The sequence below is a fragment of the Mobula birostris genome, chromosome 12 (genome assembly GCF_030028105.1).
Source record: "Mobula birostris isolate sMobBir1 chromosome 12, sMobBir1.hap1, whole genome shotgun sequence".
NCBI classification, from domain to species: Eukaryota; Metazoa; Chordata; class Chondrichthyes; order Myliobatiformes; family Myliobatidae; genus Mobula; species Mobula birostris.
Genome location: NC_092381.1, coordinates 67,235,339 through 68,387,853, shown reverse-complemented (window position 1 = coordinate 68,387,853; position 1,152,515 = coordinate 67,235,339). Strand labels below are relative to the sequence as shown.

At 40.7% G+C, this 1,152,515-nt stretch overlaps 7 protein-coding genes and 1 long non-coding RNA gene across 21 annotated transcripts; 6 read left to right on the top strand and 2 right to left on the bottom strand.

Moving 5' to 3' along the window:
* Nucleotides 1-8,668: 8,668 nt before the first annotated feature.
* ivns1abpa (influenza virus NS1A binding protein a) lies at nucleotides 8,669-35,734 on the bottom strand. 2 transcript variants are annotated; one of them, XM_072274000.1, is made up of 15 exons: nucleotides 35,379-35,734; nucleotides 24,273-24,534; nucleotides 23,283-23,419; nucleotides 20,867-21,036; nucleotides 20,197-20,272; nucleotides 18,762-18,935; nucleotides 18,416-18,541; nucleotides 15,301-15,408; nucleotides 14,468-14,588; nucleotides 14,012-14,230; nucleotides 12,307-12,428; nucleotides 11,928-12,054; nucleotides 10,954-11,085; nucleotides 10,612-10,785; nucleotides 8,669-9,825 (listed from the first exon to the last, which is right to left on the bottom strand). In XM_072274000.1, exons 3-15 carry the CDS (start codon nucleotides 23,391-23,393, stop codon nucleotides 9,566-9,568), a joined length of 1,920 nt encoding a protein of 639 aa, XP_072130101.1. In that variant the 5' UTR covers nucleotides 23,394-23,419; nucleotides 24,273-24,534; nucleotides 35,379-35,734; the 3' UTR covers nucleotides 8,669-9,565. The 2 variants fall into 2 exon arrangements, with proteins under 2 accessions (XP_072130101.1, XP_072130100.1); XM_072273999.1 differs by lacking the exon at nucleotides 35,379-35,734 and adding an exon at nucleotides 34,617-34,779.
* Nucleotides 35,735-113,233: 77,499 nt separating this feature from the next.
* LOC140206351 (uncharacterized) lies at nucleotides 113,234-114,400 on the top strand. Its single transcript, XR_011888119.1, has 2 exons — nucleotides 113,234-113,411; nucleotides 113,622-114,400. It is a non-coding gene; the product is annotated as an uncharacterized lncRNA (long non-coding RNA).
* Nucleotides 114,401-215,162: 100,762 nt separating this feature from the next.
* Nucleotides 215,163-730,023, top strand: hmcn1 (hemicentin 1). Of its 2 annotated transcripts, none has more exons than XM_072273998.1 (107): nucleotides 215,163-215,689; nucleotides 297,432-297,502; nucleotides 302,616-302,774; nucleotides 307,215-307,337; nucleotides 330,882-331,053; nucleotides 334,009-334,115; nucleotides 366,481-366,601; nucleotides 366,914-367,177; nucleotides 369,769-369,913; nucleotides 371,639-371,760; nucleotides 381,953-382,228; nucleotides 393,064-393,205; nucleotides 398,243-398,370; nucleotides 399,832-399,945; nucleotides 405,357-405,515; nucleotides 408,514-408,708; nucleotides 411,828-411,923; nucleotides 419,379-419,506; nucleotides 434,175-434,319; nucleotides 444,697-444,809; nucleotides 453,535-453,694; nucleotides 458,899-459,070; nucleotides 460,181-460,308; nucleotides 473,455-473,727; nucleotides 476,551-476,646; nucleotides 479,889-480,080; nucleotides 480,971-481,101; nucleotides 481,678-481,825; nucleotides 490,800-490,926; nucleotides 502,480-502,634; nucleotides 507,977-508,255; nucleotides 509,606-509,887; nucleotides 510,887-510,995; nucleotides 512,152-512,321; nucleotides 512,656-512,810; nucleotides 514,324-514,447; nucleotides 518,309-518,410; nucleotides 519,261-519,437; nucleotides 521,664-521,815; nucleotides 523,511-523,634; nucleotides 547,348-547,523; nucleotides 559,285-559,381; nucleotides 561,402-561,524; nucleotides 564,825-564,986; nucleotides 567,367-567,648; nucleotides 570,372-570,539; nucleotides 573,265-573,378; nucleotides 574,370-574,456; nucleotides 574,973-575,161; nucleotides 577,024-577,197; nucleotides 578,423-578,536; nucleotides 578,702-578,847; nucleotides 580,349-580,499; nucleotides 580,726-580,932; nucleotides 584,964-585,077; nucleotides 587,281-587,468; nucleotides 588,056-588,152; nucleotides 588,385-588,546; nucleotides 589,949-590,062; nucleotides 596,190-596,389; nucleotides 601,286-601,367; nucleotides 605,465-605,596; nucleotides 608,928-609,077; nucleotides 611,190-611,349; nucleotides 613,480-613,604; nucleotides 617,099-617,282; nucleotides 622,564-622,661; nucleotides 623,557-623,835; nucleotides 624,271-624,467; nucleotides 626,547-626,628; nucleotides 628,624-628,760; nucleotides 634,543-634,684; nucleotides 635,217-635,358; nucleotides 637,188-637,315; nucleotides 639,813-639,969; nucleotides 642,855-642,976; nucleotides 648,427-648,591; nucleotides 649,643-649,750; nucleotides 656,604-656,741; nucleotides 657,211-657,342; nucleotides 660,045-660,314; nucleotides 661,108-661,298; nucleotides 662,100-662,313; nucleotides 662,985-663,119; nucleotides 665,650-665,840; nucleotides 668,167-668,248; nucleotides 671,355-671,624; nucleotides 681,069-681,239; nucleotides 689,402-689,572; nucleotides 691,282-691,452; nucleotides 691,910-692,080; nucleotides 693,472-693,642; nucleotides 695,136-695,306; nucleotides 696,306-696,455; nucleotides 697,018-697,155; nucleotides 700,544-700,665; nucleotides 702,297-702,534; nucleotides 707,737-707,799; nucleotides 707,909-708,028; nucleotides 710,458-710,592; nucleotides 711,213-711,326; nucleotides 711,546-711,671; nucleotides 714,871-714,999; nucleotides 721,531-721,872; nucleotides 726,401-726,520; nucleotides 727,990-728,116; nucleotides 729,232-730,023. In XM_072273998.1, the coding sequence occupies exons 1-107, from the start codon at nucleotides 215,410-215,412 to the stop codon at nucleotides 729,596-729,598; spliced, it is 16,911 nt and encodes a 5,636-aa protein (XP_072130099.1). In that variant the 5' UTR covers nucleotides 215,163-215,409; the 3' UTR covers nucleotides 729,599-730,023. The 2 variants fall into 2 exon arrangements, with proteins under 2 accessions (XP_072130099.1, XP_072130097.1); XM_072273996.1 differs by having other exon boundaries at nucleotides 657,208-657,342.
* A 10,976-nt stretch (nucleotides 730,024-740,999) lies between these two features.
* LOC140205999 (toll-like receptor 2 type-2) lies at nucleotides 741,000-758,509 on the top strand. The gene is given in 4 exon segments (XM_072273995.1): nucleotides 741,000-741,291; nucleotides 741,293-741,366; nucleotides 748,357-748,367; nucleotides 755,738-758,509. Coding segments are annotated over 4 exon segments (2,703 nt in total). The 5' UTR covers nucleotides 741,000-741,165; the 3' UTR covers nucleotides 758,230-758,509.
* A 62,154-nt stretch (nucleotides 758,510-820,663) lies between these two features.
* On the top strand, nucleotides 820,664-860,331 carry prg4b (proteoglycan 4b). 3 transcript variants are annotated; one of them, XM_072273991.1, is made up of 13 exons: nucleotides 820,664-820,675; nucleotides 824,055-824,157; nucleotides 830,392-830,508; nucleotides 831,011-831,130; nucleotides 832,058-832,234; nucleotides 837,472-838,463; nucleotides 845,840-845,930; nucleotides 849,284-849,370; nucleotides 850,210-850,349; nucleotides 853,332-853,488; nucleotides 854,015-854,161; nucleotides 855,665-855,790; nucleotides 857,990-858,713. In XM_072273991.1, exons 1-13 carry the CDS (start codon nucleotides 820,673-820,675, stop codon nucleotides 858,073-858,075), a joined length of 2,346 nt encoding a protein of 781 aa, XP_072130092.1. In that variant the 5' UTR covers nucleotides 820,664-820,672; the 3' UTR covers nucleotides 858,076-858,713. The 3 variants fall into 3 exon arrangements, with proteins under 3 accessions (XP_072130092.1, XP_072130093.1, XP_072130091.1); XM_072273992.1 differs by having other exon boundaries at nucleotides 837,472-838,439; nucleotides 857,990-858,711; XM_072273990.1 differs by lacking the exons at nucleotides 820,664-820,675; nucleotides 824,055-824,157; nucleotides 830,392-830,508; ... (1 more) ...; nucleotides 832,058-832,234; nucleotides 837,472-838,463 and adding an exon at nucleotides 838,480-844,991 and having other exon boundaries at nucleotides 857,990-860,331.
* Nucleotides 858,102-936,013, bottom strand: tprb (translocated promoter region b, nuclear basket protein). Of its 2 annotated transcripts, none has more exons than XM_072273993.1 (51): nucleotides 935,839-936,013; nucleotides 921,494-921,598; nucleotides 921,133-921,206; nucleotides 920,091-920,187; nucleotides 916,605-916,708; nucleotides 914,487-914,651; nucleotides 913,923-914,015; nucleotides 913,447-913,527; nucleotides 911,478-911,565; nucleotides 911,226-911,366; nucleotides 911,047-911,141; nucleotides 908,235-908,432; nucleotides 907,663-907,770; nucleotides 907,036-907,262; nucleotides 903,568-903,731; nucleotides 900,692-900,843; nucleotides 896,972-897,120; nucleotides 896,133-896,295; nucleotides 895,689-895,823; nucleotides 892,793-892,933; nucleotides 892,408-892,570; nucleotides 891,601-891,767; nucleotides 890,326-890,478; nucleotides 888,598-888,714; nucleotides 888,194-888,397; nucleotides 886,967-887,151; nucleotides 885,295-885,442; nucleotides 884,948-885,085; nucleotides 884,354-884,485; nucleotides 882,327-882,457; nucleotides 880,976-881,186; nucleotides 878,979-879,125; nucleotides 877,379-877,577; nucleotides 876,458-876,684; nucleotides 875,836-875,915; nucleotides 875,313-875,521; nucleotides 874,846-875,118; nucleotides 873,086-873,216; nucleotides 872,202-872,297; nucleotides 871,613-871,801; nucleotides 870,797-870,919; nucleotides 869,645-869,717; nucleotides 868,243-868,424; nucleotides 866,361-866,432; nucleotides 865,842-865,936; nucleotides 865,382-865,488; nucleotides 864,564-864,665; nucleotides 863,175-863,334; nucleotides 860,098-860,213; nucleotides 859,230-859,328; nucleotides 858,102-858,320 (listed from the first exon to the last, which is right to left on the bottom strand). In XM_072273993.1, the coding sequence occupies exons 1-51, from the start codon at nucleotides 935,990-935,992 to the stop codon at nucleotides 858,265-858,267; spliced, it is 7,119 nt and encodes a 2,372-aa protein (XP_072130094.1). In that variant the 5' UTR covers nucleotides 935,993-936,013; the 3' UTR covers nucleotides 858,102-858,264. The 2 variants fall into 2 exon arrangements, with proteins under 2 accessions (XP_072130094.1, XP_072130095.1); XM_072273994.1 differs by having other exon boundaries at nucleotides 865,842-865,933.
* Nucleotides 936,014-990,042: 54,029 nt separating this feature from the next.
* On the top strand, nucleotides 990,043-1,043,485 carry npl (N-acetylneuraminate pyruvate lyase (dihydrodipicolinate synthase)). Of its 6 annotated transcripts, none has more exons than XM_072273983.1 (12): nucleotides 990,043-990,171; nucleotides 990,942-991,009; nucleotides 991,110-991,183; nucleotides 993,110-993,197; nucleotides 1,000,429-1,000,486; nucleotides 1,020,220-1,020,295; nucleotides 1,028,052-1,028,144; nucleotides 1,028,222-1,028,367; nucleotides 1,031,538-1,031,584; nucleotides 1,033,632-1,033,716; nucleotides 1,037,027-1,037,066; nucleotides 1,041,684-1,043,484. In XM_072273983.1, exons 1-12 carry the CDS (start codon nucleotides 990,151-990,153, stop codon nucleotides 1,041,827-1,041,829), a joined length of 942 nt encoding a protein of 313 aa, XP_072130084.1. In that variant the 5' UTR covers nucleotides 990,043-990,150; the 3' UTR covers nucleotides 1,041,830-1,043,484. The 6 variants fall into 6 exon arrangements, with proteins under 6 accessions (XP_072130084.1, XP_072130090.1, XP_072130086.1 ...); XM_072273985.1 differs by lacking the exon at nucleotides 990,043-990,171 and adding an exon at nucleotides 990,241-990,778 and having other exon boundaries at nucleotides 1,041,684-1,043,485; XM_072273984.1 differs by lacking the exon at nucleotides 990,043-990,171 and adding an exon at nucleotides 990,245-990,353.
* Nucleotides 1,043,486-1,057,198: 13,713 nt separating this feature from the next.
* dhx9 (DEAH (Asp-Glu-Ala-His) box helicase 9) lies at nucleotides 1,057,199-1,152,235 on the top strand. 4 transcript variants are annotated; one of them, XM_072273980.1, is made up of 28 exons: nucleotides 1,057,199-1,057,281; nucleotides 1,062,555-1,062,709; nucleotides 1,080,678-1,080,818; nucleotides 1,081,170-1,081,260; nucleotides 1,085,283-1,085,371; nucleotides 1,087,026-1,087,174; nucleotides 1,100,049-1,100,095; nucleotides 1,104,391-1,104,527; nucleotides 1,107,627-1,107,716; nucleotides 1,108,366-1,108,527; nucleotides 1,110,306-1,110,383; nucleotides 1,112,929-1,113,120; nucleotides 1,113,924-1,114,065; nucleotides 1,116,418-1,116,500; nucleotides 1,117,427-1,117,583; nucleotides 1,120,976-1,121,076; nucleotides 1,123,613-1,123,826; nucleotides 1,124,691-1,124,785; nucleotides 1,125,116-1,125,189; nucleotides 1,126,407-1,126,559; nucleotides 1,126,801-1,126,961; nucleotides 1,134,257-1,134,368; nucleotides 1,139,319-1,139,480; nucleotides 1,139,601-1,139,728; nucleotides 1,140,610-1,140,839; nucleotides 1,141,925-1,142,040; nucleotides 1,146,589-1,146,786; nucleotides 1,150,918-1,152,235. In XM_072273980.1, the coding sequence occupies exons 2-28, from the start codon at nucleotides 1,062,599-1,062,601 to the stop codon at nucleotides 1,151,936-1,151,938; spliced, it is 4,434 nt and encodes a 1,477-aa protein (XP_072130081.1). In that variant the 5' UTR covers nucleotides 1,057,199-1,057,281; nucleotides 1,062,555-1,062,598; the 3' UTR covers nucleotides 1,151,939-1,152,235. The 4 variants fall into 4 exon arrangements, with proteins under 4 accessions (XP_072130081.1, XP_072130080.1, XP_072130082.1 ...); XM_072273979.1 differs by lacking the exon at nucleotides 1,057,199-1,057,281 and adding an exon at nucleotides 1,057,478-1,057,557; XM_072273981.1 differs by lacking the exon at nucleotides 1,057,199-1,057,281 and adding an exon at nucleotides 1,057,508-1,057,563.
* Nucleotides 1,152,236-1,152,515: the final 280 nt, after the last annotated feature.

The window sequence follows — 1,152,515 nt, the reverse complement described above, 5'->3', positions numbered from 1 at the left end:
CTTCTGGCTCTCCTAATTTCATTCTTAAGCTCCTTCCTGCTAGCCTTCTAATTTTCTAGATTTATAATATTACCTAGATTTTAGAATCTTTCATAAACTTTTCTTTTTGACTAGATTTGCAACAGCCTTTGTACACCATGGTTCCTGTACCCTACCATCCTTTCCCTTTTCCGTCTCATTGGAATGAACCTATGCAGAACACCACGCAAATATCCCCTGAACATTTGCCACATTTTTGCCATACATTTCTGAGAACATTTGTTCCCAATTTATACTTCCAAGTTCCTGCCTGATAGCTTCATATTTCCCCTTACTCCAATTAAACATTTTCCAACTTGTCTGCTCCTATCCCACGCCAATGCTATGGTAAAGAAGATAGAATTATGATCACTATCTCCAAAATGCTGTCCCATTGAGAGACCTGACGCCTGACCAGGTTCGTTTCCCAATACCAGAGCAAGTACAGCCCCTTGTAGGCTTATCAACATTTTGTGTCAGGAAACCTTCCTGAACACACCTAACAAACTCCACCCCATCTAAACCCCTTGCTCTAGGGAGATGACAATCAATACTGTTAAAATTTCCCATCATGACAACCCTGTTATTACTGCACCTTTCCAGAATCTGTCTCCCCATCTGCTCCTCGATATCCCTGTTACTATTGGGTGGTCTATAAAAAACATCCTGTAGAATTATTGACCCCTTCCTGTTCCTAACTTCCAGCCACTGACTCAGTAGACAATCCCTCCATGACTTCCTCCTTTTCTGCAGCCATGACACTATCCCTGATCAGCAGTGCCACGCCCCCACCTCTTTTTCCCCCCCCCATCCTTTCTGAAACATCTAAAGCCTGGCACTCTAAGTAGCCATTCCTGCCCGAGCCATCCAAGTCTCTGTAATGGCCACATCATAGCTCCAAGTACTGATCCACACACTTAAGCTCATTTGCTTTGTTCATGATACTCAGTGCACGAAAATAGACACATATCAAACCATCAGTCTGAGCCCATCCCTTCTCTATCACCTGTCTAACCTCCCTCTCACACGGTCTACAAGCTTTCTATATTTGTGAGCCAACCGCTCCTTCCTCCACCTCTTCAGTTCGGTTCCCACCCCCCAGCAATTCTAGTTTAAACTCTTCTCTAATAGCCTTAGCAAACCTCCCTGCCAGGATATTGGACTTATTGAAGTGGCTGACATTCCTGAAACATGTACTTCACTTGCAGTTTAGCAACCCATGACTGATTGCAACCAGATCATAATATATGCAGATTTGTATTGTACTATTTCACTTTCTAAGGGGCTCCAGGTGGAGTTAGAATGTGGGTCCTGCCATTTCCTGCTCCATTCCGGGCGGTTAGTTGGTGAGGGGAAGCTAAGAGAATTTTTAAAACTTTTCTTTGCTCTAAGACACCTCTTGTGATCCAGATTACAATCAAATTGCTTTGCTCTTTGATGACCTGTGTGTCAGTATACCCCAATACGAGCGGACAGTTCTATGTCTGACATCATGACTTTGGAGTTTTCTGTTGAAATGAGATTGTGAGTTTTGGTTTCCAACTTTTGTGAATTGCAACACCACAAACCTTACCGTGAGTAAACAGATATTCAGCAGACATTAGTCCATAGGTGGATATTCTTGGGTCTTGATGTTGGCTTCGAAGTAAGGACAAGAATGGAATGCAGCGAGGTTTATCTTGGCAGCTTTTTGTGCATTAGACATTCACCATCATAATTCATTACCAGGAAAGTGGATGAAGGGAAGGCAGTGGATGTTGTCCACATGGACTTCAGTAAGGCCTTTGACAAGGTCCCGCATGGGAGGTTAGTTAGGAAAATTCAGTCGCTAGGTATACATGGAGAGGTGGTAAATTGGATTAGACATTGGCTCAATGGAAGAAGCTAAAGAGTGGTAGTAGAGAATTGGTTCTCAGAGTGGAGACCTGTGACTAGTGGTGTGCCACAGGGATCAGTCCATTGTTACTTGTCATCTATATCAATGATCTGGATGATAATGTGGTAAATTAGATCAGCAAATTTGCTGATGATACAAAGATTGGAGGTGGAGTGGACAGTGAGGAAGGCTTTCAAAGCTTGCAGAGGGACTTGGACCAGCTGGAAAAATGGGCTGAAAAATGGCAGATGGAGTTTAATACAAACAAGGTTGAGGCATTGCACTTTGGAAGGACAAACTAAGGTAGAACATATAGGGAAAATGGTAAGGCACTAAGGAGTGCAGTAGAACAGAGGGATCTGGGAATACAGATACAAAATTCCCTAAAAGTGGCGTCACAGGTAGATAGGGTCGTAAAGAGAGCTTTTGGTACATTAGCCTTTATTAATCAAAGTATTGAGTATAAGAGCTGGAATGTTATGATGAGGTTGTATAAGGCATTGGTGAGGCCAAATCTGGAGTATTGTGTTCAGTTTTGGTCACCAAATTACAGGAAGGATATTAATAAGGTTGAAAGAGTGCAGAGAAGGTTTACAAGGATGTTGCCGGGACTTGAGAAACTCAATTACAGAGAAAGGTTGAATAGGTTAGGACTTTATTTCCTGGAGCGTAGAAGAATGAGGGGAGATTTGATAGAGGTATATAAAATTATGATGGGTATAGATAGAGTGAATGCAAGCAGGCTTTTTCCAGAGGCAAGGGGAGAAAAAAACCAGAGGACATGGGTTAAGGGTGAGGGGGAAAAGTTTAAAGGGAACATTAGTGGGGGGGCTTCTTCACACAGAGAGTGATGGGAATGTGGAATGAGCTGCCAGACGGGGTGGTAAATACGGGTTCTTTTTTAACATTTAAGAATAAATTGGACAGATACATGGATGGGAGGTGTATGGAGGGATATGGTCCATGGGCAGGTCAGTGGGACTAGGCAGAAAATGGTTCAGCACAGCCAAGAAGGGCCAAAAGGCCCGTTTCTGTGCTGTAGTTTTTCTTTGGTTTCTAATTCAGTAGTGATCACAGATCAGCTGATTGATCAAATTGATTCTTGTATCTGTGACATTGTCATAGTGCCTTCAAAGTACAATGGCCACAGTGAATGGTTCCTTAGGGTATTTTTAAGCTTTTTGGAGGCAGTTGCATATAAAAACCCCACTCACCAACTTTCTATCCATGGTTCTCCTGTCTTTCAAATACAGAAATGTCACTGGGGTTTCCAGCACATTTTAACTGGTGTAATGGAAGATTGACACTTTCAGGTCAACCAATGGCTCTCAGCATCATATTCCGTATGCTTTATATTCAACATACCAAACTCCTTCTACTTGGATGATTCCACCTTTCCAACACACACCCCAGCCCCAATACAATTAGACAGTTCTACGTCTGACATCACCTCTTTTGAGCTGATGTTGGTTACTATTTTTTGTGTATTGTAACACCACAAACCTTGCTCCTTTATGTGACAGCAGTCCCCAGCTGGAAGACAACTTTACATTCACCCTTCAACTTTAACAAAAATGCCAGAGTAAACTGTGGTATTAGCTTTGTTAGTAGATGAGGCTCCCCAATATAAACTAATGCTCAATCTTTCCATATTTAAAAGTGTTGTATTTTACTACAAGATGGTTCTTGTGTACTATTTCTTAACAGCTTCTGGCTGTATTGTTTTCAAACCATGTTGGTTCTGTAGAACTTCATTCAGCTAACCATAACCTTATTAGATTGCTAAGGATATCCTTCGCCATAGTGTTTTTAAACAGGAATGCAAATACAAAGCAGAACATATAAAAACAACTAAGGGTTTCAATTTGAAGATTAGTGCCTTTGGTTAAATAAGTACGTTGATTTTTACTGTCATGTTAAGCCACATTGGTGGCATGGACATGTTTGCAGGACTTGTACAGAGGGAGCAAAAACCATTTCTATAACACTATCAACACACCATATGTATTCATTGTCTATGTTGTCTAACATTCCATTGGTTCAAATTTCCCACAATCTCTGGAGAAATCAGTCAAAAACATTTTCCCATTGTCCTTACAGTGCTTTTTGCACAACTTACTTTCCAAGTCTGCTTAAGCATGAGATAAATGCAGAGATTTGCCAGATTTCAGAAATAAAATGAAAATGATTCAAAAAAAAAAAAAAGAGCAATGTTTGAGAACCTGTGTTATCAGAACAACATTCCTTCCCATGGTGCTCTGGCTTTTGCAGCATTCTTCCATTGCATCAAAACTATTTATATAATAGTTCATTTTATAACACCAACTATTTAAGAAATATGCTTTTGGGAGGATAGAGGGATTTGAATGGCATGATTTTGAATAATTTCCATCTTCAATAGAGCATCATGGCTGGCTAGCAAGAAAAGTTGATTTTTCCTAAAATGTTGATTCTTTTGGAGCTATAGAAGCAATCAACATTTGCATTCAATACCTGGCAGCTTTGAGCACTGTAAGCAACTTTACTGGTTGCAAGGAGATAACATGTCCTTGTTGGGAGCTACGATTAAAAAAATGAATACAAACATACTAGAAAGGTATAGCTGGCATCTCACAAGGAATTGAATACTCTTCCTAAAACAATTATGTCATTAACCAATTTTAAAACTACTGCAAATATTGTGGAGAAGTGATGTTATGGTAGTCTCCAGATGGATCAAATTCCAGATCTTGTAATTGTTGGGCACCAGCTCTTGCCAATCCAGATTTAAAAACTGACCAGTTAAAAGATAAACCTGCAAGACTATCAGTTATACTAGAGTGGATTCATTCTCCCCATTCTTTCTATGGCAGAAATTGAAACTCATGTCTCAGGTAATTTCAGTTCACTTTTACACTGCAGCTTATAGTGCTGGAATACTTTGCACAAGGCTCAATTTATACCAGTTTATTGAGAAATAATTCCATTGTTAGCCTGTTTTCCATGATAGAACATTTAAAATAGATGTATATTTAAAATAATGGGATTAAAAATAGAACAAGTTGTGAGCTTAAGTATTATAACCCATCCTTGCTTCTCAACTGCTGAGGTTAAAAATGTACATTTTTTTGGTTTAGCTATGCTACCATTAACTGAACAAACAGCAAAATAATGATTTGTGTTATTATTTTTGCAAATGTATTATTTATTTGGATCTTTCTAATGGTTGAAATTCACTAGATCGTTGAATCCTAGCTTAAAGTTTGATAGTAAAGACTGAATGAACTAAAAACAAGTTTCAAAATACACTTCAAGATAATTATGGGGATGTTTATTTGTCTTAAACTGATTTAACTTAATGGCTTGGATTTTTACTTTTAAAACTTTCTCCAGTATTGTTTCTGCCAAATAGACTTTGATAAAATATTGTGCAACTAGCATAAACTGAATAAATGCCATATTTCCAGGTTAAATAAAAAGATTATACTAAGAACTGTGGAATGAAATAACACTATATTTGACATACTAAATACTTCATTATTTAAGAGCTAAACTTATTCCAATATGAACTTATGGGAAGTTTATAATTGTTTGAATAAACTGAACTCTTCAAGGGATTACAGTACTCACATTTTTGAATGCAAACAAAGTTTTTGTTTCCTTTGGCAATTGCATCCAAATGTTAATGATTAAAAGCATTTGGCCACTTAGGTTTTAACAAGACAATGCCAAGTAGTCACATTCAGAAAAATTGCTGGTGAACACAGCATCCGGGCCTTGGGTCTCAGCCCGAAACGTTGACTGTACCTCTTCCGATAGATGCTGCCTGGCCTGCTGCGTTCACCAGCAATTTTTGTGTGTGTTGCTTGAAATTCCAGCGTCTGCAGATTTCCTCGTGTTTTAGTCACACATTCAGTTTCACTTAATCAAGATAGATTAATTACAAGATTTATGATCACAGATCATTCACTTAATCAAAATAGATTAACAAGGATTTCGACCCTAGCCCTTTCTTCACCTCCTTACACATTTGTAAGCCTCTGTCATGTTTTTGGTGCAATACAGAATCAATCATCTATTCACTCCCTAATGAAATTTTTGAAAATTCTTGTCTCTCTCCCCCTTCCCCATGCAACACAGCGACCCGTTGATGCAGAAGTATAAACCAGGCTTAACAAACCTTCCTGCTAAGATATTAGTCCCCCTCCAGTTCAGATGCAAACCATCCCTTCTGTATAAATCCCACCTTTGCTGGAAGGGAGCCCAATAATCCAAATATCTGAAGCCCTCCTTCTTGCACCAGCTGATTAACCACATTAAATTGTACGATCTTCCTATTTCTGGCCTCACTAGCACGTGGCATGTGTAGCAATCCTAAGATCATGACTCTGGAAGTCTTGTCCTTTAACTTAGCCCTAGCTCCCTTAACTCACTTTGCTGGACCACTTCCTCTGGCTGCTCACTGTTCCACTTAAGAATGTTGTAGACTTGATCCGAGATGTCCTTGACACTGGCATCTGGGAGGCAACATTCCATCCAGGAATCTTTTTGTCCACTGAACTTCCTGTTCCCCTAACCAATGAATCCCCTATCACTAAGCTCACCTCTTCCCCTCTGAGCCACAGCTCTGACTGCAGTGGCTTTCCTCTGCTATATCATTTCCCTCCCAACCCCCACCCCCACCCACTTCCCAAAAGCTGGATGCAGTTTTTGCAGTTACAGTGGCATGCAAAAGGCTGGGCACCCTGGTCAAAATTTCTGTTACTGTGAATAGTTGAGTAGAAGATGAACTGATCTCCAAGAGTCATAAAGTTAAAGATGAAACATTCTTTTCAACATTTTAAGATTAGTGTATTATTTTTGTTTCGTACAATTTTAGAGTGAAAAAAAAGGTAAGGAGCATCAAGCAAAAGTTTGGGCACCCCAAGAGATTTGAGCTGTTATTTAACTTTTACAAAGGTCTCAGACCTTAATTAACTTGTTAGGGCTATGGCTTGTTCAGTCATCATTAAGAAAGGCCAGGTAATACAAATTTCAAAGCTTTATAAATACCCTGACTCCTCAAACCTTGTCCCAACAATCAGCAGCCTAGCTCTCTGAAAATTAAAATAATCAGATGCCCACAAAGCAGAAGGCTATAAGATAGCAAAGCGTTTTCAGGTAGCCGTTTCCTCAGTTCGTAATGTAATTAAGAAATGGCAGTTAACAGGAATGGTGGAAGTCAAGTTCAGGTCTGGAAGACCAAGAAAACTTTCCAAGAGAACTGCTCGTAGGATTGCTAGAAAGGCAAATCAAAACCCTCGTTTGACTGTAAAAGACCTTTAGGAAGATTTAACAGACTCTGGAGTGGTGGTGCACTGTTCTACTGTGCAGTGACACCTGCACAAATATGACCTTCATGGAAGAGTCATCAGAAGAAAACCTTTCCTGCATCCTCACCACAAAATTCAGCGTCAGAAGTTTGCAAAGGAACATCTAAACAAGCCTGATGCATTTTGGAAACAAGTCCTGTGGACTGATGAAGTTAAAATTTAACTTTTTGGCCACAATGAGCAAAGGTATGTTTGGAGAAAAAGGGGTACATAATTTCATGAAAAGAACACCTCTCCAACTGTTAAGCACAGGGGTGGATCAATCATGCTTTGGGCTTGTGTTACAGCCAGTGGCACGGGGAACATTTCACTGGTAGGGGCAAGAATGAATTCAACTAACTACCAGCAAATTCTGGAAGCAAATATGACACCATCTGTAAAAAAGCTGAAGATGAAAAGAGGATGGCTTCTACAACAGGATAATAATCCTAAACACACCTCAAAATCCACAATGAACTACCTCAAGAGGTGCAAGCTGAAGGTTTTGCCATGGCCCTTACAGTCCCCCGACCTAAACATCATCGAGAATCTGTGGATAGACCTCAGAAGTGCATGCAAGATGGCCCAAGAATCTCAGAACTAGAAGCCTTTTGCAAGGAAGAATGGGCAAAAATCCCCCAAACAAGAATTGAAAGACTCTTAGCTGGCTACAGAAAGCATTTACAAGCTGTGATTCTTGCCAAAGGGGGTGTTACTAACCATGCAGGGTGCCCAAACTTTTGCTTCAGGCCCTTTTCCGTTACTTTGAAACTGTAAAAGATGGAAATAAAAAAGTAATCTTGCTTAAAATATTAAAGCAATGTGTCATCTTTAACTTTATGCCTTTTGCAAATCAGGTCATCTTTTACTCACTTAGCTATTCACAGTAACAGAAATTTTGACCAGGGGGTGCCCAAACTTTTGCATGCCACTCTATAGTAACCAGGACATTGGATGTATGATTTGTTCAAGTCATTCACGTTCAAAATCCCTTTATAAGCATCCACAGCACTGCAACTTGATCAGCTCATTTACTTGCAGATTCTTTGCACCAAATAATCCAAACATAGTAAAGAAACAAATCAAGAGAATCAGAGAAAATATGTTTACAATATTACTTATTTTTTCCTTTATCACATGCTCAATTTGTTGTCTTTTGCACATTGGTTGTTTATCTATCTTTGTTGCGCGCAGTTTTCTTTACTGATTCTATTATGTTCATGTATTTATATTGAATACTCAAGAAAATTAACCTCATGGTAGCATATGGCGATGCATGTGCATTGATAATAAATTTACTTTTATATTGGGAAATACTGTAGAACCAGTGGATTATGGCTTCTGTGCCACAAACTTCTGCAGGATTAATGAACCGAAAATTTCAAACTAAATGGTTCTTATAACTTGATTAAGGAACTTAAAAAGAAACACAAATTCCACAAAGTCAAGAGTTCAAATATTTAATTGCCTATGTCATCTATTGTTTTAGGATTGTTAGCTACATAGTTTGGAACATTTGATTCTCACAAAGGTGCTCCTTAATCCTTCACTAATCCATCCTAATACAAGTACACATTTGAAAACCCTTGTCAAGTTCGAGCATTTAGAGTAGTACAATAAGTTATAGCAGAGGCAAACATTGAAAAGCTCTTTCTAGAATTATGTTCCACTCTGGCACTTCAAATTCTAACTGTAAGCTTTTAGTTTAATGCTTCCAAACAATCGTTTTCTTCTACTTTATATTCATCCAAGTATAAAAATTGTTTATAAAAGATGATAAAACATTGAACCCAAAACAAACAAAAAAATGCTCTAATTGCAGGCTGGTCAGCTTATCCATGACTTGTTTAAACCCCAAGGAAGGATTTAAAAACAAATGGGAAGATAGGAAATATGATCCTGCTCTCCATTCCTGTCACACCCCTTCCCCTACAAACCCCAAGATTACCATTGTATTTCTTCAAACCAGAGAACCTCATGATGAGATAATGTGCAAACGATGCAAAACAAGATTCTGGGGAAGCTCCATTGAATAAACACTTTTTCCTATTTTCCAAATTTTGAAACAAAAATCTGCATATCAGGTTTGCAGTTAACCAAAATACCCACTAGGAATACACAAACATACCTACATCTTGGGATAATAGTATATACAGCTCAAATTAATTATAAGCAAACACAAAGAAGTTTTATGTTACTATAAAAATCCAGACTTCATGCTTCAAGTTGTTCTAGAAACCTACATCCAACCATAAACAGTCTCTCTTCCCATTACAACCCCTGCAAAAAAAAAAGTATAACACAAATCACTAAACTCAAGCTGCTGAGAAAATGCAAAATTTTATAAACTGGGCATATTTGTTTTGGTGCATGGGCTCCATTCATTGGTTTCTGGATCATATGCTTCCAGGTTGTTCAGAAACTCATTGCCATCGAAGCCTCCCACAGCATAAAGGAGTCCATTTACTACAGCAACTCCAGCATTACTCCTTGCTGATGTCATACTTCCCATCATCTTCCACTCATTTTTGGTAGGATCATACATCTCAACACAACAGAGTGCATGGGTTCCATCGAAACCCCCAACAGCAAACACTTTTCCTGCAAAAATAAGGGTTACATTATAAATGAAGTTGAGGGAGGGAAAATAAAATCCTGGCAAAGCTAGGGAAACAAATACAATGTGCATTCAGCCCCAAGCTCAGGCTATTTGTATTTCTACTTGACTGCCAAGCCCAGCAATAATACAAGGTCAAATGCACCAGATTCTGACCTCTAGCTTGTTCATGATTTGCATGTACAAATGTTCACATGTGGAAGTTAAGAAAAAGCTGAACCACATATAACACCGTCAACATTTCCTGATGAAAACAGGAAAGACCACCAGGATCCATCCCATGAAATAAAAGTTGAGGCTGGAATAAAGCCAAAGGAAAACAGACAAAAAGGACAGCTCCAATCATCCCTTATTCACACATGCATTCTGGGTCCAAACAGCAGCCTCCTGTTAAGAGTTGTTCCACTACTATTTCATTGCTTTAGTTCAAGCTCAGCTTTGATGGTGCACAGAAGCTGAATTGTTCGAAGCAACAGGAATCAGGTATTAGTCTCACAGAATCTACCGCAAATGGTAATAGTTGATTTTCTATGCTGATCCCACATCCCTCTTCCTTGAAAGTGAGAGTGCGTGAGAGACACAATTCCATCAAGATCCATAAGCATTTTATGAAAGGTCTTAACTATGTTCAAGCCCAATTTGCTCAAATCTCTCCTCAAAAATAAACTTGAGTGCATAACTAAATGAATCAATTCAGCATTTGTTCCTTGACTTTAGCCCAAGTCAATAAATTGATAAAAATCCAGACACGAGAATACATTTATTCTCACCATTGTGAACAGCCACTCCTGCTCCACGGCGAGCCATATTCATGGGTGAAACCAGAGTCCAAGTGTTGTTCTCAGGGTTGTAACGTTCCACAGTATTCAGGCAATTCCAAGATTCTGCACCTCCAACCACATATAGGTAACCATCCAGTTCACATACAGCAGCCTGATGTCTACCTAATATTTCAATGATGTTTGGGAATACATGTTATAAAATGGCGCTAGAAAGTGAAAGTAGCCATTTAGCACTGGAAGATTTTAAAATTAATATTCTGATTAAGTCCCTACATACTTAAAATGTGAAAGCACTACAAGTCTGTTAGTTTAATGTACAATCATACATACGTGTATTCAGAGGAGCACAATTTGTCCAGGTTTTTGAGACTGGATCAAAAGCATCGCAATTCTTTAATCCTTTCTGTCCATATGGATCTGAACCACCAACAATATATAGTTTTCCGTTCAGTGAACATACACCTGTCAACCAACCAAAAATCAGTTACTAAACAAATCAGGAAATCAATTATTCTATCAACGATGCTTAGGATATTAATGGCGCCTAACGGCGACAACTTTGCTTGCATCTTCAGAAACAGCTCTATTTCAATCTTTAATCTCTATTTTTCCCTTTCAGGGTTGTTTTGAAGACCCTGACCTGCAGTTACATGCTGTCTACGGTTCATTGGAGGAATGGGACCCGCTCTTGGAGTTCCATAATTGGCTGTTGCTCGGCATGGCAAAGGCTCGGTCCAAGAGTCTGGGTCAAATTCCAAAGCCTAGGATCTTGGGGCTCTGGAGGCAAGAGGATCGAGGGTCGGTGTCACGCCAGGAGACCCGGGATCTTTGTGATCTTCAGGCACAGAGCTCAAAAAAAGTGACGTAACAGACTTTTAACATTGTAAACCAGTGAGTTGTTTGTTATGTCTCCTCACTCGCTGTGAAAATAGAGACTTCTTCCTCCCTTATTAGGGGGAAGAGAGAACCTGCTGTATGTTGAATACCGGGTGAAATGCAAAGTCCTTGGGGGTAACTGCAAGTGTGTCTTTGCTATTGCTTTGCTCACGCTTGAGTGCTCAGTGGTGGTGCTGATGCTTTTTTTTTTGCTGGTGGGGGGGGGATTGTTGCTTGCTGCCACTTACGCATGGAAGGGAGAAGCGGGGGGGTGGACTTTGGGGTTCTAACATTTAACTATTGTTCATTCTTTGGGGCACTCCTGTTTTTGTGGATGGTCAAGAAGAAAAAGCATTTCAGGATGTATGTTGTATACATTTGACATTAAATTGTACCTTCGAACCTGTGACTATGTCATGAATACTTACCTGAATTACAACGATTAGTACGAAGCTCAGGCACTGGAGTCCAATCACAAGTATTTGGATTATAAGTTTCACCACAGCAAAGCTCATCCGAGTGGCCATTAGATCCTCCGGCTACATACAGCTGACCCTACAACAGAAGAATGCATTGTAGATTTTAAGCCTTTTTAAAGAGGAATTAATTTATATGAAGTTTATTTATATTCATGGCTGAAATATTGTCAAGGGAACAGTGTGTAATGGTGAAAGGGTGGAAAAAAGAATTGGGGAATTTATTCAGCTACTCTTATTGAAAAGTGGATCAAGCTAGAGGCAACTCCTTTAGCTTGACCAACTCCTGCTCCTACTTCATACTGTCTTGGAAAAATTTCTAATCACTCACCATTAACACTGCCATCTGAAACCGTGCCCGTGGTGTCCTCATTGGAGCAATAAAAGTCCATCCATCTGTTGCGGGATCATAACACTCGACTGTTCGCAAGCATTCCTCACGGTTATAGCCACCTAATAATCAGTCAATTTAACAACTTATATCTTTAGCCTGAAAATACCAATGGAAACAAGATTCTACACCACAGAACACAGCTTCAAAGTACAATTTTCAAACTGAAGACAGGGCAAGTTCTCTGCACGTCTAAAGAATAGACAAATACAGGTTTAAAGTATAATGTTAAAACATCAAGTTAGAAATACTTGTGTTAAGATAGCTCAGCAATGAAACCATTGGCTCTTTAGCTTTCTCTCCAGCACAAATAATTGTAGTAGGTAGTTATCACTGTTTGTTGATACAGGGAGCAATTTGAATTTACAGGAACATTTTGTGGAAACATAGTATGTGCAACTATTTCAAGGAAATAAGCTGCTGATAAACAGAATACTGTAATCATATGGGTTTTCATATGGAGTTGCTGAATGCATTCATAATAGGATTACTGCAAAGGAAAGACAGGAAATCCAGTGGAATACTGGCTTCTCAAATTTAATCAAGACAAGTCCAAGGTGATGGACTTTCTAAAGTCAATTAGGGAAAGGATATATACAGAAAATGGTTTAGTATTAAGAAATGTTGAGGAACAGAGTATTGTTTCTCTTTGTTTAAGTTAAACCAGGGCAGGACTAACATAGTACATGGCGGGTGCCTGGAGAGTGTTGTAGGGGTACAAACACTGTTCTCCAAAAGTGGCAACACAGATAAGATGGTGAAGCAGCATATGGTACACTTGCCTTCATATGTCAGAGAATCGAACAAAGTTGGGATGTTATGTTGCAACTTCGAAAAACACTGGTTAACCCACATGCAGGAGTGATGAGTGCTGTCTGCCCACCACACTATAGGAAGGATAGTTAGGTTGGAAGGTGTCAAGATTCACCAGGATGTTGCCCCCAACCCTCCCATGATAGGGGTATATTAAAAAGGCAAATGTTTATTTAAAGCAGGAGGAAGGAGTTTAAAAAGGGGACAAGGGGAATGTTTTCATTCCTGACACAGCAAATGGAACCTACACAACCCTAATCGCTGCCTCGGTAATAGCACTCACTTGACCATTTTACTCTACAGCACTTGATTTAATTATGTTCTTTTCTATAGTTCTGCACAACTTTTCTTGTGAATTTTATGTTTCTATCTAATGCATGTACTTGAGATGCTGCTTTTCATTGCACCTGTGAATATGACAAACTTGACTGTGTTGGAACCTGCTGCCAGAGGTGGGAGTAGATATAATCACTGCATTTTAAAGCCTTTTAGACAGGCAACTGGAGTGGAAAGACTACAGCACAGAAATAAGCACTTGACCAGCCCATCCGTGCTGATTTTTGTGCCCATCTGGACTTGCTGTCTGATAGTGGAGCTATATTTCCATGTTTAAGACTCCTTTATTACACAACCCTCCCCCCCCCCAAAAAAAACCCGTGGGTAAAGACCAAGCAATTAACAAACAACCCAGTTATACAAAACTAGTAGGTGATGTTGTACTAGATTTCCATTGTCTTCTGAGAAACCACCTAAAAATAGAAATAGTTTCTACCATCCCCGTATCACCCTTCCTCTAAAAACAGCAATTCCTTTCTGGAATGTTCACACTCACCAGCAACAATTAGTTTGCCATTCAGCTCTGCTGTTCCGAGACCAGAGCGAGCGTACTGCATGGGAGACAGGAGTTTATCATCTTCAGCCTGAATCTCTAAACTTATACTCTTTATTAGACAAGGAGTGGTGGCAGGTGAACTGTGAGGACTGTTGCGGCCATGAAGAAAGATGACACACAGCACACCATTTAGAACAGCCAAGCATAGATAAGTAGTGCCTATAAAGCAAAATAATTGCCAATGAGTACGTGGCAATACTTGTATTAAAACACAACTACTTTATTGTAATAACACAAATGTTGCAAAAGGGTGGGCAGACAGGGAGGCCTAATTTGCCTTTCTCCCAGTTTAAACCACAGCCCTCTCTGTTGGCAACATTAGGCAGAACAGTGTTCTCTTCACTAGTTGTATAAACATTTCATTCCAAATCAGAATCACTGGAATTATAAACTTACTTGACGTTTTCTCTGAGGCAATGATTTTCCACTCATGTTTGTTTGTTTGCACTTGAGTAGACAGATTTCCAGAAGTGCTGCTGTATATGTGCCGGTGATTGCTCTCCCGCGGAGATTTCTTCTGCAAAATCAAATGAGTAGCTAGAAAACCTAGCTAGGCTGCACTTGTACTCAGCTACTATCTTCACCATATTCTTACTGATGCACCAGTTACTGCATCATAGACAAGAAATTTGTCTAACAGATTCTAATTCACCTCCTCAAACCCATCTGTGGTAAAGAAGTTGCAAACTCTGCAAAAAACCTTTGTTAACAGATGTGTTCTGTGCTAAAATGTCAGATAAATCAGAATTAAACCCCTGGTCTCAGAGAATGAGAGAAAGTGATGGACAAACACAGGCCAGAAAATGCCAGCGAATAGGTAACAAACATAATGCACAGTTTATGCATTTTCAATCTGCACTGGACCTCAATAGTTCCATCTAATATCAGAGAATACTAATGATGGGCTGCCAACACAAGGTCTGATATTTCTACAGGTTAAGGAATTATCCCATAATCTTTCCTTAAAATTCCATAAGCAACATCAAGACTGCCAACACCAGTCAACATTCCACAGGTTACTTGCTGTCCCATTTTCACAATCACAAAGGGATCCATGGCCTGGTTGAGCACACACTTTTGTAGAACTTCATGTGAACCACCAAATCCTATGTTTTATTCCTTAATGTATACTCAGGTTATTCTACTAAAGTTCTGTGCTAGACCAATTTGATAATTGAATGTACCATCCTGACATTTAGTGTCTATGTACACCCATTAATATTCAGTACCTGTACAAACTGAATGTGGTCATCATCAATGCCAAACACTTCAGCCTGTCCATCTAGTACGCTCCCATCAAGCAGTTTGTGATCAGCAGAGTAGTACAAGGTTTGAACCTGCAAAACAGCAATAAAAACCCATGTGGCTACTGTTTCCATAGCAACAAGTTATGTTATGCAAGCTCCTGTTTGCATTTAGCTTCTCAGCGCTGGAAGCTTTCTCCTTTCCTGAGGTGGTCTGCCGTTGTCTGATAGAAAATTAAGAGACATTTGCACAGTGGTGGCCGTCCACTCTAAATAATGGGATGACTGGTCCATTGTCCACTTGATTGCTTTGGAAACCTGAGGCACAAGAAATTCACTCCAACAAATGAAGCAAGGTGTTTTCTTTTATGTTGCAGAGCTCACACTCGATGTTGCTAGGAAGAAATTTTGCAAGAAACAGGAAGTGCAAGAAATGCAGAAAAACTAATGATATTAAGATCTCTTCCTTGTGCAGAGAATTGATTGGGGGAGGATGTTTATGAGGGTGGTGAATGAACAAAGTATTCTTTGAAAAGTTATTCTTCAACCCACCCATAAATTCTAGTGTCTGAATTTATGGCCTATAATTAGATGCTGATGAAATGTAAAGCACAAATTAAAGGCATTTTCTTCAAGCCCTCTAAGGCATCATTTGCTACCGCGCCAATATACACAAAGCCAAACATGAGGAGCAAAATTCATTGTATTACAGATCTATGTAGTCATGAGCCATGTAATGCTGTAAAGCGAAAAGAACCTACATTTTGTCATTAATTAGAAATGCATTTGGAAATGTTGGTCAGCCGAGAAGCTTACAAAGAACAGGTTCTTGATTGCAACTAAGACGTCGAGAATGTTCACCCATGGTTAGATCTTACAAGCAGCCAGAACTACAGCAACCAAAATGGTTCAGGTCCATTACATTTCCTCACTGAATTATTCTGATGGATTGTCACTTTTATCTGGCTTGGGGAGCTTGGAGCAAACTTTTGTCTTTCCCTTTGCCATGTACTTACTGTAGTATCTGAAGACATCAATGACCTTGCCCAGGGCTTATTATAGCGAGGCTACCTGCAAATAACAAGTACTGCTGCTGCTCAGTACCAGGACTGGGGACTCAGGATTCACAGTGAGTCTGAGCCATTGTTGGCAACTGGTGTGGGCCGTGTTGCTGGACTACTTGAATGCTACGGTTTCCCTCTCACTTTGTGTGGTACATGCATGCTGCCATTTTCCTTAATTTCCTGGAGATTTCTCAAATGGTAATATGCTCAATTACAGCAAGCATCCAATGATCTACCTAGTCTTTCAACAGAAGCAGTGTAGTCAATCGTAAGCGATGGACCCCATCTGCTATTCTGACCAGGGTGATGTTGATCTGCATGTCAGTGCTAAGCTGTCACACTAGTTCCATCAACATGCTCGACACCAGCAGCAGATGCAGCCTTTACACAGTGAAATGTGGGAGATTCACAGCTGGGAATCCTCCCCTGGATGGCAGGGGGTTTTGCACAAGGTTCCTAGCAGTTCTTTTAAAAACACAGGATGGGAACAGTACGTGCATGAAAAAAGTGTAAATGGAGAAGGAGTGCTATAATAAATCAGCATGTTGTGCAGGTATATTGTATGTACAGTTCTCTTCAACTAGTACATTTAGATCAGCACTGCATCTTGCACATTAAACATGGTTATATATTCAAAAACAGCTTTGTGTATGTGTTCTCATTTTAGGCTATATTAGTGCCAAAAATTCCAAAATCTGAAGTTAAAACATTTTCAGAATTGAGTGCAACATTAAGCAGGTTTCCTACCCATTTTCCCTGCACCCAAAAAGTTTCTATACCCAAGAACAAAAGTTTCTGTACCAAATTAGGTTAGGGATTAGCATCAACTGGAACTAATAATTTTCCTGTTGAAAACAAAATACTAAAATGGGGTATGATTATGGAGCAGCAAAGACAAGTAGGCCACGTATGTAAATCTATTTGGATCCAGGACTAAATCTGTAACAAGATACAGATAGTTTGTTTTGAATAATAAATCCTATAACTATCATTTCCCAAATCTTGAATATGCCAAAACCAGATTATGGCTTTAATCTCCAAAAGAACCTTTGGAAGCACATGTGCTGCAAGTAGCTCAAATCTGAACTGAGTTGAGAACTAGATTTGAAGGGTAGAGCAGTGAAGTACCCTGTAAGCAGCAGCCAAACTAGCACAAAGGTGAAATTTATCTGACAGTATCAAATAAGGTTTCAGGAAGCCCATGAAGCATAGATACAATTGACTAAATATCCATTTCTGTGTCGTAAAATTCTACTGATCTGACAACAGCCAACCAGACGTTCATATTGCTAATACAAACAAACCCATGGAATTGTACATTCAATTGTTTGAAAGTTCACAGCTTTTGCAGATAGAGTATAATTCAGTCTTGCAAAAGTCAAAAGTTCTCTGCTTAGTTTACTGTGTCCTTCTTCCGCCCCCTCCAAGCATCTATTTCTTAACATTACCAAAAAAAATTACCAATATATTAAGCAATTTTAGTCAGATTGTCATAACATTAATTTAAGTAACCTTATTAATCCTGCAAAGGAGCAAACACAATTAAATCAACTCTTGCCCAAAGCAAAATTCTGCAGACTTTAGGGAAAGGTCGCTGCTTCGTTATGAGCCACTACCCTCGCAGTATCTTCCATTTTCTTCAGGCTTGTAGTATCCTAGTTTTGTTAGATTAAACCTAAGGAAATAAAAATCAATTGGGAAGGAGAGAAATTAGAATATTGTACTTACTCATATGGATTAGCTGTGGAAGAAAGCAATTAAAACATAGAAAAAAAAGTACCTTTTCTCCCTTTCTCTAAAGCTTTTCCTACACTGTAAAACAAAGTGCTTTATAAAAAAAAATCATAAATAAGGTAGCAGAGAGCAGGAAAAAAGACTAAATTATACTGCTCACCTTCACACCCCCACTTTCTCAGCTTAGGGGCACCTACAGCAAAATTTAAATTCTTTAGGATCAGTTCTTTTATATATTAAAAAAAATCACACTGTCATAGGTATAAGCCTCCATATAAACATAAATAACTGTTGATACTAACCTCTTCCATCAGATCTTCCAGGTTCTTTCCATTCTCCCAGACACTACGCTGCACCCAGTTGATTACCTTTGTGTAAACTTTACCATTACTTGGCAAGCATACATTTTCTTCTAATATCACCTCCAACTGAGAAAAGATACATTCAATTAAACTGGTTTGTCAAGTTTTAAAGAAATGACATGAATACTGAATGCAGTTAACACAAGGTGAAAAAAATGAAAATGGAGAGAAGATCGTTTTATATAAAAACCAAGAAGCAACTCAAACTATACATCAAAATTGTGCCATGACTTGAAAAACAAAAAAAGAAATCAGACAAATTAATTTAACACATCTCAAACTTCACCTTTAATCGTGGAAGTTTTAAAAATTCCTCCTGTTCAGATATCTCCAACAAGTTCTCTTGAATACAACTGTCAATTTGACTCAACAACCGGGAATCTCCCATCCGACTGGCAAAATTTCGATAAGAAATACAGTTCTGGACATCCATCCTGGATAGTATATAATCACCACAGACCTAAAAAGCAGGGCAAGATGATACTTATTGAGAGAAAGAGAGAGAGTGAGGGTACGTACACACTAGGACTCGTACTGTGATCTGAAATTCTACATCAAGTTATTTGAACATTGAGTATTTCTTGAGTTCATCCACAACTTTTCAGACACAGGAATTTAGGAGTGGGCATTGTGTGTTTGAACACATGCACGGGGGGGGGGGAGGGGGTTAAATTGGCTGGGAGTGGCTGGCACAGGACAGGAAAAGGGCAATGCTTCAGTATAATCTAATGCGCATACAGGTAATCCTCAATTTATGGATTCGGCTTTATCAATGACTCAATTTTCTCATGTCCTTAAGAATGTATTCTTCATTTAGCAATTAGCACACCCACTATCTCATAACAGAAATACCCACCTTACATTTCACCAACCCTGTGATCAACTTCCAGAAAATTAAACACCTTCTGGGAATAGATTCTCTTCACTCAAGATAAAGATCAACTGCACTGAAGTTACACTAATACGTGCACAATGTAATACATCCAAAATATTAATTTCTAAGTTAAAGTCTTGCTCCATAACACAAACGTTGGGAATGGAAACATTGGAACATGGCTAGCATTGTCTGGAACCAATCCAAGCATCACACAAGATGATTATTACCACCTTCAAATTCTTCATAGTTCCTAACCTGAAATAGTGAAATTGTTTCACTTGCACTCCTGGCTGCTTCTGGCATCTCCAAGACTGAATGCTTGAAACCACAGTGAGCAAAACAGCTCTGGATTGTCTTACTACTTCTTTTGCTCGCCAACTATCAGTGATAAAAATCACTGCTTTTTGAAAACAAACATGTAATTGACACTACTTAGAAACTTCGGCAAGTCTCCTGTCGCAATTAAGCAGCATAGTGTCCCAAATAACAAAGGGAGTCCTGGCTATTTTCCTTGATTAGTCTTTGTTCTTTAAAAACTAAATAAAGTAGATGCCTCTACTAACCGATGTGCCAATTAATCGGAATCCACCGTATGTGCAAAGTCATAGTAGAATGCTCATAAACTTCACAGTATGTTTGAGGGTGACTTGCAGAATTTACTTACTCACTTGACAAATTGATGGTTAATGCTGACCTAGTCCAACTATGAACATGAAGTGATTAGTTTTTAAAATATGAAATAAAATAATTTTATTCAAAACAAGTGCGAGCTAGATAATCCCACTGCCAAAAGGTAAAGCATTTTGCCCAAAATCTCAGATCAGCTATACAAACACAAACATACCTGTCTCACCCGGTCCATCTTCAATTTTTTGGCAGCCGAATATACATCCTTTACAAGTTCTTTGTCTGCTTTTAGTCTGCAAAGTAATAAATACATGTTTCCATTTCAGAATTTAAACCCACAAGTCAGATGAAGTCCCTGAATACCAGTTCAATCTACATGCCGATTAAACAGTGTAACTAGTTAGCAGTAGAAAACTATCAATACATTGATTACTGCAGCAAGTACATTCACAGATTAAATGTTATTACAAATCAATGACTGCTTCAATTTTTTGTCATGTCAAATTGCTTTTATTAAAGGAGGAATCTCAGGTTTCCGATCACAGAACGAGTCAATTTTTCACTGCTCTGATCAGCCTAGACATGGGTTCTGCGCAACTCATTCCTATGAAGTTTAAAAACCAAAATCAGACAGTAATGCAGTTAAACACCAAAGAGTTAAGAAGTCTCAATCAAGCTGTCCAATGCAATCTCAGGAATCTACCATTGAAATATTAGGGGTTTGCAAACCCCTAACAGGAAAATAAAGCAGAATATTGCCACAAAAAAACTAAGGTGTAAATAAATCTTAGAATTGATGGCTTCCAAATGTTATTGTTTTAACAATTTTAAGTTTGCAATTATAGCTACTTTGAAACAATTTAAGAACTTTATATAGACATACTTACTGTGCAGTGTAGGCATAATTCATTAACACCTCAACTGCAGCCGGATTGAGGTCATCAAATTTCACATGAGAAAATCCATGGGGATCACTATCATTGTTGAAAATTTCAAACAAATACGGGCTACAGCAAGCAAGGACAGCTCTATGAGCCAGCATCTCATGTCCACAGACCTAAAAATGAGAAACACCTGCATTAATAACTTCTGCATTAACTTTATGATGAAAATTTATATTGAGGAATTTGTAATCTTTTGCCACAGCTACATGCTTCATTTTATCTTTCAGTGCATTTAATTTCCTAATTCATAATAAATAAGTAACTTGCAGTTAGGGCAAATTCAATGTAACCACTGACAAGATTGAAACTAGCCACTGAATTCAAACATGCTCACTTAATACCAAAGACTATCAAGTGCTGCTATTATGACTTGGACAATAGGAGCATTTTCTTTAACTTGTGGGTTTTTAAACTCTCCCTTCAATTTAGGGAAGCAATTTGGCACATCAGAATAGTGCATTTTCAGACAGGAATCAGTTATTCCACAACTCTCTCTTCCCCCACTCCCTGAAACTTAAAAAAAGGGTGCTAGGGAATGATGTCAATATCCATAAAGCCAAGGACCTGAGATAGTGTGCCAGACAATGAACATGCAAAGTTATTCAAGTGTGACTTAACTCTTTTTTTTAAAAAACATGTGGATTGGTTTGTGGACTAAACAATTCACCAATCAATCCTTTCTGGAGGAGTAACAGGAGGAAAAAAAGTGAAGCTGAAGAATGTGGGTGCACTGGGGAGAGTGCAAAGGACTTGTCCCACACTGTTGTCTACACTGGATGATTATTCTATAGTTCTTACATTCTTGCAGTTTTTCTGAAGCATGTAAAGGGGGTGACATGAAAATAGTACTTGGATGAGTGTCAAAAGGTTGGCATGATGGATGAGGCAGCCTCTTATGCCACAACAGGCATAACTGGTAAAAATCCAGTTTAAAAACAAGTTATCTTTACTGACTTCAAAAGATATCATTCAATATCCCTACAAAGATCACATGCTAATGGCTAATATCACTCAGCCTTGCACTTGTATCCATCTTCAGATTTACCCCTCGTATCCACAGGGAATACAATTTCAATTGTAGCTTTCTAGCTATAGACATATTCAAAGGTTCTGCTTACTTAAGAGTCCATGAAACCCTTTGCTAGAACTGTTAATTTTACAAGTGTTGTCCTTTGCATTTCTGATTTGGCCTGGAATATGAAGTTAAGACACTTTCCAACAATTGCATTATTGGTAAGTGTGACCCTGCCCCCTCCTACACTGAGGAGTAGTGTATGTCCATGCTCCCATTGAGTCCCAGGCCCAAAAGACATGCTAAGTACTGCAGAGATCAACAATACAGACCAATGTTTATTTATAACCAGAGAAGCAAAGGTCTCAATATAGGAACAGCACTATAAATAATCACTACAGTATGGGTCAAATTAAGGCAATAGTGGATGCTGACACAGCTCCCATGCCCTGCAGCAGAATACTGAAGTCAAAAGTAGATTAGAGGAAGCAAGATGGAAGAAAAATTTACATGCAAATTGCCTAAAGAAACCAGGCATTTTTTTTTTAATAAAACAAAAAGTTATGCCACTGAAGATTATTAGGAGCCCCTGAAAAATAACTGGGAATGAATCTAAATTGAAAATACCACTCAATTCCTGCTTTAAAGACAGGCGAAATGGAAGTTAAAGTTAGACCAGTCCTTCTGGTATCTATTTTTATAAGGGGATATTAATGACGTGGAAATGGAACAGACCAAGTCATCACGTAGGATGAGGGCACTTGAGAAAGTTACTCAAGAGAACTGGTCAGCCAATGCTGATAGCTACAGGAATAAAATCCAATTAATGTCAGCTATTTGATTAAGAGCCTAGACAAATAAAATGAGTACAAGTCTGCAAGGATCTGTGCTTCATTTGGAAATAAATGAGCAGAATTTTATGTGGATTAAAGTAGTGGGAAGCAAATTACTAGGCTTCCACCCCAAAACTTAAATTTCCTTCACCTCCCCCCCCCCACCCAAATAAACGGTAATTTGTAAACTTGTACAGATTCTACTTTTAGTAGAACTCAGCCAGCAAAACCCATCTACCCACATTCTGAAACTGGTCTTGTCCAGCCATTTACCAGCTACAGGAATGAGGTGTCAGCAAACTGAACTTGGGTTGGATATGGTGCAAAAGCAAGCCCATTCTTTGTGAGAAGGACCAACTGCGCTGAAGGAACATGAAAAGCCTTACCGTCACCTTTAAATTTCAAATTTTGAACACATTAGGGGCATAGTGCTAAATACAAACTTGATTAAACTAGCTGCATAATATCAACTAATAAACACTCAAATTATTCATTCACTCAGTATTATGAATACCTGCAGTCTCACATCACAGAACTGTCCACTTTTTCTTAGAGCATTGAGTTTGGCCACAGATGATTCAATGAAATTCTCATCTTCAAAAACTAAATACCCATTAGGGATCATTTTCTTTTCTTTGTGGGCAGGGAAACCTGTTAAAACAAGACATTTAGCTGAATTTCTATCCCTCCAAGTTTATGGAACTTTCCATGCAAATCAAAGTTTGACTACTGTAATTGTGACAAGTCAGTGTCTAGATATTAATAATTACTGCTTCAGTACAGGTGATGTAAAGAAATCAGACACTGAAAATAACATGTAGGATATTTCTATTACAGAATAATGTTTATTTCAAGATGACTGAATTTTTATTACACACACAAACCAGGGTGTGGAGGTGGGGTGAACAGTCTGTACAGAGAAAAAATTCTTTATTTCAAACTTTTAAGGTGCACAGTAGGAAAGTCAGTTATTCTCTCCCCCCCCCCCCCACCCCCAGTGGAAACACTATTCTGATGCTCAATTCAAATTTTTAAGCACAAACCATTAACACAACTATTTTACATGGTGTAATAAAACTTGCAAGCAAAATTTGAACATTCCCAAGTTTCAACTAGCATTTTTATTAGTAACCTATTACCAGTGCTAATTACATGCAATTTATTGAACCACAATTGTACAATACATCTCAGGTTAGCATTGTTAATTCTTTAAGACTATGTAGGAAAAGCAATTGCTAGTCTATCCATAGATACAATTCTGGAAGATGCCATCTACAAAGTGGAAAAATAAACTTTAATTTTGCACCAGTTTGTTGCACACAAAAATCCTTGCATTATATACTATTGCTGTTTCCTAAAACACATTAGAAGTACCTCTAAACATCAAAGAAACCAAACATCAAACCAATACAATTTTCTAAACAAGGATAAAGTTACTTTGCACTATTTTAAAATTATTTCCACCATCTCTCTAGGGAGAACATTTACAAACATCAAGACTTACTTAATACTGCTGTTTCTGAAATTAAGGAATAGATTTCAAAAAGAGAAGGCACTTTTATTTTTCAGGAACTCTGGATCCAGCTTTAAGAAAATTCTGCAAAGTAACTTATGTAACAATGTAGGCAGATAATGACGAATCCAGCAAGGGCAAGTCTTGAATGGTGTTGACTAAAATTAGGCCTGCAGCTGGTGAAAGGAGGAGTCCCAAAAGTACACCAAGGCTATAGACACATGCTTCTATTGCCTTGGTCTTGCATATTATCCTAAACAGAACAAAAAGAAAAAACACATTAATGTGCTATTATTCATCATTTCATACCTCCAATTCTTTTTAAAACCCTTGTTTACCATCCAATTGAGCCTTTATTTTTAAAAAAATGAACATGTAGTAAAACATTTTAACTATTTGAGCACATTTTTAATCTCATGTAGACATTCTTGTGACGTTACTAAGATAGTACAGCTACAGAGATTACAGATACTGAAACCCAGTGCAACAGAGGTACTGTAGGAACTCATGACAAGTAGTATTTACAGAGGAAAATGTTGACTACCCAGCTTCATCCACAGATGCTGCTTGGCCTGCTAAATTCTTCCAGCATCTTGTCTTGCTCCATCTGTAGATCTGGGTGGCTCAGGTGGTGATATGGGATACAAGCAGCATCACTTGACACCAAGAAGCACTAGAATTACTACCAGCAAACAATCCATTCAGTCTTTCTCCATAATATACCCATCTGGGGAAGGAACAATAGAAAACCATAGAAAAACTGCAGCACAGAAACAGGCCTTTTGGCCCTTCTTGGCTGTGCCGAACCATTTTCTGCCTAGGCCCACTGACCTGCAGTAGAAAACCATAGAAAAACTACAGCACAGAAACAGGCCTTTTGGCCCTTCTTGGCTATGCCGAACCAACACTAACACTTAACAATAAATTAAGGTAACTGCACAAGATGACTGCAAAGAGAATACATTATGAAAACAGTGTTTTTGAGTGTGTTATTTTAATCTGGAACAAAAATCTGGCCAGTTATTTTTATATATTGCAATATCCAAGTTTGCAGAATATGGAACTGAATTGGGCATTACAACCCTCTAAAAATGAAATTCTATGTGCTTAACAAATCAGATAGCAACATTTGAAGCTATCACACATCTCCAGATCAGCTATACAGGTGACCAGAAGTCTTATAATTAGATCTGGATAGCTCCATTAGTTCAGCAAAAGATTCCAATAGATTACATGCCACTTCTCTCCAATGTTGTTTTTCAGGTAGTGAATTTTGAAGTTTGCTGTATTCAATGAGCCACCACTGTTCAAAACATTAACTGCAACAATTTTCACAGATGGCATGAATTGCAAACCATTATACATGAACTAGCCTTTGGCAAGTACCGTTTGCACAATAATTTTTATTTTCCTTGTGAGCCCTCAAACCAAGTTGTGTTATCCTTTTCTTTCAAATATGAAGCACAAGCTTAACTGAGCAAAAACAATTCAGCTGACAAAACTGAATCAAGTCTCAAGTTTGGTAGAAGCCCACCTAGTTTATGCTGATTATCAAATACATCTATACAAACCCAGACATCCTTGTACTTAAATAAGCAAAGCATTATGATACAAAAATCAAGTACCTATCTAGATGTCACAGGTGTTATGGCAGCCAGAACAATAACCTCTACTGGCAGCATTCCAGATACACAATTTGCCCCTCAATCCCCTTTAATCCTCCACCCTCTTACCTTAAATCTACACCTAGTATTGGACACAACCATCACGGGAAAATGCTCATCTATGCTTCAAATGCTCCATCATGTCACATCAGTTTCTGCTCCAGGGAAAACAGACCCAGTTAAGCAATCTCATCTTCCAATTCAAGCCCTCCATTCCAGGGAGGATTCTGAACACCTATAGCTCAACTGCATCTTTCCTGCAGTTGGACGACTGGAACAGCACAATACTGTTGTATAAACCAACTACGCAACTAAAAGTTCAAACAATTATTAAAGAATCTGTAGCACATTGGAATCAGTACCATGTTTAACATTACCGGCATGTCAGAACGCAAGAAATAGGAGGAGTAGGCCATCTGGTCCGCCCAGCCTGCTCCGCCATTCAGTAAGATCATGGCTGATATGGCCATGAACTCATCTCCACCTACCTACCTTCTTCCCCCCCCCCCCCCCCCCCACATATATCCAACCTGGTCTTAAATATATTTACTGAGATAGCCTCCACTTCTCCACTAGGTGGAAAATTCCAGATTCACCATTCTCTGGGAAAAGCAGTTCCTCCTCACCTCCATCCCAAATCTACTCCCCTGAATCTTGAAACTATGTCCCCTAGTGCTAGTCTCACCTACCAGTGGAAACAACTTTCCTGCATCAACCTGGTGAACATCCTCTGCACCACCTCCAAAGTTAGTATATCCTTCAAGTAAGGAGACCAGAACCACATACAGCACCCTAGGTGCAGCCTCAAGTACCCTGAACAGTTGCAGAATAACCTCCCTGCTCTTAAATGCAATCCCTCTAGTAATGAAGGTCAACATTCCATTTGAATTCCTGATAGCCTGCCGCACCTGTAAACCAACCTTGTGATTCATGCACAAGCACTCCCAAGTCCCTCTGCACAGCAGCAGGCTGCTATTTTTTTAATATAAAAACATTTAAATAATCTGCCCTCTCATTTTTCCCCCTTCCAAAGTGGATGACCTTGCATTTACCAACATTGTACCGCATCTGCCAGACCCTTGCCCATCCACCTAACTTAGCCATATATCTCTGCAGACTATCTTCAGCAGTTTGCTTTTCCACTCAATTTAGTATCAGCAAGCTTAGATACACTATTCAGTCACCTCTTCCAGATAGTGAAATGTACATCACAAATAGATGTGTGCCGACCCCTGCAGCACACTGCTCACCACTGATTGCCAACCTGAGTAACACTTATGTATCCAACTCAATGTTCTATTAGTTAACTAATCCCCTATCCATGCAATACATCACCCCCAGCTGTATGCATCCTATCTTATGGATGTCTATTATGTGGTATCTTATCAAACACCTCTGGAAATCCAAGTAAATAATGTCTATCTGTTGACCTCTACTTACAGCATTCATTACATCCTCAAAAAACTCCAGTAAGTTTGTCAAACAGGACCTGCCTTTGCCAAATTCCTCCTACATCTACCTGATGGATCCATTTATCCCCCCCACAAGATGCCTTGCTATTTCTTTAATTACAGCTTCAAGCATTCCCCCCCCCCCCCACCCAACTACAGATGTTAAAATAACTGGCCTATTGTTACTTGCCTTTTGCCTACATCCTTTTCTGAACAGTGGCTTGACATTTGCCATCTTCCAACCTGCTGGGACCTGCCCAGAGTCCAGAGAATTTTGGTAAATCAAAGCCTCTATAGTAACTTCTGCCATTTCTTTCAGTACCCTGGGATGCATTCCATCAGAACCAAGAGATTTAGCTTCAGGCTCACAATTTTGCTCAGCACTACCTCTTTAGTGATAACTATTGTATCGAGGTCCTCACCTCCCATTGCATCCATAACATCTCTTTGGCATGTTAGACATTTCCTCCACCATGAAGACAGACAAAATAGTCATTCAAAACCCCAGGCATTTTCTCGCTAGCCAATATTAATTCCCCCCCTTCATCTTCCAAGGGACCTACATTCACTTTAGTCACCCTTTTCCACTGAATACAAAAACATCTATCCATTTTTATACTTTTGTGCTAGTTTATTTTCATAACCTAGCTTCCCTTTTTTATTGCTCGCTTAGTGGTACTTTGTTGCTTTTCAAAGTTTCCCCAATCTTCCAGTTTCCCACTAGTCTTAGCAACTTTGTACACACGTGTTCAGTTTGATGCCTTCTTTTATTTCCTTAGTTATCCAAGGCTAGCACTCCCCACCCTTACCATCCTTACTTTTAACTAGAATATACTTTTCTTGAGCACTGAAAAAGCTCTGAATGTCTTCCACTGTTCTACCATATAGCCTGTGTTCTCAGTCTACACTAGCCAAATCCTCCCTCATCCCATCATGGTCTCCATTGTTTAGACATAATACACTGGTTTTAGATTGAACTATTACACCCTCCATTTGTATAAGAAATTCAATCATATTGTAATCACCTTTTCCAAGAAGATCCCAACAAGATAATTAGTTTTACCTGTCTCATTGCACAGGACCAGATCTAAGATAGCATGTTCCCTTGTAGGTTCAGTAACATGTTGTTCAAGAAAGCCATCACAGATGCATTCCATGAAGACCTCCTCAAGACTACCTTGACCAACTTGATTCACCCAATCTTTGTGCAAGTTAATGCCCCCCTTGATAACTGCTGTTCCATTCTTACATACTTCCGAAATTTAACTGTGCCACTGATATTATTCAGTGGCCTATAGACAACCCCCAGTGACTTTCTCCCCCCCTTCCCATTCCCAATCTCTACCCAGATGTATTCAGCATTCTGTTCCTTAGATCTTATATTGTCCCTCACATCTTATATTGTCCCTCACTATCACCCCGATCTCATCTTTGAGCACTACTCCACCTCCCTTACCTTTCTTTCTATCCTTCCATATTACCTGATACACTTGTATATTCAATTCTCAATCCTCTCCATCCTGCAACCACATCTCTGTAATGGTTACTAAAGCATACCCCAGTACTGATTTGAGCCCAAGTTCACTGAACTCATTTCTAATACTACAGGCATTCAAATAAAGTGCTCTTACACCCCGTGCTTTTAAAATGATGTAATCTTGTAATCTTTTACTCTTCTGCACTTGACTTTTCTTCACTCCACTTTCACTCCTTGTCATCTTGTTTTTCATCCATATTTCTCCAACCTGTTGAACTCACCCCCTTGTGATTTGCTAGGATCCAGGTCCCATTACGGTTCAGAAGCCCGTCCCATTGGTACAGCTCCCCAATACTGCTATCAATTTCCCACAAATCCAAATCTCCCACATTAATCCTTGAGCTATGCATTTAACTCTAATCTTCTTGACCATATGCCAATTTGCACATGGCTCAGGTAGTAATCCAGAGATTACCACCTTTTTGGTTCTGCTTTTTAATTTAGACCCTAACTGCTCAAATTCCCTCAGCAGAACCCCTTTCCTCATTCTACCTATGCTGTTGGTACCCACAAGGACCACAGCATCTGGATCTTTCCCCTCCCACTGCAAGTCAGATAAAATAGCCCAAACAAAGGCATCAGGCAAGCAACACAGCCTTCAGGATGCCCTTTCTTTGTGACAGAATTGTCTGTACTTCCCCAATTAAAGATATAAATCTATAATAGTAGTTGTGCTGTCAAGTCATTGTCAACTCATGGCAACCCTATAAATAGTGTAGTTGTCCATAGGGTTTTCATGGAAAGATACAGAAGGAGATTGCCAGATCTTTCTTCCGTGCAGATACTGCTGCCATCGCCCAGGTTGGGATCTGGCCAGATTCGAACTCAGAACCATCCGCCTCGAAGTCCCTTGCTGAGGCCGCTATGCATTGTAAAATAAAGTAGCACAAAAACAGCAAACATTAGGAGCTAGCGTTCTTGGGTTTATTCCCATACAGAAATTGGATGGCGGAAGGGAAGAAACTGTTGTTAAAAATGTTGAGTACACCTTCAGGCTCCTGAACCTGCTTCTTGACGGCTGAAGTGAGAGAAGGCATGACCTGGGTAATGGAGCTGCATGCTGTCTTTTCTGAGGCATCACCTTTTGAAGGCATCCTTGGTGCTGGAGGGACTAGTGACCATCATGGAGCTTTCTGAGTTCACAACTTTCTGCAGCCTTTACCATCTTATGCAGTAGCTCCTCCATACCAGACAGTGATGCAACCAGTTAGAATGCTCTCCACAATATACATGTAGAACCTTGCAACAGTTTTTTGTGACAGAACAGGTCTTCTCAAAATCTAATGAAGTACAGCTGTTAACATGCCTTCTTTGCATTTGGATCAATACATTGCACCCAGGATAGATACTCAAAGATGACACTCAGGAACGTGAAACTGCACACCATTTTTCACTTCTGATTCCTTGGTTGTTTACCCCTCAAATCCATAATCAATTCCTCAGCCTTACCGATGTTAAGTGAAACAATGTCATTGCAACACCACTCAACAGCTGATCCCTCACTCCCATACACCTGATCACCATCTGAAAAGGTGAAGGGCCACCTCCAAAAAAGAGAAAATAGTCACTAGCACAAGATTGACTACACAAATTCATGAAATGAAGCATCACTGCAAAACTTGTGAATATTGTACATTAGAAAATGAAGTGGCTTCTCCAAATCATACCGTCACCACCAAGTCTGAGCCCTAATACTACACAAAATAATAAGCGTTGCAAGTACATAGTTGCAAGTTTGCAAACATTTTGCAATTACTTGGTTTCTGCAATAGTTATTCAAAATGTGGTATGATCATCCAAGTCACAATAACAAAGAATCTGCCTAAACTAGTAACAAACAATTGTACTTCATGTCTTAATTGAACTCGTCGTTTATTTACAGACCAGGCTGGAAAAAGTATGCGAACCCTTAAAAGTTACTAACTGGTCAGACCTCCTTTAGCAGCAATAACCACCACCAAGCACTTCCTGTAGCTGTTGATCAGACTTGCACAATGGCAAAGAAAAATTCAGACCATTCCTCAATACAAAACTGTTCCACTTCAGTATTTCTAGGATACCTTGCCTTCTTCAGGTCATGCCACAGCATCTCAATGCTGTTAAGGTCTGCACTCTGGCCATTTCAAAACAAATTTTCTTTTTAAACCATTCTGTTGATTTACTCTTGGTTTTGGAACATTGTCTTGTTGCATCATCCAGCTTCTGTAAGTTTCAGGTGACTGGCAACTAACCTGACATTCTCCTGCAAAATGTCTTAATACAATTTGGAGTTCATCATCCCCTTAACAATTGCAAGCTGTCCAGGCTAAGGCAGCAAAGCAGCCTCAAACCTGATGCAACACACATAAAATGAAATGTCGACTGCACCTCTTCCTAGAGATGCTGCCTGGCCTGCTGCGTTCACCAGCAACTTTTATGTGTGTTGCTTGAATTTCCAGCATCTGCAGAATTCCTGTTGTTTGCGTTTTCAAACCTGATGCTCTGCCACTGCACATGGCACTTTCAATGTTCTCTCTTGGACCACACAGGTTTCTGCCAAGTTCTAGTATCCTATTAGTAGGGCAGGTGGGACTTGCTAGCCATGGTTGACAGCTCATCTAGAAGGAAAACTCTGATCTCAAACCTCCACTGCCTTGCAGCTATACCCACTCAGGGGAAGACTGCAGGAGTAAACCCAGAGGGGGGAAAAATTCAGAGCTGGATTCCCCAAGGCAATCCTACATTGAGTTCATGTTGACTGCCAACTCCTGCGATGCCACTGGTACCAAACTGTGTTGGTTGCTGCTGTTCCTTTGGGTTCATCAGATGTGTGTGTGTGTGTGTGTGTGGGGGGGGGGGGGGGGGAAGCTTGCTACAAGGGCACAAGCTTACTCTCCATATTGTACTGCCCAGGCTTGCATATCTAGACAGCTAGGAGACCATATCCATGGTCAACTAACCAATGGAGACCCTCATTAGCAGGGCTAACCAATGACATTACCCCTTTTGGCTTTTTAAAAAGATCCAATTAATATTAAAAAAAAATCAGCTACCATGATTTCCTGATCCTAATTTGTACCAAGTAATTCAAAGGGTATTTTAAAAACACCCAGGTCAATGCCTGACGTGTCAGGCCAAGGCCCTTTGTCCCAAAACATTAATTGTACTCACCTCACCCCCCCCCCAATAGATGCTACCTGGCCCACCAAGTTCCCCCAGCATTTGGATTTCCACCATCTGCAGATTTTTTGTTTGTGATTAGTTTACACAAGTTTGATTAGTGTCATTCCCAATTGTAATTTCCTGTCAAATGCAGTTTAAAGGCAACAAGTACATTTAGTTCTTTTCCTCTTCTGAGGTTTAAACATGCACATTACACGAGCTTGAACAGAACAAAGAAACAGTTGCTGCTGAGTGCAACTGTGATGGCAGGGTTGATGGAAAGTTTTAGTTGGAAGGGTGACACCAAGATCAAGCACCAATTTACTTATTACTCCAGCAATGTGTTGTTTTACAAGAAAGTATTTATTTTAATATGGATGGAATAGTGGCATTCAGAAAGTATTTACTATTCTGTAAATGGCAAAGAGTACTCTGATGGTTAAAAATGAACCCTTAGGGAGAACAAAAAAAGTTAATAGAAATTTATAAATGATACAAACAGTAAATGCTGGTTTTTCCTTCAAGCCTCAACATAATGGGCACAACCTTGGATCCAATTTGAATCACCATCTGCATGTACACTGCCATCTTGCCTTCAAGTAAACAATTCACAATTTTTCAAAATAATTTTAAGAAACTGCAGCAAATTTATGCAGAAGATAGAAGACTAAAAAAATTGTTATTTGGCAGGATCATGCTGTATTAAAGTTAGTATTACACTTTAACACATGGCTAATTCATGTTTGGAACAAGTTTCTATAACAGTAAAGAAACCAATCACAATGGGCAATCACTTGTCCACACCCCCCCCCCAGTTTAAAGCGGCCCGTCACTAACTCTCCAAACTCTGACCAATATATGGCTTCCTTAACATAAACACTAATGCAAATTTGTGGAACAGCACATCTTCCACCTGGACACAATGCAACCTTCTAGACTCAACGCTGCATTTCAAGTAACTCACTGTATAAGAACTAGCCACGTCTGCCTTTATTTTGATTCAATGTACACTATTCGACTACTATAGCTTGCTGACCATATCCTACTCATTAAATGTGAACTTATTTTGTATGAAAACTAGCATTTTAAAAATTTGTGCATATTCTTAAAGTAGTACAATTTAACGTACAAGTTGTAATACTAAACGCTTGTCTCCAATATAATCAAGTTACATGCACATGGAGTTAAAATATTATACCCTTATTTTGAAAGTACGCAACAGCGTGAACGAAAACTTTGGATATCATTACTGGCTTGTGATTTGTAATAATACACCAAGACACTAGGTGATGCTCTCTACCCGAAATTGATTTGGTCTAGCGTAGCTTCTAGAATTCACCAAAGCGCAATTGACGCCATGTGAATTTACTTCTCAATCCTTAGTCCAGAATTCAGCAAAATTTTGCCAGGATTCGGTATTGCCTGTTCTAATACATAGCCTACGTTATCTACAGAATGGCGAAATTCTATGGTGATCCACAGATTGTTCGACTGCAAGATTACGTATTTCCTCATGGAAGCACAATACGGGACAAAACACCATATTATAGGAAAGTCTCCGTTTCTGTTTGACGCATTTCCCCCATTAGCCACATTCCCCCTCGCAATACCAAAGGTCCGCAGATTCAGAACTGGAATCCAAAAATTTTGCTTTGTTCTTCGTACACCCAACCAACTCAACTGTGGCCGCAGATCTTACGTTCGTTTATTCGATGAATTCTGCCCATTCTCTAGAGGCATCTAAACTAGCTCACCCATAAAAAAGAGAAAATAAACCCCCGCACTACAGTTCCCCCAATCTTAACGAGTGATTGGCAGCCTCCGTTTCCCTCCACGCACATACCACTAAACAAGTCACCGGCTCAGTCTCAACCTGCCCCACCGCCACCTAATGCAAACGTTAGCCGTATCCTAGGCCTTCCATCTAACAAAAGAACCCCTGTTTGATTTCTTTTGTCACTCCCTAGCACTTAAACGTTTGTTTCGTAGGGTCTGTGATCCTCCTCTACGACGGGAGGAGAATGGCAGAACCAAACAATGCCGTGTGCCCTGCCATCGCCCAACCTGAAAACACACCGAGACAGGTAGGAGAGAACGAGGGAGGCGGGTCTGCACAGCGAGCGGACGTGGCCGTACCGCAGGCTGGTCGGCCCACGGGCTCTGATACCCCCACCACCCACGTTTTATTCACGGTATCCAGCCCGGGACCGCGCCGCGACTGTTGGCGTTTAAAACACAAGTTAACCCGTTGCGTTCTTCGAGACCCGATTCAACCAAACTCGACAGCTCGCAACACGACCACCACCACCCCCGCCCTCCAAAATCTGGCCGATTGGCCACGGGCTTAGCTCACAACAACCACCCGGACGGTCGATCAAGGCGCCATGCAGCAGCACAACCGCAAAGTTAGCTTGTCATTGGAACCGTGAGGGGGGGGGGGAGAAGATGAATTCCTCACGCCTCAACAAAGAAAAGCAGAAGTATTAGAGACCTTCGACACGAGCCGCATACGCTAACTCGGAAGCGTCTAAATAAAACGTACCTTTCTGAGGATAAAACGGAGGATACAAATCATATTTAACGAAGTAAACGTTCTATCCTCTGCTGAGCGCCCTCACCGCAGTAAATTACCGAGAGGCTCCCCAGCAGCCTACAGCTTCCGACAGACCGCTGCAACTGCTGACTCCCCGCGCCCAGATAAATAGTGACGTGTAATGAGTTGTGTGCGCGCAGTGCGCATGCGCTCGGGTGGAGTCCGCTCCTCCCCACCACCACCCCGAAGTGTTTGCGCGCGGACCCGGGTTCGGCTCGGTTCGGCTCGGCTCGGCTCGCGGCGCGGCGCGGGAGATGGTGGGCAAGTGGTGCCGTATTCAACAGACCGATTATCGGAGCACCGTTCACCGCATTTCTTCGCGCCTACGCTCCCCCCCCCCCCCCGCTTGCTTATGCTTATTAAAGACGAGGTTTATCCTCCTCGCTCGCGTTTCTTCATCGACACAGCTACGGTTTTTGGCGAAGCTCAACGATGGCCGGAAGACTGTTTCGCTTGAATGCTTTATTTTACTCGCCAATGAAAGCAGAAAACAATTGTCGATTACAATTTGGAGGTTATGCGGTATCTATAGTGAGAAAACAGATTTAACATGTCAGGGTAATGATATCGGAGGAATGGGATCCATTCCACTTTTGCTATAGCTAAGTCAATAGTACTAAACTATAAGCGATAGTGCTTTGCTGCAACCCACTTCAAGAAATCCCTAGAAAGGAAATGATAGTGATGAGGCAGGAAATGTTTTTGTCTTACGTCTTATTCTCCATCAAAACCAGTTTTGTTTCTCCATAGAATTGGCACACGTTGTTCTTCGCGATCTTGCACGCCGTATCAGCCAGACATGGAATTGTAGACAAATACTGTTCAGTAATTAAACCTTACATATGCTGCAGCTATACAGCCTCAGGCAATGGATCTAACTATACTTCCGCCCAAGTATACTTTTTCCACTTTTACTCATCAGACAACGGCATCAGCATAACTTTAGCAACGCACAAATGAACTGGAGGAACTCAGCAAGTTGGACAGCATCTATAAAATGAAATGGACAAGGGTCCTTTCGGGTTCCGATGAAGGCTCCCAATTCGAAACGTCGACTGTCCATTTCTCTCCTTTGATGATAGTTAACTCGCTGACTTCCTCCTTTGGGTATTGCTTCAGATTTTCAGCAGCTGTAATCTGTTGCGTCAACATAATTTTATATGCACTTATCCTTTAAATTCATACGATCTGTTCATCAAAATAATTTTATAAAGTAGCAGTTCCCCTATTATACTCAATCTTTGTAATAGAAATATCTCCTTAATTCGTAGTTTACTATATCAATGATTTTCTTTAGTTTTTTTAATCACCTGGAAATATTTTCTCTAAGTTGAACCTATGAACCCCTATCAATATACAGTACTAAGGAATTCTGTCAGTCTTTTCTGCTTTGTCGAGTACTCTCTAAACAATACGGAGACCATAAACGTCCGCTCTACTGATTTTCTTTCATTTCTCACAGGTCACTATCAAAGTGAGTTTTTAATGCCACATCTCACTGCTCCTGAAAAAGTGATAAAAAATCAGCATTTGGAACTCTTGAAGTACTTGTAGGAAAGTACACCAGGAGCTCTTTTAGAGGAAAGGGTACCAGAATTTTGATTTGAAAACAATGGGGAAATGGAATGCATTTTCACAGTAAAATGGTGTCTGATTTTAAAGTGGAGGTGTTCCAACAGAGGATGCTGGGTGTTTCCTTTTAGTGAGCAGAGCTCATATATTGGGACAACACACACCAAAGTTGCTGGTGAACGCAGCAGGCCAGGCAGCATCTCTAGGAAGAGGTACAGTCGACGTTTCAGGCTGAGACCCTTCGTCAGGACTGAAGCATATATTGGGAAATGCTTTCAAAAAAACCCTTGGCCAAGTGCAAGAGTGTATTTTGTTTTTGGTACACACTGCAACCTTGGTGTGCTAATTGGATGTTCAGGGAGATGGATGGGATGAGGGGAAGATAGCTTAGACCCGATGTGTTAAGATTTCTTGAATTGTTACAGGTCTATTAATTCATGAACATGTTAAGGATTCTATTACTGTCCTCAAGATGGTGAAAAAGTTGTGGGAATTTATGAGGGGGGAAAATTGTATGGCTGGTCTAGTTAAGATTCTGGCCAGAGTATTGATGGGGAGGGTCTGGGTGATGATTCTGAATGTCTGAATTTCTGAGGGGGGGAGATGGGAAATGGGAGGAAGTTGTTTATTAAACTCTTGTTGGACGTGGCCATTACCTGTCATTTGCATGACAAACTTACAAGCCATAGCTGAAAGTTATCAAGGTTTGGCTGCCCATGGCCATGAACAATTTCATTGTTTGAGGATTTGTGAACAGAACTATGCATTGTGAAATCACTGGCAAATATTTTGCTTTATGGAACATGGAGGATCATTGATGAAGGTGAATGGGCCTAGACACTGATTTCTTGGTACAGGTTCGTCCCCAGCAACCACATCCATCTTCATTTCTTGCTGAAAGGACTCTCACTTTTTGAAAATTCTACTTTATTTCCTAGTTGACCTCAGTGTACCAAGCATGTTTAATGCATTAGTTAATGAACTTTCCCTTTGATGCCAAAGTTCTTGATATCAACCTGGCTAAAGACTAATTTCTGTGATTGTGAGGAACTCTAGAGGAGTTGAAATTAATCTTCTGCCTTGTCTTTTCCAGTCATGTACTGGGTTGCACTATCTTGAAGATGGAGATGTTCATGGATCCTCCTATATTATCTGCCAAATGTATGACTTGTATGTGAAACGATTATAGTGCTTAGCTCAGGCCTGTCAATTATTAAGTTGCTTTGATTTCCCAATACATAGCCCTGTATTATCAGGTTGACATTTCATTTTTGGATCAATCTGTTGCTGCCCTTGATTTTCTCTTATGTATTTCCCATGGATTAAGTTCAGGTTGTTCTGGATCATTGGTAATGATAAACTGAGGAATATGCTGAGATAGTAATATTAGTGAAATACAATTTGCCACTGCAGAAGTTCACATGGATATTTGCAAGTAACTGGATATTTTCTGAATATATCCAAATTAGAAAGCTAATCATGACACACAAGTGGTCCTTATTATGAAGAAGGGAATTCATGTTCACAGAATTCTTACCAATCACAGACTCACCAGGCAATAGTTAAGTTAGTGAGGACAAGATGAGATTGGTTACGACCTGTTCATATTCAGAATCAGGTTTAATATCACTGGCATATGTTGTGAAATTTGTTCTGCTGCAACAACAGTACTTTGCATAGCATTATAATAAAAACTATACATTACAATAAGAAGTCTATAGAAAGAAAGAGAATTAAATAAGAAGTGCAAAAAGAAAGGGAAAAATACTGAGGTAGTGTTCATGACCATTCAGAAATCTAATGGTGGAGAGGAAGAAGCTGTTCCTGATAAGCTGATTTGTTGGATCTCCTTGCCCAATTTTGACAAATGCCAGGTGATTTCTTAGGAATTGATGGTCAATTTTGTGGATTCCCAAGGCAATCCACTCATGATTATGTATTATTGCCCCGCTATATAGGTATTTAAACATGATGCACTCAAGTAGGGAAATGATCTGGAAAGTTTGAGTATGGTTATTCAGAATGTTGCTTTACTTAACACAAGGTCCTTCAATCGATGTATGTTCCAAAAGTTCACATACAGGATTTTGCAACATTAACTCGGCTAGCTAGGCCTTTGTAATGAATGTGTCATATGCTTATGCTGATGCCAGGTGTCTTAACTAGTTTTCTAGTTAACTAGTTATGGTATAATGTAAATGTTTCTTTTGTAGATACTAACTTCTTATATGACATATATTTACCTAGGTATAACAGTGCTACTTGTTTCTGTGAGGTTTTAGTTATATTGTGTTCAGAAGTGAGCTTACGTAATTGTATATTTTATTACTTGAAAGGACAAGTTAAGTTTAAAACCACATACCTTTCCCTCCACCAACCCCTTCAAGAACGGAATGTGATTATTTCCTTTGCCTATCAGCTTCTTCAGCCTCTGAGTATGTTGACTGAGAACTCTGCAACAAGGATAATAGCACTTCGTTGCTTTCATTGTCAAATGAACATACAATGTAATATTTGCAAGCATACTGCAAGTACTTCACTCAGTTATAATGATCCACCATGGAGAATAAGAAAACAATTTTCAAAGTGAGAGCCTGTGATTTTAACTATGTAATTTCATACCATTCTGGATTATTTCTAATGAGAATAGAATCTGCTGCATCTTTGTTACTAAACTGCAGCATAACTTCCTCACTTTACATAGAAAATAGGTGCAGGAGTAGGCCATTTGACCCTTTGAGCCTGCACTGCCATTCAGTATGATCATGGCTGATCATCCAACTCAGAACCCTGTAACTGCCTTCTCTCCATACCCCCTGATCCCTTTAGCCACAAGGGCCATATCTAACTCCCTCTTAAATATAGCCAATGAACTGGCCTCAACTGTTTCCTGTGATAGAAAATTCCACAGATTCACCACTCTCTGTGTGAAGAAGTTTTTCCTCACCTCCGTCTTAAAAGGCTTCCCCTTTATCCTCAAACTGTGACCCCTCATTCTGGACTTCCCCAACATCGGGAACAATCTTCCTACATCTAGCCTGTCCAATCCCTTTAGAATTTTATATGTTTCGATAAGATCCCCCCCTCAATCTTCTAAATTCCAGAGAGTATAAACCTAGTCGATCCAGTCTTTCATCATATGAAAGTCCTGCCATCCCCGGAATCAATCTGGTGAACCTTCTTTGTACTCCCTCTATGGCAAGAATGTCTTTCCTCAGATTAGGGGACCGAAACTGCACACAATACTCCAGGTGTGGTCTCACCAAGGCCTTGTACAACTGCAGTAGTACCTCCCCACTCCTGTACTCAAATCCTCTTGCTATGAATGCCAGCATACGATTCGCCTTTTTCACCGCCTGCTGTACCTGCATGCCAACTTTCAATGATTGGTGTACAATGACACCCAGGTCTCGTTGTACCTCCCCTTTTCCTAATCGGCCACCATTCAGATAATCTGTTTTCCTGTTCTTGCCACCAAAGTGGATAACCTCACATTTATCCATATTAAATTGCATCTGCCATGAATTTGCCCATTCACCTAACCTATCCAAGTCACCCTGCATCCTCTTAGCATCCTCCTCACAGCTAATACTGCCACCCAGCTTCGTGTCATCCGCAAATTTGGAGATGCTGCATTTAATTCCCTCGTCTAAGTCATTTATATATATTGTAAACAACTGGGGTCCCAATACTGAGCCTTGCGGTACCCCACTAGTCACTGCCTGCCATTCTGAAAAGGTCCCATTTATTCCCACTCTTTGCTTCCTGTCTGCCAACCAATTCTCTATCCACATCAGTACCAAACCCTCACACTAACCTCCTGTGTGGGACCTTATCAAAAGCCTTTGAAAATCCAAATATACCACATCCACTGGTTCTCCCCTATCCACTCTACTAGTTACATCCTCAAAAAATTCTATGAGATTCGTCAGACATGATTTCCCTTTCACAAATCCATGCTGACTTTGTCCGATGATTTCACCGCTTTCCAAATGTGTTGTTATCACATCTTTGGTAACTGACTCCAGTATTTTCCCCACCACCGATGTCAGGCTTACCGGTCTATAATTCCCCAGTTTCTCTCTCCCTCCTTTTTTAAAAAGCGGGGTTACATTAGCCACCCTCCAAACCTCAGGAACTAATCCAGGATCTAAAGAGTTTTGAAAAATTATCACGAATGCATCCACTATTTCTTGGGCTACTTCCTTAAGCACTCTGGGATGCAGACCATCTGGCCCTGGGGATTTATCTGCCTTTAATCCCTTCAATTTACCTAACACCACTTCCCTACTAAGATGTATTTCCCTCAGTTCCTCCATCTCACTAGACCCTCATCCCTCACTATTTCTGGAAGATTATTTATATCCTCCTTAGTGAAGACAGAACCAAAGTAGTTATTCAATTGGTCTGCCATGTCCTTGTTCCCCATGATCAATTCACCTGTTTCTGACTGTAAGGAACCTACATTTGCTTTAACCAATCTTTTTCTTTTCACATATCTATAAAAGCTTTTACAGTCAGTTTTTATGTTCCCTGCCAGCTTTCTCTCATAATCTTTTTTCCCTCTCCTAATTAAGCCCTTTGTCCTCCTCTGATGGACTCTGAATTTCTCCCAGTCCTCAGGTGTACTGCTTTTTCTGGCTAATTTGTATGTTTCTTCTTGGAATTGATATTATCCCTAAATTCCCTTGTCAGCCACGGGTGCACTACCTTCCCTGGTTTATTCTTTTGCCAAACTGGGATGAAAAATTGTTGTAGTTCATCCACGCGATCTTTAAATGCTTGCCATTGCATATCCACTGTCAACCCTTTAAGTATCATTTGCCAGTCTATCTTAGCTAATTCACGTTTCATACCTTCAAAGTTACCCTTCTTTAAGTTCAGAACCTTTGTTTCTGTACTAACTATATCACTCTCCATCTTAATGAAGAATTCCACCATATTATGGTCACTTTTACCCAAGGGGCCTCGCATGACAAGATTGCTAACTTACCCTTCCTCATTGCTCAATACCCAGTCTAGAATGGCCTGCTCTGTAGTTCAGGGGTCCCCAACCTTTTTCGCACTGCGGACCGGTTTCATATTGACAATATTCTTGCGGACCGGCTGACCGGGAGCGGCGGGGGGGTGGTGGTAGGGTTGCCAACGGACAAGAGTAGCAGTCAAATACGCTGGGTTTACCCTGAGAAAAACTACAATGACCATGAAGCCTTGCGCGGGCACCAGTGTGCATGTGTGATTTGGCACTCATGTTCGATTTTTTTCTACAAGTCGTTTCTGACGATTCTGTTCGGGGGGAGGGGTGGTGTTAGTCATGACAGAAATATTGGTGATAAGTGGCTAACACACTCAATTTCCTTTCTAAAAGGGTTTATCTAATGAATTTAATATTAAACACGCTGCGCATATTTTCCTCGCATGAATATAGTGATAAGTCAATTATCAGGGGAGGACAGGGGAGCTTGAAGTAAGTGTTGAACGAACTTCCAGTAGAAGTGGTAGAGGCAGGTTCGATATTATCATTGGATAAGTATATAGACAGGAAAGAAATGCAGGGTTATGGGCTGAGTGCAGGTCGGTGGGACTAGGTGAGAGTAGCGTTCGGCACGGACTAGAAGGGGAGAGATGGCCTGTTTCCATACTGTAATTGTTATATGGTTATATAAGCCAATAGCATCATAACATTTTAAGTAACGTTTGGATATTAAACATGCAGCACATGTTTTTCCCGTATGAACATATAAAATCATTGCAACACACCAATATCGCTGAATCAGTGGGAGCCCTGGGCTTGTTTTCCTGCAGCAACACAATCTTATCGAAGGGTGATGGGAGACAGCGATAGTCCAACAGGGTTCCTTTTGTCCAGTCTGTTCTGCAGTTTAGTTTCTGTTGCATTCATTGCAGAGATATGTCGGAAATGGAAGCAACGTTTTCAGTGCTTTCGTGGCTACCTCAGGATTTTTAGTCTTGACTTTGATCCAGAATGCCGGCAGAGATGTTATGTAAAACATACTTCCCAGCCCGCCGTCATTTGCAAGTTCGAGGAGTTGATCTCCTTCCCGCGCCGACATGGATGACGCGCGGGTAATGACCTCACATGCTTAATGGCTCAACAGTGGGCGTGACAGGGAATGAGGGAAGGTGCAGCTGTTTCATATCGCCAAATCATATAGCTTCCTCACGGCCCAGTAGCGCATGCTTTGCGGCCCGGTACCGGTCCGTGGCCCGATGGTTGGGGACTGCTGCTCCAGTTGGTTCCTCGACATGTTGGTTCAGAAAACTATCCCCCATACATTCCAAGAAATCCTCTTCCTCAGCACCCTTACCAATTTGGTTCACCCAATCTATATGTAGATTGAAGTCACCCATTATAACTGCTGTTCCTTTATTGCATGCATTTCTAATTTCCTGTTTAATGCCATCCACAACCTCACTACTACTGTTAGGTGACCTGTACACAACTCCCACCAGCATTTTCTGCCCCTTAGTGTTATGCAGCTCTACCCATATCAATTCCACATCCTCCCGGCTAATGTCCTTCCTTTCTATTGTGTTAATCTCCTCTCTAACCAGCAATGACACTCCACCTCCTTTTCTTTCATGTCTATCCCTCCTGAATATTGAATATCTCTGAATGTTGAGCTCCCATCCTTGGTCACCCTGAAGCCATGTCTCTGTGATCCCAACTATTTCATATTCATTAATAACTATCTGCACATTCAATTCATCCACCTTGTTACGAATGCTCCTTGCATTGACACACAAAGCCTTCAGGCTTGATTTTACAACACTCTTAGCCCTTATACAATTATGTTGAAAAGTGGCCCTTTCTGATTTTTGCCCTAGATTTGCCGGCCTGCCACTTTTACTTTTCACCTTACTACTTTTTGCTTCTACCCTCATTTTACACCCCTCTGTCTCTCTGCACTTGTTCCCATCTCCCTGCCACATTAGTTTAAATCCTCCTGAACAACAGTAGCAAACGCTCCCCCTAGAACATTGGTTCCAGTCCAGCCCAGGTGCAGACCGTCCTGTTTGTACCGGTCCCACCTCCTCCAGAACTGGTTCCAATGCCCCAGAAATTTGAATCCCTCCCCCTTGCACCATTTTACAAGCCACGTATTCATCTGAAATATCCTCCTATTTCTACTCTGACTAGCACGTGGCACTGGTAGTAATCCAGAGATTATTACCTTTGTGGTCCTACTTTTTAGTTTATCTCCTAACTCCCTAAATTCACCTTGTAGGACCTCATCCCATTTTTTACCTATATTGTTGGTACCTATGTGCACCACAACCACTGGCTGTTCACCCTCCCACTCCAGAATGTCCTGCAGCCGCTCAGAGACATCCTTGACTCTTGCACCAGGGAGGCAACATACCCTCCTGGAGTCTCGTTTGCGGCCGCAGAAATGCCTATCTATTCCCCCTACAATCGAATCCCCTATCACTATAGCTCTCCCACTCCTTTTCCTTCCCTCCTGTGCCACAGAGCCATCCATGGCGCAATGAACTCGGCTGATGCTGCCTTCCCCTGATGAGTCATCTCCCCCAGCAGTATCCAAAACAGTATAACTGTTTAGGAGGGAGATGACCTCAGGGGACTCCTGCACTACCTGCCTACTGCTACACTGTTTAGTGGCCACCCATTCCCTTTCTGCCTGTGTAGCCTTTACCTGCGGTGTGGCCAATAACTGAACGTGCTATTCAGGACTTTCTCAGCATCGTGGATGCTCCAGTATGAATCCAGTCGCAACTTTGAACTCAATGCTCCTATTTAGAAAGCCAAGTGTCCCAAATACTTCCTTTAACAGCTTTTAATTGTGCCTTGTCTCTTTTGAAATTTGTAATTCAGTGGATTCCAGTTAATTGGGCCATTGATTAATTAGAGCAGCTGCTTATTTGGGACACCTCTTAAAGAACAGAAACTGATCGAGAAAATAGCTGGGATTCCATTTGTTTATCTGGGACACTATGCCACTTAATTGAGTCAGGAGACTGTCGAACAGTTTCTAAATAGCATCATCTGTGTGCACTTGTGTGGCCATTAGACACTACAGCATTCTTAGAGTGAACAGTTTTTATATAGCATCAATTGCGTGTATTTCTGTTCAAACACAATGATTTTTGTGGTAGTTGGCATTAAGACAATTCAGTACTGTTTTGCTCACTGCGGTTTCAAGCATTGAAGCTGGGAGATGCCAGAAACAGCCAGAAGTGAAAATGAAATGATTTCACTACTTCATCAAGTTAGGAACTATGAAGAATTGAGGCAATCAATGGGGTCTGAGGTGCTTCAATGAAAAATGCTTTAACCTGCTACTTGCAATGGGCTAGCAGGGTGATACTGAACTGAACTAAACTGAATACTACTGGACTCATGTTTTGATGCTTGATATTCTATGTGTTGTCTGCTAGCTTTTTAGTACTCTAGTAGTATTGGTAGTGTTTGTATTTGTTTCATATTTCATTTAAGCACATAATCAGTTACTCAGTTAAATGGTAGTTTGTCTTTTTTATATCTCTTTAACTTCTTCCATAAATACTTTGGCTAATTGGGGCAGTTGCTTAATTGAGCCAAAATGTACTGGTGCCGACGTTGCCCAATTAAATGGAATCCACAGAATATAATGCATTGGCCTTGCTCTTGTACTGCATGATAGATTCATTTACTGTATATATTGCTATTTACTCCATATTACACCAACAAAAAAAGATACTTCATACTCTGTTTGCCTATTTCATCAGCCTGTCAATGATGTCCTGACATCTACCACAGTCCTCATTATTTACCATACTGTCTTGATCCTGTGCAGTAAGCGGACGAGACTTCCTGCACTGTGCTTAATGAAGTTTGCTGTTAGGAGCAATCTTAATTGCAAAGAATGCAAAGGCATTTTTATACAATTTGCAAGGAGCATTTCAGATCCCTTAAATCAGAAAATTAAGGTCAGTTTATTAGAAGTCAGATATTTTCTTCACATATTTTTGAAAAATAGCTTTTACGTGCTCCATCAAATTTCATGGATGTTTTTTCTGTTAAAAGTATGAATTGTGGATTGAGCTCTGTCATGTCCAATCAAGTCATTAATCTTCTCCATCTAATTCATTCTCTCACACCCAATCAGCTGTGGCCATTCTTGTTTACCCAAACCATTTGATCTTTGTCTTGATTTACTGAGTGCAGTCACTGTTTCTTTGCTTCATCCAGCTATGACTACTGTTCCTCCAATTATTTTATTTCAGTTCAGTAACACACAACAATTGGGCCTGTATCTTACAATACAGGTTTCTTCACTTTTAGCTTTCAAATTGGGTGTTTCTGATGCTATTTGCTTGACTTAAAATTAAACAGTAGCTGAGCAGAGAACAATTCCCAAACCTTGGGCTTGTGCAATTTAAGTGTAAGAGTAATGGGGCAAAAAATAAGTAACAACTTGGGACAGACATAAAATAAAACATTTCAAATATGCAAATAAAATGTAAATTTGTATTAGGATTTCATACTAGTCAGTAAACCATTTGGTTAAGCCAGAGATTATTTGTATTATTCTAGTTGGTGTTTGTTTTGTTATGAAGTCAAGCTTTCAATATAAACAAACTGTCCATTTTTTATGATTATCTCTGGTGCCATTCTTTCTGTGAATGGAAGCACTAATTGGAAATATTCTATTCGAGACAGGTGCTCCCAAATATATTCCTGGAAAAGGACCAAGAGATACCTGCTGATATATAAACGCTGCCATGTTTAATGGTAACATTTGACTTATTTACCTGTCACATCTGGTTTTAAGATACACTTTGCTCATTCCCCTTACAAATTTTATTTTTGTTGGATATGAACGTCAGTAGTTATTGCTAGCCCAAACAGGCCTCGAGAATTTTGGTTTGGAATGCTGTTGTTCACTTCAAATGTTTGCATGATTTGTATTTTTTTCTTTCTCTTGTGTATCAAGTGTTGGTTTTAAAAATTTTTTTTATTCTCCTATTTCCTCAATTGGGTCCTTTCAGGTTTCTTGCTTAGTGAGTGAGCAAATCTCAAGTTTGTATAATTTATAATACACTCTTTGATAATAAATGAATCCTGAATCTTGAAAATGCTGGTGAGCGCTTTCTTAAATTGTGGTGAAGGTGGTCCCACAAAACTCGGCTAAGGAGTTTCAGGATTTAGATAATAGAATGGTCATATATTTCCAAGTCAGGGTGGTGTGCAACTTGGAGAGGAACCTGCAGGTAGGGGGTGCTCCCACGTATCTACTATCCTTGCCCTTCTCAGTGTTAGAGGTCACAGATTTGAGAATTGACAGAGTAACATGGGCAAGAAAGTAGATGCTGTACACTTCAGACTCATTTTCCTTTGTTATCTATGGAAGAGGTGAAGCAAGTGCTAACTTTCCCAGCATTTCCCAAGCTAATGATCAGTTGGTTAGTTTTTTTAAAAATGCTTCATATAATTCCTCCTTTTTTTTTCACTTTCATGACTGTACTTGACACTGAAATAGAACTTGACATGAAATTCCGAAGATGAGCAGATGACATCTGGTAGATCAACAAGAAAGATGTAAAGGTGTGAACAAGCAAACCCACAAAGCATGTAGAGGTCATTGAAAATGAAAGGCAGTGAGTCAAAGTTACTCAATCTGAGATGAGTCACTTAATGAAACACTGTCAGTATACGAAATATTTGTATTACTTAGAGACCAAGCAAAAGGATTTGATCGTGGTGCAGGATACTACCCAATAGGAAAAGTGTATTTGGGGGCAGTGGTAGAGAGTTATGTGGAAGATAGACAAGTAAATGTAGTAAAGATGATTAGAGCACATTATTTCAGCTTTAAAACTTGAAGATTGTATGAGAAAGCCTTAGCAAATCTCACAGTTCTGAAATCCAAAGGAAAAATATTCTAATGCATGAAAGAATTGAATTTTAATTTTAACATTGTGAGTACATGATGGTAGGTGCAGTATGTGCGATGGCATTTTTCATATTCATTGAAATTAGATAAGTTCATGTTGAAGTTGTATAAAACTTTAGCGAGGCCTAATTCTGAATATTGTGTGAGGTTCAGGTCACCTAGCTACAGGAAATATATCAATAAGATTGAAAGAGTACAGAGGAAATTTACAAGGTTGTTGCCAGGTCCTGAGGATCTGAGTTGTAGGGAAAGGGTGAATAGGTTGGGACATTATTCCCTTGAGTGTAGGAGAATGAGGGGAGATTTGGGAGAGATATATAAAATTATAAGGGGTATAGTTAGGGTAAATGAAAGCAGTTTTCTTCCACTGAGGTTAGGTGAGACCTGGAGATGATGGGTTAAGGATGAAAGGTGAAGTATTTAAGGGGAACATGAGGAGGAACATCTTCATTCAGAGGGTAGTGAGATTGTGGAATGAGCTGCTAACGGAAGTGGTGGATGCGGATTTAATTTCAACATCTAAGAGAAGTTTGGATAAGTAGAGTACATGGATGTGGTATGTAAGGCCAGGTACAGGTGGATGCTAATAGGCAGAATAACAGTTCTGCATGAACTAGATGGGCTGAAGGGCCTGTTTCTGTGCTGTAGTAATCTGTGACTCTATTTATGAGTTTTGATTATTACTGGAAAATCCAGCAGTTATTATGCATTACAACTAGCCCTTGGGAATATTTGGTGAACTCGTTGCTTGAACTCCTCTCCTGGTGAAGCGTTGTTGGGCAGTGACCTCTTGGGTTTAGACCTAACAGTAGTAAAGGAAAATATATTTCAAGTAAGGTAGTGACATTTGCACAAGTCCTTGCCCTTGTTGGTTACGGTGATAATAGTCTCTGCAGACAATGTCAGTAGTTTTGGTGGTACATATTTGTAGATGGCTCATACTGCAGCAAAAGTGTAGAAATAGTAGAGGTTGTGAATGTTTAGAATTTTGATGGTGTTCAGGATCCAGCATTTCTGAATTATGTGAATATTCCAGACACTAACTCAAACATGAACAGTCTTCAGTTCTTAATATAAGTTGCAAGTAGTTTGAAAATAAGAGGGCAGCTTTGTTAACAAACAGTACTATCTACAGAGCACGGGTTAGCAGCGCATAGCAAGAGTTATGGTTTGTGAAGTGAACTGACCATGAGATGTTCTTGTATGCATCATCTAAATGTTAGACAATGGAGGAACGTTAGTTGGTCTATATCAAACTAGTCAGCTATGGCTAAGTTATTTTGCACCATTGGGACTGAGTTCAAGGAAGTTTCCAGACCACACTGATACTCTTTTCACTTAGCACATCAAATATTGTCACAAGCATACTTACTCAATCAATAATTGGCATATTTTGTATTCACCAAGTCATCTCTCAACATTAATTTTGGCTGGCTGGGTTCTCAGTCCTCAAGCTTTGACACCATCCTTGTGAATTACGTTGTTCTAGCAAAGGAGTTTAAACATTAAGGTGTGTCCCATTGTAGATATGTAACTCAATAGAAACACTGCCAGGCTCAAAATATTGAAGTAAACAATGCCATTGTAGCTACTGAACTTGTATCGAATGGCCTCTGTTACCTTTGTCCTTAAGAGTATAAAAGGGCACCACTGTAGCGTAGCAGTTGGCACGATGCTATTACAGCTCAGGGTGTTGGAGTTTGGAGTTCAACTCTGACATCATCTGTAAGGAGTTTGTTCCTTCTCTCCATGACCATGTGGGTTTCCTCAGCATAGTGCGGTTTCCTCCCACATTACAAAGATGTACCAGTTAGTAGGTTAATTGGTCAATGTCAATTGTCATGTGATTAAGCTAATGTTGCTGGGCAACACAGTTTGTAGGACCAGAAGAGCCCGTTCCATGCTCTATCTCTAAGTAAAAATAAAGAAACTTGATGTACTTTGAGTCTGGGAGAATCCTTTATGAAGGTCTCCAGGAGAATACCTACTTTTCATGATGAATAGATGAATAAAGACCATTTATCAATCAATTTTAGTGTCTCTCTGGTGACTCAGTTCACTGTCACAACAGATAGTGTGCCATTCAACTGAGTGCTCAAATGTTGGATAGTTTTTAGAGTTGTACATCCAGGTAGATAGAGCGAACACCCAACACACTTCTGTCTTTTAAATGGTGGAAAGATTGGAGGCGGGGAGGAAATCAATAGGTCTATCATTCACAGAACATTTTTGTGAATAATGTTTTTGTAGTATTTTTATGTAGCTGGTTAATGACGACCTACCTGGTTATCAGAGGTTGAAGTTTTCAACAATGGTAAGGCATTGTAATTGTCATAGAATTCTACCGCACAGAAATTTCTCTTTCAGCCCAACTTCTACAATGCTCCAAGATGGCGCTGAGCTGTGACCTTCATTGAGTTGCAGCTCAGAATTAATTGTTTTTAAAATGTTATCTAGGTTCATGAGGATGAGGACACAGGGGAGTTAAGGGTCATGTTACCCTTTATGGACAGGGATGTAGGGAAATTAGAGATCAGGCCAGAGTCCATCTCCACTTTGTATTCAAAGACTAGCAAGATGGACATGGGACATCCGTGGTCGGATGTCGGATATCAGAATGGCAGAGAGTGGATGTCGGTCCTCCCTGGTCAGCAAATTGTCAGCATGTTCCAGAGTCGTTGCTTAGCAGGAGAAATGAGTCCCTGTGACCGCCCCAACAAGTCTGGAGTTTGAAGTCAAGTGTTGGAGTACCATCATTGGCAAGTCTGGAGTTCAAGGCCTAGTGTTTGATGAATGGCATGTGCTGAAATTGATGCTGAGGATCAAGGCCCAAGGGTTGAATGGGAAGTACAGAATTGGAGGCCTGTTGGCTGGACCCAAGTCTATGAATCTCTGCGAGTCCACTGGGGAGGTCTAAGCCCGATGTCTGCAGGCCCATCTGTGTTTGTCGGAGGCTGGAGGCCTATCCCAGGGTTAAAGGGCTGTGTATGTTCATGGGTGGGAGGGAGGAAGGGACTTGTTTTGCTGTTGTTATTCTGTTCTGTGTTGTTCTGCTGAGCATTGTGGGCATGTTATGTTGGAGCCAGAATGTGTGGCAACACGTGTGGGCTGCTGGTAGCACACCCTTAGATGTGTTTATAGTTCATGCAAATGACACATTTCACTGTTTGTTTCGATGTACACATGACAAATAAGTTTGAATCTTCAAAGTTCTAAGAAAATTTATTATCAAAGTACATATATCTCACCATATACTACCCTGAGATTCATTTTCTTGCGGGTATTTGTGGTAAATAGAAAGAAACACAATAGAATCAATGACAGAATGCCAACTACAGAGACAGACAAACAACAAATGTGCAAAAAACAACAAACTGTGAAAATACAAAAACAAAAGAAAGAAAAAAACTCCCAAACTTTGATCATGATGCCTAAACCCATTTGCTGGCTTTAGGCTTATATCCCTTTATCCCCTTCCTATCCATGTACCTATCTAAATGCCTCTTAAATGTTGAATTGTATCTGCAGGAAAATGGAGTTGAGCGGGATGATAAATCAGCCATGATCATATGTAGCAGACTTAATGGACCAACTGCCTCCATCGTCTCCTCTGGCAACTTCTCGCAGATAATCACCTCTCTCTGTGTGATAAGCCCCTCAGATCCCCTTTAAATTTCTCCACTTTCATTTTAAACCTGTTCTAGACTCCCCTGCTCTAGGGAAAAATATTCTATCTATCCTATCAACGTCCATGATGATTTTATAAACTTTTCTAAGTTAAGGGTGATGACCAGTCTCTCATTGGAAATTTTCATTATATCTTATCAGCCCCTGCCTGGACATTGTCTAGTTGTATTTAGGCATGTACTGCTTCATTTTTCCAGAAGATGCAAAAAATTCAATATTGTACCATCTTGAGGAAGGCTGCCATCATTTCCATATTTCCACCACTGAAATTAAAGAGGTAAATTTGGATTAGATTGTTGTAAAGGAAAAGCACTAAGAGAAATATTTGTTGAAAGCACCTGTGATTAGTCTTGTAGATCATAGAGGGTGAAATACCAAGCAATAAAAACAAAAGGATATTATATTCTCCAGGTTTATTGTTTATTATAGATGATAATCTGCTCCTTGCTATTTTAGCCCTCCAGTGAGGGCTTTTTCCACTGAGGCAAGGGGAGAAAAAAACCAGAGGACATGGGTTAAGGGTGAGGGGGGAAAAGTTTAAAGGGAACATTAGGGGGGGCTTCTTCACACAGAGAGCGGTGGGAGTATGGAATGAGCTGCCAGACGAGGTGGTAAATGCGGGTTCTTTTTTAACATTTAAGAATAAATTGGACAGATACATGGATGGGAGGTGTATGGAGGGATATGGTCCGTGTGCAGGTCAGTGGGAATAGGCAGAAAATGGTTCGGCACAGCCAAGAAGGGCCAAAAGGCCTGTTTCTGTGCTGCAGTTTTTCTATGGTTTTCTATGGAGTGTGCTTCCTTCAATGCAGTCTCCACTGTCACAAACTCATGATGCTGAAGTGTATTACTGTAGATATTTTGAGAATCTGTCAATATGAATGGAATTTAGGGTATTGAAAGGAAGATTATAAATAGTAATGAGTGTAAAGGTGGAAGGGGAAGGAAGAGTACTGCGGTGCAGTAATGCAGGGTGGGTAATATGATCTGAGAATATAGATGGAGGCATAAACAAAACCAAAAAGTTTTTTTATATTCTCTTTCCTGTGGGGCTTAATGACCTTTTTGGGCCATTGCAGCTATATTCTTTACACATTGCCTCATGGTTTTATACTATTCTCAACAGCTAGAGGCTTTTCTGCTATTTGAAAAAAAGGAGCATGATTCCTACACCCTGAAATCATGGTGTCCTTGTTGTATTGGAAATGTAGATGCTAGAAACTTTATATCAAGAAGCTACTTTTCTGTCTAAAATGGCTTGCAGATGTCATTCTCTTCTTTTGTTCTCTTCCTAGTCTCTTACCTCTCAACCTCCTGTAAAGGAGGAAGATGGTGAATAATGCTTGGTTTTGAGTCATAGAGCACAGAAGCAGACCTTTCAAGCCAAATGTCCATGCTAGCCCGGATTCCAATCTGCACTAATCCAATTTGCCTGCATTTGGCCCATTTCCCTTTAACTCCTTGGTTAATGGTAGGGGGTCCATGGCATAAAAAAGGGTTGGGAATCCCTGCTCTAAACTTTTCCTGTCTATGCACCAGTTCAACTAGCTTTTAAATGTTGTTACTGTACAGTACCTGCCTCATCCACTTACTCTGGTCAAAGGGAGAAAATATGTCTCAAGCTGCTGGCTACAGCTCGGTAGTTTTATGGATGTCATATTTTGTTACACATGCATAGCTCCAAAGGGACACAGGATGATGCTTAAGGTTTCCTGACACACGCACATGCTCAGAAGGGCTCTTGTTTTTCATGCCAGGAGTCACTCTAGATATCAGCAATTTGCCAGTACATCTGCAGAACTGATGAGAATGTATCTTGTTAATCCAGAATGCTTTAGGAGAAACAGTTTGCCCAGGATGTCCTGGCTCATCTGAAAGTCTGTCCTGGAAAAAAAATGGTGCCTTCCTTTGAGTTGCTGATAGTTTTGAAGTGTGGTCACAAAGGTCTGATATTTGGTCAGTTGATTCTCATCCAGGCCTGTACCCAATGGTTAGTGGTACAGAAGTGCTGACTACACTCCTAGTTCATGATAATTATCAGATGGTATAAATATTAGTTGTTGCCTGAATCAACACTAATAGGAGTGTACAGTTTCTGAACATGATCAGATTTCTGGCTCTAAATGTCACCAAGCAATGTAATCATGGAGAACATTAGATTCCTGTGTATTGGTTTACAGTTGGCACGAGTTGCCTCTAACTGGCACTTCCTCTGTTTACAATTATTTGATCCCATTTCCACTTTTAGACTATTGAAAGTAGTGGTTCTAGTTTTGTACACAAGCAAGGTATTTGAATATAGCACTTTCTCAATGCATCAGTATTTTAAAGTATTGCTGTAGCGGCGCTACATGTTATATTTCTGGCTGATTTCCATGCAATTTTTAAAGATCCAAGTGAGCAATTATTATCATTAATTTTATGCCTGATAATCCTTAAGTTAATTCTTAAGACTTCTGTGGTAAATTGACTGCCAGAAATCCTCAGTAAGTCAAGAAGATTTCATAAGAAGAATTACATATCTCAATGACTTCCAAAATGCTTAGTTGAAATAATTTGCCAAAGATCAATTCCAATGATAACTAAAAACAGGTGTTTTTCTCATCAAAATTTGTTAGCTTATTATCCATGCAAGGGGAATTTCTTTGTGAATTGTCCTCAATAATATACAGCTTCAAAAATAACAGATAAAAAGGTGATTGTGTAGTGTTTTTTTTGTCCCCTCCATATTTCATCCTCCCCTCTGAAGATGCTGGGGATAAGTTTGAATCAGTGTTATAGTGAATAGTGAATTGGCAGCCTGATGTACATTTCTTTAAAACTGGTACCTGAGTCACTGACACTGACTATTGCTGTTTATCTCCCATTTTGAGGAGCTAAAATATTTCAAGTAAAAGGGGTAAAAAACACATAATGTCCATTTACCAGGATGTATGAATGTATTGTTTTGAAAATGCCATATCTTAAATACTGACTACAAAAACTAATTTCCCTGTAGTTCCTTTGAAATAATGAAGTGTACACATTTCCATCAGTTGAGAGGAATTATGGAGAATCCTTCTCAAATTTGGATAGTTCTCAGAAACTTATAAACTCCTTGCATTTGTTACATGACACACACGAGCAATGATCCTAACAAATGAGTCCACCAACAACATTTGCCGATATAGACCAGGTTCTAGCAGGCCTATATCATTATTTCAACCTTCTTCTCCATCTTCCTTCAGAAACACATTCAGTACCAGACATGGAGTGGTATTGATCAATAGAACAAGTGACAAACTGTTCTTTCTTTTTGGTTTTCACTCCAGAACCATGATCACCTCAATATTATTCATCAAGTTACATTATGACGAACCTTGTATACAAGCACAACTGAGCTCAGGCTCCAATTCATCATTGACTCATTTACTGAAGCGTTTAAACAATAGACTTGGTAATAAACATACAAAAGGCAAATATACCTTTTCCATTCTTAGCTGTAACATAAACCAGGTGAGGTCTCTCATAGGGGAAGACATTGATGACAGATTTCATCAATGATCTCAAACTGATGAAAATGATGTTTGAAAGCAAGAACTTCATACAAGTCACCAAGTTCATTGTTTGTTGAGCAACAAGGATCCCTCCTTCTTGTCAGGAAAACCTATAGTAGTCATGTGAAAACACTGGAAAAATATGAACAATATTGTCTCATAAAGATGCCTCTAAATTGTATGGTCAACAGGCAAACCAATGCCATTATCTTCTCAGAGGTCAACATCCTCAGCATCCTACACCCTGATCACTAGCAGTCTGTTCTGGTACATTTTCTGTATGTCTGACAGTGAAATGTGCCATCTAATCCCAGCTCTGTCACAGGTAGATAAAGGGTAGATAAAGGCCTTTATCAGTCAGAGCACTGAATATAGGAGCTAGGAATTTATGTTACAGGTAAGATAAGATGTTGGTGAGGCCACACTTGCTATTGTATATAGTTTGTTTACCCTCTTACAGGAAAGAATTTATTAATCTAGAAAGAGTCAGAGGTGAGAGATTTGAAAAAGACACGAAGAGCAGCTTCTTCACACAAAGGGTGGTGCTGCCAGAAATGGTGGTTGAGACGGGCACATTAGCAACATTTAAAAGCTTTCTAGATAAGTACATGGATAGAAGAGGTTTAGAGGGCTTTGGGTGAAACGCAGTCAGATGGGACTTGCACGCTGGACAACACAGTCAGCATAGATGAATTGGGCCTAGGGGCCTGCTTCCATGCTATATGAATCTATGAAAATGCTTCCAGGAGGACATTGAGGATGATTCTAGGAACATCCTTAAATCTTGAAAATTGCAACATCCACTCTGAATCCTAAGCCTGTGGTAATTGGTAGTTCAGAATGGAAGAGAAGCTTCTGGAAGGCACAAACAGCCATTCACAAACAGAGGATTCAGTACATAAGAAGATCTTAATTTACCCAGCTGTTCACTCCTCTAAATAGCCAGTGGTCTGCTTCTGTCAGAGTTTGTGAATCTGACTTGGGCTTTTCAGTCACCCTAATAGTTCCTTTTCATCACCAATTATCCACAATTGTGATGAAGAAGAAATATTAAAGTGCAGGATATTTCTGGGCTTATTGGGATGCACGGTATAGAGTTACTTATATGGGAAAGTGACATAATGATTTGGCTTCATGCCTCCTTTTCGCAGAGGGCAAATCTGCTAGTAAATCATCATTGATTTTAGGCTTTGCATGAGTTAAGATGGTAACGGGGTTTGGATTTGGACTGATTGGGACTGATTGACATTGCTGGTGATGGTGGGAAGATGACGTCAGCCAGTTAGGGTAAACCAATACCAACCCCCCCTCCCGCCACACCAATCCATTTCCCACTGCCCTGGGAAAACAGCCAACATAATTAAAGACCCCTCCCATCCTGGTCATCCTCCCCTTCTCCTCCCTTTCATGGGACAGAAGATAACAAAATCTTGAAATTGCGTACCACCAGGTTCAAGGACAGCTTCCATCCTGCTGTTGCAAGAGTCTTGAACAAATTTCTAACATAATAAAGATGAACTTTTGATCACTCAGTCTATGTTATCGTAGTCCTTGCACCATATTGGTAGTATAGCAGTTAGCATGATACTGTTTGAGCTTGGGATGTCAGAGTTCGGAGTTCAATCCTGATGTTTTCTGTAAGAAAGTTTGTACAATCTTCCCATGTGCATGAGGGTTTCTTCCAGGTGCTCTGGTATCTTCCCATAGTCCAAAGATGTACCGGTAAGTAAGCTAATTGGTTGTTGTAAATTGTCCCGTGATTAGGCTAGGGGATTGCTGGCGGCATGGTTTGGTGGGCCAGAAGGGCCAGTTTCATGCTGTATCTCTAAATAAATAAATAACTGGATATTTGGTTACTTGCACTATGCTTTCTCTGTAGCTGTCACTATAGTAGTATATTCTGCCTTCTGGTATTGCTTTTTCCTTTGGACTAAAGAGGTAAGTTGGTTTATTATCGTTATATATATCGAGTACAGTGAAATTTTGCCTTGCATACCTTCCATACTGATCGTTTCATTACAACAGTGCATTGAGGTAGGTCAAGGGGAAACAATAACAAAATACAGTTAAAGTGATACGGTTACAGAGAAAGTGCAGTGCAGGTGGACAATAAGGTGCAAGGCCAAAATGGGTAGATTGTGATGTCAAGAGTCCATCTTATCATACTGGGGAACCACTTAGTAATCTTATAACAGCAAGTTAAAAGATGTCGTTAACCTTTCTAGTATGTGTATTCAGGCTTTTATGTCTTCTACATGATGAGAGATGGGAGAAGACAGAATGTGTGGGGTTGGTAGGGTCTTTGATTATGGTGGCTGCTTTACTGAGGTGGCGAGATATGGATGCAGGGTCTCTGTAGGGGAGGCTGGTTCTGTGATGTGTTGAGCTGTATTCACCACTCTCTGCAGCTTCTTGCAGTCATGGGCACAGCAGTTGCCATACCAAACTCTGATGCATCTGAATAAGATGCCATCAAGGGTGCATCAGTAAAAATTGGGAGGGGCAAAGGGGACGTGCCAAATTTCTCTAGTTTCCTGAGAAAGTATCAGCTCTGATGAGCTTTCTTGGCTGTGGCGATAATGTGGTTGGACTAGGACAGGCTGTTAGAGATGTCCACTCATAGGAACTTGAAACTCTCAACCCTCTCGACCTCAACAACTTTGATGTAAACAAGAGCATGTGCATCATCCCCCTTCCTGAAGTCAATGACCAAGTCCTTTCTTTTGATGACACTGCGGGAGAGAGAGGTTGTTGTCATGATCCCATGCCACTAAGCTCATATTTTTCTTTCTGTACTCTGACACATCGTTATTTGAAATGTGGCCCATTGCACTGGTATCATCTGTACACTTGTAGGTGGAGTTAGAGAAGAATCTGGCCACACAGTTATTATGTACAGGAAGTAGAGTAGAGCTGAGGACGCAGCCTTGTGGAACACCAGTGTTGAAGATAATTTGGTAGACGTGTTGCTGCCTATCAGAAAGTTTGGAATGATTGGTATTTTAGGTATGCAAAACAGTTTTTCACCGTATCTCGTTACATGTGACAATAATAATTACCAGTTTTGGTGAACGGTCTGAGTTTCTTTTTAATTGTAGAATCACAAGAAGATGGCTCACTGATTTCAGATTCAGAAAAAAATATTTTCCTTTATATTTTTCCATGTTTGCAATAAGATATGCTGGTACACCAGGCAATCTTGGTGTGTTAGTTAATGAGATATGGTAGGCTAGCTTGCATGAACAGCAGGCAATTTGGAAGGAAGTTTCTTTGGAACTGTACAGGGCTTTGGTGAGAACACTTTTTGGCCTCCATACCAAAGAAAGGATGGCATGTCAAGGAAAATCACAGGTTTGGTTCTGGGAAGGTTGGGAAGATCATGTGAATGTTCAGCAAAATTGGCCACTATTCATTGGAGTCTAATGAGTTGCGAAACACATGGAAATCCAAAAGGGATTAATTTAAGACCTACACCTACACAGACACCTCAGGCAGTGGAACTAAAGGGCAAAGTCTTAAAATAAACTGGAAATTTAGGACAGAGGGGAGGAGTAGCTTTCTTTCTCAGAGAGTTGTATTATGCAAGATTGAGATTGATAGACTTTTGGACATTAATGTTATTAGGGAGACAAAGGGATTGGTCAGGAAAGGTGAAGGAGGTACATAATCAACTGATTGTTATATTGAACTGCAGAGCAAACTCCAATGGGTGACTGGTATACTCCTTTTATTTGTTATGTTTATAAATTTTAAAACTTAGCGAGTGAATATAAAATTCCAAATATTTAATATTTAATTTGTCATTTTGTAAATGCTATCACTTTCAGACTTGGCATCAGTAGTAGAACAGCTTTTTCACACATAAACAAAATTCTAGTGACACCCAATGCCTGTGCAATTAGAAGATTTCTAACCTACATATATGATAGATGCTATCCCGGCAATAAAAGTGAGTGCTAGCAGCAAGCTGAAGTAACTGATAATGCCTATCTTTCAAAACATTTTAAATCCCTATCACAAGCAAATTTATTTTCCTTTTATTACCACATGCCCCCTGAGATAACAAATGATGTAAATCTGAGTGACAAAATAAACAGAATTTTATATTTGGTGTGCAGTTAGCAACATCAATTGGGGAAAAAAAACAGGCACCGTGCAGAGTGACCCTCTACGAATAATGTTTAGAGAGTGCAGTGAAATTAATATGCTAACATCTATTTGGAATAATAGCTGAAAATAGGTTTTAGTCTCTTTATTATTCTTCTATTGGTATGTTAACTTATTTTCCATTAATGGGGAGCATGTTTCTCTATGGCCTTCAATAATACATTCATTGGCTGCAGGGGCATCTAAGATACAATTTTGACTGTGTCAAATTGCAAAGTGGGTACAGTAATAGAGATTTGGCAACTGGATTTATATTCCTCATCTAAATCTGGCCCTGTACCCTTTGATACTGAACACAGATGATCTCCTCTATTATCAAGGAGCTACAAACATTTACATGAAAAACTAAAAGCACAACAGTTCAATGCATTTATAATAGCACCTGAAACAAACCATACTGATTCATTAAACAGTTAGAGATGAAACAAAATGGATATCGGTTGTACATGCTCCATCACATATTGGTGGGATTTACTGTACCATCAAATGAATAAAGAGATCTGCAAAGAAAATGAGGGGAACAGCAGAACAACAGAAGCAATAATAACAATTACCTTATTTTTACTTATTTGTGATAAAATGTAGTTTTAATTAATGTTAATGTTAATACAATATTGAAAAATCAATGAATAATGGATAAAGTTTACAATATAATTGGTGTCAGAGAATCTAAAAGTAGAAGTAAAAGCTTTAGGAGAATTTATTTTGTCTTATTTCTTTGTTGCTAATCTTCAGTGTTCTCTCACCATTTATATATTTCCTTATTGCGAGGTCTAGATCTGAGATGCTTTGGTGTTATGATTTCTTTGTCTAAAGCTGTTGTGTTGATGTCAGTGCTTTCACAACCACCGTGGCTACTGTAATCCTTAGTTTATGAAGACTCGATGCATTCTTTATATGTATTTAAAGTTCTGACAGTGGTTTTAAATTAATTTAATCCACCTTAAGCGCAACCTGTATTGTAACCATGCATACAAATTATATATGTATTACAGCAGTTGTTTCCATAACACCTGCTTAGGCTGCAACTGATGATTCAGTGCATTGATTTAGAAGAGACTGACCTTACTTCAGAGGGCAAAGCAAAACTCTGCAATGTCAGTCTCATCATTATTTTCCCTATTAACCCATCATACTTGATTCAACAATCTTACATAATGAACAAAACATTTGGTTTTAATGGAAAAATATAGTGCACAATTCAGTAATAAATGTTGGAAAATAAATTGGAATGTGCCATCTCACATACACTCACGCACGCACACATGCACACCGGATAACCAGAGCATCCCTTAGGGTATCACCGCAGCAGAAGCTCCAAATAGTATTGTTGGTTCAGCCTTCTAAGTTTAATTCATCAATCACCTTCCCTGCAACATTAAGCTCCTGCTGACTAGATACAGCATTCTCACCCTCGGTCAGTGTTTGCAGTAGGTACTGTTCACAGGCTCCTCTGCATCAGCTCAAAAATACTACCTCCACGTGATTCTGCCATCCCCATGACCTTTTCTTTGGGAAAGCTAAGAACAGTGAGTAAACTATCTACCTATCTATCTATCTATCTATCTATCTTCACACTCTAGCCTGAAACAAATATCTATACCCACTTCTTCTTTACTTCTCATGTGGAATTAAATAACTCGTGTCTGGTAGTTAGATCACAAAAATATGTTTTGTTCCAGAAGTACTTGCTGAACATTGATTTAACTGAAATTTTGCAATCATTTCCAAACTGATGAGACCTAGCTGGTGGCATAGTGGCATCTGTGCCGGACTTCGGGACGAAAGGTCCCAAGTTGGAATCCAGCCGGCTCCCCTGCATGCTTTCCATCTGTGCTGGGTTACGAGCTGGTGATCTCTTTGGAAACTCACCCGGCAGAAGGCAATGGCAAACTACTGCTGTAACTTGCCTCATATGCGGTTTCCCACTTCGTCAGAGAGGTGTGGAGGGAAATCATCTGCTAACCGGAGAAGCTCAGGATGCAACATACCTTTCTTTTCCTTTTTCCAGACTGATATAATGCCAATCAAGAGTTTTGATCAGGTCCTTCCTATCATGAGTTGCTTTTGCAACCATGATACAGAACCAGAATCAAGTCCATTAGCACTGTCTAATGTGATATGAAATTTGTTATTTTGTGGCTGTGTTACTGCGCAAAGATATAAAAGTATGATAAATTACAAAAAGAGGGAATAATGAGGGAAAAAAGAGGGAATAATAGTAACCCAGTGTTCATGGGTTCATGGATTGTTCAGAAATTTGATGGCGGAAGGGAAGAAGCTGTCTCTGAATCATTGAGTATGAGTCTTCAAGCTCTTGAGCTTCCTCCCTGATGAGTAGTAATGAGAAGAGAGCATGTCCTTCATGATGAGGATCCTTAATGATGGATGTTGTCTTCTTGAGACACTGCCTCCTGAAGATATCCTTGATAATGGCAAGGGTTGTGCCCATGATAGACTGGTTGAGGCTACATTCCTTTGCAACCTCTTGCAATCCTGTGGAAGAGAGCCTCTATTCCAGGCTGTGATGTAACCAGTCAAAATGCTCTCCACCATACATCTATAGAACTTTGCAAAAGTCTTTGAGAACATACCAAATCTCCTCCAAATCCAATGATGTAGAGATGCTGGCATGTCTTCTTTGTGATCGTATCAATGTGTTGGGCCCAGGGCAGATTCTCTGAGATGATGATACCCAGGATATTAAACTGTTCAGATTTTCTACTGCTGACCCTTCATTGAGGATTGGTGCATGTTTTTCTGACTTTGCCTTCCTGAAGTCCACCATCAGTTGACATCAAATGGAAAGCTGTTGTTGCAACACCACACAACCAACTGACCTATCACACTCCTGCATGCCTCCATGCTGCCATTTCTTTCCTATTTTAAGAAAAATTCTGTACAATCACTGTAACATGCAAATCGAGTTTGAACATTTACAGCCATCACTTTGTAAACAAGTGGGAAAAAAGCCAAAGCATTTTTTCATGAGGATAATGAAAGTTTATTGGAAAGCACTGCCCTCTCGCTAGGGAGGATGTTGAGCTAACTGCATATGATTCTCATTGAGAATAATGTAACACAACTGCTGGTTGTAAGTCCATTAGTGTAAAGAGAGTTCGAAACTCTGACTGACACAATCTCTTCACAGTCTATTTGAAACTGGGAATCTCACGAAGAACCAATCCTCATAGAAATAATGATTGTGAATTTTTTTTTGTTCTGAGCTTATATTTGTGTTATAATTATGGAAAATGTAGATCTATGAAGAAGCACTTTTTCGCCCTTCTACCCCTCCTATGTATAATGAAGATCAAAACTGGGGGGAAAGTCAGTAAACTTTGTTTAATGGGAAGCTTGACTTTAGACTCTTTTTTGAGCATAATGAAGTAAAAATGTAATTTCAAGATACAATTGTTAGCATAATTTCTGCTATTTCAATATGAAGCTGTTTGTTATATATCTGATGTAGCTGTCATTGCTGAGTAGAGTATTTATTTAGCCCCCTAAAATGCCTTTGAGAAAATGTTGGTGATCCTCCTTCATAAACTGTTGTGTATAATTTAAATACAGTTTTGTCAGAATTTAGAAAAAGATCTAATCTCAGCTGTTAATCTCAAAAATTACCAAAATGTCTTTAAAAAAATCTGTATTATTGCTGTCCACCAGGAGAGGAAATCTAACACCCGTATCTTGTCACTGCCTTCCTAGGGGCAGCATGGAAGAGTGATAAATGTTGACCTGCCAGCAATGTCCAAATGAAAATTGGGTAAGTTAATGTCCTTATTGCAAAGTTACTATCACGGAGTAGGTATATAATATATGAAAGGAAGGGTCTCATTCACATGTTAAAGTTAAAACAAATAAATGCACTTTGTGCCACTGAGATATAGAGATCAGAATGGTTTCAGCTTTTATGTGTCGGTGATCTAATCTCTGATGGTGTACTGACGGAAGCCTTTAGATTAAGCATGCGTACATGCAAAAATGGTGAGTGTTGCAGTGGTGATATTATCACATGGTAGCTAAAGCACCTCAGTTACATATTACTGCTTATTGATTGTTATTCCTCTCCTTGCCTTGTGGTGCATCGGGAGGCAACTTTGCTGTTTCTTTAGCATTTTGTCTGTTTTTACTTACAAGGCCAAATTGTTAGCTTGAGTCTCGACCCAGCACGAATGGAAAGCATGTAAGAAGCCAGCTGGATAGGAATCCTGGACCACTCACCTCAAAGTCTGGTGCTGATGCCACTACACTACAGCCCAGCACAGCATTTTGATACTATATGTTATGCTTTTTTGTTTAAAAATGAGGATGACATTGAATGCCTATAAAATTATACCCATGAGTGAGACTTTCTTCAGTCTGGGAAAAAATGCAAATTATTAACTTTTAATGTAAACTAAATTGATGAGAAGCCATTCAGACTGAGAATTCACGCAAACCAACCAGCTAGCAGGCCTATGTCAGCATTTCTACATCAGCTCTGCAGAATAGTAGATGAGTCACCATTCTATTTGACTCCCACTTCCTATCATTAAGCTCCTGGGTTCTGCTTTGCTGACCCTATTGTCTGAGGGCCTATGAATCATCTGCTTTAATATTCATGTTCAAATATTTATGACAAGAATATCTGCAAAAGTTTGCTATAAAGTATTGTACAAATGCTGCATTGTTGTCTGTTTGCCTTCTCAGATAGTCAGGAATGATCTGACAACTCCTTTTGAAAAATGACAGGGAACTTTTTCCAAGATCCTATCGTAATTTATCATTTAACCAATTTCTGAAATGATGATTGTTTATAACTTGTAGTTTGTGTGAGGTTGCTGTGTGCTAATCAACAACTGATTTTCCCACAGTCAAACACAGCTACTTTCCAAATAAAACTATGTTGTTGCTAATAAAGAGCTTCAGAATATGTATTTATTTCTATAAAATTGTAATATACTCATATTACTGCCTGAAATTATTCAAATTCAGACTTATTTTCCTCAGTCTGAAGATCAAGAAGAATTTAGATTAATTTTGTCATTCAACAGAAAGTAAGTTCCACAAAGACTAATAAACTACCAAGAAACCCTAGAAAATAATTTGTGAAAGGAGGAAAGATGATCACATGAAATGTTAATAAAGCGAAATTTGATTTAGGGAAACCTGGATTCTCAATGGAATGCACCAAAATATTTTCATAATCATTACATCATGATCTGTTTTGACATCTACTGTGGATGATCATGTGATCATAAACAAGTTTCACCTAATGCTTTGCTATAAGGAAGGCTAAATTTAATAGGAAATCAGTGTTCATATGAACTATAATAAGCCTTGTTTTGTGGTTCTAGAATTAGAACATTCAAAGGCAGTCTCCTGATACAGCTAGTGCATGCATTGAATCAGATGAAAGATAAATAGGATGCTGTACCGGTCAGAACCAGAATACTGGAAAAAAATTGATGGAGCACCCAATTGCTAACTGAAATCCTGCAGATAAATTGAGAAAGAACGTGGAGATGGAAAGAATTTCAAAAGCCAGTGATTAATTTTTTCCCCCTGAAACTAGTGTTAGATGTCAAGCTTTGGATATCCAGAAACCCCACGCAAAATGTTTTAAATATCCAAAAGAGCACCAGCACACTTTTTTGGATGTTGGTTGCAATTCCCTTGGAAAGATGGGTGGACCTATTTCATATACATATTACAGCTCACTTTTCATTAATAGTGGCTTCTCAAAACAGTTCAGGAAAGTCAATATTTAAGCATATTTAAAAAGTTAGCTTAATTCTGTATGCAGCCTGCTTCTTCCACTGTTTAGTGAATATTTGGTTCCATGTTGTAAATTTACCAGATTGGCTGTTTATTTTCAGGTTCAGATGGTGCCTTGATAGTTTTGTACATTGCTCACTGAATTATGGATGCTTTGTTTTAGTTCAGTTTGTTTTGTATGTAGCCCTGTTAACACAGCAGTATTGCTTAACAGCACGATAGGGGGTGAAGTTTGATTCATGGCGGAATCATGCACTTGCCCAATCCCTCACCAAAACTGTCATGGATAGGTACCTCAATGACAGATAAGTTGGTTAAGATGGGGGCAAAGAGAGGGTTAGCAACTTTAAATTATTCGGTGTCATCATTTCAGGTTCCTGCACGTAAGTGCCTTTACAAAGAAAGCATGACAGTGCCTCTGCATTCTTAGAAGTTTGCACAGATTTGTGATGTCATCTAAAACTTTGACAAACTTCTTTGAGTGTGCAGTGGAGAGTATATTGACTGGTTGCACCATGGCCTTGTATGGAAACACTAATGCCCTTGAGCAGAAAAGCCTACAAAAAGTAGTGGATACAGCCTAGTTCATCACGGGTAAAACCCTCCACCACTGAGCACATCTATATGGAGCACTGTTACAGGAAAGTAGCATCCATCATCAAGGACCCCCATCATCCAGGGCCTGCTCTCTTCTTGCTGCTGCCATCAAACAAAGCGGTACAGGAGTGTCAGGACCAGAATACCAGGTTTAAGAATAGTTATTAACCTTCAGTCATCAGGCTCTTGAACAAAAGTTGAATATTTATTATTATTATTATTACTTTTTTATTTGTATTTACTTTGAATATGGTGACATATACACACTTTGATAATAAATTTACTTTGAACTATGAAGTATATGTGTAGATGAAAGATGGCCATATACTAAACTGAGTGGTAGCCTAAACTAAGGGAACAGTTGGATTGCCAAAGTTGTTTTAAGGATTTAATAAAATGCACAAGAAACCTTCAATAGTTTGCATCACAAGCAAGAAAGTGTAAGTTAAGATGACAATGGCGATGTGCAGGAATGAGTCCCTGTGTTAATCAATGGTTTCCACGGCTCCACCGCAGGTGTCAACATCATAAAGTATCAGAACTACAGATCGCTCTGTTGGTATTTTTCCATGCGTTGGTCCTCTCCTTACCTGCCTCAAACTAGCCTGGAAACTGCGTCTTTCTGAATTCAGACATCTCAGTCACTTGTGATGGTTTTATGCCTCATATCCTAGAGGGACCCTTGGAACCACCCACACCCCCCCACCACTCTGTGCTGCTTCCAAGCATTGCTCAACTTGGAGGAGATCTGATTCATGATTCATGGACTAAGGGAAAACAGTAAGTGATAATCAGCAAGAAGCATCCTTGGCCATATCTGGATATTTGTTTATGAACCTGAATTTTCATGTCATCACCCCCCATATTCTCATCTCACACTAGCCGTATGCAGATATAGCCAGCTTCTGTAAGGCAGGCACATGCAGGCTCCTCCCAATATCCACACAACTAACAGCAGTTATCTGCCATTCATTTCTAACTCATCACCTGCAACCTATTTTAACCCAGCTGTCATCTACTATCCTTATAAACCAGCTAACCTCAACCAGTTGCTCCTAGCATTCAGTTGCCTTGTTGCCTTTTACTATCAAGTATCTGCTTTCTTTCTTGTTTTGTGGCCTGTTGTGGCATGTTATTTGGCAGTTTATTATTAAAGTTATCACTCACCACAGAATCATTTCCTCTGCTTGCATTTGGGTCAAGTCTCCTCTACATTACTCAACTTCACTTGCCCCATCACTGAACTGTTCCCACAGCCTATGAACTCACTTCCAAGGTCTCTTCATCTCATTTTCTTGGTATTTATTGCTTATTTATTTTTTCTTTTGTATTTTCTTTTGTCTTCCACATTTGCTGTTTGCCTGTCCTGTTGGGTGTCGTCTTTAATTGTTTCTATCATGTTTCTTAGATTTATTGTGTATGCCAGCAAGAAAATGAATCTCAGGGTTGTATATAGTTACTTTGATAATAAATTTAATTTGAACTTGAACTTTGAACATTTCCTGACAGGATGAGTGAACCAGTGATTGACCCAACAGAGTCTGCTCACCTAAAGGAAGTCATCTGTTGACATGAGCACACAATCCCGAAGCAGCAGGAAACCACTTATCATCTGCTTGGCACTGTCTTCCATTCTCCAACCATGTGACAGTCAACTTCCTCCCCCCGAGACCCAAACACTTCAACAGATCCCCAGCCCCATGCTACAACTTCCCGTCCCAGAGAATTTTACACTTTGAGCTCCAGACATCTCTGTATGTTACAGACTGAGCCAAGTTTGCCCTCATCATCTCATCCTTGACAGAGAGAGCTCTGACCTGGGCCACCACTAAATGGGACGATAAAATCACCATTTACAATAAATATGAAAAATTCACCGTGTTTTCGACCATCCAGGAAGTGGAAGGTAACAGAAGTTCTGATGCTTCACCTGTGTCACAGCTCACGCTCGGTGCTGGATTACACCGTGGAATTCAGGACTTCTGCGATGGAGTGCAACTGAAGTGTGGAGCGACTGTTGGTCCGTTACCATAATGGCCTCTTGGAGTGCTTGAAAGATGAGCTATCTACCCGGGAGATGCACACTGACCTCATAAGCCTTATCACTCTGGCCCTCTGATTTTAAAGATCATTAGACAGAACACTGGTGGACGCATCTGCCATGAGCACTGAGGCCATACTTTCCCAATGAGGATCAGATGGAAAGACTCACCCTTGTGCCTTCTTCTCATGCATTCAACTCTACACAGTGCCATTATAGAGTAGGTGACAGGGAGCTACTCATCGTCAAATGGGACTTGGAGGATGGGAGAAATTGGCTGATTGGCTAGTCTGGACTGACCACCGGTACCTCATATCTATTCAACAGGCCCGCTAACTGAAGCAGATCAGGCTTGTCGGCCCTCTTCTTTGAGCAATTCAACTTCACCATCTCCTACTGACTTGGTTCCAAGAACACCAAGGCATGCACACTGTCACGACAGCTCGACCCTCATTCCATCTTCCCGGATTGTCTGGGACCTCAAATATGAGATCTGTCAGGCCCTACAGCAGAAGGCTGTTCTGGGTGACACACCTGACAATTACATGTATGTGCTCTGTGGCATTCCCTAGGTCCACTCCTCACCTCTTTCCAGTCATCCAGGTACAAGACGGACCCTGCATCTTCCGTGACATTGGTCCTGCTGGCCCTCTACGATCACAGATGTATGTCAGTCTGATGCTGCCTGCCCCCCACTCCAATTCCTCCCACCAACAGCCCTCTGGCTCCTGCGGCCCCCGCCAGTCCCTTAGCGCTAGTGGCCCCACATCGACATGGATCATGTCACAGGTTTGCCACCGCCCCTCAGGATCACACCTATCTTCCGCATGTCCTGCCTCAGGACCGTTGTCCACGGACCACTCAACCCACCGAGCCTGCAGCTCTGAAACCAGGGATGGTGGAAGTGGTCCAGTGTACACTGTTTGCCAGTTGATGGATTCATGTCAGTGGAGAGATCTTGGTTGCTGTCCATTTACATCTTGGATCCATTGCTCATCAAGTAATTACACCGTTGCCATCCAGATTGTCCTGTGCTGTCAAGGCCTGGCCATGGGGTGGGGGAAGGGGATATCTTGTCATGCCTACACATGCAGGCTCCTTCCGGTTCCTCCCAGCTAATAGGAGTCACCTGCCACTAGCTTCCAACTTATCACCTGCAGCCTGTCTAAACCTAGCTCTCATCCACAAACCTCATTCACGCATCAAAACCAGCCAGCCTCAGCCAGTTACTCCCAGCTTTCAGTTAGCTTGTTGCCTTGTTGTATTAAGTATCTGTTCTCTTTGTTTTGTGGCCTCTTGTGGCTTGTTATTTTGCAGTTTATTATCAAAGTTATTACTCAACGGTGAATTGCCTCTACTGCTCTGCCTTCGCCACACTTCCTGACAGCTTCCAGAGCTGAGGAATGATTTACTTTCTCTTTCAACCCCGTTTTCCTGCTTTCTCCCCATAACCTTTGACACTCTGACTAATCAAGAACCTATCAACCTACACTTTAAATATACCCAATGACTAGGCCTCCACAGCCCTCTGTGGCAATGCTCACACACAGTTTCATCACCCTCCAACAGAAGAAATTCCTCCTCACCTGTGGGGTATGCCCTTCTATTCTGAGGCTGTGCTCTCTAGTCCTAGGCTCCCTCACTATTGGAAACATCTGTTCAATGTTCACCCTTATTTAGACCTTTCAATATATGATAGATTTCAATGATATCCCCCTCATTCTTCCAAACTCCAGAGGATACAGGTCCAGAGCCATCAAGTACTTCTAATACATCAACATTTTCATAGACCTTCTCTAGACACTCTCCAGTCAGCACATACTTCCATATCTACGGGGTCCAAAACTACTCACAATACTCCACATGTGGTCTGACCAATGGCTTATAAAGCCTCAGCATTACACCCTGGCTTTTATATTCTAGTCCTTTTGAAATGAACGCTAACTTTGTATTTACCTATTACTCAACCTCCAAGTTAACCTTTAATGAGTCCTGCACGAGTACTCCCAAGTTACTTCTCAATTTTTCATTTCATTCCTTGTTTAGAAAACAGCCTCTGCCTTTAATCCTTCTACCAAAGTGCAGACTTCTCTAACTGCATTCCCATCTGCCACTTCATTGTTCATTCCCCCAATCTATCCAAGCCCTTCCGCAAAGTCTCTGCATTCTGAACACTACCTGCCCCTCCACCTGTCCTTGTATCATTCACAAATTTGGCCACAAAGCCATTAATTCCATCATCAGGTCATTAAATATGCTGTGAACAGTTGCAGATCTAACACTGACCCCTCTGGAACTGCTCGTTACCAACCTCCAACTAGAAAAGGCCACTTTATTCCCACTTTGTGCATTCTGCCTGTCAGCCAATCTTCTGTCCATGCTAGTATTTCTCCTGTAATACCATAGGTTTTTAAGTTGCTTCGCAGCCTCATGTGCAGCAGTTTGACAAAGGATTTCTGAGAAAAAGTAAACAATGTTCACTGACTCTCCTTTTATCTATTCTGCCTGCTATTTCCTCAAATAAATCCAACAGGTTTTTCAAGATTTCCCCTTAAAAAAACATACTGACTTTGGCCTATTTTATTGTGTGCCTCATAGTACTCCAGAACTTTATCCTTATTAATGGACTCTAACATCTTGCCAATCACTAAAGTCAGGCTAACTGGGCTATAACTTCCTGTCTTCTTCCTCCGCTCCCCCTTCTTAAGGAGTAGAGTGACATTTGTGATTTTCCAGTCCTGAGCAACTATTCCAGAATCTAGCTTTTCTTCAAAGATCACTACTGATGCCTCCACAATAGCTTCAGTGACCTCTTTCAGAACTCTGACTTGTAGTCCAATTGGTCCAGTTGACCTATCCACCTTCAGACCGATCAGTTTCCCAAGCACCTTCTCCTTAGTAATAGTGACTACGCTCACTCCTGCCTCCTGATACTCTCGAATTTCAGGCATACTGCTGGTGTCTTCCACAGTGAAAACTGATACAAGATACTTATTCAGTTTGTCTGTCCTTTCTTTGTCTCCTGTTACTACTTCTCCACCATCATTTTCCAGTGGACCGATGTCCACCCTTGCCTCTCTGTTACCCATTATATATCTGAAAAAACCTTCGGTGTCCCTTTATATTATTGGTTAGCTTAACTTCATATTTCATCTTTTCTCTCCTTATTGCTATTTTAGTTGCCTTCTGCTGTCTTTTTTTAAAGTTTCCCAATCCTCAAGCTTCCCATTAGGTTTTGCTATACTGTATGCCTTCATGTTTTTTTTTGACTTCCCTTGTCAGCCACAGTTGTCTCATGCCCCCCACTTCGAATTCTTCTTCTTTATGATGATACAATCCTATGTTTTCCTAATTGCTGCCAGAAACTCCAGCCATTGCTGATCTAGCTTCGTATCTGCTACTGAACTCTGCCAATCAACTTTGACCAGCTCTTCTCTCATGCTCCTTTATTCAACTCTAGTGGTGATACAGCTGATTTTAGTTTCTCCCGCTCAAGCTGCAGGGTCAATATGATCACAGCCTCCTAAATGTTCCTTTACTTTAAGCTCCCTAATCAGTCTGGTTCATTGCACAACACCCAGTTCAGAATTGGCTTATCCCCAGTGGGCTCAACCACAAGCTGCTCTAAAAAGTAGCTCAGAGGCATTCTGCAAATTCCTTTTCTTGGAATATAGCACCAATCTGACTTCCCCAATCTACCCGATTATTAAAATCCCCAAATGACAAAAATAACATAGCTCTTTTTACATACCTTTTCTATCTCCTATTGTAATTTGTATGCCATTTCCTGGCTATGTTCAGATGTCTGTATTTAACTCCCATCAGGGTCATTTCACTCCTGCGGTTTGTTAACACCTCCCGCAGGGATTCTACATCTTTAGATCCTATGTCAAATCTAAGGATTTGATTTGATTTTTTACCAACAAAACCATCCCATCCCTCGGCTCATCTACCTGTCCTTTTGATGCAACGTGTATCCTTTGATGTAAAGCCCCAGCTGTGATCTTTTTTCACCTACAACTCTGTGATGCCAACAACACCGTACCTGTCAATTTCTAACTGCACAGTCATCTACTTTATTTCATATACTGTATGCATTTATGTCTTAACACTCTCAGTCCTGTATTCATCACCCTTCTTTTCAATTTTGCCTCCATGTTGTCTGAAGTTGTATTCTTATCCCTTTCTAAATGTTTGTCTTATTCTTTATTCTGGAGATTTCAGTAACCTCTCATGCATGTTCCATCCCTTTTACTTTATCCATATTTTTCCAAACTGTTAAACCCACCTCCATGCTATTTAGTTCAAAGACCTTGTCATACAGTTCACCAGGATTCTGGTCCCAGCACAGTTCAAGTAAGCCCATTTCATTCGGACAGCTCCCTTCTTCCCAATGCTGGTGCCAATGTCCCACAAATACAAGCCCACTTCACTCACTAATCTGTTAACCACACACTTCACTCTCTGCTCTTATTAATCCTGTGCCAATTTGCACATGGCTCAGAAAACAATCCAGAGATTATTATCTTTTTGTTTCTGTGTTTTAATTTATTCCCTAGCTGCTCAAATTTTTACTTGCAGAACATTTCTCCTTCTTCTTCCTATGCTGTTGGTACCCACATGGACTATGGCAATGTGATCTTGCACCTCCCATTCTGAGTTGCTCTGTAGGTCAGATGAGATGTCCTGAACCCAGGCATCAAGCAGACAACCACAACCTTGAGTCATATCCTTCCATTCTCTGCAAATTCATGTGTCCATTTACCAAGCTCATAGATGTCACTGTCATATCTGCTTCCACCATTTCCCTTGGCAGTCCATTCCAGGTGCTTACCACCCTATGCTACTGGGGACAGCACAGTATGCAGGTTAGCTGTTAGCATAGTACTTTACAGCGCCTGCGATTGATATTCATTTTCCACTGCTGCCTGTTGGTGTTTGTACGTTCTCCTCGTGACCACGTGGGTTTCCTCCAGGTGCATCAGATTCCTTCCACATTCCAAAGACCTACGAGTTAGTGTAGTAAGTTGTGGGCATAGTATGTTGACCCTGGAAGCATGATGGTACTTGCGAGCTGCTCCAGCACGTCCTTGGATGGTGTGGGTCATTGACACAGATGATACACTTCACTGTATGTTTCAATGTTTTGATGTACATGTGACAAATAATGCTAATCTTCAGACTAATCTGTCATCTCTCCCTTTTCTCTCTCTATGTAAAAAACCCACACCTCTCACCTCTTAGGCATAGATGAGCTGCTGAAGGATTGGAGGACAGATAATGTTGTTCCATTGCTCAAGAGAGGCTCTAGGATTAAGTGGGAAATTATAGGCCGGTGAGCCTGATGTCAGTCATGGATATTCTAGAGGGGGAGGGATGACATTACTTACTAGCAGTGCTCAGAGTTGACATACTGGAGGGCTCATTTACTGAGGCTATATGGGTGGAATTGAGGAACAGAAATGGATGACCAGGTTAATGGGATTATATTATAGATCTCACAGCTGTCTGAGATTTGGAGGAACAAATTTGATGAGAAAGAGCAAACAGTTGCAAGAAATATTGTTGTGATTGTTGGTGATTTTAAATTTCCGGATATTGACTGGAACTCCCAAATCATAAAGGGATTGAATGGGATAGAGTCTGTCAAATGATTTCAGCAAAGTTTCCTTAGTCAATATTTAAAGGTCCCAAAACAATACCGAATCTTCCCTTAGGGAACAAAACAGTGCAGTTGACGGAAGTGTTTGTTGGGGAACACTTTGGATCCAGTGATCAAAATTCCATTAGTTTAAAGATAATTAAGGAGAAGGATAGGGTGATATGCACCAGCTGCTCATTTGACCATCCACCTCCTGCTCCTGGGGCTTCATGTGACCCTGATCGGGGGGTGGGGTGGGGCTATGCAGGTGCTACACCTTGTCCAAAGGTGACTTGCAGGCTAGCGGAGGGAAGGAGTGACTTACACCTCCTTTGTAGAGGCATATCTCCACCCCGCCATCCTGTGTGTGTGTGTGTATATATATATATATATATATATACAAACATATATATATATATAAGCCGTGCTTACTTACATCCATTTTCACAAAGCTTTTGACTCCATTCACCGAGGTAAAATGCTGAAGATCCTGAAAGCTTACGGAGTGCCAGACCATCCATTGAGAGCAATAGAGTCCAGCTATAGAAAAACCATGGCGAACGTTGTATCACCAGATGGAGAAACAGCGGTGTTTGAGCTCCTAGCTGGTGTGCTGCAAGGAGACACTCTGGCACCCTACATCTTTATAATTGTCCTTGATTACACTCTACGTCAAGCTATCAAAGATCATGACAAGCTTGGTTTTACCATAAAACCAGGACGAACCAAAAGGGTCAGACCAGTTACGCTCACTGATCTTGATTTTGCAGATGACATAGTCCTGCTCTCTGACCAGATGGAGGAAGCACAGCAGCTACTGACAAAAGTGGAAATTGAGTGCAATAAAGTTGGACTTCACCTAAACACTAAAAAGACAGAGTACATGGCGCTTAACTGCAGCAAAGGTAGTCTCAAGACCGTAAAGAATGATACCATTAAGAAAGTCTTTGACTACAAGTACCTCGGGTCAAGAATGATGAGATTGGAGAAGGACATAAAGATACGGAAGGCGCTGGCGTGGAGGGCTATGAACGACATGAAGGAAATCTGGAAGTCAAACCTGACGTGTGTGTGTGTGTGTGTGTGTGTGTGTGTGTGTGTGTATAGAGAGAGAGAAAGAAGTTTCTTTACAAAACATCATACAAACTATTTACTTATTGATTCTCCAAGCTGAAAGTCTGTGAAGTAGTAGCATTAATAAGAAGCCACCACACCTCATGTCTCTGCTAACCTATAAAATCACTATACAGATGCATGCATGGCTTCCAAGAAAAGAGTTTGTAGCCTGGGGAAAAGTACACGCTCAGGACAACAAAGACTTTTTCGGGTTTTAATTCTTTTATCGGTTTTCGATGTTTAAGTGCCAGAAGAGGGTCGCGAAACAAAACAAATGAATTTACAACCAGTTCTTGCCGTTACAATCTCAGTTTAACTTTTGATCCACACCCTTGTGTATGGACAGAATTGCGTATGCAGTATGAAAACACCAGAACTAATACGGTACTAATACGGTAGTGGCGATCCTGAAGGAACACAATGCAAACATTAGAATCCCACCCACCCTGCATCTTATACATAACAGCGAAAAATGTAAGCAAATACATCTCATCTAAGACGTACACACGTGCTGGACTTCCGAACAGAGACTAAACATTCACGTTACGCGGTTACATGCACAATCAGTCCTGATACAATAAAGTTAGACAAAGGGTACACTTTGGCACAACTTTTACAAGGTACTGCCTGGTAGTTAAATTACAGGAAGCCTGACCTACTTGGATGGTGAGGAACTTTGCCCAAGCCACGCGATCCAGCGTTGAGTCTTTCACTCGAGAAAATCTAAAGCATCCACATGTAAAATATGTCAAACTACCGATATTCTCAATTCGCCAGCAAGAGTAAATGAATTCACATGGATATGGTCAATTAATGCTCACCTTTCCTCACCATGCCCTGCACATTCTGGGAGGAACCCAATTCCAGTGCCCTACCACGTCTTCAGCAGAAAGCAAAATGGTCTCCCCACTATCCTGCGCGTGTGTGATGACATCACCGTCTTCCTTAAAGGCACAGACAACTATTCTAGCATTACCCGGATGGATGCCTAAGTACACTTTTAACGATACTGAATAAGATCCAACGGTCACCCGGTTACAAGTATATTCCACGTTTAAAGATACATTGCAGTGCTAAGTATCTTTAAAGTGGTTTCATTGGCAAAGCTGTTGAGGAATTGCTGGTTTTGAGAAGGATTGCTGGCCAGACATGAGGTGGAATGCTATTCTGGAATAGTGTGTTTGGGTTTCCACATACACCCACCCACAATATTCCTTTCTAGAAGACAGCTCCTAGACAAGAATACTCTCCCTCAGTTTGAAAAAAAATTATATGAGAAAAAATTAGAGTAAAGCTGGAGCTTGCGACATCAAAATCCAAGTTGAATTTATTGACATATGCACAAGTACGCAAATGGACAGGAGCAATGAAAGTCTTACCTACAGCAGCATCACAGATACTGTACATAGTATTCCAACCCAGCAGTGAGTCTACTGCCACAAGTCAAACTGAGAAACTGGCAAATGAGCTCATCCTTTGGAACAAAAAGGAATGGTAAATAAACAGGATACTATTTAGAGTAGAGGTCAAACAATGTTCACTTTCAAACACTAAGGTGGTAATAGTTTGGCAACTTGGAGAAAGATGTATTGCCGAGAGGTCAGTGCAGAACTGGAGTCCAAGGTTAACTGGAAAACCAGACGGCGCTGCTGATGCTGTTTGTGAGATTGGGTGCAGCTCACCAATCAGGTTCTGGGGAAATTCCGTCACATTATGTGCATGTATCCTTCAGTAATCCTGGGAATGGAGAGTGAACAAAGTGGATTGGAGGGGAGCATATCCAAGATGGCAATGTTTTTTGCTAAAGAAGGATTTTTGCTCAGCCAGATCAGGAAGCCTGAACAGAAATATGGGCTATGTATATTTCTCCCAGCTGATAAAAAAATTACTGGGTCTTCAACATTGTTAAGTATATAATTTCAGGCCTCTGATTTAAAAATAATGAGGCAACAGTCAGGTACTTATCCAAATGCCGAAATGTGTGAGTTACGATGGAAACATGGAAACATAGAAACATAGAAAACCTACAGTGCAATACAGGCCCTTCCACCCACAAGGCTGTGCCAAACATGTCCTTACCTGAGAGTTTACCTAGGGTTACCCATAACCCTCTATTTTTCTGAGCTCCATATACCTGTCCAGGAGTCTCTTAAAAGACCCTATCGTATCTGCCTCCACCACTGTCACTGGCAGCCCTTTCCACACACTCACCACTCTCTGTGTAAAAAACTTACACCTGACAACTCCTCTATCTACTTCCAAGCACCTTAAAACTGTGTCTTCTCATGTTAGCCATTTCAGCCCTGGGAAAAAGCCTCTGACTATCCACATGATCAATGCCTCTCATCATCTTATACACCTCTGTCAGGTCACCTCTCATCCTCCGTTGCTCCAAGGAAAAATGGTCAAGTTCAATCAACCTATTCTCATAAGGCATACTCCCCAATCCAGGCAACATCCTTGTAAATCTCCTCTGCACCCTTTCTATGTTTTCCACATCCTTCTTGTAGTGAGGTGACCAGAACTGAGCACAGTACTCCAAGTGGGGTCTGACCAGGGCCCTATATAGCTGCAACATTACCCCTCGGCTCTTAAACTCAATCCTATGATTGATGAAGGCCAATGCACCGTATGCTTTCTTAACCTGCTGCAGCAGCTTTGAGTGTTCTATGGACTTGGACCCCAAGATCCCTCTGATCTTCCACACTGCCAAGAGTCTTACCACTAATACTATATTCTGCGATCATATCTGAGCTACCAAACTGAACCACCTCACTCTTATCTGGGTTGAACTCCATCTGCCTCTTCTCAGCCCAGTTTTGCATCTTATCAATGTCCCGCTGTAACTTCTGACAGCCCTCCACACTATCTGCAACACCCCCAACTTTTGTGTCATCAGCAAATTTACAAACCCATCCCTCCACTTTCTCATCCAGGTAATTTATAAAAATCACGAAGAGTAGGGGTCCCAGAACAGATGCAAGGCAAACCACTGGTGACCGACCTCCATGCAGAATATGACCCATCTACAACCACCCTTTGCCTTCTGTGGGCAAGCCAGTTATGGATCCACAAAGCAATGTCCCCTTGGATCCCATGCCTCCTTACTTTCTCAATAAGCATTGCATGAGGTACCTTATCAAATGTCTGGCTGAAATCCATGTACACTTCATCTACTGCTCTACCTTCATCAATATGTTTAGTCACATCCTCAAAAGATTCAATCATGCTTGTAAGGCACGACCTGCCATTCACAAAGCCATGCTGACTATTCCTAATTATTTTATGCCTCTCCAAATGTTCATAAATCCTGCCTCTCAGGAGCTTCTCCATCAACTTACCAACCACTGAAATAAGACTGACTGGTCTATAATTTCCTGAGCTATCTCTACTCCCTTTCTTGAATAATGAAACAATATCCGCAGCCCTCCAATCCTCTGGAACCTCTCCCATCCCCATTGTTGATGCAAAGATTATCGCCAGAGGCTCAGTAATCTCCTCCCTCACCTCCTACAGTAGCCTGGGGTACATCTCGTCTGGTCCTGGTAACTTACCCAACATGATGCTTTCCAAAAGCTCCACCACATCCTCTTTCTTAATATCTACATGCTCAAGCTTTTCAGTCCACTGTAAGTCATCCCTACAATCTCTAAGATCCTTTTTTGTAGTGAATACTGAAGCAAAGTATTCATTAAGTACGTCTGGTTCCATATACAATTTTATCTCCTCCGGTTCCATACACACTTTTCCAATGTCACACTTGATTGGTCCTATTCTCTCACGCCTTATCCTCTTGCTCTTCACATGCTTGTAGAATGCCTTGGGGTTTTTCTTAATCCTGTCCGCCAAGGTCTTCTCATGGCCTCTTCTGGCTCTCCTAATTTCTTTCTTCTCCTTCCTGCTAGCCTTATAATTTTCTAGGTCTCTATCATTACCTAGTTTTTTGAACCTTTCATAAGCTCTTCTTTTGTTCTTGACTAGATTTACAACAGTCTTTGTACACCATGATTTCTGTACCTTACCATCCTTTCCCTGTCTCATTGGAACGTACCTATGTAGAACTCCACGCAAATATCCCCAGAACATTTGCCACATTTCTTCCATACATTTCCCTGAGAACATCTGTTCCCTATTTATGCTTCCAAGTTCCTGCCTGATAGCCTCATATTACCCCTTACTCCAATTAAATGCTTTCCTAACTTGTCTGTTCCTATCCCTCTCCAATGCTATGGTAAAGGAGATAGAACTATGATCACTATCTCCAAAATAATCTCCCACTGAGAGACCTGACACCTGACCAGGTTCATTTCCCAATACGACCAAAATCTATTCTGAAACAGATCACACAGGATATTTAAAAGGATATCCTGCTGAATATTTTGTCTCAATGACCCTTTCTGATGCATTTTCATTGTAAGCCATGAAGCAGCAAAATTCTAATTGTCCCAGATTGACTTCTCTCCACAATTTTGGGTTTCTAATTCGTTGTGTTATGATCATTTTTATGAAACTCTTTGATAAGAAAATTACTTACCAGTGGATGGCTATGGTCAAAAGCAAAATTTGATTTTGATGTAATTTATACATTTATTTTTCACTTCATACATCTAACTTACAAACAATAATTCCCTTCACATCCAAAGAGGACATTTTATTTGTTAATTGTAATCATTATACAAATGCTGAATAAATAGGACATACACATAGTTCGGAATAATTGTCAATACTTTTGAAGAAATTGTAGTAAAATATCACCGCAAACAATGAAGAGGCAAGCGAAGGTCAAGCAAATTTGAGAGATGTGCTGTGCTGGAGCACTGCAAAATCCATGCACTTGGAGTTGGAGTGAGTGATTCGGAGAGGAAGCCGAGGCAAAGGAGTTCTGATGCCCATCAAACTAACTCAGGTGCGAGGGTGGATCACTCTGAGCAACAAGCCGATTGGGAGAGGTCTAGAACGGCTCCTTCAGCAGCAAAATCTAGGCCCAAAGAGAATTGCTGGGCAGCATTTTCTAGACCTGGAGCATGATTTGTGTTTTTCTTCTCTTTCTCTGCACATTGGGGGTTGGTCTTCATTTTCTTTAATTCAGTTCTTTCAGGCTTCTTGTTTTGCGACTGCCTGTCAGCAAAGAAATCTCAAGATTGTATAATTTATACACTCTTTGATAATAAATGAACTTTGAATATGGAATATAGAATCTTGAATTTATGTATTCTTGTTTGTAAAGTCCTAGCAGATTGTGTAGTAAGTGGAAAGAAATCACAATTTTCCTCTTTTCTCACAATGGTATTTTGGTCATTGTATTGCTCTTGCGGGCTTCAATTGCAGTTTAGCTTTGTGGCAAAAAGATGAAATAAGCTATTAAACTCTGCAATAATACAATGAAGAGAAGCCAAGGGAGACTGTCTCTTGAGTAAACTCCAATGTAATTAAAATACCTTCATAAAATATTTATAACATGTCCAAACAGCTCGTTTAGAAGATTTAGAACCCAGGAGTCAGCATTATATATAAATTATACACTACTCATTTCCATAGATGTAAAAGTAAAAAACAAATGTACAAAATAAATCAAAATTATATTTCGTTTTTACCACAGTCACCCACTGGTGAGTAATTTTCTTTTCAATGAGTTTCATAAAAATAATTGCAATATTATAAATAGGAAATCTCAAAATGTGCACAAAAGCCGAAAGTATCCTGAACAATTAAAAACAAAATTAATTTTGCCGTGCATATGAATTTTGCTGATGCATGTGTGCAATGAGATTGCATCAGTCAGAATAACAGAGACAAAATGTACCCGTCTCAGTACTTGGACTGCCTTTGTTGATGATGTGTGCTTCAGCTCTTTTACATTAACCTGTATGTGGGATAGTCAACACCCCAGCCAGTTCCATGAGTCACCTTCTAATTAATTGCCAGGCATTATGCAGTTATACAGTTACACAATAAACAATATTTCTGCTTGGTAACAGGATTTTACAGGAACTAACAAGAAAAGATTGAACAAAAGTACAAGTTATACCGTGCCCCAAATGATTTTGTTGTTTTTAAGGTTGGGTGCTCAGTTCAAATCGGATTTATATTTTTCCCTGCTAATCAGACATTAGTAAAAGTAGTTTGGTCATATTTTAATTATATTTACTTGTCATTTGAAGAAATCGTAATCATATTGTTTATTTGTGACTCTTTTCAAAGCAAGTACTATGGAACACAGTGAAGGATTTTGCTTTTGCAGTCTCATTAACAAAACTAGACCTCTTAATAATCTTTATGAATGAATGAAAAGGAATCAAAAAGAAGATCCCCTGTGTTAATTTAGTTGATCTGCAATGAAATATTTGCAGTGCAGAAATAGCAATTCAACTGGGAAATCTCTGTGTTTATTCTAAAGCTCTTTCTGGCCTTCTTCATATTCCCCTCCATTCTTTTCCCTCATTTGTGCAAAGTTGACTTCTTCCTAAATGCACCTTACCACTCAGATGTGCTTCCTACAGTAGTGAATTATATCATCTGTTTCCCATGTTTCCTGTGAATTCTTTATTAGATTTAATAGTTTGTCTTATAATTATGACTCCTTGTATTTCACTACTTGTCTACCCTCTGATAACTATTTTGAATCTTAAAGGGAGAAGAGTAGCAGTTGCCTGTGCCTGATGTTAAAGCTCACACCTTCAACACCACCCCCCCCACCCACTTTGCACTGGATCACAGTCTCACTCTGTGAAGTCCATTCGTCGCTGGTATGCAGTGGCTCTCCCACTTGAAGGAAATCACCCATAAACAACATCCACTCCATTACATAACAGATCTTAACATCACTGCTAGGAAACTCACATGATTTGACATTACTGAACTGAATGAGACATGGTGGCAGGAGATGGTCAACTCAAAGATTGAAATGGTGGATAAGCATTCTGGATGGGCAAACTATAAGAACAAAGCTGTCTTCATGGTGTGAGTGTTACTATCACAGACTACTGTCAGGGAGACTCTCTCTGCAGATGATACTTTTACTCACTCTACCATGGAACAAATATACAATGGTCTTTGCTGCACACTCCAACCCTGGTCACTATGGGTTAGGCCAGATTCCAACTTTGAACAAGCCCTAATCCTCCTGGATCAGTTTAATACCAAGGTGGGAAAATGGGCCACCCTCTGGTAAAGCAAGATTAAAGTAGGGAAAACTAACTCCAACAAGTCCTCTTCCTGACAAAGCACTTAGAGCACAACCTTACCATTACCAACATCCAGTTACATTAAGAAACAAGCCTTTTAGATTACATCAGTGCCAGAGTGAAGGGCTGGAAGGGTGCCAGCATTATTTGCACATGACAGACAGAGAACTATCATCACCTAATCCAGCTATCTCTATCAATGTTGCCACAAAGCATTATTACCAACAGAAATGCTGCTGCAAGAAAGATGAACAAAACAAAAATCTCTTAAGGACCTTGCAAAGGCAGCTTTTCTTAAACAGCACTTCACAGATAAAATGATGACCCGGAGTGTAGAGTTTTCTGAAGTATAGAGTATAACTTCAGCTGTGACAAGGCTCTTGGCTTCTCTACCAAGAAAAATCAGAACTGGTTTGATGACAGTGATCAGGAGGATGACCAAGTAATTAATCACAAAAACAAGGTGCTTCTGGACTAGAAATCCTCTGTGTCACAGTGGGAAAGAAACAGCCCTGTAGCAACCTGAAAGCAGAGTTACAATAGAAAACCTGCAATCTAGTAACTTGCTGACATGGTCATGCCACAAGTCTTACCCACATTGTCAAGACCAACTGTGGCCAAGGCCTCACCCCACTGAGAACCAAAATGGAAATGAACATATCAGACTCAATCACTGTTTGAGCCCTAACTTCAAACACTTTGATGACCTCCTCAGCTACAACTCTGCTTTGGTCTGAGCATCCTGGATGGTCCTATCACACACCCTGTTGAACAAGAAGTAAAAAAAAAACTATCAATTGAAAAGATCAAGACAACAGGAGAAGATATTATTCCTGCTAAGGTTTTAAAACTCGTGCATCCACATACTCATTCGGGAATCTGTCCACCTTGAAGCATGTGAACTTTATTTTCACCACATGACAGCTGGAGGAGAAATGCAGGGAGCAGGATCATCCATCTTTTTAGATCTTATTGATGTCTTTGATTAATTGTGGGCACGTGGCCAAGTGGTTAAGCTATTGGATTAGCGACTTGAAGGTCGTAAGTTCGAGCCCCAGCCGAGGGAATGTGTTGTGTCCTTGAGCAAGGCACTTAATCACACATTGCTCTGCAACGACACTACTGCCAAGCTGTATGAAACATAGAAACATAGAAAATAGGTGCAGGAGTAGGCCATTCGGCCCTTTGAACCTGCACCGCCATTTATTATGATCATGGCTGATCATCCAACTCAGAACCCCGCCCCAGCCTTCCCTCCATACCCCCTAACCCCCGTAGCCACAAGGGCCATATCTAACTCCCTCTTAAATATAGCCAATGAACTGGCCTCAACTGTTTCCTGTGGCAGAGAATTCCACAGATTCACCACTCTCTGTGTGAAGAAGTTTTTCCTAATCTCGGTCCTAAAAGGCTTCCCCTCTATCCTCAAACTGTGACCCCTCGTTCTGGACTTCCCCAACATCGGGGCCAATCTTCCTGCATCTAGCCTGTCCAATCCCTTTAGGATCTTACACGTTTCAATCAGATTCCCCCTCAATCTTCTAAATTCCAATGAGTACAAGCCCAGTTCATCCAGTCTTTCTTCATATGAAAGTCCTGCCATCCCAGGAATCAATCTGGTGAACCTTCTCTGTACTCCCTCTATGGCAAGGATGTCTTTCCTCAGATTAGGGGACCAAAACTGCACACAATACTCCAGGTGTGGTCTCACCAAGGCCTTGTACAACTGCAGTAGTACCTCCCTGCTCCTGTACTCAAATCCTCTCGCTATAAATGCCAGCATACCATTCGCCTTTTTCACCGCCTGCTGTACCTGCATGCCCACTTTCAATGACTGGTGTATAATGACACCCAGGTCTCGTTGCACCTCCCCTTTTCCTAATCGGCCAGCATTCAGATAATAATCTGTTTTCCTATTTTTGCCACCAAAGTGGATAACTTCACATTTATCCACATTAAATTGCATCTGCCATGAATTTGCCCACTCACCCAACCTATCCAAGTCACCCTGCATCCTCTTAGCATCCTCCTCACAGCTAACACTGCCACCCAGCTTCGTGTCATCCGCAAACTTGGAGATGCTGCATTTAATTCCCTCATCCAAGTCATTAATATATATTGTAAACAATTGGGGTCCCAGCACTGAGCCTTGCGGTACCCCACTAGTCACTGCCTGCCATACTGAAAAGGTCCCGTTTATTCCCACTCTTTGCTTCCTGTCTGCTAACCAACTCTCCACCCACACCAATACCTTACCCCCAATACCGTGTGCTTTAAGTTTGCACACTAATCTCCTGTGTGGGACCTTGTCAAAAGCCTTCTGAAAATCCAAATATACCACATCCACTGGTTCTCCCCTATCCACTCTGCTAGTTACATCCTCAAAAAATTCTATGAGATTCATCAGACATGATTTTCCTTTCACAAATCCATGCTGACTTTGTCCGATCATTTCACTGCTTCCCAAATGTGCTGTTATCACATCCTTGATAACTGACTCCAGCAGTTTCCCCACCACCGACGTTAGGCTAACCGGTCTATAATTCCCCGGTTTCTCTCTCCCTCCTTTTTTAAAAAGTGGAGTTACATTAGCCACCCTCCAATCCTCAGGAACTAGTCCAGAATCTAATGAGTTTTGAAAAATTATCACTAATGCATCCACTATTTCTTGGGCTACTTCCTTAAGCACCCTGGGATGCAGACCATCTGGCCCTGGGGATTTATCTGCCTTCAATCCCTTCAATTTACCTAACACCACTTCCCTACTAACATGTATTTCGCTCAGTTCCTCCATCTCACTGGACCCTCTGTCCCCTACTATTTCTGGAAGATTATTTATGTCCTCCTTAGTGAAGACAGAACCAAAGTAATTATTCAATTGGTCTGCCATGTCCTTGCTCCCCATAATCAATTCACCATGGGTCCTAATGCCCTTCCCTTGGACAACAATGGTGTCGTGGAGAGGGGAGACCTGCAGCATGGGCAACTGCTGGTCTTCCATGCAACCTTGCCCAGGCCTGCGCCCTGGAGTGTGAAGACTTTCCAGGCGCAGATCCATGGTCTCGCAAGATTAATTCCACTTGAGATGCCATGGATGAATATCCTCTGATTCAGCTGCCTAAAGATTTTAAACTCCATTGGATGTTTGCTTTATGAGGATGGGCAAGCCATGATCCTAAGCAGCAGACCCATAACAGAGCCAAGTGTAGACCGATGTCAATGCTGTATCATCAACTCCAACAAACATTCAATGGGAGAGGAGCTACTCTAAAGCGCTAATGGGAATTTTTTCAATCTCTGGCACCTGCACTCCAGACCAAGGTCACCACAGCCTCAATGGTTCAGCTGCAGTAGGTGCCGCCTGAGTGTTCACACAGGGTCAGAGCTCCGAGCCAACTTCAACTCATTCACAGGAGCATACAATAGAAGGGGCCCGAAAGTCAATGTATGCATGTCCTCCAATAATATTCAGAACTCGACCCTGGCACATTTGGGCCGCCATTCATTTTCTGGAAATCACCTGTTAATGAAGGTAAGCAACAGTGATTAAATTGACCATTGCTTTTAGTGCATCACCCTAAACATTTCACCAAATGAAGGAAAGGGGATTTGGAAATCAAACCTCATCTACTGAGCAGCAGTGACCCCTGCCCTACAATATGCTTTGTGACCTAAACTACCTCGAACAGACATTTCAACATATTGGAAAAATACCATCATTGCTGTCTCTGCCAATCCTCCAAATCTGCTGGAAGGATAAGCAAATGTTCTCTGCACACCAAAATCCACAGCTTTGAGGCTAGAATTTACAATCAGCCAGCTCCATTGTGCAGGCCACATGCCTGACACCAGACTCTCAAAGCAGAGGCTCTGTTCCAGGGTCTGTCAAGGGAAGAGATTATCACGCAGACAGGCAAAGATATTGGGATGTGCTCAAAAACCTCAGAAAAAAAAGGAACATCCCTTCTGATCCTTGGAAATCCTTGACACATGACTGCTCAAACTGGATTTGTATTCAGGGTTGAACTGAAAGTTTGCAGTCTGTGCATTGGAAGCTCACAGAAGTCCAGCAAAAATGAAAGCAGGAGCTTACTGGTTAAGCAAGTACTCACCTCATCAGGCACCCTCTGGCCTGTCAGTGAATTCCCATAATGGCTTGAACAGTCACTTCAAAACCCATAGATGGAAGTGGAACCAAATTGTCCTTTATTTTGAGGGAAGGAAAAGAACTTCAATTCTTAAACTAGGTTCTATTTCCCCCCAGTTAAGGCTAAGAAGTGATAATCCAATCTCATGTAATAATTTCAAATGCCACTGTTGAACAATCAAGGGACTAAGTTTAATTTTTCTAAAATCAACTTCAATGGGTGGACGCGAGGAATTCTACAGATGCTGGAAATTCAAGCAACACACATCAAAGTTGCTGGTGAATGCAGCAGGCCAGGCAGCATCTCTAGGAAGAGGTACAGTCGACGTTTCAGGCCGAGACCCTTTGTCAGGACTAACTGAAAGAAGAGCAAGTAAGTGTCGTGTGAAGAAACAGAACATCGCAAACAGCAGGTCAGCTGAAGAAGGCCTCTGTACTTGGATATTTATCTATCTCTCTCTCTCTCTTCTCAAGCCACAGAACACAGAAAAAAAGACTTTAACATCAGAATCAGTGAGTTGTTGTTTGTTTTGTTCATCTCCTCTCTCGCTGTGACACCTCTCTGTCCCTTTATTAAGCAGAGGGAGAGCCTGTGGCATGTCAAATTTGTCAGGGTGAATGATTAGGTTTTGTTGTACTGCAGATCATGGTCTCTTTTTGAGGGCTTTGCTGTTGCTTTCTTGATGCGTGGTGGGTGCTGATGCTTTTTGCTGAAATAAGAGGGAGAGGGTTGATGCTTTGCTTGTGCATGGGAAGGCAGACATCCCACCCTGCAAAAACTCATTTCAGGGAGGTAGCACCATCAATTTGCGGGAGACTTCCGGGAGAGGTGTGATGTCTGTAATAGAGTAGCTCCTTAGCAGTTAGCCAGCTAGTTTAAATAATGTTAGCTATGCTAATGAACGAATGACACCTTTTAAACTCTCCTCAACATGACTTTTACAGTCTTAACCCACCATGGGCAATAGAAAAGTCACTGTTGCAAACAGTGCAACGAGCAACACTATCATTATTTTGAGCCCTATTAGGCAGGGGTACAGTTTAGGGTAGTCTGGGGTGACGTACGTTTTATATTTTCTTTTTTTGGAACACTCTGCTACTCTGACTTTTTTTGGAACTCTCTCGCTCTCTCTCTCATTCGTGGTCGCTCTCACTTGCGCTTGCTTTCTTGCTCTTGCACTTGTTCTCTCACTCTTTCTCGCGCGTTCTCCCATGCTTGCTCTAAAAAAAAATCAATTTCCGGGACATTGTATATAATTTGCGGGCATCAGGGAGCCACTATTGATATGCGGGAGACTCCCGGAAGTTCCGGGAGAGGTGGGATGTCTGGGAAGGGGAGAGAAAGGGACTATGGGGTTCTAACATTTTTACTGTTACTTATCTTTTGGGGTGCACTTCCGGTTTTCGCGGATGTCTGTGAAGTGCAAGAATTTCGGGTTGCATAATATCTGATTTTAAATGGAACCATTTGAACCATTTGCCCTCGGCTGCACATTTGGGTGTGCCACTCCTATATCTGCAGTCTCTCAAGTCTCCAATTCTGAACGATAGCAGTCTTTGTAGATAAGGAAAGAAGGATTAGGGAGGGCTGGAAGGACAGCAAAAAGATATAACTGTAGATACTAAATTGTTAACTCTACGTCCTCTCATGAGTGTTGGCCTCCTCTAACACATGGCTGACATCACGCAACTCATTTGTTAGTCATAATAATGAACACACTGCATGTTCTCAGAGTGCACAAAAAAGTAATAGTAGTTAGATTTATTCAGGTATTTCCCTCCACAGTCTTAATTCTGGGCTCCTCTTGTTAGTACATTGTTCTGTCAATCGTCTCACCAGATCATGCTGTACATAATTATTCTTCTGGAAAGTATGTGGTGGGGGACTTGCCTTCCATGGAACAGGAATTCATTACTCTGCCTTGGCCTATGTAATGATGAAGGCCGATGTCAAGAATAATTGCAGCACGGAAAAAAGAGATGTAGCTTCCATCCATTCTTAGTTGTTACTGTGCTTTCAGTCACAATCAGTGTTCATCCCAGAATGGCCATAAGCACATCCATGGAATTAACTACACATTGCAAATGGTTATTTCCAAGCATTGTAAAATAATCGCTATCCGTAAAATTTCTTGCCGTGCGTTGTAAATGAGGCAAAGAGTCTCTGTGAGAGATTTCCAGAGTTGTGGAGCTGTCTGCTTTAACAAAGCATTAGTTTCCTTCTGGACACAAATGATTCTGGTGAATATTATGGGCATGTTGTGCTGGCATCAGAATGTGTGATGACCCTTGCAAGCTGCCACCAACACATCCTTGGTTATACTGGTTGATAGCGCAAATGAAACATTTCCCTGGATGTTTCGATGTTCTGGCAGCATGGTGCCGTAGCAATTGGCAAAATGGTATCACAATGCTCTCTGTAAGATCAGTGTCTGGAATCCTTTCACATTCCAAAGATGTATGCTTAGGGTTATTTAGGGTTTGACCACTCTTTCTCTCTTCTCGCTACTATCGACAGGTGGGAGGTGCAGGAGTCTTGGGTTCATGCCACCGGGTTCAGGAGCAGTTGTCGCCCTGCCCCAATCGGGCTCCTGGACCTGCTTCACTTGCCTCAGCACTGAATGGGCTCTGCAGCTGCGGAGCCACTTTCGGGAACGCCTGCAGTTCATGTTCCGTGTGTTTTTGTTTACTTTTTTTCACTACCTGCGCCATTTGAACTACACCGTGAGGTTTACTCGTTTCAGCACTGGACTGGCTCTGTCGCTACGGCCTGCAGCCATTGGCCCTCGTTCTGAGGCTACGGCCTGCAGTCATCAGGCTACGGCCTGCAGTCATCAGGCTCCGGCCTGTAGTCACTGGGCTCCTGGAACGGCTTTACTCACCTCAGTGCTGAACTGGCTCTGTGTCTGTGGACTAACTTTCGGGGACTCTGCAGTTCATGATCTGTGTGTTATTTGTTTACTTTTTTATTGTTTGTACGATTTGTTCTTTTTTTGTTGCACATTGGGTATTTGACAGATTTTGTGTGTGGGGTTCTTTGTTTTGCAGCTCCCTGCAAGAAGATAAATCTCAAAGTTGTACAGAATACATGCAGTACTTCGATAATAAATGTACTTAGAACTTTGAATGACCTGCCTCAACAAATACTGTCCAATACCACTTAAGCACATCACAATGCCGTTATTTGATTGGTTGTTGCTTGAATCAATTCATGCCTCAGTATGGACTTGGATCAGCTTCAATTCACCTATCAATGCAATAGGTCTATGGCAAACAGTATCTCACTGGCTCTCCACTCTGCTCTGGGTTACATCAAGCTGTTGTTCATTGGCTACAGGTCAGTGTTTAACACCATCATCCCATCAAAACTTATCATCATCCTCCAACACCTTCCTCTGCAATAGGATCCTTGAGTGGGAGACTTCAATCAATGCAGACCAAAATCATCACATCCTCCTCACTGCCCATCAATATAGATACACTTCAGGGCTGCATGCTCAGCACCCTGCTCTACTCTCTCTATAACTATGACTTCATTGATAAGCATCACTAATGATACTACTGTTGTCAGCAGAAACGTGAATGGGGACAAGGCAGTGAGAAAAGTCAGCTGGTTGAATGGTGTCCTTAAAACAACTTTGCATTCAATGGTATATGACCATAGATTTTAGGAAGGGAAATATAAAGGAACATGCATCAGTCCTTATTGAAGGGTCTGCGGTAGAAAAGATTAACAGCTTCAAGTTTCTGGGTGCTAATAGCTTGGAAAACCTATCCAGTGTCCCTATTTTCATAGAAGGTTTAAGGAGATTGACATGTCATCAGAGACTCTGACAATCTTCTACAGTGGATTGCATCCTGACTGGCTGGCATGGAAATGCCAATGCATAGGAATATAAGAAGCGACAGAGAGTAGTGGAATCAGCCAGTTCCATCAATGGTACAGCTCCCCTAATCACTGAGGACATCACTTAGAGGCATCGAGGATTCTCATCATCTGGCTCTTGCCCTCTCCTTGATGTTGCCGCTAGGCAGGAGGTATAGGAGCTGAAGAACCATATTTCAAGGTTCAACAAAAGCATCTTCCCCACTGACACGAGGTGCGTGAATCAACCTGAAAAACCCTTACACTACCCGAGAGTACATCTCTCCCTCTCTCTCTCTCTCTCTCTCTCTCTCTCTCTCTCAACTTGCATCAGTATCATTAAAGAAGAAATAGCAAGACATCTAGATAGAAGTGGTTCCACCAGGGAGACACAACACAGATTCATGAAGGGTATGTTCTGCTGGACAAGCTTAATGGAGTTCTTTGAGGATATAATCTGCATAGTGGATAGAAGGAAACAGGTAGATTACAAACGTGGATTTCCAGATGGCGTTTGATAAGGTGCCACAAAAGACTTTACCCTTAAGATAAGGATGCATAGAGTTGATTTTTGTCTTGAATTGAATTGACTTGACTTTATTACTTACATCCTTCAATACATGAGTAAATATCTTTATGTTATGTCACTGTTCAAATGTGCAATGTGCCATTATAGTAATTTATAATAAATATTATCTACAACAGAACAGTCAATATAGCTTAGAAATACAATTGTGTCAGCATGAATTAATCAGTCTGATGGCCTGGGGGAAGAAGCTGTCCCGGAGCCTGTTGGTCCTGGCTTTTATGCTGCGGTACAGTTTCCCAGATGGTAGCAGACAGAACAGTTTGTAGTCGGGGTGACTCGGGTCTCCAATGACCCTTCGGGGCCTTTATACACCCATGTCTTTGTAAATATCCTGAATCGTGGGGAGTTGACATCTACAGATGCGCTGGGCTGTCTGCACCACTCTCTGCAGAGTCCTGCGATTGAGGGAAGTACGGTTCCCATACCAGGCAGTGATGCAGCCGGTCAGGATGCTCTTATTTGTGCCCCTGTAGAAAGTTCTTCAATTTGGTGACTCATGCCAAACCTCTTCAACCGTCTGAGGTGAAAGAGGCGCAGTTGTGCTTTTTTCACCACACAGCCAGTACGTACAGACCACGTTAGATCCTCGGTGATGTGTATGCCGAAGAACATAAAGCTCTCAGCCCCAGATCCATTTATGTCTTTAGGGGTAATGGATTAATGTAGTAACTAGATAGAGGACTGATTAATTAATAGGAGGCAGAAAGTTGGGATAAATGGGTATGGCTCTTGTTGGTGGTCAGTGGTGAGCGGAGTGCTGCAGGGGTCGATGTCGGTTCGGCAACCGTTCGTGACGTACAGTACATTAACGATTTGGATGAAGGGACCGAGTGTAGTGCAATGTTGGTAAATGTAAGGTCGTCCACTTTGCACAGAGGAATGGAAGATTAGATTATTATTTAACATGTTATTGTGCAGAGGGACTTGGGAATGCTTGTGTATGAGTTGCAAAAGATTAGTTTGCAAGTGCAAAAGGTTATCAAGGTTGTAAACAGAATGTTGGCCTTCATTGTCAGAGGGATTGAATTTAAGACTAGGAAGGCTATGCTGCAACTGCACAGGAAACTGATGAGGCCACTCCTGGAGTACTGCATGCAGTTCTGGTCTCTTTATTCGCTGACTTCAGAGGCAGTGCAGAGGAGGTTCACCAGCTCATGAAATTTGTTAACTTAGCAGCAGCAGTTCAATGCAATACAGGATAATATAGAAAGGAAAAAAAGTAAATCAAAAACAGAAAGTATAGAAAGGAAAAAAAAAGTAAATCAATTACAGAAAGTATATATGTGCGTGTATGTGTGTGAAATATATATATATATCTATTTCTGCAATGGGAAAGGAATCCGCCAAGGCTGCATCCTTTCTCCACGCCTTTTTAACATCTACACTGAGATGATCATGAGACTGGCAATTCCAGACAACACTGGCATTAAAATAGGAGGAAGAACCATCAGTAACTTGAGATACGCAGATGTCACAGCCCTGCTAGCCACAACAGAAGAAGACCTACAAGCACGACTCAATAATGTTGCAAAAGTCTCTACTGAATTTGGATTGCTGATAAATGGCAAAAAGACCAAAGTTGTGGTGATAAGCAAAACTGCAATTCAAGCTGACATCTACATTGGAAATGACAAGATTGAACAAGTGTCCTCCTTTATATACCTTGGTGCAGAACTAAATGACACAAACGAATGCAGGAAGGAAATTAGGCGAAGGCTAGCAATGGCACGCACAAGCACTACCAAACTCTGGAACATCTGGAGAGATAGATCTGTGAGCACTGACACCAAGACACGCCTCCTCAAGAGCCTCGTCTGGCCAGTAACCCTATATGGCAGTGAAACATGGACCCTAAAAGCAGCTGATGAAAAGAAGTTGACAGCATTTGATCTGTGGACATACAGACGGATCCTCAGGGTATCATACATTGAAAGGAGATCCAACAATTTCATCCTAGAAAAGATTGGCACGAAACCAATAATTCTGGAAATCATTATCCAAAGGAAATTTTGCTATTTTGGACACTGATGACACATTGGAACACACTGTGCCTGAAGGCAGAGTAGAAGGAAGCTGCTCCTGAGACAACAGAGGACAACCCAGATCGACAACATCAAGAAGTGGACCAGCCTCACCGCTAGAGATACAAGAGCTTTGACTGCCGACAGATCGCAGTGGAAGAAAGTGGTCGCTGAGGCTCTGGCAGAGTATGGCACATGATGATGATGATATATATGTATATTGAATAGATTAAAAACAGAGAAAATACATAAAAATGTGAGGTATTGTTCAAAGGTTCAGTGTCAATTTAGCAATAGTAACTCTTACAGGATCAATGAAGGATCACCTAGAGTGCAGAAGACAATGAACTGTGCAAATGCAAATATAAATAAATAGCAATGAATAACGAGAACATGAGATAACAGTATCAAGAGTCCTTAACTGTGGCACAAATACTTGTGATAAACTGATATCCTGGATCTTCAACTTCCTCACAGACAAGACCCAGGCTGTAAAAATAGGGGACAAGCTCTCCTCTACAATCACTCTGAGCACCGGTGTCCCAGGAGGCTGTGTACTCAGTCCCCTGCTGTACTCACTGTACACCCATGATTGTGTAGCCAAGTTTCCATCGAGCTCAATATATAAGTTTGCTGATGACACAACAATTGTAGGCCGTATCTCGGGTAATGATGAATTTGAGTACAGAGAGGAAATTAACAACCTGGTGGCATGGTGCGAAGACAATAACCTATCCCTCAACGTCAGCAAGACGAAGGAATAGGTTGTTGACTTCAGAAGGAGTAGCAGACCGCACGACCCAATTTACATCGGTGGTGCGCAAGTGGAACAGGTCAAAAGCTTTAAGTTCCTCGGGGTCAGTATCACAAATGACCTGACTTGGTCCAACCAAGCAGAGTTCACTGCCAAGAAAGCCCACCAGCGCCTTTACTTCCTGAGAAAACTAAAGAAGTTTGGCCTGCACCCTAAAACCCGCACTAATTTTTATAGATACACTGTAGAAAGCATTCTTCTCGGGTGCATCACAACCTGGTATGGAAGTTGTCCTGTCCAAGACCAAAAGAAGCTGCAGAAGGTTGTGAACATGGCGCAGAACATCACACAAACCAATCTTCCGTCCTTGGACTCACTTTATGCTGCACGCTGTCGGAGCAGTGCTGCCAGGATAAGCAGGGCCACGACCCATCCAGCCATCACACTTTTCGTCCCTCTTCCCTCCGGGAGAAGGCTCAGGAGCTTGAAGACTCTTATGGCCAGATTTCGGAACAGCTTCTTTCCAACTGTGATAAGACTGCTGAATGGATCCCGATCCGTATCTGTGCCATACCTTCCAAATATCCAGACCTGCCTCTCGTTTTTTTTTGCACTACCTTACTTTCCATTTTTCTATTTTCCATTTACGATTTATAATTTAAATTTTTAATATTTACTAATTTTTACTATTTTAAATATTTTTAATATTAAATATTTGTAATCCTGGGAGCGGAAAGCGCAGAATCAAATATATCTGTGATGATTGTACGTTCTAGTATCAATTGTTTGGCGACAATAAAGTATGAAGTATAAAGTGAGATCATCGGCTGTGGGAACATCTCAATGGATGGGCAAGTGAGTATCGTGATCCCCTTTTGTTCAAGAGCCTGATGGTTGTGGTGTAGTAACTGTTCTTGAACTTGGTGATGTGAGTCCTGTGAATCTTGTACCTGATGGAAGCAGCATTATAGGGAAAAGGCAGGAAGGTGGAACCGAGTTTACAGGCAGATCAGCCATGATCTTATTGAGTGACAGAGCAGGTTCGACGCGCAAGATGGCCTACTCCTGCTACTTCTTATGTTCCAGGACATCTCAAATGTCCTCCTTCTTTAAGGATCATGGTTTCCCTTCTGCTGTCATCAATGATGCCCTCACCCACATCTCCTCCATTTCCCGCACTTTGGCTCTCACCCCATCCTCCCGCCACCACAACAGGGACAGAGTTCCCCTTGTCCTCACCTACCACCCCACTAGCCTCCGGATCTAGCACATTATCCTCCGCAACTTCCGCCACCTTCAACAGGACCCCACCACTAAACACATCTTTCTCTCTCCACCCCTCTCTGCCTTCCTCAGGGATCGGTCCCTCAGCGACTCCCTGATCCACATGTCCCTCCCCACGGATCTCCCACCTGGCACTTATCCCTGTAAGCGCAAGTGCTACACCTGTCCCTACACCTCCTCTCTTGCCACCATTCAGGGCTCCAAACAGTACTTCCAAGTGAGGCAATGCTTCACTTGTGAATCTGTTGGGGTCATCTATTGCATCCAGTGCTCCCGGTGCGGCCTTCTCTACATCGGTGAAACCCGACGCAGATTGGGGGACCGCTTCGTCGAGCACCTCCGCTCCGTCCGCCAAAACAGACAGGATCTCCCAGTAGCCACCCACTTCAACTCTGCTTCCCACTCCCATTCAGATATGTCCATACATGGCCTCCTCTACTGCCATGATGAGGCTAAACTCAGGTTGGAAGAGCAACACCTCATATACTATCCAGGTAGCCTCCAGTCCCTTGGTATGAACATAGAATTCTCCAACTTCCGGTAATTCCCTCCTCCTCCCTTCCCCTATCCCTATGTCACTCTGCCCCCTCCCCCAGCTGCCTACCACCTCCCTCTTGGTTCCACCTCCTTCTACTATCCATTGTGTTTTCCCCTATTCTTTCTTCACCTTTCCTGCCTATCACCTCCCTGCTTCCCCTCCCCCACCCCTTTATCTTTCCCCTTACTGGTTTTTCACCTGGAACTGACCAGCCTTCTCCTTCCCACCCTCCCCCCACCTTCTTTATAGGGCCTCTGACCCTTTCCCCTACAGTCCTGACGAAGGTTTCCGGCCCGAAACGTTGACCGATCTTTTCCACGGATGCTGCCCAACCTGCTGAGTTCCTCCAGCATGTTGTGAGTGTTGCTTTGAACCCAGCATCTGCAGATTATTTTGTGTTTACTTCTTATGTTCTTATTTTTGTGATCTGTGTTTTATATAATTTATATTAATTCAAGTGTATGTTAATTTATGTTTGTCATTTGTGTAACGTACTGGAATGTAGCTAAAAAAAAGGATGATTTTCATGGCATTTATGCCTTGCATATGTACTGTAAGTTCATGACAATAAACTTGAATTTAAAACTTGGTTGAACTTGAACCTTAAGTGTAAAAGACAAGGCTGAAATATTTGTGACAAACTGCTGGCAGAACTGCCAAGTGGATGGTTGATTTTGGTTTCTTCCTGAAGTCCTAACTTCTGTTGCAGACACTAGTGTTCAGCCAATTCAATTCAAGAAATAGGTGAACGCACTTGATACAGCAAAGGCTTTGTACCCCAGTAACATCCTATCTGTGTTGTTGAAGATATACTCCAGAGTGAACAACTCCTCCAGCCTAATTGTTCTAGTCTGGTTGCAACTCTTTTTCCTTGCAAATGAAATGCTGCTTAGGAATGTTCTGATCACAAAAAATGGAGAACCCTGGTAAGATCTAATCAAGGTAGCTAAAGAGGAATACAGGAGAGAGCTGGAGAGCAAGCTTGGGCAGAGTAGCGTATGAGCGGTGTGGAGAGGTATGAAGGACATCACTGGCTTTAATCAGATAGGTATAGAGCCTTGGAATGCAGCCATGAATGGGCGAATGACTTGAACCAATTGGTTTAAAAATGCAAACACAAGAAAATCTGCAGATGCTGGAAATTCAAGCAACACACACAAAATGCTGGTGAACGCAGCAGGCCAGGCAGCATCTATAGGAAGAAGTACAGTCGACGTCCTGGGTCAAGACCCTTTGTCAGGACTAATGGAAAAAAGAGATAGTAAGAGATTTGACAGTGGGAGAGGAGGGGGAGACCTGAAATGATAGGAGAAGACAGGAGGGGGAGGGATAAAGCCAAGAGCTGGGAAGTTGATTGGTAAAAGGGATCCATGGTCTCCTCTACTGTCGAGATGAAGCCACACTCGGGTTGGAGGAACAACACCTTATATTCTGCCTGGATATCCTCCAACCTGATAACATGAACATTGACTTCTCTAACTTCCGTTAATGCCCCTCCTCCCCTTCTTACCACATCCCTATTTATTTGTTTGTTTGTTTATTTATCTATTCATTCATTCATTTTTCTCTCTTTTCCTCTCACAATTACTCCTTGCCTATTCTCCATCTTCCTCTGGTGCTCCCCTCCCCTTTCTTTCTTCCAAGGCCTTCCATCTCATGATAGTCTCCCTTCTCCAGCCTTGTATACCTTTTGCCAATCAACTTCCCGGCCCTTAGCTCCATCCCTCCCCCTCCTGCTTCTCCTATCATTTCGGGTCTCCCCTTCCCCCTCCCACTTTCAAATCTCTTACTATCTCTTCTTTCAGTTAGTCCTGACGAAGGGTCTCGACCCAAAACGTCGACTGTACTTCTTCCAATAGATGCTGCCTGGCCTGCTGTGTTCCACCAGCATTTTGCGCGTGTTGCTTTCATCAATAGGTTTGACAATTACCCTCCTGTTCACACCCCCCTCAGCACACCAATCCCGGTGCCAAGGCACCCAATGCTCCCTCAGCACCAACATCTCCCCTCCTTCTTCCTCTCCCCCCTCCAATTCAACACGTGGATGAACAACACAGGCTACCACTGTCTACATCCCTTCCTCACCCTGCACCTACCATCCACACCTCCGCATACCATCCGCTATCGTCCTGATCTTCACCTCCCACAGTTCCCACCTCCCACCAACCCCCCAGTCATCATGGACTCATCGTCACTACAGAGCAGGTGAAAGGGGCTCTGGGGAAACTCTGACATAGCAAAGTATTGGGACCGGAAGGTGTGAACCCCAAGATCCTGAAGGAGTGTGCTGAGTAGCTGTGTGGAAATCTCCAGTGCATTTTCAATCTGTCTCAGCCTGGAAAGGGTCCTATCTGTGTGGAAAACATCAAGTCTGGTCCCAGTACCCAAGAGGGCCAATTGAAAGTCTTGTATGACTGCTGACCTGTGGCTCTGACCTCACGCATCATGAAGACCCTAGAGAGGCTAGGCCTGGCTCACATTTGACCCCCGGTCAGATCAGCCCTCGATCCCCTACAGTCTGTCCACCAGAAGCACATTGGGGTCAACAGTGCTGTCATCTACCTGCTGAACAGAGCCAACTCCTGTTTGGATAAGCATTGCAGCACTGTTTTTGATTTCTCAGGTGCCTTCAATACCATACAGCCCTCACTGGTGGGGAAAAGCTCCAATGGCGCTTCCATTGTATCCGGGATAATGGAAAACCTGAATGGCAAACCACAGTTTTGTGAGGCTTCAGAGCTGTATGTCAGACATGGCTATAAGCAGCACTGGGGCCCCACAGGGGACTGTATTGGCTCCCTTCCTGTTTACCGTGTACACCTCGGATTTTGGATTCAACACTGAGTCATGGCGTCTGCAAAAATTCTCTGATGACTCAGCAATAGTTGGCTGTATAAAGGGAGGATGGGAGGATGAATACAGGACCCTGATGGACGACTTTATCAAATGATGCAAGCTGAATCATCTGCAGCACAACATCAGTAAGACAAAGGAGATGGTGATGGACTTTAGGAAGACTAAGCCTGCATTGCTTCATGTTACTATTGATGGTGAGGATGCGGATGTGGTGAGGACCTACAAGTACCTGGGGGTGCACCTGGATGACAGACTTGAGAGTAGAGAACCAACACAGAGGCTGTGTGCAAGAAGGGCCAGAATTGCCTCTACTTCCTGAGGAGACTGAGGTCCTTTGGAGCATGCAGGCCTCTCTTTCACATGTCCTGCTAGCCTGTTGACGCCAGTACAATCTTCTATGCGGTGGTGTACTGGGGAAGTGGCATCAAGATGGGTGATGCCAACAGGCTCAATAAACTGATTAGAAGGCTGGCTTTGTTACTGGAGTCAAATTGGACACACTGGGGGCTGTGGTAGAACAAAGGACTCTATGGAAAATCCTGGCAATTCTGGACAATGTTTCCCATCCTCTGCATGCCACCTCGGCTGAAGAGAGGTACAATTTTAGTAATAGACTACAGTGCTGCTCCAAAAAGCGCAGTATGAGTTTATTCATACCCTTGGTCATTAGGCTCTAAAATGAGTCGACCTATAGCTGGGGAAGTGATGATCCCCTCCTGCTAGGCTGTTTCAGGTGAATTACTTTTTATTCATCTTACTGCTCAGTTCAACTTTAACACCGCTTTGCTGTCATCCAGGATAAGGAAGCAGATTTGATTGGCACTTATACCACCAATCTTAATGTTTGATTCCTGGTGCACCACAGCTGCAGTGTAATCCATTGACTTTCTACAAGATGTGCTACTGCAACTTGCCAATGCAACACACATAAAATGCTGCAGGTGCTCAGGTCAGGCGGCATGCAGTATATCAGAATCAGGTCTATTATCACTGGCATGTGTCGTGAAATTTGTTAACTTAGCAGCAGCAATTCAATGCAATACATAATCTGGCAGAGAGAAAAAATAATAATAAATAAAGCAATCAATTACAGTATATATATATTGAACAGATTAAAATTTATGCAAAAAACAGAAATGATATATATTAAAAAAGTGAGGTAGTGTTCAAGGGTTCAATGTCCATTTAGGAATCGGATGGCAGAGGGGAAGAATCTGTTCCTGAATCACTGAGTGTGTGCCTTCAGGCTTGTGTACCTCCTACCAGATGGTAACAGTGAGAAAAGGGCATGCCCTGGGTACTGGAGGTCCTTAATAATGGATGCTGCCTTTCTGAGACACCGCTCCTTGAAGATGTCCTGGGTACTTTGTAGGCTAGTAGCCAAGATGGAGCAGACTAAATTTACAACCCTCTGCAGCTTCTTTCAGTCCTGTGCAATAGCCTCTCCATACCAGACAGTGATGTCAGAATGCTCTCCACGGTATATCCTCTATAGAAGTTTTTGAGTGTATTTGTTGACGTACCAAATGTCTTCAAATTCCTAATGAAGTACAGTTGCTGTCTTGCCTTCTTTATAACTGCATCAATATGTTGGGACCAGGTTAGATCCTCAGAGATCTTGACACTCAGGAGCTTGAAACTGCTCACTCTCTCCACTTCTGATCTCTCTCTGAGGTTTGGTGTGTGTTCCTTCGTTTCATCCTTCCTGAAGTCCACAATCAGCTCTTTCGTCTTATAGAGAAGTGAGCAGTTGACATTTTCCAATGAGATCCTTCATTTAGGGGCCCCTTTCATCAGAAAGCGTCCTGACCCAAAATGTCAACTTGTTCATATACCTCCATAGATGCTGCAAGACCTGCTGAGTTCCTCCAGATTTCCAGCATCTGCCATCTCTTTTGTGCCTCAGTAGCAACTTTCCTATGTTTCCTAGACAATGTTATTAACATGTGTTATTTTTACTATCTCACAGGACTTGAACTATTTGTGCTTGGGAGTGCATCGCCTTCAAGCTTCTTTGATTGGTCATAATCCGGGAAACCATTTGCTGATAACAATGTGGCAGTATCATGAGCTGCAGTAGTTCAGAGGCATCTTACCTTTATCTTCTTAAGGTAAATAAGGATGATAAATATGATAAATAGTAGCTGATCTCCCAACTAAGCTTTCAAGCTGCAAATGAATAAAATAAAGATGGAAGTCGTTCGTCTGTGGTAAAGTGATCTCAAGTAAATGGGGACAATCTCATGAACACAAGAGATACTTCAGATGGTGTAAATGCAGAGCAACACACACAAAATTCAGGAGTAACTCAGCAGGTCAGGCAGAATCAAGGGATACGAATAAATACTCAATGTTTTCTGCCAAGACTCTTCATCGGGGCTGGAAAGGAAGGAGGAAGAAGTCAGAATAAGAAGGTGCGGGGGGGGGGGAGGGGAAAAAGAAAAGCTGGCAGGTGATAGGTGAGGGAGAAGGTGGGTGGGAGTGGAAGGGAATGATTATCTCATCTGCTCTTGGTCAATGTTTTGTGGGTGTTTTGACCTGCTTTGTGCAGTTACTTGGGATTTAAACATCCTGATAAAATGAAGAAAACAATATGATGGAGCCTCAGTTTATTGTCATATGGTGAAACCTTCAACTTTCAGTCCTTGAGACCAGCAGAAAGTTCACTGAAATTTTGATAAGAAAAATGATATTGAGTTCATAATGACAAATATTTGGCTGCAGCTATGTTCAGTTTGTTATAGTGCATTGTTTAAATAAGAAGAAAAGTCTAAAAGTTAAAGAACAGGCTTGGTACCATTCCAGTATTAGAACATGTGTGTCCAAAAGGTGAGGTTCTGTGCCAACAGTCAAAAGTCAAAAATAACTGAAAAGAAAAAGCCTAAAAAGAGAGAAGCAGCTTACATTCCTGTGCCACGCTTCATGACCTCAAGATTGTTAGGGAGTATTCTGGAGTTACCTGAATATAGCAGATATTAATTCAAACAAGAACCAGTCTTCAGCTCCTAATGTGGATTGTAAATTGCATGCAGTAAATTGAAGTTAAAAACACACCCTTGCACTGTCTGTGGAGCACAGGCTGACTCACAAACTAAGAGACGTGGTTTACAAAATGGTGGCCATGAAATATTTACATATGCATCCGCCAAATGTTAAGACAATGGGGTTGTGCTGATTAGCCTGCATCAAACGAAGCAATTATAGACTTAAGTAATTTGCATCATTGTGACTTGAGTTCAAGGTGGCAAACTGGACTGATGTTGTCACTTTGCATTTCAAACATGTCCGGCACTCGAGATATGTAATTGTCAACCCAAAATACTGAAGTAACTGATACCATTACAACTATTGAAATCGTATTGAATCACCGTTGTTACCTTTGATCTTAAGGGTATAAAAATGTTATGTACTTTTGTGTTTGTGACACTCTACCGTGAGTGTCTCCACAAGAATGGCTGCTTGTTGTGATGAATAAAGACTTCTCAATCACCAGCTTCAGTGTCTTTGTTCACAGTCACAACAAATATGTCTTACAGCATTGTACAGCCATTGATGACTTAATATCTTCAATAATGATGGAAATCACTCAGCTAATTTGTGCACAGCGAGAGCTAAGATCGTAGCAATGCATTAATAACCAGATAATCAATTAAGAGATGAATGTTGTCTGGCAGCAGGGAGAACACCCCTTCACAAAGACCAGCATTTTTCTTTTCGATAAAGAAGAATCCTGTACCAGCTGTGGACTGGGATGGTCAAATGAAACCATACCGCAGTACTTTGTCTCTTGTTAGGAAATGTAGAGGAGGCTTGACCTAAACACAGAATAGCAGAGATGACTAAATGGTGAGCCACGAGGAGCCACAAAACAGGGGAGAACAGATACTTAACACAACCAGGCAACAAGTAACTAAAGATTAGGAATAGCTGGTTGAAGCTGGCTGATACATATGAGTGAACAAGGATTGTGGATGAGACTGGGTTTAAATAGGCTGCAGGGGATGAGTTGGAAATGAATGGCAGGTGGTTTCTGTTTGCTGGGTGGAAACTGGGAGGTTCTGCCTTTTCAGCCCTGACAGGATTCCCCCTCCTATGGCTAGCTTCCGATGGCCCAGGATGATCCAGAGTAGTCCAGTGGAACTCCTCCAAGAGCAATGGATCCAATGTTCAGCCTGTATTAAATTTATGGGTGCTATTTTAAACACATGAGGGGTGATAGATAAGTTTGTGGCCTAAGCTAGAAGGAGTCAATTTTAGAAAACCTCGCACATTTATTTTTCAACATAGTCCCTTCCTACATGTACACACTTAGTCCAGCGGTCGTGGAGCATAGGGATCCCTTCTTTGTAGAAATGGTCCACAGCAAGGGTGATTGACAAGTTTGTGGCCTAAGGTAGAAGGAGATGAGTTATACAGCTCTCGTTACATGCACGTGCAGTTCAACTCTTTGAGTGAAAATGCAGAAAATTTGAAGTTAATAACTTATCTCCTTCTACCTTAGGCCATGAACTTATCAATCACCCCTGCTGTGGATCATCTCTGGAGGTCCAAGTCACCGACTTCTACAAAGAAGGGATCCATATGCTCCACGAGCGCTGGACTAGGTGTGTAAATGTGGGAAAAATAAATGTCAAAGTTGCTGGTGAACGCAGCAGGCCAGGCAGCACCTCTTCCTAGAGATGCTGCCTGGCCTGCTGCGTTCACCAGCAACTTTGATGTGTGTTGCTTGAATTTCCAGCATCTGCAGAATTCCTGTTGTTTGCGAAAAATAAATGTGCTAGGTTCTCTAAAATTTGCTCCTTCTACTTTAGGCCACGAACTTATCAGTCACCCCTTGTACTATGAGACTTTTTCATGTCACATGCATGTGTGAACTCTTTGAACTAAGTAATTGATCCATAGATAAAGTAATTACCAAAAATTCCTAGATTTTACTAACCATTAATAAAATAATGTATTTCATCAATGGCGTATTCAGGATTTCAGCTGCATAGGCGGCCTGGATACTTTGGATGTTATCTGTAAATGGAATCATTCATCACAAGCATAAACATAATGTTAGAAAAATGCTGCCTTATTCCTTTTAGAACACTTATCCTTTAGTATAGTAACAGCCCAATTTCCTCTCCTGGATAATTGAACAATGTCTTAAAACTAACAAACACAACAGCTCCTGCAGATGCTGGAAATCTTGAGCAACCCACAGAAAATTCTGAAGAAACTCAGCCAGTTAGGCAGCATCTATGGAAGGAATAGGCAGTGGACTTTTTCGGCCTGGTACCCTTCCTGCTCAACTGCATTGGGAATTATCCCCAGTAGCTGAGGAGGTGCTAGGTTTGTGTATGGTAAATATAGAATACAGAATTCCCAGTTGGCCTATAACACTTAACAGCACAGGGCTTCCTATGTCTTTTCAGTATATTCCCTACCCAGTTCAGGCCAGAAAGCATCCAAGGAACTAATGGTAGTTTATTTGAGGGATCACTCAACCGTGGAACAACTGTGCACATCAGGATGCTCTTTAATGACTACAAATTGCCATTCGATACTATCGTCCCCTCAAATCTAATCAATAAGCTTCAAGACCTAGGTCTCAATACCTCCTTATGCAACTGGATTCTTGATTTCCTCACTTGCAGACCTCTCTCAGTTTGGATTGGTAGCAACACCTCCTCCACAATCTCTGTCAGCATAGTGCACCACAAGGATGTCTGCTTAGCCCACTGTTCTACTTGCTTTATAATTATGACCGTGAGGCTAAGCACAGCTCCAATCCCATCTTTAAGTTTGCTGATGACACCACTGTCATTGGCCAAATCAAAGGTAGTGATGGATCAGCATTTTGGAGGGAAATTAAAAGTATAGCTGAGTGGTGCCACAATAACAACTTCTTACTCACTGTCAGATCAAGGAGATGATTATTGGCTATAGGAGGAGGAAAATAGAGGTCCATGAGCCAGTCCTCATTAGGGAATCAAAGCTGTGGCAGGTCAGCAACTTTAAATTCCTCAGTGTTATTATTTCAGTGTACCTGTCCTGGGCCCAGCACGCAAGTGCAATTATGAAGAAAGCACACCAGCATCTCGACTTCCTTAGGAGTTTGTGACTATTTGTCATGACACCCAAAACTTTGACAAGCTTTTATAGATGTGTGCTGGAGAGTAGATTGATTAGGTGCAAAACAGTCTGGTATGGAAGCATCAATGCCCTTGAATGGAAAATCCTACCAAAAGTAGTGGATATGGCCCAGACCATCATGGGGAAAGCCCTGCCCACCATTGAGCACATCTACAAAAAGCATTGTTGCAGGAAAGTAGAATCCATCATTAGGAACCCCCACCACCCAGGACTCATTGCTGCCATCAGGAAGATGGTACTAGAGCCTTAGGACTCACACCACCAGGTTCACAAACAGTTATCACCTCTCAACCATCAGGCTCTTGAACCAGAGGGGATAACTTCACTCACCCTATGTTCCCACACCTATGAACTCACTTTCAAGGACTCTTCATCTCATGTCCTCAATATTTATTGTTTATTATTATTATTATTATTATTTCTATTTCTTTTTGTATTTGCAGTTTATTGTTTTTTTGTATATTGGTTGTTTGTCTCACATTGACTCTATTATGTTTCTTGTATTTATTGTGATGAATCTGAAAAAAATGAATCTCAGGGTTGTATATGGTGACAAATACAGTATATACTTTGATAATAAATTTACTTTGAACTTTGGATGCTGGTAATATTAGTCAAGGCAATGAGGATTGAAAGCACCTAACAGTATCCTACACCAAACCCTGTTAGTTCATGCTAGATTATCTTCTTGAGCCCAGCACACCAAATGTGAGGTACCATGTCATTCTTATATAATCATCAGACTCATCCTCACTCAATGTCCCTACAGACAAATTTCAAGCTCAGATCAAAAGGCAGCATTTTAGAATGTGGATGCTACCTGAATTATTCCTTTAGCTTTGCTGAGCTCACTTCTGTTATACTGACATCTAACTTGCATTACATGACCAAGGGGAGGCCATTCAGCCTCAATTCAATGAGAGATAGTGCAATATAATGGCAACCCATTTTTAATTTTTTTAGTCTTTCTACTTCTCTTCTAATATTTATATCTGTACACTGTAATTTCCTTTGGGATCAATGAAGTATCTATCTGTCTATCTAAATTACTCAGTGTTAATCTGGTGAAATTACCTTGAAACTCATAAGGACATCTGGATAATTTAAATTAAGGTAACTAAGTAAATAAGGAATAATGTTAAAAATTATGATGAGACCCAGAAAACTATTTGATTGTTATTAAAAACCTACCCGGTTTGCTATTATCCTTGAGGAAAGGAATTCTGCCGCTCATAACCGGCCTATCTTATGTCTGACTCCAGATCTATGGTGTGGTTATTTCTTACCTGCTCTCTGAAATGGCATAGCAAGCCTCTATTCATAGGGTAGTAAGTGATTCCTTGATTGAATTAAAGAAAAAATCATGAATGATAGAACATAACTATTACCATAAGGTGGAAACTCTAAAGTGAGATCTTACCATAGTGCTTTATTGTACACTGGCAATCAGTGGAGCTAATTGGTGAGTTTATATCTATTTTAAATTTAAGAAACATACATCATTACATTACATCTAAATGAATTGAAGTGCTGTAGGAATTATTCATTTATGTTCTACTCAGTGGTCATATAGTTCTCTATCCTCTGACTTTTCCAGATTCTCATTACATACTAACTTCCAAAGTGGAACCTTAATTCTTTATTTAGAAGCTGACATGAACATTCATTTCCTATGAACAAAATAATGAACTAAACATTTACTCCTATTAAACGTAATAGTAAGCATAATATAACATAAAGCATAGAAATTCCTCCATCTGCTTCTGCTTACTTCAGTGAGCAGAATAAGAATGCATTGTGGACAGAGTGAAAGTGATCATGACCTTTCCCAAGTGGGTCTACAGAGATTTGCTGCAGAGATTTGACCGGGCAATTACTGCTGTGAGTTGTGTGTAAGTAATTTCACCATCAGATATATAGTACTACTTTTTCAGTATTTGGACATAACTAGAGGATTTAGCTAGATCTTCTCACATCAATCCCCTTATCCTATTCCCTTACCTTCCCCTCTTCTGGTCTCACCTGTCACCTACCAGCCTGTAATCCTCCCCTCACCCACCTTCTTCCCCTTCCCTTCTAGTCCTGATGCAGGGTCTCAGCCTGAAACATCAACTGTTTATTTCCCTCATAGATGTTGTCTAGCCTGCTGACTTCATTCAACATCTTGTGTGTGTTGCTCAAGATTTTCAGCATCTGCAGAATCTCTTGTGTGTAGGATTTAGACCATGTGGTCTTAAGAGTGGCTGTTTTTGGTTCCTCTGCAACAAAGCACTTTTTGCACAGACTACACAAAGATATAAAAAAGTACATGCTGAGCATTCCATTCTTTGGGCCTCTTCCCCAGTAACAGCACCATTACATGTTTGCACAATGCTTTACAGTGCCAGCGCTGAGTGATTAGGGTTCAATTCTCACCACTGTCTCTAAGGAGGTTTGTGTGTTCTCCCTGTGATCATGTGTGCTTCCTCTGAGTGCTCGGGTTTCCTCCCTCATTCCAAAAGACGTATGGATTAGGGTCACTAAATTGTGGGCATGCTGTTTTGGCATCAGAAGCATGTCAACACTTGCTGCGGGCCCAGACCACATTGATGCAAATGATGAATTTCACTGTATGATTCGATATACATGTGAGAAATAAAGCTAATCTTTATTTTTAATCCTCTTCCCAATCACCAACTGAATCAAGCCATCTCTTTGATTGGCTAAGATCTCAATCCTGAAACTCAAGAATGCCAGCTCCTTGTTGCCCTGAAAACTTTGATTCCTTCACTCTCTGGTTGCTCAACGCTTTAGCTTTCTGATTGTTTCAATGAATCCAATTCATCTAGTCCTGTACCCTTGAAAGTCTCCTATGAAGTCCTGATCCTCTGATCACCAGAATAATCATGAAAGGTCAGTAGTCGCGCTGATTTCTGACAGTCTCCCACTTCCCTAAATCCTCCAGAACTGGCCTGGGTCCAGGGTGGCATATTTTCACCTGTGCGCTCTGCAGTACAGAAGGAAAAGGTACAACAATGATTTATCAATGCCCAAAGTATTAGCTTTTATCAAGGTTTGTAGTGATCAGCTCAAGAGGGAATGGTCTAGATCTCTTGCTGTGAGGAGTTTACAGTATATTCTCACAATGTGGTGACACAAGAGAGTCTGCAGATGCTGGAAATCTTAAACAACACACACAAAATGCATACACATGACTGGTGAAGGACTCGGTCTGAAATGTCGACTGTTCATTTCCCTTCATAGATGCTGTTTGACCTGCTGAGTTCCTCCAGCATTTTGTGTATTGTTCCAACAATGTGATTTTCTTTTTGTTTGCTCCTCAATTTAACTCATATAATGGCACTTGTTTTTCATTTCCAAACACATTCCTTCTCACAGCAGTAATTGTCTCCTTTACCAATGTTGCTACCTCTCCTGTTTTTAAATAAGCTCTGTTAATCACCTGAATCCCCATAAACAGCATTTTTCAGCCACTATCCAACCCACCTTTAACCCATATTTCTTTAACATTCACATGTCTAACTCAGCCTTCAGATCAGAATCAGAATCAGGTTTATTATCATTGGCATGGGTTGTGAAATTTGTTAACTTAGTAACAGCAGTTCAATGCAATACATAATCTAGCAGAGAGAAAAAAATAATGCATGAAATAAAACATAATAATAAATTTAAAAAAGTAAATCAATTATGTATAGTGAATAGATTTTTTAAAATGTGCAAAAACAGAAATACTGTGTATTAAAAAAAGTGACTTAGTGTCCAAAGGTTCAATGTCCATTTAGGAATTGGGTGGCAGAGGGGAAGAAGCTGTTTCTGAATCGCTGAGTGTGTGCCTTCAGGCTTCTGTACTTCCTACCTGATGGTAACAGTGAGAAAAGGGCATGTTGTGCGTGCTGGAGGTCCTTAATAATGGACGTTGCCTTTCTGAGACACTGCTTCCTAAAGATGTCCTGGGTGCTTTGTAGGCTAGTGCCCAAGATGGAACTGACTAGATTTACAACCATCTGCAGCTTCTTTCGGTGCTGTGCCGTAGCCCCTCCATACCAGACAGTGATGCAGATCCTTGTAGCCTTTATAGCCAGATCCCTTGAATTAAAGTATATTGCCTTGCCTAAAAGGCTTTTTCTTCCTCCCATTCCTTGCTTCCTCTATGTCCAAAACTCATTCATCAAGCCTCCTATTAAACCTTAATAATAAGATTAATAATAATTATTAATAAAATTGATAAGAACTTATTAAACCTCTGCCTACCACATCCAATATTCTCTCTCTCTCCTGAAACCGCTGTAGGGTTCCCTTCCCTAAGTGTAAGTCTTGTTGTATAGAGAATGATACATGCTCTGACTGAATTCCAAGCCATTGGAGTCTTTTCTCCGGATTCCCATATGCTTCAGTTTTACCTGGGTTCTTTAAAGCCAAAGCCAATCTAATCATCTTTTGATGTCCAGGGCAGTCACTCTCACCTCTATAACTCAGCTTTTCTTTTTCCACCATGTTTGTCTCAAATTGCCATTGAGGTCCAAAGCCAATGAGTTGACACGACAAAGCCAAACTGCATTAATGAATAGATTCTTGGTATGAAATAACACTTAATACCATCACTGATAACACCTTCCAGCATCTTGCTAATGATTGATGGCAAAGTGATGGGATGATAATTAGACAGATCTGCCCTGCTCTCATTCACAATACTTTACAATTTAGGCAGCCAGACTGCTTGATTGATTATTGGACTGGTAAGGTTAATCTATTAGATGTTTATTCCAGAATTATGCTCTGTGCCAATGCATTTGCCTGCAGTGAAACAGCTACTGTTCTAATGGTTTCCATGGGAAGTTTATCAGCAACAAGTACAGTATATATGTGAAGATGTAACCAAATATGCATATAGGTAATTTTAACCTCACCACCCTGCCCAAAACTGAAGTGAATTGTTCAGCCTTCAATGGAAAGTAAAACTTAGCTGGAGTGTAAGATGGATGGACAATGTGATCTGGTCACTGCTGAAGGTTTAAATTACTCCCAAAGACCATATAATCAACATTAATAAATGCCTAGAGACATATTGTGACCCTTACAAAGCAGAAATACAAAGGTAGTAATCTCTGGATTATTGCATGCTATATCGATAGTGAGCAAACAAGATTAGAGCAATAGCACACATAGAGAATGCTGGAGGAACTCAGCAGGTCAGGCAGCGACCATGGAAATGAACAGTCAACCTTCCGGGCCGAGACCTGGATGTGTAATGGATGCTGCCTGACCTGCTGAGTTCCTCCACCATTTTGTGTGTGTTGCTTTGGATTTCCAGCATCTGCAGAATTTCTCGTGTTTAGAGAAATAAATGCTTTGTTTAAAGATTGTAGGGGAGGAAAGGGTTCCCATTCATCGGCCACTGGCAGTAGTGTCAAGGGAGGGGAGAGCTGTTCCTTTGGGAGAGGGCTCATTCAAACATTGCTATGATTAGTTCCCTGCCGAACTGCATATCCGAGGTTATGGATCAGGAATTAAACTCATTAGTTGCTGGGGGTTGGGAGAGGAGAAATGGGAAGTTTAATAAGTCAAAAAGAAATGAAAGACCTGTGGTCCAGGGTAGCAAAGAACGAAAATCAAAGCATGAGAGGAAAGGGCAGAAATGTGTATCAGAAATAGGGATGAGAATAAGTAACAATTATAAGGAGTTGGAGCTTAAGGCTCTATGTCTGAATGCGCACAGTACTTGTAACAAGATAAATGAGCTGACAGCTCAAATCAAAATAAATGAGTTTCATTCATTAGCTATTACAGAGCCACAGTTGCAGGGTAGCTAGGACTGCAAACTCAGTTCTCCAGGTTATTTGATGTTCCAAAAGAATCAGTAAAAAGGTGGGGATTAATCAGGAAGGTCAAGGAGTAGAAGAAAGAAGACATGGTATTGCCACATGGTAAGAGGGGTTGCCACACGATAAAATACAGCTTAAGTGAGAAAATACTGAAGGTGTGTAAAATGGGAATTGCAATTATCAAAGATGTCTTATTCAATTATTATTTGGACAATCAAACTAGCAAGAGTATTGTGGGATAGGAGCAGAAAGAGTACATTGTAGATTGTAACTACAAACAATTCATTAAGTAATATATCTAGGAACAGGCTGCTTTAGGTTTGGTGATGTGTAATGAGGTACGATTACTGAGAGATATTGTTGTTAAGATTTTGTAGGGATTAGAGATCAACAAAACTTTGAGAAATGGAGTTTAATATGAACGTATTCAGAGAAGGGACATGGCGACAAGATAAGGACTAGTCATTTAAAACTAATGCATAATAATTTCTTCATGTAGAAGCAGTGACTGGAATTCTCCATTCGAGAGGATTGTGGAGACTAGATACTGGAAGTATTTGAAGAGAAAGAAGAAAATTCTTTGAAAGATCAGGGAATTGAGAGCTGTCTGCAATTGACTCGAGAGGAGTTAAGGCCTAGAGCAGATCAACCACAATGATTTAGAATGCTGAGGCGGGTTTGAGGAGATGAATGCGTAATCTTGCTTCTACAGATTTGTAGTTTCCTGTAAAATTGGCTCAGAAATCTTCCTTAATGCAGCTCAATTTTTACTGTTCTTTTTTTTCTCTTTTAGTTCAGAGTCACAATGGTGTTAGACTGACAGACAAATGTCAGTGGGGGTGGAGTGGGGGGAGGGGGGTTGCTGGTACAGATCCTGGCACAAAAAGAATGGAATGATGGGGTTTATCACGGGTTGGTCTGTGGTTTGTACTGGGTATTGGCAGTGTGGGGAGGAAGAACCCAGGGACAGGGAAGATGTAATGTCTGTGTTACATTCAGGTTTCTATAGGTTTACAATGAACTATATTACATTGACAAAAGAGTTTGGAATTTAGCTTACAGAAATAAGAAACTATAGATGCTGGAATCTGGAGCAAAAGTAACATAATGATGGAGGAACTCAACAGGTCAGGCTTCATCTGTGGAAGGAAATGGACAGCCGACATTTCGAGTTGAGACCCTACAGGTGTTGTCTGACCCCAGTGAGTTGCTCCAGCATTTTTTTATTTTGCGTGGTATTTACCTTGTTGATCTTTTCCTGGTGCTGGCAGGTTTGAGAAGGAAAGGAAGCTTTCTATCCTGGCCTTGGACTAAGATGCCATCAACAGATTATCACAGAGAACTCTGCTGTTGTGCTAAGGTAAATCAGGACAGAAAAAGAGCTGGGAAGTCTCCTCTCCCACATTAGATCAGTGGGGGGTATTAAAATTGAGGTCACTTATTTGCAATTATGACCAGTTACTTAACATGTACAAAAACTTATATTATTATATAAATTAACTGAATTGTTTGTTTCTGCGAAATACTTAATTGATGGAGAAATTGTTTGGGTCTCCATAGCAGGTTGTTATAGCTCTTTCTCAACACCTACAAAATGCTGGAGGAACTCAACAAGTCAAACAGCATCTATGGAGGGAAATAACAAGTCAATGCTTTGGGCTGAGACCCTTATTCAGGACTGGAAAGAGAGGGGTGGAAGCCAGAATAAGAACTTCACACTCACCTATTCCAACCTCCCACCCTCTAAACGTCTCCCTTCCCACCATCCACCTGGTCTCACCTATCTCCCAACTTGTATTCCTCTTCCTCACTGCCAATTCTTAGTCTGCCCCTTCCTTTCCCTTCTTGATGAATCATCTTGGTATAAAACACCAAATGTTTATGCCCCTCCATGGATGCTATTTGGCCTGCTGAGTTCCTCTGACATTTTGTGTGTGTTGCCCATGATTTCTAGCATCTACAGAATTTCTTGCCCAATTCTTTCTCTGTGCTTTGCAAGAGTAACATACCACATGATAGCAACTTGCACCATGGGCCTGTGCCAAGTTTTGGCCCACTGTAAGTTGTTCCTTCCCAGTGATTGGCTACCACAATGTGTGGTTTCAGTAAAGTAATCTGCCTGTTGGAATATTCAGGAATTCATGATAACGATGTGCCCTCAAGCAAATTTCCAGGCTTGCTCTTTGCTAAAGCCATTCATACAGAACAGAAAGGCATTCAGAGTAATTCTGCAGTCATGCAGTTTATATCATGCTAAAAGAATATTGCCAATGTTCCAGAAAAAAATCTAAATCCATTGTGTCCTGCATCAACCAGCACAGAATTTTATTTGTTCTTGCTTCATTCTGCCAAAGCAAATTAAAATAAGAGGAATGCCCAGCACTGAACAATATAAATAATCCTTGGCATCACCCAAGCTCAGCTTGGCCATGCACATTAGTTTCTCCACTCTGGCTGATATGAAGCTGTTCTACTGATTTTATCTGTAGCTGTTTGAAAATGATCAACTGCTGGTTTATACCAGAATGAATAGGATGGTTCATGAAGTGGGCCTTATGGGACCATACACATGTACTGTATATATATATATATCAATCTCATTGTTCAATAAATGTCACATATGTGTTCAAGAATACCTCTTTCTTCAAGAAGTATTTTTGGTGCCTTGTTAAACATATTTTATGCATCAAGAGCATTTTTTGTTACTTGGTCAAGAAGTGATTTGTTGTTTCATGGTTTGCAGAGGAACTGTACGTGCCGAAGAATGAAAGTATAGATTCTAGAATTTTGGGAATAAAGGAATTCCATCCGCTCAGTGATATCCCTGGGAGTCTATTGGTGTTTAGTCACATTGTTCCTTTCAGGTTGTGCGTTTGAGCAGGGAGCATATGAGGTGGGAAATCCAGGATCAAGGATCAAGATTCAATTTTATTTGCCTGTATTAGGAATTTGCTGTAGTGTGTTGGCATGTGCAACAAAAATACAACAACATTCAACAATTATAAAGAATAACAAATTACTTAAAAATAAATTGGTTTAAGTATGGCTATGGAATAAAATGTGCATAAATACACCAATACCAGCACATATACACAATGTAAACAGCATTATAAAAAGTGGGTTAAAATATTAACAGTGCATTGCAGTGACTGAGGTAATAGATGGCAGGGGATTGATCAGATTAACTGCCTGGAGGAAGAAACTTTTACAAAAGTGTGAAGTTTGTGTTTTAGTAGCCCTATAGTGCTTTCCAGAAGGGAGCTTTTGGAAAAGGCAGCTTGGAGGGTGGGAAGTATCAGCAATGATTTTTCCTGCTGTGTCTTTGTCTTGGTGACGTACAAGTCCTGCAGTTATTACTAAGCAAAAGAAGTCTCGTGAATTAATCTGCTTCAGCAATACTAAAACACAGAATATCATTTGGATTACGTAATTTCTAATATCTGCTGCGCTGAAGATTGTGCCTTATCACCATTGGGAGAGAAAGGGATGAATTGTTGAGGCAATTGTGTAGTCTTTGTATTGCAGACTTTGAACTTCAGCATGGAAGCCCAGTTGAGCTGGTTTCTCCAGAAGTGACGAGTCTCTGTGATCACCATTTCAGCTGAGGCTGAGGGAGGCCTGATGGATGTTTATATGGTTATGAGAGACATAGAGGAGACAGCCTGTATCTTCCTTCCAGACTCAAAATGTCTAATACCAGAAGGCATGCATTTAAGGTGAGAGGAGTCAAAGGAAACATACAGGACAATTTTTTTTACACAGAGAGAGCAGTGGGTGTCAGAAATGTACTGTCTGAGGTAGTGTGGAGCAAACGTCAGAGGCTCTGAGGTAAACACATGGACGTGCAGAAAATAGAGGGATATAGTTTAGTTAGGAGTTTAATTACTAGGTTAATTAGTTCAACACAACATTATGGGCCAAAAGGGTCTGTTCCTGGGTGGTACTTTTCTATATTCTTTGTTCTATGTTCATTTAGAATGGATAGATCTGGAGGCGTGGTTATATAGGATGCAGAAGAGAGGGTAGCTGCTAGAAACTGGGGCAAAAAAATACACAGCTGACCTAATCTCACTGGCTCTCTACTCAGCAAAACATACACTAGGCTGCCAGTTATTGATTACAGCTTGGTGTTCAACTCCACTACTAATCAACAAGTTTCATAACCTGGGCCTCTGTACTTCCTTCTGCAACTAGATCCTCGACTGCCTTATCAGGGGACCACAGTCAGTGGAGATCAGTAATAACATCTGCTGCTCACTGACGATCAACACAGAATACATGCTGAGCTCACTGCTCCACTCCCCTGCACTCAGGACCGTGTGGATAAGCACTACACAAATACCATTTATAAATCTGCAGATGTCAAAACAGTTGTTGGTAATGTCTCAGATGACAACGAGGAGCTGTGCAGGTGAGAGATAGATCTGCTGGTTGAGTGGTGTCACAACAATAATTTCACACTCAATGTCGGCAAGACCAAGCAATTGATTATGGCACTTCAGAAAAGGTGAGTCGGGAGAATGTGTATCAGTCCTCATTGACGGGACAGCAGTGGAAAAGGTGATCGACTTTAAGTTCCCGATTGTCAGCATCTCTGAGGAACTACCCTAGGCCCAACGTATTGATGTAATCATAAAGACGGACACCAGCAGCTCTACTTCATTAAGAGTTTGAGGAGATTTAGTATATCCTTAACAACTCTTGCAAATTTCTACAGATGTACTATGGAGAGTGCTCTGACTGGCTGCACCACCACTTGTTATGGAGGCTCCAATGCACAAGACGGCAAGATGCTGCAGGGATTTATAGACTCAGCTGTTTCAATGATAGGTACAACTCTGCTCACCAGGAGGCTGGCACCCATCATTGAGGACCTTCACCAAATAGGACATGCCCTCTTCTCATTACTGCCATCGGGGAGGAGGTACAGGAACCCAATGACCCACACTCCACACAGAGTCTTCCCCTCCGTCATCAGATTTCCGAGCGGTTCAGGAACCCACTACTACCTCATTATTCCTTTTTTTGCATGATTTATTTATTGCGCAGCACATCACACAAACCAATCTTCCGTGCTGGACTCACTTTACACCGCATGCTGTCGGAGCAGTGCTGCCAGGATAATCAAGGACACAACTCACCCAGCCAACACACTTTTCGTCCCTCTTCCCTCCGGGAGAAGGCTCAGGAGCTTGAAGACTCATATGGCCAGATTTGGGAACAGCTTCTTTCCAACTGTGATAAGACTGCTGTACAGATCCTGACCCGGATCTGGGCTGAACCCTCCAAATATCTGGACCTGCCTCTCGGTTTTTTTGCACTACCTTACTTTCCATTTTTCTATTTTCTATTTATGATTTATAATTTAAATTTTTAATATTTACTATCGATTTGTAATCCTGGGAGTGGGAAGCACAGAATCAAACATCGCTGTGATGATTGTATGTTCTAGTATCAATTGTTTGGCGACAATAAATTATAAAGTATTTCAAAGTATTTCTGTAAATTTTTAGTAATTTTATGTATTTGTACTGTTGCAGCAAAACAAACATTTCATGTCATATGTATAAGACTTGATTCTGATTCTGAAAATCAATTAGGTCTTTTGTTTGCAGACAACTGTAAAGATTTTCTATCAAATTCTAGTTTAATTCTGTTCACCACACCTTGATTAATGGACTAGCTAAACTTAGACAATATCTGCCTTTCTAGAGCTTCCAGTATGTTTTAATAAATACTGTTCTTTAATCAGAGCACTTTAGATTAGCTAAGAATGATGGGTCCCAGAACATCTTTGTTGCTTGCTGACGTGATCTTTGCCTGAATACAGTATGTATGCACGATAGAGCTGTGAATGGAGGTGACCAGCCTATGTAATATTCATTGCTTGAAGCAGGGAACAGCTCAGATGCCACCAGGAACCAATGGTTTTAAAATTGCCCTTGCTACACAGCATGTGAAGCACTAAAAGGTAAATTAGTGCAAAGTCATATTAGCACAAAATATTATTTTAAAGACGAAGTTTTGTTTTGAAGAATGTACTATTAGCAATTTAAAATGGCTCAGATGCAATAAAGCTTTAAATTTTGAAAATTCTTTCTGAGTTGATACATTGGAGCAAGTGCATGGATTTTCAGTGTGTTCATATGCAATCTTCATCTTGCGGATAATCATAAGAACAAGAGCATTGCTTCCCTGAACACTTTGGATACAGTCTGGATATTTCCCTTGCAGAGGCTCAGAATGTGGATGCAACTCACACATTTTAGTTGTATATCTGCTTTCTGGCAAAAATAGAGTAAGAGTAAAACAGTTATAATTATAGAAAGCAAAATTAAATAAATGGGGCAAAATCTGACTGGCAACTGCTTTATAGAGTGAAGTTGGGTGTAGTCTTGGGTCTATTTGGATCTTCGTTGTATTCATTGCAGAAAACTCTGCTTCGCAGCGATATGATGTTGGAAATGGGAGCAACGTTTTCAGTGCTTCTGTGGCTATCTCAGGATATTCAGCCTTGACTTTGATCCAGAATGCCGGCAGAGATGTTATGTCAAACATACTTTTCAGCCCACCGTCATTTGTAAGCTCGAGGAGTTGATCTTTTTCCCGCGCGGACATGGAAGTTTCACCGGAAACATTCACAAATGGGTCACAGACCCATTCCTTTGCACATCTTGGGTCATTTGTATCTTGGGTCACTGATGACCTCGCGTGCGTAATGACCTCGCGTGTGTTAAAGTTCAACAGTGGGCGTGACAGGGAATGAGGAAAGGTGCAGCTGACTCATATCGTTTTATATCGCCAAATCATACTGCTTCCTCGTGGCCCGGTAGCACATGCTTTGCGGCCCGGTAGTTAGGGACCACTGCTCTTTTGGACTATTTATGCATTTTAGTTTTAGTTATAACATAGTAACTTTTTATGTCTTGCAGTGTACTTCTGCCACAAAATAACACATTTCAAGATATAGTGAAAATAAAGCTGATTCTGATTCTTATTAAAGACCTTTCATTACAAAAGGAGGCCATTCTAGCCACATTGGAATAAAATCACAAAAAGCTGGAAAACTTTAGTGGTCAGATAGCATCTGTGGAAAGAGAAATAGCCAAGCTCTCAGGTGGAAGACATTTTTTGGAACTTCTGCCTTTCTGTCTGATGGCTGGTTAATTTTTATGTCGACCTTATGAGGCGTAGGTCAGAATAATGACAAGGTCAGAATCAGATTTGTTATCACTGACTTACTGTCCACGACATGGAATTCGGTGTTTCGGTTTTTATTTGGATTTGTTCCTTTGAGGAGTGTCTTGTCTGGGCATATTTTTCACTAGGAAGCTCTCAGTTCTTTCTTGTCCTTTGGTATAATAATAACTGGGCGCCAGGGCCAGATTAACCTAGCAGCAAAAGTAGCATATGCTATGGGCCCCGCACACATTAAGTGCTTGCAAACTGCAGTCTGGTGTGGCATTTCACTGTATTCTCACGACTGTTAAGAGTGAGTTTTGGGTAGATGATTCATTTACACTTAAATAAGTGACTTCAGCCGGCAGTCTTCTGTCCTTTGACAAAGTACTGTGGATTGAGTTCATAACAATGCATTTCCTAAAAGCTGTGAACCCAGTTTCATTTGTAACAATGCATCTCTGGCACCTCTGAGACAAGAATGCTAAATTTACAGGTAGTTGCGAAGACACCATATCTATGCTTTTTGAATATGAATTGTCCTCTATGTTAGCACGTAACATACCAAATAATGTATCATGGATTTTAACTTGCATTCCTAAAGACCATGAATGCCAGTTTAGGCATACTGGCGCTGGTAGAATGAATTTAATCAAAAGACGTGAAAAATTCAAAGAATTGTCTATACTTTAACTATGAACTGTCATGGAAACATAGAAACATAGAAAATAGGTGCAGGAGTAGGCCATTTGGCCCTTTGAGCCTGCACTGCCATTCAGTATGATCATGGCTGATCATCCAACTCAGAACCCTGTACCAGCCTTCCCTCCATACCCCCTGATCCTTATAGCCACAAGGGCCATATCTAACTCCCTCTTAAATATAGCCAATGAACTGGCCTCAACTGTTTCCTGTGGCAGGGAATTCCACAGATTCACCACTCTCTGTGTGAAGAAGTTTTTCCTAATCTCGGTCCTAGAAGGCTTCCCCTTTATCCTCAAACTGTGACCCCTCGTTCTGGACTTCCCCAACATCGGGAACAATCTTCCTGCATCCAGTCTGTCCAATCCCTTTAGGATTTTATACGTTTCAATAAGATCCCCCCTCAATCTTCTAAATTCCAACGAGTATAAGTCTAGTTCTTCCAGTCTTTCATCATATGAAAGTCCTGCCATCCCAGGAATCAATCTGGTGAACCTTCTTTGTACTCCCTCTATGGTAAAGATGTCTTTCCTCAGATTAAGGGACCAAAACTGCATACAATACTCCAGGTGTGGTCTCACCAAGGCCTTGTACAACTGCAGTAGTACCTCCCTGCTCCTGTACTCGAATCCTCTTGCTATAAGTGCCAGCATACCATTCGCCTTTTTCACTGCCTGCTGCCCCTGCATGCCCACTTTCAATGACTGGTGTACAATGACACCCAAGTCTTGTTGCACCTCCCCTTTTCCTAATCAGCCACCATTCAGATAATAATCCGTTTTCCTGTTTTTGCCACCAAAGTGGATAACCTCACATTTATCCACATTAAATTGCATCTGCCATGAACTTGCCCACTCACCTAACCTATCCAAGTCACCCTGCATCCTCTTAGCATCCTCCTCACAGCTAACACTGCCGCCCAGCATCGTGTCATCCACAAACTTGGAGACGCTGCATTTAATTCCCTCATCCAAGTCATTAATATATATTGTAAACAACTGGGGTCCCAGCACTGAGCCTTGCGGTACCCCACCAGTCACTGCCTGCCATTCTGAAAAGGTCCCGTTTATTCCCACTCTTTGCTTCCTGTCTGCCAACCAATTCTCTATCCACATCAATACCTTACCCCCAATACTGTGTGCTTTAAGTTTGCACACTAATCTCCTGTGTGGGACCTTGTCAAAAGCCTTTTGAAAATCCAAATAAACCACATCCACTGGTTCTCCCCTATCCATTCTACTAGTTACATCCTCAAAAAATTCTATGAGATTCGTCAGACATGATTTTCCTTTCACAAATCCATGCTGACTTTGTCCGATGATTTCACCGCTTTCCAAATGTGCTGTTATCACATCTTTGATAACTGACTCTAGCATATTTCCCACCACCGATGTTAGGCTAACCGGTCTATAATTCCCCGGTTTCTCTCTCCCTCCTTTTTGAAAAAGTGGGGTTACATTAGCCACCTTCCAATCCTCAGGAACTAGTCCAGAATCTAAAGAGTTTTGAAAAATTATCACGAATGCATCCACTATTTCTTGGGCTACTTCCTTAAGCACTCTGGGATGCAGAACATCTGGCCCTGGGGATTTATCTGCCTTTAATCCCTTCAATTTACCTAACACCACTTCCCTACTAACATGTATTTCCCTCAGTTCCTCCATCTCACTGGACCCTCTGTCCCCTACTATTTCTGGAAGATTATTTATGTCCTCCTTAGTGAAGGCAGACCCAAAGTAATTATTCAATTGGTCTGCCATGTCCTTGCTCCCCATAATCAATTCACCTGTTTCTGTCTGTAGGGGACCTACATTTGTCTTAACCAATCTTTTTCTTTTCACATATCTATAAAAGCTTTTACAGTCAGTTTTTATGTTCTCTGCCAGTTTTCTCTCATAATCTTTTTTCCCCTTCCTCTTTTGTCCTCCTCTTAATCTTTTGTCCTCCTCTGCTGAACTCTGAATTTCTCCCAGTCCTCAGGTGAGCCACTTTTTCTGGCTAATTTGTATGCTTCTTCTTTGGAATTGATACTATCCCTAATTTCCCTTGTCAGCCACGGGTGCACTACCTTCCTTGATTTATTCTTTTGCCAAACTGGGATGAACAATTGTTGTAGTTCATCCATGCGATCTTTAAATGCTTGCCATTTCATATCCACCGACAACCCTTCAACTGTCATTTGCCAGTCTATCTTAGCTAATTCACGTTTCATACCTTCAAAGTTACCCTTCTTTAAGTTCAGAACCTTTGTTTGTGAATTAACTATGTCAGTCTCCATTTTAATGAAGAATTCCACCATATTGTGGTCACTCTTACCCAAGGGGCCTCTCACGACAAGATTGCTAATTAACCCTTCCTCATTGCTCAATACCCAGTCTAGAATAGCCTGCTCTCTAGTTGGTTCCTCGACATGTTGGTTCAAAAAAACCATCCTGCATACATTCCAAGAAATCCTCTTCCTCATTGCATTCCTACTCTCACTGTTGCGTGGCACAGGCAGTAATCCCGAGATTACTACCTTTGCGGTCCTTTTTCTCAACTCCCTTCCTAACTCCCTATATTCTCCTTTCAGGACCTCTCCCCTTTTCCTACCTATGTCATTGGTACCTATATGTACTACGACCTCTGGCTCCTCTCCCTCCCACTTCAGGATATCTTGGACATGATCAGGAATATCCCAGACCCTGGCACCAGGGAGGCAAACTACCATCCGGGTCTCTGGACTGCGTCCACAGAATCGCCTATCTGACCCCCTTACTATCGAGTCCCTTATTACAACTGCCCTCCTCTTCCTTTCCCTACCCTTTTGAGCTACAGGGCCGGACTCTGTGCCGGAAGCATGGCCACTGTCGCTTCCCCCAGGTAAGCTGCCCCCTCCCAACAGTACTCAAACAGGAGTACCTATTGTCAACAGGCACAGCCACCGGGGTACTCTCTATTACCTGAGTCTTCCCCCTCCCCCTCCTAACTGTGACCCACTTGTCTGCCTCCCGAGGCCCCGCTGTGACCACCTGCCTGTAACTCCTCTCAATCAACTCCTCACTCTCCTTGACCAGACGAAGGTCATCGAGCTGCAGCTCCAGTTCCCTAACGCGGTCCCTTAGGAGCTGCATCTCGGCGCACCTGGCGCAGATGTGGCCGTCCGGGAGGCTTGGAGACTCCAGGGCCTCCCACATCTGGCACCGAGAACAACAAACTGCCCTCACACTCATACTGCCCCTCTCCTCAAATAACAACAAAAAATGAATACCAAACCTTCCTCGCCTTGTCCGTTTCCGCCTAAGCCCGGTGAGCCAAAGCCCTTAAGCCTTCACTCCGCTCCCGGCTCACTCCGCAGCTCGCAAACGACGCTGCCCGCTGTATAAGGCTCTGTTCCTTTTAAATCTTTTGCGCTTCACTGCCCAGCGTCACACGCCTGCGCAGTCCCGCCTCTCTGAACGCCGATGGAAAAAAAACCGAAAAATTCAAAAATGGCTTCCTCCGCACTCCCGATCTGATTCTCAGACTTCCTTCTTCCTTCTTGTCCTTTGTGTTTAGCAAATAAATATCGAGCCTCAATCACAAGAAGGTTAGACCTGTTCTGCCAGGGTTCTCTGTCTGCTGTAACCTTGTTTTGTCGAATAAATAAACTGCCCTGTACCTCCCGGTAACGCAACGCTCTGTGATTTCATCCACGCCACAACAACGACGATCTGGCAATGCTGTTGTTTTCATGTTGGGGGAGCTGCATGCTGCATGGTACAATATGTGTGTGTCGGTGTGTGTTGGCTCCTTGCTGTGTTGTGGTATAAATGCTCATACAAACCAAGGAAGGGGACATAAATCATACCTATCTAAAACAACATGTGAGGAATTCATCAGTCTGATTGCATCCAGCATACTGGATCACATTATCGGCGAAGTGAAGGAATACAAGTATTACTCTGTTTCATTGGATTCTACTCCAGATATATCTAATGTGGACCAGCTGACTTTGACTGTGCGCTATGTTTTGCCGTCTGGACCAGTTGAAAGATTTGTGAAGTTTTTTGGATATGGAAGGTCAGAGTACTGAACAGCTAGCCCAAAGTTTTCTTGACTTTTTAAAGGAAAATGACATTGATATAAAAGACTGCTGTGGTCAAAGTTATGACAATGCCAGAAACATGAGTGGCAGTATAGTGGCTTACAAGCTGAATGAGTTTGGTGATTACATTCCATGTTCTGCATATTCACTAAATTTGGTTGGAAAATGTGCTGCTGAATGTTGTCAAGAAGCATTAATTTTCTTGCAATTTGTAGAAAGCCTGTACACATTGTTTTCTGTTTCTACTTATCAGTGGGATCTCCTTTCTGCTGCATTATCTGATGGTGGTGCTCACTTGCCCGTTGTGAAAAGAATGTCAGATACCAGGTGGTCAGCTCGTGCAGATGCAACAAAAGCACTTTTACACAGCTTTTCTGCAATAAAACAAGTCTTGGATGACATTTCAAATAACAATGATGAGAAGGCAGAATGTTGACAACAGGCTCGTGGACTACTTTCAACCATGATGAAGTTGGAAACAGGAATAATGGTCATATTGTGGGATCAAGTATTACAGCGTTTTCAAATGACCAGTGCTTCTTTGCAATCTTCTGGCCAAGACTTGAACACATTTTGTGCATTCTATGAATCCTTGCATGGATATATTCAAGCTATGCAGTCTACTTTATTAGACATTGAGCAAAAAGCCAAGGATCTGACTAAGTGTGAAGATTATCAACAGCAAACTCGAAGAAAACACAAGCAAAATCGCGTGTATGATGATTTCAGTGGTTCCAGCACTCTTGATCCGCTTGTTGAATCTCAAACGCCTTCTCAGAAGGTTAAAAGCCGAACATTTCTTGCCATTATTGACAGCTTGCTTTCTGCCCTGTCAAAAAGGCAGAAAGCTTATCTAAAGGTGAATGGTGTTTTTGGATTCCTTCATCAGTTACGGTCGTTTACACCTGAAGATATCGTAAAGAGATAATCAAATGTTATTAAATCATATCCGGAAGAAAGTCTTGATGAAGAGTTTGTGCAGTCTACTGAACTGTTGAAATCTGATCTTGTTTCTCATATTGGTGCCAAACAAGACCTTGTGGAGTTACAGTTGTACCGTTTGATAACTGACAATTCTTTGGAGTCATGTTTTTCAAATGTAGAAAATGCCTTGTGCGTCTATTTGTCACTCATGGTTACCAACTGCAGTGGAGAACACTCATTTTCAAAACTGAAAAGGATTAAAAATGAACTAAGGAACACCATGGGTCAAAACAGGTTGAACAATCTCACTCTAATGAGCATTGAACAAAAACTTCTGTGTGAAATAGACATTTCCAGTATCATCAACAAATTTACTCATGCTAAATCTAGAAAACCTAACTTTTAATTTGTAGTTTTGTTACTTTTGACATTTGAAATTGATACCTACATGTAAGTAATACTATTACTGAAGTATCAGACATTTGTCGTATTATCTGGCTGTATAGAAAGTGAAAAAAATTGAATTACTTTACTATGTAAGTAAATAATTAATGTTTTAATACTTATGTGCATTTTTAAACTTTTAGGGCCCCTTTATAACATATGCTACAGGCCCCGTACTAGCTTAATCCAGCCCTGCTGGGCACCACGGTAGTGTAGCAGTTGGTGTGACGCTACTACAGCTCGGGGGTGTCAGAGTTCCGAGCTCAATCCTGGTGTCCTCAGGAAGGAGTTTATATGTCTTCCCTGTGCAATGCGTGGGCTTTCTCTGGATGCTCTGGTTTCCTCCCACCGTCCAAATGGCATACTAAATACCAAATACCAATGTCTTCCCTGTGCAATGCGTGGGCTTTCTCTGGATGCTCTGGTTTCCTCCCACCGTCCAAATGGCATACCAAATGGTTAGTAGGTCATTGTAAATTGTCCTGTGATTAGGCTAGAGTTAAACTGGGGCCACAGAGTGGTGTGGGTCAAAGGCCCAGAAGGGACTGTTCTTCGCTGTGTCTCTAAATAAATAATATTTCCTGCGCTTGGTTTAATTCTAAATGTTGTGCATAACATTCTGGAAAAAAACTGGCCTTTGTTCTCTCTTAAGATGTATTAGCCAGAATTCAGCTTCATTTCAGCCTCTGATTCTTCTCATCATCTTGTGGAGAAGACATCTCTCTCTGCAGTGCATTTCACACCCTGATGACACATTCCCTCAGTCTCTTAGGCATCTGGACGCTCTTCTAAGCAGAGGAAATAGCTTGCACCCTCAAAACCTGTTATAAATTAAAAAACCTTTATTTAATCACTTCATTGTCTTCTCTGCTCTGGTGGATAAACATAATACCAAGATCTCAAATCTCTTTTTAACAGCCATTCTGGTGAATAGATACCAGCAGTATCTGTGGCTATTACCATGGCTTAATTATCATAATGTGTAGACTTAATATTGTGGCTGAAGCTAATGAGGTATGAACTTAATCATTTTTATGAATTTTTTTTACAAAGAAAAAGTGTATTGGAGAAATGAATGCAGTCCTGACGAAGGGTCTCAGCCTGAAACGTCGACTGCACCTCTTCCTAGAGATGCTGCCTGGCCTGCTGCGTTCACCAGCAACTTTGATGTGTGTTGCTTGAATTTCCAGCATCTGCAGAATTCCTGTTGTTTTATTGGAGAAATGACTTTATCTTTCTTATGATCTGACACCATCAGCTTTGCCAATGGTCCAGCTGTATTCTCGAGTTTCTCAGCACCTCAATCAGTTCGAGTTGAGGGGAGGATTAGCAATGGTATGTAGAAGAGGGGAGAGGTGTAATGGTCATGGAAGCAGATGGTTACAAAATGCATAACTTTAAAAGAGAGAATTTAGCAGACTTCGATAGAAAAGATTTTGCAGCATTAACTTCAAAATGCTGTAAAACTACAGAATTAGTATTTAAGAAGGTCATGTTCACCTCAGTAATAACCAAATGCTTTAAGAGGCTGGTCAGGACTACATCTGCAGCATGGACCCCCTGCAATTTGCCTACTGACACAACCAATCGACAGAGAATGCAATAGCCACAGCTCTACACACCTGGAGAAGAGGTGTGCTTATGTGAGAATGCTGTTCTTGGACTACAGTTCAGCATTCAACACTATAGTTCCCTCCAGGCTTGACAAGAAACACAGAGACCTCGGCCTTCCCCCTGCCTTGTGTAGCTGGATCCTGGACCTCCTATCAGATTGTCGGCAGGTGGTAAGAGTGGGCTCCCTCACCTCTGCCCCTCTGACCTTCAACACAGATGCCCCTCAGGGCTGTGTCCTAAGCCCTTTCCTTTACTCTCTGTATACCCATGACTGTGTCGTCACTTACAGCTCCAATCTTCTAATTAAATTTGCTGATGACACAACTCTGATTGGCCTACTCTCAAATAATAATGAGGCAGCCTACTGAGAAGAAGTCATCTCCCTGACACTGTGGTGACAAGAAAACAATCTCTCCCTCAATATTGTAAAAACAAAGGAGCTGGTTGTGGACTACAGGAGGAATGGAGACAGGCTAACCCTTATTGACATCAATTGGTCTGAGGTTGAGAGGGTAAACAGCTTTAAGTTCCTCGGCATACTCATCACTGAGGATCTCAAGTGGTCTGTACATACTGGTTGTCTGGTGAAAAAGGCACAACAGCGCCTTTTCAATCTCAGACAGATGAAGAAGTTTGGTATGGGCTCTCAAATCCTAAGGACTTTCTACAGGGTCACAATTGAGAGCATCCTGACTGGCTGCATCACTGCCTGGTATGGGAACTGTACTTCCCTCAATCGCAGGACTCTGCAGAGAGTGGTGCGGATAGCCCAGTGCTTCTGAAGATGTGAACTTCCCACTAATCAGGACATTAGTGGGAAAAAGGGCTTGAAGGATCACTGGGGACCCAAGTTACCCCAACCACAAACTGTTCCAGCTGCTACCATCTGGGAAACAGTACCACAGCATTAAAGTCAGGTCCAACAGGCTCCAGGACAGCTTCTTCCACCAGGCCATCAGACTGATTAATTCATGCTGATACAATTGTATTTCTATGTTATATTGACTGTCCTGTTGTACATACTATTTATTATAAATTACTATAAGTTGCACATTGCACATTTAGACGGAGATGTAACGTAAAGGTTTTTACTCCTTGTGTATCTGAAGGATGTAAGTAATAAAGTCAATTCAATAAGATGTTGCTATGTTAGCTTTAGTGATGAAAGTGAATGGGAGATTGTCCACTCTACACTTTAGATTCATGGCGTGGACTCGGGTCATAACTGAATTCACCTTTTGATAAGGCTTTCCTATGTTCTGTTGCTACTTGCTCTCCCTATTGAACCGCTGGTAGCAAAATCACTTCTGTTTTGTAATCAAGGTGCCTCCAAACTTTACATGTTGCATGATTTTAAGATTGTTTGAGTCAGGTCTAATGGTTTTTTACACACCCCCTTTAAATCTTTTTTATTCAAAATGATTTGCTAAAGATAACGAGACATGAAGGGATTATAAAGCACAGGATGTCAGTAGAACCTAAAGGTGTTTTTATTCTCATGAATGACATTTGCTGGGCTATTAATTTTAAAAAAACAATCTTTCTCTAGAATTGCCACATGGACTAAAACATTGTATACAAGTATTAGTGATATGTCAAAATCATTGTAAATATGAAGTATCATAGCAACAGAAAAACTGATTCTGTTAAAGGTGAGTCAGTTACTGTGAAAGAGATGGATTTTAAAAGGAGTCACAATAATTTTGTGTGGCAATTAATCTCTCTTGATCTGATGTGCAAGCTGTCAGAGAACATTTCAAGGACTACTTACCACATCATGTATGGTGATCTTTGTGCTTTCCTGTAATTTAGTACAAACAGGTGTGGGAATTTCACATGTAAACTGTTTTCCATATATTGCTAACCAGGTCAGCTTGGAAGCAGAGCCGACTTGAAACTGGAAACTATCCAATAAAGGTGAACCCACTGGTTCAATCCAGCTAGACAGTTTCAAGCTTGTAATCAGGAATTAAGTTACAACAAATCCCTCTTCACGTCATCAATTAGACAAGCTGCCTCTTGTCATCAGCATAAATGCAGGAATTCAGGTATTTAATTTACACTGCAGTCTCATTTCATTTTTTTCCTAGAACTTTCAGGCTTTTACCTGCTATCAAATCCAAGATCCAGTTCCTAATGTTGCTGTTTATTAATCCTTGTGAACTATTTTGCTCACTAACAATTTCAGAATCTACCACCTTCTCAGGACATTAACAACTGAAATAACCCTTGAGCAATCATTTTCTCTGAGGACTCCATAGAAAGACACTTATTTAAATCAAATCTCTACCTCTTAATAATGATGTATTTTGTTCATAAGTATGGCATCTCCAAGCTTGATGCATATATTTGAAAAAATTGCAAAGGTTAATTAAGTAGAACAATATAAGATTATATGTGTATTTTCTTTTATAAGCATTCGGTGACAACATTTCTGTATTTAATCACTGATTAAGGAAAGAGATCTACTAAATTACATCAACTGGCGCAGAGTGAACAGTATAAACAAGGATAACAGGTCACCTCAGAGGAACCAAATCGCCTGATCAAATATTCATTTTTATTATTTTGTTTACTGTTAAATTAGATGAGGAAATTTTACTAATTAAACTAATGGTGATATTCCCTCTCATTTATTCTGTCCTATATTTTCAAAGATGCTGCCATAATAAATTTATCTGAGGTTTTATGATATTTTTATGTGGCAGCTTTTGAATTGTTTTCCTAAATTATTTAATTTCATAATTAAAATCAAATTCTTACTTTTTTATGTTTTTGAAGGTTTTGACCCTTTTGCATGGTTCTCTGCTCTTGAAGCCTCTCTCGTGTTACCTTGATCTCCTCCTAAGGTATCAATCTTTATCTAAGTAAGATTTCATAAATACACCTGATATTTTAATGACTAATGTGCATTTAACTAATTACTATGGGCGAGCTGTTGACCACATAATTGAACCATGAACATAACTGGCCTGCTTGTACTGTTGCTACACAGCAGCTATGACCTGGGTTCACTCCTGACCTCAGATGCTGCCTGCCTAGAGCTTGCAACCCAAAGATGTTCAGATTGATTGCTTAATTTGTGGTTTTAAATTGTACCTCATGTGGATAGATGGAAAAAGAAGCAGACAGGAGGTGACCAGCATGTGAGAAGGAAGTGTGGGGAATGGGACTGATGGGAATGCTCTGAAAGCCAGCATTGGCTCAATGTGTTGAGGGGCTTCCTTCTTTGTCATTATGTAATATAACCTAGACCCAGATTAACCCAGTGAATGATGTCTAGATCTGATAGGAGAGGTATTTCTGTCTCTTTTATCACCCAGATCAGACTACACAAAATCTTGTGAAAATCTCTTGTATGACAACTTCTAGTTTTTCTTAACAAATCCCCCTTCTTCTGGTCACTTTTCCAATGGATTTCCCCAGACAATGCATACAAAACGCTGGAGGATCCAAGTGTGTTGCTCGGGTTTCCAGCAGCTGCAGATTCTCTCTTGTTTGAGGTTTCCCCAAGGCTCAGTAACAAGAACATGTCTTTTCTCATGATACCTCATATAGATGTACCAGCAGTTTTGGGTTCTTAGCGCATAATTTCCAGATTTGTCGATGACGCAAAACCTGGGGTCATAGTGAACCATAAGGAGAATAGTGATAGACTTCCAGGAGACATAGACAAGTGGGTGAAATGGGCAGTCATTGTAACTTAATGTTGAAAATGTGAAATATTACGTATTGGTATGAAAAAAAGGAGAAAGGGCGATATAAACTGGAGGATACAAGAACCTCCAGGATCTGAAGGTTATATGTGTCTTGTTTATTGAAAGTGGCTAATTAAAATATGCGTTTACAGATCCCACAACCTGCCTGGGTCGTAGGGGCGCTGTACCAGTTGTCTTCATCTCTCACGGTTCTGAGCGAGTACCTCGGTTGTGGCAAAGCTCTCTCCAGTCCACTCTGCAATGTGCAATGCTGTCTACCCATTTCTTCCTCTGTCAGCTCCTGTTTTGTTTTCCCTGCACCATTCCCTGCAGAATGGTCTTTGAGAGTCCACTTGATCTTGTTATGTGGCCATACCATCTCAGCTTCCTCTTCTTTAATGTAGACAGTAGATCTTTGTGCTGTCTCATGTGCTGGGTGATGGTTCTTTGTACTTCGTGGTTTGAGACAATGTCTGTATAGGAGATGCTGAGGAGCCTTCTGAAGCATCTCATTTCTGCTGCCTGGATCTCTCTTTGCAGTTCTGCAGTCAAAGTCCATGGTTCGCATGCATACAGAAAGATGGAAAGCACAAATGCATGCAGGAGTTTCATCTTGGATCTGAGAGTGATGTTAATGTCTCTCCAGATTGGTTTTAGTTTTCCCAGCACTGCTGCTGTTTGAGCTGTCCTTGCAAGGACTTCAGGCTTTGATCCTTCTTGGTTGATGATGACAAATTTTATTTATATGGAATATATGAGTGAAGAAGTCAAGATGAACCTTTAAAAAGCATTGTTTTGTCCTTTACTGCAGTAGTGTGTTCAGTTCTGATAACACATTTTAGGAAAAATGACAACGCAAAAACGAGAAAATCTGCAGATGCTGGAAATTCAAGCAACACACACTAAATGCTGGTGGAACACAGCAGGCCAGGCAGCATCTATAGGAAGAGGTACAGTCAACGTACAGTAGATGCTGCCTGGCCTGCTGCGTTTCACCAGCATTTTGTGTGTGTTGTTAGGAAAAATGAGAAGGTTTTAGAAAGGATGCACTTTAGTTATGTAGTGGGACTAGAGGAGCTGGGGTTGTTTTCCTTAGAACAGAGGAGACCACAGAGAGATCTAACAAATATACTTAAAATCAAGGAGTATATCAGCAAAGTAGATACAGGGAACTGTTCACATTGGTGCAGCAGCTGGGAACTAGGAGATGTGTTTTTTTTATTTGTTAATTTACGGGATGTGGGCATCTCCCATCCCTAGATGTACTTGAAAAGGTGGTGATGAGCTGCCTTCTTGAACCACTGCGGTCCCTGAGGTGTAGGTACACTCCATGAAAGTGATTTGAAAAAGACTAAAAGTGACATTATGAATTTACATAGGAAGTGGTTGGTATCTGAAATGCAGTGACTGAGGTAATTGCAGGGAGAAAATCAACCATTCCATTACAAAGGGAATAGATAAGTATTTGAAAAGAAAGAATGGGGATTGGATGGGAGAGAGTTGTACTACTCTTTTATAGAGCCTGTACAGATTATACAGATCAGTTGGCCTCCTTCTGTGCTATAACCATTCTGTGATTCTAAAAAGCTGCATATAACAACAATATTATAGTCAATTGGAGAAGAAATAAATGGTAACCCTGTCAATCAAACAGTGACTGCATAAATAAAGATGACTGAATTTCATCTTATTGTTAATTTCGCTGTTATCTTCCCAACACTCGCTGCCTAATTAATAATACGGTATCCAAGCATTCCTCCCTAGTTTCATTTAATCCACAGTACATGAGGGTCAGTGGAGGAATGCACATACTATGGAATCATTATAAAGTAATTTTCTTAAATTTAATCCATCATTTGAAGCATAACACAATGAGGTGGCAATTTTTAGTATTACTTTTAAACTTCTTCAGATCAGAATAGATCCTTCTTCAACAAAATCACTATGAATGAAAAGTATGCATGATAATCTTGTCATGGCCCGGTCCATGAAGTCCGCATTCTGGTTCACAGTCCGGTCCGTGGACTCAGGACTGTGGGTCTTCCAGCTGTCCCTTGTTTTGATTGAGTTAAGCATAGGCACCTGATTCCCATCTTGGGGCTTGGAATATAAGTAGCCTTGGGGTTGACTGTGGGCTGCTGGTTTGTCTTGTCAGTCCCCTTTGGAGCAACCTGCTGATGGAAGGCTAGTGAAACCATTTGTGATCTCTAGGCCTGGTTGGAGGACCACTGCTTCATGAAGCCTTGTTGCTGCTCGTTGGAGCAGTCATTGTGGTATGGACTTGGCTGTTTCTGTAGCCAGCCAAGGTTGCTGGTTGCCCTGAGACTCAGAGACACCTGGGATTGAGCTCCTTTCCTGTCCTTGCCTCTGTTGGGTAAGCCAGGCTGTAATTGCTGTTACCCTGCAGTTGGTCCTGTCCCTTCCTGTCCCTTGCCTCTGTTGGGTAAGCAGGCCGTTTGCTGTTACCCTGCGGTTGGTTCCGTCCCTTCCTGTCCCTTGCTTCTGTTGGGTAAGCAGGCTGTTTGCCTTTACCCTGTGGTTGGGTCCATCCCTCCCTGTCCTTGCCTTCGCGTCCTGCCCAGGAGTTCCGCGTCCTGCCCAGGAGTTGCTCCAAGGACCCTAGCCTGGAGGATCCCAAGCCAAGCTCCAAGGACCCAAGCCTGAAGTCCCCAGCCTGCAGCTAAGCTCAAGACCCAAGAGCCCAGCCTGTCTCCAAGCTCGGTCCTCTAGACCCCAGCCACGTCCTGTCCTGAAGCCATGTCATGTCCTTGCCTGGTTCTGGGGTCCGAGCCCAAGGCAAGACCCAGGTTCTGGGTCCTTGTCCAGTCTCGGGCTTGAAGTCCAAGCCTTGTCTCCTATTCCATGGTTTCAAGTCCTGGTCCTGCTTTCCCTGGCCCAAGTCCGTGTTCTTGTCCCTGCTCCTTGCCTGTATCCTGTCACGTCCCTACTCGAGTCAAGTCCTGTTCCTTGTACTTCAGAGTCTGTGTCTCGCATTTGGGTCCGTTCCCACCAACCCATTGTGACAAATCTAGTTTAAAGCAGAAAAGCAATCTCTTGTACATAATCCAAAATACCTGGGTACAAAATCTACACTGTTGCTTCAGGACTCTGAGTGTTTTATTGTCAAAGGTACAATTTTTTTGGACACGATTTCAAAATAAAGACCTTGTCTGTTTATCTTGGCTACAAAGTTATTTAAAGAAGAGCAGTAGACCTTGCTGAGTAAACTGCCCAATTTGATTCTTAAACATTTTAGTTAAATATACAAATGCCCTGGTCATTTATCTACTGTTTGTGAACCTTCCTCTGTGTAATTTGTCATTATTATCCATCAGTTTTAAAAAAAATTTCTGGGCTTGAAAAAATGTTCTATATATTTGCAAGTCTTTCATTCTTGTGCTTTATCATAATCTATCTGAATGGGAAAAATGTTGAAATTGAAATAGCTTTCATTCAAATTCTACATAAAGCAATTTATTTGAGAATTAATCAGGAAATGAAACTTGGAGTTAATTGCCCTAAGGTTGGATTTAATTACACTGCCTCTGGTGTACGACTGCTGACTTAACAGAGGCCAGCTATCTAAACTCAGACTTGAACTTTAAAGCCTTCATGGCTCAGTATTGATTGCGAAAGTCCTTTGCTCTTTGGAAAATCTGTCATATGATTGACTGCTAATAGGTTCCTTTTCTAATAGGAATTTGTACCACATGCTCAAACTGTGTTATTTGACTATTGCTCTAAATATAGACTGTATGTACATAATGTTCCGGTTAATTGGTACTGCAAATTTAGGCTGGGTTTTTGAGTTGTTTAAATTGACGTGTTCTGAGTCTGGAACAATCTGATCTGTTTGTTGAGATTGATTTGTGTTTTGCAATGAATAGACACAGTCATAGAGAGCTTATAGAGATACAGTACACAAGTTAGTTCACATTGTTTTGATATGAGTGCTTATTTGAGACTGAATTTTAAAGTTACTTTGCAAATCCATGGCCTGTTCTTCATCAAGTTATGGTGTTGTTGCACTGTTGTAACCATATGTTATAGTCATGTGGTTTTTGTTAGTTTTTCAGTTTTGGTCTGTCCTGTGTTTCTGTGATATCACACTGGAGGAATATTGTATCATTTCTTAATGCATGCATTACTAAATGACAATAAAAGAGGACTGTGTGCCCTCATGATCTAAACCAAAATCGCCTTTCATGATGTTGATGAAGAATTTGAAGTACTGCATTTGCTCAAAATGGACACATAAAAATTAATTCATTCTTTCATTATCAATTCATTTAGCCCTCCAAACTCATTAAGGATGCCATGTATCTGGCTAGCACTGCAACGAATGATCATTCCCAAAGACAGCAAGTTGAACAGGAATAAGAATGGATGACACACAGAAAATGCTGGAGGAACTCAACAGGTCAGGCAGTATCTAGGGAGGGGAATAAACCTCGATGTTTTGGACAGAGGCCCTCTATCAGGACTGGAAAGGAAGGGGGCAGCAGCCCGAATAAGAGGTGGAGGGAGGGCAAGCATTGCAGGCTGGTAGGTGAGAGGTGAGACCAGATGAGGGGGAAGGTGAGTGGGTGGAGGAGAGGAGATCTAGTGAGGAGCTAGGAGGGGATACGTAGGAGAGAGAAAAGGCTGAAGAAGAAGGAATCTAACAGGAGAGTGGTAAACACAAAATAATCTGCAGATGCTGGGGTCAAAGCAACACTCACAACACGCTGGAGGAACTCAGCAGGTCGGGCAGCATCCGTGGAAAAGATTGGTTGACGTTTCGGGCCGGAACCCTTCGTCAGGACTGTAGAGGGAAGGGGCAGAGACCCTATAAAGAAGGTGGGGGGAGGGTGGGAAGGAGAAGGCTGGTAGGTTCCAGATGAAAAACCAGTAAGGGGAAAGATAAAGGGGTGGGGGAGGGGAGGCAGGGAGGTGAAAGGCATACTCAGCCATACTCAGCTTTACTATTCTCTTACTGCAGGATATTGCCCAAGTGATCAAATACATTTGTGCGCTCGCTAGAAAGCTTTCTGAGGCAACCAACATCTGCTCAAAAATTATTCTGAAAATTATCAGATTTGGAGCAAAACAGTATTATATTATTGTAGCTTATGGGAAATCTTAAGGGCATTCCCGGAGAAGTATGTCATTTGGATATTGTTGGAGTGTGATTTGGAGAGTGAGGGATGTTTAAGGCTGGGAAGAACAGCATCACGGTCAGGGCACAGAATGGAGCTGAGGTGGGTAGTGGGGAGTGGAAGAGAAGGCAAAGAGGAGGTCAAGAAAAGTTCAGGACTTGCTGCATGCTTCAAAAATCGGTCATCATTAGAGACCACCAATGATTTTGCCAAAAAGTTTAGTTCAGAAGCCACAAGGAGCTTGTGGAATAGGAAGGAGGTTGAGCTTGAAGCAGAGGAGTGAAAAATAAATGAAATGGAGTTTTCAGGTATACAGCTTCTCCTTAAAGGAACAGAGGTTGCCATCCATTTGTGGAATGCTTTTAACTAATATCTCCATCATCAGGTTTTGAAGCAACTTTATCATATATCTCACCTCCCTTGACTAAGAAAATGTCAACATGCATTAGTTATATTCAGCCCTATCCCAACAAAATCAACAATTTCATCATAATTACACAATTATTGTGACCTTGATAGAGCAAGAACAGTAAAACCAATAGCTATATTGTAGTGAACAACCTCGGTCATCAAGATATGTTCCATTGCTTGTCAGCACTGTACTCCACAGATTTGCTTGAGGTATGGTTTTCTGCAATCAATCAGATTTAGTATCACTGACATATGACAAGAAATTTGTTGTTCTGCGGCAGTGGTACAGCTCAAAGCCATAAAAATCTGTAAGTTACAAAAAGTAAATAAATAATGGAAAAAAGGGAATAATAAGGTAATGTTCACAGAACATTCATAAATCCAGTGGTAGGTTGGAAGAAACTGTCTGTAAATGATTGAGTGTGGGTCTTTGGTCTCCTGTATCTCCTTGCTGATGGTAGTAACGAGACGAGGGCGTTTCCTGGGTGGTGAGGATTTGCACTGATGGATGCTGCCTTCTTATAGCACCATCTCTTGAAAATATCCTCGATGGTGGGAAGGGTGGTGTAGCTGGTTAATAACTTATTCCTGCTCTTGCACTATAAAGAAGATGGGCAGTGAGTGAATAAGGAAGGAGAAAACTGCCACCAGTCTCATAGACTGCAGTGTAGACAACAGAAAAAAGAACTGTATGGCTAGGAGTGGTGACTTTGACTTGATAAAGTAATTACTAATATCACATGACTGCAGTAGGACCAAAATCAGGGAAGTCAATCAGGAAATCAACTACTGAGTGCCAGTACCTGTCATACCAGGTTTATGTTCTTGTTCAAGGTGAAAATGACTGCTGTACAGGTATTCATAAACACAAGAGATTCTGCAGATGTTGGAGATCCAAAGCAATGCACACAAAATGGTGGAGGAACTCAGCAGGTCAGGCAGCAGCTGTGGAAATGAATAAACAGTTGATATTTTGGACTCAGACCCTTCTTCAGGACTGGAAAGGAAGGAGGAAGATGCCAGAATAAAAAGCTGGGGGGAGGGTGAGGAGAATAGCCAAAGGGGAGACTATGTGGCCTGTTGCTATGCCCAGAGAATGTTACTGAGGTTTTCTGTGTTTTGGGGTGGGATATGGATATGGCTATGGATTTTGGACTATGAGCTTTGTTTCAGTTTTATAGATTTTTTTATACGCTGTGTTTTTTGCTCACTCTTTCTCATTTTTATGTGCAGGGAGGGGGATTTAGGGGGGATCGGTGTTCCCATTCCGTATTTATTCATTTCTTGTATGGGGGAGGGGGGATTTGGGGGTTGATGGCCATTTTTTTTTCTTGATTTTGTGGCTATCAGGAGACGAAGAATCTCAGAGTTGTATACTATGATAATAAATGAACCTTTGAATCCTTTGAGGTGATTGGTGAAGAAAAGGAAGGGGGGGGTCCCAGGGGGGAGGTGATAGGCAGGTGAGTATTTGATTAAAAAGAAAGATAAAATGTAAGCAGAATAGGCATCAGTTAGTCTCATGAGACCATGGATTTGTGCCTTGGAAGGTTTCCAGGGCACAGGCCTGGGCAAGGTTGTACGGAAGTCAGGCAGTTGCCCATGCTGCACGTCTCCTCTCTCCACACCACTGATGTTGTCCAAGGGAAGGGCACTAGGGCCGATACAACTTGACACCGGTGTGGTCACAGAGCAATGTGTGTCTAAGTGCCTTGCTCAAGGACACAACACGCTGCCTCAGTTGAGGCTCAAACTAGCGACCTTCAGATCACTAGACCGACACCTTAACCACTTGGCCACACGCCAACAAGCAGAATATTCAAGTTGATATTGTAGAACTAATTAGAAGCTCAGTGGTTCGAGATAAAATTAAATATCAAATAGGTTTATCTAAATCACGTGTGAAACAAACATGACCACACTGTAAACCTTCAACATTTCACAATCTTTTGCAGCTAACTATGGCTCACCTTATAAAATTAACAAAAGTTCCATTGATGATAAAGTGATTGTCAGGAAAAATCATTATAAGCTTTGTAAATTAACCTCTATTAAATTTCAAGACATTGACTATTACTCTTGCACAAGGATGTAATATGGCCCTTCTAACGCACAGACAAGATATTCTTGGGAGGAGAAGATGGCGGCGCGATGCAGCTCGCAGTGGCCACTCCGGTGGTGATGTCTGTTATTTGTCATGTAGGGTGCCGTGCACAATCCTGATTTGTTGGAGACGGACGTGAGAGCACGGAGGAACATCTGGTGAAACTTCTGAAATGCCTGCTTCACTGCTGCTGCGATTGTGTGGTCCAGAATCTCTGGAGGGGAAGGCCCTGAGTCCTTGGCTTTGCTTGTTACTTGACGGCTGGGGTGGGGTTGAAGTGCTCAGCAGAGGATGGTGCTTGGAGAGGCTGTGTCGGAGGGGCTGGTTGGAGGCTCGAAGTTTTTGGACGGGCTCAGAGTCCGCTGTGGTCAGGTGCTTCCAATGGTGCTGCATCAGCAAGTTGGCAGCTCTTGGAGGTTCATGGCGGGGAGAGGTCCTCCATTCTGCCGCCTGCGTGAGGTCTATCGGGACTTTGAGACTTTTTTTTACTGTGCCCATGGTCTGCTCTTTATCAAATTATTGTATTGCTTTGCACTGTTGTAACTATATGTTATAATTATGTGGTTTTGTCAGTTTTAGTCTTGGTTTGTCTTGTGTTTTCTTGTGATATCATTCTGGAGGAACGTTGTATCATTTTTTTAATGCATGCATTTCTAAATGACAATAAATGAGGACTGAGTAATCTAAAAAATCTAAAGATCCCTAAGAACAAGTAACTTTCCCACCAACTCATGAGAGTCCCTGGCCCATGACCACTCAGAATGCAGAAGAAACATTTATGTCCATGTAACACCCTTGGAAAGGTTTCACTGCTAATGTAATGGTTTTTCTGTAGCAGCAGTGTTTGGGTTATGGTTAGAGATAACGGGGGCTTTGGAATGTGCGCTGTCCAACGAAGGGGGTGTTTTTTTTCTTGTTGTGTACCTGAGACCAAGGTGATCGGGGTCTTTTGTTTGGTGGAAGATGAAGAGAGAAGATGACTGAAAGGATAGGTTGTAGATGCCAGAAAGGAGTGGACTTGGCGTAGGGCCAAGAGTTGACAAAGCCCCGGGAAATCAATGGGGGACCAAGGGAAGGGAAACCGTGAGCTCCAACGTGCACATTGGACTGTTTCATTAAAATGGCCCTTTTCTTTTTGTTTTACTTTACTAATCCTTTAGTCAAATTAAGAATTATAAAGCTAAATCATTTAATTGCATATGGTGTACTGTTTGTTATTTTGTGGTGCAGATTTGTAACAGGGTAACACATCACACAGCATCCACCCAAACAGGAGGTTTTGCACCTCAATCTCATATGTTTGGTGGGGCCAGAGTTTGTATTCAGTAGCCTCGCTTCATGTTCCTCCAAGGTGGAACCAAACACTGAGGTCATCCAGATACACCAATACCTCAAGCAAGTTCATATCCCCCATCGTTTTCTCCTTGACAAACTGGAAGTTTGCAGGGGCTCCCGATATGCCTTGAAGCATCCTTTCAAACTGGAAGAATCCCAGTGGACATATAAATGCCATCTTCTCTTTGTCAGCCTCACTCATGGGGATCTGGTAATATTCACTCCTTAAGTCCAGCACACTGGAACCACTTCACACCACTCAGACAGGCCAGCGCATATTCGATCCTTGGGACCGTTTACTGATTGGGGACGGTATGGCTGTTTAGAGTCCTATAGTCCACGCACATCCATACCTTCCCATTCTTCTTCCAGGCCACTACTATTGGGGCCGCATAGGGGCTTCGGGACTCGGTGATGATCCCCAGCTTCCTTCAACTTACACAAATGCTGCTGAACGTCTTCCACCTCTGCAGGGGCCAGTCGCCGCGACCTCACTCTGAACAGGGTGTCCTCGGTCACCCGGATAGTGTGACGAGTGCTTTTGGAACAAACCATATCAAATTCCTCAGTGGAAAAGACACCTCCCAATTTCAGCATCTTCTCTTCCAACCTCCTCTTCCAACCCACAGGTACTGGGGAGTCCCCAAAATTGAATGATTCAGCGGTCAACTTTCCCTTTGGTGTGTATAGATTTCCTGTCAATAGAACCAGATGCCAGCAACATGGTGAATGTCTTAGTCGTCACGGATCACTACACCAGATAGGTGCAAGCTTTCACTACCAAGGACCAGAGGGTGACTACGGTGGCCAAAGTGTTATGGGAGAAATATTTCATTTATTATGGCCTTCCCAGGTAGATACACAGTGATCAGGGACGGGATTTCGAGAGTAGGCTCATCCTTGAGTTATTTAGCATGCTCGGAGTCAAGAAGTCAAAGACTACTACTTATCACCTGACGGGTGATCCCTAGCCTGAGAGGTTTAATTGGAACTTGCTGGACATGCTCGGAACTTTGGACATCAGCAAGAAGAACAAGTCAACATATTGGACATCTGGTCCACTGCTACAACTGTACATGAAATGAAGCTACCGGGTACTCACCACATTATCTGATGTCTGGGCGCGAGGCAAGGTTGCCCATCGATCTTTGTTTTGGGACTGGTGAGGAAGACCTACTACCGAAGATTTATCTGAAGAATGTGTTTGATATGAGAAGGGAGCAGAAAAAGCTTATAAATTAGCTGAGATCGCAGCTGCCAAGCAGAATCAAGGAAATAAGAGGTATGATGAAGAGCTTAGGTTCTCCCAACTTATGCCAGGAGACCGAGTCCTCATAAGAATTTGGGGCTACCTGGGAAGCAGAAGTTGGCTGACCACTGGGCAGCTGTCCCCTATGTAGTGGAGAGTCAGACATCAAATGTACCAGTTTTCCGGATGAAACCATAGGATGGGAATGGGCCTGTCAAGATTTTCCATCGGAACCACCTTCTGCCTCAGGGACAGGAGGTGCGGGTTGACCCTGAGCCCAACCCGGAACCAGAGTAAGAGGACCCTGCAGCAATGCAAGGCGACTGAAGGACCAACAGCAGGAGAGATTAGACCGGCCCCCGCCTCTGAATGTGATACTGATTCGAAGGATGAGGAAATGGGGGTGTGGTATATGCTGCCTTTTGCTAATTCCCCACTGATTGAGGAAGAGATTCCTAACCCCTCTCACGCGGAGTCAGGTGAAATCGGGGGGGGGGGTGTGGGCTATCTGTGTTTCAGTGGGACCTTGCAAGGGATGAAGCAGGGCTCAGACAAGGGACAGAGGGGTCGGAGTTTCAGGAGGGCATGAGTGGTAGACTGGTCGGAACATGAAGAAGTAGATGAGGGGGTACAGAGGTCGCAAAGAAACAGGAAACCACCAGATTGGCTGGACTATATAACACCGGGGGAACAGAATGTGGCACCTACTGCTTTGGGGAGCTATGTCACTGTCTTTTACACCTGGGTTGGACTTTGTGCTTTGCATGAAGAGTTAGCAAATTATCTCAATGTCATGAGGACTAAATTTGGTGGTGGGGGGGGAAGAGTGTAACACCCTGGGAAAGGTTTCACTCTAATGTAATGGGTTTTCCATAGAAGCAGTGTTTGGGTTATAGTTAGAGATAACGGGGGCTTTGGAATGTGTGCCGTCCATTGAAGGGGATGTTTTTTCTTGTTGTGTACCTGAGACCAAGGTGATCCTGGTCTTTTGTTCAGCGGAAGATGGGGAGAGAGGATGCCTGAAAGGAGAAGTCGTAGACACCAGAAAGGAGTGGAGTTGGAGTGGGGCCGGGAGTCGACGAAGCCCAGGGAAATCGATGGAGGACCAGTGGAAGGGAAACCGTGAGCTCCAATGTGCACATTGGACTGTTTCATTAAAATGGGCCCTTTTCTTATTGTTTTACTTTGCAAACCCTTTAGTCAAATTAAGAATTATAAAGCTAAATCATTTAATTGCATATGGTGTACTGTTTGTTATTTTGTGGTACTGATTTGTAACAGGGTAACACATCATGCAACATCCACCCAACCAGGTGGTTTTGCACCTCAATCCCACTCACTTGGTGGGGCCAGAGACTGTCTTCCCTAGACTTACTCAGCCAACAGAACCTAGGGGTTACATCCATATACAACGAAACTCAATGAAAGGAGCACATCATATTCTTTTCTCATCTACCCTGTTCAGCAATTGTTGCCTTACCCATGGCACTTGTTTGCACTTTCCACTTGGATTAGCATCAGAATTTTAGTGGGAGAAAATCTTCCATGACCCTTTATCTTTGCACTGTACTGCTGCCCGAAAACAACAGATTTCATGTCAATGATAATAAATGTGATTCCCAAAGGGCTAGCAAAGAGAAAAATGGAGATAGTAACCGCATGAAATACAATAGGGGGCAGGGAAGTGTTAAAATAGATTCACTTTTTCATTTTAAATTCCTAAGATAAAAATGTTCTTGTAGGCTCTGAAATGTAAGAAAATATTTTACAGCTTAGTGAGGTGATTGAGTTCAAGCTTGTTATCTATTGTTTTTTTAACTGTGCAAGTCATTTGTAGGCAATGAATGCTTTTTAACTTGAGTCTTGTGCTTGTCCTTGGAGTTAATAAGTAAATGGATAAATGGTTATTGCTCAATTCTGATCATGCCGGTCTGGAGCTGTGTGATTAACTGGTTCTGGCTGTCACAGTCGGCACGTTTTCCACATTGGTTCTGGAGCAGAGTTCCAAACTTCAGCAGTTTGTCTTGGGATGTTGACATTTTATTTTTTAACCAACAGGAGAAAATCTGCAGATGCTGGAAATCCAAAGTAACACACACACAATGCTGGAGGAACTCAGCAGCTGGGTGGCATCTGTGGATAACAGTAAAAAGTCAACGTTTCGGGCTGAGACCCTTCATCAGCACTGGAGAGGAAGGGGAGAAGTCAGAGTAAGAAGGTGGGGACGGGGTGGGAGGGAGGAAGGAGTACAAGGTGGCAGGTGATAGGTGAAACTGAGACAGGGAGAGGGAGGGGTGAAGTGAAGAGCTGGGAAGTTGATTGATGAAAGAGATAAAGGGCTGGTGAAAGGGGAGTGGAAGAAGGGGAAGGGGAAGGTGCATCAGAGGGAGGTGATGGGCAGGTTAGGAGATACCTGGATTGGGGAGCATGCCTTATGAGAGTAGGTTGAGTGAACTCAGCCTTTTTTCCTTGGAGTGACGGAGGATGAGAGGTGACCTGATAGAGGTGTATAAGATGATGAGAGGCATTGATCGTGTGGATAGTCAGAGGCTTTTCCCCAGGGTTGAAATGGCTAACACGAGAGGGCACAGTTTTAAGGTGCTTGGAAGCAGGTACAGAGGAGATATCAGGGGTAAGTTTTTTACGCACAGAGTGGTGAGTGCATGGAATGGGCTGACGGTGGTAGAGATGGATATGATAGGGTCTTTTAAGAGATTCCTGGACAGGTATATGCTCAGAAAAATAGAGGGCTATGGGTAACCCTAGGTAATTTCTCAGGTAAGGACATGTTCGGCACAGCTTTGAGGGCCAAAGAGCCTGTATTGTGCTGTAGGACTTTTATGTTTCTATAAGGTGAGAGAGGGAAACAGGGATGGGAAAGGGTGAAAGTGGGGTGGACAATTACCAGAAGTTCAAGAAATCGATGCTCATGCCATCAGGTTAGAGGCTACTCCGACAGAATACAAGGTATTGCTCCTCCAACCTGAGTGTGGCCTCGTCATGGCAGTAGAAGAGGCCATGGACTAAGGTGCTAGAATAGGAATGGGAAGTAGAACTGAAATGGGTGGCTCAAGAGATCTTGCTTTTTCTGGTGGATGGAGCAAAGGCAGCTTAATTTTTTACAGTTATCTTTTAAATCACCATACCAGTGTTTACTATGGTGTAACAATACAGGGTTGTTGTGAATAGGATTGATGAATAAAAGGGGTTTAGCAAATGATTGTTGGTCCAAATTACTTCACAAAACAGTAACTTCACAGAACAGTAACTTTGAAATTTTTATGCTTTTAATATAATGTGGCTTTTAAATAGAATCATACAAATAACAGAAGAATAGACTGTCCCCCTCGAGCTTGCTCTGCCATTTCACAAGAAAATGGCTAATCTGACTGTAACCTTGACCCTAAATCCCCATCAATCCCCTTGCTTACCAGGTGTCTATCCGCCTCTGCCTTAAGAGCATTCTATGATTCCACTTCCCATGCTCCTTGAAAACAAAGGTTCCAATCCTCCACGAAATATTGCATTTTTCCATCTTAAATGGGCAACCCTGTATTTTTAAACAGTGACCTCTTGTTTTATGTTCTCCTACAAGAGGAAACATCCACTCTACATCTGTCTTGTCAAGAATCTTTGGGATTGTTTGTTTTCATTAAATCTCCCTTGCATTTCCAAACTCCAACAGATAAAAGCTTAACATAAGATAACCTGCACTTTCTTGGTGTGAGTCTAATAATTCTTGCTTGACTTGCTTCCAACACATTGATGCCCTTCATTGCACAATGAGACTATGTTGTACAAAGTACCTAAGATGTAGTCTCACCACATGTCCTTCTCAGTGGCCACTTTATTAGGTACGTCTGTACACTTGCTCATTAATGCAAATGTCTAATTGGCCAATCATGTAGCAGCAACTCAATGCATGCAGCATGCAGACATGATCAAGAGGGCCTGTTGTTGTTCAGATCAGAATGGGGAGGAAATGTGATCTGAGTGACTTTGACCATGGAATGGGGCTTGATGGCATGGTTTGAGTATCTCAGAAACTGCTGATCTCCTGGGATTTTCACACACAACAGTCTCTAAAGTTTATAGAAAATGTTGCAAAGAAGCAAAAAAAAAATCCAGTGAATGGCAGTTCTGTTGGCAAAAATGCCTTGCTAATGAGAGGTCAGCGGAGAATGGCCAGACTGGTTCAAGGTGACAGGAAAGCAACAGTATCTCCAATAACCACATGTTACAACAGTGGTGTGCAGAAGAGCATCTCTGAAATCACAACACATCGAACCTTGAAGTGGATGAGCTACAGCAGCAGAAATCCACACTGGATTCCACTTGGTACCTAATAACTGGCCACTGAGTGGATTAGCTCCCATCTTTTGTATTCAACACACAGAAATATTTTGTTAAAGTATTCATTTACTTGTTGCAGCTGCATACAAGCCTTTTGCAAATCATGGATGAGGGCACCCAGATCTATCTGTGATACAGATCTTTTCACCCTTTATCTAGATAATATGCTTTTCATATTTTTCCTTCTCACCTTATCCACATTCTGGGAAAGAAGGTTAGTGATTTAGATGGGTGCTGTTAAAGGAATGGTATTAATTTAGCCCTGTGTTACTGCTTTTGAGCCAGACTAATGGCATTAGTTTTGAGTTAGCTTGGGAGTTTAGTTAGCGTCCATGTTGACCTAGCGTTTATGTTTCCCCTTTTGCTTTGTACAGTTCTATTAAAACTCAGTGAATTGTTCATTCCGGGTCTGTGTCTCTCCCTCTGCACCTGGGCCATCACCGAACTCCTGTCAATCTTCACTACTTACCTTTCATATCCATATTTATCCCACTAGCAATTGTAGCAAACCTAGCTTCATTGACTTTTTTCAAATCATTTAATTAGAATGTAAGAAGTTGATGCTGAATGCCATCTGGGAATCTTGGTAGAGTACATCTACCAGTTCTACTTTATCCACTCCAATAATAGTACTAATAAAATTGTTAGAACACAGCCCTATACTTTCTTGTCTTTTATCATTCTCCTGTTCTAAGTAAAGTTACATTTGTTATTTTCCAATCTAATGGGACCTTCTCTGAATCTAAGAATCAAAGGAAAATTAAGACAAAGCATCAACGATCTCACAAACCTCTCCTTTTAAGATACACAGATGAAATTCATCGGAATGTGAGTCTATTTCAATCCACAGCTCCAACAATTTTCTCCTTATCACTTTCTTGGTGATTGGTATTTAGTACAGTAATTGTTTTATGTTATTGTATCTTCCCTGGATCGTGACCACAGTTTACATACTGCCAAAAGCTGCCAATATTCAGGCACTCAAGGTTTTGAATACTGCTGTCACTAAGCTAAAAACAGCCCACATCATTGCATTTCAAATCATAGTTGATGTCTTCAGTCAGGTTTGTTTGAGGAAATCTCTGCCCAATGACCATTAGCATATAACCTGTAGCACCAGAGAACCCAACACACTCGACCACAATAAGGAATGCCTACTGTTCCATGCCTAGATCACATTTCGGGAGATCTGATCACTTGACTGTCTTCCTCCTACTTTCATACATTCTGAGGCTAGAGTAAGGCTCCAGAAGAAAGGGCAATGAAGAGGTGGCCATGGGCGGTGGCAGAAGAATGGCTATGGAATTTCTTTGAGTCAGTGGATGGGGCCATGTTCAAGGGTCTGAACGAATACACCTCAGTTGTCACAGGCTTTATTAAAAAAGTCGTAGATGAGTATGTCCCCACAAAATCAACCAGAGTCTTCCCCAACTAGAAGCCCTGGATGAACCATGAGATCCAGAATCTGCTGTGGACCAGATCAGAGGCATTCAGATCTGGCAACCAAGTAAAACACAAGAGGTCCAAGTACAATTTCCAGAAAGCCATCTCACAGGCGAAGTGGCAATTCCAGTCCAAACTTGAATCACTGAAGGATGCTCAACAGCTGTGGCAGGCAGTGAATACTATTACCTCTTACAAAGTGAAATCAAGTCACATAAAAACATAAAAAACAATGCATCACTCCGAAATGAACTCGATGTCCTTTATGCTTGCTTTGACCATCAGAACATGCAGGAAACTTCAGGAACACCCATGGCCCCCATGACCTTGTGATTTCAGTGTCTGAGGCTGACGTGAGAGCCGAGGTGACAACAGGACTCTGCTTCCAGATGAGCTCCACGCCTTCTGTGCTCATTTTGACCGTCAAAACATGGAGGAGGCTTCATGAACTCCCGTAGCCCCTGACCCTGTGATTTTTAGTCTCTGAGTCTGACGTGAGAATATCCTTCAGGAGGATGAACCCAGAGAAAGAATCTGGCCCAGATGGTGCGCCTGTCCGAGTACTAAAGACCTGTGCTGATCAACTGACTGGAGGGTTCGCCAAAATACTTAACTTCTTGCTTCGGCAGTCTGAAGCACCCAGCTGCTTCAAACAGCCTTCAGTTGTACCAGTGTCAAAGAAGAACATGACAACCTGCCTCAGTGACTATCATCCAGCAGCATTTATACCCTCTGTGATGTAGTGCTTTCAGAGGCTGGTGATAAAGCATATCAACTCCTGCCTGAGAAGTGATTTGGATCCATTCCATTTTGCCTTCTGGAGCAACGGGTCCATAGCAGATGACATCTCTTTGGTTCTTCACTCAACCCTGGAACACCTAGACAGCAAAGATGCATACATCAGGATGCTCTTTACCAACTACAGTTCGGATTCAATACTATCATCCCCTCAAAACTATTCAATAAACTTCAAGATCTTGGCCTTAATGCCTCCTGGTACAATTGGATCCACAATTTCCTCACTTGCAGCCCCCAGTCAGTTCAGATTGGCAACAATATCTCCTTTATAATCTCCATCAGCACAGGTGCATCACAAGGCTGTGTGCTTAGCCCCCCTGCTCTACTCGCTTTACTGTGAGGCTAAGCACAGCTGCACTGCCATATTTAAATTTGCTGACAGCAACATGGTCGTTGGCGGAATCAGAGGTGGTGAATCAGCGTATCAGAGAGAGATTGAAAATCTGGCTGAGTGGTGCCACAACAACCACCTCACACTCATTCATCGAGCCCATGCAGCTGGAGGAGGGAACTGGAGGTCCATCAGCCAGTCCTCATCGGGGGCTCAGAGGTGGAGAGGGTCAGCAACCTTAAATTCCTCGGTTTTATCACTTCAGGGGGCCTGTCCTCAGCCCAGCATGTTTTATATTTTTATATTCTGTGCTTCTGCACGTTCTTTCTCATAGCCCTTTGTGCGATTTCTTCTTTTTGCATGAGGCGGGGTTTGATGCTCTGTTGCGATTTACCTAATTTGTTTTTTTGTGCGAAGTGGGGTTTGATGCTGTTGTTGCTTTTTGTGTGATTTGTATTTTTGCGTGATGTGGGATTTGATGTTTTTGTTGCCATCTGCATGATTTTTTTTGTGCATGGTGGGGTGGTAGTTGATACTTTTCTTTGAATGGCTCCATGGTTTTCTTTGTTACATAGCTGCCTGGTGAAGATGGATCTCAGAGTTATATACACAATGCATACTTTGCTTATAAATGTACTTTGAACCTAACTACTACTATTACTACTACGTCAACTCAGGCCTAGGGGGCCGGCGTCGGGTACGATGATGGACCCTCCACTTCTCCCTCACCCTCATCAGTGTGTTCAGTTCATCTACATTAACCGAGCCGCTGTCTTCTAGGAGCGTGTTGACCATAATCTTGGGAGGGCGCCCAGGGTTCATCCTCCCGTGCTTGGGCTCCCATATGATGACCAGGCTGGCAGATAGCGCGGGGTGGCGTAGACAGTGCCCCGCTAGTTGCAGTCTTCCTGCCTCGATTTTAGTGGTGAGCATCGGTGATCATAGAACTCGATGTTCATCATGTTCTGTTGCCAACTCACGTCAAGAGCCATCCGGAGCATTCGTGTATAGCAACCACCTAGAGACTTTCGCATGGTCTTGGTGAGTGTCCACGTCTCACATCTGTACGTGAAAATGGACTCTATGACTGCCATGAAGATCCTCTTTTTAAGCCCTCTGGTTAGGTTCGACTTCCAGATTTCCTTCATGTCGTTCATAGCCCTCCACGCCAGCCCCTTCCGTATCTTTATGTCCTTCTCCGAACTCATCACTCTTGACCAGAGGTACTTGTAGCCAAAGACTTTCTTAATGATATCATTCTTTAGGTCCTTTTTGAACCTTAAGTGCAAATAAACACAGCAATGCCTCAACTTCCTGAAGCTTGTGAACATTCGACATCACATCCAAAACGTTATCAGACTTGATAGATATATGTGGTGGAGAGTATGTCAACAGGTTGCATCACGGCCTGGTATTGAAACACCAAAGATCTTAAATGTAAAAATCCTACAAAAGGAATCATTATGGCCTAGTCCATCCTGGGTAAAGCCCTTCCCACCATTAAGCATATCTATATGGAGCGCTGTCATAAGAAAGCGGCATCCATTATCAAGGCTCTCTTTGAAGCACTCTTCAATCTTGTGCTCTGATATTTATTGCTTATTTATTTAATATTTTTCTTTTGTATTTGCATAGTTTATTGTCTTTTGCACATTGGTCTGTCATTGGGTGTTGACTTTGATAATAAATTTACTTTAAACTTTATTGTTGGCACAAGTACAAAAGAGTAGTGAAAGCGTACTGAGTTTCCTTAGCCTTCTGAGGAAGTAGGGATCTTGTTTTTCTTTAATTTTGCCAAGATATCTACATGGTGGGACCAGGACAAGCCGTTGCTGATGTTTACACAAAGGAACTTGAAGCTCAAACCCATCTCCACCTCAGCACAATTAATACATGTGTGCTCTTGGCCGGCTTCTTGCTAACGTTTAGGGAAAGGTTGTTGTTTTGACACCATGCCATTAGATTAGATTAGATTTATTTATTAATCACATTTACACCGAAATGTTAGTGGAATGTGTAATTTGCACTAACAACCAACATAATCAGAGGATGTGCTACGGGTTGCCCTCAAGGCTTGGCACTTCATCCTCTTCCTGTACTCCATCCTCTTGTTGTTTAAGCTTTGGTCTATTAAGGTGGTGTCATCTGCAAACTTGTAAATAGAGTCAGCGTAGAATCAGGCCACATGGGCTTAAGTGTATAGGGAATAAAGTAAGATGCTGTCTCGTGGGGCGCCAGTTTTGAGGATAATTGTGGAGGAGGTGTTGCTGGCTATCCTTAGTGATTGAGGCATGTTGGTCAGGAACTCAATAATTCAGTTGCTGGATCCTGGCTTTAGGAGTTTGAAGATGAATTTGTTTGGAATTATGGTATTGAATGCAGAGCTATAGTCAATAAATAGGTGTCTCTGTTATCCAGATGTCCCAGAGATGAGTGTAGGGTTAAGGAGATGGTGTCGCCTTTGGAACTATCTTGGCGGTAGGTGCATTGCAATGGGTCAAGTTTGTCTGGGAGGTCAGAGTAAATATGCGCCATAACCAGCCTCTTAGCAAGTTACCTTACTTTTCTTTGACACCAGGATGATAGTGGTTTTCTTAAAGTAGGTGAGAACTTCATATTGAGGTCAGGAGAGGCTGAAAATGTCTGTGAGTACCGCCATCAACTGCTCTGCACCGGACCCAAGGACACACTGGGGACACCATCAGGGTCAGTTGCTATCCGTGGGATTATTCTCAAGACAGCTGATCTGACATCTGTGGCAGTGACTATGGGTATAGGTGCTTCAGAGGCTGTGGGGCAGGTGGTGTCATTTCATTGACATTCTGCTTGATACATGCGTCAAATTCATAGAGCTCATCAGGGAGAGATGAGTTGTTCCTATCAATGCTGCTTGACGTAGTTTCGTTTTGATGTAATTTTTTTGAGTTCCTCTCCCCCTTCCAATTCCCAGTTTCCTTTTTGATTTTGCAGTTTAAAATCAATTCTGGTGCAGTTCCTTAATTCTGCTTCATATTTTGCCTTAATGAATTGACTGAATTTTTCTACCTGTGAACCTTTCAGATAAAATACATATTCATTGAAGTGAATAATCTCAGGCCTGATGAATGGAATCCTTTCCATTTGGGAGAAATATTGTTAGTTGCATTCCTTGCAGACAAGCAAGAAAAGGTCCACGTACTCTTTGGAAGAGCATGTCCTGCATCACCAAACCTGACAAATACTTAGCTTCCCACAGCCTAGTTCTTTGAATGCCTTTTGGTAGCCTGAGGAGAAAAGTGCTTGATGATCAAGGTTCAGACCTGGCACAAAACCCATGGTCGACTAGGCAGCAGAGATCCATGTCCTTTTATATGGCATGGAAACACAATGGTTAGTGTAACGCTTTATAGAGCTAGTGATCAGGGTTCAGTTCCTGACAATAACTGCAAGGAGTTTTGTACTATCTCCTCATGGCTGCTCCAGTTTCGTCCCATGCTCCAAAGGTGTATAGGCTAGGGTTAGCAAGTTTTGGACATGAAGCATAGCAACACTGGCAGGTTGCCCCTAGCACATCCTCTGACTGTGTTGGTCATTGATACAAACAATGCATTTTACAGTAGTTTGAAGTACATGTGACAAAAACAGCTAATCTTTAATCTTTACATCTGAAATCTGGCCTACTTCCAAGACACTGAAAAGGCATCACTAATGCCATTCTGTTATAGTCTCCAAATTCATGGGAGGATAAGTGAACCAATATTTGTATCCTCCCTGAGGCCAACATCCTCAGTAGTGTCATAGAGGCATCTGACCAACTGAGGCTCCGGTAGCACTCAGCTGGCTATGTTGGGCAGGCTCTGACATTCACATACCTGACACTAGCCATCCAAAACCGATACTCTGAAATGGGAAGAGATTATTGGGCAGACAGAGGAACAGAAGCAAGGATGTGCTCAGTGCCTCATTCAAAGAAATACAACATCCCTACTGACTCTTGGGAAATCCAAAAGTGGAAAGGGGTGCTAGGCGAGGGCCCTGTATATATGGCGAAAGGAATGTTACATCACTCATACCATTCTCCTGTCCCATCTGTGGAAATTCACCCACATTAGCCTGATTGGTCACCTGAGAATATTCAAACTGAAGTAACCACAATCCCAAGAAACTGCTAAAGAAGAAAGAAGAAAGAAGAGGGACATCCCATCGCAGGACCTTCTCACTTCACACCAGGCTGTTCCATAGCAGTTTGTGATAGAAGTCAGTCCCACCAACTGAAACATGTTTTTTTCTTTGTTTTTTGTTTGTATGAAACTTTATGCCTAATCTCCAATATTATTATGACACATAAAACCTCAAAAGTAAATGTAGAGAAGCCCATTTTAATACATTGGGATTAATGCCCAGGATAGTGTTGGTGGATTAGTGGGAATGAGAGATAGAGGCCAGTCACTATGACAAAGAGATTTGTTTGATACTGCTGCAAAATTATGGTTAGATTGCAAACCTGCATCAATTTTCCCTTACTGTCATTTGCATTCCTGTTCCCTGGCTAGTTATAAACTGAAGGCTGTATCAGGGTATATGAAGTACCCTTCCCTTTGTACAAGGGAAGACATTCCATGCTCACAGTCAATGTGCCACCCAGAGGCTTGGCAAAAAATGCACAAAATAAATTCAGGCAGGCAACTGCGAACAACATCCAAGGATGAATTGTGCTTTCCTTTCAAAATATAGAGAAAATCTGTTGCTTGTGAGATTGACATTAAAAATGCAGGAAATGAGTAGATCCCACTTCATTTGACTGCACTGTTGTCACTTGGTTAGGAGATGCTAATACAAGCCGAGGAACAGAAGGAATTAGTTTTGCCCAACTTTAGTATAGTCTTGTGTCTACAACTACCACAGTCTAAAGTTTATTTTGTTATCTACTCAATGCAGCACCTAACGTCACCTTTGGAATTTCTGTTATGCAAACTGAAATGCCACTGTCAGAAGCAAGCAATCAGTATCAGCTGCAATCCCTTTCACCCTTAGTTTAATATTACTTCCTGTTAGGAGAGATGGCTAGATATTTGTTCTGATTCTGGGCTTTGGCCACACTGCTCTGATTCACCTTTCATAAATCCAATCACAGTGGTCAGCGCTGATTCCAGAATGGACACCCACACTAGACTTTTTGTTTTTTTTTTGTGTGTGGGTTGACCCACAGAATTTAAAATGTAAGCAATGCAGCTGACAGCTGGATTTAAAAATAAAATCTATTTTATTTTATTTCTGTTTATACATTTTATGATACCAAAAGAAACACCTCTGGTAAAGTCAATTGAGTAGCATCTAACTTTTGTGCACTTCACAACTTAGTTTTGATGAAAATTTTAAAACACCAGGAATTCCACAGAGTTGGAATCCAGGGTAGCACACACAAAATGCTGGAGGAACTCAGCAGGTCAGGCAGCATTTATGGAAAGGAATAAAGAGCTGATGTTTTGGCCCGAGGCCCTTCATTGTCCTGAGTTCCTCCAGCATTTTGTGTATGTTACTTTGATGAAAAGTAACTTTAATGATCCTTATAACTTCCTTCACCTTCAGTGTGGTACCAACATGGGACACGTTTCCTCTCCCCTCATGTTCCAGCATACCAAAGTGACCATTTGCTTCTTCATGCTTTACTTCATTCTTTTCCCCACCTCCACTAACACCCACTTCTCTCTCATGGTGTTTCCCCACCCAAACACAGGAGTTGCAATATCCTTCTCACATCCAGAGACACAAACACTGATCCCAGGTGCAGCAATTCACTTGCACTTCTTCCATTTTAGCGTACAGGGTTCTCCTATATGTTGGGGAGTCAGGGGCAATTCTGGTGATTGCTTTGGAGAACGCCGCTGTACACTCTGTGAAGGTGATCCTGACCTTTCCACTTGCCTGTATCTTAAATTGTCCGTCCTACTGTTACTCTGATCTCCAAGTCTTTGGCCTCTCGTACTGTTGCAAAGGAACCAAAACTAAACCAGAGAATAACATTTCATCTTGTGACTTGGCACATTACAGCTCTCGGGACTCAACAGTGAATTCAGCAATTTTGGAATTTTTTTCTGGTTTGTACTAGGCAAGTTCTTGATGCAAGGTCATCAAAGTAAAACATCAACTACTTTTATTTGTCCTCATAATACTGAGCATTCCAGTATTGTCCACTTTTATTTCAGATTTCCAGCTACAGCAAATATTATTTTATCATTTCCATCTTGTACACACATACCTCCCTTCACAGCTCTGACTCCCTGCTTTTCTATTCTATTTAGAGTAAAGGAAAATAAATTCGTAAACTAGTTCTATTGTCACATTACTAAGGTACAGTGAAAAACTGTTCAGTATTCCATCCATACAGATCACTTCATTACAACAGTGTATTGAGGTAGTACAAGGGCAAACAACAACTGAATGCAGAATAATATGTTACAGAGTTACAGGGTGCAGTGCAGGCAGATACCAAGGTGTAAGGCCAAAACAAAGAAGGTTGTAAGGTCAAGCATCCATCTTTTTGTACTAGGCAACCTTTAAAAGTCTTAAAAAAGCAGTCCTTGCTGGAGAACTCTGTTGGTCAGGCAATCCCTATGGAGGGAAATGGATAGTCAATGTTTCCATTTGAGACCCTTCATCTGGCCAGTCTGAAGCCAAAATGTCCCTGTGCACTTCCCTCCATAACTGCTGCGTGACCTGCTGATTTCCTTCAGCACTTTGTGTCTAATCAAATAGTGGAGCAGATTTGAGGGCCAAGTGACCTCCTTCCATTTCTAACTTGCCTCATTGTATGAAACACAATGAAGTACCCTGGATGGAGAATCTGCCCGTGTTATGTTTGAAGTATTGCCTTTCAAAGAAATAAACAGTTTCTTGCCTCACCATAAGTCGTTTCCTGTACTCCAGATAAAATTGGCTCTGTGAAAATACTTTGTCCTGATTTCAAACCCTAAATTCTGATAAACTTTTCTGAATTATTCACAGCCTTTTATCAGTGAAGAGGAAAACAAAGAAGTATGTAGATAACTGCTTAACCAAATTCAAAACTTAGTATAACTTTTAGACTTACTTCTTAAAAAGCTGATTTAAATGTGAACACAGCATGAAACATTATTTCCAGTATACTGAAACCAGTTGAGTTCATTTTCAAAAAAAGTTATTCATTCAAAAAATTTAGTTTACCAGACACACCACACAAATGTGTCAATAACAAGTTAGCATTCATATTATTTTGGTTAAAGTTTTATTTTTGGAACTCTGTGTCTTGTGGGTTGAGAACGTTCCCATAGTAAAACAATTTCCTGTTTAAATTAAGCCAAGCTTAAGACATAATATTTTATGCAGGATACAAGCATTAATCATTGCCAAGGGCAGTATCAGAACACTTTCATGAACCAATAAGGTTAGGACTAGAATCATGTAGGAATTTGAAGGCAGAATATTTTCATGTTTTCTTTCCTTTCAACCCTTACTTATTTGTTAAACTTGTACCTGAGTGTAGATATGACAAAATGACAAAGATTTTAAAAAAGCCACATAAACTTGGAGAACAAGTAAACAGTAAACAAGTAAACAACCATAGGATCAGTTTTTCAACACACCACACAGGGGTAAACCTGGCATTCTGGTATGGCCAGCTCTGATGGGAATCAACTGACTTTCATTTACTGTTCATTGTTTTAATAGATGGTCAATCCCCAAAGGGGCAAATTAAAAATGTATCCCTGATTTCCACCTGTTGCCTGAGCCCTCAGGCCTGAACAATAGAGGCAAGAAATCCAGTTTCAGCATTGAGCTCTAAACATAGATTCATGGAATAGTCGGGGGACAGATAGAAGCCTCTCAGCCTGGCAAGTTTATGCAGGTTCCTAGCACGGCAGTCTTTTCAGTCCCATTCCTCTGCTCCTTCTTTTGATGGTCAGCAAAAAAAGTACAGAAAATGGTAAGCTTCCTCCTTCTATAATGATGCTTACCACTTCCAATAACAAATCATTTTTTTTAAAAGCAGGTGGGAGATGGCAAAAAAATGTACCAAAGAGCTGGGAAGGGAGTAATGTTTGCACCTCTAGTTACAAGATGGAATTGGACTTCTCGAGCCCTGATGGATTCTGTTTCCCCGACTCAGGAGCACAAGGTCATAATACCATTCTGACCATCTTGTTCTCGTATTTAACATCGTTCCAGTGTGCAGTGTAAAGTGGTGCTGCTTTCATAGGCTTTCATCATCCCTTGTTGGTGGCAGTAACTTTCATTTAATAGCAGTGTCAACAAGTAACCGTGCAATCAAACCAGCAACTGCACTCAGTTCTTGTATTTTTCAATGCCAAGGTATCTATTCATGGCGATTTTATTCATGGAGATTGGCAACACGGTGGCGTAGCGGTTTATTAGAGTGGCAGCATTAACTGAATGGGGTTCAATTTATGCCACGGCCTGTAAGGAGTTTGTACATTCTCTCCACGACTGCATGGGTTTGTTCTGGTGCTCCAATTTCCTTTCACTTTCCAAAGATGTACAGATTAGGGTTACCAAGTTGTGGGCAAGCTACGTTGGTGCTGCATCATTTAGGGGCTGCCTCCAGCATAATCCTCAGACTATGTTTGTTCTTGACACAAAGTGAGTATGGTAGCATATTGGTTAGCACAATGCTTTACAGTACCAGTCACCTGGTTCAATTCCCACTGCTGCCTGTAAGGAACTTGTACGTTCACCCTGTGACAGCGTAGGTTTCCTCCGGATGATCTGGTTTCCTCCCACAGTCCAAAGATGTATGAATTGGTAGGCTAATTGGTCATTGTAAATTGTCCTGTGATCAGGCTGGGATAAAATCAGGGGATTGTTGGATGTCGCAGCTTGGAGGGCCGGAAGGACCCACTCTATAAAAAAAGTAAAAAAGTATGTTTCGATGTTTTGACATGCATGTGACAAATAAAGCTAATTTTCTCTCTTTCTTTCAAATAATGTAGGATTCTTGATTTCTGTAGGGCAAATGCTTTGTTTTAGGAAGGTGGTAAGCACCAACATGAAAGAAGAACAATCAGCTAATGTATCCATTTCTGATGACTAACCAGGTGAGTGTGTGGTGTGGTTTGCATGGGGCTATGGTGCAACTATCCTTGCATGGAAGAGAGGATACAGTGCCTATGAAAAGTATTCATCCCCATCCCCCTTGGAAGTCTTCATGTTTTATTGTTTTGCAACCTTGAATCATCATGGATCTAATTTGGCTTTTTTGACACTGATCATCAGAAAAAGACTTTTTCATGTCAAAGTAAAAACAGATCTCTACAAAGTAATCTAAATTAATTACAAATATAAAGCACAAAATAATTGATTGCATAAGTATTCACCCCCTTTAATATGACACACTAATTCATCACCGGTTCAGCCAATTGGTTTCAGAAGTCCACAAGACCATAAGACATAGGACTAGAATTAGGCCATTCAGCCCATCAAATTTGCTCTGCGATTCCATCATGGCTGATCCCAGATCCCATTCAACCCCATACACCTGCCTTCTCGCCATATCATTTGATGCCCTGACTGATCAGGAGACGATCAATTTATGCCTTAAATATATGCACTGACTTGGACCCACCGCAGTCTGTGGCAGAGCATTCCACAGATTTACTACACTCTGGCTGAAAAAATTCCTCCTTGCCTCTTTTCTAAAGGGCTGCCCGTCAATTTTGACACCTTCTAGTTCTGGATACCCCCACCACAGGAAACATCCTCTCCACATCCACCTTATCTAGTCCTTCCAACATTCAGCAGGTTTCAATGAGATTCCCCCACATTCTTCTAATTTCCAGTGAGTACAGGCCCAATGCTGCCAAATGCACCTCGTATGTTAACCCCTTCATTCCCAGAATCATCTTCGTGAACCTCCTCTGGGCTCTCTCCAATGACAACACATCCTTTTTGAGATATGGGGCCCAAAACTGTTGATGATACTCTTAGTGCGGCCTGACTAGTGTTTCATAAAGTCTCAGCATTATCTCCTTGCTTTTATATTCTATTCCCCTTGAAATAAATGCCAACATTGCATTTGCCTTCTTTACCACAGACTCAACCTGTAAATTAACCTTCTGGGGGTCTTGCACGAGGACTCCCAATTCCCTCTTCATCTCTGATGTTTGAATCTTCTCCCCATTAGATAATAGTCCACACTATTGTTCATTTTACCAAAATTCATTATCATACATTTCCCGCTGTATTCCATCTGCCACTCTTTTGCCCATTCTTCCAATTCAAAGTCCTTCTAAAATTGCGTTGCTTCCTCAGCACTACCTACCCCACCACCTTTCTTTGTATCATTCACAAACTTTGCCACAAAACCATCAATTCCATTACCTGAATCATTGACAAACGATGTGAAAAGTAAAGCTGACGCCTGAGGAACACCACTACCAACCAGAAAAGGCCCTTTTATTCCCACTCCCTGCCTCCTGCCCGTCAGCCATTCCTTTATCCTTGCCAGTATCTTTCCTGTAACACCACAGGATTTTATCTTGTTAAGCAGCATCATGCTTGGCACTTTATCAAATGCCTTCTGAAAATCCAAATAAATGGCATCCACTGCCTCTCCTTTGTGCACCCTGCTTGTTACTTCCTCAAAGAACACCAACAGATTTGTCAGGCAAGATTTCCCTTTGCAGAAACCATGAAGACTGACTTATTTTATCATTAGTCTCCAAGTACCAAGAAACCTCATCCTTAATAATAGACTCCAACATAATTAGTTGAATGGAGATATGTTTTTGGAGGCCTGTGAGCAGTCAAGGATTCAATTGATTGTTGTAAAAATACACCTGTATTGAAATTCCAACTTTCACCTCAATTAAAATCCCCTGGCAGCTTTATCCTTAAAAATAAAATTACTGTGAAAAGATATTGGCTTTTTCCACTCAGGCAAAGGGAGAAAAAAAACCAGAGGACATGGGTTAAGGGTGAGGGGGGGAAAGTTTAAAGGGAACATTAGTGGGGGGCTTCTTCACACAGAGAGTGGTGGGAGTGTGGAATGAGCTGCCAGACAAGGTGGTAAATGCGGGTTCTTTTTTAACACTTAAGAATAAATTGGACAGATACATGGATGGGAGGTGTATGGAGGGATATGGTCCATGTGCAGGTCAGTGGGACTAGGCAGAAAATGGTTCAGCACAGCCAAGAAGGGCCAAAAGGCCTGTTTCTGTGCTATAGTTTTTCTATGGCTTCTATAGTTTCTATGATGATAAAAAATGCATTTAATAAATAATATTGACTAATATTATAATTAACAAATAATACTATGACTGATGAAGAACTTGTCAGTTCTCTCTATCCCTCCAATTTTATATACTTTGTCAATAGTACCATGTTGTTTTGTTCTAGTCATTTCTGTGCAACCAAGAAGTGGCACCATGCAGAAAATCTTTGCATTCCAGTGATAATGCCCTTGTCTCTGAGCCAGATAGTTGTGAGTTCATTGTCAGTCTGGAGGTTTCAACGCACAAACCAAGCTGATCCTTCAGTGCAGAACTAAAGATATCCCAGCCTGTCAGAGGTGTTGTTTTGCAGATAAGGACCTAGAAACCCTTCAGTGTATTTCTTTCTGCCATTTCCCACCTGTTGTTTAAGAATGATTTGTTACAGGAAGTGGTAAGCACTTATGGAAGGATGATGCTTACCACTTCCTATATTTTTGACAGCAAAAATTCCATTACATTGTAACATCACATTGAATCATCCAAACTTTAGCCTTTTGTTACATCTACATCCTGTTCCTTGACTATAACTTACACTCTGCTAACACTGTTCCTGATGCCACATTTATTTGCCCACTTACATTCAGAGACTGCTTTTACCTTCATTGTATGGTTTATCTTTCTCCATTTGTTTCATCCTGCTGCAGGTTCCCCTTGTGCCTCTCTTTGTATTGTTTCTAAGGTATATTTAATGTCAGAGAAATGTATACAATGTACATCCTGAAATGCTTTTTCTTCACAACCATCCACGAAAACAGAGGAGTGACCCAAAGAATGAAAGACAGTTAAATGTTAGAACCCCAAAGTACGTCCCAGCTTCCCTCCTTCTCTCTTCTGCTCAGCGAAGGTGACTTTTTGATGTAAAGATCAGAAAACAGACAGCAGGGTTCCAAGTGAACACTGAGTTGTCAGTTTGCTAGTCTGAGGTCATTGCTGATTGAATAGAAGCTCCTTCTGACCAAATATTGAGACGACTGAATGCATATTCTTCAATTGCTGTCACAAACTCTGTTCCCCAGGCAACGACTCAATCTCATTTTCAGAACTGCGTCAGCTAGAACCAGACTGCACACCCACTTTGGGATTTTATTTGGACCTCTGTTGAAATATCCGCACATTCCTCAAGAAGATCTATTTCACTTCAGAAACCTTAAACCAAAATATAGAAATAATGACTATCTGAAGAGAGGAGGTAGCCAAGAGGAACTCAAACCCTGGTAAATGTTTCTTCCTATTGGTGTAGGTGTTTTGTTAAATGCTAAAATGCTGTGAGTTTCTGACATAACTATACTCATTGAGTTCAGTGAATGAGCAAAACATAAGCTGTTGGAGGGACTCAAAGGGTAAAGGGTAAAGCAGCATCTGTGAGACAAAGGGGTAATCACTATGTTTTGCTTTGTACAGTGCCGAGCCCACTGTTCTACATTCATAACTGTGTGGCTAAGCACAGCTCAAACACCATTTACAAATCCACCAATTACATCACTTCATTTGGAGTTGGAGGAGATCCAGCAAAGGCTCCGACAAATTTCTATAGATGTACGGAGGAGAGCACTCTGACTGGTTTCATGGCAGCCTAGTATGGAGGCTCCAGTGCACTGGATCTCAAGAAGCTGCAGAGCATTGTAGATTCAGCCAGCTCCATCACAAGCACAAACTTCCTCTCCGTCAAGGACATCCTCAAGAAAGCAGATCGCTAAGGTCCCTTACCGTCAGGGACATGTCCTCCTTTCATTCGTAACACACACAGAATGCTGGAGGAACTCAGCAGGTCAAGCAGCATCCGTGCAAATGAATAAACAGTCAACATTTTGGACCGAGACCCTTCATCAGGACTGGAAAGGAAGGGATGGGAGCCAGAATAAGAAGGTTGGGGAGGGAGAAGTACAAGTTAGAAGGTTATTGGTGGTCTGGTGGATGGGGAAGGGGTGAAGTAAGAAGCTGGGAGATGATAAGTGGAAAAGTTAAAGGGCGGGAGAAGTGGGAATCTGATTGGAGAGGAGAGAGCACCATGGGAGAAAGGGAAGGAGAAGGTGATAAGCAGGTGAGTTGAAGAGAAGATGTAAGAGGGGATCCAGAATGGGGAATTGAAGAAGAGGGAAGGGGGAAGAGGGAAAATTACCAGAAGCTGGAGAAATCAATGTTCATGCCATCAGGTTGGGGGCTACCCAGATGGAATATAAGAACATTGATTGTGGCCTCATCATGGCAGAAAAGGAGGCCACAGACCCACATGTTGGAATGGGAATGGGGATTGCAATTAAAATAGTTGGCCACCAGGAAATCCTTCTGTTTGCAGATGGAGTGAAGGTGCTCAACAAAACAGTCCACCCATCAACGTCTGGTCTCACCAATGTGGAGGAAGCTGCATCAGGAGCACTGGATACAGTAGAAAGCCCCAACAGATTTGCAGGTGAAGTTCATCTCATCTGGAGGGACTGTTTGGGGCCCTGAATGGAGGTGAGGGAGAAGGTGAATGGGCAGAGGTGTGGCACCTCTTCCAGTTGCAGGGATAAGTGCCAGGTGGGAAATTAGTGGGAAAGGATGAATGGAGTAGAGAGTCATGGAGGGAGCAATCCCTATGGAAAGGGGTGAAAGTGTGGGGGGTGGGGTGATGGTGGTAAAGGTGTGTTTTATGGTAGGGTCCCATTGAAGATGGTGGAAGATGCAGAGAATGATGTACTGGATGTTGAAGCTCATGGGGTGGTAGGTGAGGACAAGAGGAACTCTATCCTTGTTAAGGTGGCGGGAAGATGGTGGTGCTGGCTCGAGGGGCCGAATGGCATACTCCTGCACCTATTGTCTATTGTCTAAGATAGGGTGAGGGCATATGTCTGGGAAATGGAGATGAAGGCGAGGGCAGCATCAATAGAGGAGAAAGGGAAACTCCTTTCTTCAAAACTGGAGGACATCTCTAATTTTCTGGAAAGGAAAACCTGACCCTGGGAACAGATATGGCCTAGACAAAGGAACTGAGAAAAAGGAAAGGCATATTTACAGGAGACAGTGTGGGACGAAGTATGGTCAAGATAGCTGTGAGAGTCAGTAAGTGTTTATAAAAGACTACAGTAGACAGTTTGCCTCCAGAGATGGTGGAGTTGATTGCCTCAAGAACGGGCAAAGAGGTGACAGAAAATGGACCAAAGTGAATTTAAGGCCAGGGTGGAAGTTAAAGGCAAAACTGATGACATTAACGAGCTTAGCTTGGGTGCATGAAGCAACATCAATGCAGTCGTCAATGTAGTGCAGGAAGAGTTGTAGAGCATTTCCAGGGAAGCTTGGAACTTGGATTGTTCCACATAGCTAATGAAAAGGCAGGAATAGCTGGGGCCCATCGGGGTGCCTATGGATACACCTGGAGTTTAGAGAAAGTGGGACGAGTCAAAAGAGCCTCTTCTCACTATTTCTACCGGGGAGGAGGTACAGGAGCCTGAAGACCCACACTCGGTGAACAGCTTCTTCACCTTGTATCAAGATTCTGAATAGTCCATGAACCTATGACCACTACCTTGTTATTCCTTCTATTTGCGATACTTAATTATTTTTGTAATTTATTTTAATTTTGTGTCTTTTACTGTAACACTACCATAAAACTAAAGCATTCACATTTAAGTCAATGCAAATAATCTGCATCAGGGCCAAAACTGGAGAGGCGAAATCGCAAGTGTAACAATGCAAGTGAGAGGGACAAGGCAAGAACAGGCACGTAAGGTAGAACCAGATGGGGAGGAGGTGATTGATAGGTGTGGAGGAAGGAAGAGGCAAGGAAATGGAAGTAGAGACAGATTCTAGAATCCCATAAGTAAGGAAGATAATCAGAAAAGGGAAGTTTAATCAGCAGATGGAACCACTGGGGGATGAGAGAGGATACTCAGCAATCTATTTATTTATTTATTTGTTTGTTTGTTTGTTATTGAGTTACTTTGCTGAATAGGCCCTTCCAGCCTTGCTGACCTGCAATCCCCAACTTAATCATAGCCTAATCATGGGACAATTTAAAATGATCAATTAACCTACCAACTGGTACGTTGTTGGACTGTGGGAGAAAACTGGAGCACCCAGATGAAACGCATGCGGTTACGGGGAGAACGTACAAACTCCTTACAGGCCGCAATGGGTTAATGGAATCAGGTGGAAGAGAGGAAAGAAACTGAGTAACAGGGGGCTAGAAGGAGAATGGGAGGGTTAGAAAGAAGGGCAATGGGGGAAGAGAACCTGGGAGGATCAAAAGCAGAGAGAAAGGAACACAGGTTATTTGGAATTGGAAAATTCATCGTTGATGCTGTTGGATTGAAGACCACCTAGGCGGAACATATGGAACCGTTCTTCTAGTTGGCCTCAACGTGGCAGTGAAGGATGCTGAGATTGGGAAGGTCAGTGTGAAAACGAAGAGGGAATTGAAGTGATATGCAACCAGAAGATCAAAGTAGCCACTGGGAGTCCAAATGCAGTGTCTGGCAAAGCAGTCACCCGAGCTGAGCTATGCTTTGTCAGGTCCATGTAAAGGAGACCATGTTTTCATTTATTCAGAGATACAGTGTGGAACAAGCTCTTCCAGCCCAATGAACGACACCACCCAGCTACCCACTTATTTAACTCTAGCCTAATTACAGGATAACGTATGATGACTAATTAACCTACTTACCCAGTATGTCTTTTGGACTGTGGGAGAAAATCAGAGGAGCTGAAGAAAAACCACATGCTCCTGGGGTGAATGTGCAAACTCCTTAGGTACGTTGCCAGAATTGGACTCCAAGCTCCATAATGCCCTGAGCCATAATAGCATTGTGCTAACTGCTATGCTTCAATGAACACCAAATGCAATAGACAAGACTGGAACTGGTTAGTTCCAGTCTTGTGAAACGCTGCTTCACCTGGTAGGGTTGTTTAGATCTGTGGGTGGTATGGAGGGAGGTAGCTTCGAAGCAGATGTTGCATCCGCTACGGTTGCAGGGGATGTGCCAGGATGGGGACAGGTGGGTGGGGAGTGTATTGATATTGGTATTGGTTTATTATTATCATATGTACTAAGAGAGTGAAAAGCTTGTCTTGCACACTAATTTTTTTCTGATCAAATCATTGCACAGTACATTGAGCTAGAATAAGGTGAAACAATAGCAAAGTAAAATAAATTGTAAAAGCTACTGGAAGGGTAAAGTTGAAGAATTCAGCATCTATCGTCTCTTAGGTCTCACGTCAATGAAGGAAGTTCTCTCATCCTACAAAAGACTGCGTGGTTTGCTTCCACGGAATTAACTGGAAACCTGCCACTTGCGAATATGACAAATTACAGCTGGCAGAATGATAATAGAGAACCAGCAACACATACTGAAGGAAATTACTTTCCACTGCACTGGAATTACAATACAAAAGATGTATTGAGTTGGACCAGGGTGTGGTTGAAATTTGGTAGCTCCTTTGAACAGGAATTCTGAAACATGATGTAACTGTGCCAGTTGCTTCTGATGCAGGCACCAGGCCAACTTTTTGCTCCCTGTTCTGCACTTTGCTGCCTGCACTAAATATTCAACAAACACAAAATACCGGGGGAACACAGCGGGTCAGGCAGCATCTATGGAGAGAAATAAGCAATTGATATTTTGGGCCAAGACCCTTCATTGGGACTAGAAAGGAAGGGGACAGAGGCTGGAATAAGAAGGCAGGGGGAGTGGGAGGAGCACAAACTGGCTGATCAGCTCATTATAACAGTGTATCGAGGAACTGCAAGATAAAACGACAACAAAGTGCAGACTAAAGTGATACAGTTACAGAGAAAGTGCAGTGCAGGTGGACAATTGGGTGCAAGGTCATAATGAGGTAGATTATGAGGTCAAGAGTCCATTTTATCATACTAAAAATCCAGTATGATAGAGGCCGTCCTTGAGCCTTGTGGTACGGGCTTCAGGATTTCGTATTCTCTGGGGAAAGAACAGAGAATATCTGGGCTGGATGGAAACACTTGAACAAATATTGTGGCACTCTGGAGTTTTAACAAACGTATTTTGGCAATGATTAGCATTTAGGGAAATAATATAGTTTGGAAAACTGAGCGATATGGTGCAAAACCCCCACAGGAAATGTAACTCATTTGTAGCTGACAAGAGAGATTGAAAATATTAACATCAGATCCAAGAAAGAGGCTGATACACTCAGAAGAAATAGCAATTGGCCTGAGCACAGGGAGCGTTTAGAGTTCAGTAAAGGAGAACAAAGAGCCTAAAAAAGGCAAACTAGAAAGACAAGAGTAGACAAGTGAGGAGCACAAAACAGATCAATATAGCCCTATAGATATGTAGGGTGGAGAAATGTTACTGAGGGAAGATGTAGGCTCCTTACAGAATGAAATAGAAAAAGTTATAGCTGGTAAGAAAGAAGCAACAGAAGATTGTAACAATTATTTTTCACCTGTTGTGACATAAAAAGACACACAAAACCTGCCATATACATTAAAGAATCAAGTGTTCTGGTGAGAATGAAGATCCTCAGGAACTAAGCATTTGTCAAAAAGTAGTGGGAGAGAAACAGGTGAGCTTAAAAACTGGTTGTTGATAAATTTGGACTCCTTACTTAAAGGATGAATTTGCCTCAGGAGGGAGTACAACAAAGATCTACTCAACTGCTTCCAGAGCTGGTGGATTTGCTTTATGAGGAGAGATTGTGTGGGTTAGAACTGTATTCTCTAGAATTTAATAAAAGGAAAAATACATATTTCTTAAATTACTTGATAGGCCAGGTTCAGAGAAGATGCTTTCCTTGACAGAAGATTCTATGACCAATGAGCCCAGGACCCTGCCCGGCTCAACATACAGATACAACCATGAAGAGGCACACCAGTATCTATGCTTTCCTAGATGATTAAGGAGATGTGGCATTTTATCAGAGACTCTCACTAATTTCTGTAGATGTGCTGTGACTGGTTACATCACTACCTGGTACGGATGCCGCAATGCACAGGAATGCAAGAGGCTACAGACAACGGCGTGAACTCAGCCAGCTCTATCATGGGCACATCTCTCCCCCACTATCAACAATGTCTACAAGGGGCGATGTCTTTGGAAGGAGACATTCATCTTCAGGGGCCCCGCCATCTGCGCCATTCCCTCCTGTCAGGCTGGAGGTACAGGATCAACGACAGCTTCTTTCTCACTGCAATCACGTTATTGAACTGACCCGAAAAGCCTCAACTACACACTCTCTCTCCCTGAACTCGCACTAATGTTGCTATGTTCATTTTGTTGCTTTTATTGCACACATGCAAGTTAATATAATTTCTGTCAATCTAAGTTTATGTCAACTCATGTTTATCCTTGTTTTGTAATTTTTACAGTACGTAATTCCTGTGTCCATATTTATATGCTGTGTATATATTAAGACAAAAAAGAAATTTGAACTGGAATAAATGATGGTGTTTGGGGTGACGTTTCTTTACTCCGAGAACAGTGAGTCTTTAGTACTCTTTTCTCCAGGCATTGTGGAGGCTCGTTCATATGTGCAGTAAATACATTCAAAGCAATATTCACTATTTTCTGGACAATTCTGAATATGTAGATACTGCTGGAAAATGACACTGACGTAAATCAGCTGTGCTTTTGATCTTCATTATTCATTAATGCTATATATTAAGACTGGTTTTAGTGTTGTTCATCAGGAAGTAACTCCAAAGTCACACTATCTGTTTGCATTTCCAAAAAACCAATTTATATCAACATGAAAATGGCAGTGTGATTTATAAAGATATTCTTGTTTAACCTGACTAACATTCTCTGGAAATCCTACCTGAGATAAAAGAGCTACAACTCATTTGACTTTGTTGTTAGCAGCCATACTTCGTAACCCTTATCACCATAATGTCTTACTACCGGACCATTTATAGAGCGTTCCTTTCTTCTGCACTATATATAATATTACCTTTCAGTCAATAATTGATAGTTATGCTTCCAAAGATAAACATTAGATGGATTTTGTTCAAATGCCACCTCAGCAACTATGCAAGCATGGTTTAACTTTCTCAGCATGTTCTGATCTCCTGACTAAATGTTGCAGTAATTTCCACATAGCTCAAACCCTGCACAGCACACTAATCTGGAGACAAAAGAGCCCAGCATGGTACATTCCTCTCTTGCCACATTCTAATTGCACCTCCATGGTCTAGTGCAAAATGTATTCTGTTGTTATAATGAAGCAGATTACCCATTCGACTTAGCTATTTCAAGTTTACAAAGTGAACAAAGCTATGCAGAGTGGAAAAATACTGGAGGGAAACGTACATAAATAAAGGTAATGTCAGGCCTGCACATGCAGGTTCCTCTCAGTCTCTATCTAGGAGTTACCTGCCACTCATTTCCAACTATCACCTGTAGCCATATTAAACTCAACTCTCATCCATAGTCCTGTTTCACTCATTGAACCAGCCAGTCTCAGTCAGTTACTCCGAGCCTTCAGTTACTTCTTGTGTCAATTATCTGTCCCAATCAGCAAATGGAGAAGTTTCTGTGATGCTTCGCCACCTCTAACCCCTCACCGTGGAACAAGTATTTGCTCTGGGCCGAGCTGTCTCACAATCTACAGACCTCCTCTCCACCTTTTGAAGTGCTTCATGGTTACCAGTCTCTGTTGTTCCCTGTGCAAGAGTGAACAGTGGGGGTCATGCCTGCTAGGGCCCTGGTTCGTCTCTGCTGAAGTGCTTGGAGGACAGCCCTGGGTGTTGGCAGCTGGCAGCAAGGTACCAACCCTGCCTACCGCCATCAGACCAACTGATGTCGTCACCCAGCCGGACTATTCCGACCTGGGGACCTCCACCGCTAGAACCTAGGGTGGGAAGGTGGTCCAGCATACACAGGTTTGCTGGTTGATAGATTCACATCATTCAGGGATGGAGTGTGCAGTGCCTGCTTGACTGGGAAGGGTACGGCCCAGAGGAGAGGTCTTGAGTGCTGTCCGGTTACATCACCACCAGGCTCATCTGGATCATCCTGGGCTGTTGGGGGCCAGCCATAGAAGCAGGAGGGTGGTGGCCCAGTCAGACTTGCACATGTATACTTCATTCAGTTAATAGGAGTCACCTGCCACTCATTTCTAACTCAACACCTGCCACCTCATTACACTCACCTCTCATCCACAGTCCTGTTTCACTCATTAAGCCAGCCGGCCTCAACCAGTTGCTCCGAGCCTTCAGTGATTGTGTTGCCTGTGGTGTTTAGTGTCTGTTCTCTGTTGTTTCGTGGCCCCTTGTGGCTTGTTATTTTGCAGTTCGTTAGTAAGGCATCATTCACTGCTAGATCATCTCTGTTGTTCTGATTCGGGGTCAACCACCTACATTTCCTGACAGGTAAACTGGCAATTAAAATAGCAGACGTCAAAAAATAAGAAGCAACTAAAATTAGACTGGTAATTCAAAACAACACACCTTTAATTTGCAGCATATTTTCAAAATATACTGTATGCATAATGTTTCCAAGCTTTATGAGAAGTGTGCATTCAACCATAAATGGCTACCAATAATAACTGCAAAACACTTTCCCTAAAGAATAACATTTGCACCAATCCTGCCTCAGTGGTTCTGAAGTATGGCGCTGGAATCTGTGTAATGGTGTAATTTAACCTAGTTTAGCTCAGCCCGCCCCCAATTTAAACAACTCTACATTTCTCAGAAATATTTCCATAGCTTTCGCCAACTGCATTTCCAATACTGCCCGACAGATAAACAAACCTCTTCGTTTGAAATCCAGACAAGCCACAAGAACCAAAAAAGCTTCTGCGGCCAAGCTCTGTGATATTATTGACTCCTCAGCCTGATTGCTGTTGAAATTCTCACCACCCAGTATGATTCACAATAAAGACAGCAGAAGCCAGTGCAACACACTCACACACACAAAATGCTGGAGGAACTCAATAGGTCAGGCAGCAGTCATGGAGGGAAATGAACATTTGATTCTTTGAGCCAAGATCCTTCATGATGACTGGAAAGAAAGAGGGCAGAAGCCAGAATAAAAGGGTGAGGATAGAGAGAGGAACACAGACTGGTTGGTGATAGGTGAATGCAGATGAAAGGGGGAAGGTAGGCAGGTGGAGGGCAGGAAGTGGGAATAATGTGAGAAGCTGAGAGGTGATTGGTGGAAGAGGCAAAGGGCTGAACAAGATGGAACCTGATACGAGAGTGCAATTGGCAATGGAATAATAGGAAGAAGGCAGGGAACCAGAGGGAGGAAGGTATGAGTGATGGGCAAGTCTTGGGGGAACGGGAAAGAGAAAGAGAAGGGATAAGCAGACCAGAGGGATAAGGGAAAACAAAAGGGGGATGACACAGGAGAGTTTTTAGTGGAGGGGAGGCCACCATCCTGCCACCTCACAGATGACATGACTGCACATTTGACTTCTTCCTGGGCACCACCCCTCCTCAAGGACGTCTGTTCTCCCTCTCCCCTCCTGAGACCCAAGCAATTAATGACTACCTCACTGAAGCACTACGGCACAGCTTCTTTCAGTCAGCCCCTAGCCGGTGTAGGGTTCTTCTTTGTCAAGAAGAGGGATGTCCTTGCATTGATGACTGTGGACTCAACAAAATTACCATTAGGAACTGCTACCCTCTCCTCTTGATGGATAGTACATTCAAAACACTCAGTGGGACCCAAATATTCATAGAAATTTCTTTTGCTTCCTGATAAAGAGCTCAGCCCAAAATGTTGGCTGTTTATTTCCTTCCCTAAATTCTTGCCGACCCCTACTGAATTCCTTCAGCAATTTTTGTATGCTCCACCCAAAGGATAGCTCCCCACCTATATAAGAAAGGATAAGGCTTCTGGTAAGTTAGTGTTGATCTGTAGTTTCCATCAATGTTGTCACTCAGATTTATTTGTTTTTAAAGTTTGGAGGGGTAGTTTTAGAGCCAGAGATAGTTAGAAGTTTAGTGTTGGGTTTAGGGACAGAAATCTGGAGGAGGTAGCGGTCAGGCTGGAATCTACCCCTCTACTCCACATGCCTCTCTTGAAGGCCAGCGACGTGGAAGGATGATAAAGGACAATTGGTGTCCAGTTCTTTTGTTCCACATTTGAAGGAAAGCGATGTGGACGTAAGGTGAAGGACTTCTGTGGATGTTGTGCTAGCAGACACTGTAGACAAGGACCAGCAAGGATGCAGATCAGTGGGGCCTAGGATCAGATGTCTGTGCATGAAGATAGCACCAGACACAATGACCCCCTAGGTATGCAAGTCGGCGATTCTGGAGTTCACGGCCTGAGTTTGGGGTCCCATCATTGGTGGGTCTGGAGGTTGACTTGGCTCTGTCATTGGCTAATCTTGGGGTTGATACCAAAGAGCAAAGCCTAAAGGTTGACCAGAAGTCCAGAAGTCGAAGCCTGATGGCTAAAACCCTGGGTCTTTGAGAACTTCAGGAGATCATAAAATCATTAGTTCATTCAGATTCCAGCCAGTTGATTAGCACAGGTCTTCAGTACTTGGCCAGTTACATTGCCTAGGTCAAATGCTTTCCATGGGTTCATCCTCCTGAAGGATGCTCTCACGTCAGTCTCAGAGACTGAAATCTCAGGCTTGTTGGGGCTTGTGGGAGTTTGTGAAGGTGCCTCCATGTTTTGATGGTCAAGTGAGCATAAAAGGCATTGAGCTCATCTGGGAGTGAAATCTTGTTTTACATGTCACTTGAATTAATTTTGTAGGAGGTGATGTCATTCAAGTCCTGCCACAGTTGTTGAATATCCTTCTGTGAATCTAGTTTGGTCCGGAATTGCCACTTCCCATAAGATGACTTTCTGGAAGTTGGACCTGGACCTCTTGAAATTTATTTGTTTGACCTGAACACCACTGATAAGGCCCTCAACAGATTGTGGATCTCCTTTTGGTTCATCCAGGGTTTCTGGTGATTGAAGACCCTGAAAGATTTTGTGGGGCCACACTCATCCATGAGTGACTTTATAAAGTCCGTGACAACTGTGTTATATTTGTTCAGATCCTCTGAGTACTTGTCCATGAGTTCAATGTCCATTTAGAAATCGGATGGCAGAGGGGAAGAAGCTTTTCCTGAATCGCTGAGTGTGTGCCTTCAGGCCTCTGTATCTCCTGCCTGATGGTAGCATTGAGAAGAGGGTACGTCCTGGGTAGTGGGAGTCTTTAGTAATGGATGCCACCTTTCTGAGGTACCACACCTTGAAGATGCCTGGGATACCACAGAAGCTAGTACCCATGATGGAGCTGACTAATTTTACAACTTTCTGCAGCTTACTTTGATCCTGTGCAGTAGATGCTGGGTAGAAGAAGTTTCACAGCCCAACATTTTAGTCTGGCTTGGAGTCCTCCCCTCCCCGCTCTCTTCTGGCCATGATGGTGATGGAAATTTGTCCACTTAAAGAGGCCATGCCTACATTTTTGAGAGGGTTCACCGAGTCCTTGAAGAGATCGTAAAATTGCTAGTTCACTTAGATGGTTCAAAAGTACATTACCTAAAGGGAAATTACAGGCTGCAAATTGCAGCAATTGTAGTTCAAAAGAAATATCTCCAGAGGTTTTGTGGGCTGCCTACAAAGTATCTTGGGTTTGCTTTGCTAATCGCTAGTAGTCTTACTCATTACTATCTCACCTGTCTTAACTTATCTCTCTACACAGTTTTCTGTCTTACACCTCACCCCTTCCACAGCAACCCAATCCTCTAATTATACATCTTCCACTCTTCCCCCAGTTCTGAGGAAGGGGTCCTGACCCAAAATGATGACTTGACTCAAATGATGGCTGACTTCTCTTTCCACAGATGCTGCCTGACTGACTGAGTTCTACCAGCACTTTTGTTTTTCTTCCAGGAAGGTGAAATTGCCAGAGACCTTGTTCTCCATTGACAAAGCAGAAAAGGGACCTAAGAGCTTGCATATGAAGTCTTACTGTAAGTAGAGAATTAGTTCATTGAGGACAAAACAACAGTTTCAATGTTGGCCCTTAAAGTAACATGGTTTCCAAGGAAACAGGGTTTTAAAAATGTTTATGTTCTGTAGATAACTAAGAACAATGAGGTTGAAAACATATTGATGTGAATATTACACTGCAGTTAATGTCATTTGGGAAGTTCTACATATGAAAAATTGCTGGAGTATGTGAAAATCCTACCAGAAAGCTAGCAAATAATATTTTCTGATTGCAATAACTCACACAGGAATGGGTACAACATTGCTTCACTCATGACCATTTAGTAATTAAGCTGATATTGTTGCACAACACCCAGTTTTTGGAATTTTGCAAAGTAATTTTGGGATCCATGTGTTAACTTATTTTTACTAGAGTGGGATATGTATAATTGTGGACATTGTGATCTGTATGTTATAGCACACAGCTGAAATGGCCCACAAAAATAAGGAAGCAATTGCAACCTAACTAGGAAACTAGCATTACTGGCAAGGCTGACATTAACTGTCTGTCCCGTGAGAAAATGATAGAGAGCCATCTTGTTCAAATGCAGCAGTCCTTCAGGTGAATGTTCTCCTGGAGAACTGTTAGATTGGGTTTTAGGATTTAGACCAGACCACTTTAAAAGTCCGAAAGTCAAAGGTGGTGATATATTGGTATAGGGGAGTGAGACTGAAAATCTGCATGAATGGTGCCACAACAACAACCTCTCACTCAGACCAAAGAGCTGATTATTGACTATAGGAGGAAGAAACCAGAGGTCTGTGAGACTGTCCTCATTAGGGAATCGGAGTGGAGAGAGTCAGTAATAATCAGATGTAATCATATCAGAGGATCTGTCCTGGGACCAGCATGTAAGTGCCACAACAGCACCTCTACTTTCTTCAACGTTTGCATAGATTCCGCACGTCATCTAAAACATTGAGAAACTTCTATAGTTGCACAGTGGCGAATATCCTAACAGGGTGTATCACAGCCTAGTGTGGGAACAGCACTGCCTAAGAATGGAAGCACCCACAAAGAGTGGTGGATGCAGCCTAGTCCGTCACAGGCAAAACCCTCCCCACCATTGAACACATCTACAAGTTGTGCTGCCACAAGAAGGCAGCATCCATCATCAGGAATCCCCACCATCCGGGACATGCTCTTTTCTCGCTGTTGTCATCAGGAAGAGTGTACAGGAGACTTAGATCCCACACGACTAGGTTCAGGAACAGTTACTATTCTTCAGCAGTCAGGCTCCTGAAACAGCATGGATAATTTCACTCACCTCAACACTGAACTGTTTACTGAACAAACCTATGAACTCATTTTCAAGGACCCTACGACTCACGTTCTCAGCATTATTTATTTATTTATTTATTTGGCGCCTGGCCAAGTGGTTAAGGCGTTTGTCTAGTGATCTGAAGGACGCCAGTTCGAGCCTTGGCTGAGGCAACGTGTTGTGTCCTTGAGCAAGGCACATAATCACACAGTGCTCTGCGACGGCACCGGTGCCAAGCTGTATGGGTCTGATTGCCCTTCCCTTGAACAACATCAGTGGCGTGGAGAGGGGAGACTTGCAGCACGGGCAACTGCCATTCTTCCATATAACCTTGCCCAGGCCTGAGCCCTGGAAACCTTCCAAGGTGCAAATCCATGGTCTCACGAGACTAACGGATGAATTTATTTATTTATTTATTTGTTTTTTGTATTTGCACAGTTTTCTTTAGCACATTGGTTGCTTGCCAAACTTTGTGTGTAGTTTTTCATTGATTTGATTGTATTTCTTTGTTCTACTGCAGGAAAATAAATCTCAGGGTAGTGTATGGTGACATATGCATACTTTGATAACAAATTTACTTGGAACTTTGATTGCCCTATTAATGTGTATCCTATCTGGTTGTGTGAGCAATTTGCATTTATGGCGTCTCATTACCTCCTTTCCTGGCGACTGCTGGTGGAATTAAGGAAATATTTGTTAACAGGGGAGATCCACATGGCAAATGAATGTTTAAATTTTCTCCTTTCTCCAGTGCCTTTGAAAAATTTGGGAGTGGGGTGGTGGTGTGAGTTTGCTGTGGATATGACCACTGCTGGAAGAAATTACTGTTCAGACCCTTTCACAAGTCCCATGATATTTTTGGAAGAAGAATTGTCATGTTGGTTGGTATGGCCTTGCCTCAGGGAGGAAATCCCTGTCAATTCTCCTTGAACTCACTTGTCTTTTACTGATGACAATTTTGAATGCCACATGAAGCTCAAAATTTTGCTGTTTTGCTTTAATGATGAGCTAAATTCAGGTTAGTAAATTTGCTGATGACACAAATGTTGGGGGTGTTGTGGATAGTGTGAAGGGCTGTCAGAGGTTACAACGGGACATTGATAGGATGAGAAGTGGCAGATGGAGTTCAACCCAGGTAAGTGTGAGGTGGTTCAATTTGGGAGGTCAAATATGATGGTAGAATATAGCATTAATGGTAAGACTCTTGGCAGTCTGGAGGATCAGAGGGATCTTGGGGTCCGAGTCCATAGGACACTCAAAGCTGCTACGCAGGTTGATTCTGTGGTTAAGAAGGCATATGGTGCATTGGCCTTCATCAATCGTGGGATTGAGTTTAAGAGTTGAGAGATAATGTTGCAGTTATATAGGACCCTGGTCAGATCCCACTTGGAGTACTGTGCTCAATTCTGGTCGCCTCGCTACAGGAAGGACGTGGAAACCATAGAAAGGGTGCAGGGGAGATTTACAAGGATATTGCCTGGATTGGGGAGCATGCCTTATGAGAATAGGTTGAGTGAACTCGACCTTTTCTCCTTGGAGCGACGGAGGATGAGGGGTGACCTGACAGAGGTGTACAAGATAATGAGAGGCATTGATTGTGTGGATAGTCAGAGGCTTTTCCCCAGGGCTGAAATGGCTAGCATGAGAGGGCACAGTTTTAAGGTGCTTGGAAGTAGGTACAGAGGAGATGTCGGAGGTAAGTTTCTCACACAGAGAGTGGTGAGTGCGTGGAATGGGCTACCAGTTGTGGCAGTGGAGGCAGAAACGATAGGGTCTTTTAAGAGACTCCTGGATGGCTACATGGAGCTTAGAAAAATAGAGGGCTATGGGTAAAGCCTAGGTAGTTCTAAGGCAGGGACAGGTTAGACACAGCTTTGTGGACCAAAGGGCCTGTATTGTGCTGTAGATTTTCTGTGTTTCTATGTTTATAAATTATTTTAAAGTGCACAAGTGTTATACGTTAGAGTTTCTTAGCTTTAATGCACTCACAAGAAGCATTTGATTACCCCAATGCTGCCTTCCATTTGCTGGCCATCTTCAGTTCTCACCAATCAGAACCAAACCCCAGCTCCGGGCCTAAGCCAAGGCTTCATCCTGTAGCCTCTTCGAAACAAACCGGCCTTGCCCAGGCCAAGGCCGAATTACTGACACATTACATAGCAGTGAAGACATCTACTAATTCGTTTGACATAATGGAGAGGAGTTCAGTCAAGACAGTGCACATTCAAGTATTTATAACTCATGTATAACTATGAAATAAATATTTAAAAAGGATTGTTTATCCATACAATCTTCAGTTATCTCTAACTTGCTGCAGTCGTCGCCCACTAACTGTGGATTAATAGTACATGAAGCATATACACAAAGGCCGAATTCTCATCAGAAGGGTCTTGTAAGGATGTAGTTGCATTCATTGGTGCTGCAAGCCTGTGAGAGTTCTGAAATGTGCTTACAGTTACCATTAACTGAAATGTGTTTACAGATTTGTTCAGTATGCTCGGAGCAAAAGGCAACAGACTGTGCAAGTACAAAAGAAAAAAAAGATAATAATAGAAGTAAAAAATATCAAGACCATGAGACGAAGAGTCCTTGAAAGTGAGTACATCGGCTGCAATACAATGCAATAGAATGGAATGCAATCGAAGTGTTTACTTCTCTGTCAGTCAAGTGTGAAGTGCAGACTGGTGTTCCTTTGTCACAGGTGGGAATTTACTGGAGGCAAGGTTGTTTGAGGTAGCAGTAACCTTGACCATCTCCCTTGAGAGTGCAATTTCTGCAAATGTAGGAGGAAGGGTGGAATATATGAGCACAGTAACTCTTCACTCTGAATGAGCACATTCCAGCCCAGTTAATTAATGTAACACAAGGAGTTTGCACATAGATAAGTCTGAATATTTCCATAAAATCTAGAGTTATCTCCTCAAGAGCCTCCAACTGAAAACATTATTTTAGTTGCCAGTTAGATCCAGCATGGACAGGCAGACTACAAGAGCAAACACCACTGAATACTACTGTATGTTATTATTTCAAACATTGGAAAACTAATGTGATTCACTTATCTTTCAAGATGCATCCTCTGAATGAGAAAGCTGTGGATTGCAGCCACATTTGAGAGCCACAATCTAAAGCAGCACTAATAATGTGCAGCCTTTTCATGATGGTTCATAATGTGAAACTGAGATGTTGACTGCCCCCTCAGGTAGATCTGGGTAATTGCATTGCACTGTTCAAAAAAGAGCTGCAGAGTTCTCCCAGGTTCATTTATTTGTTCAATTATTTATTGAGATATCTCCTTATTGAGGTTTATTTGTCTTTGCCTATATGCAAATAGTTAAATTTGAATAGAATAATGCAAATACACAATATTAAAATATATACATTTCTGAGGATTCCCAGCATCTCAGCGGATAACTTTGTTGAATAAACCGACAATAAAGAGAGAGCTCAGCACTCAAATTGATACCAGTATCCATGGCAAGGGATGGGAAAAATAATCAAGCAAGGTTCCTGGCTCGACTCTGGTTGGAAAATGCACGTAGAATAGTTCAGCAGTGGTGTACCCAGAATGACTGTATCGTTTGGTTGAATACTCTTACTTAAGAAATACAGCCCGAAGGTATTGACAGGTCCTTATAAACTTCCTGATGCAGTGCATGAAATGTTAACAGCAATAAATTACATCATCACGTACTTATACACCTGTGCCTCAAGGAGTAATCCAGCATGCATTTATTTACAGACTGTATTTTCCTTTTCTGAGATATTTTAGTCTGATTTTACTCCATATCAATTTATAATGTTAGCTGGTCACTAAATTATCCTCTAATTTGAGCACTGAAGAATGGTCTAATATTGATAGGTTATTTTATTCACTGGTATTCATTGGGTGGAGTTCGTCTCTTGGTCCATCCCAACTAGGAATCTTCACTAACTGTAGAATACAAATAATCTATTAAATTTTAAAGCCATATACCTTGAAAATTATCTCTATCACAGCTGCTGGTATTTCCATTCCCTAGGTCCACATAGAAGGGCTAGAGGATGGAAATACTAGCAGCTATGACATAGATAATGTTCAACAAATATGGCTTTTAAATTTATTGGATTATCTGTGATATATACCCGTGCTTAATATGCAAACAGAATTTGTAGATGCAATTAATTTATGGGAGAACTAGAAGTAGCGATGGAGATTTTCAGGTAGATAAGCTGAGATGTGCAGAATTAATTCCTAACTACCTAGTGAATACTCCTCAGGAATAAGAGCTCTTTTGAATGAAGTCATCTCCTATCACTTCACACATCTGTTCTAGAGCAAATATCCACACTCACTCTGCATTGACACGATTGTGCACTTGAAACAGAATTCTCAGCTTTAATACAAAATATCCAACTCAACTTCTGCAATTTGACCTTTGCAGTTTAAACCATACTTCTAGTCACCAAAGTGAGTTTAATTTCTGTTTGCAGTCACTCAGGTAGACATGTCAAATGAAGGAGGTGTTGAACCCTGGATTCTAAGGTGGTCCATCAAAGTTTAAAAGATAACCCTTTAAAAGATGAAGTAAATGCATCATCTGTCAGGGTACTGATCTGTGTGGTCTGATGCAACTCGAAATGTTTAGTGAGGTAGTTGATCGTACTCTAAGACTACTGACACATAGGATTGAATGGAAGAGGAGCATGGCAGGCAAAGACCTCTGAGGTGAGGAGGATGCAGGAGGCAGACTTCTGAGTTTGGGGTCATTGTATATGCTGACCGATGGTAGTGCCCAGGTGAGCTTTTCACACCTGTGCACTGTGACACTATTCCTCAGGCCAGGAAGTCACTCATTGAGGCTCAACAACCCTTCTGTGGAAGATCAGGAGACAGCACTCTGCTGACATTGGGCAGCAGGAGATCAGTGGTAGGAGGGTTTCTGAGGTGTTCAGGAAAAGGCCACAGGCTTCTTGGGTGGGGGTAGGAGCTGACTGACAGGAGGGAGATGGGGTCTGGCAATAGCCAGTGGATGGTCTCACTGCCGGAGAGAGCGAGCAGCATGGGGAAGTCTGAGTGAAGCAGGGGATTCAATAGCAACAGATGGGGCTACTGAAAAGAAGCTTGCTGGAGCGGGAGGGAATTGAGAGGATGAGACAAAGTAAGGGAAGGGAGGCAAATGGGGAAAGAAGGCAAAGGTAGAGAAGCTGAGAGGGAAAAATGAAGGAGCGAGAGGATCAGGGTATGGACTGTAAATAAGGGACAGAATTAAAGGACTATATTGCGGCTTTGTGTGAATATAGGTGTGACTGTGGTAAATAGATGCTTCAGAGTCAGGTCTCCAATCTTCTTGGACCTCCCCGTCATTGGACCAAGACCTCCATCTGTCAAATACACATGGTAGCTGACCTGAAATGGTCCCTTCACATTATCAGATCCATGTAAACATCCTCCATATTCATTCCTATGACATAGAAGGAGGCCACCTTAGCTCACTAAATCGAAACCTGCGCAGGGATCAATCCCATTCCTCCAGTAATTCTCCTGTAACCTATTCTTCCCACTCCTCAGCCCCAGAGTGGAGGCAAGTCATCCTTGTCTTCAAGAGACTCCACAGGAAGAAGGTTGCATTCACAGCAAATAGTGGGATATGGCTTTTGATGTACAATGCCCTTAGGTTTCGGTTGCAATAGAACAATATGCAGGCAGCATGGTAGTGTAGTGGTTAGAACCTCGCTTTACGATGCTCGCGATTGGGGTTCAATTCCCACTGCTGCCTGTAAGGAGCTTGAAAGTTCTCCCCATGACTGCGTGTCTTTCCTCTTGGTGCTCCAGTTTCCTCCCACATTTCAAAGACACACAGGTTAGTAGGTTAATTGGTCAGACGGTGTAACTGGCTGATGCAGACTAATTGAGTCTGAAGGGCCTGTTACCATACTGTTATCTGTTATCTCTAAATTAAACTAAAATTAAAATAATCTTGTCTCATAAAATCTGAACGGAGATATTGACTGAATCATAGCAATGCTCTATATTTTATTCTTGATGCTGTTAACTTCTGATTTGCTGTCCTCTGCTGGAAATGATTTGTAATTCATCAGCCCTCTGAGACATCACATTGATTACATGTACTGCTGAGAGAAATGACTTCCAGGTGTAGTATTTCTGTGAATCTATACAACATCAAGCTAGGTATGTTAGAATGAGCAGAGCCAGCATTTTTATATGAGATATAGTACTAACATCACTAAAACACAGCACAAAAATTCTAGGCCTTACCAGAAGCATCCAGATGCAGAAAAAAATCTTTGTTCACACAGTTCAGAGTCCAGGTATTTTACAGTGAATGACTTGTCTTCTGGCACATCAAAGCCTTACCATCATCATCCACCTGCCTGAAAAAGCACAGCACCCTGCTGGGCATTCAGGATGAGCCAGTGCAGTTCATTGGCTTCCCGTTCACTTTTGAGCTTCGTAGCTGCAGTTTGTAAAGTACACTGCGGCAAATCACCATGGTTCCTCTGCAGCACCTCTCATAGCTGCGTCCTCTACCACCCAGTAAGACAAGGCCAGCAGGCATGAGAACGTTGGAGATACAAGAGGTTGCCACAGATCCCACAGACCTTGCTCTACCTCCTTCTAGCAGATCGTTTGATGCTGCAGGCATAGAATATCATCACCTGCAAGTGCCCTCCAATTCACTCACCACACTCACTGAAAATGTACAGCTGCTTTGTTATTATTACGAGAGCTAAATTATGGAACTGCAGACCCGTCATCACAGTGTGAGTACCTACACCGCACTGTGGCTCACGAAGGTGCTCACCACCTTCTTCAAGGTATTCAGCGGCGAACTAAAGAGGCTGGCCCTGTTCATGTAAAGGAAGGAAGATGATATTAATAAAACTTCATATTCTTTTCCCTTCCTAATTAAATATATTATATGCCTTTATTAGCATTATTATCAGGTCTTGCCTATAATTATCTTTGTTTGACTTGTTCATAGAAACATGGAAAACCTACAGCACAATACAGGCCCTTCGGCCCACAATGCTGTGCCAAACATGTCCTTACCTTAGAACTACATAGGCTTACCATCAATCACCCTCTATTTTTCCAAGCTCCATGTATTCATGTATCTATGCAGGAGTCTCATGATGAAGTTCAATACACAACTCACATTACAAATGCTTAGAAACTGGATTTCAACTTTACTTGGTGTGATAAATAGTGGCTGTGTTTAGTTATAATGCCCAATCAGGGAATCCCTTGCCTCAACACAGGGAAAGTTTATTTTTTAAAATTCACCAGGGCGATTTTCACCCTGAATGATGTGTTGAAGTTTGGTCTCCAAGGTTTCCAGGCAGTCAGATCTGCTGTATCTTTGCTGCTAGGAATCATGGGGAGTGGGTCTCATCTTTTGAAGGACTCTCTTCAATAACAGAAAAACTGCCATGGAGGTGAGGGAAAACATAGAGGAGTAGAGGAACACATGTGACCACTTTGACGTATGGCTCCTCCCAAATGATTGTCCTCACTGAATGAGTTCCACACTGTAAAAGGTCATTCTATCTCTGCTCTGAATTATTTACAAAGTCTGAAACAAGTGCTGGTTAAATCCATCAGTGATGGAACAAATATTCACAATATTTAACAGCCAGCTGGGCATGTGAAGACAGCAATGATTGATATCCCAATCAGTACCACTTAATTCACCTCTGTAGCGTTTATGCATTAAGTGTACTGTGATGAGCTGAGTGTACCCTGTGGAAAGACTTTAGATACATGGTCACTGTCTTTAGTACTGCTTTAATAAAGGATGTCCGTTGATGGCTCTACCACTGAAACTACAAAATTTCCTTTCATAGTGATTATGTTATTTTATTAACAGCCAGTGATCTCCACCAGTTGAATTCACATCCAGCAGGATCTCTGAGGAATTTAATTAAAGTAATTGAATGAATCTAAATATATCATTGACAGTAACAATAATCATGAAACCAATGGATTTTCATAAACTATTTTCGTTCACCAATAGTGCTTCAGCGAAGGCAATCTACAGTCCTACATGAGACTCCAGACCAATTAATGACTCTTAACTGCTTTCTCACTTCAGAGAAATTAGAAATGGAGAATACACCGAATGCTGGAAGAACTTAGTGGGTCTGGCAGCATCAGTGAAAGGGAAATGGATAGTTGACATTTTGGGTCAAGATCCTTCATCAGCACTGGAAAGAAAGAGTGAAATAGTCAGTATAAAAAACCAGGAGAAGGGGTGGTGCTGGTAGGAGCTACCAAGGCAGAATATTAGGTGCTGTTCCTCTAATCTAAGTCTAGCCTCAGCTTGGCAGTAGAGGAGTCATGGAAAGACCTGTCAGTGTGGGAATGGGAAGTGGAATTAACATGGTTGCTCACTGAGAATTGTTGTTATTAGATATGTGTTAAGTTTTATGTGAACAGTGTGGTGTACGTAAGTGACACCAGGAAGATGGCAGTCAAAAGCATATAATATAATACACACAAGACAGTTATGTTGAAGCAACAACTGCAAATCAAGATGTGAGAACAGATGCTTGTAAAACTTATCTGGAGAAGCGACCTACTGGAATTTTTGTTGCATGTAATGGATATATCGGAAATGTCCAGCGCAATCTTAGTGAAGAATTCACTGAGTAAAGGGACCAAGTACAGGTGGTGGAATGAATAATAAATGTTTAGTTCCAGATTTCTTTACGTTTATTGCTTTTTACGCTATAATTGTATGTGTACCAGGTGGTATGACCTTTGATACATTTTGTACCAGATACAGTCTTCAGCTGAGAACTTGCTGCCTTCAATAAGGAGGTTTCAGTTGATAGCTTTATCACTGTTATGTGCCTTACCAAGTAGAAAAGAATGCAGTGATGCTTAGTTGTGTGGAGCCTGCTCCTTGCTTTATTAGGAGTCATAATCAAAGGCCTTGGTAAGGCAGAGTCACGCTGCTGACAACATTCCAGGCATAAATGAATGTAGAGAATGGAAGGCCACACTGAGGAAGTGTCCTATTCAATTTGATAGAAGGGAAAACCACAGAGATTTATGCTATTGTTTCAAAATGTGCCAATTTCTCTGCAGTATAGTAAATGCACAATATGTGGATTTGAGGTTGATGGGAAGGGTTTGGTGTTGGTGATGTAAGCAGGCTGGATAACTTCATCTTTAGTGTTTTTAATTCATTAGTCACCAGGAGCTCTGACCCTTTCTGATGTTTGTCATATTTGTTGGCAACATTTATATCTGGTCTGGTGATACTGCCTGGACTAGAATATTTTAACAATGAAGAAAGATTGGATAGACCAGGGAGACTGGAACAAACGAAATGAGTTTTCAATTGTGTGGCCTATAAAAAAGGATGTATGATAAAGGCAAAAAAACAGGGGGCATATAACTTGGTAGAAGACAGAGGGGAGATGAGGACATATTTTCACTTTGTAGGTGACTGGGATCAGGAAATCTCTGTCTGAATGGATGGGGGAGGTAGAAGTCCTCTATGTACTTAAGGAGTATTTAGATGTGTGCTTCACAAGAATGACCTTCAGGACTACCTCGCTGACAAATAGGGTTAGGCTGACTGTCACATACAAATGGCCTCCTAAGGTGTTGTTATTTTCCTAATTCCCCGATCTTGTCCTGTTCAATGTTTTCCTCAGCAGAAGAAGAATGATAATGTTTTTGTCATTCTCCGCATGCTATCGAGTCTGCTCCAGAACGTTGTGTAAGTGCTGCCCACTGCTGTTACTCTGATTCCCTGCTGGCAAGAATAGAAAGTAGTCCCAGACAAGTAGGCACATGAAAGATGGCTTCAGCATTCTAGTTAAAGTGCCCAGATGCCTGCCCTGCAGCTCTTCTTTTCTTTTACATTGTTGACAAGTTGGCAAGATGTCAGCTACAGAAAACTGCCCACCCAGAATGGATGGATTTCCAAGTAGTGCACTTACAACATGTCCTTTTTAACTAGCCATTTTCACAACTTCTGGAAACCTGTTCAAAGGTGTTAAACACTGATTCAGCTATAGTTTAGAAAAGGAATTCAATTACATCCAGTTGTCACAGTTAATGATATCTCCCTGCACCAATCAGTATACAGTTTTCTAATAAACTGGCTATTCACATGCAGCCAAGAAATGGCTCAGTTAAATTGGGTTAGAGTTGCTGTTGTGAAATTTCTGCTGCTCTGATTAATTAATCATCTGCTTCCAATCTATGCTTTGTTATTCATTCTTCTTTTTGAATCCTAACATATAAAAAGGTGTAGACTGAATTTTATCCTTTAGATTGCAGATATCTGCAAATATAACCACCTACAGTGATCGACCATAACAGTGTCTGCCTAAGACACAAGCCCTATGACCCCTGCTGGCTTAGAGGAGAATAGCTATCAACTAAACATAAAAGACAAATTACATGCAACATCTTTTTGTCTTAGCTGGTGGGTTACCCCAGTCTTTAGTGCTTTTAGGCCAAGTCATTCCTTGAAGGGTGACTTGACATATGAAGGGCATTTGATGGCTCAGGGCCTGTACTCAATGGAGTTTAGAAGAACTAGGGATGCTACCAAATATTAAAAGGCCTAGGTGGTGGACATGGAGAGGATGTTTCAATAATGGGGGAGTCTATGACCACAGAGCTCAGCTTCAGAATCAAAGGACGTTCTTTAGAATTGAGATGATGAGGAATTTCTTCAGGTAAAGGGTGGTGTATCTGCAGAATTCATTGCCACAGATGGCTGTGGAGGCCAAGTCATTGGGTATATTTAAAGAAGAAGTTGATAGGCCCTTGATTAGTAAGGTTGTCAATGGTTATGGGGAGAAGGTAGGAGAAAGGGTTTGAGAGGGATAGTAAATCAGCCATGATGGAATGGCGGAGCAGACTTGATGGGCCAAGCGGTCTAATTCTGCTCCTATGTATTGTAGTCATATAGACTTACTACCCTTACGACTTCATTGATAATTCAATTAATATAAGAAATTCACCTCACGGCTATGTGAAGGACATAAATGAAATGACTCAAATGTCACCACAGTATTTCCACTTGAGTTAAATTGCTGGGCATAAAAGTGACAAAGAATGAAATTTGGAATTATAAACATGGAATGTCAGAATTGATAACATCTGATTCGAGAATAGCCAGGTTTGTGCAGATCCTTTGTCTGAATGAGGCCAGTAGAGAGACATCAGTACATCACCTTTACAGATGCTGAGACAGAATTGTGTTTCCCAGATTTTGTTTTTGTATTTATTTCCATGTACTTAACCTTACGTTAAAAGTCAGTGCATTTTTCTTATTTTAATGCTCAGCCAACTCCTCGTGACAGGAAAGTTATTTCAGCAAGAAAACTATTTTTTTCTCTTGGAATTAAAATTGCTTGAAGTTGGATTTATCCCAAATCTAGTGTTTTTTTTCTTAAAAAGAGGAATGCAATATAATTCATTTTAAAATCTTAAACTAAACAACATTCAAGTAGACTTGAGATTCTTCACTAAAAGCTCACATCTACCGTAAGCATATAAAATTTTTTAACTGGAAACATATCTTTCATTACAAGAGTAAGTTAAACACCCAACTGTACAAGCTGTAAATATAGCAGGATAGAGCTATTTCTTCTTCAAGTATGCTGATCTCAGTAATAGAATCATAGATAACCATGAACAGATAAAGCATGGAATTCCATCTGTCTGCATCCATACACCGTCTGTTCATGTGCCTGCTTAAATGTCTGTTAAAAATTGCCATCACTTCCCCTGGCTGTGTGTTTTTGAGGCACCTTCTATTCTCTTTGTAAAAAAATGCCTTGTAAATCTCCTTTAAATTTTTCCCATTTCACCTTAAAGCTATGTCCTCTCCCTATTGGGATCTTCATTTCCTTTATCCTTCAGTAAGATAACTGAAAATGTGGTTGTCAAACATACTTTAAGGATTTGGATACAATTTAGAAAACACTTTGGTTTATTGAGATTCTCCCTTTCTAGTCCCATTTTTTAAAATTATTTTTTAAGCCTTCTATGACTGATGTAGTCTTTAAGCATTGGGAAGGATTGGGCATTACATGTTTCCGGGATCAGTTTGCGGGAGGAAGTCTTTCTTCATTTGAACAATTGTCAACTAAATATAGTTTACCAAAAACCCATTTTTTTTGGTACTTACAAATTAGAGATTTTCTGCGATCTCAATTATGTACATTTCCTAATAGACCTGATAAGAACATATTAGATGAAATTCTTAATATGAAACCATTCTATAGTGGTTCAATATCCAATATTTATGATATGTTGTTGGGAATGAGAAATGATTCTTTAGACAAGATTAAAATTCTTTGGGAACAAGACTTACAGACCTCAATTTCTGAAGAAACTTGGAATGAGATTTTTAAATTGGTTAATACTTCATTGCTATGTGCTCATCATTCCCTCCTACAATTTAAAGTGGTTCATAAGGCTTATATGACCAAAGATAAGTTATCTCATTTTTATAGAGATATATCTCCCTATTGTGATAGGTGTAACAATGGAGAAGCTTCACTTATTCATATGTTTTGGACTTGCCCAAGTCTTGGAAAATATTGGAAGGAAATATTTCAAACTTTTTCTGTACTCTTTAAAGTAACTTTTAAGCCTAATCCTTTGACTGCCCTATTTGGTATTGTTGGAGGGAAAAACATCATCTTGAAGACATCTGATCTGCACATTTTGGCTTTTATCTCTCTTATGGCTCGGAGGGTGTTTTTGTTTAAATGGAAGGATGCTGTTCCGCCTAATCATGCTCAGTGGTTACGGGATGTTATGGCATGCTTAAATTTAGAAAAGATTCGTTGTTCAATTTCTGAATCTAACCAAGAATTTCGAAATTTGTGGGTGCCGTTTTTAAATTATTTTCATAATCTTTGACTTCTTGTTAAAGTACAGAAGTTGGTTAATAGTATATTTTAGTATCTGATAAGTTTCTTGTTTCCTTTCATTCCCAAACAGCTTCGGCTTTGGTAGTGGGTGTAGATCTTTTTTTTTCTTAATAAGGTTGTTTATATTCTAATATACAAACTAATCTAATCCATATGAATATAGAGTAAGGAGTCCGTTAATGTGATTCAATATACTGTAGCTGGAATTATTTTGTTTTATAATATGTATTCTCTTGAACTCTATTCTTCTATATATAGAAATCAATATATAAAAATATTGAAAAAGAAAAGAAAGCTATGTCCTTCGGCACTTTCAATTTCCACCTTAGAAAAAAATATTTTGTATATCTACCCTATCTATGCCTTTTAAAAAACTTATAAACTTCAATCAGATTGCCCCTCACTCTCTAGCATCCAGAAAAAAAACCAATCCAAGTTTGTCCAATCTTTCTTTACAGTTAATATTCTCTAATTCAGGCAACATTCTGGTGAATCTCTTCTGCACTCTCCCCAAAGCCTCCAAATACTCCTGTCATGCTGCAACTAGAACAGTGCACAATACTCCAACCAAAGTCTTAAGCAGCTACAACATGCCTTTCTGACATTTATAATCAATGAAAGCAAACATGCTACATGCCTTCCTTATCACCTTATCCATTTGTGTTGCCACTTTTTGGAGGCTTTATTTCTACCCCAAGATCTCTCCATACATCAGTGTTTCGAGGGTCCTGCCATTCACTATATGCTTTCTTAGATTTTATGTCCCGAAGAGCAACACATCATTCTCATCCAGATAAAACTTCACCTGTCATTTTTCTATCCCCTTTTCCAAACTATCTAACTATATCCTGGTAGTTAGTTGCCTTTGACAACTGTCCTCACTGTTGAAAACTTAGCCAATTTTTATATTATCTGCAAACTTACTAACCAGCCCACCTACACTGTGTCTAAATTCTTTGTAAATAATCATGCACATCAGAGGTCCCAGAACTGGTCCTTGTGGAACACCACTGGTATCCAGCCAGAATAACACCCCTCCACCACTACCCTCCGTCTTCTATGAACAAACAAATGGTTAGTCTAAATGACCAAGTCACTGCGGATTTCAATCTTCTGGATCAACTTTGCATGAGAGATGTTATTGAATGCTTTACTTAAAGTCCATGTAGACAACATCCTCTGTCCTACCTTATTAATTATTTCATCACCTCCTCAAGGTTTATAAGGCATGATCTTCCTCGCATGGTGCATTGTTGACGATCCTTGATAAATTTCTGCTTTTCAAATGTGAGTAAAACCTAGTAATTTCCCTACCACTGTTGGAAGGCTCTCTGGTCTATCTTCCAGATGATCCCTATTGACTTTCTTAAACAATAAAACAGCCCAAAAGCAGTCCAAGAGTAAAACTATCTGTAGTGATCCTAATTTCCAGCACTTAGTTCATAACCTCCTTTGCATTTTAAGTGCTTCTTGGAATAATTTGTAAATATGGAGAATGTAGCTGCTGTTTTCGACATGCTCTGACTTTTCTGCTTTGGAAAGCTATCTGTTTTCCCTGTGGCAGTGTGATGGATATTCACTACCCTGGGCCGGGGACCTTTCTTTTTCCCCAGGCTCAACTTTCTAAGTACAGCAACTGACATTTCTAAAGATCAAGGCATTGTTTTTGAGTAGCCTATTTTATTTAGCTCTGGCCGTAAGTGGGAGCCAGTCTTCAGTTTTTAATGTAAAATTCAAGCAATAACCTGTTTGAAGTTAAAATGACAGCTTTGAAAACAAGTACTGTCTATAGAGCAGGCGTGCAGGCCTGCGGCACTCACGCTTATTACTCAGGAGGTGCATTATAAGATTATTATAAGGCATTATAAGGTTAGTTAATTTGGTTTGTTTCAAAGTAGACAACGCTGCCCAAGTTATTTAGTTCAGGGAAGGTTGCAAGCAGATTGGTATTATCACTTAACATATTAAATAGCTGTTCCATTACTAGTTGGAAGATTTGTGTACTAATAGAGTCAGCTAAACAACAGTAACTGTGGGTACCTGGGACTCCTGTCTCCAGAAGCTCTTAGACCACTTGTGTTAATAGGTACCTGCAAAAATATCACATGCGTGTAAAGTCACCCAGGTGGCAGAGAAACAGTATAAATGTAGAGAACAGGTCAGTTTTTTTTAGGAATGGTCCAGGAACATCAAGAAAATGATAGAAGCATGGGGTGAACCAGAATCCCCTGCTTTGCTTTCAACTTCCACAAAGGATGGTGGGTTCATCTGCAACCTGTGGTATTTCTTTCTAGTTTGTAGGAATTGTACCCGTGGTTTGGAAATCCTTTGTGTTTTAGAAATGGTTTGTAACTTGGAAATCTTTTATAAAGATAGAAATCCCCTGTGAATTTTAAACACAAGAACTCTTTAAGTACAAAAGAACTCTGTGAGCCTTAAATTGTGTTTTGTTTAAATTTAAATCTGTATCACTAAAAATAAATGAATTGAGTTTAAGCTATTTTGTTAGCTGGAAGTACCTCCTCCTTGGCAGGGATGGGGAACCCACTGTTGTAAGAGTGGGTATTGGCAGCTAAACTCACTGTGGAGAATAAACAGGGAAGTGATCTAGCCTTTGAAGAGTAGGTGGCTACAGTATAACCTCCCTTTAGTGAATGTTCCCATGACTAGCTATAGGGGATAGGATTTAAGATCTTTATTTGTGTTTAGAACTTCATAGTCTGCAGACCCAATACCTTTGCAGTGGGTGCCTGATATGGTCACGTTGTATCAAAAGTATTATTCTTGAAATAATTATTACTTAACAGGAGTCCAACCCACAGGGTTCTCGATAACTGCTGTGGCACTCCATCTAGTACTATAGAGTGGTCCACATCCTGGTTGTAGTAATTGTGCTGGTCAATATTATGAATGTGTTAATAATGTAGCAGAAATATGATACAATAGTCCAACTGCTTCTCAAATTGAACATAAAGGGACAGGATGGAGATCAGAGACCAAACCCCGCCGTACAACTCTTTTGATACAGGTGAGGGTATTTCAATGCTAAATTCTGATATTATTCAAGGCAATAAACTATGGGCACCAACAAGGAAAAGTGAAAGTGTAGGTACACACAAAAACAAGGTAGAGTGCCCAATTTATAAAGCTCCCAGACAGATTAAACAAACAATAGAAGTAGTCGTAAGGTCTTTACCCCAGTTTACCCCAGACTGTATTAAGCTAGCACCTCTGATGGGAACACTGGGTGCTTCCTATTGGATTCATACAACAATTAAACCAACAGCCGACACAACTACACAGGATCAGTGAGACATACATATTCAGAAATAGCTCGACTGTCATCAGGATAAAACAACCAGAGTGCAATTGAAACATATTTTGTACAAATATTATGAACACCTACATCAATATCCTAAGCACTGTGGGATGGTTGATACTGAACTGACTAAATTAGGATGCCATCTTTTCCCATGGCAAAAAACAGTGGCACTTTCCTGAATCTAGAGGAAAGCAATTATTACAGGAGACTGTTGACTCTCTCTATAAACAAGGTGTTTTGATAAAAGAACCTTCTCGATTTAACTCACCCGTGTTCGGCGTAGCAAAGCCTAGTAGGCAATGGCGATTGTTCATCGACTACATCGTCCTGAATAACCACACAGAACCTAATTTGGCCCAGCAACAGTCATTACAACAAATTCTGGAAGAGTTGACTCATAAGAAGTATAAATCTTGAAGGTTTTGAAGATAGTATTATATTGTGAAATCACGTAACTGATGAATATAATTTTCTATAACTAAAATGTGAGATTACTAATCTTTAAGCAAAAGAAGACAGCAAAACACAATCAGTAACTTGTTTACAAGATTCATTTTCAGAAAACCTGAATAAAATTGTGCATGCCATCGAAAGCAATGGGAGCACCCTTGTGAAAGAAATGAATTGTCTTCAGCTCAATTAAAGACGTTACTAACTGACTTGATGAACTAATGGCTACAAAATCAGTGATCCAAACATGCATCAAGGAAACAGAAAGAACTGTCTGAGAGGAAAGAAACCCTTAAAGATGGACTAATATGGACTTGTAATATGGATATTGATGCGTCGTTGTCATTCGTTTATGGAAAATTATAATGGCAACAAATTTCGAGGTTTCAGAAATGTGTGCATCTGAGATTAAGGAAGTGAATATTCTAAAGAGAAAGTCACACAGGAACCTCTACATTGGGAAGTATTCAATGAGTTATTTGAGCATCGGATCACAAAGAGCTCTTCTAGCACTGGTAACCTACTGGAATGGTGGGTTGAATGATAGTCTGCTTCCAAGACGAGCCTTGGAAGGTGTCTGATCTCAAAACTAATACCTGTAGGGAGAAAATGAGTTAGAAATCTTTGCCTAGTAAAATGGAGGTGTGATGGATATTCACTGTCCTGAATCAGGGAACTTTCTTTTTGGCCAAGTTCAGCTTCTAAACACAGCAGCTGAAACTTCTAAAGACCAAATCATTGTTTTTGAGTATGTTAAACTTTCAACCAATATTCTTTGTTTAGCTTCTGGTCATAAACAGGAGCTAATCTTCAGTTCTTAATGTAAATTGCAATTAATAATGAGTTTCAGGTCAGAAGGTCAGTTTTGCAAACAAACACTACCTTCTGGAGCAGACTTGCTGGCTCACAGAAATCCTCTGTGAGTTTTAAATGTGTTTTAAGAATGTTGTTTCAATTTAAACGTGCATCGTTAAAAATAAATGAACTGTTTTTAAACTACTTGGTAAGCTGGAAGTATCTCCTACTCAATAGGGAGCAAGGACCCACAACTCAAGTAATGGGTATTGTCAGCTAATCTCACTGTGGAGGATAAACCAGGGAAATGAACTGGTCTTTGAAGACTGGGTGGTTACAGTATAACTTCCCTTTAGTAAGGGTACCCTTAGCTATCTATATCAGATAGGGCTTAAGATCTTCGTTTGAGTTTAGAACTTTACGGTCAGCAAACCCAATACCATCACAGCGTGTTTTGCCCATTGGATAGCAATTGTTAGCAGTCTTAAATAGCAATTGTTCAGTATATTGTGGAGAAGCAGTCACAAATACAACCTAAGACTAGAAAATGGTCCTACTGGAAGAATTCCCTGAATGGTAAGTTCCCTGGTGACACAATTGTTGGCAGAATTTCAGATGGTGATGAGAGGGCATACAGAAGCGAAATATATCAGCTGGTTGAGTGGTGTCGCAGCAACAACCTGGCACTCAACATCAGTATGACCAAAGAACTGACTGTGGACTTCAGAAAGGGTAAGATGAGTGAACATACACTGGTCGTCACTGAGGGATCAGAAGTGGAATGATTGGCAATTTCAAGTTCCTAGGTATCCTAGGCCCAGTATATCAATATATCTGCAAAAAAAGATATAACAACAGGTATATTTCATTGGGAGTTTGAGGAGATTTGGTATGTCACCAAAGACACTCGAAAATTTCTACAGATGTGACGCGGAGAGCATTCTAACTGGCTGCATCACCGTCTGGTATGGGGAGACAGGTGCTACTGCACAGGATTGAAATAAGCTGCAGAGACTTGAAAACTTAGTCAGCTCCATCATGGGCACTAGTCTCTGTAGTATCCAGGATATCCTCAAGGTGCGAAGCCTCGAAAAGGCCACATCCATTATTAAGGGCACCCATCAATCAGGACATGCCTTGTTCTCATTTCTACCACCAGGAAAAGATACCGGAGCCTGAAGGAATGACTCAGTGATTCAGGAACAGCTTCTTCCCCTTTGCCATCTGATTTCTGAATGGGCACTAAACCCATGGACATTACCTCACTACTTTGATTTACTTTTATTTTTGCACTATTTATTTAATTTAACTACTATTTAATATATATATATATATATATATATATACACAGAATGCTTACTGTAATTCATGGTTTTTTTTCTATTATTATGTATTGCATTGTACTGCTGTCACAAAGACATCAAATTTCACAACGTATACGCGGTGAAACTAAACCTGATTCTAAATTCTGAAGGATGGTAGCAGCTTGAGTCTCTGCATTTGTGTAGCAGATCAAGTGACCATGTAATCCTTCTATCCCTATCAGCCTATCTGTGTCAGTGTAGTTAGGTATATAATGCATGGGGCTGCAGGTGTATAGAGCAGGTGTGCTGCACTGATTACCAAAAAATACAACAATCTTAGAAGGCAAAATGGAAAAGTTCAACTTCACTTTGAGCCTTATCAAAAGAAACAAGAATAAAATCAGTTCAATCCTCAAATCTGATGGACCTTGTGGGTGTATATCCCACAAGATGGTAGCTGGCATTTATTAATGTTTTCTACTTATGTGAGAGAGACTTCAGTTTAATAGCTAACGTAACATTTGTTACATCATTGTCATCTTTTCCTTATTTCAATGCTTATTGCTATAGCACGATTTTTAATCTATTCAATATATGTACACCGTACAAAGTACACTGAATAAGAATTACTTATTTATTTATTGTTATTATTGTTATTTCACAACACATGCCGGTGATAATGAACCTGATTCTGATTCTATAGCATGGCAGTGAAAGCCAAAGTTGGTTTTTAGACTTCGTGATTCTCTCTTACAGAGAGCATGTTAGGCGTGGGACTGTTGGCGAACAGAGCAACACACTGGCAAAGTCTCGGTGCCTCTCAGATCCAGTGACCTGAACTCAACCTTGGTGTCCACGTGGAGTTTGCACATTCTTCCCTGGGTGCTCTGGTTTCCTGAAGAAGATGTACTCCTTGGGTTACCATGCATTTCCTTTAATGTGGCTAGATGGTACAAGAATCATTTGATGGGGGTGTGAGAGAATGGGGTGCAGGAAAAATATCAGAGGAATGGGATTGATATGATTTATCTGAGAGCTGGCATGGAATCAAAGGACTGAATGGCTTCCTTCTATGTTGTGAGGAGAAAGCAATGAGTTGGAAGCATTCTTCACCAATGGGAAAGACACATCTAGGTTACAACCTTCTTTGTTTTTCCTTATTTTCCTGATCGGCAGCTGTTAACAAGGGATATTCCATTCCGATGTTATGATTGTGCAGACTACTGGAATCTGACACCTGCTCCACTGCAGCCAAGGCAGCAGAAGCATTGTTTCAGCACATCAGTGACCTGGTCTGTCAGATATCATGTGGCAGGGTGACGTTCACTGTACGCAAACAGTGCAGTGCACTAGGTCTGTGCACTTGTGTTATCAGTGCATGATTAGCAGCGATCTCTTTGTGCACAAAGGCCACCCTTTGGTCTAGTATGGTGCAAATACTACAGTGGGCTCCAGTGCCCATCCTCTGGGCTCCCCTCCGCCTTTCTTTCTCCCTATGCCTCCCGTCCCATGATCCTCTCCCTACACCAGCCTCGTATCCCTTTTGCCAATCAACTTTTCAGCTCTTAGCTCCATCCCTCCCCCTCCTGTCTTCTCCTATCATTTCAGACCTCCCCCTTCCCCCTCCCACTTTCAAATATCTTACTAGCTCTTCTTTCAGTTAGTCCTGATGAAGGATCTCGGCCCAACACGTCGACTGTACCTCTTCCTATAGATGTTGTTTGGCCTGCTGCGTTCACCAGCATTTTTTATGTGTGTTGCTTCCACTCTTTGCTTGAATTTGTTCTTTGTACAGCCGTAGTTTGGTCTGGACTCAACCACAAATTCCCATTGTTTTAAAGGCTATAAACTTCAAAGGACTTTGATTTATTCAAATTAAGACTACAACATGCAGGCCTTGCAAAATCTGCTGAGTTTGCTTTCACTGCCCTCTTTTATTTTTATTTGAGAACCAGAAATTGGAAATTATCCTGTGGTATGTTTACATCAAAGCACAAGTTAAAAGCCTGTTCGGGGAAACAAAGCTCAATTGTCTCTTTTTCTTGCTTACAAATTTGTTCTGTTCAAGGGATTTTTCCAATGATCATTTTAGCAGATGTTCAATGCCCCCAGGAGCAGGACATTGATCCTACTGTGGAGCATCTTCAGAGAAAAAAACTTAAGATTTTCCAAATAACTTAAACAGCAATAGAACTTCCCATATCATCCATCCAGTCCCCACTCCCCACTGGAATATTTTAAGTCATTTACAGAGCTAACTCTAATACTAAATTAAATGATTCATTAAAGATGTTAAAAATAATTAGAGCACCAATAAGGGTTCTCAATTCTAATATTTTTAATTTTTGTTTCAGTTCTACAGCTTCAAATTCAAATTGGAAGTAGATCCAGGTTTTTGTAGGTGGAGAGACGTTTTGAGTCCTTTAGGTCTATTTAACATATAACTTTTGGGAACTTTTTCTACTCAGTTTATCTGAAGCCAATGCAATAATATAGTTGATCATACTGTTCCATCTCATCCATTATCCACTGATGTGAACTATGCTCATCTTGATTCACTCTTGCCCCTGTAATTAGCAGCATAGATAAAAACAAGCACCTTCATTATTCCCACTCCATTCCTCAAACATCTACCTTTGGCATTATTTTTTCCACAATTATTATTTCTGTCTCTTACAGAAGCTGACACCAAGATTAACAGGCACAGAGCAAGGAGGTCATGTTAAACAACTGTAAAACACTAGTTGGGCTATAACCAAAATATTGCCCAATTTTGGTCATCACAATTCAAGAATGTTATTTGGATCTTTAAGAAGGTATGGAACAGCTCAAGAAATGAGCGTTTTCAGTTACCAAGATAGACTAGAGAAATTGGTTGTACTACTGAGAGCAGAAAAATTGCGGGTCCAAAAACACAACATATTTGGAAAGCCTAACTACAGTAATAATACACCATCCCAGTATTTGGACATCCAAATCATTCAGCATCTGATTCACTAGGTGATGTTTGCCACTTTCGCCTTAGCTCATAGGGTCTCAGTTCCCACACTCCCTTCAGCTCATTAATTTCCCAATATCTGCTATCTTCTTCATCCCATTTCACACGCTCTCCTTCAACTCATTCAATACCTGTGCTCTCCTTTATCTTATCAGGTTCACTGGAATTTTTATTATAATACTGTGAAACACAACCTAATTCAAAGTATGCTGGAGTATTAATAGAATAATATCGAATAGTCCAGAATAATATCGAATAATCCAGAAAATCTGCTGGTCTCATACCACCAAGGTGTTTAAAAGTGAAATGGGTGGATATTCAGTTACAGATTTACAAAGGAATTTGATCAATATTCAAAAGTATAAATGTATATATCTGCAGTGAAAGTGCTGGATTTGGCACAAACTGGACTACTCTCCAGAAACTTGGCTTGGAATTGATGAGCTGATTAACTTCTCCACACACTCACAGCCATTCTGGCACCAACATTGTGTTCAGTTTACTATTTGCTCAAACTTTTATTTAGAAACATATAAACATAGAAAAACTACAGCATAATACAGGCCCTTCGGCCCACAGAGTTGTCTCGAACATGTCCCTACTTTAGAAATTACTAGGATTACCCATAGCCCTCTATTTTACTAAGCTCCATGTACCTACCTAAAAGTCTCTTAAAAGACCCTACCGTATCCGCCTCCACCACTGTTGCCAGCAGCCCATTCCACGCACCCACCACTCTCTGCGTAAAAAACTTACTCCTGACGTCTCCTCTGTACCTACTCCCCAGCACCTTAAACCTGTGTCCTCTTGTGGCAACCATTTCAGCCATGGGAAAAAGCCTCTGCCTATCCAAATGATCAAAGCCTCTCATCATCTTATACACCTCTGTCAGGTCACCTCTCATCCTCCGTCTCTCCAAGGAGAAAAGGCTGAGTTCATTCAACCTATTCTCATAAGGCCTGCTCCCCAATCCAGGCAACATCCTTGTAAATCTCCTCTGCATCCCCTCTATGGCTGCCACATCTTTCCTGTGGCGAGGTGACCAGATCTGAGCACAGTACTCCATGTGTGGTCTAAGCAGGGTCCTATATAGCTGCAACATTACCTCTCAGCTCCTAAATTCAATTCCACGATTGATGAAGGCCAATACACCGTATGCCTCCTTAACCACAGAGTCAACCTGTGCAGTTGTTTTGAGTGCCCTATGGACTCGGACCCCAAGATCCCTCTGATCCTCCACACTGCCAAGAGTCTTACCATTAATCCTATATTCTGCCATCATATTTGACCTACCAAAATGAACCACTTTACACTTATCTAGGTTGAACTCCATCTGCCACTTCTCAGCCCAGTTTTGCATCTTATCAATGTCTCACTGTAACCTCTGACAGGCCACCACACTATCCACAACACCTCCAAACTTTGTGTCATCAGCAAACTTACTAACCCATCCCTCCACTTCCTCATCCAGGTCATTTATAAAAATCACGAAGAGTAAGGGTCCCAGAACAGATCCCTGAGGCACTCCACTGGTGACTGACCTCCATGCATAATATGACTCGTCTGCAACCACTCTCTGCCTTCCGTGGGCAAGCCAGTTCTGGATCCACAAAGCAATATCCCCTTGGATCCCATGCCTCCTTACTTTCTCAATAAGCCTTGCATGGGGTACCTTATCAAGTGCCTTGCTGAAATGCATATACACTACATCAGGGGTCCCCAACCTTCTTTACACTGCGGACCGGTTTAATATTGACAATATTCTTGTGGACCAGCCGACCCGGGGGAGGAGGGGGAGTAGGGTTGCCAACGGACAAGAGTGGCAGTTAAATACGTTGTGTTTACCCCAAGAAAGACTAGAATGACCATGAAGCTTTGCGCGGGCACTAGTGCGCATGCGCCTGCTGGTTCTTTCCGGCAAATCGTTTTTGGCGATTCTGTTCCGGGGAGGGGGGGGGTGATGTTAATCATGACCGGAATATTGGTGATCAGTGGCTAATACACTCAGTTTCATTTCTAAAAGGGTTTATCTAACGAATTTAATATTAAACACACAGCGCATATTTTCCTCGCATGTATATAGTGATAAGTCAATTATCAGGGGAGGACAGGGGAGCTTGAAGTAAATATTGAACAAACTTCCAGTAGAAGTGGTAGAGGCAGGTTCAATATTATCATTTAAAGAAAAATTGGATAGGTATATGGACAGGAAAGGAATGGAGGGTTATGGGCTGAGTGCAGGTCGGTGGGACTAGGTGAGAGTAGCGTTCGGCATGGTCTAGAAGGGCCGAGATGGCCTGTTTCCGTGCTGTAATTGTTATATGGTTATATAAGTAAGTCAATAGCAACATAACATTTTAAGTAACGTTTGGATATTAAACACACAGCACATATTTTCCCGTATGAACGTATAAAATCATTGCAACACACCAGTATCGCTGAATCAGTGGGAGCCCTGGGCCTGTTTTCCTGCAACAAGACGATCCTATCGAGGGGTGAGGGGAGACAACGATACTCGAAAGGGGCTCCTTATGTCCAGTCTATTCCACAATTTAGTTTTTGTTGCATTCATTGCAGAAAACTCTGCTTCGCAGAAATATGTTGTAAGCAACATTTTCAGTGCTTTTGTGCCTGTCTCAGGATATTTAGCCTTGACTTTGATCCGGAATGCCAGCAGAGATGTTATGTCAAACATACTTTTCAGCCCGCCGTCATTTGCAAGCTCGAGGAGTTGATCTTCTTCCCGCGCTGACATGGATGACACGTGCGTAATGACCTCACGTGCGTAATGGCTCAACAGTGTGTGACAGGGAATGAGGAAAGGTGCAGCTGACTCATATCGCCAAATCATATCATTTCCTCACGGCCCTGTAGCGCACGCTTTGCGGCCCGGTGGTTGAGGACAGCTGCACTACATCTGCTCTTCCTTCATCAATGTGTTTAGTCACATCCTCAAAAAATTCAATCTGGCTCGTAAGGCATGACCTGCTCTTGACAAAGCCATGCTGACTATTCCTAATCATATTATACCTCTCCAAATGTTCATAAATCCTGCTTCTCAGGATCTTTTCCATCAACTTACCAACCACTGAAGTAAGACTCTCTGGTCTATAATTTCCTGGGCTATCTCTACTCCCTTTCTTGAATAAAAGGAACAACATCCGCAACCCTCCAATCCTCCGGAACCTCTCCCGTCCCCATTGATGATGCAAAGATCATCGCCAGAGGCTCAACAATCTCCCCTCGCTTCCCACAGTAGTCTGGGGTACATCCCGTCTGGTCTGATTTATCTAACTTGATGCTTTTCAAAAGCACCAGCACATCCTCTTTCATAATATCTACATGCTCAAGCTTTTCCGTCTGCTGCGAGTCATCACTACAATCACCAAGATCCTCTTCCATAGTGAATACTGAGGTAAAGTATTCATTAAGTACTTCTGCTATTTCCTCTGGTTCCATACACGCTTTCCCATGGTTACATTTGATAGGTCGTATTCTTTCACGTCTTATCCTCTTGCTCTTCACATACTTGTAGAATGCCTTGGGGATTTCCTTAACCCTGTTTGCCAAGGCCTTCTCATGGCCCCTTTCGGGCTCTCCTAATTTCCTTCTTAAGCTTCTTCCTATTAGCCTTATAATCCTCTAGATCTCTAAAATTACCTAGCTCTCTAAACCTTTTGTAAGCTTTTCTTTTCTTCTTGACTAGATTTATTACAGCCTTTGTTCCTGTACCCTACCATAACTTCCCTGTCTCATTGGAACGCACCTATGCAGGACTCCAACAAATATCCCCTGAATATTTGCCACATTTCTTCTGTACTTTTCCCTGAGAACATCTGTTTCCAGTTTAAGCCTCCAATTTCCTGCCTGATAGCCTCATAATTCCCCTTACTCCAATTAAACGCTTTTCTAACTTGTCTGTTCCTATCTCTCTCCAATGCTATTGTAAAGGAGATAGAATTATAGAACATAGAACATAGAACAGTACAGCACAGTACAGGCCCTTCGGCCCACAATGTTAAACCCTGCCTCCCATGTAACCCCCCACCTTAAACCCCTCCATGCACTTGTCTAGTAGTCTCTTAATTTCACTAGTGTATCTGCCTCCACCACTGACTCAGGGAGTGCATTCCACGCACCAACCACTCTCTCAGTAAATAATCTTCCTCTAATATCCCCCTTGAACTTCCCACCCCTTATCTTAAAGCCATGTCCTCTTGTATTGAGCAGTGGTGCCCTGGTTGTCCACTCTATCTATTCCTCTTAATATCTTGTATACCTCTATCATGTCTCCTCTCATCCTCCTTCTCTCCAGGGAGTAAAGCCCTAGCTCCCTTAATCTCTGATCATAATGCATACTCTCTAAACCGGGCAGCATCCTGGTAAATCTCCTCTGTACCTTTTCCAATGCTCTCGCATCCTTCCTATAGTGAGACGACCAGAACTGGACACATGACTCCAAGTGTGGCCTACCCAGAGTTTTACAGAGCTGCATCATTACCCCGCAACTCTTAAACTCTAACCCTTGACGTATGAAAGCTAACACCCATAAGCTTTCTTAACTACCTTATCTACCTGTGAGGGAACTTTCAGGGATCTGTGGACATGTACCTCCAGATCCCTCTGCTCCTCCACACTTCCAAGTATCCTGCCATTTACTTTGTACTTTGCCTTGAAGTTTGTCCTTCCAATGTGTACCAAATCACACTTCTCTGGGTTGAACTCCATCTGCCACTTCTCAGCCCACTTCTGCTTCCTATCAATGTCTCTCTGCAATCTTCGACAATCTTCTACACTATCCACAACACCACCAAACTTTGTGTTGTCTGCAAACTTGCCAACCCACCCTTCTACCCCCACATCCAGGTCGTTAATAAAAATCACGAAAAGTCGAGGTCCCAGAACCGATCCTTGTGGGACACCACTAGTCACAACCTCCAATCCGAATGTACTCCCTCTACCATGACCCTCTGCTTTCTGCAGGCAAGCCAATTCTGAATCCACCTGGCCAAACTTCCCTGGATCCCATGCCTTCTGACTTTCTGAATAAGCCTACCGTGTGGATGGAACCTTATCAAATGCTTTACTAAAATCCATGTAGATCACATCCACTGCACTACCCTCATCTATATGCCTGGTCACCCCCTCAAAGAACTCTATCAGGCTTGTTAGATATGATCTGCCCTTCAGAAAGCCATGCTGACTGTCCCTGATCAGACCATGATTTTCTAAATGCCCATAGATCCTATCTCTAAGAATCTTATCCAAAAGCTTTCCCACCACAGACGTAAGGCTCACTCGTCTATAATTACCCGAACGATCCCTACTACCTTTTTTGAACAAGGGGACAACATTCACCTCCCTCCAATCCTCCGGTACCATTCCCGTGGACAATGAGGACATAAAGATCCTAGCCAGAGGCTCAACAATCTCTTCCCTCACCTCGTGGAGCAGCCTGGGGAATATTCCATCAGGCCCCGGGGACTTATCCGTCCTAATGTATTTTAACAACTCCAACACCCCCTCTCCTTAATATCAACATGCTCCAGAATATCAACCTCAGTCATATTGTCCTCACCGTCATCAAGTTCCCTCTCATTGGTGAATACTGAAGAGAAGTATTCATTGGGGACCTCACTCACTTCCATAGCCTCCAGGCACATCTTCCCATCTTTATCTCTAATCAGTCCTATCTTCACTCCTGTCATCCTTTTGTTCTTCACATAATTGAAGAATGTCTTGGGGTTTTCCTTTACCCTACTTGCCAAGGCCTTCTCATGCCCCCTTCTTGCTCTCCTCAGCCCCTTCTTAAGCTCCTTTCTTGCTTCCCTATATTCCTCAATTAACCCATCTGGTCCTTGCTTCCTAAACCTCATGTACGCTGCCTTCTTCCACCTGACTAGATTCTCCACCTCACTTGTCACCCATGGTTTCTTCACCCTACCATTCTTTATCTTCCTCACCAGGACAAATTTATCCCAAACATCCTGCAAGAGATCCCTAAACATCGACCACATGTCCATAGTACATTTCCCTGCAAAAACATCATCCCAATTCACACCCGCAAGTTCTAGCCTTATAGCCTCATAATTTTCCCTTCCTCAATTAAAAATTTTCCTATCCTCTCTGATTCTATCCTTTTCCATGATAATGCTAAAGGCCAGGGAGCGGTGGTCACTGTCCCCTAGGTGCTCACCCACTGAGAAATCTGTGACCTGACCTGGTTCATGGCATTCCCCCAGTGGACCTGTCAACATACTGTGACAAGAATCCATCCTGGACACGCTTAACAAACTCTGCCCCATCTAAACCATTGGAACTAATCAGGTGCCAATCAATATTAGAGAAGTTAAAGTCATCCATGATAACAACCCTGTTATTTTTGCACCTTTCCGAAATCTGCCTCCCAATCTGCTCCTCGGTATCTCTGCTGCTACCAGGGGGCCAATGGAATACCCCCAATAGAGTAACTGTTCCCTTCCTGTTCCTGACTTCTACCCATATTGACTCAAAAGAGGATCCTGCTACATTACCCACCCCTTCTGTAGCTGTAATAGTATCATTGACCAGTAATGCCACACCTCCTCCCCCTTTCCCCCCTCTCTATCCCTTTTAAAACACTGAAATCCAGAATATTATGAATCCATTCCTGCCCTGGTGCCAGTCAAGTCTGTGTCATGGCCACTACATCATAATTCCATGTATGTATCCAAGCTCTCAGTTCATCACCTTTGTTCCTGATGCTTCTTGCATTGAGGTACACACACTTTAGCCCTTCTTCCTTACTACCTTTACACCCTTTATTCTGTTTCTTTTTCCTCACAGCCTCTTTATATGTTAGATCTGGCTTTACTCCATGCACTATACTTGCAGTTCTCGCATGACCTTTATCCTTCTCTACCTCACTATCTGCTCTAACACTCTGGTTCCCCTTTCCCTGCAAATCTAGTTTAAACCCCCCCAGAGCAGCACTAGCAAACCTACCCGCAAGGATGTTAGTCCCCCTCCAGTTCAGGTGCAACCCGTCCCGTTGGAACAGGTCCCACCTTCCCTGGAACAAGGCCCAAATGTCCAGAAACATGAAGCCCTCCCTCCTGCACCAACTCCCTAGCCACTATCTCCAAAATGGTCACTATCTCCAAAATGCTCTCCCACTGAGAGATCTGACACCTGACTAGGTTCATTTCCCAATACCAAAGCAAGTACAGCCTCTCCTCTTGTAGGCTTATCTACATATTGTATCAAGAAACCTTCCTGAACACACCTAACAAACTCCACCCCATCTAAACCCCTTGCTCTTGGGAGATGCCAATCGATATTTGGGAAATTAAAATGTCCCATCACAACAACTCTGTTATTCAACCTTTCCAGGATCTGTTTGCCTATCTGTTCCTCGATATCCTTGTTACCATTGGGCGGCCTATAAAAAACACCCAGTAGTTATTGACCCCTTCCTGTTCCTAACCTCCACCCACAGAGAATCTGCAGACAATCCCTCCATGGCGTCCATCTTTTCTGCAGCCGTGACACTATCTCTGATCAACAGTGCCATGCCCACACCTCTTTTGCCTCCCTCCCTGTCCTTTCTGAAACATCTAAAACCCGGCATTTGAAGTAACCATTCCTGTCCCTGAGCCATTCAAGTCTCTGTAATGGCCACCACATTATATCTCCAAGTACTGTTCCACGCTCTAAGCTCACCCGCTTTGTTCACAACACTCCTTGCGTTAAAATAGACACAACTCAAACCTTCGGTCTGAGCATGTCCCTTCTCTATCACCCGCCTATCTCCCTCTCGCACTGTCTCCAAGCTTTCTCTATCTGTGAGCCAACCTCTGCTTCCCCAGTCTCTTCAGTTCAGTTCCCACCCGCGACAATTCTAGTTTAAACTCTTTCCAGTAGCCTTAGCAAACCTCCCCGCCAGGATATTGGTCCCCCTGGGATTCAAGTGCAACCTGTCCTTTTTGTACAGGTCACCCCTCCCCCAAAAGAGGTCCCAATAATCCAGAAATCTGATTCCCTGCCCCCTGCTCCAATCCCTCAGCCATGCATTTATCGTCCACCTCATTCTATTCATTCTATAAAATTTGTTCAATCTGAATTCCGTTCATGCCTTACTCTGACTATCATTCCAATGTGATGTTATTCCTTCATTTTCCCACTCAGAATAAAGATTCATAATTACAAAAAGCCACTCATGACCTAAGAATGTCTCAAGTGATTTCTAGATAATTAAGTGTTTTTAGTGTAAACTTACTGAAGGAATGTAGGAACAATTCTCCTGGAAAACAGTGAAAATCTGCATTAATTTATTGGTTGTGGGATAACAGCTGGCTATGATACCAGGAACCCCATGCTCCTTGAATGGTGTCATGAAATTTTTGATAACAACCTGAGAGGGCAGACTACACTTTGTTTAATAATTTTTATGAATTGCAGTAGATATATTGTATTTCATGAGACTGGTAGCTTCATTTTTATTCTTTTCATTGAGAGGCTAGAATACTACTTGGTGCAAGTAAAACAGGCAATTTTGAAAAGAAAGCTATTTTATCTAAAAATAGCAAAAGTATGAGATTCATATTTTTATTCTATTTGTATATTTAGATTAGATTAGATTATGAGGACACACAGTCCTCTTTTATTGTCATATAGTAATGCATGCACTAAGAAAGGATACAATATATTTCACTGCCCTTTTGGAAGTTGTTGCAAGATGATTCTTTAATATTTATATATGGTTGCAGTAATGGCAACAATGCAATGAGTAAAGTATTTTTCCACCTTGAGCCTTGAGGTGGGGTGAGTGGGCATTGGCTTTGCAACTTCTCTTGAGAATGGGATACAATTCCCAATGCAACATGCAACATGGAATGTATACCATTTGCATCTTACATTCTGGAGAATATACCAATGGGAATATGATATTCAGATTTTGGGGAATAAAGTAGTGCTCAGTTAGCAGTGTGCTTACAAGAGAGGAATTTCTATGTTAATTACGCATTAACTTAACAAGCTGAATGATATGATCATCTTAATTGAAAGCAAGGTCATTTTGCCAAGAAGAGGCATGTTATCCACTTTTACGGCAATGTTCCCACAGAGATAATTAGAACTTAAAGAGGCTATACAAACGTAAGTTGTTATTATTGTCTTACAGCATCTCAAATAAACATCAGCTATAAACTGCAATCCTTTGATGTTTTCTAAAGTCTGCCAAGGGTTTTGCTTGATGTTGTAGCAGTTTTCATTCCTCAGCTGAAGTAAATTTTGTAAGGGAAATTATCCTAGATAGATGAGGAACATTTGTTGCTTTATTGACATTATAGCCTTGTATCTCCCTTGTCCTTTGGACATCAAGGATTCTATGATCATTTTTCCTTAAAACTTCCTGTAACTTTAGAAAGTCACTTAAGTAAAATAGTACTCTTTATTGTCACTTAGCCACACATAAATATAAATAAATCATAAAGACAGAAAATCTCCCTTCAAACAAAATGCTTACAATTTAAGCACATCAGTAATATTTTAATTTTCAGCAGGAGGTCACAATCAGTTCATTGAATGATCTGAATTAATGAATCATCTTAATTTAATTCCATGACAAAATGGAGCTTCAATGTTCTTCCCTGCAAATTCTCTTGATAATAGTATCATTACTCAACCACCAGACAAAAAAATCTCCACCATCAATTAAAGTTATACTATGGGCAAAATAATTCTGAAAGCTTTCAAAGCACAGAGAAGTCTATAAGGATGAACAACTATTGTCGTGATAAGGCCACACTTAGGTTGGAGGAACAACAGCTCATATTCAATTTGGGTAACCTCCAACCTGATGACATGAAAATCGATTTCTCAAACTTCCACTAATGTTCCCCCTTCACCATTTTCCATCCCCCTTTCCCCGTCTCATATTATCTCCTTGCCCACCCATCACCTCTCTTTGGTGCTTCTTCCCCCACACCCTTCTTCTTTCTTCCATGGTCTTCTGTCTCTTTCACCAATCAACTTCATGCCCCCCACTCCAAGTTTCACCTGTTGCCTTGTGTTTCTCTCCTCCCCGCTCCCCCCATCTTTCAAATCTACTCCTCAGCTTTTTTTCTCCAGTCCTGCCCAAGGGTTTTGGCCAGAAATGTCTTCTTCCCAATATTTTTATTAGTTTCTACATAGAAGAATACAGAGTACAAGAAAGTATATATATAAAAGGTCAAAAAAGATTAAAAACTACCAATTACATTATATCTATTCATAATAACAATCTCATTTCCTCGTATTCATGTAAGTTATTCAACAGTTATATTGAAACATACTAATATATTATAAAAAAAAGAATCTAACCCCTATCAAGACCGAAGCTGTTTATTAAGGAGAAAAAAGGTAAAATACCTTCTCATATAATAAAAAATAATAATAGCCAACATCTGAATTTAAACAACGAATTGGAGGTTTTGAAAATAATTCAGGAAAGGTCCCCACAATGTTTGAAAGTCTTGACAAGATTCAGAAATTGAACAACAAATCTTCTCTAAATCTAAGCATGACATAACGTCACATAACCATTGAGCATGAGTAGGCGGAAAAACATCTTTCCATTTAAACAAAAGCACCCTCCTAGCTATAAGAGAGCTAAAGGCCAAAATATGTAAATCAGATGTCTTCAGCTTGATATCTTGTCCTGCAACAATATCAAATAGGGCAGTCAGAGGATTAGGCTTAAAATTGACTTTGAAAAGTAAAGAAAAAGTCTGAGAAACTCCCTTCCTATATTTTTCAAGAGCCGGACAGGTCCAAAACATATGAATTAATGAAGCTTCTCCATTACTACATCTGTCACGGTAGGGAGATATATCCGAATAAAAACAAAACAGCTTAACCTTAGTCATTTGAGCTCTATGTACCACCTTAAATTGTATGAGGGAATGGCGAGCACATAACGATGAAGTATTAACCAGTTTAAAAATTTTATTCCAAGTTTCCTCAGATACTGATGTCTGTAAATCTTGTTCCCAGAGATTCTTAATTTTGTCTAAAGGAACATTCCTTGTCTCCAGTAACATGCCATAACTATTAGATGTTGAACCATGATGAAAAGGTGTCAAATTGAAAATTACGTCTAGTAAGTTTTTATCTGCGCTTAGAGGAAATGTGCATAATTGAGATCTTAGAAAGTCTCTGATTTGTAAATATCTAAAAAAGTGGGTTTTGGTAAGCTATATTTAGCTGACAATTGCTCAAATGAAAAAAGATTTCCTCCAACATACAGATCCCAAAAACATGTGTTACATACCTCGTGGGTATCTTGTGACTGTCTTATGACCATGATGTAATTGAGTGTCTTGTGAGCATGATGTAATGGTCTTCTGGAGGTCACATGATGTAATTTCCTCGCCAGTGTGAGGTCACATGATGACCTGTTCTCAACAGGTATATAACGGGAAACCCCTGTTGTTATGCAGTTTTTTTTAGTTCGTCAGTTACTCCGTTATGCTGCGTATTTGTCTCATGGCGCAGTTTAGCTTTAAAATGGAGCTTTACTTTCTATTTTAAGGTGCAAAGATTGGTGCTGGCAGTTTTGCCAGTCGCTGCCAGTTTTGTATGTTGCATCTATAATTTTTCCTTTACAGTAGTATTGGAGAGTGAAGGATCGAATAAAGTCGGAGTCGTTCGGCGGTTTTATAAAGAATCGACCTTATTGAGTCTTCGTTCAGAAATAGTGACATGCATCTGAGATAACTCCTGCAAGAGCAGGGAAGTTTGTGCAGTGTTCACTCGCTAGGAAAAGGTCGGTTCCTTTAAGCCATTTTATTTCCTTCGTCGTGAATCCTTTGGAGAATCAGCAGTAACGTCACGTTTTCGAAGAAATCCGTTTCCGGAGAAGTCTCTCCTTATTGACTGTGTAAATCACTTGGACTTTCGAATTTACCACTTTAAGAACTGTTCCAGAGTTGCCATATAGCAGTTAACTTCCAGTTAAGTTAGTCGTTTGAATATTTTTTTCCGCTATTGTTGAGCAGAGTTTAATAAATGTTTGTTTGTTTATAAAACCTGACTCAATTATATATTCATTGTTGCTGATTATGTAACACATTTAATACACAACCTGTCCCATTCTTTAAAAACTAAAACAGTCATGGAGGGTTTAAAAAAAAAGTTAGAATAAATGGGATTTGAAAGAAAAAATCTCAATAAACCAAAGTGTTTTCTAAATTGTATCCAGATCCTCAGGGTATGTTTAACTATTAAATTATCAGTTAGTTTACTTACAAATAAAGGAAGTGAGGATCCAAGAAGAGAAATAATAGAAAATTTATTAATAGAGTTAGCTTCTAAAGAAACCCATACCGGACAGTCTACATAATTAATATAATATAGCCAAAACGTAAAATATCGTATATTAACTGCCCAGTAATAAAACCTAAAATTAGGTAAGGCTAAACCTCCAGACTTTTTAGATTTTTGAAGATGAACTTTATTTAAATGAATGATGTTTATTTTTCCATATATAAGAGGACAAAATAGAATCAAGGGAGTCCAAAAAGGATTTAGGAATAAAAACGGGTAAAGCCTGAAAAAGATATATAAGTTTAGGTAGAATATTCATTTTAATAGAATTAATTCATCCAATCAATGATATTGACAGAGGTGACCAATTCAATGATATCCTTTTTATATGGTTCAATAAAGTAAGAAAGTTTTCTTTAAACATGTGTTTGTAATTCTTAGTGACTGTTACACCCAAATAAGTAAATTGATTCCTTACAATGTTAAAAGGGAGATTAGTATTAATTGATACCAAATTATTTAAAGGAAATAATCCACTCTTATGTAGGATCAATTTATATCCTGAAATCTGGCTAAAACGGGAGAGTAAAGAAAGTACGCAAGGAAATGAGGTCTCAACATAGGAGATAAAAAGCAATATATCATCAGTGTAAAGCGAGATTTTGTGAGTAAATCCTCTCCTTAAAATACCACAGATATCACTAGATTCTCCAATGGCTAGGGGTTCTAAAGCTAAATCAAAGAGCAAAGGACTCAACGGACAACCTTGTCTAGTTCCGTAGTGAAGTTTAAATGGTTTGGAACTTTGAAAGTTAGTAAGAACTCGAGCAGAAGGAGATAGATAAAGTAATTTAATCCATTGAATCAAATCTGGTCCAAAATTAAATTTTTCTAAGGTTTTAAATAAATAATTCCATTCAACTTGATCAAAGGCCTTCTCAGCATCTAAGGATATCACACATTCTGATATCTCCTGAGAAGGAGAGTAAGTAACATTTAATACACGGTGTATATTAAAATGGGAATGTCGGTTTTTAATAAATCCAGTCTGATCATCAAAGATAATAGATGGTAAATGATTTTCAATCCTACGAGCCAGAACTTTAGAAAGGATTTTAGTATCAACATTAAGTAATGAAATTGGTCTATATGAAGAGCATTCAGTTGGGTCCTTGTTCTTTTTCACAATAAGTGAAATAGAAGCTTCATAGAAAGATTGAGGCAAACTACCCAATTTGAAAGAATCCAAAAAGACTAAGTGTAACTGCGGTATAATTAATGAGGAAAAAGCCTTATAGAATTCTCCAGAAAATCCATCTGAACCTGGAGCCTTCCCCGAGTGTAATGAACGTACAGCCTCAGCAATTTCCTCATAAGAAATGAGTTGATCCATCTGTTTGCAATTATCTGCAGAAAGTGCAGGGATATTTAATTGATCCAGACAATTATTCATTACAGTACTATCTTTGGGAGAATCAGAACTATAAAGTTTAGAATAGAATTCTCCAAAGGTATCATTTATTTCAGAGTGATCAGTTGTCCTATCACCATTAGTTTTACAAATTTCTTTAATTTGTTGTTTAACAACAGAAGTTTTTAATTGGTTGGCCAATACTTTGCCTGATTTATCTTCATGAATGTAAAAATGAGTTTTATCTTTAAGAAGTTGAGTTTCAATTGGATATGTTAACAGAAGATCATATTTAGTTTTAAGTTCAACACACCTTTTATATAAAACAGAATCTGGAGCTGTAGCATATTTTTGATCTAATTGTTTCAATTGATTGGCGAATTCTTTCTTTATTAGCTTTATTCTTAACACTCGCAGTATAAGAAATAATTTGTCCTCTAATATAGGCCTTGAAAGTATCCTATACAATAAGATTAGAAGTCTCTTCCTTTTTATTCTCTTCAAAAACAAAATAATATGCCTCTCTAGAAATTTTAAAAATTCCTTATCAGATAACAAAGTTGTATTAAAACGCCAAAATCTATTTGTTTGGGGAAGACCAAGGAGATTTAAAGATAGAAATACAGGACCGTGATCTGAGATTGCAATCTCTTTATATTCACAGGAACGAACTGATGAAATCATTTGACTATCAATAAAAAAAATCAATCCTGGAATATGTATGATGGACATGGCAAAAATAAAAACAAGTACTCCCTATCTAAAGGATGTAAAAAATGCCAAATATCAACAATACCACACTTCAATAAAAAAGATTGAATAAACAAAGCTGATTTATTAAGAGACATTGGTTTAGAAGATGATCGGTCTAAAATTGGGTCTAGCCAATGGTTAAAATCTCCTCCCATCACCAGAGAATAAAGACTCAGAGCTGGTAAAAATGAAAAACAAATGCTCAAAGAATCCTGAATCATTTTGCCTGAAACTATAACAAAACGTCCATTGGTATCAGACACTACTTTATGTTGGACAAAGGAAAGTATATTATCTATAAGAGTTGAAACTCCTCTAGATTTAGCTTGAAAAGAAGAATGAAAACAAAGTCCATTCCAACGGCTAAAAAAAACGTAAATTATCACATTTGCGTATGTGAGTTTCTTGTAAGAAAATAATAGGAACCTTAAATTTCCTAATAAAAGAAAAAATCTTACTACATTTAACAGGGTGATTTAACCCTTTCACATTAAAACTGAGTAAATTAATAGTTTGGTCCATTTTTAATATTATTTAAAGGAAGGGTTAAAATGTAAGTTAAAACCAACCCATAAATCTTGAGAAATAGTAACCAAGCAACAAGTTGGCTAAAAATTCGAAAACAGCTTCTGAGAAAAAAAACCATACCCCCTCCCACCTCCCAAAGAAAAAAGGCCGACCAATAGAAAGCCGGCATCTACAACTACGGACAACCCCCCAAAAAACCTGGTGATCGCTCCAATTAGTTTCAAGGTTATTTATATTCCAACCTAGACAAAACAATATCCAAACAAGAAATTCAATTCTCATATATCAAAAATACAGTATTAAAAATACAAAAGGAAATTAGTTACAAAGGTTTACCAAAAGTAAAAGATGCAATTATTCATACAGAAAGACATTAAACATTAATCTTGTATCTTCATGAAAAACAGACTAAGCAGTTAGCCTTCAAATTTAAAAAATCTTTGTGCTTCAGAATTCAAACGAAACTATTCGAAGGATCCATCTTTAATGAGATTCTCAGTCAAACTGGGTAGCCAGGGGATGGCTTGAGACCTTTGTTAAAAAAAATCCGACAAAGCTTGTTTACACTTAGCATATTCCTGCATAACCTCAAATGAATAATCTTCGAGGATCTTAATATTCCAACCTATAACCAATCATGCCCCTTCGACGGGATCCGCAAATTAAACGTTTCTCATTTAATCTTGTGTCTTCATGTAAAGACAAATTAAACAGCTAGCCTTCGGATTTTAAAAACCTTTGTGCTTCAACAGTCGAACAAAACCATTTGGAAGATCCATCTTTAGGTGTGATTCTGAGTCAGGCTGGGTAGCGAAGGGAAGGCTTGAAACCCTTGTTAAAAAACACGGACATAACTTCTTTGAATTTAGCATGTTCCTGCATAACCTCAGGAGAGATTCGCGAATTAACAGTTCCTTTGTTTGAAATTCATGAAAACAGATTATTACTGATCTTGGTCTATCTCTCTTAGGAGGGCTAAACACAGGAGATCTGTAAACTTGATCAATCATAGGCAAAGATGTCAAAATTTCTGGAAATAATTCTCCCAAAAAGTTTGCAAAAAATTCCATAGGATGATTACCTTTGATTAATTCTTCAAGACCCAGAACCCCTTCTTCTACTATTTTCTAGGTTGATCATCTTCTGTCTTAACTTTTCGTTGGACTGAGATTGCTTTTACAAAGCTTTTGCAATTCATCCATTTCCTTTTCCAGAGACGACAAAATGGCTTCATTATTTTTTATACATTTATCATGCTCGTTAAGAGTTTGTTGAATAGAATCCAATTTACCATCTATTTGTTTAAATTCAGAGCTGAATTGTTGAAACTTCTCAGAGGCTTCTCATGTATGACTTTGCAGCAGATCCATAATAGAATCCAAAGAAGTAGGGAGATCATCCTTTTTAGTACCTCTGGCACTCCTTCCAGTCCAAATGAAAGAATATCACACTTAAAAAATAAGCTTCAAGACAGGTTGGAAATAGTAAGATAATTAGAGTTGGAGCAACGGCAGATTGCTGTTACTCCATCAGCTACCACCAGGAAAAACCCGGCCAGAAATGTCAACTGTGCTTTTTTACCATAGATTCTGCCTAGCCTGCTGAGTTGCTCCAGCATTTTGTGTGTGTTGCTTAAGATTAATAATTGCTGTTAACTTCCAATAGATTATTGTTTTGAAAATTCCTTTTAACAATGAAATAATTTGGCTTATTTATTTAAATAATTGTAAACAAAGGCTGTAAGATCCACAACTCATGAAAATAGATACCAAGCATAATTATTTACTATTTATAGGAGTTACAAGAATTTTTTAGGAGAGCTCTTGATTGTATTAAAATTTTGTATAGGCTTTGTGTTCTGTCTTGTATAATTATATTACAATATTTTTAAAAATTCAAAAGCAATTACTTAAATTATATTATTGGTTAACTGACATATTAGCACCTTTACAGCCAATGAAGTACTTTTATAGTGTGTTTGCTGTTATGAAGTAGGAGGTGCAGCAGCCAATTTGCCCACTGCAAGCTATTACCATATCATAGACTAATGACCAGATGATCTGTTACTTATATTGACTGAGGGATAAATATTGACCGGAACTCTGGAGAGAACTCTGTTGTTCATAAAAACGTTGCCATAGAGTCTTTAACATAGATATTGGTTTATAAGTTCATCTCAGAATACAAGTGCATAGTTAAAAACCCATATATTGTCTACTTGACAGTTGGTTTATTTTTCTTAAAAGGTTTAACTCTGAAGTTGTGCTAACAAATGTTTTTTACCAAAAGAAACATCACTTTATAGCAGTTATTCTAGGACAAATTTTCTTGAAAATAGTTTGTACCATTGTTGTGTAAAACAAAGTTATGCTAACATATGGTGAGGAAAGCCCATGAGTTGTGGATGAACATAAGCTGCTGACCGATGGTGTTACATCCTTGTTAACTCCACAAAAGTGGTATCATGTGCATAATTTTACTGTGATTTTTATGAAATTCCTGCTCTTGTGCATGAACTATCACTTAAAGTGTAGACTCAGCCCAAAAGCCATCTATAAATTCACAAATGACACAACTGTTCTTGGCAGAATCTCTGATGGTGACAAGGAGTGCGGTAGTCTGGCTGTTTGGGCAATGCAGCAACAACTTTGCACTCAATGCCGGTAAGACTGAGGAATTGATTATGAACTTCAGGAAGGAGGTAATCAGGGGAACACACAACAGTTCTCATTGAGGGGTCAGCAGTGGGAAAGGTGAGCAGCTTCAAGTTCCTGTGGGTCAAAATATCTGAAGATCTATCACATATTGATACAATTACGAAGAAGCCATGGCAACATTATATTTCATTAGGGGTTTGTAGAAATTTAGTATATCAGCAAAGACTCTTAGCAAATTTTTACAGTTCAAAGTTCAGAGTAAAATTTATTATCAGAGTACATACATGTTGCCACATACAACCCTGATTCTTTTTCTGTTGGCATACTTAGTAAATCTATAGAACAGTAACTGTAAACAGGATCAATGCTTAACAAACTGTGCAAATACAGATATACAGTAAATAAATAACAATAAATAATGAGCATGAAAAAAAGAAGAGTCCTTAAATGAGCATAGTTATCTCCTTTTGTTCAAGAATCTGATGGTTGAGGGGTAGTAACTGTTCTTGAACCTGGTGTTGGGAGTCCTGAGGCATCTGTACCTTCCACTTTATGGCAGCAGTGAGAAATGAGCATGGCCTGGGTGGTGAGGATCTTTGATGATGGATGCTGCTTTTGTATAACAATGTACGTGTAGATGGACTCAATGGTTGATAGGTTTTACCCCTGATGTGCTGGGCTAAATCCACTACCTTTTGTAGGATTTTCTGCTCAAAGGCATTGGTACCAGGCCATAATGCAGTCAGTCAGCACACTTTGCACCACACCTCTATAAAAGTTTCCCAAGATTTTTGATGACATGCCAAATTTCCGCTGACTCCCGAGGAAGTAGAGGTGCTGTTGCACTTTCTTTGCAATTATATTTATGTGATGGGTCCAGGACAGGTCCTCTGAGATAGTGATGTACCATGAAGAGCATTCTAACTGGTTGCATCACATCTGGTATGGAATCACCAATGCACAGGATCCAAAAAAGCTGCAGAGTGTTGTAAACCCGACTAGCTCACTCATGGGTGCTAGCTTCCCCACCATCAAGCACACATTGAAAAGGTGATCCTCAAGAAGGTGGCATCCATCATAAGGCACCCTCACCATCCTCTTCTCATTACTACTATTAGTGTGGAGGTCCAGGAGCCGGAAGATGACCACTCAACATTTTAGGAACAGTTTTTTTCCCCTCCAGATTTCTGAATTGTCCATGAACCAATGAACACTACTTCAGTATTTTGCTCCCTTTTTGCACTTATTAAATATATTCTTATTGTAATTTATATTAATTTTTTTGTATTGCACTGACTTGCTGCTGCAAAACATGCAATCTATTTACCCCTTCTCTTCCCCTCCCTTGCCCTCATGACCTGCCCGTCACCTTCCTTTAGTTCTCCACCTCCTTCCCTCTATTCCTTGGTCCACTGTCCTCTCTTATTAGATTCCTTTATCTCTCCCGCCTGTCAACTCCCACCTTCTCACTTCAACCCCCCCCCCACCCACCTTGCCCCTCACCTGGTCTCACCTATCACCTGCCAGCTTGTACTCTTTCCCTTCCCCCCGCACATCTTATTCTGCCTTCCTTTCCAGTCCTGATGATGGGTCTCGGCCCAAAATGCCAACTGTTTATTTCCCCTCTTAGGTGCTGCCTGACCTGCCGAGTTCCTCCAGCATTTTGTGTACGTTGCTCAAAACCAGTAGAATCCCATGCGTGTCTGTGAAGTTATATGGTGAGGCGCTTCTTGATACACCTCAGGCTTATTTGTTTTCTTGTGTCCCTCACTAACTATTCCTTTGTTAGACCCAGATGGAAAGGCTTGCTTGGTGAAAAGGGATTGCAGGATCTGCAGTTAGTAAATCTCCCAGAGTTGCAACAAGGGCACTCTTGCTATGGTGTCTGAAACAGTAAGATTTGGGCTCCCATCTGGTTTAACCAGTGTAACAGTAGGTTTTTCCCACCCATTTACACCTTCCTTCAAATTTCTTTTGAAATGTAAATGATAAAAAGCCAATTGCTGTTTGCAAGACCTTGCAGAGTAGATTGTGGCCTTGAGGTTTGCCTACAGTTTAGCTGTTCAAACTAATTCCCTAGCTGAGATAAGAAAGGTGCTTTGTTTTTGAAAGTTGTCATTGTCCCTACTGTTCTTTTTCTCACCAGAACAGTTTAACATCCTGATCAGAAGAGTGGAGGCCAGCTGAGAGGAATCGTTAACAGCGATGTGTTATTGTAAAGAAACTAAGATTCAAGATTCAAGATTCAAAAAACGTTATTGTCATTCTAACTGTACATCAGCTCTGCAGGGCAGAATGAGACAGCGTTTCTCAGGAACAGTGCAATCATAACATAACAAATGCAACACTAAATAATGAACATAACAATAAATAGTAAAGCACAACAGCCACATGTCAATTAAAATCAAGTTATAAGTGTCCAGTGCAAGTTAAAAGTGTCCAAAGCAGAGTCAGGTAGAGCAGCTATTTAGCAGTCTGACTGCCTGTGGGAGGAAGCTGTTTAGTAGCCTTGTGGTTTTAGTTTTGATGCTCCTGTAACGTTTGCCTGATGGCAGAAGAACAAACAGTTCATGGAGAGGGTGTGAGGGGTTTTTAATGATGTACCGTGTCTTCTGGAGGCATCGACTCTGAAAGAGGTCTTGGACAGAAGGCAGGGAGACCCCAATAACCTTCTCTGTTCCCCTAACCACCCTCTGCAAGGCTATTTTGTTGACAGCACTGCAGCCGGAGTACCAGATTGTGATGCAAAAGGTCAGCACACTCTCAACCACGCCTCTGTAGAATGTAGTTAAGATGTTAGCGGGGAGTGATGCTTGTTTAAGCTTCCTCAGGAAGTGCAATCTCTGCTGGGCCCGTTTCACAATCCCAGTGGTGTTCCTGGACCAGGTGAGATTGTCTGAGATCTGCACCCCAAGGAATTTGATGTTTTTCACTCTCTCCACTGTGGAGCCACTGATGCTGAGGGGTGTGTGCTCAGGCTGAGACCGTCTGAAATCGACGATCATCTCCTTGGTTTTGGTGACATTAAGCATCAAGTTGTTATCCCTGCACCAGCTCTCTAGGTGTTTGACCTCCTCCCTGTACATTGTTTCATCATTTTTGCTGATGAGCCCCACCACTGTGGTATCATCTGCAAATTTAATGATTAGGTTCTCCTTGAATCTGGCTGCACAGTCATATGTTAGCAGTGTAAACAGCAATGGGCTAAGCACACAGCCTTGTGCGGATCCAGTGCTCAGTGTGATGGAGTCAGAGATGTTCCTGCCAACACAGACTGACTGTGGTGTTTGTAGACAAACTAGATGTTTGTACTGAACTATACTATAAAGGAACTCTATTTCATAATACCTTGCAAAAAGCAGATTATTACTCAGTTTAAGCAACACACATAAAAGTTGCTGGTGAACACAGCAGGTCAGGCAGCATCTCTAGGAAGAGGTGCAGTCGACGTTTCAAGCCGAGACCCTTCGTCAGGACTGACGAAGCTGCCTGGCCTGCTGCGTTCACCAGCAACTTTGATGTGTGTTGCTTGAATTTCCAGCATCTGCAGAATTCCTGTTGTTTGTGTTACTCAGTTTATTTCTGATGCATTATTCATCTAGTTGTTTATTGACATCCCCATATGCTCCATTGTGCCGTAATGTGCAGTCTCCATATGCACTAAAGCACATTAGAGTCATCTAAATCTCTTCTATCTACTCAGTATTATTTAATTGCAACCCATCTACCAGTAGGGGGAGACACAGCTCAAGTAATGATCACGGCATAAGTTGTCAGCAGAAGTCCCGATGTTCTACAACTTGCAATGTGCCATTTGGTACTTCATGGAGAGGACTAATCCAGAGAAAAGCCTGACAACTTTCCAAAGCAGTGCTCGTTCTATTGACATTTCCGCAAAATAAATATTCCACAAATTCATTCTGTCTTTACGAAGAGGCTAAACTTGCAAAAATTCATTTGCTGTATTTCACAGTTTTTCATTCCATCAGTCAAGGAGAACTGTACATTCAAATGTAAACATCTGCAGACAGTTATGCCAGTCCATCTGGCAAGATTGGCTATATTGGGTATAAGCCAACCAAACCTGTAGCTAATCAGGTCTGCCTTTGACAGAGAAACCAACAGTTGTTTTCTGAATGGTATCTGCATGTGTGATTAATCAAAACTGGTTGATATGTTTTGAAATCGTGACAGACCTGGTGTATGCATCAGTAGTTGTATAATAAACTTCTGGGCCGATTGCCATTGGCGTCGCTCTGCTTATATATTTTCTGCTGTCATTTGCAATCCAACACTGGAAATTCAGTGAAAATAATGTTAAATGCTTTATATGTAGTTTAGTACCTACATGAGGATTTTTCAATTGTCTACTTAAAAGATTAATATTAATAATTTTTGATCAGATTTTCTAAAATGCTTCATTTATTTCAATGTATTTTATTCATAGTAAAACAATGGATCTACGTAAATAGCAGTACTCACCCTTTTTAAAAAAAGTTTCATAAGTATCCTAAATTAATCAAAATTACCAGGGCATGTGAGAGAATATTTTAGATTTTTTGGGCTCACGCTCTCAAAAAGGGTTCACCAGCCCTGCTTTTGTATTTCCAGCATCTGTGGAATCCCTTGTGTCTGTGCATATGTGGTTTACATTTTTATCAGGTACTTCATTGACAGCATTTGGGTGGGTGAATTCCAGAAACAACCGTCTCAATACTACACACCTTTATAGCACTCGAGCCTATAACTCACTGCTCTTCTTTGTTACAGGTTTAAAGAAATGGCATTATGGAATAGGTTGCGGGGAATATTTCAACCACCAAAATATAACATTCAGTAGTTTATGTGCAATTACTAATGTAACATGCTTTCTTATTCCACACACTGCTAATGACCAAAGAGATATTAATGCTAATAAGAAAATGATTTCACTTGGAAGAGAAACCGTCTTGGGAAGGCAAGGATCGTGACGCTGCAACTCAAATCCGGAATCTGACTTCCCCGTTTGTCTCTGTGTTTAATAATAATCTTATTGTAAAACGTTTTCTCTCTTTTCGAGAAGAGGCGCTCATCTAAAGGAAAATGTCTATTCTATAAAAAAAGCAACCGATTTTAATGGGCAACACAATTGACACACAGTTCGCCAAGTCCAGAAGCATGCTGTCAGCAGGTACTACTGAGATTTCTCAGTGCCGATCTGGTGTGCAGTTTAAGACAGAGATAACGCAGTCTCTCCTATTTTCTCCAGTATTTCTGCTAATTAGAAGCTTCACGTCCGCGCCTTCATCAATGACCCAGAGCTAATCTGTTTTCTTGTAATTACGTTGGATCTGCAACTAGTGATGTAATTAAATGCCGGCTCCCAGCCCAACTCCATCAATTTTAATTACAAACATACTTATAATTATCGAACTCGTTTTGAAAAAAAACTTTAAAAACGTGCTGAACGCGCGGTGCATTTTTCCATTGGTCCCTGGAGTCAACAGTACTGAGGGCTGACCTTTAAACTTAGCACTCGCCCCGAAGCGGGCCCCTAAAATCCGAATGACTCCTGTGTAGTGTGCTCCAATCGGCATACAGCGCTCACCAGGGTATCATCTTGCCTTGTTGCGAAGAGGGAAGAGGCTGACCCGAGCAGTAGAACTTACAGTCTGAACCAATTCTTCTCACAGTCAGGCTCTTCCTGAGATCCGGCCACTTCACCCCAGTCTAACTGTACAACAGGAGGCAAGGGGAGACCGGCGGAGCATCTGCACCTTTGAACAACCTCTGGAGATCAGAACCAGAAGTGAGAAAAGTTCATTTCTATTGCCTCGCAGATCAAATCTTTGCTTTTTAAATGCATCGCCTAGATTTACACGTCGTTTGACTTTTGGAGGACGGAGTTTAAGATGATTGTACCAATGAACATGAGATGGCAAATTAAAACTTTCATCGTGTGCCTTGCCCTGCTCTTCTGTCCGACCGTTCAAGATGCTCCTGGGGACGGGCAGGAAGCGCAGGAGGTCCCGGAGGGAGCCTCCACCCTGGCTTTTGTGTTTGATGTGACCGGGTCCATGTATGATGACTTGGTCCAAGTTATTGAAGGAGCTTCAAAGATCTTGGAGACATCCTTAAGCCGACCCAAGAAGCCTCTGTATAACTTCGCTCTTATACCCTTTCACGACCCAGGTAAGGTTGATGTTGATTTCTGACACGGGCCGATTTTATCGTAGTGACGTTTTGGGCGCATTTCTTCGGGTGTTCGAAACACACCCACATTATTATTTTTTTCATTAAATACTTTGCTGTTCTTACTGTTGAATGAACCGAGAATAGTTCTCCCCAGTGTTTCAAAACATTTGCAATTTCTTTGGCAAAATGTAAGTTAGCAAGGACACTTCCCTCACCCCCAGCACCTCTTTGTCCCGCTGAGTAGACTTAGGGCCCTATTTAACACACCGCTGTCCTCGGAACGAACGCCTGCTGCTTTGAGCGGCGAGCTATCTGAAACACGCTCAGCTCCTCGGGGAGTGAGGACCTGTGTCAGACTGTGAAAGGGCAGGGAAACAGAGTTCAGAATCTGGGACAAATTAAATGCCATTTCTCAGCAGGATGAAATGAGCAGTTTGTAGTGGGGACTACATGGAATGGACCAACAGCAGGAGAGCTGGAATCCATGCCGTTCCCCGGATAATGGGAAATATCGAGTATATTGTACTTGGCAGGCAATTTGTCATTGAGGTGGGTTGAATAAAAGTCAGCTTCATTGATGCTATAATTCCGATTTGAACAAGACCCGGGATTATTCCCCCCCCCGCCCAGCATGAACTGGAGGTCAACTGCAGAAGCCACATTCTCAGAAATCTCACATTTCCAAACCACAGGGGTCCACAGCAATGTCGAATACTGTAGATCCCCTTTTTTTGCTGGGAAAAGTTCACATTCCCCGCCGAATTTTTTTTGGGAGGGCGGTGGCGGGGATTTATCTCATTTGGTGAAAGGATGCGACATTGCACATTGGTAGAGGGTGGAATGGGAGGAAGTTGTTTACACATCAATAAAACGTTGCTGGTAAAACTGCGTAAGGGAGTGCGATTTTAGAAGTGCGGTGCACTTCGCTAAGACAGTAGAAGTCACAGTCAGAAATAATTCAGCGACAATAACTTGTTCATCACTCTCTGGTTATTCCTGGTGTCCTGGCCGTTATTTATCCTTTAATCAGCATGACTCAAAACAATTAGCTCGGCATTATCACGTTGTTGATTTTGTGACCTTATTGCGCACTTATGACTGCAAGTTTTGAATGTGACAAAGTTAACTGCACTGCAAAACTGTTTAATTGTTAATGTTTCATTGCTTGAGTGTGAAAAGTGCTTACATAAATATATAGTAATCGTAATTTTTAAATAGGGCAGTAATTCCTCAGTTCAAGGCTCAAAGTGAGTTTATTATCAAAGTATGTTTCTGTCACCACATACTACCTTGAGATTCGTTTTCTTGACGGCACTTACAGGAAAATAAAGAAATACAATAGAATTTACGAAAAACTATAAATGACAAAGACTAACAAACAACCAATGTGCAAAAAAGACAACTCGTGCAAATAATAGAAAAATAAATAACGAATAGGGAGAACATGAGTTGTGGAGTCCTTGGAATTCAGTCTGCAGGTTGTGGAGTCAGTGCTGAGGTGAGTGAACTGACCCATACAGGAGCCTGATGGTTGAAGGGTACTAATAACCATTTCTAAACCGGGCCATGTGGGACCTAAGGCTCTTGTACCTCCTGCCCATTGGTAGCAGCAAGAAGAGACCATGGCCTGGATGATAAGGGTCTTTGAGGGATAGAACAGACTCTGTAAAAAAAAATGTTCCATAGTAAAACATTGGAATCCTCTAATGTTCTAATCCAATAGGATCTGCTTTATCAAGTTGGACCATTTATGCAGAGAGTCGTCCTACAAACTCCAGATTGCATCCCTACAGTTACACTGTGTCTGTGGAGCTCAACTGGGCTAACATGTACAATATCTTCTGAACAATTAGTGCAGACCACAAGCACTGCAACTGTACTGGAGATGCTGTACCATTGATTTGGTTATCACGGCAACATCAAGTTAATCTGAGAGATTTCTATAGTGCTCACTTGTATCCGACAAAGATACCTTATTTTTCTGGTCCTTGCATGTGAGAATCAATAGTGAGAGGCATGTATATATTGGGGCGGCATGGTAGCAAATGGTTAGCACAACGCTTTACAATACCAGCAACCTGGGTTCAATTCCCACTGGTGCTTGGAAGGAGTTTGTACATTCTCTCTGTAATCACATGGGTTTCCTCTGAGTGCTCTGGTTTCCTCCCACAGTCCAAAGTTGGTAGGTTAATTTGTCATTATAAGTAGTCCTGTGATTAAGCTAAGGTTAAGTTGGGGGATTGCTGGGCAGCATGGCTCAAGGGGCCGGACAAGCCCACTCCGTGTTGAATCTCGATAAATAAATAAACAATGTATACTTGAGACTGTAACACTAATTCAGAAACTGAATTAGAACCAAAATTACACCAACTCTTGCTAGCAAATAAACTATCAGAATGAGGCCATCTTGGAACTGTTAAAGGAATACGTTTAGTAGTAGTCTATTTTAGTTTGATGTATTTAAAATGGATGGAAGATTGGTATAGTCTGACCAATTTTATTTTTGTGGTGTTGGTTAGGCTACATTAGTTCATAGACCAGCTTATTGACTACTGTTTTCATGACAAGTTCACTGGTAGAATGTGCAGTCAAAATTTGTGCATACTCTCCTAGGCTAATATCCCCAGAAGCGAGGTCCAAATTTTACTCAGTCAGCCCCATTGTTTGCATGTCTGACACTAAATGCCTGAAATACTCTGCTCTGAACCGTGAGACATGAAGAGATTTTTAGGTGGACTGAGGAAAGGATTGAAAGATGTTCACAAAACCCCTTCAAAAAAAACCATGACGTGCCTAGTGATTCCTGGGAATCCATGGCCCAATCCAAATGGGAAAGGACCGCACAGGAATGGCATTGAGAATCTCGAGTCCATTAAGGGTACAGAGATGCCCAGCATTAACAATGCAAATAACACACCCCTTGCCAAGGTCCCCATCCACCTCGCTCAGCACAGCCTTGCGACCAACTGGGGCACAATCTGTGGGTTTCAAATTGATCTTTTCAGTCACCTCGGAAGCCACAACTGGAGTGGTAATAAGTTTGCAATACTGATTGCTTGAGGAGAGAAGAAATGGGTTTAGAGACATAATGTATATACTGAATTTTAAAAGAAGGCTAAGATGATTAAAAAGAACAAAAGGCAGAGGCAGCAGTCTTGATTAAATTTCACGTGAATTAGGATGGTTAAAGGATCGTTTTATTAGCAAAACAAACTAGACTGGATTTTTAAAGAAAATTCCTGAAATGTTGTAGTTTGGATTCGAGAGGCTGGAATTCCACATTTTGAAGGTTAAAAAGAAAGAACCACAGTGCAGATTCAAAACTAAAACTAGAAGTGCTGGAAGTATCCAGCAGATAATGCAACAACTATGCAAAGATTAATAGAATTAATGTTTCAGGTGAAAGACCTTTAATCAGAATCAGGAAAGAGAGAAAACAAATTAGATGCAATTCAAATTATTTGGCTTTCATGCCCACATGGACAGAAAACCCTATATATTAACACCTATATCTAAACCATATATATAACCCCTATAAAACCCTTAAATATTGTTTGAATAAGGATGGTACACTCCAACATTTTAAAAATAAGCTATTTGTCTAGGCTCTGAATAATCAGCTGGGCAGGATCTTACAATGGACAGAAATATTCAGAGAGGTAGTATTTCTACGACCTGTTTTACATCAACACTGAAAATACATTATAGAACTTTGTTAAAATAAGCTTTGGTGCCTCATTCTTTAAATTCTTTCTATTTCAATGACTACAAATATTGTATATGATCCTGGTGGCTACTGATGGACAGTACTCGGTGCTGTGCCTGCACCTTCAATATAGCACAACTCTAGTTAATGTGCATTTAAGAATTATTGCCATTTTTCCAGTCAATCAATGGGTTTTCCTTTCCAGTTCAACTAAAGTTTTCCAGTTTAGAATATCACAGGACATCATGGTGGCACTGTTTTACATGAACATATACGTTGCAAATTCTGAAACCTTGTAAGTTTTGTAATTTTAGTAAGACCGCTCCAATTCCATGACTTGTCTTTATGATGACTTAAGGGGAACTTCTTCACTGAGGAGTTAACACAACCCAAATAGTGATCATTGTAGCAGGGTCAAGACTGGTCAGAATGGCATTTGGGGCTTTCAGTGACATGGGTAACTTAATTTTACCCCCTTAACAAAGAACAACAATGTTGTTTTCCGCTCAATTTCTCAACTACATTATCAATACACCCTTAAATAGAGTAGGCAATGATAGGAGCAAAGGTTAAAGAATTGTCCAGAATATGTCCCCAAAATGGAGTCAATTATCAGACTAAATCTGAGGAAGTGATGGAACTGCTTGAACAATGTAGGCTAAAATAATAATTCTACAGGATTGTGATAGAAAACAAGTCTCAAGATCACAGAAAAAGAGATGATCTTAAGAAAACATAAATATGCCCTACTTTATCCTAGTTATGTGTGATTATTGACAAGAAGAAAATAAAGTGAGCAACAGACAATGGCTAATCATGCAATGGTCAGGAGGGAATGTTCTCAAAGCCCTTTGGGAACAAGAGGTGGAAAATGTCAGAATAACTGTCCAAATCACTTGGCTGGATTTTTCCTAACCAGAAATCTCAAAGAAGCATCAAGACTTAGCTTGGCTGGTGGTGAAGTGGGCACTCCTTTACAGAACCTTCATGTACAACAGGAGTCTGACTGTAGCTACAGTGAGAATAAGACCATCATCCATCTTCTTCTGAATATATTTAACAAACGGTCTGGAAAGAGATGCAGTGCCCCTTATTAAAATTCATTCTATGCAGTTGTGAAACATGGGACACATGGCTCTATTTCCAGGGACACACTCTGAGGAAAACATCAGATGCTGATGAAAAATTACCAACTTGATCAACGGCGTTCTTTGGTCTGCCCAAAACTTGCAGGTCTTCCAGTGCGAAGAGATGCTCACATCTTAATGTTGTAGTCTGGCACATTCCAAGGTGCAGGGCTATGCATTGCAGCTTCCACACAGGCAATATGAAGAAGGCCACATTAGCAAGTCCTCCTGCCATTACACTGAGTGTCTGGAACATATGCAACAAAAAAAGCCCTTTGCAATTATTATCACTCATGGAATGTCGGTGGGGGAAAGCTTTATAATATGCTGGTATCATTCCAATTTCTTGCAAGGAAATTACATTGTATGCTTTATTGTGACTTGTGGCAGGTGTACAGTGCGTGTAAAGAAAAATTTTATGAATAAGGTATATTTTTGAAAATAAAATTTTCTTAGCATTGATGGGCATTTGAGTGGGAGCTATTCCTTTTGCCAGTCTTGCTTTGATTCTATTTATGATATAAATTCCCCCAAATGTGTATCAATGTATATTCAGTCGTACAGTTCCATTAATTTTAGCACTCCTGGACCTTACATCAATGAAAATGTTCTAGGTGTAAATAAAAAGGGAAATGCGGTAGGGGAAGGGTGAAACAAGAGGAGTCCAGTCCAGCTGATTTGCTACCTAATCATTCTGCTGTTAGTTTGCAGGACATTGATGGAAGGGTCACAGTACTATCAAGCATACTCTAGTTACCTGCTTACTGATGCTCAGTTTGGATTCTATCAGAATCACTCAGCTTATCCTGGCTCTGACTGTGGTCCCAAAGAGTGCAAATCTGAAGCTAGGACAGACTGTCCTTGAAATCAAAGCAATGTTTGACTGACTGTGGTATCATTGGTCAGGGTAAAATTGAAGCCAGTGGGCCTCCAGGGGAAACTGCTTTGCTTTTTGGAGTCACACAGAGGAGGGTGTTTGCAATTGCTGGAAGTCGGTAAAGTCGGTCTGAGGACTCTGTCCTGAGGAACTCCTGACATGATGCCCAAGATCCAACCATCTTTAGGTACTTCATCATTGACTTTCCTTCCATCATAAAGTCAGATGTAGGACATTTGCATAATGTCTGGATCCATTCACAGCTTCCACCTGCAGTAGGATCTGAACAGCATTCCAGTGGGCGATGATAGGTGGCCAGTAACAGTAGTACCACATAAGTGCCAGGCAACTCCCATCTCTAACAGCAGGGCTCAATGACTAGCCTTGGTGCTTAAAGGCATTATTGTCAACACCTTGATTGATACCATTGATCATAAAATCAATTGGAACTATGCAAAAATACTGTGGCTTCCAAGGGCAGGTCAGAGGTTGGATATCCTGTACAAAGTAGCTTAATTTCTAAATTCCCAATGCCTTTTCGGTAATACCATGAACTCTTATCTTGTTAAGCAGTCTCATGCGCAGCACCTTGTTGAAGGTCTTTTGAAAATCCAAGTACACAACAATCTCCGATTCTCCTTTATCTCTCCTGCTTGTTATTTCTTCAAAGAACTCCAAAAGATTTGTTATCTAAATGGTCCTAAATCTTACCAGCCACTGAAGTCAGACTAACCAGCTTTGAATTTTCTGTCTTTTTTTCTCCTCACTCTGCCCCCCTTCTTAGAGTAGAGTGACATCTGTGATTTTCCAGTCCTTTGGAACCATTCCTGACACAAGTAATTCCTAAAAGACCACTACTCGTGCCTCCGCATCTCTTCAAAGGTTCATTTTATTGTCAAAATATACATATCAAATACAACTCTGATATTCATCTTCTCCAGATAGCCATGAAATACAAAAAAAATCATGGGAGTCATTGAAAGAAAAGACATGAACCTCCTTCCTGCACGAAAAGGAAAAGTAAACAAAACTCACAAATCTCAAACCCCAACCCCCTCCCTCGCACAAAAGCTGACAGGTAAAAAATCATGTTGAAAACGGCAGCTGGAACATCAAACCCAAACCCCCCAACCCTCGGCCTCGCAAAATAAACTGCGACAATAATGTCAAACCCGCATCCCCCATTGCAAAAAATAGCAACAATAACATCAAACCTCCAAACCCCTCCCTCGCAGAAACACTAACAGATCATTTATACGGAAAATGGAAGCTGGAATCTCAAACCCCAAACCTGCAACCCCCTCCCTTGCAAAAACAGCAACAAGAGCACCAAGCACCTACCCCCTCCCTCACAGAAAAGTACAGGGGTAATAGCATCAAACCCCAAATCCTCCCTCGCAGAAAAGAACGACGACAATAACATCAAAGCCCAAGCCCCTCTCTCACATACAGAAAAACACCAGACCCCAAATCCCCAAATCCTCTCTCTCACAAAAACTAACATATCGTCCACCCGGAACCTCAACCCGCCAATCGGCAACAAGAAAGAAAACACAGAAAACTGAAGGAGAGCAATATAAACTGCAGCCCAATAATCACTTGAATCTTTGAATTTTGAAAACGCCCTCCAGTCAGAATCAAGTTCTGTCCTTCCATGGAGAGCAACTGCCACACCACTGTCTTACAGCCTTCCAAGTGTCCCCGACCCGGCTACCAGCCCAATGACCTGTGGCCTTTTTGGAGAGCTGGCCTCCTCCACATTCGCTCGATGCTTCAATCTTCTTCAACGCTTTGAAATGGAGTCGACCATGGCCCCACGCCCCATCTCTGGTCTTCTCCACGAGGCAGCCCTCGGTCATCTCTGGGGACAGCAGAGTGCAAGATCATTTGATCGAACTCCAAACTGCACGTCAAAGGCTCCAACAGTTTCCGAAACACAATCAAGACAAAAAGGACAAGGAGAAGGCGTAGAAGAAGTGAAATAATGGAAGAGATTGCTATCTGGAAGATGTCACCCAAGAAATCGTAGTTCACTGGCACTATCTTGTCTGGATATCTTAGCTATCTCTCTCAGAACCCTTGGGTGTAGTCCTTCCAGTCCAGTTGACCTATCCTTCGTCAGGCGTTTCAGCTTTCCAAACATCACCTTCTTAGTAAAAGCAACTATATTTACTTCTGCCCCCTGACTGTCTCAAATTTTGTTGCATGTTGCTAGTGTCTTCCACAATAAAGGCTGATGCAAAATATTTATTCCGTTTTGTCTGCTGTTTCTTTCTTCCCTATTACTACTTTTCCAGCATCATTTTTCAGTGATCCAATGTTCACTCTTGACTGGTGTTTACTCTTTACATACCTGAAAAAAATCAGTATCCTCGTCTGTTATATCTGAGTTTGCCTTCATATTTCCTGTTTTCTCAACTTACTGTTTTCTTAGTTGTTTTCTGTTGGCTTTTAAAAGCTTCCCAGTACTTTAGCTTCCTGCTTATTTTTTGCAATATTGTATTGGGGTGCCACGGTAGCATGGCGGTTAGCACAACATTATCTTGGGATGTCGGAGTTCAGAGTTGAATTGTAACGTCATCGCTAAGAGTCTGTCCACCCTCCCCATTTTCTCCAGGTCCTCCGCTTTCCTCCCACAGACCAAAGTCGTACCAGTTGGTGTGTTAATTGGTTATTGTAATAGGATGTACATTCTAGATGTTTAGAATCCAGCTGTTATCTTCTTTTAGCCACGACTCTGTAATGCCCACAGCATCATACCTGCCAATTTCTAACTGCACTATATACAGGTGTCCCCTGCTTTTCGAACGTTCGCTTTACGGAATCTCACTGTTACGGAAGACCTACATTAGTACCCTGTTTTCGCTTTCAGAAGGTGTTTTCACTGTTACGAAAAAAAAGCAGCGTGCGATAAAAGGCAGTGCACGCCCCGAGCAGCCGCTCTCCCCGGATTCAGAACTGCATTCTCGCCGGCATTGCTTTAACACGTGCCTGTGAGCAGCCGTTAGCAAGATAAGGTATCGGAAAAGCCTGAAAGAGCTCGTAAGGGTGTTACACTTAGCGTAAAACTAGACATAATTAAACGTTTTGATCGTGGTGAACGAGACAAAGTGAGTTTGGCTTGTGGAAACTGATGAACATGATGTTGAAGGGGATTGGACATCCCATGACCAAGAACTGACAGATGAAGAGCTGATGCAGTTGGAAGAAAAAAGGATAACAATCGAAACTGAATGAGTTATGATAAAGTACGACTTTAATTTTGAAAGGGTATGTTAGTTTAGGGGATATTTGCAGGATGGTTTGAGTGCTTACAAAGAACTGTGTGATAGAAAAATGCACGAGGCTCAGCAGTCAAGTAAGCCTTCCACATCAGCCACAGCAGACGACGAACTGCGACCTTCGACATCGAGGCGAGCAGTCATCGGAGGTGAGCTGCTGGCTCTAATGGAAACAGACGACAAGATGACACCCCAGTGTCCCACCACCCCAACCCCCAGGCTACGGACAGATACCGATTCGCAGAGAATGCAACGGTAGCTGGGAGGCACACAGCACATCTTTAAGAAAAAAGCTGAAATAAACATACTAATTAATTAGGTGCCGCCGGCATGTAAATGTCGGCCCAGATCAGAGATGATGCAATCGGAAATCGGCACTGATCTGGGCCGACAATTACATGCTGGGTGGCACCTAATTAATTAGCATGTTTGTTTCGGCTTTTTTCTTAAAGATGTGCTGGGTGCCTCCCGGCTACCGCTACACCCCTGCGTGCTTCGCAGCAATGTATCGGTCGGCAGCCTGGAGGGTGGGGGCCACTGCACCACCCAACCTGCGATGACTCAGTCAAACACACCATCATCCGTGTGCTCGGCGCTGTCTTCCTGATTCTGGTAAGTGATACTACACTGTACATACATTATTTCTACTTTATATCGGCTGTGTATTTTTACGTGTTATTTGGTATGATTTGGCAGCTTCATAGCTTAAAGGTTACTGGAGAGCGCTGGCGCCGTGTTTTTGCCAACAGCGCTTGCATGAGATTTTCTGCCGATGGCGCTTGCATGAGATTTTCGCTCCGGAGAACAGTTCAGTAATGATTGTGGAAAAGTATTTCTACTTTATATAGGCTGTGTATTTATTGTAAAATTCCTGCTTTTATTATATGTTACTGTTATTTTAGGTTTTATATGTTATTTGGCATGATCTGGTAGGTTATTTTTGGGTCTGCGAAGCTCTCAAACTTTTCCCATATAAATAAATGGTAATTGCTTCTTCGTTTTACGACATTTCGGCTTACGAACCGTTTCATAGGAACGCTCTACCTTCGGATGGCAGGGGAAACCTGTACTCATCTACTTTGTTTTGTATACTGTGTTCATTACACCCTTCATCAGGACTTACTTTAACCCGAAGCATCAATTCCCCTTCATAGGTGTTGCCTGACCCATTGAGTTCCTCCAGCATTTTCTCCATTGCTCCAAATTTCCAACATCTGTCGTTTCTTCTGTCTTTCGTGTTTCTTCTCCTTGACCCTAACATTTAAAGATCATACTGGCCGCTGAACTGAAAAGGCTATATTTTATGTGACTGGGAATGTTAGCAAATGAGAAGAAGCAGTCTCTTAAAGACTGAAATGAAATACAATCTAGAGTGTAGTTATAATAACTTAATTTCTCCAGAACTAGACAGATACCTGTCAGAAACATTAGGAGATGCAGCATTTGTTTGGCCCGGATTCTTGCAATCCTATGTATGTATATGCATTTTTATCACATTGGCAACGTGACCCTGTGAAATGAATTTAACTGTGAATATCTTTACTTCTGCATACCCGAATGCTTTGGCTGAGCTGAGCTTTCACAAATGCAATGCCCAAGAGACAAATATATCATTTATTTCCTGAACATTTTGATTTGGAGAACTGCTATAATATCTTTATGATAATGAAAGACAAACATAAAACCTCAATACTATTTCCTATTCTGGATATGAATGAAATATTGAGAAAATGAAGAGGTTTAATCATAAAATTGTGAGAATTTTTTAACACAACAGAAGGGTGATAACCATTCTAAGTGATAAGTACTTTCAATGGAAAAGATTTATCCATTATATATTTTCAGAGAGGTATATTCTTACTATTAGGATCACTTGAGTGTTTAAAGTACATACATGTTCATTGTAATAGCCGAATCAACCTTGCATATGAAACTTCTTTGAAAATTCAAGGCTTTCCTTTCTGCTTTTACTTGAAGACCACTGTCTAACACCATGTCCTGAAGAAGGACTTCAGCCTAAAACATCAACTATCATTAGTTTCCATAGATGCTGCCTGACCTATTGAGTTCCTCCAGCATTTTGTGAGTGTTACGATCTCCAGCCTCCTCCAAAAGCCTGGCTGTGGAGTAAATGCCTTTTGGTTTGAGGCATTGAGTGTGCAGCTGACTGCTCAGGATTGGTCTGTCACCCATGTATACTCAGTAATATTTATTTTTCTCATCTCACAATTGGCTCAATATCTTCTGCATTATTTGAAGAAAAGTCATGGAGCAAATTTTTCAAAGCTTCACTGAAGTGAATTATATTAAAGTAGGTTCTTTTTAGGTGAGTGACAGAGAGAAGATTGATAATGTGTAAATTACACACCCAAACTAACATTTGGATTTACGTTGTGCAACGCTGAAGAAACAGAAAGAGGATTCAAGGGCTCTGGAGATCCCAGGGTTTCAGTGGGGTGTGGGGGAGGGGTGAGAGACCAGTCACTTCTACTCCAGGCTCAAAGAACACCTGTTGAATTTTGAAGCCTGCTAATTACTTCAGCGCTTTTCTGGCAATTAGTAAAGGTCAATGATAACATCTTTCACCTGTGAGACAGAGGATCTCATTGTGAACCACAGTGTGCAGAAATAGGAGAGGGAGACAGAAAAGGGGAAAGTTGGATTTTGAAAACAAATAAAGCCTTTTTTTGAGAGGGGGGAGAAGCTCAAAGGGGCTGAGGAACATTGGTGTGGTGGGGGATGGGTCTAATGGCTTCCTGCCACCTGTCCTTTTGTGAATGAATAAATTCAGGGTAAGTTGAGTGCTGTGGCTTGTGGGTGGGGGTGGGGTCAATTTGCAACTAGGGAGTTGTCCATTTATTTTTTATATTTTATTTTTATTTGGATAAGGTATTCACAAGTAATACACAAACTTTTTTTTCCATATATAACATTTTCCATTTTTTATGTGAGTAAATCTATATTAATTTGTACATTCACAAGTGCACATTGAGATAATATAGAAAATAATTAGGCACTCAAATAGATGTTTATGTGCAATTGTAATTCCACTCTATTAAACTAAATAATGATAATAGTTGTTATAAAAATACTAATAATAGTGGTTGAATACTAATTTCCATGTATCTCTTCTGGTCCAAAATTTCCCCAGATCTTTTCTTTACTTGTGTTAATTCCACGTTTTCCCAAAAAAAGACCAGTAAACATTCGAGCCAGGGGTGCTTACGTTAACACTATTACTACGTTGGTGAGACAAACAGTATAAACCATTGGGAGAGTCATCTAAAGTCTGCTCACTCTAGGGTTATAAATTCAATTCATTTATTCCAAGTTTGATAAAATTTTTCCTTTTGAATTCTCAGAGAGTAGGTCATCTTTTCTATTTTAACTATTTCCAAATTGATTTCATGCCAATCTTCTAATGTAGGTAATGTTGGATTTAACCACTTTCTGGTGATTGATTTCTTACTTGCTGCTAAAAGGGCCTGCAGCAGCTTTATATCTTTCTTCTGTTCCAAAAACAATAAATGCCCCAAGTGGAGAGTTTCAAAGTTCAGAGGTATCTGAGTCTTAAATACCTTAACTAATATTCTGTGAATACCTTCCCAATATAAACTTAATTTAGGGCAATCCCAAAAAATATGGAAATGATTTGCCTCCTTGGAGCCACACCTTCTCTAACACACCACGTTTGTGTCTTTATATTTTAGCAGTTGTCCATTTGTGATGGCAGTAAGGTAAACTATTTTTAGTACAGTATTAGAATTAGATTTGTTATCACAGACATGAAATTAGTTGTTTTACAGATGTAAATTACAGAAATTACAGAATAAATTACAGAAATAAATGGTCTGTGAATCTTTGAATATTTCTTCAATTGGTAGTAACAGCAAAGTCTCTGAGAATACAGGTTTCCCCCGTTATCCAAAGGTAGAGCATTCCTATGAAACGGTTCGTAAGCCGGAATGTTGTAAAGTGAATAAGCAGTTGCCATTTATTAATTTGGGAAAAATTTTTGTGCGTTCCCAGACCCAAAAAATAACCTACAAAATCATGCCAAATAAAACATAAACCCTAAAATAACGGTAACATATAGTAAAAGCAGGAATGATATGATAAATACTCAGCCTATATAAAGTAGAAATACTTTTCTACACTGTCTAGCGCAGAGAAAATCTCATGGCAGCGCTCTCGGCAGAAACACTCTCTCCAGTAACCTTTAAACTATGAAGCTGCCAAATCATACCAAATAACACATAAAAATACACAGCCTATATAAAGCAGAAATAATGTATGTACAGTAGCCAAACTCACTATTGCCGTGTTTATTGTTGATGGTTCGAAGCCTTTAAAATCGTTCACTGCTTTGGGACACAGTTTCCTCCAAACGCCATTTCTCATCGAGACTGTTAGCCTATCGAGATCATCTCCAATGTTGGCGATTGCCAATTTTATATTGTATTCTTTCCAGATCTCTCGCAAAGACGCTTCGGAGTTGCCCTCTCTGTCAATGGTACTTACAATAAAACGCATCACATTTTGCATATAGTAAGCCTTAATTGTGGCTATTAGGACTTGGTCGCACGGCTGCAGCAATGATGTCGTATTTGGCAGTAAGAATGCAACACAAATGTTACCACCATACTCGGTAATGCCAGGTGGATGAGCAGCACAATTATCGACAATCACAAGACACCTATTATTGAGGTACGAAGTTATTTTCTCTACAGTGTTTTTCAACTAAAGGACTAACGTATCCACTCATGTACTCAGAAAAAAGCACTTGGGTATTCCAACCACTTGGATGTGAACGGAATACAACAGTAAGTGTTTTCTTATCAACGCCTTTAAGTGCCCTCGGATTTTCTGAATGGTACACTAGTAGAGGCTTAGTGGCATTAATAATAGGCATTAGGGTAAATCTGTCCTTCGATGCCTTGTGTCCCTTAGTCTGCTTTTCTTCTGTCGAAATAAATGTCTTGCTCAGCAATTTTTTCTAATAAATTGCAGTTTCATTACAATTAAACACTTGCTTATACGAATAACCACTTTCTGTAATTATTTTCTTCAGTTCTGCTGGGAACTTTTCAGCAGCTTCAGTATCAGCCGAAGCACTCTCTCCAGTAAACGTTAAACTATGAAGCTGCCCTCGCCTCAGAAACTGATCAAACCACCCATGACTACCTTTAAATTCCACTTTTGCAACACTTTCATCACCATTGTCCAGTGCTTTCTGTTTCAGCTTATTAAAAAGACTGACTGATTTCTCCTTAAGTATAAGAAAACTTAATGGAACACCACATTTTGTACATCCATCAATGCACTTTAGCAATAGACTTTCTACTTTATCCATTATTGGACGCTGGCTAAGAGAGACGACTTTGCTACGAGCAGAACCAACAGTAACATCGGCAGCTTGCAAAATTCTTTCTCTCTGCGTATAAATAGTGCGAATGGTGGACGCAGACAAGTTTAATGCACGGACAATGTCCTTACTTCGTTCACCATCATCGAAACGCTTAATTATGTCTAGTTTTACGCTAAGTGTAACACCCTTATGAGCTCTTTTAGGCTTTTTGGATACCTTAGATCTTGCTAACGGATGCACAAAATAAATCGAGATAAAGCACGTGTTTAAGCAATGGCGGCTAGAATGCAGTTCCGGGGGAGGAGCTTGGCTGTTCGGGCGCGCGCTGCCTTTTTTCGTAACAGTGAAAACACCTTTTGTTAGTGAAAACAGGTAACTAATGTAGATCTTTCGTAATAGTGAGGTGTCGTAAAGTGAATGTTCGGAAAACGGGGGCCATCTGTATATGCTTAATAAGCAAAGGTGTGAAAGGTTTACTGTGGGTGGATGGGGATGTGGAGCTAAGATTTTCATTGAATCAGCTATGTTCTTAAAACAACCTGTGGAGTTAGTTTTGAGGGCTGGATGGCTGATAATTTTAAAAAGTTGAATGTTTGATGGGACTGATATGGGTAATGACTTTCGTGGACAGAAGTGTTAATCCGAGTGAGAGAATGGAATGAAGAAAAATGATTGTTTAGGGAGATGTAGATAAGGTACTTGTCCAAAATTAATTATGTCCTTACTCAACTAGAAAGACCTGGTTAATGCCTTCTCTCCAGACACTGCATATCTCACTTATAAGGAAAGCAGTAGAAGAACTTATAAGGACAAGACAAGGGAATGCAGGGAAGGAACTGGAGCAGGATGCATGAACAATAGAAGTGTGCAAGCAGGTATGAAACCAATATTCAATGACTTTATATGTAATAACACACAAAAATGCTGGAAAAACTCAGGTCAGACAGTATCTAGGGAAGGGAATGAACGGTCAATATTTCAGACTGAGGCCCTTCATGAGAACTGGAATGAAAGAGGGAAGAAGCCAGAATGAAAGGGAGGGGGAGGAGTAGGTGGGTGGGGAGGTAAGACTGATGTGAGGGGCTTGGAAGTGATAACTGGAAGAGGCAAAAGGCTTAAAATGATGAAATAGATAGGAGAGGACAGTGGACCATGGAATAAAGGGAAGGAGATGGGGAGCCATAGAGGAAGATGGGCAGGTCATGAAGCAGAAGAGGGGAAAGAAGGGGTAAAGGCGCCAGGTGGATAAGGAAATCAAAGGGTGGGAGCGAGAGATGGGGTTAGTTAGAGAAATTGATGCTGATACCATGAGGTTGGAGATTACCAAGGCAGAGCATAATATGTAATTTTGATGAACAGCATTTGTTAAAGAGTAAACTAAAATCCTAAGGAATAAAGAAAAGGTGTGAAATTCATCATTTGCTGTTTCCAGACCTCTGAGAAAATCCTGTGCTGAGCTGTGCAATGGGTTCTTGTTAAACCTCTTGGGGCAGCTCTGGAATCTGCAGTGTATACCATATTTCTAGCATCCTGAACTACAGGAACGTACTTAGCCTCAAATCAGTAACAGTCAGCAAACCTGGTACTTTCATGTGAATTGCTGGATGTAAATTTTCTTCAGAGTTTTTTACATGAGTGTAGCCTGTTACCGGTTTGGGTTCATTACAAGGGACCCAGGGGATGGAGAATGGGTTGTTTTCTGGCAAACTGTCTGCATTGTAACTGCAAAGCTGGGAAAAAAAATGTTCTTGCACTATTTTTTGAATCACAATTACTTTTAATATTGCTGATATATGTTGTGAAATTTGTTTTGTGGTAGCAGTACAGTGCGAGACAAATTATCATTTACAATAAAGAAATAAATAGTGCTGAAGAGGGACACCGAGGTTGTATTCATGGGCAGATGGCAGGGGGGCAGAAGCTGTTCCTAAAACATTGAGTACGTGTCATCAGGCTCCTGTACCTTCGACCTGGTGGTAGTTAGAGAAGAGGGCATGTCCCAGATGGTGAAGGTCTTTCATGATGGATGTGGTCTTCTCGACAAAGTTGTCCACGATGGTGGGGAGGGTCATGCTGATGATGGAACTGGATGAGGCTACAACCCTCTGCAGCCTCTTCCGGTCCTGTGCCTTGGACCCTCCATACCAGACGGTGATGTAACCAGTCAGAACGCTCTCCACGTGACATCTGCAAAGTTTTGTAAGAGTCATTGGTGACAGTTGGGGATGTGGACCAGCTGGAAAAATGGCAGATGGAATTTAATACAGGCAAGTGTGAGGTGTTGCACTTTGGAAGGACAAACAGGATAAGACTTGTGCAGTGAGCTGTTGGGCGCTGATGAGCCTGGTGGAACAGAGGATTCATAATTCCTTGAAAGTGGTGTCACAGGTAGATAGACTCGCTAAGAGAGCTTTGGGCACATTGGCCTTCATAAATCAATATATTGAGAACACGAGTGGGGATGTTATATTGAAGTTGTATGAGATGTTGATAAGGCCTAATTTGGAGTATTATGTGCAGTTTTTGTCACCTACGTGGAGGAAAAATATCAATAAGATTAAAAGAGTGCAGAGAAAATTTACAAGGATATTGCCAAGACCTGAGGATCTGAGTTATAGGGGAAGGTTTAATAGGTTAGGAATTTATTACCAAGAGGGTATGAGAATGAAGGGCGATTTGGTAGATGTACACAAAATTGTGAGGTATAGATAGGGTAAATGCAAGCAGGCTTTTTCTATTGTGGTTGGGTGCACCTAGGTCATGGGTTAAGAGGGAATAAGGAAATTTTTAAAGGGAACATGAGGGGGAACTTCTTCACTCTGAAGGAGGTGAGTGTGTGGAATGTGCAGCCAGTAGAAGTGGTGGATGTGGTTCAATTTCAATTTTTAAGAGAAATTTGGATAGGTACATGGATTGGAGGGGTATGGCCAATAGGACTAGGTAGATTAATAGCTTGGCACAGACTAGATGGGCCAAAGGGCCTGTTTCTGTGATGTTGTGTTCTATAACTCTATACCAAATCTGTTCAAATTCCTAATGAGGTATAGCCAATGGTGTGCCTTCATCATGAATACATTGATCCAGGATCGATCCTCCGAGATGTTAACACCCATGAACTTCAAGCTGTTCACCCTTTCCACCACTGACCACATTCCACAAGAGTGACTTTTATTCCATGTATCTCAAATTTTTAGCAGTGACTTGTACAGTCTGTAAGGGCAGCTTTCTGTTACCTGAATGGCCGCAATGCAGGGGTTGTCTGTAGTTGGTCAGCTGATGATCTCCATGGTGTAATGCAACTTTGGCTCAATGAGATGCTAGCATCACTATTGGAATAAATCGGAGTCCCTTTGGAATCAAATTAGGGTGCAGCAGCTGCTTCTATTTAAGTAAATGTAGACAACTGCTATGTCATCTTGTGGCCTCACAGGAGAATCCAGAAATGTAATGGGAGCTGAGGTCTGAAGGAGAGTATCACCTACAGTTTGCTTTTTCAGACTGAGTTCTAAACTTGAGATGCAATTTGAGTTGAGTTGCCGAGCAGCAGCATTGTTCCCTCCTGTGTGGATGTCCATTTATTGGAGCAAGAATGAGTATGTCAAATAAAGTCTTTTTATTTTGGCTGCCGCCGCCCCCCCCCCACTACCACCAGCACATGTTCATTGCTCGCAGAAGGAGAAAAACTGCATAAGATAATTTTCTTCTACCTCTCTGCCAGTAGGTGGCATGCACGCAAGGCAAGTTTTGATGCTTCAGGCACATTCAATACCTGTTGTTTTTACCCATGTGGGAAACACTTATCGCGTGGTTGTGAAAGATGATATTTAAATTTGGATAGAATTTGATTTCCCTCTGAATTACTTGATAAAAGGAAGATTTTGAGGTGCTCTCAATTTAGCTAGGCTGTCCTTGTGTTTTGAAATGGACTTTAGCAGCTCAATCAGAACAGCATACAAATTGTCCTTTGGGTTGCATGTTCAGAACCAGAATTTGTTGGCCTTGCCGTCAGGAAACAGCTGAGTGGATGTACGTAATGGATTTGGAATCTGTTGATACTCTGTTCTTCCCATCTTCAGAAATCAGTTGTTTATTCTGTAATCAAAACTGCATTCCAGCAGCGTTGTTTAGAATGTTTTGTTGGCGCTGCTCTTCAATCAATGTAACAATCCCATGTTCAGATTAGACTCAACATTTTCCTTTATAATATTTTTTCCTTGGTGCTTTTGAATTGTTGGCTCTAATTAGGATTCTAATGGTTGAAGATGACTTGCCTTTACTCTAGTTTTGAGGGCCAATGTGCAACTTGCAGCCTTTGTCAAAGTTGGATTGGATTGGGAGTAAATATTGACTGGTTTATCCTGCTGGTGGGTTTTGGGGAGATGTTGATGCTTCTCAAGTGTTTTGAGATGTATTGTGGGTGTCCCAAGCAAATGAAGGTGGAGATTGTGCTGCCTGGTTCACCGTGACCATGAGTTTCTTTTTATCAGGTCTAAACCTGCGATCTTCAAACATTAACGTTGGGCAATGGCTGAAGGCTGTGCTGCCACTTTGCCTCCTTTGGATGTCAAAACCTTGGAATTTCCTACCCAATAGCGTTATGAGATTACCTTTACAAACTCTGCACTGGTTCATGGTGCTGTCACACAAAGCCACCTTGAGGATAGTTACCAACTGCCTGAATTGCCAGTGATATTAATAAATGGATTAAAAAGAATCAATTTGCTTAGGTGAATAGGAAGGAGTCTTCTGACTTGTGGGTGATGAGTGAACAGCTTTCTTTCTGAAAGGCTAACTCTATCTTTTCTGAATGTGCTGAAGTGTTGCCTTAGAATTCAGTGGCCAGGTTTCTGGAATCGGACAGGGGCTATGTAACATTTTACTACTTTCACTTATTTGTAATTTCATACAAAGCCCACAATTAGTAGATCACTTGGAGCTTGTGCTACTGAAGCAGTAGGAATAGCTTTGAAGCCCTACAAGAGCTCCAAATGTCTGTGATTGACATTTTAATGGCGTGTTTTTAGGCTGAGTAAGCGATCTGGTGCTTTGCTGTCTCTGAGGGAGTGTAGTGAGGTTGGGAGCGGAGTGTGCAGGCTCACAATGAACTCTCTTGCTTCTCTCCAATTGAGATGTCGAGAAGGGTTGGAGTCAGTGGAGACTATACTGGAGGACGGACAAGTGTTAAATGCTGTCTGCCTGTGCTTGACCAGTCCTCCTCTCACTAGCTGCTGTCAGAGGAAAGTGCAGGAGACTTGGGATCCACATTGCAAAGATGGATCGGTGAGGCTGTGGGCTTATTTTGGGGCCTTTTGAGGTTCGTGTTGCAAGTGCTTCTGGATTTGGGTTACATTTATTTTGCTGTTGTTTGAGTGACGATCAATGGGGCACTTTGGCGAAGTCTAGCTCTGTGGTCTGCGTCAGCTAGTGGTGCTGAATTAGACCAAATACTCCTTCACCCCTGGCTTGATGTTGATATTTTGTTGTTTGCTTACTTTTTGCCCTTTCAGCAGTTTTTTTTAAGCGTTGAATGTTTGATGTTTTCTTTGAACAGGCTTTATGGTGTTTCTTAGTTTTGTGGTTACCTGTGGGAGGACAAATTTCAGTCGTATTCCAGACATCCCATCCTGCAAAAGCTCATTTCAGGGAGGTAGCACCATCAATTTGCGGGAGACTCCCGGAACTTCCGGGAGAGGTGGGATGTCCGCAATAGAGTAGCTCCTTAGCAGCTAGCCAGCTAGTTTAAATAACGTTAGCTATGTTAATGAATGAATGACACCCGTTAAACTCACCTCAACATGTCTTTTACAGTCTTAACCCACCATGGGCAAAAGAAAAGTCATTGTTGCAAACAGTGCAGCGAGCAATACTGTCATTATTTTTGACCCCTATTAGGCAGGGTACACTTTAGTGTAGTCTGGGGTGACGTATGTTTTATATTTTCTTTTTTTTGGAACACTCTGCCATGGCGCTCTCCCTCTCTCTCTCCCTCTCTCTCGTGGTTGCTCTCGCTGTCTCTCATCACTCTTGTGCTCTCTCGCTCTCAAAAAAATTGATTTCCGGGACATTGTATGTAATTTGCGGGCATCAAGGAGCCACTATTAATATGCGGGAGACTCCCGGAACTTCCGGGTGAGGTGGGATGTCTGATATTCTGTATAATATACTTTGAATCTTTGAAATGCACTCTTGTCTCCGCACATCACTTGTCTCATTCACCACTCAAGTCTGCTCTTTCAGCAACTGTGCAGAGCCCTCTGAATCTCTTTTCCATACTCCCTCTTTATTAAAAAATCTTTCTAAATTACTTGGACCTGGCTTGTTTTTTATTCCTTAAGCTCCATTTCCTATTTGGTGCCCAGTGCTTCATGGCACTCCAGAAAACAGATGTTTTAGGAAATAAAAACACATGCTGCGGAAAGATCTTCAAACTTGAACATCAATTTTCTTTCCACTCAGATGTCCCCTAACTGGTATAATTTTAACATTTTACTAGATTTCCTCCATCTGCAGCTTTTTTTTCTGGTTTTGACATCATTTCTATAGGAGAGTAGTACATGACATCAACAGCAAATTATGTGTACTGAGGGCATTTTACCATATTTAAATATGTGCAAGGATTGAACTCTGTTTTTGATTAATTTCTTTTCATGTTTACAACTCCCAGAATGAGCCAATGGTTTGCACTTTGACCCCTCAAAATGTATTATTTCCTGCAGTTTAATGTGTATGAACTTTTAAAAAACTATATTGGAAGTTATATGCTGGTGAAACTTGCTCCAGCAATGTCTAGTCATCATTCTGAGATCCACCCTTCTAGATATTTACTAAAAGCACCTGAGGAAAAATTCTGAAGTTCCCTTTTGGCAAGCAACTATTATTTCTATTCTTTCAGCTAGTGTTCATCAAAATATACTAGCAGTATTCAAGTTATCGCTGGCTGGTGGCGTAGTGGCATCAGTGCCGGACTTGGGAGAGAAGGCTCCCGAGTTCGAATCCAGCCGGCTCCCTTGTAGGCTTTCCATCTGTGCTGGGTTGAGCGTCAAGCTAGCAATGCAACCTTGTAAAAATAAGAAAGCCTGCTAATAAAATGCTGTCATGACAGCGTCCCGATGACTCCACTCGGAGTTAAGGGCTTTCTTCTTCTTCTTCTTCTTCTTCGTTCAAGTTATAGTTATAGCTCTAAACTGGACAAAAACCAGGCAGGGAAGATATGCCCATCAATGGAATCTCAAATCGGGTTCTAGTTGCAAACAATGACAAGCTGTCAAAGGCCACTCTTAAGTGCCAATGGTGCAACAGATGCCATTACTGGACTTTAAAGCTCAGATATTAATCTACATGTTGCTACTACTCCTTTGGTACTTCAACTGTAACATCATCTAAACATCAATTTAAGAACTCCAAGAATGGAATTAATGGCAAGGAGTGACAATTGATTTTCCATTTATTTATATGCTTTAGGTTCTAAAAGATAGAGTTTTCCTACTCAAATCAGCCCCCGAGCATCTCTTTTCTTACAAATGCCGCAAGAAAAGCAGATCGAGGTCACTATCATGAATTAACAAACATTATTTGAACTTCCTTCCCTGTTTGTTGTTTTTTTTTGTTGAACAGAAAACCAGGTTTGTTCCTGCAAGAGGTTGAAGTAGATATGTCTTTATTTCTGTACTAGCCTTGTACTGAGGCACTTTCATGTATTGTTTAAACAACGCAGTAGAGAGCTTAACGAATGGGCAGTAGAAAGCCATGCATGAGAAAATTGGAGCAGATGTAGGCCATTAGGCCCATCAAGCCTGACCCAACATTTATATGATCATGGCTGATCTGTGCTGACCTCAACTCCTCTGCAATTTCCCCTTAACGCTCCATCCCTCAACCTTCAACTGTTTATCCACCTCCACCTTAAACTTCTAATGATCCAGGTTCCACCACTTGCCAGGGCAGTAAATTCCTGGGATTCACCACTCGCTACAAGAAAAAGTGTCTTATCTTTTCCAGCCTTAAATCATGCTCCACTTGAAATCATGTCTCCTTGTTTGTGACTTTACCATTGGAGAAAACATTTCAGCATCTACCTTCTCAAGCCTGCTAAGGTTCTTGTATCTTATTCTTTTAAATAAAGGAAATTAAAATGGGAGTGGGAGGGGTATGGTCTGGGTGTGCAGGTCAATAGGACTAGTTAGAATAATAGCCTAGCACAGACTGGTTGTGCTGAAGGGTCTGTTTCTGTGCTGTAGTGTTTTATAACTCTAATATAGGGAGCAACTATTGAGCAATGCATACAATGTACTGGAGGAGCTCAGCAGGTCAGAGTCTCAGCTGGAACTGTCGACTGTTAATTCCCATCCTTAGATGCTGCCTGACTGCTGAGGTCCTCCAGCACATTATACGTACTGAACTAGATTTCCAGCATCTGCAATACCTCTTGTGTCTATGAGTAACTATTGAATCTCTCTTGATAGAACGATCATTTCACTACAGGAATTAGCTAGGCGAATCTACTTTGTATTATCAATAATTTTAGTGTTTTTTTTCAGTTGAGGGGACCAAACAGCACAGTTTTCCACGTGAAGCCTCTCCAACACCCTGAACAATTGCAACAAAGCTCTCTATTGCAACAAAACTCCAGCCTTTTGCAATAAAGGCCAAAATGTTATTTCCCTCCATTACTACTTATTAAACTTTTCATGATAACTTCACCAAAGCACTTGGATCCTTATGCACATCACTCACTCACCTGTACTATCTCTCATTTGGGTAACCTGCCTTTTTGATTTCCATTACCGATGTTCATGACCTTGTACTTCCCTATATTAAACTCCACTTGTCAAGTCTTTTGTCCACTCATTCCGTTTATCTATCATTGCAGGATCCCAGCATCCTTGTAACAACATGCCTTCTATCTATTTTTGTATTATAAACAAATTTGGAAATGGTGCATTCTTTTCATTTCTCGAAGTCACAAATGCAAACAGTGAACAACTGTGGGGAAAAATTGATCCCTACAGTATTGCACCAGTTGTCTTTTTGTAGTCTGTAAAGGACCTATTTATTCCAGTTGTTTACTGAGATGGCTGATTTTCAATCCATTCTAAAATCCTTCATCCAATACCATACACTTTTAATTTATGTGCCAGCCTCTTGTGTGACACTTTATCAGATGCCTTTTGTAAATCTAATTACAGTGTCAGGTTTCCTTCAAACAAATCTCCCTGTTCTATCTTCAAAGAATAGAGGCACACAGAAGTGAAGTGGATTGACTGGTTGAGTGGTGATACCATACCAACCTTTCTCTGAACATCAGCAAGATCACAAAAATAATTGTTGACCACAAGATGGGGAAGTCAGGAGAACACACACCATTCCTCATTATTTGGGATGGGGGGTTAAGTCAGTTGGGGAAAGGGTGAGCAGCTTCAAATTCCTTGGCGTCAATATTTCTGAGAATCTATCTTGGCCCGAAGACTGCAATCAAGAAGCAGGCATGCCAGTAGCTCTACCTTTTAAGAGTTTGAGGAGATTTGGTACACTCTTGCAAAATTTTACAGCTGTACAGTGTGGAGCATTTTGACGGTTTGCATCGTTACCTGGTATGGAGGTCCAATGTGCTTAAACTCTTGCTGTGTGAATGTGCCACTGTCCATCAGCTGACATGTCCCAGTACACTTTAGTAATATGCTGGTCCCAAAATTTTCATGCACTGCACATGGAAAGAAAGTAAAGTAAAAGGAACATTCAGGTCACTTTGTGTATAGGGCCTTGGTTGTCTAGGTGGTAAATCACTGGTTGCTCCTTGTAAAGCTGTTGTCATCTCTGAGCTTCTTGATCCAACCCCCAGAGCCTCTGTTGCTTTTACTGGTATTCCTTATGAATCTCACCATCACTTTCTGATATTGGATATTTTTATATTGGGACAGATGTAACCTTAAATGGAGATTTTACCCCTTTTTGCTTTATAAAATCTGTGATCTTTTTGAAGTATAGTTATTTATAAAGTGAGGTTGAACAGCTGTGTACATTTGGACTGCATTGTCTATATCAGTGGGTTTGCCATGTGGTGGTCTTCACTTCTGACCCTGTGAAATCACTGTTAATCATCATTTGACATGCTTGGTGGCCAGCAAACTGTCCACTATTGGATTTTGCTGCTCAGCAGAAGAAGGAGGTTAAAGGTAATATTCCTTCTCAGCAAACTGCCCAAGAGGCTGAAATCTTGAGCGGAAAGGGGCAAGGGCCATGTATGGCCTTTCAAATGTAATGCTGCTGTCTGAATGGAGGTGGCAGGGCGAATCGATGCGCTCTAGTGTGGCAAGAACAGTCCTACAGTGTACTGAGGCTCAGTCGCATCTCGGGTGTGATCAATCTGTGCAATCAAGTCAGTGGGCTCTCGAAGTAGTAGCAGATGTCACTGGTTAATGCTGTTAGGGTCACTTCCCCAAGACCTTCCCAAGTATGTTGGCATGACAGAACTACTTGGTCAAGCTTTGCTCAATGGTAGTAAATGTGCCCAAAGTATTAGAACATTAAATGTGTAAGTCTCATTCTAGTAGCTTCAACAAATTTAGGAATGAAAACAGCACACCAAGCAAAATACTGAAAAAGCTATCATATACTGCACTGAACGAAACAGTGACCAGCATGTATCAGTACATCAGAGCCAACACCTTGGGCTACTACTGGTGCCCGTGCACCCACAGCAGAGCACAGCAGGGAGTCAACTGAGCATTCAATAAATGTAGCTGTTTCTTCATGCACAGGAGTATGTGGGAAAGATTTCCAAGGCAAATCCTGCTGTAAAATGCATCTGGCGGACATCTACCTAAAAGAGCATCCTGAGCCAAAAGAATAAAGGCATATGCGATGTTGGAAGATCAGAGCAATGTGTCATTCGCAGAATAAGCATCCTTTGACACATTCAGTGTTCAAAGTTTTGTTTCCCCGTACACTCTAAAGGCTACTCTGGATCGTCAGAAGTTCCAGAAGAAAAGCCAGTGGATTTATTGTGGAGTCAATAGGAGGAAAGGTCTGCTTGCCCTTGCTAACACTCATTGAGTGCAGCCTTATTCCTAACTACAGGGATGAAATCACAGCCCCTGAAGCGGCACACAGTCATTCACATCTCAAGGCCAACGCTGACAAGATTCCCCCACTTGACTCTTCTACTGAGATTCTCCATTTGCTTGTCAGAGACGCCATCTGTGCACACAAGGTATGTGATCAGCGCAATGGTTGGCACAATGCACCTTGTGCCCAACAGCTGGACCTGGGTTGGGTCATAGTGGGCGAAGCCTGCCCCGATGGTGCTCAACTGCCCGCTCAGTATATTTCGGACTAAATGTCCCGGAGAACGGGCGCCCAAGTCTGTTCTGACCCTGTGAGTAGAATCTGTCTGAAAGAGAAGATTGTAGGTAAGCAAGCCAAATGCCCTGACGTACTTCCCTCAGCTCAACCAGATTTAGGCAAGCTGGACTTCTGTCACTCAGATGATTTTAAGTTGGCCCCTTCCATCAAAGATGAGGGTTTTCCTTTGAATCATGAGCAAGTTCAACAAAGACAAACCAAACAGTTGGATAGCTCCCCTTCCTTTCTGCTCCCCACAATAACAGAAGTAGGCCCTTGGTCAACTCATGTTCCTCAGTCATACTGAGAAAGAAACCAGAAATGAAAGATCATTACACCAAGTTCATAGAGAGAGTCTTCAGAAACTATCACATTGAATCATTGCCTCCACCAGACCCCAATAATAAAAAAAACTGGTATTTTTCCTACATCAGTGTTTACCACCCCATGAAAGCTGCACAAATGCAGATTGTCTTTGATTCAAGTGCACAGTTAAAAGTTGAATTACTAAACAATATGCTTTTGTGGGGCCCAGACCTCGATAATCATCTGCTCGGGTTCCTTGTATGCTTCAGAAGAGTCAGTTGCAGTGATGGCAGATATCGAACAAATGTTCCACAGCTTTCTTGTGAGATGGTTTCAAGACCACCAACTGGACAATGAGATTCTGGAGTACTGCAGGAGAGTTCATGTATTTGGTAACTGTCTCTTGCCAGCTATGGCAATCTATGGCCTTGAGAGACAGCTATCGAGGGAGAGAAGGAATTTAGGACTGAAGAATAGGGGTATGTAGAGATGTACTTCCACATGGGTGATGGTCTTCAATCGTTTTCTGAAGCAGAAGAAGCAGTCAGTGAGCTGCTTTCAGCACAAGACTTGTTGGCTGAGTATAACCTCAGACTGCATTAGGCCACATCCAACAGTGCCGCAGTCATGCAACATTTCCCACCTGAAGATCTGGCCAAAGGTCTACAGAATCTTGACCTTGAATAGGACATTCCTCTTCTGCAGCACATTCTAGGCCTTGGATGCGACCTCATTACTGACACCTTTACTTTCTATGTTGCTGATACTGAAAGACCCTTTATACGTCATAACATGTTCCTGACTACCAACATGACCATCTTGGATTTGCTGCTCCAATCTGTATCCAGGGATGTTTCAAATTAAGACAGTGCTATTGGACACTTTTGTCTGTGATGTCCCACTCTAAAGAGATGCAGCCTTGAAGATTTCAAGAAACTACCTAACAATTCCGCTGTCTACAGCTCAAAAGAGAGAGGTCTGCTCCTTCTGTGACCCATCAACCAAAGCTATTGCTGTTGCATTCCTAAAGGTAACAGATGCTGCTGGATATAGTGAAGTTGGATTCGTCCTGGGCAATGCAAAGTTTGCTCCCGAATCAGATCTTGCCATACCAAAGTGTGAACTCAGTGCTGCTGCTCTTACAGTTGAGATGCCAGCGATGATAACTGAAGAACTGGACACAACTAGATGATATGAAGTTCTTTACCAACAGCAAGGTTGTGCTCAGTTACATATTTAATGAAGCAAGAAGATTTTATGCTCCTGTACATAATAGGCTCCAACACATCAAGCGATCAACTCAGAAGAGCCAGTGGAAGTATGTCCCGACTGATGTCAACCCAGCTGATCATGCCTCATGGGGGCTCCAAGCTAATTAGCTTATTCTGGCCCCATGGTTACCTGGCCAGCATTTCTTATCAAGTCTGTTATTTTTGACATGAGAACAGTTAAAGATGATGTAATAAGACTGCTTTTAAGAACTGTCTCTGAGAATTTACCAAATACTTAATGAAATGATTATTTGACTTTTAGTTTCAATAGTTGGTATACAACTAGATGCAGTGTGCAGTGAGACTGTGAGGAAGGACAGACAGATAATAGGGCAAAATTGCAATCAGTGAGATGTTGAAGTGTTACAAGGGGCCAAAATTAAAATGGGCAACGAATACAGCACTGAAGGTGTTGTATTTGAATACATGTAGTTTATGGAGTAAGGCAAATTATCTTGTAGCACATTTAGAGGTTGGCAGGTATAATTCTTGTGGGCATCTGAGTTGTGGTTGAAACAATATCATTGTTGGGAGCTTAAATACAAGGATAAGCAGCTAGGCGGAGGATTGTTGGTTTAAAAAAAATCAAATCAAGTCCTTAGAAAGAGATGACACAGGATCAGTAGAATCCTTGTGGGTAGAGTTAGGAAATTGCAAGGGTAAAAAAGATGCTGATGGGAGTTGTATACAGTACAGTACAGTAGTCAGGCTGTGGGTGACAAATTACTTACAGGAGATAGAAAAGGCATGTAAAATGGGGAGTTTGAGATATTTATAGGGGATGTCAAAATGTAGGTAGATTGGGGGAAAATCAGATTGGTGCTGGATCCCAAGAGAGGAAGTTTGCAGAATGCCTAAAAGGTGACTTTTTTAGAGCAGATTTTGATTGAGTCCCTTAGTGGAATGGCAGTTCTGGATTGGTTATAATGTAATGACCCAAATTTGGTTAGCAAGCTTTAGGTAAAGGAATCCTTGGAGACAGTGATCATAATATAAAGAATTCACCCTGCAGTTTGAGGAGGAGAAGCTAAATTGGATGTATGAGTATTACAGTGGCGTAAAGAGAGTTATGGAGGCATGAGAGAGGAGCTGGCCAAACTTGATTAGAAGGGAACACAAGCAGGGATAATGTCAGAACAGCATTTGCTGGTGTTCTGGGGGAAATTTGAAAGGCACGGAAAAGATGTATCCCAAAGGTGAATTATTCTAAAGGGATGATGATACAGCCGCTGCTGATGAGGGAAGCCAAAGACAGCATAAAAGCTAAAGCGAGGTCCTGTAATACAGCAAAAATTAGTGGAAAAGTAGAGGACTGCGAAGCTTTCTTTTAAAAAAAAACAGGGCAGCTTAAAATACAAAGAGAAAAGATGAAATGTGAAGGGAAGCTAGCCAATAATATGAAAGAGGATACAAAAAGTATTTTCAGATATATAGGGTAAGATAGAGATAAGCGTGGATATCAGACCACTGGTAAATGACACTGGAGAGGTAGTAATGGGGGAAAAGAAATGGCAGAACAACTGAATTTTGCATCAGACTTCACTGAAGAAGACACTAGCAGAATGCCAGAAGTGAAAGACTGTCAGGGGACAGAAGTGAATATTACTGCTATTACTAAAGAGAAGGTGCTTGGGAAGCTGATAACTTGTTTGGACTAGATGGACTATACACCAGTGTTCTGAAAGAGGCAGCTGAAGAGATTGTGGAATCATTAGTAATGATCTTTTAAGAATTACTAGATTCTGGAATGGTTTCAGAGGACTGGAGAATTACAAATGTCACTCCACTCTTTAAGGAGGGAGGGAGGCAGAAGAAAGGAAATTAAAGGTCAATTAGCCTGACTTCAATGGGTGGAAAGCTGTTGGAATCCATTATTAAAGATGAGGTTTCAGGGTACTTGGAGGCACGTGATAAAATAGACTGAAATCAACATGAGTTCCTCAAGGATAAGTCAGTTGGAATTCTTTAAGAAAATAACAGGCAGGATAGACAAAGGATTGGCCAACAGGGAGGAGGCTGAGTGGGAATAAATGGGGGCTTTTCTGGTTGATGGCTGGTGATTAGTGGTGTACAGCAGGGGTCATTGTTGGGGACTGCTTCTTAATCACTTCCTTTGTGGATTAATTTGAATTTCACTTTGAAGCTCATGGTGGAAAGACGTCTACCTTCATCCTCTGCTTGCCCTTTAAATGTAGTATCTATGAGTCTTATGTTCTGTTAATATTGGTAAGCATTTAGTAGATACATTTTGAAGGAAATATTATGTTTATTGCTATTAAGATATTGTTGCTCCATGAGTTTGATCTTGTTTACATGGCATAGTTATGGACTGTTATGTACGTGTATACTTTGGTTAACACTAGTCATAAGAATAATTGACAATACAGGTTGACTACCCCTTAGCTGAAATGCTTGTGACCAGAATTGCTTTGAATTTCAGATCTTTTTCACATTTTGGAATTTGAAATGAGATAGCCTGGGATTGTTATCATTTCTGACTCTGAATTTATGTGCTACTGACAAGCAACTTTTGTCTTACAGTTGTAAATCTCACATACAGTGATACTAGAAAGTTTGCGCACTCTGTAGAATTTCCTCTTATTTCTGTATAAATATGATCTTAAATGTGATCAGATCTTCATGTAAGTTCTAAAACTAGATAAAGAGAACACAATTAAATAAATAACACAAAAACATTACACTTGTTCATTTACTAATTGAGGGGAAAAATGATCCAATATTACATGTACTTGTTGGAAAAAGTAAATTAACCTCTGGGGTAATGCCTTCTACAAAAGCTATTTGGAGTCGGGTGTCCCAATCATTGAGATGAGATTGGAGGTGTTGGTTGTAGAGGTGCCTTGCCCTATTTTTTTTAAAAGATGCACAAAATCATGTTACTGACACGGCCTGCTCTTAAGAAAGGTCTGTTTATGTGCACCATGCCTTGTGGACCTTAGAAGAAGAACTGTAGAAATGCATGAAGCTAGGAAAGGGGACAAAAGCATTTCTAAAGACCTGAGTGTTCATCAGTTCTCAGTAAGAGAAATTGTCTGCGATAGCAGTACTGTTGCTGCTCTCCCAATGAGTGTGGGCATCCTGCAAAGAACACACTAAAATACAACGTGCAGTGCTGAAGAAGGTGAAAGAGAACCCAAAGGTAACGGTAAAAGACCTGCAGAAATATCTAGAACTTGCTAAAGTCTCTGATCATGTGTCCACGGTAAGAAAAACTGAACAAGAATGGTGTTCATGGAAGGACATCATGGAGGAAGCCACTGCTATCCCTGTGGAAAGCAGAAAGTGGAGGGGAGGAAAAGATGTGCTTTGTGGTGGGATCCTGTTGGAGATGGTGGAAGTTGCGGAGAATTATGTGCTGGACACGGAGGTTGGTGGGGTGGTCAGTGAGGACAAGAGGAACCCTATCCCTGGTAGGATGGTGGGAGGATGGGGTGAGAGCAGATGTATGTGAAATGGAAGAGATACGGTTGAGGGCAGCGTTGATGGTGAAGGAAAGGAAGCTCCTTTCTTTGAAGAAGGAGGACATCTCCTTCGTTCTGGAATGAAGAGCCTCATCTTGAGAGCAGATGTGACGGAGATGGAGGATTTGAGAGAAGGGGATGGTTTTTGTACAGGTAACATGGTGGGAGGAGGTATAGTCCAGCTGGCTGTGGAAGTCTGCAGGTTTGTAATAAACATCAGTAGATAAGCTGTCTCCAGAGATAGATTCAGAGACATTAAGAGAGGGGAGGGAGATGTCAGAAATAGACCAGGTAAGTTTGAGGGCAGGGTAGAAGTTGGAGGCAAAGTGGATGAAATTGACGAGTTCCGCATGGGTGCAGGAAGCAGCACCAATGCAGTCATTGATGTAGAATAGGAAAAGTAGGGGATGGATACCAGTGTAGGCTTGGAACATAGACTGCTCCATGTAGCTGACAAACAGGCAGGCATAGCTGGGATCCATGCGAGTGCCCATGGCTTTGAAGGAAGTGGGCGGAGCCAATGGAGAAATTATTGAGATTGAGGGCAAGTTCCGCTAGGCTAAAGAGAATAGTGGTGGAGGGGAACTGGTTGGGTCTGGTGTCCAGAAAGAAATGGAGAGCTTTGAGGCCTTTCTTGTGGGGGATGGAGGTGTATAGGGAATGGGCATCCAGGGAACCAGTAAAAATAAGATTATATGGGCCAGGGAACCTGAAACCATTGAAAAGATCCAGAGGGTGTGAAGTGTCACGGATGTAGGTAGGAAGGGACTGAACCGGGGGGAATAAAACAAGAGTCAAGGTATGCAGATATGAGTTCACTGGGGCAGGAACAAGCTGAAACAATGAATCTACCTGGACAAGTGGGTTTGTGGATCTTGGGTAGGAGGTAGAAACAGGAGGTGTGGGAACTATGAGATTGGTTGGGAGATCCCCAGAGTTAATAATGTTGGTGATGGTGTGGCAGACAATGGCCTGGTGCTCCTTAATGGGGTTTTGTTCGAAGAGCAAGTAAGAGGAGGTGTCTGAGAGTTGCTACTGGACCTCCGCAAGGTGGAAGTCAGTACACCAGACGGCATCAGTAGCATCTGCGGGGTTGACGGTGAGGGAGTGGAGAGCAGTGTGTTCAGAAGGAGTGAGGTTGGAGTTGGAGAGAGGAGTGTTAAAGACCAAATGGTTAATGCAGTTAGCAATGAAAAGCTCCGGAGCAGGCAGAAGACCAGGGTGGGGTGTCCAGGAAGAGGAGAGAAGTGAGTCATCGGTGCAGGCTGGAGAGTCCTTGCCAAGGAAATAGGCTCTGAGATGGAGGCGGTGGAAGAAGATCCCTTGGAGATGTGTTTGCCCAGATGATAGATAGCCTGAGGTATTTTCTCCAGTGCTATTCAACTAATTTGCAAGTATTTAGCTAGTCAATTGGAGTGAGGTTATCATAACGGATCTGGGTCCTGCCACATGTACAGGCTTCCCACATGGTATGTTGGATTGAGTTTGAAAGCAAAAATCCTTGTTTTGCAAAATCATACAAAACACAGTGTCAATAACCACAAGTATGCAGATGACATGCAGCTTTACCTCAACAATGTTTCTCTTGACTGCTCCACTGATTTGTTCAATATCCTTTTATAATAACCTCTTGTTTTCTCCAGTGAAATAACTGGAGTTTTGAATCTATCTCTTTAACTCCATCTGAAAATTCTCTGCAAATGAATTAAATGACTTGCAGTCTTGGCGCACATTTACTGTGTCAAGCTAAAGATCAAACCTTCTGCACAAATGCTAAGACCATCAATTGTAGGAATCGGTTCTCAGGCTTTAAGTTGTGCTCGTAAACAACTAGAGCCTCATTCTTGTGGTTCATTATATCATTGAAAAGTTATGGGTTCAACACAGTTTTAATTTACCAGATGCATTCTTGAGTGTCTCCCTGTCTATTATTTATACTTAACCATTATTTTTAATCCTCTTAACATTTTCCAAGGAATTTTAGATGGAATTTTGCTTGCTGATAGAAATGGACAGAAGCAATTAAATGATTCCTGAGATAAAATTTAATAGCACAAAGGGAGGGCAGATGGTGCCAAGATCAATTTGAGGAAGTAAGCCTGAGCTGGTTCAAAGTTCTAACATCAATAATAAGAAGGGTAATATCAAGGAGTTGCATCTCAAATTGTCATTTAGAAAGCTAAGACCATTTTTTTGGGGAGCAGGAGATGCAGTTGGGACTGGGGGAATTCTGTGTGTATGCAGGAATAGATAATTATACTAAAGCTATCGTATTGTAATATCTTAGTTCTTTAAATACAAAAACTTTTATGGAAAATTTCTGTAATAGAACTGATGCAATGGTTAGTTAACACTTGTAAGTTATTATGGCATAATTTAAAATGATGTAGGAAGATAGTTTTTCTCAATCCCTCTGTCATTCTGAGTTTGATTTGCTGTGAGGCGCCTGATATGGTATTTAATACTTTCTGACAGTTTCTTTTGGGTGAAGATACTTTGCTCCACAATTTGGTTACTCATATTCATGTCGGGGTAAATTTGTTCAGAGGTTGATTTGTGAAGTGAAGCTTCACTGGACAGGACTGCAAATTGGAAACACACTTGTGTTTAGCAAAGTTTCCATATAATGAAGCCTGGTTTAATTTGCAGGTGACGTAAATGGGGACTGTTCTGCTGCCTGGTAGTAATAGCCTCCTTTTCAACACCACAATGGCAAAAGAAAGAAGAAAATAATAATAACTAATGTATGCTGACATTTTTTTCATTTATCTTCAGAATGTAATTTGCTGTCAAAACCAGTATTTGTTTCACATCCTGTTGCAGCACCTGAGAAGGTGGTGCTGAGCTGCCACCTTAAACTTCTGTAGTTCTTCTGGTAAAGGTACTGCCACGTAGCTGCTAAGTAGAGTTCAATATCCATGCATGGTGATAATGAAGGCAGAGTAATGCCGTTCCTTATCATGATGATATTCATTTTGGAGGGGAATCTTCAGATAGTGTTCTTGTGTGTTCAATATCCTTCATAATGGAAGACATGGCGCTTGGTGGTGTTGTCAGACAAGATTACTGGAGTAATTGAATTTCATTATTGCAGATGAAGCACACTGTAACTTGTGTTTTGTAACTCAAAAGCATAAACTAATTGCAAGAAAAAGATGGGAGCCCAGGAGAACATGTCTTTCTTTCATTTTTACTTTAAGTGAGGTGTGCAGGTATATGACCTGGTGGTGTGATGATGTATCCATTCACGGGCTTTTACATATAATTCATAATGAACTATGTAAATGAATGTTTAACCAAACAATATTTACAATATAACTGAAATATTATTTCTTTTCTGTTTTCCCTTTGGATAATCTCTGTCATAATATGAATATTTTCGATTTGCATTAGGGAAAGTATGGCAAGAAGATTGTCCTCTTTTGGGGAAAAAAAATTCGGATATTTCTATTTCCAAGGGAAAACAAGACAGTCTAGCATTTCCATTATTAGAGGTCATCTTGAATTTGATCTTGTAACTGTGTCCTCCAAGAAACAGAGCCCATCTCTGCATTTGTGCTGCTGTTGTTAGTCGAACTCTCTTCTGTGCATTGAAAATGGGCACTAGTGTATACAATTCTCCTTTCAACTTCACTCTTGCACCTCAAATGTATACTCTCTTGTTTTGTATATTTTGACTCTTGCTCGGGGGTGTGGGCAGATGGTTGGGGAGTGCAAATATCAAATCTGTACCTATGCCTTCTGATTTTGTAAGTTTTCATCAGATCCCTCCTCAGTCTCCACCTTCCCAAAGAAAGCACCCTATTTCGTCCAGCCTAGTTTGTCTTGTATAGCACACTTGCTCTAATTCAGCTCCTATGTCTTATGGTCTTGTGGCTCAACATTCTTTCTGTAATAGGGCAACCCGTAATGGGGCAACCAGAAATGAATGCATTACTCCTCATGTGGTCTTTATGAAGCTGCAAAATAATTTCTTGACTCATTAACTCATTGCCTTGTTAATAAAGACAATTAGGCAATACTTTTTTTTTCCCTGCCATTGGCCACTTTCAGGGAGCTTTGGTCTTGGACCCCAAGATCTGTCTGTACATCAACGCTGTTAAGGGTCCTGCTATTAATTGTGTACAGTCATCTTATATTTCGTCTCCCAAATAATTCAACTGCTTTTTAAAGCTAATAATGCATGTGCTTGAGACTCAATACGCTGGTAATTCCTCATGATGTTACAGGTAGAGCACTGATTCATTATAATGTATTTGATTCTCCAGTCAGTGTTCATTAGATCCACTTGGCTGTATTCTTCTGAAGTCCCAAGCCAAACTACCCTTGTCCCAGTATAGCGCCAGGATGCTGACACTTTATGCATTTTCCCTTTCCCTTGTATTCTGCACTTTGTAAAGCATATACAGGCTTTTCAATGGTATCCAAAGCTCTGGGTGGTGGTGAATTCACCATACTATGCCTGCTGCTGAAGTTGTCATGGAGGTATGCCTTGACCCTTCAGCCAGCTCCCAATTGCCAATGAACTTTTAGATCATGGATTGTACGTCAACAGATCTAATTTATTTTGTTTCTGTTGTAACCTGTGATATTTGGATTAAGTTGTTTTTGGATTTTTTAAAATCTTGAAGATTAATTAAATTCAGCTTTTTTTCTTAACTGTTTTACATCTGTGGGAAATCTTGTATGGCTTTTTTAATATTTTTGAAGTAATTTCCAGCTGGATGTTGAGAATTCCCATTGCGCTGACTCTTGACCATAACAAGCCGGTAGAAATAAATATTTTGTTCCTGGAGATTGCTCCATATCAGTGACTCTCAGTAACTGATGTGATGCATCCCTATCTTCCTTCATGTAACTGAAATGTGTTTTGAAGAAACCCACTGCTAGAGGGCTTTTTTCCCACGTGAGGGGAAAAATACCCATTTGCCCACCTAACCCACTACTTTCATCTGACAGAGGATGCAAATTTGTCAACAAATCTCCAAGCATCTATTATTTGTTTGATTTATGAATATCTGCAATATTTTACTATATTACTAATGATACTTGATGGCTTTATCTCTGATTTAGAAAGTTTATACTTGTCATACGAATAGTACAAAATTCTCAACAAATGAAAGCACTATACCAAATTCACTTTTGTGCATTTCAGCCAGTCTTTTTTTCAACGAAGTTTTCTAGGACTAGATTGATTTTTCATAAATTAAGTTACTGTCGTAATGAATTTCAAAAACTAGATATTGTTCTGAACAGTTTCTTCACTGGAACTTTAGTGCTCCATCTCTTGCGTAAAAGGCAGGTGATACAGAGTGCTAAAATTGCCTCTGTTGCTGTGTCTTATTAAATTACCTATTTGCTCACATGGTCAACTGGGAAATATTCATGAGAGCATCTATTATTGGATAACTGTAAGTGTGCAGTCTCTTTACATGAGTGAAAGAGGAAATGAAAGTAGTAGTTGAGCATAATTTTCTATGTGATATTGGTTCAGAAACCTTGGAAGAAAATCATTCAGATGACATTAGTGATGAATTAAAAGTGGACCATTTCATGTAGGTGCTACTTGCCATAATTAAAATAAGGTAGAATACCTTCATGTATTCTTTGAGAGGAAGGTTGAGGTTTAAAGGAGGTGTTTGAGGCAAGTTTTATTTATAGTATGGTAGGTACCTGCAATATTCTGCTGGGGAGGCGTTGGAAGTGGACACAACAATGACATACAAGATGCAATTTTTCATACATGATCACTCCGGGCATAGAGGGATATGGGTCACGTACAGCAGCGGTCCCCAGCCACCGGGCCGCAGAGCATGTGCTACCGGGCCGCGAGGAAGCGATATGATTGGCGATATGAGTCAGCTGCACCTTTCCTCATTCCCTGTCACGCCCAGTGATCAGCCATTATGCATGCGAGGTCATGACCCACGCGTCATCCGTGTCAGGGCGGGAAGGTGATGAACTCCTCGAGCTTGCAAATGACGACGGGCTGAAAAGTATGTTTGACATAACATCTCTGTCGGCATTTTGGATCAAAGTCAAGGCTAAATATCCTGAGATAGCCATGAAAGCACTGAAAACATTGCTTCTATTTCCAACATATCTCTGCGAAGCTGGGTTTTCTGCAATGAATGCAACGAAAACTAAATTGAGAAATAGACTGGACATAAGGAACCCTCTTCGAGTATCGATACCCATCACCCCGCGATGGCACCGTGTTGTTGCAGGGAAACAAGCCCAGGGCTCGCACTGATTCAGCGATATTGGTGTGTTGCAATGATTTTATATATTCATACGGGGAAAATATGTGCTGTGCGTTTAATATCCAAATGTTAACTTAAAATGTTATGATGCTATTGACTTATAAGTGACCCTATAACAATTACAGCACGGAAACAGGCGTTCTCTGCCCTTCTAGTCAGTGCCGAACGCTACTCTCACCTAGTCCCACCGACCTGCACTCAGCCCATAACCCTCCATTTCTTTCCTGTCCATATACCTATCCAATTTTTCCTTAAATGATCATATCGAACCTGCTTCTGCCACTTCTACTGGAAGTTCATTCAACACTTCAAGCTCCCCTGATAATTCACTTATCATTATATTTATGCGAGGAAAATATGCGCTGTCTGTCTAATATTAAATTCGTTAGATAAACCCTTTTAGAAACAAAATTGAGTGTATTACCCACTTATCACCTATATTCCGGTCATGATTAACACCCCAACCCCCACGAACAGAATCGCCGAAAAGGATTTGCTGGGGGGGGCGGGGAGGAAATCGGCGGGTGACGACGCGCATGCGCATTGGTGCCCGCACAAGGCTTCAGGGTCATTATAGTCTTTTGGGTAAACAACGCATTTGACTGCTACTCTTGTCCGTTGGCAACCCTACCCCCCCGGCCGGCCAGTCCGCAAGAATATTGTCAATATTAAACCGGTCCGCAGTGCAAAAAAGGTTGGGGACCCCTGACGTACAGTACCAGCAGATAAGATCTGTTAGCTAGGCATTATGATTGTTGGAGACATGGTGTTTATGACTGTACTGTTCTATATTCGAGTACACATATTTTGGCTTACTACTGTGTACATTGTCCCTCCTAGGAAGATGAAGGGCACACTAGAATTTGGTTAACAATTTTTACCACTTGGGATAGGTGACTAATTTTGTTTATTATTGGTGGTGTAGATATGAGGATACTCAGGTCAGAAGTGGAGTCAGCCCTGATGTCTTTCAAAGTTAAATCTATTTGTATTGATGTCTAAAGGGTTGTAAGGGGTCCAATAAAGAGATGGTTATGTTGAATGGACAGGCATAAACATAAGATAATATAATAAAATGTATTGCTTTTTTAAGCTAAAACTCGTTGGATTAATTTCTAAATGCCAAGTTACAAATGGGTTTCAAAGTTACCACTCTGTGATAACATTATTCAGCCGAACAGCTGCTTTTGTACAAATTCTTGCAAGCATGATGTGTACTTAGAAATGCAGCAACTTCCTCTATTTTGTGTAAACATATTAGTAGTGTCTGTTTTTTCTCAGTAAATGATAAATTTTTCCTGACAAACTCAATAAGACTTTGCAAGACATGTTGTTGTAATAGTGGTGCAGACTGTCTCTTTTGCAAGTTGGATCTGTTGCCATGGATATTTGTCAATGAGATTTTTTCTTCTGTGTGAGCCAGACTATTCAGCTTGCATGCTGATCTTTGAATGTGAAAATACATTTCAAAGGAGAAATTTTCACAAATAGGAGTTTGCAACCAATTTGCTAAAAATAAACAAATTGAAATATGGTTCACTGCTGTTGAAATGTTATTTCAAAAGAGCACAATCATCCCTGTCTCTGCCAAAAGGGCTGCCTATTGGGGTACAGTTCCATGGATGTAGTATTGTAGAATTTCCTGCATCCAGATGGCTAGTTCTTGCTGTTCTGTTGAAGAAGGGATTTCTTTGTGTGATCAACACAGTTCTGCCACAGCAACATGCAGGAAATATTTGTCCGAATTTTTTTTTTTCTCTCTGCTCTTCATGCTCTGGTCATGACTGCTGGAAATTCTTGATGGCAGCCTCCCTTGCAAGTGGATAGGAAATTATCCAGTAGTGGCCCTCATTTTAAATTAGGTTCCACAAGATGATTCAATGCCTTGGTGGTTCAAACCCAGCTTCACCATTCCTTTTGCAGATTTTCAGTGTAATGTTACTTCTGTTTAAACGTATCGTGGGTTAACAGTAAAGAATCATATTCTGGAAGAAATAGAGAACTTTTATTTACAGTAATAAACAAACACGTCTTAACCCAGCTATGTGCTGGAACATTCTTGCAATCCTGCACATGCTCAGTGCTCTGTCTAATCATGTACTGGCACATTATTGCAACACACATGAAAGTTGCTGGTGAACACAGCAGGCCAGGCAGCATCTCTAGGAAGAGGTGCAGTCGACATTTTGGGCCGAGACCCTTCGTCAGGACTAACTGAAGGAAGAGTTAGTAAGAGATTTGAAAGTGGGAGGGGGAGGGGGAGATCCAAAATGATAGGAGAAGACAGGAGGGGGAGGGATGGAGCCAAGAGCTGGACAGGTGATTGGCAAAAGGGATATGAGAGGATCATGGGACAGGAGGTCCAGGGAGAAGGAAAAGGGGGAGGGGGGAAAAACCCAGAGGATGGGCAAGGGGTATAGTCAGAGGGACAGAGGGAGAAAAGGGAGAGAAAGAGAAAGAATGTGTGTATATAAATAAATAATGGATAGGGTATGAGGGGGATGTGGGGCATTAGCGGAAGTTAGAGAAGTCAATGTTCATGCCATCAGGTTGGAGGCTACCCAGACAGAATATAAGGTGTTTTTCCTCCAACCTGAGTATGGCTTCATCTTTACAGTAGAGGAGGCTGTGAATAGACATATCGGAATGGGATGTGGAATTAAAATGTGTGGCCACTGGGAGATCCTGCTTGCTCTGGTGGACAGAGTGTAGGTGTTCAGCAAAACGATCTCCCAGTCTGCGTCGGGTCTCACCAATATATAGAAGGCCACATCGGAGCACCGGACGCAGTATATCACCCCAGCTGACTCACAGGTGAAGTGTTGCCTCACCTGGAGGGACTGTCTGGGGCCCTGAATGGTGGTAAGGGAGGAAGTGTAAGGGCATGTGTAGCACTTGTTCCGCTTACAAGGATAAGTGCCAGGAGGGAGATCAGTGGGGAGGGATGGGGGGGGGATGAATGGACAAGGGAGTCGCGTAGGGAGTGATCCCTGCGGAAAGTGGGGGGGGGGAGTGATCCCGTTGGAGGTGGCAGAAGTTATGGAGAATAATATGTTGAACCCGGAGGCTGGTGGGGTGGTAGGTTAGGATCAGGGGAACCCTATTCCTAGTGGGGTGGTGGGTGGATGGTGAGAGCAGATGTGCGTGAAATGGGGGAGATGCGTTTGAGAGCAGAGTTGATGGTGGAGGAGTGGAAGCCTCTTTCTTTAAAAAAGGAGGACATCTCCCTCGTCCTGGAATGAAAAGCCTCATCCTGAGAGCAGATACGGCGGAGTCGGAGGAATTGCAAGAAGGGGATGGAATTTTTGCAAGAGACAGGGTGAGAAGAGGAATAGTCCAGATAGCTGCGAGAGTCAGTAGGCTTATAGTAGACATTAGTAGATAAGCTGTCTCCAGAGATAGAGACAGAAAGATCTAGAAAGGGGTGGAAGGTGTCGGAAATGGACCAGGTAAACTTGAGGGCAGGGTGAAAGTTGGAGGCAAAGTTAATGAAGTCAACGAGCTCAGCATGCGTGCAGGAAGCAGCGCCAATGCAGTCATCGATGTAGCGAAGGAAGAGTGGGGGACAGATACCAGAATAGGTTTGGAACATAGATTGTTCCACAAAGCCAACAAAAAGGCAGGCATAGCTAGGACCCATACGGGTGCCCATAGCTACACCTTTAGTTTGGAGGAAGTGGGAGGAGTCAAAGGAGAAATTGTTAAGAGTAAGGACTAATTCCACTAGACGGAGCAGAGTGGTGGTAGAGGGGAACTGATTAGGTCTGGAATCCAAAAAGAAGCGGAGAGCTTTGAGACCTTCCTGATGGGGGCTGGAAATATGTAAGGACTGGACATCCATGGTGAAAATAAAGCGGTGGGGGCCAGGGAACTTAAAATCATGGAAAAGTTCAAGACCGTGAGAAGTGTCATGAACATAGGTAGGAAGGGATTGAATAAGGGGGGATAAAACCATGTCGAGGTATGCAGAAATGAGTTCGGTGGGGCAGGAGCAAGCTGAGACAATAGGTCTGCCAGGACAGGCAGGTTTGTGTCTTCTCCTATCATTTTGGATCTCCCCCTCCCCCTCCCACTTTCAAATCTCTTACTAGCTCTTCCTTCAGTTAGTCCTGACGAAGGGTCTCGGCCCGAAACGTCGACTGTACCTCTTCCTAGAGATGCTGCCTGGCCTGCTGCGTTCACCAGCAACTTTGATGTGTGTTGCTTTAAATTTCCAGCATCTGCAGAATTCCTCGTGCTGGCACATTATTGCACATGATATCACCACATCTTCCTTTCCTTAAAAAGAAAAACAATTACCAACATTAATCAAAACACATCTATATCAGATAACTGAAACTCTGAAGTTGGCTCTTTCTTAAACCCTTTGCGATTCTTTCTTAACACTGCTCCCCACTCTGTTTGGACTATGTATGATCTGGTCTGTGTCCATGTGTTCCTTTTATCTTGTATCCTCACTTTGTCTCCTTGTCCTTCAGACAAACGTCTCCTTTAGATCAGTCAATTCACATTCCACTTGTAATGAAATATGAATCTTCTTCATCTAATTCATTCATTAACTGTGTAATCTCTTTTTTATGCTGAGACTTCATCATTTCAATAATATTTCTCAGTTCTTTCACTTGTGCTTTCACTTCTTCCTTATACTGTGCCCACTGTGAGCGTTCTTGCTCTAGACGGTGATGAAACTGAATCTCATATTCTCTCAGTGTCTCTCTCATTATCGCTTGCATTGCAGCAACCTCCTCCTGTCATGCTTCTTCACATCATCAATTGCCTCCTGTTTGGTCGTCTCAGACACTGCAGCTACTGCTTTTATGTTCTCCGTGTCAGCATTTGCCTCCATGAGCTGGACCTGCAGTTGAGTTACATCACCTTCTGCTGACTGTAATACAACATTGTGTTGCTTCAGCTCTGTGTCACTATCAAGGCAAAAATTCTTTTCACCAAATTAGGTTTTTCAGAGGCAGATAAACCCAGTATTGACTGTACATTTTTTGGCACGACCACAAATGAAAGCGTGTGCACAATATTTTTGTGTGATACCTTTGCCATGCATGTTCCTTTAACTGGAATGTCTGCACCTGAATACCCAGTCACTTTTATATTTGTCTGATGTAACTTCGGTCTGGCTTTAAAGTATTAAACTCAGATTCTGCAAGGGCATTTACTTGAGCTCCAGTATCAAGTTTAAACAGAATATTGCAACGGAATAGTCCAGTCATTCTTACTTTGTTTATTTTCACAAAGCACATCTATATAAAATTCCTCACGTTCATCTTCAAGCACAGCACTTACTTGTTTCATTTTATTTTCCTTCTTTCCACTTTTACAACAGCGGGGAAAAATGATTAATCTTACCGCAGCCATTGTAAATTTTGCCATGTGTGGGACGGTGATTTGGACAATGTTCCCGTGCACAGTGATCACATGACCTTTTTCTCAATATTCCTGGATTTCAGTGCTTTAAAAGGGATAGAGAGGGCGGAAAAAGGGGAGGAGGGGTGGCATTACTGGTCAGGGATACTATTACAGCTACAGAAAGGGTGGGTAATGTAGCAGGATCCTCTTTTGAGTCAGTATGGGTGGAAGTCAGGAACAGGAAGGGAGCAGTTACTCTATTGGGGGTATTCTATAGGCCCCCTGGTAGCAGCAGAGATACAGAGGAGCAGATTGGGAGGCAGATTTTGGAAAGGTGCAAAAATAACAGGGTTGTTATTATGGGTGACTTTAACTTCCCTAATATTGATTGGCACCTGATTAGTTCCAAGGATTTAGATGGGGCAGAGTTTGTTAAGTGTGTCCAGGATGGATTCCTGTCACAGTATGTGGACAGGCCGACCAGGGGGAATGCCATACTAGATTTAGTACTAGGTAATGAACCGGGTCAGGTCACAGATCTCTCAGTGGGTGAGCATCTGGGGGACAGTGACCACTGCTCCCTGGCCTTTAGCATTATCATGGAAAAGGATAGAATCAAAGAGGACAGGAAAATTTTTAATTGGGGAAAGGCAAATTATGAGGCTATAAGGCTACAACTTGCGGGTATGAATTGGGATGATGTTTTTGCAGGGAAATGTACTATGGACATGTGGTTGATGTTTAGATAAATTTGTCCCGGTGAGGAAGATAAAGAATGGTAGGGTGAAGGAACCATGGGTGACAAGTGAGGTGGAAAGTCTAGTCAGGTGGAAGAAGGCAGCACACATGAGGTTTGGGAAGCAAGGATCAGATAGGTCTATTGAGGAATATAGGGAAGCAAGAAAGGAGCTTAAGAAGGGGCTGAGAAGAGCAAGAAGGGGGCATGAGAATGCTTTGGCGAGTAGGGTAAATGAAAACCCCAAGGCATTCTTCAATTATGTGAAGAAAAAAAGGATGACACGAGTGAAGGTAGGACCGATTAGAGATAAAGGTGGGAAGATGTGCCTGGAGGCTGTGGAAGTGAGCAAGGTCCTCAATGAATACTTCTCTTCGGTATACACCAATGAGAGGGAACTTGATGATGGTGAGGACAATATGAGTGAGGTTGATGTTCTGGAGCATGTTGATATTAAGACAGAGGAGGTGTTGGAGTTGTTAAAATACATTAGGACAGATAAGTCCCCGGGGCCTGATGGAATATTCCCCAGGCTGCTCCACGAGGCGAGAGAAGAGATTGCTGAGCCTCTGGCTAGGATCTTTATGTCCTCGTTGTCCACGGGAATGGTACTGGAGGATTGGAGGGAGGCGAATGTTGTCCCCTTGTTCAAAAAAGGTAGTAGGGATAGTCCGGGTAATTATAGACCAGTGAGCCTTACGTCTGTGGTGGGAAAGCTGTTGGAAAAGATTCTTAGAGATAGGATCTATAGGCATTTAGAGAATCATGGTCTGATCAGGGACAGTCAGCATGGCTTTGTGAAGGGCAGATCGTGTCTAACAATCCTGATAGAGTTCTTTGAGGAGGTGACCAGGCATATAGATGATCCGGGTAATTATAGACCAGTGGGTCTTATGTCTGTGGTGGGAAAGCTGTTGGAAAAGATTCTTAGAGATAGGATCTATAGGCATTTAGAGAATCATGTTCTGATCAGGGACAGTCAGCATGGCTTTGTGAAGGGCAGATCGTGTCTAACAAGCCTGATAGAGTTCTTTGAGGAGGTGACCAGGCATATAGATGAGGGTAGTGCAGTGGATGTGATCTATATGGATTTTAGTAAGGCATTTGACAAGGTTCCACATGGAAGGCTTATTCAGAAAGTTAGAAGGCATGGGATCCAGGGAAGTTTGGCCAGGTGGATTCAGAATTGGCTTGCCTGCAGAAGGTAGAGTGTCGTGGTGGAGGGAGTACATTCAGGTTGGAGGATTGTGACTAGTGGTGCCCCACAAGGATCTGTTCTGGGACCTCTACTTTTCGTGATTTTTATTAACGACCTGGATGTAGGGGTAGAAGGGTGGGGTGGCAAGTTTGCAGACAACACAAAGGTTGGCGTGTTGTAGATAGTGTAGAGGATTGTCAAAGATTGCAGAGAGACACTGATAGGATGCAGAAGTGGGCTGAGAAGTGGCAGATGGAGTTCAACCCGGAGAAGTGTGAGGTGGTACACTTTGGAAGGACAAACTCCAAGGCAGAGTACAAAGTAAATGGCAGGATACTTGGTAGTGTGGAGGAGCAGAGGGATCTCGGGGTACATGTCCACAGATCCCTGAAAGTTGCCTCACAGGTGGATAGGGTAGTTAAGAAGGCTTATGGGGTGTTAGCTTTCATAAGTCAAGGGGTAGAGTTTAAGAGTCGCGATGTAATGATGCAGCTCTATAAAACTCTGGTTAGGCCACACTTGGAGTACTGTGTCCAGTTCTGGTCACCTCACTATAGGAAGGATGTGGAAGCATTGGAAAGGGTGCAGAGGAGATTTACCAGGATGCTGCCTGGTTTAGAAAGTATGCATTATGATCAGAGATTAAGGGAGCTAGAGCTTTACTCTTTGGAGAGAAGGAGGATGAGAGGAGACATGATAGAGGTGTACAAGGTAATAAGAGGAATAGATAGAATGGATAGCCAGTGCCTCTTCCCCAGGGCACCACTGCTCAATACAAGAGGACATGGCTTTAAGGTAAGGGGTGGGAAGTTCAAGGGGGATATTAGAGGAAGGTTTTTTACTCAGAGAGTGGTTAGTGCGTGGAATGCACTGCCTGAGTCAGTGGTGGAGGCAGATACACTAGCGAAGTTTAAGAGACTACTAGACAGGTATATGGAGGAATCTAAGGTGGGGGCTTATATGGGAGGCAGGGTTTGAGGGTCGGCACAACATTGTGGGCCGAAGGGCCTGTACTGTGCTGTACTATTCTATGTTTTCCAATGCGATCCTGCTCTCTGTCGGTTTTGTCGATGTATTATTATATTTCTTGATATATTTGTGCTTTATTACAGCATTTAAATTGCAGTTTTCGACAAAAAGCTCTTCAGCCTGCAACGTCACGGTCTCAGAAGCTTTGCAAAGCGCCAAAGCTTTTTCGAAATTTAAATCTTACTCTCTCAACAGCCTTTCTCTCAGAGCATTATCTCGAATGCCACAAACAAGTCTATCTTTAATGAGAGAGTCCATGAGCAATCCAAACTTGCATGTTCTACTACGCTTTCTTAACTTGGTAACATACTGATCAATTGTTTCAGCAGTTCTCTGCGCATATGTGAAGAATTATATCGCTCATATGTTAAATTACGCTTAGGTATACAAAATACTTCAAATGTGTCCATTATCAACTTTAAATTGAAGTTACCTCCATCTTCAAAGACAAAATTATTATATACATCTACTGCGTCATTCCCAATTACATGGAGCAAAAGTGCAGCTTTGGTTGTTTCTGATTTTTCTTCATAATGGATCGCTGATAAGTACAGTTCAAACTGTTGCTTGAATATCCACCAACTGTCAACTACATTGCCAGTCAGCTGAAGTTTTGGTGAGGGTTATAAACCTTCCATTTTACCATTTACAGTTCGAACTTTTTTTCTCTTCTCTTTTTTCTCGATTATCTTCGATTCTCGATTCTCCTGTATTATTTTTCCAGAACCACTTCTGACACCATGTTATGTTACTTCTGTTTAAACGTACCGTGGGTTAACAATAAAGAATCATATTCTGGAAGAATTAGAGGCCTTTTATTTACAGTAATAAACAAACACGTCTTAACCCAGCCATGTGCTGGAACATTCTGGCAATCCCACGCGTGCTCAGTGCTCTGCCTAATCATGTACTGGCACATCATTGCATGTGATATCACCACAGAGGAGTTAGATTCTGCTGATTATTCAGGGTCAGACTTTAACCATCCTCGTGGATAGAAGCAAGTGCGTTTGTATTTAATTAAAAAAGAAGTTCCATTTCTGCAGCCTCTACACTGCCTTCATTACTTGGTCTATATGTTAATAGTGTGGTACTAAAGCATGGCCAAGATAGGGAGAGGTGGGGGAAGGGAAGAAGATCGGTCCGTGGCCCGGGGGTTGGGGTGTCATTTCATCGTCGTCTGTTTCCATCGGGGCAGGCAGGTCATCTTCTTCTATGTCTGCCTGCCTTGATGTTGAAGGTCGAGGTTCGTCGTCTGCTGTGGCTGATGTGGAAGGCTTTAAAACAACAGTATGCTTGACTGCTTAGCCTCATGCATTTTTCTATCATACAGTTCTTTGTAAGCACTCAAATCATCTTGCAAATATGCCCTAAACCTACGTACCCTTTCAATATTAAAGTCGTACTTTTCTGCAATCATTGCAGTGAAAATCTCATGCAGTTGCTTCACGTTCAGTTCCTGGACGACTTCACTTTTGGTCCGTTTGCTACTGCACTCGGTTTCGATTGTTATCCTTTCCTCTTCCAATTGCATCAGCTCTTCATCTATCAGTTCTTGGTCATGGGATGCCAAAACCTCTTCAACATCATCTTCATCAACTTCCACAAGCCAAACTCACTTTGTCCTTACTTTGTTCACCACGATCGAAACGCTTAATTATGTCTAGTTTTACGCTAAGTGTAACACCCTTACGAGCTCTTTTAGGCTTTTCTGATACCTTAGAACTCATCTTGCTAACGGCTGCTCACAGGCTCACAGGCACATGTTTAAGCAATGCTGGCTAGAATGCAGTTCCGGGGGAGGCGCTTGGCTGCTCAGAGTGCGCGCTGCTTTTTATCGTGCGCTGCTTTTTTTGCACACTGCCTTTTTTTGTAGCAGTGAAAGCACCTTCTGTTGGCGAAAACAGGTAACTAATGTAGGTCTTTCGTAACGGCGAGGTTTCGTAAAGTGAACGTTTGAAAAGCGGGGGACACCTGTTGAAGCACCTTCAATTACTCCAAAAGACTGAGGCTTGGTAAAATACTGAAAGGCTTTTATTCGCTGTACAATACGACCTCCACAGTGAGTGTCTGTCCCCGGACTGAGGGGGAGGGGCAAGGCGAACACCTTTATACAGGACTGTGTGGGAGGAGCCACAGGGGCAGTCAGCAGAGGTGTGTGTCCAGACAGGTAACCGAGTTACAACATATATACATGGTTTACCACACCTGTATCTCACGCAGTTGAGAAATGAGCCACAGTTTTTGACCTGTATTTGGATCACAATCATGCCAAGCTCTGGCAATACAATTGCTAATTGCACTTGTTTACGTGATTCTTCCTTTTTGCAATTTAGGACCAGAACATTTTGTTTAAAAAAACTGTTCTTAGAGCTGTTGCCACCAACCAATTCACAAGAGCAGCAACCAAATTGTTTCTGTACTTTCTAATATTTGTAATGTGGAGCTGAAATGGTTCGTTGTGATGCTTTTGTAGGCCTAGATGTGTATCTTTTTTTAAAAAGGCAACTAGCAGTCAAAATTCTGTGCACCATTTTTGCGCAATCTGTTTATATCTCAGATGAGTAAAATGATATGAATTGGTTCATAACCTGCAGTGCAAAAATAAAACAGTGTCCAATGAAATGTTTGTCAGTGGCACACTTCTATGCTTGTAGTCTGCTGTGATGTATCATTTTAATCGTCTACTATATTTTTGCCAACTACTGAAAATACAGACCTTCAAGTGTGACAAAGTTAAGAAACTTAACAATATAGCATTACATCTATATTATTATTATTGAAACAAACATGTTTTACTGTCAAGTGATTAAAATAACATGCACTTTATTTACAATGAGTTACATAAAAATGTATATTTTTTTTTACTGAGAATAGCAGAACCATGTTTTAAAAGCCTTAAATTTGGGAGAAAGTCTGCAATCACTTTTTTTCCTGCTCTTAAGCTACTTTTTAAAGAGTTGTTGAGATACTGGCTGTGGAAGTTAAATGCAGATGTGAGTTATTGATTTTGCCCTCAACTATCTTTGTTTTTCTTTTGCATTAAGCAGCTGGATGAAACATTTTGGAGAGTGCTGCAGAAGGTTAGTGAAATCTATTAAAGAGGCCTCCAATAGTATCTTAAATCCTTTAGTGACTAGACAGAATATTTTATCGGTGCATTCCTTGAGTCTTTGTAGCAAATACTGTCACACATTCCTTGCCAAATACTCTTAAAATGCAGTCAAACCAGCATGATTTATGATCCCACACACTTTGATGCCACAACCTGTTTCTCATTAAAGAAGTGAGAGTATTGAAGATAAACTGTCCTAATCTAATCCTGTCCTGAGAAAACAATGAAGCATCCTATTCAGCTGCTGCTAATTAGGAATATGAACAAGGAGTAATTGTGCTACAGTAGATAAACAAGCTGATTACCTCAAAGTTGTATGAAAAATTTATTCTTCAGCACATGCTATTTACTATGCCATTAATGCAAATAGCATTATTTGCAGAACAAGGAATATCAAGGCCAATTATCTGAAAGATTTTGTACATTAAGATTGTTGCTTAACAGAAACATTTGTGGAATTTCTATTATTTTCAATGGACTGTAGACATTTTTAGCAATGGAGTTACTGGTCAAACAAAAAATCTTTGAATGGAAAATTCTGTCCTCAGGTTTGTTTTCTGTCAAGTGCTGTCAGGATGTCCTGTACTGGAGCATTGGTGCCTTGACTTCTAAGGCTTAGCTATTGCTTAGATCTGAGTATCCAACTAAAGTGTGTGCAGAAGTTTCTGAAAATGGCTCTCTGCATCTGGACCAAATGAGTTTGAGTCTCCAGGGTTTCTTGGGCAGCAAGGGGCATTAATCAGATTCTGTCCCTCTCTTTCATACTGATGACTTCACTGATGAAAGTAAATATCCAGCATCTCTGGAGGACCAGACCAAAACAGTCGATATTTTGGGCCTGGACCCTTCTTCAGGACAGAAAAGGGGGTGGGGGTGGGGGGGGGGGAGAAGCCAGAAGGGGATGGAAAGGAGTGCAAGTTGGCAGGGGATAGGTGAGTTCAGGTGAGGGGGAGGTGGGGAGGGCAGATAAAGTAAGAATCTGAGAGGTGATAGATGGAAGAGTTAAAGGGCTGAAGAAATCTGTTGCATTCTGGCAGACTAATTTCTACCTTGTGGAGACAAGGCAGCAACTCTTAGATGCCTCCTCTTACTTACCCCTTAAACAGGACCCCACTAAGGAGGATCTAGCCATTGTCTCTCACACCATTACCAAACTCGTTGCCTCTGGGGATCCCCTATCAGTTGTACCCAACTTCATAGTTCCTGTACCCCCAATGCTCATTCCTACCTCCTACCCAAGATCCACAAATCTGACTAACCAAGTAGGCTCATAGTTTCTGCTTGTTCCTTCCCCATGGAATGTGTCCACATATATCGACCCCATTTTCCCCTCCTGTTCAGTCCCTTCCTACCTACATCCATGACACTTCACATGCTCTTGATCACTTCAATCACTTTAAGTTCCCTGGCCCAGACTCACTCTTTCGCTGTGGACATCCAGTCCCTATACACTTCTGTCCCCCATCAGGAATGCCCTAAAGTGCCTTGCTTCTTTCTGTACAATAGACTAACCTCTTCCCCTGCACCTCCACCTTCCTCTGTCTGGCAGAACTGTTTCTCACCCTCAACAATTTCACTTTTTGGCTCTTCCCACTCTCTCCAAATCCAGCGTGTAGCCATGACCACCCACATGGGTCGCAACTATGCCTGGTTTTTTTTTGGCTATACTTTATATACTTTATACTTTATTGTCGCCAAACAATTGATACTAGAATGTACAATCATCACAGCAATATTTGATCCTGTACTTCCCACTTCCTGGATTACAAATATTAAATATTAAAAATAGAAAAAATTAGTAAGTATTAAAAATTTAAATTATAAATCATAAATAGAAAATAGAAAAATGGAAAGTAAGGTAGTGCAAAAAAAAAACCAAGAGGCAGGTCTGGATATTTGGAGGGTACGGCCCAGATCCGGGTCAGGATCCGTTCAGCAGTCTTATCACAGTTGGAAAGAAGCTGTTCCCAAATCTATGTGGAATTATCCATGTTTCAAGCCTGCACTGGTAACACTCCTCAACTCTTTCTGCACTGCACTGATGCTACTTCCTGTGCTGAGCTTGTCAATCTCATCAACTCTGCCTCCAACATCTACCCTGTCTTCAAAGTTCCCTGGTCCATCACTAACACCTCTCTATCCTTTCTCCATCTGCCTCCATCTCTGGTGACAGACTGTCTACTGATAACTGGGAGTATCAGTAGATTTCTAAAAGTTATCTTTACTGTACCTTTATCCACCCTGTCAGTTGTAAAAATGCTTTTTCCCTTCCCTCAGTTCCCTGGTCTGTCACATTGGTTCTCAGGATGAAGCTTTCCATTCGAGAACATCTGGCATGTCCCCTCTTTTCAGGGTCAAAAATTGCCCTCCTCAGGGAGGTGAGACTTCACCAGCAAGCCTGACGGGGTCATCTATTATATCTGCTGCTCCTGGTGCAGCCTCCTTTGAGTTGGTGAAACCTGATGTAGATTGCTTGAGGGGTGGGATCAACTTTGAGCATCATCATTCCATCTGCCACCAAAGGCAAGATTTCCTGGTGGTCACCCATTTCAATTTGACTTACCGTTCTGATATGTTGGTCCATGGGTGCCTCTATTGCCACGATGAGACCACATTCAGGTTGGAGGAGCAACACCTCATTCCATCTGGGTAGCCTTCCACCTGATGGCATGAACATTGATTTCTCTAACTTTTGTCCCCCTTTTCTCTTTTTCCATTCCCCATTCTGGCTCCCCTCTCATCCCTTCTCTTCTCACCTGCCCCTTATCTCCCTCTGGTTCCCCTCCTCCTTCCCTTTCTTCTTGGTCCACTGTCCTTTCCTATTAGGTTTCTTCTTTAGGACTTTATCTCTTGCACCTGTTACCTCACAGCTTCACTCATTCCCCCCCCCCCACCTTCCCCTTCACCTGGCTCGACCTATCACCTTTTGAGCTTGTACCACTTCCCCTCCTCTCACCTTGTTCTGGCTTCTCCCCACTTCCTGTCCAGTCCTGATGAAGGATCTGAGCCCGAAATGTTGACTGCTTATTCTCCTTCATAGATGCTGCATGACTTGCTGAGTTCTCCAGCATGTTGTATGCGTTCCTCAAGATTTCCAGCATCTGCAGAATGACTTGTGTTTAAACATTAATATGTTTGTCTCTGACCTACTTATTTTAACATTGTTTTCATTTCAGATCTATACCATTTGTTATTTTGCTTTTGTAAATGACTGTTGTCGTTACGTTAAATCCTTAAGCTTTGTAGTTTAATGCCTGAAATACAATTCACGCTGTAAACTTTATTTTCACTTCAAAGTAAGGAGGTCATTGCACATACAGGCCTGGATGATTTTCTTTGTTACAGATTTTGTTTTACATTAAATTGTATTCAATTTTCTTTAAGACAATAATGAGCCTTGTATCGGAACTCCAAGTTTATATTTTTCAATATGCCATCACAGTTTCCACAAATGAGTTTTAATTTTATTAAAATATAATTGCTGCCAATTTGTGAAGAGAGGAAAAAAGCGGAGTGTGATTTTGTATGGATTTTCCACAAAATCTTGAGTTTTACTGACGAACTGAGATCAATAATAGCATCAAGTAAGGTTTGTCAATTCTGGTTGGATCACCCTTCCTTTAAAAAGATAGGGTAGCAAAAGAGGGATTATACCTGCTGTTGATTATCTTCATCAATTTGGAATAGCACCTATTGTACAAGGAGTTGTGAAATCCTAAGAGATCTAGGTGGCTGATAGCAAATGAGTGAGGAGGAAGGAGAATAGGTGGCAGCGGAAGACTTTCCATAGAGAAACCAGAGCCACTACTGAGGTTTCTGAACGGTTCACTGGGATCTGATCCGAAGCATCTGACCTTCCAGTCAACATGACATCTGCGTACACTGCTCCTTTGGTCGACATCTTCTGGATAGATCATGAAACCATACATTTCATTTCTTTTACGTTTGTTTTTAATATTGAATGTGGTTCTAGAACTGTTGGAATCTGCAGTTTGGAGATTGTTTGGGTGTTTCAGCACTCTGCGGTCTCTGAGGGGATTCTGGGAGGCAGAGGCAGTGTGTGTCCATTGTTTGCTGAGTAAAGTGATGAGGGAGATTGAAACACTGGCTGCCTGCCTTTTTGTCGCTGGTGAGACCGCTCTGCTGCTGAAGGGGGGAGATTTCCCTTTTATCACTAGTGAAATTGCTCTGCAATGGAGAAGGGAGAACGTTGCCCAGGTTTTCTGCAGTTTTGATGTGGACTTGGACTGTGGATTTCTTTTCAGTCTTATGGGTTTTTTTTGTGTTTTGTATTTTTCACTTAATCTTTCTTGTCTCTTTTGTTGCGTTGGAGGAGGATTTGGGGGTGGTCGATAATGCTTGTTCTGATTTTGTATGTTTTTTTGTGTGGGGAACAGGGATTTGGGGGTTGATTGTGTTGCCTTTCTTTTCTTTCATGGCTACCTGGAGAAGAAAAATTTCAGAGTTGTATACTTTGATAACAAATGAACCTTTGAACATTTGAAAGTTTTTTTTTGTAAATAAATTTGTAGAAATGACAGCCAGGTTGGAGGGCAGAGGGAGAAGCCATTAGATACATCAGTGCAGTGATCCCCCCCTATCTCATTTTCTGCCTCTCACTTTACCACTTACATTTGTCTTATTCAAATGCTTAGCCAAATCAATGGTTGTCCCTAAACATCCTAGCATCTGATAACCTCAGTACAAACTGAAAGCGATTGAAGGTGGTTTCACTGTCAGTTTTAGATAGTTAGTAGAGAAGCACACCGGAATAAAACTGAAGCTTCCCAAGCTAGCAGTGGTCCATATATTATTGAATTGTACTTGCAGTTTCAGGGGGAGAAGAGTGGGTACAGGATTAATATTTTAAACTTGAGGACATTGTATAGAAACACAGAGGTACAACATGTAAGCAGGCCATTTCAGGCCAGAGTTCCATGCTGACTACATTTTTTTTTACATTAATCACACCCTACTCCATGTTGACCTTCCCATACTCCCAATGACTACCATGCCACCCTGAATCTTACTAGTCACCTGTACAATAGGAACACTTTAGAACGGCCAAATAATCTACTAATTTGGCTGTGAGGGGAAAACTCCACACAGCAACAAAGACTGGGATGATCATAAAACAGAGCAAAATTATGCTGTTCAGTCAATGGAATCTGCTCTGCCATCCCATCATGGCTGATTATTATCCCTCTCAACCCCATTCTCCTGCCTTCTCCCTGTAACCTTTGATACCCAGACTAATGAAGAGCCTATGAATCTCTGCTTTAAACATACCCATTGACTTGGCCTCCACAGCCATCTGTGGCAATGAATTCCATAGGTTCACCACTCTCTGGCTAAAGAAATTCCTTCTCATCTCTTTTCTAAAGGGACATCCTTCTATTTTGAGGCTGTGCCCTGTGCTCATAGACTGTCCCATTATTTGAAATATCCGCTCAATGTCCATTTTATCTAGCCTTTCAATATTTGGTAGTTTTCAATGAGATTGAATCCAGGCAACTGGAAATTTGAAGCAACACTGTGATGCAAATAACATCCTATCTGTATTATTTTCAAATTGGGATGGAGAAACTCTAGGGAAGATGGAGGGAGGAAGAAAGGAGTTACAATCACCATGGAAGTCGTCAAGCAAGTTGATGAATGAAATATGGGTCATGATGAACTTCGTACTAGGGTCTTAAAAGCAAGTATCCTCTTAGTGTATACTCATTTATTTGAAAATTGCCTAGGCTTTGCAAGGCTTCATTAGATTGGAAACATGAAAAGGAATTCCTTTTATTCAGAAAAGGAAATGGTGTAGGAAACCTCAGGACCATTAACTTTACAGCTGATGCAGGAGTGAGGCACTTGGGTGGTATGTTGCCTCTCAGGTGCCAGGGTCAGAGACATCTCTAATGCACCAGTATCAATGACATAGGAAGGAAGGGTGGCGAGGTGTTAAGTTAAAGGACAGGACCTCCGGAGTTGCCTTCTCAGGATTGCTACATGGCCCACATGCAGGTGAGGCCAGAAATGAGGAAGATCATGCAGTTCAACCTATTGATAAGAAGACAGTTCAGAAGGGAAGGCTTCAGATTTTTGGATCATTGGGTGCTCTTCCAGGGAAGGTTGGGTTTGTCCAAATGGGATGTTTCACCTGAAATGGAGGAGAAACTAATATTCTTGTGGGAAGGTTTGCTGGTGCTGTTCTGGGGGGTTTAAACTAGAGTTGTCAGGGTTGAGAACCAGAGCACCAGGGCAGACACTGGAATGGCTGTGGGGAAAGTATACGTGAGTCTGACAAATAAAGAGAGGAGCTGAAAGGCCAAGCATGGTGGAACTAATATTTTGAGTTGCATGTGTTTCGGTGCAAGTAATGCCATAGTTAAGACAGGTGAATTTACAGCATGGATATGCATCAATGTTGGAGCCATTAGTGCGACTTGGTTGTGGGAGGAAAGAACTGGCATGTAATTGATGCCACAGTTTCTTAGATATAATTGAGGGAGCGGTATTATTGTGGGAGGAATGGAACTTATGGCAGTGGCCAGAGAGATACTGGAGAGCCTGTCTACAGAGAAAATACAGGTGGAAATGAGGAATAAGAAAAAGACGACTATGCTCCCATAGCTTTACATGACCTTGATTGTGGGGGGCGGGTGCTAAGCAGGTACTACACCTTGTCCAAGGGTGACCTGCAGGTTAGCGAAGGGAAGGAATGTCTTACACCTCCTTTGGTGGAGATGTATCTCCACTCCAACACCCAGTATTATTATTACAGGGAGGCAATGAATGATGTCGCCAAGGCCTGAGGACCTTGGTTGCAGGAAAACGTGGAATAGTTTAGGGCTTTAAGATCTTTTCCCTCTCCTATAGAGTTATCCAAAATTATGCGGGGTATAGACAGAGTAAATACATGCAGGCTTTTCCCCTGAGGTCGAATAAGAAGAGAACCAGAGGCCACAGGCTCAGAGTGAAAGCTGAAATATTGAAGGAGAACCGGAGGTCAAGCTTCTTCATTTAGAAGGCTTTACGAGTGTGAAACAAGTTGCCAGAAGAAGTGGTGGATGGGGGTTCAATTGCAATATTTAAGAGGTTTGTTCAGGTACATGGGTGAGAGGGGGAAGGAGGGATTTGGTCCAGGTGTGGGTAGTTGGAGTTAGGCAGATTTAAGGTCGGCATGGGCTGTGGGGGGGTCTGTTTTCTGTACTGTAGTACTCTTATTACTCTAACTCTGTGACCTCTCTTTGCTAAAAGATCTCTAACTTCCTGATCAACCGGCCATAATCCACAAGTATTGGCAGCTGTACCTGGGCCATGATTATGCTCAACACCGGTGACCCACAAAGCTGTACCCTCAGCCTCCTAGTCTACACTCACAACTATGGCCAGATTCTGTGCCAACTCCATCTGTGAATTTGCAGATGATACCACTGGTGATGGGGTGGGGGGAATGGCAGAGCAGGTCTCAAATAATGATCAGTCAAGGTACAGAAAGGATATCCCTTCCCTGAATGTCAGAAAAACAAAAGAGCTGATCCTTCAGGAAGGGTGATGGTTTATACACTCATTTGTATCAATGGCCCCAAGGTCAAGAGGATTGATAGATTCAAGTTTCTAGGCGTTAATATCACGAGTAGCATGTCCTGGTCTCACCACATTGACACTATGGCCAAGAAAACTCATGGGCTCCCCTACGTTCTCAGGAAGCTGAAGAAATTTGTTATATCCCCTTTGACCTTCCCTAATTTTTATAGGTGTATCACTAACTATAAGACATAAATAGAATCAGGTCATTTGGCTCATTGCATCTGCTTTGCCGTTCAATCATGGCTGATTTATTTTCTCTTTCAAACCCTTCCCCTGTCTTCTCCACATAATCTTTAACACTAAGATAGGAGCAGAATTAGACCATTTGATCTATTAAGTCTGCTCTATCATTCCATCATGGCTGATTCATTATTTCCCCTCAACCTCATTCTCCTGCCTTCTCCTGGGATGGCAGGACTTTCATATGAAGAAAGACTGGATCGACTAGGCTTATACTCGTTGGAATTTAGAAGATTGAGGGGGGATCTTATTGAAACATATAAAATCCTAAAGGGATTGGACAGGCTAGATGCAGGAAGATTGTTCCCGACGTTGGGGAAGTCCAGAACGAGGGGTCACAGTTTGAGGATAAAGGGGAAGCCTTTTAGGACCGAGATTAGGAAAAACTTCTTCACACAGAGAGTGGTGAATCTGTGGAATTCTCTGCCACAGGAAACAGTTGAGGCCAGTTCATTGGCTATATTTAAGAGGGAGTTAGATATGGCCCTTGTGGCTACGGGGATCAGGGGGTATGGAGAAAAGGCTGGTACAGGGTTCTGAGTTGGATGATCAGCCATGATCATACTGAATGGCGGTGCAGGCTCGAAGGGCCGAATGGCCTACTCATGCACCTATTTTCTATGTTTCTATGTTTCTCCCCATAACCTTAGACAATAACCTATCAAACGCCAACTTAACTCCACAGATTCACCACCGTCTGGCTAAAGAAATTTATCTTAATTCTAAATGGAAATTTCTCAATTCTGAGGCTACGCCCTCTGGTCCTAGACTCCCCCACTATAGGACATATTCTGTCCACATTAGCTTCTTTTATTTTATTAGGGTCTTTAAATATTCAGTAGGTTTCAATGAGCTCCCCCCACCCATTCATCTAAACTCAAGCGAGTACAGGCCCAGAGCCATCAAATGGTTCTCATATGTTAACCCTTTCATTCCTGGGGTCATTCTCGTGAACCTCCTGGACCCACTCCAATGCCAGCACATCATTTAGATAAGGAGCACAAAACTGTACCAAATGTGGCCTGAACAATGCCTTAAAAAGCCTCAGTATTACATCCTTGCTTTTGTGTTCTAGTCCTCTTGAAATAAATGACAACATTGCATTTGCTTTCCTTCCTCGACCTGCAAGTTGACCTCTAGGGAATCCTGTACAAAGACTCTCAAGTCACTATGTACCTCTGTTGTTTTTTTTAAATTTTCCTCCCATTTAGAAAATAGTCCATGCATTTATTTCTTCTACATACACTTCCCAACACTATAATTCATTTGCCACTTTTTTTTGCCCATTCCCGCAATCTAAGTCCTTCTGCAGATACCCTGCTTCCTCAATGTTACCTGCTGCTCCAACTATTTTTGTGTTGTCTGCGAACCTGGTCACAAAGCCATCAATTCTGTTATCCAAATCATTGACGTATAATGGGAAAAGGGATCCATAAGATCATTAGACATAGGAGCAGAATTAGGCCCATTGAGCCGGTTCCACCATTTCATCATGGTTGATCCCAGATATCAATCAACCTCATACACCTGCCTTCTCACCATATCCCTTGAAGCCCTGATCAATTGGGAATCTATCAACTTTTGCTTTGAATATACCCACTGACTTGGCCTCCACCCTTGCCAAAAAAATTCCTCCTTATTTCTGTTCTAAAAGGTCACCCCTCAATTTTGAGGCTGTGCCCTTTAGTTCTGGATGCCTCCACTCTAGGAAACATCCTCTCCACATCCACCTTATCTAGTCCTTTCAACATTTAGTTGGTTTCAATGAAAACCCCATGCATTCTTCTAAATTTCAGTGAGTACAGGCTCAAAGCTGCCAAATGCTCCTCGTATGTTAACACCTTCATTCCCAGAGTGAGATAAAGGGCTCAAAACTTTTGACAAGTTCTCCAAGTGAGGCCTGACTAGTGTCTTAGAAAGCTTCAGCATTATCTCCTTGTTTTTATATTCTATTCCCCTTGAAATAAATGCCAACATTGCATTTGACTTCTTTACCACAGACTCTACCTGTAAATCAACCTTCTGGGAATCGTGCATGAGGACTCCTACGTCCCTTTGCACCTCTGTTGGAATTTTCTCCCCAGTGTTGGCGTCCCAACACTGACCCTGCAGGACACCCCGAGTCACTGGAAGCCAACCAGAAAAGGCCCCCTTTATTCCTAGTCTTTGCCTCCTGTCAGTCAGCCAGTCTTCAATCCATGCTAGTAACTTCCTTGTAATACCATGGGCACTTGTGAAGTAGCCTCATGTGCAACACCTTGTCAAAAGCCTTTGGAAAATCCAAATAAACAAGATTTACTGTCTCTCCTTGGTCTATCCTGCCTGTTATCTTCTCAAAGAATTTCTGTTCTTCTGTCTCCCTCCCTTGCTAAAGCATGGAATGAGATTTGTAACTTTCTAGTCCTCCAGAACCATTTCTGAAACTAGTGATTCTTGAAAGATTATTACTCCTACCTCCACAATCTCTTCAGCTACCCCTTGCAAATTCCTGGGGTGTAGTCAATCAGGTCGAGGTGAGCTATCTACCTTCAAACTTTTCATCTTCTCAAGCACATTCTCTTCAATAATAACACCAACTTTTGCTCTTTGACACTCTGGCTTTTTCTAGTGTCTTCCACTGTGAAGACTGATGCAAGATGCTTAATAAGTTTGTCTGACTTTTCTTTGTCCAACATAATTTTTGTCTAGCATAATTTTTCAGCAGTCCAATATTCTCTCTAGTCTCTAACTTTTTATATATCTGAAAGTCTTTTTGTATCCTCTTTTAGATTATTGGCTAACTTCCATTCATGTTTCATCTTTTCCCTTTATGGCTTTTTTTTACTTGCCTTCTGTTGGTTTTTAAAAGCTTCCCAATCCTCTACCTTCCCTATAATTTTTGTATTATTATATGCCCTCTCTTTAGCTTTTGTGCATTCTTTAACTTCCCTTGTCAACCACTTTGTCCCATCCTCCCTTTAGAATACTTCTTCGTCTTTGGGATGTATCTTTCCCGTGCTTCCAAATTTCCCCAGAAACACCATCAATTGCTGTTCTGCCATTGTACCTGCTAGTGTTCCCTTCCAGTCAACTTTGACTTTCTCCATTCTCATGTCCCTAATTCCCTTTACTCCACTGTAATACTGGTATATCCCTCTCAAACTGCAGGGTGAATTCTATCATATGAATACTATCTTCTAAGGATTCTTTTACCTTAAGCTCCCTGATCAAGACTGGGTCATTACATAACACATCATCCAGATTTGCCATTTTCCCCAACAACAAGCTGCTCTGAAATGCTTCCATCAAATTTCTTCTCTTGGGATCCCACTCCAACCTGATTTTTCCCAGTCTACCAACATCTTGAAATCCCCCATGACTACTGTAACGTTGTCCTTTTTACATGAGTTTTCAATCTTCTGCTATAATTTGTAGCCCACATCTTGGGTACTGTTTGGATGCATGCATATAACTCACATCAGGGTCTCTTTTCCCTTGTAGTTTCTTAACTCTACCCATAAGGAGTCTTCATCTTCGAATCCTATGTCACCTCTCAAGGATTTGATTTCATTTTTTGCCAACGGCGCCATGCCATCCACTCTACATAGCTGCCTGTCCTTTCAATACAATGTGTATATTTAGATGTTAAGCTCCCAACTATGATCATCTTTCAACCACAACTCGGATGCCCACAACATCATATCTGCAATCTCTAATTGCACTACAAAATCATCTACATTATTCCATACACTGCATGCTTTCAAATATAACACCAACAGTCCTGTATTTACCACCCTTTTTGATTTTGGCACCTTGTTACATTTCAACTTATCCCACTCTCTGCAATTTTGTCCTATCATCTGCCTGCCCTTCCTCAGTCTCTCTCCTAGTTGTATACTAACTGCTCCAGCTCTGTCACTGTTTCCCATATCCCTGCTAAATTAATTTAAACCCTCCTTAACAGCTCTAACAAACTTGACCACCAGGATATTGGTCTCCCCTCGGGTTTAAGTGTAGCCTGCCTTTATGTTCTGGTTATACCTTCATATTCACAGAATTTGTTTTCTGGTCCTCTAATTATGGAATCCCCTACTCTTCCCTCTGAGACACAGAATGAGACTCAATGCCAGAGTCCTGATCACTGTGGCTCTCCCTGGTAGGCCGTTCCTCCCACCGATCTTGTCATTGGAGGGAACACAGAGGTGCTGCCTATTCCTTTTCCTTTCCTGACAATAACCCAGGTAGCTACCTCCTGCAACTTCTCTTTAGCTCCTGTCTATCACCTCCTCATTTCCCTGTGTGAGTCAAAGGTCATCCAGCTTCAGCTTTAATTCCTTAATATGGTCTCTAAGGAGCTGCGGCTTGATGCACTTCATGCAGATGTAGTTATCAGGTAGACCGGAGGTCTCCCGAAGTTCCCACATCTCACACAAGGAACGTGCCACTAACTGTGGACCCATTCTCAGCGGACTAGTTAAGTACTAACAGAGGGGAAAAAAAAACTTACTAGAATCTTGCTTAGGGCCTCCAATCATTGCTTGCTCAAACTTAATCAAAGCTGGAACTCAAGGTTAATACACTTAATCATGGTATTAATATACTTTGTTTAAGGAACTCTGCATTTTCTTAATTTTCTTTTGACTTTACTGCTGTAGCAATAACACGGTGGACTAGGCCATTTGGGCCATCAAGATTTGTCCTATATCAATAAAATTGCAACTGATTTTGTCCTTAATGACTCCTAATAAAAAAATATATATGCACCATTTGTAATATACTGTAACCCCCCTCATTATTGGACAACATTTTTAGGCCTTAGATATGAAACTTCTACTCTTTGAATGCTACAAACTTTCATGTAATTGTTCCTTTTGCTCTTGCTGTGCATTGGTCTCTGGTTTGAAGGCCTATCATGTATCCTCACTGTCCAGAGTGGAAAGAACCCATTATCTACTCTATGCATGGACTTTACCACATCAATAAGGATTTTGCTTGTTGATAACCAAGCTGTCAACTTTATGTTGACAGGAGGTTGTAGGGAAGGTTTGGTATGTTCATGTTACTTTTCAGAATGTTGTGGTGCTGTTGTACTTAGCAACAACTTCTGTTCCAAAGAAAACCACTGTCTCTGATGACCAAAACAAAGCAGGGGAATTCCAGGGTCTCTTTACACAAATAGTTTACCAATCTGCTAACACCCACAGATATCAGCACAACTCTAAGTTAAATGAATTGCAAACACTAAAAGGTTCATCTCCCCTTGAACCTTCAGGAATTTCAAAACAAATTGTTTGGATATCACTGCAAGAAACTTTGGAGAAAAATTTTAAAAAATATTACAAAGTGGAAAAACCACTAGCTTGCTCTCTGGAGACAAGATGTCATAATACATTCCTAAAGGTTTTGACTTAACTGTCATTGGTGAATTTGTTGGTCTTTTGACCATCCTATATTATGTACTGTAGATCACTTGTAGCATTTTTTCCAATATTAACAATAATATACAACAGAAATAGACCACTCATCTCCAAAAAATCAGCATGGCCTTTCAGTAAGATCACCTCTTTCAGAACTCTGGTGTGTAGACCACCTGGTCCAAATGACTTATCTACATTTTCATCTTCCTAAGTACCTTATCCTTAGTAATAGTGATTACACTCACTTCTGCCCCCTAACACCATTGTACTGCTGGTATCTTCCGCTGTGCTGACTGATGCAAAATACTCATTGAGTTCATCTGCCATTTCTTTATCCCCCATTACTACCTCTCCCGCATCATTTTCTTGCAGTCTGATACCCACTCTTGCCTCTCTTTTACTCTTTATATATGTTTACTTAAAAAAAGCTTGTGTAGCCTCTTTTATATTGTTGGCTATCTTGCCTTAATATTTCATCTTTTCTCTGGTTGTTGCTTTTTTTTGATGTATTCTGTTGGTTTTTAAAGGCTTCCCAATCCTCTGGCTTCCCACTTATTTTTGCTATATTGTGTACCCTTTTATGCTGTCTTTGACTTCCCTGTCAGCCACAGTTGCTTAATTTTTCATTTAGAATATGTCTTGGGGATGAACCAATCCTACGTCTTCTGAACTACTCCCAGAAACTCCAGCCATTGCTGCTCTGCTGTCATTCCTGCTAGTGTTTCCATCCAATCAACTTTAGCTGGCTCCTCTCGTGCTTCTGTAGCTCCCTGTACTTCACTATATTACTGATGCACCTCAACATTCCCATTCATCTGAAGCAACAATCACCTACATGCTTATTAATAAAATGTCTCCTTCCTTTAAGACTATTCAAAGATTTTGCTTCTACTGCTCTTAAAGAACAAAGACACACTCTGAAAGATTTTTATCTTTTAGGCAATGATCCGTGTTGGGGGTGGTTGGGGGGTGGGGTGGAAGAAATATTCTCACCACATCTACCCTGTCAAGGCAGTTTTATGTTTCAGTCAAGTCTCCTCACTCCTGAATGAAAAGAGCTCCTCGGCTGATTTTAATGTTGAGTTCAGGTCTCAGTTTGGGATGAGTTTGCTTGAAATTATGGTATTGAAGGCAGGTGTGTAGTCAATATAAAGTAGTCTGACATGGATTTCTTTTATTATCCAGATGCTCCAGAGATGGGTGTAGGGCCAAGGAGATAACATCTGCTGTAGACCACTTTTGGCAATAGGCAAACTGCAGTGGGTGGAAGATTGCCTGAGAAGCCAGAGTTGATATGTGCTATGACCAACAGTCAAAGCATTTCATGATGGTGGATGTCTGAGCCACTGGGTAGTAGTCATCAAGGCATGTTAACTATTATCTTTAGTTCTAGGATGTTTATGGTCTTAAAGCAGGTGGAGACCTCAGAATGAAACAAGGAGACATTAACAGAATCTGCAAATACCCGTATCAGCTGATCGGCACAGAATATAAAGACACAGTTGGGAAGCCCATTTGAGAAAGATGCTTTCCAAAGTTCACTCTCCTTTAGACTAATCTGACATTGGTAATAGCGATTAGGTACAGGTCTGTTGGAGGATGCCAGGCCCTTGTTGACATTGCAAGCTTGTTCAGTTTGAAACGTGTAGAATGGATTAAGCTCATTGGGAAAGGATATGCTGTTCTAGCAGGCTACAAACCTGACTACAGCTTGGCATTCAATGGCATCATCCCCTCAAAACTAATCAACAAGCTTCAAGACCTTGGCCTCAGTACCTCCTTGTGCAAATGGATCCTTGATTTTTGCTCGCGTGCAAACCCCAGTCATTTGGGGTTGGCACAGGTGCACCATAAGGCTGGGTGCTTAGCCCCCTGCTCCACTCACTTTACACTTACAACTGTGTGGCCAAGCACAGCACCAATGCCATATTCAAGTTTGCTGATGACACCACTGTGCAGGCTAAGTCAAAGGTGGTGATGAATCAGCATATTGAAGGGAGATTGAAATCTGTCTGAGTGGTACCACAACAACAACTTCTTGCACAATGTGAGCAAGAGCATTGACTTCAGGAGAAGGAAGCTAGAGGTTCATGAATCAGTCCTCATTGGAGGGTCAGAGGTGGAGAGGGTCAGCAACTTTATATTCTTCAGTGTTATTATTTCAGAGGACCTGCCCAGGGCCAGCACATAAGTGCAATTGCGAAGAAAGCACGGCAGCACCTCTACTCCCTTAGAAGTTTGCGAAGATTCAGCATGTCATCCAAAACTGACAAACTTCTATAGATGCGTGGTGGAGAGCATATTGACTGGCAGCATCGCACGAAAACACCAATGCCTTTGAATGGAAAATCCTACAAAATGTAATAGATGCAGCCTGGTACATCGTGGGTAAGGCACTCCCCACCATTGAGCACATCTATATTGAGTAACTCTCTTCTCAAACAAGAGAGAATCTGCAGGTGCTGGAAATCCGAGCAACACACACAAAATGCTGCAGGAACTCAGCAGGCCAGGCAGCATCTGTGGAAAAAAAGTACAGTTGATGTTTTGGCCCAAAACATCGACTATTACTTTTTTCCTTAGATGCTGCCTGGCCTGCCGAGTTCCTCCATCATTTTGCGTATACTCTATTCTCGCTGTAATCATCAGGAAGTACAGCAGAAGTCTCAGGACTCTCACCACCAGGTTCAGGAATAGTTTTTACTCCCAAACTATCCAGCTCTTGAATCAAAGAGGATACGTTCACTCAACTTCACTTGCCCCTTTATTGAAATGCTCCCACAACCTGTGGAGTCACTTGTAAGTACTCTTCATCTCATGTTTTAGAAAATTATTATTGTTGTTTCTTTTTTTTTGTATTTGCAGAGTGTGTTGTCTTTTACACACTGGTTGAAAGCCCAAGTTGCTGCAGCCTTTCAGTGATTCTGTTATGATTATTATTCTGTTATGGATTTATTAAGTATGCCTGCAAGAAAATGAATCCCGGGGTCGTATATGGTGGCATATGTACTTTGAAAATAAGCTTACTTTGAACTTTTGGAATTTTTGTTTACACGTGTAAGCTCTGCCACAACGGTTGGCTGGTCTTAGACTCTACTTTAAACAGAGGATATTGGGGAGCTATCTTGCTGGAAATGACCATTTATAGTTTCAAATTTCCAAGTTCAATTTTATTATCAAAGTATGTATACCATATACAACCTTGAGATTCATCTTCTTGCAGGCACTTGTCGAAACAAAAAAAACCAGCAGAATTCATTAAAAAACACACACACAAGACTGCCACAGACCTAATTTTCAAAAGATGACAAATTGCGCAAATAGTAAAAAAAATTAACAAAAATGCGTGAAACATGAACTGCAGAGTCCACATCCATGAAGCCTGTCCAGGAGTTCGAACTGCTCCTGAAGCTGGTGAGGTGGAACCCAAGACCCCTGCATCTTCTGCCCAGTGGTAGTGGCGTGAAGAAAGGGAGACTGGTCAAACACAGGCAGACAATGCAACATATCTGTTCGTTTTCTGCTCATCCTCGACATTTTTAACCTTGCACTTTAATCAGCGTGGCATAATGAAGCCAGGCACAAGTTAGTCTTCTATCATCAGGCCTGGATGCAGCATCCACTCCCATCGATGGCTGCCCTAGCATAACCTGCACTTTTGAGAGTCTAGTTCATCGAATCCGCTGGAGGTAAATGGGTCCTTCACTGGAATAATTAATGGATTAAGTGCAATATGAAGTGATGCAACATTAACATTTCTGAGATTTGTTTTTCTTTCTAGCTGCAAGTCATTTTCTAGTTTGCTCAAGTTTTTTGACTGCAGTGGTTGTTTGACCTCACGCAAAAGTGAACTGAATTTATCACCTAAATTAATGGGCAACTTCTTGTGAAATAACTAATAACACACTGGAGATATTGATAAGTAGTTAAGATCTTTAATTGAAAGTTTGCTATAGTGCCTTTGACTAAATCCTTGAAACTTTTCTATGCTGAGTGACTATTAGTGATGCTATTTAGAATTTACTGGTTTATATTTAAGTGTTCATTCTTGAATCACATCTTGGAAACAAATTATTTTCTCCATGAGGTATTGCAAAGTTTCTGATCCTCTCCATCCAGTTATTTCTGTAACTTTCCCTGTCATGTTTTCTTGACCTTTTCCATTTTTCAGCATGTTTCTCTCAACTGTTCCTTGTGACAAAGTCTACAGTAAGAGGTTATCCAGAATAGCCTATTTCATTTGTCAGTAACTTTAGTGTGGGCTTGCTTCTATGATGTACGGATTTTATCTCAGGGAACATTTTCTGACCATCTTAAATAGCTGCGTGTATGTGAGCCCTGGGGCAACGCTAGCCCCATTCTGAAGTGTTGGAACTTGAGCCTTGACTGTTATTTAGAGTAAGTAATTAAATCTTGCATCATTAAAACTGAACTCGTAGTCACTTGCATTTGATTTGACATTTCTTTTACATTGCAATTAATCGTATGGCCAAGGGGGTGGGTTTTGAGGCAGAGTTTACCACACATCAGGGCAAGGAAAAGTGATCATTACCCCTGTCTGATCCCTCCGAAAAGCACACATCATACCAGGCATCCTGAGAACTTTGCTCAGACATTGTATGTATGGAGGGTGGGGCAGGGAGGGGATGGAAAATTCTTGGAGATAATCAGAGTACAGAAAATACTCAGCCATCATGACCTCTTCAGAAGTCATCATAGCTTGGATGAAAATAGCTTTCTTCTAATTCTTGTTTTCTTTTAAAGTTATTGACTTCTGATGAGAGAAATGGGTCTTTCCTCACTGCTGTAGGTTTTCTGGAATGATGCATAATCCAATGTAAGAGTCCTTCCCGGACAATAGCTGAGAGTAGAGGCCTTTGCTAACCTTATCCTAATATAGAATTTGTCTTATTCCTCACTCCCAAAACACTCTTCTGAGCTCAAAATGAGAGGAAATCACCAGCCAGACAGAAAATAGTTTAGGGATATGCTCAAATTCTGAAAGAAATGCAGTGACTCCTTACAACCTCTGGCTCAAAAAGGAGCAGGAACACTCTTGTGGTGAGGACCTCCGGGCCTTGCATTGGGAGCACATGGAAACTCTGGGTAAGGAGTGCACTTCGACAAACCCCTCTGACCACCTACTCTGTCAGCAACTTCCTGATCAGCTATGAAAGAGTCTGCATTCCCCACATTGGTGTCATCAGCTGAATGGAAGTAAGTCATCTTTGAGCCCAAGGGAATGCTAAGTAGAAAAGATGTTATTCTTCTAAGAATGTATACATGCCAAATAAATTCATCATCCTCTGTCTAGATCCAGTGTGCCTAACTATTTGTCATAACTAAGGCAGTTCTGACAGCATCTTTCTTTAACTTAGTGTGCAGAATTATACTTGTTATTGTTTAACTCCTGTGTTGTGAAGTTCTTGCAGATGTCCCTGTCTGGCCAAATAGAACTTGTCTCCTGTATGTTTTTTTAATAACCTTATCTGCCCTACTACATACAGATGACCAACCCAATGAATTCTTGGATTCAAGTTAAGTTGACCTTGAGGCCAGTCCCTGTGAAATGCTCAGAAGCTGTCTAGTTTAGATCAACTTTATCTGGGAACTGGTCTAATGCTTACTTGTCATCCTTGTATAATGGAACCCCAATATCTAGCAGACAGCAAACATTTTTTAATGCTCTGTTCTTGTTACTGTCTGAGCAGATATGGACTATAATTTATTACACAAGTTTTCAGAAAACTTAAGCCTTCTGTTTATTTTGGGGATGGAGCCTATTTTAATATAGAATTAGGAACATATGTTGCACATTATGCACTTGATGAAAATAGCAGAATTTTTGTATTTTCAATGTAGTAGAAGTGTGAATTCTTGTTGTCAAATAAATCAGATAACATTTTAATCTAGTGCATTTGTCATCATTAGAGCAAACAAAATTGGCCACAACTAATTGTTCATAACAGTGACTTCAAATGGCAAAGGGACAGCATATTACATCCAAAAAATCCTGTTTCCATCAAATGTTTCCATCAGGTGTAGCTGAATAATGTTGGGCTTAAATTTCATTGATGTCTTCACTCCAACCAGGAAGCCTCACTCTTCTTCTAGAGTGTCTGTATGCTTCATTAATTTAGACAAGCTGCTTCCATTTGCTTGGATTCTTAATGGCAAATTGCCTAATGAAAAAATTACCCTTGTGCCAGTTACTAAACTAAGAGTGGCCTGTTGGTAACTCCATTTCCAGGAAATGAAAGAAGAATGGGTCGGGAGACTGCTTGTGAAAGTTAATTTGTGGGAGCATCTCTGAACGCCTGACTTGTTAAGTAGCACAACTGTCTCTGAATTAGAAAAATGAAGAAAATATCACCTTTTTTTGGTTTGAAGTATGTATTTTCCCTCTGGTTTTATAGATTTCAAGATTTCAGGATAGACAGTGGCTAAGGGTTACATTACATCTTGGGTGCTCATTCATTCAGGATTCTTGTTAGCCTTCCACTTGAGCATCTTAAGAAAAGATTTTCACTTCCATTGCTTTATCTAGAAGTTCATAGGTACCAACGTGGCTTAGGAAATTAGAATTAGATGCAAGATTCAGAATTTGGTGGAGCACACATTCACTTATCCTTTGATATGAAACTGCAAGCAAACATGAAGGGCTCAGTGTTATTATTTTAGGCAGCATTAACTGTAAGAATTTTTAAAAATAAGCTATAATGACTTGCACCCATTTCACTAATTATCTTTTGTGAATGTGAAGTGGCTTGAACTTGTCTGTAATAAATCTCCTTTTGTTCTAAAATAATGTGATTTGAGTAGTTTCCTGCTGATACGATCATCTTGCTTTTGCAGCTTCATAGTCCATTTTACTTGTGTCAAATGGAAATTAAAACTGTAACACTACTAAGTACATCCTCAATTCTCTTGTCTGATTTCACATCATATCATCTGTATTTACTTGATATCCTCCAGTCAATTCTTTACCTGTTCTGAGATTATCTTGCATATAATTTGGAACATAGTAGACTTGTGGTATTTAAATGTCTCTTGAAGCTCAGACACATGCCATGTCAGAAATTACTCAGTTACCTTTGGATTGCCACTTTGGAAGTTGCAAATCTTATTTGGGAATAATTTTGAAATCCAAGTTGATTACTTTTTATTAGGTTAATGTACAGGTAATTCTCAAGTTTACTCCTGAAGAGCAGTTCCCACTTCTCACAGAATGGAAGATTAATGAATTGAGAATTCCTGTGTATTTTTTTTGTCCCTCTTGGAATGTGACATGAATTGACTCGTTTTCAGTCTACTTGTTCTACAAATCTATCTTCTGCCATCATAACAATATGGTATTAATTGAAATTTCATGGCTCAGGCTCTCGACCTTAACTCCTTCCTGCCATGCTTGTAATACAGAAGTTGATTGCCAATATCTCCAAACATCAACTTCCTATGTCAGGAATTTGTGGTATTATCAACTATTTCATCTTGTTTGTTCTAAGATCTTGTTGTCCGCATAAGATTATTTCAGTCATTAACTTTAAGGAGTACGTTGGAAATATTAATTACACTTGATTGTTGAAACCTGATTTGGCTCTATTTAAGACCTAAAGTCAGTAATACAGCACAGATGGCTAATTGGGTTATTATTGTCACATGTACTGAGGTACACTGGAAAAACATGTCCAGCATTCTGTCCATCCTGAGGTAGTACAAGGTAAAAATAACAAAATCCAGAATAAGTGTTACAGTTACAGAAATGCAGTACAGGCAAACAATAATGTGCAAAGCCACAATGAGGTAGATTATGAGGTCACGAGTCCATCTTATCGTACTAGGGGATGCTTTAGCATTTTTTAAAAACAGTTTGGAAACTGTCCTTGGACCCGGTGGTATGTACTTTTTGGCTTTGTGTCTTTTGCAGCGTTCTCAGGCTTTTTCAGTCAGTGGGGGTGAGACTGGTGACTATGATGTGCTTCCACAATTTTCTGCGGTTTCTTGTAGTCATGGGCAAAGTAGTTACTATGATAAGCTGTGCTGCATCTCAGTAGGATCAATTTAAAAATTGCTGGGGTCAAACGGGACATGGTTGATTTCTTTAGCCTACTGAGGAAGCAGAGACCTTGATAAACTTTCTTGGCTGTAGCATTAATGAGAATGGTCCAGGACAAGCTACTGGTGATGCTCACTGCTAGGAACTTAAAGCTGTTGACACTATCAACTTCAGTGCCATTGATGTAATCAGGATGAAGTGCAGTGTCCTCCTCCCCTTTTTGAAATTATCAGGCAGATGATAGGGCAAAATTGCAGTCAGTGGGAGTTGCTGTGTATCACAGGGAAAAAATCTAAAAGGGTGATGAATGCAGGACTGAAGGAGTTATAATTGAATTCACACAGTGTATGGAATAAAGTAGAAAATCTTCTAGTGTAGTTAGAGATTGGTAGATGTGAGAGCATCGCTGGGTCATGGCTGAAAGAAGATCATAGTTGGGAGCTTAACATCCAAGGAGACACATTGTATCAAAAGGACGGGCAGGGCCTGGGGTGGCTCTGGTCAAAAAAATGAAATCAAATCCTTGTAAAGAGCTGATAATAGGATTGTAAGATGTAGAATCCTTGTGGGTAGAGTTAGGAAACTGCAAAGGTAAAAAGACCCTGATGGGAGTTATATACAGGGCTTAGAAAAGTAGCCAGGATGTGGGCTACGAATTTCAATAGGCGAGAGAAAACGATTGTCAAAAGTGCAATGTTATGATATTCATGGGGAATTACAATATGCAGGTAGACTGGGAAAATCAGCTTGGTGCCTCATTTGAGAGAGAATTTGTAAAACGCCTACGATGGCTTTTTAGATCTCCTTATGGTTGAGCCCACTAGGGGAATGGCAATTCTGGATTGGGTGTTGCATAATGAACCAGATATGATTAGAGAGTTTAAGGTAAAGGAACCCTTAGGAAACAGTGATCATAATATGATATACTTCATCCTGCAACTTGAGAGGGAGAAGCTAAAGTCAGATGTATCACAATCACAGTGGAATAAAGGGAATATAGAGGCGTGAGAGAGGAACTGGACAAAGTTGATTGAAGGGGACAGTAGCAGGGATGATGGCAGAACAGCAATGGCTGGAGTGATTGGGAGCAATTCAGAAGGCACAGGATAGATGCATCCCAAAGAAGTAATATTCTAAAGGCAGAATGACGCAACTGTAGCTGCCAAGGGAAGTCAAAAACAACATAAGAGCAAAAGAGGGGGCATACAATAGAGCAAAAACTAGTGGAAAGTTAGAGGATTGGGAAGCTTTTGAAAAACCAACAGAAGGCAACTAAAAAAAACTGTAATGATGGAAAAGAGGAAATACAAAAGTAAGTTAGCCATTCATATCAAAGAGAATACCGGAAGTGTTTTTTTCAGATATATAAAGAGTAAAAGAGAGGTGAGAGTAGATATTGCTGTAAAATTACACTGAAGAGGTAGTAATAGGGGTCATGAAAATGCTGAATGAAATAAATATGTATTTTGTATCTGTCTTCACTGTGGAAGACACTAGCAGTATGGTGGAAGCTCAAGAGAATCAGGGGCAGAAGTGTGTGCAATTGTTATTACTAGGGAGAAAGTGCCTAGGAAGCTGAAAGGTCTAAAGGTGGATAACTCGGATGGACCACACCTCAGGGTTCTGAAAGATGTGGCATGCAGATTGTGGAGGCATTGGTAATGATGCTTCAAGAAACACTAGGTTCTGGCATGGTTCTGGAGGACAGGAAAATGGAAAATGTCACTCCACTCTTCAAGAAGGGAGGGAGGCAGAAGAAAGGAAATTATAAATAACGGATGGGGTACGAGGGGGAGGTGGGGCATTAGATCCGTTATTTATTTATATACACACATTCTTTTTTTCTCTCTCCTTTTTGTCCCTCTCACTATACCCCTTGCTCATCCTCTGGGCTTTTTATTTACCCCCGTCCCCCTTTTCTTTCTCCCTAGGCCTCCTGTCCCATGATCCTCCCATATCCCCTTTGCCAATCACCTGTCCAGCTCTTGGCCCCATCCCTCCCCCTCCTGTCTTCTCCTATCATTTTGGATCTCCCTTCCCCCTCCCACTTTCAAAGCTCTTACTAGCTCTTCTTTCAGTTAGTCCTGGCGAAGGGTCTCGGCCCAAAATGTTGACTGTACCTCTTCTTAGAGATGCTGCCTGGCCTGCTGCGTTCACCAGCAATTTTTATGTGTGTTACTTGAATAAGAAGCTGCTCCTTGGTTACCCTTTAGCTTGCAAAGCACATGGAAGATGAACCATCATTTGCTGCAGTGTTTCCAACATTATGTAATTGTTTCAAAAATATGGACAGATTATAGTTTATTTTTTGTGTAAGCGTGCATAAAAAGTTAGATTACAAATCCAAATAGGCATTTGACAAGGACTTCCATGGCTGACCCAGAAGATTAAGAAGCAATAGACCCACAATGACTTGGTCATTTGGATTTGGAATCGGCTTGCTCATTGGTGACAAGGTGATGGTGGAAGTGTAGTGTGTTATTGTGGCTGGAGATCGGTGACCAGCTGTGTTCTGCTGGGTTCAGTACTGGGATCCTCTGTTGCTTGTTATGGATATAAATGATCTTGAAGAAAATGTTGTTGGATGATTAATGTTTGCAGATGACATGATTGGTGGAGATGCAGGCAGTAAAGAAGGTTTCAAAGGTTACCACATGATTATAGATCAGTTACGGACATGTGCTGAGAAAGAGCAGATGGAATTTAATCCGAGCAAATGGGAGGTGTTGCACTCAGGTCAGGTACAAGGGGAAAATATACAGTTAATGACAGGATTCCCAACAGCATTGGTGTTCAGAGGAATTAAGTCCAACACTAAGACTGACACTAATACTAATACAACAAGATGGGGCACCATGGTGGTGTAGCGGTTAACACAGCGCCATTACAGCTCAGGGTGTTTCGGAACTCAGTTCCGTTGCCACCTGTGAGGAGTCTGTACATTCTCCCCGAGGAATGTGTGAGTTTTCCCCGAGGAATGTGTGAGTTTTCCCCGAGGAATGTGTGAGTTTTCCCTGAGGAATGTGTGAGTTCTCCCTGAGGAATGTGTGAGTTTTCCCTGAGGAATGTGTGAGTTCTCCCTGAGGAATGTGTGAGTTCTCCCTGAGGAATGTGTGAGTTCTCCCCGAGGAATGTGTGAGTTCTCCCCGAGGAATGTGTGAGTTCTCCGTGAGGAATGTGTGAGTTTTCCCCGAGAAAGGTGTGAGTTCTCCATGAGGAAGGTGTGAGTTCTCCATGAGGAAGGTGTGAGTTTTCCCCGAGGAGGGTGTGAGTTTTCCCCGAGGAGGGTGTGAGTTTTCCCTGAGGAATGTGTGAGTTTTCCCTGAGGAATGTGTGAGTTTTCCCTGAAGAATGTGTGAGTTTTCCCTGAGGAATGTGTGAGTTTTCCCCGAGGAAGCTGTGAGTTTTCCCCGAGGAATGTGTGAGTTCTCCGTGAGGAATGTGTGAGTTTTCCCCGAAGAAGCTGTGAGTTTTCCCCGAGGAATGTGTGAGTTCTCCGTGAGGAAGGTGTGAGTTTTCCCCGAGGAGGGTGTGAGTTTTCCCCGAGGAGGGTGTGAGTTTTCCCCGAGGAAGCTGTGAGTCTTCCCCGAGGAATGTGTGAGTCTTCCCCGAGGAATGTGTGAGTCTTCCCCGAGGAAGCTGTGAGTCTTCCCCGAGGAAGCTGTGAGTCTTCCCCGAGGAAGGTGTAAGTTTTCCCTGAGGAAGGTGTGAGTTTTCCCCGACTGCTCCGGCTTCCTCCCACAGCCCAAAGACCTATTGGGTAGGTTAATTGTTCATTGTAAATTGTCTCGTGATTAGGCTAGGGTTAATCAGGTTTTTCGGGGATGACATGGCTCAAAGGGCCAAGGGAGCCTACAGTGCTGTATTACTAAATAAAATAAAACACAAGGTGGTAGGGTGGTAAAGAAAGCACAGCCATGCTAGACAGAGTAGATGTGGAAATGGTGGGGGAGTCTACGACGAGGGCACAGCTTTGGGATAAAGGGGCGTCCATTTAAAAAGGGATGCAGAGAAATTTCTTTAGCCAGAGGGTGGCTCATTTGTGGAATTGTGGAAGCCAGGTTGTTGGGTGTATTTAAGGCAGAGCTTGATACGTTCTTGATTGGACACAGCATCAAAGGTTATGGGGAGAAGGCCGGAGAGTGGGGCTGAGGAGGGTTGGGGGAGAAAGAGGGATCAGCCAGGATTGAATGGCAGAGCAGACTCAATGTGCCAAATGGCTCAGTTCTGCTCCTGTGTCTTATGGTCTTACCTTAATGGTCGGGGTGCTGAGTGTAAGAATCAGGAAGTCCATTAAAATTTAGTTCAGCCTCACTTGGAGTATTGTGTGCATTTCTGGTTGCCCCATTACAGGAATGATCTGGAAGCTTTGTATGTGGTACAAGAGAGGTTTACGAGGATGCTGCCTCAATTAGAGGGGATGAGCTGTAAAGTGAAATTGGATAAACTTGTTTTCTCTGGAGTGTCAGGGAAAACGAGGAATCGGTACATCCTCCTTGTTTTAAATTAAATGATAAGAGGTACAGATAGGATAGAGCCAGAATCTTATTCCTGGGTAGAAATGTCAAATGTGGAGGACGTGCATTTAAGGTGAGAGATGGAAAGTTTAAGGGAGATGTGTGAAGTGAGTTTTCACAGAGTGTGGTAAGTATCTGAAAGGGACTCCAAGCATAGATGCAATAGTGACATTTTAACAGGTTTTAAGGTAAGTAGACAAATATACAGGGAATGGGGAAATATGGATCATTTGCAGGCAGAAGAGATTTAGTTTGATTTGGCATCATGTTTAGCACAGATGTCTTATGTTGAAGGGCTTGTTCCTATACTGTACTGTTCTATATTCTCCTAGTTTGGTTTAACCAAGCAGAGTTCACTGCCAAGAAGGCCCACCAGCGCCTTTACTTCCTGAGAAAACGAAAGAAATTTGGCCTGTTCCCTAAAACCCTCACTAATTTTTATAGATGCACCGTAGAAAGCATTCTCCTACGGTGCATCACAACCTGGTATGGAAGTTGTCCTGTGATAAGACTGCTGAACGGATCCTGACCCGGATCTGGGCTGTACCCTCCAAATATCCAGACCTGCCTCTTGGTTTTTTTGCATTACCTTACTTTCCATTTTTCTATTTTCCATTTATGATTTATAATTTAAATTTTTAATATTTGCTATCGATTTGTAATCCAGGGAGCGGGAAGCGCAGAATCAAATATCGCTGTGATGGTTGTACGTTCTAGTATCAATTCTTTGGCGACAATAAAGTATAAAGTATAAAGTAATTCTGTTTTACTTAGCTGTTCTGCTTTGTATTTGACATGTTGAAGACAGTCATAATTGTTCAAATCATGAATGAAATCCCTATTCTACTGATTATTGGTTTGAAGTTGTATTTCACCATCCATATAAAGTCTGATATGTGAAGGAGCATTTATGAAGATGGTGAATCATTTTAACTGGGAGTGGAAGGAGAATGAACAATGTAGGACCTTCCTGATGCAATCCCTTGTTTCCTTTTTGCATCACATTGGCTGCCTTCCAAAATGTTAGGTAGAAGCACCTTGTCAGAAACGTGTTAATGGTGTGGGATATCTTTTTATCAAGACTAGGTTTGGGATTGGCAAGGGAGATTTGGGATATTATTAGGTGCAATTGTGATCACTTAATAAAGCAGAAATTGGGGTAGTAGTATTCCCTGGAGGAACGCATAACACATTTCTTGCACTGTTAAAGACTTTTCTCTGCTTTCTTGCTTGAGGGTTTCCTTCACACCAGGTTTTTATTTGCATGTCACTTGTAGATGCAATTGCTTGTCTTAGTCAACGTTTAAACACTTTCTAGATTCTCATGACACTCATGGTATTTAAAGTTATTTGATTTCCACTGGGAAGACAGGAATTAAAATCCCACAGCTAGTTAGCTAGGTAGTGAAGGTTTGATTTGTGAACCATTCAGTCATTTAAAAATAAAGTTTTAGGGCAGGGGTTCCCAATTTCTTTTTAAATGCCATGGACCAATATCATTAAGCAGGTGGTCTGTGAACTCCAGGTTGGGAACCCCTGTTTTAGGATATGAGGTGGAGAAAGAAGTCTCCAATGAATGTTAGCGAGATTAAAAGTGATTCCCACCTTTTATCTTTTCCTGAAATCTGGCCATGTAGCGATTAAATTGGATATGGAAGGTATAAAGCTGCTTACACCCCCCCCCCCCCGCTTCATACTGACCCATATATGAGGTGTCATTCAGAACAGGCTGTGCTTTCTCTGCATGAGACTAATTCAATCATTCTACCGACAAATTTCTCTCAGGTCTCAGGAAGCCTTTATTCAATAAAAGTACCTAATAAAATTGCAAACATGAGCACTTCAATTTCCTGATTAGTGTGAAACATGATGTAGTGAGTCTCTCTATTCAGGAGAAAGTTAAAAGGTCAGATGGCTAGTTGATATTGATAAATGAGCTTGTGGAAAAGCCCGTACAAAATTAAAAATGTTTTCACCTCAGCTGACCCCCGTAATCAGTGCTGCAAAACATCAATTAGACATTTTCAATAAGAAAGGCCGAAGATTGAGAGGATCAGAAAATTATTTTTGTGGCTGTTCAAAATTTCATACTCCAAGGAAAATATCTGTAAAACAAATATCTTGCAGCATTGTGAAGATTATTTTTTTGAATGTCTGGAGTTATCTAATATTTATCATTTGGAATAGTTTCCAAATTTCTGAACATGTGGTTGCTGTCTTAAATACTTTTCCTTTCACATATCAATATACAATTGAAATAGATGAACTCTGTTATTTTGTGAGAGCAGTGTGTACTTCCTGTAATTGCCATCAGTCTGTTCAGTTGTATTCTTTTAGGTGGGCAAGCAACAATTAGTTACAATCTGCAGCGCTGTATGTGAAATACTGTTGAGAAGCAGATGAGCTAGAGAGCTATGAGTCAACCCTTGTTAGAGAGTTGGAGGTGGAGAGTATCAGTAACTTTAAATTCCTATCATATCAGAAGATCTGGGACCAGCACCTAAGAGTCTTCACAAAGATGGCATGACAGCACTTCTTTTTTCCTAGAGGTTTGTGCAGATTCAGTATGTTGAAGGGGAGGCACGGTAGCAGAGTGTTTAGTGCAACGCTATTGTAATGCCAATTTCCTCTGCTGCCTGCAAGGAGTTTGCACATTCTCGCTGTGACTATGTGGATTTCCTCTGGGTGATCCCAGTTTCTTCCCACAGTCCAGAGATGTACAGGTTAGTGGGATCATTGGCCAGGCGGATGTAATTGAGCTTGTTTGGCCAGAAAGGCCTGTCACTATACTGTATCTCTAAAATAAAATAAGATCAACAAAGTCTTCTAAAACTTTGACTAACTTCTATAGTTGCAAAATGGAGACTATTCTGACTGTTCCCATACCAGGCTGTATTGCAACCACAAATGCCCAAGAACAGAAAAGTCTATAGAATGTGGTGGATACAGCCCAGTTATCACAGGAAATTTCCTCCCTGCTACTGGACACATCGATAAGGAGTGCTGCCATAAGAAAGCAGCATCCATTATCGAGGACCCCCACCATCCAAGCCATGCTTTCTTCTCGCTACTCCCCTCTGTCAAGAGGTACTGGAGCCACCAGGTTCAGGAACAGTTATTACCCTACAACCATCAGGCTCCGTAATGTGGATAACATTACCCATCTCAACTCTGAACTGATTCCACAACCTGTGGACTAGTTTTCAAGGACTCCACAACTTGTGTTCTCAGCATTAACTATTTATTTATTCATTTATTTTTATTTAAAAGATTTGTCTTTTCAACATTGGTTGCTTGTCAGTCTTTGTGTGAAGTTTTTTCATTAGTATTTTTTCCTGTGAATGTCTGCAAGAAAATGAATCTCTAGGAAGTATATGGTGATAGAAGACATTGGAGTGGAATTGAACCCTCTCCAATGTCAACACATCTTTTTTTAGGTAAGGGGCCCAAAACTACTCTCAATACTCCAAGTGAGGCCTCACCAGTGCCTTATAAAGCCTCAGCATTACAGCCTTGCTTTTATATTCAAGTCCTCTTCAAATGAATGCTAAAATTGCCTTCCTTACCACTGACTTAATCTGTAAATTAACCTTGGGGGAATCCTGCACAAGTACTCCCAAGTCCCTTTGAACCTCTAAGTTTTGAATTTTCTGCCTGTTTAGAAAATAGTCTATGCTTTTATTCCCTCTACCAAAGTGCATGACCATACACTTCGCGACACTGTATTCCATCTGCCATTTCTTGCCCATTCTCCTGATGTCTAAGACCTTCTGCAGTCTCCCTGCTTCCTTACCACTACTGCTCCTCCATCTATGTTCTTATCATCTGCAAACTTGTCCACAAAGCTATCAATTATGTCATCGAGATCATTGATATACAATGTAAAAAGAAGCAGTCATAACACCAATACCTATGGAACACCATTAGTCACCAACAGCCAATCAGAAAAGGCTCCATTTATTCCCATTCTTTGCCTCCTGCCAAGCAGCCAAAGTTCAATCCATGCTAGTATCTTTCCTGTAATACTGTGAGCTGTTATCTTGCTAAGCAGTCAAATGTGTGACACCTTGTTGAAGGCCTTTTGAAAATCCAAATACCCAACATATTCTGATTCTCCTTTGTCTATCCTGCTTGTTATTTCCTCAAAGAATTCCAACAGATTTCAGGCAAAGCTTTCCCTTAAGTAAACCATGTTGACTTGAGCTTATTTTGTCATGGGCCTCTGAGTTCCCTGAAACCTCATCTTTAACAGTTGATTCTAACATCTTCCCAACCACTGAAATCAGACCAACTGGCCTATAATTCCTATTCTTCTTCCTCCTTCCCTTTCTTGAGAGTGGAGTGACCTTTATAATTTTCTAGTCCTCTGGAGCAATGCCAAAATCTACTGATTCTTGGAAAAATCATTAATAATGCCTCCACAATCTCTTGAGCTACCTCCTTAATAGCCCCTGTGTATAGTCCATCAGGTCCAGGTGATTTATCTACCTGCAGGCCTTTTGGTTTTCCAAGCACCTTCTCCCTGCCACTCCTCGAACTTCCATCATGCTGCTAATGTTTTCTACAGTGAAGGCAGATGCAAATTATTTACTTAGTTCATCCGCCATTTTCTTGTCCCCCATTACTACCTTTCCAGCATTATTCTTCAGTGGTCCATATCTACTCTCGCATCTCTTTTACTCTTCATATATCTGAAAAAACTTTTGGTATTCTTTGATATATTGGCTAGCTTACCTTCATATTTCATCTTTTTGCTTGTTACGGCTTTTATGTTTAATTATCTTCTGTAGTTTTTTTAAAAGCTCCTAATCCTCTAACTTCCCACTAATTTTTGCTCTATTACATACCCTCTCTTTGGCTTTTACGTTGGCTTTGACTTCCTTTGCCAGCATGGTTGTGCCATCCTGCCTTTAGAATACTACTACTTCTTTGGGATATATCTATTCTGCGCCTTTCAAATTGCTCCCAGAAATTCCAGCCATTGCTGTTCTGCCATAATCCCTGCAAGTCTCCCCTTCCAATTAACTTTGTTCAGCACCTCTCTCATGCCTCTGTAATTCCCTTTATTCCACTGAAATACTGATACATTTGACTTAAACTTCTCCTTCTTAAATTTCGGGGTGAATTCTATCATATTATGATCATTGTCTCCTAAGGGTTCATTTACCTTAAGCTCCCTAATCAAATCCAGTTCACAACACAACACTTAACCCAGAATAGCTAATCCCCTATTAGACTCAACCACAAACTGGTTTTAAAAGCTATTTCATATGCGTTTTACAAATTCTCTCTTTTGGGATCCAAAATTAGCACCAGCCTGATTTTCCCAATCTACCTTTATATTGAAGTCCACCATGACTATCCCCCATTGCTGTTTTGATGTATTTTCTATCTCGTTTTGTAACTTGTAGCCCACACCCTGTATATAAATCCCATCAGGGTCATTTTACCCTTGCAGTTCCTTAACTCTGCCCTCAATAATTCTACATCACCGATCCTATATCAGCTCTTTCTAAGGATTTGATTTCATTTTTTAACCAACAGGTCCATGCCACCTCCTTTGTCTGCCTGCTGCTTTTTCAATACAATGTGTATTCTTGGATGTTAAGCTGCCAATTATAATCTTTCAGCCACAACTCTGATGCCCACAGTGTCTAACTGTGCTACAAGAATATCTACCTTATTTTGTATACCGCATGCATTCAAATACAACACTTTACTCCTGTTTTCATCACCCATTGATTTTGTTCCCTGCTCCATCCTCAGCCCTGTCACACAGTTTCTCACCCCACCCCACCAAATTAATTTAAAACCTCCCCAACAGGATATTGGTACCGCTCAGGTCAGTCGTAACCCACACCTTTTGTACAGGTCACGCCTTTCCCAGAGGAGATCCCAGTGATCCACCTGGGAGTCGGCTGGTGTGATATACTGCGTCCGGTGCTCCCAATGCAGCCTTCTATATATTGGCAAGACCCGACGCAAGATGGGAGACCGTTTTGCTGAACACCTGCGGTCTGTCTGCTGGAGAAAGCAGGATCTCCCAGTGGCCACAAATTTTAATTCCACATCCCATTCTCATTCTGATATGTCTATCCACGGCCTCCTCTACTGTTAAGATGAGGAACAACACCTTATATTCCAAACTGATGGCATGAATATTGACTTCTCTAACTTCTGTTAATGCCCCACCTCCCCTTCTTACCCCATCCCTTATTTATTTATTTGTTTGTTTATTTATTTATTATTTTTCCCCCTTTTTTTCTCTCTCTTTTCTCTCTCTGTCCCTCTCACAATAACTCCTTGCCTGCTCTCCATCTTCCTCTGGTGCTCCCCTCCCCCTTTCTTTCTCCCTAGGCCTCCCATCCCATGATCCTCTCCCTTCTCCAGCCTTGTATCCCTTTTGCCCATCAACTTCCAGCTCTTATCTTTATCTCTCCCCCTCCTGTCTTCTCCTATCATTTCGGATCTCCCCCTCCCCCTCCCACTTTCAAATCTCTTACTATCTCTTCTTTCAGTTAGTCCTGACGAAGGGTCTCGGCCTGAAACGTCGACTGTACCTCTTCCTAGAGATGCTGCCTGGCCTGCTGCGTTCACCAGCATTTTGTATGTCCACAGAATCTTGTGTCTTCTCCTCCAACTATGGAATCCTCTGTCACTATTACATTCCTCTTCTCCCCCCTTCCCATTTGAGTCATGGTGTCAGAGTTATTGCCAGAGACCCCTGCTTGGTTGTCCACCTCCAACCATATTCAAAGTGGCATACTGATTTTTGAGGGGAATGGTCACTGGGGTACTCTGCACTGGCTATCCATTTCCTTTCTCTCTCCTGAAAGTCACCCAGGTACCTGCCTGCTGCAATTTGGGGATGGCTATCTCCCTGTAGCTCCTAACTACCTCCTCCTCAGCTGCTTATAGAAGCTAAAGGTCATCAAGCTGCAGATCCAGTTTTTTTTAAACACCTTTTCTAAGGAGTTGTGGCTTGGTGCTCCTGGTGCAGATGTGGTTATCTGGGCTGCTGGAGGTCTGGTGCCATCCTCATTGCACTAATTATGTGCTAACGGGAAGAATGACAAAGAAGAAACTTACCAGATAGTTCCCTCACCCAAGCCTATCCTCCCCGAAGCCTGATCAGCCAAAGCCGTCCCACTCCAACACTGGTCCACTCACTGAATGACCTTTCCAACAATGGCTGCTCCACTAGTCCCTGCCTTTTATTTGCTCTTGCTAATGAATTCTGATTTGATTGGGCTGCAGGAAAATGCCACAAGCCTGTGAATGTTCTTTTTTAGCATTTCACTCATGGACCTGTGAGTTGCCTTCCTTCCCGCTCCTGGTTCGATTGAACCTCCACAAACTCTGATAATTAATTTATTTTGAACCTTTTGAACAGTGCTATCATTCAATTTAGTGAATGAAAAATCTTGTTTATGTGGGTCTGAAGTTACCTGCCATTTTGTTTAAATTTTAATCTCTTTTCTTGCAGAGGTTGGACCAGTCACCATCACTACAGATCCAAAGAAGTTTCAGTATGAACTCCGGGAACTATACGTACAGGTAAGATAAAATTACTAAAACTTGGCAGTGACTGGTGATCTAAATTGTTCCTCTGAGCTGTGAGTGTATCTTCCTCCACCAATGCCCCCAATCCCAAATAGCATGAGCTTTAAGTTTTAGGTTACATTTTTTAAAAGGGATCAAAATGGAAATAAATATCATTTAGGAGATGTGTGCTTTGTTTGGTATCTGGCTGATTTCCAGGAATATTCAGCGCTTATTCACAGTTGACATTTAATTTGGTCATTTCCTCCTTTGCATGTTGGCAAGATTAGAATTGATATCCATTTAAAATCAAACAATATGCTGAATATGTCTTTCTTACAAACGTATAAATCAGAAAATTGTTGTGGGGAAGAGTTGACATTACATATACTTTTATCCATCCAGATCATTAAAAATAAGTAGAAGTAGTTCCCTCTCCTTCCTCTTTATAGGTAAATTCCCTTGAAGTGTAGCACTATTTTTATACGGAAGGCTGCAGATAAAGTCCTTGGTCATTGTTTAGTTATTTGATAGAGAATCCTGTAATTGGGCCGGTTTGAAGCAGGCAGGGCAGAAACAATAATCCAGGCTTTTGTCCACTGAACTTGTACACGTTGGGAGCAGGGTTAGACCCAATGCATTAGCAACACTGACCAAGTTAACAGATGGAGGACGCTACTCCTGAGCAATGTACCCAAACAGGTTTTTCCTGAAGTCTGGAATTGCCAGTGAAGAGAGGAGAAGAGTCAATCTTACCAGCTGGTGACCTTCCAGCAGAGCTGGGAAAAGTTCCGGAGCATGTTTTAAGCAAGTACAAATGTGGTTATATGGGAGGGAAGTAATTGGTGTATTATTGTCACATGTACCAAGATACAGTGAAAAGCTTTTGTTTGTCTTCTAACCAGATTATTCAGAACGTAACTACATCAAGGTGATATGAAATGTGCTGAGCTTGTCCACAACTCTCTGCAATTTGCAACCTTTTTTCTTTTGATCTAATATTTTACTTAACTTGTTATCCACAGCTGAATGATTTTGCCCGAATGCGCCTTTGTGCCTTAGTGATTATAGTTTGCAACAAGCGTATTATTTTTCTTCTCTTGTTGCTTGTTTACTTTGAAGCTATCTGAATCAGCATCTGCCGTTGAAAATGAGAGATAGAAATCAACTAGGACACTAGGGACAATCTTTCAGCTCTTCCTCACAATAATGATTACACTTCAGAACTGGCTAATTGGCTGTAAAATTATTTGTTATATAAATGGTGTTTGTTTTTTAAATTTGGTAACTACCTTCTGTTACAACAATCCTGACAGCCTTCTCACCAGCACCAAAAGGTTAGCATTGATAGACTTGTGTGTGTCCATCTCAGAGAATAAACAATGTCCTCAGTTTAGTTCCCATATGAAATATCATACAGCTGTGCTTCAGAATATCAGCCTAGACTTTCTGCACAAGTTCCTGCACTGGGGTTGAACTCAGAGTGCTCACCATTCAGAGGTGAAGCACAGCTGACATGTAAACAAGACCAGATTATGGGCACAAATCTTCCTTGTTGCCCCCAGTACATCAGTTACTTGCTGTTAGATTAGATTATGAAGACACATAGTCCTTTTATTTTATTTTATTGTCATTTAGTAATGAATGCATTAAGAAATGATACATTATTTCCTCCGGTGTGATATCACAAAACACAGGACAGACCAAGACTGAAAAAACTGATAAAACCACATAATTATAACATATAGTTACAACAGTGCAGCAATTACCATAACTTGAAGAAGAAGTCCATGAGCACAGTAAAGTTCAAAGTTTCTCAAATGTCCCACATCTCACGCAGACGAGAGAAGGAAGAAAAACTCTCCCTGCCATGCCGACCACAATCCAACTCTGAGTCATCCAAAAACTTCCAGCTCTGATCAGCTTTCCGACACCGAGTACTGAGCGCCATCTCTGTCCAAATGATTCAACCTCCTTCTCGGTCACCAAAAGCAGGCAAGGCCGGGGATTTTGAGGCCTACCCTCCCAAAGATTCCCGACCACACAGTAACGACAGCAGCGAACGGGCATTTCAGAAATTCCTCCAGATGTTCCTCTGTGCTTTCATGTCCATTCTCCATCAAATCAGAATCGTCCACGGCCCCTATTTAACAGATATGATATCATTTTTCACCGGAGGGCTGTGCACACACAGGCACACCGCCATCTTCTCCTCCCGCCTCTATACTAGTTAACATAGTTTTCCAATCCAACAGAGCCTCCTTGCATCTCAATAACAAGGATGTGAGATCATACTTGCAGGTGGAACTAAGTCACATTGTGTCGACTTTTCTCATACTCTGGTCACTATTCCCTAAATTATTGAGTGGTACATTGTAAGTTTCAAATAATCTGTCCATCATTGCATCCTCAATTTACTGACCTAGAAAGGCACCTCTTGTATCCTCTGTGAATCAATTATCCATACTTCTAACAAATTTAGAATATTGAGTTGATAAAGATTTTTTTTATGGTTGTTGTACTTCCCTTGTTAGATGTGTCTCCATTTTCCAAATTTGCCCCTTGATTTTTACATGCTTATAAATTTAACTGATGTTAGAGCTCCCCACACCCTTGGAACCAAGTGGAGATTCACATTCACTGTAAAAAGCAGAACATGAACACAGTAACACACATAAAAGTTGCTGGTGAATGCAGCAGGCCAGGCAGCAGCTCTAGGAAGAGGTACAGTCAACATTTCGGGCCGAGACCCCTCGTCAGGACTAACAGGACCACAGTCATTGGTTCCTTCAGCAAGAAGCAAGGAGAGTATTTGAATAGGAGTGGACAATTCCATTGCACAATGCTCATCAGTGATATCAACTCTATTTGCCTGCTTTTAATTGCATTCCTTGATAATTAAGAATAAGTCTTGGTCTTCAAAATTTTCTTTGATCCAGTATCTCCTGTGTGTGGGTAGAAAAACATCCTTCTTAATCCACTCCTAAATAGCTATACTCTAATTTTGAGACCCTGATTTAAGTTTCCTCTAAAGAAGGTAGTGTTTTTTTCTTTATTGAATAGTTTTATTCATTTATAAGCACCTCAATTAAATCATCAATCCTGCCCTACCGCCAAACATCTAAACTGGAGGGATTGCTGCTCATGCAGTATTTTCTCATAAGATTAGCTTTTAAACAGCATCAGTTTAATTATCTTGTATTTCCTTCTAAGGTGATTTCACTGTCCAAATGAGCAGTACACAACACTGAACACAGTATTCTTCATGTGGGCTGACCCTCCTGAGTGGACGATGTACTTATTTTAAACATGTTATAATTAGCTGGAATAGCTAATTATGACAAGGAGAATGTAAAGGCTAATGAGGTAAATGTGTAGGCAGGGAACTAGAGATGAAGCAGACTTGATTGCATTGGTGTTTTGTGGACAACTAGAGAGGAAATTTATTAGGAAAAATGACAATGCGTTTCCTTCTAAAAGAAACCTTGTTGCAAATAATTTAAGTTACAAATCCTTCTTACTTCTACACATCTGGGTTATTTCCAAGTTGTCCAGTTTTATTTTAAAGCGAGAGCAACACATTGGGGGAACTCTGCAAGATAGGCAGCATCTATGGACAGGAGTAAAGGATCAATGATTTGGGCGGAGACCCTTCATCAGAATTAAACCATTTAAAAAAAAATTAAAGCCATTCATCTGGATTTTGCCAGCTTTTCACATTAGTATATTTAGGTGATTCTGGTCGGCCATCTTAGTTAAGAATTTTTGGGTATCTCTCAGTCCATAAGTGTGAATTTGATGTCTTATGAAGATGAACATTTGAGCTTTTGAATACTCCATTTGATGTGCTACCTAGTCCATCCCCTAGGCAAGACAAGTTAGGAATTAACGGCTTCCCGTGATGATCAAATTGGTCCTTTATTGTATTGCAGTAGCAAAACAAATCTCAGCTTGTTAATCAAGAGACAACAATTGCTAACATCATGGAGCTCAAAATAGTGAAAAAAATTGTTTCATTATGAAGCTTTCATTATTTTTATAACTTAAGATATCACACTTCGTATGTTGGAGCAACAGGGGAAATGGAGCTAATTATCATAGGGCTAATGTGCAGACCACCAGTGCAAGCTAGCCGTCCTTAACATGGGCTTCTCTTTCAATGACGAATCCAAGATATAAGTCAGGGGTTCCCAACCTGTTTTATGCCATGGACCATTACCATTAAACAAGGGGCCTGGGGACCCCAGGTTGGGAACCCCTAGATTATAAGTGAACACTTTTTATCCATGTAATTTAAGTTACTTTGATTTTATGTCTGCCTCCAGTCTTCCGAGGTTTCCTGTAAAAGTCAAGGCTGCGTTTTTGTGTAGATCCTTGTGATTAAGGAGAACAATCCAACAGCCCTCTAACTGTCACATTCCTCATGATTTCGGAACAGCAGGAAACATTACTTCTTTTTAAAGGGAGATATTGGAATGATTTTCAGTTGGTGCTTGAGGGCTTGTTTTTTATTTAGCTCTTGCCAAATACTTGCTAATGGGGAAAAGAACAATTTTCAGCCAGCATTCCATTCATTTTGATGCACATATCTTAATTCCAGATGTGCCCTTTTGTTGAGCCCAGAAGTCAAATTGTACATTAATTTATAGATTGATAGTATATAGATGTGTATTCTGATGCTGGCCCTAAAGCAATGTATGTCACAGAAAAAAATGACCATTATAGCTCAACTAATTACACTTATAAATATTTTATATCCTTTAAAATAAATCAATAGAAGATCACAAAATTAACGTTCGTTCCAAATTGCAAAAGCACTTGATCTGGATGGATGCTGGAAGCAGCGTTAAGAATAATCTTGGAGTCAGTTAATTGATGAAAGGCAAGGAAAGAGAAAGGTAGATCTCCATCAAGAGATGACTTGTTGGGGTAAAATAGATGGTTGTTTTTTCCTTCGGACCATTATGTATTTCTTCCCTGTTGCATTTGTGATGAAGTTTGCCAAAAACTTTTTTCCTTTGCCTTTTAATGTTGTGACAAATTTAGCTCTAAGTTGGATCCACTGATCCTTGTTGAAAGATGAAGTTGAATTCTGTTGACAATGTTTTTGTTCATCATTCAAAAACAGGGTGGTGGTGACTGTCCAGAAATGAGCATCAGTGCAATCAAAATGGCTTTGGAAATGTCCCTTCCTGGGTCTTTCATTTACGTCTTCACAGATGCACGGTCAAAGGACTACGGGCTTGCTCACCATGTTTTACAGCTAATCCAGCAGAAACAATCTCAGGTGAGCCACTTTCACAGGATGTTATTGTAACCTCAGACGAGAACTGGCAATGTTGAAAATTTCAGTGATTCACATAATGTTTTGTATTATTTCCCCTATTTCACGCTAAACTTAGTGTATAATATTCAGAAAATAATCAAGATAATGTTACTCATTTGCTAAGTATATTTTACCTGTCCATTGTTCGGGCAATGTAATCCTCTTTGTCAACTATATTCACCTAAAAGTTTGGTTACATTTTGCGTCCCCATGACAATGTACATTGTTAAATGCTTTAGCTTTTTTTTCAAAGCATTGGTAATCTGACATGTAAAAATAATATATCACAAGACCTTGTCTCCTGGAATGACAATTAGCCAGCCAAGTCTCCTTCTAGTCCCTGCTCAATTTGCTTTTGCAACTTGGAAACTAATGTGTCTATATTCACTTTGCTACGTGTCATATGCCTTGGGGAGTTAAATTGTGAAGCTTTGAATCATGTCATATTCTTCTACTTTTGTAACATTGCCTCGCGTTACCCTTCCCTCAGCTCATTTGTGGATACCTAAGTTATTTGTGCATTTTGGCCCCTAATTAAGCAGTGCCATGAATTTAAAAATGTTGTTCTTGTTTTCAAATACATCTGTGATTATACCCTTCTCTTAGTCTGTAATTTCTCTGGTTATTTGTGCTGGTCCAAAATCTGAGCATCTCCAACATCGATTGCTAATCCATTGTGGGCTGTTCCTTCAGCTATTGAAGCCTTTTGAATTCCCTCCAGAATTGTCTGCCTTTCTCAAAAACTTGCCTGTTAGACCTGGCTGATAGTAATCTGCCCTGATGTTGCCTTGTATGCTTTGGAATCATTTATTTTCTCAGTGTTCTGGTGAAGGGACTTGGATTTTGTTAGTCAGTTCGAGAAATTTAGGTAGGGACATGGATGGGAGAGGTATGGTGGGTGCAGGTTGATGAGAGTAGACAGATTAATGATTTGGCATGGACTAGATGGGCCAAATGGCCTGGCTCAGTGCTGTAGTGTTCTGTGATTCCGTGTACTGACTTCATGCTAATACATTGCATAGCATTGGCCATACACCTGATTTAGCATGTAGTGGAAATAAAAACAAGATTGTTTTGAATAAGTTATAAAAATCTTGATCCACATTTCCAGGTTTGCCTTTTTTCATTGATAATTGGTTTTCATTCTCACATGTACCAATTTTGCTATCAGCCTTTCAACCATACATCAGTTTGGCCCATCAATTTAAGATGTAGAGGTAATGAATCATTGTAATTTAACTGGGTAATGCTTCTCAGAAATCCCAATCCTTTTGAAATGGGAAGAGTTTGTTATACTTAAAGTGAAGCAGAGCATGGTTGAAGGGTTTCATGAATTACTGTGTTTAAATATTAGAAGTTAAAGACTCCTCTACCCAATTTTAGCTTTTAATTTATTAGCACAAGTCAGATGTACAACAAAGCTCCCTCAACACAGTGAAATACAGAGAAGTTCCACTTTTGATGAAAGTAAGTTTCTTGTTTCTCAAACTGACTCAAACAGAACCAGAATTAATCTGTTTTGTTCCCATACGAAGCATTATTATATCCTTGGGATGGAGATTGTGAGCAGCAGTTATTTTGGTGCTACTCAAAGGTGATTTATTGAAATGAAATCTTCCAAGCTGAAAGCTAATTTGGGTTGCTAAAGTTCATTTAATTTATTGTTGATGTGGCTAGCAGGGCAGAATTGTTTTAATATAACAAACATCTTCATCTGTGTTTAATCCTCTATTGCTTCTCTTTGAGGTGTATCTATGGTTGGACTGCCTTCTAACTAAGAAACACGATAACTTCACCTGAGATGGCATCCATTAAATTGAGTGAGCAGTGTAAAGCTGAGCTGAGCTTATTAACTTCGTGCTTTCACTGCTTCTGAGGAAGCAGAAATGGTGAATGGAATATCCAGACTCTATAATCACTGAATTATATCAGTCACAGCATTCATTATTGAAATGAAGAATTGTTTTCAAGTTCCCAATCTGTCTGTCAAGAAATCTTTTGCTGTGTTCCAAAGTCAAGACTGCTGTAGATTAAAGTAATTGAGCTGTATCTTCTGTTTCAGTGAATAAACCTTGCGAGAAGGGTATTGCCAGAGATCAGGGAATTCTATTTTTTTTGCCACTCTTGGTGATTCTCAGATTAGAAGAAATAGAAACTATATTTAATCTAAAATTTGAACTAAATCAATTGCAAGCCTAATTTGGGATTAATTTGAAAATGGTCTGCACAAGGGTTATGCCATGATCTATAAAATTATCTGGAACTCCTTGAACAAATCAAGTTCCAGTACTAACTTTAAAAAAAATTCCATATCGTCAAGTAGATAATTTGGTTGGCTAGCTGACTGCATCTAATCTCAATGTCTGACTGCAAGCACAGTGGTCAAAAGCTAAAGGATTGCTGATGTTGTAACATCACATTGAGAGGTTTATGACTTTAATTAAATTAATCAATCGGTTGCTCAAGGATAAAGTAAATGTTTGAAAGAAAAATCTTTCAAGGATTTTGCTAAACCACCACAAACAAGGCAGATGGATATAAAATTGACTTGGCAACAGCAGGACACCATCTACCTGGTGAGCAGTTTGTGTGCCTTCTGCAGGGCTCAGCACTAGGTCCCTTTGCAATTTGTGGTATCTAAAGGACTTTGGCTTAACTGTAGGAAGGTGATTGAGAAGAAAACAGTGAGCTGGTCTGGTGGGAGGGCAAGTGTCTAATGAGACACAGTTAACAGAAATGCAGGATTATATATTTGGGACTCTGAACAGGGGAAGGGATGGCACAAAGATTGGGAGGAGAGCAAGAGATTTGGAGGATCTGAGACTTAGATTGTATGCTCATGTCTTCTGGAGGCAAATGGGAAAGCAGAGGCATTGAACACGAGCAGGATGGTTATGTTACGGCAGTATGAGACATTGATTAGACAACACACAGGTGTTGTCTATACTATAGGTTTTGGTCAACACAGAATTGGAAAGGTAATGTGCAAGAGATGAAGAAATATTGCCAGTGAAGAGTTGAGTTGGTTGGAAAACTTGGCTTGAGCACACTTGGAAAAGATGATGAGAATGAGGGGAGATTTAGTGAAAGTGTTTAAAATTTGGGGTTTAGATTGGATAAGCAGGATCTTGGCTCTTATGGATTTTATGGTTTTAATGTAAGCGATAGGTGGTTAAGGTATGAATGAGAGTTTCTATGACCAGAGAGAGTGTGTGAAACTCACTGCCTGAAAGAAGGGAAAGGATAGGTGCTTCATAATAGTAAATATATATTTGAAGTGTGGTAATTTTCAATGCCAGAAACCTAGAGATGGGAAATGAAATGTACCAGAATAACTGTTCTGCAGAACTGTGCACATGATGGATGAATAGTTTCCTTCCATGTAATAAATTTCAGTTATCCTGTTGGTTGGAAATCTAAACTTAGAAACCACAAAGCTATTATTTGTGGGTCAGCAAACCTCTCAACAATTTTGCTGAATGGATATATTGTTCCTGGAATCATTTGAGGTAATGATAAATGTCTGCTACATTGGTACTCAGTTTTAATTCATGTTAAGTTAATGATCATGTACTTCTTGGGAGGAATTAATAACATTCTGCAGTTCAAATGCAATATAAGCAATCTGATATGAAAACAGGATTAAAATAAGTGTACAAGTGCAAAACAGAGTGAACGCTGTAAACGAGTAATAAAATCTGAGTTTTGGAAATATTCAGCAAGTCACTCAATATTTAACTTCTCAAACTGATTTTTTTTTTGAATTAGAAAATATCCTTTAAAATTACTATGTTGTCCTCCAAATCTCCATACTTTTCAATACTTTGTGAAATATCAGTAAAGACACTTTGCCGTGTTAACCTTATGGATAATGTAGATAAAGGAAAATCCTTCATTTTCAATTTGTTATCTGAGAACTTTCAACTGCAAACGTCCAAATGTCCTGCTGAGTAACTGAAGGCTACCCCATTAAAGTGTGTATGTTAGCACTCATTGTCTGAGCCCACATAACAATGCAAGGACCTGGAGTTTACTGAGATCTGGACCTTCCATATCATACACTCAGGGTTGTGTCACTGCTTTCTAGAAAGGGGTACTAAAGGAAGAATGTTGTGAGTTGAAATTTTCTTTTCTCTTTCAGAGATTTTGTGACCATTGTAATTGTGGCAAATTTTCAGGCGTTGAAAGTATTTTGAACATTTTAATGTCTCATTTCATTTTAATACCGGGTTCTACTTATGAAGGGATAAAATGGGAAACTGGAGGATGTTAAGTATAAAGAATCATAACTGACCTATTCAGTTAGCTCTTTCAGTTGTCATACTAAATGGCCTGGAAGAAGTTTGGAATTAATGCAAAACAAGTCATGATTTAATTTAAGTTTACTATGCTCTGTTTTAGGTTGTATTTGTGCTCACTGGTGACTGTGATGATCGAAGCCATGTTGGTTATAAGGTCTATGAAGAGATTGCCTCCACGAGTTCTGGCCAGGTCTTCCATCTTGACAAGAAACAAGTGAACGAGGTAAAGTTAGAAATAAGCATGCTGTAGGCTGGCATGTTCACTTTGGTCAATAAAGGACCTTTTCTGAAATGGTGTTCTCTCAGAATCAATTCATTCAACCTGTGTCTATTTTAAGTTCATGATGCATTCTCAGGGGTAATTAGGAATGTGCAATTAATACTGGTTTATGAGTGGTGCCCATTTTTCAGAAAATGAAAGATCAGAAGGCCTATTTTTACCTGCTGCACTGTTTAAAATTGAGGTTAACTGGAACATCAATGCTAACTTTTTCCTGGTGTCTCAAGTCTTTCTTGGCTTGTTTGGAACAACTTGGAAGGCACAGGATAGGTACATTCCAATGAAGAGGAAGTATTCTAAAGGCAGGATGATGCAACTGTGGCTGACAAGGGAAGTCAAAGCTAACATAAAAGCAAAAGAGGGCATATAATAGAGCAAAAATTTGTGGGAAGTTAGAGGATTAGGAAATTTTTAAAAACCAACAGAAGGCAATGAGAAAAAAAACATAAGGAAGGACATTGCATCTGTGTTCACTGTGGGAGCCACTAACAGCATGCCAGAAGTTACTAGGGAGAAGATGCTTGGAAGACTAAAAGACCTGAAGGTAGATAAGTAATCTGGATGATGTACTATATCCCAAGGTTCTATAAGAGGCAGTGAAGAGATTGTGAAGGCATTAGTAATGATCGTTCAAGAATCACTAGATCCTGGAGTAGTTCTGGAGGATTGGAAAATTGCAAATGTTGCTCTACTTTTCATGGGAGGGAGGCAAAAGAAAGGACACTATTGGCCATTTAGCCCGATCTCTGTGGTTGGGAAGATGTTGGAGTCAATGGTTAAAGATGTTGTTTCAGGGTACTTGGAGGCACATGACAAAATAGGCCAAAGTCAGCATGGTTTCCTCAAGAGAAAATCTTGCCTGACAAATATTTTGGAATTCTTTGAAGAAAGAGCAAGCATGATAGACAGAGGAGAATCAATCAGTGGATGTTGTGTACTTTGATTTTCAGAAGGCGTTTGCCAAGGTGCCACACATGAGGCTGCAAAACATAAGAGCCCAGGGTATCACAGGAAAGATACTAGCATGAATAAAGCATTGGCAGATTGGCAGGAGGCAAAGAGTGGGAATAAAGGGATCCTTTTTGGATAGGCTGCTGGTAACTACTAGTTTTCCACAGGGGTCTGTGCTGGGACTGCTTTTTTTGTGTTGTATGTCAATGATAGGATGATAGATTTGAGCCAAGGTTGTAGACGTAGTTGAGTGGAGGGGCAGGTAGGTTTTAGGAAACAGAAAGGCTGAAGAAGGATTTGGACAGATTAGGTGAATGGATAAAGAGAAAGCAGATGGAATATAGTGCCAGGAAGTGTATGGTCATGCACTTTGTTAGAAGGAATAAAAGTATAGACTATTTTCTAAATGGGGAGGGAATTCAAAAAATCTGAGGCGCAGGATTACCTATAGGTTAACTTGTAGATTGAATTGGTGGTGAAAAAGGCAAATGCAATGTTAGTGTTCATTTCAAGAGGACTAGAATACAAAAGCATGAATGCAATGCTGAGGCTGTATAAGGCACTGGTGATGCCTCACTTGGAGCATTGTGAGCAGTTTTAGGGCCCCTTATCTAAGACAGGATACAGGATGTGCTGACATTGGAGAGGATTCAGAGGAGGTTCGCGAGAATGATTCTGGGAATGCAGTGGTTATCATGTGAGCAGCAATTGAAGGCACTGGGCCTGTACTTGCTGGAATTTAGAAGAATGAATGGGGATCTCATTGAAACCTACCAAATGTTGAAAGGCCTAGATTCCCAACTTTTTTTTATGCCGTGGACCAATACCATAATGCAAGGGCATGGACCCCAAGCTGGGATCCCCTGTCCCTGATAGAGTGGATGTGAAGAATGTATTTCCTTTTGGGGGAGTCTAGAACCAGAGGGCACAGCCTGAAGATGGAGGGATGTCTAAGAGCAAAGATGAGGAGGAATTTCTTTAGCCAGACAGTGGTCAATCTGTGGAATTCATTGCCACAGGTGGCTGTGGAGGCCAGGTCACTGAGTGCACTTAAGGTGGTTGATAGGCTCTTGACTAGTCAGGGAGCGAGAGGTTTGGGGAGAAAGCAGGAGAATGAAGTTGAGTGGGAAGTGGATTAGCCATAATGAAACAGTGGTGTAGACGCAATGGGCTGAATGGTCTGGTTCTTCTGCTATGTCCTATTGTCTTAGTTTTTCTTCTACAGCATGCAGATTTGGATTCTTTTGTAACTTGCTTTGCCTTTGCTTCAGATCTTATCAGAACAGGTAGCTTTTGGAGCCAGTCACCATTATAAAGTCAGCTTGAAAGTAGTGAAATCTTTACGTTACACAATGTTAGTTATAGGCATCCAGCCCCCAAATTTTGTTCTGCTCAATGTGATAGTTAATGAGGATAAACCCATCATTCTACAGATCTACCCGTGTACGGTATGTCATGTTGGATTAGGATGTAGAGTTGTTATTTCTCTTATTTAACATTCCTATGCTTGCTTGTATTTTTATATAATAACCTATATATAGTCTAATTGTTCTTTAAATTTTCCAGTAATTGAGCTATGGTTATTTCTATATTTTCCTAGGAGCTTCTTCATTTTCTTGTGTCACATCACTTGAATCTGGTTATTTTATAGGTTAATTGTTTATCACTGGAATTTTGTTTATCTAGTCTGAGTATAAGCTGAGCATGACTTGTTTTTCTTTGTTTTTGTTTACTTATTCTTTGTTCTTGTAACACTTGATAAAATGGCCATAAGCTACAAGTTTTATGGCCATTCTTGACTTCTGAAGAACCCTGGATTGCAAAAGTCCTAGGTGCCAGCAGTAGGGAACCAAGATTCATGAACAAATTTTCTTTGAGTCAACCATTTTAGGTCCTTATATTACTGCTTATTCTTGAACCTCTGATAGTTGTCTCCTCTCACTGCTTCTTAACTAAATAACAATGATCAGTTATGTCATACAATGAGCAATACCATGGGAGAGCAGGTAGTTTGTTCATAAAAGTAATGTATTATTCTAAAGTGTGCTATCATTAGTTTCCAAAGCATCAAGCATACAAGTATGTTTTGTATTTTTATATGAATTAATCTGTTCATTAGTGTATGTATAAAGGAAGCAGTGTCTCTACCAATCTGAAAAAACAATTTTTTACCATAAATTTGTCATTTTATTTTCAAGCTGCCAGTGATGGTATTAATCCATGACTAACCTTCCTATCAAGGCACTTGATGAAATGCTTTCTGAAAATCCATAAAAGCAATGTCTATTGCAATTCCTTTATCTTCATTACTAAAAAGAAAATTAATCAAGTTTGTTACACATGAAATACCCTTAACAAATCATCCCTGGCTCTTTAGTAATTTGAACTCTTTCATTTTCCTTTACTTATGTCTGATTTTTTTTCTCTCTCTAACAGCTTCTCACTGCCGAAGTTAAACCTACCAATCTATAGATGTTGTAAATCAAGAATTTATTTTGGCCACTTTCCAGTTCTCTTCCAGCACTTCCCAAATATCTTGGGAACAGCTTGACGATTATGGCAATCTATTCTGCAATCTCTTCCACTTCTCTCAGCCACCATGGACATGTATTTTCTGAATGAGATGACTTGTTTACTTTAAGCACAGATGACCTTTCCAGTGTCACCCGCCTCGCTATTTTCTCCCATCCATTACCTATATTATGCCTATACTTGATTTTTAGCAGTGTCCTCCCCGTTCTGAAAATCTATGGGTTAAAGGGGCAAAGTTTGCCCATCCTGTTCCTGTTGCTGGGCAGCAGATGCTATTTGCCTGCTAACCGCCTTGTGTCAGAAGTTAAATAATGGAATTTCTAACTAATGGGAGGTGCAGTTTATATGTTGGGTAATGCAGATTTCAGAGCTAGCCCCCTTCCCTCCTTCTCCATTCAAAGAACATTGCTATTTGTTGGACTCATGGTACCTATGATCCATGGCTCTCTTTGTATGTACAAAAGAATCCTGCTCTTGCATTTTCTTTCCCTTTTCACTTATTGCATTTCATCGTCAGTACACATTAACAATCCATCACTCTGGAGAATGCTTTGAATTATTGTCCAGATGTTTCTAATAAGCTCCATTGCATGTACATTGAGTACTTATTATCACACGAAGAATCCTTCACAGAACCTGAAACAGTAATGGAAAAATTGCAAGAAAGAATCTTCGGGAACAGATGTTGATACAATCTTCAATCGAAGAAAGTCTTGAACAAATCCAAAGAAAGCATTGCTCTCAATATTTGTGGTTTACTTTTAGGGACAAAGAATGTCATTTTGGTTAGTGTGGTAAAAATATTAAGCTGAGGTACGGAACTTACTTTATTAAAATGCCCTGTAATGCAAGCATACTTTTTATCATGTTAAAAAACTTAATACTCTGTTGATTAATGCCATATTCTTTCTTCTGGCAAAATAAATGCAAATAGAAAAATAAATACAATCATAACAGGGAATTAATTAATATTTGATAATGAGCGAATGTTCAGGTATTTAATTGGCAACAGTGGGAAACAAACCTGTGTTGATTTAACAGTTAAGCAGTTCATAAACCAAGACAGCTAAGACTGAATGTTTTAAGAATGCTGTATCTACCTTGTGATTGAACTGAAATTAGTTGTATCCTTGTTCAAAATTATTATCACCCCTCTTGCCTGAATGACTTTTGGGGAGAGAGGAGTGGTAAAAAGAATATTATATCTTGGAGGGAGGAAAAGATGGTGGCGCGACGCAGTGCCCACGGCCGTTCCGAATGATATCGATATGTGTTAACTATGGGGCCATGCACAATCCTGATTTGATGGAGACAGCTGAGAGAAGCATGGAGGAACACCCGAAGAAACTTCTGAAATGCCCGCTTCGCTGCTGCTGCTACTGTGCGATCGACAATCTCTGGAGGGGAAGGCCTCAAATCCTCAGCTTTGCCTATTGCCTGTTGCCGGGGCCGGGGTTGAAGTGCTCGGCAGAGATGGTGCTTGGTGCTCAGTGTCGGAGAGCTGGTCGGAGGCTCGGAGTTTTTGGATGGACTTGGAGTCGGACTGTGGTCGGATGCTTCCAGTATGTTGCATCGGCAAGTTTGCGGCGCTGGAGGTTCACTGTCTGCGTGAGATGATGGGACTTTTACTGTGCCCATGGTCTGTTCTTATCAAATTACGGTATTGCTTTGCACTGTTGTAACTATATGTTATAATTATGTGGTTTTTGTCAGTTTTTAGGTCGGTTTGTTATGTGTTTCTGTGGTATCATTCTGGAAAAACATTGTATCATTTCTTAATGCATGCATTTCTAAATGACAATAAAAGAGGACTGCGTGTCCTCATAATCTAATCTAAAGTCCGCTGAGGGTGATGGTGTGTTTTAAAAATCTAACACTAACCCACTAAACTCCACATTTATCTTGGGTGAAACAAATTCACCTACCTAACTTATGCAAGAGGCGAGTTGGCAAGTTCAACATGTCACGGAGTTTAATGTGAAGTGCTCAGGTTTTCTGAGTTCATGAAAATTCTGCAATAAATTGGCCTAACCCAGCAAGAAATGCTGCAGGATCTCAGCTGCATTCTTAAATAACTTCTGAAAGGCTTTTTATTTGCAGAAGCTCTATTTTGCATACTGGAAACATTGGAGAATGTTTGATTGCAATTTGGTTAATGTTGTGGATGTTGACATTCACTCCTGAACATCAGAACTGTCCATTTTCTAACTGGGCTTTCCAGCTCCCAATGGCACTGAGGTGATGTTCATGCTGCCAGATTGTGGTGTACAGGTGTCCCCCGCTTCTTGAACGTTCGCTTTACGAAACCTCACTGATACCAAAGACCTACATTAGTTACCTGTTTTTGCTAACAGGAGGTGCTTTCACTGTTACAAAAAAAAGGCAGCGCGTGAAAAAAGGCAGAGCGTGCCCCGAGCAGCCACTCTCCCTGGATTCGGAACTTCATTCTAGCCGGCATTGCTTAAACACGTGCCTGTGAGCAGCCATTAGCAAGATGAGTTCTAAGGTATCGGAAAAGCCGAAAAGAACTTGTAAGGGTGTTACACTTAGCGTAAAACTAGACATAATTAAGCGTTTCGATCGCGGTGAACGAAGTAAACGAAGTAAGGACAAAGTGAGTTTGGCTTGTGGAAGTTGGCGAAGTTGATGCTGAAGAGGTTTTGGCATCCCATGACCAAGAACTGATAGATGAAGAGCTGATGCAATTGGAAGAGGAAAGGATAACAATCGAAACCGAATGCAGTAGCGAACAGACCGAACATGAAGCAACTTCGTGAGATTTTTGCTGCAAAGTACAACTTTAATTTTGAAAGGGTATGTAGGTTTAGGGGCATATTTGCAAGATGGTTTGAGTGCTTACAAAGAACTGTTTGATAGAAAAATGCACAGGGCTAAGGGGTCAAGCATACTGTCGTTTTTCAAGCCTTCCACATCAGCCACAGCACACGATGAACCTCGATCTTCGACATCAAGGCAGGCAGACATAGAAGAAGATGACCTGCCTGCCCTGATGGAAACAGACAACGATGAGACAGCACCCCAGTGTCCCACCACCCCAACCCCCGATGCCGCGGACTGATACATTGCCGCAGAGAATGCAGCAGTAGCCGGGACGCACCCAGCACATCTTTAACAAAAAAGCCGAAATAAACAAGCTAATTAATTCGGTGCCGCCCGGCACGTAAATGTCAGCCCAGATCAGAGGCGATTGTTGATGTTGCCTCTGATCTGGGTCGACATTTACATGCTATGCGGCACCTAATTAATTAGCTTGTTTATTTCAGCTCTTTTCTTAAAGATGTGCTGGGTGCATCCCGGCTACTGCTGTACCACTGCATTTTTTGCGGATCGGTATCGGTTCGCTGCCTGGAGATTGGGGACCACTGCACCACCCCAGCCTCCGACGACTTAGCCTAACACACCATCATCAGTGTACTTGATGTCTTCCGGACTCCCGTAAGTGATACTACACTGTACATACATTATTTCTATTTTATATAGGCTGTGTATTTTTATGTGTTATTTGGTATGATTTGGCAGCTTCATAGCTTAAAGGTTACTGGAGAGAGTATTTCTGCCGAGAGCGCTTGCATGAGATTTTCGCTACGGAGAACCGTGTGGCAATGATTGTAGGAAAGTATTTCTACTTTATACAGGCTGTGTATTTATCATATCATTCCTGCTCTTACTATATGTTACTGTTATTTTAGGTTTTATGTGTTATTTGGCATGATTTGGTAGGTTATTTTTTGGGTCTGCGAACGCTCACAAATTTTTCCTATATAAACAAATGGTAATTGCTTCTTCACTTTACAACATTCCAGCTTATGAACCGTTTCATAGGAACGCTCTACCTTCGGATAGTGAGGGAAACCTGTACAGCTGTAAGAGATTTGGGTTGTTTATAATCTGGGTGCATTGGTTCTGTGAAAAAGTCCAGCTTCTAAACAGCTGCATCATTGTCTTGGCTGTATAGGTGGAGTGTGGGTTTCCTCCATTGAACAGCACTATCTGAGGAGGCTCACCATTTCCCGCCAGTGCTTGATATTTACACAGATTGGACCAAAACCTGTGGCCTCTGTGCCCTGTGAGCATGCTCCACTTGTGTCTTCACTCACCTCCACTTCATTGCCGTGTAATCCTTCCAGGGGTTTCAGGTTCTCACAGTAGTCACAACAAGGCATCAGACAGGTGAATGATGCTTAGTTTACCTGAGAGCAGGTGTCTCATTTGCCACCGATGAGGCCTTTTGGAATAAGCAAGATAATAACGAGGCAGGTTCCATAGTTAGCTTGAAGAACTCTCAATGATGTGCAGCATATTCCTCAGCAAATGGGGGGGCCTGTTTCAGTTTGGCAGCCTATAAGCAGTGGGCTACCACAGAGATTATTGGTGGAGCCATAAGTTTGTTTTTAATAGATTACAGGAATGACTTGTAGCAGGGAAACAAAAGTTTTGTTACCACATTTGCAAATGTTGCTGAAGTAGTGCAGAAAGCACGTTGTGAAGAGTACGTAAAGAATTTACAGAGATTGATATATTAAACACGGCAAAAAAAAATCGCAGATGGAATATAAAATAGGAAAAATAAAGACCACTTTGAATGGAAGAGTAATAAAATAGTTTATTTAAATTGAAACCTATTTCTTGTGAAGTTAATGTCTGCCACAGTCTGTACCTTTGTACAGATATATTGACACTCAAGAGTTAAACACCAGGTTTGGAGTTGGAGTAACACAGGAAAACATGAATCACAGGAAGGTAGCAAACTGGTAGAACTGGTAATCAGGAAAACTAATAAATGCTCACTGTTATTACAAGCATATTGAAATAACAGAGTTGGGAAGTCCTAATACAATTGTGCAAGCCACTACTGAGGCCTCATGAAGAGTACTGTGTACTCCTTTTGTAAGTAATTGAAGGATGGATATTACTGGTCCTGAAAAGATTTACTTGGACGGTCTTGGGTACTGAAGGATTGCCTTATGAACAAAGTCTGAACAGAGGTGAATGAGAGGTGACATATGATTCCCATCTGATGAGATAAATGCTAGGAAGATGTTTTCCCCATGAGGTGGTTTTGGACCAGAACGCATAACCTCAATAAAATGTGACCATTCAGGTGTGCAACAAGGAAGAAATTCAGTTCTCAAGAGGTTATGAGCATATGGAGTTGTTGGCATTCAAGTAGGTATATGTCCCATATTAAAATGCACTACAATATTACAAGACAAAGTATTGTTTTGCGTCAAATGTATTCTGGTACCATTTAACAGTTTTATGCTAATAAAAGATTTAATTGTAGTAGCATGTTATAGCCAATAAATATTTAGATATTTTGAGCAAACCTTGTGAGACCAACCACCACCCTCCTGAGATTTCCACACCACTGTCGCCAACCTCTCCTTTTAAGATGCACTATGCAATGTGACTCAGTGCCACATGAAATATGGTGCTGATCTGAGTGCATTAAATAGGTTTGCAGTTATCACACTAGGATGAGGACAGAAATGTTTTTTGCACAGGCTGATATATTCTTCTGCACCAGATTCCCCGAATGATGCAAATTAATTAAATTGTTGGGACTGTTTGAATATAAGATCTTATAAATAATTCACTGATATACTCTAAGTGATGGTGAGATAACTGGTTTAGCTTCAAAATAAGTATCCCCATTTTGGATAAGCTGTAATCTGATTCAGGAATGTGTAATATAATGCAATGTTCTAGACCAATAATAAAGGTCAGCTGCTTAGCCCTTTTTGCCAAGTGTGATGTTGTGATTATATGTATAATAATATTGTATTAGCTCCATTTCAGGAATATTCCATTTACAAATACTTGTGGTTGTATTCTGGAACATTATGTTATTATTATGAATAATTGTGAGTTTAAAATTTCACTCATTACCTCCAATTTGGATGAGGTACTTAATACTTATAAACAAAGTGCAAACATAACCTCATGGTGAGATTTTTAGGAGCATTCATTTCAATGTTGAAGCAATTGTGGTGATCATGCAAAACTAGCTGGACCTGAAGGAGATGAGAACCAGCTTTTTTGCCGCGAGGATCTCACTTTGGCTCATGGTTGGTGTTCTTGTTTTAATTTGCCTTTGCCAACTTCAAGAGTATGTTACCAAGATACCACCAGCACATTACCTGTCCCACCAGGACTATTGACCATTGCCACACACTCATTAAAGATACCTGCTGATCCATTCCCCCGTACGTAATTTTTGCAAGTCAATCAGCCAGGCTGTGCTCCTTCTCCCTGTAAACAGAAACTGAGGCAAGTGGATTCAATGCAGAAGGTGTACTGTGCTGGTCTGAAGAGGTAGCTTCTATGTGACTGTAGTGGCGCTGTAGACTGGTCCATTTTCAAAAAGACTCAGCAGCCAATCTCAATAAGTGTGTCAGCTGTTATGTTTTGTACACCAAAACATTAAAAACTAATTTCAATAAAAAGACATAGTCTAACTTTGTTTACTTTAAGTGAGGTGCACACATATCACATGGTTGTGTCATAATGAATGTATTTCACTTATTTTTAGATGTAACTTATAATGAATTATTTAACCAAACAATGCTTAATAAACAACACATTTACAAGTATTACTGAAATATTAAATTCACAACACTCCTTCCTGCTTAGCTATGAACTCCACCTCAATATAGAAAACATCTCAACTATACACACAGTATACAATATAATACAACTACTGTACTGAAATCCACGGCACAGCAGATTTTAAACTGCCCCATTCAGGCCTAAAGATTTAATTGCTGTGGAGGATTTTTCACTCTTGTGGGATAACGTCTCTCCTAACAAGGGAGGTCACCCTGCTTGGTAGGTGAGACTTGAGGCTATGAAAGCAGTCTCGGGGTCTGGAGCCTCCTCCGTGGTGGTTTTGGGAGTTGACTCTGAGACTGCAGGAAGTGGTTCTGACAGCCCTGAACACCTTTCTTTTTCTCCTAGTTTGTGCATCTTGATCTTGGGAAGGTTCATTAGTTCACTGGAGTACTATCTTATTAAACCTCCTATTGATTCCTTTATGATCTGATCTCTCCTCTTGGTTTCCACAACATCATCCCCTGTTTTCATATCTCCATTGACCCCTTTCTTTTTGGCTTTCCATGCATCCAGCTGGGCTTTGGTCCTTTGCATCAACTTTTACAAGCAGCTTTTTGTCTCCCACCTGAAGTTCATGCAATAAACAGAATGTATACAGAGTAGATTCTGGTTCTTTATACTTAAAAAAAAGCCAAATGCTTGCAACTTTCCTAAAGCTCATTGATTTCTCTTCCAACTTAAAACCAAGCCTCATTTCACAAGTAACTGCCTGATTAACAAATCTGAAGCTTTCTCAGATACGTTGCCTACAAAAATTGTGGTAGTCAGACCACTGCTTTTGTCACTTTCATCTTCCTTTAAATAACATGTTCCTTCCTTGGCCCAACCAGATGCAAAGAGGTTGGCACCAACAAATGATTACCCTCTTGGGCAATGGTTCATGGTGTACAGCATGGAGACAGTTGTGGCATCATCCAGTACCCTGCTTAATTTTCTTCCAGTTGGCCTTATTGCCAGCGATGTAATATGCAATTAGTGGATGAATCTCTAATCATGTTGTGGTAGTCTCAGCCAGTCACAGCCCTGCAATGCTGACTGTCCTGTTTTTACCACATACAAGCCCAATGTGGTTTGTTGGTTGCTGTATTACACAGTTACGGATGTCATTCCTACAGGAGTTGTATTTTCTCCAGTGTAAATTCTTAGTTAGATACAGTATCAGCAGGCTGCAGTTTAGTATCTTTGAAATGCCAATGGAATTAATTTTGTGGAATAACTGAAACAGCCGTACCAGAGTCCAATTCTATTCTGATTAATTTGCAGTTCACTTCTGGTGTAAGCCATATTGCTTGTCTATTATTAACTTTCACACTGTAAATCTCATGGCTACACAGTCCCATGTCCCTCTCATCATTATCAGATTTTTCATCAACAGCATGCAGATTAGTGCTCTTTTTTGAAATTGCAACTTAAAAAAATACTTTTTCCTTATATAGTCCATTTATTTTTGTCTGCCTGACATGCTCTTTGTATATGTCCTACTACTTTTTGAATTTTCTGCAAGTTTTGCCTTTTAATCTGAATTAATCTGGTGTGTGTTGTCATCTGCCACAACAGTAAAACAATTTGTTCAGCCAGGCCAGTTTCCTGTTTAGATGTTGCAATTTTGTTCGTGCTCACTTTCATTCCTGACTGCAAAACAATTGCATGTCTGTCTGTAGTTTCCATTGATAGTTATTTCAACTGCTTTTTTAACTCTAAATTGTGCTATAGTTAGGAGAATGTTTTCTTGTAAGATTCCACAAACTATGTGATCTCTTGGTGCACCATTAAGTCCATCATTGAACTGACAATACTCAGGCAATCTAGTCAATTCAGGCATGTATGTTGGAGTGGACCCCCCTCCTTTTGATTCGACTTATGAAATCTTAAGTGTTCTGCAATCAACAATGCCTTTGGATTTAAATGTTCCTGCATTACCTTCAAGATATCATTTCAGCTGGTTTCACTTGAACAGTTAAATTTTGAAGTAAACTGTATGCCTTTAATTCCAATGCACTCAGTAAAATTTGCATTTGTTTCTCATCGGTGATTTGAAATGCTTCAAAATACTGCTCAATTTGCTCAGTATACAAAATGTTGTGGAATTAAATGTGTCAATCTTTTCAATAAAGCCAGCCTTTTCTGCTCTTTTATTTATTTATGATTATTATCACCCAGTGCTCACCGTTAATGAACCTGTGAATTCTTCCATTTTCTTCCGTTCCTTAACTCAACTGTCTCTGCATGTACTGCACTGTTTTTCTTTTACTGCACTTTTAAAAAAAACACACTCAAATGTTTTGCTGTGCTTCACCTTGGGTTCATTTTAAAAACTACATCGTCGCCACTGTTATGTTTTATAACTCCAAAACTCTGAACTAATTAAAAGAAAGACGGGGACCAGGGATGCAAGTCAAACTTCGTGTGTTTTTATTTTAAACAAGGTGCATATATCACATGGTAGTGTCATGACGTATGCAGTTCACTTAGTTTTACAGATAGCACGTAATGAATTAGTTGAACAAAGAATGCTTAACAACATATTTACCAGATTACTCAAATATTATTGAAATATTAAATACACTACATCATCAGCAAATGTGAAGAGGACTGTGTACCAAAGAGATCAATCCAGATTCCAGATTACCAGATACCATGGATCAACCAAGAGATCCAATCCTTACTGCAGTCCATGTCTGCAACATTCATATTCAGTGACATTGACCTATGTAAAACTATCGAGAATGCCAAGAGACAATGTTAGTCCAAAATAGAGTTCAGACCAGCTATCAGTTGTGGTGGGGCTTACATCTTACAATGAGCTACTAAATGAAGTCCTGGAGAGTGAACTATGGATAGAATCTGACCCATACCTTGTCCTTTAGATCCCGCACAGATCAGTTTGTGGAGGCATTTGCAGACATTTTAAACCTATTCCTACTTCAGTCTGAGGTTCCCACCTTTAAGAAGACAACTATCATATTGGTGTCAAAGAAAAATAAGGTAACATGTTTTGAAGACTGCAGTCCAGTAGCTCTTCCATCTGCTATCATAAAGTGCTTTGCAAGACTAGTCATGGTACACATCAACTCCAACCTCCCAGGCAGTCTCAAACTACTGCTGAATTAGGTCTATGGTCAACAGCATCTGTCTGGGTTTACACTCATCTCTGGAGCATCTGGATAATAAAGATATCCAAGTCGACTATTACTTATCGATTGCAGCTCTGCCCTTAATGCTATAGAAGTGATAGGATGCTACAGCACAGAAGCATACATTTTGGCCCATTTACTGTATGCTGAATTCCAAGTAAACTCGTCTCCAAACTCCTAGACCCGGGACTCAACACTTCCCTGTGCAACTGGATACCCGACTTCCTGACCAACAGACCGATATCAGTAAGGATAGGCAGTAACACTTCCCACCACAATTATACTCGGACCGGTGCCCCTGGGGGATGTGTCCTCAGCCCCCTACTCTGCCCCCTATACACTCACCACAGTATGGCCAGGTTCTGCTGCAGCTCCATCTGCAGGATTGCAGATGACACTACTGTAGTTGGATGAAACTCAGTACAGGGAGGAGAAAGAGAGCCCAGTGGCATGGTGTCGCAACAATAGCCTTTCCTTCAATAGCAGTTTAAAAAAAAACAAGAGCTGGTCATTGATTCAGTAAGTGAGATGAAGCACATGCCCCTGTTTGATTGATGGTTCCAATGTAGAAACCTTAGCTCGTCCTGGTCCAACCACGTAGATGCTGTGGCCAAGAAAGTTCTCCAGTGCCTGTACTTCAGAAGGCTAGGGAAATTCAACATGTCCCCATGGACCCTTAGCAATCTTTATCAATGTAGTACAGAAAGCATCCTGTCTGGATGCTTCATGGCTTGGTATAGCAACTGCACTGCCCCAGACCGTGGGAATCTGCAGAGTTGTGCACTACAGAATCCAGCCCCCCTCCATGGGCTCTGCCTACACTTGCTGCTGTCTTGGAAGAGCAGCCAACATAATCAAAGATCCCTTCCACCCTGGACATTCTTTCCTTTCCACCTTCCATCACAATGAAAATTCAAAAACTTGAAAGTACATGCAACGAGGATGAAGGATAGCTTCCATTCCCATTATTGTAAGAATTTTGAATGGATCTTTTATACAGCATCATGCACTCTTGACCTCACAATCTACATGAGCATGGCCTTGCATCTTACTGTCTCTCCGCACAGCACTTTCTATAATTGTAGCATTATATTCTGCATTCTGTTACTGCTTTTACCTTGTCCCTCAAAGCACTGTTGTAATAAATTAATCTGTATGAACAGTATGCCAGACAAGTTTTTAACTGTACTTCGGTACATGAGACAATGTGACAACTAATTTACCAATGTTCAATTCTCACTTCAATTGCAAGGTTAGACCATCGTACTGACATTATGAAATGCTTGGTATAATGGCAGGCAAAACAAAGATTTCACTGTACTTTGGTACAGATGAAAATAATAAACTAATTATTAATTATTTTTTAATGTCTGATAGGATAGTGGCATGCTCAGATGTACTATCTACTTGAGATTCAATTAAAGGTGCATTTGTTTGTCTTGTAGGTCTGTTTTACAATTGCAGGTCACTGCTGGATTTGAAAAACATCAAGTAACTGATGTAACTAGATAGTAACTGAGCTGGACTTGCTGCAAATTATTTTCCTGATGTTGCCTAGACATTTTGCATACAGTTGTGCCAAGATGGTGCGTGATCTAACCAATACAGCGATTGAATATTTTGGACATTTTTATTGGGATTGCAAGATCCTGTTAGACATTGGTAATGTAGACTACTGCAAGTCTGTTCATTGGCGAGACCAAGTGGGGGAGCTGCATTGCCTTAGTTGTGGCGAAGACTGGGCCTTGGCCATGGAGTCGCTTTGGACAAAGCAACCTGTTGCAGCTGCCCAGGGGGGAGAGCAGGATCTTCTGCTGGGTGCACTGGAATTGTGCTGAGTTGGGAACTGGCCTCTCTTGCCAGTGCTGCCCTCTGGTGTTTGCTCAGTGCTGTCCTCCAGTGTTTGCATAGTGGAAGAACAGGATGGACCAGGACAATCTGCAGTCATGCCACTCAGGGACTTGGGCTATATTATTATTTTTTCTTTGTGACTGTATGTTTTCCTGAAATTTGCTGTGTGCTGGTGGTGATGTGTTTTGCACTTGGCCCCAGAGGAATGCAGTTTCACTTGGCTATATTCATGTATGGTTGAATGACGATTGAATTTGAACTTGCACTTAAGATCACATTCAATAGACACATATCACATTTCAAAGTTGGTCCTTGACTTCCTGACCAACAGATCGCAATTAGAAAGGATAGGCAGCAACACACCTGCCACGATTATCCTCAACACTGGTGCCTCCTCAAAAATGAGGCTGCGTTTTCAGACCCTTACTTTGTTCCATATACACTGACGATTATGTGACCCCATTCTGCTCTAAATCTTGTTTAAGATGGCATTGCTGAGGGCAAGCGACCACTTACTGGTGGTTTCCAAGACAAGGAATACAACTGAATACTTCATTAATAACACTGTAAAAAAATTATGGTAAACGATCATCGCAAACAATGAAGAGGCGAGCGAAGGCTGAGTCGGGGGTCAAAGCGTGCAGGTGCGAGGCAAAGTCGGAGTAAGGTTGAGGTATGTTCGAAATGAAGTTGGGGTGAACAATGCAGAGAAAAGTCAGAGTGAAGGATTAGCAGATTCGGGGCCCATCTACCTAAACTGAGAGTGAAGTTTAATCGATCTAAGTGCCGGGCCGATTTGGAAAGGTCAGGTACGGGCCGAAACGTGGTGGCAGGGTCCAGGCCCAGTGCCTGTCAATGCGAAAGGGCCTGTGTCTTAGAGCGAGAAACGACCCGATGTTTGGCTGATTTAAATGCTGGGCCAGGTGGATTGAAAAGGCAGGGTGTCAGGACCAAAGACGAGGGTCGGGCCAGTTCTGCTCGTTGCTCTGCGACGCTTTCTCTGCTATGTACTGAACTGAGGCCGAAAGCTCTGGGCCTGCTCCAGGTCTCGTGTCTGAGGACTCACTTTGCTTACCCTTATTGTTTGCACAATTTGTTTTTTTTCTCTCTCTGCACGTTGGGTGCTTGTCAGTCTTCCTTTTTTTTAATGGGTTCTTTTGGATTTCTTGTTTTGTGGCTGCCTGTAAGACAACGAAACTCAAGAATGTATGTTGTATACGTACTTTGATAATAAGTATACTTTGAACTTTGAACTCCATCTACACTGATACTGCTGGTTTCAAATAATGAGGTGGAATGAAGGATGGAGATAGAGAGCCTAGTGGCATGGTGTCATGACAACAACCTTTTCCTCAATGTCAGTAAAACAAAAAACCTGTTCAATTTACTTCAGGAAGCAGGGCAGAGCACTTGTCCCCATATACAGCAGTGGTGTTGCCTCTCTTTTGCTTTCTCATCCTCCTCTCTTGTCCTCTCTCTGCTCTGGTGTCCTTTGTGCCCACTCTCTGCATTTATGTTATAGATTTTATCTCCAATATTCTTGATTTATCTCTTTTCATCACTTTGCCCATATTCTGCTCCATGCTTGCATCTTGGAGTTTCTTCCCTCTCTCCTCTGCTCTATGACTTTCTTGTGCTATCACATGATCTCCTTCCCTTCCATGCTCTGCAGATGCCAGACTACATTCTCTCCCATGCTCCCAGCTTTATCTCCTGATCCTGGCTGTATGCCTAGCTCCATTCCTAGCCATGAAACGGCCAAATACCAGCATTCAGTGTAGATAGGCGCTACCATTGGCTGTGACCTTGCAAGGATTGTAGAGAATTGAGGCAATGGTAGTATTGTTAGAGATTCTGGCTTTTGGGTAAGATGTTAAACCAGTGAGATGTAAGCATAGCACGATGTTGTAGAGAGAAGGATGCTTTTGATCAGTAATTCTCTCTCACTCATTACATCATCAAAAATTAATAGTGTGCCTGTTGATTCATTTGCTGTGACCTTGCTTTTTAAAATATGGCCACTGTATCTGGTTACATAAAATTGATTTGTGCAGGATCTTGAAGTATTTTGTGATGGTTAGGCATTAAATAAGTGTATGTTCATTTTTAAAAGAATATGAAAAATTCAGAATTGGTAGTAGTAATAGTTGCTGAATACTTATAATGACTAAGGAAGATATTTTTTAAGGTGGATTGCTTCAGAATCACATTTTGCACCCAGAATTAAGTCAGCACATTTTGAATTTTGTGATTCAATGCAAGTCTATGACTTTCGAACCATAAATCCGGCACTTTAAGATGAAACATGTGTGCTGAGCTTCACTGCCAGTGAGTCAACAGGTCATGTGGCCTGTTACTTGTTCTTGTCCGCACTTTACTCAAAACTGAAAATTATGGCCTATTTGAATGTCTTATAAGGTTAGTTAAGGCAATTTTCTGGGGACCATGGGCATTTCATTGACATATTTGATGAATGATTTCACAGTTTCAGCAATTGTGGCAATTCATCACTCTGAGCACTTCGTTATAAATTCTCTTTTGACTACTGCAAGACTGAATGAACAGAAATTTATCAGCAAACTAGGAATGGACAAATTTAAGAGAATAATCAAAAACCAGCCAATAATCATAAGATAAGAAATTTTTGGTTTAATTGCATTATTTTAATAATCTGTACATGCCTCATCGTTACTTCCTTGGAAGGAAAATGTGTCATCCAAATTGCTTGAAATAAAATATACATAAAATCAATGTAAATGATGGGTCCATTGAAGCCTATTTCCCAAAATCTGGTAAACTTGCATTTAAAGGAAGCTGTATTTTTTGCTGTGAAAATGCCCTGATATAGTTGAAAATAGAAATATTGCTAAATCATCCTCTTCCTTTACTGTTACCTGTTTCATTGATTGCTAATTCTGCTGACTAGCACTACTGCAGAGCTCTATCAGATCCATTGGTGGTGGCATTGCAAATGGTCTCAGCCCTAAACGTTGACTATCAATTTCTTTCCAGAGATGCTGCCTAACCTACTGAGTTCCTTCAGCATTTTATGTGTGTTACTCAAGATTTTCACCATCTGCATAATCTGTTATGTCCCTGCTACTTGTAATGCTTAGCAAATGTAATCTTGTAGCAGTTGAATTCTAGCAGGAGTGGGCCATTCATTCCCTCAGGCTCATTACTGAAGACATTAGTAGCAGAATAGTTGGGGTACAAAGATGATAAAGCAGAAAGTGCTGTTAATTTTCAGCAGGTGAAGAAGCTACATCTGTGGGAAAAGTGAGGACCCTTTGTCAGAGTTGGTTCATTCTTTGTGAATGGAGAGCTTAAAATTCAGAATTAGATAGGTTTGAGTGAGAGGAGAGAATGGAAAAGTCAAAATAGTTAATGTCATGCTGGCAGTTAGATCTTGAATAGGTAAATGGGCAGAGTGTGTACATTTATGGAAAATGATTGAAAGAGTCCACAGATGGGTTGAAAGATCCTGGCTGAAACAAATGGATGTATAGGTGGCATAAGAAGCATTTATTGTTTTGGGCTCTAAATTGGTTGAGATATACATTTGGCGGGGGGGGGCAAAGCTGAGGTTCTGCTGAGACCGATCATTCAGGATCAGAGAGCAGAAGATCAAAAGAGAAGGTGTAAACACGTAAAATGCATTGGGTATGTGACTGGTAGTGAGGAGGGGACGTGATGGAGGGTGAATTGTGAGAAAGTAACAGAAGATATTGGTGTGTATGATCTTTGATGTCCGATTGAAGGGAGTAGAATCTTCTATTGCAGCACCGAATGCAGCAAAAAAAAAGTTTGTGGACCACAACAACTTTGAGACAGAGTAAGTCAGCATTGTTGCAGAGAGAGGTCAAGAGTATTGATGAGCTGATACATAGCGTTGAGTGTGAATCTGAGGTTGTGAAAAGCACAGTGTGTCGATACCTTGGATAGCATCCATCCAGACCTTACCCTTGATCTTGGGAGAGTCTGAATGGTGAAGGCCATCATTACAGTTGGAATCCACTTGGAACAAGTTACAGATGGCGGTTTTTGCTGAGGAAAGTGATATATCTGCGGAAGCAGGTTTTGATCAATACTATATCAATGATAAAGATGAATAAGGAAAGAGAGACAGAAACCTTATCAGAGAGCAGAGAAGGACTCCTTCGGGTTAGGCATTCCTGTAAGAGAAGGCACAGTGGATTCAACAGATAAAAATATTTTTTAAAAACTGTAGATGCTAAATTCTAAAATAAAAAATAAATGCTGGAAATACTCAGCAGGTCAGGCTATATCTGTGAGGAGAGAAACTGCTAATGTTTTAGGTCAAAGACCTTCTTCAGAACAGGGAAGGAGTCAAAGTAGGATTGTAAAGCTGCAGGGACCAACGGATAGGGGAATATCTGTGAGAGCACATTTGAATGATCACATGGATAGGCTATAACACAAGATTAGAATCATACAGCACAGAAACATTACATACTTCTGAACAGGGATGTCCAGGGAGGGTAGCACCTTTGCTGAAGGGGCATATTGTGTCCATTCCAGGGCAGCTCAGTCACCTTTGGTCTCCACTGGACACTCAACTCTCACCTGTGGCTCCAAGTAGCTGTACACCCCGGTACACCCCTTCGATAGGTAAGGGTAGCTGGTGGGCCTTGTACCCCAATGAGATAGGGACATACCTGTGCTAGCTCTGGCAGACTGGGCGGACGAGATGTACAGGTGAGATCCAATGGGCAGGAAGGTGGTATGTAGTGCCCCATGGAGAGCGAAGGGCATGGCGAGGCACAGAAGACGTCATGGTCATCCACTACAACCAAGGAAAACCCCAGTCTGTGATGATTGTTTGTACCATTGGACCTGGTCTTCTGAATTTGAGAGAGTGGAACTTCCCCAGTGCAATGGCTTTTCCACTGTAAAAACCCTCCTGCACGGGTTTCCTATCATTGTCAGACGTGACAGACAACTACCATCTACTCCAACAAATAATCTGCTGGAAAATCTGAGTCAAGCAACATCTATGGGAGGAAAGGATCTGTTGGTATTTTGGGTTAAAGCCCTGCAAGGTGGGGAGATGCACCAGTAAGCACACTACGAAAAGTGGAGCAGTGTCACATTTTGCTAATTGGATGGAAGCGAAGTGGCCCTAACTTCTGGTTGAGGCCAGTGAGTGTACATAATGAATGCTCTCTCACCATCCAGTGATCAGAGTTGCTCCTACTATTTTTAAATGAGCTCCTGCATAAGATTGAAAATAAGTTTGTAAAACAGTTAATCTGAAATTTAGAGAGAAACTAATTTTTGCCATTGCTCCTACATTCAGAGATCATCAGATGCCACAGTGTCCATCATTATTCTCATTGTTCAATCCTGTTCTCACCCCTAGAGTATATAAGATGTGAATAAAGAAACATAAGTATTTATTTCTTCAAAGCCTGTTCCCATCACTCACTAAATCCCTCATTATAGCAGCCAGTTGTATCCACAACTATTTTGTATGGTGCAGGATTACAGAATTACTGAGTTTCTACCACCTTCAGTTGAGTAAAGTCCTGCTAAATAGCTCAATTACTGAGTTAGCAGCTGGTGACCCTATGTGCTTCATTGTAAATGTTACAAAAGTCCCATCAGACATTGTGTAATTGTTTGTGTGGCTGGGTGTCATTTGCAGTATGATTTTCTCACTTTGCCTGAAGTAAATCAACTCTTGACACCTGGTGAAGTGGGAATAAAGTAGCAGATGATGATGATGGAATGGCCATTTACATCAATTTAAGTTGCCCTGGCTCACTTGAGTAAATTAAATTAATAGTCCCACTGGATAATGCATGTTTTTGTAAGAAAGGGAGCCTTGCACTTCGATGCGGGTTCTGGTTACTGCTGCGTTTACTAGCGCAGTTAGCTCTGCTTAATTATTGAGAGAGAGGATGTTGAAAGATCTGTGAGCAATTCCTAGAGAAAGGAAAACAAAATCAAATGAAATCAAGTTCACGTTTAATTATCATCAACTATATATGAATACAGCTGAACGAAACAATGTTCCTCTGAGGCCAGGTACAAAACATACACAGCACATTCAAAATAGCAACCACTCACTCAATATTGAAAAAAAAACACATATACAGCCCAAGTCTTTGAGCAACATGTCCCACAAATTGCTGGTGTAGTTCTCGGCAGTATGCAAACATACGCATGCAATCCAACCTGTCATTTCACCAATCGAACACCGATGCGAAAGGCCAGTTCCCAAGCGAACACAGATGCCAAGCTACAACACCTATGGCATCTCCTCTCCTGGTCTGTAACAGCAGGCAAGCCCGTGGCTTGAAGTCTAGTCCTCACTATGAGTGAGACCATGCAGCTCCCTTGCCATCTGTCACACCACTAAACAAGGGAGACCATGGTATCTTTCATTATCAATGTCCCATGGTCTTGCGATAGCAAGAGAAACGTTCAGGACAATCACCCATGGTTACACTGCATGCCACCTCGTGCACCAACTCTGATGCCTTTAATGCCTTTCCTGTAGCAGTCAGCAACATGGTCTGTACCCAGTCCAACACCTCTGCTAATGAGCAGCTCACTGATGGGGTAGGTCTGCGGTCTCCAACTCCTTGGAGTCCAGCGTTGTCTTGCTATTGTAAAAAAGACATTTAACAAAGGAAAAAACACGTTTGGTTGGCCCTCAAGAGGTTGCTCCGTTTTACCGCAAGTATGGGGCTTGATGTTTCTGAGATGCTGAAGTACTGTAATATTTGTTGAGTTATTTAAGAATCAAAGTAAATGTGATGTTTTGGAGTTGAAGAAGATTCTATGATGATGGTCAACTGTGGCAGTGACATGGGTTATTGATGTTGATTTTCAATTCATTGAGCAGTTATTAATACTTGTGTAATATCTGCATTGAGTTGAAATGTCTCTCAGCGACGATTAATGGGATCTTCAAAGTGCTCAGCTAGATCTGGCACACAGCCTGTTTTAAATCATCCTTATGGGAGGAAACTGCTTTTTAAACGTTGACCAGATTGAGGTGTGTTCATAGATTTTAGCAGGTATAGGGTGGGCTGGTGTTGGAGGTCTTTGTCAAACTCTCTTTGAAATTTAGAAACAAATTATTCTGATTAGTGCAGAAGGTGATATTCCATGGATCAGGATCAGGTGAGGCATCAGGTGCCTTTTGCTGTTGACCAAGTTGGTGTAAGTGGAGTTGGGGGGGAAGCAGGCAGTTGTTATGCAACAGGCAGATTGAAGTCACGTCTCTGGATTCCACTGTTTGGGGAAGCTGACTCCATGACAAGTTGAAGTGCTGTGTCTGCTGTATGTTCCACTGACCTATTTGTGATCACACCTCAGTTTGGTTGGATGGAGTTTGTTAATAGGATGGGCTCCAGTGGTATCTGCCAGCATGGTTAACATAGCAATTCAGGGAAAAGTCAGCCTAGTATCTGAAAGAATAGGGATAATTTTAAGAGGCAGAATTGCTTCCACATGATGTTTTGTGTTGGATTGAACAAAGGTAAGATTTTATGATTTAATGAAAATGAGGTCTACCCAATTCTATGCTCTTGCTGACCAAAAGCAGGACTTTGATCAATTGCCCCAAAGAAAGTCTCCGTCAGTCTGAAGTTACTAACATTTCCTGGATTAATTGGAGTAATGAAGGGTCGGTTATCCAAAATTGTTAACTTTAATATTAAATTCCAAAAGTTGTAAAGTTGCTAGGTCAGAAGAAGTGATGTTATTTCTTAAACTTGTGTTGCGATCTGGAAAAGGGGAAAAAATGTGTTGTGTCTCCTGAGTTGCCTTAGGCAGCTATGATGAGAAGAAGGTTTGGAAGAATGAACTAAAATATTGCAGAGGGAGTAGTCCCTTTGATATGCTGAAAGCGGAGGAGACGGTGTATCTGATGACGTTATTATGTTGAATCTCTTGAGCGACTATGAAGAGAAATCCTTGTTCTGAAACACAAGAGATTCTGCAGATACTGGGAATCTTGAGCAACACACACACAAAATGCTGGAGGTACTCAGCAGACCAGGCAGCATCTTTGGAAGGAAAGGAATAGTCAATGTTTCAGAGATCCTTCAGTTGATTGTGACTATTCCTGTCCCTTCATAGATCCTGTTTGATCCACTGAATGCCTCTGGTATTTTGTGTCTGTTGTCCTTGTTGTGGATGGGAGATGCCTGGATATTAAGCCAAAGTGTAGGGAATGTTTGCGAGCTCTGTCAATTCCACTGGGGGGGGGGGGGGGAGAAAAACACCGTGGAAGAAGCAACACCACACAAGAAGCCAATATATTGAATTTGTTACTGTTGTTCCTTCTCCTTAAATCATGCATTCCACTGTCTGTAGGATTTTGTTTACATTTCCTCTTTTTTTGTTGCAGGTTCTAAAATGGGTAAAAGAAGCAGTTCAAGCATCCAAAGTTCACCTGCTATCCACAGACCATGCCATCCAAGCTGTAAACACCTGGCAAATCCCCTTTGATCCCAGTCTGAAACAGGTGACCGTGTCTCTCAGTGGTCCTGCTCCTTTTATTGAGATCAGAGATCCCTCAGGTATGGTTCTTGAGTATTAAAGAGATTATTGAACACAATGAGTGTCTGTGAATAAACTTGGGCAATTATCAGAAGCATTCATTTTGTCAACTTACAATGTAGTGTTATGCCTTTATGAGCATTATTCCTTTTCAAAGAAACATGCCATGGTGAATACACAATGAAGTTTGGTACTGATTTGGCATTTTATTTCTCTTTTTGTTCTTCTGGTTTTTTTTCTTAAAGTGACTGCAATCCACATGGGTGTTTTAAAAGAATAGTTAACTACGCTCTCAAGGGTTGTGCTGTTTCAGGCCAGGATTTGACAGGCAATAACAGGCACTTTCAATATAGTGAACTTTACAGCAACTGATTAAAGATAGCTGGAATGCCATGTTGTGACATATACTGTATTTCAATTTCATGAAAGCAAATCAAAAATTTATTTATTCAACAGCAGTTAATAATTAGGAATGCACAAAGGGATCAGTTTGACAAGCTGCGTGTGTTCATTAGAATTCAGAAGAATGTGGAGTGACCTCACTGAAAACTATCGCATGGTGAAAGACCTCGGTAGAGTGGATGTGGAGAGGATGTTTCCTATGGTGGGGGAGTTTAATAGCAGAGGGGAGAGTCTCAGAATAGAAGGGTGTCCTTTAAGAATGGAGATGAGGAGGAATTTCTTTAGCCAGAGAGCAGTGAATCTGTGGAATTCTCTGACCCAAGCAGTTGTGGAGGCCAAGTCTTCATATATATTTAAGGCAGAGGTTGATAGATTGAATTTTTTGAGATGTAACTAAACACATTGATGAGGGTAGAGCCGTAGATGTAGTGTATATGGATTTCAGCAAGGCATTTGATAAGGTACCCCATGCAAGGCTTATTGAGAAAATAAGGAGGCATGGGATCCAAGGGGACATTGCTTTGTGGATCCAGAACTGGCTTGCCCACAGAAGGCACACAATGGTTGTAGACGGGTCATATTCTGCATGGAGATCAGTGACAGTGGAGTGCCTCAGGGATGTTTTCTGGGACCCTTACTTTTTGTGATTTTTATAAATGACCTGGATGAGGAAGTGGAGGGATGGGTTAGTAAATTTGCTGATGACACAAAAGTTGGAAGTGTTGTGGATAGTGTGGAGGGCTGTCAGAGGTTACAGTGCGATATTGATAGGATGCAGAACTGGGCTGAGAAGTGGCAGATGGAGTTCAATCCAGATAAGTGTGAAGTGGTTCGTTTTGGTAGGTCAAATATGATGGCAGAATATAGTGTTAATGGTAAGACTCTTGGCAGTGTCGAGGATCAGAGGGATCTTGGGGTCCGAGTCCATAGGACACTCAAAGCTGCTACACAGGTTGACTCTGTGGTTAAGAAGGCATATGATGCATTAGCCTTCATCAATCGTGGGATTGAGTTTAAAAGCTGAGAGGTAATGTTGCAGCTATATAGGACCCTGGTCAGACTCCACTTGGAGTACTGTGCTCAGTTCTGGTTGCCTCACTACAGGAAGGATGTGGAAACCATAGAAAGGGTGCAGAGGAGATTTACAAGGATGTTGCCTGGATTGGGGAGTATGCCTTATGAGAATAGGCTGAGTGAACTCGGCCTTTTCTCCTTGGAGAGACGGAGGATGAGAGGTGACCTGATAGAGGTGTACAAGATAATGAGAGGCATTGATTGTGTGGATAGTCAGAGGCTTTTTCCCATGGCTGAAATGGCTAGCACATGAGGGCATAGTTTTAAGGTGCTTGGAAGCAGGAACAGAGGAGATGTCAGGGGTAAGTTTTTTACGCAGAATGGTGAGTGTGTGGAATGGGCTGCCAGCGATGGTGGAGGCAGAAACAATAGGGTCTTTTAAGAGACTCCTGGATGGATACACGGAGCTTAGAAAAATAGAGGGCTATGGGTAATCCTAGGTAGTTCTAAGGTAAGGACAGGTTTGGTACAGCTTTGTGGACCAAAGGGCCTGTATTGTGCTGTAGGTTTTCTATGTTTCTCGATTCTTGATTGGTCAGGGCATGAAGGGTTACAGGGAGAAGGGAGCAGATTAGGCCTGAGAGAAAAATTGGATCAGCCATGATGAAATGGGAGAGCAAACTTGATGGTTGAAATGGCCTAATTCTGCTCCTGTATCTTACGATCCTATGATCTGAATTAATGGGGAAATCAATGGCTAAACTCTCTCAGTAATTTGCTAACCACCTTTTTTGTTGTCCTTTTTAATATGTCATTTAAGAATTTTAATGTGATGTTAGTCTCTTAAGTGGGAAGATTTCTGTGTTAATGATAATCACATTTCTCTTGAATGTGTCATGCAACCGTGTCTTTGCAGATCTTAGTTATGTCTTCAGCTAGTTTCAGGTTCCTGGAACTAGCTAATGAGCCATGTGCTGTTTTGAGATAAAACCCAGATGCAATTTATTTTAAAATAACAGTCTTGCATTGTGAGAAAATAAGTTTTTCATATTTCTGACTTGAGATGATAGATCTCCAAGCTATAACCATGGAAACCGTTTGGTGGTTTTAAACCTCACTGATGCTTCTCTGCACTTGGCATGTAATAAGAATGCTTATCCCAAAGGAAATGATCTTCTAATATTATCTACAAAAGTAGTCTAACAGTTCTATGAAGGACAGGAAAGCAAACACCAGATCTGTGCGTTAGCTAACCATCAATTTCTTAACCCCTTGGTGACCTAAATAGTCTTCAATTTTGACATGCTGAATAATGTGGTCTAGCTTAAATCAGTGGTGGTTGTCCAGGTATATATATGTACTAATCAAACCAGCTTTCCTCAGACAGTAAGCTCAACCTGCTGAACATTGAAAATATATTAATACATGTTTAAAAATTTCATTAACATTTCAACTGAAAACTCATTTTTAGCTTTGGGAGAATGTTATTCTCAGTTTTAGTACAGTTGTTAACAAGAATACAAAATTTATATTGATTAAGCTTTTCTTTCGGCCTGCAGGAAAAATTATCAGGAAAGGATCTGGTCTTAATGAGCTTTTACATATTGCAAACTCTGCCAGGGTGGTAAACATCAAGAATCCACAACCAGGACTCTGGACCATTAAGGTAAATCTTTATGGTAATGGCATGTGTAAAAACCTTTGATATCTTCCTCGGGACCTCAGCCCTAATTTATTATGAACGCTATCACTTTCACACCATAATTTCAGCAGGAAGTCAGTGAAACCTTGAGGGAAGTTTGGGAAACACAAAGCAATCTTCTGTTACTCATGGTGCTGCATGAATCAATACATTCCCACATCATGAAATTATCATCCCTGACCGATAGTGTATTATTAATGTTCAGTCCACCTCCTCATAGCTTGGAATCCAAGTTATCCATTTCTTTGATTTGTGCCACTACCCAGTGTCATTAGAGAACATTAGAAGCTATTGTGTTATTGTTTTGTTATTATGGGAGAAGGTGGAAATTCCATTTAAACATACATTCAGTGGCCACTTTATAAGGTACAGAGGTTTGATGTGTTGTTGATTCAGAGTTGCCCTTATGCATATGCATGGTTATTTGAGTTACTGTTATTTTCCTGTCAGTTCGAACAGAACTGCCACTGAAAGTTTTTTTTTTGTTTTTCGTGCTATTCACCGTAAACTCTAGAGACTGTACTTGAAAATCCCTGGAGGTCAGCAGTTTCTGAGATACTTAAACCACCCCGTCTGGCGCCAACAATCATTCCACCATCAAAGTCACTTAGATCACATTTCTTCCCCATTGTGGTGTTTGGCCTGAACAACAGCTGAGCATCTTGACCATGTCAGCATGCTTTTATGCGTTGAGTTGCTGTCATATGATTGGCTGATTAGGTATTTGCATTAACAAGTAGATGTACAGGTATACCCATAAAGTGGTTACTGAGTATACAGCATCATCACAGCCTGATTTTTGCAGATGTCATTGTTAATTGCTGGAAACTCAAACAATGTGGACCAAACCAAGCTTGTTTGTATTTGAAAACATCATCTTCTATATGTACAGGCAAAGTCATGAGGATTTTCTTGTATACCCTTCCTCCTATGTCATATGGCATTGCTTGTTCTTGATGGTACATTCTGGACAATTTTTTGGAGTTGAGTGAGAAGTTGCATGGTGATTGCAGGATTTGGTTTCCTCATTAGCTGTGGTTAAAAATCAGGCTTCCACTGCGAGTAGCATTTGTGCTAGGATCATCAATGGCCAGAAAATCCTGGGTCCCTTGGAATCCTATGTGATGCTAGATCCAGAAATTTTCCAGGAGTAGTGCTTGATTTTGGAAATGCTGTGCAGGAAGCTGGAGAACGGAGGATTGTTGGATTTTGGAATGCTGTGATTCAGATTCAGATCCGAATTAGATTTAGATTCATTTATTCATCACACAAACATCAAGATATACAGTGAAATGTGTTGTTTACATTAATGAACAGCACAACCTCAGGATGTGGTACCAACATGGCATGCTCACAAGCAACAGCAACAACAACACAACAGCAGCAACAAAACAAACCCTTTCCTCCCTCCCACCTACACACTCACTGACACATGCAGAGAGGCCTCCAACCCCCAGGACAGACTGCTATCGGGCCTCGACTACTGGACTCGCCAACTTGTGTTTTCAGCCTTAAGGCTTTGACTTCCAGTACTGACCCCAGGACTCACTGATCGTGGACTTTGAACTGCAGGTCTCTCTCAGACTCTGGACTCACGTGGACCTGGTGGGGGGTGAGGGGTTGTCACCAGCCCTTGTGCCTCCTGTCCACCTGGACTACGATCCCCGGACCTGCCGACGTGAGGGCAGGGCCGGGATCATTATCCCATGTCCAAGAGGCCTGCTGACCTTGGTCGTTGACCATGGGGATTGCAGCTTTTTATCTTCAGCACCGGCTGACCTGACATCTTTCCACGGAGATCGCTGGCCTTCTTCCACGGAACACTCTGACCTGGTCTCGAGCTTCTGCCCCAGCTTTTTATTTACTGCTTCTGACCTCTGAGCCTAAACCCAAATCTGTCCCCTAATTTCCCACGCTGCCCCAAAACCATCCCTACGAGTGTAAAAGCAACTACATCTGAGCCACTGCCTCGACAGATATCACAGCCTGCTGCCACCTTGACCTGGTAAATGTGCCTGAGCATATCATGACTCCGGGATGGTTGCAAGTTCAAGGCATAAAACTGTATGCAGCCATTTAGCAGTACGATGGGGGTGGTGAGTAGGGGAGGTTATGGTTAATCTCTACCTCATAAAATCACACCTGCTAACACTCACAGTGCTATCATGTTTGCTGTTGTGTGCTGGGGCAGCAGGCTGAGGGTAGCAGACACCAACAGAATCAACAAACTCATTCGGAAGGCCAGTGATGTTGTGGGGATGGAACTGGACTCTCTGACGGTGGTGTCTGAAAAGAGGATGCTGTCCAAGTTGCATGCCATCTTGGTCAATGTCTCCCATCTACTACATAATGTACTGGGTGGGTACAGGAGTACATTCAGCCAGAGTCTCATTCCACCGAGATGCAGCACTGAACATCATAGGAAGTCATTCCTGCCTGTGGCCATCAAACTTAGTTGTAGTAAACTTAGTTACAACTCCTCCCTTGGACGGTCAAACACCCTGAGCCAATAGGCTGGTCCTGGAATTATTTCCTGGCATAATTTACATATTACTATTTAATTATTTATGGTTTTATTACTATTTAATTATTTATGGTGCAACTGTAACGAAAACCAATTTCCCTCGGGATCAATGAAGTATGACTATGACTGTGTCTAATCTGTGAAAAATTCTATGTGAGCAAAGCGATTCATGTAAAAGTTGTGTCTGTAAGTAGTTTAGGCCTGTAATTTGACTGCTGGTCATCTTACTGCTACAACAGGGATGCAGATGATCACAATACAGTGTCTGGCAAAGGTACCATGTTATAAATCAATTATCATGCTTGAAAAATTATTTCTTATGTCAGAATTTATACATTTATTTGTCATATGATTTGTTGGTAAGCAGATCATTCTAATTACAATAAGATTTACTCAATAGAGAGTTTTGTTACTTGCATTCCGGTCTTTGTGAAAAATAGAACACATCATTTCCTGAAACAAAGTCACTCACAGTGTGGTGCTAATTCATTATTGAAAACAGAACCTGGAGCTCTTTTTGTATTACTCTAGTGCTTTTGGTTTCCAACTCAAATGTCATGCAGACATTTAGAAAAATCTACATGAAACTTGGCAGATATATGAAAGAAGATTACAAACAATAGCTCTTTTTGACTTGGTTAGCCCAGTTGATAGTCTTTCCAAAATGGGCCTTATTTGGTGAGCAAGAAGTGCATGCTGGGAAATAAGCTCCAACTTTGAACAGGTATGGGGTTCATTTGTAGAGGCCTATAGATGGTATTGTTCTTACTGCAGTGTTTGTTTTTCCACTCTGGGTCACAAGGGGTAGCAATGGCTACTTGCCATTCTATATCAATGGCACATTAAAGGTTACCCTTAACTCTTGAGATCCCTGGCTGAAAATATTGACCTCAGTAATGCATTAGGGACCATTAGACAGGGTGTATAATTTTGATTTGTTTTCACCAGACTCCTGAAAACCTTCAGCTTTTGAAATTTCCTTCTAGTTTAATTGGGATGACAAAAATCAGATGAAATTGGTTAAATTTAAGTTTCAATGTAGTTGTAAGTGGGATATTTCAGCTTCATCTAAATCAAATTCTTTTACATGGAAACTATGCTCTGTTCTTCCTGTGTGGATTTTAAAGATCCCTTCACCAAGGGAATTAGACTAATATGGCCTAATACAGTTTTCAAAAGATTTTTTTACAGCAGTACAGAAGAGTAGGTGGTTTTGTTGTCAAAGGTTATTTACCTTTGTTGCCTTCCCCTATAACCTCCTTGAAGTTTGAAAATAATTGCTCTTTGAGGTTGGTCAAATAACATGACACAAGTAATTAGGTACATTATGAATGTGGGGAGATAAAAAGGATCTCTGGTAAGGGCAGAGGAAGATGACCTTACTGATAAGACATGATGAAATATTTATGCTGCGAAGCAAGTACTTCTCACACCTCTGCTCCACTTGCCAGGCTGGTGATGGTGAAAAGGTTGGGACTGCATGTTTTCTGGAGCTGATTTCATTGTTTCCTTTCTGCCAGGATAGGTTAAGTGTTGGGATCTTGTAATAATTTTGGATCAAACTCACTGGACTCTAAATATTCTTTAAAAATGATCCTAAGCTTTCAGTTCAAAATAGTGGCACTCTAGAATGGTCAAGACCTCTAAATGTTTAAGTAGACTAATGAGAAGAAATTGATAAAGATTACCAAAGTGAAGAAAAAGCCTACTTAGAGAACAGGGCTTTAAAAAGCATGACACCTCTATTTTAAAAAAAGCAATGGTCCAGGAGTTTAATCATGTAATTTATTTGATGAAACAGAACCCTATCCAATTGCAAACCTTGACTATGGCAGTACCATGTACTATTAACAGATTTGAATTTTGTGGCTGTTGCGTAGAAATGCTTGAAATATTTAGAGTTTGTAGCACTGATATTAATTCTTGTGTGAAAATTTATTTTAAGGTATCCTTCTCCCATTGGGCCAGTCAATGGGAAAAGTATGCAAGCTAGAATACTGGATCATCATCTCGTCACCGGTGCCTGATTTATTGCTTTTAGTTGGTAATCTGTAGTGGCCCTTTAGTGAAGATTGTCCAGTGTCATTTGAGCTACAAGGTATTGGTAGAAACCATATGTAGATTCATAGGACAGTACAGCGCCAAATCAAGCCCTTCAGCTCATCTAGTCCGTGCCAAACGACTAATCTGCCTAGTCCCATCAACGTTCACCCAAACCATAGCCATCCGCACCCCTCCCATCCATGTACCTATGCAAATATCTCTTAAATGGTGAAATTGATCCCACTTCCACCACTTGCGCTGGTAGCTCGTTCCACACTCTCACCATGCTCTGAGTTAACAAGTTGCCCCTCATGTTCCCCTTAAACATTTCACTTTTCACCCTTAACCCTTGACCTCTATTTTTAGTGTCGCATAACCTCAGTGGGGATAAAAAAAAGCCGGCTTACATTTATCTTATCTATGTCCCTCATAATTTTGTATACCTTTATCAAATCTCTCCTCAATCTTCTACATTCTGACCTACACAATCTACTCAACCTTTCCCTATAACTCAGGTCCTCAAGTCCCGGCAACATCCTTGTAATTTTTTTCTATATTCTTTCAATCTTATTTACATCTTTCGTGTAGGTAGGTACCCAAAACTGCACACAATACTCCAGATTAGGCCTCACTAACGTCTTATCCAACTTCAACATATCATCCCAACTCCTGCACTCAGTACATTGATTTACGAAGGCCAAAGTGCCAAAAGCTTTCTTTATGACCCTATCAACCCTGATGCCACTTTCAAGGAATTATGGATCTGTATTGCCAGATCCCTCTGTTTTACCACACTCCTCAGGGTCCTGCGACTCACTGTGTAAGAACTACCCTGGTTGGTCCTCCCAAAGTGGACTACCTCACACTCGTCTACATTAAGTTTCATCTGCCATTTTTCAGCTTATTTGTCCAGCTGATCCAAATCCTGCTGCAAGGTTTGATACTATTCCTTCCTGTTCACTACGCCCTCAATCTTGCTGTCATTTGCTAATTTGCTGATGTAGTTTACAAATTATCATCCAGATCATTGATATTGTGGAAAAACAATAGCAGACCCAACACTGACGTCTGTGGCTCACAACTAGTCACAGGCCTCCAGTTAGAGAAGCAACCATCTACAGACACACTCTGGCTCCTTCCACAAAGTCAGTATCTAATCTAATTTCCAACCTCATCTTGAATAAACAGCTGAATCTCCTCGACTACCCTCCTGTGTGGGACTTTGTCAAAGGCCTTGCTGAAGTCCATGTAGCCAACATCCACTGCATTGCCTTCACCAGCTTTCCTGGTAACTTCCTCAAAAAACTCTCTTAAGATTGGTTAGACATGACTTACTACACACAAGGCCATGTTGACTATTTCTAATCAGTCCAGGTCTATCCAGATATTTGTATATCCAGTCCCTTCGATTACCTTCCAATAACTTTCCCACTGCTGTTGTCATGCTCACCAGCCTAAAATTTCTTAGAGCCTTTCTTAAACCATGGAACAACTTTACCTCTCCTCCAATCCTCTGGCTCCTCACCCATGCCTAAGGATGCTTTAAATATCTCTGCACGGCCCCTACAATTTCTGCACTAGCCTCGAAGAGAGTCTGAGGAAGCACATTGTCAGGCCCTGGGGATTTACGATCTTGATTTCTTATTTCAGCAATCGGTGAAATAAAATAAAATGTAAAGAATATTCTATATTGCTTCTTATGTAGTCCTGAAGAAGGGCCTTGGCCCGAAACACCAACTGCTTATTTTATTCCATAGATGCCGTCTGATCTGTTGAGTTTCTCCAGCATTTTACATGAGTTGCTTTAGATTTCTAGCATCTGCAGACTTCCTCATGTTCACATTGTCCTTTGTTCGTTAATTTATATTTGCAACACAGCATGGCAACATTTCTTCTTTCAGTATTATCTGAGAATCAAGACCCAACAATATACAGCAAACATACATCCTAATGTACGATTTATTTCCATTTATTCCCTCACAACACCTTGAAAGTTCTTGGAGCTAAGAGTCATAGCCATTTTAGACAGCAACAACAATGATGCCAAATGATCATTTGTCAAGAACAAGAATTACAGTGGAAAGGACATTGGGTGAAACTACAAACAAAAACACGTGTATTATGACCACCTAATCGGGACCGAGAACTGGAGGAGCAAATTTGTAAGGAGATAGCAGATATTTGTGGTAAGCACAAGGTTGTGATTGTGGGAGATTTTAATTTTCCACACGTAGACTGGGAAGCCCATTCTGTAAAAGGGCTGGATGATTTGGAGTTTGTCAAATGTGTGCAAGATAATTTTTTGCAGCAATATATAGAGGTACCAACTAGAGAAGGGGCAGTGTTGAATCTCCTGTTAGGGAATGAGATAGGGCAGGTGACGGAGGTATGTGTTGGGGAGCACTTCGGGTCCAGTGATCACAATACCATTAGTTTCAATATAATTATGGAGAAGGAAAGGACTGGACCCAGGGTTGAGATTTTTGATTGGAGGAAGGCTAACTTTGAGGAGATGCGAAAGGATTTAGAAGGAGTGGATTGGGGCAATTTGTTTTATGGGAAGGATGTAATAGAGAAATGGAGGTCATTTAAAGGTGAAATTTTGAGGGTACAGGATCTTTATGTTCGTGTTAGATTGAAAGGAAAGGTTAAAAGTTTGAGAGAGCCATGGTTTTCAAGGGATATTGGAAACTTAGTTTGGAAAAAGAGAGGGATCTACAATAAATATTAGGCAGCTTGGAGTTAATGAGGTGCTTGAGGAATATAAAGAATGTAAAAAGAATCTTGAGAAAGAAATTAGGAAAGCTAAAAGAAGATACGAGGTTGCTCTGGCAAGTAAGGTGAAAATAAATCCAAAGGGTTTCTACAGTTATATTAATAGCAAAAGGATAGTGAGGGATAAAATTGGTGCCTTAGAGAATCAGAGTGGACAGCTATGTGCAGAGCCAAAAGAGATGGGGGAGATTTTGAACAATTTCTTTTCTTCGGTATTCACTAAGGAGAAGGATATTGAATTGTGTAAGGTAAAGGAAACAAAAAGAGTATTTATGGAAAATATGATGATTAAAGAAGAGGAAGTACTGGCGCTTTTAAGGAATATAAAAGTGGATGAGTCTCCGGGTCCGGACAAGATATTCCCTAGGACCTTGAGGGAAGTTAGTGGAAATAACAGGGGCTCTGACAGAAATATTTCAAATGTCATTAGAAATGGGGATGGTGCCGGAGGATTGGCGTATTCTCATGTGGTTCTATTGTTTAAAGAGGGTTCTAAGAGTAAATCTAGCATTTATTGGCCTGTGAGTTTGACGCCAGTGGTGGGTAAATTGATGGAAAGTATTCTTAGAGATGGTATATATAATTATCTGGATAGACAGGGTCTGATTAGGAACAGGATTTGTGCGTGGCAGGTCATGTTTGACAAACCTTATTGAGTTTTTTGAAGAGGTTACTAGGAAGGTTGACGAGGGTAAAGCGGTGGATGTTGTCTATATGGACTTCAGTAAGGCCTTTGACAAGATTCCACATGGAAGGTTAGTTAGGAAGGTTCAATCATTAGGCATTAATATTGAAATAGTAAAATGGATTCAGCAGTGGCTGGCTGGGAGACGCCAGAGAGTAGTGGTGGATAACTGTGTGTCAGATTGGAGGACGGCATCTAGCGGTGTGCCTCAGGGATCTGTACTGGGTCCAATGTTGTTTGTCATATATATTAATGATCTGGATGATGGGGTGGTAAATTGGATTAGTAAGTATGCAGATGATACTAAGATAGGTGGCGTTGTGGATAATGAAGTAGGTTTTCAAAGCTTGCAGAGAGATATAGGCCAGTTAGAAGAGTGGGCTGAAAGGTAGCAGATAGAGTTTAATGCTGATAAATGTGAGGTGCTACATTTTGGTAGGACTAATCAAAATAGGACATACATGGTAAATGGTAGGGCATTGAAGAATGCATTAGAACAGAGGGATCTAGGAATAATGGTGCATAGTTCCCTGAAGGTGGAATCTCATGTGGATAAGGTGGTGAAGAAAGCTTTTGGTATGCTGACCTTTATTAATCAGAGCATTGAGTATAGGAGTTGGGATGTAATGTTGAAATTGTATAAGGCATTGGTGAGGCCAAATTTGGAGTATCGTGTACAGTTCTGGTCACCGAATTATAGGAAAGATGTCAATAAAATTGAGAGAGTACAGAGGAGATTTACTAAAATGTTGCCTGGGTCTCATCTCCTAAGTTACAGAGAAAGGTTGAACAAGTTAGGTCTTTATTCTTTGGAGCGTAGAAGGTTGAGGGGGGAATTGATAGAGGTGTTTAAAATTATGAGGGGGTTAGAGAGAGTTGATATGGACAGACTTTTTCCATTGAGAGTAGGGGAGAGTCAAACAAGAGGACATGAGTTGAGAGTTAAAGGGCAAAAGTTTAAGGGTAACATGAGGGGGAACTTTTTTACTCAGAGAGTGGTAGCTGTTTGGAACGAGCTTCCAGCAGAAGCAGTTGAGGCAGGTTCGATGTTGTCGTTTAAAGTTAAATTGGATAGCTATTTGGACAGGAAAGGAATGGAGGGTTATGGGCTGAGTGCAGGTCGGTGGGACTAGGATAGGCTAAGAGTTCGGCACGGACTAGAAGGGCCGAGATGGCCTGTTTCCATGCTGTAATTGTTATATATGGTTAAAATCAAATGAGTTCAAATGTAAGCTTAACACCAAAGGTGAATGGCATTCTATTTTATCTCTTGTTAATGCTAAACACAACACAGTGAACACAGATTAGGAAAATGATGAAATGTTATAAACCTGCAGATCACTCACTGTAATGTGTGCTACAGTATGGATCAGCCCACACCGAAGAACATGCCAACATGGTTTGATTCTCCTTGGCTGCACTGAAAAACTGGTTACTGTGAAACATTTTCAGCTTCAAACAGTGCTGTGTGCGACTACCTCCTTGTAATAACCGTTAACAGTCTGGACAATTAGATACAGTAAGAGCTAACATTACTGACAACTGTCCATTACACCATCAAGGAAATACCAAATATGGTTCACAGATGTATATCAGCTTGTAAATCTACTGCGAGCCATGGATTGCCACAAAGGTAAATCTGCATTGATTGAAAATCAGTCCAATTACTGCTAAAATAACGTCATATTCTATGTAAACTTTATTATAGTTTGAAATTACTGATTTCATTAACTTTTAGCAGATATATAGTTGCAACAAGTTGATTTCTATTAAATCAGCTGCATAATTTGTCCCAAGAATTATCAGGAAGATTGTTCTGGATGTCACAGATTATAGGTCATACTTTGAAAGTACTTGTCTTGATCATGTTTTACGACATAACCACACATGAAATCACGGCTTTTGTAATAATTGAGAGGAACTTATTAAAAACTTTACCCTTCCCTCTGTATATAGAAACTGAAAGTCTAATACTAAGTATTGTAGATTCTTAAGGAACAATTTGCTTGATTAACTCTATAGCATTTGTTGTCAAAGGAACAGTAGAACAAGTAATAATAAATTCAAGGTTTTCAGAAGGCTTTGTAAGGTACCCTACAATAGACTAACACATCATGTCAGAGCACATGGAATCAGGAGACACGGTGGTGAAATGTATTGCAAGCTAGCTTCAGAACAGAAAGCAGAATAGAATAAAGGCTAGCTTTTCACAGTGAAGCAGAGTGAGTGGTGATGCTTTGCAAGAATTATTGTCATTCATTATTTACATTAATGATTTAGAATTTGAGCTGCAGAGTCAGTGGCTGCACTGGAGATGAAGTTCATGATTCCACAATCTCTAAGACCTTGCACAAAAATAGTATTTATGGAAGAGCGGCAGGGAAGAAGCCCTGGCTAAAATAAAAAGCAATCCTTGCCTGTAAGACTTTGCAAAGAGTCAGTTAGAAGATACTGTAAAGATGTGGAAGAATGTCTTGGAGTCAGATACAACTAAAGTGGAACTTTTTGGCTTCAACACTGAGATGTGTGTGAGGTATAAATCTAATACTGTACATCAGCCAGATAACACCATCCCTACTGTAAAGCAGAGTGGAGGTAGCATCATGCTATGGTGATGCTTTTCAGCAGCAGGGACTGGAAAGCTGGTCAGGATTGATGGGAAGATGAATGCTGCTAAATACAGAGAGATCCTGAATAAAAACCTGTTAACCCCTGCCAGAAAGTTTAAACTGGGGAGGAAGTTTGTCTTTCAGCAGGACAATGACCCAAAGCACACTGCCAGAGCAACCATGGAGTGGCTTCAAATAAAGAAAATTGATGTCCTTGAGTGGCCCAGTCAGTGTCCTGACCTTAACCCAATCAAACATCTTTATACTTTATACTTCTTTGTCGCCAAACAATTGATTCTAGAACATACAATCATCACAGCGATATTTGATTCTGCGCTTCGCAGAATATGTATATTTAATACAGATTCTTGATCGGTCAGGGCATGAAGGGATGCTGGGAGAAGGTAGGACTTTGAGGCTGAGAGGAAAATTGGATCAGCCATGATGAAATGGTGGAGCAGATGCATTGGGCTAAATGGCCTAATTCTGCTCCGTTATCTTATGGTCTTACCTTTGGCAGGACCTCAACCTTGCTGTCCATCACTGCTCCTCAACTAGCCTGGTTCAGCTTGTGCAATTTTTCAAAGAGGAATAGGCAAATCCTGTTACATCAGGTTGTGCAAAGCTAATAGAGACTTATCCAAAACTACTGCAGGCTATAAAAGCTGCAAGAGCTGGTTCAACTAAGTACTGAGCAAAGGGGGATGAATACTTTTGACATTCCAGTTTTTGTATTTTTAGTTGTTCATGCTTTACAATTTTCCATTTTTTTGGACATGTGTGTCAAGGAGCCATTGGGTCTTATCCGGCGTGTCTGGAGTGAGCCATGTCTCCATGGAACACAGAATGCAGCATTTCCTCATTTCCCTCCAATACAACAATCTTCAGTCTGCAGTCTTGTTCTCCAGTGACTGTACATTTGCTAACAAACTGCTGGATAGAGAGAGTTTCACTCCACAGCGATCCGGTCTGGCTTGGAGTCCTACCCTCCTCCCTCTCTCACAAGCCATGGTGATGTGCCTTCATCCACTTAAAGGTGCCTTACCTGTGTGCTTGAGAGTTCAGTCCTCCAGAAGATCGTGAAATTGCTAGGTCATTAAGATGGTTCAAAAGTACATTGCTTAAAGGGTAATTATAGGCTGCAGATTGGAGTAAGAGTAATTCAAAAGTATTTTGAGAGGTGTTGTCAACAGCCCACAACATGTTGCTGTGGTTTACCAGTGCCACATTGATTTCTTTTGAGTTGAAACAGACTATTCACCTTCCATATCTGTGCTCTCTGAAACAAACTTGGCAACTTGTTTGGCAGGATCTCGGATCTTTTTACCTTTTTTACCCTTTTTTAAATCTGTAAACTCCTTTAGACCTACAACATTCCAAGATCATACTTTGCTTCACTCCAGATCCCAGTATAAATTCCCCAAACTCAGCGTTACTTTATTCCTTTTGGATGACTAGATATTAATCTCTGGAATTCCACCTTTATATCGCTCACCCTGCTTTCTCTAACTACTTCATTGATACTGAAATTTGGTTCCATCGAGAACGTTGGGTAGTTCTTAAGTATTGCCAATTCATTAAGTCCTTTATATTGTCATAGCTGGGATGGGGAGGGGGGAAGTACTAGCATAGATAAACTCTCACTGCTTATTAAATGCTCCCAAAGGCAGGTGCCTCAATTAGCCTCTGACGACCAGGTCCAGATCCTGGCCTTCATGTGTGGTTTAGCTATTAAACCTGGCAGAACCGTATACTGACAGGAGAAGGGCAAAGGTCGGTGACTGGCACCTTAAAACCAGCTGCTTTAGGCAGATGAGGCTCATCTGCCATGGCTGGTAACTCATACAGGAAAAGAAAAATTCTGATCTCAAGACTTCCACTGCCTTGTGCTATGCCCACTCATGGGGATGGCTTTGGGAGAAAACTCTGAGGAACAATCCAAAGCTGTAGTAACTAAGGCAGTCCTACATTGAGTTCAATGCTGACTGGCGACTCCCGCAATGCCACTGGTGCCAAATGGTATCGGTTTGCCATTCCTTTGCATTTCTCAGCTGTGTGGAGAGTAGGAGCCTGCTGAACAGTCAACAGCTTGTTCTCTATATTGTACAACCCTGGCTTGCATATCAAACTTAGAAAGCTAGGAACACCCTTGACCAATGGAGGGCCTAATTCATTAACATGAGATTCTGCAGATGCTGGAAATTTACAGCAACATAGAAAATGCTGGAGGAACTCAGCAAATCAGTCAGCATCCGAGGAAATGAATGAGCAATCAATGTTTTGGGCTGAGTTGCTTCTTCAGGACTGGAAAGGAAGTGGCAAGATGCCAGATTGAAAAGGTGGTTGGAGGGGCAGGGCGACTAGCTAAAAGTGATAGGTGGGCAAGGTAAAGGGCTGGAGAAGAAGTCCTAATTCATTATTTCAGGCACAGTGATATTTTCAAGATCTCATCAAAAATTAAGGCAGGGGAACCTTAAAGCAAAATAATGTGTATGTTTTTTTGCTGTCTTGGTGACTGGTCCATCCCACCATCGGTAATTTTAAAATTTGCTTTAACTTGTGTATTACATATTCCTATGATATAACAGCTTACCAATCATGTAGCATTCTCTGGAATGACACATTTCAAAGTGTGCTTTTTTGTAATGCTGACAATGGCTCATTAATTATGAAGAGGGTTTGGTATTCTCATATTTTCTGTTTGGTGGGATTTTATGTATTTATTTATTAAGATACAGTGTGGAATAGACCCTTCCAGCCCTTGATCTCTTATCTTATTTATTTATGTCTTCAAGCTGTAACCTGAGACTATTAAAGTGGAATGTAAAATTTATTTCCTTACTTGGAACCATTCCAATTCTAAGCTCTTTCTGTGGAAAAAGTTCTACCTGTGATCCCCCCACCCCAAACCCCTTGGTGTACATGTTGATGTTGAGTCTCTATGGATGGAGGGATTTGAATAGTTTGGTAGGTACAGCATTGGAATATTAGTTTCTCATTGCTGACATTCCCATGTAAAAACTGTCTGTGGCTTTAATAAGCTTGTTATAATTGGGTGCTATAAATCTGCACAGGGTAACATAGATGTGTTCCACCTTTGATCTGCACTCATTTAATATAACCTCTTGGCTCCTTGCTCTTTGCTTGTATTTGTGAAATCAGGCAAAAAATGACATCTCTGCCAATGTGGCAGAAATATTTTGACCTCGAGAGTTAGCTTAGTGATCTGAAGCCAATGACATATTTCCACAGCAACAGCACTTAAATTAATTTAATAAAATAAATCTGGAACTACAAGGTCATTATGGTAGCAGTGAAAGTACTAAATTTTGATTTAAAAAAAAATCACGATTTAGACAGGCAATCTGTCATTTTTATCCAGTCTGTCCTCCATATGATTTCATAATCACCCTTTCAAATAGCCTGTGAGGCATTCCATTTTATCAATCAGTTAAAAGTAAGATCGATGCAGACTGGGCTAAGCATTAACCCAGGCACTAGAAGTCTAATAGCCTCCAGTTGTCCAGCTGACCTCCACAATGACCTCACACTGTTTGGCATCTGTGAGATTGCAGGTGTCTTGCATACCAGTGAATGAACAACTGACTTCTAGAAACATTTCAGCTAAGTATATTCACTATATTTTCTATTGACAATGTAAGCTCATCAAGTCTGCACCAGCTCACAATGCAGTCCTATTCCCCCAGTAATTTCCCCATCTCCTGCCAGATACCACCATCAACCCATACATGTGGGATGCAGTTAAGTTACCAACCGGCATGTCTTTGGAATTTGGGAGGAAACAGATACCCAGAGGGAATCCATATATTTACAAGGAGACTTTTGTTACTGGAAAGTTACTGGCACAGATAGTGGAATGGCTGACAGGCAGGAGGCAGTGAACAACGGAGACCTTTTCTGGTTGGCTGCCGGTGACTAGTGGTGTTCCTCAGGGGTCAGTATTGTGACCATTACTTTTCACATTGTTTGTCAATGATTTGGGTAATGGAATTGATGGCTTTGTGACAAAGTTTGTGGGTGATACAAAGATAAGTGTGGAGAGGTAGGTAGTGCTGAGGAAGCAATGTAATTGCAGCAGCGCTTAGGTCAATTGGAAGGATGGGCAAAAAAGTGGCAGATGGAAGACGGTTGGGAAATGTATGATAATGCATTTTAGTAAAAAGAACAATAGTGCAGACTGTTGTCTAAATGGAGAGAATGTTCAAACATCAGAGGTGCAGAGTGTCTTAAGAGTCTTCTTGCAAGACTTTCAGAAGGTGAATTTACAGTTTGAGTCTGTGGTAAAGAAAACAAATGCAATGTTGGCTTTTATTTCAAGGGGAATAGAATATAAAAGGAAGGAGATAATTTTGAGCCACTAGTCAGGCTGCATTTTGAATATTGTCAACAGTTTTGGGCCCCATTCCTCAGAAAGGATGTGTTGTCATTGGAGAGGGTCCAGCGAAGGTTCACGAGGATGATTCCGGGAGTGAAGGGGTTAACATATGAGGAGCATTTGGCAGCTTTGGGCCTGTACTCACTGAAGTTTAGAAGAATGTGGGGGGATCTCATTGAAACCTACTGAATGTTGAAAGGACTAGACAGAGTAAATGTGGAGAGGATGTTTCCTATGGTAGGGGTATCCAGAACGAGAGGACACAGCTTCAAAATTGAAGGGTGATCTTTTGGAACAGAGGGAAGGAGGAATTTTTTTTAGCCAGAGAGTGGTAATGCTCTGCCACAGACTGCGGTGGAGGCCAAGTCCGTGCATATATTTAAAGTGGAAGTTGATCGTTTCTTAATCGGTCAGGGCATCAAAGGATATGATGAGAAGGCAGGTGTAAAGGGTTGAGTGGGATCCGTGATCAGCCATGATATAATGGTGGAGCAGACTGGATGGGCTGAATGGTTGAATTCTGTTGCTATGTCTTATGGTCTTATGGATGCCAAACTTCGCGGACAGCACTAGAGTTCACAATTGAACACAGATCACTGCAGTTTGACTACATATGCAACTGTGAATTCTCATGATATTTGCTTCCGCACACCCAGAGAAATAGTGCTGGTAGAGGGTCAGGAGGGAGGACATCTAGAATCCTTGGCATTGGGCAAGTGATAAAATTTTATTTACCACATTTGACCTGATACCATGGGTAATTATAATCTTCCCTGCCTTTGGTGATGAATTGGTAAGTGCAACCAGCTGTAGGCCCATGTTGGGGAACTGGAGTTGTTATTGCATGACCTTTGCATCATTTAGGAGGGTGAGGAGTTGATAGACAGGAGTCGTGTGGAGCCAGTAACACCCAAGTTACAGGAGACAAGTAGCTGGGTGACTATCAGGAGAGGGAAGGAAAATAGGCAGTCAGTGTAGACCACCCATTTGGCTGTTTCCTTCAATAACAGGAACATTATTTTAGATAGTGTGTGTGGTGGGGGTTAATGACATATCAGTGAAAAGCCTGGGTAGGCAGATCCTGGGTATTGAGTCTGGCTCTTTGGCACGAAAGAAAAGGAGTGAGAAGAGGTGGACAATAATGGTAGGGGATTCATTGGCTAAGGGAGCAGACAGGAGGTTCTATGGATGAGAATGAGACTCTTGGATAGTATGTAGCCTCTCAGGTGCCAGGGTCAGGGATGTCTTGGATCGAGTCTGTCGCATTCTTAAGGGGGAGAGTGAGTAGCAAGAGGTTATGGTACACATTAGCACCAGGGACATCGGCAGGAGAAGTAATGAGAAGTTAAAAGACAGGGCCTCCAGGGAGGTGATCTCAGGATTATGACTTGTGCCACATGCTAATAAGACAAGAAATAGGAAGATAATGTGATCTAACACCTGGCTAAGCACATGGTGCAGGAGGGAGAGCTTCAGGTTTTTGGACCATTGGGCTCTCTTCCAGGATAGGTGGGATCTGTACAAATGGGATGGTTTGCACCTGAACTGGAAGGGACCAATATCCTTGCAGACAGGTTTGCTATTGCTGCTTGGGGGGTTTTAAACTAGAGTTGTGGGGGGGGGGGCGGGGGGGGAACTGGAGTGGCAAGACAATAAATGGAATGGCTGTGGTGAAAGTAGATGTTAAGATAATTAGCAAAAATAGAAACAAAAAGATTGAGCATGGTGGTATTAATATCTTGAGGTGCATCTATTTCAGTGCAAGGAGTACTGTAGGTTAGACAGATGAACTTAGAACATGGATCCGTACACAGAATTATGATATTGAAGTTATTACTGTCATTTGGTTCAGGACTGAGCCAGGGCTGGCAGCAAAATGTTCTGGCGTTCTGCTATTTCAGACTTGATAGAGGTGGAGATATTAAAGGGAAAATGTCACAGCAATGCTCAGAGAGGATATACTGAAGGGCTTATCCACTGAGGTAATATGGGTGGAACTGAGGAACGAAAAAGGGACGGCAATATTGTCATCGTACGTTTCCATGCTCTGTGGTGCATGAGGCAGCAACCTTGCAGTTTCTTTCACATTTGTCTGCTTTTACCAGGCCGAGTTGCTCGCTCGATGCTCAGCCCAGCACAGATGGAAAGTGTGCAAGGAGCCGTCCGGATTTGAGGTCGGGACCACTTGCCCCTAAGTCCAGTGCAGATGCCATTTCACCACCTGCCAGCTTGATGACAGTGTTACTGGAACGGTATTATAGGCTCCCAATGGTATGTGAGATTTAGAGGAGCAAGTTTGTAGAGAGGTAGCAGACAGTTGCAGGAAATATAAAGCTGTGGTAGTAGGTGATTTTAACTTTCCCTTATTAACTGGGACTCCCATACTGTAAAAGGACTGGTTGGGAACGAGGTTGTCAAATGTGTTCAGGAACGTTTCCTTAATCAATATATAGGTGACCCAGCAAGAGAGAATGCGATATTCAATGTACTCTTACAGATACAGATAATGATACAGGATAGGTGACAGAAAGTAGTGTATGGGAACATTTTGGATCCATTGATTATAATTCCATTACTTTCAAGATGATTATGGAGAAAAATAGGAATGATCCTCAGGTTAAGATTATAAATTGGAGAAAGGCCATTTTTGATAGCATCAGAAATGATCTGGCAGGCGTGAATTAGGATAGGTTATTTTCCAGCAAATGGAAAGTGGATGGTTGGCCTTCAAAAGTGAATGTTGAGAGTACAGAATTTGTATGTTTCTGTTAGAATAAAAGACAAGGCCAACAGGTTTATGGAACTTTGGTTATCGAGGCATATTGAGGTCCTATATAAAAAAAAGGAGGTGCATCTCAGCGGTAGGCAGTTAGGATAAAATGAGGCACTTGAGTGTAAGAAATGCCAGGGAACACTGAAGAGAGAAATCAGGAGGACATGAGGTTGCCCTGATAGACAAGGTGAAAGAATTCCAAAAGCTTCTGTGGATATATTAAGGAGCAAAGGATAGCTAGGGACAAAATTGGTCCTTTTTAAGATCAGCGTGGTCATCTGTGAAGGAGCTGAAAGAGGTAGAGAGATGTTAAATGATGTTTTTTTACTTGGAAGACAGACACAGTGTCTATAGAATTGAGAAAAAGGGAGTGGTGTGGTCTGGACCATCTCCAGATTACAGAAGAGGATGTACTCATTGTCTTGAGGCTAATTAGGGTGGATAGATCCCCAAGACCAACAAACGGTCCCTTTGGACCTTGTGGCAGGCTAATGCAGAAATTGTAGTAGCCCTGACAGAGGTATTTAAAGCATGGTTCACCATGGATGAGGTGCTGGAGAACTGGAGGTGAGCAAGTAACCTTGTTCAAGAAAGTTTGTAAGAATAGGCCAGCAAATTATAAACTGGTGCACATGATGTCAAGAGTGAGTTATAGGGCCTGATTATTAATAGTCACCATGGTCTTGTGCTTGGCAGGTCATGTCTAAGCAAACTTTTCAAGAAAGTTACCAGGAAAGTTGATGAAGGGAAGGCAGTGGACATTGTCTACAGGGTCTTGACCAAGTCCTTTCACAAGGACCTGCTTGGAAGGCTGCTCCAGAAGGTTAAGTTACATGGCATTTGTGATGAAGTAGTAAATTGGATTCAACACTGGCTGAGCAGGAGAAGCCAGAGAGTGGTAGTAGGTGGTTGTCTCTCTGATTGGAGGCCAATAGCCAGTGGTGTGTCACAGGGATCGGTGTTGGGTCTATTGCTGTTCATCATCTATATTAATGATTTAGATAAGAATGTGGTAAACTATATCAGCAAATATGTGGATAACTCCAAGATGCGGGGGGGGGGTGCATAGTGGACAGTGAAGAAGGCTATCTAAGCTTACTGCAGGATGTGGACCAGCTGGAAATGGACTGAAAAATGGTAGGTGGAACGTAATGCTGACAAGAATGAGGAGTGGCAGTTTGGGAGGACACAGCAGGGTAAAACCTACACAGTGAATGGTAGGGCATGGAAGTTTGTGGTAGAACAAAGGGACCTCAGAATATAGATGCATAATTCCTCGAAAGTGGCATCACAAATAGATAGGTTTGTAAAGAAAGTTTTTGGCATATTGGCCTTCTTAAATCAGGGCATTGAGTTTAATATGTTTTGTTGAAGTTGTATAAGATGTTGGTGAGGCAAAACGAAGAGAATTGTGTGTAGCTCTGGTCACCTACTCACAGGAAAGATATCAATAAGAGTGCAGAGCAAATTTACATAGATGTTGTTGTAACCTGAGGACTTGATTTGTGGGGATAGGTTGAATAGGTTTGGACTTTTATTTCCTGGAACACAGGAGAATGAGGGGAGATCTTGTCAAAGTATCCAAAATTATGAGGGATCTAGATGAAAACATGAGAAAATCTACAGATGCTGGAAATCCAAGCAACATGCACAAAATGCTGGAGGAACTCAGCAAGTCAGGCATCGGCTATGGAAAAAAGTGAACAGTCGATGTTTCAGGCTGAGACCCTTCATCAGGACTGGAAATAAAAGATGAGGTCAGAGCAAGAAGGGAGGGGAGGAGGAAATAGAAGGTGATAAGTGATGGGTGAAACCAGGAAGGAGGGGTGAAGTAAAGAGCTGGCAAGTTGATTAGTGAAAGAGATAAAGGGCTGGAGGAGGGGAAATCTGATAGGAGAGGGTAGAAGGCCATGGAAGAAGAGAAAGAACACCAGAAGTAGGCGATGAGCAGGTAAGGAGGTGAGGTGAAAGGGGGAAACAGGAATGGGGCAATGGTGAAGGAGGGAGGTTGTAATTACCAGAAGTTCAAGAAATCGATATTCGTGCCATCAGGTTGGAGGTTACCTAGAGGACATCTCATTAGCTCTGGAATGAAAAGCCTCATCCTGAGAGCAGGTACATTACATTAAGGCTAGCTAAAATTCTTCAAAGTGTAAGTAGGTTAACTTTTGGAAGATGGGTGATACAAAGTTCACAGAGATCCAGTACAGAGAATGGTTTGAGTCCTGTGGTAAAATAGTTGTAGTCATATTGAAAAGTGGGGTGGCTTGAAAATACTACTGCTATTTTCTTGTGTTTGGCTGCGATGATGATGAATAAGGATTTTGTGATAGGGATGCTCTTGAATGCCAAGGGGAGTGGCTGGGCAGTCTTTTTTCAGAGATGGTCTTTGCCATTACTTGAAGGCAGTGTTATTTGCCAGTTAGAACTCACTTGGCTATTGTCTAAGTCTTGCGGTATATTGGGATGAAACTTTAGATTTTCTGAGGAATTGCAATGGAATTGAGCATTGTTCAAATATCAGTGATCTGTTATGATGGAAATAAAGTTGCTGATGAAGCAGTTGAATTTGTTTACACCAAGACACTACCTGAGGAGTGCTGCAATGATGTCCGAGAGCTGATCACAGCTATACCATCCAACCTGTGCCGTGTGACGGAGTTGAGCATTATCCATACAACATTTTTTTCCATATGACCAGCGGCCAATCCGGACATTGGAAGTTTGGAGAGAGGGAACTTCAATCAGGTCCACTGCCCGAGGATAAAATACAGCACTGGGTCATGGCAGCGAGAAAGATCTTTGACCAGTGTGTAAACTGGATATCAGAAGTTTGGAGAAAGGGGACTTCAATCAGGTCCACTGCTCAAGGATAATCAGTGTTTGAGATTGATTAGTAAGAGCAAATTTAAGGAAGGCAGGGGCAAGTGCAGCAGCCGTCATCGCAGTGGCCATCGTCTGAGTGGTGATCTTGAGGCTTTAGAACTTTGAACCTTCAGCGAAGAGAGGCTTCACTCAGAGAAAGCAAAGGAAAGAAAAGCTCAAGTTTTTTTCTTTCTTCTCTTTATATCTGCTCAGCTTAGACAGTAGCAATGCTAGGCAGGATAATTGAATGCTCTTCTTACAGGATGTGGGAAGGCAGCGAAACCTCCTGTGGCCCTGACCACTAGAGCTACAAAAAGTGCATCCAGCTGCAGCTTCTAACAAACCACATTAAGGAGTTGGAGCTGGAAATGGATGAAATCAAGGTCATTTAGGAGGCTGAAGGGATAGATAGGACGTATGGAGAAGTAGTTACACCCAAGGTGCAGGACACAGGAAACTGGGTGACAGTCAGGAAGGGGAACGGGGTTAAGGAGCCAGTGCAGAGTACCCCTGTGGCCATCCTACTCAACAACAGGTATATCACTTTGGGCACTGTTGGGGACGATGACCTGTAGAGGAAAGTCACAGTGGTCGGGTCTCTGGCACTGATTTTGCCTTCATGATTCAAAAGGGAAAGGGGGTAAAAAGGTACGCTGTGGTGACAGGGATTTTGTTAGGGAATGGACCGGAAGCTCTGTTGGCAAGAACAAGCTTCCCGGATGGGATCTTGCCTCCCAGGTGGCAGGGTCCAGGATATCTCAGGTCAAGTCCTCAGCTTTCTCAAGTGGGAAGGTGATCGGCCAGAAGTCATGGTCCGTGTAGATACCAATAACATTGGTTGGGTGAGTGACGAGGTTCTGCATAGGGAGTTCAGAGAGTTAGGTGCTAAGTTAAAAGGCAGGACCTTCAGGGTTGTGATCTCAGGATTACCACCTGTGCCACGTGCCAGTGAGGCTGGAAGTAGGAAGATTATACAGTTTAATATGTGGCCAAGGAGCTGGTGTAGGAGGGAGGGCATAATAGTTTTGAATCTTGGGCTCTATTCCAGTGGAAGGTGGGACCTGTACAGAAGGGACAGTTTGCACCTGAACTGGAAGGAGACTAATATCCTAGCAGGAAGATTTGTTCATACTGCAGTGGGACTTAAACTAGAGTTGCAGGCTAGGGGGAGTGGTGGGAACCAGAGTGGCAGAACAGTTAGTGGAGAAGTTGTGGAGGCAGATGTTGGTAAGATCTCAGACAAAGTTAGGAATCAGGAGGTTGGGAATGGTGTGACTGGTGTCCTGAGCTGCCTGTATTTCAGTATAAGAGTATCATAGGAAAGGCAGATAATAGTGCTGAAGATGGGGTAGCTCATTTACAAATAGAGGCAATGTGTAGTGAGGAGAGGCTGTTGATAGGGCAAAATTGCAATCAACAGGATGATTTGCAAAGTAAAAGGCAGGCAAAATCGAAAAGGGTGAATACAGGACTGAAGGTGTTGTATTTGAATGCATGCAGTATATGGAATAAGGTAGATGAGCTTGCAGCACAGTTGAAGATTGGCAGGTGTGATGCTGTAGGCATCACTGAATCATGGATAAAAGATTATAGCTGAGAGCTTAATGTCCAAGGATACACATTGTATCAAAAGGACAGGCAGGAAGGCAGAGAGGTGGCATAACTCTGTTGGTTAAAAATGAAATCAAATCATGAGGAAGAGATGACATAGAGTCGGAAGATGTTGAATCATTGTGGATAGAGCTAAGGAACTGCAAGGCTAAAAAGACCCTAATGGGAGTTTTGTACAGACCCCCAAACAGTAGTAAGGATGTGGCCTGCAAATTAAAGCGGGAAATAGAAAATGCATGCCAAAAGGACAGTGTTACAATAGTCATGGGGATTTCAATATGCAGGTAGATTGGGAAAACCAGGTTGGTGCTGGATTATAGGAGGGGAATTTCTAGATTGCCTATGAGATGGCCTTTTAGGGCAGCTCGTGGTTGAGCCCACGAGAGGATCAGCTATTCTGGATTGGGTGTTGTGCAATGAGCCAGAATTGTTTAGAGAGCTTAAAGAAAAGGAACCCTTAGAGGAACTCATAAATATGATCGAATTCATCCTGAAATTTGAGAAGAAGTTAAAGTCAGATATATCAGTATTACAGTAGAGTAAAGGGAATTATAGAGCCAAGAAAGAGGAGTTGGCCAGAATTGATTGGAAAAATTCACTGGCAGGGATGATGGCAGAGCAGCAATGGCTGGAATTTCTTTGAGCAATTCGGAAGGCTTAGGATATATTACATCTCAAAGAGGAAGAAGTATTCTAAAGGAAAGATGACATAACCGTGGCTAACAAGAGAAGTCAAAACCAATTATCTTCCAAGAATCACTAGGTTCTGGAATGGTTCCAGAAGACTGGATAATTACAAATGTCACTCCACTCTTCAGGGAGGGAGAGAGTCAGAAGAAAGGAAACTATAGGCCAGTTAGTCTGACCTCAGTGGTTGGGAAGAAATTGGAGTTGATTGTTAAGGATGAGGTCTCAGGGTACTTGAAGGCACATGATAAAATAGACTGTAGTCAGCATGGTTTCCTCAAGGGAAAATCTTGCCTGACAAATCTGTTGGAATTTTTTGAAGAAATAACAAGCAGGCTAGACAAAGGAGAATTCATTGATGTTGTGTATTTGGATTTTCAGAAGGTCTTTGACAAGGAGCGACACTTAAGGCTGCTTAACAAGCTATGAGCCCGTGGTATTACAGGAGAGAATCTTGCACAAATAAAGCAATGGCTGATCGGCAAGAAGCAGAGTGGGAATAAAGGGAGCCTTTTCTGACTGGTTGCCAGTGACTAGTGGTGTTCCACAGGGGTCTGTGTTGGGACTGATTCTTTTTTATGTTATATGTCAATGATGGAATTGATGGCTTTGTTGCAACGTTTGCAGACGATATGAAGATAGTTGGAGAGGCAGATAGTTCTGAGGAAGTAGAGAAGCAGCAGAAGGACTGAGACAAATTAGGAGAATGGGCAAAGGAATGAAGGATAGAATACAGTGTCAGGAAGTGTATAGTCATACACTAATAGAAGAAATGAAAGGGTTGACTATTTTCTAAATGGAGAAAAAACACAAAAAAGCAAGGAACAAAAGGATTTTGAAGTCCTTGTGCAGGATTCCCTAAAGGTTAATTTGCAGGTTGAGTCTGTGGTGAGGAAGGCAAATGCAATATTTGCATTCATTTCAAGAGGACTAGAATATAAAAGCAAGGACATAATGTTGAAACTTTATAAAACACTTGTGAGGCCTTACATGGAGTATTGTGAGCAGGTTTAAGTGCCTTATCTTAGAAAAGATGTGCTGAAACTGGAGAGGATTCAAAGGAGGTTCACGAAAATATTTCCACGATTGAATACTTGTCATATAAAGAGCATTTGATGGCTCTGGGCCTGTATTCACTGGAACTGAGAAGAATGAGAGGTGATCTCATTGAAACCTATCGAATGGTGAAAGGCCTTGATAGAGTAGATGTGGAGAATATGTTTCCTATGATGGGAGAGTCTAAGACCAGAGGAGCCTCAGAATAGAGAAGTGTCCTTTTGGAATGGAGATGTGGAGGAATTTCTTTAGCCAGAGAATGGTGAATCTGTGGAATTCTTTGTCACAGGCAGCTGTGGAGGCCAAGCCTTTATGTATATTTAAGGCAGAGGTTGATAGATTCTTGATTGGATACATGAAAAAGGCAGGAGATTGAGTCAGTATAATGGAATGTGAATCTGATAAAGGAATGATAAAATAGCTAAATTAGTTTGGTTAGATAATAGAATGGGGCAAGGAGGTAAGACTGGAGATGGGGAATGTCTGACAAACACAACTCAGGTCTTGTAGCCTTGCATTTGTGGCCCAGATGTCACTTCCACAGAGCTGGGTGGCAAAGTGCTCAAATAATGCAATTTCTACGATGAGGAAACAGTGATTTATCCTCCTGTCTGGTGATGCTGACATCCATTCAATGCCTTGCCTCTCTCCTGTGGTTAGCTCACTCAGAGCATAGTACGAATTGAAACCAGGATTTTACTGGTCTTTCAGGTGCTAAGATTCCATGAGAGCATAAGACAATAAGACATAGGATCAGAATTAAGCCATTCAGCCCATCGAGTCTGCTCTGCCATTTCATCATGGCTGATCTATTTCGAATTCCAACCCCTTCTCCTGCCTTGTCCTTGCAAAGTTTCACAGCCTGACAAATCAATAACCAGTCAACCTCCACCTGAAATACACCCAATGACCTGCCTACCATAACTGTCCCCTTCCAATCAATGTTGGCCAGCTCCTCTCTCATGCCTCTGCAATTCCCTTTACTCCACTGTAATATCGATACATGTAACTTTAACTTTCTCCCTCTCAAATTGCAGGGTGAATTGTATCATGTTATGATCACTACTCCCTAATCAAATCCAGTTCATTACACGACACCCAATCCAGAATAGCTGATCCTCTAGTGGGCTCTAAAAAGCCATCTCGTGGCCATTGTACAAATTCCCTCTATCAGGATCCAACTCCAACCTAATTTTCCCATGTACCTGCATATTGAAATCCCTCATGATCATCGCAACATTGTCCTTTTGTCATGTCTTTTCTATCTCCCATTATAATTTGTAAACCACATACTGGCTACTATTTGGAGGCCTTTATATAACTCCCATCGGGGTCTCTTTTTACCCTTACAGTTTCTTAACTCTACTCACAAAGATTCTATACTTTCCGATCCTATGTCACTTCTTTTTGATTTCATTTTTTACCAGCAGAGCCTCGCCATCTCCTTTGCCTACCTGCCTGTGCTTTAAATGCAATGTGCATCCTTGGTTATTAAGCTTCCAACTATAATCTTCTTTGAACGATAACGTCACACGTGCTAATCTCAAACTGCACTGCAAGATCATCTACCTTATTCCATATTGTGCGTGCATTCAATACAACACCCTCAGTCCTGTATTCATCATCCTTTTTGATTTTGCTCTCATGTTACACTGCAACTCATCCCACTGATTGGAATTTTGCCTGATCATCTGCCTGTCCTTCCTAATAGTCTCGCTACACACTGCCTGTGCTTGTATAACTGGCCCATTCTCATTCCTACTACTCAGTTTCTCGTCCCCATGCCAAATTAGTTTACAACAGTTTTAGCAAACCTGCCTGCAAGGATTTGGGCCCCTCCCTCGAGTTCAGATGTAATCCATCCCTTTTGTGCAGGTCATAACTTCCCAGAAAAGATCCCAATGATGCAGAAATCTGAAATCTGAAACCCTGTCCCCAGCACCAGTTCCTCAGCCACACATTTATCTGCCACATCATCCTATTCTTACCCTCTCTGGCACATGGCCCAGGCAGCAATCCAAAGATTACTACCCTGGAGGTTCTGCTTTTCAGCTTCCTACCTAGCTCCCTATGTTCTCTCTTCAGAACCCCCTCAATGTCAATACCCAGATTTCTGGCTGCCCGTCCTTCCCCTTTAGAATGGCATGGACCTGATCCGCGGTGTTCCTAACTCTGGCACCTGGAAGGAAACGTACCAGCCAGGTGTCTCTATTGTGTCCACAGAATCTCATGTCAGCTGTGGAATCCCCCATCACTCCTGCAGTCCTCTTCTCCCCCCTTCCCTCCTGAGGCATGGTGCCAGATGCCGTGCCGGAGACCTGGTTGCTATGGCTCCCCCGATAGGTCATCCCCCTCAACAGTATCCAAAATGGTATAGTTATTATTGAAGGGAACGGCCACAGGGCTGACTGCCCATTTCCTTTCCCTCTCTTAAGGCACTCAGGTACCTGCTTCCTGCAACTTAGGGGTGACTAGCTCCCCGTGGTTTCCATCTATCATATCCTCAGTTTCCTATATGAGCTGAAGGTCATCGAGCTCTCAGTTCAGATCCTTAACACGTTCTCTAAGGAACTAGGGCTTGGTGCGCCTGGTGCAGATATGGTTATCTGGGAGGTTTGGGGTCTCCCAGGATTCTCACATCCCACACAAAGAGCACAACATGGCCCTGGAGCCATTCTCACTACTCTAACTGTGCACTAACAGATGACGAATGAAGAAACTTATCAGATACTTACCTTGCTCAAGTCTGTATTCGCCAAAACCTCCCTACTGTAACACTGGTCCACTCACCCAATGGCTACTCCAACAATGGCCTGTCTTACTTCTATTTGCTCTTGCTAGTGAATAGCAATTTGATTATCCTGCCAGAAAAAAGCTGACAGCCCGTGAACACTCCTTATAAAATCTCTCTCCCCAGTCTGTGACTTGCCTCCTCTGCCACTCCTGATTTGATTGGACTACCGGAAAAACAGAAAAGCCCACTAATTCTCCTTTCCTAAAATCTCTCTTCCTGACCCGCGAGTTCCAAACTGATGAATGCATCTATATGTCCTCTGTATGAGGGGGCCGCATAGAAGCAATTAATGTACTTGTCAGGTAGGGGTGGCAGTAGGTAGAGGGCATGTTGTAGTATAGCAATTTTGGCATGTTTGTTCCCCAAGATGCCTAGCAATCATGGCAAAAGTGATTGCTTGGGGATCAGCTATACTGGATTGGGTGTTAATGTAATGAACCAGAAGTGATTAGGGAGCTCAAGGTAAAAGAACCCTTAGGAACCAGTGGTCACAATATGATTGAGTTCAACTTGAAATTTGACAGGGAGAAAGTAAAGTCTGGTGTAGCAGTATTTCAGTGGAATAAGGGAAATTACAGTGGTATGAGAGAGGAGTTGGCCAAAGTAAATTGGAAGGAGCTGCTGGCAGGGATGACGGAAGAGCAGCAATGGCGTGCATTTCTAGGAAAAATGAGGAAGGTGCAGGACATGTGTATTCCAAAAATGAAGAAATACTCATGTGGAAAAATAGCACAACCGTGGCTGACAAGGGAAGTCAAAGTTAATGTAAAAACAAAAGAAAGGGCATACAACAAAGCAAATATTAGTGGGAAGGTAGAGGATTGGGAAGTTTTTAAAAACCTTCAGAAGGAAATTAAAAGAATCATTAGAAGGGAAAAGATGAAATATGAAAGCAAGCTGGCAAATAATATCAAAGTGGATAGTAAAAGTTTTTTCAAGTATGTAAAAAATAAAAGAGAGATGAGAATGGATATAGGACCGCGAGAGAATGAGGCAGGAGAAATAATAAAGGGGGACAAGGAGATGGCAGATGAACTTAATGAGTATTTTGCATCAGTCTTCATTGTGGAAGACACTGGCAGTTTGCCAGATATTGTAGTGTGGGAAGGAAGAGAAGTGGGTGCCGTTACTATTACGAGGGAGAAGGTGTTCAAAAAGCTGAAAGACCTAAAGGTACATCCATCACCTGGACCAGATGAACTGCACCCTAGGGTTCTGAAAGATGTTAGAGACTGTGGCGGCATTAGCAATGATCTCTTAAAAATCATTGGACTCTGGCATGGCGCCAGAGGACTGGAAAATTGCAAATGTCACTCCACTCTTTAAGAAAAGAGGGAGGCAGCAGAAAGAAAATTATAGACCAGTTAGCCTGACCTCAGTGGTTGGGAAGATGTTCGAGTCAATTGTTAAGGATGAGGTGATGGAGTACTCGGTGACACACGGCAAGATAGAACAAAGTCAGCATGGTTTCCTACAGGGAAAATCCTGCCTGTCGAATCTGTTGGAATCCTTTGAGGAGATTACAAGTAGGATAGATATAGGGAATGCAGTGGATGTTGTATATTTGGACTTGCAGAAGGCCTTTGACAAGCTGCCACACATGAGGCTGCTTACCAAGTTAAGAGCCCATGGTATTACAGGAAAGTTACTAACATGGTTAGAGCATTGGCTGATTGGAAGGAGGCAGCAAGTGGGAATAAAAAGATCCTTGTCTGGTTGGCTGCCAGTGACTAGTGGTGTTCCGCAGTGTTCGGTGTTGGGACCGCTTCTTTTTATGCTGTATATAAATGGTTTAGGTGATGAAATAGGTGGCTTTGTTGCCAAGTTTGCAGATGGTAGGAAGATTGGTGGAAGGGCAGGTAGTGTTGAGGAAACAGGTAGGATGCAGAAGGACTTAGACAGATTAGGAGAATGGGCAAGAAAGTGGCAAATGAAATATAATGTTGGAAAATACGTGGTCACGCACTTTGGTAGTAGAAATGAATGTGCGGACTAGTTTCTAAATGGGAGAGAAAATTCAACAATCTGAGATGCAAAAAGACTTGGGAGTCCTTGTACAGAACACCCTAAAGGTTAACTTGCAAGTTGAGTCGGTGGTGAGGAAGGCAAATGCAATTTTAGCATTCATTTCAAGAGGTCTAGAATGCAAGAGCAGGGATGTGATGATTTATAAGGCACTGATGAGGCCTCACCTTGAATATTGTAAACAGTTTTGGGTCTCTCATCTTAGAAAAGATGTGCTGGCATTGGAGAGGGTCCAGAGGAGGTTCATAAGGATGATTCCAGGAATGGAAGGGTTACTATACGAGGAACGTTTGATGGCTCTGGGTTTGTACTCACTCGCTGGAATTTAGAAGGATGAGGGGGGGGGGATCTCATTGAAACCTTTTGAATTTTGAAAGGCCTAGACAGAGTAGATGTGGAAAGGATGTTTCCCATGGTGGGAGAGTCTAGGACAAGTGGGCACAGCCTCAGGATAGAGGGACGTCCTTTCACAACAGAGATGCAGAGAATTTTTTTAGCCAGTGGGTTGTGAATTTGTGGAATTTGTTGTCCCATGCAGCTGTGGAGGCCAGGTCATTGGGCGTATTTAAGGCTGTGATCGATGGATACTTGATTGGACATGGCATCAAAGGTTATAGGGAGATGGCCGGGAAATGGGGCAGAGGGGGAGAAAAAACGAATCAGCCATGATTGAATGGTAGAGCAGACTCGATGGGCCAAATGGCCTAATTCTGCTCCTATGTCTTATGGTCTTGTGGATAGATTATTGAATAAAAGACCTATGAATTTAAAAATTAGTTACATTGGTAACAAAGGTCTACTGGAAATGCTTGGTCCTATCTAGATGCTGACAGTAGTAATGATTTAATTAACCATGTAAGATAATTTAATATGACACCCATGTTGAATCAATTTCTCAATAACATTGGTAAGTTTTGTGCAAATTTGTGAAAATGCTTATTTCTCCTCTCTGTTGCGTTCTTAAGAGTTGAGTGGTCTGAATTTAGTTTGGCATAGTTTCACACCATTCCCTTCACCAACAGTGAGTTTTAATGGCAATGTACTCAGAATGAACTTTATAGCTGTCAGTATTTATAATGATGAAGATACATAACAACTACTGGGACACTGCAGCACAGGCAAACATTATTTGTTTTACTTAACACAAATCTTATGCCAGATGCAACCAGATGTAATGAACAGATAGATATTAGGACGAATGACATTTAAAAACAGCCTTGAAAATGTCAGTTACTGAAAAATTAACAGCAAATGATTTGCTAAACAGTGCAGATGCAGAGAGAAAGCTATGTGTGGCATGTTACTACTGTTATATCACTTTATAAAATAAAATATAGAACAATGTTCCATTATTCAAGAAGTGATACAGGGATAATCCTGGAATCTATAAACCAGTGAGTCTCACATCCATAGAAGCGAAGTTCTGGAGAGAATTCTTAGGGATGGGATTTATTAGCATTTGAGAAAACATTGCCTAATTAGGGAGAGCCAGCATGGCTTTGTAGGAGGAAGGAGTGACTTACTAACTTGATTGAGTTTTTTGATGAGTTGACAAGGGTGATTGATGAAGATAGAGCTTGTGGATGTTATGAAGATTGGTGGTGTTGCGGATAGAATAGAAGACAGGCAAAGAATATAATCGGATATAGATCAGCTGCAGAGAATGAAGCCGCTATGGGTGGAGAATGAAGTTGCTACAGGCAAAGAAATGGAAGAAGGTGTTGAACTGGCCAAATGAGAAGTGGCTACACAGGTTGATAGGATCGTTAAGAAAGCATATGGCATATTTGGCTTTAATAGTTGAGGCATTGAGTACAAATCAATTAGTTCGTAACATTGAAAAATAATAATTTTTATATTAAAAAAAATCTAACCCACTACCAAGACCGAAGCTGATTAATAGAAAAAAAAGAAAAAAGATTGTTGGTCATCATCTGTGATTTAACAGCAAATCAAAGGTTTTGAAAATAATTCAGAAAGGGTCCCCACAATATTTGAAAATCTTGATTAGATTCAAAGATTGAACATAGAATCTTCTCTAAATTTAAACATGACATCACATCATGTAACCATTGGGCGTGAATTGGAGGGGCCACATCTTTCCATTTAAGCAAAGGCATCTTTCTGGCCATAAGAGACATAAAAGCCAAAATGTGCAAAATGCTGCAGCTTTTTAAAACACTAGTCAGGCCACATCCGGAGTATTGCATACAGTTCTGATCACCGCACTAGAGGAAGGATGTCGAGGTTTAGGAGAGGATGCAGGAAAGATTTACCAGGATATTGCCTGGATTAGAGGGCATGTACTATAATGAGAGGTTGGGATGAACTTGGGTTGTTTTCTCTGGAGCAGCAGAGGCTGAAGGGAGATCTGAAAGAGGTTTACAATATTATGAGAGGCACAGAGAGAGTAGACAGTGTCTTTTTCCAAGGGTTGAAATGTCTAATATCGAAGGGGTTAATCTCAAATGAGATGTGAGGGGCAAGTTTTTTCACACAAAGAGTGGTGGGTGCCTGGAATGCACTGCCTGGGGAATCTGCTGCCTGGGGTGATGGTAAGGACAGAAATTTTAAACACTTTCAAGAGACGTTTAGATAGTAGGCATATGAATGTGAGGAAAATGGAAGGATGTGGACATTGTGTAGACAGAAGAGATTAGTTTAGTTGGCCATTTGATTACCAATTTAATTAGTTCAGCACAACATTGTGAGCTGAAGGACCCGTTCCTGTGCTGTGTTGTTCTGTGTTCTAGAAAACCCCCGCGATTAAGGCTCTTTCAATTGAATCCAACTGTCACTTTCAAAGATGTCCTGATATGGCAGTGGTGTCGAATGAAACACGAAGTTAATTTGTGTAGTGATTCAATTCTGCTGCAAGTTATGTTCGTTAGATGAATGATTGTAATCTGGCAGTACATCATCTGCAATTACGCCTGTTGTAGAGTGGCGTGCAAGGGGCAAGTACTGAGCCAGGCTAAAAGAAGGCGTACAAGCAGCAACAGCAAAGCAGATTTTCCTTCCCCTCTTTTTGATATCTTGATACCTGTGTAGTGTTAATGGAAATAATTTCACACCAACTATCTCTCCTTCAGAATATTATGCGAGGCACAGAGAAAGTAGACAGTGTAGTCTACTAATATTGTAGTTGGCCTTTTGGGGTAATAACCCAACCCAACCAGTGGGATACTGTTAGAATCGAGTTGGCTGATTATTTATAAAGAGTAATGGAACTGCAGAGAGTGCTGCTAAATTTGTGCTTCATAGAGAGTTCAATACGGCTGCTTGCGTTTTACAACTACTGGTAACCAAAACTGGTGGGGGCAGTGACAATAACACAACCTTAAACAAATCCAAACACTGTTACTCTGCAAAACCAAGGGCTTTGGTCTAGGGTACAATTCTTTGTCTTATCAGACATGCAGTATAGTGGTATTTGGTCTTGTTTATTGCCAGATGTAGATATCCTGTGTTTTCTTTTCTCTGCAGACTGCAAGTGCTGGGAGACATTCAGTTCGAATCACAGGCCTCAGTACCATTGACTTTCGAGCTGGATTTTCACAAAAACGAACAATGAACTTTAAGAAAATTGGCAACAGACCTGTGCAAGGTCAGTCTTCCCTGAAGTTGTTTTGAACCACTGACGGCGCGTTCATGACTGGACTTAATAATGGCACAGGCAATGCACATAATTGGAAGTTAGAGCATGAAGTGACCATTTACGACCTCACGTGTTCTGAGCCGTGATGTTTGGCAGTGCTTTATCCAAGTCTGATTCAGTATTTAGTATGTATCCCACCTTTGAAGCAGATGACGAGACGATGCTTTTTCAGGTTATTTCATATGGTAGTATTTTGCTATTATGTTATACCTCTGAACTATTTCATCTTGATTATGCATCCCATATTTTTTATACTCACAGGTATCCCAACATACTTACTACTGAATACAAGTGGACTCGCCCCTCCTGCTAGAGTAGATCGTGTGGAACTCCTCGGCACCTCAGGTGTTTCGTTGAAGACTCTTCCGATCAGGTATTACCCTGATCGAAAGCCTTACAGCATCCTGAATGTCACCGAATTTATTCCACCCGATGAAGCTTTTTTCTTGAAAATTACTGGATACGACAGCAAAGAGTACCTCTTCCAGCGAGTATCCAGTGTGTCATATTCCAACATTGTTCCAGGTGAGACCTAAAGTCCTGAATCATCAGGTAGTCTTTACAATAATCCTGCTACTGTATTAGTAATGAACATACTACCATTTCCATATAAAATTATTTTCTTGTGCTTAACATGGATTGCTTAACAGTAGAAAAATGGTTTAATTAACATAAGCATCTTCATTTTACATTCATTTTACAGATGCCATAGCAACAGACACTGCTGATGTAATATTTCTTATAAAAACATCAGTAGTATATCTGTGCTCGGTCCTATTCAGAAGAGAACGGCTATTGGATGCTAAACAGGATTTGCAATGTAACCTTGCCAGCTTTCTCCCTTAGTTTACTCATGCCTCTCTATTGGTGATGAAAGCTCTCTATGCAAAGTGGGATTTGGCGGAAATCACCAAAGATTTTTATCAACTGAGTCATTCGAGGACCTGCATTTCACATTCCTCCTTAAAATAGGTTTCTGCATCAGTTAAATCAATGCTAAACTCTGGCTCTTTGAAGTATGCTGGAAGTAATCTTTGCTGAAATGCTTACATGTCAGATTGAGCGAATATCTCATGTACAAATAATCATTTCCACTTTAATTTCATCACATTATGTGCTTATTTACTGAAAAGGGGGGAAATACTCCAACTGTTACAGCATTTTTGAGCAAAGGAAATTCCAGGTGATTAATGTAGTGTGGTGACCTCATCAGAGCCAGTGATGGACCACTGCAAGCAATCTTCCAGGAAACATAAAATTCCATAGCATTGTACCACTGCGAACACATTGTTACTCCATGGATGTAGTCGTGATAACAGCTATATGCCTTTTAATCAAAAAGGTTTAGGTAGATTTGTTGGATGAAATTACCATTGTGTTCTCAGATTACCTGTAATCACTTGGAGCAATCTTGAGACCTGCTGCCTGGGAGAACCAGGGTAGTTGTTGATTATCAGCAACATTTAAATCAGATTTTCTGCAACAAGGGACACCTTACACACGCTGTAGAGATTGAGCCTGGTGCTTACATGCTCTAGTATTCCCACCGTGTCATTTTACAATTTCAAATGATGCTTACATTTCACTGGAAAGGTTCTGTACTATTGATACTTCTAGCAGTGTTAAGTTTAACAGTATCCACAAGGATCACAGTATACATTACACTTAAAAGGAGTTGTCAAATAAAATGAAATGGCTTCATCAGCTTCAGGAAAACAACAATTATTTTTGGAGTCAAGCTGACGTATTGGAGAATAGACTCTCTCAAGCTGAGTTAATAATTGGCCAATTAGGCTTTCTCATCTAGATCAAAACTGTCCTTAGAAAGAGTTCCTGATTGAAAACTTAAGCTTTAGGTATTTCTATTATTTTCTCATTGTCATTTCAAACATTTTATTTTTTATATGTTATATGTGCACAGTTGATAATCTTTCAACTTATAACCTCCTTGATTTAGAAAATAAGGGAATTCGGAAGTATTTTGAACAGTGGTTGCAATAGTGCTTCATGTGAGGGGACCTTTACTTTCATTACTGGGAAATTGAAGTTAGGACGAACCTGTCCACAAAGTAACGGACAGAACAGAAACGCACATATCAGAAATTCTCAGTGAACCATATTAACTGCGATCTTTGGCAGTGAATTAGCATCCTTTTAAAACTCCAATAAATACCCAGTCTCATCCTCCATGTACTGTCCTGCATTGTTATTATTTAATGCGCTCTGGTTGTGTAGATACTTAAATTTACAGGCATTAGTGAGTGTTTTGAGTTTGTTCACATGGGTTGGAATGCAGATGTTTCTTGATGAATCCAGACCCAATGTTTACAGTTGGGAAAACAACTATACAGTAGATGTAGGAATGTTCAGGTGTTGTTTATCAACTTTATTTGCTGGCTGTTGACATAAGGGCTGTGCTGGCCAACAATGCAACACTTTAATTGTGGCAGATCTTTCATTGGCCAAAGATCTCTGGCTTAGACCACTGAGCCATTATGTTTCCTCCAGCATCCCCCCGCAATATTTTTTAAAGTATTTAATAAATACGCTCTCAGATAGTTACAGACGTGCTCAAAGGCACAGTTGAGAAATCTGTGGAAGTTCATGGTACCCCATTGGACTCAATTTGCAGTCCACTAGTTTCACACTTGACAGCCAGTAACACAGCTACCAAGGCAGGAGTACTGCTCCTGGAAAATCTCCACATATACAGTTTGCTCATCTGAAATATGCAGTCACTTGTGCTTGCTATTGGCACTATTTTGCAGCTGGCAGCTGGGTTGGAATATTGTGAGGCAAAGGCAAATACACCAGCTTTGTTTTACCTCTACCAAACAGTGTTGTAGTTGCTTTTATGAAACAAATTAGGCTAACCCAGGAGTTCCTAACCATTTTTATGCCATGGACGCCTACCATTAACTGAAGAGTCCATGGACCCCAGGTTGGTTACCCCTGGTTTAGAGCGAATTATGCTGCTTTGTCACACGTGGTATCACAGTAAAAGATTTTCCGTGAAACATGACTTGAGCTTTATGATTTAATTTGGTGCCAAATACGTGCTGACTCCCTCCATAGATTTAACTAGAAAAATTACAGAGCTTGTCATATTTCCATAGGTGCTCCAAAGGTTACAATGCCGGCACAGACTCCAGGTTACTACATGCAGCCGGGCTACATCTCATGTACCGTGGAGAGCCTCATCCCCTTCACACTGCGTTTCAGCAGAGCTGGTTCAAAACTTGGAACAGACCAGTTTTACAAGTATGTATAAAAGGATAAATTTTAACATCATTTATCATGCTTCCTACTACCACTGTCAGTCCCTTACCTCCTACTGCCACTTGTTCTCAGGCATACTTCTCCCCTTAACTGCATAAAGTGTTCTGAGATATCAGATACAGCGGTGTACCCAGTAGGGACAGGAAACAGAAATGATACTCAAAGTGGAAAACTTGCAATTGATTGTACTCTTATTTCCAATGTAATATCACTGTTACACCAACAGGAAATCTGATCGTTTGCAGTTCATTAAACCACCAGGTAATTGAATTGATTCACAACATCTAACTGTTTTGGAAATTGGCCACCTTAACTTGAATGTATAGAGATGATTGAAATATAGATTAGAATATATAGATATTTCAATATGCTCTCTGTGGCCACTCTATTAGGTACTTCCTGTAGCTAATAAAGTGGCCACTGAGTGTATGTTCATGGTCTTCTGCCGCTGTAGCCCATCCACTAAAAGGATCAACATGTTGTGTGTTCAGTGATGCTTTTCTGCGCACTATGGATTAGCCGGATCTGGTAAAGATGACAAACTTTTCACCTTGAAATGCATCGGTGTGCCAAATAAGTTTTTATGAAAACCCATCACCTTTGTGGTTACCACTACAGACGGCAGCTTGTTAAATGCAGATATATTTAATTCTGTGAATTTCTATTCTCCAATTGCCACGGTGGAATTGAATTTCACAGCTTTGTGTTTAGATAGAGAGTTCAGTGACGTAACCACTACGGTAGTTGGCAGGATGAGCCAGACTTGGACCTGCTGCCATTAGTGATTTGCATTTTGGTGATCAGCAGAGGAATAGACTTTAAGTTTGGATTAAATAATTTGTGAAGTAAAATGGGCAATTATGTTCTTGTCACTTGGCAGATCTGAAAAGGAGTCTGATTTCCAAGTGATAGGTCACCATTATTAAAAATAAAATGTGGTTACAACAATCTATTAGCTGGTTATTGGCTCAGAGACTGTGCCACTGTATTTAACAGACAAATACTGGCTCTACTGATAAGCTTCATTCATTTGTATTTTAGCTGTGTATTGCCTACAATCAGGGATGTCATTGCTAGGGTTCAGAATGTTCTTTTTTTTGTTTAACTCAAAAATATACATCATAGCAACCCAGAAAAAAAGAAAACCAAGTTGGCATTCGTGGTGTTCCACTGCACTTAGGAAATATTTCAGTAGAGTAGTTACTGTTGTATCCCTGAAAACAAAGCAGCCAATTCACATAGAGCAGGAACCCAAATCGCAATGTGATCTTTCCAATTCAGGTATTTTGGTGCCTTCATCCGCTGAGAACATAAGCCAGCATATAAGTGTTCTTTTTCTAAATCAAGCCAATTCCAAATTTGTGAGTGATTCTGTACTTAAACCAGGAGAACAGACCTGACAAATCCACAAGTACAATAGTTTCATCCTGTGGAGAGGCACTCAGCCTTGTTAATGTGGCTCTTTTCAAACTGAGAGAAGGAGAAGATACCTGACAATCACTGAGAGATCATGTTTCTCAGAATACTAAGTATATTACTTATGTAAACGTCAATGCAAAAACATAATGTTTAAATTCACACAATTAGTAGCATTTAATTCCCTTAGTTATTGTAGATTTGTCAGATTAGCGATATACTTCACCTTTTCAAACTGTTTATTTTGTGATGACATTTCTATTGGTCTTATCTTTATTTCCACTCTCAAAGGGAATCCGCCTCTGCAAGCTTTGAAATCCTTCGTGTTTCTGCAGTGCACGAAGGTATTTATGAATGCATAGCAATCAGCAGTGCTGGAACTGGGCGTGCCCAAACCTTCCTAGATGTGTCAGGTAAGAACCCAGTCAAATGTGTCCTGTATCTCCAGTTTGTGACCATGGTACTTGTACAGAGATGTATTCGGTGTTCTGCACCATTTTAACAACAAGATGGTTTTTGCTGATTTGATCCTTCTCAGGATTTTTCTCGAATGGTTTTTAACAGATATAATCATGTTAAATTGCCTATCTTCACCATTTTCACTAATTGATAATGGCAGTCATGTCAGGTTTCAATGTTATTACCAAGGTAGTAGGAAATAATTTTAATCCATCCCATCCCAGCAGAACAGGGAACAGGGCTGTGCCATACTGACTGCCATCTTAACCATTCATGGCAGGCTGTTAACCAAATACACCTCGATAGCTTGATAGGAGCTGTTTATGCTCATGCAGTCAGGTTCTGGTCCTGTGACTGGGACATTTTCCACCCCCTCACCCCCACTACCAGGTAGATTTTAACCAAAGCATTGTGCTAATCCTGCTGTGGTCCAAATGTCTGACAGGACAGCCTGTGAGGAAAGGTCATTGTTTCCCATATCCCATTCTGTGGAACCTCCCATAACTGCCCTTCATTGCTTGACCCATTTGCTTTTTATCTTTCATGTGTTTCAGCCATTGCTAATAAGGCTCTGAATCGAGTTACTGCATTTTAAGAATCCCACATTACTGCTTGGCAACTTCTAGTACATTGCTTCTTCTTGCTCAGCAGTTAAACGTGATTTTCAAAGGACACCTTCCAAGTTGAATATTATGTTTAAGGTTTAAAACCAGTTTTCAGTTGCTAACTGAAGATAAGGGATAAGGGGAAGAATTAACTATAAATTCAAGTTGTTACTGGAGGAGCCGAGTCCATCTTCGGCCCTGTGACTCTATATATGTTATGGAGACACAAGACACCGCAGATGCCACATTCTGGAGGAACTCAGCAGGTCAGGAAGTTTCTGCAGAGGGAAGTGGGCACTCAGTGCTCATGTATCAGTGTTCGCTGTCTAGAAGCATCTTTAGTCTTCACGGATCCAGATAAATGAAATCTCACCAATCATCCCACCTTAGAATGGCACTGAAAACTATCCTGCATTGTGTCTCCAGGCTGCACCAGATTACAAATCCTTGCTGAATTTCTATAGCTGGTGGTTACATTTGGGATAAGGAGATGCCAGTGTGGATGGCATTTCACAATGCTTTCTCACTCTATCGCAAACTCTAGTGAGTTTTTATAAGTACCTTTACAGAATAATAAAATAATAATCGCATGGGAATGATACTCTTTATCCCTTACTTAAAACAGAACACGTGCTTTTGGGTTTTAGATCAATGCCACATATGATTTTATTGTAATCTTTCAAATGGCAAATGTATTGGTATTCAATAATCATTATCAACTAATTCCGTAGTGCAATGGACAAGAGGCAAACACGTTCATTATTAGGAATAGGTTTCCTCAAAAACCATTAAAATATCTTTGTATAGATGTCATAGCTGGAAACACTAAACGTTAATTGCCAGAGGATTCTGTGATCAAGCTTAAACACTAGGAAAATTCAGGAGTGTTCAGCCTAGAAGTGTGGTAAATTGGATCAGCAAGTTTGCTGATGACACTAAGATTGGAGGCGTTGTGGACAGCGAGAAAGGCTTTCAAAGCTTGCCGAGGGACCTGAACCAACTGGATGGGTGCAGAAAGTGGCAGATGGAATTTAATGCAGACAAGTGTGAGGTGTTGCATTTTGGAAGGACAAATCAAGGTAGGACATACCTAGTAAATGGCAGGGCACTGAGGAGTGCGGAGGGGCAAAGAGATCTGGGAGTTCAGATACATAATTCCTTGGAAGTGGTGTCACAGGTAGACAGGGTTGTAAAGAAAGCTTTTGGCATCCTGGCATTCATAAATCAAAGTATTGAGTATAGGAGTTGGGATGTTATGGGGAGGTTGTATAAGACATTGTTGAGCCAAATTTGGAATATTGTGTACAGTTCTGGTCACCTAACTATAGGAAGGATATCAGTAAGATTGAAAGAGTGCAGAGAAGATTTACTAGGATATTACCGGGTCTTCAGGAGTTGAGTTACAGGAAAAGATGGAACAGGTTAGGACTTTATTCCTTGGAGCATAGAAGAATGGGGGAGATTTGATAGAGGTTTACAAAATTATGAGGGGTATAGACAGAGTAAATGTGAATAGGCTCTTTCCACGGATAGGAGGGATAAATACGGGAGGAGCATGGCTTTACGGTGAAAGGGGAAAGGTTTAGGGGGAACATTAGGGGGAACTTCTTCACTCAGAGAGTGGTGGGAGTGTAGAACGAGCTGCCATCTGACGTGGTAAATGTGGGCTCACTCTTAAGTTTTAAGAATAAATTGGATAGGTAAGTGGATGGAAGAGGTCTGGACGGTTATGGACTGGGTTCAGGTCAACGGGACTAGCGGAATAAAGTTTTGGCACAGACTAGAATGGCCGAATGGCCTGTTTGCTGTAGTGTTCTATGGTTCTATCGTTCTAGTATTGGGGTTGTAGTAACCCAGAATTCCTTCGTGTAATTGCCTTTAGCTCCAGAAGGTTCTTGCTGCTATTGAAGATGAGCCATTGCTTTTTTTTTGGAGGCAATTAATACAGAACTGTTGGTCTGGCATTAACCTCATCTTGTTATCACGGCATAAAATTCAGAAACTGCTATGCCTTTTGATGGAGGAGTAATTGAAGTGGTTTAAAAAAAACATTGGAAGTCTGGACTTCCTGTTTGTCGGCACTCTCCAATGCAAACGGATGTCTGTCTATGTTGATGACATCATGATTTTCTGTACTTCAGAGATCCCATGTGATTAATGCCAGGATAACGATAAGAAAGGAAGAGTCTTATTGCTGCCATATTGCTCACTGACGGTGATCAGAACCCATGGTATACCTTTGGTGACATGAAAATCTGTGCTATTAAAATAGGAAAAAAAACATTTTTGCATCAAACTCAAGTGAAGCACTGGCCAACTAACAAATAATAATACCATCTGACATAGGAACATCAAGTCTGCTCTGCCATTTCAGCATGGCTGACTTACTATCCTTTTCTCAACCCTATTCACCTGCATTCTCCTCATAATCTTTGACACCATTACTAATCAAGAACCTGTCAACCTTCGGTTGAAATATATCCAATGTCTTGGCCTCCACAGACATTCATGGCAATAAGTTCAACAGATTCACTACCCTCTGGCCAAAGAAATTCCTCCTAATCTCTGTCCTAATATTCTGAGGTCCTACCAGAGGCAATCAGTTACTTAATTCATAAAAGCCATGGAGTTTTGCTCAATTGAAGCATTTTTACATGCATGTGAAAACCTCATTGCATAGAACATTAGACTGACCCAAATTCAAAGGCTTGTTGGTGAGGTTGGTGTGAATTCTGGTCCCAGGCTATAAAGGACTTTTTTGTGAGGGTATGGTGCAACCAGGAAATTGTCCGGAATCTGCAGTATGTCAAGTCTGCATGACATTCAATGAAAGTGAAAGTATGAAGCCAATTTGCTACTATTGTACTTGTGCTCAGCTCCATTCAGTGCAGACTACTGGAAAGAGCTGGAGCTCTGTATTGATTTTATTGTACTTCAGGGTTATAGAGAACATTTTTTAGAATGTTTAGATGATGAATGAGCCCAACGTGTAACTGTGTGAACTTCTGGATAAATGCCACCGTACTGCCTGGTGGTCCATTCCCATTCTGGATTAATCTCCTCCTTATAAATTGGAAATACCTGAAATTGAATTTACAAAATTGCCTTGGAAAAGCCTCATGGACGACACATGTGGATTATATATATTCCCCAGTGATTTCATCTCAATCTGCAGGCATTCCCAAGCACTGCTAGGGATTCCTTGAGGAGGTAGACAAGATCATAGTAATTAACATAAAAGCTGCAATTAAAATGTTGCAGTTGATACAGTTAAAATTAAATCATCTTTGGTAAGGGAACTATTTTAAATAATCACAGCATACTTGGAAATACAGTCGTTTCCCAATCGCAGTCACTGAAACATATTTTCTTTATTACGACTTATACAATTTACAGTAAGTCCTTGGCTTCATCCCCATTATTCTCCATTCAGTCGTTCTCATTTTCATGCTTCATCCTTAAGTTAGTATGTTGCATGTATCTTCACTTATTCAATGAACGGTTAGCAGTGCAAAGACAAGAGAAAGGATTTTTGGTACTTCAAATCCATTCTTCCATTCAGTAAGGTTATGACTGATCTGCAATTTAACTCCTTGACATCCCTCGGTATCTGATTGACCTGCTGAGTTCCTCCATCATTTTGTGTGTTTCTCTGTATCCGTTATTATCTTCAGTTTACAAAATTCTTTCAATCTACTTGATAGAGCAGTCACATCGAACACACCATTCTCTGCAACTTCCGTCATCTTCAAAAGGATCTGACCAGCAGACACATCTTTACCTCCCCCATCCCGACCCCCACCCCTACCCTCCACTTTCCATAGGGATCGCTCCCTCTGTGATTCTCATTTTTGAACCATCGGTAAATATAAAATCAAAGTTCAAAGTAAACTTATTATCAAAGTACATATATGTCACCATATTCCACCCTGAGGTTCTTTTTTTTTGCGGGCAGTCACGGTAAATACAAAGAAACACAACAGAATCAATAAACTCAAAGCTGGTCAAGCAACCGATGTGCGAAAGACAACAAATTGTGCAGATACAAAAAAAAGGGGGACAATAAATAAATAAATAATATTGAGAATATGTGTTGTAGAGTTCTTAAAAGTGAGCCCATAAGTTGTGGAATCAGTTCAGTTTCGGGGTGAGTGAGGTTATCCACTCTGGTTCAGGAGGCTGATGGTTGAGGGCTAATAACTATTCTTGAATCTGGTGGTGTGGGTAGTATGGCTCTAGTACTTCCTTCCTTATGGCAGCGGTGAGAAGAAAGCGTGGCCTGGATGTTGGGAGTCCTTAATGATGGATGCTGCTTTCCTGTGAGATCGCTCTTTGCAGATGCCCTATTGGTGGAGAGGGCTTTACCTGTGATGGACTGGGCTGTATCCATTACTTTTTGTAGGCTTTACTGTTCAAGGGCATTGGCATTTCCATACCAGGCCATGATGCAATCAGTGAGTGTACTCCTTACCATGCCCTTGAAGGTTGTCAAAGTCTTAGATGATAGGCCAAATCATTGCAAACTTCTGAGAAAGTAGAGGTGCTGCCGTGCTTTCTTTGCAATGGCACTTGTGTACTGGACCCGGGACTGAGCTTCTGAAATGATAATGCCAGGAAATTTGAAGTTACTGACCCTGCCCGTCTCCAATCCCTGATGAGAGCTGGCTCGTGGGCTTCCAGTTTCCTCCTCCTGTAGTCAATAATCAGCCCTTTGGTTTCATTGACATTGAGTGAGGGATTGTTGATGTGGCACCATTCAGTCAGATTTACAATCTCCCTCCTCTCTGTTGATTATCAGTCCTATCATTTAAGCCAGGAACAACTGAATGAACTGAAGGCCATTGTTTTTTTTTCACATCTTTGTAAATCTCTCTGCTGGGAGCTCTAAACAGTCTCATGGTGAGCTGATGTCTATTTTCTGAACTATCCAGCCACATTAGGAGGGCAGGGGAAAGTCCAGAATCCTAGTCATCAGGAGAGTAATCGGTCACTTGTGGCCAAGATAAGCAGGCAACATCAGTCTCCTCTTCATGCCAACACCCTGATTTCCAGTCCCCAATTGATCCAAAGCCCAGAACCCCATTTCCTTTGCTATCACCAAGGTTTCTGTTAGTGCTTAAAACTCAAGGCCTCATCTCTCCCTAGGGTGCTACTGAGATTTGAGATTGAGGGCCTGGGTCTTTAAAGGTTAGTCAAGCTTATGACTGTTTATGGTACAGGAGAATACTTGGGCCTGGAGCACTAATAGTTTTAACATTAGTGATTCCATTTAAGTAAGATTCAGTTGGATTGGCCTTATTTGGAAACCAACAGCTAAGAAAATACCAAATAGAGAGACAAATATAGCTTCATCTGAAAGAGTATGAATACAGCTTGTGTGTAAATACAGTGGATTCCAGTTAATTGGAGCAGCTGCTTATTTGGGACAGATCATAAAGAACAAAAATCAATCTGTCAAGGAAAGCTGGGATTTCCTTTAGTTATTTGGGACAACCTGCCGCTTAACTGGGGCAGGAGACCATTGGCAAACAGGTTCTAACTAGCGTCAGTCGCATGCTGTTGTGTGTCCGTTAGATGCTACACTGTGCTTAGAGTGAACAGTTGTTAAATAGTGTTGGTTGCAAGTGTTTGTGTCAAAAAGCAGTGATGTTTGCAAGTAAAAAGCAGTAAAACAATTCCGAACTGTTTTGCTCAGTGTGATTTCAAGTATTCAGGCTTAGTGATGCCAGAAGTGGCCAGAGTGAAAATGAAACGATTTCACTACTTTCACGTTAGGAACTTCAAAGAATTTGAAGGTGTTGACAACCATCTTGAATGTTACAATGAAAATGAAGATTTGGAGGATGCAATCATCGGTAGTATTGTGTGAAGTCAGTCAGTTATCTGCACTAGGTGCCTGGTCTAATTACTTTCACTGTGCACTCTGGATGAATTCGACACTGGAGAACTATTAGGAACTAATACACAGTCTTATAGTACTGTAGTAGTGTTAGAATTTGTTCTGTATTTCATTTAAATACGTAATTTGTTACTCAGTTAGTCTTTTTTTAAAAACCTTTTTAACTACTTCCATGAAACTTCAGCTAACTGGGGCCAAAGTCTACCGGTCCCAGTGTGAACCAATTAGCCGGAATCCACTGTGTATCATTAGACTGATATGACAGGTAAAGGCAGTCGTATTTATCCCTGTATTGTTTTGTTATGTTTTGCTTCATAACTTGAATTAATACTTTAAATTTTTAAAAATTGACTTTATGGATTCTTGGCATTAAAACAAAAGACACTTCAAATGTACTTTGAATCTTTGAGCCAGATCTTCCAAAGTTACGGATTCTATCTGATTATATAAATTATCCATGGATGCCAGACTGTTTCAGGGACATGTACTCACCAGTGGGATTTAGCGCTCAATTAAAAATGAAAAATGCCCTTTTATTACACTGCCTGGAACATTTCTCCTGGTCCAATAAATTTATGAGACAAAAGCTAAAATATTTATGACATGAGCTGCTGGCTTTCTGCTTACACATGTGAAGTTGGAACAGACGACTGAAAGAGATCGGACTCATAGGAATAAGTCGCAGTCCAACACAGAAATACCACTTACTGATTAAAAGAGTAAATAAATCCCTAGATTAGTGATCAAAGGGCTTCATGCACATATATAAATCCTAGAATAGTATATAAATAAAATAACTCATGGCCTAGAAATTCACTGAAACATGACACCATGTGCTAAAGTGACGCAAGATGGAGTAGCTGTGTCGTACTACCATGTGTGTGATTTTCAGTAGGAGTACTGATGGAGAGCCTCAGCCCAAAGCATCAACTATTCATTTCCCTTCACTGATGCTGCCTGACTTGATGAGTTCTTCCAGAAGTTGACGTGTGTTGCTCAGTGTTTCCCACATCTGCCGTCTCTATCTTGTGTCAAATAGGAATTTGTGTGTTCAGCATGACCTAATCGTGGATTTCCCCTTGAACACATATTAAACGCCAGTAATTTTAGGAGGCCTGTACACTTGCTTCTAAAAATACTCAATGATAATTGGTGTAATTTGTGAGTATTTAAATGGTAGATGAATTGAACCACTAATGATTTCAGTTTGAAGAGCTGTTTTTGCATTTTCTTAGCCCGTTGGGACTGAGTTTGATTTGCTTCCACTCTGCATTTTTTTGTTTTGTTAGGTGATTAATGAGGAGGCCTCAGTAAAGCCTTTAATTTTCTTCTAAAATATGGCCTCCTAATTAGAGATTGAAATGCGAAGTTTGGCCACAGGGGTGCTGATGTTTGTTGTGCTTTCGTACTAAGCAAGGAAGGTCCAGTGCGTGATCTTGTCTTTCTTTAAAACTGCTTCTCTCTATAGATCAACTCAGACAGAGGAGCTTACAAAAATCAGTTGATTTTGTTACCCCCATTCACAGGTGCACTTTATTAGTTTAATTGTTTTCATAAGATATGATATTTGACGCTGGAAGGTAATTTGTAGAGTAACATTCAAACACGAGGAATTCTGCAGATGCTGGAAATTCAAGCAACACACATCAAAGTTGCTGGTAAATGCAGCAGGCCAGGCAGCATCTCTAGGAAGAGGTACAGTCGACGTTTCAGGCCGAGACCCTTCGTCAGGACTAACTGAAGGAAGAGCTAGTAAGAGATTTGAAAGTGGGATGGGGAGGGGGAGATCCGAAATGATAGGAGAAGACAGGAGGGGGAGGGATGGAGCCAAGAGCTGGACAGGTGATTGGCAAAAGGGATATGAGAGGATCATGGGACAGGAGGCCCAGGGAGAAGGAAAAGGGGGAAGGGGGGAAAACCCAGAGGATGGGCAAAGGGTATAGTGAGAGGGACAGAGGGAGAAAAAGGAGAGAGAGAAAAAGAATGTGTGTATATAAATAAATAACGGATGGGGTACGAGGGGGAGGTGGGGCATTAGCGGAAGTTTGAGAAGTTAATGTTCATGCCATCAGGTTGGAGGCTACCCAGATGGAATGTAAAGTGTTGTTCCTCCAACCTGAGTGTGGCTTCATCTTTACAGTAGAGGAGGCCGTGGATAGACATATCAGAATGGGAATGGGATGTGGAATTAAAATGTGTGGCCACTGGGAAATCTTGCTTTCTCTGGCGGACAGAGCGTAGGTGTTCAGTGAAACGATCTCCCAGTCTGCCTCCTGGCACTTATCCTTGTAAGCGGAACAAGTGCTACACATGCCCTTACACTTCCTCCCTCACTATCATTCAGGGCCCCAGGCAATCCTTCCAGGTGAGGCGACACTTCACCTGTGAGTCGGCTGGGGTGATATACTGCGTCCAGTGCTCCCGATGTGGCCTTCTATATATTGGCGAGACCCGATGCAGACTGGGAGACTGTTTCGCTGAACACCTACGCTCTGTCTGCCAGAGAAAGCAGGATCTCCCAGTGGCCACATATTTTAATCCCACGTCCCATTCCCACTCTGACATGTCTATCCACGGCCTCCTCTACTGTAAAGATGAAGCCACACTCAGGTTGGAGGAACAACACCTTATATTCCTTCTGTGTAGCCTCCAACCTGATGGCATGAACATTGACTTCTCAAACTTCCGCTAATGCCCCACCTCTCCCTTGTACCCCATCCGTTATTTATTTATGTACACACATTCTTTTTCTCTCTCTCCTTTTTCTCCCTCTGTCCCTCTCACTATACCCCTTGCCCATCCTCTGGTTTTCCTCCCTCCCCCTTTTCTTTCTCCCTGGGCCTCCTGTCCCATGATCCTCTCATATCCCTTTTGCCAATCACCTGTCCAGCTCTTGGCTCCATCCCTCCCCCTCCTGTCTTCTCCTATCATTTTGGATCTCCCCCTCCCCCTCCCACTTTCAAATCTCTTACTAGCTCTTCCTTCAGTTAGTCCTGACGAAGGGTCTCGGCCCGAAACGTCGACTGTACCTCTTCCTAGAGATGCTGCCTGGCCTGCTGCATTCACCAGCAACTTTGACGTATATTGCTTGTAAAGTAACATTAGTGGGACCCAGTGTAATCATGATTTTGCTTTTGAAAAAGGGACCTATTGACTTGGAACAGGTATCCTTGCTGCCTGCACAGGAAGTGTCAGTCAGCAGGACCCTGGACACTTTGTGGGAGACAAGTAATTTGGATTTTATTTCTATTAGAAAAATAGAGAATGCTGCAGATATTTTTCAGATCAAGCAGATCAGGAGAAGAGGTGAATTAACATTTTGGATCAATGCAGTTCCTGAACCTGAATTGTTAACTCGTTTTCACTCTCCATGGATGGCTAAAGCATAGAAGTAAACTTTGGAAGATGTCAACACAGACTCTAATTCATCAAGTTGCGGAACAGGGTCAGATAGTATTACTTCATAGTCTAATTGGAATTAATTATATTTTGAGATTTTAGGTTTAGTTAGGAAAAACAATTTATGCAGTTACTTCAGCAAGGAACCTTTGACAGCTTTTGCAATGAAGTCCAATGAACTGGACGTTGATCAATGATTTCATTTTGAATTAATTTACCTTTTCTTTTTCATTACATGTGCAGAACCACCTCCAACCATTCAGGTGCCCAGAAATGTCACTGCCATTCCTGGGGAGCGGGCCACCCTCACCTGCCTGACGCTGAGCACGGTACGCTACAACCTGACCTGGCAGAGAAATGGCATTGACCCAAGACTGTCAGAGAGGCACCGGGTGAGAGTACTGAGCAACCTGTCTCTGGAGATCAGGAACGTGCAGCCAGCCGATGCTGGGCCATACAGCTGCATTGCTGCAAATGAAGGGGGTGTCGCATCTGCTGCTGTCTATTTGATAGTACAAGGTAAGTGCACAATTGTAACATGCAGATAAATCATTGCTTCATTTCATACCAACGTAAAAGCAGATGGCATATCTTTGAAACAATGCACAAGTTTCAGCTTGCCATAATTTCAGTAAGCTATGGACATGTTAAGAGCGAAAAGCTGCTTAAATTATAGAAAGGACAACATCGTTAGCGCCGTTTATTTCTTTTTGTAACTTAGAGTAACTTTTATGTCTTGCACTGTACAGCTTCCACAAACAGCAAATTTCATGACATACAGTAGGTAAGTAATAATAAAGCTGATCTGGTATACCATCAAATTGATATGAATATAGTGTATGGATTAAGGACCACTCAGTTTTATTTTGTCCCATTGTTTCAATCATTTTTTTTTCATTATCTGGACTTTATCAATAGTTGTGTAGAGTTTAAAAACTAAGAAATTAAACTGAATTTTTTATAAAACATTGGTCCAGTCCCAAGTGGAGTATAGTGCTCATTTTGCCACTGCATCACAAAATATGAGAACAAGTTCAGTAATGATTTACGAGAGTGGTTCCGGGGATGAAGAAGCACTGTTACAAGAATGGTTCAGGGACTCAGAGAAGGTGTAGACACAATGAATATTGAGCAGCTGTATCCCTTTGGTGGAGGGGTTGAGGACTGGAGGAAACAGGAATAAGATGAAAGGGAAGAGAAGTGAGTGACCTAGCTTGTTTATGTAACATGTCTGAATGCCCTGCCTGCAGATGTGGTGGAGAAGGGTCCCAAAGTGGCCTTCAGAAGAGACACATGCTGAAGGAAAATGACAAGGCTACAGAGAAAGACTAAATGGGTGCAACTAGTTAATTGCTCTGCCAGGGAGATGGTGCTGACATGATAGGCTGAATGGTCTTTGCCCTATTTACCTATGAGGAATATATTTTAATTAAACCTTAATGTTTTCCCCTGTATAATATTGCCTGTGGAACTATTGCCAGTTATTATCACATTCATTCTAAGTCCATGTTTCAGTATGAGAATATCAAACTTAGAAAAGTCTTTCAACAACAGAGTATGTTTAAAAGCCAGTATTGTGCCATAGCCACAGAATAATCTTGAAAATATTGTACTCCCATTTGTATTCATATGGTTTCTAAATAAAGGTCATTACCCTTTGGCTGAATGAGGGAAAACTGAATAATAATGGGTGATTTAAAGCTCACTTGAAGGGACATTGAATGATATTTATAGGCACGGTGAGGCAGGAAATAAGAAGAAAAGTTTAGAAAAAGAATTGAAAGTAGGCTGTGAGTCCTTAGAGGCTCCGTCATCAGAGAAGGGGGATTTACAGGTTAAAACCAGCTCTAAACGCTGTAAAAACAAGAGCTCAGAGGGAAGTGCGGGCTGATGTTTTAATAATGAAGCATTGAAGTTGAGAACGAGGACCTAGAATAGTTAAGCAAAAGTTGCGATAACAGGACTTGTGCTGTAGAGCAGTGAATAAGGCCATATTTCTGCATTACTTTACAGCACATATTAATGAACCAAAAGCATCGTATTGTCTTGGCTCTCTATGTCTGTTCTGAGCAAAAGAAGGTTGAACAATGAGCAATCTTTTTTCTTGATTTTATTACTGTATTCACTTAGAATTCCAAGGACCCTTTGGCAAACAAGTTCCTACCCCTTGATCTAAGTATACCATATTTCGATTTAGTGTTGGACTTCCAAACCAAGAGACCCCAGATATCAGGATGCACAACCAGTCTTTCCTCCCCATCAGCCTCAACATGGGCCCCCCCCCAGGGTGTGCTGAGCCCATTGCTGTACACTCTGCTCACAAATGTCTGCACAGCCAAGCACCCGATCCATCACATTGTCAATTTCGTCAGTGGTGGGGCTCAGCACCAACAACGATGAGATGGCCTACAGAGAGGAGGTGACTGAGCTCAAGGCCTGGTTCGAAGAAAATAACCCCTTCATCAATGTCAACAAGATAAAGGAGGTAGCGCACACAAAATGCTGGTGAATGCAGCAGGCCAGGCAGCATCTATAGGAAGAGGTACAGTCGACGTTTTGGGCCAAGACCCTTCATCTGGACTAACTGAAATAAGAGATATTAAGAGATTTGAGAGGGGGAGGGGGAGATCCGAAATGATAGGAGAAGGCAGGAGGGGGAGGGAAGAAGCTAAGAGCTGGAAAGTTGATTGGCAAAAGGGATGCAGAGTTGGAGAGGGGGAGGATCATGGGACAGGAGGCCTAGGGAGAAAGAAAGGGGGAGGGGAGCCCAGAGGAAGATGGATAGCAGGCAAAGAGTGATTGTGAGAGGGACAGGGAGAGGAGAGAATAAAAAGGAGGGGGGAAAATAAAAATAAATAAAGGATGGGGTAAGAAGGGGATGAGAGGCATTAACGGAAGTTAGAGAAGTCAATATTCATGCCATCAGGTTGGAGGCTACCCAGATGGAATGTAAAGTGTTGTTCCTCCAACCTGAGTGTGGCTTCATCTTGACAGTACAGGAGGTCATGGATAGACATGTCAGAATGGTAACGGGACGTGGAATTAAAATGTGTGGCCACTGGGAGATCCTGCTTTCTCTGGCGGACAGAGTGTAGGTGTTCAGCGAAACGGTCTCCCAGTCTGCGTCGGGTCTCACCAATATATAGAAGGCCACGCCGGGAGCACCGGACGCAGTATATCACCCCAGCCGACTCACAGGTGAAGTGTCGCCTCACCCGGAAGGACTGTCTGGGGCCCTGAATGGTGGTGAGGGAGGAAGTGTAAGGGCAAGTGTAGCACTTGTTCCGCTTACAAGGATTAGTGCCGGGAAGGGATGGGGGGATGAATGGACAAGGGAGTCGCGTAGGGAGCGATCCCTGCGGAAAGCAGGGGGCGGGGGGAGGGAAAGATGTGCTTGGTGGTGGGATCTCGTTGGAGGTGGCGGAAGTTAGGGAGAATTATATGTTGGACCCGGAGGCTGGTGGGGTGGTAGGTGAGGACAAGGGGAACCCAGCATCTGCAGATTTTCTCGTGTTTGCGAAGATAAAGGAAATGGTCATTGACTTCAGGGGAACTCACACCATTCGCACCCTTCTTCCCATTGGTGGCACAGCGGTAAAAACAGCAAGCAGTTTCAGACTCCTGGGAGTGCACATCTCCCACAACCTCTCATGGTGCCAAAACAAATTCTACACAATCAAGAAAGTTCATCTTCACTTTTACTTTCTGAGGAGGCTGAAGGGAGCTGGACTATACACATCAATACTCTCAACCTTCTGCAGATACTCAGATCCTATCATGCTATATCACCGCATGATACAGAAAATGCACTGTGGCAGGCAGGAAAGCTCGAAAGAAGCAGTCAAGACTGCCCAATGCATCACTGCCACCAGCCTATCGGCCATCAAGGACATTATACACAGAAAGGTACTCAAAAAAGTCCAGGAGCATCATGAAGGGTCCCACCCACCATCCTGTTCATAGACTCTTTATCCCACTCCCATCAGGGAGAAGACTACGTAGCATCCAAGCCAGTATCACAAAAATCAAAAACAATTACTTTCCCCAAGTAAGTGAGGCTGATCAACACCTTCAACCACTAACCCACTCCCCCAAACCCCCAACCACCACTACTTTATCATTTCCTGTCTGTACATTATATACAACACTCCTGTGCCTACCATCACTTATAATCAATCTATGCGTATGTAAGATATGTTTTGTATTTATTGTGTTTTTAATATTGTGTTCTCTTGTACTTTTTTGTGCTGCATTAGATCCAGAGTAACAATTATTTTATTCTCCTTTTCATTTGTGTACTGTAAATGACATTAAACAATTTCAAATCTTGAAACTTTGCATCTGGGCTTCTGATATCTTCTGATAATGTAAAATTAACAACTACATTTTACTTTTGTTGATAAATGAGGGATATAAATTCTCAAAAAGCTGCAGTGTGATTTGCCCATGGAAGGAGAGGGGGTGTAACAGAAATAAGCAAGAGAAAACTGTTGCCTTTGTTTATTCACATTTTTTAACCATTTGTAAGTTGTAAATAACGTTATAAGTCAGACAGGTGTTTTCAGAGGAGAGTGTTGAATACCACCTTGCTCTTTTTAGCCTGGGTTGAAATACAAAAATTTGGGAAATGCAGTGTTGAGCCCTCTTTCTGTATACCGTGTTCTTTGTTGTGAGTAATTTATCTCTTGGGTACTAGAATGCTTTTCTCCTGTAAACAGCTGCCTGGATGGCTAAAGACAGTCATTTGCCATGTTCTTCAGTCTGGATGATAGTCATTGAACCTCCTTTGATGTAAGATCATTACAGAAAGCAGTTTAAAGTTGGGAGGTAGGGTGGGTTGAATGTGATTTATTCATTTAATAAGACTAGGAAAGGAGGAGATGATTCCCACTTAGATTTAAAAATGGTAATTCATATAGATTTTAAATAGAATAAAAGTGCACTTAAAATGTTTATCAAATCACTATTTCTGAAATTATTTATGATAACTGCACACTTTCTTAAGAAGATTTTTACATAATTAAAAACATAGGACTGTAGAGTTAGAAAGGCAAAGAGTTGTAGAGCAAAGGAATGGATACTTTAACGACAGTATCCATGTCAGACTCTTTACCCAACCGCACTAACACATTGTCCACATTATCCACCTATGCCTTTTCTATTCAAGTGCCTCTAAGTGTCTCTTAAACATACCACTTGGATCTTATTCCACTGCTGCCTCTGGCAGTGAGATCCAGATATCAAATATTTTTGGAGTAAATATAATCTTCTCTCCAGATCCCCTTTAAAACTTCTTCCAACCTTAATCCTTGGCCATCTGGTTTTTGATAAACCCACCAGGGATAAAAGATTCTGGCTCTCCATCGTCTCTGTCCCATATAATTCTGTACCCCTTTGTCAGGACACACTGCATTTTCTTTCACTGCAAGAAAATCAAGTCCAGCCTATCCAATTTTTTTCTGGAAGCAAAGTCCTCCAATCTGTGCAACACCCTAGTTCAGATAGTAAAAACAATTCAGCATTTTAGTGGGCTAATCTCAAATTTTTGTTTGCCCTTCCAGAACTATTTAAATTTCCATTTCCTTATCGTTGCCTACGCACATTTATGATTTGCAGAAGGTTTACCATCCACAGGAAGGTGGATGAGAGATGTAAGGAAAGGAAACGTTAGGTTTTGAAAGTAAAATCATGTGCTGCAGATTTCTCTATTTTGTTTTGTAAAATTTGTAATGGGTAAACTGGAATAGCATGAGCAATAAAAAGCAGTGTTTTTAGCATTTCCTAATGTTATCTTGTTGCCTCCACACATATCAAAGCCCTTGAGTGTTCACTTGAGGGGCCTATGCACCTGGCCAAACACAGCACCCAAACCGATCACCATTGTCTACGTGTGGGTGTGAAAACCTTTATACTTCACTCATTCTCTGCCCACTCTTCATCACCCAGTGACTGCACATTCACTATTCTAAACATGACAGTTTAGTTATTGGACTCTATGTAAATCCCTTTCCTCACCTCTTTTCCTATAATCTCTTCTTTATGACCATGTCTTCAATCTACCTAGTTTCTATATTTTTTATTGAATGCTTATCTTTTCTGCTTTGTGCTGGATTGGTTCACTGTAGGGGGAAATGGGTAGCTGCAAAGCTCATAAATGATTTGTACAACCTTTAAGCCTTTGACTCCATATCCCACTTCTTTCCCACGCCTGGTAGATGCAGAAATTGAGATTGAGCGTGATCTTCACCAAATTGTTTGTCGGTATTGCCAAAGTGCCCTCCACCTTTGCTAAATACATTAATATATACTGTTTACATGAAACTATTTTAGTGTTTTTTGAACCAACCTACCACTAAGGCCATATCTCAAAACCTCATTTTTTTTATATCTCTACTTTGCATTTTATCTGAAATGTTTTAAATTAACAGAAACATGTAGGTAAATGAAGAAATATGTAAATGCTTGAAATCCAAGTGTTGTAATTTTAGACTCCTTTTTTCCCAAAGTGCATATTTGCTTTGTCTCCTTTTCGTTCTGTAGTTGTTTGGATTGGATATTCCTAGCCTCAGCTCAATTATCTGGTAGTCTGGCCTCAACTGTGTCTATGGATTAGGTAAATCTAAAACAGCAGTTGGTGAACTGGGAGAAGAAAGAATGCTGAGGAGGAAAACCTCGGGGAGCAGTTGGACAATAGGTGAAAAATTGTAAGAACAATGAAAAAGTTATACAACTTCACAAGAGAAAGTAGCACAGAAACTGTGCATCCAGAGCGTTACCGAACATGTCTTTTAGACTGTGACCCCTTGCTGCACTCCTCATGGAATCCAATGATGAAGTGCCAATTTCCCAGCACTTTCGCTGGGAAATCTTAGTTGGAATCTGTGACATGTTAGACCTGGCTCAGGTTCAGTAACTTAATCAATCTGCATGGATAGAAGGAGGAAGAGAGGTACATGACATATTATTTGCATTTTTTGAATTAATTTAATTCATTTAGACGTTTCTAAATGTATTTGATTACCTTAATTGTTCCTTTTAGTGTTTGAAAAGTTTACTACTTCAATTTGGGTATTTAAACTTTTTAATTCTTATTGGATGTAATTTTTGGAAGGTAAATTGTTGAATTTTGGGATATTGTTTCAATGTTTGTGAATATTGAAGACATTCAAACCCTTGACAATTTGTCAGGGCATTTTGGGAGGAGTTGCTCACCTCTTTCGGTGGGAAGACAGTATACTGCTCAGATCCCCACTGATCAGCAACTCCGATCCCAGGAAATTCCAAGTCTAATTGAGGCGGATTGGACAGAAATTCCAGTGGGTTGGCTGCAGCTAATAGATCAAATATCCTTCTAAAGAGCACCATGTTAGCGTAGTGGTTAGTGCCATGCTATTGCAGCTCGGAGCATCGGAGTTCAATCCTGGTGTGCTTTGGAAGGAGTTTGTACACCTCCCCTCCCACCACCCCTGCAGAATACGTGGGTTTCCTCCAGGTGCTCCGGTTTCCTCCCACAGTCCAAAGATGTATAGGTTAATTGGGCATTGTAAATTGTCCTGTGATTAGGCTAGGATTAAATCGGGGGTTGCTGGCAGCGCAGTTCGGATGGCCAGAAGGGCCTATTTCACACTGCATCTCTAAATGAATAAATATAGTAAATAACTATTGTAAATAGCTGGTGTACAGGAACTGCTCCATGATCGTCCATCACTTCCAAACAGAGGTTTCATGTAGATTTGCCAGTGTTCAGAACTCCCAGTCATGAATGTGGATGTTGCAAACTTGTTGGCCTCTCATCTCTGGCCTTTTCTGAGCTAAATTCCAGCACTGGAATCTGGCATTTGAGTGCCAGGTTGTAGAGAGTATTGCTCTTGCCTTTACTTAATAGGAGGGAATTGCCTGGAAGAATAAATGTAAGTTTCAGTTCATTTTTTAAAATTAACTGCGTTTTGCTAAACGTTCTTTTTTTAACTTTGTAAGCTTTCAAATCCTGTTTTAATTATTTTAATCTTTTATTTGATCTTTCAATACTTCTGAATAAGATTTCAAAAACACTCAAATGCATGAAGTTTCATAGTGAACTATATCAAGGGACACTGTTTGATCTGTGTGTTGACGTTTTTCAGCTGTTGAATGGGAAGAGTGTGTTCGGCCATTCCCATGTGATACAGTTTACTTGGACATTACCCTGCATTTTGCAGGACCTCACCAATGAGAACTGAAACAAATTCAGAAAGGAGGTTTGCACCAGTAGATCCATGGGGAAAGTAGAGAGCAAACTACTGAATCAGAGTCACATTTATTATCGCTGACACTTGTCATGAAACTTGTTTGTTTTTGAAAGAAACTTTGCAGGAAACTTTGGCTGGTGTGATAATAAATAGAGTGAAAGAGAAATAATGAAGTAATGTACATGGATTCATGGATAGTTTGGAAATCTGACAGCAGAGGGTGGAAGCTGTTGAGTGAGCATCTTCAAGCTCTTTTACCACCCCTCAATGGTAATAATGAAAAGAGAGCATGTCCCAGATGATGAGGGTCCTTAATGATGGATGCCACCTTCCTGAGGCTCAAGAATTTCTATCAGAGCTTTTCAATTAATCTTGATACTGTGCATTTTGCAAGATGAGCCACAAAAGTAATTTAAGGGGTGATAATTGTCTTAATTTCTTTAAGTGCATGCACACAGGCTTTTTGTTACAATATTTTTGCTGCTCACAGTCCCCGACTACGTTCACAGACATTTTCTAAAAAATTGGCCTTTAAAACTGACAAACTAGTACATTGATTTCCTGAAGTTGAGACGAAATGCTTAATGAAGCCCAGTCCTGCTTCAGGCTCAGCTGAGGTTACTTGAATACTTCAACTTGGTCCACATTTGGTTGTCACTGTTAAACCGTGACGTCCGTTTTTAGTTTCTTTAAAATTGTTGGTTTTGGCATGGAAGTGAAATAGTTGATTGTTTTCCTTTCTTGAAGAATGCAGTTCCTAGGCTTGGTTGCTAATGACATAGCTAATGGTAGCATTAATCATACATTGGCAAAGCATGTAAAGAGTATTCTATAAAAAGGCTGCGAAATGTATGTCATTATAAATGAAGACCGACTTTTCTTCTCAGTATCTCTTTTGCACCTGTTTATTCTTCTGACCTCTCCAAAGTAGGAATCCCTCTGTCTTTCCTGTACCTCCAATTTTCTTTTGAGTCATCTAGTAGCCGTCAAACTTTACAACTCCTCCCTTGGAGGGTCAGGCACCCTGAGCCAATAGGCTGGTCCTGGACTTATTTCCTGGCATAATTTACATATTACTATTTAGCTATTTATGGTTTTATTACTATTTATTATTTATGGTGCAACTGTAACGAAAACCAATTTCCCCTGGGATCAATAAAGTATGACTAAACTAAACTAAACTAGTATAACTTCAGCTTTTGAATCACATATAACTGAAGGCAAGAAAGTAATGTACATTCTAAATCTATGTTGATATTGCATACAAAATAATTTGCAACTCTAAATATTCACTATGACTGCTTCCATGTGCATTGTTTTGAAGTTTCTGTCATTTCAAGTCATAACGGTCAAACAGAAAATGTCAGTGATAGAGGGATCATATCATGTGACTGAAAATTATGAATCTGAAGTTGCTGGTCAGTGTCATGGGTTTACTGTTCAGCACTGAACATGAGACTCGGATCTGCATGTTTTAAAACAGTAACGAATGAGCTCATATCATAAGCAGGTTAATAGCTTCCCCGCACTTGTGAGTGTCCCACGTGATGGCTGTGATAACATTACCTACGTTACCCCGAAGGTGATAAGTTTGGCTCCGGCTGTTGCCCACAGTCTCTGGGTAATATCTGCAATAATATCTCCCCAGTGAACGTGAGCTAATACACAACAAAACTGCTGCACGTAAAATTAATTTGACTCTGCCTTCCCTTCCTCAGGAATGCAGGAAAGTATATTTTAACAGTAAAGTGGAACCACATTTCTGCTATCTTGACTGAGACTGTGAAGTTGATAACATCTATACTTTTCAAAATGGCTCGAATGCTTTATTTAAATGATATGCTCAACATTTAGCTGAGATGGTAAATGCCTCTTTTGCCTGCATGATGGTGATTTTCTCTTTAATGTTTTGTTTGAAATAAAATTGGCACTAATTTAACTGTGAAGATAGATCTACACTAAATACTTTGAATCCCAGGGTTAATATCAACTTCCAATCTTACAAAACAATTAAACTTTTAATCTTCAATTACTGAAGTCAATATCATGGGGCCAACAAGTATCCCTTGTGAAGGAGCACGGTGTAGTGAGGTTTGACTGCATTGACTATGTCCTTATCTCAAGTTATTTGTAGGGAAAAGGATTTAAACTGCTGGGTCTCAGAAATTAGCATTTTGTGACCTCTGGGATGTTTTATAAAAAATTATGACATTTAATCAGTGCAGGAATTTGCATTGTTTGCTCTAACAAATCACTTATCCTATTTGTGTGATGTCTCAAGCAGGATTGCTGATATTTCATTTGTTATTTTTAAAGTGTTGTGGATGTTCCTTTGGACCTCATGGTTTTAATGGGGAGCTCTGAAGTCCTGGGATAGGTAGGGGGAAATGTCCTTCAGTCCTGAAACTAGAGACGTTCTTCCAGGTGTTGATGCAGTAGGGGCATCTATTGAGATCTAGAGCTTCCCTTTTGTTTTTGGTAATATTAGCAGATTTTGAATCAAAATAAATATTGTTAAAGATGGTCTGAGGTGCAGCATTATTGAGCAGTTGACCTTGACCTTGAAGCCAGTAATGTAGCTGTTGGTGTAACTGGAAGATAGCAGGGTTCCACTATTCCATAGCTGTGACAGTGTGAGCAATCATTGATCAGGGTTCAATTGCTGCCGCTTTCTGGCAGGGCTGTCTACATTCTCCCTATGACCACGTGGGTTTCCTCTGGGTGCTCCAGTTGCCTCCGACGTTCCAGAGACGTACGGATTAGGGTTGGTAAATTACAGGCATGCTACATTGGCAGCCGAAGCACGGCAATGCTTGCTGGCTTCCCCCAGCACATTCTCGGACTGCGTTGATCGTTCAAATTTCACCTGCATGTTCACCTGTACATGTGACAAATGAAGCTAATCATAGCTTTACCTAGCACAATGGCTTATGTAACTGTACCAGAATCCAATGGCCTGGATTCATAATCCTGAGAATCTGTGTACCATGAAAGTCTCCTGTTCAATTCAACAAGCGGTTAAGTGGATTTCTTCAAATTGATAGTCCTTGTCTGAATCTCCTATGAGTTGCTTTTTACCAAAACTGTTATATTCCAAGTAAGTGATAATGCTGTGCTTTAAACCAGAACCTCCACGAGTCACAGTGTATCCCATGAACCAGACCTTCACAGAAGGGAGGGAGGTGCGAATCAGCTGTACCGCCACTGGCTACCCCCGTCCACACACAGTCTGGACTCATAATGACATGTTTCTAATCGGAACAAGCAGGTAGGAATTGCTGTAATCTTTTCTGACGATTGAATATTTTGTCACATTTGCTGTCAATAATTGTACCGAACTGAGCCATTGGGTTATTCTACATGGATACCAGGTCCGCTTCCTGCTGTCAGTTGAGGTGATCACTTCGTGCCGCACAGGAAACTCCTGCCGATGTCATTTCCTGATGGACTCAGTTTTGGCCTGTGAGAGGTTGTCGATGTTAGCTCACATCCTCTCATCAGATTGGCAGCATTTTGTGGAGATGATGTTGTTTGTTGTCTTTACAGTGTTGAGTTGCCTGCTCAAGTAGAAGTTGTCAAACATGTGGGAGAGATAACATTTTGATAAATTTCTATTCAATTTAATATCAAAGAATGTATACGGTATATAATGTGAAATTCTTGCTTTTCGTACATCTCCTCGAAGCCAGAAACAACCCCAGAGAATGAATGACAGAAAACGTCAGAACCCCAACTCCCCCCCCCCCACAAAAAGCAGCAGCAGGAAAAGCATCAACCCTCCCCCCCACTTGAGTGACCAAACTGGAAGAAGTTGCCTGGGTCTACAAAAACCTCTGGCGACATCTTTAGCCCCTCCCACTCCTCTAACAGCTGGACTGGAGCAGAGACAGTATCGAAAGGAGGGAAAAGAACAACCTGCGTTTATTGTACATTTTTATTACATTTTATTTTTGTTACCTCATTCAGAAGCAAAAGTGATAACAATTAAGCCACAGCTAAATCAGTGCTGGGAAAACACTGGAGGAAAGTTAATCATTCACTTGTATGAATATAGGTTTTATTAATTCCCAGCAATTGTATACTTGAAAGGAACTTTATGATAACTGAGCCTTGCTTAATAACTAGGTCCATCGAAACATGTATTCAGCCCAGTTAAATCTCTGATTTGAATTTCAGTACCCAAGTAGAAATTATCTTGCTGTCTACCAGGGTCGGTTTCAAACCATGTTGATCTTATTATCATTGTCTCCAGACTTGTTTACGTCACTGCTAACGGTAATAAAATGATATGTACTTATTTTGAAAGGAATCCCATATTTTAGGTAATTAGCTTTACATACATTTTCATATCCTTCCCTCTAATGTTGCCCTATAATCATGCTTCCCAGCTGCAAAACTTTGGAGTGGGTGATGATGGTACTCGGGCTCCTTAACATACCAACTCCACCAGGAGAGACTTACATGCTCTAAAGAAATTCCTAAGGTTGACATGTCATTGCACTCATTTGTATGCGGCTGATCAACTGGTTAATATGGGTTCAAACAATGGGTATATGTATTGGAAGGCAAATACCAATGTTATGAAATAAAAGTGTTTTTTTATGCCTTGAAGAAAAAGGCACAGAACAGACCCCATTTCTCCATGTTCAATCTCTACAAAGTCAGTTCCATTTGAGCATTTAGGGTACAGTAGGTCGTAATTAAAGAGAGGAACTAATAAAAGTCAGCATCTATACAGCTGATTACAGTCCAGTAACTTTTGCGAACAAGTCTGTGTGGACCACAATGAGGCAGAGGGACTTGGCTTCAATATTCACCTGCAATCAACAAAAATTGAGCGACTCAGATGAAGGTCAGACTTTGGAAGAGCCTTTGAGGTTAGCTGGCATTTGTAGAACTTCACACTAACTTTGAGGCAAGGAGGAATGGGGTTGGTAAGTGTTTGGAAAGTGACGTTTTTAATACATGTTTTCTGGTGAAATAAGAACAGACTGTGCTAGTGTCTGTGACTACAGATGTGCCAGCCCAGTGCTCTGGCGCCCTCCAGTGGCAATAATCTGAAAATTCCCTATTACTGATTTTCCAGGACTGGGGTTGGGGCGGCGGGTGGGGGGGGAGGATTCATAAAATAGGCATAGAATCAATGCACACAGAAACAGACCCTTTGGCCCAATTGGTCCATGCTGTCCAAGGTGCTCCATCCAAGCTGTCAGTGATTGGCCTATAACCTTCTGAACTTTTCCAATTGATGTATCTATCCAACTGTCCTTTGAAAGTTGATATTATACCTACCTCAACCACTTCCTCTGGCAATTCATTCCACTTAGATACCACTCTTTTTTATGTAAAATAAAGTTGCTCAAGTTCCCCTTAAATCTGCCCGGGCTCCTTAAGTCTGTGCATTCTGGTTTTCGATTCCCCAAGTCTGGGAAAAAGACTGAATGTATTCACCCTATCTATGCCCCTCGTAATTTCATACACCTCTATAAGCTCACTTTTCCATGTCTTATGCTTCAGAAATTAAGTTGTAGCCTGTCAAACCTCTTCCTGTAACTGAGTCCCACAAATCCTGGTAGCATCCTTGTAAATCTTTTCTGCACTCTTTCTAGTTTGACAACCTTTCCTATTTCAAGACAACCAAAACTGAACAAAACACTCTAAGTGCCACCTCACCGGCATCTTGCATGACCGCACCGTGTCCTCCCAGCTTTTATACTCAGTGCCCTGACTTGTGCGGGACGTTGTGCCAAAAGTTGATGCATGCAGACATGCTGCTAGAATGCAAACAGAATATGCTAAGAGTCTTCAGCAGGTCGGGCAGCATCTGTGGAAAGAGGAACATAGTTAACATTTCAAGTTGAAGAAGCAAGGGCAAGGTGGAGAAATACACCGAGCATGATGAAGCGAGGTCAGGGTTGCCGTAGTAGTAAACTGTTGAAAAGATTCATGAGCAGTTACGAAGAGTGAGAAAAGGAACAAAGCAACACGTAAAAGGTGTGAAGTGCAATTCAGAGTGGTAACAAATGTCCAGCAGAGCAGGCAGTGACAGTGGAGAAAAACAAATGTCTTAATATTACAGATGGTAAGCATATCTCTTAGCTCCATTCCCACCCACCTCCGTCTTCTCCTATCATTTCGGATCTCCCCCTCCACCTCTCAATTTCAAATCTCTTACTGTCTCTTCTTTCAGTTAGTCCTGACGAAGGGTCTCGGCCCGAAACGTCGACTGTACCTCCTCCTATAGATGCTGCCCGGCCTGCTGCGTTCACCGGCAATTTTTATGTGTGAAGCATGTCGCAGAATTGGCCAGTCCTGACCCTGGAACAGTTGAGCTGAATAATCAGTTTCTAGAATTTTCATTTTTTAAAATTTCAGATATTCAGTATCTGGAGGTTTTAAAATTCTCAGCACTGCTGCTGCCATCTGCATTCTGAAATTTGCTTCTATTATTCTCAGTGTCTTGTGCGGTTGTGTGATTTGTTAAATAACCATATTCTTTTTATTAGATCAAATTTTCTTTTGCATTATTTGTAAAATCTGCTTGAAGCAAGTACTAGAAAAGAGTTTTGATTTTACTTCTGTTTCTGACTGATGTTTGTTCTTTATGGTTATTATGCTTGGCCAAACCGTTCACATCCCTGTCACTCGCTCTCCTGACATGACAGAAGAAAGGGGATTCTTTGTTAGGTTCTTGTGCCAAGAAAATCTATTTTCACCCACTATTACACTATTGACATAAAGCAGAGTGATAAATTTCACGCATCAGGTTGAAAACCATAAGACCATGAGAAGAAAAGATATAGAGGCAGAATTAGGCCATTTGGCCCATCAAGTCTTCTCCACCATTCAAACATGGCTGATCCTCTTTCTTTCCCTCCTCAGCCCCACTCCCCTACCTCTTCCCATAACCTTTAATGCCATGGCCAATCAAGAGCCTGTCAATCTCTGCCTGAAATACACCCAACAACATGGCCTGCACAGCTGCCTGTGGTAACAAATTTCACAAATTCACCACCCTCTGGCTACAGAAATTTCTCCGCATCCCTGTTTTGAATGGACAGCCCTCTATCCTGAGACTGTGCGCTCTTGTCTTAGACTCCACCACCAAGAGAAACATCCTTTCCACATCTACTCTGTCTAGGCCTTTCAACATTCGACAAATGATTCATGGTTTACTCTTTTAGCACTGGGTAAGGAGATAAAAATGAGGAGGAAGGATTCTGCACTGAGGACAATACTGAAGCAAATTAGAAACCTTTAGAATCATGAAAATCTGTTTGGTTGACCTTCATTACTATTAAATTTTGTGTATGGAAAAATCAAGTGCAACTCACAGCAAAATTGGAATTGACAGTGTTAGGAGTGAGATTGTGGTGTGAAAATATCTGGTATTGTGAAGCAAACAGAGCAGAGCATTACAGCGCAATGTGAAATCACATGATGGCATAGTTCTCTTAACCAAGGGAATTTTTTTTGATTTGTGGCCCTATTTCTAATTTTCTGGCAGGCCCTCTTTAAATTGTGCGGAGCCAGTGCCATTCCAGTGTTTTGTTGCCTAAATCAAAAAATTATGAATCTGTTGCTATCAAATGTAAATCTGCGAGAGTAGTGAGGCTGTGGGTTTAACTGTGGTATGGCCTGCTAGCCTCTTTGGCGTATATCCACATTGCCAATGAAGACAAGACTGTTCAGCATCTCAAATTAGCTAGTAAGAGCTCCTTGCTGTGGGGTCCAAAAACACAGAACACACAAGACCCTAGTTTATCTCCAAGCTTGTACTGGGGTAACTGGCCCCAGCTGGTGTCAGAATGAGTAATAACTTCATCGGTGGCAAAGGAGGCAGCGGTTTGGAGGGAGTGGGGAAGCAGTGGGGGTCTGGAGTGTGCCTCTGTGCTACCAGTCATGACTGCTGAGAAATGTATATGATTGTGGGCGTTGGTGACAAGCGATTCTGCTGTAATCCACTCTTTATCTTTCCCGCCCCCAAGCAAACCACTAACAAAAGGTCCACGTCTCCTCACATCTCACTTCCTGCCACATGTCAATCTCCAAGATAAAAAAAATGAATATATCTAGATTGTATGGAACGTCACCAATGGATCTGTGTTTCAGCATACAATAGAAGGTTAAACAGAGAGCATTTTAAATACCATGATATAATGGTCTCTTCCATGGTTTTGAAAGAATTATTTACAGTGAAGCTATATTTTAAATTTGTGGCCTTCAACAGTAAACTTTATCAACAGTAAAATCTATCTTACAGCAAATACATGTCTAATAAGTTTAATTTCTTTGTGATTTAAAGACATATGCTGAGCAAGAGTGGCAGTCTAATTATTAGACCAGCTTCTCAGAAGGATTCTGGGATTTACACCTGCCTGGGCAGTAGCTCTGCAGGAACGGACAGACAAGCATCCATTCTCACCTATATAGGTCAGTGGGCAAATCCTCCTATTTCTGTGCGTTATACATTAAAGTGCTGAAGGGTGAACTTTTGTCCTATGCTGCCAGCAAAGTGCCAGTCCTGATTGGAAAATGCATTGACTAAGGTGGGACTACAAAGCTGGTGTTGTCCTGCAGGAGTTAAATGTATTGCAGATTGCTACAAAATTGCGGTACGAGGAGATGAGGTTGTCATTGTGATAATCAGCAAGCTATATTAAAATCCTGGACTGACACTTGATATGAGATGTTTGGTGGTAACCCTATCTGAAAACGTTTACACCCTAAAAAATCCACAACATGCAAATAATCTTGTGCTCATAATTCTCCAAACTTTTCCCTGAGCCTTTGTCATGACATTTCTATGAAAACCTGTCCAACAGCTACTTGGAATTACTTCTTGCAGCACTGTCAACAAAGGCAATTTGATTTAAGATGATTTTGGTGGTTGAACTCATTTTCCTCCCAAGGCAGAGCCCATCTGATTTTCTGGCATCATTTCTCACTTACCGTATTGTTGCTCAGCAAAACATTGGTTGCTCTGTGAATAACGTCCAAGTTGATCAGAGTTGTTGTACCGTGGCAGAATTAGTCAGCATAGAATGCCATAAATTGCACACCATGTCATTCCAAAAATGTCCAGCCCCTTATTAGATGAGTAAAACTGGCTTCTTACATGAGCTGTATATCTGTCAAATTGATGTTGAGGCTGTTTCCTTGAAACAGGACAGATTTTGATATAATTTATCAATAAATCGCCTAAGCAAATCAAACTGCAGTTGTGCTGTGTGAACTTTAGCAAAAAGTTTGCTGAAATCTTACATTTTGTTGAGTTGACAAGTAACTTGTAAACTTTGTGCATCATGCATTTGGGTAAAACTAGAAGCTGATTGTTGGTAGGTCTGGGCAATGAGCAGATTATCAGACCTGTGGCTTTGATTCTTGCCCAATACCAACAAGAGGCTGAGCCACTTTTTATTTTCATTCTTTCAGCAGATACTTGTGCAACTTAAGAAGATTGCTGGTTGGATCGAGAGCTGAAAAAGGCTTTAATGCTTCTTATACTTCTCAATTTTGTAAAAATGTGTTATTGACCATCATTCAATTCTTTACTCCTTGTTCAGTTTCATGGTTTTAAGCTTATTCTCAAGGTAGCAAGAAAGGTAGCTCCAAAATATTTCAATACAATAATGAGGAAAGTTAAGTTTAAATATAATTTGTGTGATTTTATTAGATTGAAGTGAGTAGGGTTTCAGAGTACCTTCATATTGCTATGAAAGTCTAGTTTAACGACCAAGGTTAGCTTGTGCCTATCATACCAGAGCAGAAATAAGCTCAGATCCAAGCCAGATAAAAAGTTTGGTGAAAGTTGATGCAAAAGAATGGTTTTCATTTTAGGTTCTGAAAGCAGTTCCATTAGGAGTTGTAATATGTTACTTTTCTTCTCCACAGAGGCTCCAAAGGTTACTGTTGTCCAAAAGGAAATCCTTATTGGCCTTGGGGACACTGCAGTTTTGAAATGTAAAACCACTGGTGTTCCAGAGCCGGAGGTCAAATGGTTCAAAGGTGAGAGAACTAGCTGGACTGAAACTCCCACGGGATTCACCACTTCAGAAAAACCAGCTGCCTGCTGGTACAAGTATGGTGCCATTATATGTCAAAAAACACAGTGTGATTATTGTTTGTCCATTTGTAACCAGGAGCTTTTGGAATTTTGAAGACCGTCAAATATTTTCAGTTGTGTGTACTTTGCTTCAGACTTATTTCTAATACTTCTGATCTAACTTGCTGGATGTTTGTGGAATTGAGTCAAAGGACTTTGCAGTATTATTTTGTATGCATTGGAGTATTGTGTTCAATTCAGATCACCTCATTTATAGTAAGGATGTAGAAGCTTTAGGGAAGGTGCAGAGGAGATGTACAAGGATGCTGCCTTATGAAGAAAGGCCAAGTGAGCTAGGATGTTTCTCTTGGAGCAAAGGAAGATGAGAGGCAACTTGATAGAAGTGTATAAGATGATAAAAGGCATGATTGGAGTCAATGCCTTTTTCCCACAGTGGTAATGGCTAATTGAGAAGGAATAATTTTAAGGTGATTGGAGGAAAATGTAGGGGGATGTCAGAAACTTTTTTACATAGAGAATGGTAAGTGCATGGAAGGCATTGCCAGGGTGGTGGTAGAAGCAGATACATTAGGGACATTTAAGAGTCTCTCAGAAGGCACATAGATGAAGGAAAAATAGAGAGGTATTTAGGAAGGAGAGTTTAGATTGATCTTGAAGTAGGTTAAAAGGTCAGCAGAACATCAAGGGCCAAAGGGCGTGTACAGTGCTCTAATGTTCTCTGTCCTAAAGCGTATGGACTCTGTGTCGTAAGGAACAGTCCAAATGCTTCTGAGCATGTAGATACAGAACATATTCTCAAGCTATTGTTTTTACTCCTTCAAATAGTAGTCTTAGAATATAGTCATGCAGCACAGAAGCAGAACTTATAGTCCACCGAGTCCACCCTAACAATCAAACATCCATCTACACTAACCACATATAATTTAAAATATTTTATATATTACAGTCTGCTTGACACTGGAGAACAATGCAAATTGGGAAAACATTCTATCAGTCATCTTTATTTGCTTTGCAAGAATATCCCTCAGGTTTCCAGTTCCTGCCATTTTAACTCTGTCCCTCAATCCCACTCTTCCTGATGTCTCCTTCAATGTCCCACTGCTCTCTTGTAGCTCAATGGAGGTTAGGGGTACAGCATCTGATCTTCTGAGGAATCAATGTATCTTCCTGAAATCGGCAATGATTTCAGATTCTCACACCAGAATCATTACTCAATTTTGTTTTTGGTTTGGTTTGCAGTTTCTGAGCGTCATTTAGCTGTTGCTGTTAACAGCTCCTCCTCCCTCACGTGACCAATTATAATACTGCCTTTGCCAAACAGACATTAATCCATCCCTTTCCCTGCCTTTTCACAGTCCCTCCCCATCTTTCTCTGCTTCTCTTGTGACTTGAAACAGTAAAATCTCTAGTAATTCTGTCAGCTCATTAGCTTGAGTATTTCCGGAATCGTCTTTGCTTTATTTCATAAAACAGACTTACATTATAAATGTCTGGTTTCCTATCTTCCCTTCATGATTGCTGCCTTCCTTCTACTTCATGTTATCCTGAGCTGGAAGAACCACTTGATGTTTGGTTTGTTTTGGATCATTGTTCCAGATTTCAGCATCTGCAGTCTCTTGTGTCTTCACTACGAGTTGTTGCCTCATTTACCACAGCAAGGTGCACCATGGTTACAAAGAGTCGTTCAGCATTCTGGCATGAATGGGATAAGCTTGACTAATCATGGCAAAATGAACTAGAATTCCAGAACATCATGTACTGACTCCAGACTGGGAGTTAGCCACATGAGCCATCTATTAGCTTCATACATAGATTTGTCAAATAAAACTACAAGAAGTCCTTCTGGCACTGTCAGCAACCATTTCCCATTCGCTTAAGTCAATGTTTTAATGACGTGGCAATCCACGCACTAAAAATGCTTATGAATTGATTGTGATGCCTCTTACTAAAATATTGCTGCAAATTGTTGTAAGTATAAAGTATTGAGAAATTCATCACTTGTTTGAAAATAATGCATTTTCAAATGGGAATAATGCAACTCTTTAGAATTTTAAAGTGAGATCATTCAATTTTGTTGCAAAGGAATATGTACTGTATATTTGTGGTGTTTGTATTATTTAGATCAGTTCTGCATTGTTCAGTAACTGGACTGTATAATTGACATATTTATAATCCACTGGCCTGACTTACATTTGAATAAGTCTGAATTTTTACAATAGTATAGCTGATTTAACAGTATAATTGTCATCTAGATTTTCTTCCACTCATGAACTTCAGCAACGTTCCCTCAAATATGTAATGACCAGTCTGCGCAAAAAAATCTTGTGCTGTGCAATTTTTTGCCCAGTGACAACAACATATGTGCACTGAATAATTTCTTCAATAAAAGCAGTATAAATAAGCCAGTTCTGAAATCTGCAGATTAATCATCGCAAGCTCCATGTTGTCAACACCATCTGCATCAGAAACCAGAAAAGGAAATGTGATTGTGTATGATTGTGAAATATATTAACATGCTGACGAGATAGGTGGTGACAACCTTTTGTGCGCAGTTTAACAAAGATGTTTGTGTGTGCGCGCACACACACACACACACACACACACACACACACACACACACCTTAGAAGGAACATTGAACTTATTGAACTTCAGCCTAAGTTCTTTACTGCCTGGAGGGTACTTTTTGTGCCATTGGAGAGCTTTCTTATTTGATGGCTATATACTTAGATTTCTTTCATGGGGAGAGATTAGCAGTTGGACAGAAAAAGTTTCAACAGTCTTGTTGGGAGGTCTTGACCCATCTTGACTCCATAGATGCTGCTGGCCTGCTGAGTTCCGAGTGTGTTGATCAAGATTTCTAGCATCTGCAGTATCTCTTGTGCTTAGGATGTTCTTGATGTACTCTTGAAAAGTGAGGACCACTCAAAAGGGAGGAGGGACATTTTAGACGGCATGGGGGGCCTCAAGTCCATGTAGGAGACCATACAGAAAACCAGTGCATACAAGAGATAGAGTCATAACATAATCTGCCAGCTTGTTGGGCAGATTTTAGCTTCTGAGGAGTCTGACTTTCCCATCTTGGCCTCCATCAGTCAGCTTAGAATCCATAGAACCAGACTGAAGTGGGTTATCCTTGCCTGCAACTACTACTACTACTACTACTACGTCGACTCAGGCCTAGGGGGCCGGCGTCGGGCACGATGACGAACTCTCCACTTCTCCCTCTCCCTCAACAGTGTGTTCAGTTCATCTACATTAGCCGCGCTGCTGTCTTCTAGGAGCGTGTTGATCATAGCCTTGGGAGGGTGCCCAGGGTTCATCCTCCCGTGCATGGGCTCCCATATGATGACTAGGCTGGCTGGCCTGCAACAATATTCATTTATCTGTGGTATTATGTATTTCACACTAAAATACTCTCAGCTTTTAGTTGAAAGAAACTTGTCGTTGTGGTCTCATTTTGTGCCTCACCTCTTTGATGGCAGCTCTCTGTTGATATCTTTTCAGTTGTACATTAGCCAGGTTATCCACAGTTCTTATAAACAGTGTTGCTTAACGTCAATATCCTGTGTCGATCCAAGACTATTCCTTCTCATTTACTTCTGATTCCATGTACCATGCAGTCCTGTCCCTGTGTGGACTATTTTAAAGGTCTCTTCATGAATACCCACAAATTCTTACCCAGTTTAGTCAATTTGAAGAATTTTAATGCTATTTTGTTTTCTATTTTTCAATTTGCAATGAAGTAACTTCTCATCACTTTCAAATATCTTTCTATCGTGGTCTCAGCCAATTTTAGTCTATTTTTTCTCTGTACTCAGTTCTGAACCATGTACACACGAGGTAATTTAAAGGCTCCACTAATGGTTTTGAGACACTTCACTGGTCACCCCCTGTGACTTTGTTACAAGTCACCAGTTGTCTATACCATTGAAATAATGGTTCATATTGGTTCATAATGGCTCATATTTTCTATATATGAAGTAATAATTGTAACAATTTTTGTTCTCCTTACACATGTGTACTAGAAATTACATTAAGCAACCTTGAATCTTAAATATCCATCTGTTGAGCAAGTTTCCAATGTGGCACTGTGTCATAAAATTTGGCACTGCCTTTAGATGAATGAGCAGAGGCAGGGGAAAATATAGAAAAAATATAAGTACAGCCAAGTGTTTCCAGTGTGGAAATCATTAGCGAATTTGCTTGTGAGAATAAAAATGAGGGCTTGAACACACAAGACCATGTCTTCCTATTGCAATGAAGATCTTGTTGGGACAGAGCAGTTTCAAAGCAACATTTTTATTTAATTTGCTTCTCTGCTCCTCTCTTTGTTTAAGAATTGCCACTTTTATGTCCTGCCCACTTAAGTATCATGCATAATCTCCTGCTGAGTACGCAGACGGTGAAGTTTTGCTACATTTTTAGAAACAAACCATAGGGAATACTGAGGAATAAATGATTGAACTATTGATAATCTTGAATTGATGGTTTTTCCTTAAGTTCCTTAACAAGTATTGGTTACCAACGTGTTGCTAAATGTGGGTCTAAACTTGTCACTTGACCCCCACATGGTGAAACGGTTAGTGAGTAATTACACTACTGTGTTGCATCATGTACCATTTTATATCTAATGAAATATTCTATTAAGGAGTAGCTAGAATAGAACCACATGTGACATCGTCCCACCTTCCTCGCTCTGCAATAATATATCTGGCCCATTGAAAATATGCAATGAATTGATACTCATAACATCACAGTCTCTGTGATTAAGATTCCTTTAGTTTTCACAACATAATAAATGACTTTCATTGTTATCTCATTTCATTTTATATGGATGTACTGCTTTCCATAACATTCCATTTTGAGAATAGATTCTGTAAAAATGGAAGACAATTGGGCAATTGCTCCTAAAAGTGGTGATTTTGGCAGATATGCTTGCCAGTTGGATGCAAACATATAAGTGTTGCCCAGACTTGTAAAGTCCGATTGCAAAGTTCATTTGTCCAGAAGATCAGTCAAAAGAGTTAATGTAAAAGTCAGGGAACTTTATCTGGTTATTGTTGGCAATTCTGTCTGTTTTATTTGTAATGATTGGCAAGCAGTTAACCAGTTTTCCATTTACATACATTTCTGGCTTAAGCTGTAAGAAGTATATTAATTCTGCAATAGATTATTGTTTTGTTTATGTATTATGATAAGGGGATCCTTCTGGCAGTCTGATAAGAGCATTCAAAATGTTTGTGACATAATAGTGTCATTGTGTTCAAGAAGAGTCAAAGCTGTGGGTGATATTTCACTTCCTGTAAGATTCATTATTCTTATTTTTAAATATGCACATTCAATGATTTCCAGGTGACCTTGAGTTGAATCCTTCCAATTTTCTGAGCATTGATACTCATCGGGGTGTTCTGGAGATAAAGGAAACACAGGAATTAGATGCTGGAGACTATACTTGTTTGGCTGTGAATGATGCTGGAAGAGCTTCTGGCCAGATTACTTTGGATGTTGGCTGTAAGTTTTATCCAAATTATTTTTAATTTTTATTTTATTATTTTTATTTCAATTGTAGTTGTTCTTGTGTTTTTCATTTAAGGTTGTTTGCTCTTTCACTTGCTAATTCTACTGTACAGATTAAGATTTTGAAAGAATTAGTTTCAGAGAGCAAAATTAAATTTTACCAAAATAAATCTTTGGCTAGTTGATGACATGGATTCAAATGGAACATGGAATCAATTATCTCCACAACATTTAATGGAGAATTTTTAAAATTTCACAGAAATGTATATTCTGAAAGAATACTTTCCCATGGCTGCTAAAAATTTCCCCAGTTTTTTTTCAATCTGTATGGTTTTAGGAACAATCATAATTTCTTACAGGAAAGGAAATCTGAGTAAGTCAGATTCTGCAAACCGTCAAACATTGTGAATTTTGTATATTGAGATGAAGGATGCAAGACACTTACACAAGAAGATGTTCCAGAAATGTTGGTATTTAGAGATTACTATTGAATTACATAGAAAAATGAATTATTTTCAGTTCACCTATTTTTTTAAATTAAAGTTAATGAAGGAAATGTTGTGAATTCTGTCCAGAGTAACCTAGAATTAGGTGGCCCACACATTCCACTCTATTTTTCCTGTCCTCTTAATTCCCAGTGATGATCTCATTGATGGATCATCTGCCCACTTCATTAATGTTTGCCGAACTTCTAATGGCTTTAGAAGAGCATGAGAAGGGAATTCCTAGACATTCCTTAGACTAGCTTATCTAGTGCAAGGTGAGATTCCTGCAAGTAATTTTGGGAACCTCTGAACGGTAAAATCTGTAATAGGTCTGGAGCAGTTAACTCTAGGAAGATTGATACTTTGAGGATTTATTAGAGTTTTATATTTGATCCCCATCCTTGTTACTTCAGAGAAAGTTGTCCCTTTTCCAGCAGCTGCAGTCCGTCCAGTGAAGGTACTCCCATAGTGCTGTTGGGGGTGGGGTTCCAAAATTAAATCCAATGATAATTAAAGGACAGTGGGATATTTCTCATCAAAATGGTGCTGACTTGAAGGGGAACCTGTTGATTGGTATTCTTATGCCTCTGCTGTTTCTAGTTTAATACATTAACAATACTGGCAACCACAGCAATGTAGAAAGTTGCCTAAGTTTGTTCTGTTCATCAAAAGCAAGAAAAAGCTAATGTGACTATACACCTATGTATCAGTCAATTCTCAGTGATCAGCAGAGTGATAGAACCATCATTGACAGAGCTGTCCAGCTGCACTTACTCGCCAATAACCTGTTTGCTCTCCTTTTTGGATTTTAGCAGGACTACCATATTCTAAGCCTCATTGCAGCCTTGGCCCAAACATGGACCAAGGAACTGAGTTCCAGAAGTAAGGCAAGTGAAGTCTAGGTCATGGGTTGGGTTGGGAAGATACTGACATGGTAGATTAACCTTGGTGAGTAATGACAGCGAGATTGCGATAGAGGGAATGAACAGCACAATAGAGGAAAGTAAATTTTATTTTCATTTATGTCACCATATACAACCCTGAGATTCATTTTCTTGTGGGAATACTCAATATGTTTATAAAATAGAATGATAACAGGATTAATGAACAATCGCCAAACCAGGGCTTTCAACCAGAGTGTGGAATTCAACAACTGTGCAAATGCAAGAAGAAGAAACAATAATATAAATAAATAATCAATAAATATCGAGAATAGTCCTTGAAAGTGAGTCCACTGGTTGTGGGAACATTTCAAAGAATGGGCAACTGGGAAATATTCTTTCATGCTTCTGATTTGCTTCTTGTTTGGAAATGAACCACTTACTTCAGAACATCCATCCAGGACATGGTATATATTGATCAGCTATATTTTTGTGTGTTTTAATATACCAGATTAGTTCATTAACTCAGTTTAAAATCTATAGATTCCATAGTTGAATTTGAACTTGTACTTCTGCCTTTGTGGTCCTTTGGAGTACATCAAATAACTTCAACATGACATCGACATACCTTACAGAGTAGGACCCAACAACTCTTTGGTCTGAGTATTTTTCAAAGTAAAAACTGTGATAAAAATCTATTTTTCTAAAGTTAATGATATCACGAGAATTACCCATTCCCCATTTTTCAGAAGTTATTGTAAATGCTTTGTACAATGCAGAATTGGTCATTGCTTAAGAAGCTGAACTATTACAAACTCAGGTGTCATGGGTCTCTCACATTAAATTAACAACACCCCATTTAAGGCTTTTGGATGATTTTAAATGAAGGCTTTCTTTGATTCCCATTTACAGAAAAATGATGCTGTAGCTCATGGAGGGTGTTAATAAATATCTGAGATAAACAGGGCAATCAAGTTATTGAGATTGCTCTGAGAGCTGGTATCGACTCTGTGGGCCGACCACCTCCTGTTGGGAGCAAGTTTGAGAAAAAAGCCTTCGACCTCCAGTCTAGAATATGAATGAATGGTAATAATATGAATGAATGAACACAGCAGTATGTAATCGACTAGCATTGTGAACAATTATCCACTTGGTGCATTACGGTCAAGCAACTGGCCGGGTTAAAGCTAGCGATCACTGCTGTGGTCTATACTTCAGAAGTATTGGAGAAGAAAGCAGCTAATAGAAAAAGAAAGGAAAAGACTGAAGAAAGTCACATGGCCCATCAAAACCATCCTGTTTTCAAAAGTATCCTTTGAGCTTTCCCTGCCTCATTTATCAATCGTAACGCGTATTTGTCACATTTTATGGTATAATGGGAAAAATGCCAAGGCAATTCACCAACGTTTTCTTCTATACTGGTTTAAATTACTGTCTTTTTTGTTTAAAGATACCATCCTTTGACCTACGTGCCATAAAATTATAAAAACTTGTGTCCTTTGACTAGTATTTCCATAAAAATAATCAGGATTATCATGTTTTTTTAAAAAATCTTAATATTGATTCTTTACTGTGGGAAAATTCCATACCAATAGCATTAATCTACTTATGATTTTTTTTCCACAGCTTCACCTGTTTTCTCACAAGCCCCATTGGATATCTCCATGGATATTGGTTCAAACCTGACTTTGCCTTGCCAGGCACAGGGATACCCCACTCCCCGGATTAGGTGGCGGCGAGTAGATGGGAAGTCCATCTTCTCAAGGCATTCTGCAGTTAGTTTTGTGACTCAGCTGAGAACAGGAAGTCTCTCCTTTAAAAGTAAGTCACTTGTAGATGTTTCATCAAACCTATAAGCATTCCACCACACTCATTACTGAGCTAAAGCACCCAGGAAGAAAAAGCTACCATACACCTTCTTTACTGTCCTGTCTACTTGTTTTAGTATCTACATATTGCACTGCACCATTTTCCTTCATTAGTTGATTTAATTTAAATAAACAATGAAGGAATTTACTGTAAATTGTATGAAGTTCATGGTTTTCCAACCAGGTCTTCTAAGTATCTGACAGGTAATACATGCCGGAGCATATGTGTGCAGTGCGCACAACACTCTTGGATGCTACTTCTGGCACTTTTGTCCAAGGAAATCAGGGTTGTCAGCCTGCCATACACTAAGAATTAACATACCCAAGCAAGTGCCATTAAATTTCTAATGTGTGATATCCTTGCAAAACATATAAAGAATGTACAATCATGAGGAGTCTCTGGACTCCGTTATTTTCGGTCCATTTTTTGTATTACTGAATTCTATTTGGAGTGCAGGAGTTAACAACTACATTTTCAAACTGCTATATTGTGATATCTAAGACAGAGATTTTTACAGGACAGAAGATAGCATATGTGAATATAAATTATTCCTTATGTTTTAATATGTATTCATCAGAATCAGATTTATAAGACCATAAGACATAGGTGCAGAATTAAGCCATTCAGCCCATCAAGTCTGCTCTGCCATTCCATCATGGCTGATCCCAATCCCACTCAACCCCGTACAGCTGCCTTCTCACCATATCCTTTGATTCCCTGACTGATCAGGAAACGATCAACTTCTGCCTTAAATATATGCATGGACTTAGCCTCCACCACAGTCTGTGGCAGAGCCTTCAACAGATTTACTACTCTCTGGCTAAAAAAATTCCTTCTTACCTCTATTCTAAAATGTCGCCCCTCAATTTTGAGGCTGTGCCCCCTAGTTCTGGATACCTCCACTATAGGAAACACCCTCTCCACATCTACCATATCTAGTTCTTTCAACATTCAGTAGGTTTCAATGAGATCCCCATACATTCTTCTAAATTCCGGTGAGTACAGGCCAAACGCTCCTCATATGTTAACATCTTCATTCCCAGAATCATCCTCGCGAACCACTTCTGGACTCTCTCCAATGACAACACATTCTTTCTGAGATATGGGGCCCAAAACTGTTGACGATACTCTTAGAGCAGCCTGACCAGTGTTTTATAAAGGCTCAGCAATATCTCTTTGCTTTTATATTCTATTCCCCTTGAAATAAATGCCAACATTGCATTTGCCTTCTTTATCACAGACTCAACCTGTAAATTAACCTTATGGGGGTCTTGCACGAGGACTCCTAAGTCCCTCTGAATCTCTGATGTTTGAACCTTCTCCCCATTTAGATTGTAGTCCACACTATTGTTTCTTTTACCAAAATGCATTATTGTACACTTCCCAACACTGTATTCCATCTGCCACTGATATGACATATGAAATGAAATTTGTTGTTAATGACATGAAATTTGTTGTTTTGCAGCAGCAGTGTAGGGCAAAGACATAAAAATGTATAAATTACAGAAATAAATAAATGATGCAAAAGAAACAGGATACCGAGGCAGTGTTCATCGGTTCCTGGACTGTTCAGAAATCAGATGGTGGAGGGAAGAGGTTGTTCTTAAATCATTCAGAGTGGGACTTCAGGCTCCTGTGCTCCGCTTTTAAACTAAGCAACATGGAAAATTGGAACTAGACTAAGAGTCAGTCCCTTGATCTTGCTTCGCCATTCATTAAGGTCATAGTTGATCCACTAACTCATATATACTTTCCTTTGGAGCTTCCAGATCCCTTAATTACATCAGAGTTCAAAATCAATGTGTTCAGCCTTACAGGGGTTCACAATGTGGGGTCCATTGACCCACCCCTACCCCCAGTTAATGGTAAGGGAAGGCTCCATGGCGTAAAATAAGTTTGAAGATATTCAGCATTTGAATAACTCCAACCCTCTAGGTGGACTTTGTCAAGTTGGAAGCTATTTTGATCTTCCATTCTATTTGTTTTAGTCAAACTGTCAATATCTATCCTTCTATCTGTCCTTTGTTGCCACTGGAGTATTAACTATTTTCAGGGAGCCTGTGCACCAAGGAATTGATTTGGCTCTGAACTAATGACCCAGAACTGGTTGAATGTGACTCATTTCCAGCACTCACTACTAAAGAATGCTGTTGTCGCACAATTCCTTCGATGCTATCCTTATGGATGGATAGTTTTGCTAGTTATGACATGGGATATCCCATTGGCAGAGCTTTGTATGATATATTCCATAACAGCAATATTAAAATAGAATAAAATTGACCTTATTCTTATCTTTCTTTCTGGCAACCATGGGATGTCCTTCCATGGGCTCATCCACTGTGATGCTATCTCCATCAGATGCCTCAGTGTAAGTTCCACCACTGGAACTCCTATGTTCGCACTTCAGCCACAGATCTCCTAGTACTTCAGGTTTCTTGTGAAACTGTTGAGATTTCTCAGTAAACTTAATCTCCATTATACAATGATGGAATGCTTTGTTACAGAATTGACTATTATTCTTTGAAGGTGATTCATTGTTTTAACATATTTTTAAAAGAAGTCCTGGTTTAAAAATGCTCTCCACCTTAATTAAAAGGGGATGGCATTCCGCTTCTTTGTGTTATAAGATCATAAGAGCATAAGATGTTGGAGACGAATTAGACCATTTGGCCTATCAAGTCTGCTCCGCCATTTTCCTCTCAGCCCCAATCTTTTGCCTTTCCCTGTATCCCTTCATGCCCTGACCGATCAAGAATCTATCAACCTCTGCCTTAGATATACATAAGGACTTGGCTTCCACAGCTGCCAATGGCAAAGAATTCCACAGATTCGCCACTCTCTGGCTAAAGAAATTCCTCCTCATTTCCATTCTAAAAGGACACCCCTCTGTCACAGCCTCTGCCACCAAAGGAAACGTGCATTCCACATCCACGCTATCAAGGCCTTTCACCATTGGATAGTATGGAATAGTTATAGTATGGAAATACGTTATAAATATATTGCCAAGAATGAATGATCAAATAAATGGTAGGAATCAGTAGAACTAAGTTGATTGACTTTCTTTGCATCAGATCTTTGGGTGGACGATGAAACTACATACATCTGTGAAGCTGAAAACCAGTTTGGAAAGATCCAGGCTCGAGCCACAGTAACAGTCACAGGACTGGGTAAGTGGTTAGATCTGAGAAAAGTAATATTTCCTGGCAGATGTCATGTAATGTACAAGTTAGGTGAAAGCATAGACAGTAAATTGATGAGTTTTCAGTTACCAAAGGAGCTTGCAAAAGCTTTCTACCTATATGTTTTTTTTAAGCTAATGTTTCACTTTGCCTTTTCCATGAGATATGACTGTACATGATTTGGGGATGTCTATTCGTATGGATTTTTGCTTCACAGCTCTGAGAGCAAACTTGATGAACTAGATGGTGCTCCAGGTGCAGTCATTTGTCACCAGAGGAAATTGTCTAGCAACTGTGTACTTAATACCATGATTCTGCTATGAAATCTTAAGAAGTTTGAGTCCCGGATTCTAACGAAGCATGCTTGGGTTTTCAGGTGTCTGATGACATTTGTGTAAATAGCAGGTTTTCTAAGGAAGGTTTAATTGATGCTGAGTTTTGATATGGAAAGAATCAGAATTCCAGATGTCTGTAGCACAGGAAGAAACCACTTGGCTCACTGTGTCCATGTTCAAAGTTAAGGAGCTATTGAAACTAATCCAAGTTACAAATGTTCCATCCATTGCCTACAAGGTCATAACACACGAACTGTTTGCCCAGCTATGTTTTAAATATAATGAAGGTTTTAACCTCAGCATTCCTTACAGGATATGAATTCCATATTCACACTTTTTCTAAACTTCCGACTATTTCTTTAAATCTATGAATGCTAGGTTAATAGACTCACTGCTGAGGAGAAGAAAGTCCTTCTTATTCACCTTATCTGTGCCTGTATGCATCTTGATTAAATCAACCCCCCTCCCCAGCTTTCTCTGCTTCAAATGACAAACGGAGCAAAATTCAGTGTTGTGCCATAGTACAGAGAGATGTTGCAGATGATGTTGAGAGAAGGTGGATGGTGTTGCAAACAACCTGTAGTCAGCCCAGTTCTGGAGGAATCACAAGCAATACCTGATTGTAATACTTCTGCTGATGAACGTTGGAATGTGTGTTGCTAATGAAACAACCCATGATGTTGACAGGAAGAAAACATTGCTGAAGAGAAGATAATATTGTTATCACAAACAAGAGAATTCTGCAGATACTGGAAATCAAAGTAATACACACAAAATGCTGGAGGAACTCAGCAGACCAGGTAGCATCCATGGAAAAGAGAAAACAGTTGACGTTTTGGGCCAAGGCTCTTCACCAGGACTGGAAAAAAGGATTAGAATTCAGAGTAAGAAGGTGGGGGAAGAGAGGAAGGAGGTAGGTGATAGGTGAAACTGGGTGAAGGGAGGAGTGAAGTAAAGAGCTGGAAAGTCAATTGGGCTGAAGAAGGAGAATGGGATCGGCGAGGACAGAAGGCCATGGAAGAAAGGGAAGTGGGAGGAGCACCAGAGGGAGTTGTTGGGCAGGTAAGGAGATAAGGTGAGAGAGGGAAACGGGAATGGGGAATGGTGAAGGTGAGGGGAGGGCAATTACCAGAAGTCTGAGAACTCAATGTTCATGCCATCAGGTTGGAGGCTACACAGACGGAATATAAGATGTTGCTCCTCCAACCTGACTGTGCCTTATTGTGGTAGTAGAAAAGACCATGGACTGACATGCCAGAATGGGAATGGGAAGTAAAATTGAAATTGGTGGATATCAGGAGATCCTACTTTTTCTGCCGAATGGAGTTTCCCAATCTATGTCGGCTCTCACCAATATACAGGAGGCCACACCAGGGGCACTGGATACAGTAAAAACCCCAGCAACTCACACATGAAGTGTTGCCTCGCCTGGAAAGACTGGTGCCCTGAGTGGTCATAAGGGAGGGGGTGTAGGGGCAGGTGTGACACTTGCTCTGCTTGCAAGGATAGGTACCAGGTGGGAGATCAGTGGGGAAGGCCGAATGGACAAGGGAGTTGTGTAGGAAGTGATCCCAGCGGAAAGTGGGGGGCAGGGGAAGGGAAGGATGTTCCTGGTGGTGGGCCCCCATTGGAGATGGTGGAAGTTATGGAGAATTATGTGCTGGATGCAGAGGCTAGTGACGAGGTAGGTGAGGGGAAGAGGAGCCCTATCCCTGGTGGGGTGGTGGGTGGATGGGGGGGAGGGCAGATATGCGTGAACTGGAAGAGATGTGGATAAATGCAGTGATGATGGCGGAGGAAGGAAGGAGGAGAACATCTCATTAGTTCTGGAATGAAAAACCCTCATCCTGAGAGCAGATGTGGCAGAGATGAAGGAATTGGGAGAAGGGGATAGCATTTTTACAAGTGACAGGGTGGGAAGAGATATAGTCCAGGTAGCTGTGGGAATCAGTGTACCTTCACCATTCCCCATTCCCATTTCCCTCTCTCAACTTATCTCCTTACCTGCCCAACAACTCCCTCTGGTGCTCCTATGGCCTTTTGTTCTCTCCTATCAGATTACCCCTTCTCCAGCCGTTTATCCCTTTCATCAATCAACTTCCCAGCTCTTTACTTCACTTCCGCCCCTCCTCTCATTTGACCTATCACCCACTACCTTGTGATTCTTCCTCTCCTCCCTCCACCTTCTTACTCTGACTTCTAATCTGCTTTTTCCAATCTTGATGAAGGGTCTTGACCCAAAACATCAACTGTTGACTCTTTTCCATAGATGCTGCCTGCCCTGCTGAGTTCTGCCAGCATTTAGTGTGCGTAATATTCCATAACCATTACATAGACCATCTCAATGGTGTACTGGATGGACGTCTGGAAGACAGGGAAATAGTTAGGTCTCATTGAATTCTTAAATGTGATGACAAATTTCCAGAATCTTGTTCTGTTTGTTGCATCACCTGTTGGAGATCACGTTGCAAGTTTAAAACTGAAATATTGTAATGTTATGAATTCCTGCCTGGAAATGATCAGTTCTCCCAAATAGGTAGACTTAGCAATAGTTTAAATCAGCAGTCCCCAACTACCGGGCCGCGGACCAGTACCAGGCCGCAGAGCATCTGCTACCGGGCTGTGAGGAAACGATATGAGTCAGCTGCACCTTTCCTCATTCCCTGTCACGCACCATTCAACTTGAACATACGATTGCCAACTGTCCCGTATTTGCTGGGGCATTCGTATATTGGGCCAAATTGGTTTGTCCCGTATTTCCCCCGCGAAGGTAGAGCGATCCTATGAAACCTTTCATGTCGAAATGGCATGATGTGAAGAAGCAATTATTGTACCATTAATTTATATGAGAAAAATTTTTGAGTGTTCCCAGACCCAAAAAATAACCTAACAAATCATACCAAATAACACATAAAATCGAAAATAAATAACACTAATGTATAGTAAAAGCAGGAATGATATGATAAATACACAGCCTATGTAAAGTAGAAATAATGTATGTACAGTATAGTCAGGAAGATGAAGGCAAAACGGATTTGTGGGAGAAAGAAAAATCAGCACGTACGCGCATGCGCACGTCACACATGCGCACACAGGTGCCCGTGCAAGGCTTCATGGTCATGGTAGTCTTTCCTGGGTAAAGTGTCCCGGGATTTGACTGCCACTTTTGTCCCTTATTTGGGAGTGAGAAAGTTGGCAACCCTAACTGTAAAAGACATGTTGAGGTGAGCTTAACCCGACTTGAACACCCCACCTCCCACAGATCAGTTCCGATTTCCGATTGCGTTGTCTCTGATCTGGGCCGACAATTACGTGTCAGGCGGCACCTAATTAATTAGCATGTTTATTTCGGCTTTTTTCTTAAAGATGTGCTGTGTGCCTCCCGGCTACCTTTGCATTCTCCACGAATGGGTATCTGTCCGTGGCCTGGGGGTTGGGGTGGTGGGACACTGGGGTGTCATCTTGTCGTCTGTTTCCATTAGAGCAGGCAGCTCATCTTCTCCTATGACTGCCCGCCTTGATGTCGAAGGTCGAGGTTCGTCGTCTGCTGCGGCTGATGTGGAAGGCTTGCTTGACTGCTGAGCCTCGCGTATTTTTCTATCACACAGTTCTTTAATAAGGACTCAAACCATCCTGTAAATATCCCCTAAACCGATGTACCCTTTCAAAATTAAAGTCATACTTTATCATTACTCATTCGGTTTCGATTGTTATCCTTTTTTCTTCCAATTGCATAAGCTCTTCATCTGTCAGTTCTTGGTGATGGGATGCCAAAACCTCTTCAACATCATCTTCATCAACTTCCACAAGCCAAACTCACATTGTCCTTACTTCATTCACCACGATCAAAACGCTTAATTATGTCTAGTTTTACCGTAAGTGTAACACCCTTACGAGCTCTTTTAGGCTTTTCCGATACCATAGAACTCATCTTGCAAACGGCTGCTCACAGGCTCGTGTTTAAGCAATGCCGGCGAGAATCTGGGGGAGAGCGGCTGCTCGGGGCGCGTTGCCTTTTATCGCGCGCTGAATTTTTTTTCGTAACAGTGAAAACACCTTCTGAAAGTGAAAATAGGGTACTAATGTAGGTCTTTCGTAACAGTGAGGTTTCGTAAAGCGAACGTTCGAAAAGCGGGGGACACCTGTACCATCCCGTCACACTCATATCCAGTATCATGAAGTGTTTCGAGAGGCTCGTCATGAGGCACATCAAGACCCTGCTGCCCCCCTCACTGGACCCTCTGCAGTTTGCGTACCATCCCAACCATTCAACAGATGACGCCATTGCCATTTCAGTTCAACATTCAACACAATCATTCCTCAGAAACTGATTGGAAAGCTGATCCTATTGGGCCTGAACACCTCCCTCTGCAACTGGATCCTAGACTTCCTGACTGGGAGACCTCAGTCAGTCCGGATTGGAAACAGCATCTCCAACACCATCACACTGAGCACGGGGGCCCCCCCAGGACTGTGTGCTCAGTCCACTGCTGTTCACTCTGTTGACCCATGACTGTGCTGCAACACACAGCTCGAACCACATCAGCAAGTTCGCCGATGACACAACCGTGGTGGAGCTCATCAGCAAGAACAATGAGTCAGCATACAGAGAGGAGGTGCAGCGGCTAACGGACTGGTGCAGAGCCAACAACCTGTCTCTGTATGTGAACAAAACAAAAGAGATGGTTGTTGACTTTAGGAGGACACGGAGTGACCACTCTCCGTTGAACATTGGCAACTCCTCCATAGAGATGGTTAAGAGCACCAAATTTCTTGGTGTTCACCTGGCGGAAAATCTCACCTGGTCCCTCAATACCAGCACCATAGCAAAGAAAACCCAACAGCGTCTCTACTTTCTGCAAAGGCTGAGAAAAGTCCATCTCCCACCCCCCATCCTCACCACATTCTACAGAGAGAATTGAGAGCATCCTGAGCAGCTGCATCACTGCCTGGTTTAGAAATTGCACCATCTTGGATCGCAAGACCCTGCAGCGGATAGTGAGGTCAGCTGAGAAGATCATCGGAGTCTCTCCTCCCGCCATTACAGACATTTACACCACACGCTGCATCCGTAAAGCAAACAGCATTATGAAGGACCCCATGCACCCCTTATACAAACTCTTCTCCCTCCTGCCATCTGGAAAAAGGCACCAAAGTATTTAGGCTCTCACGACCAGACTATGTAACAGTTTCTTCCCCCAAGCCATCAGACTCCTCAATACCCAGAGCCTGGACTGACACCAACCTACTGCCCTCTACTGTGCCTATTGTCTTGATTATTATTTATTGTAATGCCTGCACTGTTTTGTGCACTTTATGCAGTCCTGGGTAGGTCTGTAGTCTAGTGTAGTTTTTGTGTTGTTTTATGTAGTTCAGTGTAGTTTTTGTATTGTTTCATGTAGCATCATGGTCCTGAAAAATGTCTTGTTTTTACTGTGTACTGTACCAGCAGTTATGGTCAAAATGACAATAAAAAGTGACTTGACTTGACTTGATATTTCATAGATGATTTGGGTAATGTTGAAGCTTTCAAATTAGCATCCCAGGGAAAGGTTAAAATTACATCGGATCTTCAGTTTCCAGAGCAAACTGAATCATCATCACAGACAGTGTCAGTGACTTCAGCCACTCTCCTCGTCTCAAGGCATAAATGGTAATCATGCAAATCATCATTAACTTGTGGAATATAAAGGGTAATTTCAAGGACCACTTAATAACATCAAGGGCATGTCTGAATACTTGCAGAAGTGGAGATCCTATTTTGCCTTCCTTTTAAACTAATCTATAATTGATATGACTATTGAAAGCTGTCCTGTTTCCAAAATCATGGACACAGAAACATCTCCTGTAGGTGTCAGGTTACTGAAGTTCCAGGAGGATCAGATGCTGAAGAAGGTACATGAATCACAGTGTATGGACAAATTCTGCAAGAACTACCACAAATTATCATCAATTCTGGAGGACCAGGGTGTGGTAAAGTTTAAATTTTGGCACGACATTTTGTGGTGAATTGCTGCATCCACTGATGAAGTCTGTAGACGCAAAATAACTGAGTTCCTCCACCCAACCTTGACAACGTGTTTACCAAATTTCCAAAGGTTTATGACCAAGATAGAGACTCACAAGTATCTAACTGTGTCAGAATACAGTATACCCTGATGCTGCAGCTAAGTTTTGTGGCTTCAGAATCAGAGTCTAAGAGTTACACAGGATGGCCCTTCAACCCAAATTCTCCATACTGACCAAGTTGTCTACCTGACCTAGTTCCGTTTGCCTGCGTTTGGACAATATCCCTCTTGACTTCTCCTGGCCGTTTTAAAACAATATAGTAATTTGCCACACATTTAGAAGGTAGAGTCTTAACAATAAAAAAAATCATGTACAAAACTTGCGTACACTGAGATTCTGAAAGTTCAGAGTATTATGACACATGGCTCCATGGGCCAATGTCTCTGGCTATCTCTGGTGGCAGCTGACTGAGACATTTTTGCTGGGTGAATCCAGTTCCATTGTTGATAGCCAACCAACCCACCTGTTAACTGCTACCCACCACACAGCACCAGTATTTTACCCTGAGGCTTCCCTGTGGGAGGCTGGAGAGGTCTGGGCAAGGATGAGGCCAGGAAGTGGGCAGCTAAGAGAAATGGGTCTAGGAGGGAAAGAGGAAAGCACTGGCCTGGAGTTGGTGAGCTGCTACAGCATCAAACACGAGAATTTGGAGACAGCAAATTATAAACAGAACCTTGATCAATTTTGTAATGAAATAACAGTTTTTGTACTCAAGTAAATATGGGTGGATGGGAGATTAGGAGACTTGACATTATTGCTAACAATTATAACAGTAACCAATCTAAAACAAATTGTGAAAGCACATTCATTATAGTTTTGTTGCCTGCTGCTTGGACAATTGTTAAATCATTGGATCCTTACCAAGCTCAGATCTGCTGCCATATTTCCTATATTTCATTAATGAATGGATCTCAGACACATTTAGTTGGCTACAAAGGGCTTTGAGACATCCTGAAAGGCTGTAACTGCTTGTCTTTTTACTGATGATTATGGTGATTATCATTGTAAGTTCTGACGCTACAGCTCTTTCCTCCCACAGTTAAACCACTGATTGGAATCAGACCAGCTGTGGTGAACATCATTGAAGGGCAGCCTCTGACTTTGCCATGTGTGTTATTGGCTGGAAATCCCCTCCCAGGGCGACTGTGGATAAAAAATAATTTTAAGGTAGGTAAACCAGCAAAAAGACGTGGTTAAATGTGGAAATGACCATCCTCCCATTATCCTTTACAGATCAGTGTAGGATTTCATTTTGAGCCTTCAGTGGAAGTGTGTTTTCAAAACAAAGCCAGTACTGTGACAAATGAGCCAACAAATGCCACTGGACCATTCAACTGCAAGTTGGGGAACCTGAGGCCGGCAACATTCTCGATTTCTATTCACACACTGTTTTCCTTGGGTCGATTTGCTTGCTTTTAGCAGGTAACCAGCAGTGAAAATAAATGCCGGAATTTCTCACGAATGATTATTGACTTGAAAAATTGACACTTCTGCTCTTCACCTTGCTGCATGATCTCTTGGAGAGTCAGCAGAATCTTTTCTTATTAAGTCTGTCTAGTATCTCCAATTTTTTTTGCTTTTCCACTACCTGGAAACATCTCTACATCAGGGAGGGATGCTCCCGGTATGATGGTGGCACACTGGCACACTGGCACACTCTGACACGAAGGCTTCTATGGGGCCAAACAAAGGTGTTGTTATCTTTTTTTAAAAAATGTATGTCTTTACAATCACAAGACCCTGCTGGACATTAGGACTGTAGGTCTAACCCATGAGCAAGTTAGTCATTGGTGGGGAAACGGAAAGAGTTGGACTGGCTGCAAATTGTGCTGCTGTCTGCATCAAAGAGGTGTCAGAGTGGATGTACAAAGGAGATGTGGAGTCTAACAGCAAGTGATAGTCTTAGTTGCTTTTCTTGTGATCACAAGAGCCCTTTGGACGTTGTTAATGTGGAATGCTGCAGTCCGATGCACTGGAGTCTTGGCGAATAGTGGGTGTGAATGGCGGGGCGGGGGAGCTGTGTGGCCTCGGTCGTAGCAAGGACTAGGCCTCAAGCCACAGTGTTGCCTGGTTGCAGCTGCCCAGGAGAGAGGTGTCGGAGTTTGCACTTCACTGGAGTGCTGGGGACGGTGAGGCATGACATGCATGCTGGAGTCAATGCTGCTCACCAGTGCTCACTCGGCAGAGGACAAGATATATTGTGTTCAACTGCAAATTGTAGCAACACTCATGGACCCAGGAATGTGGAATATATTTTTTGTGTGTGACTGTATTTTGCTGCTGTCTTCTGTCTATGTGTACACATAGTACATATAAGACAGCAGACTGTCAGTACTGTGTTTTGCACTTTGACTCTGGAGGAATCAAAGCTATCTGGACTATTCCTCTTCTCACCCTGTCTCTTGCAAAAATGCCATCCCCTTCTCACAATTCCTCCGTCTCCGCCGCATCTGCTCTCAGGATGAGGCTTTTCATTCCAGGACGAGGAAGATGTCCTCCTTTCTTAAAGAGGCTTGATGGTGAGGCTTCCCTTCCTCCACCATCAACTCTGCTCTCAAACGCACCTCCCCCATTTCACGCACATCTGCTGTCACTCCATCCTCCCGCCACCCCACTAGGAATAGGGTTTCCCTGGTCCTCACCTACCACCCCACCAGCCTCCAGGTCCAACATATTATTCTCCGTAACTTCCGCCACCTCCAACGGGATCCCACCACTAAGCACAGCTTTCCCTCCCCGCCCCGCTTTCCGCAGGGATCGCTCCCTACGCAACTCCCTTGTCCATTCGTACCCCCCATCCCTCCCCACTGATCTCCCTCCTGGCAGTTATCCTTGTGAGCGGAACAAGTGCTACACGTGCCCTTACACTTTCTCCCTTACCACCATTCAGGGCCCCAGACAGTCCTTCCAGGTGAGGCGACACTTCACCTGTGAGTCGGCTGGGGTGATATACTGCGTCCGGTGCTCCCGATGTGGCCTTCTATATATTGGTGAGACCCAACGCAGACTGGGAGATCGTTTTGCTGAACACCTACGCTCTGTCCACCAGAGAAAGCAGGATCTCCCAGTGGCCACACATTTTAATTCCACATCCCATTCCCATTCTGACATGTCTATCCATGGCCCCCTCTACTGTAAAGATGAAGCCGCACTCAGGTTGGAGGAACAACACCTTGTATTCCGTCTGGGGAGCCTCCAACCTGATGGCATGAACATTGCCTTCTCTAACTTCTGCTCATGCCCCACCACCCCCTCGTACCCCATCCATTATTTATATACACACATTCTTTCTCTCACTCTCCTTTTTCTCCCTCCGTCCCTCTGACTATACACCTTGCCCATCCTCTGGGTTTTTCCCCCTGTCCCCCTTTTCCTTCTCCCTGGGCCTCCAGTCCCGTGATCCTCTCATATCCCTTTTGCCAATCACCTGTCCAGCTCTTGGCTCCATCCCTCCCCCTCCTGTCTTCTCCTATCATTTTGGATCTCCCCCTCCCCCTCCCACTTTCAAATCCCTTACTCACTCTTCCTTCAGTTAGTCCTGACGAAGGGTCTCGGCCCGAAACGTCGACTGCACCTCTTCCTAGAGATGCTGCCTGGCCTGCCGTGTTCACCAGCAACTTTGATGTGTGTGGCTCTGGAGGAATGCTGTTTTGTTTGGCTGTATTCATGGATATTCACGTATGGATGAATGACAATTAAACCTGGACTTGATCTTGAACAGTAGGGCAACCGTGTCATATGGTAGCAATAATGTATTGTACTCTAGCATTGAAATTCACTCTATGACTTCAGTGAAGGTGAATCTTAGAGACATTTTACAACATGCTGATGTTACGTTATGACATATCTAGTATGATAGGCAGGCAGAACTTGCTTTTGCTTAGCAATTTGTGATTGTTCCTAGCTTTAGAAGTATCACACTGGAAAATTCTGCACTTCCAACTAAATAGGATTGTGAGAAGGTGATTCTTAATTCCAAGCCTATTGTCCCTTCCACAGTATTCCCCTTTCTCCCGTGCAAAACCCAGTATCATGACATATCAGGTGTTGGGTGAGAAAAAGTCAAAGCATGTTTAAAGAGAGAAAGAAACAACAGTTATAAAAAGGATCTATTGATAATACCTTTAAAGGTCACTTTATATTATTAATTTCATTGGAGAGACTAACAGAGAATTTGTTTCAATATTCAAGTTAAAAATAGAAGGATAAGTTGAATAAGTAGGTTTATAAACTTTGCGTTGCTGCAGATTAAAACATCTACAGTCCCTTGTGTCCCCACACATTTTGACGAGGTTTACACAGCCATGAAGGAAGCACAGAATGAGTTCAGTCAGCAGATGCAGCAAAACTCCCAAATCCTCGTTGTGGTAATGTTCAGAAATCTCCTTGATTCAACGCCTGGCTCACCTGGCTTGTTTCCCATGTTCATTCTAAATACCAGAGCTCCATTTAAAATCAGCAGAGCACCATCCCCAAGCTTCTTTAAACTCAACAGAGCCCTGTACCCCTGGGTCCCTTTAAATTCAGCTGGGCCCCTTTCCCTTTCCCTTTAAACTCACTAGAGCTCTGTACCAGTCCCTGTAAATTCACCTGGGCCACTTTCTCTTTCCCTTTTAAATTCACCAGAGCCCTGTTACTCGTCCCTTTAAATTCACCTGGGCCACTTTCTCTTTCCCTTTTAAACTCAACAGAGCCCTGTTTCTTGTCCCTTTAAATTCAGCTGAGCCCCTTTCCCTTTTCCTTTTAAATTCACCAGAGCTCTGTACTAGTCCGTTTAAATTCACCAGGGCCCTCTTTCCCTTACCCTTTTAAACTCAACAGAGCTCTGATACTCATCCCTTTAATTCACCTGGGTCCTCTTTCTCTTTCCCTTTTAAACTCAAAAGAACTCTGTTACTTGTCCCTTTAAATTCACCTGGGCCCTCTTTCCATTTTCTTTTAAACTCAAAAGAACTCTGATACCAGTCTCTTTAAATTCACCAGGGCCCTGTTTCCCTTTCTCTTTTAAACTCACAAGGGCCCCGACTCCCAATCCCTTCTAGACTCATTGGGGTGTGTTTTCCACTCTCTTCTGGACTCACTTGGGGCCTGTTTCCCAGGCTTCTTTTGAACTCACCAGAGCGCGGCTCCCCTACTGCTTTTTAATACATTACAGCCCTGTTTCCCTCGCTTTAAGCACATCTGGATGCCGTTCTCATGCTTCATTTTAACTCACTTCATTCCCATGCTCCTTTTAAACTCAAGAAAATTTGTCAGTCCAACATTGAAAAAGGTCCCAAGGGTACCAGATTATTAGAGTTGTACTTTACTAAGGATGAAGGCCTTGACGCTGAGGAGAGACCAGGATTACTTTTACATTAACAAACGAAGTCATGACAAAAAATCAAATAGAGATGATTGTGTTGACGCAGAAATGGGATGGATTCTTTTCCATTAGTTTGGTGTGATTATAACTGAGTGCATGAAAGAAAGTAATCAGTATTTTGTTAAGGATGTGCCTTTTAGAAGCATTTAATTAAGCTGGAATTAATTATAAAAGATGTAATAGCGACATATTTGGATAGCAGTGGCAGGATAGGTCAGAGTCAGCATGGATTTACGAAGGGGAAATCATGCTTGACTAATCTTCTGAAATTTTTTGAGAATGTGACTATGAAAATGGACATGGGAAAGCCAGTGGATGTAGTGTACCTGGACTTTCAGAAAGCCTTTGATAAGGTCCCACATAGGAGATTAGTGTGCAAAATTAGAGCAAGTGGTATTAGGGGTAGGGTACTGACATGGATAGAAAATTGGTTGGCAGACAGGAAACAAAGTGTAGGGATTAATTTTCAGAATGGCAGGCAGTGACTAGTGGGGTACCGCAAGGCTCGGTGCTGGGACCGCAGCTATTTACAATATATATTAATGATTTAGATGAAGGGATTAAAAGTAACATTTGCAAATTTGCAGATGACACGAAGCTGGGTGGCAGTGTGAAATGTGAGGAGGATGTTATGAGAATGCAGGATGACTTGGACAGGTTGGGTGAGTGGGCAGATGCATGGCAGATGCAGTTTAATGTGGATAAATGTGAGGTTATTCACTTTGGTGGCAAGAACAGGAAGGCAAATTACTATCTGAATGGTGTCAAGTTAGGAAAAGGGGAAGTACAATGACATCTAGGTGTCCTTGTTCATCAGTCACTGAAAGTAAGCATGCAGGTACAGCAGGCAGTGAAGAAAACTAATGGCACGCTGGCCTTCATAACAAGGGGAATTGAGTATAGGAGCAAAGAGGTCCTTCTGCGGTTGTACAGGGCCGTGGTGAGACCACACCTGGAATATTGTGTACAGTTTTGGTCTCCAAATTTGAGGAAGGACATTCTAGCTATTGAGGGAGTGCAGCGTAGGTTCACGAGATTAATTCCTGGGATGGCGGGACTGTCATATGTTGAAAGATTGGAGCGATTGGGGTTGTATACACTGGAATTTAGAAGGATGAGAGGGGATCTGATTGAAACATATAAGATTATTAGGGGATTGGACAAGCTAGAGGCAGGAAACATGTTCCCGATGTTGGGGGAGTCCAGAACCAAAGGCCACAGTTTAAGGGGTAGACCATTTAGAATGGAGTTGAGGAAAAACTTTTTCACACAGAGGATTGTGGTTCTGTGGAATGCTCTGCCTCAGAAGGCAATGGAGGCCAATTCTCTGGATTCTTCCAAAGAAGAGTTAGATAGAGCTCTTAAAGGTAGTGGTGTGAAAGGATATGGGGAGAAGGCAGGAATAGGGTACTGATTGTGGATGATCAGCCATGATCACAGTGAATGGTGGTGCTGGCTCGAAGGGCTGAATGGCCTACTCCTGCACCTATTGTCTATTGTCTATTGTCATTTGATCAACTGGACTACTAAATACCTTTTTAAAAGGGAATGGGTAATGGTTAACTTTAGAAATATTTAAAATGGCATGGAATGTCTATAGTGTAGTTGGTACTAAGTACATTGCTCTTCAGGTGTTAAAGAAGAAACCTAATACACCCTATCCTGGTTGTATGTGGGGGATACGTTCCTCGCAGTCGATGCATAGTGTGAAAACGCATAATGTGAATAATTATTTAAATAGAGAAATTAGGGATGCATTCTGGAGGGCTTCCTAAATATGTTTTATCTGTAATTTATTCACATTTTCATACCAATACAACACAAAAGCAGTACCACAAGGCTACATTCGTATTATATTTCATCAAGGTAATATTCAACAAATTAATAATGGCTCCATCTGTCTAAGTAGACAATGGATGCACCTGTTTGGGGGCACAGACCTGGGCGATGAGTATGGAGATCCTGGACTGCCCAGACATCAAGATCCCCCTCTCGGCCTCGCGGATGTGGTCCAAAGGAATGCGAAGCAGTACATTCATCATCAGCTTGACTGCAGGAGCTGCCGGGAGGTGACGTGATACGTCATCCAACCGCCTCAGGGGCTGCACTCTGGATTTGTGTAGGGTTTACTCCTTAGCTTTCTCCTCTCCCGAAGATACCCACAAGGCAGTGGGATCCGTAATCCTGGATAGGGGCCCATACCAGGTACTGTCAGCCGGAGCCAGCTGAGCCCGGAACTCATGTAAGGCAGGGTCATCACGCCCTGTAGTAGTAACATATGGAGCCACTACCCACTACCTAAACATATACGTAATGAATCATAGAAAGTTAACATACTAGGGTGTACAGTACTCACTAACAGGTGTGTTCGCTCCGGGAGAAGAGTGGTTGTTGTGGTGTTGGGCAGCTTTACATGAACGAGGTGGATGGTTGTGGGTCATCAGGATCATCAAGGACAGCAAGGGGTGAAGGAAGACTCACAGAACTCTCAGAACTGCCGGCAGCAGGAGATGGCACCAGTTTGGAGAAAGTGGTGTTGGCTGTTTGCTTGGCAGCATTTTGTTTTTCAGCATAAATTTGCTTGTAGGGAAGAATGATTGACTGCAGGGGACGACTGAAATGCTGACTCCGTTCTAAACTTAGGTCTGTGTCCATCACCATTTGTGCCAAGTGTTCCGCAGCCTTAAAAAACTCTGCCAGTTGCTTCACCGTAAAATCTTTCACCTGCAACTCGACACTTCCTTCTTCAGCATTGTTAACTTTAAAGGCAAGATTCTGTTCCCGGCAGTAGCATTCAGCCTCAACAGCAAAATGATTAGCAAACTAATCTGCAAAGATTTGACCAGTGACCCATGCTTTCTTGTCAGCTGCCCAGTGGACAGGAAGCATATTCTTACCCAAACCCTTAAGAGCACGTGGGTTTAGTGAATGTTAAACTAAGAGAGGCTTCATCTTACAGTCTCCTTCAGCATTAGAACACATAAGCAAAGTCAACCTATCCTTTGCTGCTTTGAAACCTGACACAGGTTTTTCATCCTTACTTATGTAAGTGTGTTTCGGCATACGCATCCAAAAAAGCCCGGTCTCGTCTGCATTAAGCACCTGCTTTGGTGAGATGCCTAACTCAGCTATCATAGCCCACAACTGCACAGGGTAGAGTTCAGCAGCTTTGTGGTCAGCACTAGCTTGCTCACCACGCACAGCTAAGTTGTGAAGCCTATGACGATTAACAAACTTAGAAAACCATCCCCTACTTGCATTAACGCTAACAATATCACTTGACACTTCCTCACTAGCCTCTGAACAAAGGCGACGATAAATTTCCAAAGCTTTCACACGAAGATGATCGGAACTGAGTGTTGTTTTTTCCTTTGTTCCATGCTCAATGTACAAACTCAACATTTTTTACATTTTTGTCATAATCGGCTTATGCACTTTGGTAACAATCTTTGAAGACACTTGTGATGAATCAATCACTGCACTTTTTATTTTCTCAGCATTTTTCTTTATGTTTCTGATCGTGGACTCACCCAGGCCGAAGTAGCATCCCAGAGCTGTGTTACCTTCACCTGACACTGCCCTGTTTATAATTTCCAACTTCTTTTCAAGCGTTAAAGCAGTTCTCTGATGCTTGGCGGATGGCCCAGGACTTGACATCAGACGCTTAGGAGGCATAGTTAAATATTTCAAGCACAATATCACTGCACCATAGGTAAAAACAACAAAAGTTTAAGAGTGCAAGATCGCACATCCACACGTTGCCAAAACCAATGCAAGACTGGCGGGAGTGAGACTGTGAGGTGTGCATACGTGACTTGTATTGGCGGGAAAGCGGTGCTTCTCATCCCAACAGTGAGACTATGAGGCATGCGCATGTGACTTGTATGGGGCGGGAAAGCAGTGCTCCTCGCATAACTGTGAGTTTTGGACGCATATGAGGAGAAGTTAATAGAAATATATAGGCATCATTAGTCTCGTGAGACCATGGATTTGCACCTTGGAAGGTTTCCAGGACGCTGGCCTGGGCAAGGTTGTATGGAAGACCAGCAGTTACCCATGCTGCAAGTCTCCCCTCTCCACGCCACCGATGTTGGCCAAGGGAAGGGCACTAGGGCCGATACAGCTTGGCACCGGTGTCGTCGCAGAGCAATGTGTGGTTAAGTGCCTTGCTCAAGGACACGACACGCTGCCTCAGCTGAGGCTCGAACTAGCGACCTTCAGATCACTAGCCCGACACCTTAACCACTTGGTCACGTGCCAACACTGGTAGAAATAGATTCCTCGCATAACTGTGAATCCGCATTGTCTGAAGACACATATAACGAGGATAGGGTGTAATTTTCTGCTTTTCTATCTAACTCATAGTGCTATCTTCCTGAAACAAAAGGCAACGTATCTTTTTGGGGCCTCACTAAGACCACTCTAGCCTTGAAATATGAGTAAAGGACACACTTCTGACAGCTTAGAGTAGTAATGTTATGGCGGTGTCTCCTCTCATTTCTGGCATATTTGGTCTTGTGTTGCTTTTTTAATGTGTTTAATGAGGAACTTTGTCCTTGGGATGTCTTGACTAATGAAATACACCATGCCTGGCAGAGAAGCAGAGGCAGCATTTTAAAGGCAATCTTGTGCATGGTTCCCAGCAGGCACCTTCTATTACACTATGTGTGTGCCCTTTGTCTGCAAGCTGCACCATTGTAGAGTTAGATCAAGAAAGTAGGTAGATTGAAAATGTGGAGTGATGATCGAAAAGAGACTTGAATCTGGGGAGGTTAGACCTATACTCAGTTTAGGTTAGGTGGGAGTTGCCCACAATGTGATAGGGTGAGGTCTGTTGTTATCATTGCTCTTTGAAGGACATCCAGAATGAAGCCAGGGAATAGACAGTGGAGCAGAATATGCAAACCCTAAAGGGGTCCCACCCAACGAGAGACAAGTTGTAAAAATCAACCCAGCACATCAGCCCAAGTAAAATGATGGGCTCTTTACTAAATTATGCTGATTTATGGGTTTTCTCAGGCAGTTTGTGGTCCATATTTGTAGCAGTATGCACAGGGTTTTCTGTCCTTATTCCAGCAGTTGGACTATCCAATAGAATTTGCAAATGTGGGCACTGAAAGATGCAGACTGCTTGAAATTAAATAAAATCAACAAGTCAAAAGAATGTTTATTATTTTGACATAAATTACAATTTTAACATTTTTCCACAAAGACCAACCCAAAATCGTTGAATACAATGGTCCCTCAGTCCAGTCCTGCCTGTAGGAGGATGGCTTTGCGCTGTAATGCTACTTGTCTAAGTCAGATAGAACAGGTCTTAGCTACCTTGGAAAGACTGTTTCCTAGGATCTGACATGTGAAAGATTACCATATAATCTGCATCTTCGGTACTTTTGCATTAATGATTAAAATTGTTTCCAAAGTGCATAAGATGTGAAATTGAAAAGATACCTGATACCTGAAGGTTTTAGTATTGTGTTTTATTGAAATTGCTTCCTTTTTGAATGGGTTAATGACATCTCAGTCTGTTGCTACAAATCAATCATCTCTTGTTACTGTTGCTTCTTCAAGTTGCAAACAATCTGAAAGGCTAAAAAAACTAAATCAAATGATTGCTAATTTAGTTCCTGAAGCGCACAGAATAACATGTAATGATCTAAAGAGAATCTCTCCTCCTTCTCCTTTTTTTTTCCACGACACTTTTTTCTTCAACTGCAATAGCTGTCAAGGTCTGGCCTGTGAAGTTTCCACTGCTGCTCTGCTCTGATCAGGGTTCAGTGGCCAGGAGGTATGCACTGCAATGGAGCGGGTGGCGGGAAGCTGAGTGTGTTCTTGCCAGATATTCCATTTCCCAGACAGAACACACTGCCATGGACCTAATGAGAATAATTAAAGGGTATGTGTTACTGTACAAAGGAACGATGAGCCAAGCACTGTTCTCAGAGTGGCCCACTGCAGAGTTGCACGTATGCAATAGGATAATTGGAGCTGCATTAAACACAAAAGGGCTGTCTTTTCTTCATGTTTTTCCCTTCCCAACCACCCTTCCTCCACATGCGCACACACACTTAATAAACCTACATCCAGGCAAAGTTACAAGCACAAGTAACTTAAACAGGCTGGTGTTGATGCAGTCACGAGGGCCAAATTGGGAAAAAAGAAGAACTGTGTATGGCTGTACCAGTGAAAGTGATTGTCAGTATCTGATCTATCCAGTGCCTGTTAGAAGCAGCATCCTCATGTCTAAACCTCTTTGTTCAATAATAAAACAGCACCCTTAAGCTTCTGGTAATCTGAGGAATCAGCAGTTTTGTTTTGAATTTTTTTTTATTAGCATTCCTCCATTTAGATATTTGCCTAGAAGAAACCCATCCTCCATGGCAGGAAATCCCCATTCACTCTCGGATTAGCTTTATGACATTTACATGTGGCACAGAGCAGATATTCCAATTTCCTCTGCCAGTGGCCAAGAGCAGAACATATCTGAGGCTTTGAGCAACGGAAATCTTTCCCCTACTTTTTAATACTTCTGCCAAGAGAATAGGCTAGATCGTAGTTACGTTCTGATCCATAATCAAGGATTATGATGAGACGATCACAATAAAGGTAAAGGCTACTATTCGATATGCATCAGCTGTCCGAACAAATTATGGTATGAATGTTATCTAGATCACTCAATTACTGTTTCATTCAGATGCAAAATAGACAGAATATCCTCTTTTTTTTCCAGCATTGATGTTATGTAAAAATTGGGCTGAAACTACTTTTGCTGGTAGTTTTGTAAAGAAGTGTCAGCATGCAACTCTTTTGCGATCTGCACTCTGTAGGCGGTACCATGGTGTAGCGTGGATGTCTGAGACCAGCTGAAGGTGGGCATCATTGCATACGACGCCCCGCTCCGCCACTGGACTGAACACTGAATATCTACTCCAGTCGTGTTTCACTCTAGGGCTAAGTCAGTTTTGCTATTCCCTTAAAATGTTGGGGATGTGAAAGGGTTAATGCCAAGTGTTTGTTATCTAATTTACTTAATAATGCCACTTTCAATGAATTAATATCTTTTAAATGTATTTATAAATAATTTATTACTGACTTAAAAAAAAACCTTTAAGCTTATTTTAATTCTTTTAAGCTGTTTTTAAATGTCTTAGAACATCAGTGACATTTAAAAACTATTCAATGGCTTTTCAGAAGTTCAAAGTAAATTTATTATCAAAGTATATGTATGTCACTATATATAACCCTGAGATTCATTTTCTTGCGGGCATACTCAGTAAGTCCGTAATGGAATAATAACCATAATGGAATCAATGAAAGACCATTTGTCTTTTGTTCAACCAGTGTGAAAAAGACAACAAACTGCAAGTACAAATAGAAAGAAATAATAAATAAATAAACAATAAATATTGAGAACATGAGATGAGGAGTCCTTGAAAATAAGTGCATAGGTTGTGGGAACATTTCAATGATGGAGCAAGTGAAGTTATCCCCTTTGGTTCAAGAACCTGATGGTTGAGTGATAATAATTGTTCCTGAATCTGATGGTGTGAGTCCGGAGGCTCCTGTACCTTCTTTCTGATGGTGTGAGTCCGGAGGCTCCTGTACCTTCTTCCTGATGGCATCAGTGAAAAGAGAGCGTGTCCTGCATGGTGGGAGTTCTTGATGATAGATGCTGCTTTTCCTGCACATCTATCAATGTTTCATGTAGATATGCTCAGGGGTGGGGAGAGCTTTACCTGTGATTGACTGAGCCGTATCCGCTACGTTTTGTAGGATTTTCTGTTCAAAGGCATTGGTGTTTCCATACCAGGTTGTGATGCAGCCAGTCAATATATTCTTGTGATGTAGAAGGAGGCCTTTCTACCCATCCAAACAATGTTAGCTCAGAGTGAACTCTCAAGGATGGTATTTTCCCCACAGGGTTAGCTGGAACCTCTTCCTTCCAGAGAAGGTTCACAAGAATGACTCCGAGGAAAAAAGGGGTTAACATATGAGGCGCATTTGATAGCTCTAGGCCTGTACTTTCTGGAGTTTAGAGTTATGATGGGAGATCTCATTGAAACTTATCAAATATTGAACGGCCTGAATAGATTGGATCTGGGAAGGGTGTTTTCAATAAGAGTGAGTCTATGACTAAATGGCAAAGTCTCAGACGAGAGGGACATCCATTTAGAACAGAGATGGGGAGGAATTTCTTTAGCCAGAGGGTAGTGAATCTGTGGAATACATTACCACAGACTGCTGTGGAGGGTAAGTCACTGAGTATATCTAAAGCAGAGGTTGATAGGTTGTTGATTAGCCAGGGCATCAAAGGTTACGGAGAGAAGGAGGAAGAATGGGGTTGAGAGGGATAATAAATCAGCCATGATTGAATGGTAGAGCAGACTCGATGGTCTGAATGGCCTAATTCTGCTCCTATGTCTTACAGTCTCATGGTCTCATTTGTCCACCTCTTACATTGTATTCTCCTACCACTCATCTACACTATGGATAATTGACAGTAACCAATTAACCTATCAGCACTTCTTTGGGGGGGGGGGGAAGCGATCATGGCTGAGCCTGATTACACTCTATGTTTCTGAAGTTGCTTGGATCCGCGAGGCTGTAAAAGATTTTTACAGCTGCAGGAAGTTAGTGCAAGACACAGGCCGGATCAGGCATAAACCAGCCTATACTATGGAAGTGGAAATTCTAATTAAGCAGTTCCAATAGGAAATGGTTATTGCTGTATATTAATTACATCGATTAAAGAAGGTACAACATATACCATCATCTTCCCACTTTAAAAGAAACTGAATGAGTAGAAATACGCTGAAACCTACAAAGGGAAACTTGGGAGTGGCTGTGTACATACATCTATTGATGCTTCTGGACACATCTCCAGTGATGTTCCTGGAATCATCGGGTGTTTCGGGTCTTTCAACATCATACACCCTCCTCCAGGTGACCCAGCCGGGGCTGATTAGACCCCAGCTTGTGTCCAGATGGCTAGCTACTTATGACTCCATGGCTCCCCTCTTTTGAGCCACAGCCACCTTGAGGCCCTCTCTGCCGCATCGGTGGTACTGCGGATGGCTCTCCTCTTCCTCTCTCCCTCGATGCCCAAAATGGTGAAGGCTCTAACTAAAGAACGGGCTACGAATCCCCTACAACCAACCTCCACCGGGAGACACCTCGCTCTCCATCCAGCCTGCTGACAGTTGCTGACCAGTCCTGAGTACTTAGAGAGCTTCCTTTCAAAGGCCTCTTCCAAGCGATCTTCCCATGGGACTGTCAGCTCCAGCAGCACCACTTGCTTAGTAGACTCAGACACTAGGACAATGTCTGGTCGCAGGGTGGTGGCTGCGATATGGTTGGGGAACTTCAGCTGCCCTTTGAGGTCCACCAACAGCTGCCAGTCCCTTGCAGAGGTCAGAATGCCTGCAGATGTTCTTTTGGCAGGTATTGGCTGCTCCCCAGCTCTGACAAAGGCAATGGTCTGCTTGGAGGGTCGGGACCGCTTCGCCCACTCAACTCCTGCGCTGACGGCTTCAGCGATGGTCTTCAGGACCTGATCATGCTTCCACCTGTACCGTCCCTCACCAAGCGCCCTTGCACAGCCGCTGAGGATGTGCTCCAGGGTTCCTCACTTGGAGTACAGTGGGCACGCAGGTGACTCTGCCTTGCCCCATGTGTGCAGGTTTGATGGGCTTGGAAGCACATCGTACACTGCCTGGATGAGAAATTGGGTGCGGTGTGGTTCGGCTTTCGGAAATCAGCGCAATTATATTCACAGCTGGTTAACAGGATTTGAAGGATAAAGCAGGCCTCTGCTAGACGTATCTCAGACACCAGTGTTCATCAGTGGCCCCTAAAGAGGAAACATGAAGTTTTTAAAAATTACTTATTGTGGTACAGAACAGAGTCATGCCGAATTGTGCTGCCCTCCATCCCCTGCTTTAACCCTAGCCTAATCACGGGACAATATACAATGACCAATTAACCTACTAACCAATACATCTTTGGACTGTGGGAGGACACTGGAGCACCCGGAGGAAACCGACGCGATCTTGAGGATTATATACAAATTCCTTCCAGGCAGCTGCAGGAACCAGGAGTAGGTGAAGCTGAGCCAGATGTACATAGTGAAGTAAAGGGATAAAGAAAACATGGGAAAAAGCTGTCAATGTAATTCTTCCAAGTGTAAGTTATTTCCAAAATTGTAAACTACTTATCTACTTCAACACATTCTAAATGCTGGAGAAACTCAGCAGGTCAGGCAGTATACATGGAAACAAACAGTCGAGGTTTCAGGCTGCGAATCTTCCTCAGGACTGCTTATCGACTTCTGTGCATCATCATTATTTTCTGGTGGCAATTCACTTCCCACCACAGAACTGCAACTCTGATATCTTACTGTGGAGAAGCGTAAATCTGTGAGCGAATCAGTTGGTTCTATGTCAATGCCACAAGTTTTCTGCCCTCCTCTAGGTGACGTCAGATGGTTACGTGACCATACGTAGAGATGGAAGTCTTCATATTGAAAGGATTCGCCTACGAGATGGTGGAAAATACACATGCCTTGCCAGTAACGTTGCTGGAACAAGCAACAGAACTACTACTGTGAATATATTTGGTGAGTGTGATTCGACTGCTGTCCCAGGAGACCACGTGATTGGAGTAGAAGGAGCACTGCAAGTTGATGAGTTGTGAAATATTTGAGATAATGTTGATCCCCATTTCTGCCTTTTTATTTGGAGCCATTGAAATTATGTTACATTTTACCTTTGTTATTTAACGATTGTGAAAAAACATAATGGTAAATGAATTGTAAGTGATTTCCACTTGACATGTTAACTTTACCAGATGTGTCACCAGGGGCAACCAGGTGTACAATAACAGATTATGTACAAGAACATTTTTTTTGGATAGGTTTCCTGTCCCCTTTCAATGAATGCCATTTCCTTTTTATGTTTTTGTCTAGTGGGACAATAAAAAAGATATGGCTGAATGCTTTTACTCCTGACTGTTAGTTTTATTCACAGGAGTATTGGAAAAGGAGGAATTATTTCACCCTTCCGTCTCTCCACCTGCCTTACCAATCAGTAAAGTCAAGGGCAACACGTATCTTGATTTACTAGCCTCGGCTCCATTCCCATGACATCACCAGTAGTTCAAGAGTGGAACGTTTTGTTCTCAGTTTTGAAGTTAGACCACAAGACATGGGAAAACAATTAGGCCAATTATTTTCCCTCTCAATCCCTTTCTTCTGCCTTCAACCTTTAACCTTTGACACCCTTACTCATCAAGAACCTGTGAACTTGTGTTGTAAGTATACCCTATGGCATGGCATCTGTGGCAATGAATTCCAGAGAGTCGCCTGCCTCTAGCTACAGAAATTCCTTCTCACCCTTGTGATTGTATTCAGAGCCTCTGCTCTCTTGTTCTAGACTTGTCCACTATTTGAAACATCCTCTGCACATCCACCCTATCTAGGCCTTTCAATATTCCGTAGATTTCAAGAGATCCAAACTCCAGTGATTACAATCCCAGGGACACCACATGCTCCTCATATGTTAAACTTTTCATTCCCTGAATCATTCTTGTGAACCTCGTCTGGACCATCTCCAATTCCAGCACCCTTTCTTAGATAAGGGGCTGAAAACTGCTCACAGTACTGTAAGTGCCATCTGACCAGTGCCTTATAAAGCCTTAACATTCTGTCCTTGTTTTAGTAATCTAGTCCTCTCAAAGTGAATGCTAACATTGCATTTACCTTCTTCACCACCAACTCAACTCGCAAGTTACCCTTTAGCGAATCCTGCATGAGGACTTCCAAGTCCCTTTGTACATCTGATTTCTGAATTTTTTCCCCATTTAGAAAATAGTTTACCCCTTTAGTCCTTCTACCAAAGTGCATGACCATACACTTCCCTACACTATATTCCATCTACCAGATCTTTGCTCTGCCTATCTTTGTATCATTTGCAAACTTGGCACAAAGCCATCAGTTCTGTTATCCAGATTATTAACATATCGAGTAGAAAAAAAGGGGGCCTTTTCTGGTTTGCTGCTGGTGACTAAAATTGTTCCACAAGTGTCAGTGTTGGGACCACTTCTTTTCGTGTTAGATGTCAATGATTTAGATGACCGAATTGATGGTCTTGTGGCCAAGTTTGCAGATGATATGAAGATAGGTGGAGGGGCAGCTAGTGTTGAGGAAACACGGAGTCTGCAAAAAGACTTAGACAGGTTAGGAGATGGGCAAAGAAGTGGCAGTTGAAATATAATGTAGGGAAATGTAATGTCATGCACTTTGGTAGACGGAATAAAGGCATAGACTATTTTCTAAACAGGGAGAAAATTCAGAAATCAGAGGTGCAAAGGGACTTGGGTGTCCTCATGTAGGATTTCCCAAAGGTTAACTTGCAGGTTGAGTTGATTGAAAGGAAGCCAAATGTAACGTTAGCATTCATTTTGAGAAGATTAGAATATAAAAGCAAAGATGTAATGCTGACGCTTTATAAAGCATTGGTCAGACTGCACTCGGAGTATGTGAGCAGTTTTAGGCTCCTTATCTAAGAAAAGATATGTTTGCATTGGAGAGGGTCCAGAGAAGGTTCACAAAAATGCTTCCAGGAATGAAAGGGTTAACACATGAGGAGCATTTGATGGCTCTGGGCCTGTACTCCCTGCAGTTTTGAAGAATGAGGGGAGATCACATTGAAACCTATTGAATATTGAAAGGCCTAGATAGAGTGGATGCAGAGAGGATGTTTCCAAAAGTGGGGGAGTCTAGAACCAGAGGGCACAGTCTCAGAATAGAGGTATGTCCATTTAGAACAGAGATGAGGCTGAATTTCTTTTGCCAGAAGGTGGTGAATCTGTAGAATTGATTGCCACAGACAGCTGTGGAAGTCAAGTCATTGAGTATATTTAAAGCAGAAGTTGATAGGCTCCTGGTTAGTCATGGCGTCGAAGGTTATGGGAAGAAAGCAGGAGAATGGGGTTGAGAGGGATAATAAATTAGCCATGATGGAATGGCAGAGCAGACTGGATGAGCTAAATAGCCTAATTCTGCTCCTATGTCTTATAGTCGTGGTTTGTAATGTAAAACTGTAAGTTGATCCCAGTGGATGCATAGGTGAGTATTTGAGAGGAATATGGGTGATAAATGGGCACTTGATGGTTGGTATAGATTTATTGGGCAGAAGGGCCTATTTCTCTTATTGATTCCTGGTGTTCCAACATTTTTTTCCATTACACGTGTTAGGGTGACTGGCGAATAATTTCCTATTTTCTTGAATAATGATGTTGCATTTGCAATTTACCAGTCTCCTTGGTCATCTCTGGAAGCCATGGGGAATTCCAGGGTGTCCCTGAGCTTTCAATTGGCCATCATTCTAATCTGATCTATCTGTCTGTGGTGTCCAGCATGGCGGTAATAAATCTCAATATAACAGAATATAGAACGTTACAGCACAGGAACAGGCCCTTCAACTTGCAATGTTGTGCCGAACCAGATAAAAAAAAATTTGAAAAAATCCCAAAAACCTATTTCTCCTACCTACACAATGTCTATATCCCTCATCTTCCTCATTTCCATGTGCCTATCTCAACTCCTCTTAAAAGCCTCTACTGTATTTGCCTCAACCACCATACCAGGCAGTGCATTCCAGGCATCCACCACTCTCTGAGTAAAAAACCTACCCCTCACATTTCCCTCAAACCTACCCCCTCTCACCTTCAGTGCATGCCCACTGGTATTAGACATTTCTACCCTAGAAAAAAGATGCTCCCTGTATATTCTATCTACGCCTGTCATAATCTTGTAAGCCTCTATCAAATCTCTCCCCAGCCTCCGCTACTGCAAAGAAAACAACCCAAGTTTATCCAGCCTCTCATGATAGCATGTGCCCCCTAAACCAGGCAGCATCCCGGTAAACCTCTTCTGCACCCTCTCCAAAGCCTCAACAACCTTCCTATAGTGGGGTGACCAGAACTGTACACAGTACTCCAGTTGTGGCCTAACTAGGGTTTTATAAAGTTGCAACATAACCTCCTGACTTTTGAACTCAATGCTTTGACTAATAAAAACAAGCATTCCATCCTTCTTAACCACCTTATTGACTTGTGTAGCAACTTTCATGAAGCTGTGAACTTGGATCCCAAGACCTCTCTGCTCAGCAAGACTGCTAAGGTCTTTCAATTATCTTGGTTGAACTCCACCTGCCATTTCTCAGCCTGCATCTGCAACTGATCTATATTTTCGCTGTATTCTTTGCCAGTCTTCTACATTATCTACAACTCCACCAATCTTAGTATCATCTGCAAACTTACTAACCCACTACATTTTCAGCCAAGTCATTATATACATCACAAGCAGCTGGGGTCCCAGCACAGATCCCTGCAGAACATCACTAATTATAGACTGCCAACTCAAATAAATCCCTTCAATCACCACCTGCTGTCTTCTATGTTCAAGCAAGTTCTGAATCCAAACAGCCAATTTGCTGCAGTAGAGCTACTAGGACTTGATATTTCAATCCCTATGGTAAGTCGGCACTCCCAATGTTGGCAGTGGGCTTGGAGTGGTGACAAGGAGGGAGGGTAGGTATGTCATTGGGGTCCTCAGGTGGGCACCCTCCTTTTTTGACATTTCATTGATAAGCCCACGACGTCTCCACAGGGCTCAATGGTGCTACCTGACGTCCCAGATACACCCCCCTCAGTTCCATACCCTCCTGTCTTCATCTTGCAGCCCAGTTGTTGTTTTTCCTTTTAATCCAAATCCAATTGCTGCTTTTTTCTGCTGCGTTTGACAAGGACTTGATTGCTTGTTGGAGGGAGTGACCCCTCACCCCCATCTTCTTCAATAGACTGGTCGTAGATGTAGCAATAAATCCCCTGCATCCCACTTCTGCAGGGAAAATCTTGGTCTTCCAGGTATTCTGGGCAGCTTCAATTGCCAGTTCAGAGTACTTGGTCTTTTTCCTCTCAAACTTCTTAGACACCATATGCCAGCTTGGCTGTTGTGGACCACAGGACCATGTTTGGCCGGAGTGTTGTAGCCGCAATGTTTGGGGGAAACACAAGCTTTTTTCCCCTAAGTCCATGTCCATTTTCCAGTCCTATGTTCCCTCTTAACCAATGTTCCCTCTTAAGTGCGCACATGCACACCTCTTTTGCTGCTAGCGCACAAAGGAATTTAAACTGAGCACAAAAGGTTGTCACCCTATACTTCGGAGGCATGTGAAGTATATTTCGTGATCGTACACAATCACACTTCCTTTTCCGGTTTCTGATGCAAACAGTGTTGACAACATGGAATTTGTGATGATTTGTCTGCAGATTTTAGATCTGGCTTATTTATACTGTTTTTATTGAAGAAATTATTGATTCATTAAGTTGAATTCCAAAGAAACAAAGGGCCTGAAGTGCAAAAGAACTGTTAGTTTATTTAAAGCAGAATGGCTTAATGAAATAGTAGAAACTTCTACACTGAAAGCTCACGAGGTCAAAATATATAGCTATGAGAAATATTGATGTACAATACAGAAACTGGTGTGTCTTGGCACAATGCAAAAGTTGCTGGAGAATTTACAAATGGGAAGAAGTGGAGTGATATTTGGAAACTTGACTTCTTAAAGTGTCATTTAGCAAGCAAATCACATATGGCCAGTGATGAGCCTCCCATGAGGGCCTTTGTCAAACACCTCACTTAAATCCATGTAGACAACCTCCACTGCTCTACCTTCATCATCCTCTCTCATCACCTTGTCAAAGAGCTCAGTCAAGTTGGTAAGGCACGACCTGCCCCACACAAAGTCATGCTGGCTCTCCCTAATTAGGCCATGAGTTTCCAAATGCTGATATCTTTGACAAGCAACCTGCCATTTCCTGTTGGGACAAGTTGAAACCTTCCAACACTGAATTCAATAATTTCAGGTTACTCACTTGCTTTATTTGTATCAGATAGATAGCTAATAGATAGAGAGAGAGGTAGATGCATGCATGTATGCATACGTAGTTGGATTGAAGTAGAGATAAATGAACAGACAATAGATAGATGTTCTACTGTACGCTATCCACCTGCAATATTAATTCAGTTTTCCCGCTCTGAAGTGTTTTCTCTTCTACTGAATCTTTGTTTCCTTTTCTGTATTTTTTTCCATATTTCCAACTTCTGTAGTTTCTCTACAATTTTCTTTTTGTCTTATGGGTTTGCCTTGAATTGTTTTCTAAAGAGATTATTACAAGTTCCTCCACCTCTAGCCCCTTTAGACTCCATATGTTTAATATTTATTTTGAAGATCAATCCAAAATGATAATTTAAAATCACAGCTATTTCTCTATTTCCAATTATTAATTCCTCAGTTTCCAATGTTGAATTTACCTACTATCTTTTTTCCTTATAAACCTGTCAAAGTCTTACTGTGTGCTTTTATGTTACTTTATAGATTACTCTTGCACTCTGTTTCCTCCTTCATCTTTATCATTTAGTTATCCTTGGCTGGCACAGCAAATTAAAGGAATGTATTTAAGAAAGTTTTTAGCTAATCGAAGACAAATTCATCAAAGTCTTACCATTGCATTATGCTTTCTAATCCAAAAAAAAGACTTTAAAATTCTATTTTGAAATGAAGGTTATGTTACACTTCATAGATATTCTGTTAACTGAGTTCAGTGGTGATTAAAATATTGATAACAATAACATTGAAACACTTGTCCATTGAATGTTATGATGACTTTGACAGATAAAAATGAGCAACTCTTAATAACTTCAATAGGTCCACACAGAGTTCTCAACAGGAAACTGGCAGACCAGCTTGTGTCCTCTCCAGTTAATGACTTCCCCAGACTGAATGATATGCTTGTACTGCAGAGTTAATCTGGGAGAAAGATAAATCTATGTACTAGTTCCTCTGTTTTTAGAAAAAACTAGCATTTGCTTTATATGCACAGCACAAAAATTAACATAAAATGTTTTAAATAAAAAGTTCTTTTAACATTGACTTTTTAAAGCCAACTTCATCAGTACTCAAAATTAACTTAGTCTAGCCCCTCCCCCCACAAACAAACACACACACACACACACACACACACACACACACACTTATGAAACTTTTCTGCTAAAGCTTACTGTTTTGTTGCTTGGAACATTTAAGTCTTAAGAGTCTGGATGCATTGGTCATGATCTTTCAAAAATCACTTGATTCTGGCATTGTCCTGGAGGGCTGGAAGATTGTAAGTGTCACTCCACTCCTTAAGAAGGGAAGAAGGCAAAAGGAAGGAAATTATAGGCCAGTTAGCCCAACCTCAGTGGCTGGGAAAGTTTTGGAGTCTATTATTAAGGATGAAGTTTCGGGGCACTTGGAGACTAATGATAAAATAAGGCAAAGTCAGCATAGCTTCTGTAAAAGGAATTCTTGCCTGACGAATTTGTTGGAGTTCTTTGAGGAAGTAACAAACAGGGTGGACAAAGGAGAGGCAGTGGATGTCATTTACTTTGATTTTCAGAAGGCGTTTGATAAGGTGCCACACATGAGGCTGCTTAACGAGATAAAATCCTATGGCATTACAGGAAAGATATTGGCATGGATAGCAGAATGGCTGACAGGCAGGATTTTAAAAGTGGCCTTTTCTGGTTGGCTGTCAGTGACTAGTGGTGTTCCTCAGGGGTCAGTATTGGGACCACTACTTTTCATATTGCTTGTCAGTGATTTAGATAATGGAATTGATGGCTTTGTGGCAAAGTTTGCAGATGATATGAAGATAGGTGGAGGGGTAGGTAGTGCTGAGGAGGCAATGTGATTGTGGCAGTACGTAGGCAAATTGGAAGAATGGACAAAAAAGTGGCAGATGGAATACAGTGTTGAGGAATGTATGATAATGCATTTAGGTAAAAGGAACAATAGTGCAGACTATTATCTAAATGGGGAGACATCAGAGGTGCAAAGGAATTTAGGAGTTCTCATGCAAGACTCCCAGAAGGTTAATTTACAGGTTGAGTCTGTGGTAAGGAAGCCAAATGCAATGTTGGCATTTATTTAATAGGGAATAAAAAATAAAAACAAGGGGGTAATGCTGAGCCTTTATAATACACTAGTCAGGCCGTGCTTAGGGTATTGTCAATGGTTTTGGGCCCTGTATCTCAGATAGGATGTGTTGTCATTGGAGAGTGTCCAGAGAAAGTTCACAAGGATGATTCTGGGAATGAAGGGCTTAACATAAGATCTCAATGAAGGGTTTAACATTGGCAGCTTTGGGCCTGTACTCACTAGAATTTAGAAGAATATGGGGAGATCTCATTGAAGCCTACCAAATGTTGAAAGGACTAGATAGGGTGGATATGAAGAGGATGTTTCCTATGGTGGGGGTATCCAGAACTAGAGGGTACAGCCTCAAAATTGAGGGGCAACCCTTTAGAACAGAGCTAAAGAGGAATTTTTTTTAGCCAGAGAGTAGTAAATGTGTGGAATGCTCTGCCACAGACTGCAGTGAAAGCCAAGTTTGTGTATTTAAGGTGGAAGTTGATCGTTTCATGATTGGTTAGGGCATCAAAGGATATGGCGAGAAGGCAGGTATATGGGGTTGAGTGGGATTTGGGACCAGCCATGATAAAATGGCAGAGTAGACTCGATGGGCTGAATGGCCTAATTCTGCTCCTGTCTTATGGTTTTAAATCTCTCTTCAAACTTTGTATAATCACATATACTTGGAATAAACACAACATGGAATGAGCAGTGAAAAATTCTCCCTTTTGTGCACTATCAGTAATGATTTGGACAATTTTCATCAACACTTTAAGAATTCCCTTTTTTCCTTTTTAAATCTGTGAACGGTGGCTTAGTCTGGAAAATATTTCTTACCCCCATACACTGGTACGGGTTCCAAAATGCAACTGATAACATCTCATTGAAAGGCTATTTCCAGTTCACCTCCATCATTCACACCATTTGTATAATTATAGAAATCAAATTAGGGAAAAAAAAGCAAATGAGAAAATAGCAGGACTAGACCACCTTATCTACAAAATGCCCAAAACAGGGCTAAACCTGAAAAGCTGTTAACTAAGTGTCATGCACAGGACAAACCACTGCAGGTCTTTCCGTCATTTCTGTCATCTTCAGGTGTCATACTTAAAAATGTTGCAAGTTCAAAGATAATAAATGACAATGCTGAGTTTGTGTCAAGTATATACTTGAAATTAATAAATGAAGTCCAGCAGAAATGTTAAGCTTTGTAAGTTTTAAGTATCATAAACACTTTAGCAGCAGAATATTCTATTTCCCAAATGTGATAAAGTGTTCCATTTATAATTTGATAGTGGCCTAGAAATTGGACTGCCTTTTACCCCATTTACAAGCATAAAGCATATGGCTGTGACAGCCACCATTCATTCCTCAAAGCATTAATTGCCAGTCATACTGGTTCAGATCCATCGCATATACTTAAAAATTTGCTGTTGCCCCATTGTACAAGGATATAATGCACACTTCAAGCCACTTTTCAAACTTGGACTGTAGTTAGTTTCTTTAGGTCCTCAAGAGTCAAACCGCTTGCAGCTGCCATCAAATAGATGTGTTTTATGTTGTATAGGTCCTGCTGCATTGCCTGGGGAACAGTGTTAGGGCAGGACATCATGTTAGCACATTGTTAGTATACAAGGTCTCTTCTTTGTATGTTAAGTTTAAAATGGCTTCTTTGTTATGTTAAATGCTGGGAAAGTCTCTAGCTAGACATTTGCTTGGGTTAATACAGATAGCAGGTGCTATTAGCCAATGGGTATTCATGTTATTATTTCTTGGGGTGATAATGCTGTCTCATATGACTGGGAACGGAGGTTTTTGTGGGGGAGATGGAGGAGAGACGGGGAGGACAGTGGACGTGCGGGGGTTTTTGGTGGGGAGTCGGAGGAGAGACAAGGAGGACGACGGACGTGCGAAAAGGCTCCAGTCGATCACTCGGGGTGGTCCTGAGAGCCGATGGGGTCCGGGCGGTCCCGAGCCCCGAATCGACAGGGTCCGGGTGGTCCCGAGCCGCGAGTCGACAGGGTCCGGGTGGTCGCCAAGAATTTCTGAGCTCCAACTTGTGCACAAAGAACTTGGACTTTGATAAGTCTGGTGCTTTTTTTTCTCCATTACTTCCTTTTCTGTATCAAACTTATATTAATTTCATAGACGTAGTAATATCTATAAAGTGTACCTGGTAAAAGGTACTGTGTGTGCTGGCTGATGATTGATGTTTGGGATTGATTCGGGTGGCTGTGGTACAGCAGCCGACCAAGCGGGAAGCATCCAGGCGGGGGCCGGGCGGGATTTCCCCTAGACACATACGAGCCAATATAGTGGAGCGTTACATTAGCTAACAGCCACTTGTGAAAAAGAGATGACACCAGTGAGGTCGAGCAACCTGCCCTCTCAAACACCTGCAGTGGTGTCTAAGGTCTCCAGTAATGATGACTAATTTTTCTTATATTATTTTGACTCTAAGCTTAAAGCTTTGAAACCTGTTTGCCATTATGCCTCTCTTTTCTCCTTTAAAATGATCCTTAAAACTTACCTCTTTGACCAGGTTTCTAGTCACTGCCCTAATATCTTTTCAAGTATCTCTTTAAAAGTTGTTCAAGATGTATTATAAAACTTCTAAAAAATGAAAATAAATTAATTATTGAATACGTTTTTTTTAAATAGCAAGTGAGGTGCAAAACTTAAGCAGAAAGCTTGAACTTACTACCTTGGTGATGGTGATAAAGAGTTGTTAAGATATTGGTGAAGGAGCTTGAAGCCTGGAATGAGTGGTGTCTTTAAGGGGAGGGGCAGTCCAGTGTACCAATATCTGGCCCCCAGCATATTTCTGAACTGATTATTCAATTTTTAGAGTCGGAAATTGAAGACCTGTTGAATATAGAAGGGCAGACAGGCACCAGTTCCCAGTGGACCATTGTCCAAATAGATCTGGATCCTGTCCTATATATCTGGTCATTAATGGTTTGCTTCATCTCTTTCAGTTGTGCCCACCATCCAACATGGACCTCAGATATTCAGTACCATTGAGGGAGTCCCAATTCGGCTACCCTGCAAAGCACATGGTATTCCCAAGCCTTCCATTAGCTGGTCAAAGGTATGTGCCCTAATTTGCAAGCAGGCTGCCAAAATCTCCTGCCTTTAGAATTGCCAGGAAACTCATTCTGAAATATTTACCCCAGATGATTTGTTCTGAAATTGATTAGTGTTCCAATGTCATAAGTACGCATTCCTCTGTTGTTCTGCTAATAATATAATCACACACTACTAAATTCAAGCTGAAATATCATCATGTACATGTTTCACAATTTAAATTATAATGAAATAGAGTAGATTCCCATTGAAATACATTTGAGGAATTCACATATTATGCAGCATTTCTCCTCTACGTGTACAACAGGCCATTTTGAGATATTCCTAAGACATTTATTTGAAACACAAATTAGCTGATAGCTGATGTCTGGGAAATACATTAGAGTTGCCTGTGTTCCTTTGATGCTGCAAAAGACTCTCATTGTATGAAACAGAATTTATTTCCAGCATTGGTAAATTCAAGTCACATTTGAACTGCATCAGTCACATAAAAGCTGAGCTGTCCAATGTAGAGTTCGCATGCATCAATATATCGTGGCGTTGGAATGTAAAAAATGAAATAGTGTGTTATTCATTAGACCACTTCTACGTCATAAGGCTCAAAACATTATATGATTGATAATGATCCTGACAGCAGATGATTTCTGCAGATAACTCACCTTGTTGAGATTTTGATTTGAATATTTAGCTTTAAGAGCAGTAGTGTCCAGGAGCAGCATATTTCTGTTCAAATGAAGGGAAAACCTGGCAATATCAGGGACTCTTGGCTGATCAGAGATGTCACAAATCTGGTCGAGGAAAAGGAAGAAGCCTACATTGGGTTTAAGGGGTCAAGGGTGAATGAATCTCTAGATAAATATAAAAAAAGATTTAAAAATTATCCCAAGAGGAAAATCAGGAGAGCAAAAAGAGGGTATGAGATGGATCTGGCAGGTAAGGTTAAGGAAAATTTGGAGGTTTTCTGGATGTATTAAGCATAAAAAGGTGGCTATGGAGAGAGCTGGTCCCCTTGGAGATCAGCATGACTACCTATGTCTCAGGCCACAGAAGATGATCAGATTTTCAGTGAAAACTGTATTTCTAAGTGTCCACTGAGGAAAAAATCACAGTTGCTCAAGTGATGAGGGGGGAAAAAAAGTGATGTTTTAGGGGAAATTCATATTGCCAGAGAGGAGGTATTTGCAGCCTTATAATGCCTTAAGTGGATAAATCCCCAGGGCCTCACCATGCATCCTTGGACTTCATGGGAGATGGGAGAAGAAATTGCAGAGGCCAGGGGTAACAGCACGACCTCTAAGGGGCAGGTCATAACCCTGATTGAATTATTTGAGGAAATGATAAAACAAATCGACAAAGGCAGAGCAATGGATGAGGTGGATATAGATTTTAATAAGCTTTTTGGTAAGGTTCCCCATAGTAGCCTCATTCAGAAAGTCTACCATGAGTATGGTATCCAGAGACACTTAGCTGCTTGCCCCAAGGTGGAAATAGATGGCACAAGGGATGTAATTTTAAGGTGATTGTAGGAAAATATAGTGGGGAAGTCAGAGTTAAGTTTCTTACACAGAGGATGGTAGGTGCATTAAACACGCTACCAGGGGTGGTGGTAGAGGCACAATTGGTTTAACTTTAAGAAATGCATCGCTCACACTTATCTATATTAAAATCCCTCGGCCTTTCTTCGTCCGCTTCCCTAACTGATCGAGGTCCCCCTCTAATCTGCGATAACTTTCTTCCCTTTCAGGACATTTAAAGAGACTCTTAGATAACGACATGGATGAAAGGAAAATGGAAGGTTATGTGGAAGGGAAGGGTTAGGATGATCTAAGGTTGAAAAATCAGCACAACATTGTGGGTTGAAAAGCCTGTACTGTGCTGTGTTGTTCTTTGCAGAGGTAAGGTTCCCAAAGATTGGAAGATGGCTAATGTTCCACTGTTTAAGAAGGGTAGCAAGGACAAGAAAAGAAACACAAGGCTGGTCACCTTGACATCAGTAGTGGGGAAGTAACTGGAGGAACTCCTGAGGGACAGGATTTCCCAGCATCTGGATAGACGGAGTCTGATCAGGATTCAGCATAGTTTTGTGAGTTTTTTTGAAGGGGTAGACAAAAGGATAGGTGAGGGTTAGGGCAGTGGATGTTGTCAGTTTGAACTTCAGCAAGGTATTTGACAAGGTACCTCACGGTAGGCTGGTCTGGAAGTTTAGGTCCACAGAATCCAGGTTAGCTGATTAGATGGATTGAAAATTGGCTCATTGGTAGAAAGCAGAGGGTTACGGTTGAAGGTTCTTTCTCTGAATGGAGACCAGTGATTAGTGGTGTGCCACAGGTGTCAGTGTAGGTAACCCTGTCATTCGTTATTTATATAAATGACATGGATGCAAGTACACAAAGTTGGATCACTAAGTTTGCAGATGTCACAAAATCAGAAGGTGTTGTTGAAAGTGATGAAGGTTATCATAGATTCTTGGGAGATCTCGATCAGTTAAGGAAGTGGACGAGGAATGGCAAATAGATTTCAATACAGATAAGTGTGAGGTGATGCAATTATGGAAAGTTAAACCAATGTAGGACTTATACTATGAATGGTATGGCACTAGGGAGTTTATGGAATAGAGGAACCCAGGAGTACAAGTGCATAATCTATTGAAATCACAGGTAGGAAAGGTAGTGAAAAAGGCTTTTAGCATGCTGGCCTTCATCAAGACACAGAGTATAGGAGCTGGGCAATTATGCTGCAGTTGGTAAGGTCATACTTGGAATACTATGTACAGTTTTGATCACCCTGTTATAGGAAGGATGTGGTTAAACTGGAAATAGTGCAGAAAAGATTTATGAGAATGTTGCTAGGCCTAGGGGGCCTGAGCCAGAGGGAGAGGATGACCAGGCTAGGACTTCGTTCCTTTGAATGTAGGAGAATGACGTGCAACCTTATAGAAATGTTTACAATTATGAGATGAGAGGCATATGTAATGAGGATTGTAGCAGTCTTTTCCCCAGGGTTTGAATTCCTAAACTAGCCACATAGATTTAAAAGGGACCTGAGGGGCAATGTTTTAAAGCAAAGGGTGGTGAGTGTGTGGAACAAGCTGCCAGAAGAAGTGGTTGAGGCAGGTAGAATAGTGTCATTGAAGAAGCACGTAGATCGGTACATGGAGGGTCAGGGCTTGGAGGGGGATGAGCTGAATGCATGTAATTGAGTGGGCACTGTAGGCAGTGTGGATTCTTTGGAACAAAGGGCCTGTATCCATGTTGTATTGTTCTATGTCTCTAGGGAATTAAAACTCATTAAATATGTTCGTAACTAGATGCAAAATTGTAAATAGTTGAACAATAATTGTTCACAAATGTGAAATAATCAGATTTCCAAAATTTGGCAATGGATCTGTTGACCAGAGGCAAAGGATGTTACATTAAAGGTCACCATGATTGGCGGAATGCACTGTAAGAAAGTGCTGTGCATGAGTGGTCTGTAAACCATCACTTTGAGGCTTTCACAGATAACCACACACTGTGCAAGCTCCTGGAGGTTTCTATCGCCCAGAAAATCAAGTACCAGAGTAGGTCTTGTTAATTACAAAAATGAAGAGGATTCGTGAAAGAGACAAGTTAACTGCAGCTTCAACATTTATAATGGTTGTCATTTAGGTTGGAATATTATGATAATTGTGCAGGTACAGTACATTGTCCCCAAAGCAAGTATATATAATGATTGTGGTCTTTCATAACTCAGTGTTCACAATACTGGAGTAGTTTTCAATTTCAAGGCATATAATAAATTGCAGGAAAGGAAATTACAAAGAAGATGGAAGAAATGACAAATCTTTTGGCTTTTTGGACAGAATATTGAGATGTTCAGATTTTGCAGTCCATGATTCCTTCCAGCATTGCCCCCGCACCCCCCCCCACCCCCAGCCAGGGCTGTCTTTCTCAGAGAGGTGGATTGGCAAGTAAAAGGCCAGTTCCTCTCCAGTAAACCTTTAGAACGATAGAACCATAGAACACTATGGCACAGAAACAGGCCATACGGACCTTCTAGTCAGTGCTGAAACTTTATTCCGCTAGTCCCATTGACCTGCACCCAGTCCATAACCCTCCGGACCTCTCCCATCCACATATCTATCCAATTTATTCTTAAAACTTAAGAGTGAGCCCACATTTACCACATCAGATGGAGCTCATTCCACACTCCCTCCACTCTGAGTGAAGAAGTTTCCCCTAATGTTCCCCCTAAACCTTTCCCCCTTTCACCCTAAAGCCATGTCCTCTTGTATTTATCTCTCCTAATCTAAGTGGAAAGAGCCTACTCGCATTTACTCTGTCTATGCCCCTCATAATTTTGTAAACCTCTATCAAATCCCCCCTCATTCTTCTACGCTCCAAGGAATAAAGTCCTAACCTGCTCAATCTTTCCCTGTAACTCAACTCCTGAAGACCCGGCAGCATCCTAGTAAACCTTCTCTGCACCCTTTCAATTTTACTGATATCCTTCCTATAGTTAGGTGACCAGAACTGCACACAGTACTCCAAATTTGGCCTCACCAATGTCTTATACAACCTCCCCATAACATCCCAACTCCTATACTCAATACTTTGATTTATGAATGCCAGGATGCCAAAAGCCTTCTTTACAACCCTGTCTACCTGTGACGCCACTTTCAGGGAATTATGCGCCTGAACTCCCAGATCCCTTTGTTCCTCCACACTCCTCAGGGCCCTACCATTTACTGTGTATATCCTACCTTAATTTGTCCTTCCAAAATGCAACACCTCACATGTCTGCATTAAATTCCATCTGCCATTTTCTGGCCCATTTTTCCAATTGGTCCAGATCCCTCTGCAAGCTTTGAAAGCCTTCCTCACTGTCCACAATGCCTCCAATCTTAGTGTCACCAGCAAACTTGCTGATCCAATTTACCACATTGTCATCTAGATCATTGATATAGACAACAAACAACAATGGTCCCAGCACAGATCCCTGAGGCACACCACTAGTCATAGGCCTCCAGCCTGAGATGCAATCATCCACTACCACTCTCTGTCTTCTCCCACACAGTCAATTTCGAATCCGGTTTACAACCTCTCCATGGATACCTAGTGTCTGAACCTTATGAACTAACCTCCCATGTGGAACCTTGTCAAAGGCCTTACTAAAGTCCATGTAGACAAAATCCACAGCCTTTCCTTCGTCTACTTTCTTGGTAACCTCCTTGAAAAACTCTACAAGATTCGTTAAACACGATCTACCATGCACAAAGCCATGCTGACTATCCTTAATCAGCCCTTGACTGTCCAAATACTTGTATATCTGATCTCTCAGAACACCTTCCAATAATTTACCTACTACTGATGTCAGGCTCACTGGCCTGTAATTACCTGGTTTACTTTTGGAGCCTTTTTTAAACAACGGAACATCATGAGCTACCCTCCAATCCTCCGGCACTGCACCCGTGGCTAGGGACATTTTAAATATTTCTGCCAGGGCCCCTGCAATTTCTACACTAATCTCTCTCAATGTCCGAGGAAATATCATGTCAGGCCCAGGGGATTTATCTACCTTTATTCGCTGTAAGGTAGCAAGCACCACCTCCTCTTTAATCTCTGTGTTCCATGACACTACTGCTTGTTTCCCTTCCTTCCATATACGCTATGCCAGTTTCCTGAGTAAATACTGACGCAAAAAAACTGTTTAAGATCTCCTCCATCTCGTGAGGCTCCACACATAGACAACCACTCTGATCTTCTAGGGGACCAATTTTTTCCCTTACTATCCTTTTACTTTTAATATACTTGTAGAAACCCTTCGGGTTTACCTTCACATTATCTGCCAAAGCAACCTCATGTCTTCTTTTTGTCTTCCTGATTTCCTTCTTTAGTATTTTCCTACATTTCCTATACTCTTAAGTACCGCATTTGTTCTTTGTTGCCTATACCTGCTATACACCTCTTTCTTTTTCTGAACCAGATCGCCAATATCCCTTGTAAACCAAGGTTCCCTATGTTTGTTAACTTTGCCTTTAATCCTGGCAGGAACATGCAAACTCTGCACTCTCAAAATTTCGCCTTTGAAGGCCTTCCACTTACTAAACACACCCTTGCCAGAAAACAACTTATCCCAATCCACTCTTCCTAGATCCTTTCTCATTTCCACAAAATTGGCCCTTCTCCAATTTAGAACCTCAACTTGAGGACCAGACCTATCCTTATCCATAGTTAACTTGAAACTAATGACATTATGGTCACTGGACCCAAAATATTCGCCTACACATACTTCTGTTACCTGACCTGTCTGGTTCCCTAATAGGAGATCAAGTATTGCATCCTCTCTCGTAGGTACCTCTATATATTGATTTAGAAAACTTTCCTGAACACATTTGACAAACTCCAAGCCATCTAGCCCTTTCATAGTGTGGGAGTCCCAGTCAATATGTGGAAAGTTAAAATCCCCTACTATTACAACTTTCTGTTTCTTACATCAGTCTGCTATCTCTCTACAGATTTGCTCCTCCAATTCTCTCTGACTATTGGGCGGTCTATAGTACAACCTTATTAGTGTGGTCACACTTTTCCACCCATATGGCCTCTGTAGACAAGCCCTCCGGGCTGTCCTATCTATACACAGCTGTGATATTTTCCCTGACTAGTAATGCCACTCCTCCCCCTTTTATCCCTCCCCCTCTATCACGTCTGAAACAATGGAACCCCGGGATATTAAGCTGCTAGTCCTGCCCCTCCTGCAACCAAGTCTCACTAATAGCAATAATATCGTAATCCCACGTGCCAATCCACGCTGTAAACTCATCTGCCTTACCTACAATACTCCTTGTATTGAAATAGATGCACCTGAGAACATCTCTATCACATACAAACCTTTGATTTCTGTCTATGTATGCAGTCCTTGCATGACCTTTGTCCTGCTCCACTTCACTATCTGCTCCCACACTATGGTTCCCCTCCCCCTGCAAATCTAGTTTAAACCGCGCACCCCCCCCCCCCCCCGCCCCCGGAGCAGCACTAGCAAACCTACCCACAAGGATGTTAGTCCCCCTCCAGTTCAGGTGCAAACCATCCTGTCGGAACAGGTCCCACCTTCCCTGGAACAAAGCCCAATTGTCTAGAAACATGAAGCATTCCCTCCTGCACCATCTCCATAGCCACGTACTTAGCTGCATTATCTTCCTATTTCTAGCCTCACCAGCACGTGGCATGGGTAGCAATCCTGAGATTGCAACCCTGGAGGTCCTGTCCTTCAGCTTTGCACCTAACTCCCTAAACTCTCTTTGCAGGACCTCCTCCTCCTTCCTATCTACGTCATTGGTCTCTACATGGACCACAACATCTGGCTGCTCACCCTCCCTCCTGAGAACCGAGAACTTGATCTGAGATGTCGTGGACCCTGGCATCAGGGAGGCAACAGACGATCCAGGATTCTCGATCTCTCCCACATAACCTCTTATCTGTCCCCCTAACTATCGAATCCCCTATCACTACTGCTCTCCTCTTTTCTCTCCTTCCCTTCTGAGCTGAGGGTCCAGTCTCGGTGCCAGAGACACGACCACTACAACTTGTCCCTGGTAGGTCGTCCCCACCAACAGTATCCAAAACGGTATACTTATTGTTGATGGGAACAGTCACAGGGGTGCTCTGCTCTTTCTGTCTATTCCCCTTCCCTCTCCTGACAGTCAACCAGCTACCTCCTCCTGACTTTTAGGGGTGACTGTCTCCCTGTAACTCCTGTCTATTTCTGCCTCTGCCTCACAAATGATCCAAAGTTCATCCAGCTCCAGCTCCCTAACTTGGTTTGTCAGGAGCTGAAGCTGGATGGACCTTTCACAGGTGTAGTCATCAGGGACAATTGTGCTCGCCCTGACTTCCCACATACTGCAAACGGAGCACTCGACTGCTCTAACTGCTGCCTCCATTTCCTACTCCTAAGTTAATTAGGTTAATTAAAGGAACTTACCCAGCCTTACCTCACTGGGAGCAGGCTTGTCCTCAGTATCTGCTCGCCGAAGCCTCTCGAGCCAAAGCCTCAAAGCTCCACTCCTACCCTGAACCACTCACACACTGGCCGCTCCTCTTCAGTTATCTCTCCTTTTATTTGTCCCTGCCAATTATCTTAAGTACTCACTCCCTCTAATCAACACTCTGTTTAGCCCTTCAGTTGCCCTCCACATTCCTTTTAAAGCACACTCACCTCAGCTCCTCAGCTGCTTCCCAGCACTCAGCACTCTCCCGAGCCCTTCGGTCCTTGTCCTGCGGCGATGGTCCCGCGATCACACTTTGATAACTGATGAGGACCCACCTGTGGTCTGTGAAAATGCTTATGCAGCTAAAGTGTGAACAAAATGTATTAGATACAGATCTCTATAAGTATGACAAAATATACAATGAATTTTATGATTTTTGACAAAATCCTTAAGTTTCAGAATTATCTTAGATATCTCTATTCTGAATTTGTACGATGCTTTATACCAACTTGGCTCAAGCCTCTAGCAATAATTTGAGAAGGTGATAACAAGAATACCTCTGAAATTGTAGAAATTTTGATAAATATTTTGCAAAGTGGTGTGAGATCACTGTTTAATACTGGTCCTTTGACAATCGCACTGCAGGGTTGACCGTGATGCGTGTGATATCAAATGATAATCCTGCGTTGCCCATGTTCATCAAAGTCTATAAAAGCAAAAGGATTCATTTTGTGCAAATAATTTGTACCTTCTCTTACAGAACGATGAACTCATTATCCAGCGTTTGGGGAATTTCAGCGTGGAATCAGATGGCAGTTTATTAATTCTTTCTCCAAGTGGTGCAGAGACTGGGGAATTTGTGTGCTCAGCCACAAATGCTGCAGGCTACACCACACGCAAAGTTCAGCTGACTGTTTATGGTATGAGTACATTTTTAATCTTTTCATACGATAAAAAATATTAGAAATTGCAGGCACTAGCTTGTAGAATGTGTTAACTGTTGATGGTAGTGCAGCTGTTTTATACTGACCCGGTAATCATATTTTTAATACTTCTCCAATAATGTTTAATCCCCTCCCCTGATCTTATAAAATATGACAATTTCTGGTTGTTATATTTAACAAATGAGGCTATGTACAGTGCCTTTAAAAAGTATTCACCCCCTTGAAAGCTTTCATGTTTTATTGTTTTACAACATTGAATCACAGTGGATTTAATTTGGCGCTTTTGACACTGATAAACAGAAAAGACTCTTTCATGTCAAAGTGAAAACAAATTTCTACAAATTGGTCTAAGTTTATTACAAGTATTAAGCACAAAATAATTGATTGCATAATTACTCACCCCCTTCAAGTCAGTATTTAGTAGACGCACCTTTGGCAGCAATTACAGCCTAGAGTCTGTGTGGATAGGTCTCTATCAGCTTTGCACATCTGGGCACTGCAATTTTTCCCCATTCTTCTTTACAAAGCTGCTCAAGCTCTGTAAGCATGGGGTCGTGAGTGAACAGCCTTTTCAAGTCTTGCCACGAATTCTCAATTGGATTGAGGCCTGGACTCTGACTTAGCCACTCCAGGACATTAATTTTGTTGTTCTTAAGTCAATCCTGTGTAGCTGTGTCTTTATGCTTGGAGTCATTATCTTGCTGGAAAACATATCTTCTCCCATGTCGTAGTTCTCTTGCAGACACCATCAGATTTTCCTTGAGGATTTCCTTGTATTTTGCTGCATTCATTTTACCCTCTACCTTCACAAGTCTTCCAGGGCCTGCTGCAGTGAAGCAGCCCCACAGCATGATGCAGCCACCACCATGCTTCACGGTAAGGATGGTGTGTTTTTGATGATGTGCGGTGTTTGGCTTATGCCAAACATAGTGTTTAGTCTGATGGCCAATTTTGGTTTAATCAGACCATAGATCCTTCTTCCAGCTGACTTCAGAGTTTCCCACATGTGTTCTGGCAAACTCTAGCCAAGATTTCATGTGAGTTTTTTTTCAACAGTGGCTTTCTCTTTGCCACTCTCCCATAAAGCTGTGACTTGTGTAGCACCCGGGCAACAGTTGTATGCGCACTCTGTCCCATCTCAGCCACTGAAGCTTGTAACTGCTCCAGAGCTGTCACAGGTCTCTTGGTGGCCTCCCTCACTAGTCCCCCTCTTACAGGTCACTCAGTGTTTGAGGATGGACTACTCTAGGCAGACTTACAGCTGTGCCATATTCTTTCCATTTCTTGATGATTGACTTCACTGTACTCCAAGGGATATTCAGTGACTTGGAGATTTTCTTGTATCTATCTCCTGACTAGTGTTTCTCAAGAACCTTTTCACGGAGTTGCTTGGAGTGTTCTTTGTCTTCATGGTGTAGACTTTGCCAGGATACTGACTCACCACCAGTTGGACCTGCCAGATACAGGTGTATTTTCACTACAATCATTTGAAACACCTTGACTGCACACTGGTCTCCACAAACAGATCTCCATTTAACTAATTATGTGACTTCTATAACCAATTGGCTGTACCAGTGATGATTTGGTATGGCATGTTAAAGGACGTGAATACTGATGTAATCAATTATTTTGTGTTTTATATTTGTAATTAATTTCGATCACTCTGTAGAGATCTGTTTTTACTTTGACACAAAAGAGTCTCTTTCTGTTGATTAGTGTCAAAAAAGCCATATTAGATCCACTGTGATTCAATGTTGTACAACAATAAAATATAAAAATGTCCAAGGGGCGGAGTGAATACTTTTTATAGACACTATTATTGTGCATTTACTTTTTGTTTCTCTGGATCACTGAATCATAAGAATACAAGAAAATAGGATTCAGAAGATAAAAGAGATTCTACAGATGCTCAAAATCATGAGCAATGCACACAAAATACTGAAGGAACTCAGCAGATCTTGCAGCATCTGTGTCGAGAAACAAACATCATTGTTTCAGGCTGAGACCTTTCATCTGTACCAGTATGGGATCTGGATTAGGCCTTCAGGCCCCTCAAACCTGCCCCAATATTCAGAGTGATCATGCTGATCTATGCTCGTTTCAGCTCCTCTTCTCTTTCAGTTCCCAATAACCCTCAGTTCCCAATCTTTCAAATATTTCTCTGTCTCCACCTTGTATATCTAATGGCTTTTCTTCCTCCAAGCTCATGGGCAAACAATTTCAGAGAATTATCCCGCTCCACATTTCTCCAGACACTGACTGACATGCAAGTCTGATGATTGTTTTCCTTCACCGTCCAACCTTGTACACTGTGAGAGGTGGCAGATTGCAAGACGTATAGGTGCCTTCTCTATCCTGCATGTACACTCAGTGGCTACTTCATTAGGTACACCTGTACACCTGCTCATTAATGTAAATATTTAATCAGCCAAAGTGGCAGCAAATCAATACCTAAAAGCATGCAGACGTAGTCAAGAGGTTTAGTTGTTTATCAGAGCAAACATCAAAATGGGGAATACAACTGAGCCAAGTGGCCTTGACCGTGGAATGATTGTTAATGCCAGAGGGGGTAGTTCGAGGATCTCAGAACTTGCTGATCTCCTGGGATTTTCACGTACAACATTTTCTAGGGTTTACAGAGAATAGTGCTAAAAACAGACATCCAGCAAGCGGCAGTTCTTTGGGCTAAAATGCCTTGATAATGAGAGAGGTCAGAGGGGAATGGCCAAACTGGTTCAAGCTGACAGGAAGGCGACAGTAGTTCAAATAAGTACATGTTACAACAGTGGTGTGCAGAAGAGCATCTCTGAACTTTATTAGAGGCAGGAGGTAACTAATGGCTACTGAGTGCAGATGTCCCTGCTTTTGAAAAATTACAAAACAAAGAGCTATTTGAGCTATTCCTATTTGTTATTGCACTGTATTTTCAATATTTCTGAAAAATTCAGGTTTTTTAATAACCCATGGTGACCATTGCAAGTTTTAATTCAGAATTATTTCCAATAATACATGATTTTCAAAAGAAATCTGATATTCTAAAATGACAATTTTAGTGATAAAATAGCAGTATTAGTAACATACCAACAAAATTAAGAGGGATTTGCAGCTAAGTAAAGAATATAAAATTTCTTGGCTCCACACTTTGTTGATTGTGAGCATAGTCTTAAATTACAGAACAATATTGATCAATTGGTAATTTCGCTGGAGCAATGGCAGATGTACTTCAATCCTGATAAGCGCTAGATGGTGCATTTTTGGAAGTCTTGTAAGGATAGAGCATATACAGTGAATGGTAGGGTCTTAAGGAATATTTAGGATCAGAAGGACTTTGGTATTCAAGTCCGTAGTTCTGTGAAGGCTGCAGTGCAGGCAGTGAAGATGACATAACAGACATCCCACCCTGCAAAAACTCGTTTCAGGGAGGTAGCACCATCAATTTGTGGGAGACTCTCTTGCACTCTCGCTTGCTTTCTCTCTCGCTCGCGCGCTCTCAAAAAAATTGATTTCCGTGATATTGTATATAATTTGCGGACATCAGGGAGCCACTATTCATATGCGGGAGACTCCCGGAACTTCTGGGAGAGGTGGGATGTCTGACATAAAGGAAGTGGGCTGCCTTTGGCCTGGCCACAGAATTAGAAGAACATGGATATCATGGTACAACTTTATAAAACTCAGTTTAGGCACGGGTAATCACAAAGCCAGACTAACTCTAATTGATCAAGTCACAAGAAGAATCAGCAATACTCACAGAGGGAACCAGTCAATGCTAAATACTATCCTAATGTGGCTCACATGAGATGCACGAGAAATGCTGAAATATTAAAGATAATGTATTAGAATGAACACAGAAATTATATTACAGGTCTAACTAACAGGCAGCTTTTTCCAATTCCTTATCCTCTTGTTTGGTTAGAGTTCCATAGTAAATGGATTAGTTGCTCCTTATGAGCTGCTAATTTCCTACTATTTCAATGAAGTATCTTCTTAGAGAAATATGTACTTCATCCAGTGTGCTTCCCTCTGCTACAGTTTTTTTTAACTTTCCCAAATGAAGAGTGCTGGATTTCTGTTTGGTACCTTGCCACAGCAATCTAACAAGAAAGTGGAACTCAGTGACAAGAGTTCAAGGAATAAAACCGCCCTGTTATTCCATGGCATAAGGCAGTGCTGCTGCAGACAGCCATGCATAACACTGCAAAAAAATAAAACTTCAAACAATTTACTGCAATTTCTTTTCCTGTGTCCAAACATTCCCATTCAATGGCAGAGATGGTTTCAACTGTCGGTTTTCGTACACCTTAATGACAGTCCATACACTTTACCTATTGGTCCAACCACAATAATTAGCATGTTCTTAGAGTTCGTGAATCTAGCATGCACGGGGCTATAGCTGATCGTCATTTTGGATAAAAACAGAAAAAGGATTCATACTCTGATGCAAGTGGTAATTAGATGGGATCAAAAACAGGAATCCTTCAACTCCATCGTCCTAGATGAGTGAGTAAAAAAGTTAAAGTCTGTCCCGAGCCTTTGTGGCCCATCAGGCCAGTGCTTATGCCGGTTTCTGTGGCGTGAAGCGACTGAGAGTATGAGACTACACCCCCCCTCCCGGATAGGATGCCAGTCTATCGTGAGGTTAACCCCAGCATTTTGTCAGTACCCATTTTCAGCTGGGTGGACTGGAGCAGTGTGTGGTTAAATGCCTTGCTCAAAGACACAACACGCTGCCTTGACCGAGACTCGAACACATGACCTTCAGATCGTGAGCACAACGCCCTAACCACTTGGCCACGCGCCACACCGATGAGTGAGTATAATATCTTGCTAAATTAAAAACCTGGGGGACATCACCAGTGCCTCTCCATTGCTTTCACACACAGTGTATCTGAGCACTTCTGAAAAGAGTTGACTCGATCGTATTGAAGGCTAAGAGGTATCCAGTATCTCTCAACATACCTTTTCCCAAGTCACGTAATATCAGTTTATATTCTTATTCAATAATCAAAACATGTAAAACATAAAATGCATTTTAGTAATAAGCCTATTTTGACCAAGTATAGCAGTGAGACTTGGTTGTTTTGTTTACAAATGAATGGAATGCTTGACCATTTTAATTCAGAATAACTTCCTACTGCATGTAAGATGGCTTGTAGAACTTACTCAAATTTAAATTCCAGTTAAACCAAGAATCGTTACTCAGTCAAGAGGAGGATCTGAGAGAAGAAGTCCAAAAGAGTTATCAGTGATCGAAGGAGAAGATATCACATTGCCTTGTGAAGTCCATAGCTTCCCACCTCCCATTATCCACTGGGCCAAAAATATGCAACTTATCTCTCCTTTTTCACCAAGGTAATTTGAGATTAAACAGAGGTCTGAATTATGGGATTTCTTATATTTTACTATGAAGTGTGCTATGTGCAGCTGTGGACAGTGAGCAAGAATATGAGGCAAATAAACATAGCTGTCATATTTTCATTTGAATAAAAGTCATTATTATTGACATCACTGATTTTTTAATCTTTAAATTCTTTACAGATTAGGAAATGTTTTACTTTTCACTGACCAGTAATTCTTTTCATTGTTTTCCCTTGCTTTTCATAGTATTGCAACCGCACTGCTGACTGGGATGAGTATTTTGAACTTCTGTGTGTACTTCCCCTCAGTGCATGCCCACATGGTCCTTAAGTTGAATAGCTTTGATATGCGTTAATGAAAACCACAACACAGAAGAGCCGAGCGACAATATGAATTATTAATGTTCAAAGAACTTTTCAAATTGTAAGGAAGTACTGTGGAGCTCATCTTAATCAGTTTACAAGATGATACATTTTCAAATTAATGATCACAGGCTTTGCTTGATATACTCATTTATTTATTTTTGAATATCCAACATTCCCCAGTGTTCAATTGTTTGCACATTCTTTTGTTTCTCTGATTTCTTCTTGACCAAATTTGTAAGATTCCTCCATTCTATAAGTTGATTTCATAATGGGTAGCAAATCCTTCGGCCCAATTCCTTGTTGTGATTAGAGTACATTCAAGTGTTTCATCCCTCCTTTCCCCTTGTTTGGCTGTCTTTCTTGTCTTTCAGTTTTCAACCATTAAGTAGGCAGATGATGGAAACGTTGACCTGTCTGTTTTTTATGCATACAGTGACATGTAAGGCATTTCCAACATTTTCTGGTTTACTCTTTGCATGATTTAAAAAACAACAAAAGATCTGCTGTTTAGTTGCATTAGCTGCTTTCAAATCAAGAAACAAAAGAGAAGTCTGGACAAGCTCCAAATCATGGAATCTTTCCATTTGGTCAGTACAGAAAAAACATCAGAGCAGTTGTTACAATTCTATGTTGTTCAACTTAATGTTGGTTTAGTCACTGTCTATATTGTTATCTTAACATATTTCTGTATACTTAAGATGTTGATGATTTTTTAATGGGAATATACTTTGTATTCCAGACACACCCAACTTTCCACTGGATCAATGAAGATTATTGAAACCAGACTGTCTGATTCTGGAACATACCAGTGTGTTGCTACAAACATTGCTGGGAATGTTACACAATACATTAGGTTAAGTGTGCATGGTATGTTTCCATTGCAGTGCAAATCAATAATGACATCAGTTCTTTCTTCAGATGTCAAAAACTCAAACTCTAGGGACTAGATTCTCAGAGAACTGCTAATCACTGTTTAAACAATACCAGCTCAACAAGCTTTAATGTTTAGTAATTGCTCACAAAGGAGTCCCATAAAATTATGCATCTTGCAGAAAATTTGAGGTTCAATCAGCACTGAAAATTCACACGCATGCACACTTATGCACAAACACACATAAACAAACACAACTGGTAGAAATTCAAACAAGAGAAAATCTGTCGATGCTGGACATCCGAGAAACACACACAAAATGCTGGAGGAACTCAGCAGGCCAGGCAGCATCTATGGAAAAGAGTACAGTTGACGTTTTGGGCAGAGACCTTTCATCAGGACTGGAAAAAAAAGAGATTAAGAAGGTGGAGTGATGGGAGGAAGAAAGACAAGGTGACGGGTAAAACAGGAGGGTGGGGTGGAGAGGGGGTGCAGAGAATTTGATTGGTGAAAGAGATACAGGGCTGAAGAAGGGAATCTGATAGGAGAGCCCTGTATCTCTGTATCTCCAGCCCTGTATCTCTTTCATCAATCAACCTTCCAGCTCCTTACTTCATCCCTTCCCCACCCACTTCCTGGTTTCACCTGTCACCTTGTCTTTCTTCCTCTCCTCCCCCCATCTTCTTACTTCGACTCCTCATTTTTTTTCTCCAGACTTGCCGAAGGGTCTCGGCCCGAAACATCGACTGTACTCTTTTCCATAGATGCTGCCTGGCCTGCTGAGTTCCTCCAGCATTTTGTTTGTGTTGGGTAGAAATTCAAGACTTGATCATGCATTTAGTTTCAAAATCAATTCATTCAAAAATTTCCTTGCCCATTTTTTATACTTTCTTATAGAGTGTACTGAGGTTTGCACTCTCATTTCTATAATGAAATAATTTTTTTATAGCATCCTGAAACAAATCTTTGAATTTAATTACTAACATCTATTTCAACTGCATCTACAATCACTTGTAGAAATTACTCAAACCTATTTTAAATTGCAGTTAAGACAGGGTGAAGGAGTAGGGTGTAAATATAATGTGATAGTTTGAGGATTGGTTAATGAATAGAGAAAAGAGATGAGGAATAAAGAGATGAGACCATGGCTTTATGTGGATCCATTTGTCCACAATGTACATTAATAATTTGAATGAGGGGATTATGTGATATGTTTAAATTTGCTAATAATACAAAGTTAGATGGCAGTGTGGGCTATAAGAGGATACGGAGAGATTTCATTAAAATGTAGGCAAAGACATAGCTGTTGGAATATAATGTGGAAGAATGCAAGGCATCAATTCTTATGCTAAAATTCCAAATAATTGAGTATTTTTTTAAAATTGTGGAAGACTCAAAGGCGTTGGTGTTCAGGGGGATGTTGGGTGGCCAAGTATACTTGTGAAGGTTAGCAAGTAGATATAGTAAGCAGTTTGAAAGGCAAACACTATGTTGGACTCCATTGCCAGAGGACTTGAGTAGAAATATTTTGCTTCAATTGTGTTGTAACCCTAGTGAAACCAAATTTATGTTATTGTACTTAGTCTGCTCTCTTCATTTGCTTGGCATTACAAAGAGCGATGGATGGATTTTTAGATGTTACTGGAATTGAGGAAATTGGCGATAGAGCAGAAAGTTGTAGTGCAGTTAAAGGTCAGCCCTGATCTTACTGAATAGTCATGCAAGCCTGAGAGGCTGAATGGCCTGTTTCTTTTAATCTTAAACTTCTCAAATTGGAAGAGGATCAAATAATCAACAAAGTAGGAACACTGGCATTCATTAAAAATGCAATTAGTATTTATTATACTGATTTGAGTGTTCAATTGGATCCGCTCCAATTTACCTACCAGCACAACTGGTCCAGGGCAGATGCCATCTCATTGGCTCTGGACAGCAATGATGCATACATCAGGATGCTCTTTATCGGCTACAGTTTGGCACTTAATGCCACCATCCCCTCAAAACTAATCAGTAAGCTTGAAGACCTTAGCCTCAATACCTCCTTGGGTAATTGGATCTTCAACTTCTTCACTTGCAGATCCCAGTCAGTTCAATGGTTCAATTTAATATCTCAGAATGTATTCAATATACTACCTGAAATTCTTACTCTTCACAGACATCCACGAAACAGAAGAAACCCTAAACAATGAATGACAGAAAACATCAGAACTCCAAAGCCCCACAACCCCTCCCATGCACAGGCAGCAGCAAAAGCATCCAACCTCCCCTCTCACTCGAGAGAGAGAGATCGCTGGGGTGCAGGGGCCTTCCACCAGCAGCACACACCGCCTGCCGTCCCAGTGTTTCAATCTCCCATGATGCTTCTGTCAGCAAGATCAACAAGGAATCAGGTTGTCGAAGGCTGCACCTGGAGATTACAAAACAGCAGGCCACACTGCACGTCCAAGAACAAGAACCCACCACCCATGGAGAACCGTAGTTTGAGCTGCAGCTGTAGGTTATGGACTCTGATAGGACCCCAGCCACCTTGAAAAGAAAAGAGAGATGAGGAAAAAAAAAGAAGAAACTGTTTCATAGATGAACTTGATGAAGTCACTCGGGTCTACAAAAACATCTTTTGGATTGGTAGAAATGCCTCCTCTAAAATCTTCATCAGCATAAGTGCACCACAAGTTTGTATGCTTAGCCCTCTACTCTACTCAGTTTATACTTATAACTGTGAAGCTAAGCACAATTCCAATGCAGTATTTAAGTTTACTGTCTATACCATTGTCATTGGCCGAATCAGGAGCAGTGATGAATTAACCTATAGGAGGGAGATTGAAAATCTGGCTGAGTGGCGCCACAACAACAACCTCTTGCTCGATGTCAGCAAGACTAAGGAGATGATTATTGACCAGGAGGAGGAATCAGGAGGTCCATGAGCCAGTCCTCATAGGGGGCCGGGTGTGGCGGTTAGAGGAGGAGAGTATCAGCAACTTTAAATTCCTTGGTGTTATCATTTCAGAGAATCTGTCCTGGGCCCAGCACGTAATTGCAATTATGAAGAAAGCACGGCAGCAACTCCACTTCCTTAGAAGTTTGTGAAGATTCGGCATGACATCTAAAACCTTGACCAATTTCTATAGCTATGTCGTGGACAGTATATTGATGGCTGCATCACCACCTGGTATGGAAACCCCTCCCATGCACAGGCAGCAGCAAAAGCATCCTGAATGCCCTTGAATGTAAAATCCCACAAAAAGTATTGGATACAGCCCAGTCTATCACGGGTAAACCCTCCCTACTATTGAGCACACCTACATGGAGCGCTATCGCAGGAAAGCAGCATCCATTATCAAGGACCCCCACCACCCAGACAATGCTCTCTTCTCACTGCTACCATAAGGAAGAAGGTGCAGAAGCCTCAGAATCTACATCACCAGGTTCAGGAACAGTTACTACCCCTCAGCCATCAAGCTCTTGAACAAAAGGAGATAACTTTACTCAATTTCACTCACCCCATCATTGAGATTTCCCTCCAATATATTGTCCCAGTTTCAAGGACTCTTTCATCTCATGTGCTCAATATTTATTGCTTATTAATTTATTATTATTATTATTTATTTCTTTTTCTTTAGTACTTGCAGTGTTTGTTGTCTTGTACACATGGTTGTTTGTCCTTTTGGGTGCAGCCTTTCATTCATTCTATTATGCTTCTTGGACTTGCTGCGTATGCCCACAAGAAAATGAATCTCAGGGTTTTATATGGAGACATATATCTGGACTTTGAACTTGGAACTTAAAAATTGCAACTGCATTGTTGAAGGTTGTTGGTGACTTCATCTTGAATATTTGCCGAAGTACTAAAATGGAATTCCAAAAGCATAGATCCCAACTGTGCAGGGAGGAGATATTTAACCATTATGCAGATGATAACCTCATGAAAGATTTGCTTAATTAGTCCCAAGCCCCTACTCTTATCCCTATAGTCTAATATATATTTTTGTCAGGTTACAGCTGAGTAGAGTGGCTGGTCCGTTTGTCATGCTTGCACTACCTACCCCCACAGGCAGCTATTGCACTTTGCCTCAGTAGATCACTTCACACTCAGCCATGAAATAATTAAATCACTTTAACTGTTTGTTTGCCGTGGGACAGCCTCAGAGGACAGTGCTCGCAATTGGGTCCCTGGCGCAGCAGAGCACAATGTCAGTTCTCTGTACCACCAGACGTGTATCTACTGGTAAATAGGACATGCTGTCATGACTCTTTCAGTGCTGATTCCATTAGCACTCTTACTCTTGGGAACATAAACTGAATGCTAAATTAGGTGCCGGTGTAGTGGCAGAGTCCTTAGCCCAACTGTTAATGTAAGGAATTCCAGAACGAGGCAGAGCAGATGGAAAAGAATTTTTTAAATGCTGTCTAACCATCATGAAATTTCCTGAGGTAGCTAAACTTTTTTTTACCTCAGAAATCAAGTAAGCTGAAGTACCCACATCCATTGGCTATAATTTGGCTTCTTGACACTGCTGAGGATAATGTGTCTCTGAGATAATGAGCAAATGATATAATTACCAATGAGTGGGAAATCTGATGGAAAATTGTCCACTGACTTCTGCATATCCCTCTAGCATTCAGTTCAGTAGTGCATCTCCAGGGGTGAAGGAACAAGATTGCTATCTACTCCTTTCAATGGAGCATGTCTAATGTTAAGTCTGTAGAGTGAAAAGTAGTTATTGGAATAAATCTAACTGATCCTCTTGATTCTGATTTTGAATCATGCCTTCTAGTTACAGTCACAAAAGCATACAGTGGTTTATGGGGTCGTGTTTAAGTGTATGTGAATGCACTGCCCATACATACAGTGTCCTCGTCTGAAACTGCTGTATGATGTGAGAAAATGGGCTGACCCAGGGAAAGGGGAGGATGTGCCAGACATCTGTCCCTAAAAACACATTGAATTTTCCTTTGCAAGCACCACTTATGCATTTTTTGTTCTAAAACTCTTCCATATGTTTAGTTTTCTGTCCAACCTCAGCTTGCATTCCACTCTCAACGTTACTTTCAGTGGTGATTTTGAAGTAGGAGTTATCGGGGAATTTTTATTTGTTCTGATAGAAAACTAGCAAATGAAATAAACATTAAAAGTACACTAATAATCTGAATTTTCATTTCAACTGCAATTGTTTTTGACTAACCTGGTACTCACATGTGTTGATTATTCTCAGTTGCCCAGAAAGTCTGGGTCTAGGTTGCTTCCTTAAGCCATGAAATGACGTATTAAACTGAAAGAGCACTTGGAAAAAATAACCATAGATTGATAGGTTAAGGATGGCAGAGTCCCTTTCCAAAGCTTCACAGACAAGTTTTTTTTTAATTTCAAGAAACTGAATGCATAATTGCAAATGACCAAATAAGATTAGAACTCACACTCTCTGAATTGGAAGTCCAGGCATCTGTGGCTCTTAGGTATGGAAATTAAACCTTACTATGCTACGGCACATTAGCACTGGTATGTTGTTTATGGCAAATTGATCATTTTAAAACATTATCTTGACTCAATATGGTCATTTAAATCTTTATGGGAATTTAGATTTTTCTTGGAATTCCTTCAAACGCCTATTTGTAAATTTGCCAGATTAATGTGGAAAGTGTATTCAGCGCCAGTGGGTCAAATTTGAAGAAATGAATCTTTATTCATTTGGGTAATGCAGCAGTGAATAATATGTAACAACACAGCTAAGCTAAATGCAATTTTGTCAGAACTCACTCAAGGATTAGTTGCCATTTTTAGCAGGTCCCACAAATCTTACATTTAGCACCAACTTCCAAGAAGTAAATATTTCCCTTTCTAGACAACTGGAAGCTGATAACCGGTGATGTGAATGTAGTTTTCCTGCAATACGTTGGCTACCTTCGTTACGAAACTGAAGTGGCTCTGGGTACTATGAGGAATAATGGTAGACGAACATGTGAAGGCCAATTGTTATAAATACTTATTGGATTTGATAAACCCAAAGACACAATATTGAGAATTTTAACTTCTCACTAACAACACAGATTGGCAGTGGAATTAGCATGATTTTTAAATTAAAATTAGTTAATATGAAGCATTCATAGTAGCAACGTGCACTTATAGCGCCAGGAAAATGCCATTTGGCCCAACAGAAAGGAGACCTTCGGAAAAGATTAACATCCATGCACCCTCTGAATGCCCCCTTCCCTAGTTACATTCCACATCATTAAGTGGAATAATTTCTTCTGATTTCTTTTCATTATAATCTAAATCTAACCCTAACCCTGTAATTTTATTTTTATTTTTCCTGTGACAAGACTGTTGAAACCACAGACCCTTTGGTTAATGGTAAGGCTCCATGGCATAAAAAGGTTGGGGAGCCCTGCTCCAATGCAACGGCACTAAAATTGCTAAGTACAGAAATGAACCTAGATTAATACATCTACAGGCTGCTTCCTGAATCACCCTTTCCTGAGATTTTCACCTTTTGTCCAATGGTGACCAAAATCAGTCTCTGAAAAATTAGTGGTTATACCCATGGGGAGAACGATCCTGGTCAAAGGAAGGGTTAAGGGGTTTAGGCTTCTGAAAATAAATGGTTGACAAGAACAGCGTGCTATCTAAATTTGTAGCATGCCAGATACGTGACTCACAATTAACTGGAGACATCATAAAATACCAATAAATACCAAAATTGTGTTGGCGCGTGGCCAAGTGGTTAAGGCGTCGGTCTAGTGATCTGAAGGTCGCTAGTTCGAGCCTCAGCTGAAGGAGCGTGTTGTGTCCTCGAGCAAGGCACTTAACCACACATTGCTCTGCGATAACACCAGTGCCAAGCTGTATCAGCCCTAGTGCCCTTCCCTTGGACAACATCGGTGGCGTGGAGAGCGGAGACTTGCAACATGGGCAATTGCCGGTCTTCCATACAACTTTGCCCAGGCCTGCGCCCTGGAAACCTTCCAAGGCACAAATCCATAGTCTCACAAGACTAACGGATGCCTATAAATACCAAAATAATGATATAACCAACATCTCACTTTCCTTGAAAAGAAATATAATATTCTACAACAGAGTCTTAATGTCTGTTTTCAAATATTTACCATCCTTTTGTAGGAAGGTTGCTATTTATATTGTTAACAGAAATAACAGTTGTTGCACTCTGAAATGCATTATTGGAACATTACATTTGGGAGCAAGGGTATTCATGGGATATTTTCAAGTGATAAAATTGTGTTGAGGTAATGAAGGTAGATCACTTTTAGAGGAGTCAGCATGTTGTATTTACAAGAAAGATCCTGAGACTGCTATATTTGCTTGATATCATATTTTAGTGTTTATTGACATTTTATGACGCTAAACTTAAAAAACTACCTAAATGTTTGATTCCTTAGATGTTCTATAGATCATAGTCCAGACTTTGCAGTTAGCAATAAAGGAATAGTGTTCACAGTTGACTGTGCTGAAAGATAATAATTTTGTGGTTTTATCAGTAGTTTGAGAAAACAAGAGGCTTTCAACCTATCAGGTATAAGATTCTCCCTCGGGACATGAAGACAGGCTGTGCTTTTTTGTGTAGTGCTGTGGACAATCATTTGCCTCCAGTTTTGTTTGTGAGTGCCAAGCGCTTTTTTGAGAAATTCCCATCACATGGAAGATTCTTCAGTGGTATAGCAAGTGACAGAGGTTTGCAAACTGGGTGACTGATGACACTGATCTATGCTGATAGTGACATCGCTAGACTGGGCCACATGATATAATCAAAGCCATATGTTAATCCTTATTAACTTTGGGAATGATATTCATTAGGATACAGGAAAATATTCATTAGCTTCTAACACATGGATTCTCTCATCCTTGTGGTCTCTGCACCAGTCTGTTGCTGCTGGCACCTGTTGCACAGAACCTTCTCCCACAGAACAGACGAACCTCTGTATGGTTGCCTTACAATGTGTCTGGGTGATGTGCCAAGTTTGAACAGCTGGTGGTGTGCAGATGTTGCAAGTTGTTGGTGTCAGATTTGGAATGGTAGTAAATATGAGGTTCAGTTGAATACATGAATATGAAGCCAAAGACCTGTCTGATAGATGCTGTTGTGAGATGAGTGATGGCTTGTATAGAGCAATGTGTAATTCTGGTAGTGCAGCTGTAGAAGGGATTTGATAATGGTTTCACTGATCTTGACTACAGTTGTCAAGTTATTAAACTTCTTTGCAACACTGCATCATTGTCCTCTGGGATTAACACCTGGAGCTGAACTTATTCGTGACCTCTCTGCCCACAGCAACTTTGTCTCTCTATCTGGAGAATTTACTGGGCCCTAAAATTAGAGAACCTCTTTCCTTCTCTTCATCTCACCTTAATATGTCCAGAAATGTATCAGAAAGTTAATTTGTTCATACACTTCCATGACTTAAACCAGTGGTCCCCAACCCCCGGGCCGTGGACCAATACCGGTCCGTGAAGCTTGCAGGGGTGCAGCAGTAGCCGGGACGCACCCAGGCGGCAGTCGACAATCACCTCTGATCTGGGCCAACATTTACGTGCCGGGCGCCACCTAATTAATTAGCTTGTTTATTTTGGCTTTTTTCTTAAAGATGTAGAACATAGAACATAGAATAGTACAGCACAGTACAGGCCCTTCGGCCCACAATGTTGTGCTGACCCTCAAACCCTGCCTCCCATATAAGCCCCCACCTTAAATTCCTCCATATACCTGTCTAGTAGTCTCTTAAACTTCATTAGTGTATCTGCCTCCACCACTGACTCAGGCAGTGCATTCCACGCACCAACCACTCTCTGACTGAAAAAACCTTCCTCTAATATCCCCCTTGAACTTCCCACCCCTTACCTTAAAGCCATGTCCTCTTGTATTGAGCAGTGGTGCCCTGGGGAAGAGGCGCTGGCTATCCACTCTATCTATTCCTCTTATTATCTTGTACACCTCTATCATGTCTCCTCTCATCCTCCTTCTCTCCAAAGAGTAAAGCCCTAGCTCCCTTAAGCTCTGATCATAATGCATACTCTCTAAACCAGGCAACATCCTGGTAAATCTCCTCTGTACTCTTTCCAGTGCTTCCACATCCTTCCTATAGTGAGGTGACCAGAACTGGACACAGTACTCCAATTTATAGAGCTGCATCATTACATCGCGACTCTTAAACTCTATCCCTCGACCTATGAAAGCTAACACCCCATAAGCTTTCTTAACTACCCTATCCTCCTGTGAGGCAACTTTCAGGGCTCTGTGGACATGCACCCCGAGATCCCTCTGCTCCTCCACACTACCAAGTATCCTGCCATTTACTTTGTACTCTGCCTTGGAGTTTGTCCTTCCAAAGTGTACCACCTCACACTTCTCTGGGTTGAACTCCATCTGCCACTTCTCAGCCCACTTCTGCATCCTATCAATGTCTCTCTGCAATCTTTGACAATCCTCTACATTATCTACAACACCACCAACCTTTGCGTCGTCTGCAAACTTGCCAACACACCCTTCTACCCCCACATCCAGGTCGTTAATAAAAATCACGAAAAGTAGAGGTCCCAGAACAGATCCTTGTGGGACACCACTAGTCACAATCCTCCAATCTGAATGTATTCCCTCCACCACCACCCTCTGCCTTCTGCAGGCAAGCCAATTCTGAATCCACCTGGCCAAACTTCCCTGATCCCATGCCTCCTAACTTTCTGAATAAGCCTACCATGTGGAACCTTGTCAAATGCCTTACTAAAATCCATATAGATCACATCCACTGCACTACCCTTATCTGTATGCCTGGTCACCTCCTCAAAGAACTCTATCAGGCTTGTTAGACACGATCTGCCCTTCACAAAGCCATGCTGACTGTCCCTGATCAGACCATGATTCTCTAAATGCATATAGATCCTATCTCTAAGAATCTTTTCCAACAGCTTTCCCACCACAGATGTAAGACTCACTGGTCTATAATTACCTGGACTATCCCTACTACCTTTTTCGAACAAGGGGACAACATTCGCCTCCCTCCAATCCTCCGGTACCATTCCCGTGGACAACGAGGACATAAAGATCCTAGCCAGAGGGTCAGCAATCTCTTCTCTCGCCTCGTGGAGCAGCCTGGGGAATATTCCGTCAGGCCCCAGGGACTTATTTTAACAACTCCAACACCTCCTCTCCCTTAATATCAACATGCTCCAGAACATCAACCTCACTCATATTGTCCTCACCATCATCAAGTTCCCTCTCATTAGTGAATACCGAAGAGAAGTATTCATTGAGGACCTCGCTTACTTCCACAGACTCCAGGCACATCTTCCCACCTTTATCTCTAATCGGTCCTACCTTCACTCGTGTCATCCTTTTTTTCTTCACATAATTGAAGAATGCCTTGGGGTTTTCCTTTACCCTACTTGCGAAGGCCTTCTCATGCCCCCTTCTTGCTCTTCTCAGCCCCTTCTTAAGCTCCTTTCTTACTTCCTTATATTCCTCAATAGACCCATCTGATCCTTGCTTCCTAAACCTCATGTATGCTGCCTTCTTCCACCTGACTAGATTTTCCACCTCACTTGTCACCCATGGTTCCTTCACCCTACCATTCTTTATCTTCCTCACTGGAACAAATTTATCCCTTACATCCCGCAAGAGATCTCTAAACATCGACCACATGTCCATAGTACACTTCCCTGCAAAAACTTCATCCCAATTCACACCCGCAAGTTCTAGCCTTATAGCCTCATAATTTGCCTTTTCCCAATTAAAAATTTTCCTGTCCTCTCTGATTCTATCCTTTTCCATAATGCTAAAGGCCAGGGAGTGGTGGTCACTGTCCCCCAGATGCTCACCCGCTGAGAGATCTGTGACCTGACCCGGTTCATTACCTAGTACTAGATCTAGTATGGCATTCTCCCTGGTCGGCCTGTCCACATACTGTAACAGGAATCCATCCTGGACACACTTAACAAATTCTGCCCCATCTAAACCCTTGGAACTAATCAGGTGCCAATCAATATTAGGGAAGTTAAAGTCACCTATGATAGCAACCCTGTTATTTTTGCACCTTTCCAAAATCTGTCTCTCAATCTGCTCCTCTGTATCTCTGCTGCTACCAGGGGGCCTATAGAATACCCCCAATAGAGTAACTGCTCCCTTCCTGTTCCTGACTTCCACCCATACTGACTCAAAAGAGGATCCTGCTACATTACCCATCCTTTCTGTAGCTGTAATAGTATCCCTGACCAGTAATGCCACCCCTCCTCCCCTTTTTCCGCCCTCTCTATCCCTTCTAAAGCACTGAAATCCAGGAATATTGAGAATCCATTCCTGCCCATGTGCTGAGTGCATCCAGGCTACCGCTGTACCCCTGCATGCTTTGCTGCCTGGTATCGGTCCGCGACCTGGAGGTTGGGGACCACTGACTTAAACTACCAGTCGTTGGCAATGAGCTGCTCTGTCTTGTGAGGTGTAAGGAAAACATCAATCACTGCCATCTACTCTCAAATGATTTAGACTATGGTTATGAAATCAGGCAATAAAATGTGTCATTAGCTCTCTCTTGACATTGAATATGGATGGTGTTTTATGAGAATCATAGTATGGTTACAGCACAGAACATTATTCTGCATGTTGTCCCATCTTTCTACAAGTAAAATCACTAATTCCACCCGACTCTTTATCACCAATGTTGCAATATTTTTCGTCATCACAAATCTATCCACCTCTCCTGGAAAGGCCACAATGGGACCTGACCCCTCACAGGCAGTACTTTCCAGATTCTGCACAGAAGTTTCTGTTCATGTTATGCTTCCCCTTTTATTTAATACCTGTGACAGCTTGTCCACAATTCCTCCATCAGAGGGTGCAGCCTCCACCATCCACTCTATCCAGATCCTTTATCAGGTTTACTCTGTCTCTTTAATCTGCCTTTGTAACCATCGTCCCTCATCCCAGAAGGTATTCTTGTAAAACTTCGAAAGTTCTTACATTATTACTCTGATATGATAACCAGTAATGAGCATGTTACTTTAGATGAGGCCAAAGGAAAGGAAAACAAACACGAATGTTACCTACAACACCTTTTAACTATAGCCGCACAGTTACATTTGCAAGGCCAGAGAGTTTGCTGATAGTAAATGTCATTTGATACTAAACAATACCTGTATACAGCAAACTTAAAGCTTTTATCATGTTTTTATTGAGCAAAAATTCAAAAATGATGCTACTATATTGATTAAGAGTGTCTAAGCTATCAATGAGGGCTGCTAATCGAAGAACCTGTGAAAGAACGAAGTATCTCAGACACTAATATCCAGCTTAATTGAATTTTTTGCACATGTTGGAAGTAATATCTGGTTAACCCTGCAATAACTGGGTGCTTGTTGCCTTGCATTACCCCTTCTGCAAAATCCAAATATCTTCATTTGTCCAGGACCACTTACTGTATTATATACAAACCATGGTCAAAAACTCTGAGAAAACAGGTTTTCAGAGGATTCTGTTCACACGGCCAGCGCGAGTCTTAAAATAAAGTGAGGATGCCCAAAGGAGATGCTGCCAGGTTAGCAGAGGAACATACTGAAACATTATTCGGTGATGAGGGCCACAGGCATCATGTTAGTTTGTGCAAAGCCAATAATAGAGAATATTTTCATATCGGGAAGGTGGGTTTGTGGTGGATGGAGAGGATCAATGGGAAGGATGTGGTGGTGGAATAGCTCCCAATAAGAAACAAGCTGTTACATCCTGAGAGGTAATTTTAGTCATAACCTTGATGTTAATGCAGTCTTCCACAATAAGACAGCAAGCACTATTAAAGAGAATGTAACTGAGAAGAGTGAAGTGCTGGCTTAGTATAATCTGTATTTCTCTGCATATTTAAAGTTTTGAGCAACAGTTTAGACTCAGCTCTCTTCTGCTTGCTTTTAATTTGAATGAAGTAGGTAAAATTGTGCAACAGAGTAGTGTTAATGGATACCACTGTTGGGGAAAATTGAATAATATTTTATATCACAAGTTTCTAACTAAATCCAACAAAGTCAGAGAGTACAATCTCTATTTTGTCCGAAGTGGTTACTACTAGATATGGTATCATGCTGAAAGACAGAGATTCTATCTTAAAAAATGTGTTCTTGTGTTCTAAAAATTATGTTATTTGTTGTTCTTTAGTTCCTCCAAGAATTCGGTCTGGACCCCGCATTATAAAAGTCCAAGCAGGTCAAAGGATTGATATCCCCTGCAATGCACAGGGCGTGCCAACTCCCAGCGTAAGCTGGTATAAAGAAAAGAGTAACATTTCATTCAATAAAGAACAGTACAGTGTGGACACAGAAGGAACGTTGACTATTAAGAAGGTCCAACTCAATGATGATGGAGTTTATACGTGTGTTGCCAAGAATGTGGCTGGTCAACATGAAGTAAATACAACTGTACAGGTTCATGGTAGGTACCGATGAAAAATAAAAACATTTTTGGCAAAGTAGTGAAAATATGAAGAGCAAAATGTCCTACCATTGACTGCGTTGAATACTGATCACAAAGGTGTGGAGAACCTTTTGTATAAAATGTTGGTATTCACTGGCTCTGCAGGTTTAACTAGCATACACTTTAAAAAGGAAAAATTAATGGTATTAGTCAGAGGTCTTAAAAATTAAGCAATGCCAGCATACAACAAATAGACCACGTATTTTATTAACTGCAATAACGATATTTTTATAGGAAGCACGGGGACCTGAAAAATTTATCACATAGTACAAAACTTTATGAGTTATGTGAGCAAAGTTTTTTTTATTAAATCCATCTGACTTATGGAAGTTTGATCGGGGTTCATGCTTGCAGGCCACAGGGCACGTGTGTTCACATTCAATGTCATATAAAGCTCAATTAACATGACTTGGATATAATCTACATATTTGAAGCCTGAACATTGGAAGTATATTTTAACCAGAGTGTTTAGGTTATTTCTTTGGTAATGTTGTTGGAAGTCAAGAACGTGTAGATCTCTCCTTAAACTTACTTCCTGAGTGATTGTTCACATCACTACCCCAACTATAGACTAAATGGTTAAGGTTTCTCAAATATCTCATTCAAATATCTTGCTCCCTCACCATCCAATGTGGGCTCTATCCCCTCATTTCCTCAGGATTCCCAACCCACAGTTATTATTGTGGACTTCACCACCAGTCAACTTCTTGGCCCTCCTAGTTCCTGGTCATCACTCCAGCAAAGATTCATACCACCCTGGAATGCTCAGCACATTGCCTACCCACTCCCCCAATCTTCTTCTCCCTCTTGCAGTCTTATATCCTTTGCTGTGAGGTTGTCTCCATTCTCCCAGCCTTTCCCACCTCTCAAAATTCATCCTCAAATCTTCCTCTACTTTCCAAAATGCCAAGAGGTCAAAAAAGATTTGCAAATGTTTCTGTGTTCGGACCTGCAGCTTCCTCAATGCAAAAGCTTGCAGTATTGATGAATTTTTGCACTGAATTTTCACCGCTCAGGAGAGGCTATTTATGTAGGCCACCTATGTTTTATCATGATCTAATATATGCTTGTATACAAGCATGTGAAAATGCATTTTGTTTGCACCATTTTTCAATTTCATCTTCTGCTCGACAGTTGGCAATGTTTTGGTCACTAAGTAGATTTTCTTCATTCACTGGATTATTTGGGGATTGCATTGTCCTGTATATGATTAAATAAATCAGGATAAAACCAATCAAGGTTATGTCCACTGATAAAGATAGTAGAGGATAAGGAGGAGAAGATGATGGTCTGATGAATTAAATAGGCATAGATTTGGCTGATGAAGCATTGTTAGGAATTATAAAAAGGAAAAAGGGGGCAGAGGCAAGCACATGCTTTTACCTTTGAAGAGGAGAGTTGGTATGTAAGGAAGCATATATCAGAGGACATGTAACTATTTAGAGTGAAGGGATGGAGCTGCTAACCTCGTTAGTGCTTTGTCAGCATGTGAATGATTCAAGGTAGGAGAACCCAATTCAGAACTCAGTGTTCCAATAAGCTGGGGAATTACATTGAATTGAATTGACGTTATTTCTTACATCCTTCACATACATGAGTAAAAATCTTTTAATTACATCCCTATCTAAATGTGCAATGTGAAATCATATTAATCTGATGGCCTGGTGGAAGAAGCTGTCCCAGAGCCTGTAGTCCTGGCTTTTCTTGGATCATGTACCAGGCGAGACTTGGTACGTGATCTACAGCCACAGGGCATTTAGGATAAATTGTGGGGATGTCAAGAAGAAAAGTAAGGAAAGATAAGTTCCTTTACTAAAAATAACCTGCTCATCATGGAGAGATACAGGATAGAGACAGGTCCTTTTGCCTTCGGGTCCACACTGAACATCAATCACCTATTTTTCACTGCTCCTACATTAATCCCATTTTTATTTTCACCACGTTCTCCTCTACTACTCTCCCCACCCCAGATTTTATCACTCACCTACACACAAGGGGCAAATACAATGGCCAATCAATCTACCAACCCTCATGACTTGGGGATCTTTTGTTGGATGTTTTTAATTGTTTAAAAGTTCTTTTTTTATTTTTATTTCCAAATTGCAATTCTTCCCATGCAAACTGCAAGGCAATATACAGTTGTTTACTTCAACATTGAAGGCATTTTAAAAGGTGTGAAAGCTAGCATATGTTTCAGTGATAAAAGCTGCCAAAAGCTTCTCTTTTGCACTGCTGCTATCCTGGGCCTTGCAGTGGACTGCACCACACTTTGGCTCTGAAATCTTTATCACAGAATCAGGTGGGTTCAGTGGATGGAACCAACAGCAGATACCAGTAAAACCCCAGCCAATACCAGCATGGAGGCTAGAAAAGGAAATCTGAAACTAAATGGTTTAGTGGAATAGAGTCAATGGAGCAAGTGATGGAACTCATGGATAAGCTAAAGACAGTGTCTGAGGAATGAGCCAGGTTCAGGTCAGAATAGTGATGTTGGCTGTACATTAGATATCCAGGAGTTCTTTGCATAATGTAGGAAACAAAGTGGGCAAAAGGTAGCTGAAGGGGAGGGATATTTCAGAAAATGATTACTGGGGGGAGCTGAAGGCTGGATTATCTTTGGATTCCTGGTTGTCCTAAGTGTAATAGGTGATTTTTGCAAGAAGATTGAAAATCCAAGCGAAGATTGACTAAACCAGTTGTGAGTCTTCCAAGCTCATATTTTAGTCTTTTGTTCATGATGAATTGAATAAATTGTAGGTATTATTTCCATTTTGTTTATAGAACCTCCTACTGTTGAAGACCCAGGACCTCCATTTAATACTCCTTTCCAAGAGAGAATGGCAAACCAGCGTATTGCATTTCCATGTCCAGCCAAGGGTATGTCTATGAAATGCATTAATACTGCATTTCGATATCCATTGAATATTGTCAATTGTATTCTCAGTAAAGATGCTTTGTGTTTTAGGTGGTATTATTGCATTACCTTCCAGTGCCCAGATTAACACTGCAGGTAGGGAAAATCATGGAATGTCCTGGGGTGCAGAACCTAAAGCTTTCTGTTATATAGGATAACATGGGTTATAGGAACATGCAGGTAATATTCAGCATATGCTATTGAGGATAGATTTGTTGTGAAGTTTCTATGTGCTGTTTTAGTTCATTGTATGCTCTTACAAATATAAGAACTGCAAATGAAATATCAGTGGGCTCTGAAGTGAGGTGATAGCCTGTCCTTGGGAACACAACTTTGGGAAGGGTTTATCGTTGATCTTCCACTCTACATGTGAATTTATAGCACTTTGTCATATCATGATTCACGTGATCTTCTGGGAGATGCTGCACACTGTATCAGGTTGTGCTGTGAGAACTGGCATGATCTCAAATCCACATCATTTTGGTCAATGTATATGCTGTACTTTGTATGTTACCTTTCTCTTGCATGCACACAGCTTTGCTTAATTCCTTGGGATATTGTGAACTCTTTATTTGTCACAGTTTCATAGAGTTTGGTATGTAACATAATTCTGGGATAAGAGATAGCTAGACAGCTTTTTAAAAATAATAATGATTGATTAAAATGTTTTATTATCAAGTTTTGGTTTGATCCACTGGGAGAATGTCATGGATTGTGTGTGGAGTAGAGTTTGTGAGCTCGAGTCGAAGTTTCTTTCAGACACAATCATCACCCATAATCTTAGTTCATCCATAATGGTGAGTAGGGGTTAGTAATCCAAACAGTAAGCCAGAGTTTTCAATAGTATGCAACCCGTGGTTCCTAAGTATACCCTGACTATTTGAATCAATGCAAAGAGACCAATAGCTGCAGCTTATATGTAACAGATGTTATTGTGTGTTTGCTGTAAAATCATTGATTTCAGTGGGAGTGCCACATAAACTTGTGTTTTCTGTGTAAAGAAAACCAAATATCTTTTAGAAAGGCCAGTTGGCAGAATTAAGGTTCATGGAATAAAGGAACCAGTGATAGCCTGAAAATCAATAATTGGCTTAAGGGCAGAAAGCAGGAAATTAATATTAATAGTTGTTTGCAGACAAGAGGAAAGTAACCATCTCCGAGTATCAGGGCTAAGACCACTGTTTTTTATGATTAAATTAACATGAAGATGCTGGATAAAGTTCCAAAATTTTAGTAGAAGCTACCAGAGGATATGGACGGGCAAGTGGCAGAATAAATTTAAAAAGAACTGTGAAGTGGTGCATTTCTGGCAGAAGGAAAGGGAAAAGACGATGTAGGCTAAATGTTAACCCATTCTAAAGGATGTGCGCACATTGCCTTTAACTTTGAAAATGCTGTCACGTAAGAAAGCTGTTAATAAAGCATATGGAATCCTGAGCTTTATATCCAGAGACGTGAATATGATGTGAAACCTTTATAAAGTGCTGGTTAAACCAAATTGAGAGTATTGCATCCAATTCTAGATGTCATGTTTCAGAATGGATCTGAAAATCCTGAAGAGATTGCAGAAGAGGTTCATTTGTATGGTTCATGGGATGAGGCATTCCAGCTGCAAAAGTGGAGGAACGGAAACTTCAGGGGAGATTTGATCAAGTATACAATTGTGACTGATTTAAAATCGGTAAAAAGAGAGAAGTTGTCAACATTACCACTGGCTTGAGAGTCAACACAGGCAGATACAAAATAATTTGCATATGGGAAATGTGAAAAATTTCCTTTGTTTTGCATGCACAGAGTGAATTCTGTGAGGGCAACTGGAACAAATTTAATTGAGAATTTTAAAAGGGACTTGTATATGTACTTGTGGAAAATGAAGTTGTAGAGTTGGGGGTGGGGGTGGGGAAGAGCATGAAATACAACTGAAATGGATGCCTTACAATAAGCTAACTGCCTCAGGTGAAGAATTAACAACCAGAACTAATATGAAGGCATCTCCATAAACAAAGAGTAGAGAGAAACACTCTAGCAGATAACTTTAAACTCAAATCTCAATTATTAATCAAAGAATTTAGTGGAATTAAAAGATTGTCATACTTCATTATACCTATTTCGAAGGAGACAGATACCCTACTGCTTATAATGAATCTGCATATTGTGGTGGTCCAGAAAGCTCTGCTATCAACATTACAGTGGGTAGCAGAGCTTAATGAACCATAGTGGTAGAAACATGGTTGTCATTTGTTACTGATTTATTTCCTGAGCTCGCTGTCTCACTTACTACATCGGGTATGGCAACAGTTGTCCTGAACAGTGCCAGTCTTGCAGTGACTGCTAATCAGCTTTTGTGTGAATCTAGCCACTAATCTTAGCCTGCCCAACTTCTGCCTTCATTCTCTTGTCTGGAGGAATCCAACTGGAAATCTGGAGGAGTGACTAGGTACCCAGTGGATATATCCTGATTGAAGCTTTTATACAGTCAGTGAATGGTATTGGTCAAGTTGTAAGATTAAAAATGCACTTGGTGGTGCTTAAATCCAAACAAGATCCAATATGATTTTAAATATATTGTACAGCCACTGAATTAATCTTAGCAAGGATTTAACCTTTTCAATAATAGGGCATTCAGTCTCTTTAAGGGATGATCTTACCAAGAAAATGCAGTAAAATGGGGACAATACAGTAATATGTAATTTTTCTAAACTCTTTCTGTCACTGCTTAAAATGAAAACCTTTCAGTTCTATTCTCATTGTTCATTGTATCCACCTGCCAAGAAATGATCTTTATCATTGAGAAATATTGCAGAAGTACACTGATCACAAATGCACATATTTAATAATGTCATGTGATCTGTTACATATCTGGAGCCAACAAGGAAGGTAAACTTGACCAGTCCTATTAAAATATTGTCAAATATCAGAAAAAAAGACAATTAAAGTTAAAAGATGAGTTCTAGTCACCAAAATGTATTTGAAAATGCTGTACATTTTTAAGGAAAGCATTTCTATGGGTTCTTTATTGGAGACACCACCATCTAAATAGTACTTCTCTCTTGTGGTAGCTTTATATAATGTCCCATAACAATTACACAGTCCAAATGAAATCAGTTAAATCAAAGATAACTGCTGAGTTTTCTTGAACATGTAACTAGACTGTACTACTTAAAGAGACTCTTTTATCATGTAATTTGTAATTCTGTGTTACTAGGTACCCCGAAGCCTGTGATCAAGTGGCTACGTAATGGAAGAGAGTTAACTGGAAGTGAACCTGGTGTGTCCATTTTGGATGATGGAACTTTGCTGATTGATACAGTTTCACTGCATGATGATGGAGAGTATGTCTGTGTGGCAGTCAATGAGGCTGGATCAACAGAAAAAAAATACCAGCTCAAGGTCCATGGTAGGTAACAAAATGTTCATGCTCTCCAATCTAAAGACCAAAGCACTCCTTGTGTAGATAAAGAAAAGATACTTCATAATTCCCTTAAATGCTTGACTGGAACTGATTTTAGTTGTACCTTTTTCCTGTCCACCGTGCCCTTTCTAACCCTTTTAAAGAGATTTTTAAACTTCAGTGTGTCTTTGGCTCAGTGAGTCAGAGGGCTTGAAACCTAATCCCTCCAAAACATTTGAGCACACACTCTTGGTTGATGCTTGAGTAAAATGCTAATGGATTGTGTTTCTGTTTGTGGTGCTGTCTTTTGAAGGAGCATTAAACTGAATTGCACATTGTTTGCTCCAATGGATGAGAAAGAATAAATATTCTCCCAGTCCTACCAAGGGATTGGTCATATTTAACCCTTCACCAGTATTCATTGATATCACCATTGTTATTAGGACCCTTCTGTAGGTAAACCAAGTGCCCTTTTTGCCTATTTTCTAACGTTACTTCATTTCAGAAATGTTTATTAGCTTGTGAACCACTATTGTATCGAGATGATATATATGGCAAGTATTTCTCTACTTGTTCAGTTCACTTCTTACTCTTGGTTCCCATTGAGCATTTTGGAGATGGAGCACAAGCAGAAAACAAGACTGGAAATTGTACAGCTTCTTCTAGAGGCATTTCTGTCAATTTTGTGCAAGGTCCCCAGCACCCCCATCCCAGTTCAAGTAATAAATATTAATTTTATATAGTATAAGCTGCCCCAAATAAATCTTCACTCTATCCTGCAGTTCTATGGAAATTCACACATTTTTTGGTTACAAATTATCCTTTGTTCATTCAATTAAGATGATAATTTTGTTTGCTTTCTCCTTGGAAAAATAACTTTAATTGTCTTTTTCTAGTCCCTCCTGATATCAGGGATAATGAAAAGCCAGCTAACCTGTCAGTGGTCATAAACCAGCCAATCAGCCTCTTCTGTGATGTGTCAGGACACCCTACTCCCATCATATCCTGGTACAAAGATGGACTGCCTGTATGTGGTAATTTGTCAAATTATGCAAATAATTTTGTTGATGATCCTTCAGAGATTAGATTCCTGTATTAAAATCAGGAATATGGAATAACTGGCACACAGTCTTTTCAGATGCAGCCTGGTTTTGGAAATGAATGCTGTCTTTACTGGCAGATTCAAAGAAAGAATTGAATCAGCTGAAATATCTTTGTCCATGATTGATATTCATGGACAGTAATTAATGTACAAGGTAAAGTTCTCAGGAAGAAGGCCTCAGTAACATTTGTGGATGCAGGTGGATTAAAGCAGAGATGTAAAGGGCTTGTACCAAGGTCATCCAAAACCAGACATGAGAGAATTGTTTTATTTTTATCAACATGAATAAATAGATGCAGAGTTGGTACTGGGATATCTATAGGTCCTAGAGGAATTAGAAATATATTAATGCTGCTATGGGTGAATACCCACCCATAAATAGATCAGAAGTACAAGATGTCAGAAACATATCTCGGAAAACCTGATATTATCTCGTGTACATATAATGAGAGCTGAAGACTAAATGTTCATGGTAAAATATGTTTGCAATATGCCCTCAAGGTTAGAGAAAGTAATGCCATACAGATAATGAGCGGAGGAAAGATCCTGAGAATGCACAAGACTGTGGCTGGTGACACAGGGAGGTACACGTGTCGAACAATCAACATTGCCGGAACTGCAGAGAAGAGCTTCAACTTGGAAGTGTTGGGTGAGTAGACATAGATTTGAAGCAGGGCTGAATATCAGAGACTTTCAAAAATATTACACATCATACAGTAATTTAGAAATGAAATACACCAGCTACAGGAAACTTGAAATAAAAGCAGAGAGTGCTTAGAACCTCAGGTAGCTGCCTGAAGTATTCTCCCTGTTTTTCGCTCAATTGATGCAGCTTGATCTACTGAGCAAATCCACTATTGTCTGTTCTTTTTATTGTGTATCTCATTGTTTGCATACCTCAATATACCACGGACACTGTTTCCTAGTCTAGCATCACCCTGCAGAATACTGATTCAATCTAATGCTCTTGGTCATCCATTCCAAATACTTACACCTTGCTGTTCTTTAAGACAGACACCAGCTTGGGCAGCACTCACGGTGACAGGAAGGAATCTGGGCATTCCTGGCCCTCCATGTTGCTGTGCTGGGGAACTAGCATGAATCCCTGCCGTCTGCTAGTACCTCCACGGCCAGTGCATCACCCGCAGGGAGGGAGGGCCATTGTTGGCAGCAGCTTCTCCATGTCCAGTCTGCCCAGATGTTGTCATCTTTGATCAGTTCCAGTGCATGTAGTATGTGTTTTCAATAAACATAATACATCTGAACTCATGGACGAATAATTTTATACGTCAAACAATTTTACTGAAGTTCTCAGCCATAGAACAATGAACACAGACTATTATACATTGTTTGACATTGACTAGCATTAACCCTAAGGCCATTATGTGTTTATAGGTTTTACCTATTTTGATTAGAGAGGATAATTTGCACTCCACGTTATCATATTTAAGCTGCTGCCCTTCCAGGGTTTCTTACTGCCATGCAACATGCACCACTTTTATTTCTTATAAAGCTATTCATAATAGTAAATTAGCAATTTACTGCTTATTCCAAACAGGATGAGGCAGAAAGCTGGATACTGCTTATCTTAATAGGGAAAATAGCTAAAAGGAAAATGTTTGAAGCCATTATTAAAAAAATTATGGCAGAGCAACTCGAAAAATTTGAGATAAATGGACAAAGTTAGCACAGTTTTGTGATAGGGAAATCATGTTTGATCAATTTATTGGAGTACTTTGAAGAAGTCATATGCTGTGGTTAATAAGAAACTAGTGAATGCACCATATTTAGATTTCCAGGGGCATTCGATGAGGTGTCACATCAAAGATTTTTGCAGCAAGCTCATGGTGTGGAATTAAACATTTAGGTGTGAATAGTAGATTGGCTGGTGAACAGGAAACAGACAGGAGACATGCATGGGTAATGTTCTGGTTAGCATGATGTAATGAGAGGTTACCTCAGGGACTGGTGCTAGAGATGTAACTCTACAGGACTGCTTTGAATTGGTGGACTGGACTGTATTCAGGGATTCATCTTTGAACCTGGATGAGTATGCTGCAGTTGTTAACTACTTCATTAAGACCTGTATGGATGAGTGTGTGCCTACAAGGACCTACTGCACATTCCCAGACCAAAAGCTGTGGATGAACCAGAAGGTACGTCGTCTGCTGAAGGCTAGATCTGTGGCGTTCAAGTCTGGCGACCCAGGCCTGTACCAGGAAACCAGGTGTGATCTGCGGAGGGCTATTTCAAGGGTGAAGAGACAATTTTGAACAAGATTGGAGTCGACATCAGATGCACAGCAACTCTGGCAGGGTTTGCAAGACATTACTTTCTACAAAGTGAAACCCAGTAGCATGAATGGCAGTGATGCTTCACTACCAGATGAACTCAACACCTTCTATGCCTACTTTGAAAGGGAGAATACAACTACGGGTGTGAAGATCCCTGCTACACCTGAAGACCTTGTGATTTCTGTCTCAGAGGCCGATATTAGACTGTCTTTAAAGAGAGTGAACCTTCGCAAGGCGGAAGGTCCCAATGGAGTACCTGGTAAGGCTTTGAAAACCTGTGCAAACCAACTGGCGGGAGTATTCAAGGACATTTTCAACCTCTCAGTACTACGGACAAGTTCCCACTTGCTTCAAAAAGGCAACAATTATACCAGTGCCTAAGAAGAATAACGTGAGCAGCCTCAATGACTATCGCCTGGTAGCACTCACATCTACAGTGATGAAATGCTTTGAGAGGTTGGTCATGACTAGACTGAATTCCTGCCTCAGCAAGGGCCTGGACCCACTGCAATTTGCCTATCACCACAATAGGTCAATGGCAGATACAATCTCAATGGCTCTGCACGTAGCTTTAGACTACATAGACAACACAAACACCTATCTCAGGATGCTGTTCATCGACTATAACTCAGCATTTAATACCATCATTCTCACAATCCTGATTAAGAGGTTGCAGAACCTGGGCCTCTGTACTCCCTCTGCAATTAGATCCTCGACTTCCTAACCGGAAGACCACAATCTGTGCAGATTGGTGATAACATCTCCTGCATGCTGACGATTAACACTGGTGCACCTCAGAGGTGTGTGCTTAGCCCACTGCTCTACTCTCTCTATATCCATGACTGTGTGGCTAGGCATAGCTCAAATACCATGTATAAATTTGCTGATGCTCCACCGGGTGGTGACGAGAGGGCGTACAGGAGTGAGATACGTCAACTAGTGGAGTGGTGCCCCAGCAACAACCTGGTACTCAACATCAGTAAGACAGAAGAGCTGGTTGTGGACTTCCGGAAGGGTTCTGGGTAAGACAAACGAACATATACCAATCCTCATAGAGGGATCAGACGTGGAGAGAGTGAGCAGTTTCAAGTTCCTGGGTGTCAAGATCTCCAAGAATCTAACCTGGTCCCAACATATAGATACAGTTATAAAGAAGGCAAGACAGTGGCTATACCTTATTAGGGGTTTGAAGAGATTTGGCATGTCAACAAATACACTCAAAAGCTTCTATAGATGTACCGCGGGGAGCATTCTGACAGGCTGCATCACTGACTGGTATGGAGGGGCTATTGCACAGGACCGAAAGAAGCTGCAGAGGGTTGTAAATTTAGTCAGCTCCATCTTGGCTACTACCTACAAAATACCCAGGACATCTTCGAGGAGCAGTGTCTCAGAAAGGCAGTGTCCATTATTAAGGACCTCCAACACCGAGGGCATGCCCTTTTCTCACTGTTACTATCAGGTAGGAGATACAGAAGCCTGAAGGCACACACTCAGCATTTCAGGAGCAGCTTCTTCCCCTCTGCCATCCAATTCCTAAATGGACATTGAACCCTTGGACACTACATCACTTTTTAAAAAATACATAGTTTTTCTGTTTTTTGCGTGATTTTTATCTATTCAATATACATATACTCTATATGTATATTGAATAAGATTTGTTTATTTATTATTATTATTATTTATTTTTTTTCTTCCATATTATGTATTACATTGAACTGCTGCTACTAAGTTAACAAATTTCACGTCACATGTTGGTGATAATAAACTTGATTCTGATTCTGATCTAGCCTTTTACTTCTTTTCCTCACCTGCCAATCATCGCCCCCTGATGGCCTTTCTTCTTCCTTTTTCCCCTCCCTTTCTCCCATGGTCCACTCTCTTCTCCTATCAGACTCCTTCTTCTTCAGCCTTTACCTTTCCCACCTACCTGTCTTCACACATCATCTTCTACCAAGTCCTAGATCCCCTCTCCCCACCTTTTTATTCTGGCATCTTTCCCCCTTTCTTTCCAGTCCTGAAGACAGGTCTCCCCCCAAAATGTTGACATTTATTCATTTCTATAGATGCTTCCTGACCTATTGAGTCCCTCCAGTATTTTATGTGCCTTAAGGCTGATTTATACTTGTGCGTCAAATCAATGCCGTAGATACAGCGTAGCCGCGAACCCTACACTGTACGCAAACCCTACGCTGTAGCCTAACACGCACCTCTCCCAAAATGTAACTACACGTCGTGGCAACGCAGACCGAAACAACTGTGATTGGTCCGTTTGGTAGCAACTCTGGCTGCAATGCTTTCCATAAAGCTTTACAGACCTCCGAAATTATGGAGGATACATTTTGAATTTAAAAAAGACCGACATTAGTACCTGATTTTGTTAACCAAAAGAGGATTTTTCCTTTTGTGGAAAAAGACGCTTGCCTTAAGCTTGTTTACCCCGAGAAAGACTACCATGACCATGAAGCCTTTTGAATCCGATTTTGGCTCAAAGTTCCCAATTCTGTTAAGTGACACTACACTGTACATACAGAAAATTCACCCTCCTTCAGTTTCAGTCGCCATTGTTTGAAGTTTGAGTTTCTTCGTGTTGAGTTTCAACACGAAGAAACTCAACACAGTGGCATAGAAACCCCACCACCAACTTTTGGTGGTGAATTGCAGAGCGATGCAGACACACCAACGCACAAATATAAATGCTCACAACGGCGTAGCCCACTTGCGTAGGCTACGGCGTCAGCTAGTACGCACAAGTATAAATCTCTTTACTCTGAATGTCCTAGTTCACGAATCACAGAGACAAGCATAGAAATCCAGCAAATGTTCAGAAAGCTAATACTGCTATAATTTTTTGCAAAGAGATTTGAATACAAAAGGAAGTTTAGGCTTCGATTACATAGGGCAGTTACATTAGTAATGTATGCAGAATTAGTCTCCTTTTTTCAAGATGAACGTAAATGCATTGGAAGCAGTTCAGAGAAAGATTACTGGACTGAAGCAACACACATCAAAGTTGCTGGTGAACGCAGCAGGCCAGGCAGCATCTCTAGGAAGAGGTACAGTTGACGTTTCAGGCCAAGACTGTTCGTTAGGTTAGTCCTGACGAAGGGTCTCGGCCTGAAACGTCGACTGTACCTCTTCCTAGAGATGCTGCCTGGCCTGCTGCGTTCACCAGCAACTTTGACGTGTGTTGCTTGAATTTCCAGCATCTGCAGAATTCCTGTTGTTGCTGGACTGAAATCTCTTTTAGGGGTTTATCCTGAGAAGATAGATTTGCAGGCTTCTTATTATAGAACATAGAACATAGAATAGTACAGCACATTACAGGCCCTTCGGCCCACAATGTTGTGCCAACCCTCAAACCCTGCCTCCCATATAAGCTCCCACCTTAAATTCCTCCATATACCTGTCTAGTAGTCTCTTAAACTTCACTAGTGTATCTGCCTCCGCCACTCACTCAGGCAGTGCATTCCATGCACCAACCACTCTCTGATATCCTTCCTCTAATATCCCCCTTGAACTTCCCACCACTTATCTTAAAGTCATATCCTCTTGTATTGAGCAGTGGTGCCCTGGGGAAGAGGCACTGGCTATCCACTCTATCTATTTCTCTTAATATCTTGTACACCCCTATCATGTCTCCTCTCATCCTCCTTCTCTCCAAAGAGTAAAGCCCTAGCTCCCTTAATCTCTGATCATAATGCATACTCCCTAAACCAGGCAGCATCCTGGTAAATCTCCTCTGTACCCTTTCCAATGCTTCCACATCCTTCCTATAGTGAGGCGACCAGAACTAGACACAGTACTCCAAGCGTGGCCGAACCAGAGTTTTATAGAGCTGCATCATTACATCACGACTCTTAAACTCTATTCCTCGACTTATGAAAGCTAACACCCCATAAGCTTTCTTAACTACCCTATCTACCTGTGAGGCAACTTTCAGGGATCTGTGGACATGTACCCCCAGATCCCTGTGCTCATCCACACTACCAAGTATCCTGCCATTTACTTTGTACTCTGCCTTGAAGTTTGACCTTCCAAAGTGTACCACCTCACACTTCTCCGGGTTGAACTTCATCTGCCACTTCTCAGCCCACTTCTGCATCCTATCAATGTCTCCCTACAATCCTCAACAATCCTCTACACTATCTACAACACCACCAACCTTTGTGTCGTCTGCAAACTTGCCTACCCACCCTTCTACCCCCACATCCAGGTCGTTAATAAAAATCACGAAAAGTAGAGGTCCCAGAACAGATCCACTAGTCACAACGGAAAAGCTATTTTGTCCATTGGAACATGCTGACTCCCAGGGGAGCAATCCTAATAGTCCAATTCCTCCTCCCAGTTTTTCTAGAGCCTAGCATCTTATTCATTCACACCATGCCCATTAACTTCCCTTTGATTCATTTACAAATCATCTGTACAATGCAGTAATGTACAATAACAAATCAACCAACCAGCATATCATTTGGATATGGGAGGACACCAAGGCCGTTGATGAGAATTTGTGTGGTCACAAGGAGAATGGGCAAACTTCACACAGACAGCACCCAAGACCCAGGTTCAACCTTGGCTATTGGAGCTAAGGGACAGCAGTATTAGCTGCTGCAACATCATGTCATGTTGGGTCATATCTTCTAGAGATTAGAAGAATAAAAAGGTACTTGATTGAAACATATTAAAGTGCTGAAGATTCTTGACAGGGTCAATGTAGAGGATACACCCTCATGGTTGAAACTAGAACTTGGATCATTATGTAAAATTGGCACCAGGGTAGCATAACGATTACTGCAAGGCTTATTACAGCTTGGGACGTCAGAGTTCAGAGGGCAATTCTGATACCGTCTGTAAGGAGTTTGTACGTCTGCCCCCGTGAACATGTGGGTTTCCTCTGGCTGCTCCGGTTTCCTCCCGCATTCCAAAGACGTACTGGTTAGTAGGTTAATTGCTAATTATAAATTGTCCAGTGATTAATCTCGCATTAAATAGGTGGGTTGCTGGGCCGTGTAGCTTGTTGGGCTGGAAGGGTACGTTCTGTGTTGTATCTCTAAGTTTTTTTTAATATATGTTAAGGAGTTGAATTTGAGACAGATGTGGAAATTTTTTTTGGAGACACATGACTCTTTGGAACTATTTTTCAAAAAACAAACTCAGTGACATTTTGGGATAGGATCCAACATCAGAATTGTATCTCTATCTTCCTCAAAGAGTATTGAAAGAAGTCTGAATATCTTGTAGAGCAAAAATTGATATATTTTTGATAAACGAGGGGTTATATGTTATCTCGGGGAACAGGGAACTTATTGTAAAGGTTACAATTTAATCAGCTACAATCTTATTGATTGGAAGATCAGACTTAAGTGACCATATACAGTTGAAGTCAGAAGTTTACGTACACCTTAGCCAAATACATTTAAACTCAGTTTTTCACAATTCCTGACATTTAATCCTAGAAAACCTTCCCTGTCTTAGGTCAGTTAGGATCACTACTTTATTTTAAGAATGTGAAATGTCAGAATAATAGTAGAGAGAATGATTTATTTCAGCTTTTATTTCTTTCATCACTTTCCCAGTGGGTCAGAAGTTTACATACACTTTGTTAGTATTTGGTAGCATTGCCTTTAAGTTATTTAACTTGGGTCAAATATTTTGGGTAGCCTTCCACAAGCTTCTCACAGTAAGTTGCTGGAATTTTGTTCCATTCCTCCAGACAGAACTGGTGTAACTGAATCAAATTTGTAGGTGTCCTTGCTTGCACACGCTTTTTCAGTTCTGCCCACAAATTTTCTATCGGATTGACGTCAGGGCTTTGTGATGGCCACTCCAATACCTTGACTTTGCTGTCCTTAAGCAATTTTGCCACAACTTTGGAGGTATGCTTGGGGTCATTATCCACTTGGAAGACCCATTTGCGACCGAGCTTTAACTTCCTGCCTGATGTCTTGAGATGTTGCTTCAATATATCCACATAAATTTCCTTCCTTACGATGTCATCTATTCTGTGAAGTGCACCAGTCCCTCCTGCAGCAAAGCACCCCCACAACACGATGCTGCCACCCCCGTGCTTCACGGTTGGGATGGTGTTCTTCGGCTTGCAAGCCTCACCCTTTTTCCTCCAAACATAACGATGGTCATTATGGCCAAACAGTTCAATTTTTGTTTCGTCAGACCAGGGGACATTTCTCCAGAAAGTAAGACCTTTGTCCCCATGTGCCCTTGCAAACTGTAGTCTGGCTTTTTTATGGCTGTTTTGGAGCAGTGGCTTCTTCCTTGCTGAGCAGCCTTTCAGGTTATGTCGATATAGGTCTTGTTTTACTGTGGATATATATACTTGTCTACCTGTTTCCTCCAGCATCTTCACAAGGTCCTTTGCTGTTGTTCCAGGATTGATTGGCACTTTTCGCGCCAAAGTACATTCATCTCTAGGAGACAGGATGCATCTCCTTCCTGAGCGGTATGACAGCTGCGTGGTCCCATGGTTTTTATACTTGCGTACTATTGTTTGTACAGATGAACGTGGTACCTTCAGGCATTTGGAAATTGCTCCCAAGGATGAACCAGACTTGACATCATTTTTTGACCTCAATCTGATAGAAGATTTGTGGGCAGAAATGAAAAAGCATGTGTGAGCAAGGACACCTACAAACCTGACTCAGTTACACCAGGTCTGTCTGGAGGAATGGAACAAAATTCCAGCAACTTATTGTGAGAAGCTTGTGGAAGGTTACCCAAAATATTTGAACCCAAGTTGAACAATTTAAAGGGAATGCTACCAAATACTAACAAAGTGTATGTGAACTTCTGACCCACTGGGAAAGTGATGAAAGAAATAAAAGCTGAAATAAATCACTCTCTCTACTATGATTCTGACATTTCACATTTTTAAAATAAAGTAGTGAGCCTAACTGACCTAAGACAGGGAATGGTTTCCAGGATTACATGTCAGGAATTGTGAAAAACTGAGTTTAATTATATTTGGCTAAGGTGTATGTAAACTTCTGACTTCAACTGTATTCAATTGTTTATTGACAGATATGCAGTGTAATTCTCTTCAGAGAATCTTGAAGCCAGGGAATCCCTCATCTCCTTTGATGTTCATTCCTTCTATAAATTTAAAAGCATTTACTTCATCTTATATCATCACTAATGGTTGATTAATTCCAGATCCTAATCTTTACAACCCTGTTTATTGCCTTGTTTTTGCCCTTCACCCAGATTTTTCTAAATATGTAATGAACCAAGTTTCTGTTAGTTTTCATACCACTTACCTCAGTCCGTTTTGTTTATTTTTCTTCCTTTACTTCTCCTGCATCTGATTTCCCGAAGTCCCTCCAAGTATAATGGGTGCTGGCACTACAAGTGAAGTATCAGTGATTCTGAATCAGGAAGCAACGCTTGAGTGTAAAGTCCAAGGCATTCCCTTTCCCCACATTCAGTGGTACAAAGACAACAGGTAAGCTCCTTTGCCTACCATGCCAATAATCTGCGGTTGGAGGTGCTTTAATCACAGTGGTCTAGGTGTACAAGCTAATGTTCTCTGACTTCAAGGTCATATTGCTCAGAACTACATGAAACAGAGAGAAATAGAGCAAAATAGAAACATGTACATTTTTCTCCCTCCTTTGCAAGCTTTTTGGATGTTTATGCGTGATCTGCTTCAAGCAATCAGCCTACCCTGAAGTAAAGTTTGGAGCAGTGGTTAGCAATGTATTTCACTTTTTTTAACTTAAGAATTATGAAACATTTTCTCTTATTTTCTTACAATTTAAAAGGTTATTCAACCTATTGTGTTCATGCTGCCTCACTGATTCTTTCCATGTTTTAAAAAGTAAGCGATGCCTCGGAATTTGTCTGCAAACCAGGAGATTGCAAAAAGTGTTGGAGATAGTTACTTCCTGAGTTTACGTACTAGTATTTAAAAAGTGAGTAGTGCCTATTGGGACTTGTCTGTGGAATGGGAGATCACTTAGGTTATTAGTAACTTAGCAAAGGCCAACAAAAATAAGTTAGGTTGAAGCAGAGTGGCCATTGTTGGAGTGGGCCACTATTAGCATTGTCAGGCTTTGGCCCAACAGGCTTTGGCAAGAAAAGGCAGCGGTTAACAGTGCTGAGTATTTTGGAGTTACTTATTTGATTGTAGAACTTAGTTTGAGAAGCTAAAGCTTGAGAGACAAAGATATAAGAAGTGTAGGCAAGATGGTAGTTCAAACAGTGGAATACTTGTCCTGTAAAATGTTGGATTACAGGATACCTAACAGTTTCTCTGATGACTACACCTGCAGGAAGTACACCCAACTTCAGCTCCTGACTGACAAGGTCAAGGAACAGCTCCTGACAAACAAGGTTTACACCTGAATCCAAGGGGACCAATATTCTTGTAGGCAGGTTTATTAGAGCTGTTGGGGAGGGTGCAAACTAATTTGGCAGGGGGATGGGAACCGGAGTGAAGGGTCAAATGATGGATGGTAAAAAAGCAAAGATAGTGTGCACTCAGACTGTCAGGAAGTGCAGGCAGATGATAGGACAAAATTGCAGCCAGTGGGGTGAGTATTAGTGCATTAGGGATGCAAAATCAAAAAAGGTCAGCAAATACAGTACATAACTCAATGCACAGAGTATAAGAAATAAAGTGGATGATCTTGGTGCACTTGTACAGATTGCCAGGAATAATGTTATGGCCATCGCCGAAGTGTGGCTGAAGGATGGTTGTAGTTGGAAATTGAAGATCCAAGGTTACACATTGTATTGGAGGCATAGGAAAGTCGGCAGAGGTGATGGCATAGCTCTGCTGGTAAAGAATGGCATCAAATCATTAGAAACATGAGACATAGGATCAGAAGATGTTGAATACTTGTGGGTTGAGTTAAGAAACTGCAAGGGTAAGAGGACACTGATGACAATTATATACAGGCCTCCAATCAGTAGCTGGGATGTGGACCACAGATTACAATGGGAAATAGAAAAGGCGTGTCGAAAGGTTAATGTTATGCTAGTCATGGGAGATTTTTACATGCAGGTAGATTGGGAAAATTAGGTTGGTAATGCACCCCAAGAGAGTGTATTTTTTGAATGCCTACAAGATAGCTTTTTAGAGCAGTTTGTCATTGCGCCCACGAGGAGATCAACTATATTAGATTGGATGTTATGTAATGAACCAAAGGTGATTCTGGAGCTTAAGGTAAAGGGACCCTTAGGAGGTAGTGATCACAATGTGAAAATTTGATAAGGAGAAAGTAAAGTCTGACATAGCAGTATTTCAGCAGAGTAAAGGAAATTACAGTGGTATGAGAGAGGAGTTGGTCAAGGAAAATTTGAAGGAGATGTTGGCAGGGGTGACAGCAGAGCAGCAATGGCTTGAGTTTCTGGGGAAAATGAGGAAGATGCAGGATAGATGTATTCCAAAAACAAAGAAATGCTCAAATGGCAAAATGGCAACTGTGGCTGACAAGGGAAGTCAAAGCTAATGTAAAAGCTAAAAAGAGGGCATGCAACAAAGCAAAAATTAGCTGGAAGATAGAGGATTGGGAAGCTTTTAAAAACTTATGGAAAGCAACCTAAAAAATCATTAGGAGGGAAAAGATGAAATATGAAAGCAAGCTAGCAAACAATATCAAGGGTGGATAGAAAAAAGCTTTTACAATTATATAAAAAATAAAAGATGAGAGTGGATATAGGACCACTCGAAAATGAGGCCAGAGAAATAAAGAGGGACAAGGAAATGGTAGATGAACTAATGAACACCAGCAGTGTGCCAGGTGTTGAAGGGTGTGAGGGAAGAGAATTGAGTGCAGTTACTATTACTAGGGAGAAAGTCCTCAAAAAGCTGAAGACCTAAAGGTACACAAGTCACCCAGACCAGATAAACTGCACCCTAGGGTTCTGAAAGGCATAGTGGTAGAGATTGTGAAGGCATTAGTAATGGTCTTGCAATAATCATTGGGCTCAGGCATGGTTCTAGAGGACTGAAAATAGCAAATGTAACTCCACTCTTTAAGAAAGGAGGAAGGCAGCAGGAAGAAAATTATAGACCAGTTAGCCTGACCTCAGTGGTTGGAAGATGTTGGAATCAATTGTTAAGGATGAGATTGTGAAGTACTTGGTGACACAGGACAAGATAGGACAAAGTCAGCATGATTTCCTTAGGGGAAAATCTTGCCTGACAAACCTGTTGGTTTTCTTTGAGGTGATTACAAGTAGAATAGATAAAGGGGATATTGTATATTTGGATTTCCTGAAGGCCTTTGAGAAGTTGCCACACATGAGGCTGCTTACCAAGTTAAGAGCCCATGGTATTACAGGAGAGTTACTGGCATGGTTAGAGCATTGGTTGATTAGTAGGAGGCAAACGTGGGAATAAAAGGATCCCTTTCTGGTTGGCTGCCAGTGACTAGTTGTATTCCACAGGGGTTGGTGTTGGAACTGCTTTTTATGCTGTATATCAATGATCCAGATGATGGTTTTGTTGCCACATTTGCAGTTGATATAAAGATTGGTGAAGGGGCAGGTAGTGTTCAGGAAACAGGAAGGCTACAGAAGGTCTTAGACAGATTAGGAGAATGGGCAAGAAAATGGCAAATGAAATACAATGTTGAAAAATGCATGGCCGTGCACTTTGGTAGAAGAAATAAATGTGCAGACTACTTCCTAAATGGGGAGCAAAATCCAAAAATCTGAGATGCAAAGGGATTTGGGAGTCCTTGTGCAGAACACTCTAAAGGTTAACTTGCAGTTTGAGTCAGTGGTGAGGAAGGCAAATGCAATGTTAACATTCATTTCAAGAGGTCCAGAACATAAGTGCAGGGATGTGATGCTGAGGCTTTATAAGGCACTGGTGAGGCCTCACCTTGAGTATTGTGAACAGTTTTGGGCTCCTTATCTAAGGAAAGATGGAGAGGGTTCAGAGGAGTTCACAAAGATGATTCTGGAAAGAGAACGTTTGGTGTCTCTGTGCCTGTACTCCCTGGAATTCAGAAGGATGAGGTGGGATCTCATTGAAACCGTTCGAATGTTGAAAGGCCTAGACAGAGTAGATGCGGAAAGGATGTTTCCCATGGTGGGAGGGTGTAGAACAAGAGTGCACAGCCTCAAGATAGAGGGGCGCCCATTTAAAACAGAGATGCAGGGAAGTTTCTTTAGCCAGAGAGTGGTGAATTTGTGGAATTTGTTACCACAGGCAGGTGTAGAAGCCAAGTCATTGGGTGTACTTAAGGCAGTGATTGATAGGTTCCTGATTGGAAATGGCATCAAAGGTTACGAGGAGAAGGCCGGGGAGTGGGACTGAGAAGGTGATAAAGGATTAGCCATGATTGATTGAATGGTGGAGCAGACTAGATGGGCCAATTCTGCTCCTATGTCTTATGGTTTTATGGTCTACCCATCGCTCCTGGGTGTACTTTGGACCACCAGGATGCCGAAAACCTCATAGATGAAACTTTTGCCAAGGTGATCATACCCAGAGTGCAGACTTCAGACAGTAATTGGGTGACCACCAGGGAGAGAAAAGGGAGTAAGCAGTTAGTGCGAGGTTCCCCTGTTGCCGTTCCCTCAGCAACAGGAATACTCCTTTGGATACTGCTGGGGATAGACAACTTACCAGGGCACAGCAGCGACAGCCAGGCCAGTATCTCTGTGCCAATTCTGAGGCTTCACAGGGAAGGTTAAATTCAGGCAAAGCAATAATGATAGAAAACTCTATGGTTAGTGGGATGGACTGGAGATTCTGTGGCTGCAAATGAGAAACCAAGATGGTTTGTTGCCTTTCAGGTACTTAAGGTCCAGGATGTTTCAGACTGACTGCAGAATGTTCTCAAGGGGAAGGGAGAGCAGCCAGAAGTCATGGTGCACTTTGGCACTAATGACATGGTTAGAAATGGGGAAGAGGACCTGCACAGTGAGTTAGGAAAGAGGCTGAAGAAGAGGACCTCCAAGGTAGTAATCTCTGGATTATGCCCAGTGCCATGTGCTAGTCAGGGCAGGTATCGGATGATAGTACAGATGAATGAGTGGCTGTGGAACTGGTGCGGGATGCAGCAGGCAGGGTTTCAGGTTCTTGTATCATTGGAACCTTTACTAGGACAGGGGTGACCTATACCAGAGAGACAGGTTGCACCTGAATAGGAGGAGAAGTAACGTCCTGGCTGGAAGGTACACAAGTGCTCCTCAGGAGGGTTTAAACTAGTTTGACAGGGGATGGGAAACAAAGCACCAGATCAGAAAGTGGAGGGATGGAGAGGAAGGAATGTGTCAAGGCCAGTAAAAACAGGCTGGAGCAAAATAATAGTTACAATGGGATGGATAGTTTGAAGTGTTTGTGTTTTAAAGAGTATTTTGAATAAAGCTGATAACCTTAGAACAAGGATCAGTACATAGAACTATGATGTTGTGGTCATTGCAGAGATTTGATTGAGAGAGGGACGGAAATGGTTGCTGAATGTTCCAGGATTTCAATGTATTTGAAAAGATCGAGAGGAAAGTAAAGGAGGTGGGAGAATTACACTACTAGCTAGAGATAATATCACAGCTGCACTCAGAGAGGATATAATGGAGGGCTATCCATTGAGTCTGTTTGGATAGAAGTCAAAGTTGACCATGCCATCTTGGTCAATGTCTCCCCTCCACTACATAATGTACTGGGTGGGCACAGGAGTACATTCAGCCAGAGACTCATTCCTCCGAGATGCAGCACAGAGCGTCATAGGAAGTCATTCCTGCCTGTGGCCACCAAACTTTACAACTCCTCCCTTGGAGGGTCAGACACCCTGAGCCAATAGGCTGGTCCTGGACTTATTTCATAATTTATTGGCATAATTTACATATTACTGTTTAACTATTTATGGTTCTATTACTATTTATTATTTATGGTGCAACTGTAATGAAAACCAGTTTCCCCCGGGATCAATAAAGTATGACTATGACTATGACTAAGAATGCAATCACCCTGTTGGGATTATACTACAGAACCTCCAATAGCTACCAGGACTTTGAGGAATAGATAGGCAGGCAGATTAAGGAAAGGTGCAAAAACAATAGTGTTGTTGTCATAGGGATTTCAACTTTCTTAATATAAACTGGGACTTTCCTAGTGTAAGAGGTTTAGAGGGGGCAGAAATTGTTAGTTGCATCCAAGAGGGTTCCTTGAATCAATATGTAGATCATCCAAGAAGGAGGTGGGCTGCATTGGAACTAGCACTGGATAATGAGACCTTTCAGTGGGGAACGGTGACCTCAATTCCCTAACTTTTAAGAGAGCTATAGATAAGGATAAATATGGACTTTGCAGGAGAGTATTAAATTGGAGCAGAGCAAATTATGAGAACATGGGGCAGGAACTAGGGGGAGTTCTTTGGGAACAGCTGTTCATGGGCATTCACATCCAACATGTGGAGTATGTTTAAAGACCATCCGTGCAGAGTTCAGGACAGGTGAAGTATGTTCTAGTCAGAAAGAAGGACAAAGATTGCAAGGTAAGAGAATCTTGGATGTCGAGAAAGGTGAGGGATTTAGTCAAGAAGGAAAAGGAAAAATCTGTAAAGTTTAGGAAGCTCGAATTATAAAGAAGCCAAAAAAGAACTTGGAATGGAATTAGGAAAGCCAGGAGGGGCAATGCAAAGTCCTTGGCAAATAGGATTAAAGAGAATCTCAAGGCATTCTATTACAGACATCAGGAGCAGGAGAATAATTATGGAGGGAGTAGGACCACTCGAGGATAAAGGGGTGTGGAACATTTGCTTGAATGTGGAGGATGTGGGTGAGGTCCTTAATGAGTACTTTACATCAGTATATGAAGCAGTAGTAAATCAAGGCAAATGGACTTGTTGTGTTGTCTAGAAGATATTTCACCACTCATTCGAGAGGCTTCTTCAGTTCTGATCCATGGTGGGTAGTTTACCAGCTTATAAACTCTGTGAGTTGTTTAAAAGTATAACACTCACATGAGGGTCGTTAAGAACCGTAGAGGTAATGAGAGGGTCAATAGTCTCATCTTTGCATGAATGGAGGTGTGAACTGTTGTGGATTCGCCAGGGTTGAAGGCGTCTTCGTCAAACTGGAAAACCTATCCCTGAACAGAGGGGGTGGGGTACGACACCACCTATCAGCTGTTTATGATGTAGTCCTAACATCTCTAGCCCTGCAAAACGTCTTTTAGACAACACAGCAAGTCTAGTTACCTTGATTTATTGCTGCTTGATATACAAAGACCTGAATGACTGAGAACCTTCATAGACATTTTACATCAGTATTTACCAAGGAGAAGGATGTGGAGGGTAAGGAGATCATGGCCGAGTGTACTGATATGCTAGGCCAGTTCAAGGTAAAGGAAGGGGTAGTGTTTAGTCTCTTACTGCAGAGCAGACTTAATAGGCCAAATGGCCTAATTCTATCTTATGGTCTTAAAGAGCATTAGGGTCGATGTCCTCAGGGTATGATAGGATATACCCCAGTCTGTTGAGAGAGGCAAGAGAAGAGATTGCTGGGCCATGAGTAATATCTTTGTGACCTGTCTTGCCACTGGTGAGATTCCAGAGGACAGGCAAGTAGCTAATGTTCTATTATTCGAGAAGGGAACAAGCAATAATCTTGTAAACTATAGACCATTCAGTCTCACGTCACTGGTAGGGAAGTTATTGGAGAGAGTTCTTAGGGATAAGGTTTACAAACATTTGGAAAACCATGGCCTAATTAGGGAGAGCCAGCATGGCTTTGTGTGGGATAAGTCGTACTAACTTGATTGAGATTTTTGGCGAGGTGACAAGGGTGATTGATGAAGGTAGAGCAGCAGACGTTGTCTACGTAAATTTTAGTAAGGTGTCTGACAAGGTCCCTCATGGGAGGCTTATCCAGATTAATGGTGAATTGGCTGTTTTGATTCAGAACTGATTTGCCCATAGAGGACAGAAGATAGTGGTTGAAAGGACTTATTCTAGCTGGAGGTCTGTGATTAGTGGAGTTCCACAGAGATCTGTGCTGTTTGTAATATATATAAAGGACCTGGATGAAAATGTTGATGAGTGGGTTAGTAACTTTGCTGATGATACAAAGATTGGTGGCGTTATGGATAGCATAGATGGGTGGCAAAGAATACAGTGGGATATAGATCAATTGCAGATATGGGCAGAGAAATGGCAGATGGAGTTTAAACCAGGCAAAATGTGAGGTATTTCACCCTGCTAGGTCTAATGTAAAGAGACAATACACTGTTAAGGGCAGTGTGTTGATGAGCAGAGGGATCTTGGAGTCCAAGTTCATAACTTCCTGAAAGTGGCTACACAGGTTGATATTCTGGTTAAGAAGGTGTAGGCATGCTTGCCTTTATTAGTCAAGGCATTGAATTCAAAAGTCAGGAGGTTATGCTGCAGCGTGAAAAAGCTCTAGTTCGGCCACATCTAGATTATTACATACGGTTCTGGTTGCTGAATTATATGAAGGATGTCCAGGCTTTGGAGAGGGTGCAGAAAAGGTTGTCCAAGATGCTGCCTGGGTTAGAGAAAACGTGCTATAACAAGAGGTTGGACAAACTAGCGCTGTTTTCTCTGGAGCAGAGGAGGCAGAGGGGAGATCTGATAAAGGTTTATAAGATTATGAGAGACATAGATGGAGTAGACAGGCAGTATCGTTTTCCCAAGGTGAAAATGTCTTAATAAAATTCAAAGTACAATTATTATCATAGAGTATACATTATACAATCTTAACATTAACAGAGGGCATGCATTTCAGGTGAGAGGGGTTAAATTCAAAGGAGATGTGAGAGGCAGGTCTTTTATACAGAGTGATGGGTGCCTGTGTTGCACTCCCCTGGGTAGTGGTAGAGGCAGAAGCTTCAGAGAAATTAACAGATATTTAGACAGGCACATGAATATGAGGAAAGCGGGAGGATATGGACATTATGTAGGCAGAAGAGATTAGTTTAGTTGGCCATTTGATTACTGGTTCCATTGATTTGGCACAACATTGAAGGGGAGAACCAGGTGCCTACAGGGAGAACGTGCAAGCTCCGTTCAGGTACCACTGGAGATCAGGATCAAACCTGGGTCACTGGAGCTGTGTGACACCGACTACTGAGCCACCAAGATCTACAAATGGAGATAAATTGAAGCAGCTAGTTCTGGGGACAAAGGGGTTAATGACAAGGAGATGGATCAAATGTATTTGCCTTGAGTTGTACTCAGCTTGTTATTTTGATCTGAAGACGGTGAAAGAAGGATCAACTGAGCAACATTCAGAAAAATTAGACAAATACATAAAAGGACAAAGAAATCACAGTATTATGGGGAAAGAACACTGGCCCAGAAGTAATTGAATGGTTCTATCAAGGAGCAGACACATGATATACTCTTTCTGTGTCAGAATACTCTACATTGCTGAAAGTATATAAAAACAAGCAGGCAAAATAGGCTGAAATCACCCCAATGGACGCTATTAATTTTCTTCAGCTTTGTTCCTGCCCAGTAAGTGTTCTGCATGCACAACAGTGGACATTGGTCCCTCAAACTCAGATTTTGAATCCACCTCCTACCTGCTGTTATGACTTTTAGAATAGTAAAGTGCTTATTGCCTGATGTACTTTGAAACCGAAGGTATCTGGAATCCAAAGAATTGTTTCCTGAATCGTGGCCAAACTTGCCAGTTTCTTTCATCAGATATCATGTCCGTGAAGAATAAGAAAATGAAACCATGATCAACATCAATCAGATGTCAGCTTTGGCTTCAGATTCAACAATAAAGCTACTTTGACCCAATTTTGTACAATGATTTATTTTTAATTTGCTTCTATTATGTATGATTCATCTATTCACAGTAGGATTAAAGTGATGTTAAGTGTATAACTGGACACTTACATTTTGTATTGAAGGAAACATTTAATAAGATTTTGAATAATTAAATGTTGGAGAAATTATTCTTGCAAATCAGTGAATATGTTGATGGAACCAGTAAGAATATGGATCAAGCCCAAACCCTTGCCGTTCCACAGTTTGAGAACCCATCATTAACATCCTACATCTTCATACTGAATCAAGACGTCAGAGCAAAATCCAGTTTTTAAAATTATATTCATAAGGTATGAAATTTGTGAATTTTCTTAGCCTACAGAACAAGCAGAGTAGATGTACAGTGGTTTCTGGTTAATTAGGCCATTGGTTAATCAGGACAGCCAGTTATTGGGGCCAACACTTAAAGAACAAACACTAATAGAGAAACACACACAAAATGCTGGAGGAACTCAACAGGTCAGGCAGTATCCATGGGAAAAATTACGGTTGACGTTTCATGCCGAAACCCTTTGGCAGGGCTGGAGAAAAAAAGTTGAGTAGATTTAAAAGGTGGGGGCAGAGGAGAGAGAAACACAAGGTGAAACCTGAAGGGGGAGGGATGAAGTGAAGAGCTAGAAAGTTGATTGGTGAAAGAGTCAGAAGGCCATGGAAGGAAGAAAAAGGGGGTGAAGCACCAGAGGGAGGAGATAAGCAGGCAAAGTGATAAGGTGAGAGAGGGGAAATGGTGAAGTGGGGGCATTACTGGAAGTTTGAGAAATTGATGTTCATGCCATCAGGTTGGATGCTACCCAAAGGGAATCATGGTGTTGTTCCTCCAACCTAAGTATGGTCTCATCATGACAGTGGAGGAGGCCATGGATAGACATATCGGAATGGGAATGGGAAGTGGAATTAAAATGGGTGGCCACTGGGAATATAGGTCGGCGAAGCGGTCTCCCAATCTACGTCGGATCTCATCGATTATACAGGGGGTCTCACCGATGTACAGGAGGCCACACTGGGAGCACCAGACATAGTAAATGACCCCAGCAGACTCACAGGTGAAGTGTCGCCTCACCTGGAAGGATTGTTTAGGACCCTGAGTGGTAGTGAGGAAGGAAGAGTAGGGGCAGGCCCTGAATGAAAATAGCCAGGATTACCTTAATTTATTTGAGACACTATACCACTTAATTGGGGCAGGGTACTGTTGTTGAACAGTTTCTAACTAGCATCGGTCAAGTGCACTGGTGTGGCTATTAGACGCTACACCACGCTTAAAGCAAATAGTTTTTAAATAGTGTAAATTGCGTGTACTTGTGTTCAAAAAGCAGTAATTTTGTCACTGGTAGTTGGCAAGAAATAAGCGGTAAGACAATGCTCACAGTGGTTTCAAGCATTCAGGCTTGGAGATGCCAGAAACGGCTGGGAGTGAAAATGAAACAATTTCACCACTTCAACAAGTTAGAAACTATGAAGATTTTGAGAGTATCGATACCCATCTTGAATGTTGTAATGAAAATGAAAATTTGGAGGATGCAATCATTGAAAGAATTGTGTGAAGACAGTTCGGTATCTACGTTAGGTGTCTGCTGATTTTGTTTATTTACAGTCAATCAAAAGAACACAGCAGCTGGAAATTCCTCTGTTGATAACAATTAGAAATTGATATTCAATTTTATGGTACTGCAGTAGTATTGATAGTGTTCTGATTTGTTCTCTATTTCATTTAAATGTATAATTTGTTACTCATTTAAACAGTAGTTTGTCTTTTTCCATTAAACTTTGGCTAATTGGGGCAGCCATTTACTGGGCCAAAATGTACTGGTCCCAATGCATTCTAATTATCTAGAATTGATTGTATTATGCAGAACAGCTTGAAAAATATTTGCAGCAACATACATGATAGGACAGCCTCGTGTAACAGTGGCATAGTCCATTGTTGGCAGTTTATATCTGATGTCTTTAACAAAATGGTGAAATACCTTTTCTGTTTTTGCAAGCTCTTCTAACAGCATTAATGCTCCCTCATCTACATAATAGTGATGCTAAACATCCAGGAGAATAAATAAATGCAGCACAACAGTCTAAGTAGAATGTAATTTTGGCACTTTTATCATAGAAGACCATTAAGTATTAAATTTGTCCTTCAAAACTCACAGAGTTTTCTTGTAGGGGTCATGTGTTATCAGGTTCCGAATTTGTCATTGCATTGTACCAGAAGCAATAGTAATAACAGTTCTTCATGCTTTGCACAACAGGGTTCTTTTCCTGGGCAGCCCCAACATAGAGGTAAGAAATGATGGCCAGATGCTCCACATAAAGAATGCACGTCTATCTGAACAGGGCCATTACCAGTGCAGTGCAGTAAATGCTGCAGGAAAACGATTCAAGAAATTCAAACTCAACATCTACGGTTAGTGCAGCTCTTCCAATGTGAAAAGCTAACTGCTCCTGCTGGTTTGAATTTTAGCACATGTTATATTTTGTGTTGAGTTACTGAACTGAAATACTGGTAAAGAGTCACATTCTCAGAGGCTGGTCATAAAAATGTGGTGCTGGTATTCAGCTTTCTCAGGGGATGATTCAAATCTGAGTTATCCAGTCATAGGTGGGATTTTGAACTTTACATTTCACACCAAAATATGATCTGCTTCAGGATTCAGACCATATCAGGATTATATAATTCCTTCTCCAAAATACATATGATAAACCAGTACTTAGATGAACCTAATTATTGACATCAGCCTTTTAATTCTAGATATGCTTAATTGACTGAACAAGGTGGGGTTTTAATTCATATCTTTGAATCATTAGTCCAGGCCTCTGAATTTCTTATTCCATGACATAACCACTCTGTGACTACACTCTAAGCCTTTTAATTGTTAAGAATGGATAGAAGAGGAAATTTGCAATTCTCAAAATGCTTTCGACGCAGGGTCAAAATGCAAAAGAACACCATTAGTGAAAACAGGTTTTCCCACCTCCACCTCAGGCTAGCTGCAATGTTAATTTAGTTAAACTCTCATACTGCTAATCATACCCAGGAATTATAGAGTCACTGTATAAATACCTATTTACGAACAGAGTGTGTAGATAAAGTCTTATGATAAAGACATCTTGTACTGCATGGTGCAAGAAACCAGCTGTTGGCTATGAAGAGCAACTATCTCAAAAACAAAACAGCTGGATAGACTTACATTATCAAACATGATGTCTTACCAAACTAATGAGTTAATTGGGCTTCTCAGAGAGCCGTGAGCAGTTATGACTAGAGTTTGCAAATTCATGCCCTCAGCAAATGATTTATCCTGTTTTAATCATTTACTTTTTCAATGAAAGAATCAAATACATTCAATGAACAATTTTAATGAGAACTGAGTAAGAAAAATACTGTTTGATTCATTCCTCTTTATCTAAGTGTTCATACACATGGATATTTGGAAGAATGCTGATCAATTCAACCTGAAATCACACATCAAGCTATTCTGCAGAATATTCAGTGAGCAATACACAGAAAAACTCCATGGTTCTGGGACACCAGTAAATGATTGGAACAATTATTTATGCTTCCCAGGGAAGGAGATGTTCAAGAGGCGCATTCCACCATCCCCCCAAATATGTTGCTATGTTTTTGACTTCCTACCAGAAAAGATGATTGATGTTCAATACAAGCAGTGAGGCATGAAAAAGTGTATTTAAATAATATCTAAATATTTGAATTATGCTCTCCAATGTACCATCCAGTACTTTCATAAAGTTGCAGTGGATAGCAGGGACTCCTGATAGCCTCTGGCATCTACCTCTTCATCAGAGGAAGGGGAATATGAAGCTTAAATGTCAGGAAATTTGCAATTGATGGTATAAATCAAAACATTGGTTTCTAACAAAATAAATAGAATCCCAAGAGGGAGCTGAAGAACCCTTTTGTATAATGCACTGATGTATTATGATCTGGAATGCACTGCCTGAAAGCAATTTCAAAAGAGCAATGTGTAAATCTCTTCAGAGTGATCTGAAGGTCGCTAGTTCGAACCTTGGCTGAGGCAGCGTGTTGTGCTCTTGAACAAGGCACTTAACCACACATTGCTCTGGGATGACACCGGTGCCAAGCTGTAAGGGTCCTAATGCCCTTCCCTTGGACAACATCAGTGGCGTAGAGAGGGGAGACTTGCAGCATGGGCAACTGCTAGTCTTCCATACAACCTTGCCCAGGCCTGCGCCTTGGAAACTCGCAAATCCATGGTCTCATGAGAGTAACGGATGCCTATATATAAATAAATACTTTAAAAGGGAAGGTTTGTGGGGCCATGGAAAAGGGCAATGAAGTTTAATTAAATGGCTAATGCTTTCAGAGGGCCCACACAACCATGAATAGCCTGTGGTAGGAGATCTTATAATGCAGTTTTGTCAACATTTCAGAGACTTTTGCAATGTTCTGCTACAAAAAAAATCCCTCACAACAGTTACAATTTATCTAAATTACAATTCTGAAGACCAGCACTTTCTCACATACTTATATGTCTCTGAGAATGGTTGACCCAACAGACAAAATCAGCCTCTCTTGGTCTTCACCCTATCACGGATACTTATTTTGTTTTTCCCAACCCTTCCCCTCCTCTGTCACATTGTATATACTGTATTATTCTCAAATTCTCACCTTTAGTTGTTCTGATAAGTTTTCAACATTGACCCTGTCACTTTCTCGCAGTTGCTATCTGACCTGTTGAGTATTCATGTCGTTTTCTCTCTATACTTTTAAAATATTTCAGTTCTACAAGAATGACGTATATTAATTATTAAAGATTATGCATTGATAATGCTTTGTTGATTAGAAGTATTTATATATCAAAAATGAAAAGCCGGCAAATTTAAAAGGAATTGAAAATGCTGTCGAATATAAGTAGTTAATTGACATTGAAATGAAAAAATTAGTTAACATTTCAAATGTTGTCTTTCATCACATTCAATCAAGAGCATTTCTGTTATTTTCTATTTTTTGAGAAAGTAAGAAGTAAGAATGAATGGCATTCATGTTGATTATATATTGCAATAAATGACTGGATTTGCTAAGGACACCATAAGATGGAGCAACAAACGTATGCTACCTATTGGCAGTTTAGTCAATCAGTCAAATACAAGGAAAAGTCATTGTGGTGCTACCTATAGTTAGTTCCTCAGTCACAAATTCCATAGTTAAAGCATAGTGCACAGTGCAAGCATAATATCCCAAAATGTAGTTCCAATGCCTGGTGTTGTCCATGTTTCCCAAATTTGGAAAATGTGGAAAATTAATCTTTGAGTGAGGATGAAGTTTCATCCTGGTCTGTTCCTGAATTGCCACACTTTTCCCATGGCTGAACTTGCCTTTTGGTGCTCAGTAGGCCAAGCACCCTGGATATTGAGGCTGTCGCTGCAGAGCAGAGTGGGCCATGAAGAGTGGTGGGGAAGACTTGTGCCTGTGATGGAGCTGGCTGAGTCTATAACCCTCTACAATCTCCTGCAATCCAGTGTTTTGGAGGCTCTGTACTATGCTGTGATGCAACCCAGTCACCACTGTTTCTCTGTAGAAAGATGTAAGTCTTTGGTGACATACTAAAGCTGGACAAAAGCCTCATGAAGTAGAGGTGCCATCTTTGTGATTGCATTAATATGTTTGGGCCAGGATAGATCCTCTGAGATGTTGATGCCCAGGAACTTGAAGCTGTTCGCCTTTTCCACCGCTGTCCCTGCAGTGAGCATTGGTATGTGTTCTCCTCAGACTGCCCATTTCTGAAGTCCACAGTCAGTTCTTTTCGTCTTGCTGACATTGAATGCAATGTTGTTGTGATACCATTCAATCAGATGATCTATCGCATTCCTGTCAACCTCCTCATTGGCACCTGGGATCCCACCAATAACAGATGACATTTCAACTGTGCTTAGTCTCACAGTCCTGAGTGTAGAAACAGTTGAGCAGTGGGATAAGCATACATCCTTGAGATGCACCAACGTTGACAGCCAACGAGGTGTTACTACCTTTCCACACTGTCTATGGTCTACCAATAAGGAAGTTAAAGATCCAGCTACAGAGGGAGGTGCAAATGACCCAGGTTATTAAGCTTGGTTTTGAGAACTGAGGGAATGATATTGTTGAAAGCCAAACTGTAATCAGGGAAAAATAGTCTGATATGTAGTATGTCTTGCTGGTGTCTCAGTGCTCTGAAGCAGAGTGGAGAGCCAGTAAGAATGCACCCATTACAGACCTGTTGCAGTGGTCAGCAAATTGCAGCAGGTCCAGGTCCTTGCTCAGGCTGGAGTTAATTCGAGCTTCAACCAACCTCTTGAATCACTTCATACAGTAGATAGGAGTGCTAATGGGCAACAGTCTTTGAGGCAGTTCACCCTACTCTTCTTGGGCATTGAACGATTGCTGCCCTTTTGATGCTGTGGGCCCTCAGAACCATGGCAGCAAAAGGTTGAAGATATTTTTGAATATTCCAGCCAGTTGGTCAGCACAGGTTTTCAGTTCCCAGTTGTATTATGAGATTAATGTATGTAAATTCATATTCACGTGTGTTTGAAAATCGAGGAATTGCTTCCTCTAACATATAATTGATATAACCACCTTGGGAAATTGTACATGTTAGATAAAGTTCATAATACTAGAATATTTATGTCTTATTAGAGGGACTAGATTGACAGGTAGGTATAATGTTCTTGTGTTATTTGAATAACTCTTTACCCTTGCATGTAGATGTTCTTAGTTGTGCAACTATGCTAGGTGAATGAATGTTTGAATATAGAGAAATCACCATCGGTTGGTGGGTATCCAGTCTGGGCTCCAGACGAGTTTGAGGATGGCTGTTTACAACCTAACTGGGACATTCTCTTTCCAGTTCATAATTAATGCAAAGCTACAACTTAACATTCAGTATCAAATTAAGTATAATTGATCAGAAACCAGCACTACGTTTGTATCATGAGGACTTGAGGTTTATTGTTGTAGGCAACTGAAGTGAAGGGTGTTTTTCTAAAGTCAAGGTTAAGTACCCAATTATAGCAAGTTTATTACTCTGTGATTAAGACAAAAATTGCTTGCATTTGAAAATTGTCTCTTGAAAGTTTCAATTAGACAATTTAATGCCTAACTTACCCAAGGTCCAAGTGCAAAGTACAGTTAGATGTAAAAATATGAAATATTTACAGTTTAACCACTGTTCATCATCAAATGAATGAACAACCTTTACTTTTCAAACAGAGGTAATCATATTATAGCACAGGTTGATAGTGAACATTTACAGACAGTGAAATGATGAGGTATCTGACAGTGATAATGTGAGAGAACCATAATCACCTAGACAATCATTGTAATATAACTCACAGCAAACTGAGTCATTGGCTATCCAGTCAATGTGCTTTGTCGACTAATAAACTGTCTGCTCTGGGAGCTCTGTTAAATTTATGAAATTCATTCAATGGAATATTCTGAAATCTCTCCCAGTTTACTCAATGGTGCTGAGGTCTGTGCCTTGGCTTTATTTGAGATCAGCTAACTCATTAACTCAGTCCTTCTTGATATGAATCAGTTTCATGTCATTTGGTCACATTGCCTGCTGAATTTTGCTGTTTAAACTTAAATTTGCAGCCCCAATCTTAAAATCTGCCAGAATGTTTTCTATTACTTGAGTTATCTAAGTATTTAGAAATTATAGAAGCATTTCTTTCAACTGTTCAATTATTATATTTATGCTGTTATTTTCATTTTCATTCCAAAAGTTGCACCAACCATTAAAGGAGGTAATACCACAACTGACCTGACCGTTCTGCTAAATAACCCCATCCTCCTGGAATGTGAAGCTCGTGGCATTCCCCTGCCTGCCATAACATGGTACAGAGCCAATCGACCAATCATCTCCAGTCCGCAAGCTACGTATATAGACAGAGGGCACTTCCTTCAAATACCTCGGGCCCATATATCAGATGCTGGTCAATACACTTGTCGCGTCACCAGTGTCGCTGGAACTGCTGAAAAGCTGTATGAGCTGGATGTGTATGGTAATAATTCTACTTTTATTCATATTTCCTTTCCTATTTTTATATCCATTTTGGAACATCTTATTTTCTGTTAAGGGAAGCAACAAAACACTCTTTTGTTTTTCTAAAGGCAATTTTGGCCTGCATTTTTATGATAAAATTTGTGGGTTATTTTGGTATTTGGCAGTAGATTTAAAGCATCTCCCTCTCCCACCACACAAAAGAATCCTGAATATGGATAATCTCAATTGATGCTGTTTTGCCAGCTTCTCAAACAATCATTTTCATGCCCATTTACAGAACCTTCGTGAGTCAAGGCATGTTTGGAGGTGATTTACTGTGGACGTTCCCGTTCACTCAGTGTTGACTAGTTTATCAGCACTGGCACCCATAAGAAATTCTGACTTTTCTTGCAGTTTAACTAATCCCTAAGAAGAGAAAGTACAAAGAATATCTTTTTTTCTTGTTATATGGAAAGAAGTGATATTTGGACTGCAGTAGGCTGAATATGTGGTTAATTTAAAAGTCTAAGATAATTAGAAACTCTGCTGAAACAAATTAAATACAAGAAGAGGAATTAGTCAGATCAAAATGAAATTCTGTTCCTTGACTGTCACTGGTCCTTATTTTCCCAGTGGGGGTGATTCTTTGTAGTTTAGGAATTAATTGATGACATAATGTCTCCAGCATTGGGGATTATTTTTTGCCTGAATCTATAAGTGGAAGCTACTTGCTCATCAAAGGAAGCCAGCAGAGAAAAAAAGCTGCTCTATTCTCAATAAATTTATATTTACTTTGCCCCTTTCTCAACAAAGCAAGATTAAATAGGCAGTCATCACCCTGCTATTTTTAGGTTTTTGTATTGAGATGGGCTGTTAGCTTTGACTATAAAACCACATAGGCAGGAAAGTGTTAGGATGAACTGAGCATATGAGGATTTTATACAAGGACAAGTTGTTTCTTTCAGGAGTGCAACATTATATCACAGCTGAAATGTACTTGATTGACTTTTTATGCCCAGAGAATGAGATGAGGGAAGAATTCATCTTTTTGGATTACTGCTCTTTGAGGAAGCAATCTTTGTTCAGATCCTGGGTAAAGTCTCAGTTCTGCTCCTAATAATCAATTTCCCAGAACCAATCAAATAAAGGACTCCTGCAAATTTCTTACCTCTCATATATGAGAAGCACCAAGTCAAGTCATAAAGTCACAGCTAACATGAATTTCTATAGCGGAAATGCTTCACTGTGCTTTAGTGTTCAGGTCAATGATTCTAATCCCCAACAAAAGGCCATACACAACTTTCTAATAAAACCTTTTTCTTATTTATTTAAGAAGACTAATCTATTCTGATTACATTTCTTTTTCCAGTTCCTCCTAATGTTGAAGGACAGCTTGAAACTCCCCAGCTCAAGAAGGTCATTACTAATAACATGGTGGTTCTGCATTGTGAAGCATCTGGCCACCCACCTCCAGTTCTTACATGGCTGAAGGATGGGGTACCTGTGAAAGCAAGTAACAACACTCGTATCCTGCAGGGAGGCAGGACATTAGAGATTCTCAGTGTAGCCGTGTCAAATGCCGGTGGCTACACGTGTGTAGCAAGCAGCATTGCTGGTGAAAGCCAAATAAAGTACACCCTAGATGTTCTAGGTAAGGTATTAAAAAACATGAGTTATTCCTATAAATCCACAATTGCAAAAGGATAGTATTTGTTAAGATCAGAGATGAGAGTAGATCTCCAGCACTGATTTGCCTAATGAGCTTGAAGATCACTGAATGAGCTTGAAGGTAACTATCAGATTACATTCAGACAATCTGATGGATGAAGTGCTTTTTCTTGGTCTGTCACCTCACTCACATTGAATGCTCCCAATATGTCTAAATGCTAAGGCAAAAATTTGTTCATATTCAGCCTTTGCTACACTCATTAAACCAGGTTTTGTTTACTTTAATCCGTGTTTATGAACTCCATTGTTTAAGTGAAACTTCTCCAAGCAGGCATAAAGACTTGAATTACTCCCATTGGACCGATTTCTGTCTGAAAAGTGTAAAACCTTTCTTGGTCCATACATTTCAGAATAAAGTGGCAAGACTGGTACACAAATGCAAGCATATCATTTTTTCTGTTACTCATGCAGAGAATATTTCAGCAAGAGAATGCTTCTATACTTTCTCCGTTTTTTCTTTATGACTTGATTCGATAATTACAAAGGATATTGTAATGTATGGATCTATTTTTTGAAAGCAATGATTCCCCTTAGCACTACTTATGGACTGATAACTTACCTGTTTGCATTGATTTGTGTTTTCTGCGCATGCGCGTCCTGCAGCCCGCTCTCTCCTTCTCTCTGCAATGTGAATGCCTTTATTTAATTGATATGTAGATGCCCAGATACAACAGATATGATGTCATTTGAAGATAGTTCCACATTTATTCACCTAATGGGCCCATAATTTTCACAGGAGTTAAAGCAAGTGGCAGTGGTTGTTTCCTGGAGCATGCAGGTATATTTGTACTTTGAAATGTTTGGCATTGTTCAGCAGAATGTAGCCGATTGGCCGAAGTGCCCAAGAACCAATAGATTGGTAATTGTGCAATATGTAAGCAATTTGGGTGCGCTAGTACTTGCACAGCTTACCTTTCTGCAGTGCCTCCAGCCATTGAAGGGAATGAAGAAGCCTCCAATGCCTCAGTAATTGTCCATAATCCTCTGGAACTTGAGTGTAATGCAGCTGGAAGCCCTCCTCCAAATATCATGTGAGTAAGTCATTGCAAATGCCTCGATCACAAAATAAACAAATGGAAGTAGTAGCGATAAGATCCTTAAAAAGAACCCCTCACCATGAGGCAAACAACTAGCAACATCAGTTAATATTTTTAATATGTTCATGTTCTTTATTCCATTTCTATTGTTGTCTTTCTGAATATCCATCCTTTCATAACAGGATAAGTGGAGGTGATGGCTTACAGGGCTAACCTGACGGGTGATCCCTGAATAAAATACCCTATATGTTCCAGCGCTCAGTGTGGTGGTAGGAGAGGTATTTTAGGTCCCGGTAGGGTTGTCTCTTCATCGTATTTTCTGGACCCTGCATGACATGTGGAAGTGAATCCAGTCTGAAATAGATAAGTGCATTGTATGCAATGTTAATTGTACAGAGTGACATTCCACTCATTTTTCAAGGGCTCTACCAGTTATGTGCTTGTTTGAATTTCCAAGGCTGCTCCTTCATTTGTAACATATGTTCAGGGGCAACCATATAAAAAAAACACTTAATATTATATATCAGAATCCTTAACTGAAGTAAAGCAGTAGTGTAAAAGTAGAGACCCTTTGACTGTGGTAAATGACATCTGACACCATGACCAGAGCCAGCACAGAAGTCTCTTGGTAGAACTACTTTAATTGTTAACCCAACAACAGGGAATGCATGTGATTATCAAGGAAAACTTCATCTAAAAATTTCTACACACACTGGCTATTGCAACCTTTTAAGAACCTTGAAGAAATTTTAGGCCCTCAACTGCTCAAAAAGTTTCCTAATTGTACTTAATAAAAGGCTGTGTCTTGAAAATAGGCTGAGCAGTTCACAATAACAACAAAATAAAGAGAATGTTGGAAATGTTCATTAAAACAGATGGCACTCAGAGGGGAGAATAGAAATACATTTTGGGTTGGTGACCTTGACATGGAGTTAAGAAAAGTTGAACTTACATTTTGGAGAAGTTAAATGTTGATGAAAATTGGTCTTTAAAATTCATTAGCCTGCAGAAATTACTGTTTAAAATGAATGATACATTTTCTCAGCTTACGATTATTAAGAAATGCATTGATCCTCTGCGCATTTACAATGAACAACTTGAAACTGCAACTATTTGAATCTTGTTGATTTAAAAATACATTATGTTTTAGGTGGATGAAAGATGGGCAACCAATTAAAAGTGCAGCTGGTGTTCAAATTACAGCCAATGGCCAGAAGTTGATCATCTCCCAAGCCCAGATCACTGACACAGGCAGATACCAGTGTGTAGCTACCAATGAAGCAGGCAGTCAGCAGCGAGAATTTAATGTTGTTGTTCAAGGTAACCCCTGAATGTCAAGAACAGAGTTACAAATTCTGTTCTGAATTTTTGTTTTATGACTCTGTTTGCCTTAATTAACATCAATTAGAAGCCATGTTTTTAAAATTTTCTAAATACTATTCAACTGGCATTCCCTCATTAAAGAAATAACTTATAAGGTAATTCCTTCTGTAATGATTGTCCATTATTACTTTGTTTATTGTCCATTCATTGTTCCACTCTTCTGATTTAGGATTCACTAAGTTAGCTTTATGTCAGAAATTGACAGCTAAAAATTATGTATATTACTGTGTAACTGGAATAAAATATGCTTTTTCTCCCCAATTCAATACAGTTTCCCCAACAATTAGATCAACAGGCCCTTTGGAAAGATCAGTCGTGGTTCATAAAACAGTGATCCTGCAGTGTGTAGCTAATGGCATTCCACACCCTACCATTACATGGCTTAAAGATGGGAAGCCGGTAAACACTGCAAGAGGAAACATCAAGGTTTGTTCACTCAGTAAATAAAAACACATTAAATAGTGTAAAATATTTTAGCTATTACCTGTAATTTTATGTTGCTAGTGATACGTGGTCAAGAAATTATAGAGATAGCTCTTTCCAAAGGAAATGTATCCCAAGGAGACAGTAACACATTGTTCTCAATTTTAGGTGCATTTCATCAGAATCACAACACTGCTAATGGTGCAGCAGTGTCTCACCAGAGTGGTAGTCTATGATATCTCTGGAATGAATGAGAACACCATTGTTAACATTCCTAGGGGTGGTGAGTGGGGTGATAGTGCAGTGACTCATTTCATCTCCAAAAGTGGACCCTAACTTAATTACAATTAATAAGAGGTCTGACAAAGGTCCTTCAATGTAAAACTATAACTCTTCTTTCTAAGGACACTGCCTGACCTGCAGATTAGCAGATTTTCTCCTTTGCTGTTAAATATGACTCCAACCCTGACACAATGTGCTTCAAGTCTGATTTACACTGTACAACCTATTTGGAACCTATTCATTGAATTACTCTATCTTGTTTCTATAAACATTTTTTCCAGAAATGTCAGTGATACTTCATCCTAAATGTTGAAGATCAGACCTTTCAGCAATTAGGTGGAAGCAGACAGCAACTGTGGTTATGTGAAGGAAAAAAACAATCTATGCATCACACCAACCTCTTACAAATACATTTCTTCCCCTGCCTTAGTTGCTGCCGTCCTACACCATATTCATTTTTGCAGCTTGCTGTTCTGCAAGACTACTTTATTGACTCAAACAACGGCAGCTGGGATGCATCAACACAGGGATTTTATTTCAATCATTCTGAAGAATAAAAAGCAGCAAGGCCAGCATGGAGAGGCCACTTATACACAAGTGTTTCTCCTTTCTATTGCTGTCCCTTGCTGCTTAAAATGGGTATGTCAGCCCAGCCTCTCAAGATAGTGTTTCCCAATTCTGTATCTCCTGCGCTATTGTCTCTTGTAATTTATCCATTAATCTAAACAAGGTGCTGGAAATCTTTCCCTTGCATTGCCACCCTTTCTTCATAACTTCTCTATGACACACAATCTCCTCCTCACTCCTCCCCTGTGCTCACTTGGTGCCATGTATCCTACTGTCAAAAAATTTATAAAAATTTAAACCAGATCGTTCCTTCCTTCCTTTTTACACATCAGAGCAGCTGCTAAACAGTAACCATAGAAATAAAGTTGGTACAGTAGACAAGTACATCAGAGGTTGCTCCGACTACAGCAAGTATCTCACCTTCCAGCTGAGGTCAGCAATTTTAGCTCCATTGAACTGGAAAAGTATAAAATCAAGCAGGTGTAAAGATTAAATTTACATAAAAACTATATTTGTAAATTATACATTCCAAAGTTTTATGTCAGATTAGAATGCGGGGTTAAAAGAGATTTTAGAATGAGTATTGGGGATCAGATTGCTGTTTTGAACTCAACAAGCAGCGCAGGTAGGTGATTGGTAACATTACGTGATATTACTGTGTTTGTAGCTGGAGTATACGGGTCGCAAGCTGCAGATTATGAATGCTCTGCTGGAAGATGCAGGCCAGTATAACTGTGTGGCCACAAACACAGCTGGAGAAGCCCAGCAGCACATCAGACTCAATGTGCATGGTAAGAAATACATAATTACTATGTATGCCAACACTCCATTCTCCTCCCAAAGTTCACTTATTATCAAAGTGTGTATGCAGTATACAGCTCTGAGGTTTGCTTTTTCCAGATAGCCACAAAACAAAGAGAAGCATAGAAGAGAAACAACAAACCCACCCTCTGTACAAAAACAGAAAGGCAACATGCTCGTCAACCCACAAAAGCCCCTCTTCCGCACAAAGAAACTAACAAAACGCAACAAGAACATCAATCCCCAAACCCTCTCCTCCTGCACAAAAAAAATGAGAAAGAGCAAATGAAAACGTAGAATATAAAAACCGTAAGACTAAAAATGTCTATAGCTGTCAAAAGAGAAAGCATAATGTTACATTGCCACATTCTTCAAAGATCTTGTTGCCAAAAAGAAAACTAAAGAGCGATCAAAATTTGTTTGAGTTGTTTGGGTGTGTGTGCTTATCACTTCCTCTCATGATAATGATCAAGTGACTCCACCAGTGTCTTCCAGATGGTGCACTTGCTCATGTTCCTTTTATTTGTGGAACTACTTTCTACCCCATCGCTCTCCCCTCAGAGAACACACTCTTCACCTCCCTGCCTGTGCAAGTGACCAGCCCAGGTCCTGCTTTAGCTTTCCTTTCCAAGACCCTTGAAGGTAATTGTTACCTCCCGGACTTGGGCTCTCAACCATGCTTCACCCTCACCAATCAGGTTTCTTTCCCTGCTGACCATGATAGAAGCAGTCTGTATCAAAGTCACAAAAATGTCATGGACTGGTTATCCAGATTAAAGTTTATCCCTCCATATTCAACTCAGCCTGCTTGCAGACTGTAGTATAGTTGGCCATGACTTTTCTTGATCCATCTGGATGTGATTGTTCTCCCCTACCTCAAGCATCATTTAAACTGTAGCAAGAGTATCTGCTGGTATGGGTCATCTTAAAATATATCCCGTGAATTGAAAGTTTTCTCTTGTTCTTCAATTTATTAAATGTGCAGCGCTGTTGGTTGCTGCTACAACAAGATACCGTGCAGAAGAAATTCATCCTTTTTTATATAAGCACTTGACATGCAATGCATTGATATTTGTGCATTATCTCAGCTTTTAACTATTAATTGAATGCATTTCAGTGGAAATATATTAAATACATTTCAAAAGTGGAGTTAAGCTTGCACATTCCAGGAATCTGGCCATGGGTAAGTGAAATCAGAGACTGTCAGGCAATTCAGTGAGAGGAGGGTAGTAGTTCTTAAAGATTAAGTGGTTCAGTGCATTCTCATCAGGGAAGGACGTAGATCCGCAAAATCCAAAGCGCTCTGTATGATGAAAGAGAAACATTAAAATACAGCAAAAGAAAGTTCTGATAAAGGGTTTTCAAACTGAATAGCTAACAGTCTTTCTCTTTTCACAGATACTGCCTGACCCACTGAGTCTTTTATGTTTTTATGTCAAATTTCCAGAAATTGATGTTTTTTTGATTTTCAGATGTCAAATGCCAGACAAGACATACAAGAAACTAGCTGAATAGAGAAAGATCAGAAGTATTGTAAACTAAGCGTTGCAGAGAGATAATGAATGAGCTGATGTCTAACTTACTTGGAAAATAAGTCCTATTGATAACAAACAGGTAACAGGATGAGAGAAAGGAAGATGATTAGGGACCAAAAAAGAGATTAATGCATGGAGAGAAAGTGGATGGCAAAGGTAGCAAATGAAGTCAATACTGCCAAAGTCAGAATAAAAGGGAAGATAATTAAATATTGGATAGCTAAACATTGATAAAGTCTGGCAGTGTGTCTGGATGGGAAATAAGATTCAAAATTTTACTTATTGTAATTGTTTTCAGACTCTAGAATGATGACAAGAAACTAGAAGATGGCAGAACTTGTTTTAAAATAAAATGTATATCAAGATGGATTAACAAACACATTTCAATCAGTTTAACTTGGTAGTGATAATAAATTAGTTGGAATTGATTAATTTATTGAGATAGCGTGTAATGTAGGCCCTTCTGGCCCTTCAAGCCATGTTGCCCAGCCACCGTTGATTTAATCCGAGCCTAATCACGGGACAACTTACAATGACCAACTAATCTACCAACCAGTATGTCTTTGGACTATGGGAGGAAACTGGAGCACCCGAAGGAAACACATGTGGTCACGGGGAGAATGTACAAATTCCTTACAGGCAGCTGCAGGAATTGTCATTTGGATAATTATGGATTAATAAAAGAAAACTAGTAATGATTTGGTAAAAGTCACCCATAAATAAATTGGTTGAGGCATTTCATGAGGCAAAGTGATCAATACATATACACAGTGGCCACTTTATTAGGTACAGGAGTGTACCTGGTAAGGTGTAAAGTGGCCCCAGAAGTGGAGCCTGGTATGATCTTCTGCTGCTGTAGCCAATCACTTCAAGGTCTGATGTGTTGTACGTTCAGAGATTCTCTTCTGCACACCACTGTTGTAACACATGGTTATTTAAGATACTGTCACCTTCCTGTCAGCTTGAACCAATCTGGCCATTCTCCTTGCTCCTTTTTCATTAACGAAGTGTTTTTAACCTATAGAACTGCTGCTCAGTGTTTTTTTTTTGTTTTTTTGCACCATTATTTGTAAATTCTAGAAACTGTTGTACACAAAAATCCTAGGAGGTCAGCAGTTTCTAAGATACTTAAACCATCCCATCTGGCAATAACAAGCGTTCCATGGTCAAAGTTACTTAGATCTTATTTCTTCACTGTTCTAATGTTTTGTCTGAACAATAACTGAACTTCTTGATCATGGTTTTATGCACTGAGTTGCTGCCACATGATTGGCTGACTAGATATTTGCATTAGTGTGTAGGTGTACCTGATAAAGTAACCAATGAGTGTAGATCAGCTTTCAGAAGGGTTCTGATAAGGTGCCACATGATTTCAGTAAAATTGAGTTAATGGAAGAAAAGTGATAGTGACAGCGTCATTGCAAAATTAGCATTGACAAGAAACATTTATGGTAGTTTTTTGAGCTTGAAGAAAGATTATTGTCTCCAGTGATGGTAAGGTCCTGATTACCTGCAGGTAATTTAGATGTGCATGCATCATCCAAAATTTGCAAGTGACATAAAACTTCTACATGTGATAAATAGTGAGGAGGATAATAATAATGGACTCAGAGAAAATATAATGATGGTATGGAAGACACCTGTTTGTCAAATGTAATCAGAATAGTAGAAAGAGACTTATTTTGTGAGGAAGAACAGGGAAGACTGAATGATATAAAGGGTATGGTAGGTAGAGAAACAGAGAGACTTTGCAGAAAATGTACACAGAGCTATGAATATAGCAAGCCAGTTTGAGAAAACAGATTAAAATTTCATGGTAAAGATCCTGAGCTTAGAGAACATAGAGGCATATATGATACAAAAGACTATGAACACTGGAATAAAAAAATAAACTGCAGGAAGAAGTCAGAGGATCAGGCAGCATTTATAGATGCAAAGGGTGGTCAACATTCTGGGACCGGGCACAGTGTCTTGACCCAAAGCATCAAACATTCCTTTGCTTCCATAGATGCTGCTTGAACCATTGAGTTCTACCAGCAGTTTAATTATTGCACCAGATTCCACACTTACGGTTGCTTGTGTTTGTAATATGTCATCTTACATGGATATGCTCAGCATTCAGCCAAACAGACCAGGTTGTTATTTATAATCTATCTCACTTAAATTATTTCTTCTCTCAACCCCCGAGTGGTATATTTCCACCTTTGTCAAATTCGCCCTAACTCCCCACTCCTCCTGTCATTAGATGTTATCAGCTTCAACCACTCCATGTAGCAATCCGTTTTATTACTGATGGGAAATTATTTTGTTTTCCAGAACCTCCGACCATCGAAGATGGGGGCCTAACTCTGAACAAGACGGTAATAGTTAGAAATCCCATTGAACTGAAATGCAGAGCATCAGGAACCCCAGTACCAGGTAGGATGGGAAATTCCAACCCATATTGCAGAGGGGTTGAACTGCTTGTTTGCTTGATCAATGGAATGAATAGCATCCAGTTTCAAGTGTTAGAATTTCACCAGAAACCTTCATTTAAGTACTTGTAGTTTGGGGAAAATGTTCAATTGTTTCAAAGGTAGACATTCATAATTTTTTTTTAAAAAATGGACTTCTTTTTTACAAATCCTTAGTTGACAAAATGTAAATGCTGCAACAACGATATGTGATGTGGCTTTGATCATGGTGCATCACAGACCTCAACCAAGCTTAATGTGGTAGACATCAAAGCTGGTGGTTGGTTCTGGCTGTTCTCTGTATCCATGTGGTAAGTGCACTCAAAATGAAAGAAGCACAGATGGCTAAGGCAAGCCAGGCTTCGTCACAATGACTCCTGAGTTTAAAAATCCCAAGAACTGATATCGAACACACAAGGTCTTATGCTGGGGCCATTATTTATAGCAGTACACTCCATTGTGATACATAACTTCAGAGAAGCAGGAACAGATGGAAAATGTAAAGATTGCAGTTAATATCAATCCACGAAGGAAACTCTGGATTAAATAAATAGATGTGATGGTCTGGTTCATTAACATTTCAGAACATGTGATTTAATCTGACCACAGGAAACTCATAAATTACTCATATAAAATGGAATGTTTATACAGTGTACAAGTAATAGGAACATGAAATCTTGTGAAGTTAATGAATATGGCAAAAGTGGAACAACATTTTTGGTGTGTCATTTGCAAAATATTCTCTTCTGTAATAACTCAATCCCTGTCAAACCCTTCTTATTTAAAGCATATTTTGTGTTTTTTTTGAACATCAGCTATAACATGGTTCAAAGACAACCAGCCAATCAACACAAGATTTGGAGTATCCATATTAAATCGGGGACAACTTCTCCAGATTGCTAGTGCCCAGGTAACAGATATGGGTGTGTACAGATGTGCAGCTATCAATGTGGCTGGAGCTGCCGAGATAACCTATAAGGTGGATGTTTATGGTAAGCAAATACATACTGTGCATTTCTTCAGTTAGTATATAATAATTGAATTTTAATGGAAATTTACGCTTGCAAAACAGTGCAGTGAACCAGTACTTTGCACATAGTGTTAGTCTGAGCATAGCTGTATTTATACATTTTGCTTTAAATTCCAACGTAAACTTACAGTGACATACCAAATAATAATTGATAGGACTGGATAATCAAGTCCTATCAATAAAAGCGATGTCTCTGCCTGACTTACCTGATTAGATAACGCACATAATTGTAAAGAACCTCAGACCAGAAATGCCTGCTAGAGCTCTTTGTTTCCTGCACGTGACTTTAGGCATTAATTTATGGCAAATTAGGAGCTTTCATAAATGCACATAATCTTGCTCTGGAAATGAGAGTAGACTGAAAAAAAATTGAAGTAGCTAGAAGTATTAAAAAGTTGTTGAATATGTCAAGTGGCTCAAGCATGTAGCAACACACATCAAAGTTGCTGGTGAGCGCAGCAGGCCAGGCAGCATCTCTAGGAAGAGGTACAGTCGACATTTTGGGCCGAGACCCTATCGGGTCACCTCTCATCCTTCGTCACTCCAAGGAGAAAAGGCTGAGTTCACTAAACCTATTCTAATAAGGCATGGTCTCCAATCCAGACAACATCCTTGTAAACCTCCTCTGCACCCTTTTCTGTAGTTTCCACATCCTTCCTGTAGTGAGGCGACCAGAACTGAGCACAGTACTCCAAGTGAGGTCTGACCAGGGTGCTATATAGCTGCAACATTACCTCTCAGCTCTTAAACTCAATCCCACGATTGATGAAGGCCAATGCACTGTATGCCTTCTTAACCACAGAGTCAACCTGTGCAGCAGCTTTGAATGTCCTATGGACTCAGACCCCAAGATCCCTCTGATCCTCCACACTGCCAAGAGTCTTGCCATTAATGCTATATTCTGCCATCATATTTGACCTACCAAAATGAACCACCTCACACTTATCTGGGTTAAACTCCATCTGCCACTTCTCAGCCCAGTTTTGCATCCTATCAATGTCCCGCTGTAACCTCTGACAGCCCTCCACACTATCCACACACCCCCAACCTTTGTGTCATTAGCAAATCTCATCTGCTTTATTCATAATACTCCTCGCATTAAAATAGTCACATCTCAAACCATCAGTTTGACTGCATCCCTTCTCTGTCACCTGCCTATCCTCCGTTTCGCACTGTCTCCAAGCTTCCTCTATTTGTGAGCCAACCTCCCTTTCCTCCGTCACTTCAGTTCAGTTCAGGCATTGTTTAACAACTGAGCTAATTGATTCTTTTAATACAAAAAAAACCTATGGCAATTTCACATGCATAGTCAAACATAGCTCTGGAAATAATTTCCAATTTATGTTAAGGTATTTCAGCCGATGCATATTATCAGTGTTCAGTGTGCCAAAAACAACAGCACTGACGTGAAGCCAAAGTGACGTTAGTGAATTTTTTGCAAAGATCAAGACGGTGGAAAAACTGCCCAAATATACAAAGATATATACCTACAAAGTTCTGGAAAGTGATATTATAAAATATTGCACTGATTCTGATGTTATAATTATGTTAATTGCAGTGGCGTATCTAAGGTATGGCAGGAATGGCACTTGCAGGGGGGCACAACTGAGCAGTTTCTATTAAAGTCAGACAAGCCATCCTCAGATAGTGAAAAAAGAATTTTCTTCAGATGTATGAGCTGTCTTTGATTATCATGGCCGAGGAGGAAGTCAAGTCAGATAAATCGAGTATGACGGGATTAAGAGAGAACGTGGACATGACAGGAGGGGAAGACGATGGTGGTGGTGGTGGTGATGTTGAGTTTATTGATGAGATTTTACCTGACGAGATTGAACCTGACGACACTGAACCTAGTGAACTGGATGGTGTCTAAAAGAGCCTCGAACTGTCATACCAGAATCATTTACTGCTTTACTTGGCAGTAATGATAATGACTGTGTATCTTTTTTATTATGGGTGGAGTTTAATGAATCAAGGGGTGGCACTGTATGCTGCATGCCAACAACATTTTTGCACATACCATCTTGGGCATGTGTGCCACAGGTTCGCCACCCCTGTATGGTGGTTTATATCAGCTGGCTTGTAGTAAAGGCAACCCATGCACTGTGTTTTAATTGACATGAAACAATGGTCATTATCTGACCAGACCACATTATTGAGTTCTCATGTTGATGATTTCACTCTGCAGTCCCTCCAACAATATCTGGCAGCAGTGACATGGTGACTGTGGTGGTAAACAACCTTGTTAGATTGGAATGCGAGGCCATTGGTATCCCGATGCCAAGCATGACATGGCTGAAAGATGGCAGCCCAATTGCCAGCTTTTCAGATGCTGTTCAGGTAATTCTAATTTGTGCTTTATTGTACTCATTACATGAAAACATTAACAAAGAGTTGTGCTGAACTGACTTTCTTCAAAAGGAAGCAACTTACACATCAACCAGTTTTCAGGAAGAAAAATCCTTCAACCTCAAATAAGATGAATGAAATTTAGTCTGCATCTACCTGAATCCTGGGAGGCTTCCTGCTTTTTACCAACAGTACTTTATGGAATTTTCACTAAGTAGGCACATAGGGCCCTATTTCAACGTTGTACCAAAGTTGCCCCCCACACAATGTAGCCATTTGATGAACTTGCAGCATTATTTTTGCCTAGATTGATGTGTTTAAAAAGTTGCAGTGGGATATTAATTTATACCTTTCTGCCTTTGGTAAGAAGAGTTGTCCCTCACCAGTCTAATACAACCCAGATGTGGTGCTATCGGCCCTAGTGCCCTTCCCTTGGACAACATCGGTGGCGTAGAGAGGGGATACTTGCAGCATGGGCAACTGCCGATCTTCCCTCCAACATTGCCCAGGAAAGGCCTGCGCCCCGGAAACCTTCCAAGGCGCAAATCCATGGTCTCACGAGACCAACGGATGCCTAAAAATAACTCAGTAAAACTGAACATTGATTATGATATAAGCCTCTTCAGCTTTGCATTCCCAGCATGCAGAGCTACAGTTGAAAGCTGAATTAACACAAACAAGTATAATCCTTTGTAAATGTAAATATGTGTTTTTGAATTCTTTTTACTATTTATGCACAATTTTGTGTTATAATATTTGATTACATCTGCATTAAATTAGATTTGTGTTCCTCCTGTGCTGAAATAGGCAGTCCTCTGGTAATGAATAAATAATCAGCAGGAGCAAACTGCACATTCCTGCCACAAATCTAACTGACCACATTCACTGCCAGGAAGGTGGTGACTACTTATGTGGACTGTTGGAATTCGTAACTTACACATTTGACGCCTTATTTGTGAGCTGGGTGGTGACTGAAATGTTGGTGTTCTTGCTTTGGAACTCTTGACCACAAGCAATCTGCAGAATGAGTTAGTACTGAATAGTCCCTGAGGTGGCAAGATGTAGGACTGTTCCTATGATGTTAGGAAAGGGGGACTCAGGTTGGAAACAAAATTGCAGTCTACCCAACTCTGTTCCAGTGAGTAGTCTGGAAGGGATGGACACTTTGCTGACCGAATTCTAAGAAGGCCTGATGGACATTTCACCAAGTCCATCAGGAGGTTCTGTGGTGCACCCTAACTCTGTGAGCTATTTGAGCAGTCATGTAAAATTGTTCAAAAGAGGTGTACATTTAAGCACATTATCCTTACATTCAGTAGGACCACTTAATGTGAAGACCAATACCCCCAGAACAGATGCTTGCTCATATCCTTTAAATTTTGAAATGTAAAATTTGTGGCATTTCAATTACTGAAGATATTCAAGACAGAGAAAATTTCAAGGTAAATGGATCAGTTTTTGAATATTAAGGTAATCAAGGGACATGGAGATACTACAAAAAGGCGATGCTGAAATAAAAATAAACAAATGTAATGATCTAATTGAATAGCGGAGCAGGCAGGAGAGATGTCAGGCTTACTTCTACTTCTATTACGTTCCTGTATAAAGTGAAAGCTAAAGATGTCAGTAAGTTCACACTAGTGTTCTGTAAAGTTCTTTGCTTTAAACTTTTTCATTTGCTTGCAGGTTGTGTCTGGGGGTCGAGTGCTTGCTATCACCAGTGCTCAGATCAGTGACACTGGCAAATACACCTGTGTAGCCGTGAATGCTGCAGGAGAACAGCAGAGGGACATTGATCTCAGAGTTTATGGTAATGTTATTACAGACTCCACCTGTTCCTCCAATCCTTTTTGCATGGTGTTCCCTGATGCATAGGTTTAAAGTACTCTGAGATTCACAAACACAAACAAGGACCAATTTGCTGGTAATTAGTTTATTGTTGTCACATAAGGTGATACAATGAAAACTTTTCCTTTGCATGTCATCCAAACAGATAATTCCAGGCATAAGTACAGGTTTTCCCCACTATCGGAAGGTAGGGCATTCCTATGAAATGGTTTGTAAGCCGAAATGTCGTAAAGTGAAGAAGCAATTACCATTTATTAATATGGGAAAAATTTGTGAGCATTCCCAGACCCAAAAAATAACCTACAAAATCATGCCAAATAACACATAAAAAACCTAAAATAACAGTAACATATAGTAAAAGCAGGAATGATATGATAAATGCACAGCCTATATAAAGTAGAAATACTTTCCTGCAGCACTGTCTAGCGCAGCGAAAACCTCACAGCAGCACTCTCGGCGGAAGCGCTCTCGGCAGAAACACTCTCTCCGGTAACCTTTAAGCTATGAAGCTGCCAAATTATACCAAATAACACATAAAAATACACAGTCTATATAAAGTAGAAATAATGTACAGTGTAGTTTCACTTACCGGAATCGGGAAGACTCCAATAAATTGCAGTTTCGTCACAGTTAAACACTTGCTTATATGAATAACCACCTTCTGTAATTATTTTCTTCAGTTCTGCTGGGAACTTTTCAGCAGCTTCAGTATCAGCCGAAGCACTCTCTCCAGTAAACGTTAGACTATGAAGCTGTCCTCGCCTCGGAAACCAATCAAACCACCCGTGACTACCTTTAAATTCCACTTTTGCAACACTTTCATCACCATCATCCAGTGCTTTCTGTTTCAGCTTATTGAAAAGACTGGCTGATTTCTCCTTAAGTATAAGGAAACTTAACGGAACACCACGCTTTGTATACCCATCAATCCACTCAAGCAATAGACTTTCCATTTTATCCATTATTGGATGCCAACTAAGAGAGACAACTTTGCTATGAGCAGAACCAACAGTAACATCGGCAGCTTTCAAAATTCTTTCTCTCTACATATAAATAGTGAGAATTGTGGACGCAGGCAAGTTCAACACGCGGACAATGTCCTTACTTCGTTCACCACAATCGAAACACTTAATTATGTCGAGTTTTATGCTAAGTGTAACACCCTTACGGCTCTTTTAGACTTTTCCGATACCTTAGAACTCATCTTGCTAACGGATGCAGAAAATAAATCGAGATAAAGCATGCGTTTAAGCAATGGCGGCTAGAATGCAGTTCCGGGGGAGGAGCTTGGCTGTTCAGGCGCGCACTGCCTTTTTTCACGCACTGCCTTTTTTTGTAACAGTGAAAGCACCTTCTGTTAGCGAAAACAGGTAACTAATGTAGGTCTTTCGAAACAGCAAGGTGTCGTAAAGCGAAGGTTCGGAAAATGGGGGCCACCTGTACATTGAAGCAGTGCAATGGAAACAGTAGGAAGCATAGATAGAGTCACTAGAAGGAAAGCTAGTTTTCATGACAACTGGTCTGAGTACACACAACTCTCTGTGATTTTTTTTGGATTCTACATTCCCTCTGAATATTTTTTTCATTTAACACCTCACATGTATTGACCTTCCATATAATTGAGTAGCTCATGTCACTCATGTTCCATATACAGTATGTCTTTGAAAACGCAGTTCTTAATCCTTTAGATTGTAATGTTTGGTTTTTAATTATCTGATCTGTGGTAAAGATGACTGCAAATGACCATCCATAAGGGAAGCTACCTACTTTGATCTCAGTTATCGTTGCTAAGACGTAGAAGTTGATAAAGATATTGTTGGCGCCAGTCCACCAGGAGATAAAAAGCTTGCAGAGCTGATTGAACTAGCTTAGCTAACTGAACACCATAAGTATCCCACCGCAGTCCCATGGTTCAAAGCACGAGCTTAAAGTCAGGTGAAACTGACAGTGATCTTGTCATTGAACAGAGGATAACTGGAAAAAAAACATTGCAAGTAGGTGCAAGTTTACAGGTGTTGTTGGATTGAATGGTTTGTGTGTTCTGAGATGTACATCGTCAAAAGAGGCTGCTCTGAGATGAAACTGAATCTTAAGCAGCTGATTGATCTTGTTCAGATAATGGAAGCAGTGGCCAAGCAAGCATATGATGTATAACATCCCTCGGTGAGGTCAACAGACCCAGAACTGGCTGTTCAGCATCTGGGAAAGGGAAGTGCCATTGGACAGACTGATGTTATCACTGTGAGAGCACACAATGCTGGCTTGATTAGTACAGAGCCAAAGTGATTGTCATGTTTGTGGTACCAAGGGACATATGTAAAGTTGACTTGAAAACAAAGAAGGGTTAATGGTGTTGTAGGAACTTGGTGATGTTACGTGACCATAGTTTCATTTACTGTGAGTGTCACTTTGAAGCACCTGTGTGAGGCAGGACTATGACGTCAGTATAACAAGCTATGACAGACCACTGGGACTTTCAGAGGAGAGGGAGAGGGGGAGACAGAGAGAGAGAGAGAGAGAGAGAGAGAGGAAAAAAAGATAAGTAAAAGTAAGTTTTGGACCGTAAGCTGTCAGCCGTAGCTTGCTGTAAAAATGGGTAAAGTCTGATACTCTTACATGCCCAAAGGATTGGGTTGATTAACGGCACACCGTGCACATTGGACGTGTGACTGTCACTTCGTATGATCCATATGTGGATTTTGTTGGAGTATCCCTGTGGCAACCCTTACCTGGATTCGGGTGTGTTAAGTGGTAACCACTTGTGTGAAGGGATATTCTGTGACTGTCACCTTGGGATATTTCTACGTGGATTTCAGAACGACTCGACGGATAAGATCTTCGACAACTGTTACTTCGTTTTCCCAGTGTGGAACCTGTGGAATTCTTCGTAATCGCCTTCTCTCTACATTTTAACGTGGATTTACAAATCTCTCCCCTCACTTGTTTTGTGGATTACTGGACGTTTCTACTTTGCCATCTTTAAGACTTTAAGAACTGTTCCTAAGCTTGACAGTTTGGGAGCTACACACACATAACACTGTTAACTTAAGTTCATTTTGTTTAATTTTCTATATTTCTGAGTAGGTACTAATAAAGATAGTGGTTTTAACATCAAAACCTGACTCAATTTGTGATCCATTGCTGCTGATACGTAACAGTGACAAAGCAGCAAAAACAAAGAAGCTGGTTGTGGACTACGGGAGGATTGGAGACAAGCTAACCCCTATTGACATCAATGGACCTGGGGTTGAGAGGGTGAACCGCTTCAAGTTCCTCGGCATGAACATCACTGAGGATCTCATGTGGTCTGTACACACCAGCTGTGTGATGAAAAAGGCACAACAGCACCTTGTCCACCTCAGACTGTTGAAGAAGTTTGGTATGGGCCCCCAAATCCAAAGAACTTTCTACAGGGGCACAATTGAGAGCATCCTGACTGGCTGCATCACTGCCTGGTATAGGAACTGTACTTCCCTCAATCGCAGGACTCTGCAGACAGTGGTGCGGACAGCCCAGCACATCTGTAGATGTGAACTTCCCACTATTCAGGACATTTACAGAGACAGGTGTGTAAGAAGGGCCCAAAGGATCATTGTGGACCCGAGTCACCCCAACCAGCTGCCTCCATCTAAGAAACAGTACCACAGCATTAAAGTCAGGGACCAACAGGCTCTGGGACAGCTTCTTCCACCAGGCCATCAGACTGATTAATTCACACTGATACAATGACATTTCTGTGCTATATTGACTGTCCTGTTGTACATACTATTTATTACAAATTACTATAAATTGTACATTGTGCATTTCGTTGGAGATGTAATAAAGTTTTTTATTCATGTATGTGAAGGATGTAAGAAATAACGTCAATTCAATTCAATTCACATAGGTGATCTGCTTGGATTGCTCACAATAGGTGAGAATTCTACTGAAGTTCTCTCTACGTTGTATACATTGATGGGAAGGCAGTGTCAGTGAAAGGTGAATATTGGTTATGTATGAGCAGGAGCTGAAGTGCCGTTAGCCAGCTGGTGCAGTGGGATCTTCCACTTTCTTCATACCCAGACTGGGGAAAGGATTAAGGTAATAGGGATGGGTGAGATCAGAATAAGAAATGGTGGAGGGTGAAGGAAATACCGGTTTCTTTGACTGAAGGAAAAGATTCAATTTGGTAAGTCAGAACTAGTTAACAAAATTCAGCGTGAATGGAGGAAGAGCAGGAGCACGAAGGCTTTGGGTATAATTGCAGTATTCAAAGCATAACGTGGCATAGATTTTAAAAACATAACATGTACATTACATAAGAAGTTAAAATTGTGGCAGAGCTATGATGCTATGGAAAGCAAGTATTGAGCTAATTAAATTTTCTGATTAGGCTGCTACAGTGTTTCCTATACGATAGAGTTACAAAATACACGTTGGCTAAGATGTTAACTGTCCTGCGCTATCACCAGTGGGATCATCAGTTGATCTGCCACCTGTCTTCAGGAGTTTCGGCCCGCTTATGATTAAGACTCCCTCGAGGTGGTGGGCCAGCAGTGCTAAAGCACAACCTCCCACTGGTGAGCTTAAACACTTGGCACCTGCCTCTGTCAGAGTTGTTGGTCACTTCCATCCAACAGATAGTCTGCTCTTCAGGTGTCGATGCAACTACTGAAGGGTTTGCAAGATATGTATACACTGTCTGACTATCTGCCCCTCTGGACATACTTGGTCCACACCCATGCTGATCCTTTCTCTGCTGCCTCAGCTACAGACCTGCTGGTTGACTTGATCTCTCTTCTAGTGAAGCCAAGGTCACGCAGCCACTTCTGGAGAGTGAATGCAATAAACCCACGGTAGCCTACTTCGAATGGATATATAGATACGATTAAGTTCACAATAATAAATGCAGACAGATACCCACTACAGCTAGGTGGAGGACAAATTTTCATTGCCGTTCATACTTCATGTGCTCACCCGCAGTTTGACTCAGATTGGAGGTTCAGGCAGTGCTCACTTTAGATTGTCCAAATACAGCAGATTTCTATTTGGGGTGGCATCAGCTCTAGACATCTTCCAGAGAACAAAAGATAGTTTTGTGTTGATCCAAGGTTTGCCAGATGTTGCAGGTGACTGGGAATACAGAGTAAAATAAAATGATCTAGTAGGTATGCAGTATATCAACATTTTGAAGAAGGAAGAGAATGATTGAGATAAAAACTAGGGCATTATTGCTATGTGGATGATCCTACAATCTTTAAGCAAACTCTTAGGACCTCGGCATGAGTTGCTAAATCACAAACCATTAGGACGTGGTCAAAGAAACAAGAAGTAATGTTCTGGCATCCAATCAGCTGCTTTGAATTCACAACAACAACTTCTTTCTGAGCCATCAAATTATTCCCAACATCCTGTGATGTGTTGTCCTTTATATTTGTGTAGTTTAATCACACTACTCAGAAAATGGAGATGAGCAAGGTAACTACAGAGTGAAGAACCTGTCCCAGTATGGCCATAATGTTACAATTTTCATGTGTACAAGCTTCTGTTAGATGTTTGTGGTGAAACCTTTGAGATTCCTCTGATAGCCTCAGCCAGTGTAGAGAGATAAGCATTAACACTGGCTGCATACAAGTTTTTGTGGAAAGCACAGTCGGAATACGAATGCTCTGGGCTGATGCATCTTGAGCTGATGCTCTAATATTGGTTGAGGTTTGTCACGACTGGAATAGATGGGCAGTACTGCAGTCACATCTCAGTTTCTTGCAACAGTGAGGAGATATGACCACTCTGCATGACCCATCCAGTATGAATGGGAAGGAGAATGTTAAGTTAATGTTTTGTTATCATTTTACACTAAGAGGTAGTGGCTCAACTTCCAGAATTGTGTGATTCTTTGAGGATGTAGAATTATTGCTCCTCTACAGAAAAACAGTTATTTAAAGCACTTGTGTGAATGTCACCCATGTATATACCACAAGTACAAAGATGCCAGAATCCTGGTCTGGTGCCCTGAAATGGACAAGAAGTCAGAGAACACCGAAGAATGAAACACCAACAATGTTATGACATCTCAAGAATTCATCATTCATTCTTCTTATCCCAATGTCTTGGCTGAACAAACCTGGTCAAGGATGCATGTGGATTTTCATAGTTCATTTATGGAACTGAAGTGGTCATGATCACATTCCAAATGGAAAGAAGAATCATCTTCTCCAAAATCAGCATGGTTTCGTTAAGGGGAAATCTTACCTGACAAATCTATTAGAATTCTTTGAGGAAATAACAGGCAGCCTTTTCTGGTTGGCTGCCAATGACGAGTGGTGTTCTGCAGAGGTTGGTGTTTGGGACCGTTTCTTTTCACGTTATATGTCAATGATTTGGATGCTGAAATTCTTGGCTTTGTGACCGAGTTTGTGGACAATGTGAAGACAGTTGGAGGGGCAGGTAGTGTTTGTAAAGCAGAGTATTTGCAGAGGGAATTAGACAGATTGAGAGAATGGGCAAAGAAGAGGCAGGTGAAGTATAGTGTAAGGAAGGGTATGGTCATGCTCTTAGAAGGAGTAACAGTGTAGTTTGTTGGTTGAGTTGGTGGTGAGGAAGGCAAATGCAATGTTGGCAAGCTGAATGGCCTACTGCTTCTAATGCCGTTATGTTCACATAATTACAGAACAGACCATCTGCTGAAATATTGATGGGTAGATGTGTCAGAACATATTTGTGTATTGTGAGGCCAGAGTTTAGTTTTGCTGTACATTCCAGTGTGGGCACGTGGCCAAGTGGTTAAGGCATTCAACTAGCGACCCGAAGGTTGTGAGTTCGAGCCCCAGCCAACGGAGCGTGTTTGTCCTTGAGCAATACACTTAACCACACAGTGCTCTGTGATGACACTGGTGCCAAGCTGTATCGCCCCTTGCCCTTCCCTTGGACAACATCGGTGTTGTGGAGAGGGGATACTTGCAGCATGGGCAACTGCCAGTCTTCCGTACAACCTTGCCCAGGCCTGCACCCTGGAGAGTGAAGACTTTCCAGGCGCAGATCCATGGTCTCACAAGACTAACGGATGCCTTTAATTTACATTCCAGGAGGAACAACATGTTCCCATAGCTGTGAGCACTGTTGTGAAATAGATGAACTGTTTGTGCAATCTGGTTATGGAGTTGTTTTATTGATTGAAGTAGTCACAAAGTTCCCTCACTTTTACTGAGAGCAATATAGCTATGAAATGAGAAGCTGCTGGGGCGGAGGGTGACAACCAAGGAAACTCTATTGTTGTCCTGACTGGGTAGGAGACAAGGATGAGAGCAGAGGAGAGGGGAAATGATGAGTTGTTTATGAAGTCATTGTCATCTGTGTTGTGGGGAGGTCACAGTCAAGGAAAAAACAACAGGAGAAGCAATGGGTTAGGAATAATGTAAACCTGATGAAGACCTCGTCCTTCATGTGGGCATGTTGCAGCGTTCAGGTCTCAGTTTCCACTTGCAGCAATGGAAGACAGTTATATAAACTCTGTTTCAACAAAAATCAATAAATTAATAAAATACAGAATTATACTGCATTTAACAGTATAGAAAGTACATCATACACCTTTTTTTTACATAAAATCACCTTATGCAGTTTCAAATCAACCCACAAAGTACCATATTTTGTCAATCCACATATTCTACAGATTTCCAGTTTCAGAAACAGTGCAGTAGAAATGACGGAGCAACTTTGTACACTTATTCTGTCAAATAATTTTCTTTGAGAAATCTGTTTTCTGAGCCATTATCCATCAGAGTGCAATGGATAAAGCTAAAAGATTGTCAGTCTTGTGAACTGTAAAATATTAGACATATATAAATAACTACATTGTTTATATGAGCTCATCAAATCTAATTTGAGCTCTTAGAAAAGTTACATTTGAGAAATCAAGGAACAGTGCAGCACAGGAATGAGTCCTTCAGCCCACGCCATCTGTGCCAGTCAAGATGTCAAGTTTAAACTGTATGTGATCTCTATCCCTCTGTTCCCTGTCTGTTCATGTGCCTGGCTGAATGCCTCTTGAACATTGTTGTTTCCACCACTTCAGCTGGCAGCACAGTCCAGAATCCTACCACTTTTTATGTAAGTAAAAACTTGCCATGCAAATCTCCTTTAAACTTTTCCTTTCCCATCTTAAAGCTAAGGCCTCTAGTATTTGACATTTCCACCCTGGCAAATAAAACTCTGGCTATCTACCCCATCTTCTCCTCTCGTAATTCCATTTACTGTGATCAAGTTGCCCCTCAGCCTCAAACCCCGGGTCACAATATGGCTTCATAACTTTTATATTCCACACCCCATCCAATGAAGACAAGTATGCCCAACACTGCCTTTACCACCATAATTCTTGTGTTGTCACTTTCAGGAAGCTATGCACCTCCCCCTGTACATCGGTGCTCCTGCTCCTATGGGTCTTGCTATTTACTGTGTACTTTCTTCTGACAATTAACCTCTGAAAGTGCAACACCTCACACTGTCTGGATTGAATTTTATCTACCATTTTTCTGACAGTATTCCCAACTAGTCTACATCCTTTTGAATCCTGTGACAGCCTCCCTCACTGTCCACAATGGTATCATTTTGTGTTAGTAACAGAAATGGAATGAAAGATGTGTAGAGAGATGATCCAGATCACATTCAGCTCTAGAAACACGCATGAGTAGATTGAAGAATGTTAATTAATATTAATTAGCAATAAAAATATTCACAGTCAATTCATTGCATATAGTGACCACAAATGAAATAGTTTTCAGATCATATGTGAAGCATCCAATCTAAGGGATGTATTCTGATATGGGATATTCATGAGTAATACTGTACTTTGTAATTCACATTTTAATAATTAAAAATTAAAAGGTTATTTTAAGATTGAAATAAATGTGATGCATTAATATCAGATTATATCATTGTAAAATATCTTCCAGCATATAAATCTCTCTTAATCACAGTTTCAAAAGAGAATTATGAAAATTAAGACATTGAGACTGTTTTAATCATTTTAGAGTACAGTGTGTGCTTTTCTAAAGGTACTTTATATCTTCCCCCAGACCTGTGGCATAAGTGTAAAATGAAGGCCTCAAACAGTTCTTCCAAGAGAAGCAATACTTCATCTGCAAATCTTTTGGGGTCGTTTATTGTATCCTCTGTTCTTGAAACAGCCTCCTCTACTTTGGTGAAACCTGACATAAATTGGGAAACTACTTTGATGAGCACTGCTGCTCCATCCGCCCAAAGTGGGATTTCCTGGTGTCCAACCATTTTAATTCTATCTCCATTTTCATTCTGACATATTGATCCATGGCTTCCTCTTTTGCCATGATGAGGCCACTCTTAGAGTGGAGGAACAACACCTCATATTCTGTCTGGGTAGCCTTCAACCTGACAGCATGAACATTGATTTCTCCTTCCAGTAAAAAATAAATTCCCTCCTCCCCATTCCTCTTCTTCCATTTTCACTCTGGATCTTCACCTCACCTGCCTGTCACCTCCCCCTGGTGCCCCTCCATTTTCCCTTTCTCCCATTGTTCTCTCTCCTCTCCAATGAGATTCCTTCTTCTCCAGACCTTTTACTTTTCCCACCCACCTGGCTTCACCTATCACCTTCTAGCTAGTCCTCCTTCCTCTCCATCCCCCACCTTTTTATTCTGGCATCTTTCCCCTTCCTTTTCAGTCCTGAAGAAGACTTTGACTTCGGCCCAAAGAGTCGACTGTTTATTCATTTCCTTAGATGCTGCTTGACCTGCTGAGTTCCTCCCGCATTTTATGTGTGTTGATTTGGATTTCCAGCATCTGCAGAATCTCTAAGTGCAAAATATTTTTTTCCTCTAGTTTAATCCTTGTTTCTAGTGTTCATGGGGGTTAAGATGTTTGGTGGTACTAATGCAACACAGGCTAATAGGGATTTAATATTGTAATTAGAGAAAGCTTTTGATAAAGTCAGCAAACTTGTAGTTGAAAAGTCTGGCAAACTCTTTTCATGCAACCAGGTATAGCTTGTTCTGTTCTTTTGAATAAATAGAAGAAGCTGTTAGTTATTAATTCCAGTTATTGATTCACATGGCCAACACTATATGTCTTGCCAGATGTTAGAACTCCAATCCATTTCTGCTGCAACTCCAGGATGCAGCAATCCCCCGAGCCTCCTGCTGCTTGTTATTCCACTTTAGTTGCTGGCAGTGTACACAAAGCCATAAATTTAGTTTAGGAAGCAGATTCTTACTGAAATCTGGAACTTTTTTTTTAGTAAATTTACTTGCAGTTGCGTTATTGTTTAATAAGGTTCCATTTATTGCATGCTGCAGGTATTTATATTCTAGTGCAGCACACAGGACTCTCTCTCAGAGACACTGCTGGCACTAAATATTCTGTTGTTACAAATGACAGTTTAAGTTTTTATTGCAGGGGCTGAGCTTTGGAGATTGAGCAATAAGGTGCCTTGATTAGCCTTCATTAAAATCCACTTTCTTTGAGTTTGTTTGGTCACTCTTCAGGAAAGCTACTGGACGGCGAGACATGTAACATTGAATTAATGCCATGTTTCAAAAGGAAAGACATACTTAACAAGGAGACAATGTCATCAGTTGAGGATTCCAGGTGGTTCAGCACAGACCATCATAGAGACCGGTTGCCGTGAAATCTGCAGCTCAGCATTGTGGTTAGAAGAACTGGATGAGTAACAACAAAGAAATAAAAATGCAAAAGAAAGTGATAAAGACAAAGCCAACTGTCAAATAAGTTTGTCAGCTATTTCAATAAAACAGACTGTGAAAAATTGTAGGTTTGGGAACGATCTCTCTAATAATTAGTTTAGTAACTGCAATAACATGTATTTTGAAAGCACCTTGTAAATTAGTGAAACAATCCAAGATATTTTCTGGGTTATGACCAAAGGCTGGCTCTGAACAAAATAAGGAAGTGGTAGGCCCAAGAGCTGAAAGTTTAGTCATGGGTAGATACTAAGGGAGAAATAATTAGAGAAATGTGAAAAGAGTAAAATGTGCAGTGAAATAGCAATGAGTAGTTTGAGAGAATCTTTCAAAAGAAACTAAACAAGTTAATTAATCTGCCTGTCCTCACCTCCAAATATATTTTTAAATAACAGTTTCCATGCACATATTGCTTTGAACAAAGTAAGATAGTCTACGATCTTCACTAAGCACCTTAAAGAAGGGACAAATCACTTGTCCTGATATTTGTTCACAACTGTCCTGTATCGAATTGAATTAAATTGACTTTATTCCTTACATCCTTCACATACATGAGGAGTAAAAATCTTTATGCTACGTCTCCGTCTAAATGTGTAATTTATAGTAATTTGTAAAAAATAGCATGTACAACAGGACAGACAATATAACATAGAAATACAATTGCATCAGCGTGAATTAATCAGTCTGATGGCCTGGTGGAAGAAGCTGTCCCAGAGCCTGTTGGTCCTGGCTTTTATGCTGCAGTACCATTTCCTGGATGGTAGCAGCTGGCACAGTTTGTGGTTGGGATGACTGGGGTCCCCAATGATCCTTCGGGCCCTTTTGACACTCCTGTCTTTGTAAATATCCTGAATAATGGGAAGTTCACACCTACAGATGTGCTGGGCTGTCTGCACCACTCTCTGCAGAGATCTGTGATTGAGGGAAGTACAGTTCTCATACCAGGCAGTGATGCAGCCAATCAGGATGCTCTCAATTGTGCCCCTGTAGAAAGTTCTTAGGATTTGGGGGCCCATACCAAACTTCTTTAACCATCTCTGGTGAAAGAGGCAATGTTCTGCCTGTTTCATCACACAGCCAGTGTGTACAGACCATGTGAGATCCTCGGTGATGTGTATGCCGAGGAACTTAAAGTTATTCACCCTCTCAACCCCAGATCCAATATGTCAATAGGGGCTAGCCTGTTTCCATTCCTCCTGTAGTCCACAACCAGCTCCTTTGCTTTTGCAGCTTTCAACTGAGTTCAACAAGCTGATCCCATTTGCAGTGGGAAATGGAACTTATCTATAATGAGAATGTCATCACTCAACCTTTATCTTGGAAGACAAAATTTTTGTATCATATTGTCTGGCACTAAAATCACTGTTGTGTGTGTATGATGTGAAATCAATAAATCAAAACAAAGCATAAAATGCAGCATAACATGGATTTAATGCATTTCATACATTCCAAATTAAATAAATATTTTGTAGTAGATCTTTTTTCAAATGGGCTAAAACCTTCTAGTTTCCCCCACTCATTACCCCTCTCCAATCCCTCTATACACCCACTACCATTCCCCATGCAACCAATCCCAGTGCTCCATTACCCATTCCTTTCCACAGTCACTTCATTCTGAAGCCTCTTGCTACTCAGTGACTGCAGTCAGCTGAAAAATCTTGGTAGAACTGAAAGTAGAGGCTGTCAGCCAATTCACAGGCCAGGAAATCAAGCCAGCTGAGGGATCAGGTTCACCAATGGTCTGGCAGTTGAAAGGAGGAGCAGTCACATCAGTTTCTGTGATCTGGCCACCTTCGTCTAGGAACTGAATATTGGCTGCTTCCATGTGACAAGATAATCCAGTCCAATATGTCAGGTTGAATAATCACTACTGTTGCAAGTTCAAAAGCCAGCAAAATCACCCACCATATTAGAATATGAAGTAATTAACATGACTTTTAAATCTACAGTTTCAAACTACGTAACTTAAATTCAAAGAAAATAGACTGTGTTAGTTTTATTTTACAATTATAGTGTTTGGATTAAGATTGTGTTATTCAAGTTCACCTTAGAGTTATGTAGCGCGAAAAGAATGTGACTTTAATGTTATATTCATGTGAAAGCAAAACAAATATTTATATTTTTTTAAATCTGCAAGTCTTCAGTAAGGTTTATTGACCTGAAAACTGACTTCATATGTTATCACGTGATGTGCACGTGCCTCGCTGAAAGTAAATATGAACTAACGTACTCTCATTTCTCAGCAACAATATCTTTCTTTTAATTAATCTAATGATTTGGAGTTACAAAATGTAACGTGCGGAATCAAACAATATCCGAATCTTTTGCAAAATAGAAAAAATATGTTTAAAACACTTTGCACGTCAGGCAACAATTGTAAAATTCAGTTTTCTGTTGCACAAAAATTGTCTGAATTTTCTGTTCTCTCAGAAACTCTTGTTCTGTTCTTCCACCTCACCGTATCCGCCCAGCTCCTAAACATCAAATGTTTAAAACTAGAAGCCAATCCAAGTGCATATTTCATAAAAGGATTAACATCTCTGCCCACTAATGAAGAGTTTCCCAAATGTAACTGCTGTCCCAATTAGTTGACGGCCCAATTAACCGGAATCCACTGGACTCAGAGTAGATCCTGGTTCTTTATACTCACAAAAGCTGAATGCTTACACTTGAAGCACATTGACCTCTCCTCCAGCTAAAACCAAGACACATTTCACAAGTAACTGCCTGGTTAACATAAGAATCTTCCTCAGATATGTTGCCTACAAAAGCTGTTGTAGTTAGTCCACTGCTTTTGTCTTTCATGATTTCTCTGAACAGTACAGCCCATCCTTGGTCTAATATGCTTTGCAACCAGAGACACAGATGTCGCACCAATACCTGTTTGTACTCTGTTAGGTGACGGTTCATGGTGTTCAGCATAGAGACAAGCGTGGCATCATCCAGTACTTTTTTTAATTTGCTTTCAGTTGACTTTATTGTAAGGTATGTGGCACGCAAATGGTGGATGGGTCTCCAATTAAATTATAGTTGTCTCAACCAATCCCAGTGCTGGTCTCCCCCTCCCCCTCCAACTTTCACATCCCTTACTCACTCTTCCTTCAGTTAGTCCTGCTGAAGGGTCTCGGCCTGAAACGTCGACTGCACCTCTTCCTACAGATGCTGCCTAGCCTGCTGCGTTCACCAGCAACTTTGATGTGTGTTGCTTGAATTTCCAGCATCTGCAGAATTCCTGTTGTTTCCAGTGCTGGTCCTTCTGCTTTTACCAAATACAAGCTCAATCTGGCTTGTTGGTTGTTGTATTTCAGAGTTACGAATGCTATTCTCACAGGTATGATCTTTCCTCCAGTATAAGTTCTTAGAAAAATATCTGAGGGTTTCAGTTTGGTATCTTTGAAATGCCATTCAAACTTATTTTGTGGAATGACTGAAACAACAGAACCAGCGTCCAATTTCATTTAATTAATTTGCTGTTCACTTTGGATGTAAACTATGTTACTTATCTATTGTTAGTTTTAACATTTAAATCTCAAGGCTAGTCAGTCTGGTGTCACTCAGAATCAGAATCAGATTTATTATCACCAGCACGTGTTGTGCAATTTGTTAACTTTATGGCAACAGTACAAAAAATACATAATATAGAAAGAAAAAAGTAAGTAAATCAATTACAGTAGGTGATATATATTAGATTAGATTATAAATAGTGCAAAAACAGAAATAATATATATTTTAAAAAGTGAGCTAGTGTTCAGAACTGCAACTAGGAGCATAGCCTCCAGATTCTGAGGAGTTGATTTAGGACAGAAATGAGGAACTGCTATTCCCAGTGAGTGGTGAATCTGTGGAAGGGACTTCCACCTGTAGCTGAATGGAGTAACACATAAATTTTGTGGCTGCCTTTAATTCCTCCTTTTCCCCAGTCTAAACCTTGAATTATTCAACTTTTATTTTTTGGATCTTGGAGGGAAATGGTGGTCATTATGTCGTATCCTTTAAGAAATGGAAAACAGCATTTTGAACCCAACAATGGAAAGGGAAAAACTTCAAAAGAAAAATCAGAAGATACGCCTGTCTGGGCTGAGCGTTTGGACCGTGCGTTGATGGGTCTCGATAACAAAATGGACAATAACACTTCTGAGTTGAAGTCGTTCCGACAGAGCTTACAGACTATTGAGGAAAATATTCTTTCCTTGAATACTGAGTTTAAAGAATCGAAACGTCAGACTGCGGATATTTCAACCCGATTGGAACAGGCTCAACACAAAATTGTCGATTTAGAGGCAAAGTCTTGTCGGAATAACATTCGTATTCTGGGTCTTCAGGAAGGCTCCGAAAAATGGGAATTTATTGGATTATTTTGCCAATCTGTTTCAATCTCTGTTTCCGGATATTCTATCTCAGCCTCCCGATATTGAAAGAGCTCACAGAATCTTCACTTCGTCAGGTAAAGCTCGACCAATTTTAGTCAACTTTCTTCGCTTTAAAGTTAAAGACCAAATCATAAAATGTGCAAGAAAGCAGAAAGTTTTTAAATTTAACAGTTCCGAGATCTGTTTTTATGAAGATTATCCACGGGAAGTTATGGAATAACAGATCAAATTCATATCAGTCATGAAGATCGCTCATGAAAAAAGACTTTTTCCATCCTTGAGATATCCAGCGAGACTAAAGTTATTTCGTGAAGATTCTGCCCCTCGTGTCTTCTTGGATCCCCAAGCGGCATCGGATTTTGTCAATTCTATTGTGGAATCGGCTGATGTATGAAGGATATTAGAGTTTCTGAATACTTTTCTGAAAGAAAACAGGTTTTGAAGATTTCGGTATGCTGAAGATATCTTTTGATCGATGGATTACTTAAAGAAGAGGTGATCTTCTTCGTTTGACTAAAGAATGACTTTTTTTTGAAGACTGTTTAGTATACGGAGTGAATTAATACAGCGGATAGATTGTGAACTGGTTTGATTATCTGTTTCTATTTTTATTCTTCTTTATTAATTAAGTGATAGTTTGCTTACAGTTTATATAGACTTTTTTCTTATATTAAGGAGTGTTTAGTAATAGATAATTAGCCTTAATTTTTTTTTGTTAAATAAGGTAGTAAATTAACGAATAATGGCACTGCTTTTCTCTCTTTAGAGAGTAAACTGTTTGGGTTAATAGTATTGTTTTGGTGTCTTTGGAGGCTGTCTTCGCATTCCCTTAGCTTATTTTCAGTAATTAAGTATAAGCATTTTTTTTCTTTGCTGGGATTTCTTATCTTAAGGTTACGTATTTTTTTTGTAAGGGGGAGGGGGAATTGGGAGAAAAAACTTTTAATCATTATTTAAATTGAGCGGCACACGGAATTCCGTTCTTAGGTCTTTTCTTGGGGATGCATTCCGGCTTTTTTTTTCTTTTGCCGGATTTCCTTCTTTGGGGATGGTGGGAGGTTTGGGGTATTTTTGTATTTTGGGGTTTATTGTGGGGGGTTTTCTTCACACACACTTTTTGTATTTTTTCCATTATGCAGTTCTGGAGCATGCGCGTTTTCTAGTTGGTTATATTCATCACCACCATCTTTGATTAGCACGCGACGGTATGCGTGTATTGTCGTGTTTAAGAATAATATCCAGTGGTACTTACACAGATAAACATTATTAGTTGGAATGTACGTGGCTGGAATCACCCTATTAAGCGAAGGAAGACATTTAAAGTTATTAATCAATTCCAGCCCGATATAATTTTTGCTCAAGAAATGCATATCAGAACGGGCGATCAAAATAGATTTTTTAAAACATGGAAGGGCCTTCAATACCATGCTACTTGTCAAAATAAAACAAAGGGACTATCTATTTTTTATTAAATCTAATATTTATTCAAGAAGACATTGTTTCAGATAATAATGGTAGATTTTTAATTATTAAAGGAACAATTTGTAATAGAAAAATTGTCCTGGTTAATCTATGTGGACCTAATGTAGATGATCCTTCTTTTTTTAAAAATGTATTTGGTTTATTACCAGACTTAAATGAATATATGGTGCTGATGGGAGGTGACTTCAACTGTTGTTTAAACCCTTTGATTGACAAAAGTTCAACCAATCAGCAGCTTCCGAGTCGTTCGGCAGCACTTAATAATTCCTTTTTAATTGATTATGGTTTGATAGAAATCTGGAGAAGTTTACATCCTAATGACAGAGATTATTCTTTTTATTCACATGTTCATAATAAATATTCGAGAATTGATTATTTTGTAGCTGATTTCTGATTTTTGTCCGAAGTCCAGAAAGGTGAATATGATGCTATTGCAGTCTCGGACCATGTGCCTTTAAGCTTAACTTTTGAGTTAAATGATGTTAGTAATGTAAACTTGCCTTGGTGCTTTCCAGAAAATTTATTACAAAGTTCGGACTTTGTTAAATTTATAGAGATTCAGACAAAAGATTTCTTTCTTTTTAATAGTACGGGAGATGTCTCAAAATTTATTATATGGGATACACTCAAAGCATATTTGCGAGGTCAGATAATATCTTATTTGGCTAAACTCAAGAAACAGACAAAAATAGAGTTAGATAAAATTTCCAAACTGATTAAAGATTTGGATAATACTTATGCAGTTTTTCCTAATGTTGATTTATTTAAACAAAGGGTTGAACTTCAATCACAATATAATTTACTATTAACTTATCCTATTGAAAGAAATTTGCTTAAATTAAAAAGTCAATTTTTTATGTTTGGAGATAAAAGTAACAAGCTATTAGCATCTCAACTTAAAGCAGTTAGAGCTAAAAGACAAATTTTAAAAATTCATAAGGGAGATGGTAGTTTAGCTTGTAATTATGAAGAGATTAATAAAATTTTTCAAGACTTTACAGTGAACTCGATAAATCTCAGTTTTCAGCTGACCCTTCTAATATGTATGCCTTTTTACAAAAGATTGATTTTCCTAGAATATCTGTTGAAGATCTGTTGATGTTCCTTTTACTGAAAGAGAAATTCAGAAAGCTATTCTTTCAATGCAATCTGGTAAAGCTCCTGGATTGGATGGTTTTACTGTAGGATTTTATAAAAAATTTGAACATTTGCTTACTCCTTATATGTTGGACGTGCTTAAAGATTCTTTTCTGTTAGGAGAGTTACCTTCCACATTTAATGAAGCTTCTATTTCTTTAATTCTTAAGAAAGATAAAGACCCTACTGATTGTGCTTCATATAGACCTATTTCATTATTAAATGTGGATGCCAAAATTCTTTCAAAATTAATGGCTAATCGGATGGAGAATATACTAGCTAAAATTATTTCTCAGGATCAAACAGGTTTTATAAAAGGCCTTTATTCTTTTTCTAATACTCGGAGATTGTTAAATGTTATATACTCATCCCTCTCTAAGACTCCCCAATGTGTTGTTTCTCTAGATGCTGAAAAGGCATTTGATAGAGTTGAATGGAAATATCTATTTAAAGCTTTAGAGAAATTTAGCTTTGGTATTAATTTTAATAAATGGATTGGATTGATATATAAAGCCCTATTGCCACTGTTATCACTAATAACTGTAGATCCCCCTTTTTCCAACTTTCCTGGGGTACGAGACAAGGATGTCCGTTAAGTCCTCTGTTATTTAACTTGATGTTGGAACCCTTGGCTATTGCACTTCGTGAAGCTAAAAATATTCAAGGAATTTCTATAAATGGGACTATTCATAAGCTGTCCCTTTATGCCGATGATCTTTTGGTTTATGTTTCGAATCCCGAAAAATCTATTCCTAGCTTATTGAAATTATTAAATGAATTTGGATTGTTTTTCAGGATATAAATTAAACCTGCATAAAAGTGAATTATTTCCTTTAAATGATTCTGCTTCTATATATGATGACGTTCCTCTAAAAATTACGGATTCTTTTAAATATTTAGGTATTATCATCACTAAAAATTATGGAGACCTTTATAGAGCTAATTTAGTTCCCTTAGTGGATTTTATGAAACAATTTTTTTCTAGATGGAATCCACTTACACTTTCGTTAGTAGATCGAATTCATGCAGTTAAAATGATGATTTTACCAAAGTTTTTATATGTATTTCAAACCATTCCTGTTTTTCTAACTAAGAAGTTTTTTGATCAGGTTGACTCTATTATTTCATCTTTTGTTTGGAATAATAAAAGACCAAGAATTGGAAAATGTCATTTACAAAAATTAAAAAAGGATGGAGGTCTTACTTTGCCTAATCTAAGAATGTATTATTGGGCGGTTAATATATGTTATGCGTGTTCTTGGTTATATTGGGCCGATAAAAAGGAACAAACATCTTGGGTTGATTTGGAATTGAAAACTGTGAAACAATTTCATTTAACTTCGTTATTAGGAGCTCCTTTACCTGTACAATTAGCCAAAATTTCTATTCTAAATATAAATCCTATGATTAATCAATCATTACGAATCTGGTACCAGTTTCGTAAGTTTTTTAATCTTAAAAAATTTAACATTTTTAGTTTAATTTATCGAAACTATTTATTTAAACCTTCACTTAGTGATCCTACCTTTTCTCTTTGGAGGAATAAAGGATTTTTTTCCTTTATGGACTTGTTTCAAGAAGGTTGATTGATGTCCTTTGAGAAATTAGTAACTAAATACTCTCTCTCATATTCACGTTTTTTGCAATATCTTCAGTTCAGCCATTTCTTACAAGAATATTTAAGTAATTTTCCATATATACAAGACTCTGACCTGTTAGACATTATTTTACAAATGAACCCTTTAGTGAAAGGTTTTATTGGGAAAATTTATAATTTACTATTACAACAGGATAATTATCCTTTACTTAAGATTAAGCAAGATTCGGAAAGAGAACTTAATATGATAACAGAGGATTGGTTGAGAAATTTGAAGCTGGTTAACTCTTCTTCGATTTGTGCCAGTCATTCTCTAATTCAATTTAAAATTGTACATCGTTATTATTTGACAAAGGAGAGATTGTCTAAAATATTTCCTAATGTAAATAGTCAGTGTGATAGATGCAAAACTGAGAGAGCTACATTGACACATACGTTTTGGTCGTGTTCTGTATTGAAACAGTTTTGGAAATCTGTTTTTTCTACAATCTCTAAAGCTTTAAAAATCAATTTACAACCTAATAAATTGACAGCTTTGTTTGGTATAATTCCTCAACATATTCATGGTATTTCTATATCTGACCAATACATAATTGCATTTGTCACATTATTGGCTAGAATGGAAAGATGCCTCTGCTCCCACTTTGATACAATGGTTCTCTCAGGTGATGTTATGTCTTAGTTTGGAAAAAATTAGAAGTCGAACTTTTGATCCTAAATTTGACTTCGAGAAAAGGTGGGGTTCTTTTGCCCGTTATTATCATTTGACTTGAGTTAATAAAGATGGTCCTTTTCTGATGCTTGGGTATATGGATTTGGTTGGCAGTTTGATGTCTTTTTTTTTAATGGAAGCTTGTATGGCGCATAGCTCCGGGTTCGTGCTCCAAATGTTTTTTTTTCCCTTTTTTTAGTTATTAGGGGTTTTCTCTGTTTTAGTTAGTAGGTGTTCTTTTTTTTCTTTCTTTCCTTTTTTCCATAAAAAAAAAGCTTTAATACTTTGTTTTTTGATTATTATTGATATACTGTTTAGCCTGGTTGATAGTTTAACTCTTACTCCACATATGGATATGTTATCTTGATTATTTTGATGTATTTTTCTCTGTTGTTGATTTTCAATAATAATTAATAAAAATATTTAAAAGGAAAAGAATCTGTGGAATTCTCTGCCCAATGAAGCAGTGGAGGCTACCTCAGTAAATATAATTAAGACAAGGTTGGATAGATTTTTGCTTAGTAGGGGAATTAAGTGTTATTGGGAAAAGGCAGGTAAGTAGAGATGAGTCCATGGCCAAATCAGTCATGATCTTATTTACTGGTGGAGCAGGTTTGACAAGCCAGATAACCTATTCCTGCTCCTATTTCTTATGTTCTGACGTTCATGGGTTTGATGTCCATTTATGCAGAGGGGAAGATGCTATTCCCGAATCGTATGCAGAGGGGAAGATGTGATTCCCGAATTGCTGAGTGTGTGCCTTTAGGCTTCTGTACCTCCTTCCCAAAGGTAACAATGAGAAAAGGGCATGCCCTAGGTGATAGGGGTCCTTAATAATGGACATCGCCTTTCGGTGGCACCTCTCCTTGAAGATATCTGGGATAATATAGAGGCTAGTATCCAAGATGCAGCTGACTAATTTTACAAAGTTCTGTAGCTTCTTTTGGTCCTGTGCAGTAGCATCCCCATACCAGGCAGTGATGCAGCCTGTCAGAATACTCTCTATGGTACATCATCTATAGAAATTTTTGAGAGTTAGTCAGATAACTAACTAAATCTGCTCAAACTCCTAGTGAAATATAGCCACTGTCTTGCCTTCTTTATAGCTGCATTGATATGTTGGGACCAGGTAGATCCTCTGAGATCTTGACACCCAGGAATGTGAAATTGCTCACTCTTTCCACTTCTGATCCCTCATTGGGACTGGTTCATGTTCTCTCATCTCACCCTTCCTGAAGTGCACAATCAGCTTTTTCATCTTACTGACATTGAGTTCAAGGTTGTTGCTGCAACACCACTCATCTAGCTGGTATATCTCACTCCTGTATGTCCTCTCATCTCCATCTGAGTTTCTACCAACAATAGTTGTACCATCAGCAAATTTGTAGGTGGTATTTGAGCTATTTCTAGCCACACAGTCATGGGTGTAGAGGGAGTAGAGCAGTGGGTTAAGCACACACCCCTGAGGTATACCAGTGTTGATTGTCAATGAGGAGGAGATATTATCACGAATCCACACAGGTTGTGGTTTTCCAGTTAGGAAGTCAAGGATCCACTTGCAGAGGGAGGTACAGGAGCCCAGGTTCTGTAGCTTATTGATTAAGACTGTAGGGATGATGGTGTTAAATGCTGAATATAGTCAAAGAACAGCATCCTGACATGGGTGTTTGTATTGTCCAGATGATCCGAGGCCATCTGCAGAGCCACTGAGATTGTGTACACCGTAGACTTATTGTGGTGATAGACATTGCAGTGAGTCCAGGTCCTTGCTGAGGCAGGACTTGATTTTAGTCATGACCAACCATCTAAAGCATTTCATTATCGTAGATGTGAGTGCTAGTGGGCAATAGTCATTAAGGCAGCTCACACTTCTCTTCTTAGGCACTGGTATAATTGCTGACTTTTTGAAACAGGTGGGAACTTCTGAACAGTGAGAGTTGAAAATGTCCTTGAATACCCCTTCCAGTTGGTTGGCACAAGTTTTCACTGCCTTACCAGGTACTCCATCAGGGCCTGCCACCTTGTGAGGGTTCACCCTTCTTAAAGACAGCCTGGCATTGGCCTCTGAGACAGAGATCACAGGGTCGTTGGGTGCAGCAGGGATCTTCAAGCTGTAGTGGTGCAGTGTGTTGTTTCCTCTGGTACTACGAGTGATTTGTTGATGGTAATTATTTAGTGACTTTTTCAAGCTGGCCTGGTTAAAATCTCCCAAAATAATGGTGAAGACTGTCATCATTATCTGATTTTTCATGAACAGCATGCAGATTAGTGCTCTTTTTCAAACTGCAACTTGACTTTTTAGCTTCTTCTGTTCCCTGAGCAGTCCATTTTTTGTCATCTGCCCAACGTGCTCTCTGTATGTGTCCAGCTTTGTTGCATTTGCTGCAAGTTTCACCTTTAAATCTGCATTTGTTTGGTGTAATTGAGCCCCTGCCACAAAGATAATACAATTTGCTTAGGCAGGCTGGTTTCTGTTTAGTTGGTGCATTTTTGTTCACGCTCACTTTCATTCTTGACTGCAACTCAATTGCATCTCTGCGGTTTCCATTGAAACAACAATTTCAACTGCTCTTTTAAATGTAAGTTGTGTTTCAGTTAGGAGCTATTTCTGAATGCTTTCTTTTAAGATTCCACAAGCTAAACTATCTCTCAGTGCATCATTAAGCCCATTACTGAACTGACAATCTCTTTAATTCAGCCACCTACGCTGAAGTGAACTCCCCTTCTTTTTGATTTGGCTTATAAACCAAAACTGTTCTGCAATCAACAATGGCTTTGGTTCTAAATGTTCTGCATTACTTTGACAATATCAGCAAATCTCATTTCTGCTGGTCTGATTGAAGCAGTTAAACTTTGAAGCAAAGTAGTATGCCTTTAAACCTAATGAACTTAGCAAAATTGGTACTTGTTTCTCATTGTCTATTTCATTTGTTTCAAAATATTCTTGAATTATCTCAGAATACATATTTCAGCTATCTTTTGTGTAACCAAATGTAATTTTTTCCCAACATAGCCAGCCATTTCTGTTTTTTGTTAATGATTATTATCACCTGTATGAACTTGTGAATTCCTCCATTTACTACCTTTTTTAACTCAATCATGACTTCCCTTCCAAAGAACACATACTGCGTTGTTTTGTTTTTAAACTTAACATTCCTCGCTGCATTTTTTTTTAGTTCAAACGTATCGCTGCATTTCAAGTTGGCAGGTGGCTCAAGTTTATTTTTTAAAATTCCTCATCACCAATGTTTCAAAACATTAAATTAATTCAGAGGAAGGCATGGGAGTCCGAAATGCAGGTCTAACTTCATGTTTAAGCGAGGCGCGCGCATATTACATAGTAGCGTGATGATGTGTGCAATGCATATATTTATACATAAAACTCATAATTAATTATTTAAGCAAACAAAAAATGCTTAATCAACAGCATATTTACAAGATTACTCAAATATTACTGAAATATTAAGTACACAATTCAGCCCTCCAACATGTGATGTATTGAACTTTAGCTGGATTCTATACCTGATTTTGTATGCTTTTAACAGTGTTTCAGTGAACATAATATAAATGAATTCCATGTTAAAGTTATGTATAAATTAATTACTGTAGAACGTAGCAAGGATACAAATCCATCTCAGAGAGTACTATGAACCTTTTTTTTATTGCAGTTCCCCCAAATATCATGGGAGAGGAGCAAAATGTCTCAGTTGCCATCAACCAAGGTGTTGTGCTGAAGTGTCAAAGCAATGCAATCCCTCCTCCAATGCTCAACTGGCTGAAAGATGGAAAGCCACTGTTCAAGAAGCCAGGCCTCACGGTTTCCGATGATGGAAGTACCCTGCAGGTAAGTTACAACAATGTTACCTACATATTTGCGACTGTAGCTTTACCTTTGTAACAGATGATTTGTAATAGATTTTTTCTTGCACAGAGTTGCACTGATTATGACATTCTAAATAAGTCAAAATGACATCAAGGAAGGCTCTTCATATTAAGTTATCATTTTACCTCAGTGGTCTTACTCGAAGAAGAATGCTGAACCACTGAACATGCCCTGAGGCATAAAAAAATTGAGACATTGAGTCAAATTCATAAGAATCATATCTATTTATTTAAAATCTTTACAAAACAAATATGCTGTAGTTTTAAGTTTTAACTATTGCTATGAGTTGCAATAAATAAACCTCAAATTATCTAAGGAATTACTGGAGGATAACAAACTGTAGAAGCACAATACATGTACTGGAGTGTGATAATGGTTAGATTTCACCCAACAGTTTTAGGTTTTTGGTATTGCATAGTGTTTTTTTTTGTGGGGCACGTGGTCCAGGGAAACCTGAGTGAACATTCGTTCTTTTTAGTTTTTGAGGTTCTTTTTAAATTTACTATTTAGCTGGTTCCGCTCAACATTGTGGGCGAAGGGCGTCTCTCTGTGCTGTACTGTTCTATGTTAACAGGACAAGCGTTGTGAAGTCCATAGAGTAAATTTGATTAAAGTATTGTGACATCAACTACACAAAGACAAAGAAGGGTGTTAGTGTGGCTGAATTTGATGCTATATTATATACATTAAAAGGAAAAGAAAGAATGGATTAAGGGCAAAAACATTAATTTAAAAAATTCAGAACTTAACATTTTTAGCATGAAAATAAGAGCAGGTGTTGGCCATCAAGCTCTTCAAGCCCTCCCTGCCATGGGAGAAGAGAAACCATATTAACACCTACCTTGTCAATCTCCCTTAGGACCTTGTATGCTTGAATAAGGCTCTGTTTGTCATAAGGTAGTGGCTGAGAACGGACCCAAGTGCAAGACATAGACACTGAAGTACTAGGGACAGGACTAGGATACAGGGTGAGGGCTAGGACATGGACACAAAAACAGGAACCCAGAACAGGACTGGACAAGAGAGCTTGGAGCCCGGGCTTGGACTCCAAGCCAGAGACTGGACAAGGACCCAGAATCTGGGTCTTGCCACTGGCTCGGATCCCAGAACTAGGCAAGGACGTGACTAGGCTGGCAGGTAGGACGAGACTTGAGGCGAGGTTGGAGACCAGAGACTTGAGGCGAGGCTTGAGACTAGAGGCTTGAGGCTTGAGATCTCGAAGCTTGGCTTGGGGCGAGGCTCGGCTAGAGACTCAAGGTGAGACTCAGCTAGAGACTCGAGGCAAGGCGAGGCTAGAGACTTGTGGTCTTGAAGCTCCTCCTAGGCAGGGTGCGGTACTCCTGGGCAGGGTGCGGTACTCTACCCGATGGAGGCAAGGGACAGGAAGGGACAGAACCAACTGCAGGGTAATGGCAATCTGGCCTGACTTACCCGATGGAGGCAAGGGACAGGAAGGGACAGGACCCACTGCAGGGTAACAGCAATCTGGCCTGACTTACCCGATGGAGGCAAGAGACTTGAAGGGACAGAACCAACTGCAGGGTAACGGCAAGACGGCTAGGTACAAGGTGGCTCCAAGACAAGACTTCAGGTGAGACGAGGCGAGAGTTACCGGCAAGACAAGGCAAGGCTTCAGGCAATGCAAGGCAGGACAAGAACTTCAGGTAAGGCGAGAGTTACCAGCAAGACAAGGCAAGGCTTCAGGCGAGGAAACAGAAGGCAGGGGAAGGGATACAAGGAGTAAGGACAAGAACAATCCAGCAGCCACGCCCTGGTCCCTGGAGATATTTGTGCAGCCAGACCCAATGAGAATCAGCTGCCTCAATTAGTGCTCCTCAGGAACAGAAACAGGGTAGACCGGAAAACCTGGAGCAAGGGTCAATGGACCAGACCGTGAACCGGAATGTGGACTTCACGGACCGCACCATGACACTGTTAAACTCTAATAAATATTGGCCAAACCTATTTAGTTTCTTCTGGCAGGCCAACCCTCTCATCCCAGTAATTAGCTTGATGAATCTCCCTTGTATTGCCTCAAATATTACTGCATATGTTGTTAGATATGGGGAACAAAACTTTATCCATATTTGCAGGTAAGGCCTCACTAACAATCTATACAATTGCAACAAAACCCCCCTTTTTTTAACTGCAACCTCTTCACAGGGAATGCCAAAATGCTGTTGCCTTCTGAACTATTTGTTGGACCTGCCTGATAGCTTCTTGTGAATTATATTGAGAAATCTATAAAATCTTTGATAATTAAAATACTAAGGGGGTGAAATTATCTCTGTCAATTGTAATTTATCAATACAAAAATTGGAAAGGCTTTGTTTATTACTTATGATATCACTGAAATGTTGTTAAATTGTAATGTACAACTTTGGGTTTAGTCTGAATGTACAGTGCAGATTGCAGCTTCGTGACATCAAGAGGATTATACAAAGCCGATGCTGTACTCTGCAATTCAACAGTAACTTTTGAAGTTAAATGAAGTTGAGAGGTATAGATAGTTATTTAAGATGAGAGGTAGACCATTCAAAGGACATGTGTGGGGCAAGTTTTTTTTCATGCAGAGAGCAGTGTGTGCCTGGAATATGCTGAATGGAGTGGTGGCGGACATGGATACAATAGAGGCAATTAAGTGACTCTTAAATAGGCACATGAAACTGCAGAGAATGGAAGGATGTAGACCATGTTCAGACATTAGCTTAATTAGTTCAGCATCAATAGATCTAGGGTTGAGAGGGTGAACGGCTTTAAGTTCCTCGGCATATACATCAACAAGGATCTCGTGTGGTTTGTACACACCAGCTGTGTGGTGAGAAAAGCACAACAGCACCTCTTTCACCTCAGATGGTTGAGGAAGTTTGGTATAGGCCCCCAAATCCCAAGAACTTTCTACAGGGGCACGATTGAGAGCATCCTGACTGGCTGCATCACTGCCTGGTATGGGAACTCTACCTCCCTTAATCGCAGGACTCTGCAGAAAGTGGTGCGGACAGCCCAGCACATCTGCAGATGTGAACTTCCCGTGATTCAGGATATTTACAAAGACAAGTGTGTAAGAAAGGCCCGAAGAATCATCAGGGACCCGAGTCATCCCAACCACAAACTGTTCCAGCTGCTACCATCCGGGAAACGGTACCGCAGCATAAAAGCCAGGACCAACAGGCTCCGGGACAGCTTCTTCCACCAGGCCACCAGATTAATTCATGCTGATACAATTGTATTTCTATGTTATATTGACTGTCCTGATGTACATACTATCTATTACAAATTACTATTGCACATTGCACATTTAGATGGAGGAGTAACGTAAAGATTTTTACTCCTCATGTATGTGAAGGATGTAAGTAATGAAGTCAATTCGATTCAACGTAATAGGCTGATGCCTGTACCTGTGGTGTACTGTTCTATGTTCTCACTCCCGCATTTCCTGTTTATCGTGCATGTGCATTTACTGTGGTACTATTTCTGCTTCAGAATAGTAAGTGTTATTAGTCTCTGTTATGTTGAGAGTGAATTATAAGTTGATATTTTTTAAATGGATTTCTTTACACTTGCTTTTTTCTCGCAAATGCTGTTACTTCTGAATGTGAGCTGCTACTATATGTCAGCTTGAAAGACTGCAATTTTAGGACCATTACTCAAGCCCTTAACTAACTGACCATTTGCTGGCACTCTGTGTTTCAGTACATTCTACCACTGGGTTCTCGTGAGATCCATTTCTTCCAAAATATTAACTTTTTTCATAATATATACTGTAAATACAATTGGGATATGAATTGTTCTTACATTCATTGTACATCCTTTCAGTACTTTATCTTACAATGCATCAGTACCACTCATGTTTCCTCCTTAAACAATGCTATCATGTGAATTGTTTCAGAGGCAATGTGCTGGAGTTACAAAGGATGACCCTGGTTTTGTTGTTGTGCAACATTCCATTCAGTTGGATTTTACTGCACCGCCTGCCTTTGATGAAAAATGCCTGTGGAAAATCCCCTTTGACCACAAGCCCACCAGACCGTGTTGGAGAAGAAGATGGTGGCCAGGTTCTATGCCTCTTTGCAGGAACTGACATGCAAACCCCAAGCCCTTGCTTGGCTGGTAGTGAGAGGGGCCCTTCCCGTCTGATCCTTTGTGCACAGTTGGGACTGCAGTCTCACTGACTGCTAACTTCGGGATGCCTGCACTGCGGATGAGATGGTTGTCTATCTTTTCATGCACCGTTTATTTCCCAGTGAGGCCTACAAAAGGGTGCAGTTGTCCTTCCAGAGGTTCAGCTCAAGCAGTGCATGACAGGTGACCCTGTGATCTATGGTCTGTTCCCAGGGAAACATTCAGACACAAGCACTGATGAATTTTGGTGTTTTAATCTGAGGTTCTTTTAGAAGTCAGGGACGAGGCATAAAACTTGTTGCTTCATAATTGTTTTATTAAGTGTTGATAGAACAGCAGAACGGCAGCAGAAAGCTTATAGATAAGAGAGTAAGAAGATTGTAATTAAGATGGTGCTGTTTTGTGTTTAGCTACTGTATATCCATAGAGAAAATAAAGAATTTATTCATATCTATGGATAAGGATAAACCAACTATTTAGATCCAGCAGCGCCATGTGATTCTGGAATGCTATAGTGGAAAACACATTTTGCTCTGCCAAGCCTCGTTAGCCTTCTAGTATAAAGGGATGCCCACAAGAAACATTCCTGTTCAGTGCATGCCAATGTATATGCTGAGAGATACATTGGAGCTTAGTCTAGCAAATGCAAAGGGAAGTGTATCAGGCCCTGTAGCCACTGGGCATTAGGACATTAGGACCGTGTAACAGCCCAATGCCACAGCTCCATCTTAATGAGGTTTATTCTGTGTCAAACCACAATTTATTTCAAAAGGGATAATGGAGCTGCAAGTCCAAAAGTTAATTACTTTGTTAGCATATTGAAATTGTTACTGTTTTTACTTTTACTTGGTGGGACTAGGTAAGAGTAAGAGTTCGGCACGGATTAGAAGGGCCGAGATGGTCTGTTTCCGTGCTGTAATTGTTATATGGTTATATGGTTAATAATAGTTTAATTGTAGTAAATGTAAATTGAGTTTTGAACAGCTTTTAGATTTTAGTTTATTCTTATTTTTACATTTTACATTTTATATTTTATATTTTTGAACTGTTTTTGAATGCCAAGGATATTCAGCAATATTTAAATTTCCTTGTCATTTTAATGGCCAACAAAGCTTTGGTTGGGCCGATATGAGGTATCAAAGCTGCGTGATAATTTATTTTGGTGGGCATGGGTGTCCCCACTTCTTTATTATTCTAGACCCCACTGCTGCAGCCTGGAACAACTCAGATCAACAAGGAAGAACTTTCACATTATGGGCAACATTTAACATCACCCAATTCAAGACGATTCCATTCAATTGATCACATCATTTAGTGACTGATACAAAAACTGAGATGCACTTTGGAAAGCAGCTATTTATTTTGGCTCAATTTATGGGTGAATAAAAGCCATTCCAAGTATTGTGAATGGCTAGCCAACTATTTTCAAAGGGGCTTGTTGATATTTATATCCAGTAGAAAGTTGCTATTAACAGGTGTGAGACAAATGTATGATTCATCTCAAACATCCAGTAGTTCTCTCTTCCCTGTCTTCGGTTTACATCCTGTTCTTGATTCATGATATTCTGATTGGTTTAGGAGGTTCACCATTTCTTTCCTGTTCATTCACATTGTAGGTGCCCTGGTATGATTGATGGAATATCAGCAATTCTCAACCTCAGCTATTTGCCTCCAAAAAAAAATCTCAAACTTGATTGCATTGGGGGACATGCTACTAATAATAGGTTGTCTAAAATTAAATTATGGCATATTGTTAGAGATGTCTTTGGTCTTTGTTTTGATGCATTTCAAAAGGTTTCCAATCAATTACCTGAGATTAACCTTCTCAGAAGTGGCATTGTTAAAGCAAAGTTGAAATATTTTAAATGAACAGCCACGAAAGACGTAAGGGGGTTCTATGTTCCGAGAATTGATTGTATATTCATTATTGATATAAGATCTTGGAAATACGATATTTGAAATTATTCTGTATTTAGCCAAATAGTAGCTTCTTGCCTAAGTTACAACCTAATTGCAACTTCATTCTATCTCCCAGTCTGAACTCAAGGGATCCATACAAGAATGTAGTTTATCCACTGTGATGGGAATTCCTGCCTAATTTCTTTGGGCTTCTTTACATTTTATAATTATTCATTTTTCAGGATCTGGGCCAGCATTTATTGCCCATCTCAATTTTGTATTGATGGGAAAGCCTTGAATGGCAAGAATAGATAGCACTGAAGTAATATTTGTGATACACTTCTACACCAGGAATGCTATGATCCCATGACTGAATGTTGTCTCATTTGTACAGAATGATAGTATTGGCTAATCATTTGCTGAGGAGATAGAAATACAATAGAAAACTGTGCACTAGATAGCGAACATGTGAATTTATGACAGAAGGAAGGTCTTTCATGAAGCAACTGGAATTTTTAAGGCTGTAATTACTATCTTGAGGAATTCCTGAAATAACATGACTGACTTCTAGTCCGTGAGCCAGGACCCCAAATTTGGGCCACCAGTACCATCTGGGAGGAATAACTCTTATAGTGATTTTTGGCAAGGTATATACCCCTAGTGCTAGAAAATATGTGATAGCATTGCAGCAGTGGCAGCTTTCTGTGTATATCAGAACTGATATCATAACTAAAAAGATGATTGTACAAGTCACTTCTTTGGTCATGAAACTCAAATCTTTCATGCTACCTGGTGGAGTTACACTCCTGCAAGGTTCTACAAGGAAGCACATTCGTAGGAAACTGGAATCGGAGCTGGGCAATTCAGTAAATATATTTCCAGATGACAAAGGAAAATTGTTAATGGTTCCTGAAAGTGTCTCATTAAGGGACGTTGTCTTGGAAAATCAAACTCTACAGAGGGAACTCAAAGTTTGGAGGGCCAAGGCAACCAATTTCGACAAGATCATAGATCATCACATATCAGATCAATCATAAGACAGGAGATGACTGTGACTCTCTGACCATTCCATCCATCTGATGTGAAAGACAGTTCTCATACCTCCATACCGGATCAACTAGAGCGGCTTCTTGTTGGATTGCTCACTGGAAATCCTGACACCAAGACTCAAACACAGAGGGTCACTGCTCTGGTTCAGTCATTTAGTCAGGACATAATATATGCTGTGACATGTGGTCAACATAAACCACCAAAGCACCTTCTACTTCCTTATGCAGTAAAAACACTGACGGGTAACACTGAGCTCATCCAAACACTGAACAGGCTTGGGCATGGGGTGTCTTACTCCCAACTTGAAGAGAATGACACTGCTTTGTGTCCCCAAAAGATAGCAACAGCCTCCAATCAGGGAGATATATTTCCAGCCTCCATCAAGCCTCACGTCTTCACCAGTCTTGCATGGGACAATATCGATAGACTTGAGGAAACCCTCACTGGAAAGGGTACATCACATAGAATCAATGGCATAGTGGTACAGGCCAATGTCTATGGACCACATCTGCCAAGAGCTGAGCTTCCACACATTGAGAAACTGAAGCAGAGATCAGTCACCATTGAGGACCAAGAACTGGAAGTGTATGTAGCAGGTGCACATGTGGGCCCACAGCCTTTCCCCACCAGGGAACACTGTGTCCAGGAAATCAAGAAAGCTGCTCTTCTTGCCTGCAAGAAGAACCTGGTGTGGACACTTGCAAGACAAACAGATCCAGAGAATTAGACAATCCCAAGCTGGACTGGTTTTAATATCAACACCAGGGACCAAGAACCACTCTCACAAGATATTGTTGGGTATCTGCCAACCATCAATTCACCAGCCACAGAGTTGACCACAGTGTCTGAAGTCCTGAACCAATCAGAGCTAATCAGGAAGGAACTTCATCTAGAAACAATTGTGGCAGTCATGGATCAAGCGCTCTATGCAAAAGCCACTGAAATTGCCTGGAAGCACAAAGAGCGCTTCTCCAACATTCTTCTCAGGATGGGGACATTCCATACCATATGTAATGCCTTAGCCATCCTAGGAAAGTGATTTCGGGATGCTGGTCTAAAGGACGTATGCATAGAGGCTGGAATTGTCACAGAGGGGTCCATCAATGGAGTCCTTGATGGTAAACACTACAGTCATGCTGTCAGGGTCCACAAGTACATCTATGAAGCACTGATGAGACTCGCATGGGCAGAGTTCACTCCGTGGGTTGAGGACAACGTTCCAGAGAGGAATGGGATGATCAAATCATTCTTAGACCATGTGAACGACATGGCCAATGACTTGAACCAACAGAAGTTGAACAATCTGCTGCAAAGTCCACTCTTAGCTGAGCTGATAACCCTGTAGACAGACGTTCTGGAACACCTCCGTCACAACAATGGAGAGCGATTCGCATTCTGGATATCATACATTAGCATGGAAGAGAACGGGTACTTGGGCTTCTGCACACCTCTCGTGAGGGGGACTGGGAGTTGCACCTCCATGCTATAAGAACCATGATCCCATGGTGCTTTTCCTATGATAAGATGAATTATGCCAGGTACCTGTCCCCTTACTTTGCTCAGATGATGAACCTCCCAGAGAAGAATCCTTCTGTGTATGAGGCCTTCAAGACAGGCCAATTCTCAGTGCAGCTGTCAGGTAACAACCCCTTTGGGCAGATCCCTGTGGACCAAGCTATTGAAGCCACAGTGAACAAAGACCAGCACCCGATGCCGGCCTGGATCTACTGGCCTGTAACTGTCCAGAAAAATGTTCACTCCGAAGATATATGTGTGTTGCAAATAGCCTCAGGTGTACTGACATGTGTAGACTGGCAGACTGTGAGAACCAGGCATCCACCTCAGAGAGTGTGGAAAGTTCAGATGAAGATGTGGAAGACGTGGAAAATTATTATGATAATTAATAGGTTATGAGAGTATGGAAAGCAGCCTTAGATTAAATATATTCATTTTATAACCAAATGGATCCTAGGTTATGGCCGTGTGGAACCCCACGTTTGAATTATTGTACAGTAATTCTATATGCTATGACAAAAGCTTAAGATTGTTTTGATTTGATACAACAATATGGAAAATATCATGACATTGATAAAACTCCAGAAATCTCTCCAAATGAGGTTTTTTACCTTTTGGGGGGTGGGGTAATTTTCTGCTGTACTAATGTTAATGTGGAATATATACAAAAAGTGATTACTTATTTGAGTTCCTGAATAAATTCTCTACAAATCCATGTGGTAATATGTGTCCTATGGTTTTTATTGACATTTCCAAAATAAACAACAGACAAATATTTTTCTAAAAACGGAATGATTCACTTTACTGAAATTGGGAACTGTACTGTGAGTGCCACCAATGACATAGTTTTCAATGTAGAATTTTATAACATTTGATGAAAAGTGCTTGAACTCAGCTATCATTGTGACAAATTTCAATGTTAATGATCACTGATGACAAAATACCACTAGCTTGAATATATATGTTGTACTTTATACTGGCCATTTTTCAGAAATGCTTATTTTAGGGTAGTGTTATAAAATGCATGATGGCACACGTAAAGCTACCACTGATGCAATGCTATCACATATTTTCTAACCCTAGAGAAATATACCTTGCCAAAAATCACTATGAGCATTATTCCCCTCAGATAGTACCAACCAACCCGACTGGCTCACAGACTATTCCCACAATAGTGTCCATTTTCCTTTCTGTACAGCATGGTGCTGATTATTGTATAGTTTTTATTCAAAGGTTTGCTGTGCTCCTTGATGTCACACTTGGTGAAATGGTGCCTGCTGTTAAAGGTAGTCACTCTGAGCTGACCTTTGGAATTTGTCTCGAGGTCCTTGCCTTAGATTAAGACTGCAGTGAGATCTGGAACTGAGATGCACTAGTGGAGCCCAAACCTGCCTTCGGTGGGCACATTGTTGGTGACTAAGCGTTGTTTGCTTCCAGCACTTTGCGAGTAAATGAGAGAAGATTGAATAGGAGTAATTAGCAGGTTTGAAGTCGCCCTGTTTTTTGTGAGCAGTTAGTAACTGCAGCATTTTCCACGTTATTGGGTAACTGTCATGCCAAGTGTTGCATGTTCATTATGCCCAATACTTAACCAAAATATTGGTCTGGTAAAGGCATTTTCCAAGTTAAAGGGAGCATAGACACACATTCATTGATTTTATCGTGTTTCTTTGTATCTATTGTGAATGACCATAAGAAAGTGAATCTCAGTATGTACTTTGATATTAAATTTTCTTTGGACTTTTGAACTTTGTGCAGGAGGAGGCAATAATAAAATGCAAAATGATATCAGGCACTAATAAATAAGGACCAAATAATTTAACCCAGTACTGATGAAAGGTTTCGATCTAAAATGTCAACTATCCATTTTCCTCCTGACCTGCTGAGTTCCTCCAGCATTTGGTGTACCGCACCAAATAATTTAAGATGCAGTGAATCCTGGTTAGTGGGACAGGTGCTTATTTGGGAAACTCTTAGAGAACAAAAATTAATCGAGAAAATAGCCTGGATTTCATGTGTTTATTTGAGACACCATGTTGCTTAATTGGGACAGGAGACTGTTGCCAAACAGTTTTTAACTAGCGTCAGATGCTTGCACCTTGTGTGACCATTATAGACTAAATGCTTAGCGAGAACAGTTTTTAAAAAGCATTAGTTTTGCTTGTTTGTGTTCAAGATGTAGTGATTATTGTCACTAATAGTTGGTGAGAAATAAGCAGTAAGACAAGTCAGAACTGTTTTGCGTACTGCGGTTTCAAGATTTCAGACTTGGATATGCAAGAAACTGCCAGGAGTGAAAATGAGGCGATTTCATTACTTCAGCAAGTTGAGAACCATGAAGAATTTTAAGGTATTGACAATGTTACAATGAAAATAAAGTCTTGGAGGATGCAACAGTTTCTAACCAGCACCAGTCGTGTGCACTTGTGCTGCAGTGAGACACTACACCCTGCTCAGAGCAACATTTTATTAAATAGCTTCAATTGCGTGTGCTTGTGTTATGCCATTCATTTGGGCTGACTGATACTGAATTTAAAGAGCAGTGATTTTTTAACGCTACTTCATGCAGGAAGGCAATGAAGGCAGTCCACTATCTGTGCTAGTTTTGTTCATTTACAGTCCATCAAAAGAACACGGCAGACTCACTGGATGAATGAATCCGTCAATACCTGTTAGGAACTAATACACAGTTTTATAGTACTGCAGTAACATTGGTAGTGTTATAATTTGTTCTGTACTTCATAATTTATGACTCACTTGAACAGTAGGTTTTAAAACTATTTCCATAAAACTAATTGGGCCAAATGCAATGGTCTCGATGTGTCCCAATTAATTGGAATCTGCTGTGTTTGTAAAAGAATAAATAAAATTTCACTGCATTTGACATAAATGTTCAGGTTGGTGAGAGAAGACTCCAGTAAATTGAGGCACTGATCCTCAAACCCCCTGAAAAGTTCCTGACTTTGACACTATCGCCTGCATTTGAAAAAAGTCAGTTATTGGGAAATGTAGAAGCAAGAAACTTACGTTATCTGACAAGCTAACATAACATTAATGTGCTTCAGTATAAGTATCAAATTTATTAAAAAAGGAAGCTCATTCCAAATATGAAATATATTTTTCCCTTATCTCTCAGATTGAATCTACACAAGTCCTGGATACAGGACGTTACACATGTGAAGCCATAAACATAGCTGGTAAAACAGAAAAGAACTACAATTTAAACATTTTGGGTAAGCTGCTTTCCTACTGCTCAAGTATGCTTAAGAACATCCATAAATTATTGTAAGTAGCATTTGTGTGCAACTTGTAAGTAGATTACTATTCCGTTTCATTTCCAGTATCATTGGGTAATATTTTCATAGTATCAGAATTCCTCCACTGCTATCTGCAGAGTAGGTTTCTTTTGTCACATTCACATTCCTGCAACCATTGAATTAAAAGAGTGACTGTGGTTTATCCAGTGAGTAATTACAAGCTCCAGAAAAATCCTTGCCATATCATGGGAATCACGTGGACTGAGAAAGACAGGAGCCTATTTCAGCAAAAGGAAGTCCCCACCAAGAAAGTGTGGAGACTGGAATAGACTTACTGCTTCTGAATGTGGCTGGTGAGAGGAGAGACTTGGCTGCTGGCACCTCACCATGTTGTCAAGCGTTGTCTTGATATCACAGGGCTGTCACACTCACCTCAACTGTGCAAGAAACTGGAGAAGGAAATGTTCAACTTTATTGCATTGGAGAATGTTGGGTTAGTCTAGAGCTCAGTGACTTTCCTTTTGTAAAACTGAGGTTTTATTTTTTTACTTAGAACACGGGTTCTCAGCCTTTTTTATGCCGTGAACCTATACCATTAAGCAAGGGGTCTGTTGTCGCCAGGTTGGGAATGCCTGATTTGGAGATATTTTATTCAGGTGTTCAACAGGGTAACAGGCCCTTCAGTCCAACAAGTCCATGTTGCCTAATTACATCCATGTGACAATTATCCTACTAACCAGCACTTCTTTGGAATGTGGGAGGAAACTGGAGCACCCGGAAGAAACCTACGGAGTCACGGGGAGAACGTACAAACTCCTTGTAGACACCATTGGAATTGAACCATGGTTGCTGGCACTACAGTAGCATTGTGCTAACCATTACTGTACCACCTCGACGGAGGTATTAACCAGTCCAATGGTACAGTTTAATTTATACCGTAGATCTCAAATGAAATGGGTGAACAAGCTTTTAATCCAATTCCTAATGGCTGTGCTTCCACATTACTATGTGAGAAGCTGGCCAAAAATATTCACATTGCTGAGAGCTTGATATTATAATTCCAGGAGGCTACAAGGATGATTAGCATGGGAAATTGAACATTCAGACTAGTGAACTTACTCTTCTGTGGTTAAATCTCAAGAACATTGTGGGGATAATGTAACAGGCAATTTTACTTTTATGTCTGGCTGGACAATCTTTCACTCAGGAATTCTCGATCTGAAGAATGGTGCCAAAAAGTAAAGGGGCTCCTGTTTTCCGGCATCTTTTAACTTATCTAAATTTGTCATTTTGACCCAAGAATTAAAGCTCATTCAAAATGAACCATGAATTGATGCATCTCAGCAACCTCATCCAGAATACACTTTTATGTGTTCCCATTGTCAGTTTACTTTCTTCTGTACCAAGTATTAAACTGATACATGGTTGATATATTTGGGATGATGAGATTAGTAGTGTAATTGAATTAAAATGCTACATTTGCCAGTCATTAATGCTGATTCTACTAAATTTCATGTGAAATTCACAGGGGATTAAAAAGTAGTTTAAAAGATTGTTGCTTTAACAATTTAGCAATATAGCTCTTAATTTTGGACAACTTCTCACAAAGTGATTATTCTGAAACATGAGAAATGTTAAGACACTGTAGATCAGTAAATAATTGGCCAGAAGCCTCCTGAAAATTAAGAGTTCATCTCAGTTCAGGCTAATAAAATTGTAGAACATGTTCCAAGCACTTTTGACTGGGGCCAGTTGAAGCTGCTTCGTTTAATAGGAATTGAACTTAATAATGAAATCTGAAGTTATTTCTACATTAAACACTTCAATTAAATTCACTTTATAGGCATTTTATCCATGCATCAGACTAGAATTGTTCACGATTAGTTCTCCTCTTTGTACACTTAACATCTTCACCCTATATGCAGTTTAAGTTAACAAGTATCTATGTTTACATAACTGTTCTGTAAAATTAACCTAATTATATTTGATTGTTTAGTTCCACCCAGTATTCAAGGATCAAATGAATTATCCAAGATGACAGTCATAGAAGGAAACTTAATCAGCTTAATTTGTGAATCCAGTGGTATTCCACCACCAAGTTTGATGTGGAAGAAGAATGGTGAGTGACTAAAACTTGGTTGAAGTAGTTGTGTACCATTAATATAATATATGAGTATCAGATGCTGTTAGATCACACCCAAGTGATCACTAAAATCCAGCAACTTGTGTCTTTATTTTTTTAAACTGACTTGTAACTTACAGTAACAACATGTTGTCACCATACTATAAATTCCTATAAAGGTTATGGGATTTATTTGCCAATCTCATTTGTTGGCATTGGCACACCTACCCCTTAGCTGCTTCTGTCCAGGAGTAGACCAGCTTCCTTGGTGCCATTGCTCCCGGTTGCCACTGGTATCACATTGATGCTCTCTGGAAAAGACCCTTCCCAAGCATCGTTGTTTTTGAGCAAAGCTCATTACAGACAGTTTGCAACAACATTGCCTCACTTTCCCCTGAATTGAAGAAAGATCTGATACTGCAGCTGCAATTTGTTGCCAGGACACAGCCAGTGTCTGGATGTATCAAGTTGTTGTACTATCCTATTGCAATCTGGTGCATCATAGCTCTGATCCTATTGTGCATTATAATCCAGGATTGAATGGCTTGTCTTATGAAGAGCGTTTTGTGGTGGGAGAGTCTAAGACCAGAGAACACAGCCTCAGAATAGAGGGATGTCCTTTTAGAATGGAGATGAGGATGAATTTCTTTTGCCAGAGAGTGGTGAATCTGTGGAATTCTTTGCCAGAAGCAGCTGTGAAGGGCAAGTCTTTTGTATATTTAAGGCAGAGGTCGATACGTTCTTGGTTGGTCAGGGCATGAAGGGATATGGGGAGAAGGCAGAGAATTGGGGCTGAGAGGAATATTGAAACAGCCATGATGAAATGGCAGAGCAGACTCAAAGGGCCAAATGGCCTAATTCTGCTCCTGTATTTTATGGTCTTATGATCCAGAGGTGGTAAACATTAATCCAATTCTAAGTGACTGTATCACAGGGAGGTTGGTGTTGCTTCCAGGTGCTCGTTGCAGAAATGTAATCATCCATTTTGTTTTGAAGTTGTTACATCCATGGGACTCTGGCTTGAAAATCCCTGTCCAGCAGAGGTGAGCACATCTGATGTGAGAGCAGCATATTCAGGACTTCAGTTTTTAAAAATTGACTTGTTAAGAAGATTTGGAAGTGTAAACAGATCTGTTTCTTATTTGTTACCAATGTATCTGCTACATTAGTATTCAGCTTTTATTGTGTTAGTGGAGCTTTACTTGTACAGTTCTCCTGACCTTTGGATTGTAGATTATGGAACGGCTTTTGGGAACCAAGAAGTGAAGTGAATAATTTGGTGCAAGGTACTCAATATCTGTCTTGCCATTGGAATCACAATGTCTATGTGCTCAGTGCAATTAAGTTTCTGGTCAATGACAAATTCAAAATATTGCTGGTTGGAGACTTTGTGATGATAATGCCATTGACTATCAAGAGGAGATGGTTAGAATCTATGTGTGAAGAAGATCTTTGCTGGGCACTTGTTTGTCAGATGTATTACTTGCATTTATTAGATCAGGTCAGAATGTCATTGAGGTCCTGTCTGTAGAATTTTCTCTGAAATACTGAAAAGAATTGAACATTGTGCCAATCTTTACTGAACATCCCAATTTCTAATCTAATGCTGAGAGGTCATTAGTGGAGTGGCTGAAGGTACAAGTCCAGAAAACTGTTCAGAGGAACTCTTGCAAGAATGTCCTGGGGCTGGTATACTGATTCCTAAGGACCATCTCCTTTATTGCAAGGTATGACACCAGCCAAAGGAGCATTTCAACATTGGCTCTTGTTGTCTTCAACTTTATGAGGATTCCTAGATGAATATTTAGTCAAATGCTGCCTTGTTGTTAAAAACAGTCAACTTCACTTTGGCCCTTTCATCTATTTCTGGACAAAAGCTTTGACAAGTTCTGAAACCAGGCAGTCTCGGCAAAATCCAAGCTGGGTCACAGGTAACTTTATGCTTCTTGGCAGCATTATCAATTACATTTTCCACTGCTTTTTAGACTCTGCTGATGAACAAGCCTAGCCTGATGTTGATTAGCCTGATCTTACTTGTCCTATATTTTTGTACTGTCACAGCTGTCTCTTCCCAATGCCATTACATTGCTTGTTTGATAAGCTTCTCTGACCTATGCAGACAGTACATTTTTTCTTCTTTAGTCCTCCTCTGCCAAGCAGCCCTGCTCTTTATTGGCTGAAAATTGCATTTCCTGCTCTGTGCAGTATTAGCCTTTTACAATTTTCACACCAGATCATAATCTCCGTTCTGACTTTCCCCACTTGCTCCAGCCACAATACACTTTCTTTTTCAGAAGTGTGGAATGGGTTTAATAATAAATGAGTGAAGTTCACCACAGTAAAATTTGGGCCACTTGCTGAGTAGTAAGTCATTCAACAGTGCAGTCTGCACACAGCTGCCATACAAATGAGCAGACAGCATGAAGATAGTTTCCAATGCAGGCTTCAAGCAATGGTTGTTGGTTAATCATATAGTACAGATTCTGTGGTGTTTTAAAGAGATTTAACCAATTTAGTCTCTTAAATACTTGGAAGTAGTTTCATGGCCTCTTTGAGACTAGGCCAACATAAAAATTTGCTGACACACCAGGTTTCAGTTTCAACTTTAAAGAGCTTCTTTTGAATTGAATAAACATTTGTTCATACCCAGCACTGAAATCTTGTTCCTATTACAGCACTTTGCAGTTGTTAGTAATGACAAATTGTCCAATTTGCCAATGTAGATGTTTTCCATTTCACCTCATTGGAATGTCAGGCGTGCAGTGAAGAAGTTTCCACTATCGTATAAAATTTTAAAATCAAAAACCATTGTTTAGGTTGGAAATGTGAAACAAAAATAAATGCTGAAAAGACCTGGCATGTAAGGCAGAATCTGTGGAAAGGGAAACAGTTAATATTTCAGGTTGAAGATCCTTCATCGATGAGTTCTGATAAAGGGTCCAAGATGTGAAAAGTGGACTCTTTCTGTTTCTACAGATGCTGCCTGACCTGCTTAGCTTTCCAGCATTTTTGTTTAAACTAATATTATTTTCCAGTTTGTTCTTTCATCACCTGTTTCCAGTTTGCCAATCCTCTCTGTGCATTAATGAGTATTAAGAGGTGATTCATAGCTTCAAGAAGACACATTTCAAAGGGCAAAGGTTTACAAAGGTGTATATGAATTCTGTAGTTCTAATATTCTCTTTAATATCACTAATAGAACTTGATGATGTTGTGTGAAACTAAATAATGAAGGTACTAAGGTATTACCACAGTGTTTTTCACTGAACCTATTTTGTTAATTGTTCTTACTTGTAGGCTCTGTATTGCTGAATGATCTGAATGGACAAGTCCGCATTGTCTCAGGTGGGCGACAGTTGCAGATCTCCAATGCTAAACAATCAGACAGTGCATCCTACACTTGTGTGGCATCCAATATTGCTGGAACTGCAACGAAAGAATACGTGCTGGAAGTCTATGGTATGCAATTGATCATTACCGTAATGGAATTTTAATATATTCAATTTCTTCCAATTATTAATTATCTAACAATTGATATATAGGGATATTACTGCCATTATCTTTAATGTTTGCCAAAAGTGAATCAAACTGGAAAGGTAAAGGAGTAATAATCTTTCATATTGATTGAAGGCGCATATCCACTTACACTTACTTATTAGTAAATGAGGAGACTCTTGACAGACTTATGGACCATTGAAGTGAAATTCTTTGCCTTCTATTGACATTTATTTTATCTTTTCTTGACGAGTGTAACAAAAGTATAGTGTTCAATAAATAGAAAATGAATTCATGTGATTCAAACTAGAGCTCTGTCTTATCCATATTAAGTGGAAACATCTGCATTGAGCATTCAGAATCACTTGGCAGTGAACAACAGGTTTAAGGATTTTATTAGCTTGGTTTGCTACCTCAGACATAATTGATCCTTTGGTATGTGCTAAGTATGCCTCTTATCAACTGAACACAAAATGATTTTATAGTTTTTGGTCCATGTTTAATTCCAAGTAGGATAAATTATTGTATGTTGTCTCTAATAAATGTTTGTTTTTCTCAATCTTTATTCCCTTTCTGAAGAACATTTAAAACAATTTTACATTGGTGCACTGCAGCTAACATCAGATAAAATTAATTTTCATGTATAATTAGATGTCAGTTTGTGAAAGGTTCCATAATGGCCAAATGGCTAAAAAGCCTAGCCAGTAAGCAAGGAGTTAAAACTGACCTTCCTATGCCTGGGCTAGCTAGTGCATAACATAGTTACAATTCCTTGCAGTGATTTTTTTTTATGTGTGCTATGAAGAATGATTTGAAGAATGGTAATAGAATTTTCAAAATTTATTGCAGGCAAGGGAATTGTAAGGTCCAGCCTAATCTCACTTGCCATTCTCTTGGTACATAGCTCTGTAGGTTGATCATCCCACTGAGCCTCCACTGCCTTCTTGGTTAGAGAGTTCCAAAGATTCACAAGCAGTTGGGTGAAGTCACAAAAATTTGAGATTTTGACCCCTGGTTCTAGATGCTCCAATCTGAGAACTAACATCTCCACAAATACCCTGTCAAGGCCCATCAGAACTTTGGACATTTCAATAAGATTTCCTCCCATTTTGTGTGCTCCATCTAAACATCCTTCCTCCTTATATCCTTGTCCTTACCCATTCAATTAACCTGTCTATCTCCCCAAAGCCTCTCTGTACATTGCTACTTCAGATTTGTATTATCAGCCAGCCCAGATACATCACTCATATCTTCATCCAACTCATTTATATAGGTTGTGAATAGCGGGGTTCCCCATTGCACGGCCCATTTACTTCATTATTCTCTGCACTCCATCCATTAATTGATTTTAATTCCTTACTATGATGTTACTCCAATAACTTATGCTCTAATTTTGTGTAATGATGTATTGAAGGTATTTTGAATACTCACAAGTTCTATTTGAGATTTCTTGGCTTGATAACCATACATGCACTGAAAATTACAGCAGATAAGGTTTGCCACCTTCCCTATGAAACATAGGATAATTATCCGTTTGGAATGATCTCTTATAATTGTCATTAAGTGGCTGTGTCTTATACTTTCATTTTCATTCTCAATTTGCAAACAAATATTCTAATGATTGTCATTCACATGAGGAGAATTTAAATATTCTGTGTGAATCAACAAAATAACCACAAATGATAGATTGATGAGTGAACAGCACTTGCATCTCATTTTGATTGACAATTGTTCTCTTTATTTCTGTTTATTGATACTTTAAAAACCTTGCCCTAAGCCCTAGCTGTAAGTACAGCTGGATAGTGTCTTGTAATATTATACACCCAGAACTGGAAATTATATTGGTGAGCTGGTCACACACGCTGGTTGAACAGTGTTGAGAATAAAATGTTTTAGAGTTTTACCCATACTAAGTTTGTCTTTACTAAAAACAAACATAACACTGACCATTTATGACTGATTCATCTTACAAAAAAATGTAACAATTTATTCAAAATGGGTTATACATTTTTGAGTTAAGTACATCGACAGAAGTATTTTTGTTTTAATAGTTGTCTTTACTGAACTATAAAAAATAAAGAAACTAATGCTGAAAGTAAAATAAACATATCTATGAAATAAAAATAGTTAGAGCAAATTGAATGTTTTTTTTCTCCTTTCCACCTCTGTTCTAGTATTGTACTTTATATTCTGTAGGGTTTTCAGTTGCTTCTATTTTGAAAGGCAACATCTCTCAAACAATAAATTAAATTAAAACATTAAAGAAAGAAAACTGAAGACAGCTAAGTAAATATAACAATAATCATGTTTTCTCTTTAGAGTTTAATTTGTTTTCACTTGACAGCCCGACCAATCATTCACAACAGCAGGAGTTATCCAACAGAAGTGATTGTTATTCGAGGAAATGATGTTACCTTAGAATGCAAAGCCCAAGGGATTCCCCAACCTGCACTGACATGGCTGAAAGATGACCGCCCCCTTGTGAATGACAGAGGAGTGACCATTTTGAATGGTGGACAGCTACTGCAGATTAAGGATGCACATGTTTACCATACGGGGCGGTACACATGTGTGGCTGTGAATGTAGCAGGACAAGTCGAGAAGAAATATGACCTCAACGTACATGGCAAGTAATATAGTTCATCTTTTGGTTAAACTGGAATGGACAAATTATTTCCCAATTCTTGGTTACAGGTTTCCACTAGCAGGGAAAGAAATAGATTCTGCCCAAGTGTTACATTTCCCAGGGTTCCTTGCTGTGCAGCCAGGGAGTTTTGTCAGTACAAACTCTTTCATCTGTACTCTTTTCCTCATATTGTAGTTTGATATTTAAAGTATGAGAGTTAATCCTCTGGGTCAGCTGGTTAGTATTTGGCTTTCTAGATATGTCAATTACATATTATTCACTATCTATTTGTCTGCAATTTTCTCTAAAATTGAGAGCAAAAGCTGATTTTAATCTCCTCAGCTTCATCAATACTTTCAGATTGAACTCAGTGGTTGACAAACATTATTGGCTGTTGAGACACCAATTAAGAGAACGTTAAAGGAATTTAGTCTGACTGCAAAATCAGATCTAACAAGGGATAACCCTGGAACCAATGTGTGTGCATTTCTGCCAAAGGTTTAGATTAAATGTCCAGGCAATAATTATATAATTCAAATAATCTAATTGGAACTGTAAAACTTTCCTCAAATGGAATGCCATCACCATTTTTTAAAATAAAAATCCAATCTTGCAGCTATGCTGAACAGTGAAAGGGAAACTGAGTGGAGTCCAAGCAAAGGGATGAGATTGGAGGGACTCACCTCAACAACATGGAGATGAGTTTTACAGCAATATTATAGAGCACATTACAGCAACATAGAGGTAGTAATGAAGGACAAAGAAAGGGTGGATGAACTTAATAAATATTTGGTGTCAGTCTTCACTGTGGAAGACAACAGCACAATGCTAGAAATTTGAGGGTCAGGGGCCAGAACTGAGTGTAGTTGCTATTACTAGGGAGAAGGCGCTTGGGAAGCTGGAAGGTCTAAAGGTAGATAAGTCACCTGGACCAGACGGACTACACCCCAGGGTTCTGAAGGAGTTAGCTGAAGAGATTGAGAAGACATTAGTAGTGATCTTTTAAGAATTAATAGATTCTGGTGTTGGTTCCAGAGGACTGGAAAATTGCTAATGTCACTTTACTCTTTAAGAAAAAATGGAGGCAAAATAAAACAAGTTACAGGCCAGTTAGCCCGATTTCAATGCTCAAGAAGATGTTGGAGTCAATTATTAAGGATGAGGTTTCAGGGTACTTGGAGGTGCATGATAAAGTAGGCTGAAGTTAGCATAGTTTCCTTAAGAGGAAATCTTGCCTCACAAATCTGTTGATATTCTTTAAGGAAATAACAGGCAGCATAGACAAAGGAGAGTCAGTGGATGTTGTTTACTTGGATTTTCAGAAGGCCTTTAACAAGGTTCAGCACATGAGAACAAGATAAGAGCCCAAAGCATTACAGGAAAGACTCTAGCATGGATAGAAGATTAGCTGCCTGGCAGGAGGCAAAGAGTGGGAATAACAAGGGCCTTTTCTGGTTGGCTGCTGGTGACTAGTGGTGTTCTGCAGGGGTCAGTGTTAGGAACCCGTCTTTCCATGTTATATTCCAGTGATGTGGATGATGGAATTGATGGCTTTGTGGCTAAGTTTGTGGATGTTACAAAGATGGGAGGGTGTTGTATTGCGATAGCAGTGAGTCTGCAGAAGGATGGAAAAAGATTAGGAAATGGGCAAACTGTGCTGTCATGCACTTTGGTAGAAAGAATAAAGGCATTAGATTATTTTACAAACAGAGAGAAGCAAAGGGACTTGAGGTCCTCATGCAGGATTCCTTAAAAGTGGACTTACAGAGTGAGTCAATGGTAAGTAAGTTAAATGCAATGTTAGCATTCATTTTGAAATAATTAGAATATAAGCAAGCATGTAACGCCAAGGCATTATAGGACATTGGTCAGACTACACTTGGAGTAATGTGAGTAGTTTTGGACCCCTTATCTGAAAAAAGACACGATGGCATTGGAGAGTGTCCAAAGAGATTCAGGAGAATAATTCCAGGAATGAAAGGGTTAACATAAGAGGAGCGTTTGATAGCTTGTAGCCTGTACTCGCCAGAGTTCAGAAGAATGACAGGGAATCTTATTAAAACCTATTGAATATTGAAAGGCCTTGATGGAGTGGATGTGAAGAAGATGTTTCCTATGATGAGGGATTCTAGGGCCAGAGGGCACAACCTCAGATTAGAGGGATGTCTCTTTAGCCAAAGGGTGATGAATCTGTGGAATTCATTGCCACAGTTTGCTGTGGAGGCCAAGTCATTGGGTATACTTAAAGTGGAGGTTGATAGTTTCTTGATTAGTAAGGGCATTAAAGGTTATGGGAACAAGGCAGGGGAATGGAGGAGTGAGGGATAATAAATCAGCCATGATCAAATAGCAAAGCAGATGCAATGGGCCAAATGGCCTAATTCTTATCCTGTGTCTTATAGTCTTATTAATCAATCCTTGTCTCCTTTCACAGGATTTTGAAAACAATTGTATTTTGAAAGCAAAGATATTAAAAAGAAAGAGGGAAACATTTTAATGACAATATCTTAGAAATAATGAATTACTTATCTACATAATTTTGACCATGATCTTCAGTAAATGCTGATTATTAGTTCACATAATTCTAACTCAGTTTCAAAGATGTTTAAAGAGTGGTATCTTTCACTGTTGATCAGTAAGACAAGTCTATCTGGATTTTGTAATGACATCTTTATTGCATAAATATAACTTTTATCACACGGTCTTCACGTTCTTTCTCTTAGTGCCACCAAGTATTAGTGGAGCCTTGGGAGTACCAGAGAATGTCAGTGTTGTGGTTAAAAATCCAGTTATATTGATCTGTGAAGCTTCAGGCATTCCACTTCCATCAATCACATGGCTAAAAGATGGACAGCCAATCAGTCTGAGCAATGCTTTGAGAATACTCTCAGGTAAGCTTTGTATCACAAAGCAGTACTTGCATGTTTTTACAAAAGATTAGGCATTAAAGCTAATTTGAAGTTTGACATGAATCTTAACAGCAGAACTGTACCATTTTTGCATGCACCAGTAAATGTTCGGCAATAAAATACCATCACTTTTCCATGATATTGAAATGGTGTGAGCAAACCATTCATTTTGTGAACAATAGAGAGAAATCTGTACAGAGCCCTGATCTGGCCAGCTTCTTCATCGGTCTAGCACAATTCTTTTGTCCGCTATTAGATTTACTACCAATCTTGCTGTAACTTCAGCCTCTACCAGATTCACTGAAGCAGATTTATTGTAAAATAATCCTAACAAGATTTTAGGTATTTCTTTGAAGAAATTGATAACAAAGTTAAATTCTAGGATTGCTTCTGTGGATCAGACAACAGCAAATGGAGGCAGAGTGAAAGCAGTAATGTACTAGCATAATATCATCGGCAAGCAACATGAAGGATGTAATGATGAAATGGTATGATTAAGAAGAGCCAACATGGATTTATGAAAGAAAAGTCATGATTGACTAGTCTGCTGGTGTTTTTTTTAAGGATATGGCCAATAGTTACAGCTATAGAGAAGCAGTGGATATAGTGAATTTGGATTTTGATACAGCTTTTAATAAAGTCCCACACAAGAGAGCGGAGAATTGTGCATTTGGATCCTTGATTTCCTCACTTGCAGACCCCAGTCAGTTGGATTGGCAACATCTCAACATCTCCTCCGCGATCTCCATCATCTCAGGTGCACCACAAGGCTGTGTGCTTAGCTCTCTGCTCTACTAACTTCACACTTGTGACTGTGTGGCTAAGCATGGCACCAATCTCATACTCAAGTTTACTGATGACACCACTGTCGTAGGACAAATCAAAGGTGGTGATGAATCAGCATATAGGAAAGAGATTTAAAATCTGACTGACTGAGTGATGCTATAACAGCAACCTCTCACTCAGTGTCAGCAAGACCAAGAAGCTGATTATTGACTTCATGAGGAAGAAAATAGATGTCCATGAGCCAGACCTCATTTGGGGGATCAGAGGTGGAGAGGGTCAGGAACTTTAAATTCCTCAGTGCTATCATTTCAGAGGACCTGTCCTGGGCCCAGCACGTAAGTGCAATTGCGCAGACATTCAACAGTGCCTATCCTTCCTTAGGAGTTTGCAAAGATTTGGCATGACATCTAAAACTTTGACAAACTTCGACAAACTTCTGTAGCTGTGTAGTGGCGAGTATATTGACTGGCTGCATCACAGCCTGGTATGGAGACACCAATATTTTTGAATGGAAAATCCTACAAAAAGTAGTGGATATAGCTCAGTCAATCACAGGTAAAGCTCTCCTCACCATTGAGCATATCTACACAAAGCATTATTGCGGGAAAGCAGCATCCATAGTCAAGGACTCCACCATGCTCTCCTCTCACTGCTGCCATCAGGAAGAAGGTACAGGAGCCTCAGGACTCAGACCACCAGGTTCAGGAACAGTTATTACTCCTCAATCATCGGGCTTTTCAACCAGCAGGGGTAACTTCACTTGCCCCATCACTGGACAGCTCCTACAACCTATGGATCACCTTCAAGGACTCTTCATCTCATGTTCTTCAGATATTTATTGCTTATTTGGTTGTTTATGTTATTTCTTTCTTTTTGTATGTGCATAGTTTGTTTTGCACACTGATTGAACAAAAGACAAATGGTCTGTTATTGATTCTGTTATTTTATTATGGATTTATAGAGTATGCCCACAAGAAAATTAATCTTGGGATTGTATATGGTAACATATATGTACTTTGATAATACATTTACTTTGGACTTTGAACTTAGAACAAGGACAAAGCAAACAGAGATAGAGATAACATGATGGTATTAATTGAGAGTTGGCTGTTGGACAGAAACCAAAGGATGGGAATAAACGGATTCTTCCAGGTTGGCCATCTGTGACTGGTAGGATACCATATGGATCTGCAGCTAGGGCTCCGCTATTCACAATCAACATTAGTGTTTTGGCTGAGGGGATCAAATGTCGTAGTCCCATACTTGCTGATGATTCAACGCGTTGGGATTTGTGAGGAGGAAGGAGGATGTAAAGAGGCTTCATATTTTGTAAATGGGCAAGAATTGTGGCATATGTAATATAATGTGGGAAAGATGGGAAACTATCCATTTTGGTGTACAAACAGGAAAGCATCTACCAAAAATTTAAATGGGACGAGACTGAGTGATGTTAAATTTCAAACAGTCATTGTTCACAGGTTGCTAAAAGCCAGCAAGTTATTAGGACGCAATGTTGCCTTTAATAGGAGATGACTGATGTGCAGGAATAAAGATATCTTATTGCAGTTATGTAGGGTATCGATGAGACCGCACCTGAAGAATTGTTTACAGTGTGGGTCTCCTGATATGAAAAAGGATACATTTGCCATTGAGAGAGTGTAGTGAAAATTCCCTCGATAGCATAGCATGGGGTGGAACGTTACCTAGATAAATAGCAGGGTAGGCTTGAAAGGCCTTCTGTTTCCCTCCTGCTCCCTTTTTAATGTTCTTTCTTCTGTCTTAAAATTTAGTCAGAATTATTTTGGAGACTCCAACATTGTTAGAAAGTCTGCGATATGTGCTACATTCTGCTATATTGCATTTATTTTTGTGGTTGTAATGGCTGACTTTAAGTAACATTTGACATTTTATTTTCCAATAGGAGGTCGCATACTACGCTTGATTCATGCAGCAGAGGAAAATTCTGGACTGTATTCCTGTGTGGTCACAAATGCTGCAGGGGAAGAGATCAAAAGCTTTGACCTCAACGTCTTAGGTATGAGAGCAAAAATAATTCAACAAATCAACTTCCACTTACTTGCCTCCTGATCACACTGCAAAACCTGTCAGTGACAATATAAATCAAACAAACCTTCATGGTATTGCGAAAATGGGGTAACAGCCAAATGTTTAAACATTTACCAGTGCTTGTGGGAGGAGTGGCGCCCCACACAGCCTTTCGAACTGTGCCTTGTAAGGCATGAAAATGCCTGACGCTGGCCTCTCAGGTCTGAGTCGACGTCATCATCACCATCATCATCAGTGCTTGAACCATGCTTGGAAAACGTCATCCCACTTATGTGAGATGATGTTCCAGGAATGTTGTCTCCTTATGAAAGCTCGACTGTTCGGGCTTCATTTTCAATAACATAAAAAAAATTCAAGGCTCATTTTTCATTGTCATTTTTTAGTTTCATCGGAGCTGCTGAACTACCAGGATTCCTTTCTACAAATCAATTATACATTGGGATGGATGTTTTAGTCAGTACTTAAGAAATGATACTCACTATTCACTGCATTGGCAATTAATAACAAAGTTGTTTTGGGCTCTTGCACAAAGATATTCACGGTCAGGCATTTGCCCCCCTACAGCAACCTCAACCTGGCATCTGTCAGTAGGGTAAGAATAGCAAGCCCTGACAATCCAATGGATTGAAAACTCTTCCAAGAGACTAGGAGAGTATAAGCTAGAAAATATATGTAGGAATTAGAAATTAGATTACTGTAAATCAGGAGACATTAAGTTAAGCCTCTTCAGCTGGGTGGATGAAATCATACACATACATGAAAAGATGAAGTTCCAAGAAATGTTGCTTCCTTGACCAAAATTACCAAATATATTTATTCAATTAATACGATGAGGAAACCTTGCTCCGAGCAATTTGACTGCTGTATTTGCCAACAGGTCAGCAATTTATGAAGAGATATAAAGTGTTTCTATTTGCTGCACTATAGTATTTAATTCCATTACTCTTGTCTGTAAATAGTACCACCCAGCATAGTTAATGAAGATAAGATAGAAGATGTGAAAGTCAAGGAGAATCACAGTATTACACTCTCTTGTGAGGTTTCAGGTAAGCACACAACCATTCTGAGATGAACTGCTTGTTAACCTGGCTGGTAAAAGTTATCATTTATGTGTGATGCCGGTGCATGAGTACCTGCTGAACAACATACGGTGCATTCTGAGCATGTGAAGTAGAGGCATGAAGAATGTTTGAGGCATCTTTTAAAATTATGTATGTGTTATGCAGCCAAAGCCTTGTAGAGAGGTTACATTCCCATGTGCACCCCACATAAAGGATGAAAAATTATTATGATTGTAATATTCCAGTCCACACAGCTAGTTCATTTATTTCTATGTTAGAAACATGTGAATAAGCTTTTTTTTTTAACTGATGGCAAAACTAGGCATTTTCTTTTCAGCTAATCCATCCAACATTCCGCAAAAGTATCACTGTGTATTGTTAGGAATTAATATACTAATAGTTTTAAGTAAATGTGTATATGTAGATGTGCTACTGCTGTTTGATCAAAGATAATAATTACATGTACTACTAATCATTTACAAAGCTCTTTTTCATGAAAAGGTAATCCGGTTCCACAAATAAAATGGCTGAAAGATGGTGAACTTCTGACTGAAGATCAGCATCAGATCCTATCCAGTGGGCGTTTTCTACAGATTGAAAAGGCACATGTGTCTGACACCGGTCGATATACTTGCATAGCCTCTAACACAGCAGGACGCAAGAACAAGAACTTCAACCTAAATGTGCTAGGTTGGTACACAGTTCCTCGAATTTTAAACCCACTAGACAAGATAAAACTTCGCTAGATTTCTAGGTATCTATGCATTTGAACTTCTCAGAGTGAAGGCATTTAATTAAAAGAGTGCCTTGTTGTCACCAGTCATCTGACACTGGTACTTAAGCAATTTTGATATAACTCAAGCTCATATATGTGTCAGAAAGTGTTTGTTTGTTTCTTTCTTTATTTGTTTATTGAGATACAGCATGGATTAGGCCCTTCGAGCTGGGCCGCCCAGCAACCCCCGATTTAGTGGTAGCTTAATCACGGGACACTTTACAAGGACCAATTAACCTATCAACTGTTATGTCTTTAAACTGTGGGAGGAAACTGGAGCACCCAAAGGAAACCCACATGGTCACAGGGAGAATGTACAAGCTCCTTACAAACAACAGTTGGAATTGATGACTCTGACTTTTCATTTCTAAAGAGCAAAGTAGGGAGTAGTCATTAACTGGGTACACTATTCAGGTAAATAGTTTTTATAGAATGAGAATGATGAAATTTTACTTTGAACAGAGCTTTGGCCTACAAGTAGTAGGTCTGCAATGCCTAAAACTATTGGACATTATGATCTTGTTCTATTGGGCCTAAAGTACTATTGTCAAATCTACCAGAATCTGGATTGCATTTCTCAGCTCTGTTTCTTGGAGCCCATGAGATTGAAGCATCACATTGCTGGCTGCTGCCCAGGTAACAAGTTCCAGACATCGTCTCCAGTGCCTCCATTCCCTTCTCCCTGCTGCAGTAGGAGAGGGTGATGGTGGGAAAGATGTTGAAAGGTGAAGATATGGACAGAAAAGTAGAGGTCTGGAAATGAGAGTTTAGGAGTTGAGAACTTGGGGAGGGGGCTATGGAATGGAGATTGATGGTTTGGGCTTTGGGAAATGGGGCTGGGACCTCAGGTAACCATGGAGATAAGGTTCTAAGAAAGGACATGAGGATGAGCTTTGAGTGAGGGTTGAAAAGTCCAACAACAGGAGAGATGGGTACTGGGATGGAAGATGAGGAAACAGGGACTCAAGGAAGGAAACTGATGAAAACTGAAGCTTTACCTGCCCCTGATTTTGTTTATCACTGCCAGAAAACTGAGTATCTTCCACAGTGATTGCTAGTGTACAGGAAAAGTTACTCAGCCATTCGAGAGCATCTGCAGTGTTTTGCTTCAGGACAACTGTCGTTTGACCAGTAATATATCCAACCAGTATAGGCACAGTAGTTTGAGGTTTTTCTCTTGTGTCTGTGTTGTGAAGATGGGAAGAACCTAGGAAACAAGAAATTTACTCTGTTCTTAACTGTACAAAGCTTATCACAATGCAAAAAAGGCCTGTCAAATATAATGTTCTGTTGACAAGGTAGGCAGTTGGGACATTCTAGATTGTGCTAAATTTTCACAAGGACCATCCAGCTTACCTGCGTTGGCCCACAAATGCTGTATGTAGCCACCCTATATGTGTTCATGGCTTGACTTCAGCGCTCCAGTGATGTCAGTGTTCTTCGTCTCCTTAAGTAATACCCTAAAATAATGAGTTAGTGTGGGAAGTTAAAATGTTTGATTAAAGATAAATGTAACATCTGATGAGATCTCAGGAATCATTAAGGAACCATCTTGATGGCACCTATAATATTTTTCTGCTATAAAATGTATTCAACATTTACTTTTAATTCTACCATAGCTACAGCTTGAATGAAAAGCAGAAACTGCTGGAAAAATTCAGCAGGTCTGACATCATCTGTGGAGAGAGAAACAAGTCAACAATTTGGTTTTGAGACCTTTCTTCCAAGTTTGAATCAGTTTAAAAACTTATTTTCAGTTTCCTTGTTTACCATTTAGTGTCTCCTAAAATTCCTGGCGTTGACAGTCAAGGCATTCCAGAGGAAGTCACAGTTATTCTGAATAACCCCACCTCCCTTGTGTGTGAGGCACAATCATACCCACCTGCAATTATCACCTGGCTTAAAGATGGAGCACCTTTCGAATCCAACAATTATGTGCAGATTCTTCCAGGTAAATAAAAGAATATTAGAACCAAGTTTATAATTATATCATTAAATTATTAAATCATGCAGAGCAGGTGAGTTGGAATAATGATCCCCAAGGAGCTGAATGCCACTTGCTTTTTTTTTGATAGGTAACTATAGGTAGATGTTTAATTTTTCGACTCTAATGGGAAATACTCAAGGCTTGCTTCAGGTGGTGGCTCTGAACTTAGTCACAAGCTCTTGGTTTAAGCTTCCTTTTATGGCCAGAGTGCTTGAGCCATACTTTCTATTGGTTCCAAGGGCTTCTCTGCTTCTTAAAGATTAGAGTGAATGACAAATATTCCAGATCATGACGACAGCTAGCTGATAATTCCATAGGGAACTGCCTACTAACTGTAGTGTGCGAATCAGTACGTTTCAGTTTGTAAGTTAGGAACTTGTTGTAGCTCCTACGCTTGTTTATGTGATCTCCCACTTGCTGCTGAGCTCAAGACGGAGTCTAGAGATAATGGGTATCAGGCTGGATTGAGTTTTCAATATAATTTTAAAAATCTTTCAGTTAGTTTTATTTGTCTTTGATTATCAGAGGCATTCAAAAAACAGTTAACAATACCTCAATACAAGCTCTACTTCCCAGTACAGCCATGGCAGTGAGACCTGGAGAACAGTTTAATTTGTGGGGCTGTAAAACATTAGTTTTGTCATAGGAATGGAGTAAAGCTGGTGGCGATGGGTTTGATAAGTGGGCCAGATCAAATTCACATTGTACCAGTATCAGTATATGGCTTCTAGAGAGCAACGTGCCATTCTGCAGTGTAGCCATCATCTCAGAGGTTTGAGCTCTAAAATATTCTGAACACTTAACTTGGTCATACAGCCAAACCATCCTTTTGGCATCCCCTTCAAAAAATTTCTGCCGGATCAATTGGCCCTTTATCGACCAGGTTCAGATGATTGGTGAAGTTGTTGGCTCTAAGCTGGCACACCCGAGTGAAAAACATTAACAATTCTGAAGTTCAGTTAAGCAGTTTGTTTACTGAATATTATTCACTAGTATTTCATTTCAGAAATAATATAACCCATTATCATACCCAAGTCAGCATTCTGGTAGATTTCATACATGGAAGACAGGAGGTCCCTGTCCTGTATTGTTGTGATTGGTTCATGCTTTATCTTCACACTAATCAAGTCATGACTTTCACTGATTACAATATACTCAGATATTCCCCTGTTCTTCTTCCTAATGTCAGGCGGGCGAACGCTTCAGATTCTCAAAGCTCAGGAGAAGGATGCTGGAAGATATACTTGTATTGCTACTAATGAGGCTGGAGAAATGCTAAAAAATTATGAAGTGAAGGTCTACAGTAAGTGTTTACAATGTGGATCACTTATTCTGAAAAACTGTGACAGACCTAATAGGTTAGCAAGCAGTCAATACAGTAAGTAAGATCATGTTGAATTTTGCTGGTGTCCACTTTATTCAGGAAGCTGAGTGTATAATGGCTCGCTGTTCCATTTAATTTTCCTAGTTCCTCCTACTATCAACAAAGATGATATCCCGGATTTTGGTCTGTCACCGAAAGAAGTTAAGATAAAAGTAAACAACACCCTGACTCTCGAGTGTGAATCTTACGCAATTCCAGCAGCCACACTTCACTGGTACAAAGATGGACAGGTGTGTTTAGCCCTTCATGTACAATACTGAATGAATGTTTAAAATGATGGACTTACACGATAGGAGAATGTGTTTGTACTGCAATTTGCATTGTCCAGAGCACAATTGTGTTAACCATTCAAGTACCACAATGAACAGCAGCAGATTAATAATTTCATGAAATCTGAAAGACCGATTATCTTGCTTTTCTTAAATGACTTATCAGAACCTTGAAAGAATCTGAGCCCTGATACTTTAGGTGATGTGGAATATTTATCTTCATAGCAATAGAGGATGGAATAGAATAAGTAAACCCTAAATTTCATTGATGTTATCAAAGTGGGATCTGCCCATCCCTTTATCTTGACAGGAATCCTAGTTCCAGGATCAAAGTTTGCAGATGGATTAAAATATAAATAAGTGGAGAGAAGTTGATTGAATACTAGAGGTGGTAGAAAGCACAGGCTTTTGAATTGAGAATGAAGCAACTAGAACAAGTTTGTATTCATCCAGCAAAAAGCCAGCATGGACAAGAGGAGGGTGAATAGTGATAGAAACATAATAGTTTTCAAAGTTTGATGAAGTGATCCCCAGTTATAAGTAATAATTTGAAAATCATACTGTGTGTGATTGCTGAAACATAATATTCTATTATTCTTTATGAATCAAGTAACACTTATCATTGATTAAAGTAGTGCAAGAAGAAATCCAATTCACCCCTTTCACATCCACTGCTCCACCACCAGCTCTCTGTGCCTGCAGGGCATCCTGTCTACACACTGCACTTCAGCAATTCACTGCCTTCTCTGCATCTTCAACCACCAAACAGGGCAAGAAAATTATTGACACAGGGCACTACACCCAGCTCTTGCTCAGTCTTGATCCCAGACTATATATGAGTTAATCTTCATAAAAGCCTTGCCACAATCTCTTATTACCTGACATTAATATAGACAAACGTACAGACTTTGTTGGCAAGGCATACACATCTGTTCCATGTTTAAATCGCTTGAGAAGGTGGAGAGGAGCTGCCTTTTTGAACTGCTGCAGTTCCCTTCAAGTTACATACCATCCGAAATTAGAAATACATCACTACTGCTTTGTCACTACTAGGTCAAAGGTTTGGATCTCCCCAGGTAGGGTCACTCAGTAGCTCGGCTGCACCTCCTCATAGACAGTCAGGGCTGAACAATAACTGCTGGTCTTGTTAAAAAGTACTGTGTACTTATTTAGGTTATGGCCAAATTAGAAGTGTTTCAGGCATGGCTCTAATGCATAGAGTAGTCATATATTCTCGGACTGCCATTTGAGCAAATTGATGGAATGGGTGCCTTCAGAGAAGAGAAGAAATTCAAATTGTGTTAGTAAGACATAGTATCTGCTTCCAATCATACCACATTTCAGCAAGTGTACAGATCAAATTGCATTCTTTGTATTTCTGAGATTGCTTCTGGTAAATAAATAAAGATCAAGCACTCTGAATTTTTTATTGGAAGAAAAAGTCAAATCTTTCAATTTCAAGCCTCTGCAGAAAGATGAGCACAACACCATCACAGCAAACACCAGGATTATTCAAATCAAGAATGCCCAGATTTCAGATACAGGACGGTATACTTGTGTGGCCACCAATATTGCTGGAGAGGACGAGAAAGATTATGATGTAAATGTTCAAGGTTAGATTGCATTATTTGCTTATTCCTAAATGTGTTTTGTGTTGCAGTGATCCTTTTAAGTAAATCTCCATTATTTTCATCTTTACCACAAGTTATCATTTTTGCTTATTAGATATCTGTTCAATGGTTGTTTTTATCCTTTTATCACAGAGAAATAACTTAATATGGAGATTTGTAACAAAGCACATTTTTAATATAACTGTTTGTTTTTTAATCCTCAATTTAGTTCCGCCAAGTTTTGTGAAACCAGAAAATAGCTATGATATAACTGGAAGTACACTGGAAGGGAGCAGGACAGTTGTTTTCAAGGATGTAGTCATTAACAACCCCATCTCCTTGTATTGTGAGACAAATGCTATCCCACCACCATCTCTCACTTGGTACAAAGACAGCATGCCATTGACATCTAATAGTCATGTTCAGATACTGCCAGGTATGTATTATTGTCATAGACTGAGGGAATCAAAACCCTCTTTATATGAAGTCTTATGATAGCTGCAATCAAACCACTATGTTGGTTAATACACATACCATGAAATTTTAATGCAGATCACTCATGTTATAATTATTTTGCTAATATTTGAGAATAAATATTTTGTTTTGTGGCTACATCCAAAAATGCAGGGAAGTTAATGTTAGAGTTAATATATATGTTTGTGAATTTCATGATTTTTTTTATTATCGTGGCAATTCTTCATCACAGCAGGAGAGTTCTCATTTAGCACAATTGACGATCTGAATTACTTTGGCAAATCAAGCCCATTATGAACATGTGGTGAAATAGGACCCACAGGGTGGAAATTCTCTCACCACCAGGGTAAATCTTGAACTTGTATGATTTTTATCAAACAAATTCCAGCACGTATTCCTTGCCGTATAATGACCCGCATCAATTACTGTAGGTTCTCCATCTCACTGCTGTGTCCAAGCAAGGTTCTCTCCTTCCTGTGTCTTCTGCTAACATTGCTTCATTTTCCATAAGACCAGAAGACATAGAAGCCCATCGAGTCTGCTCCACCATTTAACCACGGCTGATCCTTTTTCTCCCCTCCTCAGCCCCAATCTCCAGCCTTTTCCCAATAACAATTGATGCCGTGTCCAATCAAAAACCTGTCAAGCTCTGCCTTAAATACACCCAACGACCTGGCCTCCACAGCTGCCTGTGGTAATAAATTCCATAAATTAACCACCCGCTGTTTAGAGAAATTTCTCTGCATCTCTGTTTTAAATGGATGCCCCTATATCCTGAGGCTGTGCCCACTTGTCCTAGACTCCCCCATCATGGGAGACATCCTTTCCACATCTACTCTGTCCAGGCCTTTCAACGTTTAAAAGGTTTCAATGAGATCCCCCCTCAACCTTCTAAATTTCAGTGAGTACAGACCCAGAGCCATCAATCGTTCCTCATATGATAACTCTTCATTCCCGGAAACATCTTTGTGAACCTCCTTTGAACCCTCTCCAATGCTAGCATATCTTTTCTTAGATGAGGAGCCCAAATCTGTTCACAATACTTAAGGTGAGGTCCAACCAGTACTTTATAAACCCTCAGCATCACATCCTAGCTCTTATATTCTAGACCTCTTGAAATGAATGCTAACATTACATTTGCCTTCCTCACCACCAACCCTCCCTGCAAGTTAGACTTTAGGGTGTTATGCACATGGATTCTAAGTAGTCCCAAGTCTACCTAAGACCTTCTGCAGCCTGTTTCCTCAGCACCACCTGCCCCTCCTCCAATCTTTGTATCATCTGCAAACTTGGCGACAAAGCCATCTATTCCATCATCTAAATCGCCGATATACAGCATAAAAAGTAGCAGTCCCAACACCGAACCTACAGAACACCACTGGTCTCTGACAGCCAGACAGAAAAGGATCCTTTTATTCCCACTCGCTATCTCCTATCAATCAGCCAGTGCTCCAACCATTCCAGTAACTTTCCTGTAATGCCATGGGCTCTTAGCTTGGTAAGCAGCTTCATGTGTGGCACTATGTGAAAGGCCTTCAGAAAATCCAAATATACAACATCCCCTTTACCTATCCTACTTGTAATCTCCTCAAAGAAAACCAAAAGGTTCGTCAGGCAAGATTTTTCCTTAAGGAAACCATGCTGACTTTGTCCTATTTTGTCCTCTGTCTCCATAACCTCATCCTTAACAATTGACTCCAACATCTTCCCAACCACTGAGGTCAGGATAACTGGTCTATAATTTCCTCTCTGCTGCCTTCCTCCTGTCTTAAAGAATGGAGTGACATTTATAATTTTCCAGTCCCCTGGCATCATACCAGGGTCCAATGATTTTTGGAAAATCATTTTTAATGCTTCCATAATCTCTACCGCTACCAACTTCAGAACCCTAGAGTGCAGTTCATCTGACCCGAGTGACTTATGTGCCCTTAGGCCTTTCAGCTTTTTGAGCACTTTCTCCCCTGTAATAGTAACTGCACTCACTTCTCTTCCCTCACATCCTTCACCATCTGGCACATTGCTAGTGTCTTCCACAGTGAAGACTGATGCAAAATACTCATTTAGTTCATCTGCTATCCCCTTGGCCTCCGTTATTATTTCTCTGGCCTCATTTTCTAGCGGTCCTATATCCACTCTCATCTCTCTTTTATTTTTTACATACTCGAGAAAGCTTTTACTATCAACTTTGATATTGTTTGCTAGCTTACTTTCATATTTTATCTTTTCTCTCCTAATGATCCTTTTAGTTGCTCTCTATAGGGCTTTAAAAGCTTCCCAATCCTCTGTCTTCCCACTAATTTTTGCTTTGTTGCATACCCTTGCTTTTGCTTTTACATTAGCTTTGACTTCCCTTGCCGGTCACAGTTGTACTATTTTGCCATTTGAGTATTTCTTTGTTTTTGGAATACATCTATCCTGCACCTTCCTCATTTTTCCTAGAAACTCATGCTATTGCTGTTCTGCTGTCATCCCTGCCAGCATCTCCTTCCAATTTACTTTGGCCAACTCCTCTCTCATATCACTGTAATTTCCCTTACTCCACTGAAATACTGCTTCATCAGACCTTACTTTCTCCCTATCGAATTTCAAGTTGAACTCAATCATATTGTGATCACTGCCTCCTAAGGGTTCTTTTATCTTAAGCCCCCTAATCACCTCACCATTCTGTCCCACTCTGTCTCCCTGTATCTGCCAAACTACCTGCTACACCTTCCCATGAAGCCCCTGCAGTTGTATTAACATTCAGTCATACCGCCCCCCCCACCAAGTGACAAGCTTTATTGCATGAGATTGAAATCTTCAAGCATTTCCTCCAATTTTATTCACTTTATTTACTGCACGCAGAGTGCTCTCCTCCAGATAGGAACAAACATCTCTAGACCTTCTTGTGGTTTGCCTGTTGGACTGATACTGCTTGACTTGTGACTATATGATTTTTTAAATTTTTATTTCAAATTCCAGTATTTGCAGTCTCATACTTTCCAAACCTGCTGGGATTTCAAAACGGCAGAAAATCAAGGCACTTCCTCTTTTTTTTTGTACTGATTCCTTGCAGTTTTGATTTAATATAATTTCAGTTCCACTGTTAATAGCTATTAACATTGACCACTGAGGCAAAGAAATTATTGTAATTTTGGCATTTATTGCCCAGTAGCCAATGGTGGACATCTGGAGACCATCAAAGTTGCTGCAATAAAGCAAGATCTTCTTGCTTGACTAAACTTGATAATGTTTTGATTATACCTTACAGTAAAGATTTCATCCTTTGTATGAAATGTCAATTCATTACAACTGCACAGTGTAAGAAATGCAAAAATATGAGTTTATGTTCATACCCAGTTATCCCTTCTTGAAATAAGATAATCATGTACTCCCCCAAAGATTTGCTACACAGCTGCCAACCGTGAGAAGTTCTCAAATGTAATTAGTTTCTGGTTTATGTTAGGATTCTTTTAAACTTCTTCCTCTAATGCCATATGGGAGAGGGTATAGAGGGAGAAATAGGGGAGTAGGAATGGTATTACAAGCTGAATTACCAAAAGTGTGCATTCAGAATGCAGAATACCTGTGAACAACACCATATGCAATCTATTGGACTTTACAAAACATGACTAAAATTGCAGCTCATAACAGAACCTGGGGGGGACAGGCTTGATTCGGTGCTGCCGACACCCCCTGCCATTGTTCACGTGGCTGGAGATGAGCTCTATTGTAGTTAACTGTGGATTTATGGTGTAAGTTTTGGTCTCTTTTATAGCGTGATTATGATACTATTTGTGCTTGCTATCTTGTGTGTGCTTTTTGCTGTGTGACTGTTGGTACTGTGTTTTTCACCTTGACCCCAGAGTGAGGCTGTTTTGTTTGGCTGTATTCATAGGTGTTCATGTGTGGTTGAATGACGATTAAATTTGAATTGAATGGAATTGAATTCCTACCATCATCCTCATATTATGAAAAAAGAGATAACATTAGTTTGTGCTTTTTACCCATTAGGAGGACGTGTTCTACAGATACCCAGAACACAAGTTGAGGATGCTGGCAGATACACATGCGTGGCAACGAACGAAGCAGGCGAAGATTCTATTCAGTATGAACTGAGGGTTATGAGTGAGTATCATAGATCAGCCAAGTCGATCAATTTCACAACACAATCACGCCTAATTCGCGTTTTAATGGAAATTTAACCCTTTGTTTTATGGTCTGCTGCTGGAAGACTCTGCAGTTCATGAGGCCCAAAGTGCCTTGAATTCTGCAGGGTCTTTCCTTTGCACATTTCACGATGGCAGAGCACCTAAAGGAAACTGGGCAGATCTCAGGTCACCAGCAGGAAACAGATTAAATATGTGGAATAGATTAAGGGTGGGGGTTGGAAGTAGAGGGAGAGAATGAAATTAGTTTTAGTGAGGGGATTGTGAAAAGGCATGGCTGTCTGGACTGGGGAAGAGTGTGATTGGCTGCTGGGTGTTGAGCGAGGGTGGGGCAGCAGATTGAAGATGGGGAGAATGGTAGGGCAAGACCTAAAGTTTGGGTGACAGAGAGGAAAGATTCAAGCTGAGACTCATTTATAATGCAGGGACATGATCAGAATGCTGGAGCCCAGGGTCTTGCTCCTATTGTGTATTCCAGATAGAAGTCTATCATAAAGAGCTATTGTAGAGGGTAAGTCAGGAGGACCTAGATGGGGCAGATCCTGGGTGCAGAACTCCACCTTCCCACAGTAGAAAGTCCCTTTTGGTTTACAATGAGGCTGAGCACGTATAGACTGGGGAGGTCTGTCTCTGCGTGAGAGGCTTGTGCTGTCTATTGATGGGCTGTTCTGTGCGTTTTGTGATCAAAATCCACGGGGATTTGGAAGAACTATTGCAGAAAACAGAAGAGTGATGATGCTGGAAGCTTGAATAAATGCAGAAAGCTGTAGGTTTTCCACAGGTCAGAAACATCAGAACTGAGAAGAGTTAGAAATCAAACATGGTTTTAGCATTTAATACGTCTCAAGAGGGACAAAGGTAGGGTGAATCTTTCCTAGGCTCAGGGAATCAAGAATTTGAGGACGTACGTTTTGGGTGAGAGGGGAGAGATTCAGTAGGAACTGGAGGGGCATCAGATGGTGGGCATCTGGAAAGTGACACCAACGGAAGTGGTTTAGCAGTGCCAGGATTGGTGTACCTTTAAAGGGATTCAAGCCAGATGCAGCTTAGCTTGGACTGTTTCCATGGATCTATTTGAGAAGGTGATAGAACAGGTGGAAAGTCTTCGTAAGGGTACAGACCAAAAGTCACTGAAGATTACAAGTGATGGTGGTATTGACTTTGAGAGGGTAACAAAGGTTTCTCGGACGCAGCTGATTTGTCTTAAGGAGACGTAGAGATAAAGGGGAGCATGAAAATCAAAACATTGCAGATATTTGAAACCTGAAACAAAAGCAAAATATACTGTAAATACCCAGCAGGTCAGGCAACATCTATAGAGAGAATAAAACAAAGTTAATATAACAGATTGATAACCTTTCTTCAGAACTAGCCAGTATTCAAACAAGCTGGAAAGGCTGCTTCTCCAAAATCATCAAATTCACTGTAAGATCATGAAGGAGATAATATGTGACATTAGAAGCGGAAGTGCTGTTTCTTGAGCTTCTTCGGGCTTTGCTGGAACAGTATGAAAAGATAAGTACAGAGGGTAGACTGACAGTAGGATGGAGGGTTATATTCTGTACAAGCAGTGTTATCAATAAAGTTCAGTTGAATATCCTGCAGACTGGCATCCTGGTGTGCTGTGCACTATCCCTCAATAACAAACACAACAACAATGGGTTAGGTCTATTACAGACTGAATGGAGAAAAACTGTGGACCTTGTAAAACTATTATTAAGTCTATATTTTGTTGTTGAAAATACTTTTTGAGGTAACTCATTCCTACATATTATAGTGTAGCACCATGTTATCCGATTCCTAGGCCAATGCATTTAAAAAAAAATTATGGGTAAATCTCTTCCCTTCATCTCTCTTGTGGTCACAGTCATCAATGTAAGTTATGTGCCTGACAGAAGGTACACTGTGACGAATAAACCAAACACATGGCCAGCAATTGAAGGGGTGCTATTTTACTGGAAACTAGAAATTCCACATGTATCCCAAATTTTGATTAGCTTAGGTCAATCTTTATGATGTCAAGAATGTCTCTTTTGGGAACTTGAGTGCCATCTGTAATTTATATAAGGCTGGAATTGGAACAGAAAGTTTCATTGCTTCACACAAAGAGTTCAAAAGATATTGCTGATCAATTATTCTCTTCATTTTGCTTCTCCACCCAGCTCCTCCTACTATTAAACGGGCTGACAATGATTTACCCGAAGACATCATTGTGCTGGTGAATAAAACTGCCATGTTGGACTGCATGGTCAGTGGAACACCCACTCCCAATATCACCTGGCTCAAGGATGGCCAGCAATTACGAGCAAGTGGTCCCAACCAACTCCTGTCCAATGGACGAACTCTTCAGGTGTTGTTAATCTTCTGGCTAATGGGTCGGTGTTAAAACAGTTCGTAGCTAAAATCAAGAACTTAGTTACTCCCAGTATCTTCAGAAGAATCACTATTCAGAGAGTGGGATCGTCCCCACAAGATTCAAAGGATTGGTACATTTTTCAGTGTGGAGTTGAATCCTATAGATGTTGTGTGCCAGATTTCCTGACTTTGTTCCTTGCTTGAGCTGTAATACTGTTCCTTTATCAGCCTGTGAGTCCAAGTTAGGGAGGGAAAGTGCACACAAGGTTAAAATTGGAAGATGCCTTAATCTGGACACTATTTCACAGCTGATAAGACTTGGCCACAATACCTTTCATAATTCATTGATCTGATGCCAGTCTCCATTAAGATTTCTAATGTCTTGGAAACAGGCCTCACCATGAGATATCTCTTTTGAAGGAAAGGTGAGAAAACTGAAGGAAAAGTAGTTGGACAGAGAATTAATTATCAAACACATTGCTGAAAAGTACTGTAAAGTAATTCGTAAAGGTAAATGATATTTCTGTGTCATTGTACAAGTTATTAAGGTCTTACTGATTATGTTATTGCTCTTACCAACAGATTCTCAATGCTCAAGTGTCAGATACTGGCAGGTATATTTGCCTTGCAGAAAACATAGCTGGAAATACCGAAAAATACTTCAATTTAAATGTCCATGGTGAGTGATACCAATACTAAACAGCAATATCATTTGTTGCACTGAGAAAATCAGAAACCCCATGATATAGTTTCTAAAATAGTTTGTATTACCACAGATGCCATGGAAATGGTATAAATATCACCAAAGACTAAGTTGGGCCCTGACATTCAACAAGCTAACCTAAGTTGTCTTCTTTTGTATTTCATGAAGAAAACTTTGAAATATAATTGAAATTCACTTTCTTCAATAGTGCCTCCCAGTATCATGGGCATCAACCCAGAGAACATGACTGTTGTGATACATAACTTCTTCTCTTTGACGTGTGAAGCCACAGCTTTCCCACCACCCAGCCTTAGCTGGCTTAAGGACGGGAAGCCTCTACGTTCCAACACCAACGTTCTTATTTTGCCTGGTAGGAAGCTGATTCATTTTGTGGAATTTTCTTTTGAATCTTTCATTAATGAGCCAATTGGTTGATCCTGTTGCTAAGTCAGGAACCGAATACACTCACCACTATCAGAATCAGGTATCTTACTAATGTCTTATATGATGTGAAATGTGTTATTTTTCAGCAGCACTATGGTGCAATTCATATCATTACTATAAACTGCAGAACAAATATTGCAAAGAAATGGAACAATGATACAGTATTCATGGGCTATTCAGAAATCTGACGGTGGAGGGGATAAACCTGTTCCTAAAACATTGTATGTGAGTTTTCAGAGTCCTGTAGCTCCCCCTGACAGTAATACAAGAACAGGGCATGTCCGGGAACACGAAGGTCCTTAATGTTGAGTGCTGAGTCACCATCTCTTGAAGATGCCCTCAATGACAGGGAGAGTTGTGTTACACATGTCTCGCATTCTACTCAACACAATGTATACTCCTGCAAAGCAGCCGCCACATTTATAGAGTACCTGAATTCTTTGGTGTTTGTCACTAGCACTCTGTTATTCAAAGGAAACACAACACCACTGACAGCCAAGGATTGAGTAGTGCTTTCTAAAAATATAATTATAAAAAATAAAAATATAATTTAGCTATCAGAGTGGAGATGGTATTTATGCATGTTGAAGAAGTAGAATCTGCCCAACTTGATGTTCCATTATAGATCATTCATAGCATCATGCATGGAATCCATAATAGTCAATGAGCCACACAAACAGACCATCTGGTCCACTCCTTCCCTGCCAACCATTAGCGATTAGCATCACGCTTTACAGCGCCGGTGACCGGAAAATCCGTGTTCAGCTCCCACCACGGATGGTATGGAGTTTGTACGTTCTCCACATGACAGTTTAGGTTTCCTCTGAGTGCTCCAGTTTCCTCCCATGTTCCAACAGACGTAGGGGTAAGAGCTAGTAAGTTGTGGGCGTGCAATGTCAGCACTGGAAGCATAGCGACACTTGCAGGCTGCCGCTAGCACATTCCCAGACTGTGTTGATCATTGACGCAAACGATGTATTTCACCTTATGTTTCAATGTAGACAAATAATAAAGCTAATCTCCCAGCATAGTCATCAGTGTTGTGGTGATTCAAGTGCTAGGCAGTTCTGTGCTAAGTGTTGTCAGTGACTTTGCTTCCATCACCCTTTCAGGTAATGTATTCCACTATCTGGGTGAAGAAAGGTCCCCTCTAAATCTCTATCTCTTATTCTAAATCTGTATCCTGGGGAGGGTGAAGTGCTTAGCATGTTCCTGTGGTTTTTCATTGACCTAAATGTGTATAATACCCACAGAATCTATCCTGTGAGTTCTCAGGTTTGATGAACAGTGAGATCTGTTTCTGATTTTGAAATCCTCTTGTCTCTCAGGAGGCCGGACTGTTCAGTTGCCTCGGGCTAAGCTCTCAGATGGAGGAAAATACACGTGCTTGGCCATGAATCAAGCAGGAGAGGCTGAAAAGCAGATTTATCTCACAGTTTATGGTTAGTATACATCAGGACAAACAGAATTGGGTGTAGTGGCACCAAAAAGATGAAAGACAGCAAGAGTAATTTATAAAGTTTTCATCAGAAACACGTAATACTGCACAGGAAACAGTACTGCCCAGGTGAAGTACCATTTAAAAAGGAAATGAATGAAGAAAGGTCTGCGAAAATGGAATGTTGATCTAGGGATTATTGTTTCAGGGAAACACCAGGCCCCAATTAGGAAGAACAGGGGCCAGAAGGTAAAGGTGGGATCCTAAACAAATGCTTTTCATTGGTTCTCTTCAAGGAAACAGACTGTTTTGCTGGAGGATTCAATAAACGGGAAGGTGAAAGCCTTCGTAAATAAATAGCAGGTACTCAAAGCCTTAGGGAGCTTAAACTCACCGGAGACAGGTGAGATTTATCCCAGGCTCACAAGAGATGCTGTAGATGCTAGAAATCTTGCACAGCACACACAAATGGCAGGAGGAACTCAGCAAGTCAGGCAGAGAGAAATAAACAGTTGATATTTCAGGCCGAGACCCTGCATCAGGACTGGAAAGAAAGGAGACAGAATCCAGAGTAAGAAGATGGGTGGGGGGTGGTGGTGGTGGAGGAGGAGAACATGCTAGCAGGAGGCAGGAAGGGAGATGACGTAAGAAGCTGGGAGATGATAGGTAGAAAAGTTAAGGTACTGAAGAAGAAGGAATCTAATACTAGAGGGCAGTGGGCAAGGGGATAAAAGGAAGGAGTTGGCGAGCCATAGTAAGGTGATGGGCAGATCATAAGGGCAGAGCAAGGGAAGAAAAGGAACCTTGTTTATGACATGCCTTGTCGAACCAGTCTGTAGAAAAATAAACAAGTGTATTAGTGTGGGCAATACAGTAGATATGGTTAAATGGACTTCAACTGGGCCTTTGACAGGGTCTCACATGACAAGTCTGTTCAGAAAGCGAGGGCTGATGGGATTCAGAGCATATTGGTAAATTAGATCCATAATTGACTCAGGAACAGGAGACACAGGGTGATATTAGAAGGTTGGATATGTGTGGGATCTAGTAACTGGTGGTGGTCCACAGGGATCTGCTGGGACCCTTACTGTCTGTAATTTAAAGGAATGATGTGGATGTGGGATGCATGACCTGTAAGTATGCAGATAAAAGGATTATCTGTTGTTATTTTACTGTAAATCAATTGGAACCAGACAGTAAATTTGTTTCAAATGTTTCAATTTAAACAAAAGAAATCCCAAAGACGCCTGTGTTGTGTAGTTTCAAATTGTATGTTATGTATCTTTTAGATGTTGTGATACATTTGATAAATTGACAAATGGAATTGGGCACTCTAGCTCTGAGGAAGGGAAAATTGTTCTGGCACAGACGCTTACATTGGAAAGAGGTTGTGTTTCCACTAAGATGACCGTACTGGCACATTTAATATCCTCAAAAGATTAGTTAAACTGAATCACAGAATGTTGGGATGACAGATACACATTTGGTAAACAATAAATTATCTAGTGTCTGTTACACGAAGGTTGTGATAGTCTGTGTAGTTCACTGTTTTTGCTTCATTTTTTTTGAGGAGTCAGAAGAAATTTCTAAGGTCTTCCAGAAACTAGCCATGAGTTTTGCCCCGAGACATCACTGTTACCTGCAGAAAGTTGTACCTGTGCTCATGTCTAATGAATGGGTGGGGTATGTTTCCAGCATCGAGAGATACCATAGCAGTTAATTGTTGTAAAGATGGAAATGAGTGGAGATGTAATGTTACAGATCCCGCTGATTTTCAGCCAGTCATTCCATTGGAGCATTGAACCTGTGAATTTCCATAAGGTTTATGCAATTACAGCTGGAATGGTGAACGCTGGCTGAAAACAAGTTTTGGAATTCTTATACGTATTTATAGAAAAAGATATACATATATAAATTCTTATTTATAACATTAAAGGGTAAGTATTGAAGCTACATTCTTTGCATATAATTATTTTTCAATTCTTGGCTATCCAGAAGAATCCAGACTAATTAAACAACATTGAGTCCAATAGATTTTTGTTTGGAAAAATTTCTGTCATCTCTGGGTAGCGTAGCTAGGAAATAGAACTGAGCTGCAGTTTAGTAAAGATAAAGGTGATGGGTTGAATAGGTTCAGTGGGCAAACTCTTGTTGCAGTGTTCCCATCATCAACGGGTAAGGAATTCCAATCATGGGAAAATTAACTGAGGATTACCTTGTTATTAGGATGGTTGATGGCATTCCCACTTTTAAAGCATTGTCATGAAGGAGGAACACAGGTATCAATATCTTGAGTTTAATGCTTTTAAAATGAAAAAGCTCTATTGCCATATTACAAACTGTGTCTAATACACAGCTAATCAAAATAGCTCATTGCTTGTATAACTGGCAAAAATTGTATTTATTGCATTATTAGTAGCTTTAAGTTTCTTGTAAGTAAATTACTTGTATCGACTTGCTAATGTTTTGTTGCTTTGCAATTGATAATGCAAAATATTACTGTAAAATTTGTGTTATTTCCGAGCAACAGTGTTCCCATTCGTAAAACACCTAAAGATGTCAGCAAACTTGTTCAGCTATTGCTATGCATGAGGATAAATGTGATCAGCAGATTTGAATTTGTCAACTATACTTAAAACTACAAAATTCAGTAGAATTTTTATCTATTATAAAAGATTTGTTTAAAACCTGCTTCATTTAATCGCTCTTTTCTTCCACTTAACCTTAAACCCAACAGTCCAATCTAACCATCAATTTTCATTTGCCCAATTCATCTTATGACTGACCACAACCATGATATATATACCAGTGAACTCAAGCTCAACTAAATACTTGTTGACCCTATTTATTTTATATAGTGAAGTTTGTTTAATTCATTTTGAATTAATAACTTTGTCAGTTACATTTTAATACACTCAAACTTCCGATCAGTTGTTATAATTATGAAGACTGAAGCCTAAATTATTTCAGATAAATACCTGTAAGTTTGGCCAGCAATTCGTTTCAATGATTTTTCAATCATACAAATACTTATCAATTTTTGGCTAATTTTTAATCAAATTGTTAAATGCTCATGTAGTCTTAATTTGTATATGTACATTAAATGAGTTGTTTCATTGTGGCTTTGTACAGAGAATTGAACTTTGGTAATTTTAGTCTGTATTCTGCTGATACGTTTGAAGAAATGTCACTGCATCATTGGAATATCAGCATTTTTAAACAGCATTTTCATTTTACTTTACGGCCCACACAAGCACTATAATGAAAACTATCCCACAAATCTGGTTTGGAGAGCAGAAGTAACACCTTATGGTTTTAATATTACCCTGTAATAGAATATCGTCCATCTGGCTTTGGATCCACAGTAATGAAGTGCAGTTAGATTTGCTCTTTTTACAAACTGTTGACAATCTGCATGCGACTGGCCCAATTCCAACTCTTGTCAAGAGGTCCATCTCAGTTTAAATAGACACCATGAAGTTGGACATAAACATTCTACATAATAGAAGTTGTTAATTATCAGAGGTGCTATAAGGTAAAGGCTGGTCATTCTATCATCTGTACATTGACAGAACACTCAGAGAAATGCACTTTAAAGCTTTGTCCATGTATGGACCAACTCTTTGTTTCACCCATAATGCTTCTCTGTGAACACAGAATATGGTTTAGTTTAGTCTCTTGTGTTTATATTGAGAGGGAAGTCGCTTGTCGCATATAGACAGTCATTATTTAACCCACATAACTGAACTGAGTACTCTATAACTATTTCTGCAGATTGTAATGTGTTTTAAATAGTTTATTAGTCCCATCTGATCTACCTGTTACAGGCCATCGTAGTGGGAAAATCAGCATGCACCATCAACACGTTCATATAGTTTCAGGATTCTGTATTGTTATATATAAATGATAATGCAGCAATGGGGAGAGCCAAATCTTCAAGGGAAAGAAACTTCTTGCCACAGCTGTAATCAATACTGATCCCCTGATCTACCCTCTAGACCCTCCATTCTAACAGACTTTCAGAACCTTATATTTTTTCTTCTCATTCTTGTAAAGTTCAAAGGGTGAATACAATGCTACTCAATCTGTCTTTGGAGGACAGTGCTTGAACCTAGGAATCAACCTAATAAACATTTGTCGCACCACATCCATGCAACGTATTTCAGCTTTGAAAACCCAAACTACACACTGCATTGTTTCAGTTGCATAGTCACACTTATAATTCAGTCCCATCACAGTGAATGCCCCCAGGCTGTTTGCTTTGGAATTCTACATCTCAGTGAACAGTGGCTATATTGTCAATGGAATTGAAGACTAAAGGCTGATTTATACTTGTGCGTACGGGCTACGCTGTAGGTCTGATTTATACTTTTGCGTAGCCCTACGCCGTAGTGAGCATGCGTAGTTGTGTCTGCGTCTCTCTGCAATTCACCGCCAAAGCGCTAGTTGGCGGTGGGGTTTCTATGCCACTGTGTTGAGTTTCTTCGTGAGAGACATGGACGAGGAAATGCATTTCAAATATGTTCGGATGCTGGCAGGTAGGTTTGACGATTTGGTTCATCGTCTCCAACCATTTATTTCGCGTCAGTGTACAGACATGGCGGAGAAAAGCAACCGGAAATGCGAAGGGGGAAATGCGATGCTACCAAGCGGACCAATCACAATTGTTGCGGTCTGCGTCGCCGCGACGCGTAAGTTACATTTTTGAGGCGATGCATGTCACCCTACGGCGTAGAGTACACGGTACCTACGGCGTACATTTGACGCACAAGTATAAATCAGCCTTAAGGCTACGTCCACACTAGACCGGATAATTTTGAAAATACCGGTTTCACATAAAAATGATAGGCATCCACACCAGGCGTTTTTGAGAATGCCTCTGTCTACATTAAAACGGATATTCGGGCAAATCTCCTCCTACTGGGCATGCGCAGGACACACAGTAAAGAAGCAAAGAGGAAACAGTATACTTGGTGTGCGTTTGTCCAGTTACAGACTAGAAAAACTTAAAAGGAAATTGCCAAAGGAAAGACTTGGTGCGCGTTGTCCAGAAACATTTCCTACAGCCATAGTCTCTTCACCGATGAAAGGGACAACAGCTACAACTAAATGCAATAAGGCTTGTTACTGGGCAAAAGTGAAATTTGCTGTTATCTCATTTGTTTGCCTTTTGCCATGTCTTTGTGTATTATTTTGCTGTGTTTAACATGTGCAATAAAACGAGTTACTGGGCAAAAGTGACAATTGCATCTATTGAATGTTTGCACAAGCAATACATTTATAAAGCACCTTGTTAAATGTATAAAACATGTCTGCATCAGTGTTATCTTGTATTTCCATACAATGTTACATTAGGCTGTTACACATCTATTGTGGTGTTGGAGGTTGCGTTCAAGAAAACAATGGAATGCTGCGCTGCCACCACCATTTGTTCCAGCACGTCATGACAGCGTTTTTAAAACTAGCCGGTTACCCCGTACACACTACAACGCCCAACCGGCACTTTCAGATTTAAACACTCTGGAGAGTGTTTTAGAAAAGCTCCATTTTTGGGGGAGGGAAACGCCATTTCAGTGTGGACAGAGGATCAAAATGAAGAGAAAAGGCTTCGGTTACAGATTTGTCCGGTCTAGTGTGGACGTAGTCTAAGACTGGTAGGATTTTGGGCATGGAGGGTCATCATGAAATGAGACAACTAGAGAGAAACATTGACTAGAATATGTCTTGGCACGCTGCAGGGGCTTTATGATCTCCTGCTGCTTTTGATCTTTGTCTTCGTCCCTGCTGCAGCCTGGAGCCACTCAAACCACTGCAACAACTCCACAGTTGGAGAAGCATTTGGGGGTGGAAGGGGTGAGCAATTATTGGCATCTGGAATAATCAGTTTCTTCAGCAGTTTGCTTTTTGCAAAACAAAAATTGGTGTATTTACAGCATCTATCACCACTGGTATCCCACAGAATGGTTCTCAGTAGAAAAATGCAGGTCATTGCTATTTACTTATTGCTTGTGGAGGTCTAATAAAGTAGTCTGCATCCAGCATGTGTTAAGATAATCATATTCCACTTTTGTTTGAGGTGCGTTGCAGAAACATCGCCTCCAGCCATCTTCAAGGTGTTTCTTTTCTTATAGTTCCACCAACTATAAAGGGTGCAGGGGATTCCCCTCACTCAGTCAGTGTCCGCACTGGGAATACAGCAATTCTGGAGTGTGAATCAAATGCAGTGCCACCACCCATCATCACCTGGTTTAAGAACGGCCGCCCAGTCATTGAGTCCAGCAACATTCGAACTCTGGCCAATGGCCAAAGTCTGGAGATTACAAATGCTGAGGTAAGGTCTTTCAAAGAGTGGAATGTGCTTCTAGATCTCACAGTCTAAACTCTCCTTTTGCAACAATATCACATCCCACCACCAAGTAGATCCCTAATTATAGCTAGGTAACATTTAATTTTTAATTTGATAGTAAACAAGTTATAGACATTATAAAAAATTGCAATAAAACCAATAAGGATAGAGTATTATCTAGTCATATAGCACCAAAACAAGCCCTTCAGCCCACCAAGGCCATGAAGCACATTTTGCTCTATTCCTATGATAAACCCATGTTATCCATCACTGATCGGACCCTGATCAAGAAACCACAATCAGCAGCAGAGAGCAAAGGGCTCACTTAATTCAACGGCATTGATTGGGGTGGGGGGGTGGGAGTAAATGGTAACAAGGATAGAAATGCAATTACCCTGTTAATTTGTTTGACTTGTCATCCAAAATGCACAGGGTAGGAACATAGCCTGAAACACAATGTCCATCTGCTTCCAAAAATACAAATCCAGCACTTGAACAAATTTTTTTCTCAATTTTCTGATAATATTCCTGGTGGGTCAGTCTGGAATGCCAGCCTATTTTCTAGACCGGGGTGGTAAGCCTTTTTGAGACTGTGCGCCCAAACTGGCGATAGCCTTCTAAAAAAATTCTCTCGCACGCTATGGTAATTTGAGCAGAGAATATCATTGATTAATGAATTAGTAACAGTAATTATGGATTTTTAAAGAAAAAGAATGTCTTGTTGCTTATTTATATTTATTCATTATTTTTCTATTAATAAAAATATAACAAACCCAGATTGAAATAAATGAAACATTTTAGAAAACATAATCAAATAGCATTAATTTTAATCTTTTAAAAAGAATTGAAAAATAATATCATTTCTAAATAGTATTGTTATATATAACATAAGAAACATAAAGGTAAACTCATAAACTTTTGTGCATATCCGTAAAAGATCAAGGAAAGGGAAATAAACACACTTCACACACAGTGAGACTTCTGTTGCTGCACTACAATGACAAATATTTTATATCTGATTTGTATGTCCACTCCTATAATAGGCTTGAGCAAGTTCATCACTGAAAACAATGATGCATAGTGTATGTCAGTAAAATACAGTTAATATTCCCATTGCAAGAATTTTCAGACAATTAGAGGTGTCAAGAATTCCAGAGTTTCAGAACCTCATTGTCTGGATTTTCTGCTTTGATCAAATCACAAACAAATCTCTTTCAATATCTTCTAGTTCACCTCTTAAATCGGCAAATGTTTGCCTCCAAATTGAACTGCTTTGTAAATCAATCAAATGCATTTCAAAATTAACCAAATAAGTACCCTGCAACATTTCCAAATTCAGTTCGTCTAATGTTACACTATCTGCATACTTCATAAAATGTGCAGTTTCTTCAAACGATCTTAATTTTGTGAATTTTAAAGAAAATTATTTAGTAGTTGAATGGATGATAGTCAAAATTTGCATTGGAAGGCTCTAGCATTTCAGGAATTTTGATATCTGTCTTGTGGTTTTTTTTAAGGATTGGGAAATATTTAAACATGTCATCACGTTTAAATGCTTCCAGTCTGATTTCAAAGGTTCTCATATTATCAAACAAAACAAGTGTCTTGTCAGATCCTTTGTGTTTTGGTTTTCAAGTCATTTAAATGTGAGGAGAAATCTGCAAAAAAATACATGAATCCACACAACATAAATTCTTTACACGAAAATTTTCATTGCTCAGAAACAGGCAGATTTCATTCAAACACTCAGCAATTTGTTTAAGGATAGAACATCTATTAAGCCATCAAACATTGTTGTACACAAGTAGTCTTGTATAACTGCATTCACTTCACTCAGTAAATTCTGAAATTGTCTTTATTTCAAAGCATGTCCGATAATAAAAATAATTACCTTGGTTACAATTTTCATCACTTCTTCAAGTTTCCCTCAGGTCAGCTTTTGCAGACAAAGCCTCTTCGTGCACTATACGATGCAAGCCTACCAGTAGATGTCCAACAAATTTTGCAAACAGATTGATAGCACCTGCCTCATTTCCAGTCATGCTGGGTACACTGTCAGTTGTCAAGGAAACTGTTGTTGGAAGGTTAACTTGTCGACTAGACCATTATTTTGCTACTGCCTCACATATTTCAATCCCTGGGGTGTGTTCAGGTAATGGTATTGGGTTAATCAGTAATTTGCATATTTCATTGTCCCCTACAAAATCAAGCAATAATAGCTAGCCTAGCTGATGAATTAGTGTTCTCAAGGCAAATGGAAAGACATTTAAATGAGCCGATATCTCTTGTTAGTTCTTCCGCTGTTTGTTCCCGTCATTAATATTCTTTTATTCTGTTGCTGCTCAATGGCAAAACCTTAATGCACTGATTTTTTTTTGGTGGAAAGCTGTCAAAAAGAAAAGGAGCACACTAGCCATGATTCTATAATATACTGTCCATTCAGTGATTTTCCACGTTAAGCAATAAACTTGAGACTTTAAAATTAGGAGCAACTAAGTTTGAACTACGTGAATTAAATGTCATCAAAATATTTGACTGCATTTTTTTTGTTGTTGCTGATTTCTTGGGAAATGTGTTCTTTTTTTGTTTTTGTTCACTTTTATCATAAAGCCATTTATGAAGAGTTTTGTAATGCCACTTCTCGTGAGGAAGTCCTGCACACCCACTGTGTAGGATTGTAAGATGCATTATCTTTATTACCCTTTTTGATTACACTCTCGAAAATCTTTGCTGCTTCTCCCGTCATTTGAATATTTTTGTTAGTTTGCTGAACAATCTGAAAAGGGTTAACAATTTAAAAATATCTCACCAATTAACTTAAATAACAGTTTTACTTATAAAGTAAAATGTTTATTGAAAAAAGTTATTTATTCATGGAGGCACTAAACTACATACACTCTTTACCATTACTATCATTGGATATCTGTTGTTCACTCACAAACAACAGAAGAAAAAATGTAAGCAGAGCAAAACCCATGTCAAATGGCCCGACCATTTACTATCCAAATACTGATGTGTACACCCAGTCCTGTGAAGATTTCAAAATAACATCACATATTCTCACAACTGTCTAGTTGGTGTAAAGCCAGCGCAAGACAGTTCCTGTGAAAACACTTCACTGCTCTTGGGTTGTGAGAAATCATTTGCTGCTTCTTTGGCAGTAAAGATAATCATTATGTATCTTTATTATGAGTGTGGCTTAAAGAATCAAAGGGCAGCACTTCATGCCGTGTGCTTACAAAGCTTTTGCATGTGCCACCTTTAGCGTGCATGCCATATGCTTGCCACCTCTGGAGATGCTACATACCAAAGTGATTAGAAAACAGCTTTTTTCTTAAAATTTTTATTCTGTTCTGGATTTCACAGAGGATGCTCATCAGAAAGTGGGCTGTGATTGTTGAATTGTGCCTTTTATTAATGAATAGCTTATTTTTCATCGTCACTTTGTAATCAACCATGAAAAGGACACCTAATAGAAAATAGGATATACTGTTTAATTGTCCAAAGTTCATTGGTTATTATTGTTTGCTTTCTTTTCAATTACTACCCATCATACTTTCTTGTCAGAAGTTCCAGGCGCATTTAAGCTATTCCTATACATGATCAGTAACTACAGAGTGATATAGTTACTGCAATTTTAAAATGTTGTATCGGTTTCCACTATGATCTACAATAATTTAGTGCTTAAGGATCAGCTTTTAAAATCATCTTGAAGTTCTTTCGTTGGCAGAATCTATCAGGCCTTTACAGTCTACACCCAGCTAACAGGAGTCGATTGCTGATCACATACAATCTATTTAAACCCAATTCTCAGCCACAATTCACTCATCAAGCCAGCTAGCCTCAGCTCCTAGGCTTCAGTTACCTTGTTACCTTGCTGTGTTAAGTGTCTTTACCCTCTTGTTTTCTGGCCTTTCATGTTATTTTGCGGTTTATTATTACAGTTACCACATCCCGCTAAATCATCTCTGCTGCTCTGCATTTGGATCAAGCCTCCTCTACATTTCCTGACAGGCTCACTCAGTGGTGGCTTTTAACTACAGTGTTTAAAAGCCAGTTCTGAAGCTAGATGTGCAGAGGTTATATATTTAAAGACATGGATTCCAGTAATTTCATTAGCATTCCAAAAGAAATCAGGCATTTTCCTGGGTTTTATTGAAAGGAATTTTAGACATTTGATTGCTCCATGATTAGATTTTTATGTATGAAATTTGAACTTGGCAGTCATGGAAAACCAATAGCGACCTTCTGTGAGTCAAGGAAATGAGGGTAGAAATTCCATAGTGGGAGGAAAAAATGTAGGAAAGTGGTTAAAGCAATTGTTGACAGGTGGTCAATTCAGTCTGTGAGTTTTGCAAGACATATTCAAGAGAAAACAGGCACAATCTTTATACCAACTGTCCTCAAGGCAGGGATTCAACATGTAAAATCTAGAGCTGTGTTAGTGATCGGCCTCCGTATTGCAGACGCTGTTTCTGATATCCATTATACATCTTCTTTTCACTAATTAGATCTTTTTAATCCCAAATATTTTGCATCTTGAAACATTTTAATACATTCTCAGTTGCAATCCTTCTTTAAAGAAAAATACAGTTAAATTTGTTCTTTCAGATTTACCAAAATATATGGAGATCAACTTCAAAGCATGAAACTTACATTACTGGAATAATAGCACAGCTGGAAAGCCGGTTTGAAGAGCATGTCTTTATGTCTTCCATAATGTATAACTAAATTTGTATTCTGTAGCATTAAATTGTTATCCATTTGAATAGCCACAGAGCCCTCTTTGAGACTAATTTATGTGAGTTATTAATCCCCAAAATACTAAATTATTTTCAATTTTTTCTTTTGAAAATTTCTATCTTTCTTTTATTTTCTTAGGTTTCAGACACAGGCCAATATGTCTGTAAAGCCACAAACATTGCTGGGCAAGTGAATAAGAATTTCCACCTCAATGTACATGGTAAGTTTGTTTTGAAGATGTATAGTTTATGTCGACGTGGAGTATACATCTAATCAAAATCCAACATTGTTTCCTGTTTAATATGAAAGATACTCAGCAGGTCAGGCAACATTTGTGGAGGGAGAATAACTGGGAAAATTCAGAACTAGGAAAAATCCAAAATAAAACATGAAAAAGGGAGACAGATAGAGAGGAGAGAGAAGAAAGGAAAAGGTCAACGTTAAGATGAACGGGGGCGGGGGCTGCACAGTGTTTGCTGAAAGAGGATGGCAAGGGCCAGTGAATAACAAGAGCTTTGTAAAGATTCAGTAGGTCAGGAAGAATCTGTAAAGAAGGAAACAGCTGATAATTTTATGTTAATGACCTTCCTTCAGGCATTCAGTTCTGATGGGAAATTGTTGACCCTCACTTAGTTCCTCTCTCCAAAAATGCTACCTAACCTGATTTTTTTTCTGTCATTCAGCTTTTATGTCAGGTTTGCAGCATCTGCCACTTATTTTTGCTTTTGTTACGTCAGGAGAAGGTGTATATTGGACAAGAAACACGAAATCTGAAATTACTGCATGCAGAAAATGTGGGGTGCAAGACATCCTTGTGAGAATGTCTGATGTTGAAAGACCGTTAACACCCAATGACCCCAGGTTACATCACTGATGATGTGTCCCAGTGCATCCTAGGATGTATTTCAGCATCTTGACATCTTATGTGTTAATTATAACAACTTGGATGCAAATAAGAGTTATTTATTTGGAGTATATTTGCACAGCTGTAGGTTTCCTTATCACTGAGGTGTCACCTCCCATTTTCTCCCTTAAGCTACAAACTATCCAGGCAGCTGCAGAGTTTGTGCCCACACCCACTTCATTCCTTTACGTTTGAATTTCCACTCCTTCATCAAAATCTCTTCCTTCCCTAAATAAACCAACCATATGACCTTCGTCCTGGCTTCAAAAGTCCGCTTCCACTAAAAAGAAGGAACTTATTGGACAGGCTAGACTACCTCATAAACAATCAAATCCTTTGAAGTGTCGTTCAAACATTGAAGTTGGTCTCTTAGGCACAAGATCCCACAAGGTGAAGTCAAAAGGCAAACTAAAGATAATTTAATATCCTGTTCCAAAAGCAGTACTTCCAACAGTGGAGCACACTTCATATTATACTAAATGCAGTTCTATAATGTACAGATCGTTTCCTGCATGGCACTCGAGTATCAGGCTAAGAAATGATTTGTTTAAAGCCTTTCATGATCTTGGTCATCCCGTGGAGGAGACAAAAGTTCTGAAATTATTATATAGTACAAAGTGAAAACTAATATGTATGTGGCCGGATTATGCAAACTGTGGAGAGATGTGGTTCAATAATCTGTACTTCTCTTTAGGCAATGTTTAAATTTGTCTTGCTCCAAACCACCATGGAAACTATCTGCACTTGGGAAAATTCTGCATATTTTTACATTCATTGGAGCAGGAGACCTGGCCGGTATTTCACCTCATGCAAAAGATAGCACAGCTATTCAGTAGGATCCATGCATCTCTCTTCTACCTGCATTGTATTCTGTGTTGCACATTTATTATGACAACTAGTCACATGTGTGGTGGCGTGGTAAAAGCAAAGGGAATAAGTTGCGTATTTGTGCTTTATTCTGGGGCCCAGCGAGTGACATATCTTTTGTTGATGGTTTAATTGCATTGCTTCAAGATTGTATATTTTGCTAGTTGCTAATAAAAGGCAGACTACAGTTCTTCGACGTTTTGGAACATTATTATTGGATTGATCAGAGGGCGCATCGTACAAGGATAACAACCACCCCATGCTAGGTTGCCAGTAGCGGCATTGGTTTGTTTGAGTTGAGGGTACACATTCATGAAATTGCACAAGTGTGCTTCTGGAAATCTCTTCATAAAGAAAAAATTCATAACTCCAAAGACTGGGGGAAATTGCTGAAGAGTTCTTCTATATTGAGTGCTTCTCTGAAAAGAGGGTGACACACTATTCTTTATTGCAAAAAAAAATCATAATCATGTGCCCCAGAGAGTTTGTGACATTAAAGTGAAAATGTTTGTAAATCTGGGAATACCTGTACCTCCAACAGTACAAGACTTCCGCAGTACTGCACTGTACATTTATCCTGTGGTAGTAAACTCAGCTTCCTGGAGGATTACTTCAACTTCTGAGCTCAACACCACAAAATAAATGCTCAGCCGTCTTGAATGAGCAACCCTCTGGCTCAGGAACATGTGTTTTGTTAGGACCAATGCCAATATGTGAGTCCTCTCTCCTTCAACATCCACATTCTCCATGCCCTGAGGGTATCTCTGTGCATGTGAGGTGCTTAGAAGAAACCTAAGTTAGAAAATTATTAGCAACAATTGCAAAAATTCAAGACCCAACTTTTTGACTTCTTCCCTGGCACTTCAAATGGTGACAGAAGTAGCTCAGTGCCAGAATCAGGGATATGGAAAATTGTTACTTCACAGCTATTTGCAGAAGCAGAATTATTATTGTTATTTTTTGTTTGTTTTGCTTTTCTCTCTCCTTCTCTCTTCTATTCTCCACTCTGGCCTTGTACCTGTTCTCCTCCTTTGTCTCTCACCTCCCCCTAGTGCCCCTCCTCCTTCCCTTTCTCCCACAGTCCACTCTCCTCTCCTATCAGATTCCTAGTTCACCAGCCCTTCAACCTTCCCAACCATCTGGTTTCACCTTTCACCTTCACGCTAGTCCTCCTTCCCCTCCCCCATCTACTTATTCCGGTGTCTTCCTCCTTCCTTTCCAGAACTGAAGAAAGGTCTTGGCCTGAAACGTCGACTGTTTATTTATTTTCATAGATGCTGCCTGAACTGCTGAATTCCTCCAGCATTTTGTGTGTGTTGCTCTCTAGATTGCTACAAATGTATTTGATTGTACTGCTTCTACAAATGTACTGTGGAGAGCATTCTGACTGGCTGCATCATCATCTAGTGTGGGGTAGTAGGGGGTTTACCACACAAGATCGAAGTAAATTGCAGAGACTTGTAAAATTAGTCAGTTCTCTCATGGCTACCAGCCTCCATAGTATCTAAGACATCTTCAAGGAGCAGTGTCTATCATTAAGGATTGCCACCACCCAGGACATGCCCTCTTCACACTATTACCATCGGGAAGGAGGTACAGAAGCCTGAAGACGCACAGTCAGTGATTCAGGAACAGCTTCTTCCCCTCTGCCATCTGCTTTCTAAAGGACATTGAACCCTGCGACACTACCTCACTACATTTTTATTTCTGTTATTTTGCTCTACTTGTTTTAATTTAACTATTTAATAGATATACATACATATATACACACACACTTAATGTAACTCCATATTTATTTACCTTGTATTTCATTGTACTGCTGCTGTAAGGTTAACAAATTTCATGACATAAGCTGGTGATATTAAATCTGATTCTGATTTCCAGCATCTACAGAATCTCTTGTGTTTATTGTCATTATTGTTTCCCCAGATGAGCGCACCTGACACTGCACATTCATGTGGTACACTTGGAGAACATCATTGACACTGGCATTCTTTTCTCAGCATTTTGAAGATATTAAATACTGCTAAGGAATGTCATCAGAGCATAAAATTATACACTGTGTGGTGCTTCTCTTCCCATTAAAGCAGGTGTTGCTTTCTTTTTAAAGAACCATACCTGCGGTGGCCAGATGTCTCTCTAACTTTATCCAATGTGCCATGTAATTCAGTACTGTCTGAAATTAGCTGCTCCCAACCATCGCAGGAGTTGATTTCACCCCTCCAGATTAAACTGGGTGAAATTAATCCAGCTCATAACTTTGTGTGAATGCACGTCTTTGTGTACGCATTTATTATAATGTATGTTTTTGCCACTTTCAAGAGTAGATGATTGATCTTTCCCCAACGTAGTTTAATGTCAAACTGTATCACGGCAAGAACTTCAATCATAAGTATCTCTGAACGTGCAAAAGGTGAGGCTCAAGGCACATTAATAGGCTTGTAATTCTTGGTCAGTTTTCAGTGCAGCTTTGTTATGCTCAGTATTTGCCAGTGAAAAAACAATATAATTCTACATCATTCACAACTGTTCTATCTCTCATGCAGTCCCACCCAGAATTGAAGGCCTGGCAGAGGAAACAGTCAATGAGGTTATTAGCAATCCCGTCACTTTTGCCTGCGATGCAACTGGCATTCCTCCACCGACATTAACTTGGCGGAAGAATGGGATGACCATTGGTAAGATACTGTGGCACTAAATTTAGAACTCATACTTTTGCTTGTATTAAGATAGTCAGATATTGCCCCCTGGTGGTTAAATTGAAATAATGGCATAAATTCAGCATTATTTTGAGGAAGAGAATTGTTTTTATTCCCAGCTATTGTTCTCTCTGTTTACTTACGAGGGGTGATTGATAAATTCGTGGCCTGGGGTAGAAGGAGGCAATTTTAGAAAACCTAACATATTTATTTTTCAACATAGTCCCCTCCTACATTTACACACTTAGTCCAGCGGTCGTGGAGCATACGGATCCCTTCTTTGTAGAAGTTGGTGTCTTGGACCTCAAGAAAGTGCTCCACACTAGGGGTGATTGATAAGTTTGTGGCCTAAGATAGGAGCTGTTATTAACTTCAGACCTTCTGCATAATCACTCAAAGAGTTGAACTGCATGTGCATGTAACGAGAGCTGTATAACTCATCTCCTTCTACCTTACGCCACAAACTTATCAATCACCCCTGCTGTGGACCACCTATTGGAGGTCCAAGACACCAACTTCTACAAAGAAGGGATCCGTATGTCCCACGACTGCTGACCTAAGTGTGTAAATGTAGGAGGGGACTATGTTGAAAAATAAATGTGCTAGGTTTTCTAAAATTGACTCTTTCTACCTTAGGCCACGAACTTATCAATCACCCCTCATACATTTCTGCGTGGATGCCTTAGGCACATATACTGTATATAGCTAGGGTGCCTAAGACTTTTGCACAGTACTGTATTTGTCAACGTAGGGTGGAGAGCGAGTTTGTAAATCTGGTGTAAGTAAAGGATGTTGGGAATGACGAGGGTGGAGTGCTGCAGGAGGGGTGTGGGACAGTTGGCAGAGATGAAGTGCCAGGGCGGGGTCTGGCATGGGTGCAGACACATCCAGCCCTGAGACACCAGGCCAAGGTAATTTGATTCCAAACAATTGGGTTTATTGATCATTACAGGATGTCCCTCTGGTGCTTCACGCTTCCTCCCCTCTCCCTTCCCCTTTTCCCAAACATTATTGTCCTCTCCCTGCCCCCTTCCCAGTCTCAATGCGCTGTAGAGACTCATATCAGAATCAGTCACACATGTCATGAAATACGTTTTCTCATGCAGCAGCAGTACAGTGCAGTGCATAAAAGTAATATGGTACTGTGCAAAAGTCTTAGGCAACCCAGCTCCCTCTTTCTCTCTCTGTCTCGCTCCCCCCCTCACTCTCCCCCTCTCTCTCTTCCCCCCCTCTCTCCCCTCGCTCTCTCCCCTCTCTCCCCCTCTCCCCCCTCTCCCCCACTTTCTCTCCCCCTCTCTCTCCCTCTCTCTCTCTCCCCCTCCCCCCTCTCCCCCCTCTCCCCCTCTACCCCCTCTCCCCTATCTCTTCCCCCTCTCTCCTTCATATATGTATGTATGTGCCTAAGACTTTTGCAGAGTACTGTACTTCCAGTAGACCCAGTGAATGTCAGCATACCACTGATTTTACTTTCTTTTGGAATGGTTAAAATAGCTTTTGTGTAAATCAGTGCTAAAGCGTGTAAGATTGTTTCTTTTGGCACAGTAATACTATACAATATAGAAAACAAAGTACATTTGAACACAGTTTTTAATTTTGACTTAAAGGATTCAGTTGCTGCACTATTACAACAAAAGCAGAATTGCTGCAAATTCTTGGCAGGTCAGGCAGTATAGGTGGAGGTAGAAAGCGAATTAATGCTTCAGGTCAAGGACCTTTTGTTAGAATTCAGGTAATGGTGCTGAATCCATAAAGATCTTCTGACTAATTTTAAAGTTACCTGAAACAAATTATGTTGGAAGGGGCTCTTTCTATTGGTTTTGACAACCTTCTGTTTCCTTGGGATATGGTGGTACCTTAAGCACATGACATCTGATTGTGTGACAGCTGCACTTGCCTGCAGTTTGCAAATGTTATTTTAACTTGCCTTATTGGAGCTGAATTCCTTACAAGCGTGAACTGCAGTCCCTATAATTGAATTCCCAGTGTGAGTGGCTCCAAGAATTGGAGTACAGTGCGCAGACAGGAGAAAGGAAATAGTTTGCCACAAACCACAGGTAAGTTTCTCTTGCAATGCTGGCAGCACCGTCTGGGAGATCTGTCAAGTGTTCCTGGAGATAGCCAGATCAACTGAAGAGTTGCCAATCCGCTTTAACTCTTCAAAGATGGAATAAAGACGTGCCCTTGCTGAACTTCAATCAAACAGAATTTTGTTCTATTTCTCGCACATTGGAATAAAAATTTGTATTGGGAGTAACTTCATGATGAATATACCACAGTTATTAACCTGTAATATCAATCACCTCTTAGTGATTTCACATTTATGGTTGACCACAGCAATCAGTAAGTCACTCCACTCCTCCAAAAGGGAAAAGAAATGGGAATTGCTTGGGCTACTTAATTGAGACTCTGAATGCAGGAGTAGGCTACCTAGTTCCTCCAACCTTCTCTGCCATTCAATTTGATCATCTACTTCAATACCACATTCCTGTTCATGACAAAACATCTCCTCATACAGCAGTTCCTCAGGAATCAGTCTGGTGAACCTTCGCTGCACTCTCTCATTAGCCCTCTCCACCACTGCTGCCCAGCCAGCCAAGTACTTCCAGAATTTTCCAGTTTTATTTGTTCACTGAAAAACAAAATGCTGATAAAGTAACAACACATCAATTATTTTAAAAATACATTTTGCAGAATAAATCGATCTTTAATTGGTTTGAGTAGCAATAGGCATTCATATTACTGACATTTTATAAAGTTTTACATGCTGTAACATAAAATGTTCAGAATGAAGTTCTTAGTTACTTTTCATTTTGAACTAATTCTACCCTTTAAATGGGTTTTTAATTACTTCTTGGTTGATCTTGTATGGATAGCTTTCATATTTTACAACAGCAACACTTTCTGAAAGTTAAGATATTCTTCACAATGTACAATCATCTAAGCTGGATTCAACTGGTAAGTGATTCAGCAGTTAAACCATCAATAAGCTAAATTCATATTTTTATTAAAGACCACTGCTGTAACTTGCCTCGTACACGGCTTCTCACTACGTCACAGAGGCATGGAGGGAAATCATCCACTAACCGGAGAAACTCCGGATGCGACGTACCTTTCCTGTCCTTATTAAAGACTAACAAATGAGGAGGCATTTACTCCTCTTCTAACTCTTTAATCAGAATCAACTGATTTTAAATGAATGCCAATTGTTTGAATTTTCATCTTTCTATTATCATTTAACCCTAAAATGGACAATGGCTTCTGACAAGAGTACCAGTAAAATAACTTTCTATTGTGTTTTTTTTTCCTTCAGAAAATGCAGAGTCCTTGGAGATGCACATTCTTTCTGGGGGCAGCAAACTGCAGATTGCTCGGTCACAGCTTGCTGACAGTGGCTCCTACACCTGTGTGGCAAGAAATGTGGAGGGGATGGCTCACAAAACCTACATCCTGACAATTCAAGGTGCGCAAAAGCCAAGAGTCTAACTACTTTTCCTTCTGCTTTGAGCTTATCATTAGATCATTATATCAGTCTGGTTGCTGTCACAATCGATTTGCTTAGTTTGTGTGCGTAACGAGGAAGAACGAAACAAAGGCAATTGTATAGCAAGTGCAAGAGCCAAGAACATACGAGAACCCTTCACCAACTTTCACCCTCCCAATCCTTTTCATGTTAATGTTAATAATGATCACATAGATTTAATAATTTAATTAATTTAATCGGATTTAATAAAAATTATGGTTAATTGAACATGCTCATGACATACTCCTGGCACCTAATTTCATCCAGTTACCTTTTATCTGTTCAATCCAAACCAGACAGATAACAATCAAAAATTTTAAGATCAGGCTCTGTTTTCACTACGTTTGCAGCATCCTTTAAACCTCCACCTCACCCCTACCCCACTCTACCTTGACTTTCTTAAACTTCGAGCTTAGTTTGTCTGAGGCTGCTTTCATTATGTAAGCTCTAACTTCATAAAGTCCTAAAGAATAACCACCTGCCCCCACCATTCCTCAGAGTTCAGATCAGGTTTAATATCACTGACATACAGTATGTTGTGGTATTTGTTGTTTAATGCATCGTAATGCTTCTTACCTCATTCTACAACCTATGCACCTTCCAAATTATTTGCTCCTAGTTTTAAAAACCTCTCTGGAACTGGATCATCCTGACTCGGCATCCTCATTTTTTAACTCCAAGCTCATCCCAGACTTTCATCTCTCACTGCACACTTTCCCCTCTCCATCCTCATTTCTGGTGTTTGCTTTGTAACAATCTTGATTAAATCTGCTGTTGCTGAGCATTTGCCTGGCTGCTTCTGTTAAAAATACTGCACAGTAGAATGTAGGTGTTGATTCTGTAGCTTTTCAAAAGAGGAATAATGCTACCTTGTTCTAGTCTAGATGTCTTTTCTCCTGAGAATTCATTAATGTGACTATCTGAAGTAATAACAATGCTTAGGCAACAAAGGGAAAGAATCAGGGAACAATGACTTGACACACCTCAGTGGAGTAGGTACAAAAGAAGGAAACGTAATTATCCAAAGAACAATTTGATCCCTGAATCTCTCTAATTCATTCCAATTTATTCCAACACATTGAAAAACTGGAAAACTTGAGAACATGAAGTAGTAGAAAGAAAATCTCCTACTGAACAGTTAAAAAGAAATGTAAACATGAGGAAATCTGCAGATGCTGGAAATTCAAGCGACACACACAAAATGCTGGTGAACGCAGCAGGCCAGGCAGCATCTATGGGAAGAGGTACAGTCGACGTTTCGGGCCGAGACCCTTCGTCAGGACTAACTGAAAGAAGAGATAGTAAGAGTTTCAGTTAGTCCAGACGAAGGGTCTTGGCCCAAAACGTCGACTGTACCCCTTCCTATAGATGCTGCCTGGCCTGCTGCATTCCACCAGTATTTTGTGTGTATTGCTTAAAAAGAAATGTAGTGTTTTCCATAGCAAATACATTCATATTTGTTTAAAAAAACTAAAATCTGATGGCTCCCACATCCATAATTGAGGGACTTGGAGGGAAATTAGAAACAATTGGACTGAGTGCTTATTTGGAGTAAAAGCTGTAAGTCAAATATGATAACAGAATAGAGCTAATGCCGATATTGCTTAGAACCCCAGGTCAAAGAAGTTTTGCAAAATATTGAATATCCTCCATGTATTTTCAAGATTATAGAGAGATTAGTGGGAAGGTTGGATAGATTGTTACAATTTGTGAAAGTTTCAAATACCAGCTCGAAATAAAATAAACCAAGAATAATCAAGCAGATTCTTCCCACCAAGGAATTATAGACCTGTGCAGAACATTGCAAGGTAATTGCTGTAGAATCGTAGTAAGTGCGGTCAAAGAGCAAGTAAGAAACTTAATGTAAAAGAGAGAAACCTGAGGCTAATGTAAGAAGCAAAGTCCTTGAAGCTGCGGTGATGCATAAGGTATCCGGCACACTAACATTCCCTTTTTCTGAAAGCCACCGTAATTTCATAGTTTTAGAGATGTGATTGGAATTGATATTGTGATTGATAGCTCTGTACAGTTTTCCTGACTGCTGTGTTACAGTCCCTCCTAGTATTTCTGGTTCCGAGATGCCCAGTGAAGTCAGTGTTCTACAGGGTGAAAACGTGAAGCTGGTTTGTGCTGCAGATGGCATTCCCAGACCTTCAGTGCAGTGGCTTAAAGACAGCAAACTTCTGAATGACGCTGACGATAAACGAATAAGGTAATTTAGAAATTTTAATCTTTTCAAAGTTGTAGAAGCAATTAGTAAATTCTTCCACCATGTTTTTCTTTGCAGAACCATGTAATATTAATTGCCATATACAGACCACAGACTCAACCAAATACTTCTGTTTACTTATTTCTTATTTCCTTTCATCTCCCTTCATTCTCAACCTTCATCATAATCAGCAATGTCTGCACTTTGAGATGAAGAGCAATACTTCTCTCTTTACAGCCAGGTGCAGTAGCAAACATCCCCAATTGTGTAAGACACAGTAAGGGCACTGAACAAGTTAAACCTTACTTGAAATTTACTCCAAAGGTTGACACAAGAATCCAAAAAAACAATTGCATAAGATCTGTAGCATATTCTATCTGTCGGTCTCAACAAGCCTAACAATGTGAAGTGAACAAACACTTAATTAGTTTCACGAAATTAACCAAATCCATTTAACTTCAGATTGTCTTCACACTATTGCATAAGTGTCTTTTGTTGCAAGCCCCAGTGATAATAATGCTTTTCAACGATTCAAGATTCAAAAAACTTTATTGTCATTCTAACTGTACATCAGCTCTGCAGGGCAGAATGAGACAGCATTTCTCAGGGGCATAACATAACAAACGCAACACTAAATAATAAACATAACAATAAATAGTAAAACACAACAGCCACATGTCAGTTAAAAGCAAGTTGTAAGTGTCCAGTGCAAGTTAAAAGTGTCCAAAGCAGAGTCAGGTAGAGCAGCTATTTAGCAGTCTGACTGCCTGTGGGAGGAAGCTGTTTAGTAGCCTTGTGGTTTTAGTTTTAATGCTCCTGTAATATTTGCCTGATGGCAGGAGAACAAACAGTTCATGGAGAGGGTGTGAGGGGTCTTTAATGATGTACCGAGTCTTCTGGAGGCATCGACTCTGAAAGAGGTCTTGGACAGAAAGTAGGGAGACCCTAATAACCTTCTCTGCTCCCCTAACCACCCTCTGCAAGGCTATTTTGTTGACAGCACTGCAGCTGGAGTACCAGGTTGTGATGCAAAAGGTCAGCACACTCTCAACCACGCCTCTGTAGAATGTAGTTAAGATGTTAGTGGGGAGTGATGCTTGTTTAAGCTTCCTCAGAAAGTGCAATCTCTGCTGGGCCCGTTTCACAATCCCAGTGGTGTTCCTGGACGAGGTGAAATTGTCCGAGATCTGCACCCCAAGGAACTTGATATTTTCCACTCTCTCCACTGTGGAGCCGCTGATGCTGAGGGGTGTGTGCTCAGGCTGAGACCGTCTGAAATCGACGATCATCTCCTTGGTTTTGGTGACATTAAGCATCAAGTTGTATCACTGCACCAGCTCTCTAGGTGTTTGACCTCCTTCCTGTACATTGTTTCATCATTTTTGCTGATGAGCCCCACCACTGTGGTATCATCAGCAAATTTAATGATCAGGTTCTCCTTGAATCTGGCTGCACAGTCATGTGTTAGCAATGTAAGCAGCAAGGGGCTAAGCACACAGCCTCGTGGGGATCCAGTGCTCAGCGTGATGGAGTCAGAGATGTTCCTGCCAATACGGACAGACTGTGGTCTCTCTGTCAAGAAATCCAGAATCCAGTGACACATGGCAGTGTTAAGGCCAAGCAGCGACAGTTTCTCCACTAGTCTCTGCGGGATGATGGTATTGAATGCTGAACTGAAATCAATGCACAGGATTCTTTTCAAATGTTAGTTGCAAACCTATTTTCCATATTTTCCTTGATGCATAGTTTACAAATTAATATAACTGCAATTACTAACAACAAATTCACATGAGGCTTATCATTGAGTTGTAGATTTATTCACATAATCCACACAATCAGGCAATTCTTGTCCCTGATGTACTTTTAAAAATATTTCTCAATGGATTCTGAACAGTTTAGTCTTAGGTTTACCATTGTAGTATATGTAGAGTTCTTGTGGCTATGCTCTCAATCTCCCACCAAGTGTCACGCAGGTGATCAAAGCTGTTGTGAAAACAGCTGCCAAATAGTTTCCATTGCAGCAACTCCAGGAGAGGTCAGGCATGGCCATGGAGGGTATTATATATTGTGTACTTCAATAAAGACAAGTTTGTTGTTGTGATTTATATATAATGTGTGACTATGTTCCTCCAGAGTGAGTTCAAATGGCAGCACCCTCCACATTAATAGGGCAATGACTACAGACATTGGCAAATACACTTGTGTGGCCACCAACTCTGCTGGTGAGGAAGATCGAATTTTTAACCTCAATGTTTATGGTGAGTAATGTCAATGACTAGATGAAACTTCTTTAAAGTTTACCGTTCTCTATTATGCTTTTAGTTTTTGCTATACAAAAAGTGGCAGAGACAGATTCTACAAGATTCCTAGGTAGCTAAGCAGATAGTTCAATATTCAGATGAGCCAAAGTTCAGTGCCTGGTCTGAACTGATTTCACGGACGTCACCCAACACAATCAGCGTGATGCTGAGTAGGTAATTCAGAATTCAAATGGGGTGGTTTAGTGTCTGGTCTGAACTGATTTCACGGACGTCACCCAATGCAATCTGTGTGATGCTGAGTAGGTGATTCAGGATTCAGGTGAGCCGAAGTTCAGTGCCTTGTCTGAACTGAGATGACTGGAATGGAGGTGATGCTCTCATGATTTAATTGTCCCCAGGTTACAAATGGAAAAAGTCAAAATGAAGTATTTCCATTTTTTCATTTTATTCGCAAATATTGTCAATTACTTCAAAGCAGGCAGCAACTGTTTTCATAAGCTACAGTATGCAACTACTGTTTATAGCAAAGCTATGGTGATAAATTCAATGTGAACATCTGACAATTTTGACCAAGTTGTCACTTTCATCAGGACATGGGACACACTCCTCTGTTTTCTCAACAATGCAAGGAACACTGTTAATCATAACCACAAGAAATACTGAAAAAGGGAACTAAATACAGTTTATGAGTAAACGTTCATGTCTTGCTTCAGACATCAACTGAGAAACCACATCCCGTGCAGTGGAATATCTTCAAGCACTGTAGAATTACTGTGTGGATCATGGGTTGAAGTTCTGAAGGAAGGTTTGAGCTTCATTAAGCCAAAGAGACCCTCAGCGGTATCTTGTTGCCAAGTTTCTGAAAAATCTCTACTCTCCAGTGATCTTTTCCACATCATGTGCCCATAAACTGGATCCGGCGGAGTTGCACACAAAAAGTGCTGGAGGAACTCAGCAGGCCAGGCAGCATCTATGGAAACATAGAAACATAGAAAATAGGTGCAGGAGTAGGCCATTCGGCCCTTCAAGCCTGCACCGCCATTCAGTATGATCATGGCTGATCATCCAACTCAGAACCCTGTACCTGCCTTCCCTCCATACCCCCTGATCCCTTTAGCCACAAGGACCATATCTAACTCCCTCTTAAATATAGCCAATGAACTGGCCTCAACTGTTTCCTGTGGCAGAGAATTCCACAGATTCACCACTCTCTGTGTGAAGAAGATTTTCCTCATCTCGGTCCTAAAAGGCTTCCCCTTTATCCTCAAACTGTGACCCCCCCGTTCTGGACTTCCCCAACATCGGGGCCAATCTTCCTGCATCTAGCCTGTCCAATCCCTTTAGGATTTTATACATTTCAATAAGATCCCCCCTCAATCTTCTAAATTCAAGCGAGTATAAGCCTAGTCGATCCAGTCTTTCATCATATGAAAGTCCTGCCATCCCAGGAATCAATCTGGTGAACATTCTTTGTACTCCCTCTATGGCAAGAATGTCTTTCCTCAAATTAGGGGACCAAAACTGCACACAATACTCCAGGTGTGGTCTCACCAAGGCCTTGTACAACTGCAGTAGTGCCTCCCTGCTCCTGTACTCGAATCTTCTTGCTATGAATGCCAGCATACCGGTCGCCTTTTTCACCGCCTGCTGTACCTGCATGCCCACTTTCAATGACTGGTGTATAATGACACCCAGGTCTCGTTGCACCTCCCCTTTTCCTAATTGGCCACCATTCAGATAATAATCTGTTTTCCTGTTTTTGCCACCAAAGTGGATAACCTCACATTTATTCACATTAAATTGCATCTGCCATGAATTTGCCCACTCACCTAACCTATCCAAGTCACCCTGCATCCTCTTAGCATCCTCCTCACAGCTAACACTGCCACCTAGCTTCGTGTCATCCACAAACTTGGAGATGCTGTATTTAATTCCCTCATCTAAGTCATTAATATACATTGTAAACAACTAGGGTCCCAGCACTGAGCCTCGCGGTACCCCACTAGTCACTGCCTGCCATTCTGAAAAGGTCCCATTTATTCCCACTCTTTGCTTCCTGTCTGCCAACAAACTGTCTATCCATATCAATACCATACCCCCAATACCATGTGCACACTAATCTCCTGTGTGGGACCTTGTCAAAAGCCTTTTGAAAATCCAAATATACCACATCCACTGGTTCTCCCCTATCCACTCTACTAGTTACATCCTCAAAAAATTCTATGAGATTCGTCAGACATGATTTTCCTTTCACAAATCCATGCTGACTTTGTCCATTGATTTCACTGCTTTCCAAAGGTGCTGTTATCATATCTTTGATAACTGACTCTAGCAGTTTCCCCACCACCGATGTCAGGCTAACCAGTTTATAATTCCCCGGTTTCTCTCTCCCTCCTTTTTTAAAAAGCGGGGTTACATTAGCCACCCTCCAGTCCTCAGGAACTAGTCCAGAATCTAAAGAGTTTTGAAAAATTATCACTAATGCATCCATTATTTCTTGGGCTACTTCTTTAAGCACTCTGGGATGCAGACCATCTGGCCCTGGGGATTTATCTGCCTTTAATCCCTTCAATTTACCTAACACCACTTCCCTACTAACATGTATTTCCCTCAGTTCCTCCATCTCACTGGACCCTCTGTCCCCTACTATTTCTGGAAGATTATTTATGTCCTCCTTAGTGAAAACAGAACCAAAGTAGTTGTTCAATTGGTCTGCCATGTCCTTGTTCCCCATGAACAATTCACCTGTTTCTGACTGTAAGGGACCTACATTTGTCTTAACCAATCTTTTTCTTTTCACATATCTATAAAAGCTTTTACAGTCAGTTTTTATGTTCCCTGCCAGCTTTCTCTCATAATCTTTTTTCCCTTTCCTTATTAAGCCCTTTGTCCTCCTCTGCTGGACTGAATTTCTCCCAATCCTCAGGTGAGCCGCTTTTTCTGGCTAATTTGTATGTTTCTTCTTTGGAATCGATACTATCCCTAATTTCCCTTGTCAGCCATGGGTTCACTACCCTCCCTGGTTTATTCTTTTGCCAAACTGGGAAAAGAGTAAACAGTTGACGTTTTGGGCTGAGACCCTTCCAAGTGAAATATCTTGCCCAAATTCACTGACTTGGCTCACAACCAGGTCAACACTGAGTGAAGTACCAGGTCACCTCAACATCTAGAACATTAGAAGCTTCAGGAAAAGGAAGAATGAGAAATGAAACTAATGACCTGTTGAATTTAACTTGATGCATTTAAAGTACATCTGTGTCTTATTGTTTATTAATGTATCATCATAAATTGTATTTAATTCTCTTTTTCAATATATCTTGTAACATTTTTAAGTTCTTTTATACCATTTATTCAACTAAAAACTTAGAGATATGGGAAATAATTGTTTTAAATTATAATTGTTAAAGTACGAGGCAGGGTTTCAATATGATCTATTTATATAGTAGTAAGTCACGATATCAACTAATAAATCAATGCCATTTCTTCTCCAGTTCCACCAGTCATTCACAGTAATCAGATGGGGAACCAGGAACTGACAACTATATTGGATAACTCTATTAATATTGAGTGTAAGGCTACTGGCTCCCCACCTCCACAGCTGAACTGGTTAAAGAACGGTCTTCCTCTTCCAATTTCATCTCAGATCCGGCTGCTCTCCGCTGGGAAAGTTCTGAGGTTAGTTTTCTGGAGGGCAATGACTTTTCATTGAGGTTTTTTAATCTGAAGGTTCAAAGCCCGTTTGGTGCAGGATGCCCAAGGTTGTCAGAGGCCTAGGTTCTGTCACATCTGAACTTTGCAAGCCAGTCAGAAGGCTGAAGAGGTAATCCCGGGAAATCAGGACCAGAATTGGTTTATTACCACTGACATATGTCGTGACCTTTGTTGTTTTGTGGCAGCAGTACAGTGCAAGACATAAAATATTACCATAAATTACAATAAAAATAGAACAAATAAATAGTGCAAAAGGCAGATAGTGAGGTACAGTTCATGGGTTCACAGACCGTTCAGATATCTGATGACGGAGGCGATGAAGCTGTTCTTAAAACATTGAGTGTGGGACTTCAGGCTCCTGTACCTCCTCCCTAATGGTTGTAATGTGAAAAGGCCATGTCCACTATGGTTAATGATGGATGAAAGGTGCCTGAATTGGAGACAGTTCATTGAGGCTCGATTTACGCTGAGGATTCTGAAGACTGAGAGGTTACAAAGGCACTTTAGGAATCAGTAAGTGAGCACTGAGGTTACCTTCTGGACTTCCTGCACTGGTACTCTGCAATCCACTCAGGATGCCTTCTCAGGAATCAGAGCTATCATCGATGACATACCATGATGTGCTGCCGACAGTACTTCTGTACTGAAACCTGGCCAAGCAATGAATCACTGACATGGCTTAGTATGGAGAGGCTGGCTGTGAGGACTGCGAACTGCGGTTGGGTGGGCCCAGGTGAGCAGTTCGCCTGCTCAGCAATGAGATGTGGGGCACGGGGCTACACTCCAAAGGATAGTTATTGCTGAGGACTGACAGCACCTACTCCATGTGTTGATGGTCTCCCCCCTCAGGCTGGGTGAGACTAGAACCAGTTGTCATAGGCTTTGAGTGAAGCTTAAACATTTAACTTTTAGTTTGAGTCAGTAGTAAGAAAGGAAAATGCAATTTAAGCATTCATTGCAAGAGAACTAGAATATTAAAGCAAGGATGTAATGCTGAGGCTTATAAGGCATTGGTCAGACCACATTTGAAGTATTATAAGCCGTTCTGGGCACCATATTTAAGCTAGGATGTGTTGGCGTTGGAGAGGTTCCGGAGGAGATACACAAGAAAGATCCCAAGAATGAAAACGTTAATGTATGAGTTGTGTTTGATGACTCTGGGTCTGTACTCAGTGAGTTTAGTAGGATGAGGGGGACCTCATTGAAACCTTCCAAATATAGAAAGGCCTAGATAGAGTTTCCAGAGGGAGAATGCTTCTAATAGTGGAAGAGTCTAGAACCAGAGGACCCCACCTCAGAATAGAAGGATGTCCTTTTAAAACAGAGACAAGGAGGAATATTTTTATCCAGGTAGGATGTTGGGGTGAACCTGTAGGTTTCATTTCCACAGATGGCTGTGGAGACCAAGTCACGAGGTATGTTTAAGGTGGAATTTGATAGGCAAGAGAATGGGGTTGAGAGTAGGGTTGCCAACTTCCTCACTCCCAAATAAGGGACAAAAGGTGGCATGCCACGGCGGTGTGGGTATGGTGCAGGCCCAGGATGAAGTGACTGAGGAGGCTGGCAGCTAGCAGATTTGTAAACATGGTAATTTTTTTCAAAAGAGAGAGAGAGAGAAAAAAACAACAACCCTGAATAGGTAAACAAATCCAGTATATGAACCATATGTACATATCTTCAGTGTTATATACGAAATGTAACACCAAATTATAACAGAACATAATCTGACTACCAGTCAGACGTGAAATAACACCAAATAACCCTATCTGTATGTGCCTATAGAGTAGAGGTATAATCACTGCAAAAGAGGAAAAGAGGAAGGGACTCTCTGAGTCTACTTTTTTCATGGATATTTCTTGCTGCTCTTGACTGATTCAAGCAGTCCTTTGTCTTTTTGCACAGCCAGAGAGAAGTCTTTACATGACAAATGACAGTTCACAGATATTTGAAGTTCATTTTTGATCAGCTCTGTGCTGCATCTGTTTCTTGAGTCTGACCAGTTCATGGTCATCAGAGAGAAGGTCCTCTCTGCAAAGGCATTTGAGCCTGGCTGACTGAGGACAAATGAGACAATCCTGAACATGTTGATCAAATTGGCTTTCCCTATGTTTTGGAAAACTGCCACCCATTTCTCACTGGTGGATTTTGTGGTATCCTGTCTGGCTTTCTGTATTTCCTCCCGGCTAGCGCAAAACTCTTCATAGAGTTGGTCCATATTGACTGTCTCTGTCATTTTGAAGGCAGCCACCACCTGCTCCAGGTCAGTGAAGGAGAGCTCCTCATAGAGGCCGATTGGTTTCAGTTTCATCGTTACATTTACTGGTGAAAAAACAAACCACTTATCAATGTATGTAATGACAGAGTCATAGAACTTCACAAAGTCCTGTTGCTGCTTGAACCTTTGTGCTGGCACTTGTTTGTCCATCAGCTGCTTGGTCTGTTATCCAGATAAGCTGTCCTATTTCCGCTGAAGCATCTTCATTTTGAACTTTCAGACTTCCTCGTAAACATCTGTGATGCAGAGTTTTGTTTCCTCCAGCTTTTTTATGAGTGAGTCAAAAACACACCCCATGTCGTGGAAAAAGCACAGATAAATTTTTGTAGCTCCAGTCTTTTCTTCATCCTCAAAAATCCTCTTCAGTACCACAGGACAGGTCGCAAGGGACCTGAAGTATGATGTAAGAGTTGGACAGCTTTGCAGGAGACTTTCGACAGCTAGATGAAGAGAGAGCCATCGTGTGCAAACATGACGCAGAATTTCACACCACTCAATGTCAACAAAGGCAAAAAATGAATGCAGGTCCTCTCTTTGGGAAGCAGATATTGAGAAGTGGCTGTAGACCTTGAGAATAATTGTCTCAATATCCACTGACAGCTGATCACAGGCGCGTTTGCAGGCCTGATGAGCTATGTGAGCTGAGCAATTAGCTTTCAGAATGCGACTGTTGGCCCTGCTCAGTAACTAGTAAACTGAGTGTGGTTTTCCAAAGTTTACATTGGCATTATCTGCTGCATAGGCTGTGATGTATCTAATATCCAGTTCATACTTTTCCAGACAGCTCATCAGAGCTTGATGTATGCCATTTGCAGTTTCATAAAAATTTCATACTGTCTTCATAAAAGTCAAGTAACTTACACTGCACTCCATCAGACACAGAGAAATACCTCACGCACACTGGAAACATTTTTCTATTTCCCCTGTTTGAGGCATCGGTGGCAACTGAGAAATACGCGGGCTCACCTTCTTCAGTCGGGGACAGATCATCCATAATATCCCGCACAGTCTTTGGTCCTAAAACATTCATTGTAATCATCTCAGCTTTCGTTCTTCCCAAGTGCATCTTCTTCACAACGTTTGAGTTGTTAAACAAAGCACCGTTGAGCTTAGCAAGATAGTCGGTGCTGTTGTAGCTGAGTCCGTTTTTAACCGTATGATGCACATACGAGGCTTCACTTGCCGCGATTTTGTCATTTTCTGCAGTAGATTTCACGAAGAATGCACCAATATTGTTTGCACCTTTAGCTAGTGTGGCCTTTTTGTGCAGTTGTGTGGAAGCATGCTGAGTTAGGTCATTCTCACCTCCATGGCCAATTGAGAATTCCCGACGGCATAAAGACTCGTCAACGTCGAGTCACCGCTGACGGGCTTAATCCACGTTGTTTTTCCTTCCCATTGCTTGTTACAGCTGCACAGTCTTTTCTTTTTTGGCGGCTTATCCATATTGGCACATGCCAAACCAACCAAACAACACCGGACGTTACTGAAACTTTTTGTTTTGACAGGAATTGGCAAAATATAGCACACAACTGATGCGCATAAGGGGACCTGTGATTGGATGACAGGTGAATCACTCGTGCGTGGCGTCAACAGCACATGCAACACGCACACAAGCTGTTGTATCAGATCTAGGATCTGTCTGTAAGCATGCCCTCTGGTGATTACAGAGTAGTAGCAGTCAAATACGGGACAAGGGGGGTCCCATATGGGACAAACCAGTTTAGCCCAATATACAGGATGTCCCGGCTAATATGGGACAGTTGGCAACCCTAGTTGAGAGGGAAAATAAATCAGCTGTAATCAAAGAGCAGAGCAGACCTGATGGGCCAAATGGCTTAATTCTGCTCTTGTTTCTTACAACTTTATGGTCAAAGCTGTGGTACTCTATGACTACCAGATCCTACGATCTCCCTCATCACCTACTGATTGTAATGCCTCCCTCTTTCTTTGTCCAGTTGCCCTAGTCTAGAGAGTACCCTGTGGCCAGCTGTTTGTTCCCCAGTACCGGCCTGTACTCATCTCACCGTGCCAATTGACTGCAGCCACTAGCCCCACATCCCATCACCGAACAACTACATCACTCACCACAGCTTAACTATGTCAACCCTGTGGTGTGACTCGTTACTGAGAGAGTGCAAGTAGAAGGTAGGCAGTTACTCCAGGAGTGCAGCACAACAGTAGGAAGGGCAAGGAGTCACACCAAGTACGTAACCGAAGTTAATGCCAAGTTTCGGTGTTATGTACCTGTGCATGTATAACCTCAAGCACTGCAATAAATCAGCACTCCAGGAGGCAGCACCAGACAGGGTGTCAGTGTAATGGCAGGCCCAGACCGTTCCACTGAAGTGCCATTTTGCATTCAAATAAAAGTGGAAACAGCTGGATAGGTGTGGAGAGAAAGACAGCTCCTAGAGTATAAAGGAGGAGCGATACTGGTACAAAATGTCTGCCTAAACTGGAAATGATTCTCTCTATCTCCATCTGCCAAAAGATCTGAGTTTGCAATTCTGGTTTTATTTCAGGTTGAATATATAACTTAAGAATAATATTTGGGCTCAGAAGTCAAGTTTAATTGGAAGTCTTAGGTTAATCCATATCCTAAGGAACTCTTCACACTTGTTATTTCCTGATTTGAACTTGATAATTAGCTTAACTTAATTGACTTGAGCAACAATCAAGTATTCCCATTGGGGAGCTTGCTTGAAAAGACGTGGGATAGACACCTGAGTCAGCAGCATCAATGGTAAAAATAGCCAAAAATGTAACCACAACAAATACCGTTGTCCCCAACCCCCAAATCCAGGTGAAGCTAGATAGTCAGAACTATTTATTATTATAAGGCAGGACACTGGGGCTGAGAGGAACATTGGATCAGCCATGATGAAATGTCAGAGCAGATTCGATGGGGCAAATGGCCTAATTCTGCTCCTATACCTTATGGTTTTATGGTCTATCACTCTTTCACAGAATTGTGCGGGCCCAGGTGTCAGATGATGGGACGTACACTTGCGTGGCGTCTAATCGAGCTGGTGTGGACAACAAGCATTACAACTTAATAGTGCATGGTGAGTTTACTAACAGGGATCATGCATTACTTTACAGCATTCTCTTAGTCTGTAGTTTCTAAGCATATGTTGTGGAAAAGAGTTTATTTACATTGCAAATTTGAATCGTTGAACAGTTTCATTGGCACAGGAGACTGCTGTAAGGGTGAACAGCAATGAGGCCACAGGCAGTGATCCTGCATTATTGACTATTTATCACATGGCAGCTGCTTTTCCCATTGTAAAGAAAGGTCGCGTCCTTTAACAGTCCTCTTCCCTTCCCTTGGGTTCCCCAGCACCCTGCCTTCTTGAAACTCTGGGCTCACCTGGACACCCAGGGACTACTGCCTAGGATTTATTTTATTGAACAATGGTAATATCGTGTGTCTCATGGGTTGAATTTATTATGTGTGTGTATTTGATTTAGTGGGTATGGCAGATCGATATGTGAACAGGGCAGTACAGTACGGACCCTTTGGCCCATGATGTTGTGCCAAACATCAGTCTAACCATTCCCTCCGACACAGTCCGTAACTTTCCATTTGTCTTTCATCCATGTGCCTAACTAAGACTCTCAAATGTCCCTAATATATCAGCTTCTACTACCATTCCTGGCAGTGCCTTCAAGGCACCCACAACACTTTGTGTAAAGAAAACCCTACCTCTATGATATCTCCCCAAAACTTTCTTCCACTCACCTTAAAAGTATGTCCTCTGGTATTAGCCATGGCCATCCTGAGAAAAAGGCACTGGCTGTCCACTCTATTTATGAGCATGCGTATAAAGAACATGTTTGCAATGTTGAATGCTACAAGCAGGGATAAACTCCCGCACAGACTACACATTCAATGTAGTTATTGCATGAGCAAAGTCAAAACGATTCATTACTTTCCATTGTTTTCTTTGCCGAACGCAGTCCCTCCAAGGATGGATGGTGCTGGTGGCATCAAAGACCTCACGATAGTGAAGGGGAATCCAGCAGCCCTAACATGCATCACTGATGGAATACCAATGCCAACATTAGCCTGGCTGAAAGAAACACAACCTCTTAAGCTGAGTCCTCACATGACAGTTGGAAACCAGGGAATGTCACTGCAGATTTCTGCAGCTGAAGTGGAAGACAGTGGAACATACACCTGTGTGGCTGCCAGTGAAGCTGGGGAGGTCAGCAAACACTTCAGCTTGAAAGTGCTTGGTAAGTCAGACATAACACACCACCAGGAATGAAGGAAAGCTCTGGCAAATAAGTCTGGGCACTGGCCATAGGCAATTGATGGAGGCAGCCATCTCCTAGGCAGAGAGACATCAGAAGTTTGTTCTACGGAAAAGTCCCCGTGGTCAGAGTTCACAGATATATCATTGATAGTTGCCATTGCATCATCTGCTGCTGCAGAAATGGCAAGTGGTAAATTTTGACACTAAAGCCAGTCACAGTGGTAAGACAATGCATGAAGATTAACTGGCCTACAGAGTGAAAAGTTAAAAACATATGACTAGTTTTTATTATCGGTTTTGATTTTTTAACTTATTTGGTTAAGAAACTTAGTTTCCATGTATTGGATCACTTGCTTCAGTCTTTTACAGAACTTCAAGAAAACTCGTTTAAGTTTTATTTTATGGCATATTGCAGAACCACCTCATATTAATGGCTCTGATTTTGCGGAGGAAACCTCTGTGGTGGTGAACAATCCCTTAGAACTTCACTGTGTTGCCATGGGCATCCCAGCTCCTAAATTGACCTGGATTAAGGATGGACGACCACTGCCTCAGACAGACACCATTCACGTTCTCCGTGGTGGCGAAGTGTTGAGAATAGAGAACGCTCAGGTGTGGTGCAAGCTCCTATGCAAATTGGCTCTTTCTCTGTAATAGTTCCAAACAGTGTGGAGACATGTGATGATTGCATATTTCATTGCAGGCTTTGCTTTAACACTAGAACTTGCAGAAGGAATGCATTAATAGACCTGCTTTAAATAACCTTTATCACTGTAATTAAATAAGTTATCGTCAAATGTTTTAGTGTTCACAGAGAGATACTAATACTATTTGCACCATTGAGGAAATAAAACTTACAAATCCCAATAGTTTTTAAAATCCGGTATATTAGATACTTATTGAAATATTTCTGAAGGTCCAAAAAGGAGGTGCTGGTTTTCTCAGACACAATGTGTATTTTGGAAAGTCTTCCCAAACAATGAGTTGCTCCATCAGCAGGAGGAGTATTCCCGCTTCTCAAACCACAGCCCACTGTCACATTGCCCTAGATGTCAGGCACAGTCCTCCTTCCACCCATCTACTGTCAAATGGACCCCTTATCTCTTCCAGTGCACAGCACCGCTCCCCTAACCCCTGTCACACAGCCCGATGTTAGGAAGCAGACTGTCTTCAGTAGCAGGAGTGGGTTTCACTTGGGGGAAGTGCCTAGTTAGGCGCAGTATTTCAAGGTAGGGCTTTCCCCTGCTGGTGATCCCCATCTGAGAAGCACTGGGTGTGCCTGAGAAAAGGAAAATTTAGTAGAACCCTTGAGGGCAAGACTGGAGAAAATTTGACGGAGGGCTAGAGACTAACAAAGGGAGGGGTCTGAGACCAAGTGATCACTGGTATCTCTCTCCTCCTCCACTTTGTCTCTCTCTTCCTCTCTCCACTCCTCTCCCCCGCTCTCCCCCCTTTCTCTCTCCCTCCTTTCTCTCTCCCTCCTTTCTCTCTCCCTCCTTTCTCTCTCCCTCTTTTCTCTCTTTCCCTCTCTCTCTCTTCTACATCTCTCCACACCCCCTCTCTCTCGATCCAAACATTAAATATTCCTTTACCCACTCTATTTCTCCATTTCACCCCACCCCTCAGCAATTATTCTCTCTGATCTGAGCCAGACCTGCCCATGAAGATCCTTCCTCTTGTAATTCCCGTGCCTGTATTCACTCCCACTGTTTCATTAGTAAGGAGCCTGGTGGAATAAAAAGCCATGTCCTGCTCCTACTCTCTGCTGTCTATGATTCTAAGGATAAGCCATGCCTTGTAGTGTGTGGTTCTCAGCCACATGGATACTGAACAGTTTATGGCAGGATGCAGGATTTTTAAAGAATTGTTTTCTAAAACTGAAGTCCTCAAAAATGTAATGATTTATACATTGGGTTTTGCAGTATTCTAGAGTAAATTTGAGGCTAATTAAATTAAAACATCCCAATTCATGTCTCATATAAATACTGATCCACGGAAATCCTTGCATTTTGTGAATGTTCTCTGATGATTTCTGGTTCCTAAATGCAAAATGTATCGCCTTTTCCTCTGATGATTTATCCTGTAATGATTAAACTAAACCCTTTTCAACTCTGATTACCAAGTTCAAAGTTAAGGAGAGAGCAATGAGATGGTCTATTCAGCCTAATTGCGGCTGATTTTTCTCTCATATGCACAATTTGTGAGATTAATTTTACTGGATTATTACAGTATTTTTAAAGTAAATATTTTGATACAGTGCTGCATAACCTATGTGGTAGAATTGCTAATGTACCTCTGTGTCAATTTTTATTCAGGCACACAGAGGTTTCCTCATTATGTCTACAAGGTTCTCCAATAAAACTGGAAAGTAATGAAGTTTTATAAATCTGATAGTGAGTGTTTCACAGAAGTGATGTGAGAATAAAGCTTATCACATCAATACTTTAGTCCGGCATTTCACTCCCCGTTATTGTTGCTATGATACAATAAACATAGAGCATTACAGCATAGTACAGGCCCTTGAGCCCACAATGTTGTGTCGACCTCTTAACCTACTCGAAGATCTATCTCACTCTTCCCTCCTACATAGCTCACCATTTTTCTATCATCCATGTGCCAATGTAAAGGCCCTAACAATATTAAATAAATGTAGATTATTTTAAGGCTTTTGTGTTTTTTCCCCTATGGCAGGTGCAAGATACAGGCAGATACACTTGCCTGGCATCCAGTATAGCAGGAGATGATGACAGAGAATATTTGGTGAGGGTGCATGGTAAGTTAACAGAATACATGGACATGCCGTAGAAATGGGCTGTTGACATTAGAATCTCTGATTAACTCATACAGCTTATTGTCTGTCCTTGTGGCATAAACTTTTCACTGAATTTCACTGTACATCTGACCAGATCAATTTCCATCATGACAATGCAACTCAGAGACATTGACCCTTCATGGGTTTACTAAACACAGGAAACCTCATGCCAAATGGATATAACTGTGTCATTTTGATTAGCCATACATGATATTGGACTTAATTCACCACGCCGGCAGAAAGAATTTAAGTAAAGAATGCATGGTCGCTTGAACATTCAAGTCAGGATTTTCAACTTTGGCTTCCAGGTGTGGCAAGAAAGTTGGGACAGGGAGGGGAAAGGGAGGCATTTATATCAAATACAAAAGAGTGTTGCAGGTACTAGGGTAGGTAGTGGAAATAGAAGAGAGGAAACTGTGTGGACTAGGTTAAGGCTGGGGCACTGTGCATTAAACAAAACATTGAAAATGATAGGGAAACACCAGACAGGATTGTGTGAGGAATGTCAGGAAGAGGAGTCAGTAGAACATGTAGTTCTGAGTTGCAGGAAGTATGGGATACAGACAGAGATGATGAGAATTAATCTAAGGGAATTGGGGGTGCAGGAATTCACATTAAAAGAGTTGCTGGGCATGGGTGAGAGAGCACAGGTCAGGGTATTTTTAGCTTTCTTAAGGGGTACAGGGATTTTTATAGAATATGATGGATAAGCGGGAATAGGGTACTAGGGTAGCCAAAGATGGGAGGATAACATATAGGTTAGGGGGTGTGTGTGTGTGTGTGTGTGTGTGTGTGTGTGTGATTGGGTGAAGGGATTTAGAATGTAAGTCTATTGCACACTCTGGAGCAGAAGGTAGCGGTAATGCACCATTAAGCTGGGTGCCAACCGCCATAAAACAAGACGGAGAAGAAGAAGCAGAACTTTGGCTTCCAGAGGCTGCAGTAGATTGAGTCAGATTGCTGACATGGAAGTTCACTGTTTGCTAGTACAGGTGGACTTGTCCCTCATCTGACTCATGCTTTTGAATCCTGCTAGATGTTGAACAGTGACTTTCACCAGCATTGAAATGTAAAGAAGTATCAAATACATGGCTATACAATGTGATTCAGTGCTGGAGTTATACCGCATAGAGGCAGGCCCTTTGCCAACCAAGCTGCCTACCTGAGCTACTCCTATCTGTCCACACTTGACCTAAATCTCTCTAAAACTTTTCTACCCATGCACCTGTCTAAATATCTGTTAAAAGTTGTAATTCTACCCTTGTTTGCTGCCTCCTTTGAGGATTTGTATAATCTTTTTAAGTTCGTTCTAGTCCTTATTTAGAACACTACAGCACAGAAACAGGCCCTCTGGCTGACCTAGTCCTGATTCTACATCTGATAAATGCGTTGTAGACCAGCAGATGTGTGCTAGATGTATTTTGCATAGTTTGAGATTCTTGATATGACTACTTGTTACAATGCCCTCAAATGAGGAAAAAGAATTTCCAGCCAAAAATAACATTTGTCATTTGCTAATTTGAATATTGATACCCTTCTGTACATCTTTTGTGACACTGATTTTTTTTTACAATATTCTAAAGGAAAACTGTACAGATAAATTGAATTTGTTGGCAGATTCTGGGGAACTCTACGATTTGAGAACACTGCTATTGAGAGTTGTTCCAACATTTGAATAGATTGAAGATCTTACAGGAGGTATATACCATCCTGTGTTTGGCCATGCTCTGAGCTGAACTTCTCTTCCTTCAGTATCGCCCTACAAGCTTAGGTTTCTGTGGAATACAAGCTGGGAAAGTCAATTGTGAAATCATTATTCTGATAGCATCCTACTTTATGTAATACCCCTAATATTTTACAAAAATTGAAGCAAATTGTATTTCTATGAGTACATGGGAATCTACTTAGACATTGTTGTTTGGATTTATTTATGTTACTGTTGTACTTCTGATGCAGTTCCACCAAATATTGCTGGTCAAAGTGGACCACAGGACTTGGCTGTGCTCAAGAATGGGCAGATAACCCTGGAGTGTAAATCTGATGCTGTACCACCTCCAACACTGTCTTGGCTAAAGGATGGCAAATCATTAAAGGTAGGAGCCAAATTCTGCAGCTGGATTTTGGGAGTCTTGAGAATAGACGAAATATAAACAGCAGTAGGCTATTGGGCTCTCCTGGCTCTCCTCACTATGTTCAAGACCGAGATTGAAATAGTTTTATATACTCAAAGAATCAAGAGATCTAAGATCTTCAGTCTTGAACATCCTGAGTGGTCAAGCACTATCATCTCATATGTAAAGAATTATATAGTTTCACTATTTTCTGCATGGAGAAATTTCTTCTCATCTCCACCCTGAATGGCTGGTCACTTATTCTGAGACTTGAATTCCTGGTTCTGTATAGGAGACCCAGCCAGGTTAACCCTACCATGCTTCAGAATGATTTTGTCTGTTTCAATGACACCACGTTCTATTCTTCTAAACTCATGAAAATATAGGCCCAGTTGGTTCATTCCTACCCTGCGGTTCAGTTCTCCATTCCAACAATTAATCTAAAGAACCTTCAGGCAAATTTTGTTGTTGTTGATATTAATATTTGCTATATTCCATAACGCCAGAACACACCCTAGCATCCCTTCCTCTTGGCCACCCTGAACAGAAATAAATTTGTTCCAGGACACACCAGATTTTAAGGAGGATCTAACAAGTAGGGCAGCAAAAATGCCCCCTTTTCAATTATCTGTCATATCCCTATGTGCATCTACATCTACGCTCTCATCCCTAATGCTACCTACAAGACTCTAAGCAGAGATTGTTCCAGAAGTTTGACCAACAATCTTTAAAATGCAGCTTTATCATTTGTATGTCTGTTGCCTCCTTCCCTGCTGGCCGATTGCAGATTAATCATGTTCTTATCTTCGCCTCTTCACTGCTAAAACTTAGCAGTGGCTGTCAGTGGTTACTCTCTGGTCAGGGGCACCAACAATTTAACTATTTTCAAGCTCACAGGCAACAATTCATAGTCCATGCTGTGATCAAAATGTGTCTGAATCTGGCAACTGGTCTCTCAGACCCCTTTCATTGATGTATAGGAGGGTTGAGGTGATCTCTGTTTGAATGGCTGCAAGCACCTCACCCCTGACTGTCCATTCAATGGCTGGCCCAATCACTCACACAAAGCTCATTTGTGTTCACTCACCATTCAGGCTGAGGTGTCTGCCTTCAGGCACTGTGTGTAATTTCTTCTCTTTCTCAGGTCTGCCACGCCATCGAAGTTGTGGAACCTGAAGTCTCTGCTGTAACTCAGATCCCATCCCATCAATTTTCCCCAATATCTTTCTAATCTGATCTATACAACTAATCATCTAACCAGCCTTCATTACAGAGTTCAGTTTTTGTTGCACTGTAACCGTGCTGTTCACAGCTTGCTGTCACACTCTCTGTGTCCTCTACATCTATGTTTGTTGTGGGATCTGCTTCCGTCAGCTGTGGTCAGATCTGACACAGCTGTCTGGTGTTGGTCACTTGGGCTCTCTGCAATGACACTGTTAACAGGAACACTTATTTTTTTGCTCTGAGAGGCGACAAGAAGATGAGTCATATGATTTAACCTGAGTCCAGTGTTTCCATGGGCTAGCTTGTCAGGTCTGCACACAAACGTGGTGTCATTTGTCAAAAGTACCACTTGTGGTCCTATCCATCTGGGAGAAAACACTGCCTTTTCAGGCAGCTCTCTCACCATGACTTGGCCACCTGGCTGTGGGAGGACTATCCTCCCCCTCCCAGCTTGCCCTGATCAGCAATATGTTATTGCTGTTTTCTCTGTCCCTCAATGCATTAAACTGATTACTATGGTCCTTCACATCTCCATATGGTCTTACTAATGTGGCTCCAGTAATTTCTTCCTCTTCAATTTCTGTCATTCATGTTCTTCTGTTGCTATCTTTGTCCATTGATCTGCACATTCATTCTCTTTCTGTATCTTACTCTCCCCTTTCTGGTGTGTCTTTACTTCAATTGCTGCTACCTCTGCAGGCAGCTGCGCAACTTCCAACAGCTCTTCACTGTGTTTGGCCCCAACTCTTGGGAGCTCCTGACATGATTCACAATCATTGTTCCACCTCCTACCCCTGCTTGGGCTGCTGTCTCTCTGTGAGTTGTGTTGACTGGTCTGTGGATCACAGACGTTCGCTGTTCCTGTCTTTTCCACTGTATTTCTCCCTTTCCCAAATCTAAAATAGCATCGATACTGATGACCCTGTGTCCACTACATATCACACTGCCACCCCCCCCCCCCAATAAACCTCTTGTGTACATCCATGGATGACCACCACTGGCAATCGAAGCTGCCACTAGCCGTTTATCTGACCTGGATGCTGACTTCACCAGCTCTATAATCTAGTCAGCAGTCAAATCGAAAAGGGGCCACTGCTGTTGGTTCTGCCTGCATTAGTGAGTGATTTTCACACCTTCCGCCCTTTCCAGGACACTGCTTCCAGTTGTGACCTGAGAGACCACAGCTATAACAAATTATCTTCTTTACCTTTCCACGTCTATTCCTGCAGTTCCTTGCTAGGTGCCCGATTGCTAGCACACCAAGCAAGTCCTCTAACATCACAGCAGCTGCATCCATCGGACCCGCCTTATCACTTCTCTTCCCCCTCTGATGTATCTTCCCAGCCCGTAAGACCATAAGGTATAGGGGAAGAATTAGGCCATTTGGCCCATCGAGTCTGCTCTGCCATTTCATCCTGGCCGATCCAGTTTTCCTCTCAGCACCAATCTCCTGCCTTCTCCCTGTATCCCTTCACGCCCTGACCAACAAAGAATCTATCAACCTCCATCTTAAATATACATAACGACTTGGCCTCCACAGCTACCTGTGGCAAAGTATTCCACAGATTCAGCACGCTCTGGCTAAACAAATTCCTCCTCATCTCTGTTCTAAAAGGACACCCCTCTGTTCCGAGGCTGTGTCCTCTGATCTTAGGCTCTCCCACCATAGGAAAAATCCTCTCCACCTCCACTCTATCAAGGCCTTTACCATTTGAAAGGTTTCAATGAGGTTACCCCTTGTTCTTCTGAATTCTAGTGAATGCAGGCCCAGAGACATCAAACACTCTTCATATGACAAGCCATTCAATTCTTTTGCAGGGTAGGTCGATCCCACCACTGTCGCCAAATGTAAAACTTCCTGGTGGGCTGAGCTCAGGCCTTCCTTCAACATCTTCATGAAAACTTTTCAACCCTCCCTGGATTATCCAACCATGAATAGTCCTCATACACTTGACACTTACATTCTGCAAAATCCATGGCAGGCTTATCAGTTCTCTGATCCACTGACATTATTGTTCCCCAGTTACTCTTACGTCCTCCCAGTCCCTACCTCACATCCCCCTAAAACAAGTGATATCTCTCTTCATTGCTGGAGTTCCCAGTAGTTGCCCATGTACCATCCTACACTCCCTGGCCCATACTGTACCACATATTCCTTGGGCATTTCACTTTTACCAACACATGTAAACCTTTGGGGTGCATCTGATGAATTTCAATCATTTCCTCGAGCTTGCACCAGAACTCTTGTTTTCCCGCAGATGACTTTAAGTGAGGGCAGCTCTAAAAAGGTTTGCTTCTCCCTGGGGGGTATAGGGCTTATCAGGGTCAAGACTGCTGAGATCACTGACCACACAATGGGACATGAACTGGGTATAACCTCTCCCTCAAATATCTTTACACTAATTCCCACACTACAAAAAATATAAATGATGGATAAAAATTAAACAGTACATACTTAAAACCGCAGAATATCTACTGTGCAATCTGCCACCTGCCACTTGTGTGTGTCTGAACACATAATGCCTGTTGTATTCCTTTGCATTTAAAACTCTTACACCAAGGTTACAGACTTATTGTGAAAAAACACACAAACACACTCACAAACGAGTCTGCTACTATAGTTCCCCAAACCCCACTGGTGTCCCAGATATTATATCTACCAGTTCAGCTCTCTGCCGTATCCATGATACTTTGTGATCTCGTAGCCATTGACCTGAACAGATCTGATCATGGTTGCTAGTCTTAAAAATACTCACCCATGTAGACTGCTGAGATTGGTGGCCACACAATGCAGAACAAGCATATCCCAGATGAGCCCCCAAATGTTGTGACTGTCAATGAAAGCCACCAGAGAGACATGCAGCTGGTAAGATAAAAGTCTTTCTTCAGCACACACAAGCTGACAGCATTTGGAGTGACTCTGGTGGAGAGAGGATCCCTGACCCAATATTAATCACATTTTTGTATGCTAAGGATCAAAGGTGACAGCAGGATAATTTATCTAGTTACAATGCATTCATAATGCTTTCTTTGAATTACATAAAATTTTCAAACACCTAGCTCTTCACACCAACACTCCAGATACCCAAAGTCAATGTTAATCACTGCTGACTCTGAGCTGCATTCATACATATGCAGACATCTCAGGTCAATGAGCTACTTCCTGGTTTGCATTCAACCCCAGTCTGCAGCTCCAGGAAGACCATTGTTCTGAGCAGCATTTTAAATTCAATTTTGGGTGCTACCGATCACTTCAAGATTTTGTGCTGTTTTTTGTTCCCTAAGGCTACATCCACACTAGACAGGATAATTTTGAAAAACAATAGGCGTCCACACCAGGCGTTTTTTAAAAATATCTCCGTCTACATTAGAACGAATATTTTGGGCAAATCTCCCCCTAATGGGTATGCGCAGGATACACAGAAAACAAGTGAAGAGGAAACAGTATACTTGGTGCACGTTTGTGCAGCTACAGACTAGAAAAACTTAAAAGGAAATTGCCAAACGAACGACTCGGTGCACGTTTGACCAGTTACAGACTAGAAAAACTTAAAAGGAAATTGCCAAACGAAAGACTTGGTGAACGTTTAGTCATAGTCATAGTCATAGTCATACTTTATTGATCCCGAGGGAAATTGGGTTTCGCTACAGTTGCACTAACCAAGAATAAAGTATAAATATAGCAATATAAAACCATAAATAATTAAATAATAATATGTAAATTATGCCAGGAAATAAGTCCAGGACCAGCCTAATAGCTCAAGGTGTCTGACCCTCCAAGGGAGGAGTTGTAAAGTTTGATGGCCACAGGCAGGAATGGCTTCCTATGATGCTCAGTGTTGCATCTCAGTGGAATGAGTTTGTTCAGAAACATTTCCTACAGCCATAGTCTCTTCACCAATGAAAGGGATGACAGCTACAACTAAATGCAATAAGGCTTGTTACTGGGCAAAAGTGAAATATGCTGTTACCTCATTTGTTTGCCTTTACTTTTGCCATGTTTCTGTATTATTTTGCTGTGTTTAACATGTGCAATAAAATGAGATACTGGGCAAAAGTGACAATTGCATCTATTGAATGTTTACACAAGCAATACATTAATAAAGCACCTTGTTAAATGTATAAAACATGTCTGCATCAGTGTTATCTTGTATTTCCATACAGTGTTACATTAGGCGGTTACACATCTATTGTCAGATATTGTCGTTGTGGTGTTGGAGGTTGCATTCAAGGAAACAATGAAATGCCACGCTGCCCCCACCATCTGTTCCACCACGTCATGACAGCAGTTTTAAAAATAGCTGGTTAACCCGTACACACTACACCAGATATTAGGCATTTTCAGATTTATTCACTCTGGAGAGCGTTTCTGAAAAACTCTGTTTTTGGGGGAGGAAAACGCCATTTCAGTGAGGATGGAGGGTCAGAACGAAGGGAAAAAGCTTCGGTTACAGATTTTTCCGGTCTAGTGTGGATGTAGCCTAACGTGCGTCTTGCCATAGCAGCTGCAAAGCTAACGCTTCATTACTTCAATCTGCAGGCCACCCCTCGTATACGTATCCTGTCTAGTGGGAGGTACCTTCAGATTAATAATGCGGAGCTTGGCGATGCGGCTGGATACATCTGCGTCGCGAGCAACGTTGCAGGGAAAATGACAAGAGAGTTCACTGTAGCAGTGAACGGTGAGTATATGCATTCAAATCTTTCCCGGCTTCCTACAATACAGCAATTATCAGCACAATTTGTAATCATGGAAGAGATAGATAGAATTATGAAATTCAACTGCGATTGTAAAAGATTCATTGGAAAGACAATAATAGTACTGGCTTGAGATTTAGCTTAACAAGAATTTGAACCTATTGCATCATCAGAATCCAAAAGTCATTTCTTAAGGTTGACAGTGCTAAAGCAATATTTTGAGAAATTCCAAATGGTCTGCACCAAGTTTTATGTATGTTCTTTCTCATGATGCCGAGAGAACGCCGACCATAACTGCAAAGCTGACACCCATTTGGCATAATTTTCTGAATGGTAAAGTCAAATAATTTATGTGTATAAAGAGTTAAAATGAATTTTAAAGGTGCAGGAACTCTGTTTTATACAAAACGTATGATAAATAAAAGGCACTTTAAAAAAAAAGGATTTTAATAGTTTACAAATGTGCCTTTAAACATGCTGAACTGGTGCTGATACTCTGTTGCTTTTAACATGCAGTTGCTCCGACCATCGAAGGTCCGCAGATGGTGACTGCCCACGTGAACCAACCAGTACTGCTCAAATGTGTTGTGAATGGGTTACCAGTTCCCCAAGTTACCTGGAGAAAGGACGGTGCCATTCTTTCAGCAAGCAACCTGAGGTCGGGAACCATTGTTTATGTAGTACTTGTTCTTTTTTATGTGATGGGGATGGTTTCCAGGGAAATGCTGAGCAAATATTTTTTATAGTTTCAGACACTTTTTTTGCTTCCTTGTATAGCTCTGTTGAATAATAAAGCACTTCAGGAATCATTTGCAGCTTTTCCCTGTCAGTCAGTCCTTGGTAGGCATGCTTTTATACCTTGTGGCCTCCTGGCCTATCTGGAAGGCACTGGTCAAACAGAGTGCAGTTCTGTTTCCTGTCTCACTCTAAAGAAAGGATTATTAAGAGCCAAACTAATCCAAACCACAAAGAGACTGAATTATTAATCCTGTGATTACAATCAATAACACCAGAACATAAGGAATAGGAGCAGGAGTAAGCCATCTGGCCCGTCAAGCCTGTTCTGCCATTCAATAAGATCGTGGCTGATCTGGCAAATGGACCCATCTTCACCTACCTGCCTTTTCCCCATAACCCTTAATTCACCTACCATGCAAAAATCTATCCAACCTTTTCTTTTAACATCAGACAAATGCTTGGTACACATGCCATTCCCTTCCCCAGTATGTAAACAGAAGCTTTAGGCTTCCCTTAATGTATCAGCCTCTCCCAGGACCCCTGACAGTGTGTCCCAGGCACTTCCCACTCTCTTTGTATCACAGCAGTCTATTTAGTGTGACCACAATCCTTATTCCTTGTAGCTACTTTGTATGATCTATTGGATTGCAAAGTTACTGGAGAAAGAAGTGTCAATTGCATTGGTGTGGGTGTGGAATTGTTCCTAGTTTCCACTGCCCACAACAATGTTGGTTAGACCCAGAGAGAGTATGTATTAACTAACAGTTACCTTTACTGATTTAGTTAGGAGCTAAATTCAGTTTTGTTAAAAGCAAGAATGCACTTCATACAATTTTAAATGTCTGTGTGCATGCCCACTAGGTTTCTCTAACACTCCCTGAGAATAAAAAGGCTAATGTCCAGGAAGTGAAGTTCACGTTACCCAGACATCCCTCAGTCCCTGCAACTTCGACATACAAAATGCTCTATTCTTATCCCCTTTTCCTATCAGTTTGATTTTGATTTCATTGTTTCTGATTTATCTAGCTAGTTTATGTCAACCCTTCATTGGATCTGACCCAAGGCTACTTTAGCTCATTACTCTTCCACCAAAGGAGAATTTGTGCCTTATGTCACCTTTTTCTCTCCCAGAGCCAGACCCATTCAAATCAGTTCTGGCTGCCTCAAGCCAGTTGCTGAGCTCAGGTTACTTTAGTGCACAGATAGCTCTTTTCAGCTCTACTCACCTGGCCAACAGAATTACACGAAGGCCAGGCCGTATACGGTGACATAATTACTCCTTGAAAGACTGTGACCAAACTAATTAGCTTTTAGTAACAACTGTGATATCAAGCTTTTTTCCAGATTCGTAACAATACAATTTAACTTGTCAAATTCTTAATCCACTATGATGGGATTTGAGCCTGGCCCTTCCGAAATGATAGTTGAGACTTTTGGATTACCATTTGGGAGGCACGACCATGTTCCTGCCATCCACAGCCCATTGCCTCTACTTAAGTGCTCACATCGTGTCGAAAACCACCCGCTTAAATCTATATCCTGCTAGTCTTTTGTACATCTAGCTGGACAGCAGTTGTTAACCAAAGACCTTATGTGGGATTGTAAACTCTGCAAAATGTTAAACCAGAAAATGCACAGTTGCTGCTGCAATCTACAAGTAACTAATTGGTCCTGAAGCACAGGTACTAATGAAAAGACAAAAGAGAAGCCCTATTTAGATGCACTTCCTGTTTCTTTTTTTTAAACCAGGTATTCCTTCTCAGAGGATGGTTCATTGCATATTGGCTCAGCTCAAGTAACAGATACAGGCCGTTATCTATGTATGGCAACCAATGCAGCAGGAACAGCTCGTAAGAGAATTGATGTACAGATCTATGGTAAATGCATTTCAAATCATTGGCATAAATTGCTGATAGCATCTTGGATCCTATCTGATTTGCTGTTAAAGGTCTTGAACCTATGCACAGGGAGGTTTCACTTTCAAAATAGAAGGCTGCTTCTTTTAAAAACGCAAACAACAGGAATTCTGGAGAGGCTGGAAATTCAAGCAACACACATCAAAGTTGCTGGTGAACGCAGCAGGCCAGGCAGCATCTCTAGGAAGAGGTACAGTCGACGTTTCAGGCTGAGACCCTTCGTCAGGACTAACTGAAGGAAGAGTTAGTAAGAGATTTGAAAGTTGGAGGGGGAGAGGGAGATCCAAAATGATAGGAGAAGACAGGAGGGGGAGGGATGGAGCCAAGAGCTGGACAGGTGATTGGCAAAAGGGATACGAGAGGATCGTGGGACAGGAGGTCCGGGAAGAAAGACAAGGTGGGGGGGGAACCCAGAGGATGGGCAAGGGGTATATTCAAAGGGACAGAGGGAGAAAAGGGAGAGTGCGAGAAAGAATGTGTGTATATAAATAAATAACAGGTGGGGTACGAGGGGGAGGTGGGGCATTAGCGGAAGCTAGAGAAGTCGATGTTCATGCCATCAGGTTGGAGGCTACCCAGATGGAATATAAGGTGTTGTTCCTCTAACCTGAGTGTGGCTTCATCTTTACAGTAGAGGAGGCCGTGGATAGACATGTCAGAATGGGAATGGGATGTGGAATTAAAATGTGTGGCCGCTCTGTCCGCCAGAGAAAGCAGGATCTCCCAGTGGCCACACATTTTAATTCCACATCCCATTCCCATTCTGACATGTCTATCCACGGCCTCCCCTACTGTAAAGATGAAGCCACACTCAGGTTGGAGGAACAACACCTTATATTCCGTCTGGGTAGCCTCCAACCTGATGGCATGAACATCGACTTCTCTAGCTTCCGCTAATGCCCCACCTCCCCCTCGTACCCCATCTGTTATTTATTTATATACACACATTCTTTCTCGCACTCTCCCTTTTCTCCCTCTGTCCCTCTGAATATACCCCTTGCCCATCCTCTGGGTTCCACCCCCCCCCCCGTCTTTCTTCCCGGACCTCCTGTCCCATGATCCTCTCGTATCCCTTTTGCCAATCATCTGTCCGGCTCTTGGCTCTATCCCTCCCCCTCCTGTCTTCTCCTATCATTTTGGATCTCCCCCTCCCCCTCCAACTTTCAAATCTCTTACTAACTCTTCCTTCAATTAGTCCTGACGAAGGGTCTCAGCCTGAAACGTCGACTGTACCTCTTCCTAGAGATGCCGCCTGGCCTGCTGCGTTCACAGGCTGCTTCTTTTGAAGTCACATCAGCTATAAGTGTCTTCAGTTAAGTTATTTTATTAGAGTTACAGCTTGGAACAAGTCCTAATGGACCATTGAGCTGCACCAGCCAACAACCCACCGATTTAATCGTAGGCTGATCACGGGACAATTTGCAATGCCTGATTAGCTTACTAACCGGTAAATCTTTTGATTGTGGGAGGAAACTGGAGCACCCTGGGAAAAACCCATTCACAGATAGGAAGGAACGTACAAACTCACTTACAGAGGACGCCAGAACTGCGCTCTGAACTCCAACGCCCCGAGCTGCTGTGCGAACCACTAAACCACTGTGACACCCATTGTAAAATCAGTTGATAATGCGAGGCAGAATCCCATGCAATGCACATTTTATTTTACCTTTGTCTGCTTTTAGATTAACATAGAAATGCTAAAAATAGGAGCAGGAATAGAGCATTTGTCCCCCAGCACTGCTCTGCCACTCATTACTGTCATCTCAATACCACATTTCTGCTCTCATGGGGAAGATCAACTTCTGTATTTTGTACTAGAACAGGCTGAGGAATCTCAGGAGACCTGCTACTTTCCAAATAATTGTAAACAATTAAAAACATTGGGAAGAATTTTTCACATGAGCAAATAAACTTTACTTCTTGAATAGAATGAGTTTCATAGGCCCCTTAATTGCAATACCACCCTTATCATGTGTATTTCTTTGTTAAATTTGATTTTTGTTCATCAGGCACTTCAGACCCATTTACGAATGATGCTTCATTTTCTGGCACATAGTTTACACTGTTCCTATAAAAGGTCACTAAGATGAAAGGTTATCATTTTTCTCTCTCCACAAATGTTGCTTGAGCTGAATCGTCTATTTTTAGTTTGGATGTGCACCACATAATGTGTCTCTAGCTAATTACCTTCTCTTACTTTCAATGCACCAACTACCAATGCTCAAAAGAAGCAGAAAATATGGTATTTAATATGTCATGCTCACTTCCAGTACAGGATGTACTGTCTATGTTAAATTGCTATCGCATTTCTTATGAGTAATGTTTCGTTATTAGAACTAAGCAACTTTCACAGATTGTTATCTATCTGTGCAAATGAGCCACACAGTTCCATTGAAGCATTCATTGTATGATTAAACAGTTCCGTTTGTCCAAGTCAGTTTTCCATGATCTCTTCCAGTTCCTCCATCCATTGCTCCTGGCCTCAACAATATCACCATTCTAGTCAATGTGCAGACCACTCTGGCTTGCGAAGCTTCTGGTATCCCAAAGCCAACAGTCAGCTGGAAGAAAAATGGACGCCTACTCAGCACTGATCAGAATCAGAATATGTACAGGTGATTATACCTCGTGGTCCTGAAAATAATGATTTATAATTTATAAAATCATGGAATCATAAGAAACAGTCACAGGCCCTTCAGCCCACCACACCCATCCAACCACCTATCTATAATCCAGCATTTCATCTAGAACTTACAGTGCCTTGCTGTTTCAATGCTCATCGAAGTACTTTATGAATGTGTGAGAGCACCCACCTTACCCATCTACTCAGGTAGTGCGTTTCATATTCCAGCATCCTGGGTGAAAAGATTCTTCCAAAGATCCCTTGAAAATGTTGTTGTCTGGTTTCAGATAACCCTGCTGTGGTGAAAAGTTGCTTCCTATCTACAGTATGTCCCCCATTCCTTTCATATCTCCTTTCATCCTCCTCTGCTCCAGGAGAAACAAATTCAGCCAATCCAGTCTCTTTTCAGAAGCTTCAAAGTGTCTCAAAGAATTCAGCAACTTCTCAGAAAGGCAATGACAATAAATTTGCCCTTGTTTGATTGACTGTGTTTTATTATTTTCACATCGGTCCTTACACTCGTAAGACAAAATAATCATTTGCTGAACTGAATCTGAATCAGAATCAGGTTTAATATCACTGGCATATGTTGTGAAATTTGTTGTTTTGCAGCAATTGAAATACATAATTTATTTTTATATGTTCTTATCATAATTTATAATTTTTATTATTAACTAGTGCAAAAAGAGATGTAAAAATTGAAGTAGTGTTCATGAGTTCATTGCCCATTCAGAAATCGGATGGTGGGTGGTAAGAAACTGTTCCTGAAACTGGAAGTTTATACTAAAGAAGAGGTGACAGGTAATAAGTGAAGCCAGGTGAGGGCGAGGGTAGGTGTTGGGGGGGGGGGGATGGAATAAAGTGAGAAGCTGAAGAAGGAGGAATCTGATAGAGTAGAGTGGACCATGGGAGAAACAGGAGGTGGAGAAACACCATAGGCAGGTAATAGGCATATGAGGAGAGGAGAAGGGATAAGAGGGAACCAGAATGGTGATTCAGTGTTACTGTCTTCAGGTTGGAGGATACCCTTGAACATCCTGACAGAATAATCATCAATTTCTCCAGCAAATGGTACTTTATTCCCTTCCCCCTTCATCCATTCTCTATTGTTGCTCCCCTCTTACCTCTTCTCTTCTTGTCACCTGCCCATCACCTCCCTCCGGTGCCCCTCCTCCTTTCCTTTTCCCCATGGTCACTCTCCTCTCCTATCCTCCTCCTTCAGCCCTTTACCTTTTCCACCTATCACCGACCAGCTTTTCATTTCATCCTCCCCTCCGCCATTCGTCTACCTTCCCTCTCACCTGGCTTTACCTATCACCTGCCAGCTTGTACTCCTTCCTCTCTCCCCACCTTCTTATTCTGGGTTCCTTCCCCTTCCTTTCCAGTCCTGATGAAGAGTCTCAGCCTGAAATGTTGTTTGTTTATTCCTCTCCATAGATGCTGCCTGACCTGCTGAGTTCCTCCAACATGTTGTATGTGTTACCTTTGATTTCCAGCAGCTGAAGACTCTTTTGTATTTACTCTGTGAAAAATTCTGTCCTTTTGTTATTGCAGTAAGAAAAAAATGCTATATTACTTCATTATATAAAAAATGCTGTATGATATCACAGCGGTGCTCAGTCAGACCAGACTGAATAGCTTGTCTAGTGAGGCTTTATGGGCAGAACTGAAGAATAAGAAAGGTATGACCACATTAATAGGATTGTATATAGACCACCCAACAGTTCATGGGATTTAATGGAGCAAATGTGTAGAGAGATGGCAGACTGTTGCAAGAAGCCTTATGTGATAGTAGGTGATTTGAACTTTCCACATACTGACTGGGACTGGAATACTGTAAAAGAACTGGATGGGAAAAAGTTTGTCAAATGTGTTCAGGTAAGTTTCTTTAATCAGTACATAGAGAAAGAAAAGCAGATGTAAATAAGATTAAAAGGACGCAGAGAAAATTTACAAGTATGTTGCCAGGACTTGAGGACCTGAGTTATAGGAAAGGTTGAATAGGTTAGAACCTTACTCCTAGAATGTAGAAGATTTAGGGGAGATTTGATGGAGGTATACAAAATTATGAGGAGTACAGGAAAGGTAAATAAAGCAGGCTTTTTCAACAGAGGTTGGATGAGACTACAACTAGAAGTCGTGGGTTAAGGGTGAAAGATGAAATGTTGAAGGGGAACTTCACTCAGAGGGTGGTGAGAGTGTGGAACAAGCTGCCAGTGCAAATGGTGGATGCTGGTTGATTTCAACACTTTAAGAGAAATTTGGATAGGTACGTGGAAAGGAGGGGTATGGAGGGCTATGGTCCCAGTGCAGGTTGATGGGATGAGACAGAATAATGGTGCAGTACGTACTAGTTGGTCCAAAAGGCCTGTCTCTGTACTGTAGTGTTCTATGACTCAATGACTCTATTTCTCCTTCCTTCATTGCCCAATCCAAGACCAATGCTCCATGGGCCTTTCAGCATTCCCAGCCTGTTTTACAATCTCTTTTTTTTAAGGATTAGATTTATTTGTCACATGTAGATTGAAACATGTGGTGAAATGTGTTATTTGCATCAACGACCAGTGGTTGATGGTAGTGATTATCATGATCGAGTGATGTACACATTGAGAATGAATAGTAGTTTTGAGTGCACTTGACCTACGAGCAAGTCAAAGAGCTTAATACGTTGTACAAGTCCTTGTGGGTTGTGCGCTGCAGGAACCCTCAGAGCGGACCTAAGCCAAGACATTGGAACTCAGTGAAAGCATGTGGAGCACAGGCCTAGGCTACCCATCTTTCCTGATTGAAAGAGGATTCAGTTAGGCAGTGGACCAAAACAATGTGATAAAAGGAAACATTTATCATGAGTTAACTATTTTAATATCTTTGCATTAGACTGCTTTCCTCTGGTTCACTTGTAATCATCTCACCCACTGTGGAAGACACGGCACGTTATGAGTGCAAAGTCTCGAACCATGCTGGAGAAGATCAAAAAGCCATCCAGCTTACTGTTCAAGGTGGGTATTATCAAATTAAGTTGCAGCTGATTTTTCACTTTGAGAGCATGATACTTACAGCTTCATCTTGTTTAATGCATGCTCTTGTGCTTTATTTTAACACAGCTGACAACCTACTTACTTTTAATAACTAGAGTAGTTGCGGGTTAATTGCAACACATCAGGATTAGAACATTTTGGCCCAGTTAAGCAGCTGCCATAATTGGTCGAAGTCTCGTGAAAACAGATAAAATGGTATAAAAGGACAAACTGAGTAGTAAATTATGTATTAAATTAAATATTGGAACAAATTAGAACACTACCAATAGTACTACAGTATAAAACTGTGTATTAGTTCCTAATAGTAATCAATAGAAGAATTCATCCCTAATGCACAATGAGCAAAATCATTACAGACACCAAGTGCAGATAGTGGATTGACTTCATACAATGTTACCAATGACTGCATTCTCCAAATACTCATTTTAATTGTAACATTCAGCATGACTGTTGATGCCTTCAAATTTTTTATAGTTCCTAACTTGTTGAAGTAGTGAAGTCATTTAATTTTCACTCCTGGACAATTCTGGCATCTCCAAGCTTGAATGTTTGAAACGGCAGTGAGAAAAACAGTTCTGAATTGTCTTGCTGCTTATTCCTCGTCAACTGTCACTGACAAAAAAAAAATCACTTTTTTTATGCACAATACACACATAACTGATGCCATTAAACAACTGATCGCTCTAAGTGCAGTGTAGCATCTAACAGCCACAGAAGAGCATGTGACTGGTGCTAGTTAGAACCTATACGGCAACAGTCTCCAGTGGCAAAGTGTCCCAAATAAATGAAAGGAATCCCTGCAATCTTCTCAATTAGTTTTTGTTCTTTAAGAGTTGTCCAAAATAAGTGACTGCTCCAATTAGCCAATGGCCAATTAAGTGGAATCCACTGTATTACCCATAGTAATATTAATGGAACCACAATTTATTAAAGTAAGTTAGTCAATTCTTTACTCTGAAAAAAATATACTGTGAGTTTTGATATCAATCCAGATGTACAGGAAGGGGGAATGTCCACTCTCCACTTCCCTTCACAAATACTGCTGAATTTATATTCCTCTGTATACTCATGTATCAGGTCACATCACCTGTTGCATAAAATATGCAGAGTCCCATTGATACAAATAACCTCTCAGTATGGAATTCCATCTGTTGCTATTGGAATCATTTACCTCAGTTAATAACTTGCTGTGATTTAATGTTTATTGCCATACTTAGAAAAATGGTTGGTTAATTAGACCATAAAACCAAAAGATAGAGCTTCAGAATCAAAGCTGCTCTGCTATTTCATTATGGCTGTTCCAATTTTCCTCTCAGCCCCAATCTCCTGCCTTCTCCCTGTATCCCTTCATGCCCTGACCAATCAAGGATCTATCAACTTCTGCCTTAAATATACATAAAGACTTGGCCTCCACCTCTGCCTGTGGCAAATAATTCCACAGATTCAACACTCTCTGGCTAAGGAAATTCCTCATTATCTCCGTTTTAAAAGGACACCCCTCTATTTTAAGGGTGCGGACTTAGACTCTCCTACCATAGGAAACATCCTCACCACATCCACTCAATCAAAGCCTTTCACTATTCCAAAAATGCTGGTGAACACAGTAGGCCAGGCAGCATCTATAGGAAGAGGTACAGTCGACGTTTTGGGCCGAGACCCTTTGTCAGGACTAACAAATTTCCTTGTGTTTGCCTTTCACTATTCAATAGGTTTCAATGAGGTTACCCCTCGTTCTTCTGAATTTTAGTGAATACAGGCCCAGAGCCATCAAACACTCTTCATATGACAAGACATTCAATCCTGAAATCATTTTCATGAACCGCCTTTGAACCCTCTCCAGTTTCAGCACATCCTTTCTAAGATAAGAAGCCCAGAATTGCTCACAGTACTCCAAGCGAGACCTCACTAGTGCTTTATAAAGTTTCAACATTATATCCTATCTTTTATATTCCAGTCCTCTTGAAATGAATGCTAACATTGCATTTGCCTTTCTCACCACAGACTCAACGTGCAAATTAACCTTTAGGGAATCATGCACAAGGTCTCCCAAGTCCCTTTGGACCTCAGTATTTTGAATTTTCACTTCATTTAGAAAATAGTCAAACCTTTCTTTTCTCCTACCAAGGTGCATGACCATACACTTTCCAACAGTGTATTCCATCTGCCATTTCTTTGCCCATTCTCCTAATCTGTCTAAGTCCTTTTGTAGAAAAATAAGTACATTCCCCTCCACCTCTCTTCATATTGTCTGCAACTTTTACAACAAAGCCATCAATTCCATTATCCGAATCACTGACATACAACATAAAAAGAATTGGTCCCAACACAAACCCCTGTGGAACACCACTATTCACTGGCAGCCAGTCAGAAAAGGCTCCCTTTATTCCTTCTCTTTGCCTCCTGCCAATCAGGCACTGCTTTGTCCATTCAAGAAACTTCCTTGTAATGCCTCATATGTGGCACCTTATCAAAGGCCTTCTGAAAATCCAAGTACGTAACATCAACTGATTCTCCTTTGTCTATCCTGCTTGTTATTTCTTCAAAGAATTCCAACAAATTTGTCAGGCAAGATTTTCCCTTAAGGAAATCATGCTGTCTACGGCCTAATTTATCATGTGCCTCCAAGTACCCTGAGACCTCATCCTTAATAATCGACTCCAATATCTTCCCAACCACTGAGGTCAGACTAACTGGCCCATTGTTCCCTTTCTTCTGACTTTCTCCCTTCTTGAAAAGTGGAGTGACATTTGCAATTTTCCTGTCTTCCGGAACCATTGCAGAATCTAATGATTCTTGAAAGATCATTACTGATGTCTCCATGATCTCTTCAGCCACCTCTTTCACAACTCTGGGGTGTACACCATCTGGTCCAGGTGACTTATCTATCTCCAAATCTTTCAATTTCCCAAGAACCTTCTCTCTAATTATGGTAACTTCACACACATGCCCGCTGACTCCTGGAACTTCCACCATACTGCTAATGTTTTTCACAGTGAAAACTGATGAAAAATACTTATTCAGTTTGTCCACCATTTCATTGTCCCCCATTACTACCTCTCCAGCATCTTTCTTCAGCAGTCCAATATCCACTCTCGCTTCTCTTTTACACTTTATGCATCTGAAGAAATTTTTGGTATCCTCTTTAATATTATCGGCTAGCTTACTTCTGTATTTCATCTTTGCCATCTTAATACTTTTCTATTTGCCTTCTGTTGGTTTTAAAAGCTTCACAATCCTCTAACTCTCCACTAGTTTTTGTGCTATTATATGCCCTCTCTTTGGCTTTTATGTTGGCTTTGACATCTCTTGCTAACCACAGTTGTGTCATCTTTGCTTTAGATTACTTCTTCCTCTTTGGGATGTATATATCTTGTGCTTTCCAAATTCCTTCCAGAATTCCAGCTATTGCTGCTCTGTCATCGTCCTTGCCCATGTTATTTTCCAATTAATTTTGGCCAACTCCTCTCTCATGCCTCTGTAAATCCCTTTATTCAACTTTAATACTGATACATCTGACTTTAGCTTCTCCTTCTCAGGTTTCAGGGTGAATTCGATCATATTATGAGCACTTGTTCTAAGGATTCTTTTACCTTAAGCTCCCTAATCAGTTCCGGTTCATTGCACAACACCCAATCCAAAATAACTGATCCTCTAGTGGGCTCAACCATGAGCTGCTCTAAAAAGCCATCTCATAGGCATTCTAGAAATTGCCTCTCCTATAATCCAACACCAACCTGATTTTCCCAATCTACCTGCATATTAAAGTCCATGACCATTGTAACATTGTCCTTTTGGCATGTATTTTCTATCTCCCATTGTAATTTGTAGGCCATATCCTCACTACTGTTTGGAGGTCTGTATACAACTCCTACCAGGGTCTTTTCACCCTTGCAGTTCCTTAGCTTTGACTGCAATGATTCAACACCTTCTGGCCTTATGTCACCTGTTTCTTATGATTTGATCTCATATTTTACCATAGAGTAACGCCATACCCTCTGCCTTCCTGCCTATTCTTTTGATACAATGTATACCCTTGGATATTAAGCTCCCAGCTATAATCTTTCAGCCACCTACAACATCATACCTGCCAATTTGGAACTGTGCTGCAGGTTCATCTACCTTATTCCATAATCTGCACATATTGAAATACACCTTCAGTCCTGTATTCAACCTTTTCAATTTTGTTCGCCTTTTACATTGCGACACATTCTGTTGACTACAATGTTGCCCTATCAACAGCCTCCCCTCACTACACATTGCCTCTGTTTGTAAACCAGCGACCTCATCATCAGCACTATTATCAGCCTTTCATATGATACTTATTGCATTGAAATATAGGCAGCTCAGGACACTGGTCACACCATGCTCAACCTTTTGATTCCTAACTCTACCTGAGGTCTTGCCAATATCTACCTCCACAACCTCTTCATTAACTGTTCTGGCGCTGTGGTTCCCATCCCCCTGCAACTCTAGTTTAAACCCCACCATGCAGCATTAACAAACCTTCCCACTAGAATATTGACCACCTCCAGTTCAGGTGCAAGTCGTCCTTTCTGTACAGGTCCCACCTTCCTGGAAGAGAGAGCAACAATCCAAATATCTTACGCCTTCCCTCCTACACCAACTCCTTAGCCATGTATTAAACTGTATTAGTTGGTTTAAAATGTGGATGGGAATAAAAAGACATCTGTAACTGTGTGTGTATGTGTCTTTGATTGTGTTAGTTCATGTGCATTTTTCAGGTTAAGATCATCTCCATTCCAACTCATGGGTAACTGCCACACTCATGTTCAAGTAAAAACTGAAAAATTAGTGTTGAGTGTCTTTTGTTTGGAAGTTGGGTTCATTAATATCAAAGCTACTTATTTTTCCTACCAATAAAATGCCTCTTGACAAGAGTGCCAGTTGTTCTTCTTGTGTTAGATTGATTCAGCTCAAGTAGAACTATTGGCCCTAAGGATCATCAGAGTCTCTTTTCCACCCATCTGAGATATTTATCAGGAGTGCTGTTTACTCAGGGCCCTTGCCACTGTCCATGATCCTTCCCATCCATTCAACAATCTCTTTGATCCTCTACCATCAGACAGGAGGTACGATAGCATTAAGACAAGGACTTTTAGAATGAAGAAACAGCTGCTTCCCCTGGGCTGAGAGGACTACTGAACTCCCAGCCACCACCCAGATCTTATCACAAATGAGGCGGCAGAAGTATTATACTGTTTGTTTTTTAACTTGTGTAGTAAATGCACCTTATTATTTCTTAATTTAATGTTGGCAATATTACTTTGTATTGCATGTGTGAATTATATGTACTGTATTGTGCACCTTGGTCCGGAGGAGCATTGGTTCGCTTGGCAGTATACATGTGTACAGTTGAATGTCAATAAACTGAACTTGAACTTTCTGTTTAGTTCCTCCTTCAATTGCTGATGAGGCGACTGATTTGTTGGTAACACGGTTGACACCAGCTGTTATTACTTGCACTGCCTCTGGAGTCCCAGAACCAAGGATTCACTGGACCAAAGATGGGGTCAGGCTGCCAGCACAAGGAGAAGACTATCTCATTCTCTCCACAGGTAATAGTGTGAACAGATTCCTTGAAGTTCTGGAAATTATGGAGGGGTACAATACCTGAAAGATAGAGAAAAGTAAGCTTCTATATATATAATCTGCCAGAATAAAAATAAGAATCCATTCTTTGTTTGCCAAGAAGCTGCAATGTTGTACCTGCTGCTTGATGGTAGTAATGAGAAGAGGGCATGTCCTGGATGTGAGGGTCTTTAATCATGGATGCTGCCTTTTTGAGGCACTGCCTTTTGAAGATGTCTTCATGGTGGGGAGGCTTGTGCCGGTGACAGAGCTGGTTGAGTCTACAAACTTCTGAAGCCTCTTATCATTCTGTGCATTGGCGCCTCCATACCAGGGGATGATGCAACCAGTCAGAGTGCTGTCCACAGTACATCTGTTCAAATTTGCCTTTGGTGACATACCACATCTTCTCAAACTCCTAATGAAGTGTAGCTGCTGGCGTGCCTTCATTGTGATTACATGAACATGGTGGGCCCAGGGTAGATCCTCTGCGATGCTGATATCCAGAAACTTGAAGCTGTTCATCCTTTCCACCACTGACCTTTCAGTGAGGATTGGTGCAGCTCCTCTGACTTCCCCTGTTTGAAGTCTACAATCAGTTGTTGCTGACAATGAATTCAAGATTAATATTGCGATACCACTGGAAGTGAGCTATCAGCCAATATTAAGCATAAAGTTTATACATGGAGAATATATTGATTGGCTACATCACAACCTAGTATGGAAACACCAAGGCTTTTGAATGGAAAATCGTATAAATTGAGCATGCAGAATACTAAGGACATTAAGGATATTTTCCTATATAAAGACACACCGCAGAGATTAAGTCAGCCTGCAAGTAAAAATATGTTTTCATTGACTTTAAATTTTAAGGAAGATCTTATCCATTTTAATTATTTTGTTACCTTTCTGATTACTTTAACATGTAGGCACCTTTTGGCTTGTGACAGATCTTTATTATTGTACAACAAGTAAACTATAAATATATTATTATTGTACAGTTAGCTTTTCTTTCACCACAACTTCTTGTTAATTCAGGAACAATTGAGATCAGTGCTGCCCAGCTCAATCACACAGGAAGATACACATGTATTGCAAAGAATGCTGCTGGCTCTGCACGTAGGCAAGTCAATCTCCGTGTGCAAGGTAGGTAGTTATATTTACACAATTTTATTTCCATGATCAGGAATTAAAACACCATTCATTGTGAAGTAAATTACTTTTGTTTTCATCACTATTCCTTCCCAATATCACAGTCATGCCAATTTACTCAATCATTCAAGGGACGATTTAATCAGTTGTATAAGAATCTCCAGTCACCAGGAGTTTATTGTATTGCTTTTCTTTGTTGGATTGCATAATTTTGAAATCAAATATATTGTAAGCATATAGCTCTTCAAGAAAGAACAACTATTTGCAACTCCAGTTGGTTTTAGACTGAGCTAATAGTCACATTTCAGAACACTCTCTACTTTTACTTACTCTTAGGACTCTTAACTTTGGCCTTAGTTTTATCTACTGTTGAAAAGTAGGTTTAACTTGTTCAACCAAATTCTGGCCATCATACCTCCTCCCAGTCTGGAAGCGAGATTGTCAGAGATACTCTCACCCAGGTTCTTACTCATACAGTCTCAATCAGCGCTTATGTTTCATGGCTTTCAATAGGTACAAGTTGAAATTTCAAATCCTCATTCTAGCCTTCAAATCTCTCTGTGATATCACTCCTGGCCTTTTTTTCAGTAACCTCTAGCTTTACAAACCTTGTAGATATTTGTGCTCCTCCAAATCTGATCTCCAGATCAAACCCACCATTGGCAGCTTTACACTGAGCTGCCAACACTTTGGAATTCTCTGTGAAACTGCTCCCCTATCCATCTTCCCTCCTTTTAAGATGCTCCTTGAGAGGTGATCTTAATGAAACACACAAGACTCCTGCTGACATGAAAGGATAAATATCAAAATGTTGTCACAATTGAGAAACTCAAACAATGGGACATAGTTAGAAGATTAGTCGTTGGTCATTTAAAAACTGAGGTGTGGAGGAATTTGTTCTTGCAGAGCATGAAGAACCTCTGGAATTCTCTACCCTGGAGGTTTGAAGAGGTTAGATCTTTTAGGATATGTAAAAGAGAAGTAGATAAAATTTTGAACAGTCAAGGAAGAGAGGCTGATGGGGAACTGACACAAAGGAGACATGTGAATACAGGGCAGGCCTGAGGGGCCAAGACACCTCTGCATACTGCTGTATTCTTATGTTCTGAAGTTTTGTATCCATCTTATTTCCCTGTCCAGTTGCTTCACTCCAATGGCTTTCGATTTCTTTACATTTCCCAGTACCATTTCACTTATTTTATATTTCTTTGTTGCATTTAGACTAATTACGTTTTTCTGCACAGTTGACTAGATAATTTTTTCTCCTTCCTCAGTCAAAAGTTTTCCTCTCCTATGAAGCACACAGCTGAACTCCCCCCTCTGATCCCAGCCCTCATCCGTGCCGGATCTTTACCATCCCCTCCGACCTTCAACTGTCTGAGGCAGAACGCTCTGTCCTCAGTAAGGGCCTCACCTTTGTCCCCCTTCGCCCACACCTCAGCGAGTTCCGTGTTCGCCATGATGCAGAACTCTTCTTCTGCCGTCTCCGTCTCTGAGCCTACTTCTTCGGCAAGGGCTCTTCCACCCCCACCGATGACCCCTTCTCCCGCCTTCAACCCTCCTCCTCTTCATGGACACCCCACTCTGGTCTTCTGCCTGCCCTGGATCTCTTTATTGCTAACTGCCGACGGGACATCAACTGTCTCGACTTCACCACACCTTGTTCCAATTCCAACCTCACTCCTTCCGAACACTCTGCTCTCCACTCCCTCCGCACTAATCCTAACCTTACTATTAAACCCACTGATAAGGGGGGTGCTGTTGTAGTCTGGCGCACTGACCTCTACCTTGCCGAGGCACAGCGACAACTCACAGATACCTCCTCTTATTTGCCCCTCGATCGTGACCCCACTAAGGAGCACTAGGCCATTGTCTCCCACACCATCACCGACTTTATCCGCTCAGGGGATCTCCCACCCTCTGCTACCAACCTTATAGTTCCCACACCTCGCACTTCCTGTTTCTACCTCCTACCCAAGATCCACAAACCTGCCTGTCCTGGCAGACCTATTGTCTCAGCTTGCTCCTGCCCCACCAAACTCGTTTCTGCATACCTCGACACGGTTTTATCCCCCCTTGTTCAATCCCTTCCTACCTATGTTCGTGACACTTCTCACGCTCTTAAACTTTTCGATGATTTTAAGTTCCCTGGCCCCCACCGCTTTATTTTCATCATAGATGTCCAGTCCTTATATACTTCCATCCCCCATCAGGAAGGTCTCAAAGCTCTCCGCTTCTTTTTGGATTCCAGACCTAATCAGTTCCCCTCTCTGCTCCGTCTAGCGGAATTAGTCCTTACTCTTAATAATTTCTCCTTTGGCTCCTCCCACTTCCTCCAAACTAAAAGTGTAGCTATGGGCACCCGCATGGGTCCTAGCTATGCCTGCCTTTTTGTTGGCTTTGTGGAACAATCTATGTTCTGTGCCTGTTCTGGTATCTGTCCCCCACTTTTCCTTCAATACATCGATGACTGCATTGGCGCTGCTTCCTGCACGCATGCAGAACTCGTTGACTTTATTAACTTTGCCTCCAACTTTCACCCTGCCCTCAAGTTTACCTGGTCCATTTCCGACACCTCCCTCCCCTTTCTAGATCTTTCTGTTTCTATCTCTGGAGACAGCTTATCTACTGATGTCTGCTATAAGCCTACTGACTCTCACAGCTTTCTGGACTATTCCTCTTCTCACCCTATCTCTTGCAAACATGCCATCCTCTTCTCGCAATTCCTCCGTCTCCGCCGCATCTGTTCTCAGGATGAGGCTTTTCATTCCAGGACGAGGGAGATGTCCTCCTTTTTTAAAGAAAGGGGCTTCCCTTCCTCCACCATCAATTCTGCCCTCAAACGCATCTCCCCCATTTCACACACATCTGCTCTCACTCCATCCTCCCGCCACCCCACTAAGAATAGGGTTTCCCTGGTCCTCACCTACCACCCCACCAGCCTCCAGGTCCAACATATTATTCTCCGTAACTTCCGCCACCTTCAGCGAGATCCCACCACTAAGCACATCTTTCCCTCCCCCCGTCTCTGCTTTCCGCAGGGATTGCTCCCTATGTGGCTCCCTTGTCCATTCATCCTCCCCATCCTTCCCCATTGATCTCCCTCCTGGCACTTATCCTTGTAAGCAGAACAAGTACTACACATGCCCTTACACTTCCTCCCTTACCACCATTCAGGGCCCCAGACAGTCCTTCCAGGTGAGGCGACACTTCACCTGTGAGTCGGCTGGGGTGATATACTACATCCGGTGCTCCCGATGTGGCCTTCTATATATTGGCGAGACCCGACGCAGACTGGGAGATGGTTTTGCTGAACACCTACACTCTGTCCACCAGAGAAAGCAGGATCTCCCAGTGGCCACACAATTTAATTCCACATCCAATTCCCATTCTGACATGTCTATCCATGGCCTCCTCTACTGTAAAGGTGAAGCCACACTCAGGTTGGAGGAACAACACCTTATATTCCATCTGGGTAGCCTTCAACCTGATGCCATGAACATTGACTTCTCTAACTTCAGCTAATGCCCCACCTCTCCCTCCTACCCCACCCATTATTTATATACACACACATTCTTTCTCTCACTCTCCTTTTTGTCCCTCTGACTATACCCCTTGCCCATCCTCTGGGATCCCCCCCCCTTTTCCTTCTCCCTGGGCCTCCTGTCCCATGATCCTCTCATATCCCTTTTGCCAATCACCTGTCCAGCTCTTGGCTCCATCCCTCCGCCTCCTGTCTTCTCCTATCATTTTGGATCTCCCCCTCCCCCTCCCACTTTCAAACCTCTTACTCACTCTTCCTTCAGTTAGTCCTGACGAAGGGTCTCGGCCTGAAACGTCGATTGTACCTCTTCCTAGAGATGCTGCCTAGCCTGCTGCATTCACCATCAACTTTGATGTGTGTAGCTAAACTTTGGGTCAGCTACAGATTTCTCGATCGTGTCCCCTGCATATACCTCTACCCACAATAAAAGTCAAGAGACTAGTTTTGAGCCCTGTAGAACCCACTGGTAGCAATCCTCCAGTCACAAAAGCACAACTCAACCACTATCCTAAGCAGAGTTTGAATCCAATTTCCCATGAATCCTGTGCATTTCAACTTTTTTGCCCACTCTGCCATGCTGACCTTAGTCAAAAACTTCACTGAAATCCGTTTGACCTACTACAGTCATTCCTCTCATCAACTCTACTTCTTACTTTCTGAAAAAAAATAAGTCAAGTTGGTCTTTATTCTCTAGAGCACAGGTGAATGAGGGGAAATCATATTGAGGTATACAAAATTATGGGGGTTATAGGAAGGGTAAATGTTTGCAGGTTAAGTAGAACTGGAATTAGAAAGCATAGGTTTAGGGTGAAAAGTGAAATGTATAAGGGAAATATGATGGGGAGCTTCTTCACTCAGAGGATTGTGTGAGGATGGAACGAGCTGCCAGCATAAGTGATAGATGTGAGGTTAATTGTAATATTTAAGAGAAGTTTGGGTAGGCACATGGACGAGAGGGTTATGGAGGGATATGATCCAGTTGCAAATAGAGGAAACTAGGCAGAAGACCAGGCTGGCATGGAGTAGATTCAAGTACGTTTATTATCAAGGAACATAAAAATTATACAACCTTGAGATTTGCTTGCTCACAGGTAGCCACAGAGCAAGAAACACAAAAGAATCCAATTAAGGAAAAAAAGTAAAAACAAAAATAAAGGACCACAACACTCAATGCACAAGAGACAAAGAAATACGAGCCATGCAAACAATTGAGGCAAACAACAGCATTCTGAACCAAGAATGAGTCCTCAGATCCACAGCCCAGAGCAGCTCCAAAGCCTCACTTATCAGCTCATCATATTAGCAATGAACAGGAAGAAAAGCCTGCATCTGAGCAGTGGCAGTCTGTGACTTTGGTCAGACATGACCTTCCCTGAACAAAATAACGTAGCCTGTCCTCAATTAATCTATTTTTTCCTAAGTTAATGTTTACTGTTGTGCAGAATACATTCCTATAATTAAAAAGCTGATTGAATCAAATTTCTTAGTTTATCCCTTCCTCTGCAGTTTCTTCTCTTCTTTGTTTTAGCTGATTGAGATGTATTTCATTCAAAACTAGAAGCTTATCCACTTTTCCCGATGCTAATCCCAGTAGTACTTTCTCTTTTTAAGGCATTATCTGTCCAATATTTCATACTCTTTCTCCTTATCTACAGCGTCGGTATTATCCATATCTTTTGTAAAGACAGCTGCTAAGTATTAGTTAATGATTATAAGATCAGAGAAACACACAGCACAGAAACTGACTCTTTCAGTCACAACACTTGTACTGGTTATGGTGACCATCTGTATTAGGCCTGTAACCCCTTATATCTGTCCTATCTAAGTACCTGTCTGAACACCTTACTGAACTTACCTTTTTGATTGCTAACAAGCCATGCATGTTAAGTTCTTATCTTTTACACACTTACAGAGTTTTTTTTTACCTATTTTATTTTTACAGGCCTTCCCCTTATCCTTATAGTCTCTGGGCTTTCTGCTGCATTAAATTGGAATTAGGTTCTTGGTATCTGCACAAATATTCCTTTCACCCTACAAGATTTGTTCACTAAAACTAAATCTGGAATTCACACCCAGCTACTTTGTTGAATGTGCAAAAGAAATTGTCATAAATTTAATTCTGGAAATCTGTGTCCTCTATCATTTACACTGGTTATATCTCCGTTAATATTGGAATGACTGAATTCACCCACATATTGCTACTGTAGTGTACCAGATTTGTGCTTCTATTTTCCCAATACATTCTCAACAGTCTATTTCCCTTATTTTGATTCTTTAGTTCAACCCATCTTATTTTATTTAATGATCCTTGTAAAATATTATTCCATCTGACAGATTGTTTCTTGAATTAATATGGCTGCTGTCTCATTTCTTACTCCTCTGTGTCATATGAGAACCCTGTAGCCAGGAATTTTAAGCTTCCAGCCCCTTAAGTTTGTAAATCCCACACCAACAGGTTCAATGACAACTCCTCTTCAACCATTTTGTTGTTGAGCCAACTGGTAAAACCTTTTCACTACAGTTTAGCAACACTTTGACCACTTTGCATTAAAATCGGCTTTGTTTTGTTTTATTCTGATTGTGTTTTATTGTGTATAATTTATGCTTACTCTATGTTTTTCTTGTGAATGATGCTTATATATGCCCTGTGCCTGTAATGCTGTGCAGAGTAAGTTTTTCTCTTCACCTGTGCATACACGTGCTTGTGTATTGGACAATAAACTTGACTTTGTAATTACTGGGCGACTTTGTAATTAGTGAGCCAAAGGGTCTGTATGACTTTATAAAGTATTCAACATAATATGCAAAATTCATAAAACGTTTTGGGCATTCGACGGCACTTAAAGTCTTGCTCAGAAGGACCTCAAGCTTGTTTGAATCCACACTTCCTTTCCAAGCCATTGATCCATGACATTAGTGCCCTCATTGATGGCCACCAGAGTGTACCGCAGGCTTTATCATTTCCGTGGAATTTCAACGATAACCTCATGGCTATGCTATCATAATCTGATTTTGAAATGCACCAGGATAGCCTTGGCATTCCATTTACCTTGAGGGAGAACATAAACTATGGTTCTATACAAATTGACAGCAATTTCCAAAACTCTGAATCACAAACTTGATTGACTTGATCTGCAATTAGAACAAATATAGTTTGGAGTGGAAAGTACTGAGAAGCACTAGAACAGACTTGTGCTCTTTATCTTGGCTTTGAAGTTTAAACATTGAAAATGAGTGACATTACTTTTTGATTGGTTGCAAGTTTTATGGTTCTTTATCAATGTGATTCAATTTTACATCTAGAACCTCCTGTGATTCAACCTCAGCCCAGCACTCTGGCGGTGATTCTGAATAATCCTATTACTCTTCCATGTGAGGCAACTGGAAATCCAAACCCCACAATTACATGGCAGAAAGAAGGCATTAGTATTGACACCACAGGTAAAGTAGTCATCATCATTTTTTAATTCCAAATAAAACTTTGAAGTTTACTAAATTCTGAAAGTAGTAAGGCTATTGAAATCATCAGGCAAATAATTCACTTCATTTCTATATCCTTACTTTGAACTACCATGAATTAGTAACATTTCTTCATAAAAATTGAATGGACATCTACTATCATTCACAAAATGCGGGATGAACTCAGCAGGCCAGGCAGCATCTATGGAAAAGAGTGGACAGTTGATGTTTTGAGCTGAGATCTTTCATCAGGCTGAAGAGTCTCTGCCCAAAATGTCGACTGTTTACCCTTTTCCATAGATGCTGCCTGGCTTTAAGAGTTCCTCCAGCATTTTGTGTGTGTTGCATGGATTTCCGGCATCTGCAGATTTTCTCTTGTTTGAATTATTATCATTGCTCAGCATGATTTCATCCAGTGGTTCTTAAGGTAATATTTTGTCTTGTGCAGTAGGAGCTTACACTGTCCTACTCAATGGAGGTCTTCAGATTGCACGAGCTGCAGTGAAAGACGCTGGGACGTACATGTGTGTTGCACAGAACCCATCTGGCACAGCGCTGGGAAAGATTAGGCTGAGAGTGCAGGGTAAGTTGCTCTGTAAATTCTGAACTCTTAACATTGAGCCAAATGACAGGTAATCTTGTCATTCACTTTAATAATTTTTGTAACACACTATAGGACAGTAATCTTTTCTCAGCTGCTCACGTTTACAACAGGCCAGTAATTGAATTACCACCAGTTGTGAAGAAGGCCTGAGTCACAACTTCTAACAGAAGACCAGGATTCATTATTCCATTGTGAAATACCTTTTACTGAGAAATAAAAGTTGTCTTTGGCCTAACAGCAGACTCTACAATACCCTTCCCTTCCAACAATTTACTCTGTGACCTGGACCCCATGTATACGCAGGATTACTTTAGGTTCAATCTACCTGCAGCCGTATAAGGCATAGCTTGCGGTCACAGGGCTGGTCACCTGGGCTGACAACAGTGTTCCTCTCGCAGTGCAGTAAACCTGCTGGCCTTAAGCAACGACCAGTGCAGCTTCTCTTTTGATTTAACAATAAACTTTGCCAAACCTCCGCTCTCACACCAGGACTGAATCAACAGACACAAGCTCTGTTTTCCTTTCCTGCTGGTATCTATGTCAGTTATCTGGTACAATTTCCAACGTATCAAAATGTTATGATTTCTGAATTCCAGGTGGTCAGATGCAACTTCTGGAATTACAGTAGGGTTAGTTTAAAATGGAATTTTGTTTGGTAGGGAAATACCAAGTGAATAACAAATTCAGAAAACAATGGCATTGCCAAAGGGAAAACCCAAACATCAAAGCTTATCTGCTTCTGTTATTGAAACCACCTAATCATAGTTTAACGTGAAATACCTTGTGTAAACAAACAAGTTCTTCTGACACAGCTGCAGTAATTGCTAATGATTTGTAAGATAATCACTTCCTACAATGGAACCTATTTCATTCCTATATTGCCAATACTGTACTGTACTTGTGGATAGTTAACAAGCACACAGGGCAACGTAACCTTCTGCTCATCTCTACCCACAACTTGGATGTTCACAGCCCTTTGCTCTCTTGAAGCTTACAGAGTTAGTATACCCTGGTTAATTTGTGGAATTGTCTGCACAATCTGTCTCTTCCACATAGCAATCTAGTCTCATTAGTACAGTCACAGAGATGTAGAAACAGCCGCTTCATCTAGCTGAATCTGCCTGAACACCAGTCACCTAAGTACACTAATCCTACATTAATCCTGCTTCCTACCGTCAGAATCAGCTTTATTACTCACTGCAATTTTGAAGAATGCTTGGGGATCTCACTGAAGCCTACTAAATGTTGAAAATACTAGGTAGGGTGGATGTAGAGAGGATGTTTCCTATGTTGGGGGTATACATAACTAGAGGGCACGGCCTCAGAATGAGGGACAACCTTTTAAATCAGAGGTACAGAGGAATTTCTGTAGTCAGAGAGCAGTGAATCTGTGGAATGTTCTGCCAGTCCGTGGTGGAGGCCAATTCCATGGGTAAATTTAAGATGGAAGTTATTAGTTTCCTGATTGGTCCGGGCATCAAAGGTTATGGCGAGAAGGCAGGTGTATGCGGTTGAATGGGATCTAGGATCAGCCGTGATGGAATGGTGGAGCAGACTCGATGGGCTGAATGGCCTAATTCTGCTCCTATGTCTTATGGTCTTTTGATCTTAGCACTGACATATGTTATGAAATTTGTTGTTTTGCAGCAGCAGTACATTGTAATATATATATATATATATATACACACACCATTCAGAATTCTGATGGCAGAGGAGATCAAGCTGTTCCTAAGATGTTGGTCCCCATATTCCTCACATAATTCTACCACTTTGCTGCACACTTGGGTCATCTTACAATAAACAATTAGCACTTTGGATGTGAGAGGAAGCTGAAGCATGTGGGGAGAAAGCTTTTGTGATGACAGAACAACATGTAGACTTCACACAAACAGCACCTGAGGTCAGGATTGAACCTGCGTCTCTGCCAGCTGCACCACTCTGCTGTCCTGAAGTAGTTAGCAACCCTTCCTCCTGGTATTACTGGATATGGGTCAATGTCTGTCAAGGGCTATTAAGTAAATGGTTTGTGCCAGCCCATTTAATGCTCTGCTTCTGGACAGTGACTGAGGGAGTGGTAACACTGAGGCCAGTGTGGTGGAGTACGCGAGTTGGACTCATTGGGTCACAGGAAGAGTAGCCATTCTGGGAGTCATGAAGATGCGGAATTGGCTGTCACTGATGGATTCATGCTAAGGAGAAAGGGGGGACTGGGGCAGAGTTTAAATCAATGGTTACAGATGGGAACGGTGAGGTTTGCAGTTTGACCTCGGACTGATCGCCAAGGGTTGATAGGTGAGGTTGTCAAGATGGATTAGGTCTGCAAATGGTGGGTGTCAGATGCTTTTAGTAGATAGGCAGGGTTAGACAATGATCAGGAGTTTGACTGGGGGGCTGGGTGGAAGATCTAAAGGAGAACCAGAAAAGCAGATGACATAACCTAGTTATTTGCAACTACCTTATTAAGACTTGCTCAGGCTGATCTCCTTTAAGGCATAATGAAGTAGGTCTCATTGGCCTTGTGAAATCCTGCTGCTAGGTAATATGTTTTTGATGTTGTCCCGTGATTGCTTCTTAATTAACACTGTCTTCACCATAAGTTTTGGAGGAATATATAATGCAATGCATAAGTATTTATTAATCTGCTTAGATGTACCTTTGACTAAGTTACTTTCCTTTTGAAGTGCCTCCAGTCATAATGGCACACCCAACAAACTATGTTGTTACTTTGGATAAACCCGTCACTATGGTATGTGAGGCCAAGGGTTACCCAAATCCCGAAGTCACCTGGAACAAAGATGGATATCCTGTTTCCGAGAGCATTCGCCAGAGGATCCTCAGCACAGGAGCCCTCCAGATTGCCTTTGCCCAACCCCAGGACACTGGTCGATACACCTGTACAGCAGCCAACTCTGCAGGTTCCAGCAGTTCAGGCATGGTTTTAACGGTTCACAGTAAGTGTTACGTTACCTATGTCAACATCCTCATCTTTAAGATCAGTTGGATTTCTTTAACTGCATGCTCCTCCTGTTGGTGCTTGTAACAGAGTTACCAAGAGGTCTTTGAAGTAATCGCCGGAAGCACACCAATCAAAAACTCCTAACTTTAAAATTACTTTTGTTGTAACAGTAAGAATGTTAATTCTTCTCCTGACTCAAACTAAAGTCAAATGTACACTGTACATTTTCCAGCATTGTTCAGCTAGTCTGCATTTCCCAGACTCTACAATGGACTTGAGGTTTTTACCCCATCTGATCGACAGAGTATTTGAAATGCATAAGTAGATTGCCAAACACTGGGGAAATTAGTCTGATGGTGAAACCTCATTCTGATTCGACTGCAGATCCCCCATCCTAGTTGATCGGATCTATCTGACTAGCACAGCATGTGCAAGCTCAGCTCTAGGGTAACAGAGATTAAATGAACAGAAGTTCTCAGCCATGAGGTTGAGAGAGAGGTAATCACTTGCACAAAAGCCAGAAAGAAACTTATCAAGTGTCAAGTTATCAATCATCTACTAGAAAGTGATATGCATTTTCATCTCCTAACTACACTCTCATTCCATAGGGTTCATAGTGTACTGTAGACAGACTATGAACTGGGAAAAATGTTGTTTATGGAATAGAGTCACAAAAGTTGGAAAGGAGATGAAGGTATGAAGGTTTTGGACAAGTCTTTGTCTCATGATGCTCCCAGTGTGAAGTTATGATTTACACTGAACTGTATTGTTCAATCTTCCTTTTACAGTTCCACCATCCATGCACACCTCTGCCACTGAGTTTGTGGCGATTGAGCAGTCTCAGATAATAATTCCTTGCAGCGCTGATGGTGTACCTGAGCCAGCACTGACCTGGCAGAAAGATGGCAAAATCTTGCAGAACAAATTAGGAAAATATAAATTATTGCCGTCAGGAGAGCTCCTTGTGGAAAATGCGGTGGTAAGTAAGAAAAGTCTTGCCTTTTATCATGGAATGTGGAATGATGCTTATGGTTCTATGAGATTGTTTAGATGAGCACATGTACTTTAATGCACCTATTTATTTTAGGATGCATAGGGAATTGAGGGATATGGGAATCAAGAGGGAAAATGGATTGAGGTACAGAATCAGCCATGATAGAATTGAATGCTGGAGCAATCCCTGAGGTCAGCGAGACAACACCCATTTCCATTTCTTTTGCTTTTCACTGGTTATAACCGGTACAGCTGCTGACATGATGCAACATATTTTGAAGATGTATGGTAATTGCAATGTGGTAATGCTTCCTGGTCCACATAAATCTGGTGCCCGGGAGCTGTTGGACTGTATCTCTGGAGTGTATCAGTGACGCAGATTGCCATCTTTCTGGGAATAGAGTAGCAGGAATGTTGATAGCTCATGATTTCCTCATGTGCTGACTAAGGGAGGCAGAATAGTGTAGGGGTCAGTATAAAGCTTTACAGTGCCTGTCTGTAACTTCTCCCTGTGACGACGTGGGTTTCCTCCAGGTGCTCCAGTTTCCTCCCATATTCCAAAGGTGTACAGGTTAATGTTAGTAAGTTGTGGGCATGTATGTTAGTACCAGAAGCATAACAACACTTGTGGACTGCCCCCAGCATATTCTCGGACTGTGTTGGTCAGTGATGCAAAACAATGCATTTCACTGTATCTTTCGATATTTCGATGCGCTGTAACAAATAAAGCTAATCTATATTGTTTCTGTTGATATCCTAATTCTAATTTTCTTTTATTCTCTGCCAGCCTGACGACACTGGCAGCTACACTTGCATAGCTACCAACATGGCGGGTCGTGACACCAAGACCATTACCCTGAATGTCTACACCCACCCTACTTTTACAGAGCTGCCTGGAGATGTATCCTTAAACAGGGAGGAACGTCTGGAATTGAATTGTGCAGCAAATGGTATTCCCACACCCAAAGTTACCTGGACCTTCAACAACAACATTATACCTGGTAAGAATTCCTAAGGCAAAGGCACAAACTGAGAGTCTGTTTTACTGTTAGATCAGGGTGAAGAACTTTAACAAGGTTATGGGCAATAAGCAGGGTCATAGGAATAGGCACAGTGTACCTTCAAGCTTCTCTGCTCTAAATTTGCACGATCCTTTGTTCATTTAAAAATTTGGAAAACCTATCATTACATTAGACACAGAAAATTCTGAATTATCCTATCTTCCCTAACAGAAGCTAAAAATCACTTTGGACTTCGTAATTATTATCCCTCAACCATCTTGAGCCAGAGTGGATCACTCACCCTGACATTGAACTGATTTCATAATCTATAGACTCACTTTTACAGACTCTACAACGTGTTCTTGGTATTAATTATCTATCTATCTATCTATTTGTTTGTTTATTTACTTATTACTTTTTTCTCTATTTTGTATTTGCACAGTTTGTAGTCTTTTGCACATTGGTTGTTTGTCCATATTTGCTGTGTGAATTTTCATTGATTTTATCGTCTTTCTTGGTATTTACTGAGAATGCCCGCAAGAAAATGACTCTCAAGATAGTATGTACATTTACTTTGATAATAAATTTACTTTGAATGATATGTTGAAATCCTAAATTCAGAAGCAACTGGCAGATATATTTTGGCAAATGACCACATTTCGTTCCTACAGCCCAATACGATCATGACGACGGACACAGCAAATTGGTCATTGAAAAGACGTCAAAGGGTGACTCGGGCACATACGTTTGTACAGCAGAAAACAGAGTCGGGTCTATCAAAGCCATTGGATTTGTATACGTCAAAGGTGAATTAAGGGAATTATTTTATTTTCCTGATTCAGCCATTTCAATGCAGTTCACCAGCTTGCCTACCCTCCACTGCAAAAGACTGTTTTATCAGCATTTACATGAAAAGATGATGAACTTCTAACCCAAAACATTTGTTTTAAATATTGAAATGAATGTGGAAAATCCTGAATTTTTAATTGAGAGCTATTAGTGTCTTTAAAGAGAAAATATCATTGTAATATCTGGTAAAATGATGCATCTGAGCGTTCACTCAGGTAAAACCACACATAGTCTTTAGATTCCAGTGAACTGGCTCGTTCAGGCCTGTATCATAACATATTACAAGTATTACATGACATTTCATTGCAATTGATACAAGATTAGATCGTTGCAAAAAATTAAGATGATCCTAAATAGCGTGTCTGCTTTTCTTGTTAAAATGTGAAAATATTTTTGATTGGTGCAAAAAGACATTTGAGTTGATAAGCAATCCTGTTCATATTGATGGGCCCAATCAACTGTTTTGTGTTGGCAAGACTGCTTTCTGTTTCAAATTAGAGTGAAGATTTCGTAAAAGTAGAATGCACGTTTTACATTTCCAACTTCCTGCTTCGAATGAGATCACTTGCAACTAAATTAGTAGCTGAGAGCCTGCGCTTAATTTCCTGGTTAGGAAATCCAAAATCACAGCCACTGAATTTTCATTAAGCATTTAAAGTGGGTGAAACGCACAACTAGGAGCAGAAATACAGTAAAGAATTTGCATCAATGACACTAAATGAAGATTAATTATCATTGCTTTTTTAAAGGGGCTGAGCTAATAAATTAATCGCTAGATGCTTTATATTAATTGTGAAAATTGACCTGGCTTCAGAGAAATCCAACTGAAAAATAATAAAACAATAAGACGTAAGAGCAGAATTAGGCCATTCAGCCCATTGAGTCCACTCTGCCACTTCATCATGGCTATCCCAGATCCCATTCAACCTCACGCACCTGCCCTCTCACCATATCCCATGATTCCCCAACCAATCAAGAAGATATAAACTTCTGCTTAAGTATACCCACGGACTTGGCCTCCACCGCAGTCTGTGGCAGAGTATGCCACAATTTCACTACTCTTTGGCTAAGAAGATTCCACCTTACTTCCGTTCTAAAAGGTGGCCCCTCAGTTTTAAGGCAGTGCCCTCTAGTTCTGAATACCCCCTCCAGAGAAATCATCCTCTCCACATCCTCCTTATCTAGTCCTTTCAACATTCAGTAGGTTTCAATGAGATCCCCACATGTTCCTCTAAATTCCAGTGAGTACAGGCCCAAAGCTGCCAAAAGCTCCTCATATGTTAATCCCTTCAATCCTGGAATCATCCTCGTGAACCTCCTCTGGACTCTCTCCAATGACGGCACACCCTTTCTGAGATATGGGGCCCAAAACTGTTGACTGCACTCCCAAGTGCAGCCTGAATAGTGTCTTAAAGCCTCAACATTACCTTTTGTTTTTATATTCTATTTCCCTTGAAATGAATGCCAACATTGTATTTGCCTTCTTTACCACAGACTCAACCTGTAAATTAACCTTCTGGGAGTCTTCGATGAGGACTCCTAAGTCCCCCTGCACTTCTGATGTTTGAACCTTCTCCCCATTTAGATAATAGTCTGCACTATTATTCCTTTTGCCAAAATACATTATCGCACATTTCCGAACACTGTATTCCATCTGCCACTTTTTTGCCCATTCTTCCAATTTGTCTAAGTCCTGCTGCAATTGCATTGCTTCCTCAGCACTACCTCGCCCCCCCCCCACCCACACCTACCTTTGTATCATCTGCAAACTTTGCCACAAAGCCAGCAATTCCTCTATCTAAATCATTGACATAGATTGTGAAAAGTAACGGTCCCAATACTGACCCCTGAGGAACACCACTAGTCACTGGCAGGAAACGAGAAAGGGCCCCTTTATTTCCACTCACTGCCTTCTGCCTGTTAGCCATTCCCCTATCCATGCCAGTCTTTTTTTTCTGTAACACCATAGGATTTTATCTTGTTAAGCAGTCTCATGTGAGGCACTCTATCAAATGCCTTCTGAAAATCTAAGTAAATGACATCTACTGCCTCTCCTTTGTCCACTCTGCTTGTTACTTCCTCAAAGAATTCTTACACATTTGTCAGGCAAGATTTCCCTTTACAGAAACCATGCTGGCTGACTTATTTTGTCATTAGTCTTCAAGTACCCTGAAACCTCGTCCTTAATAATGGAATCTAACGCCTTCCTAACCACTGAGGTTAGTCTAACCAACCTATAATTTCCTTTCTTTTATCTCCCTCCCTTCTTAAAGAGTGGAGTGACATTTACAATTTAATGTACCTACTGATAGACTGGTGAAAGATCAACATCAACAGATGCCAACATAAGGAACATTGGAGAGAAAACTACCATGACTTTTCAATAATTTGTCAGTACTGTGCATCAAATTTTGGTGTCATGACCTAAATGTATATGTATATGTCACATTACAACTGTTGAATCTTAAGCACTAACTTTCTGCACAGAGCCTCCAATCTTTGATGGTGACTTTAATCCAAACCGCATTGAGCCTCTTGGAGGGAACGCGATCCTCAACTGTGAGGTCCGAGGTGATCCACTCCCCACTATTCAGTGGAGTAAGAAAGGAATCCATATTCCGATCAGCAACAGGATACGTCAACTTCACAATGGTTCTCTGGCCATCTATGGCACAGTGGTAAGCCAGAGAAACTGAAAAAGATTTGTTATATCTTAATAATCTAACAGTTTCAATACTAATAGCCAATCAAGAAATTATGAAACTGGTTAGTTCTCACAATAAATTGTTTATGAAGTAATTTTGAAAAACATCGTAAAATCCTTACCTTAAATATATAAACACAATATTTCCCTGAAAGTGGCATTACATGTAGACAGGGTAGTGAGGAGGCCATTTGGCATGCTGGCCCTCATCAGTCAGGGCATTGAGTATAAGAGTTGGAACATTGCATTACAGTTGTACAAGATATTGGTGAGGTTGTGCCTGAAGTATTGTGTATGCAGTTTTGATTATCCTGCTACAAGAAAGACATCATTAAACTAGAAAGACTGCAAAGCAGATTTATGAGAATGCACCAGGACTTGAGGGCCTGAGTTAGGAGGAGAATGGGAGACCTGAACTATATTTATTGGAGCACAGGAGACTGCGCCTTACAGAGGGGTGGCCTTACAGAGGTGTATAAAATAATGAGAGACATCGATAAGGTGATTGAATGCAAACTTTTTCTCATAGAAAGAGAATCAAAAACTAAAGGGCATTGGTTTAAGGTGAGAGGGTAAAAGATTTAAAAGGGACCTGAGGCAACTTTTTGCAGAGGGCAATATGCATATGCAAAGAGCTGCCAGTGGAGGTGGTTAAGGAAGGTACAATAACAACATTTAAAGGACATTGGGCATGTACATGCATAGGAAAGATTTAGAGGGATACGGAGCAAACTCGAGGCAAATGATAAACATGGGCATGTTGGACCATAGGTCCTGTTTTCTTACTGACTGTAATACTAAACTTCATCACAAAATGTCATAAATATATCAGTTATTTAGAGGAATGTTTTTTATCACACCTAAAAGCCAAAGATTTATTTTTTATTGAACTGATCTTACTGTCCAAGAATGATTGATTTTTGAACCAGAAATTTAAAAGATTTAATTGTGCCATATTTTTGTAATAATATTTTGATTTATTGACAGACTCTGATCTTTTATTTTCAGCTAAGATGTTAAATTCACATTTAAATAGAACCTTATTGTGTCTCTTTGAATATAGTTAAAGTTTTATTTCGCTTCGATGCTTACATTGAAGACAGATCGTTACTATAAATATAACATAAGAAGCAGATGAATGCTTCTTCAAAGTATACCAATCCTTTAAAGTATTATTCTATCCATTTGGAGTGAGGAAGAGATAAAATGTTCATGTCATTTGAGTCACTGTGTAATTGCAATCACATGCAACATGAAAGCAAGCCCTTCAGCCCATCAGGTCCATGCTGACCAGCAAGCATGCACAGGGAAATTCAGCTTTTTTCTCCTATCAACTACCCCCAGGTTCCACCACTTCCACTTATTCACCTGCACACCAGGTGCAACTTACAGTTAGGCCACCAACTTCTGTGTCTTTGGGACATGGAAGGAAACTGCAGCATCTGGCAGAAGCCCGTGTTGCCAATGGAGAATGAACAAAAGTCACAGTGGCTGCAACGGAGGTCAGGATTGAAACCAGATCACTGGAATAGTGGGGCAACAGCTCGCTATCTGCATCACGGCACTGATCAAAATGGAAGACACAACATGTTCTAGTTATATACTGTAGCATGTTTTTGTTCGTAGTTGGAATGACCACAGTGCAGTCTTTACCGAAATTGCTAAAGTTCCAATTTTCCCACCAGTAAGTTCATGGTGATGGAAATGGACAATAAAAGATTTCCATAAACACATTAAATTTTTTAACTTTGCAATATAAGATGATGCTAATTTTTTGAAAACAAACATAAATGCAACATATTCTTCATATGTTTGGCCCAGGGTTTTTTTTAGCGTGGAAATAACTAACTTGCTTAAGGGTAGCATAGTGGTTAGCATGACACTATTTCAGCTTGGGCATCAGAGTTCAGAGTTCAATTCCAGTGACATCTGTAAGGCGTTTATTCATTCTCCTCGTGGCAGTGTGGGCTCCCTCCTGGGGCTCCGGTTTCCTCCCACAGTCCAAAAACATACTGGATAATAGGTTAATTGGTCATTGTAAATCATCCTATGACTAGGCCAGCGTTAAATAGGTGGATTGCTGGGCAATGTGCCTCATTGGCCTGGGAGGGCTTGTTCTGCGCTGTATCTCTAAATAAATACAAAATAATAGCAATTGGTACAAGTTATATAATTTAATCATCATCTGCTGTCCATATAGATTATCCACACAGCCCTTGTATGAGAAAAATGAATGCAGGTGGCCTGAAATTATTTGAAAGTTTCAGCTCCCTTTCGGTTTCAATCCTTTCCCTTTTTAGAATGAAGATGCTGGAGACTATAAATGCATTGCCACGAATGATGCTGGTGTGATTGAGCGGAGCGTGACCCTGACTTTGCAGAGTAAGTCTATATTGTTGAGGTTGCTTGCGTTAACTCGTGCACTAAAATATTCATATTGATTGAGGAAACTGAATCTTATGCCCATCCCAAAACAAATTGTTGTAAATGGAAATTCACATCATTTCATTTAGAAATATTTAATAGTTTTAAATCATTTATCACAACATTTTATTCAGGCCAAGGTTAAACCATTTGGATTTAAGATATGCTTCCATTATTAAAAATGTGACTTTAAGTTTAACCATCATTGCGCTTCTTTCCAGATTGGCTTAGATTTGTGCAATCAAATTTCTATATCCAACAGAATCTTCTTTTGCAGATCTTTTGGTTTCCAAATAGTACCAGATTTTCACTCAGCACTGCTGCAGAATGTACGAAGGAATTGGTGTATTTCCAGATGCCTCCTGATATCCCTGTCCACTGAGGGGAAAAAAAGCTCAAACTTCCTAATTCACCCATGATTCTGGATCTACTCTTGCAGTAAATCAACATACGATACAATGCTGTTTTGTGTTTAAGGCTATAGTACCAGATTGCCAAGTCAAAATCAAAATAATATTTATTATTTATTTGTTGTTTTGCAGCAGCAACACAGTGCAAAAAGTAAAAATTACCCTTAAGTTGCAAAGTAAATAAATACTACAAAAGACAATGTAGTGTTCATGGGGTTCAATGGACCTTTCCAAAATCTGATGGTGAAAGAGGGGATGTTCAGGATGGTCATGATGGATGTTGATTTCTTCAGGCAGTGCCTTTTGAAGATGTCCTTGACAGCAGGAAAGTTGTGAACCGGCTGAGTCTAACCCTCTGCAGCTTTTTGTGATCCTGTGCATTGAAGGCTCCAAACTAGGCTGTGATGAAACCAGTCAGAATGCTTTCCATTGTGCATCTGTAGAGATTTGCAAGAGTCCTTGGTGATTTCTATAGATTTGCAAAGGTCATCAAATTGCCAAAACCTCCTAATGAAGTAGAGCCACTATCACGCCTTCTTTGTTTTGGACCCAGGATTCCACCACTGACCCCTCAATAAGGACTGGTGTGTGTTCTCCTGATTTCCCCTTCCTGAAATCCACAGTTAATTCCTTAATCTTGTTGAAGTTGAATGCGAGGTTGTTGTTGTGACTCCACTCAATCAGCCGATCTATGTCACTCTTGTTTGCCACCTTGTCGCCACCTGAGATTGGGCCAATGACCAGCATTACTAATGTGGTTATAGGCATCCATCTGATGAACAATTGCAACCAAACATTGACAACATCAGTAGGGTTATTTAAAAGTATATAAAACTTACATAGAATCAGAAGGTGAATCGTTACTTCTGTTATTGGTCTGTTTTGTAGCCATGTTGCTGGTTTAGATTCTAATTATACTTTTAGTCTATTGACTGCCCTCCGGTCACGTGAATATGTATGTAATGAGAGCATTGGTGCACATGAGCTCTTGCTCCACCGTGAGACTGGGCACTTGTCCATGCTGAGGGTCAGATACATCATGGGATGGGCCACATTCTTTATAACAGAATGTTGACCTGAATGAAAGAGGGTAGTGTTTGTCTTTCTCTTTAAAGCATTATTAAAACAATTTCTTTCTTTCTTTCTTTTTCTTTTTCTTTTTCTTTATTTTTCCAATATTTTCATTGATTTCTATATAGAAGAATACAGAGTCCAAGAGAATACATATTATAAAACAAAAGAAAAAATATAATAATACCAGGTACAGTATATTGAATCACATTAACAAACTCCTTACTCTATATTCATATAGATCAGATTAATTCATGTATTAGAATACAGTATAAACAATTTTATTAAAAAAAATCTACACCCTCTACCGAAGTCAAAGCCATTTGGGAAAAAAAGAAAAACAAACTTATCAGATAACAAAATATACTATTAACCAACTTCTGTAATTTAACAAGAAGTCGAAGATTATGAAAATAATTTTAAAACAGCACCCACAAATTTCGAAAATCTTGGTTAGATTCAGAAATTGAACAACGAATCTTTTCTAAATTTAGGCATGCCATAACATCCCGTAACCACTAAGGCGGAACAGCATCCTTCCATTTAAACAAAAGCTCCCTCATCATAAGAGAGATAAAAGCCAGAATGTGCAGATCAGATGTCTTCAAAATGATACCTTTCCTTCCAACAATACCAAATAGGGCAGTCAAAGGATTAGGTTTAAAATTTACTTTAAAGAGTACAGAAAAAGTTTGGAATACTTCCTTCCAATATTTTCCAAGACTTGGGGACGTCCAAAACATATGAATAAGTGAAGCTTCTCCATTGTTACACCTATCACAGTAGGGAGATATGTCCCTATAAAATTGAGATAACTTATCTTTGGTCATATAAGCCCTATGAACCATTTTAGGAGGGAATGACAAGCAGATAACGATGAAGTCTTAACCAATTTAAAAATCTCATTCCAAGTTTCTTCAGAAATTGAGGTCTGTAAATCTTGTTCCCAAAGATTTTTGATTTTGTCTAAAGAATCATTTCTCATTCCCAACAACAGTTGGGAGACTGAGAAATAGTTGTAAAGGACTTTGACAGCCGAAGCTTTAGGGAGCTTTGGGTTATCAGAGGGCAAGTTACTAATCACAGGCCACTCTGCTTCGTGGTGCAGCTTAGCTTCTACCCCAGTTCCACCCAAGGGACCCTAAAAATCTAGTGCAGGAGGTGAATGTGTGGCACAGGCCATTATAGCACATATTCTGCCCCATGGTGTGTGTGATCGTGTTGATATGGTTTAAGAATGGTTATAAAACACTGTTGTTTACTATGTGCTTCCTCGAACCCCTGGTATCTATCCTTTGCCTTTCTGCTTGCTGTTGCAATTTTTCTCTTTCCTACACATTTATTTTCCACCTCTGTTGATTTTTATGGACTTATCCCCAATTTCTCCTTTGACCACAGCCTTTATATCTGTTCTCTGAAATTCTGGATGTTGCTGTTAACTTATCAATAGAGACATTTTATTCACATGACTGTCCCCTGCAGAAGAGTCCCAGAGATATTCACAGAGATCACTCAGTTTAACAGAATGCATGAGTATGGGTTCCTTTAATTTTAGTCCCTCAGTTCTCCTTATTTTCCTGCAGGTTCCCCAGTGTTCACGGTCGAACCCATGGATACCATTGCTGATGCCGGAAGCACAGTGATGCTGAACTGCCAAGCAGGAGGAGAGCCAGTTCCAACTGTCGAATGGTCCCGGCAAGGACGGCCCCTGATAGGAAATGACAGGATCACAGTCCTATCCAACAGCTCACTGCGGCTCGCTGCTGTGCAGAAGGAAGACACGTCAGAATACGAGTGTGTGGCCAGGAACCTGCTGGGTTCAGTGCTTATCAAAATCACCCTAACTGTACAAGGTTTGGACCGATCCTCTTGAATCCTTTTACTTCTACAAGATAAATGCTTGTGGAATAGTGGTGGTTACCGTTATTGCCCAGCTAGGGAGCAGAAAAACATAGGTGCCAAAGCAGTTACCTATCCACATCTTAGTCAGTCTTCACTTCTCTGCCCTGATGGGACTGTCGTTCACTTACTGTGGATTGGTCTCGCACAATGCCAGGGCAATTATTCAGTAGGGACTGTATAGTTTTACCAGGGTCTGCAGAAATAGCTGCAATCTTGTAATAATCTCATGTCTGCAAATGGAGATTGGCATTGCCTGGATTTTGAATGCAGAGAATTTAAAAAGTGCTTTTTAACTGTCATAGCCCACCTTTCACTCAACTGTTTAACTTGTATGGAAAAAGTGAGTGTAAAGTATGCTTATATTATAATTCATATGTCCTTCATAATTATTCTGAGATTAGTGCAAAAGGCAAAGTTGCCTTAGTCACTTCTCCTTGTTTACAGCTTTATTCCAAGACTAAAGGGGAACATAATGTAATCCCAGATTTCAATGTCAATTGATCGTCCCTACTGTGGTGCTGAACACCATAATGATCTCCCTAAACCATTTTATCCACCCTCTTTCCCCCTCTATCACCCTGATGATGCTTTTGGCCATCTTAAATGGCCCAATGTCAAATTCTGCTCGTACAGGGCCTTGGAGCATTTTACTGTATTAAAATCGAGGCATGACTGCACAAGCGCATGGACGTCAGTGAGCTAGACCAGCGGGAAGAGTTTAAAAAGAAGACAGCTTTGCAGAGCAGGTGACAGGTAAACAGAGTCAGAGTTGGAGGGCTTTCGAGCGAGGTAAGTTACTTATGAAGAATAGGAAGTATGTCTGTGAGGCCAGTGTTCTTTACTGGGTGTCAGATGTGGGAAGTCCAGTAGACTCCAAACCTCCCGGACGGCCACATCTGCACCAGGTGCGTCAAGCTGCAGTTCCTTAGGGACCGTGTTAGGGAACTGGAGATGCAGCTCGATGACCTCCGTCTGGTCAGGGAAAGTGAGGAGGTGATAGAGAGGAGCTATAGGCAAGTAGTCACACCGGGACCTCGGGAGACAGATAAGTAGGTAACAGGAGAGGGAAGGGCAAGAGTCAGATACTACAGAGTACCCCTGTGGCTGTTCCCCTTAACAATAAATACTCCTGTTTGAGTACTGTTGAGGGGGGACCTACCTGGGGGAATTAACAGTGGCTGTGCCTCTGGCACAGTCTGGCCCTGTAGCTCAGAAGGGTAGGGAAAGGAAGAGGATGGCAGCAGTGATTGGGGACTCCATAGTTAGGGGTCAGGCAGGAGTTTCTGTGGATGCAGGAAAGAAATGCAGATGGAAGTCTGCCTCCCAGGTGCCGGGATGTTTCTGATCGCGTCCACAATATCCTGAAATGGGAATGTGAACAGCCAGAGGTCGTGGTACATATTGGTACCAATGACATAGGTAGGAAAAGGGAGGAGGTCCTGAAAGCAGACGACAGGGAGTTAGGAAGGAAGTTGAGGAGCAGGACCTCAAAAGTAGTAATCTCAGAATTACTGCCTGTGCCACGTAACAGTGAGAATAGGAATAGAATGAGGTGGTGGATAAATACGTGGCTGAGAGATTGGAGCAGGGGGCAGGGATTCAGATTTCTGGATCATTGGGACCTCTTTTGGGGCAGGTGTGACCTGTACAAAAAGGACAGGTTGCATTTGAATCCCAGGGAGACCAATATCCTGGCTGAGTCTATTGGGGAGAGTTTAAACTAGAATTGCTGGGGGTGGGAACTGAACTGAAGGGATGGAGGAAGGGGTGGTTGGCTCACAAATAGAGAAAGCTTATAGACAGTGCGAGAGGGAGGATAGGCAGGTGATAGAGAAGGGATGCGCTCAGACCGATGGTTTGAGATGTGTCTATTTTAATGCAAGGAGTATTATGAACAAAGCGGATGAGCTTAGAGCGTGGATCAGTACTTGGAGCTATGATGTTGTGGCCATTACAGAGACTTGGATGGTTCAGGGGCAGGAATGGTTACTTAGAGTGCCAGGCTTTAGATGTTTCAGAAAGGACAGGGAGGGAGGCAAAAGAGGTGGGGGCGTGGCACTGCTAATCAGAGATAGTGTTATGGCTGCAGAAAATGAGGAAGTCATGGAGGGATTGTTTACTGAGTCTCTGTGGGTGGAAGTTAGGAACAAGAAGGGGTTAATAACTCTACTGGGTGTTTTTATGTTGTTGTTCATCCATTGTCGACGTCGATGAGGACCTCAACATCATTATGACGGTGTTGAGACTAGTGCATGATTTGGATTTAAGTGAGGGAGAATTGCGCAGCGTCTGCCTCACTCTCTCTTCCCAATTCCCATCTGAATCCAGTGGCAAGACAGAGTCAAGACGGCTGGAGATGGGACTAGGCACAGTGGATGACCAGGATATCTTCTGTGTCTTGTCCTGCTCTACATGCTCCACGACTCTTGCAGAGACCGCCTTCTTGACCGTTGGACCTTCCATTAGTCTCGTCCGCTTAATCCACCAGAGTCTGTCTTCACGTGCTGGGATAGGCCACCCAATAGTAACAGGGACATCAAGGAGCAGATAGGGAGACAGATTCTGGAAAGGTGCAGTAATAACAGGGTTGTCGTACTGGGAGATTTTAATTTCCCAAATATTGATTGGCATCTCCCTAGAGCAAGGGGTTTAGATGGGGTGGAAGGTTTCCTAACATAATATGTTGATAAGCCTACAAGAGGAGAGGCTGTACTTGATCTGGTATTGGGAAATGAACCTGGTCGGGTGACATATCTCTCAGTGGGAGAGCATTTTGGAGATAGTGATCACAATTCTGTCTCCTTTACCATAGCATTAGAGAGGGATGGGAACAGACAAATTAGTAAAGCGTTTAATTGGAGGACTAGGAAATATGAAGCTATCAGGGAGGAACTTGGAAGCATAAGTTAGAAACAAATGATCTCAGGGAAATGTACGGCAGAAAAGTGGCAAATATTCAGGGGATATTTGTGTGCCGTTCTGTATAGGTACATTCCAATGAGACAGGAAAAGGATGGTAGGGTACAAGAACCATGGTGTACAAAGGCTGTTGAAAATCTAGTCAAGAAGAAAAGGAAAGCTTACGAAAGGTTCAAAAAACTAGGTAATGATAAAGATCTAAAAGATTATAAGGCTAGCAGGAAGGAGCTTAAGAGTGAAATTCTTTGCTTCAGTATTCACTATGGAAAAGGATCTTGGCAATTGTAGGGATGACTTACAGCGGACTGAAAGCTTGAGCATATAGATATTAAAAAAGAGGATGTGCTGGAGCTTTTGGAAAGCATCAAGTTGGATAAGTCACTGGGACCAGATAAGATGTACCCCAGGCTACTGTGGGAGGTGAGAAAGGAGATTGTTGAGCCTCTGGCAATGATCTTTGCATCATCAATGGGGACAGGAGAGGTTCTGGAGGATTGGAGGGTTGCAGATGTTGTTCTCTTATTTAAGAAAGGGAGTAATGATAGCCCAGGAAATTATAGACCAGTGAGTCTTACATCAGTGGTTGGTAAGTTGATGGAGAAGATCCTGAGAGGCAGGATTTATGAACATTTGGAGAGGTACAATATGATTAGGAATAGTCAGCATGGCTTTGTCAAGGGCAGGTCGTGCCTTACGAGCCTGATTTAATTTCTTGAGGATGTGACTAAACACATTGATGAAGGAAGAGCAGTAGATGTGGTGTATATGGATTTTAGCAAGGCATTTGATAAGGTACCCCATACAAGGCTTATTGAGTAAGTAAGGAGGCACGGGATCCAAGGGGACATTGCTTTGTGGATCCAGAATTGGCTTGCCCACAGAAGGCAAAGAGCAGTTGTAGATGGGTCATATTCTGCATGGAGGTCAGTGACCAGTGGTTTGTCTCAGCTATCTGTTCTGGGACCCCTTCTCTTCATGATTTTTATAAATGACCTGGATGAGGAAGTAGGTTAGTAAATTTGCTGATGACACAAATGTTGGGGGTGTTGTGGATAATGTGGAATGCTGTCAAAGGTTACAACAGGATATCGATAGGATGCAAAACAGGGCTGAGAAGTGGCAGATGGAGTTCAACCCAGATAAGTGTGAGGTGGTTCATTTTGGTAGGTCAAATATGATGGCAGAATATAATATTGATGGTAAGACTTTTGGCAGTGTGGAGGATCAGAGGGATCTTGGGGTCTGAGTCCATAGGACACTCAAAGCTGCTGCACAGGTTGACTGTGTAGTTAAGAAGGCTTACGGTGTATTGGCCTTTATCAACCGTTGAATTGAGTTCAAGACCTGAGAGGTAGTGTTACAACTATATAGGACCCTGATCAGAATCCACTTGGAGTACTGTGCTCAGTTCTGGTCTACCTCACTACAGGAAGGATGTGGAAACTATAGAAAGGGTGCAGAGGAGATTTACAAAGATATTGCCTGTATTGGGGAGCGTGCCTTATGAGAACAGGTTGAGTTAACTTAGCCTTTTCTCCTTGGAGCGACGGAGGATGAGAGGTGACCTGATAGAGGTGTATAAGACGATGAGAGGTATTGATCATGTGGATAGTCAGAGACTTTTTCCCAGGGCTGAAATGGCTAGGACGAGAGGGCACAGTTTTAAGGTGCTTGGAAGTAGGTACAGAGGAGATGTCAGGGGTAAGTTTTTTACGCAGAGAGTGGTGAGTGCGTGGAATGAGCTGCCGGCGACACTGGTGGAGACAGATACAATAGGATCTTGTTGGTACATGGAGCTTAGAAAATTAGAGGGCTATCAGTAACCCTACATAATTTCTAAAGTAAGTACTTGTTCAGCACAGCATTGTGGGCCAAAGGGCCTGTATTGTGCTGTAGGTTTTCTATGTTTCTGTGTTTTTATGTTTCTAAAATGTTACAATTATTTGCAAACTACCTCTTAACCAAATCACCATCTAGACCAGTGGTTCTCAAAGTGGGCGATATCGACCCCTGGGAGGGCAGTGAGAGTTTCTAAGAAGGTGATAAAGATAAAGGGGACTGTAGGGGAGAGTTGCTCGGTGACAAGGGGGACAGTTGAGGGATACAGGCTGAACTTAAGAAATTTATTACATATTATAAGCATTTGATCCTAGGTGCCTCGTAATAAAGGTCACCTCATCTCCTACTATCCCACTGTCCTCTTGGACTTTGTTCGGTGCATTATAGTTGTTGAAAAGCAATGTGATATTTCTGTATTTGGCAAATCATGAGAAATCTGGACTGAAGATATTTTGTTATTTTTGGGCCTGGCCCACACATTATTGACATTCACTACTGCAGTACAGTGTTAGCTAGTACAATTCCCATACTCTCATCACACAGTGACACAGTTCCCGTGAATTAAGTTGTGGCAACGGGGTAAAGTTCAGCATCTGCCCTTTTAAATGGTCTTGGCTGCATTTCTTTGGCCCATAGCCCAATCAAGATATGCTGCATCACTTTATGTACCTTAGACAGAGAGTCGGGTTTTGCCTAAGCAATGATGATGTCATAACTTTTCCCTTCATTGATCGCAATGCTTAAGGTTGGACATAAATAAAAGGCGATTGACCGTGGTCATTAATCCATAATGAAAATGGTAGAAGCAGAACTAATGAAAATGAAGTACAGACAACATAGTGTGGAGTATTAGAAATAGGATTTATACCAGCACCAAGCAACCAGCAGTAGCCAATGTGTCTGTTGTGTGAAAAAGCTTTTTTTTTCAAATGAGTCCGGGCTCCTTGAACTTTGAAGTGAATGCACTCTGATAAAGGAAACAAGAAACTGGCTTATTTGCATTCACTCCGTGATAACATTCAGGAATGGAAAGCACTTCGAAGCATGTTTGCCAGCACTTCACAACCAAACAGTGATGGTTTGCATACGTCATACAACATTTCATTGCTCATTGCTAAATCTGGAAAGCCCCATACAATTGGAGAAGAATTGATTATTACTTCCTTGATAAAAAACTGTACCCAACATATTTATAATTCAATGTGTACTTCACAGACAACATCTTGTTTTAAGAAAACCCAAGTCATTAAATACTGTTATCACAATGGTAAATAAAATCAAATTCTATATTCTCAATTCTCGACTATTTCGAGAGCTTTGTGTTGAGAATGATGAACAGTTTAAACGTTTGCTTTGGACACAGAATTCAGATGGCTCGCAAAAGGAAATTTCCTGAAATGCTTTTGTGTGCTTTTTGAAACTGTGATAAAATTCTTTGAAGACTCAAATGTTTCATTCAGTAATCAACTCAAGAATACTAGGCATGGAATTGTTTATTTGTTGGAATTATTCACAAAGTTTAATGAAATCAATTTTTAATTGCAAGGAAATGATGTAAATCTTATCAAAGTCAAATCAGTTGTCTCCACATTTCTGTCCAAGTTAACCCTATTTAACTCGGGTTGTCATGACCTTTTCCAATTTCTGAATATCTCTGAGTTGGAAGAGAAAAAGAATACCAGATGATGATCTTTAAGTGTACTGTAACCACCTAGGTTAACTGTATAAAGACCCGTAAGAGAGACTTCAAGGTCTTCTTTTGATCTAAATTCAAGATTAGGTAATAAATCCATTCTTGAACACTTGTAATGAGGAATTAACAGGAAGGATTGAGAAAGAACTGACCTTGTACAGAATGACTTAGAGCTAAAGCGGAGGTTTAAAAAATCATAACCAGACTTTCAGTTGGAGAAAGCAATCTCAGAACACTATCCAGCATTGGTCAAAATGTTCTTTATTGCCTTTCCAACATCATATTTAGCAGAGCGTGGTTTCAGTACAGTCACCCAACTTCTTTCAAAGCAACGAAACCAAATGCAAATTATTGAACTTGGGGATCTGAGATTCCTTCTGAGCGACATTTAGCCTGATGTTAAGAGGCTAACATCACCGCACCAAGTACATCCACTGAAAGGTGAAAAAGCAGTGAAATAGTAAATAGTTGGGCTAATGTACAATCTAAAATTGTTTTACTTCAATTAAATAAATAATTTTATTTGTAGCTTTAAATAGATTTGAATAATTTTTACAATTATTTGTCACTGATTTGAATTTGTAGTTTCTATTTTCTTTCACTGTCCATAGTAAATCAAAATTCTTGATAGTTTTTATGTAATGGCTGGAAGGGTGGGGGGCACTGGGGATGTGGTCTGAGAGCCAAGTTTGAGAACCACTGGTCTAGCCAAAGGTGAGAAAGCAGGTTACTTAGTCTGTGGAGCTTACAGCGTTCTTGTAAGTTAATCGTTCAACATGTTTTAATGCATGGAAAGACAGGAAGTAACCGAATTATAAAAGAAAACACACCATTTTGGAGAGGGAGGGAGAGCAACCAGATTTCTTGGTACATTTTGATACCAATGACATAGGAAAGAAAAGCAATGAGGTCCTGAAGACAGGATTTAGAGATCCACGCAAAAAGCTGAGAAGAAGGACATTCAGGGTAGTAATTTCTGGATGTCTACCTGTGCCACGCACTAGTGAGGGTAGGAACAGGATGGTTTTGCAGATAAATGCAAGGCTTAGAAGCTGGTGCGGGGGGCAGGGCTTCAAGTTTTTGGATCATTGCGATTTCTTCTGGGTGAGGTGACCTGTACAATATGGATGGGTTACACCTGCACATGAGGGGAACCAATATTCTCACAGGCAGGTATGTTAGAGCTATTGGGGAGGATATAAGTTAATTTGGCAGTTGGATGGAAACTAGAGTGAAGGGACTCAGGATAGGATGGATGGTTAAAAAAAGGTAGTGTGCAGTCAAACTGTCAGGACGGGCAGGCAGATGATAAGACAAAATTGCAGCCAGCAGGATGTGTGTCAGTGCATTAGGGATGCAGAATCAAAAGGGGTAGCAGGTACAGTACTCAAAGTATTATATCTCAATGCACAGAGTTTAAGAAATAAAGCGGATGATCTTGTGGCACTTTTATAGATTGTCAGGTGTGATATGGCCATCACTGAATCGTGGCTGAAGGATGGTTGTAGTTGGGAGCTGAATGTCCAATGTATTGGAAGGATAGGAATGTAGGCGGGGGGGGGCGGTGGCGTGGCTGTGCTGGTAAAGGATGCCAACAGATCATCAGAAAGATGTGACATAAGATCAGAAGATGTTGAATCCTTATGGGTTGAGTTTAGAAAGTGCATGGGTAAAAGGACCCTGATGGCAGTTATATACAAGCCCCCCAGCAGTAGCTGGGATGTGGACTACAGATTACAATGGGAAATAGAAAAGGCATGTCAAAAGGCCAATGTTACAATAGTCATGGGAGATTTTAAGATTCAGGTAGATTGGGAAAAATCAGGTTGGTAATGGATCCCAAGGGAGTGAATTTGTTGAATGCTTATGCGTTGGCTTTTTAGAGCAGTTTATTGTCAAGCCTACTAAGGGATCAGCTATACTGGATTGGGTGTTATGTAATGAACCAGAGGCGATTAGGGAGCTTAAGGTAAAGGAACCCTTGTGAGACAGTGATCAGAATATGATTGTGTTCAACTTGGAATTTGATCAGGAAAAAGTAAAGTCTGCCATAGTAGTATTTCAATGAGAGAGGAGTTGGCCAAAGTGAATTGGAAGGAGATGCTGGCAGGGATGTTCATTTCAAGAGGTCTGGAATACAAGAGCAGGGATGTGATGCTGAGGCTTTATAAGGCACTGGTGAGGCCTTGCCTTGAATATCATGAATAGTTTTGGGCTCCTTATTTAAGGAAAGAAGTGCTGGCATTGGCTCTGGCCCTTACTCACTGGAGTTTAGAAGGATGGGGGTGGAGGAATCTTTTTAAAACCTTTTGAATGTTGAAAGGCCTAGACAGAGTAGATGTGAAAAGGATGTTTCCCATGGTGGGGGAGTCTAGGACAAGAGGGCACAGCCTCAGGATGGACAGATGCCCATTTACAACAGAGATGCAGAGAAATTTCTTTATCTAGAGGGTGGTGAATTTGTGGAATTTGTTACCACAGGTCATTGGGTGTTTAAGGCAGAGATTGATAGGTTCTTGAATGGCCACAGATCCAAACTTATGGGGAGAAGACTGAGGCGCTGGGCTAAGGAGTGGGAAAAAAAAACATCAGCCATGATTGAGTGGCAGAGCAGACTCGATGCACCAAATGTCCTGATTCTGCACCTATGTCCTATGGTCTTGGACTTATGGAAAATGCTGTAAATTTTCAACAGGTCTAGCCTGGGAAGAGAAACAGAGCTAACAATTCAAGTCAAAGACTATTTTAAATTACCACACAGTTACACAGTTTTATTTCTCTAATCTTATTAAAGGCCATGAATTGACTTTGTTTATCTGAAATAAAGCATTGGTCCTCTGAGGTGAAACCACTTTAAGCACATATGCCGGTTCCTACATTGAATTGTATGGCATGATACAGGAAGTATTGCCTATTTGAATTCCTGTTGTATTCTCTCCAACAGTGCATGGTGGGTTTTCAGAGTGGCTGAAGTGGAGACCGTGTAGTGTGACCTGTGGACAGGGAGTGCAGAAACGGCTGCGACTGTGTAATAACCCAGTACCTGCAAATGGAGGACGGCATTGCCAGGGTGCTGATTCAGAAACGCGGGAATGTCAGTCCAAACCTTGCCCAGGTCTGTTTTAATTTCACAATATAATGTTACATAATAGTTTAGAATGTCAATGAAAATTATGCTTTAATGTGAATTAAACTTCTGCCACTGACCCAGTTCTTGCACTGAGTAATGCCTGAGGGGAAATGGTGCTTTCACCAGGTGTTCATCTGTTTGCAGTGGGAAAATATTCAAAGTCCAAAGTAAATTTATTATTGAAGTACATATATGTCACCATATACAACCCTGAGATTCTTCTTCTTAACAGCATTCACAGTAAATACAAGAAACACAACTGAATCACTGAAAATCAGCCCCCAACAAATGTACAAAGGACAACAAACTGCAAATACAAAAATAAAAAAGAAATAATAATAATAATCTTATAATATATATAATGTAATAAAAATATTGCAGGGTAAACTAGCAAGAACAACTTAGATATAGCCATTCCAAACACATGCAACATACAGAAATCAAAAAGTGAAAGACACCTGAAATATGCAGAATAAAAAGAGAAAATTGAAAGACCATGAAACATAAACAGTACATACAGTGTTCCAGTAGTAATATCTACAACTGGTATCATCACAAGGTCACTGTATAATAGCATTAAACAATTAGGCCTATGTAGCAATGTTTAGATAAATCTCTGCAAAGCCACAATACAAAACACCACTAGAATAGTCCAAAAATTCCTAACAATTGCAAAATGAGTGTGCTTGGCTATGCCCGTACCTCAGTTTTTACCAGCTTAGGCTGAGACAAAAATGAAATTATAATAATAACAATAAACATTAATAACATGCGGTGAAGAGTCTTTGAAAGTGAGTGCATAGGTTGCAAAAATCCTTCAGTGATGGGGTAAATGAAGTTATCACCTCTGGTTCAAGAGCTTGATGGTTGAGGGTTAATAACTGTTCCTGAACCTTGTGGTGTAGGTCCAAAGGCTCCTGTACCTTATTTCTGATGGCAGCAGTGAGAAGAGTGCATGGCCTGGATGGTGGGGATTCCTGTTGACGGATGCTGTTTTCCTGTGATATCGCTCCATATAGATGTGCTCAATGGTGGGGGGTGGGGCAGGGGCTTTACCCATGATGGACTGGGCCATATCTGCTACTTTTTGTCAGCTCTTCCGTTCACGGGGATTGGTGTCTCCATACCGGGCTGTGATCCAACCAGTCAATATACTGTCCACCACACATCTATGGATGTTTGTCAAAGTTTCAGATGACGTGTTGAATCTTCGCAAACCTCTAAGAAAGCAGAGGTGCTGCCATGCTTTGTAATGACACTTGATGCTGGACCCAGGACAGATCCTCTGAAATGACAATACGGAAAAAAATCCAGTTACAGACCTTGTAAATTTCCTGAAATCTGTTGCAGTTACTATTGTTCAAAGACCACAGGGTATAATGGTTTCTTATTCCCCAAAACATACAGTAGCATGCAAAAGTTTGGGCACCCCTGGTCAAAATTTCTGTTACTGTGAATAGCTAAGTGAGTAAAAGATGAACTGATTTCCAAAAGGCATAAAGTTAAAGATGACACATTGCTTTAATATTTTAAGCAAGATTACTTTTTTATTTCCATCTTTTACAGTTTCAAAATAAAAAAAAAGGAAAAGGGCCCGAAGCAAAAGTTTGGGCACCCTGCATGGTCAGTACTTAGTAACACCCCCTTTGGCAAGTATCACAGCTTGTAAACACTTTCTGTAGCCAGCTAAGAGTCTTTCAGTTCTTGATTGGGGGATTTTCACCCATTCTTCCTTGCAAAAGGCTTCTAGTTCTGTGAGATTCTTGGGCTGTCTTGCATGCAGTGCTCTTTTGAGGTCTATCCACAGATTTTCGATGATGTTTAGGTCGGGGGACTGTGAGGGCCATGGCAAAACCTTCAGCTTGCTCCTCTTGAGGTAGTTCATTGTGGATTTTGAGGTGTGTTTAGGATCATCATCCTGTTGTAGAAGCCATCCTCTTTTCATCTTTGGCTTTTTTACAGACGGTGTGATGTTTGCTTCCAGTATTTGCTGGTATTTAATTGAATTCATTCTTCCCTCTACCAGTGAAATGTTCCCCGTGCCACTGGCTGCAACACAAGCCCAAAGCATGATCGATCCACCCCCACGCTTAACAGTTGGAGAGGTGTTCTTTTCATGAAATTCTGCATCCTTTTTTCTCCAAACATACCTTTGCTCATTGCGGCCAAGAAGTTTTATTTTAACTTCATCAAACCACATGACTTGTTTCAAAAATGCATCAGACTTGTTTAGATGATCCTTTGCAAACTTCTGACGCTGAGTTTTGTGGTGAGGACGCAGGAAAGGTTTCCTTCTGATGACTTTTCCATGAAGGTCATTGTTGTGTATGTGACCGGTTTACACAACAATATCATTAATAAAAACACTGGAGACGGAAGCTAATTCAACAGGGTTTTTTACTAACTAAAACAGAACTGAACACACATATATACAGTTCCCTATGTGCCTAATAGCGCATGCTCAATACGATGTATTAGTACAACATAAAGTAGTCCTATATTATACAGTAGGTTATATGGTACACTCCTCCCCTTTTATTTTAATAGTGTATCAACTGTTTTTTTAACTGGGGACACTACACTAAATAATTATGTGTACCCTTAACATACAACACTTACCAATTGTTTACTTAGTAACTTAATAATATCAAATTATAATAGAGTAATATAGTAATAATAATTATAATAATTATAACGAGTCTTTGGGGGGGGCCTTCTTATAGCACTCCGGGTAATGTCTGCCCTGAAACGTTTGCTTTGGGGAAATAGTCTCCACAGGTACATCAGGTGGGTCCTCAGCACTGATGACAGGCTTATCTGTGGATGAAACTGATGTGGTTGTTTCTATATCCAGGGAGTCAGGGCAAGGTGGTGTTGTATTTTTCACCTGAGCATTCAGGATTTGATCCACATGACGTGCTTCTATGTCATGGGAGTCCGGGCAAGGTGTTGTTGAGTTTTTCACCTAAGCATCCCGGATCTGGTCCACATGACGTCTCCATACGTTCTCTTCCACCTCCACTGTATACATCAGTGGTCTGTCTATGGTGGAAATTGTACCCGGCTGCCATTTTTCAGTCCGGTAATCACGTGCTAGAACTGACTGTCCCACACTGAAGCTCCGTGTTGACTTAGCATTCAAGTGTTTGAACTATCTGTTGTCCACATCACGCCGTACATCTGGTTTGAGAAGATCCATGCAGGACCTCTGGTTCCTGTTCAGAAACATCATCTCTGGAGTCTGATTGGTGGTTGCATGTACCGCATTACGATAGATCTTGTGTTGCAGTGGTCAATTTTCGCTGTCCATTGCCTTGATGGCTTTCTTGAATGTCTGCACAAATCTTTCTGCCAAGCCATTTGTGGATGGATGATAAGGGGCAGATGTAAAGTGCTTGATTCCATTGTTGTTCATAAAATTTTAGAATTCTTCAGAGACAAATTGTTGTCCACTGTCTGTGCAGATTTGTTCTGGTATGCCATCCCTGGTGAACATGGTCCTCAGAACTGTAATGGTCTTTTCTGATGTGGTTGATTTCATTTTGATGACCTCTGGCCATTTGGAATGTGCATCGACGGCAATTAAAAAAATAGAGTCCATGAATGGTCCAGTAAAGTCGATGTGTGATGAGTCATGGTGATGAGGGCCACTCCCATGGATGGAGGGGGGTTTGTGGTGGTGTGTTCTGGATCTTTTGACATCCAGAGCAGTTATTGGTCAAGTCCTCAATTTGTTTATCGATTCCTGGCGACCACACATAGGCACGGGCAAGACTTTTCATTTTCACGGTACCCAGGTGCCCCTCGTGCAGTTCCTCCAGCACGCTAGTGCGTAGCTTGGGAGGAATCACAACTCGTGAACCGCACATTAGATTTTCCCGACACACTGACAACTGCTCCTTCCTCGCTGAGAAGGCTGGAAACAGTGTGTTACCCCGCGCTGGCCATCCCTTTACCGTGATGTCATACACTTTCGACTACATAGGGTCATTGCCTGTTTCCCTTTCAATAAGGCTGTTTGTTACTGGCAATTGTTCAATTATTGTTGTGTGAAAGACCTCTGCTGAATCCACTTGCGTAGTTACCTTGGAAGTGGGCAGTGGTAAACGTGACAAACCATCTGCGTTGCCATGTTGCTTGGTCCCCTTGTGTTCAATGTCATGCCTGTGACCTCCTAAGAAAAGGGACCATCACTGCAGCCTTTGTGCTGTCAGCACTGGAACGCCTTTCCTTGGGTTGAAGATTGACACAAGAGGCTGATGGTCAGTCAACAGAGTAAACTTTTGGCCATACAGGTAGTGACTGAATTTCTTGACTCCCCACACGAGGCTCAGGGCCTCTCTGTCAATCTGTGCGTAGTTGCATTCAGCTGAAGTTAGCGTTCTTGATGCAAAGGCTATTGGTCTTTTGGAGCCATCTGGAAACTTGTGCAATAACACAGCTCCTATCCCATGGGCCGAGGCAGCACAAGCTAGTCGGATAGGTAAGGAGGGGTCAAAGTGCACGAGCACCCCTTCTGAAATTATGAGTCTTTTAGTTTCTTGAAGCGCTTTCTCACAGCTCTCAGTCCACTTCCGTTGTGTCCCTGTCTGTAATAATGCATTTAGTGGGTGTAGGACTGTGGCTAGGTTAGGCAAGAACTTGTGGTAGTAGTTCACTAGGCCAAGATATGCTCTCAGGTGAGACACATTTTCAGGTGGTGGTGCGTTAAGCACCGCTTCTATCTTGTCTTGAGACATGTGTAAGCCATCCTTATTGATCACATGCCCACAGTATGAAATTTCCTTTCTGAAAAACTCAAAAGTTCTGTCTATTAGCTTTGAGCACATATTCTCGTAACCTGGTGAGCACTTGCTTTAGGTTAGAAAGATGTTCGTCGTCATTCTTGCCGGTGACAATGATGTGATCCAGGTAACACTGAGTCCCTGGAATCCCCTGCGGAATCTGGTCCATTGCCCTTTGCCAGATTGCAGGAGCTGATGCTATCCCAAACACCAACCTGTTGTACTGGTAAAGTCCTTTGTGTGTATTTATTGTCAGGTATTTCTTGGATGCTTCCTCGATTTCCATTTGGAGGTAAGCCTGGGTCAAATCAATTTTTGTGAAATGTTCCCCTCCTGACAGTGAAGCAAAAATGTCCTCAATACGAGGTAGAGGATACTGTACTGTGCGGAGAAATGGGTTGACAGTCACTTTAAAGTCTCCACATATGCGCACCTTGCTTGGTTTTCCTGGTTTTGTGCTGGAGGTTTTCTTCATCACTGGAACTATAGGCATGGCCCGTTCACTCCAATCCACCTTTGACAGGACCCCAGCCTGCTGCAGATTTTTCAGCTCTGCCTCTACTGTTGGACAGATTGCATATGGCACTGGTCTGGCTTTGTAAAATTTTGGATATGCATTTTCCTCAATCTCAATCTTTGCCTTCATGCCCTGAAGCGTTCCTATTCCTGTCATGAACACTTCCTCAGCAAGTCAGCAAGTATTTGTGACAGTCTCTCAGATGTAGCCTTGTTGCCCTCCTTTGCTGACACATCTAGTGCCTTGATGGTGTGCCAATCGAACTGAATTTTCCTGAGCTGTTCACGTCCCAGCAACGGTGGTCCTCCATTTTTCAGTACCTGGAGGTTCAGCTGCTGTGTTTTGTCTCCGTAGGTCACTGTCACATTAATTTTACCTTTGGGACGCACTTTCTGTCCTGTGTAGGTCTCTAACAGTAGTTTAGTTCATTTCAGAGGTATGTGAGAAAACAGTCGTTTGTAGTCGTGTACAGAGATCACTGTTAAAGCTGAGCCTGTGTCCAACTCCGTCTTCAGTCTCACGCCTGCCACTTGTGGAGTGATCCATATTACTCTTCGATCATCTGTCTCTTTCATGTTGTGAAGTTGTAGACAAGACAATTCACTTTTGTCTGAGTAGTTTTCATCAGCATTGTTTTCTTTCATTTTATGCACATTGTTGTATTTTCCTTCTGTATTTTGTCCTTTTTCTGCTGTTTACTAGCTTTGCATACTCTGCCAACGTGTCCCTGTTTGCCACAGTTTCTGCATTCTTTATCTTTAAACCAACAATCATCAGGGTCATGTGACCTGTTCCCACAACAGTAACATTTCTTTCCTTCATTTCTGTTCAGTGACATTTTATTTGTGGCATATTCCATGGATTTTTGTTGTATCTCTGAAGCATCTCGTGTGGCTGTTTCTAATGATATTGAGATGTTTAGCACTTACTCGAATGTAAGGTCTTTTTCACACAGGAGCATCTTCTATGTGGTTTCACAGTGCATGCCACACACTAACTTGTCCCTCAGTGCATCTGATAGACCAGCTCCAAATTGACAATGTTCTGATAATTTGAGCAATTCAGCAGAATATTCAGAAATGCTTTCATTTTTGATATGATTCCATTTATGGAATTTAAATTTTTCAGCAATGACCAGCGGTTTGGGGTTTAAATGCTGTTGGAGAGTGTCTACTATTTGCTTGAACGTTTTGTCATCTGACTTAGCAGGCCATATGTTTTCGCGCCCATTACGCTAAGTAAGACGCTGGCTTTCTTTTCTTCATTAACATCATTAGCAACACAATATAACTCTATTCTTTCAATATAAATTGCCCAGTCTTCAATGCCACTATCAAATGCTGTAATGGTTCCAATTAATGCCATCCTTGTTATGTTAATTTAGGCTTGGTCCCTTGTTAATTTAGCCCCAGTCCCTTGTTTTCTTTTTGACTCAAGTGACCTTCTTGTTTGCTAGCTTCGCAAGCGTACTCTGACTAGATGGGTGTGTCGCTCCTTTTTTTAATCACCCTTCTGGAGCAGGCAAACCCTCAGCCCCTGAGGTCAGCGCTGGCTGTGGTCTTGGCTGGACGTGTTGCGTTTCCGACTGTGTCTTTCACTTCCTTTCGGACTCGTACCTTGCTCTCTTCTTCCGAATGTCATTATCACTTATAATGCGGCGTTCTGATACGATGTAGGTTCATTAACCTCATCGCCAATTTGTTGTTTATTTGGCCAGTTTACACAATAATATCATTAATAAAAACGCTGGAGACGGGAGCTAAATTAACAGGGTTCTTTACTAACTAAAACCGAACTGAACACACATATATACAGATCCATACATGCCTAATAGCGCATGTTTAATACTATATATTAGTACAACATAAAGTAGTCCTATTTTATACAGTAGGTTATATGGTACAGTCATATTTATGCAGGTGTCGCTGCACAGTAGAACAGTGCACCACCACTCTAGAGTCTGCTAAATCTTCCTGAAGGTCTTTTACAGTCAAACGGGGGTTTTAATTTGCCTTTCTAGCAATCCTATGAGCAGTTCCCTCGGACAGTTTTCTTGGTCTTCCAGACCTCAACTTGACTTCCACCATTCCTGTTAATTGCCATTTCTTAATTACGTTACAAACTGAGGAAACGGCTACCTCAAAGCACTTTGCTACCTTCTTATAGCTTTCTCCTGCTTCGTGGGCATCATTTATTTTAATTTTCAGAGTGCTAGGCAGCTGCTTAGAGGACCCCATGGCTGCTGATTATTGGGACAAGGTTTGAGGAGTCAGGGTATTTAAAAAGCTTTGAAATTTGCATCACCTGGCCTTTCCTAATGATGACTGTGAACAAGCCATAGCCCCAACAAGCTAATTAAAGTCTGAGACCTTGGTAAAAGTTATCTGAGAGCTCAAATCTCTTGAAGTGCCCAAACTTTTGCATGGTGCTCCTTTCTTTTTTTTTCACTCTAAAGTTGTACAAAACAAAAATAATACACTAATCTTGCTTAAAATGTTGAAAAGAGTGTTTCATCTTTAACTTTATGACTTTTGGAGATCAGTTCATCTCCTACTCACTTAACTATTCACAGTAACAGAAATTTTGACCGGAGCGCCCAAACTTTTGCATGCCACTGTATCAGAAGGGAGCAGAAGCCATAGAATCACATTTAGGTACAAGCAGCATGATGTCAGAGAAGGGAAGCTAACTTTTATATTTAATTTTTATACATTATTTGCATTAGCATTATCACCTGCTTCAAATGAATTCCAAAACATGACCTCTTGTAAACATTCTTAGTAGGATGAGAAATTTGCGGATATTGTTTACTAAGACTTGGTGTTAATGAATGTTTCTGTCTTTAGTGGATGGCAGTTGGTCAGAGTGGGGTCAATGGGAAGAGTGTTCTCGTACTTGTGGCCAGGGGAACAGGACGAGGACTAGGAGTTGCAGTAATCCAGCCATGCAGTTCGGAGGGAGACGATGTGAAGGCAAGGCAGTGGAGGCCATCATGTGCAACATCCAGCCATGTCCAGGTGACCCAGTTAATTCCAAATGTTCGATCCTACAATCACTTGCTCCCTTCACCAGGACCTCTGGAGAATACTGTGTTTGTACCTATGCTCTCATTATCCCAAGGAATTTAAAACTAGTTAAATAATTAAATGGTTTGGAAGGACCAGTGTTAATAAAAAAAAAATTCTGGCTCCTTCATAGAAGGGTATCTGCCTTCCTTATCTGGTGTGACTATTTTGAGTCCAGCCCCACAGTTTAACAGCCATCTGAGCTACCCACTTTCCCCAAAATGAAAAGAATAGATTATTCTTGGCTTAGGGCTCCTTTTCTAACAAAAGCCATGAATTGCAACACACTCCTCATTAGAAATTTCAGATGATACATTGATCTTTAGATAATTGAAACAAAGATTCTTTTCTACACTGTTTCCTTTCATAAATGTGTAAATGTTTTTAAGCAAGCTCATTTTTCCAGTTGTGTGGCCTCTTTCTTTCATTGCCTTGTCTAAAAGATATTAGTATTGAGGTAAGCTCCAGGCATCCAATAAAAAAATATATATAGAATTAAATATAGTGTTCTGAAATGTTGCAAAATGTTTTATCTACTTAATTCTGTGCAAGTTATTAGCAGAGCTTCCAAAATATTCAGATCACTGCACCATAATGTGTCTTTGATCCATATTGTGGCTCAAAAGCAAATGCTTCTGAGCAAATTAAATAAATCCACGGGACAGTAACGGTGTGACATTGAATTTGAGAGTAAGATTTTCCAATCCAAAGAAGGTGAATACAGTTGACAAGCTTCCCAAGGTAACCAGTGTTTTATCACTTTCCTTAATACTCCTTAGGAGGGAGATCCTGCTAAAAATTTCTTGGTAGCAAAATACAATCCACACTTAACAAGTATTGAACTTCAATCACATTGAGTGGATTCTCCTGGATTTCTCTAAGAGTCTCTGTTAACTTAGGAAATTGAAGGTGAAAAGGAATCTCCTGTTCTTGGTTATGTACACACCCAGTTGCAAAGTGCAGCTTAGGTCTTGGGATCGCATTGTTATATTTCAGTACTTTTGTGACATCATGTCTTATGTTTGCAAACCAATGGTCAAGACTAAACACATTACTTTCAAATATGCCTTCAGCTACTGTTCACTCAGTGCACATCCTTTATGGATGATTCAGGGTGGGGGTGGAATGATTGACATATTGAATCAGTGTTCTCATCTTCTCCAGATTATGCAATGATTTTGCCAGGCTAGTGTAGTCAATTCCACAAGGTGGGTATGAAAGAAAAGCGATGAAGCAGATAGAGCTACTCTCCTGACTTGGTCTGATACGTATTTTGGTGCTGCCTGAGAGGATTTTTTCACATGATTGCTTAGGTTTCCTCCCACATTCCAAAGTTGTTCTGATAGATTAATTTTCTACAGTAAATTACCCTCTAGCGTAGGTGGGATTGCAGAAGAATCAAGGAGGGGACCTGTAATAGTGAGTGGTCATGGAAATATGGCTGACAGGAATGCTTTGAAAGTCAACTTACTGAATAGGCCAAATTACCTCCTTTCTGGTCAAATATATGGAAATAATAGACTAAGATTTGTTTTTTTCACAGTAACAGCACAGATTTATCCAGTTCTAACATACTGACTAGCTTTCTAGATTAGATATCCTAATTATGTATGTTTTTTTAGACTGAAATATTGTTCTCCGTTTTATTAATCTCTCTCCAGTAACTGGCGGCTGGAGTTCCTGGTTGCCATGGAGTCCATGCAGTGAGACTTGTGGGAAGGGGACTCAGACTAGATTAAGACTCTGCAACAATCCTCCCCCATCATTTGACGGGACGCACTGTGAAGGGCAAGATGCACAGACACGCGTTTGCAAGAACAGGATGTGTCCAGGTAAGCAAGTGGCAGATAATGAGCATAAGAGAGTCTGCTGTGTAAAACAGAGCAGCAAGTATTTTTAGCCTCTGGGATGGAATTGGCATTCTGTATTTAGACAAAGGTTTTATACTTCAGCCAACACTACCTGAATCAGACCAAAAGACTAAATGCTGGTTACATCCCTGCATATCAGCACTGAGCACAACTACAATAAAGACCACTGGTTTTGAAACAAAATGAAGACATTGTACAAATATTCTTCAAGTGCTTGCTCAGTTCTAATCTTAAGTGAAAGGAGCCTATATTAGGAAATATTTGAAATGGATCACAAAGTTGGTCATTACTCATTGCATATAACCTGGGTCATCCTAATCCAACCTGTTTGACATGTCATTAATCCCTGTCGGCTTAATGAGGCTTTGAAGATCAGCAACCTTGATCTGTTTTTTTTTGTGGTATCTCACTGTTTCAGTGGATGGGAAGTGGATACCTTGGGTCAGCTGGAGCGCTTGTAGTGTGTCATGTGGAGGAGGCACTCGCCAAAGGGCCAGGACATGTTCAAACCCCACCCCTCGGTATGGAGGACGCTACTGTGAAGGAAGTGATGTACAAATGGACTTCTGTAATAGTGATCCATGTCCAAGTGAGTATGAGTGAAAGAATTAGCTGAACTATTACAATCCCCAGTTCAGCTCTTCCAGTTTACTTATCTGTAGAGAAAATCAAAATTAGTATCAGGTGCTTTAACATTGAGATCAGAGGTTTTAAACGTCGTCTCGGCCTGAAATCTAATTATTGTTCATTAGATGCTTATTTTCCTTTGCCGTTTTCGTTTTGGTCACAAAATTAGGATTAGATTTTCATGTCACCAGTGTCTAATCTATTACTGCATTTAACACTCCAAATTTATAATAATCTAGCAGAAGTTTTGGGAATCTTTTGCTGTTGTCAATTTGTAATTAAACACTGATGTGAAATTAAGTAAGTGGAAAATCTTCCTTTTGAGGATTCCTGTGGTTTGAAGTTTTATCGGCCAGGAAGTGGCTTGCATATTTGTTAAATATCTTCTAACTTCAAAGTAATTAAATTAAATGATCTTCCATATCAATTGGCATGTTGACAAAAAAACTCTACTGGTTTAGGTGTTACATGGCTGTCTTTACAGGAAACAAGTTACATCATTACATACATGCACGAACTGATGAAGGCTAGGTAAGCAGTGTATCTTTAACTGGACTGAGTCAGTCATGAATTTAAAGTTGTGCTGGATATTCACTTTCCAGAGCCTGAGAGGCTTATTGCTAACCTCAGCATTCCACTACAGTACTGTAATTTTTCCAAAGAGTCAGAGTTGTTCATGACAGTTAAACTTCTAATAAATATTCTTTGCTCAACCTGTTGTTGAGACCCACCACTCTAGTGGGTATTGGCAGCTGGACCTCACTGCAGAGACTAGACAGGGAAATCATGTAGTCTTTGAAGAGTAGGTCGATCGAGTATAACCTCCCTGTAGTGAGGGTACTCGTGGATATCTGTACTGGATAGAGCTTTAAATCTTCTTTTGAGTTTAGGGCTTTGCAGGCTGGGAACCCAAAACTATCACAATGTCTGTGGTTGTTTTTCACACTTTATAAGTAACATTATCTGAGCAGTAACAAAGACAAATAGTCAGCTATTTTACATATCATTTGCAACATTATAAGATAAATACGATTGATAGAAGGCTGAATGTACATTCCTCATCACATCATCTCACAAGCCTTACCCAAAGGCCCATTCCAAGTGCTTCATCTCTCTGATTAAGAAATGCATTCCAATGTTTGTCATCTTCCTACTTCCATATTTGTTAATTCTTTTTCCGCAGACAATATGCCAATAATGGTGGCTGTTCATCAAGGCTAAAAACTATATGAGATTGATTAGATTGTTAGCGGCCCTGGATGCACAGCAGTGGTCTTGTTTGTCCTATCTTCCACACACTTCTGTTACAAGTCACAACAGTGTTAATAATGCTAATAACATTTCCTTCTTCAGTTCATGGGAACTGGGGTCCGTGGAGCAGCTGGGGAACCTGCAGTCGCACGTGCAACGGAGGCCAAATGCGACGCTATCGTACCTGTGACAATCCCAGGCCAGCGAGTGGCGGAAGGGCTTGTGCAGGTGCTGACACACAGATTCATCGGTGCAGCACTGATCTTTGCCCAGGTTAGCTGGTTGATTTTACGTTAGTATATATAACTGGGAGAAAAAAGAGAAAATTAATTAGTTTCAGGTGCAAGTATCAAACTCCAATCTGTTAACTAACTTTTTCTGTCTGTATCAGAACCAAACATTTCTGCCTGTCATCAATCTGTGATTTTTGTGCAGTTTTTCTCTTTACTCTCTACTCCCTTTTCCCTCAGTTCTAGTGAAGCGTTCTAACGAGACCGAACTTTGCCTTCATTTTTTCTTCCATAGATGCCATCTGATCTTCTGTCTCTAGTATTTTCTGTGTCTTTATTTTTTTGCAGATTTCCCATCTGCAGTTTTATTTATTGTCTTTCAGGAAAGAAGTACTGTGCTAAAAGTGTGCAGATTTGAGCAATGTGTCAGATGAGATGCATATACAGTGCAGCATCAGATACCACAGTAGCCACGAAAGTTACATCCTCTTTAGGTATAATCAAAGGGATGTGTGATGTCTGGATGAAGATTTCCTCTGAATGTTTCTTCTCTATGTGTTATTTTTGTGTTGGAACACATGCTATAGCCACATGAGGGAGATCGCACAAGAGGTTTATCCAAACTAATGACTCAATCTCTTGTGCTCTGAAAGTTTCTACTGTCCCTGCAAACATGAAGGTAACCCAACAGAGGCTTTTGTTAGAGAAGTGGGATATCACAGTGGCATAGCAGTTACCGTGACGCTATTACCGCTCGGGGTGTCAGAGTTCGGAGTACAATTCTAGCGTCCAGCGTCCTCTGTCAGAAAGTCTGTATGTCAGTCCCGTGAAGCACATGGGTTTCCTTCCATGGTCAAAGATGTGACAGTTACTAGGTTAATTGGTCATTGTAAATTGTCCTATGATTAGGCTGAGGCTAAATCAGTGGGTTGGTTGCCCAGAAGAGCCTGTTTCATGCTCTACCTCTAAATAAAAAAATAAATTTACTTCCCTACTCTTTTCAGAGCTGCTTACATAGTTTGCCCTACTGGACGACAGTATGGATGAGTAATCAGTTCAAGCTATTGTTTGCTTAATATATATATATTGTAAAAAATAATACTCTCATGACATGCGGTTCATACAGCTACTGTGTGGTAGGGAATTCACCTTCCCAACTCACAAGAGCAAACCAAGTATCCTGTGACTTCAGAGTCAAATCCAGGATCAAGTGTAATGTAGTCCTTGGCAGGAACTGGTGAGCAAGTACTGTTTATTCAAGATTCACTTTGTTCTAAGACACGACAAGATGCTCTCAGATGTATTTGTAGAGTTGTACAACACAGGTGACAGAATATTGTTCTGTTATATTGTTTCCATTCTCACTTAATGCAAATGAAAAAGTCAGTGCAATGGAACCATAGTAGAAAACTGATTTGCCGCTCATCATAAGAGGTGTTATTGCTGCCGGACTAATGGCCTCATGTTACAGCAATAATCACCAAGAGATACGCTAATAATCACCATCCCCAATAATCTCATTTACTTCTCCCAAAGTGCATGGAAGCTGGGGTCCTTGGCAGGCTTGGAATGATTGCTCAACAACCTGTGGAGGTGGGGACCAGAGGAGACTCCGTGTGTGCAACAACCCAGTACCACTGAATGGGGGCCGCTCGTGCCCAGGAGATGGTTCACAGGTCTCCAGGTGTCAAGTTCAACCTTGTCCAGGTTTGTAAGGTTTCTTATTGAATGGTCAGGGAGACTGGCTTTGAAGTTAACAAAGTCCACTTTAAAAAGGTTTCTTTATCATTACATTTACTGATATCATTTTATATCACTGGACTGTGTTGAAATTAGTTCTGGGTACATGACCATCGCCTGTGCTTTCATTTCTACAATAGAGACACTTGCTGATAATGAATGACCTTGGCTTTACCCTGAATGTTAAATAAATTTTGCTAACCCATTATAACCAACAGTAGTTCTTCACCCAGATATTTTCTTCTTCTTCACTACCTTTTCCATTTATGAGTTGGGGTTAGAGGTACATTAAGGGAAAGGACATGGAGAGTCATGGGGCCAAACATGGGTAATTGACTGGTAGGGAGGATAATGTGGCTAGCATGTAGCAGTTGGGCCAAAGAGCCTCTTTCTGTGCTGTATGAATCCGGTGTTGAATTGTGATCCTTTCCACATCTTGTGGCACATCGGGCAGCAAACTTGCTGTTTATTTAGCATTTGTCTGTTTTTCATGAGGCCAAGTTGCTAGCTTGATCCTGAACCCAGCATGGATGGAAAGCGTGCAAGGAGCCAGTCGGATTCCTGGTGTTGAACAGGGCTGTTGTATTTAAATACCACTGTTAACATTATGAAACAGCCCAGGACACTGCACAAGAGCGTATGTCAAATACAACGTGAAAATGGGTCCAATAAGAACCTTTAGGGCAAGTGACCAAAAGATTGATCAAAGTGAGAGGTCTTATTTTAAAATTAAAACACTATCAAGCAAATATTCTTCACATGATTTAGTCCAACATAACTTCTTTATGTTATTATTATAACATTATTATTATTGGGTAATATATTTTCTGGTGTAATCTTACGAATTTCTGGTGGAAAGTTAACACTTATCAGCCTTCGCAATTTTGATGAATTGTGCTATTAACAGATTTTAATCTGTGCCTCGGGTGACAGGTAATGTGCTGCAATTTTGTTCCTTCGCTTCAGGTGGTCCTCAGTATGCCAGAGGAAGTGTTATAGGCAATATTAATAATGTGGAATTTGGTGTTGCCTCGCTAAATGCCACCATCTATGACAGTTCAGAAACTGGGACACGAAATATACAAGCACAAATCTTCAATGTACCAAGAAGCATTGGTAAGTGGCTGCTATTTAATTCATTAATAGAACCTCTTTGATGTGAACATAACTGAAGGGTCATGGCTGTTCAATGGGTTTTGTATTCAGAAACTGAATTTGAGATCAATTCAATTGACATTTACCTTAAATCAAGCAAAATGACAGAAGACAATATTTGAAATCGAAGGAAGAAATTGAATAAAGAGACTAGGAGTGAAGGCATGGGAGGGAAAGGAGATAATACTTGAAACTGAACAGATTTATTGCCTTTGTCGCTGACATAATATGCAAGAGAACACCTTCATTGCATAATATATTTTGACATGGCAATGAACAACCCCACTCCTCACTTTCTAATTCTCTCATAAGTAAGAATGTGACCCTTCCTTTATCAACAACCCTAAAGTGTGTTCTTACCGATAAACTGCTATTAATACATGAAATGGGTCAGAATGATCTTACCTCTGGGAGACACACATTCCCAGAGTTGCCTGGAGTTATGGTATACATGCTGTAGGTATTAGGTTGATTGCTATTTTGTAATATACTGTTTTGTGTTACACATTCCACTGTATTTTAGGCCCCGCCATGAGGAAACTCATTTCAATCTTAAACCCCATTTATTGGACAACTGCAAAGGAAATTGGGGAAGCTTTTAATGGATACACGCTAACAAAAGGAGTATTCAGGCGGGAGACACAAGTTGAGTTTGCTACTGGTTAGTTAAATATTTTTAATTTTTCCATTGTGCATAAAATTGGAAGAGGAGATTAATCATTTTATCTGATACAACTGTTGTCTTAGAAATAGTTATAACTCTCTGACTGATTTCTCTTTACCATACAGCCTGGTCAATGCAAAATAGTTGGCTGTCCCTTTAAGTATTGATATCAATGTTAGGTGGAGAATTTTTTTCATTAAATATGGATGTCTGAAAATCAAAACTTTCCGATATCAGCTCTCAGGAAATTCCTTTGCTGTTATGAAATATGGTAACAATAAATCTCTTAATTGATCTTACTTGCTGCTAATTATATGGTATAGCTATATTTAGACACTGTTTTTTCTTATCTAGGAGAGCTTATCATGCTCTAACCATTTTAGCTCATTGCTTATTGAAGTAATAAGCATTTCTAATAATGTATGGGAACCTATATTATGCTGACAAACAAGCATGTTTTAAATTAATGAGTACCCATGGGGACATTTCATATTGCTGCATCTGAAAAGTTTAATGTCCAGTACAGTACTTCTAATGTTGTTGCTGAAGTACTTGTATTAACTTCCTTCCCAAATTACTTTAATAGACAGTTCACTTTAAAGAGCTTAATGACAGATAAACGTGAGCATATTACATAATGGAATAATAATGCACAACAGAAATCAAATCAGAATTCTCCAATGGAAAATCTGAGGTAATTAAATAAACCTAATATTAAACACATGAGCAAGTACATATCATTAGAATTCAAAGCTCAAATATGGTTAAAATAGATTTCTGATTCAAGTATAATATGAAGTCAAATTAAATGGATTTCCTTGGTCACATTTCCCAAACCTAGATTCTCATTTGCAATCTGACTTGTAACTATCCCGAGCTTTGATATCAAGAATTAAGATATTTGCACCTTGTACCCTTAGAGGGAATTTTTGCTTTATTTTAATAGAAGTCACTTACCTGGACCTTTAAATTCTACAACAGACTTTTCAAATTAGTACAGGTTTCCCCCACCATCCGAAGGCAGAGCATTCCTATGAAACAGTTTGTAAGCCGGAATGTCGTAAAGCGAAGAAGCAATTACCATTTATTTATATGGGAAAAATTTGTGAGCGTTCGCGACCCAAAAATAACCTACCAAATTATGCCAAATAACACATAAAACCTAAAATAACAGTAACATATAGTAAAAGCAGGAATGATATGATAAATACACAGCCTATATAAAGTAGAAATACTTCTCTACAACGATTGACTGCACTGTTCTCCGTAGCGAAAATCTCATGCAAGCGCCGTCGGCAGAAAATCTCACGCAAGTGCTGTTGGCAAAAACACGGCGCAAGTGCTCTCCAGTAACCTTTAAGCTATGAAGCTGCCAAATCATACCAAATAACACATAAAAATACACAACCTAAATCAAGTAGAAATAATATATGTACAGTGTAGTTTCACTTACCAGAGTTGGGACAGCGCTGAGCACACTGATAATGGTGTGTAAGGCTGAGTCGGAGGTTGAGGTGGTGCAGTGGCCCCCACCCTCCGGGCAGTGAATTGATACCGATCCGTGAAGTATGCAGGAGTCCAGCGGTAGCCGGGACGCACCCAGTGCATCTTTAAGAAAACAGCCAAAATAAAGAAGCTAATTAATTACGTGCCGCCCGGCACGTAAATGTCAGCCCAGATCAGAGGCAATTGCCGATTACATAGAGCAAGTGAAATCAGCAATCGCTTCTGATCCGACACCTAATTAATTAGCTTGTTTATTTCGGCTTTTTTCTTAAAGACGTGCTGGGTGCCTCCTGGCTACCGCTGCATTCTCCGCGAATCGGCATCTGTCCGCGGCCTGGTGTTTGGGGTGGTGGGACACTGGGGTTTCAATTGTTATCCTTTCCTCTTCCAATTGCATCAGCTTTTCATCTATCAGTTCTTGGTCATGGGATGCCAAAACCTCTTCAACATCATCTTCGTCAGCTTCCACAAGCCAAACTCACCCTGTCCTTGCTTCGTTCACCACGATCGAAACGCATAATTATGTCTAGTTTTACAGATACCTTAGAACCCATCTTGCTAACAGCTGCTCACAGGCACGTGTTTAAGCAATGCCGGTGAGAATGCCGTTCCGAATCCAGGGGAGAGCGGCTGCTCGGGGTGCGCGCTGCCTTTTTCTTGCGCGCTGCTTTTTTCCGCATGCACTTTTTTCATAACAGTGAAAACACCTTCTGTTAGCGAAAACAGGGAACTGATGTAGGTCTTTCGTAACAGTGAGATTTCGTAAAGCGAATGTTTGAAAAGCGGGGGACACCTGTACTGATAAGCTCTTAGCAGGAACAGCTAGAAAAAAATGACTAAGAGAACCCCAAAACGTTTTACACCCACCCTGTTTTTCTCTGTGTGTCCTTTCATGGACCCTTTAATTTGAACAATGGTCCCTTTAATTTGCCTTGAACAGCAACCCCCTCCCCCCTTCAAGGGACAATATAAGGTATTTGATCCAGAAACATTCAACCCAACCAGTCAATCCCAACAGCTATGGTAGATTTGAACTTCAGTTACATCTTATACTGTAACCTTTTATACCTCTGTCCTCCTCTCCCTCCCTTTCCCACCCTCTCTCTTCCTCTCCCTCCCTCATTCTCTCACTCTCTCACTTTCTCTCACCCTCTTTCACTCTCCCTTTCTCTGGCTTCCCTTAGACATAGCTGTACGTCCTACCTTCTAGTACAGTGACTTCCACATTTTTACCACTCTTTCTCGAGAAGAGTTTCTTAATTACTTTTTTGGATTTCTTGCTCACCAAAAGTCTCCCCATCCATTCTACCTAAATGGCTCAGAGTTCTAAAAACATCTTTTGGTCACCAGAAACGTGTCCATACTTGACTGGCTTTGCCTTTTGAGTTTTGCACAGCATATACCAAGAAATTTTGTTACCCACAATATCCATCAAGATCAAGTTTCTTTTAATTCACCTCATCACATATTATTGTAGGATTTGTCCAACAATGCTGAAAAACCATGACTGAAACTTAATTTCTCAGAATTCATATAGGGCAAACCACTTAAGGGATATGCAAACCAAATTTTTTTGGACCTTGGGTCTGAGGTTGGAGTCCTATCTCCAGGGTATTAAGCACTTCTTATTGTTAAACTGTCTTGTTATTAGCTCCACATACCATTAATCAGTAGTAGTGAATACTTCTGAAGAAATGCCTATAAGTTCTTGAATATCTGAATTGTCCCCCATTTCACAAAGTTTATATGCAGCAGATATGATGTATTTATATACTATAATCTCTTACCGTTGAATTGAATACCACATGGTGAAGGATTACTAATAGCATAGGCGGCATCAGTGAGAATTCTGCTTTTGTTTGGTCGCTTTGGTTTCTAGGAGAAATACTGCGAATGACGCACATTGCAAGAGGCCTGGACTCTGATGGGGCACTATTACTGGACATTGTGGTGAACGGATATGTGCTTCAACTTCCCTCATCCATAAACCTTAATGTTAAGGTACAATAAGAAATGCATTATGATTTTTTGTAATATGAGAACAAGAGGAACTTAGAATGCTAGGTTAAAATGCATGCAAATTCCTACCAAATTTCCAGTGCTGCAATGTGCTTAAAGCTGTTAAAGTCTGTCATATCTGGAAACAACCAGTCAAGCACTAGCCCATCTTAAGCCTCAGTCCATTATTACTCCAGCATTTAAATGTTCAATTTGCAGGAGTGTGGTCCCCTTCATGTGAGGTGGCTTGAAAAGATTATGTTCCAAGTTGCTGCAAGTTCAGACTGATAACATTTGGTAGGGTTTTGGTGTATGATGGGACAAATACCCTATGCAATCTGACTGAGGAAGTGAGAAAAGGAGGAAGTACCAAAGAAATGAAGGGAAGGAAAACTGAATTAGCATAAAAATAGAGACTAAAGGGTGTGGTAATTCAAATCTTCTCAACATCTTGCGAGTCTATAATTCTGTTTCATTGAATGAGAAGCATCAGTATGTGTTATTAAAGAGAATTTAACAAGATTTTGCTCTTATTAGATTTAAATAAAAGTGCCAGCTGTCATTTCACACAAAGTAGATGGGATAGAGCAGCGGTCCCCAACCACCGGGCCGCGGACTGGTACTGGGCCGCAAAACATGTGCTACCGGGCTGTGAGGAAACGAAATGAGTCAGCTGCACCTTTCCTCATTCCCTGTCACGCACTGTTGAACTTGAACATAGGGTTGCCAACTGTCCCGTATTTGCCGGGACATCCCGTATATTGGGCTAAATTGGTTTGTCCCATATTTCCCCCACTAAGGTAGAGCGTTCCTATGAAAACTTTCGTGCCGAAATGGTGTAAAGCGAAGAAGCAATTACCATTAATTTATATGGGAAAAATTTTTGAGCATTCCCAGACCCAAAAAATAACTTACCAAATCATAACAAATAACACATAAAACCGAAAATAAATAACACTAACATATAGTAAAAGCAGGAATGATATGATAAATACCCAGCCTATATAAAGTAGAAATAATGTATGTACAGTATAGTCAGGAAGATGAAGGAAAAACAGATATGTGGGGGTAAAAATCAGCACGTGCGCGCATGTGTACATCACATGCACACGTCATGCATGCGCACACAGGTGTCCGCTCAAGGCTTCATGGTCATTGTAGTCTTTTCTGGGGTAAAGTGTCCCGGGATTTGACTGCTACTTTTGTCCCTTATTTGGGAGTGAGAAAGTTGGCAACCCTAACTGTAAAAGACATGTTGAGGTGAGTTTAACCCTACTTGAACACCCCCCCCCCCCGCCGTTGGCCGGTCCACAAGAATATTGTCAATAATAAACCAGTCCGCGGTGCAAAAAAGGTTGGGGACCCCTGGGATAGAGGCATAAACAGGCCAGCAATTTGCGATGATTTACAATTCATGGATTACCTCATCCTCACAAGCTGTTCGGCAATTTTTAAATTAATAACAGTTTAGTGCTCAGATATGTTATACATTGCAACAAAGTTGGGGCTTTATGGTGTATCTGTACTGAAGCAAAAACAATGAATCTGATCATCAATAAGCACTACTTATGTAAACCTTAGCTGTAGTTTAGATACTCAAGCATAACAAATGCATGCAATTCTGTTGTGTTCAGGATTACTCAGAGGACTACATTCAGACTGGACCAGGTCAAATCTATGCCTTCTCCACCAGGATGTTTACAGTAGATGATGCCAGCATACCATATTCTTGGAATCACACCATTACTTATGATCATAATCAAGGCCGAATGCCATTTCTTGTGGAGACGCTCCAAGCCACAGCCATTGAGGCAACTTATAGCCCACTGGACAAAATTCTGGAGTACAAGATTCATGCTATCATCACAAAAGGTAATGAAACAGAAACCTAGTTATACTTGGCACTGCTTTGGTAAAGCAGCCAATCTAATTAAAGGCCCTACCCACCTTGGACATTCTCTCTTCTCCCTCCTCCCAACAACAGAAGATACAAAAACATGAAAACACATCCATGAGGCTTAAGGACAGTTCTATCCTGCTGTTAGAAGACTATCAAACAGTTCCCTGGTACATTAAGATTAAAATCAATATTAGAAACTGTCTTATAGGATGTGAGGTTTGTTGTTTTGTAGCAGCAGTGCAATTCAAAACATAAAATTACTATAAATTGCAAGATAGTAAATAGTGCAAAGAAAGGAACAATTAGGTAGTGTTCATGGACCATTCAGAAATCTGATAGTGGAGGGAGAGGATCTATTTCTGAACCATTGAGTGTGTGGGCCTTAAGGCTCCTGTCATTAATAAAGAGAAGTGGGCATGTACCACATGGTGAGAGTCCGTAATGATAGATGCTGCCTTTCTGAAGCACTACCTCTTGAAGATGTCCTCAATGGCCACTTGAGAGCCACAACAGAACGAAGACCATCATCCTCGACCCCGAGGGATAGCCACGACGACAAATGGTGGAGAGGTTTGTGCCTGTGGTGGACCTGGCTGAATTTGCAACCCTCTGTAGCATCTTGTGATCCTGGATATTCTCACAATGACCTTATTATGACCTTGCACCTTATTGTCCATCTATACTGTACTTTCTCTGCAATTGTAACACCTTATTTTGCACTCTGTTATTGTTTTGCCTTTTACTACCTCAACGCACTGTTGTAATGAATTGATCTGTATAAACATTATGCAAGACAGGTTTTCCACTGTACTTTGGTATCCCCTTCTCTCAGTTCCTCCATCTCCACCACATGTGGTCTCAGGATGAGGCTTTTCATACTAGAACGAAGGAGATGTCCTGATTTTTCAAAGAAAGGGGCTTCCCTTCCTCCACCATCAATGCTGCCCTCAACCACATCTCTTTCATTTCACGCACGTCTACTCTTACCCCATCTTCCCGCCACCCTACCAGCCTCTGCATCCAGCACATAATTCTCCGAAACTTCTGTCACCTCCAAGTGGACCCCACCACCAAGCATATCTTCTCCTCCTCCCCCACTTTCTACTTTCTGTAGGGATCGCTCCCTACATGTCTCCCTTGTCCATTCGTCCCTCCCCACTGATCTCCCTCCTGGCACTTATCCTTTCAAGCGGAACGATGCTACACCTGTCCCTGCTCCTCCTCCCTCACTACCATTCAAGGTCCTAAATAGTCCTTCCTGGTGTGGCAACACTTCACCTGTGAGTCTTTCGGGGTCATTTACTGTGTTTGGTGCTCCCATGTGGCCTCCTGTGTATCAGTGAGACCTGATGTAAATTGGGAGACTGCTTCACCGAGCATCTACACTCTGTCCGCCAGAACAAGCAGATCTTCCAGTGGCTACCCATTTTAATTCCACCTTCCATCCCCATTCTGGTATGTCCATCCACGGCCTCCTGCACTATCGTGATGAGGCCACACTTAGGTTGGAGGAACAATACCTTATATTCCGTTTGGGTAGCCTCCAACCTGATGACAAGAGCTTAGATTTCTCAAACTTCCAGTATTGCCCCCAGAACCTCAACCGCCTTCACCATTTCCCTCCCTCGCCTTATCTCCTTGCCCGCCCATCTCCTCCCTCTGGTGCTTTTCCACCTTTTTTCTTTCTTCCATGGCCTTCTGTCTCTTTCACCAATCAACTTCCCAGCTCTTTACCTCATCCCTCCCCCTCCAGGTTTCACCTATCACCTGGTATTTCTCTCTCCCCTCCCCCCACCTTTTAAATCTACTCCTCAGCTTTTTCTCTCCAGTCTGTATCATCTCGAAATGTCGACTGTACTTTTTTCCATGAATGCTGCCTGGCCTGCTGAATTCCTCCAGCATTTTGTGTGTGTTGCTCGGATTTCCAGCATCCGCAGATTTTCTCGTGTTTGAGAAAATAATGGACCAATTTATCAGTTTCATGCATTTTAAACTATAAGTGGTCTTTCAATTTCTGGAATTCTAGTTATTGCTTTATAACTGCAAAGACAAGGAATTCTGCAGGTGCTGAAAATTCAAGCAACACACATCAAAGTTGCTGGTGAACGCAGCAGGCCAGGCAGCATCTCTAGGAAGAGGTACAGTCGATGTTTCGGGCTGAGACCCTTCTTCAGGACTAACTGAAGGAACAGCTAGTAAGAGATTTGAAAGTGGAAGGGGGAGGGGGAGATCCAAAATGCTAGGAGAAGACAGGAGGGGGAGGGATGGAGCCAAGAGCTGGACAGGTGATTGGCAAAAGGGATATGAAAGGATCATGGGACAGGAGGCCCAGGGAGAAGGAAAAGGTAGGGGGGTGGAACCAAAGGATGGGCAAGGGGTATAGTTAAGGAGAGACCCTGACTATACCCCTTGCCCATCCTCTGGGTTTTTCCCCCCTCCCCCTTCTCCTTCTCCCTGGGCCTCCTGTCCCATGATCCTCTCATATCCCTTTTGCCAATCACCTGTCCAGCTCTTGGCTCCATCCCTCCCCCTCCTGTCTTCTCCTAGCATTCTTTATCTCCCCTCCCCCTCCCACTTTCAAATCTCTTACTAGCTCTTCCTTCAGTTAGTCCTGACGAAGGGTCTCAGTCCGAAACGTCAACTGTACCTCTTCCTAGAGATGCTGCCTGGCCTGCTGCGTTCACCAGCAACTTTGATGTGTATTGCTTTATAACAATAGCTTCCTTAATATATTTCAAAGCATTAAAGTTCAATTCAGTCTGCTGTTCTAGTGTTATAAAGACTTAGTAATGTGTTCTATTACAAATTCAGAACTATTTCACTTAATATTCACCTTTTCCTTGGCATACCATTTGTATTTTACTCCTGTTCTTCAAATTTCATTGCTCTAAGAGAGCAGATTTTAACAATAACCTTTATTTTGAATGTTTTCTGTGATTTTGAGTCACAGTTTTTGATATTCAATGATCTGGATGCCTCCAGATTTAGTTCATTGTTGTAATGACAGATCACAATGGGGAGGTTGTCACTGCTACACAGCTCCATATTGTATGCTCTCCAGCTGTTAATTTTTATTCCAGTAGAAATAGGAATCTTATCTGAGCTTTTATAGATTTAAAAAAATAGATACAGATTTAACTGTATTTTGTATCTGGGATACAAGTAATCCTTAATGTTGGAAATATAAAAAAATAATTACTCCGTAGCTTCACAAAAACAATTACACCAAGACACAAAATTCTTGTCTCGGACAGATTTTTTGACTGAAGCAACAATCAGCCTGTTACTAGTTAACTGACCACAAATACCTAAAATATTTGACAGAATTATTCAACTACCATACCAAATTTGATGGTTTGCATCAATTTACAGCCAATGTTGTTCATTTAGCCAAGAAAAGCAACAAACCAGAAAATTACAGGCCAGTGAGCCTTACATCACTGGCAGAAAAATGACTGCATTAGTTTCTTGGGGACAAGATTTACTTGCATTTGGAAAAGCATGGACTTGTTCGAGAAAATTATTGTGGATTTGTACAGAGAGGCTGCTTGTCACAGATCTCATTGAGTTGACAAAGATACTTGATGAGGGTAGGGCTTTTCGACAGACACGTAAACAGACAGGAAATAGACCAAGTGCAGCCAGGTGAGATTTGTGAAATTGGCATCATGGTGGGCCAAAGGCCTTGTGCGCTTTCGCAGCTTTCAAATACAGAATCAGGATCAGGTTTAGTATCACTGTCATACATCATGAAATTAGGTCACTAGATGCTGCGGGGATTTGCACAGGTGCTGTTTTATTCTGCCTTTCAAAGAATGAGGAAAGGTGTTGAGCTCATCTGAGAGTGAAGTATCACAGCCATTCATGAAGTTAGGTTTTGCTTTGTAAGAAGTAGTGGTCTGATTGTAGGAAGTAATGGTCTGCTTTTAGGAAGTAATACCACCAGAACTGACATGTATCCAATTCCATCTCTAACTTCAATCGGAATTGTTTTGTCACTCTTAAAAAAGCTTTCCATAGGTCGTACCTGGACTTACGGTATGGCTCTGGATCACCAGTCTTGAATGCTACAGATCTAGCCCTCTACTAATTTCCTGGTTATCCACTTCCTTTAGTTTGAACCAGGGTATGTCTGTAAGTCCAGTATGTTCTGGAAGGCACACACTCATCCACACAGGTTTTGAAGAAACCAGTGACAACTGTAGCATATTCATTCAGATTTGAAAGTGAATCCCTGAATATTGACCAGTAACTGTCTCAAAGCAGTCCTGTCAGCACTCTTCCGCCTCCTTTGACCATGCCCTCCTGGCTCTCACCACTGGTGCTGTGGTCTTTCATCTCTGCCTGCACAGCGGCAGTCGAAGTCCAGCCAGGTAATTGAACTTTTCAAAGTGCAAACGTGGTATGGCATGGTAAGCATTCTTGTGGCGGCACAGCAGTGGTCAAGTGTGTTGGCTCCTCTGGTTCCACAGGGGCGATGGCGGTTGTGGTTGTTCAGGGACTTCATCAAGCTGGCCTGGTTGAAATCGACGGCAGTGATAGGGAAGGCATCAGGGTGTGTTTCAAGCCTGCTGAGTACGTTGCTCAGCAAATCCAATACCTGCCTGACATTGGCCAGAGGTGGAATGTACAGCACTGCCGGGGTGACAGCGGAGAACTCCCTCGGCAGCCTCCACATTTATCATTGTGTTAAATGAGCATGTGATATGTTTGACAGTACCGTCTCTCCAACAAAACTGGCCAGTTAAAAAAAATACAATAAAAAGAGTCTGAAACTATGACACTGAAAAAAGAACACAATAGTGAAAATATAGAGCCAAAAAGATTCACTTTTTGGATATCTTCTGTACCTCAGAAATATCACCAGTAATGCAATTATTTCAAAACATCAGCCTGTCTTCATAATGTACAGCTGATAGGTTTGCTATATATTTTCAGGATTTTCTGCTACAATTCATATTATAGCAACATCATTTAATATATAAAATAATTTTGCTTATATGGATTTAGAAAAAAATACCATATCAAAATATCTCACTTATTTGTCTGAGTCAAGCATTCTTGCCATTTGGCCAAGGTAAAAGACTGCCAAGATGAGAGCTTTGTCTTAACAATTCTCTATAAGTAGTTAAATCCCAAATTCTCCAAGACTAAAAGTTATTTGTTTCGTGCAGGTGACCATAGTAACCAATGCCCGAGTGGTTTTGTTTTGGATTCAGTTGGGCCTTTTTGCTCAGGTGGGTTGAATATTGTCATTCATCTGAAAGGTTTTTCATTTGACAAAGATACTTTGAGAAAAACAAATGGGACAAAATCTTTTTTAAAACCTTTGCTTATTGCATACAGATGAAGATGAGTGTGCCATCAGGAATCCCTGCTCTCACATGTGCCACAATGCAATGGGGACATATTACTGCTCATGCCCTGAAGGTCTCACCATATCTGCTGATGGAAGAACTTGCCAAGGTAAACTGTATTTTGACTGAACAAAGTTCAAATCAGTGTTCAACAGCAAATAAAAATAAACACATTAAGAAAGTAACTTGGTATTTCTTTTGACTCCCAATCCTTAAAACTTCAATTATGCTAATATTGGAGTCTGCTTTGGTTTACTGAGATGGTTACATAAAATTCCATTTCCAATTATTTGTTCTTTATTGGCTATGACTCACGCACAGAGCAAGTTAATTACTCTTGAAGTATAAGGAGTCATGTGACACAATGGGTTTTATTTTCCCACACAATCCTTTCTAAATTTAGAAAACAAGAGGATAAAAATTGTGGGCGAGGCATCTATTATCACTAATACACCTTCAACAAATTTCTCTCTCTGACACCATCATTATTTTTCATCTACTACCCACTTGCCACATAAAAACGGAAACATTAAACAGTATTTCTTAAGGTTTTCTTTTCATGACAAATATTTTGCATAACCCGCCAACACCACAGTTACAATCTGGAAAGAGATGCTAGTCTTTGAAACACGTATGCTCGCAAAGGTCAGTGGTCCACTATTTAAAGAAGTACTTTGTAGCAGATTCTTGTCTTTTCCATTGAAGCCCAGCACTTGCTGCTTGAAACATGTTGTCGCCCAGCACTTTCAGTGTTAAGGTCATTTCATGAACTTTAGGGAATTTTTGCTCTCTTAAAATGCCCTTCTCTATTCTATCCCATTACAGCAACATTGAAATTGCCAGTATCTGTCAATGAGAAAAAATCAGTGGAGGAACAAGAACTTATTTTTTTTGTGTTCATAGTTAAGATGCACACTCCAAAGCAGGACGGGCAGAAATGTATTCTCTTAGTTACTAACTTGGTAGCTATGATTTTGCCAATATTTGAAGGGGTAAATGGGGGAAAGCAATATATTGCCCAAAGTAGCTTCTGGTTCTGGTTTTAAGGTAAACATAAATGATGAAAATTTCAGAAACAAAGTTAAGCAGCAAAGCTGTTTTAAATATTTGACAATAGCCGATGGTCACTGATGGTGTAGAAATGCATCTTTGCTGACAAATATTCATCAATGGTACTGATTTGTAGTTCTCTCTCAGTATTTGCTTGCATTGATTTCAGAAACTAGTTATCAGAAGTAGGATACCAAGACCACTTTTGTAACTGTTTATCATTCCAACTGTAATTCTTAATCTGTATGTCCTTCTGCAGACACCCTACCGTCCTGAATACCATCTTCCCCTCCATCTATCTTTGTATCATCTGCAAACTTAGCCACAAAGTCATCAATTCCTTCATCCAAATCATTGACATATAACGTGAATAGAAGCAATCCCAATACCAATCCCTGCAGCACAATGAGAAAAGGCCCCTTTATTCCTTGTCTTTGCATCCTGCCAATCAGCCAATCTTCTATCCATGCTAGCATCTTTCCTGTAATACCATGGGCTCTTACCTTGTTAAGCAGATTCATGTGCAGCACTTTGTCAACGGCCTTCTGAAAATCCAGATGAACAACAGCCTTGATTCTCCTTTGTTTCTCCTGCCTGTTATTTCCTCAAAGAATTCCAACAGATTTGGCAGGCAAGATTTCCCCTTCAGGAAACCATGCTGACTTTGGCCTATTTTGTCATGTAACTCCAAATACAAAGTGGCAGATGGAATATAGTGTAGAGAAGTCATGGTCATGCAATTTGGTAGAAGGAACAAAGGCATGGACTATTTTCTAAATGGAGAAAAAAATTCAAAACTTAGAGGTGCAAATGGACTTGGGAGTCATTGTGCAGGATTCTCTAAACGTTAATTTGCAGGTTGAGTCAGTAGTAAGGATGGCAAATGCAATGTTAGCATTCATTTCGAAAGGACTAGAATGCAAAAAGAAGATTGTAATGCTGAGGTTTTATAAGGCATTGGTCAGACCACACAGTGAGCAGTTTTGGGCCTCTTATTTAGGAAAAGATGTGCCAGCATTGGAGAGGGTCCAGAGGAGGTTCATGAGAATAATCCCAGGAATTAAATGGTTAACATAAGAGGAGTGTTTGATGGCTCTGGGCCTGTACTGCAGGAGTTTAGAAGAAAGTGCGGGCAGTGGGGGAGGGATCTCATTGAATCCTTTCAAATATTGAAAATACTAGATAAAGTGGATGTGGAGAGGGTGTTTCCTATGGTGCTAGAGTCCAGGACCAGAGGGCACAACCTCAGAATAGAGGGACATCCATTTAGAAAAGAGATGAGGAAAATGAGACAGGAGAATGGGGTTGAGAGGGATTATAAATCAGTTATGATAGAATAACAGAGTAGATTCGATGGGCTGGATGGCTTAAATCTGCTCCTATTTCTTATGGTCTTATAAACAATTCCTCTACCTGGAGAGATAACTTGAACCTTCCTCAAATCATTGTGAAACTAAACCACTAACACTAGTCATTGTTTTTTTTCAGATATTGATGAATGTGCTTCAAGTGGTCGCATTTGTCGTGCAGGACAAGACTGCGAAAATACCATTGGCTCATATCGCTGCATAATGAGGTGCAGTATTGGCTTCAGTCGGACTCCAGAGGGGTTAAGTTGCCAAGGTATTATTGTTTTACATCCCTTGAAACAATTCACAAGGAATATTTGCCACATTCTGGGTCTTGCTTTCCAGTGCACGTGTGGTTAGAGGGAGGGTGGGAAAATTAACTGTGACCACTATAAACAATCCATATTAAAATATCCCTCAAGCTATTAGTTTATATGGACCTAGGGAAATGATCCAAACAGACAACCTATCCATTCAGCATTAAAGGAGAAAAAATGGAAGGAACAGCTTTGACAACTTGAATCAATTCTCCTCCATTCCACCATGTTTTGTATTCATTCTGATTTGAGAAAAAAACAGTTTAGTTCATCATTTTATTTTAATTCAGTTTTTCAGTATAAAATTATTTCTAGTTTGTGGCCATTGTTATTAGTATCTAACCAGGATGCAAAGTTCCAGCTGTGTCAACTACATTATAAAAAGGATGTGGACTCTTGACAGTGGAAGGTTTAATTAATTACTTTTTCTTGCCTATTCCTTCAGAGTGTGCTTTGGAGAATTATCCTATTTCAGATGAAGTAGTAATTTTGCATAATAGAACTTTAGCCTCTGCAAGAGTGAACCAAGCAAACCTTGGCATACAAAATGAAATAATTTTCTTTTACTTTGGGCCAGATATCAACGAATGTCAAGAATTTAATCCTTGTCAACATCGTTGTCTGAACACTATTGGGAGCTACCGGTGCGCATGCAACAGAGGCTATCAGTTAAGAGGGAGAAGATGTATGGGTAGGTACAAAGTGTAGGAAACTTTACATTAACCATCATTATTCCAACTTGTCTGCAAGCAGAAAAAAAAACAATATGTAAACATTGCAGAAATGAGCAAATTTTAAAAGGCGGTTATTCACACAATGGATTCCAATAAAGTTAATTGCTAAAAGCTCTATAAAAGCTACAATTCACAAGCATCAACGCCGCAGACCTTGTATTGATTGTACTATGCAGATATCAATGAGTGCAGACAGAATGTATGCCGTCCTGATCAACAATGCAAGAACACTCGAGGGGGATTTCGGTGCATTGATCTGTGTCCAAGTGGAATGACCAAAGCTGAAAATGGAAGCTGTATTGGTAAGTTTGAAGCAGTGTGTTTGCTCTGATTTCTAAGCATTGGTAGTAGTTTGGAATAAAATGGATCATATTTTTTCTGCATCAATAGATGCTGACACTGCAGTTTGTTTAAAAAGTTAGTAAAGCTAGTATTTAGTGCAGTTGCACCTCAGAATCATCAATGCCTTAAAGGCTTATAACACTTAATTACCTTGAGCCAGGATTCATTAACCTTTCTAATATATTGCATTAACCTAGTCAAGATTAGAGGGAATAAATTTAAATTGCTTCATCCCTGGGAAGGAACTGGTGGTAGAAATTGTCTGAGAATTTTGTTGTGCCACCTTTACGCCACCCCCACCAAAAAAAAAACTCTTTAAGAGATATATTAATGTTCTGCTATTTTGGCTGCATAGATTTGCCTCAAGGAGCTCCTGGGAAAACAAGGCAGCTGTAGTCAGCTAAAGACTTTTGTGGGTATAGGGGAATACTGCTATTTTGCCTGAGCACAAAATCGTAACAAAAACCTAGCTCTCTGGTGAAATATCCTTTAAAGAATACTGTATAATGCTTAAAGGAAGGATTGCTTGAAGCTGCCAGTAGGTTTTTAAGATAATTGCAGTTGGGCTCTGATGGCACGTTTAAGGATGGAAACTGAGTGCTTAAACAATTTCCTGCCTGTGTTTTGTTTGGAGATGGAGGGAGGACTGAGGGTAGTGAGTGTCCATCTAAAAGCTTAACTGTAAATTGGTTCAGCTGGACAAAAGCGAGTACAAGAATGCAGATGGGGAAAATAAAGCACATTAGAAACTAGCAAATCCCTGGAGTGATATACTACATTCCTAGGGTTCTCCTAGAGTTAGCTGTGGACATCATGAATAGATTGGTGATCTTCCAAAGTTTTCTAAGCTCTGAAGATGTTTTGTCTATTTGGAAGCAGGTAGCAAATGTGGCATTATTATTTAAAAATGCATGAGAAACTAGGGAACATGGACATAATTAACAGGAAGTTGCTGCTATCTGTTATAAAGGATGAGTTAACACTGAGCTTACTTAGAAAATCAAAATATGAGAGTCGACATGATGAAAGAGAAATCATAAATGATGAGATTAATTCATTGAGAAGGCAACCAGAAGGTATTTAAGGGAGAATCAATGCATGTGTTATATCTGGATTTTGAATAAGGTACCAAAGACTGTTGATCTAACATAAGAAGTCAAAGTATGGAGATATTATTAGCCTCTGAAGAGACTGGCACAATGGGAATCGCTATGATAAACAAATCCTTTTTATATTTGACAGGTGTTTAGGATCTTAGGGATCAGTATGGAGCCTTTTATCACCATTTATAGGGATTATGGGACCATGGCCTAGAAATTCATATGGAATTCCATTATTACCCTCCATCTGAAAGTCTTTTTTTTTCTTTTGCTGCACTGGAACATGCTTGAAATAAAGCTTGGTCAAATTGTGATCTTTGGGAAATTTGACCAGGCTCTTCTGGTTCAAGCTTCTGTAAATGACATGAATTTAATAGCAGAACTACATAAAATGACATCAATCCTCATGTAATGCTCCTCCTGAAGCATTATTGGGGAAATATGCCCACATCGTGCCTGAACCAGTTGGACACTTCTAGGACAACCTTGTTTCTCAACACTGCAATGGACAGGGATCTCATGATACCAAGTGCCATTACATTCTTCCTTTCTCTCAGTCACCAACCCCAACCAACAACATCATCAATATTTCCCCTGCCCAAAGTATGCATGACTCTTCTGCTGGTAACCAATTCTACTTCCGCCCCTTAGACTGTAATCCAACCCTCCATAGCCAGCCCATCCCTTACCTTACCTAGCAGGACAGAGCACAGGAGTGAGATTGATGACAGTTCAATAGTGTTCAAGCTGCAACAATACCTGGACTGTGCTAGAATACCCAAAACTGTGGGTGGTACCGAATTAGGTGAGAAAGTGAGCACTGAGGTCATGGATTGCATAAGAAAGCAAGACACAATGGAAAGTGAAAGGAAGGTGTGAGGAACAGAACTGGCTTTAAAATGGCACAATAGCAAAAAAATAATGGTGCACAATCGTACCAAAGTAAGGAAGTCTTGCTACAATTGTGTTCATATTTTCTGAGGCTACACATGGATTCCTATGAGCAGTCAACAGGCTCTGGACAAAGAGGGAGATGTCTTGCTGAGAACCAGTGTAACATGGATTCACTCAACTGATCCCTAGGCTGAGGGGTTGTATTAAACAGAAAGACTCAGTGGAAATTATTGATCTTTATCTACAGTTTGTAAAAGTGGAAGGTGACCTCATTAAAGCTCAAGGTTCTAAAGGGGGTTGATGAGGTAGATGCCACGAGACTCTTTCTTCTGGTTGGTGTGTCTGAAACTGGGTAGCGGAATGAGGAGAGAGCATCAGCTATTTGGGACTGAGATGCATACTTCTATGCTTTAAGTCCTTGGAATTTTCTATCACTAGAGCCTATGGCTAATCAATCAGTGTATGCAAGACAAAAATTGGTAGATTGTTCATCAAAAACAGGAGTGGGGAGGAAAGTGGATGCAGTATAGAACTGTTCATGTATTTCACAAAGAGAATAACAGAATAGATTGAGGAACTGCAGGGCTTACAGCCTCTGTTTCATACAATGACTATCCACTTTTCCACTGCTGGCTGCCTATTTTCAGGATAGTCACCTGTTGTCAATCTCTGCTGTCAGAGGAATTGCAAAATACAGTTATTGATTGATTGATTGATTGATAGAATTTGAATTCTTTGTGGAGTTTCTCAAAATACTGAAGCAAAATATTGCAGATTTAGGAAATAGCATGTTAGGCAGCATCTTTAACCTGAAGTGTTAATCCTATTTTAGTTAAGATAGTCAGAGACAGAGGGCAATATGGCATGCATACACTCCCTTCAGCCCAGTAAGTCCACCCAACCAGTCCCAATCCCCCATATCCCTCTAAACCCTACCACTCCAGGTACCAATCTAAATGCTAAACTGAATGAAATGACAAACTGAATTTACTGGGTCAAATAGCGTGAAAAGCCTTTATGTCTTAACACAGTTCATAAAAAGAGTGTTCTGCATGAAGAAATGTTATCTGTGAAGCAAACATTGCACCTTCTCCATAATAAAAATGAGTTTGATACAGTACGTTCTGCATTGATGCAGTTTTCATTGATACATTTTTCTCTATAGATATCAATGAGTGTAAAGATGGCACCCATCAATGTCGTTACAACCAGATTTGCGAAAATACTCGAGGAAGCTACCGTTGTGTTTGTCCACGAGGCTACAGGTCGCAGGGAGTTGGAAGGCCCTGCACTGGTCAGTAAAATTTAGTAATTATTGTTTTCCTTTTTCATATAACATTGGTATGTTAAACCAGATCAGATTGTTTTTTTAAGAAAATCAGGTAACCAGAGGAAGAAAAGTATAGAAATTTATCATCATTGGGTTAGATGGCTGGGTATAGCATTAAACCAGTCGAAATTGTTCGAGGAGGGGGAGGGGAAGGTGGAGTGGCCGTAGGCTATTGTTCATTTTCTTTTACTGATGCAAGACAAAGCTGGAGTTTTAGTTATATCAAAAACTTTACTTTTAATTGCTTCACACTTCTTTTAACCAGTAGTGCTCCAGAAGTTCTCAGACTATAGTACAAGAAACTAAGGGCAGATGGATGCCACCTGACGCCTCAGGACTGCCCCACCATTCACAGTAAACATGGCTGACTTGCCCTAGACTTCAGCTCTTTGGTACCAATTCCCCATCTTTCAAAAATGTTTCTACTTCCTCTTCCAATACTCCCAGTGTCTCACCTCCTCAAACCTCTGGGAAGATATTTCCAGAGATTCTCCAATAATCTCCATGAAAAATTATTTCTACACATGTGTGTTATTCCCTACTCTTGTAACTGTCCAACATTTAAGGTTCTCCCAAGACTGGAAACATTTCAATATCTAACCTCTCATACCCCCATGGATCTTGTGTGTTTCGCTAAAAACACCCTTAATTAAGTTCAAAGAATATAGATCTTATTTCTTTAGTTGGTGATTAAGATAAGCCTTCCATTCAATGAATTAGTTTAATGAATTTCTTTGGAATTCAATGCCACCAATGCCAATATATCCTTTCTTAAATAAGATGACCAACAATTGTGCAGAGTATTTCAAGTATGTCCTCAGCAGTATTATGTAAAACTGTAACAATACTTTCTCATTTCCAAATTTCAACCTGTTTACAATAATGGCCAAAATGCTTCTGGATTGCTTGATGCTCCTGCCTGCTATGTTCTTTTTTTTTTGCCTATTGTGTGCAGGTACCTCCAGGTCAGTCAGTACTTCACTCATCTGCATTCTCTCTCCATTTAGACACTTTATACGCTCTGGTTCATGGAATCTAACTTCACGCTTTCCCACATTCAACTATGTACCAAATTGCCTCTTACACGTTCAATCGTGTTCCCACCTATTTCCACATTGTCAGCCATCTTGAATCCCTTACACTCAACCCTCTTTCAGATCATCGATATAATTTGTATCTAATTGAGGACCAAGAACTGGTCCTTGGGGCACACCAATAGTTGCATCCTTTCAGCCTGTGAAAGAAATAATGCAACTCTGTCTTTTATGTGATAATCAATCTTTAATCCACACACATTCCCCCTGATACAGTGTACTCTTGTTCACTAGCCTGTTGTGGCACCTTATCTAAAGCCTTCTTAAACTTATAATTTACTGCACTTGCAGGTTCCCCTCTATCATCTCTGCTCTTTACATCCTCAAAGATTCCCAGCAAATGTATCTTTCATAAACAATGTGGACTTAATTTGATTACATTAAGCTTCTCTATATGACCAACTGTTCCTTCTTTGATTATAGACTCCAGAATCTTGCCAACAAGAGCTGATAAACTAATAGGTCTTAAATTACATCAAATCAATATACACTATGTTTCTAGATTTAGAAGTTTCAACCTTTTAGTAGGGTTGGAGGGCAAAGAAAACAACTTCATAGAGGTTTACAGTATAAACAGGGGCCATTCAGAACATCTTGTCCGTACTAACCAAAAACAGGGTCCATTCAGAGCATCTAGTCAATACTAACCAAAGAAGTGCTATTTCAGACACATAAGGGTCCTGCGCAAATCCTAATTATAATTTTGGTTACAGATTTTTTAATCTTAATATACTTTCTGTAATGGTATTTTCTGTTGCTGGCTGTTTTTCTAAATGTTCCCACTGTTAGTTAATGTCCTAATTTTGCAAAGGTTTCTGTGATCCACTGTTTGAAAAGGACCAGCCAGCAAAATACGGCAAGCCACAAGCCTTCATTGTCTCTTCCCCAAAGACAAATGAGGTGGATTTTGCTGCAGAAATAATGTTGAGGTTAAAAGCGTTCACCGAAAGAAATTCTGTACAACTTGCACCTTTGTGAATGTATGCACATGTACAGCTAAACATCGAATCAGAAAGTTGCTGTTCCAGTAGCCTCCAGTTCCAGTGCTATACAGGTGACTTGCTGAGAGACTGCATTGACATATAGGGAATGGTGGACTTAAATGTTATCCATCTACCAAACATGGGGAAGAATAGGGCTTGTTTGTTCTATTGCATTAGCTTGATGATTACTAATAAGATCTCAGTGTATTTTTTTTAACAATTGTAGATTCTAATTTCTTTATTTTCAAATAAGTATTCGTTTTACTTCTCTTCACTTTCTTTTATCCTTCTCTTGATATTGGTCTTTCTTTCCTTCATTTTATTTAACCTTATGTACGATTTGACATTGAATTCACAATTCTAATTTGCATTTCCTAATTTGGAATGTGCTGCTCATTAACTGTCCTTCAACCTGTGGCTGAAGGTACACGTTCACATTCTATGTTCACAGATCCCACATTACCTGTAGGAGAATGCTGTGTGGTTTTGGTGCTTATTAACCTGCTAAGCGACACCGTGGCTTTGAGGCCTAGTCCACGTCCAACGCCCAACTCCCATTAGGCAAATCCATGGCTTTGAGGCCCAGTCCTTGTATATACAAAACCACATGCAAACAAATATAGACTGTGCGTATATAGTCCAGTATGCCTTTGGATTGTGGGAGAAACCAGGGCGAAACCCATGCATTCCACAAGGAGGACATACAGAAACTCCTTATAGAACAGTGGTGGAATTGAACTCTGAACTGCAGAACGCCCCGGCCTGTAATAGCATCGCCCTAACCGCTATGCTACCATGGTGCCCAATGTATACTTACAATGTATGGCAATTAGTTATTTGAATATTTAAATTCAACTATTTTTATTCTAGAATATTGTCCAAAATAATTAGTAATGATTATTCATTCTTCTATTTTAATGTTTAGCTGTTATAACAGTTTAATATTGTACTTACAGTGCATCATCAATTACTGTTTTACTATTGACATGGTTTTCACCATGCTAAGTTATTAGTTTTCAAAGTTGTTATCAGATCTTTCCAAAGTAATATTTGTCCGGGATCATTAGATGATCGTACAGCTTATTCCTATTTGTGGTTATTTTCTGTAGATCAGGATCAGAAATTTGATTTTATCAATGTTCTATTTTTACATTTGATATCTCGTGTTTAACAATGATACACAAGCTGCTAGGTTTTAACTAACATTCGCAATCCAATGAACAACATCACTAGTGTTGCTTTAATCACAGCCTCATGTAACAAACCTGTGTTATCCACTTGATGAAGGAAAGATGTCAGATTTTTTTGAACTGCATTAAACTGCCAAAACACTAAACTTACAGTTGCTTAGAAGTACTCATAATTTGGTACTATTTAGCAACTTTTCATTTGTCATGCATGCATTTTAAATAGAAATAAAACTCCACACCAGTTCTCTTGTACGATTCTTTTATAAGGTTATAAATGGAGGGACAATGTTACAAGTGATCATGGATGTCAGAAATGGAAAGAACTCCAAGATTCACTTAAAATGAGCAGATAATTACTTTAAAAAAATAAAATTACAAGATGATTAAGCCAAGATTCATCCTGCAGTTATTTAACCACATGCCATCTCTAAGTTCCAACTCAGGATGGTATAATTAGAAACCATGCTCAGTGATCTTTGGCTCCTACGGGAGAATGAGGACTTGATGGGTAGGAGCTAAAGGGCTGTAGTCACCCCTAATTGCAAGAGGCAGATAGCTGGATGGCTGTCAGGAGGGGGGAAGTGAATAGGAGGCCAGTGCAGGGTGCCTATGTGGCCATTTTCCTCAATAATAAGTACGTATACCACTTTCGGTACTGGGGATGATGACTTATCGGGGGAAGGTGCAGAGTTCAGGACTCTAACACTGAGTCTGGCGCTGTAGCTCAGAAGGGGCCAGGGGAGAAGAGGAGTGCTGCGGTGATGGGCGACTCCATAGTTAGAGGAACAGACAGGAAATTCTATGGATGAGAAAGAGACACCCGGATGGTATGTTGCCTCCTGGGTGCCAGGGTCAAGGATATCTTAAATTGGGTTCACAGCATTCTACATGGGGAGAGTGAGCAACCAGAAGTCACAGTACGTATTGGCTCCAATGACATAGGTAGGAAAAGGGGCGGAGGTCTTGAAGAGAGAATATAGGGAGTTAGGTAGAAAGCTGAAAAGCAGGACATCCAGGATAGTAATTCTGGATGCTGCCCATGCCACGCACCAGTGAGCATAAGAATAGGACGATTAGGAGGGATTGGTGCGGGGCAGAGTTCCATATTTCTGGATTATTGGGTTCTCTCCTGGGGAAGGACCTGTATAAAAAGGACACGTTACACCTGAACCCGAGGGGGACTGATATCCTTGCGGACAGGTTTGCTAGAGCCGTTGGGGAAGGTTTAAACTATTTAGGCAGGGGATGTGAACCGAAGTAATAAGGCTGAGGACGGGTCAGTAGGTATACAAGTAGATGCAGTGTGTTGTGAGACTGTGAAGAAGGACAGGACAAAATTGGGAAGAGCTGAAGGGTAACATGGGAGCAAAATAAAGAAGGGTGATTAATCCAGGACCAGGACTGAAGGTGTTATATTTGAATGCATACTGTATATGGAATGATGTAGATGTATTGTGGCTGAAAGAAGATCATATTTGGGAGCTTAACATCCAGGGATACATATTGTATCGAAAGTTCAGACAGTTAGCTAGAGAGGGTGGGATAGGTCTGTTGGTAAAAAAAAAGAAATCAAATCCATAGAAAGAGGTGACATCGAATCAGAAGATGTGGAATCCTTGTAGACAGGGTTAAGAAACTGCAGGAGTAAAAAGCCCTGATGGGAGTTATATACAGGCTTTCAAACAGTAGCCAGGATGTGGGATACAAATTACAACAGGAGAGAGAAAAGGCATGTAAAAAGGGCAATGTTACAATAGTCATAGGGATTTTAATATATAGGTAGATTGGGTGCTGGAAGCCAAGAGATGGAATTTGTAGAATACTCAAGAGATGGCATTTTAGAGCTGCCTGTGGTTGAGCCCACCAGCAGAAAGGTAATTCTGGAATGGGTATTGTGTAATGAACCAGATTTGTTTAGGGAGCTTAGAGTAAAGGAACCCTTAGGAGAAATTCTACAGTGATAGAATTCATCCTGTAGTTTGAAAGGGAAAAGCTAAAATCAGATGTATCAGTATTTCAGTGGAGTAAAGGGAATTACAGAGGTACGAAAGAGGAGCTGGTCAAAGTTGATTGGAAGGGGACACTAGAAGAGCAGGTAGTGTTGTGGAAGCAGGGAGCCTGCAGAAGGCCTTAGACCAACTGGGAGAATGGGCAAAGAAGTGAAAGATGTAATATAGTGTCAGGAAGGGTATGGTCATGCATTTTGGTAGAAGGAATAAATAATATTTTCTAAGTGGGGAGAAAATTCAAAAATCAAAGATGCAAAGGCACTTGGGAGTCCTTTGCGGGATTCCCTAAAGGGTAACTTGCAAGTGGAGTTGGTGGTAAGGACGATAAATGCAATATTAGCATTCATTTCAAGAGGACCAGAATATAAGAGCAAGGTGTAATACTGAGGCTTTATAAAGCATTGGTCAGACCACACTTGGAGTAATGCAAGTAGTTTTTGGCCCCTTATCTAAGAAAGATGTGCTGGCATTGGATAGGGTCCAGAGGAGTTTAACAAGAATAATTCCTGGAATGAAAGGATTAATGCATGAGGAGCATTTGATGTCTCCTAGCCCGTACTCACAGCAGTTTAGAAAAATGAGGGAAGATCTCATTGTAAACTATCAAATATTGAAAAGTCTAGTTAGAGTGGATGTGGAGAGGATGTTTCCTATAGTGGGTGAGTCTAGGACCAGAGGGCACAACCTCAGAATAGAGAGACGTCCATTTCAAATGCGTATATTTAAAGCGAAGGTTGATAAGTTCTTGATTAGTAGAGTATCAAAGGTTACAGGGTGAAGGTAGGAGAATGAGGTTGAGAGTGATAAATCAGTCATGATGGAATGGCAGAGCAGATTCGATGGGTCAAATGGCTTAATTCTGCTCCTTGGTCTTATGTTTTATGGTCAAAAAGGTCTAAAATTCATAACCAGTCTGTAGCTCTCCTAGTAATATGTTCATTTAAACTCCCGTAACACCTGGTTGCATCAGAAATATTATTGTTCAAAAAGTAAGGCAGGTTGGAAATGTGCCTCAGTCAGAGACATTCACATTATACATGTTCCTGTCAAACAGATAATACTGTGTTGAAAGTCTCTTTATTCTAAATCCTACCTGTAAAATCAGATTACTCTATGTATGATAGGCTTACTGTGTTATCCAAACTGATCCTCTTTTTCTGTGTTCTCTTTTCTTTCCATTTCATGGTATGTTATGCTGCGACCCATGTCATATGAGCAGACATTGGCGAATGTGAACAGGTGCCTAAACCTTGTGCATACCAGTGCATCAACACACCTGGCAGCTTCAAGTGCGTGTGTCCACCTGGACAACATTTGTTAGGTGATGGGAAATCTTGCGCTGGATTAGAAAGATTGCCAAAGTATAGGGGAATTTATAATTTTGGCCATTTCCCCAGTGTGGGTTCCTTCATCCAGCAACAGCAACACTTTAATCAGACCTGGCAGTATAGATCCCACATGGGCTACGGAAGCCTTTACCATGCACCTTTCTCCAGGACTGGCAAGAGCATTAGAAAAACATGCCCTGAAGGCTATGAGGCAAAGCATGGCAATTGCATAGGTAAACATCACCCTTTGTAAATGAAAACTGTTCATTTTTATGTAATATAAGCTGGAAAAATATTAATAAAATGTATTTAAGGCTGGAAAGCTGAAGTATCACTGCACAGGAAATTGCTTCTTGATTATGTTCACTAATCTAACTCATCTTTTGCCTTCAGGTTATGAGCAATGTAATTTTTTATTTTCCTTCTGTCATAATATACCTTCGTCATTTGATTTTATAAAGCCATGGTATTTTTCCCGAAGTCTGAATATGCATTAACCGCAACATCAGCATAGCCTCAGGGTCCAGTCTGAACTGATCTAAGTGAATAAAAAACGTACAAATAGTTTTCATTCTGCTACTGAACCAGTGGGCTTGCTGTTTCAGTAAGTCATTAATATACTTAATTTTCGAGTGAAAAGGAATCTATGTATCAGTTAGATGCATTTCAACATCCTGAATGACTTGATGTGTGGGAACTGAAATTTGATACTTAGAAAACAGATGTGCTTACAGAGTCCCATAACACACAATAAAAATAAATGGCTAGAAATTTTCATGCACTTAAACAATTGTTAAAACAGTTCTGTTCAGGAAACCAGCACTGCAAACTTGTCTTGTAGATGGGCATAGACAGCATTGTGTCTTCCAAGGACTTTGAAAGTATGCTGTGGTTACTGTGCAGACAAACAGAGATCTAAGAGTGAGACTTTTAGATTTAAGGAGACTGTTCCCAATGGGATCTGCCCTTGAGCAATGGGCTGCTTTAGAGCAATGGCAAAGCAGAGATGGCAGTGGCCACTGAGCATAATTTAAGGATGATGGGACATTCTGCCATCCGAAATGTTTAAATATAGAAGGCATCAAAAGTACTAAGGAGAAAAGTAAAAGTGGCAGGCCGACAAATCCAGGGCAAGCATTAAAAAGGGCCACTTTTCAGCATAATTGTATAAGGGCTAAGAAGGTTGTAAAAGAGCGCCTGAAGGCTTTGTGTGTCAATGCAAGGAGCGTTCGTAATAAGGTGGATGAATTGAAAGTGCAGATTGTTATTAATGATTATGATATAGTTGGGATCACAGAGACATGGCTCCAGGGTGACCAGGGATGGGAGCTCAACGTTCAGGGATATTCAATATTCAGGAGGGATAGACATGAAGGAAGGGGAGGTGGGGTGGCGTTGCTGGTTAAAGAAGATATTAACGCAATAAAAAGGAAGGACGTAAGCCGGGAAGATGTGGAATCGATATGGGTAGAGCTGCGTAACACTAAGGGGCAGAAGACGCTGGTGGGAGTTGTGTACAGGCCACCTAACAGTAGTAGTGAGATCGGAGATGGTATTAAACAGGAAATTAGAAATGTGTGCAATAAAGGAACAGCAGTTATAATGGGTGACTTCAATCTACATGTAGATTGGGTGAACCAAATTGGTAAAGGTGCTGAGGAAGAGGATTTCTTGGAATGTATGCTGGATGGTTTTTTGAACCAACATGTCGAGGAACCAACTAGAGAGCAGGCTATTCTGGACTGGGTTTTGAGCAATGAGGAAGGGTTAATTAGCAATCTTGTTGTGAGAGGCCCCTTGGGTAAGAGTGACCATAATATGGTGGAATTCTTCATTATGATGGAGAGTGACATAGTTAATTCAGAAACAAAGGTTCTGAACTTAAAGAGGGGTAACTTTGAAGGTATGAGACGTGAATTAGCTAAGATAGACTGGCAAATGACACTTAAAGGATTGACGGTGGATATGCAATGGCAAGCATTTAAAGGTTGCATGGATGAACTACAACAATTGTTCATCCCAGTTTGGCAAAAGAATAAATCAAGGAAGGTAGTGCACCCGTGGCTGACAAGAGAAATTAGGGATAGTATCAATTCCAAGGAAGAAGCATACAAATTAGCCAGAGAAAGTGGCTCACCTGAGGACTGGGAGAAATTCAGAGTTCAGCAGAGGAGGACAAAGGGCTTAATTAGGAAGGGGAAAAGAGATTATGAGAGAAAACTGGCAGGGAACATAAACACGGACTGTAAAAGCTTTTATAGATATGTAAAAAGAAAAAGACTGGTAAAGACAAATGTAGGTCCCCTGCAGACAGAAACGGGTGAATTGATTATGGGGAGCAAGGACATGGCAGACCAATTGAATAATTACTTTGGTTCTGTCTTCACTAAGGAGGACATAAATAATCTTCCAGAAATAGTAGGGGACAGAGGGTCCAGTGAGATGGAGGAACTGAGCGAAATACATGTTAGTAGGGAAGTGGTGTTAGGTAAATTGAAGGGATTGAAGGCAGATAAATCCCCAGGGCCAGATGGTCTGCATCCTAGAGTGCTTAAGGAAGTAGCCCAAGAAATAGTGGATGCATTAGTGATAATTTTTCAAAACTCGTTAGATTCTGGACTAGTTCCTGAGGATTGGAGGGTGGCTAATGTAACTCCACTTTTTAAAAAAGGAGGGAGAGAGAAACCAGGGAATTATAGACCGGTTAGCCTAACGTCAGTGGTGGGGAAACTGCTGGAGTCAGTTATCAAGGATGTGATAACAGCACATTTGGAAAGCGGTGAAATGATCGGACAAAGTCAGCATGGATTTGTGAAAAGAAAATCATGTCTGACGAATCTCATAGAATTTTTTGAGGATGTAACTAGTAGAGTGGATAGGGGAGAACCAGTGGATGTGGTATATTTGGATTTTCAGAAGGCTTTTGACAAGGTCCCACACAGGAGATTAGTGTGCAAACTTAAAGCACACGGTATTGGGGGTAAGGTAGTGGTGTGGGTGGAGAATTGGTTAGCAGACAGGAAGCAAAGAGTGGGAATAAACGGGACTTTTTCAGAATGGCAGGCGGTGACTAGTGGGGTACCGCAAGGCTCAGTGCTGGGACCCCAGTTGTTTACAATATATATTAATGACTTGGACGAGGGAATTAAATGCAGCATCTCCAAGTTTGCGGATGACACGAAGCTGGGTGGCAGTGTTAGCTGTGAGGAGGATGCTAAGAGGATGCAGGGTGACTTGGATAGGTTGGGTGGATGGGCAAGTTCATGGCAGATGCAAGTTAATGTGGATAAATGTGAAGTTATTCACTTTGGTGGCAAAAATAGGAAAACAGATTATTATCTGAATGGTGGCCGATTAGGAAAAGGGGAGGTGCAACGAGACCTGGGTGTCATTATACACCAGTCATTGAAAGTGGGCATGCAGGTACAGCAGGCGGTGAAAAAGGCGAATGGTATGCTGGCATTTATAGCGAGAGGATTCGAGTACAGGAGCAGGGAGGTACTACTGCAGTTGTACAAGGCCTTGGTGAGACCACACCTGGAGTATTGTGTGCAGTTTTGGTCCCCTAATCTGAGGAAAGACATCCTTGCCATAGAGGGAGTACAAAGAAGGTTCACCAGATTGATTCCTGGGATGGCAGGACTTTCATATGAAGGGAGACTGGATGAACTGGGCTTGTACTCGTTGGAATTTAGAAGATTGAGGGGGGATCTGATTGAAACGTATAAAATCCTAAAGGGATTGGACAGGCTAGATGCAGGAAGATTATTCCCGATGTTGGGGAAGTCCAGAACGAGGGGCCACAGTTTGAGGATAGAGGGGAAGCCTTTTAGGACCGAGATTAGGAAAACCTTGTTCACACAGAGAGTGGTGAATCTGTGGAATTCTCTGCCACAGGAAACAGTTGAGGCCAGTTCATTGGCTATATTTAAGAGGGAGTTAGATATGACCCTTGTGGCTACGGGGGTCAGGGGGTATGGAGGGAAGGCTGGGGCGGGGTTCTGAGTTGGATGATCAGCCATGATCATAATGAATGGCGGTGCAGGCTCGAAGGGCCGAATGGCCTACTCCTGCACCTATTTTCTATGTTTCTATGTATCAGTCATCATTCCTACTTAAAGTAAGGATGTACCCACGTCAGCAGTAAGATCAGAACGGGCACCCAAGGACAGGTCATAGGAAGATAGCCAAATCCTATTTTGGACCCATGCTCTTTCTTCAACACAAACTCTTTATTATTGTCATTTTTACTATTTCATCTGCATTACAGAGGCAGTGCATCACTGATATATGTTCAGCTGCTCCTTTGCACACTAGCCTTTGACATGCACATACGAGACTATGACCACTTCACTACAGAATAGGTTTCTAGCTAACAATGTCTGTTCTCACTTATGAAAAGCAAGCCCTCGAAACAGCTGGTAGAAGGCTGCTTGCAGCTTAACATTTGTGGGAAGAGGAAAAGGAAGAACTTGGAGGAAGTGGGAAAGTGACCAATTTTTTTTTAATTCTCCTATTTCAGACAGGGCAAATTTTCCAGAGTAAATACAATCCTTTTTAAAATTTATTTCATTCTATTAAGCTTTATATTAATTTTTAAACAATAATGCAGCAAAGTTCATGCCTGAATATCTATTAAATCATGAATTCTATCTAAACAATAGCAGAAATTCTGTCATTGAAGACCACCTTCATTTGTTAATCATTGATTGTGATTAATACCTACCTGATCTTACTGAATGTCAGCTTTTCTATTCACAGATATTGATGAATGTGAAAACAAGGAACCTTGTCAGCATGACTGCAAGAACACAGCAGGGAGCTACCAATGTCTCTGCCCCAGTGGATACAGGCTCATGTCCAATGGAAAAGCATGTCATGGTAGGGTGGAGTCTTACAAGTCCCTGGTCATAACTTGTGCAGTTATTACTTTCATTGTTGATACATTGATTAAGAAAATCACATCTGAAATAGGAGGAGGACACTTAGCTCCTTGTACATGCTGTGGTCTCACTAAGATCATGGCTGATCATTTACCCTAATACTATTTTCCTGTGTTAACACTACATCCCTTGATAGCTACATATATTACCAGTCTATCTTAAATATGCGCAGCAACTGAGCCTCAAAAACTCCCTTGGGAAGAGAAATAAGGTTTCACCAGCTTCTGGATGAAGAAATTTCTTCTCATCCCAATACTGAATGGTTAACCCCTTATTTTGATACTGTGACTGTTGAGCAAAGGTAAAAGCAACTTACATTCGGTATCAGTTCACCACATTGGCTTGCTTCCACTACACCACTTGTTCCAAGAACCCCAGTTAGTGAAATAACATTCTCGTACCCATATAACAAGCTGAATAGAAATTTGGTGGGTATCAATGAAACCTCTTTTAAGATGATACAGAACCAAATCACTTAATCTTTCTTCACCTGACAAATCAATTCATATCAATTAATTTGACCAGACCCAGAGATAGTATTTATGATGTAGACTCACCAGCCAAATGCTTAAAATAGTTATTTTCCTGACACAACTTCGCTGAAGTTGCTACTTCCACTTGTCTAAAACCAAAAGCAAAGGTTACAAATGTTAAAATTCACATTTGAACTAGGCGGAAAATGCAGAAGCACCATACTAAGAGAGTATATTTCCTCACGATAAGTAATTGAAGTGAATACCATGGATGGATTTAAGAGGAAGCTGTTGTGCATTTAATATTTCAATAATATTTAAGTAATCTTGTATACATTGTTTGGTTAAGCATTCTTGTTCTGTTAAATAATTAATTACAGGTTATATATAAAATATATTAATTGCATAAGTCATCACGCTACCACATGACACGTACATGTCTCACTTAAAGTTAACTTGAACTACACCTGTATTTTTGGACTCTCTTGAAAACCTGAGAGAGAAAAGAATAATAAAAATGTGTTACTGGAATCAGATGAAGGGCAAAGGATTATACAGATTGGGAAAAAGAAACAGTAATAGATGTTACATATGCATAGTCTTACATCCATCATATTTTGCTTTAGTTGTCAAACATTGCATTAAAATTTACAAAACTGATACTACTTTCAATCTTAAACAGCAGAACATCCATGTTTCCTATATAATGATATATATCTGTTATTTTAACAAAGCTCAACAACTCCAGTCCTATGGCTTTCATTAGTAGGCTCTTGAAGATCTTCATGCCCCTTAATTTTTCAGTGAAAAAATATAAAAATTTAATCTAATAGTGAAAAATTCATTTATTTTTGATATGTTCCAGTCATAAGCACTCACATATTTTAAGCAATTTTAAACATTGCGGTAATATTTTCTTTTCTGGCATCTGCAGATGTTGATGAATGTCTGGAACAAAACATCTATTGTGGAGTGAATCGTATGTGTTTTAATATGAGAGGCAGTTACCAGTGCATAGACACACCATGTCCACCCAACTACCAGCGAGATCCAGTTACCGGGTATGATTCACAAATGCAATTAGCTTTGTTCTACTGTTATCTTTTGTTACCCTGTTTTATATCATTTTTACATGTACAGAGGAAACTGGTTATCAACTTCTCATCCAGTTAACAAATTATTTCCCATTCATTCCTATTGTTCTCCTGATTCTTTTTAAGCAAATCAAGGTTTAGAAGTATATGTATCAGCACATTCTTTGAAGACTAAAATTTCTTACAGGAGGTTAGTTTAAATAATCCCCTATATTTATTTTCAATATTCGTGTCTAATTAGAAGAGACAAGATAGGAAGTTCTGTTTTGCTTTATAAACAAACGGTCTATGGAGGAGCTGATCAAATCCTAATTAACTGGATTTCCCAGTAGAATACTGCATGAGGATGATAATTATTAACATTTCCTTCTTATAGTTTGCCCAATGAAGCTGTCAACCAGAAAGCAATCATACAATCCTTAAGTCACACATGAAATGTTTGTGATTGTGTTGTTTTGAATTATGACTCACTTCAATAGCTTAAACAAGTTTATACACTTGCATGAAAAAATTTTCTGAAATATTGTGACTAAAAGTTATAAAAGGACTGAAAGGATTATTGTTTTCTATATCCAATGTCATTCTCCTTCCAGCTCCCATTAGCTTCTTAAAAAATGTAATTGATAATATGCTAGACAGTTGAGAATGGGAGGACATACTATGCATTTCAAATTTTTTGTCTGCCTTGATATTCAGTGTCTAGGGTTTACTGCATTGTTCTTTTCTAATTCAAATATTTGCTCCAAAATGTAAAACAAAATTCCAGAGAAACTGGTGGTGTTAGGTTGAATACAGGAAGGTTGAATTCATGAGCCAGAGCCCAGTAGCTCAAATTTAAGAATATTTCAGTGAAAACCAAATTAAATCAGGTAAGTGGGTACAGGTTCACACCAGTTCAATATAGATCTAATGGATCTAAAGCTGCTTTTTGGAGTGATTAACCTATGTCACAGACAGGGGCATCAACAGCAAAATGGAATAAATTTGGAAACAGTGCTTCCTTTCATAATAATAATGATAGAGTGAATCAGTCTTTTCTCCTTCTTCGAGCCTGTGAATTGAAATACGTATTTGTTTTGTAGATTTTGCCTGAAAAACTGTCCGCCCAATAATCTGGAGTGTGCTCTCAGTCCGTATGCCTTGGAGTATAAACTTGTTGCCCTTCCATTTGGTATTGCCGCTAACCAGGATCTTATCCGTCTGGTGGCTTATACTCATGATGGAGTGATGCATCCCAGAACTGTCTTCTACGTGGTTGATGAGGACCCACTGCTACCTTTCGCAATTCGAGATGAAAACATGAAAGGAGTTGTATTCACAATTAAACCGCTACAGGAGCCTCAGACGTACAGGATGAAAGTACGAGCTTCATCATACAGTGCAAATGGAAACATTGAATATCAGACTACTTTTATAGTTTATATAGCAGTGTCAGCATACCCATACTAAAATAAACTACGACATATAGTTTTTATTCACCCAAATAAAAAGGAGTCAAATCAACCGGAAGCACAGATTTGAAATCTGCCATTGTCTAATACAGTTGTGAAAATGGTGCTACGTTTTGGCAGTATGCAAGCTGAAAGTTGCAAGCAGCAGGCTACGCTTTACTAAGCTGTTTGAACAAGGGAGACAAATGGTCATTCTCAGCAGTGGAATGATTAACAAAGTTCTGATCAAATGACCACCTGCCATTTAAAGTCATTACACTGTATAAGAAAGCGACAAGTTCTGGGAGTCAAATATCAAGATGTATTCTATTTTTATGAAATGTATATATGAACAATTCTGTGTATTTTATATGCATTTACCTATGGATCATTTATTTTTTACCCACAAAGGCTGAAGTGTAATAAATGATCACACCTTTCTAACTTCTTGTGAGCACTCCATTTATTTACCCTTATTAAATGTTGCAGTCAAAGATCACTAAACTATTGATTGGGTTATTATACTTTAACCATCCAAAACCTGACTGGGGATAAAGACATTATCCACGCATTGTACACAGTGGTGCTAGAAAGTCTGAAAACCCTGCAGAATTTTCTATTTTCTGCACAAATATGACCTAAACTGTGATCAGATCTTCCTGCAAGTGCTAAATAATTTTCGTTGATGTTTGTGAAGAAAAAATTTCCGGATGTATATTGTATACATTTCTCTGAACCTATAGTTATGCCACCACCACCACCACCAAATCAGTGGATGTTGTGTACTTGCATATTCAGAAGGCCTTTAATAAGGTGCCACACATGAGGTTGCTTAACAAGTTAACAGCCCCTGACATTTCAGGAAAGGTACTCACCTGGATTGGCAGGAGGCAAAGATTGGGAAAAAACGGGGAGTCTTTACTGGTTGGCTGCCAGTGACTAGTGGTGTTCCACTAGGGACTGTACTGGGACCACTTGTTATTACTTTATGTGTAAATGAGTTGGATGACAGAACTGATGGCTTTGTGGCCAAGTCTGCGAATGATACGAAGATAGGCGGAGAGGCAGGTAGTGTTGAGGATGCATAGAGGTTACAGAAGGACTTAAACAGATTAGGAGAATGGGCAAAGAAGTGGCAGATGGAATACATTGTCAGGAAGTGTCCTCAGAACTTTCAATCTACCTATCTTTTAAAGAAAAATCTGTCTACTTCCACTTTAAATACTTCTAATGAGTTAGCCTTCATAAATCTCAAGATAATGAATTCCAAAGGTTCACTCTCTGCTAAAAAGAAATTCCTGTATCTCTCATTCTTAAATAATTGGCCACTACCTTAAGACAATCTCACTTGTGAAAACATCTTGCCATCTAATCTGTAATGCCCCTTGGGCTCTTGTTTTGTTTCAAAATGTTCATCTTTCATTCAGAAGAAAACAGACTGAACCTGTTTAGCCACTCTTAATAGGACAACATGCAAGTACGTCACAGCTACTGACAGCTTATTAAAATCCTATTAATAACAAGGGAATTATGCCCAGTGTTGCAAGATTCAAACACACTCACCATTATCTGAGAAGAGGAGAGAGAAAGCAGGGAAATTTCTGGAATATATTATTAAGTCTCTAGAAAGGAAAATGGTAACAGGACTGGAAAGAGTCAATGTGGATATTTGAAAGGCAATCATGTTTGACAAACCTTTTGTTTTTTTTTGCAATTATACTTAATAGAGTATACAAAGGGACACCAATTGATACTGTGTTTGAACATCAGGCCTTTAACAACTTGCTGTAAAAGGAGTTAGTACATTAACTTATAGTGCATAGTATTGGGTTATATGTTGGTATGGATTGAGGATACATTAATTAATAGAAAATAAAAGTAGGAATAAATGGATCATTTTTCCAAAGTAACACACACAAAATGCTGGGTGAACTCAGCAGGGCAAACAACTTCTATGGAAAGGAGTGAGCAGGAAACGTTTCGGGCTGAGAACATTCATCAGAACATGCAGTGTCACTGATGCTGAGCCCCAGCTGTTGACGACCTATATCACTGATGTGAATGAGGGGATTCAGTTAATATAGCAGGTTTGCTGATGACACAAAAGAAGATAACAGTTCAGGCTGTCAGGAGAATGCAGAGATTTGGGGGCATATGGATTGATTTATTGAATGGGCAAAAATATAGAACAAATGATGTTATGTGAAAAATGTAAGGTAACATTTTAACTGCTTTGATGTCTCAGAAACTTCTGTCAATGTATAAATATCATGTCAACAAGACAAAGGAGATGATTGTCAGCGTCAGGAGAACTCACAGCACTCACACCCCGTTTACAATGGCAGCATAGCTCCTGGGAGTGCACATCACACACAATCTCTCCATGGTCCCAGAATACATGGAAAACAGTCAAGAAAGCTCCCCAGCATCTCTACCTTCTGAGGAGGATGAAGAGAGCTGGACTTTGCATATCCATACTTGCATCCTTCTATAGGTGCGCAACAGAGAGCATCCCAACAAGCTGTATCACTGCTTGGTACAAAAACTGCACGGTGGCAGACAGGAAGGCTCTATAGTGGGTAGACAAAACAGCCCAACACTTCATTGGCTCCAGCCTGCCCACTATCAAGGACATGTACACAGAAAGGCACTGGAAAAGGGACAGCATCATCCTGAAAGATCCCATACACACCGTTCATGAACTGTTTGTCCCACTCCCATCAGGGAGGAGGCTACCTAGCATTCACACCAGAACCACCAGACTCAAAAACAGTTACTTTCCCCAATTAGTACGACTTAACAACACCTCCACCACCACTTTATTATTTCCCATCAGTCACCTTACATAGAGCCTAGTGTCACTTTATGGGCGCACAATCAGTGCATATAAGCTACCTTAATCTACTTCCACCGCAAAAGAGTCTGCAGATACTGAAAGTCTTGAGTAGCACAGACAAATGCTGTACAAACGCAGCAAGACAGGCAGCATCAACACAGGAATAAACAGTGGGTGTTTCGGGCCAAGCCCCCTCATCAGACCCGGAAAGAAAAGGGGCAGAAGCCACAATAAACAGGTAGAGAGGGGAAGGGAATACACCTGGCAGGCGATAGGTGAGACCAGGCGCGGGGAAGCTGGGTACAGCCTCATCGTGGCAGTAGAGGTGGTCATGGACTGTTATGTCAGAATGGGAATGGGAAGCTGAATTGAAATGGGACGATACCAGGAGATTGTGTCTTTTGCAGCGGCCGGGGTAATGGTGCTCAATGAAATGGTCCCTCACCTACATCAGGACTCAGCAATGTAGAATGGGAGCACTAGTTACAATAGATGACACTGAGAGACAGGCAGGTAAAGTGTCGCCTATTTGAGGCCCTGAATGTGGTGAGGGAGGAGGTGGAGATGGGATTTGTAAGACACTTTTAGAGCAGCTTGTGGTTGAGCCCACTGGGGGAAAAGCAATTCTGGATTGGGAACTATGTAATGAACCAGATTTGATTAGGGAGCTTAATATTTAGGAGACCTTAGGAAGCAGTGGTCGTAACATGAAGGACTTCTGGTTTAAGAAGATGCTACTGAACTTGGGCACAACTTACTGGTGCTTCTCACAGCAAGAAATTCGACTGAATACTCTGTTAATAACACTTTTATATATAAAATTGTGGTAAATTATCACTGCACACAATGAGGAGGGAAGCGAAGGCAAGGCTGATCCATGGGTCAAGGTGTGTAGGAGCGAGACAGGAGTGAGCTTGATGCACGTTCCAGGGGAAGGTGGAGTTGGAGCAGGAAAAGGGAAAAGCTGAAGCGGAGCTGCTTTGGAGCCTGTTCACCTAAACCAGAAGTGAGGTTTGATCCATCTACGCACCGTGCCAATTTGGAAATTCCAGTATGAGCTGGAAGCAGCCCACAGTGCATCACTGCAGCGGAGTCCGGACCTGAGTTCTGGGGGCAACCCGGTCCTTGGACAATTTAAACACCGGGCCAGATGGACTGAAATAACAAGGTGACGGGAACAGAAGTGAGCATCAAGCCGGTTCTGCTCCACAATGTTTTACTTTGGTGCTGAGGCTGTGTTGTGCCCCGGTTGCTCAGGGCTTAGTGTCTGTAAGGCTTCATGGCAATTTGACTGAGACCAAGACTATGGATCTACTCCAGCTTCGGATTTATGGACTCAATTTCGTTCTGAGTGTTGATGCTTGTTTTATTGTTCGCATGATTTAATTTGTTTTGTTTTTCTTCCTCTCTGCACATTGGGTGTTTGTCTTTTTAAGTTAGGTTCTTTTGGGCTTCTTGTTTTATGGCTGCCTGTAAGCAGATGAATCTCAAGGTTGTATAATTTATACATACTTTGCTATCAAAATGTACTTCGTACTTTGAATTCACCCTGCAGTTTGAGAGGGAGAAGGTAATGTCAGGTGTATCAGAATTGCAGTGGAGTAAAGGGAATTACAGAGGTATGAAAGAGAATCTGATCAAAGTTGATTGAAAGGGGACACTAGCAGGGATGATGGCAAAAACTGCAATGTCTGGAATTTCTGGGGGCAATTTGGAAGGCGTAGGATAGAAACATCCCAAAGAAGAAATGTTGTAAAGAGAGAATGTGGTGACTGTGCCGAAGATAAGTCAAAGGCAACATAAAAGGAAACAAGAGGGTATATAATATAGCAAAAATTAGTGGGAAGGTAGAGTATTGGGAAACATTTAAAAACCAACAGAAGCATCTAAAAAAGCCATAAGGAACAAAAAGATGAAATACAAAGATTAGCTAGCCAATAGTATAAAAGAGGATTCCAAATGTTTTTTTTCAGATATATAAAATGTAAAAGAGAGGCAAAAGTCGGACAACTGGAAAATTATTCTGGAGTATTTTCCATCAGTCTTCTTGTGGAAGACACTAGTGGTATGCCAGAAATTTGAAAGTGTCAGGGGCAAAAGTTGCCATTATTATGGAGAAGGTGTTTGGCAAGCTGAAAAGTCTGAAAGTAGGTAAGTCAGCTGGATCAGATGGTATACACCATAGGGTGCTGAAAGAGGAAGATGAAAACATTGTGGATGCATTAGAAATGATCTTTCAAGAATCACTCGATTCTGGGATGGCTCTGGAGGACTGGAAAATTTTGAATGTCACCCCGCTCTTTACAGAGTGTGTGGGGCAGAAGAATGGAAATTATAGGCTAGTTAGCCTGACTTCAGTGGTTGGAGTCCATTATTAAGGATGAGGTTTCAGAGGACTTGTAGGCACATGATAAAATGTGCCAAAGTCAGCATGGTTTCCCTAAGGAAAAATCTTGCTTGACAAATCTGTTGGAATTTTTTTTCCACCATGCAAGAATGGATAGGTGGGCAGCCCAGTAATATATTTTAACGTTCGGTAGGGCAAAATCACCTGCTTCCTTGGGCTTTGACAAGTGTTTTTTTAGTAATTCTAATGGCTTTATAATTCCAAATGAAGGGTATAACAATTGAATCCAATTGCTTAAAATATGACAGAGGAATAAAACATGGAATTGACTGGAAAAGATGAAGAAATCGTGGCAGTACAATCACCTTGATTGTGTTAACCCTCCCCACCAAAGAACTTGGAAGGGTTTTCCAAAAGTCAATATTGTGTTTAACTTGCTCAGCTTTGTTTCGCCAATTCACTTGCAAAAGGTCATCTGGGTTTTATGTAATAGTCACACCAAGAAAGGAAAAATTATCATAAGTTATTTTAAAGGGAATGGACTGTAAATACGTTGTATTAACCACTGCAGTGACTGGCATTAGTTCACTCTTATCCCAATTAATAGAGAAACCTGAGAAACTACCAAAATTATTAATTAGAGTCAGAAGGGTGGGTATTGATGTTTGTGGTCTGGAGATATATAAAAGGACATCATCAGCATATAATGAAAAAAGGCTCACCCTCTACCTCAGACTCGTGCCCAGCATGGTTACTCATAGAGCGAATGCTTTGTAAGAAGACTTCCTTACCAGTTGTCCTTAATAGCCCCACTGCAGTTAATAAGTCACATTTTAGAAACAGCTTCGTGGTTGGCAGCACTATAAGAATTTGGAAGCAGAATTAACTACACATTAAGGCCCCAAAAACTTATATTGACACTCCGATTTGTGACAATCATTCCTTTTTGCCTGGCCTGAATGATATTGTTTTTTCTATCTGGAAACAGAGAGGCATCTGTAGTGTAGGTGACCTATATATTAATGGAAACTTTGCCTCATTTGCACAGTTACAAGCAGTTTGCAATATCCCCGCATCTAGTTTTTTCAGAAATTCACAAATTCGAGATTATGTTAGGAAATATATACCTAACTTCGAAGTTTTAGACAAACATGAGACCCTGGAGGCAATAAATAAATTTGATCCTGTTACTCGTATTTTTATCAGAGCCTACATAATGGAGCTCGGGTGAATACTGCAGGTTTTAAACAGGCATGGGTGGATGAATTGGGGATAGAACTGCCAGAGGAGGTCTGGGATGAGTGTTTAAAGAGTATACATGATTGTTCGGTCAACATCAGACACAGACTTATACAGTTTAAAACAATACGTAGACTCCATTATTCCAAAGAAAAGTTGCAGAGTTTCTACCCTGATGTTTCACCAGTTTGTCATAGATATAAATCTGTGAACAGTAATTTGTCACATTCATTCTGGTCATGTTGTAAGCTTTATGCATACTGGAGAAGTATTTTTCACTGTTTCTCTGAGGCTTTTGGGAAGCGGTGGGAACCAGACCCGCTCATAGCCATCCTTGGAGCAACAAGCTCCCTATCTTCAGCCAATATGTATGAAAAAATGGCTGCATTGTTTGGAATGGTGATTGCTAAGAAGTTAATCCTGCAAGTGTGGAAAATGGACTCTGTGCCTACGTACGATCTGTGACTGAGAGAACTGGCAAATACTTTACATTTGGAGAGACTGAGACTATGTAATGAGGACGGAGGGGACATCTTTGAAAGGATATGGGGTCCTGTATTAGACTTTCTTACGGGGTGAGGACTGAGGTTTTTTGGTGCAGTGCCCTTCTGCTGTGTATGTTTACTTTTGACTTTATATTTTTCTCCCTTTTGCTGCTCAATATTTAATTTGATCTTGTTAAGGTTATGGTTTTCGTGGATGTGCTGTATTTTTTTTGAGGAATTAATGGGCAGGATAGGCTGAGGAGAAAATGAGAAGCAGGTAATCTGCAGGATTTAGTCAGATTGGGAGAATAGGCAAAGTGGCAGATGGAATATAGAGTAGGGAAGTATATGGTCATGCTTTTTGGTAGACGGAAGAAAGGTGTAGACTTATTTTCTAAACAGTGAAAAAAATCCAAAAATCAGAGGTGCAAAGGAACTTGTGAGTCCTTGTGCAGGATTCCCTAAAGATTAACTTGCAGGTTGAGTCAGTGGTGAGGAAGGCAAATGAAATGCTAGCATTCATGTCAAGAGGACTAGTGTATAAAAGCAAGGATGGAATGTTAAGGCTTTATAAGGCATTGGTCAGACCACACAGAGTATTGTAAGCAGTTTTGTGCCCCTAATCTAAGAAAGAAAATACTGGCCTTGGAGAGGGTGCAAAGGAGTTTCATGAGATTGATTCCAGGAATGAAAGGGTTAACATACAAGGAGCATGTGATTGCTTGGGACTCTACTTGCAGGAGTTTAGAAGAATCAGTGGGGCGGGGGGGATTCTTATTGAACCAATCAAATATTGGAAGGCCTTGTTCCACCTTAATGGCATCTTTTCTATAACAGGGTAACCAAAACTGAGTAGAATATTCCAAATGAAATCTTACCAACACCTTGTACAAATGAAATGTAACATCCCAGCTTCTATACTCATTGCCCTTCCTAATAAAGGCCAGCACGCCAAAGGCCTTCTTTATCACACAGTCTACTTTCAGGGAGCCATATACTGGTACTTCTAGATTCCTCTTCTACAACATTCCCCAGGGCCCTGTCACACTCTGTGAAAGTCCCATCTTCATTTGGCTTCCCAAAATGGAACAACTCACATTTATCCATTTGCCATGCCTTGGCTCACTTATCCAGCAGATCAAGATCCCTCTATAAATTCTGATGACAATCTTCATTCTCAATGACTCACCTATTTTGGTGCCATCTGTAAACTTAGTAGCTGTCCATTCTCAACCAAATTATTCATATTGATAAACAAACAGCACTGACCCCTGAGGAATATTACTAATCACAGGCCTGCTGTCCCAAAGAACAATCTTTCACCATCACCTTCTACTTCATACCATCAGGCCAACTGTATATCGAGTTAGCTAGCTCTCCCTGGATCCAATACGATCTAGCTTTCCATAGCAGCCTACTATGTAGAACCTTAAAGGTCTTACAGAAATCCATATAGGTTTTATCTACCGCTCTACCCTCATCGACTCCTTAGTTACTTCTTTCAAAAACTCAGTCAAATTTATGATATACGTTCTCCCATGCACAAAACCTTGCTGACTTTCCCCAATCAACCCTTATCTTTCCACGTGCTTGTATATCTTATCTCTCAGAATCCCTTCTCAAAGACGATAGGATCATCAGATATTGGAGTAGAATTAGATATTCAGCCCTTCAAGTCTGCTCTGTCATTCACCATGGCTGCTTAATTTTCCCTCACAACCCCATTCTCCTGCCTTCTCCCTGGAGCCTTTAATCAAGAATCTATCTCCCTCTGCTTTAAATATACCCAGTAACTTGGCCTCCACAGCTGTCTGTGGCAATGAATTTCAGAAATTCACGACTCTCTGGCTAAAGACCCTTTTCTATTCTGAGGCTGTGTCCTCTGGTCCTAGACTCTCCCTATCACAGCTGCTGGGTGTACTGGTCTTTCTTTGCAGCCCTTCTTAAAAAAGCGCACAAGCTGATCATCCCATCTTTTTTGTCAGCTCTACCCTTAAAGCCTCAGTAATTACTGAACAATCCCTCAGTCTACTACCTCGATGTACTCCTTAATCAGAAATGCAATGTGTCCTCAAAACATTGATGAAACATGGACTGTTCATTTCCTTCCATAGATGCCACCTGACCTACTGAATTCCTCCAGTGTTTTCTGTGTGTTTCCCTCCTCTTTCCTCACCCCTATCCTCACATCTATCCTTCTCATAGAAACTGTACCCTTAGCCATATTACTGAAATGGCAATAATATTTCAGTCCAATGTAGCTATCCAAACTTTGAGTTTGTGAGCCTTACCTGTCAGACTTCATGTATTGAAATAATAGGCATCCGTTAGTCATATGAGACCATGGATTTGCACCTTGGAAGGTTTCCAGGGCGCAGGCCTGGGCAAAGTTGTATGGAAGACTGGCAGTTGCCCATGCTGCAAGTCTCTCCTCTCCACACCACCAATGTTGTCCAAGGGAAGGGCACTAGGGCCGATACAGCTTGGCACCGGTGTCGTCGCAGAGCAATGTGTGGTGAAGTGCCTTGCTCTAGGACACAACACGTTGCCTCAGCTGAGGCTCAAACTAGCGATCTTCAGATCACTAGACCAATGCCTTAACCACTTGGCCACACGCCAACATTTATTTGAAAATAAATGCAGATTAATCCAACAGTCTTTTATCCTTACACCCAGCTGCCAGTCATGCCTACTATCATTAATCTCAATGAATCCTCTCTCAACTTCCACATCTACCCCACTTCTACTTTGGATTCCACCCCCTTGAAACCTCATTGTATACTATCTAGTCATAATATAATAAATTATACAATTAGCTGACATTATCTTTTAAGTTCAATCTTCTCAACTATCTAACATAACTTACTTAAAATTTCTAACAACCGTCTGACTATATAAAACAAAACAGACTGACAAAATGTTCAAACTTCAAAGTAAATTTATTATCAAAGTACACACACACACACCAGCATATGCAGCCCTCACATTGCAAGAATTCTCAATAAATCCAAAGAATAATAACCATAATAGAATGACTGAAAGACCGCACCAACAGGGCATACAACCGGACAACAAATGTCACAAATACAAAAATAATAATAAATAAACAAATAAACAATAAGTAGTGAAACGTGGGAGGAAGAATCCTTGAAGGTGAGTCCATAGGTCCTGGTAACATTTCCATGATGGGGCAAGTGAAGTTGAGTGAAGTTATCCCCTTTGGTTCGAGAGAGGTTGAGGGTAGTAACTGTTGCTGAATCTGGCAGTATGACTCCTACCACTTTGTATTTCTTCCTCCTCTCCCCCCAGCCCACCTCCATCTTGCTCTGACTTCTCATCTTTTTTACCAGTCCTGATGGTGGGTCTCATCTTTTCCCTGGACGCTGCCTGGCCTGTGGAGTTACTCCTGCATTTTGCACGCGTTGCTTTGGATTTCCAGCATCTGCAGACTTTCTTGTGTTTGTGCTTTGGAACAGAATTCTCAGATTTAACAGACTGAATGGACCCGATTCTGCCCTATGATCATTTTGTGATTCTGACTGTCAAAACCTAAAATCCTGTCAACCAGAACCTTAATTACTTCAGCTTGTTTAAGCAATCCAAGCCTACGGCTGCATAACAATCTTACATCCTGACACCCACTGTAGTCCGAATTCCCAAGTTTAAATGGTCCAGTGTAGCTGCACAAAGCAGAAATCACATCCATAGAACCATAGAAACTACAGCACAGTCCCACTGACCTGCACACGGACCATATCCCTCCATACACCTCCCATCCATGTATCTGTCCAATTTATTCTTAAATGTTAATTACCACCTCGTCTGGCAGCTCATTCCATACTCCCACTACTCTCTGTGTGAAGAAGCCCCCCCTAATGTTCCCTTTAAACTTTTCCCCCCTCACCCTTAACCCATGTCCTCTGGTTTTTTTCTCCCCTTGCCTCAGTGGAAAAAGCCTGCTTGCATTCACTCTATCTATACCCATCATAATTTTATATACCTCTATCAAATCTCCCCTCATTCTTCTACGCTCCAGGGATCCATTGCATTAGTGATGATGAACTGGGGACAGCCAGCACTGGAGAGCAGGAACTGCACCCACTTGAGGGCTACTTTGGGTCAGCCCCACACTGACCACAGATACCATTTGTTAGGGTGACTGCAGTCATTAGCCCATTCTCTTTCAGGCAGAAGGGATCAGGAAGCAATTTAAAGCCTGACTTTCAAGGCTATGAAGGGTTTTGTCATCGAATCAGTAGCCAGATGTGTTGATCACAGCCTGGATGTCTGTCTGATTCAAAGGGGTGTCTGTCTATTTCCAGTGGCGAAGTGCATGCACTAGAGTGGTCAGCTAAGGACCAGAGGCAGTTATCAGTTAATGTTGTTTTAAATTAAACACCGCCTCCTTGTTTGAAAAGAAGGGTAGGAACAGAGTCTACAATAATTTCCAGAAGTGCGATGTACGGAAGGGAGTCGGAATCCAGGATGTGGGAAAAGAATTGGTGGATGTACAATGGCGAACAAACGCACACAGGAACAACAAGCTCCTGTTGGGAACAATTACTCCCGGAGGAGCCAAAACTACCTGCGCCCAGGCAGCGTCATTCCAACAGACTCGTTCCAAGGAGAAAAAGCAGCTTTAAATAACAGGCGTAGTGTTCGAAAAACAGTTTGAAGGTATGCTTCGGGAAGGTGAAGCCACAGGCTATTCTCCGAAATGTGCAATCGAGTGTGAGTCAGGTGGATCCGCCCGAAATCGGTACAGTACAGCAGAAAACCAATTACCACGTTCTGTCAGGGAAACTGACTCGCCCGGCTTCAAGAGAAACATTAAACTCGGCAGGGTCCCTTCCCAAATGTTTATGGTTATTTCATTCATCGTGGGCGATTAATTAATTGGTAAGAATTTACTTTAAAAAGTAAACATGTTTTGATCGGGATCAACCAATATTGTGCAATAACTCTGCCGATTGCGGGCAGTACCCTGGGATGGAGTATAACTTGTTTGCACTTGGATTTTTTGGGGATGATCAGACCAACAAAGAATTATTGATTCTTTCATAAAGGGAGCGGGCGGGTGGAAGTGCTGAGTACTGTTTTTTTTTTAAACAGTTCTCCAGGGTGGGGAATAACTTGTTTGCACTCAGGTTTTCTGGGTCGGCGAGTAAGTTGTGACATGATTCACTCATTCTGCCTTTTCCTGACAGTACGTTCGGATACGACCCAAGTGCGGAGAGAGAGAGAGAGAGACTGAAGCGAGTTGATAGTTCACGGACTTGAATGCAAACAGGATTTCAAGGGAAAAGAAAACAATAAACGCTAGGCCAAACGTGGTCTTTAATTAAGACTCTCAAACGGACAACTAGATACCAACACCGCGGCTGAAAGGTATATCGAAATATACAACGGAATACAGTTAGTCTTCAGCGTCAGTCGACTCGATAGCCCACTTCCCCAGGTAAGGCCGAATGCAAGCAGGCAGCGTAACGTTGCTGGGCTTTTCGCAAGTCTCCACAAGCGCTACAACAAAAAAGAAGGGAGTTAAATACCGCCATAATGAAATAATAACTAGCTGACACTTGCATATTCAGGAGCGCTATCGCCGAATCTGTTGCGCTGTTGACTCCGCAGCTATGACACTTACACTGGGTTTCTACATGTTGGGTTCCCGATCGTTGGGTTTCCTAATGCCATCCCCAGCGCCTCTTTACCTACCTGAGCAGGTGTGAACCAGACGTGGTCAGGAGTCAGTGGGGACGTGGCTTACTGAATGGTCTCCATGGTCTTCAAAGGGGCTTTGAGCACGGTTGTGAATCTTTTCTTTTGTCTGATTGTCTATTCCAATGACATAGCCCAGAATGGAGTCTTTTTTCAGTCAGTCCTGACGAAGGGTCTCAGCCCAAAACGTCGACTGTACCTCTTCCTATAGATGCTGCCTGGCCTGCTGCGTTCACCAGCATTTTTTGTGTGTGTAGCCTAGAATGGAGAGTCTGCAATGTGGCCAAGAAAATGACTGAGGACATTGGCCCCAGGGTGGATATTCACGTTGTCTCCATGTCTGTCTGTTGAATTAGCACATTTTGCAGAGGCCACTTTGGCGATAATACCTCCAGTCATTCAAGATCTCAGTAGTTGTCAGTAGTCCAGATCTCAGAAGCTTATATAGGGTTGGCCATAAGCTCTGTGCATGTCTGAGGTCCTTAACTAAAATAAACTTTTCTTCAATCAACTAAACTGTCATGGTGGGGGGGGCGCTGGGAGTGGACCCAAATGCAAGACACAGACACTGAAGTACTAGGAAGAGGACTAGGTGTGTCAAGAAAGCAAGGGAAGTGGGGAAGAAATGATACTGGACAAGACACAGGCCCTGGACGAGGCTAGGATACAGGGCCTGGGCTAGGACTAGACTAGGAAAGCAGGACCTGGACGAGGAACTAGGAACTTGGAACCCGGACAAGGACACTGAGCCAGGGACTGGACAGGGGCCCGGAACCTGGGTCTTGACTTGGGCTCGGACCCCGGATCTAGGTGAGGACAAGACGTGGCTACAGGATGAGGAGTGGCAACAGGACTGGACGTGAGACTCCTGGACAGGACGAGGGAACCCCAGTACCGGGCTGGGTGAGGTACTCCTAGGCTGGGTGACACACATGGACAGGACAAGAACACAAAGCCTTGACTTGGTCGAGGGAGACAGGAACGCAGAGCCTCGGCCTTGAGGGGGACAGGAACTCAGAGCCTCAGTTTGGAGAGGACAGAAACACAGAGGCTTGGTCGAGGGGGACAGGAACTTGGAACACAGAGCCGGGACCCCTCCTTGAAAGCAGGATGTAGGGCCGGGACTCATACACAGAACACTGAGAGACAGATCTCCACTCAAGGTAGTGGCCAATGGCTGGACCTACCCAGCGGAGGCAAGGGCACAAAGAGACAGTTCACAACACAAGGTAGCGGCAAACAGCTGGACCTATCTAGCGAAGGCGTGGACATAGAGACAGTTCTCAACTCAAAAGTAGCGTCAAACGGCCGGACCTACCTAGTGAAGGCATTGACACAGAGACAGTTCTCAACTCAAGGTAGCAGCAAATGGCTGGACCTACCTAGTGAAGGCGAGGACACAAAGAGACAATTCCAAACAATGAAAGACAGTTCCTTATCTAGACACAGCAAGGCCCCGATCTTGCCCTGGCAGTTGAACCTGACAGCATTGCAGGCGAGGCTTCAGAAGGAAAGGAAAGGGAAGGGGAGGGAACAGTCTGGCAACTGAAGCTGAACCCAGGAGTTGTTTATGTAGCCAGCCCAAAATTAGAATCATGTGCCTCAGTTGAGGCACACAACAGGACAAGGGAAAACCAGAAAACCTGGAACAAGGATCGACAGACCGGACCGTGAACCGGAATGCAGACTTTACGGATCGGACCATGACAGTATCCGCCCCTTTTCTATGGGAGCCTCCTGGCGACAGAACAGGCTCTCCAGGACAAAGGACAACACGGGTGGGTGGGTGGGGGGGGCATTCAACAGGAGGGAACCCAGGATTGCAAGAGTAAAATGACAGTGTCAGTGTCACTAGGTCCATATTTGACTGGACTGTTCTGTCATAGAGGGGGGGGGGCGCTGGGAGCGGACCCGAATACAAGACACGGACACTGAAGTACTAGGAACAGGACTAAGTGTGTCAAGAAAGCAAGGGAAGTGGGGAAGAAATGATGCTGGACAAGACACAGGCCCTGGACAAGACCAGGATACAGGGCCTAGGCTAGGACAAGACTAGGAAAGCGAGACCTGGACGAGGAACAAGGAACTTGGAACCTGAACAAGGACTCCGAGCCGAAGACTGGACAGGGACCCAGAACCGAGTCTTGACTCGGGCTCGGACCCCGTATCTAGGTTAGGACAAGACGTAGCTACAGGACGAGGAGTGGCAACAGGACTGGACATGAGACTCCTGAACAGGATTAGGGAACCCCAGCACTGGGCTAGGCGAAGTACTCGTGGGCTGGGTGAGGCACATGGACAGGACAAGAACACGAAGCTTTGACTTGGTCGAGGGAGACAGGAACGCAGAGCCTTGGTCGAGGGGGACAGGAATACAGAGCCTTGGTCATGAGAGAACAGGAACATGGAACACAGAGCCAGGACCCGTTGTTGGGAACAGGACTTGGGGCCAGGGCTCAACACAGAGTCATCACCCTTCCTAGGGAGCAGGATGTAGGGCCGGGACTCATACACAGAAAACTGAGAGATAGATCTCCACTCAAGGTAGCGGCAAATGGCCGGACCTACCCAGCGAAGGCGTGGACACAGAGACAGTTCTCAACTCAAGGTAGCGGCAAACGGCTGGACCTACCTAGCGAAGGTGTGGATACAGAGACAGTTCCCAACTCAAGGCAACGGCAAACAGCTGGACCTACCTAGCGAAGGTGTGGATACAGAGACAGTTCCCAACTCAAGGCAACGGCAAACAGCCCGATCTACCTAGCGAAGGTGAGGACACAAAGAGCCAGTTCCAAACAATGGAAGACAGTTTCTTATCTAGACACAGCAAGGCCCTGATCTCACCCTGGCAGTTGAACCTGACGGCATTACAGGCAAGGACACAGGCGAAGGTAGCAGGCGAGGTTTCAGGCAAAGGTAGCAGGTGAGGCTTCAGGTGAAGTTAGCAGGCAAGGCTTCAGAAGGAAGGGGAAGGGGAAGGAACAGTCCAGCAACTGAAGCTGAACCCAGGAACTGTTTATGTAGCCAGCCCAAAATGAGAATCGTGTGGCTCAATTAAGGCACACAACAGGACAAGGGAAAACCAGAAAACCTGGAATAAGGATCAATGGACCAGACTGTGAACTGGAATGTGAACTTCACGGACCGGACCATGACATAAACACTGTGGTGGCACTTGAAAGTTGTGAATACCATTGCCGATCTCTCCCTTGGCTAAGATCTGATTCACATATTTTTCAGTATCTTGGTGAGAATCTTTACAGGTGGACCCCAGTGTGATGTAGTGGAAGCAGAGTGGTGGAGAATCCTTGTCCTGTAGATGTTGAGCGTAATGTCTTGTATTGTTTCAATGAACAAGTCCAAGATGACTAAGTATATGTGAATGTTACTGTAGACCACATATGCAGCTCTACCTCTGAGATTTGGGTGACTATGGTTGTAGAGTGAACTGTAAACTGAGCTGTTTCCATTAGTCTTGAAATTTAGCTCCAGCCATACAGGAAGGTTTGTGTAAGTGAATTTCAACATTGCTGCATGAAAGTTTGAGAAATGTAATTGGGCAACAGAGCAGCCTTATTCAACAGGGGACTTCACTAAGATTTACTCCACTGTTAATCTGTTAGCAAGTTTCATGTTTGAAATACTATCAAGTAAATATAAAATGGAAATGACTTTCAGTGAGCAGCTGTGAGAAAACTGTTCCAAAGTCATTCTAGAGTTATGGAGCCAACAACTTCAGTGAGATCTAGAAAGGGCACGTGCCATAGCTGAAGCTGCTCCCTGTATTTTTCATGGAGTTGTCACATGATTAAGATCACATTCACTGTGCCTCCAGATAGACAGAATCCACGTTGTGAGTTGCGGAAGCAGTTCTTTAGCAAGTTAAGAGGAACCCTGTGTAATGTCGAGTCAGGTTTGCAGGTCTGGCAAGTGAGACAGAAGATGCATGGACTGTGAATGAGTATATTAAATCCTTTATTCACAAACAGTAAAAATTCAACCAAACATTTATGTTCCCCAAGTTATAGACACTAGAAAGCTGAATATTCAAGAAACAAACTTAGTTAAAAATGTGCACAGAGCATACCTTCCAAATGGTCATGTGCAGCACTTGCCTTCAACAAAGGGAGGTAGGTAGAACCTCCTACATGTGCTCTCTACATACCCAGGATATTTGAAAATGGACACCAGGTAGCTAACCCATAGCAGCTGTAGTTTCTAAACTAACCAATCACGACAGAAGCAAATTTTGATAATCAGAATAAGCCACACCACCCAGAGGGCACGCTGGTGATGACTTTCCTGTGGCAGACAGCAGGGAAACCTTATGTGGTTGCACAGTCAAACTTGTCTACTTTCTTTTTAAAGATTTTATGATTAGTTTTCTTTGTTACTTGTACATTGAAACACACAGAGAACTGCATCATTTTTGTCAATGACCAACAGTCTTAAGTGTGTGTTGGGGCAGCTCGCAAGTGTTGCAATGTTTCTAGCGCCAACAAAACACACTCGCAACTTATTCACCCTAACCCATACGCCTTTGAAACGTGGAATGATACCTGAGCACCCAGAGGAAACCCACATGGTCATGGGAAAAGCATACAAACTCCTTACAGACAGCAGTGGAATTGAACCCCAGTCACTTGAGCTGTAATAGCTTTACGCTAACCACTAGCTACCCTGTCACTCCTAACTTTCTTGAATTTGGTCACAGATAAGGCAACTCTACCATGCCTGGAATTTGCTGCCTTCCCAGATGTGATTAAAATTCTGGATTTATCACTCCCACTCTTCACCACACAGTTGATGAGGTCTTTGAGGTCAGCACAACATTGTGGGCTGAAGGGCCTGTTATGTGCTGTAAATTTCTATGTTCTATGTTTGATATGATCCTTTCAGCAAATTTAGCTGCTTCTCTGACACTGATAACCTCGCCCACTGTTGGTTCTCATTGGGTCCCTGACTATCTGGGCCACTGATGGCTTTTACAGCACTGAAGATCCTGCATATGTAATGGTTGTGAGTTGCTCTTCCATCCATCATGTCTTTAGGTTAAGCGTTTTCTGCTGGACCTTACCCTTCAGGTACCAGTAGAAATTTTTCCTTTACCCTAAGGAACATGGAGCTTCCAATTCAGTTACACCTAAAGTTTGTGATTAACTAGTTCCTCCATCTTCTAGTCATCTTATCAAGCCATTTCTGGATATTTTTTGGTCGTTAATACCTTACCAGATGCTTCACAGTAAGTAGTGCCGATGGAGAAGAACTACCTCTTTCAGGTCCCTGAGAGCTCTGGCATTGATCCTTGTGTTGACACTGCCATTCTAGGGCCAGGATGATGATGGAAATAGAGTCGATGAGGTAGTAATCAGTCACCACCTTAGCAGAGTACTGCAAACAACTTTGCAGTTTCCCACTCGGATGGCGATATAATTTATCAGGAGTGAGTCCTTGAACTGTGGTTTAACCTATGTGCCTGTCAGGACATTGGTTATGGCAAGGCTTGCTGGAAGTACCCTGGAGTTTGTCAAGTGTCAACATCAGCTGCTATAAATGTTTGGCAGCGTGGGATCCCTCTGGATAAGTGATTCAGGATCTGATTCAGAATCAGATGTATTTTCACTAACTTAGTTGTGAAATTTGTTGCTTTCTGGCAGAAATAGAGTGATGTATCGATGATAGATGAATGGATGGTGAGATAGTGTTCTCGGACCATTCAGAAATCTGATGGCAGAGGATAAGCTCTTCCTAAAAAATTGATTGTGGGTCTTCAGGCTCCTGTACCTCATACCTGATGGTAGTTCATAAGAAGAGGGCCTGTCCCAGACGGTGAGGATCCATAATGATAGATGCTACCTTCTTGAGGCACATTCTCTCGACGATGTCCTCAGTGTGGGGGTGCGGGGGGGGGAGGCTTGTGCCAATGATGGACCTAGCTGAGTTTACAATCCTCTGAAGCTTCTTTTGATCCTGTGCACTGGAGCCTCCATAGGAAGCCAAAGATTCATTGAAGATGATTTATGTGTTTCCTCAAAACATAACACGTACCTTGAGCTACTTTCTTTTATAATCCATAACCATCTGTAGGCTGAGGCAGTGAAAAACTTTCCTGTTCATAAGAAGATCTGTGCTCTGAAGAGAAGCAATTCTAGTGAAGCTATTGGTTGTCTAAACCCATGGGAAGCCACCTATGAGGCAAAGTGCTACATCCAAGGTGTTGTTTGTCTCACAAAGATGAAATTACTGCTTGCAAATACACTGCCCGGGTGGTAAGCAGCTCCTTAGAAGACAAGGCCGAGATCTGTTGCAGATGCTCGGAAAGATCCTGTAGTGAAAAATTTGACCTTCATGGAGAGAGCAGTCTAGGCATGAGAACATGGCCATAGATCTTCCTGCAACATGTAATGTACCTCAAAGCTCAACTTGAAATTCTCAACCTGAACCTGAAAAAGTTTGCTCATAGATGTATTTGGGTAGAATGTGTCATAGGGTCTTCTCCATTGCTTATGCCTTTGCCTCCAGTTACTGATCCACTTGTCAGTAATGAATTATTGTCAGTGATATCATAGCTGAAATAAATATTGCATGAGTATTGCAGTAGCTAAATTTGTATGTAAAAATACACTGACATTTTGCGCATTCTTTGGTGGCTGACATATTATATTAGAGCTGTCAGTCAGATCTCCCCATTCAACAGAATGTCACTTCTGCTGGCAGAACCAGGATAACATGTTCCAAGTTCTGTCGAGGCAATGCAGTTAGAAAGGAGCAGAAGGCTGCGATTCTCTGGTAAGGGTGAAAGTGGGTAGCTAGCAGTTAAGAATGTTATATGATGTATGTCTGATGCCAAGAAAATGTCAATGCTGCCAATATGGAGGTACCCAGCCCAGTTTCATGTCCGGCACAATGTGGCCCAGACATGATTCCAGCACAATGAATAATAGCTAAGATCTAAACTGAACCACACACTATCCAAAGAACAGGCAACGTGTAATCCAATTTTCAGATTACATTGTACTGTGATCCAGAAATGCACTACAAGGAACAGCTGGAGATCAGGGAGAGAGGCAAGGGGAGAGTGTATTGTCCTGCCCCCATTAGCAGCACTTACTGCTGAATAAAGTGGTAACTACTGCTGTGGAGATTCTGAAAAGAGGGGCCCAGAACAATGGTATTTTAGGGTAATGCAATAGGTGGAAATACATGCATAATTCGCAATCATTGGGTTGGAGTTAAGAGGCTGGTCTGACGTGATAACATGAAGATTTTACTGCACCTTACGTTCTATGTTTGGTTGACAATAAGAGTGAATTGTTACGGTTTCCCTTAAACGTAAAACACCTCCACCGTTTCACTTGCGAAAACTTACATTGATGACCCCGATGCTCTAGGACGATTCCAGTGTTAATCAGCGTGTCGGCCAGTGCAGTCACTTTGAGACCGCTGGAGTTTTGGGAGCAAAATGCCGTCACTTGGCTTGTACAAAGCAAGGCCCAATTCATGCTGCAAGAAATCTCCACGGATAACACTGGATATTATTACATAGTAGTGTCACTGAGTGGTTCCATGGCCATAAGAGTGGTGAGTCTGATTGAACACCAGCCAGAAATCGAAAAATATCGCATGCTGAAAACTCACCTCTCACAGTCTTTTGGACTCTCAGAGTCTGAACACACCACAAAGTTGCTCTGAGGGTTTTCCCTGATGGATGAGTGGTGGCATGATCATCTCCTATGAGTCCTACTGGGGCTCAGAATGGCCCCAAAAGAGGACCAGCTGTAGTCCAGGGCTGAGTGAGTATATGGACAGCCATTACGAGTGCCTTGTGATTTTATTCCTGACATCACAACAGCCTGGTTGTCCTCTCAACAGTATTCCATCCTCCTCAGTAAACTCATCCTTCTGTGTGTATTTCTACCTCCCATCATGGCACTAGGCACTGTTGGGTTCATATTGACCTACACTCTGCCTTGTTCATTTTCATCCGCCATGATGCGCATCCCCTTAGGCCCCCTTATAATGGCCTGTTCCGCATTTTGGAACAGAGAGAAAAGACTTTTATCATAGATAGGAGGGGTCATCCTGAATGGATTTCGGTAGATTGCCTTAAACCGGCCCACAAAAAGTTGGAAGACTCCACTACCATTCCCCTAGCATCATGACATGACCTGAGCATGAGGACAAGCCAGAGGCACCTGCTGTTACTCCATCTATGGAACACAGGACATAGGACCCAAGCCAGGCAGCTCATCTGAGCTCCAGACAGGGTAATGTAACGGCTGGAAACATATGCATGTATGTAATGGTGATTACATATGATGATGTAATGGTGTGAAGTTTTTTCTGCGCTTTACGTTCTGTGTTTGACAATAAAAGTGAGTAGTTATGGTTGCTCTTGACGTTAAGACAGCTCTCCCATTTTATTTGTGAAAACCTACAGTATATTTTCCAGTGCAAACTAAATTGTGGGTGTAAGTAGTACTTCTCACCCATTTTCTTCAGGAATCCCCTGGCCTTCCATCATATCTGAGTGCAGATCAGTGGGACTAGGTAAGAGAAAGCATTCGGTATGGTCTACAAGGGCCGAGATGGCCTGTTTCTGTGCTGTAATTGTTATATGGTTATATCTATTGGAACTTCTAAAAGTTAATCACAGTGTCATCTACATTGAAGGGACTAACAATCACAAATTCTCTGAAGTTGTACTTCCTTTCTCTTAGCAAAGCCATTCAAACTAAAAAATTATAATGCTTTCCCAGTTTGGGGAAGAGCTGCTACTAACACCAAAGGCACTGCATTTTTTAAGCGGGAGTATGGATCAATAAGAATGTTGTTATGAATAGATAGGAATTAAACAGAAAATGTTGTTATGCCTAACTATGAGAAGGTTATTTTATATCGTGCTTACTTAAGTTGGAGTTGGACTGTGTTGCAGCAATTAAACATTTAGACTAGAGGTTCCCAACTTGGGTTTCTCAGACCCCTTGCTTATTGGTATTGATCTATGGTATAAAAAAGGGTTGGGAACCCCTGTTTTAGTGTCAGTGTCAGTGTCAGTGTCTGTCTCTGTCTGTCTGTCTGTCTCTCTCTCTCTCTCTCTCTCTCTCTCTGGCACTCTTTATGGGAACTCTGCAATATGAATGGGCTTTTATGGTAAATTATATGGAGGTTTTAATAGTAGGTTTTCACATTTCCCCATCAAGTCACTCTGTCCACTTGTATGTAAATTCACCTGTTCAAAATAATTGAATAAATTATGTCTCTGCTCCATTGTTAAGGACATAAGAAATGGGAACAGTTGCATCCACATAATCTTTCAAGCATATTCTATCATTCAAAAGATCTTGGCTAGTTCTTTGACCTCAACTCCACTTTCCCATCAATCCCCACATTAATTTTAATCAAATTGACTATTTTTTACATCCTTCACATATGTGAGGAGTAAAAATCTTTACGTTACGTCTCCAGCTGAGTGTGCAAAATGCAATTGATAGTAATTTGTGATAAATAGTATGTAGAATAGGATATACAACAGGACAGTCAATATAGGTTAGAAATACTATTGTGTCAGCATGAATTAATCAGTCTGGTGAAAGAAGCTGTCCCAGAGCCTGTTGGTCTTGACTTTAACACTACAGTACCATCTCCCAGATGGCAGCAGCTGGAACCGTTTGTGGTTGGGGTGACTCAGTTCCCTAATGATCCTCCGGGCCCTTTTTATGCACCTGTCTCTGTAAATGCCCTGAATAGTGAGAAGTTCACGTGTACAGAAGAGCTGGGCTGTCCGCACCACTCTCTGTAGAGTCCTGTGATTGAGGGAAGTACAGTTCCTATACCAGGCAGCGATGCAGCCAGTCAGGATGCTCTCAATTGTGCCCCTGTAGAAAGTCCTTAGGATTTGGGGATCCATACCAAACTTCTTCAACCAGCTGAGGTGGAAGAGGCACTGTTGTGCTTTTTTCACCACACAGCCAGTGTGTACAGACCACGTGAGGTCCTCAGTGATGTGCATGCCAAGGAACTTAAAGCTGTTCACCCTCTGAACCTAGATCCATTGATGTCAATAGGGGTTAGACTGTCTCCATTCCTCCTGTAGTCCACAACCAGCTCCTTTGTTTTTGCGACATTGAGGAAGAGGTTGTTTTCTTGACACCGCTGTGTCAGGGTGATGACCTTCTCTGTAGGCTGCCTTGTTATTATTTGAGATAAGGCCAATCAATGTACTGTCATCAGCAAATTTAATTAGCAGATTGGAGTTGTGGGTGGCAACATAGTCATGGATATACAGAGAGTAAAGGAGGGGGCTTAGGACACAGCCCTGAGGGGCTCCTGTATTGAGAGTCAGAGAGGCAGGGATGAAGGAGCCTACTCTCACCACCTGTTGGCGATCTGACAGGAAGTCCAGGATCCAGCTGCACAAGGCAGGGTGCAGGCCAAGGTCTCTGAGCTTCTTGTCAAGCCTAGAGGGAAGTATGGTGTTGAATGCTTAACCGTAGTCCAAAAACAGCATTCTCACATAAGCATCCTTCTTCTCTAGAGGTATGTAGAGCTGTGACTATTGCGTCATCTATTAATCGGTTGTATTGGTAGGTGAATTGTAGGGGGTCCAGTGTGGGTGGGAGCATGCTGCAGATGTAGTCTTTGACCAGCCTCTCAAAGCATTTGCTTTTCATTGAGGTGAGTGCGACAGGACGCCAGTCGTTCAGACATGTTACCTTGGTCTTTTTAGGTACAAGAACAATGGTGGATGTTTTGAAGCAGGGGGGCACTCTGCACTGGGAGAGGGAGAGATTAAAAATGTCTGTAAACACACCTGCCAGCTGTGCCGCGCACATCCTGAGTACCCGCCCTGGGATGCCGTCTGGTCCCACAGAGTGTCCACTCATTGGAAACACCTGCGGACTTCAGCCTCAGAGATGACCGAGGTGCAGGTCGCTTCAGCGCTCAGCGTTGGTGACATCTTGTATATCACCATCCCTCTGAGGCAGAGAATTCCAAAGTCGTACAAAAGAGACCACTAATCCTGACTTCTTACTCTGCAGCTCCACACCCAGTTCTGATGAAGGCTCTCAATCCAAAACGTCAACTGTCCATTTCCCTCCATCGATGCTGCCCCACCCACCGAGTTCCTTCAGTTCCTTTGTGTGTTGCTCCAGATCTCTAACGTCTGCAGGCTCTTGTGACTTCATTACTAAGTGGCTCAGTATTACCTTGAATGGGGAACAGACATCTCAACTTCTAATTTAACAGGGCCTCTCAAAATGTTATGTTCCAATAAGATTATTTCTTCTTCCTCCATAAAGACATAGGAGCAGAATTAGGCCATGCAGCCTATTGAGTCTGCTCTGCCTTCTATCGTCCGATTTAATATCCCTCTCAACTCCATCCTCCCCATAACCTTTGACACCCTTACAAACAAGAACTTATCAAGCTCCGCTTTAAATATATCGGATTTGGCCTCCACAGCCATCTGTGGAAATGAATTTCACAGATTAACTACCCTCTGGCTAAAAAATTCCTCTTCATCTCCGTCCTAAAGGGATGTCCTTCTTTTCTGAGGCTGTGCCCTCCGATCCTAGACTCTCCCCACTATAAAAAACATCCTCTCTATGTCCACTCAATCTGGGCCTTTCAATATTCAATCATTTTTAATGAGATCCCCCCTCTCCATAATTCTTCTAAACTCCAGTGAGTACAGGCCCAAGGTCATCAAATGGTCCTCATACGTTAACCCTTTCATTCCCAGGATCATACTTGGGAATCTCCTCTGGAGACTCCCCAATGCTAGCACATCCTTTGTTAGATAAGGGGTCCAAAACTGCTCACAATACTTCAAGTGCGGTCTGACCATTGCCTTATAAATCCTCGGCATTCCATCCTTGCTTTTATATTCCAGTCTTCTCGAAATGAATGATAATATTGCATTAACACCCTAGATGTTACAGGCCTGACTACACAATCTCTCTACATCACATGAAACAGACTAAATAACTTTCAGTGCAATGTTTCTAAGTGTTGGGTAAAATCGCAAACCACAAGCTGCACACACACACGTCTGGATGTTGTTTCATTTAAGCTCTGTACAGTTTAAGCAGAATTTCCTTGGCAAGCCCTTGGAAAATAGATAAGCAAATCACTTGACTTTTTAAACACAAAAGATTCTGCAGATGTTGGAAATCCAGAGGAACACACGCAAAATGCTGGAGGAACTCAACAGATTGATCAGCATCTTTGGTGGGGAATAAACAGTCGAGGTTTTGAACTGAGGCCCTTCATCAGGACTGAAAAGATGGGGTAAGATGGTGGGTGGAGGGGAAGTGGACCAGCTGACAGATGATAGGTAAAGCCATGTTAGGAGGAAATGTAAGTGCGTGGGTGAAAGGGTGAAACAGGTAAGGACTGGAGGAGGAGGAATCATATTTTTGACTTGCAGATTAAATCAATATTTAATAGTTATTCAGCATTTAAAACATTGTTTTCCTTAATAAGACAATAATCTCATATCCCAAATTATACTCCATCTACCACCTTCGGACTGTCCATGCTATAATACTGTGGCCAATTGTCATTCTCTTTATCACTTACTTTCCCACCCAGATTAGATATGTCAGCAAACTAACTTTTGAGATTTGGTTTCCCTACCCAAACACGTATCCTGGGCATTGTCACTGAGCAGAACCCCAAATGAATCTGCCACAAAATATTCTGGCAGTAAAAGCATGCCATAGATTAACTAACTCAAGGTAAGTGATTTGCTACTTGGCATCTCAAAGCTGACAAAATATACCACAGTAATCTCTACAATCTACTCTGACAGCACCTCCTATAAATCAATTACCACCAAAATGGGAACAGCACACTTCTTGGAGTTTCACTACCAAGTTCCCTTTTGTGTGTAACCCTCAGGTTCGGCCATCGGTGTTAGTCTAGGGAAGACAGTCTCTGGCCCCACCAAACCTGTGAAATCTGAGGTGCAAAACCTCCTGTTTGGATGGATGCTGCGTGATGTGTTACCCTGTTACAAATCAGTACCGCAAAATAATAGACAGTATACCATATGCAATTAAATGATTTAGCGTTATAATTCTTAATTTGACTAAAGGATTAGTAAAGTAAAATAAAAAGAAAAGGGCCCATTTTAATGAAACAGTCCAATGCGCACGTTGGAGCTCACAGTTTCCCTACCGTTGGTCCTCCATCGATTTCTCCTGGCTTTGTCGACTCCTGGCCCCATTCCAACTCCACTCCTTTCTGGTGTCCACAACCTCTCCTTTCTGGCATCTTCTCTCTTCATCTTCCGCTGAACAAAAGACCCCAATCACCTCGGTCACAGGCACACAACAAGAAAAAGACACTCCCTTCATTTGACGGTGCATATTCCAAAGCCACTATTATCTCTAGCCATAATCCAAACACTGCTGCTACAGAAAAATCATTACATTAGCAGTGAACCCTTTCCCAGGGTGTTACATGTGTAAATATACTGTTGTTGCATTAATGACATCTTTATAATTAAATTTGTTCCTTTGGTAGAACTTCTTGAAGATGGCTGTTGGTGGAAAATGGAAGTGTTGAAACTTGGAAGCAGGATTTTCTTTACATACATCATGGTGAAGATGACTCTGTTGGTGGCAATTGTTGCATTAACTTATCTTTCCGCACCTGCTACTTGTGTAACATCAAAGAAGGTAGAAACATTTTTAGTGAATTGTTCGGGGATTAGATATCCACTTTCTCCTTGTACCCTGGGCTCTGACACAGTGAAGTTGGATCTCTCCCACAACAACATCAAAACAATTCAACAGCAGAACTTCCAAAATCTTACCAAGCTGAAAGTTTTGTTTCTTCAGTTCAATTGGATCACAAAAATAGAACCTGGATCATTTGCAAAAAATTCAGAACTACAGTATCTCGATCTTTCAAATAATCTTCTGCATGATATTTCAGTCTTGCCATTTACCAATCTCCAATCAATAAGACACTTGGATATTACCAACAACAGGTTTGAAACAGCTCACTTTGGAGCAGAGATTAGCAGGTTGCAGAAGCTACACACTTTACGTTTTGGAAATTCTAGGCTATATTCTCTGAATTCGAGTTCCTTATTTGCCCTTCATGCAATCCAAATTAAGGAGATCTATTTGATCACTGGAGAGCTGCAGACATATGAACCTGGAACACTCAGTATGATACAAAGCATGGAGAAACTTTCTTTAGATTTACAGTTTGGGCAGCAACCACAATTATTGATTAATATTTTCAAGGATATTCCAGTAACGACAACCACATTAGAAATCCTAAATACCGATTTTGCCAAATATGGTAATGATGTAGATCTGTTCTCCCCTTTAAGCACATCAAATGTTTCCACATTAATTGTAAAGAATATTTCCATCACTGATTCTTTGGCTATTTATTTCTTTAATGGTGTCCTAAGCTCAAAAATAAGAGATTTATATTTGCACACTATTACAATGAATGGCATTGGCAAATGGAACATACGGACTGTACCAGTAGAGAAGGTTAATTTGCGTAGAATTTCTATAACTGATGTTTCTAATCCAAATTTCTATAAATTTTACTCACTTTCTTATTTAATTAATATATTTTCACAACTTCGGGAGCTAACAATAACTGAGGGGAGTTTGTTCTATGTTCCATGTGCAGTAACAGAAATTTTGACTTTTTTAACATATTTGGACGTATCTTCCAACTTACTTCAAGTATCCACCTTAATTCCTGAAACATGTTCAACTCCTTTACCCAGTCTTAAAACCCTCATTCTAAACAGGAACAAATTTACAAATCTACAACAACTCAGCAGGATGACAACCAGGTTAAGGAGCTTGTCCAATATAAGTGTTACTCATAATGATGTATTCCTGCCCAATGGAGTGACTTGCGCATGGCTTCAAACAGTGAAACGTATAGATTTATCACACAATAGGTTGGAAGAAAATGTATTTGAATGTTTGCCAGAATCACTGGAATCTTTAGACTTGAGTTATAACTCCATCGCCACTGTGCCAAACCTCAAGACACTGAAAGATCTCCAGGAAATATTTTTGACAGGAAATGTCATTGCATCTTTACCTGAAATCACAGGTCATTCACTGAAAACCGTGCATATTGACTACAATAAAATAACCAATATAAATGTAGGCTTATTACAGTCCTGGAATCTAACAGAGGTGAAATTGAGCAATAACCCTTTTGAATGTTTCTGTTCAATTCAGTCTTTCTCCAATTATGTTCAACAAACAAATACCAAGGTTCTTAACTGGCCTGATCAGTATCAATGTTATGTTCCACTGAAATTCAGAAATGGGGTTATCAAATATCTGAAATTTTCTCCCATTGAATGCAACATCCCCTTATTTATTGGGCTCCTCATGACATGTGTAGCACTTATAGTGGCTGTATGTGTTATTTTGTGTATGAAATATAAAGTCACCTGGTATATACGTACACTTTGGCTTTGGCTCAAGGCTAAAAGAAATCTAGATGTCAGCCAGATTCAAAACAATTATGAGTTCAATGCTTTTATTTCATACAGTGAACATGATGCCTTATGGGTGAAGAACAAATTGCTGGTACAGCTAGAGGACAATGATCCACCATATCGTATCTGCATCCACGAAAGAGATTTCAAACCCGGAAAGCCAATCATTACTAATATCATTGACTGCATATCAAAAAGCTACAAAACCATCTTTATCCTGTCAAAACACTTTGTGCAAAGTGAATGGTGCCACTATGAATTTTTCTTTGCCCACCAACAGGTATTTGATGATAGGAAGGATAGTCTTATCCTGCTCCTGTTGGAACCAATTCCAAAGAATTCTATTCCAGATCGATTCTGTAAACTGAGGAAGCTGATGAATTGCAACACCTACCTGGAGTGGCCCCAGAATGAGTTTCAACAGGGGTTCTTCTGGAGAAGATTGAAGGCTGTCCTAAACTTGGATTTCCATTCAAATTGTTCTAGAAGAGAGCATAATAAGGCGGGCCAATTAGATCCATAAATATCACAAAGATATACAGTATAGTCATGCAGTTGTGCAGCACAGAAAGTGGTGGAAACTCATTTGCTCTGACTCCATCTTTCAACACTTACCCCATACCCTTCTATGCCGAAGTGGTTCAAATGCTCATTATTGAAGATTAATCCAGAGTTATGAAATTATGTGTAAAGCAGGTATAAATTAAAATGCAAACTAGTCTTCAAGTTCACAGTTTAACTTCCACTCAAACAACAGGAATTCTGCAGATGCTGGAAATTCAAGCAACACACATCAAAGTTGCTGGTGAACGCAGCAGGCCAGGCAGCATCTCTAGGAAGAGGTGCAGTCGACGTTTCAAGCCGAGACCCTTCGTCAGGACTAACTGAAGGAAGAGTGAGTAAGGGATTTGAAAGTTGGAGGGGGAGGGGGAGATCCAAAATGATAGGAGAAGACAGGAGGGGGAGGGATGGAGCCAAGAGCAGGACAGGTGATTGGCAAAAGGGGATACGAGAGGATCATGGGACAGGAGGTCTGGGAAGAAAGACAAGGGGGGGACCCAGAGGATGGGCAAGAGGTATATTCAGAGGGACAGAGGGATAAAAAGGAGAGTGAGAGAAAGAATGTGTGCATAAAAATAAGTAACAGATGGGGTACGAGGGGGAGGTGGGGCCTAGTGGAAGTTAGAGAAGTCGATGTTCATGCCATCAGGTTGGAGGCTACCCAGACGGAATATAAGGTGTTGTTCCTCCAACCTGAGTGTGGCTTCATCTTTACAGTAGAGGAGGGCATGGATAGTCATGTCAGAATGGGAATGGGATGTGGAATTAAAATGTGTGGCCACTGGGAGATCCTGCTTTCTCTGGCGGACAGAGCGTAGATGTTCAGCAAAGCGGTCTCCCAGTCTGCGTCAGGTCTCGCCAATATATAAAAGGCCACATCGGGAGCACCGGACGCAGTATATCACCCCAGTCGACTCACAGGTGAAGTGTTGCCTCACCTGGAAGGACTGTCTGGGGCCCTGAATGGTGGTAAGGGAGGAAGTGTAAGGGCATGTGTAGCACTTGTTCCACTTACACGGATAAGTGCCAGGAGGGAGATCAGTGGGGAGGGATGGGGGGGACGAATGGACAAGGGAGTTGTGTAGGGAGCGATCCCTGCGGAATGCAGAGAGAGGCGGGGAGGGAAAGATGTGCTTAGTGGTGGGATCCCGTTGGAGGTGGCGGAAGTTACGGAGAATAATATGTTGGACCCGGAGGCTGGTGGGGTGGTAGGTGAGGACCAGGGAAACCCTATTCCTAGTGGGGTGGCGGGAGGATGGAGTGACAGCAGATGTACGTGAAATGGGGGAGATGCGTTTAAGAGCAGAGTTGATAGTGGAGGAAGGGAAGCACCTTTCTTTAAAAAATGAAGACATCTCCCTCGTCCTAGAATGAAAAGCCTCATCCTGAGAGCAGATGCGGCGGAGACAGAGGAATTGCGAGAAGTGGATGGCGTTTTTGCAAGAGACAGGGTGAGAAGAGGAATAGTCCAGATAGCTGTGAGAGTCAGTAGGCTTATAGTGGACATCAGTGGATAAGCTGTCTCCAGAGACAGAGATAGAAAGATCTAGAAAGGGGAGGGAGGTGTCAGAAATGGACCAGGTAAACTTGAGGGCAGGGTGAAAGTTGGAGGCAAAGTTAATAAAGTCAACGAGTTCTGCATGTGTGCAGGAAGCAGCACCAATGCAGTCGTCGACGTAGCGAAGGAAAAGTGGGGTACAGATACCAGAATAGGCACGGAACATAGATTGTTCCACAAACCCAACAAAAAGGCAGGCATAGCTAGGACCCATACGGGTGCCTATAGCTACACCTTTAGTTTGGATGAAGTGGGAGGAGCCAAAGGAGAAATTATTAAGAGTAAGGACTAATTCCGCTAGGCGGAGCAGAGTGGTGGTAGAGGGGAATTGATTAGGTCTGGAATCCAAAAAGAAGCGTAGAGCTTTGAGACCTTCCTGATGGGGGATGGAAGTATATAAGGACTGGACATCCATGGTGAAAATAAAGCAGTGAGGGCCAGGGAACTTAAAATCATCGAAAAGTTTAAGAGCTAGAAGTGTCATGAACATAGGTCGGAAGGGATTGAACAAGGGGTGATAAAACCGTGTCGTGGTATGCAGAAATGAGTTCGGTGGGGCAGGAGCAAGCTGAGACAATAGGTCGGCCAGGACAGGCAGGTTTGTGGATCTTGGGTAGGAGGTAGAAATGGGAAGTGCGGGGTGTGGGAACTATAAGGTTGGTAGCAGTGGATGGGAGATCCCCTGAGCGGATAAAGTCGGTGATGGTGTGGGAGACAATGGCCTGGTGCTCCTTAGTGGGGTCACGATCGAGGGGTAAATAAGAGGAGGTATCCGCGAGTTGTTGCTGTGCCTCGGCAAGGTAGAGGTCAGTACGCCAGACTACAACAGCACCCCCCTTATCGGCGGGTTTAATAATAATGTTAGGATTAGTGCGGAGGGAGTGGAGAGCAGAGCGTTCGGAAGGAGTGAGGTTGGAATGGGGACAAGGTGCGGTGAAGTCGAGACGGTTATGTCCCATCGGCAATTAGCGATAAAGAGATCCAGAGCAGGCAGAAGACCAGAGCGGGGTGTCCATGAAGATCAACCCTCCCCCTCCAACTTTCAAATCCCTTACTCACTCTTCCTTCAGTTAGTCCTGACGAAGGGTCTCAGCCTGAAACGTCGACTGCACCTCTTCCTAGAGATGCTGCCTGGCCTGCTGCGTTCACCAGCAACTTTGATGTGTGTTGCTTTAACTTCCACTGTTACTTTAAAGTCATCAAAACCAATCATTGGGCTTATGACATTCTGATTCAGTACCATTGTAACTACACAGAAGAAGAAAATACTTGAAAGTTCATGATAATTGGCCATTATTGAAGACCTAGTGATGGGATCAGGGAAGGCATTAAGTAGTCATTTTCTATATTAACACATCAAAGGTATATCCTTGCCATTTAATACACAGTTCAGGACATATCTGTTTTGTCACTTCAATTGGAATTATGTTACTCTCTAAAAGTTATCTGTCAATACTCAAAGTATGAAAGTAGGCAATTATAGCAATTGAAACTGTGGTTAATCATTCACTGTTATCTATGTGTTTGAAGAGTATGAAACAATATTGTACTGTTGAGTGTGGTGAGAGCAAAAATACATTCTCCACTAGCCCTTTCTGTGATGAATATTTTCTATCAACCACCTACAGTGACCCAGTTCATAGTCACAATACTAGTCTGGACACTGAATGCTGTCAACGAATCTGCTTCCACTACTCTCTTAGTACATCCAGGTATTCGCCACTCTCTAGTGAAAAACAGTCCTCCTTATATCCTGTCTAAATCTCTTACACTAAATCTGTATCCTTTTGTTTCCTCTAGCCCTGATATGGAGAATGTTTCCTACAGTCTACCCTATCTACACCCTTCATAATTTTCTATATCTTAATCTCATCACCTCTTAACCTCTTCTGCTCCATGGAGAACAGACGTAGCTTCTCCATTTTTGCTCTTAACTGAAACTCTACATCCCAGGTAACATCCTATTGAATTTCCTCTGCACTCTCTGTAGCAATATCACATCCTTCCTATAATTCCAACTGAGGCCCAGGTATAGTTTGATAAATTTGGAGCACTACCTCCCCGCTTATGTATTCTGACTTGTATCCCATTTGTCTTTCTAATTACCTTCTGGATCTATGGGCTTGTACTCCAAGATGCTCCCTTTGACCCAACCATTTATTGGACATGTCCTAGCCTCATTTGTTCTCCCAAATGCATCATCTTACATTTATCTGGATTAAACTGCATCTGCCAATTCTCAGCCCACTTCACCAACACATTAATATCACTCTGTAAATTGACTCCCCACCAGGCTATTCATGACTCTATAATCTCTGTATCATCTGCTGACTTAGTTCCACTTCTCCTACATCTGCATCAATTACATATATTACAAACAGCAAAAGTTCCAGCACCAGTCCTTGAGTAACATGACTAGTACGAAGCACTTTTTCCATTGTCAAACCAAATTTGCATCCAGTTTGTCAAATTTTCCTTAATCTCATGGCCCTAACCTTTTGGACAAATCTCCCATGTGAAAGGTTGTCAAAGGCCTTACTGAAGGCAATGTAAACCACATCTACTGTTCTTCCCGCATTCATAAATTTGGGTGCATCTTCAAAACATATCAGCCTGATTGGTCAGACAGGATGTGCATTTGACAAAGCCATGTGGCTTCAAAACATTCAAAATAAAGGGCAAAGATTACTTACATTGAAACTGTTACTTTCCCTCTGAATATTTATACCAAGTACTTTCTGCTACAATGCTTATATATAGTACATTGTGCATTCATATGTGCAATAAATGGCATAGCAATTAGAAGTTTGAAATAAAATACACGATGTATGTATACTTCACTTTGTAAGATTTTGTTTTGAATAATGATGAAAATGTAATTGTAATTTATTGTTCACCAGGTGGAAATTCTAGTCATTTTTTTTTAACAAGATTTCAGCTCTGGATAAGGCAGGAGTGTGCCCATAATATGTTTGTAGCAATCCACTCATAGTCTTATTCAAACACGTAAATTAAATGAAGAAACAAGGTAAAAGAAAAGATACAGCCCATGGCTGTGTCAGTGTTAGTATGGAGTTAATTCCTGTGACATTGCTATGTTACCACTACGAAAATTTGTACATGTTGTCTACAATAACTGAATATAATCGCAACCTTGTAATGTTTGCACCATGTGTCATCTGAGCTGTACAGGAACGTTAGGAGTTTTCTTTGTCTGAACTCAGAGGAGTTATGTCTCTAATGCTTCAATATGTGAATAACCAACTCAGGCAAAATTTGAATGTGGACTACATCCAATTGGGCATTTGCCACAGAACTTTGTGTTACTCAAGTTCTGCGTGCTCTTTTTAGAGTGAAGGGCAAGGCAGGTAGGAGATAGAAACCCTGGATGATGAGTGATATTGCGGCCCCCTCCAAAAATAAATGAGTATGGGTCAGGTAGAGAGAGCTGGGATCAGGTGAATCCTTGGTATATTCGAGCATTTTGAACGGCGAAAAGACTTTTATTGTAGATAGGAAAGGTAAAGCTGAGTGTATTTCCGTAGATTGCTTTAGACTGGCTCACCAAGATCTGGATGGTTCCACTACCATACCTCCTGCATCACAAGAAAATCAGGAGGGCAAAAGGGGAGCATGAGATAGCTTTTGGCAAAGAAAATTAAGAAAATTCTAAGATAGATTTAAGCATGTTAAGGGGAAAAGAATAATTAGGGAGAGAATAAGGTCCTCAAAAACCAAAGTGGACATCTTTGTGCAGAGTCACTGGAGGTGGGCAAAGTCCTTAATTAATACTTCACCTCTAGTTTACTGTGGGAAAAGACAAGAAAACTTCAGAACTAGCAGAACTAGAAAAGGTAAATGGGGAAGTGTTGGGGATAGTATGCTTCAAAGTAGAGGAAATATTGGATCTCTTAAAATGTATGAAGACAGACAAATCTCCAAGGGCTGACTATGCATATCCAAGAATAATGTGGGAGGTTAGAGAGGAAATTGTAGGAGCCCAGGCTGAGATATTTGCAATATCATTCTGAATGCTGTGCCTTTATTTAAGAAGAGTGGCAAAGAAAAATCTTGAAACTATAGACAAAAAGTCTAAATTCAGTAGTAGGCAAGTAGGGAGTAGAGATAGCCCAGGAAATTATAGGCCAGTGAGTCTTACTTCAGTGGTTGGTAAGTTGATGGAGAAGATCCTGAGAGACAGGATTTATGAACATTTGGAGAGGCATAATATGATTAGGAATGGTCTGCATGGTTTTATCAAAGGCAAGTCGTGCCTTACGAGCCTGATTGAAATTTTTGAGGATGTGACTAAACATATTGATGAAGGTAGAGCCGTAGATGTAGTGTACATGGATTTCAGCAAGGCATTTGATAAGGTACCCCATGCAAGGCTTATTGAGAAAGTAAGGAGGCATGGGATCCAAGGGGACATTGTTTTGTGGATTCAGAACTGGCTTGCCCACAGAAGGCAAAGCGTGGTTGTAGACGGGTCATATTGGGCATGTCAACTCACCCCAGATGAGCCAGAGGAACCTGCTGTTACTCGAACCAAGGCACATTGGACCCAAACCAGGCAGCTCACACGAGCTCCAGAGAGACTTACAATGCCGGTTTTGATGAATTCAGGGGGTGGGCGGGTGCTTTGTAGGATAATGTAATGGGTGACAGATGACACCTACTGTTCATAATAGAAATACTGTCATTGAGTTGTTGTGTTCACTCTAAGAGACAGTGTCTGACATAATGACATCAGTACGAGGTGACTGCTTTTGGTTTGTTTTTAATGAAAGTGAAGGACTGCGGCTTTAGTTAAGCACATAAAACAATTCTCGCATGTTCTATTCAAGAAGAGCTGGCTAATTGAATACATAATTAAATATGTATAATAGAAAGCAGAGAGTAATGGGGTGAAGGTTGTTTCTCAGAGTGAAGGACTATGATTAGTGACATACCTCAGGCATTGATGCTGGGCCCATTGTTGTTTGTCATCTATATCAACAATTTAGATAAGAACTTACAGGACATGGTTATTAAGTCTACAGTTGACACTAAACCATGTGGTATATTATTAAAAATTATAAGGGTATCTTGATCATCCAAGTAAGTGGGCAGAGGAATGGCAAATGGAGTTTAAATCAGTTAAGTGTGCAGTGTTGTTTTGGAGAGTTCAGTCCAGGTAGGACTTTCTCAGTGAACAGCAGAGCTCTGGGGAGTGTAGTAGAACAAAAGAGTATTGCAGTGCATCATTAACTAAAAGTGGAGTCACAGGTAGACGGGGTAGTGAAGAGTGCTTCTGGTATGCTGATCTTCACAAGTCAGGGCACTGAGTATAAAAGTTGGGAGGTGATGAAGTCATTGATGAGGCTGCACTGGGAGTATTGTGGTCAGTTTTGGTCACCATGCTGAAGGAAAGATGTTACTGAACTGAAAAAGAGTACAGAAAATATTTACAAGGATGATGCCAGGAATTGAAGTGCTAAGTTATATGGAAAGAGGTTGGAGAGACTGGGACTTTATTCCTCAGAATATAGGAGACAGAGGTGTACAAATTCATGAAGGGCATAGTTAGGGTGAATTCACTCACTCTTTTTCCCAGGGTTGAAGAAATTTTCAACTAGAAGGCATAGGTATAAGGTGATGGGGAAAGATCTAAGAAGAACTTGAGGGGCAATTTTTTTTACACCAGGGTAGTATCTATATGTAATGAGCTGCCAGAGAAAGTGATTGAAGCTGGCACAATTCAATTCAAATTTAATTGTCATTTAACCATATATGAATATTCATGAGCACAGCCAAATGAGACGTTACTACGGGGTCAATATGCAGACACATTACCAACAGTCACACAGTAAGCATACACAAGATCACAATCACGTAATAAGAGTTCTGACACCCACCATACTACCCGCTCCCCCCACAATGCCACAGCTTGATGCCCAGTCCTTGTACGTACAAGTCAACAAACCTATATAAAATATCAGTAAAAATATATATGACGCAGAATATGCATATATATAACCCACCAATGCCATCTGTTGGCGGGCCCCAACGCTCCCTGGGCAACACTGCCGCTTTGAGGCTCAGTCCTGGTCCGGAACCTGACTCATGTTTAGCGAATCTGTGGCTTTGAGGCCCAGTTCCTGCCTATACAAGCGCACATAGAATATTAGTAAAATCACAGCCACACAAATATATATGTACAAACCCCTCAGTCCATCTGAAATCTTCAGTCACCACAACTGCGATACACCGCCCCCAGTAGCGAGCGCCAACTCAGACGCCTCTTCCTCCCATGGCTGAAAAGCAAGCCGCCCCGAAGCTTGAGGCCCCGAGTCCACTGAGTGCTGCCGAGAAAGAAGAATCTGCAGTCAGCCATAACAGAGCTCATCTTCTTGTCCATCGCAACCCTGGGCGGGCAGCTCCAACGCCGTTCTGCACACCGCGCCGTGCCACCCCCAGCAAAGCGCAACAGCTTCATCCCCTTCATCATTATACAGTAACAACTATTAAAAGGTAGCTGGATAAGAACATAGGTTGGCAAAGTTTGGAAGGTTATGGGCCAAATGCTGACAAACGGGGCTAGCTTGGATGGCGCAACTTGGTCAGCATGCACCATTGGACCGTTTATCTATGTTGTAGAACATTATGACTAACTCAATAAGTCAAGCAACATCTTCAATATATCATAGCATCTATATGATAGGCACTCTGTTTGAAGAGCAATTTTTGTGATTTACTTATTTCAAGGAGCAGGGAAAAGTGAAACAGCAATATACTTTTCAGTTGAATTATAAATCAATTCATCTACTCCTTTTCCATCCAAACAAATCATCTGACCCTGAAGCTCTGGTCTAAGGTTTGCTGGCAGGCAGACAACCTGGAAAAGTTATAGCTCCACGAATATACTTTGAGAACTATTATTATGAGATGACTTTTCTTAAAAACTTAAGAAAAATGTTCTGTGCAAAAGTCTATCCGTGTGTTTAACAAATTTAATGAGGTAGCGTCTACAGCTACTCTGGACAGTGAAGTCCAAAGATTCACTAATCTCTGGGTAAAGAAATTTCTCCTCAAAGTTCAGAGTAAATTTATTATCAAAGTGCACGTATGTCACCATACACAACAAGTAATTAATTTTCTTGTGGGCATTCACAGTAAATACAAGAAACAATGAAAGACAGCACCCAACTGTTCCTCTCTATCCTCTGTGCTCCTCGAAGAACGACAGTAAGTTTGTCAATCAGGGCCTGCCATGCTGCCTGCCTGATGGAACCACAGAACCACCTTTATCCAGATGTGTTGTTATTTCTTTATTAAGGATAGCTCCTAGAATTTTCCCAACTATAGATGTTAAGATGTTAAGTTATAAATCTTGTTCCAAAAGATTTTTAATTTTATCTAAAGGAACACTTCTCATTCCCAACAGCATATTATAAATATTAGATATAGATCCATTATAAGAAGGTTTCAGATTAAAGATTACATCTGGTAGATTCTTATCAGGACTTTTAGGAAATGTACTTATTTGAGACCGTAAAAAATCTCTTATTTGTAGATAACAAAAAAAAATGTGTTTTAGGTAAACTATATTTAGTTGACAATTGTTCAAACAAAAAAAAAGACTTCCCTCTACAAATAAGTCCTGAAAGCATTCAATTTCTGAGGAAACTTGGAATCAAATTTTTAATTTGGTCAACACTTCATCGTTATGTGCCCGTCACTCTCTGCTTCAATTTAAAGTGGTCCATAGGGCCCATATGACCAAGGATAAGTTGTCTCGTTTTTATTTAGATATATCTCTGTATTGTGATAAATGTAATAATGGAGAAGCTTCACTCATTAATACGTTTTGGACATGTCCAAGTCTTGGAAAATATTGGAAAGAAGTATATCAAACTTTCTCAATACTTTTTAAAGTAAATTTCAAGCCTAATCTTTTGACGGTTTTGTTTGGTATTGTTGGAGAAAAGGATATTATTTTGGAGCCATCTGATTTGCACATTTTGGCTTTTATGTCTCTTATGGCCAGAAGGACGCTTTCACTTAAATGGAAAGATGTGTCCCCTCCTATTCACCCCCAATGGTTACGTGATGTGATGTCATGTTTAAATTTAGAAAAGATTCGATGTTCAATTTTTGAATCTAATCAAGACTTTCAAACATTGTGGGGACCTTTTCTGAATTATTTTCAAAATCTTTGATTTGCTGCTAAAGTACAGATGATGACTGACAATCTTTTTTCTTTTTTTTCTACTAACCAGCTTCGGTCTTGGCAGTGGGTTAATTTTTTTACATAATAAAATTATTATTTTTCAATGTTACGAACTAATTGACTTGTACGAATATAGGGTAAGGAGTCTTTATATGCAATTTAGTTTAATGTATTGACATGTATATATTTTTTCCTGTACTCTGTATTCATATATATATATATATATATATATATATATATATATGAATTAATAAAAATATTGGAAAGAGAAGATGTTAAGTTATAGTTACTCACATTTTATCTACATTTTTTTAAATAGTGGCATGACATACACTGTTTTCCAATCAACCAGGGCCTGCCCAGAGCCTACAGAATTTTAGTAAACTATCATAAACATGTCTAATACAACTTCCACCATTTCTTTCAGTTCCTTGGGATACATCCCATCAAGATATGACTGCCTGTAGGCCCACTACTTTGCTCATCACTAAATTGTATCAAGGTCTTCACCTCTCATTGCATCCATAACATCTCTCTTTGGCACATTAGACACAAAACAGTCATTCAAGGGCTTGGCCATTTCCACATTACCCAATATTAATTCCCCCTTCTCATCTTCCAAAGGACCTACAGTACATTCACTTTAACACCCTTGTCTGCTTTATATAATTATAAAACCTTTGCTGTAACTTTATATTTTGTGCTAGTTAACGTTCATAATCTATCTTCCCTTTCCTTATTGCTCGTTTGGTGGTTCTTTGTTTACTTTTAAAGTTTTCCCACCCTTCCAGATTTCCCACTACATTTCATGGCTTTGTTTAAATGGACAGCACAGCAGCATAGTGATTAGTGTAACTCTATTACAGTGCCGGTGACCCAATTTCAATTTCACCACTGTCCGGAAGTTCTTCCAGTGACCATGTGGGTTTGCTCCAGGTGCTCAGTTTTTAAAACATTCCAGAGATGGTTAGAAGGTTAATTGGTCACATGGGTGTAACTGGACAGTATGGTCTCATTGGGCCAGAAGAACCCGTGACTATGCTGCATCTCCAAATAAAAATAAACCAATATGGAGCTTGAAGCCTGCATGGCTCCATTTCAAACACACCACAGCGAGTTCTTTTACAGCTTGCCTTTACCTTCCATGGCTGAGCAACACAGCTCATTAGACCAAATGGCAGAAGAAAGGAAAGGAATCAACATCCAGGTTCATGCAATCAACTGTTATCGAAATCCATCTAAAGCAGCAACTATTCAATAGTGGGAATTCGCCAATGCCTTTGCTCTCCATGCCAATGCAGCATCAGGAGCAGTAATAAAAGCAATCTTGAGTACAAAGCAGACAACTCATGCTCCATAGAAGCAAAGTAATTGGCCCAGAGAGAACCAAAGCAACTGTAGCTGGGAAACTCCACACCACAGGAAGGAAGCTGAGGCAATACCTGGACAACAACATGTATTCAAGATGTGTTCTGGCATGAAATGCAAATAATTTATTAAAAAATATGAATTAGGACTGTTTATGATGATTGTAAAATTACCTGTATTTACTCGAGAAATGGACAGAGTCTATAGAACTATGGCAAACCAGCAGTGAGCTAATGGACCATATATGGGTTACAAAGGAGGAGGTGCTTGCTGACTTGAAGCAAATTAGCGTGGATAAATCTCTGCAACTTGATAAGGTGTTACTTTGGACCTTGTGCGAGGTTAATGCAGAAATTACAGGGGCCCTAGCAGAGGTATTCAAAATGTCTTTAGCTGTGGGTGAAATGCCTGAGGATTGGAGGATAGCTAATGGTGTTCCATTGTTTAAGAAGGACTCTAAGAATAAGCCTGAAAATTATAGGCCAGCAAGCTTGACATCAGTAGTGGGTAAATTACTGGAAGGTATTCTAAGGGACTGGATATTTGGACAGGGGTCTGATTAGGGATAGTCAACATGGCTTTGTGCGTGATAGGTTGTGTCAAACCAAACCTACAGAGTTTTGCGAAGGAAATTTGATGAAGGAAAGGCAATGAATGTTGACTACATTGAGTATAGCAGGCCTTTTGACAAGGTCCCATATGAAAAGTTGGTCAAGAAGATTCCTTCATTTGGTATTTAGGATGAGGTAGTAAATTTGTTTAATCATTGGCTTCATTGAAAGGCCAGAGAGTGGTAGTAGATGGTTGCCTCCTGACTGGAGGCCTGCAACTAGTGGTGTTCCATGGGGATTGGTGCTAGGTCTGTTCTTGTTTGTCATCTATGTCAACAATATGGATGAAAGTGTGGTCAACTGGATAAGCAAATTTGCAGCTGACACCTAGATTGGGAGCATAGTGGACAGTGAGGAAGTCTATCAAAACTTGCAGCAGGATCTGGACCAGCTGGAAAAATGACTGAAAAATGCCAGATGGGATTTAATGCAGACAAAAGTAAGGAGTTGCTTTTTAGAAGGCCAAACAAGGGTAGGATTTACACAGTGAATAGCAGGACACTGAGAGGTGTGATATAACAGAGGGATCATGGGATACAAATTTATAATTCCTTTAAAGTGATGTCACTGATAGACATTGTCATAAAAAGAGCTTTTTTGGCACAATGGCTTTCATAAAGTATTCAGAACAGGAGTTGAGATATTATGTTGATGTTGGTGAAGCCTAATTTGGACTTCTGTGTGCAGATTGAAACAATTCACAGAAAATTTACAATGATACAATTGGAACTTGAGGACACAATTTATAGAGAAAGACTGGATTAGCTAGGACTTTATTCCTTGGACTGTAGGAGAATGAGGGGAGATTTGATAGAGGTATACAAAGTTAAGAGAGTTATAGATAGGATAAAATCAAGCAGGCCTTTTTCTTCTGAGACTATAACTGAAGGCCATAGGTTAAACATAGAAACATAGAAAACCTTTTAGAAATTACCTAGGGTTACCCATAGCCCTCTATTTTTCTAAGCTCCATGTACCCATCCAGGAGTCTCTTAAAAGACCCTATTGTTTCCGCCTCCACCACCGTCGCTGGCAGCCCATTCCAGAGTGGTGGATGTGGGTTTGATTTCAACATTTAAAGAGAATTTGGATAAGTACATGGATAGGAGGGTTAATTAGGGCGATAATCCAGGTGCAGGTTGTTGGGACTAGGCAGAACAATAGTTTGGCATGGTCTAAAGACCAGAAGGTCCTGCTTCTGGGCATAGTGCTCTATACTCAATACTTTTAAACATTCATCTGATCATCTGAAATAGCAAATCTTGATAGAAGACCTAATATAGAAATTGCAAAGTGCATGTGACACCTTTTTATTTTAGAAAAGAACAAAATTATGATATTTTGAAATGCACTCTAGCTTGGACTGTATCTGAGAACCTGAGAAACAGCTAAAAGAAATAGCTATGAAATGACATGGCAAAAAGACAGCAGAAGATGTTGGTACCTCTGTTTATTCAGAGGAAAAATTCTAGTGTACAGTTTGAACCAAAATGCCCAAATGAACAAGTATCACAAGAATATAATAGCAAAGAAAATGTTTGCATTTTGTTTGAATATCCATTGTTTGTACATTCAAAGTTTCAAAGGTCAAGTTTAATGTCAGAGAAATGTATACAATATACGTCCTGAAATGCTTTTTCTTCGCAAAACATCCACGAAAACAAAGAAGTGCCCCAAAGAATGAATGACAGTTAAATGTGAGAACCCCAAAGTCCCCCCCACAGCTTCCCCCTCCCACGCATAGGCGGCAACGAGCAATGGTAATCCCTCCCCCAACCAGCAAAAAAAAACGCACATCGGTACTAACCGTGAGCTGAGCAATAGCAAAGACACAGACCAAAGTTACCCCAAAAGCTTCGCATTTCATCCGAATTCGACAACCCACAGGTTCTCTTTCTCCCTGGCAAGGGAGGGGGAGGTGTCCCCCATTTTCACAACGAGCGAGAGACATAACAACATCCCACTGGTTTACGATGTTAGAAGTCCGTAGTGTTGCTTTTTTCGAGCTCTGTGTTTGAAGATCGCAAAGACCTCAAGTCTTCGGGCCCACAGCGAAAGATTTTCTGGTCTCCCCGATTCGACACGCGGGTCTCCGGCTGTGACACCGACCCTTGATCCGCCCGTCTCCAGAGCCCTGAGATCTTAAGCTTCCGAACACGACTGAGATTCTCAGGCCAAACCCTTGGCAAGTCAAATAATGGCCAGTCGTGGAACCCCAAGAACAGGTTCCCTTCCTGCAAAGAATCGAAGCCTGTGTGAAACTCCAGGTCAGGGTCTTCAAAGGAACCCTGAAAGGAAAAAACAAAGATATTAAAGATAGAAATAGAGCTGTTTCCGAAGATGCAAGCAAAGGAGTCGCCGTTAGGCGCCATCATTCCTCCTAAGCTCCACCAAAAAAAACTTCACAATTTGCAAACTTTTGGCATTATTTGCTTACTTCTGACATAAACAAATCAACATAGATTTCATTTCCACTTATGGAATGTTACTGTTAAAAGTGTAAGGGTCTAGTGGGTAAATGCTGCTGCTTCATTCCTTGCTGTTTGACACAATCATATTTTACAAGCTGAAGAATGATATTCTGCAAATCATTAGCATTTTTTTATGAAGTGCCATTTTCCAAACGTGTATGCATGATGTTTTGTCAAGTACCAGTAGGTGTCATGCTTGATATGGAATAAAAATACTTACAATGCATTAATATCAGACTCAACAAATATTGACCAAACACAGAAGGATGTTTGACAGCTGTGACAAGGCTTGAATGCTATCACCTCCTACAAAGAAAACCAGGCAACAAATGTAGCAACAAGGTTTTGCTTCCAGATGAACTCAATGCCTTTTATCTCATTTTGATGAACAAAACATGGAGGTACCTTCACTTCACGAACTCCCAGAGCCCCCAGTGACCCTGTGATTTCAGTCTCTGAGGGCAAAGTGGGAGCATCCTTCAGGAGGGTGAACCCATGGGAAAAAAATCTGGCCCAGACAGTGTACTTGGGCAAGCACTGAAGACTAGTCAACTGGCTGGAGTGTTTACCAACATCTTTTACCTCTTGCTTTAGCAGCCTCAGATACCCACCTGCTTAAAGAAGGCTTCCATTATACTGGTGCCCAAGAAGAACATGGTAACCTGCCTTAATGACTATCGTCCAGTAGCACTTACATTCATTGTGATGAAGTGCTTTGAGAAGTTGGTCACAACTCCTGCCTGAGGACTAACTCGGATCTTGGATCAATAGTTCTTCACTCAGCTCTGGAATATCTGGACAGTGTGAAGATGCATACATCTACACTATCATCCCTTTCAAAGTAATCAATAAGCTCCAAGACCTAGGCCTTAATACCTCCTTGTGGAACTGGATCCTCAAATTCCTCACGTGCAGACCCCAGTCAGTATGGATTATCAGCAATATGTGCTCCACAATCACCATCAGCACAGGTTCACCACATGGCTGTGTGCTTAGCCCCCTGCTCTACTTGCTTTAAAGATTTGATTATGACGCTGAGTACAGCTCCAATGCCGAATTTAAGTTTGCTGATGACACCACTGTTTTTGGCCAAATTCAAACTGGTGACAGACACAAGAAAATCTGCAGATGCTGGAAATCCAAGCAACAGACACAAAATGCTGGAGGAACCCAGCAGGCCAGGAAGCATCTATGGAAAAGAGTAGACAGTTGATGTTTCAGGCTGCGGCCCTTCATCAGAACTGGAAATAAGATGAGAAGTCAGAGCGGTGGGGGGGGGGGGGGGAGGAAGAAGTACAAGGTGGTAGGCGATAGGTGAATCTGAGGAGGGTGAGGGGTGAAGCAAAGTGTTGGGAATTTGATTGGTGAAAGAGATAAAGGACTAGAGAAGGGGGAATTTGATAGAAGAGGGTAGAAGACAATAGAGAAAAAGGGAAGGAGGAAGAGCACAGAGGAAGATGCTGGGCAGGTAAGGAGTTAAGGTGAGAGGGGGAAACAGAAGTAGGGGAAGGGTGAAGGGGTGGAGCAATTACCAGAAGTTCAAGAAATCAATGTTTATGCCATCAGGTTGGAGGCTACCCAGACAGAACATACAGTGGTGTTAGAAAGTTTGCAAACCCTATAGAATTTTCACTATTTCTGCATAAATATGACCTAAAATATGATCAAACCTTCATGCAAGTCCTAAAACTAGATAAGGAGAACCCAATGAATAGAAAACACAAAAAACATTGTACTTGTTCATTTATTTATTGAAAAATCTGATCCAATATTACAAGTATTTGTTGGAAAAAGTATGTGATCCTTTGCTTTCAGTAACTGCTGTGACCCCTTGTACAGTAATAACTTCAACAAAACACTTTCTGTGCATCAGCTTGGAGGAATTTTAGGCCATTCCTGCTTACAAAACTACTTTAGCTCTGGGATGTTGGTGGGCTTCCTTGCATGAACAGCTTGCTTCAGGTCCTCCCACAACATTTCTATAGAACTAAGGTCAGGTCTTTGACTCAGCCATTCCAAAACACGAATTTTCTTCTTTTTTAAACCATTCTGTTGTTGATTTACTCCTGTCTTTCAGATCATTGTCTTGCTGCATTATCCAACTTCTATTAACTTTCAGGTGATGGACTGCTACCCTGACATTCTCCTGTAAAACGTCTTTAGAATTTTGAATTCATTCTTCTCTCAATGATTGCAAGACGTCCAGGCCCTGAGACAGCAAAGCAGCCCCAAATCATGACACTCTTTCCACCATGCTTCACAGTTGGGATGAGGTTTTGGTGTTGGTGTGCAGCACCTTTTACCTCCAAACATAGTAATGTGCATTTCTGCCAAAAAGTTCAACTTTTGTCTCATCTGTCCACAGAACATTGTCCCAGAAGCATTGTAGAACATCTGGGTGGTCTTTTGCAAACATGAGATGTGCAACAATGTTTTTTTGGAGAGCAGTGGTTTTCTCCATGGTGTCCTTCCATGAACACCATCCTTGTTTCGTGTTTTTCTTATAGTGGAAACATAAACAGAGACTTTAGCAAGTTCTAGAGATGTCCGCAGGTCTTTTACTGCTACCCTTTTTCGCCTCCTTCAGCATTTCACATTGTTCTCTTGATGTGATCTTTGCAGGACACCCACTCCTAGGGAGAGTAGCAACAGTACTGAGTTTCCTCCATTTGTAGACAATTTCTCTTACTGTGGTCTGATGAACACTCAGGTCTTTAGAAATGCTTTTGTAGCATTGTTCAGCTTCATGCATCTCTACAATTCTTCTTCTAAGGTCCTCTGAAAGTTGTTTTGATTGAGGCATGACGCACATAAACAGATCTTTCTTGAGAAGAGCAGGCTTTGTCAGTAACCTGACATTGTGTGTCTTTTTATAGGTCAGTGCACCTCTACAATCCACACCTCCAATCTCATCTCATTGATTGGAACACCTGACTCCAAATAGCTTTGGTAGAAGGCAATACCTCAGAGGTCCACATACTTTTCTAACAACTACATGTAATATGAGATCATTTTTTTCAATAAATAAATGAAGTGTAATTTTTTTTGCACTATTTATTTAATTGGGTTCTCTTTATCTAGTTTTAGGACTTACTTGAAGATCTGATCATATTTTAGGTCATATTTATGAGAAAAGAGAACATTCTACAGGGTTCATAAACTTCCTAGCACCACTGTAAGGTGTTGTTCCTCCAACCTGAGTATGGCCTCATCGCAGCAATAGAGGCGGCCATGGAATTGACATGCCGGAGACTTCTGGGTCATCAAGGGAATGGCGGCGTAAGGAAAAGGTCTCTCGACAAAAAAGAAGGTAAACTGCCCCAAAATCGAATTTAGACAAATACTTAATATTGCATAACTATATTAATAAAAGGGGCAAGGATGATGTCTAAGAACAAGATTAAAAAGTCCGCTCCAAAGGCTGATAAACACAAAGAGACGCAGCAAGGCGACGGGCCTAGCTCCCCCACGGCAAGCCAGGACGGAGAGAATGAGGGGGAATCGGTGACTCTGTCTTTGATTCTCGGAGAAATTCGCGAGTTCCAACAAGATAACAGCAAACAGCTGGAAGATATTAAAGGAGAAATAGTAAAAACTAATTCGAGGATAGATGAAGCCGAAGCAAGGATTGTTGGAATTGAAAAGAAGCTACAAAACGCAGAGGAAGTGATAGCAGAAATGCTAAAGCTGCAAGAGCAGCTCCAGTGGAAGCTCATAGACCAAGGCCACTCAGGAAGGGAAAATGTGAGGATCTACGGAGTTCTCGAAGGAACTGAAGGTAAACTCGGGTTGATGATTCCCTTCGTGGAGAAGCTGCTTAGAGAGAACCTTGATATACCAGCCGCAAAAGACCTACAGATAGAAAGAGCTCACCGCGCGTTGGCACCACAGCCTCCAGCAGGCGCCCAGCACAGATCGATTCTGGTCAGATTTCTCAGCTACAGAACAAAGGAAGAGGTGCTTAAACGGGCATGGCAAAAGAAAGGTTTCATGTGGAGCAACCGTAAAATCAGTTTAGACCACAACTACGCACCAGGGATCCTTGCCAGACGGAAGGAATATGCGGAAACATGAAGGGTCCTGAAGGAAAACAACATCAGATTCCAGACCCTGTATCCAGCTCGGCTGAGACTCTTTTACAATGAAGGGATAAAAACTTACGCTACGGTGGAGGAGGCAACGTCGGACTTGGCGGACCGGGGACTACCTATTAAAGTTATCACCCCAACCGGAGTCGCTACTGGAGAGGATTCGGCAGAAGTCCTGGCAGTTAGTGGGGCGAGGACGCTCCACACAAACCAGAGTGTCAAACTACAAGGAAAAGCTGCAAATATTCAGACGCGAATGTACAGAGAATACAGATTAATTAAGAGAAATGACTGAAAGGAGCAAATCGGACTTAAAGGTAAAATGAAAACTGGTAACTGAAAATAAACTAGACGGAATAACTTGAATGATAGCAATATGGTCGAGACATAACTAGGAGAAAATTCTCTATGATTATTCAAACTGCTGAGGACCCTCTAACACAGGGTGAAGATAGAGGTTATCCCTCTGAACTGAGGCGGGTCGGTGCTCAGGCCTCACTGTGGGAAGTCAGGAAAAATTTTCAAATGTTATACGTTCAAAAATGTCTAGGGTGTGGTTATATGTTTTGGTTTACTGTTGAGAAGGGATTGCTTACTGTTTGGTTAGAAAAGGAGAGTTTTTTTTTCTACTAGAGAAAAATGCAAACTGAATTGGTAAAAATAATTTCCTATAATGTTAATGGAGTTTTGAATCCAATTAAAAGAAATAAGATTATGTCTAAGTTGAAAAAAGAGAGGGCACAAATAGCTTTCCTCCAGGAAACACATATGAGCCAATCTGAACATGGAAAATTAAGGAGAATGGGCTTTAAGCATGTATTTTATTCATCATATAAATTGAGCCACAAAAGAGGGGTAGCTACTTTAATATCAAGTACTCTTAATTATGAACATATTTCAGAGACTAAAGACAAAGATGGACGATTTGTAAAAATTACAGGAAGAATAGAAGGTACAGAAATAACCTTGCTGAATGTTTATGCTCCTCCAGGTTGTGAACGGTCATTTTATAGACACATTTTTGACCTAATGGTCAGTTCTCAAGGGGTAGTAATTTGTGGAGGGGATTTTAATATTAGATTAAATCCTGTATTAGATTCTTCAAGAATAGTTACTCAGAATAAACCTCTGACTCGGAAAATGAATTTATTGATGGAGGAGTTGGGAATTATAGATGTGTGGAGGGAATTACACCCCACTAGTAAAGATTATACATATCACTCTTTCCCTCATTCAGCCTATTCAAGGATAGACTATTTCTTTATCTTTAATACAGATAGACTCAGGATAAAAAACTGTAATATTGCAACAATTGATCTGTCGGATCATAGCCCAGTCTCTATGTCTCTAATCCTGGAAAGGAAAATGAGGAAAACACTATGGAGGCTAAACTCAAATATACTCAATAACCCGGAAGTAATGGAGAGATTAAGGGGAGAAATCAAAGAATATCTAGACCTTAATGACACGGGAGAACCATCATCAGTGATCTTATGGGATACATTGAAAGCTGTACTGAGAGGGAAAATTATTTCCATTACCACTCACATGAAAAAAATCAATGCACAAAAATTAGCAGACCTTCAAGGAAAATTAAAACAACTTCAAGTTGTAGATAGCAACAAAAGTAATTCAAATCTAAAACAGGAAATTAGGAAATTGCAAAGTGAAATTGACGATATTTATACATTGGAAACTCAAAGAAATTTTCTTTACCTGAGACAAAAGAATTATGAAGTAGGAGGTAAATCAGCTAGATTATTAGCATATAAATTACGAAAACAACAAGCAGACAATACAATTCATAAAATAAAGAATCCAAAGACAAAGCTTGTGGAGAGTACAATAGGGAAAATTCAACAGAGTTTTGAAACATATTATCGAGAGCTGTACTCCCAACCTTGGGCCCCAATGAGCCCTATATAGACAGTTTATTGAATTCTTTAGATCTACCTAAACTTACAGATTTACGAAATGAAAGTTTATTAGAACCAGTAACTGCCAAAGAACTGAACATGGCCATCTCTAGGTTAAAGGCTGGAAAGTCTCCGGGTTCTGATGGGTTTACCTCAGAGTGGTACCAGTCCCTGAAGACACAGTTAGCCCCATTACTACTTAACACCTTTAATTGGATCTTGCAGAGAGGAGAAACTCCACCTTCCTGGAGAGAAGCGATTATTTCAGTTATTCCTAAAGAGGGTAAAGATAAACTAGAATGTGGCAATTATCAGCCAATTAGTGTTCTTAATTTAGATTACAAACTATTTACATCTATATTAGCGTGCAGATTGGAAAAGCTTTTACCTGGCCTAATTCATTTAGACCAGACTGGATTTATTCAACAAAGACAAACACAGGACAACATAAGGAGAACTCTACACATATTAGAACAGGTTAATAAGAACGAGACAGAGTCTATGGTAGTAGGATTAGACGCTGAGAAAGCTTTTGATTCGGTTAGTTGGGCATCCCTATACAGAGTGTTAGGAAGATTCGGCTTTCAAGAAAAGTTTATTAAAGTAATTCAGACTCTATATGACAGCCCTACAGCCCGAATTAAGATAAATGGGGACCTCTCTGACTCCTTCACCTTAGAGAGAAGCACTAGACAGGGATGCCCAATTTCTCCTCTCCTTTTTGCGCTATATATTGAACCGCTTGCCCAACTAATAAGACAGAGCGAAATCGTAAAAGGTATCAAGGTGGCAGGGATTGAACAGAAAGTGGCGTTATTCGCAGATGATGTTTTGGTCTATCTGAGTGAACCAGAAAAATCATTTATAGGATTGTTTACACTGTTGGATGACTTTGGGAAAATATCAGGTTATAAAATAAATGTAAAGAAAATGCAGGTTATGTCCCTAAATTATACACCATCCAAAAAATTGCAGGATACATACGATCTTAAGTGGGAAGCTAAATCATTAAAATATTTAAGAATAACCCTGCCGAAGGATCTTTCAATGCTGTCACAGGTAAATTATGGGCCATTAATCTCAGAGATAAAAGCAGATATGCATAGACGGAATCTTGTCCCCTTTTTAAGTTTAAATTCAAGGATAAATACTATAAAAATGAATATTCTTCCTCGGTTACTGCATCTTTTCTGTACTTTACCTGTGGAGGTGGATGATAATCAATTCAGGGAATGGGACAAATGGATTTCCCGCTTCATTTGGCAAGGAAAGAAACCTAGAATTCGATATAACACCTTACAGTTAGGGAAGGAAGGAGGAGGTATGGTTCTTCCTTGCTTGAGAAATTATTTTTATGCCTCACAGGTAACCCCTCTGTTATATTGGTGTAATAGGGAATATAAGGCTAGATGGAAGGAAATAGAATTTGGATTAGTTGACAGTTTTTCTCTACAGGCCTCAATAGCTGACAAAGGATCGATGGCCCAATTGGAAAAATTTAAAAACAGTTGGATAAATCTTACATTAAAAGTATGGCAGAAGGTGATTAATTCGTGTGGAATTAATAACATGTTAAAACTCTTCAGATGGTGTGCATATGATACCGAATTCCTTCCCAACAGAGGAGATAAAAGATTTGAGCTATGGATAAAGAAAGGTCTTACAACCTACCTCTCATTTATAGATAAAAGAGTATTACAAAGTTTCCAAATCCTGCAGGACAAACATGGCCTAGAACACAATGACTTTTTTAGGTACCTTCAAGTACAAAACTATGTTAACCAGAGTTGTAGATATACAGACCTATCAACAGTAGAATTAGAATTTTTCAAGATCCTGAATTCCGCTTGCAGTTCAATACCAAGTAAATCAATTTCTCGATTATATAAATGTAAACACATGCTAAAAATGTAAACACATTGTATATTAAAGAGAAGTGGGAGAAAGAAGTGGGGTTGGTACTTTCAGAGGAGGCATGGGGGAAAATATGCAGCTTTCAGTGGTCCTCGACTAATTCTTTGACTTGGAGAGAACACTGTTGGAAAAATATTATAAGATACTTCAAGACCCCATATCAGGAAAAATATAAAGATACAAACATGACGTGTTGGAGAAGGTGCGGCTCCAAGGAGGCAAATCATTTTCATATTTTCTGGGATTGCCCTAAATTAAGTATATATTGGGAAGGTATTCATAGAACATTAGTTAAGGTACTTAGGTCCCAGATACCTCTGAACTTTGAGACGCTCTATTTGGGGCATGTATTGTTTTTTGAACAGAAGGAAGATATAAAGTTGCTGCAGGCCCTCTTAGCGGCAAGTAAGAAATCAATCACTAGAAAGTGGCTAAATCCAATACCACCTACATTAGAAGACTGGCACGAAATTATCTTGGAAATATTTAAAATGGAAAAGTTGACTTACTCCCTGAGAATTCAAAAAGGAAAATTTTATCAAATCTGGAATAAATGGATTGAATATATAACCCCAATCCCAGCAGACTTTAGATGACTCTCCTAATGATTTATACTGTTCTTCTCATCAACACAGTAATATTGCCAACGTAAGCACCCCTAGTCTAAATGTTTACTGTTTTTGTTTTCTTTTGGAAAATAGAGAATTAATACAAGTAAAGGAAAAGATTTGGAAAAGGGATAAAAATGATAAAATTAAGTAAATAAGTACATAGGGATTGGATAATTATGTCTGGGGGCAGGAACAAGCATGAACAAGTTAGGATATAAACACCTACAATGGTTGTTACATAGGCTTACATACAACATTTTGGACCAGTAGAAATGGTCCAGAAGAGATATATGGAAACTATTATTACTATCTTTCTTAACAACTAATACCATTACTTAGCCTAATAGATTAGAATTATCACTGTACATAATTATCTATTTAAGTGTCTAATTTCCTTCATCTCAATGTGTACTTAAGAATGTATAAATAATTATAGATTTATACATATAAAAAAATGGAAAAGGCTATACGTGTGAAAAAAGTACATGATACTTGTGAATTCCTTATCTAAATAAAAATAAAATTTAAAAAAAAGGAATTGACACACCTCCCTGTGTGCTCCTCCCCCTTCCCTTTCTTACATGGTCTTCTACCCTCTATCAGTTTTCCCCTTCTCCAGCCATTTATCTTCTTCACCAATCAACTTCCCAGCTCTTTACTTCACCCCTCCCCTTCTCACAGTTTGACCTATCACCTACCACCTTGTACTTTTCTCCCCTCCCCCCCACCTTCTTAATCCGACTTCTCATCTTTTTTTCTCCAGACCTGATGAAGAGTTTTGGCCCGAAACGTCAACTGTTTACTCTTTTCCATAGATGCTGCCTATCCTACTGAGCTCCTCCAGCATTTTGTTTGTGTTGCAAAGGTTCAAAGGTACAATTTAATGTCAGAGAAATGTATACAATATACATCTTCGCAAACGTCCATGAAAACAGAGGAGTTCCCCAAAGAATGAACGACAGTTAAATGTTAGTTCACCCAGTATTCGACATACCACAGGTTCTCTCTCTCTCTCTCTCTCTCTCTCTCTCTCTCTAATAAGGGAGAAAGAGGTGTCTCCATTTTCCCAGCGAGCAGGGAGACATAACAAACAACTCGCTGGTTTACGATGTTAAAAGTCCGTTACGTTGTTTTTTTTTTAGCTCTGTGCCTTGAAGATTGCAAAGATCCCGGGTCTCCAGGCACACATTCATAGATATTCCGACTCCTCCAACGACACATGTATCTCCTGCCATGACACCAACCTCAATCTGCCCGTCTCCGGAGCCCCGAGATCCTAGGCTTCCAAATCCAAGCTGGACTCTTAGGCTGAGCCCTTGGCATGCCAAAAAACAACAGCCGGTTATGAAACTCCAAGAGCGGGTCCCATTCCCGCAAAGAACCAAAGTCAGCATGTAACTCCAGGTCAGGGTCTTCAAAAGAACCCTGAAAGGGAAAAAAAGATATTAAAGATAGAAATAGAGCTGCTTCTGAAGATGCAATCAAAGGAGTTGCCGGTTAGCGCCATCATTACCCGCTCTGCCTCCAGACAGGCGGTGACAAATCGGCGTATAGGAGGGAGATTGAAATCTGCTTGATGGTGACACGACAACAACCTCTCTCCCAATGTCAGCAAAACCAAAAAGCGATATTTGACTTCAGAAGGCAATCAGAGGTGGAGAGATTCAGCAACTTCAAATTCCTCAGTATCATCATTTCAGAGGATCTGTCCTGGGTCGAAACCATAAGTGCCATTACAAACAAGGCACGATGGTGCCTCTACTTTCTTAAAAGTTTATGTGGATTCAGTATGTCATCTCAACCTTTGACAAACTTACTTAGATGCACAGTGGAGAATATCCCGACCTGTCGCATCACAGCCTGGTTTGGAAACACCGATGCCCAAGAATGGAAAAGCATACAAAAAAAATGGTGAATATAGCCCAGTCCATCACAGGAAAAGCCCTTCCTACCTTTGAGCACAGGAAAGCAGCATCCATTAAAGAACCCCACCATTCAGACAATGCTCTCTCCTCACCTTTGCCATCAGGAAGAAAGTACAGGAGCCTTAGGTCCCACACCACCAGGTTCAGAAGCAGTTATTACTATTCAACCCTTAACCATCGTGGATAACCTCATAACCCTCAACACTGAAGTGATTCCACAAACAAAGGACTCACTTTTAAGGATTCTACAATTCATGTTTTCAGTATTGGTTATTTATCTAATTAGTTTTGCATTTTGTCTTCTTTTGTATATTGGTCGTTTGTCAATCCTTGTGTGTTGTTTAATTGATTCTGTTGTATTTCTTTATTCCATTATGAATGCCTGTAAGAAAATCTCGGGCTAATATATGGTGAGATATACATTTAGTGGCCACTTTATAAAGTATCTCCTGTACCTAATAAAGTGGCCACTGAGTGTATGTTCATGGTCTTCTGCTGCTGTAGCCCATCCACTTCAAGGTTCAATGTGTTGTGCATTTAGAGATGCTCTTCCACGCACCACTGTTGTTATGTGTGGTTAATTGAGATGCCGTCACCTTTCTGTCAGCTTGAAACAGTCTGGCCAGTCTCTTCTGACTTCTACCATTAACAGGGTATTTTTACCCACGGAACTGCCCATCTGACACCAACAATCATTCCACAGTCAAAGTCACTTAGATCACATTTCTTCTTCATTCTGATGTTTGATCTGAGCAACAACTGGAATTTGACCATGTCTGCATGCTATTATGTATTGAGTTGCTGCCACATAATTGACTGACTAGATATTTGCATTAATAAGTGTGTGTACAGGTGTACCTAATAAAGCGGTCACAGTGTGTATATCTTGATAATAAATAAATTTACCTTGCATTACTTTAATATTGAAATACAAAGTAAAAGCCTTCTACGAGCAAAATCAAAAGTCACAAAATTGGTAATAAATTTTAAGAATATTTTCTGAAAAGCAGTTGCATAAATTGTATTGATTAGTTCCATAATCATTTATTAAGTTCACAGTTCAATACTTCCAGCTATCTCCCCTTGTTATTTCAGTTAGTGCAAAAAAAATCTGCCTTTTCTGTGTTGACGATTCTTATCAACTGAATATCCCCACTCTCCTGTGCTGCAGAATTTCACTATACATAACTTTCCAGTGAAGAAGATCAACCCTTCATTTTGCAATTATGATCCTTAGTTTCCTACTCCTGACAAGGAAACAAAACAAAAATGCTGGCAGTATGCAACAACTGTTTACAGGCAACTCACAGAAAAAATACTGAATATGCATCTTCTTACCTCTGCAATTTCAGGCTGTAATTTCCCATTAAGAAACACACATGTGAGTTATCTAAATGCATTAGCGATCATACAACCTGATGAGCCTGAAGGACTCAGGAATCTTAAAAACATAAGACATAGAAGCAGAATTAGGCCATTTAGCCCATCAAGTCTACTTCATCATTCCATCATCACTTATTTACTATCCCTCACAGCCCCATTTTTCCTGCCTTCTGCTTCTAATTTTGATGCCCTAACCAGCCAAGAACCTCCGCTTTACATATACCCTATGACTTGCCCTCCACTGCCATCTGCAGAATTCATTTCTGGATAAAGAAATTCCTTCTTGTATTTGTTTTAAATGGATGAGCCTCTGTTCTGAGGCTGTGCCCTCTAGTCAGATACTTCCCAACTATACGAAGCATCTGCACAGCATCCAGTATATCTAGGCTTTTCAGCATCCAATAGGTTTCATTAAGACCCCCCTCCCCCCCCCCCCCACCATTCTTCTAAACTCTAGTTAATACAGGCCCAGAGTCATCAAGTGCTCCTCATACATTAACCCGTTCATATCTGGAATCATTCTTATGAACCTCCTTTAGGCCCTTTCCAATACATCTTTTATTAGATGATGGGCTAGACACTGCTCATAATACTCCGTACAATCTGACCAATGCCTTATAAAGCCTCACCATTGCATCCTTACAATTACATCCTAGTAATTAATGCTAGTATCGCATTTGCCGTCCTTGCCAATGATTCTACCTGCAAGTTAACCTTTAGAGAATCCTTCATGAGGCCTTCCAAGTCCCTTTGCACCTCAGATTGAGCTTTCTCCACATTTAGAAAATAGTCTACACCTTTATTCCTTCTACTAAAGTGCATGACCATACATTTCCCTATGCTATAGTCCATCTATCTGCCACATCTTTGCCCATTCTCCCAATCTTTCCAAGTCCTTCTACAAACTTTGCTTCTGCAACACTGCCTGCCCAGCCACGTATCTTTGTATCATTTGTAAACTTGGCTACAAAGCCATCAATTCATTGACATGACATAACGTGAAAAGCAGTCCCAACATGGACCATTACAGAAGACCAGCTAACCAGTGGCAGCTAACCAGAAGAGGCCACTATTTTTCCCTATCTTCGCTCCTGCTAGTCAGCCAATCTACTATCCATGCCGGTATCATTCCTGTAATATCATGGACTCTTACCTCGTGAAGCAGCCTCATGTGTGGCACCTTCTCAACGACCTTCTGAGAAACCAGGTATACGACTTCCACTGACTCTCCTTTGTCTATCCTGCTTGCTATTTCCTCAAAGAATTCCAACATATTTGTTAGGCAAGATTTCCCTTTAAGGAAGCCATGTTAACTGTGGCCTATTTTACTTGTGCCTCCAAGTACTCCAAAACCTCATACTTAATGACAGATTCCAACAACTTCCCAACCACTGAATTCAGGCTAACTGGCCGATAATTTCCTTTCTCCTGCTTTCATCACTTAAAGAGTGGAGTGACATTTGCAAGTTTCTAGTCTTCCAGAACCATTCCAGGATCTAGTGATTCTTGAAAGACCATTACTAATGCCTTCACAATCTCTTCAGCTACTTCTTTCAGAACAATGTAGTCCACCTAGTCCAGGTCATTATCTTAGTATTATATCCTTAGTATTAACAACTACACTCAGTTATGCTCCCTGACACTCTTGAATTTCTGGCATACCGCTAGTGTCTTGCACAATGGAAATTGATGCAAAATACTCATTAAGTTCTTCTACCTTTTCTTTGTCACCTTTACTACCTTTCCAGCATTGTTTTATAATGGTCTGATATCCACACTCGCCTTTCTTTTACTCTTTATAAATATCTAAAAAAATGTTTATATTATTAGCTAGCTAACCTTCATATTTCATCTTTTCCCTCCTTACTTCATTTTTAGCTGTTTTCTTAGTTTTTTAAAACTTCCCAATCATTTAACTCCCCACTAATTTTTGCTATATTATATGACCTCTCTTTTTCATTATAGCTGTCTTTGACAAACCTTGCTTCTCATGGTTGCCTCATCATCCTTTATGAATACTTCTTCATCTTTGAGATGTATTCCTGCATCTTCCGAATTGCTCCCAGAAACTCTAGCCATTGCTGTTCTGCTGTCATCACTTCCAGTGTCCCCTTTCAATCATCTTTGGCCAACTCCTCTCTCGCACCTCTGTAATTCCCTTTACATCACTGAAATACTGATACATCCAATTTTACCTTCTTCTCAAACTGCAGGGTGAATTCTATCATATTATGATCACTGCCTCCTAAGGATTCACATAAGGCTTCCCAATCAAATCTGAATGACTACACAACACCCAATCCAGAATTGCCTTTCCTCGACTGGGCTCAAGGACAAGCAGCTCTAAAAAGCCATCTCATAGGCATTCTACAAATTCCCTCTCTTGGGATCCAACACCAATCTGATTTTCTCCAATCTGCCTGCATACTGAAATCCCCATGACTATCATAACGTTTCCCTTTTTACAAGCCTTTCCTATCTCCTGCTGTAATTTGTACCCCACATTCTGGCTATTGTTCAGTGGCCTGTATATAACTCTTGCAGTTTCTTAACTCTACCAGCAAGGATTCTATATCTTCCTGTCTAATGTCATCTCTTTCTCAGAATTTGATGTCATTTTTTGACAGACAGATCCACCCCAAACCCTCTTCCTATCTGCCTGTCCTTTGTATTGAAAGGCTACAATATGCATCCTTGTATTTTAAGCTCTCAACTAGATCTTCTTTCAGCCACAACTCTGTCATGCCACAGTGTCATACCTACCAATCCCTAACCGCACTACAAGATCATCTACTGCCACCCTGTATACGACATGTATTCAATAAAACACCCTCAGTCCTATAAACGTATATTTGTCACCATTTTCGATTTTGCCCCCATGTTACACTTCAACTCATCCTACTGACTGCAATTTTGCCCTATCGTCTGCCTGACCTTCCTCAAAGTCTTACTACAAACTGCATCAACTTGTATACCAACTGCCCTATCCTCAGCCCCATCACTTTGGTTCCCAACCCCCTGCCAAGTTATTTAAACTCCCCAACAACTCTAACAAATCTGCCCAACAAAGATATTAGTGTCCCTCAGGTTATGTGTAACCCATCCTTTTTGTAAAGGTCATACTACCCCAGAAGAGTTTACAATGATCCAGAAATCTGAAACCATGCCCCAATTCGTCAACCATGCACTTATTTGCCAAATCATCCTATTCTTACACTCACTAGCACCTGGCACAGGCAACAATCCAAGATTGCCACCCTGGAGGTCCTGGTTTTCAGTTTTTTTTTTAATCTTATGCCCTACGTTCTCTCTTCAGGACATACTGCTATACCATTGGTACCAATATGTACCATGACTTCTGGTTTCTCACCCTCCCCCTTTAGAATGCTTGAACCCATTCTGAGACATCCCTGACCCTGGCACCTGGGAGATAACATACTAACTTTCATGTCCACAGAATCTCCTATCTGCTCCTCTAACTTCAGCATCCCCTATAACTTCTCTTCCTCTTCTCCCCCCCCCCTGCCCCCCACCACCCCACCACTGCTGAATCACTGCCAGAGACCTGACCATTGTGATTTTCCTCTGCTAGGTCAACCCCCCACCCCCCACCAAAAGTATCCAAAGCACTATACCTGTTGCTGAGGGGAACTGCCACCTGGGTACTCGGCACTGGCTGCCTATCCCGGGCACCCAGTTACCTGTGTCCTGCACCTTGAACTACCTCCTTGTACGTCCTGCCAATCAACTCCTCAGCCTCCCGAATGATCCGGAGATCATGTGGTTCCAGCTCCACTTCCTTAACACGGTTTGGAAGAAGCTACATGTGGATGCATTTCTTGCAGGTGTAGACATGGAGCACAGTGGAGATCTCTCTGCCTTCCCACATCCTGCAAGAGGAGCAATCCAGTATACTGCCATACTGCCTGGCAACCCCGCCACTCAAAGTGTGCAATAAGAAAGAAAAAAAACTTTAAGCAAAAAAAATGTACCTACACTCTCTCTCTCTCTCTCTCATCAACAAAGACAGTGACCCAAAGCCTGGGCTCCCCACTCTAACACTGGACCACTCACACGATGGCCATTCCCACAATGGCCCCTCTGCTTAAACCTAACTTCTTTTTATTGGCCCTTGCCAAGTGCCTAATTATGCACAATCCAACATCTCCTTGGGAGATGTTGGGAATATCCCAACTCCCCCCGTTCACATTTTTTGAACTCTCTCTTTCCCACTATGCAATCGATTGTCTCTCAGGAATTGTGGTGCACAGAGCTTGACTCTCAGAAATGTAGGTAAAGCACCTGAAGGTGACCAGAAGCAAGGCTACAAGGGGTGGGGGCTACTTCAGGCCAGATTGAAGCGATGGGGATCGCAACCTCCTCTACCTAGAGTCTACATGGTCAATGTACTTTCATTACAGAGCAAGATAGAGGACTTAAGGGCCAGATTGCCGCATTGGAGAGAAATGAGGGATTGCTGCATCTTCTTTTTCACTAAGACATGGCTCACCCACACAGTCCAGACACCACACTCCAGCCCGAGGGGTTCTCAATCCAGTGGAAAATTAGGATAGTGGCATCAATCAAGATCAGAGTTGGGGAGTCACGTGGGTGCCGGGCAAGATGACCGCACGTTAGCGGAGCTCTGACAACCCACCATGAAATTCTATTAGTTAGATCATATTTATCCTGCCTTGTCCGGATGCAGCTGTCCTGCAGTTAAAAACTGTTTTTTTCACTAAAAGGGCTAATAACAACTTTGAGAGATAATTCTGTATGATGCCGAGACCTAAGAGCACTACAGCGAGCCATGTGGCTACAAGACAGAGCCCACAATCCGAAGTTCAAGCCACGCTAACGACACAGACGGACCAAGGCTCCATCATGGAGAATTTACTGGCTGAGGTTAGTCGTATGAGTTCCACTCTACTCACGGTGGCTGCTGATGTATCTATGATTAAGGAAACAACAACGGAGTTGGAGAACTCCGTCAATGCCATTCAAGAGAGGCTGACGGAAGCCGAGGGCTGTCTCTCCAGTGTGGAGGACACCACTGTGGGACTGGTGGGTGCCAGCGAGCAGAATAAGAAATGCTTGGACGTGCTGTGGAACTGTGTCTAGGAGCTTGAGAACAGGAGCAGACACAACAACATCAGGCTGATCGGTCTAAAGGAAGGTGCAGAAATGGGCGGTCTGATTAAGTGTGTGCAAAGAATCATGTCCAAAGGATTTGGCATCGAACTGAACGCAGAGTTTGAGATTGAGAGGGCACATCGGGCCTCGGCTCCCAGGCCAGGTGAGGATTCCCCCCCCCACCACGCCCGGCTGGTCCTAATATGATCCTTGCGCTCTTCGGCCAGAGAGAATGTGCTGCGTGGCCAAAGCAAAGAGAGGAGTTGAGTAGGAGTGATGCAAAGTTTCCTTCTTTCCAGATATGTCCAGAGAATTAGCTGAAAAACGGAGGGCATTTACTACAGGTCGGAAAATGCTGCAAAAAGTCAATGTGAGGTACACACTCACTTATCCAGCAGTTCTACACTTCACGGGGAAAGGAAAGAACAAGTTCTTTACTATTGCTGCAGAAGCAGAGAAATTTATTCAGAAAAACTGTGGCGCTGGCATTGACTCAGAGACAGGATTTGATCACAGTGATAGGTGGAGATAACTTTTTAGGTATAACAGTGTGGGTGGGGAGCTGGATGAAGCGGTCTGATTAGGGTGAGGCTTGCTAGCTGGCACGGCACTTTGCGGACCATAATACGTGTCTTTTTCTTTTCTGTTTCCTTGTGAAGCTTATCCTGCCTGTTTGTTTTTATTTGTTAGTTAATCTGGCAGGAATATATTATTTATATGTCTTTGGGTTATGTTGGTTGTTTACTTGTTGTTTGAGAGCACAGTAATTGCAGTGTTTCTTGGTAATAATTGAGCACGGGGATAGAGTACAGCAGGTTTTTTCGGACTTTTTTTTTGGAGTTATTGCATTCCAGACTCAGCCATCCGGGAAAATGTATATTTTTGCACATGTGGGCATACAGTTTAGGACATGAAAATGGTTAATATCATATCATGGAATATTAATGGGTGTGGAAACCCAATCAAGAGGAAAAAGACTTTATCATACCTTAAAGGTAAACAAATTGATGTTGCATTTGTCCAGGAAACACATTTTAAAGATGTCGAAGCACTGAAATTTAGAAGAGATTGTGTGAGCCAGGTATTCTATTCATCACTTAATAGCAAACAAAATGGGACAATGACTTTAATTAAAAAAAAACTTAATCTTGTATTGCTTGGAGAATTTAAAGACAAGGAAGGCAGGATAATTTGTACAGATGCACTTATTAATGGGGTGAAAGTAGTACTTTGTAACATATATGCACCTAAAAAGGAAGACTCAGACTTTCTTAACAAGGTGAACGAAATTTTAGGCACCAAGGAAGGAAAAATAATTTTAGCAGGAGACTTTAACCAAGTAATGGACCCTGTTATTCAGAAAAGCAAATTTCAGACATCACCAGTACCGAGGGACAGGGCTGCCTTACATCAACTTATTGAGGATATCAGTCTGGTGGATATATGGCGATTGGTGAATCCATCCGGAAAAGAATATACATTTTTCTCTCAGCGACATAAATCCTACTCTAGAATAGATTTTTTTCTAATATCCAACTCCATTGTTGAACAGGTGATAGACTGTAAAATTGGCCCGATAGCATTATCAGACCACGCACCGGTTGAAATTCAAATTGATTTAAATAGTGAAAGGGGAAGGAGGGGTAGATGACGAATGAATACTATGCTGTTAAAAGATGAGGATTTCAGTGATAAACTGGCTGAGGATCTGACTTCGTTTTTTGAATTGAACCTAGGGACCTCCGTAAAGCCGTCCTCGGTATGGGAGGCATCCAAGGCGTATATAAGAGGAAAATTAATAGCACAGACATCTGAAAGGAAGAAAGGAAGTATGGAGCAAAAAAAAAATCTGGAGGCAGAAATAACCACATTTGAAAAGGTTTTAGCAAGGCAATATACCGATGACTTATACAAAGATCTGTGAAATTTGAAATTCCAGCTAAATAACATATATAACAAAGAAGCAGAATATGCATTATTTAGATTAAAAACAAATTTCTGCGAAGGTGGTGACAAAGCTGGTAAGCTGCTGGCACGATATTTAAAGCAGCAGAATACGAATAGTGTTATACCTGTAATTAAGAAAGGGGATACATTAGTGTCATCATCAAAAGAAATAAACGAAGTCTTTCGACAGTTCTATGAACATCTATATGCATCACCGTTTAACCATGACCAGGAGGAGCTGAATCAGTTTTTTGTTAACATAAAATTGCCTACATTATCCCCACAACAAGCAGAGTCCTTGGATGCTCCAATTACTGAGGATGAGGTCAGACAGGCTATTGTGGCTATGAAAATGGGGATATCTCCAGGTATGATGGCTTCCCAGTTGATTATAAGAAATTTCTGGACATATTGGCTCTTATTCTAACAAAAATCTATTCAGAAGCACTTAATTTGGAATCTCTACTGAATACATTTAATGAAGCATTAATATCATTGATCCCAAAAAAAGACAGGGAGGCAATAGATCCCTCCAATTATAGGCCTATAAGCTTAATTAATGTGGACTGTAAGATACTGACTAAAATACTGGCTTTGCGATTAGAGGAAGTATTGCCATCTATAATTAATACTGACCAGATTGGCTTCATTAAAGGCAGATCCTCAACTGACAATTTAAGGAGATTACTGCACTTAATATGGCTGAACTCCTCAAGTAGTATCCCAGCTACTGCCATCTCCCTGGATGCCGAAAAGGCCTTTGACAGGGTTGAGTGGAGATTTTTAAACACAGCCTTGTCATTCTTTGGGTTTGGCTCTATCTTTAAATCATGGATTAGAATTTTATATAAAAACCATAAGGCTGCAGTTAATACAAATGGTATCATATCCCCATTTTTCAACATCTCACGCGGTACACGCCAAGGCTGCCCCCTCTCCCCACTGTTATTTACGATTTTTTTGGAACCACTGGCAATCAAGATTAGAGCAGATCCAAATGTTATAGGAGTGAAGGGAGGTGGAAAGGAGCATAAGCTGATGTTATATGCTGACGATATTTTATTACTGATTAGTCACACTTCTAACTCCTTACCCCCACTAATGAAAACAATTCAATTATACTTTGAGGTATCTGGTTATAAAATCAACTGCAATAAATCTGAGGCTATGCCAATGTCAAAATTGTGTTTTTCAAATTCAGTATCTCAGTTTAATTTCAGATGGGTGCCAGTTGGAATGAAGTATCTAGGGCTCCAACTCAGTCAGAATTTGGATGAAATAATTACTTTAAATTATGACCCGTTATTGAGTAGGATAAGAAATAATCTGGATAAGTGGGGGGCACTGAGACTGTCACTCTGGGCTAAAGTCAATGTAGTTAAAATGGTCATAGCACCTCAGTTTAACTATCTTTTTATGATGCTTCCTTTAAATATATCAGTTTTGATCTACAAGCAATACAATAAAATTATCAGGGATTTTCTATGGGTTAAGAAGAAACCTAGAATTAAAATGAGTAAGATGTGTACGTCCAGGGACATGGGTGGGCTCAGTTTACCAGACGTCAGGGCATATAAATTATCTTTTGAAATGACCAAGGTAGCTAAACATTGGGACAGAGTTGATGTTGATTTAGATTGGGTAATTATAGAACGGAGCCTGGCCGCACCACATTCTCCCTTTAATATCCTCTCACAACATGTGGAAAACAAGACTAATCTAAATCCTATACTATCTCACTCAAGGAGTGTGTGGGGTACAATTCATAAAGCTTGTAGAATGTCACATTTAAACCAGTTATACTCCTTGCTCTGGAATAACCCTGAGATATGCATTGGGAAAAGAATGGTGTACTGGAAAGAATGGAAGCTTAAAGGTGTAAATACAGTAGGTGATCTCTGTGAGAATGGGATTTTTATGTCATATGTGGATTTGCAAAGGAAATAAAACTTTGCAGATAAAGGGAATTTTTGGTAGTATTTGCAAATAATACATTGCGTTAGTAGCATATTCAAGAACGATGACCCACAAAGTAACTCTTTAACTGAATACTCTACATTACCACAGGAAGTTCATACAGCATCAGTGTTTTATAAAATCTTCAAGCACTCTGTGGGTGAACCGTGTAACAATCTCAAAGCAGTACGGCAGAGGGATCTTGAAAGCGATATTGAAGATAATGAGTGGTCAAATATTTTATCAAATGTGGGTAAACATATTAGGGAAGCGAGAGGAAAATTTATTCAGTATAAGATAGCACACAGATATTATTGGACACCAACTAGACTGTACAAAATGGGGATTGTTGATAATAATTTATGCTGGAAATGTGAAAATGAGGTGGGCACATATTTTCACATGATTTGGGAGTGTTCCATGGTTCGTCCATTTTGGTGTAAAGTTCTTGATCTATTGGGGAACTGGTCGGGTTCCACGCTGCCCTTGTGCCCACGGCTTTGTCTCCTGGGTGATAGGACAATGATACCTAATGTAAACAATGACAAGTTCACTGTTTTAAAGGTGGGTCTCATCACAGCTGCAAAAATTATATTGCAAAACTGGAAAAAACCAGATGTCCCACTGTGAAGGAATGGACTGAGGAAATGATTAAGATTTCATCATATGAACACATGTTGGAAAGGATTAACTGTGAGGAAAAGTGCAATGCGCGTGGCATCAATTTTGGTTCTATGTTAGTTTAAACTTAAATTAGAACTTCTTTCTGTTTCTAAGTTTTACTTGTTTTCCTGTCATGGGATGGCTGTGTAAATATGCTGTACTCTATCTGCTCTGTGACATGCTGTGGCGCTTTGTAAAATAAGAATAAATAATAATAAAAATTTGAATTACTAAAAAAAAATCAGAGGTGGTGGTGTCTGCTTCAGTGTAAACTCATCGCTTCAGTATAAACACTGCTTTGACACAACAGTCTTGTCTCTGTCTTGTTCTTCTGACCTGGAACACCTAATGATTAAATGCCGACCATTCTACTTCACAAGAGAATTATCCGCTATGACCCTAATTGCTATTTACATACCACCAAAGACAGAAGTCAAGTAAGCACTTGATGTATTGAATGACATGATCAACAGCCTACCCTGATGCCTTTACAATCCTTGCCAGGGTCTTCAATCAGACTATTTTGAAGAAATCACTACCTAACTACAATCAGCACATTACCTGCAGCACCAGAGGACCAACACACTCGACCACTGCTACACTAGCATCAAGAATGTTTACCGCTCTACCCTAGACTGCAGTTCTGGAAATCTGACAGCCTGACTGTCCTTTTCCTACCTGCATATAGGTAGAGACTATAGAGCAAGGCACCAGAGTCACAGAAACATAGAAAACGTACAGCACATTACAGGCCCTTCAGCCCACAAAGTTCTGCTGAACATGTCCCTACCTTACAAATTTCTAGGCTTACTATAGCCCTCTATTTTTCTAAGTTCCATGTACCTATCCAGAAGTCTCTTAAAAGAGACTTTTATCCGCCTCCACCACCGTTGCCAGTAGCCCATTCCACGCACTCACCATTCTCTGAGTAAAAAACTTACCCCTGACATCTCCTCTGTACCTACTCCCCAGCACCTTAAACCTGTGTCCTCTTGTGGCAACCATTTTAGCCCTGGGAAAAAGCCTGTGACTATCCACACGATCAATGCCTCTCATCGTCTTATACACCTCTATCAGGTCACCTCTCATCCTCCATCACTCCAAGGAGAAAAGGCGAAGTTCACTCAACCTATTCTCATAAGGCATGCTCCCCAATCCAGGCAACATCCTTGTAAATCTCCTTTCTATGGTTTCCACATCCTTCCTGTAGTGAGGCGACCAGAACTGAGCACAGAACTCCACGTGTGGTCTAAGCAGGGTCCTATATAGCTGCAACATTACCTCCCAGCTCCTAAACTCAATTCCACGATTGATGAAGGCCAATGCACCGTATGCCTTCTTAACCACAGAGTCAACCTGCGCAACTGCTTTAAGCGTCCTGTGAACTCGGACCCCAAGATCCCTCTGATCCTCCACACTGCCAAGAGTCTTACCATTAATACTATATTCTGTCATCACATTTGACCCACCAAAATGAACCACCTCACACTTATCTGGGTTGAACTCCATCTGCCACTTCTCAGCCCAGTTTTGCATCCTATCAATGTCCTGCTGTAACCTCTGACAGCCCTCCGTACTGTCCACAACACCTCCAACCTTTGTGTCATCAGCAAACTTACTAACCCATCCCTCCACTTCCTCATCCAGGTAATTTATAAAAATCACGAAAAGTAGGGGTCCCAGAACAGATCCCTGAGGCACACCACTGGTGACCGACCTCCATGCAGAATAAGACCCGTCTACAACCAGACTTTGCCTTCTGTGGGCAAGCCAGTTCTGGATCCACAAAGCAATGTCCCCTTGGATCCCATACCTCCTTACTTTCTCAATAAGCCTTGGATGGGGTACCTTATAAAATGCCTTGCTAAAATCCATATACACTACATCTATTACTCTTCCTTCATCAATGTGTTTAGTCACATCCTCAAAAAATTCAGTCAGGCTCGTAAGGCACGACCTGCCCTTGACAAAGCCATGCTGACTATTCCTAATCATATCATGCCTCTCCAAATCTTCATAAATCCTGCCTCTCACGATCTTCTCCATCAACTTACCAACCACTGAAGTAAGACTCACTGGTCTATAATTTCCTGGGCTATCTCTACTCCCTTTCTGAATAAAGGAACAACATCCACAACCCTCCAATCCTCTGGAACCTCTACCGTCCCTATTGATGATGCAAAGACCATCGCCAGAAGCTCAGCAATTTCCTCCCTCACCTCCCACAGTAGCCTGGGGTACATTTCATCCAGTCCCAGCGACTTATCCAACTTGATGCTTTCCAAAAGCTCCAGCACATCCTCTTTCTTAATATCTACATGCTCAAGCTTTTCAGTCTGCTGCAAGTCAATACTACAATCACCAAGGTCCTTTTCCATAGTGAATACCAAGGTAAAGTATTCATTAAGTACCTCTGCTATTTCCTCTGGTTCCATACATACTTTCCCACTGTCACACTTGATAGGTCCTATTCTTTCACGTCTTATCCTCTTGCTCTTCACATACTTGTAGAATGCCTTGGGGTTTTCCTTAATCCTGCCCGCCAAGACCTTCTCATGGCCCCTTCTGACTCTCCTAATTTCCTTCTTAAGCTCCTTCCTATTAATCTTCTAAATCTCTAACATTACCTAGCTCTCTGAACCTTTTGTAAGCTTTTCTTTTCTTCTTGACTAGACTTATTACAGCCTTTGTACACTGTACCCCACCATAACTCCCCTGTCTCATTGCCTACCATAACTTCCCTGTCAAGGACAACAAAGAGGTAGTCAGGAGAGGCAGAGGAACACCTGTAGGATTGCTTTGATTCTGTGAATAGAGCCATGTTCAAGCACAAGAGGACCTGAATGAATATGCCTCCGTTGTCACAGACTTTATAAAGATACTTGTGGACAGATGTGTCCTTACAAAATCATTGAAATCTTCCCCAAACAGTACCCCCGTTTAAAGCAAGAAATTCAAAATCTGCGGAGGGCTAGGTTGGCAGCAACATCTCCTCCACAATCACCATCCGCACAGGTCCACCTCAGTGCTGTGCGTTTAAACCCCGGCTCTACTCACTTTACAGTTCTGACTGTAAGGCTACGTACAGCTTCAGTGCCGTATTTAAGTTTGCTGACGGCACTACTGTTTTTGGCTAAATCAATGGCGGTGACAAATCAGCATAAAAGAGGGTGAATGAAAATCCGTTTGAATCGTGCCTCAACCACAATCTCTCATTCAATGTCAGCAAAACCAATGAGCCGATGATTGACGACAGGAAGAATAACCTGGAGGTCCACGAGCCACTCCTCATTACAGGATCAGAGGTGGCGAGGGTCTATAGCCTTAAATTTAAAGATCTGTCCTGAGACCATAAGAGCAACCATTAAAAAGGCACAAAATCATCTCTCTTAGACATTTGTGTAAATTCAGCATGCCACCAAAAATTTTGACAAATTCATGGAGACATTGGAGAGTATCCTAACTAGTTGATCATAGCCTCAGATTAAAACACCAATGCCAAAGAACAGAATAGACTACAGAAAGTGGTGGATTCAGCCCAGTCCATTGCAGACAAGGCCTTGCCCACCATTGAGTGTATTTAAATTGAGCGCTGCCACAAGAAAGCAGCACCCATCATCAAAGACCCCCACCATCCAGGTCATGCTCTCTTCTCACAACTACCATCGGGCAGGAGGTAGAGAAGCCTCGGTCCCACACCACCAGGTTCAGTAACAGTTACTACCCTACAACCATGAGGCTCCTGAACCGATGAGGACAACCACACTCACCTCAATTCTGAACCGATTCTACAACCTAAAGACTCACTTTCAGGACTTTACAACTCATGTTTTCAGTATTATCTTTTACTTGCCTTCTTTTGCACATTGGTTGTTTGACAGTCTTTATTTATGTATAGGTTTTCATATCTTCTATTGTATTTCTTTATTTTTTCCTGTAAATGCGTGCAAAAAAACAAATCTCAAGCTAGTATCTGGTAACATATACGTAAATGTAATGGCTCTGTCTGTCCAAGTAGACAACAGATGCGCCCGGTTCTCCAGGGCGCAGACTTGGGCGATGAATATGGAGATTCTGGGCTGCCCAGACATCAAGATCCCCCTCTCGGCCCTGCGGATGTGGTCCAAAGGAATGTGAAGCAGTACATTTGGCATCAGCTTGGCTGCAGGAGCTGCCGGGAGGTGATGTGATATGTCATCCAACCGCCTCAGGGGCTCCACTCCGGATTTGTGTAGGGTTTACTCCTTAGCTTTCTCCTCTCCCGAAGATACCCACAAGGCAGCGGGATCCGTAACCCTGGATAGGGGCCCATACCAGGTACTGTCAGCCGGAGCCAGCTGAGCCCGGGACTCATGTAAGGCAGGGTCGTCACGCCCTGTAGTAGTGACAGATGGAGCCACTACCCACTACCTAAACATATATGTACTTTGAACTTTAATCTTAGAATTTTTTATTTTGTTGATAAGAGCATAGGAATTTAGGAATTATATTCAACCAACATCATCAGGAAATACAAACACGAGGAAATCTGCAGGTCGTGATGAAGGGTCTCAGCCCGAAACTTCGACTCTTAATTCATTTTCATAGATGCTGCCTGACCTGCCGTGTTTCTTCAGCATTTTGTGTGTTTCATCAGGAAACAGCTAACAATTCAAAAGAATCTTCTATGCACCCAGTCTAATGAAAGCACATCCTTGGGTGTGCAAACTGAAACTGTATGGTGCTCCCCAGGCAAACTGACAAAGCACCTACATCTGTTTAATTCTCCAACCCATAGCAATAAAACAAATAATTTGCTTTATGCCTTCATGGTGTGTACACAAGTTCCCAAATATCGCAACCATAAGTCACTCAAAAACTTTCTGCTTTTCTGTTCCTTGAACATCATTTCATATTTCCAACATACACTCAATGGCCACTTTATTAGGTACACCTGTATGCCTGCTTGTTCATGCAAATATGTATTCAACCAATCATACGGCACCATCTCAATGCACAAAAACATGCAGACATAAGATCATAAGAGATGGGAGCAGAATTAGGCCATTTGGCCCATCAAGTCTGCTCCCTCTCAACCTCATTCTCCTGCCTGTAACTTTTCACATCCTGATTAATCAGGAACACACAATGAACTGGCCTCCACTGCTCCCTATGGTAACATATTGCACAGATTCATCACTGTCTGGCTAAAGAAATTCCTCCTCATTCCTGGAATCATTCTCATGAACCTCGTCTGAACCCTCTCCGATATCAGCACATCCTTTCTTGGATATGGGGCCCAAAACTGCTCACAATACACCAAGTGAGACCTCACCAGTGCCTTATAAAGCCTCAGCATTACATTTTGCTCTTATATTCTAGTCCTCTTGAAATGAATGCTAACATTGCATGTGCCTTCCTCACCACCAAGTCAATCCTTAGGAAATTCTGCACAAGAACTCACAACTTCCTTTGCACCTCAGATTTTTGGAGTTACTCCCCATGTAGAAAATAGTCTATGCTTCTGTTCCTTCTGCTAAAGTGCATGACCATACACTTCCTGACACTGCCTTGCTTCCGTGTTACTTCTTTGCCCACTCACCTAATCTGTCTAACTCCTTGTACAGCCTTCCTTCTTCCTCAACACTACCTGCCCTCCACCTATCTTCGTATCATCTGCAGACTTGGTCACAAAGCCACCAATTCCATCCTCCAAATCATTGATATATAATGTAAAAAGAAGTGGTCCCACCACCAACTCCTGTAAAACACCACTAGTCACCAGCAGACAACCAGAAGTCTCTCTTTATTCCCTCTCTTGCCCTCCTGCCAATCAGCAATGATAGAAAGATAGAAACATAGTAAATCTACAGCACAATACAGGCCCCTCGGCCCACAATGCTGTGCCAAACATGTCCCTACCTTAGAACTACCTAGGCTTTACCCATAGCCCTCTATTTTTCTAAGCTCCGTGTAGCCATCCAGGAGTCTCTTAAAAGACCCTATCGTTTCCGCCTCCACTGCCACCACCAGTAGCCCATTCCATGTACTCACCACTCTCTGCGTAAAAAATTTACCCCTGACATCTCCTCTGTACCTACTTCCACGCACCTTAAAACTATGCCCTCTTGTGCTAGCCATTTCAGCCCTGAGGAAAAGCCTCTGACTATCCACATGATCAATGCCTCTCATTGTCATGTACACTTCTATCAGGTCACCTCTCATCCTCCATCACTCCAAGGAGAAAAGGCCGAGTTCACTCAACTTATTCTCATAAGGCATGCTCCCCAACATCCTTGTAAATCTCCTCTGCACTCTTTCTATGGTTTCCACGTCCTTCCTGTGGTGAGGCAACCAGAACTGAGCACAGTACTCCAAGTGGGGTCTAACCAGGGTCCTATATAGCTGCAACATTACCTCCCGGCTCCTAAATTCAATTCCACGATTGATGAAGGCCAATGCACCGTATGCCTTCTTAACCACAGAGTCAACCTGTGCAGCAGCTTTGAGCATCCTATGGACACGGACCCCAAGATCCCTCTGATCCTCCACACTGCCAAGAGTCTTACCATTAATACTATATTCTGCTATCATATTTGACCTACCAAAATGAACCACTTCACACTTATCTGGGTTGAACTCCATCTGCCACTTCTCAGCCCAGTTTTGCATCCTATCAATGTCCCACTGTAACCTCTGACAGCCCTCCACATTATCCACAACACCTCCAACCTTTGTGTCATCAGCAAACTTACTAACACAACCCTCCACTTCTTCACCCGGGTCATCTATAAAAATCAGAAAGAGTAGGGGTCCCAAAACAGATCCCTGAGGCACACCACTGGTCACCAGTCTCCATGCTGAATATGACCTGTCAACAACCACTCCTTGCTTTCTGTGGGCAAGCTAGTTCTGCATCCACAAAGCAATGTCCCCTTGGATCCCATGCCTCCTTACTTTCTCAATAATCCTTGCATGGGGTACCTTATCAAATGCCTTGCTAAAATCCATATATACCACATCTACGGCTTCATCAATGTGCTTAGTCACATCCTCAAAAAATTCAATCAGGCTCGTAAAGCATGACCTGCCTTTGACAAAGCCATGCTGACAATTCATAATCATATGCCTTTTCAAATGTTCATAAATCCTGCCTCTCAGGATCTTCTCCATCAACTTACCAACCACTGAAGTAAGACTCACTGGTCTATAATTTCCTGGGATATCTCTACTCCCTTTCTTCAATAAGGGAACAACACCCGTAACCCTCCAATCCTCTGGAACCTCTCCCGTCCTCATTGATGATGCAAAGATCATTGCCAGAGGCTCAGCAATCACTTCCCACAGTAGCCTGGGGTACATCCCATCCGGTCCCAGTGACTTATCCAACTTGATGCTTTCCAAAAGCTCCAGCACATCCTCTTTCTTAATATCTACATTCTCAAGCTTTTCAGTCCACTGCAAGTCATCCCTACAATCGCCAAGATCCTTTTCTGTAGTGAGTACTGAAGCAAAGCATTCATTAAGTACCTCCGCTATTTCCTCCAGTTCCATACACACTTTTCTATTGTCACACTTGATTGGTCCTATTCCCTCATGTCTTACCCTCTTGCTCTTCACGTACTTGTAGAATGCCTTGCGGATTTCCTTAATCCTGCCCGCCAAGGCCTTCTCATGCATGAATGATCTTCGTATGATAGTATCATTCCTGTAATACCATGGCTCTTTTCTGTAAAGCAGCCTCATGTGCGGCATGTTATCAAATGCCTTCTGAAAATTCAAATAAATCACATCCATTGACTCTCCTTTGTCTATCCTGCTTGTTATTTCCTATAAGAATTCCAACAGATTTTTCAGGCAAGATATCCCCTTAAGGAAACTTATGCTGCCCCCCAATATAAAGCTGTAAAAATGACTGCACTCACTACAACAGACTGGTATAAGATCTCCAACAGTCTGCTACACACATTGAAGAATCTTAGCTTCCTTAGAAAATAGATTCTGCTCATCCCCTTCTTGTAAACAGCCTTGATGTTGGTTTTCTAGTCAAGTCTGTTGTTGAGGTGAACACCCAAGTATTTGTACTCCTCCACCACCACAACTTCTTCTCCCCAAATGTATACAGGGCTCATCACAGTCCTCTTCCTCCTAAAATCAATCACCATCTCCCTGGTTTTGGCCACATTCCTCAAGCTCGTCCAGAGTACAGAGTACAAGCTCTGTACTCTGACTCCTGCCCATCTCTGAAACACCCAACCATCGCAGAGTCATCAGAGAACTTCTGCAAGTGACAAGAATCAGATTTGTACTGAAAGTCTGAGGTGTACAGTGTGAACAGAAACAGAAACAGGAACAGGACAGTCCCTTCTGGTACCCCAGTGTCACTCACCACCATCTCAGAACTACCCAGTCCTACAAACCTGGGGTCTATCTGTCTGGTAGTCAGTAATCCAACAGATAGTGGATTTGTCTACACCCATCTTTTGGTGCCTAAATATCCTACATTTTTTAATTTTACGGTTCTGTTGCTTGCATCTTGCCTTCAATTGCTAAGGCCCCAAGCTCCAAATTCCCTTCCTAGATTGTTTATTTTCTCTTTCCCACTCTTTCTGTAGTTTCCTATCATATAGAGACCATCCACCCAGTGAGTTTATCCAAACTATCTGAGTAATTCCGTCAGTTTCATTCTTCCTCCTTTGCCTGTAACTTTTTCTCTCAGACATTCACCTCATCTTTTTCACTACAGTCAATCTACAGCAGCCAATTAACCTTTCAGTAGGTCTTGGTTTCAGCTGTGGAAGTGGTGGGGAATTCACACAGCCAAAACAAGCATTAAGTGCAAGTTTTTGATCAAATTTCTAGTTATTGGTCATATCTTCTGAAGTGGCTCAGTTTTTATTTTTTTCTAAAGTCCACAGGAGAGACGTTTGCTCTATTAAGGGCACATGGTAAATGGAAAATTGTATTTATTAACAAATTTGGAAACTTTACACCTTGTCCCTTCATTTAAGTTACTGGTTTGGATTCTAATATAGGCTGCACAAGTGTTGCTGGTTACTCCTGTACTTTGCTGGTTACATCACACTGAAAAATCCAAGTATAATTTGTCCATTAATTATTTTTTTTCACTAAATGCTAACATTTTACAACCAATGACACACATAATCCTGTGTAATGTCTTCTAAAATTCTAGGTCTACCCACAGGTTTTTGAAACACATGTCAAAAAACTAAGATATGTCAAAGACAATTTCCTTTTTGAAAAATTGCACTGATATTCCTTAATAATATTCGCATAGCATTATTAATAATGCCTTACTTGTTTACGTTCAAATGATGTACTATTTTAATCAGCTAGACTGGAGTGGGAGTGGGTGTGGGTCAGGCAGATGATTTTCCAGATATCCTCTTTCCATGACTAAGGAGACATTACGTTAGTTGAGCATCTTCTTCCTTGTACAGTTAATTTGAGTCAGCCTTGTTGACTGGGTGCAGCAGCTATGAAGTCTGCTGGCACAGCTTCCACACAGAATACTTTCAGTAAAAGGTCAAACTGTTATGATCTTCAGACATTTCTTTTCTCTACGCCATAAGCTCAAGTAAGATCAGCAAAATCTGACATCAGGTCCTATTTAGCTCTGTTCTTCACAGGTTATTTGGAAGGTAGAAAATTTAGATGGCAGGAATTGATGACAATAACATACACATTCATTAAATCTCTAAATATGCCCCCAAGTGATAACCCATTCTCTGTGCCAGTCTCCACAACTATCAACAGGAACAATAAAGCATCAGAGAACACGTGTACAAATGCCAAGTTGTGATCTAGACCAGAAAAAAACTCACGTCTTCAAGTGAATTCAAACAATAAGTTTCGTAAGAAGGAATTTTGAAAAACAAAATTGGGAAGATAATGTTGTGGGAGAAGGCAACACCAAGAAATGAACAGTAGGGAAAATATCAATAGAGAAAAAGGCAAAGATAGGAAAATATTATGACAGACACCTGATAAGTAAAACCCAGTGATTAAAAGAAAGTAACATTTAAATAAATCCTTTAAAAAATTCAATCAGTGGATGGGAATTCTACATGAACAATATCATATGGGACCCTCAGGGAGCTTTACAGCCCCTGAACCATATACGCAGGAAATGACTTCAGTTGCTCTGGCTCAGGAATTTCTAAGGACAGAAAAAGGGACTACAGATGATGAAAATCTGGGAGCAACACACAAAATGCTGGAGGAACTCAACAGGTCAGGCAGCATCTATTGAAGGAAGTAGACAGTGGATTTTTTTTTGGCTCAAGACCCTTCTTCAGGTCTGGAAAAGGACGAGGTCGATATGAAATGGTGGGGGAGGTAGGGAGCAAGAGCTGGTGGGTCATAGATGAATCCAGGTGAGAGGAGAAGACGAATAGATGGGGGAAGGGGGGAGTGGGAATGATGGAAGAAACTGGGAGGTGATAGAGGGAAGTGATAAAATGCCGAATAATACGGATTCTGATAAGAGAGAAGAATGGAATAAAGGGAGGGAGCTGAAGAGGAAATCACAGCAAAGAGTGTGTGGGTGACAGACAGATCAAAAAGGCAGGGGAGGGGAAGAGAATGGGTGATGGGGCCAGTGAGATAAGGGGAAACAAAGAGGATACAGAGTGGAGTAAACTGAAATTGGAGATGTAGTATTTACATTTGTGCCGTCAGATGGAATACGAGTTGTCCCTAATTGGTACCTGGCCTCAGTTTGACAGTAGAGAGGGCATGGACAGGCATATCAGTGTGGGAATGGGAAGTAGATTTAAAATGGCTAGAACAGCCAGTAGATTTTGACTATTATGGCAGACGAGCCAGGTGAGTTAGTAGCTCCCTTTTGTCAGTTTCACTGATCACCCCCCCCCCCAGCTTTGTTCATCATATCCACGAGCCCTTCCCCTTCCGCCTTTTTCACCCCTCTCATCTGGATTCCTCTATCACCTACCAGCTCCTGCTTCACCACGTCCCCTCACTGTTTATACAACCTATCTACCCTCTGTCTCGTCCACCCAAAATGCTGACTGTCCATTTCCCCCCATAGATGCTGCCTGGCCCAGAGCTCCCCCAGCATTGTTTGTGTCACTCAAGCATCTTGAAGCTTGAAAACCAGATGAAGTTTCTTGCATTACACTTTATATGACACTGTCCCATAAAGCCATGGGTAGTTCAGAAGAATAGTGGCTGGCTAGTTCAAAAATGGCACAAAGATTTGGACCCCTCAGGAAACTGACTTTAACTATGAAAAGTTCTACCATGAAAGAAGACTGACTCAGTTTGAACTTGCAGAATTGAGGCGCCCCTAATATAGAATCATGAAAATTACTCAGATGCCACTAAGATATGTGCTGCAGGAAGGGAAAATGCAACAGAGATGCAATGGCATTAGAAGTGTTCCTCTGAAACAGAGAGAAATAGTACATGAAGCATCATCAGTGCTTCAACAATAGCCGTAATATTGCTATTCAATGTCAGAAATTCCATACTAAACCATCAACATTTATTCCATTTAAATATCATGAAGTTCACAATATGAAGCATTCCCGTTCCAGGAGATGGTGTTGCTCAGAGGATCTGTCTTGGTCCCCTACTCTTCTCCTTACACATGCTCTCCTTCGGAGACATCACTAGAGAGCACAAGCCTGGGAGTTAGCTTTGATTCAGAATTGAATTTTAACTCCCTCATAGAGTGATCAGAGCAGCATTTCTACACTTAAAATATATTGCAAAAGTGAGTCCACTTCTGTCACATAATGATGCTAAAAAATTAATTCACGCTTTTATAGCCAAATAGATTAGATGACTACAATGCATTTTTTACTGGCCTTCCAAAGCAAACTATTGACAAACTTCAACTCGTTCAGAAGACCACTACTAGACTTTTAACTAAAACCAGAATGGGGGAACATATCACTCCTGTCCTAGCTACTCTACATTGTCTTCCTGTACCTTTTAGAATTGATTTTAAAGTCTCTTATTTGTTTTTAAAACTCTCAATGGTCTGGGACCAGAGTACATCACAGAAACACTTTTGTTTTACAATCCTGCTTGAGGTTTCAGGTCTTCTTCCACCAGTCTCTTAAATTTAACCAATCTCCTTCAAAAGATAATTGACAGTTCAGTTTTTTAAACTACATTCCTCATCTGTGGAATTCAATATCTAAAAATATAAGAAATGCAGACTGAGTTGACACTTTTAAACACAGTTCAAAACCTATTTATTTAACCTTGCTTTTTACTAACATCTTTTGTCGTTTATTTTCATGTTTGCACTTCATTTCATTGTAAAGCAGTTTGAACTACATCATCAGTATGAAAAGTACTCTATAAATATTATTATTATTATGTTCACACATGCAAAAGCTCTGCACATACTGACAGATTTATAACATCAATTATGGCAAACTCCTCATGGAACCCAATAAAGAGGGATGATCTTTGAGATTCGTCAGCAGTTGGAAGGACGAACATTCTTATGGAATCGATGAATATCAATAATTGAAACAGCAAACAAAATTAGAAAGATCAATATAAGTCTTTCTGTCAGAATCAAAACCAACTATTATAGCTTTCCCAGGTACTGTCAGAGTTGTATTAATATTTTACCGTGGCTTGTGGCTGTTAAAATTTTCAAAATTATTTCTAAAAATTTGCAATTGTTTTTAAAACTTAGCAAAAGTCGGTAGAAGCGTATCATACAGTACAATCTTGATACAAGTATCAAATGATAATTTTAACACAAATGGACAGTAACATAATCTTCATCCTGGGGGACATAATGCTTCTGGCTTATCTGAAGGCATGAAAGAACAAGTCAGCACTCTATTTTTTTAATGAAGTATTTAATAATATTCAGAAATTTAAATCATTTACAGAAGGTCTTAGCAATTGTACACATACCTGTGATAAATGTGCATGTAGGTGTTACAGGGGCCAGGTAGCTGTACAGTAAAGATAGCCTTGCGACCTTGAGAATGGCTATCGAGTTCGAAGTGTGGGTTTTGCTGAACATCAAGCTTCAATGACTAGAGTGATTAGTGACAAGGCAAGATTCTTTGTACTCTAATTTATTGTCTTAATCAAATGGAGAAGTCATAAAGTTAATGGAGGCTAGTATACTCCTCATTCAGAATGTGAAAGGTCATGGGCATGGCCACCTGCCCAGACTGGTTGGTTCTTCAGGTGGATTTACTATGGAGCATACAAGATGCAGAGACTGAAGTAGACAATATGTTTAGTAAGCTGTTATCTCCACAAGTGTAGAAAGACAGGAGACAGGGGACCATTAGGAACAGTAGGCAAGTAGGGCAGGAGCATCCTGTGGCTATTCCCCTCACTAACAGTTTGGATACTGTTGTTGGAATTGGAGGAGTGGGAAAGAGGTGTAACTATGACCTCCCAGTGGGTAACTAGAGCAACAGCCCAGTCCATGGTACCATAGTGGCTGCTACCTGTTTGAAGGATGGAGTGGGAGAAAACAAGACCAGGAAAATTATAGCAGTAATGGATTTTATCATAAGGGGATCAGCTGTAGCTGCAAAAGAAACTCCAGCTTGATAGGATGCCTCCTTGGTGCTAGGTTCAAGGACATCTCAGGGCTGAAGGACATTCTGAAAGGGAGGGAACAGTGGGATAAAGAACAGAACTGCCAGAGATCATGGTACAATCACATTGACAGGACAAAGGTTGAGGATCGGCAACATTTGCAGATGTTATTAAAATGACCAGAGTCATTAATAGTGGGTAAAACATTGAGAATAGAGTTAAAATGTTATATTGCAGTTGATCAAAATATTGGTGAGGCAGCATTTGGAGTCTTGTGCTCAGATACAGGAAATATACCACTCAGCTGGAAAGAGTGCAGAGGAGATTTAGAAAGATATGGCCGGGACTCATGAAACTTGAGTTATGGAGAGAACTTGAGCAGGTTGGAGCTTTCTTCATTGGAGTACTGAATGATGATCTTATAGAGGTTTATAAAATTATGAAGCCACAGATAAGATGAAGGCACACAGTCTTTTGCCCAGGATTGGGGAATGAAGAACTAGAAGGCATAGGTTTAAGACGAGAGATTTAATGGGAACCCGAGGAGAAAGTTTCATCTAGAAAGTGATCAGTACCTGAAATAAGCTCCCAGATGAACTGAGGAAGGTACATTGACAACATTTGAAAGACTTTTGCAGAGATGCAAGGATGCAAAATATTTAGACTCTAAATATGTGGGCCAAAAGCAGGCCAATGGGATTAGCTCATATGGGAATTTTGCTCAGCATGGACTAGTTAGGTCCATGGGCCTGTGTCTGTACTGTATAACTCCATGTATCTACAACATGAGTTTTGGGAGCAAGGTAACAACTTAAAGAGCAAGACATCAAATGGCTGTAAACTCTATATTATGTCCATTGCCAGAGCTTGTGAACAAGGAAACAGAGGCATAGGTCAAGTGAATGTGTGGCTGTCAGGATGGAACAGGTGAATAGGCTGCAAATTCTTTGAGCATTGGATCTGTGTCTGGGCAAAATAGAACCCACAGCGAGATATTGATGCATTGGTGAAATGAGCTAGAAAGATGGCAGATGGACTTTAATCCAAACAATAACAACACATTACATTTTGGGAGCATAATTGAGGCCAGGGCATGCACCATGAATGGTAGGGTCATAGGGAGTACAAAGAACAGAGGGCCCTTGAGTACAAATCCATGGATTCTTGAAGACCATAAGATATAGGAGCAGAATTAGGCTATTTGACCCATCGAGTCTGCTCCACCATTCCATCTTGGCTGATTTATTTTCCCTTTCAACACCACTCTCCTGCTTTCTCTCCATAGCCTTTTACACTCTGACTGATCAGGAACCTCTCAACTTTCACTTTAAATATTCCCAATGACCTGGCCTCCACAGCCATCTGTTGCAATGAAGAAGTCCCTCCTTATCTTTGTTCTGAAAGGATGATCCTCTATTCTGAGGCCGTGCCCTCTGCTCCTAGACTACTCCAGTATAGGACACATCCTCACCACATCCACTCTATTAGACCTTTCAATATTCGATAGGTTTCAATGAGATCCCCCTTCATTCTTCTAAACTGCAGCGAGTACAGGCCCAGAGCCATCAAACGTTCCTCATAGTTAACCCTTTCACTCTCAGGATCATTTTTGTGAACCTCCTCTGGACCTTTTTCAATGCCAGCATATCTTTTCTTCAACAAGGGGCCGAAAACTGTTCATAATACTTCAACTGTAGTCTGAACATCGTCTTATAAAGCCTCAGCATTACATCCTTGCTTTTGTATTCAGTCCTCTTGAAATGAATGCTAACAATGCATTTTCCTTCCTTACCAACACCTCAACCTGCAAGTTAACCTTTAGGGAATCGTGTATAAGGAGTCCCAAGTTCCTTTCCACCTCTGAAGTGGGCAACGCAAGTGACAATGTAGCTTGGAAAGCACATGGGGGCACAAAAACAACTCCTGGAGGATCTTAGCAGGTCAGGCAGCACATGTGAAGGCCAAGGGCTGGTTTGAGGCTTTGCTCAAACCCTGCATCAGGGCTGTGATGTAGAGTCAAGATCTAGTCAGGAGAAGGGGAGGGGTCGGAGTGGGATCGATAGGTGACAAGTGGAGTTAAGAGAAGTGGAGAGTTTTGAGATAAGAGGGAATAAGTGGATAGTAGAGCCAGGAAAGGAAGGCAGAGGGGAGAGTTTTGAGATAGGGGAGAAGAAATCCAGGTGGATAGGTGTGGGTGATGGGCAGAAGGAATAAAGGGGAATGGAGAATAGAAAAGGTGAACAAAGGGAGAAATAACCTTGGTAAACTGGTAGAAGAGGGGAATGAAACACAAAATGTGTGAGTTACATAACATTTCAAAATTCATTGTTCATACCATTCGATTGAAGGCTACCCAAGTGGAATTTGAAAAGTTCTTCTAGTCTGTGTTTGATCTCAAATGTGGCAGTGGAGAAGGTAGAGGCCAGACAGGCCAATATGGAAGTGGGAAAGAATTGAAATGACTTGCAAATAGAAGTTTACGAAGAAAGCTGGAGGAACTCAGCAGGCCAGACAGCATCTATGAAAAAGAGTAAACAGCCAAGACACTTCATCAGGATGAAGAAAGCACATGTCCTTCACTAAATGGCCATCTCGTCTACATTTGCTCTCGCTGATGAGGAGGAGGTCACATCAAAAGCAATGAATGCAAAATATTGGAGGAGATGCATATGATACTAGTCTTCATTAGTCTAGTCAAGGGATACAGCAGATTCAGATTATGCAATTTTATATAACATCAGCTGGAGCACTGGATACCATTCTGGTCATCATGCAACAGGGTGGATGTGATAGCACTGGAGAGGGTACAATGAAGGTTCATCTTGGATTAAGTGTTTTATTATGAGGAGAGAATGGACAGACCAAGTCTCTAGTGGAGTAGGTCAACAGGTTTCAATAGGTACATTTAATGTCAGAGAAATGTATACAATATACATCCTGAAATTCAGGAGGGGACATTTGAAGCATATAAAATTACAAGTGGTATAGACAGGACTGACTGCAGAAGCTTTTCTCCATATCAGAGCTGAAGAGAAACTAGAGGAGATGTAGACTCTTTGTGGGTAGAATTAAGAAACTGCAAGGGTAAAAAGAACCTGATGGGAGTTATAATCAGGCCTCCGAACAGTAGCCAGCATGAGGGGTACAAATTATAACAGGAGCTAGAAAAGGCATGTAAAAAGGGCAATATTACAATGGTTATGGGGGATTTCAATATGCAGGTAGACTGGGAAAATAGTGGTTCTGGAAACTTAGAGAAGGAATTTATAGAATGCCAATGAGATGGCTTTGTAGAGTGACTTGTGGTTGAGTCCACTAAGGAAAAGGCAATTGTGGATCGGGTGTTGTGTAATGAGCCAAATTTGATTAGAGTGCTTAAGGTAAAGGAACCCTTTGGAGAAAGTGGTCATAATTCGATAGAATTTTTCTTTCAATTTGAGAGGGAGAAGTTCAAATAAGTTATATCAATATTACAGTGGGGTAAAGAGAAGTACAGAGGCATGAGAGAAGAACTAGCCAAATTTGATTGGAAGGAACACTAGCATCAATGGCCGGAGTTTCTGGAAATCTTTTGGAAGGCACAGGATCAGCTCATCCCAAAGAAGGAAAACAATCTTAAGTGAGCATGAGGCAACTGTAGCTGACTAGGGAAATCAAAGACAGCATAAAAGCAAAAGTGAGGGTATTCAATATTTGATAAAAGCTAAAGGATTGGGATGTTTTTAAAAACCAACAGAAGGTGACTAAAATAAGAAATAAGGAGAGAAAAGATGAAATATGAAGGAAAGCTTGCCAATATTGTAAAGGAGATAGCAAAAGATTTTGCAAATATATAAAGAGTAAAAGAGAGGCAAAAGTGGATATCAGATGGCAGGAAAATAACACTGAAGAGGTTCTACTGAGGGACAAAGAAATGATGGACAAACTGAATACATATTTTGCATCAGTCTTCACTGTGGAAGACACTAGCAGTACGCTAGAAATTTGAGACTGTCAGGGGGCAGAAGTGAGTGTAGTTACTATTACTAAGGCGTCCTCTTTTAAAACTCCACAATGTGTTGTATCTTTGGATGCTGAAAAAGCGTTCGACCGAGTCGAATGGAAATATTTATTCAATGTTTTAGAGAAATTTGGCTTTGGTGCTAATTTTAATAATTGGATTAAAATGATATATAAAGCCCCTATTGCTACTGTTGTCACTAACAATTGTAGGTCTCCTTTTTTTCAGCTTTCACGGGGGACAAGGCAAGGCTGTCCATTAAGTCCTTTGTTGTTTAATTTAATATTAGAACCCCTTGCTATTGCTCTTCGTGAGGCTAAAAATATCCATGGGATTTTTGTGAATGAGACCATGCATAAGGTCTCTCTTTACACTGATGATTTATTGGTTTATATATCTAACCCTGACGAATCCATTCCTGCCTTGCTAAAATTATTTAATGAATTTGGAGGTTTTTCAGGATATAAAATAAATTTTAGTAGAAGTGAATTGTTTCCTTTAAATGATTCTGTCTCTATATATGATAATACTCCTTTTAAAGTTACAGACTCTTTTAGATATCTAGGTATTATAATTATTAAAAAATATAAGGATCTTTATAAAGCCAATTTTGTTCCCTTAGTAGACTCTATGAAGTATTTATTTAGTAGATAGAGTCCACTTACATTTTCACTTGTTGGTCGTATTCATATAGTTAAAATGATGATATTTATTTCAGAATATTCCTGTTTTTTTGACTAGGAAGTTTTTTGATCGGTTTGATTCTATTATTTTATCTTTTATTTGGAATAATAAAAGACCAAGAATTAGTAAATGTCATTTACAAAAATTGAAAAAGGATGGAGGTCTTGCTTTGCCTAATCTAAGAATGTATTATTGGGCTGTTAATGTGCGATATATGTCTTTTTGGTTATACTGGGTTGATAAGAGTGATCGGCCAATGTGGGTAGACCTGGAACTGAAAGTTGTAAAACAGTTTTATTTAATCTCGTTATTGGGAGCTCCTTTACCTATGCAATTAGTTAAAGTTGTTAATTTAAACCTATATCCTGTGATTAAGTATTCTTTACAAATTTGGCTCCAATTCTGCAATTTTTTTAATCTTAAAAAATTTAAACTTTGTAGTTTAATTTACCGAACTTACTTTTTTAAGCCTTCTTTGAGTGATCCAATTTTTTTACTTTGGAAAAATAAAGGTATTAATTCTTTTTTGGATTTATTTAAAGAAGATAGATTGATGTTTTTTGAACAATTAATTGATAAATATTCTCTTTCATACTCACACTTTCTGCAATACCTTCAAGTTAGACATTTTTTACAAAAATATTTAAGTAATTTTCCTTACATATTGGAGGCTGACATGTTAGATACTATTATGAGTATGAATCCTTTGATTAAGGGTTCTATTGGAAGAATTTATAATTTATTATTACAATGGGATAAGCATCCTTTATCTAAGATTAAACAGGATTGGGAAAAGGAACTTAATTTGACTTTTATGACAGAGGATTGGATGTGGATATTGAAGTTGGTTAACTCTTCTTCAATTTGTGCTAGCCATTCATTGATTCAATTTAAAATTGTACATCGTTGTCATTTGACAAAGGAGAGACTTTCTAAAATCTTTTCTAATGTTGATAGTCATTGTGATAGATGTAAAACTGAGATAGCTACACTGACACATATGTTTTGGTCTTGTTCTATATTGGAACAGTTCTGGAAGTCGGTTTTTTCAACAATTTCTAAAGCACTTAAAATTAATTTACAACCTAATAAATTAACTGTGCTTTTTGGAATAATTCCTCAAAATATTCATGGTATTTCTGTGTCTGACCAGCATGTTATTGCATTTGTTACATTGATAGCTAGGAGGGCCATTTTGTTGAAGTGGAAGGATACATCAACTCCCACTTTGTCACAATGGTTCTCTCAAGTGATGCTATGTCTTAGTTTGGAGAAAATTAGAAGTCAAACCTTTGAACCTTTATTTGATTTTGAGAAAAGATGGGGCTCATTTGCTTGTTATTATCATTTGAGTTAATTGATATAATTTTTCCACGATCTAATTGTAAATTTTTGAGTATATTTTCTTTTCTTGCTGGCAGTTTGATGTTTATTTTTAGAAGCTTTTTGTATGACGCATGACTCTGGGATTGTACACCTAATGGGTTCTTTTTTTCTCTCTCACTTTTCTGCTTAGTAGGTTTTTTTGGTTATCACAAATTTTTTTTTCAATCTTTAAGATAGTTTTTTTTGAGGCATTGTAAGTGTTGTTACTTCAATGTACTCATGTTATTTTTCCTGTATAATATAACAATAAAAAGATTTGAAAAGAAAGAAAATATGCCAAAGTCAGCATGGTTTTCTTTCAGGGAAATCTTGCCTGACAAATCTGTAGGAATTCTTTGAGGAATTAATAGGCAGGATATACAAGGCAGAGGCAGTGGATGTTGTTTACTTGGTTTTTCAGAAGGCCTTAGAAGCCGTCAAATGTTTAATAAATGTTATGTCATGCTTAAATTTAGAGAAGATTCGTTATTCAATTTCTGAATCTAGACAAGACTTTCAAACATTGTAGGGACCATTTTTGAATTATTTTCAAAATCTTTGATTCGTTATTATGTACAGATGTTGGCTAATAATACGTTTAACTATATGATAAGGACTTTTTCCTTTTTTTATTCTTTACCAAACAGCTTTTCTGAGTAGTGGGTTGGGTTTAGATTTTTTTTGTATAATAAAATTATTACTTTTCAATATTACGATTCAATTTAATTTACATGAATATGGGGTATTGAGACTATAAGTGTGATTTAAATATATTGTAATTGATATCCTCCTGTACTCTGTATTCTTTTATGTAAGAAATCAATAAAACTATTGAAAAAGAAAGAAGCCGTCAAATAAGGTAAGTGCCCATGGCATTACAGTAAAAATATTAGCATGGACAGAAGATTGGCTGACTGGCAGAAGGCAATGCAGCAGCCTTGTTAGCTACCGGTGACCAGTGTCCTGTATACGTGCTGGCCTGTGTTTCATCTTTAACCTGTGTTGCAGTTACCTTTCCATTGCCAGTGCCTGCTGGGGACTGCTTAAAAGTTACTCCCACTCTTCCTCCCATTCTGCAGACAGCACTACCACACCACACTTCACTCTCTTTCCCTTTACTGTAACTTCAATTTAATATCTTTTGTTTGTAATTCCTGTTGGCGTCTGACTCCTTTGTGACACATCCTGAGAGCTGAGGTTGTAACAGTGTCATATGGGTCAGTATTGATCTTATTTATCAATGACTTGGATGATAGAATTGATGATTTTGTGACCCAGTTTATGAATACCACAAAGATAGGTGGAGGGGCAGCTGCTGTTGAGGAAGCAGGAAGTCTGCAGAAGGACAGATTGGGAGAATGGGCAAAATGTCAGATGGGATACAGTGTAGAGAAGTGTATGGTCATGCACTTTCATAGAAGGAACAAAGGCATAGACTATTTTCTAAAAGGGAACATATTCAGACACCAGAGGTGTAAGGGGACTTGGGAGTCCTCATGCAGGATTCCCTAAAGGTTAATTTGCAGGTTGAGTCAGTAGTGAGGAGGGCAAATGCAATGTTAGCATTCGTTTCATGAGAACTAGAATGTGAAAGCAAAGGTCTAATGCTGAGGCTTTATAAAGTATTGGTCAGACCGCACTTGGAGTATTGTGAGCAGTTTTGGGCCCCTTATCTAAGAAAAGATGTGCTGACATTGGAGAGGGTCCAGAGGAGATTCATGAGAATGATCCCGAGAATGAAAGAGTTAACAATGAGAAACATTTGATGGCTTTGGGCCTGTACTCTTTGGTGTTTGGAAGAACGAGTGGAGATCCCATTGAAACATACCGAAGGTTTAAAGACCCAGACAGAGTGGATATGAATAGAATGTTTCCTATAGTGGGGTATTCAAGGACCAGAGGGCACAGCTTCAGAAAACAAGGACTTCCCTTTAGAATAGAGATGAGGAGACATTTCTTTACCCAGAGGGTGGTGAATCTGTGGAATTCATTACCACAGATAGCTGTGGCAGCCAAGTCATTGGGTATGTTTAAAGTGAAGGTTAATAAGTTCTAAATTAGTAAAAGCATCAAAAGTTATGAGGAGAAAGCAGGAGAACAGGGTTGAGAGGGAAAGTAAATCCACCATGATGGATGGAGGAAAGACATGATGGGTTGAATGGTCTAATCCTGCTCCTATGCCTTGACATAGATTAAAGGTTAGGAGTAAGAGTTTTAGAGGGGTCATGTGGGGGAACTTCTTCACCAAGAGAGCAGAAAGTACCTGGAATGACCTTACTGAGAGTGTGATTGAAGCCAGGTCTAGATAAGTATTTAAATCTCTTGGGTATAAAGAGCTGCTGATAAGTACTGGGCATTCATATTCACGCAGAAGGATGTCCACTGGTTGGCATGGATTAGTTGAATCAAATGACCATTTCCATGTCGTAAAGTTCTATGATGCACGTACACAGAAAGTGTTTTAATTCAATATGCTGCATGCCAAGAGGAGCCCAGAGGCTGTCATGATCTTCCAATGAACTTGAGAGAGGCAGATGCAGGAGAGGACAACAGAGATTCTCTCTGTGGTCATAGCTGTGCAAGAGACTAAAATTCAAAGGAAATTAAAAGCCCTGGCATCAACCAGACAGGATTCATGCAGATGAACAGGATTCACGCAGATAAACCCAGAATTATTTGCATCTAAAGATATTTCTTCGAAAATGATCAATGTTTCAACAGAATGCAACAGTGCAACTGTTATCTTAGAATTATAAGAGTCAGACAGAAGAGCAATTCAATCAGACAGGAACGAGGTGCTGAAAAATTAATAAAATTAGTTGTACACAAACACGTAGAACTATGGGATGTATTTGCCATTCCAAAATGCAAATCAAATGGAGACCTGTAATCTATTAAAAATATATCAAGGTAAATGTAAATCAAAATACCACACTGACAAAAGAGGAAATGGCTTGAACTGAATTCCTGAGTACTTTAAAGGAGTCAAGGATTCAACGGTGTCCAAGATTAAAGAAGACACCAGTGGAAAGGCTGCCAAGTCATTCCAGAGATGGAAGGAACCCCTGGTCTGCTGCAGAGAGAGATGCAAAGGTACAGAAAGAATGGTAATGGCAGCCATCACATTAAAGTTAATGTAATCTTTATATTCACACAAATATAGAAATGTTATTACCTCCACCTATCAGCATTTCAAAAATTCAGTTTTGAAATAAAAACAGCAAGACCCTATTATTAATATGTACAAACCAAAACTAATTTACAATTCATCATTGATGAGTTTAAATCAGAAATCATCCTTAACCTCCTTCTTTGCTCCAAGGAAATGAGCCAAAATCATCCATCATCTAAATATTTCCTGTTATTCACACTCACCTTTGCACTGTATTGATTTCAAAGTGTCTGTTCAGAAATTCTGCACCCATTAGTAGTAGCAACATAGAATATCTTAAGTTGAAACTTAGATGTTGAAAATTCAACATTTTGTTAGCTGAAAACATGGTACATTCATAGACATAACAGGAAATGAATAATGCTTTTGTCTGCCATTTTGCAATGGTACCCATTGAGATTTGAGCTCATTATTTAATGCTGTGCCAAGTTACATTTCAAATCCTTGCGAGTGTCTCCTAGGAATGTTCACTCAGCAAATGGAAATTCAATTAACATTTCTATACATCCTTAGATTGCCAAGTTTGTTCGATGGCTGACTGCTAAGAATGGCCAGTCAGTGAATGGAAAATTTTAAGGATTCAGTGGTTAGCTTCACATGATTCATGCAGACCCTGAACTGAAGTCATGTCTGAACATTGACATCTTCTTTTCTGATATTGAAAAATTCACAATATCTCAAGGTCCTGCAGAAGAGTTCACATTTGAAAAGCTTATTAAAATTAAACATACAGATCTTGAAGTATTCATCTGGTAACTTCAGTTTCCTCATTGATGCAATGTAATAACAGAAGATGGTAGATGAATTAATCAGATATCTTGTGTCAGTTATCACTATAACACTGCAAGTGACATCCCAGAAATAGTTGTAAATCAGAAACTAACAGAAAGGGTAAATCTCATGAAAATTACTACCATCAAGGCAGTAGTATGAAGAAAACTGTTGAAGCTACATTACTTAGAGGTCTCGGGGTCCTGAAAGACATCAGTTATCCTTCTAGTCACTTTTTGTAGAAGATGCATAGAATGATGGGGTTGAGAGGGGAAATACATCAGATCAGTTGGCTGAGCAGACTCAATAAGCCAAATGATCCAATTCTGTTCCTATGTCCTATGGCCTTATGATAGCACCTCTCTCATTGGTGCAATGATGACAACAGATTTAGGTGACAGTGAGTATTAAAATCCTTCAACTTCTTTTTCATTACCAACTAAATGATATTTTTCACACAAACCAAACTTTCTCTTCAGGTCTTTGTGAATTTTCTTTCAATTATACAAAGCCCAACAACTTTCAATGCATTTTTAAAATATCCCAAAGAACTAATTTTTATTGCTTTATTTCGCAATAACCATTGCAACTACCATTTTTGATAGCTGCATTTTTGGTTATATATAACTCCTTCCGACAAGGACTACAAGTCTGCAGATGCTTTGGAACTTAAAAACAAACAAGTGCAGAAGGAATTCACAAAAATGGTGCTTTTCAGCTATGAGGAGAGACAGGTGAGGCTAGCTCTGTTTCTCCTGGAGTGGAAGTAAAGAGAGGGTCATGACTGAGATATATACAGTAAAAGCTATACGTGGTATAGATGGGGTAGAATTCAGAAATCTTTTCAACTTGGAAGCAATTAAAACTAGAGGACAAGTACCTAGGGACTTGTAAGGGTGCTTGTTGACAAAAAAAAACTAGTGAGTACAGTGCTACTGAAGAGAGTCACTAACAGTCTGTTACCAACAGCAGGCTCACTGTACCTTGAGAATACCTTCAGCTCACACTGCTTCGAAACCGTGTTAGGCATGGCTCAGCTGCAGTTTCAGATCATCATTGCTTCCAGACTCACTGGATTGATTTCTGAAGACCTGGATGGATACCACCTCAGAATCTGGTTGCCGCATACTCAGAAGTGACAACTTTCAAAAGACATTAAACCAAAGGTCTTGTCCAGTGGATGCATTAGACCCACAAGAAGATTGAATAGGATATATTTTTTAAACCTGGTATTTGAACCAATATTTGTATCCCAAGTAATGTCACTAGATCACCTGCTTTCAGCTATTCCTCCCTACATTACCATAGTGAAAGGAATTTAAAACCACTGCTCAGCTGCAAGGTATTGAGAGAAATCATGATGCAAAAAAATTTCAAATAAAAAAAAATTTAATCCTTTCTTAAAATTAATTTCTTGATCTGAATGAGATGGACTTTCTGTCAATGAGGTACAATTACTATTACCAAGGAGCCACCAAGTTAGTAGATTATGGCAGCTTACATTTTTGTACACAGTTCTGATTGGTTCTGTTTTACGTTAAATGTGTTCTAGTTGAATTAAAAGTACAAAGTAAAGTTAATTCAAAGTTATTTCCTCGAAGGATTCTTCGACTAGGTCTTTGGATTTGAAAAAAAAGATTCCAAGTTATCAACACACAAAGTTGAGTTGGTCAAATGAAATGCTACAAAATAAAAAGCGGAAATCTGATACAGAATGCAGTTTTCTTATGATGGGTGAAGTTTTTTTTGTTATTATCAAACATTTGTGTATTGGGCAAAGAAACTAAACCAAACCTGCAAGGTATATTATCCTACATTTATAAAGATGATTTGAGATCTTGGCTTGAATCTTAATAAAGCAACCAGTCCAATACAAAAGAAAAATGTAATGAATACACAAAATCAAATAAAAAAGAAAACTAATAGGAACACTCAGTTAGCCAGACAGCCTCTGCTGAGGGAGAAGCATAATTAGTTTTTGGATGAACTGGAAAGAGAAAAGAAGCAGAGATGAAGATGTGCAGTTATAGGTAAAGTGAGGAAAGAAGAACAAGTGATTTTATGATGGGTGTCGGACAATATTGTTTAAATGTCAAAATGGATGATGCTACACAGTAAAGGGTGTAAAAATAGGATAAGTAAATATAAGGATGGGTTGGGAGGAAATATGTATGAAAACGTAGAAACAATTGCTCTCCATAAAATGGAGGGATGTGGTTATAACACATGACCTAATCTCTTCCAGACCAGGGAGACCAAGCACAGTTTCTGGGCTTCCAATCACCATGTTTCCATATAACCCTATCCTCTGACTTACACACAGGGTTTCACCAGAACAAAATAAACTCAAGGAACAGTAATTCCCATCTATTGATTGGGCAGACCTCAGCCTCCCAGATTCCATTGAGAGTCCAATAATTTCATATATAATCTCTGCTTCTAATTTTCCCCTAGACAGCAGCTGTTGGTAATGATTCTGCTATTTCCAGCATAACTATTTTCCTATTCAATAGCCATATTTACCAATACCTTGCAACTAATAGCCCGTAACTACCTGATCAGCTTGCATGGCCATGCTTATGTGAATATCTATGCCCTAGTTTGCCTGATTTTGGGCTTCTCCTTGAGTAGTCAATCCATCTTTTTAAAAAATATCATGCGAACAATCCTCTTTCCAGCTAGAGCATTACCTTAATTTAAAGCCTGGTTCAATTTTTCTCAAATAAATGATTCGTTCCATTTATGCTAACTTTGTTTTTCTTATTATGCACATGTTTTCTTCTAATGTGGATGTGAATTGCAACATATTTGGCACAAAACTGGGAATTGGTGTGTAATCTTCAAGTTAAAGCCATCTCCAATAATATTCAAGATCAGCCTCACTGAAAACCACATGAATGATTTATTTTAAGAAAGCTATTTCTCAATGTTCATGGAGAAAAACTGCCTTCATTGGCAGGATATTGCAATTAGTCTGTTCAGATAGCAATAGGTTAAAAGTTTGACAAATCAGATCTTGTTTGGTCATGCTCATCACCTTGCAAAAGACTATAAAAGCAGAGACCTTGAAATTCATATTAATAAAATTTCTTGAGACTCGATTGATATGGTGAGTACTTAAATTGCATTAGAATACTGATTCAGTTCCATTATTTGCCAATGCAACTATTTGTTAGATTCGTTTTTCTGATGATATATTCCTCGCGCATTCTATTTTTTAAAGAAGTTTTAAGCATTTTATAAGAGGATAATATTAGACCAAATAAAGTTGTTAATTCTGAAAGACTGTCAAAATTCTCCAGGTGAATTGTCTGGCAACATAATAGTGACTTTTGAATATACCCTATATACTGGTTATTTAACAATTACATGAAATTAATAAAGATAATGTTAAAAATGCTTTGAAAATATCACAATGTATCAGAGCATTTCATATGAATGCATCAAAGAGGTAAGTGCAAGAAAGACCAGTTCAAAAGGACAAACAACTTGCAACGTTAATTCTACCACATTCATTTTTTTAAACAATTTATTAATTTAACTATTGCTTTCATTTATATTAATACAAATTACAGGAGGAATATTTTCTTAAAGTAGCAATCTTTAAATCTATGATATTTGCATTCTTGAATTGATGCCCTGAATTCAAATGATTGTCACTAGTTTCAATAAATGATTAGCTTACATATAACAGATAACGATTCTTGAATCAACTGGCAAAACCCTTATCACTATAGTTTAGCGGGACTATGACTACTTTGACCATTTTGCACTAAAAATCAACTTTGATTTCTTTTGTGTTTTCTTCTACAAATTGTATATAATTTCTGCTTATTTTGTTTTCTTGTGAATGCTGCTTATATGACGCTGTATGCCTGTAATGCAGCTGCAAGTATTTCATTGCACCTGTAAGAATTTAATGAGAATGCAGTTTATTAGCAGAATTAGTAATTTTCAGCACAGATTTTACAAATCAGAAATCAGATGCATGTTTTAACTAATGGTAGTCTTCAGTCTAAAAGAAAAGCCTTGATGAGAAATGGATTAAATCCCACTGAAATATTAGAGCCAGGTTAAATATTAACACCAAGATATATTCCTCTCCAAATGTTGTTAAGGTTAACAGATTAATTAAGAATGAACAATTCCAAAATTAAAGATATGATGTTAACTTAAGAGTTACCCATTTCATTGACAATGTTTTTGAATTAAAAATCGTGATTGAATGACCAACATCAATATGCAGAGCACCATGCCTCCTACAAAGAGGAAAGATATGACAAATGAAAGAATTACTATGAGTAGCCACTTCAGCACTGAAGCGTGGAAATTTTAGGAAGAGGAGAAAACTTGCACAAATAAAAAAATGGTTTGTTGAAAAGTCTTACAAACCTTATATTGAGTCAAGTTTTCAATACAGAAAAGAATAAAACGTTCAAAGGTTTATTTCATTGTTTAAGAATGCATGTGCAATACAACTCTGATATTTACCTTCTCCAGATAGCCATAAAACACAGAAAAACCATGGGAGTCATTGGAAAAATAGATATCAGATATCAACTTACACCCCCAGCACAAAAAAGAAAAAGAAACAAACCTTGCAAACCCCGAAACCCCCACAGAGAGAAAAATAAGCGACAATAACATCAAATCCCCAACCCCCTCCTCCTCACAGAAAAACAGCGACAAGAACATCAAATCTCCAACCCCCTCCTCCTCAGAAAGAAACAGCGACAATAACATCAAATCCTCAAACCTCTCTTTCTCAGAAAGAAACAGCAACAAGAACATCACATCCCCAACTCCCTCCCCTGCTGAAAAACATCAGCAATAACATCAAGTCCACAACCCCCGCTTGCAGAAAAGAAGAGCAACAATACCATCAAAACTTCTGACCCCTCACTCACACATAAAAACTAACAGATCGCCCACACAGAAAACACCATGAATTTCAGACCCTAAATCCCCAAACCCTCCCTCTCACAAAAACAAACATATTGACCACCTGCAGATCGGCCCCAAGAAAGAAAACACCAAAAAACTGAAGACCAATATAAATTACAGTCCAATAATCACATAAATCTCAGAATATCGCAAACCTTGTCCCGTCAGCATTCCAGGAAAGCAGTCGGATGAACTTAGTCCTTCAAAAATGAGCAGGCGATGAAGTTGAGTGAGGCAAATTGTGGGGATGTCATGCTAACTATGACCGTGTTCTGTGGTAAATCGCATTCAGTACCCTTGAGTCAAAGGTTTGAGTTCACGCCTGTTCCAAGAACTTGAAGACTAAAATGTTGTAACACTTGAATATAATGGCAAGAGTGTGGTCTACTATCAGGAATACCATCTGTCATCTTGTGGGTGGATATAGAAGACCCCTGAACTTGTTAGAAAAAGGAGAGTTCTCCCAATGACCTCCACCGCAAGCAGAAATTAGATTTGTGCGAACTTGAACCATAGATCATTCACAGATTAACTAAGCATGACACCAAGGATCAGAGTCGATACACCGATTTTAAAAAAGAACTTCTGAGCTATCACACACAATATCCGCTTGCTTCTGTTTCAATGATCAGTAATAGGGAAATCAATTCACCGAAGGTTCCCTTATTGATTAACTATTTTTGTTCAAATCACTCGACCCTTTAACAGTCTTCTCCTCGCAGTGGCTCCAGTGGTCAAAGCTAAAATAAAATAGCAACTAAGTATCACATGCAGCTCGTTATAGGAAGAACACATCCTATTTTACACTTGCTTGTAGACAAAATGCAGCAACGCTGCTTTTAATATATGAAATGACACAATTATTGCTGTTGGAAATAAATATTACGCAATAAAACCCTCTGAGTACGGTAGGCAGAGGGATCTGGGAATACAGGTACATAATTTGTTGAAAGTGACATCACAGGTAGATAGGGTCATAAAGAAAACTTTTGGCACATTGGCCTTCATGAATCAAAGTACTGAGTACAGGAGATGGGATGTTATATTGAAGTTGTTTGAAGTATTGTGTGTAGTTTTGGTCATCTACCTACAGGAAAGATGTAACCAAGGCTGAAAGAGTACAGAAAATTTACAAGGCTGTTGCTGGGTCTGGAGGACCTGAGTTATAAGGAAAGATTGAATAGGTTTTGACTGTATTCTTAAGAATGTAGAAAATTGAGAGATTTGATAGAGGTATACAAAATTATGAGGGCATAGATAGGGCAAGCAGGCTTTTTCCACTGAGGTTGGATGGTTCTAAAACCAGAGGTCATTGATTAAGGGTGAAAGGTGAGAAGTTTAAGGGGAACATGAAAGGAAACTACTTCACTCAGAAGGTCGTGAGAGTGTGGAATGAGCTGCCAGTACAAGTGGTAGTTGATCCTTACTCTCAAGGTTCGTCCTTACTCTATGCAAATTGAACTAAATTTAATCAAAATAACAATTGGCCTTTATTACCTTGGATTACACCTCCTTTACCATAAACCTTTTCTTCTTTTGTGCAGTTAGAAGTAAATAAGATGGCTAATCCTCAAAATCTCATCACATGGCGAACAATCCTTTTAACAGTATCATCGCTTAGCTTGCTAGAAGTGATCGAAACTCAAGGTAAGTGATGGATATGAAATAACGGTAACAACAAAATGATTTCATTAAGTTTTTAAGATTGCAGAGATAAAGACATTGGGGCACTTTTGCTACAACGGAGTTGTATTGCTCCACTTAGGCACGTTAAAAAAACAATTATTATTCTTACATGCAACTATAATATGTCAGAAACAGCCCCAAATTATAATGCCCCAGAACTCAAATCACCTATTACAGTGCTCCGAACACCCAAAACTGGACAACACATTGATGTTCCAAATTACAAATTAATATTCAATTTTTGACTCCCGTGCTTTCTGACATATCAGTCAACCAGAAGATAACTATTTGCAAAGTGAATAAGTATTAAATTGAGGCCACAAAAGTTTTCCCAATGAGTTCAAGAGAAAGCATATATGGTACCTTTTCATTTATGACCCAGCAACTGCTTTGCGGGCAAGTTTTTCATCCATCTTGACAAAGATTCCCCATGTGCTAATCGTACTTGTGAGATGAAAGTGAGCTTAAACGTCAGCCATCATTCATCATTTATCAGAACACATTGAACTTGAATAAATGCGACAACTTGTAAATACTATTGAAAACAAAAAATATACTGAATTGCAAGTCAGATAATGCCTACAATATAATCAGAAATAGATTTTCCATATTCAGGACCACACGCAGATTCAGTTCATGCCTTTGTACTATTCTTGTTATAGTCGTGAAAAATATCTCAGGGCAGGTGTGGCATCAGAAGCAGTTCACCTGAAATCTCAGACATCAAGGTATCATCATGAGACAAAGATAATTGATTGCTGGAAGTGAGAATTTACATTTATTGCCAGCTATCAATCGCTCTCCATAGTTCTCTGTGGAGGTCTCTGTAAAAAACCTAACCCTCGATTCCCTTTAATTGATCAAGCAATTCCCAAACAAAACCAGTTTACAAAACAGTTCACAAAGTGAAGGCTGCAGAACAGTCTCACAAAATGGCAGCCTCCATTCCTTCAACCACATGGCAAGAATAGAGACATTTGATTTGTCTACTTCCACACTCCCCAACTTGTTCCAGTTAGATCCTTTTCCCCACATTTTAATTCCTTCATGGCCACCATCCCTCAACCTAAATCAGGAGTGGTGAAAGAGTAGTAGAATGGGGCATCCTGTATGTCCAATAGATGATCGGCATCCCTAATGGACAAGGACACCACAGTTGAGGTGACACCTTACAACTCCAGCCACCCTGGTTCAATGCCCACCTCCAGTGCCCTGTGTATGGAGTTTATCTGCTCTTCCAATGACACATAGGTTTCATCCACGTGCTCCATTTCCTTTCCAAAGGCACTGTAAATGAAGCCCATGGGGATGTGGCAAGAACAAGATACAAGGAAGTATTAGATTCATACAGAACAGAGTCTTCAGCCCACTACATCCATGGCAATCTTTTTTTCCATTGCACTAATCCCAATTTCCTGCATTAGGTTCATACCATTGCATTACTTACCCATGTGTGTCTATATGCTTCTTGAATGCAATTGTTGCATCTGATTCTACCACATTCTCAAGTAGCACTTTCCAGATATCAATCACTCTTTATAAAATACTCAGCCCTCAGATTACCTTCTAAGCTCCTTCTGCTCACCTTAACCCTCTGCCCTCAGTTTTGATACACCACCATGGAAAATGATTTTAACTACACTATCCATGTCTCCCATAACCTCTTATCTATAATAATCAGGCCACCCCTCAGCGTCCTCCAGTCCAGGAGAACAAGCCCAGTCTCTCCCCATAACTAAAATCCTCCAACGTCCTGGTGAATCTCCTCTGCACTCTCCCTTCACAATTCACATCCTGTCTTATAGCGAGGCAACCAGAACTATATATTACAATACACCAAGAAAGGCCTAACCAGTGTTTGGTAAGGTTGCAACATCCCAGGTTTCACATTACATGCCCTGACCTATGAATGCAAGCAAGTTATCTACCTTTTCATCACCCAGCAACCTAAACTGATATTTACAGGGAACTGCTTGGGATCTCCATTCAACACTCCATAATATCCAACTGTGTAGGACTGGATATCTCCTATCCCATTTGACTTCCCCAAAATACCTGTACATAGTGTGTGTGCGTGTGTGTGTGTGTGTGTGTGTGTGTGTGTGTGTGTGTGTGTGTGAGAGAGAGAGAGAGAGAGAGAGAGAGAGAGAGGAAAGGGGGGAAAGGGGGGAAAGGGGGGAAAGGGGGGAAAGGGGGGAAAGGGGGGAAAGGGGGGAGTGAGGGGGGAGTGAGGGGGGAGAGAGTGAGGGGGAAGAGTGAAGGGGGAGAGTGAAGGGGAGAGTGGGGGGAGAGTGGGGGGGAGAGTGGGAGGGAGGGGGAGAAGGAGACACACAGACGGGGGAATGAAACAATTGCAAAAATAGAGGAATATGGGGAATGAGATTGCTCTGTACACTGACCTAGACACAAAAGGCTGAAATATCCTCCTCATGTATCATAAGTTTATTATAATAAAAAGGATAAACAAATTGGAGTATCATAATGGGGGGAATGTTTGAAACACTATAGAGAAAGAAGTCTGACAAGTCTGCGCACAGAGATATCTGACCTACTGGAGATTTCCTGACCAACTTCAGTAGTTGATTCCCAAACAAGACAGAGTCCCTTTGCCTCATGCTAAATCAAGCCTTCACCCTTCTCGGGCTGGTGAAGGGTCTCAACCTGAAACATTGAGTGCTTATTCCCTTCCACAGATGCTGCCTGACTTGCTGAGTTCCTCCAGCATTTTGTGTGTATTAATCAACTAAATAATCTTCATGTTAGGGCTTCTGCATTTCCCTTTTTATTCCTTCTATTGTCTTCTCAGTTTTCAATTTCTCTTTCTTTCCTTTTACCTAGTACACAACATGGGACAGAATAAGTCAGAGAGTCATAATCATAAAGCACTACAACACAGAAACAGGCTCTCCAACCCTTCTACTCCAAACTGAACTTTTCTTCCACCTAATCCCATTGATTTACACCAGGACCATTGCCCTCCATACCGCTCCCATCCATGTACTAATCAAAACTTCTCTTACATGGTACAATCAAACCCACATCCACTGCCAGCTCATTCAAGTCAAGTTTACTGTCATTAACTATGTATATAATGTATATAACTATAAGATGTATATAGAAACGAGACGTTTCTTCGAACCAGTGTGTTAAGTACAGTAGTATACATAACACAATGTCTTATGAAGGTGGCATAAAATCTACAGATGAATTGCACATAAATAACAAACAAAAGTGCATTAATTTTTTTTTAATGGAAGGTACGGGACAGATTAACCAGTGACATTTTGATACAATGCGGCTGGGAGCTCAGAAGCCTAATGGCCTGGGGGAAGAAACTGTTTCTCATCCTGACCGTTCTTGTTTTTATGCATCGTAGTCTCCTGCCTGATGGTAGAAAGTCAAAGAGGATATTGGATGGATGGGTGGGATCCTACAGAGGAGCCATGTATTTGCAGAGGGCAGAAGGGGATGGTTTGTCTGTACCTTCCTAAAGTCCACAATGATTTCCTTTGTCTTCTCCCCATTTTTCTGACTGAAGAAGTTCCCCTACATGCTCCCCTTAAACATTCCACCTTTCACCCTTAACCCATGACCTCTAATTCCAGTCTTAACCAACCTCAGTGGAAAAAATAACCTACTTGCATTTACCTCATAATTCAGTACAATTCTATCAAATTTCCCCTCATTCTCCAATGCTCCAAGGAATTAAGTCCTAACCCTATTCAACCTTTACCAAAAACTCAGATCCTCAAGACCCAGCAACATCTTTGTAAATTTTCCCTGCACACTTTCAATCTTTCCTGTAGGTAAGTGACCAGAACTGCACACCATACTCCAAATTAGCCGTCACTGGTGTCATATGGAACTTCAATGTAGCATCCCAACTCTTGCACTCAAGACTTTTATTTATGAATACCGATGTACAAAAATCTCTCATTATGACCCTACCTGTGAGGCAAGGAATTATGATCTGTAGTCACAGATCCTTATGTTCCACCACACTCCTCAGTACCCTACCATTCACTGTGCAAGTCCTACTCTGATTTATTCTCCCAAAATGCAACACCTCACACTTATCTTCATAAAATTCCATCTGCCATTTTCAGCACGTTTTTCCAACTGGCCCAGATACCACCACAAGCTTTAATTGCCTTCCTCTCTGTCCACTATGCCTCCAAACTTGATATCATCTGCAAATTTGCTGATCCAATTTACCACACTATCATGCAGATTGTTGATATAGATAACAAACAACAATGGACCCAGCACTGATCCCTGTGGCTCACCACTAATCACAGGCCCCCAGGCAGTGAGGCAAACATCTACTACCACTCTCTGACTTCTCCCCAAAGCCAATGTTGAATCCAATTGACTACCTCATCCTAAATGCCAAGCAATTGAACCTTCTTGACCAGCCACCCATGCGGAACTTCGTCAAAGTCCTTGCTAAAGTCCATGTAAACAATGTCCACTGTTTTTCCTTCATCAAATTTCCTGGTAACCTCCTCAAAAACTCAATAAGATTGATCAGACATCACCAACCACACACAAACCTATCCTAATACTTACATATCCAGTCCCTTCGAATACCTTCTAATAACTTACCCACTACTGATAATAGGCTCACCAGCCTATCGTTCTCCATCTTATTCTTAGAGTCTTTTTTAAACAACAGGACAACAGTTGCTATCCTCCAGTCCTCCTTCTTCTCACTCATAGTTAAAGACATTTTAAGTAGCTCTGTCAGGGCCCCTGCTATTCCTGCACTGGCCTCCCACAAAGTCCAAGGAGACACCTCGTCAGTCTCTGGGGACTTTTTTTTAACCCTAATTTGCTTCAATACAGCAAGCATTTCCTCTTCTCTAATCGGGATTCAGTCCATGAATTTACGACTGTTTTGTTTCAGTTTTACAGACTCTGTGCCTGTCTCCCAAGTAAATCCAGACACAAAAAAATCCATTCAAAATCTGCCTCATCTTTTTTAGCTCCATGTGCAGATGACCGCACTGATCTTCAAGAGGACCAATTTTGTCCTTTGCTATCCTTTTGCTCTTAATATATTTGTAGAAATCCTTGAGAGTCTCCTTCACTTTATCTTCCAAAGCAACCTCATGCCTTCTTTCAGCCCTCCTGATTTCCCTCTCTTGTGTTTCTTGTATTTCTAATACTGAAGTGCCTCATTTGTTCCTGTCTCCCTATACCTGCTTTGCACCTCCTCCTTCTTCTTAACCAGGACCTCAACATCCCTTGAAAATCAAAGTTCACTAAACCTGGTAGTCTTGCCTTTTATTCTAACAGGAACATACAAAATCTGTACTCCCACTTACAAAGAATCCCTTTGCCAGAAAACAACCTGTCCAAATGCCCACTTGCCAGATCCTTTCTCCAATTTTGAATCTCAAACTGAGGACTAGTCCTATCCTTCTCCATTATTATCATGAAGCTATTGGAATTATGATCACCAGATACAAAGCGTTCCCCTACACACACTTCTGTCACCTGTCCTGTCTCATTCCCTAAAAGGAGGTCCAGTACTACAACAACATTTTTAAAACTATTCTGTGCTGCTTACTGAATAAAGCTCTTCACGGAACATTTGTTCATCCAACACTGAGGTTCCTGCACTACCAGAACTACCAACACAAACAAAGCACAGAAAAATGGGAAAAGTACTTTTTTCTGGTTTCCAACGAGACACAGGTGCCGCAGTCAGCTTCCTCCAAAAACTCAGCCTCAGCACGAAGAAGCCCTAATGTTCTTAGTTTACACCGTGATCCTCGTAATCAGAGCGCCACTATCCACCGGCAACACCCTTCTCGGAGCCTCAGTAATGCCCCCTGCCTGCCCCACCACCCGCTGGAAGCCCCGCTTTCTCTCCGTTCTTTCACTTGGGCAGTTGAGATGATACCTTAAGCCCCGCTGTTGTGAAACATAAAACATGAGGTCACCTCAAGAACTACCAACACAAAGCACAGAAAATAGGAAAAGCCGATTTTCAGTAGCCGCACTTTCTCGAGCGAAATTCTCGAGCTCTTTATCAAAAAAGCTATATCCAGAAAATGACTTAAAATCGGTGTAGAAATAGGTATAGGCAATTTCCGATTGATCTCGTAGAGTGCGTCTCGGTAAATTGGATCAATATTTGAAAGTCTTATTCATATCTGTTCATTTTGTTTTTATTTTTGTAAAATGAAGACAGTTGTAGCGGCAGATGTGCTTCCGGGTACGACCGAAGCAGCAAGTGTAACTGTGACGGTGAATGTATTCGTTATGGTGAATGCTGCGAAGATTACAGGATCCTCTGCACGTCAGGTAACCAGCAGCCAGCAGCCACCGCGATCTCTTGGCAGTGCCATATAAACTAAGGGTGTAAGAGTGGCCTCATTTGTTCCTCTTTAATAGCTATGGATTTTTGTTAAGTACAATCTTAATCATATCGTTATTTCATAATCCTGATGAATAAAATGAATTGCTCAACCCTAAATTTTCTGGAGAATGCAGTAACCCATGTTGATGATCAACCAACCCCCAAGAGGCTTGGGCACATTTGTGTATCTCAACCATTTGGTTATTCATTATGCATATTGTTAGCAAGGTAGGAAAGTTTCACTAATAAGTTTAATTGTGTCCATGCCCGAGGTAAAAGTTCAATAGTTGTGTTCATCCTAAACTTCCAGTACTATTCCAGCAGAGATGTAACGAAGATGTCTGACTCAGAACTATATCACTCTCACCAGTCTACTGAAAGTAACCTTATATTTCTACGCTCCTTTTACATTGCATTGTGTACCAAATCTGTTCTGACTCTGGACAGAAACCTCCTGTTCTGGACGCTGCTTTGAGCAACATGAGCGTGGACGGAAATGTCAGTGTGATCCTTCCTGCATGAACTACGGGGACTGCTGCTCTGATTTTGTTGCAAATTGTGGAAAAGGTAGGTTAAGGTCTCCTGGTGTGAAAATGAAGCTACAGATCTTTTGCTTTCCCCATTTTTCTGTGCTTTGTTTGTGTTGGTAGTTCTGGTAGTGCAGGAACCTCAGTGTTGGATGAACAAATGTTCCATGAAGAGCTTTATTCAGTAAGCAGCACAGAATAGTTTTAAAAATGTTGCTTAAACATGTTCAGAGAAGTTATTTGTCTTCAATTACTAGCAAATCTTTAAAAATTCAGTAAATTGCATTCACTCTACTGTAATTTTGAAGACAAATTAAGAAATCATTTCCCATTACAGCGATATTTCTGAATTCCTGAATATGAATTCAAAAATATTGCTCCTGGTTGAATGGATTTATAGACTTGTTTTCAAAATAACATTTTTAAAGATCAATTTCACCATTTCTCTATTCCTCATCTCTGACTAATGTTGCAACTTGCAATGAATGAACAGCATACGAAATAGGATGTGTATCATTGTTTTGGTTGAAGTTGCTTTTGCCCATGTGGAATATGATCATGACTATCTCTCTTGAACCTCTTCAAATACGCTGGCACTGATCTCTATCTAGACTCCTCACCAAGTTCCTGTCTCTAATCTTCCCACCTTCATGCTTCGACAGAAAGCCATTCCTTTCCTCGGCTCCAATCAGTTTCCCTGCTAACAGCGATTCCTGTCCTTGATCCAACCTTGGTCTGGGTCACAGGTGCCACTAAATTCTGCTGGAGAAAACCCATGAACAAATTATTTCTTGGCATGCCTTCCAAGAATCTCTTAGCACAATTTAAATGCCGAAGATCAGTTTCTCGGCCACACTGTTTCCCTTTATTGTATTGCTGGCATAAGCTCTACCTTGCTTATGAAAAGATGAAATTAAAACAATAAAATCTGTCATGGATCATGACCTGTTATTACATATAATCACAGATATCTGGAAAAATCCTGCATTCGTGGCAACAACAAGAGCAAGTTTAGTGTTCACCAGCTCCACAAGACAGCCAACAGCGGAGAAACCAGAGTTTATCAATGATACATTGCTCCAACAAGATGCTGTCAACTTTTTGAATGATAACAAAAAAATCAAAGAAGAATCCATGAAGCTAAGTATGGGGAAGCATTTATAACAAAATGAATGATTTTGTTTGCAGATTCTGGACTTTAAAATATAATTGATTTATTTGATGGAGGTGCTTCATAATTAAAATGCATAATATTTTACAGTGTGCACAGGTTGCTTAACTTATAGGACAGGATGATCATTTTACAGAAGGCTAAGGATTGAGCAAAATTTCTCAAGATATTTATCAAAACAAATCAGAGCTAATTCTAGGAAGGAGAGCGGATAGAGAAATAATTGGTAATGGTATCTTAACCAAAGGTCTGGAAATGGGTAAGGGGACACAGAAATAATAAGACCATAAGACAGTGGAACAGATTAGGCAATTCGGCCTTACAAGTATGCTCCATAATTCCATCATGGCCGATTTATCATCCCTCTCAACCCCATTTCCCTGCCTTCTCCCTGTAACTTCTGATGCTCTGATTAATCAAGAACCAATCAACTTCTGCTTTAAATATACCCAGTGACGTGGCCTCCACTGCCATCTATGGCACTGGATTCCACAAATTCACTACCATCTGGCTAAATAAGTTACTTCTCATCTCTGTTCTAAATAGCGTCCCTCTGGTCCTAGACGATCTCATTATAGGGAATATCCTCTCCACATGCACTCTATCTACGTCTTTCAATATCCAATAGATTTCATTGAGATTCCACTCTTTCTTCTAAACTCCAGCAAGTATAGACAGACCCAGACCCATTAAACACTCCTCATACGATAACCCTTCAAATCTTGGAATCATTCTTAAGAACTCTAGGTCCTCTCCAATGTCAACACATTTTTTCTAAAGTAAGGGGCTCAAAACTGCTCATAATACTCTATGTACAGTCTGCCAAATGCCTTATAAAGTCTCACCATTATATCCTTGACTTTATATTCTAGTTCTATCAAAATGAATGTTTACATTGCAGTTGCCTTCCTTACCACTGAATCAGCCTGCAGATTGACTTTTAGGGAATTCTGCACTAGAAGGTGCACTGCTTATTTTTGAATTTTCTTCCCATTTAGAAAATAGTCCTTATTCCTTCAACCAAAGTGTATGACCACACTTCCCTACACAATATTCCATCTGCCACTTCTTTGACAATTCTTGTAATCTTTCCAAGTCCTTCTGTGGATTCCCAGCTTCCTCAACACTAGCTGCCCCTCCACCCATCTTTGTATTATCCGCAAACTTGGCCACAAAGCCACCAATTCCATTGTCCAAATCTTGTGAAAAGAAGCAGTTCCACACACCAGCCTCTGAGGATCACCACTTCTCACCAGTAGCCAACCAGAAAAGGCCTCCTTTATTTCCACTCTTTGCCTCCTGCCTGTCATCCAATCGTCAATCCATGCTAGTATCTTCCTGTAATACCATGGGTTCTTAACTTATTAAGCAGCTTCATATGCGGCACCTTGGCAAAGGCTTTCTGAAAATCCAAGCAAACAACATCCATTGACTCTTCTTTGTCTGTCCTGCCTGTTATTTCCTCAAAGAATTCCAACAGATTTGTCAGGCAAGATTTCCCTTGAAGGAAACCATCCTCACTTTGGCCCATTTTATCATGCGCTTCTAAGTACCCTAAAACCTCATCCTTAATAATGGACTCCAACATCTTCCCAACCGCTGATGTCAGGCTAACTGGCCTATAATTTCCATTCTTTTCTGCCTCTTCCCTTCCTTAGAGTGAAATAACACTTGTAATTTTCCAGTTGTCTGGGATCATTCCAGAATCTAGTTTTCATTGAAAAATCATTACTAATGCCTCCACAATCTCTTCAGCTACTTCTTTCAGAACCCAGAGGTGTAGACATCTGAACCAGGTGACTTATCTACTTTCAGACCTTTTAACTTCCCAAGCACCTTCTCCTCAGTAATAACAGCTACACTCACTTCTGCCCCCTGACACTCTTGAATTTCTAGAACATTGCTACTGTCTTCCACAGTGAAGACTGATGCAAAATACTTAAGTTTGTCCACCATTTCTTTGTCTATCTTTACTACCTCTCCAGCATCATTTTCCAGCACTCCAATATCCAATCATGCTTCTTTTTTCACTTTTTATATGATCTGAAAAAACTTTTGCTGTCCTCTTTTATATTATTGGCTATATTGCCTTCATATTTCATCCTTTCTCTCCTTGCAGGTTTTAGTTGTCTTCTGTTGGTTTTTAAAAGCTTCCTAATCTTCAGAATTCCCATTATTTTTTTGCTATACTTTATGCCCTCTCATTTGCTTTTATTGTGTCTTTCTTATCCCTTGTTAGCCACAATTGTGTTATCTCTCCCTTTCAATTACTTCATCTTTAGGATGTATCTATCCTGTGTCTTTTGAATTTCTCACAGAAATTCTGACCACTGCTGCTCTGCCTTCATTCCTGCTAGTGTCCCTTTCTAATCAACCATAGCCAGATCCTCTCTCATGCCTCTGTAATACCCTTTACTCCAGTGTAATAATGATACATCTGATTTCAGTTTCTGCTTCTCAAGCTGCAGGGTGAAATCTATCATATTATGATCATTGTCTCCTGAGGATTTTTTTTATCTTATGCTCCCTAATCAAATCTGGTTCATCACAAAACACCAAATCCAGAATTGCCTTTCCCCTAGTGGGCTCAACCACAAGCTTCTCTTTTGGTTCCAGCACCAGCCTGATTTTGCCAGTCTACCTGCGTATTGAAATCCCCCCTGACTATCATAACATTGCCCCTTTTTAAATGCCTTTTCTATCTCCCATTGTAATCTGTGTTCCACATCCTGACTACTGATTGGAGGCCTGTATATAACTCCTATCAGGCTTTCTACCCTTGCAATTTCTTAACTGCACCCGCAAGGATTCTACATCTTCCAATCTAATGTCACTTCTTTCTAACGATTTGATTTTATTTTTTTACCAGCCCAACTACCTGTCCTTTCAATACATTATGTATCCTGGGTTGTTAAGCCCCAAACTATGATCTTCTTTCAGCCATGACTCAGTGATGCCCACAACATCATACCTGTCAATATCTAACTGCGCTACAAGATCATCTACCTCATTTCATATACTACTGGCATTCAATTATAACACCTTTAGTCCTACATTCATCACCCTTTTCAATTTTGCTCCCACATTACACTGCACCTCATTCCATCACTGCAGTTTTGCCCGAACATCAGCCAGTCCTTCCTCACAGTTTCACTACACACTGCATCTACTTGTATACCAACTGCCCCATCCTCAGCCCCATCACTCCCGTTCCCATTCCTCTGCCAAATTAATTTAAACCCTCCCCAACAGCTCTAGTAAACCTGCCTGCAAGGATATTCGTTCCTCTCAGGTTCAGGTGTAATCTAGCCTTTTTAAACGGATCATTTCTTCCCCAGAAGAAATCCCAATAATCTAAAAAACCTGAAACCCTGCCCCCTGCACCAATTCTTCAGCTACACATTCATCTGCCAAATCAACCTATTCTTATTTTTATTTTATTTTATTGGGGTGCAGTTCAGAGTAGGCCTTCTGAACCTTTGAGCTACTCGATTCAGCAATCCCCCAATTTAATCCTGGCCTACTCACGGGACAATTTACAATGACCAATTAACCAATCAACCGGAACCTCTTTGCACTGTGGGAGGAAGGCGGAGCACCAGAAGGAAACCCATGCAGCTATGGGGAGAACATACAAACTCCTTACAGGCCCTGGCGTGAATTGAACTTGGGTCACCTGTACTGTACAGCACTGTGCTAGCCACTGCACTACCATGCCACCCCACTGCCGTGTGGCACAGGCAGCAATCCGGAGATCACTACCCTGAAGATCCTGCTTTTCACCTTTCTACCCAACTCCCTATATTCTTTCTTCAGGACCTCCTCCCATTTCCTACCTATATCTTTGGTACCAATATGTACCACGACTTCGAGCTGCTCACACACCCCCTTCAGCATGCTGAGACATCCCTGACGTTGGCACCTGGGATGCAATATGTTATCTGGTGTCTCTTTCATGTCTACAGAATCTCTTGTCCATTCTTCTAACTACGGAATCATCACTACTGTACTCCTATTTCCCCCCTTCCCTTCCCTTCCGAGCCACAGAACCAGATTCAGTGCCAGAGACCTTGTCCCTGTGAATTCCCCAACAGTGGATATATGTAGTATTAAGGGAAAAACCCACAGGGCTACTTTGCCTATTCCCTTTCCCTCTCCTGACAGCAACCCAGGTACTTGCCTCCTGCAACGTAGGTATGACTTTTATCATAGTTGAAAGAAACTTGTACGAGGAAGGACAACTTTGGTAGACAGATTAGAAGTGGAACCCCTTGATCCGGAAATCTTAATGGAGAGGACAAACAAATCTCTGACCTGGTCCGCTGGTAATATTAGGGACATAAAACACATGGATCTCACTTAATGAAGAAATCTATTTGTGGTAGAGGCATAGGAAATCCAGCCACAAAGGTAGGCACTCCTGAGGCACCGCAATGCATCCGTCGAGAATAAGATCCGCTGAAATATCAGATGAATATTTTGAATAGCCAGGAGACAGTATGTCACAACAATTTTCTAGGAACATTAGCAAAAGACAATCTTAGCTAAACATGGGATTACAGATCCCCTTAGTGGTTTGTCCTTTAAGGTAATAGGTGAATAATTAGAGACAAAAGGAAATATTAAGATAGGTTGTACAAGCTTGGAATTTTCTTTTTGGAGCAAAGGAGGATGAGAGGTAACTTGACAGAGCCATAGATAGAGTGGAAAACCAGAGGCTTTTTCTCCCCCTCACCCCAAGACAGAAACGGCTAATACGAGAAGGCATAATGTTAAGGTGATTGGAGGAAAGTACAGGGGGATGTCAGAGTTAAGTTCTTTACACAGAGTAGAGGGCGTGTGAAATGGCCTGCCAAGGATGGAGGAAGAAGCAAATACATTAGGGGCAATTAAGAAACTCTTAGGTAGGAACATGGATGACAGGAAAATGGAGGTTTATTTAGGAGGGAAGGGTTAGATTGATCTTAGAGTAGGTTAAAAGATCAGCCCAACATCATGGGCGGAAGCTCCTGTACTGTTCTATGTTCTAACCATCGGAAGAAGACAGGACAAAATCATTTCTAAGATTTTTGCCCACAAGCAACGTAAAACAATGTTTCCATTGTAAAGTAATTTATTGATAGCTGAGTAGGAGTATGCCCCAAGCAAATAAAGATGACTTGTTAGTGAATCATCATTTTTTTCTGATTTATCATGATTTATTTTTACAGAAAATGGAAGTGCTAAAGTAAGTGAAGGATCGACCATCATCAATCCCAACAGATTTGAACTTGGAAAACAAGATTCTAAAATCTCGGATCAAGAAATGACAACAACTAGTTCTTCTACAGATACATCTAGAGAATCTGAAACCTTGGATAATGGAATGACAACTCCATCTGTTTCAAAAGATGGAACCTTCAATTCTAAAATTTTGGCGAAAGTCATGACAACATCTGTTATTCCTGAAGATGGGACCATGGATTCTAAAACCTTTGAAAACAGAATGACAACGCATTATGTTCCTGAAGATAGGTCTACAACCCCCAAAACCCTGAATGAAGGAATAAAAGCAACCACTGCCGTTACCACAAATTCAAAAATTCTGTATAAAGAAATGACAACAGTTATTCCTAAAGATGCTAGCTCAGATTCTATGTCTTTGCATAAAGCAATGACCACACCCTCTATGGAAGTTACCGCCACAGAATCTACAATCTCAGATGCACACGCAACAATTCATTCTGCCTCAGAACAGACTTCCTCAGTTCCTGATAAACTGGATAGAGGAACAATAACATTTCCCATTCCTGAAGACAAGTCCAGTAATTCTAACACCCTAGATGAAGAATTAGTTACTGTTCCTGAAAGCGATACCCTCAATTCAAAAATTCCAAACAATGGGATAAAAGCGCCCTTGGTTAGTGAAAATATTTCCAAGAGTTCTGAAGCTCAAGATAATAAAACGATAACACCTACTCTTTCTGCAGATTATTCTACAAATTCTAAAATCCTGCATAAAGGAATGACAACATCCCCTATCCCAGAAGATGTTCCCACAGATTCGAAAATTTTAGAGAAGGGATTGACAACATACACTGACCCTGAAGAGGTCACTGGTCCTGGAGTTCTGGAGAATGTAAAAACAAATTCTGTTCTTCCTGAAGCTGCTTCTACAAATGCTAGAAACTCAGGCAAGGTAATGACATCGCTCTCTGTTCCGGTAGGTGCCACTATAGCATCTAAAATGTTACACAAAATAATAACATCTTCCCCATTTCCTCAGGCTAGTACCAGTGATTCTAAAATCTTGGATAATATAGTGATGACACCCTCAGTTCCTGAAGATAGGACCATAGATGTGAAAGGTTTAGATGAAGGTCTGTCAACACACTTTGCTAATAAAGGTAGTTTCACAGATTCTAAAATATTGGATAGCAGACTGACCACACCTTCTGTTCTTGAAGGTGGGAATAAGTATTCTAAAACCTTGGCTAGCAAAGTGACAACCTATAGTGCTTCTGAAGGTGAGTTCAGGAATTATAACTTTCTGGACACTGCAATGCCAAAGAACACTTCTCCAGTAGAGACTTCCATGGGTTCTAATATATTGGATAATAGATTGTCAACCTCCCATGTTCCTGTAGATGCCTCTACAAATGCAAGAATGTTGTATGATGGAGTGACTTCATTCCCTACTAAGATAGGTGAGGCCACTTATTCTGAAATCCCACATCAAATATTTACAACTTCCCCTTTCCCCAAAGATGGAATCACATATTCCAAAATCTTGGATCAGAAATTGTCAACACAATTTTATGAAGACACCTCATTCAATTTAAAACAATTGGATACTGAAATGACAACTAGTTCTGAAAATGGGATCATGGAGTCTGAAGTATCTTATAAAGGGATGCCAACTTCTCCTATCCCAGGAGAGGTGACAACAGATTCTAGAATGCTGCATAAAGTAATGCCATGGTCCAAGGTTCCTGATTATGAGAGATCAAATTCTATAACAGTTCCTCAAGATGGGATTGTCGATTTTAAAAACATGGATGCAGGAATGACATTGCACACTGTCCCAGAAATATCTTCTTCAGATCCTAGTAAACCAAGCAAGGGAATGATAACAAGCTCCATTCCCAAAGTTGTGACCAGTGAATCTATAACCCTAAATAAGGGAATAACACCCACTGTTCCTGCGAGAGATTCCATGGATTCAAAAATCCTGAACAATGAAATAACAATGCTTTCAATTACTGAAGATGCTTCCATGAGTTATAAAACCTTGGATAACAAAATGAAGACTCCCTCCATTCCCATTGATGCTTCAACGATGTCTAAAATTCTAGGTAAAGAAGGGACAACAGCTTTTATCCCACAGGATAATTCCACAGAATATAAAATCTTAGAAAAAGGCATGAAAACAGACGCTGTTCCTGAAGAGATGTCCATAGATCCTAATATACCCAAGAGTGGAATAACAACTCTCTCTGTCCCTTTATCCAACACTGGATTCTTGGAAAATGGAACAACAATGCTCCCAACTCCAACAGATGAGACCATAAATTCAAAGCCACAGTTAAAAGTAATGACACCATCCCCTTTTCCTGAAGATGGTTCCACAAAATCTAATATCTCATTTGAAGGGATGACAACACCACCTATTCCTAAAGATGGGGTCATGGAAAAAGGAATAACAACTCCCCTTTTTCCTGTAGATGGGATAACAGATTCTAAAGTTTTGGCTAAAAAATTGGAAACACTCAATATTTCGGCAGATACATCCACAGTTTCAAAAATATTGGATGTGCCCTCTTTTCCTGAAGAAGGCACCAAGGATTCTACAATTTTAGATAACGTATTGACAACATCAGCTTTTCTTGAAGGTGGGACCAGGGATTCTATGAGCTCGAATAAAAGCACATCAACATATAGCGTTCCTGAAGACAGCTTCACATATCCTAAAACCACGAATAAGGGAATAAAAGCCTCTCGTCCTGGAATGGCTTCCACAGATTCAAAAGTCTTGAACAAAGGGATAACAACCTCACATGCTCCAGAAGATGACATCCCAGAATCTATATCTTTGGATAAAGTGATAACAACTGTCTCTACTGCAGAAGTTGATTCCCGAGAAACAAGACCATCAAATACACAAATAACAAATACTGCACTAAAAGAGACTACAGCAGCTCCTAGTATATTGGATAAAGGAATGACAATGTTTCCTGCTCCTGAAGACATGGCCAATGATAATAAAATCTTGGAAAAAACAACAACCATTATTTCTCAAAATAATTCCATGGATTTAAAAATCCTGAAAAATAGAACAAATATACAGTCAGTTACTGACAGTCTTTCCATTAGTTTGAACAAAATTACAACTCCCTCTCTTCCAGCAGATTATTCCAAAGATTCTAAAATTGTCAATAACAGAATGACAACTCCTTCTGTTCTTCCGGTGACAACCATGGATTCAAAAATGTTGATGAAAATACTTGCAATATCTGCTGTTACTGATGATAGAATGGCAGACTCTAAAACCACCAACATCATGGTCAGCACATCAGCTATTCCTGAAAATGGAACCAATGATTCTAAAACAGTATTGACAACATTATCTGTTCCTGAGAATGGGACAATGGTTACTAAAGTATTCAGTGAAGGATTAACAACCCCCGTTGCTAATGAAGGTAGTTCCACAGATTCTAAACTCTTGGAAACAGGATTGACTAAAACTTCCGTTCTTCAAGATGGGAAGATGCATTCTAAAATCTTGGATAGCATAATGAAAAAATCCAATATTTTTGAAAGTGGGTTCACAGATCCTAAAATCTTGGCTGAAGGAATGAAAACGACCATAGTTCCTGAAAATTATTCCATGGATTCAGAAATCACAAGCAATGGGGCGAAAATGTCCTTGATCACTAGAAGTATTTCCACAAGTTCCAACGTAACATCAACAGGCACTACTCTTGAAGATGGCACCACTGATTCTATGTTTTCAGATAAAGGATTGCCAACAGTTTCAAACACTGATGTTGTTCCTACAGAACCTAAAACTTCAAACACAGGAATAGCAACATACATTGACCCAGATGAAGCATCCTCAGTTCCAAGTATATTTAACAAAGACATGACAACATCCACTGTTCCTGAAGAAAGGATCAATAATTCTAAAATCCTGGAGAACAAGACAGCAGCCAATATTCCTGAAAATGAATCTATTTATTCAAATACCCAAAACCATAGGCTGACAACGCCCCTAGTTGCTGAGGACATCTACACAAGTTCTAAAATTTTGTATGATAAAATGGTAAATTCCTCTATTCCAGCTGATGTGACTACAGAATCTAATATTTTGGATGAAATAATGACAACAACCTTTATCCCTCAAGTTACTTCCAGGGAAGCAAATCTCTTGGAGGCAGAAATGACAACACAGACTATCCTTAAACAGGCTTCTAGCACATTAGTTATTGGAAGAATAACTCCTTCTGTTCCTGTACTTGCTTCTACAAATTCAAAAACCTTGGATAACAGAACCATCACATCCTCAGTTCCAGAAAGTAAAACGACAAATTTGAAAGCATTTCATCAAATAGTGACACAGTCCTTGTTTCCCAAAAATACAAATATGCAAAATAGTACAACAACACCTACTAATATGACAGATGCTTCTACAAAAGCAGAAACCTTGGCTAATGCGAAGACTGCTCTGCCAGTTGCTGATGGTGAGACCATGCTTTCTAAAACGGTAGATAAAGGAATAACAACCACAGCATCACTTATTTCTCAAGGTAAGATAACACATTCTAAAATATTGAATAAAATAACATCAACTGACACAATTCCTGAAATGGACACCACGGATTATTCATTCTTGGATAAAAGAATGACTGCAGCCTTTACCACAGAGGTTGCCTCGATAGAACCCACACTCTCAGACAGGCAAGTTACAACACCCACTGTCCCAGAGGAAGCTTCCCCAGTTCCTACTACATTGGATAAGCGAATGACAGCATTCCCTGTTCCTGAACATCAGAACCATGTTTCCAAATTACCAGATAAAGTGGTAACAACAGTTGCTCCTGCAGACAGTTCTGTCGAGACAAAGCTCCGGAAGAACTGGCATACAGTGCCCTCTATTACTGAGGGCATTTCCACAGGTTTTAAAATCTTGGACAAAGAGATGACAGATTCCTCTCTCCCTGTAGATGTGACCACAGATTCTACAACCTTGGGTAAAACAATGACAATGGCCTTTTTCAGAGAAGATGCTAAAATGGAATCTAAATTCTCTGTGACAAGATTGACAACACACAACATCTTTGATAAGGCTTCAGAAAGTTCTATTACACTGATTAGTGGAATGACAGATCCTTCTATTTTGACAAAATCTTCTACAGATTCACAAATCTTGGATAATAGAATCATCACATCCTCTGTTCCAGAAGGTGAAGCCACAGATGCTAAAACCTCTCATCCAATAATGACATCATATCCCAAAGATGCAAATACAGCATCCACATTCTCGACTAAGAAAATAACAGCTCCCACTGATCCTGAAGATGAGTTCCTGAAATCTAAAATCTTGGATAAAGAAATAACAACTTCTCTTCCCAATAATGGGACCATGAATAAAGGAGTAACCAAAATTCCTTTTACTGAAGATATCACAGGTTATAATACCTTGAGTAAAATATTGTCAACCGCTATTAATGCTAGAAATGCTTCTAATGATTCCAAAATCTTGGATAGTGTATTGACAACTCCTTCTGTTTTGGATAATGGGACCATGGATTCTAGAATCTTGGACAGAAAATTAATAACCACTGTTCCTGAAAATGATTCAGAAGTAATGGCTAAAACAATAGCAGTGTCACCTGTTCTTCAAGACACAATAACGTCTTCTAAAATCCCATATAAAATAGTATCAGCAGTAACTGTTCCTGAAAATGGTACCATGGATTCTGTATTCATGGGTAATGAAATAACTAGAGCTTTTATGACTGAAGATGCTTTCATTCAACTTAAAATGTTGGACAGAGAAAATGCAACACAGATCCTCCCAGAAGAAATCTCGTTAAATCTTAGTAAATTAAAAAAAGGAATTGACAATCTCTCCAGTCCTGAAGATAGCACTAGTAGTTCTAAAATTAAATATAAATTAGCAACAACTGAAGATGATTCCATTGATTCAGAAATCCAGAACAAAGGCATGACAGTGCCTTCGGTTAGTGAAGGTGTTTCTATGAGTTCTCAAATCTCAGGTAGCAAAATGTCAATTTCCTCTGTTCCTGCAGATGGGAACACTGATTTTAAAATCTTGGATACAACAGTGGCCACAGTCTTCATCACAGAGGATATTTCTACAGAACCAAAAATCTTGGTTCATGCAATGACAGATTCTTCTGTTGCGGAAGATGGAACCATGGATTCTAAAATCTCGGATAAAGGAATAACAACAACTGTTCCCACCAATGATTCCACTGATCAGAAAATCTTGGATGAAGGACTTACCACACTACCTGTACCTCTAGGTAGCATAACAGATTCTAAAATCCAAAGTGAAATAACGTCAACAAACTCTGATGTCTTGGGTAATAAACTGGCAACTTCCACTGTTGATGGGGATGTTTCCACAGATTCTGAGGTCTTGGATAATGAAAAGACAGTTCCATCTGTTCCTGATGATGCAACCATGGATTCTAAAACCACAGATGAAAGAATAACAACCATAGTTCTTCAAGAAAATTCCACTCATACAAAAATCCTGAACAACCAACCAACAGTTCCCTCGGTTCATAAAGGTGCTTCTGCAGATTCTATGGTCTTGGATAAAGGAAAAGCACCAACCATTGCTCCTGTGCATGAATCCACAGATCCTAAAATCATGCATGCTGGATTAACAGACTTTGCAGTTCCTGACGAGCCGAGAATAGATTCAATGTCTGGTATGCCCCAAGATGGGACTATAGATTCTCAAATCATGGATAAAAGAAAAGTAGCATCCTCAACTAAAGTATATAGTTCCATGAGTTATGAAACCCTGGCTAAAGAAATGACAACAACTGCTGGAACTTCCACAGATTCCAGACCTTTGAATAAGGGAACATCAATGCATCCTGAATTAGAATATAGGAACACAGAATCTAAAATCTTGGGCAAAGGAATGACAGCATCTTCCGTTAACAAACATAGTTCCACAGATCCTAAAGCCTCAAATAAAGGAGCTACAGCACCCTCTATTCCTATTGCTTTTTCAAAGACTAAATTCTTAGACAAAGGAAGTGCAGAGCATTCTGTCACTGGGTATAGAACCATGGAGTCTAAAGTGGTAAACAAAGGAGGAGGCACAATTCCAGAAGATGACCCTAAAATCTCCAAGCTCTTGCATAATGAAAGAGTAACAAGCCCCACTTCAGAAAAAAGTATTCTTCATCTTAACAGCTTCCATACTGCAGAACAAATACAGCCTACAATTCCTCAGGAAACTAGTTCCATCGGTTCAAACTTAAACAAAGGGAGAGTATCACAATCCATTGTACCTTCACATCCTGTAACATCAGATCCAGTATTGAAAACTGTGGAAATGGCATGGGTCAATGTCTTGCAGAATCCTGTAACAGTGGAACCTGTTAACTTAAATATAGAAATAAAGATCAGTAAAGAAGAATTAGTTGCTACAAATTCAAAGTTAAAAAGAGAAAATATAAAGCCCAAAGTTCCTGTTGAACACAAGGTAACAGATTTTAACATAAATTAAAACAAAACCATGCAGATTATCAATTCCCAGAATTCACAGTAAATAGTTTTTCTATTTTAAATATCAAAAAATTCGATAATGCAGAACCATTGCTTCAGCAATTATATGCTTGCTAATAGAAATAGTTATTTAAAAAGAAACTTAATTGTCCACCTTGAAGGTTGAATTCAGCTCTATCTCCAACTGCAAATCCACAAGAAAATAATTTTAAAATTGAAGTCTCCTGCTTCCAGCACAAATCTGCAAAGGCAAGAGTTTTGTGCTGGTTATTTCTCAAGTACTCAAGAGAGAAGCTGTCACTCGAATCAGAAATAATTTGGTCAGTGCTTTAGGCTTTCAGTAGAAGTCAACACTCCCTTCCCCTCCATCTCCAGGGAGAACCCCTTAGCAATTAATGACACTGCAAGTTCTGAATGCAGAAAAACAGCAGTGAGAGGACTGTGTCAGCCTGGTGCTTTCGACAGGAGAAATTTACAATATTTCTTCCACCCCAGTTATTTCTGACAAAGACTTTTTTTTGGTGGAAGCACAATGCCTTTCTTTGAAAGTGTGCACTACATTCATCAGCAGCTCTTTTAGAAGTAGGTTCATCTGATTTGCATAATACAGATTTTAAAAGGTTCAAGTAGGTTTGAGATATTACAGTGTCATAATTATGCCTAATTGAAAAGTATCGTAATGGTCTAATCAATTGGCAGTGGCATAATTGTAGCATTGTCCTGCAAAAGATTTCAGCCCAGGTAAAGGTCATCCATTTCATAAAATAAAAGTCAAATAAGCTATTCATTGGAGGAAAAAAAACACTTAACTGTTATTTTTCATAGGTCCCTAATCCTACTAGGGGTGATAACATGGTAACTGAACCAACTCATGAAGGGAGAAATCGGATAATTGAAAAACCCCAATCATATGAAGGTAGGACATTCAATTTATTTGCTGTTGATTATAATTCATGTTAAGGGTATCCATGTAGGAACTCAGAACAGAAGAAAACATTAAGCAAAGGGCTCCAAATATGCACAAGTAAATGAGCAGTAAAAAAGTGTTTGAAGGAAAGAGGTGCAGTGGCAGTTAATGATTGTTGCACATTCAGAAGGGAAGCTCCTGTAACCTATTGTCTACAGATATGTAATCCCTATATCTTGGTTTCAAATTGATCCATGACAAGTTATGAAACTGAATTCAGTAATGAAAATTAGATTTATTATCATTTCCATAAGGCATGAAATTTGTTGTTTTGTGATAGCAGTACAGTGCAAGGATGTAAAGATGTATAACTTACAAATAAAATAAATACTACAAAAAGTAATGTAGGATAACACCAGAGAAGAAGCAAATATGTTGGAATACTTCTGTAGGGACATAGTCACTTCAGTAATGTGGTATAACAGAACATGGAGGCCCTGGTGAAGAAAAAGAAAGTGGCACATATCAGGTACAAGCAGTTAGGGTCAAGTGAGTGACTCAATGAGTATAAGAGGGAGTACAAAGAAGGTTCACCAGATTGATTCTTGGGATGGCAGGACTTTCATATGAAGAAAGACTGGATGAACTGGGCTTGTACTCGTTGGAATTTAGAAGATTGAGGGGGGATCTGATTGAAACGTATAAAATCCTAAAGGGATTGGACAGGCTAGATGCAGGAAGATTGTTCCCGATGTTGGGGAAGTCCAGAACGAGGGGTCACAGTTTGAGGATAAAGGGGAAGCCTTTTAGGACCGAGATTAGGAAAAACTTCTTCACTCAGAGAGTGGTGAATCTGTGGAATTCTCTGCCACAGGAAGCAGTTGAGGCCAGTACATTGGCTATATTTAAGAGGGAGTTAGATATGGCCCTTGTGGCTACGGGGATCAGGGGGTATGGAGGGAAGGCTGGGGCGGAGTTCTGAGTTGGATGATCAGCCATGATCATAATAAATAGCGGTGCAGGCTCAAAGGGCCGAATGGCCTACTCCTGCACCTATTTTCTACGTTTCTATGTTTCTATGTTAAGATGTGCAAGGGAACACTTAAGAGAGAAATCAGGTGTGCTAAAAGAAGGCATGAGGTTTCTCTGCAGACAAGGTAAGCAAGACTATTAAAAGATTCTAGCACTATATTAAGAGCAAAAGGATAGCAAGGGACAAAAATGATCCTCGAAGATCATCATTGTCGTCATCTATGCGTGGAGCCAAAGAAGATGAGGGAAGATCTGTATTTACTCTGTAGACAGCCACAGAGACTGTAGAATTGAGGCAAATGTGTAGTAAGGTCACAAACCAGATCTGGATTACAGGAGAGGTGGTGCTGGCTTTCTTGCGGCAAATTAGGGTGAATAAACCCCTAGGGTCTGACAAGGTGTCTACTTGGGCCTTGTGGGTGGCTAGTGCAGAAATTGCAGCAGCCCTGGCAGAAACATTTAAAACATTCTTTACCATGGGTGAAGTGCTGGAGGACTGGAGGATAACTAATGCTGTTCTGTTGTTTTAAAAAGGCTTTAAGAATAAGCCAACAAATTATAGGCAGTGTGAGTCTTACATTAGCCATGGAAAAATTATTAGAAGGTGGTCTAAGGGACAGGCATCCGTTAGTCTTGCGAGACCATGGATCTGTACCTGGAAAGTCTTCACTCTCCAGTGCACAGGCCTGGGCAAGGTTGTATGGAAGACCAGCAGTTGCCCATGCTGCAAGTCTCCCCTCTCCACACCATCGATGTTGTCCAAGAGAAGGGCATTAGGACCCATACAGCTTGGCACCAGTGTCATCGCAGAGCAATGTGTGATTAAGTGCCTTGCTCAAGGACACAACACGTTCCATCGACTGGGGCTCGAACTCATGACCTTCAGGTCGCTAGTCCATTGCCTTAACCACTTGGACACGTGCCCACACAAGGGACAGGGTATGTAAATATTTGGATAGATAGGACCTGATCAGGGATAGCCAACATGGCTCTATGCTTGGTAGGTTGTGTCTAACCAAACATATACCGTATTTATTTGAGGAAGTTACCAAGAAAAGGCAGTGAATGTTATCTATACAGGTTTTAGCAAGGTCTTTTGACTGGTTAAAACATTAACTTGCTTGATATTCAGGATGAAGTCCTCAGTTAGATTCAACATTTGTTTCATGGGCAAAGATGGAGTGGTAGTAGGTAGCTGTCTCTCTGACTCTAGGCCTGTGACTAGTGGTGTGCCTTAGGTTAATTATAGTTTATCATCTATATTAATGATTTAGATGATAATGGGGGTAAGATCAGTAAATTTGCAGATGACACCATGATGGGGGGACATTGTGGATATTGAGGAAAGCTATCAAATTTTGCAGCATGATCTTGGACCTTCTGGGAAAATGGACTGAAAAATGGCCATTGAAATTTAATGCAGACAAGTGTAAAGTGTTGCACTTTGGGAGGACAAGCCTGGAAAGACTAACACAGTGAATGGTAAGGTTTTGAGGTGTGCAGTAGAACGAATAGAAACACATAATTCCTTGAAAATGGCATCATAGGTAGATGAGGTTGTAAAGAGAGCTTCTGGCATATTGGCTTTCATAAATCAGGGCACTGAGTACAGGATATGGGATGTTCTGTTAGTTATATAAGATGTTACTGAGGCCAAATTTGGAATACTGTGTGCATTTCTAGTCATATATCCACAGGAAGTATATCAATAAGCTTGAAACAGTGCAGAGAAAATTTACAAGGATGCTGTTGGGACTTGAGGACCTGAGTTATATGGAAAGGTTAGGACTTTATTCTCTGGGGTACAGGAGAATGAGATCTTAAAAATGTCTACAAAATTATGTGGGGTATCGTTAAGATGAATGTATGTAGGCTTTTTCCTCTGAGGTTGGGTGAGATCTAGAGGTCGTAGTTTTAGGGTGAAAGTTGACATACTTAAGTGGAATCTAGAGAGGAACTTCGCTCAGAAGATGGTCTGCGTGTAGAACGAGCTGTCCGCAGAAATGGTAGATGGGAGTACAATGCAACATTTAAGAGAATTGTGGATAGATGCATGGATGGGAGGGATATGGTCCAGTGGCAGGTAGATGGGACTAGGCAGAAGATTAGGTTGGTATGGTCTGGATGGCTGAAGAACTGTAGTACTCTGACTTGAATAATGCTTTAACACTGCATCTCTATGGCACATGATGTTGAATATCACAAGTGGTAAGTTGTCAATGAATCATATAACTAAGCGTGAAATGAAAGTTTCAACAAATGTTAACAATTATGAGATATGGATGATTTCTTGATTTTAAAATCAAATTATTATTAAAATTATCATTTAGACGTCCTTAATGATCCCAATTTGTGTAATAAGAAGCCTTCAGATGCTATGACAACTCTACAAAATGGAACCACATATATTTTTAGAGGTAAGATGTTAAAGAAACTTTGTAAATATATAAAAAAAATCTAAATGCGAATCTGAATACTTTTTTCTGATGTTTGGCTCCACCTCTGGGAGAGTGTCAGTGCCTCAACTCTGGACAAATCTCAGAAGTTACACATGATTAAAAATGGATGGACTGATCACAAGCTGATTTAACAGAGAGAAATGTTTTATGTCTTAGGTTTGGCTCATTTTTTTTAATCCAAAGGGAGTGAATGCCAATCAGAATGGGCGGGTCTGTTGAAGTGGAAATGTTACAGCTCACAAGCTGCCCAAATGAAGCTAACACATTGACCAGGAAGATTGGGAGAGGATGTTGAATGTTTTCCAGTAGAATATAGGATTAAGTAAATTGGAATTTAAATCCATCTGTCTTTGCCAATAATATAATGGCATTAAATGCTCAGTGCTGATCATATCATTGATTATTTGCCTAGCAATCATTAAGAAGTAGCAGAATCAGGTTTATTATCACTGGCATATGTCCAGTAATGTGTTGCTTTATGACAGAACAGTCAATACATTACAAATTACAATATGTTACAACAGGAAATATAAAAAATAAGTAGCACAAAAAGAAAGCAAAAAGTGAGATAGTGTTCGTGGTCTGTTCAGAATCTGATGGTGAGAGGGAAGAAGCTGTTCCTAAAATGGTGAGTGTGGGTCTTCAGGTAGCAATGAGAAGTGGGCATGACCCTGATGGTAGCAATGAGAAGTGGGCATGACCTGGATGGCAAGGGTTCTTAATTTAAGATATTCGTAAACACCAGTTATCCTTTCCATTTGACAAAGCTGAATTGTGGCTTAATTTTATGTTTTCAGGCCATTTATTTTGGACAATAAACCAGAAAGGACAATTATTAGACCATCCACATAGGATCAGTGATGTGTGGGGCATTCCATCCCCAATAGACACCGTCTTCACAAGGTGCAACTGCCTTGGAAATACATACTTTTTTAAGGTAAGTTTCTTTGTCTTATTCCTTGTCCAATGAGGAGATCAAAATAACAATGGTGTTTGTAATTGCTGTAAAGCAGAATGGCTGCTGATTTAACATTTTCCCATGTCTTTTCACAAGAAACCAACCTAACATTCCCTCTTACAGCTTTCATTCTAAAGATGCAGAACACAAAAAGTAACATAGGATCTTTGAAATACAAGATCAATTTGTCCCACACATTGTCATTTCCCTCTGGCCCGGCAATTTATTTATCTAGGTTGATTCTGAAGTTTGTGTAGATTCTGCTGCACCACACTTCCAGGCTGTTCAGTCCAGATAATATTACCAAAGGTTTCTGGCCTACTGCTTTCATTTCATCTATGCAATCAATGACAAGGTTGTTGCTTACAAGAACTGCAAAAACTGAATTGCAAAGCAACCATACTGATGCAAAAAGCATCACAAGATCATGCAAACATGGGTCTCCAATTGCACCTCTAAATTAAGACGTCAGAAAGTTGTTGGAAATTACACACCTACATTTGCAATCTATTATCCATAATCTCTGCTCTCACCATTGAGGCTAGACAAAAAAAGACCAAGATAGTATGTATGAATGATTGGCATCCTGTCACACTCACCTCAATCATAAGCAAATGCTTGGAGAGGCTGGTCAAGGACTACATCTACAGCATGCTACCACCCACACTGGACCCCCTACAATTCACCTACTGACATAACTGATGAAGAAATGATGACATAATTACAGCACTACACACCATCCTCACTCACCTGGAAAGGAGGGATGCTTATGTTAGAATGCTATTCTTGGACTACAGTTCAGCATTTGACAAGAAGCTCAGACACCTGGGCCTGCACCCTGCCTTGTACAGCTAGCTGGATCTTGGGCTTGCTGTCGAATCGCCGGCTGGTGGTAAGGATGAGCACCCTCACCTCTGCCCCTCTGACCCTCAACACAGGAAACCCCCAGAGCTATGTCCTGAGCCCCCTCCTCTACTCCCTCTACACCCATGACTGTGTTGTTGTGCACAGCTCCAATCCGCTGATCAAATTTGCACTTGACACGACATTGATAGGCCTAATTTCCAACAATGATGAATTGAATTGACTTTATTTCTTACATCCTTTACATACACGAGTAAAAATCCTTACGTTATGTCTCCATCTAAATGTGCAATGTGCAATCATAGTAATTTATAATAAATAAAACAGTCAATGTAATATAGAGTACACTCAAATCAGCGTGAGTCCATCAGTCTGATGGCCTGGTGGAAGCTGTCCCGGAGCCTGTTGGTCCTGGTGTTTATGCTGCGGTACCACTTCCTGGATGGTAGCAGCTGGAATAGATTGTGATTGGGATGGCTTGGGTCCCCAATGATCTCATGGGCCCTTTTTACACACCTGACCTTGTAAATGTTCTGAATAATGGTAAGTTTACAACTACAGATGCACTGGACTGTCCACACCACTCTCTGCAGAGTCCTGCGACTAAGGGAGACACAGTTCCTCTACCAGGCAGTGATGCGGCCAGTCAGGATGCTCTCAATTGTGCCCCTGTAGAAAGTTCTTAGGACTTGGGGAAAGTTCTTAGGATTTGGCCTACAGAGAAGTCAATGCCAACACAGTGGAAAACAACCTCTCTCTCAATGTCGAAAAAGCAAAGGAGCTAATTGTGGATTACAGGAGGAATGGAGACAGGCTAGGCCCTATTGACATCAATGGGACTGTATTTGAGAAGGTGAGTATTTTCAAATTTCTTGGTATACACATCACTGGGGATCTCACCTGGACCGTACGTACCAGCTGTGTGGTGAAAAAAGCACAACAGCACCTCTTTCACCTCAAGGTGGCTGAAGAAGTTTCACATGAGTCCCCAAACCCTCAGGACTTTCTTCAGGGGCACCATCACCAAGAGCATCCTGACTGTGTCACTGCCTGGTCTGGGAATTGTACTACCCTCAATCACAAGGCACTCCAGAGAGTGGTGTGGACAGCCCGGCACATCTGTAGATGTGAACTTTCTTCTATTCAGGACATTTACAGCAGCAGATGTGTAAAAAGGGCCCAGAGGATCAACAGGGACTGCAGCCATCCCAACCACAATCTGTTTCAGCTGCTTCCCTCTGGTAAATGGTACCATAGCATTAAGGCCAGGACCAACAGGCTCCAGGACAGCTTCTTTCACCAGGCCAGATTGATCAGTACACATTGATCTGGTTGCATATCTGACTGTACATACATGTATACAGAACACAATCAGTTTTTGGGCAATATCCTACATTTTCCTTCCTTATTGCTTTACATAGCAATGGAGATACAAAATAAAAGATTTTTACTCCCTCGTTGCGAGAAAAAAATGAAAAAAAATTTTAAATCTAATTTTAATACACAAGCTACCATTAAGAGAGGTGGTGAAAGAGTACAGGTAAAATGCAGAGAGCCTATTCTCCAAGAATGATAACACAAAACAATGAACACAACAGCTGATGACGACAATAAATTTGTATTGGACATGCCCACAATTAAAGTCAAAAAGGCAACTGCCATAACCAGAGGTACTTTGAGTTCAATTCGCTATGTGTTTAATTGGCCATGGGCTCAGCTTTCAGCTGGTGGTGGTGGGGCTGTGGTGGGGGGGGTGGGATCTTGTAGCACCTCTAGCAAAGAGTAGTGCGTTGCAAAAACTATTAGGAAATTGAGAGCAGAATTGTACTTGGAAATACTACTTGGTAAGTGACTCCTTGTACTCAAATTCAGGTACTGTAAAAACTGAGCAGTGTGGATAACAATGAATTCCATTTATTGAACTTCCTGCAAATTTATCCAATCTGCAGCAGAATGAGTTTAAAAAGAACCAAATGGAATGTGTTATCAATGCGACGACTGTTTAATTTGAATTCCCACCTACTTAAGTGTGTCAGTTTATTAATTGCGTTTCAATAGAAACTTCTCTTAAAGCATCGATTCTTGTTGAATTTATAGGGAGACCAGTACTGGCGATTTCAGGATGGGCACATGGACAGTGGCTATCCTCGAAGAATTGCAGCCGGCTTTTCAGGATTGAGTGGGGAAATAACGGCTACACTTTCAGTGGCTGCATACCGTAACAGACCTGAAATGGTGTATTTCTTCAAAAAAGGTTATTTCGGTTCCCTCGTAAAAATATTTTCCCTATTTGTTTTTTCTGATTAATGAATGTTTACACATGCAATGCATCATATCGTATTTTAATGTTTGTCTTCAAATGTACACTATTTCATTACTAAACATCAGACATTAACAAGAGCAAACTTACAGCTCAGGCAACCTGGGTTTGATCAAAGGTGTTCTGTGTAGAGTTTTCACGTTCTCCTTATAACTGTGGCTTTCCCATGTACTCTGGTTTACTTCCATATCCCAAAGATGTTGGTACGTGAATTGGCCATTGAAAATAGCACTAGTGTAGGCAAATAGAACGAGAAATGAAGGGGAGTTGAAAGGAATGAGAGGGAAATAAGACATGGATTGGGACTGATTAGATTGCTTTGTTGTGAGTTAGCATGGACTTGAAGGGCTAATTAGCAGTCTTTCATTGTAAGTAATTCCCTTTAAGTTTGTGCAACTGCACTGTAAATGCACAAAATTTGGGAATTAATTTTCATAATTAAATGCATTCTGTATTCCAGGTGGATTATACCAGAAATATGTATATCAAAGACCCATCACATCTTGCCCACAAGAACGCACTCACAGCTATACTTATCAGGTGGCAAGACGTTACAGGCGGCAAACAATGGTTGCCATACAGAAAAGCAGGAAACTTCAAAATATAGGTACAGAATTCTTGTGTGCTCAGATTCAGTAACTAAAGCACATGGTTTTGAAGCCATCTTATAGAGTTCAAAGTTAGTCAACTTCCAAAACAATTAAAAATTTAGTATTTGACTGTCCGAGATATTTTCCATTCATTGGCTAGGCTAAGATTCATAAGCCTTGAGTATTAAGGAAAATGGAGATGCCAATAAACAATTTTACTGAATTAAAATAAATTTTATTTGGCTCAATTACTAAATTTGTTGTGCAAATATAAAGTTTAAACTTTGTTCTGAACACATTCTGAAGTATGATATGCACAACTATTCAAAAATGATAGTTATGGAACAGCAGATCATATCTTGTACTTTTTCCCAAAAAATACAATGGATAATTTTGCAGAAAGCACAAAACTAAGCACATTGCTGCTATTTATGTGGTTATTTAGTGAGAGTTTCATAAATGTTGATCTAATTTTTATAATTGCTTAGAAATTGGGCAATTATTTCTTTTTAATATCTTATTTTTTCAGGTGCAAGTTATTTAATGGTACAATCTGGAATGATGCTAGTGATTCAACCCATTGAATTGACCTGTCTGGACTTTTTAATTTTGTTTTTAAGTTTTTAAATCAAAAAAAGATTTGCACTGGAACAGATCAGAAATATCTGTAAATTCTTCATCTGCAGCTTTTTGGTTATTTTTTTCCCCCAAAACAGATACTATAAACCTTTTAAATAGAATACGCAAGTAGAGCAAATGTCGAGAGAGAAAAATGAGGGCAATTGTGTTTTTTTTTAAATAAGCATCTGGCTCTTACAGTATAGTTAAAATTAATGCAAATTGTCATAAATCTTGAATGTATCATTAAAACTGAATAATGTTGAATGATCCTTCTCACCCTAGGTAGCTGTATTTGAACATATGGGAACATTGGTTGAAAGCCTTAATTTACATGAAGTTGTTGGAAGATTAATTTCCTAGTTGCAAACCAAGGCAGATTAACTGAGATTTGCCTGGTAGCATCTACATCTCAGTCGGAAGACAGTGAGTTTATCCCATTCCAAAGAACAAAATTCCAAAGCTGACTATCCTGTGCAGTACTGAAAGATTGTAGCATGAAAGGGCAGCAATTTTATCCTACAGCAGAAAGTCAAGTCCTGTTGCTCTGTCAGGAATCTGTGAATTCCTTTGGCACTATTTCAAAGAGTGCAGAAATTAAAGTTACATTCTAGCCAATGTTTTTAGTTTCTCCCCACATCACTGAAAAAAAAATTCATCAGCAGGCTCAAGCTAATAAGAACCGGACGTATGCAAATTAGCCACTGTGCTCCTATGCTTCAAAGAACTTATCTGATATCAAGGCATCATGTGAAGTTCTGGAGCAGAATGAGTTTTCCAAAATGAGTGACTGAACTGGGCAGAGTTGAACCAGCTCAAAAGAAAGGAAAATACAATAACTACTTCTCTTGTGTTACACAATAAAATAATTTACTTTCCACCACTAATTAACTTTCTTTCAGCTGAACTTTCTGTTGAAATGTCAATAAGGAAAAACTGGCATGGCTTTCCTATAACAGTCACATCAGCCATTTCACTTCCAAATCCTGGACTTCCAGAAAAATATGAATATTATGTGCTCTCACGGGGTAAGTTCAGCCTGATTTCTTTTTGTGCACTTGGCTATCAACAGGGTATTTAAGAAGGATGAGTAAAACGTTTACTCTATTTAAACAAGTTTAACAGCAGCTGTCGAAAGCATTAGTTCATTTCAATGAAGGGGAGTATTTAGACATGCATTACTTAGCAGGCATTTGTGAACAGCAGATGTTTGTTAAATCATCAGGTCAATAAACTGGAAGTATGAAAGATCATAAGTAGGCAGAGGCATTTACTGTTTATTAGTTTTTAAAAAATGTTCATTTAGAGGCTGGGATAAAGGTAATTTTCTAATTCTAAGATGTGGAAAGTACTGTATCTGAGAACATAGACCAAAGACATCAGTTTTTCCACCATTATTTTAAAAAAGATTTAAATTCCAAATTTGCAGAAAACATTAAGAAGCCCAACTAGTTGCAAAAAATAAGAACAAGAAATTCACTGAAAATATTGTGGGAATTAAACTTACTGAAATACATCTCTTGGTGGAGGCATGACATCATCATCCCCCTGGGAAAAGTGGAAGATTGTTCAAAACATTTGCTTAAAGGCGAAATGTAGAGTTGAAGGCATAAAAGGAATTGGGCATCTTAATGCACAAGATACTAAAAGGCATCAGATAGATACAGAAAGAGTAAAATGAAAACTGGAGATTTCAAGTAGTTGCCGTAACACTGAAAAAGAGCAGTTAATTCTTTTACTTCAGTACTTGCCTGCACTAAGCCCATACCCCTCAATTTCTTAACATCCAAGAACCTGTTCTAAAAATACTCAGTTTCCTGAATAGGTAATACCAAAGATTCACATCAATTTGGTGGAACTTTTACTCCTCTGCCCTACATGGCTAACACTTGAGAGATACTGGTATTGCAATCTCCAACCGGAGAACATCATTGCAACTATCCTGTCTCACTTGTCATTCCTCAGTCTTCTAGGCATGAGAGAAAAGGCCCAGACTTTCCTCAGATAACAAAATTCTCAGCACAGGAATTAATCTGATAAATTTTGTTGCATCCATTCCACTACATACATTTCCTCTTTTAGGTAAGAGACCAGGCCTGTTCATACTTCTCCTAAGCAATTTCACTTGGGTCCCACAATATGTGATCATAAAGCACCAATTTTGTAACTCATATAAGAATGTGTGCTTTAATGACACAAAGCCTGGTCAAAACTCAGCAGCAGTACTTGGCACCTTATCTCAAAGATCTAGTGCCCTCGAAAATTAATACAACTAATTTACTGGGACAGCAGAATTTGCAGCACTATATAGTGTACAAACCTGACTATGTACTTGTGCTTAGAATTTTCAAGGTGACAAGTTTGAAATGGTACGGAATGCAAATGAGAAAGCAGAATCAAATTAGATTTCATATTCCTGTCCTTAAGACCAAAGGCAATTTTTTTTTTTGTTGAGGATAGCAATATGCAGAGATAAAAGCATAAGGTCAGTAAAGCTTATGTGCAAAAGATTAGTCTTATTCCAACATCAAATTGTTCATAAAGAACTGTAATAATACTGTTAGGTGTTGCATCATCCAGTCTTTCAAATAAAACAGCTCACAGCACCTCTTGCATACCCAAGTCAGACAGCATCCAGAGAAATGAAGTTTGATAATCTTTCACCAGAACTGGAAATATTAGCTCCATTTCTCTCTCCACAGATGCTGACTGACCTGCAGAGTACTTCTAGCATTTTTGTTTTCATTTCAGGTTTCCAGAATCTAGAAAATATTGCCTGTTGATTTCAGATACAAATTGTTTATTTGAGATTAAAATAATGGAATTGCCAAAGGTTCCATAATCCCATCAGTAGTGATAGTGGGTGAAAAATAACCCTGTTCTTACATTAGAATCACAAACCACGAGTAATAGAAAAAAAAAACCTCCTTTGTAGTAATTTTGCTTATTAAAAGTTAATTCACTAGCATTAGAACTCTGACAAGAGCTTCCTTCCTATCCTCTCCACCCTGAATGGTTAGCCATTGAAAATAATTTAACTGTATAAAGATCTGATGTATAGTATAATCAAAATAACTTTGCTAACTACAAGCAATGTAAGCATTTCAAATTTCAACTTTACATTAAGTTCCTTTCCAATCCACACAGTAAAAGGAAGCAACTTCTAGATTGAAAACTAAATATTTCATGTGTCTGATCATTCCTTCGTTTACTTCTCTCCATTTTAGCTAAATCCTACAAGGTTGATCCAGTGAACCAGAAAGCTACTTATATGAAAAGAAGTGTAACAAAGGACTTGTACAAATGCCTTTAACAAACCAAAAAGGAAAGAATAACAAGTTTCAACATAAATTAAAAAGGAAAGCATTTTATTTTTCCATGGAAAAAGACTAACAGGACAGGAACCCACAAATGTTGGAAGCTCAAAAAATTGTTTTATTTAGCAAGGAGCCAAACCAATGACTAAAGATCAATATGCTTCATTCACATAGTAGTATGTTCTTTAACTATGATTTCCTCTGTTTATGCCTCTTCTTCCTCCCATTGAAAGGTTCATACCTGGAAAGGGAAACATAATAACCTGGAATTATGACAGAGAACAATTGCTTTATAAAATGAATTATCTCCTTGCTGTGTTACAATATAACCCTGTACAATTAAAAACTGAAGCATAAATATGTAGTCTTATACATTATTGTAGATTGCACACTCCAAAATGTTCATTTACTGGTAAATTTACAACTCTTGAAACCCTGATCTGTTTAGCATGGTGACAATCCTTAGCTAGCATCTGTATGGTGTTTGCACCTTCTCCCATGACCCAAAGGGTTTCCTTTGGATTCTTCCCTCATCTTAAGGAGGTGCTGATAGGTTAACTGGCTACTGTAAGGCAAAAGAATCAAAGGGCAGTTGATAGCCATCTGAGTGAAAATGAGTTGTAGGAATACACAAAAATGGGACTCCATTGGTGCAATGCATTTCTATATAATAATACGTCGACTCAGGCCTAGGGGACCTGCGTCTGGCACGATTATGATAATTTCTATATCACAAAAGAAAAATACTGTTATCTCAAGCACGACTTTCTCAGATGCCATTCCTTGGAATTATATCTGCAAAGATCAATATACTTAACCTAGAACTGAGGCCATATTCTACCTAACAAAGATATTAGCTGGGTCAGTTGGCACCGACACCAGATTGACTCTAATCTTAGATTTCCACCCCACCACATGCCTAAGAAAAACATTCTCTGGTCTGAACAAACATATGCAGCCCCCTGAAGAACCTGGCTTTTCCATCAGGAAGGAGTTCCTTTTCACCACTTTGTATGTACACTTAAATATCATAAAATCCCATCTCAAAACTGTTGTCGAAAGACTCCAGTCAAAATCCTTCCTTTTCCTGCTTGGTGTTCATTTCTCCCCTGTAAAGCAGGGTCTCGATATAAAATGAAGTTGTTCTTGCCTCTCCGACTAATGAATTGTCGTCCTCGAGCTGCAATCCTCCCCATCTGTGGATACAGCCTTACTCTTCTTAAAGGTTTAGGTTGTGTGATGGCAGCATCTATCAAAAAAAATAAACAAATCGATATTCACAGAAGGGGATAAGTAAGGACATCAAACCTAAATTAAAAACACTTATGATACTGGTAGCTTCATGACAAACAATAGGTTTCTTGTGTTCTTTTTAACAAATAGCCTTCCAAGGTGATCTTAAGTCATCTGTACAGTAATGCATCAACCACTGAGGTAAACTAATACCCCTGAAGCAGAAGGCTACAGGTTTAAACCCCACTGAAGAGCCTAATACAAAATTAATCTGATATTCCAATATGGTATGGAAGGAGTTCAGAATTGTTAGAGGTGTGGTGTTAAGAGGTGTTAAATCAGGGCACTTTTCCTCAATTGATTCAAGAAAGAAGACACAGTATGATACGGGTTCCTAAAAAGAACTGGTGTCTTGGATAATTTACCCTTCAATGAGCACCATGCAGAAAATGTTGATCATGACACTGCCATTTGTGGGACCTTGCTGCCAGCTTTCCAGCTTTACATTTTCATCAGATGCAAAGCACAATGATAAATCTCAAAGACTTAAGAGGTGTGATACTGTGAAAAGGCCTTACAAAATTGCATACATCTTTCTGCAAAAAGAAATTTACGCGAATTTTAAATATACTTCCCATTACATTTTGTGGAACTAACAATATTGCTCCCCCCCTGAATTTGTTCTCATTGACTGGCAATGCCTTTTGGCACAAGGGCACCATGTGGAATCTACAGGCCGTGTAAAAAAAAACATAAATCCACCATAGCCCTTTCAAATTACATACCAGCTGAACTAGAAGGAGGATCCTGGCTAGTGGACGGAATATCAGCTTCGTCTGAAGGCTGGGCAGATTCTTCCTCCTGATGTCCTTCAATCTCCAACATGACATCTGAACTAAGCCTAGGGAAAGAAAGGTACCTTTAGTTTATCTGCTAACCATTGTAGAGGATGAAACTTTCCTCATAAGATTCATTATGAATAATTATAAATGAAACATGTATATTAAAGTCACACTAAAACAAAAAAATAAATAAACTATGCTAGAGCATAACAAGTGCCCTGATGTCAATGAACTTCTAGAAATAAATATATACAGTTTCCAATCTACCATCTGGACAGACAGTTGATTTGAGTTACGTTGATGCCTTTAAAGAAAACGGAATAGGAAATGAAAAAAGATGTTAAACCAAACTATCAAATGCACAATAGCAGAGATCATTGATCTGATGAATACAATTCACTTCCCTCAACCAGAATTAAGAAAGTGCTTGGTAAATGTTAACTAAATGTACTTAAACTAAAACCATAACAAGCACAACTGAGGTGTAACAGTTAACAAATGCATGAGCAGATTTTCATCTCAGGATCCCGCAATGAACATCCAGAACAGCTCTACACCCTTGGACCTGTAATTCTTAAATGGACCTTAAATGTTGTTCAGCAAAAATGCTGTATGCCGCACTTCACTTACATTATTTAAAATGGAAAATGCTGCATTGCTCCAGTGAGCATGATTTTCCACCACGTAGGTACATGTAATAAGGGACTTGGACTCTAACAGCATAGAATACACTGTATAGATTTGATGTTTCTTTTATTTGAAATGTATAGGTGTTGGGTGGGAGGGGTGAGGTTTTTGGAGATGAAAGTAATAGAAACAAGATTCTGCACTGGTTAGACAGTTTATCGTATGATTTGGTGAAAATAAGAGGATAAGTCATTGTTACATTCATTACACTATTCAACAGGCAGATTGGTATGGAAAATCGTTAGCATAGCAAAAACATCTCAACAAACCAATTCCTATATAATGGCAAGTTGGAAGAATTTTTATCTTGTCCCAAGACCTACATTCCCCTCACATAAGTCTTTGTAATTAAGAGTCAAAGAACATGAAAGTAGGCCCTTTAGCGCAACTCATTCATGTTAACCATAATGTATATCCAAGCTAATCCAATGTATCTGTATTCCATCCAGATCCTTCTAAATCTTTGATATCCATCTACCTATCCAACTGTCTTTTAAAAGCTGTCATTTTACCTGCCTCAACCACTTATTCTGGCAGCTCACTGCATATACATATCATCTTTTTGTGTAAAAAGAAAGCTGCCATCAGTTTCTATTAAATCTTTCCCTTCTCATCTAAAGCTGTATGCTCTAGTTCTTGATTCCTCAACCCTGGGAAAAAGACTTAAGTGCATTCATCTTAGCTATGCATCACATGATTACATTCAACCTCTATAACATAGTGCCACTCAGTCTCCGATGCCGTAATGAACAAACTCCTAGCCTATTCAACCTCACCCTATGAGTCATGACACCGTTGAGCCCTGGCAATTTCCTTGTAAAACTTGCTGCATTCTTTCCAGTTTAATAGCATCTTTAACAAGATGATAGACAGGATGACCAACACTGCAAATGCTGCCTCACCAACATCAAGCATACCCAGCATTACATCAATTTCTACACTCTGTACCTGGAAAGATGAAGGTCACCATACAAAAAAGCTTTCACCATCATAGTGTCTATCTGTCACTGCAAACATTCATGGAACTGTAACTCCAAGGTCCCCTTGTTCTACAAGATTCTGCAAGAACCTACTACTCACTATGAACGTTCTACCTTGATTCAATTTTCCAATATGCCACACTTTACATTCAAGTAAATTAAACTTTATTCCCAAGCTCCTTATACAACTAAGATCACGCTGTAATCCCTGATGACCTTCACTGTTGATGATACCACCTATTTTAGTGTCATCTACAAACTTATTAACTAGGGTTTGTATATTCTTGAATATTTTGCAGTCTAAGATATCAACATGAATAGAGGGGTCATCAGCACATCTCAATAAAGGGCATGTCTTGAGCCTATGGCATTGATTTCTATATATTCCATACCTGTGTCTTCTGAAAACTTACTGATCAAGCCCTCAACATTATTCACTTTTGTTACAAACAGCAAGGGTACCAGCAATGAGAGCTGTGAAACGCCACTAGTTACCAACATCTAAATCATAAAAACAACACTCCACCATCATGCGCTGTGCCCCCTGGCCAATTTACCACACTTTGGTTTCAACTAAGTTTCCCCTTTCCCTTGGATCCCATGATCCCTAGGCCTTTTGGATTGGTCTCCCAAATGTGAAGCTCTGAACTGAAAGTCCATGTAAATCACATCTTCTGCACTGGTATCACTCATACAAACTCTTGAAAATATTCAAACAGATTGCTGAGACAGGATCTGTCTTGCTCGCCATCTCTGACCAGTCCATGTCTTTCCAAATGCTCATGAATCCAGCTCAAGTTTTTCTAATTAATTTCCCTATGACTGCCATTAGGCTCATTTATCTGTAATTAACAGGCTCTATTCTCGTGGTCCTTCTTGAAAAGGGAAACTATGTTTACCATCCTCCAACCATTTACTATCTCACTTGTGGCTAGCAAACATTTCAAAGCCCCAGCAATCTCTTCCCTTGCCCCCCCCCACCTTAAAAGCCCAGATTACATCTCATCCTGCTCTGATTTATCTACCTTTAAGATCACCAAGGCATTAATTATTACTTCCTTATTAATGCCTTCTTTTACAAAGTCAATTTCCTTTGTAAATACCAATTAAAAGTATTACTTAGGATCTTATCTATGCCGTCTTGCTCCACATAACAGTTGGTCAATTCACCTTTGATGTACAGTCCACTGAAAATTTAGTCAACATTTCTGGTCAAATTAAATTGCTAAAGGCCATTTCAAAGAAAGTTAATTTTTGGAAAACTGTAACAAATTGATCAATTGTAAAAGTCAATGATTAAAAATAAGTAGTGAACAGCACTAGATAGTGAACAGCACTAGTCCTCCTTCTTACCCTTCTTGGTCTGCTCCTTCAATAAACACCTCATCCGCATCATCACCAGCTCCAGATTCAACTGTGCTGGACAGATTGCTTGTGGATGTTGCAACCATAGGAACAGACTGCGAGGCATGCTCAGTTATATCTGTTTGTGGCCCCTCACTGAAAACAGTCACTGAAAGGGAAAAAAAAGTTGTTATGTATCTATATGGGGTTACAACATTTTTTTAAAAAATCAAATGATGAGGCAATATGTAATATTAATATACTTATTTAAGAATGCAAATACATTGAAAGTAGTTCAAAAGAAAAGTTTACCTACAAAAAGGAAAGGTTACCTCACAAGGGATTGTTTAGACAGGCTATGCTTGCATCGCAGGAGTTTGAGAGAATGTGAGAGAACTTGACTTAAACATTTAAGGTCCTTGGGGGTCTTGAAAAAGTCATATGCTTGTTTTGTTGAGGGAGAATCTAAAAGTGGGGGGGGGGCTATTTAAAAAGCAGATGCCATTTTGAGAGAAGTAAACGTTTTTCTGGTCATGTGTCCTTGGAATTTTTTTACATGCAAAAACTCAACCTGCCTTCAGAATCAATAACCAAAAGAATCCTAACATTGAATATGTAATCACTGAGCTCACCAACACAAAACCTCAACTATCATTGCAATCCACAAATAGATCCATTTTACAAAAGGGTGAGGTAAAACAAAAAGATATTCAATTAAAAAAGGACTCCCAACACAACAAAGGGTTGAATAATCTCACAAGCCTACTCGTCATTCAATGTCACAGCAGATAGATAGCTTTTTTAAAAATTTATAAATGCATCAATCCATCTTTCCCTTTCAACTTTGACATCTCCACTGGAATTGGCAGTTACTCTAATATCCAAACTTAACTTCATTAAAAATTCTTCATTCCTATTATAGAAGCTCCTGTGCAAAAATCAGAGACATTTGTGACAGTGACAGTGCCAGGGTTATGAAATGGAATAGTTACTTGCTAGATGTAAAGCTCAGGCTACTGCGTTTTCAGATGCTGCCTTCTGACGGTTGTTCGGGAAGGAGGGATAGCAGAGAAATATCCAAATTATTAACAGACCAACTTCATTAAGAGTTGCTACATACAGCAACCTCAATAACAAAGTTATTTTTATTGTGTAGTTCTGCCTTCTGAAGGTTAAAAAGACTATGCTAGACGAGGTAATTCAAAACTGGCAATTTGTATGTCTTAGTTGTTTTACAACAAAAAAACCAAATGCCCAAATTTGTAATGTATTGTCAAAAGCAACAAAGAAAAATTCATATATTTTTAAGTTTCAGCAGAAAAGTACCAGCACATTAAAGTCACTATCCCTGGTGCAACTGCTTTTCCTCCCACTAGGGCAGTTTCAACAAATACATACCTGGTGCATGAACCTGCAGCGGTGTGGTCGGTACACTGCGGCCTCCAGATTCATCTTCATGAACAGCAGCAAGATAAATTGGCGTCTCATACATTCCCAATCCTGTAGGAGCATGGTGAGGATACTTTTAACACAAAACCAACTCTTAGTGAAATCATGAGAATAAGCAAATAACCTGCCATTGATCTGATTAAACAATTAGCAGTAGATGATCTCACATTTCATGTTGATACTGCAGATAGTGATGAAGGTTGTCTGAGACTACTGAAAACAGAAATGTCAGATGGGAAGCTGCATGGAACATTGGCAGATGGAATTTAATTTTAATAAGTACAAGGTGATACATCTTGGGAAGTCGGTAAGAAATTACACTAAAAGCTAGGGAGCACAGGAATACGGATACAGAGCCCAAATTTGAGGACCTAAGATATCGGACAGGTTGGACAAGATTACGCTTGTTTTGAGTGGAGATGGCTGAGGGATGACCAAATAGAAAATATAAAATTATAGAGGTATAGATTGTTTTTGCTGTGGTAGGAGAATAAAAAAAAACACAAGAAAGCATGTTTTTGCTGTGGTAGGAGAATAAAAAAAAAACACAAGAAAGCATAGATTTAAGATGAAAGGAAAGAATTTGAAAAGAGTTATAGATATATGGAACTCACTGCCAGAGAACTTGACCAAATCCAGGACCTACTTGACTGATCAGCGGAATGTCAGTTCTCTTCAGGATTACAATTTAGTTTCAAGGACCTCCATTAAGCATAATATGCAGTACTTATGTTGATAAGATTTAGAATCTTTTGTAAAAATATTACCTCCTTGTGATGCCAACTGCCCAAGATCAGACTGACTTGAACTAGTCTGATTCATATCCTCAGGTGGTCCAAACCTAAACCGAGGGACTCCTGCAACCTGGGGAGAACTAACCAGAGTTTCTGAAATGAGCTTTTAAATTCAGAATTGCACAGAAGTACATCAACCAAACAAGTTTAAGACATCTGGCAGGGCATCAATTTCCGAATTTTGAAAGCAACACATAAACATATCAATGTCATGGAAGACGCACATTTCTTACTTAAAGCTCACAAGCATTAAAAAGGACTCCACAAATTCCCCCAACTACACTAATCAGAACAAACGACTGCCACAAATCTACACCACTCAGAATTTTACTTGTATCACTGTCCAAAAAAATTCCCCCCATTTATTCATGATATTTTGAAAAAAGATGTCTTATTTTGAACATAGATGGCAATAAAAGAGAAATATCCTTACTGAATGGCTTCTGCAAACCCGTCTGATCGGTGGGGCACAACAAGTGTTGGTGTACTGGGCACCATTCTATCGTCTTCATCAAAAAAATGCTGCTGCTGAAAAACAATGGTAAAGATGAGTCAATGTAAAAGATAAGTGTTTGGAAAACAAAAGACCAATAGTAACAACAGTGTTATGCTGCTCATGAACATAGTACTTTAAATATCGCAACAGCATTTCCAAACTCAAAATTAATACCCCCCTCACACACAACTGAGGGCATGCTGCATCAGTAATAAGATGGACAGGAGACTAATATAGGGTCTTATTAATTGATGTTAATGCAGACAAAAGATCTAATGCCACAAATCATAGTTGTGCTCAGGACAAAACCATCAGAAAATAGACCAAAAAATGGTTCACATTTTGGTTCACAAAATGGTCAGACCATAAAATACAATAAAAAGCAGCTTGAAGAAAAATAACCTCAACGTGGCAATTCACAATTCTAACATATACACTCAGAATTCCGTTACTTACCACACCTCCAATGCCTGGAGTAAGCTGTATTCCCCCACGACTTGATGAAGGTCGCCTCGCTGGTGGAAATCTCTGAGTAATACAAAAGATAACAGAAAACAAAAATTATGGAAAAATCCCATTCTTCAAATGATAATCAACTACCAAAACAGTGTCATATACATCATTCAAAGCTTATGAAACGGACACATTTTGGAAAAGGTCTAGTTGATCGGGGCTTTGCAAAGTGGTTTTGCTTACAAAATAAACATTAGCCTCGATATTTATTGTGTCTTGGAATTTAACGTTTGTCCCAATTTAAAAATGGCACCTCCAAGGAGGTATGCAATGGAGTTTCAAACTGCATTTTTGTTCTGGTATCCAGAGTGTAACTCAAAGCCACTATTCTCCAACTCAGTGCTAAATCTGAGAACATGCATGATGAAAGCTGGATGTAACTAAGCCCACTCAAAGATTCAAAGTACATTTACTATCAAAGTATGCATACAAAATATAACTTGTCCTCCCGCAGGCAGCCACAAAACGAAGAAACACCATGGAACCCACTCAGGAAATCAAAAACCCAATGTGCAAGAAAAGAACAAATTGCCCAAGCAAGCGGACAACAACTAGAATATCAAACATCAAGCCAATAACATTCAAATTTAGTTCAGTTCTATGTCACCCCTCCAACCCACTTGTACGTTGAAACACCCCAGACCACATTGTTTGCCCCAATCCAACCACTCAAAAACAGCAAAAAAAAGAGTAACTAGAATCCAGGAACATATACATGAACCCCAAAGTCCCCCAAAACAAGTCCACAGCCTCTCTGGTCAATCCTTGCAACGTGGATCCCAAGATTCCGGCACTTTCCTCCAAAAGCAGCAAGCAAAAAGGAGAGGAAAACCAGTTAAACACAGACACCGAACACCCACCCATACTTCACCCTCATCGGCTTCTTCAACCTTGCTCAACGCCTTAATCGGAGAAGAGCAGTGGAGTTGATTATGGGATCATGCCCTCAACACCATAACCAGCAACCAACTTTACTGGCCTTAGCAATGGCTTCCAAAGAGGACTGGGCTCCTGGACAATCAGTAAGAAAAGGCAGCAACACCTCTGCCATGATTATTCTAAACACTGGTGCTCAACAAGGTTGCATCCTCAGCCCCGCACTCTATGCCTTATCCATCCATGACTGCATGGTCAGATTCCGCAATAACTCCATTTACAAGTCTTCAGATGATACCGCTGTAGCAGGACACATCTCAAATAATAACATCTTGGAATATCAGAAAGAGACAGAAAGCTTAGTGACATGATGTCACGACAACAATGCCGACAATAAAGCATCAGAAGGGGTGGGAGGTGCTCACCTGCTCCTGTCTACAACACTAAGTGGTTAAGAGGGTTGAAAACTGCAGGTTCCTAGGTGTGAACATTACTACATAGCCTGTTTTGATCCAAACATGTTGATGTCACAGCCAAGGAAGCTCACCAACACCTCTACTTCTTAAGGCTAAAGATTTAGAAAATAATTTAAGAACAGGGAAATAAACTAGAATGAAAGTAGATGAATAGCAATACATGCAAATTTGATGACAGTGCACATGACAAAAACTTTACAGATTGGATGAATGAACAACATAGCTGGAACAGATGCCACTAAGTTGAGAGGCATCTTGAAATTTACACACCGATTGGCCAGTAAACAAAAGAAATATATAAACAAACTACGTTTGCTTGCTGCTAATTTCCTGATCCAAAAACTATTGGCTTTTGTTTACAGCTGCAGGTCAACATACAATAAAATGGGTAACTTTAAAACTGCCATGATTTCATTTTCTGAACAACTGTAAGAAACGAGTGGATATAAAATATGCAACTTGGGTTTAAGCACCTGTGCAGGTGGTCCCAGTTCTGGGGCTGGAGGTTGAATTGTAAGTCTTGGCGGAAGAGGATGTGGTGGTCTCCTTGGTGAACGCCGAGCTCGTGAAGCTGGTCTCTCAACAACTGTCTGTTGCTCTCTTGGAGTTTCTGGTGTGTAGGATTCCGTGGTGGTGACACAACCTTCACCTCCAGCTACAGACAAAATGGGAACATTATACTTGTTACTGGGAAATTTTAGCACATTTTACCATACAGAATTTCTAAATTACACATTTTTGCAAACTGAAAATTATTTCATGGTTGAAATTTCTATGCTAATCCAATTATATCTAAGTTAAATTTTAAAAATCTTACTGATACAGGACAGGAAGCTACACAAAACTAACCACGTTTTTAATTCTTTGAAAGCATATGACACAAAATAATGACATAATATTGCTAAATCTGCATATTCAAACATGAGTGACCAATCTTAAAAGTTTGCAAAGGATATAATTCTCCTCTAAATTATACAAGGACATAGGATTGAAATAGTTTAAATGTTGGCATTCCTTGACATAAGTCATGGGAAATTCTTGAAAGGTGATTGTTGGGAGTTCCAGCTTGCTATTTGTTTTCACTGGGGAATCTGTCTGCTGAACCAGCACCAGAGGGAGGCTGGACTTGGTGGAGATTCAGTAACTATTCATTTCAAAGGAATGGAATAGCTGCAAATGACAACGTTTTACGTCATTTCCAGCTGTGTTTTTAAATGAATTGTATTAATATGTATGTTACCAATTAAAGAATTTTAATTTTTCTGAATTATCGATTGCTTAATTAACTTACAATAGATTTGAACGCTGAAAATTGTTGAATTTTATTCAAACTAGCTAACAGCTGTTAAAGCTGGGAGCATGGCCTAGCCAGCTACTGAAGACATTTTTCAGCATTTACATTGGCAGGACTCGATAAGGCCCACCAGGGTGGAGTTAGTTCATTTTATGTGTAAACTCAGTGAGTAATGAGCAGTGCATTGCATCACTGCAATGGAACTCTGGCCTTTTGAAGCAAAAGTTAATGTTTAATTACAAACAGAACAAAATCTGCAGATGCTGGAAATCAAAGTAATACACACAAAATGACTGATGAAGGGTCTCGGCCCGAAACATTGACTGCTTACCCTTTTCCATAGCTGCTGCCTTGCCTGCCGAGTTCTTCCAGCATTTAATTATTAATTGCCACTTTTGTGTATTTTAATGAAACCAAGAAACTGATAAATGATTCAGTATTCAAGAGGCAAGAAAAAAATTTCACAAGCCATGTCACTATGATCATTCAGTAAAATATTTAAATTCCAATGCATTTTATGTATACTTTACATTTTACCAGTCAAATTCCATTTTAAATGCCAGTTATTTACTAAGACTTACAATTATCCTCTGAAATTTGACTATTTTCTTTTGTAGCTTGTTCATCTGTACTAGGATCTGTCCCATCAGCAGCCTGTGTGAAAAGCAACCTTGATTAAGAGTTCAGAGGTTTGAACAAATACTACCCAGTGTACAAGCTGTGAAAACTTAATTTCAGCAGTAAGAAAACTTTATGATGACTGAAAAAGGGCAAATTCCAGATCATACCAATTTAGAGTGCTTCAAATATGTGAGCCAATATATTCAAATATATTCTGAGGATATATTTCTTAGTGTTCCCATAGTGTGGTTTAATTTCAAGACCCTTAACTCAAGTTGCCAAATCCTTACCATTATACCTCTTATCATCTCTACTATTACTCTGTCAAAAGAATCATTTTAGCCACTTAAATACTAGCAAACCAAAACCTTAATAAAATGTTATTAGCAGGTCATCATGCAACAGCACCAAACTACTGGCTCCCATACCAAGCCTTCTCACCTGGAGTAGTTAAAATATTCCAATTTCATCCTAATTGTAAACAGTTCTCCCAACAAAGAGAATAGTTGTATGTTCATGACATGCTTACGTTTCTAATTCCAAAATCAATATGCATCTTGGCTCCTTTTTAAAGATTATTTGAGTGAACAGTAATTGGTCAAATGATTGAAGAGGTAGCAATTGTGAAAAGATAAAAATAACAGTTCAGTGTTTCAAAAAAATAGACTATAACAAAGTAGTTACAAGATACAAGTTACAAGTAGTTAGAAGAGGAAAAAAGGTTAATGGAAGGTTGACTGTTACTTCAAAAAAAAGTTGTAATTAGAAAAAGTGACATTTCAATTATATGGAGCTATGGGTGCATCATACACTCAGTTATAATCACCAAACTGCAGTAAAAGGCTTTGCTTTTGGTGAAGAAAACCGCTCATTCACAAACAGGAATCATGGTGGTAAGCTGCACAAACATGCCTAGTTTTCTCTCGAAATGAGATGCTTGAGGGTGAGCAAAAATAAGCACTTCAAATAATCAGTAAATTCAACAAAGGTAGGACAGACAAGAGTGGAAAGACATTTAGGAAATTAAATATCTTGAGCCAAATCTTCCATGAAAAGTTTTTATCATTAGCCAGCTTCAATCTAAGATACACAGATCTCAAAGCATTGCATACCTCAACATTGCCATCATCATAATTGTCTTCTCCCTCAGGACTACCCTCATTACTATCCTCTCCATCACCGTCCTCAATACCAGTATCATCATCATCCTCTTCCTCATCGTCCTCTTCATATCCCTAAAAATGATTGAGGATATGAGTCAACGTTTCAGCTCTCACCATTAAAATTTCCAAGCAAAAATCTTTTGATTAGCTGACTTCCTACATTTAGAACTCAAAAGTAAGCTGTTTTGCAAGAAAAATCTGCAAATGTTCTTCATGGAAATATTTGAAGGCTTGACACTGGTTTGGATTCTAATTCTGATATTACAGAAAGATTATCCAATTGTGTAGAAAGTTTATTCGTGCAAATGAGTATTCTTGACCATTTTTGCTCAAATTATTTTACGGAAATAAAAGTTACACTTATGAGAATTCTAATGAATATCACAGTTTTTATAGTTTGCTGCTATTTAAAATTTTACTTCTCACCCTCTGTTGTGCAGAATTTAGACACTGCACACAGCTTTAACTAGGGCGTTACACTGACCATGCTGCCCAACACTTAACTCTGGGGAAACTGTGTAAAAAGATTATTTAACGTGTTGGTTGGATCTTTATGCAAATAGAAGAGCAAAGTGAGTAAGTTCTGCATTGACAGAAGACCAACTGAATATTAGTAGGTATAAAATGTGTCCTTTCCAGGTTGGAAGAAGTATAGTGAAGCTCTGATAATCTAACACAATAAAATGCTGCTCAAAATATGAATCAGATTAATAAATCAGCCAAGCACTATTTGAATTCAATCACATCCAGCTTCATAACATTTACCTGCTCTTGATCCTCTTCATTGTCTGGATCTTCATCACTCTCAATAATAATGTATTCACTTGGTGTTTGAGAACTCTGTGAATAGTGAGTACTTAGCTGTTCTAATGGTTGAGGGTCTAAATCCAAAGGGTGAGAAGCCTCTTCATTATCTTCCATTAGTTGAGAAGGTGGGTATTCCTCAATAACCACCTGCAAAAAAAAAATGTCAGAAAAGAAATTATTTTCATTGGGGAAATTGCTAAGATAGCAATAAGAAATTTAAGACACTGCAAATTGAGTGATAATGTTTCTTTAGTAAAGGAAAGTAGCCCTATTTCATATCAACTTCTGAACATGGGACTAATATTGGCGACAATTAATGTGCTAACTTCGTTCCACAAGGAATTAAGAGCAATTCGGATTTTTCCCTTAGTTGATGGCAAGAGTTTCATGTAAAGGAAAATCAATGTTAATTAAAAAAATATGGCAATGACTCTGAATGAAATCTAAACTTGTGCTTGGTTCCTAGACTGTCCATGGGATACCTAATCAGGATTTAATATTACCCATATCTTTACAGCTCAAGACTGACCGGTGATAATTAACTGACCTGGGTGATAGAGTCTTGTGAATCCAGGTTCTCAGACTGGATCTGCATTTCATTTTCTGCTTCTGTGTTTGCTTCTATTTCTTGCACATGCTCCTCCTGAAGATGAAAAACATTCTGGTGTTCAATACTTTGAGCATTTAACATTAATTCTACAAAAAAAAAAAAAAAATGAAAGCTTCCCATGGAGCAGGGACTTCAGTGTATATATTTTTTTGAGAAAATTATCACCCCTCCCCCCACCCCCCACACACCTGAACTGTCCTTTTCCAACTTCAGTAAAACTCTGATAATCCACTACCAGCAATCTCAACGGTTTGGCACTTAGCTGGTTGAGTAACGTTTGCCAAGCATCCCTCCCGCTCACCAAAGATTCCATTTCTGGTGGTCCCTTGAAATGCATCTGATTTATACTATTGTGTAACATAAAATGTGCAATATTCAATAGTCCGAAGAATGCTTCAGTCCCACACCACAGGGGTCCCCAGTTTTACAATATTCTCCATGAATTTCATTAACATTTCTAATCTATTTGCCATTCACAAATGCCTTCAAGCTGAACATAAACTTGATTTGTTGCTATTCAATAGTGCAACCTTTTATTTTGATACTCTGCTCTCTAATAATTGATATGTTTCAGAAAATAGTACCTGTTTCACCAATCACATACCTTTAATGGGAAAAGGCTCCAGATTACAGTAACTCTTTGTAGCAACAGGTACTTTCAAATTGTGTTCCTTTTCTATTATTTTATCTTACTCCTTTTCCCCCATTTATGTAATTGAGTTATTTTTCATTTTAAGCAGTCTCAAATCAGAGAAGCTTCCCTTCCCTACATCCTGGCTATGTTCTAAATACACCAGCAATACATTAACTACCTTACGTACCGCTCGTTGGGTGAGTTTCAATTTCTTTGACTGATGTTCTGAAGACTCATCCTGACCATGAGCTGTATTATCAGCACTGGTCTCTTCGTCATCTTCACGTTGACGTTTAGGCATAGGAGTGGAACCTGAAACTGAAAAGTGACACTTTTTCATACTTTTATTTCAAATTTTAAAAAATTTTGAGAACCTAACAGTCTCAAAGCCTACAAGTTCAATCACTGCATGGAAACAGCTTAATAAGTGCTACTGTGGATTACAGTAACATTATTTAGCAAGAGTGTATCATTGTTCAGGAACCCAGTATCAACTTTCAAAAATGTTTGAAGTAGCATTGTAGATTTGCAGAAGTACAGGTCTTCAACTTAAATTTCCTATACAATACTTGTTTCAACTTGTTTCGATCAAGGGAGATCAGGCAGTCAGCTCCCCACAAAAAGAAAAAAGTGCATTCTATTTGCAATTAACTTTCCACAACGTTTGCTTCTTGGAAATAGCTTGCCTAGCTTTCATTTCCTACAATAACTAAGTAGAGGTAAATACAAGTGATTTAAGTGTGGTCAGAAATTAATTGGTCATAAGTCACATCATAATATTACTTAAAATCTGCAATACCCATTTGAGGGCATACAAAAGTTCATTGGCTATAAAGCAAAAGGGCAAGAAATTACCAAGATTCAAGTTTGATTAATAGGGAGAAAACAATACAAATAACGGCAATTTCAGGTTGGCACCATCTTGGAGGATAATGAAAGAATATTTAGACCTTAGCAATTTGAACTTGATACTCATTCATACCAGAAATTGAATCCAAATATTCAGAATATGAAAGGCAACTACAGGGAAGGTAACAAGATTGAAGTCATTTGTGGATAGGCCATGAGATGAAGCAGGACCATGCCAAATGGAAGAGGTTATTATTAAAAATTATATATTGTGAGTTGAGGAAATATTATTAAGTGGACTAGGGCATCTTTGCACACAAAAAGGTTACACTAAGAATTCAGAGACCTTACACTGGTCTTTCTTACAAAGGAGACCACAAGAGTGACAAGGAAGTCTCATTACATTCAGGTAGAACTTCAAGTGAAGCCACATCATGTATTAGTTTCCAACTACTAATCTGAACAAAACAGATTCCATAGAGAAATCAAAGGTCCACTGCATTTGATACTGAGATTAAATGTGTCTCATTCTGGGATTAAACACATTCAAGTGGAAAATTTTATCTTGTCCAGGGAAGCCAAAATTAGGTTCTTGAGTTTCAGAGCAAAGAGTTTGGTTATGCAATTTTAAATCTGGAGGCAGCCAAAATAAAATTCTTCCTCAACTAACACCACCTTCCTCCCACAACAAACCCTGTCAAGTTTTTCAATGTTTCGAATGGCACTTCCAAGAATGATGCCAATAGGATTTTAGCATTTCAAAGTCATATGTGTTACCAGAGATGAAGAAGGGTATCAGCTACTGTCTTACAGAATTGGCAGATCAGACAAGAGCTCTCACTCCTACATGCCAACATACACACAACTGAAGTGGAAAATACTCAGCAGGCCAGGCTGCAGGATAAGAAGTGAATCAATGCTTCATATTGGATATAAAGCATCGAAACTCCAACCTGAAGGACTGTTTATGTTCCCACAAATGTGGACTGACTTGTTATTTCCAGCATTTTGGTTTTTCTTTTAGACTATTAGCATATGCACTTTTTTTGATTTTCAGGAATAAATTGAAGCAATTTTCAGATCATAGCATAAACTAACCTGTTCCAAATACAGCAGTGGAAGTGGATGGTCGTTCCATTGGGGAGTTCTGCACAACATCTGCTAGGTTTGTTGAAATCTCCTGATTTGCTGGCTCTACCTGCTGAAGAGTTTGTTGAGTGGGCTGTACAAATGCTGTTGCCTGTGTCTGTTGCTGCTGAACTGTTAGAATAGGCTGTGACAAGTTTGGGATATTTGGACTTGTTGAACGCACTGTTCCACTTGTGCTACCAAAAACAGTTACATGTTCCACTGGTCCTTCTGACTGTATGGCTGCCGCATAAAGGTGAATGTGAAATTAAATACAAAGACATAGTTAACAACCAACATTGTTATCCATTAAACAAAATATTAATTGGATTTAAAAATCAAATATTTCTACTGTGATAAACCACTGTAAATATTACAGAGCAGCGAGTTTCAGATAGTGGTTGCTTGCTCTTTGGTTCAATATTTAAACTACATACCTTCTTGAGATTCAACCTGTGTTGTTGGCATCACTGTTGCAGTTGGCGTTGTGGCTGGTCCAGTGACCGTTGCTGGCGTAACCATTGGACGAATACTGGCTCTCGGTGTGGACTTACTGCCAGGCACTGGCCCAGCAGCAACTTTACTTGGTGTTGCCACGAGGGGGGTGGGCTTGATATTGGCTGTTGGTGGATCTGATGAGCTTGAACTACATGGAAGTTTGAAGAAAATTTAGTTAATGTATCCCATTCAGAAGTAAATCAGCTGTAAATTAAACACCACCTTTCATAATGAAAACAATAAACTTAAATTGCAAGGTTACTACTAAAGCTGTAAGGTTAAGAGGAGGATTTTGTTTTTCTTTAAAAAGTAAAACAAGATTCTAAACACTAAATCTAGCTAAATCCAATGGCCAATTCATGTTTAAAGAGACAGGATCTTCACTAAATTACATTAAAACTTCTGACAGTCATATGCAATATACTCAATTAGTTTAAAAAGGGGAATGATGGCTATCCTCACCCTCCCCTGTCTGTTGATACTGGAGTTTGCTTCAAGGTAATTTGTCTCTGTGGATCCAGCTGTCTCTGTGGCTCAGAAGTCTACGGCAAAACAGAAATACATCTCATTAAGCTCAATTTGTGTTATGCTTTTATTTAACAGTTCAAAAAAGATGCACAGTATATTAACAAAGTTACAACCCATTAATAATTTCTTCATTATATACCATTAGGACTCAAATCGTTAGATTTTTTATGACACAATTAGAACACAGAACTCAATAAGCGCTACTAAGATGATCAGAACCAATTATCTGCATGCTGCATAGATGAAAATAAGTAACACAAAATGAATTAAACTTCCTGGTTGTGTTAAATTCAGAATTGCTCTGAATTAGCTGATGAAAAGAATTCAAAAAAAAAACACTAGGTGCATTTTTATGGATGTCACAGCACAAAAATCAATGTGACATACTAAATTTTTGATTGCAATACAATTCTCCATTTGGTCATATTGAGTATCCCAAAAAAAAAGCATAGTCTATTATAAAGGAACCAAATATCAAATTCTCTTTCTAATTTTGACAATTACTTCTAAGAATTTCCAATTCCCCAGTTCTATCATAGAATCTTTAGCCACATACCTTAATAGTCAGTTCCTGAGGTTCCTCACGTTGCTCATGCTGTCGCTCCTGGTGTTCTTTCAGCTCTCGTTTAAGTCGAGTAATGTGACCATCATACTGGGATTTGAGTGCACTCATGCGTACCTCCAGCTCCTCTCTTTGCTGATCTAAACTACTAACACGCTGCTTAAACTCTTCATTGTGTTGCTTTAACTCTTCATTCTCTTTTGCCAGCTGCTCCTTCAGACCTAAAACAATCCAATCAGATTAATTTCAAATCCCACTAAATATTTGAGCCATAAGTAAACTATCATTACTCTGAAAAAAGGATCTAGTGCTTTCCCGGTGTACATGAATAAACTCTTCTCAGGCCTCCAGCCAGGTACAGGTATCGATTTTAACGGATGTTTCCATGTTAAATTCTGCCATCTTCATCAGGGAAGCCATTGAAATAAAACTAGAGGAAGAGTTTTAACAAAGATGAAGGCCTCACTCGAAGAAAGAACAGGAATTCGAATGTAAAGAAGGTGGGACAGCAGAAACCTGATTGGATGAGGACTAACCAATCAGGAGGGACGGACAACGGGGGTATATATACCACTGGACTAGACATACCTAGGCATCATCCCTGATGAAGATGGCAAAGTTTGTTATCAAAACATCGATTAAAGTAGATACCTGTACCTGGCTAGAAGCCCGAGAGAGTTTATTTATCATTACTCTGCACTTATTTCAATCTTAAGAAGTGAACTCAAACAGTAAGTTAAAATACAAGCAAATGCTTCAACACTACACAAGTTCTTGAAGTAGTTCTGCACCATTGAGTTGTGCAGAAACATGCATTAAGCAATCAAAGGTACAAGCTCAAATTCTAGTAATCTTTTCTACAATTAATTCCTCCATTCATTATGTAATGCACGTTAAAAAATGCAAGTGGCTGACCAGCTAACTGTGTTATCTTCTGTTTGGCAACTAATATTGCTTTTTTGGTCTTTTCCTCTTTCTCCAGTATCTGCTGCCGAAGCTGTTCTTCAAGGCTTGCTTTCTCCTGTAGTTCCTGGCGTAAGCGGGAAAGTTCACCTTGCAACTGGGTTACTTCTTCCTGTAATTTTTTAACTTCTGATTCCTTCTCAGTAACAGACTGGGGGAAGAAATTACAGAAAGCAGAAGTTGTGATTATTCAGTAGGTTGTGCGCACAAGACAAATGGTTATGCATACAAGATTACCCCAATGATATGTTAAGCAATACTGATTAAGGATAAACAAACTTATGAATTACTGAATCAATGACAATGGAGTTCTATACCCAACACAGCAAATGATTTTCATCAGTCCAAGTTTTTAAAAAGACTTGAGATAAACACAGTAGCATCAATGTTGATCCAAACATTCATTCCAGTACTGATCTCTTAATCATTCTATCATCTGATGTTTTTAAACTGCCACCTAACACAATTGTGTCACTTTGAAATAGCGTCAACCAGAATGATGATAATTCTTAAGAGAAAAAGATACCTCCCGGTATTAGCTTCCTTTTTCATAAGGCTTTGGATGCTTTCATTTAAACTTTCCAATAACTGTAGTACGTTTGTACATGGGTGTCACATACAGTAGTCATTTCTATATCTCTTGCTTCCATGCACAATATTTTCCCTTATTTAAGTAACAGTTTTCTTTGGGGATTATCATCTGCATGCAGAGCATTTGAATTTCTTGGCTTCTTCACAAGTGTTTTAAAAAAAAAATCTTACTGTAGTTTATCAATTTTCTTGAGTAAGCTTTGAATTGTCTCTCCGAACCAGCAAGGAAAGGAATCTGCTGTAAATTTTGTAACAAAATCTGAGAAGGGAATACCCGTCTTGCTGCATGGTAGGGATCTTTACCAACACATTGCGCCCATTTAGGATAACTTGATAAGCATGAGATTGGCATTAAGGAGTAGCTGCCTTTTAGATGTTATCTCCAGACTGAGGCAAGATGGAACTTGGTTTTCCAAAGGTCAAAATTTGACTTTGATATTGATATTTCAATGCAGTTGCAAGGTGCAAGAAGTTCACAAAGCATATGACACCTTCCCAGTATTTACAGGTTAGTGAAGATTTAGAAAAGATACAAGATAAGCTTACAGTTAATGCTGCAGGTGATCTATTAAATTATTTGTTTTCCCCCCACTAACATAATTGCATCACATCTTTCTCTGCCACTCAGTGACTCCTCAGACCTGCTGAAGTATTGTTTACACTGAATATTGTTGGCTCATGGATCCCTCACTCTATGGTGCCAGCCACACTAAGAGCTTGAATCAAAATTCAATGAGGCAAGGAAAATAAAGATAATTCAAAGCTTACTCAAGAAAATTGACAAGGTGGCAGGTGGTAGTGGGCACCTCAGACTATTACAGAAATCTGACTCCATTCTTACTATGTTCAATATGGACAACTAATATGCTTGCACTGCAAACTATGCATCCTGACAAAACTTTGATCTCATGGTCAGACGAAGCCTATATCAGGATGGTTAGTAATTACACTGTGATTTTACCTTCTGCAGGGCTTCAGCCTGAGACTCTAATGCCTTAGCTCTAGATTCAGACTGTGCAAAGGCTTCTTGCAAGTCCTGTGTGGCTTGAGCAGAGGATTGTTCTGCTTGTTGATCTGCAGAACGCTGAGAAGAAGTCTCAGCAACCATCTGGAAGACAGGACAATTTTTTTAGCAAACAATTATATAATAAAATGATGTGCATAAGTCCTCTTAAAAGTTTCCACTTGTCCTTTTAACATAATAACATTCACTAATTTAATAATGAAAACTGATGCCAAACAGGGGGAAGTTAGGAATGGTGATCAAGTTTAAGTTTGGACTTGGAGAACTGGTAAACAGACCAACATCTGATCTTTTTCTTTGACGAAAGGAGGTATGAAGGAACAATAATGTTAAGACTGAATTTACAAGCGTTCAAGGGCAAGGCTGGAAAGATTTAGGCAACCATGGTTGACAAGGGATTATGTGGAAACAGTCATGAAAAAGGAGGAGATATAGACAACAGGGAACATGGGATTACCTCAGAATACAGGGATGTAGGAATATACTTGAAGAAATTAGAAGGAAACAAAAACAAACCAAGACATTTCCTTAAGACACAAGAGCCTGTAGATGCTGGAACCTGGAACAATAGAGGTGCTGGAGGTTATCAGAGAGTCAGACCATATCTATCGAAGGAATTGTCAACATTTTAAGTCAAGATCCTTCATCTGGACTGAAAAAAAGATGGGAGATAGTATAAAAAAGTGGAGGGTAGGGGTGGAGAAAGTGCTGGCAGGCAATGGGATTTGGGGATGAGTGACATGGTAAATGGTCCTTGGGCCCACCAAGTCCACATCAAATACAAAACATCACTTTTTTTTAACCCCCCCAAAAACAAATTTACCCTAACCCCATTTTATTCTCCTGTATTCTAAAAAAGCCAGCATGGACATGGTAGGCTTAAGGATCTGCTTCTCTGCTATGTGACTAATTCTCTGACATTCCCATCAACTATCCCCAGATTTTATCACTTACTTACACTATGGAGAACTTAGAGGAACCAATTACCACTGTACCAGTCCTTGAGAATTTGGGGAATAGGTGGAAATTAGAGCAAATGGATGAAATACATCTTGACACAGAGAAAAGTCTGCAACTACACAAATACAGCACCAGAGATTAGGAGTATGCATGGAGTGAATGAACGAATCCAGGTGGCTAGAGCTGTGAGGCAGAAAATCCACTAACTGCACGTTTTTTTTTGGGGGGGGGGGAATGCAAGATAAAAGAAATTAGTTACTTTAGGATGTGGGCTTCAAATACCTCCTGAAAAAACTGATATAGAAGATTGCACAGGCATTGGGTTTGGTGTTTGAAAATTCTGATGCAAAAAAAAAACTTTAACCTTACCCGTTTGGATTACATTGAAGTTTTGAATCATCCACATTTAACGCTGGACAAACATTAGCAAAAGATATGGATCCATTTGTTAAAAATATTTATATACATTATGAAGTTACCACTACAGTTTGCAATTAGTTTTTCCAACTTTAACTGTAGCCCAAGATATAGTCTTTGATAACAAAGTTTAAAGACTGAACCAGGACAAAAGTCTGATGTTTGAAGTTTAAATGTCCTTGTTGGAATATTTGCTTTCAACTTAATATATCAGTAGAAAAATACCAAAAATTATAATACTAATTTGGAAATAAAAAGGGGGCGCTCAAGTACAATTGACAATCCTAGTTTTCTGTCATTATGGAACAAAACAATCTTTCCTGTACCACTTAGAAGATATTTTTTCCCACATGATCTTTAAGAGCAAGATTTGTTAAGTCAAGGAAATCAACTTTTACTGTGGAGAGGGAAAATCCATAATGAACAGAGTTATGGTAGTCTCAATAGATAACTAACCTATAAAAAGGCATTGAACTGAAATGACTTAAAAGATTAAAAATTAGTATTTGATCCCAGGTTGGACAAACATATCTGTATAATAATTATTCACAAGTTACCTTATCATACTGTGCTTTCAGCTCCTCATACTGAGTCTTGTATCTACGACCAATCTTTTTAACCTGGGTGATAGTTTTGTTCTTTTCTTGAATATCTGCCACCCTTGCCATCATTTCCTGTTTTAGTTTATCCCGATCAACAGACACCCTACCGAGTTCAGTCTTCAATGTCTGCACATCACGTTGTGATACAGAGGATGATGCATTCAGTCTGTAAACAAAGCAGCATTACAATACTGCATCAGTTCTTGTAACATAATTAATTACTGGTCTTGTATTATAATTTTAATTACTTTTATTTAATATGAAAGTCTGATTAAAATTGAGAAGGGAAAAAGAGTGCACTAATTGCTTACTTAAGTTCTGTTAAGGAATATCAACACTCAGCAAGTGTGGATTCCTGCAAAGATATATTTGTCATCTGGCTTATCTTCAACACAAAAAGAAAATGTCTTCAATGCAATTTTTGTAACACAATTGCTAATTGTACAGTGAGCATTTTGGATTAATAGGTGTGAACATTCATCACAAAATTAGACACAATTGCAATAATTAGCACTTACCTCATAGTTATGCCCATGCTGGCCCTGAGGCTATATTATATTTTTGCAACCAGGCAAACATGTCTCAAACAGCGCAACAGTTGAAAAATGTGAAACTCAAAAAAAAACATGAGAGAGTAAAGATCAAAAAGGTTATCTTAAGAGCTATGTTCAGCAAACTCCTTCAAATAAGTATCCACCAACAATGGCTGGCATTAAGTTGAGGGACAAGATAGGAATTGTGCTTGGCTCTTTGGATCACCAATTTATAGAGATGGTTCCTAGACAAAAATGGGAGCCCAGAAGTATAATGAGGGATAAAATGCACAACCACTTGATAATAATACTAGTGTGCATGTACAGAAGTCTGAAATAAAGGCACTGTAGCTAGCCCACAAGTTACGACCACGTTCTCGTGCCAGAATTTTTATTATACGTCAACAGGGTGGGACTGTGAGAAAACACTTAAGCCAATATGGAAGAATGGAACAGCTAGAGAAAACAATCAAACTGGAAGGACTGTGCTGGAGCACAACTAGAAGGCAGAAAACAGTGAATAATGGAGTACTGGCTGGTTGATGCACAAGGAGTACTGAGTTATTCAACTTTCCCTTTCTGTTTACAAACTTAAACAATCCATTTCATATTCTGGCTGCATCACTAAACTTTCTCAGCCTCTGGGTCTTCATTCATTTACCTCTGCATAAAAACTTGCACCACCATAATTCATCAAAATCCCTCTCCCAAGGTACTTTAAAGAATTTCAACTGGTCTTGTTTCAACATCATATGTATGAGACACTTGCTTACCTAGCAACTTCAGTTTTCAGTCTGCCAGTTTCTTCAGTTAGTTGTTGAATGCGTTTGATATTTGTATCTTTCTCTGAAATCAGTTTCTTGTACTCATCAGGATCAGTCTCCTTCTGCTGACTGATTAATTGCTAAAATACGACAGTATTTTAGTAAAAACTTAATATCCAAATTTCAAATGTGAGCAATCATTATTTCGTTAAATCTTAAAGCAAAAAAATTATGAATTAGATTGTATTAACAGGAAGAAAACAATCCAAACTATGTCATACTGCAGGGATTGCAGCTGGGTTCCCTGTTGTTTGTCATATATATCAATAATTTGGATAAGAATGCATATGACACCGAAGTTGATGGTGTAGTACAAAGTGAGTGACAGGACTCTGGTGAATGTTACTGTATAGTCAAACCCTAGGGTACAAATACATAGCTCTGTAAAGCAGGATACAAAGACAGTGGTGAATATGGCATATGGTGTGCTTGCCTTCACAGGTCAAAGAATTGGGTATGGGAGTTGGAATGTCTTGTTACAGTCATGTAACTCATTGGTTAAGCCAAATTTGGGAATATTAATATATTTTTAATTTGTTATCAAAGTATGAATATATCACCATACACCTTGAGATTCATTTTCTTGTAGGCATATACAGGGAAATAAAGAAATAGAATTTATGAAAAACTATAAATAACAAAAACTGACAATGTGCAAAAGACAAATCGTGCAAATAAATAAAATACTGAAAAACATGATTTGTAGAGTCTTTGAAAGTGAGTCTGTAAGTTGTGAAACAGTTCGGAGTTGAGTTAAGCGAAGTTATGCAGACTGGTTCAGGAGCATGATGGTTGTAGGGTTACAACTGTTCTTGAACATGGTGACTTGGGAACTAAACTTCTCTACCTCCTGCCTGATGGTTGTAGTAAGAAGAGGGTATGGCCTGGATGGAGTCACTCCACTCCTTGTAAATGTGCTCAGTGGTGGGAAGGCCTTTCCCTTTATGGACTGGGCTGAACAGACCACCTTCTGTAGAATTTTCTACTTCTGGGCACTGGTTTTCCACACCAGGCCATGATGCAACCAGTTAGATACCCCACACCATGCATCTAATGAAGTCTGTCAAAGTTTTATGTGATATACCAAATTTACGTAAACTTCTAAGAAAGTAGAAGCACTGCTGTGCCTTCTTTTGCGATGGCACTTACACGCTGGTCCCAGGACAGATCCCCTGATAAGCTAATCTGAAGGAATTTAAATTGTTCTCTCCACCTCTGATTCCCTTATGTATTATGTGCAGTCTTGATTACCACACTGATCACAAGATGTGAGTAAGCTAGGAAGGGTGCAGAGAAGATTCACTGAAGTCTGGATAGGTTGGGATTCTATTCCCCAGAGCAAAGGAGGCTGAGGTTTATAAAATAATGAAAAGCATAGATAGGGTAAAGAAGTCTAAAACTAGAGGGCATAGGTTGAAGGTGAGAGGGAAAAGATTTGAAGAGAATCTGAAGGGCAAGTTGTTCCACTCAGAAGCAAGCGGACATGTGGAAAGAGCTGGAAGAAATGGTGGTGGGGACAGACACAATTACAATGTTGAAAAGAAATCTGGACAAATTAATGGATAGTTTAAAGGGATGTAGGCCAAATGCAGGTGAGTGAGATTAGCACAGACAGGCATGCTGGCTGGTGTTGACAAGTTGGGCTGATGGCATTGTTTCTGTGCTGTATAATTATGAATCTAAACTAGGAAAACAATCAATTAAACATGGCTGTGACCTAATGGAAGTTATTAAGCACTTGGAAAGACAATAATTATAGATGACATGATATATAGGATGGATCAGTCCTATATTTTTACTTCAATGGCATAAATGTGAAGCTTGTTTCATTATTCCCAGTTTAGCTCCCGACAAAGACATCAAATTTAGCTGCACGTTACTAATATGGGCTCTTCTACCAAAAGCAATACAAATAGCAATGAGCGACTAAACCTTGAAATACAAGTCAAGCAAACTTTTAAGGAAATTAGGCATACCTGGGCACGAGCCTTCCAGCGTTTGAGATCTTCATCCAGTAATTTCTTCTCTGCTTGCAACATACCACTTTTCTCACTGAGCTCCGTATTGGATTCTTGAAGAGGTAGGATATCCGATTCTAGCTTACGAATCTAAGAATTGTATAACAAACATCATTCTACTTCTGTCTTAAATCAGTGCTCCCTAAAAATATTCTTTTTCTTGTGTAACAATTCACTTAAAGATTACAGATAGGAACAGAAGTTAAAGCCTGCATCTGATTGATGCCCTGTCTGATACCGCACTCTGCCGAATGTGCTGGATCAAGGCCCCTCTGCTCTCAGTAACCCATTCACACAAAAGATCTCAGTACAATTTCAAAAAGTAAGCCAAATTAATTACCCCAATGCACTGCCCAGTATTCTAAAACCACTACCTGCTTCACCTTTGCTATTTCAGAGCCAATCAGCTCTCATAATTTGCAAATCCTTTCTGCATGGCAGATTGAACTGATTTGTCCATTATACTCAAATACCATACTAACAATCATCCCATCTAATAATCCTACTAATTCCCTCACATCACAAACCACTGTTCTGGGAAGGTATACTGACCTTTGCCCTTGATTGTTGGAGTTCTTGCTCTAACCTTTCCTTCTCATCCCTCAGCATCTTATTGGTCTCAATCAGAACATTCATAGTCTCTGTCTTCTTCATTAACTCATCATGTTGTGCCAGTGTTTTGGCAGTCACCTGCACACAAAAAAGAACTGTGAAGCAAACTGTTCAATTCAAAATTGTTAAAACATTTAAACAAGGGGAGCTAAAGGAGGCAATATTTGGAAGGTGTACTTTCCAGTAATAACTATAACCTCCATTGTTCAAAGGCACCTAATTTGCTTAATATTATAGCTCATCCTTAATTTCTGAAAGAATTTTATAATTAAAGCTAGTACGTTTACCTGGACCTTTTCCCTTTCAGAGTTAAGACTGTCTTGCACCTCCTTTAGTTCTCTCTCCAAATTCTCCACACGCTGACGATAACGCAGAGCCTCAACTTGGGCCACTTCAAATCTTGTTTCTGCAATTTCCCTTTCTCTTCGCACAAACCTATGGTATGCAGATTTGGTTAAAATGTTAAGCATTGATTTTTTTTTGGAAACCAGGTGTTTTTTCCTTCTCTTTTGCATCTACTTTCTCTCTTAAGTATAAAGGCTGAAGGCAGAATGAAATTTCTGGCAAAAATAAGATGGTCACAACTACAAATGCAACAGAAGCTGATGGATCCAGGTGCACATTCAGGAATGTTAAAATATTGTGGGAAATCCCAAAGTAGCATAACTAGACTATAAATTGAAGGCATTCAGTAGATCAGAAGTGAATGAGCAAAAGTAGCTGTTCTGAAGAACAACTGTGAGATGGATCTTTCACAGTGATGAAATATTAGGGCATCAAATTACTCTGAGATGTAGTACAGCAGACTTTATCCAAATATAATGGGAAGTGCTATGACAAACCGTGATACAAATCCTTAGCAATTTATGGCAATCCCCATATTCAAAATGTTCCTAAAACCATTGCGAAGTGACGGCAAAAAACTGTTCCAAGATACTTCACAGAACCAAATCAGCTAAAAAGGGAGGTGGAAAGGCAGAGAGGCTGAACGTAACAAATGGTGAAGTGAAGCTATATGTAAAATCCAGACCAGGAATTGAAGTTTATGGGCAGGCACAAGGGCATCTGGTGGAGAAGGAGAAACTGAGTTAAACCACGAACTGCAAAATTTTAAAATCAGAGACTTTAGGGGAGAAGGTTATGGGTTAGCAAGTTAGGAGGCAATAGAAGACTAGGAGTTGGTGCAGGGTATTACAAATCTGGACAGAGAAAGGTCTTCAGTGGCAGATCAATTGTGGCATAACATGCAAGGAGTTGGTCTTTCTAACAGATTGTACAGGAGTTTGACAGAATTAAGTAGAGGGTAGAATGAGATGTGTATAACTTCCACAACCTAGTACGGCCTAAAGCATTGCTGGGAGAGGAAATGCAATCAGTAACAAGTACACTTAACTCAAGAAAATGGTCTCTTTCTTCCCAATAACATTTAGTGAAAGGAAGTTTGTAGCTTTTCCAAATATGAACCTCCAACAACAATTAGTTAAAGAATAACAGAAAGCACAGCAGATCAACTAAATATCAGCTGACATGTGGAGCTTAATGCCATGCCTCAGGATGAAGACTCTTTGGTAACTAGCAAAAGAAGCTGCCTTTAGATGGTGCCTATTCGGTGCATATTAAAAGAAAATGAATTACAGACCAATAATAATAAATGAGACAGATACTTATTGCCAAATTTGTTTCATTTCATCCATTATGAAGTCATTTAAGCGACATAAAAATTAAGATATCTTAAGAAAACAATCTAAAATAAATATCGTAAGTTACAAATGTGCCACCTAACAATGCAAACAATTTATTCCACCAACTTTCTTATATTACAATTAAACTTCATACAAAGACAAGAAAAATTAATTTTGATTAAAACAAGATGCAGGCAACTCTAATAACGTTTTAGATGCAATTTTGTACACATAACTGAGTTCTATCAATGAAAATGTCAACACTGCCTATATTTACCTCAGAATTTCAAGTAACTGTTCCTGGGACTTTCCTTCTTCATTGAAAGATGTATTGAAGGAGGTTTGAGCTGTTTCTTGCACTGTAGTCACCATCTTATTGCTAAGGCTCTCCACTTGCTCAAGCAACAGTTTGTTCTGTTTCTGCAGATCTTCACAACGTGCAGTTAGTTTGGAAACTTCATCCTACACAATGAGACAAATGATATTGATCTAGATGAATACCTGGTAACCCTGCTGACCCCATGTACCAGCTGCCCTTGATAGTCACATGCTGGTCAACTTTCAATGCTTATCTGACAATCCTTTCTGAATTGTTGTAGATGGTACACAAGACAAGCACATGAATAACTTTGGGGAGGTGGGCATGCCACTCACAAAATATCCAGTCTTGGGCAGAAATTGTATAATCTGAAGCTTTGCTAATGGATTAAGTAAACAGATCTCAAGATGGAAGGGAATTATTCGATTAGTTGGCTATAAGCAAGTTTCCTTGATCTGACATAAATGGCCAATGAACACATAATCTTCCTTAATGCTTCTACACCAAACTCCTTTTACAAATGGGGGCTCTCTCCGTCAGAAAGCCCAGTACAGCTTTGAGATGAAAATTGCACTTGGCTTTCTGACAGAGATAACCTGCTTCAATTCAACCTGTACCCACGTTTTAGCTAAACCCATAATTAGATTATTAAGTTCAAAAAGAACTGTAAAGTATTCCTGTGGTATCAGGTTGAGAGATCAGTAATTAGCTACTTCATATTTATGGTGCTTTGAAAACTGCAGCAAATTTCCCTATACTGAATAGTTGTCAGCAGAATAACTATTATAAAAGACAAGATTAGTTGATGTTATCTAAGGGATATTGCTTTTTCTATGCCTATTGTTTCAAAAATCCCACAGATTAGAAAGAAACCACATCAAGTACAATTTTGGGCAAAGACTAAAAAGGAAAATATCTTGCAGATGGAAGGACAGGAAACTTACTGGATTGTTCTTCTCTGACTTGAATCAGGCCACATGGATCAAAAGCAAAAATTACAAAGTGACTGAATTTAGATCATTTAAATAGTGCCGAACAGGAGGACAAATAAACAATAGATTGAGTCACTGGCACCGAATTCTGAATAGATACAAACTACATTTAATTTGCCGAGACCATTTATATTTCCTTATAGAAACAAACTAAATAAAAAGACTTATTTGCACAATTTTTAAACCTACTTACCTTCAATATTCTTTCTATTTCATCCTTGGCAGCCTTGCACTCCAACATCTGTGCCTCAGCCTTTTGAGAAGCATCTTCCAACTTCTGCCGTTCCTGTGCATTTGTTGAAACTTGCTCTTTAGCAATCTGAAGTGCTTCCACGTCAGCAGCATGCAGCATCAGCTCGCGTTCATATTTATTCTGTGCTTCAGATGCCAACCTGGCCTAAAAACACCAATAAAAAGGTCTGTTAAAACTACAAATTGGGCAAAAACCAAACTGTTTCATTCTTTACAAACTGTGGTAATACCCCCAACCACTTCACTATCAAATAAGGTATGTATCATTGTCAAACAATTTTTTATGTTGATCAGTTATGACTCATACAACCATAGAACCACAGTGCCCAAGATAATTATGCAGACCTGCTCCTGACAATCAGCTCTTGCTTGCTGTTCATTGGCTGCCGCAGTAGCTGCTCGCTGAACAGCATCCTGAAGCTCTGCCTGAAGATTGCTCAGATTCCTCCTCAGTTCTGATGCCTGCAATCAATGCAATAGAATAATGTAATGAAATAAAGTTGCATCAATGAATGGTCCAGCAATAAAATATCGGCTAAAGGATTACAATTATTCATTATTAAATCCATGACATGATGGTTCCTTGACGCAACAAAAAAAAAATGTATATTTAAGTTTCTATGGTTTACACCAACTGGCAGAGCTTTGAGGGAAATTAACCCCTTTAAGCTCATGACATTACACATCGAGCTCAAAATTCCATTCAGCAGACGACATCAGTGCAGTATTCAAAAAGATAAATTAAAAATATATAAAGCCTTAAGGTAATTGAAATCTATATTTGTGGATCAAAAAGGAACCTTGTTTTCCACATTCTATCTTGAAAGAAACAAAGCATTTCCTTATAAACGTGGTCCTCAAGTTTCAGCAAAATCCTTGCAAATTTTCTCTGGTCTCTTTCAAACATATTGATAGCTTTTCTATAGGTAGGTGACCAAAACTGCACACAATACTTCAAATTTAGTCTCACCAATGCCTTATACAATATAACATCCCAACTCGGGTACTCAATATTTGGAATAAATCCTCCCCTGGTTTGTTGTCCCAAAGTGCAACACTTCACACGTGTCTGTATTAAATTCCACCTGCCATTTTTCAGCCCTTTCGTTTGCAGCTGGTCCAGATCCCACTGCAAGCTTTGATGCCCTTCCTTACTGTCCACTACCTCCCTAATCTTGCTGTCATCCACAAATCTGCTGAACCAGTTCACCACATTATCATCCAAATCATTAACATAGATGGCAAAAAACATGGACCCAGCACCACGAGCCACAGGCCATCAATCAGGGAGGGAACTATCTAACATCACTCTCTGGCTTCTCCCACAAAGCAAATGAATAATTAAACTATTTCGTCCTGAGAGCTACACAACTGAAACTTCTGGACCAGCCTCTCATGTGGGACTTTGTCAAAGGCCTAGCTAAAGTCCATGTAGACAACATCCACTGCCTGTCCTTCATCAACTTTCCTGGTAACCTCCTCGAAAAACTCTAAGATCGGTTGGACATGACCTACCATGCACAAAGCCATGTTGACTATCCTTAATTAGGGCATGACTATCCAAACACTTATATACTACTGTATTTTGTCCCTTGGAAAAATTTTCCAATAATATACCCACTACTTACTCACCTGCCTATAATTTCCCAGCTTATTCTTTTTCCTTGAACAACACAGCAGCATTAGCTATCCTCCAGTCCTGTGGCTAGTGGTGTTGGGCCCATGTTATTTGTCATCTATGTTAATGACGGCCACAAGAGTGTACACGACTGATGCTCGTTAGAACCTGTTCGGCAAGTTTCCTGCCCCAATGAAGCAGCATCAAGCCCCAAACAAATGAAGGGACTCTTGGCAATTTTCTCAATTTGTTTCTGTTCTTTAAGAATTGTCCCATATAAGCAGTAGCCCTGATTAACCAATTGCCCAATTAATCCACTCTGTAGCAATCTTAAAATTCAAACTCTGGATTCACTAAAATCAACAATCATGACTAGGCATATATTAAGCAACTTAAAGCATTTTATTTTATCTTTGCAAGGGATTACTCCTGCCATTTCCAATGAAATGTCATACCTGTTGCTCCAAATTTTCTATGGCCTTGTGCTTCTCATCGGTGATAGCTTGTTTTTCATTTTCAGATTCCAACATGCGCTTCTCTAACTGCGCCAGATATTCACTAGACTCTTTGAGCCGAGATTCCACTGCAGCCCGTACTTCTTCCGTTACCTGAGAATGTGTCAAAGAAAAAAAAATCAGTTACACCATTAAAATTACTTTCGTAGGGGACATTGATCAGTTCCAGCTACCTAGTCAATCATGCACAACTTCTTGTACTAACTTGTTACAATTGTAGATTTATACTGAAATGATAAGGCATATCAAACTTAATTTTAAAGGGGTCCTTTTCTAGTTAGCTGCTGATGACTAGTGGTGTTCTACAGGGGTCAGTGTTGGGACTGCCCCTTAACATTATATGTCAGTGATTCGGATGATAAAATTGATGGCTTTGTGGCCAAGTTTGCAAATGATTCGAAGAGAGGTGGAGGGGTAGCGTTGAAGAAGCAGAGTTGCAGAAGGATTTAGAAAGAATGGGAGAATGAGCAAAGTGGCAGTTGGAATATAGTGTAGGGAAGTGTATGGTCATGCACTTTGATAGAAGAAATAAAGACATAGACTATTTTCTAAAAGGGGAGAAAGTTCAAAAATCAGTTGTGAAGGAACTTAAGTTAACTTGCAGGTTGAGCCAATAGTAAGGAAGGTAAATGGAATGTTAGCATTCATTTTGAGAGGACTGGAATACAAGGGCAATGATGTGATGCTGAAGCTCTATAAGGCATTGGTCAGACTGTACTTGGGAGTATCGTGAGCAGTTTTGGGCCCTTTATCTAAGAAGAAATGAGCTGATATTGGAGAGGATCCAGAGGAGGTTCATGAGAATGATTCTGGGAATGAAAGGATTAACATCTAGAGCCAGAGGGCACAGCCTCAGAATAGAGGGATATCCATTTAGAACAGAGATGAGGAATTTCTTGGGCCAGAAGGGGGCGAATCTGTGAAATTCATTGCCACAGACGGCTATTATTGAGTATACTTAAAGCGGAGGTTGACAGGTGCTTGGTTAGTCAGGCTATTAAAGGTTATGGGGAAAAGGCAGGAGAAATGGGTTTAAGAGGGATAATAAATCAGCCAAGGAGCAGATTTGATGGGCTGAGTGATCTTATTTTGCTCCTGGGTCTTATGGCCATAATTCAAACCTTACTCGAATGGAAGTCAACTCTTGCTTCATATTTTCTCACGTTCAACCTATCATCAAAACAACACATTTCTTTTATGTATATAAGAAGTTACCTGTTTCTCTTTACTAAGAGACTCCTCCAGACTAAGGACCATGTCTCTGTATTGTTCCACATTGCTTGTAGTAGTTTTGAGGCGTTCTCTCAAGTCACTCATCTGTTCATTTGCATGCCTAAGCTGTGCTCGAAGGTTATCAATATCTTCTTCTGTATTTGAGTCACCTGAGAATAGATCAGAGCTATATGGCTAACAGAAATTTCAATCAACAATAACGCCTCACTCTTTATGGAAGTAATTTATTCTGATGTTATTCTTCTTCACTATCATATAGTGAACTAGTGTTGTAACTGTTCCCTAAAGAGCACTTCCACTAACAAGTTCAGTCACTAACTCTCAAGCCATGTAAATGTGTAGTGTGGGGGTTGAAGGGGGAGGGGCAAGGTTCAAGAAAAAAAAACAAAAACTCTTTAAAGTTTGACTAAGCTAGACTCTCTCTATTTTTCCTTGCAGCTCAGCTCTGTGCTCTTGAGAGCACATCAGGTTAGGTAATAAACTAAGTCTTTGCAAGCTACATCCATGCATTATGAATGAGAGCAATAACAACTTGCTCAAGATAAGCGATTGGAAAACAATAACAAAGTTGGTTTAAAACTATGTAATCTAAGAGTTTATACAAAACTATACCTACAGATAAACATTATCCATAAACAATCAGATATTAAAACTGTGAATATTAAGCTGTAAATGAAATATTCCTATTGAAGGGTTACACCAGATTATAGAGGGATGTTGAGAGTGAGCACTGGCTCAAGAGACAGAAGAACTTGGACCTATTTAAACATGTTCATATAGATGACTTACCTTTAGAATCACTTCCCTTCGTCTCTGCCAATTTAGTTTCAAGATTGTTCAATTGTAGCTTCAAGGCACTAACTTCTTTTTCTGAGTTTTTCAGAAGTTCTTTCGTCTTTGTGTGAAGATTAGACTCCATCTCAAGCTGCTTCTTGATTTCCATAAGTTGAATCTTCAAGAAAAGGTAGAAATTAATACACATCTAAAGGAAAAATTTATAGAACCAATCAAAACAGCAACATTTACTCTATTGTAAAATGATTTGTGAACATTGGTTCCCTTTCATTTTCTACTCTGACCTCCAATAATTTGCTGGCCTCTTAAATTTGTCTAAACACTATTGAAAATATTAATTATACATCCTATACCATTATTTTTAAAGGTGTAAACTTACATCCTGGTTTCTGACGAGTAAATGACGTTGATCCACTTCATATTCGCATTTTTTCTTCAGTTTCTCAATTTCACGCTCTTGTTTTTCAATCTGGTTGTTTAAGCGCTGCTTGGTCTCAGTTTCCGCACGTTCCAAACTCAGCTATGTATTGGCAAGAATTCAATGTAAACAGAATTAATTTAAAACAAAACATGAACAAAGGTTTTTAAAACATAAAAAACAATCCTATGTATTCTAGGAGAAAATAATCCCAAATCTTTATTCCGAGTCTCCATAGATTATTCTCCAATGCTTGCCAAGAGAATTGTTTCTACTAAGACCAATTTTATACATGTAAATATTCTTTAAAAATAATTGTTCATTTGAAGGCAAACTACAAATTAACTACAGCAGGGGTCCCCAACCGTTTTTTGCACCGCGGACCGGTTTAATATTGACAATATTCTTGCGGACCGACCAACCCAGCAGGGGGGGGGTTGTTAAAGTAGGGTTAAACTCACCTCAACATGTCCTTTACAGTTAGGGTTGCCAACTTTCTCACTCCCAAATAAGGGACAAAAGTAGCAGTCAAATCCCGGGACACTTTACCCCAGGAAAGACTACCGTGACCATGAAGCCTTGCGTGGGCACCTGTGTGCACATGCGCGTACGTGCCAATTTTTCTCCCCACAAATCGGTTTTGCCTTCATCTTCCCGACTATACTGTACATACATTATTTCTACTTTATATAGGCTGTGTATTTATCATATCATTCCCGCTTTTACTATATGCATTTGGTATGATTTGTTAGGTTTGTTTTGGGTCTGGGAACACTCAAAAATTTTTCCCATATAAATTACTGGTAATTGCTTCTTCACCACGCCATTTCCGCACGAAAGGTTTCATAGGAACGTTCTACCTTAGCGGGGGAAATACGGGACAAACCAATTTAGCCCAATATATGGGATGTCCCAGCAAATACAGGACAATTGGCAACCCTACATTCAAGTTCAACAGTGCATGACAGGGAATGAGGAAATGTGCAGTTGACTCATATCGTTTCCTCATGGCCACATGCTTTGCGGCCCGGTGGTTGGGGACCACTGAACTACAGGTTTCCCCCGCTATCCGAAGGTAGAGCATTCCTATGAAACGGTTCATAAGCTGGAATGTCGTAAAGTGAAGAAGCAACTACCATTTATTAATATGGGAAAAATTTTTGAGCGTTCCCAGACCCAAAAAATACCCTACAAAATCATGCCAAATAACACATAAAAAACCTAAAATAACAGTAACATATAGTAAAAGCAGGAATGATATGATAAATACACAGCCTATGTAAAGTAAAAATACTTTTCAGCACTGTCTAGCGCAGCAAAAATCTCACAGCTGCACTTTTGGCAGAAACACTCTCTCCAGTAACCTTTAAGCTATGAAGCTGCCAAATCATACCAAATAACGCATAAAATACACAGCCTACGTAAACTAGAAACACTTTTCAGCACTGTCTAGTGCAGCGAAAATCTCACGGCAGCACTCTTGGCGCAAGCGCTCAGCAGAAACACTCTCTCCAGGAACCTTTAAGCTATGAAGCTGCCAAATCATACCAAATAATGCATAAAAATGCACAGCCTATATAAAGTATAAATAATGTATGTACAGTAGCCAAACTCACTAATGCCATATTTACTGTTGATGGTTTGAAGCCTTTAAAATCATTCACTGCTTCAGGACACAATTTTCTCCAAAAGCCATTTCTCATTGAGACTGTTAGCCTATCGAGAGCATCTCCAATGTTGATGATTGCCAATTTTATATTGTATTCATTCTAAATCTCTCACAAAGACGCTTTGGAGTTGCCCTCTCTGTCAATGGTACTTACGATAAAGCGCATCACATTTTACATATAGTAAGCCTTAATTGTGGCTATTAGGCCTTGGTCACACAGCTGAAGCAACGATGTCGTATTTGGCGGTAAGAATGCAACACGAATGTTAGCGCCTTACTCGGTAATGCCAGGCGGATGAGCAGCACAATTACCGACAATCACAAGACACCTATTATCGAGGTACGAGGTTATTTTCTCTGCAGTATTTTTCAACCAAAGGACTAACGTATCCACTCATGTACTCAGTAAAAAGCACTCGGGTATTCCAACCACTTGGATGTGAACGGAACACAACGGGAAGTGTTTTCTTATCAACGCCTTTAAGTGCCCTGGGATTTTCTCAATGGTACACTAGTAGAGGCTTAAGGATAGTATCACCAGTGGCGTTAATAATAGGCATTAGGGTAAACCTGTCCTTCGATGCCTTGTGTCCCTTAGCCTGCTTTTCTTCTATCGAAATAAATGTCTTGCTCGGCAATTTTTTCCAATAAATTGCAGTTTCGTCACAGTTAAACCAAATGCCGTTCCTCTCTGCGTATAAATAGTGCCAATGGTGGACGCAGGCAAGTTCAACGCGTGGACAATGTCCTTACTTCGTTCACCACCATCGAAACGCTTAATCATGTCTAGCTTTACGCCCAGTGTAACACCCTTACAAGCTCTTTTAGGCTTTTCCGATACCTTAGAACTCATCTTGCTAACGGATGCACAAAATAAATCGAGATAAAGCACGTGTTTAAGCAATGGCGGCTGCCGCGGCTAGAATGCAGTTCCAGGGGAGGAGTTTGGCTGTTCGGGCGCGCACTGCCTTTTTCCGTAACAGTGAAAACACCTCCTGTGAGCGAAAACAGTTAACTAATGCAAGTCTTTTGTAGTAGCCAGGTTTCGTAAAGCGAATGTTCAGAAAATGGGGGCCACCTGTATTAATAAACTGCTATCACCATAATTCAAGTTACTGTCACCTCTTACACCAAATATTCTGTAACTAATACTTCTACTTCAAGACCACAAATTTTTAAATAGTATACCTGAATGGACTGTAAATTTGTTAGTAACAAACTTTGTCCCCTGTGTTCTGCGAACTTTGAATCCCGCTCTTGTGTCAGGCGTATTTCAGCCATCTTCAACATATCTTTTTCTTTTCTCAAATTTTCTCCTCGGGTCTGTCAGAACATTACAAGAGATTAATAAGTTCTCAACTGCTCAGCTTCCTAAAACTATTGCAACTTATTTCAAATGAAATGGATTCTTTCCATAAAAAGATAAAACACTTTAAAACAAAACATGGTACAGCCAAGATTTAAGCCAAGTAGCAGCATTGGACAAACTTTATTCAATAAACAAGTAATGTTACAAAGCCTGTGAAATACTTCACCGTATGTATAATAAAAGGAAAATTGGCAAGTGACTATGTGCTCTCTTCCAAACTTAAAATATTTTCTCCAGGTATACTGTCTCCTTAAAATTCTTACCTCTTCTAAAGCCAATTTTTCATTTGATGCTCGCAAATCCTGAGTCATGCTGTTTATTATGTGTTCTTGCTTCTGCACTGTTGTGGTAAGCTTCTGACACCTGTCTCGCAGAGAAGCAATTTCACGGCGGAATCCATCTACGTTGTTTTGCAGCATCTCATATCTAACATTAAAATTGAATTGTTACATTTTGTGATAATCCATAGTAGACCATTTGCCAGATTAGAACAGAAATAAGAAAAATTTATGGTAATTTCTAACAAACATGATTTATACTTTTATTTCAATCGAGCCTTGCAGTGTTTTCAGAAAAAAACTAGCCAAAAAAAACAGTCAATTCCTCCCTATCACTTGCTTCAATGCCTGTCCTCCAGAATTAACTGTAAACATAAATAATAAGCACAACTTTAAGCAGCATTCCTTGTTAAAGGGTTTCCATAAAACAACATAAAATAAAGAGGGTGACATTAATGCAAGTACCATATGAACAATATTACGACAAAAATATCAAGGTTTTTTGAGTTGAGAAAGAAACAAAGCACAAAAAGTGAACTGGATGTACTGTAGCCCCATAAACATTCAGAAAAAGGAGCAAATTTCTCCTAAGTGTGCAAGTAATAAAATATCATTAGAGTTTCCATTCTAAGACAGAAACACAAGGCTAATAGGTCTTCAGGGTGCATATTTTAATGCACTGAAGAGAACTTTTCAAAATCAGAATACAGGAAAAGCAGGCCTGAGTTTGAGGGAATAAACACCAGAGAACTACATCAAATCAGAGATTTGTAATTTAGGTAACCCTTTGAAGAAAGCTATAAAGGATTGATTCTCATACATACCGTTTAGAGGCAAATTCCAGTTGGGTAGACAGTTTTGTGTTTTCTGTTCTTATCTGTGTCAATTGTTCTTGAAGTTTCTCGTTCTGATCATTTAACATTTTGTCATTCTCTGCCTTTTCTTTTTTGTAATTATCAAAATGTAATTGAAGCTGAAACAGTGATTTTTAAAATTCTTAGAAATCCACACACAAATTCTTTGCTTTTGACAACCAAATATAAATATTTCATTTTATTTTAATTACTTTTGTAGCAATTTAATTACCAAACATTTTAAATTTTCAAGTTCTCAAAATTTATGGATGAAATAGTGCCACCTGCAGCATGTTCACTTCCAAACTGCACATCAACCCGATCTGTAAATTTATTGTTAAAAAAGATCTACAGATGCTGGACGAAGACCCGATGCAGCCTGGAGAATGACTTTTCCAAGCACATTCACTCATGGGACTTCCCCGTGGCCACCTATTTTAATTCCACTTTGCATTCCAACATGCCAGTCCATGGCCTCTTCTACTGCCATGAGGCCACTCTCAGATTAGAGAAACATCTTGTATTCCTTCTGGGTAGCCTTTAATCTGATGGCATAAACATCAATTTCTCTAATTTCTAGTAATTTCTTCCCCCCTCACCTCTTCCCACCTACGCATCACATCCCTCTGGTTCCCTCCTCCCCAGCTTCTCACTTCATCCTCCCTCCCTTACCCAGATGCCTGAACCCTCACCTGGTTTCAACTATCACTTGCCAGCTTGTACTCTTGCCCTTCCCCCACCTTCTTATTCTGACTTTACTCCTTCTTTTCCAGTTCTGACGAAGGGTCTCAGCCTGAAAAGTTAACTGTTTATCTGTTTAATCCCCTCCATGATGTTGCCTGACCTGCTGGGTACCTCCAGATTTTAATGTGTTGCAATTTTATCACCATAAAGCAGTTGATCACTAATATCACTGCCAGTTGCAGGCTACTGCATGACCAGACAGCAAATAGCTCATGAAGTGAATTCAGCTGCAGAGTTGGATGGTATGCTCAGAACATTAGAATCATTTGTGTTTAAAAGGAGAATAAACATATAGTTTTCTTATTATTACTTTCTTTATCTTATTGTGTTTTTATTGTGTTGATTGGATCAGGAGTACAATTATTCTATTCTCCTTTACACTTGTGTACAAGAAATGAGATTACACAACATTGAATACTGAATCTATAGTGGGGGAGTCTAGGACTGGGGGGGGAGGGGGGCACAGCCTCAGAAGGATGTCCCCCTTTTACAGAGATGAGGAGGAAGGTCTTCAGCCAGAGACAGCTGTGGAGACCAAGTCATTGGGTATATTTAAAGCAGAGGTTGATAGATTCTTGATTAGTAAAGGGGAGGGGTGTCAGAAGTTACAGGAAGAAGGCAGGAGAATGGAGTTAAAGGGAGAATAAATCATCCATGATAGAATGGCAGATCAGACTCGATGGACCGAATGTCCTAATTCTGCTGCCATGGCTTATGGGGTTAAATCCACATGCTGGATGTATCATAAACCACAAGACAGTCAACCTGAAGAGGCAGCAATTGTTAAACAGATACTTACAGAAGGGAATTTCAAAAATGCATAAAAGGCAAGAGGATACAAAATAAAATATGCAAATTATGAAGTACTATTTGCCCTACAAGAGAGAAGGAACAAAGGCAGTTTATGGGAACAGGGAGGGGAAATGTGACAACATTTTGGTAATTCTGATCATAATTCAGTTGATTTGGCATTATTACTGAAAAGGACAAAGTGAGAGACAAGCAGCAAAATTTCTCAACTGGTGTATGGCCAACTGCAATTGACTGCAATTTGATTTTACACATGGAATAGGAATAGCTGAAGTTGATTTGGTCTCAGAAAACAGAATTGTGATTCTAAATTACTTCAGTGTTTCATGAACATATCTGAGGAGAAACAAGAAAAATACAATGGCAGGGAATTGGGTTGAGACGCTATGGCAGGAAGTAGGGTATATTAGGCCTTACTATTTCTAAAAAGTCTACTGATATCTTCACATATGCAAGTTAGTTAAACAAATAGAATTCAATTGGAAATCACATGTATTTAATAATAGAAGACACAATTTGAACTAAATAACTAAAGAGCATGGATACAAGCTAATATTTAGAATAAACGAGCAGAGGATGACATTCTTCATCTGGAAAAATATATACATGGGTTAGAATTAACTGCTTAAAACCATGAGATTTATTAAAGGTTCTTCGATGAACAGTGATCCTCAACATGTAAGATTTTGAACGATGTAGATAGAAAGTTAGGTGAGTCTCCAAATTGAGCGCTCTTAACTACTTTGGCTTCAGGTGTCTAGGGTCCAGATTCTGCATTTTCTTTAAAATATACTCGTGTTTAGCTAAGTTGTTGGTCATCTGCTCCAATCTACCCATGTCAAAGTACATTATTAGAATCACATATCCAACGTCTAAAGAAATAAAATCAAGTTTTAATACACAGTATTGTTGATTTCATCCCCAATGTGAAAACTAAATGATAACCTTAAATATTCTCATGAAAATCAAAGTTTCTTTGTTGAACTACTTATCAGGAGACCACAGTTAGTGTTCCCCTCACTGACCACCATCACAAGCATACTCCAAGGATGTGTGCTTAGCCCACTGCTCTAGTCCTCTACACTCATGACTGTGTGCTGAAGCACAGCTCAAACACCATCTATAAATTTAGCAACAACACCACTGCTATTAGTACAATCTCAGATGACAATGAGGAGGCATACAGGAACGAGACAGATCAATTGGTTGAGTGACACAACAGCAGCAGCAAGACTGAGGAACTGATTGTGGACCTCAGGTAGGGAAAGTCAGGAAACACACACACCAGCCCTCATTGCGGGGTCAGGGCTGGAAAGAATGAGCAGTTTCAAGTTCTTGGGCATTGACATCTCAAACGATCCATCTTGGGCACAGCACAGTGAAGCAATCACATGCAGCAACTTGATTTCATTTGGAATTTGAGATTTGTTTCATCAACAAAGACTACTGCAAATTTCTATAAGTGTACTGTGGAAAGCCATACAGGTTGCATTGTAGGCTGAGTATGGATTGCAAGAGGGTGCGGAGAGTTACAAGACTCAGCCAGCTCCATCACGGGCACAACCCTCCCCACCTTCCAGAATCTTCAAGAGATAATGCCTCAAAAAGGTAGCATCTATCAATAACAACTCACCATTGGGACATGCCCTCTTCTCATACATCCATCAGGGAGGAAGTACAGGAGCTTAAGAACACACACTTAATAATTTAAGAACAGCCACCACCAAGTTTCTGAATGGTTCATGAACTACCTTGATATTCCTTTATTGGACAACCTTTTTTTGCAATTTAGATTTTTACGACTTTGCACTATACTGCTGCCACAAAACAATAAATTTCATATTATGTCAGTGGCAAGACTTTTTTCTTATTCTGAAGCTTGTGGTGGGAACCAGATGATTTAATGAAATATCAGAAACTGCTAAATTATGCAGAATAAAAATGTGATTAAAATCTCTAAAAACTCAACCACTAACACAGATGAAACAATATTATTTGCCATTTTAAATGTTTACACTATTTTTCACTGTATTACACCAACAATAACACCAGTATAAATCCAGGTAAATCAACGTTTAAGATGAGTAAATAGAACATAAGTGCTGCGGAGAAATAGTGTACTTTACCCCTCCTTACCTGTTTTAGTGCTGTCCTTGATTGAACAAGTTCTGCAGACTCGACTGTAGGAACTGGAGCTGGTGTGGAGGTCAACTGTGGCAATTGTTTTGTTTGACCTGGAGACCGTTTTGGAGTGGATGATATTAAAGGCATCTCTTCTGTTATATTTCCTAATTTTGGGTGACAGCACGGGCAAACCACATCTTAATAGGTCTTTTAAAATATCTTAAAATTGACCACATGGCAAGTTTCCAACCAGTATAGATTTAAACAAATCAATTAGCCTCCTCATGGGTTGTAAATCCATGATTCTTTACATAGAACATAGAATAGTACAGCACAGTACAGGCCCTTCGGCCCACAATGTTGTGCCCACCCTCAAACCCTGCCTCCCATATAACCACCCACCTTAAATTCCTCCATATACCTGTCTAGTAGTCTCTTAAACTTCACTAGTGTATCTGCCTCCACCACTGACTCAGGCATTGCATTCCACGCACTAACCACTCTCTGAGTAAAAAACCTTCCTCTAATATCCCCCTTGAACTTCCCACCCCTTACCTTAAAGCCATGTCCTCTTGTATTGAGCAGTGGTGCCCTGGGGAAGAGGCGCTGGCTGTCCACTCTATCTATTCCTCTTATTATCTTGTACACCTCTATCATGTCTCCTCTCATCCTCTTCTCTCCAGAGAGTAAAGCCCTAGCTCCCTTAATCTCTGATCATAATGCATACTCTCTAAACCAAGCAGCATCCTGGTAAATCTCCTCTGTACCCTTTCCAATGCTTCCATATCCTTCCTAGTGAGGCGACCAGAACTGGACACAGTACTCCAAGCGAGGCCTAACCAGAGTTTTATAGAGCTGCATCATTACATCGCGACTCTTAAACTCTATCCCTCGACTTATAAAAGCTAACACCACATAAGCTTTCTTAACTACCCTATCCACCTGTGAGGCAACTTTCAGGGATCTGTGGACATGTACCCCCAGATCCTTCTGCTCCTCCACACTACCAAGCATCCTGCCATTTACTTTGTACTCTGCCTTGGAGTTTGTCCTTCCAAAGTGTACCACCTCACACTTCTCTGGGTTGAACTCCATCTGCCACTTCTCAGCCCACTTCTGCATCCTATCAATGTCTCCCTGCAGTCTTCGACAATCCTCTACACTATCTACAACACCACCAACCTTTGTGTTGTCTGCAAACTTGCCAACCTACCCTTCTACCCCCACATCCAGGTCGTTAATAAAAATCACAAAAAGTAGAGGTCCCAGAACAGATCCTGTGGGATACCACTAGTCACAATCCTCCAACCTGAATGTACTCCCTCCACCACGACCCTCTGCCTTCTGCAGGCAAGCCATATCAAATTTTTTCATATCAATCACAGGAAATCCTAACTTAAATTAGCCCATGCATACGTCAAGTCTGCACCTTGATCATATCCCCTCAAACCTTCTTGCTCCACAAGCTCAGTTCACCTGATTTTTAGCTGCATCAGTGCCAAAAAGCTAAGCTTAGTCTACATCACCTCATAAATAAATTTCTCCAGCAGTGAAAACATCGTCAAATATGCTCCGTACCCTCTGTGGCTTAGACCTTCCTGTAGTCAGGGTTAATTTATAGTACTCACCTCCTCTACAAAACATACTCATGTTTTCTGCTCTCAGATTTTATTCTTCCTCTTCCTCAAAGGTAAAAACCACCTTTGATTTTTTTCTTGCCAATATTTTTACATGCACTATTTGCCTTCCAAATATCCTTTAGTTCATTCCTACACCTTTTGTTTCTACAAGCTTTGTGAAATAGCTAACCCTTGTTGGGTCCAAGAGAAAGGGTTACATTCAAGCGACCAGTCATTTTCATAATGGAAACAAACCCAAAACTTTCAGTCTCAATCATCAAATGCCTCAACGCACTCTGACCAATTTACTGAAACTTACTGAGAATGACACAAGAAACATTTGACACATTGTTCTTCTGGAAACCACCATGGACCAATTTCTGTGCAAACTATTCCAGTTACCTTATTTCTCTGCACCACTACAATCTATTCTCATTGTCACATGCACATCAACTTACTTTTATTCTTGTCCTATACTGAGGGAAAATTTTCAGTACCAATCAATCTACTGCTACAACTTGGATGCAAACGAAACAGTGTTATAGAGAAAATATGCAATTTCACAGATAGAACCTGGAGATCCTTGGAACATTAATTGCAATGCAATAGTGCTACTCAACTACTTTCTAGTTTCTACTTCCAATTCATTTTGCTTGCTTATTCTAATTGTTCACACATACCACTTTTTTACCTTTGCCCTTTTGCGTAATAATGCCAAATAAACTGAATTTTAAGTCATCACCATTACCCCTTGTCCAACTTCATCTTGAAGTGCTTGTTATCTGATTTAAATATTTGAAATTCATTTTACATGTTCTACTTTTGTTTCAATTAAATGTTGCGATCTCTCTCTGCCTATTTTGCTTGTTGAGCACTCTAGACTTTAAGCCAACATGCTTCTGGACTGATATACAAGCATTTTCTAACTCTTCACTGGCCTAATAAGCTTCAAACTCTCACACTTTACCCTCCAATAAATACTCTAAAGAGCCTTGCTTCCCTAGATTCCTTTAATAACTGATTTTGTCGCATCACAAAGTTGAAAATAATTTTTCTTCATTGCTTTTAAGTATTCTGGTGACATTTTTCTATCAGTTCACAACACAAGTAACTGATTTTCTTTCAATGCTTTTCAGAAACGAGTACATATGTCCCATTCCTTCCTCTGACACTGCCCACGAATAACAAAAAAAAATGCACAAAATCTCACTTTGTGAATTACTCAGCATGCCATGCAAATTAAATAACATTTGGTAATTCTCTCCTTACCCTGTGTTGGTATTGTCACTCCAGTCATCTGTGTAAGCAGCGTACGGTACATGTCCCGCTGCCGAACAATTGATTCCACTAATTGCATCTGATGACTTCTGGCTTCACGAAGGCGTTCAAGTTCATTCAGAGCCTCTGTAAGATTCAGCTGAAGTTCGGAAATTCTGCAGTTCAAAGAGATTATTAATTCTACCTATGGAATTACTTCTAAAAAAGACAACTTTGATGGGTAACATTTAGAGTCTAACTGAATTAAATGTTTTGTCTAACTGTTAGACAAAACACTACCTCTAGACCAATAAGGGAGCAGCAGGGATATGCTCATGACAAACATAACCCAGAGACATGAGACAACAGAGAACTGGTCTTTAACAGAGAGACAATGAGGTTTTGAGGGTAAGAGGGACTGATGTTGATAATGCTAAATCCAATCTGTTACGATGCAATTACTGGGAATATATCAGCAGAGTATGCTGCCAGGAAGTATCCAAAGTTAAAATAAAGGTATAATGTGAAGTTACAGTGAAGCCATAAAGGGATTTAGTGGATTATGAAATTGATTCATTAATTCATAGGAAATGAAAGTTCATTTGGGAAATTTCATATTAAAACAAGCAGTCATCTCTAGCTTGCATGTACTGAGCAAATGCTAATTATCCTGCTAGGTGTTGCCAACATTGACCTAAATTTCAGTTCCAGCTACTATTGCTTCTACATCTCATTTCCACCATTTCCCTCTCTGTGTTCTCATTCATCTTTCAGCTAGATCCAAAGATTCTAAGTCAATTCATCATCAACAAACGTACAAATTATAAAACCTGGAGATTTGTTTGCTTAACAGGTAGTCGCAAAGCACGGAATCCGAAAGAACCCAACTTAAAAGGAAATATGACCAACCACCAGTGCCCAGAGGTTTAAAAAAAAACATGCAATTAGAAATGAGCAACAACAGCAATCCAAACAAAATTGAGCTCTTAGGTCCAAACCACCTAAGCAGCTCAGAGCAGGTTTAAAGCCGCAGCACTCAGTTCACATATTTGATGCATCCGCTCCAGAGTTAATAAATAAGCCTTCACCACCAGCTCTCTGCTTGCACCAATACCATGTGCATCATTCAGGTTCACTTGGACTCCACTGTTTATTTTGATTTCCTTAACACTCGAGATGCTCTTTATCAACTACAGCTCAATATTTAATACAATCATCCCACAAAACTAATAAGCTTCAAGACTTCCTTGTGCGAATGGATCGATGATTTCCTCACTTGTAGGTCCCAAATAGTTCAGATTGGCAACAACATCTCCTGTACAACAGCACAGATGCACAAGGCTGCATGCTTAGCCCCTGCTCTACTTGCTTTATTCTGAAGACAGTTCCAATGCCATATTTAGCTTGCTAACAACACCACAGTTATTGGCCAAATCAAAGGTGGTGACAGACCAGCACATAAGAAGGAGATTGAAAATCTAGCTGAGTGATGCCACAACAACAAACTTTCCCTCAAAGTCAGCAAGACCAAGGAGATGATTATTGACTTCATGAGGAAGAAACCAAAAGTCCATGAACCAATTGATCAGAGGATCAGGCGATCAGAAGTGGAGAGGATCAACAACTTTAAATTCCTTGGTGTTATGAATGCATTACAAATAAGTACCCCTACTTTCTTAGAAGTTTGCGAAGATTCGGTATGTCATCTAAAACGCTGACTAACTTCCATAATGTGTGGTTGAGAGCATCTTAACTGGTTGCATCACAGACTGGTATGGAAACACCAATGCCCTTGTATGAAAAGGCCTAGAAACAGTAGTGGGTACAGCCCAGTCCTTCATGATTAAAACCTTCCCCACCACTGAGCTCATCTACATGGAGCGCTGTAGCAGGAAAGCAGCATTTGCCTCAAGGATTCCAGCCACCTAGACAATGCTGTCTCCTCACTGCTGCCATCAGGATGGGGGAACAGGAGCCTCAGCACCCACACCAGCAAGTTCAGGAACCGTTATTACCCCTCAACCATCAGGCTCTTGAACCATTGTTTACATTTACATCAATTATATTGTAATTTGTCCTTTACTGTGCCTATTGTCTTGTTTATTAATTATTGTACTGTCTTGTACTGTTTTGTGCACTTTATGTAGTCCCGTATAGGCGTGAAGTCTAGCGTAGTTTTGTGTTGCTTCACGTAGCACCATGGTCCTGGAGGATCGTTGTTTCGTTTTTACTGTGTACTATACCAGCAGTTATGGTTGAAATGGCAATAAAAGCGATTTGACTTGACTTGAACTTCACTCACCCCATCACTGAAATGTTCCCAGAACCCATGAATTCACTTTCAAGGACTCGTCATCTCACGTTCTCAATATTTTTTTCTTATTTATTATTATTATCTCATTTTCCTCTAATTATATTGTGTTTCTTGTATTTATTGTGTATGTCTACAATCTCAGGCTTGGATATGGTGACATATATGTACTTTGATAATAAACTTACTTTGATCTGCTCCAAGCTCTGACAAAAGATCATTGATTTGTAACATTTTTTCCTCTAGTCCGATGCAGCTTAGTATAACTATTTCCGGCATATTCTTGCTTTTATGCTAGATTCCAGCAGAAACATTTGAAAAACTAAAGTCATCTTTCAGAATATGTCCAAAGGACCAATTAAATATACAAATGTTTGTAGAAGAAATTCTTCTCTGTGTGGAACACAGAGATAAAACTGATACAAACACAGACACAGTGGTGTAAGGAAGCAACACACATCAAAGTTGCTGGTGAATGCAGCAGGCCAGGCAGCATCTCTAGGAAGAGGTACAGTCGACATTTCGGGCCGAGACCCTTCGTCAGGACTAACTGAAAGAAGAGCTAGTAAGAGATTTGAAAGTGGGAGGGGGAGGGGGAGATCCAGAAAGATAGGAGAAGACAGGAGGGGGAGGGATGGAGCCAAGAGCTGGACAGGTGATTGGCAAAAGGGATATGAGAGGATCATGGGACAGGAGGCCCAGGGAGAAAGAAAAGGGGGAGAGGGGGAAAAATCCCAGAGGATGGGCAAGGGGGTATAGTGAGAGGGACAGAGGGAGAAAAAGGAGAGAGAGAGAGAGAGAGAGAAAGAATGTGTGTATATAAATAAATAACAGATGGGGTACAATGGGGAGGTGGGGCATCAGCGGAAGTTTGAGAAGCTTCTCCTATCATTTTGGATCTCCCCCTCCCCCTCCCACTTTCAAATCTCTTACTAGCTCTTCTTTCAGTTAGTCCTGACGAAGGGTCTCAGCCCGAAACGTCCACTGTACCTCTTCCTAGAGATGCTGCCTGGCCTGCTGCGTTCACCAGCAACTTTGATGTGTGTTGCTTGAATTTCCAGCATCTGCATAATTCCTCGTGTTTGTGGTGTAAGGAAAGCAACTTTTCAACTGGTTTGAGGTGTTTACAGATTAACAACCAACAAGTCATCAGCAATTAAACAACTTACTGCGAAGAAGTTTGTTCCTGCTCTTCCTTTTCCTGTTTTTCAGCAAGTTCACGAACAGTCACCAGTAGTTGTTGATTTTGTTGTTGCAGTTCCTCAACACTACGATAGGTCACCAGGTGCTGAGAAATTACCTCAGAGGAACTGCTTATGTTGGCAGAACTAACTTCATCTTCACGTAAAATATGATTTCCTCGTGCATCTTCCAGTTCCATCAGAAGAATTCTATTCTGAATCACGAGCACAAACATACCCACGTCAGATGAGAAGCAATGGCACATGGATATAACTGCTCCATTAGATCTAAGTAAATTGAATTTTCAAACATACAAAAGCTCATCTAATGCACAGCAATAGGCCATTCAGCAGATGAAAGAAAGTATATTCTCTTCCTAACAACACTGTAGGTGTAGCTACATTTCAGGGACATTAGCAGTTCAAGAAGGCAGCTCATCAGCACCTTCTCAAGGGCAACTAGCAATGGGCAATGAACGCTAGCTTAGCTGGTGACACCCGCATCCCGTAAATGAATTTTTAAAAATTTAGAGCTGTAGACATCGTAGCAGCTGTAGCTGCTTTGACTTACTGGCATGACAATAAAATGTAATATACATAATGCTAAATACTAACCTGCTGTGAAAGATCTGACACTTGCATTTTGTATCTCTGGTTCTCTCTACTAAGCAATGACGCTTGCTTATTCGCTTCATCGGTACATTTTTGTAAACGTCGAATTTCCTACAGAAGCAGATTTTATCAATGTAATTCACTTTAATACAATTCTTTTACAACATAAATTAGCTTGCATAGCATTTTTAAAGGAATGCTTAAACAAAGACAACTTTTCCCCAAGAACTGCTTTTAAAATATGGATCAATAAGTATCAATTGTTGTGATTAAGTTTCACAAAACTATTTTGTCCAGATTATGCACAGACGATATTCATTATTGAAAAGGAAACAGCTAATACCCAGCTTCCTACCATTGTGCCTTTGTACAGCCTTACAGAACCACAGTTGTACAGCGGAGAAACGGGTTGTTCAGGCCACCACATACATGCCAACATTCTTGCCCATCTACAGCAATCCCATTTGCTTGTACCAGCTTTATTTTTCTATTTATATTTTCAAACTGCAGTTATTTGTGGTCAGAAAATGTTTTCAAACCAAGTAATAGTTAAGGAAGTACAGAACAAAAGTTACCTTCATGGCATCTTCTAATTTAGCTGAAAGATTTGCTACAGCTTTTTGCACGCGTTCATATTCTTCACGCTGACGCTTCAGAAGTGGAGCTTTCATCTCTACCTCTTTTACAATTTCATCCAAATATTTATTAACTCTCTTATTTTCCTGTTTTGCCAATAGCAACTGATCTTGAGCTTCAACATACCCATTATATAACTGTGGAAACATTAAGCAAGCATTTTATTTCATCGAAATTACACTTATACATTCTTATTCCAAAGAACTCCCAAGAGAGTGCAGAGTTTACATGTTCCTGCCAGAATTAAAGGCAAAGTCAACAGACATAGGGAACCTTGATTTTCAAGGGATATTGGTAATCTGGTTAAGAAAGAGAGAGAGGTGTATAGCAGGTATAAGCAACAAAGAACAAATGAGATACTTGAAGAGAATAGAAAATGTAAGAAAATACTAAAGAAGGAAATCAGGAAGGCAAAAAGAAGACATGAGGTTGCTTTGGCAGATAATGTGAAGGTAAACCCAAAGGGTTCCTACAAGTATATTAAGAGTAAGAGGATAGTAAGGAACAAAATTGGTCCCCTAGAACAGTGGTCCCCAACCTCTGGGCCGCGAAGAATGCAGCGGTGCAACGGTAGCCGGAACACTGCATTCTTCGCAGCCCGCTATCGGTCTGCAGCCCGGAGGTTGGGGACCACTGCCCTAGAAGATCAGAGTGGTCGTCTATATGTGGAGCCTCATGAGATGGGGGAGATCTTAAACAGTTCTTTTTTGCATCAGTATTTACTCAGGAAACTGGCATAACGTATATGGAAGGAAGGGAAATAAACAGTAGTGTCATGGAACATATAGAGATTAAAGACGAGGTGCTTGCTGCCTTACAGAGAATAAAGGTAGATAAATCCCCCGGGCCTGAATGGTATTTCCTCGGACCTTGAGAGAGATGAGTGTAGAAATTACAGGGGCCCTGGCAGAAATATTTAAAATGTCCTTAGCCACTGGTGTGGTGCCAGAGGATTGGAGGGTAGCTCATGTTGTTCCGTTGTTTAAAAAAGGCTCCAAAGGTAAACCAGGGTAATTACAGGCCAGTGAGCCTGATATCAGTAGTAGGTAAATTATTGGAAGGTGTTCTGAGAGATCGGATATACAAGTATTTGGACAGCCAAGGGCTGATTAAGGATAGTCAGCATGGCTTTGTGTGTGGTAGATCATGTTTAACAAATCTTGTAGAGTTCTTCGAGGTTACCAAGAAAGTATATGAAGGAAACGCTATGGATGTTGTCTACATGGACTTCAGTAAGGCCTTTGACAAGGTCCCACCTAGGAGATTAGTTCAGAAGGTTCAGACACTAGGTATCCATGGAGAGGTTGTAAACTGGATTCGAAATTGGCTGTGTGGGAGAAGACAGAGAGTAGTAGTGGATGTTTGCTTCTCAGACAGGAGGCCCGTGACTAGTGATGTGCCTTGGGGATCTGTGCTGGGATCATTATTGTTTGTTGTCTATATCAATGACCTAGATGATAATGTGGTAAATTGGATCAGCAAGTTTGCTGATGACACTAAGATTGGAAGTGTTGTGGACAGTGAGGAAGGCTTTCAAAGCTTGCAGAGGGATCTGGACCAATTGGAAAAATGGGCCAGAAAATGGCAGATGGAATTCAATGCAGACATGTGTGAGGTTTTGCATTTTGGAAGGACAAATCAAGGTAGGACATACACAATAAATGGTAGGGCACTGAGAAGTGTGGAGGAACAGAGAGATCTGGGAGTTCAGATACATAATTCCCTGAAAGTGGCGTCACAGCTAGACAGGGTTGTAAAGAAGGCTTTCAGCATCCTGGCATTCATAAATCAAAGTATTGAGTATAGGAGTTGGGATGTTACGGTGAGGTTGTATAAGACATTGGTGAGGCCAAATTTGGAGTATTGTGTACAGTTCTGGTTACCTAACTATAGAAAGGATATCAGTAAGACTCAAAGAGTGCAGAGAAGATTTACTAGGATGTTGCCGGGTCTTCAGGAGTTGAGTTACAGGGAAAGATTGAACAGGTTAGGACTTTATTCCTTGGAGCGTAGAAGACTGAGGGGAGATTTGATAGAGGTTTACAGAATTATGAGGGCTATAGACAGAGTAAATGCGAGTAGGCTCTTTCCACTTAGATTAGGAGAGATAAAATACAAGAGGACATGGCTTTAAGGTGAAAGGGGAAAGGTTTAGGGGGAACTTCTTTACTCAGAGTGGTGGGAGTGTGGAAAGAGCTGCCATCTGACGTGGTAAATGCGGGCTCACTCTTAAGTTTTAAGAATAAATTGGATAGATACATGGATGGGAGAGGTCTGGAGGGTTATGGACTGGGTGCAGGTCAATGGGACTAGCAGAATATAAAGTTTCTGCACTGACTAGAAGGGCTGAAGGGCCTGTTTTCTGTGCTGTAGTGTTCTATGGTTCTAAACTCTATCCAGTTTCATTATCATTGCTCTTATGTCACAAATCCTGTGCTTTAAGTAAAATTCTGCTATCAGAGGTTTTGAAAAGCTGCTGTATCTCAAAACAAAGGTGAATTTTGATTGCTCGAGAAAACTGTAAAGGTGCAAGGAAAAGTTCAGTGGCTGACAGTGAAAATTTGAGTCCTAGAAATGTAACTGTAAACAATATGCGTGACAGTCTGTATATAAAGTATGTTATAATTTATCTATGAGCTTCTGAAAATTTTTGATTGAAGCCCAGCAAAGAAACTCAATTATTACCCTCCTATGGTAGACCTCTCCAAGATAAACTGAAATGAACATTAGTAATTAGCACCAGTCTTGTACCTCTGTGAGCTTCATTCCAGGCTTTACGATCTTAGCAACAGCTGCTGCAGTGGGTGACATAGCTGCAAGCTCCTCTTCTGATAAAGCGGCAGCTCCTGTCATACAAAATACACCACCAGTTGGTACATAACAAGACATATTTACTGTTACTAAATATGTTTTTGTATCTACTCAGGCACCTCTAAGCTTTGTAGTTGAAAGCAGATGGTTAGCATTTTCCAGTTCCTTTTCCAATTTGATAATCTTTTCATTTAGTTCAGCAACTGCTTTGGTTTTGGAGGTCTCTGTCTCAATCAGACGATCTTCAGTTACTTTATGAGCTGGAACAAGTATCAAGCAAGTTAATTTTACAAGGAACTTAAACCAAAAACATCGACACCGAAAGCAACTCGAACCAAAAAAAAATACACAGATGTTTGAAATGAATATACCTTCATTTGCCTGTTTTAGTAGACTATGAAGCTCCTCGACAGCTCTGGTGAGTTCAGTTGCTTTAGTTTCAGAATCATCAGCTGCACCCTGCAAAGGTTGAAGGTTTGGTATTTACTACACAACATTCACTGGTGGTTTATCTTAAAATCCAATCACTAGAGGTCAAATGGATGTTCTTAAAAGAGAGCCAGGTCCAACAATATTACTAAAAAATGCAAAATTATCAAGTCATATTGATATGGAACTTGCAGATACTCAAAACGATTAGCAAAGGCATGGAACTGTCAAGAGACAAAAAAATCCAAAACATGGCAGATGGCACAAAGAAGTGTGTAAAATACAAGCAAGGATGTTGTAATAGCATCAAAACAGCACATTAAAGTTAATGGAACAAACAGGCTTGTGCTAATAGAGAAATATGAAGTTAGACATGGCAGTGATAGAGATCCATACAGGCAACACCCAAGTTCATTATTCAGGTTATGCAAATTCACTTCTATGAATTCACCCAACATTACACAAAAATTTGAGTTATGGAATGAAATGAATTCTCACGGAATTCATGTGAGGAAAATAATTCAATAACCACAAAAAGTGAAAGAAACGATACATTTTGTCCCTTTTTATTTTTCGTCACTCATACAGTGGAGAATTAAGATCTGGATATGATATGCCCTGTTCAGTCAAAGAATATGTGAATAGATGTCTCGGACTACAGCAATGCACAGTACCTGCGAGTCATTTTCTATGACCCACTGCTTTGCAGGAGCCTCAGTAGCCACATCCAGCTCTTGGACCTACTCCTTTACATAATCCCTCGAGCTACTTCACAACAACTGAGGCACCTCATTTTAAACCATTACCATGCTGAACATCTATACTACCCTTCTCCCATGAACCCTGCTGCTTTCATTCATGCTTCCTAAACCAATTCCTAGTCCATATCAACACACACACACACCCCCGCACGAAGAGCAGGCTAATATATATATATATATATATATATATATATATATATATATAAAAAAATGTCCCAACATTAAAATCTGTTTAAAATCTAAGACAGATTCAAGATCAGAATCAGGTTTAATATCACCTGGATACGTCACGAAATTTGTTGTTTTGCAGCAGCAGTATATTGCAAAACAATTAAAAAACTATAAATTACGATAAGAAATACATATAAAAATGAAATTAGTTCAAAAAGAGAGCAAACAAAAGGACAAAAATTAAGGTAGCCTACATGGATTCAATGTCCATTCAAAAAGATATCTGATGGCAGAGAAGAAGCTGTTCCTGAAAAGCTGAGTTTATGTCTTCAGGCTCCTGTATCTCCATGATAGTAGCAATGAGAAGTGGGCATATTCTAGGTAATCGGGTCCTCAATGATGTACGTTGCCTTTATGAGGCATCAACTTTTGAAGATGCACTCGATGCTGGAGAGGTTAGTTCCCATCATGGAGCTGGCTGAGTTTACAACTTTCTGCAGCTTTTTCCTGTGCAGTGGGCCCTCCATACCAGACAGTGATGCAACCAATTTAAATGCTCTCCACAGTACATCTTAAGAAATTTGCAAGTCTTTGGTGACATACCAGTCTCAACAAACTCCTATTGAAATATAGCCACTGTTGTGCCTAGTTGCATCAATATATAGGGCCTAGGATAGATCTTCAGGCATACATATTACCTCAAAATTAGTTTTCTCCCCTGTAGCTGTGACTGTCGCCTTGCATAAATTAATGTGGGATATTAATGGCTCCCCCCCGCCAAACTTCCACTACCAGCATTTCAGGATCCTGTCACTTGTTCATTTGTATGGAGTCCTAAACCACCTCATCTACTTTTGGCATGTGAGAGGCGAGGGATTGTCATCGGTGGAAACAGTCCTTGAAAAATTTACCAGCATTTCTCTGGAAATTCCAAGTGCTCTGTGCAAATAAGTAACATTTAAAAGAGAAAAGATTATACCTTGTACAAATTTGACAACTTCACATGTGCATTCAATTCGTTTCGAAACCTCTCTTCCATAGTTGCCGACTGTTCCTTGGACTGATCAGAAAACGGAAACAGATGTAAGCTTGGTATAAACAGACCTAACCCTAGATAGCCATAAACATGAATTTCCAATGAAAGTATAATTTATTTATTACTACACACCTGCTTCACTATTTCCTCTATATAGAGAAGTTTACAGATTTGATTTCAGAAAATACCAGACACTGAATGGCTTGATTTTTTAAAACTTTCTGCTAAATTCTACCCCAACTATTGTAGTGGATTATTGGTGTAGCTTGGTACATTGGAAAGCTAACAGAGGGAAATAAATTTGAAAGATGAACAATGACAGAAACTATTTTAATGTGCACCGTAACTGAACTGGGGAAACATGTTCCAATTTTTGAATATTATTTTTGCTCATTCAATTACCGTTAACAAAGACTAACCTCCTTCAATTTATTCATTAAATCCTCAACCTGCTCCTCAAGGTTTTCCTTAGCTGCTTTTAACGTATGAATTTGCTCTTCTAGGCTGCAAATCTGTAAAAGGTAACAGTTAAAAATCAACAACCGGGTTAGTCAGTGCCAGAGAATCAAATGTGAATGCGTTCAGAGAGATTTCACAGGTGAAAGTAAGAAGAAAAGCACTAAGTGGCAGACTCCCTTCAAGTCCGCATGTGATACATTAAAACCTAGTAATTGTGCTGAGTTTGAGCGTTGTAGATTTAATTTCTAGCTTTCAAATTAAATAAACCCTTCCATCAAGTTCAGATAAAAAAAATGCAGTAAAATGGACTGTTTTAAATTTGTTCTTTCTTTTTAAAATTGTATTTATGTTTTTTTTTCTTCTGAATGTATTATATGTCTGTGATGCTGCTTCAATTAAGCTTGATTACACATGCATATACATGCACATACGATAATAAACTCAACTTTGTCTTGAACCTTTGGGTTGCTGAGAAAGATAGAAATGTTATTGTTTGTATTCACCAAGCAAAAAGGACAGATTACCTCGTCTTTCTTGTTCTCCAGATTGCATCGGAGCTCAAGAATTTCATTGCTTTTTTCTCGACGAAGTCCGACAAGTTCATCCGTCTTTGTTTTTATTTCTGTATTCAACCAACTGTTCTGATTCATTAATAATTCTTTTTCTTGTTCCAGACGCTTTTCACGATACTGCAAAAAAAGTGGTTTACCAATCACAGAATCATTCCCATTGAAGGTAAACCCACTGAACAGAGTGCTCCAGAATTTAGATCTAACGATGATGAAATGGCAATATACATCCTAGCCTTGAGGTAGAACTTGCATGGGGTGTTCCATGCACTTGCTACTTATTCTCCTTCAAAGTAGAGGTCACATGCTTGGAAGGAGTAGTTGGACTATTCTGCAGAACATTTAGGGTAGTGGATAGGTTGTCAGTTCAGCAATCTTTGTCCCAGATGGCAGACTTACTGGAGTACTAATCCAGTATTCGATCCAGTCAAGTGTCTTCCATTACACTTGGAGCCACTGTATTTAACATGACTGATCCAACAGGAAGAAATAGGCTCTCAGCACTGACTTACTAATGCAATTCTATTTTTCACTGTGATTACTTGTACTTATTTACTCCAGTAAATGATACCAATCCTATTTAACTCTTCTCAAAGCACCATATCATTCCAGGAGTCTCATCTAATAGGATATTGTTACAATCTTTCCTCACCGCTCACATACAAGGTGAACCCCAGACACCACCTTGAAATTTTCCAAACCATTTTTGTACGTACATGATGAGCAACCAGTGACTGTATACAAAGTAAACAGCTTTCATATAACTTGGATAATGACTCCATACTGTGCATTGGTCTAAAAGAAGTTTCTTTTTATACAACTGCATCTTGCCAAATCACAACCAATCATGACAATGGAGGCCAGCTGTTTATTAACATCAATTACATTTGGAGCATTTAAACAATTTAATTTCTTTATTAATCTGTGTCGATGCTTCTGAAATATATTTATATTTGGAGCATGTTTGAAGTAGCATGTTCTAGTTATTACTCATGAAGTTCATGTCCCTATTCCTCAAGAATAATTACCAAGTGTGTTCAAGAGTATCAAAAACAATGCTTACTTATTATGATTACAATAACTTTCAAGGTTTGTACATTTTGGATGTTTAACTCAAATAACATAAAAGTACACTGAATCAAATCCAATTCACAGCAATGGCTGGATCTTAATCGTAATAAGAAAGTCCAATGTATTGCCAGGGAGCATCATCCAACCTCAAAGGCAGCCACCACAAGATCCAACTATTCCTCTTTTCATTTGTATCTCAGGTATCAGCTTGATCATCTTGCATTCAACAACATTGAAGTCATTATAAGTATAGAAGTGGGGGGGAAAGATTCAAATATTTAAAAGCATGGAATTTTGAAATAACCTTAATAGTCTATGCTTGGACAATATTCATAGCTTATTAAACAATTAAGATGTTAACTTAAACCCACTCATCCAGTAAATTTTATATGGAGAAATTCTACAAAAAGAAAATTTGTTTTGGAATGGCAGAGTCCAGACCTTAACCCAATTGAGATGTTGTGGCATGACCTGAAGAGGGCTGTTCATGCAAGGTATCCCAGAAATATTAATGAACTGAAACAGTTTTGAACCGAGGAATGGTCTAAAATTCTTCCTCACCATTGTGCAAGTCTGATCAACAGCTACAGGAAACATTTGATGGAGGTTGTTGCTGTTAAAGGAGGTTCTACCAGTTATTAAATACAAGGGTTCACATTCTTTTTCCATGCCTGGACTGTGAATGATTAAACAATGTGTTCAATAAACACAGGGGAAGTACAATTGTTTGTGTGCTATTAGTTTAGGCAGATTGTATTTGTCTATTATAGTGACTTAGATGAAGATCAGACATTTTATGAGTAATTAATGCAGAAAACCAGGTAATTGCAAAGGGTTCACAAACTTTTTTTACAACTGTATGTCTGGAGTTACATTGCAATCAGTGTCATGACATCATCTATGACACAAGAAAATGTCATGATGTCTGGTGATTAGCTAACAGTTTTACCAAAAAAGGATTAAATCAGCAATATTTTATCCAATAGCCATTGAAAAACTCACCTTAACAGAGACTTCTGATACTTGAAGCTCATCAAGTTTTAACTGAAGGTCTATTTTAACCGAATTTGCTTCCACAAGTTTATCATTTAGACGTTTTAAATCCACTGTAATAAGACAAAATGTTTCAATTCAATAAGCGGCTTTGTTGCAAAATGTACTGATGACTAAACAAATCAACAATCAATCCACTATCAAAGAGAATACAGTGTATGATTCAACATATCTGAGCCACAATTTCCCCTTCTTTTGCCACTTCCCTTCTTAAAGAGTGACACCTGCAATTTTCCAGATCTCTGGAGTGATTTCTGACTCTAGTAATTCTTGAGAGACTACTACTAATCTCTCCACAATCTCTTCAGCTCTCCCCTTCAGAACTCTAGTGTGCAGTCCATTGGACATATTCACCTGCAGAATTTTCAGCTTCCCAAGCAGCTCGTCTTTAGTAACAGTATCTAGTCATTTCTGAGCCCCTGACACTCTAGAATTTCTGGGATAACGCTAGCGTCTTCCACATTGAAGCATGATTTTCCAGCAGTACGATGTCCACTCTTACCTCTATTTTATTCATCATACATCTGAAATAACTTTTGGTATTCTCTTCTCTATCAGTAGCTAGCTTTTTTCATATTTTATTTTTCCTCCCCTCATTGCCACCTGCTTGTATTTAAAAGCTTCCCACTTTTTGCAATATTGTATGCCCCCTCTTTTGCTTTCATGCTGTCTTTTAACATCATCCTTTACTAAACTGTGTGTGTGTGTGTGTGTGTGTGCGCGCGCGCACGCGCGTGCGTGTTTATTTAAGGTAGTCAACTAGGAAACAAACCCGGTAGCAATCTAGGCCAAGCTAGTTGATCTTAAGTGAAAGAGTGGAAATTAAATGTGCACACTTCAACTGTTTACATAATTTGTGGTCCTTTCTTTCTCTTGCACATCAGATGTTGGTCGTTTATTTTTTTTTCTTTAATTGGGTTCTTTTGGGTTTCTTGCTTTGTGGCTACCGGTAAACAAACAAATCTCAAAATTGTATAATTTATAGTCTTTTTTAATAAATGCACTTTGAATTTGAACATTGTTCAGTGATAAATGCCAGATGTTATATTATGATACAAATCAAGAGATGGCAGTCAAAGTACTGCATTATTTATGGCTCTTAGAACTACACAAAATATTTTAAAATTGTTTTCATAGATGGGAAGAGTTACAGTATGTTAAAGAGGAAAGCTATGGAATAACAATATGTTAAAGGAAATTATGTCTTCCCATTACAAGGTGTCACCAATGACACTTCCTAAACTTGCTGATCATACAAGGCAATTTTTTCTCAACGTTTTCACTTTTGGTCCTCACAATCAAAATTCACACCTATGCATCCAGTTTTCATGTTGAGCAAATTTTATAAGGTACTTCAATTTGTGCAACATACTCAATTTACTTTCTTAAATTTGAAGTCCCCTATCTGCAAAAATTAACCACGAATTCTCCAGAGGCCAAAAAATGTTAGATATATATTAATTATTCCCACATAACTTGATTCCCATCAAATACAAATACTCAGTACCCTACTACACATAGAATACAAAATTAACTACAATTATAGAGAGCTTACAGTAAGTGCTAAGTACAAATGTTGAAATTACACATTATTCTTTGTCCAATTTCTGTTCTTTAACAAATCAACTTGACTTCAGGAAGCAGGCAGCACACATGCTCCAATCTACAATGATGTTGAGGTCGAGAGGATTGAGACCTTCAATTTCAGAGTAAACATCAATAGCCCCTTTCCAATATTTTTTCTCTTCTTTTCCTCTCATCTTCCCTCTTCTTCTATTCCCCTCTCTAGCCTCTTAGCCTACTCACCTACCCCATCACCTCCCTCTGGTGCCCCTCCTCCTTCTCTTTCTCCCATGATCCACTCTTCTCTCCTATCAGAATCCTTCTCCACTAGCCCTTTGCCTTTTCTTCCCTCCCCCCGCCCCCCATCTATCACCTTCCAACTTCATCTCCCCTCTCCACCCACCTGGCATCACCTATTACCTGCTGAGGTCCACTAGCATTTTGTGCGTTGCTCAAAATATCAGTGAACCTTTCATTTGTCTACATAGCTAGAGAGGAAATCTTAACCTTAACCAAATTTCCACCACAAAACATCTTTCCCACCCAACAGAAACACACACAACTTCATCAGGACTGGAAAGGAAGGGGAAAGAAGTCAGATGAAGGAGGTGGAAGGAGGAGAGGAAGAAGCACAAGGTGATAGGTGAAACCAGGAGAGGGGGGAAGGATTGGCAAAGAGCTGGGAAGTTGGTGAAAAGATAAAGGACTGGAGGGGGGGAGATCTGATAGGAGGATAGAAGACCATGGAAGAAAGTGAAGGGGGAGAAGCATCAGAGGGAGGTGTTGGGCAGTAAAGGACACAACTTAAGAGGGAGAAAACAGAAATGGGGAATGGTGGGGGGGGGGGGGGGGGAGAGCAATCACCGGAAGTTCAAGAAATTGATGTTCATACCATCAGGTTGGTGGCTACCCAGACAGAACAAAAGATGCTGCTCCTCCAACCCAAGTGTGGCCTCATCGTGGCAGTAGAGGCGTCCATGGACTAACATATTGGAATGGGAATGGAAAGTGGAATTGAAATGGGTGGCCACTGGGAAATCCCACTCTTTGTAGCAGATGGAGCAAAGGCACCCAACGAAGTGGTCTCTCAATCTATGTCAGGTCTCACGGATATACAGGAAGCCACACTGAGACCACTGGATACAATAGATGACCCCAACAGACACACAGGTGAAGTGCAGCTTTCCCACCCCTTATACTTGTTTTATTTATTATTCTAGTTTTTGACCTAACGTTGCCAAGAGGGTAACATCATATTTTACACATGACCATTTTTCCTCAATGCTCCCTTACACTTTCATTGCATCTCATTACATAATACAAAATCTGAAACAAAATCTAAACATGTAAACACGAGAAATTCTGCTGGAAATGTTGTGCTCCAGTAAATAGTCCCAAATATAACTAATGAACTTAGTGTTTCATCAATTTCATCTACCTTCTCTTGCAAGCAGACTAATCTAACCATGCCACGACGACCTATTTTCTTATTAATAATCTACAAATTTTATTGGGAGAAGATGTGTGCAATCACTCCAATTAGTGATGTTTGTTGTCTCTTTCTATCTCTGTCCAAACTAGAACTAAACTTGTTCAGAGGCAAGATCATTCCTCACAACTGCTTATATCATCTGTATTTACCAAAGTCACTATTCCCAACTCCATTTCAGTTTTCTGTCTTTCACAAGAGCTTTCAAGAAGAAACAGGTACATATGCAGGTGAGATGTAAAGTTAACTGATAAACAACTGTGCACATCATATGCATTAGAATTGTTTTAAAAACTCAGAATTAAACTAGGTACATCTTTCAGAAAGATAGTGTCCTTAAGTACAAAGTCAAGCTAAATTTCAATTGAAGGTACTCATCATACCATTCAGATGTTCCACTTCCTGTGATCTACGTTCAAGAGTTCTTACTAGCTCTCGTTTTTCATTATCCAATTCATCTTTTGCACGAGAAAGCTGGCCCTGTTTCAAAATGAAATAAAAGTTAAATACACCAGTTATTTACATTTTCGATTCAAAAGATGCTGGTTCAAGCCACTCCATCCTCGCTTCCACAATTGGTCACTGTGGTCCATGTGATTTCATTTTCTGGATCAAAAGGAACCTTGTCAAATGCTATAATTCAATTTAACAACAACAACCACTCAATTACCTGCAAACATCTGTCACTTCCTCAAAAAAAATGTGACATGACTCGCCCTCACACAAAACCAACTGACCTTCCCTAACAAGTCCATGCTTTGTCAAATGCAAGTAAATCTCCACTAACAACCTTTGCCACTAACCTCCCTACCAGTAATGCAAGGTTCACTGACCTACAATTTTCTGTATTATCTTTTCTGTCCTTCTTAAACAAAGAAACAAACCTGAGATCTTGACCATGGCTAAAGAGATTACAAAAAAAATTCTGTTACGGCCCTTGCAATTTCCTCCTCTGCCACCTACAGTATCCAGGCCCTGAATGCTTTTCCATCTTAATGATTTTTAAAGCCACCCAACACCTTCCTAACCTTAATATCAAAATGCCCTAGAGTATCAATATAACATTCCGTGATCTCACTATTACACAAGTAATTTCTCTTTGATGATTATCAATGCAAAGTATCCACTAAGGACCTAACCCACTTCCTCTGGCTCCACACACAAATTTCCCCCTTTGTCCTTGTGTGGATCTCATCTACATTCTTGCTAATACACATATAAAATGCCTTGGGATTCTCACTACTTGTCAGATGTTTCATTGCCCCAATCACACTCCTAATTCCTTGTTTAATTTCTTTCCTGATTCTTTTACCATCCTCAAAGACATTATCCTATTTCAAATTCCTAAACTTTGTACATGGTTCCTTATCATTGTTAACTAAATTTGTCAAGGATAAATAAAACATTGTAATTCCCAATACATACCTCTGTATTCATCAGTTTTTCCTTAGAAGATTCTAGATCCTTATTTTTGCTCTTAGTTTCTTTTAATTCATCACCTATAAGTAATAAATACCATAAAGCACAAAGATAATTGATCCATTGCACATTATAATAATTCATTATCAAAAATGTTGGATATTCAGTCCCATTCCACAATGCAGAAAATTAAATAACTTTTAAATTTAGAACCCAGTCACAAACGTGCAACAGTTCTCCTGCAAGCGTAACTCAGGATCTCAAGATGGACACACCTGACAATACCCAATATCGTGCAAATTCAAGATTTAAAATCAAGATTTAGAAATCAAGCTATCTTAAAAAAAAAATGTACAGCAGTACTTACTAAGTGTAGATAGTTCCTCACGCAATTTCTGACATCCTTGAGTTTCTGATACTAACTTTTCTTGTGTCTGGGTTAGTCGTTTTTCCACTTCAAAATACTGTTGCTCTGAAATATTTTTTAAAAACTTTCAGTTTGAACTTTCTACAGCTGTTATACCAAGACATTAAAGTTTTTTTTTAATCTACTTTACTCATGCAGTTGTAACAACGATGCAAAACTTAACTGTATATGCAACATACTTATCTAACTACCAGTTCTCTATTAAAAGCTACCAGAGTTAATGAAAGATGATAACATTATATCAATGCATCAAGAAATCTGTCCACAAATCCCAAATGATGTGTAAAATCAAAACAGGAGTACACAGCTAGGATTAGGAGAACTCTAAATAATTCTATCTATTAAGCAGGAACAGAAATGTTAAAAAATTTTAGTCCGAATGGAAAGACAATTTCAGTACAATTTCATGAAATTATGGTAATGGTTAAGACAAGGAAGTAAACATGATTTGTAACAACTCTATCATTTTTACTATCACACAACCTTGAGAATCACTAGCCAGAGCAGCAATTATCATGTAAACTCAATTCCCAATAATGTAGTTGGCAGACTTTTGAGAATTTCATAAGTGGGTTGATAAAACCACCAGCCCACTTTAATACAGTTGAGTTTGGTCAACAAAGTTGGGCAAAAAAAATCAATCATTCAATAGACCATATATAATCATATAATAAACCACCATTTTTCCCCCACAAATGTTTAGTACTGATTAGCAAATGATTCACCAAATTCAACATCCATTAATAAACAAAACCAAATAATAAAATCAGAAGCAACTCACTTGCCCTCCTCATATGAAACAGAAGCCTCCTGTAATTTGCAATTTTAGGATTATTTACATAACATACACCACCCCCCCCCCCCCATTGCCTACAGAAAATCACAAAATCCTAAACAGGCTAATAACAACTTTGCACACAAAAAAGTGCATCTAGTGGCAGATAATTTATGAACAAAATCCCACAATCACCTTTGAGATCAATGTTCTCTAAATAGGGATCAGCGCTATTGGTCTATAGATTAAGGATGGTCTTGCATTGGAGGGGGTCCTGCTGTTCAAACATGAGCCATGGGATCAGGGATATAGTCACGAGCAGGCAGAAATGCTGCTGTCAAATGTAGTGACCAAAACATTGCAATACTATTATGATGCATAAGCCTCTATTATGTGCTCACATAAGGGCTTGACTACACTGGACCTGTTGCTATGGAGCTATATTTTACACATGAAAGGCTGAAGAAAAAAACTTTTTCAATGCAGATTCATCATGATTCTAATCAGGATCTTTTTATATAATTACAATTACTGATCTTTCATTAAAATATATCTATGGTTAATTTCCCCCATCCAGCAACTGAGAAGCATACATAAATGAGCATTGCAATTTAAATTTAGATCATTCACAATATGGAATTTTTTAAAAAACTGCATCATCTGGTCTACCCCTCTGCCATCAGGTTTCAGAATGGACATTGAACCCATGAACATTACCTCACTACCTTTTTTTTAAAAAAACACTACTTGTTTAACTATATATATATATATATATATATATATATATATATATACACACACACACACATTTACTGTAATTCAGTTTTTATTATATATTATAATACACTGCTACTGCATAACAAACTTCACAACATATGCCGGTGATATTAAACTGGATTCTGATGATTCTGACTGGAATTCCAAAGTAAAAATCTCAAGTGGCTCATTTAGAGCACTGCTTCACAACCTTTTTTTTTTAAGCCCAACACTGCACTAAAGCACCTTCATACTTGCCCCCACATACTTTCCAGTGCCCCCCGTAGTGTAAAAATGTCTACCATATGCCAATATGAGAAAAATAAGTCTGCTTTAAATTTTTATTTGTCTTTAAACCCAGCTTACACAGTACCTGTGCACTGTACAGCAGCTTTGATATCAACGTGATCCTTAAGCTTGATGATTTTTTTTAGCAAGAGTTGATATATTTGGTTCAAGTTGTGACAGCAAAAGCCTTAAGTCCCCACGTGTAACAATGTCCAAAGTTTCTGCTTTTTGAGTGTATTTGGTTCACTGAACTGAAGCCTCTTAATAAGGTAGGAGGAATGGAAATGCAAAGAGCAATTTTGAGTCTTCTCCAAAGAACAAGAAACTTCATGAGTGTAGCCATATACCACAAAAGATGACATTTTGACAAATATTTTTGCTTCATCATCATTCTGAATTTCAATAATTTCTTCTTGCAAGCTCTCTTCCTGTTCTTGTATCTTGCAAAGAAATGGGTTAATTACCCAGTTCAGAATTTCCAGATCATTCAAATCCTTGAATCAATTCTGAAAATCCTTCTTCAGTGACTGCAGGTGCAAATCACTGTCTGTGAAAAAGTGCCATACTTTCCATGCAGGGAAACTGAGAACATTCTTCTCCCAAAGCTTTGCATACATATTTCTGATAAAAATGGACACTGCACTTCTTGCCTGGGCTAAATTGAAATTATCACCCTGCAGTTTCATATTTCAAATGGTCAGTTTCTATGCCACATCTCCACATAGAAATTCAATCTTGTTTCCCAAGCTCTTATCAACATTAATGAAAAATTCAATCAGTGTCAAAAAGATCAAAGAAATGTTTTCAGCAGCAGCCTTTTGACAGCCAGTGCATTCCAGTGTGAAGAAGCGTTTAAACTAATTATCTTGGTATAACTGGTGAAATATTCTGCTGTTTAATGGATGAGCTTTAATTTTGTTGATAGCAGATATTATAGACAATAGGTACAGTAGGCCATTCGGCCCTTCGAGCCAGCACCGCCGTTCACTGTGGTCATGGCTGATCATCCACAATCAGTATCCAGTTCCTGCCTTATCCCCATAACCTTTGATTCCGCTATCTTTAAGAGCTCTATCCATCTCTTTCTTGAAAGCATCCAGAGACTTGGCCTCCACAGCCTTCTGGAGCAGAGCATTCCATATATCCACCACTCTGGGTGAAATTCTTAAACTGTGGCCTCTGGTTCTGGACTCACCCATCAGCGGGAACATGCTTCCTGCCTCCAGTGTGTCCAATCCCTTAATAATCTTATATGTTTCAATAAGATCCCCTCTCAGCCTTCTAAATTCCAGAGTATACAAGCCCAGTCGCTCCAATCTTTCAACATATGACAGTCCTGCCATCCCGCGAATTAACCTTGTGAACCTACGCTGCACTCCCTCAATAGCAAGAACGTCCTTCCTCAAATTTGGAGACCAAAACTGCACACAGTACTCCAGGTGTGGTCTCACCAGGGCCCTGTACAGCTGCAGAAGGACCTCTTTGCTCTTCTACTCAATTCCCCTTGTTATGAAGGCCAGCATGCCATTAGCTTTCTTCACTGCCTGCTGTACTTGCATGCTTGCTTTCAGTGACTGATGTACAAGAACACCTAGATCTCGTTGTGCTTCCCCTTTTCCTAACTTGATTCCATTTAGATAATAATCTGCCTTCCTGGTCTTACCACCAAAGTGGATAACCTCACATTTATCCACATTGAACTGCATCTGCCATGCATTTGCCCACTCACCCAGCCTGTTCAAGTCACCCTGCATTCTCATAACATCCTCCTCACATTTCACACTGCCACCCAGCTTTGTCACCGGCAAATTTGCTAATGTTACTTTTAATTCCCTCATCTAAATCATTTATATTGTAAACAGCTGCGGTCCCAGCACTGAACCCTGCGGTACCCCACTGGTCACCGCCTGCCATTCCGAAAGGGACCCGTTAATCGCTACTCTTTGTTTTCTGTCAGCCAGCCAATTTTCAATCTACATCAGTACTCTGCACCCAATACCATGTGCCCTAATTTTGCCCATTAATTTTTTATGTGGGACTTTATCAAAGGCTTTCTGAAAGTCCAGGTACACTACATCCACTGGCTCTCCCTTGTCCATTTTCATAGTTACATCCTCAAAAAATTCCAGAAGATTAGTCAAGCATGATTTCCCCTTCGTAGATCCATGCTGACTTGGACTGATCCTGTTACTGCTATCTAGATGTGTCGTAATTTCATCTTTTATAATTAACTCCAGCATCTTTCCCATCACCGACGTCAGGCTAACCGGTCTATAATTCCCTGATTTCTCTCTTCCTCCCTTCTTGAAGAGAGGGACAACATTAGCCACCCTCCAATCCACAGGAACTGATCCTGAATCTATAGAACATTGGAAAATGATTACCAATGCATCCACGATTTCTAAAGCCACCTCCTTAAGTACCCTGGGATGCAGACCATCAGGTCCTGGGGACTTATCAGCCTTCAGACCCAACAGCCTATCCAACACCATTTCCTGCTTAATGTAAATTTCCTTCAGTTCATCCATTACGCTAGGTCCTTTGGCCACTATTACATCTGGAAGATTGTTTGTGTCTTCCCTAGTGAAGACAGATCCAAAGTACCTGTTCAACTCGTCTGCCATTTCCTTGTTCCTCATAATAAATTCACCCGCTTCTGTCTTCAAGGGCCCAATTTTGATCTTAACTATTTTTTTCCTTTTCACATACCTAAAGAAGCTTTTACTATCCTCCTTTATATTCTTGGCTAGTTTACCTTTGTACCTTATTTTTTCTCCGTGTATTGCCTTTTTAGTTACCCTCTGTTGCTCTTTAAAAGTTTCCCAGTCCTCCGGCTTCCCACTCGTCTTTGCTATGTTATACTTCTCTTATTTTTATACTGTCCATTACTTCCCTTGTCAGCCACGGCCTCCCCTTACTCCCCTTAGGATCTTTCTTCCTCTTTGGAACGAACTGATCCTGCACCTTCCACATTATTCCCAGAAACACTTGCCATTGCTGTTCCACTGTCATCCCTGCTAGGGTATCGTTCCATTGAACTTTGGCCAGCCCCTCCCTCATAGCACCATAGTTCCCTTTGTTCAACTGTAATACTGACACTTCTGAGTTTCCCTTCTCCCTTTCAAATTGTAGATTAAAACTTATCATATTATGGTCACTACCTCCCAATGGCTCCTTTACCTCGAGGTCCCTGATCAAATCCGGTTCACTGCACAACACTAAATCTAGAATTGCGTTCTCTCTGGTAGGCTCCAGTACAAGCTGTTCTAAGAATCCATCTCGGAGGGACTCCACAAACTCCCTTTCTTGGGGCTCAGTACCAACCTGATTCCTCCAGTCTACCTGCATGTTGAAGTCCCCCATAACAACTGTAGCACTACCTTTGCGACATGCCAATTTTAACTCGATTCAACTTACACCCTACATCCAGTCTACTGTTTGGGGGCCTGTAGATAACTCCCATTAGGGTCTTTCTACCCTTAGAATTTCTCAGTTCTATCCATACTGACTCTACGTCTCCCGATTCTACGTCCCCCCTCGCAAGGGACTGAATATCATTCCTCATCAACAGAGCCACCCCACCCCCTCTGCCTATCAGTCTGTCCTTTCGATAGGACGTATACCCTTGAATATTCATTTTCCAGGCCCTGTCCACTTGAAGCCATGTCCCTGTTATTCCCACAATATCATACTTACCAATTTCCAACTGTGCCTCAAGCTCATTTACTTTATATCTTATACTCCGTGCATTCATATATAATACTTTTAATTCATTACTCCCCTCACCTCCCATATCAATTCCTATTTCACTTGGCCATACTGTACGATCCCTTCTTGAGCTTTCTGCTCTGTCGTTTCTGCTGTCGTTCTTAACTTTTCTTATTCTCATTTTCCCTTTATCTCCATCCTTATGTTTCTAGTTCGTCCCCTCTATTACAAGAGTCATGCTTGAAAAAAGTTGCTGGGTGAGGTTTTCAGCTGTGAGTCATTGATGATGAATTACAGAATGGATTGCGAATGGACTTGGAATTTCTTTTTTCATAAATGCCACTGAACCAGCATGGCAACCTATCATATATGGTGCCATGCGTTGCACAAGAAATCATGTTCCTAACTGGAGTACTTTTATCCTCAATATACATTTTGAGCTCTTGGTAGATTGATCCTCTATTGATACGTTTTCAAGAGAATCTCTTCATAAGCTTCAAACAAGACAAAATCTGCAGATCCTGAAAACCTGAGCAACACATACAAAATGCTGGAGGAATTCAGCCAGCCAGGCAGCATCTATGGAAAAAAGTACAGTCAATTTTTCAAGCCAAAACCTCTCGGCAGGACTGGAGAAAAAAAGCTGAGTAGATTTAAAAGGCGGGGGGCAATGCCCCCGAAGCCCCCTTCTCCATTACCCATCCCCTTTTCCCATCTCACCAATCAACTTCCCAGCTCTTTACTTCATCCCTCCCCCTCCAAGTTTTATCTATCACCTGGTGGTTCTCTCTACCCTCCCCCCACCTTTTAAATTACTCCTCAGCTTTTTTTTTCTCCAGTCTTGCCAAAGGGTTTCGGCCCAAAATGTCAACTGTACTTTTTTTCCCATAGATGCTGCCTAGCCTGCTGAGTTCCTCCAGCATTTTCTGTGTGTTGCTCTTCATAAACATTTCCATTTTTGATAATCCATATGTATTGCATTAGCAATGCCTCGTTGTCTCACAATTGACTCATCCAGTGGAGTTGAAAATTACGATGACAAGGATTCAGATTGGAATCTGAACGTTAGTGCGATAGAGCTGGGGTTCAGCAAGCTACCTTTATTCTATTTCAGTTAGTGTGATAGACCAATCACCAAAGGTCTCATAATCATCAGAGCTGGTACGTGACAGCATATACGAAGCCAAGGTCGCTCTGAACACCTCAGGGTCGGCAGGTTCACTGATTTGCTGTATTTCACCATTTGGTTCCAGCCAGCGCCGTACCATTGCGAGGCATGTTTTCCGTAGAACTGTAGAGAAAGTTGAGGGGGTGTATTTGACTTACTGTTAAATTGCGTGAACTTGTTCTGTGCTGCAAGCCAAGGGGAACTGTTGAGCACCCACGTTACTAATTTATGCATCCCTAATATATGTTTGGTTGGTAAGGTCTGATGAGATTGCTGACCTTCACATGCATTGTGACGACGAGTGCTTACCGCCTGCAGAGCTATGGATCTTCCTGTGTTCCAGTCCCTCATACTTATTTTTGGAAGTGCCTGCCCTACTAACAGCCTCATGTTAGGGTGGCGCTTACCATCCCCTCCCCCCCCCCAAAGAATCTTGGAATGCCCCCCTGATAACTTCTATTTCCCCTAACGCCCCTTTAGGACAGGTAACCGCCTCCATTGGGCATCAATGACAGAGCAACACACACAGAACACTGGAGGAACTCAGGCAGCATTGATGAAAATGAATAAACAGCTGACATCTTGGGCTAAGACCCTTCATCAGAACTGGGAAAGAAGGAGAATGATGCCAGAATAAAACACTGAGGGGAGGGAGAAGGATGACAAGCTGGAAGGTGATAGGTGAAGTCAGATGGGTGGGAAAAGTAAAAGGATGAAGAAGGATCTGATAGGAGAGAAGAGTAGATCATGGGAGAAAGGGAAGAAAGAGGGGCACCGGGGTGGGGTGGATGGGGGTGGTAGGCAGGTGAGAAGAGGTCAGAGGCAAGAGGCTAAAGTGGGGAAAAGAAGAAGGATGAAGGGGGGAGGGAAAAGGAAGAGGAAATATTATCTATTGGAGAAATCAATGTTCATAACATCAGGTTGGAGGCTACTTTGACAGAATATGTGCTATTGCTCCTCCACCCTCAGAGTGGCCTCATCATGGCAGAAAAGGAAGCCATGAATCAGCATGTCAGAATGGGAATGGGGATAGGAATTACAATGGTTAGCCACAGAGAACTTCCACTTTTGGCAAATAGAGCAGAGGTGCTCGACAAATTAATCCTCCAATTTACAGTGGGTCTCACCTACGTAGAGAAGGACTGTTTGAGGCCCTGAATGGAGGGAGGAGGAAGGTGGATAAGCAGGTGTAGCATTTACCTCACTTTCTGGGATAAGTGTGCCAGGAGAGAGATTAGTGGGATGGGACTAATGGACAAAGGAATCACGGAGAGAACAATCCCTACAGAGTTGGGGCGGAGGGGGTGCAGGAGAAGTAAAGATGTGGTTAGGGGTAGGATCCCATTGAAGATGGCAGAAGTTGCAAAGAACATGATGGATGTGGAGACTCATGGAGTGGTAGGTGAGGACTAAAGGAACTCTATCCCTGTTAAGATAGTAGGAAGAAGAGGTGATCACAGATGTCCAGGAAATGGGGGAGACGTGAATAAGGGCAGTATCAATGGTGGAGGAAGGAAAACCCTGTTCTTTGGAGGAAGACATCTTTGATGTCCTAGAAAAGTAGGTCTCGTCCTGGGAACAGGTGCCATGGAGATGAGGGAACTGAGAAAAGGGAACAGCATTTTTTACAGGAGACAGAGTGGGAAGCAGTATAGTCAAGATAGCCACAGGAATCAATAGATTGAGAAAAACATGTCAGTAAACAGTTTTTCTCCAGAGTTGGAAACAGTGAGGTTGAGAAAGGGGAGAGAAGTATCAAAAATGGACTAAGTGAATTTAAGGACAGGGTGGAAGTTGGAGGCAGTTGATGAAATTAACAAGCTCAGCATGGTTGCAAGAAGCAGCAACAATGCAGTCCTCAATGTAACACAGAATTTTAATGGGGAGCATTACTGTGGGAGGCTTGGACTGTTCTGCATAGGCTAGCTAACAGAGTATTGCAGCTCCATTTAAAATTGACCAAGAATGACACAGTATTTATTTTCCCTGTATTTTGACTTGTAAGGTTAAGCTTGTGAGCTTTTCCATTGAAAAGCAATGAAGAATAACACTAATTCAATTTGTTTTGGACAATAAACTTTGATTGAATGCTGTTAAGTGAATTGGACAGAGCAATCTAAACTTTCATAATGAAGAATGCAATATATAACTTTCCACTAATATGACATATAGCATACAAAACCCTAAAGAGTGAAGCAAGTAGATTATAGCCGTTATCTGTAAAAGAAGATTACAATTTGTAAAATGCATTTATATAATTTATTTTAAATTTATTTCCTCTTCAGACAGGTTTCCCTTCTATATTATTTTGTAAACTTTGCCTTAAAGTTAACATGGAAAGGGCAATTCTTACTCTCTAAACTAATATTTCGTCTCCTCGTTTGCACCTTTTGCTTGAAGCAGCTGCTTATTTGGGACAAATCTTAAAGAACATCTTAATCGATAAAATAGCCAAGACTCCTTTCGTTTCTATGCCGCATAATTGGAACAGGAGGTAGTTGCCAAACACTTAACTAGTGTCAATCGTATGCATTTATGTGGCTGTTAGACACAACAACATACTTAGAATGAACAGTTTTTAAAATAGAGTCACTTGTGTGTGCTTGTGTTTAAAAAGCAGTTATTTTTGTCAGTGATAGTTGGGGAGAAATAGTGAACTGTTTAGTTCTTTCCAGTTTCAAGCATTCAGGCTTGAAGATGCCAAAAACAGTTAGGAGTGAAAATGAAATGATTTCACTAGTTCAAAAAGTTAGGAATTACAAAGAATTTGAAGATATCAACAATTATTTTGAATGTTACAATGAAAATGAAGATTTGGAGTATACAATCATCAAAAACTTTGAAGGCAGTCCATTATCTGTACTAGGTGTCTACACTGATTTTGTTAATTTACTGCCAATCAAAAGAATATTGCACCATTATAAATTCCTCTGTTGATAATTATTAGGAATGAATAGTTTTACAGTAGTGTAGAGATATTGGCAGCATTCTAATTTTGTTCTGTATTCCATTTAAAAATACAAATTGCACTTAGTTAAATGGTAGTTTGTCTTTCTTTAAATATTTCCATGACTCTTCAGCTAATAGGGGCAGCTGCTTAGTTCAGCCAAAATATACTGGTCCCTATGTGTCCCAATTAAGCTGCAATTAACCTTTAATTCAATAGTTTCTATCAGTCTATATACAATACACATAACATTTGATCAAAAAAGTTCAACCTTTAAAAAAATTGCATACAGTTCATATCATTATTCATTCCACTTCATTAAAAAATACTATTGTAATCAACTCAAGTTAAATTCATGGAATTTACTTGCCACTGATTGTTATTAACTTTTGAAAAGCAACCTTAAACCTATGCTCTCTGGTATGACATTTCAAAAAAAGGACTTACCTGTGTCTCATAATTTTTTATACTTGCATCAGTCATACCTTTGTTCCAACAAAAACAATGAGTATCTGAGTTTGTCCAACCTCTCCTCCCATACAACATACTGGTGAAACTCACACACTCCTTCCAAATGGCCTCACTACAGCTGCAATGACTTCATTAGCGGAAATTTGAGAAGTCAATGTTCATGCCATCAGGTTGGAGGTTACCCAGACAGAATATAAGGTATTGTTCCTCCAACCTGAGTGTGGCTACATCTTAAACTTCCGCTAATGCCCCACCTCCCCCTCGTACCCCATCCATTATTTATTTATATACACACTCTTTTTCTCCCTCTGTCCCTCTCACTATACCCCTTGCCCATCCTCTGGGTTCCCCCCTCCCCCTTTCTTTCTCCCTAGGCCTCCTGTCCCATGATCCTCTCATATCCCTTTTGCCAATCAACTGTCCAGCTCTTGGCTCCATCCCTCCCCCTCCTGTCTTCTCCTATCATTTCGGATCTCCCCCTCCCCCTTTCAGATTTCTTACTAGCTCCTCTTTCTGTTAGTCCTGGCGAAGGGTCTCAGCCAAAAACATCAACTGTACCTCTTCCTAGAGATGCTGCCTGGCCTGCTGCGTTCACCAGCAACTTTTATGTGTGTTGCTTGAAATTCCAGCATCTGCAGATTTCCTCGTGTTTGCAGTTTTAAAATCAAATTCATAAGATAGAACCTCTCCTGCATACTGCCATTCTAACTTTCCCTAACAAGTCCACGCCTTTCCAAATGCAAGTAAATCCTGTCCCTTAGAATCTTCTCCATAATTTGGCTCCTGCTGATGCATGCCTTACTACCTTATAATTTACTGATATGCCTCCAATGCCTTCTTAAAACAATACATTGGAAATTCTCCAGTCTTTTAGGACCTCAACTATGACAAATAGGATACAAAGTTCTCCATGGACCAAGTAATCTCCTCCATTGCCACCATCAGTATATTGGGATAGGATCTATCAGGCCCCTTGGACACATACATTTCAATATATTTCAACGGACCCAATATCTCCTCATTAATTCAACCTACTCTATCATGAGCTGACCATCATCCATGTCCCTCTCACTGGTAAATATCAACCAAATACTCATTTAGAACCTTCCCACTTCCATGCATAGAAGCACTCCTTTTCCCTTGTCTTTAACTACCTCTCCCAAGCTAGTCTCTTGCTAGTAATTTAAAATGCATTCAGTTTCTCCTTATCTGCCAATGATATTCTCGAAACTTTCCATCCTTCTTTCATACTTACAGGATCGTGCTGGTCCTGAGCTCACCTTTTACATGAACCACACAGGTCAGATGGAGATTTACTGTAAACAACTACTCCCAACATACTCTCCCCATTATAACAAGCCGAAGTCCAATTTAGCGCTTTCACCTCAGTCGTCCACGACAATCTTATGACCTAAGCTCCCACCATGCTTCCTCACAGAATGTCAACCATCTGGCCAAGCTCATTTCCCAAACAAGGTCGAGACCAGGGATTCCCAACCTTTTTTATGCGATGGACCTTTACCACTAACAAAGGGGTCAGTGAAGCCCTAATCTAGAGTAACCGTGCCTCACCATACCTGCCCACATAACAATAAACTTGATTTGTGTGGCTCCTTCCCATTGTACTATCCAATTACTAGAATACAAAAGCAAGGATGTAATGCTGAGGCTTTATGAGGCATTGGTCAAACTGCATTTGGAGCATTGTGAGCAGTTTTGGGATGCTTGTTGAAGAAAGGAATTGCTGACATTGGAGAGGGTCCAGAGGTGGTTGACAAGAATGATCCAGGTAATGAAAGGGTTAATGTAAGAGGAGCATTTGATGGCTCTGACCCTGTACTCAATGGAGTCTAGAAGAATGAGAAGAAAATCTCACTGAAACATACCAAATACTCTGAAACTTTTTGTGGTTATGATAGACAGCTTGAAGCTGGATACAAATATAACATCAGACTACTTGTATAACGTAGAAATTGGAGAAATAATTAACTCTTTTGAATATAATGTGCTTAATTGCATAACAGTACTGACACTTTGCAATTGTTCAACTGACCTAAAAATGCTTTGATAATTTTCATTTGTACTCAGTATGAGGCTTCTCGCTTAGGTGATCAATAATAATCAGCCAGCATTGATGGATTCCAGTTGCCCTGATACCGATTCGCAATGACTGCAATGTTATGGTGAAACCTTTCACTATGTTCATCACTGACAGTGCCAAGACGTGCAGAGAAGAAATCTAATCTTTAGTGACGTGCTGTAGTTCATGGTTTTATATGCTTGAAGCATGTTGTCAACCAGCTGCATGTAGTTTGGTGCTCTGTAGTTGCCTAGAAAATTTTCAACAACATTCTTGAATGCCTTCCATGCCATTTTCTCCAGTTTCATTAGAAGTTCTTCGAATTGCCTGTCATTGATGACCCGTTTGACCTGTGAACCAACAAAAATGCCCTCCTCAAAATATCAAAATCCTTCACAGGAATTTTTGTGCCCGATGACAAGAGATTCCATCCTTGCAGTCTTGAACCTAGCAATTCTGCTTTTGCCTTTGACAAACCCAAGTCTCTGACCAGGACATTTAAATCAAGTTGAGTTATCAGATGAGATTCACTCGACATAAAGGGTTCATAATCAGTTTCAGTGCAATTTTACATTCCTGGCTCATGCATCATGGCATCTTCATCTGCCTCCTCTAGACTTCATGTCTCTTGTGGCTATGCAGCAAGTCTCATGGCTGAAGGGAGATTGGGGTATTCAATGGATTTCATGTTTTTTTTAGCAATGAAACCAGACACACTAGTCAGACAAAAACAGCAGTCTGTCACATGATCATTCTACTCTTGCCATATCACCACGACAGCGAACAACATTGGCTTCCTTGTACCTCTACAGCAAGCTCTAAGATCGACAGTGCATGTTACACAACAGATGTGAGGAGCCCAGGCTGTGTCTTGGTCACCAATTTTACACTGAAAGTAAAGCTAATAGGCTTTCTTAGGGTCATGTTCCGTCTCTGAGATTTAAGCATACATTCACCAGAAATATAAGCATTGTGGTTGTTGCAATGTTGGCAAGACATTTTACCATAATTACTTCTGAAAATTCAATTACTTTAAGATAATGAGTACATACAATATGCTATGCGCGTACAGCGCATGCATCAGCCTGATCACATACCGATATACATGTAAACAATGCATAGAAAGCTGTGTACATGATTCTTTAAAGTTTTTCTAAAACCTGTCCTGCTATGCATGATCCATCCTGCCTAAGCACACCCAGGCATACTTGGATAAGATAGAAAACTTATCAGCTCACATTGAGGACATTTTAACTGACTTAAATTATGAAGTGAAATAACAAATACAGGCTTTTTCAAACATAGTGGAAGGATATCCCTTTAAAGAAGGAATTTCTTTTGCCAGAGGGTGGTGAACCTTGGAATTTATTGAAACAAACAGCCATGAGGGAAAAATCATTAGATAAAGCAGAGGTTGACAGGTTCTTGATTAGTAAGGGTGTCTAATGTTATTGGGGGAAGGTAGGAGAATGGGGTGAAGATGGAAAGTAAATGAGCCATCATTGAATGGCAGGGAGCAGATTCAACAGGCCCAATGGCCAAATACTGCTCATTTGTTCTATGGTATTTTATTATTTCAAGAAACACTCCCAAATGAACCTAACAAACTATCCCCTATTTAAGCCCCTGACATTAGAAGGGTCCAAATCAATAGTGGGAGCTTAAAATCACCAAATCCAAAAGCACTATTGTTTATAATTCTTTCAATTGCTGTTTGCACGTGTTCCTTGTGATCTTACATAATAGGACAATTTCATATGGACAAGAGTGAACGCATCCTTAATTAGTGTGAATACAACCCTATCAATCGAAATTATAACCTTTATATAAATAGGACAAGTTCCAGCAACTTTTTAAAAACTTGTAACACAATGCAAAACATTAAAATGTAAGTTCGGAAATAGTCCACGCAACATTTCTAGAAGAAAGAGTCACTATTTAAGACGGTTGACTTTCATTATAAAAACGCCCTAGAATGGATTAGAAATAAACAACAAACTCTCTAAACAAGTGAAACGAAAGAGCATCTGATAACTGTGGCAACCTGAGGCCAACCCCACTAGCTTCTTGCGCACTTGTATTATTTACATACCGCTATCTACTTTCAAACGCTCATACTTGGACTTCAGCACATCGATATCGACATCTTTATCAGAGATTAGCTTCTCGACCTTGCATATAACATTTTTTGGTATTTTGGCAAATTCAGCACGGTCAAGCAACTGCTGCAACACAACCGCCGCCATGTTACCATCTGCGCCGACAACCAGCCCGCCGCCCGCCACGTCAGGGACGTCACTTACGATGCGCCACAGGCGACTCTTGTGAAGCAGGCCTACGCAAGTCAGCGCGTATTTCCCTTGGGGAGCTACAAATGTAATCCGGAAAATACAGGCAATACCGCCTCCCTGCAAGGTTTTCTTACACACACGCAATGCAGGGAGTTGTTCATGGTCATCAACCGTGGTCAGAATCCTCCACACATTACATTGTACGTTTGTGTCCTCCCCCCGCTGAACTACAATTCCCAACAGCCGTCGCGCAGCCGGATGAGCTGGCGCTTCGGCTGTCGCGTCCGTACTCAGGAATGCGGAAAAACACCGGCCCATGATCTATCCCGATGGCCGCCTCCAATTTTAATGAACATCTTCGGGGCAGATGAGATAGACCTCGCAATAGAATAACTGTTGGCAGCTATGGTCAAACAGTTGAGTCCACTCCTGTAAATAATGAGTAAAAGTGGTGCTCAGTTCTTAAAATTAAATTACACTTAGATTGTTTTCTTTTAAAGTAAGAAAACATTAATTCCCCTCATACATTAAATTACATCATGAGAAGTGATAATATGTATAAAATTAACAAATTGGTTATGTACAGACCTACACACGATTGTTTTGACTTGTCAATGACAATAATGATTTGGATGAGACTGTAGTTGGCATAGTAAGCAAATTTACAGATGATACCAAAGATGGTGGTGTGGAGGACAGTGAAGAAAATTGTCTGAGACAACAGAATTTAATCAACTGGGAAAATAGGCCAAGATGTGGCAGGACCCTGAAGATGGTTGTAAAACCTTTCCCTGTAAAACCCAGGCAGAGTATAAGAACAGAATTAGGCCATTTGGCCTGTCGAGTCTGCTCCATCATTTCATCATGGCTGATCCATTTTTCCTCTCAGCCCCAATCTCCTGCCTTCCCCCTGCATCAATTCATGCTCTGACCAATTAAGAATCTATCAACCTTAAATATACATACAGACTTGGCCTTCACAGCTGCCCGTGGCAACGAATTCCACAGATTCCTTCACTCCCTGACTAAAGAAATACTTTCTCATCTACATTCTAAAAGGATGACCCACTATTCTGAGTCTGTATCCTCCGGTCTTAGACTCTCCCACCATAGAAAACACCCTCTCCACTTCCACTCTATCAAGGCCTTTCAACATTCAATAGGTTTCAATTAGGTCACCTCTCATTCTTCTGAATTCCAGTGAATACAGTCCCAGAACCATCAAACGCTCTTCATGTGACAAGATGTATAATCCTGGAATCATTTTTGCGAACTTCCTTTGAACCTTCTCCAGTTTCAGCACATCCTTTCTAAGATAAGGAGCCCAAAACTGCTCACAATACTCCAAGTGAGACCTCACCATTGCTATATAAAGTTTCAACATCACATCTTTACTTCTCTATTCTAGTCCTCTTGAAATGAATGCTAACATTGCATTTGCCTTCCTCACCACAAACTCAACCTGCAGATTAACTTTTAGGGAACCCTGCACAAGGATTCCCAAATCCCTTTGCACCCAGATTTTTGTATTTTCTCTCCATTTAGAAATGGTCTACCCTTTCACTTCCCAACACTGTATTCCATCTGCCACTCCTTTGCCTATTCTCCTAATCAAAGTCCTTCTATTGCCGCTCTACTTCCTCAAAACTACCTGCCCTTCCACCGGTCTTCATATCGTCTGCAAACTTTGCAACAGCGCCGTTAATTCCATCATCCAAATTATTGACATACACGTAAAAATATTTGCAGAACAGAAATAAGTGCATAATCCCTGAATATGGTGACACAGTTAGATAGGGTAGTGAAGAACTTCAAAGTGATCTCTGTCTCAGAGGCTGATGTTAGGCTGTCTTTAAAGAGGGTGAACCCTCCCAAGTCAAAAGGTCCTGATGGAGTACCTGGTAAGGCTCTGAAAACCTGTGCCAACCAACTGGTGGGAGTATTCAAGGACTTTTTCAACCTCTAATTGCTAAGGGCAGAAGTTCCCACTTGCTTCCAAAAGGCAACAGTTATACCAGTGAGTAAGAAGAATAATGTGAGCTGCCTTAATGACTATCAACTGGTAGCGCTCACATCTACAGTGATGAAATGCTTTGAGAAGTCAGTCATGACTAGACTGAACTCCTGCCTCAGCAAGGACCTAGACCCATTGCAGTTTGCCTATCGCCACAATAGGTCAACGGCAGATGCAATCTCAATGGCTCTTCACACGGCTTCAGACCACTGGACAACACAAACACTTATGTCAGGATGCTCATAAAAGTTGCTGGTGAACACAGCAGGCCAGGTAGCATCTATAGGAAGAGGTACAGTCGACGTTTCAGGCCGAGACCCTTCGTCAGGACTAACTGAAAGAAGAGTTAGTAAGAGATTTGAAAGTGGGAGGGGGAGGGGAAGATCCAAAATGATAGGAGAAGACAGGAGGGGGAGGGATGGAGCCAAGAGCTGGACAGTTGATTGGCAAAAGGGATATGAGAGGATCATGGGACAGGAGGCCTAGGGAGAAAGAAAGGGGAAGGGGGGAAGCCCAGAGGATGGGCAAGGGGTATAGTGAGAGGGACAGAGGGGGAAAAAGGAGAGAGAGAGAAAAAGAATGTGTGTGTATATAAATAAATAAATAACGGGTGATGCCTACATTGAAGGAAGCCTCTTCCAGTGATGCCTACACTGAAGAAGTTTAAATCTTCTCTTCGACGGGAGTTCAGTGAAACCATCTCTCACTGCTCCCCATCTGTAATTTCTTTGGCTCTTCAACTTTTTGACCACATTTTGACTCAGACTCGCTATCACAGCCATATATCCTTTCTTGGAAACCTCACCTCCCCCTCGTACCCCATGTGTTATTTATTTATTTATATACACACATTCTTTTTCTCTCTCTCTCCTTTTTCTCCCTCTGTCTGTCTCCCTCACTATACTCCTTGCCCATCCTCTAGGCTTCCCTCCTCCCTGTTTTCTTCCTCCCTAGGCCTCCTGTCCCATGATCCTCTCATATCCCTTCTGCCAATCACCTGTCCAGCTCTTGGCTCTATCCCTCCCCCTCCTGTCTTCTCCTATCATCTTGGATCTCCCCCTCCCCCTCCCACTTTCAAATCTCTTACTAGCTCTTCCTTCAGTTAGTCCTGACGAAGGGTCTCGGCCTGAAACATCGACTGTACCTCTTCCTATAGATGCTGCCTGGCCTGCTGCGTTCTCCAGCAACTTTTATTGTGTTGCTTGAAATTCCAGCATCTGCAGAATTCCTCATGTCAAGATGCTGTTCATCAACTATAGCTCAGCATTTAACACCATCATTCCCACAATCCTGATTGAGAAATTGCAGAACCTGGGCCTCTGTACCTCCCTCTGCAATTGGATCCTCGACTTCCTAACGGGAAGACCACAATCTGTACAGATTGGTGATAGCATATCCTCCTCGCTGACGATCAACACTGATGCATCTCAGGGTGTGTGCTTAGCCCACTGCTCTACTCTCTATATCCACATGACTGTGTGGCTAGGCATAGCTCAAATACCATCTATAAATTTGCTGATGATACAACCACTTTTGGTAGAATCTCAGATAGTGACGAGAGAGCATACAGGAGCAAGGTATGCCAACTAGTTGAATGGTGTCACAGCAATAACCTGGCACTCAGCGTCAGTAAGATGAAAGAGCTGATTGTGGACTTCAGGAAGGGTAAGACGAAGGCAGACATATCAATCCTCATAGAGGGATCAGAAGTGGAGAGAGTGAGCCGTTTCAAGTTCCTGGGTGTCAAGATCTCTGAGGATCTAACCTGGTCCCAACATAGCTATGCAGCTGTAAAGAAGGCAAAACAGCGTGTATACTTCATTAGGAGTTTGAAGAGATTTGGTATATCAACAAACACACTCAAAAGCTTCTATAGATGTATCATTGGAGAGCACTCAGAAAGGCTGCATCACTGTCTGGTATGGAGGGGCTACTGCACAGGACCGAAAGAAGCTGCAGAGGGTTGTAAATTTAGTCGACTCCATCTTAGGTACTAGCCCACAAAATATCCAGAACACCTTCAAGAAGCGGTGTCTCAGAAAGGCAGCGTCCATTATTAAGAACCTCCAACACCAAGGGCATGACCTTTTCTCACTGTTACCATTGAACTGCTGCTGCTAAGTTAACAAATTTCATGACACGTGCCGGTGATAACAAAATTGATTCCGATTCTGATTCTAAATTTATTATTGAATTACATGTAAGTTACCATATATTACCTAGCGATTATGAAGACTTTTGGCATCATTGCATTCATTGGTCAGGGCATAGATGTGGAAAGTCATATTACAACTGTACATGCTTGGAGAATTGTGTGCATTTCTGGTCACCAGCTATGGGAAGGATGGCATTAAAGGTAGTAATGGGGGACAAGGAAATGGCGAATGAACTGAATAAGTATTTTGCATCAATCTTCACCGTGGAAGGCACTGGCAGTATGGTAGAAGTTCCAGATGTCAGCGGGTATGAAGTTACCAGAGAGTAGGTTCTTGGGAAACTGAATGGTCTGAAAGTAGATAGGTAGAAAGAGGTGGCTGAAGAGGTCGTGGAGGCATTAGTAATGATCTTTCAAGAATCACAAGATTCTGGTATGAAGACTAGAAAATTGCAAATGTCACTCCACTCTTCAAGAAGGGAGAGAATCAGAAGAAAGGAAACTATAGGCCAGTTAGTCTGATCTCAGTGGTTGGTAAGATGTTGGAGTCGATTGTTAAGGATGTGGGTTCAGGGTACTTGAAGCCACTTGATAAAGTTGGCTGTAGTCAGCATGGTTTTCTCAAGGGAAAATCTTGCTTGACAAATCTGTTGGAATTCTTCGAAGAAGTTACAAGCAGGATAGAATTGGTTATGTTGTGCACTTGGAATTTTCTGAATGGAGTTAAACACCATCACAATGAAATAATAATTAGCTGACACGTGCATATTCACAAGCGCAGTTGCCGTGTCTGCTGCGCTGCCGAATCCGTGGTTGTGACAAAAGCTCCCAACAATTAGATCTATTATTTGATATGCTGAGTGTTGCTTCCAACTGGTCTGCAAGTAGGGTTGCCAACTGTCCCGTATTTGCCGGGACATCCCGTATATTGGGCTAAATTGGTTTGTCCCATACGGGACCGTCCTTGTCCCGTATTTCCCCCGTTAAGGTAGAGCGTTCCTATGAAACCTTTCGTGCCGAAATGGCGTAAGGTGAAGAAGCAATTACCATTAATTTATAGGGGAAAATGTTTTCGGCGTTCCCAGACCCAAAAAAATAACCTATCGAATCATACCAAATAACACATAAAACCGAAAATAACACTAACATATAGTAAAAGCAGGAATGACATGATAAATACACAGCCTATATAAAGTAGAAATAATGTATGTACAGTATAGTCGGGAAGATTAAGCTAACACCGATTGGGTGGGGGGATGGGGAGGAATCGGCACGTACGCGGAGGCGCACGTCACATAAGCACACGTTACGCATGCGCACATAGGTGCCCGCGCAAGGCTTCATGGTCATGGTAGTCTTTCATGGAGTACACAGGAGTGTCGCATATTTCGCATAAAAGTTGCTGGTGAACGCAGCAGGCCAGGCAGCATCTCTAGGAAGAGGTACAGCCCGAAACGTCGACTGTACCTCTTCCTAGAGATGCTGCCTGGCCTGCTGCGTTCACCAGCAACTTTTATGTGTGTTGCTTGAAATTCCAGCATCTGCCGGTTTCCTTGTGTCCCCTATTTGACTGCTATTTTTGTCCCTTATTTGGGAGTGAGATAGTTGACAACCTTATTTGCAAGCTTCCTTGAACTAAGCAACTTAGTCAACTTGCCTGTTTTGAAACAAGCTGATCATTGATTTCAGGAGAAGGAAACCAGTGGTCCATGAGCCAGTTCTCATCTGGGGATCAGAGATGGTGAGAGTTAGTAACTGTACTTTACTGTGTTATCATTTCAGAGTACCTGTCCTGGATCCAGCACCAAAGTGCCATTATGATGGAAGCAGAGCAGTGGCTATAACATATTTAGAATTTGCAAAGATTCAGCATGTCGTCTAAAACTTTGACAAACTTATAGAGATGTATTGTGGAGAGTATATAGACTGTCACTTGCATCATGGCCTGGTATAGAAACACTAATGCCCTTGAATGGAAAAGCCTACAAAATGTATTGGATATGGCCCAGACCATCACAGGTAAAGTCCTCCCCACCATTGAGCATATCTGTACAGACTGCTGTTTCAGGAAAGCAGCATCAATCGTCACAGACCTCCACTATCCAGGCCGTGTTCTGTTCCCATTACAGGAGCTACAGGACCCACACCTCCAGGTTCAGGAACAGTTATTACCCCTCAACCATCAGGCTCTTGACCCAGAGGGGATAACTTCACTCTCCCCATTGCTGAACTGTTCACACAATCTATGGAAACAACAGGAATTCTGCAGATGCTGGAAATTCAAGCAACACACATAAAAGTTGCTGGTGAATGCAGCAGGCCAGGCAGCATCTCTAGGAAGAGGTGCAGTCAACGTTTCAAATCCCTTAGTCACTCCCCTCCAACTTTCAAATCCCTTACTCACTCTTCCTTCAGTTAAGTACCCCTTTCCCATCCTCTGGGTTCCCCCCCCCTGTCTTTCTTCCCGGACCTCCTGTCCCATGATCCTCTCGTATCCCTTTTGCCAATCACCTGTCTAGCTCTTGGCTCCATCCCTCCTCCTCCTGTCTTCTCCTATCATTTTGGATCTCCCCCTCCCCCTCCAACTTTCAAATCCCTTATTCACTCTTCCTTCAGTTAGTCCTGACGAAGGGTCTTGGCCTGAAACGTTGACTGCACCTCTTCCTACACAATCTACGGACTCGCTTTCAAGGATTCTTCATCTCATATTCTTGATATTTATTTCTTATTAATTTATTGTTATTATATTTTTTATTTTTTTCTCAGCTCAAGCTGGTAAAAACCAAGGTATGGACATGGCCAAACACACTCATTTCTCAATTGCTAGGAACTTCTGGACAATTCTGGTGACATTTAGTATCATGACTTTATGGAGATTTACTTAAATATTTCTGTATCAGCTGAATTGTTTAATGCTATTGTGTAGTGACTTTGGGATAACACCATTTGTAAGTATTACTACAGAATTAAGAAAATGTTACATGGACTATTCCTCTTCTCACCCGGTGTCTTGCAAAAATGCCATTCCCTTCTCGCAATTCCACTGTCACCGCCGCATCTGCTCTCAGGATGAGGCTTTTCATTTCAGGACGAAGGAGATGTCCTCCTTTTTTAAAGAAAGGGGCTTCCCTTCCTCCACCATCAACTCTGCTCTCGGACGCATCTCCCCCATTTCACACACATCTGCTCTCACTCCATCCTCCTGCCACCCCCACTAGGAATAGGGTTCCCCTTGTCCTCATCTACCATCCCACCAGCCTCCGGGTCCAACATATAATTCTCCGTAACTTCCGCCACCTCCAGCGGGATCCCACCACTAAGCACATCTTCCCCCCACCCCCCCGCGCTTTCTGTAGGGATCGCTCCCTACATGACTCCCTTGTCCATTCATTCCCCCCCATCCCTGCCCACCAATCTCCCTCCTGGCACTTAACCTTGCAAGTGGAACAAGTGCTACACATGCCCTTACACTTCCTCCATCACTACCATTCAGGGCCCCAGACAGTCCTTCCAGGTGAGGTGACACTTCACCTGTGAGTCTGTCTGTCTGTGTCTTGTTTTACAGCGGTCGGCATCCAGCTTAATCATGCATTACCGCCACCTTCTGCTCTGGAATGTGCACTAGACATATAATATAAATCCCTTCACCCAATCTCGCTCGCGCACGCACACACCCACCCCCCCCCCCCACACACACACACACACACACACACACACACACACACACACCCCTACACTTTACCCTCCCATCTTTGACCATCCTAGTACCCTATTCCTGTTTATCCGTCATATCCTATAAAAAAACCTCTGTACCCCACCTGTGAGTCGGCTGATGTAATATACTGCGTCTGATGCTCCTGATGCGGCCTTCTATATATTGGCGAGACCCGACACAGACTGGGAGATTGTTTTGCTGAAAACCTATGCTCTGTCCGCCAGAGAAAGTAGGATCTCCCAGTGGCCACACATCTTAGTTCCATGTCCCATTCCCATTCTGACATGTCTATCCACGGCCTCCTCTACTGTAAAGATGATGCCACACTCAGGTTGGAGGAACAACACCTTATATTCCGTCTGGGTAGCCTCCAACCTGATGCCATGAACATTGACTCCTCAAACTTCCGCTAATGCCCCACCTCCCCCTCGTACCCCATCGGTTATTTATTTATATATACACATTCTTTTTCTCTCTCTCCTTTTTCTCCCTCTGTCCCTCTCACTATACCCCTTGCCCATCCTCTGGGCTTCCCCCCCTCCCCCTTTCTTTCTCCCTAGGCCTCCTGTCCCATGATCCTCTCATATCCCTTTTGCCAATCACCTGTCCAGCTCTTGGCTCCATCCCTCCCCCTCCTGTTCTCTCCTATCATTTCGGATCTCCTCCTCCCCCTCCCACTTTCAAATCTCTTACTATCTCTTCTTTCAGTTAACACACATCAAAGTTGCTGGTGAACGCAGCAGGCCAGGCAGCATCTGTAGGAAGAGGTGCAGTCGACGTTAGTCTCGGCCTGAAACGTCAACTGCACCTCTTCCTACAGATGCTGCCTGGCCTGCTGCGTTCACCAGCAACTTTGATGTGTGTTGCTTGAATTTCCAGCATCTGCAGAATTCCTGTTGTTCTTCTTTCAGTTAGTCCTGATGAAGGGTCTCGGCCCGAAACGTCGACTGTACCTCTTCCTAGAGATGCTGCCTGGCCTGCTGCGTTCAGCAGCAACTTTTATGTGTGTTACTTGTTACTTTTCCATAGTTTTTCAATTTCCTCTTTTAATTAAGCATATTTCTGCTTTTTTTTACTTCTTGATTTCTGTATGTTGTGTGTCTATATCTATTAAATAAGTTGTTCTTCCTTGTTTATCCTGTAATTTTATATCTGGACTGTTATTATGGATTGTCCTATCTGTAATAAGAGATCAGTTGTAATATAATTTGAAGCACCGTGACTCTAAAACTGGATCAGGCTTGGAGTTATAGTAAGCTATGGTGTCTTTTGTGAGTTTGTATATGAAAGCAAGATTTTGGTGAATGATGTTTTCCACTTGATTGTGCCTGTGTAAGTAATCAGATTGAGTTAAACTGCTGCAGGATCTTGTACTGTGTTTGGGATTGTTTGTGGTTTCTCTTAGCATTTCTGCATTTATCATCTTAAATTTGTTGGTCTTTTATTATGTATTTTTGATGATTTTTTGTGTTAGCTGCCTGGTTCTGTGTTGCCACAAGGAACCGATTCTTCTGTTTCTTGGAAGAGGTTTCCAGTTCTGAGGCAGGCATTTGACACTTTCTTGTCGACATCTACTCCGCTCAGATCGTGGGGATGTCTTCTATGGAGAGTTATGCTCTTCCATTGGTTAACTTTTCCTTCTATGGTGATAATTTTTTCATTTTTCTGGGTTTTGCTTTCATTTAAGTTTAGTGGTTGGTACTTATCAGAATTATATATTCTCGCATGGAGTGCTGAATCCTGTTTTCATTGTTGAAAATATATCCTTACAAGTTTTATTTAACTGTTGTGTAATTTTTAATGTCTCGTACCCCCATTCCTCCTTCTGTCCTAGGTAGTGTTAATCTAAGTGTGTTTGAGTGTGCATAGTGTTTTCTAAAATTTGGCATTTCAGTTCTTATTTTTCTTTGTAAATTTTACAGATCAGTTTCAGACCAAGATATTATGCCAAAAGAATACATTAATATGAGCATAATGAAATTGTTTATTGCCTTTGTTGTATTTTTATTATTGAGCTCTGTTTGGCAGATTTTCTTAAGCCTTTAAGTAAATTCTGTCAAAAGTTTTCCTGTTATCACACTATGTCCTATTTTCCTTGCTTGTTGATATTCCAGATACTTATATATTTCATGTTCATCCAACAGTTGTATTTTATCCTGCTGCTCTGTTTTATATTCTATTTTCTCTATTGCACTTTTCTTTCTGTTTAATGTTCAGTAAATTAGAGTGGGTTTAAAGCTAGACAAAATGATGGTGGGCTTAGAGATTCGACTTGGTTTATTATGGTAACAGTGGTTGTTCTTTATTGCTAGTTAATAGATAGTGTGATTATAGTCATAGTCATACTTAATTGATCCTGGGGGAAATTGGACTTCATTACAGTTGCACCATAAATAATAAATAGTAATAAAACCATAAATAGTTAAATAGTAATATGTAAATTATGCCAGGAAATAAATCCAGGACACGCCAATGCTTCGTTAGATGTTGTAAGAATTTCACAAGAGATAGTTTACATATATATACGGTAAAGAACTTCCACTAACCATGAGTGTGGAACAGAATCAAATGCTTTTTGCTAGGAATATAATAACATGAAAGATTTCTGCTTTTCCACTGTGCTTGATTTAGAATTACAGAATCTATTATCAGTTGTTCTTTACATCTTTTCATGCCCTTACAGCGTCCTTTCTGCTCTTCTGTGCATACAGTATATCGTGGTTGTCTGAGAGAGGAGTGATTTGTTCCAAGACAAATAATGATATAATTTTTCCTATAGTTTGTAAACAAGTAATAGAGTGATATTTTGGTGGGTCATTTGTGATTTCTCCTTTAGGTAGAAATACGTTTTACCTTCTGTCAGTATTATTGTTGTTGTTTGTTTGTTTGCACAGTTTGTTGCCTTTTTCACATAGCTGGTTTGTCTGTTCTGTTCAGGCTGGTCTTTCACTGATTCTATTGTGTTTCTCAAACTTACTGTGAATGCTTGCAAGAAATGGATCTCAGGGTTGTATATGGAGATGTATATGCACTTTGATCATAAATTTACTGTCAACTGTAAACTTTGAAGCCAATTTAAACAACCCCTTATATTGCACCCTTGAGTGGTAATAAAGCAGGTGTAGTGAACTTGCATCTGCTTCTACAGATAGAGCGTCCACAAAGCTGCTCTATAAACAATACTAGCTTTAACTTCAAGCTGATTACTGCTTGCCATTTACATTTTAAGAAAAGAAAACTGACTTCCATTTACAACCAGAACCTAAGCAAAGCTATATGTGGAAGTTTACCTTTATCGGTTTGCAATCTTACAGCTGACAACTGCTGTGACTAGAAAGCGAGCTTTGCGAAATATCAGAAAGGAAGGGAATATCCATCACAGCATCCTCCCCCCATCCCCACCCAGCTGAGCAAAAATTTCTAGTCCAGCTTTTTCCAATGGGTATCAGCTTCAAGATTGTGACTCCTGCTGAGACTCCACTTGGGAGCAGACTATCATTCCACCAGCCGTTCCACAAAGTTACCAGTGCTGGAAAGGCTCTCTTCGATCGGATGCTCAAAGAATTCATTGAGTACTTCCCAATGATTTTCTCATTGGGGTATTAACTTCCTTAATCTCAGCTGCACACATTTACCAAACCTCAAAGGAATGCCACCTCTATAATTTTCCATAAATACACAGCAACGGCACATCAGTGTCCATATTAGTCCATCTTTAAAATTCTCTTCCTCAAACAATTCTTGCCATTTCCTTGATGCAACTTTGAATCACTGTCTTTGTCACCGGTAGTTCATCAGGTCAGCTGGCAATGTCTTTCAATAAGATAGTTCGACGCTTTTACGGGGATGTTCCCATTCTTTTCAATGGGGTGCACTACTTCACTTGGGTTTTCTGAAAAAACAAGTCTTGTAAACAAGTTACTGACTATGTAGTGCTGTCATCTTTTGCCCAAGGACTTGTAATCTCACATTTTGGTTAGAGAAAATGATATCCATCAGCTACATGATTTTGCAATATAATAATATACCTAAAAACAAAACATTTACAGAAGTAAGCGTACAGTTGTCCTGTTTAAAATTCTGTCTATACTTTTATTTCTAAGCTCCACAAAAAATGTCAGAACATAGGGGTTGGTTATGGCCCTCCCATGGGAGTGAACACCACTGGTAAGCAGTAACCTAACATTCAGATACCAACAATACCATCTGCATAAGTTTCTTCCCGTTTTTATGACCCTGGACTCTGGGTACAATTGTTCAGGTTTCCCCCTTTACTCTGTTAAGTATTGGGCCTAATTGATAAGAATTGATCATTCTTCCCAACTTCTGTGGGTTTCCAGAATACTCAGTCTGCTCTGTCAAACAATGGAATTTTATCAACCAAATGTACAAATTGTTCTTATAATTTTAAATATAGCATGAATAGCAATACTGGGAGGCCTGGTGTCCTATTTGTTGCATTGTAGGAGTACCACATGCATAACATATGCTTATACCAAAATTGCAAGTATACACATTCAAATAGTTCTACCTTATAACAATATAAAGCTTTGTAGATCTCAAAGATGCTAGCATTACATTTCTGTTTCTGAAGAAATAACAACAGAATAAGTAAAAATGGTATCAGGAGTAAAGCATTCTTCTGGGGTAGCTATCTTTCTCCTTCTGGTAAGTCTTTTACCATTATACACACAAATATAGTAAGATAGATGGTTTTAAAAGTCAAAGGTATAAACCATGATAAAACAATGCTACCATTAGCAATGAACAACACATTTACAAAGTACATTATATAAAATATTAAGAACAATATATATAAAAGTTACCAACATTAAAAAGTAAGTAAGCAACATCCAAATAGGTATGTGATAAGATAATGTTTGTTGATTCATCTTTCTCTGAGGTTATGTTATTAGACCAATAATTCAAGACAGACACCCCCCCTGCCCGCCCAAGATGAAGCAAGAGACATGCATATCCGTATACATACAACATTAGTATTCAGGACTAGGAAAGGGAGAGGACGGATAACATGATTAAGGTGGTCTTTGCTCTTCACTCTATCAGGGTTGAGGACAAACCAGAGAAATAGATAAATGGTAAATACAAGTCTGTGTTAGACCCCTGATCCAGGATGGTGCAAAAAGGCAAGGTACAACTTACAGAGGGCTATCGCAAGAGCAATTCCTATTGAGGCTAGAAGTGGAATCGGATGCATATCAATTCTGGCAGTGTTTGCAGGCCATTACTTCTTACAAAGTGAAATTTAACATGATAAACGGCAGTGATGCTTCACTCCCGAACAAGCTCAATGACTCTTATGCATGTTTTGAAAGGGAAAATAAAACTACAGCTATGAGGACCCCTGCAACATCCAGTGACCCTGTGACCTCTGTCTCATAGGCCAACATCAGAATGTCTTTCAAGAGAATGAACCCTTGCACGGTGACTGGCTCCAATGGAGTACCTGTTAGGGCTCTGAAAACCTGTGCCAGGCGTATTCAAAAGTATTTTCTACAGTTGGAAGTTGCCACCTACTTCAGAAGGGTAACAATCAAACCAGTGCCCAAGAGGAGCAGGGTGAGCTGCGTTAATGACTATTACACAGTAGAACTCATATCTACGGGGCTTTCAGAGGTTGGTTCTGGCTAGAATCAACTCCAAACTGAGCAAGGACTTGGACGTACTGCAATTTGTCTATTATCACAACAGGTTTACAGTGGATGCGATCTCATTGGCTCTTCACGCGGCCTTGAATCACCTGGACAATACTAGTATTTATATTAGGCTGCTGTTCATTGACTAATACAGCTCAGCATTTAACATAATAGGTTGCAGAAGTGGGCTGAGAAGTGGCAGATGGAGTTCTACCCGGAGAAGTGTGAGGTGGTACACTTTGGAAGGACAAACTCCAAGACAGAGTACAAAGTAAATGGCAGACGAGGGAGATGTCTTCCTTTTTTAAAGAAAGGGGCTTCCCTTCCTCCACTATCAACTCTGCTCTTAAATGCATCTCCCCCATTTCACGTACATCTGCTCTCACTCCATCCTCCCGCCACTCCACTAGGAATAGGGTTCCCCTGGTCCTCACCTACCACCCCACCAGCCTCCGGGTCCAACATATTATTCTCCGTAACTTCCGCCACCTCCAACGGGATCCCACCACTAAGCACATCTTTCCCTCCCCCCGTCTCTCTGCATTCCACAGGGATCGCTCCCTACACAACTCCCTTGTCCATTCGTCCCCCCATCCCTCCCCACTGATCTCCCTCCTGGCAGTTATCCGTGTAAGTGGAACAAGTGCTACACATGCCCTTACACTTCCTCCCTTACCACCATTCAGGGCCCCAAACAGTCCTTCCAGGTGAGGCAACACTTCACCTGTGAGTCGACTGGGGTGATATACTGCGTCCAGTGCTCCCGATGTGGCCTTCTATATATTGGCGAGACCCGACGCAGACTGGGAGACCGATTTGCTGAACAACTACGCTCTGTCCGCCAGAGAAAGCGGGATTTCCCAGTGGTCACACATTTTGATTCCACTTCCCATTCCCATTCTGACATGTCTATCCACGGCCTCCTCTACTGTAAAGATGAAGCCACACTCAGGTTGGAGGAACAACACCTTATATTCTGTCTGGGTAGCCTCCAACCTGATGGCATGAACATCGACTTCTCTAGCTTCCGCTAAGGCCCCACCTCCCCCTCGTACCCCATCTGTTGCTCGTTTTTATGCACACATTCTTTCTCTCACTCTCCTTTTTCTCCCTCTGTCCCTCTGAATATACCTCTTGCCCATCCTCTGGGTCCCCCTCCCCTTCTTCCCGGACCTCCTGTCCCATGATCCTCTTGTATCCCCTTTTGCCTATCACCTGTCCAGCTCTTGGCTCCATCCCTCCCCCTCCTGTCTTCTCCTATCATTTTGGATCTCCCCCTCCCCCTCCAACTTTCAAATCCCTTACTCACTCTTCCTTCAGTTAGTCCTGACGAAGGGTCTCGGCCTGAAATGTCGACTGCACCTCTTCCTACAGATGCTGCTTGGACTGCTGCGTTCACCAGCAACTTTGATGTGTGTTGCTTGAATTTCCAGCATCTGCAGAATTCCTGTTGTTTGCAAGTAAATGGCAGGATACTTGGTAGTGTGGAGGAGCAGAGGGATCTGGGGGTACATGTCCACAGATCCCTGAAAGTTGCCTCACAGGTAGATAGGGTAGTTAAGAAAGCTTATGGGGTGTTAGCTTTCATAAATTGAGGGATAGAGTTTAAGAGTCGCGAGGTAATGATGCAGCTCTATAAAACTCTGGTTAGGCCACACTTGGAGTACTGTGTCCAGTTCTGGTCACCTCACTATAGGAGGGATGCGGAAGCATTGGAAAAGGTACAGAGGAAATTTACCAGGATGCTGCCTGGTTTAGAAAGTATGGATTATGATCAGAGATTAAGGGAGCTAGGGCTTTACTCTTTGGAGAGAAGGAGGATGAGAGGAAACATGATAAAGGCATACAAGATATTAAGAGGAATAGATAGAGTGGATAGCCAGCGCCTCTTCCCCAGGGCACCACTGCTCAATACAAGAGGACATGGCTTTAAGGTAAGGGGTGGGAAGTTCAAGGGGGATATTAGAGGAAGGATTTTTACTCAGAGAGTTGTTGGTGCGTGGAATACCCTACCTGACTCAGTGGTGAAGGCAGATACACTAGTGAAATTTAAGAGACTACTAGACAGGTATATGGAGGAATTTAAGGTGGGGGGTTATATGGGAGGCAGAGTTTGAGGGTCGGCACAACAATGTGGGCCGAAGGGCCTGTACTGTGCTGTACTATTCTATGTTCTATGTTATAATCATTCCTACAGTACTGAGGAAAAAGCTCCAAAACCTTGGCCTGTGTACCTCCCTCTACAACTGGATCCTCAGCTCTCTCTCCAGAAGACAATAGTCTGGGTGGATTGGAAATAACATCTCCACCTCACTGATAATCAACATTGCCACAACTCAAGGATGTGGCAATGTTCTTGGCTCACTGCTCTGCTCTCTACACCCATGACTAGGCACAGGTCAAAAAAACCATCTATAAATTTGCTGAGGACACATTTATTATTGGAAGGATTTCATATGTGACGAGGAAGTGTACAGGAGAAAGATAGATCAGCTGGTTGAATGGTTTCACTGTCACAGCACTCAATGTCAGTAAAACCAAAGAATTGATTTTGGACTTCAGAAAGGGTAAGCTGCAGAGATTTGTGACCTCAGTCAGCTCTGTCACGGGCTCTAGTCTCCCCATCATCCAGGACATCTTCAAGGAGCAATGTCTCACAAAGGTGGCATCCATCATTAAGGATCCCCATCACCCAGGACGTGACCTCTTCTCATTACTATCATTAGGGAGGAGGTTGAGAATGGTGCAACTGTTGTCCTGAGCTGTGTATATTTCAATGCAAGGAGTATCATAGGAAGGGGAGATGAGCCCAGGACATGGATCAACACCAGGAATTATGATGTTATAGCCATCAGTGAGACTTCGTTACAGGAGGTACAGGACTGGCAGCTCAATATTCCAGGTCTCCATTGTTTTAGACGTGTCAGAGCAGGAAGGATTAAAAGATGAGGGGAGGCATTATTAGTCAGGGAAAATGTCACGGCAGTGCTCAGTCAGGACAGACAGAACTCATTTAGTGAGACATTATGGGTGGAAATGAGGAATAAGAAAGGTATGAGCACATTAATGGAGCTGTATTACAGACCACCCAACAGTCCGAGTGATTTAGAGGAACAAATTTGTAGAGCAATCACAGACTGATTAAAGAAACATAAGGTTGTTATAGTAGGTGATTTTAGCTTTCTACATATTGACTGGGACACCTATACTGTAAAAGGACTAGATGGGATAGAGTTTATCAGCATGTTCATTAAAGTTTCCTTAATCAGTACGCAGAAGTCCCAACAAGAGAGTGCGCAATACTTGATCTGCTATGAGGAATTGAGACAGAGCAGATAACAGAAGTTTGTGCCTTATATTTAGCGATCACAATGCCATTAATTTCACTTGGTTGAGTCTTGGTTGCAGGAGGGGCAGGACTAGCAGCTCAGTATTCTGTGGTTCTATTGTTTTAGATGCGACAGAGTGGGAGAGATTAATCCAAGTGTGGAGCCAAAAGAGATGGAGAAGATCTTAAATCATTTTTTGCATCTGTAGTTGCTCAGGGGATGGACTCAGAGTGTATAGAAGTGAGGCAAAGCAGCATCAAATTCATGGGCCCTATTCAGATTGCTGTGGAAGAGGTGTTGCAGTCATCAGACAAATCGTGGTGGATAAATCCCCAGGGCCTGACAAAGTGTTCCCTTGGACCCTGCGGAAGGCAAGGGTAGAAACTGCAGGGGCAAGAGCAGAGATACTTAAATCATACTTAGCGATAGCTGAGGTACCAGAGGATTGGAGGATAGTCTATGTTGTTCCGTTGTTCAAGAAAGGCTCTAAAAATAAACAAGGGAACTACAGGCCAGTGAGTCTGCCATCAGTTGTGGGAAAGTTATTGGAAGGTATTCTGAGTGAGTGGATATATAAGTATTTGGATAGACATGGACTGATTAAGGATAGTCAGCATTGCTTTGTGCGTGGTAGGTCATAACCAAGCAATCTTGTTGAGTTATTCCAAGGAAGTTACCAGGAAAGTTGATGAAGACAAGTCAGTGGATGTTGTCCACATGGACCTTAATAAGGCATTTGACAAATTCCGGCATTAGTAGATAATTAGTTACAGATGTTGGTAGATAGTTGCCTCTCTGGCTGGAGGCCTGTGACTAATGGAGTGCCACAGCAATCGGTGCTGTGCCCACTGTTGTTTGTCATCCATATCAGTAATCTAGATGGTAATGTGGTTAACTGGATCAACAAATTTGCAGATGACACCAAGATGGGTAAGTGGGCTAAAAAATGGCAGGTGAAATTTAATGTAGACAAGTACGAGGTGTTGCACTTTGGTAGGACAAAGCAGGGTAGGTCTTACACAGTAAATGGTAGGGCAATGAAGAGTGCCTAAGAACAAAGGGATCTGGGAATACACATCTATAATTCATTGAAAGTGGCGGCTTAGGTAGATAGGGTCGTAAAGAAAGCTTTTGCCACATTGTCCTTCATAAATCAAAGTTTGAGTACAGGACGTGGAGTGTTATGTTGAAGTTGTGTAAGACGTTGGTGAGACCTAATTTGGAATATTGTTTGCAGTTTTGGTCACCTACCTATAGGAAAGATGTAAATAAGATTGAAAGTATACAGAAAAATAATATAAGGATGTTGTCGGGTCTGGAGGACCCAGGTTAAAAGGAAAGATAGAATAGGTTTGGATTTTATTATTGGGACATAGAAGATTGAGAGGAGATTTGATAGAGGTATACAAAATTATGAGGGGTATAGATAGGGTAAATGCAAGCAGGCTTTTCCCACTGTGGTTGGGTGGGACTACAACAAGAGGTCATGGGATAGGGTGAAAGGTTAAAAGTCTAAAGGGAAGGTGAGGGGAAACTTCCTCACTCAGAGGTTCGTGAGAGTGTGGAACAAGCTGCCAGACCGAGTGGAGTATGCAAACTCGAGTTCAATGTTTTAATTATTTATTTTTATTTATTACAAACAAACAAAAAAATACAGCACATCCACAAAAACTACAACCATAACAAAATCAAATTAAATATTGAGCAGCAAAAGGGAGAAAAATATAAAGGCAAAAGTAAACATACACAGCAGAGGTGCACCACACCAAAAAACCTCAGTCCTCACCCCGTAATAAAGTCCAATACAGGACCCCATATCCTTTCAAAGATGTCCCCTCCGTCCTCATTACATAGTCTCAGTCTCTCCAAATGTAAAGTATTTGCCAGTTCTCTCAGCCACAGATCGTACGTAGGCAGAGTCTATTTTCCATTTTTGCAGGATTAACTTCTTAGCAATCACCATTCCAAACAACACAGCCATTTTTTCATACATATTGGCTGAAGATAGGGAGCTTGTTGCTCCAAGGATGGCTATGAGTGGGTCTGGTTCCCACCGCTTCCCAAAAGCCTCAGAGAAACAGTAAGAAATACTTTTCCAGTATGCATAAAGCTTACAACATGACCAGAATGAATGTGACAAATTACTATTATTGTTACTGTTCACAGATTTACATCTATTACAAACTGGTGAAACATCAGGGTAGAAACTGTGCAACTTTTCTTTGTAATAATGGAGTCTATGTATTGTTTTAAACTGTATAAGTCTGTGTCTGATGTTGACCGAACAATCATGTATACTCTTTAAACACCTGTCCCAGACCTCCTCTGTCAGTTCTATCCCCAATTCATCCACCCATGCCTGTTTAAAACCTGCAGTATTCACCCGAGCTCCATTATGTAGGATCTGATAACAATAGGATACTGCACTACGACTAACAGAATCAAATTTATTTATTGCCTCCAGAGACTCAGATTTGTCTAAAACTTTGAACTTAGGTATATATTTCCTAATATAATCTTGAATTTGTAAATATCTAAAAAAAACTAGATGCAGGGATATTGTAAACTGCTTGTAACTGCGCAAATGAGGCAAAGTTTCCATCCATATATAGGTCACCTGCAGTACAGATGACTCTCTGTTTCCAGGTAGAAAGAGCAGTATCATTCAGGCCAAGCAAAAAGGAATGATTGTCACAAATCGGAGTGTCAATATAAGTTTTTGGGGCCTTAATGTGTAGTTGAATCTGCTTCCAAATTCTTATGGCGCTGCCAACCACGAAGCTGTTACTAAAATGTGACTTATTAACTGCAGTGGGGCTATTAAGGTGAGCTGGTAAGGAAGTCTTCTTACAAAGCATTCGCTCTATGAGTAACCATGCTGGGCACGAGTCTGAGGTAGAGGGTGGGCCTTTTTTCCACTATGCAAGAATGGATAGGTGGGCAGCCCAGTAATACATTTTAACAACACACATCAAAGTTGCGGGTGAACGCAGCAGGCCAGGCAGCATCTGTAGGAAGAGGTGCAGTCGACGTTTCAGGCCGAGACCCTTCGTCAGGACTAACTGAAGGAAGAGTGAGTAAGGGATTTGAAAGTTGGAGGGGGAGGGGGAGATCCAAAATGATAGGAGAAGACAGGAGGGGGAGAGATAGAGCCAAGAGCTGGACAGGTGATAGGCAAAAGGGATATGAGAGGATCATGGGACAGGAGATCCGGGAAGAAAGACAAGGGGGGGCGGGGACCCTCGTATCTCATCTGTTACTCATTTTTATGCACACATTCTTTCTCTCACTCTCCTTTTTCTCCCTCTGTCCCTCTGAATATACCCCTTGCCCATCCTCTGGGCCCCCCCCCCTTGTCTTTCTTCCGTTTCTGTGCTGTACTTTTCTATGACTCTATGACTCTATTCAGGAGCTTGAAGGTGCAGATTTGGTGATTCAGGATTAGCTTCTTACCCTCAGCCATCAGATTTCTGAATTGACATTAAACTCATGAACACTACTTTTTTTTCTTCTTGCACTATGTTTTTTATTTAACTAATAATATATATACTTACAGTAATTTACAGTTTTTTATTATTATGTATTGCAATGTACTGCTGCCACATATCAACAAATTTCATGACATAAGCCAATGATGCTAAAACTGATTCTGAAATATCATTAAATTTATAGGACATAAATAATTCTGAACTAATTTTTGTTGTAGGGTATTATTCGCACAACAGCACAAACTATTCACAATTGTTTGATCAGGGCAAATAAGAAATTTGTGTAGATACAATATTCTATGGGACTAAAATTTCTACAAAGCTTAATGGATTTATCAATTTCATTTGACCAGGGAGGAAAAAAATGTTTTATCTTAGTTTCTTCTCCAGTGCATCTATCCACCTTATCTTCCTATTCAATAAAACAGATCAAGGAGAGATCCAAGGAGATGCCCGAGCAGTCTAGAAAACTTGCTGCTAAGTTTAAGGAATTGAGCTGCCAAGTCTTAAGGAAAGGAAAGATTCCTTTCCATTGATCCTTGGAGTCTAGGCTCCAAGCCATTGCTTCGGACCTCTCCTAAATTATAGATTCCCCCTCTTTGGTTCCTGTGGGATCCCGACTAGATAGTGTTGGGACTTGCACAATCCTGTTGGCCAGAACCAGCTTGTCCACTCTTGAGGACTGCACTAGGTTTCCAGAAGATGCTGTTGCCTGAGGATACAGACGGGGATTTGGATTCTGATTTGGCTACTGCTTCTGCAAATGAACTTTGAGAGCTTAAGGAGAGGACTCTGAGGTCTATCAAGTCATCCCTGTCACCTAAGAAGCCTCATGAGTCAGCCTCAAAGGAAGGTCACCCAAACCGGTTGAAATCCCTTCATCTACAACGACTTGGACGTCTTCAGCAAGGGCAGTGCCTCAAAGTTTCCACCACACCAACCCTACAACTGCGCTATAGACCTGCTGCCCCCCCCCGCCAGGATCAATTATATGCACTCTCAGGCCCAGAGAGAAGCGCAATGGAGGAAAGTATAAAGGAAGCTCTTTCCACGGGCTTCATTCAACCCTCCACCGCACCCACTGGCACAGGCTTCTTCTTCGCAGATGTACATTGATCATAGGGATTAAACCTCAATGAGGCCAAAAATCGCTACCCCCTTCCACTGGTGAATATGGCTTTCGAGATGCTCCAAGGGGCAAAGATATTCACAAAACTAGTCTAACGAAGTGTATGCAATCTGGTCTGTATTAGACACAAGTAATCTCATTAAAAGGAGATTATTCTGTAACTACCCAATCTCCACAGACTAGTTTACTCCCCTGTTTATCCTCCATGGTGAGTTTAGCTGCCGATACTCACTATTTGAGCAGTGTGTCCCCTTCCCCTACCAAGGAGACGATACTTCCAGCTAATAAAGTAATTTAAAATACAATTCAATTATTTTCAGTGATAAATGTTTAAGCCCAAACCATATTCTTAATCACATTGCATCAGAGAACTGTCTGGTCCACCATCACTGACCTCATCAACTCTGAAGAACTCCCATCTACTGCCAAAGATTTCATACTTCTCTTACCCCGCACTCCTTGCTTCTGCATCCTATCCGAGATCTACATACCTGACTGTCCAGGAAGGCCCATTGTCTCTGTCTGCTCCTGCCCCACTGAACTTGTGTCCTCATCCCTCAACTCCATTCTATCCCCTTTGGTTCAGTCCCTTCCCACCCACGTCAGCGACACCACTCATGCTCTCAATCTCTTCACTAACTTTTAATTCCCTGGCCCTGACCACATGATTTTCATCATGTCCAGTCCCTATACACTTCTATCCCCCATCAAAAAGGCTTCAAAGCTCTCCACTTCTTTCTCAATAAACGAACCAACCAGGTCCCCTCCACCACCGCCCTCCTCTGTCTGAAAACCGGTCCTCACCCTCAGCAATTTTTCCTTTGGCTCCCCCCACTTTCTCCAGACTCAAGGGGTAACCATGAGCATCCTCATAGGTCCCAGCTATGTCTGTCTTTTCACTGGCTATGCAGAACAGTCCATGTTCCAAGCCTTCCATTGTGATGCTCCACAACGCTTCCTCAGCTACATTAACAATTACATTGGTTCTGCTTCATGCACCTATGCTGAGCTTGTCAATTTTATCAACTTTGCCTCCAACTTCCACCCTGCCTTAAAATTCAGTTGCTCCAGTTCTGACACTTTCCTCCCCTTTCTCAATCTCTCTGTCTCCATCTCTGGGGACAAGCTGTCAAACAACATCTTTTATGAACCTAATGATTCCAACAGCTATCTTGCCTATACCTCCTCCCAACCTGTCTCCTGCAAAAATGTTTGTTCATTTCCATGGATTCTGCCTGACCTGCTGAGTTCCTCCAGCATTTTGTGTGTGTTACTCCACATTCTTAAAACACATTTAGAACTCACAGAGGATTTATATCATAAAACATTTCCAAATTCCAAACCATCTCTAAAATATGAATGATTTTGAAAACACAAACCATTTCTAACACACAAAGTATAAAGGATTTCCAAAACACAAGTACAATTACTACAAACTAAAAAGATATAACAATGATGCAGATAAACAAATCGTCTATCGCAGAAACTGAAACCAGAGGAATTAATTCTCACTTACCCCAGGTTTCTTCCATATTTCTTGATGTACCTTACCCTGTTCCCAATAGGTCTGAAATGCTCTCCACATGATACCTTTTTCCTGCCACGGGTGACTTCACACTCCTATCATATTTCCTCAGATACCCTTTTTACATAAATGGTCTAAAAACATCTTGGAGATACAGATCTCAGCTAATTGTGTAAAGCTAAATTCTATGAGTACATAAATCTCTGACAATAATAGATTGGTTATTTGATATGCTAAGTGGTCTGCAAGCTTCCTTGAAATAAGCAACTTTTGATTGCCTCACTACAGGAAGGATGTGGAAACCATAGAAAGGGTGCAGAGGAGATTTACAAGGATGTTGCCTGGTTTGGGAAGCATGCCTTATGAGAATAGGTTGAGTGAACTTGGCCTTTTCTCCAGTTAACTTGTCTGTTTTGAAACAAGCCAAATTAAACAACCCATTGTGTTATCCTGCATTCTTGAGCAGTAATAAAGCAAGTGTGATGAGCTAGCATCTATTTCGTACAGACAGAATGTATGCAAAGCTGTTCTCTAGACATTACTTGTTTTAACTTCAAACTGATTACTGCTTGCCATTTACATTTTAAGAACTAAAGACTGACTTCCATTTACAACTAGAAACTAAACAAAGCAATATTTGGAAGTTTGCTTACATCTATTCGTTAACTTACAAGTGGCAGCCGCTATGTTTAGAAAGTGATCTTTGCAGAACATGAGAAAGCAAGAAAGTGAATATCCATCACAACTTGAGATAGTCTTGTTTGCCTTTATTTTGTTCATATCCCTCGAAACCTTTCTCCACCATAGTTGCTGTCTAAATGAGTTTAAAATGTGGTCATTGTATCCACTTCTATCAAAGTCAAAGTAAATTTATTACCAAGTATGTCTGTGTCAGAATATACTACCTTGAGATTCATTTTTATCCTGGCATTTACAGGAAAATAAAGAAATACAATAGAATTTACAGAAGACTACACATAAAGATTGAAAAACAACCAATGCGTAAAAGAAGATAAATCATGCAAATAATAACAAGAGTAAATAGATAATACGGAGACCATGAACTGCAGAGTCCTTCAAAGTAAGTCTATAGGTTGTGGAGTCAGCTTACCATTGAGTTGGGTGAAGTTATCTATGCTGGTTCAGAAGCCTGATGCCTGATGGTTGAAAGATAATAACTGTTCCTCATCCTGGCAATGTGGGACCTAAGATTTCTGTACCTTCTGACCAATGGTATTAGCGAGAAAAGAGAATGGCTGAGATGATGGGGGTCCTTGATGATGGGTACTCTTTTCTTATGGCAGCACTCCTCGTAAATGTGCTCAACGAAAGCAAGGGATTTCCTTGTGTTGGACTGGATACTATCCACAACTTCACAAGGTACCGGAGGATTGGAGGGAGGCGAATGTTGTTCCCTTGTTCAAAGAAGGTAGTAGGGATAGTCCGAGTAATTATAGACCAGTGAGCCTTACGTCTGTGGTGGGAAAGCTGTTGGAAAAGTTTCTTAGAGATAGGATCTCTGGGCACTTAGAGAATCATGATCTGATCAGCTACAGTCAGCATGGCTTTGTGAAGGGCAGATCGTGTCTAACAAGCCTGATAGAGTTCTTTGAGGAGGTGACCAGGCATATAGATGAGGGTAGTGCAGTGGATGTGATCTACATGGATTTTAGTAAGGCATTTGACAAGGTTCCACACAGTAGGCTTATTCAGAAAGTCAGAAGGCATGGGATCCAGGGAAGTTTGGCCAGGTGGATTCAGAATTGGCTTGCCTGCAGAAAGCAGAGGGTCGTGGTGGAGGGAGTACATTCGGATTGGAGGATTGTGACTAGTGGTGTCCCACAAGGATCTGTTCTGGGACCTCTACTTTTCGTGATTTTTATTAACGACCTGGATGTAGGGGTAGAAGGGTGGGTTGACAAGTTTGCAGATGACACAAAGGTGGTGGTGTTGTAGATAGTGTAGAGGATTGTCGAAGATTGCAGAGAGACATTGATAGGATGCAGAAGTGGGCTGAGAAGTGACAGATGGAGTTCAACCCAGAGAAGTGTGAGGTGGTACACTTTGGAAGGACAAACTCCAAGGCAGAGTACAAAGTAAATGACAGGATACTTGGTAGTGTGGAGGAGCAGAGGGATCTCGGGGTACATGTCCTCAGATCCCTGAAAGTTGCCTCACAGGTAGATTAGGGTAGTTAAGAATGCTTATGGGGTGTTAGCTTTCATAAATCGAGGGATTGAGTTTAAGAGTCGCGAGGTAATAATGCAGCTCTATAAAACTACAGCTTGGCCACACTTGGAGTACTGTGTCCAGTTCTGGTCGCCTCACTATAGGAAGGATTGGAAAGGGTACAGAGGAGATTTACCAGGGTGCTGTCTGGTTTAGAGAGTATGGATTATGATCAGAGATTAAGGGAACTAGGGCTTTACTCTTTGGAGAGAAGGAGGATGAGTGGAGACATGATAGAGGTGTACAAGATATTAAGAGGAATAGATAGAGTGGATAGCCAGCGCCGCTTCCCCAGGGCACCACTGCTCAATACAAGAGGACATGGCTTTAAGTTAAGGGGTGGGAAGTTCAAGGGGGATATGAGAGGAAGGTTTTTTTACTCAGAGAGTGGTTGGTGCATGGAATACACTGCCTGAGTCAGTGGTGGAGGCAGATACACTAGTGAAGTTTAAGGGACTAGTAGACAGGTATATGGAGGAATTTAAGGTGAGGGGTTATATGGGAGACAGGGTTTGAGGGTCAGCACAACATTTTGGGCCGAAGGGCCTGTACTGTGCTGTACTATTCTATGTTCTATGTTCTATGTTCTTGTAGACATTTTTATTCCTGGGCATTGGTGTTTCCATGCCAGACCACGATGCAACCAGTTAGGATTTTCTCCACTGTGCATCTTCAAAAAATTGTCAAAGTTTTAGATGATATGCCGAATTTATGCAAGTTTCTGAGAAAGTAGAGGCATTGTCATACCTTCTTCATGATGGCACTAACATGCTGGTCGCAGCACAGATCCTCTGATATGGCAACTCTCAGGAACTTAAGGTTACTGAGCCCTCTCCACCTCTGATCTGCCAATGAGGACTGGCTCATGGATGTCTGGCATCTTCCTCCTGTTGTGAATAATCAGTTCTTTTGTGTTGCTAACATTGAGTGAGAGGTTGTTGTTGTGGCACCATTCAACCAGATTTTCAATCTATCTCCCATATGCTATATCACTTCCTCTGGCAATTTGTTCCATATGACCACCTCCCTTTTGTGGAAAAAATGGTCCTGTGGGCCCCCTTTAAGTCTTTCCTTTCTCACTTTAAAACAATATCCTTTATTTTATACTTTTTTACCTTTGAGAAAAGGCAGTGAGCATTTACCTCATCTATGCCTCTCATGATTTTATCCCTCTGCCTCTTGCACTCCAGGAAAAACAACCCCAACCTATCCAATCTCTCCTTACAATTCAAACCCTCCCATTCCAGTAACATCTTTGCCAGCTGTAGACTACTTGATAAGGTTCAAACCCACCAGTCTATTAAGGCCATTTCACCTTTACGTATGAATGCTTTAAGATCTCACTACTGCTCCAGGTCCTACCTTACCAAAAATCAAAATGCACCAATCCAGTAGCTGAATACATCTCACTTCCACGCTAGCAGTTTCAGTACAAAAATGTAGCCAGCCAACTTGATGGCTCGATACTTCTTTGCACCTCGGAATATCACATTCTCACATGCCGCATCCATGACTGGCAATTCTGCATGATCCTTGCAAGAGTTATGTCAAAGTGCAACAATTTTGGTAGTGCTTCCTTTGAAAGAACTAAGCCTATCATTCATGACAGTAGGACACTCACCAATACTTCATATGTCCCATGCCCTCTAGCAGTAACCCTATCAACAACTCCAGCAGCAACATTCGCAAAAGTTTCTTTGGGAGGTGGTGTGCTCTTTCTGGCCACCTGTGTTGAGCCTATTGTTGCTCAAAAATGTTTGGACTTACTGTTCACAGGCAACAGTCTATTTACAGGTGCTAATTATCATGGACTCCAGACATTTGGCTCCTGTTCGGAATCATCTGAGTTGGGGAATCATCTAGATGGGGTGGGGAAAGGACAGAATGACGTAGAAAATAAAATTAGGCAGTGGCATGCCTAATAGTTAACAGTCGTAGGCACTGCACAAATTATTGCAGACATCCGTAAGGTCTTTCCCTTGTTTTGTGATTAACAAGTGGCAGCTCTCTCTGGTCAAACAAGAAATTGATCAGAATGAGACTAAAATGCAAGCATTTTGTCAGGAAAACAACCTTGACATATTTCCCTTAACCCTCCTTGATTATCCCATTGTCTGAGAGTTTGCATTATTCCCCACCCTGATATTGAAGTAAACGACAAGAATCAATTTGTCTCCGTCTGGATATGGGCTGGATTATTTGAGGTCAAAATAGCAATGCTCCTTAGACTCATCCATGGCTCCCAGAGATGGACTGTGTGCACCCATGAACATAGCTTGCTGGTAAGAATGAACTAGAAGGTCATTAAGTTTTCGCTTATCCCTCAGGTGTTATTGCTGTGACACCACACTATTATTCATAATGGCAAAGTCCACTAACTGAACGTGCCATGCCTCTTTCAGTTTGTTCTTCCAGAAGATGATGTGTTCACCACGTTGTCCATCTCCTGTTCCACTCAGAGCAGCAAAATTCCCAAAAAAATGCACATTCTGTATCAACAAATGAAAACATGGAGATAGCAGAGACACCCTCCCTTCAGCCTTACATACTGCATGCCCTGAGGCTGAACGTAACCATGCTCTCACCAACATTCTTGTCTCCTGTCTCTTAATCCATGCCATTTCTGGGTCTTCAAGTCCCAACCATACCCTGGAACTCTGCTGTTGGAAAACCACTGAGTTACAAATCTTGAAGTAGTATTTTTCTATATCTCATGCGCATATAATATCCCACACTTAGACATAATATGCAGATATACAACATGTTTCCCATTTGTGATGGACAGGGTCCTGGATAGAATACAATTGTCAATAGCTCTCTGTATAACTTTCACTGCCTTGTCTTCTTCAACTTCCTTGGTAACTTACTCGAAAAAATCTTTATGATTGGTTAGGTATGACCTACCACACATGAAGCCATGCTAACTACCCTTAATCAGTCCTTGTCTGTCCAAATATTTATATATCCAGTCCCTCAGAATACCTTCCAATAACTTTTTCACTACTGATGTAGGCTCACTGGCCTATAATTTCCTCATTTATTTTTAGAACCTTTCTTGAACGGCAGAGCAACATTAACTATTCTCCAATCCTTTGGGCCTCAGCTGTCAGTTAGAATGATTTCAATATCTCCGGTAGGGCCCCGGCAATTTCTAACTTGCTCCTGTAGAATTGACGGGTACACCTTTTATTCTGACAGGCACATAACAAGCTTTATACTCTCAAAATATCACTTTTGAAGGCCTCCCACTTACCAAATTCACCTTAGCCAGAAAACAGCCTGTCGCAATGCACACTTGCCAGATTATTTCTAATAGCATCAACACTGGCCTTTCTCCAATCTACAATCTCAACCCCTAAACCTATTTTTTTGCATATTTACTTTGAAAGTCATGGCATTGTGATCACTAAATGTGAAGTGTTTCCCTACGTTAACTTTTCTCACCTGCCCTGTTTCAATCCCTCATAGCAAATCAAGATTCACACACTCTCTCATTGGGATTTCTATGTACCGATTAAGGTAACTTTAATGAACACATTGACAAACTCTATCCCATTTAGTTCTTTTACAGTATGGGAGTCCCAGTCAATATGTGGAAAGTTAAGATCATCTACAATAACAGCCTTATGTATCTTTCAACAGTCTGTGACCTCCTTACAACTTTGTTCCTATAAAACCCTCGGACTGTTGGGTGGTCTGTAATATAGTCCCATTAATGTGGTCGTGCCTTTCTTATTCCTCATTTCCAGCCATAATGCCTTACTAAAGGAGTTCTCCAGTTTGTCTTGACTGAGCACTGCGGTGACATTTTTCCTGACTAGTAACGCCACCCCTCCTCCTTTAATCCCTCCCACTTTGTCACGTCTAAAACAACGGAGACATAGCATATTGAGCTGCCAGTCCTGCCCCTCCTGCAACCGAGTTTCACTAATGGCAAAGATATCATAATTCCAGGTGTTGATCCACGCCCTGAGCTCATTTGCTTTTCCTATGATACTTCTTGCATTGATATATACACAGCTCAGGACACTAGTCGCACCATACTCAACCCTTTGATTCCTGGCTTTGTCTGAGGCCTTACTAACATCTGCCTCCACAATCTCTCCACTATCTGTTCTGGCATGCTGACTCCCATCCCCCTGTAACCGTTGTTTAAATCCCACCATGCAGCAGTAACAAACTTTCCTGCTGGGATGTTAGTCCCAGTTCATGTGCAAACCGTCTCTTCTGTACAAATCCCACCTTCCCTGGAAGAGAGTAAAATGATCCAAAAATCTTATTTCCTCCTTCCTACACCAAATCCTTAGCAATGCGTTAAGCTGTATAATCTTTCTCTTCCTGGCTTCACTAGATATGACACGGGTAGTAACCCGGAGATCACAACCCTGGAAGTACTGCCCTTTGACCCCTCTCTCTCTCTGGCTATCCATCCCATAGGATGACGATGGTTCCTTTCAGTCAGTTAGTGGGGTTGACCCCACTCCCCAGAAAGGAACAGCGTGTGCGTGAATGGATTTACATGTGTAGGGGGTTGCACAGGTCCAGACCCACCCTCTCGACATCCCCTCCCGGATCCAGCGGCGTGGTGGGGTCCAAGATGGCTGGGGGAAGTTCTGTTTCAGTGAATGGCCAGACCAAGCTTCGATGCAAGGGATGCCCTTTCCACACTTCACAGTACGTGTTTGCTAGATGGCCGTTGACCCTCCGAGAGGGTTCATCCGCCCTTTGACAGGTCTCGTTTTTCGTCCTGCAGTGTGTCTAGCCACCCTCCTCGCCAGGCAAGCCTGGTGGGGGAGCCAGTTTAATCGTCGACCACCCGACCATGCGACAGCTAGTACTGGGTTACATGGTATCAGTAGCACTCAGACAAGTGACCTGACCTGCCCTTTGACCTAGCACCTAACTCGCTGAACTCCCTTTGCAGAACCTCATCACTCAACGTGGAGGAACACAAAGGTCTACCAGTGGCTGGAATCTGAAAATAAAGGAGGTGAAAATGGGAACTATCAGGGAAGAGGTGAATGGCAAACAGAACCACAACCAGCTGGGGATGGGGATAGGGTGAGGAGAGGGTGAAACCTGTGGGTGAACTGTGTGTATGCAGTGGGTGAATAGAACCAGGAAGGGGTGATAGCAGGGTGGGGGGGGAGGTGCAGAATTCAGGGAAAGGAGACGAAAAAATGTAACGACCAGAAGAAAATCAGAAAGTGGGGAAAGTTCAAGTTCAAGTTTAATTATCACTGAACCATACATTAATACCAAAGAATACCACCAAGTGAAACAGTGCTACAATGGGGCAAAGGTGCATAGCACAGTCACGCACAGCACATATAAGATATCAGTAAAATACAGACACACAAAAAACTGTGTAGCCTAAGACCCTGAGTCCATGAATGCTGCAGCTGTCTGCAGTCGAACACAATACAGCTATGTCCTGACGAAGGGTTCCAGCCCGAAACATTGACTGATCGTTTCCATGGATGCTGCCCGACCTGCTGAGTTCCTCCAGCGTGTTGTGAGTGTTGATACAACTTCTCTTCTGCCGAGCGAGCACCGACTCCAGCCTCACTGTCTCCGCTGGAGTGCACCGACTCTGACACCCCTTCCCTGGGTGGCTCTAAACAGGCTTGAGGCCTAGTCTTTGCTACGACCAAGGCCACGTGGCTCTCCTGCTGTCCGCCAATATATTAGTGAGTCGGACTTGCAACATTCCACACTCACAATGTCCAACAGGGTCTTGCAATCACAAGAAAAGTGATTAAGACAATCACTCGGTGTGAGACTGCACACCACCTTCACGCACCGACGCCTCTCTGATTCAGGCAGCACCACAATCCGCACCAAGTCCAGCTCTTTCAGTTTCTCCACCAACGGGCAACTCGCTGATGGAGTAGACCTGCAGAACTTTAAGTTCTTAATGTCTAGCATGGTCTTGCGATCATAAAGAGTCCTTGAAAAAAGACAATAACAGCTTTGGTTGACCCTGTAGAAGCTGTTGCGATCGAGCGTATTGCCATCTTACTGGAATATTAGCTAAAACTGAAAAACTCAGCATCTCCTTTGAGCCTTCATTCATATTGCTCTAAGTCGCCCCAATCGTTAACAAGCATTCGTCCCCTTGTCTGAAACAAAGGACCATTTGGAATTTAAGAGATTCTGCAGATGCTGGAAATCTTAAGCAAACACACAAAGCAGAATGTCAGGCAGCATCTATGTAGGGAAATAAACAGTCAAATGTTTTGGGCCAAGACCCTTCATCAGGACTCTAGACTTGATCACAGACCTTTCTCTTTTTTTCTCTTTCTCTCTCTCTCTCTCTCTCTCTCTCTCTCTCTATCTCTATCTCTATCTCTATCTCTATCTCTATCTCTATCTCTATCTCTATCTCTATCTCTATCTCTATCTCTATCTCTATCTCTATCTCTATCTGTTAAGTCTCTGCATTCAGGACACAATTGTTTTCTTAGCTTGCCAGTTCCAAGGAAAGGCCAACAACCTGAAATGCTGCCTGGCCCATTGAGTATCTCCAGCATTTTCCATTTTAGTTGAGATCTACAGCATCTGCAGGTGTTTTGCTTTTCAGATAAGAAATTCAGTTGGCCTTACTTGCAGTTAGAGCTGGCAATTTGACTGCCTTTGGTTCTTCTAATTGAACTGATTCAAATTGCTGTTGATTATGTTTTCAAAACAAATTTCTCCAGACTTGCCTTTTGTTTCACCTCTTATAATTTACACAATTTAATCATTTCCGCACTCACTTCTACTCTGGTGCAAAACTGGTGGGGAAAAAGAGATGATAAACGTTCAGAAAAATGATTCAAAGGTTCATTTATTATCAAAGTATCTAATTGGAAATTCTTCTCCGGGTACCCATGAAACCAAGAACGAAAACAAAGGCAGCACAATCATCAGCCCCCAAAAATTTCCCCTCCCTGCACAAAAAATGGAACAGGCACATCAACCCCCAAATCCCTCCTCCCACACAAACAAGACAAACAAAACGGAACAGGGACATCAACCCCCAAATCCCTCCTCCCAACACAAAAAGAAAACAAGAAAGATCAGGCAAAAAACACAGAATATAGAAGGAACAATAAGACTGAAAAGAAGTCTGTAGTCCAAGTCCACATGCAAAATGCAGAAAGCCTGAGGAGCACTTTGGGCCCACCAGCAGACCTTACCCTCTCCGTAACAGAGCCATGAAAAGACAGCCATCTGGCGCATACTCTCTGTACTCGCCTCGATGTTTCAATCTCCCTCTTCGGGAATCGGAGAACTATGGAGGCTTCAATTAGTGAAATGGAGTTGGACAGCGGCTCGCGCCCCACTCTACAGGCTTCTCACCATGAAATTTGCACACGCTGTTTGTGTTTCCTGGAATCCTCTGGGAGAGTACAGATGCTGAAGCACCCAAACAATCTCAAAGCTTCCACATTTGCCTTGATGTTTCAATCTCCCTCATTGCTTTAATCAGCAAACAATGGAAAATTTAATCAGCGAAATGGAGTCGAACAGCAGCTTGCAGCCTGTCACCACGAGGTTGCCACGTGCTGTCTCTGCCTCCCAGAATCCTCTGAGAGACTGCAGAGGGCAAGAAGATCTAAACGATCTCCAAACAGCAAATCACAGGCTCCAGCAGTTCAAGAATCACATCCAAGAATGAAAACAAACAGAAAACACATAAAAGAAGTGTAATATATGGTTTCAGGATCTATCCAGGAGATGTTGGGCAAAGGAGCATTGTACAGGGGTAAATCCTATCAAAAAATAAACATGTCATAAAAAGACGATGAGAGATAGACTAATTTTGTCAGAATCACTGAAAGAAAAAAAACTATTCACGTTTATTAGAGCACACGAGACTGCAAATATTGGTAGCTGGAGCAACAGAAAAAACACTGCTGGAATTAAACAAGTCAGGCAGTATCTATGACAGACATCCCACCTCTCCCGGAAGTTCCGGGAGTCTCCTGCATATTAATAGTGGCTCCCTGATGCCCGCAAATTATATACAATATCACGGAAATCAATTTTTTGAGAGCGAGTGAACGTGAGAAAGCAAGCAAGAGAGAAAGCAAGCGAGAGCACGAGGGAGCAAGCGAGAGCGCGCCATGGCAGAGTGTTCCAAAAAAAATATAAAACGTACGTCACCCCAGACTACACTAAAGTGCACCCCTGCCTAATAGGGGTCAAAAATAATGACAGTGTTTCTCGCTACGCTGTTTGCAACAATGACTTTTCTGTTGCCCATGGTGGGTTAAGACTGTAAAAGACATGTTGAGGTGAGTTTAACAGGTGTCATTCGTTCATTAGCATAGCTAACGTTATTTAAACTAGCTGGCCAGCTGCTAAGGAGCTACTCTATTGCAGACATCCCACCTCTCCTAGAAGTCTCCTGCAAGTTGATGGTGCTACCTCCCTGAAATCAGTTTCTGCTATGAAGAAAAATGGACAGTCAGTGTTTCTGGTTGAGACTCTTCTTCTGAACTTTTATCAGAGTTATTTCAATCTAATCGTAGGGATTAGACAAGAGATTCAATTTTACAAATACCTCACTTTTAAAAATGTAATTCTTATTTTCAAATTGGTTTGGATAATGAAGAGTTAATAAATTTATACAAAGTCTCTATTTTTGAAATGGTCTTTATTTTTTCTCTGTTTTTCCATTACAAATTTTCAGCTGGCTCATCTATGTGAATATGATAAAGACATGCTTATTCCCAAGGACGTTAGACAAACATAGGCAATTTGCAAAGCTGACTGTATCATCCTTTGATAAGCTCTTGTGCAAACAGTCTTGCAACTCTGGACTTTTGAGACACTTTGGAAACTAAGCTCTGAACTCAGCCACTCCATGTTATGATAAAGCTTTCCTTTTAAGATCGACACCGATGCAGGATTAGGCCAATTGGCCCATCAAGTCTGCTCCACCATTCCATCATGGCTGATTTATTATCCCTCTCAGCTCCATTCTTCTGCCTTCTCCCCATAACATTTGATGCCCTGATTAATCAAGAACCTATCAACCTCTGCATTAAATCTACCCATTGAAGGTGTCCTGCATACTTGTCTGTGGCAATTAATTCCACAGATTCGCCACCCTCTGGCTAAAGAAATTTTTCCTCATCTCTGTTCTGAATGGACGTCCCTCAAATCTGAGGCTGTGCCCACTGGTCCCAGACTCCCCCACTAGGGAAAACATCCTCTTGACATCCACTCTATCACATGTGTTGGGCTTGTGGCCAAATGATTAAGGCGTTCGTCTAGTTACCTCAAGGTTGCTAGTTCGAGCCTCAGCTGTGGCAGCATGTTTGTGCCCCTGAGCAAGGCACTTAATTATACATTGCTCTAGTCTGTGTGAGGAGTGGCGCCCCACACAGACTTCCAATATGCTCCTTGTAAGGCATGAAAATGCCTGACACACGCCTCTCATGGTCTGTGTTGATGTTCCCTCCCTATCTACTCCCCCACTAGGGAAAACATCCTCTTGACATCCACTCTATCACATGTGTTGGGCTTGTGGCCAAATGATTAAGGCGTTCGTCTAGTTACCTCAAGGTTGCTAGTTCGAGCCTCAGCTGTGGCAGCATGTTTGTGCCCCTGAGCAAGGCACTTAATTATACATTGCTCTAGTCTGTGTGAGGAGTGACGCCCCACACAGACTTCCAATATGCTCCTTGTAAGGCATGAAAATGCCCGACACAGGCCTCTCATGGTCTGTGTTGATGTTCCCTCCCTATCTAGGCCATTCAATATCCAATAAGTTTCCATGAGGTCCCGTCTCCTTTTTCTAAACTCCAGCAAATACAGGCGCAGAGCCAACAAATGCACCTCCTATGTTAACGCTTTCATTCCTGGGATCATTCTTGTGAACCTCTGGACTCTCTCCAATGCCAGCACATCTTTTCCTAGAGAAGGGGCCCAAAACAGCTCACAACACCCCAAGTGTGATCTGACTGACTTATAAAGCCTCAGGATTATTTCCTTACTGTTGTATTCTAATCCTCTCAAAATGAATGCTAACATTGCATTTGCCTTCCTTATCACCGACTCAGCCTGCAAGTTAACCTTTAGGGAATGCTACATGAGGACTCCCAAGTCCCTTTAGAATTTTCTCCCAACTTAGAAAACAGTCCATGTCTTTATTCCTCCTGCCAAAGTGCATGACTATGCACTTTCATACATTTTATCAGGTAAGATTTCCTTTTAAGGAAACCATGCTGACTTGGGCCTATGTTATCATCTGCCTTCAGTACCCTGAAACCGCATCCTTAATAGTAGACTCCAACATCTTTTCAACCCCTGAAGTCAGGAGAACTGGCTTATAATTTCCTTTCTGCTGCCTCACTCCTTTCTTAAAGAGTGGAGTGATATTTGCTATTTAAATAATAATCTGCTCTTCCATTTTTCTTTCCAAAGTGGATGATCTCGCATTTACCAACATTGTACTCCATCTGCCAGACCTTTGCCCACTCACTTAACCTATCTAAATCTCTCTGCAGACTCACCGTATCTTCCACTCAGTCCCCTCTTCCAGATCATTAATGTATATCGTGAACAGCACTGACCCCTGCAGCACACTGCTCACCACTGATTGCCAACCAGAGTAACACCCATGTATCCCAACTCTCTGCTTTCTATTAGTTAACCAATCCTCTATCCATGCTAATACTTCATCCCCAACTCTATGCATCATTATCTTATGGATAAGTCTTTTATGTGGAACCTTATCGAATACCTTCTGGAAATCCAAGTTAATAACCTCCATCTGTTCCCCTCTATCCACTGTACTCATTATATCCTCAAAGAACTCCAATAAGTTTGTCACACAGGACCTGCCTTTGCTGAATCCATGTTGTGTCTGCCTGATGAATCCATTTCTTTCCAGATGCCTCACTATTTCTTCTTTAATAGCTTCAAACATTTCCCCAAGTACAGATGTTAAACTAACTGGCCTATAGATACCTGCCTTTTGCATACATCCTTTTTGAACAGTGGCATGGCACTCGCCATCTTCCAATCCACCGAGTCCTGCCCAGAATCCAGAGAATTTTAATAAATTATCACCAACCCTCTATTATAACATCTGCCATTTCTCTCAGTACCCTGGGATGCATTCCATCAGGACCCGGGGACTTGTCTATCTTCAGGCCCACAAGTTTACTCAGCACTATGCTTTAGTGATAGCTATTGTATCGAGGTCCCAACCTCCCAACGCATCCATATCATCTCTTTGGCATGTCAGACGTGTCCTCTGACACAAAATAGTCATTGAAAGCCTCTGCCATTTCTTCATTGCACAATACTAATTCCCCACCTCGTCCTCCAAGGAACCCATATTCACTTTAGCCACCCTTTTCTGCTTAATTATAAAAGCTCTTACTATCCATTTTTATATTTTGTGCTAGTTTATCTTCATAAACTAGCATTCCTTTCTTTATTGCTTGCTTAGTGTTTCTTTGTTGTTTAAATCTTTTTTAAAGATTTCCCAATCTTCCAGTTTCCCATTACTCTTGGCGACTTTGTACGCACGGGCTTTTAGTTTGATGCCTTCTTTTACTTCCTTAGTTATCCATGGCTAACTCTTCTTACCCTTACTGTCCTTGCTTTTAACTGGAATATACTTTTATAAACAATGGCGCCTAACGGCAACTCCTTTGCTTGCATCTTCAGAAACAGCTCTATTTCTATCTTTAATCTCTCTATTTTCTCCCTTTCAGGGTTCCTTTGAAGAACCTGACCAGGAGTTACATGCTGACTTCGGTTCTTTGCAGGAACGGGACCCGCTCTCAGGATCTCACGACTGGCCGTTATTCAATATACCAAGGACGTGGCCTAGAAGATTAGCTTGCCTTTGGAGTTCTGGGATCTTCTGGCGCTGAGGCGGACGGACTCATGGTCAGTGCCTCTGCGAGGATTTGGTGTGTTGTGGGAGATGGAAAATTGAAAGCAGCAAGCTGGCTGTTGGCTGTGTGCCCAAAGACCTGAGTTCTTTGGGCACAGAGCTCGGGAAAAGCGACGCAATGGATTTTTAACATCGTAAATCAGCAAGTTGTTTGTTATGTCTCCCTTCTCACTATGAAAGGGAGACATCTCTTTTTTCCCTTATTAGGGAGAGAGAGAGAGCCTGTGGTACGTTGAATACCAGGTGAACGAGTAGTCTTTGGGGTACTGCAATTCTATGTCTTTATTGATGCTTTGCTGCACGCTTGAGTGTTCGGTGGGGGTGCTGATGCTTTTTTTTTGCTGGTGGGAGAGGGGGGATTGTTGCTTTGCTGCTGCCTATGTGTGGGAGGGGGGAGCTGGGGGGGCTTTGGGGTTCTAACATTTAACTGTCATTCATTCTTTGGGGCACTCCTCTGTTTTCATGGATGGTTGCAAAGAAAAAACATTTCAGGATGTATATTGTATACATTTCTCTGACATTAAATGTACCTTTGAAACTTTTGTTGAGCACCATGAAAAATATCCTTGAAAGTCTTCCATGTCCTCATTATCCATAGATCAAACTATTGCACCCTCCATTTGTATGAGAAATTCACTCATACTGTGATCACCCTTTTCAAGAGGATCCCCAGCTACAAGATCACTAATTTTACCTGTGTCATTGCACAGGACCAGGTCTAAGATAGCATGTTCCCTTGAAGGTTCAGTAACATGCTGTTCAAGAAAGCCATCATGGATGCATTCTATGAAGTCCTCCTCAAGACTGCCTCGACCGACTTGATTTACCCAATCTATGTGCAAGTTAAAGTCCCCCATTATAACTGCTGTTCCATTCTTACACGCCTCAGATATTTCTCGGTTTACTGCCTGTGCCACTGTAATGTTATTATTCAGTGGCCAAGAGATAACTCCCACCAGTGATTTATTTTCCCTTTACTATTACTAATCTCTACCCAGATGGATTCAGCATTCTGCTCTTTAGATCTTATATTGTTTCTCACTATTGCCCTGATCTCATCTTTAATTGAGCGCTACCCCACCTCCCTTACCTTCCTGCCTATCCTTCCGTATTACCTGATATCCTTGGATACTTAATTTCCAATCCTCTCCACCCTGCAACCACGTCTCCATAATGACCACTAAATACCCTTTGTATTGCTTTGTGCCACAAGTTCACGGACCTTGTTTTGAATTTGTCAGTTCAAAAAAATTAAGTGCCTTTACACTCATTATGCTTTCAAAATCTTGTAATATTTTACTCTTTTGCACTTGACTTTTTTCACTCCACTTATTTTCTCTTTTTATTCTTTTGCTTTTACTTTATCTTTATCCACACATTTCTTTTTTACTTTATCCATACTTCTCCAATCTGTTGAACCCACCCCCAGCCCCCACTATTTTATTTAAAGCCCTATCCACAGCCCTAGTTATGTGATTCGCTAGGATCCAGGTCCCATCACGGTTCAGGTGAAGTCCGTCCCATTGGTACAGCTCCCTCCTTCCCCAATACTGGTGCCAATTTCCCATGAGATCAAACTCACTTGTCCTACACCAATCCTTGAGCCATGCATTTACCTCTCTAATCTTCTTGACCTCTCGAGTAAATTTTTTGCAATATTTTTAATAGGTCCTCATGAGGGACAGTGGAAAGTTTTTTTTTGATAACGCTTATACGGTGCTCCTTATTATACTAAAACACTTATTTTGTTGGTCATTGTCCATGCTTTTTGTTAAGGGGTTGTTGTTTAACTTGTATTTTACTAACTACGCAAAATACTAGTCTAGCTATAAGACAGCACAGTGGTGCAGTTAGCAGAGCTGCTGTCTCACAAGAACACAAGAAAATTGGGACGGGGTAGTGTGATGGATATTCACTTTTCAGGACCCAAGGAGCTCATTGCCGACCTCAGCCTCCTAACACAGCGGCATGACCTTCCCGAGGGTCAGGGTTGTTTTTGACAAAGTTAAACTTCTCATTAATATTCCTTGCTCAGCCTCTTGTTGTAAACCATAAGACCATAAGATATAGGACCACTTGGCCCATCGAGTCTGCCCTGCCATTCAATCATGGCTGATCCAATTATTTCAGTCATCCCCACTCCCCTGCCTTCTCCCCATATCCTTTGATGCTGTGGTTAATCAAGAAACTATCTATCTCTGCCTTAACTGCACCCAATGACTTGGTTCCACAGCTGCTTGTGGCAACAAATTCCACAAATTTACCACCCTCTGACTAAAGTAGTTTATCCGCATTTATGTTCTAAATGGACGTCCTTCAATCATGAAGTCGTGCCCTCTTGTCCTAGAATCCCCTATCATAGGAAATAACTTTGCCATATCTAATCTATTTAGGTCATTTAACATTCGGAATGTTTCTGTGAGATCAAGTATCTTTTCAATATTTTTATTAATTACTTGCATAGATGAATACAAAATACATTATGGTATTACGGAAACAGAAACAAGATTGAATTTCCCTATAACTATGTATAGTTGTGTACATACATCTATGCTGTGTTTAAATTAAACATAATATTGAAAATGTATATTTTATTCTAATATAAAGCAAAATCAAAACCCCATAACAAAATAGAAAAAGAGAGAGAGAAAAAAACAGAAAAAAACAGATGTTTGGTTAAAAGAAAAGAAAAAAAATCTCAGATATATAGTCGTAAATTCAAACATATAGGTCCCCATAAAGTGAAAAAATCTTGTCTCGGTATAGAAATAGAACACCTAATCTTCTCTAGATTTAAACATGACATAACATCAATCAACCAATGGGCATGAGTAGGCAGAGTGACATCTTTCCATTTAAGCAAAAGACTCTTCTGGCTAAAAGGGAAATAAAAGCCAAAATATGCAAATCATTCAGCTTAAGAGTAAAATCATTTCCTCCAACAATGCCAAACAAGGCAGTCAGAGGTTTGGGTTTAAAGTTTACTTCAAAAACCTCCGAGAAAGTTTGAAATAGTTCTTTCCAAAATTTATTAAGCCACGGGCGGGACCAAAACATATGAATTAGGGAGGCTGCTTCGACATTACATCTATTACAATATGGAGAAAAATCTGAGTAAAAACAAGAGAGCTTATCTTTAGTCATATAGGCTCTATGAACCACTTTAAATTGTAAAAGAGAGTGACGTGCACATAATGAAGAGATGTGAACAAGTTTAAAAATTTCATTCCAAGTATCCTCATCAATTGAAATCTGTAGGTCATGTTCCCAGAGATCTTTAATTTTGTCTAACGGAATGTTTCTCAATGCCAACAATATACTATAAATATTAGACATAGCTTCATTATGAAAAGGTTTCAAGGTAAAAATTGTATCAATTAAATTCTAACTGGACATTTAGGAAATGTATAAAGTTGAGAATCCAAGAAGTCTCTAATTTGTAAATATCTAAAAAGTGAGCTTTACGAAGATTATATTTAATAGATAGTTGATCAAATGAGGAAAGACTATTTCCAACAAACAAATTCTGAAAACATTTAATACCTAATCTATTCCACTCTTTAAAAACTACATCAGTCAAAGAAGGTTTAAAAAAAATTAGAAAAAATGGGACTAGAGAGTGAAAAACCAAATAACCCAAAGAATTTTCTAAATTGTAACCAAATCCTCAAAAAATGTTTAACTACAAAATTTTCAGTTAAATTACTTAAGGATAGAGAAATTGAAGAACCAAGAAGAGAAATAATAGAAAATTTATTAACAGAATTAACTTCTGAAGAAACCCAAACCGGACAGTCATTGTTGTAAACAAGTAAACAATGAGGTTCAGATTAAACTGTGTTTGAGCAAGAGAAACAATGAATAGAATTAAACAGTGCATTCACCTGGCCTGATAAAGGTATCTGAAAAATATCACATACAGATAATATCAACTAGTAACAAAAGATTATAAATGAGTTTTAAATGTGTTGTAAGAACTATTAGTCTAATATTATTAAAAATAAAGTAAGCTGTATTGAAGCTACTTCGTTAGCTGTAAGTTTCAACTCCTTGGCAGGGGAGGGGGAACCCTCCACTCAAATGGAGGGTATTGATAACTGCACCTCACAGCAGAGACAGGAATGTAAACTAGTCTTTGAAGAGTAGACTGAAAGAGTAAAATCTCCCTATAGTGAGGTTACCTGTAGATACCTATATCAGATAGGGCTTAAAATCTCCTTTTGAGTTCAGGACTTTGCAGGCGGAGAGCCCAATGCCATTTCAGTGGTATCGGGTTCCCTGCCACTCCATTTGATTATAACGGATCTATGCCGACGTCAACTCTTCTCTGCCAGTCCCCTGAAAGTCTCAATTCTACAATCTTTCAAATATTTATCTATCCTTATCTTGACCATATCAAATCAGTTGACCTTCACCACTCTCTGGGTCAGAGACATCCACTGAGAAAACAAATTTCTAAGCATCTAGTTTCATATAACCAGCCATTTATTTAGGAAAAAAAGTCCCTTTTTTGTGTCTCTCCCATGAGTGAAACCCATAAGACCATAAGAGCATAAGATGTAGGAGCAGAATTAGGCCATTTGGCCCATCAAGTCTGCTCTGCCATTCTATCATGGCTGATCCTTTTATCCCCTCCTCAGCCCCACTCCTCAGCCCTCTCCCCATAACCTTTGATACCACGTCCAATCAAGAACCTATGAAGTTCTGCTTTAAGTGAACCCAACAACCTGACCTCCACAGCTATCTGTGGTAACAAATTCCACAAATTCACCACCCTCTGGCTAAAGAAATTTCTCTGCATCTCTGTATTAAATGGATGCCCCTCTATCCTTAGGCTTTGCCTTCTTATCCTAGACTCTTCCACCATGGGAAACATCCTTTCCACATCTACTCTGTCTAGGCCTTTCAACATTTGAAAGGTTTCAATGAAATCCCCTCCTCATCCTTCTAAATTCCAGTGAATACAGACCCAGAGGTATCAAACAGTGCTCGTATGATAACCCTTTCATTCCTGGAACCATCCTTGTGAACCTCCTCTGAACCTTCTCCAATGCCAGCACAACTTTTCTTAAAAGAAGAGCCCAAAACTGTTCACAATACTCAAGGTGAGGCCTCACCAGTGCCTCACAAGCCCTCAGCATCACACCATTGCTTTTGTATTCTAAACCTCTTGAAATGAATGCTAACATTGCATTTGCCTTCCTCACCGTTGACTTAACCTGCAAGTTAACCTTTAGGGTGTTCTGCACAAGGACTCCCAAGTCCCTTTGCCTCTCAAATTTTTGGATTTTCTCCCCATTTGGAAAATAGTCTGTACATTTATTTCTACTACCAAAGTGCATGACCATGCCGTTTCTGACAGTATATCATTTGCCATTCTCTTAATCTGTCTAAGTCCTTCTGCAGCCTTCATGTTTCCTCAACACTACCTGCTCCGCTACCAATCTTCATATCATCTGCAAACTTGCCATCAAAACTATCTATTCCATCATCTAAATCATTGATATGCAGCATAGAAACAAGTGGTCCCAACACTGACCCGGCGGAACACCGCTAGTCATTGGCAGCCAACCAGAAAAGGATTCTTTTATTCCAACTCACTGCCTCCTACCAATCAGCCAATGCTCTGTCAATGCCAGTAACTTTTCTGTACTACCATAGGCTCTTAACTTGGTAAACAGCCTCACATGTGGCACCTTGTCAAAGGCCTTCTGAGAGTCCAAATATACAACATGCACTGCATCCCCTTTATCTATCCTACTTGTAATCTCTCAAACAATTCCAAGAGGTTCATCAGGCAGGACTTCCCCTTAAGGAAACCTTGCTGAATTTATCCTATCCTGTCCTGTGTTACCAAGTACTCCATAACCTCATCCTTAACAATTGACTCCAACATCTTCCCAACCACTATGGTCAGGCTAACTGATTTATAATTTCCTTTCTGCTGCCTCACTCCTTTCTTAAAGAGTGGAGTGACATTTGCAAATTTGCAGTCCTCCAGAACCATGCCAGAGTTCAATGATTTTTGAAAGATCATTACTAATACTGGCACAATCTCTAATACTACCTCTTTCAGAATCCTGGGGTGCAGTTCATTTGGTCCAGGTGACGTATGTACCCTTAGGTCTTTCAGCTTTTTGAGCACCTTCTCCCTTGAAATAGTAACTGCACTCACTTCTCTTCCCTCATACCCTTCAACATCTAGCCCACTGCTAGTGTCTTCCACAGTGAAGGCTGATGCAAAATACTCATTTAGTTCATCAGCCACCTCCTTGTCCCCCATTATTATTCCTCCAGCCTCATTTTCTAGCGAAGCACAGAATCAAATATTGCTGTGATGATTGTACGTTCTAGTATCAATTGTTTGGTGACAATAAAGTATAAAGTATATCCTATATCCTCTCTCATCTCTCTTATTTTTTACATATGTGAAAAAACTTTTACTATCCACTTTGACCTTGTTTGCTAGCTTGCTTTCATATTTCATCTTTTCCCTCCTAATGATTCTTTTAGATGTTCTCTGTAGGGTTTTAAAAGCTTCATAATCCTCTGACTTCCCACTAATTTTGCTTTGTTGTATGCCCTCTCTTTTACTTTTACATTAGCTTCGACTTCCCTCAATATCTCAACATCTACCCTTTGGAGCCCCCAAGAGACAGAGTCATAAAGTCAGAGACCAATAAACCACAGATACAGGTCCTTTGGCCCAATGAATCCATAAGACCATAAGTAGTAAATGCAGAATTAGGCCATTCAGCCCAATATGCCTGCTTCACCACTTCATCTTGGCTATTCCATTTTCTCTCTCAACCAAATTCTCCTGCCTTCTCCCCATATCCGAATGCCTTATCCTTCATATCCTTCATGCTCTGATTAATCAAAAACCTATTAACCTCCACCTTAAATATAACCATTGATCTGGCCTCAAATGCGGCAAATGCGGCAACAAATTCCACAGGTTCGCCACTTTCTGGCTAAAGAAACTCCTCCTCATCTCCATTCTAAATGGACATCCCTCTATTCTGAAGCTGTGCCCTCTAGTCCTTTCAAAATGAATGCTATCATTGCATTTGCCTTCCTCACCACTGACTCAATCTGCAAGTTGACCTTTAGCGAATTCTGCACAAGGACGCTCAAGTCCCTTTGCACCTCAGGTTTTTGAACTTTCTGCTCATTTACAAAATAGTCTATGCCTTTGTTCCTTCTGCTGAAGTGTCTGACCTTACACTTCCAACACTGTATTTCATCTGTCACTTCTTTGCCCATTCTCCTAACCTAAGTCCTTCCTCCCTGCTTTTTCAACACTACCTGCCCCTCCACTTTGTATCACCTGCAAACTTGACCATAAAGTATGAATTCTGGCATCCAATTTGTTGACACATAATGTAAAAAGAAGCGATTCCAAAATTGACCTCTCTGGAACACCTCTAGTCATTGACAGCCAACCAGAAAAGGCCCCCTTTTTTACCTCTCTTTGCCTCTTACCAATCAATCAGTCCTCTGTACATCTTTCCTGTAATACCACGGGTTCTTATTTTATTAAGATACAGTGTGGAATAGGCCCTTCCGGCCATTTGAGGCATGCTGTCCAGTAACCCACGATTTAACCCTTGCCTGATCACAGGACAATTTACAATGACCAATTAACGCACCAACCGGTACAAATTTGGACTACGGGAGGAAACCGTAACACCGGGAGGAAATAACCTGGTCCCGGGGAGAAGCTATACACTCCCTACAGGCAGTGGTGGGAAGCAGCCTCGTGTGGCACCTTATCAGAGACCTTATGAAAATCCAAGTACAAAACATCCACCAATTCTCCTTTGTCTATCCTGCTTGTTATTTCCTCAAAAAATTCCAACAGATTTACCAGGTAAGACTTTACCCTCTTTCTACCCTGATGTTTCACCAGTTTGTAATAGATGTAAATCTGTGAACAGTGAACAGTAACAGTAACAGTAATTTGTCACATTCATTCAGGTTATGTTGTAAGCTTTATGCATACTGGAAAAGTATTTTTCACTGTTTCTCTGAGGCTTTTGGGAAGCAGTGGGAGCCAGACCCGCTCATAGCCATCCTTGGAGCAACAAGCTCCCTATCTTCAGCCAATATGTATGAAAAAATGGTTGTATTGTTTGGAATGGTGATTTCTAAGAAGTTAATCCTGCAAATGTGGAAAATGAACTCTGTACCTATGTACGATCCGTGACTGAGAGAACTGGCAAATACTTTACATTTGGAGAGACTGAGACTATGTAATGAGGATGGAGGGGACATCTTTGAAAGGGGTGCCCTGTATTGGACTTTCTTACGGGGTGAGGACTGAGGTTTTTTGGTGCGGTGCACCTCTGCTGTTTATGTTTACTTTTATCTTTATATGTTTCTCCCTTTTGCTGCTCAATATTTAATTTGATTTAGTTATGGTTGTGGTTTTTGTGGATGTACTGTTTTTTTTTGTTTTTTTGTTTGTAATAAATAAATAAAAATTATATCTAAAAAAAAGGTTTCACCTTAAGGAAACCATGCTGACTTTGGCCTATTTTATCATGTGCCTCCAAGTACCCTAAGACCTCATCCTTAGCAATCGACTCCGACATCTTCCAAACCACTGAGGTCGGTCTACTGGCCCATAATTTTCTTGCTCCTGCCTCCCTGCTTTCTTGAAGAGTGGAGTGACATTTGCTATTTTCCAATCCTCCAGAACCTTGCCAGAATCCAGTGAATCTGAGACAGCAAGAAACAGCATGATTATAACAGGAAAGTCAGTTTTAGTGCAAAGTGGTCATGGTGCACAAATTCTCAGGAGTTCAATAGTGTTAGTGGTCCACTAATAGTCAAGGGAAATTATGACCTAAATTATGTTCCTCTGGCATGTGGAATGGAGAGACTGAGGATAAAGACTTGCTTACCTCACAAATTCCAACAAGGTCGCCCTTCATTCTTCTAAATTCTAAGGAGTATAAACTCAAGCTGTTTAGCCTCTCTTGATAGGACAACGTTTAAGAGCAAATTTGGTGGGAGGTCGCAGAAAGTTGCAAGAAACATAAGGTTGTGATAAGAGGTGATTTTAAGTTTCCACATCTTGACTGGGACTCCCATACTGTAAAAGGGCTGGATAGGATAGAGTTTGTCGAATGTGCTCAGGAAAGATTCCTTAAACAATACATTGAGGTCCCAACCAGAGCGTGCAATAGAGGATCTCCTGTTAGGGAATGAGACAGGGCAGATGACAGAATTGTGTGTAGGAGATCACTTTGGATCTAGTGTTCATAATTCCATTAGTTGAAAGATAATTATAGAGAAAGGTAGGACTGGTCCTCAGGTTGAGATTCTAAATTAGAGAAGGGCTAATTTCATTGACATCAGAAAGGATCTGTCAAGTGTAAATTGGAACAAGGTTCTTCTCTGGCAAATTTGTGCATGGAAAGTGGGAGGTCTATAAAAGTGAAACTGTACAGAGTTTGTATTGTGAGGGGATCCTGAAGTACCCCTGTTAACTGTGGTTTTGAAAAGAGAGAGAGAGAGAGAGAGAGAGTTATTTACCACCGATAGCTTGTTTGTAAAAGAGAGAGAGAGACAAAGACTAACTGTGGCACTGTCACTTTAAGGCACTGGAAGTAACTTTGGATTTCTACTGAGTATGGAGTTGGAGGCAGCACCGAGCAGCTCGTGAGTTGCTATGGTGACCGAAGGCCGTGTTATTTAATGGACACTCGATGTTATGATTTTAGGCAGGTTGTTGATATTTCTTCAAGGATTTTTGCCTGCTTGCATTTCTTTCACAGAGAATGGAAGGAAGGATTATTTGAATGACAGGTGGTACCCAGTATGGGAAGATAAAATAGGAGGTCAGATGATACAAACCTCAGACACATGTTTGGACACTGAATGAGCATTGTTGTTCCTGCAGAAAAAGTGGGTTTTGGAGGATCGATCAGGCATATCGATCCATCGCTCTTGCAGTGGAAAGAGGAAAAGGGTTGATTGGTGAGGAGTTGTCCATGTGTCCACCCTCGCCTGGGGGATAGCTCCACCACAGAAAACCGGTCCCCTTTGTTAAAGTCACAGTCCGTGACTTCTAAAGGAGTTCGAAGGACAACGAGAAGATCGACGACGTCAGCTCACCTGAAGACTCAAATCTCTCCCTCTCTCTCTCTCCCTCTATCACTACTCAACTCAATACCACAAACTGAACTGAACTGAACTGAACTTTAACAACAGGAATTCTGCAGATGCTGGAAATTCAAGCAACACACATCAAAGTTGCTGGTGAATGCAGCAGGCCAGGCAGCATCTGTAGGAAGAGGTGCAGTCGACGTTTCAGGCCGAGACCCTTCGTCAGGACTGAACTTTACTCATCATCGTAAGACTGTATCTTTTTACCCCTAGACTTAAAGAAGCTTGGTTTTTCATACATATATTTCCACACTTACTGACTTACTTACTTATATATATAAAATCATTGCTAACCTGTTTGACTTATCTACATTTATATTACTGTATTGCATAGTTACTAATAAATATTATTAGTTTATAGCAATACGAGACTCCAAAGTGTTTTCCATCTCTGCTGGTTCTTTATTCCCGTCACGGGGTTTGTGACAGTATGCTCCTGTCAGAATAAAAGGCATGGCTAACAGGTTTAGGGAACAATGGTTTTCAAGAGACATTCAGGCCCTGGTTGAGAAGAAGAACAAGGTTCATAGCAGGTAGCAACATCAAGGAACAAATGAGGGACTTGAGAAGTATTAGAAATACAAGAGGACACTGAAAAGGGAATCAGGAGGGCTACAAGAAGACATGAGGTTGCTCTAGCAGACAAGGTGAAGGAGAATCCCAAGGGTATCTACAGACATATTAAGAAAAAAAACTGCAAGGGACAAAATTGGTCCTCTTAAAGATTAATGTGGTCATCTCTGCATGAAGCCAAAAGAAATGGGGGAGATCTTAAATGGATATTTTGCATCTGTAGTTACTCCGGGGATGGATACAGAGTCTATAGTTGTGAGGAAATGTAGCAGCGAGGTCATGGACCCGATACAGAGGTGTTTTCTATCTTGAGGCAAATTAGGGTGAATAAATCTCCAGGGTCTTACAAGGTGTTCCCTTGGACCTTGTGGAAGGCTAGTGCAGAAACTGCAGGGACCCGAGAGGTACTTAAATCAGAATCAGAATCAAGTTTATTATCACCAGCATATAGCATCAAATTTGTTAACTTAGCAGCAGCAGTACAATGCAATACATGATAAAATAGAAATAAATCAATTACGGTAAATATATATGTATATAAAAATACATTCAAAATGGTGCAAAAACAAATAATATACATTTTTTAAAAAGTGAGATAGTGTTCATGAGTTCAATGTCCATTTAGGAATCATACAGCAGAGGGGAAGAAGCTGTTCCTGAATTGCCAAATGTGTGTCTTCAGGCTTCTGTACCTCCTTCCTGATGGTAACAATGAGAAGGGGGCATGCCCTGTGTGATGGGGGTCCTTAACAATGGATGTTGCCATTCTGAGGCACTGCTCCTTGAAGATATCTTGGATACTATGGAGGCCAGTCCCCTCACACCCTCTCCATGAACTATTTGTTCTTCTGCCATCAGGCAAACGTTACAGGAGCATCAAAACTAAAACCACAAGGCTACTAAACAGCTTCCTCCCACAGGCAGTCAGACTGCTAAATAGCTGCTCTACCTGACTCTGCTTTGGACACTTTTAACTTGCACTGGACACTAATAACTTGATTTTAACTAACATGTGGCTGTTGTGCTTTACTATTTATTGTTATGTTTGTTATTTTGTGTTGTGTTTGTTATGTTATGATTGCACTGCTCCTGGGAAACGCTGCCTCATTCTGCCCTGCAGAGCTGATATACGGTTAGAATGACAATAAAGTTTTTTGAATCTTTGAAAGATGGAGCTGACTAATTTTACAACTTACTGTAGCTTCTTTCAGTCTTGTGCAGTAGCCCCCCAATACCAGACAATGATGTAGCCTGTCAAAATGCTCTCCATGGTACATCTATAGAAGTTTTTAAGCATTTTAGGTGACAAACCAAATCTCTTCAAACTCCTAATAAAATAGAGCCATTGTCTTGCCTTCTTTATAGCTGCATTGACATGTTGGTACCATGTTAGATCCTCTGAGATCTTGATACCCAGGAACTCGAAATTGCTCACTCTCTCCACTTCTGATCCCTTTATGAGGATTGGTTCGTGCTCCTTCATCTTACCCTCAATCACAATCAGCTCTTTGCACTTACTGACACTGAGTCCAAGGTTGTTGCTGCGACACCACTCAACTAGCTGGTACATCTCGCTCCTGTACACTCCCACCCATCTCCCTCCTGGCACTTATCCTTGTAAGCGGAACAAGTGCTACACATGCCCTTACACTTCCTCCCTTACCACCGTTCAGGGCCCCAGACAGTCCTTCCAGGTGAGGCGACACTTCATCTGTGAGTTGGCTGGTGTGATATACTGCGTCCGGTGCTCCCGATGTGGCCTTCTATACATTGGCGAGACCCGACGCAGACTGGGTGATCATTTCACTGAACATCTATGCTCTGTCCGCCAGAGAAAGCAGGATCTCCCAGTGGCCACACATTTTAATTCCACGTCCCATTCCCATTCTGATATGTCTATCGACGGCCTCCTCTACTGTAAAGATGAAGCCACACTCAGGTTGGAGGAACAACACCTTATATTCCATCTGGGTAGCCTCCAACCTGATGGTATGAACATTGACTTCTCAAACTTCTGCTAATACCCCACCTCCCCCTCGTACCCCATCCGTTATTTATATACACAGATTCTTTTTCTCCCTCTGTCCCTCTCACTATACCCCTTGCCCATCCTCTGGGCTTCTCCCCCCCCTTTTCTTTCTCCCTAGTCCTCCTGTCCCATGATCCTCTCATATCCCTTTTGCCAATCAACTGTGCAGCTCTTGGCTCCATCCCTCCCCCTCCTGTCTTCTCCTATCATTTTGGATCTCCCCCTCCCCCTCCCACTTTCAAATCTCTTACTAGCTCTTCTTTCAGTTAGTCCTGACGAAGGGTCTCGGCCCAAAACGTCGACTGTACCTCTTCGTAGAGATGCTGCCTGGCCTGCTGCGTTCACCAGCAACTTTGATGTGTGCTAATTGAATGAGGGCTGTTTTAAAATCTTCTCGTCCCTTCGAGGGCTGTTTTAAAATCTTCTCATCCCTTCTGGAATATAGCAGGTTTCAAGATATTTCAACCAATCAGCTCACCGCTTCTGCAGCCATTTCGTTTAAAATCCTTTGCACAGCATTAAGTCATGGCAATTTGTTTGCCTTTACCCTAGTGAGTTTATCTGAAAGCTTATCTCTTATGAATGTGATTCTTACAAGTTGCACCATGTTATTTAAAGTTGGCTCATTGTTACTCTTAGGGATATTTTGCAGTGCTCTACGTGGTGGAGGCTAATGAAAACAATTAGTTTAATGTATCTGTCATTTTTATTTCGTTTCTTTTTATTAATTCATCAGGCTCATTTTCAAGAGATCCCACTTCCCTCAGTTACACCAGCACTGGGAGAACATGGAGCAGGCAGCACCTCACTGAGGACAGCATTCAACCCAGGGCTCCCTTAGTGAAAAAGCGGCTCTGCTACTTGCACCACACTTCATCAGCTGCTTTAAGAAACCGGGTTCCTGACACCGAATTACTTCTTTGTTTCAGTATGTCGGGTCCTTGCAGTCTCAGAACGATTCCACTCCACCCACGTTCTTAGATTAGTTTTCAACTTCAACTTAGACAACTCCAATATCATACCTTTATAACTGTCCTTATTTGGATTGAGGATGGGGGTTTTGATCTTGCGGTGTGCATCCTCTAACTGTATCAGGGAGATATGCACCTGCCTACCTCCTAAGGGATCTATCACAGCTGATGTCTTACAATTCTGGCACCCCAGTTTCAATTCTGTGTGAAGTTTGCACATTCTTCCTATGACCTCCACCAACTTGATCTGTGAGCTTCTGCCTCCTCCCAAATCCCAAAGATGTGTGAGCTGATAGGGTTCATTGGCTGCTGTAGTTTACCCCTCATTTGTACATGAGTTAATAGGAGCCCTCCACTGGTCCAGGTCAACCAGGAATGTTGCATCCTAGCCATCTACGTGATGCACAAGCCAAGGCAGTAGGATATGGAGAGCAAGCTGTTGCCCATGCAACAGGCTCCTCCTCTCCACACAGCTGATAAATCTAAAAGTACAGCAGAGATCAATACAGTTTGGCACCAGCAGCATCACAGAGGTTGTCAGCCAGTGTTGAACTCAACGTAGGACTGCCTTAGGGATTCCTGCTCCGGATTTTTCCTTGAAGCTTCCACTCAAAGGCTTCCCCATGAATGGATAGAACAGTAAGGCAGCAGGAGTTTGAGATCAGTTTTCCTTCTCCTAGAATAGCTGCCAACTACGGCTGATGAGCTGCATCTGCCCGAAGCAACTGGTTTTGAGGCGCCAGTAACACGTCCTTGCCCCTTTTCCTGTTGGTAGAAATGGTTTCACCGGGCTTAGTAGTTAAGCCACATATGAAGGCCAAGAGCTGGGCTTGGTTGTCAGAGGGTATACGAGATGTACGCCATTGGGAACACTTAATAGGTAGTGGGGGCTTACCCCACTACCTCCCCACCCCCACTATAACAACTTTAAGAAATCATTAATAGGAATGCAGGTTGACTTAGATACAGGGATTGCTCTGTGAACCAGCATAGACCCAGTGGGTTGAAATAGCTTCCAACATGGTGATGAAATATAGTAACTTAGTCTGTGTCAGACTGCTCAATTTCTCAAATATATAATATCCTGTTCACAACAAAACTTAACTGACTTATCATCATGTAGTCTGTCACTAAGGCATATGGGTAAGGAGCTGGCTTAAAGAAATCTGGCTGGAGTCAATAAAGAAGCCAAAAAATCTAATATATATATCAGTCTCATAATATTCACAAAGGATTTGCATGCCCCTCCAAAAGCCTGTAAGTTTTAAATCCTGTAAATGCCCCTGATGTCAATTTTGAAAATCAAAAAATTCAGATGCTGGAAATCTGAAAAAAAAAGCAGAAAGTTCTAGCAACACCCAGCATGTATGGAAAGTGAAAAATGGTTTCCATTTGTACCTCAAACAGCAGCAAAATTGAATTTTTTTAGTCATTAAGCTCAAAGGTGTTGAGTTATCTTACTATTCGACAGATGTTTTTTCTCCTGTAATTGCCTACAAGGGTGATTATCCTTCAGAGCGTAACACACATAAGTAATTTACATGATCCCTTCCATTATGCCAGGCCCAGTTTTTCCAGGTTCCTTGGACAAACCCCTAATTCCCAGTTGATTGTCAAAACATCTAAGAATCATGCATCACGAAATCCCTAGAGAGGCTGGTCCTGGCTCAGCTCTGATCCCTGGTCAGGTCAGTCCTCGATTCCCTGCAGTTTGCCTACTAGGAACACATTGGAGTCGACGATGTTGTCATCTACCTGCTGAACAGAGCCTACTCCCATTTGGATAAGCAGGACAGCACTGTGAGGGTCATGTTTTTTGATTTCTCAAGTGCCTTCAATACCATACAGCTCTCATTGCTGGGGAAAGGCTCCATTCAATGCAGGTTGGCGCTTCCATTGTATCCGAGATAATGGACAACCTGACTGGCAAAGCACAGTTTGTGCAGCTTCAGAGCTGTGTGTCAGACATGGCTATAAGCAGCACTGCGTCCCCACAGGGGATTGTATTGGCTCCCTTCCTGTTTACCATGTATACCTCGGACTTTAGATACAATACTGAGTCATGTCATCTGCAGAAATTCTCTGATGACTCAGCAATAGCTAGGTGTATAAAGGGAGGATGGGAAGATGAATACAGGGCCTTGGTAGGGGACTTTGTCAAATGATGCAAGCTGGATCATCTGCAGCTCAACATCAGTAAGACAAAGGAGATGATGATGGACTTTAAGAAGAATAAGCCTGCACTGCTCCCTGTTACTGTTGATGGTGAGGACATGGATGTGGTGAGGACCTACAAGTAGTGGGAATGCACCTGGATGACAGACTTGGATGGAACACCAACAAAAAAAACTGTGTACAAGAAGGGCCAGTGTTGCCTCTACTTCCTGAGGAGAATGAGGTCCTTTGGAATTATGCAGGCCTCTCCTTCACATATTCTACCAGTCTGTTGTCGCCAGAACAATCTTCTATGCGATGGTGTGCTGGGACAATAGGATCACCACGGGTGATGCCAACAGGCTCAATAAACTGATTAGAAAGGCTAGTTCTGTTATGGGAGTCAAACTGAACACACTGGAGGCTGTGATAGAACAGAGGACCCTACGGAATATCCTGGCAATTCTGGACATTGTTTCTCACTCTCTCGATGCCACCTTGGCTGAACAGAGGAGCACTTTTTGTAGTAGGCGGAGACAACTGCAATGCTCCAAAGAGTGCTTACGAGGTCATTTTTACCCTCGGCCAATAGGCTCTAAAATTAGTCAACCTATAGCCGGGGAAGTGATGACTCCCTCTTGTCAGACTATTTGAGGTTAACTTTTTTTTTATCCCTTCTTACTTCCCTTTTGATGTTTTTATATTTGTGCACTTGTAATGCTACTGTGACACTAATTTCCTTTGGGATCAATAAAGTATCTGTCTTTCTATCTATTAATTTCAATAGCGCATGTATTCAAAATTGCATGTGCTCAGCCCTCTAAAGCAGAGAATTTGATAAGTTATTGTCTCCATCCAAAAGTGCAATTTCTTTCCCAGTGCTGGACTGTGTAGGGGAAGGCTCATTTGGCAGCTGACACCCACAGCCCCACCTCCTGGGAGAGGGAACTCGACTTCCAGCCGATCAGCTGACACACAATTTGGCAGAGGCCACAGGGCGATAGAGCGCCGGCGCGGGGTGTACTGTATACAATCCAGCGGTCGGAGCGCTTGGTACTTTAACAATGGAGGATCATGTGTTGGAGGTAAGAGGATCTTGGTGTGTTTGAGGATTGTAGCGCATGTGCGGAAGGCGGTGAATCGGAAGTGTTTAAATCCATTCCCGTTCATCGCCTCCAAGTTACTGATGTATCTAAAAGCTAGGAGCCCGCCGTTTACAAGTATTAGCGTTTCAGAGTTGACTGTTCTTTGTTTCGGTGATGATTAGGCTAGTGATTACATTGCACTTTCCAGCTACTCGATCACGGGACGTCTTTATGGCGAGCCCGGATCCCGTGATATTGCCTCGCTAGTGCTCCGTCACTCCGTGCGCGTGTTGTTGCTCTTATTTCTATTCTGCTTGTCACGAACACCGAGTCCCGATATAACATTTTGCATTGTTGTATCAAAGAAACAAGTCAAAACCTATATTCTGTGTTGTTTGTTTACTTCCCGGTAACTGGCACTAATGCAACAATAACTTAACAGGCTTGGCAGGATTTTGATGACCGGAGGCTTAATAAAAAAAACTCCATTAGTCTTTAATCTAATTAACTGCCTTCCGCACTTTGTTTCAAGTTCAAATTTGAGAGCTGCGATTGAATTCTCCGGGGGAATTCATCAGAGTTGTCTGATTCCGGTCGATCTTCACAGGTTGTCTTGTTTCATCCTCTTTAATATCTTTCATCATCTGTTCTTATGATTTGTTTATGATATCCTCATCGACACACCTTGCAACTGCGCCCTCAGTCGTACGTTGTATTGAGCAGTTGAGTTGTGAACTTCCGAACGTTAAATCAATGTGCTTTCTCTTCAGATGGCAATGTGCAAGAGCAGGCTTGGCGGTTTGGTAGCAGCAACTTTTACACCCATGACAAATGATAAGTAAGAAGATGGCCATCATTCAAACTATATTGTTCATTAATTCAACTCCCAGCAAATTTATTTTCCTGAAATAAAATGTATATTTATTTTTGTCTTGCAGTGAAATAAATCTTTCTGTCATTGGTCAATACGTTGATTATCTGGTAAAGATCCAAGGGGTTAGAAAGATTTTTGGTAAGTTTATCCTGGAACTCCAGGTACAAATTTACTACTTTTGTAATTTCTCTCTCCTCTGCTGCTGTCACCTCCCAAAATATTATATTTTATTATATAATTTAAAAAAAATCAAAATAGATCTGATGTGTTAAATATTTCATTGCTCAGTCTTTGGAAGTTCGGATGTCATTTTTATTGTGTGCTTGAAGATCACAAGGATGAAGATGCTGAACTATAGATTGAGTAGCCAAATCTGCCAATCCTGATTTTGGGTAGGAAGTACTTGTGGGTGGGTCATAATTGTGTGTTGGGGACTTCGACTTGTACAACCCCTGAAGTTGGAATCATTTGTATGAGTGTATTCAAACTCTCCTCCTAAGCAAGGTCACTAGTTTGGTGCAAAATTGTCAATATCAACACTTCAGAACCTGGCTTCTATACTTTTGTTGCAGACTGTCTAATGAGTGAATAATATAAGAAATAGGATGGTGCAAGGCCATCCAAAGAATAATTTTAGATCAAATATAATAATGATATTTTAAGTGATGTGTAGTCTTTCATGTGGTTTAGTGGAGAGAGTGCGCGCGCGCACGAGATGTTTAAATAAATAAATGCATACATACTTAGGAATCAAATTGAACTGAGATGAAGATCTAAACCATAAGATGTAGAACTGATGAGTGTAGGAACAGAACATTTGACCCACTGTGTCTGTGCAGGAATGATACCAGTCTAACTAAACTCGGCTTCCTGCATGTGATCCATATCATTTTTCTTTCTCCTGCCCGTTCATGTTCATTGTGTCTGCTTCTACCATCTCCCCTGACAGGATGCCCAAGGCACACCTACCCCTTTTGCTTTTTAAAAAAAACACTAAACAAACATTGCTTTGTACATCTCCTTTAATCTCTCCTCCCCCTCCCCCCCACCCACCCACACCATTTTAAATCTACGCTGTTCTGTATTTGACAATTCCACCCTGGGAAAAAGACTCTGACCACTATGTGCCTCCCATGAGTTAAGTTTACCCCTCTCCTCTACTCTCCACAGAGAACAATGTGGCTTTGTTTAAACTCCTTTGTGGGTAGTAGTCTCTAATCCATGCAACATCCTGGTGAACCTCTTTGGCACTACAGTATCTTCAAAGCCTCCGTATCCTTTCTGTACTGTGATGACCGGACAAGCATATAATTCTTAATGTGACTGCTGCATATACAGTTGCAACATCCCATCACTGATCCTTGTGTAACGCTGCTGATTAGACTGCTAATCAGGGGAAAAAACACCCTCCTTCCTACCTTGTGTTGAGTACATAAAATACGCATGTTGCTTGTGTTGAATATTGAATTTTACAATTTCAGGTAACCAATACCCATAATCCCTTTCTCCCAGCAATCCACATGGGTTGTCCTTTCCTTTGTTCCCCCTTGTTAATCGGATTCATTCCCTTCCCTCTTCCCCCCCCCATTACTTGCCACCTCATTAATCTGGTTCTACCTATTGTATATCAGCCTCCCTCTCACCCCTCCTTCTGGCTTTTATATACTGGCATATTCCCTCTGCACCCTGTCCTAATGTGGGTCTCAGTCCAAAGCAGTGACCATCTCTTGGCTTCCACAGATGCTGCTGAGATCCTGCAAATATTGTTTTGTTTTCTTAAATATATCAAAATGTAGGTTCTTCCACCTCAGTGGTACAGTATCTGCAGTTGCATTTTGTTTGCAGTTTCTCTCCTTCTTGTACCTGGGTGAGGTAACTTCATTTGGGATGCAAGTAAATGTTCAACTAAATTTGCTGTGTTTAATGTTCTCTATAAAGTAGTTGTACTAATTGTAAACATTTTTTTAATCTATTATAACATTTTTATCTACTGCAATTATTTCCAGAATTGAATTTACTTAAGAACTTCTTGTGCCACAATGTTTTCTTTCTGTTGCTTTCCAGTGAATGGAACAACTGGGGAGGGCATGTCACTTAGTGTTGAAGAAAGAAAATTGGTTGCCGAAGAATGGATTAAGCAAGGAAAGGGGAAGTGAGTACAGGTGTCCCCCGCTTTTCGAACGTTCGCTTTACGAAACCTCACTGTTACGAAAGACCTACATTAGTACCCTGTTTTCACTTTCAGAAGGTGTTTTCATTGTTAAGAAAAAAAATCAGTGCACGGGGAAAATCAGAGCACGATAAAAGGCAGCGCGCACCCCGAGCAGCCGCTCTCCCCAGATTCGGAACTGCATTCTCGCCGGTATTGCTTAAACACATGCCTGTGAGCAGCCGTTAGCAAGATGAGTTCTAAGGTATCGGAAAAGCCTAAAAGAGCTCGTAAGGGTGTTACACTTAGCGTAAAACTAGGCATAATTAAGCGTTGTGATTGTGGTGAACGAAGTGAGGACTAAGTGAGTTTGGCTTGTGGACGCTGACGAAGGTGATGTTGAAGAGGTTTTGGCATCACATGACCAAGAACTGATAGATGAAGAGCTGATGCAATTGGAAGAGGAAAGGATAACAATCGAAACCAAATGTAGTAGTGAACGGACGGAAAGTGACTGCGTGAGATTTTCGCTGCGATGATGAAGTACGACTTTAATTTTGAAAGGGTACGTAGGGTTAGGGGATATTTGCAGGTGGTTTGAGTCCTTATAAAGAACTGTATGATAGAAAAATGCGCGAGGCTCAGCAGTCAAGCAAGCCTTCCGCATCAGCCACAGCAGATGACGAACCTCGACCTTCGACATAGGAGAAGATGAGCTGCCTGCTCTAATGGAAACAGACGATGAGATGACACCCCAGTGTCCCACCACCCTGCGATTCGCGGAGAATGCAGCAGTAGCTGGGAGGCACACAGCACATCTTTAAGAAAAAAGCCGAAATAAACATGCTAATTAATTAGGTGCCGCCCAACACGTAATTAATTAGCATGTTTATTTCGGCTTTTTTCTTAAAGATGTGCTGTGTGCCTCCCGGCTACCGCTGCACCCCTGCATGCTTCGCGTTTCGGTATCTGTCGGCGGCCTGGAGGGTGGGGGCCACTGCACCACCCAACCTGCGATGACTCAGCCTAACACACCATCATCAGTGTGCTCGGCGCTGAACCAATTCTGGTAAGTGATACTACACTGTACATACATTATTTCTACTTTGTATTGGCTGTGTATTTTTACGTGTTATTTGGTATGATTTGGCAGCTTCATAGCTTAAAGGTTACTGGAGAGCACTTGCGCCGTGTTTTTGCCAACAGCGCTTGCGTGAGATTTTTGCTACGGAGAACAGTTCAGTAATGATTGTGGAAAAGTATTTCTACTTTATATAGGCTGTGTATTTATCATATCATTCCTGCTTTTACTATATGTTACTGTTATTTTAGGTTTTATGTGTTATTTGGCATGATTTGGTAGGTTATTTTTGGGTCTGCGAACGCTCACAAATTTTTTCCATATAAATGGTAATTGCTTCTTCGCTTTACGACATTTCGGCTTACGAATTGTTTCATAGGAACGATCTACCGTCGGATGGCGGGGGAAACCTGTAGTTATAGATGCTTCTCATTCTTAGATAATTCATCATGACCTTATACAGTCGAAGGCATTTTTTTTTTCACAGCCACATTGTCACGAACACGAGGAAGTCAGCATTTTGTGTGTGTTGCACATCGTCATGAGCTATGCTTGTCCACTGTTTTGCCTCAAATGCTCCATGTTCATGAAAGATGGGGATAGGAGAACGACAGTTAAACTTCATGTTCCACATTTCCCAACACAAGTTGCTTAAAAGCAAGAAGGGCAGGTATTTTCCATTCTTGCCCAATGTATCTAAGGTCATGTCAAGTGTTCAGTCATTACCCTTGACAATTTAAATTTTGAGCTGAATTCCATAAGACCATAAGACAAAGGAGCAGAAGTCGGCCATTTGGCCCATCGAGTCTACCCTGCCATTTTATCATGAGCTGATCCATTCTCCCATTTAGTCCCACTCTCCCACCTTCTCACTATAACCCTTGATGCCTTGGCTGCTCAGATACCTATCAATCTCTGCCTTAAATACACCCAATGACTTGGCCTCCACTGTTGTCCCGTGGCAACAAATTCCACAGATTCACCACACTCTGGCTAAAAAAAATTTCTTTGCATCTCTGTTCTGAATGGGTGCCCTTCAATCCTTAAGTCATGCCCTCTCGTACTAGACTCCCCCACCATGGGAAACAATTTTGCCACATCCACTCTGTCCATGCCTTTCAACTTTCGAAATGTTTCTGTGAGGTCACCCCTCATTCTTCTAAACTCCAAGGAATACAGTCCAAGAACGGACAAACGTTCCTCATATGTTAACCCACTCATTCCCGGAATCATTCTAGTGAATCTTCTCTGTACCCTCTCCAATGTCAGCACATCCTTTCTTAAATAAGGAGACCAAAACTGCCCACAGTACTCCAAGTGAGGTCTCACCAGCGCCTTATAGAACCTCAACATCACATCGCTGCTCCTATACTCTATTCCTTTAGAAATGAATGCCAACATTGCATTCGCCTTCTTCACCGCAGACTCAACCTGGAGGTTAACCGTAAGGGTATCCTGCAGGAGGACTCCCAAGTCCCATTGCATCTCAGAACTTTGAATTCTGTCCCCATTTAAGTAACAGTCTGCCTGTTTATTTCTTCTGCCAAAGTGCATAACCATACACTTTCCAACATTGTATTTCATTTGCCACTTCTTCACCCATTCTCCCAATCTATCCAAGTCTCTCTGCAGACTCTGTTTTCTCAGCACTACCGGCCCCTCCACCTATCTTCGTATCGTCAGCAAACTTAGCCACAAAGCCATCTATTCCATAGTCCAAATCGTTGGTATACAAAGTGAAAGGAAGCGGCCCCAACACGGACCCCTGTGGAACACTACTGGTAACCGGCAGCCAACCGGAATAGGATCCCTTTATTCCCACTCTCTGTTTCCTGCCAATCAGCCAACGCTCTATCCACATATGTAACTTTCCCGTAATTCCATGGGCTCTTATCTTGTTAAGCAGCCTCATGTGTGACACCTTGTCAAAGGCCTTTGAAAATCCAAATAGATAGATAAACATACTTTATTGATCCCGAGGGAAATTGAGTTTCGTTACAGCTGTACCAACCAAGAGTAGAGCATAAATCTAGCAATACAAAAACCACAAAGAATCAAACAACAATATGCAAACTATGCCAGATGGAATTAAGTCCAGGACCAGCCTATTGGCTCAGGGTGTCTGACCCTCCACTGGAGGAGCTGCAAAGTTCGATGCCACTGGCAGGAACGACCTCCCATGAAGCCCAGTGTGGTATCTCAGTGGAATATGGCTGGAGCCCAACAGCAAAACGTTTAATATCCGGGTTACAAACTCGTTCCTCGATCGTAATATGACCAGGATTGCACCATCCATTGTTAACCAGAACAGCAAGCCCCCAACTCCTTTACGCCTACCGCTCTCAGTGCACTTCCGGGTCAGCCTGAACGGTCTGGAAGCCCTCCATGGAAAAGTCTAGGTCGGGTATGTCCTCGTGCAGCCACATTTCAGCAAAACACACAACTCTGCTCTCCGGAAATGTTCTCTGACTCCTGGCCAGCGCTGTCAACTTGTCCATTTCATTACCCACCGAACTCCTCTTCTCCATAAGTCTCTGTTGTCTCAACCTCTTTCCTCGCCTTTGTGATCCCCCTCTGCATCCTCTGTGTGCTTTCCTCCAGATTTCAGCAGGGGTGTCCGCCGCTCTGTTCACTGCAACGTCCACTGCATCTCCCTTGTCTAGCCTACTTGTAACTTCCTCAAAAAATTCTGATAGGTTTGTCACAGATACAACTTTTATTTAGGTTATTAAGAATGATTAAGAATCTTGTTGTTTAAATTGTACTGCAGATCCCAGTCTTGGGCTTCGCCATAAGAACATCAGGTACGCTCCATGAGTTTTGATGATTGAATGTTGACAGCAAAGGAATCTTGTCAATATGACTTGAATGCACAAATAATTCTTAAATTCTAGTTGACCCAATGAACTGTATTTGAGAAGTAAAGGACCTTATCTTTTTGATTTAATGAGTTGGAATATTAAATTACACAACATTTTATTTATAAAAAAAAAGCTATAGTGTTCTTTCCTATGAAATGTTAATATAAAAAGATAAGTATTTCAGTTTATGGAGGCTTTCACAATCTGGATGACCTTAACTGCTAAAGAGCATATGAAATAATTTTCAAATGCAGGGATACTGTAATTCAACAATGAATTATCACCCACTAAGCCCCGTGAATTCTAATTATCAGGTAACTTTGTCCGATGAATAAATATTTTCTATTTATTTTATTACATTTCAAAATAACATTCTATGATCTTGTATAACTGCTTATTTGCAGCTAAGACCTTGGCCGACTCTCACATTGGGAGTGGAGGAAGATGCCTTAGAGTGTAGTGCCCTACAGTTCTTGTCTTTTCTCTGTAGATAGTTTTCAAAGGGTCGCTTTTAGCATTTATGCAGATGTGTAATTGTAATTTTTCTTATTACATTTGTTTTGGAGTTAAAAGATAACTGTGTTATGACACAATTATACTAAATCGGATAGACTTGGTACACATCTGCAGCTCTAATCTGAGTTTTCACGAGTTTCTGAGGATCATAAATCAGCAGAAATGTATACCACTCGTATCCACAACTTTTGTGTCCTGGCATATTCTTGAGATTACTGCTACAATGAAATATCAACTTCAGTTCAGAGGGCATAGTGGGCCCAGCGATAGGATTGCCTAAAAATATGTTGAAGTGGAGAACGCGGAATATAGAACAGTACAAACCCTTTGGCCCAGGATGCTGTGCTGACTTTTAGCCTAGTCTAAAATCAATTTTAACGTTCCCTGCTACATAGCTCTCCATTTTTCTATCATTCATGTGCTTGTCTTGGTTTCTTGAATGTCTGATGTATCTGCCTCTACCACCACCCCTGGGAGGGCATCCCAATACTCTGTAAAGAATTTGCCTTTGACATCCAGGCTGCAGAATTGGTCTCCCTGCATTCTCAACAGATAATAGACCTTAATGACTAGATAAATTGGAATAAGCCCCTGCATCCCTGCTGTGTCTCACTATTCATCAGCCAGCAAGAGGAGGTGATTCCAAGGACATGCTTATTCTCATTAATGTTTGGCCCATCATCCAATTTTTAACTCTGTTTGCATGAGTGTTTACAATTCTGATCATCTGAAAATGCTAAGTAAATGAGTAATTTTTGGCTTTGTCTTGAAATGCCTCTTCCCCCCCCCCCCATCACAAAAGTCATTCTTTAGCCAATTTCAATTACTCCCCATGATGTCAGAAAGGATTGAGCGCAGTGGAAATAGAAACAGTTGTGTATCAGGACAACATTTCCATTTGTAGATTTGTTTCAGAATGAACTGCACCTGTATCATGTATAAACCTTGAATATTGTCCAGTGTTACCTGTTCACAAAAGCCAGACAAACCAAATCCAATTAATCATCAGCTAAATTATTTTCAGTCCTTAGCAGAGCAATAGTATATGTCATCAACAGTGATGTTAAATTGTACTTGCCGATTACTTGAATACCTTTGCCTTGCATGTAGATTACAAGATTAACTTTAAGGTTCCTGGTCCAAGAATGAATCCAAGGTATAAATTACAGAGATGAGCTCTGGATGTCAAGCCATCATCTGATAGTTGAGCATGGAGTCTGAGGGGAAAATGGAAGTGAATTGGTGTCAAGGGGAAAATGCTGTTTGATAATTTTCATCAAGCAATATGGTTATGGATGTTGAGGATCAATAATCTCGGGTTCAGTGTTTTTTTGGGGAGCAACCATTTTCAGCTGTTTAATCAATGCATTCTATTGTAAGGTCAGTAATGAGCATGTTTACAAATGATTGCATCATCTTCAATTCCATTCGCAACTCCTGAGCACATGAAGCCGCTAAAATGTAGACAACAGGTGTGTTGGTAAAAAAGTTTGCCTTCAAAAGTCCCTGGTAATTAAAAATTCTGGTTTGCTATCTGTAAAATACTTTTCAGTTCATATAGACAGAGATATTGACAGCATTTCCTAAACTCAACCTCTCTCATCAAGAATGAGAAAGGCAGCAAGTACAGAACAGTACTACCTTTATCAATACCGGAACAAGTCAGATGCTGGGTATCTTGCAACAAAACAGGAGAGTGATGGATTGCTGTTAATTTACCTTGATGTATGCAGCTCCAGTAATTCTGAAGAAGCTTGACATTCGGCCTGAATGATTGGCACTTCATCTACACTATAAACACCTATTCCCTCCATCGTTGAAGTGTTACTGCCTGTAAAATGTATTGCTGTTGTTCACCTAGGGGACTTCGCAAACTAGTTCTGTTTAAGTATAACAAAGGCATTAACCTCAGGTGAGTATTATTGACTGCAGGTTTTCTTCAAATTAAATACTTCTTGTCATTGAAGTACATCAACGTTCCTTCGTGATTATCAAATTGAAATCTATGAACTGCTTTTCACTACAACTGCTGCAGTGGTTTAATAAGGTGGTTCGTCCATCGTTGACGTCGATGAGGACCTCGATACCATAATGATGGTGTCGAGACTAGCGCGTGATTTGGATTTAAGTGAGGGAGAGTTGCGCAGCGTCAGCCTCACTCTCTCTTCCCTTTAACCACCTTGCAAGGCATAATAGCATAGCAATTTAATGCTTACCAGCACCAGTGATCAAAATATCAAAGTTAAACTGCTGCCACTGTTTATAAGGTGCTATTCTCCCTGTAACCACTGCGGTTTCCTCTGGGTGCTCCAAATTCCTCTCTCATTCGGTGGGATTGGCAAATTGGGCATGCTGTGTAGGTGCTGGAAACATGACAGCTCGTAAAATGATTGTGCAAACAAAATATTTCACTGCATTTTCTTTGATGTACAGTACATGTGACAAAGTTTATCTTGAGGAGTAATTTGAGGTTGAGTAATAAATACTGGACTTGGCAACGACCCTTACCCTTGTTCAGGACGAGGATGTGGTTGCCAAGTTTTAGTTTGATTTCTGTACATGGTTTACATTTAACTCCTTTTGAATCCGTCATTGATCATTCATAGAGGCTGTTACCATTTCAATTGTTGATAAGTCTGTAGTGCTAAAAGCCCATAGAACACTGCAGTTGCTGATCTCTCATTCCTGAACACTGTTTTTCCATCCACTTGTCACGTTGACACTTGCTTTTTGAACTTTAAACTTGATTATGTTATCTTTCTCACCTTCTCTGCAGGTTAGATCATGTGATCATCCACGTTGGTGCCTTGAGTATAAAAGAATCTCAGGAATTGGTGAGCTTCAATAACTTATGAAATGACTATGTATACATTTTGAAGGCACTAGAGATTATGCAGATTCTGGAAATCTTGAACAACATACTTAATACTGGAGGATCTCAACAGATTCGGCAGCATTTATGGAGGCAAATAAACAGCTGACGTTTCAGGCTGAGACCCTTCATCAAATCTGGATTTCAGCTTGAGACATTGACTGCTTATTTTCATTCATAAATTCAGAGATCTTCCAGTGTTTTTTAATGGTGTTGCACATTTAAATTTTGTTTGTAGTCAACTTTCAGGGAAAAAAAACTGGTTTAAAATGAGATGCAAAGTACACATGAATTTTGACAATTTCTGATATGAAAACATTAGAATTTTGAAATGCATAGAAGATTCATCAGAATTGAAACAGTATTGTTGAAATATTAATCTTCCATTCCCAGCAGAAGAGGATAAATCTTTTGTCTTTTTAGATTTTATTTGAAATGTCTGTTTCCAGCATTGTTTTAACTATTAGTTAATATTTTAGATTGAGATGGTATTCTTTAGCTTGTTTGCTTTTCCTTTTAAAGTGACTGTTTTGAGGGGACTTGTTTTATCTTCTATCCTTGCCTAAAATCTGGAAAACTTGTATCCAAACAACCACTTCTAAGGCCTGTACTTTTATGGAAGTCATTAGGAGGACATCAAACCTCTTATGCAAGCTGCTTAAGAATCTGAGCAAATAATGATATTATAACCAGACAATACAAGTAGCCTTCAGATAAATTGCTACCTGACTGGTTTTACTGTAGTGAGCAACTTTGTATTGCATTGTAATACTTAAATGATCAAATCTGAATGTTGAATGATAATACCGTGAGAGGAAAAAGTGAAGAGTTTCACCTTTGTTTCAGGTGGCTTAAAGTCGGCCTGCTGAAACAGTATAATAGGCTTCTCACTCAAAATAAATGGTCATCATTTCAAATCTATTACAGTTTGAACATTTAAAAATGAACTTTACATGTGCTGAAAACACTTTGGGTCTCATTGTTTAGACTTGTTTTACTCTGGTCTTCTGGAAGATATTAAATCAAGAGTACTTTAATTGCCAGTGCTAAATGCATCTATGGCATTATATTGACTGACGTGTACAAAGATATGGGAAATAGTTTTAATTTCTAAAAGAAATGGAACAGTGGTGTATCTAAGGTATGGCACATTCCCTGGATGCCACTGAGCAATTTCTATTAAAGTCAGACAAGCCATCCTCAGATAGTGGGGGGAAAAAAATTTTCTTCAGATGTATGATCTGTCTTTGATTATCATGGATGAGAAGCACTAGGATGGCCTTATTTCAGTGTATTGTGTAAGAAGACCATGAAACGTTTCTTCATGAAGAAAAAGGAAAGTGGAGCTGAAGGACGGAAGAGACGAAAGTTGGAAGTAGAGGAAGCCAAGAAGAGCAAATTCTTCATGCCCTTCTTTGAAAACCCCGGAACAAGTAGTTCGACACATTCCATGGAGTCGCCTGCACCTGCTACAAGTTTGTTAGAATCCGAAGGTGGATGAAGTACAAATGCGTCACAAGCCGAGGAGGAAGTCAAGTCAGATAAATCCGAGTATGATGGGATTAAGAGTGAGGCTGCCACAGAGAACGTGGACATGACAGGAGGGGAAGACAATGGTGGTGGTGGTGATGTTGAGTTTATTGATGAGATTTTACCTGACGAGATTGAAGCTGACGACACTGAACCTAGTGAACTGGATGGTGTCAAAGAGCCTCGAACTGTTATACCAGTAGTGATTGAACAGCATGACACTGGCCTTCTGAAGTTCAACAAGGATACTGGAAAAGCAATTCTGCCTGGAGCGTTGAGAACAGAAATTATAAAGCTGGGTTCGAAGTATTCCCAGAACAGTGAGGGGCCTTTCCTACCAACAAATAATTGCTCAATGAACAAAACTTGGTTCAAGAGGAAATTGGGAAATGATCATGGTGAGGAAGTGACTCGCTCATGGCTGGTCTATTCCCCTTCTTAAAAAGTCTGCATTTTGTACCTGTTGTCTTCTCTATTCCCAGTCAGACCATCAATCCTGATTGGAGCAGGAAAGTGGATTCAACCAGTGGAAAGCACCTGAAAGGATTAGTGTTCATGCAAATGCCAAGAATCATCGGGAATGCTTCACACAGTGAAAAGAAATGGAAAGAAATTTAGCTGGAAACAGGAGTTATTGATGCGGTATTTCAGTCACCGATTGAGAAGGAAATGCAGAAGTGGCGTGATATCTTGACGAGAATCTCTCACTGCATAAAATTCCTTGCAACTCAGAACCTGGCTTTGCGAGGACACAGGGAGTCACTTCAGCAAGACGATGACTCCAATGTGGGAAATTCCCTTGGCTTACTGAAACTACTGGCCATCTTTGACCCTGTCATAAAAGAACACCTCACTCATTTGGAAAGTCATCCTGGATCCACATCTTATCTTTCACTGGGTGTCCAGAACGAATTCATCCACATAATGGCATCCACTGTTCACCAGAGTTTACTGAGAAGCATTTGTAAAGCCAAGTACTATGGTCTCATGTTCAACTCGACTCCTGATCAGGCACACAGTGAGCAGATGTCAGAAGTAGTAAGGTATGTAGAAGTTGATTTTGAGAGGAAAACAGTCTGTGTTGGAAAGTCCTTCCTTGGTTTTATCCAGATAAGCCAGAAAGATGCTGAGAGCTTGGTTGAAGACATCTTGAAACAGCTAGAGAAGGACGAAATGGAGCTACAAGATCGTCGGTCACAGTGCTATGACAATGCTGCTGTGATGGCTGGACACAGAAGTGGTGTTTGTCAATAAGTGAGAAAAACAACCTGGCAGTGTTTGTGAATTGCGACAATCACTCACTCAACTTGGTGGGTGTACATGCAGCCAAGCAGGATACAATGATGGTCACATTGTTTGGAACCATCGAAGCTCTCTATGTGTTTTTCTCTCGTTCAACACAGTGCTGGGAAAAACTCAGAAACGCCGTGCCTGTGGTCGTTAAGTCGGAGTCCGAAACCAGCTGGAGTGCAAGGACAGAAGCGGTGAAGACCATGAGCAGGTACCTTGAAGAGATACTTCAAGTTCTCCAGGACAGGATAGACAATGAAAACGAGACCAGTGAAACAAGAAGTGACGCAAGGCAGCTGTACAACCACATGTTGAGTTACGATTTTCTGATTTTGCTAGGATTTTGGAACAAAGTACTCATTTGTATTGACCGTATTCAAAAGAGGCTGCAGGATCCTGGCACGAACTTCCACAATGCTGCCCTGGATTTGAAAGCCCTCTGAGATCATTTTTATGATGAAAGAGAAGTGTTGGTCAGTGAATCACTCAAAGGAGGAGTCAGTCTCTGTCAAGAATGAATATTGAAGTTGAAAGACGTCAGAGACGAAATAAACGAATGGCTGATGAGAACTCAAGACGCTGAGTTAAAAGCTAAGGAGGAAATGGAAAGAGTCATGAAGGGAACACACAACTGTCTTCGCAGAGAAATGGACAAAAGGTTCACTCGTTTGCACGACACTGAAGTTTGGTTTCCTTCCACAGTCGAGGGACTGTGTTACGGTGCTGACAGTAATGACCTAAAGAAGTGCAAAAATTTGGGCGAATTGTACAGTTCTGATGTTGATGGACAGCAGCTATATGAAGAAATTTTGGATTGCAGAATGTTGTTATCAAGGTGGGTCAACATGAAAATATCAAGACCTGAAGAGCTTCTTGAATTTATTGTTCAGTGTGAAGATGATTTCTTCCCCAATCTTCGCATTGCTATTCAGATAATGCTAACCGTCGCAGTTTCCATCGCCAGCTGTGAGAGATCATTCAGCAAGTTAAAACTAATACTTTCATATCTGAGAGCCTCCATGGGTCAAGGCAGACTCTGTGATCTTGCTCTGCTGAGTGTAGAAAGAGAAGAAACTGGAAAAAACTGACTTTGATCACATCATAGACCAATTTGCATCAGTGAAAGCAAGGAAGGTGCAGCTATAATTTTCATGTAGTGCCATAATTTGTTAATTAAAAGATTAACGAGCTTGTATTTTTGAGCTGATATTATGGTTAAAGTTATCTAAAAGATGGGTGTCAGATGCTTGGACAGGGATGCAGTTTCAGTGCTTGCCATAGGCACTATTTTCCGTAGATACGCCCCTGAAATGGAAGCTTAAGGTCTGGTCAGTGAGCATTAATTATTTTCAGTCATATGTATATAAGACAATTGGGAACTCTTTTCTGTCCCATCTGTTTCACCTCATCTCTGCAATGTGAAACTAATTTGTATTTGTTTTTTATTGTTTTCCCAATTCTAAAGGATGTACTTTAACCTGAAACTTTAACTCAGCTTCTTTTTCCACAGGCGCTGCCTGATCTGCTAATTATTTCATCATTTTCTGCTTTATTTCCTGTATTAGCAGTTCCCCCCCCCAATTTTCAGTCTATTCATAATCAATAATGCCTTGGGATTCAGGATAACTTGTTCTTCTAAGGTGGTAATAGTGAACAGTTTTGTGCCTCGCATCTAAGAAAGGATATGCCAGAGGCTACAGGGATGGAAGTGTTAACATAAGCGTTTGACTTCTCTGGGCCTGTACTTGCTGGAGGTTAGAAGAATGAGGGTGGGGATGGGAGGAGGTGGATCTCATTGAAACCTCCCAAATATTTAATGGCCAAGGTGGAGTAGATTTGGAGAGGATGTTTCCAGCAGTGTGAGAATCTAGAGCTGGAGGGTATGGCCTCAGACTAGAAGGACATCCCTTAGAACAGAGATGAGCAGACATTTCTTGGGTGGTGAATCTGTGGAATTCATTGACATATATGGCTGTGGAGGCCAAGTCATTGAGTGAAGAGTGTCAAAGGTTACAGGGAGACAGCAGAAAGATGGGGGTGCAAGGATAAATCAGCCATGGTCAATTGGCAGAACAGACTTAATTAACTCACACTACATAAAGTCTCAGCATTACAACTTCTGATGTTTGTATTCTAGTTCTGTGGAAATAAGTGCTAACATTGCATTTGCCTTCCTTATTACTGGCCCAGCTTGCAAATTTCCCTTTAGGGAACCCTGCACTTCATTTAGAAAATCTATACCTTTATTCATAGTCATAAAGTGCAACAGCACATAATCAGGCCCTTTGGCCCATTTTGGCAGTGCCAAACTTATTCTGCCTAGTGCAATCAACCCACACCTGAACGCCAGCCCTCCATACCACACCTGTCCATGTACTTCACTAAACTTCTCAAAAGTTAAAATCGGATCCATCCATATCCACTCTGAGAAATAGAGTTCCCCTTGGGTTTTCCTTAAATATTTCTCCTTTCACCCTTAACCTGTGACCTCTAGTTCTTGTCTCAAGGTTTCAAAGGTACACTTAATGTTAGAAATGTATACAATATACATCTTTAAATGCTTTTTCTTCATAACCATCTGTGAAAACAGGAGTGCCCCCAAAAAATCCTAACCTATCCAACCTTTACTATCAGCTGGTCAATTAAAGCAGACTTAATACAAACCACCCTGAGCAAGTTGTAACTTGCAATTCATTGCACATTACAGATCTATTTAAAATAATTTTTTGAAACTTTAACAATGTAATCAGGCACACTGATAAGGTTTCAACGTTGCACAGTGCTGTTAACATTAAGGCATGGAATATAACATGTTCTTTGTGCCACCCAGTGAATATAGCCCAGAGGCTGGGTTGAATGTACTGGATGCTGGCCATCAATATATTTTTTCAGTATTAACACCAAAACATTTAGCAACACTGAAGGCCTTTGTGCCATTAATGTCGATAAATCTCCTTATTGAAATAATTAACTGGTAAAGTCAGTACAGTTCTCTAAAAGGTTGTAATACCTGTTGGAACATAATTAAGCAATTATGACAATCTTGGTCGAAGTTTTTTTTAATCAGCACATGAATAGCAGAAAATGAAAATCAGTATCTGCAGTTGCTGGAGATTCTAAGTAAAAACAGAAATGTTGTAACACTCAACAGGTCTGGTGGTATCTGTGGTCAGACTGTACCACCCTGATGCAAACTGGGAAAATGAAACCACAAAAAATGCTGGTGAACGCAGCAGGCCAGGCAGCATCTCTAGGAAGAGGTACAGTCAACGTTTCGGGCTGAGACCCTTCATCAGGACTGATCTCGGCCCAAAACGCCGACCGTACTTCTTCCTATAGATGCTGACTGGCCTGCTGCGTTCACCAGCGTTTTTTTTGTGTGTGTTGCTTGAATTTCCAGCATCTGCAGATTTCCTCGTGTTTGCGTTTTTTTTAAAAAATGAAGACCAGTTAGTTTTGATTTGCACGTGGTGAGGGAGAGATGGGAATATTTTTGTTGGATGAGGGCAGGGTTGCTGAGGGCATTTCAATGTTTATGGAGCTATTCAGTCAAAAGATTAGTAAGTGTGGGTGAAGAGAAAATAAAGGCATATAAAGCTTTGAAATAAAGTATCAACAAGGTAGCTTGATAAGCTGGAGTAATTTATAACAATACTGACCATATATAATGAGGAATTTTCCATTGTATATTCCTTCCCCAACCAAATTTTAACTTATTTTCTCACTAGACTTCAGGCGAGGAGTCTTTACCCTGAAACTTGAATGCTGCTTTTTCTTCCCCCCCCCCACCCCACAGATGTTCTCAGTGGTTCCAGTTTTTTGTTATTTCTGACAAATTAGTTTTAAATGGATCTTCAATTGAGTGATAATATCCATTTCCTAAAATCATAGTTTTGTTGTGGCCTTCCTTTAGATTTCTTTTGAATATTTCAATTTCTTGATGTTTATCCTGCTGGTCAGGAAAGTTCTTTCTTTTTCAATCTTTTTATTAGTTTCATAATAATAAACATAGCATAGTATTGATACAAAGTTATTGGGAATACATCGTTGTAATTGACATAGTTAAATATAAACCCAGTTGACACTTAAATGTTAAAACTCCCAATCATACAGGACGCAGATGAACAATATAAAACAAAAAACTTTTAAAAAATCATGAAAAACAATAAAAATATACCCCCCCCCAAAAAAAACTAACCTAAACAGTGATAATCAACTAAACTGAAAAAAGACATGGGCTGTTATGTCACATCATAAAAAAAAAAGGAACCATTAGTGTCATGACTCCATTCCTCTCAACAAATATTACAAAGAAATAGAATAAGTTTAGAAAAGGTCAGCATATGAAAATGTTGACATCATATGAAAATGTTGAATAAATGGCCTCCTAAGTCTTTTCAAATTTAATAGAGGGATTATAAAGAACACTTCTAATTTTTTTTCCAAATTTAAACACAGCATAATTTGTGAGAACCAATGAAATGTGGTAGGAGGTTTAATCTCTTTCCAATTCAGCAAAATGGATCTTCTAGCCATTAATGTAAGAAATGCAATCATCTGACGAACTGAAGAAGTTAAGTGACTTGATTCTATCATTGGTAACCCAAAAATGGCAGTAATTGGCTGAGGTTGTAAATCAATATTCAAAACAGTTGAGATAATATCAAAAATATTTTTCCAATATTTTTTCAACAAAGGACATGACCAAAACGTATGGGTTAAAGAAGCTATCTCGGAGTGACAGCTATCACATACAGGTTTCCCTCGCCATCCAAAGGTAGAGTGTTCCTATGAGACAGTTCATAAGCCGGAATGTCGTAAAGCGAAGAAGCAATTACCATTTATTTATATGGGAAAAATTTGTGAGCGTTCGCAGACCCAAAAATAACTTACCAAATCATGCCAAATAACACATAAAACCTAAAATAACAGTAACATATATTAAAAGCAGGAATGATATGATAAATACACAGCCTACATAAAGTCGAAATACTTTTCCACAATCATTGCCAGACTGTTCTCCGCAGCGAAAATCTCACGCAAGTGTTCTCAGCAGAAACACGGTGCAAGCGCTCTCCAGTAACCTTTAAGCTATGAAGCTGCCAAATCATAGCAAATAACACATAAAAATACACAGCCTATATAAAGTATGTACACTGTAGTATCACTTACAGGAATCTGGAAGACAGCGCTGAGCACACTGATGATGTGTTAGGCTGTCGTTGAAGGTTGGGGTGGTGCAGTGGCCCCCACCCTCCGGGCAGCAAACTGATACCGATCTGCGAAGCATGCAGGGGTACAGCAGTGGCCGGGATGCACCCGGCACATCTTTAAGAAACAAGCTGAAACAAACAAGCTAATTAATTAGGTGCCGCCTGGCACATAAATGTCGCAATCAGCAATTGCCTCTGATCTGAGCCGACATTTACGTGCCAAGTGGCACCTAATTAATTAGCTTGTTTGTTTCGGCGTGTTTCTTAAAGATGGGCCGGGTGCGTCCCGGCCACCGCTGTACCCCTGCATGCTTCGCAGATCAGTATCAGTTCGCTGCCCGGAGGGTGGGGGCCACTGAGGTGTCATCTTGTCGTCTGTTTCCATCAGGGCAGGCAGGTCATCTTCTATGTCTGCCTGCCTCGATGTCGAAGGTCGAGGTTCGTCATCTGCTGTGGCTGATGTGGAAGGCTTGCTTGACTGCTGAGCCTTGAGCATTTTTCTATCATACAGTTCTTTGTAAGCACTCAAACCATCTTGCAAATTTGCCCTAAACCGACGTACCCTTTCAAAATTAAAGTCGTACTTTATCACTGCAGCGAAAATCTCACGCCGTTGCCTCATGTTCAGTTCCTGGACGACTTCACTTTTGGTCCGTTCGCTACTGCATTGGGTTTTGATTGTTATCCTTTCCTCTTCCAATTGCATAAGCTCTTCATCTATCAGTTCTTGGTCATGAGATGCCAAAACCTCTTCAACATCTTCGTCAGCTTCCACAAGCCAAACTCACTTTGTCCTTACTTCGTTCACCACGATCGAAACGTTGAATTATGTCTAGTTTTACGCTAAGTGTAACACCCTTACGAGCTCTTTCAGGCTTTTCTGATACCTTAGAACTCATCTTGCTAACGGCTGCTCACAGGCATGTGTTTAAGCAATGCCAGCTAGAATGCAGTTCCGAATCTGGGGGAGAGCGGCTGCTCGCGGGGCACGCTGCTTTTTATCACGCGCTGCTTTTTGCACGTGCTGCCTTTTTTTCGTATTAGTGAAAACACCTTCTGTTAACGAAAACAGGTAACTAATATAGGTCTTTCGTAACAGTGAGGTTTCGTAAAGCGAACGTTCGAAAAGCAGGGGACACCTGTATAGGATTTATATAAGAATAATAACGAGATAATTTATCTTTAGACATATGAGTCCTATGCACTACTTTAATCTGTATCAACACATGTTTAGCACATACAGAGGATTAATTAACTAATTGAAGAATTTTTTCCCATTTTTCAATCGGTACAATAATCTTAAGTTCTCTTTCCCAATCAGTCTTAATTTTATTAGATACGTCAGGACATAATTTCATAATTGTATTATAAATAATTGCTATAACACCTTTCTGAAAAAGATTTAAATCTAAACTTTTTTCCAAAATATCCATTGAATATAAATTCGGAAAGTTAGGAGAAACAGTATTTTAAAAATTTCTAACCTGTAAATATCTAAAAAAAAAGTGAGATCTAGGTAGATTATATTTATTAGTTAATTGTTCAAAGGACATAAAACAATTATCCAAAAATAAATCACTAAATTGAACTATGCCTTTAATTTTCCAATCCAGATATGCTTGATCCATAATAGAGGGTTGAAAAAAGAAATTAGATGTAATAGGACTTGCTAAAATAAATTGATTCAACTCAAAAAAAAATTTTTGAAATTGAAACCATATACGTAAAGTATGTTTAACTATTGGGTTATCCATTTGTTTATAAAATTTAGAAAGAGTAAAGGGAAGCAAAGTCCCTAAAATAGAACCCAACGAAAACCCTTGTAAAGAATTACATTCAAGATTTACCCAATGTGGACTTGAAATTACATCCAAGTCCCATAACCAAAATTTTAAATATCAAAAGTTAATTGCCCAATAGTAAAATCTAAAATTTGGCAGAGCTAAACCCCCCTCCTTTTTAGATTTCTGTAAATGTCTTTTACCTAACCTAGGATTTTTATTCTGCCATATATATGAGGAAATTTTGGAATCAACATTATCAAAAAAGGATTTTGGAATAAAAATTGACACTTTTTAAAATGCATATTAAAAAAATTTAGGCAAAATAATCATCTTGATAGCATTGTTCCTACCGATCAATGACAGAGACATTGGTGACCATTTAGTAAACAAAAGTTTAATCTGATCAATTAAAGATAAAAAATTAGCTTTGAATAAATCTTTATGCTTTTTTGTGATATTTTTTTTTTAAACTCCTAAATACGTAAAAGAATCAGTAACCAATTTGAATGGTGAACATCCATAAATAGGAACCTGCATATTTAGGGGAAATAGTTCACTCTTTTTAAGGTTCAATTTATAACCAGAAAAGTTACTAAATTGAGCCAGCAAAGATAAAATAACGGGAATCGGTTTCCCAGGATTAGAGATATATAATAACAAATCATCTGCATATAATGATAATTTATGTATTTCATTTCCACGGGTAATACCAAAAATGTTAGGTGAGTCTCGGATGTTAATTGCTAAAGGTTCAAGGGCAATATCAAATAATAATGGACTAAGAGGGCATCCCTGCCTAGTACCCTGAGATAAACGAAAAAGGGAGAACTTTGATTATTAGTACCAACTGAAGCCACAGGGGTATGATATATTAATTTAATCCAAGATATAAATATCAGACTAAAATTAACTTTCTCAAACACACTAAATAAATATGGCCATCCAACTCTGTCGAAAGCTTTCTCAGCATCTAGTGAAATAATACATTCCGGAGTGCTAAGTGAAGGAGTATAAACAATATTCATTAACCTCCTGATATTAAAAGATGAATAACGGTTTTTAATACATCCTGTTTGGTCCACAGAGATAATTTGAGGTAGTACCTTTTCTAACCTATTTGCTAATATTTTAGAAAAAATTTTTGAATCTACATTCAAAATAGATATCGGTCTATATGATGCACGATCAATAGGATCTTTATTTTTAAGAATTAAAGAAATAGAAGCTCCATAAAATGATTGTGGTAATTTACCTAATCTGATTGCTTCTTTAAATATTCTAGACAACCAAGGAGGGGAATAGAGGAAAAAGGCTTAAAAAATTCCACTGTAAAACTATCAGGACCAGGTGCTTTGCCGGAATTCATTGAAGAAATAACAGCTGTTATTTCTTCATCTGTAATAAGAGTTTCTAATGTTAAACATTCTTTGGGTGATAATTTCGGAAAGTTCAATTTCCTTAAGTCATGCATGATGTTAGGATCATGAGGAAAATCAGAATGGTATAAAGAGGTATAAAAACCTTGAAAAGTTTTGTTTATCTCGTCATGATCAACTGTCAAAGTATCATCATGTTTACGGATCTTGATAATTTGACGCTTAACCAAAGTAATTTTCAATTGATTAGCTAATAATTTACCCGATTTATCACTATGAATGTAAAATTCACTTCTACTTTTCATTAATTAATTTTCAATCGAGGATGTTAATAATAAACTGTGTTTCATTTGAAGTTCAACTCTCTGTTTATAAAGCTCCTTACTAGGAGCAATAGAATATTTCTTATCAATTTCTTTAATTTTGTCAACCAACAGAAGTATTTCATTCTTAATATTTTTTTTCAAACCAACGGAATAAGAAATAACCTGTCCACAGATATAAGCTTTAAAAGCATCCCATGCTGTCCTGTTGGAAATTTCTTCCGTAATACTAGTTGGGGGGAAAAAAGAGATCAATCTGTTCTTTCATAAGTTTAACAAAATCTGGGTCTTGAAGCAAATTAGAATTAAATTGCCATTGTCTAATAGTAGAAGAAGTATCCATTAACTTGATAGAAAGTTTCATTGGAGCATGACCCAGCGCACTGGGTCCAATGTTGTTTGTAATATATATTAGTGATCTGGATGATGGGGTGGTAAATTGGATTAGTAAGTATGCAGATGATACTAAGATAGGTGGTGTTGTGGATGATGAGGTAGGTTTTCAAAACTTGCAGACAGATTTAGGACAGTTAGAAGAGTGGGCTGAAAGATGGCAGATGGAGTTTAATGCTGAAAAATGTGAGATGCTACATTTTGGTAGAACTAATCAAAATAGGACATACATGGTAAATGGTAGGACATTAAAGAATGCTGTAGAACAGAGTGATCTAGGAATAATGGTGCATAGTTCCCTGAAGATGGAATCTCATGTGGATAGGGTAGTGAGGAATGCTTTTGGTTTGCTGGCCTTTATTAATCAGAGCATTGAGTATAGGAGATGGAATGTAATGTTGAATTTGTATAAGGCATTGGTAAGGCCAAATCTGGAGTATTGCGTACAGTTCTGGTCACGGAATTATAGGAAAGATGTCAATAAAATTGAAAGAGTACAGAGGAGGTTTACTAAAATGTTGCCTGGGTTTCACCTCCTAAGTTACAGAGAAATGTTGAACAAGTTAGGTCTTTATTCTTTGGAGCATAGAAGGTTGAGGGGGGACTTGATAGAGGTGTTTAAAATTATGAGGGGGATTGATAGAGTTGACGTGGTTAGACTTTTCCCATTGAGAGTGGGGAAGATTCAAACAAGGGGACATGGGTTGAGAGTTAGAGGACAAAAGTTTAGGGGTAACATGAGGGGGAACATCTTTACTCAGAGAGTGGTAGCTGTGTGGAATGTGCTTCCAGCAGAAGTGGATGAGGCAGGTTTGATGTTGTCGTTTAAAGTTAAATTGGATAGATATATGGACAGGAAAGGAATGGAGGGTTATGGGCTGAGTGCAGGTCGGTGGGACTAGGATAGGGTAAGAGTTCGGCACGGACTAGAAGGGCGGAGGTGGTCTGTTTCTGTGCTGCAATTGTTATATGGTTATATGATCCGAAATGGCAATAATGTCATAATTGCAATCAATTACAGATGAAATTAAATAAGAGTCAATAAAAAAGTAGTCAATTCAAGAATAAGAATGATAAACATGTGAGAAGAATGAAAACTCTTTATCCTTAGGGTGTTGAAATCTCCAAATTTCTGAAATTCCAGAGTCAATCATAAAAGAGTTAATAAGAGTAGCCACCTTATTTGGTAAAGCCGGACTAGATATGGATCTATCCATTATGGGATTTAAACAGCAATTAAAATCACCCTCCATTATCAACATATACTTGTTTAAGTTAGGGAAGGAAGTGAATAAGTGCTTAAAAAATTCAGGATAATCCACATTTGGAGCATAAACGTTAACCATAGCAACTTTTTTAAATTAAAAAGTAACCCAGTAATTAACAAAAATCTACCACTATGATCTGAAATCATATCTTGATGAGTAAATGTTACTGAGGGATCTATAAAAATTGAAACTCTTTTCACTTTGCCTTGGGAGTTCGAGTGGTACTTTTGTTTTTTCCAAAATCTAAAGAAACTTTGATTATCCTCTTTCCTCACATGAGTTTCTTGTGCAAAAATAATGTGAGCATTCAGTCTTTGGAATACTTTAAAAATCTTTTTTTGTTTTATTGGATGGTTTAAACCATTTGTATTCCAAGAGATAAAATTAATAATGTGAGCCATTACTTAATGTTAACCCTTTGGTATATAAAGAGTTAACCATAATGTAAACTCATGAGATCGGAAGAGGAATAAATATTAAGAGCGGGAGCAGAACCGGAAATCACGACACTGCAGACATCTTTGTAGTACTAAATCAACCCAGTAGAAAAAATTAATAAGAAAGAAAAAAAGAACCCCCCCCCACCCTCCACCCCTGAAATCCCCAAGCTAAGCCAGAGAAGGCTAGAGTAAGAACTAATACTAAATCTAACCCCATTTCTCCAGAAGGTAACTCCAAAAATATATGTTAAAAAGAACCCCCCCCCCTGAAATCCAATAAAAAAAATTAAACTGTACTATAATAATCTACATATTATGATTTCTAAAATGAATGAGAAAAAAAAGTAAGTGCCGATACATATGATTAATCGATTAGAAACATAAATAATTAGAAATGGCACTTCAAAAAAGAGAGGAATTATGGGAAGAAGAAACTTAAGAAAATGGCGTAGACAGAAAGAACAAAGGAACTTATGAGAAAAGGGAAACAGACCGCCATTTTAATTATACAAAGCCAAAAATAAAGAAAATGTTCCTCCATACAGTCAAAATTTACCATCAAGTCATTGATGACAATGTCCGAAATCAAATAATTAAAAATTAATGAATTAAAGAAAAGTAAAATCATCTGCGGGGAAAATAAACTTTAATTGAGTTATGAAAAATACCTACACTACTAACCAAAGACGAAAATCTTGAGCTTATAAAAGACCTTCTTCATACAATAATCGAAGGCTTTTTTTAAAAAAAAGCACCTGAAAAACAGAGCCGATGCTGAGCGCAAAACATTAATTAAAGCATGGTATCCGTAGCAGATGAGTAGTGCTCATCCAAAAAACTTCGAGCCACACTTGTGGAATGGAAGACACGATGAGATCAGTCCGAAAGAGAAATTCTTAAACGTGCAGGACACAATTAGGCCGGTCTGAGATTTTTTTGGTAGCATTCCGACGTCAAAGGTTTAAAAGCCAGCCGTGCCTTCATCACTTCAGGACTGTAGTTCCTTGACCAAATGGAATTGATGTTGTCGATATTTAATCATGCCTTGCTGGCGGGCAATACGGATAAGATGTTCTTTAACGCTAACGTAATGGAACCGGAGAATAACTGGCCTCGGTCTAGATTCAGAGGATACCGGTTTTGGATGCAATGTGCGGTGGGTGCGGTCGAGCAATGGAGGATCATTGGGGAATACAGAACCAAACACATCCTTTAAAAATTGAGAAAAGAATATTGAAGGGTCTCCTTCCTCGACATCCTCGGGGAGACCAATTATACGTAAGTTCTGTCTTCTAGATCAGTTTTCAAGATCAATAATCTTGGATTTAAAATGTTCCAGTTGTTTAGTGGTCAAAGATAAATTCTGCTCCAATTTCTCGATTTTTAAATCTCTCTTCTGAGATTCAGCATCTAATTCAATAATCTTACTTCGATGTTGTTTAACTTCACAATCAAGCGATTTCAGAGAGTCCGTGATTGACTTTTTCTTTAAAACTTTTATGATGTTGTTCAAATTTCTCAGTTAAACTTTGACGTTGTTCTTCAAATTTTTCATCTAAAAGCTTCTTCATAATCTCATAAGATAGCTCCGTTTGCTTAGGATCACCTTTTCTTTTTCCTCCGTTCCCGTCGGAATCCTTCCCATCTTTTGTTTCACGCACTTTGGATCTTGTACTTATTTTTTTGCTCATTTCTTCAGATTTCACAGTTACAGTTCAAGGAAAGATCAGTAGTATAGAATAAATCTTCTAGTGTAGGCAAAAATTAGTTAAGTAAGGGAGATCATTAGTTAAAAGAAAAAGTAACAGGATTGGAGCGAAGCCAAAGACAACTTCACTCCATGAGCGCTCCCTGGAGAATCCTCTGGTCAGGAAAGTTGACAGTGAAAATGCAGTAAGATGCGGTTCCAATAGTTTATATTTTATTGAAGTTGCAACACCTTTTCACTACTGGGCATTGTAATGTCTTTGGTAATCTTGCGCATTATTAAAGCATCATAGTTTTTAGTGATGGCAACAGAAACAGCAGAGTTGTCACAGTGACAACAGGTGTTTTATTTTGGCTTCATTAGATGAATGATGATCATGTTATCATAACTTCAAGATTCTGAAAGCATTGAACTTTAATATCTTTATCTGCAGCTATGTAGTCATACACAGTAATGTACTAGAAAGGGCATTGTACCAAATTGAACTTTAGAAGCATTGTGACTGTTTTCCTCAAACAGATGCTGGAAATTTTGAGCAACACACGAAATGCTGGATGACCTGAGCGAGTCAAGGAGCATCTGTGGAATAAGCAGGCGATGTTTCAGGCTGAGACACTTCATCAGGACTGACAGCCTGAAACATTGCCCGTTTATTCTCCTCTATGGATATTGCCTGACTTGCTAAGTTCCTTAAGCATTTTGTGTGTCACTGCTTGTCTATTCACTTCCTGCGACCATAATGTCCATGTAGAAGCTCCCAAAAGTCATGTTACGAACCATCAGGTCAGCTGCTTTATATTTTTAGTCAATGTTTTAAAAAAAAATTGAAAATCTCATGCATGTTCACTTAACTTTCGGATAAGGCTTTGTGCGAAGGAGAACGCCTAATAACTTGGTCATCTGAACACCACACAAATAGCTCAGAGTCAACACTTTCATTTTGTGTTGAAATGGGAGCAACAAACAATCTGGAGCAACTCAGTGGATCAGGCAGTACCGATGGTGGGTGGGGATGATAGGTGGCAAGGAATTGTCAATGTTTTGGGTTGAGAGCCTGCATCAGGACTGGGACTGAGAAGGAAGATGGTCAGTATAAAGAAAAAGAATGGTGAGACAGGATACCAAGGTGATTGGTGTTCTGAGGAGAAGTGACAGATGATGGATAGGATGTGTCATGGTGGGGGGTTAGGAGTGTGGAGTTGGGAGACAGTTGTAGGTGGGGGTAGACAGAGATGAAAGTAAAAGGGGTAGATGGAGGAAATTGGGAGGTGGGGGAGGGGAGGGTGAAGGTTGGAGAGAAGGTGATTGGAATACAAAGGAGGTATGCAGGTTAAGCAGGTTATAACGTGAACTATAGGTGGATGGCTAAAAGGTGGTGAGGGGGCCTGTTAAGAGAGGGAGGAGGATGTGAACAGGAGAAGCTGGTGTGGAAACCGTATGGGTTGTGGGTGACTAGAACCAAGAGGTGGACTGGTTTTGGGAGAACTGGAGGTGGGTGGATAATGGGAGAACTGGAGGTGGGTGGATAATGGGAGGACTGGAGGGTCAGGAAAGTTGCCTAAATTAGAAAACATTCATGCCATTAGGATACAGACCATCTTCAATTCATTATCTTTTGAGTGACTATGTGACAACCTGATAGGGCAACACTTCTCTTTTGCATTATGTAGAAACCCTTCTATTACAGGTGTCCCCCACTTTTCGAACGTTCGCTTTAGGAAACCTCACTGTTACGAAAGACCTACATTAGTACAAGCAACACACATCAAAGTTGCTGGTGAACGCAGCGGGCCAGGCAGCATCTCTAGGAAGAGGTACAGTCGACGTTTCGGGCCGAGACCCTTCGTCAGGACTAACTGAAGGAAGAGCTAGTAAGAGATTTGAGAGGGGGAGGGGGAGATCCAAAATGATAGGAGAAGACAAGAGGGGGAGGGATGGAGCCAAGAGCTGGACAGGTGATTGGCAAAAGGGATATGAGAGGATCATGGGACAGGAGGCCTAGGGAGAAGGAAAAGGGGTGGGGTGGAAAACCCAGAGGATGAGCAAGGGGTATAGTCAGAGGGACAGAGGGAGAAAAAGGATTCTGATATGCCTATCCACAACCCCATTCTGATATGTCTATCCACGGCCTCCTCTACTGTAAAGATGAAGCCACACTCAGGTGGGAGGAACAACACCTTATATTCCGTCTGGGTAGCCTCCAACCTGATGGCATGAACATTGACTTCTCTAACTTCCGCTAATGCCCCACCTCCCCCTCGTACCCCATCCGTTATTTATTTATATACACACATTCCTTCTCTCTCTCTCCTTTTTCTCCCTCTGTGCCTCTGACTATACCCCTTGCCCATCCTCTGGGTTTCCCCTCCCTCCTCCTTTTCCTTCTCCCTGGGCCTCCTGTCCCATCAGCCCGAAAAGTCGACTGTACGTCTTCCTGGAGATGCTATCTGGCCTGCTGCGTTCACCAGAAACTTTGATATGTGTTGCTTGAATTTCCAGTATCTGCAGAATTCCACGTGCCTACATTAGTACCCTGTTTTCGCTAACAGAAGGTATTTTCACTGTTACGAAAAAAATCAGCGCGCGATAAAAGGCAGTGCGCGCCCCGAGCAGCTGCTCTCCCCCGGATTCGTAACGGCATTGCTTTAACACGTGCCTGTGAACAGCCGTTTGCAAGATGAGTTCTGAGGTATTGGAAAAGCCTGAAAGAGCTTGTAAGGGTGTTATACTTAGCGTAAAACTAGACATAATCAAGCGTTTTGATCGTGGTGAACGAAGTAAGGACTAAGTGAGTTTGGCTTGTGGAAGCTGATGAAGATGATGTTGAAGAGGTTTTGGCATCCCATGACCAAGAACTGATAGGTGAAGAGCTGATGCAATTGGAAGAGGAAAGGATAACATTCAAAACCGAATGTAGTAGCGAAATGAACGTAAAGCAACTGCGTGAGATTTTCACTGCAATGATAAAGTACGACTTTAATTTTGAAAGCGTACGTAGGTTTAGGGGATGTTTGCAGGATGGTTTGAGTGCTTACAAAGAGCTGTATGATAGAAAAATGCGCGAGGCCCAGCAGTCAAGCAAGCCTTCCACATCAGCCACAGCAGACGACGAACCTCGACCTTCGACATTGAGGTGGGCAGTCATAGGAGAAGATGAGCCGCCTGCTCTAATGGAAACAGACGACGATGAGATGACACCCCAGTGTCCCACCACCCCAACCCCCGGGCCATGGAGAGATACCGATTCACGGAGAATGCAGCGGTAGCCGGGAGGCACACAGCACATCTTTAAGAAAAAAGCCGAAATAAACAAGCTAATTAATTATGTATCGGGCAGCACCTAATTAATTAGCTTGTTTATTTCGGCTTTTTTCTTAAAGATGTGCTGTGTGCCTTCCGGCTACCGCTGGACCCCTGCGTGCTTCGCGGCAATGTATCAGTCGGCAGCCTGGAGGGTGAGGGCCACTGCACCACCCAACCTGTGATGACTCAGTCTAACACACCATCATCAGTGTGCTCTGCGCTGTCTTCCCAATTCAGGTTAGTGATACTACACTGTACATACATTATTTCTACTTTATATAGGCTGTGTATTTTTATGTGTTATTTGGTATGATTTGGCAGCTTCATAGTTTAAAGCTTACTGGACAGTGCTTGCACCGTGTTTTTGCCAACAGCACTTGCGTGAGATTTTCTGCCGACGGCGCTTACGTGAGATTTTTGCTACAGAGAACAGTGCCGGCAATGATTGTGGAAAAGTATTTCTACTTTATATAGGCTGTGTATTTATCATATTCCTGCTTTTACTTTGTTACTGTTATTTTAGGTTTTATGTGTTATTTGGCATGATTTGGTAGGTTATTTTTGGGTCTGCGAACGCTCACAAAATTTTCCCAAATAAATAAATGGTAATTGCTTCTTTGCTTTACAACATTTCAGCTTACGAACTGTTTCATAGGAACGCTCTACCTTCGGGTGGCAGGGGAACCTCTACTGAGTAGAATTATTGACATGGTTTTTAAAAAAAAAATCAACAACTGTTTATCTTTATTCATGTAGTAGACTCGAGCAAGTAAAGTGATTCTTTCCAGTTTGTGCAACAACTGCACAAGATTTGATAAACTGCATAAATGAATTGTTAATAATAAACTATAATTGTTACACTTTGAAACTTTAAGCAGATTTGGCCTTAAGAAAATAAGGTTCTATTCTGGGGAAAATGTCTTCTATCTAACCATGTTTTGTTATTATGGATCTGTGTACTCAAAAAAAGTATAATATTTAATCTTAAAAATGTATAATTTTGTAGTTAAAGTTCATACAAGGGTTGAAATGAAGTAACTCAGTTTGTTTTGTTTTTGTTGTTTCAGGCAGAACATGCTGCCAAGTGCAGTGCTTCTGGGATAGCTGTCATCTCGCCGTTCTTTTTCAAGCCTCAAAGTGCAGGTTGTTTATTTGTTATTATTCCACACAATCGCAATATTAAATGTAGCTACCTTGTGCAGCTTGTACGATATAAAGTAGATCCATGTAAAATTAGTTTCTTTGCACAATGGACCCACAATGATATAATTGAAATAGCACTTTATAAATATTTTATTTGTAAAAATCTAATTGAATCATATAATTTGAATGCATCCACATTATTTTTGGAGTGAGGGAAAAACTGTAAAGAATACGAATCTGGTTTCGTAATTAAATGAGCCTCTTCATTTCTTTCCACCTCCTACTTGTCTAAAGGGAAAATTTTCCTGCTGCACATACCTGAACTCAATGAATTCCCCAACATTTCACCTCGGTGCCCTTGAGAATCAAGGCTTTTGAGTATCATGGCCAGCAGCCGACCCTTTTTGGTGTCATGTGATTGCATGTTTATTCTTCTCATGGGACATGGAAATTGCTGATGAGGTAGCATTTAACTTTTCTCCTGATAATACTTGAGGGATGTGATGAACCATTGCAAACTTAATGAAGTTTGAGACTATATAGCAACCATTGCAAACTTAATGAAGTTTGAGACTATATATGTATATATAGTCCCAGAATTTTTACTCCATTACGTTGAAAAATACCTAATTGTCTTAAAATTAGGATTTTCCTGTTGGGGGGAGGAGTCATCTTCATCCATATTGTGGCATCCGGCTGTGGTAATCGATTTGGTGAGAAGTTTGCAGTTTCTGCTTTTCCTGTACACTTGTCACCATGACTGTTTTGGTATTGGAGTTTGCAATTCTTGGAGTTCTGCTGGCAAATTTTGAGTTCATTTGGTTGGCTACTGGACATCTTCAGTGATACTGGGAGGAGACAGGTGGATCAACTCTTAATATTTCTGGTTCAAGGTGATTGCAGATGGTTCAGCTGTGTTTATTGTATTTGGTTACTGGTCTTGCTATCGTTGAGCACAAGGGCTGTTCTTCCGTGTTTGTCCACCATCACTCAGTTGTATGTTGGGCTACAACAACTGTTAATTTTGAGATTAAGAAGTTCTATTAGTGGTCGGTTTCCTGTGCTGCTTACTTTGCATTTTCTGCATATCAGTTTGGTAAAAACAATATCACAGTTCTGTATATACCTGGTGCTACTCTTGGCACTGATTATGCTTGTGAAACTGGGTAAATCTCTTGGCTTGATGGCAATGATACAGTGAGATAAGGTTGAGAAATTATTTCTGCAGCACACAAAATGCTAGAAGTCAGGCAGTATCTGTGGGAAAGAATAAATGGTCATTGTTTCGGGCTGAGATCCTTAATTGGGACTGGAAAGGAAGGGGGAACATTCCAGAATAAAAAGGGAGAGGAGAAGGTGTGCAAGATGGGTGACAGGTGAAGTCATATGGTTGGGGGTGGGGGGGGATGAAGTAAGAAACTGGGAGGTGATGGGTGTAAAAAGCTGGTGAAAGAATCTGGTGGGAGAGGAGAGTGGACTATGGGAGAAAGAGCAGGAAGAGCACTGGGGAAGGTGATTGGCAGGTGAAGAGATAACAGGAGAGCCTGAGTGGAAATGGAAGATGGGGGAGGGGTGATCTTACTGGAAGTAGTAGAAATTGATGTTCATACCATCAGGTTGGAGGCGACCCAGACAGAAAAGTGTTGCTTCTCCAACCTGAGAGTGGCATTATCGTGGCAGAAGAGGCCATGAATCAATATGTGAGAATGGGCTGGATTTGAAATGGTTAACCAGCGGGAAATAGCCACCAGATATCTGATGCTCCCGATGCAGCCTCTTCATTGGTGTATCCAGTGCTCCCGAGGCAGCCTAAAAGGAGGTGGTTTGCTGTTCTTTGACCCACAACCATCAACTGGTTGATCTCCGGCACTTCATTAGAATGAAAAGTCACTGCAGTCCTAATTGGAATTGCTCCCTACATGGTTGCCATGTGCAAACACCAATTCCCAGGTAAGTACTTGCACCCGTTGTTCTTGGTATGGCAGCTCATTGTCTGGTGGCAACATAATCCAGCAGGTGGGCAGCTTATTCAGACAGGGCTGGTCCAATTCAATTAGTGCAGACCTGTCTTGTAAATATTGCTCATTGAGTCCAGCTATATCACTGTTACTGAGTACTTATTCAATGGAATTGCTGGGTTTCAGTGTTGATATCGCATCATTTGACTGTCTCAAGAAGTGAAATGGATTCTCTATCGTTTCATGTAGTGACTGAAATCCTGTATGAAGAATCAGATTAAATGAAACCTTCCATTTAGCTAATATTTGCTAATCTGGGGAGACTTGTATTCAGTGGCTTGCCCTCACGCTGTTTCCCAATTTCTGTTATAATTTCTCATTTGATATCCCATGCTGTCTTGCTTTGCTTTTTGCTTTACCCCTCAGAATATTCCCGCTTGCTGCCTTTACTATTTTGTTCTCTTATTTTGTTTCCAGATAATTTTAGGATTTGAGTTTGTCATGTTGCGTGGTGGTATTGGAACAGATCTTCACATTATTAGCTGAGGCTTCTGGATGCGAGTGAATTAGTTTAATTACTACTGTTAAACCTGATTATGACAAGGAACTTGGGACAAACTCTACTGTTTTTTTTTGTCATCAGTATAATGGTGCTAGGTGAACAGAGCTTGGTGCAAGTTAGCATGCAGGAAGAAGTGTTTTGAATAAACTCTGGTTTGCCCGGAGGACTGGTCAGGCCAGCCTGGAACGCAGTGGGCTGGTAAGAGTTAACAAAAGTAGTAAGGAAAATGATGACAGTTGGTGAGCTGAGAGTGGATGTGAGTGATTTTATTTACATTTAAATGGGCAGTCTTATTACTTGGATGTGAGATCTGAATCAAGAGTAATAGGACACTATTAAAGAGATTTGCGAGGGCTACTGAAGTGACTTTAAACTGGAATGGTTGGGAGGTGGGAATCAAATTAAAGAGACTAGGAGAGAGGAGGTTAGTTCACAACAGGGGGATGGGAACAAGTGCAGAGAGACAGAGGGGTGTAAAATGAGGGTAGAAGCAAAAAGTAGTAAGGTGAAAAGTAAAAGTGGCAGGCTGGCAAATCCAGGGCAAAAATCAAAAAGGGCCACTTTTCAACGTAATTGTATAAGGGCTAAGAGTGTTGTAAAAACAAGCCTGAAGGCTTTTTGTGTCAATGCAAGGAGCATTCGTAACAAGGTGGATGAATTAAAAGTGCAGATTGTTATTAATGAATATGATATAGTTGGGATCACAGAGACATGGCTCCAGGGTGACCAAGGATGGGAGCTCAACATTCAGGGATATTCATTATTCAGGAGGGATAGACATGAAAGAAAAGGAAGTGATGTAGCATTGCTGGTTAGAGAGGAGATTAACGCAATAGAAAGGAAGGACATTAGCCAGGAGGATGTGGGATCGATATGGGTAGAGCTGCATAACACTAAGGGGCAGAAAATGCTGGTGGGAGTTGTGTACAGGCCACCTAACAGTAGTAGTGAGGTTGGGGATGGCGTTAAACAGGAAATTAGAAATGCGTGCAATAAAGGAACAGCAGTTATAATGGGTGACTTCAGTCTACATAAAGATTGGGTGAACCAAATTGGTAAGGGTGCTGAGGAAGAGGATTTCTTGGAATGTATGCGGGATGGTTTTTTGAACTAACATGCCGAGGAACCAACTAGAGAGCAGACTATTCTAGTCTGGGTATTGAGCAATGAGGAAGGGTTAATTAGCAATCTTGTCGTGAGAGGCCCCTTGGGTAAGAGTGACCATAATATGGTGGAGTTCTTCATTAAGATGGAGAGTGACATAGTTAATTCAGAAACAAAGGTTCTGAACTTAAAGAAGGGTAACTTTGAAGGTATGAGATGTGAATTAGCTAAGATAGACTGGCAAATGGTACTTAAAGAGTTGACGGTGGATATGCAATGGCAAGCATTTAAAGGTTGCATGGATGAACTACAACAATTGTTCATCCCAGTTTGGCAAAAGAATAAATCAGGTAGTGCACCCGTGGCTGACAAGGGAAATTAGGGATAGTATCAATTCCAAAGAAGAAGCATACAAATTAGCCAGAAAAAGTGGCTCACCTGAGGGCTGGGAGAAATTCAGAGTCCAGCAGAGGAGGACAAAGGGCTTAATTAGGAAAGGGAATAAAGATTATGAGAGAAAACTGGCAGGGAACATAAAAACTGACTGTAAAAGCTTTTATAGATATGTGAAAAGAAAAAGGTTGGTTAAGGTCCCCTACAGACAGAAACAGGTGAATTGATTATGGGGAACAAGGACATGGCAGACCAATTGAATAACTACTTTAGTTCTGTCTTCACTAAGGAGGACATAAATAATCTTCTGGAAATATTAGGGACAGAGGGTCCAGTGAGATGGAGGAACTGAGGGAAATACATGTTAGTAGGGAAGTGGTGTTAGGTAAATTGAAGGGATTAAAGGCAGATAAATCCCCAGGGCCAGATAGTCTGCATCCCAGAGTGCTTAAGGAAGTAGCCCAAGAAATAGTGGATGCATTAGTGATAATTTTTCAAAACTCTTTAGATTCTGGACTAGTTCCTGAGGATTGGAGGGTGGCTAATGTAACCCCGCTTTTTAAAAAAATGAGGGAGAGAGAAACCGAGGAATTATAGACCGGTTAGCCTAACATCGGTGGTGGGAAAAATGCTAGAGTCAGTTATCAAAGATGTGATAACAGCACATTTGGAAAGCGGTGAAATCATCGGACAAAGTCAGTATGGATTTGTGAAAGGGAAATCATGTCTGACGAATCTCATAGAATTTTTTGAGGATGTAACTAGTAGAGTGGATAGGGGAGAACCAGTGGATGTGGTATATTTGGATTTTCAAAAGGCTTTTGACAAGGTCCCACACAGGAGATTAGTGTGCAAACTTAAAGCACATGGTATTGGGGGTAAGGTATTGATGTGAATAGGGAATTGGTTGGCAGACAGGAAGCAAAGAGTGGGAATAAACGGGACCTTTTCAGAATGGCAGGCAGTGACTAGTGGGGTACCGCAAGGCTCAGTGCTGGGACCACAGTTGTTTACAATATATATTAATGACTTAGATGAGGGAATTAAATGCAGCATCTCCAAGTTTGCGGATGACACGAAGCTGGGCGGCAGTGTTAGCTGTGAGGAGGATGCTAAGAGGATGCAGGGTGACTTGGATAGGTTAGGTGAGTGGGCAAATTCATGGCAGATGCAATTTAATGTGGATAAATGTGAGATTATCCACTTTGATGGCAAAAACAGGAAAACAGATTATTATCTGAATGGTGGCCAATTAGGAAAAGGGGAGGTGTAACGAGACCTGGGTGTCATTGTACACCAGTCATTGAAAGTGGGCGTGCAGGTACAGTAGGCGGTGAAAAAAGCGAATGGTATGCTTGCATTCATAGCAAGAGGATTCGAGTACAGGAGCAGGGAGGTATTACTGCAGTTGTACAAGGTCTTGGTGAGACCACACCTGGAGTATTGTGTGCAGTTTTGGTCCCCTAATCTGAGGAAAGATATTCTTGCCATAGAGGGAGTACAAAGAAGGTTCACCAGATTGATTCCTGGGATGGCAGGACTTTCATATGATGAGAGACTGGATCGACTAGGCTTATACTCGTTGGAATTTAGAAGATTGAAGGGGGAATCTTGTTGAAACGTATAAAATCCTAAAGGGATCAGACAGGCTAGATGCAGGAAGATTGTTCCCGATGTTGGGGAAGTCCAGAACGAGGGATCACAGTTTGAGGATAAAGGGGAAGCCTTTTAGGAATGAGATGAGGAAAAACTTCTTCACACAGAGAGTGATGAATCTGTGGAATTCTCTGCCACAGGAAACAGTTGAGGCCAGTTCATTGGCTATATTTAAGAGGGAGTTAGATATGGCCCTTGTGGCTTAAGGGATCAGGGGGTATAGAGGGAAGGCTGGTACAGGGTTCTGAGTTGGATGATCAGCCATGATCATACTGAATGGCGGTGCAGGCTCAAAGGGCTGAATGGGCTACTCCTGCACCTATTTTCTATGTTTCTAATTCTGTGTGGTGTGGTTCAATTGCAGAAGCTGAGCAAGGGGTGGAGCCCGTTGCAAGGGAAGCAATCTGCTAACTGGGATAGAAGATGCTGATGTTAATCTTCCCAATATTTACCAGTGGGGGAAACTTCTCCATTATATTGAACAGTAATGGTGATAAATTAGTGGTAATGAACTGGAATTGACTTTCTTCAGTACAGAACAGGAAATATATGCTCTGAAATTCATGAGGATCAGTATAAAAGAAAGGGTTAAGGATGGATCCTTGGGTACTGAAATGTTGGCTTTTCACAAAGGATGGGAAGCTTTTTGCAGTAGCTCTGGTTACAAATTGAGGAGAGTAAAAATGGAACTGGCAAATGTGGTCACATGCAACTAGAGTTGTACAGGTATTGAGAGAGAGAGAGTGGTATTGGCAGTTGTGTCAAAGGTTGTAGGCATTAGGAATACTAATGAAATATAGGTTATATTCATTGTAATGACAAAGGGTGTCAAAGGTAGTTTTGGTCAGTGATATTTTTGTATTGGTCAAGATTAACCTGAATACAGGGACTCTGAAGAGGAGTTCAAGTACATGGATTTGTAAAGTCATATGTTGAAATGTTTAGGGAAAAGGAAGGGAGGTTTGGAAAGGGGCTTGCAAAGGCAGAAGTCTGAAGGATTTTGAGGACAGATGATGAAGGTTATGATCCTGAGGATGAAATCAGCTAAAATGCAGACCACAGAGGGAGGTTGGGTGGTCAGTGGTTCATTGGAAACTGGATTGGGAAATCAGCAGGTGAATTTGCAAGATGGATTTGCAAAGGGCGTTGGAGAAGATGGGAGTGAAGCTAAAGATGGAAATTTTAGATGAGGATTACCTGGAATTTTTTCCCAATACCAGTTTGAAAAGATCAGGGTGTCTGAGCTGCACCCAAGAGATGGGCTGATTCAGCTTGCTTCTCCATGGCATTTACTGGGCTCTGTGCTGAACTGAGGCAGTGGCCTGCTCCTGAGTCTGCTGCACTTGTGCCTGCCTTAATGTTTGTGGACTCACTTTTGGATGCTTCACATCTGAATGCTATTTCCTTGTTTTTATTGATTGCACAATGGCTTTATTTTCTCTCTGCACATTGGGTGTTTGACGGTCCTTTGTTTTAATGGGTTCTATTGGGTTGCTTTGTTTTGTGGCTGCCTGTAGGAGACTAATCTCAAGGTTGTATAAAGTATATATACTTGGATAATTGTACTTTGAGCTTAGATCTTAACATTTTGGGAATGCCAGAACTGAATTTTCAAGAGTGGCTGAAAACCAATTTTGAAGAAATTATCTTGGCCATTGTTTTAATATCACTGAAAATTTCTAGTAATGGTATTAAAATAATTATCCAAATGACTTTCTGCAAGTAACTAGATTTCTCACACGTAGCTTGAGGGGAAAGATCTTTTTTTTGTTCTAAGAAACACCAATTAACCACATTCTTGAAAATTTCAGCCTTTCTGAAATGACTTTATTCCTAACATTTGCACTTAATATGGATGTGAATTTTAAAACAATTTTATAAAATTTCCCACTCTGTTTTTTCCTGATGTCTTTTGCCACAGCAAGGAGTTCTATCAGTAATTTTACCATGAGCAACAATAGGGAATTTACCAATAATAAAGAAATTATTATATTTTAACATTACAGAACATTTTACAGTGAAATGCAATGGCTTACAATGTTCTCATCAGGAATAAAGCTGGTAAACACATTTGTTATTTCAGATGCTTTGGTGGAGTATCTGAAGAAAGTGGCATCATCTGCTCCTGGTGTTCCTTTCTATTATTACCATCTTCCTGAAATGACTGGAGTATCTTGTAAGTATTGAACTGTACAGCTGGAATTCACAACTGTCATGGTAATTAAAATCCAATAGAGCTTTTTTTCCTTGCAGTCAATGTTGTGGATCTGCTAGATGGGATTGAAAGAAAGATTCCAACCTTCCAGGGGTTGAAGTTCACCAGCAGTGACTTGTTGGATTTTGGTCAGTGTGTTAACAATTACAAGGATAAGTTTGACTTTCTGTTTGGAAAGGATGAGGTATGGAAGTTTTAATTGATTATTAATTACATTTCATTTATGTTGCATTAGTCTTTTATTGGAATAATAATATGGCATTTGTGTGTAATGGAAAGAAAGAGAATGAGCCTGAAGGCACACAACGATTCAGTAATGGCTTCTTCTCCTCTGCTGTCCTATTGCTAAATGGACACTGAACTCATGAACACTACCTCACTTTTTTAATATATTATTTCTGTTTTTTTCACTATTTTTAATCTATTCAATATATATCATTATCATCATCGTCATCAGGTGCCATGCCCAGTTTGAGTTTTGACTGCCATGGCCCACACTCTCCTGTTTCGGATCAAGTGGATCAATTCATTGGCATTCATTTCCAGTTCTCTGGCTGCTGTCTCCATCATCATTAGTCTTTATCTTCCTCTTGCTTTCTTCCCTTCAATCTTTCCCATAATTACCGTGCATTCTAACTCCTCTTTCCTAATCACATGTCTAATGAAATTGCATTGCCTTTTCATGATCACATACATCATTTCTCTTTTTGTGTTTGCTCTGTTCATAACATCCTCGTTAGATATTCCTTGCATCCTCCTCAAAAACCACGTTTCTGCTGCTACAATTCGTTTCCTCATGTTACTAGATATTGTCCAACATTCTGAACCATATAACAAAACTGGTTAAACGTAACATTTCAGTACCCTGAGGCAGGTTGTCATGCCTAGTTTAGAATTGGTCAGTATACTCTTCATTCTCGTAACGGTGCCTTTTGCCATCCCTATTCTTCTTTTGATGTCCATGTCGCACCTGCCATCTGATGTCACCCAGCTTCCTAAGTAGCAAAAGTTCTGTACTTGTTTTATGTCTTCCCTGTTTATTCTCAGCCTGCAGATAGGATTCTCCTTCTTTCTGGATATCACCATACATTCAATATTCTATATATGTACAATATATATACTGTAATTGATTTACTTAGTTATTTTATTGTTATTTTTCTTCTATAGTGTGTATTGCATTGAACTGCTGCTGCTAAATTAACAAATTTCACGACGCATGCCGGTGATAATAAACCTAATTCTGATTCGGAGAAGTGTTTTTGGGAGGGTGGGGTGGAGAGGGGGCATCCATATCCTTCCTAAGATATCCTTCTGGTTTAAGATGGTGCTACCGAGCACGTGCAACAGCTCACTGGCAGTTCAAAAGGCAAGAAATTTGACTAAACATTACTAATAACGCCTTTTCTAAAATAAATTGTGATTGAATTCTCTCTGCAAACAATGAAGAGGCAAGCGAAGGCAAAGGATGAACCATGCTGATACGGTGCAGAATAAACGCAGATGGAGTGAGTCATTTGGAGAGAAGCTGAGGCTGTTGAGTTTTGATGCCCATACAACTGACCTGGGTGCAAGATTGGATCTGGGCACTGAGCCAACTTGGAGAAATCAAGAGCAGCTTCGGACCGGGTGGAGAAATCTGTGCCTGGAGCAAGTTGCTAGGTGGTGTGGTCTAGGCCCAGAGCCTTTTGCTGCAATAGTGTTCAGGTCGTAGTGCGAGGTACAATATGTTGTTTGGCCCATTTAAGCATTGGCCCAGATGGACTGGAAAGACAGGGTGTCAGGATCGGAGGTGAGGGCCAATCTTGCTCGCTCTCCCATGATGCTTGCTCACTCCATGGCACTGAGGCTATGAAGACTGCTCCGGCTGCTGTTAGCTGTACCTGCTAATATGATGAACTGATATCGAGGCTTTGGGCCTACTCTCGATTACTCCTGTGTTCGGATCTAAGGACTCATTTTGGTTCAGAATGTTGTTCCTCACTTCTATTGTTTACATGATTTTTTCCCCTTTTCTCTGCGCATGGGATATTGTTTATTTTAAACTGGGTTATTACAGGTTTCAGGTTCCCTGCTTTGTGACTGCTTGGAAGCAAACAAATCTCAAGAGAGTGTTACTTGTACATTTTTTGATAATAAAATGTACTTTGAAACTTTTAATAAAAATTCAGAGAAAAGAATGAATGCCAAATCAATGTTTCACAAAGAATACTTCAAGTCAACTTGTAATTTGAAGGATGCATTTATTTTCTTGCAAAGAGTTTCTTTAAATGTTGTTAGTGTTGTTCCTTTCTGCACCTTGTGGCACTTCGGGTGGCAATCTTGCAGTTCCTTTAGTATTTTTGTCTGTTTATTTATTTATTTATTTATTTGGCGGCACAGTTGCTAGCTTGATGCTCAACCCAGCACAGTAATATTACTTTATTTATTGAAAGTGCATTCAAGAGCTTTCCATCAGATTAGCATCGTTGGTTTAAAAGACAATGGAAGGTGAACCCCAGCAGATAGGAAAAGGCATTCTCTTTGCCTGAGCAAATCCAAGTCGTAAGTACTCGACCATACCAGGAGGAAGAAGAAAACCATTCCAGTTTGCTACAGCTCTCCTTGAGTTGTACACTTTAAGTAAATGTGTCTGTCTTTCATTTGTTATCGGTTTTTTGAACATCTCATTCCTTGGGTATTTTTTTGATTTCTGCACAGTTTTAAAATTTAGTCACTCAAGGACTAGTGAAATAACAAATTAGTACAGGACATTAATTAAACCCTAGATTTAACAATAGTCTGTGTTTTAATGCTTTGGTAAAGGAAAACATAGCCAATTATGAGTAAATTTGTGTTTTCTAAACTTATTTACTTTTTTTATTTATTGAGATACAATGTGGAAAAGGCCCAGCATCCCCTGATTTAACCCTAGCCAAATCATGGGACAATTTACAATGACAAATTAACCTACTAACCAGTGTGTCTTTGGATTGTAGGAGGAAACCAGAGGAACCCTATGCAGTCCCAAGCTCCTTACTGGCAGCAGTGGGAATTGAACCTTCACTGTCAAGCGTTCTGTTAATCACTATGCTTCTGTGCTTCCTTGCTTGTTTCTTTCCATAATGTTTTTATTTCTAAATGTATTTGCAAGATGAAATAACTTGCCTTGAGTCTTCATCAAATCTCTTTAATCATTGTGCAGAACGAGAGTGAGCAAGCTTTTTAGTGTTAACTTTTATATAGGACCTTTAGTCCTATAAATCAGGTCAGATATACAAGTGCAATAGGTTTGACATTTCTCCATTCCCTTCTAGCAATTTGGAAACCTTTGATAGTTTAAAATTTTTTTATATAACCAGAAGTTTTGTTCTCCAGATACTCTTGTCTGCAATAGTATTGGGAGCAACTGGAGCTGTTGGCAGGTAACCTTTGATTTTCATCAAATTTGTATGAATATTTTCAAAGTGATAATAATGAAGTTGCTTGATTACAATCATCAATAGGGCATTAGTTTTTGGTGACTGGGTAAGTTCACCTTTTGTTGTGAGGTTCTGGGAATTGTGCCATTATTTTCAGCTATTGCATCCCACCTGCATCCACAAGCCACAAGTCAGGAATTTACTTTTGTCATTATGCATTTGGTGTGTTATGCCTTTAATATATTTTAGCATGTCCTCTTTCATCCCAATATCTGGATCTGTACACCTGTTTATGTGCCTCTTCTTGAAGGAAGGAATAAATGTTATCTTTCATAAGATGAGTAATCCATTTTGAATCTTTAAGGTAATGTAGTGCTAGTGATGTTACACTGCGGTAATTTGGTTGGTGAGGTTATGCGAGATTGTGTTCAAGGTAGGGAACATTGCTAATATGTTGCAGAACAAGGAATTTATTGAGGTGGTTTAGCTGTTGGTACTTTTAATCTCCACTTTTTGTTCGTTTATCACTAATTGCCCTTTTTACATTTTTATAGCCTTGGGGTTCCTTTTACTTGCCCTTTTGGGGGCAGGACTTGCGACCGGCAAATCCTACTTGCATTAACTACATCTTGAACTACTGGGGAAGACTGTCATGTTTTTAGCTTGTGCTACTCATTTGTTTGTTGGGAGCTCACTTTAATTATGTTGATTTAACTACACTCCCTCTCTACAGTAGCTTCCCTGTAAACATGAATGCTCTTTACAAACAAAATCAAAACATTGTACAGATTAACATAACTAGATTTGTTAGTTTAGTACTGAGGCTGTGATTACTGTTCATTGGTAAAAGCACATTTTTTAAACAACATATAGAACATGATCCTTTTCTATGGCAATTTTAAAATTGGTTATTGTCATAAGTAATGGTTACTTTTTTTTTGTTTATGTTTCTGTGGTTGGGTCTCTTGCTGCCCACTGACAATCAAGTACCAACTTAGTTTGGGTAATTCTCCCAGTGGCAGTTTGCAAAAACAAGCAAGAGTTTCTTAGTGTTAAGTTCCTAAATGTTCTGATGGCTCTTTGGGTTGTAGGAGAGTGTCCTGAGATGGTTAGGATGTTCACAATCCATTAAATGAAATTTTGAAAGGAAAATTACTGACTACAACTTGATTGTCACACCCTTAAAGTTGAGCAGAACTAAATAAGACCTCCAAAACAATACTTTGGAGACATTAAAAATCATTTCTAAAATTGCTGTTTAAAATGAAACATTTTGTAAACATTTTTGCTTTTAAATGTGAATAAAATATTTCATTTTATAGGCTAATTGTTTAAAATGAAAAGATAGGAATATTTTAAAATTGCTTTCCTCAACTGGCGGATCTACTTCATTTAGTTCAAGTTGCAGAAGAGTACAAAACAGCTTTTTCTCCCCCATTTACTTCATGTTCAATCTCTCGCACAGTCTCCTTCCTTACCTCTCTCAAATACATGCAAACCAACAATAACTGAGGAAGTGTTTGTATGTTTTTGTGTTATGTTACCAATATATCCTGATGAGCACAGGTTATGTCACTGTGTCACATTGTACCCTTAAATGTGTCTCAGCATTATTCATAAACCAGTAAATTTCAAAAGGTTTCAAAGGCACATTTAATGTCAGAAATGTATACAATATGTATCCTGAAATGCTTTTTCTTCTCTTAAAAATATTGCCAATTTCCATTTGAAGTACTTACTGAAGTAAAACCTGCAATTGTTGCCTGTGTATCCGGCTTTCACTTGGTTATTTTTTTGAGGAGGAAAAAAAATTTCATTCATTTATTCCCTCGAAGGTGGTGCCTTTGGTTATGAGCTATTACTTTTTGTTGTTTTTCATTATTAGCATTTGGGTTTAAGGTTTCGGGAAACTTAATAAATTCTTTAGTAGAAAACCAATAAGGAAACAAAGCCTACAGATGTTTTTAAAATGTTGTTTATTGAATAATTAACAAAATTTAAAACCTAAACTTTTCAGTGTTTCTAATTCTAATGTGACATTTTCCTTTAGCACATACAATTACATTGGGAAGTTGTATAACCAAATGCTGATGGATATTGAGAGAGGAGACTACAAATTAGCTGGAGAGCGGCAGGTAAATTAAATCTCATTAACATTTTACTTTTACTAGCACAAAAAGAGTACCCTTTTATATTCTTTCCATTAGTATTGCATTTTCTAGCATTCATGAAAAAGCAGAAAACTCGCACTGGGAAGATAAAGATGCTTTGTATCAGTTTCAAATGTGAGATGTATACAAATGACTTGAATCCCTGCTTGGATGTTATTTAGGTTATTGCTGCTGACAGGTCAATACACAATAGCAATTGATTTGGATTATGTTTTGTAGTTGCATCTCAAGTATTCTAGTCTAAAAGCCCTGTATTTAATAACCCTTTAATTTTCTAATAATTGGTATATCCTTTTGAGTTGCTTCTTTGTAATTTCCACCTTTAAAATAAATGTCTTCAAATTCCCATTCTTCAACCTTTCAATCTCCATTTTTCTGCACTTGTTTGTTTTTCCTGTGGTATTTTCATATTCTATGGGATCAATACTACAGAAAAGCAAGCTGCAAAGGAACTGTAGAAGAGTGATAGTAGCCATTGTTCTCACTTGTGATTGTTATCTAAGATTTTTGCAGAATTTTGGTTTGCAAATTGCTGATTAGCATTATTTCTAACTGTAATCAAATATTCTGCCAAAATTGGGATCATGCACAAGGTACAATCATTTATTGCATTTTGTACTCCTTTGGAAAATGCTTTATAAGACACTTAGACTGATGCTGTAACTCCAAGAATGAAATTAGAATGAGATTACACTTAAATAAGTCCGTAAGATATAGGAACAGAATAGGCAATTTGGCCCATCGAGTCTACTCCACCATTTCATCCCAATTTCCTTTTTCTCCCCATATCCCTTCATGCCCTGACTAAACAAGAATCTATCAGCATCTGCCTAAAATGTACCCAAAGACTTGACCACCACAGCCACCTATGGCAACAAATTCCTCAGGTTCATCATTCTGGCTAAAGAAATTCCTCATCTCTGTTCTAAAAGGACACCCCTCTGCCATCATAGGAAACATCCTCTCATATCCAGTCTGTTGAGGCCTTTCAACACTCGGTAGATTTCAGTGAGGTCACGCTCATTCTTCTGAACACCAGTGAGGAGAGGTCATCTGAGGAGTGTTTGTTTGCTCTAGGTGAGATTTTCAATCCAGGAATCATTTTTATGAATGAATAGTCTCCAATGTCAACACATCCTTCTTTGGATGAGGAGACCAAAACTGCTCACAACACTCCATGTAAGTCCTCAGTGCTTTATAAAGTGTCAACATTACATCTTGCTTTTGTATTCTAGTCCTCTGAAATGAATGCTAATGTTGCATTTGCCTTTCTCACCACAGCCTCAAACTGCAAATTAACCTTTAGGGAATCGTGTACAAGGATTCTCAAGTCCTTTTTGCACCTCAGTTTTTGTATTTTCTCTCCGTTTAGAAAATAGTCTACACTTTCACTTTCTATCACCAACATGCATGACCATACACTTCCCAACACTGTAATCCATCTGCCACTTCTTTGCCCATTCTCCTCATCCAAGTCTCTCTACTTCCTCAAAACTACTTGTCCTCCTACCTATCTTCGTATCATCCACAAACTTGACCACAAAGTCATCAATTCTGTCATCAAATCATTGACAAATAAAGTAAAAAGAAGTGGTCCCAACACTGACTTCTGCCAATCAGCCAATGTTCTATCCAAGCTGGTATCTTTCCCGTAATGCCATGGTCTCAACTTGTTAAGTAGCCTCATGTGTGGCCCCTTGTCAAAGGCTTTCTGAAAACCTAAGTACACAAGACCTACTGATTCTCCTTTGTCTATCCTACTTGTTATTTCTTCAAAGAATTCCAATGGATTTGTCAGGCAAGATTTTGCCATTAGGGAAACCATGCTGACTCTGGTTTATTTTATCATATGGCTCAAAGTATCTTGACAACTCATCCTTGATAATCGACTCCAACATCTTCCCAACAACTGAGGTTAGACTAACCTGCCTATAGTGTCCTTTCTTCTCCCTCTTCCCTTCTTAAAAAGTGAAGTGACATTTGCAATTTTCCACTCCTCCAGAACCATGCCAGGATTAATTGATTCTTGAAAGGTCATTACTGATGCCTTCTATCTCTTCAGCCACCTCTTTCAGAATCCTGGGGTGTATACCATCTGGTCCAGGTGATTTATCCACCTTCAGATCTTTGTTTCCCAAGAATCTTCTCTCGAGTAATGGGAATTTCACACACTTCTTCCCCCGGCACACTCTAACTTCTGGCATACTGCTAGTGTCTTCCACAGTGAAGACCGATGCAAAATAATTATTCAGTTAGTCCACCATTTCCTTGCCCCCCCCTCCCCCATTACTACCTCTCCAGTATCATTTTTGAGCTGTCCAATACCTACACTCGCCTCTTTCTTGCTGTGAAATTTAAAAGCTTCAGGCTTTTTTTCTATTGAAGGTTTCATGATATTAAAGGAACTCTTTTAGTAGGAGGGAAAATCTATTTCCATCAAGAGTCCAGGACAAGAGGGACTAGTTTGAAAATAATAAATAATGAAATACAGACCTTCTGTGTGATATAAAAGCAGAAAATTCTGGAAATGGGGCAAGCAGTGTCTGTGGAGACTAAAACAGAATTAATATATATTCAGCAGATGCTGCCTGATTTCCATAAATGTTTATTTTTCTTTCAGATTCTAGCATAATCATAGCTTTGTTTCTGGTCAACTTCCATACAACAGTTTAGTCTGCCAGTCTAGTCAATAGGGATGTCACTTTAATGGGAATCTTTATGGCAGATGATATCAGTTGGCTTTGACTTGGCTAGAAATTTCATTTGTCCAAAAAATCCATGGCTTTTGTGTGTTGGTGAAAGTTGTCTGCCGGAGGTAGAAATTAAGGTTCTCTTTTGAATATTGAGATGGTATCTCTGGGTTTGACAATAGCTGCCATGCAATAGCAGGTGGGAGCTTTGGAGCTGTTTCCTCTGATGGTAATTTATGATAAAGCAATTGTGAATCTTAAATCTGTAACTGATTTTTGCTCTTTTAATATATTTAAAACTAGAGTAGTTAAGGGATGTAAGTAAAAGAATGATTTAACTGAAATCAGAATGGGATTCTTTCACAAAGTGGCAGCAGCTCTGAATTTATTGTCTAACAAGCAAGGATGTTTAAATCTGAAGAGAAACTAATGATTTAATTTCTATTAAATAGAATATTTGTGTGTCTTTTAAAAATGTTGCTGGGAATGGGATACCTGCTTATTTTCAGCTTCCTTTCCTGTCACATATATGCATTTAGGACTGCATAATTGGGCACTTTTCTTTGAACTGTTTTCTTTTGCAGGCTGTAGTTCAGGAATTCATTGGTTATGTGAACAAACTTGGTGAGTGGTTTGACACATTCAAGATTCTCTCTGGTATAAACATACTGTTTGAAGTCAGTATTTAATGACATGTGAGTTCTCGTGCTTAACTGTTCCAAGATGTACTCCTGGTTTGCATTTTGATTGTATGCACTACAGTGCTGGAGACTCTTTCCCTGTTACAAAACTAAGGTTTGATCCATGACTGATCTGCTCGCTGCTGTGATGAATATTTTAGAAAAGCAAAATTGTCTTTGAATACTCTCTCTTGATCACTATGCTATAATTCTTTTTGTTAATGTGTGAGTGCAATATTGATAATAGAAAATTGCCAATCAAATTTGTTTCAGGATACGCCTGAATGTTTTATGGCTGTGGCAGTACTTTTTGAAAACAGTCAGTTTTGAAATATCAGATTTTCCATGATTTATATCAGTGTTCTGAATTCAATCCATAGTGTATGTTTTTTATAAAAATAAATTTTTAACAATTCCTCGGAAACATTTTTTGAAAGATTCTTTAATCTCATCAAAAGGATTCATAAACTTTGGCATTTGTAACAGTGTGCTCCTTTCATGATGTGCCTTCTGTATTGCAGTGAAGAAAATTAATTACCTGTGGTTTTTGGTTTCTATTGATGTCAGAAGCTATTAATCTTCTAGGCAAGCAGCAAATTAAGCATTATTTTGTAGTGACAATTTACATAATTGTTTAATTACTGCCCATTACGCCGCTGGTGTTTAGGGCAGCAATGAAGGTCCTCCATCTCTGTTGTGCCACAGGTGTAAGCTCAGAGTCCTCATTTCTGCCTCTGCAGTACAATGCCAAGTTGCCTTTGGTCTCCCAGGTTTCTTCCACCCTTCAGGGTTCCAGTTGAGTGCTGTCTTGATGAAGTTGGCCTGTCTTCTCATCACATGCCCAATCAATCTGCAGCATTTCCTCATAATTGTGGCCATGTCCCCTTGATGACACTGAAGGTGTAGGGCATGGTTGGAGACCTTGGTCAGAATTTAGAGGATCTTCTGGAGGTTTTTGGTATGGAATAGCAACAGCTTGGCAAAGTCATTCTGTCATATGCCAGCATTCTGACCTGTACAAGTGTCGACAGAACACCTCTGTAGTACAGCTTCACCTTGGTGTGGACACTGTACTCGGTTGATCCCCATATGTTGTTCATTGATCTGAAGATGTTTCCAGCTTTCAGTCTGCACTGGATGTCATCCTTGGCCCCACCATCTGCTGAAGGATGCTGCTCAGGTAGGTGAATCTGCATCAGCAGAGTAAGTCGACACCATATGACAGGAGGAGGATGACTTGGAGACTTGCATTGAGGTCACGCTCTCGGTCTTTCTCTGGCTGACTCCAAGTCTAACCTGTCCACCAAAGCTGCACGAGCTGAGCTTTCTCTTGCTTGTGCTGGTAAGTATGTGATAGTAATACGAGGTCATCCGCACAACCGAGCTCTTCTAAAGTAGAGAACAGAGTCCAGCTAATGTCTCCCTGCTTGTTGTTCATTGACTGGGTTATGAAACATCACCGACATCCCAGATCCTTGCCTGACTCCTGTCTTGACTTCAAAGCTCAAATTGCGGTCCCCAATTGCAGTTAAAATTAGCATAGAAAATGTGGACAAAAGATGGACAATTTTGGAAAGGATCCTATGTGACCTGGGAATTCACAAGCAGCACTCCCTGTGGATGCTATCGAAAGCCTTTTCAACATCCATGAAATTCACATACAGTTGTCTCTGCCACCCTATACTGTTCTATGATGTTACAGTGTGAAGCTCTGGTCAGTTCAGCCTCCATTCTTCCTGAACCCAGCTTGCTCTTTCCTCAATCATATATCACAGCATCTAATCCATTGGGCAATGACCTTGGCGAGAATAATGCTGGGCACTGACAAGAGTGTGATGCCTCACCAGTTGTTGCAATCACTTAGCGCTCCTTTCCTTGGGATCGTAACAGTAACTCCCTTTGTCCGGTTCCTGGGTGCTGGTCCCCGTTCCCAGATTAGAGTAAACAGTGGTTGTAGGATGACTGCTGCAACTTCTGGTTCAGCTTTGAACGTTTGGTGTTCAGATTATATACGGGAGCTTTAATGATTGAATTGCAGCAACAACCTGTTGGGTGCTTCTGTGATGTTGAGGTCCTCTGCAGCCTCGTGTATATCCAGTTCTTCATCTGCTGTGCTCCATTCAGTAATTCTTTGAAATACTGTATCGTGCTTCTTGCTGTTTTTTTTCAATGATTGAAACAGACTGTTCCCATCTCTCACGGGACCACTGGATATGGCCTGGAACTTTCCGCATACCAGTTTTGAAATCTTGTATGTATTTCCCTGCTGCTTTGGCCTCTGCAAGGTCTTCCACGTAGACTCTTTTCCTTTGTTACAAATCCCTTCACTTTCATGTTAGCTTCAGTGTATGCTAGTTCAAGTTTCACTTTAATTCCAGTTGGTTTTCCATCTAGCACTTCCTTGATAATTTTCCATCTTTCTTGTATTGCTGTCCATGTTTCCATTTTTTTCCTTCTTTCCAGCTCTGTATCCTAGACAAGCCTCACTGCTCTTCTTGAAGACTGAGGCAATCGGTTTCCACACTGGCAATCTTGTCTACTGACACATCCACATCAAGGTATTGCAAGGCCTGGACTCTGTTCTTAAGCTGAACGGTGAATGCAGATCTCACACAGGTGTCCTTGAGCTTCTCAACATTAAATTGTCTCCGTACATGTGCTATGGTTCCAGTGCCTCTCGGCTTGAGTTTTATCCCAGCTACAACAGGTGGATACTTCCTGTATCTGCTCCTTTCTTCACCTTTACATCCCGCAAGGATCATCTCCACGTATCATTGATCATCAAATAGTCAGTCTGGTTCTTGTCGCACCCATTGGGTGAGCACCATGTCAATTTGTAGATTTCAGTGTGGAAAGATGGTCCCTTCTCGGATCAGATTGTTCATGGCACAGAATTCCACCATTGTTCATCGTTCCACGTTCATGTATGCCTATGGCCCCAATGAACTGAGTTATTTCCCACTTTCGCATTTTGATCTCCCAGGATTATTATGTCAAGGTCTGGTGTTAATTCTACCTCTGATTGCAGCTCTTCATTGAAGGCGTCCTTTTCTTCAATGTTGCTGTGGTTAGTTGGAGCATAGCACTGGATTAGCCATGTTCACTTGCTTCCCTTTCAGCCTGACTCTCACCAGCCTACTGATTGGTTTCTGCTTGAGGCCTTTTTTCAAAATGACAGCCACACCATCATGATGCTGACATCTTTCCCTTCCGAGTATAAAACTGTTTCACCAGTTGCTGCCTTTAGTCTGCCAGACCCAGTCCATCTGTTTTCACTGATGCCCAGACTATGTAGGCTGTAATGATGGATTTCTGCAGTTATTTATGCTGGCATGCCAGTGTTATATATGGTTGTATGGGGTGTCAGGGAGGGGTAGCACCTCTGGTGGGGGAACATGTTGTGTCCTTTTCAGGGCGGTTAGTCCACTTTTGGTCCCCACCTGGCACTCAGCTCTCACCTGTGGCTCCCCGTAGCTGTTTGCATGCGACAGTGGCCACACCCCGGGCAACGGCTTTGACAAGCCGGCTAAACCAGGTGAGGGAAGCCGACGGGTCTCAAACCCTCGGTGTGATAGGGAGTTGTCTATCCCAGCATGTGAAGACAGACTCTGGCGGATTGAGCAGATGAGACCAATGGAAGGTCCAACGGTCAAGAAGGCGGTCTCTGCAAGCGTCGTGGAACGTGTAGAGCAGGACAAGACACAGAAGACGTCCTGGTCATCCACTGCGCCTAGTCCCATCTCCAGCCGTCTAGACTCTGTCTTGCCACTGGATCCAGATGGGAATTGGGAAGAGAGAGTGAGGCTGACGCTGCGCAACTCTCCCTCACTTAAATCCAAATCACACGCTAGTCTCGACACCATCATAATGGTGTCGAGGTCCTCATCGACATCAACGATGGACGAACAGCCAGTCATACATTCCAGAAACCAGTTTTAGTTTGGTCTTGGTGGTGTTCAGGGCTTCCTTCATTGTGCTAGCAGCTTCCCCTCTGTGTTCACTACCGTTGGTCATGCAAACTCGGGAATGCCGTCACACACAGATATCGAATGAACCTTCATAGCTGTTTTCATAACAATTGTTTTTTGACTAGCTTATCCCTGAGCTGGACTCCTGAACCTGGAGGACTGGTGGACCACTCTTAGTCTGGCCTCTACCCTTTGACCTGTTTGGCACGGGTGACCCTACCAGGAGTCAAAGCACAAGGCCCTGCTGCCAGCTAGCATAGCTCTCCAGGTCACTGAGGCACACAAGCCTCCAAACCCAATGACAAGGTTACAGTCTTCTTGCTCCTCATTTGTAATAGTGTGCGGCTCTCTTTTGACATGCCTGCTGTATTGCTGTAAAGAGAATTTATTACCTGTGATAGTTCCTAGTTTCTATTGATGTGAGAAGTTGTTAATCTTCCGGGCAAGTGGTAAATTGAGCAATTATTTTGTAGTGTGACAATTGATCTAGATTTTTAAAAACTATGGATTTGTTTCAAGCAATCTTGAATGAAGGCAGCTGTAAATTTGTATTCAGTACATTATTGATTTTATTCCCCCGCCCCCACCCCCAGGTTTTGGTGTGGCTGAAAACAAGACGACAATGATGCTCGTCTCTGACATTCCTTTGGGACCACCTAGGCTACCGTTGTTGAAATGCAGTGAGAAGAAGGAGGCAGAAATATTGGCCAAACTGAAGACCCTGGGATGGTTGAGCTAAATAATCCTAATTTTATGGGATGAATCATAGATGTACATTGTCATGAGAAAGTGCCTTTGTTCACAATTTCTAGCTATCATCACTGTATCAGAGACCATTTTATTTGCGGGGGGGGGGAAAGTAAATTGTATTAGTGTAAATTTGGCATAAAACACAGCACCTTTCATGTGGCTAAAATATGCTGTCTTAATCTACAGGTTCAAAGGCTGAGAAGGCACATGCCAGTTTTATAACTGTTACTTTCCCACAATTTAACACAATCCTTTTGATTTAAAGTTGCAGAAGTTGTACATTTGGACAAAGCAACATACTTATGGTCAATGCAGCAGATTACAGGTCACAGTTGAAATGAAAGGGCATCAGAGATTTTACAAATTTTAATATTGAAAATTAACCAGTCATTTACTGGTGTGTTACAAGCAATTACACATCTGGAACTGGATATTCAGATGGGGAATGTGAAAGCTTCAGTGAAATGCTTAGAATGGGAAAGGAAGGGAAAATGTTGCATCTATATTTGTGCTGAAGTGGAATTCAATGTTTAGCTTACCAACCATTGCAGCAGCTTATTTTTTCTTACATTAAAAATTTAAAATAAAAATATTTGAGGAAGAGCATGCAAGAGGATGGTTGGACAATTAAATTAGATTTAAAACTTGGAATTTAGTGTCAACATCTGAAGCACATGATACCTGTTGGCAAAAGATTGTAAAAATCTGGATCAGCCTCAGGAGATGGTTCCTTTTGATAAATTACAAGCTTGATTAAATGTATTACTGTTTAAATTTCTCCATCGACAACTTTGCTTTTTGGGTCATAGAAGCTCCTCATTGAAACCTGTATTCACAGATACTTCGGATCTATTGCTATTCCAATTGTAATCACTCCATCATGGCAGTGAGTTTGAAACTGTTTTTGGTCATTGTGTTCCTTGTAACTAAAGCAAATTTGCCCCCATCCAATTTCTGTACTTCACCTCTTCTGCAAGATTTCTAAATGGCAAGTGTAAGGAGTTTATTCACCTTAGACGTTCGTCTAGTTACCTCAAGGTCACTAGTTCAAGCCTCAGCTGTGGCAGCGTGTTTGTGCCCTTGAGCAAGGCACTTAATCACACATTACTGTAGTCTGTGCGAGGAGTGGTGCCCCACACAGACTTCCAATCTGCGCCTTGTAAGGCATGAAAATGCTCGATGCGGGCCCCTCATAGTCTGTGTCAACATTCCTCTCCCACCTTATCCAACTGAGGGCAGTGGTTCAAAGTGACGGTTAAATTTTAAATCAGCTTTACAATATTGACTTTTATACTAATCTGTTCTGTTGCATATACCTGTTCAGCCATCAGGGTGTGTTTGTTGATTCTTAAATGAGACAAGTTTAAGGGAAATTATTTAAAACAAAATACTGTTTACATAAAATACAATGCTTTCAATTTATTGAGTATTGAAAGTATTGTATTCTTTCCAGATGTTTTCAAGGTTACTTTGAAATAATTTTTAAATTTTGCATTATTTTAGTGTTTTTTAATTATGACACATTAATCTGTTTACACTAGTTTAAATGTTAAAGGATATTTGTTCTCCATTTGTTGACGAAAAATAAACTTGTCAAAATTTGGCATTTGTGTGTTATGAAGCAGATTGACCTGTATTTTAATTGCTTATTGAAGAGTTTATAAAGGGAGTAATTTTGGCAGTGTGACTAGACTTATACTGCTAATTAGTTTTGGCAACTTCAAAATTTACATCAATGCCATATGAAAAATTCTGTATACTACATTACAACAGCAATGCCTTTCATCACAGTAGCCACCATGCATATTTAGTATAATCATCATTTACTAATAATTTCTTATTTCAATTGTTTCCTATTCTTGAGGCCTCATTTTATCAGAGGAAGGAAATTGAGTTTTTAAACAAGAAGCTCCCAGGCTGCATCAGCAAAAAATCTAAACCTGTTACTGGAAAACAAATGTGAAGTGAAACTGGACTTCCTAGTAAACAAAGTGAATTTCCTGTGCAATCAGTAACCAAGAGAAGATTAAGTTCCTGTTAATATTGTGAAATCTACACCTATCACAAATGTGTTTTCTATAGAGAATAAGTATTAAAGTTGAATATTTATTGTGGATATTCTGTATAGGGTGTCCTATCAGTACTAAATGGTGATATTTTGCCTTTGAAATTGTGGGTTCTTGGACACTATTAATAGTGGCAGTGGACAATGAAGCAGCATGCTGGAAAATTGTAGAAGTAACTATGGTTTTAATTTAAAAATTAAAGATTTTGTGACAATGGCAGATTAGACAATCTACTTTAGGCTGCAGCATTGGGAATTACTTCAGTCCAAGCTTTACCTGGCTCATCACTGGATACAGGAAATACCCCTTGTCCTATTCAGACCTCTTCTCAACGTACTTTAAATTACATTGACTATTGGTGATGCTTGACTCATAACATTCTAAAATCTAATTACCTTTGCCATTTTCTGTGCTGTTCTTGCTCTTGCATGGTCCATATGTGACATTCTTACTTCCTTAACATCACAAAGGGCAGATTATCCAGCAGTATTTCTTCTAAACCCACCTGTTCCTATGTGTTGACTACATCTTGCTCCCAGTAATAAATTTAATTCAATTCTCTCAAATTCTGTTTTAACTGCTGTGATGTGATTTTCTCACATTAGTCTTTAAGATGTCTTCCTTTCTTAACGTCTTTCCTCTTCCCATTGTTGATAGTGCCTCAACCTCATACCGTTTATTTTGGGTGCTACTCTCTTTTTTTCCAGCCAGAATATCCTCCTATTATCATTTCCTTTCCTCAGCCCCACACCAGATTATGCATTTAACAAATCACTTTCCATATTTTTGGTCACCTTCAACAGGTTTCAGGTACCAGGTTTATCTTTCTTTTTCCTCCCCTTTTCAGCATTTGAAAATAACTTTCTCCTTTCTAAGACTCTCTGCTCCATCCTTGCATTTCCATCTTAAACACCCCTCCCCCTTTGATACTTCCCCATGCAACCACAGATGGTGCAACACCTACCCTTTTTACTCTTTGACCCTATCCGGGGATGGATACAATCCCTCCCACTCCCTCAGCAATTCAGTTGCACATCTATTTGGCAGGCATGATTAAGTTCCTCTATATAGGGGAAATGCAAATTGGGTGACAGTCTTCTTGAAGACCTCAATTAGGCAAAGGTGACCCTGAGCTTCCAGTGCTCTGACATTTAAATCTGAGTCAGAATGAGGGAGAAAATCAATCTGCCTTTAACTGCTATATTGCCTCAGTATTTCTCATTGTCCAATCAAGGAAAATCACTTCATTTTCAGTTTGGGTACTTGGCAGCCCTTGGGATTTGGTATTGAGTTTAATGATTTCAGATAACCACTTCATTTTTTTTGGGATGTTGTTTCTTTTGGCTGGGCTGTTTGGAGCCAGGAGTCTCACAGCTAGACGAACACTAGAAAATAGGAGCAGGATTAGGCCTGCTGGCCTATCGAGTTTGTCCCTCCATAGAGTATGACTAAGGTTGATCTTCTCCCCCCCCCTTCCCCCATCCCCTCTCTCTCCCCCGCATTGTTCCAGATCCCATAGCCTTCAATTTCCCAATATTTGTTTTTAAAAAGAAAAAGATTTGTATCTATTTCTAGGTACAGTACTGTGCAAAAGTCTTGGTCAGATACAGCTGCAAGAACAAGTTTGTGAATCCTTTGCAATTATCTGGTTTTCTGCATTAATTACTCATTAAATGTGGTCTGATCACAATAATGAACAAACACAATCTGCTTAAAACTAATAACACAAACCATTTTCTTCCTGTCAATACTGAGTACACCATTTAAGCAATCACAGTCTCGGCTCAAAAATAGAGTCAAGTTCTGGGGTAATGCCTTCTTTTAAAAAAAACCTGTCAGGTATTCCAATTAATGGGGTGAGGTTGGAGGTATGGGTTGTACGGGTGCCCCACCCTATAAAGGAAACACACAAAGTCAGGTTACTGACAGAACCGGCTCTTCTCAAGAAAGATATGTTTACGTGCATCATGCCTCAACCAAAACAGCTTCCAAAGTACCTGAGAAGAAGTAGAATTGTAGAGATGCATGGAGCTGGAAAAGGCTACAAAGCATTTCTAAAGACCTGGGTGTTCATCAGTCCACAGTAAGAGAAATTGTCCACAAGTGGATGAAACTCAGTACTGTTGCCTCTCTCCCACTGAAGAACACTGAACAAGACTGGTATTCATGGAAGGACACCACGGAGGAAACCACTGCTCTCCAAAAAAAAAAACACATTGCCGCATGTCTCAAGTTTGCAAAAGACCACCTGGATGTACTACAATGCTTCTAGGACAATGTTCTGTGGACAGACGAGACAAAGGTTGAACTTTTTGGCAGAACTGCACACTGCTGTGTTTGGAGAAAAAGGGACACTGCACACCAGTACCAAAACCTGATCACAACTGTGAAGCCTAGTGGAAGGAGCACCTTAGTTTAGGGTTGTTTTGCTGCCTCTGGTCCTGAACAGCTTGCAATCATTGAGGGAACAATGAATGCAAAATTGTATCAAGATGTTTTACAGGAGAATGTCAGCATAGTGGTCCATCATCTGAAGCTTAACAGATGTTGGATAATTCAACAAGACAATGATCTGAAACACAATAATAAATCAGCAAAACAGAATGGTTTAAAAAGAAAAAACTGTGTTTTGGAATGGCGAAGTCAGAGTTCAGAAATCATGGCCTGAAGAGGGCTGTTCATGCAAGGTATCTCAGAAATATTGATGAACTGGAACAGTTTTGTATGGAGGAATGGTCTAAAATTCCTCCTTGCTGTTGTGCAAGTCTGATCAGCAGCTGCAGGAAACGTTTGGTGGAAGTATTGCAGCTAAAGGAGGTTCCACCAGTTAAATACAAGAGCTCAATTGTTTTTTCCAGCCTGGACTGTGAATGATTAAACAATATGATCAATAAAGACATGAAAAGTACAATTGTTTGTGTGCTATTAGTTTAGATAGATTGGTGTTTATCTATTATTGTGGCCAAGATGAAGATCAGACAACATTTTATGAGTAAATAATACAGAAAACCAGGTAATGCAAAAGGTTCACAAACTTTTTCTTGCAACTGTATATATAGCTAAGGTGCCCAAGATTTTTGCAGAGTACTGCAGCAATCTTATATATTCCACTGCACTGCTGCCACAAAAAAAATTAATGTTATCTTGGCTGAGTGATGATAAACCTGGACAGAGAGTGGGAAGCACAAGAGAAACATTCTTTAATGATCAATAACCTAATTGTTGGGAATCAAATAAACTTGCCTGGTGTCTCAGGGCTGGGTGTGTCTGTACCTGCACTACACCCCTCCACCCCCCCCCCCGCCCCTGTGCTCCTTCGCTGCTATCTCTCCCATGGTGCTCCACCCTCCCCATTCTTAAAATTATGTCCTTTTGTTCAATATTAACAAAAATGTCTTGACATTTTTCCTCACACTTTTGTGTGCTTCAATGAGATCACATCATTCTTCCAGCCCCAAATATGCAGGCCTTACCTGTTTAGCCTCTCATTTCAGGAATTAGCGAATTGAACCACAAACATAAAAAAATCTGCAGATACTGGAAGCAACACACAAAGTGCTAGAGGAACTCAGCAGGACAGGCAACATCTATGAATAAGAGTAAACAGTCAACATTTTGGCTAAGACCCTTCATCAGGATCTCAACCTGAAACAGTGACAGTTTACTGTTTTCCATAGATGCTGCCTGGCCTGCTGAGTTCCTCCAGCATTTTGCATGCGTTGCATTAACGAAGTGAATCCCATTTTAACCGTGTCCAACATAACTTATCCTTCCCTGGGTAAGGGGACCAAAAGTGCACTGTACTCCAGTTGTGGCTTCACCATCACTTCATACAATTGTAAAATAAATACTATTTCTTAATTCCAATATATTTACAATAAAAACCCAAATGCCATTTGACCTCATATCTACCAGCTAGTTGTATCAATCTGTGAACTTCTGAGTGATTTGAACACAAGAACATCTCAACCTCTCTGGGAATCACTGATTTGGAATCTTGTTCCACCAAGAATAATCTGCCTTTTCATTTCTGTAACAGAAGTCACTTTCCCATGTTAAACTCCATTTGCTAAATTTTCACCCACTCACTCTTTACATCTTTTACAGGGTCACAATATCCTTGTTGTAATTTGCACTTCCATGTAGTTTTGTGTCATTGACAAATCTGTATACCTTGTTTTCTGTCTTCTTGATAATAAATATAAATAATAATTAATTGGTGACCCTGTGGTCTCTATCTCAGAGGCTGATGTTAGGCTGTCTTTAAAGAGGGTGAATCTTCGCAAGGCAGAAGGTCCTGATGGAATACCTGGTAAGGCTCAAAAACTTGTGCCAACCAACTGGCGGGAGTATTCAAGGATGTTTTCAACCTCTCACTGCTACAGGCGGAAGTTCCCACTTGCTTCAAAAAAAGCAACAATTATACCAGTGCCTAAGAAGAATAATGTGAGCTGTCTTAATGACTATTGCCCGGTAGCACTCACATCGACAGTGATGAAATGCTTTGAGAGGTTGGTCATGACTAGACTGAACTCCTGCCTCAGCAAGGACATGGACCCATTGCAATTTGCCTATCACCACAATAGGTCAACGGCAGATACAATCTCAATGGCTCTTCACACGGCTTTAGACCACCTGGACAACACAAATACGTATGTCAGGATGCTGTTCATCAATTATAGCTCAGCATTTAATACCATCATTCCCACAATCTAGATTGAGAAGTTACAGAACCTGGGCTTCTGTACCTCCCTCTGCAATTGGATCCTCGACTTCCTAACCGGAAGACCACAATCTGTGCGGATTGGTGATAATATCTCCTCCTTGCTGACGATCAACGCTGGTGCACGCCAAAGGTGTGTGTTTAGCCCACTGCTCTACTCTCTATATACCTATGACTGTGTGGCTAGGCATAGCTCAAATACCATCTATAAGTTTGTTGATAATACAACCATTGTTGGTAGAATCTCAGATGGAGATGAGAGGGTGTATAGATGCGAGATATGCCAACTAGTGAAGTGGTGTCGCAGCAACAAGCTTGCACTCAACATCAGTTATGACGAAAGAGCTGACTGTGGACTTCAAGAAGAGTAAGACGAAGGAACACATACCAATCCTCAGAGGAATCAGAAGTGGAGAGAGTGTGCAGTTTCAAGTTCCTGGGTTTCAAGATCTCTGAGGACCTAATCTGGTCGCAACATATCAATGCAGTTATAAAGAAGGCAAGACAGCATCTACACTTAATTAGGAGTTTGAAGAGATTTGGTATATCAACAAATACACACAAAAAGTTCTATAAATATACCGTGGAGAGCATTTTGACAGGCTGCATCACCGTCTGGTATTGGGAGGGTTTTTTGGGGGGGGGGGGGAGGCTACTGCACAGGACCAAAGAGGCCGCAGAGGTTTGTAAATTTATTCAGCTCCCATCTTGCATACTAGCCTACAAAGTGCCCAGGACATCTTCAAGGAGCAGTGTCTCAGAAAGGCAGCATCCATTATTAAGGACCTCCAGCACCCAGGGCATGCCCCCTTCTCATTTTTACCATCATGTAAGAGGTACAGAAGCCCGAAGGCACACACTCAGCGATTCAGGAACAGCTTCTTCCCCTCTGCCATCCGATTTCTAAATGGACATTGAACGCATGAACACTACCTCACTTTTTAAATGCACTATTTCTACTTTTTGCAAGATTTTCAATCTATTCAATATATGTATACTGTAATTTATTTATTAAATATTATTGTTTTTTTATTTTTTTCTTCCATATTATGTATTGGATTGAACTGCTGCTGCTAAATTAACAAATTTCATGACACACGCTGGTGATAATAAGCCTGATTCTGAATCTGATGGCCAAGAAGTGGTGTATGATATTTCACCAGTATCATTTTTCCAACATGAAAAACACCCATTTATTCCCACTCTTTTTTTCTATGCAATAACCATGGGATTATTGAAAGTGTTTGAAAATTGATTATTGCAAAGAAAATAAAATAAATATATTTTTCAGATTGGAAGGATATAGTCTGTCCACTTTATTAGGTACAACTGCTTGTTAATGCAAATATCTAATCAGCTAATCATGTGGCAGCAACTCAATGCCTAAAAGCATGCAGACATGGTCAAGAAGTTCAGTTGTTGTTTAGATCAAACATCAGAATGGGGAAGAAATGTGATCTAAATGACTTTGACGATGGAATGATATTTGGTGCCAGACGTGGTGCTTTGAGTATCTCAGAAACTGCTGATCTCCTGGGATTTTCATGCACACACAATAGTCTCCAGAGTTTATAGAGAATGGTGCAAGAAACAAAAAAAAAATCCAGTGAGTGGCAGTTATGTGGGTGAGAACACTTTGTTATGAGAGAAGTCAGAAGAGAATGTCCAGAATGGTTCAAGCTGACAGGAAGCCAACAGTAACTCAAATAACCATGTGTTACAACAGCATTGTACAGAAGAGCATCTCTAAATGCACAATACATGGAACCTTGAAGTGGATGGGCTACAGCAGCAGAAGACCATGAACATACATTCATTCAGTAGCCACTTTGTTAGGTACAGGAGGTTTCTAATAAAGTGACAACTGAGTGTATACAGGGCATTGTCAAATGTCTTGGAAGTCCAAATATATCACACCGATAGGATTTCCTTTATCTAATCTATTGGTTACATTGTCAAATGCGATTTGTTGATTTTTTTTTATTCTGCATTCCTAAGTGCCTTGCTAATCTTCTTTGATTGTTGAACACAACATTTCACCAACACTAAGTATAAAAACTAACTGTAACCCTTCTGGAATTCAGTGAATTTTTCAAATCATTAACCAATAATATTCAGAGCACCTCTAAAGCTGCTCCCTTTCAAACCCTTGGCTGCTGATTTGTTTGCTTTTAGTTCTAAATGTTTTCTCCTTATCAGCTGTAATTGGGATTCTCACAAGTTCTGTGTGCTATTTTAAATAAACCCATCTGTTATCATCAGGATGTTTGCTTCACTGTCCTTCGCAGTGCAAGCCGATGAACAAAATCGACTTACAGTTGCCGTGTATTTAATTACAGCAATATTTTTGAGTAAGCAATCCTTACTTGTTTACATAATTCATTATGGGTTCTATGTAAAAATCCTCAATTGCATATGTCATGATGCTACCATGTGATATGCGCTTCACTTAAAGTAAACACTTTTCCTTTCAATTCATTTAATCTGGAGATACAAAACGTGTTAGTGGTGACAAAGAAATTTTAAACAAACCTGAGACAACTACCTACCCATTGAACTGCAGCAAAGTGTACAAGTTTAAAAAAAAAGCACTGTGAGAACAGTGGAGTTAAATAAAAAGCGCAGCTAGTTTTCTTCACAAAAGCAAAGGTGATTGAGTTAATAAAAGGCAGAAAATGGAAGAATTCATGGGTTCATAAGCATTGATAACTAAGTTGATAATCCTAAAAAAGCAGAAATGGCTGTCTACAACAGAAAGATTGGCACATTTGATTACATAGCAGATAACTAAAATATCTACTGAGCTTACTGAGCAAAATTTTAGCACAAATGGAATAGCCAATGAGGAACCAACTGAAATGAGCTTTGCTGATTTCATGAAAGTATTGCAGAAACTTTTAGAAACAAAGCCATTGCTGATTGAAGAATGCTTTAGGTTCCATACGCAGAATCAAAAGGCAGCCTATTTCCATGTATGTGGCTGTATTGAAGAGATTGTCTGAGCATTGTCAGTTCCATAATGGGCTTAACAATGCATTAAGAGATTGCTTAGTTTGTGAAATCTCACAAGAAAGCATTCAAAAATGGCTCCTAACAGAAGCCCACGTTTAAAAGAGCAGTTGAAATAGCAGTATCAGTGGAAACAGTAGACAGATGCACAATTAATTTGCAATCAGGAATGAAAGTGAGCTTGAACAAAATTGCAATGTCTAAACAGAAACCGCCCTGGCCAAACAAATTGTGTTACCATTGTGACCAGGGATCACATATATCAGACTAATGCAAGTTTAAAATCAAAACTTGCAGAAAATACAACAAAGTAGGACACGTACAAAGAGCATGTTGGGTGGAAAAAATAAATGGACTGCACAGGGAAGAGAAAAAGATAGAAAGTCAAGCTGCTTTTTTAAAAAAGATGCCCTGATCTGCATACTGTTGATGAAAAATCTGATGACAGTGACAAAAGACATGGAAGCCTTGAGATTTGCAATGTGAAAGCCAGCAATAGACAAGCTTACACCAGAAGTGAATGGCAAATTAATTGAAATGGAGTTAAGACATAAGCTTAGCTGTTTCAGTCATTCTACAAAACAAGTTTGAATGGCTTTTCAAAGATAGTAAACTGAAGCCTGCAGATATCCAACGAAGGACTTACAATGGAGAAAAGGTAATTCCTGTGGAAGTGGCATTCGTAGCAGTGAAATCTATCAACCAACAAGCCACATTGGTTAAAATAGGAGGACTAGCATTGTGGGGGCATGACTGGCTGAGACAACGTCAGCTTGATTGGACATCCATCCATGACTTGCATGTTACATTCCCTGAAAAAGAGTCAACCAAAAGCAAATTAAGAAAGGTACTGAATGATGCCACAACTGTCTCCATGCTGTACACCATGAACCATTGCCCAACAGAGGGTAAACAGGGGTTGGTGCCAACCTCTGTGCCTCTGGTTGAAAAGCATATTGGAAGGACCATGCTGCTCAGTAGAGTCGTGAAAGTGACAAAAGCAGTGGTCTGATTATAATGGTTTTTGTAGGCAACAAATCTGAGAAAGCTTCTGGTATGTTAATCCGGCAGTTACTTGTGAAAGCAACACACATCAAAGTTGCTGGTGAATGCAGCAGGCCAGGCAGCATCTCTAGGAAGAGGTACAGTCGACATTTTGGGGCGAGACCCTTCGTCAGGACTAACTGAAGAAAGAGTTAGTAAGAGATTTAAAAGTGGGAGGGCGAGGGGGAGATCCAAAATGATAGGAGAAGACATGAGAGGGAGGGATGGAGCCAAGAGCTGGATAGGTGATTGGCAAAAGGAGTATGAGAGGATCATGGGACAGGAGGCCCAGGGAGAAAGAAAAAGGGGGGGGGGACCCAGAGGATGGGTAAGGGGTATAGTGAGAGGGACAGAGGGAGAAAAAAAGAGAGAGAGAAAGAATGCGTGTATATAAATAATGGATGGGATACGAGGGGGAGGTGGGGCATTAGCGGAAGTTAGAGAAGTCAATGTTCATGCCATCAAGTTGGAGGCTACCCAGACGGAATATAAGGTGTTGTTCCTCCAACCTGATGGCATGAACATTGACTTCTCTAACTTCCGCTAATGCCCCACCTCCCCCTCGTACCCCATCCGTTATTAATGTGTCTTGGTTTTATGCTGGAAGAGAGTTCAAGGGATCTTGGGAAAGTTGCAAGCATTTAGCTTTTGTGAGTTTAAAGAACCAGAATCTACTCTGAGTGCATTAAGGTTATTGCATGAACTTCAAGTGGGAGACAAAAAGCTGCTTGTAAAAATGAATACAAGGACCAAAGCCCAGCTGGATGAATGGGAGGTCAAAAAGAAAGGAGTCAATGGAGATACGAAAACAGAGGATTCATGAGATAATATGGTGGATGAGGAAACCAAGAGGAGACATCAGATTACATAGGGAGCAATAGAAGGATGAATAAGAGAATACTCCAGTGAACTAAATGCACCTTCCCAGGATCAAGATGTACAAATTAGAGGAAGAAAAAGGAAGGAGAAAAACAGTATCCAGAGCTGTCAGAACCATTTCCTACAATCTCAGAGTCAACTTCTACAACCAGCACAGAGGAGGCCCCAGAACTGAGGTTGTTTTCACAGCCACAAGTCTCACCTGCTAAGCAGAGTGACCTCCCTTGTCAGGAAAGATGTTATCCCAGAAGAGAAAGAAATCCTCCACAGCAATTATATCTTTAGGCTGAATGGGACAGTTTAAAATTGGCTGTGCTGTGGATGTCTGTATATATTAGTTGTATTGTATATACTGTGTATATAGTGGAGATGCAATCTCTGTTGAGTTGGAGTTTATAGCTAAACAGGGAGGAATGTTGTGTATTTAATATTTCAGTAATATTGTAAATATATTGTTTAAATAAGCATTTTTATTTGTTTAAATAATTTGTTCTGGATTATAGGTAAAAATACATGAATTATATACATCATGCTGCTATCACGTGATATGTACACGCCTTACTTGAAGTAAACACGAAATTAGACTTACATTTTGGACTTATGTAATTTTGGTTCAATTGATTTATTGTTTTTGAGATACAAAACATAACAGCCATGTAAAGCATAGTTGCCATTTCTTTGTATAATATGACTGACAGACGGCACAATAGCCACTGTTCTACATAACATCCTTACACATCTGGAGAAGAAGGATGCTTAGTTGAGAATGCTGTTCATGGACTACAGTTCAGTGTTCAACACCATAATTCCCTCCAGGCTTGACAAGAAGCTCAGAGACCTCTGCATTGACCCTGCCTTATGCAGCTGGATCCTGGACTTCCTGTCAGATCACTGGCAGGTGGTAAGAGTGGGCTCCCTCACCTCCACCCCTCTGACTCTCAACACAGGGGCCCCTCAGGGCTGTGTACTAAGCCCCCTCCTTTACTCCGTGTATACCCATGACTGTGTCACCACCTACAGCTCTAATCTGCTAATTAAATTTGCCGACAACACTACATTGATTGGCCTAATCTCAAACAATAATGAGGTGGCCTACAGGAAAGGAGTCATCTCTCTGTCACAGTGGTGTCAAGAAAACAACCTCTCCCTCAATATCACAAAAAAACAAAGGAGTTGGTTGTGGATTACAGGAGGAATGGAGGTGGGATAAACCCCATTGACGTCAATGGATCTGGGGTTGAGAGGGTGAACAGCTTCAGGTTCCTCATCATGCACATCACCGAGGACTCACGTGGTCTGTACACACCAGCTGTGTGGTGAAAAAGGCACAACAGCGCCTCTTTCACATCAGACGGTTGAGGATGTTCGGTATGGGCCCCCAAATCCTAAAAACTTTCTATAGGGGCACCATTGAGAACATCCTGGCCAGCTGCATTACTGCCTGGTATGGGAACTGTACTTCCCTCAATCACAGGACTCTGCAGAGAGTGGTGTGGACAGCCCATCACATCTGTAGTTATGGACTTCCCCTGATTCAGGACATTTATGAGGACAGGTTTGAAAAAGGGTTCATAGGATCACTGGGGACCCAAGTCACCCCAACCACAATCTATTCCAGCTGCTACCATCTGGGAAATGGTACCACAGCATAAAAGCCAGGACCAACAGGCTCCAAGACAGCTTCTTCCACCAGGCCCTCAGACTGATTAACTCACACTGATTTGAGTGTATTTCTGTGTTACATTGACTGTTCTATTTATTATAAATTACTATAATTTGCACATTGTGCTTTCAGACGGAGATGTAGCGTAAAGATGTCATGGTCCGGTCCATCGACCCTTGCTCCAGGTTTTCCTGTCTACCCTATTTCTGTTCCTGTTGAGCCGTAATTGAGGCGGCTGATTCTCATTGGATCTGGCTGCATAAATATCTCCAGAGACCAGAGCGTAGCTGCTGGATTGTTCTTGTCCTAACTCCTCATATCCCTTCCCCTCTCTTCTGTTTCCTTGCCTGAAGCCTTGCCTTGTCTTGCTGGCAACTCTCGTCTTGCCTTAAGTTCTTGCCTCGCCTTGCATTGTCTGAAGCCTTGCCTTGTCTTGCCGGTAACTCTCGCCTCGCCTGAAGTTCTTGTCTTGCCTTGCATTGACTGAAGCCTTGCCTTGTATTGCTGGTAACTCTCACCTCGTCTCGCCTGAAGTCTTGTCCTGGAGCCACCCTGAACCTAGTTCCCTTCCTGTCCCTTGCCCTCGTCGGGTAAGCCAGGCCAGATTGCCGTTACCCTGCAGTGGGTCCTGTCCCTTCCTGTCCCTTGCCGCCATCGGGTAAGTCAGGCCAGATTGCCATTACCCTGCGGTGGGTTCTGTCCCTTCCTGTTCCTTGCCGCTATCGGGTAAGTCAGGCCGGATTGCCATTACCCTGCGGTGGGTTCTGTCCCTTCCTGTCCCTTGCCTCCGTCGGGTAAGTCAGGCCAGATTGCCATTACCCTGCGGTGGGTTCTGTCCCCTCCTGTCCCTTGCCTCCGTCGGGTGGAGATCCACGTCCTGCCCAGGAGTACCGTGCCCTGCCCAGGAGTACTGCGCCCTTCCTAGGAGGAGCCTCAAGACCCCAAGCCTTGAGCCTCGCCCCAAGCCAAGCTTCAAGACCCCAAGCCTCAAGCCTCTATTCTCAAGCCTCGCCTCCAGTCTCTGGTCTCCAGCCTTGCCTCAAGTCTGAAGACTCCAGCCCTGTCCTGCCTCCCAGCCAAGTCACGTCCTTGCCTAGTTCTGGGGTCCGAGCTAGAGGCAAGATTCAGGTTCTGGGTCCTTGTCCAGTCTCTGGCTCGGAGTCCAAGCCCTAGCTCCTAGCTCTCTTGTCCAGTCCTGTTCTGGGTTCCTGGTTTTCGGGTCCATGTCCTAGCCCTCACCCTTTATCCTAGTCCTGTCCTTAGTACTTCAGTGTCTGTGTTTTGCACTTGGGTCCGTTCCCAGACACCTCCTTATGACAAAAGATTTTTATTGCTCATGTATATGAAGGATGTAAGAAGTAAAGTCAATAAATCCTGAATAGAATAATGGAATCAACGAGAGACCGCACCATCTGGGTGTTCAACCAGTGTGCAAATATAAAAAAAGAAAATAATCATAAATAAATAAGCAATAAATATCGAGAGTCTATTCTGGCCTATTCTTAGTTTTTTATTGTACATTTCTATTTTTTACAATCCAGATCCAGGCAAAATACTTATTTATTGGTCTTATATTTGTGGGAAAAAAAACGCCGCCCAAAATCATCTGCAACGGAGTACATTTACTGCGGGCGTAGCAGTCGTTGTCACAACCGAGCAACTGTGAGCTGTGCACCTGCAGCACTCGACCGGGGCGGAGGCGCCACGCTTTGCAGCCGCCGGACACGCCCCGCCCACTGATGCTGCCGCCGGACACGCCCCGCCCACTGATGCTGCCGCCGGACACGCCCCGCCCACTGATGCTGCCGCCGGACACGCCCCGCCCACTGATGCTGCCGCCGGACACGCCCCGCCTACCGATGATGCCGCCGGACACGCCCCGCCCACTGATGCTGCCGCCGGACACGCGCCGCCTACCGATGATGCCGCCGGACACGCCCCGCCCACTGATGCTGCCGCCGGACACGCCCCGCCTACTGATACTGCTGGTTGCTCCTGCGCCTGACGTCACAATGCCCCGCTGCGGGATCAACCAAGGAGGCCGCAGAGGGAAGGAGGTGAGGAAGGATAAACAAGACCATCAGATCAAATGATGGACTAAAGCTTTATTGATCAAATTCTAATGTTCTTGATTATAATAAAAAACAATAATTGTACTAAGGCATTTGTCGAATAGAGTGTTTTTCATATTCAGACGGACGTTTGTAAGAGTACCCACTCACTGTAGAAGTTGTCTGCCTGTATGTCTAGCCCGACGCCATTTTGTGCGTGTGTCGGTTCGGGGTTGGGTTCAGGTCGGCTGCTCTGTTCCTGACCGCTGCTGCTGTGTGAGGGTAAGGGTGAGTGAAAGACCGGGGTCACGTTGGATGGGGATGGCTGGGTTGGTATCTCGACGACCAAACACGGTTGTTGTGTTGGCCTTTTGTGGCGGCGCAGTTTGCAACTGGAGGACTGCAGTTGGCGCGCCGCGGTTGCGCACATTGTAACCGGCCTGTGGTCGTCTTTGTGCGGCTGCCGGCAGGATCGATTGACTGTGGCGATTTGTGATGCGCTTAAAATTTTCTCCGTGTTGGTCAGTACAGTATTTTGGGAGCTTCGCAGTTTAGAAGTTTTTTTTTCACACTTGCAATGGAAATCGTTTCTGTTGTCCCTTCTAGAAGATAACTAAGCAATGCAGTTAAAACAACAATCGTATCTGTTCTGTTTGAAAATGAACAGTGATTTACATCAGTGTGCTGTGGTCGAATGACACGCAGTCATCTTTTTTGCAACCCTGCATATTGAGTATATATTCGACTGCAATTATAATTGGTTATTTGACAAGTGAGCTTGAATTTTACACGCAAACACGAGGAAATCTGCAGATGCTGGAATTTCAAGCAACACATAAAAGTAGCTGGTGAACGCAGCAGGCCAGGCAGCATCTCTAGGAAGAGGTACAGTCGACGTTTTGGGCGAGACCCTTCGTCAGGACTAACTGAAAGAAGAGCTAGTAAGAGATTTGAAAGTGGGATGGGGAGGGGGAGATCCAAAATGATAGGAAAAGACAGGAAGGGGAGGGATGGAGCCAAGAGCTGGACAGGTGATTGGCAAAAGGGATATGAGAGGATCATGGGACAGGAGGCCTAGGGAGAAAGAAAAGGGGAGGGGGGGAAACCCAGAGGATGGGACAGAGGGAGAAAAAGAATGTGTATATATAAATAAATAACGGATGGGGTACGAGGGGGAGGTGGGGCATTAGCGGAAGTTTGAGAAGTCAATGTTCATGCCATCAGGTTGGAGGCTACCCAGACGGAATATAAGGTGTTGTTCCTCCAACCTGAGTGTGGCTTCATCTTTACAGTAGAGGAGGCCATGGATAGACATGTCAGAATGGGAATGGGATGTGGAATTAAAATGTGTGGCCACTGGAAGATCCTGCTTTCTCTGGCAGACAGAGCGTAGGTGTTCAACGAAACAATCTCCCAGTCTCTGTCGGGTCTCGCCAATATATAGAAGGCCACATCGGGAGCACCGGACGCAGTACATCATCCCAGCTGACTCACAGGTGAAGTGTCGCCTCACCTGGAAGGACTGTCTGGGGCTCTGAATGGTGGTAAGGGAGGAAGTGTAAGGGCATGTGTAGCACTTGTTCTGCTTGCAAGGATAAGTGCCAGGAGGCAGATCAGTGGGGAGGGATGGAGGGACGAATCAAACTGTACAGCTCCTCCCTTGGAGGGTCAGACACCCTGAGCCAATAGGCTGGGAACAAGTGCTACACATGCCCTTACACTTCCTCCCTTACCACCATTCAGAGCCCCAGACAGTCCTTCCAGGTGAGACAACACTTCACCTGTGAGTTGACTGGGATGATGTACTGCGTCCGGTGCTCCCGATGTGGCCTTTTATATATTGGCGAGACCCGACGCAGACTGGGAGACCGCTTTGCTGAACATCTACGCTCTGTCTGCCAGAGAAAGCAGGATCTCCCAGTGGCCACACATTTTAATTCCACATCCCATTCCCATTCTGACATGTCTATCCACGGCCTCCTCTACTGTAAAGATGAAGCCACACTCAGGTTGGAGGAACAACACCTTATATTCCGTCTGGGTAGCCTCCAACCTGATGGCATGAACATCGAATTCTCTAACTTCAGCTAAGGCCCCACCTCCCCCTCGTACCCCATCTCTTACTTATTTTTATGCACACATTCTTTCTCTCACTCTCCTTTTTCTCCCTCTGTCCCTCTGAATATACCTCTTGCCCGTCCTCTGGGCCCCCCCCCCCATCTTTCTTCCCGGACTCCTGTCCCATCATCCTCTCGTATCCCCTTTTGCCTATCATCTGTCCAGCTCTTGGCTCTATCCCTCCCCCTCCTGTCTTCTCCTATCATTTTGGATCTCCCCCTCCCCCTCCAACTTTCAAATCCCTTACTCACTCTTCCTTCAGTTAGTCCTGACGAAGGGTCTCAGCCTGAAACGTCAACTGCACCTCTTCCTACAGATGCTGCCTGGCCTGCTGCGTTCACCAGCAACTTTGATGTGTGTTGCTTGAATTTCCAGCATCTGCAGAATTCCTGTCGATAGGCTGGTACTGAACTTATTTCCTGGCATAATTTACATATTATTATTTCATTATTTATGGTTTTATATTTCTATATCTATACTCTGTTATTGTTTGGTGCAACTGTAACGAAACCCAATTTTCCTCAGGATCAATAAAGTATGACTATGAATGGACAAGATAGTTGCGTAGGGAGCGATCCCTGCGGAAAGCGGGGGGGGGGAGGGAAAGATGTGCTTAGTGGTGGGATCCCGTTGGAGGTGGCGGAAGTTACGGAGAATTATATTTTGGACCCTGGAGGCTGGTGGGGTGGTAGGTGAGGACAAGGGGAACCCTATTCCTAGTGGGGCGGCAGGAGGATGGAGTGAGAGCAGATGTACGTGAAATGGGGGAGGTGCGTTTGAGAACAGAGTTGATGCTGGAGGAAGGGAAGCCCCTTTCTTTAAAAAAGGAGGACATCTCCCTCGTCCTGAAATGAAAAGCCTCATCCTGAGAGCAGATGCGGCGGAGACGGAGGAATTGCGAGAAGGGGATGGCATTTTTGCAAGAGACAGGGTGAGAAGAGGAATAGTCCAGATAGCTGTGAGAGTCAGTAGGCTTATAGTGGACATCAGTAGATTAGCTGTCTCCAGAGATAGAGACAAAAAGATCTAGAAAGGGGAGGGAGGTGTCGGAAATGGACCAGGTAAACTTGAGGGCAGGGTGAAAGTTGGAGGCAAAGTTAATGAAGTCAACGAGCTCAGCATGCGTGCAGGAAGCAGCGCCAATGCAGTCGTTGATGTAGCGAAGGTTCCTGCACGCATCCTGGCGCAGCTTCCTGCAAGCATGCTGAGCTCGTTGACTTCATTGACTTTGCCTCCAACTTTCACCCTGCCCTCAAGTTTACCTGGTCCATTACCGACACCTTCCTCACCTTTCTAGATCTTTCTGTCTCTATCTCTGGAGACAGCTAATCTACTGATGTCCACTATAAGCCTACTGACTCTCACAGCTATCTGGACTATTCCTCTTCTCACCCTGTCTCTTGCAAAAATGCCATCCCCTTCTCGCAATTCCTCCGTCTCCGCCGCATCTGCTCTCAGGATGAGGCTTTTCATTTCAGGACGAGGGAGATGTCCTCCTTTTTTAAAGAAAGGGGCTTCCCTTCCTCCAGCATCAACTCTGTTCTCAAACGCACCTCCCCCATTTCACGTACATCTGCTCTCACTCCATCCTCTCGCCGCCCCACTAGGAATAGGGTTCCCCTTGTCCTCACCTACCACCCCACCAGCCTCCGGGGTCCAAAATATAGTTCTCCGTAACTTCCACCACCTCCAATGGGATCCCACCACTAAGCACATCTTTCCCGCCCCCCCGCTTTCCACAGGGATCGATCCCTATGCAACTATCTTGTCCATTCGTCTCCCCCCGCCCATCCCTCCCCACCGATCTCTGTCCTGGCACTTATCCTTGCAAGCGGAACAAGTGCCCTTACACTTCCTCCCTTACCACCATTCAGGGCCCCAGACAGTCCTTCCAGGTGAGGCGACACTTCACCTGTGAGTCGGCTGGGGTGATGTACTGTGTCCGGTGCTCCCGATGTGGCCTTCTATATTATTGGCGAGACCCGACACAGACTGGGAGACCGCTTTGCTGAACACCTACACTCTGTCCACCAGAGAAAGCAGGATCTCCCAGTGGCCACACATTTTACTTCCACGTCCCATTCCCTTTCTGATATGTCTATCCACGGCCTCCTCTGCTGTAAAGATGAAGCCACACTCAGGTTGGAGGAACAACACCTTATATTCCGTCTGGGTAGCCTCCAACCTGATGGCATGAACATTGACTTCTCAAACTTCTGCTAATGCCCCACCTCCCCCTCGTACCCCATCCGTTATTTATTTATACGCATACATTCTTTCTCTCACTTTCCTTTTTCTTCCTCTGTCCCTCTCACTATACCCTTTGCCCATCCTCTGGGCCCCCCCCCTTTCTTTCTCCCTGGGCCTCCTGTCCCATGATCCTCTCATATCCCTTTTGCCAATCAACTGTCCAGCTCTTGGCTCTATCCCTCCCCCTCCTGTCTTCTATCATTTTGGATCTCCCCCTCCCCCTCCTACTTTCAAATCTCTTACTAGCTCCTCTTTCAGTTAGTCCTGACAAAGGGTCTTGGTCCGAAACGTCGACTGTACCTCTTCCTAGAGATGCTGCCTGGCCTGCTGCATTCACCAGCAACTTTGATGTGTGTTGCTTGAATTTCCAGCATCTGCAGATTTCCTTCTGTTTGAGAACTTTTGGATAGTGGGAGGAGGAACAGTGGCACTGGGAACACAGTCAGGGTAGAAACTTAGAACAATGAGATAAAACAAGTGGTACTGGATGAAGGGAGATAGCTGAGGATAGAGAATAATGCAAATCACATCTAAATAGGCAGCGATAAATGAAATCCGAAATACTGGAAAGAAAGCAAACTGAATACTTAAATTGAGATAAGGCTTGAATACTGCTATTTTGGTGACATGTCCAGCAGGATGTGGTGTTATTCCTCGAGTCTGTTTTGCATCATTGCAACAGTGTATGATTCCAAAGATTGAAATGATTCAGGGAGGGACAATTAATGTAGCAGGTAACTGATAGCTCAGAGTCACTTTTGTTGATTATGAGGTGTGCCGCAAAACAGTAATCCTGTCTGCTTGGTTTCCTCACCGAGTGGAGACCACATTATGGTCACTGAATATATAATAATTACTTCTTCCATGTTAGTGTTAAAATTATTCACTTTCTTGTTGTTCATTTCTTTAAGGAGCAAACACTAACATTGATGGTGGCTAATAATCAAGAGGAAGCATGACGGACATCAAGAACTTTTTGTATGCTTGGTGTGGAAAGCGCAAGCTTACGCCAAATTATGAGATCCGTGCTGCTGGTAACAAGAATAGACAGAAGTTTGTCTGTGAGGTATGACAGTTTTGTGTACTAGCTTGAATTTACAGCATTGAAAATTCGAGTTCAGTCTGAAACTGATTTTGTTTGCGGTACTGTTTAGATGGGGAACAAATTATGTGGAAAATGATTATTTCTCTTGTGATAGCTTGATGTTTGAATTTTTTTATGACTACTTGAAAACTAGAGGGCACTGGTTTAAGGTGAGGGGGCGGAGGCTTAAATGAGGGGCGAATTATTCATGGTAATGGTATTTTTATGGAATAATGGTATTTGGAATGGGCTGGTGGAGACAGGAACAGCAAGTACTTTTAAGAAGCATCTTGACAGGTACTTGAATAAGCAGGGCATAGAATAATATAGAATTTATAAAGGCAAGTTGGAATTTTGTAGATAAATGTGCTGATCACCATAGACTCAATGATTAGAGGGCTCGTTTCTGTATAGTACCGCTGTATGACTGATTGGAAAGCAAGGTTTTAATAACAAATTGTGAATTTCCCTTTAGAAAAGATAAAATGCTGGAAATACTTAATCAAATAACATGCAAAGATTGGCTCGCCTCTATAGACTCTGGGTCCATCCCCCAAGTAAATATAGATGCAAAAAATCCGTTTAAGATCTCACCCATCTCTTTGGCTCCATGCATTGATGTCAGTGCTAATCTTCATGAGGACCAGTTTTGTGCCTTGCTATCCTTTTGCTCTTAATGTGTCCATAGAAGCTCTTGGGAGTTCCCTTCACCCTGTCTGCTAGAGCAACTTCACGTCTTCATTTAGCCCTTCTGATTTTGCCCATTAAGTGTTCTCTTGCATTTTTTATACTCAAATACATGATTTGTTCCTTGCTCTCTACAGCTGCTATTCACCACCACCTTCTTAACTTGGGCCTCAATATCTCTCGAAAATCAAGGTTCCCTAAGCCTGTTGGCCTTGCCTTTTATTCTGTCAGGAACATACAAACTGGCTCCAGGGTGACCAAGGATGAGAGCTCAATGTTCAGGGATATTCAATATTCAGGAGGGATAGACATGAAGGAAGGGGAGGTGGGGTGGCGTTGCTGGTTAAGGAAGAGATTAACGCAATAGAAAGGAAGGACATAAGCCGGGAAGATGTGGAATCGATATGGGTAGAGCCGCGTAACACTAAGGGGCAGAAGACGCAGGTGGGAGTTGTGTACAGGCCACCTAACAGTAGTAGTGAGGTCGGAGATGGTATTAAACAGGAAATTAGAAATGTGTGCAATAAAGGAACAGCAGTTATAACGGGTGACTTCAATCTATATGTAGATTGGGTGAACCAAATTGGTAAAGGTGCTGAGGAAGAGGATTTCTTGGAATGTATGCGGGATGGTTTTTTGAACCAACATGTCGAGGAACCAACTAGAGAGCAGACTATTCTGGACTAGGTCTTGAGCAATGAGGAAGGGTTAATTAGCAATCTTGTCGTGAGAGGCTCCTTGGGTAAGAGTGACCATAATATGGTGGAATTCTTCATTAAGATGGAGAGTGACATAGTTAATTCAGAAACAAAGGTTCTGAACTTAAAGAGGGGTGACTTTGAAGGTATGAGACGTGAATTAGCTAAGATAGACTGGCAAATGACACTTAAAGGATTGACGGTGGATATGCAATGGCAAGCATTTAAAGGTTGCATGGATGAACTACAACAATTGTTCATCCCAGTTTGGCAAAAGAATAAATCAAGGAAGGTAGTGCACCCGTGGCTGACAAGAGAAATTAGGGATAGTATCAATTCCAAAGAAGAAGCATACAAATTAACCAGAGGAAGTGGCTCACCTGAGGACTGGGAGAAACTCAGAGTCCAGCAGAGGAGGACAAAGGGCTTAATTAGGAAGGGGAAAAAAGATTATGAGAGAAAACTGGCAGGGAACATAAAAACTGACTGTAAAAGCTTTTATAGATATGTAAAAAGGAAAAGACTGGTAAAGACAAATGTAGGTCCCCTAGAGACAGAAACAGGTGAATTGATTATGGGGAGCAAGGACATGGCAGACCAATTGAATAATTACTTTGGTTCTGTCTTCACTAAGGAGGACATAAATAATCTTCCAGAAATAGTAGGGGACAGAGGGTCCAGTGACATGGAGGAACTGAGCGAAATACATGTTAGTAGGGAAGTGCTGTTAGGTAAATTGAAGGGATTGAAAGCAGATAAATCCCCAGGGCCAGATGGTCTGCATCCTAGAGTGCTTAAGGAAGTAGCCCAAGAAATAGTGGATGCATTAGTGATAATTTTTCAAAACTCGTTAGATTCTGGACTAGTTCCTGAGGATTGGAGGGTGGCTAATGTAACCCCACTTCTTAAAAAAGGAGGGAGAGAGAAACCAGGGAATTTATAGACCAGTTAGCCTAACGTCAGTGGTGGGGAAACTGCTGGAGTCAATTGTCAAAGATGTGATAACAGCACATTTGGAAAGCGGTGAAATCATCAGACAAAGTCAGCATGGATTTGTGAAAGGAAAATCATGTCTGATGAATCTCATAGAATTTTTTGAGGATGTAACTAGTAGAGTGGATAGGGGAGAACCAGTGGATATGGTATATTTGGATTTTCAAAAGGCTTTTGACAAGGTCCCACACAGGAGATTAGTGTGCAAACTTAAAGCACACGGTATTGGGGGTAAGGTATTGATGTGGATGGAGAATTGGTTAGCAGACAGGAAGCAAAGAGTGGGAATAAACGGGACCTTTTCAGAATGGCAGGCGGTGACTAGTGGGGTACCGCAAGGCTCAGTGCTGGGACCCCAGTTGTTTACAATATATATTAATGACTTGGATGAGGGAATTAAATGCAGCATCTCCAAGTTTGCGGATGACATGAAGCTGGGTGGCAGTGTTAGCTGTGAAGAGGATGCTAAGAGGATGCAGAGTGACTTAGATAGGTTGGGTGAGTGGGCAAATTCATGGCAGATGCAATTTAATATGGATAAATGTGAAGTTATCCACTTTGGTGGCAAAAATAGGAAAACAGATTATTACCTGAATGGTGGCCGATTAGGAAAAGGGGAGGTGCAACGAGACCTGGGTGTCATTATACACCAGTCATTGAAAGTGGGCATGCAGGTACAGCAGGCGGTGAAAAAGGCGAATGGTATGCTGGCATTTATAGTGAGAGGATTCGAGTACAGGAGCAGGGAGGTACTACTGCAGTTGTACAAGGCCTTGGTGAGACCACACCTGGAGTATTGTGTGCAGTTTGGTCCCCTAATCTGAGGAAAGACATCCTTGCCATAGAAGGAGTACAAAGAAGGTTAACCAGATTGATTCCTGGGATGGCAGGACTTTCATATGAAGAAAGACTGGATGAACTGGGCTTGTACTCGTTGGAATTTAGAAGATTGAGGGGGGATCTGATTGAAACGTATAAAATCCTAAAGGGATTGGACATGCTAGATGCAGGAAGATTGTTCCCGATGTTGGGGAAGTCCAGAACAAGCGGTCACAGTTTGAGGATAAAGGGGAAGCCTTTTAGGACCGAGATTAGGAAAAACTTCTTCACACAGAGTGGTGAATCTGTGGAATTCTCTGCCAAAGGAAACAGTTGAGGCCAGTTCATTGGCTATATTTAAGAGGGAATTAGATATGGCCCTTGTGGCTACAGGGATCAGGGGGTATGGAGGGAAGGCTGGGGCGGTGTTCTGAGTTGGATGATCAGCCATGATCATAATAAATGGCGGTGCAGGCTCGAAGGGCCCAATGGCCTACTCCTGCACCTATTTTCTATGTTTCTATGTATTCTCAAATTTTCACTTTTAAATGCCTCCCTCTTACTAGCACACCTTTGCCAGAATACAGCCTGTCCCAATCCACACTTGCCAGATCTTTTCTAATATTAGCAAAATTGGCCTTTCTCCAATTAAGAATCTCAATCCAGGGAAGAAATTTATCCTACTTCATAATTTAACTAATGTATTTGAAGTGTTCCCCTACACATACTTCTATCACCTCCCCTATCTTTTGTCCAATAGGACTTCCAGTGACGCACTCTGTCTAGTTGTGACCACCATGTATAGATTAAGGAAATTTTCCTTTCCCATCCAGCCCTTTTCCAGTATGGAAGTCCCAGTCAATGCAAGTTAAAATCACTTATCACAACCTTGTTTCTTATCTGTGATCTCTCTACAAATTTGCTCATCCAAATCCTGCCAATTGGTGGATGATCTATAATATAATCCCATTAATGTGATACTCCCTTTCTTATTCCTCAGTTCAATTTATGGAGCTTCAGTAGATGAGCTCTCCAGTCTGTCCTTTCTGAGCATTGTCATGACATTTTCCCTGACATAATGTCACCCTTCTCCCCTTTAATCCCTCCCATTCTATCGTGTCTAAATCAATGGAACACCAGCACATTGAGCAGCCCATCCTGCCCCTCTTTCAAACAGGTTTCACTAATGGCTATAATGTTATAGTTCCACATGCTCAATCACTTTACCTGCTGTTGGACTCCGGCCATATTATTTGCCAAGGGAAATCTCACATGCAATTGTGGTTGTTGTGTACATCCCTCCCTCTGCCAACCCGTCGTCGGCGTGTAACATCACTTACACCGTCATAGCCAGATTACAAACCCAGCACCCGAGTGCCCTCATTACCATCTCGGGTGACTTCAACAATGTTACCATGGCTAGAACACTGCCCAACTTCATGCAGACTGTGAGCTGCATGACCAGAGGGGAGAGGACTCTGGATTTGATGTATGCTAACGTTAAGGATGCATACAGCTCCTCTCCCCTCCCTCCGTTGGGAAGGTCAGATCACAACCTGGTGCATCTAAAACCCTGCTATGTGCCTCTGGTGAAGAGTAAACCTGCAACCTCGAGGATAGTGAGCTGGTCAGAGGAGGCTTATGAAGCGCACCAGGGTTGTTTTGAGGTGACAGACTGGCAGGCACTCTGTGAGCCACATGGAGAGGATATTGATGGGCTCACAGAGTGCATCACTGATTACATCAACTTCTGTGTGGACTGCAATGTTCCGACAAGAACTGTCCTTTGTTATTCAAGTAACAAGCCATGGGTGACAAAGGACGTTAAGGACATCCTGAACGCTAAAAAGAGGGTGTTTAGAGATGGAAACAGGGAGGAGCTGAGGGCGATACAGAGGCACCTGAAAGCCAGGATCAGGGAGGCTAAAGACAGGTATAGGAGGAAGCTTGAGTGGAAACTCCAGCAGAACAACATGAGAGAGGTCTGGAGTGGGATAAGGACCATCACTGGGTTCCGGCAAACTAGCAACAGAGGAGCTGAAGGCAGTGTGGACAGGGCCAACGAACTTAAGCTGAAGTTTAACAGATGTGACATTGTGACCCCTGCCCATCTCCCACATGAGTCATCTGTTGTCGGCCCCCAACCAACACATATTCCACTCTCCCTTCCTACCTCTCCTTACAGTTCCCCACCCTGCTCTCATGACTATACCCCTTCCCCACACAAAACCACCACGGGTGGGCTTCACAGCTGAACAGATGAGAAGACAGCTGAAACGTCTCAACCCAAGCAAGGCTGCAGGCCCGGATGGTGTCCACCAGGGTGCTCAAAGCCTGTGTCCCTCAGCTATGTGGAGTACTTCGCCATGCCTTCGACCTGAGCCTGACTCTCCAGAGGGTTCCTGTGCTGTGGAAGACATCCTGCCTCGTCCCTGTGCCAAGGATGCCACGCCCCAGCGGCCTCAATGACTACAGACCAGTGGCATTGACCTCCCACATCATGAAGACCCTGGAGAGACCTGTTCTGGAGCTGCTCTGGCCTATGGTTAGGCCACACTTAGATCCCCTCCAGTTCGCCTACCAGCCCTGACTAGGATTTGAGGATGCCATCGTCTACCTGCTGAACCGTGTCTACACCCACCTGGACAAGCCAGCGAGCACTGTGAGGGTCATGTTTTTTGACTTCTCCAGTGCGTTCAGCACCATCCGCCCTGCTCTGCTGGGGGAGAAGCTGACAGTCATGCAGGTGGATGCTTTCCTGGTGTCATGGATTCTTGATTACCTGACTGGCAGAGCACAGTACGTGTGCTTGCAACACTGTGTGTCCGACAGAGTGATCAGCAGCACTGGGGCTCCACAGGGGACTGTCTTGTCTCCCTTTCTCCTCACCATTTACACCTCGGCCTTCAACTACTGCACAGAGTCTTGTCATCTTCAGAAGTTTTCTGATGACTCTGCCATAGTTGGATGCATCAGCAAGGGAGATGAGGCTGAGTACAGGGCTATGCTAGGAAACTTTGTTACATGGTATGAGCAGAATTATCTGCAGCTTAATGTGAAAAAGGCTGAGGAGCTGGTGGTAGACCTGAGGAGAGCTAAGGTACCGGTGACTCCTGTTTCCATCCAGGGGGTCAGTGTGGACATGGTGGAGGAGTACAAATACCTGGGGATATGAATTGACAATAAACTGGACTGGTCAAAGAACACTGAGGCTGTCTACAAGAAGTGTCGGAGCCGTCTCTATTTCCTGAGGAGACTGAGGTCCTTTAACATCTGTCGGACGATGCTGATGATGTTCTATGAGTCTGTGGTGGCCATTGCTATCATGTTTGCTGTTGTGTGCTGGGGCAGCAGTCTGAGGGTAGCAGACACCAACGGAATCAACAAACTCATTCGTAAGGCCAGTGATGTTGTGGGGATGGAACTGGACTCTCTGACGGTGGTGTCTGAAAAGAGGATGCTGTCTAAGTTGCATGCCATCTTGGACAATGTCTCCCATCCACTACATAATGTACTGGTTGGGCACAGGAGTACATTCAGCCAGAGACTCATTCCACTGAGATGCAGCACTGAGCGTCATAGGAAGTCATTCCTGCCTGTGGCCATCAAACTTTACAACTCCTCCCTTGGAGGGTCAGACACCCTGAGCCAATAGGCTGGTCCTGGACTTATTTCCTGGCATAATTTACATATTACTATTTAACTATTTATGGTTTTATTACTATTTAATTATTTATGGTGCAATTGTAACGAAAACCAATTTCCCAGGATCAATAAAGTATGACTATGACTACAATACTCTGTGCATTGAAATAGACAACTAAGAACGTTAGTTCTATCATGCTCAACCTTTCGATTCCTGACTGTAGGTAGGCTGAACAACATCTTTTCCTCACAGCCACTTCTCTACCTTCTCCAACACTCTGGTTTCCATCCCCCTGCAACTCTGGTTTAACCCCCTACTGCAGAACTAGCAAACCTTTCTGCAAGGATATCAGTTCAGGTGCAAACTGTTCTGCCTGTACCGGTCCCACCTTTCCTGGAAGAGATCCAAAAATCTGAAGCCTTCCCTCCTACACTATCTCCTTAGCCATATGTTAAACTGTATTGTTTTCCCATTTCTGGCCTCATGACACGTGGCACAGGTAACAATCCGGAGATCACAACCCTGGAGGTCCTGTCACTCCACTCTCTGAACTCACTTAGCAGGACCTTGTCACCCCTCCTACCTTTGTCATTGGTACCGAGATGGAGCACAGCCTCTAGGTACTCAACCTCTCACTGGTGTGATCTTGATCCAAGATGTCCCTGGCACTGACACCTGAGAGGCAACAAACCATCCGAAGTTTTGTTCTTGTCCAGGGAACCTCATTTCTGTTCTCTAACCAGCAAATCCCCTTCACTACAGCTTGCCTTTTCTACACCCCCCCCCCCCCCCCCCATGCTTCTGAGCCACAGAGCTAGAGACCTAATTGCAGTGTCTTTACACTGCTAGGTCATTCCCACACCCCCACTTCCCCCCAACAGTATCTAAGGAGGTGTAAATGTTATTGAAGGGAATGGCCACAGGGTTATTCTGCACCGGCTGCCTATTCCCTCTCCCCCTTCTGATGGTCATCCAGTTACCTGTGTAATGCACCTTGGGTATTAAAGCCAATTCTGTGTATCACTACCTCCCGATATGCCTTGTCGATCAGCCTCTCACCCTCCGAAACGATCTGTAGTTCATCCAGCTCCAATATGTTTAACAAGGTCTGTCAGAAGCTGCACCTGAATGCTCTTCTTGCAGCTGCAGTCATCAGGGACAGCGAAGGTCTCCAGTGGTACTTCTTCCAGATGAAGCCTTTATGAGCCAAAGCTTGAACTCTCTACTATAACACGGGGCCACTCAAACAATAGCAGCTCCCACAATGGCTGCTACACTTAAACCTAACTTTTTTTGGACCTTGCCAAGTATCTTAATTACACACAGTCCAATGTCTCTTAGTGATGTGTGGTGCACGAATGCCCTGGATTCACACTGAAAACTTAATGCTTTTCCAAATTGAATTCTATCTACCTCATCTCAGCCCAATTCTACATCCTGCTAATGACTTGTTGTAGCCTATCACAACCTCTACACTATCCACGTGATGTGGTCTGTAGACATACTAATCCACTCCTGATTTCCTTGTCCAAGTCATTTATATAAATAAGGGGCGTGGGGAGAGTGGGTCCCAGAACAGAAACCTGCAGTACTCCACTCATCACCAATCTCCAGGCTGAATACATTCCGTCTATTACTACCCTCTGCCTTTTGTGGGCAAGCCAATTCTGAATCCAAACACGAGGAAATCTGCAGATGCTGGAATTTCAAGCAACACATATAAAAATTGCTGGTGAACGCAGCAGGCCAGGCTGCATCTATAGGAAGAGGTACACAGTCGATGTTTACAAGGATAAGTGCCGGGAGGGAGATCGGTGGGGACAAATGGACAAGGGAGTCGTGTAGGGAGTGATCTCTGCGGAAAGTGGGGGGGGGAAAGATGTGCTTAGTGGTGGGATCCTGTTGGAGGTGGCAGAAATTATGGAGATTTATATGTTGGACCCGGAGGCTGGTGGGGTGGTAGGTGAGGACAAGGGGAACCCTATTCCTAGTGGGGTGGTGGGAGGATGGGGTGAGAGCAGATGTGCGTGAAGTGGGAGAGATGCGCTTGAGAGCAGAGTTATAAATTCACATAACCAAGTTTCCCTGGATCGCATGCCTCCTGACTTTCTGAATAACCCTATCATGGAGTACCTTGTCAAATGCCTTACAAAAAATTCCATGCACGCCACATGCTCTTATCTTCATCAATTTGTTTGGTTACTTCCATGAAGAATTCAATCAGGTCATGAGGTGCAACCTTCCCTTCACAAAACCATGACTTTGCTTCTTCAAATACTCTCAAATCCTGTCTCTAAGAATGCTTTCCAATAGATTGCCCACCACTGGCGTAAGACCCACTGATTTATAATTCCTATGGTTATTCCTATTTACTTTCTTGGACAAAGAAGTAATATTTTTCTCTCCTCCAATCTTCTGATAATTTCTCCTGTGGCTAGTGAGGATGCAAAGGTATCGCAAAGGCATAGCTGTCTCATCCCTCGCTTTCCATAGTAACCTGGTGCATAACTTATCCGGCCCTGGAGTCTTTCTAACTTAATGTTTAGCAAGGGTTCCAGCATGTCCTCTTTCTTAATGTCCACATGTTCCAATGAATTAGCCTGTTTGATCATATTCATCAGGTCCTGCTCACTGGTGAATACTGAAGCAAAGCATTCATGAAAGACCTCTGCTACCTCCTCAGACTCGAGTTAGAGTTGCAGGGGAATGGGAACCAGAGTGCCAATTTACTCAACCTATGCCTGTAGCTCCAGTCCTTGAGTCCCAGCAACATCCATGTAAATTTTCTCTGCACTCCTTCAAGCTGATTGATATCTTTCCTGTAGGTAGATGACCTGAACTGCACACAGTACTCTAAATTTGACCTCACTAATGTCTTATACAATTCTTACTCAGTGCACAGATTAATGGCCAGTGTGCCAAAAGCTGTTTTTCAACCCTATCTTCCTGTGATGTCACTTTCAAGGAATTATAGTTCTGTATTCCCAAGTCCCCTTGTTGTACCTAACACCTAGGAGCCTGAGGCTTCACTATGTGCATTTTATCCTGGTTTGTCCTTCCAAAGGGCCACACCTCGCATGGCTGCATTAAATTACATCTCCAATTTTCAGTCCATTTCCCTCACTGGACCGGTTACTCTGCAAGGTTTGATAGCCCCAATAATCATAGACATGGGTTAATCATTCAACACCTAACCTAGGCTGCAACTATCTGTCTGAGTCCCAAAGATTACCCTTTTTGTTTTTCTGGCCTCCTAGAATCTGGAGTCCTCTTTATTTCATGAAGACTGGTGCTGCTTTCATTTCTCCTGGTTATCTCTTGACTCTGGTCATTGTAGCTGCTATGGAAGTTCTTCACTGCTAATCACCAGGGCAGAGTTATTGCAGCTCATGGAGTTCAACTATACCACTTCTGTGATATTCCAGAAACTTCTCTTGACATGAATATTTGGATGGCAAGATGGGAGAGCCAGTACAAAGAATAATGAGTTTAAGGAATGCATCCTTCCAGATGAGCGAAGGGAAAGAAACCACGGCTGTATTATTTCTACCTCTAAATTGTTTCTCTTTACCTGGAACTTTGTTTATGTTCACTATTCATCCATTAATCAATGGACATACATTGTGATCAGCACCTATTGTGGCCATAATATCAGGACATAGTATTTTGCCATAACCTGAGGACATACTTCTGTCTGGCCTAACTCATTTTGTGGATTTGGATCCCAGGCTAGTCTTGCTTATTTCTTGCTCAGTTATAAAACATCGTTGCTCTAATCCTTTCAGCAATTCACCTGTCAACTTAATTAGCCTGTCAATAGAAAGTCTCTTTGCTACAGGAAATTGGATCATACCTTTGAAGGCCCTGGGATGTAAACTTTTGTCAATGACCAGTAACTTGCATCTGTGGGTTCCTGCAGTATTAGAGCAGCCTAGCAAAGTCACATGATCTCTCGTTGTCTTATACCTTGTTAGCAATTCTGCATCTGCTGTTAGCGTTCTTCTTGGTGTACATCTCCAATACAAAGCAGTCTCATCAGCTCTGTACACTTGCTCAGGGCTTAATTTTTCATCGGAGACTAATTTGGCAAACTCGTCAACAAACTCTGCTGCTGCTTCCTTGTCTGCTGAACATTTTTCACCACACACTGCACGAAATTGTAAGCCATGACGCTGCTTGAACTGATGAAGCCAGCCTTCACTATAGTCACACTCATAATCCAGCCCTAGTTCTTCATGAAACACTTTTGCTTGTTCCTTCACCATATCTCCAGATAGTTCAACAGCTTCACTTACACGAAGGTTAAACCATATTATCAGCACTTTATCTAGTTCCGAACTTCTTCCGTCTTTCATTGTTTTTCTTACGCACATCTGTTTCTTTGAGCCACTATCAGCAAAAAAATGTAGCAGTTTTTCTTTCTGTTTCTTTATATTGTACACTGTGGAAGAGCCAATGTTGCAGCACTCGCACAAGCTTTTCACCGATATACCACTGTCCAGTTTTTTCAAGAGTTCAACCTTATCTTTAATGGATAATGTGCGGTGTTTTCGCTTCACAGCGTGAGGTGCATTTCCTTTACTCACTGGGGCCATAATTGGGGCTAAAAAAGAGCCAATGATATTAATAAATGCAGGAAAACAAGCAGGAGTCACCTGTCTGTGCTTACAAGAGCGTGCCAACACATGAACAGATCTAGCACAACCAAAGCAATGCACAGCAGGTTGGTATGGTGGCCCGGGAAATTTGAAATTACAGTTACGCAGAAGATTTGAAATCAGTGCTGGATTATAAAAGGAACTGGATTACAGGTAGTCGGATTACTGAAGGTCGACTGTAGTAATATTCAAAAAATTCTTAATAGGATTTATGGGGTAGTTATAGCAATAATCTTGCCCTTGTCTGTGGTGTCTAGAGCCTGGGGTCATGATTTCATGAGGTTGGCCATTCTGGGTAGGCTTGAGAAGGAATTTCTTTAACCAGCAAAGTGAGTCTTTGGAATTCTCCGCCTAAAAGGATACTGGAGGCACAGCCACTGTGTTACAGATTTTTATGCATTAAGGGAATCTGGGTATAGGTTTACGGAGGAAAGTAGCACTGAAGAAAAAGACCGATTGTCACCCAGTTGGAGCAGACATAATGCGTCCAACTCCCCCTTTTCACTACTGATGCTCATGCTTAATTGGACTTTTTAATTAAAATCAGAGTTGGTTGGTATCTCTGGAGATCTTGAGTGGAATATTAAGTTTCATACCCTAATATGGAGGAGGAGAAGATGGCAGCGTGACTGCAGCGCGCGCGGCCTCACCAGTGAATGATATCTGTAATCTATCAAGTAGGGGACCGTGCACAATTCTGATTTGATGGAGATGGATGTGAGAGTACGGAGGAACATCTGAAAAACTTCTGAAATGCCCGCTTCGCTGCCGCTGCTACTGTGTGGTAACCGGAATCTCTGGAGCAGAAGGCCCTGAATCCTGGGCTTTGCTTGTTTCAGTGGCCAGGGTTAGGTTGATGGCGCTCGGGAGGCTGTATCGGACGGGCTGGTTGGAGGCTCGAAGTTTTCGGAAGGACGGACTTGTGGTCGGCTGCTTCCAAGGCATCGGCAAGTTGATGGTGCCTGGAGGTTTATGGCAGGGAGTTTCTCCCTTTTGCCACCTGCTATCGGGGACTCGGGAGTTGATCAACTCGGGTACTTCAAGATTTTTTTTTTTTTTACCATGCCCATGGTTTGTTCTTCATCAAATTATGATATTGCTTTGCACTGCTGTAACTATATGTAATAATTATGTGGTTCTATCAGTGTTAGTCTTTGTTTTGTCCTGTTTTCTGTGATATCACTCCGGAGAAACATTGTATCATTTCTTAATGCAGGTATGCATTTCTAAATGACAATAAAAGAGGACTGAGTGTTCTCATAATCTAAATCTAATATCAGCAGTTAGTTGCTGTAAATAGTATTATTAGCTTATTAGGGAGAGTGAACAGGAGATAGAGAGGAGCTACAGGGAGTTAGTCACCCCGAGGCTGCAGGAGTTAGGTAAGTGGGTGATGGTCAGGGAAGCGCTCAGATAGTAGGGAGCACCCCTGTAGCCATCCCCCTCAGTAATCATTATCTTGTTTTGCATGTGGTTGAGGGGGATGACCTGTCAGAGGACGACCACGGTGATTGGGTCTCTGGCACTGAGCCTGGTTCCGTGGTGCAGAAGGGAAAGAGGAAGATGAGGAATGTGGTAATCATAGGGGATTCCATAGTGAGGGGAACAGACAGGAGGTTCTGTCAGCCTGATAGAGGTACTCGTGTGGTGCATTGCCTCCCAGGTGCCAGGGTATGGGATGTTTCGGGTTGGGTGCAAAATATTCTGAAGAGAGAGGGTGAACAGCCAGAAGTCTTTGTACATGTTGATACCAATGACATGGGTAGATAAAGGGAGGAGGTCCTGAAGAGAGAATTCAGGGAGTTAGGTAGGAAGCTGAAAAGCAGGACCTCCAGGGCAGTAATCTCAGGGTTGCTGCCTGTGCCATGTGCTAGCAAGTGCAAGAATAGCATGACCAGTCGTATTCATGTGTGGCCGAGAGACTGGTGTAGGGGGCAAGGCTTCAGATTCCTGGATCATTGGGGTCTCTTCAGGGGGAGGTACGACCTGTACAAAAAGGATGGGTTACACTGAACCCAAAGGGGTCCAGTATCCTAGCGGGCACATTTAATAGAGCTGTTAGGGAAGGTTTAAACTAATTTGGCAGGGGGATGGGAACTGGAGTGATAGGGTTGAGGAAGGAGAAAACAGAAATAAATCAAAGACAGCATTAAACAGAGATTGTAGAAAGAACAGTCAGGAGATGAGGCTTAATCACAGCCAGTGGCATGAGTTACTGGGCAATATAGGAGTGGTACAGTTAAAACAGAAAGCAACAAATACTGGACTGAAAGTGTTATATTTGAATGCACGCAACATAAGGAATAAAATGGACGATCTTGAAGTTCAGCTACAGATTGGCAAATTGACATTGTGGCCATCTCTGAAAGTTGGCTAAAGGATGGCTGCCATTGGGAGCTGAATGTCCAAGGATATACGGTGTATTCGGAAAGATAGGTTAATAGATAGAGGGGATGTTGTGGCTCTGAGAAATAAAATTTAAATCATTAGAAAGAGATTTCATAGGATTGGAAGGTGTAGCGTCTCTATGGGTTGAGTTTAGAAATGGCAAGGGTAAAAGGACCCTAATGGCAGTTGTATGCAGACCTCCAAACAGCAGCCGGGATGTGGATTACAAATTACAGCGGGAGATAGAAAAGGCGTGTCAGAAAGGCAATGTAATGATAGTCGTTGGGGATTTTAACATGAAAGTGGATAGGGAAAACCAGGCCAGGACTGGACCTCGAGAGGGAATTTGTAGAATGTCTAAGGCAGTGGTCCCCAACCACTGGGCTGCAGACCAGTACTGGGCCACGAGGAAACGACATGATTTGGCAGTATGAAATGATACGAGTCAGCTGCACCTTTCCTCATTCCCCGTCACGCCCACTGTTGAACTTGAATGTACGCGAGGTCATCAGTCGGTCATTAACCTACAACTACTCGATGAGTGAAAAGCAAACATCGCTTGAGAGTTTCTTTGGAAGAGGTGGTAGGGGAAAAAGGCCTAACGATGATGACAATGCAGAGACAGCTGAGGCCGAGACTGCAAAAAAAAAGGCTTCCTTCAACAGAAAATACAACGAGTTGTACATATAATATGGCTTTAATGCGACCAGTGACTCACACGCTTCAAGCCCCCTGTGTGTGATATGTGGAGACAAGCTGTCTAATGAGGCAATGAAGCCCTCAAAACTGTTTAGGCACCTTGAGTCCAAGCACCCTGCACTTAAAGACAAACCCGTTGAGTTTTTTGAGCAGAAAAAACGTGAGCAAGCGGAACAGAAGCAAGTGCTGAGAGCCACCACCTCCACAAATGCTGCTGCTCTGAGAGTGTCGTACTTAGTGGCTAGCTGTATTGCTAAGGCTAAGAAGCCTTTCACTGTTGGTGAAGAATTGACTCTGCCTGCTGCCAAGGACGTGCTGTGAACTGTTGGGAGAAGCTGCAGCTAACAAGATGGCACGGGTTTCTCTTTCAGCTACTACAGTTTCAAGGAGAATCGATGACAGTGGAGGACATCGAAGCACAGCTGTTGGAACGGCTTAACGAATCACCATGGTATGCTATCCAGGTCGACGAGTCTACCGATGTCAACAACAAGGCAATATGTGTGATATATATTTCAAGATGATGTGCACGAGGGTATGTTGTGTGTACTGCCGCTGCCAACTAACACAACTGGGGCAGAACTATTCAAGCCTTTGAATGACTACATGTCAGGCAAACTGGATTGGTCATTCTGTGTTGGACTATGCACAGACAGGGCTGCAGCTATGACTGGACGGCTGTCTGGTTTCACTACCCGAGTCAAAGAGGTTGCTCCTGAATGCCAGTTTACATATATTAAATTCATTAGATAAGCCCTTTTAGAAACAAAATTGAGTGTATTAGCCGCTTATAAGTGACATATAGTTGATTTATCATCTATATTCCGTTTGTGATTAACACGTCCCCCCTCCCTGGTCGGCCGGTCCGCAAGAATATTGTATTAAACTGGCCTGCGGTGCAAAAAAGGTTGGTGACCCCTGGTCTAAGGGATGGCTTTTAGAACAGCTTGTTGAGCCCACCAGGGGATTGGCTGTGCTGGATTGGGTGTTGTGCAATAATCCGGAGGTGAGAAGAGAGCTTAGGGTTAAGGAACCCTCAGGAAACAGTGATCACAATATGATCGAGTTCACATTGAAATTTGAGAGGAAAAAAATAAAATCCAATTTGTGGCTATTTCAGTGGAATAAAGGAAATTACAATGGCATGAGATGGGAACTGGCCAAAGTTGACTAAGGACAGCAGAGCAGCAATGGCTGGAGTTTCTGCGAAAATTGAAGGAAGTGCAATACAGATACATTCCAAATAAGAAGAAATTTTCAAAGGGAAGAAGGGCACTACCATGGCTGATAAGTGAAGTCAGAGGCAAAGTAAAAGCAGAAGAGAGGGCATACAAGGAAACCAGAGCTAGTGGGAAGATAGAGGATTGGGAAGCTTCTACAAACTTGCAGAAGGAAACTAAGAAGGTCATTAGGAAGGAAAAGATGAATTATGAAAGGAAGCTGGTGACTAATATCAAAGAAGATACTGAAAACTTTTTTAAGTATGTAGAAAGTAAAAGAGAGTCAGAGGTAGATATAGGACTAATACAAAATGACGCTGGAGATATTGTAATGAGAGATGCAGAGATGGCAGAGGAACTAATGTGTATTTTGCATCAGTCTTCACAGTGGAAGACATCTGCAGTATACCGGACATTCAAGAGTGTCAGGGAAGTGAAGTTTGTACAGTGAAAATTACGACTGAGAAGGTGCTCAGGAAGCTTAATGGTCTGAGGGTGGATAAATCTCCTGGACCTGATGGAATGTATCCTTGGGTTCTGAAGGAAGTAGCTGAAGAGATTGCAGAGGCGTTAACAGTGATCTTTCAAGAATCAATAGATTCTGACATTGTACAGGATGACTGGAAAATTGTAAATGTTACTCTGTTATTTAAGAAGGGTGGGAGGCGGCTGAAAGGAAACGATAGATCTGTTAGCCTGACATCAGTGGTTGGGAAGTTGTTGGAATCGATTGTTAGGGATGAGATTACAGAGTACCTGGAGGCACATGACAAGATAGGCCAAAGCCAGCATTGTTTCCTGAAAGGAAAATCCTGCCTGACAAACCTACTGCAATTCTTTGAGGAAATTACAAGCAGGGTAGACAAAGGAGATGCAGTTGAAGTGGTGTATTTGGATTTTCAGAAGGGCTTTGACAAGGTGCCGCACGTGAGGCTGCTTAGCAAGATAAGAACCCATGGAATTACAGGGAAGTTACTAGTATGGGTGGAGCATTGGCTGGTCAGCAGAAAACAGAGAGTGGGAATAAGGAGATCCTATTCTGGTTGGCTGCAGGTTACCAGTGGATTTCCACAGAGGTCAGGGTTGGCACCGCTGCTTTTTACAATGTATGTCAATTATTTGGACTATGGTATTAATGAATTTGTGGCTAAGTTTGTCGATGATACAAAGATAGATGGAGGAGCGGGTAGTGTTGAGGAAATGGAGAGCCTGCAGAGAGACTTAGATCGTTTAGGGGAATGGGCAAACAAGTGGCAAATGAAATACAATGTCGGAAAGTGTACGGTCATGCACTTTGGTGGAAGAAATAAACGGGCAGAGTATTATTTAGATGGAGAGAGAATTCAAAATGCAGAGATGCAAAGGGACTTGGGAATCCTTGTGCAGGATACCCTAAAGGTTAACCTCCAGGTTGAGTCCGTGGTGAAGAAGGCAAATGCAATGTTGGCATTCATTTCTAGAGGTATAGAATATAAGAGCAGGGATGTGATGTCTCATGAGACCACACGGAATATTGTGTGCAGTTTTGGGCTCCTTATTTTGGAAAGAATATACTGACATTGGAGAGGGTTCAGAGAAGATTCACGAGAATGATTCCAGGAATGAAAGGGTTACAATATGAGGAATGTCTGGCCACTCAAGCTGTATTCCCCGGAGTTCAGGAGAATGAGGGGAATCTCATAGAAACATTCCGAATGTTAAAAGGCCTGAACAGATTAGATATGGCAACATTATTTCCCATGGTAGGGGACTCTAGGACAAGAGGATTGAAGAACGTCCATTTAGAACTGAGATACGGAGAAATTACTTTAGTCAGAGGGTGGTAAATCTGTGGAATTTGTTGCCATGAGCGGCTGTGGAGGCCAAGTCATTGGGTGCATTTAAGGCAGAGATAGATAGGTTCTTGTTTAGCCAGGGCATCAAAGGGTATGGGGTGAAGGCAAGGGGAGTGGGGATGACTGGAAGAATTGGATCAGCCCATGATTGAATGGCGGAGTTGACTCGATGGGCCGAATGGCCTACTGCTCCTATAGCTTATGGTCTATGGTATACGCTATTACTGTTTTCAATGGACAGATACAAAAAAGGCATGAGGAAAAGCAAATCTTTACCTGTTCATCCATCAGACTTTTTTTCTCTTAGGTGCGAGTAGATGGGTTTAATTACACTGGTATGGGAAATTCTACCAGCAAGAAGGATGCCCAGACAAATGCTGCTCGAGATTTCGTTAATTACCTGGTTAGGGCTGGAGAGATGAAAGCAGAAGAAGTTCCCAGTCTGAAGGTGAGTACACTTTGACTAACTCTTCCTTTTCCATATAGAGTTTGTATTTAAAAAATGAGTGAAACAGACATTTAGAACTTAATGTATGTTTTCTGTGTTTGTCCTCTGTTGTAGAAGCAACTCTGAATGATACTAAATTTTAGAATATAGGTAATATAAAGAAAATCAATGTTTTAATTTCTGTCAGCCATTAAGATACTTCTACCTATTATTTTTCCTTCAACTTGTATATTTTGATAGAAAGTATATTACAGTAGAATTTCTGAGCTTGTTTTTACCTGAACTTAATATATAAAACATCTAAAATCAGTACTGTTTGCTGAATATTTACAGTTGATTTAAATTTGATAGGGAAATGAACCTAGTGCTGTTGATGGGAGTGATGGTGTGCCAAGGGACTCGCCTTCAAGTGTTCCTCAATTAGCTATAAAGCAATCACCTGGTGAGTCTTTCCTTTTTTCTGGGAGTGAGGCTGGCTGTTCCAGGATTCTTATAATGTATTATAATTATTCCTGTATGTGTGATTGCTAAAGGAGAGAAAAATCAGATTAAAGCTGAAAGTTCAATTGTTTTATTTAATGTGAAAGGCTCATAATTTTGATAAGATGGTGAAAAGTAATATATTCATTGGTAAATGTCTCTGCTGGTGTCATTTGTTTTGTATTTCTTATTTAGTATTTGGTTGCAATGAGATCAGCATTTTCTGAGATACTCAAGAATATAGAATAGTACTGCACAGGAACAGGCCCTTCAGTCTACAGCATTGTGCCAAATCAAGTAAAAATAGCAGTTTTCTGTCCTGCCTTCAGAACATGGTGACAGGTGCTGTTTTCCTTGTGCACAAGCAAAATAAACTGCGTGTGAATTGTAAGAGTGTATGTTCTAGGTCCAGTTTTGTATTTATATATTTATTCATTCATTCATTCATTTTATTATCAGCAATGACACCAGTCAAGTCATGCCTTATTAACTTGATTGAATTTCTTGACAAGTTGAAGAGAGTGATTGATGGAGGTAGTGCTGTGGATGGTGCCTACATAGATTACAGTAAGGTATTTGACAAGGTCCCTCATAGGACGCTCATCCAGAAGATTAATATAAAAGGAATCTATGGTGAATGGCCATTTGGATCAGAACCTGCTTGCCCATAGAAGACAGAGCACAGGTTGAAGGGACATTCTCACTAGAGGTCTATGATTAATGGTGTTCCACAAGAACCTATAGTGAGACCTCTGCTGTTTTTGATGACCTGGATGAAAATGTAGATAGATGGGTAGTAAATTTGCAAATGATACCTAGATTAGTGGCACTGTGGATAGCGTAAAAGACTGGCAAACACAGCAAGATATAGATCATTTGCAGATATAGGTGGAGAATTGGTGCATACAGTGTAACCTCTCCAAATATGAAGTGCTCCACCTTCATAGGTCAAATGTAAAGAGACAATACAGTACACTGTTTAGGTCAAGGAGATCAGCATTTTCTGAGATATTCAAGCCACCTGTCTAGCACCAACAATCATTTCACGGTCAAAGTCGCTTAGGTCACATTCCTCTACCATTCTGATGTTTGGTCTGAACAACAACTGAACCCCTTAACTGTGTGTGCATGCTTTTATGCATTGAGTTGCTGTGACAAAATCGGCTGATTAGATATTTGCTTTAACATAAAGGTGTACCTAATAATGTGGCCACTGAGTGTATATTAATGTTTTATTGCTAATGAATTGGTGGTATAGTACACTGCGAACATTTTAACACCAAAACAGTAAATTAATGCTGTCTTCATAAACATGTGCCTCACACTTTGTCAATCTGTCAGTCTTGAGGCCATCCCACTCAAGAGACGTGGTAATATTATTTTGTAACTGTATGTGCTAGTCCGTAACTACATTACTTGCACATGTGTATAGCTAGGGTTCCTGAGACTCCTGCACAGTGCCGTATTTGTCAATGTGTAATGGAGAGCAAGTTTATAAATCTGGCGTGGACAAAGGATGTTGGGAATGGTGAGGGTAGAGTGCCGTGGGAGGAGTCTGAGACAAGTGGCAGAGGAGTGTCGGGGCAGGGGTTGGCGCAGGTGCAGACACACCCAGCCCTGAGACACCAGGCAAGGTAATTTGATTCCAAACAATTGGTTTAATGATCATTACAGAATGTCTCTCTGGTGTTTCCCACTCCATTCCCTTTCCCTTCTCCTTTTCCCAACCATGATATATCTCTCCCTGTCCCCTTATCAGTATCAGGTTTATCATCATTCAGTTATGAAATTTGTTTTTATTTTTTGCAGCCAGAGTACAGTGCAATACGTAAAATTACTGCAGTATTGTGTAAAAGTTTTATATATTTTAGGCCTATGTATGTATGCTATGTTTTGTACCTTGACCCAGAGGGATGATGTTTCATTTAGCTATATTTATGTGTATGGTTGAATGACAATAAATTTGAACTTGAAGAAGGTTTCTAAATTTACCACAGGATATAAATCAACTTGGAAGATTTAATTTGAACAAGTGCAAACTGAGGCATTTTGGGAAGTTAAACCATGCCGGACATTTCAGTAAATGGTAGGGCCCTCTGGGGCGGTGTTGTTGCTGGGATGCATGTACATAGTTCCTTAACAATTGGGAACACAGGTAGAGTGTGCAGAAAGGAAAGAGTATGGCAGGCTTGTTTTCATCAGCCGAGGTCTGTGCATGAGTTTTGGGACATCATGTTACACGTGTGCATTAGCTAGGCTACAGAGTCACCTCACATAGGAGGGATGTGATTAAACTTGAGAGGACATAAAAATTCATAAGGATATTATCTAGGTTGGAGGGCTTGAGTTATTGTGAGAGATTTGACTAGATAAGTCTCTTGGCTGGAAAGAAGATGTGATTGTTAAAATTCTGGGAGTCATAGGATAGTGTCTATTTTTATAGTAGCAGTGTCTATATCTTAAGGGTATGGGTTTAAGGTGAGAGCGAGGCAATCAGAGAGATTATACTGCATGTAAATAAAAGTATTAGTATCTGGAAAGAGGATCCAGAAGCAAGAACAGTGAAAATTTTAGAGGCGTGTAACAGGTACAGGTTTCCCCCGCCACCTGAAGGTAGAGCGTTCCTGTGAAACGGTTTGTAAACGGAAATGTCGTAAAGCTAAGAAGCAATTACCATTTATTTATATGGGAAAATTTTGTGAGCGTTTGCATACCCAAAAGTAACCTACCAAATCATGACAAATAACACATAAAACCTAAAATAACAGTAACATATAGTAAAAGCAGGAATGATATGATAAATACACAGCCCATATAAAGTAGAAATACTCAGAGGCGATACAATCGGAAATCGGCACTGATCTGGGCCGACAATTACGTGTCGGCGGCACCTATTTAATTAGCTTGTTTAGTTTGGCTTTTTTCTTAAAGATGTGCTGTGTGCCTCCTGGCTACCGTTACATTCTCCGCGAATCGGTACAGTATCTGTCTGGGGCCCGGGGCTTGGGGTGGTGGGACATGGGTGTCATCTCATCATTGATCAGGGCAAGCAGCTCATCTTCTCCTATGACTGCCCGCCTCGATGTTGAAGATCGAGGTTCGTCGTCTGCTGTGGCTGATGTGGAAGGCTTGCTTGACTGCTGAGTCTCGCGCATTTTTCTATCATACAGTTGTTTGTAAGGACTCAAACCATCCTGCAAATATCCCCTAAACCTACGTACCCTTTCAAAATTAAAGTCGTACTTTTATCATTGCAGCAAAAATCTCACACAGCTGCTTCACGTTCAGTTCGCTACTGCATTCGGTTTCGATTGTTATCCTTTCCTCTTCCAATTGCATCAGCTCTTCATCTATCAGTTCTTGGTCATGGGATGCCAAAACCTCTTCAACATCATCTTCGTCAGCTTCCACAAGCCAAACTCACTTTGTCCTTGCTTCATTCACCACGATCGAAATGCTTAATTATGTCTAGTTTTACACTAAGTGTAACACCCTTACGAGCTCTTTTAGGCTTTTCCGATACCTTAGAACTCATCTTGCTAACGGCTGCTCACAGGCACATGTTAAAGCAATGCCATTCCGAATCCGGGGGAGAGCGGCTGCTTGGGGCGCGTGCTGCCTTTTATCGCACACTGATTTTTTCACGCGCTGATTTTTTATTGCGCGCTGCCTTTCTTTGTAACAGTGAAAACACCTTCTGAAAGTGAAAACGGTACCAATGTAGGTCTTTCGTAACAGTGAGGTTTCGTAAAGCGAACGTTCGAAAAGCAGGGTACACCTGTTGAATGAGCTTGCGGTGGAGTAAATGAAATTAATATGGAAAGTAAGGTTAATGCAGATTGACATGATGGTTGGCATAGATGCTCTGGGCTGAAGGGCCTGTTTCTATGCAGTTTATCTCTGACGTTATTGTGGTTAAATAGTATAAAAAGATATATAACCAATATTGCTTTAAAAATTGTTATCTGGTTTCTGGTTTTGCAGGCCATGGAGGAGGATTTGGTGGTTATTGGGAACGTGGAGCCAATTTAAAGGAATATTATGAAAAGAGAGATGAGCAAGAAGCCCAAGCAGTAAGTCATTGTGTTCTTAATGAGAACTAAAAATGGTAATGTGAAAGGTATTCAGCATCTTCATTATCACAGTTGGATTTTTTTTTTCACCAAAAACACAAATACATGACTTGCATGCATTTAGTTTTCAGCTTGAAACAAATCCTATTGAAGCAAAAAAATGGAAGTACCAGAATGAAGGCTGCTTGTTTGTTTTATTAACATTGTGTTTTCTTTAATTTATTTGTCTATTTTGTTTTGGTTGCATATTATGAGTATTATATTGCTTGTCAATAAAACAGATGTTTTACAGTGCCTTGGTGAAAAAAGTATTTGCTGATCTGGACTAGATCTTCATTCTCTGATCCATAATAAGGGCTTTGGGTGAATATAATAGATTTTGATAATTTAGGGTTAGGGGAAACTAAGATTTTCACTTCTATAGTTCAAGTTCATGCTTAATTGTCATTCAACCATAGATAAATGTAATGAAATGAAACAGTGATTGGGACCAAGCTGCAAAACTCATTGCCAACAGTGCACAGCAGACTACACATAGCACAAATAGCACTTATGGTTATGTTTTCAGAAAAACATACCCGGCACACACAAAAAAGTATAGCCCAAGTCCTGAGTGGCGTGACTGTAGATTGCTCTGGTCCAGCTTGTTCTTCCACTGAGCGAACAGTGGAGGGCAGTATTGACAGAATGGGCCAGCCTCCAGCCCAGTACTGGTTCCAGCGTGCCCAACAGAGGCCACTTCTCTCTCCCACAGCACCTCGGCCTTTCCTCCCCTGGGCGGCTACAACTGGTGAAACTGTGGCCTCTCTCTAGTCCTTGCCACAAACAATGCAGTGCAGATCCCCAGTTTTTGATCTCTTCAGTGGACTGGACTTGCAGTATTCTACATTACCAACAGAGCCTAGTGATCACAATAAAAAAAAATCAAAGCCAATTACTCACTCCATTTGTTGGATCGCGTAGCTTCTTGGCAAAATGGTACGCAACAAGTCCAGGTGACAATACAGCAGGACGCATTAAGTCCAGCTTTGTTGTTATGGAACAGCTCGCTGATGGGATAGTCCTGCAGTACTTGTTGTTCTTAGTATCCAACAGTGAATTGCAAATGTAAGAGTCATGCAGGACGAACAAATACAGCTTTGATTGGATCCAGTGTCACTGCTGCAACTGAACACATCACCATCTTACTGGCAAAGATATTATGCAATGCACAGAGACAAATTCAGATTTTACTATTAATGAACAAGCATAAATGAAAGCATGGGCCATTGACCAACTTCGTCTGATGCTTTTCCTTGCTTAGATAATGCTGTATGTTGAGACTGTGGTTCATCAAATATTGTGCAGATGTTAGAAATTTGAAGTAAAATTAAAAGTTGCCAAAAATACTTAGCAGGCCTGGGTATTTCTGTGGAAAGGGAAGCAGATAATTTTCTTTTTTTCTTTGGTCCATTGGTATACCCCATAGCACCTTATACTTTCTTTTATCGTGCAAATTAGAACTTATTTTTGACTTCTTCTGCTATTGTTAAAAGGTTATCAGTTATTTTATCTTTATTTATGTTGCCTATTCATAAATAAATTTCTGATTTTTTTTTTTGTTTTGTCTTCCTTTATTTTGCACATGTCTAAAACAAAACTTAATTTTTCCTAGACACTGGAGTCGGAAGGCTTGGATTTAAATGCTGGTCTTCATGGTAACTGGACGCTTGAAAATTCCAAGGCTCAACTCAACCAATTCTTTCAAAAAGAGAAGATTCAAGCTGACTATAAATATTCTCAAGTGGGACCTGATCACAACAGGTTTGCTATATTTTGGTTGTGGAGTAATCAATTTGAGTAATTCTACATTATTCATATTCAAAGCTTTCATTTCATGCAATTTTCTACAGATTGGGTTTCTGTGATAGACGCAATACATCTAATGTCAACTTGTCCACATTGAAGATGGTGCTAATTGTCTTGCTTTGATTCAGATAGAATTAATCTGTTTAAAGGAATCTATAGAGATGAATAACTAATACATCCATGTAAGCTAACTAAGCTGAATGATTGGATCAAAAATTTAAAAAGCTATATTATATTTCTTGTTTTCCATTTACGTGCAGAAGATAACTGTTCTGCATATTCTTAAGACTATAAGAACTGTATGTTTATAATTGTCATAATCGGTTCTCTGCTAACACATTTACTTTGTTATTAGGAGAATAGATTGACATTCCATTCCAGAGATTTACTTTCTTTGTTATAACTTTGCTATACTACAAGGGTGCTGAAGGGATAGACATTTTGGATGAACTATTGTCCAAGACCCAGAATGAATCTTAAGGTGGGCGTAAAATATTCTAGCCAACATGCCTCAACCAATTTAAGAGTGTATCATAAAAAAAAGAGTCAGAGTAGGCCACGTGGCTCCCTGTGCTTGATCTGCCATTCCGTAATATAATAGCTTATTTCTGCTCATATCCTTTGATTCCCTTGATGTTCAAAAATGTAATGATATCCATTTATAATCCTTTGGTAAGTTATTTGAAACTTCCAGAACTCCCAGGGTGAAAATATTTCTTCTCATCCTAGTCCTTAATGATCAAGACCATACTTTGAGACTCTTCTGTGCTTCTTGACATTACTAGCCATTGGGAACATCTCTGCATCAAACATGTTACATTCTTCAAGAGCTTTGTGTTACTCTGAGGCCACCTTTCTGATACTTTCCATTAACTAATCTTAGTTTTTCAGCTACTCATTCATCTTGACTTGCAGTTTTAAAGAAGATTTTCCATAAGAATCAGGTTTAGTATTAGTGATATGTTATGAAGCATATTGCTTTGCGGTAGCAGGACATAGTAATACATAATATTTAAAAAGTAAATGGTGCAAGAAGAGAGCAAAAAGATGAAAATGAGGTAGTGTACGTGGGTTCATTGTCCATTGAGAAATCTGATGGTGGGGAGGAAGCTGTTCTAAAACATTTGACTATGTGTCTTCAGGCTCCTAAACTACTTCCTTGGTGTACCAATGAGAAGAGGGCATGTCCTGCTGCATTTGTGATGATTTGAAGATGTCCTCAATGCTGGGGAGGCTAGTGCCCATATTGGAGCTGGCTGAGTTTGCAATTTGCTGCATCTTTTTCCGATCCTTTGCAGTTGCCCCTGCATACTAGGTGGTGATGCAACTAGTTAGAATGCTCTGCACAGTACATGTATAGATAATTGTGATAATCTTTGCTGACATACCAAGTCTCCTCAAACTCCTAATAAAACATAGCTACTGTCATGCCTTCTTGGTAATTGCATCAATATGTTGGGCCCAGGATAGCTCTTCAGAGATGTTGACACCCAGGAACCTAAAACTGCTCACCTGTACCATTGCTGTATCCTCAATGAAAACTGATGTGTGTTCCCTGAACCTCTCCTTCCTGAAGTCTACAATCAATTCCTTGGTCGTACTGATGTTGAGAGCAAGGTTGTTGTGACACCACTCAACCAGCTGCTTTATTTCACTCCTATATGCCCTCTCATCACCATCTGAAATTCTGCCAGCAACGGTTGTGTCATCAACAAATTTATAGCTGGCGCTTGAGCTGTGTCTAGCCACACAGTCATGGGTGTAAATAGAGTAGAGCAGTGGGCTAAGCAGACATCTTGGAGGTGCGCTGGTGTTGATTGTCAGCAAAGAGATGTTATTTCCCATCTGCACTAACTGGTCTCTCGATGAGGAAGTCAAGGATCCAGTTACAGAGGGAGGTACAGAGGCCCAGGTTTTGGAGCTTGTTGATTAGTACTGAGGGTATGATTGTGTTAAACACTGAGCTGTACTCAATAAACAGCAGCCTGATGTAGGTATTGCATGTGGTCAAGGCTGAATGAAGAGCCAGTGTGATTGCGTCCGCTGTAGACGTATTTGTGGCAAGTTGATTCTCGCCATGACCAGCCTCTGAAAATACTTCAACACAATAGGTGTGAGTGCAACTGGGCAATAGTTACTGAGGCAGCTCATCTTGCTCTTCTTGGGCCCTGGTATGATTGTCACTGTTTTGAAGGAGGCGAGAGCCTCTGACTGCAGCAGTGAGAGATTGAAGTTATCTTTGAACACTCCTCCCGGTTGGTAGGTACAGGTTTACAGTGCTCTTTCAGGTGCATTATCAGGACCTGATGCCCTGTGAGGATTTACCTTCATGAAAGATGTTCTGATGTCTGCCTCTGAGACAAAGATGACAGGGTCACCAGATGATGCAGGGATTCACATGTGTGGTTTTATTATCTCTTTCAAAGTGTGCATAAAAGGGGTTGAGCTCATCTGGGGGTGAAGAATAACAGCAATTCATGCTTGTTTGGTTTTTCCTTGTAGGAAGTAATGGTCTACAAATTCTGCTAGTGCTGATGTGCATCTGATTCCATCTCAGAATTGTTTTTTCGCTCTTAAAATAACCCTCTCTAGGTTGGACCTGGACTTCTTGCACAGTTCTGGATCACCAGTCTTGAATGCCACATAAGTCGCGTGCATCTGTATCGCAGTGGAATAAAGGGAATTACAGAGGCATGAGAGGAGCTTACACAGGTGGATTGGAGGAAGATTCTGGTGGGGATGACGACAGAGCAGAGGTTGCTGAAATTTCTGGTAACAGTTCACAAGGTGCAAGATAGATATGTCCCACAGAAGGTGTGGTTCTCAGTGGCAGAGATAGGCAACCGTGGCTGACAAGAGAAGCTAAGGAATAAAAGCCAAGGCCAGGCATGTAAGGTAGCAAGAGTGGGAAGTTGGATGGTTAGGAAGCTTTTAAAATCCAACAAAAGGCAACTAAGAAAGCTATAAGAAAGGAAAAGATGAAATGTAAAGGCAAACTAGCCAATAATATAAAACAGGATACCAAGAGATTTTTCAGTTATATAAAGAGTAAAAGGGAGGTGAAAGTTCATATTGGACCACTGGAAAATGATGCTGGTGAGGTAGTAATAGGGGACAAAGAAATGGCTTATGAAAATAATGGGTACTTTGCATCTGTCTTCATTGTGGGAGACAGATGCAAAGGCTTGTAAGTGTCAGGAAGCAGGAGTTCCAGGCAAACACGAAAGTCACCTGGACCAGATGGACTACATCCCAAAGTCCTGAGAGAGTTGCTGCAGAGATAACGGATGCATTGGTCATGATCTTTCAAGAATGACTTGATTCTGGCATGGACCCAGAGGACTGGAAGATTGCAAATGTCACTACTCTTTGAGAAAGGAGAAGGGCAAAAGAAAGGAAATAATAGGCCAGTTAGCCTAACCTTGGTGGTTGTGAAAGTGTTGAAGTCTATTATTAAGGCTGAGGTCCTCAATGTCCCTCTTGTACTGCAATCTTGCTCCGAGGTCTTCAGTTTTATAGAGAATGTATAGTCGTGAGTGGGAGTCTTAAGGCCTCTGCGTTTCAATTGTACCTGTAGCCCAATGTGCCTTCTCTGCTTCGGTTTTCGTAAAGGAGAATGGCACTCGCGATCTGAGTCTGCTGTCTGGGGTCCATCAAATTTGAGGATCAATAGGTTTTCAAAAATGACTTAAAACTATGTTGCTTACTGAAGTATCCATGGTGATGATTCCTATTGGAGCTGCATGCAAAGTGCCGCCACTTACAGCGTCATCTTGAGACAGTGCTTTATTCCATAAAGTCAGTTGCTAAATGTTTGAGTAATTTCCTTCTGTTTTCCCCAAGTATAATTTCTTGTATCTCAGTCTGTAAAAGTCTGCTTTCCTTTACAACACATACAGAATGTTTGAGGAATTCAGCAGGTCAGGCAGCATCTATGGAAATGAAGAAACAAGTTGATGTTTCAGGCAGAAACCTTTCTTCAGGTTTGGAAAGGAAGGGGGAAGTTGCCAAAATACAAAGGGGGGAGGGGAAGGGTGACTAGCAGGAAGATGACAGGTGAAGCCCCGTGGGTGGGAAAGTTAAAGGGTTGAAGAAGAAGGAATCTGAGTGGACTATGGGAGAAAGGGAAGGAGGAGGGGAGGTTATAGACAGGTGAGGAGAAGACCTAAGTTGCCAGAGTGGGGAATAGAATAAGGGGGAAGGGAAAAAAAAATATTGGAAGGGGAAATTAATGTTCATGCCATCATGTTGGAGGCTGTCTAGATGGAATATGAGGTATTGCTCCTCTACCCTGAGAGTGGCCTCATTGTGGGAAAAGTGGAGGCTGTAGACTAACTTGTTAAAACAAGAATGGGAATAGGAAATTCCACTTTTGACAATGAAATGGAGGTGCTTGACTGAGCAGACCCCCAATTTATTATCAGGTTTCACCATTATAGAGGAGGCCGCATCCGAGTGTCAGATACAATAGTGGTCCCCAACAGATTTGCAGGTGAAATGTTGCCTCACTTGGAAGTACTATTTGGGGCCCTGAATGGAGGTAAGGGAGGAGGTGAATGGGCAGGTGTAGCATGACTGTCTGTTGCAGGGACATGCGCCAGGAGGGAGATTAGTGAGGAGGGACAAATGGACAAGGGAATTATGGAGGGACTTACTAATTGATCACTTACTGCTATATCTTATAATTTAGTTTCCTAGTCTACCATTGCCAACTCATACTTAATGCCTCAAGTTTGCTTCATTTTGCATTTAAAACCCTGGAATTTAATATTCCCAAAGTAAAACAGATTGTTCTTGTTATAATAAAAGTGATACCACTTTTAAATTATTTTTATGTAAAGGAGTTCAGGTGAACTGTTAATGATATTACGGAAATATATTTCATTAGATTGCACGAATTTCTTGTATTTCTTAATTGTCAACTGGCACTTGGTTGTGTAGCTGTCCAAGTTGGATTTGTTTCTTGCAGAATTATTTAGTTGTAACTATAGGTTAGTTACTAAAGGGCAAACTAAATATTTCTGTATTTTGCCAAATTGATTTCAACTGTACCTCAGCAATGATGGGTAGATGTGTAAATAAGCTTCTAGACAGTTGTAGTGCCACAGTAATAACGTATATTAAGTGCAAAAAAGACTTGAGAATTCTCTGACTGTTTGACTTACTATCGTGCCACACAATGCTATGTAATGATCATCAAGAGGAATGCCAAAGAAAATGGCAGCTTGAGGGGCCAGAAAAAATAATAAGCTTTTGAGGTTGGTTGTGGCAAATCTACTGGTACTGGCACCTCACTAAATATCATTAAACTATTGTATGTGGAAGGTTAATATAACGTGAAGTTTATAATGCTAAATGAACGTAGAATAGAGAATATAGTTTGTCACATTGGTTTTGTTGAATCGATTTGTAATCTTAAGGAACTATTCTATAATGGATTTTTGTTATTTATGTTACGGTATTTATCATTTTCACCTAAATTTGATACTTGGGTTGAAGAGCTACTGTTGACATTCAGCTGTCTCAAGCATGCCTGCAGGTCAGAGGCAGGAGCTTGTGGGTTGTTTGTTGACTCACATAGGTAACTCTCTCTTAGTCACACAAAGTCCTGACTTAAATACTGGAATGCTCTATCGAAGAATATTTAGAAAATCAGAACGCTTAGAAATTTGAAATAAAAAACAGAAAATACTGGAAGTCTGAAATTTAAGTAGAAAATGCTATTTTCAATCAATATTGGAGACAGCAAAGAGTAACACTTCAGGTCAGAGTTCTGATTGAAGAATCTGTGAGCTGAAATATCACCTGTTTTTCTCTGTATACAAATACTGATCTACTCTTATTACTTTCACCAGAAAGGTTGTGGCAGTTTAAGAAGATGACTAATCTTCTCCTGCAAGGCAGTAAAGGATGGTTAATAGATGCTGGCCTTGTCAGCAATGCCTTCAACCCATTAATGGAAATTGCCTTTTTACTAGATTTTGAGTACGTCAGTATGAAAACAGAGGATTAAATGTACTGACAATTAAACTCAGAAAGATTTGTCATAGTATGTTTCTCCTAAATTCTATTCCAGAGGAGCAAAACAAGATAATATATTTCATACTGATATGTAAAAGCCAGTATAAAGTTTTTAAATTATTTTTTAATGAAAAATAATGTAATGTCTTACCTGTGAAAATTTCTGTTTGCTTGTCATGGTTATGATACCAGTATGTTTCTCAGCCAGCCTGCCTTGTTGTATACAGCTTTCTAGGGGGTAAGTGCCAGGTACCCCTATGAATGCTAAGAAAAGTTGTATATTGCAGTGAACATCTGCAAATTGGGGAGAGTAATCAGCGAACCTTACTTTACTGTTGCATTGCATCCAGGTGACATCCCTGGGGACGGGGGGGCGGGTTGTAATATTATGACTTTCCTGAGCCAAACAGCAGGAGTCTGCTGACAAATATGATCCTCTAATTTTTATTTTTTTAGAAGTTACAATGGTTAGTATTTCTGCTTCTCCTCTCAGAAGGTTACAAAATTTGTTCTTTGGTGGCATAGAAAGTACAAAATGTTCTGAGAACAAGTAAGGGCAAAATATTATTGATGCAAGAGACATGAAACGAAAATGAAAAAATACTGGAAATACTTCATGTCAGATTGATGACCTTCAAGCTGAATGCTGAAAAGTTAGACTTAATGAAGTTTTAAGACACTGGGGAAGTAGGTAAAGCAACAAACCTCAAGAGAAATGGAAGAAATAATTTATAAGTGAATGAAGAGGGTAGTAATGGGACAAGTAAAGAAACAAAGTTAACTGAGGAAGTGCATTTAGAAAACCAGTATCACCTGAAATTGCCAGAGAAAAACAGCATGCTAGAAATATAAAATAGAAATGCTTATTATCTAAAATTGTTGAATTCATCATTGAATCTGAAAACTTACTGGACAATAGTGGTAAGTCAAAGAAACAAAGAAATGGAAGAATATGTGAAGGTGAGCAAAGAAGGGAAATTAGCAACAAATTTGATTCGTTGTTCAGTTTGATGCAACTATCCGTGTACTGGAAAGGAGATGTAGAAGTGGGTTCGTGTTTGACTTAATGAATGTTTTGTGTAATGCACATAGAATCAGATTTAATATGAAATATGTTGATTTGTGGCAGCAGTACATTGGAATACAATATAAAAAAATTAAATTATAGTTAAATACACTGTAATAAGAAAGCAGAATAAAGGTAAAATAGAGGTCGTGTGCATGGGTTCATTGTGTGTATACACAGACAGACACACACACACACACACGCACACACACACACACACACACACACACACACACTCACTCCCTGCCCCCACCCCTGCCGTACTTCTAAATGAAGTGAAATATAAACTAGTGATTGGGGTGATTAGTAGGTTTGCGGACATCACAAAAATTGGTGGAGTTATGGATGGTGGAGGTTTTCAAAGGTACAGTAACTGTAGATTAGTTGATGTGAACAGGGAAGTGGCAGATGGAGTTTAATCAAGAGAAGTGTGAAGTGTTGTACTTTTCAAGGTCAAATGTAAGGGGAAGTACATGAAATTACACTGCCCTTAGGAGCATTGATGTACAGAGCAATCTTGGAATTCAAATCTATATCTGCCTGAAACTTGCAACGCAAGTGGAGTGGTGAAAATGACGTACGGCTTACTTGCCTTCATAAATTGGGGGATTGAATATAAAAGTAGTGTCACAGCTTTATAAAAATTTAGTTAGTGTTGTATGCATTCTTGTTATTATATTACAGGAAATTTGTGGAGGCTTTGGAGGGGGTGCAGTAGTGGTTCACCAAGATATTGCCAGGATAAGAGTGTATTAGTATAAGGCGAAGCTGGACAAACTCAGAATGTTTGGAACTTCGGAAAATGAGGATTTTATTTTTTCCATGTGGAATGTCAAAGATCAGAGAGCATGGTTTTAACATGAGAGGAGGAAATTAGGTAAAGGAGTGACAGGAGGTGTGCGAGACAATTTTCTTTACACAGAGACTGTAGGTTTCTGGGGACGTGGTGTTGTGGGTGAATGGTGGAAGTACAGTGGTGCTTGAAAGTTTGAACACTTTAGAATTTTCTTTTTCTGCATAAATAAGATCTAAAATGTGATCAGATCTTCACTTGTCCTAAAACTAGATAAAGAATAACCAATTGAACAAATAACTAAAAAAAATACTTCTTCATTTATTTATTGAGAAAAATTATGCGATATTACATGTATTTGTTTGAAGAAGTATGTGAACCTATGCTTTCAGTAACTGCTATGACTCCCTTGTACAGCAATAATTTTAACCAAACATTTCAGGTAACTTGATTAGTCCTGCTTGCAAAACTGCTTCAACTCTGGGATGTTTGTGGGCTTCCTTGCATGAACTGCTTGCTTCAGGTCCTTCCACAACATTTCTATAGGATTAAGATCAGGACATTCACTCGGCCATTCCAAAACATGAAATTTCTTCTACTTTAACCATTTTTTGGGGTTGTTGTCTTGCTGCATGGCCCACTTTCTCTTGAGGTTCAGTTCACGGACGGATACCCTGACACTTTCCTATATAATTTGCTGATACAAGTCAGAATTTATAATTCCATCAATGATAGCAAACCATCCTGGTCCCAAGGCAGCAAAGCAGGCTCAAACCTTGGTACTACCCACCACCATGTTTCACAAATGGGGTGAGATTCTTATGCTGGAATGCATTGTTTGCTTTTTGCCAAACATAATGCTTCTCATTTAAGCCAAAAAATTCTATTTTGGGTTCACTGTCCACAGAATGTTCTTCCAGTAGCTTTCTGGCTTATCCACGTGGTCTTAGATGGATAGTAATGTTCTTGGGAGAGTAGTGGCTTTCTCTCTGCAATCCTGCTATGCACACCATTTGTTCAGTGTTTGCCTTCTGGTAGACTCATGAACACTGACATTAGCCAATGCGAGAGAGGCTTGTAGCTCCTTAGATGTTACCCTGGGTTTCTTTGTGACGTCCTAGAATATTATACGCCTTACTCTTGGAGTGATTTTTGTAGGTCGACCACTTCTGGGGAGAGTAAAAATGGTGTTGAATTTCCTCTATTTGTACGCCATCCGCCTGACTGTGGATTGGTGGATCCCAAACCTTTAGAAATGGTTTTGTGTCCTTTTCCAGCCCGCTGAGCATCAACAGTTTTTTTTCTGAGGTCCTCGGAAATCCCTTTTGGTCTAGGCATGACAAACTTCCAAAAACCTGTGTGGTGAAGATCATACTTTGATAGTGAAGACCCAGGTTTATGTTCTTTAAATAGGGCAGGGTTTCCCACACTCAAACCTGATTGTCATCCCATTGATTGACATACTCGACTCTAATTTCCCCTTTAAATGAGCTGATAATCCTAGAGGTTCATGCAATTTTTCCAACAAATACATGTAAATTGGATCATTTTTCTCAAAAAGTAAATGAACAAGTATAATGGTTTTTTGTGCTTTTTGCCTAACTGGGTTCTCTTATCTGTTTTTAGGACTTGCGTGAAGATCTGATGATATTTTAGGTCATATTTATGCAGAAAGAGAGAAAATTCTGAAGGGTTCACGAACTTTCTGGCACCACTGTAGATATAATAGTAACATTTAAGAGGTTCTTTAGAAGGTATTTGAACATGCAGGGAATAGAGGGTATGGATCATATGCAGACAGGTAAGATTAGTATAATTCAGCTTTGTGGTCTGTACTAATTGACCTTCATGGTCAGCACAGACATTGGGTTGCACTATTCTGTGTTCTATTCATTGTATTTTCCTTTAGTAATATCAAATTATTTTGATAGACCATTTATGACCCCTTTATTTTTCTCTTTCATCCCTAATCATTATTTAATCTCTTGTCACCCAGCCAATCTTTTCTTTCCTTATCTCATCCCTATTCTTCTTCACCACATCTGCATCTTTAAACGAATTTCTAACTTTTCCAGCAACACACATAAAAGTTGCTGGTGAACGCAGCAGGCCAGGCAGCATCTCTAGAAAGAGGTACAGTCGACGTTTCAGGCCGAGACCTTTCGTCAGGACCAACTGAAAGAGGAGCTAGTAAGAGATTTGAAAGCGGGAGGGGGAGGGGGAGGGGGAGATCCGAAATAATAGGAGAAGACAGGAGGGGGAGGGATGGAGCCAAGAGCTGGACAGTTGATTGGCAAAAGGGATATGAGAGGATCGTGGGACAGGAGGCCTAGGGAGAAAGAGGGGGGATGGGGGGAGCCCAGAGGATGGGCAAGGGGTATGGTTGGAGGAGCAACACCTTATATTCCGTCTTGATAGCCTCCAACCTGATGGCATGAACATTGACTTCTCAAACTTCTTCTAATGCCCCACCTCCCCCTCGTACCCCATCCGTTATTTATTTATATACACACAATCTTTTTCTCTCTATCCTTTTTCTCCCTCTGTCCTTCTCACTATACCCCTTGCCCATCCTCTGGGCTCCCCCCCCCCCTTTTCTTTCTTCATAGGCCTCCTGTCCCATGATCCTCTCATATCCCTTTTGCCAGTCCACTGTCCAGCTCTTGGCTCCATCCCTCCCCCTCCTGTCTTCTCCTATCATTTTGGATCTCCCCCTCCCACTTTCAAATCTCTTACTAGCTCCTCTTTCAGTTAGTCCTGACGAAGGGTCTTGGCCAGAGACGTCGACTGTACCTCTTCCTAGAGATGCTGCCTGGCCTGCTGCATTCACCAGCAATTTCTATGTGTGTTGCTTGAAATTCCAGCATCTGCAGATTTCCTTGTGTTTGCGTTCTAACTTTTCCAGTTCTGATAGATGGTCATTGATCTGAAAAGTTAATTATCTCTCTTTCCACAGATGCTTCCTGATCTGCTGAGTATTTCCAATATTTGCTAACTTAAAATCATTATAAATTAATTGTAAAAGCCTATTGGGGTAAAGTTTCAGAGATATGCTTTAATAAGGTGCAGTATTTACTGACTTATTAAATTACAGTTTATTATGTGGCAGGTATGTTGATATAAATTTTCTGGATTTAAGTGACAAACCTGTCGCTCCTTTATTTAGTTTCTCATGGGAGTGTGGTGACACCAGAAATCTCTTTTGCAAACATGTGACGTTGCTTAGGCTGCACTAAGCTGTCACATGGTATCCTTCCATTGTAGGAATGATGGTTGAAGCAATCATACACAGCTATTGATTTCTGGTGTCACTTTTCCTGTAGGTATTCTGGGGGACCTAGGGCTGATGGAGATTGGATCTTTATTTTGAGCTTGGCAGAGAAACATACTGGCATCCAAGAATGGTCGATATTGGGCCTATAAACAGGCTCCTCTGAATCGTGAAGTTGCAGTGCTTGATCTCAGTTGACCAAATATAGGATCAGAAGTGAGTTGGACAGATTTAAAAAAAAATGCATGTTACATATCAATGAAAACTGTGTATACCAAGAACTAGATTCCTGAACAGAGCAATAAACTGAAAATTAATTCTTTGGGCACACAATTTGCTGTATTCTGAGCTGCATGACCAAAATTTGTCTGTCAGTGCATATGTATAAAGTATGGAGCATTTGAATACTAAGAGAATACCATCTTTAATTCTTAGATGAGATTTTCTGGAAAGGAAACTAGTTCCAGCACAACAGTTTTCCAATTGAATGCTAATGTGTAATTGAAGAAATTAATCACTTAGAAAATCGCCAATGTTACAAGACCTTTTATTTCATATTAAATGATGAATGTGTTTTTCTAATATTTGTCCCACTGACATTTTGTTAAGTGATGGGTTGTAGCAACTTAATTAAGAAATTCTTTATGCAACCTAATTTCTTTATTTGTTTATCATAATTTTATTTTTTATCTGCATGTTTTAAAGCTTGTATTTATAATTTAAGTCTTTATTAATTAATTATGTGGGTTAATGGACAATTTGTTTCCAAATTATTATGCCTGCAAAGTTTTGAGCACCAGTAGTAAGAGTACATAGTTCTTCAAAAACCTATGAAACTCTGTGTTTTCGGTTAGTTTTCGTTTATTCACTACATCAGTTATCCAGCTTAAAGAAAACATGGATTCTCAAAAGCTTACAGAGTCTATTAAACACTTCTTCACCCAAATGAAAGCAGCTGCTTTTATTTTACAAGAGACAAATATCAGCATTATAGAAACTGCTGTATTTCACCGTAATGTACAACAGCACCAGACTGTGCATTGGACATTTAAAATGTATTTCAAAATGCAGTTAATAATGTATTTGATTCAAGTTCAAAACTGATTTTTGTTTTTATTTGTGGATCAAATTTCTTTTATGCTATTCAATAATTTTACATTGAATAGTAGCTATGTGCTGAAGTTTCTGTTAATGTTACACACAGCTATCCCCTTAGTGTTTATAACTGGTTTATCCCTGGATTTTCTTCCTAATTCCATATTTCAAATTAGAAAGTCACCTTGAGGGCAGTTATGAGCTTAAACATTTCATCTTTAAATACCTTTTGTGTCAATAGTGCCATCTATTGTGCACTATTCTGAATATTTCTTCTACTTCATTGAAATTGGTTTTGCTTGTTTTGGATTTGGTCTGGTTTACTAAAAGATAGAATACTTTGGATGTGTTAAACCTCCCTTAAAAATTTGAGACCATGTCCTTCTCTGAAATGAGAAGTTCAGCAAGAACCTTCTACGTCTCCTTCATTAAATCATTAATTTAAAGATATTCAGATCTATTCCCCTTAATCAAAATGTCTTGTAAAAAAAAAATCCACAAAATAATGCACATTTTGGTAATGCCAATAATGTGTAAATGCTAAAACGATGGAGTTAATTTGATGTTGTGCATGTCATTGCAGGAGTTTTATTGCAGAGATGACTATTCACGTGAGACAGCTGGGAAGAAGTAAGTAGCACTTACATGTAGATGTGAACAGCTTTTGATGCTAAAGTTTGCATGGAACTATTAAAATAAGGGATGATCTGCTGTATAAATGTTCCAAAAGGACTTGAGCTTCTGTATTAACAAATGAAGCATGTTGAGAATGAAACTGGGAGAATATTGCCACAAGGCAATTTAGAAGTTTTAATTTCAATGAAGATGAAATGCGGTGCGGAATAAACCCTTGCGGCCTTTTGAGCTGTGCCTCCCAACAAATCCCGATTTAACTCTAGCCTAATCATGGGACAACTTAGTGACTATTTAACCTACGAAGCGGTACATCTTTAGACTGTGGGAGGAAACTGGAGCACCCAGAGAAATTCCTCCCACAGTCTAAAGACGTATCTACAGGGAGGACTTACACACTCCTCACAGATGACGTTAGGATTCAACTCTAAACTCAGGTTCCCCAAGCTGTAATAGTGTTGCGCTAAAAGAAGTTAAAAAAAAACATTTTGAGATGATTACCAATTCGCAATAAAGATATTTTGCAAAAGTTGATAAACATTAGTATATAACTATGAGTTCTTGTTGTCTTATTCTTTTGCTGTTTAAGTGCTGAAGTATTTAATTGCAACTTTTCTTTAATAAATTTAGAATTGGAAACTGCCCGACAGAATAAAATGCAGATGATTAGCATAACGTTAGGAGTAAGCCTGAGGTCTGAAATTTAGGAAGGAATACACATGTATACTCTGTTGAGAAAATGTTTTTCTAAGCACCAGTAACTTGAAGATGAGAATATTGTTGGAGGGAGGTTTTATACTGTCGATCCATAATTTATCTTAGTGGTTTTTGTTTTAAGGTGGAATTTTGATAGGGGTTTATCATAAATGTGAGTGCGTGTCTGTTCCACAGTGGCATGAGGCACTAGCAAATGAAACAGGAAACCATGTGATAACCCAAGTAATTGGAAACATTCTGATCCAGGAACAAAATCTTCTGAGTTCTGGCCGTCATCCAATTCAGGATTGGTTTCCTGAAGTGTCTTTGAATTTTGGTCTGGACAAATTCATGTCAGTATTTATTTGGCATTGGAGAATTGCAAAATAAGAAACGTGTGCTTTTTCTTTACACTTTTTTCAATACTCTGTTCTACTCCTACTAGATGCATAAGATTACAAAGAACGTCAAGTTTCCATTTACTGGTCAGTCTTATTTAGAGCGCCAACTTACTAATTATATTGCATCCTTGTCAATCACTTCCAATAATCTAATGATAACCACAAAATGTCCATATGACTGATTTTATAAAGCAAGCTGCTGTAAGCCAATGCAGGTAAAACACACTGTAGGGTTAACTAGTACATTATTATATGTTTAACATTCAACATTTAGTAAGACAGCTGCTATATATTTTTAAAAGAATGTAATTTTTTTTGTATAGTCTTAGAATCATACAATACAAAAACAGGACCTTCAGCTCAACTAGTCCATGCCAACCAAACTCCTCATCTAAGCAAGGCCCTAAACCCTGGGAAAAAGATTGACATCACCTTATCTGACCCCCTCATGATTTTATGCACCTCTAAGACTGTGCTTCATTACCCTACACTTCAGTAAGTGAAATTCTAACCTCTCTCAACTCTCCCAACAACATCCTCAAATATCTACTCTGCATTCTTTCCAGCTTAATGGCATCTTTTCTTTCGCAGGGTGGTCAAAACTCGCAATGATATAACAGTTGCCACCCCAACAACATCTTGTACTATTGCAGTGTAACATCCCAACTTCTATACTCAATCATAAACACATGAGGTTCTGCAAATGCTGGAAAACCAGAGCAACAAAAAGAAAATGCTGGAGGAAGTCAGCAAGTCAGGCAGCATCCATGGATAAAGAATCCAAGAATAAACAGTTGACATTTTGGGCTGAGACCCTTCATCAGGACTGGAAAGGAAGGGGAAAGAAGCCAGAATAAGGTGGGGGAAGGGGAGGGGTACAAGAAGGTAAGGACAGGTGAAACCAGATGTGGGGCCAGTTAGGTAGGTGAGAAGGGGAGGTGATAGGTGGAACAGGTTGAAGTGGTGGAACAGTTGGATAGGCTGAAGAAGAAGGAATTTGATAGGAGAGGACAGTGGACCATGGGAGAAGGGGAAGGAGCAGAGGCACCAGAGGGAAGCAGGTGAGGAGAAGGGAAGGGATATGAGGAGAGCCAGAATGGGAAATGAGAGAAGAGGAGGGGGGAGAAATTACTTCTTCCACGTAACCAGCAAAAAATTAGACATTGCTCAGGCCCATGTGAGTATACCTTTGGAGGAAGTGGGAGGAGCTGCTGAAAGAAATTGTTGAGGGTGAGGATCGATTCTGCCAGATGTAGGAGGGAAGTGCTAGACGGAAACTGGTTAGGTCTGCTGTATAGAAAGAAGTGCAGAAAATGGGGGATAGAAGTGTATAGGGACCGGACATCCATAATGAAATTGAGGCGATCAGGGCAGGGGACTTAAAAATGAATGAAGAGTTTGAGAACATATGAAGTGTCATTTATATAGGTGGAAAGGGACTGAACCAAGGGGGACAAAAAGCAGTCAAGGTGTATGCACAAGTGTTCAGTGGGGCAGGAGCAGTCAGAAATAATGGGCCTGCCCAGGCAGTCAAGTTTGTGGATCTTGGGTAGGAAGTAGAAACGGGTAGTGTAGTATAAGGGAACTATGAGGTTGGTGGCAATGGATGGGAGATCTCCAGAGTCATTGAGGTTGGTGATGGTGCAGGAGACAATGGCCTGATATTCCTGAGTGGGATCTTTTTCAATGGGAGTATAAAGGAAGTTGCCTGGGAGATGCTGCCTGGTCTAAGCAAGATAGAGGTCAGTCTGCCAGTCTGTCAGACTCCACTTGTCTACAGGTTTGATGGTGAGCTCGTGATTGGTGGAGAGAGAGTGGAGAGTAGTGCATTTTGAAGGTTCAAATATAAGAGAGGAGTGTTGAAGTCAGAACGGTTGATGTCTTGTCAGCAGTTAGAGATGAAAATATCCAGAGTGGGCAGAAGACCAGAATAGGATAGTTAAGAAGAGGAAGAGGGTTGAAAATGGGAGAAGGTGGCATTGGTGTTGGGTGGGGAGTCCTTGCTAAAGAAGTAGGCTCATAGACGGAGGTGACTGAAGAAGAGGTCATTGTCCTTGGACACATGAAGTACCACATGCCAAAGACATTCACCTACCTGTGACACCACTGTCAGGGAACCATGTATTTGTATTCCTGGATCGCTCCACAGGGCCTTAAAGCTCCTAACCTCATTTTTCTTCCCAACACCTCACACTTAACACAATTAAACTCCATTTGCCATTCCTCGTCTAGCTTGCCCAGCTTACCAAGATTGCTCGGTTGATCTTGTTAACAATCTTCATTGTCTACACCACCACTTAATTTAGTATCATCTGCAGATTTGTGTGTCTTGTACATTCTCATCCAAATCTTGATGTAGATGACAAATAGCAATGGGCTCAGCACTGATCTAGATGGAACAGCACTAATCATGTGCTTCCAATTCAAAAAAAATTTCCGCCATCATCCCCTGCTTCATCAAGCCAATTGTGTATCTAGTTAGCTAGCTCTGCATGGATCCATTTGGTCTAATTCTCCACAGCAGTCTACCATGTGGAACCTTACCAAGAGCTTTACTGAAGTTTAACGCTTTGCCCCTATTGACCACCTTGGTTACTTCTTTTTAAAAAAAAGTTGCTTAAATTGTTGAGGTGTGTTTCTAAATGTGTGCATATCTTATCAGTCAAAATCCTCTCATAATTACCTACCACAGATCTTAGACCTACTGGTCTATACCAGTTGCTCTTCTTAAGCAAAGGAATAACATTAGCCACCCTCCTGTCCACTAATAATGATAACATGATGGTTGAAAATTAAGTTACAGTTCCAGCTGGGTCAAAATCATGGAATTCCCTCCCTAGCAGCACTGTGGGTGTACCTACATCTCAGAAGGCAGCTCATCACCACCTTCTCAAGGGTAACTAGGGATGGACAATAAATGCTGGCTTAGCTGGTGACACCCACGTTCCTGTAAATGAATTTTTTTTTAAATTAACTCTTCCTGCTTGTCACCACCACATTCTAAAATGTGTTTTTGAAGTTGTGTATTCAAATATACCTGGAGTCAGAAAATTACGTACCAAGTAACTCAGTGGGTGATGAGATATCAGGTATTGTAGTCTGACATGATTCTTAATCACTTAGATTGAGAAATCTGAATAATTAAAAATAAACAATGCATGCTGAACTTGTAAATGTATCATTCCCTTCCTTTAGAAATCACAGCCCGTGAACATGGTTCAAACAAGAAACTGGCTGCACAATCGTGTGCACTGTCATTGGTCCGACAGCTTTACCATCTAGGAGTGTTTGAAGCTTTCACTGGACATACAAAAAAGAAAGAGACAGAAAAAGTAAGTAACTTGATGACTTGCATAGAGTAAGATTACTTATGAATATTGCTATTTGGGAAAAATGCAGCAATTTACAAAAAGGATTAGATATTTGTTCATCAAATTTTCCTTCTATGCTGAATAGTTAGATGCTTTGTAGATTATCCTGTAATGTAACCATAAATATAATAATTACAATATTTAACCCTTGTAAATATTTCCTTCTTCACCTACAATATTCATTTGAGCAGATCAAGGAAATTACATCCCAGATTTCTTGGACTCAGCTGTGTTAGATTTTCAGTCAGAGAGGCACTACAACTGTGCTTCGATTGCTCCCAGCGAAGGAATGAAATTAATATTTCTGTTCTTGATCATTATTCATTTGCTTATGTAAATGTGAATTTTGAATGAGAATAGGAAAAGGGAAGGCATCTGAATTCACACATGAAGAATGCTATAAGGACCAGATTTTGGAAGATGCTCAACACTTGGAACATTATGCCATTTAACAGTTTGTCACTTAATGAGAGCACTGATGTGATTGGGAAAATGAACGGTATTGTCTTGGCTTCAAGAACATACGTGGAAGTAGTTGTGCAATTCAGTGCTTTTTGCACTAAGTACAACACTTCATTTACCCTTGCTGAGGAATATGAGCAATGAAAAGTTCCAGTAAAAGAAAATGATAAAAAACCATAATGCTCAAAATCAGATCCAAAAACAGAAAATGCTAGAAACATTTAAACATTAGGCAACATCTGGAAGGAAAACCACTTAGAGGGGATTTTGCATCAAGATTAGCACGTGATTCTGGAACCAAAATGTTAATTGCTTCTTGCACAATTACTGTTTTACTAGTTTATTTCCAGCATTTCCTACTTTTGTCCCAGATCTGATAGTTTGAAATAATGTGTTTGTCTGCAGATATTCTAATCCTTGTAGTTCTCTAATTGTTGTGTTTCAAAATCCATCTGAAATCAAGTTTGTAATGTCCTAATGCACACCCAGGATTATTTGGACTGTAAAACTTTTAAGTTCCTGCAAATTGCATATCAGAAAACTACTGAAAGAATAGTTTTGTGTGATACTGTTTTTGATAGAATTTTTTGAAAGGGTAACAAAGAAAATTCAAGAGGGCAGGACAGTTGATGTTGTCTACGTGGATGTTATTTTGCAAGGCCGTTGACAAGGTCTGCTTGGTAGGCTAGTCTGGAATATCCCATTGGATGCTGATTAGCTAGTCAATTCAGATAAAAATTTGGCTTAGTGGAAGGAAACACAAAGTGACAGTTGTGCTGTTATTCTGATTGGACACCTGTGACTAGTGGTGTGCCACAGGGGTTGGTGCTAGGTTCACTGTTTGTTATTTATATTAACAATTTGGTTAACAATGTTGTTAATATGGTTGTTAATACTGTCCTGAAGAAGGGTCTTGGCCCGAAATGCCATTAAAGGTCATGGGGAGAAGGGCAGAGAGTGGGGCTGAGGAGGGAAAAAAGGATCAGCCATGATTAAATTGTAGAGCAGACTCGATCGGCCAAAGGGACTACATCTACTCCTATGTCTTATGGGCTTTTGGAAATGTTGACTGTGTCGACCTTTTACTCTTTTCCGTAGATGCTTAGTTCCTCCAGCATCTTGTGTGTGTTGCTTTGGCTCTCCAGCATCTGCAGATTATCTTGTATTTATTAACATGGTTAGCAAGTTTGCAGATGACTCCCAACAGTTGATGGTGTAGTGCACAATGAAGAAGGTTATCCAAGATTGCCAGCTGGACCTAGGTGAACTGGGGAAATGCGCCAAGGCATGGCAGGTGGAATTTAATTTGGACATGTGCAAGGTGTTGCATTTTGGCAAGTTAAACTAAAAGAATATGTGCACAGTAAATATTAGGTCTCTGGAGAGTGTTGTAGAATGGAGAGAACTCTGGGTAAAGGTAACAAAATGGAGACATGGAGATTGCAAACTCTTGAATCTGAAGCAACGAACGATGTGCTGGATGAGGTTAGATGGCATCTATGGAGAGAAACTCCACATGAAGGGCCTCAATCCAAAATATTGACTGTATTTTCCTCTACAGAAGCTTCCTGACATGTTGAGTTCCTCAGTATCTTGTTTGTTGCTTGGAGTACGGGAACATAGTTTCCTAAAAGCAGTTGCATGGGTAAACAGTGTGGTGGGAAAAAAAGAGAGAAAGCACTTCGCATTTTTACATTCATCACTGAGTACAGGAATTGGGAAACCACTACGTCATTGGTGACACCTAGCTTAAGAGTATTGTGCGCAGTTCTAGTCACTCACCTAGAGGAAGGATATTATTAAGCTGGATAGGATGGAGAAAATGTTCACAAGGATGTTCCCTGGACTAGTGGGCTTAAGTTGTAAGGAGAGACTGCATATGCTGGGACTCTTTTTCTCTCTCTGGAGTATAGAAAGCTGAGGGGTAACCTTGGAAAGGTACAGAATATCATGAGGGGCATAGTCAAGAGAGAATCTGCAGATGCTGGAAATCCAGGCAATGCACAAAAATGCTGGAGGAACACAGCAGGCCAGACAGCATCTATAGAAAAAATTACTGTTGACATTTTGGTCTGAGACCCTTCAGCAGGATCTTTTGGCCAGTCCTGCTGAAGGGTCTTGGCCTGAAACGGCGACTGTATTTTTTTTCCCATAGATGCTGCCTGGCCTGCTGAGTTCCTCCAGCATTTTGTGTGTGATGGGTGGCATGGATAGGGTGGGTGGTCAGCCTATTTCCCAGGGAAGGGGAGTTTAAAACTAGTGAACCAAGAGTTAAGTAAGAGGAAGAAGATTTAAGCAGGACCCAAGAGGCATCTTTTCATTCAGGTGGTGGTACGGAGACAGACACAATTACAATGCTGAAAAAATATTTGAGCAAATACATGGAAGAAAAAAGTTAAGACAGATGTGGGCAAACACAGGCCCTTGGGACTAGGTTAGGTAGCTATTGTGGCCGGTATGGACAAGTTGGCTAAAGTCTCTGTTACCCTGCTGTATAACTCTGTGACACTCCAGAATGTAATTTTTCTTTTGTTTCAAGTTGTGGTTGTTTTGCATTTGATAGGTGAACACATTTTTAAGTTAGTGTTTATACTTTAGGTGGAACCATACGAAGTGAATATTGCAGGAGATCTGGAATGCCAGCTTGAGTCTGTTGTCACTGACCTGGGATTGGAACTGATCCCACCAGTAAGTATATGTAATTAAAATTTAATAGACGCATTGAATAAAAACTCATCTTCAGAATCTAACTTGTTAGATTAAAATATTAAAATATTACATCAATGCTTTCTATATTATGGTATCAATGTGAGCTATCATTTTTTGATGCTGGTGAAAGCTGTGATGCAACATACTGTTTTTTCACACTTGCTGCTGTGTTTCTAGTGTCATTCAGATCATTGGTGAGAGATTAAAGAGGGGAAGAAGTAAACATTACTTGTAGCAGAACTTGTACTTCAAAGACTGCTTGTTGTTTTAGGCTGAATTAATTGTAGAACTTTTAATTTGTATTCTGCACGAACTGTCCACCTTGTATCCCTGCTTCCTTGATTATTCTAAAATCGGAAATATATTTATGTTCTCTATCACTACCAAATAAGTGTTTGGAATTCTTCAATAGTTAGTAAATCTTTGAAATAATTCATATTTAGAGCCATTACTTGTATCAAGAGACAATGTAGATTTGATGACTCCAACCCCTTACCTTCTTGGATGGTTATTTCCCATGGATGATCTTTCCCAAAGCAATCCTTTTTCATAGTTCAAAATAAATTTGTTTCTTGGTGCATTTAAAGTCAAATTGTCATTATTGATTTGCAACTCTTTTATCTAACAGCCCGAAGACCCAACTAGTCCAGTTTCACTTACAGTTGGAAAGCTTGCCCATTTTGAGCCATCAATTCGACAGAGCTTTGCAGGAGTTGTACCATGGTCACCTCCCCAGGTGAACTGGAACCCTTGGACCAGCAGCAATATAGATGAAGGACCACTTGCTTTTGTAAGTGAAGCATATGAATTATAAAAATATGTAATTTTCTAATGAAAATGTCCATTAAAGAATGTTTCTTGCTTTTAAACAAAACCATAATGAATTGGCAAGTGTATATTTGATAAATTGATTGTGTATGTGAGAAGTAATAATTTATTTCACATTCTAAAGGACTCAATATTTAAGTTTATTTATTACACGTATATCAAACCATACAGTGAAATGCGTCAGTGTGTTAACAATCACACATCTGAGGGTATGCTGGGGGTGCAGTCTGCAAGCATTGCCATATTCTAGTACCAATATATGTCCACAGTGCTCAGCAGAACAACACAGCACACAACAAGCAACAAAACAACAGCAAAACAATCCCCATTCTGCTCTCCCACCCGTGCACGTACGCAGTCCTTTAATCCCAGAACAGGCTGTCACTGTTTGGCCTTTGTCCTCCAGCAGACTCTGACTTGGGCCTGCAGACATCAGATTTTGACTTCCCCAGCCGACTCGCAGAGATCCTCAAACTCAGCTCCGTCCAGTAGGCCTCTACTTCTGATTTAACTATCGGGCCTTGATCCTTAGCATCAATCCCAGGACATGCTAGGCTTCAAACTCCGGACTCACTGATGATGATATCCAAACACTGGGCCTCGAGCTCTGGTCTCACTGATTTGTGAACCAGGGTGGGGGTGGGGGTGGGGGCGCAGGGGGTTTTGTCAGAACTTGTTTCATCAGAACGTGGAACTCCGACTCTGGAATCTGCCAACAACTCACTTACATTGATAGAGCAGGGGAGGCCTTCATCCACTTTTGGTCGTCCGACATCTTATCTCAGGTGCCCCACGTCCACGCTACTGCCCTTCAAATGTGAAGCGAAGACCGACTCCCGCCTGACTTGCCTGACCTTTAATTTCCCCTACATCCTTTTTCCTAAACAGTAACCTGCCCCGCCCCCAAACTCCTCTCTGTCCCCAAAACTACCATATAAATCTGAAAGACAATGAAAAAATGACCTACGTCTGAGCTGCGACCCAACGGAGGTCACAGCTAACTGCAGTCGTGGAAATTTTTCCACTTCAGATATTCCTCTTCATTTGTGGTGTTCCTCTGGCTTTGATTAAGAATGCATTGACTTCAATGTGTGAGTTGGATTTTCCAATCAAAACTGCTACTCATGATGCAAGATATTCCTTGTGTAGTGTGAATCCCTGGGTACTCGAGAAATACTTTAAAAAATCTTCATTATATTAATTTAGTTACTTTAAATGTGCAGAATGAAGCTTGAGAGTAGGTTCTAAGGTACAGCATTTCATTAGGTGTTTTTTTATGGTAGGTGGACATTCTTTATATTGGAAAATTTGAGATTATTGTCATAATGTACGTTACTACCTTAAATGGTGAGGAATATCATGGTCCGTTCTGCAAAACAATCAAAGCCACAGCTGAAAATGGCCAACATTGTCACTCTTGCCATCCTTAAAAGTATTTGTCATCCTTGTTTCATTGAATTTATTTTACCTTATTGGATCACCACACGTTACAATTATCTTTCATTCAACTGTTAAATCTGACAAGAAACTACTCAACAAAATTGCTTTAAAGCCAAAGATATCACCTGCCTACGAAAGTAAAAAAATCAACAGTACAAAATTAACTCAACAATATTATTTTTTTTTATTGATTTCGTTTAAGACTGAGTGAGAAATTAATACAAAAGGCACTTTTCGAATATACATTTCTTTTGTCATTTAGTAAACTAAATGTTGCAGTGTAATGGTTTTTTTTTACAGGCAACACCAGAGCAAATCAGTGTGGATTTGAAGGATGGATTACAGTATCAGATGCAGAATGATAGCAACCTGCAAAAAGTATGTAACTTTTTATTAAATGTCTTGCCTTAATTGTATTTTTAAATACTGACCACTTACTGAATCATTTGGTAGTTTTAAGTATTGTCGTTTGTAGCATGTTGATATATTGCATTAATTTAGTACTCTTAGATTTGATACAGAGATTGAACTCAAGCCTTTGTGAATATTTGTACCTGGTTTTGCGCTGATATTTTTCCATATAGTATTCTGGAATAGTGCAGTATTGTCAGAAGTGCTGTCAATATCATTTTATGAAATCTGTTGCTTACTGTTACCAGATTATCTTCAATCTTAATACTGTTTCCAGATTATAAATGTATTTACGTAATTTCATTATCAGTACGTTTGAACATTATGCCCACATGTTTCTATTTGGATACATAGAAATACATTTTTTGTACTGTCAAAATCTTGAGCTGCCTGATCCAGTAAATGGCCACATTGGGGCAATATAAATCATTTTTTTTGCTCTAAACTAGAATGGAATCTATTGTTAATCCTATGATGGTGAAATGTTTGTTAATTAATTACCCTGCAAATAAATTCAGCTGTTTCGTGTATAGATGGGTACAATCAATGTTGCAAAATCATGCTGAATTCTATTAAGAGATGCTACACTTATTTTGAAACCTTCCATCTTTGTAAACCAGTCACTTAATCAAACTTGCTAAGTTAAATGAACTTAAACTAAATAGATTACTTGGCATTGACATGGGCAACACATTCTAAGACTGAATTGTTCTCAGTCCATTTAGTTTGCAAAGTTCGTTTCTTTAGACACAAGGTTTGTGGTATAGGACAAAGGCAAAAGGCACATAGGAGCATCACAGCCTGCAGATTACCAAGTATCTCAACATTATGAGTTGGAAATACATTACCATTTTTTTCATTGTTACTGTGTCTGAACCTGGAGCTTTCTATAAAGCAATACTGAGAGTATATTCACTGGTAGTTCAAGAAGATTGCATGCCACTGTTTTCCCTATGGCATTTAGAAATGCAGGGTAAATGGTTGCCTTAGCAACAACATCCACATTCTGTATGTGGATGTTATTAAACAGAGATCCATCCATGTCTTCTGCCAGCATATTCTTCATTCATCCTCCCTCTTTTTAGGAGTTAAATCTTCATTTTAGTGTTTTTCTAAATGGTTGAAAATCTTGAATTTAATGTAACTTGCAAATGATGCATGGTAGTGTTTTAAGATCTCTGTAAGCATTTCTACGTTTGTAGACTTAATGAAATTTGATCACCAAATTAACCTGCAGAATAAGATAAGGATATAAAATTTGCATACCATGGTATTAGTTCTTGCCCCTGACTGATGAAAGCTATGTCCAAAGATGCAGGAATATCAGTGGAATAGATTTCCATTTTTTTGAAGTTGGTTGCTGTTGAGGGGCAGTTTTATCGGAAGGTGGCAGTAATTAACCATGAATTGGAATGTGAAGATAAATTACGTAAATTAACAAATTTGAAAAAGATTTCAGACCTCTTGCTTGTTTACTTGAACACAAAGGAAAATTAAATTGTGATGTAGAACAAATGTGCAGTAAAGGCTTGCCTAAGCATCAAAAGAAATTAGATGTGCTTAATAATATAGCAAACGTTGAAAGAGACCAAGTGAGTATTGGAGATGTTGAAGATTGAAAAATTGACACATCCCTTGGACTTCAGAATTCGTGTCCCACAGTTTTATGAGATGTGGATTCATAAGTGATAATTTTTCAAAATTCCCAAGATAGTGTAGACTATATAAGATCTTAAAAATTCAGATATGCTAAGGTATAACTGAAAAGTTTGTCACCTGAAACAAGTGTCTGTGGGGTCATGGGTAATGCATTGGCATACATAAGATTTTGGTTAAAGAAGTAGAATATCAAGAAAATGAATTAATGGACATTTTTTCAGGCTAGCACATTGTCTTTAACTTGCTGCCACAATAATGTGATCAATCTGCGACCCTCGGATGTTCGTAAGTTATATAAGTGACTTAACTGGGGGGAAAGGTTGTCCTGTGAGAAGAGATGAATAAGACGCACTCATAGATGTTAAAACTTTGAGAATTTAGTGGTAATTTTACAGAGGCGAACAAGATTCTGAGGCAAACAGGAGTAGATGGACAATAGTTCAATTTTAAACGTCAAATCTCATTGGGTATGCATCTTTCATTATCTCCCTCAACTTCAGCAAATTTGTAATCCAGCATGCATTTGCTATTTGCAATCTTTTGCATCCTGACTTCAATCACTCCATTATTACCAATCTTGCTTTTGAGTACTTGGGACCAGCACTAAAACTCTGCCTGTTTCTCCTTCTAAATTATTTCTTTAAAACTTAGCAATTTAACTAAGCTGTTACTTCACTATCTTTGTATCTCATTATATACTCAATATGAAATATTTTAGGGTATTTTAATATTTCAAAGGTGGCATTTTTTTTCTCTAACAGTGCAACTTTGGAATAGAGATATACTTGTTACTTGTCTTTTCAAATGGGCAATTATTTTTGAATTGACAACAGGATTTTGTATCTTGCCACAGATAATCAGCGAAAGAAGCCAACTGCCGGTCAAAAATTTTGAAGAACAAATTCTTGAAGCAATCAATTCCCATTCAGTAATTATTATTCGAGGTCAAACTGGATGTGGTAAAACTACCCAAGTTCCTCAATACATTCTAGATGATTACATCAAAAAAGGCAGAGGTTCTGAGTGCAACATTGTAGTGACACAGGTGCGTGAGAAATAGTTGCAGAAAATGAGCCAGCGGTTTACTTGTAATGCACAAGATAATTTCTGCTTGTTCATTTAATGTAATTCAACTCTTGCTACAGAAGAATGGACTTGTACAGTTGTTTACAGATAATCCTACAATGGACAGGTGAATCTTGTTGGGTACTTGATTAAACGCTGAAATGGCCTGTGATGGGTATCAGGATATTTCTGAATGTGTGCTACTGATACCATCCATGTCCCAGATACTTGTCTGAAGCTGAATTGGATTGTTAATAAACCCAAACTGAGTTTTGAATTATGTTTCCATTTCACCACAAGGAGCATTTCCAACAATACTCACATCCACCCTTTCTCAGCTCACTTGCTGATAAAAGTTCATCCACATAATCTCTGATCTGACTATTTCAGCATATTCTATTATTCATAAGTTCTGGTCACGCAGAGTTCTTGAAACATCTAGCAGTCACAAAAAAATTAGTGTACAGTAATTTTATGTTCATTGGTTACAAGTTGTGCATTTGTGACAAATGGACAAAAAACAATTATAATGTGAAATCCAAATTAATAAACTTTTTTTGTGTGGAAGTATATTCATGTATTTTAACGTGATGGTTAAGAATTATTTTTTAAAGACTAGAATTGCAAATGAATAAATGGATTTTTTGTCATTCGCTATAAAACACACCACTGGTTAGATAGTGTCTGTTGCGATAAAGTGTATTGAGTTAATCCTTATGCAGTACTGCAAGGTATGCCTATATGCACTTTTATTACTTAAATTCTTGTCTTTTACCTCCTCAGCCTCGACGTATTAGCGCTGTGTCAGTTGCAGAGCGTGTTGGTTGTGAACGAGGAGAAGAGCTGGGCAAGAGCTGTGGTTACAGTGTTCGATTTGAATCCATATTGCCAAGACCACATGGCAGTATAATGTTCTGTACTGTAGGTTAGTATATGCATGACAGCTGACTTGCAGTAAAATTGCACACCAGGGTGGCATAGTGATTAACTTGACACCATTACAGATCAGCGTGATCCAGAGCTCAGCATTAAATTCTGACGCTGTTCTGGAAGGAGTATGTCTGTTCTCCCTGTGGAATGAGTGGGTTTTCCCTAGGTGCTCAGTTTTCCTTCCACAGTCCAAAGGCATACCGATTAATGGGTTAATTGGTCATTACAAATTGTCCTGTAATTGGGGTTATCGGAGATTGCTGGGGCCAGCATGGCTCAAAGGGCTGGAAGGGCCTACCCAGCACTGTATCGCTAAACAAATAAAATTAACCATCATCAGTCCTCATGGACAATGCTGTTCTTGCTTCTATTTTAATCATTATGATTTGACAGAGAGAGATACTGTAAAACTTGTTAAAGATATTCATACCTAAGGCAAACGAGAATGCGACATTTGTTGGGGAGTGTTAGTGGGGAATTAAATTTTATCAAAGTTCAGTTTTGATTAGGATTGTCCCAAATCAGAATGTATAAGCTTGTTTTATTACTGAACTACCCTGTCTCAAAATAAGAATAGGACATAGCTGAGAAGCAACTTCTTCACTTGCAGGGCAGTGATTCCATGGATACTCTAACTTAGAAGACTGTGGGGGCTCGGTTATTTGATTACATTCAAAGCAAAGATTAATTGATTTTTAAATATTATTTACATCGAGAGATGGAGAATTCCCACTCTATGTTGGAATTTTTTGAGGAAATAACAGGCAAGATAATCAAAGGAGAGTCAGTGGATGTTGTTTACTTGGATTTTCAGAAGACTTTTGACAAGGTGCTTCATGAGGCTGCCTGACAAGTTGAGAGTCCATTGCATTGCAGGAAAGATACTGCACGGATAGAAGATCGGCTGACTGGTAGCTGGCAAAGAGTGGGAAGAAAAGGGGCCTTTTCTGGTTGGCTGCCAGTGACTAGTGGTATACTGTAGAGGTTCGTAAGCACAAAATAATTTGCAGATGTTGGGGTCAAAGCAACACTCACAACACGCTGGAGAAACTCAGCAGGTCGGGTAGCGTCCGTGGAAAAGATCGGTTGACGTTTCGGGCCGGAACCCTTCAGTCCTGACGAAGGGTTCAGGCCCGAAACGTTGACCGATCTTTTCCACGGATGCTGCCCGACCTGCTGAGTTCCTCCAGCGTGTTGTGAGCGTTACTGTAGAGGTTGGTGTTGGGACTGCTTCTTTCACATTATACACAGTTTGTCAATGATTTGGATGACGAAATTGATGGCTTTGTGGCTAACTTATGGATGATGCAAAAATAGGTGGAGAGCTGGCAACGTTGAGGAAGCAGAGAGTCTGAAGAAGGACTTAAGACAGATTAGGAGAATGGGTGAAGAAGTGGCAGATGAAATATAGTGTAGAGAGGTGTATGGTCATGCACTTTGGTCGAAGGAATAAAGGTGTAGACTATTTTTCAAATTGGTGGAAAATTCAGAAATTGGAGGTGCAAGGGAACTTCGGAGTCCTCGTGCACAATTCCCTGAAGGTTAAATTGCAGGTCGAGTCAGTGGTAAGGAAGGCAAATGCAATGTTACCATTCATTTTGAATGGATTAGCATGTTAAAGCAAGGATGTAATTGTGAGATTTTATAAGATGTTGGTCAGACTGCATGGAGTATTTAGCAGTTTTGGGCCACTTATCAAAGAAAGTATGTGCTGGCATTGTAGAGAGTCCAGAGGAGGTTAATGAGGATGATACTGGGAATGAAAGGGTTAACATATGAGGAGCATTTGATGGCTCTGAGCATGCTGTCACTGGAGCTTAGAAGAATGAAGGGGGATCTTATTGAAACCAATTGAATGTTGAAAGTCATAGATAGAGTGGATATGGAGAGGGTGTTTCCTGTAGTAAGGTAGTTTAGGGCCAGAGGGCCTGCTTAGAACTCTGAATGCCCAGGTGTCTGCGAAGTAAATTCTGGGAGTTTTCTGTCTTTGAAAGTTAGTGATAGTTTTATTACAAGGAGTATCTTTCAATATGGTGAGCCTTTGAAAGTTAGTAGAATTGTAAGGATATGTGCTTGGGTATTTATTATCATAGTTGTCAACCACACTCATGTAGTACAGCCCATCCCCAGGTTATGAGTGTCCAAATTGACACCAATGTGTACAAACTGTAATATTAAGTTCAAAGTGGAGCTTGTTTGTTATCTACGGACAATCAGTATGCAGATAAGTAAAACTACGTGACTAATTGGGTCAGGGTCAAACCATGCAGTCAGCCCAAAGATCACTATAGACATCAATTATAATGTTTTGTGCTTAGTAAAAATGATGACTTTTATATTTTTTCAGGTGTACTGTTGAGGAAACTAGAGGCTGGCCTTCGTGGTATAAGTCATGTAATTGTGGACGAAATTCATGAGAGAGATATTAATGTGAGTAATTGAACTCTTTATTATCAGAAGGGTATTTCAGTTATGGTTCTGTTCAATAATGATAGTTTATTGACATTTACTTATTTTCCTGGGGGCATTGATTTTTCTTTCCTCTTACTCACCTTAAAATTTACCATATGTATTTTCTATAGCTGAAAATGTGTATGCTTCCATTTGCCACCATTCCTATTTGATTTCCCATTGTGTTGATATCATTTGCCAGAAAACTTTTTTTCAGGTACTCTATTAATTTCAGAAACAACCAGTATTGCTTCCAGTGTCTATCCCTTTGTCTTTTTAAGCATTCTCAATGTTGTAGACTGCAGTTAATGTAATCTTGCAGTAATACTACAATTTTCTAATTTTTTGGTTGCTTGTGAGGTTAGAATTTAGCTATAGAAGCTTGTGTATGAGATTGATTTATTATATGTACCAATTTCAATTCATAAACTTCCTTCAAAGGCTGAAAAGCACTTTTTTTTGGTAAATCTTCATTCCTCTACATTATGATCAAATATGCACAAGCTTGAAATCTGTAGATGTCAGTTACCTGTTAATCCCCACAGTGTTGTGGATAATAGAGATTGTTGTTCTATCATACAAGTTTTCTTTCTCGAAGTGTAAAAACCACAAGAATTTTGTTTTATGAGAATTTTGCAATAAGAGCTTGGGATTTGTGTGGATTGAATTTCAAGATTTCAGACTTGATTGAAGACACATCCATAAGTACCTTAAGATTTTCCCTCCTTTGCATTTTTCAAAGAACAGAAAGAAGTATGCACAATATTTGTCTCTGAGTGTGCCCAAATTTGTCTCAACACAAGACATTACACATAATGTCCTCAATGACTCTTTTTGAAAATTTAAAAGTCTTTGTATAGAACTGTTTGTTAGAGTAAATCAAAATGATCTGTATTCTCTTTCAGACTGATTTTCTTCTTGTGGTTTTACGTGATGTTGTCCAGTCATACCCTGATATCCATGTTATTCTCATGTCTGCCACCATTGACACCACCATGTTCAGAGAGTACTTTTTTAACTGTCCAATAATCGAAGTTCATGGAAGAACATTCCCTGTTCAAGGTATGTAGGAATTGCTTCAATTTTATATTTTTAATAGTTTATGTATAATTTAAGCCACATCCTAATTATGCGTGTTACTTTAATTAACAGCGAAATGTGTTTAATAATTTAAGATAAACTTTATAAAAAATGAGTTTCTCAGCTGCACTAATATATATTCCAAATTCCATTGGCGACTTTGGTCCTCTGTGGGACTTTTATTAAATACCTTCAAAAAATTCAAATGTATCACATTCATTGGTTCTCCTTTAACTATTGTACTTATTGCATCTTTAAAGCTCCCCAGTGGTTTATTCAAAACATATTTCTTTCATAAATTGATGTTGACTCTGCTCAGTCTTATGATCCATTTCATAGTACAGAGGATTCTGGTTAACTTGGCCCAATTAAGTGGCTGCCCAGTTAGTCAAGTTTCGTGGAAATAGTTTAATTTTTTTTTTAAAGACAAATTCATTTAACTGAGTGACAAATTATATATTTAAATGAAATGGAGAACGAATTAGAACATTATTATTTCTACTACAGTACTAGCTTATAATTGTTACTGACAGGAATTCATTCAGTGTATGCTACTGTATTCTTTTGACTGTAAATGAACGGAATAAGCACAGACACTTAAGGTATCTTCTTCAGCTAGCGTCAAATCTTTTTGTGGCATCTTGGCAAGGGTCTGAAATGTTTTAAAGTCAAAATAAAAGACAGCTTAATCAAATATCACTGCTTTTTGAATTGGTACCCATGGGCCCAAATGGATAAAGTAACATACGCCCACATAACTGGCACTATTTAAAAGCAGTTCACTCTAAGCATGGTGTAGTGTCTCCGACAGTCTTTTGTCCCAGTTAAGTGGCACAGTGTCTGTAATAAATTAAGGGTATCCCAGCTATTTTCTCAGTGACTTTTTGATCTTTAAGAGTCACTAGACAATGGGGTGACCCGTTGGGACACCCTTTGAGAGAAGAGTGTGCAGTCTGATGTGACCAGAATGTACATTAAATTTTTCTGAATGCTATTGGTATCGCTTTACTTTGGAAACTGAAGTAGAAAACCTCCGTTTATTAAAAAAGAATGACGCGTAGCAAAGCAAATATAGCTGCTCCTCATTTAACGAAGGTCACTTTTGATGGCATCATTTCTGGTTTATCTGCCACCCTCGTGCCTCTCGTTGTCATTCTGGAGACATGCAGTCCTTTCATCCCCTGTCTCTTCATCTCTTCTACTGTTTGTTCTTTGTCTCTGATCCTGGAGACATGAATTTCTCAGCTCCTTTGTCTCTTCCTCTCTCCTCCTTCTGTGCCTGTTTTTGTCTTCTGGAGACGTGCAGACCTTTCATCCCCCGTCTCTTCAGCTCTTCTGCTGTTTGTTCTTTGTCTCTGATCCTGGAGACGTGCATGCCTCTCCTCCTCTGTCTCTTCTTCTCTTGTCTTTGTTTGTCCTGACTCTTTGATCCTGGAGTCGTGTGGCCCTGGCCTCATCCGATTCTTGTTCTCTCCTTCTTGCCGCTTCCTGACGACGTTTGGCGTCATCTCTTGACCATAATGTCCCCCTTCCCTTTCCACGTGGCATAATTAGCCGTTTTTATCCAAAATGAATTGGCCGTTTTTATCCAAAATGATAGAATCCCTTTTGCCAATCAACTGTCCAGTTCTTGGCTCCATCCCTCCCCCTCCTGTCTTCTTCTATCATTTTGGATCTCCCCCTCCCCCTCCCACTTTCAAATCTCTTACCAGCTCTTCTTTCAGTTAGTCCTGACAAAGGGTCTCGGTCCGAAACGTTGACTGTACCTCTTCCTAGAGATGCTGCCTGGCCTGCTGCATTCACCAGCAACTTTTATGTGTGTTGTGTGATATAGTCACCGCTGTCCTTTAACTGCAGCAAAGGGTTTTATGGGTGTCTCGAAGTACATCATTACAATAAGATTTAATTATCTCTTATTGATGGGTGGCAGTTAGATCTGTCCCAATCCTGCAGATGCAGATTAGCAGAATGTGACCTTTCAAAATAGAGCTGCCCTGGCCTTTTCCTCTGGTAGGTGTCGCTGCTGAGGCTGGCTGTGCACATGCGTCGGGCTGTCGCGTCCCGATTTCCATGATGGCCGATTGGGTCTCGGGTGAAAGCCAGCCTGTTGATTTTTGGCGAATGAGCAATTTTATATGAATATGTAACCCTGAACTTTGCCTGCATTCTGTGTTAGTGCATTCTGTGTTAGCGCATTTTAATTCGATTTAGCCAAAAAAAGTGCCGCTGTAATGTACCGTTTGCGCTAATTGGAGGTCACAGACAGAGCATGTGAGTTTTAGTAGTATATAGATCCCAAATAAGTGGCTGCCCCGCTAAACCGATGACCCAACTAATTGGATGGAATCTACTGTAATATGTATTGCAGCTTTCATTATAGTTTACAATGTTTTCTCAATCACTTGTATTAGGTTAGGATGGGTGCATGTATACTTTAAATTACTGTGGATTCCGGTTAATTCGGACCAGTACATTTTGGTCCAATTAATTGGCTGTACAAATTAGGTGAAGCTTCATGGAAGTAGATAAAAAGGTATAAAAAAGACAAACTACAGTTTAACTGAGTAACAGATTATGTATGTAAATGAAATGCAGAGCAAATTAGAACACTACTAATACTTAATAGTAGTATAAAACTTTATTAGTTTGTTAATAGTTATCGATGGAGGAATTAATCCATTCTATGCTGTCATGTTCTTTTGATTTACTGCAACGGAGCAAAATCAGTGCAGACACCTAGTGCAGGTATTAGACTGTCTTCAAACAATGTTTTTAACAATTACATCCTCCAGATATTCGTTTTCATTATAACATTCAAGATGATTGTCAAACCTTTAAATTCTTCATAGTTCCTAATTTGCTGAAGTAGTGAAATTGTGTCATTTTCACTCCCAGCCACTTCTGACATTCTGACATCTCTAACATCTCCCAAGTATGAATGCCTGAAACCACAGTGAGCAAAGCAGTTATGAATTGTCTTAATGCTTATTACTTGCTGACTATCAGTGACAAAAATCACTGCATTTTGAACAGAAACACATGCAAATGACACTTTTTTTAAAAAGCTGTTCAGTCTAATGGCCCCACAATGTGGACACAACTGATGTTAATTAGAAACTGGCAACAGTCTCCCATCCTAATTAAACAGCCTAGTGTCCCAAGTGAATGAAGGGAATCCTAGTAATTTTCTCAATTAGCTGTCCCAAATTAGCAGCTCCCTCAATAAACTGATGGCTCAGTTGACTGGAATCCACTGTATATAGTTGAACAGTCCTCTACCATACAGTCCTGCTTTGACGCTAAACACTAAAGTGAAATTGGTCCTTCTGCTTTGATGAATCTAATACTTCAAGAATCTGTCCTGTTTATTTCAGAATATTTTTTAGAAGACTGTATACAGATGACTGGGTTTGTTCCTCCTCCAAGAGACAAAAAGAAAAAGGACAAAGATGAAGAAGGTGGTGATGATGAGGAGGTATAAACAAACATGGTTTTATTGGGCATATTTAAGCTTTCAAGATCAAACTCCACAATGTTCTCTAAAACTAGTATTTGTCAGAAAGAATTGGGTGGACTTGCTGATTTTTAAAAAATAAATATTGAACGAGATTTGCTGGATTAAAACCAAATTTCAAGATACAGTTCTTTGAATCTATTCACTGTTTTTGATTTACCTATACAAAGAGCTAATCGAATTTTAGCATCAGGTGAACTCTCATGCAGTGTGGTTCTGAGTATTTTATACAGCAGCTTGGGCTACAAGAAGATTTGGTTAATTTGCCTGAAGAGCATCTGTAGAAAGGGAGAATAAAACTACATCTGTGAAAGTCCCTGTGGCATTCCGTGATCCTATGATCTCTGTCTTGGAGGCTGACATCAGAACATCTTTCAAGAGCATGAACCCTCGCAAGGTGTCAAGCCCTGATGGAGTACCTGGTAGGGCACTAGAAACTTGTGCCAACCAACTGGCTGGAATGTTCAAAGATCTCTTCAATCTTTCATTACCACAGTCTGAGGCTTCCCCTTGCTTCAAAAGGATGACAATCAGAGCAGTGCACAAGAGGAGCAGGGTGAACTGCCTCAACAATTGTCACCCTGTTGCACTCACATCTACTGTGATGAAGTGCTTTGAGAGGTTGGTCATGGTCAGAATCAACTCCTGTCCAAACAAGGGCCTGGACCTACTGTAATTTGCTTATCGCCAAAGTAGGTCTACAGCGAATGCTTTCACTGGCTTTGGATCACCTGGAATACCTACGTCAGGCTGCTGTTTATTGATTATAGCTCAACGTTCAACACAGTCATTCGCTCAGTTCTAATCAAAAATTTCTAAAACCAAGGCTTCCGTACCTCTCTCTGCAACTGAATTCTTGACTTCCGCACCAGGAGAATATAGTCATTGCAGATCAAAATAACATCTGCTCATTTCTGATGATCAACACCAGCGCATCTTAAAGATACATGCTTAGCCCACTGTTCTATTCTCTGTCTACTCCAACGACTGTGTGACTAGGCGCAACTCAAACACCATGTTAGTTTGCTGAGCACACAACTATTGTTGGTAGAATTTCAGATGGTAACGAGGTGTACAAGAGCAAAATAGATCAGCTAGTTGAGTGGTGTTATAACGAGCTTGCACTTAACGTCAGTAAAATCCAGGAATTGATTGTGGACTTCAGGAAAGGAAATCTGAGGGAACACAAACCAGTCCTCATCGAGGGATCAGCAGTGAAAAGGGCGGGCAGCTTCAAGTTCCTGTGTGTCGCTGTCTCTGAAGATCTTTCCTGGGCCCAGCAAACAGTTAGACACGGCAGCAGCTATGTTTCATTTGGAGTTTTGAGGAGGTTTGATATGTCACCAAAGACTTGCAAATTTCTGTGGATGTTCCACAGAGAGCATTCTAACTGGTTGTATTACCATCTGATCTGGAAGGGCCACTGCACTGGATCGGAAAAACTGCAGAATTTGTAAACTAAGCCAGTTGTATCACGGACTTTAGCCTCCATAGCATAGAGGACACCTTCAAGGGGTAATGCCTCAAAAAGGCAGCTTCCATCATTAATTACCCCCATCATCCAGGACATGCTTTCTTATTGCTACCATCAAGAAGGAGGTGCAACAGCCTGAAGACACAGTTTCAGGAACAGCTTCTTCCCCTCCGCCATCAGTGAACCCATGAACATTACCTTACTATTGTTTTGCTCACTTTTTGCATTGCTTTTTTATATATACACTTATTGTGTTTTTTATTTTTTATTAAATTGATGTATGGCAATGTACTGTTGCCGCAAAACAGCAAATTGCATAACACATGCCAGTGATATTAAACCTGATTCTGATTCTGGCCTGCTCAGGTCAGGGCAATAGTAAAAAGGAACTCACAAAAGATGCTAGAGGAACTCAGCAACTCGGGCAGTATCTATGGAAATGAATAATCTATCAGCCGTTTTAGGATGGGAGTGGAAGGAGGAAGGTGCCAGAATAAAAAGGTGGGGGGCAGGGAAGGAGACTAGCTAGAAGGTGGTAGGTGAAGCCAAGTGGGTGCGAAAGGTAAAGGCTAGAGAAGAAGGAATCTGATAGGAGAGGAGAGTAGACCAAGGGAAGGAAGACGGGACCCGGGGAAGTGATAGGCAGGTGAGAAGACGTAAAAGGCCAGTATGGGGAATAGAAGAGGAGAGGGGAAATCTATATTCATGCATCAAGTTAGAGGCTACCCAGGTGGAATATAAGTTTATAGTTCTGCTGAGTACAATAAGTTCTTCTTGGATATTAAAGTTACAGCCAGCTGGCATTGGGGTGAAAGAAGCTAAGGTCGCTTTTTGCAGCTTAGATTGCTGAGAACATATGTTAATGAAGTTTGAACTGTGATAATGGGCTGAATTTATTAAGAAAATATAATTGAAAGTGATTTTTTTTTAGATAAACAATTCATAGGATTGGCTATAGCCTAAAATAAATATTTGATCATTTGAAGTCAGATTTGTTGAATTGTAATATCTGCATTGTTACAGGTTAACTGCAACAGCATTTGTGGTGATGATTACAGTCCAGAAACCAAACGTGCTATGGCGCAGATGAGTGAAAAGGAGACCCCATTTGAACTGATAGAAGCGTTACTCAAGTATATTGAAACATTGGATGTCGAAGGAGCAGTTCTTGTTTTCTTGCCTGGGTGGAACTTGATTTTTGCTATGCAAAGACATCTGGAAATGAATTCTTACTTTGGTTTGTGTTTCCTTACTCTTATGTAATTTCATTTATTTGGTTTATTTTGCTGATCTTTAAACACTGCTTTTCATTCTTATTCAAGATAAAATCTGCAGGTACTGGAAATCCAAACAACACATTCAAAGTGATGGAGGAACTCAGTCCTGATGAAGGGTCTCGGCCCGAAACATTAACTGTACTCCTTTTCATAGCTGCTGTCTAGTCTGCTGAGTTCCTCCAGCATTTTGAGGGTGTTGTTTTTCTCATTTGTGGTTCTATGCACGTGGCTTGAGAGTAATTGTTCTTGTACTCTTCGTAATATCTCAACTTGTCAGATAGGAGAGAGTTGTTGATTTGAACCTTTAATCACATACAAGAAAGACTTAATTTGCTTCTAAGGTTCTGATTAAACATAAAAACTTTCAGGACGTTAGGTCAGGATTACTTCCATTATCTTCCCAATTTTAATGTGTCTCAAATTTTCTTTTATTTTACTGAGGTTTACTTCTTGATGTTTACTCCCAGTTATTATACTTTTCCATCCCCAGATTTAAAATCCTGTGAAATTGTATGTGCCTTCATGCAGATTCTCACATTTTTCTTGCTGGATTGTGATTCAAACACTTTGAATTTCCTAGCCCAAGAAAATGCTTGTGTAATATTATCATCTGGTACCATAACCTATACACCATGTAACCTAAGTGTTTTAGTCTTCTGATCTTCAATTATTGGGTGAATATTTAAACTATTTGTGAACTGCAAAATTTTAATGTTGATATTAATGTTACCATACTTTAGCATTTTACAGAACAATTTGTTTTAAAATTAGAGTATGTTTTTTATTGAGGAATTTGAGCACTATAACTTTTTTTTACTTAACAGGAAGCCATAGATACAGAATTCTGCCATTACACTCACAGATTCCAAGAGAGGAACAACGCAGGGTGTTTGATCCTGTACCAACAGGAGTCAGAAAGGTTAGATTGGGAATTCTAATTTAGATCTGAGGGTGAATTTAAAGCAAAAAATAAATTTACTTGATTGGTTCCATTTGTAGTACAACCACAGTTTTGGGGAAAAATCTTGGATCATAGAAAGGATGGAATGGGGAAGGGAAATACAATGGCCTACTCATAATTTGCAGACACACTTTATATTTTGAGTCATAGTAGATTGTTCCAGCTAAATCTGCAAGGTAAATGAAGCTTTAGCACTATATATGCAAGAAATATTCAATAGTATGAAATTTAACTGTGAGAATATTTGAGTATGTGAGCAATGATCCCGATTTTAATTTCTACTACCAGGTCATTTTGGCTACAAACATTGCAGAAACGAGCATTACCATTAATGACGTAGTTTATGTCATTGATTCATGCAAGTAAGTGATCTTATAAACGCGATTTTAAAAAAAATATGAATTTATAATTATTTAAATACTCAAGCTCATACATATATACCAACTTTGATGTTTCAGTATTTTCTTATACTGGTTCTGGGATGACTTTTGTAATATAGGAAATGATTTTTGAAAAGCGGATACAGTATCCAGTTTGTGTTACAGCCAGTGGTAAGAAATTAATGGTCATTAACTCTGTTTGTGGAGGAGAGGGATATTGGCCAGCTAACACTGAATACATGGGTATTTTTAACTAAAATAAGTAGAAACAGGAGCAAGCCATTCATTCAGCTGCTTTTGCCTACTCTGTTTCAGTAAGATTGTGGCTAATTTCTTTCCTCAGTTCTGGCACTAACCTTAATATTGATTAACATGATTCTATTGATATTTTCTGATTTTTGTCTTAAATATACTTGAGGGCTGAGCCTTACAGCCCTCTTGGTAAAGAAATCCAAAGATTTTGGGGCCCTGTGGTCAGGGAATGTTTTTCTCATCAGTCCTGATTGATTGATACCTTGTTTTGTAAGTTAATGCAAATAGGTATAAGATATTGCGCCTTGACAGGAAGCTAAATGTTTTTCTTTCAGGGTGTGGAGAAAATCTTTTTAGATATTGTGGGTACTATTTTGGCAGAAAGTCAGGACACAAAGAAAGGTCTTCAGTAAGCAATTATTCATGGAAGACAATATCCAGCTTATATCTTTTGCATTGACTGTAATAAAATCTCTATCTTGGCACCTAAAGGTCAAGAAATGTTACTTCAGGCCGTTGAATTGTCTATTCCAAGAGGATTAGGACCTAATCTGTACCCTCATCGTATCAGAGTATTACCAAAGAACATCAGTTCTGGCATGGATCTCTTCAGTAATTCAATAGAAATGATCTTACCCTAAAGAAAACCGTGATATAGTATTGTAAGTCTTATATACAGCTATGACCTATCAGCACTTTTAACAGATCTTTAAAATTGGATAAATATGGGATCTTTTGTTTGTAATTGACGAATTTTTAAGTAGTTGATCAATAGCATTAATTAAATTGTTAGTTCAGCTGAATGTTATTGCTCAGGGAATCAAAGAATCAATTCCTTTGGCCAACTAGAGTTGTATATTCAGAAATCTCATTTCATTAACAAGTTTGAATTGGTCATTCCCATGTCAAGTGTTGAACTCTACACCTTATTTGAATGTATTTTTCAGACAGAAAATGAAGCTGTTTACATCTCACAACAATATGACCAATTACGCCACAGTGTGGGCTTCCAAGACCAATTTGGAACAGCGACGGGGTAGAGCAGGCCGTGTCCGACCTGGCTTCTGCTTCCATCTCTGTAGCAAGGCACGATTTGAGAGGTATGAATTAAATAATAGATCTTCAAAATCTAACGTGTGCAGATACATTTATGAGTAGGTTGTCTTGCAGTCTATGTCACTAAGCTGTCATCTTCAATAAATTTGAAATCAAATTTTAACTTGTTGAATTTGATGTAAAATTTGCATGGTTAATTAGAGATTTGTTTGGAAAAGATAACTTTCTGGATAATGATTAGTTTTGTTGTTGTTTCATGAACAATCTAAATTTGTCTATGCTCAGACTTGAGACCCACATGACTCCCGAGATATTCCGTACACCTCTTCATGAAGTGGCTCTAAGCATCAAACTTCTTCGTCTGGGAGGAATTGGACCATTTCTGGCTAAAGCTATTGAACCCCCACCACTGGATGCAGTTATTGAGGCAGAACACACTTTGCGAGGTGAATCCTGATTACATGATACTGAGCTACTTCATAGATCATAAAAAACATTGACAAACTTTGAAATTCTTAAAAGACGAAACTCCCTCATAGTAAATTACTGATGATTTTTTTTTTTAACAATTATGTTACTTTGAATAAGAAATGTTGAAGGGAATTAAGATACATACCCTTCCATTGTGGTTTGTATTGTGAGATTCTATTCTACTTTGAAATCATCAGGAAATCATTCAGTTGCATTGAAGCAATGGAATCTAGATAGATGTTGAAGTTGGTTTAATCTCAATACTGATTGAGTATTTAATTTGACCAAGCTACAGTGCTATTCAGCCTTTCGCCATAATTCAAATTACTAATTTACTGCAGTTAGAAAGAGGGACGAAATGAGAAAGATGGTTAATTGAGAAGGTCAAGAAAAATATTAAATGAAAAATAGTGAATGCTAAGAGATTAAAGCTAGTAATAGACCAGAAGGCAATGGATCTTTCAGGACCCAGCTACAACTGGTGGAGGAAATTGATCTGAAAACTGGCAAGTCATAGCAGCAGGAGCTTCTGTAGACATATTAATAGGAAGAGAGCAGCTTGGGTAAAAGATCATTGGAGGCCAAGATGAAGGAATTAATAATGGGAAACAAGGAAAAGGCAGGGAATCAGAACTTTGCATCGTTCTTTGTGGAGGAGACAGTAGAAATATCCCACAGATATAAGATAGGTTGGTTTCATTTAGAATAGGAAAATTTGTAATAGTTCGTATCCCAAAGGCACGGGTTGATAGATTGGCCACTTAAAATTGCTCATTGTGTGTAGATCTGTGACAGAATCTTTTAGGTAGAAGCCAGAGGTTGATGGGAGTAAGGTGGGTAAAGGTTACATTAATGTAAAAATTGGTGCTCGATGTTTAGTATGGTCTCTAGGCTGAAGGACCTCCTTCCAAGCTATATCTGTGATTTCCTTCCCTATCACAGTGTTTAAGATTTGAAAAAGTAATGGGACTGCAATGTTCCAAGGGTTCTGAAGCATGTGGTGAAAAGATGTGGCTGCAGATTTGGTTGAAGTTTCTCAAAACTCATTGATTTCTGGGAGTGTATCTGTAGATAACAAAACTATGAATGTGATGACTTTGTTCAAGAAGAAAACAATAGGCCATTTAACACCTGTTGGCAAAATTCTGGAAGAAACTAGCTGTTTACTTAGAGCAGCTTATTAATCAAGTCAGCATGGATTTTTGAAAAGAAATTTATGTTTGATTAATTTTCTGGAGTCCATTTGTGAAAACAGAAGGAAACATGTAGATGTAGTGTGTTTGTATTTTCAGAAGGCATATCATGATGCTGCTTTTTTGCCGGTGGTGGGGTGGGGGAGGATTGTTGCTCGCTGCTGCTTACGCGTGGCGGGGGGGAGCTGGGAGGACTTTTGGATTCTAGCATTTAACTGTCGTTCATTGTTTGCGAAGAAAAAGCATTTCAGGATGTATATTGTCTGCATTTCTCGGACGTTAAATTGTACCTTTGAAGCAGGCTAGTGCACACGATGAGCTCACTGTCTTGGAGGTACATGTCAACATTCACAGAAGACTGGCCTTCACTGATAAAACAGAATTGGAATAAATTAATCTTTTTTTCAGGCTGGATAGATGATATTAGTAGATTGCCATGAAGATCAGTTATTCTCAAATATTTACCACCTTTTTAAATTCATTCAAATGATGTGGATTGTGTCGGCTGCGTTGCTGTTTACTTGCTCATCCCTCTTTGCCCATGAGAAGGTAGTGGTGAACTGCTGTAAGTCCTGAGGTTTGTGCGTACCACAATACTGTTCAGGAGAGAGATCCAGAAATAATGAAGTAATGGCAATATATTTCCATGGCAAGGTGGTGTATTGCTTGGAAAGCAACTTCCATTTGGTGCTCGTCCCATCCTTTTGCTGTTGTCCATCTAGCTGATAGAGGTACTAGGTTTGGAAGGTGCTGTCTAAGGAATCCTGGAGAGTTGTTGTAGTGCATTCTGTTATTGGTACTAATTGCTGCTACAGTATGTTGGTAATAGTAGAAATGAATGATTGTGGATGGGGTGCCTATCAAGTAGACTGCTTGTTGTTGGAACTGTACTTATCTAAACAAATAGATGTATTCCATTACGCTCCTGACTTGAGCCTTGTAGAGATTGGATAGACTTTGGAGAGTTGAGTTAATTGCTGCAGAATTTAAATCTCTGGTCTCTTGTAGGCATGTTATGTATGTGGTTACTCTAGATCTGTTACTGGTCAATGGCAACTCACAGGAAATTGATAGTGGTGGAGTTAAATGCTAATGGTAGAATTGCATGTCTGGGGGTGATAGATGGCTCTTCTCTTGTTGGATATTGTCATAATCTGACACTTGTATGACATGTATGTTATTTTTTATCTATCAGCCCAGACCTGATATCGTCCAGATCTTGCTATATTTACTTGTTGACTGCTTAATTATGTGAAGAATTGCGAATGTTGCAGAACATTCTATGCTCATTTCAGTGCTCATTTCTACTTCTGACCTTGTTGCAGCAGTATGGGAATGGCTTGGTCGAGAACTCTTATTACCATCTACCATGGTGAGATATGAACCCAGGTTTGCCGATAGCCTGGGTATCTAGATTATTCATCAGATCACAAACACAAGAGATTTGCAGATGCTGGAAATCCAGAGAAACACACAAAAGATGTTGGTGGAACACAGCAGGTCAGCAGGAAATAAATAAGCAGTCAATGCTTTGGGCTGAGACCCTTCATCAGGACTGGAAAGGAAAGGGGAGAATGTCAGAATAAGAAGGTGGGGGGAGGGGAAGGACGACAAGCTAGAAGGTGATAGGTGCAGTCAGGTGTGTGGAAGAGGGGGATGAAGTAAGAAGCTGGAAGATGATAGGTGGAACAGGCAAAGAGCTGGAGAAGAAGGAATCTGATAGGAGAGGAGAGAGGACCATGGAAGAAAGGCATTAGGGGAGGTGAGAGGTAGGTGAGGAGAAGAGGCTTGAGTGGGAAATAGAAGAGGGAAGGGGTAGAGAAAAAAATACCAGGTTGGAGAAAGCGATGTTTATGCCACCAAGTTGGAGGCTAACTGGATAGTGTAAGAGGTATTGCTCTTCTAAACTGAGAGTGTTCTCATTGTGGCAGAAGAGGAGTCCATGAACTGACATGTCAGAATGGCAATGAGGATAGGAATTAAAATTGTTGGCCATTTGGATTTTAAACTTTTTGCATACAGGGTGGAGGTGCTCAACAAAGTGCTCCCCAATTTACATTGGATCTCACCAATATAGAGGAGGCTGCCTTGGAAGCACCTGATACAGTTGATGACCCCAAAGCATTCGTAGGTGAAATATTGCATCACCTGGAAGGACTTTCAGGGCTCTAAATGGAGACTAGGAAGGTGGCAAATGGTCAGGTGTAGCATTACTGTTGCTTGCAGGGATGTGTGCTAGGAGAGAGATTAGCGCGAGGGGATGAATGGACAAGGGAATCATGGTGGAATGATCCCTGTGGAGAATTGGGGGGGGGGGAGGTGCTAAAGATCTGTTTGGTGGTAGGATCACATTGAAGATGGTGGAGGTTGTTGAGAACGATATGTAAGATGTGGATCCTCAGGGGTGGTAGGTGAGGAACTTTCCCTGTTAAAGCGGTGAGAAGATGGGATGGGCTCAGATGTCTGGGAAATTAAAGGAGATGTGAGTGAGGGCAGCAATGGAAGGAGGGGCACCCTATTCTTTGAAGAAAGAGTTAATTTCTGTCCTAGAAAGGAAAGCTTCATCCTGGGAACAGATGTGGCAGAGACAAAGGGAATGACAATTTTACAGGAGAAGGAGTGGAAAGAGCTATCATCAAGATGGCCATGGGCAATGGTGGGTTTATATAAGTTATCAGTAGGCTGTTGGTCTCCAGTCATGGAGACTGAGTAATCGAGAAAAGGGAGAGAGGTATCAGAACACAAAATAATCTGCAGATGCTGGGGTCAAAGCAACACTCACAACACGCTGGAGGAACTCAGTAGGTCGGGCAGCATCCGTGGAAAAGATCGGTCGATGTTTCGGGCCGGAACCCTTCGTCAGGACAATGAACCCTTCGTCATTGTCCTGACGAAGGGTTCCGGCCCGAAACGTCAACCGATCTTTTCCACGGATGCTGCCCGACCTGCTGAGTTCCTCCAGCGTGTTGTGAGTGAGAGAGGTATCAGAATGGGCCAAGTGAGTTTAAGGGCTGGAAGTTGGAGGCAAAAGTGATGAAATTGACAGGCTCAGTATGGGTGCATGAAACAGCACCAGTGCAGTTTGAGGTGAAGCCAGAGCTGGAAGCTGCATCTGAAGGCACTTATGATCATTGGAATTGGGCTGTTGATAATGGTATTCGTGGTCTGGCTGTGTCCAATTGAATTGAGGTCCAAATGGGAGGCAGCAGGAACCACGGTCTGGAGGCATTGGAGACAGCGGGGTGCACTAGGGGTTGAGGAGAAGTCCAGAGGGAAGTAATCCTTGGAGCTGTGACAGAGACTGAGACAGGGCCCATAGGTATCCGTATAGCAGAGAGGGTGGCGTGTAGACTTCGGAGGGCGAAAATGCGCACAAAGTGCAATTTCCCGGTGGCCAACCACTTTAGCACCTATCCCCATTCCCATTCCGACATGTCAGTCCATAGCCTCCTCTTCTGCCAAAATGAGGGCACTCTCAGGTTGTCAGAGCTTTCTATGTAGCCTCCAACCTGCTGGCATGAGTATTGATCTCTCCAACTTGTAATTTTTCCCCCTCCCCCTAGTCCCCTCTTCTCCTCACCTACCCCAGCTGCCCCTCTTCCTCCCCTTTCTTCCATGCTCCACTCTTCTCTCCTTATCAGATTCTCATCTCCCCTCCCTGACCCCTTGGCTTCACCTATCACCTGCTAGCTTGTTTTCCTTTCCCTCCCCTCCCCCATTTTTCTGGCATCTTTCCCCTTCCTTTCCAGTCCCGATGAAGGGTCTCAGTCTGAAATGTCAACTATTTATTCACTTCCATAGATGCTCGCTGACCAGCATTTTGTGTGTGTTATTAATTGGGTGTTAATACCACTGTACCACCACCTCTTCGGTGCTCATAACTTAAAGGAAGAGGTGTTAGTAAAGATGCTGAGTTTGTTGATGAGACAAAAATAGGTAGGAAAGCATGCTACAATGAGGATACTTGGATTCTGCAATTGAATATAGGTTAAGTAATTGAATATAGGTTAAGTGTGTAGGCGAAAATGTGGTAAATGGAGTTTAGTGTAGACAGTTGTGAGGTTATGCCCTTAAGTGGGAAATATGGCATGCCATTATTGAGATGGAGAGAAACTACCACAGAGGGATTGAACTGTTGTGCTTGTAGGTGCTGCAAGGAGCTTGAAACACAACTGACATAGATGTGACAGGTAAATTGGAGTTTAGAGATACATAATTGGATTTGGTGTTGGATAGGTCACACCTGGAATACCCATTCAACTTTGGTTGCCTTATTTAAGAAAGGGTACAGTTGCTCTGGAGTCAGTTCAGAAGATATTCACTACTGTAATTCCTGGGATGAGAGTGTTGTCATACATTCTTTGCAGTTCAGAAGAATGAAGGGAGATCTTTTTGAAAAAATAACATGATCTTGAGGGGGCATGCTTGATGTTGAGAGATTTTTGCTTACAAGTCTGATAATTACCAGATAATGTTTGACCTTTAAAATTGGAAGCTGTACGATGATTTTTAAATGGTCAGGGAATTGAAGGTAGAAAAGGACTTCTGGCCTTGGACAATTCGGCGGTGATGATGATGAGCACAAGGCTAGTCGGAAGGACGAGGTGGCTTACCCTACTCATAATTTCTTTTGTGTAATGAATAATGCAACTTCGTACTTAACAAGTGGATTGACACTTAGGAAGTATGACTAATTCTAATACTGCTGTGCTAATTTTTATGTTCTTGACAGCTGGTAGGTAGAATGGCTTCCATTTTGTCACACAAAGATATAATTAAAGCAATCACAAAAATAATGTTCCAGCCCAACATCTGCATATTTTCTCTTCTTTGTGCTAAAATGCATTCTTATTTTTGTGAATACTTTAATTATATCTTTATGTGACAAAAAGGAAGCCATTCGGCCTACCAGCTTTCAAAGAGCATTTGCATCAGTTCCTTTTCTTCCATTTGTTAAGGTGGATTGACCCGATGCAAGAGCGCAAATACCACGAACACAATAACACAAGCAATACTTTATCAAACTACTCTTTATTCATAACATGCTATGGGGGAAGTTACAGACTGATTTCCCAAAGAACCAGTCCAGACACTACCCTCCCCCGAATCACAATTTATAACATTGATCATTATGTACACAGGAAATCTTACAATTACGCGAGTTAAGACGGTTTTAGAATAGTTTTGATCACATGTTAATATGCTATTAGATGTAAAATCATCATTGGTTAGTTATAATTATTTTCTGCCAAAGTTAGCCTGGATACAACATCAGTTCCCTATATTGATACCTTCCCCTTTCTCTCGAATGTTCTGCCCCCTACGCTATTCTTCCCATATTTAGCTATACCTTGAGATGCTTTTGTATTTTCAGAGAACAATATCTAGTACATCACCTGTTGCTGGGTAGGGTTTCTTTCTGACTTGCCCAGCAACAGTATCATAAGGTGCTCATAAGGTAATTGATCATTAGCTAATCATTGTTCTGAGTCTATACCCATATTTACCTGTCCCTCTACTCTACCACACATACCTGTAGCCTATTCTCTGTTACATCTAATCAAGTTCTCTCTAATTTTCTGCGCTCAGCTACAGTTCTGGTGTTTTATAGTGGCCAGTTAACCTGCTTGCAAATATTTAGGATGTAGACGGAAATTATAGCACCTGGAAACTTGTGTCTTGGGGAGAATGTGCAAACATTACACAGACTGTACCTCATGTCCGGATTAAAGCTGGGATGCTGGAATTGTCCGGCAGGTCTACTTGCTGCGTAATTATGCTCTCTAAATTATTCCAGCATAAGAGGCATCTTGTAAACGTACTGCATCTGGCACAAATTTCAAATATTGCTCTTGATATTTCAAAACTCTGAACCTGAAGGGAATAGGGACTACATTTCTGTAGAAATGTTAAAATGTGTAAATAAACAAGTATGTTGCTGATTCATTGTCTTAAAAATCTCTTTCCAGCACGTGAATTGCTTACTACAGATCATACCTTTGATGCCTACGTATCAAATATGGTTTGCTTGCATGTAGTATATATGTGTTTTTAATAAAATGTATTTTCTTCATCAGAACTTGATGCTTTGGATACCAATGATGAGCTGACTCCATTGGGCCGCATCTTAGCTCGGCTTCCTATTGAACCACGTCTAGGCAAAATGATGATTATGGGCTGCATTTTCCAGTAAGTCAAAGCAGAGATTACTTGAAAAGATTGTATTCAATAAAATGCAATGGTGCTTCTCAGGGTATGGAATTCAAAACATTTATTAAATTACTTTTCAAGATACAATAGGGAATTTGCCCTTCCAGCCTAATGAGTTGCACTGCTCAGCAACCCACCTATTTAACCCTAGCCTAATTGTTGTAAATTATAACTTACAATACCCAGTTAATTTACTAACCGATACGTCTTTGGAATATGGGAGGAAACTGGAGTACCCGAAGGAAACTCACACATTTCACAGGAACAACATACAAACTCTTTACAGATGGCATCAGAATTAAACGCGGAACTCTGACACCTCGAATTGGAATAGTGTCACTTTAACTGCTACACTACATTTAGTGCATATTTCTATGAAGATTGCCATACCCTGTTTAATGCATTCTTTTTGCCAAATGAGGATCTGTGAAACAAAACTGTGCTATGTATTAATACGTGGCTTCTTTGCCTATGGATTACAAATTTAATTTGCTTTCATTGTACTTCACATTAAGGATATTCAAATGGAAGGCTATTTTTGAGATGTCTGTAAGAGAAAGGATTTCTGAGTGCCCTACATAATAGTTTCTATTTGAATAATTTCTATAAGTTAAACTTCTGCAACTTGAGATCTTGGGACAGATCGAAACTACATGATGACTTTTTAGTCCAGATATACAAATTCTTTGATATATCTTTAACACATAATTATTTTCTATTTACATAGTTCTCGAATTAAATTTGTTTCTGATATTGTTCCAATATGTTTACATTCCAAGATTCCTTTCATACATGTATGTAAATTCCAGTTAGGCAACAAAATGCTCCAAATGACCACATGTTAAATGAATGTGCACAGGTACTTTGTGATTTAATGCACAGTACAGTAGATAGGAAAATGAATATCAAATGTTCTCCAACTCCAATCATGCCAGAGGAAGTCCATCAAGGGCAAAATGGACCAGCTTTTTTACGTTGTATGTCAATGACATGGGTGCTGGAATTGATGGCCTTGTTGCAAATTTTGTGGACGATATGAAGGCAGGTGGGGGGGGAGGTAGTTTTGAAGGAGTAAAGCTACAGAAGGACTTGGACAGATTAGGAGAATGGGCAAAGAGTGGCAGATGGAATACAGTGACAGGAAGTGTATGGTTATGTACTTGGGTTTTTAAATTCTCTCTCCATTTAGAAAATAGTCTACCCTTTTACTTCTTCTACCAGAGGGCACAGAGGGACTTGGGTACCCTTGTACAGGATTTCCTAAAAGTTAATTTGCAGGTTGAGAGTGTGGTGAGGAAGACAAATGCAATATTAGCATTCATTTCTAGAGTACTAGAATATAGAGGCAAGGATATATTGTTGAAAATTTATAAAGCACTGGTGAGGTCTCACTTGGAGTATTGTGAATACAGTCGGCCCTCCTTATCTGCGGGTTCTGCATGCGCGGATTCAACCAACCGCGTTATAGGGAAAACCCGGAAGTTCACTCTCCAGCATTTGTTGTTTGAGCATGTACAGACCTTTTTTTTGTCATTATTCCCTAAACAATGCAGTATAGCAACTATTTATATAGCATTTACATTGTATTCGGTATTATAAGTAATCTGGAGATGATTTAAAGTATACGGGAGGATGTGCGTAGGTTGTCGTCGATCGGGATCGAAAAAAACTGGAAGTCCTCTTACTAAGTAAGTCGGAACAGGTACATCTGGTATTATTTAGCGTCAGTTAGTCAAACGTTTGTCTTAGTATATACTATATATTTTACCTTTCTATGCATATAAAACACTTAGAAATGTATGTATTACAATAATTAAACCACTGCGTTGCTTAGTAATAATTGTAGCCTTCATCGGGGCAGGGCCTTTATCCTTTAAAATTGTTCCGATCATTGACCGACTGTAGCCTAACGCTTTTCCAATGACCGATGGCATTTCACCTCTTTCCAATCGCTTTATTATTTCCAGTTTATTTTCAATCGTGATCGTGATTATTTTCGTGAACAGAAACACTGCGGATTCAGAGCTCTGCCGGGTCCTAAAGTCCACTGCACTGAGACAGGTTAAATAAGGGCCGGGGCTCCGCTGGGTCCTAAACTCCACCGCTGTGAGACAGGTTAAATAAGGGACTTGAGCAGCCGCGTTTTTTGGTATCCACGGGGGGTCCCGGAACCAATCACCTGCGGATAAAGAGGGCCAACTATAATTTGAGAATGAGAAGCTAAAGTCAGATGTATCAGTATTATGGTGGAGTAAAGGGAATTACAGAGGTATGAGAGAGGAGTTGGCCAGAAACACTGGCAGGGATGATGGCAGAGCAGCAATGGCTGGAATTTTTGGAAGCAATTTTGAAGGTATAGGAAATGCATACATCCCAAAGAGAAAGAAGTATTCTTAAGGAAAGATGACACAACCAAGCTAACAACAAAAGTCAAAGCCAACATAAAAGCTAAAGAGAGGGCATATAATAGGGGAAAACTTAGTGGGAAAGTTAGAGGATTGTGAAGCTTTTAAAAACCAACAGAAAGCAACTAAAAAAAGTCAAAGAGAAAAAGATGAAATACGAAGGTGAGCTAGCCAATAATATTAAAGAGGATACCAGAAGTTTCTGAAGATATATAAAGTGTAAATAAAGAGGTGACAGTAGATATCGGACCACTGGAAAATGATGCTGGAGAGGTAGCAATGGGGGAACAAGGAAATGCTGGATAAGTATTTTTTTTTATCAGTCTTCACTGTGGAAGAATGCCAGAAGGTCAAGAGCATTTAGGGGGTAGAAATGAATGAAGTTGCCATTTCTTAGGAGAAGGTGCTTGGGATACTGACAGTTCTGAAGGTAGTTAAGTCACTTGGAGTAGAAGATCTACTCCCCATGGTTCTGAAAGAGGTGGCTGATTGTGAAGGCATTAATAATGATCTTGCTAGAATCAGTAGATTCTGGCATGGTTCTGGAGGACTGGAAAATTACAAACGTCTCTCCACTCTTCAAGTAGGGAGAGAGGCAGAAGAAAAGAAACTATGGGCTACTTAGATAGACCTCAGTGTTTGGGATGATGTTGGAGTCGCTTATTAAGGACAAGGTCTCAGGGTACTTGGAGAAACATGATAAAATAGGCCATAGTCAGCATGGTTTCCACAAGGGAAAATCTTGTCTGACAAATCTTCGAAGAAATAACAAGACAAAGAAGAATCAGTTAATGTTGCGTATCTAGATTTTCAGAAGGCACTTGACGAGATGCCACACGGGGCTGTTTAACAAGCTAAGAGTCCATGGTATTACAGGAAAGATTAGAGGAATGGATAAAACTGCTTGGCAAGAGGCAAAGTATGGGAATAAAGGAAGTCTTTTCTGGTTGGCTGTCGGTAACTAGTGGTGTTCCATATGAGTCTGTGTTGGGATCGATTCCTTTTGTATTATATGTCAATGATTTAGATGATGGAATTTGTGACTTTGTTGAAATGTTTGCAGACGGTATGAAGATATGTGGAGGGGCAGGTAGTTTTGAGGAAGTAGAGAGACTAGAGAAGGACTTAAGACAGATTAGGAGAATGGACAAAGAAATGGCAGATGGAATGCAGTGTCAGGAAGTGTATAGTCATGCATTTTGATAGAAGAAATGAAAGGGTTGATTGTTTTCTAAATGGAGAAAAACTACAAAAAAGTGAAGTGCAAAGGGAGTTGAGAGTCCTTGTGTAGGATTCTCTAAAGGTTAATTTGCAGGGTAAGTCTGTGGTGAGGAAGGCAAATGCAATGTTAGCGTTCATTTCAAGAGGACTAGAATAGAAAAGCAAAGATGTAATGTTGAGCCTTTATAAAGTACTGGTGAGGCCTCACTTGGAGTATCGTGAACAATTTATCTTAGAAAGGATGTGCTGAAATTGGAGAGGATTCAAAGGAAGCTCACAAAAGTGATTCCACAATTGAACGGCTTATCACATGAAGAGCATTTGATAGCTCTTGGGGCTGTATTCACTGGAATTCAGAAGAATGAGGGATGACCTAATTGACGTCTATTGAATGTTGAACGCCTTGATAGGGTGGATGTGGAGAGGATGTTTCATCTGGTGGGAGAGTCTAAGACCAGGTGAACATCCTCAGAATAGGGGGCCATCCTTTTAGAATGGAGTTGAGGAGCAATTTCTTTAGCCAGTAAGTGGTGAATCTGTGGAATTCTTTGCCATAGGCAGCTGTGGAGACCAAGTCTTTGGGTATATTTAAGGCAGAGGTTTATTGATTCTTGATTGATCAGGCATGATGGGATACGGGGAAAAGGCAGGAGAGTGTCTCTGAGATGAAAAATGGATCAGCTGTATAGAAAGGCAGAGCAGACTCGATGAGCCAAATGGCCTAATTTGTTCCTATGTCATATGGTATTATGGTCATGCCTATATTAAGTTTTGCACCTGCTATCAGTGAACGGGGAGAACTCGGTGGGTACTGATGGTGCAAGTGTTATCAAACAAGATTTGATTCAAGTGGGCTTGCATCTGGAGTTCAAAGCTATGAGCCTAAAGCTACAACAGGGAGAGAAACCTTAAATGGTAAAAAAAAATATAGAATTATGATAGTACAATAAACTTCTTAGAATTGCTTTGTGCAAGGGGTCTGGAAAATTCAGGGATACACTCAATTCCTCAACTTCTTCAAATGTGAGATCTAAATTAGTAAATTTCTGTTTGTTATGTTTGGTTGCAGCAAAAATCAAGTTAGATTTGAATTTAGACTATGATGTTTTAACATCGATTTGTTAAGGGTTTGGCATTAAACCAGTGATACAGCTTGGGAAATCCATTAGTTGAAGCGTTCATTATTTTGTTTGAATGTGTCTAGTATGGCAAATGTTGTTCAATATTTTGAAATGTCTTTAGTTATGAATGAAGTTGGAAAATTGATGAAAGTCTTAAAGTGGATTGTCTTTATTTGTTGCAGTGTTGGTGATGCTGTGTGCACCATATCTGCTGCTACTTGTTTTCCAGAGCCTTTTATTAATGAAGGCAAACGTCTTGGCTATGTGCACAGGAATTTTGCAGGAACAAGATTTTCAGATCATGTGGCTCTACTTTCAGTATTCCAAGCCTGGGATGATGCAAGGTATTTCAGGGAATGGGCAGGGAAATTTATAAATACCAAACTGTATTCCATTTCTGTTCAGTATTGTTATAGTTCTGGCAAGTGAACTACATTTGAGCATTGATACATTTTTATTCCTAGAATGGGCGGGGAAGATGCAGAAATCAGATTTTGTGAGCATAAAAGGTTAAACATGGCAACTTTACGGATGACATGGGAAGCTAAGGTTCAGCTGAAGGACATTCTCATCAACTCCGGCTTTCCTGAAGGTACATTTATATTTTTTAATCTTTTAAAATCTAGATTGTTTATGTAACTATTAAATGTAGTGTGTTACTCATGACATCGAAAAAAAGAGTCTATACCACTTTTAGCACACTGTTGCCAGGTTGTTTGTTCATTCTAGTTGGTGCTCTTACAAAATACATTTTTTTAATATCAGGAATCATAGAGCATAATATAATTAAATTTGCTCATTATGTGAGGACAGCTATTAAATAGTCTTGATGGAATGCACTGGAGGCAAGCACTAAGTGAATACTTTCAGCCTGTCATATAATGCTAATTCTTAAAAAAATCATAGGATCTTAAAACTTGGGTGTGTCAGTTTGGTCTGTTAATTTTATGCCAATACTTCAAGGAATTATTGAAAGAGCCACATATTTGTCTCCCTTGCAGCGGAAACAATATTTTGCCTTTAGATTAAAAAAAATCCTTTTGAGGTTTGAACATTAAGTTTTCTTACTTCAACCTTCCAGGCTGATCTTCTGAACTAGGGCAACCTTTGCATATAAACTCCACATTCTTTCATTCATTTAACATTCATAGATCTATCTCCTGTCTTTAATATTCTCAATGAGAACTGACAGAACTGCTAAGGTTCAGTACCTTCTGTCTGACCTGAATGGCAGACTTTTATATTGTAAACACAAGAGATTCAGCAGATGCTGGAAATCTTGAGCAACATATTCAAAGTACTGAAAAAACTCAGTAAATCAGGCAGCATCTTTTATATTGTGATTTCAAGCCAGGTTCATGCCAGCTGATACTTTCTTGATTTGATATTGTTTAGGAGGGAACATGTGTTTTTTTAAACAAATACAGTTTGAATATTGAACAAAATTTTCTCCCTTTCCTTCTTTCTAAATAGAATGTCTGATGACACAGGTATTTAACAATACCGGACCAGATAATAATCTTGATCTGGTTATTTCGCTTCTGTGTTTTGGACTGTATCCTAATGTCTGCTACCACAAGGAAAAGCGGAAAATATTAACAACAGAGGGCCGTAATGCACTTATCCACAAGTCTTCTGTCAATTGTCCTTTCAGCAATCAAGATTCAAAATATCCTTCTCCGTTCTTTGTGTTTGGGGAAAAGGTGAGTAACACAACTGAGCATTTCTCATTGTCCAGAGCAAGATGTATAGCTATTTTAGACTCGGGTCATAATTTCACATTCAGATTCATTACTACCATATTCCTTAATTCTTTTCGTAGAATATTCGAGATAACTTGGTGGGGGGGGGGGTGGAAATTGTGGACTAAATTTATTTTTTTTTATTCTCCACTTTCCAACTTACCCTCTTTCACCACAATCCCCAGCCCAGCTATTATCTAATTCTAATCCTCATTAAAATGAGGTAAGATGTAATTTAGAAAGCATACTTTTAATGTATAAGGAATGGTCAATTTTTGACATCCATTGGTTCATATACTGTAGTTAGCTTTTCTCCAAGAATGCAGTGATCCTTAAGGAATGTTGAACAGTTAAAACTGAAGAATTCTGATCACATTAATCTAGCCATTGAACTTCCTGACTGTTGTGCAACAGGGATATCCTGTGCAGAAACAATTGATCACATGGATTGAGAGATTATTGACTTCAGTAAAATCAATTAACTAGTTGCTATGCATGTTGAACAAAATTTAAGATTAGATTTATTTTAAATTGAGTATTACAGGGGATATTGTTTTCCCCATTTGCTTTGAATTCTCCTTTCAGCTTTAAGAAACTCCAAGGCAGCATGATTCCTTGATTCTTAAGATAAGTTGGATTGCATGTTTAATTGAATCTAATCATGCAGTTGGATGCAAAAGTTCCTTCCTTGGCTGTTTGAGAAAGCTGCAGTCCAGTCACATTCTAAGTGTTAAATACAAGTGTTCCAAGATGAAGAAGCAGACAATGTGAATAAACTGAATCGTCTTTGAACAGTGTTCAAGAATTTCTTTCTGTCTCACCGAAGTTAGTGGACTTTGAAACTGGATGCTACTTTAATACTGATTCTTAATTTGTTACACTGGATACAGTTACAGTCTTTGTGGGACAATACTATTTATAGCTACAATTATTTATTTATATATATAATAATTTTTTTTCTCTCTTTTATTCTTTTAAGTAAAGTGTTTGGGAAAATCAGTGGATATTTAGATTACTTGGGTATGTGATTCTTTATTATTCTTCAGATCCGAACCCGTGCTGTATCTGCAAAGGCAATGACTTTAGTTAGTCCACTCCAACTGCTGTTTTATGGTTCAAAGAAGGTGACAGGAAATGGTGATATTATTTTGATGGATGAATGGTAAGAAACTTTAAAGCTTCACTTTAAAGCTCAGTTTAAGATGAATAACAAATTGGTGTTTTTGAATGTTTCAACATGATACTTGATGGAATATTATTTACAGTTTTCTGTTTTCAAGATATGTATTTTACTAGTGATCTCAGCAATACTTTGCCCATCCCAGTGCCCTTGAGTTGATGGCAAGTCACAAGCTTAGTCCCTCCCAGCGTGTTGCACCAGTCAGCCTTTCTTGGCTGGTGCGTAGTGTCAGGATTGGTCTCCTTTCAGATTAACCAGGTCACAATATGAACGTTCCTGACTCGACCCTTTTTTTTTTTTACGAGGCCGAGTGGCTAGCTCGATGCTCAACCCGGCACAGATGGAAAGCTTGCTTGGGGGGTGGCCCAACTTGGATTCGAACTCAGGAGCCTTCGCTCTGAGGTCTGGCGCTAATGCCACTACACCACCAGCTGGCCTACAAGCTTAGTGATGGTGAAGTTACTCCATTAGTGTTTTGAAGATCTAGGAATGATGAAGCCTTTCCAAGATAGGATTGCATCTACTTGAAAGGTGATAGCATTCCCATGTTTTTGTGCAGGAGAAGGCATTTAAAGATGCAAAAAGACTAAATAAACTCATCAAAAAGGCTGGATTTGTCCTTGGCTACAGTGGTGGAATGGAGGTCACTAAACGAACTGTTATCCATTATGGACAATTAGGCACATCCTCTCCATGACCTTCTGGATAAGCAGCAGAGCACCCTTTCAAACGGGCTCATTCAGCTCCGCTGTCACAAGGATCGTTACAGAAAATCTTTCCTACCAGATTCAATAAGCATATACAACAGTTCACCTCTGTACAACAGGAGAACACACATTATAGTATAATAGTCTCTGTTTTATTATTTCGTATATGATTATTGCTTAGTACTGCACATTGCTAAATTATTATTGCGTATATCATTATTATGTATTTTAATATTAGTTAATATTATATTATTATTAATTAGTATTGCTAAGTGTGTTGTTAAATGCTGCTGCTGTAACAATAATTTCCCACCAGGGAACAATAAAATACTTATTAAGAGCATATATGAATGTTATAAATTTCAGTAAGGTAATGTCAGGTTGCTTTTGACTTGTTTTATTGGCAGCCCTCCCAGTGTTCCCAAATGGTTTCTCTCTCTGGACTTGCTGACTGTTTCCAGCAAATTCTATCTTTGGTTTTCAAAGTCAAAGTTGAGTTTATTGTCATATACACATGAACATGCGTGCACAGATGCAATGATAACTTACTTGCAACAGCATAACAGGCATATACAGTAGCATATAAGCATCATTCACAGGAAAAACAGGAATCAGTAATAAATTATTTTACAAGAAAACACAATTAGACCAAAAACAAAAGTCCGTTGTAGTGCAAGTTGGTCAAAGTGTTCATAGCATTGCTAAACTGTAGTTATTAGGGTTTTGCTGCTGGTTTAAGAACCAAATGGTTGAAAGTAGCTGTTCTTGAACCTGGTGGTGAGGGAGTTAAGACTTCTGTACCTTCTGCCCGAAGGTAGCTGCGAATTGACAGCATGGGCCAGGTGGTGGGAAGATTTGATGTTGCAATCTTGAAGCAGTGTCCCCTTTAGACACTACCAGTGGTGGAGAGAGAAGTGCATGTGATGTCCTTTTTTTCCTTTAAGATGACAGTACTCTCAAACGTGGCGGCTTTTATGGGACCAACTAAAGGTGTTACTGTCTTTTAAACACTTTTTTTAATGATCACAATACTCTTCTGAATGTTAAGAACTTCAAACACTGCAGATCTACCCCATCAGTGAGTTGCTCATTGGTGGAGGAGCTGGACTTGCTGCAGTCTTAACAGCGAGTGATTGTCTTGGATGTTTTTTTTGTGATCACAAAACCCTGTTGGACATATATAATGTAGAGTACACTCAGGCCCCACATAACGCTACCCTGCATAGCACTGATTCGCTACAACGTGGTTATTCAATTTTTTATTGAAATATTTTTAAATGACGAAAGTTCATTCTAAACAACACACAGAACTTTTCAAGACAGTAAACATTCAGTCAGACAATGAGAGTGCTTTACATACGCTCTGAGTCACTCACAGCCAATTATGTATTAGTTCACGCTCTGCCTTCCCCACATGTGTAAACATTCTTGCTCCCTTGCCAATTTGTTCTATTCTTTTTCCCACCTATAACGTCTGGAAAATGGTCTGCAACTTCCAGTGAGGGTAGTACATCTAAGATATCTAGGAAAAGCATTAGCATGGATGTGAAACTGCAAATGATACGGTGTAAGGCTGTTAATGATGGCAATGTTGAAGAGTTACTGCATTCTCTTGGTGAAAGCCTTAATAACAAAGAGCTTCAAGGATTGACAGAGCAACAAATCCTGGTTGAATCTGAGGACGTGGATGGAAGAAGAGGAAAAAAAACCTCACCACAAAATTCCTCAGCACTAGCATCGCCAATCATGGACTGGTTCATTGATAACAGTCCTGACCGGGAGTGAAGCAACAAGGCAAAGAGAGGTGTTCTTGAAATAATTTCTGCTACTGAAAACTGCTTTGTGAGAGGAAACAAGTAAAGGTAGTCAAATCTTGATGCCTACTTGAAGAAGAAGCCGAAGTTAGAGGAAGAGCCACAGCCTGGTCCCTCCTCTAAGGTGCAACCACCACCTGCTTCCCTCTGCTGCTGCTATGTCAGGCCCATTTGCATGTTTGTTACTCCACGAATTACTGTGTATACATAAAATAATACATATCTCGGGTTTGATTTCTTAAAAATCAGACACATGTCCGTTTGCTTAATGTCATAATGACCCCGCATAGCACTGATTTACATAGCGCTCCACCTCTGAAGAACGCATCCTCAGTGATAAGCAGGGTTTGAGTGTACTACACGTCTAGTTCGCTGGTTAATTGTCAAGACTGTTGCTAGGGAAGCTGCGAGGCCTCATGTTATGGTGTCACCTGTTTCAACCACCCAGCAAGTGTGGCACGGCATCCATGTTGGATTGGGGGACGGGTTGTCAGTGTTCGTTTGGCGGAAACAAGCTGCGGACTTGTTTTAGGTGACAACATTCATGGACTCAGTCTTGGCACACACTTGGACTTTGTGTATGACTGCATGCTTACTGCTATTTTATATGTGTTATATATGTCTTGTACTGTATATGACTGTTGGTATTGTGCTTTGCTTTGTTCTTCAACACGAAGAAACTCAACACAGTGGCATAGAAACCCCACCGCCAACTAGCGTTTTGGCGGTGAATTGCAGAGCGACACAGACACACCAATGCACAAGTATAAATGCTCACAATGGCGTAGGCCACTTGTGTAGGCTACGGCGTAAGCTAGTATGCACAAATATAAATCAGCCTTTAATCTGTCCATTTTTAACTTGTCCTTGATTTATGCATTTACATTCCAAATCTCTTTGATCAGTGTGGCTCTTTCAGAATTATGCTGTCTAGTGAATAGTTGTTCCCTTCATCTTTCTCATGGAAATGACACACCCTGTTCATCTGAAATAAGTTTTATTTGCTCTTTGCCCATCTGTTCCACTAACCAGACTATATGTTATTGAAGTCAATTACTAGCCTTAGCACAGTACACAACACTTCCAAGTTTTATGTCATTGCAGTTTTTGAAATTAGCCTGGATATATCTTGACTGAATCTATTAGAAATATGTAGAGGTTATAGTTCCAATACCAGGAGGAATACTACTGTTCATTTCAATCTAGTCCAAAACAATGCTCTTTGCCAAAAGCCTTTGTTCCTAATTACTACTTTTTTTTTTTATTATTCTCACTGCTTACTGCTCTGCCATGGGCTTCAGATTTTTTTATAAGCCAATTATGTATCACTTTATCAAGCAACTTTTGATTCCATTTACGTTATATGAACTGCACTTCCTGCTTGTCCCTCTCTGGTTTGTCACCATTTTTTCCCCACTTATATAATCTTGCACCTGGGATTCAGTTATTTTTTTAGAGATACGACACAGAACATATCCTTCTAGCCTATTCTGCCCCACCACCCAGCAACCACAGATTTAACCCTAGCCTCATCACAGGGCAATTTACAATGACCAATTAACCTACTAACCAGTGTGTCTGGACTGTGGAGGGAGCCCATATTTCATGCGGCGGACATGCAAACTCCTTGCAGAGACACCAGGATTGAACTCTGAACTCTGATGTCCTGAGCTGTAATAGGGTGGTGCGCTACCATGTCTTTGTTGTACAGTTTAATCCATTCAGTGATGATAAAATCTATACGTTACATTGTAAGTTATGCCATATTCTTTAACTTGTTCTTCTCAAAAGATCTCCATTCCATGTCAAGCTTAGCCATCTTAGAAAGGCTGTAAAGCAATAGTTTTATGGTTTATCTCTTTTTTGCAGCAAGACTTGTTTCCTGTAAATCAGTGCAGTTGTTGTATGATTGTTTCCCAGGAGGGCGGCTGCAGAGCAACCATACCACTTTGATTCTTTTTGTGTTGGTTGCTTGAAATACTTATGATATGATTATTTTTGCCTTGTAGGATAAAGTTGAAGATGTCACACTATGCTGCAGCTGCAATTGTTGCTTTGCGCGCAGGAATGGAGGCACTGGTTGTTGAAGTTGCTAAGGATCCTGAATTTGTACGGCATCTGGATCCCAAACATGAACGGTTGCTGAATGTGATTCGGCAGATTTCAAAACCTGGGGCAGCAGGCATTAACCTTATGGCAAACTCAAGGTAAGCTGCACTTAAAGTATTCAGAACACTCAGTGATCCAGCTGAACTGTTCCATAAACTGTTCCAGCTGCTACCATCCAGGAAACGGTACCGCAGCAATAAAGCCAGGACCAACAGACTCTGCGACAGCTTCTTCCACCAGGTCATCAGACTGTTTAATTCACGCTGAGATAATTATATTTCTAGCTATATTGACTGTCCTGATGTATATCTTACTGTACATGGTATTTATGACAAATTACACATTGCACATTCAGACGGAGACATAATGTAAAGATTTTTACTCCTCACGTATGTGGAGGATGTAAGAAATAGTCAGTTCAATTATATGAAGTTCCAGTGCTCTCACAGCACTCTCATTAATTAGCATTCATAAACTGATCAATGTGAATTCTAATGCTTCAATGCCAAGCTTTCAGAAAAGTTCTCAGAAGGCTGTATAAAGAGGGAACTGTTAGTTACTAACCAACCACCATATAAATTGTGATCACTGGTTCCTAAGGGTTCTTTTACCTTAAGCTCCCTAATCGCCTCTGGTGCATTACATAACACCCAGTCCAGTATAGCTGAACCCCTAGTAGGCTCAAAGACAAACTGCTCTAAAAAGCCATCTCTTAGACATTCAACAAACTCACTCTCTTGAGATCCATTACCAACTTGATTTTCCCAATCGACCTGCATGTTAAAATCTCTCATGACTACCATAACATTGCCCTTTTGACATGTCTTTTCTATTTCCTGTTGTAATCTGCGGTTCACCTCCTAGCTACTGTTTGGAGGCATGTATATAACTGCCATCAGGGTCCTTTTACCCTTGCAGTTTCTTAACTCAACCCTCAAGGATTCAACATCTTCCGATCCTGTGTCACATCTTCCTACTGATTTGATGCCATTCCTTACCAGTAGAGCCACATCACCCCCTCTGCCTATCTTCCTATCCCTCTGATATAATGTGTAACCTTGGACATTCCCAACTACAACGATCCTTCAGCCACAATTCAGTGATAGCTGCAACATCATACCTGGCAATCTGTAGTGCAACCAGATCATCCACCTTATTTCTTATACGATGCACATTTAGATACAACACCTTGAGTTGTATTTGCTATCCTTTCTGATTCTGCTTCCCTAATGATTTGATACTCAGCCTGTTAGCTGCAGCTAAGTCCCATCACCTGCCTGCTCTACCTGGCAGTCTGCATGCTACCTTTACTTTTTTACCATCTGCCCTATCCTGAGTCCCTTCACTCCAGTTCCTACTCTCCTGCCAAATTAGTTTAAATCCTTGCCAACAGGTCTAACAAACCTGCCCACAAGAATATTGGTCCCCCTCGGCTTCAGGTGCAACTCGTCACTTTTGAACAGGTCAAATCTCCCCCAGAAGAGATCCCAATGATCCAAGAACCTGAAACCCCGCCCCCTGCAACAGCTTCTCAACCACGCATTTATTTGCCAAATATTCTGTTTCTACTCATGGTCATAGTCATAGTCATACTTTATTGATCCCGGGGGAAATTGGTTTTTGTTACAGTTGCACCATAAATAATAAATAGTAATAAAATCATAAATAGTTAAATAGTAATATGTAAATTATGCCAGGAAATAAGTCCAGGACCAGCCTATTGGCTCAGGGTGTCTGACCCTCCAAGGGAGGAGTTGTAAAGTTTGATGGCTACAGGCAGGAATGACTTCCTATGACGCTCTGTGTTGCATCTCGGTGGAATGAGTCTCTGGCTGAATGTACTCCTGTGCCTAACCAGTACATTATGTAGTGGATGGGAGACATTGCCCAAGATGGCATGCAACTTGGACAGCATCCTCTTTTCAGACACCACCATCAGAGAGTCCAATTCCATCCCCACAACATCACTGGCCTTACGAATGAGTATGTTGATTCTGTTGGTGTCTGCTACCCTCAGCGTGCTGCCCCAGCACACAACAGCAAACATGATTGCACTGGCCACCACAGACCCGTAGAACATCCTCAGCATCGTCCGGCAGATGTTAAAAGACCTCAGTCTCCTCAAAAATAGACGGCTCTGACCCTTCTTGTAGACAGCCTCAGTGTTCTTAGACCAGTCCAGTTTATTGTCAATTCGTATCCCCAGGTATTTGTAATCCTCCACCATGTCCACCCTGACCTCCTGGATGGAAATAGGGGTCACCGGTACCTTAGCTCTCCTCAGGTCTACCACCAGCTCCTTAGTCTTTTTTACATTAAGCTGCAGATAATTCTGCTCACACCATGTGCCAAAGTTTCCTACCGTAGCCCTGCCTCGTGCCACAGGCAGCAATCTGGAAATTACTACCCAGGAGGTCCTGTTCCTCAGCCTTCAACCTAGCTCTGTAAATTCTCTTTTCAGGACCTCTTTGCTTTTCCTTCCTATGTCATTGGTACCAAATGCTACCCTTCCCTCTCCCAAAATGTTGCGGATGTAATCTGACATGTCCCTGACCCTGGTACCTAGGAGGCAACATGCCATCTGGGTGTCCACAGAATCTCCTGTCCGTTTCCCTCACTATTGAGTCCCCTATCACTGTCGCTCCCATCTTCTCTCTTTTTCCCTTCTGCACCATGGACCCATGCTCAGTGCCTGTAACCCAGTCGTCATGCATTCTTCTGGGAGGTCATACCCCACAAAAGTATCCAAAGCGGTATACTATTGAGGGGGATGGCCACAGATGTGCTCTGCTCTAATTGCCTATTTCCATTTCTCCTGACAGTCATCCAGCTACTCGCTTCCTGCAACTTCAGGGTGACTACTTCCCTGTAGCTTTGATCAATTACTCCTTGCTCTCCTGTACAAGTCAAAGGTCATCCAGTTGCTGCTCCAGATCCCTAACACGTTGTTCAAGGAGCTGCAGCCGGATGCACTTTATGCAGATGTAGTTCACTGGGAGACTCTGGGTCTCACAGTTCTCTAACATCCGGCACGAAGAACACACCACAGCCATTTAAATGGTACGGTAAGGCAGATGAATCTTCCCCAATACTGTCAGCAGTACTGTGCAATATGTCCAAATAAACCATTTTCACCTATGTACATTTAGGCTGGGTAAGTTTCATTTATGTATTTGCCATAGATTTTCAGCCAAGTTTCTTGTTCATCAATGATTCCTGTTCCTCTCCTCCCCTCCCCCGGAATCGGGGTCATGTGAAGCCATGGGAGCAGGTTGTATGATCAGCTGGTGCATATCACGTCCTTCTTATGCGACCACTGACGAGGCAGACAGTTTCTGAAGAATACTGATAATGGTTGGGGTCACCCATCTTGTAATGACTCTGTCCAGAAGAAGGCAGTGGTAAACCACTTTTGTAGAAAAATTTGCCAAGAACAATAATGGTCATAGAAACACTATGATCACTCATGTCATACAACACGGCACATAAAGAACGAACAAGCCACTTCTGTGTCTGAACATTCTGACTGAAGACCTATTTGGGCAGGCACTAAAGCTTGTCTATTGCTTTGCAACTGATTAGCCTGTTAGTAGTTTTAAAAGATAAAGTGGTAAAGAAAACTTAAGAATTTTTTGGTTGGGTATGGGGATAAGTAAGTGTTTTATAGCTTCCCTATCACCAAGCTTTGATAAGATAGTTCCTAAATTGTTTAGAAAATTAACTAAATGTGATAAATGTTGGTAATTTGAACATGAAAGGTTTGTTAGTCTGTTTTCATGCTGGTATTAAATACCAGAGAGGTTAAGAATCTTCTACTACAACTGTAGAATTCAGGATTAAGTGTGTTTGGTTGGACTGATTTACAAGACACTGACAACTTAAGTTCAAGATTCTGCCAACTTTATTGTTACCAGTGTGCCAAAATTAATTTTAAGTTGTAAATATATTCTGAAATTTGTAATGAAGGTTAACAAGAATGGTAAACTAATTTTAAGTTTTCAGATTTCATGGTTGTGATGAGCTTCAGCATGAGGACTAGAATGCCAGTACGATTACAACAAGTTTCATTTTGTTCATGAGCAATTTATATAATTAAATGGTATACCTTGGATTGAATAGAGAGAAGTATTAACTGGAAAAATTAGCAACTAAGTTGTGCAATTTGCATAATTTTTCCATACTGTTAATTTGACTAATGAAATTTACTATCTTAATTTTATTTCTTACAGATTTGGTGATGGTCCTCGTCCTCCCAAGATGGCACGTTATGACAATCAAGGATTTGGTGGAAGAGGGAGTGGTCGTGGTTCAGGTTATAGGGGAGGAGGAGGTTATGGTGGGTCCCGTGACAGTTATAGTTCTGGATATTTTTCTGGAGGGAGAGGAGGAGGTGGTGGATACAATAGCTACCAAAGTGGTGGTGGTGGAGGATATGGTAGCTACCAAAGTGGTGGTGGAAGGGGAGGATATAGTGACTACCAAAGTAAAGGTGGATATGGTGGTAAGCTGGATGGTGGTGGATTTAGTGCTAACAGGAGTGATGGTGGATTTGGTGGTAGCCAGAGTGGTACTGGTGGATTTGGTGGCCGTGGTGGTACTGGTGGATTTGGTGGTGGCCGTGGTGGTACTGGTGGGTTTGGTGGTAGCCGTGGTGGTACTGGTGGATATGGCGGTAGCCGTGGTGGTACTGGTGGATATGGTGGTAGCCAGGGTGGTGATGGTGGTGGATACGGTGGTAGCCTGGGTGGTGGTGGATATGGTGGTAGCCTGGGTGGTGGCGGATACAGTAGTAGCCTGGGTAGTGGTGGATATGGTGGAAACAAGAGTGGTGGTGGATTCAGTAGTAATCAGGATGGCGGTGGATATGGTGGTAACAGGAGTGGTGGATACAGTGGTAGCCAGGGTAGTGGTGGTTACAGTGGCAACAGGAGTGGTGGTTACAGTGGTAGCCAGGGTGGTGGTGGATACAGTAGTAGCCTGGGTGGTGGTGGATATGGTAGTAGCCAGGGTGGTGGATACAGTGGTAGCCAGGATGGTGGTGGATACGGTGGTAGCCTGGGTGGTGGTGGATACGGTGGTAGCCAGGATGGTGGTGGATACGGTGGTAGCCAGGGTGGTGGTGGTGGATATAGTGGTAGCCAGGGTGGTGGTGGTGGATACGGTGGTAACCGGAGTGGTGGTGGATATGGTGGTAACCGGAGTTTTGGGGCAGGTTATGGAGGAGGATATGAAGGCAAAGGTGTCTTCTAGAAAAATGCAGATGACCAAAAGTTGCATTTGTGCACAATTTATATTCATTGATAAGTAACATGGCTTTGTATTATTTTATGTAAAACAACAGTGCATGCACATTGCAAATGTGATCAGTTTCAGTTGTTATGCAAATATTTTCTGTACTTAGTGTGCACTTACAGCAAGGGTATATACTTATGATATCTAAAATACCAATTAAAATGTCCAAGCACATTGAAGTTTAGAGTGGATGGTTTTCAATGTGTTCGTATTTTTGTTGTATTGCAGAAGAAATAAAAGTTAGAAAAAAGATGCGTTTTTGCATAAATTAATACTGATGACAAATAATAAACTCTTTTGCTACCTATTATTTTAGGTCCATTCAATAAATGAACATGTTGCTGCAAATTTATAAAAAGGAGCACAAATGGAGAGGTATTGTCACAATGCCTTATGTTAAAGTTATTACCTTATATTAAAATGAATGGATTTTATAAACAGCAGATTACTACAGCCAGTTGTGAGTACTGTGCCAGTGAGTCGAGGGAATATGGCAAGTATTCTGTACCATCGAAAATTTCACTTACACCAGTAT

Coding starts and splice junctions, on each gene's coding strand:
- ivns1abpa (XM_072274000.1), bottom strand. CDS start 23,393: ATGATCCCTAATGGGTATTTAGTTTTTGAAGATGAGAATTTCATTGAA. Junction 18,936..20,196: donor AGATGGACCGGGTGAGACAG/GTATGTTTGTGT, acceptor CCTGCTTTTTAG/GTCTGTGGTGATTATATACT. Junction 15,409..18,415: donor TGGAAGATCTGATGGAAGAG/GTTAGTATCAAC, acceptor GCTGTTTTGCAG/GTTCAAACCTTGTACTACTC.
- dhx9 (XM_072273980.1), top strand. CDS start 1,062,599: ATGACGGACATCAAGAACTTTTTGTATGCTTGGTGTGGAAAGCGCAAG. Junction 1,104,528..1,107,626: donor AAAAGAAAGAGACAGAAAAA/GTAAGTAACTTG, acceptor TTTATACTTTAG/GTGGAACCATACGAAGTGAA. Junction 1,116,501..1,117,426: donor TTCATGAGAGAGATATTAAT/GTGAGTAATTGA, acceptor ATTCTCTTTCAG/ACTGATTTTCTTCTTGTGGT.
- tprb (XM_072273993.1), bottom strand. CDS start 935,992: ATGGCGGCGGTTGTGTTGCAGCAGTTGCTTGACCGTGCTGAATTTGCC. Junction 863,335..864,563: donor GCTGCAGGTTCATGCACCAG/GTATGTATTTGT, acceptor TTTCCCTTTCAG/TGACTGTTTTCAGTGAGGGG. Junction 859,329..860,097: donor TCCTCCTTCTAGTTCAGCTG/GTATGTAATTTG, acceptor TTTTTTTGATAG/ATGCTGCCATCACACAACCT.
- prg4b (XM_072273990.1), top strand. CDS start 838,488: ATGTTACACAAAATAATAACATCTTCCCCATTTCCTCAGGCTAGTACC. Junction 845,931..849,283: donor AAAACCCCAATCATATGAAG/GTAGGACATTCA, acceptor ATTATCATTTAG/ACGTCCTTAATGATCCCAAT. Junction 850,350..853,331: donor GAAATACATACTTTTTTAAG/GTAAGTTTCTTT, acceptor TTGAATTTATAG/GGAGACCAGTACTGGCGATT.
- hmcn1 (XM_072273996.1), top strand. CDS start 215,410: ATGATTGTACCAATGAACATGAGATGGCAAATTAAAACTTTCATCGTG. Junction 398,371..399,831: donor ATCCATTCTCACCTATATAG/GTCAGTGGGCAA, acceptor TCTTCTCCACAG/AGGCTCCAAAGGTTACTGTT. Junction 693,643..695,135: donor CAGCACTGATCTTTGCCCAG/GTTAGCTGGTTG, acceptor CTTCTCCCAAAG/TGCATGGAAGCTGGGGTCCT.
- npl (XM_072273983.1), top strand. CDS start 990,151: ATGGAGGATCATGTGTTGGAG. Junction 991,010..991,109: donor ACACCCATGACAAATGATAA/GTAAGAAGATGG, acceptor TTTGTCTTGCAG/TGAAATAAATCTTTCTGTCA. Junction 1,028,368..1,031,537: donor TTCTGTTTGGAAAGGATGAG/GTATGGAAGTTT, acceptor TTTGTTCTCCAG/ATACTCTTGTCTGCAATAGT.